Source organism: Microcaecilia unicolor, chromosome 3, assembly GCF_901765095.1.
Source record: "Microcaecilia unicolor chromosome 3, aMicUni1.1, whole genome shotgun sequence".
NCBI lineage: Eukaryota > Metazoa > Chordata > Amphibia > Gymnophiona > Siphonopidae > Microcaecilia > Microcaecilia unicolor.
This window is the reverse complement of record NC_044033.1, coordinates 47,058,277-48,211,709: the sequence shown is the minus strand read 5'-3', so window position 1 is coordinate 48,211,709 and position 1,153,433 is coordinate 47,058,277. Positions and strand designations below refer to the sequence as shown.

Sequence of the window (1,153,433 nt, the reverse complement as noted above, 5' to 3'; positions counted from 1 at the left end):
GAAAGGATTTTTAATTAATGACTATGGACAGACTTTAAGCTCAAGTACTCTAAGAACCTTGTGTGAAGTTGAGTGGCCATCTATGGGAGTGGGGTGGCCCCCTAGTGGCAGCTTAGATATTGAAGTAATCCGGAAGGTCTACAGCATAGTTGTAGGAGAACCAGAATATTCTGAACAACTCCCTTATATAGATTCTTGGGACAGCCTTGTGACTGACCCTCCCTCCTGGTTGAAAACTTATATGGGATCCCCAGTAAAATTCATGTTAGGCCGTGTTCAAAGAAAGATTAGAAAATCTAAACTAGAAGAGGGAAAGAGCCCTAGGAAGCCTACCACCCAATCGGTGGCTTCCGCCCCTACCCTGTCTGAGAAACCCATACTCTCTGATGACCCCTCAGACCTTGAGCCACCACCTTATGGCCCATTGTTGGGGTTCCGTGCCACCCCCAGAGATCCACGCCGCCCAGCCCAAGCCTCTCCAGCACAGGCTTCTCCGGATAGTTCTTCCCCTCCTGTGCCAACCTGCCACACCCTCGGTTGGACTTTTCACCCAGTCTCTACCCTTCTGTGCCACATCCTCTCCTGTTAACTTCTGAAGACCCGTTTTGGGTTCCACTCCCTGACTCCTCAACTCCTGACAGCCCAGCCTCTCCCTCTAATACCCCTACCCACTCATCAGGGGCCCGGCATCCCTTTCAATGGACTGACTCACCTGTGACCACCTCTCAGTCTATGAGTACCCCTCCCCATCCTTCAGGGGTTCAACACACCTCCACTGAATGGGTTAGACCCGCTGCAATCACCTTTGAGCATGATAGGAGGGTAGCTCCTAGCTCTACCTCAGGTTCTATTCCCACCTCCTCGAGAGTTCTGCCCCTCCGCCAGGTAACTACCACTCGACCGGATCCTAATAATCAGGGTCAGGTTATACAGGCACAGGCCTATCAGTATGTACCCTTCACAACCACCGATCTCCTGAATTGGAAGACGCATTACCCCTCTTATACTGAAAAGCCTCAGGCAGTGGTGGACCTAGTGGCTAGCGTTATGGCCACCCATAACCCAACCTGGACTGATTGTCAACAACTTCTCCTGACCCTCTTCACAACTGAGGAGAGGCGGAAGATTTTGCAAAATGCTGAGGCCATCACGCGAGAGCGTGTCCCCGGGGGGACACAGGACCCAGAGGGATGGGTTAGAGCTCGGTTTCCTCGCGCAGCTCCAGCTTGGGATCCAAATGATGGGCAGCACTATGAACTGTTGTCTGGCTATTGCCGGGACTTACTGGAAGGTATGAGGAAAGGCATAAAGAGGCCCATTAATCTGGCAAAGGTCTCTGAAATTCTCCAAGGGGCAACTGAATCCCCTGGGGCCTTTCTAGAGCGACTAATTGAAGCCTACAGAACATACACCCCATTTGACCCTGAAGCCCAAGAAAACCAGAGAATGGTGAATAGTGCATTGGTGGCCCAGAGTATGCCAGATATCCGGAAGAAGTTGCAGCGTCAGGAGGGATTCGCAGGGATGAATACCACCCAGCTAATTGAGATCGCAACCAAGGTTTTCATTAATAGAGATCAGGAGGTGCGCCGAGAGGCTGACCGGAAGATGCAGAAGAAGGCCGACCTTTTAGCGGCAGCCATTACTAATTCCACCCTTAACCGAGGTCGACCTCTAGCTAATGGGAAGCCAAAGTGGGACCCCGGACCACCAGCCAGGCCCCGAGATTCCTTCAATCAATCCCGGCCAAGGGGGGAGAATCCCAGACCAAGATTGGAGAGGGACCAGTGTGCCTATTGCAAGGAAGAGGGCACTGGAAAGATGAATGCCCCCAGAGGCGCCAGGGACTGAGAAGGGGACCAGGAGATCGAGGAAGCCGAGGCCGAGTTCGAGAGGGAAGATATGAGCCTCCTGAATCTGACATCATCGGGATAGCCGAGATGGCAGAATGGGACGAATAGGACAGACCGGGTTCCTACAAACTGGGCTCCCAGGAACCTATGGTCAAGTTAACTATAGGGAGCCGCTCAATTCCATTCATGATTGATACAGGAGCTGAACATTCTGTTGTGACGGAGCGATTAGCGCCTGTGTCTGGAAAAACTGTCCGAGTGGTGGGTGCCACGGGGGTGCAGAACCGGAGGCCCTTCCTGACAACCCGTAGATGCCAATTAGGCTCACACATAGTCACTCATGAATTCTTGTATATGCCAGACTGTCCAATCCCTTTGTTAGGCCGAGACCTGCTGTCCAAGCTTAGGGCCCAAATTTCCTTTGACTCTGATGGCCAGACTTCAGTCTCCTTTCGGCCCCCGACATCCAGCCCTAAGGGTATATTGAGTTTCTGCTGCCCTCTTGAAGAAGAATGGCGGCTGCATCAGTCGCATGGCCAAGTTGACCTACCCCTGACAGACAGCTTTCAGGTCAGTGGGGTATGGGCAGAAGATAATCCCCCAGGGTTGGCCCGAAATATTCCTCCTGTCCATGTAGACTTACTTCCAAGTGCCCGGCCAATCCATCTTCGCCAATACCCAATTCCCAGAAAGGCTCTGGAAGGGATTCAAGCACATCTGAATCGTTTGTTATCCCATGGAATTATTCGTCCTTGCCAGTCTCCATGGAATACGCCACTATTGCCAGTTCAGAAGCCAGGGACTGAGGACTACCGGCCAGTCCAAGACTTACGAGTGGTTAACAAATCCACTATCTCATTACACCCTGTAGTGCCTAATCCATATGTCCTGCTAGGATTGATACCTTCTGGAGCTACCCATTTCACGACACTAGACCTAAAAGATGCCTTCTTTTGTATTCGGGTGGCCCCCGCCAGTCAATTGCTTTTTGCCTTTCAATGGGAAAACCCAGTAACAGGAAGGAAGCTTCAGTACACATGGACCCGCCTGCCACAGGGGTTCAAGAATTCCCCCACCATTTTTGGGACTGCCCTAGGACAAGACCTTAAGACTTTTAAATCTGAGCCTTCCAGGCGAGTTTTACTCCAGTATGTAGATGACCTCCTGATTGCAGCAGTGACCCAGGAAGAGTGTTTTGGAGGCTACCAGAGAATTGCTGGAGCTACTCTTGGATGCAGGCTATAAGGTCTCACGCTCAAAGGCCCAACTTTGTCAGTCAGAAGTGAAGTATCTGGGCTTTTGCATTTCCCAGGGAAGTCGGAGACTGGATGCTAGTAGGAAGCAAGCGGTAGCTGCAATTCCCCAACCCAAGTCCAGAAGAGAAGTTAGGGAATTTCTGGAGCAGCCGGATTTTGCAGAATTTGGATTCCAAATTTTGCATTGATGGCGAAACCCCTTTACCAAGCCACAAAGGGGGGTGAAAAGGAACCATTTGAATGGGGACCTACTGCTCAACAATCCTTCATTGCCATAAAGAAAGCCCTACTCCAAGCCCCTGCGTTAGGCCTTCCTGATGTGGAGAAACCTTTCTCATTGTATGTCCACGAGCGACAGGGGGGTTGCTCTGGGTGTGCTGACCCAGATGATGGGATCCTGGCAGAGGCCTGTTGCATACCTGTCTAAACAGCTGGATGGAGTGGCTAAAGGATGGCCAGCCTGCATGAGGGCCATTGCAGCAACAGCCTTACTGGTCCAGGAAGCTGATAAGTTGACCTTGGGGCAAGAACTGGTTGTTAAAGTCCCCCACGCAGTTCTTACCCTCATGGAGTATAAGGGCAATCACTGGTTTACAAATAACCGTATGGTTAAGTACCAAGCCAGCTTGTGTGAGAATCCACGGATACACCTGGAAACAGTGGCTACATTTAATCCTGCTACTCTTTTGCCAGCATCTGAGGGACCACCAGATCATGACTGTATCCAAACTATGGATGAAGTGTACTCCAGTCGACCAGATCTTAAAGATGTGCCGTGGAGGGACCCAGATGTAATTTATTTTACAGATGGAAGCAGTTATGTGGAGAACTCCAAGCGACTGGCAGGCTATGCTGTGGTGACAGAAGACAAGGTGATAGAAGCAAGAGCCCTGCCCCAAGGAACTTCAGCCCAGAAAGCAGAACTTGTGGCCCTCATACGAGCTCTGGAGCTAGCAGCAGGACTGGTAACCAACATTTATACTGATTCCAAGTATGCCTTCACAACCCTACATGCTCATGGAGCTTTGTATAAGGAAAAGGGACTCATAAATGCTGCAGGCCAACCTGTTAAGTATGGACCTGAAATACTTCAGCTGCTAGAGGCTGTGTGGGCCCCTAAGAAGGTAGCTGTCATTCATTGCAGGGGACACCAAAGGGTAGATACTCCAGTGGCCCGAGGGAATCGCCATGCTGATCGGGTGGCCAAGGAAGCTGCTCGAGGACCCCCAGCAAGTACTGTGACTCCCCTGTTCCAAATCCGATTGCAAGAATGGACACCTATGTATACCCAAATGGAAGAGAAATGGGCTCAAGAAGAAGGTGCAGTAAGGAGACCTGATGGCTGGTTACATCTCCCTGATACTAGAGTTCTGGTGCCACGCCACCTAGCTTGGCCTGTAGTGTCTCAAGCTCATGACCTATCACACTTAGGGAAAACAGCACTAGCCCGTCTACTCAGTCGAGTAGTGGTGCTGGAAGGATTGGATAGTCTGGTTGCCACTGCCTCTGCCCGATGTACTCTCTGTGCCCAGAATAATGCTCGTCAGGGACCCCGTATTCCACCAGGAGTTCAGTCTAGAGGACTAACACCCTTTGAGTCCCTAGTTATAGACTTCACAGAAATGCCCAGGAGCGGTAGGCTCCGATATCTCTTAGTTATGGTTTGTACCTTTTCTGGGTGGGTGGAAGCATATCCTACAGTCACTGAGAAAGCCACAGAAGTAGCTCGAGCCCTCCTTAGGGATGTCATCCCCAGGTATGGACTGCCCCTTGCCATAGGTTCAGATAATGGTCCCGCCTTTGTTGAAGCTACACTTCAGGCCCTGTCCCGCGCATTGCGCATTACCTGGAAATTGCATTGTGCCTACCGTCCCCAGAGTTCAGGGCAGGTTGAGCGAGCAAACAGAACCTTGAAAAATAGCCTAGCAAAGATTTGTCAGGAAACCCAACTGAAATGGCCACAGGCATTGCCACTAGCCCTCTTTCGCCTTCGATGCACCCCAACTAAAGGAACAGCCCTCTCTCCCTTTGAAATTGTGTATGGGAAGCCCCCAGCCATTTTACAGGGAATTAAGGGAGACATAGGGATTTTAGGGTCTGCCCAGGTGCAGGAGCAGGTAGCCCTCCTGGGTAAGATAATTTCTGAGCTTCAGTCTTATGTGAGAGAAATAAACCCTGTCCCCTTCCAGGCTCAGGTACATTCCTTCCTGCCAGGGGATAGAGTTTGGGTGAAAGACTGGAAGCTCCAGCCTTTGGGGCCCCGGTGGAAAGGACCTTTTACTGTTTTGCTTTCTACCCCTGCAGCTGTGAAGGTCGCAGGGATTACTCCATGGGTCCATTGGTCTCGAATTAAGTCTGCTGACCAGACTGAGCCCAGCACGGATCAGACGGAGCCTAGACAGTGGAGAGCAGAAAGTGATCCAGCGGAGCCATTGAAGTTGCGCTTGACCCGAACCAAAGAATCTACTAGCTGAAAAGAAGGGTCAACTGCATACTGCAGGAGCGGCTGAACTTCGGCTTCACACTGAGACTCTTTCTTGCCCTGATTCTGGCTTTCTTGGAATTTGAAAGCTTGATCCTTATCAGTTGAGGGTCTATCCCAACTGGTATAAGAACTCAAAGACTGAGAACACTATATGAGAGTAATCTGTGATTAGCACAGACTGTTGAAATATTATTGCTTAATTAGTTTGCTGTATTTGTTTTAGATTAGGAAGAAAGAAAATGTTAGTAGTTTGGATGCTTTTGTTGTTTTCTACTCCTTGCCTCCTTGTTCCTAATATCCCAACTCGCTCCAACCTTTGGTTACACTCTGTCCAGGAACTAATTAGCCAGGCAAAGATTACTTCCCCTTGTATTGTGTGTTCCCGATTTTCTCCTTATACTACAGATGTCCCAGCTGTTCCTGTTCCTGTGCAACTCCCAGCTCTTATACCTCCCTACTTTTCGAGTTCAGGTCCTTGGAGCCAGGATTATACTTGGTGGTCCTTTTATAATGCTACTTCCCCCTCTGACTCTTCTCTAAGGCCAGTTTTTACGTCTCCCTATCCAGCCTCTGGAGTGTTTTGTTTAACAAGAAGCATCTCAACTGTTCTTCCCATTCCCTGTAACTATACTAATGTTCTCCCAGAAAAAGGAGAATCTGTGTGGGTAGTTTCTCCAGGTACTCCTATGTGCCCTGCTACCATACCTGCAGATTATGACCCAGGTGATTATCTGGCTCCTAAGCGTACCACTGAGAAGACTATAGTGTCCAAGCTTATTTTCTACTTTCATAAGTCCCCGGGGTATGAAGAGTTACTAACAAATGAGCAGCCTGTCACAATTGGGGATTGGCGCCTATGGTGTGCAAAGTCTCCATTTCGTCTTCGTTCCCCCTGGGATAGGGGCTCGCATTATGGGCACCCTAAGTACCCTGTCCAGCCTGAGCCAACATTTATTGGGAATTTTCCTCACCCTCTCCTTGGTCATTACTGGCTCTGTGATAATGTCCTCCACATGATTCTTCCCCCTACATATGATTTTTGTGTATTGGTAACCTTGAATTATTTTCCTAAAGTTATTCCTCTTAAGCCACTATCCCCGCACCGCTCTAAGCGAGAGGCTTTGTCCTTACCCTCTTCCGTTGCCACAGAGGATGAGGCGATTGAATTAGCCCTCCAGTATATCAATTCTACTTATCCTCTGACTAAAAAGAGACTTGTAGCCCTTTCTGCCACAGCCTGGATTCCAATTGGAGGCCCGGTAGCGGGTATTACTGAACTAGGTATGGCTACCCGGAGACTTCAGTCCCTACTCCATGTTTTAGTTCATGAGCTGAACGTGGTAGTCAATGCATTGCAGGATCAAATTAATGAATTAAGTATAGTTTCTCGGTATAATCGTATGGGCCTTGACTATCTCTTTGCAGCCCAGGGTGGTCTCTGCACAGTGTTAAATTCTTCAGAGTGCTGTACTATTGTCATAAATAGGACGCATGTAGTTAGGCATGCCATGGATAAAGTCCTACAGTTGGCTAGCCTTAATGTGGAGGATTACCGAGGAGGATTAGACCTTACCTCCTGGTGGTGGTCATTGACCTCCTGGATACGCCCCTTGTTCATTTCCCTAATAGTCTTAGTTTTAGCAGGGTTGTTGTTTTGTTTCCTGGCCTCATGTGCTTCGGCAGTATGCCGTCGAACCTTAACAAGTAGGGTAATGGTGGTTCATAAGTCTATTCCCAGTTAGGATCACTATAATCTCCAGAGTTTGAGTAGTGAGACTTATCTCTGCATAAGCTGATTTTAGTCTCAAAGGGGGGAATGAGGCAGTGGGCAAAAGAAATTGAATAATTCTGAGAAATCATATTAAGGGTTAATTTTGGTTAAAGGTGCTCAAAATACTATTTCTGCAAATTCTCAGTTTTGCAAGTACAGTGAAGGAATGCAGGCTGGAATTAATTACTAGAAGTCTAGCGTTTGCCGGGCTAGGTTAGAAAGGTCAGAGACAGGAATTTCTTTCACCCTTGTGAATAATGAATGCTAGCTCAACATTTGTATACTGTTAGGCATACTGTAGTTTAAAGCTGAAATACTATTTCAGAAGTTCTTGATATGTAGATTTTGTTATAAGAAGATAGCTTAGATATATAGACCATTATAAGTATTTAGAATATGTCTTATAAGAAATACTGATTCTGTGTATTCTGTGTAGTTAATAGGTAGGAAACCTTTTTAAATTCTGTATCAATTCTTTGTCTGATGTTTCTAAGCAAAGACTGTAGTGAAGAGGTCAAACATGTGTTTTGACTTATCTGCAGTTCTGGCTGGTTCAATGTATAAGCTGATAGGTGAAGGTCAGGAAAAGTCTTGATTAATTATAGCTAAGTGTAGGACTGGCCTCCTGAAAGTAATAACAGACCATAGCCGTATGCTATTAAGTAAGACTGACTTTTGACCTCTTTAATGAATGCCAGAGTTTAGTTAGCAGTTAGTATGAACCAGACTAGGAATATGAGAATAACCAATCTCACTAGGGCCTCTTGGTCTCTAAGGGAACCCAGTTTAAGCTATAGATGAGACATTAATCATAAGGAAAATATAAGAGTTCTGGAGACCAAATGTCTGGCTTAAGGGGCCCCAGGTTAGAGGTCAGTTTGAGGAATACCAAACCTATGTAACTGATATTTCAAAAGTAATGATTGGTTGAGGCAAAGTGACCAATCTATTCCTTAACCAATTGGAGAGTAAGGGGGGGGCAAGGCTAGGAGGGGGATAGAACAGTATTTAAGTAGGAGCAGAAGCAGTTTACGTCAGAAGGAGCTCAGAAGAAAGAGAAGGACAGAAGGAACAGACAGAAGAAGGAGAAGACAGCATAAGAAGAGAAGCAGCTGAGACAAAGACACAGAGAGCTGAGAGAAAGACACAAAGAGAAGAAGAGACTTAATGCTGATGTCCTGCTTTGTTTGCTGGCAAATAAAGAAGATTACTTTCTCATTCTGGTGTGTGCTGTCTGACTCCTGAAGTATCACAAATTCCTATCTCAATTCCTGCAACACTACCTCAATTAACACCAGCTTATGGTCCGAGAAGTCTACGTCCACTAATCTGGGGCCCTGCCCGCATGCCCCTTCCCGAACCAAAAATCTATCTATCCTACTCTTACACTGACCCCGTGAAAATGTGAAACCCTGTACCTCAGGGGAATGTTCTATGTGCACATCAACCAGCCCTGCCCCTTTCATTATCCCTGCCAAACGTACCCCATCATACCTCACCTGCGCTGTCCTCCCCCCACTATCCTGCCTCCTTAAAATAGTATTAAAATCCCCCCCCCCCAAACCACCTGACGTGCTGTATAGAGATAAGGTTTAACTTTCCCAAACAACGAGGAACGTTCCTTCTTACTTTGAGGCCCGTAAATATTAATAATCCGCAACGCCACCCCGTGCCACAACACATCTAACACCAAACACCTCCCAATACCTAACTCTATCACTTTTTGAATATCTACATTATGTGTTTTAAATAGGATCCCTACCCCCCCATACCTTTCTCCTGCCAAACCCCAAACCGAAGGTCCCCATCTCCAGGCCCGTTGTGCCCGCCTAATCGCTTCTAGCGTTTGTAGCCGTGTTTTCTGAAGCAGAATACAGTCTGCCTGTATCTTAGAGAGGCCATCAAAGGCCAAACATTGCGCCCTCTGGGAAGCCACACTCGCCACATTCAATGTGGCAAACAAAAAAACAATTCCTGCCATTACCATCATTGAGTAGAAGGTATTCTCTGCTCACCTCCTTCCTGCATATCTGCCCTCTGCAGCACCCCACTACCAACGCCCTGCACCCCTTCTGCAGAATCCCTTTCTTCCTCCGCCCAATCCCGAACACCAAGTTTAAAACCCTTATCCTTCTCTTCCCCCTCCCCCCCTCCTTTCTTCCTCCCCTTCTTCTTCTTAGAGTCATCCAGACCACCATCTCCCCTCTCACAAAAGAAGGCCCCCCCCCCCCCCCTCCCCTACTTGCTCCCTAACTCTGAGCTGCTCCCCTGCCCCCCCACCCCCCTTACCTCGTTCCCATCACCCCTTTTACCCTGTTCCTGTCTAGATCTGATCCTATCAGACCGCCTCTTAATCCCTTCTCCTTCTCCTGTCCCCTTCTTCTCCACTCCCTCTACTTCCAACCTCCCCCCTCCTCCTTCGTTCCCAACCCCTACCATCCGGACCTTCCCCCCCTTCTTCTTACACCTACCACCCTCTCCCTGTTCCACCTCAAATTTCCTCTTCCTTCATCCCCCCCAGGACTCCCTCTCCCTCCCCTCCCCCACCTTCCTCGATCTCCTCCTCCCTACCTTCCTCTTCCAGAATCTGAAAACGGTTCTCCACCCTACACTCCTGTGATCCAAATCCCGAGCCACCCAACTCCTCCCTACCCTTCCCCTCAGCCCCCCTTTGTTTCTTACGAACTTGAACCCAACCCCCTTCTCCCTCCCCCTGTTCCCTCACCTGTTCCTCCCCCCGTACCCCTGAAACCTCTTCCTCCCTCCTCCCCTTCTGCATCTTCCCTACTCCCTGTACCTCCGGGCCCTGACCCTGAAACCGCCCTCCCCCCCCCCCCCCCCCCCCTCCTGGACCAAACTCCCCCGTCCCCCACCCTCTTCCCCCTCATTATGAAAAGCCCTTGGGCAATTCCGAAAGGCATGCCCCAGATCCCCACAAAGATTGCACCGGATAGAGGAACATTCTTCCGAAAGGTGATCCTTAGACCCACACTTTGCACACTGCTGTACCGGGCAGGACATGCTAAAGTGGCGGAAAGACCCACACCTAAAACATTGTCTTGGCTGTCCTTTATAGAAGCACAGGATCCTATCTCTCCCGATAAAAGCTGCCGAGGGAATATGCTGGACCACCTGACCCACCTGTTTAAGCCTAACTAAAGCCCCCCACCCCCCTGCCCATACTCTACTTGGATCCGGGAGCTTGGTTAGTGGAGTTCTCAATTCAGCTTACCGCTGAACCCAGAAGGCCAGGTCCGCCGCTGAGATGGATTCATTCCGGACTAAAAGGGTCACCTGCACCAGATCAGGTCTGCTTATCGGAATCACCCTATAATTTCTCCATTCCCCCCTCCCTCGAACTTCTTCGTACTTTTCCCAAAACACCTCCATCCCCCTTTGAGTCAAAAAACTAACATCATATTCCGGAATGTTAGCCGGGTGGATGCAAGCATATAAATCTTCTGGAATAAACCCTAGCCCTAGTACCAACTGCAAAACCTTATCCCGGGATGGCATACCCCCCTCCCCCACCCATTTGAGCTGAACGACATTTCGGCGTTTGGGGATCTGCCCCTGCCCCCTCCCTCCTCCTCCAAACCCGTCTCCCCCCCTACCCGCAAAACCTAACCTCCCCCTCCCCTGCTCTCCTTCCCCCCTTACCACAGCCGCAAAAGATACCGACATCTTCCGCTCCCCACCCCCGCTCTTCCCTGACCTGGAACCGTCCCGACCATCCAAACCCATGCCCTTCTTCAACTGCCCCTTCTGAGCTGTCCCCATGCCCCCACCCCCTCTACCTTCTGCAGCCTGCCCTGGCACCACCCCCCTCCCTTCCTCCCCCCTCCTCTGATCACAGACTGCCACCTCCATAGCTTCAAAAGAACACCCATTCTGTCCCTCTTCTCTTACCAATCCCCCACCCTGCTCATCCACCCCATCCAAAGCAGCCTTCCCCCCCAAGTCCAAACTGAAACCATTTACTAGACTGTCACTGTTCTCCAGATTTTGTCCACAGGGGAGATCCCTGCTTATCTGTTCAGAAGAAACCTTGCACTGCTGCTCCCTCTGAATATCCTGCTGCTCAGGCTCCTCTGCTCCCAGCTGGCTGTCTGTTGCATTCTGCTCAGAAGGGTCCCGCGCGAGACCAGTCTCTGTGTTGTGAGAGGAATTTCCCCTTGCTTCCTCCTGATTGGCAGAAACCTCCTGTCTTTCCAGCTCTGGAAGGCAGGATTCGCCAGAGCCTGCTTGCCCAGCTGCAGCTACAGTTCCTGCACTCAGGGAGCCTGTAGAGTGCACCTGTGTTTGCAAGCAGAGCTCTTCTGCTGGCAACAGTTCTTCCACAAATGCACCTTCAACCAGAGTAAAACTGTCCTTTTTACCTTCTCCTGTCCTGCCTTCTTCAGGAAACCTTCTTTCTGCAAGACTAGGAACACTTGTCTGGAGCTCTTGTATGAAAAAGTCTCTATCTCTGGTTTCCATAGCCTGCAAATGTGTAGGAGCCTTTTGAAGCTCTTTCTCTGTCCTTGTAGGCTCCAGAGATACTATGGACTCCCTGCTGCCTCCTCCCTTCTCATTACCAGAAGCAGCCATCACAGTAAGTGCACCAGAATCTGTTTGACTTACTAAGCCCTTCATAAATTGCAGTGTATGTCCAGTGTTTGTAGCTGGCAAGTCCTCACTCACACACTGTTGTTGTTGAAAAAGTTCTGCTGTATATACTGGGGAAACCTGACTCTGAGATTTTGCTGTGCCTTGTGCCATTCTCTCCTGGTTTATGTAAAGTTCCCTTAAGGGATTATCAGTATTCTTCTTTAATGAAACCAAAGTCTTTTCTTTGTGTTGAAGCTGCTTTAACAAACGAGCTTCTTCTTTCTTGTAAATGTCCTGTTTATCTCCCGGGGCCAGCCTAGTCATGGCTTTTGCCATCTTCAGCCGTTTCCCCTGCTCCTCTATGTCTTTCTCCAGGGCTTTAATCATTCGCACCCTTTGTACCACTTCTTCAGCCAAGTGCCCCGGTCCTTCACTCACCGACCGTACACCATCCTCCCTGTCTTCATCCTCCTCCGACCAATCACTATCATAGTCCTGTACGCCCGGACCCGGCTGAAGCTCCTGGTGTACCACCATCGGCTCCTCTCCTTCCACCGTCTGGAGGCCCGAGGCCCTCCCTATCCACTTCCCCCCTCCATGTTCTTCAGGCTCCCTTTCCGGAAACCGCTGGGTCATGGAGGAGGTACCTGTTACCTCTTCATCTCGGAGACGCTGAGCCCTGCGGTCCACAGGGCTCCTTTCTCTGCTCCCCAAGGCTGGACTGAGCTGCACACAACCCTTCCGGGCCTTCTGGTCCGTAGGGCCCAGAGGCCCCATGTCCTGGGCCTTTCCTGGGAAACTCTTCCCCGGGCCTCTCTGCCCACCTGGGGAAGGAGCCAGCCCAGCACCCTTCCTGCTCTCTAGAGACCGAGCCTTCAAGCACACGTCCTTCTCTCACCAAGTCTAGGCTGGAATGCCCTCCCGCGGGAGGTGGTGGAGATGAAAACGGTAACAGAATTCAAACACGCGTGGGATAAACATAAAGGAATCCTATTCAGAAGGAAGGGATCCCCAGAAGCTTAGCCGGTGGTGGGAGGCAGGGCTGGTGGTTGGGAGGTGGGGATAGTGCTGGGCAGACTTATACGGTCTGTGCCAGAGTCGGTGGTGGGAGGCGGGGCAGGTGGTTGGGAGGCGGGGATAGTGCTGGGCAGATTTATATGGTCTGTGCCCTGAAAAAGACAGGTACAAATCAAGGTAAGGTATACACAAAAAATGGCACATGTGAGTTTATCTTGTTGGGCAGACTGAATGGACCGTGCAGGTCTTTTTCTGCCGTCATCTACTATGTTACTATGTTCATAACTGGCAAAAATCTTCAAAAAAAATTTTTCAGTTTCTTTTATCAATTTTTATCAATTATGTCTTTATAGTACAGTCCTTACTGTCTTCAAGCATTTAATGTCCATTACTTACTGGTAATGCAAATATAGAAAAGCACTTATCTCAGTAAGACACTCGAAGTATGCAGGATAAAAATTGAGGCAAATTCTTCCAGCTTTTCACACACCCCTGGGGCAGTGATAGCCAGCATTTCGCTCAGCTGCTTCAGGGTCCCAGACAGTGAGGCATTTTTCTATTGACAGCACTCCTGATCCTAAAAGAAAAATGTCCAAATGCTGCTTTATGCCACTTTTTGGATGTTTTCTTCTTTTGAAAATGAGCCCCATAGTATAATCTGGCATATATATTCTATGTCTAAATCGACAGCTATAAAATATAAGCGTGAGTAGAAATTTGAGACTATCAGGCTTATTTTCGAAAGAGAAGGATGCCCATCTTTCGACACAAATCGGAAGATGGGCGTCCTTCTCACAGGGTCGTCCAAATCGGTATAATCGAAAGCCGATTTTGGACATCCCCAACTGCTTTCCGTCGCAGGGACAGCCAAAGTTCATGGGGGCGTGTCAGAGGCTAGCGAAGGTGGGACTGGGGCGTGCCTAACAGATGTATGTCCTCGACTCATAATGGAAAAAAAGGGTGTCCCTGACGAGCACTTGGACAACTTTACCTGGTCCTGTTTTTCTTATGACCAAGGCACAAAAAGTGCCCGAACTGACCAGATGACCACCGGATAGAATCGGGGATCACCTCCCCTTACTCCCCCAGTGGTCACTAACCCCCTCCCAACCTCAAAAAACATTTTTCAAGATATTTTTTCCCAGCCTCTATGCCAGCCTCAAATGTCATACTCAGGTCCATCACAGTAGTATGCAGGACCCTGGAGCAGTTTTAGTGGGTGCAGTGCACTTCAGGCAGGTGGACCCAGGCCCATCCCCCCCCTTACCTGTTACACTTGTGGTGGTAAATGTGAGCCCTCCAAAACCCACCAGAAACTCACTCTACCCACATCTAGGTGCCTCCCTTCACCCGTAAGGGCTATGGTAATGGTGTACAGTTGTGGGTAGTGGGTTTGGGGGTTTTTGGGGGGGCTCAGCACACAAAGTAAGGGAGCTATGTACCTGGGAGCTATTTATGAAGTCCACTGCAGTGCCCCCTAGGGTGCTCGGTTGGTGTCCTGGCATGTCAGGGGGACCAGTGCACTACGAATGCTGGCTCCTCCCATGACCAAAGGGCTTGCATTTGGTCGTTTCTGAAATGGGCGTCCATGGTTTCGATTATCACCAAAAATCAGAAACGACCAAGTCTTGGGACAACCATCTCTAAGGACGACCTAAATTTCAAGGTTTTAGCATCCCTGACCGTATTATCGAAACAAAAGATGAACGTCCATCTTGTTTCGATAATGCGGGTTTCCCTGCCCCTCCATCAGGACGTTTTGTGAGGACGTCCTCAGCAAAACCTGGGCGTCTCTTTCGATTATGCCCCTCCATGGCTTTCATGGATTAATTGGAAGGAGGAGGTTACATCTCAGAAGATTAATATCTTCTACTACTAGCGGATGGTGTAACTTCAAGATGATTCTTATCAACATAGATGGACTGAGGACCTTGTGTTTCTTCTAATGACCGAATGTATTTGATATTTGTTGTTTTATGCTCTTTATGTACCAATGGAACTGTCCCTTTGGGTTTTGCACATGAATATTATGACTTGCCAGTAGGAGTTTGTAATCTACTTGTCATATAATACCTGTTTGGTACTGGGGCGGGAAATGAGGGGTTAGTGTTTGTACCAAAAAGGGTTTTGACTTGTTCGTGTATGGTCATCTTGAATGGGCACTGCAGGAGCAACAGTGTCTCACATGTTGTACTGTTTATCAAATAAATACTTAAAAAAAATATGATGCTAGCCTTAGGTTACTTCATCTTTTCTCTCCATGTGACCCTTCTGTTTGAGGTGACTGTGGTCTTCTCTTGGTTATTTTTGCATCTGTTGCTTTGCTGGATGTGCTACAGATCACTGTGCCAGCTGAACTGAGACACCAGATATATTGAGGGCAGAGCTACCTGCCAAGGAGTGCAGTTAACAAAATGTGGCCATTAGCTCACACACATTGGGATCTCCCAATGCACCACTGTTTAAAGAGTGAGGGTAATCTCTGCATGGGCCCAGAGACACTGTGCCAGTGCATCTAAGGAACAAGAATTAAAGGGAATTTGGAGGTTATGGTACAAAGGGGTAAACTGGAATTAAACAGTTGACGTTAATGCTAGAGGGCATAGTTTGGTAACATAACGTAGCTTTGTATTTTGCTAACATTATTTTTTTTTTTTTACAACCCTAGCCCCTCTCCCCATATCTCCACAAAAAAACATTTGTGGCAGTTTGTTGTCACATCACAGAAGGGTATGTCTTTTTTTGTGCTCCACCCTGTGGAAAGGTTGGTGCCCGGTGGTCTCAGATTGGCAGCTGTGGTACAAGGAAAACCCAGGCAACTGACCCCACCCACACAGGTGGGTCAGCAGAGAAGAAGACAGCAGCAGGTATGAGGCACCGCTCACTGACCTGTCAGTAGGAGAGGATCCTGCAGTCAGAGCCAGCTACTAGGCAAACCTAGTGCACTGCCTAGAGCACTAGAATTTGGTGGGGTAACAAACCAGCTCGTACAGCTGGCCAGTTGGAGCAGCTTGGCTGGCAAGGATTCCTCAGACCTCACCAGGTAGGGTGGCGGGAGCCTGTGCTGTGGTTCCCTTCTGCTTTTCTTCCTTTTCCTTAACCAGCACACCACATGCACATTTGAAATGCTTGGTCATGGGGCCAGTGCTTCCTAATGCATTTCTCATGCATCACATTTTGAATGTGCTTGCAGAGCCAGCTTTAAGGAAGAGGAAGAAGAGCAATGAGGAAGTCACAGTTGGTGGTGCGAGGCAGGCACAAGGCTGTTTTACTTAGGACACCCACCCAGTAATCATGCACCAATCCAGTGGCAGGGAGTACAAAGAGAAAAGAGATTAGGACTGCTGCACTGAGGTAACTGCAGCACAACCCCTCTTCTCTCAACCCCATCACTGGACAAAGGTTGCAAGTTTCTCCATCAATAGGTATGCCTGGGTTATTTCAAATGGCACTGCTCATTTCATAAGAACATGAGCATTGCCATACTGGGACAGACTGAAGGTCCATTAAACTCAGTATCCTGTTCTCAACAGTGGCTAATCCAGGTCACAAATATCTGGCAAGATCCCAGAACAGTAAAACAGATTTTATGCTGCTTATCCTAGAATATGCAGTGGATTTTCCCAAGTCCATCTTAATAATGGCTTATGGACGTTTCTTTTAGGAAATTATCCAAATGTTTTTTAAACCCTGCTAAGCTAACTTGTTTTACAACATTCTCTGACAACAAATTCCAGAGTTTAATTACTCATTGAGTGACGAAATATTTTCTCCAGTTTGCATGCTCGCAGTCCTAGTACTTTTGGAAAGAGTAAACAAGTGATTCACATCTACCCGTTCTGCTCCATTCAGTATTTTAAAGGCCTCTATCATATCTCCCCTCAGCCTTCTCTTCTCCAGGCTGAAGAGCCCTAAGCTGCTTTAGCCTTTCCTCATAGGGAAGTCACCCCATCCCCTTTATCATTTTCATCACCCTTCCATGTTATATCATTTTTTAGATGCGGTGACCAGAATTGCACACAGTATTCGAGGTGCAGTCGCACCATGGAGCGATACAAAGGCATTATAACATTCTCATTTTTGTTTTCTATACCTTTCCTAATAATTCCTAACATTCTATTTGCTTTCTTAGCCGCCGCTGTCAATGAGTAATGGGTTTCAATATATCATCAGCGATGACACCTAGATCCTTTTCCTGGGCAATGATTTCTAACGTGGAACCTTGTATCACGTAGCTATATTTTGGGTTCCTCTTTCCCGCAAGCATCACTTTGCACTTGCTCACATTAAACATCATCTGCCATCACCCTGGTTCACTGGGATCAGTTGTTCAGTAATATAATTTCACTATTCATTTGCCAAAGAAAAGCAAAACTATATCCTTGTATGAGGTAAGGTAAAACCATGACTAGATCAGCATATCCCAACAAAATGGAGCCAGTCGGCAAACCAAGGATGAGCAGAAGTGAGGATCCACATCATACAGCCTCACTAAGTCACCCCACCAACCCACTCAATTATGAACGCTTACCTTCTATAACTACCCTAATCACTCTCTTCCTTCTTCATTTCTTCCCTTCCTAATCGCTAACATTACTAACTGTATCTGATCTGATATTCTGAAATGACAATGTTAACAAATCTATGTAAGCCACATTGAGCCTGCAAATAGGTGGGGGAATGTGGGATACAAATGCAATAAATAAATAAATAAATAAATAAAATATCGTAAAGAGAGAAAAGAGAAGACCCCAGAAGAAACCAAGACAACACAAAAGGAAGAGTACAAAACAACTTTAATAGACTAATTCTACACAAAACCTCACATGGCAATCTTTCGATGGTCTTCATCAGGGGCATAACAAAAGCAATTGTCACAAACACATTTTGTACAGCACGATAGGCACATTCAACAGCCAGTGGATATCATTCATACACCATGCAAAAAAATAGACGGCATTGCAAATTAAATGGAAATCATAAGGTAAAGTCAGACGGTTTCCAGTTAATTTGCAAAATCATTTATATCTTTGCATGGTTTGTGAATGGTATCCGCTGACTGTTGAATGTGCCTATTGTGCTGTACAAACTGTTACTGTTACAGTTTATGAAATTTGCTATACCGCCTGGCTCTCTACCAAATTAAACTTGAGTCATTCCTACATACACCACGTTTACATAGTGAATCTGAGACATGAAAAGCGCATGTAGAATCATCCACATAATTCTAAATGGCCAGCAACGTTTCTCTGATGCGAACTCCTAATTTTGCTAATACAATCCATGGAGATGGTGCCTGTTGGACCCAGCGGACCAGTTGGGTAGGTGCCCCTTATATATCTTATGGTTAAGTAATAACCACTTTAGTTTGAATTTTAATTTTTGTTTGTGTTATTATTTAGATACTGTATTGAGTTTTTATATACGTATTTAGGTGTGTGCATATTTTTAATATATTTTTATTATGTATTTATGTTTTTAACTAACAAAGTTTTTGTTGTACTTATTGTTAGTATTATTTAGCCCCTACGCAGCCCTTGCATGGGCAAAATACGGCCAGTGTCAGGCTTGTTTGGTTTTATTCTCAGACCTCACAATAAATAAAGATTTGAAGGAAACTTTTCGTACTGTGATCTCTTCCTTTGTGTTGCCGGTTTGGATCTTGTGGATCGTCTGCCCTGTTCTTTCCTAAGAACTGATACAACCATGTCTGATAGATCCATCTGCACCCCTTGGAAAGGTGTGTCCTAATTTAGCACACTAACTGCAAGACCTTACCCTCCCCCGCCCCGCCCCGCCCCGCCCCACCACACAACATATATTTAAAGCCCTGGTCTGGGACCTTAGTTTCAGTTCAGCATTTAATTTCTTCCAGAAGGGATATGGATTGACTTCCACATTTTTGCTGATGTCGTCATACCCTAAGGCTGGATGCTTCTGCAATGAAAGCTTTTCCGCATGACCTCAGCCACCTGCAGTACAGTTTGTCTGGGCAGGTTGTGGTCATAAAAGTGTAATAACTTAGAGGGAAGAAAGAAAGCTTTGACTGTCGTAATTCATTAAGACAAAATCCTGTTTGGTGTTTGAACTGTTTCATCATGACTGTTTCATGTTTGCCCAACCGATCTGATGCAAATGGCATCATCTTTCCTGATAGATGAATTCCTTGTGAAGCGTGCTATGCTGCCTTTGAAGGACATCACTGTAGAGATATTAGCACACTCTTCCTCCCCAACACCAGAAGGGAAAGGGCCTGTACTGGTATGTCGTTTTGAAATGCTCCTAGAACTCTGTTGCAATTTTCATAATGACATCAGTGGGCAAAGGTAACCTTTTGCAAGGGTTGAAGGAAGAATTTATTCCTGCTTATGTCGATTGCTATTTGAAACTGGCATGCTCATCAGCAAACTGGCACTGTACCAGCAGATGATGTATTTGGCAGCCTGGGTTCATGCCAGGCCAGAACTGCCAAGTGACCCAGTTTCTGGAGGCTGACTTTTGTCCTGTTCCTGTTGTCTCCTTCTGAACTCACTTAGAGGCCGATGAAGAAAGCTACTGAGAGCCTAACCATGGTGTTTCCAAGTGTTGTACACATACATTGATGGCCAAACAATGCAGACAGAGTTTGAACATGGGTGTTAACTCATGCAGAAGAAATGGCTGCACATTGCATTAAAATGTATGGTAACAAACCCAATAAGCAGGGGTATAGCCAGACACCCAATTTTGGGTAGGCCTGAGCCCAAAGTGGGTAGGCATGAGAACTTTGCCCAGCATCTCTCCCGCCATTCTCTTGCCTAGCATCTCTTCATTCTCCAACCTGTCCCCCGTCCCCAGGCAACCGATCATTTCTCAATTTCACCCCACCCATCTGTTCCTTTTCCACCCTTCAATGGCAGCAAGCAGTGACTCATACCCGCTGCTTGCACCACGCGAAAGCCTTCCCTATGATCTGGTCCTCCCTAAGCAGAAATATGAAGTTGCATCAGAGGGAAGGCTCTGGGCCAGCGTGAGCAGTGACCATAACTCACTGCTCACTGCCAGCAAAGTGTACAAGGGGGTTTGAGAGTGTAGCTGAGAGACACCAGAATGTCTGCGGGGGAGGGGAGGGCGAGATGCCAAGAGTCTTCAGCTGTAGGAGCTTAAGGAGCCCTGCCAGTCACATCAGAGATGCACCACTTATGGCTGTCAAAAGCCCAGACCTGTCAAACGAGGAGATGGAGGTCTGTGGGACCAGCTGACACCCCAAGCCTCCCCCAATCAGAGACATGGGGACTGGAAGTATGGTGGATCTCCAGCTCCCCTAACCCCCAAACACTCAAAAAAAATCCCTAGTGGCCCAAGTGGGCCACCCCAACCTCCCTGGTGGTCTAGCAGAGCCCTCCCCCATACATCTCCAATAGAGGAGGGAGTAGCACACTCCCTCCTCATCCAGCATCACCTTCAAAATGGTGGTGTCCTGTCCTGGGAGGGGGGTGTCGGGGTTTGGGGGGGCATTAGGCCACCAGGGCCTTGATTGCTTTTAGGGAGGATTGGAGGGCCTGCAAGTCTGCAAATGCATGCTTGGCAGGGCTCCCCATTTCTCCCCAATGCTCTGCAAACCCTAACACCAGCTCTGAGCTGGCATAGGATTTGCTGTGGGAGCAGCAACATTGTTTGGCACCAGTGGCGTACCAAGGGGGGCGGTGGGTGCGGTGCACCCCGGGTGCACGCCGCTGGGGGGGTGCCGGGCACCTGTCCGCTACGTTCGTTCTGTGCTCCCTCTGCCCCGGAACAGGTTACTTCCTGTTCCGGGGCAGAGGGAGCATGGAAACGAACGAAGCGGACAGGCGCGCGGCACCCCCCGCCCAGCGGCGTGCACCCATGGGGGTTCTTTCGCTGGGTGGGGGGGTCGCACTGCACCCGGGGGGTGGGGCGCATCGGCAATCCGCCTCGGGTGTCAGTCCCCCTAGGAAAGTCACTGTTTGGCGCACTGCCCGCTGAGCATTGGGAAGGAAAAGGTAATGCCCTTTTTAGCATGCATTTGCATGCTCATTGTGTGCAGAGCTAGCAAGTGCGTTGTTACACACACTTGCCAGCTCTGACCATGGGGGGGGGGGGGTGCAAAAGCAGGCGTTAGTATGGTGATATTGGCCTCTAGCGCCCATGTTTGCTTCTGATCATCAGACACTAATGTGGTAATGAGACTCTATTTTCGCAATGCACAAGCTTTATTTTTTTGGTCAGAAGGTGTGGATATATCCTGAAGTTACTAAAGCAATGCAGGAAAGGAGGAAAGCCTTCTTTGCGCTGCAACAAGAGACTAACAATCTTGGAGCTACTTTTCTTCTGGCTTATCTTTGCAAGTGTCTGGTTAGACTTGGTGGAACTAAATATGTTTTCTTGAGTTCTGCACAACTTAAGGCTTTCAGTGAGATGACGAAGATCCTTTAAGATTGGGTATTAAGGGAACTTTGCAGGGTTAATCATGTTAGCCTGTATAGTTTGTTTATTCCTTGTGGATTTCCTTATCCTGTTTTAAGATCCACTTCTGTATGTTTGTGGTCTAAGGAAGAATATGTTTTTTTATTTCTAATTTGTTTTCTCTCTTTTTTTAATGTTTTTTGCTAATTCTGTGTTACTAAAGCAATTGGATACTTGTGATATGTATATTAAAATTTGATTTAAAAATTAAAAAGAAAAGAAATATACAAACCCGCATGCACTCTCACTCCTCAGACACACACATGCATTCTCTTGCTCCTTAGACATGCACATGCAGGCACTCTCACTCTTCGGACATACACACAAGCATGCATACTCCTGTTTTTTCAGATACACACATACATACACCCTATCATTCTTCAGAAATATACACACACATGCACACGTACTCTTACTTTTCAGATATATACATGCATGACTCTCACTCTACAAACACCTTACTTTCTAACTCCTCTTACTCTCTACCTTTCTATATGTTCTATCTTTGCTTGTACCCTTCACTGTCAATTAAAATGTTCTCTTACGTATTGTGTTGACATTGTAAGTAGCATACTATGCCATACTTTGTATTGTTATGTGAATATTTTTACTGCTGTAATTGTATATTGGTTATGCTTTATTTATTCTTACTGTACACCGCCTTGGGTGAATTCCTTAAAAAAAGCGGTAAATAGATCCTAATAAATAAATGCATGCATGCACTGTCTCATTCTTCAGATACACACACAAATTCAGTTGTTCTTTATGTACACATATGCACTCTCACTCTTCAAACAGTCATTTTGCAGACACTCTCGCTCTTCTTGTGCTGTAGGCTGTTGTTCATGTGCTCATTCAGTCAATGCCCCCCCACCCCCAGTCAACTCTGTCTCCCATTATATAAAGCTCTTACCTGTACTGCCAGCTCTTTTTTCTCAGCTTGTAGCAACAGACCCTCCACACTTTCCTCCAAGTTCCTTTTACATTCCTATTCCTTCTTCAACACTCCTCCCCCTTGACACTCAACAGTTCTAGGAGCTCTCTCTAAAGCTCTTTGAAGAGTTCAGTCTCTCACACCCTACTTACAGCTCACCCTTCCTTCCTGCCACTACAGCTGCCTTCCCTTAGTCTGGATTCTACCACAGTATCTGCATTGAAGGGGAGGGGGAGGCTTGGAGAGGGCTAAACTCTGAAAAATACCACGACACTTTATCCATCATTTTGGCTTTCAGACACTTTATTTGCAAATCTGTAGAATCCTGCAACCCCCCCCCCCCCCCCCCCAAAACAAAAAAAACAAAAAACAGGCACTAGGTAGAATTCTCTATAGGCAGTAGAGAGGTGCTGGGTATTTGTTACACAACTTAGCATGTGTCTGCCTGGCTCACTTTATATATGATCACTGATTTTGACACACCTGTTGCTGGTCCAGTGGGTTCATCCAGGGAGTAAACATGTAGTTCTAGCACTGGAGCTCATGTTTCCTCACACTTGGGTTGCTGCTGCTATGTAGCCTCTATGGCTCTGCCCCAAGTCTTAAATCTCTGGGCACACAGGATTGTGGGCTTGAATTTGAGAAAGCCTCACAGAATAACCTCTTGCCTTTTGTGAGGCCCCTTATTTATTTATTTATTTAGATTTTGCTCATACCTTTTTCAGTAGTAGCTCAAGGTGAGTTACATTCAGATACTCTGGATATTTCTCTGTCCCAGGAGGACTCACAATTTAAGTTGGACAATGGAGGGTTAAGTGACAAGGAGCAGCAGTGGGATTTGAACCGGCCACCTCTGGATTGCAAGACCAGTGCTCTAACCACTAGGCCACTCCTCAGGACCTGGATTGTCTAGGTGGCTTTTGGATCATATGCCTTCCAGTCTACCTAATAGTACAGCCAATTACAGATATACTTTGAGTGAAGGATGTTTTGTAAAACTTATTCAGGTTGGAGAAGATTTCCTGGTATCTTTCACTGAGAAAGTACAGCACCAAGCATCTCTATGGATGAAATCTGCTATAAAAGGCTGTTCTGGATTAAGATGTAGTAGGATGGAAACACTGTGTTGAGGCTATCAAATACCTGCTATTGCTCTCAGCCTCAGCCTCTCTTCTTCAGAGGAGCAGTTACCCTGGAGAAACTTCAGATAAAGCATTCATAACAGTTGGTAAATCCTAAAATCCACTGGATACCCTTGATACCACTCTGTAACAGCCAAGATCCTCTAGAGATCCATCTGGATGCCTGTGAATGAAATGATATAACAACAGATCTCTTACTGAATTCACAGTTTGGCATATAACATACGCTTCCTCCATCACTCCAGTGTTTGGCAAGCTTTGTGGTCATGTTCTGTCAGGTGTTTGGAGAAGATCAAGATATCATGTAGGTATACTACCATGAATTGATCTATTAGGTCCCAGAATATGTCATTGACCAGGTGTTGAAAAGTAGCAAGGGCATTTCTTAAGTCGAAGGGCACCAGTAGATAACTCTAAATGTTTATACTGGGTGTAGAAAACCATTTTTCACTTGTTCCCCTTTTGCATACAAATAAGATTGTAGGCTCTATGAAAGTCAAGTTTTGTGAAGTTTTGAGCTGCTTGGAAGACAGTTCTTTAACGAGTGGGAGCAGGTACCGATTCTGGACAGTCGTGGCATTGAGCATTCTGTATTCTATGCATGGTTAGAGACAGCCATCCTTCTCTGGCTTTTTTCTCCACCGTATAAATACGACTTTAGAGTGTTTTTTTTTCTTTTTTTGCCTTGGCAATTGGTTATATGGAGCTTGATTGAGTTATCTGTAGCCCCCTGTTTGAATTTATGTTCTGGTGAAAGCATTTAGCTCTGAAGTCCATTTGACAGTCTCTCTAGAGATTTCATTAACAACAGGAGGGGCATTGTTCTCTAGCCATATCATCCCAATCATGATTTTTTTTACAATTAGATCTAATCCCCTTTCGACTGTTTCTTTTCCAAGCTGAAAAGCCCTAACCTGTTTAGCCTTTCTTCATTAGGGAGATGTTCTGTCCCTTTTTTTCTTCATTTTTGTCACCCTTCTCTGAACCTTTTTGAGTTCCATTATATCCTTTCTGAGATGGGGCAACTCCTAACTCAGAACCCAGCACTTTGTATCTGTGACTGGGATTATTTTGTTCCTACATATGAATATAAGAATAGCCATACTGGGTCAGACCAATGGTCCATCTAGCCCAGTATCAATGTTTGAAACGGATGTAGGACAGAAAGTGAGGAAGACACGAGGAGAGAGGGTAGATGGGTGGAAGGATGGGGAGAGAAAGAGGGAAGACGCTGGATGGAAGGGTAGGGAGAAAGAGGAGACAATGGATGGAAGAATGCAGAAAGAAATAGGGGAGACACTGGAAGGATGAGGAGAGAAAGGAGAGCTGCTGGATGGAAAAGGGGAGTACAGAAAGACTGGAGAATAAGAGAAAGGGGCATGGGGAGAACAAGGGTGAGAAAAAGATGAAAAGCCATAGGCAGATGAAGGAAATTAAAGAATGGATAGTAAGAATGAATTAAATCTGGACAGAGAGAGAGGCTGAAAAATATTGAAGAAAGCAAAGAAAAAGAAGAGAAAAATGACAAATGGTACAGAAGAGTTAAGCAAAAACGAAGGAAAGCAAAATCAGAGACTGGGACCAATATGGAAAGAAAAACAAAGTCACCAGACAACAAAGGTAGAAAAAAATCATTTTATTTTCATTTTTGTGTTTGAAATATGTCCAATTTGAGAACTTACATCTGCAGTCTTATTTTGCACTGGGTATACTGGAGCTTTAAAAGCTTACAGAAATTATCTCTAATGAAAAAAATCACATTATTTTTTTCTCCTATACTAGTATAATATTTTCATTGATGTCTGTTTATATGCGCCATAGCTGGTATAAAGGGTGTGGCTAATGTGGGTGTGGCTATCATGGGGGTGGAGCCATATGTGGTGACCCGCAGAGACTGAGACCAACAATATGTTGTTTTTTGGAATTTACATCTGCTAACTTTATATTTTGCACAGTACAGGGAGAGTTGCATCTCCTATTTCTCTGGTGTTGTGCTACATGCAGAGAGTAGCTTCTTGGGGGTTCAGTTTAATTTTGTGTGTAGATTTCTATTATTAATTGGTGGTCAGTTCTTCTGTACTGTGAGGGTCTATCTATGTTTTTTAAGTGTGTGACTGAGACCAGGTATTCTATTAGCATATTGATTTGTTTAGTTTCCCAGTTGCTGTACTGATGTTCTAGAACCTTCTTTGAAGTGATTCTGCAGAGCTAGCAGCAGTCTTGCAGTACTACCACAGGAAGGGGGGGTGGTCAAGCTGATTTTGAAGAAGGCAGTCACTAGTGCAGGAGTGAGTAGGGATCACACCTGCCCCCATTGCCCCCAGGACCCCTGAGTTATGCAAGTGGGTTAGCTAGCTAGCACATGTGGGGGGAGGGGTGCTGAAAGGAGGTGCATGCCAATACAGGGGGGTGATGCAGGAAGGTGGTGCTGAAGCAAAAGTTGGCTCAGGGTGCCACAATCCCTTGGGCCTCCCTGCCTAGGGGTTCATGTAGTCACGCTGTAGGAAAATTACTGATCAAGGAACTTAGTAATTATCAGGCCTGGGTTCAGGAAGACATTTTTTCTTCACTGTACTGTAGATGCATGTTGTAGGTTTATGACAGTCTTCTAGGTTGCAACATAGAGCTGTTATACAATTACACTGAGTAGATGCACAGTAGATGACAGCAGAAAAAGACCATCAAGCTAATTCAGAAGAATTAATTAGATTGGACTAAGCATGGTCTTCTTTTAGCCTATGTGACTGTGTAATGGGGCAGACATTATGTGCACAAAATAATTAGGAACCAGAGAGAGTACAGAGAGTTCCAGACAACAAAAAAGAAGCCAGGTGATTTTTCTCTGAGAAAAGACAGGATGCTGGGCTCAATGGATCTTTAGACTGACTTAGATTTTTTAAACTATCTATTTTGAGTACAGCATAGGAAAAAACACGAACATGATTCAACAAAAAAGAAAAGAAAACTGTAGTATATGAACAGGGAAATCCGCCCATTTGGGATAATAGAGGCACTATCCAAATCCCTTAAAACTGCATAAGGGTGGATTTTCGTTTGTTAAAATTTCATGGAGGAACAAGGCGCATACTCCACACACAGAAGAAGAACTTTCCTGGAAGCAGCCGGGAGATGTCTGTGATCTATTCCCCGAATTTAGGTTCACCCAGAAGTCAAAAGGCAAGCCGCAATCTTCCCTGCCTCTGTCCTTCACAGCTGGCCACAGACTGACATCTGAATAAGTTGGGATATTGAGGTAAATAAGTATGAATGAATGAGGGGAAAAATGTTTTAGAACCAGTCTGTGTTGCAAAGTATTGTAGCTGCTGAAAACTGTACTAAAATTGCTTTTTTTTAGGTTACATTTGTACCCTGTGCTTTTCCCACTTATGGCAGACTCAATGTGGCTTACATGGGGCACCAGAGGGTTAAGTGACTTGCCCAGAGTCACAAGGAGCTGCCTGTGCCTGAAGTGGGAATTGAACTCAGTTCCTTTAGGACCAAAGTCTACCACCCTAACCACTAGGCCACTCCTCCACTCAATAACGTTATAACCAGGAAATGTTTGCTTAATCAAGTATTCCAGCTTTTCCTGTGTGTTTTGACACCTGTTTTTATCTTTCCCGTTTATAGCTAATCAAAGCAATGGTGTGCCCTGACTGCTCAGATTAGGTCAAGATTGAGTAAGAGAAGAAATGACTATCTAGGCTTCCTTGGCTTCATATTGTGACCAGCACTTTTTTTTCTAGAATGAGTAGAAGCATCTTTCTAAGAAGCCATGGTGGATCCATTTTAAATATGGCCATCAGCTGGCACCCGTGTGTCCTTCAGTATTCTGGAATGTGACTTCCTGACATAACATGAAGGAGTAACGCACTAGTTAGAGCAGTGAGCTGGGAACCAGAGAAGCCAGGTTCAAATCCCATTGACCGTTCCTTATGACCTCGTGCAATTCCTCCCTTGCCTCAGATATAATTTTATCACCCACTATTAAGCAGCACTTACCCAGGTACGAGTCAATGCTACTCCAATAAGTGCTTCTGACTGGGGTTATACCCTAATTTTCAACAGCAATATCTGGATATTGTCTGAAAATTTCTGTTGACTCTCTCAGTGCTATCCAGATAGCCCAGGGGCAGTCTGGGGGTGAATCCAGGAGTTACCTGGAGACTTGTGATATTCAGCACCTGTATCTGGATAACATAAGACAGCTTTTTTTGCAGAATATCACCAAATTTCAAGTAATGCCACCATGTTTTATCCCAGATAATTTATTTTCAATACTATGTAATTCAGAGTCCACGTCACAGAATTTACAACCACCTCTTCTGAAAAACCACTCAACTGGGCGATAGCCCCATTCAGCATTTCATCTGTTCTGGTTACAACCTTCCACACATCCAACAAGGTATCATCCTGTGTGGGGAGCATGTCCTGTTGTCCACCTGCCCAATTACTAGTAGAAGAATGTAGAGGAGCAGACCAGTCCTACCAGAACGGAATCTTAGTTCACTATACAATCAGGCTATTACATACACATGCGTGACAATGGCCATGTTTCCCCCAAGAGGCTTCATCAGGGGCAATAATTACCAAATTGTGCGTATCAAAAGTATCACCAAACTGTTATCTACAGTGTCACAGAGTCCAGCTGTTGTTGTTCAGAAGATGCAATGAAGTGTTCCCACAAGGTTGCCCAGAGCCTGATGGTCTGGAATCAGAAGACAACTTCATACCAGGAAGGGGGTAATGGTGGAGTCCTACCACCAGAACTTAAGAAAATATCCTCAGTTGGAGAATACTGACCACCCCACTGAGTAACCACAGCCTGTGAAACCAGATGTTTATCCATTAGACCCTGAACAATGTGAGTAGAATTCATAGGTGGCTTCTTTTTGACCTTCTTCTTACCCATGTTAATCAGCATATTCCCAGCCTCCTCTGTACTCTTTAGTTGCTCCAAAGGAGCATTCCCCTTTGTGCATGCCCCTCCAGGCATGCACTTGTGGCTACACACAGTGCAGTGGTGTTTTATCCCTGAGGATGACGATAACAAAGAATGCGGGCCTCACGTCCTTCAGTCCCAGCCGGCAACTAAAGTTGGTAAAGCTGTCCCTTCTCCCTCTGGTTGTCTTGAGCTTCCAATCTCCATCTCACTCCAGGAATGGGGTGGGATAAAAGTGAAATGCAGCAGTTAAAAAACAGTGATTATGAGAGAGGGTTGACCAGCTGGTGGTACATCTAAAAATGGAAATAATTGCACAGGGCAAATTTGAAAGAGGGGAATTATAACAATAAGGATTAGATCAGAGGTTGGAAGTTTTGGGGGTGGAGGGGCAAGGATGGAAAAGAACTGGAAGCTGCAGATAACAGTTGGGTTCCAGCCCAACTAACACATCTGCTTTTCAAGATACTCACCATGAATGTGCTTGTGATATGTTTGCATTCACAGAGCGCATAGGCGTTCCTGTAGTTATACAGACTTCAATTTGCTATTGCTTGATTATTTATATTGAAATACTAGCTAGCAGGGGGTGAGTGTGGTATCAGATTATCATGTGAGCAGAACACTATGTTAATGTGTGTTTCAACAGATTCTCAGCATTTCCCATCTACTAAAACATGAATGAGGGGGGTTGTGTTTAAAAAGCAGAAGAGGAAGATGTTCAGAGGTGGAATGACCTAGCAGACTGTAAAGCCAATATTTCTAAGGATTTTGTGTTCAAAGCTCATGGACATAAATGAGATGGGCACAGAGGACCATTGTCTACAGAGCTGCCGAGTTACCCAGTTCCAGGAGGGAGACTTTTTAGCCAGTCCTGGATTTAAACTTACATCCCAAAACAATGTGGTATTTGATTCTACCCATTGAAATCAGCTCTGAAAGCCCATAATACAAGAGGATGGGGTTGTCAGAAATCCAGAACTGGTCCAAAATCTCCATCCTGGAAGCAGCCAATTTGGACCTGTGGCAAAGGGGAGGGGGAGGGGCAAGGAGAGAGTGGGTTTGGAGATTTGCATATTTCCTGTTTTTATCTTTGGATTTAGCTCACACCTTTTTCAGTAGCTGCTCAAGGTGAGTTACATTCATAAGAACATAAGAATAGCCATACTGGGTCAGATCAATGATCCATCTTGCCCAGTATCCTGCTCCTAACAGTGGCCAATCCAGGTCACAAGTACCTGGCAGAAACCCAAGTCATAGCAACATTCCATGAAACCAATCCCAGGGCAAACAGTGATTCCCCCATTTCTATCTCAAAAACAGACTATGGACTTTTCTTCTAGCAACTTGTCTAAACTTTTTAAAACCCAGATATGCTAACCGCTGTTACCACATTCTCCGGCAATGTCTTCCAGAGCTTTACTATTCGTTGAGTGAAAAAATATTTCCTCCTTCTTGTTTTAAAAGTATTTCCATGTCATTTCATTGAGTGTGCCCTGGTCTTTGTACTTTTTGGAAGAATGAAAAATTGATTCCCTTTTTATTCTTTGTACACCACTCAGGATTTTGTAGACCTGAATCATATCACCTTTCAGCCATCTCTTTTCCAAGTTTAAGAGCCATCTTTAGCCTTTCTTCATACAGAAGGAGTTTCATTCCCTCTATCATTTTGGTTGCTCTTCATAAGAACATAAGAGTAACCATAGTGGGTCAGACCAATGGTCCATCTAGCCCAGTATCCTGTTTCTAGCAGTGACCAAGCCAGGTCATAAGTACCTGGCAGAAACCCAAATCGTGGAGACACTCCATGCTACCAATCCCAGGGCAAGCAGTTGCTTCCCCCTCTCTGTCTGAATAGCAGACTATGGACTTTTCCTCCAGGAATGTATCCAAGCCTATTTTAAACCCAGATATGCTAATCGCTGTTACCACATCCTCCGGCAAAGAGTTCCAGAGCTTAACTATTCGTTGAGTGAAAAAATATTTCCTCCTATTTGTTTTAAATGTATTTCCATGTAACTTCCTTGAGTGTCCCCTAGTCCTTGTACTTTTGGAACATGTAAAAAATTAATTTACTTCTTCACTCAGGATTTTGTAGACCTCAATCATATCTTCCCTCATCCGTCTCTTTTTCAAACTGAAGAGCCCTAACCTCTTTATCCTTTGCTCATATGAGAGGAGTTCCATCCCATTTATCATTTTGGTTGCTCTTCTTTGAACCTTTTCTAATTCCACTATATCTTTTTTTGAGATTTGGCGACCAGAATTGAACACAGTACTCAAGTGACGTTGCATCATGGAGCGATGCAGAGGCATTTATAGTATTTTCAGTCTTATTCACCATCCCTTTCCCAATAATTCCTAGCATCCTGTTTGCTTTTTTGGCTGCTGCTGCACAATAGCAGAAGACTTCAGTGTATATTCTACAATGACACCTAGATCTTTTCCTTGGGTGCTGACTCCTAAGGTGGACACTAGCATCAGGTAACTATGATTCAGGTTATTCTTCCTAATGCGCATCACTTTGCATTTGTCCACATTAAATTTCATCTGCCATTAGGTCAGTTCGGGCACCTTTCTGTGCCTTGGTCATAAAAAAACATGACCAGGTAAATTTTTCCAAGTGTTCGTCAGGGACATCCATGTTTCTTTCGATTATGGGTCGAGGACGTCCTAGTATCAGGCACACCCAAGTCCCGCCATCACTACGCCTCCGATACGCCCCCTTGAACTTTCGCCATCCCTGCGACGGAAAGCAGTTGGGGACGTCCAAAGTCGGCTTTCAATTATGCCGATTTGGACGACCCTGTGAGCCCAATAGCATGGATTCAGCCAAGGGAAGTCTTGCCTCACCAATTTGCATTATTTATGTGAAGGTGTGAATAAACATGTTGATAAAGGTGAGTCGGTTGATATAGTGCATCTAGATTTTCAGAACATTTTTGATAAAGTTCCTCATGAGAGACTCCTTAGAAAATTAAAGAGTCATGGGATAGGAGGCAATTTCTAGTGTAGATTAGGAATTGGTTATTGGACGAAAACAGAGGGTAGGGTTAAATGGCCATTTTTCTCAATGGAGGAGGGTGAATAGTGGAGTGCTGTAGGGATCTGTACTGGGACCGGTGCTATTCAACGTATTTAGAAATGAAACGGAAATCGCAACGATGAATGAGCTGATTAAATTTGCAGATGACACAAAACTATTCAAAGTTGTCAAAACAAATGTGAACTGTGAAAAATTGCTGGAAGGCCATAGGAAACTGGAAGACTGAACTCATATCCATTTGTAGTCACGATTCCCTTTTCAACTTCTGTTCTGAATCTACCATTTCTGACATCAAACCCAACGCAGTCACTGCATTTCACTAAATGCATCTTCAGGGGCAATCCATGGTGAGTGGTAGAGGTTCCCTATGGGAACCCTTATCACAGTATTTGGATTATCATTTGAGATCTGAGGTAGATAAGATATTATCTTATGTGAAAGACTCTTCCCATATGTTACAAATTCTTGATCAAATCCATATTACAGAAGATCAAGTGGAGGAGTGGCCTAGTGGTTAGGGTGGTAGACTTTGGTCCTGAGGAACTGAGTTCAATTCCCACTTCAGGCACAGGCAGCTCCTTGTGACTCTGGGCAAGTCACTTAACCCTCCATTGCCCCATGTAAGCCGCATTGAGCCTGCCATGAGTGGGAAAGCGCGGGGTACAAATGTACAAAAATAAAATAGATACTATTGGAGATTCTACATAGAATGTTGCTACTATTGGAGATTCTACATGGAATGTTGCTATTCCACTAGCAACATTCCATGTAGAAGCCTGCGCGGTCACATTGGTGATCTGCAAGGGCTGACTTCTACATGGAATGTTGCTAGTGGAATAGCAACATTCCATGTAGAATCTCAAATAGTAGCAACAGTGGAGGAGTGGCCTAGTGGTTGGGTGGTGGACTTTGGTCCTGAGGAACTGAGTTTGATTCCCACTTCAGGCACAGGCAGCTCCTTGTGACTCTGGGCAAGTCACTTAACCCTCCATTGCCCCATGTAAGCCGCATTGAGCCTGACATGAGTGGGAAAGCACGGGGTACAAATGTAACAAAAAAAAAAATTACATTAATTACATTAGATGTGAATGAATTGTAGACAGCCATCTCCTATAGTGAAGAAAGCGAATATTATAGGATTTAATTTAGATCTTCTATTACAATAGATGTGGGATTTTAATATTCCACAAGAAGCGGCATTAAGGATGATAGATCAGATATTGAGTAAAATGAAATTATCAGCACCAGAGATTGCATTTTTTAATTATAGAGCAGAATTGGTGATTACTAAAAATTATTTTTCTTTTCAGCAAAAGATATTTTTTTTTACAAATTAGAGGAGTAGCTATGAGGGCCACGGTATATGCTTGTATATGGCATTATTTGAAGAGCTTTTTGTTTACATGAATGTATATAATCAGTTTATTGTACAACGGAAGAGACATATAGATAATGTTCTGTTAATTTGGGGTGGTAGTAAAGAATTGTTGGAGGAGTTTATTTGTCATCTAAATCACTCAGATGAGAACATTGCGTTCACAACTCATATAGGAGGATTGGAGGTGGAATTTCTGGACATAAATATTCATTATCAAAGGGGAAGATTCAAAACTAAGGCATCTAGGAAATCCAAAGACAGGGAATACCCTGCTCCATTATAATAGTCACCATCCATATACTGTACATTGAAAAATAGAATCCCGGTATGGGCAGATTTTTGCAAATACACCAGTTATGTTCAGATAAACAGGATTTTATTGCTCAAGCGCAGGATACGAAAATATGTTTTGAGCAAAGGGGTTACCCAAGAAAAGTTCATTCATAGGGCATACAAACATGCTTACAATTCTCATAGAATGTGAGTTCATCACTCGACTGCTGAAGGAACTGATGGTTGCTGAATTTCTATAGGGACAAGAAAGGTATTATGAACATTTATTCAGCTTGATGTTACAGCCAATAGACTATTTCAATGCCAGTTGAGATTGGTTCAAAAACAGAATAGTAAAAAATATGTTGTAAATTTAGTCATCCTTAGACTTGGTCGTTTCTGATTTTCGGCAATAATGGAAACCAAGGACATCCATCTCAGAAATGACCAAATGCAAGGCATTTGGTCGTGGAAGGAGCTAGCATTTGTAGTGCACTGGTTCCCCTGACATGCCAGGACACCAACTGGGCACCCTAGGGGGCACTGCAGTGGACTTCATAAATTGCTCCCAGGAACATAGCTTCCTTACCTTGTGTGCTGAGCCCCCCCAAAACCCACTACCCACAACTGTACACCACTACCATAGCCCTTATGGGTGAAGGGGGGCACCTATATATGGGTACAGTGGGTTTGTGGTGGGTTTTGGAAAGCTCGCTGTTTCCTCCACAAATGTAACAGTTAGGGGGGTATGGGCCTGGGTCCGCCTGTCTGAAGTGCACTGCAGTACCCACTAAAACTGCTCCAGGGGCCTGCATGCGCTGTCGTGGACCTGAGTATGACATCTGAGGCTGGTATAGAGGCTGCCACAAAATATTTTTAAAGATATTTTTTGAGGGTGGGAGGGGGTTAGTGACCACAGAGGGAGTAACGGGAAGTCATCCCCAATTCTCTCCGGTGGTCATCTGGTCATTTCGGGCACCTTTTTGTGCCTTTATTCGTAAAAAAAACATGTCCGGGTGAAAATGTCCAAGTGTTCGTCAGGGACGCCCTTGCTTTTTTCAATTACGGATCAAAGACATCCAAGTGTTAGGCATGCCCAAGTCCCGCCTTCGCTATGCCTCCGACACACCCCCTTGAAATTTGGACGTCCTTGCGACGGACTGCAGTTGGAGACGTCCAAAATCGGGTTTCGATTATACAGATTTGTGAAAAGGACGTCCATCTTCCATTGAAAGATGGATGTCCTTCTCTTTTGAAAATGAGCCTGAAAGTAACATAGTAGATGACGGCAGAGAAAGACCTGTATGGTTCATCCAGTCTGCCCAACAAGAGAAACTGATCTGTGCTACTTTATATGTATACCGGACCTTGATTTGTCCCTGCCATTTTCAGGGCACAGACTGTAGAAGTATGCCTAGCACTATCCACCCCTCCCAACCACTAACCCCGCCTCCCAACCTCTTCTAAGCTTCTGAGGATCCATTTCTTCTGAACAGGATTCCTTTATGTTTATCCCATGCAAAATATGTATATTATATTCATACACTGATTGTGATTCATAACAAGTCATTTATAGGATACACTGCCCCTGTAATCTATGGTATATTGGTTAGACAAAAAGGAAAATTAAAGAACTGCATAGCACAGGTAATCTTAGGGTCTAGTATTTGGAAGCTCCCCTTGTAACACACATTGGAAAGAGGCACAGCATCAGATAGAAAATTTGAAATTTGTGATTTTTTATATTTGTTGAACCCTGTTCAGGGAGGGAATAGCTCTGCGGTACTTGAACGAAAGGAATAGAGATTAATCTTTACTTCGGACACAGTATACCCACAGGGTTCGAAAAAAGAAGTTGATTGGATGGTGGTGTGAGAGGTGGAGCTTCTGAGGGTTATAATCTAGTTCCACGTAGCCTCACCACGTATGCGCTGGCATTCTTTTGGCAGGCGCTGTGTTGGGAGCGGTACCTATGCTTGAGCTCCAGCTTTCCGGTGACTATAATAAGCTTATAACTTCTGCTTATAAGGTAATTATTTTATTGTCTAGGTTTTTTTTGAGTTGTATTGTTAGCATGCATTGTGAGTATGTATGTATTTTTCAGCCCCTGATTATGCTTTTATGGTGAAACATAGCCTATCTCGGGTTGTAAGCTTTTCAAGAGTCATGAGCTGAAGAATATAAGATCTGGACAATGCATAATTGCTGAAATTCTGTACACAGGGGAAGAAAATGACAGTCGTCAAGATAACATTCTAGGACAGAACTTGATTCTTGTATTTTTAACGCTTTGAAGAACTTCTCTTTATGTTTTGAGAGGTTTATGCATTATATTGGTGATTTTGAACATTCTTTAGAAAAACCAGAGTGAGTGAAACTTGGGAATGATATGGACAAGAATTTGATGATTTTGGTAACATGTTCTAGAGACAGCCATCTCCTATAGTGAAGAAAGCGAATATTATAGGATTTAATTTAGATCTTCTATTACAATAGATGTGGGATTTTAAAGATTTTGATATAAATGAATAAAGATTGTTGGATGTATGTAATTAATGTTAGCATAGTTACTCTTTTTATAATGAGATGCTAATGTAGCTGTTTGATATTAGTCACAATACTGACTGGTTGGTCACCACCTCTCACACAAACTGCTACCAGGCATTTAGGCCCTCATGATCAAAAGCAAACTCCGGCGCTAGAGGCTGTTAACGCCATACTAGCGCCGGAGTTTGCTGCCAACCCATGATCAGAGCCCTCGAGCGCCTGAAACAACGCACTCGAGGGCTCTTAGCGCAAGTAGCATGCAAATGCATGCTAAACAGGGCTCTCAGCGCAAGTAGCTTGCAAATGCATGTTAATCAGCACTTAACGCATTCATCCCCAATGATCAGCGGCCAGCGAGCCAAAGATTGGGTTGCTGGCTGCGGCAAAATCTACGCCAGCTCCGAGCTGATGTTAGGGTTTGCGCCGATCATTGGGGAGGAATGGTGAGCCCTGTCCAGCAGTTGCATGCTGGCAGGCTCCCGTTCCCCCCTAAGGCAAACGCGAACAGGGAGGGCTGGAGATCGTTGGGGGGACCGGAGGTCCGCCGGACCTCCAGCCCCCATTTTGCCTTGCTCGGGGCAGGGGTAGTCAGGACTTGGTGGTCCCATGGACCTCCAGCCCCTGTGTTTGACAGCCCAGACCTGTCAAACAAGTGTGGGAGCAGTGGCGTACCAAGGGGGGGGGCGGTCTGCCCCGGGTGCACGCTGCTGGGGGGGGTGCCGCGCGCCTGTCATCTCCGTGGTTCCCTGCTCTCTCTCTGCCCCGGAACAGGTTACTTCCTATTCCGGGGCAGAGGGAGCAGGGCCAACGGAAATGACAGACGCGCAGCACCCCCCCCCCCCAGCAGCCAAGAAGGCACCCGGGGGGGGTGTTTGTGCGCCAAGGGGGTGAGTTGATGCGCTGGAAGGGGGGTTGATTCGCTAGGGGGGGGGGTGTTGATGCTCCGAGGGGGGAAGTTCATGCGCCGGAAGGGGGAGGGTTGATTCGACAGGGGTGGGTGTTGATGCGCTGAGGGGGGGAGCTCATGTGCCGGAAGGGGGGGTTGATTCCCCGGGGGGGGGGGGGGGCGGGTGTCGTGCTGCACCCGGGGGTGGGTGCACAGCAGCGATCCGCCCCGGGTGTCAGCCGACCTAGGATCGCCACTGTGCGGGAGAATTGTGCTGAGCGCATGCTCAGGTACAATTCTCCCGCACTTCTACCCCTTGATCAGAGATAATAGCGCTGCTTAAATTTGCATGCATTATCTCAGATCATCGATGCAGAAAAGCCCTGCGCTGTTCCAGCGCTATTTTTAGAGCGTTGTTTGGAACAGCACGGGGCTTTTGATCATGAGGGCCTTAATGTCTGAGGATCTCACCAAGTTATAATTGCACCTTGTGACTCTCCCATTTACAGCTCCCACCCCACCCTCTTCAGTACCACTAATGAGGAGACAGTGGGCTGGGAGCAATTCTGCAGCCCTCCAGCTGCACCACTCACATAGCCCTGGGTACAGCACTGCTGCCCAGTACTGTGAGATCATCATTAATGTAGATATTGAAGGGGCAGAGGCTCAGACTACATCCCTACCTCAACCCCTCCTTGGCTGAAGTTCTCTTTCTGTATGTCATTTATTTTTCACCTTCTAGCTGATGGAATATACTGAATTAGATTGCAGGTTCTCCCCCATCCCTCAATCCCAATTTGCAGAATTTTAAGGTTAAGGCAAGGGTGCTATATCAAGCCAAAGGCTTTCGTAAAGTCACGAAAACATGCAAATATTGTCAAGGAAGGGAGTCTTTTTATATGGCTTCTGAGCTACGCACAGATGGTAAAGATGTGATCAGTGGCTTGGTGTTTGGGAAGGAATGCACTTGTTGCTGGAGTATATGTGCAATCACTGCATTCCACAGAAATGATGCAAGGCATTTTGACTTTGTCTATGTCTAGGTGGGTGGGTGAGTCAGTTTTTCAAAGTGCTCTTTGTACCTGGTCTGAACTCTGGACATTCAGCTGCCAAGGGAAGGAAGGAAGGAAGAGTTCCTGGAATCCCATCTTCCTGCTGGCTCTGTCACAGCCCAGAGAACTATGCCATCATAACTGTGATGCTCACTGCCAAGGCTGCAATGCTCCATCAGTGTGCCAAGTACAGGTCCGGGTGATTGTTACACAACAGCCCTGTTACAGCATGTTTGCACCTGGACTTTCCTCTGTCCTCCCTCCTCCCCTTGCCCTTTTACGGCAAAGCTGAATGTTAATGAAAGACCAGTCCCTCTCACCTCTTGAGTACACACATACTGCCTTTCATATTCAATTTCATGCTCCCTGTTGTTACACAGCCTTTTCCCCCATATGGGTTCAGAGCTATTGCCAAGACACGGGTCTCTAAGATTAAAAAAAACCCACAAAAAACAATTACCAGAGAAATCAAAGCTAGAAGGTCCACAGCTGCAAAAGGGGCAAACTGAGGATTGTCCATCTGTCACTGATGCCCCAATGCTCAGAGATAAATGCAGGCACTAGAGGTCATTAGTATCAGACCCTACTGTCCACATTTACCTACGTTTGATGTTCAGAGGCCCAGAGCACCAGAATGAATGAGCGCACAGTAGAGAATGACACGGGGACGGAGACCCACGGTAACTGCGGGGATGGGGACAGAGCCCACGAGGACGGGGACAAACTTTGTCCCCATGTGATTTTATACTTTGAAACCTGTTAATGAACTGGATTGTTACTTGTGTTTGAGTGATGTCTACAATGATATTTTGACTTTTTTTTTTTTTTTTTTTTAAACAAGCAACCATGCTGGCCACAACTAGCAAAATTTGCATGGGGGATCCTGTACATGCTGAAACCAGCACATCTTCTGAGAAGACATTTTCTATTGCAGGAAGGACTGTGGAAGAAGGAAAGCTAGATTGAGATTGTTGATGACTTCTTATTCATCCACAGATTAAAAAATCATAATGCTTCATAGGGCGTATTTTTCCCCTCTAGGGTATACAGAACAGGTTGTATTTTGTACCCCTGGACATTTTAACAGGGTCGATTAGGATTCCTTGGTGTACTAGAAATCAGCTATTGTTGAAGTTGGAAGGGTAGAGGGTAGTGGTGGGGAGAAGGGTTATTAATATAGCTGTTCATTGTTATGTATAAATTAAAAATAGAAAACAATAACAGTTGCACAGCATATTGTTCCTTTTTATACTTTAATAAAAAGATTTAAATATAAAATCATAAGTGTTCAAGGCTTCTGCAGATGAGGACAGAGCCCACGGGGATGGAGACAGAACCTGCAGGGATGGGGTGGGGACAGAGACAGAACCCATGGGGACAGGGGCAAAGTTTGTTCCTGTGTCATTCTCTAGCACACATCCAATCAATGCAAGTAACATGCTAATGTATACTGAAGCGCTTTTTTCCATTCCCACCCCATGGCCAGAGCAGCGCAGTGGCGTAGCAAGGGCGGGGCGGTGGGGGCGGTACGCCCCGGGTGTCTGCGGGTGGGAGGTGCTCTGTCGCATCTGTTCTCCTGCCACCGCCTGCCTTTTTCTTTTTTTTTTTAAATCCGTGTAGCCATGCAGGCAGCGCTTTGCGCCTGCCCTGCGTGTGCTGTGAAAGCAGTAAATCACCAGCGCTGGCGTCGGGCCTTCCCTCGATGTCCCACCCCCTTGTGAGGTAACTTCCTATTTCCTCGAGGGCGGGACATCGAGGGAAGGCCCGACACCAGCGCTGGCGATTTACTTCTTTCACAGCACACGCAGGGCAGACGCGAAGCGCTGCCTGCGTGGCTGCACGGATTTAAAAAAAAAAAAGAAAAAGGCAGGTGGTGGCAGGAGAAGAGGGCTCTGTGGCTCTCAATGGAGAGGGGGATGGGACTGGGTCGGGGGGGGAGCTCAGAGGGGAGAAGGGGATTGGAGAGGGGTGGGGGAGTTCAGAGGAGGGGTGCTCAGAGGGGATTGGGGAGGGTGGGGGAGCTCAGAAGGGTACTCAGAGGTGAGAAGGGGATTGGGGAGGGGTGGGGGAGTTCAGAGGAGGGATGCTCAGAGGTGAGAAGGGGATTGGGGAGGGTGGGGGTGCTCAGAGGGGAGAATGGGGATCGGGGAGGGGTGGGGTGCTCAGAGGGGATAAGGGGACTGGGGAGGGAAGTGCTCATGGGAGAAGGGGTCTGAAACTGGAATGGGGGGGGGCTGAAAAGGGGCAGGGGCTTAAACTGTGGGGACTGGGGGCTTTAAAGGGGACAGGGAGAACTGGCTGGGGCTGAAGCTCGGGACTGGTGAGAGAAAAGGGCTGGGGTTGAAACTAGGGGCTGAAAAGGGGACAGGGAGAAGTGGCTGGGGGCTGAAGCCCAGGACTGATGGGAGAAAAGGGCTGGGGACTGGTGGGATAGTGGGGCTGAAAAGGGTGGCAGGTGGGAGATGTGGGCTGGAACTAGGTGCAGGTGGAAAGAGGGGGCAGAGAGAGGGGACAGACCCTGGATGGAAGGGGGGGAGCGTGAGGGAGGGCAGACCCTGGATGGATGGGAGAGGGAGGGCAGACGGATCGAAGGGGCAGACAGAAAGGGCAGATGGTGGGTGGAAGGGGGAGAGAGAAAGAGGGCAGATGGTGGATGGAAGGGGCAGAGAGAGAGGGCAGACACTGGATGGAAGGGACATTAGAGAGGGCAGACACTGGATTTCAGAGAAAGAGCGAAGACAGATGCTGGATGGAAGGAAGACAGTGAAAAGAAGATGAGGAAAGCAGAAACCAGAGACAACAAACTGTAAATAAAATATATTTTTTTATTTTTTTGCTTTAGGGTATAGTATTGTATCTGTGTTTATGTGTTAATAAATGTTTATAAATAGAACATATAAATAAGGTAATCATTTTATTGGACTAATTTTAATACATTTTGACTTAACTTTCAGAGAACAAAACCCCCTTCCTCAGGTCAGGATAGGATACTGTAACAGCACTATACTGTATTGACCTGAGGAAGGAGGTTTTGGCCTCTGAAAGCTAAATGTATTAGTCCAATAAAATGGTATTTTATTTTCTATATTTGTTTTATTTCTATTTGTTAATTTGTAAAGTGGTGATCGGATTTGTTAGTTTTTTCAAATTTACATCCACTGTCTTTATATTTTGCACAGTACTAGGGGACATTTTCTGTTTCTGTGGTGTTGCATTGTATGCAGAGTCTGGCATCGGGGGTTCAGTTTAATTTTTGTCTAAATAGAAAGTTTATGATTACTTATTCTATAGTGGATTAGGGTGTATCTGTGTTTGTGAAAAAGACATGGCTTTCGGTTGGCATTGACTGTGCAGGATCGACGATCTGTACTAATCTGTCTGTTTTCATTTTACAATAGGTGAATTGATGTTCTAGTGCTCACTGTAGCGTTTAAAATGCTTGTGTGACTTGTAGAAATGACTGCTTATGGTATGGTAGAATTGCGCTATAGGTCCTGAGTGTTTTGTATTCACGGTATGCCTAGTACTGGATTTGGGGGGGGGGGGGGGGTTAAAAAATGACCGCCCCCGGGTGTCAACTACCCTAGCTACGCCACTGGAGCAGCGCACTGAACAATGGAGCCCTATTGCCTTAAGCCCTATGCCAGCTTCGAGCTGGTGTTAGGGCAGGAAGGAAAGCAGACTAGACTGAGAAATCTACTACTGCAGCTATTATTATGGCAACTCCAAGACATATGCAGCACTGTACAGACATAAAATGGGACATCGTGGGTTCATGCAGCTTACCCTCTGATCAAGACCTACAAGCAAGAGCAAGGAGAGGCTCCAGGAACACAGAAACTGTTTAAAAAGAACAAGTCCACAGTCAGGGAGAACCAGTTTAAGCAGCCTGGCTCCATCTGTGAGACTGCTGAGTCCCTTCCCTGCCCCAAATTGCTGACACCTGAGATAGGAAGAACTACCTTGTTCTTGTATCTCTTTATTCTGCTACCACTGCCAACACACAGGACCTGGGCGCACATCCTTCCCCCTCTTTAATAACATAGGCAACCGAGACCCCTCGGGCCCACCATTCTTCTCTTTACCACTATAACCCCCAATAACGACTACACATATGGTATTTCTTTATGTGGCACAACTGGGCCGTAGCTTTATTTCAAATACAAACATATCTTAACCCTGGGCATACCCAAGCCGCTTCAGCCTCTGGCTCAATAACCCCCAAGCCGAGTCCGCCGCACTAGCAAGACTGGCTAAGCTGGTAGAGGGCCCCCCGCCGCACAGCAAGGGGGCCGTACCGTAATCGCAGCTGCCAGCTGCCTATTTAACCCCATCCGGCTTGGGTACCCCGCAAAAGCTGCGACAAATTAAACCTTTGTACATAATGTTTTTTTTTTTTTGGTTTGGGGAGGGCGGGCTGGGTTCCGTCCACTGCCCTGGCCACCGAAGAGGCCGTTCCTGCCCTCTTCCGGGGCTTTTAACCCCTTTTAAAGGTAGCCCCTCCTATGGCCAGCGGGGAGCCGTGAGCGTCGGGGTCCTGCCCCTTCCTCCACCTCGCTCGCTCCCGGCTGGCCCGGAGCGCATGCCCGTCGGGCACGGCGCCATGTTATTTTTGGCTCCGTGCACCCTACGGGGCACTGCGCCTTGCTTTTCCCAATGCTCAGCGTTAACAGCAAACATAAAATTTGTGCCGGAGTTCTGAGCATCTGTACCTTAGAGCCAGCAAGTAGTGCTGCCAAGGTCTGGATGGCAAGTAACAAAAGTGTTTCCAGTAGCACTTAGTCAGGCAGTGTGTCTGTATAGGAGAAAGGGAAATGGGACTTGATATACTGCCTTTCTGAGGTATTTTGCAACTACATTCAAAGTGGTTTACATATAGTCAGGTACTTATTTTGTACCAGGGGCAATGGAGGGTTAAGTGACTTACCCAGAGTCACAGGGAGCTGCAGTGGGAATTGAACTCAGTTCCCCAGGATCAAAGTCCACTGCACTAACCACTAGGCTACTTCTCCACTAGAAACATTCCATTTAGCAGCCTGCCCTTGCAGATCAGCAACGCGGCCACGCAGGCTTCTGTTTCTGTGAGTCTGACGTCCTGCACATATGTGCAGGACGTCAGACTCACAGAAACAGAAGCCTGCGCGGCCGCATTGCTGATCTGCAAGGGCAGGCTTCTACATGGAATGTTGCTAGTGGAATAGCAACATTCCATGTAGAATCTCAAACAGGGAAAGGGAAATGGTACTTGATATACTGCCTTTCTGAGGTTTTTGCAATTACATTCAAAGCAGTTTACATATATTCAGATACTTATTTTGTACCAGGGGCAATGGAGGGTTAAGTGACTTGCCCAGAGTCACAAGGAGCTGCAGTGGGAATTGAACTCAGTTTCCCAGGCTCAAAGTCCACTGCACTAACCACTAGGCTACTCCTCCACACAGATCCTTATAAATTCTGAAATAATATTTGTTCTCTTCTGCATTGCCCTGACCACCCAAAAGCAGCAGCATTAGCCAACTTTAAGCAGATTCCCCCTCCCCCTTGAATTCTTGGGGAAAATCATCATCACACCTACATAGGAGCTGATTGATCCCTAGAGATGATGACATCAACCAGGATCTGGTCTCAGTTTCCTCTGGAGTGGAGGAGCAGCCTAGTGGTTAGTGCAGCAGCTTGAGATCCTGCAGAACTGGGTTTCTCTGATCTAATCATTTAACCCTCCATTGCCCGAGGTACAAAATAAGTACCTATATATAATATGCAAACAGATTTGATTGTAACCACAGAAAGGCAGTATATTAAGTCCCATCCCCTTTCAAGCTGCCTTCTCCGTGAAGAGTGTATGCACTCTGTTTTTCATAAAATGATCAAAAATGAGGCACTTAAGAGCCATCCTCCAAGGCCATGTTCCAACAAATGCACAGGATCATTAAACTAGCTGTTCCTTTTCATTTACAAAGAATGTGAGCACAGACATTCCTGTTTAGCAGATATGTAATTGTCTTGCACACAACAAGGTATTTGAGCCAGGTATTCCTAATGCATTTATTTGACACTGTGCTGAACATCTGGTTTTTTTTTTTTTTAAACCTGGTGGCATAGCACTAGAAGGAAAAGGATTAAGGGTAATAGATTTGATATACCACCTTTGGCTGTACCATAGAAAGTAGTTTACACACAGTGGTGTGCTGGAGTGGGCTCTCACAGGCTTGCGAGAGCCGTTTGTTAAGTTTTTAAGAATTTTGGGAGCCGGTTGTTAAAGTAGGCCTCCCCATGGCTATTTTAACAACTAACTCCCAAAATGTGAGCTTGGGCCCCCTCCTGAATTCTCTTTTACTTTGCTGGCAGTGATGCTGGCCCCACCAGCCAAGTAAATAGACTGCTGCTGCTCCCTGTTTCTGACTCTGAGCATCAGGCTGGGACTTTTCATGCAAGCGCAAGAAGGTCCCATCATGCTGCTCAGAGCCAGAAACAAGCAACAGAGAATGGTGGCAGTCCATTTATTGGCTGTTGAGGCTCGGCAAAGGTATGCCTAGCGTGCCCACATAAGGGAGGAGAGAGGCATGTATTCCCCCCCCCCCCCCCCCCAAATTTCAGGGCCAGCTATGCCCAGAGAGACAGCTCGTTGTTAAAAATTTACCAGCACACCCCTGTTTACACATATTAACATGTAGGTATGTCCTCTGTTCCCAGTGGTCACAAGGAGCTGCAGTGGGAATTGAACACAATTCCCCAGGGTCTCAGGCTACTCCTCTACCAGTGTTGTCCACCATGGAGACAAGCCTATAAAATTAGATGCTAATCTCTCATGAATATTCATTGTGGGTATCCTGAAAACCTGACTGGCTGGGGTGCCTCCAGGACCTGGGTTGAGAACCACTAGCATAAGCATTTGGCATACTAGCACCTACACAGATATATGCCAAAATTATTCTGTAAATATACATCTTGCATAGCACATAGTTGCATGGGAGGCATATACCATGGCAGAATAGGACTCAAATACATGCATAGCTTAGAAGATTATGAGTTACACCTGTTGCTCCCACCCAATCATTCACACCAGCTCTGTGCCAGTTATATTAATAGTGGAGGAGTAGCAGCCTAGTGGTTAGTGCAGCAGACTTTGATCCTGGGGAACTGGGTTTGATTCCCTCTGCAGCTCCTTGTGACCTTGGGCAAGTCACTTAACCCTCCATTGCCCAGGTACCAAAACTTAGATTGGGAGCCCTCTAGGAACAGAGAAATTACCTGCATATAAGGTGTACAGCACTGCGTACATCTAGTAACACTATAGAAATTATTAGTAGCAGTAATATTCCATAAGGAAAAGGCAGGGCCTAGTTTCCCTTTATCAAATATTTATTTGTATTTGCTCATACCTTTTTTCAGTAGTAGCTCAAGGTGAGTTACATTCAGGTACACTAGGAATATGCAGGGGGGGGGGGGGGGGTCAATGCATTCCAGGTGCAAGACTTATCTATGTATACATTATACAGATAAGCATCAATATTCAGGCCCAGGCTGCATATTCAATAGGGTTGGCTAAGACATAGAAAACCCAGGTATAACTTGGGGCATCAGCACCAAATGTATAAGCGATGCAAACAGTGCTGAGAGATGCTGCTTCTACCTGTAACTCAGATTGAAGTAGTGATAGGCAGTACCTCTAATACAATTTCAATGTGAAAGTGGGTGTAGTATGATGGAGAGTTGTTTGGTTTTTTTTTTTTTTTTTTGCCAGTTTGCTGTTACCTCTGTCGCAGCTCTTAGCACAACATGAGGCCCTGTTGTTGGGATTGGAGCATAGCACCAGATGACATTTGGCTGATCAGCAATCTTCTCAAGATATTGGAAGATGTAGTTGTATGGATTTTGATTGTTAGTTGATGGTTTGCTGCTGAACATTTTTGACCAGTTGGACTTGTTTTTCACTAGATTGAGTTGAGTGTTTTCTGCCTTGTGCTTTTTCTCTCCACTTTTTTGTTTGTTTTTGTGGTTAGGTTGCCAGTGATTGTAATTGCTGTAGGCCCTGTGGTTGGATATTAGGCCTGTTTGGGGTATTCAGCACTGAGGCATTACCTCCCACTTTTATGAGTGTTGTGGTTTCTTATCTAATGAGAGTTTGTTTTTGTTACATTTGTACCCCGCGCTTTCCCACTCATGGCAGGCTCAATGCAGCTTACATGGGGCAATGGAGGGTTAAGTGACTTGCCCAGAGTCACAAGGAGCTGCCTCTGCCTGAAGTGGGAATTGAACTCAGTTCCTCAGGACCAAAGTCCACCACCCTAACCACTAGGCCACTCCTTCACTGTTGCTACTATTTGAGATTCTACATGGAATGTTGCTATTCCAACATTCCATGTAGAAGTTGGCCCTTGCAGATCACCAATGTGGCCGCGCAGGCTTCTGCTTCTGTGAGTCTGACGTCCTGCACGTACGTGCAGGACATCAGACTCACAGAAACAGAAGCCTGCGCGGCCTTCTACATTGAATGTTGCTAGTGGAATAGCAACAGTCCATGTAGAATCTCCAATAGTATCTATTTTATTTTTGTTACATTTGTACCCTGCGCTTTCCCACTCATGGCAGGCTTACATGGGGCAATGGAGGGTTAAGTGACTTGCCCAGAGTCACAAGGAGCTGCCTGTGCCTGAGGTGGGAATCGAACTCAGTTCCCCAGGACCAAAGTCCACCACCCTAACCACTAGGCCACTCCTCCACTGTTGCTACTATTAGAGATTCCACTAGCAGCATTCCATGTAGAAGTCAGCCCTTGCAGATCACCAATGTGGCCGCGCAGGCTTCTGCTTCTGTGAGTCTGATGTCCTGCACGTACGTGCAGGACGTCAGACTCACAGCAACAGAAGCCTGCGCAGCCTTCTACATGGAATGTTGCTAGTGGAATAGCAACATTCCATGTAGAATCTCCAATAGTATCTATTTTATTTTTGTTACATTTGTACCCTGCGCTTTCCCACTCATGTCAGGCTCAATGCGGCTTACATGGGGCAATGGAGGGTTAAGTGACTTGCCCAGAGTCACAAGGAGCTGCCTGTGCCTGAAGTGGGAATCGAACTCAGTTCCTCAGTTCCCCAGGACCAAAGTCCACCACCCTAACCACTGCAGGCAATGTAATGAGTTATTGGATGTATACCTATTTACTTCTATTGCTTTGATATATAATTGTGTATAGTGCCACTGAATATATAAATAATTTGAAACATCTAGATGAAGCATTTCAAAATTTTCCCCAGATGCCCTGCTCAGGTTCAGACTCTGCCTCCAAGTGTATACGCAAGCATAAAACGTGATAAAGAAAAAAAACTAATCTCTTCACATGCTAGCACTTTCCCATTTCATTTGTCATTTTAGAGTGCATTAAAAATGGCAACCGATGACTTGTATCTAATTTCAGATGGGAACAACAAAAAAAAAAATACCATTTTCAAACAGCACATTGCTAATGACCCTATTCAGCACATGGCAGTTCTCCAGGAAGGGCAAAGAAATCAATCATAATAATTTCCAAAAGAACTTGAACACATTTATATGCACACGACTTAAAGGTTACTACAAACATACTTCCCATCAACTAAATTTAGTTGTTGGGTTTCCAATTCTGGACACATGGCAAAAGGTTTCCTCACCACCATTCCACCCACCAAACAATCTATAACAATAAGAAAAAAAAATATGCACAGTTTGATCTAAATTTTATTTCTTCTACAAAACTGCTAATCAGATAGTTGTAAAAGCAAGGAAAAAAATTAAGATTTCTCTTCTCTTATAGCAGCAAGCTTTTAGTGCAAATACTGTACACCTGTATTACAGTAAAAAAAATGTTAAACACAGGAACAGAAATGGAAATCATACAGTTGATTTTTTTGTAAGACCAAACCGGCCCCACTGATTGCAAGCCACGTAGCGACCAACTAGAAGAGCAGGAAAGGAGCAAAGACTGGCATTTTAGCAACCACCTTTAAGAATCACTTTTGAAAGGAATTATTTGCTTAAGCTGAGAAAATAACTAAAATAAAAATGATAGTAATAACACAAAACCACTGCCCATCATTTACACAGAGACACTAAAGTGCCCGAAACACTTGTCCACATCTCTTCGGTTCCAGGGTTTTTGTTATCAGTCCTTTTATGATAGTCTTGCATGGGGTGAAGATACTCCACCCTTAATAAATCAGAGCTATCAGATATGGAAATATGTACAACATCTTTCCCACCCACAGATATGTTTCTTGCACACACAAACACACATTGTCCAATAAACATGATGCCTTAGCCCAGTGAAACAGTAAAAAAAAAAAAAAACCTACACATAATGGCAGATCTGAGCTTTTCAGGGTACCCAAGGCCTCTAAAGCTCGTGCACATCCTCAATTTGACCTTTTTTGTTTGTTTGTTTCATTGTGAACTGTCATAGAACATCTGAAATACAAATCAAAAACAACAAAAACACCCCCATAGCTCTTTCCAGAGCAATATGGACACTATGATTTGGATAGGGAGTATATTTAAGTGAACAACTGGAATCAGAGGAGGTAATAAAGAAGGAAAACCAGTTTTGGCAAAGGTTACATAGCACTGAGCCCCCACCCCACCCCCAATCAAGACAATAAAAATTAAAAGGAAATACTGAGAGCTCCTTACAGAATTGCACCCTAAATCCAAACAGTAAGGTCAATAATATTATACAGACCAGAGGGTGGCTTTCTTTTACCCTTCAGAAGCTCTAGTCTCCTCATGCATTAGGGACAGTGAGGAGGAGAGAAAGGTGAACAATGGAGTTCTGAAGTACAGCAGCAACCAGAGAAAGAAAATGAGGGCTGGTGGCTAGTCCTTTCATTTTCAGATGCTAACCTATTTGCATAAGCAGAAAGAGAATTTGGTTAGTTAACTTGGTTTTCCTGAGTTTCTTGCGGGCATTCAGAACATTCATTGGAACCTGGCAACATTCTGATTCTAAATTAGGGCTTGGACCCCAAAGTTCCCCAAAAGTAGTTGCAGCAGCTCTACAAGGAGCCAATTCAATGCCCACCACAGAGGACAGCACTGGGTGGGAACAGCCAAAATTACCCTGCCCAGTTTTGCACTTTGATATTTTCTGGTATGCCAGAAGCAATGGTATGACCATGATCCATAAAGGGCTCAGAGGCTCCCTGGCACAATAAGCTTCCATACAACAACATACTAGGCCTAACATTCATTTAATCCATTCGCTGCTACATGCAAAGGTCCTTCCAGGACCTCTCAACAGCTAAAGACCTAAATGGATTATTTTATAAGACCAATATAAAACTAAACAAATGAGTACGAGATCATGATGATTCCTTCTTCAAATATGTAAGCTGCACTTCCTAACAGGGCTGGTATTAAACATGCCAGGGTCCAGGGCAGAAATTTGGGACTCTCTCCTTCAGCTTCAGGCAGGCTTAGGTCTCCTGTAGCAAAGGACCTCAGGGTAATTGCCCTGTCAGCACCTTTCCAACACTGGCCATGCTTCCTAGCCCAAGGATCCAGTTCCCCCTACACCACTTTGGCTCCTGGAACTCCACACCACAGGGGGGCATGTCTGACACAAGCAACACCTTCACTTTCTGTTGTAGAGTTCTCAGCAGTTTATGGGGGCACATGCATATCTCCTATAGAACACCATCCCTGCACTAAGCAGGGTTAAGAGGGAAGAGTGGCTGCCAAGGCTAGAGATTACAGCGGGGGGATCTTGGAAAGGTGATCTAGCAGCAATGACGGAGGGCTGAACGTACCACACAATCTCAGAGAAATTCCATTACTCTTCTGAGTCAGCTCTGCTTCTCACACCAGTGATCATGTGCTATTTTAAAGGCATTTTTACACAACATTTATAGAAAGGTGTGCACTCCAAATGGGGACACAGTATTCTTTTAATGCTTCCATATGGTATATGACACTCAAGCCTGCTAATCAAACATACACACAAATAAATACATTTATGGTTCAGAAGTCCCAACAAGCTCTTTAACACTGACACAGTCATGGAAAGATGGGTATATTGAAAGATAAGAAACAACCCAGTGAACAGGTGGATGGAGGGCATGAACATTTTGCATATTACAGGAACCAATTTCTCATTAACAGAGGATAAGTCAGATGAACAGCAGAGTGAATAAAATCATGTCAAGCTTGAGTTCCCGTGTACTGTAGTCTCAGGGTAACAATGACCCTCACAGGGAAAGGAGCACAGGAACTTGACAGGAAACAGGATAAGACCAACTCCAAACCCCCCCCCCCCCCCCATCCCCCTTTCTAAAGTTTTCTGTAGTACGGCAACAGCAACCACTCCTCAGACTTACCGCCTCCTTTTATAATCACAAAATGTGAGGCAGAGGAGAAACTGAATTAGAAATTTCATTTTAGCATTCTAATATCTGGTTAAAGTGGGCTCATGCAATATAACCTGGAGACAGCCCAAATGCTCCCATTATCATTTAAGATGTACTCTCTTGAAGAACTAGAGACAGAGTTATGCCCGTTACCGATGTCTATGGGGCAAGGTGGAATAGCAGCTGCATCTTGTGAGGCAGCGATGGAGCTGAAAATCATCCCAGCTCCTCAGAGAGGGCAGGAAAAAAAAAAACCCATCACAATGGGTTGGCTGAAAACTGAATTCTGGGCATTGTTACCTTTAGCTCATGCTCTCTTTTTCTATTTAAAAATTGCTTTTTATTTTCTCATGGCTTTAAAAACATTTTGAAAGGGGTTCTTTGGAGAAGGGTGGGGAGAGGTACAGCTCTGGGGAGAAAATGTTATCTTGGTTGAGTGCAATTCATTTTTAGGTGAGTGCACAGATCAGAGTTGTCTCTAGTTCTCCCTCTGCCCCTAAGTAACTTCACGTCCATGTGCAAGGTTTGTTTTCAAAACCAGAACTGTGATGAAGCCTGCCAAGCATGATCTTCTGATCCTCCAACTTGGGAATGGGCCAACCCACCCTTGAGGGGTTATCACCAGTTCATGAACCAGGTCGTGGCTTCTAGAAAACTAAGCCACAAATGGTAGTCTACTGGATTTTAGCTTCAGCAAAGAAGATTTTTAAGACCTTGGGAAAACAATACTGCACTCTTGACTTCTCTCTTGTATCTCTCATTAGATGTTGGCTATTCCCTATCCAACAAGGATGGCGAGGGCTGTAGAGTTTCTAACCCATGTCATCTCCAAAGCCACAGAACATGTAACATGCAGCTACAGCTTAAATATCCCTGCACTCAGCAAATGTAATATGCATATTTCTGTGAACAGTTCTCCCTGAAACTGGTTAATTTCATTAATGGTTGATGCTCTGCACTGCTAAACAGAAAACCAGGCCACACAAATGAAACAAATACAAAGAAAATTAAGATGAGAAGGAACATGGACCAATACATGCCAGATGGTAGATGCCAAAATCCCCAGATTTAACAGTTCAAGCTTTGTGAACAGACCCCTACCAGGAGGTCACATCTCTGTGCCTGACTTATTTCCTGGACTGGATTTGAACCCCCCCCCCCCCTTTGGTGGGCATGTTTATGTTTTCCAGTGCACAAGGGCCAGTGAAAGCAATTTTGCACAGGAGTACACAACCAAATGCAAAGACAAGACCAGCACCTCTAACCCAGCATCAGAACATATGCGAGGCGGCCAAACATCTCACATACTGATGCAGAGAAACATGGATCTCTATAGCCAAAGCAAAAAGATACCAATTACATCGAAGTTCTGGAGACTGGTTCTGGCATTACAGTAAATTTCTAGGATAAGCAGCATAAAATGTATTGTACTGTTTTGGGATCTTGCCAGGTACTTGTAACCTGGATTGGCCACTGTTGGAAACAGGATGCTGGGCTTGATGGACCTACGGTCTGTCCCAGTATGGCAACACTTATGAACTCGTCTTAACAGCTCTGTACACCCATGCAGGTACAGTCAAAACCATTCTCCCCTCCCCCTTCATTATTTGGCTGGCATTTCTAGAGGCATCAGTGGGCTGTGATTGTCTTATATAGCAACAAGTAGCAATCCTGTCAACATTTCAAACATTCCATACCTTTCAACACACACACACACCCCGCTCAAACTGTTGTTCCTCTTTAAAAAATGAAAAAGAAAACAAAATGTTCCCATAACCCTGCTGCTCCACCCCACAAAAACCTCTCTCCACAAGTTCAGAATCAAAAAAGCTTCTACCAAGGCATCTACTGGACAAAGATGATGAAATGCAACGGCACATCAAGATGTCCACAACCAAGCAGCAAGACAGACATTTGGAACCAAATCACAAGATCAAAAAAACAAAGATGAATGATTGGATTTTCTATAGCTTCTTCCCCCTCATCTTAGCCAAGAAATATCTATGCTACATCGTTGTAAAGATCCAGTCCTTTAGAGAGATCTAAAAAGGTTTCATTTTTGCCTGGAAAAAGGGCTTCAAAAGCCACTCGTTTGGTTTTTGTGCTTTGCTATTCCTTCCCGTCCTTGGATGCACCTGCCATACATCATCCCACCCCTCCCAACTCCACAGGTCTTTGGCCCTCCCTGTCATCATTCTTGAACACAGTTCTCAACACCGATGTCATCTCGTGTCGTTACAATGCCAATAAGGTGGGAGAGTTTAAGGAGTCTGAAGACTGGTCTCCACTGCTGCTGCTGCGGCGATGGGCCTTGGAGCAAGACTCAGAAGGGGAAGCGGGGGAGTCCTGCTCCAACACACTGGGATAGGTGAAGACAAGGTTAGAGGTGCTTGGTGTACTGGGAGGAGTCGAGGTCCCCACCACTGGTGTGTTGAGTGGCTCTTCTCCAAAGAACCCCCCTGCAATGCTGATGGGCTTAATGACAGACCTCTGGGCTTTGTTGGTGATGGAAGCAGATGGGATCTCTTCCTCTATCGGTTCTTTTTTCACTACCACTTTATTGGACACCATGGTGCGGAGGGCCTGCAGGTTGTGTGGGGGTGGGGTTCTCCTCTCATCAGGGCTAATTTTGCACACTGGAGAATGAGCAACCAGCATAAATTCCAATTTATCCTTCTCTTTCTGTAGCTCAGCAATCTCTTTCTGCAGACCTGACTTCTCCTCTTCCAACTTTTCAGTTTCCTGCAGAAAAAGCAAGGAGGGAAAAGCACTGAGTTTTTGTGTACAGTTGTAATACAATTAGATCATTAATGTAAAGATTTAATGACTCCAGGAACTGATGAATTAATTCCAGACAAACTGGTAAAAGCACTATATACCATTGATACATGCAAGGCCCCATTGGAAACCTTACTAAATAGCATCTCTGTATAAGAGTCAAAGGGTGGGAATTCACCATCTTACCACAGCATCCCACTAGAGATTAATGCAATGGTTTATTCCATCTTTCACACTAGTGATAGATCCATTGTTGGTGGAGTGTTTAAGCTGGATTTTGAGACCTTTCTTCCCCTGCGTTTGACCTACAAGTTGAACACCTTGGTGCTTGGTTCTAGATATTCATTTAGGGAGCAGCTGCTAGCTCACATTCAGGGGGGGTGGTGATGTTGAATTTATTATTCCCATTATATTTTTGCTTAGAAAAAAAAAAAAGCTTTTCTAACCTTCCTAAAGGAAGAGGCTAGAGGTTGCCTAAAACGAGGAAGAAAAAAGTCTCAGTTCCTTTAAGCTCTTGTCCCGTAAAGGAAAGGGCCTGGAGTAGATTTGGAAGAGTTATTTGTAGCCCCCTTTCTGAGTACTCATATTTGACAGGGGGCTCAGTTCTGCAAATATTTACAAAACCAAGCCCCAGACATATCATTTCTAGTTTTCAAGAAGACTTCAGACAAGGTTAGGGTTTTCCAAAAAGTCTTTATGAACACATTTTCTTCAAAGTAAGTGGAACTTGAGGTACCAACAAGACATATGCTAGGTGGCAGCTGCATTTAAGCAGTTGAGACACATCTCTTCAAAACTCTTCTGTTCGAGGACGTGCCCCATCAAGTTTGGATTTCAGGCTTTTAAATTAATGATTAAAAAGCTGATCTGGCTGAAGGATTACTTCTTTTATGTTACTGAAATAAGGGATGCAGTGATTTGTTTAACTTTTTTATTCAAAAGTAGGTAATTATTTAAGGTGACCTTTTACTAAGCTGTGGTAAGCGTTGGCGTGCGCTTACTCCAGGATGCACTCAGGCGTCCTATGATAAGGATCAAATTGATGAGTTATACCCAAGCCCTAAAAAATGGGTTTTTTAGTGTTTGTTGGAGGGGGCGTACCTGGAAGGCATCCACATTACTACACGCCAGTTAGCGTGTGAGCACTTACTGCCTACAAAATAGATGACGGTAAGTGCTCACATGCTAATTTTTTTTTTTAAATGGTAACATGCTAATGGTAACATTAACACACAGTCATTCACTTTAATGAAATGGAAAAAAAAAGTCAGCCATTTTACTGCTGCAGTAAAGGTGGCCTTAGTGCACAGGATCCATAAACGATTTGCTTTTTGGTATGATATTGGACCAGCAAATGAGGGGGTAAGTGAAGTGGAGGCCCCTAGCCCCTGATGTGGCTAGAAATTGTCTGCTCCTCCTTTGAGAAACCTACAAGGATTACGTTGTAATGATGCTAACGCAGCCCATATGGCATGATATTTTGGCCTGATATTTTGCAGAACTTTGAGGCCTGAGGATTCTTTGGTATCTGATCACAGCCAGAGAATTTGAGATCAGGCCATGTGGAGCAAATTACTATAGTTCAAGCTTCCCTGATATAGGATAAAACAGTGATCCATGAAAAAAAGTGGAGACAGGAATTTAAACCTGAGGCTCTCCTGGGGACATCTATGCCCATGAGTCTTTTTAAGATGCATTTAACTGAGATTTTGAAAATCCTGGACAATGCTTTACAATTACTTAGCAAACTAAATCGGCGGGAAAATCTGAAAGTCAAAGTGGGGAACAGAGAGTGTCGCCCATCATCAGATTGCACGGATGTGATGGCATTTTTGGAGGAATAAGGTCAGTGATGGGCAGAGTTCTACAGTCTGTGTCCCCTAAATGAGACAAGACAGATGAAGATCAAGCCTGTGTATTTTATAGCACATTAATGAGTGAGGGTGCAGTGCATCTCAACAGGGCCGCCGAGAGACTGGGCCGGGCCTGGGGCAAGGCTGCCCCCGGGGCCCCGCCCCCGCGGTCATCACCACCGCCCCCCCCCCTCCAGGCCGCCGCGCCGCAGTCCCCACCCGCCCCCCTCCGTCCACCACTGGGTCAGGCTCCCTGCACTTAAATCATCCCAGCGCCTCACCAGTCACTTCGCTCCGTGACTGAAAGTGCAGCAGCAGCAGATCGGATTCGCCTCCCTTCAGGTCTTTCCTCCGTGTCCCGCCCTCAGGGAGGGAAGGCCCGAAGGGAGGCGAATCCGATCTGCCGCTGTTGCACTTTCAGTCACAGAGGTGACAGGTGAGGTGATGTGATGATTTAAATGTGGGGGGCCCGGCCCGGTGGCGGACGGTCGACAGAGTTGAGGGCGGGTGAGATCGGGGACTGCGGTGCCGGGCCCCCCTTGGAGGCCCGGGGAATTTTGTCCGCCCTGCCCCCCCCCCTTGGCGGCCCTGCATCTCAAAGGGTAAGGGGAAAACAATGTTGAAACTAATAAGTTAAATTGTTAGGAATATTGTTTAAGCATATACATGATGCAGTCTTAGAACAACAACACTGCCCATGTGTGGTTGGTATGGTGGCAAATTGCTAACTGCCCTAGTTGCGATACCAGTGTTTAATCATGGACTGTAATCTGCATGGAGTGGAAGGTGTGGCTCTGACTGCCTTGTTGGGTGGACTGGATTGACCGTGCAGGTCTTATCTGCTATCATTTACTACGTCACTATGCGTAGGGGGTGGAGAAGTCAAGAACACTGCACACTTGGTGACCTTTGTATGTAACCAAGATAAGGAATGTCATTATGCATCTGTATTTTTGCAACTGAGAAGTATTTCTGAAAGGGAAGTTTGGATTTCTATTGGCTCGTGTGAGAAGACTCACAAGTTAGAAAACTTCCTGCGTTTTCTCAAGGGGCAAAAATTCGAGTTCATTACTCTTGCAAATATGTGAGCAAGGTGAAGTCCACCACTTGTGTTTTCTTCAATTTTTCTAGAATAATAATTTGGCAGTCACAGCCACTCTACCACATGCTAAACGATGGGCAGATATGGGTGATAGAGGAGGGGGAGGGGGTTGGCAGTTAAATAGATGTCTTTATCTAGACAAGTATTTTCCTCTTTTCTCCTCCTCAGGAGGCTTTATTACTAAGGCGACAGATTTTTTTTCTCCTCTTTTTTCCTTTGGGCTAATTGTTAAATTAACAGATTTCTGTAACATATTCAAAGATGTACTTGATATTTAAATCTGAATATGCAAGTCACTACAAATTAAACCACATGCTCATGCGATCACTTTAACGAAACTGGCTGCTGTGAGTTCCAGCAGCAGTCTCGCAAGATTGTCACAGGAGGTTGCGGCAGCCATTTTGGAATTGAAGCTGGCACTGGCATCCATTTTCACCACAGAGACCACATGGGCAGGAGTGTGTGGGGTTTACTCCTGCCCCAGCTTGCCACTAGACCACCAAGGCTGTAAGGTAGGCCTGGGGAAGGGGAATGAGGAAGAAAGTGGGAGTTTCAAGTTTGGGGGGGGTAGGAGGAGGTGGCAGGTGAAGGTTTCAGTGGCGTGACACCTCAGGGAAAGCAGGGAAAAAGAGGAATGCTGGATGCCACAGTGGAGGGAGGTTAGGCTCAAATATAAGCAGATTCAACTTTTTATTCTTTTTTTCTTTTGCCCAACATATCTGTTTATATTTCAAGTATATATGGTATGGCCCTGCTAGTCGCTAACACTGTTAACATGTCACTAAAATTACAGTACTACACAATTATGCTACCAAGTAAACACTACAGTGCTACATAAATTGTACATAAGAATGAGGAATAATCCACCTGTGTGAATGTTAAGTGAAGTTTTCAGCCTGAGGAATTTACTGCAGCTGTGCAAGAGCCTTTAAAGTGTTCTGTGATGGCTGGGGGAACGATGGGGCAATGATGGGAAGCTTGCCCAATACTGTTCCTGCTGCTTGGAGATGGGCAGTGTACGTGTGAGGAAGCATGCACTGCCACTGCCTATGCTCTTCCTGTTCTGTGGTGGTGGGGGGATGGGGAAGGGGGTGTATACACAGCACTGCCACCCTGCTCGTGCTGTACGTGTTCTGCTCACTGAGTTCAATCTATACTTTTACCGTAGAGCTGCTCCTACATTCTGCAGAGCGCACAAGGTCACAAGTGCTCTGCTTGCTAGAGACTTTGTAGTTTTTAAATTTAACTTGCATTGCATTCTGGGATTTGCTTTCCTTGTTTCTTAAATTTCAAAATCAGCCATGCGCATGTCAGTTTGTACTGGAGAGGGGGGTGGGTGCAAAAAAAACGCAGGCATGGACCCGACCGAGTCCCCCTCACAAGCACAGGCTGCTTAACAGTTCTGCAGAAGATGCCACGAAAGTCTCTTAACATTATTTATCAGTTAGAATAAAGAGAACAGAAAGCTGAAGCGGTGGAGTTGGAGAGGTTCATGGGGGGGGTCAAGATCACCTACCGCCTGGAGCTTGTCAGTTAGCTCCCGCCGCCGGTTGCGGCACTTGGCAGCAGCCAACTTGTTCCTCTCTCTCCGAATCCGCCGTTTCTCCTCCTCTTCTGGGGACAACTGTGGACAATTCACAGAGTCAAAAATTTAGCAAAATTGGCTTTCTGTACTCTGGATAAACATTTAATCACCAGAATGAAAAAAAGGAGAAGGTGAGTTAGACCAGCAAGGTTTGAGATTGATTGACAGGCAATGTTAGAGAGAGCACCCCATAAGAAAACAGGAAGCAGTGTGCGGGGGAGGAAGGTGAAGGTGAAGGTCTAGACCTCAGAGGGAGGAGAGGTTACTCCGTCCTCAGCTATGTGACTGCTGGCAGGTTCCCCTCTGTAGAACGGGGGCATTGTGTTAGGACACAAAACAGCTTAAAGAAAGCAACAAAATTGGGTACAGAACATGCTATAAGGGTATTCTTTAGAGGCATGTAGGCTTGTATCTCAACACCCCTCACTCTTGGAAAAGGCATATTAAATCTTTAAAAAAAAAAAAATCCTTCCCCAACATTAAAAATCTACATTCTGTGCACACACACAGAGGCACACACAAACTTCCACAGTTTACATGTGTTGCATGTTTCCAGGTTACAACATGATTTGATAGAGGTGTCATGTTAAATGTGGAAACTTTCCAGGGGTCTACAGAACATGAGAAATGCAGTTTGTAGCTCCCTCTAGAATGGTACTGGGTGGGGGCAGGGCAGCTGAGCTATCATTCGATTGAGAGACAGAGAGGGAAAGAAGCCGAGACGAGGAGACATTCAGAGACACACCCTACAGTGAGACCTATGAGCAACAGACACATATGTATAGTACTTAACATAATGAGGACCAGTCCTGTGTGCTTAACTGTCCATGTTGGATAGAAGTTGGGTTGCATGTGGAAATTGATACGCACATCAGCTTCCTCCTGCACCTATCTTCAACTCAAGCTCTCATCCCTTCTATCACACTCCGTGCACAAAACCTTGTTCTAGCAATGGCCCTCACCACTTCCACTGGTAGACCACTTCAGGCCTTGCCACCGACATTGCTACCTATAAGGCTTGTATTTAAAGCCACCACTCCTACTCCTTTCTAAATCAGTAATAGCCGCTAGTGTTAGGGACTCTGTGCTCATTGATCTGCGAGATTTAACCCCATCCCCTCCGTGCAGGTCAGCTTCTTTTTTTGGAAGCCAATTGTACCACTGTGGTATTTAGCGTTGTAACCACACCACTCTATACAACTTACCACTGCTTTATTATATCCTCTGCCACTAAGGATCTATGGTGCTTATACTACTTTTTTTTATTTTTTTTAATTCATCACCTTTATCTCCCCCTCCCCAACCACAAAGCAACACTGCCTACAGAGATGGACAGAATCTCTTCCCCCCCCCCCCCCCCCCGGTCCACTACCACTCAAACTACTGAAAGATCTGTCAGAAACACTGACACACCAATAGAAACAGACCAATATAAAACATCCAGTGAAACTAACAGCCGCCCACTTCTGCGACCTTGTATTTGTCTGAACATTACCTTCTGAAGCACAGAATGACAAACAGCCCAGCAAGGTTTATAACGCCAGAGAGATTATGGAGAATCTCAAATAGTACTCCATGTACTACCTAATAAAGAGAGATCATTGCCAATGTTTCCAGAGACTCTCCTTTAGAATTTAAGCAGGGGACACACCCGCAGACTTCTCCACACCCATATACAGAATGAGATACACACCAGGGGAGAAACTGACTAGACAGGTTTTATGAAAAGAGAATTTGTACACTGCAGAGGCCTGACCATTTCCAGTACCTACAGCACAGTTTCTCCACTGTGACATGTGTGGCAGTGGTTAGAAGACCCTCGAGGGGGGAGACACAGAGAAGGAGAGACAGAGGAGAAGGGGAGGGGGAGCACACAAGAGATGAAGACACATGGTCACCCTAAAGGACAAACAGAGAGAGCAAATGTGGTCCGGGACAACCAATAATGCAATTATGATATTTTTATTGAAGGACGGACCCAACTTTGGCCAAGTCAACAATAAAGCCTTCATCAAAGGTCATCAGATTCTTCAACAGTCAATACAATGGACACTTGATAGGACATCTGCAAATGCAATAGTAATGGTTAAAATCTGTGTAACCGGCATCATTGAAGAATCTAATGACCCCTGATGAAGGTTTCATTGTCGAAACTAGGCCAAGTCAGGTCCTTCAATAAAAATATAATTGCATTATTGGTTGTTCCTCTGTCCTGCACCACCTTTGCTATCTGTTTTTACTGGTTCTGCAAAGGTCACATTCCTCTTTTCTCTGATCCTACCCTCACAGGAAGGCAAAATTTGACTAAAAAGAGCTGGTGTGAGGGCTTGACTGGCTATGTTCTTCAGGTCTGGCTCCAGGAATGTGGTGAGTACTGAACACCGATACATAGGGCCACCTACTGGCCAGTTCATGGACCCACTTGTGCCAGATTCAGAGGGAGCTGTAGCCATTGACCCTCAGTTCAACAAGGAAGAGTATAGTACCTGAACTTCAGGAGGAGAAAAATGGGTTGATTTACAAAATTTATAATAAAAATGGGAGGGAAAGGAGGGAAGAATATGTCCTGTGCTTGGACACCTGACTGTAAAATGTCCCATAGCGCCTTATCACTCTATAACCCTGGCTTAAGCTAAGAATGAACAGCTGCCCAGCATACCAGGGCTGGAAACAAAATCATTGTATCGGATGAAAAGGAAAACACCAAGACTCCACGCCTGGAAAACACAGCCCCAGATCAACCTCAGGAAAGATATCATACAGTACATAGTTCTCTTTATAAACAAAGTAATGAACCTTAGCAATCCTGAGAGTGTTTTTAAACACTTCCCAATGTTACAAAGCTATCAACTACGCAGCTCTGCATTGGTCTCGTTTAGCTGTAGGCCTAGGAAAGTATCTGAGGACACCAACAGCTGGGTAGCATTACAGTAACACAGTGGATGAAGGCAGAAAAGGACCATTTGGGCCACCCATCAGGTATGTGTATATACACATACACATCATGTGAAGTTAAGGACCCTCCCATATTCACAGATTTTTCAAATAATTTGCTTATTTCTATTATTCTGAAACCAGACCAGATAGCAGCCCTTGTTAAGAGATGCTTTGATTCTGAGTGCTCTGTTCACTTCTGGTGCGACCTCCAATGTCACCGATGCTCTTTAGTCCTGGACCAAGAGCTGGGTGAGCAGTGCATAAGGGTATAAATATGGAGGGGGTGCAAAATTTGCTCCCAGCCCAGTGTCTCCTCCTATTGGTGGTGGTTAAATGGGAAGGGAGGGGTCGCCAGTGGGCAGGTTGCACAAGGCGAGGAGCTAGATGTAACCAAGTTATTACACAGAGAGGTTCATCTCCTTTTCTGCCAAGCTGGCTTAGCTTCCTAGTCGGCACAGTCTCAGGTGCTCTTTTAAGCCCAGCACAAATAAAAAGGAGGTTTTTCTCACAGGTTGGTTACATTTTTGTTTTGCCCCCAGTGTGTATGTATGCCTTGTACCTATTCTTGATATTATAGCTCTAAATGCTCCCTATCAGAGAACGAATAAACTTCAAAGGTCCACACATTGATTCACAGGATCATCCATGGAGAATCTCCAAACTACATGATTGATCTGATAGACCTTCCAACCAGAAACAGGTCAGAATCTTCTCGAACATACCTTAACTTACACTACCCTAATTGCAAAGGTCTCAAGTACAAAACCTCTTATGCATCCAACTTCTCCTTCATTGGCAGCCAACTATGGAATGCACTACCCAGATCTAGTCACTCAATCAACAATTATCTACTGAAAATCGCTGAAAACCCATCTGTTCAAGCAAGCATACCCAAATGATCTAACCTAATCTTATGAACCCTACCCAATACCTAATCACTCGACAAAGACTATGACAGACCACGTCTTCCATCAACTCCCCCTATGTTATCCCTCAATCTATTCCCTCCTACAGTCACCCCCACCCCCTTATCCCTTGCTCATTTCAACCTTCCCCATCCTGCCTCTCCTACCCCCTTCTTACTTGCCCATCCCACCTATCTCCATCATTATTCTATTATACCACAGCTTGTATTCTATCTGCTATACCTTGTAACCCCTATTCCTATGTAAGCCGCATTGAACCTGCCTGAAGTGGGAAAGCAGGGGTACGAATGTAACAAATAAATAAATAGGTTTAATGCTGTTCTCACTTCTTAGGATTTTCAGCACTGTAGCATGTGAGCACAGCATCATGTGTTAATGTAGTCCCAGACTTGCCAAGTCAGCGTTTTGCTGGTCATGTCCTGCAATCCTGCTAAGGAGCCAAGAACACCCACTCAGCAGCCTCCCCCTCCATTGGCAGCAGGAGATACGTTAATAAGAGATCATCTCCTCCTGCTACAGGACCAGTCTTGTGATAAGAAACAAAATCTCACAGCTTATATTGCAGGACTCAACATGGCAGCAGGATATGACATTTTATTAAGGTTTTGTCAGGGGGTAGAGCCAGAAGGTCAGAGTGGGGTGGGTCTGGGGGAGAAGCTAGACAGCGGGGGTAGCGCTTGGAGCATGGCTTAAAATCTCCTTCACAAAGATCAGCCCCCCTTGACAACTCTGTAGCCCCGTGTGTACTGCAGCTCAGTAGCATAGCCACAGGGGGGGCCTTGGGCCCCTCCAGAATTGCAGCACCCCTTTAAACAGCTGATGGGGACGCCAAAGCCCTGCCAGATGGAGTGGTGTCTAAAGATTTTTGTGGAACAATGTTTTAGGGAAGAAGCTCTCTAGGGGTTAGGAAGCCCACGGTCTGAATTTGCTGTTGATTCAGCCAGTACATTTTTTTTTTTTAACTAGAATTAAAAGAGGACAGCAAATTTCTTTTTGATCTGTTGGGAGTGCCTAAGTGGAAGGTGATAGACACTGCTAGAGACTAACTGGTCATCCATTAACTAGGTAGGGCCTTGAAAAAATACTCAAACCCCTGCTTCTTAGGACTCAAACCAAAACAAATTTCCCAATCTGTAATCGTTGGGAGTAGCCAAACACAGTGGTCTGTTAAACTGCAGTCTGGGGAGAGGTGTCCTGTACACACTAGATGGCCCCTTGGTAATACTATAGAAACAGAGAAAAATGAAGGCAGGTAAAGACCAAGTCTGCTATTCCTTTCCTCCCCTTAGAGATCCTATGTGCTTCTCCCAAGCTTTCTTGAATTCATATATACAGCCTTCACCTCCACCATGAGCACACTGAGGCTCTAATCACTCCAATCATAAAAAATCCTGGGAACTAAAAGATATTGGGGTACGAGAAATAACAGAAATCAGGGAAAAAGGCAGAAGGGGAGATACGTTAGAGATGTTTAAATATTTACTGACATTAATGCAAAGTAGGCAAGTCTTTTAGATGAAAGGAAGCTCTGAAATGAGGGGGCATAGGATAAAGGTGAAAGGGGACAGACTTAGAAGTAACCTGAGGAAAATACTTCATCACGGAAAGGATTTGTGAAAGGCCTCTCGTGGAAGTGGTGGAGACAAAACATTATCTGAATTCGAGAGAGATTGGGACAAGTACACAGGATTCTAAGGGAGTGAAAGGGAGAGTAGATGGTATGGATGTGCAGACTGGATAGGTCATATGGTCTTTTATCTGCCTACATTCTTCTATGATTCTATGCGGGTCCACAACATCTGTACAATTTCATGGTAAAGCATTTATTAAAAATGTGTATTGCAAGCAATCTGTTTTTGGATCATCGCACTGACCATCTGGCAAGCAAGCCCAGCCTCCTCCACTGTAGTTACCTGCTCATCTCGCCGGCGTCTGCCCACGGTGGTGCCAATGGTTTTGATGACTCCAGGTCTTTGAAGTGCCGTGTGTCCCGTGACTGAGACCAGGCTGGGCAGAGGGTGGCCGTAGGGATGAGAGCGAGCATAAGGGCTGGACATTGAAGTGATGACTGTGGGTTGTACCATCCACTGCAGATCTTGACTGGTTGTTATGGCATTAATGGTGGGAATGAAGGCACTGCTTGATCCGGGGCATATCTTGTCTGAATTTCTAGTGGAAACAAGGACCAGACTGGTTAGACTATGTCACGGTAGCACTGCATCACGCATTAATGGAGGCTAGAACTGCAATGTACAAATATGATAGAGATGAACGACAGTCATATGTAAAATAGGATGTGTGTACGTTCTTGGTAAACTGGTGCACCAACTGTTACCACATCCCAGATCTCTCATCCACATAAATAATTCATGAAACATGGCTATTTGATCCATGGTGGCCAACCTTTGGAAAATGTCATCTTGTTTTCATGCAGTAGGAAAAGTAAGGTTATATAATATGCTCTGATATCCCCACAAGGATCATGCTACATGTGTTGAGGTTCATACACATGGCACCTACAATGCCCCAAAGGGATTACACTATCCTCCTGCTTCACTGTATATGTAAATGCACATGACATTGCATGCTCAGATTATAGAAATACCGCACTTACACATGTACAGATTGTGTGTATTTATTATTAGGATTTATTTACCGCCTTTTGAAGGAATTCACTCAAAGCGGTGTACAGTAAGAATAGATCAAACATAAGCAGGAGGCAATTAGAGCAGTAAAAATATTCGAACAACAATATAAAGTATGGCATGGTGTACTACTTGCAATGACAACACAATATGTACTAGAACATTATAATTGGTAGTGAAGGGTAAGGCAAAGTTGTAATATAGATAAGTAAGAAGTAGGAAGAATTAGAAAGTAAGGTGATCGGTTTGAAGAAAGTTGCACATGTAAGTGTTAGTTGGGCACTAAGTGGTATTCACATGGGCGGGTCATGGGCATCCCCCACAATTACACAAATACACATTATAGAAAAATATAATTTATGTTCCAAAGCACAGCATTTAGGCACATACATGTACGCCTGGCATAGACATGGCCTAAGATGGGCGTGGCTAAATGTTGGCACTTAAAAATGCAGATAGACACTGGTATTCTATAATCAAATTTGGGCACCCAGATCCCTTTGTAGAATTTGCATTTAACGCCTAGCATTGTGGCACCTAACATGGCATACAATTGCTCCATGTGTCCCCTGATGCAACTCAGACAGGCATACAGCATCGGTTCTGATGCTTCATCAGAGATCAATACTGCACTGTAGTCCTGAGGGCACGGCTTAAATTGCAATGCAAGAAACACAACCCCCCCCCCCTTAAAAACAAAACAAAATCAGCACAGAGTAATATTCAAGAGTCTTGATCCTACCAGACCATGTTTTTCTTATGGGAAACTTCAGACTTGGGGAAAGGCACAGAAAGGAACATTCACGGACATTAAAAAGTAGAACATTCTGATAATCCCCCCCACCCAGGAACCTAACTGCACAAAAAGGGCTAGCATTACTAAAAGGTGGTATTACTAAATACATATTAATGGTATTGGCATACCTAATGCAGTCACGCACTTCGCTAATCTAGCCCAGAGTTTGGAAGAGCAGGGTCCAGCTGTTTCAAAGCTGTAAGAGAGAGGAGAGGAAGAAAAGTTGTAGGCATTTAAGAGAACACTTACTTCTGTCCTCCTCCTGCAACCCCCCTCACCTAAATCACTCACATCATATGTCTCCCTCCACAGAGCTTAGTGCAGCTAGGTCTAGCCCTTTTAAAGTTATACGGGACCCACACATGTTCATTTACCATCTGATAAGACTGTTTAAATAGAACTAAAACTAAAAATAAGTATATAGCTTTGAACATTACACAGAAGGCGTCCACGTAAATTTTTTTCACTTCCCACATTCTGCCTGATTAAGCCACCGACAGCTCCTCCATTGCTCCAGGGCAGCCGGTCACAGACAGCTCATAAAATATTAAGAAAAAAAAAAAAATCGCCTCTCATGCGCATTCCAGGCATACTTTTAAAACAAAACGAGGAGGAAGAGTCAGCAGTTCCACATGAGATTCAAAAATTCACCGTCCTGGAAAATGGAACAGGCCGCCGAAGAACTCAAGCAGGATAGGTGCTTTAAGATGCACCTTGAAAAACAGGCCAGCAAAGTTGCCGTGAAACACAAACCTGGTGCAGAGTCATGCACGCTCTTTCACTACAGCAAAACCAAAGGATTTGGGTTACTAGCTAGAACACAGAAAGCATCGGGATACAGTGGTGGGCAAAAGTCTGGAATCACCACTATCGCCCGAAAGATTAATAAGAAAATAGAAATTGGGCAACTGATATTCTTATCCTTAGAAATGATCAAATTGAAAGAGAAATAACCTGCAATTAAGTTTACCAAAGCATTACTAGTCTGAGAGCTGCCATCTGACTCTAATCTTACATTATTTTCTATTGGTTGCTCTACAAGTTCTCAGTTGAAAACAAGAGAGTCAAATCGGGCAAAGAACATTTGCAAGGGCAGAAAAGTTTGTTTGTGAGATTAACAGTACTGCTAAATGTGGCAGTCCTGTTTCTCCCCACTCATCACAAGATCTGTATTTTTCTGGAGACATGGAACTAGCCTTGGTTTTCAAACTCCCATCCAGTGCATTGTGGGAGCAGGTAAGTTCCTGCTTCCTCCCTGTGAAATTGGTATTGTGGCACCACTCTCTGTACTAAACAGGGGCTATCACAAGCTAGGAACCTGTTTCTGGAGGCTGTGAGTTCATCACAGAAACCTGCTCAATGTTTAAAGCTAAAATCAACAGCTATAATTCCTAAAGTGTGTTATCACATGCAGTGTATTAAGATACGTTACTTACTGCCAGTCTCAATTTATGCAGTGGGACCATATTAGGTTGTTCGGGTTTGCGAAATGGTAGCACACTTCAGTAAATCTAACTAGTTACTGTATATTGGATCACCACCACCCCCCCCTTTTCCCAGCTCCAGTCAGTATAGGAAGTTCTCAATTCTGACAAAATCTATCTAAATAATAAATAAATAATTACTGTCCCTTTTATGTGTGGGATGGAGAGGGGAATCAGTATTCAAAAGGAAGCTTGCCTTGCAGTGCCTGGGAGGGAGAGGGATGGGTGCAAAGAACAAAGCATCACACCACTCAAATTTGGTTAGCTTATTCTGCCTTTGATATCAAGTTTTCAAAACAATTATGAATAAAAAAAAAGCCTCCCAGTAATTGTCATTGGATGAAGGGGTAGGAATGTGGAGTCCCCCACCACAGGCGGGCAGAGGTCAGAGATCAAAGCCATAAGGACAGCACTCTATGGAGGCGTGCCTGGCCACTAAGAATTTGAAAATGTTGAGGTGCACCCTTCTAGATTTTGTTGGGTGATGTTGGTACCCAAGTATGGCATCCTATTTACTTGGGAGACACGAGTCCTGGTTCTCAGAACCAGACTGTCGTAAAAAGGACTCTCATTCAGAGCCTGCCTTGTTTCATCCTTATATGTGCCAGCGTTATAATGTATCATCCTCATGTTGATATGTGAGAAGTTCAACCTACAAAAGTCAGTTTTCTCCAAGACTGACATTAAGCTGCACTCTATAGCAGAGGTTCCAAAACCTATCCTGGGGAACTCCAGCCAGTCAGGTTTTCAGGATATCCACAACGAATATGCATGAGATGAATTTGCATACCAAGGAGGCAGTGTATGCAAACCAATCATGAATATTCATTGTGGATATCCTGAAAAACTGACTGGGGTTCCCAAGGACATATTTGGGAGTCACTGCTCTATAGTCTAATAAGACTGGAAGGATGTGTGTGTTCACATCAGTGTGTATTTGGCTCATTTGGATGCCTAAGAAATGTTCATACATGCAAATTGCTTGTATCCACATATACCTACAAATTTACATCTGTATTGATTTGAGCTGCATGTGCAAAAACATTTTGCATAGATTTAAAACAAATATTGCACACAAAGAAATCCAGAAAACCTTTGAAAATATGACACTAATCACACCTTTTTTGACAGTCCCAATTCCTCGTATTTGTGCGCGTGTGTGTATATTTGCTGACCCTAGCATGGCCCAGGGACCGGCCAAATTAGCTAAACCCGAGCCCCTCCATCCAATATCTGAAGATTTGGGGGTTCTTCCTCCCCACGACACTGCAAAGGGATATCATCTAAAGATGAAGTGGCTTGAAAATATAGAAGTGCTCATTGTTTTAACAATCTGCATCCTAATCCCATACTCGAAACTCTCTCTGCTGAATACAATTTAGAATAAAAACACACACTTGCCTGCAGTTTAGAAACAACCTTTTTACCTGGGAAAATGGCTTTTGAAAAATGTTCTTAAAATGAAGGTTGGCGTCAGTGGGAAGGAGGAAGATAAGAGTATCGTCTGATAGAAACACAAATGGACAGACTGGGAGGATCAAGAAGTCTATTTGTCAACATCTAAGGTGGCACGGGGGGGGGGGGGGGAGCAATTGCAAGACATCCATACCAGCTGTGAAGCAAAACGAAAGCCCCCTCTGTGTCAGTTACAGAGCTTACCATTAAGCTCGCCTCTGGAGTGGAGTAGCCGCCTACTGGTTAATGCAGTGGACTTTGATCCGGGGGAACTGGGTTTGATTCCCACTGCAGCTCCATGTGACTCGGTTAGCTTGACGGAGTTTAAAAAGGGGTTAGATAGATTCCTAAAGGACAAGTCCATAGACCGCTATTAAATGGACTTGGAAAAATTCCGCATTTTTAGGTATAACTTGTCTGGAATGTTTTTACGTTTGGGGAGCGTGCCAGGTGCCCTTGACCTGGATTGGCCACTGTCGGTGACAGGATGCTGGGCTAGATGGACCTTTGGTCTTTCCCAGTATGGCACTACTTATGTACTTATGACTCTGGGCAAGTCACTTAACCCTCCATTGCTCCAGGTACAAATAAGTACCTGTATCCTGTATATACTATGTAAACCCGCTTTCCCTTACATTGGAAATTGAGCTCTCTATATCAAACTCCTCTGGAGCCCTGGGGGGCAGCCACATTCATTATATGCCCCATACCCTCTGAGGCAGGTGTTCTCAGCCCAGCCAGTCGAAGGCTCATAAATCTTTGCTGGAGGGTGCTACAGCAGTGGCACCAGAGACATGCATGTGCCAGAGCTGATGGGTACAGGCAAATGCTGGACACCTGGGAGAAAATGAATGTTACAAATTACTAAATGTAATCAAGCTGGTTCATACAGCCAGTGAAGTCATATCAACATGACCCAATGAGATCCAGTGACTGGGAGGTAAGTGCAGTGTTTACCAGCCTCCTCCAGCCCAGCAGAGAGACTGATCCAGTGCAGGTTTTCTTCTTGCATGCCCGAGCTTGTACTGTAGTTGTCATTTCACCAAGAAAAAGCAAAACTACACCTGTGTGAAACAGAATAAAACCAAGACTTTTGCTAATATCAAAGGGATCAGCTGGCAGCCTTAGCGCCAAGCCAGACAGTATCTACAGACTGCTCTCCTCTCTTGAGCAGGCTCTTCCACAATAATCCCCGGATTCTATGCGGCAACTAAATTTGTACACGCAGATCAGCATGCATTGACAATACGCGTGGGCAAATTAATGAGCCAATCAGTGCCAACAGTGCTGCTAACCACCAAGTATTGGCCTTAATGGGATTTAAACTTGCATTGTATTATATAAATATGTACGCGAAAATCCTATAGCATGGAAATTCAAGGGGTGTGGCCAGGGGGCATTCCCAGAATTTATCTGCATTGTAACGGAATAGATCCGATTAGCACCTACAGGCACTGACATTTACACTGCTTTCAGCAGGCATAATTGCTGGCACCTTAAGTTGGTACCGTTTTTGTGCTTAGCTGCTATTCTCTAAAGGGCATGAATGCCACTCAGCGCTTAAAATTTTCAGCTCCATTTATAGAACTTGTCCTTTCTTCTCCTGTGCCCGTTTTCCCACTCATGTGAGTCTGTGGTCCTAGCCAACCTCCACTGTCCTGTGGGATCGATATTTGTGAATGGTATTTGACATCTGGACCTTCTCTCCTCCACCCATAGGTACCAGCTATCTTCAACATCAAGAAACTCCTTCACCAAGTCCAGGGAGGGGTAATTTGGGTTGAGTTTAGCACCCTCTTAAGTTAGCTCCTACACATCCACCACATTTCCAATACTTTTCTACTGATTAAACTTGGGTCTTTTTGGTCCAAGTGCCCAGTCCTTCCCTCATCTTTCCAAGATCTTATTGCTCATGCCCAAGTTGGAATTCTAAGCAAATCTCATATCAGCAGTCAGAGCTGAAGACACAGATATTGTCTGTGAAGCAACTTGGCCCACGTTTCAAATTGCTTCCTCAGTGACGAGCCCCATTTGGTCAGACACCTCCTGCCGACTACTGTTCCATGTCGGACAATATACCTGAGCCAACAATAAAGATAAGTGAATAAATTCACTATTCTAAAAATGTTTTACAATATTGGTCTACGTATAAGCGATATATATATATATATAGATGTGTGTGTGTGTGTGTATATATATATATATATATATATACACACACTATATACACACACATCTATATATATATATATATATATATATATATATATATATATAAAGTTAGATATTTAAAAGACCAATAACGATGCCAGTGAATAAGTCCTTTCCACCGATCGGCACAACTATCTTCCTAATTAACTTTGTAAATGGTTGCATTTAGCTCACCTATAACTTTGAAGGACGATGGATAGAATACAGTTGTAGAACTAATTATTTGCCAGTGAGCTTGAACAGGGGTCCTGGTCAGTGGCTGGAAACACACCGCTGACTTCCTCATTGCTCAGATGGCAAGGTGGAGCTCAGGCAGAGAACATCTTCAGCTGGCTGAGCTTGGGCATCCCCACCAGCAACACCAACCATGAGTGCCCCACAAAATCTCTTGGCATGCCACCTTGTGGAATGTGTGCCATAGGTTGCCTACCCTACAATAGGAAATAAGAGTGACAAGTGGATATCAAATGAATTAAACTAGTATCATCCTTCCAAATGGAGCTCAAGCCTCTAGCAGCCATATTGTTCCTGGAGTTTTGTAATAGAGAATGACACAGGGACGAGGACCTGCTGTAACCACAGGGATGGGGAAGAGCCTGTGGGGATGGAGAAACTTTGTCTCCATGTCATTCTCTATTTTGAAGGCTGTTAATGAATTGGACAGTTATTTATGTTTGAGTGATGCGGATGACGATGTTTTCATTTTCTGGAAAAACAAGGAAAAAAGTACTGGCCACAACTGGAAAAATTTGCACGGGGGATCATAAGTACATAAGTAATGCCACACTGGGAAAAGACCAAGGGTCCATCGAGCCCAGCATCCTGTCCACGACAGCGGCCAATCCAGGTCAAGGGCACCTGGCAAGCTTCCCAAATGTACAAACATACTATACATGTTATTCCTGGAATTGTGAATTTTTCCCAAGTCCATTTAGTAGCAGTTTATGGACTTGTCCTTTAGGAAACCGTCTAACCCCTTTTTAAACTCTGCCAAGCTAACCGCCTTCACCACGTTCTCCTGTGCATTCCTGCTACCAGCACATCTTCTGAGAAGACCTTTTCAATTGCAGGATGACTGTGGAAGACAGGAAAGCTGGACTGAATCCTGAGATTGTTGATAACCTATTATTCATCCACAGGTTGAAAATTCATAACAGTGCTTCATAAGGCATATTTCTCCCCTGCCAGGGCATACAGAGAGGGTTGTATTTTGTACCCCTGGACATTTTAACAAGGTGGATTAGGGTTCCTTGGGGTAGTAGTAGTCAATTATTATTGGTGTTGGAAGGGGGGTATTACAGTTGCTCGTTGTTGTTTTCCATTTGTGATTTATAAACAGTTGCACAGAATATTGTTCTTTTTTATACGTTAATAAAAAGATTTAAATATAAAATCATAAGTGTTCGAGGCTTCTACAGATAAGGAAAGAGCCCGCAGGGTCAGAGACAGGGCCTGCGGGGGGATGAGGACAAACTTTGTCTCTGTCTCACTATTTTGTACGTTACGACATCTTAAATAACCCAAAGATGCCCACAAGGTCTTGAAAGCTCAAGCACATCATTTTGTCAGTCCATTTAAAAAGGTCTGCTAACCAATAAAGACTTCAGCATTTGCCTGACCACCCTTCGAGTAGGACATTTAGTTGTGCATATCCTTTATGCGCATGGGTGCTACACTAAAACCCGGCGACCTTCTCACACTGAAAGATTAGCCAAGCTAGGGAAATTTTCTGTGTAGGGACAAGAAGGTTGGACAACTGAAGGGGATTTAATTATATTGGAGAAATCCCTGGATCATAAAGACTATGTGATCCCCAGAACTATAAATCCTACAAGAGAATCCCAAGGCTGAAACGAAGGAGATTCCAGCATTCTCGTGACACATAACTGCAGTTCTAACAACTTCAAAAGAAAATTAGATCTTTTTTTATTTAATTTTATAGTCCTAAATCTATAAATTCTCGGTGGATTACAATTAGTACATACATAACCAAAGAACCTCAAAGTACATTAATTACAAAGTAGAACAATCTTCCCCCATTATCACCATTAGACTCTAATTAAAACTAAAAGTAAGGGTTTGGGCACTATGATATTTGAACAGAGAGCAATGCTTTCAAGTACCGTCAGTTAAGCAAAATATTTGTTAGATCCAATCCTGGACATGCAGTGGACGGTGTGACATGCTGGGAAACCCCAGGCATTCCTATCTGCAGGGCTGTCACTAGGCTGGGGAGTTTCTTAACTATGCCATGGACAAACTTAGCTACTCAAGAGGTTTGTGTTTCTTACTTCTAATTTATAAAGATAATGAAAAAACAACAACAAAAAACAACTTTTACAATAATCTGCCACGCTGAGGGCCCCTTTTACCAAGCTGTGGCAAAAGGGGGCTGGCGCTGGCATCAGCGCGTGTTTTACACGCGAGCCGAGGCCCCCCTTTTACCGCAGCTGGTAAAAGGGAAGCTTTGCCTTCCTGCAGGAAATGGCCGTGCGCAAGTAAAGCACTTGCCGCGTGGTCATTTCAAGGGGAGCCCTTACCACCCATTGAGGTGGCGGTAAAGGCTCCCGTATAAACGCGGCAGTAAAAGGGCAGCGAACGGAACTGCCCAATTACCACCGGGTACACTCCAGCGCCGGAAATGACATCACGCTAGAAGTGGGGAGTACCACCAGGCTGCTGTGGTAGGCCAATGGTATTTCCTGTATAGCAAGTGGTAAGACCGCGTTGGGCTTACCGCTGCTTAGTAAAAGGATCCCTGAATAAATTGGTAGGGTTAAAGGTCCTCAGCTTATCAGGTAAGCTCGCTCATACACACACACAGGGCATCCATGCACTATCCACCATGCTCTATACAGTGAAGGTCACTGCTTAAAGATAAATATTTTCTGCTGTCGGTACATCTGCTGATGGTTGGCATTCTCAACACATTACGTTAGGTTATCAAGGATTTTTCTCACTAACTCTCTAAATTCAGATTCAAGGCAAGTTACAAATCAGTACAAAATAAGCAGCTCAGTGGAAAATCAGAATAGACTTTATTAATAAAATAACACCTGGAGTATATTGCCCGACACAGGCTGTGTTTCGCCCAGCAGGGCTGCGTCAGGTGCTATAAAATCAAACACAATCAATAACAATTATACAGAGAGAGAGAGAGAGAGAATAGAATAGAATATAAATAAAAGTAGAATAAAACAGAACAAAACTCAGCTGATAACACAATAACATAAAATGATGTAAACATATACATGTGTGGCTCACGCTTTTTTTTACATGTACATAATACACAGTAAAGGGATAAAATACATAAATTAATGCCCACACTAACAACATAGTAACATATAGAGGCATATTTTCAAAGCACTTTGGGAGGCTAAGTTCCATAGGTTTCTATGGAACTTTGGGAGGCTAAGTGCTTTGAAAATGAGCCTCATAGTAACATAGTAGATGACGGCAGAAAAAGACCTGCACGGTCCATCCAGTCTGCCAACAAAGACAACTCATGTGTGCTACTTTTGTGTATACCCTACTTTGATTTGTACCTGTGCTCTTCAGGGCACAGACCGTATAAGTCTGCCCAGCACTAGCCCCGCCTCCCACCACCGGCTCTGGCACAGACCGTATAAGTCTGCCCCGCACTATCCCCGCCTCCCAACCTCCAGCCCCGCCTCCCACTACTGGCTCTGCTATCCAATCTCGGTTAAGCTCCTGAGGATCCTTTCCTTCTGAACAGGATTCCTTTATGTTTATCCCACGCATGTTTGAATTCAGTTACCGTTTTCCTCTCCAATAAAGTAATAAACCATAAAAATCTCACTCTGTAGAAAATCTAACAGTAAATAATTTCATTCTTACAGCAGTCTGCAGACTGGAGAAAAAAAAACTGGTAGTCGAAAACGGATGAGAAGCGATGGTGTAATCAGAATAACGCAACAAGAACATTGCCTATGAACTAGTATATACAACGTCCTAGAAATGAACTTTTGAGTCATATCACCTCGGGCTCTAGCCGTAGACCAAAGTGGCTTTTTTTTTTTAAACACTTATAACCAGTACATATGCGCACGCACACACTGAATGGAGAATTTGATTTAGGTACATTCATACATACCTGTGCATGTGCTACTGAAATACCATGCTGTTTATCCTTAACCAAACTCTACCCAGCATATTAAGAAGAAACAGGTGAAAGTGCAGAGAGGATAAGCCAAGGGGCACTTTTTTTTTTTTTTTTAAGAGATTTGCTGTCCCTGGGGTAGCTTCACCTAACCTCAGGAGGTTCTGTGTGGCCCCCTCACCCACCCCTCCACATTTGCTGGCATAAGCCAGTTAGGCAGATGTGCAGGAGGATTGTTACAATGAACCCAGGAACACTACACACAGTAACTATTGGTTCACAGGGGCTAATTTGCTAAGCTTTTCCTCCAGACACTAGCTTTAGTGAACAATGCATTGCACAATATGACGAAAAGTGCTGTTGCATAAACTTACAAGGCATCATTCTTTAAGAAAGGAGAAAGGGTAATTTCACAACCCACTGCCTAGTGTAGGGCAGTAAAAATGCAACTATTTCAAACTTGTTTCATACAGAAGAGCAGCACTATCGTAACTAGCCAAAAATGCACCTTCATTGAGAAGTGATCACTTACACCAGCCCCTATAGCTGGTGGAACCGATAGTACGCTGTGGACTACAGAATATTAACTCACGCCACCCATGAGACACATACTTCTACCTTGGTAGGTATCGCAAGTCATTTACACATGTATGTTGACACTTGTGAGCGCAATTAACTAAAGGCCCTTTTTACAAAGGAGCGCTAGCGTTTTTAGCATACGTTAAAAATGTGCACTGAACATTAGAGATGTCCATATATTCCTACGGGGTGTATCTAGCATTTAGCACGCCTTTGTAAAATGCCCCCTAAAATACCAACATTTACCTATATCAGTGGAGGTAACCCTGCCAGTCAGGTTTTCAGGATACCCACAATGACTATTCATGAGATAGACCTACATGTAGTGGAGGAGTGGAGGAACTGCATGCAAATCTCTCATGAATAGTCATTGTGGGTATCTTGAAAACCTGACTGGCTGGGGTGCCTCCAGGACCAGGTTTGGGAACCACTGACTTATATTGTTCACACTTAACTAAGCAGCACCTTGTCACCATTCGATTAATGTAGTCCGACCTTTTCACATTCATTATTTCAGGATATTTAAGTATATTGTAAGAGGAAACACGCCATTACTTTGAGTTTTCATCCTAATAGATACCAGCTCCCTGTGGTTTTCCCCAATTCTCCCCTCTCCCCCAAAAACAAGGTGTGGATTATAATCCTATCTGTATCTGTTCTGAACCATTTGGTATTGGAGATACTATCTTTGTTAACCTTCTTTCCTTTTCAAAGTATTGTATTTGTTGATGTAAATAATAAAAAGCTAAGCTCCACCTTATAAAATGACTCTTAAGAGGGCAATTCAATAAGTGGGTGTCTTTTAGGCACCCCAATACCGCATGGTGGAAGCCCATTCTCCATAATAGAATACTACATAAGAACATAAGCGTTGCCATACTGGGACAGACCGAAGGTCCATCAAGCCCGACATCCTGTTTCCAACAGTGGCCAATCCAGGTCACAAGTACCTGGCAAGATCCCAAAACAGTAAATCCGATGTTAAGCTGTTTATCCTAGATTATGAGGTGGCTTTTCCCAAGTCCATCTTAATAATGGCTTATGGACTTTTCTTTTAGGATATTATCCAACCCTAAGCTGCTTTTATCACATTCCCTGGCAACAAATCCCAGAGTTTCGTTACTCGCTGAGGGAAGAACTATTTTCTCAAATTTGTTTTAAATTCACTTAGTATCTTCTTTGCATGACCCCTAGTCTTAGCATAACTTAGTACTGGCATGCCTTATATTTCCACATGCATAGTTAAGCCAGCCATAGATCTAGGATAACTGCGGACTCCTAAATGCAGGGAGAACTTACAATATTCTGTAAGCTGCCCACACAGGCGGAAGAACTGCCCAATGCCCCCTTGCATTTATGGCTACACCACTTACACAATAGCTGTGTTTTGAGCCAACAGTAAGCCGCATGAAGACTTAATACAACCCACTGGAGCAGTGATCCTCAGTTTGGTGTCCTTATTCCATGAAGAAGTAAATGACGGAAGATAAAGACCTGTACGATCCAACTAGTCTGTCCAACAAGGAGGCCAGAGCTGCACCTGCCACTGTGAAGGATATAAACACTGGTTGGCAATTTGCCATAGTAGATGACAGCAGATAAGGGACTGTACAGTGCCCAACAAGACGCTCATCACATAAGGTCTGATGTGATACTACATGTGCACACTTGGATCTTGATTTGTCCTTGCCATTTCCAGGGCATAGACCGTAGAAGCCTGCCCGGCTCTGGCCTTGTTTCTCAACTACTGAAGCCTGTCAAGGTCCCACTCTAGCCCATTCAAATCTGTCCAGCCATGATCAGGGTACAGACTGTAGAAGTCTGCTCGGCACTGGCTTTGCTTCCCAATTACTGGAGTTGCCATCATGCCAACCACATATAGAGTTACATATGATTCAGTCTTGGAACAATACATATGTTTAAACCAAACATTTCGCTAACCGTATGCCATAAAACTTCCATCGTGCTAAAGAGACCTTCCCTCTGGAATTTGTAAGATATAACGTGTATATGCGACCTACCCAGGTGTGTTTAGAAATTTTTCTTTTATCAAGCCAATGATATCCAAAACAATGTGGCAGAAAAATACAGAAATATTTCACATTTTCTTGGCCTTGGACTGTGAGAGGGTATCCAGCTGACAGCAAATGCCTTTTGAAAATCCAAGGATATTCTAAAGATCTTCAAAGGCAAGAAAATAAGCACATATTAATCCAGGAAAGAACTTTTCCTAAAAGACAGAGCACAGCACAGAACAAGGATCTCCCTGTAGAACGATTAGGTTGACTGGAGTTTTAAGGTGTTTGGGTGGAAGGGAGTGGGGGGGGGGGGGGATTATCTCATATAACTGCTATTGAGACAGACCTGGGAAAGCAACTGCTTGCCCTGGGATTGGTAGCATGGAGTGTTGCCATGATTTAGGTTTCTGCCAGGTACTTGTGACCTAGATTGGCCACTGTTGGAAACAGGATACTGGGCTAGATGGACCCATTGGTCTGACCCAGTACAGCTACTCTTGTGTTCTTATGCAATGCATGCATTCAATTGGGTTGTTTGGATGGGTGTGGGTAGTTTTTATTCTACTAAATTTGAACTGTGTTCTCTGTATGATAGTTTTGTTATACATTATTGTGGTCATCCCTTTGGACTTAGAATGGTAGTTTAAGTTAAGTTACAGTAGCCAGAACCATCACCAGGACAACCGTCTCCATCTGGAGCTCCAATAAGGACCATGAGAAATGAGCGCAGAGAGACTGAACCGGGCCCGGGGCAGGGCCGCCACCGCTGGACCCGGGGCAGGGCGGTTTTCAGGATTTCCCCAATGAATATACATTCATAAAAACTGGGTTCACAATCTAAAAAGTGATACATACAATCATATACAGTTACCACTTCTAATTATATAACAATCTTTATTCAAAAAAATCTATATAAAAACACATAGATACAAACAAATCACACCCACCCATGGAGAAAATTTTTCTTCACTCAACAAGTAATTAAACTCTGGAATTCGTTGCCAGAGAATGTGGTAAAGGCAGTTAGCTTAGCGGGGTTTTAAAAAAGGTCTGGACAACTCCCTAAAGGAAAAGTCCATAGACCATCATTAAATTGACTTGGGAAAAATCCACTGCTTATTTCTGGGATAAGCAGCATAAAATGTATTGAACTTTTTTGGGATCTTGCCAGGTATTTGTGACCTGGATTGGCCACTGTTGGAAACAGGATGATGGACCTTTGGTCAGTCCCAATGTGGCAATACTTATGTACTTATGACCACACCACAGCTCTCTGGAGCAGTTAATAAACCACTGTTCACTGCTATGAGTTGTCGTCACTACTCAATAAAAATACTTCAAAAAACAGTCTCTCTCCGATCAATTTAACACTACAATGATCCAATAGTTATTATTCACTTGGATAACATCTTGCAAATCTTCATACTTCAAATGCTGTTAAAAATTGTCCATCCAATCACTTGAAGACAACTCATAGTAGTGAACAGTTGTTTATTAAGTGCTAGTCAGGGTAGATCCTTTCCCCTTCTACTCACAGCAAAATGTTGCATTAGCTGGTTCTGAATGGTAATTCATAATAGCAGATCAGTTGGGAAAGCAGAAACAACCCAGTTACACATTAAATTATCAGCAAAGCTTCAAATAAATGTATGTCAGCTTATTTGTTTTAAGAAATTAAATCATAGAATTTTGGGGAGGTTTTTTTTTGAGGGGGGGGGGGAGGAAGAACTGATTTGGAGGTTAAAAAAAATAAGCTTTGCTTTCAGACAGTACAAGATGCTGAGAATTGTTTTTGTTGTTGTTATAGTAACATTTAAAATGCAGTAGTCTCCATTAGTTTGATATGCAGGGTTAGCTCAAAATCTGTAAAGGGGTGGGGAGAAGTGTGTGAAATCAATTCATCCATTGGGCACATGATAAAAAGCCCCATGTCAATGGGGGAATCCGACAAGGGAGCTTCACTGTTACTATTAGGAGAGAGAGGCTTTTCCAAATTAGTAAAGTCAAACCTGTATAAAGAAACTTTTTAAAAAATATATTAACCAATTTAATCAAGAACTGAGGCCTATATTTATCGAGTAGCAGTCTCCAATGTTATATTCCACATCAGGTACATTAGATCTCGTAGACAGCAGCAGGAATTATCCATATCAGGTCTTAAGTTGGGTAAGTTTTGAAATAGAAAGGTAGTCTCCCCTTAAAAACAAGGGTATACTGCAAACCGAAACCTTCCTACTGCACAGCCCCAATGATTGAGGGAGCGCTATAGAAATAGAAGTAACGCTCTTGACTTTTGCCCTTTTAATTGGCAATGGGTGGGGGCTCGGAAACCACTTCATCCTTGTCTAGGTAATCAATAGAAATAAAATAAAAACATGGAAAAGAAAATAAGATGCTTTTTTGATTAGCTTTCGAAGGTTGCCCTTCTTCGTCAGATCGGTGACGAAGAAGGGCAACCTTCGAAAGCTAATCAAGAAATGTATTAAGTTATGTCCAATAAAAAAGGTATCATTTTATTTTATTTCTATTGATTACCTTTAAAAGTGGACGAACACGGCTACCACACCTCTCTCTATCCTTGTCTAGGTTATCAATAGAAATCAAACAAAAAAAAAACCTGGAAAAGAAAATAAGATGATACCTTTTTTATTGGACATAACTTAATACATTTCTTGATTAGCTTTTGAAGGTCGCCCTTCTTCCTCAGATCGGAAATAAGCAAATGTGCTAGCTGACAGTGTATATAAGTGAAAGCATTCAAGCATTACTATGACAGTCTGACAGGGTGGAGGATGGGGGTGGGGTATGCATGGGGACATCAAAGCATATCATTGATATTCTAACAGGATGGGTGTGGATAGGTGTTTTCACTTATATACACTGTCAGCTAGCACATTTGCTTATTTCCGATCTGAGGAAGAAGGGCGACCTTCGAAAGCTAATCAAGAAATGTATTAAGTTATGTCCAATAAAAAAGGTATCTTATTTTCTTTTCCAGGTTTTATTTTGTTTGATTTCTATTGATAACCTTAAGAGTGGACTAACGCGGCTACCACACTCCTATCCTTGTCTAGGAAACGCCGCTTCTCAGAGCCGCCAGTAGAGGGCAGCAGAGGAGTGTTTCAGTGCCGCCTGGCCCTGGGAGTCAATCATTTCCAGGAAAATGTGTTAAGTGGAGGAATGTCACAGGCTGGTACTCCTGGCACAGATCACTAAAGCGGTGTTTCTTGTCGCCCCCAGCTCTCCCAGAAAAGCATTAAAATGAAAGGCAAAAATTATTTTTCATGCAATATCAAAAATGTTTCCCTGAACCTGTCGTTACAAGCTACTACAAGAAGAAAAAAAAAATACTGAAAACGCAGAGTTCCTTGCCTAAAAAGAGTAGGCAAGAAGTAGCTGATGTAAACATGTTATGAAATGCACCGTGTTTGTGCAACTCTGGGGTGTGAGGGCTGATTGTGCAATGTTCTCTCTCTCTCTACCAGCAATAAAAACGGTTGAGTTGTTCTCTGTGAGAGTCGTACATTTCCACCTTGTTTTCCCACACAAGAGTAGTTACAAGGGAAACAGAAAAGGGAATAAAACGCCTCTTGAAAAGGGATTGAGCAACTTTTTTTTTTTTTTTTTTTTTTTTTTAACTGCTGCAGCCACAACAGGAAATATCTGGCGTTCTGCAAGTTCCAGCTCTCTTTTCGGGCTCCCAGAATGGTCAACAGCAGCAGTAAATAAATAGGCCAGAGAGAGCCATTAAACCCTGCTGGGAAAAAGGGGTTTCTTCTCACATGATGTGCCTCTGGCTAAAATTCCTGAAATAGCAGGCGGGAAGTTTACGGGAAGGAGGCGGCCGATGGGGTTTGGCAGAGCCAGCCCAGGCCTGCAACCGCTGCCAGAACATCTGGATGTCAAGGCCGGGAGCTGCTGCTGCTCCCCTTCTGCAACGCAATGCGGAGGGAGGGAGGCAGAAAGCGTTTCTGGACACTGTGCATTTTTCCAGAACACGTCACGCCATCTGGGGGAAGGGGAGGCTTAACAACTGAAGGGTTGGAAACGAAAAAGAGATTTTGCAAAGCAGCTTTCAGAGCCAGACACAATTCAGCTCGCCGCGATCCAACTTGATGACTCAGAAGAGGAGACTCTCAAGAGAGGCGAATGCTTCCCTGACACATTAAATAGTAACCACACTTAGCCTGAGTTACACTTTGTAGGAAGAGTTCCCTGCTCCCCCCCACCCGCTGGCTAAACAAAGTTAACAGAAAAGTCAAACTAATTTGTCCAGACAGAAACTCCTTCTCTGATCTTAAGCCTAAAGCTGACATTGTGCACACAATTCAGGTCTGATTTGGGTTTCCCAAGGAAATTCCTACCCGGCTGTCCCGCTCTGATGATAGAAGACGGCAACTCACAGTGCAAAGTGAAAAAGAAGAGACTCTCTTACCCAAGTCTAGCATGGCCTGCTGTTTTTTTTTTTTTTTTTTTTTTGGGGGGGGGGGGGGAGCTTTATAAATCACACAAGGGCAGGCATATCCCGGTATTTTACAGATCCCAAATGTTTCCATTCTGCACTATTCTTGATGGTTAAGTCTGAGCTGAGCTGCTTGTTTAACTTTGGGCTGAAGGAAGTTAAGTGTGTCCCTGATCTCTGGAGGGTAATGGGGTGGGGGTCAGGAAGGCTAGCCCGAGGGAAGGAGAATAAATTTGAGGACTTGATAGGTGGCATAATTTAATTTTAAGTTTCCCCAGATGGTAGGGCAAAAGAGATTGGTGAGCAGAGATAGAAGGGCAGACCGGGGTGGGGAGAAGTTTATTTAAGGCAGACTACTCCCAGAAGCAGGGTTTTTCCTTCCTGCTCCTTGGAGGCGGCTTACCCACCCCAAGGAGGTTTTATGACCAGAGATGGCATCAAAGTTGGTTGGGTCCCCCCAGCAGCAGCCATCTTGGGTTGTCCAAAACAATAGCCAATACCATTGAACACAATAGCAAACTAGATTTTGTATTCTCTCTGTTAGGAGTGGATGAGGGGAGGAATGTAAGGGGAGTTAGGGTGGGAGGTTGAGGGGTCTGTGAAGGGGGGGAAGCAAACAAGCTGCTGCCCACACGTCGCTTTCACTGGGCTGCAGGGGGGCACCCCCTGCTGCCTGGCTCAGCACAGTGACAGCGTGGGCAACTTGTTTGCCCCCCCCCCCCTTCACAGACCCCTCAAACTCTCCAGCCCAACTCCCCTTACATTCCCTCCTAACAAGAGAGAATACAAAATCAAGTGGAGGAGTAGCCTAGCGGTTAGTGCAGTGGACCTTGATCCTGGGGAACCGAGTTCGATTCCCACTGCAGCTCCTTGTGACTCCGGGCAAGTCACTTAACCCCCCCATTGCCCCTGGAACAAAATAAGTACCTGAATATATGTAAACCGCTTTGAATGTAGTTGCAAAAACCTCAGAAGAGGTATATCAAGTCCCATTCCCTTTCCAATAGCGTATGCTATTGTGTTGGACAAACCAAGATGGCAGCAAGCACTACCCATATACCACTACTTATTTCTATAGCGCTACTAGATGTACGCAGCGCTGTACACTTGAACATGAAGAGACAGTCCCTGTTCGACAGGGCTTACAATCTAATTAATGGGCTTGATAGGCTCATGCCATCTCCTGTTAATCCAACCTCCTTGTACCCACCCACCCTCCCCTTAATAGGACCTAGGCGGGTTATGGGAATAAGGTTTTGTGGGACTTGGTGATGTGTGTCACAGCAGGCAGATACCTGAGCTATGGGACTTAGCTCATCGGGGAATGAGCGATGTGGATTGCAGGAGGGTTAGGTAACCTGGATAAAAGGGGCATGGAGGTCCATACCATATCCTTATGGCTGGGCGGTGAAGGAATACTGTACTATGTAGCTCAGGTGGGAGGGAGATTTGCTACAGTATTAGTTATCTTTAATAAACAAAAGCTGTGGCCTGTGTTATGACTATTATAAAGTTATGGTAATTAAGAAATTAAAATGGGGTTGGCGAGATGGGGATGTTGAAAAAGGGAAAGGGGTTGTACAGGGATATGGATAGAGAAGGGTGTGGGGCGGGAATTTGGGAAAAAGGAAGCAGAGTTCCAGATCCAAATGTTATGTGAAACAATGTCCCACTTGCACAGCTATAGACAAACTGTTCAAAAGTAAAAACCAGTCACAAACTTTCTACCCCTTTTTTAATGCATACGGACTGGCACTCTGCTTCAAAGAGCAAGCCCCTTTCACCTCTGACATCATTTCAGGGCCTCCTACCAAAGCAATGACTTCCCCACATGGTGAATGAAGAGCTGTTACAGTACCTTGCTGGTGCCTGCTCTGCTTAGAAGAGAGGGGTTAAATGCACAATTCGCATTCTGGCTATCCTATTATTCGCAGCAGGGTGGGAATTAGCTAATAGGTGCTTGGGTAGCCAATAAGCTAGATTTCTCACCCATCATTTTGAAATCCCTCCAAGGTTATCTAGCCTATTCCTCTGTACTCAAAGTTCTTCTATTTTTGAGTATTTGGGGGGGAAATGCTTATTGCATAATGTCCCAGAAAAGCAACAAAGTTCACCACTTCAGAACAATTGGGCTGCTTTTGCACAGAAAAGTCATCGTGTCAATTCTCCACTAAACTGAACACGATTTGAAACTGTGACCTACAGTCGAAGGGGTCTGTAGCCCTGGGATCATTTCCTTCCAAAAGGGTTAAGGTGCTAAAGTCTTAAAAATGAGCACTGGCCCTCTGCTCCCCATTTAGAGTACTCTAAAATCAGATTTAAGTCCTAAGTAGTCACTGTTTCATTCCGGGCTGCCATTTCTTCTTTAGGAAGCTACCTAGACATTTGCAAGATTGTATGAGGTGGGGAGGGAGAATTCCCAAGGATCTCAAAATGATAAATATGTTATTTCAGCTATAATCTAGCACTTGTCTAAAGCATATAGGCACCAAGTTATTAACCAAGAGAGGGGAAAACTGCTCCATATGCTTTTCCAAAGTAAGAACTTTTATCAGATTGATGAACTCCACTGAAACACAAGTGAAAAGTTCAAACTACAGACCAAGAGTGCGTACACCTTGGAGCCTCTATGGTCAGAGAATGACACGGGGTGGGGACAGATCCCACAGGGCGGGGACAAACTTTGTCCCCATGTCATTTTCTGCGTTGAAGCCTGATAATGAACTGGACTGGTATTTATGGAAAAACAAGCAAACATGATGAACCACAACTAACATGGGAAATCCTGCCACCAGCACATCTTCTAAGACGACATCTTCTATAGCAGGAAGGACTGTGGAATACAGGAGAGCTGGACCGAATCCTGAGATTGTTGATGACTTCTTATTCATCCACAGATTAAAAAACCATAACAGTGCTTCATAGGGCATATTTCTCCCTTCTAGGGTATACAGAACGGGTTGTATTTTGTACCCCTGGACATTTTAACAGGGTGGATTAGGGCTCCTTGGAGCGGAGGAATGGCCTAGTGGTTAGGGTGGTAGACTTTGGTCCTGGGGAACTGAGTTCAATTCCCACTTCAGGCACAGGCAGCTCCTTGTGACTCTGGGCAAGTCACTTAACCCTCCATTGCCCCATGTAAGCCGCATTGAGCCTGCCATGAGTGGGAAAGCGTGGGGTACAAATGTAATTAAAAAAAAAATAGTAGTCAGTTATTGCTGGGCTTGGAAGGGTAGAGGGTGGTGTGGGGGGGTTATTATAGCTGCTCGTTGTTATTGTTTTCTATTTGTAATTTATACACAACAGATGCACAGCATATTGTTCCTTTTTTAATAAAAAGATTTAAATATAAAATCATAATGTTTGAGGGTTCTGCAGCTGAGGACAGAGCCCATGGAGATGGGGTGGGGACAGAACCTGTGGAGGGGACGGGGAGAGAACCCACGGAGACAGGGCGGGGATGGGGAGAAAACCCACGGAGACAGGGCGGGGATGGGGAGAGAACCCACAGAGACAGGGCGGGGATGGGGAGAGAACCCACAGAGACAGGGCGGGGATGGGGAGAGAACCCAGAGACAGGGCGGGGATGGGGAGAGAACCCACAGAGACAGGGCGGGGATGGGGAGAAACTTTGTTGTCATGTCATTCTCTAGGTCAGAGGGGGACAGAAAACCCTGCAAAGTTAGGGAGCTGTAGAGAAGGTATGGTGGGATGTACATTGCAGAGTGTGAGGTGCCTTTCCTGCTCACAAAAGGGTCCACAAACAAGGATAGAGACTATCAGATTTTATTCTTGAGACAGTGCCAACATTCCCAGGCTTCCCCTGCCTTCTTTGGCTCAAATAATGCACCTTTCTTGTCCCAAACTTTCCTTCCTGCACACTACCTCCCTTGGGAGTCCCTTCCAGGCTCTGATGTTTACAACAGGATAGCTTTACATTTTTATGATGCCATAAAGAAAGTTGGAAAACAAGTCAATGGTGTTAGGGAGGGCCAAACACAGAACTTTTTGTCTCCTTGTCCTAAGATTTGCAAGCGTTTCAACACGTCTCCACGCCAAGTTACAAGTGCATTAGGAATTATACAGTTGCCTAGATGAGAAGCATTTTTCAGTTAAGATCAAATACGTTATTTTACGTTGATACAAGTGACAAGCACAAATGCATATCGGTTAACTCCGAGCCATAAGTAACACATCCGAAAAGGCGACAACCAAGGCAAATCACTGGCCCAGCATTCAACTAGACTCACGCCACTGACCTCCAGGAACTCAGTGAAGCGGCTAGACCCTGCTCAACAGCACAATCACTGAACGATGGTAAACCTGTCTCTGTCTTAACCCTTCTGTCTACGGTACCCTCCCGAGTGCCAGTCCAGATTCAGGGCCATCAGCTTCCCACTCCCTCATGTGCCTCCTCCTCTCCCCTCACCGACAGGTCCACGGTTCTCCATCCCCCTTTCCCCTCCACCATGGTACTTTCTTAGAAGTCCCCCTTTTTTGTTTTATTTCAGAACTACTGGGAGCCTCAGAAATGAGTGTACGCTGTGGTGGGGGGGAGGGGGCATATTTTTCTTGATCCCCCCTATATTTGCTTCCACATGGAAGTTTTTTTATACAAACAGAAACGTGCTTTGACCACTTCCGTCTTCATCTCAGCAAGCCACTTCCTTAAAGAATCAAACCAGAGGTGGCCGGGGAGTGTCTTCTCCGCTCCCACTTTTCAAAAAATAGCCCAGATCTTAGGATCGGATTAAACATGCCCTATAAAACTCCCAGGAACCGTCACCTCTGGACTGTGGCACCAGGATCTTCTGCTATGGTACAACATCTACAATCCCTCCTTAAGTCACCAGAATTAATAATTAGCTGGGAGCGGTCACAAAGCATTACAAGGAGCCCCCCACCCACCGTAGTTATCACTCGCCCACTACGTTGGGCCTCAGGTGGGGGACCCTTGTGCTCCAGGAACTCGCCTGCTCTCAACGGAGTTTACGGGGAATTAACAAGTCACTCTCGCTGTAACTGAGCTCTTCCCTCCCTGCCTCTCTCGATCGAAAAGCGGAGTCTCCTTCAGTTTGCACGCACACTAAAGCCTAAGCTTTTCATGAAGCCAGATCAGCTGTAAGCACGCTACCAATCCATCCCGACCGAAAGAGCCTTCCGTCCCTTCCCATAAACTGGTTAAAAACAAAAAACCCAGAATAAATTCACCTCCAAAGCGCATAGTTTCTGAATTTGCCTAAAAAAAAATCTTTTTGCTACAAATGTCATAAGCGAAGAACATTAAAAAAAAATTATGTTATTGGGGAGAGGGCGGCAAAAATAAGGTTTAAAGAGTTTGCAAAGAAAAAGCCGATCTTGCCTAGAGGAGACACGGACATAGTCAGCCTCACCTAAGATCCACCCAGCTGCGGGGACTAAAGGGAAGGGTTATGCGCCTTACAAAGTCCTTGCAATACTGGCAGGTGGATCCCCTCTTACCTGATACACGGAGGTAGCGATAGAGTTGCAGCTGCCGCTGGAGTAGGACTCGGAGTGGCCTGGGGAGCCGCTGCTGCCACGGGAGGAGCTATCGAAATTCCCGGGATAGTCCTGGTACATGATCCGGGATGGATGCCAGAGAGAGAGATTTCAAATTCACTCCCTTCCTCTCTCCCCCTTTATTTGTTCTTCTTTATGAGCGCTTTCAAAATCCACACCACACAGGCAAAATAAAAATAAAACCCTCTCCCTGGCCTTTTTGGTGAGTGAACTTAAAAAAAAAAAAAAAAAATTCTTTATGTCACAAAGTTGTGATTTTATTTTTTTTTTGTCTAGAAGTTAATAAAAGAGAAATTTAATCCCGGGATAACACTAAGTATCTGTGTGTATTTATTTTCCCAACACTATGCAGACCAGAACGAAACAAAATGCCCGTGGAGCTAGGGGGATCGTTTAGTTGCACATCCACCGACTTTCTTATCTCTTGGTTACTTTGAAACAAAACCTCTAGTGTCCGTCAGCGTGGCCTCTAAGGTCCTCGAATCCTATTCTAACCAGCTTTGATGACTCAATAAAGCATTTTGTCTCCTACAGACAAGTCCTAATTATTTATCTTCGCCCTTCCTCCCTCTTCGCCCTCTGCTCTGTAATCCGTTTCCTTGTTCCCTGGTTCCAGTAATGAGAACCACTTTTTGCCACTCTCTCGATCGCTGGCTTCCTTTACTCAGCCTTGATGACTCAGTATAATAATGGCAATAGTTCAACCCCACTCTTATTATCACCTCCTCCCGGCCGGCGTGCCCTGCGGATTCACTTACGTCAGCCCGGCTCGTACCAATCCCCACAGGAGAACGGGGGATACGACAGAAAGATCCTCCTCTATTCAAGCAGCACCGCCCGCTGCCTTCCTAGCCATCGGAGGCGCCTGCAAATTGGTATTCTTTTAACGGTAATTTGCTTTTACTGGCGGAGGCTCGCAAAAGTCGTACTTTGCTTTCGTGCATTAGCCGCGTAAAGCCACTACTTCTGCCCCGCTAACCCCCGCTTTTTCTTTCAGATTGTTCCATTGACGCATGTTGCCAAAAATGGGCATTTGCGTTATATGACGCGAGTACGGGTTTCCTTGGTTAGAGTGACGCCATCAATATAGGGATTCCCTTTTTTTTTTTCTAGCGATCTAAAAGTAAGGTGCGTTTAGAGGGGCTTTGAAGCAAACCCCACAAAGAAGCTGAGCTTAAGGCTTCGACCTGCACCTTTGCTACCAAGTCCCTTCACCATAGGAATATCCATCTATACAGAGAGAGAGAGATCCAATCTTTTAAATATTAAATCTTGTATCGTATCCCAAACAGTAAAACAACTAATGTTCTTATAACAATTCTTCTGCAGAATATGACAACTTTGAATTGAAACTCACAGCTTGTAATGCCTTTCCATTTTGTAGTGATCTCACAGGTAAACGCTTCCCCTACCGGGCTTTGTATATATTGCCTCAGATTTCTTTGCGAGAGGCTTAAGTCATCAGAGCCCCATGAATCATCTTTGAATTCTTAATTTAGGTTTCTGTGTGAATAATTTCTTAAGTTGTTGCGGGGTGTTATTTTTAAATTGTAGCAAAGGTAACAACAACCTGACCTCGTTATAGGAAATAACAAGGGGCGGAGCATCATGAAGCTTTTCCTTTGAACTTTTTTAAAACATGTGTGGGGTCGGGGGAGAGGATGCAAGCTGAAACGGAACATCAGAATATATTTTCCCTTTAGCTTCTTCCAGCCTGACGTCACGCGGAGCCCCCGGCGCCGGTAAACGTGAAGGTGAAAGCAGAACATCTTCCATTCATCTCACACTTTCGAGAAATGCAGCTGCCTCAGCCCTTTCCGAGCTGTGGCTACTCACTGGCTAGATACACTGGCTTGAGTTTTGAATACTTTCCAAGTTTACTGTAGTCCCTCCTCCCTCCCCAAAACAACAACAAACATCAGAAGGTGTCAAAAATGTTTACACCATGCCATGGGCCCAAAGCTACTGGGGCGGATACAAACGGACACAACCCAAAAATCATATATGCACGCTACCTTAAGAAAATATTCTATGTGCGCCTTACCTGCACTATATTCCAAATACTGCGCGTGCTCTCCTACCCTCCAGTATGTTATCTCCAGTTTTCAACATGAAATGCCAACTTTTTTGCCATGGGAATGCCAAAAGACCCACAACACAAGATCCCTTACTAATGAGCAGCAGTGGCCGACAGATTGTATTGTATATTGAATGTGCATATAAAAGCAACATGCGTATATTCATTCATGGAGATAAAAATAAGGTTTTAAAAACCCAGACGGTAAGCTCGGTAGCTAGAAAATGCTTGTTAAGAGGAGCTGGCCTCGGCAGCAGCCTCCCTCCTTCCCTTTGTGTAAAAATAAACCTTACCCGCCCACTGCTCTTTCCCTGTAGTGGTCCTCCTCTTCCGCTGACCACTCAATTCAGCCCGCTCCGCCCCCCTCGCTACAAATCCTCAGTGCTGCCTAGCCTGGGTGGGGCGGCTCAGTGGGCGCGCAGGCACCCGCACGTGGGTACATGCACCCCTGGGCTCAGGGCCAAGGAACGCAAGCGCACGGAGCAAACCAATTGTATAAGGGGGAGAGCAGTGAAGTTAAGAACTAACAAATAAATTGGCTTTGCACGCTCGCTTTTTCTAATCTCTAAAACGGCAATGCTGCATTGACTACTTCAGCGCTGCCGCCTGTGAGTGTGTCTTTTTTTTTTTTTAGCTGGCATTGGGGAAGTTGTTTGCTTCCGTTGAAAGGAGGAGGGTGTGGCCATAGGTATTATGAAAGCGCCTGCACCCCCCCCCCCCCCACCCCGGCCAGTAGCACTTTATACGGTATACCCTGTTCTGTGGAAAAATACGCGCTTCCCGCCGCGTGCCTGCCAGGCAGGAGTTGCAGCCCACGCGCGCTATTCCAGAAAGTGGCACGTGCGGACTGCGGGGGAGGCTGAAACCGAGAATCATGGAATGTATGAAAGCAGATCTATGCTGCATGCGATCATGCAGGGCAATAATGGTCGGTACTAGTGACTACTCAGTCAGCAGAGGCGGGATTGGATTAACACGTTATTGGGCAGTAGGCAAACATATAGCTGTGGGCCCCTGCCTCTCTCCCCTTGCATACCACATTCATTCTCTTCCACTCTCTCCCAGAGGACCTGCGTTCATGACCTTACACTCCCTAGATACCTTCCCACCCCGTCCCCTGCCCCCCTAGTTCAGCTTTGGTGTGATAGCATAGTATGGTTAGAGCTGTGGGCTGAAACCAGAGCTGCTAGGTGTAAAATCCTGCCTTGTGATTAAGGTTGTTCAGGATGGTCACAAAGGGGGCCACACAAGAAGGAATACCACTGGGAGTGGGAGCCCTGACTCACATCCACATGAGCCAGAACTACCTCACAAGCCCCTGCCTCCACCTGTCCAACCTGCAAGGAGTGCACCCAAAGGTGCACACAGCCTCCAGATAATCCATCATTCTCTGAGAATACCAGAAGTGCTGTGGTTGCTTGTAACATAATCCACCCCTTCTGGCTGGGGGAGTGTGTGCTGTTGACACCCATTTGTTCATGGTGGGTGGGATGTGCCACTTGTCCCAGAGCCCATTGCTTCAGGTGGAAATTTACTGCCTCATTTGCTAACTTGTGTTAAATGATTTAATGCATGTTAAGTAACCCAGTCCTCATTATTCTGTACCTGCCAAGTGTACTGCAGCTGTGGGAGATACTGGTTTCGGCAGGTCATCTCCTGCACTCCCACTAAAGAAGGTGATTCTCACACTCAGAGCCGAAACCCTTAACAGAAAAACAGTTTTTTGACACACATACCTCACCAGAATTAGGTCACCTAATCTATCGGTGTATGTGTGCATCAGAGCCAGGTGCCAATACGTTCCACACAAAGGGCAGGCAATGTGAGGCAGCTGCTGTCAGCTCGGTGGAAGGGATGATGTTGGAGTGATCAGTGCTCTGCTCTCGGTTCTGCAGCTTGCTGTGTCTATATAGGACTCTGCACTTGACTCTTGTCCAGCATAAATCAATACTACAGCTCAGAGGGCTGCAGATGCACCCAAACACCCTTCTTGTCACCCAAACCAACTCACACAGTCAAGGCCTGCTCATGTTGCCACTGCAGCGTGCCACAGCTTGGCCCCAGCAGAAGGGCAGCTGAAGCTTGGCACAGATGGGAGCCCCAACCAAAAGTTCATGACCCGACCGGATTGGGTCCAGCTCTATTGTGAGTGACTGAGATGAGCAGCCAGCTCAGCTGAGTGACAGACAAGGGGTTGGTGGGGGGAGAAGGAATTAAGGAGTGAGGGCTTTGTGGCAAAATATTTGACTCGATATTTAGAAAAGCACAGTTTGGCTGTCGCAGACACTCCAGCACTAAGACTCTCATTGCTATTTTAATGGCAGATATAAGACCACTTTTGGCAAAAAGTCATCAAGCTGTCTCATGCAATTTGACTTGATGTCTGATTTCAGTCTGGTAGATCACTCATTCTTATTGAGAATTCTGAATGAGATGGTGTCATGAAGTGCCTAGCCACCCGCCTGGAGTTATCCTGCAGCCACTTAGAGGGTCTAGCCCCACCACAGCTCAGGTCCGCCTGCATCTGCCACTTGTGCTCTACACTAGCACCCTTCTCCCACCAACTGGGTCACAACCACCTCTAGACGAGTCTCCCACTCTCAAATTATCCCCAGTGATTTCTAGGTTACTGGAGCCACACTCCCAGTGGTCCCAGAAAGCACTCACAGACCCAAAACACAAACCACCAGGATTCTTTATCAGTCCAGACAGGCAATAAACTAAATATTGTTTATTGTCTTTTTAAAAAAAATCAGTGGAACAAAATAGTGCAATTAGCAAACAATAACAGGTAACTGAAATATGAATAATTATAACACTAACTAAACATGTGCATACTTCCTAGAAAGTACCTGGGGAGATCACGGCATACAATTCACCGAGCCTCAGCAAAGAGATCTGTCTCTCTTTTCTCCTTGGCTAAGACTGGAGCAACAACCTGCAACAACTGCTGGGTAATTTTTTGAACTCCAAGCCAATCAGAGCCTAGTCAACAAGTTTTAAAAGTATACTGCTGCTTGCTTCCTGCTTTTGTTAAAGAAAAAGAACATTCAGTTCCCTGTAACAGCTTTACAGCAAAGAAACACCACCTGCTAGCCAAATAGGAGAAATACACTTCAGGACATAATTAAAACAGGAAAATATCTAATGCATTTTACAGGATTAAAGCAGGATTAAACTATTTCTTCACAGATGAGGCACCCCAGCCAGTCACGTTTTCAGGATATCCACAATGAATATTCATGAGAGAGATTTGCATACACTGCCTCCGCTGCATGCAAATCTCTCTCATGAATATTCATTGTGGATATCCTGAAAACCTGACTGGCTGGAGTGCCTCCAGGACCAGGTTTCGGAACCACTGGTTTAGGGTATTTTTTAATCTAGTGGAGTGTATAGAGTCAAAGTGAAAGATTCCTTTTCCAGCCCATGGTAAATGGACTGTGGTGTTCCACAAGGTTCTCCACTGTCAACAATTTTATTTAACAAAAAAATAGATGGTATAAAACAAAAATACAAAGTTCAGGATAGTCTGGAAAAGGCTTCAATGTGAACTTCAGTAACTGGAACCGATGACTGTGCTGGGCAGACGTTTACAGTCTGGGTCCCGCAATTGACAAGACATTTTCGGATAGGCTGGAGATGGCGTTGACGGCAACTCCAGTAGGTGAAACATAAGGACAGAGTCAGGCGGATTTCTGCAGTCTATGTCCCAGAAACACCAAAGAAATACTTGTGATAAAGTACATAATATCACATTCATTGTTGATTTAATCATGAATTGATAATGAGTATGACTGTTGGGCAGACTGGATGGGGAAAAGCAAACAGGAAGAACCTCTACGATGTTGTAGGAGGTGGAAGGCCTCCAATTATTTAATGTACAGAAATTAATGTCTCATATGTTGGACAGAGAGAAATGAAGGTTTCTTTCCTTCTAATCATGGGAACAGCCTGCTGGCTTGCTGGAATAGCAAGTACACTCTACTCCTCCTCTTGCCCTGATTGCCCACAATCTCTCCCATTGAACATTTGGACAACAGACCAAATGCATCTTCAAAAGGAAATATACACAGATGCTATATATTTCTTTATTGTCAGGAGATCCTGCCTGACTGTAAGATGCTAATTAAGGGGGTGAGGAAACCCTCCCTCCTTCTTGTGCTCCATGTATTGAAAGGGAAAAGAAATCCTATATAATATTTCTCGGCCAGATAGGAGGCTGGTCAGTGTGCAGCGCTCCTGGTCTCATGCCAGGGAACTGGGAGACTGCCCTGGCCAACTTTCCATTGTAATTTCTATTTCTATAATATGTTCTCATTTCTGTCATATTCTAGACTATTTCTATGACTATTTTTCTTATTATTTATCCTAAATCTCTGGATAAAAAAATAAACCTGTGTTTTCCCCCAACGGAAGCTTCTCTTGGCTCTCTTTTCTGTGTTATTGTTTTAAAGGCTTTAATCCATCTGTCAGAGTTTCTTAAGGTATAGTTGAGAGGGTTTGTCTGCATAGTATTGCTGGCCTGATTGGACTCCGCCGGCCGCAAGAACAGACGCAAACAACGACAACCAGACAAACGAGTAGATGCTGACCAAAAGACATATCCAACTCAAGAGATGGTGCTTGAAAGACGCTTTACTTGTTGCTTGAACAAAGGACCCGACATGGTCCGTGTTTCGGCATCACAAAACGCCTGCCTCAGGGGTCACAAATAATGTTCACAGGGTATACTAAACAGACATTGGGAGAATAGAGTGATTGAGGAAATGCTGGACACGGGCACAGAATAGGGAGATGCTAGACATGGGAGAGGGAAATGTAGAGATATGGAGAAGAAGCTGTACATGGGAGGGAGAGTATGGAGATGGAGGAGATGCTGGACAAGGGGGGATAGGAAGATGGAGGGGATGCTGGACATGGGAGGGGGAATAGAGATGGAGGAGATGCTGGACATGGGAGAGGGAAATAGGGAGATGGAGAGGATGCTGGATACAGAATGGGAGTCATGGAGTTGATCCTGGACATGGGAGAGGGAGGAAGATCCTACATCCTAAAACCAGGAAAATGACTGATAGGGAGACTCAGTTGAAAGAAGGGTTTTGAGAGGAGAGGACAGGAAGAATAGGGGAAAAGGTTATCTGTAGCTCTCAAGAAAGCGGAAGAACATTAAGTACCAGGATGATGTTGGTCAAAGGTAGTTTATTCGTCTTCCAATACGTACAGGTCCTAGATAGGTATCCTCAATACAGGCCGTGTTTCGGCATAACAGCCTTTGTTAGAAGAACACTGGCTGGCGGGATAGCCAGAAATTCAAACAGTGGAGCATTACTGGTGATGTTATCACAGACATTAGTACCACTCTTTTGCCTGTGAGCAATTTATGTTCATAAAGAGATTCAGCAGTGTTCTCCTGATGAAGGCTGTTATGCCGAAACACAGCCTGTGTTGAGGACACCTAGCTGGGACTTGTACATATTGGAAGACAAATAGACTACCTTTGACTTACATCATCCTGGTACTTTAGTGTTCTTCCACTTTCTTGTGTTTTACTTGTTGGACCTTCTTGTGGAAGCTTTTGGTTTCTTGCACTTTGGAACTATATGTAGCTCTCATCCACTCCTGTTGTCCCCGATGTAAATAAAATAAATTTCCGGAATGACTGTGTTGGGGCAGGGAGTGGGACAGGGCAGGATGTAAGCACGTAAAATCTCCCTCAAAAATTTCTCCCCCTTGACGTCACTGTTATACCCAAGGAGGCCTATTTACTAACTATGCACTTAACACAAATTAATGTAAGTTAATGTGCCCCAACAAGCATTAACTCACTAAAGAATGTTATTAAATGAGGACTTTAGGTTGTAAGCTCTCTTGGGAGGATAAAACTAAAGGGAAATAAACTTCTGCCTGCACATCCCTCTTTGCCAAAAAAAAAAAACAACCCATCCTGTTCTTCCAGCTACAAAAGTTGTAGAGCTCTCTTTTTCTTGTACCTGAGCCCATGATGTTATCTGAGTGTTATGGTGTCCCTCTTGCTCACATACAGAAACTGAAGAACATCACTCAGCAATCTAAGTGGTTCCATGACCCCAATTGATGTGGCCACAGAAAGTGGTCCTTGGGCTTTGCAGGGCCGTGATGTCCTATGGAGGTCCTGACCAGGTTGTAACTCCATATGCGGGTTTTGCAACCCCGTTTGGGAAGCTCTTCTCAAGAAGTTGATGGTGGCTCATTTTACTTAATGCTTCATAGCATAAGGAGTGGAGGAGAGCACCGGTCTTGACATCCAGAGGTGCTCAGTTCAAATCCCACTGCTTCTCGTGATCTTGGGCAAGTTATATTGTGAGCCTGACAGTAGAAAATGACACAGGGACAAAGTCTATCCCCGTCCCCGTGGGCTGTGGCCCCATCCCCGTGGGATCTGTCCCCATTCCCGCCCCGTGGGATCTGTCCCCGTCCCCACAAGCTCAGTCCCCATCCCTGCGGTTACTGCGGGTCCCCATCCATGTGTCATTCGCTACCTGACAGGAAAATGCCCAGTGTGCTTGAATGTAACTCACCTTGACCTACTACTGAAAAAGGTGTGAGCAAAATCCAAATAAATAAACAGGAGACATTTTATTTTTGAAAGTAAGAGAGCTAAAAAAAAAAATGTAAAAAGAGGAGACTATAGCCGGTGTACAAGGAAATTCTGCCAAAGCTGCAAACTATTTGCTTTGAACAAGTTCCAATGATGCACACAACCTGTCTGAGACTGTGTACTGAGGCATGAAAGATTTGCGTTCTGACAAAAAGTCATCCATGAAGAAGAGGGGAAATATTGCTGGTAAAGAGGCTTTTGGGATGCTGTGGTGCCACTCATCACAGACCTTTCAATCATGTTCACTTCAGCATTATTCAGGCAGCAGCACTTTTATAACATGGAGCAAATCTAAACTTCACTCTACTTAACATTTTTTTTTTTAAGTCTTCCATCAATCCAACTGCGATGGAGATAAAAATCCAAACAGCCCAATTAGGTTTTTGCAGAATTTTGAGAAGTGTGTCTTAAAACTATGGTCAGCTGAATCTCTGATTGTAATAGACTAATCCAGTTCCAGAGATAACTGGTCAACAGCAGGTCCACTGAGAGACTGAGCCAGGCCCGGGGCAAGGTCACTGCTGGGTCCCCCCCCCCCCCCCCCCCGGATCATTGCTGCTGCTGCCCCCCCCCCAGGATCGTCACCGCCGCCGCCAGGCTCCCTCCCCAGGATCTGCCGCCCCACCCTCCCTGATCGCTGCTGCCGCCCGCCCACCCTGTTAGGTACCTTGGCTGGTGAGGATCCCAAGGCCCCGCCAGAAGAAGAGTTCGTCCTCCAATGCTGCTGTTCTTCCTTCTGCCATGTGGCCTTTCCCTGTAGCTGCTTTTTCTCAGGTCACGCATGCACGGCCTTCAGGGTATGGCAATCTGGCAGACTGTGAAGAAGAGCAGACTGCTGTGTCTGTTCCTCCAGGTCCTCCCCAGCCTTCAAGGGGGGGGGGGGCTGGCGCCGTTGTATCTCTCCTGCTCCTGTCGGGACACGATCGCCCGGGTCCTGTCAGGAGCAGAAGAGAGAGAGAGAGACCAGCGCTGGACCCCCCCCCCTTGGAGGCCCGGGCCCCAGGTATTTTGCCCCCCCCCCCTGTCCCGGCCCTGGTCAATAAATGTCATGTCTATTAGTGACACACACCAAGAAGCATAGTTCATTTGAAAAGGGTTTGTAGAAAAAGAGCAGCGTAAAGGATGGTTGATGCATGATACAGCCTGGTAACAGATTTGAGGAAAGCCTGGGATAACTACAGATGACTGTTGGGTGTGAGGAAGCTAGGGTGACCTTGCAGATTGATTCCTGTATGGACCATAGGAGGTGGAGAATGGTGGCAGGCACTCCTTGCACTTTTTACCCCCTAGTTCTGTAAACTTGCATGTTCTGCCCCCATATTCATGGAGGCGGGGTGCATTATTATGCATATGTAATATGAGTATTATTTGTATTCAATTGCATCGTTGTACATAGCACTGTGTTTTAGGGCTGCTTTTCCTATAGTTTGCAGTATCCTGTGATTGACTCCTTGTGAGCTTTCCCTTTTGGCTGTTAGCTGTGTGCTAGGGCCAGCCCTCCCTCTCTGCCCCTGCGGGCAGTGTGAGAGCCCAGTTTTCCTTGCATGCCTTGAGGATCAGCCGCTGTTCTAGAGGGTTGATCCTTCCTTAATCTACTGTAATTCCATCAAGATTGTTCACCATCTCCCCAAGTCATTCCCCTTTTATTTTCCCTGTGTTACTCTCCTGGGCTGAGGTTCTGGCCAACTCTTTGTCTCTGGGGTGGCTAGCTACAGACTCTGTATGAAGAAGGCAACAATTCTGTCTAAGCAATTGAACAGTAAGTTGGACTTTCTCTTGAGTACTACAATAAAGAAGATTTGCTTAAGAACGGAGTCTACTGGTAAAGCTTCCACTTGGGGATGGTTTAAGCTGGCTGTTGAAGCTGCGCTATACTTTGCCTAGAACCCTGCATAAAGCACTACAGTACATTGCATGCACAGTTCAATGCTTAGCGCACAAAAGTTGCATGTGGAAGTTATAGAATAGTGTGAGTTGCACATGTAACACACTATGGAGCCCTTTTACTAAGCTGTGGTAAAAAGGCGAAAAAAAAAAAACATGGCCATGCGGTAAGATTGCTCTTACTGAGTGATCATGCGGGGGAAGTCACCGCCACCCACTGAGGTGGTGGTAAGGGCTCCCATGCTAACCTGGGGGTAACCGGGTAGCGCACAGTGCTGCCGAATTACCGCCAGGTAAACTCCCTGCGGAAATATTTTTTGACTATTTCCGCTAGTGCTGGAAATGCCGTACGCTTGGGGGGGTGGAACTCATGCTGGCACCCGTGTTGGGCTGGCCTAGCTCCAGGTTGGCACACAGTAAGCCCGTGATGGGCTTACCGCTGCTTAGTAACTGGGCCTCCATGGTAATCAGCTACTAATTAGTGTTAACTACTAATTATTGGCTGTAATTGGTGTTAATTACATTAGTTAGCAGTTATGGGGTAATTCTGTACATAGCACTCAAAAATGAGCACCAAAAAAAATCAGCGCTAAGCGTTGTTCTATAAAGGGACACAGCACATAGTACTAATTCCCGCACCTAACTGTGGGCGCTAGACTTACACCTGCTGAAACCTGGTGTAAATGCTAGTGCCAGGTTAGGTGCGGTTACCCAGTATTCTATAACTACGTGCGTAACTTTTCGGAATTCCCCTCCCATGGCCACGCCCCCTTTGGGTTACCCACTATAGGAGTTAGGTGCCCTGCTTTGTAGAATAGCACACAGGCAGATGTGCGCACAAATTTTAATGAGAGCCAATTAACATCAATAATCAGTTGTTGGCACCCGATTATTGATAGTTAAGAGCTTGTTAACCAATTAACAGCCGGAGAATTTGCTGGCATTCCAGGTGGCAAAGATGGACAAAGACATAGCTCCTATGTGACTGAAGGCCACTGGTTGTTTAGATTTTAGGCAGAAGATTAAGACTTGCCTTTGTAATCCAATGATCGTAATATTGTTTTTAATGTAAGTTGTAGATTTTCTTGAGGTTTGTTATTGTAAGCTTGTTTATTGATAATTGATTGTGTTTCCTGGTAGTGGCCAGCTTCTATGATTCTTTTCCGCTTAGAACTGTAAGGTTTTTGACATAACAGAAATTGTTATGTTGGGCTATGTTAATTAGTATAATATCCAACAAAAACTTTATTGAAGATACCGTGTATGAAATGAATGCCCGACACAGTCCGTGTTTCGCCCAACAATAGGGCTGTGTCAGGGGCTATAATGAACAATAAACATATTAAATTATAAAACATATCAAATTATAAAACATGAAAATTCATAAAAATATATATGTCTAAAATATGTAAAACATCAATATAAATTATAAAATACATGTGATATAAAAACATGAATTATGAACATATTTACAAAAATTAAATGACCTATAATATACATGTAAAACATAGACATGAATTATCAACATAGAGAGTCCTTTCTGATTGAAAATTAAAATATATGTACAGTAGACATAAAATGATCATAAACATCAACTGTTAATTAAAAATATAATATAGAAATGCATGTAAATATATATGATTCAGCAACCACCAAATTAACAACACATATATTACATATATATTGTACTTATATTATAAAATACCAGCAAAAAAGGGCACAATAATAAATAATAAAAAATTGATCATAAAATGGGTTATAAAACCATATATCTATTTGATTGATATTGTTCATAATTTTTATTCATTTATTTATTTTTAAATTATTTTGTGAGCCATTTTTATATGTTTGAGATAATTATATGTTTTCTAAATATTGGTTCCTCTTCTTTCAGCCGCTCTTATTTAAAAATATACAGACTAGGTAGGTGTCCTGAGTTTTTTGTTTATTAACTTATTAATTTATTTATTTTTAAATTATTTTTTGATTTTCCAATGGTTTATAACCCATTTTATGATCAATTTTTATTATTGTGCCCTTTTTTTTGCTGGTATTTTATAAGTGCAATATATATGTAATATATGTGTTGTTAATTTGGTGGTTGCTGAATCATATATATTTACATGCATTTCTATATTATATTTTTAATTAACAGTTGATGTTTATGATCATTTTATGTCTACTGTACATATATTTTAATTTTCAATCAGAAGGGACTATGTTGATAATTCATGTCTGTTTTATATGTACATTATAGATCATTTTGATGTTCTATTTTTTTAAGCATGTTCATAATTCATGTTTTTATATCACATGTATTTTATAATTTATATTAATGTTTTACATATTTTAGACATATATATTTTTATGAATTTTCATGTTTTATAATTTGATGTGTTTTATAATTTAGTATGTTTATTGTTCATTATAGCCCCTGACGCAGCCCTATTGTTGGGCGAAACACGGCCTGTGTCAGGCATTAGTTTCATACATGGTATCTTCAATAAAGTTTTTGTTGGATATTATACTGATCTGCTAGTTTGTTTTCCATGTTGGATTTTGCAGATCGGTTGCCTTGTTGTTTTCTGGGCTATGTTAATTTGCATGTACATCTCGGCAGCACGCCCAAATTTGGGCACCATATATAAAATTCAGGGGTTACCATATAAATGCCTTTAGTCAATATTCTATAAATTGCAGGCAAAAAATCTATTGTGAGCAACTGCAAGAGGGCGTGAACCTGGGAAGGGCATGGGCAGGTCAGGGGAGTGCCTAGCAGTAGCAGGACGATTCATTTACAGTCTATCTGCCTACAGCTAGGTGTGAGCATTTACACCATGCACTGAGTTAGCATGAGTGCTGGCACATAAAGTTAAGTGGGCAATACATCAATAATTTGACACAAATCAGTTCCATACTCATGTCTTATTTTTTTTTTCACTTCTCCCTTGGACTATTGCAATATCATTTACGCTGGTCTACCCCAGTCATCACTCAAAAAACTACAATATAATGTCTCCAAAACACTGCTATTCACTTAATATGTCACGCATGTTGCTATGATCACACTTTCCCCTACTAAAACAATTTCATTGGTTCCTGGTCCATCAACATATTATCTATAAGGTTGCTGTATAAGGTCGCTATTTTGACTTTTAAGGCTTTCCGTGTAGGTCTTCCTGATTATTTATCTTCTTTGAAAATACTTTATTCCCCTGTTAGAGTTCTTCATTTTATTAATGATCATCGTTTAGTTCTTCCTAATCCCAAATTGGCATACCTTGAATCAACTAGACAATGCTTTTTTCTTTCTTTCTACATTTCTTTGGAACAATCTTCCTCTCTCACTTTGTGGTAACACATCATTTAAACAGTTTAAAGCCGAGCTTAAGACCTGGCTATTCATACAAGCATTTGGTGTCCCGGACACAAGATTTGCCGACTACCCTTTCCCTCCTGCCCTCGTCCATTGACATCAAAATATTGTTTTCCCTTCCCTAATCATTTTTCCCATTGTTCAGTGTTATTTTGTCTCTTGTATGAATGTTTTGCACTTTCCAATCAGATAATGGAGTTCCTTTTCTTCCCCCTTATATGTTCTATAAGTTTGTACAGTCACAAACAGAAGGCAAAAATGCTCTACTGGAAGGGAAACACCAAGCAAAAGAAGTAGAGCAACAGAACCTCTCACAGGGTGTTCAGATCAAAATTTATTGAAAATTCTTCCAAAACAATGTTGATGACCCAACACAACTCGTGTTTTGGCCTTAGCCTGCATGAGGGGTCTAGGTATTTGTTATTCAATACCAGTGGTGTTCCTAGGGGCGCTGACACCCGGGGCGGATCGCCGATGCGCCCCGCCCCCCGGATGCAGCGCCCCCCCCCCCCCCGGAACAGCGCGCCCCCCCCCCCGGCAAAATAACCCCTGGGTGCAGTGTGACCCCCCCCCGGCGAAAGAAACCCCCCCGGGTGCACGCTGCTGGGGGGGGGGGGTGCCGTGCGCCTGTCGGCTCTTCGTTTCCATGCTCCCTCTGCCCCGGAACAGGAAGTAACCTGTTCTGGGGCAGAGGGAGCATGAAAACGAAGAGCCGACAGGCGTGCGGCACCCCCCAGCGGCGTGCACCCGGGGTGGACCGCCCCCACCTTGGTACGCCACTGTTCAATACGTATTCCTAGACTAGTCGTCACAAGAGTTAAACTTCCAATCAGAATAGATTTCCAAACATGGATACAGCATTGTTCTGGAAGAATTTTCAATAAAGTTTGATCTGAACACCATCTGTGAGAGGTTCCTTTGCTCTACTTCTTTCGCTTGGCTATAAGTTTGTATACCGCTTTGTCCTGCTTGGTCGGTTTAAGCGGTTGTTATGTTGACCCCCTCATGGCTACTTTAACAACTGGCTCCCAAAATATGGGCTTGGGCCCCCTCCTCAATTCTCTTTACTTTGCTGGTGGGGATTGAATTGATTTGCACTTTTCTGACTACTGACAGGTAAGTTATGACCCATGAACTGCATAGCTAAATCAGGCTCAAACTTAAAAATGCCTGAGCTGTATCTTTCTGTATTCTCTGCCTTTTTGCTGAGAGCTATGTAAGCTGTGAAATACAAGGTCATGCTGAACTAGTAAGGACTGCTCTTCCCCTCCCCTGACAGAAATGGTGGCGCTGACTCTACATTTACAAGGACACTAAGAATGTATTTACAGTTTGAGAGCGAAGATGTTTTTGAGGTTACTAGTCAAAACATTGATAAGACATGGGTCCTGGAAGAGATTCCTGTAGCAAAGTGACGACTAAGAAACCTTGGACTTGCTGTGTTTCATAAACATTCAGATAGTGTGTTTCATTCTATGTAAACAATGAAGTAAGACAGAAATTAGCTGATGTTACAATGAAATTGGCTGAAATTGCAAGTTGTAGACTGGATGGGAGGGGGATTGATGCTCAATCCATTGTATATAAGGCACTGCTGTGCTGGATTTAGTCAGAGAGCTGAGATGATCAACTGAGTGGCTCTTTGCCACAGTGGTCTCCCTCCCTCTCGTAACAAATCCCTATTTGTTATTATCTAATTACTCTGTCTAATTACTTCATCTAATTACTCTGTCTAATTACCTTGCCTGATTACTTTGCCAGGATTACTTTGTCTGATTACTTAGTCTAATTGTTTTATTGCCTAAATTGCTTTGTTATCATCTATACTAGAATAAAGACTATCCCTTTGGAAGGAAAATAGCTTCTGTCCTTTCTGTCTTCTCTGTCACGATATCTTGGGGTGGATGTAAGGAGATAGAAACCCTGTTGCCTCACCTGTCCAAATGGTATATTTCTTATGGTAGGTAGAAATATATCAGAAAAATAATTCCCACATAATTACAGCTCTTTCTGAGACTAGGTTGTCAGAGGGGGCCATGCAAGAACAGACTCCACTATAAACAGGATGCTGAGCCCTGCCAGTAAAGTAAATAGACCTCTGCTGCTCCCCACTCCTTGTTTCCAGCTCTGAGCAGCAGGTGGGACTTCTGCATGCAAGAGAATTCCCAGCATGCTGCTCAGAGCCAGAAACAAGTAGCAGGGAGTGGTGGCAGTCCATTTATTGGCTGGTGGGGCTCGGTATCCCTGCCAGCAAAGGTATGCCTAGCGTGCCCGCACGAGGGAGGGGGAGAGAGAGGAATGTGTTGCCGCCCCCCCCATGCCGCCCCTGGCCCCCCTTCAAATTGCAGGGCTGGCTATACCCGGCGAGAGAGCCCGTTGTTAAAAATTTACCAGCACACCCCTGACTTAGCGTGTGGGAATGACCTGCTTACGGGCACAATCAGGCAACATTTTACTATCGTTTGGTAAAAAGGTCCCAAAACCTACAGAAATCACAGGTAAAATGCAACCATGCCCAGGAGCAGATGTAGCCATAGGAGCCTGAAAGGCATACTTATGTGTTATTCTATAAATTGGATGTCTTTTAAACTTAACTACTCTGCTTTCCTATACATTGATGGAGTCCCTTTCCTGTTTTCTATGTTAGCCTGTACACCGCTCTGTTCTGCCCGTCAGCTAGAACAGTATAGAAAGTTTTTTTGCAAATTTGTCATCAAAAGCTTTATTGTGGATAGGACCCTGCATCAGGGGTCACAGCTTCTCACAATATTTCATAGAAGCACTATTAAAATTGTATACAGATTGTTATCCACCTTAGTTAAAATTGTAATATCACTGCTTTGGTGGTATGCTCATAAATCCAGTATAAATCCATATATGTACTATGGGCAATTATATAAAAGTCCTTTTCTGTAGGTAAAACTGAATCTACCTGCATTAAAAAAAAAAAGCTCTTCAAATTACCCCTGGGTTCTATATATGGCACTTTGTTGTGTGTGCAAATTTGGACGTGTGTCCAATTTGCAATGCAACTTAATTGAATAATGAGCCAATCAGCGCCAATAAATTGGGCAGTAGCAAGCAATTATCGGCACAAATTTGCAACAATTAGAATTTATGCATGCATCTTTTTAAGCGTGTTCTATAAAAGTGCATGTAAGTTCTAGTGCGCAGACCCCCCCAAAAGGGGGTGTGGCCATGGGAGGAGCATGGGCGGGCCGAGGCATTCCTAAAATGTATGCGCCTAATTTCCGCATGGAGATTTGCACCAGGTTATCATTGGTGTAAACGGTCTCTCCTTAACGTAGTTGTGGTTCCCGTCGCTAAGCACGATTTTGTAAACCATGCCTAATTTTCGAGTGTGGTTTATAGAACAGTGCTGATTTTTGTAGGCACCATTTATAGAATCTAGAGCTTAATATTTCCGTGTTTCTGGTTAAATCGCATTCAGTGCAAATTGGAACATTCCTTTAGCTGTGGTTTCTCAGGTCTTGACAAGGGTAGTGTTTAGGAGAGGATGCAGAAAGGAGGGGGGGGGCTCTTTCACAGTATCAGGAGGGGGGAGGGGATGAAGACCCTGCAGCCATATAATTTATAAGAGGTCTGTGTACGCTGACTATACTGAAAATAATTCCTCTTCATTTATATTCACATTTGGAAAACAGGGATCTTTTAGCTGGCCTCATGTTATATGCCTGATAAATTATCCTGTCCTTGCCCTGGGACCTGGGTTGGGTTGGTCTTTTTGTACTTCACAAGAACAGGCCAGACAGGTGTGCATGTTATTTCTTGTTAATTTTTAAGGAGCCTGTTGCGTAATGCCACAGACAGTGTGCATTATGCTATTCAGAGCTCGAGCATAAAAAAAAAGGGTAAGAGCCCCACAGTTAACATAAAATCATGAGCCCTGCCAGAGGAAAGAAGGTTTTGACGCTTGCTAAGAACTATCTCCTTTCACATTCTCTTGCCAGCCTCACCGTGTGATAACCTTTATATACTGCCATTCATGAGAATCAGATCCCAGGCCTTGTCTTGCACTTTAGTAGCTTTGCAAGATGTCTGCAGCCAGCTCTAGGTACTGGTTCTGATGCCTGATCCACCTGACAGCTTCAGAAGAGGAGAGGGAAAAAGGGAGACTGATGCAGTCTCTATTCCACAAAATTCCCAAACTATGGGGTCCTTTTACCAAGCTGCGGGGAAAAGGGTCCTGCGCTAGTGGCGGGAGCCGTTTTTCCCGCACGCCAGGGCCCTTTTTACAGCAGCGGGTAAAAAGCCCCCAGACAAACATGGCCGTGCGTTAAGAGAACTCTTACCGCATGGCCATGCGGCGGGGAGCCCTTACTGCCACCCTTTGAGGTGGCAATAAGAGACCCAGTGGTAACCGGGCAGTGCAGGGCGATGCCCGATTACCACCATGCAAGCCATTTCCAGGGGGTTTCCATATGCCTGGAATAGACTTCCTGAGCCGGTACGTCAAGCTCCATCTCTGACCGTCTTCAAATGTAAGCTAAAAGCCCACCTTTTTGATGCTGCTTTTAACTCCTAACCCTTGTTCACTTGTTCAGAACCCTTATTTTATCATCCTCACTTTAATATTCCCTTATCTCTTATTTGTCCTGTTTGTCTGTCCTAACTAGATTGTAAGCTCTGTTGAGCAGGGACTGTCTCTTCATGTTCAAGTGTACAGCGCTGCGTACGTCTAGTAGCGCTATAGAAATTATAAGTAGTAGTAGTAGGTTTTCTTTCCACCCTGGAAATAGCGCACACTTGGGGTGGAAATAATGCTGGTGGCCACGATTTAGCATTTGGTAAGCCCGCATTGGGCTTACCGACGCTTTGTAAAAGATCCCCTATGTAAATGGCCAAATAGCTATCAGACTACTAAAACTAGGGCATTCAGGTTTGGTCAGGGGACATCTGTGATCAGAGGGGAGTAACTCCCATTTACAATTCTTTGCTCAATATCAAATTCATAGCATAAAGCCAACGGCATTTTTTTTTATAGTTACATTTACAGCTTTTATATTCTGCTTTAACCAACTTTAGTTCTAAATGGATCGTAAATAAAGAAGCTGTATCACCTATTTAAGAAGGGACAAAAAAACATAAGTAATTTTACTTAGAATGCTAATGATTTAACTATCTAAAAAGAATATATTTGCAAAATAGAATTGTTTTGAACGCTTTTTTAAAAAATGTCAGAACTGTAAAGATTCTAACTTCTTTAGGCAGGATGGCCCACATGCTTGCTGTTTGATAAGGAAAAAGAGAGACAAACATTTTCTTAGATGAGATGCCTTTAGGATCTGGAAACAACAGTAGCATTAAATTTCGAGATGCATAATACTGGTTAATAGTTGGTCATGGGATTAGCATATGCTGGTGTGCACACTACCGAGGGACATCTCAGTGTGTCCTGCGGCAGTGGTTTTTGCTGCATGGTAAAAGGACCCCATACTGAGGTTTTCAGGATATTCACCATGAGTATGAATACAGAGGAGGTAGAGCATACAAATCTATCTCAATCGTGTCCTGAAAACGCAACTTAATGGTGTGTCTCAGGGACTGGTTTGAAAACTCCACTTCTAAAGGTCATGACCCTTCACAGCATCTCAAGCCCTAACTAGCCCAGGGAACAGAAGACTCATCCAGGAACGGAACCCAGCCCTGCCACTGAGCTGGCCCACTGTGGTACTTTTCTACCCACTGTCCCAAGCTTCCTTCCTGTATGGGCAAGCAGAGCAAGAGGCTCCAGAGGGGCTGGTAGAACACAGGCACACCGTGCTAGGATGGGTAAGAAAAGCTCAGCCTGGCAGTGGCTGTAGAGTGATTCCAGAGAGGATGGAAACAGGGGTAGGCAACCTATCCCAGTGGACTCCATTACACTTGGGTTTTCAGCCTATCTTTAATGAATATACCTGAGAGAGATTTACATACAATTGAAGTAAGGTGCATGAGAATCTCCCTCAGATATATTCATTATAAAGAGCCTGAAAAACTGAGTGGATTGGTGTCACAGGGTCTGGAGTTTGCCTGTCTTTGGCCAGCAGAGAAGTCCCGCAGAGATACAGATGGTTGTTGGTTATTATTTTTCTTGTGATTCCAGGTGACTATTAATCTCAGGAAACTGGGCACCCTGTAAGTAAGATATTAATGCTCATATATTTGGTTTGATGGAACACTGGGTTCAATGTGCTTATATCATGCTCCCCTGTTAAGACTTATGGGGGGGGGGGAGGGAAACAAGGCACCAGCCTTGACACATGTTAATGTTTACAATAAGGCACCAGCTGTAGCCATTTGTATAATTCATGCCAAACACTACAAGAACTGGAAGATGTTACTGCCACATACATTTTCAACACTGCACCTAATGTATTTATTTTTAGCAAGAGGTTTAGTTCTCCTGTGTAGGCATGGATCGTTGAATCAGTATACCCAAATGGGTTTGGGTGATGGGGTGTTAACCCATTCCTCCTCCTCCATAGTGTACAAATTCTCAGTCTCGGGCAGAAGGTGAAGAAAGGGCCATCCTCAGCGCACAGCTCAGAACTTACACTTGGATTTTAGCCACAAGGCCGAGAAGTAATCTAGGTCAATCAGCAGTGCTCTGCCCAGCCGGACTAAGAGTAACATTCTGTACTGTACTACAGACAAAACCTCATTCAGGAGTAATTGCAATGTGATTTTCTCCAATGAAAAACGCGGACATGTTGTACCAGTTCAGTGAAATGAACAATACCAGGCTTAGTAAAATGACAGTACAGAATGCTCTAAAGCATATATTTTGCTAATCTGCTATCATTACTTGCCACCTGTTTGGTTTTACCTTTTGGCTTTGTAGTGACTGTATTTTTTTAAAAATAAAATGGTGATGTTACTGCAGGAATTTTATGTCTGCAATAACAGAAGAATCCAGATTCCAATTCTTGCAATGTCACAGTTAAATATATATACAAAGGAGGATTAGGTTGTTTTTTAAGCAAATGTTTAAAAACCAAGCCATACCTTCCAACAGTAATTAATATCTCTGGTCACTTGCAATTATAACCTCTTGAAAATAACTTGCTCTTATACAGTGTCCTGTCCAGTGCATTTTTTCTAGTGAAAAAGGTGCCGGTACTCAAATGCTAGGCCATTCTTTAAGGGTGGGGTGATCACTTACGGTCCCACCCCACAATAGCCAGACCCCCTGCAACCGGTCACAGAATCTATGACAAGGCAGAATTGTTGTGTAGAGCCTGAGCTCTTTCATTAAAACCTGGGGACCATGAGTCAATTTTAGCAGACAACAGAAAAGGTGCCGGTACTCAGTACCCCCAAGTACCCCCTCAAAAAAAGCCCTGTTCGTGTCCCTCCCTAAAGTAGTGCCACAAATATTAGTAATTACAGATATTTTGCATCATAACATGTCCCAATTCAAGTTTCCAGTAAAAGTAGGACTGTGGTTACTAGATGGCAACACGACTTCAGGATAACTGTGTCAGCAGTATGTGGGAGAGAGACTTACAACATAGCTGGCATGACAAAAAAGCTTTAATCATTGCAGCCCTTGGCTTAACCACTTAACATCCCTCCACCCAGATCTGGCATGCTGCAAAAATCTATTGCTCTGGCAACCTGAACTAACCTCACCAAGGCTGACAGCAGGAAGAAGCAGCCCTAATCTTGAAGGGAGATCCAACCAACATCCCCAAGAATTAACTGGCTGACCACCTGGCTAAAATAGAGGTATAGGGAATTAGGACCAGATGGAGGCCAACAACATCATGTCCGTAGAAGAGAAAGATAATAAGGGAAGATTGGATGGAACCAAAGAACAGTTAATGCTGAATAAAGGCATCACGGAGAGTAATAAGTAAAGCTGAAATCTCAGTACAGCTTGCATTAATTATAAGGAAGTGTTTGCTAGCAACATCCCACAGTCATGGATCATAGATTGGCTTGATTCATGTTTGATAGAATATACTAAATTCACCATGAAAATGTTGCAGACCGCACTTCATGTGCGCTGTTAGGATGGTCAGTGTTAAAGGCCCTGTCAGTCTGACCCGTGGCGTAGCCACAGGTGGGCCTGGGTGGCCCACCTACTTAAGGCTCAGGCCCACCCAACAGTAGCACACGTTTAACGATAGCTGGTGGGGATCCCAAGCTCAGCCAGCTGAAGACTTCCCCCTGATGGTAATGAAAACGTTACTCTCCACAATACCAGCACCTGCGCATGCTCAGTTTTCAGCGCAGGCCTGCTGTAGACTGCCAAGATGGAAAAAAGCATTTTCCCCGCCAGCTGAGATATTTTTTGGGTGGTGGTTGGGAGGGGGGAGAACACTTGGTGCCCACCTACTTCTTGACTAGGCCCCACCCAAAATCTGTTGTTCTGGCTACGCCCCTAGACCACGGTGTTGAGCAAACTAATGGAAACGCTCCTAAAGTGGAGGATTGGTGAGGTTCTCAAATCAAATGGCCTGCAGGACCTGAAGCAGCATGGCTTCACTAGAGGCAGGTCATGTCAGACAAATCTGATTGATTTCTTGGGTGACCAAACAGTTAAGATGTGGGAAGGGTGAAAGATGTGGTGTACTTGGATTTATCAAAGCCTTTGACACGGCTCCGCACAGGCGACTGATAAATAAGTGACTGACTGGGTTAAAAAACTGGTTAAGTGGAAGGAGATAGATTGTAGTGGTAAATGGAGCTTGCTCTGAGGAAAGGGATGTTATCAGTGGTGTACCACAGGGACTGGTCCTTGGGCAAGCCCTTTTTAACATCTTTGTGAGTGATATTGCTGAAGGGCTGCCCGGTAAGGTTTGTCTCTTGCGGACGATACCAAGCTCTGTAACAGGGTGGACACCCCGGAGGGTGTGGATGGCATGAGGAAGGATCTAGTGAAGCTTGAAGAATGGTCCAATAATTGGCAACTAAGGTTTAATGCTAAGAAATGCAGGGTCATGCACCAGGCTTACAAGAATTTATTTATTTATGGCATTTCTATTCCACATTAGCCCAAGTGGAACTCAGGTTCAATGTGGCTTACAATCTAAACATAAATGAAAAGAAATAAAATGCAGTTACATTTAAAGAACACATCATAAAAATATTATATAAGAAGTGATAGGGGCAAATTCAGTGGGATGTCAGGAAAAAGTGAAATATAAGCACTGAGTTCTAACATTATAATCCAAGGGAACGGTACAATATAGGGGGCGAAGTGCTTCTGTGTATGAAAGAAGAGTGGGACTTGGGGGTGATTGTGCCTGATGACCTTAAGGTGGCCAAACAGGTAGAAAAGGTGACTGTCAAAGCAGAAGGGTGCTTGGGAGCATAAGGAGAGAGATGACCAGCAGGAAAAAGATGGTGATAGTGTACTGCGTGCAATTCTGGAGACCACACCTATAGAAGATATAAACAGGATGGAGTTGATCCAGAGGGAGGCTACAAAATTGATAAGCGGTTCTCTGTCATAAGACATATAGGGAAAGGCTTATGAACCTCGAGATGTATACACTGGAAGAGAGGCAGGAGAGAGGGGATATGATAGAAAAGTTTAAATACCTCAGTGGCGTTAATGTACAGGGGATGAGCCTTTTTCAAATGAAGGAAAACTCTGGAATGAGAGGCATAAGATGAAGTTTAAGAGGAATTAGGCTTAGGAGGAATCTAAGAAAATACTCTTTCTGAAAAGGGTGGTGGATGCGGGAATGGCCCTCCCAGTGGAGGTCGTGGAGATGAGGGACTGTCAGAATTTAGGAAAGTGTACTAAGTCAGAAAATATCCTCAGTACTATTGCAATTCAGCATCTCAGGGGCTTTTGACACAGTCAATCATGGGATATTGTTAAATAAACTGTTGGATCTAGGAATCTCTGGAAAAGTATTTGAATGGATTAGAGGGTTTACTTTCTTCAGCATATGGAATACTGTGTTACGAAGAATAATACCTTTTCCAGTTGTTGGCGTTCTGGCTATGGGGTTCCCCATTGTTGTCAATTTTGTTCATTATTTTTATGAGTGCATTGGGATGTTTACTAGAATCATCCAAATATTCCTTTTTTTCTTATGCTGATGATATTTTTATTCTAGTTCCATTATATTCTAATACTGAAATTTCTAATACCTTAATACTGGAATGCTTAGAGCAGGTGCAAATCTGGGCAAATAGAAATGTGTTAAAACTTAATGCTAATAAAACTAGTTTATTGTACTGTAGTAATTCTCTGTCAGAAGTTCTTAGGCAGTTAAGATTAAAAACAGGAGAACAGATTGACTATGTCACATCGGCTAAAGTACTAGGGGTCTTCTTGGATTCTTAATTAACAATGGAGAATCAGATTAACAATCTCAGTGAGAACATTTTTTTTAATGTTTCGTCAACTAAGATCCATAAGACCTCTTTTTTTCTCAGAACACTTGATTGTTTGTTCAGGCAATGTTGATGTCACAGGTGGGTTATTGTAATGTTTTATACACAGGTACTGCTCATAAAATCAAAAACAGAATTCAACTTTGGCAGAATACGGCAGCTAGGATGATCTTTGGTTGCAGGAAATTTGGTCAAGTGACTCCAATGCTGAAGAATTTGCATTGGTTAACAATTGAAGCTCACATTGAATTCAAGGTAGCATGTTGGGTTTTCAAAATAATTAATGGTTGCTGTTCTCAAGATCTCATTCAATTGATTGCTTTTCCTACTATTCATTCTGCTTCTCATTTCAAATCTTTATTAAGATTAGGTAGTCCTTCTGTATCACAAGTTCATTACAAACGTATTCATGAAAGTTCGTTTATTTATCAATCTAGTAAAATATGGAATTCTATTCCAATCCCAAAACATACACTTTCCAATTACATGTTATTTAGAAAAGCGTTAAAAACTTACTTATTTGATAAGTATATGGAAGGTTAGTTCTATGTGTTTGATATTGAACTAGTCACTGCTTTTCTGTTCCTTTCTTATCTGAATGTAACTTGCTTTGATTCAAAGATGATATAGGCGGGATATAAAAAAAACAGGACTAGAATAGTACTACTACTACTTATCATTTCTAAAGCGCTACTAGATGTATGCAGCGCTGTACACTTGAACAAGAAGAGATAGTCCCTGCTCGACAGAGCTTACAATCTAATTAGGACAGAAACAGGACAAACAAGAGATAAGGGAATATTAAAGTGAGGATGATAAAATAAGGGTCCTGAACAAGTGAATAAGGGTTAGGTGTTAAAAGCAGCATCAAAAAGGTGGGCTTTAGCTTAGATTGAAGACAGCCAGAGATGGAGCTTGACGTACCGGCTCAGGAAGTCTATTCCAGGCATATGGTGCAGCAAGATAAAAGGAAAGGAGTCTGGAGTTACCAGTGGAGGAGAAGGGTGCAGATAAGAGAGATTTACCCAGTGAACGGAGATCCCAGGGAGGAATGTAGGGAGAGATGAGAGTGGAGAGGTACTGAGGAGCTGCAGAGTGAATGCACTTATAGGTCAATAAGAGGAGTTTGAACTGTATGTGGAAACGGATAGGAAGCCAGTGAAGTGACTTGAGGAGAGGGCTAATATGAGCATAATGACACTGGCGGAATATTAGTCGTGCAGCAGAATTTCGAACAGATTGAGGAGGAGAGAGATGGCTAAGTGGGAGACATGCGAGAAGCAAGTTGCAATAGTCTAAGAGAGAGGTGATAAGAGTGTGGATGAGGGTTCTGGTAGTGTGGTAGGGTTCTGGTAGAAAGGAAAGGGCGAATTTTGGTGATATTATAGAGAAAGAAATGACAGGTTTTAGCAGTCTGCTGAATATGTGCAGAGAAGGAGAGGGAGGAGTCGAAGATGACCCCAAGGTTACGAGCTGATGAGGCAGGAAGGATGAGAGTGTTATCCACAGAAATAGAGAATGGGGGAGGAGGAGAGGTTGGTTTAGGGGGAAAGATAAGAAGCTCAGAATAGAATAGCATATGGGATCTCTTAAGAAAAGGAAGAGTTAGTGGTTACTGAGGAAAGGCAGACTAGATGGGCCATTTGGCCCTTATCTGCCATCATCTCTCTATATAAAAGGCACCTCCAACGTTCCAATAAGCCTCAAGATGGAAACTTGAGGTGCCAGAGATATCCGGTTTGGCTGGCCTGCAGTGTAGCTCTGCCCTCGCGTCAAAATGCCATGACGTCGAGGGCAGCCCGGGGAAGGCACAAGGGAGGCACGAGTTCAACAAAAGCCACGCAGGGGCAGGAGTACAGAAATACACCTGCCGTTCCGCTGCCTTCGACGAAAACCTTGCTACCGCCCGTTTCACACGCACCCCTTCACATCAGGTACGCGGGACGGCAGCTGAACTCGCAACGAAGTGAGGGAGAGAGGGACAGGGGGTGTGGAACTCGGAAGGGAGGGACCGAGGGGGGGGGCTGGAACTCGGGAGGGAGGGGGGGTAATACCTTGCTAGCGCCCGTTTCATTTGTTTCCGAAATGGGCATTTCTTACTAGTATTTCTATGTTTCTAAAACAGCTTTTTTCAGTTTTGGCTGAAATCAAAACTGCAGCTGAAACTTATCACCTGGTTTTGGCCAAAGTTGAAGCCAAAAACTTTTGTTGTTTTAATGTGAACCAATAAGGCCCACTGGGGATTGTCAGAACTTGTGGTCAGCAGCCCTCTGCCAAACCCACAGGAGATTATTACCCTCCAGTCCTAGGAACTACAAGCACAGGCTGACAACTGGGAGAACCATATTAACCAGGACTTCTCAACAAGTCTGGCACGTTTAGGTTCCCGAGTCAATGCAGATGTAGTTAAATATCCCGTGAAACAGGAACTTTGTAAGAACGTGTAAAAAACAAAAAAAATCATGATTACCAGCTTTTTATGCTTATTCAAACTGTGCACAAGTAACAAGAGAAAGTAGCACTGAGATATTTCCAATTCTGTATTTAGTTATAAAACTGATTAAAGGTAAGCATGATATAAAATTCTTACTAAAATAGGGCAAAGGGGTCAGACAAAGGTCTACACTGTGGAGATTATACCAGCCTGATGCACAGTCCAGAATAAAAGAGACCATTGATGTTATCGAATGTGAGGACTATATGCTCTGAAAAATTACAATCAAGACCAATACATTTCCCAAATTATTTTCTAATATATAAAACTTAATTTCATTGTAACATCATTTCCCTGCGAACACTATAAGCTTCACCAGTACTTGCACTTGAAAACAATCACTGCAGGTTCCTTTTCAAAGAATCTAGTTTCTGCACACCACAAGTTGACTAAAATGCTACATCTTCTTCATACCCAACAGTCTAGAAATTCTTTAGAATCACTCAACAGCATCCAAGCCAGAATAAGAACATAAGAATAGCTATACTTGTGTCCTTATGGTTCATCTAGCCCAGTATCCTGCTTCCAACGGTGGCCAATCCAGGTCAGAAACCCAATTATTAGCAACATTCTATGCTACCAATCTCAGGGCAAGCAGTGGCTTCCTCCATGTCCATCTCAATAACAGACTATGGACTTTTCCTCCAGGAACCTGTCTAAACCTTTTTAAAACCAAAAATGCTAACTGCTGTTACCACATCTTCCGCCAACGAGTTCCAGAGCTTAACAGTTCTTTGAGTGAAAAAATATTTCCACCTATTTGTCTTAAAAGTATTTTTATGTAATTTCATTGAGTGTTCCCTGGTCTTTTGTACTTTTTATAAGAGTCAAAAATCGATTCACTTATACCCATTCTATACCACTCAGAATTTTGTAGACCTCAATCATATCCCCCTTCAGCTGTCTCTTTTCCAAGCAGAAGAACCCTGATCTCTTTAGCCTTTCTTCATACGAGAGGAGTTCCATCCCCTTTATCATTTTGGCCACTCTTCTTTGAACCTTTTCTAATTCCACTATATCTTTTTTGAGATAAGGTGACCAGAATTGAACACAATACTCAAAGTGAGGTCACACCATTGAGCAATACAGAAGCATTATAATATTCTTGGTCTTAATTTGAATCACTTTCCTAATAATTCCTAGCATCCTGTTAGCTTTTTTGGCCACCACCGCACACTGGGCATAAGGTTTCAGCATATTATCTACTATGATACCTAGATCGTTTTCTTAAGTGCTGACTCCTAAGGTAGACCCTAGCATCAGGTAACTATGATTCAGATTATTCTTCCCAATGTGCATCACTTTGCTTCCACATTAAACTTCATCTGCCATTTGGATGCCCAGTCTTCCAGTTTCCTAAGGTCTTTCTGCAATTTTTTCACGGTCCGCATGTGTTTTGACAATTTGAATAGTTTTGTGTCATCTGCAAATTTAATCACTCGTTGTTCCGATTTCCAGATCATTTATAAATATGTTAAATAGCAGCAGTCCCAGTACAGATCCCTGTAGCACTCCACTGTTCACCCTCCTCCATTGAGAAAAATGGCCATTTAACCCTACCCTCTAGTTTCTGTCCAATAAACAATTTCTAATCCACAGAAGGACATTGCCTCCTATTCCATGACTCTTTAATTTTCTCAGGAGTCTCTCATGAGGAATTTTGTCAAAAGCTTTCTGAAAATCCAGACACACTACATTAACTGGCTCACCTTTATCCACATGTTTATTTACACCTTCAAAGAAATGAAGCAAATTGGTGAGGCAAGACTTCCCTTGGCTGAACCCATGCTGACTCTGCCACATTAAACCATGTTTGTCTACATGTTCAGTAATTTTATTCTTTATAATAGTTTCCACTATTTTCCCAGGCACTGAAGTCAGGCTTACCGGTTTGTAATTTCCCGGATCACCCCTGGAACCCTTTTTAAAAATCGGCGGGAGGGTGTTGAGAGATGCTAGATCACTGGGGGAACAGGTTTGAGAGACGCCGGTTTCCCATGACAGGTTCTTAGAGATACTGGTTTCGTTTGGTGGGGGGGGGGGGGGTCTGAAAGATGGTGGGCTGGGGGTGGGGTTCTCATGCTCACCCACCCACCCACCCACCCAAAATTTGGTGTCTGTCTATGACACGGGAGGGTAGAAATTAGTGCTCCCACTCCTTAAAGTATGTACCCCAGGTCTCCCCTGAGAAAAGATAGCACTCATTGAGGACCCACAGGCAGGGAGAAGGGGCTACACTAAGATGGACAAAGAGAAAAAAGTGATACATGTAGGTAGGCTGGAGGATTGGATGGCATTAATGCAGCTCTTTCATGAACCAGACAAAAGGAAGAATTATAACACATTCTTTTCTCCTTAAAGAAGGCCACAGCAAGATGGCTGAAATGTCAGTCAAGCAAACTCAAGATGTGGCACCAGCCGAGCAGCTGCAAGAACCAAATTTATTTCTCATTTCAGTACATCAAAGGATGCTATTCTGTTTCAAAAATAAATATCAAGGTAACAGATAAATTAATACTTTCTTTTTAGATAAACAGTAGTCAACCATGAAGTAATTCCCTTCCCGTGCACTCCGCTCCATGGATAAATCCTTCTTATCTGTTCCCTTCTCCACTACTGCCAACTCCAGACTTCGCGCCTTCTGTCTCGCTGCACCCTACGCCTGGAATAAACTTCCTGAGCCCTACGTCTTGCCCCATCCTTGGCCACCTTTAAATCTAGACTGAAAGTCCACCTCTTTAACATTGCTTTTGACGCGTAACCACTTGTAACCACTCGCCTCCACCTACCCTCCTCTCCTCCTTCCTGTACACATTAATTGATTTGATTTGCTTACTTTATTTTTTGTCTATTAGATTGTAAGCTCTTTGAGCAGGGACTGTCTTTCTTCTATGTTTGTGCAGCGCTGTGTACGCCTTGTAGCACTATAGAAATGCTAAATAGTAGTAGTAGTAGTAGTAATTCACCTTTCTCTTTACATTAAGATATATATATATCCAGTTTGCTTCAGAAGATATGCAAGAAAGTAAGACTGAAAAACTTATGTGTATTGTCATTACTTTGAATCTAACATTTCTTTTTATCTCGTTCTTAAGCAGGGTTTCCAGCCACAAGCATTCACATCAGACAAGTAATCTGCGATTTCTATTTTCTACTTTGCAACAAAGTTTCCAAAAGATCAAAATTCTTTCCTTAGATCTCACCCCTCTGCTTTTTTCATCAGATTCTCTTGTTAGGAAGGAAAGCATCTTAGCTGGTAAGTATGTGTAAAATTGTGCTTGAAACTGCAGAGATTTCAAATCGTAAAAATTACTCAGAGCTCTGGGAGAAATCTCTTTAGTGTAAGTGTAAGTAGGATTGCTAACTGGCTGTTTTTTTAGCCAGCTTGGCTGGTTTTAATATGGCCTGGCTGATTGCCAGAAAACCCCTAAAACCAGCAATACAAAAGTCATTTTTTTGTTCCTAACAGTGTGGTCCCTCTTTCTTCCCCTCCCAGGTCCAGCTAGCATCTCCCCCCACCCCACCAATCTTCTGCTCCCAAATCCATCATATAATAGGCATCTCTGAGACCTGGTGGAAGGAGGATAACCAGTGGGACACTGTCATACCGGGGTACAAATTATATCGTAGTGATAGGGTGAATCGGATTGGTGGAGGGGTAGCATTGTATATTAACGAGAGCCTTGAATCAAATAGATTGAAAATTCTGCAGGAAGCAAAACACTCCTTGGAATCACTGTGGATTGAAATTCCATGTGCAAAGGGGAAAAGGATAGTGATAGGAGTGTACTACCGTCCACCTGGCCAGGACGAACAGACGGATGCGGAAATGTTAAAGGAAATCAGGGACGCAAACAAACTGGGCAACACAATAATAATGGGGGATTTCAATTACCCGCATATAGACTGGGTTAATGTAACATCTGTACACGTAAGGGACATAAGATTTCTTGATGAAATCAAGGACAGCTTCATGGAACAGCTAGTTCAGGAGCCGACAAGAGAAGGAAAAATACTAGACTTAGTCCTTAGTGGTGCTCATGATCTAGTGCAGGGGGTAACGATACGAGGGCCGCTTGATAACAGTGATCATAATATGATCGGTTTTGATATTGGCATTGAAGGAAGTGAAACTAGGAAATCAAGTACGCTAGCGTTTAACTATAGAAAAGGTGATTACGACAAAATGAGAAAAATGGTGAAAAAAAGACTGAAAGGAGCAGCTCGCAGAGTAAAAAACTTGCATCAGGCGTGGATGCTGTTTAAAAACACCATCCTGGAGGTTCAGGACAAATATATTCCACGTATTAGAAAAAAGGGAAAAAAGACTAAACGTCAGCCGGCGTGGCTAAACAGTAAGATAAAGGAAATCATCAGAGCCAAAAAACAATCCTTCAGAAAGTGGAGAAGAGAACCAACTGAAAGTAACAGGATAGATCATAAGGAATGCCAAGCCAAATGCAAAGCGGAGATAAGGAGGGCAAAAAAGGACTTTGAGAAGAAATTAGCGTTGGAAGCAAAAATACATAGTAAAAACTTTTTTAGATACATTAAAAGCAGGAAACCGGCCAAAGAGTCGGTTGGGCCGCTGGACGAAAATGGTGTTAAAGGGGCGATCAAGGAGGACAAAGCCGTAGCGGAGAAATTAAATGAATTCTTTGCTTCGGTCTTCACCGAGGAGGATTTGGGGGGGACACCGGTGCCGGAAAGAATATTTGAAGCGGGGGAGTCGGAGAAACTAAACAAATTCTCTGTAACCTTGGAGGATGTAATGGGTCAGTTCAGCAAGCTGAAGAGTAGTAAATCACCGGGACCTGATGGTATTCATCCCAGAGTATTAATAGAACTAAAAAATGAACTTGCGGAGCTACTGTTAGAAATATGCAATCTGTCCCTAAATCGAGTGTAATACCGGAAGACTGGAGGGTAGCCAATGTTACTCCGATTTTTAAGAAAGGTTCCAGAGGAGATCCGGGAAATTATAGACCGGTGAGTCTGACGTCGGTGCCGGGCAAGATGGTGGAGGCTATATTAAGAATAAAATTGCAGAGCATATACAAAAACATGGACTGATGAGACAAAGTCAGCACGGATTTAGTGAAGGGAAGTCTTGCCTCACCAATCTAATGCATTTTTTTGAGGGGGTAAGCAAACATGTGGACAATGGGGAGCCGGTTGATATTGTATATCTGGATTTTCAGAAGGCGTTTGACAAAGTGCCGCACGAAAGACTCCTGAAGAAATTGCAGAGTCATGGAATCGGAGGTAGGGTATTATTATGGATTAAGAACTGGTTGAAAGATAGGAAGCAGAGAGTAGGATTGCGTGGCCAGTATTCTCAGTGGAGGAGGGTAGTTAGTGGGGTCCCGCAGGGGTCTGTGCTGGGTCCGTTGCTTTTTAATGTATTTATAAATGACCTAGAGATGGGAATAACTAGTGAGGTAATTAAATTCGCCGATGACACAAAATTATTCAGGGTCGTCAAGTCGCAGGAGGAATGTGAACGATTACAGGAGGACCTTGCGAGACTGGGAGAATGGGCGTGCAAGTGGCAGATGAAGTTCAATATTGACAAGTGCAAAGTGATGCATGTGGGTAAGAGGAACCCGAATTATAGCTACGTCTTGCAAGGTTCCGCGTTAGGAGTTACGGATCAAGAAAGGGATCTGGGTGTCGTCGTCGATGATACGCTGAAACCTTCTGCTCAGTGTGCTGCTGCGGCTAGGAAAGCGAATAGAATGTTGGGTGTTATTAGGAAGGGTATGGAGTCCAGGTGTGCGGATGTTATAATGCCGTTGTATCGCTCCATGGTGCGACCGCACCTGGAGTATTGTGTTCAGTACTGGTCTCCGTATCTCAAAAAAGATATAGTAGAATTGGAAAAGGTACAGCGAAGGGCGACGAAAATGATAGTGGGGATGGGACGACTTTCCTATGAAGAGAGGCTGAGAAGGCTAGGGCTTTTCAGCTTGGAGAAGAGACGGCTGAGGGGAGATATGATAGAAGTGTATAAAATAATGAGTGGAATGGATCGGGTGGATGTGAAGCGACTGTTCACGCTATCCAAAAATACTAGGACTAGAGGGCATGAGTTGAAGCTACAGTGTGGTAAATTTAAAACGAATCGGAGAAAATTTTTCTTCACCCAACGTGTAATTAGACTCTGGAATTCATTGCCGGAGAACGTGGTACGGGCGGTTAGCTTGACGGAGTTTAAAAAGGGGTTAGATAGATTCCTAAAGGACAAGTCCATAGACCGCTATTAAATGGACTTGGAAAAATTCCGCATTTTTAGGTATAACTTGTCTGGAATGTTTTTACGTTTGGGGAGCGTGCCAGGTGCCCTTGACCTGGATTGGCCACTGTCGGTGACAGGATGCTGGGCTAGATGGACCTTTGGTCTTTCCCAGTATGGCACTACTTATGTACTTATGTACTTATGTACTTCTCTCTCTCTGTCACTCACCAGCAGTGGTATAGCCAGACTGACATTTTGGGTGGGCCCAAAGGTAATATGGGTGGGCACCATGTATATGAGTAGTGTTTCTCGGGATACTACAAAATAATGCCTTAGAGTGCACTTGATGATGGATTTCTAATTAGTCTGCCCAACAGCTGACTTGCATCAACATAAACCACATACATACTTAATGGAAAAAACAATATTTTTAAATATAGTTACATTATGCCATATCTTAAACATGACCAAACATAAGTCTACCATAGTAACCTATGGTACTGTCATGTCCCCTACCTCAATGCAAGCGGTGTTCTCGGGCTGCGCAGGGTCCCATCGACACGCACACTTGACTGGCACAGTCCTGAGCCATGTGCGTGTGGTTCTTCTCTGGCTGCAGGCTCTCTTTCTGCCTGGCTTCCAGGTTCCGTGATAGCTTTGTTTCCACCCACCTGGGTCTGCTCTTCCTCTGCCTGGCTTCCCTTGCTTCTCTCCTATTGGTCTGGTTCCTCCTTCCCCTGCTCTTGTCCTATGGCTGTGCCCCCTTCTCCCTGCTGATGTCAGATGCCAGCACTATCAGCTGAGCTCTCTCTAGACTCCTTGCTTCAGCTTCTACTTTGGTAGGTGTTACTTGCTCAGTAGTGTGCTTCTCCTCTACTTTGTTCTTCGTTGCTGACTTAGCCTGTACCTGAATTACTCTCATGTCTGCTGCCTGCCTATTGACTCTGCCTGTACCTGGATTGTGTCTGCTGCCTGCCTACTGACCTTGCCTGTACCTGGATTACTCTTGTGTCTGCTGCCTGCCTACTGACCTTGCCTGTACCTGGATTACTCTCGTGTCTGCTGCCTGCCTATTGACTCTGCCTGTACCTGGATTACTCTTGTGTCTGCTGCCTGCCTCCTGACCTTGCCTGTACCTGGATTACTCTTGTGTCTGCTGCCTGCCTACTGACTCTGCCTGTACCTGGATCGCTCTCATGCCTGCTGCCTGTCTGGCCGTCACTTTCATCACCCCACTTCCTGCTCCATCTCATAAGCCCTGCAAGCCACCCACACCTAGGGGCTCAACCTCTGGGGAACAGCAGTCAGCACAGGTAAAACCCGGGGTTGTCCAGCCACCAAGCAGAACCTGGTCCAAGTACCAGGCTTGGCAGCGCTCTACTTGGTACAAGAACTCACAGGTCTGACAGTAAGCCGAAGCCATGAATTCGCCGAACAAACCCGACGGCGAATTTGGCCCAGGTTCTTCAGCAACAACAGGCCCAGCTGAATCGTCTGTCCCAGTTGTTTACTCTTCAATCCCAACGGCAAGTTCCTGCTGCACCATCTAGACCAGTTTTACCCACTCCTGAGTTAAGGCTCCCTGAGCCTCCCTGGTTTGACGGTACCCCTTCTGCTTGTCGAGGGTTCCTCAAACAATGTCTTATGTTTTTTGAAATGCAACCCGGAGTCTTTTCCTGCAATAAACTCAAGATCACTGGATAATCTCCCTGCTCTCCAGACCAGCCCTGGCTTGGGCCTCTCCTCTCTGGGAGCAGCGGGATCCTATACTCACTGATCTTGGGGAATTTCTTCGCCACTTTAGGTTAGTTTTCGACGTGCCTGGACGACCCTCCTCAGCAGCTGGAGAACTTCTACAGATTCAACAAGGCGGTTGCTCTGTAGAGGTTACTTCCTGTTCCGGGACAGAGAGAGCAGTGAACCAGCGCGGAGCCGACACCCCCCAGCAACGTGCAGTCGGGGCGGATCGGCCCTCCCGCCCATCCCTCGCCGCAGGTATGCGCTCCAGGGGGGGGTGCGCTCCAGCGGGAGGAGGGTGCGCCGTGCTGCACCCGGGGGGGGGTGCACAGCGGCGACCCGCCCCGGGTGTCAGCTCCCCTCGCTACGGCTCTGCATAAAGGGGTTCATTTCTATTCTCCCTTTTCCTGGGGGTCTCTGACCCTCCTTGTGGGTCACACATGCAATGCCCTACTATCACAACTAAAATGAGTTCAATTTTTTTTTAAGTAGGCAGATGGTGTAATTATGAATATCTGCCCCTGAATGAAATTTCCAGAAGTGAAACTAAAACACCTAAATATTCTGTGACCAAAGACTGGACTGTGCCCCAAACAAAAAAAGTGAAAGTGATATTTATAAAACATATCTGTACCCAATTTATGGTTTAATGTTGTAAACGAACAGTGAAACATTTTGCTCTGGCAATAACATCACAGTGCATATAAAATAGAGAAAAGGGAAAAACAGCGTTCCCCTACCTAAATTTAAGACATACTGACTCCATACTCTTAGAAAACCCACTAGATAGTGAAAACCATGGACAACTTTTCCAGCTTTCGCAAATCTTTGAAGACACATCTCTTCAACAAAGCCTACAAAAGAAATCCTAATGAAACTAATCACTCCTAAACCACCCAAGTGCTTCAAAAACACCTCTCACAGGACCTTACCTATCACCTTTCCATTTAAATCCTCATCTACCTTCAGCTTATTACGGACTGTATTTAAGATCATGTAATGACTATATCATAATAACACTCTGTAAGCCACATTGAGCCTGCAAAAAGGTGGGATAATGTGGGGGTACAAATGCAATAAATAAATTAAATAAATAAATGATTAAACAGTGGAAAATTAAAGTTGAAAACTTCTAATGAAAACACCAGTAGATTTGCGGGATTTCTTAAACTACTCTCAGCCAAAGCTGGGTCTCGCTGAAGAACAAGTTATAAATGAAAACGCCTCACACTCAGTGCTGGCACAGTGGAGAAGACTCAGCTAGCTGAGCCACGGCAATGGTGGCTGATTTTTCCATGCAGCCGGTGGAGCACTGGGTGGGGGGGGGGGGGGGGAGAGTGCAAGGCAAGACAGGCGCCATGAGACCGGATGAGAGCAGACTCGGAGCACTGCGGCAGCAGCCACGATCACCGATAAGGTAATTGCCCACAGAGCAGCTGAGATTGAACAGTAAAGTCGCACTCCTGACTTCCTGACCCAGCACTGCACTAAAACAAATTAAGCAAGAAGGAGGAATCGAGCTGCTGTGCCAGCTACCTGGATTCATGTGGCTAAGATGCAGCTGAACTGATAGGCTGTGCACTGCAGCCTAACTGGCGCCTAGAAGACCAGCTATGATTGGAGGATCAGGACAAATTGGGTGAGCCTGAGCCGAGATTGGGTGGGCCTGGGCCCACCCGTAGCTGTGCCCCTGGAGTGAATGCAGGTAGATGCTGATGTGATGAACATTGGATTGTTGAATGTACATTTGGTGAAAAGGAGAAGAGGAGGCTTGAAGAACTAATCCACAATGGAGATTTTCTTTCTAGGAGGAAGGATGCAGAGGACTACCTATATGGCTAGAGGCTCTGGAATTGACCGATAGAGTCAAACGTTACACCTGGCTGAGGTATGAGCAAGGCAGGTCTCAAGGACACTGGAGAGAAAGGGTCACATGCAACATTTCATCTATGAGTTTACGGTATTTTACACCAACTATAGGCTGTCAATACAATACAAACGAAAAGTAAACATGTATATATACACAGATGTAGTGGCAGAACATGTTCAAGGTCCTGTTTATTGGACCAGGAAGCTAAACTGGTATGTTCCTTGCCAGTGGTTGCAATCAAGTTAGGGCGTATCTGTGCACAACAGGTGCTTTTGATCAGCTGGAGAGCTAGGGCTTTCTCAGTATTGATTTCAGAATTGTGGGACAACTTACCAGAGACGCTGTATAAAGAGACAAGTTATGGGTTGTTTCACAAAAATATGAAAATGTTTTTCACCTGTTCTAAGTAAGGGAGTAGTTTTGTATGAAGGGAGAGGTTCTGCTGCTAGTTATAGAATTTAGGGGATTATTTGGGGGTGAGGGAATGGTGATTCTTTTTGTCATTGATGCTGTTATAATGGATTTTGTTTGGCTGTACACTGCTTCAGTTGCCTATGTAGAAGCTTATATATAAGAACTTAAAATAAATAAATGGTCAACTATCAAACAGTAAAGAGACCAATGAGTGAGCCTCTTACATGATCTGAAGGTTACCAGTCCATACATGGAAGGCTGCCAGTTTGCTAATATTGAAAAGGTGAAAATTGCCATGAACGTCTGCTCTCAAACCTTGAGACATCGTCTTGAAAAAATCTAAAAGAACAGGGGTAGTTCACCAACACTGCAAAAAGAATCAAAGTAATTTGCAAAGCGGCAGAAAAATAATTCTTTAAAGCTGCATACCAACAGAAAAACAAAAATATCTCAAGAGGCCACGTCCTATGGGGAATACAAAGAAATTACGAAACTAAGACATTCAGAGACTAAGACCTGACGCACACATATGGTTAGTCAAAGCAGAAGTGAAACCTAAAGATGACAGGTTGACTGACAGCACAACAATGTGCGAGGCTGGGTTTTCAGGATATCCACAATGAATATGCATGAGATAGACTTGCATACACTGGAGGCTCAGTAAAAGCAAATTCATCTCATGCATATTCATTGTGGATATTCTGAAAACTGTGGGGTCCCCAAGACAGGTACAGGAACAGCTAGAAAGACAGGCAAGTGTCAGGCCCTTTGCTTTAAACAACTCCAGATCATCAGGGATGGACTGAGCCAGTTCTGGATTTCTTCCATTGTCAGATCCGAGAACATTTTGATCCCCAAGACACTTCCAGATGACCTGGCCTGGCCACTGTCAGAGATAGGAAACCTGCCTTGATGGACCATAAGTTTGCTCTTGTGCTGACTCTGAGCTCAGGGGGAAATGGTGAAATCACACCTGCATCTTCTACTACACCTGCAGTGCTAAAAATCACCAGGTTGGAGCTAGCAGGTGTACTTGTGTCATCACTCTACTAGACGTTTCTTCCTCTCTTCTTAATCTCCCTTCCAACTACTGTCTCGCCTTTCCTTCGGTCTCTCAGATCCACTTGTGTTCTTCCTTCATCCTGTGCATGAGGTGCTGATTTTAATTCCCTCTACCTTTCTGTTCTTCTTCCCTTACTCTCTTTAGGGTCCTATTACTAAGCCGCATAGGCGCCTAGGAGCGCCCAACACACGCCAGTTCGGAACTACTGCCCAGCTACCACGTGGCCAGGGTGGTAATTTCATTTTGTATGCACGTCCACTAAGCACGCCAGAAAATATATTTTATTTTATTTTCTGGCATGTGGCGCTAACCAGGCGGTAATCGGCATTGTACATGCGCTGATGATTACCACCCGGTTAACACATTAGACCTTACCGCTAAGTGAATGGGTGGCGGTAAGGTCTCAGGCCCAAAATAGACACGCGCCAATTTTCATTTTGCCGCACGTCCATTTTCGGCAAAAAAAAAAGTTTACAACAGCGCAGGCCATTTTTTCGGTGCACCTTAGTAAAAGGACCCCTTTGTGCCTTTCCTTCCTGTCTGTGCCCTTTTTCCCCTTCTCTGTGCTTGTCTCTCCTACTGTTCTTCCTCCCTATTCTTCTTTTTTATTTATTTTATTTATTTGTTGTATTTGTACCCCACATTTTCCCACCTATTTGCAGGCTCAATGTGGCTTACATAGTACCGTCTGAGGCGCTTGCCTAGTTGGTTGATAACAGACACAAGGTTATATAGTGATCATATAAGGTATAAGTGGGTTGAAGATTGTGTGTTCCTCCTCCTTTGTTCCTCTACCCTTCTTCCCTGCCTTCTATGTTCCTGTCCCTTCTCTCCCTCATGCTCTTCAGCCCTTACTCCTCTATCTAATCTCTCTTCTGATCCTCCCTTCCTTGCTGTGTGGCTGCTCTGCTTTCTGCCTCTGTCCCTGTGCTAGGCCCCTGCATCCATTCTCTCTCCTTTCAAATTAGAAAAAAAAGAAAGCATTGCACACTACAGTTTCCAGGAAACTGCCATTGTTGCCCAGACTGTGATGGAGGGAGGTGTATCAGTGTGTCCTCTAGGGTTTCCATCTCACCCCGCTTAACTAAACAGACTATCAAGTCCTGCTTTTGGCCCATGGCATGCATGGAACTGTAGGTCTGATGTTCAAAGGGAAATCATTGGGGAAAATGAGAACTACATATCCATGCATGCCATGGGGCAAAGGCCTGGAACTGCCTGTTTAGCTGACCTGGGTGAAGTGATGCACCTCGAATACTGTGTGCAATTCTGGTCACCACATCTCGAAAAGATATAGTGGAATTAGAAAAGGTTCAGAGAAGGGCAACAAAAATGATAAAGGGGATGGGACGACTTCCCTATGAGAAAACGCTAAAGCGGCTAGGGCTCTTCAGCTTGGAGAAAAGATGGCTGAGGGGAGGCAAGATAAAATAACGAGTGGAGTGGAATGGGTAGATATGAATTGCTTGTTTACTCACCCAAAATACTAGGACTAGGGAGCACACAATGAAGCTACAAAGTAGTAAATTTAAAATGAATCGGAGAAAATATTTCATCATTCAACATGTAATTAAACTCTGGAATTCGTTGCCAGATAATGTAGTAAAAGCAGTTAGCTTAGCGGGGTTAGAAAAGGTTTGGATAGCTTCCTTAAAGAAAAGTCCATAAACCATTATTAAAATGGACTTGGGGAAAATGCACTGCTTATTTCTAGGATAAGCAGCATAAAATGTATTGTACTATTTTGGGAACTTGCCAGGTACTCGTAACCTGGATTAGCCACTGTTGGAAACAGGATGCTGGGCTTGATGGACCTTCGGTCTGTCCCAGTATGGCAATACTTATATTCTTATGAAATGCAGCTCTGTGTGCAATGCTTAGAACATGCACTTTCCAACTTGTTTTCTTTTCTATCTTCCTAGATCATGAAGGACCTGGGAACTTGTCTGGATACCCAGAACTTGGGTTCAAAGCCCCAGCACTTGAGATTGAACACAGAGAGTTCTCATAAATATCAACAGTACTCAAGGCTTACAGTTCCAATTTTCCTAAGAAAAGGAGGGTTGGACAGGTCTGCTGAAAGGGGAGGGGGTAAGATTCCCTGGGCCCAGCCTCCAAGGGGGGGGGGCTGTCGCCAAAAGGTTCTGCTCCCTCAGTCTGTCTCTCTCCTGTTCCAGAGAAGGGAGTGGGGACAAATTTTTATTGTAATATAATTTTTTTTATTGATTTCATATACTTACAGAGATATCAACACTGCTTAGTATAATATAGCCAATATTTACAAAGTAAACAAGAAAAAAGAAAAAGAATATTTCTTCAAATAACTATACATCACTTGGCTTCTTTAGACCTCTACATCGAGAAAGGGGGGGGGGTAGGAATCTGTGAAGTTAACACCACTTTACATACATGATTAAGCAATATATGGTTCCGTATATCCCATTACAAACTTTATCTCTGCAGTTCTCTACCATCTAGGAAGGTCTGGAGTTGATCAGGTGTATAATATATGTATTTTACCTGATTTAATCTAATAACACATTTGCAGGGATATGCCAGGAGGAAAGAGCCCCCTAATTCCAGAACTTTAGACCTCATAGAAAGAAATTTTTTTCGCTTTTCCTGAGTGAATTTAGTCACATCAGGGTAAAGCCAAATTTTCTGACCAGCAAATACCCTATTTGTTGACTTAAAATAAAGACGCATTATTGCATTTAAGTCCTGTTGAAAAACAAACGAAACTAACAATGTCCCTCTTTCAGGTGCTTCTTCGATAGTCTGTTCCAAAATGGCCGTGACGTTTTGCAAGTCTGTTAAATTCTCTGTATCTACTTTTTTCATTGTTGTTGGTATATAATAAATCTTGTTCAGCGGGGGAAACACTTCTTGAGGAAATTTCAAATTTTCTTTCAAATATCTATTAAACATATCATTTGGTGATACAGCTAGCAACCTTGGAAAATTCAATACACGGAGATTCAATCTCCTGTTATAATTCTCCACTTGTTCTAATTTTCTTCTTAACTCCATTGTATCTTTTATCACAGCCACTTTAAATTCGTCATTTTGTTTAGTCTCTCTTTGTAAAGTTTCAATTTTTAGGGGAAAATCTTGCTTCACCAATTCAAGGGAGTTCCTTACCTCCTGAACATTTAAACTCAAAAGTTTGTTTCAGGGTCTTTTCTATTTCTAGCAGCTTCATTCAGATCCTTTCCAAGCTCACCTCCGTCTCTCCTGCTGCCCCAGTTGTCTTTTGAGAATCGGGCTTCCCTCTGGGCTCCTCGGTTTCACCCCTTCCGGGTTCCGAGTGAAACCCCGCTCGACTCACCACAGTAGCAGGGCAAGGAGGCGTCGCAGAGCATGGCGGGGAGAGAGATATTTCAGCTTCCAGCGGGGAAACCGCTCCACCGGCTCGACCCGCTAAGGACTCCGCACCGCCTCTCTGGGACAACGCGGGGAAGAAGCGCTCGAGACCCGCTCCTACCGGGGTGGACGTCGTTGGAGGTAAGGGATCCCTCCGGATCGCCCCTTTCCGTTTCGTATGTGGCATTTAAGAAAAAACGTTGAAAACCAGCTGAAATCGGTAGTTGAAGGCAGGAGCTCGCTTCAAACATTCCCGCTACGGCGCCATCTTGACACGCCCCCGGGGGACAAATTTTTAAATGGTTACTTAATCAAACAATAAGAATTACAAGCCCATCTTCACATCAGTGCTGGTTTTTCTTGGTGCCATATTTCTCTAGTAATCTCAACTTCTTTATCGGACTAGGGAACTTTCTGTAATGTGATTGCAAATTCTTTTAATAAATAGAACTCAATGTTGCCACATTTCGACATATAACTCTTAGGGCCCTGTTTACTAAGCTGCATTATAGGCACGTTAACATTTTTAAGGCGCATTAACCATGCACGCGTGTTAACTGTGTACGTGCCTACAATATCCCCATAGGCGCCTACACATTTAGCGTGTACTCTAATTGTAGGCGCGTTAAAAATGCTAACGTGCCTTAGTAGAAATAAACTAAAGATATCAATAGGGAACTGGTTCATTCCAATAACTTCTCATATATAATTACAGAACTCAGTTATAAATGTGTAAGCAGAAATCATTCAAAAAAAGGAAGAAAAACGCCTCAAGAAAAAGCTCCTCCCATATATATAAATGGGATAAGAGCTACTATTTCATCATCATAGGCGATACAAAAAACCTCCTAATTATTTTTAAATGTTTTAAATGTTTTTCTTTTATTAAACAAAAAATCGCTCTGCCCAATAGGCTAAAAAGTTTTACTTAGCTTAGGCAGGCTCAAAGCTTTCTTCTCTCAGACCGTAATTTAACTGTGGTCAACGGGTCCCGTTTCACATTACGCTGCTTCAGGACCACAGCTTTTCAACTAAACACTTCAACAGTCATCTTTCCTAAAAAAAGAGAGAAAAAAGAGGAACAAGGTTAAAGTTTAAAATTTTATCTTTTCTTGACAAATCATTCTTTTAAATGTTAACTCTCCTTACAATCCGTTCATAATGCCGACGGTAGCATGACAGGCAACTACTCTTAAACAAGGCGGCCCTATATATAGATTGTGACGTCACACGCTGTCAGCAGTATCCAATCCCATTCTTTCAACACAACGAGGCTCACCCCCGATAATGTGTAGATATCAATTCTTCAGAGTTACAAAATTTCAAAATCTCAAAATTTTTTAAAAATTTCACATATCAGAAAAAATGCATCCATTCAATCTTCCCGTTTAATCCCAGAGGGGTCATTGATTTTAACCGAAAGATCCATTGTTGTTCTTTTCTTAATAGCCACAATCGGGCTTCATCACCCTTTAAACGCCAGTCAGCTTGCTGTAAAACGAAACATCTGAGTCAATTAAAACTGTGAGAAAATTCAGTACAGTGTACAGCCAATGGGGACGTGGTCTTTTTTGTTGAAATGACACTTTTATGTTCAATAAGTCTAACATACAATTGTCGAGTGGTTTGTCCAACATAAATCATACCACAGGGACATTTAATACAATATACAACTCCCTTGGACTTGCATGTAGTGTTCGTATAAAGAATACATTTCTGTCCTGTGCTAGAGTTCATAAATTCCTTCGTCTCTATCATGATAGAGCACATCTGGCAGTTGCCACAACTTTTATGTCCATTATAAACAATGTCTGTCTGGGGGTTTGATTTTGTGAAACACACCAGCTCCTTTAAATTGTTACTCCTACTGTAAGCCATCCTTATGGCAGAATTTGTAAATTCGGGTAAAGTTTGGACAATATTCCAATGTCTCCTGATGATATTGGAAACACTACTTGCTTGCAAGGTATGTTTTAACACGTATATATACACCCTTTCTTCTTGGTTGTCTTCTCTCTCGGTGGGCTGCAATAACAACTGTCTATCAATGTATTTTGCCCTCTTGTAGGCTGACCTCACTACTGTTTTAGGATACTCTCTTTCCATGAGGCAATCTCGTAAATTTTGTGCTTGGCGGCAAAAATCTTTTTTATTTGAGCAAATCCTCCGATATCGTAAAAATGGAGCAAATGGTAAATTATTCTTTAAAGACGTAGGGTGGCAACTAGTATAATATAACAACGTATTCCGATCTGTATTCTTTTTATACACTGAGGTGTCAAAGTGATCACTTTGCTTCTGTATTTTCACATCCAAAAATGTAATTTGATCCAAATGCACATTCATAGTGAACTTGATGTTAGGGTGACAATTATTTAAATAGACCAAAAACTGATCCAGTGTCTCTTGGTTACCTTGCCATACTAAAAAAACATCTTCAATAAAATATGTCCAAATCTTGATCTTCTCTTTAAATGTGCATTCACATACAAACAGATCTTCAAATTCTCTCATGAATAGATTGGCTATCGAGGGAGCCATGGTCGCACCCATGGCTACCCCCGATATTTGTTGAAAAATCCTCTCTTCATAAGCAAAATAATTCTGTTCCATTGCTATGGAGGCTAATGCCACCACAAAAGATATTAGCTGCTCACTAAATAAAGATGATCGACTCAGGTACCTCTTTATCACTGCTAAAGCTTCTTTCTGCGGGATAACCGTATACAAGGACACCACATCCAGTGTCACTAGCCGAACATCCGTCAAAGACCCCGACCACTCTGCAAGAATATTCATAAAATGTGTTGAGTCTCTTATGTAGGATCTTCCTTCCTGGACCATGGGTCTTAAAAAAGTATCCACATATGTGGATAATGGCTCCAGCACTGATCCCCTTCCTGAAACAATCGGTCGTCCCGGGGGGTTTGTTAACGTCTTGTGTATTTTTGGCAGGGTATACAAAAAAGGAATTCTATTTGTCTTTGAATTTAAATATTGAAATTCGTTCTGTTTAATCAAACTCGAAGCATAAGCTTCGCCTGTTACATCAAAAAGTTTTTCTTTTAAACTGTCCGTGGGATCCACCAATAATTCCTTATAGTCTGTCCTGTTGCTTAATTGTCTAAACACCTCTCTGTCATAGGCGGTGCGGTCTTGAACAACAACCGCACCTCCCTTATCCGCCCTTCTTATAACTATGTTCGAATTCTGAGCTAATGACTTAAGGGCTTCTCTTTCCTCAACTGACAGATTAACATGGGAGGTGAAAGGACGCTCCTCCATCGCATTTAAATCCCTTAGAACAACCTGTTTGAAAGTAGACAATATCAGATTAAGCGGACCTGGTGGAACCCAAGTAGATTTTAATTTAACCCTAGAGCTGTCAGAAGCACCATCTCTCGACTGTTCTGAAAAAAAACAGCCTAATTTGCAACTTTCTAATAAATTTCTCTAATTCCACTCTACTTTGAAATTTATCATGTTTCTGAGAAGGAACAAACAAACGACGTGCCTTAGTAAACAGGGCCCTAAGAGTGGACAACAGAAATAGGTAAGATCCTTCAGTTTCCTTGGAGTGGTCTCACCGGGCTCTAACTGGGGTTGTGCTACTTCAAAAATACTACATCAAAAACAGAAGTTACTAAATTATGGTACTCTGTAGCTATATGGACAAAACTACTGAGCAAAGATCAACATTAAAAGTGGCAATACCCTAAAACCAGGTGGGCTATGAGCTGAAAGATAGCAATGTCAAGAGTTCTTCAGCTTGGAGAAGAAATGACTGAGTAGGCATTTGATAGAAGTACATAAGATCTTGAGTGGGGTGGAAAGGTTGTTTACCCTTTTGAATAGTACTATAAGTAGGAAATAGGTAGTATTTTACAAAAAAAAAAGTTGTGGTCCAGGAGGTTAGCAAAATTTTTCATTGTAATTTTGCCAATACAGATTTGCATTACAAATCCAGAAAGGTGAAACAATGTTCCATAAAAGTTCAAATAAAAATAAACAGAAATTATCTCCATGGACCCGAGCTACAGAAGAGAGGACAGATTACACTCATGGGCTGGCAGTAAGCGTTAAACCCTCAGAGCAGTAAGGGTTAAGGCAGAGCCTGTGCATGATGTTTGCAGTGGAGGGTTATGAAGATCAGAGGAAATATGTCTATCTTTCTATAAACCATTTCAGGAACAATGTCTTTCTGTCACCTGCTAGCCTATATGCATCATATTTCCAAGACAAAAAAAAAAAAGGACCAGAAAGAATGATGCACTTTTGACAACATCCTCTATCCTCTCCCCACAACTTCCCACAAATTATTTTAGATAAAAGACTGCCTCTTCACAAAGTCTTTCAGGAAAAAAAGATTGTCTGCCATGGCAGAAGTGATGCATTGGGGAACTTGTCAGCTTCAGTCATTTCTATAGATAGAAGGGTCACAAGTGTGATGATATTTGTAACCAGATGTGCAGTGTTGGGCAAAGGGAGCTCAGCTGCTGCTGGCCTGGGGTTTCAGAATGCTTGATGATCAGACCCAACATAGGATGTGCGATGGGGAACTCAGTGACCCTCAGTGCTGTGCAGTCTCACACATACTGGTAGGCTTCCGGTGATCAGAGAGGCAAAAGTGCAATTTTTCTTTAAAATATCTCTGGGAGCATATTGGTTGGAGGGGAGGGGGCATGAGTGTGCATGCAAAGGCCCATCCAATTTACCTCTAGGCCCACCCAAAATACTGAGTCTGGGCTATGCCTCTGCTGCATCTAAGGCTCCTGAGGCAATAAGAACTATGAACCTACCATAAGGGGCTCTTATTTGATGCCCAGATACATCCCAGAGTGAATGTGCTATTAGTGCAAAATCAATGAGTTCAACAAAAAGTGTATACATTCACTAATGTCAATCAAAAATGGTGTCCCCAACTACAGTTATAGATTCCGTTACTAAAGTTTATGTTACAAGTCACTCATTTAGGCGTGTGTTTTGGGCGTGCGCAGATCCATTTTTCAGTGCAGCTGTAAAAAAAAGCCTTTTTAATATTTTTGCCAAAAACTGACATGCGTCAAAATAAAAATTGGTGTGTGTCCATTTTGGGTCTGAGACCTTACCACCAGCCATTGACTTAGTGGTGAGGTCTCATGCGGTAATCGTCTACACGTGTAGAATGACAATCACCGCCAGGTTTCTGCCGCATGCCCCCTTCCCCCTGCCACCAACCCTCCCCCGCCACCATTGGGTACCTTTACTGGCAGGGGTCCCCAAGCCCCTCCAGCCCTCTTCTCCGTATTGCTGATCTGCAAGGCTTCTGTGCAGGATGTCAGACTCACAGAAACAGAAGCCATGCAGATCAGCAACACGGCCGCGCCGGAGAAGAGGACTTTCTACGGCAGCGGTGGGGGAGGGTTGGCAGCGGGGGGCCAGGGCCAAATCTACGGGGCCCCCATGGCCCCACATAGCTATGCCCCTGATCCTAGTACCTAAGTTTCAGTGACCTTTTCAGAATTACTCCAATAGTATATTGCTACAAAGACAACAGATTTCAAAGGATGGATTTTATAGTTTAGTGGTTCAATCCTAGTGTCCCAATTGTAATAGGCATTGCCATGCTTCTCCTCCACTAGTTGGCAGTACACATAGGAACCAGTGGCAAACTGCATGGTGCAGTCATTAAGGGGCCCTTTTACCAAGCTGCAGTAATATGGGCCCTGCAATAGCATGAGGAGCCATTTTTGCTATGTGCTGAGTTCCTTCCCGCGGGAGGTGGTGGAGATGAAAACTGTAACGGAATTCAAACAAGCGTGGGATATGCATAAAGGAATCCTGTGCAGTAGGAATGGATCCTCAGAAGCTTAGCTGAAATTGGGTGGCGGAGCAGGTGGGGGAAGAGAGGTTGGTGGTTGGGAGGCGAGGATAGTGGAGGGCAGACTTATACGGTCTGTGCCAGAGCCGGTGATGGGAGGCGGGACTGGTGGTTGGGAGGCGGGAAATACTGCTGGGCAGACTTGTACGGTCTGTGCCCTGAAAAAGGCAGGTACAAATCAAGGTAAGGTATACACATATGAGTTTATCTTGTTGGGCAGACTGGATGGACCATGCAGGTCTTTTTCTGCCGTCATCTACTATGTTACTATGTTACTATGTTTTTACTGCAGCGGGTAAAAAGGCTGCAAAAATACATGATTATGCGGTAAAATTGATCTTACCACATGGCTATGCAAGAGGAAGCACTTATCACCATCCACTGAGGTGGTGGTAAGGGCTTCCGCACTAACCTGGTAGTACCTGAGTAGCATGCAGCACTGCCCAATTACCGCTGGGTAACCGCCGCGCAAAAAAATTGAGCCCTATTTTCTCCAGCACAGGAAATGGTGCGCGCTGGTTCTGGAACTACTGCCAGCGCCCACGTTGGGATGGCAGTAGCTCCAAATTGGCACGTGGTAAGCCCACGATGGGCTTATTGCCGCTTTGTAAAAGGGCCCACGAGGCTCAGTTTCAAAGTTACATATGGCACTATGTAACTTTGTAAGTCTATGTGCTTTGAAAGTGAGTACCTAGACATCATTGAGTATAGCAACCATTCATAAAGCTATGGCAGGGGTGTGCTGGTAAATTGTTGACAGGGGGCTCTCTCTCGCCAGCAAAGTAAAAGAGAATTCAGGAGGGGCCCAAGCCCACATTTTGGGATCCATTTGTTAAAGTAGCCATGGAGAACCAGCTCCCAAAATTCTTAAAAACTTAACAAATGGCTCTCGAGAGCCTGTGAGAGCCTGTTCCAGCACACCACTGGCTATGTGGTTCAGTCATTAGGTTTCACAATAGATTAACCACAAAGAAAGTGAAACATACAGTTGAATCTAGCCAGCCCAACAAGACGCAATTCCATAACTGCCAAGCTTCAATGCATTGGAGTGGAGGAGTAGCCTAGTGGTTAGAGCAGCTGCCTTTGATCCTGGGGAACTGGGTTCAATTATCACTGCAGCTCCTTGTGATTCTGGGCAAGTCACTTAACCCTCCATTGCCCCAGGTACAAATAAGTACCTGTATATACTATGTAAATCACTTTGAATGTAGTTGCAAAAAAACACAAAAAGGTGGTATATCAAGTCCCATTCCCTTTCCCCCTTAATGTTTCTATAATACAGAAGCTGGAACTGGTTTGCAAAGTGGGTTGGGAACTGGATTCAATTCCTGCTCTGACTCCTTTTGACTCTGGGCAAGTCACTTAACTCTCCATTGCCCCAGATACAAAAATGCTTAGATTGTGATCTCTCTAAGGACAGAGAAAGTACATGTGTGTAATAAATGTAAACTGCATTGGTTGTACAACAGAAAGGCAGTATGTTAAATTCATAACCCTTTGTCCAAAAAAATGCACCGGACCACTCTTTTGGTGACTTTATTCTCTGGAACCCCTAGTCCAATCTGCCCTTTTTTTTTTAATTTATAGAAACTTTCAAAATTACACGTTTCAAGAATAACTATCTGACAGAAAACAAGAGTACAAAAAGGAATAAAGAAAATAAACACAGGCAAACATTTCCCAACAAAAGCCAACCACTTCAGTCCTTAAAGAAGAGAGAAAGAGTGACAGAAAACCAGAGTCATTCTAATAAGCCTAATAGAAATATAGATGAAAAGGAACCTGCATCAGTGTGTGACAGATATATATTACTAGTAAAAAAAGCCCCGTTTCTGATGCAAATGAAACGGGGGCTAGCAAGGTTTTCTTCTGTGTGCATGTGGGAGTGTGTGTGTCCCTGCCCTCTGGCCTCTCTCCCCTCCCCCCTCTGAGTCCTTCACTGCTTTGCTTTGTTTTCCTTCACTGACTGTTTGTGTTACAGAGAGGGCGGGGCAGACACTCATGGGGAAACCGGATATCTCTCCCCCTTCACACTTCCGGCTGGAGGCTTCATAGAACGTTGGTGTTGCCTTTTATATAGAGAGATATGGCAGCATTTATCCTTCCTATAATGAGGACAGTAAACAGAGAGGAGTACAGGCACTAACAGATAGTTAAACACTGAGGAAAAAAGATAATTGAGAGGATTCCTAGGAAACATTCTTCATGTCTTTATTTATTTATTTATAGCATTTATACCCCGCTCGATAGCAGGTTCAATGCGGCTCACAAGGTATGGTACAAAGTATTACAGAGATAACACAAAGTATGGTACAAAGTATCACAGAGATAACCCAGTTGTGTAAAGTAACACAATAGGAAGAGACGTGGGGGAAAGGATTAGGGTATGAGTAGTGTTAGTGGTGTGTATTAGGTTTGAGAGTTAAGTTGGGTTGAAGAGGTAAGTTTTGAAGAGGTAAGTTTTCAGCAGCTTTCGGAAGGGAAGGTGTTCATTAGTTGTTCGGATGTGTCGAGGTATTGCGTTCCAAAGCTGGCTGCCTATAACGAAGAAGTTGGATGCATAGTAGGTTTCGTATTTGAGGCCTTTGCAATTGGGAAGATGAAGATTGAGATATGTTCGAAGAAGGTCACACCAATCAGTAACATTCTAGGGTGCAAAACCTAAAAGTGCTGGATCTTCTTCTAAGTGGTCCTCGCCAAATCTAGAAATACATACATTTTTAATCCAAGGAGCCAGGGACTGACTGGCCATTGGAACCACAGGGCAGGCCCCGAGGGCCCATAGCAGTAGGCGGCGGCCCACTCTCCCCTAGCTAGGTATTTAGGGGCCCTTGGCCCTTATTGCCCGAGGGTCCGCTAAACTGTCAGTCTTTCCAAAACCTCCTGATGTCTAAAGTATACACTAGTGTCAACATCCAGTCTCTATCAGTTTCAAAAACCAGGGGGAGTAATAAAGTTACAGGTGTTTCATAAGGTTCTACTGATGTTTCCAAAAAAGGTTGTAAGATCCATTCTGTCTCTGGCCAAAGAAACGTCTTCTGAAGAATCAACAGACACTTCATGCTTCCCTTTCTCCTTGCCCTTGGTGGTGGTGGTGGTGGTGGTGGTGGTGGGGGGGGGGGGGGGGGGGGGGGTAAACAGTAAGCACACCACTGCTGGAAAAGTCTCTCCTGGCACCTTAAACCCCCTTCATTTAATATTTTTAAAACATTTCCCTTGAGTGTCAGGCTTGGGAAAATGAATAAACTTCAAGTTCTTATTCCTAATAATATTTTCAAGAATCTCTGTCTTATTGTGCAACAAAACAATTATCTTTCATGACAGCTTAATCATGGTGCAAGGCTGAATCCATTTTTGATTCTTCAGCTGCCAGATGACCAGAAGAAGTTTTCGCCTCCTGAGCCATCATTCTGTTAGATAGAGCCTGTATTTGAGCATTCGAGATAGTAAATTGGACTGCCAACATCTTATTCAGTCCCTCGATTGCAAGCCAAATGGAGTCCAGTGATACATTTGCGGGATTTTGACACATGAATTTCACTGCGCCAGTCAGTTCTTAAATCCTCTGCATTTCCCCTTTGGCTTTCAAATCCTGATGACCAGCACCTTCTCCTGCAGCTGCAACCTCATTCACTGCACCACCAGCTTCCCTGATATCATTACTCGGCGACCCCTCATCTCTGGCGGCTATAATTCTACCTACTGCTGGGTTTGGCGGGTGTTGCCACTCTTCCAGGCTCAATAAGATCTCAGGAGTATGCTGACACCTCACTCTTTGTCGATCCTCACAGCAGCACAGTACTGAAGGTACCAATTGTCCTCAGTGCACAAAGCACATGATGATCTGTCGGTCCTTGAGAAGACATTGCCACGGGCTGGTAGAGACAACCCTGGTTTCTGCCTTTCCTCTTTCACATAGGAGGTAAAAATTCCAGAGGCAATCTCAAACATGCATAATTTCTTTCCAACATTCTGCTGGGTTGGAAAGAATATAAAACATTTCCATTGCCCACAGACATTGCACTGTATTTTGTCTCTCTCCTTTCCATCCTGGAAATTCCTGCATTTTCAGCCCATTCAGTTTCACCTAAACCCTGCAAGGATACTAGTCTTGCAGTTCACAGTTATATGCCATTTTCAGACAGTCTCTTATTTCTGGGCACTTAAAGCCTTTTAAATATCAATAAGGCTACCGCTTTCTGTTTAAGGCCTCGAGTTGGTTTGGAGCACCTGACTCTTTCATAAATCAAGTCAAACCTACTGCTTGTATAATAGCTAACAACATTATATTTCATTGGAGAGAGGTACTCATCACGGATGTCCACTATCACCTCTTCTCTTTAATATCGCCTCTGCTCATTGCAATCAGGTCTGACCCTGAAATTAAAGGAATATCAGTGGGTAACCTTAACATTAAAGTTTGCAGATGACATCATGTTATTCTTCACTAATCTGGTTGCATTGCTAAACAAATTCTTCCAATTAGTCTCTACATATGCCACTTTCTCTGGCTACAAAATTAACAAACAAAAAACCTGAAGTTTTACCCTTGAACATTCACGCAACTCCCAATATAGTAGCTCTTCATGGGTTAGTCTGGTCATCTAAAGGCCTTAGATACCTATTATAAATGTATTCCCTGATATAGACAACACAATAGACAACATCAAAAAGAAAATTTTAGCCTCAATTGAGGAACTTATTAACTTCAGAAGCCCCCTTCACAACATAGTGGGGACGTCTCGACACCATGATGCTTATGATGCCCAAAATTAACTTCATTCTGAGCATGCTCCCCTTCTTTTTCTCAGTATCCTTTTATGCCCAAATAGATAAACTTCTCATGGACTTCCTATGGCGCTCTAGAACACCCAAAATCGCACTCAAAACTCTGAAAAATACTAAAGGTCGAGCTAGACTATCCTTCCCCAATTTACATCTATTTCACAAAGCATTTATAACTCATCAAGCATGTCAATAGATACAAGAAACTACTGAATATACTCCAATATGGTTACTACTAGAAAAAGAATTATGGCAACCATGTCTTCACTCCACCTTGCTTCCTACCTTCATCCCCTAAAATCTAGGCTCTACTAATATTATGTCCTCCTCTCACTATTGCTTGTTAGAACTAGACAATTCCAACAGGCACCTCCATGCATTTGAGTATTTGGGGCAATCCCAAAATTAAGGTTAATAAAAAATTAATCTTTTGGAAAGAATGCCCTTCCAAAAGGACACCACCTTGTAGTAGTAGAGGTGGTTTGTGTGTTTCAGTGATTCAGAGGACTATGCTGTAGGGCCACTCATATCAGACAGGCCTCTTAGGAGAAACCAGATGGAGTGTCCCAAACTTGTGGTAGTCAAGATGGTGTTTGAGTCAGCTCCTGTGTTGGCGTCTGTTTTAAGCCATTTTCTCCCCATTTGTGCTGGCTACAATGGGGAAGGCCAGATACATACCTACCCGCAGGTACAAAGTTCTACATGCAAATCTCTCTCTTGAATATTCATTGTGGATATCCTGAAAGTCTGACTGGCTGGGGTGCCTCCAGGACCAGGTTTGGGAACCACTGAGCTAGACGATAAGAAACTCAAACTCTTTGCTGGCCACAAAACTCAAATTAATAGGTTTAGGATGTTACTGAATTCTATTATTCTGTCTCACTGTATTTCCAGTTTTGAATGATAACTCTAGCTTGAATATACATTTCTGGTGGCACACCCAACTGCACACCCAGAAATTCAGGTTGTCTTTAGCGGATAATCTTGGAACATTTCTACATGTTTCTAAAACATGGTTACTTCTAGATAATTTTCTCAATAACCAAATGCACTAACTGCTCTACAGTACTGGACATCTGCTCCCTTTCTCCTTTTCTTTCCTCCCTTTGTATTGCATTTAATTACATTTTAACATAAAATGTTAGTTAGGTGTGTATTGACAACGCTATAAGAATACTATGCTTTTTAACATGTGAATTTAACTTTGTACTATTGAATTTAACTAACAATGCTCTGTATGCGTATATGAGTTTGTTTCTCAGTAATTTCTTTTTCTACAGTTATTGTTCTTTTTTTCTATTATATTTTTACATATTTTTTCAATGAAAACACAAGGACTCAAAATACAGCTACCACTGAAGTGGATGATCTGAGCAACAGTGGTTTTAGAAGAAAGAGTTGGAGCAGTTTGACTCCTTCTGAGGTACAGTTTGCTAAACAAGGGAACTGTCAGTTGTCTAACCTAGTAGAGGTTCCCCATATGAAAACCAGGACCTTGATTTCCTATCAACCTCTTTTCTCCAGCCTGCACCTTCTTAAGAGAGTGTGAGTCACATTATTCACAGAGGATGGGAGAAGGGGTCACTTCAGGTATTCAGTGACAGCCAAAGTTATTAAGCCATATAAGTCTAATAGAGGACCTGTGAGTTCAAAAATGGAAAACATAATTAAAACAATTTAAAAAAAACATGTTTAAATAATCAAAAAATGTGGCCTGGGTTTCCCTTTGACACACAGAGTTCATTTTGGCGATGTTTATATGCAGGGCATTGAGCTTCCTGAGGTCATTCTGGCAGCTAACCAGGTCCTTCTGCACTGATGGTGTGTGCACTCATCTACCATCTGTAGGCCCTTTTAGAGGCTTCTGGGCAGAGTATGGAAGGGAATTTGAATTTAAAGAGTTGTATTTTTTGTAACTTGGGTTATGTTAATAACCATATCATTCCTGATCACGTACACTGCCCAAAAGGCTGAACTACACCCTAGTAGTTCATGGACTTAAACAATGCTAACAAGTGAATAGCATTTAGGGCTAGAGAACATTTACCTCCCTGACATTTTTGGGTCTGTCGGAAGTGGAAGAGTCTCTTTAAATTACCAGTTCAACTTTTTAAAAAAGTATTTGTCTGCCTGTAATGATTATGAGTGACTTCGTCCTTCCATAGAAAATGATGGCAGATCGAGACCACAAAGTAGGCAGGTGCCTTTGTTTAAAAGAACAAGGAAAACAGCAATACCGTTGGTTTATGTCATTTCCTATTTGAAATAATAAAAAAAAAGTTTTTTTGATGTTTTAACCATGTTGTTCAGGAGAAGCTGCTGTTAACCACATAGTTCTGTTTTAAGAACTCCTGGCACCTGCTGCCTGCTGACCTTGGCAAGGAGACCAGTAGGCAACAAGTATGAACCTGTGACTTTTAAAAATACGTGTGGAGACAGCAGGGGCCACTGTCAAGCTGCTAAAGTAGAGAGGAAGCAATCTGAGCCACTGGCTAAGCCCATCCTACCCATGCTTGAAGAGAGAAGGTGGTCCAAGCTACTGATGAGGCCCATTCCAATCAAGGAGGTTAAACTGAGAACAGGACACGGCATGACATCAAAAGTTGAAGCCAATTTTGTTAATTTCTATTTCTCCTCTCCCACATAGCCATCATCCCTATATACTTAAAACAAAGCAAACAAACCTTTGAGCTGCTGCATCTAAGTTGTCGTTCTTTATTGTTGGTAGCATTTTTATTTAATCTCTCTTATATTTTCAAACATGCCAGCTTGTGCAGCATACGAATGTACACAGAGGAAGTATAATAATGGAATAACTTTTCATAGGTAGAGTAGTAATTTGCTATAAATCGTAATCAGTGTGTCATTTGGAGGGGCTGGTTATAGAGATACCCTTGCACGTGTTATATTCATGTAGAAATTTTTTTTTCTCCTGGTAAAGGGTCACTAAAACAGATATCACATTATGAGAATCAAGTGCTCCACATTCAGAGTTTCTATCTACTTATTTACTTATTTATGACATTTATATCCCACATTAAACATGAATTAGGTTGCAACATAGGAGCATTTAAAAAAGATTTTTCCCTGTGCTTAGATCAACAGAGAAAGATGATTTGTGGGAACTTACTCCTTTTGTTTTGTGGAATGCAGTGGTATATTATAAAAATGCATTTAAAATGGTTTATTACTACTATTTAAAAGAGAGATATTGAATAATGAGGACAGAGCTACCTTCATACAGAAATCCAGAGTCAGTCTAAATGTGCCAACATTTTCCAGTTCTGTGATATATATTTATTTCTTCTTCAAGTTTTTTTTAGTTGTAAAATGTATTTATTTGGGGGGGGGGGGGGTGTTAATCCATGTCTCCCTGCTGTGTGTTTGGATATAGATAAGTCCCGGGAATAATGATGACTAAGGGAAAGCAGCATTCAGTTGGAGCTGAATGTCACGATGGTGACTGTTTCCTTGTCTATGCTCACCTCGCCCTCAGTGGCTGCTATGAACTGTCACCCGTTCCAGATTTCAGCCCAGTCCGGTCTGGATCTTCCGGGCTGCCAGAATTGCTTTTCTTGTTTGTGCCTGAACAGCACCCGTAGCTGCCTTGTGATTCATGCAGCTGAACTTCAGTTGCTAATGGGCTTTATTAACCACCTGGAAACTTATGTGTTTGCCTTTGCATCGTCTAAGGTCCCTGGTATGTTGGTGTGCTTGCTGCACTTCTGCCTAGTCTTGGTTCTTGTCTGAGTTTCTTGTCCGGTGCTAGTTAGTCTGTGTGTAGTTTAGCTTAGGTTATTGCTTATTCCCTAGTCTTGTTCCTGGTCTGTATTCCTGGTCTAGTTTCTGTTTGTCTGTGTTCTTGCTTAGTGGCTGCTCCATAGCTTTCAGTCCTGACTCTTGTCTGTCAGTGTTTTTCAGTGGCTGCTTGGCAGCTTTCAGTTCCTGTCCTTTAGCTTGTCCATTTTCTGCCTTGTGGGTATTGTCTGTCTGTGAGTCCTAGTCCAGTTTCCTGCCTTGCTGCCCATGTTTATTCTTTTCCCCTCTGACCCTTAGTCCCTGTTCAGCCTAGTTGGTATCCAGTTCCTGCCCTATCCGGCAAGTCCTGCCGGCTGCCTGCACCCAGGGGCTCAACTCCTGGGGAAGGGCAGTCAAGTGCAGGTGAAGTCTAGCTGTTTCTGTCAGAGTTCTGTCTTGTCTCTGGTGTGGGGTGGTTTTGCCTGCCACTGCCGCTCTTCGGCAGTGGTCCAAGGGCTCACGAACCTAGTTTCTGCCTTGAAAATCTAACACTGAATGACAATGGTGATGCATAGCTTGATAGGATGTCCTTGATATAAGACCAGAGTAAATCATTTTTTAGTTTCTTGTTTAAAATTAGCCAAGAAGGAACAAATCTGGTGGAGGGGAAATCAGTCAGCATGAATTCAGCAAACAAAAACCTAGCCTTAAAACTATTAGCTAGATAATATTCACCAGAAGTTAACCAAGTTGACATCATGCTTCCTAATATGATTTGATAACAGCATTTTCGCAGTTATTATCCAAATGCGAACACAATTATAATGCTAATTAATAAGTTTTGGATGTTACCAAATTCTATTATTCTGTGCAACTGTATTTTCAGTTTTGGCACAGTATAAGTCATCACAAGTACAAAATATAAGAAAACGGACTGCTTTGGGAATTATGGCCCATTTAGTTATGCTTAAAGAATTGAGAGATCTGCATGAAAGAATATATTTATTTTTATTATTTTGACTTATGAAAACCACTTGTCCCTGAAACATGCTCAAAACAGAATAATCCATTTGTACAAACATGTGGATAGAGGCAAGCCGGTCGATTTTGCGTATCTGGATTTTCAAAAGGCATTTGACAAAGTACTTCATGAAAGACTTCAGAGGAAACTGGAGAGTAATGGGATAGGAGGAAGTGTACTATTGTGGATTAAAAACTGGTTAAAAGATAGAAAACAGAGAGTAGGGTTAAATGGTCAGTATTCTCAATGGAGAAGGGTAGATAGTGGGGTTCTCCAGGGGTCTGTGCTGGGACCGTTGCTTTTTAACATACTTATAAATGATCTAGAGATGGGAGTAACTAGTGAGGTAATTAAATTTGCTGACGACACAAAGTTATTCAAAGTTGTTAAATCGCAAGAGGAATGTGAAAAATTACAAGAGGACCTTACGAGATTGGGAGACTGCGAGACTGGGCATCGAAATGGCAGATGACCTGTAATGTGAACAAGTGCAAAGTGATGCATGTGGGAAAGAGGAACCCAAAATATAGCTACGTAATGCAAGGTTCCACATTAGAAGTCATCGACCAGGAAAGGGATCTAGGTGTCATTGTTGATGATACGTTGAAACCCTCTGTTCAGTGTGCGGTGGCGGCTAAGAAAGCAAATAGAATGTTAAATATTTTTAGAAAAGGAATGGAAAGCAAAAATGAGGACATTATAATGCCTGTATATCGCTCCATGGTGCAACTGCACCTCAAATATTGTGTGCAGTTCTGGTCACTGCATCTTAGAAAAGATATGGTGGAATTAGAAAAGAGAAGGGCAACCAAAATGATAAAGGTGATGGGACAACTTCCCTATGAGGAAAGGCTAAAGCAGCTAGGGCACTTCAGTTTGGAGAAGAGACGGCTGAGGGGAGATATGATAGAGGTCTATAAAATAATGAGTGGAATGGAATGGGTAGACGTGAATCAATTGTTTACTCTTTCCAAAAATACTAGGGGGCACGCAATGAAGCTACAAAATAGTAAATTTAAAATGAATCAGAGAAAATATTTCTTAACTCAATGTGTAATTAAACTCTGGAACTCGTTGCCAGAGACTATAGTAAAAGCATTTAGTTTAGTGAGGTTTAAAAAAGGTTTGAATGGCTTCCTAAAAGAAAAGTCTATAAACCATGTTTAAAATGGACTTGGGGAAAATCTACTGCTTATTTCTAGGATAAACAGCATAAAATGTATTGTACTGTTTTGGGATTGGCCACTGTTGGAAACAGGATGCTGGGCTTGATGGACCTTCAGTCTCTCCCAGCATGGCAATACATATGTACTTATGAGGTGAAGATGTGATTCCATATGCCCCAATGAAAGAAGAATTTAATTTTAATTCATTTAATTCAGTATATTCCTTCCCAAAGTAGATTACAACAGTTAAGATGAACCCATCAGTAAACAGGATATCCTCACTGAAATTTGGCCATGTGTGACTGTATTGTATTGTATAGAACAGTGTAGAAAAATTAGCACAAAATAGAGACTTTATTAGTGCTGTTACCACCAGCTACAATAATTTTTAAAGCTGTTTTAGTGATATTCAGTTTTATTTCATGATATTTATATCTACATATGGGAAGCTTTCAAATAAATTAAAAAGCTGTCCAATAAGTTAAAAAAATACTTTTGTCCTCCACCTTTTAAGGCACTGCCTATCCAACCAGAACAGCTTTAGACTTTTTACAGATGGACCACGCATAGGCAGTCCATTATTTCTAATAATATTTTACTATTGCGTTCAATAGTGTTTGCTATTGTTTTGGATGTACTTGTGACTCTGCCTATTGCCAGCAAGCTACACCTACTGGCTTCAACCTATATAATGGGCTAGAAAGGCTCACCCCGTCTCCTTTTCTCAATCTAACCTCCTTGATTCCAACAGTGTCTGATGAGTGAAAAAAAATCCAGGCTGCTGGCAAAACCCACTCTGTAGTGCCCAGAGTCAGTGGGAGGTTTGAGTGGCTGGAGACTGCCAGAGTAGAGAGACCAGAGAGGGAAATGAATCAGGGCTGCAGAGAGGGGGGCAGTGGGTGCAAAATTCCTCAAGCCCGGGCCTCCAAAAGAGGACCCAGTGCCGGGGTCACTCTCTTTCTGCTGCTCCTGACGGGACCCGGGTGATCGTGTCCCGACAGGAACAGGAGAGAGAAAACTTCGGTGCGGGGCCCCCCTTGGAGGCTGGGGAGGACCCGGAGGAGCAGCAGATACAGCAGGCAGAAGAGATCTTCTTGACTGCTTCATTGCCTTCCAAGCGGCTACTTTTCCCTTCAGGCGCGCATGCTCGGTTTTGAAACCGAGCATACATGATCTGAGATTAAAAAGCAGCCGCAGGGGCAGGCGATCCAGGGAGGAGTGGGCCCAGTGGCGGCGGCCCTACCCCTGGCCAGGCTCGGTCTCAGCGGCCCTTAAATGAATGCTGAGGAGAAGAATAGACACTACATGTGAGGAGGGTGTGGGAGGAGAAGAAGCCACAGATCAGGCTCCCAAAGAAGGGCTAAAATGCTGGAAGGGAAGAGGCGGGGGGAACATGCTGGGGGGGGATGTAAATTTGTTTCTAATTTTCTATTGCAGTCAATTTGCACCTCAGAGGTTCTTATTGCGTCTAACAGAAACAAAACAAAGTTCAAACACATGAAAAAAGAGGAAATGAAAGTAAGATTTTTGATGCATGCCATACCACACCACAGCATCTATCCAGTCAGCATACTCTTGATGCTGGTGGAGTAAGTTCAAAAGCTAAAAGCCCACCTTGTTGAGGCTGTTTTTAACTCCTAACTCCTATTCTCCTGTTCAGTACCCATGTCTGTAAGTAATTCCCTTATTTGTTATTTGTCCTGTTCATCTGTCTTGATTAGATTGTAAGCTCTGTCGAGCAAGGACTATCTGTTACATATTTAGGGTACAGCATTGCATACATCTAGTAGCACTATAGAAATGATCAGGGCCGCCGAGAGAAAAGCCCCACCCAGGGCAAACAATTTTCAAGGCCCTGCTGTTGCTGCTGCCACCCCCACCCCCCCCCCCAACACACACACACCCACCCCTCCACAGCAGCGATCAAGAGAGACTGCTCTGCCAGCCACGGGTCCTTCTTCCTGCCACATCCTGCCTCCGGTTTCCACATAGGTGGGACGCAGCAGGAAGAAGGACCCATGACTGGCAGAGCAGTCTCTCTCTATTGCCTGCGTCGGGTCTTGAGAATCTTCCCCTCCCCCTTCGGCAGCCCTGGAAATGATAAGTAGTAGAGGTAGTAGTAAATTTTCCTGAGGGGCCCATAGGGGGAGGGGTAGGGACCAGGGTAGAATTGTACTCTCCTGTCTTCTGCTTTCCTCTCCTCTCCCTCTCATCCCTTTATAGGAGGGCACTGTGCGGCAACACTGTTATCTACCTTTATCGGGTGCTGCCATGCCACCTCCTAAATACTCATTCCTTCTCGGCAGTAGCAGAAGCGCTTCAGCATAGGTTCTCCAGCTTTTGGTTCCAGTCTTGTGATAAGAGCTGTAGGATTTTGTGACTCTTAACAGGAGACATGGACCTGGCAGTGGGCGATGCTATGCTTAAGCGCTTCTCCAGTGAGCATTTTAATTAAAGGTGTTGGGAGGCAGCTGGGCAGCAATGTTAAATGCTAAGGCCAGTGTTGGGCCCCATTTTGATTGCCCTTCCTCTGCACTATGGGGGTTGCTTGGGCAGAATTTACAGTACCATGCAGAGCATAACCATTCTCAGGCTTCATTCCTTCAACCTTGCAGATAAGGATCCCCCGTGCCTATACCAGGCTCTTTCCAATTCTCTCCCCCTCCCCCTCCTCTTCTTTTCTCCTGCTGACATTGTAGTTCTCCCCTCTTTCCTATTATTTCAGGTCTGCTATATCTATTCCTCTTTCTCTATAGCCTTCCTTCTTAGATCGTAAGCAGCTCAGACACAAGCGTGATGGGCAGGATGGTAAATTATTTAATAAACTTGAGTAAAGTGATGTGGTAGCCGTGTTAGTCCACTTTTAAAGGTAATAAATAGAAATAAATCAAAACATATGTTTTGATTTATTTCTATTTATTATCTTTAATAAACTTGAAACTGAAGCTTGGTGGTTCAGGGTCAGTTTATTTGATATACTGCAAATATAACAAAGAAAATCTAAGCAGTTTACAAATCAAATATAAGCAGAGAAGGGGACAATAACAAAACATTGAGAGCAGATATCAAGACAGGACGAATTACAAAAGGATTCTCGGGAAAGGAAACGTTTAAGATATTTAAAAAAGGTAGGTAAGGACAGGGAAATAGAAAGAGTGGGGATTTTTAAAACAGCTCTCTTCATTGTTTGCAGACCTCCAAAAAGGAACTAGAGTGGGGGAAATTTTAGGGAAGGAGCAAAAGTCTAAGAATTAGTCTGAAATGCAAGGGAGAAATAGTAGGCTTTCAACAGTCTCTTAAACATCAACGAAAGAGGGAGAAAGTTCCTTAGAGTTGGGCCCATCACACTGAAACAGGAACTTCTGAAAGTATCTAGATTCAATTCATGAACCTGATGGAAAGAGGGAACCATTAGAAGATGCTGCTGTGAAGAACAGAGTGTTCTTGAGGGTGAATAACAGACCAAGAGGCTGGCAAGAAAAGAAGGTAGACTGAGGACACGATCTGATGACACAGTACGTTAAATTTAGAAGGGATGCTGTACGCTACTGGGAGTAAGTGTTTGGAAACGAAGAGAGGGGTCAAATTTCTTATGTCCATAGAGACGTTTTACCACAGTAGTTTATATTAACTGTAATCTATGAATCTAGTAGGCGGACAGTCGCAACAGTCAAGTTTAGACAATACCAGTCAGTGCAGGATAATACGGAGGGAACAGGGCTCGAGGAGGAAGTGGATGAAGCAGATGCATCTAAGAGTTAAGAAAAACTAAGAGGAAATACTGACTTTGAGATGTGAGATTGAATGGAAAGGGCATTGCCCAGAGAAACGCCTAGAATTTTGTTCGATGTTGAGTAGGGGAGGAGGTAGTCTTTGATGGTGACGTTTGGAGAATTTGTACCTGGCAGCTGGGAGTTAAAAATCATTGCTACCATTCCATTGGAATTCAGCTTTAGCCTGTTTTCAGTTTGCCTGTCAGAAACTGCATCCAATTTTTTGGAAATAGACATGTAGCTGGAAGACAAGCGGGAATTCAAAAGGAAGAAGAAGTTGAATATCATCCGTGTAGATAAAGAAAATGAAGCCAAGTGCTGTTTGGCCTCCTCCTATGAAGCTGTTCCATGCATCCTCCATCGTTTCTTTGAAGAAATATCTCCTGTGATTGTTGAGGCTGCCCCTCCCGAGAGCATGATAACATAGACGGTAAATAAATCCTAATTAACAAAGAGACAAATAATTGATGGCAGATAAAGACCAGCACGGTACATCCAGTGTGACCACTAAGCTGGCTACAGTTAGTAAGTGTAATTGTACTAGATTTTGATATAACACATTTCTGTGGTACAACCAAAGTGGCTTACATTTGTTATATGTAGGTATTTTTCTGTCCCTAGTGGGCTTACATCTAAGGGCCCGATTTTTAAAATGATTTGAACGGCCAGGAGAGGTGTCAAACCAGCTATTTTGGGGGCATTCTGGGTGTGGAGTCAGCACTTAGCCCGTTGAGTACAGATTTTCAGCATTTAACTGGCTAAGATAACCACAGAAATAGGACCGCACAAAATGCAGTCCTACCTTTAAGCGGTTCTTCATAGCTGGTTGAATGCTAAATATTGCACTTAACCAGTTATGCTTTCGCTGGATCTATATACCCGGAAATTCAATGGAAGAGCCCAGACGTGGCCTGGCATTGAATTTCCAGTGGCAATCAGCAAAACATTGCTTGTCACCGGCTGAATATTGGGCTCTAAGGTTTTGTACCTGGGGCAGTGGAAGGTTAAGGGGTCCTTTTACTAAGCCTTGTAAGTGCCTTCGTGCGCCCAACGTGTACCAATCCCGAGTTACTGCCTGGCTACCGCATGGCCCAGGTGGTAATTTCATTTTTGACGCACGTCCAATACACGCATCAGAAAATATTTTTATTTTCTGGTACGCGGGCGGTAGTCAGCATTTGGACGCGCATTGACCATTACCGCCCGGTTAACACATGAGACTATACTGCTAAGTCAATGGCTGGCGGTAAGGTCTCAGGCCCAAAATGGACACGTGCCAATTTTCATTTTGCCGCGCGTCCATTTTCGGCCCTAAAAAAGAGGCATTCTTTACAGGTGCGCTGAAAACTGATCCTGCGTGCAACTAAAACACGTGCCTACACTACCGCAGGCCATTTTTCAGCACATCTTAGTAAAAGGACCCCACTTAATCAGAGTCACAAGGAGCTGCAGAGGGAATTGAACCCAGTTCCTTTTGTTCTCAGCCCACTGTATTAACCGCCATGCCTTTGGTTGGGGTTGTTTGTGTCGGTCTATAAAGCTCACATTCTTTTCTGCCCTTGTCTGGGGTTCTACGTGATTTCTGCTTCTTTCCATTGAAAAAGTACCTGAATATATGTAAACCGCTTTGAATGTAGCTGCAAAAACCTCAGAAAGGCGGTATATCAAGTCCCATTTCCATTTCCCTTATGTTACTTGTACCAATATTTCCAACCTTTTCAAGCCCAAGGCGTACATATATTAACAAAGCTTTTGTGTGGCGCACAATCATCACAGAGTAAGCAGTGCCAGTGTGGAAAGGTCTCATTTGGCCAAAGTCCCAGTCTCTTCTCTAAGGGGCCCTTTCACTAAGCTGCGTAAGCATCTACGCGCGCCCAACGTGTACCAAAATGGAGTTACAGCCCGACTACCGTGTGGCTCTTGCAGTAATTTCATTTTTGCGTGCATCAGATACGCGCATCTGAAAAATAATGGATGTGCGCCAAGTGGCATTTGGCATGCATAGGTCATTACTGCCTGGTTACCGTGTGAGTCTTTACCGCTAGGTCAATGACTACTGGTAAGGTCTCAGACCCAAAAATCAGACCCAAAATGGATGCACGGCAATTTTCATTTTGCCACACATCCATTTTCGGCAAAAAACAAAAAGGTCTTTTTTACAGGCGCGCAGTGGCGTACCAAGGGGGGGGCGGTGGGGGCACTCCGCCCCAGGTGCACGCCACTGGGGGGGTGCTGCGCACCTGTCGGCTCTTCATTCCAGGGCAGAGGGAGCATGAAACCGAAGAGCCGGCAGGTGCGCGGCACCCCCCCCCCCAGCAGCGTGCACCCGGGAGGGGTTCTTTCGCCGGGGGATCGGGGGTTTTCACCGGGGGGGGGGGGCATTGTGCTGTTCTGGGGGGGGCGGGGCGCATCGGCGATCCGCCCCGGGTGTCAGTCCCCCTAGGAACGCCACTGCAGGCGCGCTAAAAAAATGGATCGGCGTGCACCCAAAACCCGCGCCTACACTACCGCAAGCCATTTTTCAGCATGCCTTTGTAAAAGGACCCCTACATTTTTTAAACAAAGGAACAGATGGGGAAGATACACACATGAACTAAGCAAACACAATGGACCAGCTCGCTCTATTTAGAAGTTCAGGAGAAGGGAGAAATTGGTGTGGTGCATGAAACTAGCTCGAAGAGCTATCCTGTCTGCTTCCTCTAACTGCCAGAGCTCCTCCTCTGCTTCATCTTTATTAAAATTCTTCTATACCACTCATACTAACACAAGTATTTGTTCAAAGCAGTTTACATAGAATCACATTCATAAAATAAAGTAAAAATACACACAATTTATCAACACTCATATGCCATTTAAAAGACAAGTACAAAATAGAAAAAATACATCTAATCCAACTCCCCAGTGTCCCTCTAATGGGTCACTAAACTGTAAAAAGCCACGTTTTTAGTTTCACATTGTTCTGTATCCTAAACTCATCCAATAAACTGTTCCATCAACTAGGCATTATAATAGAGAACATTCTAGATCTCACCTATTCTCCTTTTGCTTCCTTCAACGAAGACCATGGCTTGATCTCAATGCTCTTCTCAGGACATGCCTTTTCAATCTAGTATTTAATTAAACAGGACATTCATTCTTCAAGATATTAAAAGTTAACAACTGCCTTCTTTCCAGACCTTTAAACAAATCCCTAAGTCCCATTTTCTTACACAGGTCTTTCCGCAGTCTGGGTCCTTAATTTGCAGCAGACAGCATAGTACCCCTTCTTCCTTTGATTCCAGAATAAATTGTAATCTTTTTTTCCCTGTTGTTTTCCCCAATCTTTTCTTTTTTTTTGTCTTGTTTTGTTTCTGTTTTTTTGTCAGTTTGAAATTGCTTCTCTTCCCCTTCTCCTCTTGTGTGCTGAGCCCCCCCCCCCCAAAAAAAAAAGACAAAACTCCAACACTACCATAGCCCTAAGGGGTGAAGGGGGGCACCTAGATGTGGGTACAGTGGGTTTGTGGTGGGTTTTGGAGGGCTCGCTGTTTCCTCCACAAATGTAACAGGTAGGGGGGGATGAGGCTGGGTCCACCTGTCTGAAGTACACTGCACCCACTAAACTGCTCCAGAGACCTGCATACTGCTGTCACAGGCCTGAGTATGACATCTGAGGCTGGCACAAAATATTTTGAAAGATGTTTTTTGAGGGTGGGAGGGAATTAGTGACCACTTGGGAAGTAACGGGATGTCATCCCCGATTCTCTCCGGTGGTCATCTGGTCATTTCGGCCACCTTTTTGTGCCTTAGTCGTAAGAAAAACAGGTCCAGGTGAAAACGTCCAAGTGTTCATCAGGGATGTACTTCTTTTTTTCGATTATGAGTCAAGGACGTCCAAGTGTTAGGCATGCCCAAGTCCCGCCTTCGCTACACCTCCGACTTGCCCCCTTGAACTTTGGCCATCCCGCAACAGAGTGCAGTTGGGGACATCCAAAATCGGCTTTCGATTATACCAATTTAGACGTTTTTGTGAGGACGTCCATCTTTTTTTTTTTTTTTGTTACATTTGTACCCCGCGCTTTCCCACTCATGGCAGGCTCAATGCGGCTTACATGGGGCAATGGAGGGTTAAGTGACTTGCCCAGAGTCACAAGGAGCTGCCTGTGCCTGAAGTGGGAATCGAACTCAGTTCCTCAGGACCAAAGTCCACCACCCTAACCACTAGGCCACTCCTCCATGAAAGATGGACGTCCTTCTCTTTCGAAAATGAGCCCATAAGTTAATATTCAGCACTTCAGTGGCTATGGATTACCACATAAAGATAGGACAAATATTTATGTGGCCAATCTGGTTATCAGTATTCGACCAGCCAAGTGTTGGCTCTGCTCTGTTACAACCCCAAAATAGCAGTTTTCACTTAGGCACTAACTACTAATTTTGAGTGGCGATAACTGGTTAAGTGCTGCTGAAAGTTAGCAGACAGCCCCGAACAAGCAATTTTTAACTGGTCAGTGGCCATTCAAAAATGTGCTAAAGAAAAAGATTTTATCTACTAACTCTTAATGTGCTCTAAACAGGGCATTAGTACCAGTTAACGTCTTGTGCAGATATGATTTCCTTCAGAATGGGCAATAACAGAATGGGGATTATTATCTCCATGGGAACTCTCACGCTCGGAATTCAAAGTGTTGTTTTACCTGGCAGCGGTACAGTCATGTCAGGACATGGGACATAGTGCACTTCCTGATATCACAGTCTGCTCTGTGGCTTCTGATACTGACTGGAGAGCAAGGCCAGTGCCAGGCAGACTTCTACAGTCTGTGCCCTGAAAATGGCAAAGACAAATCAAGATCAAGTGTACGTATCATGCCTTATACTATATCTTGTTGGGCAGACTGGATGGACCATACAGGTCTTTATCTGCCGTCATCTACTATGTTACTATGAATGGATGCTCCCAGGGCCAGTAGCAGCAACAAGGTACAATTACTCAGCAATGACATCAGGGACCAAGTCTGAGGAGAGGTGCACATCCTCCGTGTGCTGTTCATATGATCATCCTGACCTACATGGTAAGTCAGGCAGTTTTACTCTTGCAGTGATTCAGCTCTGTTTAATTAGGTTTTTCAAGTGATGCTGGTCTGCTGGGACAAGCTGGATGACCTGAGGTCATTTGGAAAATCTAATTAAACAGGTACTGCATAGGCAGCAGCAGTACGGGCTTCTTAAAGGCACACATACACACTAGGGGTATAACCAATGGTGATCCTGGGGTGGGGGGCACAGGCCCCTCCAACAATTTGATATATTTTTTTAAGGGGGCAGCCTAGACCATTCCCTGCTCAAGCTCCCTGACATCAGCAGGTTTGCCTCCTTGAGAGAAAGAAGAGGTTGCCTAGCCAATATGGTATCTGATTTGTTTTTTAAGTGGCTGCTGCAGCCACAGAATGGACAGAGAAGCCACATCCACCATCAGTGGATCCACCATCTTATGATTCTTCTATTACATAAGCCCTGTTGCTTCAAGGGATATTTCCTTTTTGGTTCCCCACCAATTTTTTGTGGACTAAGTAAGCCCATATTTCTTGTGGCATAAGGATGGTATTTCTTTTTCTTATTTGTTGTTTCTATGATGTGCTTTTCTTTCAAATGTTTCTCTTGTATAACATCTACAAATATACATAAAAACGAGAGACACTCCGTGCCCAAGGGAACAGCTACTGTGCCTTGTAAAGGTGGCAGGTACGGACTTGTACTCAGTCAGCTCTGCTCGTTAGCGCTTGACAGAAGCAGCTACTTCAACGTGTTTCAGGTACCACAGGGAAATGGAAACAAGCATTACAAAACAGGACATTGAGGATGTGCACCTCTCCTCAGACTTGGTCCCTGATGTCATTGCTGAGTTATTGTACCTTGAAGGTGATGCCCTGTTGCTGCTACTGGCTCAATGGCTATCACAATAGCATTCTTTTGCCAAAATCTGAGACGTTGACAGAAATTCCTCTGGTGAGAATAATAAAGGTGGCCTAGTGGTTAGGGTGGTGGACTTTGGTCCTGAGGAACTGAGTTCAATTCCCACTTCAGGCACAGACAGCTCCTTGTGACTCTGGGCAAGTCACTTAACCCTCCAATGCCCCAGGTACAAATAAGTACCTGTATACAATATGTAAACCACATTGAGCCTGCCATGAGTGGGAAAGCACGGGGTACAAATGTAACAAAAATAAATAAAATAAAGATGTCAGGATGCTTGGACAGGTGCTCACATTTGGGTAATTTTATACATGTCACCTAGGTTGGGAGGCCAAGTAAATGTCTATTTTGAGGATATTTTTAAAGACACAGAGTTGCCTATGAAGGCAATTCCAGAACTGGGCGCCTTGAGGAAGGCACATCAATGGACAGTGCAAGGCGACAATTCTACAACAGCATCTGTGTGCACTGTTCCGTCTAAGCTGAGTGAGAGTCCGCCACCCCTGGGGGGGGCACTGTTTCACTATCACATTTTCAATAGTGATGGACAGGCAAGATCTGCAGGACTCCAGGGAGCCTGCCTGTCCCTGGTACTTGAAAGCACAATACTGAAGCACCAACCCCCACTGCCAGCAATGCATTGGAGGACTCCCTCTCAGCTTAGAGGGAACAGTGCCTTTGAGCCAAGATGCTGTTGTAGAATCCTATATAATAAAACACACCTCCAACATTCTGAAGCTAACTGCATGGCTGAGGCATTCCTGCTCTCTGTATCCATCTCCTGAATTGGCATCACGTACTTCCGGGTTCGTCACAAGCAGAAGTGACCAACCACACGAGGTTTCTCGGCTTCAGAATGTTGGAGGTGCATTCTATTAAATAGGATTGGTCAGTTCCTTGAAGCACAGCCAGAGCTCAGCGTCCTGCACAGTAACGCTCAGACACCAGAAAGAGAGAGGGGGGGCCTGACACCAGAGAGAGGGAGGCGGGGCTGACACCAGAGAGGGGGGGTATCTCTGTCACACACACACACACTCTCTCTTACAGTCAATGTCTGTCTCACACTGTATCACATTCACTATGTGTCATACAGTCATTCACACACTCTCTTGGTCTCATACACTCAGACTCGCAGAGAGTCTGTGTCTCACACACACTCTCTCGCACACACTGTATCTGTGTGAAACACACTCTCTCACACTGTGTCTCACATACGCACTTGCACACACTCTCATTCTCACACACACACTCTCTATCTCACAGACACATTCGTACCCAGACTCACTCTCTCTCTCTCTCTCACACACACAAACACACACACTCACACATTCACTCTCTCTCTCACATACAGTCACTCTCACATGCACTCTCTCAAACATACACACTCCGAGGAAAACCCTGCTAGCGCCCGTTTCATTTGTGTCAGAAACGGGCCTTTTTTACTAGTACTACCATAAGTCATCATTGATGTGCCTTATGTTAGGCATGAACAGTTATGCCAGGTCAATGGAAGGTGTAAATATTCAAGCCTAAGTCTTGCAAGATACGTGCATAACTTACAGTATTCTACATGTTATGTGTGTAAGCTGTAGACACGCCCATGCCCTCCCATGCTCCGCCCACCCCTGGAAATTATGCTCTTGTGTCCTTACACACTATTGAATACTATAGAATGCACATATGCACGTAAGTGCCAATTACCTTGGCTCTTATGAGCATATGGCGCATGTAACTACGCATGCGTGGTTATAGAATTACTCTTTATCCCCCAGATTCTATATAAGATGTGGCGAGTAGCGAGTGTTAAATTGTGCATGTGGCCAATTTACGCATGCTACTGAATTGGGTAATGAGCTAATTAGTGATGATAATTGGTCGATAACAACCAATTATCATCACTAATTGGCAATAATTGGAATTTATGTGGGCTTCATTTTAGGCATATTCTAAAAAGAGACACAAGTAAAGTCCAACACATGTATCTGAAAAGTGGACATGGCCATGGGAGGAGTGAGGACATGCCAGGGTGTCAATCACATTTACACGCATTGATATAGAATTAGGGGGAAAGTGCGTACATTTAGGCACAAGCATTTTCACCAGGATTTCAGTGGCATAAGTGGCCTTGTCCTATGTTCTATTCTATACACTGGTTTTATTGTAGATGTGATTTATAGAACAGCACTAGGCGCATTATTCCAATGCGCCCACATTTTGGACTCCATATACAGAATCCAGCCCTATGTGTCTTTATTAAATAGCCTCAGTGCAACTGCATACATTTACACCTCTTCAGAAGGTACACATGCATTTGCATATTCATAAACCATGTGTGTACTTCATGAGTGTACACACATCATGCGAAACTGCACATCTTCTCCCTGTGCATATTTTTACCCCCACAGTGGTCACTAGACCTGAACCTACTCCTGGCACTACCCAACATGAGTTGACTTTGGCTGTGATGATAATGGGGCTGACCCCCTGCTCCTCCAGCCAATGGTCGAGGTGTTGTGGTGATCCTGCCTGCATGACAGGTTTTAAAGTGAAGAGTGGGGATAAGAATTAATATGACTGTTCTAATAATTGTCTTCCAATTTAAGTTTATTTTATGTTCAGCACTTGCTGCCCTTCGTATGATTGATTGTTAATTGCCTGATGAATGACTACCTACCCTAATGAGTCTGCTATTGGAGTGGAGCAGTGGCCTAGTGGTTAGGGTGGTGGACTTTGGTCCTGGGGAACTGAGGAACTGAGTTTGCTTCCCACTTCAGGCACAGGCAGCTCCTTGTGACTCTGGGCAAGTCACTTAACCCTTCATTGCCCCAGGTACAAATAAGTACCTATATATAATATGTAAGCCGCATTGAGCCTGCCATGAGTGGGAAAGTGCGGGGTACAAATGTAACAAAAATAAATAAAAATATATATATCAGATCTGAGTGCAATAATTAGAGCTGTATGCATGTTTGGGAAGTTTTGTGTTATTGCAGAAGTGGGGTTGGGGTCTTGGTAACTGTGATTGTAATTTTGAACATGTTATTATCTTTATTTCCTTTGTAACTTACCACAAAGTACTTAACACCTTGCACTAGCTTTATCTAATACCATCAAAGCTTAACAATTGGTACCAACATTTAGGAACATAACCAACAAGCGTTTCTATTTATTTTATTATTAAACCTTTTAATATTTTTTCTTGTCAAATCCCTTGGCTGCGTGGAGTTTATTTGGGAACCCTATTTGAAACTGTGACATTCCTATATATTTATTTCTTTAATTATTGTAATTTACCTGCTCCACAACATGAAGTTGTATCATAGGGGGCAGGAACGGCAGCACTGCCAGCGGCGTGCAGAGCTCTACGGCCTCGTGCAGAGTTTCTCTTTATTGACAACCGCCAAATCGGGCAGACAGGCAAGCAGAAGGCGAAGCTCCCAGTTTCCTTTTCTTTTCTGGGGCTGGGAGGAAAAGGAGAGCGATAGGGTAAGGTTGGAGGCAGAAAATGGAAGGAAAGAAAGAGAAAGGAGTGAGGGAGAGACCGAGGGGCAAAGCTGATAGTTGGGGGAGAGAAGAGACAGAGGGACAAAGCTTGATAGTGGGGGGAGGAGGAAGAGAACTGGGCGATACTGAAAGGTAGGGGAATAGAGGCTGAGGGATGATGGTACAGGGAGGAGAGAGAGGGGGGGGGCAATGCTGGATGGTGGGGGGAGACAGAGGGGCATCATTGGTGGAGAGAGAGACATCTGAAGGGGGAATTACTGCATGTGAAAGGATGGGATGGGGAGGAGAGAAGGCTGCATATGAAGGGAAGGGATGGGAAGAGGGGAGAAATGTTAATTGATGATTGCACTTGCTTTAATCTCCCTCTCCTTCTTTTCATTAAGGATTTGTTCCATTTGGATAGCTTTTTTTGAGGCTATCCAAATGGAACAAAGTTTGAGAAGAACTGTTTTGTTACAAGGCTATTTTGTCCAGACTATTATGTCGGGCTGCCATGGTGGCTTGGATGAGGCAAAACTGTACAGCATATTTACTTCTTGATATACCTCGAATCATAAAATATTACATCCAGGTGGTTTACAGGTTACAAATAAAATAACATTAGATTAAAATAAAATTAACAATGAGACAAAATAGATAGACAGTAGAAGTTAATCAGGGAAGACAGGACTGTGCACAAGATGAATAAGAACAACAGGATAATGCTAAAATAGAATTCTTTCGTAGCAGTAAAGTACACATGTATTCTCTTTCTCATAGAGGAAACACATGTCTCCGTGGGAAAATATCCCCTATGGGTCTTTACAGTGGCTGCCAGAGTTTTACACGAGCAATTAAGGGAGAGGGAATGGGACTTGATATACTGCCTTTCTGTGGTTATTGCAACTACATTCAAAGCAGTTTACATAGGATAATGGAGGGTTAAGTGACTTGCCCAGAGTCACAAGGAGTGAAGCAGGAATTGAATCCAGATACCCAAGATCAAAGTCCACTGTATTAACCACTAGGCTACTCCTCCACTCCTTGATTCCCCATTATTTATATCTGCCTTCAACACGAAACCAAATTAAGGGCCCCTTTTACGAAGCTGCTGCGAAAGGGGGACTGCGCTGGCATCGGTGTGTGCTTTTGATGCGCACCAAGGGCTCCCTTTTACTGCAGCGGGCAAAAGGTAGGTCTTTCTTTTCTTTAGGAAATGGCCATGTGGCAAGTGAAGCACTTGCCGCATGGCCACTTCAGGGGGTGAAGCTTACCGCCACCCATTGAAGTGGGGGTAAGGGCTCCCATGCTAACCAGGCAGCAATTGCATACGGCACTTGCTGAATACTGCTGGGTACGCACAGGCGCTACAAAAATTAAAATATTTTTGTAGTGCCGGATATGACGCATGCTGGGGGTGGGAACTGCCACCGGGCTGCTGCAGTAGCCCAGCGGTACTTCCCTTTTAGTGAGTGGTAAGCCCGCGTTGGGCTTACCGCCGCTTTGTAAAAGGTGCCCTAAAATTGCGGCCTCACTACTTAACTGATGGCACCTACATGTGGGGCAGCTACACATGGACATGGCGCCACTGACATGGGAAAGTTGCGAAGTCGCCACTTCTATGTGGAAGCTGCCAGGTCTCATGCCATTCATTTTATCCATATGTATATTTGTAAATGGATGCTACCACTGAATGTACTGGCAAATCCACATGCACTCCTGTGGGTTTTGCTCTGTGTCTCGATTCTGATCTCAATATTATATGTACAATGGGGCCCAGGACCAGTGATGGGGGGGGGGGGGGGCAAATAGGGTAGCTGCCCTGGGTCCCATAGCTCCAGGGGGCCCCGTGTTCTAGGCTTCTCTTCCCCTTCTCCTCACCACAGTCCATCTCCTCCTCCCTTCCCAATCTTCTTTTAAAACGTATTTCCCTTCTCAGAGGGGCCCTGACGTGGCAGTCATTCTCACAAGCTGCCTGCTGCAGCCACAAAGCTTTCCTTCTCTGCTACGATCCGCCCATCCTGTTGCCACCTGGGCAGAGAGGGAAATCTTTAGGAGAGCCGGAGGCAGCTTGTGAGGATGACCGCCATGCCGGGGCCACTCTGAGAAGAAAAATAAAAATTTTAAAGAAGGCTGCGCAAGCTGAGGGGACAGGAAGGAGATGGACTGTGGTCGGGAGAAGGGGAACAGATTTCTGGACTGCATAGTAGCAATGCAGGTGGGGAGATCAGGGGAGGGGGATCAGGGACCCCCCTCCTTTATTTATTTATTTTATTTATTACATTTATATCCCACATTTTCCCACCTATTTTTTAGGCTCAATGTGGCTTACATAGTACCGGAGAGGCGTTTGGAGACTCTGGTGTAAACAAATACAAAGTGATGTTGTGGTAAGATAAAGTTCATGTGGCACAGCCACACTAGGGAATTGTACAACGGAAGAGTTTTGTTATGTCCATTACGTCCTTTAGTTTTGTTGTGTTGCAAAGATCAGGCGTTTATTTTAAACAGGCTAGTTTTTAGTGTTTTCCTTAATTTCTGCCCTAGGCCTTACCATGTCTAAAACCATCCCTGATGGGGCCTATTATCTGTTATCTCTTTGGCATTCTTCCTTATTTAAGAAGGAAAGGCTCTATAGTATGGGAGAATCAGATTGAGGGCCTCAACAGCTCACAAGCTGAGTGTCAGCAATTTAAGAGCAATACAAACTGTGAAGATTAACTGTCAGTTTACAGATAATATCATAATTCTAGCCCTCAGCAATATGAAGATTGTTTGTAAGCTACAGACTGGCTGTCTGGCTTTTTACTTTTCATGTTCTTTTCCTCAAGATTATTTTTCATAGCAGTGGCGTAGCCACAGGTGGGATTGGGTGGGCCAGGGCTCACCCATTTATGGCTCAGGCCCACCCAACAGTAGCACATGTTTAGTGGTAACTGGTGGGAATCCCAAGCTCCGCCAGCTGAAGATTTTCCCCTGATGGTAACGAAAACGCTACTCTCCATGACACCGGCACCTGCGCATCCTCAGTTTTCAGTGCACGCCTGCTGCCAAGGTGGAAAGAAGCGTTTTCCCACCAGCTGAGATTTAAAAAAAAATTGGGGGGAGGGGAGAACACTTGGTGCCCACCCAATTCTTGCCTAGGCCCACCCAAAATCTGGTGTCTGGCTACGCCCCTGTTTCATAGTAACATTTTTAAACTGCATTTTAAGTTATTTCCTCATCTCCTGCTGTTCTAGAATGGCTAGGATCTTTGACAGAGGTTTTACAAAACTTACTCACCATTTATGCTTGCAAGTAGCAGAGATGCACATGTAAACTAGGAGTGGCCTAGTGGTTAGGGTGGTGGGCTTTGGTCCTGGGGAATTGAGTTCGATTCCCACTTCAGGCACAGGCAGCTCCTTGTGACTCTGGGCAAGTCACTTAAACCTCCATTGCCCCATGTAAGCCGCATTGAGCCTGCCATGAGTGGGAAAGCGCGGGGTATAAATGTAACAAAAATAAAATAGATAATATTGGAGATTCTACATGGAATGTTGCTACTATTGGAGATTCTACATGGAATGTTGCTATTCCACTAGCAACATTCCATGTAGAAGGCTGCGCAGGCTTCTGTTTCTGTGAAGCCTGCGCGGTCACATTGGTGATCTGCAAGGGCCGACTTCTACATGGAATGTTGCTAGTGGAATAGCAACATTCCATGTAGAATCTCAAATAGTAGCAACAGTGGAGGAGTGGCTTAGTGGTTAGGGTGGTGGACTTTGGTCCTGAGGAACTGAGTTTAATTCCTGGTACAGGCAGCTCCTTGTAACTCTGGGCAACTCACTTAACCCTCCATTGCCTGCCGCATTGAGCCTGCCATGAGTGGGAAAGCGTGGGGTACAAATGTAACAAAAATAAAATAAATCAGCATGCATGTACAGTACAATACAAAATTTATATTCTGCTACCTATACCAGTTCGGATCAATGCAGATTACAAAATAAAACTAGGCCATCACTAGCAAATGAACATAGGGGCCCTTTTACTAAGGTGCGCTGAAAAATGGCATGCGCTGGTGTAGACGCATGTATTGGACGCGCACAAGTCCATTTTTCAGCGCACCTGCAAAAAAGGCCTTTTTTTTGCCGAAAATGGAGGTGCAGCAAAATAAAAATCAGCGCGTGTCCATTTTGGGCCTGAGACCTTACTGCCACCCATTGACTTAACGGTAAGGTCTTACGGGTTAACCAGGCGGTAATCGTCAGTGGTACACTGCTGATTACTGCCCAGTTAGCACCACGTGGTAGAAAATGGAAATTATTTTCTGCTGTGCATTTTGGACGTGTGTAGAAATTAGAATTACCGCTCGTGGCATGCGGTAGCCGGGCGGTAGTTCTAATTTGACATGTGTTGTATGTGCATAGGCGCCTACATGTCTCAGTAAAAGGACCCCTTAATAATCATGAATTAAAATCTCTATCTCAGAATATTAATCACCAAAATTATATTAAGTAAATGGGAAAAAATGAGCTTCTAACAATTTATGAAAATGTAAATACGATTCTATCAGTCTCAACTCGAAAGGAAGAGGATTCCAACATTGTACTGAGCAATAGACAAAGCCAAAACTATGATAAGATTTTTTTTTTTACATAAACTAATCTTTTGATGTCACATTTTTGACAATTGTGAACTACACAATGTACTGTAAGTGGGGAAAAAAGCAATAACATAACATAACATAACATAACATAGTAGATGACGGCAGAAAAAAACCTGCATGGTCCATCCAGTCTGCCCAAGACAAACTCATATGTGTATACCTTACCTTGAATTTGTACCTGTCCTTTTCAGGGCACAGACTGTATATATATATATATATATATATATATATATATATATATATATATATATATATATATATATGTATAAGTGATGCCGTCTTCTTGAAACATCAAATGTATGTAATAACTGCGCTTATCATCCACATTTACATGATTCACATCAAATTGATGGCATCCTAAATGTATTCCTTTTAAGGGACAGAATTTTTCAATTATTGAAAACTATGATAAGATTTATATTTCACATGTTTCACAGAAGGAAACTGTAACTGACAACGATCTTTAGATCTAAGAGAATGAATTGTTGCTCTTATTGGAAATAACTACACGAAATAATCTGGAACAAAACCATAAAATATGGACAAAAATACAGAGGTTAAATTTCTATTGCGCCTCAATACAGAGACACAATAGTCAAGTTGAGACAACACCACTGCCTGAACCACTATTTGAAAATGAGTTTTAATCGTAAGGACATAAAGTTCATATGTGAATTAACAAATCACTAGATAACAGTGAAATAATGTACTAGGAATAACTGAGGGGCATAATTGAACGAAAAAGTCTATCTCCATGGGCGTTTATCTCCGAGAACGGGTCCGTGAAGGGGCGGACCGAACCGTATTTTCGAAAAAAATAGACGTCCATGTTTTATTCGACAATTTGTGAGCTGGGTGTTTTTGTTTTTCAGTGATAATGGAAAATGAAAGCGCCCAGCTCAAAAACGAATAAATGCAAGGCATTTGTTTGTGGGAGGGGCCAGGAGTCGTAGTGCACTGGTCCCCCTCACATGCCAGGACACCAACCGGGCACCCTAGGGGGCACTTTTACAAAAACAAAAAAAAAAAGGTAAAAGAGCTCCCAGGTGCATAGCACCCTTCCCTTGTGTGTTGAGCCCCCCAAATCCCCCTCAAAACCCACTGCCCACAAGTCTACACCATTACTATAGCCCTAAGGGGTGAAGGGGGGCACCTACATGTGGGTACAGTGGGTTTGGGGGGGTTGGACGACTAAGCATTAAGCAGCACAATTGTAACAGGTAGGGGGGGGGGGATGGACCTGGGTCCACCTGCCTGAAGTCCACTGCACCCCCTAACAACTGCTCCAGGGACCTGCATACTGCTGCCAGGGAGGTGGGTATGACATTTGAGGGTGAAAATAAAAAGTTGTGAAACATCATTTTTTTGTGGTGGGAGGGGGTTAGTGACCACTGGGGGAGTCAGGGGAGGTCATCCCCGATTCCCTCTGGTGGTAATCTGGTCATTTAGGGCACTTTTTGGGGCCTTATTCGTGAAAAAACAGGGTCCAGGAAAAGTGCCCTAAATTCTAGCTACAAACGCACACTTTTTTTTCCATTATCAGCGAAAGGCGCCCATCTCTGTTCGGGTGATAACCACGCCCCAGTCCCGTCTTCACCACGCCTCCGACACACCCCCGTCAACTTTGTACGCTTCCGCGATGGAGTGCAGTTGAAAACGTCCAAGTTCGGCTTTCGATTATCCCGCGTTATTCGTTTTTGGGAGATAAACGCCTATCTCCCGATTTAGGTCGCAATATAGGCGTTTTTGTCTTTCGATTATAAGCTGGACTGTATCCTGATGTGAGATTCAAGGTCTTGAAGTTCTGTGAATATAAATGAAAATAAGTATGAAGTAGTATGGTATGCATGGTATGAATGAGGTGTGGTGTGGGAAAGTAGGATATGCTAAAAAAAATTAATGAAAATTCTTGTGATATATATTTCTATAGAAAATATAGGTTTTGCATAAAAATATTTTATAGTGGTTACTTAACTGGAAGATATAGGATTATACAGGTTAACCCCTAAAAGTAATGCGAGCTCAGGAATTGGGGATTTTTTAATACATGAAATATTTCTGGTCTGGGCTTCCAGGATGGTATTTCTGAATAACTTCCATGCCTGATGTAATTTTTTTTTTACCTTTGCAGCTGCTTCTCTAAGTTTTGTGGGTTTTTTGACCAGTCTCATTTTATTTTGTCTCCTTTTTGAAAGTTAAATGCTAATGTATTGGATTTCCTATGTGTACTTATTCCAGACATTATATCAAATCTGATCATGTTATGATCACTGTTATCAAGTGGCCCCAGCACCATTACCTCCTGCACCAGATCATGTGTTCCACTAAAGACTAGGTCTAGAATTGTTCCCCCTCTTGGTTCCTGAACCAGCTGCTCTGTAAAGTAGTCCATGATTTCATCCAGAAAATTTACCTCCCTAGCGTGCCCTGATGCTATGTTTACCCAATCAGTCACTATTGGGGTAATTGAAATCAATACTGTTTTCAAAAATTCTACAATCTGCCAGTGTTTTAAGGGTGATAATAAATTTGTAAACATGAAAGTTGGTGGAGAAAAAAGACCTCAGTGAAACTGGACACACATCGGTTTCACTATCCGAGCTAAGTAACGGCTTATGGCCGAAAATATTTTTTTTGCCTTCATTAACAGTGTTTTGAAAGGGTGCTATGATATACAAAGCATGAAAGAAGTGTATGTGGAGTTTTTTTGAGACTAATGATTAAGGAGGTCCCCTCTCTATCTAAGGCGTGTCCTTCAAACAGAGGTGTGTCCGGTTTCACTGAGGTTTTATTTCTCCACCAACTTTCATGTTTACAAATTTATTATCACCCTTAAAACACTGGCAGATTGTAGAATCTTTGAAAACAGTATTGATTGTATTCTACACATTCCGTATATTGCAGTTATACTGGTAATTGAAATCACCCATTATTATTGTGTTCCCCAGTTTGTTAGCCTCCCTAGTTTCTGATAACATTTCTGCATCAGTCTGTTCATCCTGGCCAGGTAGACGGTAGTATACTCCTATCACTATCCTTTTCCCCTTTACATATGGAATTGCAATCCCATAGGGATTCCAAGATGTGTTTTGTGTCTTGCACATAACTACAAATTATTGGCACCAGTTACGGAACTGCCCTGTATAGCCATGTCCAAAAAGGGAGCATTAAGCATCCTGTTTAAAAAATTTTAAATTAAAAAAAAATTCTATTTTCAGGCATGCACAGTTTGGGAAAACCAAATTGGCATATTCGCTAATTAGGCATTAAGTTTAAAAAAAAAAATCTAGGTATAGACATTTCCAATGTAAGTCTATTTACCGACTGTTCACTTTTGAAATTTGAGCTCGGAAAGATTTGTTTCCCAGTAGAATAGCTTTCTGCCTGAATCAGCCTCAAAGACTAAGCAAATCAGCAGACCCACTGGTCTTCCTGCTCTCCACAAATTCATCTACACTACTCTGAGATATATTGGAACAAATTCATCTGTCTTCCAATCCTATGGCATCATCATTCTCACAGTTGAAAACAAAAGCCTCCTTCTTTTGGAGATGATAAAATCTACGTCTCTCTGCTCTGATAGAGCACCCTGTCGTCTGCTTCGCTGTCCTGAGGGTAGTTTCCCTGTAAGCTCCTCATGAAACATGTAAAAATGTTTGACATAATTACACAGTTTACATAGCTTTCAGGCTGATACAGGCTTTTCTCGTTCATGTTCAGCCTTCTCCCAAGTGTCTCAGACTCTCAGCATTCACCGGATTGGATTGTGCAATGTTGAAACAGAGAAAAATGAAGGTAGATAAAGACCATATTGCCTATCCAGGCTGCCTATTCGTGCCATCTACTATTTCTTTCTCTCTCCCTTAGTTCCTATGCACCTGCCCCAAGCTTTCTTGAACTCAGTTACAGTTTTTGTTTCCATCACCTCCACCAGAAGGCCGTTCCATGAGTTCACCACCCTTTCCATGAAGAAGTATTTTCTCAGTTTACTTCTGAGTCTGTCCCCTTTCACCGTGACCTTCATCCTATGTCCCCTCATTCCAGAGCTTCCTTTCAACTGAGACTCGCCTCCTGTGCGTTTATGCCTTGGAGGTATTGAAATATCTCTATCATATCTCCTGTCTACCGCCTTTCTTCCAAGGTATATGTAATCTCCCATTCTAATGGAGATTACTGAAAGGTAGGAGTAGAACTCTCCAGAGTTACTGGGGGGAGGATTACAGGTGTAAGAGGAGTGGAGATCCAGCCCAAGGGGGGTGGGTTCTGGAATAATTTGCAGAAAGAAAGTGCTGCTGATTGCTGATTGATAGTTGGGGAGGAGTTAGAGTTGATAAAAAGGATTTCAGTGGGGAACACAGGGTCTTTGGTTACCTGGACCCCTGCCTGGACCCTTGGAGGAGAGGGGGGGGGGGTCCTGTTGTGACAGAATAAACCTGGGCTGAATTAAGGCGAAGTTGCTGCCTCTAGCAGTAGCAACTGTGGAGGAGTGTTGAGCTCTGGGTGGGTAAGGGGAACCCAGCCCGAGAGCAGGATCTGGAGCAGAGGAAACCTGTTCAAGGCTAGGGTGCAGGTCAAGAAGTGCATTGCTGGAAGGAGAATAGCCATGAGGGTCTGTGCTTGAAGGAATTGGATTGTAATTAGGAGTAACAGGAACAGCCATGGGTTATTACTAGCCCAAAGGGACAAGTAAAGGACAGGGAGAGTTGTAGATATGTAAATATATTGCTGTTTACTGAGTGAAAGAAATTGAAATGTGTCAATCTTGAAGAAACAGGAGAGTTGATGAGACCCAAGTGTTGACAGTAAATACGGAACTATAAAACAGTGTAGCTGCCAGTTGCAGAAAGTTCAGTGGAGCTGGAGTGCTGTGTAGTTCTTTGGTGCGGGAGTGAGGATGCTTGCTCCCTGGACTAGCAGAGAACCCCTGAGAAGCCTTAACTGTATACCCCATTGCCCCCGATCTCTATTCCAGACCTTGGTTCACTCCCAAGCTCAAATGGTGAACTAAATGGTAGTGAGTAGAAAGAGTGAAGGCAGAAAAGGAGATACTGTATGTGGCCCAGGACTGCAGGGTGCTCCAACCTCAAGTTACTGAGCTAGTGGTGGAGACGGCGAGACCCGAGTTACATATACATAATGAGATCTTTAATTCTGTCCCTATATGCTTTATGACAAAGACCACTGCCCATTTTAGTAGCTACCCTCTGGACTGACTCCATCCTATTTATATCTTTTTGAAGGTGCTGTTTCCAGAATTGTACACAATATTCTAAATGAGGTCTCACCAGAGTCTTAAACAGAGGCATTATCACCTCCTTTTTCCTACTGGGCAGTCCATTCCCTATGCACCCAAACATCCTTTTAGCTTTCACCATCTCCTTTTCTACCTGTTTGGTCACCTTAAGATTTATTTATTTATTTATTTATTTATTTATTTATTTATTGCATTTGTATCCCACATTTCCCCACCTATTTGCAGGCTCAATGTGGCTTACAGAGTTCTGTTATGGTTTTGCCATTCCAGGATATTAGATATGATTAGTGATGTAAAAGTGTTAGATAGGGAGAGAAGAAAAGGATCATATCAAGTCCTGCTCCTCTTTTGTGCAGAAAAGTTCTTAACCCTCTAAACTGTATCGCTCCCTCAGGTTTTTGCAGCCCTGCATTTTTTAGCATTACATCTTAGCTGCCAAATTCTAGAGCATTTTTAAGTTTTGCTAGATCCATCCTCACAATATAATCACTTCTTCTGTTAGCTTTGTTCGTAGAAGAATAAGAGGTCTCTTCTAACAGGCCGTCTATTCTCTCCGCATATTTGGTTGACTCTTCTCTGCATCTTTCCCAAAATCCTGGACTGGGCAGGGAAAAGATAGGGACAGAAGAGGAAGACTTTAAGGGAAAGACTCTTAAAAGTGTGATACAACTTTGCTTGAAATAGCCTCAATCCCCCAAGAGTGTGGGGTCAGTGAACAGAATCTATAAATGTGGCTCCATAAGTAGAGAGATCTGGAAACAAAAAGTAAAATAAACTAAGAACTAGTAAGCTCAACACGTATAAGTTTTCAAAGCTTTACAAAACGAATAATAATACTTCATCAAAAGTAATTCTAAAGGCAGATTATTCCATAAATGTACAGCCAGAAACAAAAAAGAGTGGGGAAATTGGCCTTGAGTCTAATAGACAATACATGGAAAAGCCAGCAATTGTTGATTGCATGCCTAGTAGTCACAGTGGAATTTAGAATTATCAATAACTGAGACAATCCATCTGGACGATTACCTTCCAAAATTTAAAAAACTAGGCATAATACCTTGAAATGAACCCAAGCCCGTACTGGCAACCAATGCATCTCCCCCAGTAGATTGCAATCACACCGCACATCCTCGGAGTACCTAAATGGAGGTGTCCAGTTGTAGAATTGGCCTCCATCTATGTATTTTCTAATTTGTTTTATCTGTGGGAGAAGAGGATTCAAAAGTTTTTATGAAGGGATGAAGAGTGAAAGAGATCCAAGGGAAGGCCAAAGATGTTCTTGAATTCCCGCAACTTAGTTAAGAGATTTGAGAAGTGATTGTGTGTGGATTTATATTTTTCCTACTCTTAACTTTCAAATTTTTGTGAAGCTTGGACTGTGTAAATCTACAGACTGTTTTGTCTGTACTTTTTAGTACTGTTTCTGCTGATTCCTTATTCAGTCAAGTTTCTTTTTCTGGTTTGGAACAAAATTCTATGTGCAGTTTCTTTTGAGTGACATGGAGGGGCATAATTGAACGGGGCCGTCCATCCATATGGGTGGCCATCTCTAAGGCCAGCCCTGCAAAGTGGCATACCCGACCGTATTATCGAAACAAGATGGCTGGCCATCTTTCGTTTCGATAATACGTTCGGAGCCGGCCAAATCTCAACATTTGGGCTGGCGTTAGAGATGGCCGGCGTTAGATATCGCCACCATTGGTTTCCCAACGATAATGGAAACTAATGGTGGCCATCTCAAACCCGGCCAAATCCAAGCCATTTGGTCGTGGGAGGAGCCAGCATTTATAGTGCAGTGGTCCCCCTCACATGCCAGGACACCATCTGGGCACCATAGGGGGCACTGCAGTGGACTTCACAAATTGATCCCAGGTGCGTAGCTCCCTTACCTTGTGTGCTGAGCCCCCCAACCCCCCCCCCCAAACCCACTCCCCACAACTGTACAACACTACCATAGTCCTTATGGGTGAAGGGGGGCACCTACATGTGAGTACAGTGGGTTTCGGGTGGGTTTTGGAGGGCTCACATTTATCACAAGTGTAACAGGTAGGGGGGGGGGGGGAATGGGCCTGGGTCCGAATGCCTGAAGTCCACTGCAGTACCCACTAAAAACTGCTCCAGGGACCTGCATACTGCTGTGATGGAGCTGGGTATGACATTTGAGGCTGGCACAAAAATGTTTATAATTTTGTTTTTGGGTGGGAGGGGGTTGGTGACCACTGGGGGAGTAAGGGGAAGTGATCCCCAATTCCCTCCAGTGGTCATCTGCTCAGTTGGGGCACTTTTTTGAGGCTTGGTCCTAAAAATAAATGGATCAAGTAAAGCTGGCCAAGTGCTCGTCAGAGCCGACCTTCTTTTTCCATTATCGGCTGAAGCCGGTCATCTCGTAACCACGCCACGTGACGGAAAGCAGTTGAAGCCAGCCAAAATCGGCTTTCGATTATACCGATTTGGCCGGGTTTATGAGATGGCCGGCCATCTCCCGATTTGTGTCGGAAGATGGCCGTCCTTCTCGTTCGAAAGTAAGCAGGAAAGTGAAAGATTCCCTTGGGCCTTGCAATGTGTCTTGTCCACCATCCCTGAATCTGTGATTCAGACACTACAGCTAAATCTTTTTTCCATGTGCAGTCTCTGAAGGCGAATCCTAGGCTTTTCAGGGAGTTCCCTGCAAAAGGCCGGTTACGTAGGCTTTCTTTACAGTCAGTGGACAGAGTCTTATGTTGATGCCTATTTTCTTTGCTTGTGCAAGTAAATTGAGGACACAGATGGAAATAATCACAATCCTATTCATTTCATAGTTCTCAATGACCTCTGAGACCTCTTCCACCAGTAAAGCCAACTGAAGTGAGAAGAGGACAAAGAGTGGCAGCCTCATTTTCATACAAAGTATCTCTCTCTCACACACAAATACACAAAGTCTCACCCTCGCTCAAAATTTACCAACAACTTATCTCTCTGTCACACATGCACACATAAGGACATAAGTACATAAGTGTTGCCATACTGGGACAGACCGAAGGTCCATCAAGCCCAGTATCCTGTTTCCAACAGTGGCCAATCCAGGTTACAAGTACCTGGCAAGATCCCAAAACAGTACAATATATTGTATTCTGCTTATCCTAGAAATAAGCAGTGGATTTCCCCCATCTTAATAATGTCTTATGGATGTTTCTTTTAGGAAGCTATCCAAACTTTTTTAAAACCCTGCTAAGCTAATTGCTTTTAGCACATTCTCTGGCAGTGAATTCCAGAGTTTAATTACAAGTTGAGTGAAGAAATATTTTCTCCGATTTGTCTTAAATTTACTACTTTGTAGCTTCATTGCGTGCCCCCTAGTCCTAGTATTTTTGGAAACAGTAAACAAGCGACTCACGTCCACCCATTCCACTCCACTCATTATTTTATGGACCTCTATTATATCTCCCCTCAGCTGTCTTTTCTCCAAGCTGAAGAGCTCTAGATGCTGCCTTTCCACATAGGGAAGTCATCCCATCCCCTTTATCATTTTCACCGCCCTTCTCTGTACCAGAACTGCACACAGCATTCGAGGAGCAGTTGCATGGAGCAATACGAAGGCATTATAACGTCCTCGTTTTTGTATTCCATTCTATCTTTCTCTCAAACACACATACAGCATAAATTTTGGAAATTTGCACTTGGTGTAAAGAATGCCTTTGGAAATCTTATGTACTGCTGAAAGTACGTCTTTTACATCTTGTTCTATACTTTATTGACTAGAAAAGCCATCTAAACTTAAAACCCTTGTTTTCAAATGAGAGCAGAGGCCTAGGATGGTGAAGTGATTTGCTCAACAACATAGACAGTGGTAGAGAGCATTCTTGAACTTATGTCCAAGAATGTCTCTTGGGCAGAGTGGTTTGGTGTGTTCTGTTCATGGGACAGAATGGTTCAGTTCCTGAAACTGGGTCTTGCTCATTGAGCTAACCGAGGCTGGGGAGGCTGCGAAGGTAGCATTCACAGCCTCCAGCACAGGAGAGAACCTCCACCATTTCACAACAGTGAAACCTATGAATGGAGTTCATCATATTCACATGGGCTCCAAAAGTTAAAGGAAGCCACAACCACAGTGTTAGGTGGGACAGGATCTGACTGAACTGTCTGGAAGCCCAAAGGAGTGGGAGGCAACTGCAGGACCCTAAAAAGAAACATATTGAGATCTAATTAATTTCTGAAAGCTTTAGGTAGCATAATAATTAGTGCAGGAAGTTAATCTATATGCTGCTCAGAACAGCCTGTGGGTAAAATTAATCACAATCACCTGTTTCCATGGTAACTTTTCCCCTGTAATCTCCGAGAGAAGAATGATTGGTATCAGGACAGATGATCTCACATGAGCTCTGAGATCAAACCACTAAAATCTGCCAGTAGCACAAAGCTAAGGCTTTTTCACACTGCTGTTACTTCTATTACTTGGAAAGTAGTGGGGTTGAGTTTTTCCAAAAACCTAGACTCATTGAATAACTGCAGAACGACAAGCCCTAACTAAAGTTCCCCATCCACAGGCAAAATCCTACTCGGCGGTCACTGGCTCAGTGAAAGGCGTGCATCTCTTTTAAAGTAGCCTAAAAGTATTTTAAGCTCTGCTTACACAGTCACCACCTGCATGGTCTCTGCTGACATTTTTACCTATGTTCTTCCTTATTATTTACAGAGCCAGCACATCATTTTACACGTGCTCTGGACCATTTTGTCTTCTGTGCCATCTCATTTTCCTCCACTTGCTGAAGTACTCATAGGGGGAGATTCTATATATGGTGCCTGGAAAATCCATGTGGAAATCATTTTCGCCTAAGTGCATGCTATAAGATTTAGGTGCAGTATATAGAATAAACTACGTGCATCCATTTACTACTACTACTACTACTATTTAACATTTCTAGAGCGCTACAAAGTGTACGCAGCGCTGTACAAACACAGAAGAAAGACAGTCCCTGCTCAAAGAGCTTACAATCTAATAGACAAAAAGTAAAGCATTTAAATTTAAAATATTTAAGCAGTCAAGCACAAGAGAACAGTCACAGAAGGACAGAAGATGTTGAAGGGTGGTCAGTGTGATTAGGTGTAACTCACCCCATTTACACCCCAAAAAAAAAAAACATGGCATAAATCCCTGCATGTAGATTTACCGAGACTGGGCCATATTCTTAAACAACTTGTGTAAATTTGGGAACACCCACAAAACACCCATTTCCCCACCCCAGGGGTGTAACCAGACTTCGATGGGAGGGGGGTCCAGAGCCCGAGGAGAGGGGGCACATTTTAGCCCCCCCCCCCCCGGTGCCGCTGACCCCCCCCCCCCCCGCCATTTTTAAACCCTCCCTGCTGCCATTTTTGACCTCCCCGCTGCCACTACCACCTTTGACCCCCCCCTCCAGTGGCAACCCTTTCGACCCCCTCTTTCTGCTGCCGCCAACCCTCCCCCACCATCGGGTACCTTTGCTGGCGGGGGTCCCCAACCTCTACCAGCCGAAGTCCTCTTCGGCGCAGCCGCATTGCTGATCTGCAAGGGCAGGCTTCTGTTTTTGTGAGTCTGACGTCCTGGTGTGCAGGACGTCAGACTCACAGAAACAGAAGCCTGCCCTTGCAGATCAGCAATGTGGCCACACCAGAGAAGAATACTTCGGCTGGCGGGTGTTGGGGACCCCCGCCAGCAAAGGTACCCGACAGCGGTGGGGGAGGGTTGGCAGCAGGAGGGGAGGTCGAAGGGGTTGGTGGCGAGGGGGCCAGGGCCAAATCTACGGGGGCCCATGGCCCCACGTAGCTACGCCCCTGCCCCACCCATAGTCATGCCCCTTTCAAACTGCGTGCTTTAGAATTTAGGCGCAGTTCATTATAGCATCCACCAATTATTGCCAATTAGTGCTCATTACTGCTTGTAAGTGCTGTTAAAAATGCTGATTGACTTAAGTTACGCACATTGTTATGGAATACGCTTAGATTTAGGCACAGAATGCTAAGCGTGATATACAGAATCCGGCAGATAATGCTTAATCACAGGTTTAGAAATAATTATTGTGTGGCTGATTACCTTAACATGCCTGCTCCACTTTGGCTGGTAGGGATCGCTTTCTTAATCCTCAATTAGTTTTGTATAGTGTTATGTTTCTACACATTTCAGGTAAAGGAGAACCCTTAAGCTTGCATTAGGCATTAGTCAAAACTACATAGCTCTTGCAGGAAGACCATAGTAGCTAGCTCTGTGGGTGCAGTGGGTGTTTAGCAATCCAGCATTGTTCCCAGCTTTCCCCTCCCGCAAGTCCGGAATCTGCTGCTTCCTCCTTCTTCCCCCGCTGCTGCAGTGCTTGCAGCTTACATTTTTGGGCCGTCCGCTATTCACACAGGCACTGCGAGGACTTTCCTCTGCCACATCAGGCCTTCACAACAGGAAGTTGCATCAGAGAGGGCTTGGTGCGGCAGAGGGAAGGCCCTGGAGTGCCTGTGTGAATTGCAGACAGCCTGAAAATGTAAGCTGCAAACACTGCAGTGGCAGCAGGAGAAGGAGAAGGAAGTGGCAGTGATCTCGGACTTACGGGAAGGAAGGAAGCTCGCGAGCGATGCTGGATTTGGGGAAGGCAGAGGTGTGCTGGACTTATGGGATGGGGGCTGCAGGGAAGGGAGAGATGCGCTGGACCATCTGGGAGAAGAGGGGCTGCAGCGAATGGTGTCCTGGACTTTCTGGGAAGAGGGGTCTGCAGGGAATGGAAAGGTATGCTGGACTTATGGGAGGAGAGGTGTACTGGAGTGAGAGGAGGGGGCTGCAGGGAAAGGGAGACCTATGTGGCAGAGGGGGGTGGAGACCTATGTGGCCAGAGCTGTGTGTGTGTGGAGACCTATGTGGCTGGGGCGAGGATGCGCAGAGACCCATGTGGCTGGGGAGAGGGGGGGAACTGAGACCCATATGTCCAGGAGGGGTGCCGGGAAAAATTGCTCGGACAGTAGGGGTGCCGTGAACCGAAAAAGTTTGGGAATCACTGCACTAGCAGACGATATCAAGTCCATTAGAACAACCAACCAAAAGTCATTCAAAAACTACTATGCAGTTCACAAACCTGTTGGTTCAACAATTTGTTAAACAGTGCAGCTCTGGAGATATGTACTGAAGATTATTCTTCAAGGACATGGTGTAGGAGAAAAGCTTTTTGTACACGATGTCTTGTTTTCTCCAAGGGAATTCTCATCCTGCCATATAAATATAGACAAACACACCCTGGATGTAACCAATTATCTGCACCACAGGCTTTGTGGTGTTTTTCTCAGTTTGTTAGACATCTTGTCAACAGTAGAAGGATATCAGTTGCCAGCAGCCTTGGGGGCATGGGGATTGCAGTTGTTCAATAAAGGCCCAGATGACTGGTATGTAGAGACATGCCCGTGAATGGGAGCTGGCAGTGTTCCTCTACGAGGTCGCAAGAGCCTGCCAACACCCTTATAAATCAAACCAGCTGAACAGTTCAGAGCTGTAGGGAAAAAAACACGCTTGAGTGCAATGATGCCAGTTGCCCTTGATAGAGAGAACGTGTGGTGTATTTCTTGTTCTAAATCTGAGGGGCACAACCTATAACTTCCTGGATAGGATGCAATGGCTATTAATAGTCAGTGAGTGCCATTTGCTCTGTGGAAACAAAGGACGGCCTGGCCTGCTAGACCTCTTTCATTCAAAGAGCAAAAATCTGGATTTGCAGAGGGTAATGTTATACAGTTGTGCATTTTACGCAACCTGTTTTATAAAATATACGCCTACTTTATGGAATACTAGTGTAGGCTGGCAAGAACGCAAGCATGTAGGCGCTACCTCATACCAACACGAGGGCTGCTATAAATGTTGCTGCGTGCTTTCTGCAAGCATGGGATTCTCCAATCTGTGTGCGTAGGTGCGGACTGTGCCTGTGCTCCACCCACACTCCATTCTTGTGCACGCCCAGAACGGAAGTATACACATGGAACTTATGCAGGTAGTTTCACTCTAGTCCACATCTTAGAAGAGGTCATTTATGTGCATCAATGACTAAAAAAAGAATCAGCATTTACACGTGTTCTTACCACCTAAAACCAGGCAGCTCCTTAAAAAATTGCCCCCCATAGAGGAGATTCTTAAACCCTAGTACCCAAGACAAACAGCTTCATACAGGATTCCACAGACTTATAGGTTTAAAAACAAATCAAGCAGCTGCCACCTGACACTCTTCTGGTCAGGGGCGTAGCCAGACAACAGATTTTGGGTGGGCCTAGGCAAGAAGTGGGTGGACACTTTGAGGCTTATTTTCAAAGCACTTAGCCTCCCAAAGTTCCATAGAAACCTATGGAACTTAGCCTCCCAAAGTGCTTTGAAAATATGCCTCCAAGTGTTCTCCCCTTCACCCACCACCCAAAAAAAAATCTCAGTTGACAGGAAAACGCTTCTTTCCACCTTAGCAGTCTGCAGCAGGCACGCGCTGAAAACTGAGCATGTGCTGGTATCTTGGAGAATGGCGTTTTCATTACCATCAGGGGGAAGTCTTCTGCTGGCGGAACTTGGGATCCCCACCTGCTACTGCTAATATGTGTGCTGCTGTTGGGTGGGCCTGAGCCCTAATTGGGTGGGCCCCGGCCCACCCAGGCCCACCTGTGGCTACGCCACTGCTTCTGGTCACAGTGGAATTTATAGCAACAGTCCCTATACAGACAGACTAACTGCATGTGACAATTTTCTAAAGGCAGGTACCTTGCACCACCAGTACACACCGGAAACTGTTACAAAATTAATCACATTCAGCCTAACCCACAACTTCTTCTGCTTCAATAATGACATCCATCTACAAATTATTGACAATGCTGGGAACACCAGGTTGGCACCACAATATGCCAACCTTTTCATGGCAGAACTGGAAGACATTTTTCAATATATAACACACAAAGCTCTTTAAATATTACTGGTATATTTATGCCACTTTTATGATTGGGACTGAAGGAGAAGAGACTCTCCAACAATTTCACAGTTCTTTTAATGCATCTCATCCTTCAGTCACTGAAAAAGTCACATCACAGATTTGTCAAGATAACTCTTGAACATGGAAATACAGGCATTAAGTGAGACAGAAAATAAAATGTCATACAATCACAAACCCCTCCTTAGACCACAAAAAAAGGAGAGGAGGAGGTATCAGAAATTAGGAGACTGAACTAGAAGAAACAAATTATTATAGAAAGGCTTAACAGGTACAACCTCAAGGCCCTTATACATAACACACAGGCATAGTTGTTATAAGCACTGTAACTTCTTCAGATCCAAAAAGGAGCGCAGCTGCTTTGGAACAAAACATACATACTTGGATTGACCATATCTAATCCTGCATTTACAGGGACAAGCTAACAAGAAAGTTCCTCCTAAGTCCTTAACCTCTTGTCTCATTGAGAGGAAAGCTTTCCTTCTTTCTTGGGTAACTTCAGCAACATCCAAGTAGAGCCTTATCTTCTGACCATAAAAAAGATCTTGAGAGTGTGTAAAGTATTGCTTCATTATTAGAGAATGACACGGGGACAAAGTTTGTCCCCGTCCCCGTGGGTTCTGTCTCCATCCCCACCCTGTCCCTGCAGGTTCTGTCTCCGTCCCCACCCCGTCCCCGCAGGTTCTGTCTCTGCCCCTACCCCATCCCCGCAGGCCCTGTCTCCATCCCTATGGGCTGTGTCCTCATCTGCAGAAGCCTCGAACAATTATGATTTTACATTGAAATCTTTTTATTAAAGTATAAAAAGGAACAATATGCTGTGCAACTATTGTGTATAAATTGCAAACAGAAAACAATAATAACAGTGAGCGGCTATAATAACCCTCCTCACTACCACCCTCTACCCTTCCAACCTCAACAATAGCTGATCTCTACTACCCCAAGGAATCCTAATCCACCCTGTTAAAATGTCCAGGGGTACAAAGTACAACCCGTTCTGTATGCCCTAGAGGGGAGAAATTTGCCCTATGAAGCAGTGTTATGATTTTTTAAATCTGTGGATGAATAAGAAGTCATCAACAATCTCAGGATTCAGTCTAGCTCTCCTGTCTTCCACAGTCCATCCTGCAATAGAAGATGCCTTCTTAGAAGATGTGCTGGTAGCAGGATGTACAGGATCCCCCCATGCATATTTGGCTAGCTGTGGCCAGCACGTTTGCTTGTTTTTCCAAAAAATAAAAATATGGTCGTCTGCATCAATCAAATATACTTAACAGTCCAGTTCATTAACAGGCTTCAAAATAGAAAGAGACATGTCCTCATGATCTTTGTCCCCACCCCTGCTCCGTCCCTGTGGGATCTGTCCCCATCCCTGCGGTAACTGCGGGTCCCCGGCCTCGTGTCATTCTCTCTTCATTATAGCATTAACATCGTGCTCAAATACCATAAACACTAACAATGTGGTCCGCTCTGTAGTTTCAGTGATAGACTTTTCTAATATGACAGAGATATTTTTGAAGTCCATCGACAGACACCACAGTTTCTATTGACAATTGCTATAAACAAACATCTATATACAGGAAACCAATTGACAGATGCAGCTACCTCCATAACTCCAGTTTCCACCTTTAACATTAAAAAGTCCATTATACACAGCCAAACCACAAGATACCATCATATATGCTTTGACCCAAGAGACAGAGATAAACACCTCAAAATCCTGACTGAATCCTTCAACAAAAAGGCTATATAATCCCAAAATAATCTCCAAGAAGACTGCCTCTTCCCTTAAAACCAGTGGCATAGCTAGCTGGAGCCCCCCCCCCAAAAAATTTCCTCTGAGCCCCTGGTTTTGCTGGCAGGGGTCCCCAACCCCCGCTAGCTGAAGTGTTGTCCAGTGCCACCGCATTGCCTGCCCTGCTCTGTCTTCCCCTCACGTCCAGCATGCTCCTTTTAGTGAAACTGAGCTCAGTTTCACTAAAAGGAGCGTGCCAGATGTGAGGGGAAGACAGAGCAGGGCAGACAACGTGGCAGTGCCGGAGACTGGCACTAGACAGCTGGCGGGGGTTGGGGACCCCCCGCCAGCCAAGGTATTTGCTGCGGCAGTGGGTGGGGAGCAGCGCCGGGGCGGCAGACCAAAATGTGCCCCCCCCCCCACCTCGGGCTCTGGACCCTCCCACCACGAGGTCTGGCTTAAAACACCCAGGAAAAACCTACTGCAGTACAAAGAAAAGAAAACTACAAAGAGTATCCCCTTTGTAGAGACCTACAATCCAGAGCTGGAAAAACTGAGAAGAATCATATAAGATCTACAGCTACTATTCCAGGAGGATGAATTACTGAAAGAGATATTTCCAACTCCACCAATGATGACCTTCCAACAATCGCTTTATCTAATGCAAGAATCAGTGAAAAGCAAACTCCCAACAAAAGTTAAAAAAAGAAGAGAATGACACATATCCCTGCAATATGCCAAGCTGCAAACTGTGCCAGCACATTTCACAGGACCAGGGGCGTAGACAGCAGATTTTGGGTGGGCCTAGGCAAGAACTGGGTGGGCACCAAATGTTCTCTCCCCCACCCCCGCAGCAAAAAAATATCTCAGCTGGTTGGAAAATGCTTCTCTCCAGTCTCCACCTTGGTAGTCTGCAGCAGGCATGCGCTGAAAACTGAGCATGCGAAGGTGCCAGTATTGTGGAGAGCAGCATTTTCATTACCATGTGCTACTGTTGGATGGGCCTGAGCCCTAAGTGGGTGGGCCCCGGCCCACCTAGGCCCACCTGTGGCTACGACACTGCACAGGACCCACAGTTATTCGCATGGTAAAAATATTCAGCATAAGGGGATCCTGCTCATGATGTTTTTCAGATGTCTTATATACCATTCAATGCAAAAAATGTGAAGGTTCACGAGGAACCTGTGGAAACACTTCTTCATAGAAAGGGTGGTGAACTCATGGGACAGCATCCCGGTGGAGGTGGTGGAGATGACTGTATCTGCATTCAAGCAAGCTTGGGACAAGTACGTAGGATCTCTAAGGATGAGGACGGGATAATAGATGGCAGGGAAGGGCAGATAGGATAGGCCATATGGTCTTTATCTGCCTTCATTTTTCTCTGTTTCTAAAAGAGATACAAGACTGTATGCTATGATATTTCTCCAGAGGGTCATCAGAAATCCCAGACCCTTTGTGGGAGGGCATGTTTCAGGACCATGGCACAGCATCAATGACCTTAGAATACTAAGAAGAAATTTAAAAATAATCCATGACATAAGATATATGGCGTTAAAACATGAGATACTTTGCAACTAATGAGAAAGGGCTTAACAAAGATCTGGTTTTCCTATCACATTATAAACCATATCATTTTACTATTTTGTCACCTTCAGATCACTCATCCTTTTTTCCCTCCCTCCACCCTAGCCTTAACTCTTGAGACTGTGATTGGAATGCTTTTTTTTTTTTTACTTATATATACTAAAAACATCCAAAATTCAAGTGGGAAATATAGCCATTTTCAAAACAGAAAAACATCTTGTTTTTTTCAAAAATGGCAATTTACTAGATGTTTTCATGCTCTATGCATTTATCTTTTTGGTCCAAAAAGTGTCCAAATGAAAAACACACAAAATCAAGCCATCAGGATGTAGATACACAGACATCCAAGAAGAACAATGGGGCACCCCAGGGCAGTGGCGTAGGAAGGGGGGGCGGGAGGGGCGGTTCGCCCCGGATGCACGCGCTCGGGGGGTGCCGGCCCCGCTGGTTCCCTGCTCTCTCTGCCCCAGAACAGGTTACTTCCTGTTCCGGGGCAGAGACAGCAGTGAACCAGTGGGGCCGACGAAGCTCCGAGTGACGTGCACTCGGGGCGGATCGGCCCTCCCACAGGTAAGAATGCAGTCCGGGGGGGGGGGGGGGTTGCGCTCCGGGGGGGGGGGGGGGTGCGCAGCGGCGACCTGCCCCGGGTGCCATTAGCCCTCGCTACGGCACTGCCCCAGAGGGCACTGCAGTGGACTTCAAATAAATGCTCCCAGGTACACATCTCCCTGTTGCTCCCTTATCTTGTCTGCTGAGTCCTCCCAAATCCACTGCCCCAACCATACAGCACTACACTAGCCCGTATGGGTGAAGGGAACCCTATATGTGGGTACAGTGGGTTTCTGGTGAGTTTTGGAGGGCTCACAGTTTCCATCACAAGTGTAACAGGTAGGGGGAGGTATGGGCATGGGTCCTCCTGTCTGCAGTGCACTGCACCCACCACTAGACTACTCCAGGGACCTGCATGCTGCTCTAGGAGAAACTGGATGCATATGTTGATTTATATTGTAGTCCTTTGCAGCTAGGGTAATGAAGATTTAGATATGTGCGTGCTGACCTTTTTGTGTTCCTGGTTGGTAGGTCTATGAGGTCTGCCATGTAGACTGGGGCATCACGTGAATAATTTTATGGACCAGGGTGCAGATTTTGAACGCAATTCGTTCTTTGATTTAGGAGGTCCTAAGTTAGACTTTTTCAACCATGTCTAGGGTTAAAAAAAAAGGTGCTCTGAGCAGATTAAGTCATGACCCCTCTGTAATTCCCCAGTGGTTACTGTCCCCCTCCCTCTCCCCTGAAAGTGGAACTGGAAAGGAAAACCAGGCTCTATGACAGCTTCAGGTATTACAGGCATTTTGACCAAAGGAAGAAGTGTGAGGCATAACCTAGTAGATTTGTTTCAAATATTACTTATTATCATTATTCCAAAGTCTATTACTGTGGAAAATCATATTAAGAGCTAAATATATTTCAATAATAAAGACTGGAGGGGAGGAGGAAGTAAAGCAAGATGGCTGCCACGATTCCTTGAGCATCTGGACAGGTCTTTAACCTTTTGTTGCTTTCTGCCTTTTTTCCTGTATGGGAAAGAAATGGAAGGGCAGTAGCTGGACCAGTGCTGTGGTCACGACTTCTACCCCAAAGTTGGATCTGATGGACAGTCGCATTCAGTGCACGAGACCTCCCGTCCAGCCACCTGAGAGCATGCTGCTGGGAGTGTCTGCAATGTCCACAGGAGAGGCATCTCCTTGGGTTGGCTGTGACTATGAGAGGCAAAAAGGAGAGTTGGATTCGTCAGAGCCAGCCCCCTTAAAGGAGCTCAGTGTGCAGAAGGCCCTACTGTAGAAACGCCAAGGTTTTCTTTCTCCTTACAATGGCCTGATGTGGTTTCCTTGGACTCGATTTGGCAGGCAAGAGGAGCTGGGTAAGACTATCTTCTCATATTTCCATGGTTTATCAACAGTCTACTTTATTATCAACACAGATGGACTCCCAAGAGGCTGAGATGGTCAAGTTAAAGACGCGTGTTGATTCTTTGGAAGGCTCCTTGGATTCTGCTTCTCAATGTAGAGGGGCTTTTGTTAAAGATGTGAATTTACTTCATAACATGATTGACACCCTGGAGAACATTTCTAAGAATAGAAATCTTTATTTTATTAATTTTCCCAAAGTTAAAAATATCTCAGCTAAGGAAATGCTCAGGAAGTATGCAGTGGTTTTAAAAATCCCAGAGTCAGCTGTTCCATCTGTTTCCAAAGTTTACTATATACTGGTTAAAAAAATCGGCACAGCCAGAAACTCTGGAGGATTCTTTAGAACCAAATCTACAGACTGGTTTAACAACTTTTCTGGAAATGTCTATTGAAAAACAGGCTGTTCCAACCACACTGATAGTGGTATTGACTTCTGATATAGATAGAGATAAAATTATGAGACAGTTTTTTCCTCAAAGAGAGTTTTCCTTTTATGGTTTGAAAATTTGACGTGGCTAGATCCACACAAATGAAGATACCAGTTTCTCTTATTGCATCCTACAGTACATATTTCCTGTTGAAGTACCCTTGTAGATGTGTGGTTAAGTTTAAAGATGTGAAATGTGTATTCTTTGAGTCTTCATAACTGGCTTTTTATCTTGCTGCTAAGTTTCCTGTTGGGATATGTAGGGTGGGCTAGTGGGGATTTTCTTTGTGTTCTGAGTGCGGTTATTATGCCATGAATGAAGTGATTGACAGAAGGATTGTTAGTCTTCTTTTCTTTTCTTTTCTTTTTTTTTCTTTGAATACCCTTTGATTTATGGTATTCTCCTCTTCCCCTATTGTGGTGGACTTTCGTATGGAAAATGAAGTTCTCCTTTTTCTTTTCTTTGATTTATAAGGATGTTTCCTATAACACTGTGTACTCATTCTCATGTTCTTTTCAAGATGTTGTAAAATATATTTGTGAAATTTCAAAAATAAAAACTTTTTAAAAATAAAGATGGAAGGAAAATGTCTCAAAAATGACTCCGTTACTCATAGAATTTTTCTAATATAGTATCCTGTAAGATATGAACCCATCATAGGCTGAAAAAAATCTCCAAGTCCCAAATTTTGTATTGCTTTATATCATACAATTCTTCTGTATGGAATGCTCCATTAACATTGTATGTTGCTCTATACTGAATGAAAAGAATCACACTTATCTTTATCTCCCGACGGAGTCCCGTTTTGCCTGTAGCTTTGTGAAGGGGATAAATGTGCTATATTATTATTTGCCATCTTGGAGCATATTAGTCTTCCATATCCTCTGGCACAATGTATTGGACGCACGCTGCCCATTCCTCCACCGCGCCTGGACAAAAAAAGGGGTGGGGTTAGGCCAGGAAATGGACGTGCGGCAAAACTAAAACCAACGCGTGACTATTTACAGCCTGAGCCTTCAACACCACCCACTGACTTAGCGGTAAGCGCTCATGTGTTACCTGCATGGTAACTGTCCAGCGCACGCCAACTGCCGATTACTGCTGAGAATGCCCATGTGGTAGAAATTTGAAAATTATTTTTTTCCATGTGTTTTTAGCACACGACAGAATTACCGCCCGGCGCGTGCGCTAGTTGCGTGTATTGCCGATTTGACACGAGCTACATGCACATAAGCCCTTACATGCCTTTGTAAAAGGACCCCTAAACTAGGTACTAACATTTACACAGCAATTATGTGCATGTGTGTTCATGCTGGATATGTGACTAAGCTACTCTATAATTACCTGCACATTTCCAGTAGTGCCCTCAGACGAGTAGAAGTGAATCGATTTTTAACTCTTTCAAATAGTGCAAGGACTAGGGGACACTCAATGAACTCACGACAGGATTGTGAAAAATTACAGAAGGACCTTGCAAGACTGGGAGACTGGGCGGCTAAATGGCAGATGACGTTTAATGTGAGCAAGTGCAAGGTGATGCATGTGGGGGAAAAAAGAACCCGAATTATAGCTACATCATGCAAGGTTCCACGTTAGGAGTTACGGACCAAGAAAGGGATCTGGGTGTTGTCGTCGATAATACACTGAAACCTTCTGCTCAGTGTGCTGCTGCGGCTAGGAAAGCGAATAGAATGTTGGGTATTATTAGGAAAGGTATGGAGAACAGATGTGAGCATGTTATAATGCCGTTGTATCGCTCCATGGTGCGACCGCACCTTGAGTACTGTGTTGAATTCTGGTCGCCACATCTCAAGAAAGATATAGTAGAATTGGAAAAGGTGCAGCGAAGGGCAACTAAAATGATAGCAGGGATGGGACGACTTCCCTATGAAGAAAGACTAAGCAGGCTAGGGCTTTTCAGCTTGGAGAAGAGATGGCTAAGGGGAGACATAATAGAGGTATATAAAATATTGAGTGGAGTGGAACAGGTGGATGTGAAGCATCTGTTCACACTTTCCAAAAATACTAGGACTAGGGGGCATGCGATGAAACTACAATGTAGTAAATTTATAACAAATCAGAGAAAAGTTTTCTTCACCCAACACATAATTAAACTCTGGAATTCGTTGCCGGAGAACGTGGTGAAGGCGGTTAGCTTGGCAGAGTTTAAAAAGGGGTTAGACAGTTTCCTAAAGGACAAGTCCATAAACCACTACTAAATGGACTTAGGAAAAATCCACAATTCCAGGAATAACATGTATAGAATGTTTGTGCGTTTGGGAAGCTTGCCAGGTGCCCTTGGCCTGGATTGGCCGCTGTCGTGGACAGGATGCTGGGCTTGATCAACCCTTGGTCTTTTCCCAGTGTGGCATTACTTATGTACTTATGAAGTAACATGGAAATACTTTTAAAACAAATAGGAGGACATATTTTTTTCTCTCAACAAATAGTTAAGCTCTGCATGCCGGTGCATGTGGTTACACCAGTTAGCATATCTGGGTTTAAAAATGTTTGCACAAGTTCCTGCAGGAAAAGTCCGTAGTCTGCTATTGAGATAGACATGGGGAAAGTCACTGTTTACCCTGGGATTGGTAGCATCGAATGTTGCTATTATTTGGGTTTCTGCCAGGTACTTGTGACCTGGATTGGCCACTGTTGGAAACAGGATACTGGACTAGATGGACCATTGGTCTGACCCAGTATGGCTATTTATAAGTTCTTATGTGAAGCATGGGTAACATAAAGAATGCTGTAACTTATGCAACTATCACTGAAACACAGGTGCACACACTTGTGCAAGCTCTATGGCTGGTATAAATGCTTGTGTCTAATTGTAAGCAAGTATACATGCAGTGTTTCAAAAAAAAACAAAAAAAAACAGAACCCCTTTTATTTTCCTCTAAACCAGGGGTTCTCAACCCAGTCCTCAGGACACACCTAGCCAGTCATGTTTTTAGGATATCACAATGAATATGCATGAGATAAATTTGCATGCACTACAAGTCAGGTTTTCTGGATACGCGCAATGAATATTCATGAGTTAGAGTCACATGCAATGGAGGCAGTGCCTGTAAATCTAACTTATGAATATTCAATGTGGTTATCCTGAAAACCTGACTGGCTGAAGTTCCCCCAGGACACATTTGAGAACCAGTGTGTTGGACCCTGATGTTATGGCTTCCCAACTTTCAGCACAGATCCTATGGATAGAAGTTATTGGGAGCAGCAATGTTTAGAGGGTGGAGGAAGGATTAAGACTCATTATGGAAATCCACTGAGGGAGGGGGGATTGAGCAGAAGAAAGGAGAATGAACTGAAGATTCAACAGAGTAGGGCAGGGAAAGAATTCTGGGGGAAAGCAAGAGGGATAAAGGACTGGGGAGTGAGCAGGGGAGAGGAGACAGAGAAAAGACTGAAAAGTTTTGCAGGTGTTAAATAAAATGAGTATCTTTGGCTCCAGTTCAACTAGGGTTGCCAACTGGCTCCAGATTTGCCCAAAAAGGTCAATCCAGTCTTGGGTCGACTGTGTTACATGTAGACACTTGTAGTCTTTTTTGGAATACAGGGGTCCTTTTTCTAAGGTGCACTAGTGTTTTTAACACACACTACAAATAAGTGTGTGCTAAACACTAGAGATGCCTATATATTCCTATGGGCAGGGCCGCCAAGAGACTGGGCCAGGGCTGGGACAAGGCCGCCCCCGGGACCCCTTCCCCCACCCGAGGTCGCAGGGCCCCCCTCCACCCGCCACCGGGCCCTCTCTCCACCCCCGGGCCCTCTGCACTGACCTTAAGTGCCTCACCTTCGAAAGCGCAACAAGCAGTGGCAGCCCACTCCTTCCTTCTGTGTCCCGCCCTCACGGAAGTTACATCAGGCGAGGGCAGGACACGGAAGGAAGGAGTGGTCTGCCGCTGCTTGCTGCACTTTCGAAGGTGAGGCGCTTAAATTCAATGCCAGGGAGCGATGGAGGGCGGGTGGGCTGGACTGCGGCGGTGGCACCGGGCCCCCCCCCGGAGGCCTGGGCCCAGGGAATTTTGTCCCCCCTCTCGGTGGCCCTGCCTATGGGTGTCTCTAGCATTTAGTGTGTGCTAATCATTAGCATGCATTAAAAACGCTACGGCGCCTTTGTAAAAGACCCCTATAGTTTGGAAATCAGAACTGCGAATCCCTGCATGCAATGGGGTAAAACCTTGACTGAAGCAACCCTGTTGGGCAAATCTGGAGCCAGTTGGAAACCCTGGTTCAAACACAAAGGGATGCTGCACATTGGAAATGGCAAATGGAAGTTCTCTGTAGGACACGTACTCCGTGAACACCAGCAAAGTCATCAGTTGTCCTGAAAACAGATTTCATTGTTCCCTTCTCTTGAATTTCTGATAATGAGAGGGTTCTCTGTAAGGTACCTTTCATGCAAAATAGGTTTGGAAAGTATCAAGTGTCAGTGTTTGACATTTGTAATTTACACGATCATTTCACATCATTCCTGGTATCTGAGGTTAGTGAGGTTAGATTCTAGGTAGCATGTTCCTCCGCCCACGTTATCTTTCCAGTTTCAAACCCTGTACTGAACTTTTGACGTATTTTCCCCTGAATAGATGTTCTCTGCTTGGTTGTGGTTTACTGCTTTCTTCTTACCTGCTCAGAGACTCTCACTGATTGCTGGACTGTGCTTCTATATAAAAGTTAACTATTGCTGAAAAGTGATATCTGATATGATTGTTTAAAAAAAAAAATGCCAACACTGCATAGCAGTTCCTGAGGTGAGTCAAGGTTCACCTCAAGATGTCACGATGGCAAATCTGCACATAGTTCCATGAAGAAACAGATGGGCTCTTTCTCTGTTTCCTTCCATCCAAACCACGCTGGAATACTGAAGATCAGAGCATCTCAGTGCTATTCCTTAAGAGGCAATCTGAAAATGTGGCCCAAATCTGGTAACATAGTAACATAGTAGATGACAGCAGAAAAAGACCTGCATGGTCCATCTAGTCTGCCCAAGATAAACTCATATGTGTATACCTTACCTTGAATTTGTACCTGTCTTTTTCAGGGCACAGACCATATAAGTCTGCCCAGCAGTATTTCCCGCCTCCCAACCACCAGTCCCACCTCCCATCACCGGCTCTGGTACAGACCGTATAAGTCTGCCCTCCCCTATCCTAGCCTCCCAACCACCAACCCCTCTTCCCCCCACCTGCTCCGCCACCCAATTTCAGCTAAGCTTCTGGTTTCTGCTGAGAATGAACTAGAGGGGGGTGAGTGTACCAGGGGCGTAGCCAGACAACAGATTTTGGGTGGGCCTAGGTAAGAAGTGGGTGGGCACCAAGTGTTCTCCCCCCCCCATCCCACCACCAACAAAAAGTATCTCAGCTGGCGGGAAAATGCTTCTTTCCACCTTGGCAGTCTGCAGTAGGCATGCACTGAAAACTGAGCATGCGCAGGTGCCAGTATCGTGGACAGTAGCATTTTCTTTACCATCAGAGGGAAGTCTTCAGCTGGCAGAGCTTGGGATCTCCACCAGCTACCGCTACATTTGTGTTACTTTTGGGTGGGCCTGAGCCCTAGGTGGGTGGGCCCTGGCCCACCCACTCCCACCTGTGGCTACGCCACTGGAGTGTACCATGACCTTTTCCAGTATTTCTTCCAGGAAATGACCAAAAATGGAGACAATTATATAAGTGGCAGCAGTACAGCTGCATTCAGTTTGCTCCTTTGGTCTTATTCTCTCTGTTGACCTCAATATATTTTCATAGGTTTCTAGAGTTATTGATTTACTAGTAAGAAATGCCCGTTTCTGGCAAAAATGAAACGGGCGCTAGCAGGGTAATACCCCCCCCCCTGTCCTCCCTCCCTCCCTTCCTCCCGAGTTGCAGACACCCCCTCCGTGCCTCCGTTCCGAGTTGCACACCTCTCCTCTTCGTCCCTCAGTGACGTGGTTGCGAGGGCCGCCCTGCCCTCAACGTCATCGCGTTTTGACGCGAGGGCCGCCCCGCCCTCAACATCATCACGTTTTGACGCGAGGGCGGAGCTACAGTGACTGGAGCCTGCAGGCCAAACCGGATATCTCGGGCGCCTCAAGTTTCCGGCTTGAGGCTTCAAAGTGCCTTTTATATATATAGATTTTGCAGCTAGGGGTGCACCCCATTATGTAAAATGTCCTTCAGTATTGTCTCCAGTTGTTATTCTACAGCAATGGCATAGCCAGCACCGATTTTTTGGTGGGGGCCTGCGGTTAACATGGGTGGGCACAAGGCAGCGTGCATCCAGTTCTCCTCTTAGTGGCCTGTGCCACTGCCACAGACCAGGTGGGCCCAGGTCTAGTGTCACATTTTGTGTGACAGTGCGATATCTGCATGGCATCTGATGAGGTTCATCACAGTTAACACCAGATTTACTGACATCCATGGGATAAAAGTGGTGATGCAGAAGTAGCTTTTACAACCTCTTCACATGCTATTGCCTGGGACTGAAATATATGATTTTCTCCCATTGCTAGTTGGGTTATCTAAGGGACCCTTCACTAAGCTGCAGGAAAAAAGGCGCTGTGCTAGCGGCAGGGGTCGTTTTTGCTTTGCGCTGTAGCCCTTTTTACCACAACGGGTAAAAAAGGCTGAAAATAGCCATGGCCATGGTAACTACCGCACTGGAAAATAGTGAGAAACACAGGTGAATAGGACAGTCATGTCTTGCTTCTTCCAACTGCGTAACCTCAGACAAATATGGAAATACTTTACACAAGAAGGAAGGGATCCCCAGAAGCTTAGCTGGTGGTGGGAGGCAGGGCTGGTGGTTGGGAGGTGAGGATAGTGCTGGGCAGACTTATACGGTCTGTGCCAGAGCTGGTGGTTGGGAGGCGGGGTTGGTGGTTGGGAGGCGGGGATAGTGCTGGGCAGACTTATACGGTCTGTGCCAGAGCCGGTGGTGGGAGGCGGGGCTGGTGGTTGGGAGGCAGAGATAGTGCTGGGCAGACTTACACGGTCTGTGCCCTGAAAAAGACAGCTACAAATCAAGGTAAGGTATACACAAAAAATGGCACATGTGAGTTTACCTTGTTGGGCAGACTAGGTGGACCGTGCAGGTCTTTTTCTGCCGTCATCTACTATGTTACTATATAAGAACACTTCAGACTCATAGTACAGGCTCTAATTTACTAACTAAGCTAGACTACTGCAATATAATCTACTTAAACTGCCCTAAAAACCTAATACACAAACTACAGATGACACAAAACACAGCCATAAGACTAATCTATGATCTGAAAAAAATCAACAGGCTCTCTCACCTATACTGGTAGCCAGTGTAGTTGGGCATATAGGTGAGAAAGTCTGTCTAATTTTTTCAGACCGTACTGGTCTGATTGGTCTACTGGTAGAGGCCAGAATCATCGTTAAACTCTGTTGTTTTGTCTTTAAAATCTTTCAGGGCTCTGCTCAATATATGTTCTCTCTGATCACAACTCTGCACTCAAACTATGGGACAAGAAACTCTCTAAAATTATCCTTCCCGTCTTTCAAAAAATTTCAGCTCAAGAGACTTTTCTCAAGCCTATTCTCTTACCAAGCCGCCAAATTTTGGATCGCCCTACCAACGCCAATGCTCAACATCAACTGCTACACTCAATTCTGTAAAGCCTTAAAATCTGTTCTATTCAAGAAATGCATCTTACCAAACTCCTCGTAAACCTGGTTCCCTAACATGACATTTTTAATACATCCAACGTCAAACTGAAATCCCTTTCTCTGCATCTATGCATTAGACTGACTTATTTACCTGCTAATCCACTCTGTAATCTGCTATGAAACTTGTTTTTCCGATGTAATCTTGCTGATTCTCTGTAACCCACTCCGAGCCTCTCGAGACGTGAGCGGAATATAAGCACCTGGTAAACAGTAGCATGGGAAATGGCATGCGCTAGGGCTGGAGCGACCACCGGTGCCTGCGTTGGGCCAGCAGTAGTTCCATATTGGCACGTGGCAAGCCCGCGTTAGGCTTACCGCTGCTTTGTAAAAGGGCCCCTAAATTATTTATCTAAAAATACCTACTGTATCTGAATGTAACTCACCTTGAGCTTCCACTGAAATGGTTTGAGCTAAACCTACATAAAGATAGAAAATAAATATTTTTACTGGCACTTATTCTTTCAAACTGATAAGGGATCTTCGTGCCTCTTCTTATTGTAAATAGATACAATAGGGAATGCCAACAAACTCCATGTCTGAAAAGACCAAGTGAGACAGCCTTGGTTTTACCGCATTATGGGGCCATTTTACTAAGCCGTGTAGGCACCTACGTGTGCCCGATGCGCGTCAATTTTGAGTTACCGCCCGGCAACCACGTGGCCCTTGCAGTAATTTCATTTTTGACAATTCCACATGCAGGGTGCATGCTCAGTACTGTGCAAGAAAGTGCGTTCTCTAGTTTTCATTAAACAAAGGTCCTTCTGTGAGAGGGTCCTTAAATAGGGATCTTGGGCAGACTTTAAGGTTTAGGCAGGCATATTTTTAGAAATTCAGGGGGTAATAGTCAGCTGGCAGTGGTCAGCATTTTTTAAACACTGACCACTGTCACTGAAATCATGCCCAGATATTCAGTGCTGGGCTATGTCCAGATACTGGCATTCAGTCTCCAGGTGTCTTCAGTTGGCTAGTACTTAACCAGATATGTGTCGATATTCAGCCCTTAACCAGTTAGGTTAAACTGGCCAAAGATAGGTCTGCTTTATATGCAATCCTATTTAGCTGGTTATCTTATCCAGTTAAGTGCTGAATATCAGCTGTTAACCAGTTAACTGCTAACTCCATCCTTGGACTGCCCATACAATAGCCAATTTCAGCTTTAGCGTTCAGGGGGAATATTCAGTAGCACTGTCTGGGTAACTGTCGCTGAATTTTCCCTCATGGCCTGCTTAGCACCAGTTAAAGTGAGCAAGAGGCCCTCTTACCTAATTAAGAGGTCCTTTTACAAAGACACGGTAAAAAGTGGTCTTTGGTAGTGTGTGACAGCAGATCAGTGGCATAGCCAGACCTGACATTTTGGGTGGGCACCATGTGTATAAGTATGGGTAGTGTTTCTCAGGATACTAGAAAATAATGCCTTAGAGTGCACTTGATGATGAATTTCTAATTAGTCTGCCCAACAGCTGCCCTGCATCAACATAAACCACATACATACTTAATGGAAAAAACAATATTTTTAAATATAGTTACATTATGCCATATCTTAAACTTGACCAAACATAAGTCTACCATAGTAACCTATTGTACTTTGTGTGTCTAAGTGCTCTGAAAATGAGCCCCTAAGTTGCAAATCGTAACACCAGTTCTGAACACAAATACCAATAACAGTACCTTTAAAAAAGCAGCATTGAATATACACAACAGCAATATACATCCCATTGGAAAATCAAACAAGTCAGACCCAGAGATCCTCACACAAACCACATGCCAGCAGAATCTCTCACCTGCTTGGTCACATGCAGAACACAGACCAACCCTCATCAATTACAGAATAAAGGACCAAAAATTAGAAATTGTCCTGTAGCTTGGCATCAGCCCTTCCCTTCCCTACACCCCTCCCCCATCTATCCCCATAGTCTGGGATCAGCCCTTCCCTTCCCCATCCATCCCCATAGCCCAGAATCAGCCCTTCCCTTCCCCATCCATCCCCCTAGCCTGGCATCAGCCCTTCCCTTCCCGTCCCTATCCATCCTCCTAGCCTGGCATCAGTCCTTCCCTTCCCCATACATCCCCATAGCCCAGAATCAGTCCTTCCCTTCCCCATCCATCCCCATAGCCCAGAATCAGCCCTTCTCTTCCCTATACATCCCCCTAGCCCGGCATCAGCCCTTCCCTACCTTTCCCCATCATCCGTTCAATAGCTAGGCATCCACCCTTCCCTATCCCTCCCTGTAGCCTAGCATCAGCCCTGTCCTACCCCCCACCGATCCCCCCATAGTCTTGCATCTCCCCTGCCCTTCCCAATCTCTCCCCCCACCCAGAAGCCCACCAGCATTACACTGTAAATATATATTTTTTAAAAAACATTTGTCTTACCTGGGCAGCTGGACTTCCCAAATTAGTTGCACACTATGCAGTCTGTGTGCATAGTGGCAGGTGCAGAGCACTGAAGACTGTGCTCAGTGTGATGGCTCTTCTACCTGTGTGTGGCGGATGTGGGCTACAGGGGAGTGCTGAGGCCTGGGGTGGGGTGCTGAGGCCTGGGGGGGGGGGGGGGTGCTGAGGCCTAGGGGGGCTGAACTGAAGGCTGATAACTCAGAGACATAAAGGGGTTAATTTCTATTCTCCCTTTTCCTGGGGGTCTCTGATCCTCCTTGTGGGTCACACATGCATTGCCCTACTATCATAACTAAAGTGAGTTCAATTTTGTTTTTTTTTTAAGTAGGCAGATGGTGTAATTATGAATATCTGCCCCTGAGTGAAATTTCCAGAAGTGAAAGTAAAACACAGAAAAGGTTCTGTGACTGGACTGTTCCCAAAACAAAAAAGTGAAAGTGATATTTATAAAACGTAACTGTACCCAATTTATGGTTTAATGATGTAAACGAACAGTGAAACATTTTGCTCCGGCAATAACATCACAGTGCATATAAAATAGAGAAAAGGGAAAAACAGCGTTCCCCTACCTAAATTTAAGACATACTGACTCCATACTCTTAGAAAACCCACTAGATAGTGAAAACCATGGACAACTTATCCAGCTTTCGCAAACCTTTGAAGACACATCTCTTCAACAAAGCCTACAAAAGAAATCCTAATGAAACTAATCACTCCTAAACCACCCACTGACCATGTCTCTCTGCCACACCCTCGCATGACGGACCAATCAGAAAAAACACCCTCAACATTCTGAAACACAAAGGACCATCATAACACCGTTCCCAGGCAACACTAGGCAACGTAAGACGGACCAATCAGAGGAAACTACGTGACAATAAGGGAGGAGAATTCCCCAGCAGAATGGCTCATTATCTGTGCAGCACGGAGAGCACAGAACCACCGCTGGAACGAGAGAAGAATATTCCTGCTGTGGGTATGTGCAAGAATAGACCGGGGGGGGGGGGGGAATTTTTAAATGCCTAATGCCAGTACTGAAGAGTGCCAGAGGGCCTATAGCACAGACTATATTTGGGATCGCTTGACATGGAGTCAGAGGAGCCGGAAAACAACGTGCCCGTCACCATCTGGGACGTGGGCAAACAGGACAAGCTGCGGCCGAGCTGGAAGGATTACCCGCGACCCAGGCAGCAGCAAACAGCGACCAAGGACAGCACAGCACATCCCCCAACCCCCAAGCAAAAAACAAAACAAAACAAAAAAAGACACACATCAACAACCTGCACACACACCGCATCCTCACACACTCACACACACACAAAATAACTATGTGACACATACACACACACACACAAAAAGCCACATGCTAGCGCCCATTTCATTGGTTTCGGAAACGGGCCTTTTTTACTAGTAGGTCAATAAGAGAAGTTTGAACTGTATGCGGTACACAAACCCCATACCATTTTCATTGCTTTTCTTTGAACCGCTTCAAGTCTTTTTACATCCTTATCAAAAAGTAGCCTACAAAATTGAACACAATACTTCAAGTGGGGCCTCACCAACAACTTGTACAAGGGCATCAACACCTCCTTTCTTCTGCTAGTTTTATCCTTCTCTATGCAGCCTAGCATCCTTCTGGCCACAGCCCCTGCCTTCACCCCAAGGTCTCTCTCCTGAGCCAAGCTTACCAAATCTGCACTTCTTGGCATTAAATGTTTTCTCCAAGTTGGAATTGTTTTCCGCTGTAGTTTGTTTCAAAGGACAGTTGAAATCCGTGATAAGAGCCGTTTAAGGGGAAGACCATCTTTGTAGGTGCCCCTGGCTGTTGAGGTTTCCTTTCTTTAATATATTATTTATGACAATCTTCTGGGTTAATGTTGACGGCAAATTAAGTAGCAGTGGCGTAGCAAGGGGGGGCGGTCCGCCCCGGGTGTCAGATCAGGGGGGGTGCTCCCTGCCAGCTCCCCCCCCCCCTCGGCGAATCAACACCCCCCCCCCCGACCAGCTCCCGCACTCTACCTTTAAAAAGAATATCGGGAGGCAAGGCGCAGCGCCTCGCGCCTGCCCTGCACGTAAAAGAAATGTGGACCGTCAGGTCTTCCCTTGCTCTATCTGTCCCGCCCTCCGCTGACGCAACTTCATATTTCCGCAAGGGCGGGACAGATAGAGCGAGAGAAGGCCCGATGGTCCACATTTCTTTTACGTGCAGGGCAGGCGCGAGGTGCTGCACCTCGCCTCCCGATATTCTTTTTAAAGGTAGAGTGCGGGAGCTGGTCGGGGGGGGAGGGGGTGTCATCGTGCTGCACCCGGGGGGGGGGGAGTGCAACAGCGAACCGCCCCACCCCGGGTGGCAGCCCCCCCTGCTACGCCACTGTTAAGTAGTACTGGTTTCTTATTATATTTTTGCTCTTCAGTATTTTTTGATTACATTTTAACTGCCAGACCTTTGACCATTCTTCTAATTTTTGGAAATCTCATTTCTGCACCCTCTGGGGTATCCACTCTATTGGCTATATTTGTGTCATCCACAAAAAGGCAAACTTTTCCTTCTAACCCTTCAGCAATGTCTCTCACAAATATATTAAACAGAATCGACCTCAGCACCGACTGTTGAGGCACTCCACTGCTCACCTTCCTTTCCTCCAAGCAGATTCCATTTACCACCACTCTCTGCTGCCTATCACAGCCAATCCAGTTCACCACTTTGGGTCCCAAGTTCAGCTCTCTCAGTTTATTCATGAGTCTTCTGTTAGGGACAGTATCAAAGGCTTTGCTGAAATCCAAGTAGATTACATCTAGTGCATGTCCTCTATCCAGTTTTTTGGCCACTCAGCCAAACAAGTCAGTCAGATTTGTTTGGCAGGATTTTCCTTTGGTAAAGCCATGTTGCCTTGAGTCCTGTAACCTGTTGGTTTCTAGAAAGTTAACTATATTTTCCTTCAGCAGCGACGCCATTATTTTTCCTACCACCGACGTGAGGCTTAACGGCCTGTAGTTTCCCATTTTTCCCTGTCTCCGCTTTCATGAAGAGGGACCATATCAGTTTGTCTCCAATCCTGCAGAACCTATCCCATCCCTAACGATCTATTAAATAAATCCTTAAGAGGTCCCACCAGAACTTCTCTGAGCTCTTTCAGTATCCAGGGATGTATCCCATTTGGACCCATATCTTTGTTATTCTCATCCTTTCCCATTCCTACCCATGCCATGGTCCTATATCTTCTACTGTGACTCAGTGTGAAATTGTACAACTTGCATTTGTGACTTAGGGCTAGATGTGGTATTTTTTTGTTTTTCTAGATACCCAGCAAAAAAACTGCATGTATTTTTAGGGGGTAATTTTATAACAGTGATTTGCACATTCAAATAGGTGCTTCTATAATTTTCACAAAGTATACACACATAAAATTAGCCACTGGGAAAACACAACACCTACTTCTATGTGATATATATACATGCATTTCTAGGGGTACAAAGAGAAAGAGAGAGAAAGGAGTAAAGACAGGATCAGCACTTATGCATTTATTTTATAAAATTTGTGCCAGTACATACATGGACAAAGTTACCCTTGCCTCAGAGCAGATGTAGCTTTGTGTGGGAGCTTTTGGGTAGATTATGTTATATAGGCCTATGTGCCTTCCATGCCTAGGAACCCTGCTGTAAAATTACCCTCTTATGGTACTGGTATTGTGTTATGGGCTGCTGGATTCTATAGATGATGCTCAAAATTAGGTGTCAGAAAAAAACAGTGTGAAGTGCTATTCTGTAAAGGGCGCACACCAGACTTATGCCTGCTGGATCCTAGTGTAAACACTGGTGCCTAAGTTACACACACCAACCCAGTATTCTATATGCACGTAAATGTTCGGAATGCCCCTGACATGCCCATGCCCCTGACATGGCCATGCCCCATTTTGAGATACACACTATGTTAGTTGCACGAACTTATAGATGAGCGCACAGCCAGATGCACGCACAGATATTAATGAATTTATTTATTTATTGCATTTGTATCCCACATTTTCCCACCTCTTTGCAGGCTCAATGTGGCTTACAATATATCATGAATAATGGACATATATCAGAAAATGGACATTTAGTATTACAGCAGGATTTTGATAATGATAAAACATGGTATTAGTATAACAAACAAGTTATTGTAAGACAGTTCAGAATATATGTGGTGGAGTTCTGTATATTCACATTGGTTGGTTTTTGTGGTATGCCGTGTTAAAGAGATGGGTCTTCAGTAGTTTGCAGAAGTTCGTTAGTTCGTAAATCGTTTTTAAGTTGCGTGGCAGTGCATTCCATAACTGTGAACTTAAGTAGGTAAAGTTTGATGCATGCATTAGTTTGTATTTTAGACCTTTGCAGTTAGGGAAGTGCAAGTTAAGAAATGTGCGGGATGATCTTTTGGCATTCCTGGGTGGTAGGTCTATCAGGTCTGACATGTAGGCTGGTGCATCTCCAATTAACATCAATAATTGGTTGTTAGCACCAAATTATTGTCATCGACCTCATTAAGCAATTAATTTGCATGCACATCTTGGGCGTGTGGACAACTTTGGGTACGCAAATCTGGGTGCCATATAGAATCCAACTCTATGTACATATATATATGAAGATTGTGTTGTGTACATGTGAAGACTGTGTTGCATCGGACCCTTCCCCCCTTTATGGGTGTGTTTCTAATGAGAAATAAGGACAGAGAAATCTGTGTAAAGTGCTTTAAAACATTCTTTCTAAGTTCATAACTGTCAGTTTGTTTGGCTTATTAGAGCTGCCCTGGAATATGCTGAACATTGTTACATTTTGCAGGAGGGGGGATGGGTCCCACAGCTCTGCCTACATGCAGATGAGGACCAACAGACAGGTAGATGGGAGCATTTCCACACATTTTGAGGGGATTAATTCACTGAAGGGAATAAAGCTTGTGGGTCAAACTATGCCTACATACTTTATGGAGAGAGCTGAATCAGAATGAGGGAATTGAAAACCTACTTCCCATGAGTTTAGTGGAGATGCAGATTGGTGACATGTTGGGAATTCACTATACAGTGTTGCTAGGTGGAAGATTTTCTCACCCAATTGGGCGGATTTCCATGACTGTTTGCGGGAAATTTTTGATGGCTGCGGGAAATTGGGCGGCTTTTTCTCGGCCGCATTGCGGGTTTGGGCGCTTTTCTGGTGGGGCTTCTACTGGTCCAATAGAAGTCCCGCGGAGGCAGAGTTAATGATGTTGGAGGCGGAGTTAATGATGTCGGAGGTGGGGGTCAGAGGCGGGGTTAATTACATTGGAGGCGGGTTGGAGGTGGGGTTGATGACGTTGGAGGTGGAGTTGATGACGTCAGGAGCGAGGTTTGCCTTTGTACAGTTTTGGGCTGGTTTGGGGCGGGGAAAATTTTTTAAACCTGGCAACCCTGTTCACTAAGAGATTTGGATAGTCTTTGGAGGGTATTTTTCTCATGTTGAACTACCTTTGATGGTTCTGGTTGGAATTGAAGGTAGTCCTCTATTGGGGAAATCATGCTACTGATTGTTATTTTTTATTTTTGTTACATTTGTACCCCGCACTTTCCCACTCATGGCAGGCTCAATGCGGCTTACATATTGTATACAGGTACTTATTTGTACCTGGGGCAATGGAGGGTTAAGTGACTTGCCCAGAGTCACAAGGAGCTGCCTGTGCCTGAAGTGGGAAGCAAACTCAGTTCCTCAGTTCCCCAGGACCAAAGTCCACCACCCTAACCACTAGGCCACTCCTCCACTCATGCTACTGATTGTTATAGGGTCTTATTAAGAGATGGGCATAGGCGGTCGGTGGCCCAGCTGTTTGGGGAGGCTAAAGGGGGCAGGATAGGGGGTGGGGTCATGGATAGGCCCTACAACATGCAGAAACAAAAAGTAAAATGGGAGGGAAGGAAGATGCTGGACCAAAGTGCAGAGATGCTAAGAGTAGTGTTTTCCAAACACTGAAGAGTACTACCTTAATTAGTGAGATTGAAGGCTAGTGAGTGAGGGTTTTCTTGCAGTGCATTCGGTGTATACAATTTGTCAAGATGGAGAAGAGATTGAGTCCTAAGGAAGGTATTGACAAGCAATAAAGGCCTTCATGTGCATGTAAAAATGGATTTATATATCATGACATATCATAAGGATTACAGTAGGCAGTAGAACATTAATACACCTAATGGAAAACTAAAAAAGCTGGATTAGTACAGATCAATCCTACACAGAATCAGTACTAACAGAATACCCAGCCTTTTTCAAACACAGGTAGACCCTCAAGTATAGGATAAGTAACCACAAACTAAGAACAGAAATATGTAGACAAAAATTACACCGAACCCCCAAGAAGCTACATTCTGCATATGGTGCAACACCAGAAAAATAGGAACCGTGACACATGTCCCTCTGCACTATGCAAATATAAAAAGAGCAGATGTAAATTTCAAAAACTATCATAGTCCAATTGCTGCATTATACATTAACAAAATGAAAACAGAAAATAAGATAATACTTTTTTAAAACTAACTTATTACAGTTTTTAACTAGTTTTCAAAAACCAAAAAACATCCTTGCTTAATTTAGGACAAGCATAAAACAGCAATATAATGTCTAGACCTAAAAGAGGAGGTTTTGGTCTCCGGAAGTTAGTAAAAAAATGTATTTAGTCCAATAAAAAGATGTCACCTTATTTTCCTTTTTGTCTTTTATTTACGTTTATTAACTTTTTAAGTGGACTAACACAGCCACCACATTATTTCATCCTAAATTAAAAGTAAATTTTTTTTTTTTTTTTTTTTTACTTTTGCTGTCTGGTCACTTAATTTTATGTGTTGGCCCCAGTCTCTGGTTCCTGCTTTCCTGTCTTCTTTTAACTCTTTTCAAGGGTCTCCTTTTTTCTCTTCTGTTTTCTTCACCTCCTCCACTACATCCAACTCCAGCAGTGATCTGTTTCCTTCAGCTTTCTTCCATTTTTTTCTGCCTGTCCATTCTGATTTCATTCATGTTATCCAGACTTTAATCTCCCTTTTTTTTTTACTGCGTCTACATACAGCTTTCCATTTCTTTCCGCTACTCTGGCCCTCCCATTCTTCTTCCCCTTACTCCCCAGCCTTTCACTAACTCTTTCCTCTCTCCCCTTCCATCCAGCATCTTCTCTCTTTATTCCTGCAATCCAGCATCTTCTGTCTCTCCCTTCTCCTACAACCATCCAGCCTCTCCTCTTTTGTCTCTCCCCCCTGCCAACCAGCAATTCCTCTCCTGTCTTTCTCTCTCTCCCCCCTGCTAGCCAGCATCCTCTTTTAATTTGTCTCTCTCTCCTGCCCCCCACCCCCGCTAGCTAGCATTTCCTCTCTTGTACCCATCTCCCCCATCCAGTATCTCCGTTGCACCTCACGTGGTCCGCGCTAATAAACATCCCTCCCGTTGCACTTATCCCATCCCATCTCTTTCTGCCCCTTTCACCCACCCAGCTTTCAGCACAATATCTCTCCAGTTGCACTTTGCTAACATAACATAGTAGATGACGGCAGAAAAAGACCTGCACGGTCCATCCAGTCTGCCCAACAAGATAAACTCACATGTGCTACTTTTTGTGTATACCTTACCTTGATTTGTAACTGTCCTTTTCAGGGCACAGACCATATAAGTCTGCCCAGCACTATCCCCGCCTCCCACCACCAGCCCCGCCTCCCACCACCGGTTCTGGCACAGACCGTATAATTCTGCCCAGCACCATCTCCGCCTCCCGCCACCGGCTCTGCCACCCAATCTCGGCTAAGCTCCTTAGGATCCATTCCTTCTGAACAGGATTCCTTTATGTTTATCCCACGCATGTTTGAAACAATAACTAATGCTAGCATCGCCGTTCCAAAAGACAATTTGAAATCAGAAGATTTTTAACTCTGTATTCCCTGTTCTTGGAGTCAAAATATGGAACTCTCTACCTATTCCCATCAGAACAGAAAACAGCTACCTCAACTTCAGGAAGAGGCTAAAGAACTTTCTCTTCCCAAAGACTGCTTCGTAACAATCCATCATGACTTCTACCTCCTAGTATCATCCATTATCCTTTCCTTAATGTTTTTTGTCTCATACATTACACCAATGGTCTCTAATGTTTCTCATACCTCACACCAACACTATTTACTTTTGTCTCACCTAGAATGTAAACCGCACTGAACCCTGGAAAGAGGATATTAGCAGTATACAAGAATTGAATTGAATGTGTATGTCTGTTTAGATTAAATTGTATGTTTGTGGGCTGGGAGAACTGTATTGTGCAGTTTTCTGTGTTGGGATTGTATTGTGCAGAGAGGGATTGTATTCTATGGAGGGATTATATTATTTGTGCGTGTGTGTACAGGAATTGTAAAGTGATCAGGGATTCCGCACGTGAATCACAGATGAAGAAAAGTGAGTCAAGCACAGGTGTGAGCCACTTGAGGCAGGAATCAGCACAATTCATGGAAACAGGCCCAGAAGAAAAAGATCCAGTGTTTTTCTTTCAAAAGAAAGAGAAAAAGTATAGCAAATAAACAAGACAAAGACAAATAAAAATAACAAAGGCTGTTTCCTAGGAAAAACTGCTGGAGGGATTATAAACATATTATGCTTTGCTGGACCTATTTTGGCTGCAAACAGTTTGAAACAAAACAAAAAAGCCAAGCCACAGAGTTTGATTCTCCACTTAATCGCAATTAGGAAATGTTTATGTTCCTCTTCTCTCCCCAGGCCTACTTGGCAGCCTTCCAGAGAACTTGTTTTGTCTGCGAGGCTCGGATATGATCTTGGAAAGCAGCATTAAGCACCATACCCAGCCCCTGGGTCCCTGCAGGGAATGACCCTTCCACTGAAGGGTTTCCAAGTGTCCTTCTGTGCCATGCGCTGTCTCATCATTCGAAAAGCTCTCATCAGAACAGACACAGTTTCTGCTGAATTCTTTCTGTATAACTCTTTTATTTATTTTTCCATTTACGTAGCTCTAAGTCACAGCAGGTTGAGTTTTCAGGACATCCACTAGGAATACCCACGAGACATATTTGTATACACTACTCATCCACAATATGTTTCCTAACCCTTGCAAATCCTTTCCCCCTCTTAAGAAAAGTACAGAGCCTCTGATTCTACACTTTCTTCTTAGGAGACCAGATGTCCACTAAGGCTACGCTGGCAGCTGGTGACTCACTTGTTTGGGAAGGACCAGGGCTGAGGGATAAAAGATGGAAGGTTGCACAGCCTTTCTACCTTTCTCCAACCCCCAGGGGACAATTTTCTACCTAATGGTCTCTATCAGATAATAAAACAGCTTCCAACTTTTGATGCCTCCAGGCTGAGGCTCCAGCTCATTCTTCTCATCATGTATAGTAACATAGTAACATAGTAGATGATGGCAGAAAAAGACCTGCATGGTCCATCCAGTCTGCCCAACAAGATAAACTCATATGTGTATACCTTACCTTGATTTGTACCTGCCTTTTTCAGGGCACAGACCGTACAAGTCTGCCCAGCAGTATTTCCCGCCTCCCAACCACCAGTCCCGCCTCCCATCACCGGCTCTGGCACAGACCGTATAAGTCTGCCCTCCACTATCCTCGCCTCCCAACCACCAACCTCTCTTCCCCTACCTGCTCCGCCACCCAGTCTATTTCTTTGTCTCTCTGGTGTCCTCGTCCATTTTTTGTTTCCATTGCTATCTCTTTTTTACATCTTTCCCTTATGAGTAGATACTTTAATACTTTCTATTTCTTTTCTAACCCCTTCTTTTGTTTTTTTCCCTCCTTTTTCATCTTCCTATCTGTTCTTTATCCACGTCTACATTTATATGATCACCCTTCCTTCCCCGATTCCCCTTAATCCCCTCATGCTCTTCATATCCTGCCATTTCTGGTCCTCCTTTCTGTTCTCCATTCACACCATTTGTTATCCCCTTCTCCCTCCTCCTAGCTCTCTCCTCTCATCCCTCTTCTCCCTCCCCCACTCTCCCCCTCACTCTTGATCAAAACCCACTCTTCACCTCTCCTCCAGTCTTTCTCCTTTTCCTTGTTTACCCCCTCTCTTCCTATCCTCCCTGCCCATTCTCTTGCGCACTCTGTTCTTCTGCCCTCTCACTGTCCCTTAAACACATGCTCTACCTTCAATACACTCAAGGCCCCTTTTACTAAGCCGCGTAGGTGCCTACGTGTGCCGAACGTGCGCCAGATTGGAATTACCACCTGGTTACCGCGTGGTCCTTATAGTAATTTCAATTTTGGCACACGTCCAAAACATATTTTGCATTTTCCAGCGCACGTAACAGACACTCACCAAGTGGCATTTGGTGCGCATAGGTCATTACCACCCAAATTCTTTACCGCTAGGTCTATGGCTGGCAGTAAGGTCTCAGACCCAAAATGGACGCACGGCAATTTTGATTTTGCCACACGTCCATTTTTGGCAAAAAAAGAGAGGCCTTTCTTACGGGCGCACTAAAAAAATGGATCGGCGTGTGCCCAAAACCCGCACCTACACTACTGCAAGCCATTTTTCAGCGCGTCTTTGTAGAAGGACCCCTCAGACTTTTGTTTCTCATCTCGTTTAATATCCCCCTAACTTACACAGAAGCTCTTGCTCTGTCTTCTCTGTACCCTCACCCTCACTCACTCTTTTTCTCTCTCCTCTATTTAGCACTCCCTCCCCCCACACTCTTGTTCTTCTCCCACCCTTTCAGTTTTGTGTCCCCCTTCACCTGTTCTCTTGCTTTTTGTCGTACTACACCCCCAAATGACCAAATTCTATACATAGGGGCAGGGCTGAAAAATTGGCACAAACACATTAAGCGCAGTTCTATGCATGGCACTCAAAGTTAGGCGCTGTTTATAGAATAGTGCTTAGCACCAACTAAAATCTATATTATCATGTGCCCATGTAAACTGCTATACGTGGGTAAAAACCACGCTCAATAAAGATACGCATCATAGAAAAAGGCTGTGTGCATTTAGCAGCCTCTGCTTTGTATTTAGACACTACTTAGCAGTTCTTCCATGGTTTCTGCACATTATGATGCATATTTCAACATAAATGTTTTATATATAGGCATCGAGATTTATTTATGTATTGTCCTCATTTATTCTGTTTTATATAATAGCCATTGTTTTCATTTCTTTTATTGTTAGGTTTTTTTGGGTTTTTTTTACACATTTTTACACTTTGATGTTCTTTTTTTATGTCTTAGTAGATAACCAGTTATACGTTTTTAACTGGCTAAGTCCATGCCCGGTTTTCCGGACTTGTCATCTACCATCTAGCCGGTTACGGCATGCATATTCATGATGGCAATACATATGTATTTAAATATGGCATCTTCTGGTCAAGTCCATTTTTTCTATAATGCACCTATGCTCGCCTGTCCTGCGCTACTAGGTTCGTCTGACACTACAGCCGGGTGGAGTCCTTTTTTAAAATGTTTTTTCACTAGTAGTATGTTCTTGCTGACCGGCTTTTAGCTTAACCGGCTAACATGAATGGGCATTTTTGTGTTATCTCCGGCTCATCCTGTACACAGTGATTTGTTTAGCCAGTTTAGGCACCAAGGAGTGTACAGTTTAACCGGTTTATGATGATTTTTGCTCTCATTTAAATAAAGAACATTCTACATGTTATATTGCTTTGCACTTCATGTGTGCCCTTTTCTTTTTGTTTGCTCACAGTTTGATAGCTGTGTTGTCACTCTGCACCAGGCACACCTTGCTTTTACTTAGTTGTGGAAGCTTGACTGTGACCCCTTAGGCAGGCGGCTATCCGCCGAAACATGGACCATATTGGGTCCAACCTGTGGTGCTTTTATTAAGGGTTTTTATATCTCCCTTGGCTGGTCATCGTTTGTGGCATCCTCTACTTTTCTGTTGTTCCTGTTGGCTTTATGTAGAGGTATCTACCTGTTTTTATGCATAAATGTGTCCACATGTGCACACAAATGACTAGAATACTGGTATTTCAGTGCATTCTTGCTGCTTAAATCTAGGCGCCCCTTTTTAGAAGTTTCCCCCATACTGTACAGTTTGGAGGACAGCAAGGTCTCGTACAGATGATGAATAAAGCATCTATTAGCTGAGGTGTCCTTCCTCAACAATACTACAGATTACCAGATTCAACAAGGGGTCCCGAGAAGCAGAAAGGACCTTCATTCAACCTTAGCGTTTGCTATTTTTATGTTTTTACTTATATCACAGTTTATATACCACTGTATCTGATATAGAGCTAGCAGTTTGGCTTCTTAACATGTCATTATCTCCATGACCCACTTTCTGTTACTTTTCTTACACTGGTACCAGCAACAACAGAATATCCCTTGTTAAGCAGGTGCTCCCAGGTGGCACAGGCTGCACTCCCTGCCCTGCCTGGTTCTTGTAAACAATCATCCATAGCGAGGCAAATCTTTCAGCCCACCATCCTAGGCATCTGCAATGCATGAGAAGGATCATATGATTTTTTTCTGCTTAATCACCCAGCCTAGAGTAGATTTATGAAACAGCTTGTTGAAGTTAAATTTTACATAAAACATATTCTTTTAAATATATGGTTGAAAAACAATCTTCTAGCCATGCACTGAAATAACAATTTTGTAACCATGTGGTGAAACAAGTCCTACCACATGGTCTTGTGATTTTATCTAATCAGTCGGTAGGCTCCAGTGAGGCCTGTTTGGTAATGACCCGTTCTGCTTCATTAATGGTAACAAACATGAGAACAGAACTTGAATTTCTTCTATGTGGTTTAATACTTTCAAGATGCTCCTTCATTTTGTGAGTATTCGTCACTGAACTCTACAAGCTAGCATCCATAAACAGTTGTAAACCGCATTGTGTGGGATCAGACAACCAAAATTATAAATAAACAATGCTCCCATGCTGCTCTTTGTTTTAACCTACAAAACATCTTGACAGACTATCCAGATATAAATTTCCTAGCAAATCTTTCTATGACACAATTTGTTGTGGAAAAATAATGTTGATCGTTACAGTAATTTCTTGATAAGCATTCAACCTGGCTCCAGCGACTGATATGGTAAGCTGGAAATGTGGTGCTGCCTGCTCACCCTTGTGCCAATATCCACTGTACCTTACTGTACCACACTTTGCTATCATGGCATTTGGGGCATGAGTCTGCCTACCCTGATGTCACTTCCGAGTTCGCCCAGGATTTTCTGAGAGGCTTGGCGCCCGCGGCCCTGAAGCTTGTAAAATGGCCTGGAATATAAGACATCAACATTTAACAAGCTGCTGACCATGGTAATAACATATTCATCCCTACATTTTTATATATTCAGCCAGAACTTGGACTGAAATTGTACTTCTTTCGGGTGAGTAGAAGGGAGAACGGAAAGAGAGCAAGACATTTCAAGGTAAATCATCTCCAAAGGTAGGGGGTCTCAGCACCCACAGAAGGTAAAGAATGTTGTCTCATTGTCTCCCCCATTCATCACAGTGGTCTACGGATACTCATCTCACCTTAGGTGTTTGGGGGACAGCTACACTTATAACACTGTGCCAGACTTGTTAGATAGTTTTCTATTCTTCTGAAAAACTCAACTGTCCCATTCAGTAGAAATCTTAAAAAAGAAAACACCAAAGAAGCTCCCCCCAATATCCCTGCCCACCCTGGAAACCACAGTGAGATTCAAGGGTCCCATGCCCCCCTGCAGATATCCATGATGTGTGCAGAAAACCTCTCCGAATGAGGTGAAAGTCTTTTAGAAAAGCCTGGACTGTTCAGGAGAAAAGGCTGCATAGGAACTGCATGAGAACACAACAAACATGTTAAAAAGATGATAACAGAGCCCACACCCCTCCCTCCTGCTGAACCTTCTCTCCTAGAACCACACATAACCTTATATCACACACAAAAACTTAGAAAGATAAGAACTATGAGAGACACTCCCCCCCCCCAAAAAAAAAATCATCCATAAAAGCAGCAAATGGTCCATTCATACACTCCTCTGTGAACTGTGCTTCTCAAAAGATATCACAGAAATAAAGTTGAATTGCAAAAATCATATTCATATCCCTATTGCACATAAATATACTCATGCGTTATTCACATACCTAAAGTATAATTTCTACCCCATGTATGTCATTTGAAAAGGTAATTTGCAAAACTTGGAGAACTTGTGCTCCTAGATCTGCCTCCCTGCTTTTCCTGAGATTATTAGTACAGCTGCTCAGCAACACGAGAAAAGCACAATAAATCCTGTTATTAACTCAGCTTCCTTTGTCTAAAAAGAATTTTTAAAAAAAGTGCATATCTTGGTGAAGGCACATCTGTCAATATAAGCAGTAATGTATTCCTCAGGCCTCCTGCCCCAAATTGTCCAAGCTTTAAAAAACAAAAACAAAAAACAAACAAACAAACAAACAAACAGAAAACTTCTACCTCTTTTGGAGTAGTGGATATGTGCATTTTCATTTCATACTCCTATATCAGTTATACTGGGTACATGACGTCTTAATGTAACTTTGACTGCCTTGTACTTTTGCATTTTCTGAAGCTCCATTGAAAAATCATGAAATAAGCAAGGCTCTTCGTAACACCTAGGATTTGGATTCTGTCTTCAAATTTGTACACACAAAGCACTGTAGCTCATCGTCTGCCTTCCTGTGTCAGCTTTGGTGCCCTGTCCAATTTCATGTGACCAATTCCAGTCACTCTGGAATTTTATACTGCATGAAATGTATTCCGTCAGAGCATCCACATCTTCAGGCAAACTGATCATATGTAAGTTAATTCTCCTGTTCGTATTTTAGCTTCATCCTGCTGCTCAGGCATTATTTTGAAATTGGTTCACCATTGTGATTTCAAGTTCTTCCAACTGTAACTCTAAGTGGTCTAGTTATCTTCATGTCATTGGACAGTCACAGCAAATTGGGTAATTTTAACTGACACCTCTTCTAGCCAAGCATCAAAACTGGTCATGATTTTTGCTGACTGGGTGTTCATCTGCTACTATCAGGATCTCAAGGTCCATCTCATCATTTCAATGTCAGCCCCTACAATAGACCTGCTCTTTCTTGTGTAAGTTTTGGGTTTATTTGTTCCAATTTTGCTGTCTGATCTGCCCAAAAAGCAGCAATTGAGTGCCTGGTTGCCTCTTTTAGCCATTATATCCTCATTGTATTGCCCATGACGCTACAGGAGCTTCAAAATCTGGCTTCCTTCTCTTAGCTCACCATCAAGTCCTTCTTCTTTCCATTACCTCCAGTCCCCAAGCTGACTTCTTCCGTTTCTTTGCATTCTGTCTAATAAAAGATCCTCAATTTATCAATTATAATGACCAAATTATTCCTTCTCTCTTTGTAAATTCAGTAACTGTCCTTGCAGTGAATGCACATTCATCAGAGAAATGAATGCTTGCATTGTAATTAAACCACCACTACCACTTCTACCCAGACTACACTGAGCTATGTCAGGGCAGGTGCAAGCATAGTAGATGCTCTAGGCCAGGGGTCAGCAATGTTAAGTATACCGCATGCCACATTTTTTCAAGATTGATTAACAATGAATGAACGCGTGCCACTTTTTCTCAAGATTTAGTTACAATGAATGAACTTGTACCACCTGTTTATTTATTAGGTCTGCCATCCCTGTTGCACAGTGGAGCCATGGGCTTTCTACCAGCCTGGAAGGAACTGCATATCCCCTCTAGATCCTTAATTACTCCAACCTGGTATCTGCTCATGACAGTGTTACACAGTCAAGGCAGTATAAACCCTTGTAATTAGAAAGGAACCCAGTATTTAGTAGATAAAGAAGTATAGTTTATTAGCATTGTTATCTTACCCAAAGATAGTACAAGCAGTTCAGTCACTCATATGGTTGAGCAGCAGTTCAGGACACGTCTGTCACCCACCTTCTCTGGTAGCCTTCCTTCTTTTGTCTGATTTAATACCCCTCAGACTGGCCCTTATATACCATTTTGACTCCATTGGTTCCAGTGGACCCCAGTCTTTCTCACCAGGGCTCTTGGCCCTTATCAGTTGATAAGGATGACTTCACAAGTTCTCAAGCTTTAACTATAAACAAGATATGTTCACAGCGCATCTCGTGAGATGACTTCACAGGTCATTTTGCTCTCTTCAGCTCCTACCTCCCCTTGGGTATGCTCGTCCTACGTACATCTAACCCTCTATCAACTTCTATTAGCCTAAACATCTTTCTCATGACTTCTCACAGGTGCCAGTCGCAGTGATTGTTTACAAGAGCAAATCCCCCCTCCCTTGCCAGCTCTCTGGGAACTTTCTTCACACCACAATTCAAATGTACAAAATATGTAAGATTAAATTTCAACCATGCCAATACAAATGCAAAAATAATGTTATTATTTATTAAATTTTAACCATGCTTAGTGGCTTCTTTGTGCAACTATTTTTGAAAATAGTTTTACAATGTCCAATTGGTAACTTGTGAACTGGATTCTAAGACATGCTTCAGAGTTTTCTGCAGTTGATTATGAACAGAATTTAATGTGTTTCATTGCTGAAAATGTTGCTTGCAGTAATAACTTGTACTGAAAGCTGACAGCAGAGCAAATGCAACTTTCTTCATCGCAGAGAATTTTGCTGGCATCTGTGATCAATAATCACAGCAGATATCTAAAAAATTGTTTCATTTTCCATCAACACCTCTCTCATCTCATTAAACTTGCTGAGCCATAATTCTGAGCTTTGAAAATCGACCAGCTCTGTTTCAACAAATTCCAAAAAATTCAAAAGTATTATAATTCCAAACTACTTTCTGTAGCCTTCTCTGGACACAAAATATACTTAAACATGGGCCCATGGCATTGTAAGTCTTGAAATCTCACAAATTCCTTCTGTAGCAGTGCAATGTATCACAGCAGATTTTGTTGCACCAAGCTCTAGTAACTTGGCTCAACCTTGATGAGCATTTTGACTCATGGGAAGTGCCTCAAATTCTAATTAGAAAGATCTTCATGGAAAGTTTCAACTTCTTGTAGAATGACGACCATTCTTCGTACAAATTTAGGACAGTTCGTCTTTTGTCTTGCAAACTGACATTTAATGTATTTAAATGTGTGGTGTTGTTAGTTAAGAATATGAGATTAATACGCCATTTTTTGTCCTCCAGCTGTGGATAGTCTTGATCAAGCTCATGGATAAAAATGTTGATATCGAGACCCTCAACTAATCTGGCAAGACCCTTTCCCCTGCTCAGCCACTGAATTTTGCAGTGCAAAGCAAGATCACCATAAGTGGCTTCCATTTCTTCTCGCAAATTTTTAAAGTGCTTGTGGGTAAATAATAACTGGGCTATGATTGTATTTACAATTCATGTCACATCAGACATAACGTTGAGAGTGTTCAATGAAATTTTTGCACATAAGTTCTCCTGGTGAATGATGTTGTGGAAAAATAACAAGGGTCTGCTTAACTGTTTCTGAAGGCTAACAAATCCAACATTCTTACCCACCGTTCCTGGTGCACCATCAGTTGTAATAGAAAAATGTTTGTTTTAAATATCAGTGCCTCCGTCATTTTCCAGACTGAGAATCTGAGCAATGACTTTCATAATATCTTGGCCTGTTATGGAGGAGGTGTGTGCTGTTTCAGCTATGACTGGAACCACAACTGTGTTGTGTGTTGAGGAATAAAACCGTGTTAAACGTGAGATATCATTTATATCAGTACTCTCATCTAAAGTCAAACTTACAGCATCACACTTTGTGAAATCAGTTTTTAATTGCCTGTAAAGATTGTCAACGTCTCATGCGCATTGCTGAACAGTTCTAGCTGTGAGAGATATATCGCAAATTCTAGACAAAATGCTATTTTTTTTTGTCAAACCTTCAAACAGATATTCAGCTCATTTTAAAAAGCTTTCTTTAAGAAACTCAACGTCAGTGAACGGTTTCCCCTTTCATGCAATACAGAGCACTGCAGTGTAACTTGCTTTGGTAGAATGTTCATGTCTCTCTGTAAGTTTTAGTAGAGTATCTTTTTGTTTTCTGTATGATTCCATATATTTTTTTTTTAACATACTCAACCTTGTCAGCAGCATCCATGTATAACAAAGATGATTCATGCTTTGTTTTAAAATGTCTCAAAATATTTGATGTGAGTACCACAATGGTTTCACTGCATAGTGTGCATTTCTTCTCTCCTTGAAGAGCAAAACCATACCTCTCTCTCCATTCTTCTTCAAAACGTTATGCCTTTTTGCATTGTCATTTTGGGAAAGGCTATTTTGGCCTCTTTTTTCGTTCAGCTTTTCTCCACATTTTTCCTCCATACATGTTTCTCATCTAATGTGAGTTTTACTAGCAAAGATAAACTGCAAGGCGCACCTAACTTAATCATGTGACAAGACATTTCCATGTGATCTCTCCATTCTGGCTAATAGACAGGAGCATGGCACGAGTCACATGGAAATTGATGCCAAAGTTACGCAGGATGAAACATCCACCTGCAATGAGTACCGCTATCGAATATCTGAGAGGTCGTATGTACAGCTTTTACGGGCCATGCAAAACCCCTTAACACGCCACATTGTGGCACATGTGCCATAGGTTGCCGATCCCTGCCCTAGGCTAATCTTGAGCTTTTCACCCTCTCAATTAAGTGTTAAACCTGTTGGCTCCTCCTCCTGAGATCTTGATAAATAAACTAGAGATGTACCGAATAGCATATTTTACAATGAAAATCAGCCAAATACGAGTACTGAATATAAATAATGAGCATTGAGCTTTAACATAACAAATAATGAAAGAAGCAATATGAAATCAAAGATTAGAGTGCTCATTTTCAAAGCAATAGACTTACAAAGTTCTATAGTAACATATGTAACTTTGTAAGTCTATGTGCTTTGAATATGAGTCTCCAAATGTTTATTTCAGTAGAGCCCCGGATTATTAGTATTCAAATTTAAATCACTATCTGGCCAAATACAAATAATGTATTGGAGGCACTATTCATGGCCAAATCAAATTGAATACAAATATTCAGTATAGTCCTAAGATAAACTCATAAGTACTACTACTACTATTAAACATTTCTATAGCGCTACTAGACTTTCGCAGCGCTGTACAATTCAACATGAAAAAGACAGTCCCTGCTCAACAGAGCTTACAATCTAAATTGGATAAGTAATGCCACACTGGGAAAAGACCAAGGGTCCATTGAGCCCAGCATCCTGTCCATGACAGCGGCCAATACAGGCCAAGGGCACCTGGCAAGCTTCCCAAACGTACAAACATTCTATACATGTTATTCCCGGAATTGTGGATTTTTCCCAAGTCCATTTAGTAGCGGTTTATGGACTTGTCCGTTAGGAAACTGTCTTCTAACCCCCTTTTAAACTCTGCCAAGCTAACCGCCTTCACCACGTTCTCCGGCAATGAATTCCAGAGTTTAATTATGCGTTGGGTAAAGAAAAAGTTTCTCCAATTTGTTTTAAATTTACTAAACTGTAGTTTCATCGCATGCCCCCTAGTCCTAGTATTTGTGGAAAGCATGAACAGACGCTTCACATCCACCTGTTCCACTCCACTCATTATTTTATATACCTCTATCATGTCTCCCCTCAGCCGTCTCTTCTCCAAGCTGAAAAGCCCTAGCCTCCTTAGTCTTTCTTCATAGGGAAGTCGTCCCATCCCTGCTATTATTTTAGTCGCCCTTCTCTGCACCTTTTCCAATTCCATTATATCTTTCTTGAGATGCGGCGACCAGAATTGAACACAATACTCAAGGTGCGGTCGCACCATAGAGTGATATAACGGCATTATAACATCCTCACACCTGTTTTCCATAACTTTCCTAATAATACCCAACATTCTATTCGCTTTCCGAGCCACAGCAGCACACTGAGCAGAAGGTTTCAGTGTATTATCGACGACGACACCCAGATCCCTTTCTTGGTCCGTAACTCCTAACGTGGAACCTTGCATGATGTAGCTATAATTCGGGTTCTTTTTTCCCACATGCATCACCTTGCACTTGCTCACATTAAACGTCATCTGCCATTTAGCCACCCAGTCTCCCAGTCTCGTAAGGTCTTTCTGTAATTTTTCACAATCCTGTCGTGAGTTAACAACTTTGAATAACTTTGTGTCATCAGCAAATTTAATTGCCTCGCTAGTTACTCCCGTCTCTAAATCATTTATAAATATATTAAAAAGCAGTGGTCCTAGCACAGACCCCTGAGGAACCCCACCTCAACTATAATCACCTCAATACCACTGTTAAAACAATCATGTAAAAATGTAGAAATGTGAAAAGTACACACCGATAGTTGGTTGAATTTGTACAAGACCTATGATTTTTCTTTGCAGCTGCTCTTTGCCTCCCCCCCCCCCCCCACCCGGGAAGCTGCCACCCTAGGTGACTGCCTAGTTTGCCCAATGGTTAAATCGGTCCAGAACTATGTATCTCCCTCAACTCTTTAAATAGTTCTTCCCATTATTAGCATATCCTTCCATCTTGGTGATGTCAGACCCCTTTCTTGCCTCAGTGCCTTAGAGTTACATGTGTTCAAAGCAGAACTTTTCTGAATATTGAGGAATTCCTTCTTACCTTTTATTACACCTCTTGAACTTATTCTCACAATAATCCTTTTCTGCTTATGATTTTGGTGTGTTTCTTCATCCAGAATATTTTATTTCTATTCACATTTCATGTTCTGTAGTGTAACTGCAATATGGACCATCATTGTTGTTCATATTTGGCAAATTCTTGACCCTTCATCTGCTGCAATATTCAAAATTCTTATACTCTCTTGCTTCGGCTACTGTAGCATTTTAATCAATGGGCTTCACAAGCTGCAAATCTCTACATTTCAATGCATTCATAGGATCACTTAGAATGAAAAACAATTATATTTCAACTACCCTCAGGGAAATACATTGGTTCCCATCTTTTTCAAGTTTCAGTATCAAGTTCCTGATGGATGTATGGAATATCATGTCTAGGGTAGGGGAAAAAACTTTAAGAAAGTCTTGTTCTAGCTAGCGTTCTCAATTGCCTTTCTTGGTGTCTTCCACATCAGTAGGTTACAGGTAGCCTTCTAGGAAGGGTGACAGGACAATGGCCTGTTGATCAAGAATGTTGAAGTGAAAGATTATTGTAGTTGTGAATACACAGGTGAAAAGTGGACCAGAGGGGGACAGCTAATCTTGCTGCAAGTGAATTCCTTAACCATAATAACATAACATAGTAAATGACAGCAGATAAAGACCTGAATGGTCCATCAAGTCTGCCCAACAAGATAAATTCATTTTACACAGTATTTATTTTGTTACATTTGTACCCCGCGCTTTCCCACTCATGGCAGGCTCAATGCAGCTTACATGAGGCAATGGAGGGTTAAGTGACTTGCCCAGAGTCACAAGGAGCTGCCTGTGCCTGAAGTGGGAATTGAACTCAGTTCCTCAGTTTCCCAGGACCAAAGTCCACCACCCTAACCACTAGGCCACTCCTCCACATGTGTTACATTATACATATACCCATTTGATTTGTCCTTTGCCATTCTCAGGGCACAGACTGTAGAAGTCTGTCCAGCACAGTTTTTATACTAAAAGTTCTGACGCTAACATCAAAGCCTCTTAACATTTACACTCCAGCCATCCAATTCTATTCAGTTTTGATCAGGGCGTAGACTGTAGAAGTCTGCACAGCACTGATTTTGCTTCCCAATTACTGGCGTCGCCACCCAATCTCTGCTAAGATTCCACAGATCCATTCCTTCTAAACAGGATTCCTTTGTGTTTATCCCACGCATGTTTGAATCCATTACCGTGGGGTCTCAGCTGCAAATGTTAAAGACCTCAGGGTGTAAGACAAAGAGTAACTAATAACCATTTATAGGTTTATCTTGCAGCACCCACCTGCACATTTAAAAACAGACAGTATTACATCAAGGAACCACATTCTTAACATTCTCTTCTGCATGGTAAACAGATTCCTCAGATACATTCAGATGGTTTTTACACTTCCTGTGTTAGAAGGAGTGAAGGTGGAAAAACCCAGCTTTTGTTTAGCTTCTGTTACTGGAGGAACTTCATAATTTTCTCTATCCAGCAATACCTGCTTTCAAGCCTTTCTGCAGAGGCGGGTTATTTTGTTTAAAAAAACAAAAACAAGAAATAAAAATGAAGGCCGCTGGGTAGTTACTCTACAACTCCTTGCTCATAGTGACTCATCTCTGACTAGTTAAACTCACCTCTTTACACTCACATATTACTTACTGAAAATAGATGCTGAGATTTAGACTAGTTCCTTTTACTGAGTTCCTCTGGTATCATCACCAATGATTAGCAGAAAGCTAGCAAATTATTTCCATGCCATTTATATCAACCTCTGAACAGCCTTATTCCATGCTGGAAAGTACCAAGATCTAAATACAAACCAAAATATCATTTTGGGAAGAGACGCAGCTGAGCTGCACATGGTCTGCTAGATGAATCAAAAGCAGAAACAGCTATTTCCATTTTATTCACTCAGTGGTGGTACACAGTCACTGTGCCTCATTTCATTCACTCAACAACCAGTTTTCAACTTCTTTATGTTGTGACAAACATGAAAGACAAAAAGTGTAACCTGTTGCCATCCTCTGCTCACCGGTGCTCAACCCTCAGTGTGTCCCCTTACTTTCTAAATTTTTCGTCTTTTCTCCTCAGCCCCCTTCTTACTCCCAGTGATCCTGAAGAGCTCAACCTCATCCTGATACTCCAAATTGGTTTGAGTTGCCAAATTTCAACTCACCAAATTCTGGTGGTCCTTAATCTCTGTTGATCTCAATTCCCACCCCACACGGAAGAAGTCACATTTACCTTCCCTCTCCAATAACTCTCCTCCTCTTCTCAGTCTTAACTGGAAACAAACAGCAGCAATGCAGAACCTTTCAGTCCTCACTGGCCTTCTTCTGAAAGGTGGAATATGCCAACTTTCCTCTGCCTTATGGGCTGGGAGATTTGGATTTGATCCATACCACACTGTGTCCTTGGGATGAGGAACGCCTAGAATGGGTCCATACCATTCACATTAGCCTCAGTGGATATAGAATGGTACAAACACAAATTTGCCTCAGTGGAAGTAGGGGAATAGACCCATGCTGCTTTTTCTCAGTCTCCTGAAGTGCAGGATGGATGAACCTGAACTGCCAACTGTCCCCTGTCTCATTGGTTGGGGGGATAGGGGAGCAAGGATTGAACTGCGCTGCCACTCATATTCTTCTAGGGGTAAAGAGGTTGCAATTGTCCCAACAACTTGCTCTCTACTCATTAAGCTGTGTAGCATGCTATGTTCTACCTCCTCATGGGGGCAGAGGACCAAAATGATTGGCACTATTGGCTTTGCCGCACCCCTTTAGCCTGGAAGAAAGGTGGCCATTCTAGCCTGTTCTGCTAAAAATTAATAGATATATATTCAGCTGATGCAGTCAGTGTTTTTTAAAACACCAGATACAGAGGTTAAAAAATATCCAGAGATTCAGTACCAGCACTAGAATTTAATAGGATAACTTAATCTGTTCTATAAAATCCAGACGAGTTACTCAGATAGCAGACTGAATATAACTGCTATCCTGGTAAGTTCTGGACTAACCTGGCTCTATCCACATTCCACCCCAGCACTGTCAGGACAATTCTAACAAAGGGTGCTATAGTTAGGGGTCCGAGGGGCACCTGGTAGGCACCAACTTTCCTTTACAGACTATCAGCATAACTGGTTATAAATGCGAGTAGCATTTGGGTGTGAATGCTTACTTCAGCCACAGAGCTGGTGTAAATGTTTGAAAAAGTACAAAGACCAGGGGCCATTCAATGAAATTACATGGAAATACTTTTAAAACAAATAAGAAGAAATATTTTTTTCACTCAAAGAATACTTAAAAGCTATAGCACTCATTGCCAGAGGATGTGGTAACAGCAGTTAGCGAATCTGGGTTTAAAAAAGGTTTGGAAAAGTCCATAGTCTGCTATTGAGATGGACATGGGGGAAGCCCACTGCTTGCCCTGGTATTGGTAGCATGGAATGTTGCTACTAATTGGGATTCTGCCAGGTACTTGTGACCTGGATTGGCCAATGTTGGAAGCAAGATACTGAGCTAGATGGACCATTGGTTGGACCCATTATGGCTATTATGCTCTTAAATGCTGGAGGTAAGGGTGTGAGTCTTTCCCTGGCTCTGCCCCTGGGTAAATACATGCTAGCCAAGATACACATGCATTTATGGAATAGAGCTTAGATGGAATATATATATTTATATTAAACTGTACCTGCTGTACACCATCTTGGGTGAATCTCTTCATAAAGGTGATTAATAAATCCCAATAAATAAATAAATAAATTATACAGTGGTGGAAATAAGTATTTGATCCCTTACTGATTTTGTAAGTTTGCCCACTGACAAAGACATGAGCAGCCCATAATTGAAGGGTAGGTTATTGGTAATAGTGAGAGATAGCACATCACAAATTAAATCCGGAAAATCACATTGTGGAAAGTATATGAATTTATTTGCATTCTGCAGAGGGAAATAAGTATTTGATCCCCCACCAACCAGTAAGAGATCTGGCCCCTACAGACCAGGTAGATGCTCCAAATCAACTCGTTACCTGCATGACAGACAGCTGTCGGCAATGGTCACCTGTATGAAAGACACCTGTCCACAGACTCAGTGAATCAGTCAGACTCTAACCTCTACAAAATGGCCAAGAGCAAGGAGCTGTCTAAGGATGTCAGGGACAAGATCATACACCTGCACAAGGCTGGAATGGGCTACAAAACCATCAGTAAGACGCTGGGCGAGAAGGAGACAACTGTTGGTGCCATAGTAAGAAAATGGAAGAAGTACAAAATGACTGTCAATCGACAAAGATCTGGGGCTCCACGCAAAATCTCACCTCGTGGGGTATCCTTGATCATGAGGAAGGTTAGAAATCAGCCTACAACTACAAGGGGGGAACTTGTCAATGATCTCAAGGCAGCTGGGACCACTGTCACCACGAAAACCATTGGTAACACATTACGACATAACGGATTGCAATCCTGCAGTGCCCGCAAGGTCCCCCTGCTCCGGAAGGCACATGTGACGGCCCGTCTGAAGTTTGCCAGTGAACACCTGGATGATGCCGAGAGTGATTGGGAGAAGGTGCTGTGGTCAGATGAGACAAAAATTGAGCTCTTTGGCATGAACTCAACTCGCCGTGTTTGGAGGAAGAGAAATGCTGCCTATGACCCAAAGAACACCGTCCCCACTGTCAAGCATGGAGGTGGAAATGTTATGTTTTGGGGGTGTTTCTCTGCTAAGGGCACAGGACTACTTCACCGCATCAATGGGAGAATGGATGGGGCCATGTACCGTACAATTCTGAGTGACAACCTCCTTCCCTCCGCCAGGGCCTTAAAAATGGGTCGTGGCTGGGTCTTCCAGCACGACAATGACCCAAAACATACAGCCAAGGCAACAAAGGAGTGGCTCAGGAAGAAGCACATTAGGGTCATGGAGTGGCCTAGCCAGTCACCAGACCTTAATCCCATTGAAAACTTATGGAGGGAGCTGAAGCTGCGAGTTGCCAAGCGACAGCCCAGAACTCTTAATGATTTAGAGATGATCTGCAAAGAGGAGTGGACCAAAATTCCTCCTGACATGTGTGCAAACCTCATCATCAACTACAGAAGACGTCTGACCGCTGTGCTTGCCAACAAGGGTTTTGCCACCAAGTATTAGGTCTTGTTTGCCAGAGGGATTAAATACTTATTTCCCTCTGCAGAATGCAAATAAATTCATATACTTTCCACAATGTGATTTTCCGGATTTAATTTGTGATGTGCTATCTCTCACTGTTACCAATAACCTACCCTTCAATTATGGGCTGCTCATGTCTTTGTCAGTGGGCAAACTTACAAAATCAGCAAGGGATCAAATACTTATTTCCACCACTGTATGCTGGTATTCTAAACACTTACATGTGTAACATGTATAAATGTTAATGTCTGTGGTATAGAATTGCCCCCTATCTGTATTATCCCACTCAGCGGTAGCAAATGCTGTTATCCAGGTACGCCAAAAAGGCAGTAAATAAATACTAATAAATAAATAAGCGCTTTTGAACATACTGACCTGTCAGTTCTTATCATAGCCCAACAGGTGAAGAAAGAGACAGCCCTGGAGGAGGGAAGAGAGAGCAGCCTTCCACTGGCCTGGGCAGAGGAGGAGTTGGCTGCATCCTACCTGAGTGGAAGAGTCAACTGCATTCAGTAGGCCCTAGTGGAAGTAGGTGCAGCAGGCAAAATGTTTGAATAAGGTGGCCCTGATTCAACATTGAGGCAAGAACTTACAAAATATTTTCCGTAACACACCTCCCAGCTCTCTGTGACATACCATTGTCGGGCACTCCAGTTGAGAATTGCTGCTGTATAGTATTAGTCAACCCTCATTCTGTTCCAGTTTCCCAATTTCCGTCTGCTAGTCACAGTTAGCCAGTTGAAGACCCTATGGAAAACCTCCACCAAGGCTCCACAAACCCACTCATGTTGGTCGGGAGGACTGGAGGTCCAATGAACTTTCAGCTCTCATGTTGCTGGTTTGAGGTGGGGTGGGTCCGTGTTTCTGCTCTTGTTGGGGGGGGGGGGGGTTCTATTGGAGGGAATGGGAGGCCTGCTAGCATGCAAATACATGCTGGACAGGGCTCGATGAGGTGTGACCACCAAAAGTGGAGGGACCCTCAAAATCTACGTAACAGTAGTGCAGCAAAAAAGGAGTAGGATGATCTGGCTCTTTCAATAACCCAAGAGCCAGATTTATCCTTAAAATTGAGAATGGTACCGGAAGATTGGAGGGTGGCCAATGTTCCAGGGGAGATCCGGGAAATTATAGACCGGTGAGTCTGACGTCGGTGCCGGGGAAAATGGTAGAAGCTATTATTAAAAACAAAATTACAGAGCACATCCAAGGACATGGATTACTGAGACCGAGTCAGCACGGCTTTTGTGTAGGGAAATCTTGTCTGACCAATTTACTTCAATTCTTTGAAGGAGTAAACAAACATGTGGACAAAGGGGAACCGGTTGATATGTGTATCTGGATTTTCAAAAGGCGTTTGACAAGGTACCTCATGAAAGGCTACAGAGGAAATTGGAGGGTCATGGGATAGGAGGAAAAGTCCTATTGTGGATTAAAAACTGGTTGAAGGATAGGAAACAGAGAGTGGGGTTAAATGGACAGTATTCACAATGGAGAAGGGTAGTTAGTGGGGTTCCTCAGGGGTCTGTGCTAGGACCGCTGCTTTTTAATCAATATATATAAAAGTCGAGTGTCATACTCACTTGCAAATGTGCAGTAGAGACCTTCTCTGCCCTGCCCCAATACGTGATGACGGGGGCGGAACAGAGGACTGTACTGCGCATTTGCGAGGGAGGGACACCGCCGTCGCTAACGCTTCCCCCACCCAGAGTCGCCGCCGCCACCCACCCTCCACCCGGTCGGGCCCTCGCTCCGCTACTGAAACAGCGAGGGTCTGGGAACGCAGCACTGAGCTCTGCTGAGCTGCCGTCAGCCTTCCTTCTTCTTCTCTGCCTGTGCCCCGCCCTCGACGACGTTACGTCACACGAGGGTGGGACAGGCAGAGAAGAAGAAGGAACTTGGAAGGCCGACGTTGGCTGCTCAGCAGAGCTCAGTGCTGCGTTCCCGGACCCTCGCTGTTTCAGTAGCGGAGCGAGGGCCCGACCGGGTGGAGGGTGGGTGGCGACGGCTCCGGGGGGGGGGGGCAATTCAGAGTGGGAGGGGCAGCGGCGAACTCGGTGGCGCGGGGGGAGGGGCTTCAACCCCCCCTTCCTATAATAGCCCGTTTTTACGGGCTCAAAGGCTAGTATATTTATAAATGATTTAGAGATGGGAGTAACTAGCGAGGTAATTAAATTTGCTGATAACACAAAGTTATTCAAAGTCGTTAACTCGCGACAGGATTGTGTGAAAAATTACAAAAGGACCTTACGAGACTGGGAGACTGGGCAGCTAGATGGGAGATGACGTTTACTGTGAGCAAGTGCAAGGTGATGCATGTGGGAAAAAAGAACTCGAATTATAGCTATGTCATGCAAGGTTCCACGTTAGGAGTTACGGACCAAGAAAGGGATCTGGGTGTCGTTGTCGATAATACACTGAAACCTTCTGCTCAGTGTGCTGCTGCGTCTTGGAAAGCGAATAGAATGTTGGGTATTATTAGGAAAGGTATGGAAAACAGGTGTGAGGATGTTATAATGCCGTTATATCGCTCCATGGTGCGACTGCACCTTGAGTACTGTGTTCAATTCTGGTCGTCACATCTCAAGAAAGATATAGTGGAACTTGAAAAGGTGCAGCGAAGGGCGACTAAAATGATAGTGGGGATGGGACAACTTCCCTATGAAGAAAGACTAAGGAGGCTAGGGCTTTTCAGCTTGGAGAAGAGACATGATAGTGGTATATAAAATGAGTAGAGTGGAACAGGTGGATGTGAAGCGTTTGTTCACGCTTTCCAAAAATACTAGGACTAGGGGGCATGCGATGAAACTACAGTGTAGTAAATTTAAAACAAATCAGAGAAAATGTTTCTTCACCCAAAGCGTAATTAAACTCTGGAATTCGTTGCCGGAGAACGTGGTGAAGGCGGTTAGCTTGGCAGAGTTTAAAAAGGGGTTAGATGGTTTCCTAAAGGACAAGTCCATAAACCGCTACTAAATGGACCTGGGAAAAATCCACAATTCCAGGAATAACATGTATAGAATGTTTGTACGTTTGGGAGGCTTGCCAGGTGCCCTTGGCCTGGATTGGCCGCTGTCATGGATAGGATGCTGGGCTCGATGGACCCTTGGTCTTTTCCAAGTGTGGCATTACTTATGTACTCTTTTTTTGCTGCTGGACAGGGCTCACCATTCCTACCCAATGGTATGCAAACCTTTAACGCCAGCTCCGAGCTGGTGTTATAGAGAAAGAAGCGACAGGTCTTGGCTGTCTGCTGGATATGGGCAGAGAAGGAGAGGGAGGAGTCGAAGATGACTCCGAGGCTGCGGGCAGATGAGACGGGGAGGATAAGGGTGTTTTCGACTGAAACAGAGAGTGGAGGGAGAGGAGAAGTGGGTTTGGGTGGAAAGGCAATGAGCTCGGTCTTGGCCATGTTCAGTTTCAGGTGGCAGTTGGACATTTTTTATTTTTATTTATTTATTTTTTGTTACATTTGTACCCCGCGTGTTCCCACTCATGGCAGGCTCAATGCGGCTTACATGGGGCAATAGAGGGTTAAGTGACTTGCCCAGAGTCACAAGGAGCGGCCTGTGCCTGAAGTGGGAATCAAACTCAGTTCCTCAGTTCCCCAGGACCAAAGTCCACCACCCTAACCACTAGGCCACTCCTCCACTCCCAATGTCGGATAAGCGGGCTGATACTTTGGCCTGGGTTTCCGCAGTGATTTCTGGTGTGGAGAGGTAAAGCTGGGTGTCGTCAGCATAAAGATGGTATTGGAAACCATGAGATGAGATCAGCGAGCCCAGGGAAGAGGTGTAGATTGAAAAAAGAAGGGGTCCAAGGACAGATCCCTGAGGAACTCCAACAGAGAGCGGGATGGGGGTGGAGGAAGATCCATGAGAATGTACTCTGAAGGTACGGTGGGAGAGATAAGAGGAGAACCAGGAGAGGACAGAGCCCTGGAACCCAAATGAGGATAGTGCAGCAAGAAGTAAATTATGATTGACAGTGTCAAAAGCGGCGGAAAGGTCGAGGAGGATGAGGATGGAGTAGTGACCTTTGGAATTGGCAAGGAACAGGTTATTACAGACTTAAGTAAGTGCCGTTTCTGTCGAGTGTAGAGGGCGAAAACGGGATTGAAGCGGATCGAGGATGGCATGAGAGGAGAGAAAATCAAGGCAGCGGCTGTGAACGGTGCGTTCAAGTATCTTGGAGAGGAAGGGTAGGAGGGAGATGGGGTGGTAGTTGGAAGGACAGGTAGGGTCTAGTGATGGTTTTTTGAGAAGTGGTGTGACTACAGCATGCTTGAAGGTGTCAGGGTCAGTTGCAGTGGAGAAAGACAGGTTGAGGAGATGACAGATGGGGGCGTGACAGTAGGAGAGATGGTGTTTAGTAAGTTGGTGGGGATGGGATCAGAGGAACAGGTGGTGCATTTCGAGGAGGAAAGAAGGTGGGCGGTTTCCTCCTCGGTGATATCAGGAAAAGAGGAGAAGGAGGCCTGGGTTAGTTGGTTGAGGGAGTGGGTTAAAGGGTGAAGAGGAGGAGGTGGCTTGGTAGTGAATTCGAGATTGATCTTCTGCACCTTGTCACGGAAGTAGTCAGCTAGTGATTGAGGAGAGAGTGGGGGTGGGGGGGGGGGGGGGAGCAGAGGGCACTTTGAGGAGGGTGGCAAAGAGACGACAAGGGTTGGAGCCGAGTGAATTAGTCAACTGGGTGTAATAGTCCTGTTTGGCAAGGAATAGGGAGGACTGGAAGGAGGATAGCATGAATTTGTAGTGAATGAAGTCAGTATGGGTACGAGATTTCCTCCAGAGGTGTTCGGCAGATCGGGTGCAGGAGTGAAGGTATCAGATGCAAGGGGTCATCCAGGGCTGAGGATTAGTACGCTTTGTGGGACGGGAGATGGGTGGTGCAAGGGTATCCAGAGCAGAGGAGAGAGTGGCATTATAAGCTGAGACAGCCTTGTCGACAGACTCTGAGGACATGATGGAAGGGAGGAGGTTAGAGATATTAGAGGATAAGGTGGGAGGGTCAACAGCCTGGAGATTCCTGAAAGTTGTGGTTAGTGTTGGGTGAGACTGAGGGGGAGGGTGGTGAAGTGTGAGGGTGATTAGGTGATGATCTGAGAGAGGAAGAGCTGAGGTGCAGAAATCGGAAGGTGAGCAGGTAGAGGAGAGGACAAGGTCGAGACAATGGCCAGATTGGTGAGTAGGGTGGTAGAGCATAGCTGGAGGTTGAAGGAGGATGTCAGAGTGAGGAACTGAGAAGCGTAGGGGTCGGAATGGTTGTCAGCATGTATGTTAAAGTCACCAAGAATGAGGGATGGAGATAAGGGTTCAAGAAAGATGGAGAGCCAGGCATCGAAGTCGGTAAGGAAGGAAGAGAGGGACTTATCAGGGGGGCGGTGAATGACTACAACTCTGAGTGGCATCGGGTAGAACAGATGGATGGCGTGAACTTCAAAGGATGAGAAGCAGTGAGGCTGGGGTAGGAGGAGGGGTTGAAAACTACAGGAGGGCGAAAGTAGAAGCCCAACGCCTCCTCCGCGGCCAGCTGGGCGGGGAGTGTGGGAGAAAAGATAACCTCCATGGCATAGGGCATCTCTCCCTCTAACTCCTTCAGCTGCCACTCCCATCCAGCACCTCTTCCTCCCTCAGCCCCCCCCCCCAGAATCTAGAACCTCTCCTTCCCTCAGTGCCCCCGAGTCCAGCACCTCTCCCTCCTTCAGTGCCCCCCCCAGAGTCCAGGACCTCTCCCTCCCTCAGTGCCCCCCAGAATCTAGCACTTCTCCCTCCCTCAGCACCCCCTCTATCTGAGTCCAGCACCTCTACCTCAGCCTCCCTGGTCCCACGAGCTTGACAAACTGCCTGGGTTGACCCTGGATCCTTCCTTCTGCTGTCCTGTTTCTTTTATGCAACTTCCTTTTTATGTGTAGACAGGACGGTCTAGGCAGCTTGTTATTGTTATCACTATGAAAACCAGGCTCACAAGACTGAGGAGGCTGAGAAAGAGAGATGCTGGATTGGGGGGGGGGGGGGGGGGGAAGAGGCCTTGAAGGAGGAAGAGGTTCTGCTCTCGTGGCATGGTTGGGGAAGGGTGAGGGGAGGACAGATGCTGCAAACTTTACAAAAAATAAAAAACAAATTAAAATAAAAAAATAAAACTAAAACAACAACAGTATCACGGCAGGGCTGGGGATTCACTGAGTCCCTTGAAGGCCCTGACTTCACGCCATTGCTAAAAACCTATATCACAGCAACAGAAATACAGGGCTTATAAGGTAGGGAGGCAGTACTGAGGATTAATCTGGAAAACAAATGAAGCATCTATTTATACTAGTGTGATATAAAGACTTGCTTTTCAGTCAGAAGAAATGGACAGATATTCAGTTGAATACATTCATGCTACTGATGGGTGATTTCAATTTGCCAGATGTTCACTGGGTGTATCCCAGTTGCAGTGTCATTTAGAAGCAGATAGATTTTGAATTCTCTGCTGAAGGAACTTTTCTTTGAACTCGTAATAATACCTACACTGAACTTGGTGCTTCAAATGTGAAGTGTGTGCCTGATCTGAGATCCAGCAATTACAAGATGGTCTGGTTTAATATTAGAGCACAAGTAGTGATTATTTATTCAAAGGTGAGGGTCCTAGACTTCAGGAAAACTAACTTTATTAAGGGGGGGGGATATCTGAAGGAGTTATCAGCTGGATAGCAAAATCTTGGGGAAGCAGAAAAGCAGTGGGCAAAGCTCACCCTCATCCCATGATGCCTTTTTCCAGAGCCTCTTTTCCAATAAAAGAAGTGCCTTCTGTGCATTTATGTTTGTCTCAGAGGTATTTAAATGTCTCAATCACCTCTCCTCAATCTTGCCTTTCCTCCAGGTTTGAGGCTTTGGAATGACGGATCAAGAGATAGTTTATAAAGATAAGTGTGAAAAGGGTTAGACTCGGGAGTAATCTAAGGCAATATTTGTTTATTGAAATGATGGTGGATGCGTGGAACAGCCTCCCAGTGAAACAAAAACAATATCTGAATTAAAGAAAACCTCGGACAAGCTCAGAGGATCTATGAAGGCAAGAAAGGGACTGTAGGTTGGTACGGCTATTCCTCTACTCTTTTTTCAGAATTCACATAACCAGTAATATTGGGAAAAAAAAGACAGTACACCAGAGTATGTGAAAACATCAATTCTTCATTGTGCTCTGAAGCACAAGCATATCTGGAAGTAAGATGTCAAGCACGTGACATTTCTTTTAGTTCCACATTCATGGAAAAAAGAGCATATAAACACCAACAGTTTGCTTTCATAGCACTGGAAAAAGTTATAGCAACATGGAAAAAAAAATCAAAACATTCTGTACTTATTCTATAATTAACCAACAGAAGTGGCAGTCTTCATCTTGCACAAAATGAGTGCAATCTGTGGTCATCATGGCCACCATAGAGACTCCAGCAGCCTTGTAAGCAGATATCTCATATATTGCCTATTGACACTATCAGCTTTTCAATCCCTGGTGCAGTCTAGAGCTTTCCACTGGCAAATGCTGCCTCTTGGAATTGAGGGACAAAGGTTTTGAAATAAGCCCTGAAAAAAAAGAAAAGAAAATGCTGTTATTAGTAAACATCTTCATGGAAAAACAATTAATGCCAACAAAATATATAACACATTCTTAGGGGTATGTTTACTAAGGTATGTTAGCATTTCTAACGCACCTTTAACGTTAAGAAGTGCTAAACAGTAATGCGCCTATACACTTCTATGGGCGTTAGCACAAACTATCTAAACAAACACTCAATACTGCATGATGCCCAATCCGGATTCCGGTCGAACCATAGCACAGAAACTGTACTAGTCACCCTTATGACCAAATTTAAACAAATAATAGCAACCGGGAACAATATACTCCTCCTACAATTTGACATGTCAAGCGCCTTCGACATGGTCGACCACGAAATCCTATTACACATACTTGAATACTTCGGCATTGGAGGAAATGTCCTAAGCTGGTTCAAGGGGTTCCTAACCATGCGCTCGTATCAAGTCACATCACACTCAACCACGTCCAAGGCATGGATACCTGAATGTGGAGTCCCACAAGGATCACCCCTCTCACCAACTATTTTCAACCTAATGATGATCCCTCTAGCAAAACTCCTATCAAACCATAACCTCAATCCACATATATACGCTGATGATGTGACAATATATATCCCTTTCAAACAAGACATCAAAGAAATCTCCAACGAAATCAATCAAAGCCTAAACATCATGAACACATGGGCAGACACATTCCGTCTGAAATTAAATGCAGAAAAAACTCAATGCCTGGTACTCACCTCCCAACACAACACCAACGAATTCAACGCGATAAATACACCAAACCTAAACCTTCCAATCTCAGAAACGCTAAAAATCCTTGGAGTCACTATCGACCGCCACATAACACTTGAAACCCACGCAAACAACACAACTAAGAAGATGTTCTACTGCATGTGGAAACTGAAAAGGATAAGACCACTCTTCCCAAGATTCGTCTTTCGTAACCTAGTGCAATCCCTCGTCCTCAGCCATCTGGATTACTGCAACTCATTATACGCAGGCTGCAAAGAGCAAACACTGAGGAAACTTCAAACAGCCCAGAACACAGCAGCCAGACTCATCTTCGGTAAACCAAAATATGAAAGGGCAACACCACTACGAGAGAAACTACACTGGCTTCCGCTGAAGGAATGCATCACCTTTAAGGTATGCACACTAGTCCACAAGATTATTCACGGCGAAGCCCCAGCCTACATGTCCGAGTTGATTGACCTACCACCCAGAAATGCTAGGAGATCTTCCCGAACATACCTCAACCTCCATTTCCCTACTTTCAAGGGCGTGAAATACAAGACACTACACGCGTCAACCTTTTCTCACACGAGCACGCAACGTTGGAACTCACTGCCACGCAGCTTAAGAGCGATCCATGAACAAGCATCCTTCCGCAGATTACTGAAGACCCATCTATTTGAGACAATTTACGGAAAAAACCAAAACACATAGAGCCCACACTCACTTACATAAATGTATCACGCATCCACTTATGATCTCTCATTCCCCCTAATTCCACATTACTCATACATATACTTACAGGAATATGTACACCATGTGCCTATGGGTCTTAACACTGCCCTTAAGCTTCCCATTGTCTCCTCCCAAACTCTCCCTGTTAATGTCCCATTGTGATACTCCTAACGATAATTCGATTATCTCGCATAACTTGTACAATGTAACCCATAACCAATTTGTAAAACTGTATTCTCATTATTCATATCTTATTGTAAGCCACACTGAGCCCGCAAGAGGTGGGAAAATGTGGGATACAAATGCAAACAATAATAAATAAATAAATTTAACACGTATAAACCATTTACGTGCCTTAAAAACGTTAACTCACCCATAGTGCACTTTAGTAAACATAGGCGTTAGTTTTGAATGTATCTCCCTATTGTGCATTCAAGCAAAATACTTCTATTTTGGGTATGTCTAACCATTAATAGTACTCTAAAACATCCAGCCTTCTAGAGTTAAGGCTATCTTTATTTAAATTAGTTACCATAATCATATCTCATCAACATTCATTCTGAGCAGCTCAAAGAAAGGGATCTGGGTGTCGTCGTCGATGATACGCTGAAACCTTCTGCTCAGTGTGCTGCTGCGGCTAGGAAAGCGAATAGAATGTTGGGTGTTATTAAGAAGGGTATGGAGTCCAGGTGTGCGGATGTTATAATGCCGTTGTATCGCTCCATGGTGCGACCGCACCTGGAGTATTGTGTTCAGTACTGGTCTCCGTATCTCAAAAAAGATATAGTAGAATTGGAAAAGGTACAGCGAAGGGCGACGAAAATGATAGTGGGGATGGGACGACTTTCCTATGAAGAGAGGCTGAGAAGGCTAGGGCTTTTCAGCTTGGAGAAGAGACGGCTGAGGGGAGATATGATAGAAGTGTATAAAATAATGAGTGGAATGGATCGGGTGGATGTGAAGCGACTGTTCACGCTATCCAAAAATACTAGGACTAGAGGGCATGAGTTGAAGCTACAGTGTGGTAAATTTAAAACGAATCGGAGAAAATTTTTCTTCACCCAACGTGTAATTAGACTCTGGAATTCATTGCCGGAGAACGTGGTACGGGCGGTTAGCTTGACGGAGTTTAAAAAGGGGTTAGATAGATTCCTAAAGGACAAGTCCATAGACCGCTATTAAATGGACTGGAAAAATTCCTCATTTTTAGGTATAACTTGTCTGGAATGTTTTTACGTTTGGGGAGCGTGCCAGGTGCCCTTGACCTGGATTGGCCACTGTCGGTGACAGGATGCTGGGCTAGATGGACCTTTGGTCTTTCCCAGTATGGCACTACTTATGTACTTATGTACTTATAAGTGTGATTGTTCTGTGACCTCTATGACCAGTGTTGGCCATTTTTGTTGTAAAAAGATTAGACCATTGACGATGAGAAATTGCTAATGAGAAATTTTTGACTCAGGTCTAAAAGGAGATAGTTGAGGTTTCTGAAGACCTAGGTGAAATGCTCACATGTGTACAAAGATAATGGAAGAAGATATATATTTCCATCATGGATCACATCTTTTTATAATTGATTTAGTCAAGTTTCTCTTAAGAATTCCCCATTGTAGTACACAAGCCATATTGGAAGCCAACTTCACACTTCTCTGCCATCATCCCTGAAGGTTAGAGAAATGTCAAAAAATAAAGATGAGGGGAGGAAGGGGCAAGAGTGCAGCCAAGATGGCCACATGCTAGTGAGATCTGGGGATGGATTTTAGCTGCTATGAGCAAGCATAAGGGAAAGGTGAAATCTTAACACACCAGATTCTCCTAGGTCTCAACTTCTAGCTAGACTACTATTCTAGTTTCCAGGGGTTTTGGTAGGTGAGAAACAGCAAGATCCTGTTGCACAGCAAAGTGTTAAAACCACCATTCTAGTTGAGGCAGCAGCCTCTTTAAGCTTGAACCAGTTTGAAACCCTTCCCAGCCAGGAAGGCCCGATGCAGTGCAGAGGTACAAGGCTCCAGTGTAGTGAAGGAACTCTATTTGTCAGGTGCTGTTGCAGGAGGAACACTAGCAATGATGGCACATAGGTCAGAGGTCAAACCCTAATGTTTCAATGATTTGCCAAAAAAAGTTGTCACAGGTCCATTGCTGTAGATGACCCTGATGGATTCGGGTTTTGGATCATCATAGATGGGGTCTGCAGTGCTGAAGCAGTCATCTGGTAGTCAAGTATATTCTCATATTTTTACTTGTTTGTTTGAATTTAGCTCACACCGTTTTCAGTAGTAGCTCAAGGTGAGCTACATTAAGGTACACTAGGTATTTTCCCTGTTTCCCGAGGGCTTACAATCTAATTTTTAGGTAGCTAAGGCAATGGAGGGTTAAGTGACTCATCCAAGATCACAAGGAGCAGAAGCAGGATTTGAACCTGGCTTTTCTGGTTGTCAGTCTGGCATTGTAACTACTAGGCTACTCCTCCATCTGTAACACTGAACTCCCTTTTGGGGTTGATCAACACACTGGTAAAAAGCTCTTCTGCTACACGTTGCAAGAGGTTAATGGGCTCAAGGCACAGGTAGGCTCTCATGATAAAAACTGAAGAGTTCTTTTCTAAAGTGCAGACAATTTCACATTTTCAGGCTATGGTTGTGAACCTCACTAAAGATAATGGGATCATTCACAGGAAACTAAAAAATTTGAAAGTTTACCAAGAAACAACCTTATATTTTTGAAATTTCCAGTTTCTGCTGCTGTTTCTTCTATGGAGATGCTTACGACATTCTACAGGGAAGTTTCTGACGGTCTCAGTTGATTTAATTTCTCCTATTAATACAGCCTACTATACATCCCTTGTGGGGCTGTAGGGGAAGACGAGGGAGAGTTCTGCTTCACTATATGTGTCTGCTTTGATAGAGACATCATTTATATGCAGAACACTGCCTGATTTCCTATGCTGGCATCACCAAGCGCTTGATGTTTAACTCCTATTCTGGCATATATACAGATCATAATCGAATGACCGAATTACAACTCTTGATGTAGGCACATATGCCGAAACTTGGCTGTGTTGAGTCTTTCCTACATTAGGAAATTGGATTTGATGACAGAATAAAAGGTTTTGCACTACACCTGGGAATCCTCATCTTTTGTTGCCTCACTTTCTTGTTTTGTTGATTGAGACATCAACAAGATGTATTTTCTAGATATGGGGCTTGGGGGTCTTTTACTAAAGCACAATGAGCACTAACAGAATTAGTGCATGCTAAATGCTAAGAAGTCCATAGGTATAAACTGGGCTTCTCAGCATTTAGCATGAACTAACTCTATTAGCGTGTGGTAAGCATTAGTAAAAGGGCCCCTTTGATAAGAGACAGATAAGAATTGAACTAAAAAAAAGTGTCAGTGTCTTGGCCATAAGCTTTCTCTTTTCCCCAACATTTCTAAAGCCTCTCAGTTGAGGTGGAGATTATTTCTGGTTCATTTTTATGTCTGATCTTTCCTTGTTTACATAAGATTATTTACCAATGTAATTTATATATTTCTATGATCCAGCCCAGTTATAAATTTTCTTGAGAATAAAGCTACTCCTAGGGTGGTGGCACCTATGGGACATATGATGATTACCATCAGAGAAGGATTTCCTGTTTCTTTAACTGCTCTTGACATTTTTTTTCCTTTAATTACTAGAATTTTTAGTTATTGAATTGTTACCACCATGTTGCTCCTGTTTTGATGGCTTCTTCCTACTTTTGTGGACTGTTGAAATTACAAAGCAATGATTAATTTTTTCCTTTTCCTTTCCACTTTTAATTGTTTTTCTTAATTGAGAATATTTGTATAATTTTCTAGATTTCAATAATTAAAAAAGATGCTATGAGTAAACGTTTTCCCTTTTATTTTAAGAGTAGAGTTTCATCACAGAACTTTATGGGAGTAATTCTTATAACTGCCTGAATCATATAAAGTCCGTGGGTAACTTTTACCCACAGATTTTTCAAGTAAAGTTATACATTTAATTTACCTTTGAAAATTACTCCCCAGGAAAACTATTTCAATCAATTATACCTGCTAACTTGTACGGATAGTTTTCCTGAGGAAGAAGATGTGCATACTTCACATCTTCAACAGGTCTGCAGGCTATATTATGTGTGTATAAGCATTGCGTGCATACCATTACTCACAATTAACAGTAGCATACATATACAGGAATTTCCTATCGAGGTCATCTAGGAGGAATGAATCATAAATTATACTGGTTTAATTAACAGTCACTATAGAACCTGGCCTAGATACCAACTTGACATGCTGAAATGATGGATGCAACTTATTTATAGAGTTAGAAATTCATGGATGCTAATTAAAAAAAGAAAACAACAACATCAAATGAGGTAATACATGAATACTCTAACAGTGGACTAAGACTCATGAGAAATCTGAAAATGGTTGTGTGTATGTGTGTTTTGTTTTGTGACTTGACATACAAGAAAATGGCACGTTCTGTCTTTGGGAAGGGTTAAGATGTGCATTTTCTAAAAGGATAATCCATGGGTGTTACACAAAACAACCAATCACTCAAACTCTGTAATAAAACAATGTACCCATGGTTTAGAGAGAACAAACCCTCTTGTCAGTTGGCCAAGAACAGGTTTGTTTTGGGTGTCAAGCATTTTAATAAAACTAGTTTTCCAGGTCTCAGGACAAGCTGCAGCAGGAAGAGGAAAAAGCCAACATGAAGTAAATATACATTATCAGGGAATCATGGTCTCCCACCCCAGCTTTCAGACTTGGGTTGGCTTATTTGTACAGCCAAAAGACTTTAATAAAGCTCCTGCAAATCCTGCTTTGAAAAGATGACACTAAAATTACCTTCCTATTAACCCAATTCCATTTATAAACATCTTGACATGATACCAGTAATTCTAGTCAAGCAAACATTGTGTCTAGTGCTCAGATATTCAAAGCAACTTTGACAGTCCCATTTTCCAAACTATAAGGGACCTGAATTGTGTAAAGCAACAATTATGCACTCAAGCAGGGATCATATAAAATTAGCTAGGCTTATATGTGCATAGAAAGAAGACACACAGAAACACAGGGTTGCATTCAGTAAACGGTGCTCAAAATTCATTATGGGATGGGCCGCCCTTTAGAAAACAGTGTGTAGGATCCATACTCACCTTTGGGCGCGAGGAGTTACATCAACGAAACCAGGTGTAAATCCCGGCGCGCACGGATCCGCAATATTCTATAACACTGCGCGCATCTTAAGGGACACGTCCCTAACCACCCATCATTACGTCCACTTTGCAGATTCGTGTAGAAACACTTAGGTGCTTTTTTTTTTTTCTTAAACAGTAACAGAATACAGTAATTCCATGTTGGTCCTAAAACTGCTATTCAGAAATGGAATCTTTAGACCTTTTCTCTCCGCTAAGGACTAATTTTAGGACTTGAACTCGGCTTTTGTTTATTGTACTGTGTGTTTTACTTGTTGCCCTGCTTTTTGTATTGCTGTATTTTTGAAATTTAATAAAATATTACAAAAAAAAAGAAACACTTAGGTGCTATTCCATAAATGGGTGCATGTGTTTACTGGCAGATCTGCCATTTCGTCCTATTTCAGCACCTTGCATCCGTCAGAATGCTTTACTGCGCCGAAAACTCGGGTGTGCAAGTACTGCCTAACATTAGGCACCATATTTAGAATTCCCCTGATAGTGCTTACTTTATGACATATGTGTAGGCATTTCCAAGGGTTGAGAAAAGACAGGATTGGCACTTGTGAATGTATTTTATAAAATACACACATGCATGGCTATTCCTGTATCCGAGCAGGTGCAAACGTATGTGCTTACTTTCCCTGGGGTCATTTTTAAAGGTATATAGTTGAATATGTTGCATTTACAAAATAGATGTAACATATGCACCTTTGAGGCTTTCCTGCCTAGGCGCTGTGGTTAAAAAAAAACTACAATTTTAAACAACATTTAAACACATTTTAGCAGGATCCAACTGTTTAGCTTATGATCAAGTGTACAAAATACAGTACATGCATTTCATTGGTTCTGTATATGTGAGTACATTAAAATACCCATCATGTCAAGAAGTGCTAGACCGGAGATATTTTTGCTATATCCCAGGTCTCAACACCAGTGCCAGCACCTGGAAGTTGAAATAGGACCTGAATTTGCTACACAATGAGAGATATTAATGAGTCATTAATAAATAGAGGTGTCAGTCCTGAGCAAGTATTCTGTGAATCGCACTGAGAGAGAGAGAGAGAGAGAGAGAGAGAGAGAGAGAGAGAGAGAGAGAGAGAGAGAGAGAGAAGAGAAGATCCTCAAGTGCCAAGAAATGCAGTCTGTGACTAAGAACATGAGGACGAAAGATAAAGACATATTTCCCATTATTTTGGGAGCCACAGGCTTGATCAAAAAGAATTTTCAAACATATCTAGATCTGTTCCTATGCATGTTACATCTTATGGTACTTAGAGGCCCTTTTAACATGCTGCGGTAAAAGGGGCCCTGCACTATCAGCAGAGCGTGTTTTTGCTGCGTGACGAGGCCCTTTTTACCACAGAGGGTAAAAAGCCCCCAAAAAGAAATGGCTGTGTGGTAAGTGCACATGCCATGCGGTCACTTTAGGGGGAAGCATTTCCGCCACACATTGAAGTGGTGGTAAGGGCTCCTGCGTTAACCTAGCAGTAACCAGGCAGTGTGCGGTGCTGCTCGATTACTGTCAGGTAACTACCGGCAGTAAAAATATGGAACTAAATTTCTGTAGCATCAGAAATGGCACACGATGGGAGTGGAATTACTGCTGGGCTGCTGTGGTTAGCCTGGCAGGAGTTCCGGATTGGCACACAGCAAGCCTCTTGGTGAGAATTAGCAGTAAATCTGAGGAACAGATCAGACTTCCACATGCCCTGGCTTAGGTGGAGGTTCGTTCCTACTGTCATGGTATAGACAAAACTAACCCATTTGGAGAAATTGCCCAGAGAGACCAGAAAGAACAGTGGGAGAAAACTGGGAGGGACTTATGGTGCGGTTTAATATCAGTTGATGGACGCATCAGAATACACCACAGGAAGTGGAGATGTCAGAAAGTTATAAATGCATAAACATGAGAGAGATATACGATACAAGGTTTGTAATGGGGGGATATGATTGAGATCTATAAAATCCTGAGTGGTGTTAGAACAGGTAAAAGTGAATCGATCTTTCACGCTTTCAAAAAGTACAAAGACCTTGGGACACTCAATGAAATGACATGGAAATAAATAGGACAAAAATATTTTTTCACAGTCAAAGATAGTTAAGCTCTGGAACTCATTGCCGGAGGATGTGTAACAGCAGTTAGCGTATCTGGGTTTAAAAAAAGGTTTGGACAAGTTCCTGGAGGAAAAAGTCCATAGTCACTATTGAGATGGACATGGGGGAAGCCACTGTTTGCCCTAGGATTGGTAGCATGGAATGTTGCTACTATTTGGGTTCTTGTCAGGTACTTATGACCTGGCTTGGCCACTGTTGAAGCAGGATACTGGGCTAGATCGACCATTGGTCTATGACGCTGGAGAGCAAGCTTCTTTCTCTGCCTTACTTTTGAGAGTCAGGCAGAAAGAAGCTTGCTCTCCAGCATCATAGAACGCTTTGGAACCTTGAAGTTTTGCGGTGTGGGTCCCTGAGGAAGCAGTGCAAAACGGGACCATTGGGACCGCACTTTACGAAAATACAAGCTGGAACCTACCATTGAATACGTAATTGGATGGATGAGCTAAAGATAAGTTCAATATATTTTCTCAGATTTGTAATACATTGACTTATTGAAAGGACAATTAACTGAGAAGTTCTTTTTCTGAGTTTTTGATGAATAAAGAGAATTAAAAAAAAAACGGAAATAAGTTCTCTTTGGGGTGTTTCAGTCGATGATTACTTTATTCACTGTGTGCACTAGAAAAATTGTTGGATGCCACAGATGGATGAGACTTTTCCCCCTTAATTGACTAGATGCGTTTCACCTGTGTGAGATTTTTTGAGGTTATCAATACGAGTGCACAGTGTAATTGATCTGTGAGAGGAATTACTGTAGTCTTATGTTTGCCCTTTAATACCCAGTTATCCCCATGTTGCTTCTTTTCCCTCTTTCCCTTTTACTATCTATTGCACAAATGCCATGTTTATTTATTTATTTTATTAGGATTTATTTACCGCCTTTTAAAAAGAAATTCACTCAGGCGGCATACGCAAGAATAACTCAATATAAGGAAGAGACAATTACAGGCAGTAAAAATATTCATATAACAATACAAAAATGGCATGAGGGGCATTTTCGATATGACATCTAAATCAGACTTTGCTGTCTCACTGCATGCTTCAACAGCCTACAGCTGCATTGGAGCATCTTCTAGAACCCTGATTTCTTAGCCCTACCCTTCTTATAGAGCAGGGGTGTCCAACCTCAGCCCTCGCCAGGTCAGATTTTCAGGATTTCTCCAATGAATACAATTGAGATCTATATGCATACAAAGAGGCAGTGCATGCAAATAGATCTCATGCATATTGGGGAAATCCTGAAAACCCTTGAGGACCGAGGTTGGACAACCCTGTTATAGAGGATCTTTTTGAACAAGTTTTTCTAAATCTTATGACAGATGAACATATGAAGTCAAACAGTGTATGATAACAATGTTCTCTTTAGGTTACTGTATAAAAGTCTCTCCTGAATCCTTGAAGTATATTTTATAATGACGGACACTGTATAAAGATTATCAAGATCTTTCAATTACCTTGTCAATCTTTTCTGATTAATGGCTCTTATAATTACTGATAATTTTACTTTAGTGAGTCCTATAAACTCTGGCTAGTTCCATTAATGCTCATGTACTCACAGTAGAATTGCTTCTGCTTTTCAAATACCCATCTCCATCCCCCGGAGAGATTAATTAATGGTTGTTGGCTGGGGGAGTAGGAGGGGGGCTGGTGCAGAAGACAGACACTAGAAGAGTTTTTCCATTGCTAGAATTTACGTTTCCCCATAGTGTGACTAAGACTTTTGAGCCACATTGTCCCGCAGTGCTGTCATCAGTTTGTCATCTCTACTCCAGCTGCAGACTGTTCCTCAATTCAACCTAGCAGCCAACATTATTAGTCCAGAATAAGCCAAGGCACTAAACTCTAACAGTACTCCAGGGCTGCCGAGGGGGGGGGGGGGGCAATTCCCCGGGCCTCCAAGGGGGGCCCGGCGCCGCACTCCCCGGTCTCACCCGCCCGCTCTTGGCTCTGTCAACAGCCCCTCTCTGTCCGCCACCGGGTCCCCCTGCATTCAAATAGGCAGCGCCTCACATCTGTGTGAAAGCACAGTGGCAGATCGCCTTCCTTCGGGCCTTCTCTCCCTGTGGGCTGGGTGGGCGGGTGGAGACTGGGGACTGAGGCGCCGTCACCCTGAGTAGCGATTGGGGGGGGGGGTGGCGGCCTTGCCCTGCAGTACTCATGCACACAGTGAATATGTATAACATATTCTTCTATTACGTTATCCTGTTACTAAGGAACATGCATTTCCAGGACTAGTTTCTTAGACCTTGATATACACTGTAGGTACGAATTAACATGGTTGTTGGGGTCCAGAATATCTATTAGCTTGGCTAAATACCACTTTAGACATAAAACAGTCCCTGTCATAAGTGAATCTGCATTATATTGGGTCTATACTGTAATGCAACAACAAATAGAAACAGAATGGGAACAAAGCCTTAATAAATCAGGGCCTAACCAACTGTAAACCTTTGGGACAGGAATCTATAGTCTGTTGTGTTACGTGGAGGGCATAATCGAAAGGGACGCCCAAGTTTTGCTGAGGACGTCCTCGCAGGGCGAAGGGGCAGGGAAACCTGTATTATCAAAACAAGATGAGCGTCCATCATTCATTTCGATAATACGATCGGGATGACCAAATGTTAAAATTTAGGTCGTCCCTAGAGATGGTCGTCCTTAGACTTGGTCATTTCTGATTTTTGGCGATAATGGAAACTAAGGACACTCATCTCAGAAACAACCAAATGCAAGCCCTTGGGTCATCTGAAAAGCCAGCATTCGTAGTGCACTGTCCCCCTGGACATGCCAGGACAGCAACCGGGCACCCTAGGGGGCCACTGCAGTGGACTTCATAAATTGCTCCCAGGTGCATAGCTCCCTACCTTGTGTGCTGAGCCCCCAACCCCCCCCCCCCCCAAATCCACTGCCCACAACTGTACAACACTACCATAGCCCTTGTGGGTGAAGTGGGGGCACCTAGAGGTGGTACAGTGGGTTTGTGGTGGGTTTTGAAGGGCTCACATTTACCACCACAAGTGTAACGGTGGGGGGGGGGGGGGGGGGAGGGCCTGGTACACCTGCCTGTTGTGCACTGCACCCACTAAACCTGCTCCCAGGGACATGCATACTGCTGTCAAGGAACTGGGTATGGCATTTGAGGCTGGCATAGAGGCTGGCAAAAAATATTTTTTAAAAGTTTTATTGAGGGTGGGAGGGGGTTAGTACCACTGGGGGAGTAAGGGGAGGTCATCCCCGATTCCCTTCGGTCATCTGGTCAGTTCGGGCACCTTTTCATGGTTTAGTCGTAACAAAAAAAGGACCCAGTAAAGTCGCCCAAGTGTTCGTCAGGGACGCCCTTTTTTCCATTATGGGTCGAGGACGCCCATGTGTTAGGCTTGCCCAAGTCCCGCCTTCGCTACGCCTCCGGGAACTTTGGTCATCCCCACGATGAAAAGCAGTTGGGGACGGCCAAAATCGGCTTTCAATTATGCCGATTTTGGCGACCCTGGGAGAAGGATGCCCATCTCCCGATTTGTGTGGAAAGATGGGCATCCTTCTCTTTCGAAAATAAGCCTGATTGTAACATAGTAAATGACGGCAGACAAAGACCTGTACGGTCCATCCAGTCTGCCCAACAAGATAAACTCATTTTACATGGTATGTGATACTTTATATGTAACCAGTTTGACTTGTCCCTGCCTTTCTCAGGGCACAGACTGTAGAAGTCTGCCCAGCACTCTCCTTGTACTAAAAGTTCTGAAGCGAACGTTGAAGCCCCTTAAAATTTACACTCAAGTCATGATCAGGGCGTAGTTCTTTCCTTGTTGTTTAATTTGCAATATATTCACGTTGTATAACATACATTTTATAACTCCCTACATACAACATAGCTGCACAGTTGAACAGAGTGAAAAACGCTGACTGAAAATAAGAAACAAGAGAAAGGCTTCAAAATCAACAGGCAACCATGGAAGAAATTCTTCATTCAGGGAGAACAAAAATACAGATCTTAAAAGGGGTCAAAGGTGAGCGTAACATTATATCCCTGACAGCCAATAAATACAGTGCCCAAGCCACTCCCATCCTCCTCGCATAAGTACATAAGTATTGCCATACTGGGAAAGACCAAAGGTCCATCAAGCCCAGCATCCTGTTTCCAACAGTGGCCAATCCAGATCACAAATACCTGGCAAGATCCCAAAAAAGTACAAAGCATTTTATACTGCTTATCCCAGAAATAGTGGATATTCCCCAAGTCCATTTACTAATGGTCTATGGACTTTTCCTTTAGGAAGCCGTCCAAACCTTTTTAAACTTCGCTAACTGCCTGTACTACATTCTCTGGCAACGAATTCCAGAGTTTAATTACACATTGAGTGAAGAAAAATTTTCTCCGATTCGTTTTAAATTTACTACATTGTAGCTCCATCGCATGCCCCCTAGTCCTAGTATTTTTGGAAAGCTTCACATCTACCCGTTCCACTCAACTCATTATTTTATAGACCTCTATCGTATCTCCCCTCAGCCGCCTTTTCTCCAAGCTGAAGAGCCCTAGCCGCTTTAGCCTTTCCTCATAGGGAAGTCATCCCATTCCCTTTATCATTTTCGTCGCCCTTCTCTGCAACTTTTCTAATTCCACTATATCTTTTTTGAGATGCGGCAAACAAAATTGAACACAATATTCGAGGTGCGGTCCTGTAGAAGTCAGCAGTGCGCCTTCAACCACTGACACTGGGACTTCAGGTAAGGAGGGGGCTCAGGTACTGCAGGGATTTGGCATCTCACCAAACAAAGGTAAAGGAGTGCTGCAGGTCTGGAGAGGACCCGAGCCAAAGTGTGTATGTGGGGGGGAGGGGGGCAGGCACCCAAACCCCTCCCTCGTAGTTACTCCACTGCTCAGAAGGAAACAACAAAAGAAAGGATAGTATAGCAATCACCAAAAGGTGCCCTAAATGACCACTGGAGGGATTAAGACATGACCTCCTTGCTCCCCAGTTGGTGACTGACCCCCTTCCACCCCCAAAGATGCAAAAGAAACAGTACATACCAGCCTCTGTGATAGGTTCAGATATTATGGCTATGCCTATTAGAGCAGCAAGCGGGTCCCTGGAGTAGCCTAATGGTCAGTGCAATGCTCTGTAAAGAAGGGAACCCAGGTCCATATCCCATTCTGTTACAATTGTGGTGGAAAGTGTGAGCAGTCCAAAACCCACCAAAAACCTATTGTACCCACCGAAACATCCTTTGACAATTTTAAATCAGCTTTAAAAACTTGGCTGTTTAATCTAGCTTTTGATCTTATTTAGTGGGCTCTAGTCTTCTGTCGCTGGAGTTCCATTCCCCATACCTTTGTTATTTTTCTTTTCCCTATTTCCCTTCCCTGCCCTCGTTTCTATGTGTGAAGTATATTGGCTTATATTATTATTATTTGTATGAGTAGTCCCTGCTTTTCTATATGAATTTTGTAGTTCTTTTCTAATCTTCTCTTTGATTTTACCTTGTTAACCACTTTGATCTGCTGAGTTAGCAAAGGCGGTACAGCAAATACAAATAAATAAATACATCCATATAGTAGTAGTGTACAGTTGGGTACAGTATGTTTTTGGTGGGTTTTGGAGGGCTCACCAAACCATACCATACAAGGAGGTAACGGTAAAATGTGTACCTGGTACCTTTTATGTGAAGTTCACTGCAATGCCCCCTTGGGTGCCCCACTGCTATGCTGGGATGTCTGTGTCATGGTCCTACTGCGGCTCCGGGTCTGGATCGGTGTCGGGCGCATGTAATAGAAGTGAATTTTAAGGTTGTTTTTCAACTCTGCCTTGACTGACAAATCACTCGGGTTTGTATTTTTGAATTCTGTTTGTGTGAAAGATAAGACACAGCTCTAATTAATTTGGTGTTTCAAGTTCCTGGCCACCTGGACTGAGAAACATGTGATCACATTCCCACAGTATGGCTTGTTTACCAAACAGAGAAATTCTCAAGCATTCTGTAATTTTCCTTAGCTCTGAACATGAGCTCTAAGCCTAATAAAATGGGGGCCTCGTGCAGTGAAACCAGAAGCTCATCTATGGATGCACTGCATAGAAGCAGACTCCTGGTCAAGAGACTCCAGCTTCGCTGAAAAAGGGGCTTCTCTCAGCTGATGTAAAAGCCTGAATGATGTAAGGACCAGTGATGTATGTATAGGTATTGTTTATGTCTAATGTATTATTGCTTCTTTTCCTGTTCTAGAAACTCCTAGCATTGCTTGGATGTAGGGACCAGTGATGTAATGATTGTTTCTTTTTAACTATAGATAGGTATTATTGTTTCTTTTCAGTTACATAGCTTAATCATGTATATATCTTAATCATTGTGTATATTAGACAATAATGAACCTCTAATAAAAGTCTCATTTACCTAATACGAATCCAAAAGAATCCACAGCAATTACTGATATCGTCTGTGTCAGTGAGGCAGGCTATAAAATCAAGTCAGAACAGCGCAGTGGGAGAATATGTCCATCGGCCTGGGTCACGGCTGGCGAGCAGCAGCCTTTTTGAATGATTGGTTCCAGTGCAGCAGTCTGCTGCTTGTGCGTATCATTTCCAGCCTTGTTTTGCCTTTTTGAATGATTGGTTCCAGTCTGCTGTGTCGTGTATTGGTTCCAGCCTTGCTTTGTCTTTTTGAATGATTGGGTTCCAGTCTGCTGTCTTATTGGTTCAGCCTTGCTTTGTCTTTTTGAATGATGTTGAGTGTACTCCACTGCTTGTGTGAATCGGTCTCAGCTGTCTTTGTCTTGTTTGTGTGGTAGTTTTTCTGCAGCAGGCTGCTGTTTGTGAGTACCAGTCCCAGCCTTGGTTGCTGGGACTCTTTCATGTATCTTTATTATTTGTTGCACTTGTATCCCACATTTTCCCACCTATTTGCAGGCTCAATGTGGCTGGCTGCTGCTTAGCCTTCCAGTTCCAGCTTTTCTTTTCTTGCTTTGGTATACATATGTTCCAGTTTGGCCTTGTGGCCCAAGTGTGTTCCTGTATCCTCGGTCCCGTTTGGCCTTGCAGCCCACGTGTCTTCTTTCCAGCTTTTCTTCTGGTTCTGCTATGCCCTAGTTCTACCTTGTTTGCAATGAGTTTGGGCCTACTTGCTTTCCAAGCCTGGTCACCTACATCTGTCTTGGGGAGTCTGTCGCAGGCTCTTCCTGTGCACCAAGGGCTCACTCTCCGAGTCATAACAGTCTGTAAGGCCAGTCTACTAAGAATGCTGATCCCCCATACATCCCAATGGCTTGTTTTTGTGCGTTTTCCCCTAGAACATTTTATTTTTGAAAATGGTCCAAAAGATAGACGCATAGAGCAGAAAAACATCTAGCAAATGGCCATTTTCAAAACAAAAAGATAGATGTTTTTCTGGTTCGAAAATAGCTATGTTCGCCACTTGATTTTTGGATGTTTTCAGCAAAACATTCAAAATTGGATTTCGAAGTCTTATTGAAAATGCCCCGATTAATTCACTGAGTACTCTTTGCGCTATGGGTTTACCTTTAATCATAAGATGGTAATGATCCAGAAGTTTCATCAAACCTATATGATTTCAAACTCTACAGTTCCAGTGATCAACAATTAGTGGAACAATTCACCTTCTCAGATGACATTAATATTAATTTTGACCAGGACAAATGTGCTAAGGAAACCTTCCACAGAGGAAAATATGAGCAAAACTGTCAACGTTCCTCTGAGTGATGACTGTGAGATAAAGGAAGTTGGACAGAAAGTTATATATAAAATTTAGGAGTGGAAGGATGAGTGATAATGGAGCATAAATCACTGGAAAAAAAGATTGGTAAAGATAGTGAGATTGGATGGCAACTCCAGTAGAACATAAGAGCGAGCTGGGTGGACTTTTACGGTCTATGTCCCAGAAACACCAAAGAAAGACCATGATTAAATATATATATCACATTCATTGTTGATTCAATCTTAGATGGACTGTTCAGGTCTTTATCTGCCATCACTTACTATGTTTTATCAGGCTTATTTTCGAAAGTGATCGCCGGTAATCCTGACATATTGGGAGATGGCCGGCGATCTCTCAAAAGTGGCGAAATCCTTATAATCGAAAGTGGCTTTTTTGACACCATCGCCGCCCCGTCGCTGCACCGGTGAAGTTCAAGGGGGCGTGGGCGGCGTAGCGAAGGCGGGACATGGGCGGGCATGGGCGTGGCTACCAGATGTCCGGCTTTCGCGGATAATGGAAAAAAAGCGGTGTTAAATCAGTATTTTGCCGGGTTTACTTGGTCCTTTTATTTTCATGACCAAGCCTCAAAAAGGTGCGCCAACTGACCAGATGACCACCGGAGGGGAATAGGGATGACATCCCCGTAGTCCCCCAGTTGTCACCAACCCCCTCCCACACTGAAAAAAAAATAAAAACCTTTTTTTACCAGCCTGTATGCCAGCCTCAAATGTCATACCCAGTTCCCTGACAGCAGTATGCAAGTCCTGGAGCAGTTTTTAATGGGTGCAGTGCACTTCAGGCAGGCAGACACAGGCCCATCCCCCTCCTACCTGTTACCCCCCAAAACCTACTGTATCCACATGTAGGTGCCCCCCCCTTCACCCATAAGGACTATGGTAGTGGTGTAGAGTTGTGGGGAGTGGGTTTGTGGGCTCAGCACCCAAGGTAAGGGAGCTATGCACCTGGGAGGTATTTGTATATATTTTTAAATTTTTAGAAGTGCCCCCTAGGGTGCCCGGTTGCTGTCCTGGCATGTCAGGGGACCAGTGCACTACAAATGCTGGCTCCTCCCATGACCAAATGCCTTGGATTTCACTGGGTTTAAGATCGCTGGCATTTTTTTCCATTATCGCTGAAAAACAAAACCGGCGATCTCAAACCCGGCAAACTCTGGCATTTGGCCAGGCTAAACTGTATTATCGAAAAAAAAGATGGCTGGCCATTTTTTTTGATAATACGGTTCCGGCCAGCTGTTGCGCCGCCACCAAAATAGATCGCTGGCGATCTATTTCGCCGGCGACGTTCGATTATGCCCTCTATGTTATGTAATAAAGCAGGATGCTAAAATTGATATTGAAGTGTGCATTAAAACACAGAATAAGGTATAAACCATTAATCAGATGACAATCCCTGTATTCTCATACAGCGTTAGAATTGTAAACTGGCTTTTTAAAGGTCTTGAAAAACTGGATGTTTGAACAAGAAAACTACCCCTTGTACATAAGCTCATTTATAAGAATCAGTATGTGTCAAGATTTTACCTTCTCCAAGCCAATGGAGAATGGGCCTCATAGATTATACTTAAAGAGCTACAATCACAGGCCTCCTAGTTTACTTAACGGCATCAGGTACTGAAATATGAAAGTAAATGTCCAGAATCCACCTCCATCATTAACTTGGATAAGCATTTCTACAAGTAGAAGAAATAAGTGAGAATCTACCAGTATGCATAGGGAAGGAAGCAACAAAATTTGCAAGAGAAGAGAAAAAATTCTTTCAAAGAATTAGATCAGCAGATTAGGAAAAACAAGTAGTAAATGTGTAAGTACAGTAAGAAATACAAATGTGTTGCTCCAGGAACCATTTGTTGATAGAAACTGTACATATGAATAGTTAAGAAGAGGTGAACTGAAACCTGAGGATGAGGGATTGATAACTGTAACTCAGGACAGCGGATTATGGATGAGATGGTTCAAAGCAAATTTATGAGTTTATTTAATATCCCACCCATTGGGTACCCATCTAAGAGGCTTACAATAAATCACAAGGTGAGAAAACAATGGGACAAGGCAGTGGCCATGGCCAGAAGGATGCTAGGCTGCACAGAGGAGGGTATAACCCAGAAGGTGCTGATGCCCCTGTGCAAGTCGTTGGTGAGGCCCCACTTGGAGTATTATGTTCAGTTTTGGAGGTTGCATCTTGCTAAGGACGACAAAAAACTTGAAGCAGTTCAGAGAAATGCGATGCAAATGGTATTTGTGGTCATAAGATGTATGAGGAGAGACTTAAGGACCTGAACAATATGTTGGAGGAAAGGAGAGAAGGGTTATATGATATCGTTCAAATATTTGAAAGGTATTAATCTACAAAAAAACCTTTTCCAGAGACATGTGGTAGATCTAGAAGACATGAATTGAGGTTGCAAGGAGGCCAACTCAGGAATAATGTCAGGAAGTACATTTTCACGAAGAGGGTGGTAGATACCTGGAATGCCTTCCCGCAGGAGGGGTGGAGATGAAAATGGAAAAAGAATTTAAAAAATGCATGGGATAAAGGAATCCTGTTTAGAAGACATTGATCCAAAGAAGCTTAGCAGTGATTAGGTGGCCAATACCAGCAACTGGGAAGCAAAGCCAGAGATGGGCAGACTTCTTCCCCCCTCCCCCCTCCAGAAACTTTATTGTGTTTTTTCAATAAGCAAGTTAAACATGTTTCATTATTGATAAACAAAAGGGGAAAAAAAGAAAAGGGAAGGGACAATCAACTTAAAAGTCTCTTATGTAGGAGAAAACAGAGAGCTAATAGTATCAGTACTGTTCAAAGGTATGACAAAAAGAGAGCGAAAACCAGAAAGAGAAGAAGAAACCTGAAACTGCATCTTTATTTTACTAGTAAAAAAGGCCCGTTTCCGAAACCAATGAAATGGGCGCTAGCATGTGGCTTTTTTTGTGTGTGTGTATGTGTCACAGAGTTATTTTGTGTGTGTGTGTGTGTGAGTGTGTGAGGTGCAGTGTGTGTGCAGGTTGTTGATGTGTGTCTTTTTTTGTTTTGTTTTTTGCTTGGGGGTTGGGGGATGTGCTGTGCTGGCAAAGTGGGTTGGATTGGTGTGTGGCTTTGAGGGTGTGTTCTGTTGTATTGTGTGTGTGGTTTTGTCTGCCAAGGAGGTTTGTGGAGGGGGGTCTTTCTGTTGGTGAAAAAATGTGGTTGTAGGGGGGGTCAGCCTTTGCTGAGTGTTGTTTTTTTTTTTTGTGTTGTGCTGAGGCAGCAATGTTGTTTTAGATGGGTGGAAGGTAGAGGAGCACGTTCTTTGTCTGCCGGTATTTCTGGCCGTTTCAGGGCTGCTGTAGGGGAATGCTGGAAGAGAAATGTGCTGTTGGAAGCAGCGCCATCTTTTTCCATTGGGCTGGGGTTCTGGGCATCCTGGAGTGGGTGACGGCTTGCTGAGGACGGGGATAGTTGTTTTAAGTTGGCGGAAGGGAGAAGAGCACGGTCTCGGGCCGTCGGGGGGTGATCCGGTATGTTTGGTCCATTTCAGGCCGGCTGCAGGGGAATGCTGGAACATTTATGCGCTGCAGGAATCAGCGCCGTCTTTTTCTGTGTGCTCGGGGAATCCCCGAGGTGGGAGACAGCTTGCCTGAGGCTGGGGATGGTTGGGCACGTCCTTGGCCGCTTCGGCAAAAGGGGAAGAGGAAGGGGTGGGGAGTTACCTGCAGCCGCCTGAGAAACCATGTATTCTTTGTTTGTTTTTTTATTAGTTTGCATTTCTGTTGAAGAAAGAGTGGATGCCTTTCGAATGATGGAGGTGGTGCGTTGGTGTGCAGTTGTTTCGTTAGTTTGGCAGCCAGTCTCCAGCGTTTCCTAGGCAGGGAAGGAGTACTCCTCCCCCTTCCTTGGTCGCTGTTTGCTGCTGGCTGAGTCGCGGGTAATCCTTCCAGCTGGGCCGCAGCTTGTCCTTTTCGCCCACGTCCCAGATGGTGACGGGCACGTTGTTTTCCGGCTCCTTTGACTCCATGTCAAGCGATCCCAAATATAGTCTGTGCTATAGGCCCTCTGGCACTCTTCAGTACTGGCATTAGGCATTTAAAAATTTCTCCCCCCCCCCCGGTCTATTTTTGCACATACCCACAGCAGGAATATTCTTCTCTCGTTCCAGCGGTGGTTCTGTGCTCTCCGTGCTGCACAGATAATGAGCCATTCTGCTGGGGAATGCTCCTCCCTTATTGTCAAGTAGTTTCCTCTGATTGGTCCGTCTTACGTTGCCTAGTGTTGCCTGGGAACGGTGTTGTGATGGTCCTTTGTGTTTCAGAATGTTGAGGGTGTTTTTTCTGATTGGTCCGTCATGCGAGGGCGGGGCAGAGAGACATGGTCAGTGTTGGGGCTTCACCACCATGAATCCATGAACCCTTCAGGGAATGACTGAGTGTCTTTAGAACGTTGTCTTCAGAACGTTGAGGGTGAGTTTTATTATAGTAGATGGTAAGCAGTTAACTAATATACTAAGTATTCTTAAGCAAAGTAAAAAAGGATTTTAAATATGTGTCTAGTAAGGACCAGACTACCAGTTTTTTCCCAGTGATACCGGTAATTTTAGCTGCCGTGATTTCCAGTTTGTTATAGTATAACATAGGAATGTGGGTTAAGTAGGGAGACATCTTTCCAATTTGGCAGTACGAGTCTCTGAGCAATGGTTATTGAGATGTCTACCAGTCTTTGGTGGTGATCAGGTAGTTTGACTGTAATGGCAGCTGATTTGAAAATATTTAGTTGGGCTGAAGAGGAATATCAAAATGCAAAATAGAAGCAATGGTATTCCACATTGAGATCCAGAAGGGTTGAATCAGGGGACAGTCATACATCATATGGAGTAGAGTTCCAGTCTGTGTTTTCTATGGTCTGTGCCCTGATCATGGTTGGATAGATTCAGATTCAGTAGCTGGAGAACAAGGCCAGTGCTGGGTAGACTTCTACAGTCTGTGCCCTGATTGTAGCTGGGCAGATCTGGATGGTCTGCAGTGAGGCTTCAATGACAACTTCAGAAGTTGGAGAACAGTGCTGGGACAGTGCTGGGCAGGCTCCTACGGTCTATGCCCTGAAAATGGCATGGACAAATCAAGATCATGCATACAGATGAAGTATCACATCATACCTTATGCTAACTGCCGGAGGCAGAAGCAAGTGTTCTCCTGCCCTGATGCCCACTAGCAGGGCTGCCGAGAGACTGGGCTGGGCCCCACTCCCTGCCGCTCCACCCCTCCACCCCCCCCCCCCCCGAGGTCGCCGCCGCTCCCCCTCCCCCCGCCACCTGGCCGGGCCACCTACATTGAAATCACAGCGCCTCTCACCTCCGTGTGAAAGCGCTGCAGACAGCAGATCGCCTCCCTTCGGCCCTCCTTCCCTCCTTGTGTCCCACCCTCGCGGAACTTACGTCAGATGAGGGCAGGACACAGGGAGGGAAGGAGGCCCGAAGGGAGGTTGCCCTACTGCCTGCAGCGCTTTCACATGGAGGTGAGAGGCGCTGTGATTTCAATGCAGAGGGCCCGGCCCAGTGGCAGATGGTCGACGACGGACGGCGGGTGGGACTGTGGCGCCGGGCCCCTCTTGGAGGCGGCCGGGCCTGGGGAATTTTGTCCCCCCTGCCCCCCCTCTCAGCAGCTATGCCCACTAGACCACCAGGCCTGGCATGATAGGCCTGGGTGGCGGGCCCTGTTGGGACATGGGGTCGGCAGCAGGTGAGTGGGAAGATTAGCTGTAGGATGGTACCTGGGTGAAGGCCAATAAACAGAGTTAGAACTACTTTTTTGTGTGGTCCTATCTGCCTGCTTAACTATGTGGGCACTGGCACTGTTTATCGCTAGTAACCACATACCTGCCAACTCCTCCCCGACTCCACTCCTGGACCGCCCTTTTCTGGCTGGCTTTCATATGACCGGTTAATGTCAATATTCAGCAACCCGGTTAAGTGCCGCTGAATGTCAGCATCAAGCCCACTCAGTGTGGTTTAAGCGGGTAGGAGTCTCTCTTGCCGGCTTAAACCACATTGAATATCAACCCCTGCATTTTTTAGTTTTGGTTTAATATGCCAACTTTGGAAATCTGAATGTGCATCATCTCGATATTTGCACAGTGCAGAAGGAAATGCAATTTTCCAGTTTTGTCCAGCATCTTGGGATTTCCAGTTCAGTTTTGACTGCAGATTTCTATTTCTAATATGTGGTCATTTATTTCTGTATTTGGTAAGACTCTACCCATACTTTGCATATGTGACCAAGGTGAGGTATTTTGTAAGCACCTAGTTTCTGTCTAGGGATGTGTAGCAGTCCTTGCTTTCTATTTTCCCATTAAGAGATGTGTTCTATGGACTGGTGTAAAATTTGCAATGCTGCCTTTTCATAGACTCTGTGGCCTGCTGCAAGGGGCGTGATTATTGTGGGGGGCAGGTCCTTCAGTAATCACCCCACCTATTAAGGATGGCTCTGCAAGTGAGTACTAACATTTTTGTTGTTAAAAACAACAACAAAACCCAAACTAAGCAAAAAAAAAAAAAACCCACAATAAAGTCACTGGACAGAAACAAGGTCAGATGAACACTGTAACTGCAGGACAAGCCCGCTCGATACTGTTGAACCAGCAAGGGTGTGTTTTCGTGGTCTTTTTCATATTTGACTTCTAATCAAGGACACACCCTATGCTGGTCCAGTGGCATCCTCCAAAGGCATATTTCTTCTGCTGCCCAGAGGAAATGCTTTACTGGCTTCTTGCCTCAGCCGCAAGGCTCCATCCTCCAACCCTGAGTGTCTTGATGATGAACAACAGTAAGAAAGTTCTTTGAGTATCTGTGGATTTCCATAAAAGCCTGAAAGCTTTCCTGGGATATACTGCATGCCACAGTTGGAAACCTGCCAGACCCCAGGACACAGTTCCTTTAAGCGCCTCTTGAATTTGACATCGACTCCAACAGGACAGCTTTTCCTCCTGTTAAAATCTTGACGAGTACTAACAGTAGTGGGAATGCATCAGAGTGTCAGTAAGGGATTTGATGCCATCTGTTTCTAGCATAGAGACAAGCGTAATAGTAGTGCAAGCCAAACCAACACAAAGCCAAACGCGTTATGTCAAATGTAATAAGTACTGGAAATGTACTCTGCTGCCAGAATCTTTCAGCGCACAGAACAAAGTGTCCTTAGATCAACGTATATCCTGTGCAGACACCATGCTACAGTACAGCAAAGATTTTCCTTCCAAACAACATGAGGATTCTTTTTGTATATATCTTTCATTTCATTATTAATCCTAATTTCAGATCATCACTCTCTCTCCCTTTCATTTTCACTTGTCCAAATCTTGAATCTAAGAATAAAGGCTTTTAATGAAAAGTGACTTGGGATTACCTTGCAATCTGCCCCACCGCATAGCTCAAATGAAGTCCACATGTGTCACGAGAGTACCAGAAGTAAATGAGACATTCCAAAGTGAAATAGATTCATCTAATAAGTCATGTCTGGTAATTATATTAATGAAGCAGTGCCTCTACTGTGCAGCCATCACATGTTATTATGCAAAAGTAGACTCGGCGTCTAAATGGCAGATGACGTTTAATTTGAGCAAGTTCAAAGTGATGCATGTGGGAAAGAGGAACCCGAATTATATAGCTACGTCATGCAAGGTTCACGTTAGGAGTCACAGACCAAGAAAGGGATCTAGGTGTCGTCATTGATGATACGTTGAAACCTTTTGCCTCAGTGTGCTGCTGCGGCTGAGAAAGCAAATAGAATGTTAGGTATTATTAGGAAAGGATGGAAAACAAAATGAGGATGTTAGAATGCCTTGTATCGCTCCATGGTGCGACCGCACCTCAAATATTGTGTTCAATTATGGTTTGCCGCATCTCAAAAAAGATATAATGGAATTAGAAAAGGTGCAGAGAAGGGCAACGAAAATGATAAGGGGATGGGACGACCTCCCTATGAGGAAAGGCTAAAGTGGCTAGGGCTCTTCAGCTTGGAGAAAAGGCGGCTGCAGGGAGATATGATAGAGGTCTATAAAATAATGAATGGAGTTGAACAGGTAGATATGAAACGTCTGTTTACGCCTTCCAAAAATCTAGAACTAGGGGGCATGCGATGAAGCTACAATGTAGTAAATTTAAAACGAATTGGAGAAAGTTTTTCTTCACTCAACGTGCAATTAAACTCTGGAATCGTTGCCAGAGAATGTGGTAAAGGCGGTTAGCTTGGCGGAGTTTAAAAAAGGTTTGGCCGGCTTCCTAAAGGAAAAGTCCATAGACTGTTATTAAATGGACTTGGGGAAAATCCACTATTTCTGGGACAAGCAGTATAAAATGGTTTGTACTTTTTGGGGATCTTGCCAGGTATTTGTGACCTGGATTGGCCACTGTTGGAACAGGATGCTGGGCTTGATGGACCTTTGGTCTTTCCCAGTATGGCAATACTTATGTACTTATGTTTTAAAGTATGTGTTTATTTTGTGCATGTAATGGGAATGTGGTAGTAGTGGTAGTGATAAAGAGCGCAGGCTGTAATAATGTGTACCGCCACTGGGAAAAAATAATTTTTATAAAGGCAAAAGCTACACTGTGATTGGCACTGTAGCACTTGAGGGGAGGTGAAATGCTCCATTTATTCTTTGCTTTGGTCGTTTCTGAGGAGGACGCTGGAAATACAACCATGCCCGAAATGTTCTTTAAATGCTGATGGCTCAAAGGAACTGAAAAACATCATGGTAAACCTGGAAGGTGTAATAGAGCAAACTGACAAACTAAAGTGTAATAAATCACCAGGCGTAGGCATAGTTACTCAGTTTTGAGACAAGTTAAAATCCTTCGGGTGGGGGGGCAACACCTATGTCGTGTAAAGGGACTGTAGCAGGTCTAGACCCCTTCACTGTGTGGCAGTGCATCAGCTGCATCCCCCAGTATCTCTGCTACTGATGGTAATATACACACAAAATATACTCCAGGGAATTATGTGCCTGACTAACAGCCAGCCAACCAAACCAACCAACCAACCAATCCTGTCTCCTCAAAAAAAAGACAGAAACAAAAAAAGGCAAAGATCTGCCACAGAAATAGCACATCAAAGCAGATCAAAAAAGACAAAAAAATAGAACAGGAGGGTAACAGAAGAAGTGGTTTATTACAAGTTACCCGACGTGGCCACGTTTCGCCCTCAGGCTGCGTCAGGGGTAAAAAAACTACAAAATAAAAATACATATGTTTTATTCATTATGTATTTTTATTTTGTAGTTTTTTTTACCCCTGACACAGCCTGAGGGCGAAACGTGGCCACGTCGGGTAACTTGTAATAAACCACTTCTTCTGTTACCTCCTGTTCTATTTTTTTGTCTTTTTTGATCTGCTTTTTTTCTTTTGATTTTCCTAAAAAAAAAAAACATCAAAATAAAACAAAACAACATATTAAACAGATCAATATTTACAGATTCTAGAAATACATGCTGGTTATTTTAACACTGGCTCCTCTCAGCCTTATCTCCCCAGTATAGCATCTTCTTGTTGGCTATGTGGACACTGGTGTTTAGCAGTGTAAAATAAATCCTGTGATTATTTCATAATATGATTTCTCTAACAGTTTTTTTTGGTAGGTTGCCAAATGGTAGATATTTTCATTTTTGCTCACACCTTTTTCAGTGGTAGCTCAAGGTGAGTTACACTATTTCTCTGTCCCTGGAGGGCTCACAATCTAATTTTGCACCTGAGGCAATGGAGGGTTAAGTGACTTGCCCAAGATCACAAGGAACAGCAGCGGGATTTGAACTGGCCACCTCTGGATGTCAAGACTGGTGCTCCAACCACTAGGCTACTCCTCCTCTTCATTCCATTCCACTCCACTCAATAGGCTTCAAATCTGCTGGCCTTTACTTTGTTGTTGATACAAACATGCTTGGAATATGTATTATCTGAATTAGCTTCACCTAATGGCTAGAGCAGTGGGCTGAGAACCAAAGAAGCCAGAGCTCAAATCTTACCACCTTCTCTATGGTGGCAAAAAATTGATAGAGTCACCCTTCTTTTTATTAAAGAACACTGGCTTCCAATAGCTTACCTTGTTCCTTGTAAGACTCTTTTGTTGACACATCTACTACTACTAATCATTTCTACAGCGCTATGCCTCACCAATTTGCTTCATTTCTTAGAAGGTGTAAATAAATACGTGGATAAAGGTGAGCCAGTTCATGTACTGTACCTGGATTTTCAGAAAGCTGTTGACAAAGTTCCTCATGAGAGACTCCTGGGAAAATTAAAAAGTCATGGGATAGGAGGCAATGTTATGTTGTGGATTAGGAATTGGGTATTGGATAGAAAATAGAGAGTAGGGTTAAATAACCATTTTTCTCAATGCAGGAAGGTGAATAATGGAGTGCTGCAGGGATCTGCACTAGGGCCGGTGCTATTTAACATATGTATAAATGATCTGGAAATCAGAACGATGAGTGAAGTGATTAAATTTGCAGTCAAGAAAAAGATCTAGGTGTTATTGTAAACAATATGTTGAAATCTTTCTGCCCAGTGGGGGTCAGCAGCCAAAAAAGCCAACAGCATGCTAGGAATTATTAGGAAAGCAATGCAAAATAAGATCAAGAATATTATAATGCTTCTGTATCACTCCATGGTGCAACCTCACCTTGAATATTGTGTTCAGTTCTGGCCACCGTATCTCAAAAAGATATAGCAGAATTAGAAAGGTTCAAAGAAGAGCAATCAAAATGATAAAGGGGATGGAACTCCTCCTGTATGAGGAAAGGCTAAAGAGGTTAGGGCTCTTCAGCTTGGAAAAAAGACAGCTGAGGGGGGATACGATTGAGGTATATAAAATCCTGAGTGGTGTGAATGACTTTTCACTCTTTCAAAAAGTACAAAGGCCAGGGGACACTCAATAAAATTACATGGAAATACTTTAAAAACAAATAGGAGGAAATATTTTTTCACTCAAAGAATAGTTAGCTCTGGAGCTCGCTGCCACAGGATGTGGTAACAGCGGTTAGCATATCTGGGTTTAAAAGAGGTTTGGACAAGTTCCTGGAGGAAAGTCCACAGTCTGTTATTGAGATGGAGAGTCTGTGATTGAGATGGAGATGGAGGAAGCCACTGCTTGCCCCGGGATTGGTAGAATGGAATGTTACCAATGGGTTTATGCCAGGTGCTTGTGTCCTGGATTAGCCACTGTTGGAAGCAGGATACTGGGCTAGATGGACCATTGGTCTGACCCAGTATGACTATTCTTATGTTAACTGAGCCAAAGAAAGACTGTTCCAATGGTGCAGTAAAAAACAATAGGGACAGCTAACATTGACAAAGTTGATGGTGGTATATAATAATTGTGGCTGGTGCTAGTGTAGAATGCCTGAAATCAATGCCATTGCGGAATGGCAGTGGCTAACACTATTGCACAATACCTACTGCTGATGTCACTAAGCCATGAGAGCGGCTGGTGCTATTGGGCGATGCCTTCAACTGATGTCTTGTGCCAAGCTATTGCAGTCAAATGCCAACCCAGAAAGTGTTGACCTTCCACAATTCATGTGAAAGTGGCCACTGCAAATCAGATATATTTGCGGCTGGTATAGCTGAACCTACAGGTGAAGCTCTACAGTAGGATAAGTAGCTGCTGTAAATATACTGCTGCTGCCATTGCACAGTATGTGCCAGCTGCCATTGTGCCGCACCCACGGATGCTGGCACTGGTCAGCCCAAACAGACTTTCTACTACACAGCACCAGCAGATGCTGAACAGTATCCATGCTTGTTGCCCACTGCCCAAGAGACGAATGTCCCAAGGACACAGAACCTGTAACTGTTGTCACTGCGAAATACTTGCGGTCACTAGTAGTTCAGAGCACAAGTGACTGTCGTCACTGCGCCACTCGTATGGACGTGGATGGCATAACTGGGGAACGCTAAGACCGGTCCTATCTAGGAGATCCTGAGGGTTCTGTCAGTGCACAGTACTTGAGGGTGCTGCTGTTAGACAAATGACAAGGTTCATTGCCTAGAGGCAGTGAACCCAAACTCTGAGTCACCGAATCTTGATCTTTGCACATAGTCATAGCTGAAGACTAACAAATAGGGAACCCTTCCTCACTGCATAAAACAGAAGGAAGCTAACTTCCCAAGAAGGGCAGCTGGAAACAGGGCGGAAGATACCATAAGAGCCAAGGTCAGCAGAGCATAAATTAATCACTCTCTTCCACTGCAGAACATGGAGCTGAAAACAAATTCCCACTGCCTAATATTCCACAAGGGAAAGAAAACATACTGGAGGCTAGGGACAATAAGGAATTAATGTGAATTCCTTTTAATTTGTTGTGCTTTTTTCCCCCTCAACATAAATTCCATAAGAAATGGAAGCAAATAGGCAACGTGGAGCAAAAAAGGGGTCTTAAGCGTAACCCAACTACAGTTGAAATATTGGTGGTAACAGAAGCTTACCCCTCCTTGAAAAAAAAAAGAAACCACAATTCTGAAAAGAGAAAGCCAGCAGACATAGTGTGAAAACACTGCCAAATATTCTAAGCAGAATCAGCAATACAGAGAAGAACTCTGCCCTTAACTAGCATAGGCAAAATCAAGCAGCCCACCAAAAGCTGTGAGGCAGTGCTATAAAACAAAAAGCACCTCAACAAAATCTGGCAGGAGAAAAAGAATACTTTAATTTCCCTTAATGGTAATTAAATACTACTTTCAAATGAATACATTTATTACCATTAAAATTAATTAAATACTATATTTTCAACCGTTAGAAAGGAAACACTAGTGCTGCCCGCAGCAGGGAATAATGGCAAAGCGTGCTAAGGCTTCCCGCCGCTTGATGACAGTTGGGAGCTGACCCCAATGAACAAGTGTAACAGCCACGTAATTCGAAGAGAGACGCTGAAAAATCTGTATTAAAACAACATTTATCTCGGTGAGCGCTAAACAAGCCGTCGGAAGAGGAGAGAAATACAAACTGTATGCTTGCACACACAAATGGGCTAAGAAGATAAACTTTAGCCTAACAGTAGGCAGCCAGGGAAGAAGTATTGCTGGGGTGAGGGGGGAGGAAAGGGACCCGGTGCAACCAAGCGCCATCCAGGCTGGGGGATAAGGGACCCAGCCCCACCGAGTGTTATCCCAGTTCAGAGAGAAACTCCAGAAAAGAATGAGCTAATTCAAATAGCACAACCGCCAGCTCAACTGACACATGGATGAACCAGACCAGAAGCTGAGAAGCACCACAAAGGAGCTGCACGGTCCGTTCACTATCCACTTGTGGAGACAGAGAAAAGCACTGAACATTCTAGGCTGCTTAATACCCTTAAGGGGCAAAAATTACTTAGAAATACTTTACTTCTCTGTCTCCATCCACTGGTAGGTGGACATAACCCATTCATCTGGACTGTTCTGGTATGGAAAAAAAGTAATTTACAGCTGTTCCGAATAGAATATTTTACTACTCAGCTGAATATTAATAATGAAAAATATTATCGCATACCGAATACGAATAATGGACATTGAGCATTAACATAAAAAATAATAAAAGAAGCAATGTGAAATCAGAGATCAAGAGTTTATTTCAATAGGACTTAGTTCTGTAAAATCCCGATTATTTGTATCCAAATTTATATCACTATTTGTCACGAATAACATATTCGGGGCTGAATCAAAGCGAATTTAATACAGGAGTTGAGATCTATGGGGTATGTTTACTAAGGTGTGTTGGTGTGTTTAACACACCTGCAAATTTAAGGCGTGTTAAACGCTAACACGCCTATACATTTTTATGGGCGCATTAGCGTTTAACGTGTGTACACCATTTACGCACGTTAAAAATGCTAATGCGCCCATAGTGCCGCTTAGTAAGCCTTGCCCTAAGTTAGACATTAGGAACTTTCCAATCAACAGGGCAAGCAATCACTGGAAAAGGTTACCACGAGATTATTTTAAATTCTATATAAAATGTACAGCATCTGATATGCTTTTATCATGACTTTGGAGAAAATTATTCTTGCCCCAATACAGTGAATTCCAATTTTTGTTTTAAAAGGAACTTACTGGAGGAAGATTCAATTATAATTTTAATTTGATTGCAAAATTATGCTGCTTTTACCTCCCCAATTCTTCAGGTAATAACCAGACATTTCTCCTTTGGAACATTAAAATTCATAACATGGTCATTTTATTAAAATAAGTGTCTCCTGGATTCTTCCTGGAGATAATTTTTAAATGACGAAGAAACAAGAGGGGAAGTCCCCGCAGAGAATAGGACACATACTAAAGGAGCGGTGATGACCAATGGGAAGGAGGATGAACAACTCAGGGTCTACCAGTTTTTGAGTATTTACTGCCAATTCCAATAAAATGACAATAAATGCTCAAAACTGGCAGACTCCCGAGTTGTTTATCATCCTTCCCATTGGTCGTCACTGCTCCTTCTGTGTAAATATTTTGAAGTTTGAAGCCATATATTGCAACCCCCCCCCCCCCCCGAAACCCCCCCCCCCCCTCCAAACAACACAAAACACAAACGTGCATGATAAGCAAATGCTGCCAATTTGGACATGTCTACCTGTGTAGTACCTGTGTAGGTAGTATTTCTATTTCAGCCCATAGAGAAAAGTTACTTTATAAAATTCATAATAATATTGGAAGGATTTCCAGTGATGTGCTAAATAAAAATTAGTACCATTCGTATTGGTTAGAATCTGACAGTTAACTATGAGCAAATCATGTGAAACTGAACATGCAGAGTCACAAGGTAAACTCCACAGCAACAACAACAAAATGTTATCTTTTTAGAGCAGCAAAGTTAGATTTTATACCCTTACTTTGCACCATATAAAAGTCCCTCTGGAACCAAGGTGGGATCTCTAGAAAGTGCACATTATGCCTTCTCAGCCTGTCATAGTTTAAGCACTATTATTTTAGCAATGACAAGAGGCTAATTGAAGGAACAATGGACCAGATTCACTCTGGGGGCTTTGTCGCTGTTTATAAACCACAAGAGCATTTCTGACATCAGCAGAACCCCCTCATATGAATTACAGCTTTAGGCTGGCTCTTCACTCCTCTATTATTTCTCTAGCACCACAGTCCTGTTTGTACAATAAAAGACAAGTTGTGACTGGGAGGGGACCTTCCATAAAAGAGGCTACCGCTGCGTGACTACTCATAAGAACGTAATTAGCTGCCACTCTAAACAAGAGCCATTAAGTGTCGCCCACTTAGTGCACCATACAAACTGAGAACTAGTAATAACCATACAGCATTCTTTTACGCATAAAGGACAGTGGTATTTTTAAGAAATATGATTATTTAGGTCTGACATTATGTTTAGTATGGGGTTCTGAGACAAATGAAACAGCCGTCAGCCTGTGCCAGAACCTTCAAATCATGGACTGGGAACCTGCCTACCATGCATACATGTGTATGAACAAAATGTTTTTACTGCAGACTAGAATATGTTGCTACCTTGTTTTGTTGCATTACTATGTGGCCCTTTTACAGAGCAGCAGTAAGCCCAACGCGGGCTTACCGCTCGCTCTTCCGTGACTATTGCTGGCCCAATGCAGCCACCGGCGGTAGTCCCGCCCCGAGCGTGCGTCATTTTCGGGGGGAAAAGAAAACCCCCAGAAATGGCTTGTGTGGCGGTAACCCGGCGGTAATCAGGCATCGCCACATGCTGCCCGGCATGGGAGCCATTAATCGCCACCTCAATGGGTGTTTGGAAAGGGCACCCTTACCATATGGCCATGTGAGTCTGGGGACTTTTTTACCCGCTGTGGTAAAAAGAGCCCTGGCACGTGGGAAAAATGGCCCCTGTTGCTAGCGCAGGGCCCTTTTTCCCGCAGCTTGGTACAAAGACCCCTATATGAGAAGTAAATAGAAAACCGTGGGCCTGATGTTCAACGCGATTTAAATGGTGAGGAGATTATGTTTACTCTATGTTAAAGTTGACTGAGCTACGGAATGAACAGTTGCATACTCATTGAGCCTGCAAAGAGGTGGGAAAATGTGGTATACAAATGCATTAAATAAATAAAAATAAATAAATTTTCGAAAGGGAAGGATGCCCATCTTTCGACACAAATCGGGAGATGGGCTTCCTTCTCGCAGGGTCGCCCAAATCAGCATAATCGAAAGCCAATTTTGGGCGTCCTCAACTGCTTTCCGTTGCGGGGACGACAAAAGTTCACGGGGGCGTGTTGGAGGCGTAGTGAAGGCAGGACTGGGGCGTGCCTAACACATGGGCGTCCTCGACCGATAAACATATGGATAAAGGTGAGCTGGTTGATGTAGTGTATCTAGATTTTCAGAAAGCTTTTGATAAAGATCCTCATGAGAGACTCCTGAGAAAATTAAAGAGTCATGGGATAGGAGGCAAGGTTCTGGTATGGATTAGAAATTGGTTATTGGACAGAAAATAGAGGGAAGGGCTAAATAGTCATATCTCTCAATAGAGGAGGGTGAACAGTGGAGTGCTGCAGGGATCAGTACTGGGACCAGTGAAATTTAACATATTTATAAATGATATGGAAATCAGAACGACAAGTGAGGTGATTAAATCTCCAGATGACACAAAACAATTCAAGGCTGTAAAAATATGTGCGGACTGTGAAATATTGTAGGAAGACCTTAGCAGATTGGAAGACTGAGCATCCAAATGGCAGATGAAATTTAATGTGGACAAATACAAGGTGATGCACATTGGAAAGAATAATCCGAATCATAGTTACTTGATGCTAGGGTTCACTTTGGGGGTCAAAACTCAAGAAAAAGATCTAGGTGTCGTTGTATATAATACGCTGAAGTCTTCTGCTCAGTGGGTGGTGGCAGCCAAAAAAGCAAGCAGGATGCTAGGAATTATTATGAAAGGGATAGTGAATAAGGCCGAAAATACTATAATGCCTCTGTATCACTCCAAGGTGCAACCTCACCTTGAGTATTGCGTTCAGTTCTGGTCGCTGTATTTCAAAAAAGATACAGCAGAATTAGAAAAGGTTCAAAGAAGAGCGACCAAAATGATAAAGAGGATGGAATTGTTTTCGTATGAGGAAAGGCTAAGGATGGATGAAGGGAGATATGATTGAGGTCTACAAAATCCTGAGTGGTATAGAACGAGCAGAAGTAAACCGATTTTTTACTCGTTCCAAAAGTATAAAGACTAGGGGACACTCAAGGAAGTTACATTGAAATATTTTTTCACTCAATGAATAGTTAAGCTCTGGAACACTTTGCTAGAGGATGTGGTAATGGTGGTTATCGTATCTGGGTTTAAAAAAGATTTGGTCAAGTTCCTGGAGGAAAAGTAAATAGTCTGATATTCAGACAGACATGGGGAAGCAACTGCTTGCCCTGGGATTTGTAGCATGGAATGTTGCCACAATTTGGGTTTCTGCCAGGTACTTGTGACCTGGCTTGGCCACTGTTGGAAACAGGATACTAGGCTAGATGGACCATTGGTCTGACCAAGTATGGCTACGCTTATGTTCTTATGACTGCTACAGATGCTTAAAAGGTTACTGGGACTCCACCACACAATAAAGGAGGAAGGGGGGGGGGGGGGTGAGAAGGGAATGGGAGATACTTGCTTTACAGTTGTAACTATGCTATGTTGAAGTTGTTTTATATGGATCACAAGCAGGGGTGTGCTGGTAAATGGTTAACAGGGGGCTCTCTCTCGCCAGCAAAGTAAAAGAGAATTCAGGAGGGGCCCAAGCCCACATTTTGGGATCCATTTGTTAAAGTAGCCATGGAGAACCGGCTCCCAAAATTCTTAAAAACTTAACAAACGGCTCTCGAGAGCCTGTGAGAGCCTACTCCAGCACACCACTGATCACAAGCAACAAAGACCATTTCATGAAAAATGAAACGGGCCCTAGGAAGGCTCTCGTCTAAGTGATTTCTCCTCTCTCCCCTGCCCTCCCCTCCATGTCCAGCGATTCTCCTCTGCCCTGCCCTCCCCTCCATGTCTAGCAATTCTCCTCTGCCCTGCCTTTCCCCCCATCCGTGTCCCACGATTCTGCCCTCCCCTCCATGTCTAGCGATTCTCACCTCCCCAACCATCCCATCCATGTCCAGCCTTTGTCCTCTGCCCTGCCCTCCCATTCCATCCATGTCCAGTGATTCTTCCCTCCTCTCCCCTGCCCTCTTCTCCTTCCTGACACCCTGCCTTTACGCCATTCATGTTACCTCAGGTCGCAGCGGTGGCAGGCTCGGCTCAAGTCACCTCCAGCCTCCCCTTGCCTTACTTCTCAGTGTCCCGCCCTCCTCTGACATCATTTCGTCTTTCCACGAGGGCGGGACACTGAGAAGGAAGGGAACGCTGGAGGTGAGCTGACGTCGGTTCATTTGCATGCTGTTACAAACCCAGCCAGCCAGCCATCCAGGGAAGCAAAGTGACCAATTATTATATAGATTGTTCTTATTTTCAAATATTTCAATAAACATTTTGCAAATGCCAATGAATAAATAAATATATGGCCAGGAGAGGCTCCTGGCCATTTAAATTGCTTGTCTGGGGTTATTTGGGAATATTTAGCAGCATTTAACCACAGAGTGCAGCCAAATATCCCCTTTAAACGGCCTTTTCCTAACCGGCGAGGTTAGGGGAAGGCTGGAAGTGGACTTAGGGTAGAGTGATGACTTAGAGGGGCATAATCGAACGCCCGGGGCGCCCAAGTTTTCCTGAGGGCGTCCTCGCAGGACGTCCCCACGAAAGATGGGTGTCCATCTTTCGTTTCGATAATGCGGTCGGGGACCCCCAAATCTCAACATTTAGGTCGACCTTAGAGATGGTCAACATAAATGTTGAGATGGTCGACCTTAGAGATAGTCGCCCCCGGTTTTCAGCGATAATGGAAACCAAGGACGCCCATCTCAAAAACGACTAAATCCAACTCATTTGGTTGTGGGAGGAGCCAGCATTCGTTGTGCACTGGTCCCCCTGACATGCCAGGACACCAACCGGGCACCCTAGGGGGCACTGCATTGGACTAACTGATGCACTAACTGAACGGAAAAAGCCCATCCCTTACCGATCCCTTAGCGATTCAGAAACGGGCATGCATGAAGGAAATCACATGCAAATGAGTTGCTCACTGTTAGCTTATTCGCACATGATTTCCTTCCTAAGGAGGGGAAGCCAGTGCAGAGCAGCCAAGCATTATGCATGGCTGCTCTGCACATGCCAAAGACGGCTTCATACATGCAGACAAGCTGCGTGTATAATAGCCATCTACAACCTTAAATAAATTGCCAAATACAACCTTAGAAAAATACAAGTGCAGGTGAAAACATCCAAGTGCTCATCAGGGACGTCTTTTTTTTTTTTAAGAGTATGGGTGAAGGATGTCCTTCAGTATGCCTCCGTCTCTGCAACGGCAGTTGAGAAAGTCCAAAATGTGGATGTTTCTGTGAGAAGGACGTCCATGCCTGCTATGCCTCCGACACCCCCTTTGTTTATTTGGATTTTGGATCACAAGTAGCAGCAGTGGGATTTGAACCAGCCACCTCTGGATTGCAAGACCAGTGCTCTAACCACTAGGCCACTCCTCCACTCCACTCCACTGAAATTTGGCCATCCCTGTGGGGGGGGGGGGGGGGGGCAGTTCAGGACGTCCACAATGTTTGAAAGAAGGACGTCCACGCCTTTGCTATGCCTCCGCTGACACACACATATCTCCCCTCCCAGGGACCTGCATACTGCTGCAATGGACCTGAGTATGACATTTCAGGCTGGCAAAAAAAGTTTTTAAAGTTGTTTTTTTTCAGGGTGGGAGGGGGTTAGTCACCACTGGGGGAGTCAGGGGAGGTCATCCCCGATTCCCTCTGGTGGTCATCTGGTCAGCAAAGTCGCCCAAGTGCTCAGCAGGGACGCCCTTCTTTTTTCCATTATCACTGAAGGACGCCCATGTGTTAGGCATGCCCCAGTCCCGCCTTCGCTACGCCTCCGACTCGTCCCCGGGAACTTTGGTCGTCCCCGCAACGGGAAGCAGTTGGGGACGCCCAAAATTGGCTTTCGACTACGCAGATTTGGGCAACCCTGATTTGTGTTGAAAGATGGGCGCCCTTCTCTTTTGAAAATAAGCCTGTTAGCTGGTTAACGGCTGTATTCAGTCCACTAACCGACTAGGTTTTTCACATAAAGATAGGACAGCAAAAAGAAGGTAGGTAGGGTGAGGGTAACCAAGCTCCAGTCTGAATATTGGCCGGGGCCCAGTTAATCTCTGGGTCGTAGCACATGTGTTCCTGCGGCCCCCTCTTTCAATCCTCCCTCCCAACCCCACAGCAGCATAACCCCTTTAGGTACCTAGTCAAAATAGCCCTGACAAAATAGCCCCAACAAAAAAAGCTCCTGACATAACAGCCACTGTCAAAACGGCCTGCCCACAATATAGACCTTGACAAATTAGCTGCCTGACAAAGGGGCCCGATCAGGCTGCCCAGAATATGGTACTGCATTTTTTTCTAGGGGCTATTTTGTGGGAGGGGCCATTTTGTCAAGGGCTATTTTGTTAGAGGCTGATTCGTCAAGGGCTATTTTGTTACAAGGCTGTTTTGTTGAGGCTATTTTGTCGGGGTGCCCCCTTTTTAACATTCCCCTCCCACCCAAGGACCATGGATATCTCTCCCTCTACCCTCCCTTTAGGAAAGTACCAGGTGGCCTGAGTCTGGCCACTCCCATAGCGCCCCTCCTGGCTTACCTTTGCTGGTACCTGGTGATCTAGGGGGAAATGGGGAGAAGCGATGTCCACTCGTTCCTGCCTGGTGCTGGCTACTCCAAAAAATGGCTTCACGATACTTCAAGTGCCAGCAAGTAGATACCGTGAGGCTGCTGCTAGAGGTCATGGCAGCCATTTTCAGGAACAGCCAGTGCCAGGCAGGAGTGAAAGGGCATCGCTCCTGCCCATCTCTGCCTAGAGCCGGGTGACCGGGCTTGGACCTCCTAGAACTTTCTTCCGGGGGAGGGGGGGGATGGGTCAGACTGCATGAGCAGATATTTTATGCAGGTCCTGGCTGAATATCGACCGGGACCAGCATTAAGGCCTGGTGGCTAGCACTTAAACAATTAGACCCAGATATTCAATGCTAGCATTCAATATATGGGGCTAACTCTGCCCACACCAGTCAGTATTTAAAAAAACGCTGAGAGCTGTGGGCTGAATATCAGTCAGTGTTTATCCTTTTTTTTTAAAATTCTTTATTTATCATTTTAAAGTTAATACAAAGAAACATTCTTTGAACAGATACATCCATTTTAGATACATTAAAATTAAGGAAATATTTCTACAAAAAAAAAAGAAAACTTTCCCAAATTGGATTTATAGTCCTCAAGAAGAATGGATTCAAGATGGTTATAACCAAAGGAAGTTGGTATAATAAGAAATAATATATAACAAAAATCAAACAGTGGTTAGTCAGTGTTTATCCTGATAAACTTATAGCACAAGCATGTAAAACTTCAGGCTAAAGGTGAAGAATAGGTACGGTTGTGTTACACTGTTTATAGAAAGACACAGCTTTTAGCACACAACCCATTCATTGCACAATTACTGAGATGGAGATGCAGAAAGGCTCGCATTAGAACTGCATGCGGATGTTTGAATGCGTGGTTTCTACCGTCAGCATAATAGCATGGAATGCAGCAATGTGGCAAATCTGTGGAAAAAAATGGGGGGAGTATGCTGGACACATGCACACAAGATTTCTTGGTAAGAGTGGATTCTTGGGTACACATGTGAACCAAAACTTAAAGTGTCAATTATAAACACTTCTCACGCTGCTTGGCTGTGCTTCGATTTCCCCAGACCCGGGGCCCAACTCCACACCAGGTTTACTAGATAACTCTGAATACTTGGCAGTTCAAACAATATCAGACCAGTCAGAAATTTCCTGTATTTAATTAAGAATAGTCTCTTTCCTGGGGCTACATGCCTCCAGCACTCTTATAGCTTCAATTCAGCAAAAAAAAGGAAAACAACAACAAGCTCTTTTCCAACAGGCATTAACCCAGCCTTGAGTCCCACAGTCCAAATCCTTCCCTCCCCGAGTTCATCAAGTCCACTAATCCTTGGGCAAAGGTTCCAGCACTTTCCCCAGCAAAAAGTTTCCCCAAAGACCATTCAGCAAAAAGCCCCAAAGTTCTTTCACCCAAAAGTTCCCCAAAGTTCATTCAGCCAAAAAGGTTCTGCGGCACGCTTCACACTCACCCTAGCAAATCCTCACCTCAGAGCAACCTTCTCAGCAAAACTTTCCATGCTAACCTGGATTCTTGCGGTAAATTTCTCGTGTTGGGCACATGTCAAAAATGGGCGGCGTACTATCTGCATAGTAGCTCATCAGCATATATTTTAATACAACTTGCGGCTGTGTTTTCCATGCAAGTTAACATCTGTGCACAAGTCCTCTCCACATTGCTCGGTGCATAGAACCGGCATTCAACCGTCGGTAACCCTACAGCTAAGTCCGCAGTTGCTTTCTCCATCAGCCCCTGAGACAGCTACAATGCTTTCAGGTGCTATGAAAATGAATGTGCTGGAATGGGAGGCAACGTGCCTGAAATGCCAGGCACATCATAAAATGGTTTCAGAATATCCTTTGGATCATCAGCTGTCAGCAAGAGAGATTTGTGTACAAGACTAGTCAACAGCTTGGTTCCACACATGTTCAGAAATAAATTTATGGGTCCTTCATGGCAACATCTCTACCTTCTCTCTCTGTGAGAGCACGCATACCTTTATTTTTTAACATATGTGGATGTAAGAATAACTACAGAAAACTCTCATATAAATTTCCAAGAAGCAGGTAAGTTCTTTTTGTTTGTTACCAGAACTTACAATACAATAATTTTGCAATTGTATTGTTCATTTGGCCTCACACTAGGGCTGAGACACTTGCTTCCTCTATGCTCATTAACATCACAAAGCAACTACAGTCACACCAAAATGAGCTGAAACAGCAATATTAGCAGTTACCTTAAGAGTCAACTCTACCCTGCTTGAAATCTGAGGTTGGCAGAGGTATAGGAAAGGAAAGGAGATGGGGACTTGATATACCGCCTTTCTATGGTTACAATTACAATCAAACTTGTTTACATATTATATACAGGTACTTATTTTGCACTTGGGGCAATGGAGGGTTAAGTGACTTGCCCAGGGTCACAAGGAGCTACAGTGGGAATTGAACTCGGTTCCCCTGGTTCTCAGGCCACTCCTCTACTGTACCTGTATAGTGCTGTACCTGACATTCAGCCCCAAACAGAAAACCATTGACCATAATTAAAAAAAAAAAAAAAAAAAACATGCTAAAATACAAGAGAAGTTGACAGAATTTTGAAAGTTTTATCAGTTTTCATTGAAGACTGGTTAATGGTATTTAGGCATCACAAAACTGACAAGGTAAACAGAATGGAGTCATGTTGTACTGTACTTGGCACTAGGTTCGCTTTGTCATGGCACATCATCACCTTCCTTCCATTCTCTCCTTCCCTCTCAAACATGGCATCATCACCTTCCTTACTGGCAGGCAGGAAATGTCAAATGAGCAGTGCTTCTTACTTGTTGCTACAGCCTGTTTGTTTCTCTATGAGATCAGAACTACATAGGGCCAGTAGTCTTACAAGATCTGCTGGCTCTCTCTGATTCCACGAGAACGGAGGAGTAGCCCAATGGTTAATGCAGTGGGCTATGCAGGAGGAGCAGCAGCAGCAGTAGATAAGCAGCACTGCCTGCCACAGAAAAGCATTGCAAAGGGGATGTGGAGGATGATTTTGCTTCATGCTGTTGCAACTGTGACCCAACCCCTTCCCATTTTTCTCTGCCAGCTCTGCAGCATATCTTGCCAAGACACAGCATACTGCAGAACGCTGGTTGGAGTGGAGGAGTGGCCTAGTGGTTAGGGTGGTGGACTTTGGTCCTGGGGAACGGAGGAACTGAGTGGAGGAGGGTAGTTAGTGGGGTCCCGCAGGGGTCTGTACTGGGTCCATTGCTTTTTAATGTATTTATAAATGACCTAGAGATGGGAATAACTAGTGAGGTAATTAAATTCGCCGATGACACAAAATTATTCAGGGTCGTCAAGTCGCAGGAGGAATGTGAACGATTACAGGAGGACCTTGCGAGACTGGGAGAATGGGCGTGCAAGTGGCAGATGAAGTTCAATATTGACAAGTGCAAAGTGATGCATGTGGGTAAGAGGAACCCGAATTATAGCTACGTCTTGCAAGGTTCCGCGTTAGGAGTTACGGATCAAGAAAGGGATCTGGGTGTCGTCGTCGATGATACGCTGAAACCTTCTGCTCAGTGTGCTGCTGCGGCTAGGAAAGCGAATAGAATGTTGGGTGTTATTAGGAAGGGTATGGAGTCCAGGTGTGCGGATGTTATAATGCCGTTGTATCGCTCCATGGTGCGACCGCACCTGGAGTATTGTGTTCAGTACTGGTCTCCGTATCTCAAAAAAGATATAGTAGAATTGGAAAAGGTACAGCGAAGGGCGACGAAAATGATAGTGGGGATGGGACGACTTTCCTATGAAGAGAGGCTGAGAAGGCTAGGGCTTTTCAGCTTGGAGAAGAGACGGCTGAGGGGAGATATGATAGAAGTGTATAAAATAATGAGTGGAATGGATCGGGTGGATGTGAAGCGACTGTTCACGCTATCCAAAAATACTAGGACTAGAGGGCATGAGTTGAAGCTACAGTGTGGTAAATTTAAAACGAATCGGAGAAAATTTTTCTTCACCCAACGTGTAATTAGACTCTGGAATTCATTGCCGGAGAACGTGGTACGGGCGGTTAGCTTGACGGAGTTTAAAAAGGGGTTAGATAGATTCCTAAAGGACAAGTCCATAGACCGCTATTAAATGGACTTGGAAAAATTCCGCATTTTTAGGTATAACTTGTCTGGAATGTTTTTACGTTTGGGGAGCGTGCCAGGTGCCCTTGACCTGGATTGGCCACTGTCGGTGACAGGATGCTGGGCTAGATGGACCTTTGGTCTTTCCCAGTATGGCACTACTTATGTACTTATGTACTTATGAGTTCGATTCCCACTTCAGGCACAGGCAGCTCCTTGTGACTCTGGGCAAGTCACTTAACCCTCCATTGCCCCATGTAAGCCGCATTGAGCCTGCCATGAGTGGGAAAGCGCGGGGTACAAATGTAACAAAAATAAAATAGATACTATTGGAGATTCTACATGGAATGTTGCTATTCCACTAGCAACATTCCATGTAGAGGGCTGCGCAGGCTTCTGTTTCTGTGAGTCTGACAGACTCACAGAAGCAGAAGCCTGCGCGGTCACATTGGTGATCTGCAAGGGCCGACTTCTACATGGAATGTTGCTAGTGGAATAGCAACATTCCATGTAGAATCTCAAATAGTAGCAACAGTGGAGGAGTGGCCTAGTGGTTAGGTTGGTGGACTTTGGTCCTGGGGAACGGAGGAACTGAGTTCGATTCCCACTTCAGGCACAGGCAGCTCCTTGTGACTCTGGGCAAGTCACTTAACCCTCCATTGCCCCATGTAAGCCGCATTGAGCCTGCCATGAGTGGGAAAGCGTGGGGTACAAATGTAAAAAAACAAACAAACCTGAACTGGTCTTTTTTTCATGTTGTAGAATCCTTTTGCTCCTTTGGGCTTTCAGCACTGTTGGAATCAGCACCTACTAGGCTATAGAACCACCAAAATACTCCCATATTTGCAACTATCCAGGGCTTTTTCTTTAGTTTATATCCCCACCTCCTGAAATGTCAATTGTGCCAGGATGAACGTGTATGGAGGAAACCTTGTACTCCCCTCTAGCCTAATGAAATATAACTCTCTGGCACATATTTATAGATCTGTTACCTATGAAGCCAAATGGAAATACTATTCCAATCAAATACTGTAATGCAGACTCCTCACTCTGGGAAAACATACCAAATTCTGTATCCTCTTACCTCAACCACTGCTTCTCAGTACTCTCAAGTTCGCTTCCCAAATGCCCATGACCAGGCTGTGCATTTTGCAAACAAACTCATCTTTTTCTCTGCTGCTCCTTTGTGTTTTCTAATCCCTCAGACACCCCACCCCCCAGACAGTCAGACCTCAAATGCCAGCTCATTTGTCTGTAGCACACTGACATCTTTTAATCTTTTGTCACAGTCCAAAATTCTTCAGACTGTATGCACTGTTAAAGCCTCCACTGCCTCTCATGATCCCTTACTGTCAAGTCTTGTACAATGCATTTAGTCCGCCTTAATCCCCCTCCTTCACACTATGACCTTGCGAGACTGGGAGAATGGGCGTGCAAGTGGCAGATGAAGTTCAATGTTGACAAGTGCAAAGTGATGCATGTGGGTAAGAGGAACCCGAATTATAGCTACGTCTTGCAAGGTTCCGCGTTAGGAGTTACGGATCAAGAAAGGGATCTGGGTGTCGTCGTCGATGATACGCTGAAACCTTCTGCTCAGTGTGCTGCTGCGGCTAGGAAAGCGAATAGAATGTTGGGTGTTATTAGGAAGGGTATGGAGTCCAGGTGTGCGGATGTTATAATGCCGTTGTATCGCTCCATGGTGCGACCGCACCTGGAGTATTGTGTTCAGTACTGGTCTCCGTATCTCAAAAAAGATATAGTAGAATTGGAAAAGGTACAGCGAAGGGCGACGAAAATGATAGTGGGGATGGGACGACTTTCCTATGAAGAGAGGCTGAGAAGGCTAGGGCTTTTCAGCTTGGAGAAGAGACGGCTGAGGGGAGATATGATAGAAGTGTATAAAATAATGAGTGGAATGGATCGGGTGGATGTGAAGCGACTGTTCACGCTATCCAAAAATACTAGGACTAGAGGGCATGAGTTGAAGCTACAGTGTGGTAAATTTAAAACGAATCGGAGAAAATTTTTCTTCACCCAACGTGTAATTAGACTCTGGAATTCATTGCCGGAGAACGTGGTACGGGCGGTTAGCTTGACGGAGTTTAAAAAGGGGTTAGATAGATTCCTAAAGGACAAGTCCATAGACCGCTATTAAATGGACTGGAAAAATTCCTCATTTTTAGGTATAACTTGTCTGGAATGTTTTTACGTTTGGGGAGCGTGCCAGGTGCCCTTGACCTGGATTGGCCACTGTCGGTGACAGGATGCTGGGCTAGATGGACCTTTGGTCTTTCCCAGTATGGCACTACTTATGAACTTATGTACTTATGACTAACTTGGAAACCAGTGAAGTACCTTCCCCCTGGAAATGTGTGTACATTCATCCTAAACTGAAGGACTTTAAACTTGGTCCTACTCATAAATCCAACTTCCGCATAGCTCCAAAACTAACCAATTAGAAGATTACCTTGAAAAAAACCCAACGTCCTCTACCGAAACCAAACAGGATTTCATAAGTCACACAGCACCGAAACAGCCCTTCTTGGCATCACTACCTGTATCTACCAAATTTTGAACCAAGGTAGATCACCTTTACTTATATCTCTTGACCTTCTAGCAGCCTTTGATTTTGTAGATCATGACTTTTGCTCCACTTACTTTGGGATATAGGCATCAAAGAGAACAGCCAGCAACTAATTGTAATTCTACCTCTACCTCTCTGATAGAACAAACACTGTCCACTGGCAGAATTCTCTATACTGCCCTTACTCCCTAACCTTTGGGGTCTCTCAGGGATCTACTCTATACTCACGCAGGTTCTATTCAATTTTTTTTATGTCCCCCTTACCCTCATTCAATTAGCAGACAACATTCAGATATTAGTTAGTCTAGATTGTACTAACACATGAGATTACCACCATTAACAATTTGAATCTAATAGCTGATTGCTGTCAGCAGCACAAGCTCAAGCTCAACTCACATAAGTCAAGGGGGCTGACTATAGGATGTAAGGCCCCTCTCACTCTCGCCATTTCCGTCTCATTGGTAGGGACCCCTAGTCACCTTCACTCCTTCCATGAAGGTTCTAGGCCCCACCATGCGCTTTCAACATCACATCTCTAACAGTATAAAATGCTGCTTCTTCAAACTCAAACAAATCTACTCTGTTCATTGTTAATATGACTGCTCTCTAAATCCTCACTCACTCATTTGTTATATTCCACCTAAACTATTGCAATTAGTTGCTTCAAGGTGTCAGGGTTCAAGACATTTAGAACTCAAGTCTATGAATGGTGCCCAAATTTGGGCGCTGAGAAAAGTGTGCTCAATGTTGGGAATCACTTACAGAATAAAGAATTTACACAAACTGAGCCATGGTATAAATCTACACACCTAAATTAGGCGCAGATCCCAGAAATGCCCCTGACCTGCTCATGCCCCTCCCATGGCCATGCCCCCTTTCCAGATCCATGTGCAAAAATTTACGTGCACATCTTTATAGAAAAGTGACTATAAAAGATGTGTGTGTAAATTCTAATTGTTGCCAATTAGCACTGATTGTTAGTGCCCAATTAGCAGCACTAATTGAATTGTTAAGCAACTAAATGGAGTGGAGGAGTGGCCTAGTGGTTAAGGTGGTGGACTTTGGTCCTGGGGAACTGAGTTCAATTCCTTCAGGCACAGGCAGCTCCTTGTGACTCTGGGCAAGTCACTTAACCCTCCATTGCCCCAGGTACAAATAAGTACCTGTATATAATACGTAAGCCGCACTGAGCCTGCCATGAGTGGGAAAGCGTGGGGTACAAATGTAATAAAAAAAAAATTGCACGCACAATTTTGAGTACTATATATAGAATTTGGGGGTTAATGCCTCCAGCCTGTGCAAAACATAGCTGTTAAACTAATTACAGGATTCAAAAACATTTAACCAAGACACCCTTCTCCTTTGTGAAAAGCATTGGCTACCTGTTTCCCACTGAATTTCTTTCAAACTTCTTTTGCTAATACAGAAAACACACTATTCTAGTACTCCCCTATACCTATACCTCTATATTAGGAAAAGAATGGAAACAAAAATGAGAACATTATAATGACTGTGTATTACTCCATGGTGCAACTGCACCTTGAATACTGTGTGCAATTCTGGTCACAGATATAGTGGAATTAGAAAATGAACAGAGAAGGGCAATGAAAATGATAAAGGGGATGGGGTGATTTCCCTATGAGGAAAGGCTAAAGAGGATAGCGCTATTCAACTTGGAGAAAAGAGGCTGAAGGGAGATATTTTATAGAGGTTTTTAAAATACTGAGTGGAGTGGAAGGGGTAGACATAGCTTGTTTACTCTTTCCAAAAATACAAGGTCTAAGGGGCATGCAATGAAGCTACTCAGTAGTAAATTTAAAACAAATTAGAAAAAATATTTCTTCACTCATTGTAATTAAACTCTGGAATTTATTGCCAGAGAATGTGGTGAAATCAGTTAACTTAGCAGGGTTTAACAAAAGATTTGAATAATTTCCCAAAAGAAAAGTCCATAAGCCATTATTAAGATGGATGTGGGAAAATCAACTGCTTATTTCAAGGATAAGAATCATAAAATCTGTTTCTCTTGAGATCTTGCCAGGTACTTGTGACCTGGATTGGCTACTGTTGGAAACAGGATACCGGGCTTGATGGACCTTCAGTCTGACCCAGTACAGCAACACCTATGTTCTTACATTCTCTCATGTCTACTGATACCATACTCTCCAGCTAGAACTGTTAAATTTTTACCAAATAACTGCCATATTGTGCCTTCCTTCTACATCTGCTATGACTCATTCACACTAGGATCTTTAGTGTGTACAGTCCCATCCTCTGGAATGCCTTTCCTGCAAAATTTCATCTAGAGCACTTTAATAAAGGTTCATCAAAAAGCCTCTTTTTCAACGATGCTTATAACTTTTGAACCCATTACCCCCCCCCCCCCCCCCCATAAGTGATGGCTTGGAATAGAGGTGTTCTTATAGTCTGCAAAATTGCCCATCCTCTTTCCTATTGATTATTGTATTTCTTTTCCTCATTCATTCTAAGTTAATGTTGTTAATCACTCTGACAGCCTTCTGAAGGGTGGTATATCAAATATTATAAAGCTTGAAACTTCCTCTTGACCCAGCCATTGCAGCTAGCAGCCATAAACTGCAGCTTCCTCCAGAACCCAGCTAACATAGATCCCAGTTCTGGCCACTAAGGGGGGGAGTTATCAAAGGTGTCTTAAATCACAGTAATTGTCGCTTAACACAACTTAAAGGGCTTTAATGAAGCTTGCCATGTCCTAATGTGGTGATATTTAGGTCATTGTGGGATACATAGTAATAAGATGCAAAGCATGCAAATGCATATACAGCAGCTCATTATTATCTAAAAACCATAATGTAACTTGTGATATGCACCAGGTACACACTCAAACTGCATTAAGGCCATAAAACCACAGTAAAATAAACCCAGTCAAAAACTGGGGTTTTTTTTTAAACCATGCTGGGAGCATAGGGCCTCAAAGCAAGGGCGTAGCCAGACACCCAATTTTGGGTGGGCCTGGGCCTAAGATGAGTGGGCAGAAGAATCCTGCCCCATCCCACAGGTGATTTGGCCTCTCCTTCTCTCACCTGCATGCTATATGGTGTCTCAAAACATACCCCTCTCCCGCATATCTTTTAAATAGCAGATTTTCACCGTCAGTGAGCAGCAACTAATACACTTCCACTGACACAACTTCCTGTTTCCGCATAGGCAGGAATACGTCAGAGGGAAGGCTGTGGGGCTGGTGTGAGCAGTATGTATCAGCTGCTGCTCAGTGCAGGCGAAGATCTGCTATTTACAACGTATGCAGGAGGGACAGTTGTTGGGAGTTTTCAACTGGTGGGACTTGGGAATCCCTGCAAGCCACATGATAGGTGTGCTGCTACTGGGTGGGCCTGAGCCCAAAGTGGGTGGGCCTGGGCCCACCCAAGCCCACCCTTGGCTACGCCACTGCCTCAAAGCCATGACCCAATACTCTTCGGCCTGACCACAAGGGGCTGCAGGGCCAATCTGAACTCTCTCCCCTATCACAATCCCTTCCACCAGATCAACACGTCCTCCTCAATTAAGATCCCCACCCACCTTATAAGGAATCATTACCCATAGAGGTAATAGCACGAGACTACTGCTAGGTCCACCCCCATTTGGGAGATAGTGTCAGCAGGGAATGAGCAACTAGGGGCTGTTCTTGGACTGCTAGATCACTAGGTACAGGGCCCTTAAGTTCTCAATGATTGGTGGGGAGGGGGCTTGATTGGTGGGTGGGAACTGATGCTCTGGTCAGGGGGGTTGTGGTCAGAGTGTGTGTGTGGGAGGGGGGAGTGAGATTAGGGTGGTGGGGGAGTGTGATTGGGTCTGCAGCTCCTTTAAGGTCAGCCCGGCATATTGGGCCACAGCTTTGCGATCCGATATTCCTGGGCTGACAGAATAATGTTGCCAGCAACCTGTAGTACTGAGATACTACAGGTTGCTAACTCCTGTGGTAAAAGCTCACCTTTTGCCACACCTTGATAACTTTCCCTCTGTTACTAAGAAGCAATGTAGGGACTCTATCCCTCTGCCACCCCCCCCCCCCCAAGGGAGCATTATAATAGCTTCTGCAGCAGGCCTATGCTGGCCCAGCAAATGAAAGAACAAACATAGGAATCAAATCGGTGCTCCTTATTACAGCACACGGCATTGAGCGACTGAGCCACTGAGCAGTCAGAAAGTCCCATTTTTTTCATAATGAATTTAATGTATACCAGATGGATATCCATATAAGACTAAAGGGCTTTTGTTTACTCTGGAACAGTTATACCAGACCTTCCCAAACTGTTGGTTGGGACTCCAGATGGGGTCACAAAACCTGCATTTGAAGTTACAATCAGGGTGGGCTCTCCATAGGTGCATCATTATTCTGCACCTCAGGGGGCCACACAATTTTGTCTGATATTATAGGGTTATAGCCTCAAAAAAACTGACAAGCACTGGCCACATAAGTTTCTGTATATTGTTTAACCAATGCCCCTTAGTCTTCTCCTGAAGGAGCACCTTTAAGATTTAAAGGCATGCACATTTCAAATTCAGTGTCTCTCCTCTGGGTGATATTTGACATTTGTCCAATGGAAAAGAAACTTCATTTCATGTGGATAAGTGAACAGCGGAAAGATAGTAATAACTCCTAGGGATTGGGTGGTCGGGAGGCTATACTCGGTTGCTAATAGATTAGTAGCAAAAGGCAGACTGGTAGGTTTTTAATTGCTAATTTTTATTGTATATTCATGTTATTACTGTATTTTTTTTGTAATTCAAAAAATTAAAAATGGAAATAAACAGTCACTACAAGCTTGGGTCAGATTCAAACTGGTGACCAATAGAGGAAATAATTTTGCATATTTGTGCCAATTCAATGAGATTATTACACTTCTCCCTGCATACATTTGTAGCACCTGACGTAACTGCCCCTCTCTGGGTTGAGCCCTTAGTAGTTGCTGGCACCAGGCCCTGGCAACATAAGGTTAGTGTCTGAAAGCACAATACCTGAAAATGTATGTGCCAGTGTGTGAACACTTGTGTTTTAAACCTTAGTGGTAGCCCTGGACATACATTCAAGTAAGTCTTCAGTTGGGATTCATTATTTGCAGTAGTGTATGTTAGAGGCTGACCGAATTTTGTTTTAATGTTTGGTGCTGAAACTGGCCTAAAATCGGTATTTGGCCTCTTTTCGGTTTTGGCTGAAAATGTCTGTGTTTTTTCAGCTGAAACTGAAACTTTGTACTGTGTTTCCATAGTGCTTCTCTCCCAGAAACAGGCTCCGCTCCCTTCCTCCTTTCCCCCCCACCCCCAAATAGAGGCATCCCTACTCCTTCCCCACTGGCCATCCTTTCAATTGCTGGTGATCTAGTGGCATAGTCAGGCAGGGGCAATCCCCAGTCGCTCCTGCCCACGCCACCTCTGGGGGTAGGGGGGGTGAGGTGGAGCTTTTGGGAGAGGAGCTACTCCTGTTCAGAGGTGTGGGGTGGGGCGGGACAGGTTGGGCTGAACTGCTGATTTGGAGCAGCAGCAGCCAGTTTTGGTTTCACCTTCACTTTTGACAAATTTCGGCCTCAGATTTGGTTTCAACAGAAACTGGGAATTTGCTGGTGAGAAAAACAAAACACTATGTAAGCAATTATTTGGTAAAGCACAGGAGCAACAATACAATCAATATAAAATACCTTTACTTAATCAGAACAAAGGAAAAACAAATTCCTGGTGAAGCCCTAGGAATTCTTAGAATATGCAACTCCCATCTGTGAGTTTCCAGTCACAGAGGACCTAGAAGTGTGAGTGAATGAGATTCTTTCTCCTCCCTCCCCAACAATTATTGTGAGCTCCTTTTTCATGGTACCTCTTGAACAGAATGGATTCACTGGGAACTACGTTTTGAGAAAAGGAAACAGTCAACCAAGCATGGGTCAGATCTTTCCCATTGTTACTCAAGAAAGAAGTCACATGCTTCCAAATCTAGGTGCTTCACTTTCAGTAATATGCACTAATGATTCGTCTCTTGCATTCAGATCCAGGTTCAAGTTAAACCACAGTAGGAGAACAATTTCAAGAGGAGGGCTTTTTGAAATGAGTGAACACTAGCTGAAGAAGAACCTACTATGCTCAGTACAGATAATTATAACCTGTGCACATTCAAATTGTGCCTGTGCAGCAGATTGAAAATATTTTACTTGTAAATAAGTCAGATCAATTACAGCCACAAACCTTGGAGTTGTCTAAAGTCATCCAAATCCATTTCAGGCTGTAACATATATCAGAGCCACAGAGAGAACGTGGCCAAACTTACTTTTTGAGTTCTCTAGGGTGACTGGAGAATTAGATCAGGGGTGGGAAATGCATTGGTATACCTGGATTAAAGGAAAATTTGACAATGTCCCAAATGGAGTAACATAGCAGATGACAGCAGATAAAGACCTGAACGGTCTTATCCAATCTGCCCAAAAGTCAAACTTATTAATTCATGATTAAACCAACAATGAATGCGGTATGAAAAATGTATACTTGATCCTGATCTTTCTTTGTCATTTTCGGGACACAGACCATAGAAGTCCACCCGGCACTGTCCTTATGTCCCAACTACTGGAGTTGCCATCAAAGTCCACTCCAGCCTATCCTGGTCCATCTTGCCATATATGGGACACAGACTGTAGAAGTCTACCTAGCACTGGCCTACTGGAGTTACCATCGAAGCTCTCTCCAGACATCCTAATCTGTCTTGCTATACATGGGACACAGACTGTAAAGTTCTCTAGAATAGGAGAAAAGGTGGCGAAACATCAGAAACTAGTTTGGATTTGGATATCAGATTTGATTACTCATCTTTCCAAATCCAAGCTCAAGATGAGTTACATGAAGTTACACTAGGTAGTCCCCACCCAAGGAGGCTTACAATCTAAGGTTTGAACCTGAGGAAATGGAGAGATGTGACTAGCCTAAGCTCAGAAGGAGAGTCGATGAATGAAATGAGATTTGAACCCTGACCTTCTTGATTCTGAGACCACTGTGCTCACCTCTAAGGACTAAAGAAAAGAAATGATGGTAAAAGGAGTCTACTCTTAAGAAGGGTGGATAAAAATCAGAAGATTTAAAAGTTTGATTTGTTTTAAAGAATCTGAGTTGAATTTTAAAAATCTGATTTATTTTTAATTTTCTCACAACATTTGGTAAAACACAAATTTGGTACCAAGCTCAAAGATATCATCATGAATTGTAAGTTCTAATTAAATGCTTGTGTGATGATTATCAATGGTAGGAGGGATCCTCAGATGGGAAGCTGGCCAAAGTCCAAGCACAAGACAAGAAGCACTGTAGGATGAGATACAGGTACAAGGAGGAAATGGATCTGCCTCAAGTATCTGCACTCCCTTTGGGTTTAGCCCTCAGAAGCAGGCAGCAACAAGCTGGTGCCTCTGAGTGCAAGACTAGATACAGTGAAAATGTTATCAGACAGACACAATTGAACATACTCGCAACAGGAGGACCACTATGAAGGCCAGGAGAGATTGTAGCAAGACTACAGTGGAGAATCAGCAGGATTACAGAAGAATGTCTGAAACCAGAGGATACAAGATCACAGTGGGAGGCCGTTTCACGAATTCAGGAAGTGAATTCATGGAATGGCCTCCCAGTGGAGGTGGTGGAGATGGAAACTAACTGAATTCAAGAAAGTTTGAGATCCGCAGGTAGGATCTCTAGGGGAGAGAAAGGGATAGTAGATGGCATGGTTGGGCAGACTGAATAGGCCATATGGTCTTTATCTACTTTCATTTTTCTATGTTTTTATGGTTAGATGGCCTTTCTCTCCCTCATCTACTATATTCAGAATCCTAGCTATCGTATAAGTGGATGATTTATTACCTTTAAGCCCAATTTTCAGCAGCCCTATTCATTAAGGTAGGACATCTGAATATGAGATCCTAAATGTGGACAGCCACCTTATTCTTTAAAGTTAGGCCTGCTATTTATGTGGTCCACCTAAATGGATAAATCTTTGCAGATACCCCCTGATTATATAAAAAAATGACTAAAGTTGAGTGCGCAAATCAGTGCATGTAGCCGATTAGTGTGTGCAAATTAACTGTTTAACAAGCCAATCAGTGCCAATAATTGGCTGCCAACAACCAATTACTAGCATTAATTGGCCTGAATTAGGATTTACACACAGATCGTATTCTATAACGATGTGCATGTAAATTTTGGGGGTCTCAGCCAGGGACGTTTCAGGGGCGTTCCAACATTTTACACGCATACATACAGAATTCAGTCAAACTGCACCTAATTTAGGCACCAGCATTACATCTGCTTTTAGCAAGTGTAATTGTTGGTGCCTAAAGTTAGGTGTGGTTTATAGTGCTCAGTGTGTAAAATGTTTAGCGTCACTTATAGAATTTACCCCATAATGGCTAAACATCCCTGTTATCCAGATAAATGTAGGCCCTGCTCCTGGAACAACTCTGGCCTCTCCTAAATGTGGATGGATAAATTCTGGATGGACACTGAGTTGTCCTTCCAAAATATATCTGGTTTGTGGCCCAGAAAGCTGAAAGAAAAACACTTATGTTGTCAGCACCCAATGAATAGTTGACCCTTACGTTACTATGTAATGATACCTGTTATTAAACACATCATTGTTCACTGTTTCGCATAACTTGTTAAATCACTATTAATAATAAGTCAGCAAGCTCTGTGGATGCAGCAAGTGCTGAGCACCCCTAATACTAAGCAAGCTCCTTCATTGTGTCCAATGAGGGGTGTGTTTGACCCCAACCCCCCATCATTGTACTCTTTACAAATATATATATATATATATATATATATATATATTTCTAAGTTACAACTCCATTGCTAAATTTTATATATTTCTAAGTTACAACCCCACTGCTAAATTTTATATATTTCTAAGTTACAACCCCACTGCTAAATTTTATTTCATTAAATATTCATTTATTAACTGCTTTGGTAGAAATAGTATGTTCATTTTTGTGGGATGAAAGAACATGAGGAAGCCAGCTTTCCATACCATGCAGCTGGTTTCTGAGACTATTTATACAATGAATCCCATTCTTCAGCATACAGTAAACTCCTGGGCATAAAACCAAATGGATATTGCCAATGTAATGTGATAGCAACCATAACTTACTTTGCTCTCTTGGCCATTTCGTTGCCATCCCAGCGTGGGCTGTAGGGATAGTTCTTCTGGGCTTGGGAGTAGAGTTGGCCACTGTTGCTAAAGTGATAGACAGATTGAAACGTCAGCGTAGGTTGGTCTCGAGGAAAATATAAGGGCAGATCAACTGTGAAGACAGGGAAAATGGAGAGGTTACATGAAGCAACCTAAAGGTACCTGGAGGCAAAGAATTATACTTCAGCAAGAATTTACATTTCTGTGTGTTTCAAGTCACTCAAATTAATCTGTTACTTTAGATCCAATAAGGAAAAGCAGCAGACTTTTTTGCTGGATTTGTTACAATCAGGGTTTTTTTTTTGTGCCGGTACGCACCGGTACGGCGTACCGGCACCTTTTTTCCCTGGCGAGTCCTGCACCCTTCCTCTCACTCCACTTCTTTTTTTACGGACTCGGCAGCGCGAACGGTGCAGCGATTGACAGAGGCTGGAAGTGTCGGAGCTTCCCTCTGCAAGTCTCGCCTATGTGGAAACAGGAAGTTGAAACAAAGTAGGCAGGACTCGCAGAGGGAAGCTCTGACGCTGGCAGCCTTTCTTTATCGCTTCACTGGCTGGCAGGCAGTGGAGAAGGAGGATGGGCTGGGGGAAGAAGAATCGCTGGACACGGATGAGAGGGGAGGGCAGGGGAGAGAGGAGAAACACTGGACATGGATGGGCGGGGAGGGAATTGCTGGACATGGAGGGGAGGTCAGGGGAGAGAGGAAACATGCTGGACATGGATGGGATGGGAGGGGAGGTCAGGGAAGATAGATTCGTTGGACATGGATGGAAGGGGAGGGCAGGGGAGAGAGGAGAATCGATGGACATGGATGAAAGGGAAGGGGAGAGAGGAGAATCACTGGACATGGATGGCAGGGGAGGACAGGGGACAGAGGAGAATCGCAGGACATGGGAGAGAGGAGACATGCTGGACATGGATGGAGGGAAGGGCAGACAGGAAGGAGATGCACATGGATGGGAGGGAAGGGCAGGGGAGAGAGGAAAAATGCTGGAAATGGATGGAGAGGAGAGCACGAGATAGAGGAGAATTGCTGGACATGGATGGATGGAGGGGTTGGCGGGGAGAGAGGAGAAATGCTAGATTTGGATGGAGGAGAGGTGAGAGAGAATTACTGCTTTATATGGATACAGGGGAGGGAAGAGAGAGGAGAAATGCTGGACATGGATGGAGGGGAGGAGAGAGGAGAAGTGCTGGACATGGATGGAGGGGAGGAAAGAAAAAAAAAAAGAAGAAGATGCATATGGATGGAGATGAGGGAAAGGGAAGAGAGTAGAAAAACTGCATATGGATGGAGAAAATAGGCAAAAGCTGGATCCACGTTATACCTCCTCCAGGCAATTCCATGGAGGAGGACCCAGCTTTTACTTATGGATGAAGGGCAAGAAATGAAGAAGAAAGAAGGAAAGTAAAGAAATAAATGGAAAGGAAGCCCTGGAAATGGAGATAAGAGAACAGATAAAGATCAGCAGAATCAGAGACTGGGACCAATATGGATAGAAAAACATAGACACCAGACAACAAGTGTAGAAAAAAATCATTTTATTTTCATTTTAGTGTTTGGAATATGTCCAATTTGAGAATTTACATCTGCTGTCTCATTTTGCACTGGGTATACTGGAGCTGTAATAGCTTACAGAAATGATTTATAATGGAAAAAAAATCATGTTATTTTTCTTTCTATACTAGTATATTTTCAATGATGTCTGTTTATATGCGCCATGGCTGGTATAAGGGGTGTGGCTATCATAGGGGTGGAGTCATATGTGGTGACCCTGCCCATAATGAGTACCGGCACCTTTTTTCTACAAAAAAGCACTGGTTACAATGATGACTTAGGATAACTTGGTGACTCAGCAGCAGTTCTGAGGAAGCTGGATTCTATTCCAGGTTCAGATCTTCTGCTCCCAGGTGTGGCAAGTTCTCCACAGCAGTGAATTGGTGGGGCTGGGAATGGGTAGGGGTTACACGGTGAGGAAGATGGGGAAGGGAAGGGTATGAAATGATTATATATTGTTAAAAATTTACTTGTTCTTTGGCAGCTGTATCAGTTTTTCATTCAACAAAAATTCCATAAAAACATTTTCTTGGTTTAAGGTGCTCTTGGTATCCAGTTTGATATATTCATTGTGTGATATCACATCTTGGAACTGTCTACCTGGGAAATTCCAGGCTACAATTGTGTGGCAAGTTGAAACGCATCTTTCTGAAGATTTTTTGATTAATGGGGTTATATACAGTTGCTTTGGGGTAATGCAAGGATGCATTTCTGTGTTATAACTGCTCTGGGAGTATGTGAGGGTGTATCTCTGTGTTACAGTTGCTCTGGGATAAAGTAATGTGGTAGCCATATTAGTCCACTTTAAAGACAATAAATAGAAACAGGTAAAACAAAAGAAACAATACACTTTTGACAAGCTTTTGAAGGCAGACCCTCTTTTTCAGGTCAATTATAAGCAAAAATGACAATATTAAAATATATATAGTGAAACGTGAAAAGCATTCCACTGACAGTCTTGAAGGAAAGGATGTGGGAGATGGGGGTGGGTAGGAAGGAGAGACAGGAAGAAACAGAGGAGGGTGGATTGGTAACCAGAAAGTGACAAGGCAGCATAATTTTATGGGTGCCAGGTGGGAATGTGAGGGTATATTTATGTGTTACAGCTGCTGTAGGTGTATGTGAAGGTGTATTTGTACGTTACAGATGCTCTGGGGGTATGTGAGGATGTATCTGTATGCTATACTTGCTCTGTATGCTTAAGGGTAGTAGCGCTATAGAAATGATAAGTAGTAGAAGTAGTAGTAGTAAGGGTAGGTAGGTATGCATTACCCCTTGTTTGCTCCCTCCTCACTCTTGCTCTTTATTCTAGATCTCTTCCTCAAACATTTCCCACTCCTCTTATTTTCCACCCCATTATGCTTTCCTCCTGACTTCCAATACCTGCCACAGTAGAAAGCAGACAGCAATGAGAACCCCTCTGCTCAATTCATTGACTCATCCATGTTTTCATCGGGAAAGGGTCTGGGGAACCCCACTAACTCTTTGCTTCTCAGTTTCTGGCTGGTGAGCCTGGGGGCCCTGTGGGTCTGCTAATCTGGTTGCTGTCACTATTATGCTATCAATTTCTTACCTGCCAGACACATGGACAAATCAAAAACAGACTGCATAGACCATACAGGTGTTTATCTGCCGTCATCTACTATGCTACTATAAGTAACTTTACTGTTCAATATAATGAACCAAAATCTTGGGATCTTTTTTTGAGAGCCACAGATCCTTTACTTCAGATGTGGGATACAAATGTAACAAGCAATTAGTATGGAAATGCCTGCTAATGAGCTTCATATCAAATTACCTCCAAAGTAATAAATTATGCCAAACTTTACCTCTGGAGGTGAACTAAAGTTGTAAGGTCCTAATGACTTCTATGGATGTCAATGAGATGATAAAAAATCAGCACCAGATTCCCAAGCTGGGGATCCAATGTCCCCCAGGTCATCCCTGGCCCTGGCCCCAGCCCTCATGCGCAAGGTTCCCAAATTCTAAGCACCCCTAGTCCCGGGGAAATGTTGGCTGTCATCCTGTTAGCACCATTATCATTTTGGAAAATGGCGCCAGTTTGGCTGATGTCAGTGGTGTCACCTTAATCTTGGTTGATGTCATTCACATCAGGGAAATGCTGCCACTTTCAAAATGGTGCCAGAGTGAAGAGGATGGTCAACAATTCCCTGAGACCAGGTAAGTTTTATAGGTCTGTTGTGGGAGTGCTGGGTTCTTTGGTCACGGGTTTGGGGAGCCCCTGTCTATCGGGTTCCTAGATCTGAGAGCCTCTATTTAAAACAGAGTTAAATTTAATTTAGCTTCCATTTTAACACTGAAGTTAAATGGGAAGTTTACTTCAAAGTTTATTTTCATTTTAATACTCTGTTTCTGCACAAAGTTTTACTTTGCTGCTTTTTGCATATTCAGTGCAATCCGCTTAAGTGCAAGGGTCTGGGACCAAAGAAATGCATGCAGTTAACCGGAGCGTGAACCGTTGTGACCCAAAGAAGCTTGACATCTGATAAACATATGTACAGTACTGTTTATTATTATACGTACAGTATACAGTCTCTGTTAACTGACGGTAAGCTTACTTGAAGTAATCAGTTATAGTCCTCTGTACACTATTGGGTCTGTGAGTTCCATAGACTACGTCTGCCAGACGGTAAAAACTGTCAAAGCGCTGACATCCAGTGGCCTCCAGATAGGCCCGCACGGTGTTGAGACTCTCCAGTGTTCTTGCAAAAGTGACAGGAGGAGATTGTTGAATTTCGTCAGCATATGCCTCACTGCTCATTTCTTCATCTGTTTCATCATCAGCCGTTGTTGCCTGTGTGTAGGAGCATATCTCGACATCAGTGCTGTCAGCTGTTTGTACATCGTAATCAACAGCTACGTAGCAATGAAACTCCTTTTCAGTAACACCGGCTCGGATGTCAATAACCTGTTGATCTGACGCATTTGCAACAGCTGCATCTGTTTCGTCCCTCTCCACAGCCTTAACAAAGCTTGCCCGCTTGTAGCAGTTCACAATGGTTGCCTGTGTAACATGATTCCAGGCTTCTTTCTGCATATGTAGGGAATCCAACAATGATAGATTACGTTCAACAGCATGTTTATCCTTGCCAGTCTGGTCATCCATAACACTCATCAGACGACATAGCACAAGAGCCCGATAATGTTGTTTGAAATTGGCTATTATGCCCTGATCCATAGGATGGATCAGAGAGGTAGTGTTTGATGGCAGGAAGAACACCTTGACGTTAGACAGCCTGACATCATCCCTGTGTGCAGCACAATTATCACAAAGCAACAAAATCTGATGCTTTTGTGCCCGCATTCTAGTGTCTAACTTCTTTAGCCATTGCTTCCAAATTTCCCCAGTCATCCATGAATTTGTGTTAGCCTTGTATGACACAGGAAGTCGCTTAACTTCCTTGAAGCAATGTGGCTGTTTGCTCTTTCCAATGACGAGGGGTTCCAACTTCTCACTCCCATCCATATTGCAGCAAAGGAGGAGCGTCAGTCGGTCCTTCGACGTTTTACCTCCAGTAGTGATTGAATGCAAGTGTTCCATCAGGAATCGCTCGCCAGTAGAGACCGTTTTCGTCAGCATTGAAAACGTCACAAGGTGCAAACTCGTTCAAGATGGTAGGAAGAACTGAAACAACCCAATTTTCAGCACCAAAGTCATCAGCGTCTTGTTTCTCACCATGCTGTTTCTTGAATTTTATGTTGTTCCTCTTCTTCCATCTTTCCAACCACCCGACAGTGGCTTTGAATTCAGTTAGTCCAAAACTTTCAACTACCTGGTTAGCTTTCTCCATAAGCAGTTGACCACTGACAGGAAACTGTCTGCTCCTGACTCGAGAAACCACCGAAGAGCATCTTCTACCTCGTCAGCTTTTCCCGCCCGTTTTCGTTTCCATTGTGGATTTGTATTGTTTTGCCAGTCTTCCAGAAGCTGGCCTTTCTGCTTCAAGACACGTGAAATTTGACTGGGATTGACACCATATTCTTTAGCAATAGATGCTTGACTTTGTTTTCTAATTTTTTAAGAACTTCTATTCGTTCAGCCAGTATTAAAGTCTTACAGTTCCGCCACGACCCCAGTGTACACTCTAACAACATTCTTTCACTTATTCTGCCTGTGGCAGTTAAAGGGGCGGTAAATTTGAAATCTCGTTGGTTGTCAGGCGCCAATCAGCTTCCATATTCCGTGCGCGCTGCGCGCGCTTATGCAGGGTCTTTCCTGCAGAGGAGCGGTCTTAAACCTTGCATATAAGCGAATCTTGCACTTATCAGTGGTGCGCTAAACCGAAGTTTGTCCCCATAGAAATTGATGGCGCCAAAAATGGGACCGAAGTACGGCATGCAGTTGAACAGAGCATGCGCTTATCCGACGTGCACTTAAATGGAGTGCACTGTAATTAGTTTATTCCATCAGAAAACTGAAAAAAGCACAGAATTAAAAAAAAAAGTGCTAATCTAATGCTGATTTTTAGTGCAGCTTTATTACACAAAAATGGCTGGTGTGAACTCTGCCAGTCAAACGAGAGGTGCTGAATGTAACTCCTTGCCCTTCTCCTGGCCTGGGTATGTTGACTATGATGGCAGGTGTACAAGAGAGGCAAAAATGGGGGATTAACAAGTTTATCCACTATGGCAACAGTAGGTGTGGTAAACAAATACTGAACAGGTTAACATAACTGGTGTCTTCTTAATTAAAGTGCTAAATTTGAACAGGCAAACATACTTGCATGTAGCTTGCAGCCAATTGTTCCTTTTCGTCTTGCCCTGAACTCCTTTATAATCCGTAAGGCAACAAACTCTGGAACATGCTGAATTCCTTAGCCCATTAGTGATTTTGTAAGCCCTTTACAAACTTCTCATTAACTCGTTCCTTGTGCATATGTGAACTCACATTAACTCTGTAAGCCTGAATGCAGATGCAGTATATTCTGAGAGAACAGACACAGGCACAAAACAGTTAACACCAAAAAAACAACAACAAAAAACCAGAAGGCAACTGAGGTTATATTTCTAAGGCAAGCAATTGTCTATTTAAGGAAATAGACTGAACTGGTAACACAGTGTAAATATGTAGAATTTAGGTAGGCAGGATGTTACCTTAAGTCACCCTGCTGTTTACTTCATGCAGCTGGCAGCTCAGGTCTCTACTGGTCTACCCACCACTGAATACGCAAGATCAGAAAGCAGTTTTTGTCCTCAAACTACATTTATTAGAATCTATATTTGTTATTCTAAAGAGACAAACAAGTAAAAAATAAAGGTAATTTCATGGTAGGAAGAAACTGGATGCTACATCAGCATTTTTGGGAACAAATCTGGAGTCTTTGTAACTTGCATTACCTTTTAAAGGGCCAACAAACAAAATTTAGTACATGAACTTCGGAGATCACACTAGTCCCAGATGTGGCTATAGTGATGCAAGAAGAAAGATTTATATCTAGAGGATATTGTTTGGTTGCAAACGCAGCACTAATGTGTGTTATTAGAACTTTATCTACCGACTTCCTGAGATATTTGCCTTATTGCAGAAAAAGTTAGGTCATTACATGGTGTCCGGTGGAATTTCATTAGCTGACAATTAGACAGGACCCTGTGAGGTCTCAAAGGCGTCATGTACAGCCACATCTTTTATTTGAGTCTTTAAAACTATCAAAACATACTACAGTTTTCTTCAGAATCAATATGACTACTAGAATTTCAGTACAGATATTCTGTTTGTCACACATGCTGATATTCCTTATGGTGTCCATCTGAAGAGAACAGTCACTGATAAAGCTCTCATCTTCAGCTTAGATCTGCTTAGTTATTAATTTAATTTCCTATACACTTCCTCCAAGTGCCTACTACTTGCCACCGTTGCGAGTCAGGATGCTGGTCTAGACAGATACATTATGTAATACAATCTGGTAATTCTTGTAGTCATAAGAACATAAGCGTTGCCATACTGGGACAGACCAAAGGTCCATCAAGCCCAGCATCCTGTTTCCAACAGTGGCCAATACAGGTCAAAGTACCTGGCAAGATCTCAAAACAGTACAATACATTTTAAGCTGCTTATCTTAGAAATAATCAGTGGATTTTCCCAACTCCATCTTAATAATGGCTTATGGACGTTTATTTTAGGAAGATAGCCAAACCTTTTTTAAACACCGCTAAGCTAACTGCTTTTACCACATTCTGTGGCAATGAATTCTAAGGCTTAATTATACATTGAGTGAAGAAATATTTTCTCTGATTTGTTTTAAATGTACTACTTTGCAGCTTCATTGCGTGCCCCCTAGTCTTAGTATTTTTGGAAAGAGTAAACAAGCGATTCATGTCTACCAGTTCCACTCCACTCATTATTTTATATCTCTATCATATCTCCCCTCAGCTGTCTTTTCTCCAAGCTGAAAAGCCCTAGCCACTTTAACCTTTCCTCATAGGGAAGTCGTCCCATTCCCTTTACCACTTTTTGTCGCCCTTCTCTGTACCTCTTTGAATTCCAATATATCTTTTTTAAGATGTGGTGACCAGAATTGAACACAGTATTTAAGGAGTGGCTGCACCATGGAGCAATACAAAGGCACTTTTGTTTTCCATTCCTTTCCTAAAAATACCTAACATTATATTTGCCTTAGCCACCGCTGCACACTGAGCAGAGGGTTTCAACAAATCGTCAATGATGACACCTAGATCTTTTTCCTGGTCAGTGACTCCTAATGTGGAACTTTGCATCATGTAGCTATAGTCTGTGTTCCTCTTTCCCACATACATCACTTTGCACTTGCTCACATTAAATGCCATCTGCTATTTGGATGCCCAGTCTCCCAAGGTTGCCTTGAAAATTTTCACGATCCTCTTGCGATTTAACAATTTTTAATAACTTTGTGTCATCAGCAAATTTAATTACCTCACTAGATATTCCCATTTCTAAATCATTTATAAATGTGTTAAAAAGCAGTGGACCCAGTACAGACCCCTGCGGAACCCCACTATCTACTCTTTTCCATTGAGAATACTGACCATTTAACCATGCTCTCTATCTTTTAACCAGTTTTTAATCCAACACTACCTCCTATCCCATGACTTTCCAATGTCCTCTGGAGTCTTTCATGAGGTACTCTGTCAAATGCCTTTTGAAAATCCAGATACACAATATCGACTGGCTCACCTTTATCTATATGTTTGTTCACCCCTTCAAAGAAATGTAATAGATTGGTGAGGCAAGATTTGCCTTCACTAAATCCATGTTGGCTTTGTCTCATTAATCCATGCCTATGTATATGCTCTGGAATTTTGTTCTTTATAATAGTCTCTACCATTTGGCCCGGCACTGACGTCAGGCTCACCGGTCTGTAATTTCCCGGATCACCTCTGGAACCCTTTTTAAAATTTGGTGTTACATTGGCCACCCTCCAATCTTCCAGTACCATGCTTGATTTTAAGGATAAATTACATATTATTAACAATAGTTCTGCAAGATCATTTTTCAGTTTTAACAATACTCTGGGATGTATACCATCCGGCCCAGGCGATTTGCTACTCTTCAATTTGTCAAATTGCATTTTTACATTTTCCAGGTTTAGAGAGATTTGGTTCAGTTTCTCTGACATGTCAGCATTGAATACCACTTCTGGCACTGGTATTTACCATCATTTTCCTAATAATTCCTAGCATCTTGTTTGTTTTTTTTACCTCTGCCACACACTGGGCAGAAGATTTCAGCGTATTGTCTACAATGACACCTAGATCTTTTTCTTGGGTGCTGACTCCCAAGGTGGACCATAGCATCAGGTAACTATGATTCAAATTATTCTTCCCAATGTGTATCACTTTGCATTTGTCCACATTACATTTCATCTGCCATTTGGATGCCCAGTCTTCCAATTTCCTAAGGTCTTCCTGCAATTTTTCACAGTCTGCATGTGTTTTAGCAATTTTAAATAGTTTTGAGTCATCTGCAAATTTAACAGCTAATGAAGTTTCCTCAAATACGGCCTTGCACTTTCCTTCCTACTATTGCCAGTTACTACTTTCGCTGCCATATTTCATGCAATTTGTAATCTTCTCAATCTACCCGTCAGCCCTACAAATCTACAGTGCAAAAATCAAATTAATTTCCAACCAGTACTTGAACCAGTATTTTCAAAGTTTCATCTTCCAAATATGGATGTAACTTATGAATTAATCGTAGTTTCACACACATCCTCTGTATTACTGTGGAAACCTGTCTCTGTCCTGTCCCCTTCCTTTTAATAGCACTCCTAAAGATCTCAACATATTCACCCATGGAAACTCTGCTCTACCCATTTCAGGCCTTATTCTGCCAAAACATGGACAAGCGGTCTTTGTCACATTCCAAACCAATCCATTTATCACCAACTATTAATTCCCTATGGCCATACAGTGATTAAAGGGGTCTTTTACTAAAACTTAGCTCAAGTTATCTGCAGCAGGGCCCATTTTATTCCTATGGGCCCTGCTGCAGATAACTCAAGCTAAGCTTTAGTAAACGATCCCCTCAATTGCTCACATCAATTGGGAGTAATAATTGGACGTTATCAGCATATGCATAGAAGGGGCACAGGTAATTGATAAATACAGCAGTGATGGAGCAAAACTTGTCGAACTCATCTCCATCAATGACCATGTGACTCCTATCCTCCATAAAAGATTTAATCCATTGCAACATTGATCCCCAAGTGCTAACTCAGATACCTGAGACAACCTGGCTCCATCAAGTCAAACACAGCTGTAAGGGAATGAGAGCAGGGACAGCAATTATTGTAACACCTGCAGTCTGATCCTTGAAAAAATAGCAGGTTCCAACTGGGGTCACTCCCCCTGATATTCAGTCGGTGGCAAGCAGTTCTGTTAGCTGCCACCAGTGGCAAGCAGTTCAGTTAGCTGTCACCAGTGGCGCAGGCCCTGTATATACAGTTTTAGTTTTGGCTGTGGCAACTTAACCTACTAAGCAAATATTCAGTGCTAGCCATTTGTTAATAGCGGTTAAAAATAGGCCTACTATTTAAGTGGTCTATCTTCTCAACTTAGCTGGTTTACCGCTAAATAATCGTGCTTAGCTGGCTAAGTCACGTGACTAGGACTAAGAGCTAATGTTCAGTGGAGATAACCAGCAATCTTGCACTGAATATTAGCACTTAGATGGCTAAGTGCTTTTTAACTGGCCAGAAGCCGTTCATGACCAGTTACAAAGCACTGAATATTGAACCCACTCTCTTTGTATTGCTGCAGCCAGGAACATGTAATATTCCTGTCTGTAGCAATGCAAAACAAAATCGTACGATTCACTGAAATACCACTGGTTTGTGAATTCTGTGGTAAAATTTGACTGTGGCAAAAATGTGCTATTTTACTGAGGATTAGTTAAAGCGAATGCTACATACCTGTAGAAGGTATTCTCCGAGGATAGCAGGCTGATTGTTCTCACTGATGGGTGACATCCACGGCAGCCCCTCCAATCGGAATCTTCACTAGCAAAGTCCTTTGCTAGCCCTCGCGCGCCGATGCGCACCGCGCATGCGCAGCCGTCTTCCCGCCCGAAACCGGCTTGAGCCGGCCAGTCTCATATGTAGCAAGACAAAGATCAGGGAAGACACAACTCCAAAGGGGAGGCGGGCGGGTTTTGTGAGAACAATCAGCCTGCTGTCCTCGGAGAATACCTTCTACAGGTATATAGCATTCGCTTTCTCCGAGGACAAGCAGGCTGCTTGTTCTCACTGATGGGGTATCCCTAGCCCCCAGGCTCACTCAAAACAACAAACATGGTCAATTGGGCCTCGCAACGGCGAGGACATAACTGAGATTGACCTGAAAAATTTACCAACTAACTGAGAGTGCAGCCTGGAACAGAACAAACAGGGCCCTCGGGAGGTGGAGTTGGATCCTAAAGCCCAAACAGGTTCTGAAGAACTGACTGCCCGAACCGACTGTCGCGTCGGGTATCCTGCTGCAGGCAGTAATGGGATGTGAATGTGTGGACAGAAGACCACGTCGCAGCTTTGCAAACTCTTCAATAGTGGCTGACTTCAAGTGGGCTACCGACGCTGCCATGGCTCTAACATTATGAGCCGTGACATGACCCTCAAGAGCCAGCCCAGCCTGGGCGTAAGTGAAGGAAATGCAATCTGCTAGCCAATTGGATATGGTGCGTTTTCCTACAGCCACTCCCCTCCTATTGGGATCAAAAGAAACAAACAATTGGGCAGACTGTCTGTTGGGCTGTGTCCGCTCCAAATAGAAGGCCAATGCTCTCTTGCAGTCCAATGTGTGCAGCTGACGTTCAGCAGGGCAGGAATGAGGACGGGGAAAGAATGTTGGCAAGACAATTGACTGGTTTAGATGGAACTCCGACACAACCTTTGGCAGAAACTTAGGGTGAGTGCGGAGGACTACTCTGTTATGATGAAATTTGGTGTAAGGGGCCTGGGCTACCAGGGCCTGAAGCTCACTGACTCTACGAGCTGAAGTAACTGCCACCAAGAAAATGACCTTCCAGGTCAAGTACTTCAGATGGCAGGAGTTCAGTGGCTCAAAAGGAGGTTTCATCAGCTGGGTGAGAACGACATTGAGATCCCATGACACTGTAGGAGGCATGACAGGGGGCTTTGACAAAAGCAAACCTCTCATGAAGCGAACAACTAAAGGCTGTCCTGAGATCGGCTTACCTTCCACACGGTAATGGTATGCACTGATTGCACTAAGGTGAACCCTTACAGAGTTGGTCTTAAGACCCGACTCAGACAAGTGCAGAAGGTATTCAAGCAGGGTCTGTGTAGGACAAGAGCGAGGATCTAGGGCCTTGCTGTCACACCAGACGGCAAACCTCCTCCACAGAAAGAAATAACTCCTCTTAGTGGAATCTTTCCTGGAAGCAAGCAAGATACGGGAGACACCCTCTGACAGACCCAAAGAGGCAAAATCTACGCTCTCAACATCCAGGCCGTGAGAGCCAGGGACCGGAGGTTGGGATGCAGAAGCGCCCCTTCGTCCTGTGTGATGAGGGTCAGAAAACACTCCAATCTCCACGGTTCTTCGGAGGACAACTCCAGAAGAAGAGGGAACCAGATCTGATGCGGCCAAAAGGGAGCAATCAGAATCATGGTGCCTCGGTCTTGCTTGAGTTTCAACAAAGTCTTCACCACCAAAGGTATGGGAGGATAAGCATACAGCAGGCCCTCCCCCCAGTCCAGGAGGAAGGCATCCGATGCCAGTCTGCCGTGGGCCTGAAGCCTGGAACAGAACTGAGGGACTTTGTGGTTGGCTCGAGATGCGAAGAGATCCACCAAGGGGGTGCCCTACACCTGGAAGATCTGTCGCACTACACGAGAATTGAGCGACCACTCGTGAGGTTGCATAATCCTGCTCAACCTGTCGGCCAGACTGTTGTTTACGCCTGCCAGGTATGTGGCTTGGAGCACCTGAATTTGGATAATTTGGTGGGACAGCCGATCTCTGAAAGCCTTTAGAGCGTTCCAGATCGCTCGCAGCTCCAGAAGATTGATCTGCAGATCGCGTTCCTGGAGGGACCAGCTTCCTTGGGTGTGAAGCCCATCGACATGAGCTCCCCAGCCCAGGAGAGACGCATCCGTGGTCAGCACTTTTTGTGGCTGAGGAATTTGGAAAGGACGTCCCAGAGTCAAATTGGACCAAATTGTCCACCAATACAGGGATTTGAGAAAACTCGTGGACAGGTGGATCACGTCTTCTAGATCCCCAGCAGCCTGAAACCACTGGGAAGCTAGGGTCCATTGAGCAGATCTCATGTGAAGGCGGGTCATGGGAGTCACATGAACTGTGGAGGCCATGTGGCCCAGCACTCTCAACATCTGCCGAGCTGTGATCTGCTGTGACGCTCGTACCCGCGAGACGAGGGACAACAAGTTGCTGGCCCTCGCCTCTGGGAGGTAGGCACGAGCTGTCTGAGAATCCAGCAGAGCTCCTATGAACTCGAGTTTCTGCACTGGGAGAAGATGGGACTTTGGGTAATTTATCACAAACCCCAGTAGCTCCAGGAGGCGAATAGTCATCTGCATGGACTGCAGGGCTCCTGCCTCGGATGTGTTCTTCACCAGCCAATCGTCGAGATATGGGAACACGTGAACCCCCAGTCTGCGAAGTGCCGCTGCTACTACAGCCAGGCACTTTGTGAACACCCTGGGCGCAGAGGCGAGCCCAAAGGGTAGCACACAGTACTGGAAGTGACGAGTGCCCAGCTGAAATCGCAGATACTGTCTGTGAGCTGGCAGTATCGGGATGTGCGTATAGGCGTCCTTCAAGTCCAGAGAGCATAGCCAATCGTTTTCCTGAATCATGGGAAGAAGGGTGCCCAGGGAAAGCATCCTGAACTTTTCTTTTATGAGATATTTGTTCAGGGCCCTTAGGTCTAGGATGGGACGCATCCCCCCTGTTTTCTTTTCCACAAGGAAGTACCTGGAATAGAATCCCAGCCCTTCCTGCCCGGATGGCACGGGCTCGACCACATTGGCGCTGAGAAGGGCGGAGAGTTCCTCTGCAAGTACCTGCTTGTGCTGGAAGCTGGAAGACTGAGCTCCCGGTGGACAATTTGGAGGTTTGGAGGCCAAATTGAGGGTGTATCCTTGCCGGACTATTTGCAGAACCCACTGATCGGAGGTTATGAGAGGCCACCTTTGGTGAAAAGCTTTCAACCTCCCCCCGACTGGCAGGTCGCCCGGCACTGACACTTGGATGTCGGCTATGCTCTGCTGGAGCCAGTCAAAAGCCCGTCCCTTGCTTTTGCTGGGGAGCCGAGGGGCCTTGCTGAGCCGCACGCTGCTGACGAGAGCGAGCGCGCTGGGGCTTAGCCTGGGCCACAGGCTGTCGAGAAGGAGGATTGTACCTACGCTTGCCAGAAGAGTAGAGACCAGTCTTCCTTCCCCCGAAAAATCTTCTACCTGTAGAGGTAGATGCTGAAGGCTGCCGGCGGGAGAACTTGTCGAATGCGGTATCCCGCTGGTGGAGATGCTCTACCACCTGTTCGACCTTCTCTCCAAAAATATTGTCCGCACGGCAAGGCGAGTCCGCAATCCTCTGCTGGAGTCTGTTCTCCAGGTCGGAGGCACGCAGCCATGAGAGCCTGCGCATCACCACACCTTGAGCAGCGGCCCTGGACGCAACATCAAAGGTGTCATACACCCCTCTGGCCAGGAATTTTCTGCACGCCTTCAGCTGCCTGACCACCTCCTGAAAAGGCTTGGCTTGCTCAGGGGGGAGCGCATCCACCAAGCCCGTCAACTGCCGCACATTGTTCCGCATATGTATGCTCGTGTAGAGCTGGTAGGACTGAATCTTGGCCACGAGCATAGAAGAATGGTAGGCCTTCCTCCCAAAGGAGTCTAAGGTTCTAGAGTCTTTGCCCGGGGGCGCCGAAGCATGCTCCCTAGAACTCTTAGCCTTCTTTAGGGCCAAATCCACAACTCCAGAGTCATGAGGCAACTGGGTGCGCATCAGCTCTGGGTCCCCATGGATCCGGTACTGGGACTCGATCTTCTTGGGAATGTGGGGATTAGTTAGAGGTTTTGTCCAGTTCGCCAGCAATGTCTTCTTAAGGACATGGTGCATGGGTACTGTGGACGCTTCCTTAGGTGGAGAAGGATAGTCCAGGAGCTCAAACATTTCAGCCCTGGGCTCGTCCTCCACAACCACCGGGAAGGGGATGGCCGTAGACATCTCCCAGACAAAGGAAGCGAAAGACAGACTCTCAGGAGGAGAAAGCTGCCTTTCAGGAGAGGGAGTGGGATCAGAGGGAAGACCTTCAGACTCCTCGTCAGAGAAATACCTGATGTCTTCCTCTTCCTCCCACGAGGCCCCACCCTCGGTGTCAGACACAAGTTCACGAACCTGTGTCTGCAACCGCGCCCGACTCGACTCCGTGGAGCCACGTCCACGATGGGGGCGTCGAGAGGTAGACTCCCTCGCCCGCATCGGCGACGCTCCCTCCGCCGACGTAGTCGGGGAGCCCTCCTGGGAGGCGACGGCAGTCGGTACCGCATGCGGCACCGACGCCGGTGACCTCACCTCGGGCGATGGACCAGCCGGCGCCACGCTCGACGGTACCGGAGGCGCAAGCACCGCCGGTACCGGAGGGGTAGGGCGCAACAGCTCTCCCAGAATCTCTGGAAGAACGGCCCGGAGGCTCTCGTTCAGAGCGGCTGCAGAAAAAGGCATGGAAGTCGATGCAGGCGTTGACGTCAGAACCTGTTCCGGGCGTGGAGGCTGTTCCGGGCTGTCCAGAGTGGAGCGCATCAACACCTCTTGAACAGAGGGTGAGCGGTCCTCTCGGTGCCGATGCCTGCTGGGTGCCGACTCCCTCGGCGACCCAGAGCTCCCGGTGCCGACACGGGAAGGGGACCGGTGTCGATGCTTCTTAGATTTTTTGCGAAGCACGTCACCGGTGCTTCCCGGCACCGACGAGGAGGACGTAGAATCCAGCCGTCTCTTCCTCGGGGCCGAGACCGAAGAGAGTCGATCTCGGGGGGGCTGTACCGCAGGAGCCCTCAGGGTAGGGGGAGACCCACCCGAAGGCTCACCGCCACCAGCAGGGGAGTGGACAGCCCTCACCTGCACTCCAGACGAAGCACCACCGTCCGACGACATCAGCAGACGAGGTCCCGGTACCACCGACGTCGATGCAGTCACCCGATGTCTCGGCGCCGATGCAGAGGGTCGATGCCTCGATGCACTGGCCGCCGAGGATGAAGGTCTGGACGCTGCAGACGTCGATGCACTCGATACCCCCGGTGCCGATGCCGACAAAGAGCCCGAGAACAAAAAGTTCCACTGGGCCAACCTCGCTACCTGAGTCCGCTTCTGTAAAAGGGAACACAGACTACAGGCCTGAGGGCGGTGCTCGGCCCCCAGACACCGAAGACACGAAGCGTGCCTGTCAGTGAGCGAGATTACCCGGGCGCACTGGGTGCACTTCTTGAAGCCGCTGGAAGGCTTCGATGTCATGGGCGGAAAAATCACGCCGGCGAGATCGAAAGACGAAATGGCGAAATTTGGCACCAGCAGAAAAAAGCGGGAAGGAAATTTCGACCGGGGCCTAAGTAAGGCCTACCCCGACGACGAAAGAAAACTTACCGGGGTTTAAAACTCGAACTAGAGGAAGGGAAAAAGCCAAAAGAGGTTTTTTCCAACACTTTTGAAGCGAAACGAGTCGAAAACGACGCGCGAGGTCGACTTTTTGGGGCACGAAACGGAAACACAACCGTCCCGAGCGCGGAGAAAAGAAGACTGGCCGGCTCAAGCCGGTTTCGGGCGGGAAGACGGCCGCGCATGCGCGGTGCGCATCGGCGCGCAAGGGCTAGCAAAGGACTTTGCTAGTGAAGATTCCGATTGGAGGGGCTGCCGTGGACGTCACCCATCAGTGAGAACAAGCAGCCTGCTTGTCCTCGGAGAATAGATTATAAACTTTAGATTATAAATCTTCTTGGGCAGGGAAATAACTACAGTACATGAAATGGAACACACCTTGAACTCAGATTTAGAAGGTGGTGATAAATTAAATCTAATGAATCTCATACTATGACCTCATATTGTACACATTCTGTTCTCTGATAAAATTTTGCTTCTTGTGACTAATTTACATCTGAAATATTTAAGGGTCTCCCATCATATTCCCTATCTAAGTACTAAAGTCTTATCTCACATTGTTTTTGGTGCAGATTCACACCATTAACGTAGCCTCTCTCTGGCCCACCTCAAGAGTCGTCATGTTCTTTGGGAGGCATGGCCTCTAAAACTGGCCCAATATGCTACATGTCCAACCTATATAGAAAGGATTTCCACCTCCTTACATCTACAAGTTATGCCTTTTGCTGAGTAGTCTAGTATCACTCTGGCTCGGGCTAACATCTTATGATTAGATTAGATATTCTTTTATGAGTAATTGACTAGATTCTATAAATGGTGCCAAAAAATCAGCGCTGAAAAATGTAAGCATTGAGCATTATTCTATAAAGGATCTGCGTCCTTTATAGAATAGAACTAACCACTGGATTCTATACAGTGAGCTTAGATTTAGATGCCAAAATCAGCATGGATTCTATAACACTGCACGTAACTTAATTGGCTTAACAAGATAATGTGCGCTGATAACAGCACTTAAGTAATAATGAGCACTAATTGGCACTGATAAAAATTTAGGCACACAGCTCACTGAGCGTATTCTGTAACTATGTACGCTGAACGTCTAAACATGCGGAGGCAAAAAGGGACGTGGTTATGAGCAGGGAAATGGGTGTTCCATGGGTGTTCTAAAATTTAGGTGCCTATAGAATATGGCCCAGTGCACCTAAATCTACGCGCTGAGATTTACACCAGGTTTTTGTTGACGTAAATGGATGCACGCAGATATCAGTGCTGAAATATCAGCGAAGCATATTCTATAATTGGCACCTAAATCTAGGCACCAATTATAGAGTATGCTTAGTTGGCACTGATTTCAGCGCTGATTTTTTTAGGCACCATATAAAGAATCTCCTAAGCACATAAATGACGCCTTTTAGTTGCCAGCAATTATGTCTGCTGAAAGCAAGTGTAAATTTCGAGTCTATTCTGTAACAATGAATGTAAATTCTGGGAATGCCCCTATCCACACCCCCTTGAAATTATGCACAGGAGTTTCACACACAGCATTATAGAATATAATATGCATGTAACTCATAACTAAGGCCAATTAACAATAATTGGATGTTAGCAAATGGCTCAAATTAATTAAGCAGCACACACAAATCGGCACTGTGCGGTGATTTACGTGTGCAACTTGTCATATATAGAATCTGGGGGATTATGTATGTACCACTTGTTATCCGCTGAGAGTTCTGCAGATTGTGCAGGCTATAAATACTGTAAATAAAGAAATCACACTGTTCACTATTTGAGATAATCAGACACTATCGTTCCAAAGCTTTCTTCCTGGTTTGTGCATATCAGTTTTGCAACCCAAGTGTGTACTCCTCTCTTGGACTTAAGGATCTCAAATTTGACTCAGCTTTTCACATGGAATCTTAACTGCCTGCCAGCCACTCCACCCCTCATCAAGCTTTCTTAGATCTATTCTCGTTCACAAAAAAGGCAAACTTTTCCTTGCAACCTTCTACAATAACATAGAGAACCAGCTCCAGGATCCAGAAGTAGTCTTCTAATCTTCTTTCTTTATGCAAAGTTAAATTGAATTTCCACTGTCCTCTATCACGTGACCAGTTTCTAATCCAGTCCATCATCTTGGAGCCCACTGTCAGTTTGCTCAGTTTATTTATAATTCACCTATTTGGGCATATTATTGTATTAAAACCTTTGTGGAAATGTACATAAAACACATCCAGTGCATGCCCTTGATCTAGTTCTCTAGTCAGTCAAAGAAATAATCAGATTTGGACTGATAGCTCTTCTGCAAATCCGCTGGATTTTAGACACTTCTATATTCTGTTGTTTGGTAGACTCCCCATTATATTTTCCTAAGATTAATGAACTTGTAGTTTCCAACCCCAGAATTTCCAAAGATCTACAGAACAGGCCCATCAGCAAAACCTCCAGAAACTCTCTGAAGTGCCATTCAACCCTAGAACTTTCCCCACTTGTATCTGTAAGTTCTGCATAAGCCCTATCCTCCAGAAATGGGGCCGCATCTACTCTACTACCATATGCACCCCTGTCAAAAAATGGAGGTCTTTTTCCAATGTCCTCTTCAGCGAATAGTGAAGAAAAGTATAGTGACTTATAAAGGTAGTGAGGATGGCAAAGGCAAGAAACAAAGAAAAATAGCTAAGATGGAAAAGGAAGGAAATGTCAGTGAAAGAAGGAAGCACAGCAGTGAAACCGTAAGACGAAGATGGCAAAGATAAAGTGAGAATGTTAAACAAATACTTTTCTTCACTATTCACTGAAGAGGACATTGGAAAAAGACCACCATTTTTTTTGACAGGGGTACATATGGTAGTAGACTATTTCAGCTTTTTACTTTCTGAATTCCTCTTTTTGCTCTTACACGTTCAGCTATCTCTTAGAAAAGTAAATAAAAGGAAAAGGAAACTGGTATGGTTTTCTAAACATGAAGATCTGTTGTACTTAGCTCTTTTAATTTTAGCCAATGTTACTTTCAGGTACTGAAGGTGCTACTTGGGAAAGATGGCAGTTAAGTGAACATTCTAGATGGTGAAGTGCCAGATAACGGAGCTTTCACTCTATAAATACACGGTATGTACTAGACCTTGGAAAAGTTCATTTAGAAACTTAAAATGTAGGGTGATTTTTTTGATTATTGTATTTTTCTGTTGCCTGTGTGCCTCCTGGCTTTTGGAAAAGATGACCTAACTACATGTTAGCATAAACAGTCTTCCTTCATGATGGAGGGTGAGGGCTTGGTTGTTTATTTGGCATGGATTCTGCTCTGCCCAAAGACTGTGTTGCACAAAGCTCTATCCCTTCAATAATTCCAGACTTTCATGATTAAAAAACCACAGTACTATACTTTTAATGGAAGAAAATAGATACAGTCTAAAACTGAATTTCACAGAAAGTTTATCTGAACAGCCCCTCCAGTACTCTTTGTTGCTAAATTCTTTTTAACCATCCTTACAATAAAAAATAACCAACTGTCTTTTGGGGTTGTTATAAAGATTTAACCTTGTTTTGGTGGTTCCAGTTAGGCAGCATTTCATCAAAGCATGCATTTAAAAGGAAACATAGGGTTTCCTAATTAATGGTTCTGTGAGGATGATTATGAAGCCTAGTTCTTTTTTTTTTTCATGTTTATCACATAGCATTTTGGATTCTGTAGGCTTCAGCTTTCATTGTTTAAACTGAATTCAGCTGCAGAGTCAAATTTTGCATCATAGGAAGCTGGACTTACTTATGTTTCCAATCACAATAGGATTTTGGAATCCAGCCCTGCACAGGTATTTTATTATCCCTAAGCCAATAGCTCTGTGCATTGTGCTATTTGTAAAAAGAAGAGTTTCTTTCTACAAACAGCACCGAACTTGAAGGCCTTTATTTATTAACAAAAAAGTTACACAGTGCCTTGTAAAAGTCATGACACCTTTGCACATTTTTCTTATTCTACTGTATAAAAATTACAATTCAAGATGTATCAAAGTAGGAGATTGTTTCACTAATCAACACATCATAAGGTTACACTTTCAAAACGAAAGAACACTTGTAGATATATTCAAACAGTGAATAAGAAACCAAAATGTCTTTATTGCATAAGTTTTCACATCATTTGAGACAATATTTAGTGCAAGCCCCCTGATTGGCAATAATAGATAAGAATCATTTAGAATGAAAAATTATATCTTACCTGATAATTTTCTTTCCTTTAGTCGCAGCAGATAATCCAGAGACTTGTGGGTTGTGACCATCTACAAGCAGGTGGAGATAGAGAGCGCTAAACTGTCTTATAGGACAGAATGCTCCTTGGTCAGTCAGTATTTCTCAAAAGCAGAAGGAAACAGAATTATAACATTGCTCTTTCCCCAGAAGGAAAAGTCATATCCCAAAAGTGAAAATACAAACATCCAATGAAACTAGTCCTCTGAAACAGAAAGTGCAGCAACAACACAACAGACAGAACTAACCGATAAGCATTGCCAGCAAATACAGGATGGGCTTCTGGATTCATGTACTGCGACTAAAGGAAAGAAAATTATCATGTAAGACAATTTTTCATTCCTTAGCGTCAGCAGCAGATGAATCCAGACACTTGTGGGATGTAACAAAGCAATCCTTAAGTAGGATGGATACCGGAAGCTCCTAAGGAGAGCACCGAAACACCAAAAGATGCGTCCAACTGAGAAGAGACATCCAAATGGCAGTGTCTGGAGAATGTACACAGGGAAGACCATGTCGCTGTCCTACAAATCTCCTCCAAGGAAAAAAACCGGGTTTCTGCCCAAGAAGTGGCAACCGCTTGCATAGAACGGGCCCAGAAATGCGCTGGAAGAGCTTTGCCCGCTGACAAGTATGTGGACACAATAACTTCTTTAACCAATCAAGAAATAGTGGCTTTGGCAGATGCTTCACCTTTCTGTGGGCTTCAGCAGACCACGAACAAATGATCTGAGCGACGAAACTCATTAGTCATGTGTAGATAGCACATCAGAACCCGGTAAACATTAAGCAAACACAGAGACAAAAGTCTTTGGGATAATCCGCCACCTGAAAAGGTTGGTTAAGATGAAAGGCAAAAACCACCTTAAGAAGGAAGGATGAAACCGAGTGTACCATGTCCCGTTGTTGAGACAGATGGAAAAAGGGATCCTGTCAGGACAATGCCTGAAGTTCCAAAATCCACTGGGCTGAGGTAATGGTGACCAGAAACACTGATTTCAAACTGCGGTCTTTTAGAGAGGTGAAGCACTAGATTCAAGTTCCATTCTGGACAAGGAGGGTGAACCGGAGGCTTCAGGCAATTGACTCCTTTCAAAAAGATGACATCAGGAAGAGAGGCCAACGAGGAATGAAGCAGCCGACCCCTACAGCAGGCAAGAGCTGCTCCCTGCACTCGCAGAGAGTTATAAGCCAGAGTCTCCTGCAAAAATGTTATAATGCATGGCAAAGAAGACTGAAACGGGGAGAAATCCGTATCCAAACACTATGCCTCAAAAACTCGCCAGACCTGTGCATAAGCTGTCGAGGAGACTTTGGGGGAATACCCCTTTTATCTCAATTTATCCCTCTCAATAGCCAAGCCGTAAGACCAAAGTGGGAGAGATTTTCCATCTGCACTGGTCTCTGAAGGAGTAGATCAGGACTGGTTCGCAGCCGCAGCGGGTTGTCCACTTGCAGGCAGTTCAGATCTGCATACCACGGCCTCTAGGGCTAACCTGGAGCTATGAGGATCACCAGACCCAGATGCTCCATGATCCGTCTCAGCATCCTGCCGATCATGGGCCATATAAGAAAGACGTACAAAGAAAGCCCACCGGCCTCGGCTGGAGCAATGCATCCAGCCCTTCCGAACCATATTCTGTTTTTCTGCTGAAAAACCTGGGAACTTTGGCATTGCGGTGGGAAGCTATGAGGTCCATGACCAGAATGCTCCACTTTCAAGTGACCAGCTGAAAGGCATCTGCTGAGAGCTCCCATTTGCCTGGATCCAATGCATTCCTGCTCAAGTAATCTGCCTGGACATTTTGCACCCCTGCTATGTGAGTCACCAAGAGCTGTTGAAGATGAGCCTCTGCCCAGTGGAGAAGAAGCTGTGCCTCAGTTGCAAGAGGCAAACTGCACGTTCCACCCTGGTGATTTATATATGCCACTGTCATGTTGTCAGAAAGAATGAGGATTGGATTGCCCTCAACCAGGGCTTGAATCATCCACAAGGCTTTGAACACCACTCTAAGCTCCAACTGGCTGATCTTGAGCCACCCGGTGCTGACAATACGCACCCCACACCGTGAGGCTCACATCTGTGATGACCACAATCCACTTCAGCAGAGCCAAAGGAATACCGCATGATAGACTGGGGGCCAGAGCCTACAGTCTAGGCTGTGGCACGCCGCCAGAGGCCAAGGTAACTGAACCTCAAAGTACTGAGAAACCAGAGACCAATGACTCAACAGACAGTGCTGAAGGGCCACATCTGGGCCCCAGCCCAGGGAACTATCTCCAAGATTGCTGCCATTGACCCAAGGACCTGGATATAATCCCAAACCAGAGGAAGAGAGAATCACATGAGACGACGAAGGTGTGTCTGCAGTTTGACTCACCTTTGGTCAAAAACACATTGCCCTGTGCCATGTCAAAAGTTATTCCAAAACCTGGGTGGGCCATAACTGACTTGTCCAGATTGACTGCCTAGCCTAACGACAGCAAGAGGGCGATCACCCACTATGTTGCTTGATGACTCTCCTGAAGAGAAGAAGCCTCAATCGTCCAGATAGGAATGAACTGGGATGTCCTGCTGCTGCAAGTACGCAGCCACCACCACTATGACCTGCGAGAAGGTTCGAGGTGCTGTGGCAAGACTGAAAGGCATGGTCTGAAACTAATAATGATGGCCAGGTCGGCAAAACGCAGGAATCTCTGATGCAGTAACCAAATTGGAATATGCAAATAGACCTCCATGAGGTCCAAAGCCATGAGGAACCACCCCAATGGAACAGACCACAATGTCTCCATGTGGAAATGACGGACCTTTGGAAACCTACTGACCTTTTTGAGATCGAGAACTGGACGGTAGGAGCCCCCTATTTTGGGAACGACAAAATAAATGGAATAGTGACCATACCAGTGCTCCCGTAAAGGCACCAGCACTGCGGCCCCTAGGTCTAACAAGGACTGAAGCGTTGCTTGAACATTCACCCTCTTGAGTGAGTTTCTGCATGGGGACTCAAAGAAAAAAAATCAGCGAATGGAGAGGTGAACTCTAATTTGTAACCTTGTTGGTTCCTGAACCAGCTGCTCCATAAAGCTGTTCTTGATTTCATCAAGGAATTTTACTACCCTAGAATGCCCAAATGTTACATTTACCCAGTCAATATAGGGGTAATCACCCATTAGTATTGTGTTCCCCAGTCTGTTAGCCTAACTAATTTCTGATAACATTTCTGCATCTGTCTGTTCATCCTTGCCAGGTGCACTCCAATCATTATCCTTTTCCCCTTTACACATGAAATTTCTATCCACAGAGATTCCAAGATATGCTTTGTGTCCTACAGAATTTTGAGTCTATCTGATTCACGGTCCTCCTTAACATACAATACTATAGAAAGTCAATCCACCCAATCACTGATATAATTTGTACCCTGGTAAGACAGTGTCTCATTGGTTATCATCCTTCCACCAGGTCTCAGAGATGCCTATTATATCTAAACTAGTAAAACAGGCCCATTTCTGACACAAATGAAACGGGCGCTAGCAAGGTTTTCCTCGGAGTGTGTATGTTTGAGAGAGTATGTGTGAGATTGACTGTGTGTGAGAGAGAAAGAGTGAATCTGCGAGTGTGTGTATGTATGTGACAGAGAGAGAGTGAGACTGCTGGGTGTGAGTGTGTCTCCTCTGTCCCCCCTCCAGCCACCCAGCGATTCTCCTCTCTCCTCTGCTCCCACTCCAGCCACCCAACGATTCTACTTTCTCCCTTGCCCCCCTCCACCCACCCTACTACTACTACTAACTAACATTTCTAAAGCGCTACTAGGGTTACGCAGCGCTGTACAATTTAAACATAGAAGGACAGACCCTGCTCAAAGAGCTGTCTTCTCTCCCCTGCCCCCCTCCAGCCACCCAGCGAGTCTCCTCTGTCCCCTGCCCCCCTCCAGCCACCCAGCGAGTCTCCTCTGTCCCCTGCTCCCCCTCCAGCCACCCAGCGAGTCTCCTCTGTTCCCTGCCCCCCCTCCAGCCACCCAGCGATTCTCCTTTCTCCCTTGCTCCCCTCCAGCCACCCAGCAAATCTCCTCTCTCCCCTGCCCCTCCTCCAGCCACCCAGCGATTCTCCTCTCCCCTGCCCCCCTCCAGCCACCCAGTGATTCTCCTGTGTCCCCTGCCCCCTCCAGCCACCCAGCGATTCTCCTCTCTCCCCTGCCCCCCCTCCAGCCACCCAGCGATTCTCCTATCTCCCCTGCCCCCTCCAGCCACCCAGTGATTCTCCTGTGTCCCCTGTCCCCCTCCAGCCACCCAGAGATTGTCCTATCTCCCCTGCCCCCACTCCAGCCACTCCTCCACATTAATCAACATATATTTAATTCCCCCCATGTGCTACAGAAAAGCACCAAGCACATCCTATCCTATCCTATATAATAAAACGCACCTCCAACGTTCTGAAACCGATAAAGTGAAGCCTTCAAGTCTTGAAGCATTCCTGCAACGTTCCGGAACTATGTGTCGTCAATTGAGATGGAGCCTTACACAACGACACGTAGTTCCGGAACGTTGCAGGAATGCTTCAAGGCTTGAAGGCTTCACTTTCTTGGCTTCAGAACGTTGGAAGTGTGTTTTATTGTATAAGATTTTCATTTAGTGCAATATATTCTAACTCTCCAATCTTATTTCTTAGGTTTCTGGCATTTGCATACAGACATTTCAAACAATGTTTGTTGTTCCTATTTACAATGTGCTCAGCAGTTGACAGTGATATTTGCAACCTTGAAAATCTGGCTGCTCTTTATTTAAAGACACCTGCAGGCATATATTCAAAGCACCTAGCCTTCCAAAGTTCCATAGAAACCTATGGAACTTTGGAAGGCTAAGTGCTTTGAAAATATGCCTATTTTAGTCTACTATGGTATCTATTGTAACCTCGCTTTCGGGATGCCCTATCTTCCCTGTTTGGTGATATCTTTTAAAGATATTTTGTTCCAAACCATGCCCTTTAGAGTGACTGTTGGCCTTTCCCCAGTTCCTAGTGTAAAAGCAGTTAGTTTAAGGTGGAGCCCATCTTTACGGAATAGGCTCCCCCTTCCTCAGAATGTTGCCCAGTTCCTAACAAATCTAAAACCCTCCTCCCTGCACCCTTGCCTCACCTATGCAATGGGACTTCAGAGCTCTGCCTATATGTTGGGTCTTGTGCATAGAACAGGGTGCACTTGTGAAAACTGTACCCTGGAGGCTCTGGATTTGAGCTTTCTACCTAAGAGCCTACATTTGTGTTCCAGAACCTCCTTCCCATGTTTTCCTATGTCATTGGTACCCACATATACCAAGACAGCAGGCTCCTCCACAGCACTGTCTGAAATCTTATCTAGATGCCATGGGAGGACCGCCACCTTCGCACCAGGCAGGAAAGTGACCAAGCGATCCTCACATCTACCAGCCACCCAGCTATCTACATGCCTAATGATCGAATCTCCAACTACAGCTGCCTTCCTAACCCTACCCTCCTGGGAAGAAGCCTCTGGAGACACATTCTCGGTGCAAACCCACTACCCCCAACTGTACACCACTACCATAGCCCTTACGGGGAAGAGGGCATCTATATGTGGGTACAGTGGGTTTCTGGTGAGTTTTGGAGGGCTCACAGTTTCCTCCACAAGCATTACTACTACATTACCACAAGGTTTTAATATAATAATGTTTCTTTATCTTAATAAGGAAAATCAGCAAATATTTGAACAGCTCTGCCTAAATCATTTAGCATGATTTGAAGTAAAAAAATTAGAAAACAATTATTAATATTAGAATTGGATATTAAGGAAGAGTTAATATATTTACCATAGGATTCAGCAACCAGCAAGATAACAGCCCTGTATGTTGTTGACAATTATGGTAAATCAGCAATGCTGCCTGCAAGCCACCTTGAAAGCAGTGTTATTTAGGCAACCTGGAAAGCTCTGTCCTGATGCGCCTGGGCCACATTTGACAGGGGCATCAGAGCTTCCTCCAGCCCCTCTGGTCCAACCCTCCCTTCCTGATCAAACCCTAATTCTCCTCATTCCAAACCCCCACTCCTGAAAGGACCTACCAAGAGGTTCCTTGGTAGTCCAGTGGTGATCGGGCAGGAGTGATCCCCCAGTCGCGCTTGCCCTGGCCGGCGTCATCTCCGTTTCCAAAATGGCACCCCTAATGATAGTCTCGCACTACTATGGCTAGGGGGCTATGTAACGGTTAGTGTAGTGGGCTGAGAACCCGGGGAACCGAGTTCAATCCTCAATGCAGCTCCTTGTGACCCTGGGCAAGTCACTTTACCATCTATTGTCCCAGGTAAAAAAAACTTAGATTGTAAACCCTCTAGGGACAAAAATGTACCTCTACATAATATGTAATGCTGCAATGGAATCTATGGGGGATGAACAGACATGCGCCTAAAAAAACTACAAACTGCCCAAAACACAGCGGTTAGGTTCATCTTTGGTAAAACGAGATTCGATAGTTCAAGACCACTGCGTGAGAAGCTGCACTGGCTTCTTGTGAAGGACCGAATCACTGTTAAAATTTGCACTCTGGTGCACAAAATCATCTACGGTGAAGCCCCTGCTTATATGGACACCCTAATTAACCTGCTGCCTAGGAACTCTCACAAATCAGCTCGTTCGTACCTAAACCTCCATTACCCAGTTTTTTGTGGCCTCAAGTATAAGACCATCTATGCATCCTCCTTCTCCTATCTCAGCACTCAATTGTGTAATTGGGCTGCCTCAATTGGTCAAACTTACTCCTGATCACCTGACCTTCAAGAAGCGCCTCAAGACCTTCCTTTTTGGTAGAGCATACGCTTCAAACCCGCCTGGCATCTCTTCCTTCTGAATTCCAACTGCCGTAGTGACATATTGTTCACCACTACTCTTTCCTATTTCCTTCCTTAGCTATTTCCCTTTCTCTCTTACAACATTGATGGTTTGTTTGCTGAATTGTTGTATGCCACATTGAGCCTGCCCATGGGCGGGAATATTGTGGGACATAAATACTATAAATAAATAAATAAATGTAAATTGCTTTGGTTGCACCACAGAAATGCAGTGTACCAAATCCCCTTACCCTAAAATTAGAGTTATTAGAGTTCTTTAAAGTAGTATTTTTAAGAACAGATTTTTTTTCATGAATATGTATACTTTCCACAACAAAAATCTGCATTTTACATACATCTTCCTACAAAGCAATATGGACATTTTTCTCTGTAATTTGCCATGACAGCTGACCTCTAAAATTGACATCTTGTCCCACTGGCAGACAGAAAGGGAAAGGGAAATGGGACTTGATATACCGCCTTTCTGAGGTTTTTGCAACTGCATTCAAAGTGGTTTACATATATTCAGGTACTTATTTTTGTACCAGGGGCAATGGAGGGTTAAGTGACTTGCCCAGAGTCACAAGAGCTGCAGTGGGAATTGAACTCAGCTTCCCAAGATCAAAGTCCACTGCCCTAACCAGTAGGCTACTCCTCCACAGTCAATTATCTGTTTTTTTTTTTTTTTAATGACTGCTTACCTACCAGTCCATTCAGGTCAAAAATAAAACAATATACAAAGAAGTAAACCTTCGATCACTGCTACAAAGTCATGTTGGACTTTCATTTGTTTAGAGACATCAACCTCTCATTTCAAATTCCACTAATATTTTGTGGAGAGGCACCACATCCACTTTTCTCCAGTCCTCTAGAACCACTTCTGAATCTGAAGAAGAACTAAAAAGATCAGATAGCGAAGCCTCCAGAACTTCCCAGTTCCTTGTCTCAGATGTATCCCATGCAGTCTCATTGCTTTGTGTGCCTTTATTTTAGCTAGCTCCTCACAATCTTCTGAAAATTATTATTATTATTAGCATTTGTATAGCGCTACCAGACGCACGCAGCGCTGAACACCTGATACAAAGAGACAGTCCCTGCTCAAAAGAGTTTACAATCATTCAAGGTCTATCTCATTTCCATTCCTATTTGTGTTGTTTACTGCAGTCCTACTGCCAGCCCTTGATTGGTGAACACAAAACAGAAATATTTGTTAAGCAATTCCGCTCCATCCTTATCAGCACCTATACTCCTCCCTGTCATGCTCAAGTCTCACAATATCACTTTTCCACTTTCTCCTGTAGTTAACATATCTTTAAAAAACGGTCATGGTTCCTTATTTTACTGTATTGTTTATTTTTTTTCTTCCATTTGCATTTTTGCTTTTTTACTTTACCAGTTTCTCTTGGCTTTTCCAGATATTGTTGCCTGTCCTCCTCTTTCTTTGATTTCTTGTAGTTTAGAAAAGCTAACCTCTTCTCTCTTACCTTTTCAGCTACTTCTTTTGAGAACCAAAGCAGTAGATTGTAAGCTCTTTGAGCAGGGACTGTCTTTCTTCTATGTTTGTGCAGCGCTGCGTACGCCTTGTAGCGCTATAGAAATGCTAAATAGTAGTAGTAGTAGTGTCAATTTCCTCTTACTTTTATTTACTTTCCTAACAAAAAGGGTTTGTTGTTCTTAAAATAGCTTCTTTCAGTTTTGCCCACTGTTTTTCTACTTAATTCAGGTGTTTCCTTGAAGTATTCCTCTATCTTAACTAAAGGTAGACCGAATTTTGGTTTTGGATTTGGCACAGAAACCTGCCCAAAATCTGGGTGGTTGAAACCAAAACTCTATCCCCCCCCCAACCACCACAATCAATCTCCGCCCACTGAGCTGCCTGACCCCCCCCCCCCCCCCCCCCGAAAAAAAATCTTCCTGCCGATCTGGCCCCCGGGCCTACTTTAACAAGACTTAGTGGTATAGTGGCCTCTTTGGGGGCAGGAAAGAACCCCACTCTTTCCTGCTCAGTGCCACTGCTGGTTTAAAATGGCTGCTGTGACTGCCACGGGAGGTCCTGGTGGCCATTTTGAGATTAGCACCAGGATAAATACAAGCAACCCTGTAGAACACCTTCTTATCCAAAAGTTCAAGCAATCTGGGATTTTTTTTCCAGGTAGGGGTGTCAGCAATCTTTGCTGACAAGGGGTACTAGAAATTTCAGCACTTTTTCATTCTTTCATTGATACTTCTTTAGTGCTGTACAGTAATTGCTTCCTGATTGGTCCTCCATGCCCTAGGGTTTATGTCCCCCTCTCTCCCCTCATCCCAGTCCACTACTGCAGTGCGGCACCTTCAAAATTTGGGGCACTAAAGGAAAGTATAGAGACATCAGTTGCCATTTTTGCAGACTAGTAGCAAAGCGAGGTGGCTGCCCGGATATCTACCTCACTTTGTCTAATGATAGAGTAGCGCCAAAAAATGGAATCTAGAAATGTTTCCAGGAAACAAACAAGAGATCTTTAGAACTCACTCCCATTTTCAAGTGTCAAGTTATGTTTTATCAAAAATAGAAACACAAAACCACCGTGAAGTTAACAAAGGAATATTTCAAATTTTCTGCATATGGTTTTTTTTCCCTTTTGTATATAGCGTTTTTTCTGTAAGAGGCTAGAACTTTCTGCCCTAGGCACAGTTACTTACTGTGAACAAGGAAGCAAAAATCTTTCCACATCAGTAACAGAGTGAGCTTTGTAAAGCCTTCAGCATCGTATTCCACTACCCCTCTGTAAACAAAGAAAAAAATACGCTCTCAGTTAATCATTATCCTGTGCAAAAATAAAGCTTAAGAGTGGAACTTGAATATCTTTGGCCTTATAGGAACCTCACAAGCTGTAAAATATTTTAAGCAGTAGGGTGAAACAAAAAGTGTAAATCAGGATAGAATCATCTGTGAATGCTATCTTAAAATTAAGAAATACATTTACAATATTTTATTTTATTCAGTAGCACTAACCTTTTTGTGTCATAAATATTGATTTGATGGCTATGTGTTAAAGCAGGAATGCCTGAACAAGGTAGGACTGGATTTAGGGCTTTGTAATTTGGCCATGTAGCCCTAAAGCGAATGCTACATACCTGTAGAAGGTATTCTCCGAGGACAGCAGGCTGATTGTTCTCACTGATGGGTTGACGTCCTCGGCAGCCCCCTCCATCGGAAAGTTTACTAGCAAAGGCCTTTGCTAGTCCTCGCGCGCCCATGCGCACTGCGCATGCGCAGCCGTCTTCCCGCCCGAAACCGGCTCGAGCCGGCCAGTCCAGTATGTAGCAAGACAATACACTCCAAGGGAAGACTCAACTCCAAAGGGGAGGCGGGCGGGTTGGTGAGAACAATCAGCCTGCTGTCCTCGGAGAATACCTTCTACAGGTATGTAGCATTCGCTTTCTCCGAGGACAAGCAGGCTGCTTGTTCTCACTGATGGGGTATCCCTAGCCCCCAGGCTCACTCAAAACAACAACCATGGTCAATTGGGCCTCGCAACGGCGAGGACATAACTGAGATTGACCTAAAAAATTTACCAACTAACTGAGAGTGTAGCCTGGAACAGAACAAACAGGGCCCTCGGGGGGTGGAGTTGGATCCTAAAGCCCAAACAGGTTCTGAAGAACTGACTGCCCGAACCGACTGTCGCGTCGGGTATCCTGCTGCAGGCAGTAATGAGATGTGAATGTGTGGACAGATGACCACGTCGCAGCTTTGCAAATTTCTTCAATGGAGGCTGACTTCAAGTGGGCTACCGACGCAGCCATGGCTCTAACATTATGAGCCGTGACATGACCCTCAAGAGCCAGCCCCGCCTGGGCGTAAGTGAAGGAAATGCAATCTGCTAGCCAATTGGATATGGTGCGTTTCCCTACAGCCACTCCCCTCCTATTGGGATCAAAAGAAACAAACAATTGGGCGGACTGTCTGTGGGGCTGTGTCCGCTCCAGATAGAAGGCCAATGCTCTCTTGCAGTCCAATGTGTGCAGCTGACGTTCAGCAGGGCAGGAATGAGGACGGGGAAAAAATGTTGGCAAGACAATTGACTGGTTCAGATGGAACTCCGACACAACCTTTGGCAGAAACTTAGGGTGAGTGCGGAGGACTACTCTGTTGTGATGAAATTTGGTGTAAGGAGCCTGGGCTACCAGGGCCTGAAGCTCACTGACTCTACGAGCCGAAGTAACTGCCACCAAGAAAATGACCTTCCAGGTCAAGTACTTCGGATGGCAGGAATTCAGTGGCTCAAAAGGAGGTTTCATCAGCTGGGTGAGAACGACATTGAGATCCCATGACACTGTAGGAGGCTTGACAGGGGGCTTTGACAAAAGCAAACCTCTCATGAAGCGAACAACTAAAGGCTGTCCTGAGATCGGCTTACCTTCCACTTGGTAATGGTATGCACTGATTGCACTAAGGTGAACCCTTACGGAGTTGGTCTTAAGACCAGACTCAGACAAGTGCAGAAGGTATTCAAGCAGGGTCTGTGTAGGACAAGAGCGAGGATCTAGGGCCTTGCTGTCACACCAGACGGCAAACCTCCTCCAATGAAAGAAGTAACTTCTCTTAGTGGAGTCTTTCCTGGAAGCAAGCAAGATGCGGGAGACACCCTCTGACAGACCCAAAGAGGCAAAGTCTACGCCCTCAACATCCAGGCCGTGAGAGCCAGAGACTGGAGGTTGGGATGCAGAAGAGCCCCTTCGTCCTGCGTGATGAGGGTTGGAAAACACTCCAATCTCCACGGTTCTTCGGAGGATAACTCCAGAAGAAGAGGGAACCAGATCTGACGCGGCCAAAAAGGAGCAATCAGAATCATGGTGCCTCGGTCTTGCTTGAGTTTCAACAAAGTCTTCCCCACCAGAGGGATGGGAGGATAAGCATACAGCAGGCCCTCCCCCCAGTCCAGGAGGAAGGCATCCGATGCCAGTCTGCCGTGGGCCTGAAGCCTGGAACAGAACTGAGGGACTTTGTGGTTCACTCGAGATGCGAAGAGATCTACCAAGGGGGTGCCCCACACCTGGAAGATCTGTCGTACCACACGGGAATTGAGCGACCACTCGTGAGGTTGCATAATCCTGCTCAACCTGTCGGCCAGACTGTTGTTTACGCCTGCCAGATATGTGGCTTGGAGCACCATGCCGTGTCGGCGAGCCCAGAGCCACATGCTGACGGCTTCCTGACACAGGGGGCGAGATCCGGTGCCCCCCTGCTTGTTGACATAGTACATGGCAACCTGGTTGTCTGTCTGAATTTGGATAATTTGGTGGGACAGCCGATCTCTGAAAGCCTTCAGAGCGTTCCAGATCGCTCGTAACTCCAGAAGATTGATCTGCAGATCGCGTTCCTGGAGGGACCAGCTTCCTTGGGTGTGAAGCCCATCGACATGAGCTCCCCATCCCAGGAGGGACGCATCCGTGGTCAGCACTTTTTGTGGCTGAGGAATTTGGAAGGGACGTCCCAGAGTCAAATTGGAGCAAATCGTCCACCAATACAGGGATTTGAGAAAACTCGTGGACAGGTGGATCACGTCCTCTAGACCCCAGCGGCCTGATACCACTGGGAGGCTAGGGTCCATTGAGCAGATCTCATGTGAAGGCGGGCCATGGGAGTCACATGGACTGTGGAGGCCATGTGGCCCAGCAATCTCAACATCTGCCGAGCCGTGATCTGCTGGGACGCTCGCACCCGCGAGACGAGGGACAACAAGTTGTTGGCTCTCGTCTCTGGGAGATAGGCGCGAGCCGTCCGAGAATCCAGCAGAGCTCCTATGAATTTGAGTCTCTGCATTGGAAGAAGATGGGACTTTGGATAATTTATCACAAACCCCAGTAGCTCCAGTAGGCGAATAGTCATCTGCATGGACTGCAGGGCTCCTGCCTCGGATGTGTTCTTCACCAGCCAATCGTCGAGATATGGGAACACGTGCACCCCCAGCCTGCGAAGTGCCGCTGCTACCACAGCTAGGCACTTTGTGAACACCCTGGGCGCAGAGGCGAGCCCAAAGGGTAGCACACAGTACTGGAAGTGGCGTGTGCCCAGCTGAAATCGCAGATACTGTCTGTGAGCTGGCAGTATCGGGATGTGAGTGTAGGCATCCTTCAAGTCCAGAGAGCATAGCCAATCGTTTTGCTGAATCATGGGGAGAAGGGTGCCCAGGGAAAGCATCCTGAACTTTTCTTTTACGAGATATTTGTTCAGGGCCCTTAGGTCTAGGATGGGACGCATCCCCCCTGTTTTCTTTTCCACAAGGAAGTACCTGGAATAGAATCCCAGCCCTTCTTGCCCGGATGGCACGGGCTCGACCGCATTGGCGCTGAGAAGGGCGGAGAGTTCCTCTGCAAGTACCTGCTTGTGCTGGAAGCTGTAAGACTGAGCTCCCGGTGGACAATTTGGAGGTTTTGATGCCAAATTGAGGGTGTATCCTTGCCGGACTAATTGCAGAACCCACTGATCGGAGGTTATGAGAGGCCACCTTTGGTGAAAAGCTTTCAACCTCCCCCCGACCGGCAGGTCGCCCGGCACTGACACTTGGATGTCGGCTATGCTCTGCTGGAGCCAGTCAAAAGCTCGCCCCTTGCTTTTGCTGGGGAGCCGCGGGGCCTTGCTGAGGCGCGCGCTGCTGACGAGAGCGAGCGCGCTGGGGCTTAGCCTGGGCCGCAGGCTGTCGGGAAGGAGGATTGTACCTACGCTTACCAGAAGCATAGGGAGCAGTCTTCCTTCCCCCGAAAAATCTTCTACCTGTAGAGGTAGAGGCTGAAGGCTGCCGGCGGGCGAATTTGTCGAATGCGGTGTCCCGCTGGTGGAGAGACTCTACCACCTGTTCGACTTTTTCACCAAAAATGTTGTCCGCACGGCAAGGCGAGTCCGCAATCCGCTGCTGGAGTCTATTCTCCAGGTCGGCGGCACGCAGCCATGAGAGCCTGCGCATCACCACACCTTGAGCAGCGGCCCTGGACGCAACATCAAAAGTGTCATAGACTCCTCTGGCCAGGAATTTTCTGCACGCCTTCAGCTGCCTGACCACCTCCTGAAAAGGCTTGGCTTGCTCAGGGGGAAGAGCATCAACCAAGCCCGCCAACTGCCGCACATTGTTCCGCATGTGTATGCTCGTGTAGAGCTGGTAAGACTGGATCTTGGACACGAGCATAGAGGAATGGTAGGCCTTCCTCCCAAAGGAGTCTAAGGTTCTAGCGTCCTTGCCCGGGGGCGCCGAAGCATGTTCCCTAGAACTCTTAGCCTTCTTTAGGGCCAGATCCACAACTCCAGAGTCGTGAGGCAACTGGGTGCGCATCAGCTCTGGGTCCCCATGGATCCGGTACTGGGACTCGATCTTCTTGGGGATGTGGGGATTAGTTAAAGGTTTTGTCCAGTTCGCAAGCAATGTCTTCTTTAGGACATGGTGCAAGGGAACAGTGGACGCTTCCTTAGGTGGAGAAGGATAGTCCAGGAGCTCAAACATTTCAGCCCTGGGCTCGTCCTCCACAACCACCGGGAAGGGGATGGCCGTAGACATCTCCCGGACAAAGGAAGCAAAAGACAGACTCTCGGGAGGAGAAAGCTGTCTCTCAGGAGAGGGAGTGGGATCAGAGGGAAGACCCTCAGACTCCTCGTCAGAGAAATATCTGGGATCTTCCTCTTCCTCCCACGAGGCCTCACCCTCGGTGTCAGACACAAGTTCACGAACCTGTGTCTGCAACCTCGCCCTGCTCGACTCGGTGGAACCCCGTCCACGGTGGGGGCGTCGAGAGGTAGACTCCCTCGCCCGCATCGGCGAAGCTCCCTCCGCCGACGTAGTCGGGGAGCCTTCCTGGGAGGTGGCCGCGGTCGGTACCGCACGCGGTACCGACGTCGGGGACCTCAACCTGGGCGATGGGCCAGCCGGCGCCACGCTCGACGGTACCGGAGGCGCAAGCACCGCCGGTACCGGAGGGGTAGGGCGCAACAGCTCTCCCAGAATCTCTGGGAGAACGGCCCGGAGGCTCTCGTTCAGAGTGGCTGCAGAAAAAGGCTGAGAGGTCGATGCAGGCGTCGACGTCAGAACCTGTTCCGGGCGAGGAGGCTGTTCCGGGCTGTCCAGAGTGGAGCGCATCGACACCTCTTGAACAGAGGGTGAGCGGTCCTCTCGGTGCCGATGCCTGCTGGGTGCCGAATCCCTCGGCGACCCAGAGCTCTCGGTGCCGACACGGGGAGGGGACCGGTGTCGATGCTTCTTCGACTTCTTCCGAAGCATGTCACCGGAGCTCCCCGGCACCGACGAGGAGGACGTAGAATCCATCCGTCGCTTCCTCGGGGCCGAGACCGAAGAGGGTCGATCCCGGGGGGGCTGTACCGCAGGAGCCCTCAGGGTAGGAGGAGACCCACCCGAAGGCTCACCGCCACCAGCAGGGGAATGGACAGCCCTCACCTGCACTCCTGACGATGCACCTCCGTCCGACGACATCAGCAGACGAAGTCTCGGTACCACCGACGTCGATGCAGTCGCCCGATGCCTCGGCGCCGATGCAGAGGTCCGATGCCTCGATGCAGTCGATGGAGCGGCAGCCAAGGAAGATGGTCCGGACGCTGACGACGTCGATGCACTCGATGCCTCCGGTGCCGATGTCGACGAAGAGCCCGAGAACAAAACGTTCCACTGGGCTAATCTCGCTACCTGAGTCCGCCTTTGTAACAGGGAACACAGACTGCAGTTCTGAGGGCGGTGCTGGGCCCCTAGACACTGAAGACACGCAGAGTGCCTATCAGTGAGCGAGATTACCCGGGCGCACTGGGTGCACTTCTTGAAGCCGCTGGAAGGCTTCGATGTCATGGGCGGAAAAATCACGCCGGCGAAATCAAAAGCCGAAATGGCGAAAATTGAAGCACCAAAATTTAAGGGGAGAAAAATCTCGACCGAGGCCAAACTAGGCCTACCCCGACAACGAAAGAAAACTTACGGGGCAAAAGCTGAGAAATTACGGGAAGGGCAGAAAACCCGAAAGGGTCTTCCGGAACACTTCCGGAGCGCTTCCCGAACTTTTTGTAACGAAAAAGAAGAAAAAACATGTCGAAAAGGACGCGCGAGGTCGACTCTCTGGGGCACGAACGGCGTAACACGACCGTACCGAGCGCGGACGAAAGAAGACTGGCCGGCTCGAGCCGGTTTCGGGCGGGAAGACGGCTGCGCATGCGCAGTGCGCATGGGCGCGCGAGGACTAGCAAAGGCCTTTGCTAGTAAACTTTCCGATGGAGGGGGCTGCCGAGGACGTCAACCCATCAGTGAGAACAAGCAGCCTGCTTGTCCTCGGAGAAAATATAGTATTACACTGATGGAAGTGATGGATTTTCAAACCTATGAATGAGATGGAATCTATTTCTCCAAATTGTAAATTGGGCAAATAACCAGAGAAAGATATACTAAAAATAATAAGTATTAGTATTTTATAGTAAAAGCATGAGATAGAAATCACAATTGTATTTTAATTACAGCAACAATTTGGATTCATTAGGTACGTTTTATACAAGTACCTTTCACAATTCAGTTTTTCTGAAACAGGAATGCAGGTACATCTGGGGTTCATGATAGGATATTTCTTTCATATGAAATGTATGAAAGCTTTCAAAACAGTGTGAAAAGAAAAATTTTTATTACCATCTAGGTAAAGATATGCAAACTAAGGAAAAGAAAATAATAGCAAAGTTGATTACACATAACAGGGGTTCTCTGAATACAGGGGAACCACCAGTCTCCGAGAAAAGCGATGCCATCGTTGTTTGGAACTTTTCAGGAAAATCTTAGAAATCCTCTTGGGTATGTACAGTAGTTCTTGCACTCACACATTATGCCATATTCCATTCTAGCATCAAGTCCAGTTTTAGAAGAGGGGGTGGAGGGGAGCAATATGTGACTAGTGATTCTGTGGGTTTTAAGAACTGTTAAAGGTAAGCAAGTTTGATTTTCAGGAAGACAAGCAAGATCACCAGTTACACAGATGGGACTTCCTAGCTAAGGGTTGTTTCCAATACAACAGAAGAGCAATATAAAAAAACAACTTTATATTGCTATTCTTGCTATTCCCTATGCACCACCCAGGCTTCTTCCCTCTCTTAGAGGCCGTTTTACTAAAACATGGCAAAAAGTAGCCTGCGACAGTGTGAGCGCGTTTTTTGTGTGCGCTCTGGGCCAGTTTTTACCACATCCTGGAAAAAGGTCCTTTTTTAAAGGGGCTGGAAAATGGAAGTGCAGCAAAATAAAAACCAGCGTGCATCCACTTTCGGCCTGAGACCTTACCACCACCCACTGACTTAGCGGTAAGGCCTCATGCAGTAGGCATGCAGTGTGTACACACTTCCATCTACTGCCGGGTAAGCGCCAAATTCAGAATTACTGCCTGGGGCACAAGGTAGCTGGATGGTAATGATGATTTGGTGCATGCTAGATTTGCGTAGGCTCTTAGTAAAAGGGCCTCTTAATGACTGCCACCTGCATATTCCATCCCCATGAAGTGCTACATTAGACTTGACTCGGACCAGTGCATTTTTCTGTGTTGCACCTGCTCTTTGGAATGCCCTCCCGACCCAAGTCCATCTAGAACCTCCTTATCCAAATTTTCAGACAGTCTTGAAGACTTCTTTTTATTTGAGAAGGCATTTGGGGATCAGATGGCTTCTGGTGGCACAGCATCTTGAATTTACTGACTCATGCTGTCTGTAATTTTGATAACTGATCTATCTTTCATTTTCTCAGAGCTTGTGTTGAATGAATGATTACTTTCCTATTACACCATGGTATTCCTTAAAAAATTTGTATTATGTAAACCACCATGTGATGTTTGCAGTAAGGGCAGTAGATTAAATATAAATAAACCATAAACTATAAACCATAACTTCACCAACAAGGTGATAGCTGTTTAAAAAAAATTGTCACATTAGAGCTCCTACTTTTTCCAATTGTCTACAAATTTTTGTTAAAACAACTCTAAATTAAAAAACAAAAAGTGTCCTAGACGGAGTCTGAATGGCATTCAAGTTGGACTGGATGCCTTGACAAGACTCTGAAGGATAGTCCATTCAAACTTGAAGTAAAAACCATTAAAAAAAGCGGTTCCTTTGCTGGTGATTTCCCAACTGTAATGCCCTTTTTTCTGGGCTTGCCAGCTAATTAGTACAAAGCATGGCAGTGAGATCTACACTGGGAAAATCACTCAGAGACAGGGCAATCACAATGCTAGAAACTTTGCATTCATTACCAATATCGGTGAGGATGGAATTTAAATTACTAGTACTGATGATTCACACTTTGAGACTTTATAAGTCAATTTATCTGTCAGATAATTTAAGCTGCAATGTACCAGAAAGAATCTTCATTCAGGAGGAGCGACTACTGATTATTCCTTTGTTTCCATAAAGGGTGATCTATAAGTGTCTAAAATAGATTCCCTCCAATCTTTTGTTGCCACAGCTTGAATGTTGAACACAAAGTAAATACATTCCTATTCAGTGCCACAATTATGTCTGTCTCCTAGAACCGGATCCACTAGAAGGTCTTTTGATTGCAAATGGAGGAGGTTGGTTAATGGTGTAAAGGGCAGAGCTCTAGATCCATTTTCCTGCCCCATATACAGTAAATACTTCCTGAATACCTTCTACATGTCTGAGTCTGGCTCAAAATCCCCTCTGCTAGGGCACATTTTCCTGCAGCTTGCACTTATAAAGAAGGAACGCCTGTTTCTCTACAAATCTTACTTGTAAGACTTATGTAGGGCTTGCTTCATAACAAGCCACACACTTTGTCATAGGACCTCAGAGTTGTTTTAATCCAGCTTACAAAAGTCCTTCTTGATGTTCTGGCCTCTTGAGGGCTAAATATCTGAAAGATTGCCCATTTGGTGACTAGAATTTCAGCTCATAGAATTCATTAGCTCCCAGCCCTGGTAAATTACTAACCTGATTCTAAATTTCATCATAATGGGGTGATGTTATACCTAATGTTGTCACAGACTGCCTCTTTAATTGATATATTATCTTTCTAACATTAATTCTAAACTCCAATAATGGAGAACAAGTCTTGCATACTCAGTGTACTTTTTCTAGCGAAAAAGGTGCCGGTACTCAAATGCCATGCCAGCCTTCAGGGGTGGGATGATCACTGAGGGACCCACCCCACAATAGCCAGGCCCCCTGCAACTAGTCACACAGAATCTATGACAAGGCAGAATTGGTGTGTAGAGCCTGAGCTCTTTCATTAAAACTTGGGAACCATGGGTCAATTTTAGCAGACAATGGAAAAGGTGCCGGTACTCAGTACCCCCAAGTACCCCCTCAAAAAAAGCCCTGTGCATACTTTGGACTAAAATGATTGCCTTCTGTTTGGTGCAAGGTTCGGGTAGATTTTGGAGGGAAAACCAGTTCAAGTCTGCCATAAACCTGAGAGTGGGGAGCAAATTCACCTTTCAGCAGAGTAATGATCATAAGAATAAAGCAAAGTAGTTCAGCAAGAAGACTACGAAAATCCTTGAGTAAGCCCAGACCTGAATTCAATAATAAATTTGTGGCAAGGATTGATGACTACAGTACACAAGCAATCCGCAGCCAACTTGAAAGAGCTTGAGCTAGTTATCAAGAAAAAATGGGCAAAAACTACTGCATCTCATTATGCAAAGTAGGTAGATACTTATGTTAAACTCGCAGCTCTTATTTGCTGAAAAAAGGGCTTCCACCAAGTACTGAGTGAAGATTTAAGTAATCATGACTTTTTAGTTTCTTATTACTTTTTTTGAATACTTCTTAATTGTTCTTTCACATTGAAAGCGTAAAGTATGTTGTTTAGATTAGTTAAACACATTCCTTCTTTTTTAAGTGTATTTTTTAGACACCGGAATCTAAAAATTGAACAAGGGTTTGAAGACTTTTGCAAGGCACTGTACTTCTTGTGAGTTGGATGTATTCAACATGTATATGCTTTCTTCAAATGCAGAGGAAACATGCCAGACTTTGTTGTGTAGCAGGGACATTATAATGCTTAAGCTGACCATCTTGAACTTCTCTTTCATAAGCTGTTTGTTCAATGCTCTTATGTCTAGAATAAGACAGAATTTTCCAGTTTACTTTTAGTACAGTTCCCACCCTCTTTCTTTAAGGATTGATTCATTCACTTTGCCTTGCAAAAGAGAGGTGGATTCTAATTTGGGCAAATCCTGGCATTTTCCTGAGCAACATGCTTCTTCTGGAAGGGCAGTTTGAAAGGTGCTTCCTTACCTGTAAACTGTAGCTTTTCTTTACTATCCAAATGACCCAATTTCTGTAGGTTATGATGAATCAGCAGTTTATGTAAAACATTATCTCCCATAGACAGTTTTCTGGAAGAACTTGAGAATCAAGTATAATCTCTATATTCAGTCAAAAAACCCATCCCAAGTTTTGATTGGGCATCGATGTGGGGTTTTGAGATTCTATCTTCAGGGTGGTGAGGTCTGAAGCCCTAAACGTTTCATCTGTTGAAAAACAGATTCCTGTATTCCTGATTCTTGCACTTCCAGCATGTGAAGGGTGGATCTGGGTGGTAGTGGAGAGAGTATGAAATATACCATGGCAGTCTTTTTGAAGATCCACTGTCATATTGATCTTACTTTCAAAGAGATTCCCTCTTTTATACAGCATGTCCGTAACCCTTTCCTACATGTAATTACATAATTCTGAGGTTCTCCAGTCATAACAGCCTACATAGCAATTGCCAATGTGAAAGTTCTTGATGATGTTTGAAAAGCATCACAGGCCAAGGAGTCAATCTATAAACAGCGCTAAAATCTAGGTACTAAGCTAGTATTCTATAACAGCAAATTTGTGCACCTAATATTAATATATGTCAGCAATGAGGTACCTAAATTTAGGAACCACCACTTATGCTTGCTCTATGGGAGGTAAATGGGCATGCCTAAATGCAGCAGTTAGACACCTGAAGTATTTAATAAACCATGTGCTTAAATTGTCAGAACACTCATGACCACCTATGCCCCTCCCATGTGAACGCCCTTCCTTTGCAGTTACACACTAGAACACTAGGCACTGAATTATAGAATAACGCCTAAGTGCACTTAAGCATCTCATTGCAGTTTACCCCATTTTGGCGCTTAACTTCTGTTTGAGTGACAAAAGTTAGGTGCTAATATTTGGTGCACTAAACAGAATTACCTCAAATGTACAGATGCTTTTAACACTCCTCACCTTCATCTTGAAGGGAATAAAATCCACTTCGGCCCTCTTGATGAAGATGGTCAGTGACTCCCTGTGCCTTTTACAAGATGAAATACAAATATTACACCAGTTAGGTCTAGTGGGATGATATGGAGGCTTAGAGCATAGCATAGCATTCTGACAGTGTTTCTTCTCAAACTGGTCCAAAGTCTGACACTAATGCCTTGGGATACAGAAGCATACATCCCAGAGTTCTTGGTCCCTTTTCAAGGGAAGATTCATCTACCACAGATTACTGCAGCAACAGAGACTAACCAAATCCTTCAACTGTCTGTCCTTCATCTTCAATATAGAAAGACAGAGTATGGATTTTCCCAGATTTCCTGTCCATGTTCTGGTAGGTGGCTAGCTGGATACTAACATTAATTTTTCATGGCATTCGAGCATTTTAGGGGACTGAATGAGATGTTCTGGGCTCTTCTTCAACTCAACTGGAAATGAAATTGGAGCTGAAAAAGTCTTTAGGTAGAAACATGTTGCTTACCTGTGGAAGAGAAGATTCTAAAGAGAGGTTAGAAGAGGTTTTCTATTTAGAACAAAACTCTTCAGATTTGTAGGAAGTACACCAAGATTGTTCAGATTGACTGTCAAAATCAGGAGATAACATCTGAGTTGGCTCTGACCCATAAGTTGATGGCAGTTTGGAGCTAAAAGTTGACCATCCAAGGCCAAGTGATCAGTTGTCTGTAGAGATGTTGATACTTCCCTCTTTGAGCCTATTTGGCTCCAGATCTATGAACTTGGTGGCAGACCCGACTTTCTACTCCAAAGTTCCTCCTCAAACACTATTGCTCTACTTCTATACCACCTTCATCAAACTGCCAAAGATGTGATGGGCTTCAGTGAGTGAACTGACTTTCTTTGAAGTTATACTGAAAGACTGACACAAGATCTCTAGAAACTAATATGGTGAGCACCCTGGACAGAAGATATAGCTGTGAAATGGACTGGTGTCAATGTTTTGACTCTTTTCTTTAAAATCCTCTGCAGGCTCAAACAATATAGTCAAAACCCTGGATTGAGCTTCTGCTTAGTACCCAAAGGTTAATGTCATCTCCTATTGATCAATGCTTGCATGGATGATTCTTAATTTTGTTTTGTCATATTTTGTATTCAGTTCTGTATTTTTCTCTGTTAATTTATTGTGCATGATCAATAAAGAGAAATTTTAAATTCCATCTGTTGTACTGCCTTTCCATCAGCAGGTGATGCAGGTTCGAAGTCATCTGGCATTGTCATGGCCCTCAGCACCAGTGTGGCAGACTCTAACTTAAGTTTTTCCAGATAAAATGGTGGTTTTATCTTGCAGGTCTTGATTACCTTTGATTACATCTTTGATCCATTACAAAAGGTTGAACCTCCATTAAATACTTGTAACATGTGGACTGATGGTAAGACATCTTCTTCTTGCACCTGGGGAAAGATGAAGTTGCTGGCCAACATTTTGGACCTACAGTGAAAAACTGATGAAGTCAAAAGAAGCAATGTAAGTAATTTTTAGTTAGAAGATGAAACAAGAATAAAAGCTGCAACCAGGAAGCCAGATGGAGACAGAGCCTGAAGTGGGCCAGCTGATGGATGCCAACAACAACAAAAACAAACAAAAACAGAAAATGAAGTGTTAGGGAGTGAGCTGGGGTATAAAAATATTATTTGAGTCACTTGAAGAAAAAAGACAAATTGAGAAAAGCAAAGTGGGACATTACTTCTTGTTTTATGGGAATGAAAACAATATCCAAACTGCATGGAAAATAGGGAAAAAACACTAAGAAATTTTTGGGGAAAGGCACAATTGGTGCTGTGGACCTTCTCGTTTTCAGAAAAATGTTCTTGCATAAAGTCACACAGACAGTGGCATAGGAGATCAGAAGTCTTCTCTGAATTGAAACATCACCGCTATAATCCACTAAGTCACACCAGTCTCCTTTAGCTAGTAATGAACAAAGCTGATGCTTTTCAAAATCAACTCACGTTCCAAAATGACTCAGGAAAGCAGCAATATACTCTCTTCTTTTGTGATATCCCTGAATAACATACTGCACCTGGCAATAAATATACAAGAAAACCAAAAGAATATTATTAACTCTGCCAGGTTAAGCAAACATAGTAAATCATGGCAGATAACATTCAATCTCTGGAAAGGGCATTTGGGTCTTTAAAGTCACTCTGTTCTTTTCTCCTTATTTTTGATTTCTGTATACTCCAGCTACATTCATTTAATATTAGAGAATTTAATACTGTATAAAGAAACATATTACTACTTACACTTCCTGGGTTGAATACAATCTCAAGGCTTGAAATGTAAAGTCAATTTTCATCATTCACTCTGTGAATAAGTTGCTACCTTTCCTTCCCAGGAACTCTTGGATCAATATTCAGCTGGCAGCAGTCAGCTTTTTTTTTTTTTTTAAAGCTGACTGTTGCTGGCTAAATTAGCCTCAGATATTCAGTGATAGGCCTTGTCTGGCCACTGGCACTTAATATCTGGGCCTCATCGTCCTTGTGGTTGCCACCAGGGTTTATGCAGGTCCCGGCCGATATTCAGCCAAGGCCCACATAAGATAGCTATGTGGGCCCCAGCTTACTATCAGCTGGGACTCATGTAAATTATATAGAAAAAAACAACACAGGTCTGGCGTCCCTCCACATACCAATCACCTCTTCCACCCCCCCCCCCTTAAAAGAAAACAGAAACTGCCCCAGCTCCCCCCTTACCTCTGTAAGTCCCCCGAGCCTACCTGGAGATGTCCCTGGTGGTCTAGGGGAAGAATGGGCAGGAGCAATATCCATTCACTCCTGCCCAATGCTGTCTCCTCTTGAAAATGGCTGTCTGACCTCTAGCAGTAGCTTTGTGGTACTTCAGGAAAAACTCAACTATGCCCTAAGAACTACATTGAACAGCACTGATCTAATGTATTATAAGCTGGTTCACCTGAAAAAGGTTTTCTTATGAGTTTTTGCTTCTATGGCAAGATTTTTTTCAAATGATCTTTCTTTCTGCCTAATCAATACTTTGCATCTAATTTGCCAGTGCTTATACTTTTTCTAGTGTTCTTCATTTGGATCACCTATCCTTTAATTATGCTGGCAGTTTTATTTTGTCTTACTTTGGCCTTGCCTATTGGGATCTAGACCTCAATGTAGTTCAAGAACCTGGTGCATCTTCCTGCTTGGACTCACTTGATACGAGCATCAAGAAAGCTAGTACTGCACTAAGGCTGATGCATCTCCGTGCACTGGCACTGAATTTGAGATTCCAAGTAGTGTGTGAGTCTCTAGAATGGGCTGCAGAGGAACAGGTTTCAGTACCAAGAACTGCTAAGGTTGTGAGACACTGTGGCACACAGCAGGTATAGTATTGGCCTCTTGGGCCTCCTGAGGTTAACCAGTGGCTTGAGGTAGGCCCTTGAAAGCTGACACAATTCCCATGACATCAATGAGGATGTATGGGTCTCCATAAGGAAGTGTTTCAATGGTATGATTGTAGCTGCCAATAGCTTCATGTCAGCAGCTTCTGGGTCCATATTGGTCAATGCATCAAGTGCTGATATTCTTAAATCAGATTTACTTCAACTGAATAGCTCCTTCCTATACTCTTCATGACCATGAAGACTTCTCAAGGACATAAGATGAAACCTAGGACACTGAGAGACTGTGTTCAGGCACTATACATGCCAGACACCAACTGAGTACTGGTACTTCAGTCTTTGCTGTATCCTTTATTTGATTATTTTAACTCACTTTTTCTGGGTTTCCCGTATATATGTTGAGACCACTACAGACTGCACAAAATGTTGCAGCCTGTCTTATCAGGGGTTCTAGATACAAACATATTACCCTAGTGTTACAAAAACTGAATTGGTTACTCTTGAAATGGAGGGTGCAGTTTAAGATTTTGAGTTTGATTTATAGAGCTGTGAGTAGTGATGTTCCGCTTCCTTTAGCTACTGCATTAAGGATTTATTGTCTACCTCATCACCTAGGATCTGCTGATAAAATGGTATTAAACGTTCCATCTTATAAACAGATTGGGCTGGAAGATATTAGGTCAAAAATTTTCTATGTGGAAGTAGCATGTCTTGGAATAGTCTTCCTGTTGAACTATATAAGGTCAAGTGTTACCTTCAATTTAGGAATTTGCTTAAAGCTTATTTGTTTTCTCAGGCCTTTGGCTAAAGGCGTTGTTTAGACCTTTTATGGTTGATTCTCTGTGAATTCTTGATTTTTGTTGTCATGTTAGTATTTTTTTTTTTAAGTTGGATTATGATTTTTTTTCTTGTACACCACCTAGAATTTTGGATATTGTGGTTTATAAATTGTTTTATAAATAAATAAAAATAGCCTTGGTGTACCTCTTGCACATTCTGAAGCTGCGGGGTATGCCTTTCTTTGGGACATCAATGGAAAAATGATCGCATTGAAAACAAATGGCTAGATGTAAAAAGAATTTAAAAAAATAAAGAAACATGAGAAATACCCAGAATCCTAAATAGGATGAGCTAAAAGGGAGGGAGAGGCCCTACTGAAACGACTCAATGCTAAACACGAAAAAAATATTTGAAAGATACTCAGCCACAAAGAGATGTGACTGATGGACACCACAGGGAAAAAAAGAACTGAGATAGCCCCTGGTGATGACAGTGGAGCTGTACATCTCACACATGTGCAAATAGTTTGTGCTGGAAGTTCTATAAAAGTTTACAGATTTTTACTCACAGCATTACACTGGGCTCCATCAGATTATATCACTCAAATGTGAAGATATTCTAACGTTGGAAAGGAAGCTTTTACTAAGCTGAATTAGGCACTATGTGCCTAACACAGAAAAAGAAAATGGCCTAACACGGGATGCACTAAAGCGTTCCACATTAGTTTGGATATCTGCAGGCGGGAATTATTTATTTGGGACAGGGGCGTAGCTGCTATGGGGCCACGGGGGCCTGGGCCCCCGTAGATTTGGCCCTGGACCCCCCTGCCGGTGACCCTCTCACCCCCCCTCCTGCTGCCAACCCGCCGCCTGCTACCTTTGCTAAGTCTTCTTCTTTCGTTTGGTTTCTGACTCTGACGTCCTGCATGTACAACGTGCAGGACGTCAGACTCACAGAAACAGAACGAAGCCCTGCAGATTGCAAGGCTTCGTTCTGTTTCTGTGAGTCTGACGTCCTGCACGTTGTAAGTGCAGGATGTCAGACTCAGTCAGAAACCAAACGAAGGAAGAAGACCGGCTGGCGGGGGTTGGGGTCCTCCGCCAGCAAAGGTAGGCGATGGCAGGCGGGGGGTCGAGAGGGTCATCGGCGGTGGGGAGGGGTCAAAGTTGTTGGAGGTGTCGGCAATGGTGGGCGGGCAGGTCGGTAATGGCTGGCTGGCGGGCGGGGAGTCATCAGCGCGGGGGGGGGGGGGGCTAAAATGTGCCCCCTCACCTCGGCTCTGGACCCCCCTACCATTGAAGTCTGGCTACGCCCCATTTTGGGAGAGGGAGCAGGTGCACTAATCAGCTAGCACACTAACATTACTGCTGTGCTACTGGTTAGGGAAATAGAAAGGGGAATGGGACTTGATATACTGCCTTCCTGTGGATATAATCAAAAGTGGTTTACATATTTTGTACCAGGGGCAATGGAGAGTTAAGTGACTTGCTCAGAGTCACAAGAAGCTGCAGTGGTTCTCAGGCCACTGTACTAACCATTAGGCTAGTCCTCCAATCCATAATGCATCCATAATGCATGAGCCCTTAACGCCTTCTAAATAGGAGGCGGTACGTGCTCCCATGGTAATCTGTTTTAAATAGCTGGGTGCTAATCAGCACAAGGTCATATATTCAACAAACAGAAAAAGCCTTTTCTGACAACCGTGCTAAAAATGGGCTTTGTGTGGTGGGAAAGTCATGTGTAAGGATGCACTAAAGTCATTTGATAGGAGATAATGTCCTATTGTGGATTAAGAACTGTTAAAAGATAGAAAACAGAGAATAGCATTAAATGGTCAGTATTCTCAATGGAGGAGAGTAAATAGTGGGCTTCCCAGGGGTATGCTTTTTAACATATTAATAAATGATCTAGAGATGAGAATAACTAGACAGGTAATTAAATTTGATGATGACTCAACGTTATTCAGAGTTGTTAAACTGCAAGAGGATTGTGGAAAAACTGCAAGATGACCTTACGAGACTGAGAAACTGGGCATCCCAATGGCAGATGATGCTTAATATGAGCAAGTGCAAAGTGATGCATGTGAGAAAGAGCAACTCAAATTATAGCTATGTATATAAGAACATAAGAATAGCCATACTTGGTCAGTCAGATCAATGGCCCAACTAGCCTAGTATCGAGCTTCCAACAGTGGCCAATCCAGGTCATAAGTACCTGGCAGAAACCCAATTAGTAGCAACATTCCATGCTACCATTCTCTCAGGACAAGCAGTGGCTTCCCCCATGTCCATCTCAATAACAGACTACGGACTTTCCTCCAGAAACTTGTCCAAACCTTTTTTTTTTTTTTAATTTTTAGAAGTCTTTATTGAAAACCATAGACAGGAGCAGGTACACAACAGCTAATACAAAAACCAGCAAAACAAGGATACAACATGGCAACAAGGTAAATATATGAGACTGAAAAAGAAAGAGGAAAACTTCCCCTGTCTAAGGCAGAGCAGGAACAAACAAATGAACTTCTGAACATTTTCAAGGTTTTTGTCTGAAACCCCTCCCCAACTCCAGCCCACCCCCAACCCACACATCAGAAAGTCCAGAAAAACAGGAGCATACTCAGAGCAATAAATCCAAGGGTTAAGCTGAACAATGTAGGAGGAAAGGTTCCCAAATGGTCTCCCACTAATGGATAGAGCAGTGACAAGCAGCTAGAAGGCCCTACATGTCACAAACACACCAAAGCTTGTTAAGCCATGTTACCAAAGAAGGTACAGTTCACTCATTCCAGTGAGCCGCCAAAATAACCTGGGCTACACACACAGTATGATGCACCAGAATAACTTGAGGACGCTTAAGTCCAGGTACTTTCCCGGGGAACACAAAGAGGCTCATTTTCAAAGCACTTAGCCTCCCAAAGTTCCATAGAAACCTATGGAACTTAGCCTCCCAAAGTGCTTTGAAAATATGCCTCAAAGAATAACGGTGACCACCGAACGGGACAATGCAACCAAACTTGGAGTCTTTGTTGAACTGCTCTCCAAAATGTCCAGGCCTTCACAAAAGTCCACCAAATATGCCCCATGGTACCAGCTTCCCCACAATCTCACCAGCATAAAGCGAGTGAGTAGATATGCTGAAGATGCTAGGTGATACCAGTGGTATAGCACTTTAACCTCATTTTCTTCAAATGGCACAGAAATAGAAACCTTCAACAGTACTTTTTCCAGAAAGTTCCACTCATCATCCTCTAGAGCCATCCCCAGCTCATGCTGCCAGTGATTACGATGCAAAGTGTATGGGGGAGTAAAGGAACACAAATACTTGTAGAGGCAAGTAATCAAGCTCCTAGTACTCTTAGAATCATCACATAAGTCTTCCAAAAAGGAGTCTTCCCGATGCACCCACAAGTGGATAGATGCCAAGGAAAGGAAATGGTGTAGGTGAATGTAGGCAAACTGACCTTCAGGCAGAATCGGATAGGCCTTAGTTAAGGAAGAAAAGGAGAGTAAGGGCTCATCATCAAACAGCTGACCCCAAGTCTTTAATCCAAAAGTAAACCATCTTGTAAAGGACACGGGTACAAGCTCTGGAGGAAACAAAGGGTTAAAAGCTATAGATGTGAGATAGGACAAAATCTGGTCCTAGGAAGAAAATAAATTATCCCAATAATAAAAAGTAGTGGAAATAGAAGGACAAGAGTCACCACCCATATTTGTGGGAAAGCCACATTAGAGATCCCAAAGGTCGAGAGCCAACAAATGTCTCTTTCAAGTATACCCACAACTTATAGGGAAGCGCCTGATACCATTCCAAAGTGGTCGGTGCCTGGGCCGCTCAACAGTACCAAAAAATATTAGGAACTCCCAAAATGCTCCTCCTCTTATCGTGATACAGAACAGAATGGGGAAGACGGGGCTGTCAGACTTGTGAGTTCTTGTACCAAGTAGAGTGCTGCTGAGCCCGGTACTCGGACCAGGTTCTGCTTGGTGGCTGGACAACCCTGGGTTTCACCTGCACTGACCGCCGTTCCCCAGAGGTTGAGCCCCTAGGTTTGGGCGGCCTGCAGGACTTACGAGATGGAGCTGGAAGCGGGGTGGTGAACGTATCGGCCAGGCAGACAGCAGGCAAGAGAGTGATCCAGGTACAGGCAAAGTCAATAGGCAGGGAGCAGGCAGGGGAGTAATCCAGGAACAGGCAATGTCAACAGGCAGGCATCAGGCAGGGGAGTAATCCAGGTACAGGTAATGTCAATAGGCAAACAACAGGTAAGAGAGTAATCCAGGCACAGGTAAAGTCAATAGGCAGGCAGAAGGTCAAGAGAGTAATCCAGGTACGGGCAAAGTCAGTAGGCAGGCAGCAGGTCAAGAGAGTAATCCAGGTACAGGCAAAGTCAGTAGGCAGGCAGTAGGCAAGAAAGTAATCCAGGTACAGGCAAAGTCAGTAGGCAGACAGCAGGTCAAGAAAGTAATCCAGGTACAGGCAAAGCCAATAGGCAGGCAGCTGGCAAGAAAGTAATCCAGGCACAGGCAAAGTCAGTAGGCAGACAGCAGGTCAAGAAAGTAATCCAGGTACAGGCAAAGCCAATAGGCAGGCAGCTGGCAAGAAAGTAATCCAGGCACAGGCAAAGTCAGTAGGCAGACAGCAGGTCAAGAGAGTAATCCAGGTACAGGCAAAGTCAGTAGGCAGACAGCAGGTCAAGAGAGTAATCCAGGTACAGGCAAAGTCAGTAGGCAGACAGCAGGTCAAGAAAGTAATCCAGGTACAGGCAAAGCCAATAGGCAGGCAGCTGGCAAGAAAGTAATCCAGGCACAGGCAAAGTCAGTAGGCAGACAGCAGGTCAAGAGAGTAATCCAGGTACAGGCAAAGTCAGCAACGAGGGACAAAGTAGAGAAGAAGCACACTACTCAGCAAGTAACACCTACCAAAGTAGAAGCCGAAGCATGGAGTCCAGGAAGAGCTCAGCTGATAAAGTGCTGGCGTCTGACATCAGCAGGGACCAGCAGGGAGAAAGAGCACAGCCATAGGACAAGAGCAGGGGAAGGAGGAACCGGAAGACCAATAGGAGAGAAGCAATGGAAACCAGGCAAAGAGAGAGCAGACACAGGTGGGAGGAAACAAAGCAATCAAGGAGCCTGGAAGCCAGGCAGAGAGAAAGCAGACCCAGGTGCATGGAAGCAAAGCAATCAAGGAGCCTGCAGTCAGAGAAGAACTACACACACATGGCTCAGGGCTGTGACAGTCAAGTGTGCGTGTTGGCGTGCAAGCCGAGAAGACACAGTGGAATCCGTTCATATTTGGCAAAGTGTAGTAAGTCCACCATTCTCCAACCATTGTCCAAAGCTTGACAGTGAGCATTAAATCCCACTTAGTCAGGGTGGACAATAGAAGGTAAAACATCTGAGAGACGGTTGGCCAGAACTTTAGCCAATAACTTGACATCAGCATTCAACACAGAAATAGGGCTGTAAGATGCACACTCCTTATGGTCCTTATCCTGTTTCGGAATGACCGTGATCCAAGACTCGATTGTAGATGGGGGTAGTGCCTCACCTGTATGGACAGCATCAAAGAGGTCAGCAAGAAGAGGAGCTAGTTCAACAGCATGAATAATCTAACTAGCTTTCGCAAAGCTTTGAAGACACATCTTTTCAATAAAGCCTACAACACCCTTAATGAAACAAATCATTCCTTAAACCACCCAAGTACATAAAAAAAACACCTCTCACACGACCTTACCTAACACCTGCCATCTAAACCCTCTTTACCTTCAGCTTACTACCGACTATATTTCAAACCATGTAACGACTATATCATTACAACACTCTGTAAGCCACACTGAGCCTGCAAAAAGGTGGGATAATGTGGGGTACAAATGCAATAAATAATAATAATAATAATAATAGAAGTTGTTTGGTAACCCACCAAGACCAGGAGATTTATCCATTGGAAACAATTTAATAACCAATTGAACTTCCCAAGGAGTCACCAGATGATCAAGGTCAGCACATTGAGCATCCGTCAGTGTAGAGAGATCACAAGAAAACAAATAACTGTCAACTGCAGCCGAACTGAGACTATCATCTTGAAAGTAAAGAGACTGATAATATTCCTGAAAACACTGACGAAACAGAGCTGACTTAGTCAAAAAGTGACCCTTCCCATCCCTTAAACAAAGGATAGTGTGGGCAGTATGCAGCTGCTGAAGCTTCAAAGCTAAAGAGCAGTCTGTTTTATTAATATGTTCATAGTGAACTATCTTATGGTGAGATTGGACAAACCGCAACTGTTCAGAGTAAATATCATCCAGCTGCAGTTTGGCAGCCTGCAATTCCCACAAAACAGATACTAAACCAGTAGTTTTATGATGGTCTTCCAAACTACTACTGTCATCGAAACATCAAGCCAACTGAGATCGTTGAGGGTGGGCCCATTTACTAGCCTGCTGGAGAAAATAACCCCAGGATACTGTCTTCAAGGCATCCCACACAATACTTAAAGAAGGCCCAGAGTGAAGGTTCACATCTAAATAATCCTTTAGAAAAGACCTATAGCCACCAAGAATCTCAGCATCATGCAATAAAAGGGTATTTAAGGTCCATCTCCGGTCTATATCTTCCTCCTGGAGGGAAGGGACAACAGCCCACACAGGCACATGATCCAAGAACGTGATTAATTCCTATACCAGAAGAAGGGGCAACCTCAGCCAACTGAGTTTCGAGAAGAACACTGTCTATATGAGAATAAGAATCGTGAGTAGGAGAATAGTAAGACTAGTTTTGAACCTTATGATGTGTGACGTGCCAAATGTCAATAACACCTAAAGCCCACAAAAAAGAGACCAAAGCAGATGAAAGTCAAAAGTACGGCCCCATCACAGCTCCAGAATGGTCCAGAGAAGGGTTAAAAGTAGCACTTAAATCTTCCCCTAAGATGAGTTTACCCTAAAGAAATGAAGACAGTGCATCCCAAAGCTTAAGAATCCTGATGATCATTAGGAGCAGATACCGAGGCTAATGTAATTTCAACCTGATCTTCTATAAATAAGTGCAAAAACAGGAAACGACACTTAGGGTCCCTCTTGGTCTTAATGACCTGGACCTATAAGGAAGAGTGCAGCAAAATAGCCACTCCATGCTTTTTAGAAGCATCAACTGCCGAGGCATAATAAGCATAGGGATAGTGAGGATGAGAGAGGAACCACTGAAGAGCACGTTGAAGGTGAGTTTCTTTTAAAAATACCATTTGAGAATTCAGATGAAGTAGCTCTTTAAACAATTTGTGATGTATCTGAGGCTAGTTCAACCCTTTCACATTCTAAGATAGCACTTTTAAATCAGCATACATTGAGAATAATTAGCAAAAGCATAGAACAAACCTCCCCTTCTGAAAAGCATACCAATTCTGGACATAGATGAAAAGAATCCTCCCCCAACCCCTCCCCCAAACACACATCAAACACCAGTCAGCAGGCCTAAAAGGCCACTGAATGGGAAACAGAGGACCTAACTCACCACACTAAACAGACCCAATACCAGTCGCCCCTCTCCATGCTCACTCCAAACTCATTTAAGAAAAATAAACAATCCCACTCATCCGCCACTCTACCCACAACCAGACTCAACATGCAAACACACACAGTCACCACTCTGCAGGAAACCTCAGCCAGCCAGAAAATAAAGAGCTGAAAAGTCCCCCACAACAATGGACAATAAAGAGTCCACATAATTAACAAATTCCAATGAACAAAGTAGTCACACAGGGGACACAGCTTGCACCATTTCCACCACCTTCTTGGGTTTAGTGGACACACTTTTCCACCTCTGGAGCTTTGGCCTACTAGTAGGCACCATCGTAGTACGAGATGATGCAGTAACTGAAAGTCCAGCTTCATGGAACAGCTTCCAAACAGTAGCAAAAGACTGAACACGGTGAAGTTTGCCTTGAAGAAAAAAGTAAAGAGAGAAGGGAAATCCCCACCGATAAGCAATTTTCTCCTTTATCAAAATATCAAGAGCCGGCTTCATAAGCCTCCATTGTTGCAAGGTATATTGAGAAAGATCCTAAAACACAGAGACCCTGTAATCTTTGTAATCCAAATGCAGCTTTGTTAATTTTTGCAATATATATCTTTTATCTTTATATTTTACACAGTAGATGAGAAAATATTTCTAGTTTAATTTTTGTCTATATATTTCTATTTTTAGTTTGTGGTTACTTAGGGGGTCTTTTACAAAGCTGCACTAGCATTTTTAGCTCATGGTAAAATTCAGCTGGTGGTAAACACTGAGACGCCCACTAGGAGTGGCCTAGTGGTTAGAGCACCAGTCTTGCAATCTAGAGGTGGCCGGTTCAAATCCCACTGCTGCTCCTTGTGATTTTGGGCAAGTCACTTAACCCTCCATTGCCTCAGGTACAAACTTAGATTGTGAGCCCTCCTGGGACAGAGAAATATCCAGTGTACCTGAATGTAACTCATCTTGAGCTACTACTGAAAAAGGTGTGAGCAAATATCCAAATAAATAAATACATATTCCTATGGGCATCTCAGCGTTTACCACAAGCTAAAAAGACACCCTTAATTTCTCTTTGGTGAGGGGGGTGTGTGTGTGTGTGTGTGTGTGTCCAAAGATGGCTATTCTATTAACATGGAATTTAAATGAAAAGATCTACAGTAATTTGTCTTGTTCAGTTTTCTCAATAGTTGTACTTACGTCCGTGGGCCCACTACATGTTTACGGTCCTTGTTATGTGAGTTTTGGAAGCTAGTGTTGTAATGGTAGATTTGCTGTAGGTATTGAGTGACTTTTTTTGTTGTTGTAGAGGATTCTTTTTATAAAGTATGCGTGGTATTGAGAGAGTTTTGTTGCTGTTATTGAGATGACTCTAGAATCAGACATGTTTTAACAGTTCCGTACATTGATCTACTCAAGAATTCTAAAACATTATCTCTCCCACCATACATAAGGCAATTCTCATCAGTGTCATCTTCCCTGTTACTAACTGCTCCATTGAGAGCTCTGTTAGATAATGCAAAAAATTTCTTTGCTTCCCCTTGGAGAAATTCCTCCCTACACCATGTTTGTGTAACCGTCCTTGGACCATTCGGGCTAAAGCAAGACATACATACATTCAAAGACTTGATTAATCGATTTCATGCCAGACAATTTTCAGTCATTACTAGCCTAATCTGGATTTGGATTGGAGAGTTAGAAGTAACCTGTGCAAGTTCCTTTGAAACATCCAGTCCCTAACAAGAGATTTTCAGTCACAGGGTAGTATAGTCCACTTATTTTTAAGAATGAGACATTTATATATTGAAGTCTCTCAATGCTGAGTGAAATAAAAGATTGAAAAACAACATGGAATGACTTTGTAGTGGATATGGTGATGCTAGTTTTCCCTGCTTGGGCTGAGCTTTCTGAAATAACCTTCATGCAATCTCTGCTGGAAGCCATGTTATATCCTTCCCCAAAATAAAATTATTCTATTTATAAGATAGGGCTCATTTTAATTGCCAAAGCAGCGATTATTTAGAAGGCAATGTGTGGGCTCTGAAATGTTATTTTCAGTAAAAGCAAAACAGATGATGCATTTTCTCTCCTGAATTTGTTTAAAAAGAGAAAAGTCAGCCCTGTTTGAAGATTTTAGAAACAGAACATATCAGCTTAAAGTCCTTTTCTAAAGTTGTTTTTGTTTTAATGTAAACCACTACAAAACAGCCAGAAAATTATAATTCAGGGTACTTCTGGAATCATGCTTTGAAAAGCTCCTTACTAAAAACCATAGATTATTTTTTCTCATTTAAACCGCAAAAATTCTAAATAAAAGCAATGAAAATAAATAAAATAGATCATACAAAGAGAAGTTCAACGTTTGCCTTTTCCACTGTGGATAAGGATTTCTATCAGGTTTGGATATTAATTAGGCTGAAAACTCACACTTCGGATAAAGTTAAGGAAAACATTATACCACCTTCTGCTGAGAATTATCTAGAATACATCATTTAGCCATGATAATATTAATAATCATTACAATTTCTATTACACTATTCATCTTGCTAGAATTCAAGATGCTTTAGCGTAACTGCTTTTCAGAATCACACAGTAACATACAAGGCATACAGAAAGCCATTCTATTTACTAGCAATGTCCCTGATGACAAACTTAGGGGTCCTTTTAACAAGCTGCGGGAATCAGGGCCCTGTGCTAGCAGCGGGGGTCATTTTTCCTAAGCACCAGGGCCCTTTTTACCGCAGTGGGTAAAAAGCCCTCAGACAAACATGGCCATGTGCTTAGAGAACTCTGACTGCGTGGCCATGCGGCGGGGAACCCTTACCGCCACTCACTGAGATGGCGATAAGGGCTCCTGCGACGATACCCGATTACATGTCAGCACAACAACAGTTACCGCAGTTATTGCAGACTAATTTGTATGTTAATGCCCTAATTCTATATATGGCACTTAAAATCACATGTGATAATTTGAGTGTACACCCAATTTGTGCGTGCAATTTAATTTTTATTTGTTTTTTTTATTTTTGTTACATTTGTACCCCGCGCTTTCCCACTCATGGCAGGCTCAATGCGGCAGGCAATGGAGGGTTAAGTGACTTGCCTAGACTCACAAGGAGCTGCCTGTGCCGGAAATCGAACTCAGTTCCTCAGTTCCCCAGGACCAAAGTCCACCACCCTAACCACTAGGCCACTCCTCCACTCTCAATTGGTAAATGAGCCAATAAATGCTGATAAATGGTTATTAATAATCAATTACCGGCACTAATGGGCATTAAAATTTGCACGCACATCTTTAGGGGGCATGCCCATGGGAGGGGCATGGGTGGTCAGGGGTTTTCCTAGCATTTGAGTGCAGTTTTACTGAATAAGGGAGATTTGTTCCTAATTTAGGTGCAAGAATTTACACAAGGTTTTAGTTGGTGTAAATCCTCATACCCAAAACTGGGTATAGATTCTGGTGCCAAATGCTATTCTATAAACAGCGCATAACTTTGAGCGCCATTTATATAATAGAACTTAGCGCTAATTTTTGGGTACCATTTACAGAATTGAGTCCTAAGTGCTTACTGTACTTTTGTAAACTGCAGTGGAGTTCATGTCCGCTAGCCCAACCTAAACACATAAATGGTTTTAGGATGGGAAACAGTTTAGGGAAACATGCTGGTACACTGGGGGATAGGATCAAGACCGATGGGTTCGCTCAGGTAGAGGAAATTTCGACACATATTCAAAGGAGGTGATCCCAGAAATTTTGCATTACCGTGGCACAGTTCCCAAGTGCTCATATTACGTTACACTAGTATGAGATCCATAGTCAAATAACTGAAATTTTTGATTATATGAAAATTTTACAGTGTACAACAGATTACTGTTATCGCACTGAGTGTAATGAGATACCTTGCCCAGGACACATGGGGGAGTACTTGTCTAACAGGGCATCTCCATTTAGGTGCTCCAAAGGCTGCAAAGCTGGAGCCTATTCTATAACCGAGCCTGGGCAACTAGGTTCTGTTATCGAATCCAAGCAGGACCTGGTACTGGTGTGCCAGCCACAGAGCTGGTGTAAGTGCGGGCACCTGAATATGGCAGCAATGTGTAAAACTTAAAGTATTCTGAAGGTTAGGCCAGAAAGCGGGAGCCCAACGTTAGCACCCAGTTTATACACTTGCTATTACGGCGTGTTAAGAGACCCATACAATTTTAGCTCCTAGTTTCCAGCACTCAGCATATGCAGCCACTTCCTACCCTTTAAAGTTCTATAAGATTCTTTGGCATAGCCTTTGTATCAATATTTCCTCTTGGCCTATAGGCACAGCTCTGATTTTGCAATATATCGATAGGAATTTTAAGAATAAGTGAGGATTGGGAAAACTCACTAGGCTTTTCAGAAAAAATATACATTTTCATTCTGTAATTATGGAAAAAATTATTGAATAAGGTCTAATGAGCTAATCATTTCCACTGCCTACAATATAGCTTAATGCAGGAAGAAAATCTACCGTCACGTTTCAGTTGCCAGAGCTGACATACAGGCATTTCGTCCATGAAGTTTTTGTTTTCTTAATGCTTACGAGTAAGGAAAAAGGAAAAGCCCACGTACTTTGTTGGTGAGTAGCTGGCAGACCTGGGGCACATAGTCAATTAGACATCCTCCGCTAGGAAAGGTGGGAATATGAAGCGCTGAGGAACCACCAAGTGCACTGAAAGCACAAATTAAAGAAAGGTTAGTCCTGTTTTAATCAGGGAAATGCTAGCAATGCAATTCTGTTACCTTTGCTTAATCACAGTGCTTGTGTGCTACTTCAGACAAGACTATTGATTTTCTCATGCTTATTGCTCCTGAGGCGGATGGCATCCTAAGGATTAAAACTTCTGTGCGTTTCAAACTTGCAGTCCAAGAAGCACTTCATCAAACTACCTGGTCAAGTAAGGCCCTCAATATCCTGCTGAATTGTATTGATCCACACTTTTCTTAGTATTTTTGAACATTTCTCAACATGTATTTGAAAAGCAGTGCTTCCCAAATTGTGGGTCACAACCATGAATGTTACACCTAAGCGAGCTCCTCACAGGCATGTCATTACGACGTGCCTCAGTGGGGTTGCTGGTGTTGTAGCCTGAAGAAGTTTGATAAATGCAGTCCTATGGAGTGGCAAGAAAACTTTTGTTAAATTGGGGTATTCAAAGGGGTTTAACTTGGCTCCTACTCAGTTAAACCCAATTGAGGCAGTTGGCTGCCATTATTCAAAGGCCGTCAACCGGGTAGTGCCGCTGAATATCGCTGTTAACCGGCCAGTCTCTAATCGGTTAGGTTAAGGTAGGTCTAGGGGTGGAGCTCTGTCTAACTGGCTAAGGGGCCCTTTTACTAAGGCACAGTAGGCCTACCGTAGGCCTACTACGGTATGCACTGTGTCCTGCAGTAGTGTTCTGCTTAGCGCTTGCTAATCCCGCACGGGAAAATATTTTTATTTTCCAGAACAGAAGGCAAGTCTGGGGGCACAGAGTAGGTGTGGCTTTGCTAATCAGGCAGCACAGGCATATTACAGCATGCTACCTGATTAGTGTGGGAGCCCTTACTGCCTCCTTCATAGGTGCGGTAAGGGCTCCTGATGGTAATGGCCAAGCACTAATAGTGAAATTAGTGTGTGGCCATTACAACCCCCCCCCCCCCCCCCCGAATGCGGGCATTTGTACTGCCATGCTAAAAGTGGCCACATCATGCCAGAAACCCACATGCTGACAGTAGCACTCGCCACTTTTTAGCGCAGCTTAATAAAATAAAATAAAATAAAAGGCTAATTCTACTGAGATTAAAATTGCTTTCAATTGAATAATTTGGAAAAGTACTATAAAATCCACAAATGGATAGTACTAGAACTAGGGGACATTCCACGAAGCTAATACATGCCATATTTATTTATTTATACAAACTTGTAGTTAAGTTGGAGATAATATTTTTTCACTCAGCACACAGTGAAATCGATTGTGGTGAAAGCTGTAAATGTAGGAGGTGAAAAAAGAGATTTGAAAGTTTCTGGAGGAAAACTCCATAAACCAATATTAGCCATGTGGGAAAGCTACTGCTTATCCCTAGGTATTAGCAAGAAGGGCTGGATCTATTCTTCAGGATCTAGTTGGGTACTGGTGACCCAAATTGGAAACTGGGTACAGGGTCTGGGATCTGACCCAGTAGGGCACTTCTTATGTTCTTATGATTTATTTAAAATCATTTCCCAGCTTTTAGCAAAGACCTGATCACAAATGTACTGCTCTTTTCTAACTGATCTTTATTTGACTCTTAAATATTTTGTACAAAAATATTGAATAATAAGGTTTTGTCATTAAAGCTCACATTTGCAACTTTTAGGGCTTTTTTTTCTTTTTTATTAAGCCGCACTAGCAATTTTCATGTGGCAAATGAGAAGAAGCCCATAGGAATTAAATGGGCTTCCTCTCATTTGTCGTGTCAGGAATCGCTAGCGCGGCTTAAAAGATGCCTTTAGAGATTTATGACATTTTCACAATAGTGAATCTATACAAAAATACAACTATACAAATCTGACAAGACAAAATTTCTGAAAGCTACTAGCCTTCCCATTTGCAAATAAACATACAGAGGGTAATTCTATAACAGGGCACTTGGTTTAAGAGGGTAAATAGGCACCTGCCTAGGTACTATTTTATAAAGAGAAGTAGCGCCTAATTACCATTATGAAATACTAATAAGTGGCAGAAATCGTGCCTACCTTGCAGGTGTGGACGTTTACACCAGGGCTGCCCGGGGGGGGGGGGGGGGGGGGGGGGGGTGGGGGGGACAAAATTCCCCGGGCCCGGGCCTCCAAGGGGGGGCCCAGCGCCGCAGTCCTCTCAACCCACCCCCCTCCGTCCACCACTGGGCCGGGCCCCCCTGAATTGAAATCATAACGCCTCACCTCAACCTCGCTCCATGTGAAAGAAGCACAACAGCGGTAGTCTGCAGATCGCCTCCCTTCAGCCCTTCCCTCCCTGTGTCCCGCCCTCGTCTGACGTAACTTGCGTGAGGGCGGGACACAGGGAGGGAAGGCCCGAAGTGAGGTGATCTGCAGACTGCCGCTGCTGCGCTTCTTTCACATGGAGCGAGGTCGAGGTGAGGCGCTATGATTTCAATTCAGGGGGGCCCGACCCGGTGGTGGACGGAGGGGGGCCCGGCCCAGTCTCTCGGTGGCCCTGGTTTACACCTGCCTATAATTCTGAAGTATAGACTGATTAGCATATTTTATTGTGAACTTGACCCAAGCACCACCTCTGTACATACCTACCAGCAAAGTAGGTGCCATCAAAAAATAGAACACATTAACGATCTAATTTAGGGAGATAATGAGCTACCAAGTGTGTTAGCTTTCTCATACTGGCAAAATAAAACCACCTCTCCTCTTTCAGGGGAAGATGTGGCCAAGGCCTTGTGCAAAATGTGGGGTCTGGGCATCCTGCCTACAGACAGATCAAGTTTGGACTTCTTGGAAATGGGTAGAACAGGGCATGGTTTTGAGGCGACACAAAAGCTACACTGAACACAACATTCCTCTCCACTGCAAAAATCATAAAATACTGCGACACACAATTAGAGCACGTTATTTAACGAACAGTTTAATAAACATACTAAAAAGCTAAATTTGGATGTGTCATGGTGACTTTAACATGCCTGCAAATTACCTCAAAAGGGAGCACCGTCATGGACACGCTCTTCAGCTTCTAAAAATAGTTAAGCTCTGGAACTCTTTGCCGGAGGACATGGTTACAGCGGTTAGCATATCTGGGTTTTAAAAAAAGTTTGGACAAGTTCCTGGAGGGAAAGTCTATAGTCTGCTATTGAGTCTGAGTGGATTGGAATGGATAGACATGAATCACTTGTTTACTCTTTTTAAAACTACTAGGACTAGGGCAAGCAATGAAGCAACAAAGTAGTACATTTAAAACAAATCGGAGAAAATATTTCTTCACTCATCAAGTAAACTCTGGAACTAGTTACCAGAGAATGTAGAAAAAGTGGTTAGTTTAGCACGGTTTTAAAAAGGTTTGGATAATTTCCTAAAAGAAAAGTCCATAAGCCATTATTAGGACGGACTTGGGAACATCCATTGCTTATTCCTAAGATAAGCAGCATAAAATCTGTTTTACTGTTCTGGGATCTTAGGTACTTGTGACCTGAATTGGTCACTGTTGGAGACAGGATACTGGGCTTGATGGACCTTCAGTCTTTCCCAGTATGGCAACACTTATGTTCTTACTTGCCCTGGGATCGGTAGCATGGAATATTGCTACTATTTGGGATTCTGCCAGGTACTTGTGATCTGGATTGGCCACTGTTGGAAGCAGGATATTGGGCTAAACTGACCATCAGTGTGACCCAGTACGGCTATTCTTATGTTCTTTTGTTAGAAGCTTTTGGAAGCTGCATTGTGCATGTGTGCACCTTCCTGCCATTACATGCTGCACAGCACCAAGGCAATGAAAATATGATGTGAAAACATAATGTCCTGCTAGTCCTTGGAAGCTTAGCTCGTTAAGATTTGGCAGACCCAGCTAAATTTGGCTCCTGAGGAATACTGAAATGGGGCACCTCATCGAGCCTTGAAGTAGTGAGCTGCTATACAAGTTTGCAGATAAGTCTGATATATGGCTTCTTGACATTTATATATCTGGTTTGAATGTTATGGACATTTTTTGGGCTATTTAATTTTCACGTTTCTTTGGACACTTATGCACTTTGAGGCAGATTACAAGAGTTAGAGTCCATGGATGTCATGGAAGAGCAGCAAACTCTGTGTAAAAGCTAGCTAGGCAGTGTCTAATGCCTACTATTGCTTAGAAAGCACTTGAGCACTGGTGTGATTTCAGTCACGCTGGTTACTGAGGACTCCACTCTTTTTCTACACACACACACACATTTTTTTTTTTTAGTGCAGAAGATCGGCCCACATTTAAGTAGCAGGTTCCCTTTTTATCATGCATATATGCATATTTCATGCTAAGTTTGAGCCCTCAGTTAGAGACATGTTGTGGTTGAAGGAACATAGCAGACTGGGGTTCACCTCTTGGAAATGACCAGGAAGGAGTGCACGGTTTTGTTTTTTAATTGGGTAATATTTTGGATTGGATTGTCTTTGTGTCTTCTATCCTGACCCCTTGTGAGGAGGGATAAAGAAGGACAGTTATTGTTTACTGATTTATATACCATTATTATTCTATTTGTTATATTTTTATGATGTAGGCTTCCCTCATCCTTTGAAAAAGGCCAACATATAAATATGCAAAGCGATTTAAATAGCCAGAAACAACTCCTGGACATTTAAATCACTTGTTCGGGGGTAACCAGGAATAATCAGCAGCACTTAACCGGATAGAGCCAATGAAAACAACCGGTTAGCTCCTAAGTCGAAGTCAGCTACTTTGTTGGTATTCGGCACTTAGCTAGTAAAGTGCCAATATTCAACACTTAACTGGCTAGGATAACCATACAAATAGGACCACATAAAACACAGTCCTATCTTTATGGGGTTTATTCTGTAGCTGAATATCTCACTTAACCGGCTAAGTTTTATCCGGCTGCATATGCCCTGATATTCAATACCGGTGCACGGACATGACCCAGCACTGAATATCTTGGAAGAAAGTTGACTGAATATTTATTTATTTGCTACATTTGTACCCCACATTTTCCCACCTATTTGCAGGCTCAACGTGGCTTACATGATATTGCAAAAGATATAGTTATGAAGAGTAAGAGGTTTGTTCTAAATTAACATATTACTATGTAAGAATTAAGGAAGATATGTCTGTGGAATAATTTACATAACACATAATGAAAAAGAAAAACAATATGATAATATGGCTAGTATAATCAGTTTAGAGGGATTAGTAGGTGGTTGGTTTAGATATAGAATAATCAAGTTCTAAGGAGGATTCTTATTGTAAGTTTTTTCAAACAAGTGTGTTTTCAGTAATTTGAAGTTTGTTAAGTTACGTGTTATTTTTATAGTGTTCGGTAGTTTGTTCCATGCTTTTTTGCAGAGGTATGTGAAGGTAGATGTATATATTTATTTGTATTTGAGTCCTCTACAATTAGGGTAGTGGAGGTTCAGGAAGGTACGCAACGAACTGTTGATGTTTCGTGCCGGTAAGTCAATTAGGTCTGACATGTATGAAGGAGCTTCTCCATAGATGATTTTATGGGTCAAGGTGCAAATTTTGAAGGCAATACGATCCTTTAGTGGAAGCCAATGCAATTTTTCTCTAAGGGGTTTGGCGCGCTCATATTTCCCCTTACCGAATAAGAGTCTAGCTGCGGTATTCTGTGCAGTCTGAAGTTTCTTAATAGTTTTTTCCTTGCATCCTACAAAAATGGAGTTACAATAATCCAGGTGGCTTAATACCAATGATTGCACCAGCGTACGAAATACTTCCCTTGGGGAAAAAAGGTTTCACTCTTTTCAGCTTCCACATTGCAAAAAACATTTTCTTTGTCACATTCTTCACATGGTTGTCAAGGGTGAGATTTCGATCAATAGTAACTCCTAGGAGTTTCAAGTTGTTTGCAACAGGGAGAGTGTGGGATGGTGTGTTTATATTAGTGTAATCAGTCTTATTAAACTGCGATGATAAGATAAGACATTGAGTTTTTTCTGCGTTGAGTTTAAGTAGGAAGGTATCCGCCCATGAGTTCATAATTTGGAAACTGGTACGAATTTTATCTGTGATTTCTGATATGCTGCTCTTAAATGGAATGCATATTGTGACATCGTCCGCGTAAATATACGGATTTAGGCCTTGATTGGATAATAATTTGGCTAATGGTAACATCATTAAATTAAAAAGAACTGGTGAAAGCGGTGAGCCTTGAGGTACTCCACATCCAGGTCTCCATGGTGAAGATATAGTCGACTTGGATATTACTTGATAAGATCTTACAGTTAGGAATTTGTGGAACCAATTCAATACGTTTCCACCTAGTCCAAAGTATTCAAGGATGTTTAATAGAACACTATGGTTAACCATGTCAAATGCTCTAGACATGTCGAATTGGAGAAGTAGAACGTTATTGCCAGCTGCGATAATTTGTTTGAATTTAGTTAGAAGTGTAATAAGAACTGTTTCAGTGCTGTGATTGGCACAAAATCCGGATTGGGATACATGTAATATTGAGAATTTACTCAAGTAATCATTAAGTAGCTTAGTAACTAGGCTTTCCATCAATTTGACTATGAGAGGGATGGATGCAACTGGACGATACTTAGTTATGTCATTTAGTTTTTTCTTTTGATCTTTGGGGATTGGAGTAAGTAATATATTACCTTTATCATCAGGAAAGTAACCATGTTGGAACATGTGGTTTAAATAGGTGGTAAGAAAGGTGAAGAAACGTCGAGGAGCAAATTTTATAAGATGGCTAGGGCAAATATCCAATTTACAATGTGATTTAGTAAATCTGTAGATTGTTTGGGTGACTGTATCCTCAGTAAGGGAGTTGAAGTTTATCCATATTCGGTCAGCAGGATATTCGTCGGTAGTTGGGTCTAAGTAATCCATGAAAGTTCCGTAATTAGAGGAGTTGGTTGATAGGGTGGATCTTAATTTGATGATTTTTTGATTGAAGTAAGTGGCTAGATAATTCGCTGATGGGCTTTCAGTGTTGACTAAAGTGACCGGTGTAACATCTAGTAGATTATGGACAGTTTGGTATAGTTTATGTAAATCATTGTAATTTGGTCCAATTTTGGATTTGTAGAATGACCTTTTAGTCTGTCTGATGGCATATTTGTATTTCCTTAGCATTAATTTCCATGCAGATAACGTTTGTTCATTTTTCATTTTGTTCCATGCGCGTTCAAGTCTTCTTGTTTGAGTTTTTAGTTTTTTCAGTTCATCGCTGAACCAAGGGAGTGAATTTTGTCTTCAAGATGTTTTTATTTGTAATGGTGCTATTGCATCCAGTATGTGTTTACATCTGTTGTCCCAATTTAAAAGGTTTAAATTGGCTCCCAAAACTATAACATACGGTTAAAAATAAATAAACTGACAGAAATGACTGACTCTGTCACCAACACACATGTAAATTCAAGATCTGTCAAGAACTCTCCAAATCTTAAATTCACACACAGAAATATACAGCGTCTCCCTCTCACATAAAGAGCCAACCACAACTTTTACCTCAGTCTATTCCTCCACACAAAATAAATCTCTGTTGTGCACACATCAAAAAAGAAAGTCTGACTCTTTCTCACATACATACAATTAGACTCTCCATATCTCACACACAAGAACACATTTTGGAAATCTGCACAATGTGATAACTGACTTTGGAAATCTTATATACTGCTTGGAGTACACCCTTCCAATCTTGTTTAGTTTTATTTTCAGATTTTAGATGGCATCCTGCCCAGGGTGCCCAGTGAGCTTTAATAAAACAATGGAACAAAAGAAATAAGAAAACAACAGCTTATTTTATGTTCTGAAAAAAAGCATTACATCTATTCCAAAGTCTCAACACTCAGTGAAATATAATTCTTCCTATTATTCATCACTGTAAAACAATGTTTGGTGGTTCAGCAGAGCCTCCTGATTGGCTAAATTAGTAGGCATTAATTTCCTAGACCCAGACAATTTCCTAAACCAAATCTTCATAGCAACCTACTTTTTAAGCATAATTATAAGGCAGAAAAAGAAAATATCCCTCTAAATCGCTGAATAAAAAACCAGAATCACTGCATGATGCCTGCTCTCATTTGCTTCATTGTTGTCCCCATTTTGGAACTGTTTTCTTAATATTAGATCCTAATGCATTAACATCATGTGGTCCCCTGTCAAGCCTTTTGATGAACCTAAAGACTTCTATTCCCACCAAGCCTCTGTTTCAGATTCAATATTTTTAAATGATGGTAGATAAAAGACCAAAATGGCCTATACAATCTGCTCAGCAAGGTTATTTTTAAGTTTGTAACTGATGCTTGCTGGATTCAGCCACGGGGAGTGTATGGTATAATTCTCCTGCCTGTGATGCATGCAATTATCTAGGACACTTCACCTACATAGACATGCCTGGTAGAATGGTCAGTCAGGCGTGACACAGGAGGGCCAGGCATGAAGGGATACAAAATCATTCGATCACCTATAATCCTCTACCCAACTAATCCTGGGAACTAGGGTAGAGGAAGAGGAGGAGAAAATTTCCTTTTCACACAGTTACAGATGTCTGGATTGATGCTGGCTCTCACAGCAGCCTGTCACTCCTCTCGGGGCCTTTTTACAAAGGCGTGGTAGGGCTACCGCTCAGGTGCCTGGCAGTAATCGGGCAGTGCAAGCACACTGCCACGCATTGCCTGATTACTGCACGAGTAGCACATGGGTGGTGATATGCGCTAATTTGGAAATTAGTACGTGGCCATTAATGGCAAAAATAGAAAATTGGCCATTTTAGAGCCACACTAAAAGTGCTCAGAGTGCGAAGGGAAACCCATGCACTAAAACTACTGCCGGCCACCTTTTAGTGCAGGTCAGTAAAAGGACCCCTTGGTGTAGGAGCATCTGATATGGCTTGGAAGGTTTCTCTTTCTGCTCTCTCTCAACCCAGGGAGTCAAGGGTCAAATGAATTGCAGGGAGGGATTATGAATGCATGATGTAATAGACAGAGCAACATCTCAGAATGGTGGAATGGGTAGGTAGGTGCTAGGTTCCTCCCCATTCTGTAACATTAGACAAAGAATCATCTGATTGAGCACTGTAAAATTCAATTTGATTTTCTTTGCCGTGATAATTTTAGTTTAATTTAGTCATATTCGGAAATTTCAAAACACAAAAGGCCCATGGAGCTCAAATTTTTAATACTAACCAATCACTCCACAATACCTCTACTTGGTCACCAATTTCCTATATATTTTGAACTTTAAAATGCACAGTGACCATTCACTAACACCATTCATGTCCTTTCAGTTAGCAAACACCCACCCAACTGTCACAACAGTTTAGAATTTTTTTTCTTTTCTGTGACACGAGACCCCTCAAGCCTCCCACAAGTCCCATCAACCTAAAATCAATAAAATACAGCTATTAACACTTTAATTCACAAACCCCACATGTTAAAATAAAATATTATATTTGTTTTGACTTAACTCTTCTTCACCAGTTCATTTATAAACAACTAATTTTAATTTTATTACTTGGCACACGCTCCCGACCCTCTGCTCCTTTCTCTCCTCCAGTGCACAAGTGGGCACACTCAAATCTCCTGACCATCCCCAAACTGGCTCACAAAACACTCAGGGGTGGGCTCTCTGGAGCTCTCCCACAGTTGCCCTGATCACGTTTGCAGTATTTCTCATTCACCAGAATCGGCCCAGCACTCCAAATTAGGCCGGTTCCTGTGCTAGTCTCAGGCCTCAGCTCTGAGATCTCTGGGCATGTACAGACTGATGTCATCCAGCAACTCGGTCCTCCACCCTCCCACAACGTCGACATCCCGTTCAGGCCCGAAATCTCCCAACTCTGTGCTCGCCCGCCAGACAGCAAATGCACACAAGCAATTTGGACCCCCCAGCGGCTATGATCACTTGGCCCGCGTCGGCACACCAAACCACACCCAGCTCCATTCCCCAGTTTCACCACCACCATCAGGATCTATCACCCTACAACCTGGACCCAGAACTTTAATCTGGCAGGTAAACTTATTTTAATTTTAACCCTTAGGTTACATACACAAGGAAGTACAAGCAGGGCACCTAAGCCCTATTTTGCAAATTCCTGCGTAATTTACATAGCAGATATTTGCAAGAGGGAGGGGGCATATATCTACTATAATAAAACTCACCCTCAATGTTCTGAAGACAACATTCTGAAGTCACTCAGTCAGTCACTGAAGCGTTCATGGATTCATGGTGGTGAAGCCTCAACACTGACCATGTCTCACTGCCCCGCCCTCACATGACGGACCAATCAGAAAAAACACCCTCAACATTCTGAAACACAAAGGACCATCACAACACCGTTCCCAGGCAACACTAGGCAACGTAAGACGGACCAATCAGAGGAAACTACGTGACAATAAGGGAGGAGCATTCCCCAGCAGAATGGCTCATTATCTGTGCAGCACGGAGAGCACAGAACCACCGCTGGAACGAGAGAAGAATATTCCTGCTGTGGGTATGTGCAAAAATTTACATTTACATTTCACCAACAGAAAGACCCCCCTCCACAAACCTCCTTGACAGACAAAACCACACACACACAATACAACAGAAACACACCTTCAAAGCCACACACCAATCCAACCCAATTTGCCAGCACAGCACAGCACATCCCCCAACCCCCAAGCAAAAAACAAAACAAAAAAAGAAACACATCAACAACCTGCACACACACCGCACCCTCACACCCTCACACACACACACACACACAAAATAACTCTGTGACACATACACACAAAAAAAACCACATGCTAGCGCCCGTTTCATTGGTTTTGGAAACGAGCCTTTTTTACTAGTATATATATATATATATATATATATATATATATATATATGCAGGGCTCCTGTTTATACATGTAATTTACACACATCCCTGCCACATTTTAGGTATCGTATTTACAGAAGCTTTGTGGCTGGTGCAACTGTGGGCACCTAGATGTTAGGCATGCTGACATCAGGTTACACTAATATTCTATAATGGAACTTGGGCTCCTACTGCACAGCTTTGGAGCACTAAAGGGAGGTGCCCAGTTGTAGAATTGCCCCCATAAGGGGTAATTATAGAAAGTGGGTACTAACATTTACATGTCGATTGCATACATAAATGTTTAGAATACCAGTATAATGAAGCTTTGTGTGCACACAGGTGTTTAAATGCCAAAAATCTGCCTTTGCGAGATTCTGTAAATACGCATATACATCTTTGACAAAATGCAGCATATGGGTGGGACTCAAATTTATGCACATAACTAATAATTATGCATCTCCAGCATTTAAGGTGCAAGCAATTACACCAGCTCTATGGCCGGCATAACTGATCATGCTTAACAGCATAAATACCCAGTTACACTAGGCACCTACTTTCCTTCATAGAATAGGCATTTAAATAGACGTGCTGCTACAGAATTGTCCCCATAATTCCAAAAGCTCCCAGCCCCCGAAAAAGAAACAAAAAAATCTCATGAGCTAAAGCAGACCTTGAGTTTCTGTCTGAAAACCAAAGGGATGGAGCCCTATCAAATTAGAATCTGTTCCAATAGTTTAATCTCTTGAGATGGTAAGGATAGAAGAAACTCTCGACTAAAGTGAATACTACATGCTGGCATAATACTGATGAACATGGTTAGTAAGACTGCTTGGGGGCCATATTTTATAGGATTCAATAAACCAACATGATAATCTTAAATGAATGTGCAGAGTTATAGGCATCTGGTGAAGTATCTTCAGCAAATGGGTAGCCTGAGCCCAATGTCTGTGGCCAAAGATGACATTAGACACTGTTCTTTGAGCCAACCACAGAAATGCAGTAGTCTAAATGGGACAAGATTTTATTTATTTGCTGCATTTATATCCCACATTTTCCCACCCATTTGCAGGCTCAATGTGGCTTACAATTTGGAGTGTGTCGGAAGAAAATGAAGTTGCCTAATCAGGAACAGGTTGATAAAAGCTCTGCTCTCAAAGATAGTTCCGTCCAAAAATGGGGATGATTCATAATGATTCTAAGACTATTGATTTTCTTTTCACTTGGAAGGAAATGCTTAACAAGGCGTGAAGGGGCATAATCGAACGGAAACGTCTATCTCCATGGGCGTTTATCTCCGAGAATGGGTCCGTGAAGGGGCGGACCGAACTGTATTTTCGCAAAAAATAGACGTCCATGTTTTATTCGACAATTTGTGAGGTGGGCGTTTTTGTTTTTCAGCGATAACGGAAAATGAAAGCGCCCAGCTCAAAAACGAATAACTCCAAGACATTTATTCGTGGGAGGGGCCAGGATTCGTAGTGCACTGGTCCCCCTCACATGCCAGGACACCAACCGGGCACCCTAGGGGGCACTTCTACAAAAACAAAAAAAAAAGGTAAAAGAGCTCCCAGGTGCATAGCACCCTTCCCTTGTGTGTTGAGCCCCCCAAATCCCCCTCAAAACCCACTGCCCACAAGTCTACACCATTACTATAGCCCTAAGGGGTGAAGGGGGCACCTACATGTGGGTACAGTGGGTTTGGGGGGGCGGTTTGGAGGGCTCCCATTTACCAGCACAAGTGTAACAGGTGGGGGGGGGGGGATGGGCCTGGGTCCACCTGCCTGAAGTCCACTGCACCCCCTAATAACTGCTCCATTGACCTGCATACTGCTGCCAGGGAGGTGGGTATGACATTTGAGGGTGAAAATAAAAAGTTGTGAAACGGCATATTTTGTGGTGGGAGGGGGTTTGTGACCACTGGGGGAGTCAGGGGAGGTCATCCCCGATTCCCTCCAGTGGTCATTTGGTCATTTAGGGCACTTAATGGGGCCTTATTCGTGGAAAAACAGGGTCCAGGAAAAGTGCCCTAAATTCTCGCTACAAACGCATATTTTTTTTCCATTATCGGCGAAAGGCGCCCATCTCTGATCGGCTGATAACCACGCCCCAGTTCCGGCTTCACCACGCCTTCGACACGCCCCCATCAACTTTGTCCACATCCGCGACGGAGTGCAGTTGAAAACGTCCAAATTCGGCTTTCGATTATACCGCTTTATTCGTTTTTGTGAGATAAACGTCTATCTCCCGATTTGGGTCACAATATAGGCGTTTTTCTATTTCGATTATAAGCAGGATAGGGGACTTCCCCAACCCATGAAATTTCAGTCTTGCCAGGGTTTGGATTCACTTTGTCTGCATCCAGAACAATGGCTGAAAAGGTTTCCTTAGTGTGCATTTAGAGTCTTTAGTTGAATGTCATCATCAGTAAATCCCTGATAAATGTCCATAGTGGCTCCAAATATATATAAAAAGACGGTTCAGCTGAAGGTGAGAGTACTTAATATTTGTTCTAGGGGTGGGTATTTAGGGGCCCTTTTACTAAGTGGTGGTTTACCGCTCGGCAATCCGGAACTACCGTTGGCCCAACGCGGGTGCCAGTGGTAGTTCTAACCCTAGTGTGCGGCAATTCCAGCACTAGCAGAAATATTGCTGGTAAGTGCTCCCCAAACATGGCCACATGGTAAGTTCAATCTTACCACATGGCCATTTTCTTTGTCAGACTTTTTACCTACTGTGGTAAAAAGGGCCTGAGCGCGGGGCAAAAATGGCCCCTTTTTACTGCTGCTTAGTAAAAGGGCCCCTTAGTGCAGAATTAATTCAATTAATTTTTTTAAAATTTGAACTAGGATAAAGTGTTTTAATCCTGATCAAAAATTTTTTAACTCCAGCAATGCTTTCTCTCAGTGGCGTACCAAGGGGGGGGGGGGGCTGTGGGGGCGGTCCGCCCCGGGTGCACACCGCTGGGAGGGGAGTGCCGCGGCACGCGCCTGTTGCTCTGTCTCTGAGTTCGCAATTCGCATGTGTTCACTGCTCCCTCTGAGTCTGCCCCGGAACAGGTTACTTCCTGTTCCGGGGCAGATTCAGAGGGAGCAGTGAACACATGCGAATTGCGAACTCGGAGACAGGGCAACAGGCGCGCGCCGCGGCACCCCCCTCCCAGCGGCGTGCACCCAGGGGGGGGGTGTCATTTCACCGGGGGGAAGAGGTGTCATGCTGCACCCGGGGGGGGGGGGGGGGGGCATCAGCGTTCCACCCCGGGTGTCAACTACTACTACTATTTAACATTTCTAGAGCGCTACAAAGTGTACGCAGCGCTGTACAAACACAGAAGAAAGACAGTCCCTGCTCAAAGAGCTTACAATCTAATAGACAAAAAGTAAAGCAACTAGGGTCGGAACGCCACTGCTTTCTCTCCCCTGCCTATCCTATTTCACCTTGGCATAATGTAGCAGAGAGAAGGTGTCACGAAACGCCTAGCCACCCGCCTGGGTTACCCCATGGCCACTTAGAGGGTCTATCCCCAGTACAGCTCAGGTCAGCATGAATTTATTCAGAAACATCTGCCCAGTCCTTGCCTAGTTATTGCTCTCCAGTAATTGAGGATCTCCCTTTTCAGATCTTGAGTTCTGCATGCGTTCTCTTTTTGTTGGGCTATCAGCTGCCACCTGTTACTTCTTCTCTTCTATCCTTGTTGGATATCCTTTCCAATTATTTTATAGATAGTAATACATTTGTTGTCGTCACTTGTCAGGGATTTTAATCTCCATGTTTCTGCCCCATCCCCCCAAAATAACTTGGCTCAGGATTCCCTTGCACTTCTGTCTGATTCAGAGCTCCATCAACATGTTTCTGCCCCCACACATACTGCTGGTCAAACACTTGATCTCATAACCACCACACCCTTTATTTATTTACTTCCAGTTTTTTATATTGTAATCAATCTAGTTAAAACCAATCAAAATGGGTTTCAAATGATTCAGTCCAAAAATTAAAAAAATGTTTAAAACTTAAAATAATAAAGTGAAACAACTTAGAAAAACAGGACAAGTCCTAATTACAGCACACAGATACTGGAGTCACAACATACAACCTTTATAGCTGGGATCATTAATGACTAGAGAAGGCAAGTGAAAAGAAACATGTGTTTAGACCTTTTTTAAAGGCTTCCAAGTTTGGTTCTAAGTGAAGACGGCTCAGAAGAGAATTCCATAATGCGGGGACTAAAAAAAAAAAAAGAAAGCAGAATCGCGTGTTGAATCTAATCTTGTACAAGAAAGAGACGGAATGACTAGGTGATTTTGGTTCAAGGGTCTCAGATTTCAGGTAGCACAGAAAGGAATTAATAAATTTGACAAATTTTGTGGCTGCCCTGAGAGAGCACCTTATGTGTCAACACTAAGGGATCTGTTTACGAAGCAACGCTAGTGGCTGCCCATGCACAAGTGCCAAGGCCCATTCAAAGTGAAAGGGCCGTGTCGGCACTAGCGCTGCTTAGTAAATTGGAGCGTAAAAGTTTATATTTCCTCCGGAATTTGCAAGGAAACCAATGAGCATCACGCAAAAAGGGAGAAACCCTATCAAATCATTCAGTGTTAGTTATTATTCTACTAGCTAAATTTTGAATTGAAGTGTCTTATTAATTCAGGAAACCATTAAATAATGAATTAGCATAAGGCACGTACAAAGCTTACGTAAAAATGCCCCAAAACATCACCTAGATATTGAGACAATATCCTGCTTATAATCGAACGAGAAAAACGCCCAAGCTCCGACCTAAATCGGGAGATGGACGTTTATCTCACAAAAACGAATAAAGCGGTATAATCGAAAGCCGATTTTTGGACGTTTTCAACTGCACCCTTCCCTTGTGTGTTGAGCCCCCCAAATCCCCCTCAAAACCCACTATGCCCCTCTATGTTTTTCAAAATATAACCAAGGATCAAGAGTAACACCTAATATTTTAAAAGAGAAGCAGATAGATAACGACTGTTCCAACAATTTAGGAGAGGTTGAAGAAACTGGCAAAAATCGAATAATCCAAATGGCCTTTGATTTTGCTGTATCTAATTTTAAATGATGGTTACAATGCAGTGGAGGAGTGGCCTAATGGTTAGTGCAGTGGGCTTTGATCCTGGCGTCCTGGGTTCGATTTCCACTGTAGCTCCTTGTGACCCTGGGCAAGTCACATAGCCCTCCATTGCCACAGAGGCCCTGATGCTCAATACACCAGCACTGTACTGAACAACACCCCAGAAATAGTGCTGAAACAGTGCTGTAGAACAACTCCCTAATTGCATGCACCAGGCACCATCCTCTCTTTAACTTCCAAATAACTTTTTAATACTGAATACTAATTGAGATGTAAATATAGGCGTGCTCATAGCGTTGAGCATTAGGAAGTTGTTTGGGAGTTAAAGGGAGGATGGTGCCTGCTGCATGCAATCTAGCTCCTGAGCACATACCCAGTACGTCAAAGTGGGGGGAGGATGAAGAGGTGCTGGTTGCCCAGCTCCAAGCTACACAATTTGGGTAAGGCAAGCCTCGCTTTCCTGCTGGGATCCATACACAAGTTTCAAAATGTTCTCTGCTGAAAGCTTAAGACATTGCAAGCAGACCTCCAGCCAAAGCGAACTAGTGTTTTATGATTGGTGTCATTAATGCTTTGGCTCCTTCAATCGATTTTGGGTGGGGGTGGACTAAAAAATGAGTAGTGGAAAAGAATGGGGCTGCGATGATTATGCAGAAATAAAAATACTCCTATTTCGTTATTGCCTCAAGTTTGCATAAGAGTGATGGGAAAACGAGCTTCTCCACCCTCTTGACACCCTAATGCCATCTCTGAGCTGGCATAGGATTTTGCAGTGGTAAGATGCCTATTGGGCTCATTTTTGAAAGAGAAGGATGCCCATCTTTCGACATAAATCGGAAGATGGGCGTCCTTCTCACGGGTCATCCAAATCAGTATAATCGAAAGCCGATTTTGGACGTCCCCAACTGCACTCCGTTGCAGGGATGGCCAAAGTTCCCGGGGGCGTATCGGAGGCGTAGCTAAGGCGGGACTTGGGCGTGCCTAACAGTAGGACGTCCTCGACCCATAATGGAAAGAAACAAAGACGTCCCTGATGAAAACTTGGACGACTTTACCTTGTCGTATTTTTCTTACGGTCAAGGCACAAAAAGGTGCCCGAAATGACCAGATGACCACCGGAAAGAGCCTCCCCTTACTAACCCCTTCCCACCCTCAAAAAACATCTTTAAAAATATTGATTACCAGCCTCAGATGTCATACTCAGGTCCATCACAGCAGTATGCAGGTCCCTGGAGCAGTTTTAGTGGGTGCAGGGCGCTTCAGTCAGGCGGATCCAGACCCACCCCCCACCACCACCACCTGTTACGTTTGTGGAGGAAACAGTGAGCCCTCCAAAACCCACCAGAAACCCACTGTACCCACATCTAGGTGCCCCCCTTCTCCCATAAGGGCTATGGTAATGGTGTACAGTTGTGGGTAGTGGGTTTTGGTTTTTTTGGGGGGGCTTAGCACACAAGGTAAGGGAGCTGTGTACCTGGGAGCAATTTATGAAGTCCACTGCAGTGCCCCCTAGGGTGCCCGGTTGGTGTCCTGGCATGACAGGGGGACCAGTGCACTACAAATGCTGGCTCCTCCCACGACCAAATGGATTGCATTTGGTCATTTCTAAGATGGATGTCCTTGGTTTCGATTATCGCCGAAAATCAGAAACGACCAAGTCTAGGGACGACCATCTCTAAGGACGACCAAATTTCAGGATTGTTTCGAAAATAAGGGTTTCCCCGCCCCTGGATGGGGATGTTTTGCGAGGACGTCATCAAAACTTGGACGTCCCTTTCGATTATGCCCCTCTTTGTTACCCACACTATTTGCTGAGCATTGGAGGGAATAGGAAATTCCCTCATTTACATGCTAATTGAGCTGTTATTCAGCACGTGTGTTGTTTCCCATGTTGTTTTCCTCTGAGCATAGTGCGCTTGCAAATGCGGACGCTACTCTGGCACTAATGGCCTCTAACGCCTGCATTTGCTTCTGAGCTTCAGAGCCAGAGAAAGTACCTGCTTATAATGTGCGACTGTGCTCCGCCTTAAACTTGCTGGTTACGTGGATTATAAATGCCAGAATTAAATTAAATCAAGCCATAATGCAATTTTATCAAGTCTATCAAGTGTTTCAGGGTCCACAAGTCAATAACTTGTAAACCAGAAAACAGTAAACAGAAATTCCTAGTTCTTGAATGAGTAATGCTAAAAACCCTCCACTTAGTAACAGATTTAAAAGAATGGGTGATAGAAGAGAACATTGTAGAACTCCACAGAGCAGCTTGTGAGTAATGAGAGAACATAAAAAATAAAATATGTCCATTAAAAAAAGAGAACCAACAAAGAACTATGGGCCCTTTTTACCAAGCTGCGGCAAAAGGGGGCTGGTGCTGACGTTAGCAAGTGTTTTACATACTTGCCGAGGCCCCCTTTTACTGCAGCTGGTAAAAGGGAAGTACCACCTTCCTGCAGGAAATGGCCGTGCAGAAAGTAAAGCACTTGCTGCACGACCATTTTGAGGGAGGGAGCCCTTACCACCACCCATTGAGGTGGCAGTAAGGGCTCCCGCATTAACCTGGTGGTAACCGGGCAGCGTGCAGCACAGCCCAATTACCGCCGGGTATACACCGGCGCTACAAAAATAAATTTTTGTAGTGCAGGAAATGATGGCGTACTAGGGGTGGGAAGTATCGCTGGGTTGCTGCGGTAGCCCAGCGGTACTTCCTGTATAGCGAGTAGTAAGCCTGCATTGGGCTTACCGCCACTTAGTAAAAGGAGCCCTCTATCTCTAAGACCAATATCACTCAAACGATGGAGAAGAGGCTGATGATCAATGAGTCAAACGTCGCAGCAAGTCTAAAGAAATAATAAGAGCAACTTGTCCACTTGTCAAGATGTTCATGGATCTCACTGATCATAGTAACTATGTAGTCTCTGTACTGTTTCTGCTCTACAGTGTGTTGCTACGCTTCTGCTTCCATGGGCAGATAACTCACTTCTCTCCTTCTTTTGGACTTCTGTAGCTGCTTTCTCCTCCTCTGCCCCCAGTACTAGGGTGAGAACATTTAGAACAGCAGATCTTGATGAAAATACCCTTCTTGCTCACAGTCTGTTTTTTCCTTCAGAATTTCATGATCTTTCTTTAACAGAACATAATTTTACATTGTGCACCTCAATGCATGCAATTTACTGACATCTACCACTTATAGGCAGGCCATACTACAAGCCAAGTGGAAATATTTTTCTGAGCTTGTCCACAATGATTCTAATCCCTCAACAATATATAAAATGTTCATTGCATGACAACGCCTTCTCAAACTCAATCAGTTTCTCTTACCGCTGACCAACTTGCAACTAACTTCCAGGATAAGATACCGAAACTTCAGGTTTCATTGCCTGATCTCTGTATCTCTTCATGCATCTCTGCAGATCCTTTGACATTCCTGTACCTTGTCCTCTTTCACCCTCTCATCATCTCTTGAGTATCTAGGCTGGTGTCAGATATGCATTCTTCTACTTCCCTTCTGCATCCTATACCCACATCCCTACTGAAATATTTCCTCCCACCCCTTTTCCATATCTTTATAGTAGCTACTAGTTTACAGGAAGGACTGGTACTCTCTGAAAGGAAATCTGCATCTGTTCTGCCTCATTTAAAGGACCAGAAAGAGGACACATCAGATCTGTCTAATTACTGTCCAATTTCTACTCTTACTTTTCTTTCCAAAATTACAGAAAAGTGGCTGGCCAAGCAACTAAGTTCTCATTTATGCAGACCAGGTTTCACACAGCACATAGTACTGAAATCACTCTTCCTGCACTTTCAGATTACATTAGATTGCATTTCACCATAGAACTGACATTCTTCTCTTGTCCTTGGATCTCTCAGCAGCCTTTGATTTAGTGAACCACTCCATATTTCTTCAACAGCCATATAATGCAGTTTCAGCCTTAAAATGGTTTCAATCCTATTTGCCAAATAGATCCTTTCAAATTAAGTGGACTAGTTCTGTTTCTGCTTCACTCCAGTCCACTATGGTGGTCCACAAGGGTCAATTTTTGGCCCCATTCTCGTTAATGTCTACTTGGCACCATTGGTGCTCCTTATCCAATCCTTGGGCTTCATGTTCTTTATTTATAGAGATTATATCCAGCTACTCCTCTCGGTTGTGGCTCCCAAACTGTGGAATGGATTGTCGCTGCATATCCATTCAGAAATGTCTTTTTGCAACAGCACTGGAAACTATTACTTTACTCAATCCTTTCCTCTGGCATGATACATCTGAGCTGGGACCCAGTTTGTGGCTTGCCTGCAGATGGCTTTTCCCCCTTTGTTATCCTTCTGTTATGCCATCAGGTCTTGTGACTTTCTCCCCCTTCCTACTGTCTTCTCCCTTTTTTATTAAAGATTAAAGTAATCTAGCAGTGTATTGAATAAGCACTGTAACTTACCTTCTGTCTTTTCTTATGTCATTATGTTTTGTTGCTTTCCCCTCATCATTTTATTACTCTGTAAACTACCTAGATATTCTTTGAATTTGTGGTATATCAAATAAAGTTGTTGTTGTTGTTGTTGTTGTTGATGATGATGATGATAAAAAGAATAGGGGAAACCAAAGAATCCTGCAGGACACACAATTCAGATTGACAATACCAGTCTATCCTTTCATGATCTTCCATTAGAAAATAAGCAAACCAGTTGGGCCACTGTTCCAAGATGGGAGTGGATGACTAAATCATACGCAGGTAAGTTTCAAATGCCTTAACAACATCCAAAAATCCTTTATCCAGAAACAACCATTCAGTATTGCTAATATTAAATCTGTATCTGAAACCTGATTGTGTTGGACAGTCACTGTAGATTTTGATCAATTTCACCAAAACGGTCAGATTGGAAACAGATCAATAACTGACACACTGTGCAATATCCAAGGAGTTCTTTTTCAGAGCTGGGGTCAAATTAGCCAATTTCAAAGAGAGAGAGAGAGAGAGAGAGAAGCTTTTTCTTAATGATGTATTAAAAGAATGGGTCAGAAATGCAATTAGCCTTCATTAACCCCAGAAAAGCAAGCAGCTGGGCAAGGATCTTGCAGGCAAGAGAACTTACTAAATTCCAGAACCAAAGATTAGATTTCCCTGGGCATCTTAAAGAGGCCAGTAAATGCTGTGCCAATGAAATATCCAGCCCAGCATTAAGTGTACTGGGTTGATAAGACTCAGCACAAAAGGTCAAATTGAGTGGAGAATGCTTAGTCAGGGAGTAAGGAGGCTCTAAGGCTGGCAACTATCTACAAATAACACAAAGCCAGCTGCTCACAATCTGGGACCAGCTCCAAGGCATCTGGCCTCACCTATGCCCTTTAAGTTCTCTAAAACTGTTATTGGCCATACATTTGCTTAGCATAGCAAGATTTCTTGGCTGAAGTAATCTCTTTTTTTTTTTTAATAAGCCATGCGTTTTTGTCAGCATCACTATTCAACTGACGGCACTGCAATTCTAGCTTCCTGTATTCAGACTTAGCTCTTTTTAACATACCAGGAAACCAGGCAACAGCCTTACCATGCCATGGTTTAGCAGTTTTATTAGTTGGGAGTTCAATCATTAGGCATGTAGCTAGCTGGCTGATGGACGTGAGGATTGCCTGGTCACTTGCCTGCCTAGTGCAAATGTGGAGGCCTCACTCGTCATCTACTGAAGAATAACTCAAGCTCTTCAAGTTGGCTAGGGATTATCTGTGAACTACAACTGGGTTACTTGAACTTTTCACTTTCTTCTGAATCACTTCATTGTTACTTTGCTTTGTGCCTAGGATTCACTTGTTCAGAACCCTTATTTTATCATCCTCACTTTAATATTCCCTTATCTCTTGTTTGTCTGTCTTAATTAGATTGTAAGCTCTGTCGAGCAGGGACTGTCTCTTCGTGTTCAAGTGTACGTCTAGTAGCGCTATAGAAATGATAAGTAGTAGTAGTAGTAGTACTGAAGATATTGGGCAGTTCTGGGTACCGACAACACATGAAAATGTGGGAGAGAAGTTCTGGAAGCCAAAATTAGGCTCTTAGGTAGAAAGCTAAAATCCAGAACCTTTAGGGTAGCATTTTCGGAAGTGCTCCCTATTTCATGTCCAAGAGACAGGCAGAGCTCCGGAGTCTCAATGCGTGATGAGAAGAAGGTGCACGGAGGAGGGGCTTAGATTTGTTAGAAACTGGGCAACATTCTGGAGAAGGGCGAACTTATTCTGGAAAGATAGGCTCCACCTTAACCAGGGTGGTAATAGACTGCTAACATCAACATTTAAAAAGGAGACAGAAAAGCTTCTAAATTAGAAACTGAGGGATGGCCAACAGTCACTCAAAAGCGCATGGTTTGGAAAAGGTATCTTTGAAGAATATCACCAAAACAGGAAAGATAGGGCATCCCGATGAGGTGAAATAAAAGCCATAGAAGACCAGGTACCTTTAAATACAAAGCAGACACACTTGAAGGACTGCAAAGAGCCTGTTTAAAAAAAGGCCTCTTAGATTCAAAACTATATAAAGAGGAAAGGTCCCACTGAACTTTCTTTCTGAGAATTTCCGAGAGAAGAGGACATTTCTCTGGTAAGTGAACACTATTTTGCTTGTGCTTTGGGAACTTAAAGATTGGGGTTTAAAGGAGGAATTGTAGGTTAGTGATAGGCAAAATAAAAATATAAAAAGCAAAATTTATCAACTAATCTCCATACTCTTTTCCACTTAGTTTTAAAAACTATGTACCACAGCATTAATAGGTAGAATCTAGCAGGCATTACAGGATCTAGTCTTTCCCTCCAACATTTCTCCTCTCTCCCCTCCATCCATGTGCATCTCCTTCCTGTCTTCTCTCACCTCCATCCATGTCCAGCGTTTCTCCTGCCCTCCCCCCTCCATCCATCCATAGCAACTTTCCTCTCTTCCCTGCCCTTCCCAACTATCCATGTCCAGCAATTCTCCTCTGCCCGCCCCTCCCATCTATGTCCAGTGATTCTCCTTTGCCCTCTGTCCTCCCCTCTCATCCACATCCAGTGATTCTCCTCTGTCCCCTGCCCTGCCCTCCCATCCATGTCCAGCGATTCTCCTCTGCCCTCCCCTCTATGTCCAGTGACTCACCCCAGCCCCCAACTTACCCCCCTTTCAGCCCCCGAGTTTCAGCCCCCGACCCCAGCCCCAACCCCACCTGTGCCCTCGGTTTTCCACAGCCCTCCTTTCCTTCCAACCACCCTGCGTTTAAAAAGTCGCAGCGGTGGCAGCATCAGCGAAAAAGCAGGCTCGCTTCTAGCCTTTAAGCCTTCCCTTCTCTCTCAGCGTGCACTGTGCTGCCTTCTTGGAAACTGGAAAGAGGAAATTGCATCAGAGAAAGGCAGCACAGTGCTCGCTGAGAGAGAAGAGAAGGCTTAAAGGCTAGAGGCGAGCCTGTTTTTTTGCTGCCGCTGCCGCTATGACTTTTTAAACGCAGGGTGGCTGGAATGAAAGCTGACGATCGAATGGCAGGGAGCGCGAGGCCCTGTGCGACCGCTTCTGTCTCCCCTGCCTAAGACCAGCCCTGGGTGGAGGTTGTTCATTTTCTGATGGAATTTCTTATGGGCTTCAAGTGCATGCATGCATGCATGGGTCCAGATGATGGAGATGTCATCAGTGTATTTCAAGTAGAGTAGAAGTTTCTGGGTGTAGGAGTTGAGGAAGTGTTATTCTAGGTCAGCCATTAAATTTTACATAGTGCCTCTTTGTGGGTGTCCCTGGTTCCAAAGCCAACTTTAACTGAAGTCTTTCTCAGGTAGGCTGGGTCGGTCCCCGACCCCCCCCCCCCCCCCAACACAGGTTCAGGGAAGGCTGGAGATCTGGCGGGTCTCCAGCTCTCCTTAACCCTATCATCCCTCAGATGTCCCTGGTAGCCCAGTGGGCGACCGATGACCCCCCCCAGCGACAGGGGGCTGGAGATCTGGCGGACCTCCAGTCCCCCTGACCCCTCCCCGACACAGGTTCAGAGGGGGCTGGAGATCCGGGGGGGGGGGGGTCTTCAATCCCCCCAAACCCCCTCCCAGCATTCCTGAGATGTCCCAGGTGGCCCACCGTCAATCCCCCACCCCCTAAGTGGAGGAGTAGCCTAGTGGTTAGTGCAGCGGACTTTGATCCTGAGGAATTGGGTTCGATTCCCACTGCAGCTCCTTGTGACTGTGGGCAAGTCACTTAACCCTCCATTGCCCCAGGTACAAAATAAGTACCTGTACATATGTAAACCACTTTGCAAAATATCACAGAAAGGCGGTATATCAAGTCCCATTTCCCTTTCCCTAAATTGGAGGAGGGAGGTGGCCTCCCTCCTCTTCCATCAGCGCTGCCTGCAAAATGGCGGCACCCAGCCCTGCCCAGTGTATCCTGGGATGTGCTGGGCAGGACTTCACACCATATAAGGGAGAAACTCCTGGGATGCACTGGGCAGGGCTGGGTGCCGCCACTTTGTAGGCGCCACTGATCAAAGAGGTCTCCTTTATATGGTGTGAAGTCCTGCCCAGCACATTCCAAGATACATTGGGCAGGGCTGGGTGCCGCCATTTTGAAGGCAGCGCTGATGGAAGAGGAGGGAGGCCACCTCCCTCCTCTAACAAGGTAGGGGGGGTGGGGAAGGGTCGTTAGACCACCAGGTACGTAGGTAGGTGGATGGTTAGGTAGGTGGAGGATTGACCGCGGCCCACTGGGTCACCAGGGACATCTCAGGAATGCTGGGGGGGGGGTAGGGGGGCTGGAGACCCATCAGATCTCCAGCCCCCCCTGAACCTGTCGGGGGGGGGGGGGTCGGGGGACCAGAGGTCCGCCCGATTTCCAGCCCCGTCGCTGGGGAGGGGGGGGGGGGAGTCAGGTCGAGGTTCCTGTGAGGGGCTGATGCATTGGGGGGAATGGGGGCCTGCTAGAATGCAAATGAATGCTGGACTGGGCTCACCATTCCTCTCCAATGGTCTGCAAATCCTAAAGCCAGCTCCGAGCTGGCGTAGGGTTTGCTGTAGCCAGCAAGCCAATCTTTGGCGCACTGGTCGCTGATGAGCCCTGTTTTACATGCATTTTCATGCTACTTGCGGTCAGAGCCCGTGAGAGTGTTGTTTCACAAGCTCAGGGGCTCTGATCATGGGGCGGTAGTAAACACAGGTGCTAGTATGGTGCTAACAGCCTCTAGCGCTTGCGTTTGCTTGTGATCATCGGTCCTTCGTTGTATTTATGTTTATTCTTGGTTATTTTACTATTGTTAGGCTGTTAACAGAATTATAAGTTTTATGTTAAACTGTACCTACTGTACACCGCCTTGGGTGAATCCCTTCATAAAGGCGGTTAATAAATCCCAACAAATAAATAAATAAATACCATCAAATCCCAGTCTAAATATTATATTAGTAGCTACCCTGCTGCTCATCAGGGCAAACAAGGGTTACACATGAAAAATCCTATGAAATCACCCCTTAAGAGGTTAATTCTATAAAGACAATTATAATTTTTGAGCATTGTATAGCAATGTCTATAGCTGGTATTAAGTGGTCATGAATAAATTTTACATGTTACTAGCATTCTATAAAGGAAATTAGATTTATTTATTTATTGTTCACTTATATCCCACATTTTCCCACTCATGCAAGCACAATGTGGCTTACAAAACATTAAATAAAAGTACAAAATAGGAAACTTAGAAAAGTATACAAGGAGTAGGTAGGGGAAAAGCATCTAACAGGGTGAACTAGCAGGGTAAGGGCCAGGGAGGGTGCATCAGTCGGCGGTATAAAGTGAGGGGTAAGTCTTGGCAAAGAAGTAGGTCTTCAACAGCTTCTTGAAGAGGGCGTGGTCCGCTTGAGTTTTGAGGTGTTGCGGGAGGGCATTCCAGCACTTAGGGCTCCAATAGCGGAAGGACGCGGTGAAGATCTTCTTGTACTTGACACCCTTACAGCTTGGGAAGTGCAGATGGAGGTAGGAACGGGCAGCAGGATTGGCATTCCTGGGCGGAAGGTCGATCAAAGGGTGCATATACTCCGGGGCAAGCCCATAGATGATTTTGTGGATCAAGGAGCAGAGCTTAAAGGCAATGCGCTCCTGTACAGGCAGCCAGTGTAATTTGAAACGCAAGGTTTCGGCATGTGCAAAGCGTCGTTCTCTTAGGATGAGTCTCGCGGCAGTGTTCTGAACTGTTTGGTATAGATGCCTACTATACCCTACAAAACAGGCTCCAGATAGGCACTCCTTTAAAAAATTGTCCTCTAAATGTCTCTATTAAATGGCACTACCTTATCTACCTTGTCTCAGTTCACTTTACATGCCTAGGCATATTCTGCATTCCTTGCTGCAGAACCAATTAGAAGTGCCTCCTGTTGCTTCAGTCAGGCTGACTATGGAAGCTCAGCCTTTCCCTGTGCAGTACCTGATAAACTCCCTCTTTCAATGCATCTGAAACAGAATGTGTTTGCATTTCAGAAGATTAAATGTTTACCCAGGCCTTTCTTATTGGTTAACTGGGTTTGGCAATAGGTATATAATTGATTACTACAGCAGCATGTTATATTGCAGCACTGTGGAAGTAGCTCCTGGCGCCCAGTCTGGAGGTTTCGTTAAAGAGGGTGTGGGAAGTATTCAGTGCAGAAACTCTTTGTTCTTATGAAGTATAAACCCCCGTGGATGAAAGGGAGAAATTTTCGGTGGCAATAAAGGGAAGGCAGAATGAGGGGGAGGGTGTGGGGCTTGGCAGGGTGAAGAAAGGGGGAGAGTAATCAGAGGGTACCCTAGAGAACAAGGGATAATTCTAAATGATATGCATACACATAAGTTTTTAAGTTTTAACGTTCTTGTGTTTTTGCTCTTGGTCAGCTGTTTTGTTAAATGTTAATTGAATAATGTTGCTAGAGGGAGGGATAAATAATGTTTAGGGGCCCTTTTACTAAGCAGCATAAGTGTCTATGCACGCCCAACGCAAACCAAAATGGAGTTACCGCCCAGCTACCATGTGGCTCTTGCAGTAATTTCATTTTTGGCGTGCATCCGAAACATGCATCTGAAATTTTTTTTTTATTTTCGGCCGCACATATCGAACGCACGTCAAGTGGCATTTGACACGCGTAGATCATTACTTCCTGGTTACAGCGTGAGACTTTACTGCTAGGTCAATGGCTGGCAGTAAGGTCTCTGACCCAAAATGGACGTGCGGCAATTTTCATTTTGCCACACGTCCATTTTTAGCAAAAATGTAAAAAAAAGGCCTTTTTTACAGGCGCGCTGAATAATGGATCGGCGTGCACCCAAAACCCACGCCTACACTACCGCAAGCCATTTTTCAGTGCGCCTTTGTAAGAGGACCCCTTAATGTTTAAAAATGCTCGCTAGATCACTATACTCAAAGCGGTTTATAAAACCATAAAAGAGAGGAAAGGCACACCATCAATTTGAGGAAAGAGAAGAGGAAAAATTCTGTAAGGGTAGTTGTGTCTTGTGAAATGGGCTAAAAGTTGGTTGTATTATATGGATACAATGTTCAATAAAAATTGGTGTAAAAAAGTAAAAAAATCAGTGTGTGCAGTGTTTGTTTTACTTAGTATGTATTGATTTTTATATACTGCTTTATCTAATTTAGTTTATATTTTATATTATAAGCAATTTTGGTACTAATATTAATATTAGGAGATTTATTTTTGTGTTAGGCAATTTATTATGGGTCTCGTTTTTAAAGCACTTAGGACCCTTTTTACAAAGCAGAAGTACCCATACCACCACTTTGCCACACGTCATTTCAGCACTACTGCCAGGCTACCACAGGAGCTCAGCGGTAGTGACTGCCCCCAACACACACCATTTCCAGTGATTAAAAAATATTTTTTATTTTTTAGTGCCGAGGGCTTACCCAGCAGTAATCAGGCAGCCCTGCGTGCTGCCCAGTTACCACTGGGTTAGTGAAGGAGCCTCTACCGCCTTCTAAATAGGTTGTGTTAAGGGCAAGGGCTCCCCTGGGAAATGGCTGCACGGCAAGTGGTTGACGCACAGCCATTTTTTAAAAAGCTTTTTACCCGTTGTGGTAAAAGGGGGCCTCGGCACATAGCAAATTCACTTACCAAAGCTACCACAGGGCCCCTTTTACCGCAGCTTTGTAAAAGGGGCTCTTAAGTTCCATAGGTTACTATGAAGCTCATTTTCAAAAGAGAAAAATGTCCAAATCGGTATTTTCAAAAACAATTTTTAGATGTATTTCTATGAAGTCCATTAGGGAAGTGCGTTCAAATCACAAGGGGGTGTGTCAGGGGCATGTTAAGGGAGGGATCTAGGCGTTCCTAGCACTTGGACATTTTTCAGCCATAATGGAACAAAACCAAACATCCAGGACTAAAACTAAGACGTTCTGAGCTAGACCTGTTTTTATAACGAATAAAAAGGTGCCATAAATGATCAGATGACCACTGGAGGGAATCAGTGATGACCTCCCTTTACTCCCCCAGTGGTCACTAACCCCCTCCCCCTCCCAATAAATGTGATTAATAGCAATACTTGCCAGCCTCAGATGTTATACTCAGGTCCAGTAGAACAGCATGCAGGTCCCTGGAGCAGTCTAGTGGTGGGTGCAGTGCAATGCAGACAGGTGGACTCAGGCCCATACCTCCCACCTACCTGTTACACTTGTTGAGGAAACTGTGAGCCCTTCAAAACTCAGCAGAAACCCACTGTACCCACATATAGGTGCCCCCTTCACCCGTAAGGACCATGGTAGTAGTGTTCAGTTGGGTGTAGTAGGTTTTGGGTGGGTTTTGGGGGGCTCAACAGACAAGGTAAGGGAGCAATGGTGAGATGTGTACCTGGGAGCATTTTATGAAGTCCACTGCAGTGCCCTTTAGGGTGCCCTATTGCTTTCCTGGGATTGTCTGGGGGACCAGTCTAATAAAAATGCTGGCTCCTCCGATATCTCAATGGCTTGATTTTGTGCGTTTTGCACTTCGACTTTTTTTTTTTAATGGACCAAAAAATAAAACATTCAAATCACAAAACCTTCTATTTTTGAAAACAAAAGATAGATTTTCTTGTTTGAAAATGACCTTCTTTGCTATTCAGATTTTGGATGCTTTTTGCAAAATGTCCAAAGTCGGACTTAGACGTCATATCGAAAATACCCTCTGTGTAACTTTGTAAGTCTAAGAGCTTTGACAATAAGCCCCCAAATCACCCGATAATCAATCAGCATGTATTATTACCTTATTCTTCAACTATTCAGAAGGTATGTGCCATGATTTTACAATACTGGCACACACTACATTTCACACTGTTTTGAGAGAACCACCAGTGTTTGAATATTAGAGATAATTTGATAAAAGTTTTGTTTCCAAGATCCCACGTTATATAACAATTGTATCATAAAGTATATGATGTGATTGTGTAGCTGTTTATACTTTTAATACCTGGGTAGCACTTCATCCCTTTTTGCATAAATATAGACACATATATATATGTATTTTTATGGTTGTATTTACATCATTAATTTTTGGGCTACAATTATACTTATTGGGGAGATTCTATATATGGTGTCTAAAAAATTGGCCCTGAAATCAATACCGACTAAACGTATTCTATAATCACTGAATATTTTTACTGCTGCAATTGTTTGATATAGATGTTTGACTTATTCTTGTTGTACACCGCCTTGAATGAATTTCTTCAAAAAAAGCAGTAAGGGGATCTTTTATTAAAGATTAGCTTGAGTTATCTGCAACATGGCCCATTTCATTTCTATGGCCCCTGCTGTAGATAACTCAAGCTAATCTTTAGTAAAAGACCCCTTAAATAAATAAATAAAATGCCTGGATCACCTTGAAGAGGGAGGAGAGAAGAGACCTGATTGTATGACGGAGTCAGGTTAGGGAGTGACTACTTCAGATGATGATGAGTGGAGAAAGGCAGGGAGAAAAAGCATGATTACTGGAATTGGAGGGGGGGGGGGGGGGGGGGGGAGAGAACAGATAAATTAGGACTGATGGGCATCACTGTGAATTCACAGAGATAGTGTGCCAAGTTCCTATTTTCCTGGGGTTGGGTGATGAAGGGGAGAGGAAGGCTGCTGTTCAGTATATAAGACATGGGCTCAGACTGACCTGTGATGTCTTCAGGGTAGCAAGACCACACTGAACAGGCTCTTCCACTGAGTTTCATCAGGTCCTGCTAGTCTATCTATACACTTACAAATCTAATAATAACAATGTTTAAAATATATAATTAGGTCAAAGGTTCCCAATATTATATCTTTGTCTGAGATATGAGGAATGTTAGTCTTTTAAAGAAAGTAACCCATTTCATAAAAACATAAGCACTGGGACAGACCGAATGGCCATCAAGCCCAGTACCTGTTTCCAATAGTGGCCAATCCAGGCCACAAGTACCTGGCAAGATCCCAAAACAGTAAAATAGATATTATGCTGCTTATCCTAGAAATAAGAACTGGATTTTCCCAAGTCCATCTTAATAATGGTTTATTATCTAAACCTTTTTTAAACCCTGCTAAGCTAACTGCTTTTATCAAATTCTCTGGCAACAAATTCCAGAGTTTAATTACATGTTGAGTGAAGAAATATTTTCTCCTGTTTGTCTTAAATTTACTACTTAGTATCTTCATTGTGTGCCCCTAATCATAGTATTTTTGGAAACAGTAAACAAGCCATTCACGTCTACCTATTCCACTCCACTCAGGGTACTGTGTCTGCTGCAACATACCTTCTGTGGTTTAAAAGAGCTCTCTCACAATTGAGACGTGACAAGGAACCTGAAATATTTTGGTTTGGTTTCAGACTACAAATGTTCCTTGCAAACAATAAGATTTATTCTCAGAGACACATTAGTCTAAAACCAAATTAAGCATCCTTAAGCCAGAGTGAAAGACATATTAACAAAAGAAGTCCTCTTAGTGAATGCAACAAAAACTGTTCAACAACAATGCGCTACTTTGAACAAAAGCCCCAAAGTTTGTTTGCTTTGGCTGTCCATGCTCACTCTTTACCTAAGCAATTCTCTGCAAGGATTTTCTTCTGTTTTGTGCTTGTGGGAACTATTCTTGGTGAATATGGTTTAATGATGAGTAGGATATTATTTGTTTACAATTACTTTATATATAAAAAAAACAACAACACTGTATGGTTTTTCAGTATCATTTACAGACTCTTCCCTCTGCAGCTCCAAATACAATCCATCTAGGGAGAGGAGTTCTCAACCTAGTTCACAGGACACATCAAGTCAGTTTTGTTTTTAAGATATGCACAATGAATATGCATGAAACAAATTTGCATGCACTGCCTCAATAATATGCAGATCTATCCTGATGCATATTCACTGTGGGTATTCAGAAAACTTGACTAGCTGAGTATGTCCCCAAGAACAGGCTGAGAACCTTTAATCTAGGAGTATCACCTCACTTTCAATGCTCCTTTTCCTGGTAATAATTAAATCCCCCCCTCCCCAGTGCAATCTGTAGAGAAGAAGACCTTTTTTTCTTGCCAGAGTCTTTACTGTAGTCATTAACTGGGTAAAAACTGGAACATTTTCAAATGGCAATTGATTTATGATTGTTTATAGAGATGCATGATTGGTCAGTAGCTATGGCTGAAGACTTGATGATTGGCATTACTTTCCACAAACGTTATAACCATTTGAGTGTGTGCAATTTAATTGAACAAGCTAATTAGAACCATTAAGTGGCTTTTTAACAAGCAATTATTGGCACTAATTAGATTTAATTAAATTTTACACGCAAGTATAAAAAAGGGACGTGGAAATGGGAGGTTCATGGGAAGAATGGGGACATTCCTAGCATTTACATGCATTATTACAGAATAAGGGGGGATATGCACCCAATTTAGGCGTGTACATTTGCACCATGTTTCAGCTGGTGCAAATGGCCACATCTAAAGTTAGATACAATTCCTGGGCTTAAGCCCTATTCTACGCGCCTAACTTTAAGTGCAGCTTATAGAATAGCGCCTTTTTAGGCACCATATATAGAATTCACCCCATCCCTCAGATTCTATATAGTGCGACTTAAGTTGCATGTGCAAATTCAGTTGCATTCTGCATTTGCACGCACAACTTAATTAGTTAACAAGCCAATCAGCACCGATAATTGCAACTTAATAAGCAATTACTGACACTAGCTGGCATTAATTTGAATTTATGCAAACAGCCAAAGAACTTTAAAAAGGATAGTAGTAAGGTTCAGATTCTGTCCTAAAAGATAGTTATTTTGTGTTCTTTGGTTGCTGGGGAGGTAGCACTGCTACTGACCTGAATTAGGTGTTAAGGTGCAAGGAAGTAGAATATTTGTAAAGGTTATTGAGGGAAATCTGATTACTGAGTTAGCTTCAAAGGGTTTGTTTGAAGCAGTCCCCTTAGAATCAAAACTATATAGAGAGGAAAGGTCCCACTTAACTTTCTTTCTGAGAAGTTCTGAGAGAAGAGGACATTTCTCTGGTAAGAGAACATTAGTTTCCACTGTGCTTTGGGAACTTGATTGGGATTTAAAGGAGGAATTGTAGGTTATTGATAGGCAGAATAAAAAAAATAAAAGAAAAAGCAAACTTTATCACGTAGTCTCTATAATCTTTTTCCTCCTATTTTTTAAACTTGAACTTTGTACCACAGCATTAACAGATAGACTCTAACAGGCACAGCAGGACCTAGTTCAGTCTTCATTACCACCCCCCTCCCCAGCTCCCACCCATCTCTAGTACAACTCTTCATTTATAGTCATAATTCAAATTAGGATAACATGAGGAGCATTTTCATTAGTTGTAATTACATTTAATTAGTTTCTGGGAAGCAAACACTAAATAAATTACACATTATACCAAATAATCTTAAGGCTCTTTATATTCATCTAATATCCCTAGTACCTGAAAAAGTTTTAAATAAATAACTCTATAATACTAAGATGCAGACAGCAAGAGGGGTGCTATCCAGTCTTTTGCACTGAGTGTCACATGTATGATTATCTCCCAGTTGGTGAGCGGATATATGTGTGTGCTTGATGCAAAGAGCTCCTAGCGCTCAGAGAAGGAGTCCATTCTCTTGAAGCCAGAGTAGCAGACTTAGAGGAGCTGAGGGACACAAGAGATACATAGAGTAGGCCTACAGGGACATTGTAGAGAAGTATCTAGATAGGATTTTAGATAGTGCTGGGGAGGATCCGGATGTCTTGGTACGTGTAGGTACCAATGACATAGGAAAATGTAGGAGGGAGGTTCTGGAAGCCAAATTTAGGCTCCTAGGTATAAAGCTGAAATCCAGATCCTACATGGTAGCATTTTCAGAAATGCTTCCCGTTCCACACGTGCAAGGTCCAAGAGACAGGCAGAACTCCGGAGTCTCAATGCGTGGGTGAGGCAATGGTGCAGGGAGGAGGGTTTCAGATTTGTAAGGAACTGGGCAACATTCTGGGGAAGGAGGAGTCTATTCTGAAAGGATGGACTCCACCTTAACAAGGGTGGGACCAGGCTGCTGGCATCGACATTTAAAAAGGAGATAGAGTAGCTTCTAAACTAGGAACTGGGGGAAGGCCGACAGTCGATCAAAAGCACATGGTTCGGAATAAGGTATCATTCAAAGACATCACCAAAACAGGGAAGATAGGGCATCCTGATAGCGAGGTTGCAATAAGCATAGTAGACCAGGTGTCTTTAAATAAAAAGCAGACAAAAGATTGCAAATTAACACTGTAAACTGCTGCGCACGATGTAAATAGGAACAACAAACATAGTTTGAAATATCTATATACGAATGCCAGAAGAATAAGAAATAAAATGGGAGAGTTAGAATATAGTGTACTAAATGAAAATACAGATATAATAGGCATTTCTGAGACCTGATGGAAGGAGGATAACCAGTGGGACACTGTCATACCAGGGTACAAATTATATCACAGTGATAGGGTTGATCGAATTTGGTGGAGGGGTAGCATTATATGTAGGGCCTTGAATCGAATAGGCTAAAAATTCTACAGGACAAGGAACACATCTTGAAATCCCTATGGATTAAAATTCCATGTGTAAAAGGGAAAAAGATAGTGATAGGAGTGTACTACCGTCCACCTGGCCAGGATGAAGAGACAGATCTAGAAATGTTATCAGAAATTAAGGAGGCTAACAAACTGGGGAACACGATAATAATGGGTGAGTTCAATACCCCTGATATTGGACTGGATAAATGTAACATCAGTTCATGCTAGAGAAGTGAAATTCCTTGATGGAATCAAGGACTGCTTTATGGAGCAGCTGGTTCAGGAGCCAAGAGGAGGAACAATTCTAGACCTAGTCCTTAGTGGAGCAAATGATTTGCTGCAGGAGGTAACGGTGCTGGGGCCGCTTGATAACTGTGATCATAATATGATCAGATTTGATATAAGATCTGGAGTAAGTACATACAAGAAATCCAATATGCTAGCATTTAACTTTCATAAAGAAGACTAAGATAAAACATAAGTATATAAGTATTGTCATACTGGGAAAGACCAAAGGTCCATCAAGCCCAGCATCCTGTTTCCAACAGTGGCCAATCCAGGTCACAAATACCTGGCAAGATCCTCAAAAACTACAAAACATTTTATACTGCTTATCCTAGAAATAGTGGATTTTCCCCAAGTCCATTTAATAATGGTCTATGGACTTTTCCTTTAGGAAGCCGTCCAAACCTTTTTAAAACTCCGCTAAGCTAACCGCCTTTACCACATTCTCTGGCAACGAATTCCAGAGTTTAATTACATGTTGAGTGAAGAAACATTTTCTCCGATTCGTTTTAAATTTACCACATTGTAGCTTCATCGCATGCCCCCTAGTCCTAGTATTTTTGGAAAGCGTAAACAGATGTTTCACATCTACCCGTTCAACTCCACTCATTATTTTATAGACCTCTATCATATCTCCCCTCAGTCGTCTTTTCTCCAAGCTGAAGAGCCCTAGCCGCTTTAGCCTTTCCTCGTAGGGAAGTCATCCCATCCCCATCATTTTTGTCGCTCTTCTCTGCACCTTTTCTAATTCCACTATATCTTTTTTGAGTTGCGGTGACCAGAATTGAACACAATATTCGAGGTGCGGTTGCACCATGGAGCGATACAAAGGCATTGTAATAACCTCATTTTTGTTTTCCATTCCTTTCCTAATAATACCTAACATTCTATTTGCTTTCTTAGCCGCAGCAGCACACTGAGCAGAAGGTTTCAACGTATCATCAACGACGACACCTAGATTCCTTTCTTGCTCCGTGACTCCTAACGTGGAACCTTGCACGACGTAGCTATAATTCGGGTTCCTCCATATAGAACGGTGAGAAAAAAACCTTAAGAGGCGCAGCTGCGAAGGTCAAAAATTTACATCAGGCGTAGATTCTGTTCAAAAATACCATCCTGCAAGCCCAGACCAAATATATTTTGATGCTGCTTCTTAACTCCTAACCCTTATTCACTTGTTCAGAACCCTTATTTTATCATCCTCACTTTAATATTCCCTTATCTCTTGTTTGTCCTGTTTGTCTGTCCTAATTAGATTGTAAGCTCTGTCGAGTAGGGACTGTCTGTTCATGTTCAAGTGTACAGCGCTGTGTACATCTAGTAGTGCTATAGAAATGATAAGTAGTAGTAGTAGTAATATTCTATGTATTAAAAAAGGAGGAAGGAAGACCATATGACAGCCGGCAAGGTTAAAAAGTGAGGTGAAGGAAGCTATTAGAGCTAAAACAAAATCCTTCAGAAAGTGGATCCAACTAAAAATAATAGGAAACTGCATAAAAAATAGCAAGTCAAATGCAAAGCACCGAAAAGGAAGGCAAAGAGACTTTGAAAAGAAGATTGCATTGGAGGCAAAAACACATAGTAAAAATTTTATTAGATATATTAAAACCAAGAAGCCGGCAAAAGAATTGGTTGGACCTCTAGATGACCGAGGAGTAAAAGGGGCATTCAGGGAAGTCAAGGCCGTAGCAGAGAGATTAAATGAATTCTTTGCTTCAGTCTTCACTGAGGAAGATTTGGGAGAGATTGCGGTGCCAGAAATGGTATTCAAAACTGACGAGTCAGAGAAACTGAATGAAATCTCTATAAACCTGGAAGATGTAATGGCACAATTTGAGAAACTGAAGAGTAGCAAACTGCCAGGACCAGATGGTATACATCCCAGAGTATTGATAGAATTGAAAAATGAACTTGTAGAACTATTGCTAGTAATATGTAATTTATCTTTCAAATCAAGCACGATGCTGGAAGATTGGAGGGTGGCCAATGTAACACCAATTTTTAAAAAAGCGTTCCAAAGGTGATCTGGGAAATTACAGATAGGTGAGTCTGACATTGGTGCCGGGTAAAATAGTAGAGACCAATATAAAGAATAAAATTACAGAGCATATTCAAAAGCATGGATTAATGAGACAAAACCAACATGGATTTAGTGAAGGAAAATCTTGCCTCACCAATCTACTACATTTCTTTGAAGGGGTGAACAAACATGTGGATAAAGGTGAGCCAGTCGATATTGTGCATCTGGATTTTCAAAAGGCATTTGACAAAGTACCTCATGAAAGACTCCAGAGGAAATTGGAAAGTCATGGGATAGAAGGTAGTGTTCTATTGTGGATTAAAAACTGGTTAAAAGATAGAAAACAGAGAGTAGGGTTAAATGGTCAGTATTCTCAATGAAGAAAGGTAGATAGTGGGGTTCCCCAGGGGTCTGTGCTAGGACCACTGCTTTTTAAACATATTTATAAATGATCTAGATATGGGAATAACTAGTGAGGTAATTAAATTGCAATGACAGAAGGTATTCAAAGTTGTTAAATCGCAACAGGATTGTAAAGATTTTAAGAAACCTCACGAGACTGGAAGACTGGGCATTCAAATGGCAGATGATGTTTAATGTGAGCAAGTGCAAAGCGATACATGTGGGAAAAAGGAACCTGTACTATACCTATGTGATGCAAGGTTCCGCGTTAGGAGTCACCGACAAGGAAATGGATCTAGGAGTCATCGTTGATGATAGTTTGAAGCCCTCTGCTCAGTGTGCTGAAGTGGCAAAGAAAGCAAATAGAATGTTAGGTATTATTAGGAAGGAATGGAAAATAAAAACGAGGATGTTATAATGCCTTTGTATTGCTCCATGGTGTGACCGCACCTTCAATACTGTGCACAATTCTGGTCACTGCATCTCAAAAAAAGATATAGTGAAATTAGAAAAGGCACAGAGAAGGGCGACAAAAATGATAAAGGCGATGGGACGAATTCCCTTTGATGAAAGTCTAAAGCGGCTAGGGCTCTTCAGATTGGAGGAAAGGCGGCTGATGGGAGATATGATAGAAGTCTATAAAATAATGAGTGGAGTGGAATGGGTAGATGTGAATCGCTTGTTTACTCTTTCCAAAAATACTAGGACTAGGGGGCACGCAATGAAGCTACAAGGTAGTAAATTAAAAATGAATCGGAGAAAATATTTCTTCATTCAATGTGTAATTTAACTCTGGAATTCATTGCAAGGGAATGTAGTAAAAGTGGTTAGCTTAGCGGGGTTTCAAAAAGGTTTAGATGGCTTCCTAAAGGAAAAGTCCATAGATCATTATTAAAATCGACTTGGTCAATTTACTATTGTTATGTTAAACTGTACCTGCTGTACACTGTCTTGGGTGAATATCTTCATAAAGGCGGTTAATAAATCCCAATAAATAACTAAATATGGTTTACGAGCACACCATGAGCAGCATATCCACTTAACCCCAAATTCTATATAGTGTGACTAGAGTTGCATGCGCAAATCTGGGTGTATTCTGATTTGTGCACGCAACTCAATTGGTTAACAAGCCAATCAGTGCCAATAAATTGATGTTAACAAGCAATTATCGGCACTAATTAGAATTTACGTGCACGACTTGCTAAGCGTATTCTATATAGTAGTCCGTGAAATACTATGTGGGTCTCACAAGTGGGTGTGGACATGGGAGGAGCATGGATGGGTAGTGGGCATTCCTAAAATTTACACGCAGTGTTATAGAACAACCCATTCCATGCCTAAAGTTGGGCGTGGGCATTTACATCAGCTTTTCATTGGTGTATATGGCTGTGGATGCCATTATGTATATTCTATAAACCACGCCTGACTTTAGGTGCAGTTTATAGAATACACTTGAACTACTTGTGGATGAAGATGGGGGAATTTATAAAAAAAGAGAGATTTCCACAGATGTTATAACATCAAGCTTGTACAGAAAGGGGTTGATATTCAATGGCACTTAACCAGACAGCGCTGCTGAATATCTGCTCTGACTGTCGAGCATTCTCTGGTTAGTGCCGGGGCAGTCTGAGAGTGGAGTAGGGGCAGATCCGGGAGCTGCAGGGCACCGCAGATATTCAGCAGTGGTACACAGATAGCTACCCAGCAAAAAGGCCAGCACTGAATCTCTGGGTCTAATTTAGCTGACGGTGGCCAGAGTTTGAAAAAATGCTGACTGCCACAGGCTGAATATTGCCCCACAGTGAAGAACAAGGCATTAAGGCGTCCTTTTACCAAGCCGTGGTAAAAAGTGGCCTGTGGTAACATAGGCGTGTGTATTGTACCACATCTACAGAAAATGTTTTTTTTTTAAATGGAACAGGAAAAGGGCCCGCGGTTAAAATGAAACGAGCTAGCACCCCAAAACGGTCCATGTAGCCCTTAACGCCACCCACTGAACTACATGGGCAGTGACCGGTCGGGGCGCGCCAAGTGCCGATTACCGCCAGTACCAGCGCGCGTAGGAGGAAATAAACAATTCATCCATGTATTATGGGCACGTGCCAAATCTGAAATTACCAGCAGAAGGTGTGCTGGCTTGTCGGTAGTCTCATTCGGGTGCACGCTGCACGTGCAAAGAGCTTACCACGGCTTATTAAAAGGGCCCCTTAGGTTTGTAAATCCCAAACCCTTTCTTGTGTTTCTGAGTTGTTATGAAGAGGAGTCTGTTAGATAGCTGCAAGTCATTTGCCCCTTGGAAGCAGAAGACATGAAACTCCATCTGTTCTTGGCAGTTCCTGTTCAGACTTCTCTTCTTTCCCTGCTTGCTTGGGGGAGACAGGTGGGTTTTTGGGTTGGTTTTTTTTTTTGGTTCCAGTCTCTTGCTCTTCTCAAATTTCCTTCTTTCTTTTTGTTTTGACTAAGCAATTCACTTTTTTACTTTTCTGCTTTATCATCACTTTTATTTTTTCAAAGCTTAGAATGTTGTTTTGGCACAGCCAGATGAGGCAACCACATCAAATGGAGAGAGAGTGTGACCACAAGAACAGCCTAGAAATGCCAGATTTTCTTGCCATCTGTACCTTTTTTTCCCCTCACGTAAGACTTTTCTCCCCTAATCAGAACTTAACAAGCAAACAGCATAGCCCTGTGTAAAAACACTGGAATTCTGCTTCCATCAGCAAGCTGCTGCTTAATGATAAAATGAAACAAAAGCTGGTCTCACTGTTAAATTGAGAATGTCTGCATGCTATTACACCCCTTTTGAGCAGCCCCCTCCGCCATCAAAGCTGAATTTGAAGTAAATGATATATTTTATCCCGAGGAGCGTTTTGTACTGTGCCCTGAAAAAGACAGGTACAAATCAAGGTAAGGTATACACATATGAGTTTATCGTGGACAGACTAGATGGACCGTGCAGGTCTTTTTCTGCCGTCATCTACTATGTTACTATGGTTTTTTTTTTTCCAAATAAAAGCACCAGAACAGGAGGGGAATCAATCTAAAATACATTAACCTGGGTACATTGACTTCAGTTTCTTATTCAAAACTACATATTAAAGTCATGATTACAAGCACAGCTCCAGTATCCTGAGGCAGATCTAGGCAGATTCTGCCAGAAAGCTGCTGAAATCTACAGCAATTTTGTGACATATTTTCATAAATTTACAAATACTTTTATATTTTACAAATAAATTTATATTTTACTTTATAAAGTTGTTTTGTCTTTTTTTTTTTTTTTGGGGGGGGGAGGATTTTAATGATAGAGGCTTGCAAAAGAAATTGAAAGTAGGGATATACAGTCTGATGGAGGACAGGGAATCTCAAAGGAGGGAGAGGAATAAGGGGAAAAAAAAGATGGGGGGGGGGGGGGGGAGGAATCCAGAATTAAGAGAAAGCGAGAGGAATCACTTTCTCATACCCACATTATTAAGAACATAAGAATAGTCGTACTGGATCAGATAGACGGTCCATCTAACCCAGTATCCTGCTTCCAACAGTGGCCAATCTAAGTCACAAGTACCTGGAAGAATCCCAAAAAGTAGCAAGGGATAAGTAGTGGCTTACCCTATGTCTATCTTAATACCAGAATATAGACTTTTCCACCAGGAATTGTCCAAACCTTTTTTAGACTGAGATACGATAAATGCTGATACTACATCCTCCAGCCATAAGTTCCAGAGCATAACTATTTACTGAGTGAAAAAAATATTTTCGTCTAATCGTTTTAAATGTATTACCATGTAACTTTATGGATTATGAATTGGACAGAAAACAAAGGGTTGGGTTAAATGGCCATTTTTCTCAATGAAGGAGGGTGAACAGAGGAGTGCCATAGGGATCAGTATTGGGGATAGAGTAGCAGACTTGGAGGAGCTGAGGGAGACAGAAAGGTAAATAGAGGAGGCCTACAGGGACGTTGCAAAGAAGTCCCACCTGCAGGAGGGAGGTCTTCTAAGGAGAAGCATCACCCTGCTGCAGCTGGAAATAATCCTGTAGCCAAGACCAGCACACCAGGGGGATGCAATATCCTCACACCCCGAGGATGTGTCTCCAGGAGCTTCTGCCCAGGAGGGAAGGGTTAGGACGACTGTTGTAGTTGGTGATTCGATGATTAGGCATGTAGATAGCTGGGTGGCTGGTGGACATGAGGATCGCCTGGTAGGATTTTAGATATGCTGGGGAGGAGCCGGCTGTCTTGGTACATGTGGGTACCAATGACACAGGAAATGTAGGACAAAGGTTCTGGAAGCCAAATTTAGGCACTTAGGTAGAAAGCTCAAATCCACAACCTCTAGGGTAGCATTTTCCGAAGTGGTCCCTGTTCCACACACAGGGCCCAAGCTACAGGCTGAGCTCCAGAGTCTCAATGCGTGGATAGGGCAATGGTACAGGGAGGAGGGTTTTAGATTTGTAAGGAACTGGGCAACATTCTGAGGAAGGGGAAGCCTATTCCGGAATGATAAGCTCCACCTTAACCAGGGTGGGACGAGGCTGCTGGAATTGGCATTTAAAAAGGAGATAGAGCAGCTTTTAAACTAGAATCTGGGGGAAGTTAGACAGTCGTTCCAAAAAGCATGGTTCGGAACATGGTACCTTTCAAAGATATCACCAAAACAAAGAAGATGGGGCATCCCAAAAGCGAGGTTGCAAAAGTGATCATAGTAGATCAGGGAGCTCATTTTCAAAGCACTTAGACATAAGCTCCACAGGTTAAAGTGCTTCGAAAATACACTTCAAGTGTCTTTAAATAAAAAGCAGACAAAAAGATTGCAAATTAACACTGTAAACTGCTGAGCAAGATGTAAATAGCAACAACAAACATAGTTTGAAATGTCTATATGTGAATGCCAGAAGCCTAAGAAATAAGATGGAAGAGTTAGAATATATTGCACTAAATGAAAAATTAGATATAATAGGTTTCTCTGAGACTTGGTAGAAGGAGTATAACCAGTCGGACACTGTCATACCAGGGTACAAATTATAGCGTAGTGATAGGGTGATCAAATTGGTGGAGGGGTAGTATTATATGTTAAGGAGGGCATTGAATCAAACAGATTGAAAATTCTGCAGAAACAAAACACATCTTGGCATCCCTATGGATTGAAACTTCATGTGTAAAGGGGATAATGATAGGAGTGTACTACCGTCCACCTGGCCAGGATGTAGAGATGTTATCAGAAATTAAGGCTAACAAACTGAGCAACACAATAATAATGGATGACTTCAATTACCCTGCTATTGATGGGTAAATGTAACATCATGGCATGCTACAGAGGTAAAACTTCCTTGACAAAATCAAGGACTGCTTTTAGGGGGCAGCTGCTACACGAGCAACAAGAGGCGGAAAAATTCTAGACCTAGTCCTTAGTAGAGCGCATGATCTGATGCAGGAGGTAATGGTGCTGGGGCCACTTGATAACAGTGATCATAATATAATTAGATTTGATATCGGCTTTGGATTAAGTATACACGGGAAATCCAATACGTTTATGATAAAACTAGTAAAAAAGGCCCGTTTCCGAAACCAATGAAACGGGCGCTAGCATGTGGTTTTTTTGTGTATGTGTGTGTGTATGTGTCACAGAGTTATTTTGTGTGTGTGTGTGAGGGTGCGGTGTGTGTGCAGGTTGTTGATGGCTGCAGGGGAATGCTGGAATATTTATGCGCTGCAGGAATCAGCGCCGTCTTTTTCCGGGTGCTCGGGGAATCCTCGAGGTGGGAGATAGCTTGCCTGAGGCTGGGGATGGTTGGGCACGTCCTTGGCCGCTTCAGCAAAAGGGGAAGAGGAAGGGGGTGGGGAGTTACCTGCAGCCGCCTGAGAAACCATGTATTCTTTGTTTGTTTTGTATTATTAGTTTGCATTTCTGTTGAAGAAAGAGTGGATGCCTTTCGAATGATGGAGGTAGTGCGTCGGTGTGCGGTTGTTTCGTTAGTTTGGCAGCCAGTCTCCAGCGATTCCTAGGCAGAGAAGGAGTACTCCTCCCCCTTCCTTGGTCGCTGTTTGCTGCTGGCTGGGTCGCGGGTAATCCTTCCAGCTGGGCCGCAGCTTGTCCTGTTTGCCCACGTCCCAGATGGTGACAGGCACGTTGTTTTCTGGCTCCTCTGACTCCATGTCAAGCGATCCCAAATACAGTCTGTGCTATAGGCCCTCTGGCACTCTTCAGTACTGGCATTAGGCATTTAAAAAATCCCCCCCCCCCCCGGTCTATTTTTGCACATACCCACAGCAGGAATATTTTTCTCTCGTTCCAGCAGTGGTTCTGTGCTCTCCGTGCTGCCCAGATAATGAGCCATTCTGCTGGGGAATGCTCCTCCCTTATTGTCACGTAGTTTCCTCTGATTGGTCCGTCTTACGTTGCCTAGTGTTGCCTGGAAAGGTGTTGTGATGGTCCTTTGTGTTTCAGAATGTTGAGTGTGTTTTTTCTGATTGGTCTGTCATGCGAGGGTGGGGCAGAGAGACATGGTCAGTGTTGTGGCTTCACCACCATGAATCCATGAACCCTTCAGTGAGTGACTGAGTGACTTCAGAACGTTGTCTTCAGAACGTTGAGGGTGAGTTTTATTATAGTAGATGAGAAGAATGGTGAAATAAAAAACCTAGAGGAGTAACTGTGAAGGTCAAAAAGTTACATTGGGTGTGGATGCTGTTCAAAAATACTATGAGTGAGTGAGGGTACTATGCAGCTCAGGGGGGAGGGGAAGACATCTTGCCTGCTAAGTTGAATACTGTCAGCAATACTTGGGGTTGATATGTGGTTATAACGAACACTCCATTATGTTTGGCTGCCTATGTGGTTGGCATGGTGGAGACTTAACAAGAAGGCCAAACGATGGTCAGTGTGGTTTAGTGGTGAGGAAAAAAAAAAGCAGTAAATGCCAAAAAGGCATCTTTCAGAAACTAAAAAGCAGACTGCAATTTAAAAATAATGCATAAGCAGAAACACTGTCAAGAAAGATGTAAAACAGAAATAAGTAATCTGCAAGCTATCATTTAAAACAGCCACAATACCGGAGGACACTAAGATTTGCAACAGAGTAGACTCCCTGGATGGAGTGAACAACATGAGAAGAGATCTACAAAAATTAGATGAATGGTTGATTGTTTGGCAGACAAAATTTAATGTGAAGAACTGGAAAGTGATGCACTTGAGGTGTAGAAATCCAAAAGGGCAGAATGTGCTAGGGGGTGAGAGATTGACATGCACAGATCAGGAGAGAGACCTTGGGGTGATAGTGTCTGAGGATCTCAAGGCAGCACAATAATGTGACAAGGCTTTAGCTGCTGAACGAATAATGCTAGTCTGTATAGAAAGAGGGATAACCAGTAGAAGAAAGAAGGTGTTGAAGCCCCTGTACAAGTCATTGGTGAGACACCATGTGGAGTATTGTATCCAGTTTAGGAGGATGTATCTCTTCAGGGACATAGAACGACTTGAGGCAGTTCAGAGGAACATGAAAAAAATGGTACAGGATTTGTGCCATAATTCATATGAGAAGAGATTGGAGGACTTTAATATATACGCTAGAGAAAAGGAGAGAGAGGTGATATGATACAAACATTTAAGTACTTGAAAGGTATTAATATTCAAAAAAAAGCCTCCTCCAGAGACATAGGGGCGGTTGATCTAGAGGGCATAAATGAAGTTTGAAGGTAGACTTAGGAGTAACATCAGGGCATCATTTTTCACAGAGAGGTAGTAGATGCCTGGAACGCCCTTCCAGGAGATTGAATTCAAAAATGCATGGGATGGTCACAGGGGATGCCTAAATAGAAAGAGAATGGAAACACAACATGGCTGCTGAGGTGTTATCTTGGGAAAAAGTAGTTGGAACTTTCATGGTACATGCCTTACAAATTGCAAAAGACTGAAAGAAGATTTGGCAACTCCAGCATTGGGGGGAACCAAGGTTGATGCTGGACAGACTTCTATGGTCAGTGTTCTGCAAATGGCAAAAGACAGATGAAGCTTTAGCAACTCCAGTAATGTAGATCGCTTTATTGTCACATGCTGTGAGTGAGGGTGCTATGCAGCTCAAGGGGGAGAGGAAGACATCTTGCCTAGTAAGTTGAATACTGTCAGCAATGCTTGGGGATGATATGAGGCTATAACTAAGATTCCATCATGTTTGACTGCCTATTAGATTGTAAGCTCTTTGAGCAGGGACTGTCTTTCTTCTATGTTTGTGCAGCGCTGCGTATGCTTTGTAGCGCTATAGAAATGCTAAATAGTAGTAGTAGTAGTCATGGTGAAGACATGACAAACAGTGTTCACGCATGAATGACTGGGGCCTGTATAGAGTGGCAGGCACAGCTCTGGCCACCTTGCTGGCAGACTGGATTATTTATCTGTCATCATTTACCCCCTGATTACAAAGCCACGCAGCTTTGTAAACAGGGGGGTTACTGTTTACAAAAAAGGCTCCAAAGGTGATCCGGACAACCACAAACCGGTGAGCCTAAACCAATGTTGGGCAAAATGGTTGAATCTATCAAAAAACAAACTTACTCACCATGTAGGAAGATGATAGATAGATAGATAGATAGATAGATAGATAGATAGATAGATAGATAGATAGATAGATAGATAGATAGATAGATAGATAGATAGTGGTTTGGCAAAGTTGATGAACTATTGCCTAAGACAATTTCACTAGATTCAGGCAAAATGTTGCCTGTTAATAGCTCGGCTAAAATTCTGGGAATAATTTTGGATCAGTCTTTATCTTTTGAGCTCCAAGTAAATAATTTATGCAGAAAAGTGTTTCTGACCCTTAAAAGGCATAGAGCAATTCACCCTTATTTTAATGTAGACCACTTTACATTATTAGTTCAACAGTTGGTACTATCAAAACTAGACTCCTGCAATATCATTTATTCTGGACTATCTGCTAAGACTTGAAGGAAGCTTCAACTATTACAGAACATGGGTTGATTTCAAATTAGCATGCTTTGTTTTTAAGATTTTATATGGTCTTGCACCTACTTTTCTTTCCAATTTGATTACCTTTCCTTCTGCAAGATGTACATTCAGATCCGCAGACCATTTCTTACTGAACTCTCCCTTATTTAGATGTGTACATATGACAAGGATACTAGAAAGTTCCTTTATATTTCAAGCTGTTCAGGTCTGGAATTCCATTGCTAATTAAAATGCAATTCTCTTATCCTTCCTTTAGAAGGCTTTTGAAAACCTACCTATTCCAAAAGTATTTGTACTGATTCTATACTTCCTCTATTTTATTGTATTTCCTTTGTACTATAAATGTTTCATTATTTTTTTTTGTAAGATGCTTTGAACCTAAGGGTTAAGCAGGTTATACATTTTCAAACTAGATTAGATTAGATTAGACATGGCTTAATGAGAATGAGTCACGACAGTTTAAACAATGTCAAGTCTTGGTGTAAACAAACATGTGGATAAAGGTAAGCTAGCTGATACAATGTATTTGTATTTAATAAAGTCCCTCATGACAGACTCTTTATGAAATTAAAGAGTCCTGAGATAGGAGGCAATGTTCTTTTGTGAACTGAAAACTAGCTAAAACTACTACTAATACTACAAATCATTTCTATAGCGCTACCAGTCGTACGCAGCGCTTCACAAGTGAAGAGACAGAAAACAGTGATAAGAACTATAGAATAAAATGGGGCTGGGGACACATGGTTAACCACAGGGACGGGGACAGGGACACATTCACTAAAAGCTTTAGACTAGCCTTAAACAGGTTGTTCCAACTAGATGCAACAGCTTCTATAAAATGCTGGTGTTAATATATAATAACTTAACACCTCTTAGACAACTGGCAACTGAATTAAATGATTACAAAAAACTGCAGAAGCTGCTTTTGGATTTAAATGAAGCACGTTCAATTACAACATTTGTGTCATGTCTGCCTTTGATGTGGCAACAAGAGTCATAACTACAAAAGCATTGCTGTACTGATATGCAGGTTGATCAAGCCTAGTATCCTGTTTCCAATAGTGGCCAATCCAGGTCACAAGTGCATGACAAGGTCCCAAAAGAGTAAAACAGATTTTATGCTGCTTATTCTAGAAATAAGTAGTAGATTTTCCCAAGTCCATCTTAATGGCTTATTGACTTTTCTTTTAGAAAATGATCCAAACCTTTTTTTTAAACCCTGCTAATCTAAGCATTTATCACATTCTCTGGAAACGAATTCCAGAGTTTAATTACACGTTGAGTGAAGAAATATGTTTTCCAGTTTGTTTTAAGTTTACTATGTAGTCGTTTCATTGCATGCCCCCTACTCCTAGTATTTTTGGAAAGAGTAAACAAGCAATTCACATATACCCATTCCACTCCACTCAGTACTTTTTCTACACCTCTATCATATCTTCCCTCAGCCGTCTCTTCTCTAAGCTGAAGAGCCTTAGACGCTTTAGCCTTTCCTCATAGGGCAGTCTTCCCATCCCCTTTATCATTTTTGTCACCTTCTCTGTACCTTTTCTAATTCTGCTATATATTTTTTGAGGTGTGGTGACTAGAATTGCACACAGTATTCGAGGTGTGGTTGCACCATGAAGCGATACAAAAGCATTATAACTTCCTCATTTTTATTTTCCATTCCTTTCCTAATAATTCCTAACATTCTATTTGCTTTCTTGAGCCGGGAGTCTTGTCTGCTGATCAGACTCCTACCATCCGCAACATCCTTCTATCACATGTCCAGCTGCCCAAATATCTTACTATTGAGCAACAGATTCATCCATTATTGCTGGCATCAAGGAGTATTCCCAACACTTAATTGACACTTAGGGGGCCCTTTTACTAAGACGCGCAAGTGTCTGTGTGTGCCCAATGCGCGCCAAAATGGAGTTACCGCCTGACTACCGCGTGTCGCTCTTGCGGTAATTTCATTTTTGGCACACGTCCGATACGGGTGTCTGAAAAATATTTTTTATTTTCGTGCACGCGTAATGGACGCACGCCAAGTGGCATTTGATGCACGTAGGTCATTACCACCGGGATTCTTTACCACTAGGTCAGTGGCTGGCGGTAAGGTCTCGGACCGAAAATGGACACACGGCAATTTTCATTTTTCCGCACATCCGTTTTCGGCAAAAAAGGGTATTTTTTTGTAGGTACACTGAAAAATAATTCTGCGCATGCCCAAAACACGCCATCTACACTACCGCAGGCCATTTTTCAGAGTGCATAGGAGAGGAATGGTCAGTAGAAAAAAGGAGGTGATGATGCCCCTGTATAAGACACCAGTGTCTTATACACCAGTGAGACCTCATTTAGAATATTGTGAACAATTCTGGAGACTATACCTTCAAAAAGATATAAATGGGATGAAGTCGGTCTACAGGACAGCTACTAAAGTGGTCAGTGGTCTTCATCATAAAGTGTATGGGGAAGGACTTAAAGGTAATATTTATACTTTGGAAGAAAAGAAGGAGAGGGGAGATATGTTAGAGATATTTAAATACCTACATGGCATCAAGTCTCTTTCAATTGAAAGGAAGCTCTGGAATGAGGGGGCATAGGATCAAGGTAAAAGGGGATGGACTCAGAAGTACCCTGAGGAAATATTTCTTCATGGAAAGGGTGGTGAATTCGTGGAACAGCCTCTTGGTGGAGGTGGTGCCATCATTCTCAAATCTCCATTTTTCCAAACTCGTATTCAATTTCTCAGTCTTTGCTTTCATCCTCCTTACACTGTTTCCAACACAATCCCTGCATTCCTCGCTTTCTCACTCCCCCAACCCAATCTCAGTTTTCACCATTCTCTCTACCACCTGAACTAATCTCTCCCTGTCAAATCCATGTCATGAACCAATCCCTGAGTCCTCACAGTCTGCCACTGATCCAATTCATAATTCCCCCACTCTTGCACCCAACCCAACCCCAGAGTTTCTACCATTTTCTTTCTCATCTGAACCAGTCCCTAAATTTCCAGTGCCTATCTCAAATCCTGAGTCCCCAGTGCCACTTCCCCTCCATCTAGCTTCACAGCTATTCCTTTCTGCCCTGTTTACCAGTCCTCTCCCACAATTCCTTCCTTCCCTCCCTCCCTCCTCCTTCCTGCTCAGCATGAGAATGGCTCAGCTGTCTGTCACTGGTGCCATTCTGTCCTTCCTACATAATTCATATCAGCTGTTCAAATTACGCAACAGGGAAAGGAGAGACACTGGCAGGCCATAGCAGATACCACAGACGGAGTGGGTCAGAACCAGCTGACTCATTCTGCTGACCACTGAACGAATACAGTGGAAACATCAATTCTTTTCTTTATCTCTGGGCTGTGACAGACTGTGGGGGAAGTAAATAATTACATTTCTTTTTTCTAATGCGTTATACAATGAACCTATTCATAACTAGATCAGCCAAGTCTCAAAAAACATGTACAAGTCAAAGACTGCTACCTCTTATATCCTCCTAAACATAAATATCCTCCCCAGTACATAAAGTATACAGTACTGAAAAAAAAAATGCTTTCAGACAGGAAAAGAAGTTGGGTTTTCACTTTTGTGATTACCAAGGCCCCTGGTTTTCTTGTTCTGCTCAGTGCTACATAATGTTTTCTTTGTTAAAATATTTTTGTATCAAAAATGTCGCTATTTTTACGCCAGCCTTTAAAGCAGAGAGTAAAAAACACTGGGCATTTGTTCAGAATGACAAACTTTCAGAAAAAAACAAACTCTGAACTAGGGTTTCATCACATGACATAATGAAGCTAAGGACTGGAACTCATTGTTCCTCATGCATTTTGGACAGAGTAGATTCGCACTGTGCAACCAATAGAAAAATAGATGTGTCATCTGCAAAGTTCAAGTGCATTATGCAAACAAAACACTACTGAAAAATGCCGCAAACCCTATTTTTAAAAGGGTGATGGCAGTTTACTTTTTAATGTATGGTAAATTTGTGTTAAGAGATTTTCGAAGAACTTTGTAGGCTTCATCACCAAAAATGTACAGAGTAACATAATGTTGTAAAATCTGATTAAAAGGTCTTATGAAATGAGATTTACAGTAGGTAAAGCGAAGTTACTCACCTATTATTATTTATTGCATTTGTATCCCACATTTTCCCACCTATTTGCAGGCTCAATGTGGCTTACAGAGATCTGTTATGGCATCGCCATTCCAGGATATCAGATACAATTGGTGATGCAAAGAGATTAAGGATAGGAAAGAAGATCTAAGAAAATAGATATAGAAAGATGACTTTCTGAACTGGGGTGGATTGGTGAGGTGGTATATTTAAGCTATGGGTCCTCTTTGTAGGCCTTTTTGAAGAGATACGTCTTCAGAGATTTACGAAAGTTAGATATTTCGTCGATTGTTTTCAGGTCAGTAGGTAGTGCGTTTCACAACTGCGTACTCATGTATGAGAAGGAAGTAGCAGGTGCTCTCTGAGGACAGTAGTCCAGGTATTCTCGCATCTAAGTGACTCATTCTCACGGAGCCTGGTGCGGATGCTGATCAGCGTAAACAGCTTTGAAGAAGATTCTAGTAGCATCCCACCGCGCATGCCTTCTTGCCTGATGTGTGAGCACAGATCCCTCAGTTATATAAAATATCTTAAAGCTGTGTTTCCCAAGTCCGTCCTGGAGTGCTCCTTGCCAGTCAGGTTTTCAGGATATCCACAATGAATATGTATAAACTTGATTTGCATACACTGCCTCCATTACATACAAATCTCTTTTATGCATATTCATTGTGGATATCCTGAAAACCTGACTGACAAGGGGTTTTCCAGGACCGGACTTGGGAAACACTGGCTTAAAGAATACAACTCCTAGGGGAGATGGGAGAGTATGTGAGAATACCTGACCTGCTGTCCTCAGAGATCACCTGTTACAAGTGAGTAACTTTGCAGGCCCAGTTGTATTCTCACAGTTAGATTACAATTACAGTTCCCCAATCTTACTTAGGTTTCAGTAAAATCTTCTCTATGAGAGGTACTGAGATGATATGCAAAGGGAAGATTCTTCCCCCAGTGGAGGAGAAAGGCATCCAGAGTTAGTCTGCTGTGTGATCGTGTGATCTGAGTTTGGAACACAACTAGGGGACTTTGTTGTTGAGATGAGTAGCAAAAAGATCCACTAAGGAAGTGCCCCACTCTCAGAAAAACTTGCAGGTTATGTCTATGTTGAGAGACCACTCGTGCTAGGCTGTCTGCCAGGCTGTTTTCCTTGTCTGCTAGATGTGTGGCCCACATGACCATTCTATGAAGGAGGGCCTACTGCTACATTCCCACCACCTCCAGACACAAGGGGTAGGGTCAGACCAAAGGTTCATCTAGCCCAGTATTCTGCTACAACAGTGGCCAATTCAGGTTACAAGTACCTGACAGAATCCCAAATAGTACCAACTGATCCCATGGACAAGCAATGGCTTTCCCCATCTCTGTATCTCAATAGCAGACTATGGACTTTTCCTCCAGGAACGTGTCGAAACCTTTTTCAAATCTGATACCACATCCTCTGAGATCACATCCTCTGGCAATAAGTTCCAGAGCTTAACAATTGGTTGAGTGAAAAAAAATATTTCCTCCTTTTTGTTTTAAAAGTATTACCATGTAACTTCCTTGACTGTCTCCTAGTCTTTGCTCTTTTTGAAAGAGTAAAAATTCAATTTACGTTTACCTGTTCTACACCACTCAGTATTTTGTAGACCACCATCATATTCCCCCCTCAGCCGTCTCATTTTGAAGCTGACACAGAACATTGCAACCTGGTTGTCTGTCTGAATGAGAATAATTTGGTTCATCAGCCAATCTCTGAAAGCCTTTAGAGCATTCTAAATGGCCCTGATGGAGAAGGATGATATGGAAAGCTGTTTTCTGAGCAGACCATATTCCATGGGTGTGAAGTCCATCTACATGAGTTCCCCATCCCAAGTTAGATGCATCCATTGTCAACACCTTCTGAGAATATAAGAATGTAACCAATAGTTGTAAAACAATGAGGAGAGCCTATGAGGATTTGCACCACACCATTTCGCTTATTGCGATAGAACAAATGTGTGTTCTGATGGTTGTGTGAGGCAGTTAGAGCTGATGGTCTCCAATTACTAAAATGTTACTTTTTATGACCTGTGCTCCATATTGATGTTTGGGACATGTTTATGTATATTTTTCTATAAATACAGTCACTATTCCACAGGTGTTTCTGGGTGATGATGGTTCTCACTTCAAGGCAGAAAGAACTTCCAGAGTTTTGGGAGTGGTTCTGGACTCTTCATTAAATACTGAATCACAGATAAACAATTTGATTAGAAAAGCATGTTGAGATCCTATTTCCTACATGATCATTTTAGGATTATTGTGCAGTTGATAATTTTATCATTACTGGACAATGGGAATTCTCTCTACTTGGGTTTGTCTTCTAAGCAATTTTCTAGAGTTCAGATGAATCAGAATTCAGCTGCTAAGCTATTTCAGAAAACTTGGTGGGATCATGTAACCCCTTTTTGAATGCTCTGCACTGGTTGCCAGTGCAGGCTCTGGTTATCTTTAAAGCACTTTGCTTAGTGTTTATGTTTCTGGATGGTACTTGCACTGAAGGTAGTTCCCAGTTGGTGAATCTACTAAAGTTTAGGGCAACCTCTAGGAGCTGCAACAATTTATGGTTACCATATATGCCCTAAGGAAGAAAGAGGACACATGCCCCGCCCCTGTCACACCCCACCCCGCCACTTTGACCCCCCCCCCAAAGAAAGCCTTCCTCTACCCACATGACTCCATTCACTACCCCTCCCCTCCTGTACCTTACAGTAGTGCCCTGGTGGTCTAGTGGCCTCTTCGGCAGCCATTTTGAAGCAGCGCTGACAGCTATACAGTCTGCAGACTTGTCGGGCAGGAAAGAGGGGGCTCTTTCCTGCCCCAAAGAGGTCACTAGACCACCAGGGCACCACACTAAGGTAAAGGAGGGGAGGGGAGGATAGGACGCCTGCCTGCCAGCCTGCCCATTTGTCCACAAATCCGGACAAATGGGCAGGCTGGCAAAACCTGCCCGGATGCCTGGCCGTGTCCTCAAAAAATGGACACGTCTGGGTAAAATTGGATGCATGGTAACCCTTGAATAACTTGATGTTAGCTTTTCCATCTGTTAGGGGGGTATGGTTTAAAACAGTTTTTTCTAAATCTTTTTTCTTAGCTGCAGTTCAGTACTGGAATAATCTTCCTTCCGAGCTTCGTTCATTGAAAAATTACTTCTTATTCCATAAAGCCCTGAAACATTCTTGCTGTACACCGCTTTTGGTGAATTTCTTTTAAAAAGGTGGTAAATAAATCCTAATAAATACATTTAAAACCATAACAAATAAAATGAATTTAAACATCTTTAATAGACAATAGGATGTCGGCGGAGGTGGAACATATAGACAGACAAGATAGTCACCCTTATTGCTATCTAACTCCTGTAACTAACTTAAGAAAAAATTGCATACGAAGTCAGATGTAACTAACTTTAGAAAAAAATTGTATATGAAGTTAGAAAAGGTACGGGAAAATTAATTCAACTAGAGTAGGAGTGGATAAGCAAGTCCTGCTTCAGTATGTGCTACACCCTGTTATGCCTTTATTGTTTAATTATAGACTTCGTGAGAATGGCCTAGAATGCTGGAGCTGACATTTTCACATTTGGACTGGCCTACACCTTCAGTAATCATGCAGTGTTGATTTTTACTGTTCACCGATAAGCCTAAAAAATGATCTTAGGAAACTGGGAAGTTAATTATGTGTGCCGATTTCATTTAGAGACAAACTTCAGAAGGTCAAAAAATACTCATGTTGGTGAAGAAACTGAAATACTGGAAGGAGGTAATTTATTTAGGTTACTTTTCGACTTATACATATTTCTATTCTGCTCATCCATATTAGTTCGAAACAGATTACAACCTAATAGATTATTAAGGCAATTAGCAACCTCCAGGTTATGCTCTGCCTATATGCTAATAGGTACCAGGCAAGACTATTACCGATATTCCAGGTCACTAATGGACAGGACATGCCATCCTCATTGACTGCTATTTTATTAGCAAATAAAAACAATTTGCTACTATTATTGTTAAGAGTGTCTGGACTATGCATTTGATTTGTTAAACCACATCCACAACACTGCAGATTCCAATTTTTAAATATAAAAACCTCTGCTCTTATGACTTTCAACTCCAGCTACATATATTTTACCAGGATAGCTGTCACATTAGTTGCAACAAACGGATGCAAATTATTTCAATGGCACATATTTTAGGTTGATAAGGTATGACACGCAACCCTTATCCTATCAGTGAAGTGTGGTAACGTTTTGTACTCGCCGAGCTTTAACTGCAAAAGTTGATGCACAGTAGATGCAAAGGCTCCTGCAGCATCTGTTGGGGGTGTGCCCAGCTGCTGCACAGAAGAGTTCTTTACCACGGGTAAAGTTTTGTTTGCAATTAACATGGATACACTTAGAGCAGGGGTGTCCAACCTTGGCCCTTGCCAGGTCAGGTTTTCAGGCTTTCCCCAAATGAATATGCGTGAGATCCATTTGCAGTGCGTGGAAATAGATCTCATGCATATTCATTGGGGGGAATCCTGAAAACCTGACTGGATTGTGGCCCTTGAGCACTGAGGTTGGACAACCCTGACTTAGAGGCTTATTTTCAAAGCACATAGACTTACAAAGTTACATAGGTTACTATGGGGACCATTTACAAAGCCACGCTAGTGTTTTTAGCTCACGGTAAAAATCAGCTGGCAGTAAACGCTCTATAGGCGTCTCAGCATTTACCGCCAGCTAATTTTTACTGCGAGCTAAAAACGCTAGTGCGGCTTTGTAATAGGTCCCCTATGTAACTTTGAAAATGAATGCTTTAATATCTCTTCTTCAGGAGAGGTAAGTACACTCATGATAAATGCACAAGAGACAGCATGTGATGAGTACCAGATGCTATCCTCCATGCCCATTCTCTGCCTATAACCAGTCCAGATCCCTTCCCTAAAAGAGCATGCAGCTGACGCATAAATTCGTGCATGCTGCAGGCTAGTGCAATAAGATACTATGGACAGCAATTCATATATTAAAAGCTTAGCGTACATTAGTAAGCAGGCCCCAAAGTGTTCATTTTTTAATGAGGAAAAAGGGTCCGACTGTAGGAATGTTCTCATTTCCCCCCAAAGTACAAAAGGAATACAATAACGGGTGCTCTCTGTAACAGAACTTGAACAGAGCACTTAAAAACAGTAAGCAAACCTCGCGAACTGAAAGGTTACTGTATTAAGTTCTACATAAAAACAGCTAATGAATCTGTTCCAAAGAGCCTTCATCATTTTGATTTGGAGTAAAAATATTAACTTAATTTTATTTATTTGGATTTAGCTCGCACCTTTTTCACTAGCAGCTTAAGGTGCGCTACATTCAGAAACACTAGCTATTTCCCAATAAGTTTGTATCTGAGGCAATGGAGAGTTAAGTGACTTGCCCAAGGTCATACGGAGCAGCAGGATTTGAACCCTGGCTTCCCTGCTTTCAGCCTGATGCTCTAACCACTAAGCTACTCCTTCACTTACAATACCACTCTTTTCCAATAACCTCAGAGTACCTGGTTTTCTTTTTCTTATTAAAAACATTGCACGTCTCCTTTTAAGAGTAAAGGACCAACAAGCATGCAAACACTTCTGGGGATGGTATAATTCTGCAGTAGGTGGGGAGCAAAATAAAAGATTCCTTTGGGATCACCTCACTGCTATAATAGGTAATTATTAAAATATTTGGGAGGTCCTGTTATTTTGAACAGATGACTACACTGACAAACTATGTCATCATTACTAAAGGTTTGGAAGGGTGGTGCTCAAATGTGTGCTTCCGTTTAATTGTTTGGTTGAAAAAAGAGCGTCAAATAAAGTAATAGACTGACACAGGGAGGGAGTGAGGCTATTAACGACCATTAATACTCTGATGGTATGTATCAGCTAATAGGCAGTACTGAGAAGACACCTTGGAGGTAGAAATCCCTTGAGTTCCTGAGCTGAGGACAACGTGGGCATGCCACCTGGACAAGGAAGGTTAGTAACATAGTAACATAGTAGATGACGGCAGATAAAGACCTGCATGGTCCATCCAGTCTGCCCATGACAAACTCATATGTGTATACCTTACCTTGAATTTGTACCTGTCCTTTTCAGGGCACAGACCATATAAGTCTGCCCAGCAGTATTTCCCGCCTCCCAGCCACCAGTCCCGCCTCCCATCACCGGCTCTGGTACAGACCGTATAAGTCTGCCCACCCCTATCCTCGCCTCCCAACCACCACCCCCTCTTCCCCTCAACTGCTCCGCCACCCAATTTCAGCTAAGCTTCTGAGGATATATTCCCTCTGCACAGGATTCCTCTATGCATATCCCACGCATGTTTGAACTCCGTTACCGTTTTCATCTCCACCACCTCCCGCGGGTTAAAGATGGTAGCTTAACAGAGCAGAAAATTTGTAATAAAAAACCTCAGAAAGGGACACCGGTTCGCTTAAAGCATACGTCTCCTCTATATGGGCCATTTCACAGTAAATTGAAAGGGCAGAAAGGGATCACTATGAAACATCCAAAAACAAAAGCAATTGCTCTTTAAGAAACTCTCAGTTCTCTTTGGCTTTGTAAAGCAGACATATTCCAGCTTGGCCATTCCGACCACTTCACATCTTTTCCTGCCTTCAACGGTTCTAGTCGTGGCCTGCTTCTTTCTCCTGGTCTGGATGGGTATTTCACCTGCTCCCCATCATGAATTGCCTTGCTGACAGTTGTACAAGCTACTCTGAACCGTCTCAGCATCTGGAGTCTAACGATGACCAGACTATCTCTGACTGCCATCTTCAGAATTTCAACATATTGACTACAGTCCTTCCTAATAAAATGTCCATAGCCCTTTTTTTGTCTCTCTTACCCTTTCCCTATCTCTTCTAACTCTGTTCCTTCTCTCCTATTTAATGTAACTGCATTTGTAAAACAACTGGTCTGGCTATTGCCTTATCAGTACATTGTAAGCCACTTTGAGTCCGCATCCCTGTGGAAAAAAAGTGGGATATAAATGTGCAAATAAATAAATAAAATATGAAGAAACGAGCTATGTGATCTGAAAAGCTCATGCAATATAACATATATGGATTATTTTTTACTTCGGTTAAACTAACCTATAGCACAACACCCAAAGGGGCCGTCTGACTAATGCACTAATGGTCAACAGTGTTGGCAAAATGCTGCACATCCTATTTTATACCTGCACTGCATGCTAAGCTTTATAAAAGGCTCCAACACGTTCATCTGTTCCCGGAATCCACATAATTATAATTCTACTCCTTTTAAAGCAAGTGATGCTTTTGGTCAGACAGACAGAACATTGAGGAAACCCAAGACCAAACAACGTACAGAAGGTTAACTTTTGACAGCTGCTGGTAGTTTGCAGACCCAAAGAATTCTACAATGTGGGCCTGGGCCAAGGGGAGAATTTAATCTAGACAGCTTCCTGTGAAAAGCAGGCATGGCAGTTTAAAAATTAAATCCTTGCATTTACTTTTACAGGTCTACCCCACCATGATCTCTTTTCTCTGCACAGAAACCCAGGCAATTTGAAAAGGGCTTTTTCCATGGGTCAAGACGTGTTTACTCTGGAAACAGCATTGAGAATTGCCCCATTACATCTATTATTATAAGTTCTAACACTTACTGTAAATCAGCCATGATTTACTGACTCTAAAGCTTAGCACCTAATTTGTTTTTGTCTTATAAAATCTCTCCCAAACAAATTAAGCTGACTATAGGTCACACTAAGCCAATCTGCTCCTGATTTTAACCTTAGATGGCAGTGGATTCTGACATATAGTACATAATCACTCTTGCTATACACTAGAAGAATCAGGATGCATTGGAATAGTTGTTTAAATGCGCACATTGGCTGAATCTGCCTTGTCTCCCAGGGGTCATAAAAACTTTGGAAATCAGAATCCTGAGCGAACTAAATCCCAGTGAAAATCTTCCCCGTTTATTGACTGATATTGGCTTTAGCTCAAAAAGTACTCTTCTAATTATAACACTTCATACAATGAGAATCTAAGCCATCTGGAGGCTTGATTTGACTTTGAATTTGGAGTGGAAGATGTTCCAATTTTGTCTAAAAAAAAAAAATCCTTCTCTGGAAACCAATGGTCCAAACCACCCAAGCTAACTAATGAAATGATAGTGTAGATCCCAGTGACAATAACACTATTGGCAAATGCAGCTCTGTTTTGAATTAGTCATGTCTACCAGAAAAGAATGTATTTGAAGGTTTTAATAAAAGACTATGTTCTATCTCCCCCACATCACATTTTTATGTTTACATCCTAATAAAAGAACATTGCCCACATAAAAGAACCTAAACAACTCTATCTAACATCATGTATGATGTAGATAGTCTCCAAGCCTCTCTTCTCTCTTTATAGGACTGCCAATGCTGTGGTTTTCTGTGGTAAACATTCCCCATTTGTTAAGTCTGCTAACTTTAAAGCGGCAATCCCTGTTCATACTAATTGGAGTCGCTGAGTGGTTCAGGAAAAAGGGGACAGGCACATTCCAATACTAGTAGCCCTGACAGCCTAGAATATCCAGGGCTTTTTTTTTTTAGGGGGTACTGAGTACCGGCACCTTTTCTATTGTCTGCTAAAATTGACCCATGGTCTCCAAGTTTTAATTAAAGAGCTCAGGCTCTACACACCAATTCTGCTTGGTCATAGATGCTGTGACTGGTTGCAGAGGGCCTGGCTATTGTGGGGTGGGTCCCTCAGTGATCACCCCATCCCTGAAGGGTGGCCTGGCATTTGAGTACCGGTACCTTTTTCACTAGAAAAAATGCACTGAGAATATCAATCACAAGCTTTGGCTCTATTTCTGAACTGAGACTTGTACAGAGGTGCAAACATTGCCTAAATTATGTATGTGTTTTTAAAATCGAAACAGCACATGGGTACTCTTCTAAAGGATTTCTCAAGTGGAAAATGCCTTTTATAAAACTAGTCGACATGGAAATCTATGTGTTGGCTGGGTGGAGTTATGAAGTGCATACACAGGTTAAAAAATACACACCTAAGCATGTACTTCAGCTGCATACAGTTACACCTGCTTATTCTGCATTTTCTGCAAAGATTGTGTAGTAATTTTACAAGGGCACATAGGAGCCTGTGGTGCTCATTTTCACAGAACATAGACTTACAAAGTTACATAGTAACTAGGGGGGTCTTTTACTAAGCGAAGATAAGCCCAACATGGGCTTACTGCCTGCTAAACCGGAAATATCGCCAGGCTGCTGGTAGTTTCCACCCCCAGTGCACTGTCATATCTGGAGCTACGAAAATATTTTCATTTTTGTAGTGCCGGTGTTTACTCAGGCAGTGCCACACACTGCCTGGATATCACCGAGTTAGCATGGGAGCCTTTACCACTACCTCAATGGGTGGTGGGAGGTGGTAAGTGCTCCCCCCCCCCCCCCCCCCCCACAAATAGCCACACAGCAAGTGCTTCATTTGCTGCATGGCCATTTCTTTAAAACAATACCTGCCTTTAACCTGGTGCGGTAAAAAGGGGTCTCAGCACGCGTTAAAAACGTGCGCTGATGCCAGGGCAGGCCCCTTTTGCCGCAGCTTAGTAAAAGGACCCCTATGTGCTTTGAAAATCAGCCTCTGAGTGTCCTTTATAATGCAGTTTTACAATAGGCATTTGCTTGGACTCCTAACCTAGGAAATCTGTTATAAAATTGCTCCTCCCTCAAAGTGTGGGTATGTGTGTGTGTATATATCAATTAAAAAAAAAAAGGTAATTAACCCCAGAAATCACATATCCCACTTTAGGTACCTTTTAGATACCTGCAGAAGTTAGGCTGCAGAACACAAAAAACATCAATGTTGTGAAAACAATTGCATAGTCTTTCAAAAATGAAAGTTGCCTTCCAATTCCATAGCCTTTATCTCTGTTATTTGTAACCCCACATTTGGTACCTTTTCACTCAGCAGATATGAGTTAGATCGTGACTGTGCAAAGTATCTGTAATAGAAATTGTAAACCTTAGGGATCACTTGCAGTACATCAAGTGTTAAAAAAGGAAATAAATACTATCTATCTATATGGCTATATATATATCTAAGACAAAAGGGTGTTCCCCTATAATATTCAAACTCCAACACATGAGGGTTTTAAGAATAATGGACTCAGTGCAGGAATTACTTGTTCAGTTCCACATTTATAAACCCTCAAGCAGCAATACCCTTAAGAAAAATGTCCATCCATCTCCAACAAGTGCAACTTGACAACTCATGGTGACAATGAAACTGAAAATTCTTGCCCCTAAAGAAAGTTCACTTCTGTTCTGTCATAATGCAAAGCTTGGGAGTGAACTCAGCGCAACAACAGCTGTGCTCAAAGACCAGATTCAGCTCTTAAACCCAACTCCTGCTCTTCAGGCCAACTTTGTCTAAAGGCATTCCAGACGCAGCCCTCCCTGCCCCAGGGAGGAAATCCGAGATGTTAGTTAACTGTGTAGATGCATAATTGTACTCCAAAGAACACCACAGTATGTGGTACAATTTTGAGGAGAGTGACTGTTAAGGGAGGAGCTAAAACCTTTGCACCTGCATAAGAAGGCTCATGGCGACTCACTTTCAGACTCTGCCTTCAGACAGTCACAGAAGTGATAGAAAAGGTACAGGTGGGGCTAGTAGCCTAGAAGTTGCACAGAGATCAGCCAGCCAATAATAATTTGTGTGAATGATATGTCTACATCATCCAGAATAACTTCACCCTCTCTCTCAAAGAAATGCAGCAAAAAAACCTACAAATATACCCATGAATATGCTTACTTAAAAGGGCTGTATTAAACTGAAATATCAGACATAATTTCATTAGTGTATTCTTTACACAAGCCAACTTGACATTCCATACTGAATGGCCACAGAATACAATAATGATGAACAAACACATGTAGCATAGTAATCCCAATAAATAAATGCATAAATAAATAGGGGTCCTTTTACAAAACTGGGACAAAAAGTGGCCTTAGTGTGCCCTTACGCGGGTCTTTCCCACATGCTAGGCCCACTCTGCTCCACGGCCAGAAAACGATCGATTTTCTATTTTCCAAATTACTGGCCATGTGCTAATGTTACCATTAGTGCGTGGCCATAACAAAAATTAGCGCATGTGCACTTACTATCATCTATTCTGTTGGCAATAAGGGCTCAAACGCTAATCCTGTGCTAATCAGTTACAGCAGAAACGCCTACTCTCCACTCCCCAAACACACCCCCCTCAGCTAAATTTATTTTTAAAAATTCTTTAGCATGTGGGTAGCATGCGCACATTTGGAACTCACCACGGGATGCCCAAGTACACCCAATGCTAAGCCCTTTTACGCTGCAGTAAACGCATGCTAGTACTTACCGAGGTTAGTAAAAGGACCCCATAATGTAGACATTCATTATGGGTTCTGTTAGAGCAGGCTGACAAGGTAACAGCACAGATACATACAGTACAAAAGCATGCAGATGTCAATGTTAATAAATCTCAATAAATAAATAAATGTTCAAAAGGCTCAAGGAAGAGCCTTTTATAATATATGTGTAAGGACCTGACAAATACAATGCATATGACAGTATGTACAGCTGAAGTATGTGAAAAATTGAGGTGATCAATGCAACAGCGTTATTATGGCCATGCTGACTTTAATGTAGTCATGTAACACTGCTGTGTTGTACAGCTCATTCTTTTAGTCCGAGCAACATTAAAGCCCAGTGTACTAACCATGTTATAACTGGCAGGTAATGGAAGTCATTTTTAGAAGACTTGTGTGGCAATTCTGATGTGGGAATGCCGATTTTAGAATACAGAGATTTACACATAGAATTGCCACAGGATGCATGGATTCACAGAGGGCGTATTCTGGGTGATCCAAAGAAATACACATATATTTCTCATTTTACAATGGATAAGTTGTTTCACTTGGCTCCTTAATTGGTTCCTCTTATACACGTACTTTTGTAAACTCCTGCACTTTGTGGCAGCAAATACATGTGTATCTTGCAGGACTTTACACATGTAAGTGTGGGTCCTGCAAGTGAAATAACTTATTTTTAGTAGGTAGCTGCCCGTGAGGAAATATCTAAAAATGTACATGTATTCTCCACTGTAAAATGAGAAATATATGTGCATTTCTTTGGATCACCCAGAATACGTCCTCTGTGAATCCATGCATCCTGTGTCAATTCTATGTGTAAATTTCTGTAGTCTAAAATCGGACTTTCTACATGCAAAATTGCCACACAAGTCTTCTAAAATGACCTCTATTACCTGCCAGTTACAATGTGGTTAGTATACTGGGCTCAGACTAAAAGAATGAGCTGTACAATACAGCAGTGTTACATGACCACATTAAACAGCATGGCCATAATAACGCTGTTCAATTGGTCAGCTCAATTTTTCACATGCTAACTAGGCCAAATTGAAAGGGCAAGTTATCAAGGGAAACCTCCTTGTCCCTTTCCAAATTCAAACCAGCATCAAATTGGTACTGCTGACACACTCCTCTTGACTGACAAACACATTTTTAAACAGATGTCACAACTGCTGCACAGAAGCTAAAAAAACCCATTTAATTCCTAGTTCTCCCTGTTAGATAACAGAGCAGCTTTAGATATTTTCAAAGTATGATCTGTTTCTCAGACATCTGAAGCCTTGCAGAATAACTCCTGTATTTTCTATCCTCTCAAGTTAATTATTAAAAAGGCATTTTCAGGGCTGACCACAGCATTCCCTCTGAGTCATGTCCAGTATTGATGCCATGACAACTATGATATCCAAAGTAATTAAATCTTTATTTATAAGGTTTGCACACACAAATGCTCCTAAATGTTGTCACTTACAACAAACAGCTGGTTGTGTGCAGGCAAGATATTTTCAACTGTATTTGTGCTAACTGGAATAAAAATATGGCAAGTTGCGTGACCTTAGCAGAGCCGAGCACTGCAGATGTCTTTTCAAGGTTCCTCCCCCCACCCTGTATGTCTTCAATTTTGTATATATTGCTGGTGAGAAGAAATGAGCATTTTCTTTCATTTAAGCTTGTTATAAATTCTTCCTTTCATATCTACTGCTGTATTAAAAATAACCTAATATGGAACAATTGAGAGGTCTAAATTGGAGAAACTGAGAGGCACTTTTAAGTAGCAGTGAAGTGCCATACCTCCCTTTCCCTTCATTCAGCCTGTTGATCCTACAGTAGTATTCAGGAAAGAAGGTGGAGATTTTGAAGAAAAGATTGCAAGTTCATTATACATCTAGTCAGGACAGCTTTTACGGCTTGCTGAAAATTCAGCCACTCAATTCATCAGAGACTGGAAGGTTCTGCATCGTTTAAGGATAACAAGCTATCATTAAGGGAGCAAAGAATAAGGTGGAATCAATCATGTATGTTTGTAAACACAATTACATGAATTTGGATTATATTAGTGCAATCTGAGCCAGACATAAAGTTATTGCCCTGATTTGCCATCTGTGTAAAACTTCTGGGTTCTCTGCTGTCACATGGAAGGTAATTTTATATAGCGAAGATACTTACCTGTAGCAGGCGTTCTCTGAGGACAGCAGGCTGATTGTTATCACATGTGGCTCGACGTCCGCGTTGGCCCAGGAAACAGCAAATTTTTCACCAGCAAAAATAAAGTTTTGCCAGAGCCTTCTGGTGCGCGAACCGCGCATGCGCAGACGACTTCCCGTCCGTCGCGAGAGCATGTCTCCTCAGTTTAATCAAAAAGCATATAAACAAACAAACAACAACAAAGGGGAGGTGGGCAGGTTTGTGAGAACAATCAGCCTGCTGTCCTCGGAGAATACCTGCTACAGGTAAGTATCTTCACTTTCACCGAGGACAAGCAGGCTGCTTGTTCTCACATGTGGGGCCACTACTCCATCCTTATCCTCCTCGATCTATCCGCCGCTTTTGACACTGTCAATCATGATTTACTTCTTGCCACACTGTCCTCATTTGGGTTCCAGGGCTCTGTCCTCTCCTGGTTCTCCTCCTATCTCTCCCACCGCACCTTCACTCTCATGGATCTTCCTCCACCCCCATCCCGCTCTCTGTTGGAGTTCCCCTGGGATCTGTCCTTGGACCCCTTCTTTTTTCAATCTACACCTCTTCCCTGGGCTCACTGATCTCATCTCATGGTTTCCAGTATCATCTTTATGCTGACACCACCCAGCTGTATATCTCCACACCAGACATCACCGCGGAGACCCAGGCCAAGTCGGCCTGCTTATCCGACATTGCTGCATGGATGTCCAACCGCAACCTGAAACTGAACATGGCCAAGACCGAGCTTTCCACCAAAACCCACTTCTCCTCTTCCACCGCTCTCGATCTCAGTTGATAACACCCTCATCCTCCCCGTCTCATCCGCCCGCAACCTTGGAGTCATCTTCGACTCCTCCCTCTCCATCTCTGCGCATATCCAGCAGACAGCCAAGACCTGTCGCTTCTTCCTCTTTAACATCCGCAAAATTCGCCCCTTCCTCTCTGAGCACACCACCCAAACTCTCATCCACACTCTCATTACCTCTCGCCTTGACTACTGCAACCTACTCCTCACTGGCCTCTCACTTAACCATCTATCCCCCCTCAATCCGTTCAGAACTCTGCTGCACGTCTTATATTCCGCCTGAACCGATATACTCATATCACCCCTCTCCTCAGGGTCACTTCACTGGCTTCTGATCAAATACCGCATACAGTTCAAGCTTCTCCTTCTTACCTACAAATGCACTCAGTCTGCAGCCCCTCATTACCTCTCTACCCTCATTTCCCCTTACGTTCCCGCCCGAAAACTCCGCTCACAGGACAAATCCCTCCTCTCAGTACCCTTCTCCACCACCGCCAACTCCAGGCTCCGCCCATTCTGCCTCGCCTCACCCTATGCTTGGAATAAACTTCCTGAGCCCTTAAGCCTTGCCCCCTCCCTACCCATCTTCAAATCCTTGCTCAAAGCCCACCTCTTCAATGTTGCTTTCGGCACCTAACCTTTATACCTTTCAGGAAATCTATGCCCCAATTTGACTGCCCCTACTTGACTAACTGTATATTTGTCCTTTAGATTGTAAGCTCTTTGAGCAGGGACTGTCCTTCTATGTTAAATTGTACAGCGCTGCGTAACCCTAGTAGCGCTTTAGAAATGTTAAATAGTAGTAGTAGTAGTAACCAGGCTCCTCTCCTCAATGAACATTGGTCAATTGGGCCTCGCAACAGCGAGGACATAACACAGATTGACCTGAAACCAGAAACAACTAACTGAGAGTGCAGCCTGGAACAGAACAAAAAATGGGTCGGGGGGTGGGGGGTGGAGTTGGATTCTAAACCCCTGAACAGATTCTGCAGCACCGACTGCCCAAACTGACTGTCGCATCAGGTATCCTGCTGAAGGCAGTAGTGAGATGTGAATATGTGGACTGATGACCACGTTGCAGCCTTGCAAATCTCTTCAATGGAGGCTGACTTTAAGTGAGCCACTGACGCAGCCATGGGTCTCACATTATGAGCCGTGACATGGCCCTCTAGAGTCAACCCAGCCTGGGCATAAGTGAAGGAAATGCAATCTGCTAGCCAACTGGAGACTGTGCGTTTTCCGACGGCAACTCCCCTCATGTTGGGGTTGAAAGAAACAAACAACTGGGTGGACTGTTTGAAGGGCTTTTTCCGCTCCACATAAAAGGCCAATGCTCTCTTGCAGTCCAAGGTATGCAAACTGCTTTCGCCAGGGCGGGTATGAGGACCGGAAAAAATGTTGGCAAGACAATTGACTGGTTCAGATGGAACTCCGACACCACCTTTGGCAGGAACTTAGGGTGAGTGCGGAGGACTACTCTGTTGTGATGAAACTTGATATAAGGTGCATGCACTACTAAGGCCTGAAGCTCACTGACCCTACGAGCTGAAGTAACAGCCACCAAGAAAATGACCTTCCAGGTCAAGTACTTCAGATGGCAGGAATTCAGTGGCTCAAAAGGAGCTTTCATCAGCTGGGTGAGAATGATGTTGAGATCCCATGACAATGGTGGAGGTTTGACTGGGGGCTTTGACAAAAGCAAACCTCTCATGAAGCGCACTACTAAAGGCTGTCCAGAAATAGGCGATGATAAGCACTAATTGCACTAAGGTGAACTCTTAAGGAGTTGGTCTTGAAACCAGACTCTGATAAGTGTAGAAGGTATTAAAGCAGGGTCCGTGTAGGACAAGAAAAAGGATCTAGGGCCTTGCTGTCACACCAGACGACAAACCTCCTCCATTTGAAATAATAACACATTTTCGTGGAATCTTTCCTGGAAGCAAGCAAGACTCGGGAGACACCCTCTGAAAGACCTAAAGAGGCAATTTCTAAGCTCTCAACATCCAGGCCGTGAGAGCCAGAGACTGGAGGTTGGGATGTAGAAGCGACCCTGGGTGATGAGGGTCAGAAAACAGTCCAATCTCCACCGTTTTTCGGAGGACAACTCCAGAAGACGAGGAAACCAATCAGAAGGGGCCAAGAGGGCGCAATCAGAATCATAGTTCCACGGTCTTCCTTGAATTTCAGCAAAATCTTTCCTACTAGAGGTATGGGAGGATACGCATACAGAAGGCCTGTCCCCAATATAGGAGAAAGGCATCTGACGCTAGTCTGTCGAGGACCTGAAGCCTGGAACAGAACTGAAGGACCTTGTGATTGATCTGAGTGGCAAAAAGATACACCAAGGGGGTGACCCACGCTCGGAAGATCTTGCGGACTACTCCAATGTTCAGTGACCATTCGTGAGGTTGCAACAGTCGGCCAGACTGTTGTTTATGCCTGCCAGATAAGTGGCTTGGAGAAACATGCCATGACGGTGCGCTCAAAGCCACATCTGGACAGCTTCCTGACACAGAGGGCGAGATCCGGTGCCCCCCTGCTTGTTGGTGTAATATATAGCAACCTGATTGTCTGTCTGAATTAAAATGATTTGGTTGGACAGCTGATCTCTGAAAGCCTTTAGAGCATTCCAGATCGCTCGCAGTTCCAGGAAGTTGATCTTTTTCCTGAAAGGACCAAGCTCCTTGAGTGTGAAGCCCATCTACATAAGCTCCCCACCCCAGGAGGGATGCATCTGTTGTCAGCACTTTTTGTGGCTGAGAAATTTGGAATAGATGTCCCAAGGTCAAATTGGATCGAACCATCCACCACTGAAGGGAATTACGAAAGTTGGTGGGCAGTTGGATTACATCCTCTAGATCCCCCGCAGCTTGATACCACTGGGAAGCTAGGGTCTATTGAGCTGATCTATTATGTAGACGAACCATGGGAGTTACATGAACTGTGGAGGCCATGTGCCCCAGAAGTCTTAACATCTGCTGAGCCGTGATCTGTTGAGATGCTTGAACTATGGACACCAGGGACAGGAGGTTGTCTGTCCATGCGTCGGGAAGATAAACTCGAGCTGTCTTTGTGTTCAACAGAGCCCCAATGAATTCCAACTTCTGTACTGGGGTGAGATGGGACCTGGAGTAATTGATCATGAAACTCAGTAGCTCTAGCACCTGAATAGTCATTCGCATGGACTGTACAGCACCTGCCTCCGAGGTGCTCTTCACCAGCCAATCATGGAGATAAGGGAACACAAGCACTCCCAGTCTGCGTAGCGATGCTGCTACTACTGCCAGACACTTTGTAAACACTCTGGATGCAGACGCCAGACCAAAAGGCAATACACGGTACTGAAAGTGCTGAGTTCCCAGCTGAAATTGAAGATACTTCCTGTGAGCTGGAAGTATCAAGATATGTGTTTAAGCATCCTTTAAGTCCAGAGAGCATAGCCAATCATTCTCCTGAACCATGGAAAGAAGGGTTCCCAGGGAAACCATCCTGAACTTTTCTCGAACCAGAAATTTGTTCAGGCCTCTTAGGTCTAGGATGGGACGTATCCCCCTCTGTCTTTTTCTGCAGAAGGGAAGTACCTGGAATAGAATCCCAGCCCTTCTTCCCCTGGTGGAACGGGCTCGACAGCTTGAGAGCCTTTAGAAGGGCGGAGAGTTCCTCTGCAAGTACCGGTTTGTGCTGGGAGCTGTAAGAATAAGCTCCCGGTGGGCAATTTGGAGGTTTGGATTCCAGATTGAGGGTGTATCCTAACCGGACTATTTGAAGAACCCACCGGTCGGAGGTTATGAGAGGCCACCTTTGGTGAAAAAATATCAACCTTCCCCCGACTGGCAAGTCGTCCGGTACGGACACTTCTATTGAGGCTATGCTTAACTGGAGCCAGTCAAAAGCCCACCCCTTGCTTTTGCTGGGGTATGGGCCTTAGACGCACGCTGTTGACGAGAACAAGTGCGCCTGGGCTGAGCCTGGGCAGGCTGCCGAGAAGCAGGAGTGTACCTACGCCTAGGATAGGAATAGAGAGCACTCCTCTTCCCCCCAAAAAAACCTCCTAGATGTGGAGGCAGTAGCAGAAGGTGCCCGGTGGGAGAGAGAATCCATAGCATCATTATGCTTCTTGATCTGATCAACAAGATCCTCTACTTTTTCACCAAAAAGGTTGTCCCCCTGGCAAGGAACATCCGCCATTCCTGCTGGATAGAATGATCCAGGTCAGAGACATGCAGCCATGACAGTGTGCGCATCACTATACTCTGAGCAGCGATCCTGGATGCTACATCAAAAGTGTCAAATGTACCCCTGGCCAGGAACTTTCGACACGCCTTCTGCTGCCTGACCACCTGGCGAAAAGGCTCAGCCAGCTCCATAGGGAGTGCATCAACTAAGCTCGACAGTTGTCGTATCGAGTCCCACAAGTGAACGCTCGTGAAGAGCTGGTATGAGTGAATCTTGGCGGCGAGCATAGCGACCTGATACGTCTTCCACCCAAAAGAATCAAGAGTTCTAGCTTCTCTGCCTGGGGGTGCCAAAGCATAGTCTCTAGTACTCCTGGCTCTCTTGAGGGCGGAGTCCACCACGATGGAATTGTGGAGTAACTGGGACCTCATCAATCCAGGTTTACCGTGGATCCACTACTGGGATTCAGCTTTCTTCGGGACCACAGGGCTAGACAGAGGGGCCAACCAGTTTCGCATAAGGACTTCCTTCAGTACCTTATGCAGAGGAACTGTTACAGACTCTTTAAGTGGAGAAGAATAATCCAGGACCTTGAGCATCTCAGCCCTGGGCTCATCCTCAACCTCCACAGGGAAGGGAATAGCTGTAGCCATTTCCCGGACAAAAGAGGAAAAAGACAGACTCTCCGATGGAGATAGTTTCTGACGGAGGGGAAGGATCAGAGGGAATCCCAAAGGACTCACCAGAAGTACCTGGGATCTTCCTCTGACTCCCACGAATGCTCCTGCTCAGTGTCGGATAAAGCCTGTGTTAAGGTGCTTCGACACTGAAACTGCCTCGACACTGAGGAACGATGTTCTTGGCGATGTCAAGAGGCCGACGCCCAGTTCAACTGCGGCGAAGCTCCCTCCACCGACGTTGAAGGGGAGTCGACCTGCGTGGCAGCCGATGCCAATGCCGCAGGCGGCACCACAGTTGGAGACCTCACCGCAGGAGAAGGGCCAGACACCGCTGCAGCAGATGGTGGAGAAGGGTCAGACACCGCTGCAGCAGATGGTACAGAAGGCGCAAGCACCCCCGACACCGAAGCTGAGTGATGTAGCAGTTCCTCCAGAAGTTTTGGAAACAAGGCCCGGATGTGCTCGTCAAGAGCCGCCATCGGAGAAGGCTGCGGGGTCGGTGGAACAGGCGGTGTCAGAATCTGTGGAGGCTTGGAAGCAGGCATCGGGCTGCTAGAAGACCGACACATCAGCACCTCCTGTATCGAGGGGGAGCGATCCTCTCGGCGCTAATGCTTCTCGGGTGCCAACTCTCTCGACGCCCCGGAGCTCCCGGTATCATGTGTTGAAGGAGAATGATGACAGTGCTTCTTCGCCTTCGCTCGACGCCCGTCATCGAGACTCCTCGGTACCAACGAGGAAGACGTGGAATCCTCACGTCTCCTCGGGGCCGGGTCCGACGAAGGTCAGTCCCGGGGGAGCCTGCATAATAGGAGGCCTCGAGACAGGTGGAGACCAGCTCGACGCCTCACTGCTCCCAGCGCTAGTTGGTCTCTCAGCAGCCATTACCTCTCTTCCCAACATTGATGCTCCTTTTGATGTCAATGCCGACGACCTTGGTACCGATGTCGAAGGACCAGACCAAGCCCCAAAAAGCTTCTCTCGTTGGGCTTCTTGAGACGCTTAGGTCCGTTTCTTCATAAGACACAGACTACAAGCGGTTGGGCTATGGTCGGGCACAAGGCACTGGATACAACAGGCGTGGGTATCGGTGCCTAAGATGGTCGGGTTGCACCGAGTACAACGTTTGAAGTCGCTGGGTGTCCTCGATGACATGGAAGGAAAAACGGCTTCGGTGAAATCAAAAGACACGATTGTGCCTGTTAAAAAAAAGGGGCACAAAACAAAAAGGGGAAAACCCCCCGGCCGCGTCGAAAAGAAAGAAAACTTGGAAAAGGGAAAAAAAACTTAAAGAGAAGTACGGGGATAGTTTTTTTTTTTTTTTTTTTTTTAGAAATGACGCTAAAAAGAAGAAAAAAGCAAAAAAAAGTCGTCTGTTCCTGGGCCAAAACAAGGAGAACTCGAAAATTCCTGTTACCTCATCACGGACAAAAAAGAACTGAGGAGGCACGCTCACACGACGGGCGGGAACTCGTCCGTGCATGTGCGGTTCACTTGCCAGAAGGCTCTGGCAAAACTTTTATTTTTGCTGGTGAAAGATTTGCCGTTTCCTGGGCCAAGGCAGACGTCGACCCACATGTGAGAACAAGCAGCCTGCTTGTCCTTCAAGAATGACCACTACCCTTTTCTCAGTCTTGCATACAGAGAAGCATAGATATAAATTGCATTACAGAATGGGAATTCCTTCGGGCAGAACAGCAAGAGTCAGGATATGATAATAAATAAATCAGTAGAACGCCCCCCCTCCCCCACACACACAACCTCAGATCAGGAAAAATAAAATGCTTGAAAACAACATAAAAGAAAAAGAAATGCTGAACTTTTTTACAGAGTTCTGAAGAACACATTTTAACAATTGCTTGGTAAGTTTCTAATAAGTGAATGTTTGGAGCTAGGATGCTGAGGCAGCAGGGATACGAAGAGACGAGAGTGATAAAAACAAAGTTGGGAAAACAGGAATTGGAATGATGAAAAGTACAAGACTCTGAAGGCTACGTTTCTTTGTGAGAGGGCTAGAGGTGATCCTATCTGTGTGCAAGAATGGCTGTGTGCATCTGTGTCTGGGTGCTTTCCCGATTTCTTAGTGTTAGGCTGTCAGTGAGGTTTTGGAAGTGTAACAGTAACAAGGAGGACAGCTAGGGAAAGCACAAAATACCAGGATCAATAATTACAAACATAAGCCCCAGAAGATGGGAAGAATTTATTGGGCTGCAACAATGCTACTCATGCCTTTGTTATGGTTTCTTAAGTACAAGCATTCATATTTTAGATCTGTAACTGTAACCTGATAAGCCCCACCAGCAGGCAAAGTTAACAATCACAATCACAGAAACAAGGTAAACTGAAAAAAGGTCCAGCATCAGACATATCTGAAAGTTCCCAGATATGATTTTAGCCAGTTTTAAAAGATGTAAGCCAACCATCACAAAGGTAGCAAACAAAGGGCTTATTTTCACAAAACAACATTTTCCAGTAGGGATCAAACCCTAGTCCTGCTTGGTGCTGTCTTCACTTGTTCAACTGCAGGTATGGCATGACCTTGCTTCTATCCACTGATGTCATCTAAGAGCGCCATTTAGGTAGCCTCTCCCATGGGGGAGATGCTGCTGCCCCCAATGAGAGCCTATAGGCACAGTCACAATCAAGCAACAGCTGTCTCCAGGTGTTCAACTTAACTTTGCTTCCTTTCAGCTGACATCACCTGGAGAAATGCTTCAGGCATGACCTGGGAATGGAGGTTTAGGCCTTTGATAATCTAGGGATGTTGAGCAGACCTGTAATTAATATGAGGATACAGTATGTTGTAGTGAGTTGCTTTGTAAATTGTCTCAAATATGTGACAATGAGGTAGGTCTAAGTTCTAGCTTCAGACTGCTAATTATTTTATTTTACCAATGTATTTATTTCATTTTTACATACATTTACAAGATGCATTTTATTGATGGATTATGCTTATTAAGATGCATTTATTATTTACTACATACTTTACTTTGTTATAAACTGCTTTGAATTGAAAATGTTTGCTAAAGAGAATGGTCTACAATATTATAAGATTAAAGTCCAAGATGAGAAAGGTCAGTTTTGCAGCTCAGGCTATAGCTTGGAACTGGAATGCAAAGGATCCAGGCTCAGATCTCTGTTTTTCAGGGCTGGAGAGGCAAGAACATGGTGCAGAGATAGAATAAGGCCTAGGGAGGGAAGGTGAATGGCAGCTACTACATTGGCAGCCCCTGTAACCCAAGTAGAAGTGCTGAGGCTGACCTCAGAAAGGGCAGCCCCCTCTTGGTGTACAGCGCTGCGTATGCCTTGTAGCGCTATAGAAATGATAAGTAGTAGTAGCCCTCAAGATTTCCTTTAGGGAGGAATGAAGATGGTCAGGAGAAAAGGAAGACAAATGTATGTAACAACCCAGGTCAATTCTTTGGATTCCCCCAGTATTTATGGTAAAGGCATGATTCAAGATCATTCACCTTAGTAACAGACTTAACAACAAACAAAGAATGTATCTGGGCAGCAGTGTCTGCACTGCTTGAGGAGATTATACTGGGAGTTTTCTGTATATGCTAGAACTAAGAGCAGAGGTATTTAAAACTTTTTATTATCCTTGTGGTAGAGTCAATTCTTTAGAACATCTTTTTCAGCACACTGTGGTTTCCTAGATGTTGCTTTATTGCTTTCAAATGACAAACATGATTGTTGAAACACCTAAATTTAGTAGATAAAAGGGCTGATGCAGTTACCTTGCCTTGGAACCATGTACAAAAGCCCAGCACAAAGGTTCCTAAGGCAAGCATAACAAAAACATTGCTCCTCAATACTGTAAGCATACAGATTTCTAGTGTGCTCTTCTGGCATTCACTCCATTCTTCTTATGCCTGAAGAGATATAAAGATTTAGAATGCAGAAGGAATGGATCCTAAGGAGCTTAGCCGAGATTGGGTGGCAGGGCCGGTGGCGGGAGGCAGGGATGGTGCTTGGCAGAGCCGGTGGCGGGAGGCGGGGATGGTGCTGGCCAGACTTATACGGTCTGTGCCAGAGCCGGTGGTGGGAGGCGGGGCTGGTGGTTGGGAGGTGGGGATAGTGCTGGGCAGACTTATACGGTCTGTGCCCTGAAAAGGACAGGTACAAATCAAGGTAAGGTATACACAAAAAGTAGCACACGCGAGTTTATCTTGTTGGGCAGACTGGATGGACCGTGCAGGTCTTTTTCTGCCATCATCTACTATGTTACTATGTAAGATTTAGAATGCATCCCCGACGCAGTTAATGCAAAACGTAGTGCTATGTCGGAGGTTTGTCTGTGTTAGAGATGCAAATTAAGGAGCTAACCTTTTACTCCTCTTCAGACCTTCAACTAAAGCCCCTGCATGGGACTCAGCTATTTTGCCTTCTGTGCATTTGTGGAAAACAGCTAATTGTGTCATTTAGCATGGATTTAAATGTACAATGCACTGATGACTACCTGAGGCTTTGCACACAGCTTGTGCGCAAAACTCATTTCTGTATAGGGTGCCCACAAAATTGTGCACAAATGCCAAGCTAATCTATGTGCAAAGCCTCAAAGTCAGTACAGAAGTGCTACTGAAAAGGTCAGAGAGAGAGCTAGTAATGTAAAAGGAAGATATGCTTCCATTTCATGAAAACAAAATTACATCTGTTGAGTTCTGAAGGCATACTCCGTCTTTATTGTTTATTAATTTGATATACTGCCTCTTTTGAGCATGAATTGAGGTGCTTTAAATACAATTGTACAGGTACTTGCATTGTCCCTGATGGACTCACAATCTAAGTAGTGTATTGTACCTGGGGCAATGGAGGCTGTGACTTTCTCAGGGTCAAATAGAGCTGCACAGAGTACTGAACCCAGTTCCCCAGGATCTCAACCCATTGCCAGCAGTGGGAATTGAACTTGGCTCCCCAGGTCTGCAACCCGCTGCACTAACCATTAGGCCACTCCTGAGGTTCCCCTGAGCCTTTCATCAATATTACACTTCATTAGCGCCATCTACATCTGCTAATTTCTAATCAGAAGACAAAAATATGTAAACATAATTAGGGCTTTTTTTTCTTAAGTGTTCATAAATTGTAAATTTAGGTGTTTGTTTTCCGGCTAACCAGAAGTTCTCTGAGGGTACAAATCAATGTTTATTGCTGTTTTTGTTGGGTACCTTTTTTTGGTGGAATCAATCATGTATGTTTGTGTCACTTAGGGGCCCCTCTACTAAAGGGTAGTAGGGCCTACCGTGTGGGAAGCACGAAAAAATGGCAATACAGTGGGGTGTGCTGAGGCATCCTGTGGTATCCCTGTGCTAGAAAATAGAAATTATTTTCTAGCGCAGGGAGTAAGTGTGCTCTGCAGTAATCGGGCAGCAGATGGCCATCACCACGCACTGCCCGATTACCACAGGAATAGAGAGTGAGCCCTTAACGCCGACTAAATAGGTGGCAGTAAGGGCTCAGGTGGGAATGGCAGTACGCCAACTGTGAAATTAGCGCATGGCCATTACTGACACAAATTACAATTCCAGCATTTTTTCGCCATGCTAGAAAGTGGCGGAAGCGCATGGCAAGCCCACCTGCTAATTGCAGTTCCGACCACTTTCTAGTGCGGCTTGGTAAAAGAACCCCTTAAGCAGCATGGGTGTAGAAAAGGCTCAAAAACTGAGTGGCAGATAAGACAACCCAGGGAAGGATAACAGAGTACTAGGGCAAGTAGTATTTTTCCAGTGTTTATTCAATAAATATCTATTTTAATTTTTTTTTTAATTTGCATTGGGAGTGTTTTATTGGTTAAAACCTAAAATTAGAAGCCCTAAATATAATTCCAGAAATACAAGACTATTGCTTCCTTGATTTTGTCTTCAGATGATTGAAAGAAAAAAAAAAAAAAAAAAGAGAGGGGGTACCAAGCTCACCTAGAATGGAATAATGTTACATCATTATTAAACAAATTGCATTGGTTAAAGATTGGGAGTTGAACATTTTTTATTTTTATATTTAATTGATTTTTAAACAATAAACCAAACAATACACTTGTACAGAAAAGTGATAACAAAAGAAATAAAAAGGAAATATAAATATCTCCAAAAAGACAAGGAAATTAAGCATCACTCAAGTCCACAAAAATTAACTCAGATGCTTTTAGTCATTCTTTCATTATTTCAAGTGCTAAATTTCATTCAAAAAGTAGGCAACGATTGACGTTAGATTTTCCATCTTAAAAAAGAAAGTCGTAAATTTATTAGAGAACGAGCTATAGATTTTCAAAGTATTAGATCTTAGAATAGTATTCCTGTCAATCTTCATCAATTTAACTCATATCTCTTATTCAGGAAATCGTTGAAAAACCTATTTGCTTTCAGAACAGAAATGCTAAGGCCCTGTCTACTAAGCAGTGCTAAGGGCTCGCTACTGTTTTTAGCACACACTAATGATTAGCACATGCTAAATGCTAAAGTCACCCATAGAAATATATGCAGGCCCATTTTCGAAAGAGAAGGGTACCCATCTTTCGACACAAATCGGAAGATGAACGTCCTTCTCACAGGGTCGCCCAAATCGGCATAATCGAAAGCCGATTTTGGGCATCCCCAACTGCTTTCCGTCGCGGGGACGACCAAAGTTCATGGGGGGGGGGGGGGGGTGTCGGAGGCGTAGCGAAGGCGGGACTTGGGCGACTTTACCTGGTCTTGTTTTTCTTACAACCAAGCCACAAAAAGGTGCCCAAATTGACCAGATGACCACCGGAGAGAATTAGGGATCGCTTCCCCTTACTCCCCCCCCCCTCAAAACCATTTAAAAAAATATTTTGTGCCAGCCTCTATGCCAGCCTCAAATGTCATACTAAGGTCCATCACAGCAGTATGCAGGTCCCTGGAGCAGTTTTAGTGGGTGCAGTGCACTTCAGGCAGGCGGACCCAGGCCCATCCTCCCCCCCACCTGTTACACTTGTGGTGGTAAATGTGAGCCCTCCAAAATCCACCAGAAACCCACTGTACCCACATCTAGGTGCCCCCCTTCACCCGTAAGGGCTATGGTAGTGGTGTACAGTTGTGGGTAGTGGGTTTTGGGGTGGGGGGCTCAGCACACAATGTAAGGGAGCTATGTACCTGGGAGCAATTTCTGAAGTCCACTGCAGTGCCCCCTAGGGTGCCCGGTTGGTGTCCTGGCAAGTCAGGGGGACCAGTGCACTACGAATGCTGGCTCCTACCATGACCAAAGGGCTTGCATTTGATTGTTTCTGAGATGGCCGTCCTTGGTTTCCATTATCGCCGAAAATCAGAAACGACCAAGCCTAGGGACGACCATCTCTAAGGATGACCTAAAAGTCAAGATTTGGGCATCCCCGAACGTATTATCGAAATGAAAGATGGACGTCCATCTTGTTTCGATAATACGGGTTTCCCCGCCCCTCCACCGGAACGTTTTGCGAGGATGTCCTCAGCAAAACTTGTGTGTCCCTTTTGGTTATGCCCCTCATGGGCAACTCTAGCGGTTAGCACACGCTAAAAATGCTAGCACATCTTAGTAAACAGGGCCCTTAGTTTTTAAAATATTATGTATACTGTACTTTTGTACTGTATAAATTACTAGCTGTCCCCGATGGCGTTGCTCAGTGATAGGTTAGTATTTTGTAACTGAGAAAAGCAAGTAATAACACTGTATATGTAGGATGAGGGATAAGTATGTGTGGAGGTGTGCTACTCTGGGGTGTGTGAGAACAGGTGAGTGTCAGTGAGGGTGTGCTATTCTCGGGTGTGTGATTGGGGTTGTTTTGCTGAAGGGTGTGTGAGAACTGGTGAGTGTGCGTGGGTTGTATGTGTGCTGTATTAGAATGGGTGAGTGTGAGTGTGTGTGTGGGGGGGGGGGGGGGGGGGAGAATGGCTTGAGTATGACTGGGGTGTTTTGCTGAGGGGTTTGTGAGAAAAGGTGACATTGACATTGAGTTTAGTACTCCCTTAAATCAGAAAATGTGGAGACTGGATCCCTACCTAGCACTAACTTTACCTTTCCAATCAGTTTGTTTAGGCTGATTATTTTTTGATTAGTCGTTTCTTTCAATCTAGCAAGTGCCTGCCGTTTGTCTTTCACTGCTTTCCTGACAGAACATAGCCTTCTTTTCAAGGGCATATTGAAATTCAGTTTCCTGCCCTTTTCAAGGAGCGTTCCCCTGGTGGAGTAGTGAATTCATGCACACACACACTTCCCAGCCTGACCCCAATACTTTCTTCCTACCCTGTTCCCAACAGTCTCTGAACCTCCTTCCCCTTTGTATGAAAATTATTAGGGAAGAGGGTATTAGACAAGGTTGCCAGGTGGAAAATTTTTTTCCCACCCAAACCAGCCTAAATCCAGCCCAAAACCCGCCCAAACTCAAACCCCGCCCCTGACACCCCCACCCCCGCGTCATCACCCCGCCCCCATCAACCCCGCCCCCGCCGTCATCGGCCCCACCCAGAACGTCACTAACCCCGCCCAAAACGTCACTAGCCCCGCCCCCCACGGCCGAAAAATCGCCTGAAAACCGCCCAAAAGAAAAAAAAGAAGCCCAAAAAACCGCAACCCGCCACGGGCAAAAATTTTCCGCGGCGGGTCGCAGAAAACCGCCCACCTGGCAACACTGGTATTAGAGAATGAGAGAGGGACAACTGCACAGCTGCTGTCCATGTTTCTCTCCACCAGCCTCTGAGCCCTCCCCCGTCCCAAACATTCTCTGTCACAGTCTCCCAACCCCAACCCCTCAGTTTGTTGCTTAGTAGTCTGTCTTATCTCATGAATTCATGCACACACACTTCCCAGCCTGTCCCCAATACTTTCTCCCTACCTTGTTCCCACCAGTCTCTGAACCTCCCTTGTACTGAAATTGTTAGGGAAGAGGGTAATAGAGAATAAGAGAGGGACAACTGCACAGCTGCTGTCCATGTTTCTCTCCACCAGTCTCTGAGCCCTCACCCTGTCCCAAGCATTCTCTATCATAGTCTCCCAACCCCTCAGTTTGTCGCTTAGTAGTCTGTCTCATCTCATGGACTTGGGAGGGAGTAGTGAATTCATGTACATACACTTCCCAGCCTGACTCCAATACTTTCTCCCTACCCGGTTCCCACCAGTGTCTGAACTTCCGTGGTATTGAAATTGTTAGAGAAGAGGGTATTAGAGAATGGCAGAGGGAAAACTGCACAGCTGCTGTCCCTGTTTCTCCCCACCAGTCTCTGAGCCCTCACCCAAGCAGTTTGTCACTTAGCAACAGCAAGAAAGAACTTTCCGACCTGCAGCCTATTCATTCAAGGTATTGCAACCCTCTCCCAAGTGCGCCCCCCCCCCCCCCCCCCGGAACTGAATCGCTTCAAATTATACAATAACCTCAGCAACGATTGGTGGTGGGTACAGTCTGCATGCCGGGTTTAGTCGCCAGAGTTATTCGGGGGCCGGAGGAGTTCGGACATGGACAAACGAACAAACACACATCTGCTTTATATATATATAGATATAATCTGTAAGCAACTTCCTTCTGCATGCAGGAGTTTTGTTACTGTAATCCGCTTTGTAGCTTGGGTTAAAGGCAGAATAGAAATACAGAAATGCAATACAATAATTAAAATAAAGGGGCCCTTTTATTAAAATTGTAGTAACTTTCGCATTTTGCATGGGTAACGCAAAAATTATCGTGCGGTAAGTGCAGCGGGTGTGGCCACTATCTGCCCTGCATTTACTGCACAGGACAGATAGTTACTACAGAGGCACTTCATGTAATGTGGTGCAGGCCAATATAAAAAATAAATAAACACCACAGGTCTCCTCCGATCAGCCCCGAGCCCACCACACTCTGAGCCTCGACTCTCCAACTCATACCCAGTCCTCCCAACTCAAACTCCCCTTACAAATTTGGGGTCACTGAGCACCTAGCAGCAATCCCACAAACCCTCCAGTCCAACCCTACCCCTTGTTAAGGAAACCCTGCCCTATGCTGCTCAGAAACAGCATCCACTACCATAGAAACTTGGCCCAAGTCAGTGCCTCCTCCAAAATGGCACCTGACTACCTAGCAGTAGTCTTGCGGATGGCCTAATACTCCTGTGGATTCCTGGGTAGGGTATAGGGGAAAGGGTTTCCTTGGCAAGGGGCAGAGTTGGATTTGGGATTTCAAAGGACTGTTGCCAAGGGCTCAAGAAGCCCTGAATTTGTAAGAGAGCTAGGGTGCTCAAATGGGGAGCCAATTATAATTTGGAGGGTTGGGTTTCTGCCTTGGAGAAGGGCAGTTGTTGTGTCAGAGCTCAGGGTCAGGGAGGGGGATCAGAAGGGAAGGGGTTGGAAGTGTCACTGAGTTAAGTGTAGCAACTACACCACCGGATTGCTGGTAGCTGCACTTATGTCTTAGTGAGGTGGCGATATGTTTAGCTGCGCTATTGGAATTCCTGACAGATAGTCACAGCCAGCCCTCCTCCTGCCCATGTCCTACTCAGACGCCGCTCTCTTGTATGCTGAGCAGCTAAAGTGGGGATTCTGCTGCAATGGTGGCCTTTTTAACATAGAAGACAGGGTCTACACTACTGTCTATTGCATCATAAAGCCCGTATTAGCTGCTTAACACAGCTTAGTAAAATGGTCCTAAAATATAAATACTTTTTCAACTGATGTCACACGGGTAACTAACATTTCCTTGATGTGAGAGTTCAACAGTATCTCTTGAGAGAATATTATTGCTGAAACTTGACAATGCTGAGCCCATACTTTATATGTGACTTTCTTGCAATCTGGCTGCAGTTTTGTTTCTTAAAGCGATTAAAAACAAACAAACAAACTCACTTTTCTCTTGATTATTTCACCATACTGACATTTTACTTTGTTGACCACTGAGCAATGTCACCTTTGCAAGACCAATAATCTAAAAAAAAAAATGCTCAGTGATTTCCCATTGGTATTTTCCCTTATGTTTTATCATCCTACTGCACTTTTGATATCTGGTGTTCTGTACATGGCTCCTGCTTGTGAATTCAATGATAATGACCTAGCTGAAGCTAATGAGTGAAGGAACAAATGATGCCTTCAGGGATACGTAGCTGCCATCTTCTGTACCTGTCTGTTCTTGGCTAAATCTATTTACCCTGTGGAGCTTCCTTTTCTTTGTACAATATGTTATACATGATGGCATCCTGACATCAATAAAATGATTCAGTAGAAAATAGTCACCTTATTATATTTTATATTTTAATTTGCAGATTGTTAAAAACATCTTTGAAGCCCAGCTGCACTTTAGAAGTTCACATCTATGAAACCAAGGAACATTGGGACAAACCCAGAAAACCAATCCTTGAAAAAACACATGTGAAATTCTCCTATCACATGAGCTAGCATTATGTTCCCCCCCACCCCGCCATGTTTATTCACCTAAATCCTCTCTCTCCACTCCATCAAAGAAAAACAAACCAAATGTAAATATGGTCAAATTGCCTCAAGTGGGAAAGTGATGAAATCTGATTTTGTTGATCTGTAAGTGTTCAGTTAATCCATGACATGGGTGATCCCGAATCATCAGAGATTTCTGTAGATGTTTAACTAGTCATTTGAGATTGGGGTAACACTAACATATCAGCAAGAGTGTTTTCAAGGGCAATGAAGAGAGAACAGTTTTATAGTGATGATGCTTTCAGTGACATGAACAATTCTGTATCTGGAGAATGAATATGCTACACCCAAATAACCTTCGTTGCTACTAACGAAGGTTACGCAGTACGCACTACCACTATATTTCTCATGCCGGAAATGAACTTTCTATAATTGATTATCTAACTTATTTTGTAATTCACTCTATCATTCAGGAACTTCAACGCATTACCACTTTGTATTCTACTTTACCATTTATACGCTTAATGCAATACCTCTTGTAATTCTCTATCCGGAAATGGCGATCGCCATTACGGCATAATGTAAGCCACATTGAGCCTGCAAATTGGTGGGAAAATGTGGGATACAAATGCAACAAATAAAAATAAATAAACACACAAGTACCAGGAGCTGCCCTGAGGAAAAGTTTAAAATATATGTATACAGATGTATTCTATCTTCACTACAACACCATGAACTGATGTAACTTGGGTGGTTTCATACAGACTCAACAATTAAAATGTTAATCCTGACCACACTGAAAGCCTGGGAGGAGATAGCTATTATGACATATGACTTTCCAATTATGGGCTTTACAGCACAGCAGGGCAGGGCTATGCTTCCCGCTCTTTAGTTTTAGGGGTGGACCAAGTTAGTTTTATTTAGAAATTATATATACAACACAAATACACTTTACAGTCAACAAAAGCTGCCCTAAATCGTTAGGAGCTCGGAAAAGTTAAAGCAACAGTCAATATTAACAAGGAACTTTTCAAAATAAGAAGAAACTTAATCTAGATACTGTCTCTCAGGTAGACATAGCTACTGGGGGGAAACAAGACAGAAAACACATAGCAAAGAAAGAAAAAAAAGTATATTTTATTCTTTAGTGAATACAAATAAAAATTAATCAATCAGACAGCAGCTACTCCACAGGTACTTTTTATTTTGGGCTCGGCAGTTTCCTCCCTGGTCACTGGGGCTTCCAGCTGACTTGGAAGCAGAGCTGGGATTTAGAGGCTTGAGTCTTCAGTCACAATTTCCCAGCTCACCTCACCCAGTTATCTCAGTTACTGCCTTCAGCAGAGCTCCTTTTGGAAGCCTGGAAATCTGGGCCCTTAAAGCAGCTACTAGATGTGCTCTAAGAATTCCTATATGCAAGCATGTACATATATGTGCATTTGCACACAACAGCATGCTTTACCAAGATACATATAAGTGCACTGTGCTACTGAAGTAGCATGATAACTATAAACAGAGTTTGTGCTAGCTGAACCATCTCCTGCTTACAGTGATGACTGTAAGTGATGACACAGTATGATGTCGGTACACAAGGGCAAGACACACTGGAAGCATGAGTAACAGATTGTGCTGATCTACAGCAAACATTGTAGACAACTAACAACTTCAAAAAGTGCCGATCTGAGTGGGCCCAATGACTCAGTGATTGGCATTCAAGTACTCCTATGGCAGCATGCTATGTGCAGGATTAAGAAAAAACAATCAGATGCTGCAGGGTGAGACTGTGTATTAGCAGAATTAGAAATCACTTTTTGTGGTAAGTATTCTACATGGGGCAGGCAAACTTTACAGAAAGGGTCTGAGAAGTCTAAAGACTGGTGCAGGGTGAAAAGCAGCCCCACCTCCTTTCTGTAGGTAACACAGCAATATATCTGTGAAGGGGGAGGGGAGGGAGGTAGGGAGGGCACACTTCTGCCCCACTGCTGCAGATAAAGGCTCTGGTGGACTTCTTCACGGACCCTCTGCAGCAGGAGATAAACCACAAAAGTAAATGAAAACGTTAAAAGTAGTAGTTACAATTAAGTGGACTCCTGCAGATACAGGAGGATACTATCCAGCTCATTTTTGAAAGTGATCACCGGCCATAAATCGGGAGATGGCCGGCGATCTCGCAAAAGCGGCCAAATCGGGATAATCGAAAGCCGCTATTTTGACACCATCGCCGCTTTCCCGTCGCAGAGCCGGTGAAAGTTAAAGGGGGCGTGTTGGCAGCAAAGCAAAGGCGGGACATAGGCGGGGTTAAGAAATGGCCGGCTTTAGCCCATAATGGAAAAAAAAAGCGGCAATGAAGAGCATTTCGCCGCTTTTACTTAGTCCCTTTTTTTCAGGTCCAAGCTTCAAAAAGGTGCCCCAACTGACCACATGACCACCGGAAAGAATCGGGGATGACCTCCCCATACTCCCCCAGTGGTCACTAACCCCCTCCCACTTAAAACACTCAATTAATAACATATTTTGCCAGCCTCTATCACCAGCCTCAAATTCCGTACCCATCTCCATGACAGCAGAATGTGTTCTGTCCTCCGACAGCCTTTGCCTGCTTGTGATGTGGCTCTGGGGTGAGTGTGGCACCGTTTCTGTTATTTGCACAGCACACTCACATCAGCAATGCATTGTGGTGGGTGTAGGTATTGGTATTTGGTAGGCTCTACTCCCGTGGTGCTTTTCCCCCTGCTTAATGAGTCAGAGTGTGCCCTGTTTTGTTTCCTGTTGTAGTCCATGCGGTAGTGGCCATTTTTGTAAGATAGTTTTAGATCTTTTTCCTGTGTTACCCACGTTAGAGAAAGTAGTTCTTACCTTGGAATGGTGCTGAAAGAGGGCATTGTACACCATTGTGCCAGCTCTGACCTACTGCTAATCTTAGTACCAGGGGACTCTTTGCCAGTGCGGCACAACCTCTGATCTGCAGTTAACTGTGAGTAAAGGTGGTTATGCCAAGAAAGGACTTTTTCAGAGAGATTAGTCTTCAGGTGTGAACTGGTGTGCCAAAGTTATACAGCAGCAATAAGTCCTAGAGGTTGTATGCAGGTCCCTGGAGCAGTTTTAGTGGGTGCAGCACATTTGTGGGTAGTGGGTTTTGGTGGGGGGTTGGGGGGCTCAGCTCCCAAAGTAAGGGAGCTATGCACATGGGAGCTTTTCTGAAGTCCACCGCAGTGACCCCTAGGGTGGCCGGTTGGTGTCCTGGCATATCAGGGGGACCCCGGTGCACTAAAAATGCTGGCTCCTCCCACGGCCAAATGCCTTGAATTTGGCTGGGTTTGAGATGGCCGACATAACTTTCCATTATCGCTAAAAAAGGAAAGCGGCCATCTCAAACCCCGGCCAAATCCAATGCATTTGGCTGGCTGGAACCGTATTATCGAAACAAAAGATGGCTGGCCATCTTTTTCGAAAATACGGTTCTGGCCAGCTCTTTGCGGTGCCGCCAAAATACATCGCCAGCTCCGTTCGATTATGCCCCTCCACGTTACCTGAGTAACATAGTAGATGACAGCAGAGAAAGACCTGTATACGGTCCATCCAATCTGCCCAACAAGATAAACTCATATGTGCTATTTTATGTGTATATCTGACCTTGATTTGTATCTGCCATTTTCAGATAGAAGTCTGCCCAGCACTAGCCCCGCCTCCCACCACCGGCACTGCCACCCAATCTCCGCTAAGCTTCTGAGGATCCATTCCTTCTGAACAGGATTCCTTTATGTTTATCCCACGCATTTTTTAATTCCGTTACCATTTTCATGTCCACCACCTCCTGCGGGAGGGCATTCCAAATATCCACCACTCTCTCCGTGAAAAATACCTTAATGCTTCAAATCTCAAATTTATGTTTAAATCTTTTTATTGACAATACAGCCAATACAAACATGCTGTGACATACCAAGAAAGTATACCAAGAACTTTCCAATAATCGTCAATGGGTTTCCTTCTTTATCCTCCCACCCTAGTTCTTCCCTTTCCCGCATATATATCAAGCCATGTAAAAAAGAACAAAATGAAAATCACCCAGAACAAACCACCCTCTACTCCCCCAACTTTAATCTTAGGAAACACGACCAAACCCCCATCCCACCCATACCTGACATTCTCCCAACCAAAATGGGAGTGAAAACAATTACCAATTGCGAGAAGCATTAGGTGCACTCCAGTCTGTCCATGGCAACACATTTCCAAGCCTATCAATTGGAAGGGGGTTGTCTTGACTCTTATAACATCCCCCAGTATATTTATTGTAGACCTCTGGAGATCCCTGATTCCTTCTTCCCACCCATTCCATGACTCTAATCCCCCCTCCCCAAGCTATTCCACCCATCGCCTCGACTCTGTTCCCCCTACAAAGGGGGAAGAAGAAGAAGAAGAAGAAGAAGAAGAAAAAACCCTATGGGATAGTGATCAGGCTTCCCCAATCTTCTGCCTGCGTATGCGATCCGGGCCCCCCCACCCCCCTCCCCTCAACCCAAGGTCATCCTCCATGGGTACTTAATATAGAACACGATGGGAAGGCTAAAAGGAATTTAGTACCAAGCTGTGGGCTCTATGAGGCAGGGACTGGAGATATTTATCACAAGTGGCCCAAAACATTTGCTTCCGTTTGTAGGAAGAACATGCATATTGCTGTTCCAACATCAAGTTATGGAACCAGTTCCTCCATTGCCAATAAGAAGGGGCTTGGTCGCCGACCCATACTCCCAAAATAGTTTGTTTAGTTAACATCCCCGCTTTGCGAATCAATAGTTTGAAAAAATTCCTGTGACCCCAAGTCCTCATATCTAGCCAAGAGGAGGCTCGTCGGTGATGCCCGGATTTGTTTTCCACACAATGTCTCTAGACATTGTAGCACTTTCCTCCAAAAAGACCATATAACCTTACAGTTCCAGAATGCATGAATAAAGGAATTAACCTCCTGATGACATTTCTGACATATCGGAGATTCCGTCCCCCCTGCCTTGTAAATTCTTTCCTGGGTAAAATATGCCCGATGCAGTACCCTGAACTGTCATTCATGCAATTCAGCATTAATCGATATGGTAGGAATCCGTCAAATCAACTTAAGTATATCTAATGAAGCCGGATTTACTCCAAGGTCCCGACTCCAGCGGGCCCTAAGCTCCCTCCGATCTGGAACTAATAACAACGCCCCTAAAGCTTTATGCAGGCCAGATACAGACAGGCCTCCATCCTGAAATGACCCAAAAAATCCTAGCAAACAATGTCTCAACCGGAACCCGGGATCCACAGAATCCAAGCTGCCTATATAATGACTCACCTGTCTATATGCAAACAAATCACAGGGCTCTAATCACCCTCTCTCTAATAAAGTCTGCCAAGAAAGCAGCCTCCCCTAATCCTCTAACAGGTGATATAAATGAGAAATTCCTTTTGGTAAGATGCCATTTCATACATCCTAGGCGTATAATTTTGTTCCTCTAAAATCCAATCCCCCAAATACCTATGCAAACAGGCCATATTATATTTCTGCATATCTGGAAGTCCAGATCTGCATTGCCAGGAACCATGCATATACTTGAAAGGAACCCTAGGCTTCCTCTCTTGCCAACAAAAATTCAACACTATTTTATGGAGAGAAAGCAGGTCCCAGTTTACCAGTTTTATAGGCAATAATTGCAAGATATAGAGCCATTGGGGAAACAATACCATACGAAACAGTTGGAGCCTCCCATACACCGAATAGGAAGGGACATCCACTTTGCAAAACGGTCCTTGGAAAATTCTAAAAGAGCTGAAACATTAAGATCATGTATCAGAAAGGACCTATATGGAAGTCTGATGCCTAGATACGAAAAGAAACGAGACACCCATTTCAGGGGAAGTTCCCTTTCCAATTACGCCTCACCGAGGACAATGTCGGCAAGGCAAAAGATTTATCAAAATTCAATTTAAAACAGGAATAGTCCCCATATTCAGCAAAACTATCCATAAGGGCATTTAGAGATGTCTCCAGGTTAACCAAATGCACCAAAATATCATCTGCAAAGGCAGATAGTTTAAATTCCTGTGCACCATTTCGAACTCCTTGTACATCTGGATTATTTAAAATCACCCGAATAAGCGGGTCAAGAGTTTAAAAAGAAGTGATGATAGAGGACAGCCCTGACAGGTCCCCCTTTGAATCTCAAAAGGTTGAGACTATCCACCCTAGGTGCACTGTACAATGCCCGTATAGCTGCAGAGAAGAACCCATCAAAGCCATAGGCATCTATTGTTGCAGACAAAAACTTCCAACTTACTCTGTCAAACGCCTTCTCCGCATCGAAGCTTATGGGCAGAGAAGGCACCTTCGATGATTCCATGCACTCCATTGATATTAACACTTTGAAAATATTCTTAGCAATCGTGCATCCTTGCACAAAGCCAACCTGTCATCTATCAATGATGGTAAGACGGAAGCTAATCTATTCGCCAAAAGTTTCACCAGAATTTTAGCCTCCACGTTTAATAAAGATATGGGTCTATATGAGGTTGGCAATTCTGGGTTCCGTCCTGGTTTCAGCAATACTACCATCTGCGCTATACACAACGAATCAGATAACTGTCCCGTCTCCACAAAAGTGGTAAACAAATCCCGTAGAGTCAATACAATCACTGAATTTAAGATCTTGTAAAATTCGAAACAAAACCCATCTGGTCCCGGCGCCTTATAAAGGGACCCTTGCTGGATGGTCCGACTTACCTCCTCATCCAAAATCGGTGCATTAAGTTTAGATCTGGACTGTACTGTTACAGCCGGTAAGGACCTACCCTCCAGATAGGTCTGGCCCTCCAAACCCGCCCCCTGAGGCTTGGCATAAAGTTGTTGATAATATGAACGAAACACTTCCATGATTTCCTTATCCATGTGTATCTTAGTCCCATACCCTCTATCTATCTGCATAATCGTTTGTGTGCCTGACTTTTGCCTTACAAGATTAGCCAGTAATTTCCCTTGCTTATTACCATGTACAAAAAGTTTATATTTGTAATACTGCAAAGATTTAACCGTATGAACATGCAGTAGGATATTACGAGCAGCCTGTGTTGCCATCAATTGTGTGTCTTTTGTTGGGATGTGGGAGAATGTCTAAATTGCTGTCTTACTTCCTGCACCTGATGTTCCAGGTGAAAAATCTCTCTGTCTCTAACTTTCTTTTTATAACTAATTTAGGCTATTATTGTTCCTTGCCTTGGCCGCTTCCCAAAAAAGTACCGGGTTATCACAATGTTCCCCGTACGTCTCTTGATAATCTGCCCACTGGTTTGTTAAATACTCCTTAAACTCAGTGTCCCAATACAAATGGTCAGGAAAGCGCCACCGAGGTGGCATATTCCCACTAGAACCCACGTCCATTAAGCACCAGACCAAAGTGTGATCAGAAACACCATAAGGGCCTATCCCTGCATCACGGACCTTAGTAAAAAACAGACTTAGATAACAACCAGTAATCGATTCTAGATTGAGAGGAATGAGCTCTAGAAAGATGGGTGAAATCCTTTTCTTCTGGGTGTAGAACATGCCATATATCTATAAGGTCCAATTGCGAGCACAGTGAAGAAATCCCCCGAGGCGAGGGTCCACCCTCCCACCTGTGGCATGTGCTTCTATCCAAGACCGGGTCATAAACTATATTGAAGTCTCCCCCCATGATCAATGGAATATCCTGGTGCTGAGCTACAGTATGGATCAGCGACCTAAAAAACACTTTATCATAAATATTGGGGGCATATATATTACGCAAAAGCACTGGCTGCTTATTTATCATTACCTTGGCCAAGAGATATCTCCCAGAAGCTGCTCTCCAGCATCCCTGAATCTGGGCATCTAAGGTCTTCCGGAAAAGAATCATAACCCCTGCTTTACAGCCAACTGCTGGAGCTTCCAGTAAGTGCCCCACCCACCACCTCTTAAATTTTGTATGCTCGGAAGCCAAGTGGGTTTCCTGCAAAAAAGCCACATCTGCTGTGACGGTTCAAAAACTGCAGCATTTTTTGTCTCTTAATAGGAGAAGTAATCCCAGAAATACATTTAAGTGGCATCTAAAACCAATCTTTTGATAGTAAGCACACAAGCCCACGATTTAGGGAGGGTCACCCCAGCCTACCACCCTCCTCCCCTGTACCCAGGACAAGAAAAAAGAGGCCCCAAGGAGCCCGGCATTGCATTCTGTGCAATACCCTCCTCCCACCAACAAACTAGAAGGAGCAGAGTCGAGAAGATCCCCTAAACCTCCCATACAGAAACAATCCCAAACATAACAAAAAATAATAACAAACCTCAAACTCCTTTGCATCCCCTCTGTGCCCCCCCCCCCCCCCCACAACTCAACCAGATATTCTACCAGCCTTCCTACGAGACTGATCATAGTCATGCCGTCAATCCTTGGCATGAACTACTAATCACTATAAGAGGACTCCTCCCTCCCCTACCCAAGCCTGTTAAAGAATACTGAATCCATATAATCACGAATATCCATCCCTCCTACCCCCACTAAAGAAAAAAACAAAACAAAAAAAAAACCCCTCACTTAACACAATAACATTGATCAAGGAAACTAAAACAGAATGTGATCATATCAACCAGGTCAAACATTGGTATAGTGTAGGCAAGTCCATATCATATTTCTATGACCAGCAACACCTCCTCTGGATAAGGATACATGGCTCTAGCCAGGTACCCGCAACCCAATTCGTTTGCCGCTAGCAACCCGAACACTAGGCCCAATGGGCCCCTGGTTCGACCCAGCGTGTCAAAACTTGTATTCTTATATTCTTGTATTCAGGATATTCAATGTAGCCTAATTAGGCCTAGTTATATAGATATAAAAGAAAAAAAAGGGGAAGGTCCTTCTCCTTAAGGTTCAGTAGTTAGTCTATCGCTACCAAGGACCTCAGTAAGACTCCTATATGCAAAAAAAAAAAAAATTGTTCTTCAGCTGGCCCACAATCTTCACAAAAGAAGGGGCAGTAGGTGGCAGACGAAATGCCGCAACCATATTAAAAGCTCCAGTGATAACCACACTCCAGATCCAAACCCTGATACAGTATAAGATATCCATCCTCTGGAAAGAAACCTTCTGTGCCCCCTTAGGTAGGACTCCCCCCGCTGAATAACCAAGGGACCTCAAATATATGAATTCACTTCTGCCACCAGGAATCTCTCTGGACCCAAAGATGAGAAAGTTGTAGCATCTATTCTGATAAAGCTCTGTGATCTCGTCATAAATACCGGAAACCGAAATCCCATGGCACTGTAAGTCTCCCAATTATATTCCTCTCCAAAGCATGGTCACCTTCTGATAAGTGCAGAAAACAATGGGGGGGGGGGGGGGGGGGGGGGGGAGGAGGGGGAAATGGAAGGGGAAAAAAGTGCCCCCATCCTTCCCCTGGAGGCTACTGCCAATCGCAACCTCTGACCCTCAGGCGACCCACGCGGCCCGGCGGGGTCAGCGGCCGACGGCGCGGCGGATGTGGTGGAGGCGAGTCGAGGGGAGCAGATCACTGGGTGCTGTGCTGGGATCGGAGCTTGGTCGGGCGCGAGGCGGGAGGACCGGATCAGATTAGAGGGAGCAGCGCGATCGGCGGGAGGCAGGGCGCCGCGGGGCCGAACGTCCACATGGCTGCCGTCCCTCCCTCGCCCGGTGCAGCGTGAGTCGGAGCTTTGAGTGGGGCAGCAAGGCAGCATGAGTCGGAGCTTTGAGTGGGGCGGCGAGGCAGCGGATCGTCGGCACTTGGGAGTGCTGCGAGTCATCTCTCTGCCTGTAGTGCTGGTCCTTCCGAGCGTGGTGAGCCAGGGGTCCTGGGCGGCTGCTCCATTGGCCTTCCTGTCGATCCTCTGGCACTGAAGAGTGGGGAGCGAGGTGACCTGGGGCAGGTGCTCCATGGGCCCTGCGTAGATCCCTCTGACGAGAGTGAGTGGGGAGCCAGGTGACCTGTGGCAGCCGATCCCTAGGCCCTCGTGTGGATCCTCTCTGACCCACTTCTCTTGTCCCCGCGATCCCTACCGGTTCTGGTTCATGCCTCTGCCCTCGCTGCCCTACCTGTCCGCTCTTATCCCTCGGCTCCAGCCAGCTCCAGTCCGGCTTGTTCTGGTCCGCTGCCCTGCTCTTCTGCTTCTGCCTCCGCTCCTGCTTGTCCCTGTCCATCTGTCCCGGCCTGCTCCGGTCTGTCCCAGTCCATCCGATCCAACCTGTTCCAGTCTGCTCCTGACTGTCTCTCCAGCCTATTCCAGTTCAGCCTGTTCCAATCCTGCTGCCTGCGCAACCGTTTCCAGCACTCTCCAAAGTCTGCTCCAGTCCAGCTCCGTCATCGTCTGCTCCAGCCTGTTCCAGTCTATCTGTTCCAGCTCCTGCCCCATCAGCGTCTGCTCCAGCCTGTTCCAGTCCATCGGTTCCAGTCCTGCTCCATCATCGTGTGCTCCAGCCTGTTCCAGTCCACCTGTTCCACCGTGTTCCAGCCCCCCTGTTCCTGTCAACCATCAGCTTACCAGTCCAGCTCTCCACTCTATCTATCTGCTTAACACCTCAGTCACTACACAGTCATCTGTTACACATCAGTCACTACGTATGGCTCCTATCCACATTCTCTTCCTTGCCTTGTCCCTTCCTAATCTCTTTTCCCCCCCACTCCCACTATCTACCACTGGAACTCGCTGCCCTCCCGCCTGGCCCACCACGGCAATACCCTGTTCACCCCCCATCCCTCTTCACCTCACCATCCCTCTTGTCCCCCTCCTCCATCCTAGTTCTTAACCTTCAACACTTCCTTCCTGCTATTAATCCATCCCCATTCCTCCTAAGTCCACCCCGTCTTCGTCGCCTTCGTCGCCCGACCTCCCCCACCCTCCTCCGCACTCTCTTGCTGCTCCTCCTGCTATCCGCGGGAGACATTAACCCTAATCCAGGTCCCCCTCATCTGTCCCCGTCCTATCCACGCGAACGATCCCGGGACGTCTCCAACCTCATCCCTATTCTCCTCCTCCCCCCTCTTCCCTCCCCTTCTCATGCGCCTTGTGGAATGCCCACTCAGTCTGCATCAAATTGTCCTTCACCCACGATCTCTTCATCTCCCACTCCCTTCAACTGCTCGCCCTAACCGAAACCTGGATCTCCCCGGATGACTCTGCCTCAGTCGCAGCCCTTTGCCATGGTGGTTGTCTCTTCTCACACACTCCCCGCCCAGTTGGCCGCGGTGGAGGCGTTGGATTACTACTCTCGCCCTCCTGTAGTTTCCAACCCCTCCTCCTACAGCAGTCTCACTGCTTCTCATCCTTTGAGGCCCACTCCATCCGGCTATTCTACCCGCTGCCACTCAGAGTGGCAGTCATCTATCGCCCCCCTGATAAATCCTTCTCTTCCTTCCTCACCGACTTCGACGCTTGGCTCTCTTGTCTTCCTTGAACCTTCATCTCTGTCCCTCATTCTCGGAGACTTTAACATTCATGCTGATGACCCTTCTGACCATCATGCTTCTAAGTTCCTCTCCCTAACATCCTTCTTCAACCTCCAGCTGTGCTCTACCACCCCTACTCACCGTGACGGCCATTGTCTTGACCTCGTCTTCTCCTCCTCCGGCTCACCCTCCAATTTCCAAGCTTCAGCTCTTCCTCTCTCCGACCACCACCTGTTCACATTCACACTTCTTCACCCCCCCCCCCCCCCCGGCCCCGTCCAACTTTAACCACCACCTCCAGGAATCTTCAAGGCCATTGACCCCCCCCCCCCCCCACCTTATCCTCTAGCATCTCTAATCTCCTCCCATCCATCATGTCCTCCGAGACTGTCGACAAAGCTGTCTCCGCTTACAATGCCGCTCTCTCCTCTGCTCTGGACACCCTCGCACCTTCCACCTCCCGTCCCACAAAGCATACTATTCCTCAGCCTTGGCTGACCCCTTGCATCCGCTACCTTCATTCCTGCACCCGATCTGCTGAACGTCTCTGGAGGAAATCCCGCACCCACTCAGATTTCCTTCACTACAAATTCATGCTATCCTCCTTCCACTCCTCCCTATTCCTTGCAAAACAGGACTATTACACCCAATTGACCAACTCTCTCAGCTCCAATCCTCGCCGTCTCTTCGCCACCCTTAACTCTCTCCTCAAGGTGCCCCCTGCTCCCACTCCCCCCTCACTCTCTCCTCAATCACTTGCTGATTACTTCCGTGACAAGGTGCAAAAGATCAACCTTGAGTTCACTAACAAGCCATCACCTCCTCTTCACCCACTAACCCTCTCCCTCAACCAACCAACCCAGGCCTCCTTCTCCTCTTTTCCTGAGATCACCGAGGATGAAACCTCCCGCCTTCTTTCCTCCTCGAAATGCACCACCTGTTCCTCTGATCCCATCCCCACCAACCTACTTAGCATCATCGCCCATACTGTCAACCCCTCCATCTGTCGCATCCTTAACCTCTCTCTCTCTCTCCACCGCAACTGTCCCTGACACCTTCAAGCACGCCGTAGTCACACCTCTCCTCAAAAAACCTTCACTTGACCCTACCTGCCCCTCCAACTATCGCCCCATCTCTCTCTTACCCTTCCTCTCCAAAGTCCACCCCGTCTTCATCGCCTTCGTCGCCCGACCTCCCCCACCCTCCTCCGCACTCTCTTGCTGCTCCTCCTGCTATCCGCGGGAGACATTAACCCTAATCCAGGTCCCCTCATCTGTCCCCGTCCTATCCACGCGAACGATCCCGGGACGTCTCCAACCTCATCCCTATTCTCCTCCTCCCCCCTCTTCCCTCCCCTTCTCATGCGCCTTGTGGAATTCCCACTCAGTCTGCATCAAATTGTCCTTCACCCACGATCTCTTCATCTCCCACTCCCTTCAACTGCTCGCCCTAACCGAAACCTGGATCTCCCCGGATGACTCTGCCTCAGTCGCAGCCCTTTGCCATGGTGGTTGTCTCTTCTCACACACTCCCCGCCCAGTTGGCCGCGGTGGAGGCGTTGGATTACTACTCTCGCCCTCCTGTAGTTTCCAACCCCTCCTCCTTCAGCAGTCTCACTGCTTCTCATCCTTTGAGGCCCACTCCATCCGGCTATTCTACCCGCTGCCACTCAGAGTGGCAGTCATCTATCGCCCCCCTGATAAATCCTTCTCTTCCTTCCTCACCGACTTCGACGCTTGGCTCTCTTGTCTTCCTTGAACCTTCATCTTTGTCCCTCATTCTCGGAGACTTTAACATTCATGCTGATGACCCTTCTGACCCTCACGCTTCTAAGTTCCTCTCCCTAACATCCTTCTTCAACCTCCAGCTGTGCTCTACCACCCCTACTCACCGTGACGGCCATTGTCTTGACCTCGTCTTCTCCTCCTCCGGCTCACCCTCCAATTTCCAAGCTTCAGCTCTTCCTCTCTCCGACCACCACCTGTTCACATTCACACTTCTTCACCCCCCCCCCCCCCGGCCCCGTCCAACTTTAACCACCACCTCCAGGAATCTTCAAGGCCATTGACCCCCCCCCCACCTTATCCTCTAGCATCTCTAATCTCCTCCCATCCATCATGTCCTCCGAGACTGTCGACAAAGCGGTCTCCGCTTACAATGCCGCTCTCTCCTCTGCTCTGGACACCCTCGCACCTTCCACCTCCCGTCCCACAAAGCATACTATTCCTCAGCCTTGGCTGACCCCTTGCATCCGCTACCTTCATTCCTGCACCCGATCTGCTGAACGTCTCTGGAGGAAATCCCGCACCCACTCAGATTTCCTTCACTACAAATTCATGCTATCCTCCTTCCACTCCTCCCTATTCCTTGCAAAACAGGACTATTACACCCAATTGACCAACTCTCTCAGCTCCAATCCTCGCCGTCTCTTCGCCACCCTTAACTCTCTCCTCAAGGTGCCCCCTGCTCCCACTCCCCCCTCACTCTCTCCTCAATCACTTGCTGATTACTTCCGTGACAAGGTGCAAAAGATCAACCTTGAGTTCACTAACAAGCCATCACCTCCTCTTCACCCACTAACCCTCTCCCTCAACCAACCAACCCAGGCCTCCTTCTCCTCTTTTCCTGAGATCACCGAGGATGAAACCTCCCGCCTTCTTTCCTCCTCGAAATGCACCACCTGTTCCTCTGATCCCATCCCCACCAACCTACTTAGCATCATCGCCCATACTGTCAACCCCTCCATCTGTCGCATCCTTAACCTCTCTCTCTCTACCGCAACTGTCCCTGACACCTTCAAGCACGCCGTAGTCACACCTCTCCTCAAAAAACCTTCACTTGACCCTACCTGCCCCTCCAACTATCGCCCCATCTCTCTCTTACCCTTCCTCTCCAAAGTCCACCCCGTCTTCGTCGCCTTCGTCGCCCGACCTCCCCCACCCTCCTCCGCACTCTCTTGCTGCTCCTCCTGCTATCCGCGGGAGACATTAACCCTAATCCAGGTCCCCTCATCTGTCCCCGTCCTATCCACGTGAACGATCCCGGGACGTCTCCAACCTCATCCCTATTCTCCTCCTCCCCCCTCTTCCCTCCCCTTCTCATGCGCCTTGTGGAATGCCCACTCAGTCTGCATCAAATTGTCCTTCACCCACGATCTCTTCATCTCCCACTCCCTTCAACTGCTCGCCCTAACCGAAACCTGGATCTCCCCGGATGACTCTGCCTCAGTCGCAGCCCTTTGCCATGGTGGTTGTCTCTTCTCACACACTCCCCGCCCAGTTGGCCGCGGTGGAGGCGTTGGATTACTACTCTCGCCCTCCTGTAGTTTCCAACCCCTCCTCCTACAGCAGTCTCACTGCTTCTCATCCTTTGAGGCCCACTCCATCCGGCTATTCTACCCGCTGCCACTCAGAGTGGCAGTCATCTATCGCCCCCCTGATAAATCCTTCTCTTCCTTCCTCACCGACTTCGACGCTTGGCTCTCTTGTCTTCCTTGAACCTTCATCTCTGTCCCTCATTCTCGGAGACTTTAACATTCATGCTGATGACCCTTCTGACCCTCACGCTTCTAAGGTCGTCTCCCTAACATCCTTCTTCAACCTCCAGCTGTGCTCTACCACCCCTACTCACCGTGACGGCCATTGTCTTGACCTCGTCTTCTCCTCCTCCGGCTCACCCTCCAATTTCCAAGCTTCAGCTCTTCCTCTCTCCGACCACCACCTGTTCACATTCACACTTCTTCACCCCCCCCCCCCCGGCCCCGTCCAACTTTAACCACCACCTCCAGGAATCTTCAAGGCCACTGACCCCCCCCCCCCCCCACCTTATCCTCTAGCATCTCTAATCTCCTCCCATCCATCATGTCCTCCGAGACTGTCGACAAAGCGGTCTCCGCTTACAATGCCGCTCTCTCCTCTGCTCTGGACACCCTCGCACCTTCCACCTCCCGTCCCACAAAGTATACTATTCCTCAGCCTTGGCTGACCCCTTGCATCCGCTACCTTCATTCCTGCACCCGATCTGCTGAACGTCTCTGGAGGAAATCCCGCACCCACTCAGATTTCCTTCACTACAAATTCATGCTAGCCTCCTTCCACTCCTCCCTATTCCTTGCAAAACAGGACTATTACACCCAATTGACCAACTCTCTCAGCTCCAATCCTCGCCGTCTCTTCGCCACCCTTAACTCTCTCCTCAAGGTGCCCCCTGCTCCCACTCCCCCCTCACTCTCTCCTCAATCACTTGCTGATTACTTCCGTGACAAGGTGCAAAAGATCAACCTTGAGTTCACTAACAAGCCATCACCTCCTCTTCACCCACTAACCCTCTCCCTCAACCAACCAACCCAGGCCTCCTTCTCCTCTTTTCCTGAGATCACCGAGGATGAAACCTCCCGCCTTCTTTCCTCCTCGAAATGCACCACCTGTTCCTCTGATTCCATCCCCACCAACCTACTTAGCATCATCGCCCATACTGTCAACCCCTCCATCTGTCGCATCCTTAACCTCTCTCTCTCTCTCCACCGCAACTGTCCCTGACACCTTCAAGCACGCCGTAGTCACACCTCTCCTCAAAAAACCTTCACTTGACCCTACCTGCCCCTCCAACTATCGCCCCATCTCTCTCTTACCCTTCCTCTCCAAAGTCTGCAATGACCTGCTCCTGGCCAAATCCAGAGGTCACTACTCCATCCTCATCCTCCTCGATCTTTCCGCCGCTTTTGACACTGTCAATCATGATTTACTTCTTGTCAATCATGATTTACTTCTTGCCACTCCGGCCTCATTTGGGTTCCAGGGCTCTGTCCTCTCCTGGTACTCCTCCTATCTCTCCCACCGCACCTTCAGGGTATACTCTCATGGATCTTCCTCCACTCCCATCCCGCTATCTGTTGGAGTTCCCCAGGGATCTGTCCTTGGACCCCTTCTCTTCTCTATCTACACCTCTTCTCTAGGCTCACTAATCTCATCTCATGGTTTCCAGTATCATCTTTATGCTGATGACACCCAGCTCTATCTCTCCACACTAGACATCACAGCAGAGACCCAGGCCAAGGTATCGGCCTGCCTATCCGACATTGCTGCCTGGATGTCCAACCGCCACCTGAAGCTGAACATGTCCAAGACCGAGCTCCTCGTCTTTCCACCTAAACCCACTTCTCTTCCTTCACTCTCTATCTCGGTTGATGGCACCCTCATCCTCCCCGTCTTTTCTGCCCGCAACCTCGGAGTCATCTTCGACTCCTCCCTCTCCTTCTCTGCAGATATCCAGCAGACTGCCAAAACCTGTTGCTTCTTCCTCTTCAACATCAACAAAATTCTCCCTTTCCTCACTGAGCATACCACCTGAACCCTCGTCCATGCCCTCATTACCTCTCGCCTCGACTACTGCAACCTACTCCTCACTGGCCTCCCACTCAACCATCTATCCCCCCTTCAATCCGTTCAGAACTCTGCCACATGTCTTATATTCCGCCAAAACCGTTATTCTCATATCACCCCTCTCCTCAGGTCACTCCACTGGCTTCCGATCAGATACCGCATACAATTCAAGCTTCTCCTCCTTACTTACAAATGCACTCATTCTGCTGCTCCTCATTACCTCTCTACCCTCATCTCCCCCTACGTTCCTGCCCGTAACCTCCGCTCACATGACAAATTCCTCCTCTCAGTACCCTTCTCCACCACTGCCAACTCCAGGCTCCGCCCATTTTACCTTGCCTCACCCTACGCCTGGAACAATCTTCCTGAACCCCTATGCCAAGCCCCCTCCCTATCCATCTTCAAATCCTTGCTTAAAACTCATCTCTTCAATGCTGCTTTTGTAACCTAACCCTTTGAACATATAGACTGCCCCAATCTGCCTGACCTATCAGATTGACTGTACACTTGTCTCCTAGATTGTAAGCTCTTTGAGCAGGGACTGTCCTTCCATGTTAAATTGTACAGCGCTGCGTAACCCTAGTAGCGCTTTAGAAATGTTAAGTAGTAGTAGTAGTAGTAGAAGGAATAACTGTAAGCGATGACCTATCTATTGATCCAGAATAAAAAATCTCGTGCTGTAAACTCTCCTGCTCGGCTGAGACTAAGACTAAGGCGGAGTGAACTGAAAATGTCAATGACGTCCATGCGAAGCCTCTTCACTCAGCGGTGTTCCGTGCTGGAGAGGCTTGTTGGTTCAAAAAAACTTTAGCTGCCTCTGGTGTATCAAAAAAAAAGGTTTTTCCATCTATAAACACTTTTAGGCACGCTGGGTATAAGAGGGCAAACTGTATTTGACATCGATGTAAGTCTGAACATATTTTTATTTATTTTTATTACTTTTGTACCCCACGCTTTCCCACTCATGGCAGGCTCAATGCGGCTTACATATGAGTGTGTAAGCCCTCCGCAGCAAAGAGACCCCTGCAGAAAAGTCCTGAAAACACAATAGTATCTTATTTTCATATGTAAGTGGGCCTAGAGATCTTATTGCCTGTAGTACCTCAGTCTTGTGCACATAATATAACAGTTTAAAAATTATTACCCTGGGCTTGGCCTCTGACTGTCTTCTGGGGCCCAGTCGATATGCTCTCTCTATTCGCAAAGGACCTGCTCCCGAACGAAGTTGCAGCGACTTAACCAACCAGCTTTCCAGAAATCCTCGCAACTCTGTCTCCAAGATAGATTCAGGCAAGCCCACTAATCTTAAATTGCCTCTTCTAGATCTATTTTCAATGTTGTCTATCTTATTCTCCAGCTCCTCCATTTTGGATTGCAAGGAAGTATTCACTGTGCGTATTTGCTACACGCGGTCTTCCAAATCTGATACTCTCTGGCAATAGGCCGCAAATTCTCCTCTCAATGATTCCATCCACCTGTCCATCACGTCCAATTTGTCGCTGACACTTTGAAATTTTTTATCTAAAGAGGAGTCTATTGCCTGAGTCACCTCTGAGACTATTTCTGCTACCCAGGCTGAGCTCACCAAAGCTGACCCGTGGCCATCCACATCTGCCATCTTGTGCACCACCTCCGATTTCTCAGACTGCTTTCTTAATGATTTAGAAGCCATAGAGCCTTGACTCGCCCAGCTACTAATGTCTGGATCTTCTCGTGCACTTCTCCCTCCAGTTGTAAGGTCGGTTCGCTCAAAGTTTTGTGGTTTTTAAAGAGTTAAAGGGATCGAGGTTTGGGAGCACCTCTCACTTATGTCCGCTCACCAGCGCAATATCACGTGACTCCCCAAATCTCAAATTTAAATCAAAAGGCTATACCAAGAGAGTCCACCAAAAATTGGAGGGAAAAAGAATATTTGACACAGGAAAAGTTGCATACAGCAACTGATATATATTTAAGATCCCCAATCTTAAAGATCAAGGAAAAGAAGTATGTGAGTGATGACATCTATCAAAAACTGAGGGCTTCTGTAGAAAAAGAAATGGACAGAGAAAGAGGAGACCTAAGCAGAAACACCAAAAGAAAGGCATATGCAGAAAAAGGAGCCTCAGTAGGGAATTAAAGCTGGTACAGAAAGGATTTGAGAAAAAGCAGATGCATAAGGAGGAGGAAGAGTTCTGAAAAGGACAAATGGAAGGGCAGATACAGAAAGAGAAAGAAGGCATCTAAGAATGGAACATCAAGAACAAGGTTGAAAAGAGAAAAGAGGAGGCTCAGAATAGAGTATTAGAAGGAAGAATGAGGTAGCAATAGATAGAGCAGACCCAGAGCTGCAAGACAGCAAGATAAATAGACAAGCTAAAGTACCAACTAAAGAGGAAGAAGAAAGGCAGGAGGAACACTCAAAGGTGGAGAAATTAACGATTGAGCTTCTAGTCTATTTGGAAATAGTATGGACACAATTACTTCTCAGGTTTTTTCTCCATTGTCTCTTTCGACCACAATTACCCCAGCTTATCTTTCAGTTCCAGTTGGGAGGGGGGGGGTCAGTCTTTACATCATTAAATGTTACTAGTTTCTGAAAACCTCTGCCTTCCAGGATAACGTTTGGTTTACCCTTGGATGCAGCTCAGCTAAATTAATAAAAGACTGCTCATCCATGTTCTCCCCAATATTTCCTGATCTAATTAACACCAGGCTAAGTTTAGGGGCTGCTCCTCATCAGTGGAAGTGCTCTTCTCTTAAAACCCAACTAAAAAAAAAAAATGAATCTTGATCACTCCAGTCCAAATAACTTTTGTGTAATTTCTAATCTACCATTCTTGAGGAAAGTTACAGAAAAGTCTGTACTTGTACAAGTTCAAAAGTTTTGGGATGCAACTAATGCATTATATTCTAAGCAAACCAATTTTTGTGATGGCCATAGTACTGAAACTGCTTTATTGATGCTTAATGACAGTCTGTTTTTTGGATTCATGCAAAGCTGTTCTTTTGCTACAGTTAAATTTAACATCTGCCTTTGATACTATAAATCACTCACTGCTATTATTTCGTCTATATGATACCAGACTTCTCAACATTTGAGGTCTAAATAGATAATGGGGCTCATTTTCAAAGAACTTAGACTTTTAAAGTTCCATAGGTTACTGTCAGGCTCATTTTTGAAAGAGATGGACGTCCAAAAAGTGACATAAATCGGCAATTGGACGTCTATCTCACAGAGACATCCAAATTGGTATAATCGAAACCCAATTTTGGACATCTTTCTCAGAAGTCCGTCCAAATCTCAAGGGGGCGTATCGGAGTCGTGGTCGAGGCAGGACTTGGGCATTCCTAAGACTTGGACGTCTTTGAGCCAAAATGGGAAAAAAGCAAAGACGTCCAGGATTAAAACTTGGACGTTTTCACCCAGACCTGTTTTTCTTATGAATAAGGCACAAAAAGGTGCCAAAATGACCAGATGATCACTGGTGGGAATCGGGGATGACCTCCCGTTACTCCCCCAGTAGTCACTAACCCCCTCCCACCCTCAAAAAACATGATTAAAAATATTACTTGCCAGCCTCAGATGTCATACTCAGGTCTATGACAGCGCATTCAGGTCCCTGGAGTAGTTTAGTAGTAGGTGCAGTGCACTTCAGACAGGTGGACCCAGGCTCACACCCTCCCTTACCTGTTAAATTTGTGAAGGAAACAGTAAGCCCTCCAAAACCCACCAGAAACCCTCTGTACCCACATACAGTTGGGAGTAGTGGGTTTTGGGGGGCTCAACAGACAAGGTAAGGGAGCTGTGTACATGGGAGCAGTTTATGAAGTCCACTGCAGTGCTCCCTAGGGTGCCTGATTGCTGTCCTGGCAATGCTAGCTCCTCCCATGTAGTGGACTTCATAATTGCTCCTAGGTGCATAGCTCCCTTACCTGTGTGCTGAGCCCCCCCCCCCCCCAAAAAAAAAAAAAAAAACCCCACTCCCCACAACTGTACACCACTACCATAGCCCTAAGAGGTGAAGGGGGTACCTACATGTGGGTCCATCATTTGGGTAAGATATGGTCCTGTGCGCCTTTTTAGTGGCAGGGGCAGCCGAACAGAATTTACTGCTGCAAGAATTGAGAAAGAAAAGTTGAAAGCATGATTGTTTCCACAGACCATTTGTGCTATGATAAGCGCAAACAGGAGATCAATTCCAGTCTATAATGCTGTAAAATTAATGAACACATGAGAAGTACATTGTCGCGTGCTCGAGGACCTTGGCATACTGTCAGGCTTCTTCCCCGGGAGCACTGGGTTCGTGAGTCCTTGGGCCACTACCGTGGAGCGGCAGTGGCAGGCAAGATCACCTTCAAGGTAGAGATGAGACAAGACTGGATCAGAACCCCGGACTGAAGTTCTACACAGGAATACACGGAACTGGAACGCACCGGACGGGTGCGCACTGGAGTGGAGCCGCTGGACTGGAACATACAGGAGTGAAACCCGCTGGACTGGAACACACTGGAGCGGAACCCAAGGGACTGGAACCCGCTGGACTGGAACACACTGGACCTAGGCTTCACCTACGCTTAACCACCTTTCCCCGAGGGTTGAGCCCTCAGGTTCGGGCGGCCGGCAGGGCTTACAGGAAAAACCGGAACTGGAACTTGCAAGCAGGAACAGCAGGAATGAGGATCCAGGAGTGCGCCCTGGCACCTAGGCGAAGGCAAGGCAGACAGGCAGGGAATGTCCGGGTTCTGGCAGTAGGCAGGTTTAAACACAATGACTAGTAAACTGTTCCCAAGCTAATAGGAAGGCTATGCCCAGGCAGACCAGTCATAGACAAGAAACATACACTAAGCAAACTCAGGAGACTAGTAAAGCTATACACCAGCTAACAACCAAAGCTGTGCCCAAGCTAACAAGTCATACACTGGAAACATACACAGAGCAAACGCAGGAGACTTAGTAAGCTATACACCAGCTAACAAACAAAGCTGTGCCCAAGCTAACAAGCCATACACTGGAAACAAACACAGAGAACTAGCCAAGCTATACACAGGCTAACAAGCCAAGCGGTGCCCAAGCTAGCTAGGCAAACACTAGGAACAAATACAGAGAACTAGCAAAGCTATACACAGGCTAACAAGCCAAGCGGTGCCTAAGCTGGCTAGTCAAACACTAGGAACAAACACAGAGAACTAGCAACGCTAAACACAGGCTAACAAGCCAAGCGGTGCCTAAGCTGGCTAGTCAAACATAGAAACTCACACAGAGCAAACACTGAAACAGTGTACAGAGCACTCTATACACCAGGGCCCTTAGATGAGATGCAAAGGCAAGGGCTGTAGTCTCTAAGTGATTAATAAAGCCCTTCAACACCAGAGCCACAGCTGCAGCAATCACCTTGCATCCAAACAGAGGCTTGACACACAGAGAAGTCAGCCCATAGGAAGGAACAGCGGGAGCCATCTTGGATACTGGCATAGAGGAGTCGGCGGCAGCCATCTTGGAAGAGGCATTGCCCACACAGGTGAGGTTCAGTAGGGCAATCAGCACACAGAGCCAGAGAGAAACTAAGACAGAGACAGACACAGAGACAAGCAGAAGCCAGCACAGCCACTGACTCCCAGAAACAGGGTAAGTCTGAGGGTGGTCACGGCCACAGCCGTGACATACATTATGTTCAACGTATTTGTATTTCATGTTTTCATATTATATATATAAACTTTACTACCAGGGAGCCACAGAAATCTGCTATGATAAAACATATTTATTTATTTAAAACATTTATAGCCCTCTCCATCCACAGTAGTGGGCGGGGAACAAAGGACACTGCATTGGATGAAAAAGCTTAGGTACCGTCTTACAAAATCTGATGTCAACAGCCCATGAGCTCCAGAGTCTTATGATGTCAGTTACTGAGACAGCCTGAGTTTCCCAGTGTATTATACTGTGCAGGACCTGAATTTGTAAAAGAATCTTAAACCACTAAACTGAGCAGACATGATTAAAAATAGCTACACAACAGTTTTATGTTGACACAGTAATTTTCAAAGCTTTTGATCAGGCTAACCATGGACTCCTAACCCATTCATATCTTCTCTTGCTCTCCATTATGATGGGTGGGACTTTCTGAAACTGATGAACCATAGGCCTTTATTTGCCACTATTTACAGTTTCCCCAAAATTAATCTCATTTTCCTGCCTGTCTCGCTCAACCATGATATTGACATGAACCATAGTTCCCTTTGGACCCAAGGAGTGCTTTTGAGCCATAAGTCAATGTTGAACAAACGATATGACTCCTTCCAGAGAGCTGTAAACACTACATATCTACTAATTGCTGGTGCTCACTTTAAAGATCCTTTTATGAGGGGAATCTCTGGTTAAAAGCCATCTTGGAAAACAGATTTCTTCCAGAAAATCAGCTTACATGGAACACTGCCATCTTACTCTTACTATGAAGCTGCCTCACCATTTTCCTATTGCGTGGCTAAGACAAGTTTATGAGATGAGTAAAGAAGACAAGGAAGTGACAAATCAATTATGTAGGATACTGAAGAAGGGAGGAGGAGGAATATGATAACAGAGGTATCATTAGAATTCTCAATAAGCATGACTGTTAATAGGAAGGAATGTAGTTGCATAGTTGACCTATAAACTCAATTTAGTAATTTTACAAACATAATTTTATGCATTAAAATCACACATCAACAATGTTATTTTCAAATTCTTTATCCTTTGGAGTAGTCACAATAGGCAAAAAACCCCAAAAAGAAACCAGAGGCCTATTTACTAAGCCAGCGGAAAACAGTGCTCAAAATGCTGTTTACTAGAGGTAAAAACTTCACAGGATTTACTAAACTTCACTGGCAGGTTTCCCAGGCTATTTTGTCATTTGCTTGCGGCAATTGGACATCCCATTCTGTCTCCCAGCCCTTCCCATGACACTAGAACTCCTTCCCTCCATGTCTGACATGCATTTTTTTTTTTTTACCAGTCTACCAGATGCTGCTAGCGTCTCAGCAAACGAGTAACCCTAAGTGCACTGACCTTGAAGAGCCCTCTGGGAATGGCCCAGGAGTATTTGTTTCTATTGTGTTTGAAGGGTTTGGGTTTGAAGGACAGCTGCTATAAAGACTGTGAGTATTAGGGCCATTTCCTGCAAACCTAAGAAGATGACTGGAGCTCAGCAAGTAAAGCCAAATGGGGGTAAATATTAATTGTAATGTTTTGACTTGAGGGGGGAAGGGGCATATTGCCAAATAATGTGGCAAACAATTTTTTAGTTTTTGTTTAATGTCAGGTGTGTGAAAAAATAAGACTGGTTGGAAATCTTTGGGACCTGGATCAGTGGCGTACCAAGGGGGGAGCAGTGGGAGCGGTCCGCCCCAGGTGCACGCTGCTGGGGGGTGCTGCGGCGCACGCCTGCTCCTCCGAGTTCGCTAAACTTTGCTCGTTCGCTGCAGCTCCCTCTGCCCCGGAACAGGTTACTTCCTGTTCCGGGGCAGAGGGAGCTGCAGCGAACGAACGAAGTTTAGCGAACTCGGAGGAGCAGGCACGCGCCGTGGCACCACCCCCAGCGGCGTGCACCCAGGGGGGGGGGTGTCATTTCGCCGGGGGGGGGGGGGAGATGTCATCTAGTGGGGGGGGGGGGGGGCGCATCGGCGCTCCGCCCCGGGTGCCATCCAGGCCAGGAACGCCACTGACCTGGATTGGCCACTGCTGGAAACAGGATGCTGGGCTTGATGGACCTTTGATCTTTCCCAGTATGGTAATACTTATGTACTTATGTACTAAAACAGGCATTTAGGTTAGTGCATTAAAAAAAACCCAAATCTATTTTAGAAAAGGCCTTTTCTAAATACATGAAGGGCAATTCTGTATCAGTTCATACATATGTAAACGTATAAAATATTGTCATGTGTGTAAGTGTACACTTACCCATGAAAGATCACAGGGCGCTTAAGTGCTATTCTGTAAGGCAGTGATTCCTAAACATTTTATTATAGCAGAACCCCTAAAATATTTTTTCATACACTGAGGAACCCTCAATTTGTGTAAACATATATATGTTTATATAGAACACATGTACGTAATTAAAGGCTGCCGAGAACACACAGTTTTAAATTTCAGCATGCTGCCACATATATTTATTTATTTAATTGAATTTTGTTCACAACTTTTTCAGTAGTAGCTGAAGATGAGTTACATTCAGGTACATTGGGTATTGAGATCACCAGGACATCAAGTTATGTACAAGAAGCACCTGTTCCAAAATACATGTGTACTCCACCCTGGCCCCACCTAAACTACACCCTCAGGAATACTTAGGTGTGATGTACATATGAGTGATGTCATTGGCACAGGTACTTTTATGTGCATATTTGGTCGCACAATTTTATTTAAATTTCTTTTTAATGGTGTAACATATACTTGTGAACTATTATTACTATACTAGATATAGTTGTGACAAAAGTATTAATATATACAATTCCATAATATGGTACAACATACCAATATCAACCAACAAACCTTTACGTTCCAATTCACCCCCCCAACCATTTCTGCCGTGCAACTTTATAAACCGCTTTCACATGTGGAAAATAAAAACGACCCCCATAACGCACAATCCTTTTCTGTTAAACGATATCTAGTTTCAATCCCCTTACATTTTGTCTATCTATTTCAACTTTTCATATGGTATGAATTTTTTTTTCATGAATTATCAACTATTCTTCCATTCTCCTCAGAAATAATTGCTCTTCCTTTTTCAGGCTGCCAGGCCTTCCAAGCAAAAAGTAAACTCAAGTGAAACAACACTCCAAGCAAATGACATCAGGGAGACTGTCCAAACAACACGAAAAGTATGAGAAGCAATTACAGAATAGAGCAGTAGGAAGAATATTCAAAACTAGTAAAAAAGGCCCGTTTCTGACACAAATGAAACGGGCGCTAGCAAGGTTTTCCTTGGAGTGTGTATGTTTGAGACAGTGTGTGTGAGAGTGACTGTGTGAGAGTGAGAGAGTGAATGTGCGAGTGTGTGTGTGTGTGACAGAGAGAGAGTGAGACTGGGTGCGAGTGTGTCTGTGAGAGAGAGTGTGTGAGAATGAGAATGTGTGCCATGGAGCCCCCCTCCCTCCCTCCGACTTCCAGGGTCGCCCTCCTCCCTCCCTCCGAGTTCCAGGGTTGCCCCCCTCCCTCCCTCCGAGTTCCAGGGTCGTCCCTTCCCTCTGAGTTCCAAGGTCGTCCGTCCCCTCCCTCCTTCCGAGTTCCAGGATCGTCCTTCCCCTCCCTCCCTTCCTCCAAGCTCCATGATCATCCCCTCCCTCCCTCAGAGTTCCCTCCCAGGGTCTTTCCCCCCTCCCTCCGAGTTCCAGGGTCATCCTCCCCTCCCTCCCTCCCTCTAAGTTCCAGGGTCGTCCCCTCCCTCCCTCCCTCTCTCTCTCCCTCCAAGTTACAGAGTCGCCCCCTCCCTCCCTCCGAGTTCCAGGGGACCAAGTTTCAGGTTCCCCCCTTCCTCCTCCCTCCCTCCCAGTTTCAGGGTCCCTCCTCCCTCCCTCCCTCCCAGTTCCAGGGTCGTCGTCCCTCCCTTCCTTCCTCCCTCCCTTCCAGTTCCAGCACTCCTCCCTCCGAATTTTAGAAGCCATCTTCACTTACCAAGTTGGGGTTACAGCGGCCGTCAGCAGCGGTGAAAGGCGTGCAGGCTCGGCCCTTCTCTCTCTCTCTCAGCTCTGGTCCCGCCCTCATTTCCTGTTTCCGCAAAGGTGGGACCAGAGCTGAGAGAGAGAGAAGGGCCGAGCCTGAACGCCTTTTACCACTGCTGACACAGATCAGAAGATGGGCGTCCTTCTCAGAGGGTCGCCCAGATTGGTATAATCGAAAGCCGATTTTGGGCGTCCCCAACTGCTTTCCGTCGTGGGTATGACCAAAGTTCATGGGGGTGTGTCAGAGGTGTAGCGAAGGCGGGACTTGGGCGTGCCTAACACATGGACGTCCTCGACCCATAATGGAAAAAAAAGGGTGTCCCTAACAAGCACTTGGACGACTTTACCTGGTCCTGTTTTTCTTACGACCAAGGCACAAAAAGATGCCCGAACTGACCAGATGACCACCAGAGAGAATCGGGGATGACCTCCCCTTACTGCCCCAGTGGTCACTAACCCCCTCCCACCCTCAAAAAACATCTTTAAAAATATTTTGTGCCAGCCTCTATACCAGCCTCAAATGTCATACTCAGGTCCATCACAGCAGTATGCAGGTCCCTGGAGCAGTTTTACTGGGTGCAGTGCACTTCAGGCAGGCGGACCCAGGTCCATCCCCCCCTACCTGTTACGTTTGTGGTGGTAAATGTGAGCCCTCCAAAACCCACCAAAAATCCACTGTACCCACATCTAGGTGCCCTCTTCACCCGTAAGGGCTATGGTAGTGGTGTACAGTTGTGGGTAGTGTGTTTTGGGGGGCTCAGCACACAAGGTAAAGGAGCTATGTTCCTGGGAGCAAATTCTGAAGTCCACTGCAGTGCCCCCTAGTGTGCCCAGTTGGTGTCCTGACATGTCAGGGGGACCAGTGCACTACGAATGCTGGCTCCTCCCACGACCAAAGGGCTTGCATTTGGTCGTTTCTGAGATGGGCGTCCTTGGTTTTCATTATCGCCGAAAATCAGAAAGACCAAGTCTAGGGATGACCATCTCTAAGGCGACCTAAATGTCAAGATTTGGGCGTCTCCGAGCATATTATCGAAATGAAAGATGGACATCCATCTTGTTTCGATAATACGGGTTTCCCTGCCCCTCAACCGGGACGTTTTGTGAGGACGTCCTCAGCAAACCTTGGGCGTCCCTTTTGATTATGCCCCTCTTAGGGCTCCTTTTGGTCACTTATTCATGATTTAAACATGTCTAGTCAAAAATATCCTAATTTTGGCCCTAGATATTTTTGTTTTGTTCTATTATTGCAGAAAACATCTGTCTTTAGGTGCTGCCCTTATCGCCCAAAACTTTCCCCCTTGAAATTTGGACAATCTGTGAAGAAAAACGTTTAAATTGGAGTGTCGAAAATCGTAACTTGGACGTTCTTGAGAGAAAAACGTCCATCTGCCTCCTTATGACTTTTTTTTGCACTTTTTTGTTTTGCAAATGAGCTCCTTAGGCTCCTAAAATGTAGGAGCCTAAATTCAATTTCTGGTATTTATGGAATGATTTTATAACAGGAATCCTAAAAAAATATGAAAAAAGAGCCTATATTATATGTGGTTTATAATGGCACTTAAACACCTGTATTGCCTTCATAAAATAAGCACCCAAAAACAGTCCCAATAACATGCTAATTCTCATAAACAGATTTAAACCTGCTCTGAGGTGGCTGTTAATTTGTGCTCATATACACTGAAATGCTGCCCCTACTTCACCCAAACTACACCCCCTCAAATGCCAACACAGGGCACATGCATAAATGCACAAACTTTTATTTAAAAAAAAAAAAATATATATATATATATATATATAGCCAGGCAATTTGATAAAAGTCCTTTTCCATGTATAAACCAGGATTTACATGTAGAAAATCTGCGATGAAATCACCTCCTTAGCCTATTCTGAAAATCAGTGCTAAGCACCTAACTTTCTTCTCATACTTAACGCTGTCCTTGCACCACCCAATTCTAGGCCCCTATATTTAGAAGCCTAACGAAACTAGAAGTAAACTTTCATAGTGGTCAATTTCAGAGCGTTACTCCCCCAGTTAGGCACCTACACTTTGAAAACTGGTCTAAGTGGTAATAATTGTAGATAAATGACCTAACAGAAAACCTCAAAGCAAAGCAGACAATAGGATATGGCTATAAGGAACAAAACTGGAAGTTTAAAGTAAGGACAACTAAAAGGAATGCACAAATGAAAGTTAGCGTTTGAAGCCCAGCAGGAGTGGGCTCTAAATTTTGTTTCAATTTCACAGTTGGCATTAAGGGATCTACACACATATCCCCATCTCTAGGCTGTCTTTCACAACTGTTCTCTTACAGTGTCCTATCTAATCCCACTGGTTGCTCATCCAGTGTGGGAAGGCTTAACCTCCAAGTCTCAGGCATAGAATGCCTGACTCTTATTTTCCATCAAATAAATGACCATCTGAATTCTGAGTGGTGTTGCAGTACTGGATTATGGCCATATATAGTGCAATAATATTTTCACAATGAGTATGAATTCTCCTGGTAACAACCACCCTAGCAAACAGAAGCGTAATGAAGTAGTCACATTTAATAAAAGATAAAGGCACGGATAAGTGTGAAGCCATTTGGTTTAGCTGTTTTAGTCATATTCCTGTTTGTGCCCTAACCTAGTTCACTTTTAGAGCTGCAGAATTTCATTGGTATGTTACGCTGTGTCCTTGACTTTCCCCCTCTTTTGGGCCTCAGATTTCTATAGTTGATTGTTCTTCTTTTATTACTTTTTGAGGACAAGAGCAGTTAAACCTTGGCTCTTTAATTTGGATGTTAAGCTACTTCTCCATGTCCTGGTGATTGCAAAGATTGATTACTGTAACGCTCTCTATAATGGCCTTCCAGTGACATCTCTTAAACAGCTACAGTTGATTCAAAGCACTGCAGTTAAGCTGTTGTATGGTGTGGGCTGTGGTGTGCTGGTAAATTTTTAACAACAGGCTCTCTCCCCGGTCCACCTCGGCACCCCCCCCATTCACCTCTGCGCCCCCCCCCCCCCAAAAAAAAAAAAAATTGCAGAGCTGGCTCCAGCACACCACTGGGTGTGGGCCACTTTGACCAGGTATCACTGTTATTGACAACACAGCATTGGTTGCCAATACCTTATCATATTAAATTAAAAAATATTGCTATACACTTATCATCTGCACTCAGGTCAAACCTCATATTTAGCTATCTTGTTCCCTGTGCCCCTCCTCTCAAACAGCTTTATTCATTACTCTACTCCTTGCTAAAAGTCAGAATTGATATCACACATTTGATCATGTGGCCCCCTTCCTTTTGTATGTTTAAATAATTTAATTGAAAATAAACAAATAAAACATACCAACACGGTAACTGTCAGTTGATAATGCTTAATACTGTCCCTAAAACAAAAATACAACCACCCCATCCCCCCACTCTCCTACCCCACTTTATTACATTCCAATTAGTGCAATCAAAGTCAGCATCAGAAGGCCTGTACTCTTATGACACTCCAAGCCAAAATCAAGAGAACAAATAAACCTCCCTAATCCCCCTCCCACAAAAAACCCAAGATTTCGTGAACAGGCGGAAAACTGGACAGAGCATGTGCATATAGGCTACAAAGAATCAAACCTCGACCCTGTGGATGTAGGGCTTGCAAGTAAGTCTCCCAGATCAGCAAAAATTGCATTTAACGCTTGGGCAAACCTTTCGCATTCTAGCCTCCCAAGTCACTTACAAATGTTAAATGGTTTTTCCAGTGCCAGTAATTTGGAAGCTCAGACGATATCCAATATTGTACAATGCATTTATGTGCCACCAAACACATCTTATGAAATAGCATAGTATTTCCCTTATGCCAACCTCGGTATGCCTCCAGCTTATCTAATAAAAACTGTTCCACTGTATCCGACACCCTTCCACCCAAAACAGACATGATGTATCTTCTAATTTTTGCCCCAAAACTCAGTATCTTGGGGCAAATCCAAAATTAATAATAAAAAGAATTGACATCTCACCCGCACTTAGGACAAAGCGAGTCCTGTGTCCTGCTCACATGATATAATTGTAACTGAGCCAAGTAAGCTCGATGCAAAACTCTAAAATAGCATCCCCTTAGTCTCACACTAGGCGTGAGGTCTGGAGTACTTTCAGACTTTTCAAAATATCCCAGTCTGGTAAGGGGGTTCCCAAGTCCCTCTCCCATCTATGCCTTAGATTCTTTAAGTTCTTTTTGGGCTCCCATTGAATCGGGGCCTGATGTAGGCCCGAAACTGATATCTCCTCTTTGGAAATCTCTCGAAAATAATCCCTGTACCTAGTCTCCTATTCTGTGATTTATTAGCTCTTTATCCAGAGAAGTTATATAATGTTTAATCTGGCAATAGGCAAATCTATTACTCCAGGTCATTCCTATAGGAGCCTGTAGCTCTTCAAAAGGGATCAAATAACCTGCCCTTCCCATCAGATAGGTATATACCCTTTTATTTCCACAAGGCAAAAATATTATTGTCCAGCCCCAGTTCAAAAGCCACATTTCCCCTTATGGCGATTTGATTGGTAACAGAAGGATCACATTCCTCTTTGCTAAGACTTACCCCTCAACTTACCATGTTGATTGATGCATCCCTTGTCCCTTACCCTGCCTAGTTCACGCTGTTAGTTTCTCCCCTCCTACTTGCTTCTTTTATGCTTGCCTAAGCTTTTAAGTTTGTACTCTTATTTAATTCTCTGTAAGCCACATTGCGCCTGCATGAGTGGGAAAATGTGGGATATAAGTAACAAACAAATAAAATAAATAAATAAAAAAATCACCTCCTAAATGTTTAACAAGTACATTCCACACATCACTCATCAGGTTGCGCGACAAGCTCCGTTTAAAAGCCAGAGGAAGCTGATTAGCCTGATTATGAAGCAGTGAATATAATTTAAAATGGGCATAATATGCCCCCTCAAACACTAAAGGTGTATGAGATGAACTGTGTAGGACAAGTCATAGGAGACTTTAGTGTTAGAAGGTGCATATTATGCCAGGCTTGGCCCCTTCCCTTTGTAATGAAGTCCCATTAAATTTGAATAAAGTCTTCCATACAGATGTTTAAGAAGGATCTAAAAGTCTTTTTCTTGAGCAGGCTTTCATAGGAGTGGGGTGCTGATTCTGATACTTGCTTTTATTTGTTATATGGTTATGTTTTTATGTGAGAATTAGTACTTATATGGTTTATTTGTAGACTAGACTTTGAGCCCGTAAAAACGGGCTATTATAGGAAGGGGGGGTTGAAAGGCCCGCCCCCACCGCCGAGTTCGCCGCTGCCCCTCCCCCTCCGAGTTCGCGCCCCCCCCCCCCCCCCACCGAGCCGTCACCACCCACCTTCCACCCGGCCGGGCCCTCGCTCCGCTATTGAAACAGCGAGGGTCCGGGAACGCAGCACTGAGCTCTGCTGAGCTGCCGACGTCGGCCTTCGTTCTTCTTCTCTGCCTGTCCCGCCCTCGTGTGACGTAACGTCGTCGAGGGCGGGACAGAGGCTGTTTCAATAGCGGAGCGAGGGCCCGACTGGGTAGAAGGTGGGTGGCGGCGGCGACTCGGGTGGGGGGAGCGTTAGACGGCGGTGTCCCTCCCTCAGCATTAATGCGCAGTACAGACCCTCTGTGTTCCGCCCCCCGTCATCACGTATTGACGTGGGGGCGGGGCAGAGAAGGTCTCTACTGCGCATTTGCGAGTGAGTACGGTCACTCGCCGTTTATATGTTTGATGGACATTATGATTTGCATTTTAGATTAGAAACTGTTTTAATGAGCTCCTTTTCAGCATGGAATGGCGGTCAAACAAATTTTAGATACAAATAAATAAATACCCTGAAATTCTTTTTCCCTGAGCCCCAATGTCACCTTTGGTACTTAGGCTCTGTAAATGGGAAACCGAAACCCCTGTTCCTTAATGAATTCTTCCATACCTGGGATCCTTTGCTCTCTCTCATGCACTTTACCTGGTTACTGGAATGCACAATCTGGTTTACTATCATTTCTTTACTTAACAATTTTTGCAATTAGCATGTTAAAAGCAGAAGAGTACACATTTTCAGGAATTTTAATTTCAGCTCTTTATAATCAGATTGTTCAGAGCGTGGGGTATAGGACAATATACAATTTTGTCCAACAGTCAGTGTTACTTGAACTGAGGTGCCTACACAGTTTACTAGATGTTTTATATAGAGCACAGGGCAATGGTTAACTGGATGAACAGGTACTAAAGTGGTTTTTGTCATAAAGCACATGAGGACAAACTTAAGCATCCTTTGAAGTAAATGCCGCAAAGCCTATTATACACCTATTATATATTATATTATACTAGTCGTTGAGCCCGTAAAAACGGGCTAGTAAAGGAAGGGGGGGTTGAAAGGCCCCCCCTCCGGATAGGTTGCCGCCGCCGCCTCCCCCCCCCCCCGGAGTCCCCTCCGCCAACCCTCCACCCGGGCCGGGTACCTGGCTTCACTATTCAAACCGCCGGAACGCAGCACACATCTCATCTGAGCTGCCGTCGGCCTTCTTCTCTGCGTGTGTTCTGCCCTCGTGTGACGTAACGTCGGCGAGGGCGGGACACAGGCAGGTAAGGAAGGCCAACGGCAGCTCAGATGAGCTGTGTGCTGCGTTCCGGCGGTTTGAATAGTGAAGCCAGGTACCCGGGCCGGGTGGAGGGTGGGTGGTGGCGGCGGCGACTCCGGGTGGGTGGGGGGAGCAGTAGCGGCAACCCTGGGGGGGGGGGGGAGCGGTGGCGACAGCGGTTCCCTCACTCGCAGGTGCGCAGGTTCCCTCTCTGTCACGCCCCCGTCATCATGTATTGACGCGGGGGGCGGGACAGAGAGGGTCTCTACTGCACATTTGCGAGTGAGTACGCCTCTTGCCATTTATATGTTTGATGGCACTTAACACACACTAATTCATTAGAACATGCAAAATCCAGTAGCGCACCTTAGTAAAAGGGCCCCTTAAAGATCTAAGCATGTATATCCCTAGAGAAGAAGGTGTGGGGGGGGGGGGGGGGGGTATGAGAGATTTTTCCAAAGTATAATTCTGAGGTACAAAGAAAAGGCAAGAGGATGCAAGGAACAGTCTCCCTGTGGAAACAAGGCCAATATCTGAATTGAGAATGCATGGAATAAACACAAAATATCTCTGAGGGAGAAAGTGTGTGTGTGGGGGGGGGGGGGGGGAGATTGTAGAGACTGGGTTAATAATTTAAATGAGTAGACTACATAAGCTGTATAGTCTTTTTCTGCTTCATTTTCTATGTTTCTATCTTCTATTATACATACTTCAGCTATAGGGTAATACATATTTGGCATATATTGATTATAAAATGATCTGTTGGGGTGGGCAAGACAAGAGTGACTGACCAAGTTACTTGACTGAGTTACATAACTGTTGCAACCATTTCCATTTTTCTCTTATTTTATGGAAGTAAAATGTAAATAACATAGGAAAAGTTTAACAAATGAATTTGCACTAACATTATTGGTTACTGCAAAATTAAATGTGAAACTTAACCTTAACTAAACAACTTAAAAGAAAAAACAATCGCTTATATACAGAAGGTATATTAACTTGCTGGTTAGTACCATAAATATTCCACTAATAAAATATACATAAAACATGAATAATAATAATTAATAATAATATAGAATTTATAGTCTAAGAATTACTGTTTCAATCTGATGTGGATTAGAAAAGATTCAGTAAGCTCTTTCTGGGAAATACAATTTTAGCATAATATTATACAATCTCACCAATAATTAATTTAAATATGTAGAAACTTCTTTTCTGAAAATACTGAAAAAAAAAACCCTGAATAAGTGCAAAATGTAGAGATTCATGCCATTGGGATGTAGGAGGAGCCAGTATTTTTAGTAGACTGGACCCCCAGACATCCCAGGAGAGCAATGGGGTACCCTAGAGGACACTTCTGTGCTCTTCATAAAAATGCTCCCAGGTACACATCTCACCTTTGCTCTCTTATCTTGTCCCCTGAGCCCTTCAAATCCATCCAAAACCCACTACCCCCCACTGTACACCACTACAGTAGCCCTTATGGGTGAAGGGGGCAATTATATGTGGGTAGAGCAGGGTTTTAGTGACTTTGGGAGTGGTCACAGTTTCCACCACAAGTGTGATAGGTAGAGGGATATAAGGACCTGAGTCCCCCACCCCATAGTGCACTGCACTGACAACTACAGTACTCCAGGGACCTGCATGTTGTTCTAATAGACCTGACTTTAAAATCTGAGGCTGTCATAGAGGCTGGGTAAGTCATATTTTTATTCACATCTTTGGAGGATGGGGAGTCACCTCTGATTCCCGCCAGTGGTCATCTGGTCATTTAGGACACTTTTTTATGCCTTATTCGTTCTAAAAACAGGTCTAGCTCAAAATGTCTTAGTTTTAGCCCTGGACATTTTTGTTTTGTTCCATTATGGCTTTAAAACAACCAGGCACACCCTAATCCCGCCTTTGAAGCGTCCCTGACACACCACCTTGTGATTTGAATGCACTTCTGACAGACTTATTTTTATTTATTTAAACGTTTAAAAATAGGTTTCAAAAATACTGATTTGGACGTTACTGTGAAAAAACATCCAAATGCTTATTTTGTTCTATTATGGCTTTAAAGAGACCAAGTGTTACGCACGCCCTAATCCCGCCTTTAAAACTTCCCCAACACATGTACTCACAATGCAATGGCATAAAATCAATGATTGTGAGCAGCCATTGTGATTTTATGCCGTTGCATTGCGAGTACATTTCTCTTTTATTTATTGACCAAGGCTCACAGAATTTTAGGCCCTTCGTATGTGTAATAGTGACACAGTTCTAGAGTTGATCATCACAAACACACACCTCTAGAATCATTGTGACCCCTGATGCAGGCACATTAGTTGCCGAAACACGGCCGTGTCGGGTCTTGTTGTGTGTGCCATTAAACACTGGTTGAAATAAATTCACCCTGGTTCTAGAATTATGCTTGTGCTATGTTCATCACCTTACTTTTTATTTTTGTCTTCAGCAAGAGGACTCCATCTTTCTCTAGTTTTACAACAAGGAAGTTTTGATGAGCACTGGCCATAAAAAGGTCACAAGGGGTGAAGAATGCTAATCCTAAGAGACAGGAGGAGGGAGGAGGTGATGACTATAACAGGTGGAATGAGGACGTGGAGGTATGGCCATAAGGAACAGCAAAGGAAAGTAGAAATAAACACTGATTCCTTGCAGAAGGAAGAATTGAAGAGGTCATGGGCAATGGCTATAAAAGAGGGGTGAAAGAAATGCTAACAGCATCATAAGGTAAACTGGGAGTGGGAGTACAGATAAAGAGTTGATGAGTACTGTACATAAATGATATGTATAAGAAGGAACAGGTGATGAGTAATTGCCATATTTATGATAACAAAAAACTAGGGCAAGTCATTTCTGGGCATCTGCCCAATTATTTTTCATACATTGCTAAATAACATTAATTCTAATTGAAAAGCATTTAAAAATACTAATTGAGAAAGATTTAAAAGTCACATGACGCATAAATTTCCCAGATAAGAATGGTGACTAATACAAATTTGAGTAACTAGTCTATTTATGGAACAGATGAGCTACTATGCATATTTATAATGCTACAAGCTGTATGCAGTGTTGTACCGAGAAACATTAGAGATGGTCCCTATACTGAGGTCTAATGAATGTTATAAATACTAGTTACACGTGGAGGGTAATTTTAGTTTCAATGGTTTTTATTGATGACATAACATTGCACAGGAAAAACAGCAGGAACTGCAAAAGATACAAATGGTCCAAAAAGTCCCCAACTTATTCATCAGCTATCCAAAAGACAATAAGGGTCGTCATTAAATTTTTTTCATTATTTACCCCTTACCCAAGGAAAATGGTCCAATTCCCATGTGCGTCCCACCCTTACTTACATTATGATATGAAAGTTGTTTAGGAATAAAATGAGATAACCAACTCAGTGATGAGAACCTGATGTACACTGAAACAAGAAAAAGAGACCACGTTTAACCCCCCTTCCTATTCCTCTCTCTCCCCACAACCCTCGGTGTGTTGATGGCACATTGACATAGGGGCAGCAAACCATCACCCCAGCCAGTTCAAGATGATACCTTTAAGCGGAGAGGGTTTGTCTCTTGTACCCCCCCCCCCCCCCCGGACAAAGATTTCACCTCCAATGCCTGCAGCAGAAAACAAAGAAGGAAACCTAAGCCCCAGCTTAGATGGCACCCCAGACAAGACTTTCAAAGAGTCCTGTGCATTCAAAGTGTGTTCAAGATCATACTATGCCCTTTGTGATATAGAGTTTGTAAATATTAGGGGTGGGCAATGATTACAAATTTTAATTGCTATTAATCGTGCAATTAAAAAATTTAATTGCAGGATTAATTGCACTTAATCACAGCATGCATTTTGGGCACATGCTTTTCCAATTTTATGTTGACCCAAACATCCTTTTGAACAAATGCACAGCGTGGCTGATTATCCTTCACAACATGCTATTCAATTAGGAGTGCACAACAATTAAAAACTTTAATAGTGGTATTACAAATTTGATTAGTTGCACCTTTGGGACGGATGGCTTGGTACTGGTAAATTCCTACTACATGGAAACTTTTTAAACCTGCTAAATATAATGAAAAGTTGCATATACACACTTCCTTCCCACGGCACATTGCTCCCCCTCCCCTCCTACCTTTCTCCTCTCCTGCTGCATCCTTCCTCTGTGCATACATCCAAGTGTCTCCCATTCTGAAACACAGACACCCATTTCTCTCCTCTCCTGTTGCTGACGCCCTAGCATACAGGTCCAGCATTTCCTCTGCCCTCCCCACATTTATCTGGCTCTTCATACGGTCTCCGGCAGCAATTCCCACATGCAACTGATGCCGATGCCTCCCCTCTGCTATATTATGGCATGGTTAAATAGGATAGGCAGGGGAGAGAAAACAATGTTGGACAACAGATAGTAGCTAAAAAATGTGCTCATGATTAAAAAATGTAATCGTAGTTAACATTTTAAAAATTAATCGTATTATTAGTGCACTAAATACCCATCCCCAGTAAATATGGATCCCAAACCTTTATAAATCCATCCTTACACTTAGGAGATCCTCTAGGGTCCCGTGCTTCCCACACAGCCAATAGGTGAACTTGATTTTTCCAATGCCAGAAATTGGGCAGTTCATGGAAAATCCAAGTGCATAATACACTTCCGAGCCACCAGACACAATTTCTTAAGAAGCTGAATGGCCATCCCGGAATGGCCCCAAAAGGCTCCTAGCAAATCTAACAGCAGCTGCTCAACAGAACCCGTGACATCTAGGCCCAATACTGAGGAAAGAGAAAAATAGGCCATCCCAAAACTGCTGTATCAGGGGGAAGCCCCATGAAGCATAGAAAAAGGAATTATCTTTGGCCATGCATTTAATACACAACGGCAACTGCACTCCCCCCCCCCCCCCCCCCCCCCCCCCCCACCCAATACAGCTGTGTCTGAGCATAATATGCACTAAGGAGTATCCAATAATAGCTCTCCTGCAGCCAGGCACACCAAACCAAGACTGGAATTCTCCGAAGATTAATAGTCATATCCCAGTATGAAAGATCTTTCCCTAATTCTCGCACCCATCTCTCCCTTATATCTCTCAAATGTTTGGGTGGGGCTAATTGTAGCAAGACCCGGTGTGCTTTCACGACACTAGTCTCCCACTCAGAGATGGCATCAAAGAAGGCCCTGATGGTCACCCCCATGCAAACTGGAGCAGGCCTACCCCCAAGGAGACTATAGTGCTTGACCTGACATGCAAATCTGTTACCCCAGCCCACTTGTACTTTTTTTGCTGGAGCTCCTCAAAAGAGGGAAGAGTACCCTCCACCCCCAACAGGTGCTCCAATCGAGCCACCCCCTATCACGCTCAGGACAAAAATACCTGAATTTAAGAGGGTGTCTAAGTTAAGAAGCCAAGCAGGTACCCACTTAGGTGCTATTTTATAAAGATGTATAGGTTCTTGTGTGTCTTTATAAACTATTGAAGTATGTGGCACAAATTGTGCGTTGAATGCAGGCAAGGATGTATGTAGCTGTTTGAGAGCAGGTAGAAATGTTCACATGCAAAGTTTCAAAACAGGAAGAAAGCACAAGGGGCCTCAAGAACTGGTGTGACGAAGATGGTTCCTTACACCAATTCTTGAGGCCCCTTGTGCTTTTTTCCTGTTTTGCTGCTCTGTTGTGCCATTGATTCGCTCTACTCTGGTTGATTTTGGTTCACATGCAAAGTTTGCAAGCATGCATGTAAAGCGAATGCTACATACCTGTAGAAGGTATTCTCCGAGGACAGCAGGCTGATTGTTCTCACTGATGGGTGACGTCCACCGCAGCCCCTCCAATCGGAAACTTCACTAGCAAAGTCCTTTGCTAGTCCTCGCGCGCCCTTGCGCACCACGCATGCGCAGCCGTCATCCCGCTCGAACCGGCTCGTGTTCGTCAGTCCCGTATGTAGCAAGACAAAGACAAGGGAAGACACAACTCCAAAGGGGAGGCGGGCGGGTTTGTGAGAACAATCAGCCTGCTGTCCTCAGAGAATACCTTCTACAGGTATGTAGCATTCGCTTTCTCCGAGGATAAGCAGGCTGCTTGTTCTAACTGATGGGGTATCCCTAGCCCCCAGGCTCACTCAAAACAACAAACATGGTCAATTGGGCCTCGCAACGGCGAGGACATAACTGAGATTGACATAACAATTTTTCCAACTAACTGAGAGTGTAGCCTGGAACAGAATAAAACATGGGCCTAGGGGGGTGGAGTTAGATCCTAAACCCCGAACAGATTCTGAAGCACTGACTGCCCGAACCGACTGTCGCGTCGGGTATCCTGCTGCAGGCAGTAATGAGATGTGAATGTGTGGACAGATGACCACGTCGCAGCTTTGCAAATCTCTTCAATAGTGGCTGACTTCAAGTGGGCTACCGACGCTGCCATGGCTCTAACATTATGAGCCGTGACCCTCAAGAGCCAGCCCAGCCTGGGCATAAGTGAAGGAAATGCAATCTGCTAGCCAATTGGATATGGTGCGTTTCCCCACAGCCACTCCCCTCCTGTTGGGATCAAAAGAAACAAACAATTGGTCGGACTGTCTGTTGGGCTGTGTCCGCTCCAGATAGAAGGCCAATGCTCTTTTGCAGTCCAACGTGTGCAGCTGACGTTCAGCAGGGCAGGAATGAGGACGGGGAAAGAATGTTGGCAAGACAATTGACTGGTTCAGATGGAACTCCGACACTACCTTCGGCAAGAACTTAGGGTGAGTGCGGAGGACTACTCTGTTATGATGAAATTTGGTGTAAGGGGCCTGGGCTACCAGGGCCTGAAGCTCACTGACTCTACGAGCTGAAGTAACTGCCACCAAGAAAATGACCTTCCAGGTCAAGTACTTCAGATGGCAGGAGTTCAGTGGCTCAAAAGGAAGTTTCATCAGCTGGGTGAGAACGACATTGAGATCCCATGACACTGTAGGAGGTTTGACAGGAAGCTTTGACAAAAGCAAACCTCTCATGAAGCGAACAACTAAAGGCTGTCCTGAGATCGGCTTACCTTCCACACGGTAATGGTATGCACTGATTGCACTAAGGTGAACCCTTACAGAGTTGGTCTTGAGACCAGACTCAGACAAGTGCAGAAGGTATTCAAGCAGGGTCTGTGTAGGACAAGAGCGAGGATCTAGGGCCTTGCTGTCACACCAGACGGCAAACCTCCTCCATAGAAAGAAGTAACTCCTCTTAGTGGAATCTTTTCTGGAAGCAAGCAAGATGCGGGAGACACCCTCTGACAGACCCAAAGAGGCAAAGTCTACGCTCTCAACATCCAGGCCGTGAGAGCCAGGGACCGGAGGTTGGGATGCAGAAGCGCCCCTTCGTCCTGTGTGATGAGGGTCGGAAAACACTCCAATCTCCACGGTTCTTCGGAGGACAACTCCAGAAGGAACCAGATCTGACTCGGCCAAAAGGGAGCAATCAGAATCATGGAGCCTTGGTCTTGCTTGAGTTTCAACAAAGTCTTCCCCACCAGAGGTATGGGAGGTTAAGCATACAGCAGACCTTCCCCCCAGTCCAGAAGGAAGGCATCCGATGCCAGTCTGCCGGGGGCCTGAAGTCTGGAACAGAACTGAGGGACCTTGTGGTTGGCTCGAGATGCAAAGAGATCTACCAAGGGGGTGCCCCACACCTGGAAGATCTGGCGCACTACTCGGGAGTTGAGCGACCACTCGTGAGGTTGCATAATCCTACTCAGTCTGTCGGCCAGACTGTTGTTTACGCCTGCCAGGTATGTGGCTTGGAGCACCATGCCCTGACGGCGAGCCCAAAGCCACATGCTGACGGCTTCCTGACACAGGGGGCGAGATCCGGTGCCCCCCTGCTTGTTGATGTAATACATAGCAACCTGGTTGTCTGTCTGAATTTGGATAATTTAGTGGGACAACCGATCTCTGAAAGCCTTCAGAGCATTCTAGACCGCTCGTAACTCCAGGAGATTGATCTGCAGATCGCGTTCCTGGAGGGGCTTCCTTGGGTGTGAAGCCCATCGACATGAGCTCCCCACCCCAGGAGAGACACATCTGTAGTCAGCACTTTTTGTGGCTGAGGAATTTGGAAAGGACGTCCTAGAGTCAAATTGGACCAAATCGTCCACCAATACAGGGATTTGAGAAAACTCGTGGACAGGTGGATCACGTCTTCTAGATCCCCAGCAGCCTGAAACCACTGGGAAGCTAGGGTCCATTGAGCAGATCGCATGTGAAGGCGGGCCATGGGAGTCACATGAACTGTGGAGGCCATGTGGCCCAGCAATCTCAACATCTGCCGAGCTGTGATCTGCTGGGACGCTCGCACCCGCGAGACGAGGGACAACAAGTTGTTGGCTCTCGCCTCTGGGAGATAGGCACGAGCCGTCCGAGAATCCAGCAGAGCTCCTATGAATTCGAGTCTCTGTACTGGGAGAAGGTGGGACTTTGGATAATTTATCACAAACCCCAGTAGCTCCAGGAGGCGAATAGTCATCTGCATGGACTGTAGAGCTCCTGCCTCAGATGTGTTCTTCACCAGCCAATCGTCGAGATAGGGGAACACGTGCACTCCCAGCCTGCGAAGCGCCGCTGCTACTACAGCCAAGCACTTCTCTGGGCGCAGAGGCGAGCCCAAAGGGTAGCACACAGTACTGGAAGTGACGTGTGCCCAGCTGAAATCGCAGATACTGTCTGTGAGCTGGCAGTATCGGGATGTGCGTGTAGGCATCCTTCAAATCCAGAGAGCATAGCCAGTCGTTTTCCTGAATCATGGGAAGAAGGGTGCCCAGGGAAAGCATCCTGAACTTTTCTTTGACCAGATATTTGTTCAGGGCCCTTAGGTCTAGGATGGGATGCATCCCCCCTGTTTTCTTTTCCACAAGGAAGTACCTGGAATAGAATCCCAGCCCTTCTTGCCCGGATGGCACGGGCTCGACCGCATTGGCGCTGAGAAGGGCGGAGAGTTCCTCTGCAAGTACCTGCTTGTGCTGGAAGCTGTAGGATTGAGCTCCCGGTGGGCAATTTGGAGGTTTGGAAACCAAATTGAGAGTTTATCCTTGCCGGACTATTTGGAGAACCCACTGGTTGGAGGTTATGAGAGGCCACCTTTGGTGAAAAACTTTCAACCTCCCCCCGACCGGCAGATCGCCCGGCACTGACACTTTGATGTCGGCTATGCTCTGCTGGAGCCAGTCAAAAGCTCATCCCTTGCTTTTGCTGGGGAGCCGAGGGGCCTTGCTGAGGCGCACACTGCTGACGAGAGCGAGCGCGCTGGGGCTTAGCCTGGGCCGCAGGCTGTCGAGAAGGAGGATTGTACCTACGCTTGCCAGAAGAGTAGGGAACAGTCTTCCTTCCCCCATAAAAACGTCTACCTGTGGAGGTAGAAGCTGAAGGCTGCCGGCAGGAGAACTTGTCGAAAGCGGTATCCCGCTGGTGGAGCTGCTCTACCACCTGTTCGACCTTCTCTCCAAAAATATTATCCGCACGGCAAGGCGAGTCTGCAATCCGCTGCTGGATCCTATTCTCCAGGTCGGAGGCACGCAGCCTTGAGAGTCTGCGCATCACCACACCTTGAGCAGCGGCCCTGGACGCAACATCAAAGGTGTCATACACCCCTCTGGCCAGGAATTTTCTGTACGCCTTCAGCTGCCTGACCACCTCCTGAAATGGCTTGGCTTGCTCAGGAGGGAGCTTGTCCACCAAGCCCGTCAACTGCCGCACATTGTTCCGCATGTGTATGCTCATGTAGAGCTGGTAAGACTGAATTTTGGCCACGAGCATAGAGGAATGGTAGGCCTTCCTCCCAAAGGAGTCTAAGGTTCTAGAGTCTTTGCCCGGGGGCGCCGAAGCATGCTCCCTAGGACTCTTAGCCTTCTTTAGGGCCAAATCCACAACTCCAGAGTCGTGAGGCAACTGAGTGCGCATCAGCTCTGGGTCCCCATGGATCCGGTACTGGGACTCGATCTTCTTGGGAATGTGGGGATTACTTAAAGGCTTGGTCCAGTTCGCCAGCAATGTCTTTTTTAGGACATGATGCATAGGTACTGTGGACGCTTCCTTAGGTGGAGAAGGATAGTCCAGGAGCTCAAACATTTCAGCCCTGGGCTCGTCCTCCACAACCACCGGGAAGGGGATGGCCGTAGACATCTCCCGGACAAAGGCCGCAAAAGACAGACTCTCGGGAGGAGAAAGCTGCCTTTCAGGGGAGGGAGTGGGATCAGAAGGAAGGCCATCAGACTCCTCGTCAGAGAAATATCTGATGTCCTCCTCCTCCTCCCACGAGGCCTCACCATCGGTATCAGACACAAGTTCACGAACCTGTGTCTGAAGCCGTGCCCGGCTCGACTCCGTGGAACCACGGCCACGGTGGGAGCGTCGAGAGGTAGACTCCCTCGCCCGCACCGGCGAAGCTCCCTCCGCCGACGTCGTCGGAGAGCCTTCCTGGGAGGCTACCGCAGTCGGTACCGCAAGCGGCACCGATGTCGGAGACCTCACCCCGGGCAAGCGGCCAGCCGGCGCCTCACTCGACGGTACCGGTGGCGCAAGCACCCCTGGTACCGGAGGGGAAGGGCGCAACAGCTCTCCCAGGATCTCTGGGAGAACGGCCCGGAGAATCTCGTGCAGGGCGGCTGTGGAGAAAGACATGGAAGCCGATGCAGGAGTCGAAGTCAGAGTCTGTTCCGGGCGTGGAGGCTGTTCCGGGCTGTCCAAGGTGGAGTGCATCGACACCTCCTGAACAGAGGGTGAGCGGTCCTCCCGGTGCCGATGCCTACTGGGTGCCGACTCCCTTGGCGACCCAGAGCTCTCGGTACAGACGCGGGAAGGAGACCGGTGTCGATGCTTCTTTGACTTTTTCAAACGAAGCATGCCACCGGAGCTTCCCGGTACCGACGAGGAGGACGTAGAATCCAACCGTCGCTTCCTCGGAGCCGAGGCCGAAGAAGGTCGGTCTCGGGGGGGGGGGGGGGGGCTGTACCGCAGGAGCCCTCAGGGTAGGGGGAGACCCATCCGAAGACTCACCGCCACCAGCAGGGGAATGGACAGCCCTCACCTGCACTCCAGACGAAGCACCACCATCCGACGACATCAGCAGAAGTGGAGGACCCGGTACCACCGATGCCGACGCAGCCTTCCGATGTCTGGGCCCCGACGATGCAGAGGGTCGATGCCTCGATGCAATCGATACCGTCGCGGCCGAGGGCGGAGGTGTTGATGCTGTCGACGTCGACGCACTCGATACTCCCGGTGCCGATGCCGACGAAGAGCCCGAGAACAAAACGTTCCACTGGGCCAATCTCGCTACCTGAGTCCTTTTTTGTAAAAAGGCGCAAAGACTGCAGGCCTGCGGGCGGTGCCCAGCCCCCAGACACTGAAGACACGACGCGTGCCTATCAGTGAGCTAGATTACCCGGGCGCACTGGGTGCACTTCTTGAAGCCGCTGGGAGACTTCGATGACATGGGCAGAAAAATCACGCCGGCGAAATCAAAACTCATAATTGCGGTAAGGCACCAAAAAGATGGGGAGAAAAAAACTCGACCCGAGGCCTCAAAGGGGCCTACCCCGAAAACGAAAGAAAACTTAACGGGGCCAAAAACTAGAAATACGGGGAAGGGAAAAAGACCAAAAGGCCCTTCTCCGGAATCCCTTTTTTTTTTTTTTTTAGCGAAAAGTCAAAAAGACGCACGAGGGTCAACTTAAGGGGCGCGAACGGCGCAAAACACGACCGTACCGAGCGCGGACAAAAGAAGACTGACGAACACGAGCCGGTTCGGGCGGGAAGACGGCCGCGCATGCGCGGTGCGCATGGGCGCGTGAGGACTAGCAAAGGACTTTGCTAGTGAAGTTTCCGATTGGAGGGGCTGCCGTGGACGTCACCCATCAGTGAGAACAAGCAACCTGCTTGTCCTCGGAGAAAACAACATATTTTATAATCAACACATGTCTTTGACAACTCTATCCACCCATACTCCGCCCAGATCGTGTTTCTGACAACGCTTACAATAAAAGTATGCACATTCATGCCATCAAACATACTTTTCCTCCAGGTGTTATTTTATATGAGACATTACATGCACATGGATTTCCACATATGCATTAAAATGACTTTATAAAATTACCCCTAAGTGTTACCCAAAGAAAGACAGAGCTGGCGGAGGGAATTATAAAGGAGATGGGCTGGAGTGGAGGGTAGGCCGCACCATCAGATGCAGGAGGAGCAGCAGAGTGTACAAAGAAGCAGCATGCCAACACCTTGTTGACACAAGAGGAGCTCCTCTGTCGCCAGAAAGAAAGGGAAAAAATAGGTGAAGCAAAGTGAAAGAAGCTACTACTACTATTTGACATTTCTAGAGCGCTACCAGGGTTACGCAGCGCTGTACAAAATCAAATGGGGATGGGTAAGGAAGAAGAAAGGAAATTGGGAGGGTGAAAGGGAGTTGCAGGGAAGGGAGAGAGTACAAGAAAGAAGGTGGGACAGGACAGGGAGGGGAAGAGAGATAGAGGGTGGGAGGAATAGGTAATAGAGAAGACAAGGTAAAGTGCAAGTGGAAAAGAAGCCTACATGCCCACTGAAACATACATATCCCCTTCCTCACATATTCCTAACATACACACTCTATACACATCCCCAGCACACACAAACATCATGTCACTCCCAATCTCTCTCCCACACATTCCCACAGACAAACAGATAACATATCCCCATGGAGAAAACTATACACATCATACCACTGATAGACACATATACACAAGTACTTCATATAAACCATCAGTCATTATCCACACTTGGGCTCGCTTAGACTTTTTTTTGTCAGGCATCCCATAGCCCTACTTGACCTTTGCCACTAGGTATTGTCATGGAACGTTATTATATTTACACTTAGATGCCATGGTGTGGATTTTTTCTTTTTGGTTTGCTTTTGTATGTCCTTTAATGTTGTATTTTGAAAACCTTAATAAAAATATGATTAAAAAAAAAGAAAGGTGGGCTTTTTTAGCCTAGATTTGAAGACAACCAGAGATGGAGCTTGACATACCGGCTCAGGGAGTCTATTCCAGGCATATGGTGCAGCAAGATAAAAGGAACAGAGTCTGGAGTTAGCAGTGGAGGAGAAGGGTGCAGATAAGAGAGATTTACCCAGTGAATGGAGTTCCTGGGGAGGAGTGTAGGGAGAGATAACAGTGAAGAAGTACTGAGGAGCTGCAGAGTGAATGCACTTGTAAGTCAATAAGAGGAGTTTGAACTGTATGTGGAAACGGATAGGGAGCCAATGAAGTGACTTGAGGAGAGGGCTAATATGAGCATAGCGACACTGGCCGAATATAAGTCGTGCAGCAGAATTTTGAACAGATTGAAGGGGAGAGAGATGGCTTAGTGGGAGATCTGTGAGAAGTAAGTTGCAATAGTCTAAGCAAGAGGTAATAAAAGAGTGGATACGGGTTCTGGTAGTGTGCTCAGAAAGGAAAGGACGAATTTTGGTGATATTATAGAGAAAGAAATGACAGGTTTTAGCAGTCTGTTGAATATGTGCAGAGAAGGAGAGGGAGGAGTCGAAAATGACCCCAAAATCAAGACTTCTTTAAAAAAATGTTATTGTATGGTGTTTCAAAAGTATTAATACACAAGCAAAGTAGGTCTCATATAGGCCAATATCTCTTCTTAAATGACTTACCAACCAGGAACTCAAAAAAGTCAGCACGTACATACCTAAACCTCCACTACCCTAGCTGCAAAGGACTAAAATATAAATCAACATATGCATCCAGCTTCTCCTACATAAGCACGCAACTATGGAATGCACTACCAAACGTCATGGAAACAATGCACGACCTAATAAACTTCCGGAAATCATTAAAAACCAACTTGTTCAAAAACGCATACCATAATGATCCAACTTAAACATCTGAACCCTGCAACAAAACGAAACGCAAACCAGATCTGGACAAAACTCTTTCTCCTGACAACCTAATGTACTCTATCACTCATGAACTTTAACTCAATATCACTCATGAACTTTAACTCAATACCACCCTGTATTTCTCATACCAGAATTGGCAATCGCCATCACGGTACTATGTAAGCCACATTGACCCTGCAAATAGGTGGGAAAATGTGGGATACAAATGCAACAAACAAATAAAATATGAAAATTCTAGCATTACAATACAGGTGGCCAGTAGCAGCCCCCATCGACCCTAAGTGTGGCTCCCTGTTCACCCAGTGCACAATCTCCCCACCCTTTTCCTTGGACTTCTTGCTGGCATACCTCCATAACAGTTATGAAGGAGGTTAAAGAGCTAAAATAACATCCTTCTTCGGTAGAAGAAGGATCCATTAAAGATAATAGAAAACAGCACAAAGAATAGCAAGCCAAATGCAAAGCACTAATAAAGAAGGGAAAGAGACTGTGAAAAGAAGCTTGCCTTGGAGGCAAGAACACATAAAAACTTTTTAGATATATTTGAAGCAAAAAGCTGGTAAAAGGATCAGTTGGACTACTAGATGATCGAGGGGTAAAGGAGGTACTCAGGGCATAGCAGAGAGACTAAATGAATTCGGTCTTCACCGAGGAAGATATGGAAGAGATACTCATGCCAGAAATGGTACTTAATGGTGATAAGTTGGAAGAGCATACACTCCATCGCACTGAGGGGTCCTTTTACTAAGATGCGCTGAAAAATGGCCTGTCGTAGTGTAGGCACATGTTTTGGGTGCATGCAGAATCATTTTTTATCGCACCTGCAAAAAATGCCTTTTTAAACTTTTTGCTGAAAATGAAAGTGTGGCAAAATTGAAAAATGAAAATTGCAAATGAATTTTAATGAATTTAATGCTAAATGAATGAAGCTTGAAAACATTTTGCAAGCAACCTCATCAATATTATAGCAGAGGGCCCCATAATCCTTTCTTTCATTCTTTATATGCAGAAGAACATAAGTGTTGCCATACTGGGACAGACCGAAAGTCCATCAAGCCCAGTATCCTGTTTCCAACAGTGGCCAATCCAGGTCACAAGCACCTGTCAAGGTCCCAAAACAGTAAAACAGGTTTTATGCTGCTTATCCTAGCAAGAAGCAGTGGATTTTCCCCAAGTTCATCTTAATAATGGCATATGGACTTTTATTTTAGGAAATTATCCAAACCTTTTTTAAACCTTGCTAAACTAACTGCTTTTACCACATTTTCTAGCAAAGAATTCCAGAGGTTAATTATACATTGAGTGAAGGAATATCTTCTCCAGTTTGTTTTAAATTTACTACTTAGTAGCTTCATTACGTGCCCCCTAGTCCTAGTATTAAGCTTTTGATGCATAAGTTTTGATCCAACTGGTTTCAGGAGGATATTTGGCTGCCGTCATCTAACTTTCTTTTCCTTTTCTCTGAATAATCACAAACAGTGGCCTAAATGTGGTTGGTATAAAGGGAAAGGGAAATGGGACTTGATATACCACCTTTCTGAGGTTTTTGCAACTACATTCAAAGCGGTTTACATATATTCAGGTACTTGCTTATTTTGTACCAGGGGCAATGGAGGGTTAAGTGACTTGCCCAGAGTCACAAGGAGCTGCAGTGGGAATCAAACTCAGTTCTCCAGGATCAAAGTCCACTGCACTAACTACTAGGCTACTCCTAACGGGAGTTGAACTATATATTTTCTTTCATCCAAAGGTAATAAGTAACAATACACTTTTGGTACTTCCATAACACAAATCTATTCATAATACAAGGCACCTCTATTGATAAGCAAGAGACTGACTTCCTGATCAATATGCACCTCTGTAATTGCACAGATGTGATGTTATGTCTGTAATTTATGAGTCATTCTGATATCAAACCTGTGAATTATCAACTTTTCCCTAGCAATGCTGAAGGTGAAATTTGTTCTTAATGTAAATTTCCTTTCCTTGAGTCCCGCTAAACAAGTCCACATGAGTGTGGTTATGCTCCCTAACCTGCAGATAGAGGCAGAGAACACTGACATTTCAGTGATGTCATCACCAGAATAAGGAACAATGCAGCCCAGAAACTTGCCAGTATTCTACTGACAGAGCAGAAGTGACCAAGCAAAAGGCATCATAGACCAAACTTATGAATCAATATTATAGACCAATATTATGAATGTGCATCATGGGGCAGCAATATGGATCAACCTCTTTGACCAATGTTAGGAATGAATAATATGGAGCTCCATTATGGATTACCCTCATGGAACACCAATATGGATCCACATTATGGAATAATATTAAGGAACAACATCCTGAATCCACACTATGGATCCAAACTACAGACCGACATGAACGACAGACCAACATTATAACACAACAATAGCAATCATTGTTATGGGTGAGCATTATGGGTCAACAGAATGGACCATCAACAATATGAAGACAAATTATTAAAAAAAAATACTCTAGGCTTCCCATCCAGTTGCTGAAGTGATTCCTGTAAACCCTACAATTTCAGAACTGACCCCTGAGGCAGGCGTATGTTATCCCAAAGAATGGCCCGCGTTGGGTCACCAGTAAAAGCACACTTGTTCCAATCTTCAGAGCCCTTTGTGCTTTTCTTCTGGATCAACCCTAGCTAAGGTACAATACATGAAAATCTCGATTTGACACCTTGTGTGCATAATTCATTCTCTTGTTTGTTCAAACTTCTTCTACTAACCTATAAATGTACTCACTCTGCTGCTCCCCAGTATCTCTCCACACTCGTCCTTCCCTACACCCCTTCCCGTGCACTCCGCTCCATGGATAAATCCTTCTTATCTGTTCCCTTCTCCACTACTGCCAACTCCAGACTTCGCGCCTTCTGTCTCGCTGCACCCTACACCTGGAATAAACTTCCTGAGCCCCTACGTCTTGCCCCATCCTTGGCCACCTTTAAATCTAGACTGAAAGCCCAACTCTTTAACATTGCTTTTGACTCGTAACCACTTGTAACCACTCGCCTCCACCTACCCTCCTCTCTTCCTTCCCATTCACATTAATTGATTTGATTTGCTTACTTTATTTATTTTTTGTCTATTAGATTGTAAGCTCTTTGAGCAGGGACTGTCTTTCTTCATTGTTTGTGCAGCGCTGCGTATGCCTTGTAGCGCTATAGAAATGCTAAATAGTAGTAGTAGTAGTAGTCTTGTTTTAAGAACCTGATTACAGGTCAGGTACAGCATTGCACTGATGTTTGATTTGATATTATTCTTTATTAAACATTCAATATAAACAAATTTCAAAAATACACAAACCAAATTTTAAATTATTCTACATGTTCGAATGCACGTATAAAAATTTGGCAGCAGTCTACATACCACTTTTAACATTCCTCACTCCAAGTACTGTAGACATAATGACGATATATCACTGTTGTCAAGAACAACATGCAAAAACACAACAATGTTGTTAGGTACAAAGGTGGTTTGTAGTTAATTTCAGAGTAACTGATAAACATTCCAAACCATAACAAAAGAAAACCAAATGTGTTCCTAGAATTCCAGAAAAGAATTATTATTCAGCAGTGCTTTAATCTAGTAGAGTCTTAAATCAAGTGATATATAATGGTAACTTACTTCACTGGAAAATGCAGTCTTTCAGGTCCAAGCTGATTTTTTGGCATATGAACTGTCGTCATTTTAATGCTGCCTGCTGTTACTGGGATGCCAGTGTTTATGTGCAACTGATGTGGGAACATTTTATTGAAACCTAACTTAAATGCTTCCATACAACAGCAATCTATGGTGCTGGCTATAAGGATCTGGCAAACACACACACAGTTACACAGTAGATGACGGCAGAAAAAGACCTGCACGGTCCATCCAGTCTGCCCAACAAGATAAACTCATATGTGCTACTTTTTGTGTATACCTTACCTTGATTTGTACCTGTCCTTTTCAGGGCACAGACCGTGTAAGTCTGCCCAGCACTATCCCCGCCTCCCAACCACCAGCCCCTTCTCCCACCACCGGCTCTGGCACAGACCGTATAAGTCTGCCCAGCACTATCCCCGCCTCCCGCCACTGGCTCTGCCACCCAATCTCGGCTAAGCTCCTTAGGATCCATTCCTTCTGAATAGGATTCCTTTATGTTTGTCCCATGCGCGTTTGAATTCCACCACCTCCCGCGGGAGGGCATTCCAAGCATCCACTACTCTCTCTGTGAAAAAATACTTCCTGACATTTTTCTTGAGTCTGCCCCCCTTCAATCTCATTTCATGTCCTCTCGTTCTACCTCCTTCGCATCTCCGGAAAGGAATTGCTTTGTATTTAGCTCAGTCCTGTTTATTGGACTAACTAGAGCTCTGCTAGTTTTAGTAGTACTATGTCAATGGAGGGCTGAACGTTCAAGATAGCTTAATGTCTGTCCAGGCGAAAATGCTAAACCAACCTTGTCTCCCAGTTGAAAAAAAGATGTTATGCCAGCAGCAGTACAGCAGTCACTGAAGTCCACATGTTTTCCCTTTACCACTATGGGCCAGGCCATGCTGACATCACAAAGTGAATACTCCTGGAATCAGTAAGCAACCTGTTTGGGTTAAATTAGTTCATGACCCCATTCAATCTAGTTGCTACCTGGACAATTCATTTTAATTTACTTTCAGTTTGAATTTATAATAAGAATTGGCAGGGAGGGTGGGCAGGGGTAGGGAGCTCTTAAATATGTATGTTAGGGGGTGTTACAAGATTAGCACACATCACGCCCATAAGAAGTTCGGAGATTATATAAGATCTAGATATATTGAAGATAGTGATGTATGTAACATTTACAGATTTAGCGTTCAGTTATGACTAGATCATTACACCCATAGGATTGTTGATGTATAGGGGTAAATGTATACCACGTTTTGTTAAGAGAAAATCAATAAACAAATTTGAAAATAAATAATAAGAATTGGCTTGAATACGGAACAATGAAAAGGTCGCTGGTATGAGGTGTTTTTGTTACTCAGGTCTTAGTTTATCACAACCCTGGTATTTTTAAATTTTTCTTTAGCTGTCCTATTGCCAGCCAGTTCCAGAGCCAAACTTCTAACTCAGGCAGCCATAAGAACCCCTGTACCATTTTTCCCCACACTCACATTGTGGTGGTATACCAGGGTTGCAGCTTTATGATATATAGAGGGGCATTTTCGAAAGAAACGTCTAAGTTGGAATTTGGACGTCTTTGTAAAACGTCCAAATTCGAAGATGGGGAGAAGTTCATTTTCAGAAAAAGATGGATAGTCCATCTTTGGTTTCGAAAATACCAGTGACGTCCTTAGATTTGGACGTCCCTGAATTTGGGCGTCTTTCATTTTTGGCAGTTTTCGAAACTAAAGACGTCCAAGTCTAAAACATCCAAATGCAAGCCAGTTGAACATGGGAGGAGCCAGCATTTGTAGTGCACTGGTCCCCCTGACATGCCAGGACACCAAATCGGGCACCTTAGGGGGCACTGCAGTGGACTTCATAAAATGCTCCCAGGTACACAGCTCCCTTATCTTGTGTGCTGGGCCCCCCAAAACCCACTACCCCCCAACTGTACACCACTACTATAGCCCTTACATGTGAAGGGGGGCACCTAGATGTGGGTACAGAGGGTTTCTGGTGGGTTTTGGAGGGCTCGCTGTTTCCTCCACAAATGTAACAGGTAGGGGGGTATGGGCCTGGGTCCACCTATCTGAAGTGCACTGCACCTACTACGAACCGACTCCAGGGACCTACATGCACTGTTATGGACCTGAGTATTGTCAGCAATCGTTGTCTAGGGTTGGTCCCAGGTCCAGTTCGCAGAGGCACTGGGTTCTCAAAGAATACACAGTCCACACGGATTTGGATATATATATATATATAAAGTATATTATATTTTGCAGATATATATAGACTTACAGCACTTGGTACAGGTAAAGGGGTACAAGGCTGTCTCTGGGTGTGTGTTTAGAGTAAGAGAAAGAAAGGATAGGGTGTTGGTTCATCAGAGGAGAGAAGCCTTGGGGTTGTGCTGCAAGAGGTATATATGTGTGCAGGGAGAAAGACAGAGAGAGAGAGAGAGAGAGAGAGAGAGAGAGAGAAGTAGTGCATGCAGAGCCCGGTATGCTCTGCTTGCAGGGAGAGAGAGCAGAGATGCCCCCTGACAGAGAGCAGTGCCCTGGACAGAGAAAGGGCACCATATGCTCTGTTTTTATATCTCCAGAACAAAGGGATCATAAAACTTATCCAAAACTCCGTTTGCTTTCTTTGAAGCCAGGAGAGGTGAGCAATTTCCCAGGTTTTCCTTTTTGAAGTTGCTAGTCATGGAGCCTCTATGTCTGGCCTCCTTTGTTCTCAAAGAGAGCTCTGCTGATCAAGAGCAATTAAACCCAGGGCTATTTAGGCCATTTGGTCCATGTCATCCTCAGTGGTTCCTGAGGGGGAGGGGGAAGTTCTCAGAGGTCAGAAGCTGGTTTAATATTAATATAAGTATGTCCAGCAATAATTTTGACTTCCAGGATTGCTGACAAGTATGACATCTGAGGGTGGCATAGAGGCTGGTAAGTAATAATTTTAATCAATTTTTTTGAAGGTGGGAGGGGGTTAGTGATCACTAAGGCAGTAACGGGAGGTCATTCCCGATTCCTTCCAGTGGTCATCTGGTCATTTTGGGCACAGTGTATATGCTGGGGACCTCGATATCCCACATATGGGCAAGCATACATGAACTGCTTCCTATGCTCCCATAATACAAGAAAAATGTATCCTTGGATACTTGGGTCCATAATTTATAATCTTATTGTAGTCTACTTGAAGTCTACTGAGAATTGGAACCTAGTGAGAAGCCTTGTGCTTGCTGGTGCTCTTCTACTCATATGTTCTCAAATTACTAGCTGGGCAAGTGATCCAGGAGGCAGACTGCCATAGTAGCTGTGAGCCTTGGTCAGCTTGGGATCTTAGTCCTTGAATGATGGACAGATCCATGGCCATATGCACCTTACTTCTACCCACCATTTCATAGCCTAAGTGCTATAAGGCAAAAGGGTTGGCTTGAAGGGCTGTCTGTACACATCACAGGGATTATATCCTTATTCATTCCTTTGTCATTAGTAAACTAGACTATTGTAATTCATTGTACTTAGGTCTCAAAACAACTGATTTCAAGTGCCTACAAATTGTACAAAATACTGCCATTAAACTTATTACTGGAAAAAAGAAATTTGATCATGTTACTTCTCTTTCGAAAGTGGCTCAAAGGCTTCCTCTGCCTCACCATATCATTTATAAGATTCTACTATAAAACTTCACAGTCTGGTGAACCACTGTACCTTTCTCGTCTGCTAACCCCATACTCAAATCCATGAACATTATGATCAACATTCCAAAACCTACTTATAGTGCCATCATTTCGAGAAATAATTCAACAACACACTAGGAAGGCAATTTTCTCAGTTCAGGGCCCTGACCACTGGAATACGTTATCCCAGTCTCTTTGGGATCAAACAACTCTCCAAAACTTAAAAACCCAACTTAAAATATTCCTTTTTTTCTGATGCATATCCATAGTTTCTAACCATTGTGGTCCACGGAAGATGAGCCCGTCAGGCCCAACAGACCAGACAATACCACCCTCCTATCTCCTCATCTTCTATCCTGTCAAATTTGTAGTTTCTCCCCGCCCTTCCTCCTCTATGGTTTCCTTTTTTTCTCTCTCTCATGCACTTTTTTTTAGAATGTAAGCTGCCCAGACATGCTCTATGATGAGTGGGATAGAAAATCCTAAATAAACTTGAAAATTGATTATCTTTGTCACACATCCTGGGCCAGGTTGACAAGGATCCTCAATCAGTGATCCAGTGCTACATCATGCTCCCATTCTCCTGAGTTTATTATTTATTTATTAATGAATGTCTATTCCACCTACAACTAAACAAATCACATCAGAACATACATAATTAAAATCGCAGATAAAGACAACTCTTCTTACATAAATCAACACAAACGTAGCAGCCCCATGGTTTCACAAAAAAGTATGTTTTCAGATTTTTACAAAACTGTTCCATGCTGTTACACAATATTAAATAGCCTGGTAAATCCTTCCAAATCTGTGGGCCAGCAATTGAAAAAGCTGCAGTCCAAGAATATCTCACAGTGTTCAATTTGTCGTTTTCAAGTATCATCAAATTTTCTAACCACAAAGCCCTCAATGGACAATACACATGAATTACCTCTTTGAAATACCACGGAGCACATTCTGAATACAACACTTGTGCAATCTTATACTGTACTCAAGACTGAACCGATAGCCAATGTAATGATCGAAGCACTGGTGACACATATCAAACTGAGAAATCTCAGCCAGTAACCTGGCTGCAGCATTCTGGATCATCTGCAATACCTGTATTCTACCCAGATAAAAACCATTGCAGAAATCAATCCGAAAAATCACCAATCACTGTACCACAGACCTGAAATCACACATTGGTAACACTAGTTTTATCCTTGTCAATAGATGAAGCTGAAAAAACACAGATCTCACTACATTTTAAACCTGATCCTGCATAGACAATTGTGAATCCAAGATTACACCCAACACTCACATCTTATTCCTCACAGGTAATTCAATCCCACCTACTACTACTACTTATCTTTTCTATAGCGCTATTAGACATACGCAGTGCTGCACACTGAACATGTAGCTTCACAAGTTGACCTTGAAGCAGATCCTCATCCTTTCCAAAGAATATCAGTTCAGACCTATCTAAATTGAAAGCTAATCTATTAGACCGCATCCATCCCGCAGCAGCTGTCATACGTTGATCTAATTTTTCATGCAGGCCTTTCAAACCCTCTTGCACAGGAAAGAAGAATTGAACATCATCTGCATATATCCTATGTTTTACCTGTAGATCTCTAAACACCCCACTTAAGGAGGACATACAGATATTAAATAACAACGCAGAGAGAGTCGATCCTTAGGGAACACCTGTAGACACTGGTACCACCCAAGATGCCTGTATGTGTGCCTGAAACCTAGCTTGCTGGTCCTTCATGTCTCAGGGTACTCCTTTGCTTTCGAGATCTCATCTAGTATTATGTAAAAAAAAAAACGTTGGGTCCTCTTACACTGACATTCTTTTCTACTCTGCATGGGGGTGCAAGAACCACTGGAGGGGATAGTGTAGTAGAGAGAGAGAGAGCAGGCAGTGGAAGTGGGCTGAAGTCCCCTACACTGATCAGAATTGATTTTTTCCTTGCTCCCATCAATCTAACAGACCAGGAGTACAGACTATGGATTGAAGAAGAGAGGCTGAGAAGGGACCAGAGAAACTTTGTGTACCCTGGGGTGCCATTGTGACCCCTCTCTGCTCCATCATATGGGAAAACATTTGTAATTGGGATAATTCACCAGTTTAGAGAGGCATATTCCACATCTCACAAGAGGAGAGGAAGCCGTGACTCCCGGAAAAAAGCCTCCACCCAGCACTAAGCTAAGCAGGGCCTGGCCAGAATTCTCCTCACGGGGAGAAGGGAGAATGGGACTGCCTAACCAGAAGTGCGCATGCTTATGAGAAGCCAGCAGAAGTGGAAGCTGTCCCCCATGCCAGTGCAGGACTGGCCTGAGAGACCCTGGGTTCAATGGCTACTGGGTCACAACAAGCATCGTGTGCTTGGAGGCAGTCAGGTACTGAGCTAAAGACAAGCATCTGTTAGCAACCTACAAGACTGTTGGTATGCTCAATAGAGCCCAGGTGGAAGCAAGCCCTGAGCCCCCTACAGACCCATGGAACACAATGGGCCGGATTACACCACTAGGCACAGGCTGCTGTGAAATATGGCAGCAACAGGTGCTTAGTGTTTGCCAATGTGCTCTTAAAGCTTCATAGGCTGCTAGCACTGTAGCTCAGACAGGAGGCTGCATCTCTTGTATGTCAGGTCATGCAGTGCAACAGACATAAAATAAGACTACCTGAAACAGCTTCATAGCAGCTGAGTGAACCCTCTCTGGCAGGGATAGGAGAGCACACAAGAGACAACATGCACAGAGGAGAAAGGGTCAGGAGCAGCATGGACAAATGGGAGGCACAGACCACAAGAAGGGCGACTAAAATGATAGCAGGGATGGGACGACTTCCCTATGAAGAAAGACTAAGGAGGCTAGGGCTTTTCAGCTTGGAGAAGAGACGGCTGAAGGGAGACATGATAGAGGCATATAAAATAATGAGTGAAGTGGAACAGGTGGATGTGAAGTGTCTGCTCACGCTTTCCAAAAATACTAGGACTAGGGGGCATGCGATGAAACTACAGTGTAGTAAATTTAAAATAAATCGGAGAAAATGTTTCTTCACCCAACGCATAATTAAACTCTGGAATTCGTTGCCGGAGAACGTGGTGAAGGCGGTTAGCTTGGCAGAGTTTAAAAAAGGGGTTAGACGGTTTCCTAAAGATCAAGTCCATAAACCACTACTAAATGGACTTGGGAAAAAATCCACAATTCCAGGAATAACATGTATAGAATGTTTGTACGTTGGGAAGCTTGCCAGGTGCCCTTGGCCTGGATTGGCCGCTGTCGTGGACAGGATGCTGGGCTCGATGGACCCTTGGTCTTTTCCCAGTGTGGCATTACTTATCTATATATATAAAAGGCAACCCCAACGTTCTATGAAGCCTCCAGCCGGAAGTGTGAAGCGCCAGAGATATCCGGTTTCCCCATGAGTGAATGAAAACAGCACAGCACGAAATCCCTCTCTCTGTAACAGTGAAGGACTCAGAGGGGGGAGGAGAGAGATGCCCTCACTCTCTCCGTAACACAAACACAGCACAGCAGGAAACTTAACACTGAAGGACTGGACTCAGAGGGGGGGGGAGGGGGGGGAGAGAGGGCACAGGGCAGGGACACTCCCACATGCACACTCTGAAGAAAACCTTGCTAGCCCCCGTTTCATTTGCATCAGAAACGGGGCTTTTTTACTAGTGTACTTATAACTGCTACATGAGGCAAGCTCCTGGGACCAGGATGGTTCCTACCTTGCTCCACATCAGCAGAAAAAGGGAAAGAAGGCATGTCACTTCATTTGTCCCCTTTTATCCCTCACCTGGCTGCTCTGTAACTTGACCCCACCTTCAATCTTCCCTGATCTAATGAAAGAAGTTGTGTGTGGGGGGCCCCCTACCTGGGTAATTAGATTGTTAACTCTGTCGAGCAGGGACTGTCTCTTCATGTTCAAGTGTACAGCACTGCGTACGTCTAGTAGCACTATAGAAATGATAAGTAGTAGTAGTACTTCAGACCCAAGAGCTTTCTAATTCCTTTAAAGACATTCAATAGCAGAAACACAATACTGTCCTTAGTCAAATACATACAGTTCTAATGCCACTGCAAGTTCTTATCTATAGACAGTATGAAACAATATTCCTTTTTCTTTTAAGGAAAAAAATCATTGGTGTTTCTAAAGCATCTTGTACCATCTGCTCTGCGAGGATCTCTGGGCCTATTTTCCACTGACAACAAACTGAAATGATTTATCCAGCATCTGTTTTGCTATCATGTAATGTCAAATGGTTTGGTTTGATATGACAGCTAAAGTGGAGGGCGGCCACTCTAAACTCAAAGTCCTGGATTTCAAGCGTGCTGACTTTAGTAAAATGGGGGAATACCTGAGGAAGGAGCTGATGAGCTGGGAGTACGTACAAGAAGTGGAAGGACAGTGGTCCAGGCTGAAAGAAGTAATAAATAGGGCCACAGACCTTTATGTAAGGAGAGTAAATAAAAGCAAGAGAAAAAGGAAACCGATATGGTTCTCCAAGCAAGTGGCTGAGAAAATAAAGGCTAAAGAATTGGCGTTCCTGAAATATAGAAAAACTCAAGAAGAGGAACACGGGGAGGAATACCGGATGAAACTGAAAGAAGCCAAGAGAGAGGCACGTCTGGCGAAGGTGCAAGCAGAAGAACAAATGGCTAGAAATGTAAGGAGGGGCGACAAAAATTTCTTCAGGTATATTAGTGAAAGGAGAATGACTAAAAAGGGAATTGTGAGACTAAAGATACAGCGAACCGCTATGTAGATAATAATGAAGAAAAGGCCAATTTGCTAAATAGATACTTTTGTTCTGTTTTCACTGAAGAAAATCCTGGAGAAGGACCACGAGGGACTGGCAAAAGTACATTTGAGAATGGAGTGGATAGAGCACCGTTCACGGAAGAGAGTGTGTATGAACAACTTGGAAAGCTAAAGGTAGACAAGCCATGGGACCGGACGGGATCCACCCCAGAATATTGAGGGAGCTCAGAGAGGTTCTGGCAGGTCCTCTTAAAGATTTGTTTAATAAATCCTTGGAGACGGGAGAGGCTCCAAGGGACTGGAGAACGGCGGAGGTGGTCCCTCTTCACAAAAGTGGCGATAGGGAAGAAGCTGGAAACTACAGGCCGGTAAGACTCACCTCGGTTATTGGGAAAGTAATGAAAGCAATGCTGTAGGAAAGGATAGTGAATTTCCTGGAAACTGTTTTTATCTACCCCTCTCTAGACCCCCGCAGGACCCTTCCCCACGGAGGTGTACAGAGGGTTTGTTCTTCTAAGATCTTGTTCGCCGCCTCCCTGAATTCCAGTGACACCCCATTCCATGGGTAGTGGCGCTGGGGAGGTAACAGAAGGCGCAGTTCAAACCTAATTCCCATGACCACGGCTTTCTGTCTATTTGGATCTAAGTGAATCTTTGGCCATTTATGTTCCCACATGAAATCTATGAAATATATTTCAGTGAGAAATCTTACGTGTGTGTGTGTTATTCTGTGAAACAGGTGGAAGAGAGAGAGAGTAGATTGAAACAAAGACAGAAACAGTTTAGTTACAGAAATAGTCTTTTTATTCTCACCCAAATCAGGACTTCAGTTTGGTACATTCATAGGACAGATTCTGGATTCAACCGGCCAGAGCTTCGCTCCTTCAAGATGCGTTGGGGAAACGTTCCAACGACAGCTCTGATGCCCACTTCTTATATAGTATTTGGTCCCCATACAACTCAATTGGAGAGGGACTTTTTTTCTAATCTTGCTTCATCTCTGAATCACACTTAACCGCAGGTCAGGTGCCCACCTGCCCCTCCTCTCAAAGATTTCTTCATAGTGCCAATTTCAACACTTTTAAAACCTCTTTCGTAATACTGAGAGAGATCTGTGTCTTTTATATCTTGTGATACTGAAAGCCATTTTATAAAGACAAACTCCATTTTAAGAACCAAGATTTTTACCATTTTTTCCATTAATTTCTACATCTTAAGTGTTATACTCAATTTTAAAATTGTACCAGGTTTCATTAAGACTCACCAAGCAGTCCTGCTCTTGCAGGCTCTCTGCTATAAGGCCATCAGCTGGTTATCAGGCCTACTTAGTGCTTTTCACCTGTTTCAAGCTGTGTAGCTTGGCCCACCACTATTCCAGTGGATAGGTCTCAAGCTAGAACACATATTAACAAAACCAGTAAGTTGCAAGATCCGAGACAACATGGTTTTACCAGAGGGAAATCGTGCCAAACGAATCTCATTGAATTCTTTGCTTGGGTAACTGCAGAATTGAATCATCGACATGCTATAGACGTAATCTACTTAGATTTATAAAAGCTTTTGACACGGTTCCCCACAGGAGGCTCTTAAATAAACTCGATGGGCTGAAGATAGGTCCCGAAGTGGTGAACTGGATTAGGAACTGGTTGACGGACAGATGACAGAGGGTGGTGGTAAATGGAGTTCGCTCGGAGGAGGGAAAGGTGAGTAGTGGAGTGCCTCAGGGATCGATGCTGGGGCCGATTCTGTTCAATATATTTGTGAGTGATATTGTCGAAGGGTTAGAAGGTAAAGTTTGCCTATTTGCGGATGATACAAAGATTTGTAACAGAGTGGACACCTGGGAGGGAGTGGAAAACATGAAAAAAGATCTGCGGAAGCTAGAAGAATGGTCTAAGGTTTGGCAATTAAAATTCAATGCGAAGAAATGCAAAGTGATGCACTTAGCGAGTAGAAACCTACGAGAGACGTATGTGTTAGGCAGTGAGAGTCTGATATGTACTGAGGGGGAGAGGGGTCTTGGGATGATAGTATTCGAGGATCTGAAGGCGACGAAACAGTGTGACAAGGTGGTGGCCGTAGCAAGAAGGTTGCTAGGCTGTATAGAGAGAGGTGTGACCAGCAGAAGAAAGGAAATGTTGATGCCCCTGTACAAGTCGTTGGTGAGGCCCCACCTGGAGTATTGTGTTCAGTTTTGGAGGCCGAACCTTACTAAGGATGTAAAAAAAATTGAAGCGGTGCAAAGAAAAGCTATGAGAATGGTATGAGATTTGCATTCCAAGACGTATGAGCAAAGACTTGCTGACCTGAACATGTATACCCTGGAGGAAAGGAGGAACAGGGGTGATATGATACAGACATTCAAATATTTGAAAGGTATTAATCCGCAAACAAATCTTTTCCGGAGATGGGAAGGTGGTAGAATGAGAGGACATGAAATGAGATTGAAGGGGGGCAGACTCAAAAAAGATGTCAGGAAGTATTTTTTCAGAGAGAGAGTGGTGGATGCTTGGAATGCCCTCCCGCGGGAGGTGGTGGAGATGAAAACGGTAACGGAATTCAAACATGCGTGGGATATACATAAAGGAATCCTGTGCAGAAGGAATGGATCCTCAGAAGCTTAGCCGAAATTGGGTGGCGGAGCCGGTGGGGGGAAGAGGGGTTGGTGGTTGGGAGGCGAAGATAGTGGTGGGCAGACTTATACGGTCTGTGCCAGATCCGGTGGTGGGAGGTGGGACTGGTGGTTGGGAGGAGGGGATAGTGCTGGGCAGACTTATAGGGTCTGTGCCCTGAAAAAGACAGGTACAAATCAAGGTGAGGTATACACATGAGTTCATCTTGTTGGGCAGACTGGATGGACCGTGCAGGTCTTTTTCTGCCGTCATCTACTATGTTACTATGTAAAATAATGGATTTAATTTAAAATGAAAAAGTTGTGAGCCCAATACAAATAGAAAAAACAAAAAAATACTTTTCTCTTAGCTCTCACGCCAATGCATTTGCCCTATACTTCCATCACATGCTTGAAAAATGATTTGGGCTAATGCAAGAACACTCATCAATAAAAAATCTCTCAATATTTTTAATCACAAGTACATAAAGGCAAAGCTCAGGCCATTTGTGCACTGAAGGAAGATGTGATGCCACATAGCTTGGAAGGAAGCAATGGTGGACTATTATTCAGTTTGCTGGCCTTGATTTGCTGTATATCAGCCATGTACTGGATAAAAAATGAGAACACAGACATGGAATATTCTTATATCTAGAAACACTTGGCAGTACAAGTTCCTCTGTATGCTGAACTTCACTACTTACCAAAAGTCTTAAAAATCTTCCAGACTATAACCTTAATGAAATACACAAGACACCAATTTCTGGTTTGAAAACTAAAAGCATACTTTAAATCATTGTTTGATGAGGTAGAGTAGTACAAAGGCTAAGAAGGGGGGTGGGGGGAGGGGGAGACAAACTCAGCTACTAATAAAAATGTGCTGATTGCAGTTCACTAAACTTTGTTCCAAACCTTGAAGAACATTGCTGGCCAAGTTCCCAGATCAGCAAACGCGCACGTCTCACTCCTTAAATTCTAAACTATGGAGGCCCTTCGACTAAGGCAGAAACCAAATACACACTTCTACTGACAGCTGGCTGGCTTGGTATCCTTAAGTTTGCACATATATCAGAGAAAATCCTGCTTAGGAAGGCAATATTTATTGCATAATTTATCTTTCTGTCGCCTGTAGCAGGAGCCAAACTATTCCCCATTTTCATTATTATATATATTTTTCTACAAAACAAGGGGGAAATGTTCAATGTCCTCAGTTTACCTTCACCGACACCCACCTGCTTTAAACTCAAAGCCTTGCTCTTTAACTGAAAGCCTCCCATTTGTTTTCTGTTGGGTGCGTTGTCTGTTTCTACTCAACTGTGAGCTCAGTGTAAAGACTGTCCATGATGAAGGTAGTTTTCTAAAGTATTTCCAGAAGTAAAACAATGCTATACCCAAATTGCCTGCCCGATACACAGGTAAACTTACGCACACTAAGCTTGCACACATATATATCCCCTTGGACTGAGTGGAAGCATTCCCAGTTTAAACAAGAGTGGATGTGGACATATGGAGGGGCATAATCAAAAGGGACGTCCCCGCAAAACGTCCCCATCCAGGGGCATGGAATTTTCGAAACAAAATGGACGTCCATTTTTTGTTTCGATAATACGGTCAGGGACGCCCAAATCTTGAAATTTGGTCGTCCTTAGAGATGGTCATCCTTAGAGATGGTCGTCCCTAGACTTGGTTTTCATTATTGCCGAAAATCAGAAACGAACAAGGACGTCCATCTCAGAAACTACCAAACACAAGCCATTTGGTCATGGGAGGAGCCAGCATTTGTACTTCACTGGTCCCCCTGACCTGCCAGGACACCAACCGGGCACCCCAGGGGGCACTCCAGTGGACTTCATAAATTGTTCCCAGGAACACAGCTCCCTTACCTTGTGTTCTGAGCCCCCCAAAACCCACTACCCACAACTGTACACCACTACCATAGCCCTTACGTGTGAAGGGGGGCACCTAGATGTGGGTACAGTGGGTTTGTGGTAGGTTTTGGAGGACTCGATGTTTCCTCCACAAACGTAACAGGTAGGGGGGGATGGGCCTGGGTCCGCCTGCCTGAAATGCACTGCACCCACTAAAACTGCTCCAGGTACCTGCATACTACTACTACTTAACATTTCTAAAGTGCTACTAGGGTTATGCAACGCTGTACAATTTAACATGGAAGGACAGTCCCTGTTCAAGGAGCTGCATACTGCTGTGATGGGCCTGAGTATGACATCTGAGGCTGACATAGAGGCTGGCAATCAATATTTTTAAAGATGTTTTTTGAGGGAGGGAGGGGGTTAGTGACCACTGTGGGAGTAAGGGGAGGTCATGCAATCTGTCCCTAAAATCGAGTGTAGTACCGGAAGACTGGAGGGTAGCCAATGTTACTCCGATTTTTAAGAAGGGTTCCAGAGGAGATCCAGGAAATTATAGACCGGTGAGTCTGACGTCGGTGCCGGGCAAGATGGTGGAGGCTATTTTTAAGAATAAAATTGCAGAGCATATACAAAAACATGGACTGATGAGACAAAGTCAGCACGGATTTAGTGAAGGGAAGTCTTGCCTCACCAATCTAATGCATTTTTTTGAGGGGGTAAGCAAACATGTGGACAATGGGGAGCCGGTTGATATTGTATATCTGGATTTTCAGAAGGCGTTTGACAAAGTGCCGCACGAAAGACTCCTGAAGAAATTGCAGAGTCATGGAATCGGAGGTAGGGTATTATTATGGATTAAGAACTGGTTGAAAGATAGGAAGCAGAGAGTAGGATTGCGTGGCCAGTATTCTCAGTGGAGGAGGGTAGTTAGTGGGGTCCCGCAGGTGTCTGTGCTGGGTCCGTTGCTTTTTAATGTATTTATAAATGACCTAGAGATGGGAATAACTAGTGAGGTAATTAAATTCGCCGATGACACAAAATTATTCAGGGTCGTCAAGTCGCAGGAGGAATGTGAACGATTACAGGAGGACCTTGCGAGACTGGGAGAATGGGCGTGCAAGTGGCAGATGAAGTTCAATGTTGACAAGTGCAAAGTGATGCATGTGGGTAAGAGGAACCCGAATTATAGCTACGTCTTGCAAGGTTCCGCGTTAGGAGTTACGGATCAAGAAAGGGATCTGGGTGTCGTCGTCGATGATACGCTGAAACCTTCTGCTCAGTGTGCTGCTGCGGCTAGGAAAGCGAATAGAATGTTGGGTGTTATTAGGAAGGGTATGGAGTCCAGGTGTGCGGATGTTATAATGCCGTTGTATCGCTCCATGGTGCGACCGCACCTGGAGTATTGTGTTCAGTACTGGTCTCCGTATCTCAAAAAAGATATAGTAGAATTGGAAAAGGTACAGCGAAGGGCGACGAAAATGATAGTGGGGATGGGACGACTTTCCTATGAAGAGAGGCTGAGAAGGCTAGGGCTTTTCAGCTTGGAGAAGAGACGGCTGAGGGGAGATATGATAGAAGTGTATAAAATAATGAGTGGAATGGATCGGGTGGATGTGAAGCGACTGTTCACGCTATCCAAAAATACTAGGACTAGAGGGCATGAGTTGAAGCTACAGTGTGGTAAATTTAAAACGAATCGGAGAAAATTTTTCTTCACCCAACGTGTAATTAGACTCTGGAATTCGTTGCCGGAGAACGTGGTACGGGCGGTTAGCTTGACGGAGTTTAAAAAGGGGTTAGATAGATTCCTAAAGGACAAGTCCATAGACCGCTATTAAATGGACTTGGAAAAATTCCGCATTTTTAGGTATAACTTGTCTGGAATGTTTTTACGTTTGGGGAGCGTGCCAGGTGCCCTTGACCTGGATTGGCCACTGTCGGTGACAGGATGCTGGGCTAGATGGACCTTTGGTCTTTCCCAGTATGGCACTACTTATGTACTTATGTACTTATGTACATCCCTGAATCTCTCCGGTGGTCATCTGGTCATTTCGGGCACCTTTTTGTGCCTTGGTCGTAAGAAAAACACGACCAGGTAAAGTCGTCCATGTGTTCGTCAGGGACGCCCTTGTTTCTTTCGATTATGGGCCGAGGACGTCCAAGTGTTAGGCAAGCCCAAGTCCCGCCTTCGCTACATCTGCAATACGCCCCCTTTAACTTTGGCCGTCCCTGCGACGGAAAGCAGTTGGGGATGTCCAAAATCGGCTTTCGATTATACCGATTTGGACGACGCTGTGAGGACGTCCATCTTCCGATTTGTGCCAAAAGATGGGCGTCCTTCTCTTTCGAAAATGAGCCTGGTGGTCTCCTTGGGGTAGTTTTAGCTTTGAAAACCTGGCTATACTGTCATGACTCGAGAGGGTGAGCCCTCAGGCTGCAGCCTAGTTGATGCTACCTGGCTAACCCAGGGGTTAGCTGGGCCCTGACTGACGGCAGGCAAGCCACCCAGGCTAGGCACCAAGCAGAAAGGGCTAGGTACTGATGCCTGACCAGAGTCTGGATAAGCTGGAGCTGAAGGCAAGGCTAGAACAGAAGTTGAAGACCAGGCTGGAACTGAAGATAAAGACGAGGCAGGAGCTGATGCCAAAGACAAGGCTGGAACTGACGCTGGAGACAAGGTGAGGCTGAAGGCAAGGCAAGGTAGGAGCTGGGGGGCAAGGCAGGAACTCAGCTGGAAACAAGAACTGGAGTGGGCTGGACACAGTGGGAACACAGAGAGCCGAAGGTCCTGAATTTTTTAGGACACTTGAGGGTATAAAATCCCCTCTTCCCATAATAGAGACACAGATTCAATGTCTATTATCTTTCCTTTTCCTGTTCAGAGATAGGGGAGTGCTCTACCTGCATGGGCTCCCTGGAGTCTGAAGGTGACACTCCTGGCTAGGAAGGCATGTGGCTCATTGGGAGCTGAGTGGCTGACGGACCGTTTTGCTAGACACTTGTCATTCGTGGACTTGTTCTTGGAACCGGATATCCACCTGGTTACAGAAGCAGATAAGGTCATCCAGGGTAACAGAAAGTTCTCATCCTGCCAGTTCATCCTTGATTTGGGTTGCCAACCCTTGCCAGAAAGTCACCACAAGGCTCTCATTGTTCCAGGTTAGTTCCGATGCTAAAGTGCAAAACTGGATAGCGTAGTTCCCCAGGGATTGTGACTCTTGTTTCAACTGAAAGAGTTTGGAGGTTACTTTGGGGTTCCTGTCAAATCTAGAAAGAGCCATGAGATGGATACCTGGTACCATAACACCCTCTTGTGATTTTTCACAATCCTCTCGCGATTTAACAACTTTGAATAACCGTTTAGTGTCATCAGCAAATTTAATTACCTCACTAGTTACTCCCATCTCTAGATCATTTATAAATATGTTAAAAAGCAACGGTCCCAGCACAGACCCCTGGGGAACCCCACTATCTACCCTTCTCCATTGAGAATACTGACCATTTAACCCTACTCTCTGTTTTCTATCTTTTAACCTGTTTTTAAACCACAATAGAACACTGCTTCCTATCCCATGACTCTCCAGTTTCCTCTGGAGTGTTTCATGAGGTACTTTGTCAAATTCCTTTTGAAAATCCAGATACACAATATCGACCAGCTCCACTTTATCCACATGTTTGTTTCTTCACCCATTCAAAGAAATGTAGTACATTGCTGAGGCAAGATTTCCCTTCACTAAATCCATGTTGGCTTTGTCTCATTAATCCATGCTTTTGAATATGCTCTGTAAATTCGTTCTTTATAATACTCTCTACCATTTTGCCCAGCACCGACATCAGGCTCACTGGTCTATAATTTCCCAGATCACCTCTGGAACCTTTTTTAAAATCGGCGTTACTTTGGCCACCTTCTAATCTTCTGGTACCATGCTGATTTTAATGATAAATTTCATATTAGTAACAATAGTTCTGCAAGTTCATTTTTCAATTCCATCAATACTCTGGGATGAATACCACTGGGTCCAGGCAATTTGCTACTCTTCAACTTGTCAATTTGCACAGTTACATCTTCCAGGTTTACAGAGATTTCATTCACTTTCTCTGACTTGTCAGCTTTGAATACCATTTCTGGCACCATTATCGCTCCCAATTCTTCCTCAGTGAAGACCGAAGAAAAGAATTAATTTAATCTCTCCGCAATGGCTTTGTCTTCCCTGAGTGCCCCTTTGGTTTATCTAGCGGTCCAACTGATCGTTTTGCCATCTTCTTGCTTCTAACATACCTAAAAAAAAAGTTTTTACTATGGGTTTTTGCCTCTAATGCAATCTTTTTTTTTTAAGTCTCTCTTTCTCTTCCTTATCAGCACTTTGCATCTGACCTGCCATTCCATAAGCTGTTTCATATTTTCTGTGGATCCTTCTTCCGTTTTTATTTTATTATTAGCATTTGAATAGCGCTACCAGACACACGCAGCGCTGAACACCTGATACAAAGAGACAGTCCCTGCTCAAAAGAGCTTAAAATCTAAATAATACAGACAGACAAGACAGTTACGGGTGAGGGAAGTCATTTGCCCTTCCTTCCTCCTTTTTTAATACATAGAATATAACTGGTCTGCCAGAAGGCATTTCTATAACGAATAAAACACATTTTTCTGAAAAAACTGACAAATGTCAATGTATGAGCTTTAAACAATAGCAAAATTTACACAGAGTATAACAGCAATAGGGAGGAATAAGACTCAGAACCACACCTTCACTCTGATATCATGATAGGATTTAGCAGGGGATAACCTCATTGGCACACAAAAAAAACCTCTCTTTAAAAAACTGTTTGGGCTTTGTGCAATGCAATTGCTATGGAAGCTCTTAAAAATTCAGATTAACGTCCTTACACAACAGAGGTTTGATGCTGGCTTTCTAACAAAACAAAAAAAAAAAAAAAAAAAAGATTTTCCATTTTTGAATGTTGATCATCCTAGGGTTCCTGGTTTTTAAAAAATATATATTTTACCTAATGTCCACATAACATTAGACAAACCATCAGGAAGACCTATACCCCCCGGATTCTGCATAGTGTGCTTAGATTTAGGCGATGAAATTGACGTGGATTCTGTAACACCGCACATAACTTAATTGGCTTAACAAGCTAATGAGTGCTGATATCAGCACTTAACAAGCACTAATTGGCACTGATTAGAATTTAGGTGCACAACTCGCTAAGCATATTCTGTAATGATGTGCGATGAACTTCTAACATGCACAGGCAAAAAGGGGTGTGGTTATGGGCGGGGAAATGGGCATTTCGTGGGTGTTCTGAAATTTAGACGCCTAGTTATAGAATATGGCTCAGTGCTCCTAAATCTATGCACTGGGATTTACGCCATGTTTTAGTTGGTGTAAATGGATGTGCGTAGATTTAGGCACTGAAATATCAACTAAGCGTATTCTATAATCGGTGCCTAAATATAGGTGCCGATTATAGAATACACTTAGTCGGCACTGATTTCAACGCCAGGAGAAATCTCCTCCATAGTGTCCAGTAGGGGCTTTTTATTAGAACCAACCTCCACATATTTGGATACTTTTTTAGGACCATTGGTGAGTACAGGCTCTTCATACATTTGAGATTCTTCTGATTTTTTTTACCAAATTGACAGAAATGGGTAACTCATCTTCAGTTACTTTTTGATTACTTTTGATGTAAAATCTTTATATACTGCTATTCCTCAAATGGAAGCTTTGACTGTGATCAAAAGATTTTTGGTACAAATTGATCAAGAGAATGCAGTTCCATTTCTTTTATTACTATTTAGTGGCTCTAGCAATGCAAAAAAAAAAAAACATTTTTAGATACATTGTTTTGTCACAACTGTGGTCGTGATCCCTCTCTGACTCACCTTATGTCCCGATGGTCAGCTGCTGTGCTGGCTACTGTCTGTAGGGTTTCTTTCCTGTGTGTTTCAAACCTCACTTTGGGTTCTGTGTATTTCCTGCCTCTGTCCTGTAGGGTTTCCACTTCCTGTGTTTCAAGCCTCACTTTGTGTTCAGTGTACTTCCTGCCTCTGTCCTGTTTATAAGGAAGTGGAGCACTTTCATTCAGTGCCTTTGCAATGCCAAAGGTCTCCAGGTTAGTCCGTGCGCAGTGAAGCACTTCTACCTTGTTTATTGCCTGTGTGCCTGTGGGCACTTCTGCCTTGATTTCTTGTTGCTTTGTTCTTAGCCTGTGTGCTTGTGGGCACTTCTGTCTTGATTCCTTGTTTAGGGTGCCTGTGTGCACTTCTGCTTCTGTTCTTCTCAGTCTGTTTGTGTGCTAGGTTCAGCCTTCAGCCATAGTTCTGTTGTTTGTCTGTGTAGGTCAGCTTTGTGTCTTGCCTAGTCTGCCTTGTTTGTTCTAGTCCCCTCTACCTTAGCTTCAGCCTTAGTTCTGTTGTTTGTCTGTGTAGGTCAGCATTGTATCCTGCTTGTGTCTGCCCTGTTTGTCTTCAGTTCAAGTCCCCTTCTTGCTTGTCTCTGCCTTGTTTGCTTTCAGCTTCTGTTCCTGCCAAGCTTGAGTATCCTGAATCCGGTTCCAGTATCCTGAATCCTGTTCTTGCCAAGCTTGTTTGAAAATCCTGAATCCTGCCAAGCTTGTTTGAGTATCCTGAATCCGGTTCCAGTATCCTGAATCCTGTTCCTCTCAAGCTTGTTTGAAAATCCTGAATCCTGCTTGAGTATCCTGAATCCTGTTCCTGCCAAGCTCATTCCAGTATCCTGAATCCGATTCAAGCCAAGCCAAGTCCGTACCTGCATCCACTTCCAGCCAAGCCAAGTCCGTTCCAGCATTTGGTTCCAGCCAAGCCAAGCCAAGTCCGTTCCTGAATCCAATTCCAGCCAAGCCAAGTGTATCCTGAATCCTGTCCAGTCCTTCTTGGGGGGTTTTGCCTCCTGCTGCCGCTCGACGACAGTAGGCCAAGGGCTCACGTTGTTCCAGAGTTTGTGACTGTTTGTTTAAAGCCTGGGATCATGACATGTTTTTTTCAACAGATCTCCTCTGGTGTCGCTATGCAGGCCACAATGGCTCCCTCATGGTTAATTTATTCATGCAGGAGTTTGAAGACAATTGGCTTTAAAAAGAACAATTACTCAATGCATTTGAAGTTACAGCTTCAATTTATTGATGATATTTTTATGGCTTGGACAGGAATGGAAGAATCTTTACAACATTTTTATTTGTGGTTAAACACTTATCATCCAAAGGTACACTTTAGCATGTCCTATTGCATTTATCTTTTTTAGATGTTATGGTGTGTAAACAAGAAAACGGCTTAGTGACAACAGTATTCAGAAAAAACACAGATAGGAATACTTTGTTGCATTTCTCAAGTAATCATCCCCCAGCATTAAAAACGAAGCCTTCCTTTCTCCCAGTTTTTGAGGTTCAGACAGATCTATTCAGAAGTGAACGAGTTTAAGTTGAGAACTAAAGATTTGAAAGACAACTTTAAAGAATGGGGATACCCTAAGGATGTCATTCATAGTGCCTACAAGAGAGCGCAGTTCTCCAATCATGGCTTGTTATTCTGCAAACATTCGCAGGAGGAGGATCAAAAAGCCGACACAGGTGTTTTGCACTATTCTCCAGGCACAGATAAATTCATACAGATTTTGAGGAAACAATGGACTACATACTACCCAACCTACCTTTGCAGATACGGATTTGAGGATGGCTTTTAGCATACATAAGAATCAGATTTCTGAGTCCTTCTGACATTTCGAGATGTCAAGTTGGTAAGTTTTTGACATTGGGACATGTGAAATGCAATCACTGTAAGATCTGTACAGTTACTATGGTTTATAGATTCAATTTTGTCATTTATGTGATTATTTGTCCTTGCCCTAAATTGTATATTGGCCAGAAAACACATTCCTTTAAAACTCGGATCTCAGAGAACAAGAATTGTTTAAAATATGAGTGGAAACAAGCCCCATTGTAGAACACTGTGTTTCAGCATTCGTTTGCTTCCCTACACTGTTGTGTGTTAGACTTGGTCTTAAATGGAGATCATGATCGTTCCAAGATATTATTACAACATGAGCAGAGGTGGAATTTTGATTTAATAACAGAACCTAGAGGGCCGAATTTCAAACTCAAATGGAAATGTTTTTTCTGGGTAGCAATGAGCATGACCAGAAATGACATCAAGATTTTAAGTTTTAAATGGGTAGGCTCTCTGCGGCCATGTTGTTAACCCTATGACAACGAAATGTAATGGCGTGTACTTCTTACGGGCAAGTATTTTCTTTTAAGCAAACTGTTTAAGAGGTTTTAACACAGGAATAACTGGTCTGATTCACTTTCTTTTGTTACATTTTTTCACATGTGGTTTAGATGTTTGATTATTTATTAGTCATGTTTGTTTTTTAGAAATATGATCCTTGACACACCTTGAAGCAGACATAGGTGAAACTTTGGCCACAGTCGGTGGGATCCACAGTTACAACATAAGTAGTTACATTTTTTATGAGGGTTACCAATAAAAATTGCATTGCACAGAGCCTGAACAGTTTTTTAAATCAAGGCTTTTTATGCCAATGAGGTTATCAACTGCTAAGTCCTATCACGATACCAGAGTGGGGTTCTGAGGCTTTTTCCTCCCTATTGTTGCCATACTCTGTGTAAATTCTGCTATTGTTTAAAGCTCATATATTGATACTTGCCAGTTTGATTGTTTGTTTGTTTTTCAGAAAAGTGTGTTTTACTAGATGTAGGTCTTTTCTGTCCTCTGGATTATTCTGTATTTGTAGAAGGTGTTTCTATGCCCACTATGGCTGTCTTGATTTTAAAAAGGTGAAACTGCTAGGCTTTGAAGAGAAATAAGAGAAACAACCTATTAAAAAAACCCAGAATGGTTAAAATCGTGATCAGTTGGGAGAACAGATTTAAGGGTACATTATCAATACAGTGACTAACACAAATGTTTGTGGGTACCTTATATCCATATATAACATGCTGATGTTCAGAAACAGTGTATATTGTTAAATACCAAGTTGTTACACAGCTAAAAGTATGTGCATAGCTATCTCAAAATGATTGTGTCAGTCACTGCACTAAACGTATGCCTACAGTGTGCATGATTTTTTTTGAAACTCGGTACACATATATAGTTCCCAAATACATTTCTGGCAGGTCCTCTAGAATACTTCATTCCTATAAGGATGTCTTTTTAAGAAAAAAAAAACAGCATGGAGTAAACAGAGGAGAACACATGCAAAAGTGACTAGATTACAGACAAATGTACTTTCAGGCAGCTAAAATTTGCAGGTTAACTGTTCTTGCCCATGTGTAACCACAGCTAAACCTTAGAAAATTTGCCTCTTATTGTATGAAAATGTCTAACTGGACCATTCTGGACACTAATATTTACTACAGCAGACAGAGAGGACATTCTTAACAGCATCACTTACATGGTGCAAATTCTTAGGGGTCAATATTCAGCCTGCAGAAATCAGCATTTTTTGAAACACTGATTGCTGTAGGTAGATCTGGGATCAGATATTTAGTGCTGTGCCAAATCCAGAGACTGGTGCTGAATATCTGGTACATCAGTGGATGCGAAAAGATTTTCAGGTCCGGCCAAGAGTTAGGGCAGTCCCTTTACCTGACCTGGCTTGACCAGATAGTTATCCGGGCACCAGCGCTGAATACTGGCAGTGCCTGAATAACTCCTGGTACCACATTAGAACTGTCCAGCTCTGCCGCAGCACTGCCCTGGCTCTAATTGGCGATCTGGGCTCATATTCAGTGGCATGCTCTAGTTAAGTGCCACGGAATATCAGTACCGGATCTGGTCAGCGTGATTTAAGCAGGTAGGGACCCTCCAACCTGATTAAATCATGCTGATTATCGACCCCTTAATTTCTTCAGTACATTATTGGTCTAACCATTCAACAGGTCTTTACAAGCTTACAGATAAGGTAACAGCTGAAAATATTTTCATTTAATGTCAAACACTGCTTTTGGTATAGGTTGCTCCCCATAGTGTTAAAAGCTTCATCCTAAAGCTGAAATTAATAAATGTAACATTGCACAGTACAGCTCAGCCCTAATGGCCCAATGCATGACCAAGCAAGAGACCCAAGTTCATTGCTAATAGTACTACTGAATCAAACACACAGCCCTAAAGAGGAAGCCTATATTCCCCCTACACTGATATTTAGGGTCCAAAGAAATGGTAGTGTAACCAATTTTTAAGACATGCTGCAGCCTGCACTTCAGTTAATATAGGTAATTAGTACAATTTTTGACCTGCATATGAGAAGAAATATAGGAGAAATATGGAAAAAATGATATCTTCAGGCAGGGTCCCCGAGACACAGCTGGGCCCAGGGCAGGACTGGACCACCGTGCGCGCCCCCCCCCATACCTGGACCACCACCCCCACACACACACTCAGGCCACCGCAGCCACACCTTTCTGTCTGCTCTCTCGCTTTGTCCTCTCCTGCGCTGCTCTTGTCCATGCTGGGAGTTGGGACCCAGATGTTTGTATTAACACGATATCGTGTTAATGCAATCATCTGGGTCCTGGGCGGCACACAGGAGCAGGAAAGGGCAGGCAGGAAGAAGCTTGTTGGCGCCGCAGCTGGTCCCCCTCCCCCCGGGCCCAGGGAATTTTGCCTCCCCTCTCTCTCGGCGGCCCTGTCTTCAGGAGAGCTGGAGGCTAACAAAAAGATCTTAATAGAACAGCACACAGAAAACTGGTTCACCTGTATTACCCTTTTCTACATTATACAAGATTAAAGTTGATAATCTAGTTTCTCAGTCTTTTCAGACCTTCAGTTAAGATATTGTACGTTACACAGCCAGATATGCATTAGGGCCTAGAATTGTATTCACACCTCTCTTATTTACCGAAAATAACTACACCTGCAAAGTATGGCTACTAGATAATGGTGATAATCACCAGTGCATCACTCGTAGAACAAGTGCGACTATCCAGTTCAAGTATCAGTGCAAAGAATGTAGCAACACGTATCATTGGAGCAGCTTTCAAGCAAACTTGATTTACATTTTTACATGCCACGCCAAGACAATGTCTTTTCTGTTTTTTTAAAGAATACATTAGATTTCTTCACTTCATCCTACAGTCCAGTCAGCAAGGAAACAGGCCTTCATACTAAGCATGCAGATACGAGACAAGCACAGTAAGTGAATGTCTCTCCCACAAGCCCATTCAGAACAAATACAAAATCATTAAAAGCCAAAGGGCTTCTCAGAGCAACTATGCCTAAGGCATTAGTCCTCTGACGCACTAATGGAGGGATTGTTCATGAAGTGGGCTGTGATCTTAGCCTCACTGAATTGAAGAGCATCTCATAGTTACTTACTGTTCAGTGCGAGGAGACAGATGCAGCTTAGAAAAAACCTGAGTGGCCTCCGTGTCCTCAAAACTGACAGCAAGCAGCGCCACATCTTCTCCTGGATCTTCATTCACATCCTGGACAAGAAAACACATTAAATAAAAGAGAATAAATATTTTAGAAAAGGTAAATGAAGAATGCCTGTGCAGACACAATGTTTCACTTTTATTGTTGTGAGGTATTCCTGGATGATTGAGTCTGTCCTATTTACCTTTGGCGTTACTTTAATATTTTACTTTTATTTTTATTTACTTGTTTTGTGAACCACTGTGACCTTTTTATTTAGAAGTAAAGGTATATTCACAAAGTGAATAAACATATGTACAAGATAAGAATTTTCTAAGATTACCCAAGTAGTCCTAGAAAAGTATTCTACAAGACTGGAAAAATTCACTTTCACTTTTGACAATCTTTTACAAAAATAAATTTGAAATACACACAAGAAAGGTTGTTTCTGTTTTCTAACACTTTGACATCTGTTAGTAGGAGGCCCTTGTCATACCACTAAGGGCCCTGTTTACTAAGCTGCGCTATAGGCGCGCTAATGTTTTAAGCGTGCTCTAAAAATTAGTGCGAGCTAATGCTTTTAAAACAAAGAGTCAGTCATTAAGATTTGATGGAAGGAAGTATAAATTCATCCAGAAGAAAGCTGTCTTCAGTGGCATCTGTGGAGCAAGCTGACTGAAAAGTAAATGCTTTTAAGTATAAATTGAATCTGCAGGTAGAACTTCATGACATTTCTGGGCAATCACACGTTTATTCTGATGTACAAGTACTGATCCAACTGGGTTCAGGAACATATTTGGCTGCTGTCATCTAAACTTTCTTTTGCTTTTTTTTTTTTGAATAAACATAAAAACTGGCCTAAATGTGGTTGGTGTAAAGGGGGTTGTACTATATATTTTCTTTCATCTACAGGACACGAGTAACAATATACTTTTGGTACTTACACAACACAAATCTATACATTAACACAAGGTACCTCTACTGATAAGCAAGAGACTGACTTCCTGATCAATATGCTCCTCTGTAATTGCACAGATGTGATGTTATGTCTGTAATTTATTAGTCAATCTGATATCAAACCTGTGAATTATCAACTTTTCCCTAGCAGTCCTGAAGGTGAAATTTGTTCTTACTGTAAATTTCCTTTCCTTGAGTCCCGCTAAACAAGTCTACATGAGTGGGGTTATGCTCCCCAACCTGCAGATGGAGGCAAAGAACAATGACATTTCAGCAATGTCATCACCAGCACAAGGGGCAATGCAGCCCAGAAACTTGCCAGTATTCTACTGACAGAGCAGAAGTGACCACTCAAAAGGCATCACAGATCAAACATATGGATCAATATTATAGACCCCTGATGGCGAACCTATGACACGCGTAGCCATTTTCAGTGACACGCGGCCGCATGTGGCCACATACAGAGAAGCAGCGGAGTTCCTTGCTGACACCCGGGGCGGATCGCCGATGCGCCCCCCCCCCCCCCCCCGGTGCAGCGCGACCTCCCCCCCCCCCCCCCCGGCGAAATCACCCGGTGCATGTTTACCCGCTGGGGGTGTGCCGTGTGCGCTCCTATTGGCTCCCTCCCTGCTGCTCCCTCTGCCCCGGCTCCTCACTTCCGGCCGGCGGAGCAGAGAGCAGCGGAATGCCGTGGGGGACGCATCTCTGAGGGCCCTGTGATCACCATTACCAGCAACCATCATCCAATCTACTGTTCTGGGGTGTCGTGGATTTGTAATTGACCACCATTACTGAGATAGGTGAGGGGGAGGCTGGGAGAGGCGAGGGCATGTGCTATGGGTGCCGTTTCCCGCCATTAGAAATAGCGGCAGCCATCTTAATTTACATAAGGTGGTCAGTTAGGCTAGTTAGGGCTAACAGGCTATCTATAATTCTATCTTCTGTCTCTGCCCCCCTGATGGAGAACTCAAAAAATAAAAAACCAAGGTTAAGTAAAGGAAGTGGTAGTAGCAGTAGCCGACCCTTTCAAGAGACATGGACCGAGATGTATGGCATTATAGAAAAAAATGGCAAATCATTTTGCGTTCTATGTACTGAAACGGTAGTAAGCAGAACGTGGAATATAAATAGACATTTTGAAACTAATCATTCCCAGCTCTTGAAAAAAAGTGAGGATGAACGGAAGGAATACATTTCCAGGCAGCTACACTTTTATAAGAGCCAATCTAAGTCCATCCTTAAATTTGTAAAAGGTTCTACAAATTTAACATCTGCAAGTTTGAGCATTGCTCACTCCATAGCTCAGCATGGAAAAGCACTCAGTGAGGGAGAATTTATTAAAGAAACTCTCCTAAGATGTGCACCAGTTCTATTTCACGATATGCAGAATAAAGATGCAATTATTAAGAGAATATCTGAGTTACCAGGAAATTTGGAGTGCCTGGATCCGATTACCAGACACTTTTAGCACCCTGAAAAATATAGCAATGGCTTTACTCACAATTTTTCCCTCTACGTACTTTTGTGAAACCTTATTCTCAGCGTTAAATAATATCAAAACCAACAAAAGAAACAGATTGACAGATGAAGTTAGTAGCGCTTGCTTGGGCTTGAAGTGTACAAAATACCAACCTTCAATTGAAGATTTAGCCAATGAAATTCAGCAACAAAAAAGTCACTAATAGGCAGATTAGTTAAAGAATTCCTCCTCCCCCTCACTTATCTTAGTTCATGGCACCCCACACAAGTTAAATAATATCAAGACCAACAAAAGAAACCGACTGACAGATGAACAAAGAAGTCACTAAGTAGGTAAGTTAAATAATTAGTTTTTGGTTTATTAAATACAGTTTTATATTACAATTATACATTTTTGTTATTTAAACTATAAATATCGCGAAATTATGGTTTTTTTCTCGAAGTGACACACCACCCGAGTTATGCTCGGTTTTTTGGCGAATTTTGACACACCAAGCTCAAAAGGTTGCCCATCACTGTTATAGACCCATACTATGAATGTACATCATGAGGCAGCAATATGGATCAACCTCTCTGACCAACAATAGGAACGAATAATATGGAGCTCCATTATGGATTATCCTCATGGAGCACCAATATGGAGCCACATCATGGAGTAATATTAAGGTACATCATCCTGAATTTACACTATGCATCCAAACTACAGACTAACATTATGACACAACAATAGCGATCATTGTTAGGGATCAACATTATGGGTCAATAGAATGGACCACCAACATGGACCAACACTATGAAGATAAATTATTTTTAAAACACCCCCACTCCAGGCTTCCCATCCTCTCACGCATTCCCTAAAATGCCAAGCAATTCTGAGAAGAAATATTTCTAACTGAAGTCTGTGGGGCGGGTTCCTGATGTCTAGCAGGATTCAAAGAAAGGAAATTTACAGGTAAGAAAGCAAAGATACTTACCTGTAGCTGGTGTTCTCCGAGGACAGCAGGCCAATTATTCTCACATCTGGGTGACAGAGCCCAGTGCGGACGCTGACTAGCAAATAAAGTAAAAGATTCTAGCAGTGTCCCAGCACACATGTGCTGGTATCTTCCTGCCCAGTCCTCCAGTCAAGTGAAAAAGCAAAAAGCAGATAGCCTATAACTGATATTTATTGGGAATTTATTTTTATAGTTATGTGGATGATATTACTTTGTTAATTCATATTGATTCTATGGTTTCTACATATCTACATTTAATTCACAATTTCTTTGATATTTTGGAAAACTGGTTGAGATTGCATAAATTAAGACTGAATGTGGAGAAGACAAAATAGTAATTCCATTAGTGAAGAGGAGAACAGTGTAACAATTAACATTAGATATGACTTCTCTTCCTCTGTTAGAGTACTGGGGGTGTTCCTTGTCACACATTTAACATTGCAAACACAGATTAACAATTTGAGACAGAACATATTTTACATTATGTGCAATCTTTGACACATAAAGAAGTACTTTGAATCTGACTATTTTCGTATATTAGTTCAATCTCTTATACTTAGTTCTTTAGATTATTGTAATGTTATTTATTTGGGTTGTTCAAAGTATATATTGAAAAAGCTCCAAACTGTTCAAAATGTAGCTTTACGTTTAATTTTTTCTTTGAAGAAATCAGAGTGTATATCTTAAAAATTATGGACACTTTATTTTCATTTCAAGCTGAAAAGGTTAGATAAAGAAATACTTACCTTATTACCGTCTGCTACTAATTATATGTCTTTTAGAAAACATATTTATATTTATTAAGAAATGTGTGTTGAATTCTACAGGTTAATAGTCTAGCAAAATTTGACCAACTTATGTATTCCAACTATAGAAAATGTTAAGCTTTGTTGTTAGTTGTTTTCTTTTATACTGCCTGGTGATTGTCCAGTCTCTTGGTTTTTTGTTATCCACGTAGAACCATAAGGTCAACTGCAGAATAGAAATTGTATTGTTACATTATGCTAACTAAATTCATCTCCTAGGGGAGGTGGGAGGGTATGTGAGAATAATCGCCCTGTTGTCCTCAGAGAACACCAGCTACAGGTATGTATCTTTACTTTCTATCAGGACAAGCAGGCCTTCTTATTCTCACATCTGGGAAAACAAGAAAGCCAGGATAATTGAGTCTCGAAACGTTGAGACTAAAACTTCAATCAACCTGAAACCACATACGTGCTGTGTAGGTGCAGCTTGCAACAAAATAAAGCAGGACCTAAGAGGGTGGAGTTGGATTCTAGACACTGAACAAATTCTGCAGAACTGCCTGTCCGAACCGACTGTTGCATCAGGTATCCTGATCCAGACAATGGTGGGATGTGAATGTGTGGCCTACAGACCTGCATGGGAACAGGATTTGCGGGAATCTCCTCTGGAGCTGTGGGGCTCCCACGGGGACAGAAGCAGCTCTACAGGGTTCCTGTAGGGACAGAAGCAGTTCTTGCAAGGCTCCTATGGGGACAAATGTAGTTCCTATAGGGTTCCTGTGGAAGTATAAGCTGCACCTACGCTAGCCTCTCACCTACCAAGTACCAAGTTCTTTGAATGCTACCTCCTCCTCCTCCTTGCTTTAACAGCGCAGATGGATTAGACCCCAGGAGGACATGGAGACAGGTGAGCTGGATATGAAGAGTGAGATCTTGAGCCCTTGATGATGAAGGGAAAGAGATTCTTTGCTCCTAGAAGACCTGAGCAACCCTCTCCCACTCCACTTTCCAGAAGGTACAGCTAAACCATGATCCAGGGATAAATGCCCGTGGAGGGGTCCAATACCTACCATGTTAGAAACCAGACCAGATTTCACCACTCATGAGTACATCATAACCTGAGGGTTTAAATATCCAAAGGGATATACCTGAAGGTGGCCAGAGGGAACCAAGATACTGTACTAGAAATACAGCGGAGACTGTGCCTGTGCATCCATGAGGGGAACCACCAGAGCTGAAAAGTACCATACTGCACGGGGAATCCAAAATCCTGCTGATAACTGTGTTAACCGGGACGTGTCCATGAGAAAGAAACCCAACTGCTCAGAGGGGAGACTTTAAGACTGCCTACCAAGGAGCAGTCCAACCACAGCCACTTGCAAGAGGGAGGGAACCGTCCCCTCCAACTCACTACCCAAATCCACCTCCCTGAGGGAAGGAGGAGCTGCCTGAACAATAGTGCCCAAGAACTCTGAGTCTGAACAACCAAGACAGGCCTGAGCAAGGCCTGAGGTGAGGAACCTTCCAACAGCAATGCCACCAATGGCTGAATCACTGTTTTTTTTTTTAATTAAAAAAAAAAGATGAAGGACTTCTGTAAAGGACCACAATCCCTGGGCAAGAAGACACCACACACAAGAATGGGAATGCGATGCACTCTGGGCACAGGTTCTCCAGACTCATGGCCAAACACTAGAGCTTTGATCTGACCTAGTCCCAACCAGGCAAAATGGAGGATCCACAACAATGGTCCAAGCATCACTTTCCTCCTCCTTGAAATCAGGGCCAGAGTTAGGAAAACAGGGCAATTGCCCTGGGCCCCCATACCATTGGGTGCCCCAAGTCTGCTTCAAGCTGAAGGAGGCATAGGCTGAAGGCCAGCTTTCGGGTCCATTCCACGGTTTCTGCCATGGACCTCTGCATGTCTAACACCAGTCCTGCTTAGAATGCACACTAGTTGAAAAACATGCTAGAATCTTCAAGGCCCCATTGTAGGATTGCTCAAGACCTCTGATTCTGTTATCTGTCAGCTGGTTACCATGGCTCCAACCAGGGCAGGCTGAAGAAGAGGTCCTGGCACCACAGCATATATATTATTGTGTATGTGACCCCTCTCTCCCCTGAAAAATGTTCCTGCTCTAGGGCAGTAGGAGGGAGGATTTTCAGGAAGGTCACTAAGGCAACAAGGGCTGCGATTGCCAGCTTGGTGGGTGGACATGGGAGATACCTGCCCATTTGAGCAGGGTCAGGAGTTAATAAAAGGAATGGCTGTGAGGAGAACATGGTCTCTGGTTGCCCACACTCACCAAGACTCAAGAACCAAGGAGAAGTCCTGGACAGAAAAGCGAGGACTTCTGCAATATCCACTGGATGAAGCCCCAGCCACAGGGCAGAGAGTGCCTGCGGGGGGGTGGGGGGGGGGGGGGGGAGAAGATACTCCGGGTAGGAGAAGTGGGAACTCACTTCTGGCAGGATATTCATTGGGTATTCACAGGGGAATCCTGATCCAGGATGGGGACAGAAACATAAGAGAAACCATGCTGATGATGATCAGAAACTGTTTGCATTTCCTTTAGTGACTGAAGTAGATTATGCTTGAGGCTGACTTGGAACTATTATATGTCCTGACTGTACATGTCAATTTGTGTTTATGAACTGTTTTCAAGCTGTTGTATGTAACGCCAGCTGAAGTTTAACTCTGCAACTGCTAGTTATTTTTGATTGAGAGTGGGCTTAAGAGTGCCCAGAGGAAGACTACCTTTTGGCCTACTGGGATTTTAGCCTGTCCCTGGCCTGCGCCCAGCTCGACTGAAATACAGTCTGTTTTATGACCCCTTGTCCCAGGGAGTTTAGCCACCAGCCCTTACCGAGGGGCGAGCCAGGGGTTACATGTAGAAAGAAAGAATACAGATTTCCACATCTCCACTAAAGGGACTGCAGAATGCTGTGTTTCCTTCTAAATGTGACCTAGTTTTTTGTTTAATTTTTTCTTTTTTTTAACTGCAGCCAGCAGATGTGTCAGGAAGCACTTGGAAAATGTGAGAAAATACTAAAACCCCAGGAATCCAAGTTCCTCCCTCCCTTCCTGCCCACAGGTTATTGTCTCTGATGGTCTGTAAGTCCTAGTAAGAGCCCAGGTTTTAGAAGAAAGGGTCACCTCTCTCTTCAAAACAACTTCCTCATCTCATTTCATTTTATTTACTTTCTATACTGTTTTTGCTGACTGGCAGACTAAGTTGGTGTACAATCTAGAAATTACAACAGAAACAGAATGATTGAAAGGAACTACAATAATGGATACGAAAGGTAAGAAGAAATCATACAAGGAACAAATAACAGAACATAAGTAATCATGGATGCCCACATGAAGGGCTTAGAAAGTAAGAAGGAGTGTTTTATAAACAGTTCTTTGTTCAATGGGAAGCCAATGATGTTGTTGGAGTAGTGGAGAAACATGATCTGCGCATAGCAGTGAAGTCAGATGGCGGTGTTCTGAAGAGTTTGAAGTTTTTAAAAAATATTTAGGACAGCCCAAATAGCTGTTACAATAGTCTATCTTGGGGGTAAAGAGTGAAACAATGAGAGAATGGAATGTAGCATGATCAAAGTAATGCCTAACTGAGTGGAGCTGACACTGAATGAAAAACCCTGACTTCCGTACAGCAGAAATCTGTGGAAGAAAAGACAGTTGTGAATCTAAGATGACTCCTAAGTAACGAAAGGAGTCCATAGGTTGGACAGAAGCACCAAACAGATTAAGGGAAATAGAAGGTATGGGGAGGCCATCCGTAAACCAGCAGGTGACTGTTTTTCAGGTGTTCAGAACTATGTGGTGAAAGGAAAGTCATTCTGAAACTGCAGTGAGACAGTGTTGTTGAGGGCGGATGTCCAAAGAGTAGAGATTCATGGGAAATATTAACAAGATAACATCCACATAAAAATAACATGAAATACCAGAGGACTGAATAAGGTTAAAAAGAAGAGGGGAAAGAACAGACCCTTGGGGAATGTCTCAAGTCAATGGACGGGAAGAGAAAACAGAAGTAGACTGAACTCTATAATAGCGTACGGCGAGAAAGGAAGAAAACCAAAGAAGTACCGTGCCCGAAATAGCAAGAGAAGATAGCAGAGAGAAGTAATGAATGGTTTACCAGATCAAAGGCAGCTGGAAGTTCTAAAGAGACATCAAGGACGATGTTGTATCTGTCTAAATGAGAGTAGATCTCGCTTAGGAGAGAGGTTAGCACATTTTCCTTGTTGTAATGTGCTTGAAACCCAGACTGACGTAGGTGAAGGGCCAGAGATTTCTCTGCATAGTCAGAGAGCTGCATAAAGACAATTTTTTCAAGTAATTTGGATAAGAAACAAATTTGACACGGCAATAATTTGCCAGAACTGACAGATCTAAGGGCAGATTTTTTAAAGGTGGATGAGCAACAGCACATTTCCAAATAAGTGGGACATGGCCAGAGGAGAGGCTACTATTAATGACTGATAGGTCTTAAACCATAATGAAGGGGATTTTCTCCCTCTGAATCTTGAATGGGCTATCTTTCTTTCCTCTTGCCCCAAACCATGGAGTACTCCAGTACCCTAAACATTGCTAAGCTGACCCCACAATTTTTTCCAAAAACAGGGCCAAAAATGGATACAGGTGTGTCCTCTCTCTTTTTTTCCTACTTCCTGCTCAAACCAGCCTTAAGGTCCTCCTGGGAGGATGCAACTGGGTAGGGAAGCAAGGGCCAGTTCTGCAGGTTGCCCCTGCCCCCTTCATTGCTTCCGTGGATGGGAAAGAGCAGAGTGGTGAGAGGAGCTCATATAGGCATACGAGGACTGCTGCTAACTTAGTAGAGATGAAGTGTTTCTATGTTGCTGCAAAACCTGACAGTAGCCATGCCACCTTCACAAACTTCCACAGTTGAATATCAGTGGGAAAATACAGAAGTAAGAGCTATCTCTGTGGTGCCATGGGTGCAGCTCACCCCCAAATTTAAGCAAACACCTTCCCTATACCCAAGGAGATGTAATCTGTGTTTGGCACCCCCAACCCTGTTGAGATATTGGCAGGTATTAAATGGTGAGAATGAGAGGCCCTTGATTGTTTCATCTGAGTAACTCTGGCGCAAAATGGCCCCAAATGGCCACTGCTACAACAACAGGTCAAAACACTTCTTTAAAATGTATTTTTTGCTTTGCATGGGCTTTAACACAATATGAGGACCCTGAAAGTAAGGTTACTGGGTTGCAATCACAAATAAAAAAAAAAACATTTTTTTTCTTCTTGCTGTTAGAAAGTTGAAAATGTTCTCCTGAGACCAGCACTTAGAGAAGGCAGTAAATGGGAGACACGGGGCAGGGTGGTGTGGACAACTGGGAAGGGTGTGGGGAAATAGTGAAGAACCAATTGGTATTCACCTCACTGACAGCAGCTCCAGAGGACCACTGCCAGCAGTTACCCCCACCACGCCAAGCCCTGGAGGCTGAAGCCTAGAACTTCCAAACCCTTCTTCTGGTCATGGCCCTGGATGACCATTGCCTCATGAAGCGAAGGCCTGCAGGCTGAGTATTCGGGCACATGGAGAAAACTCCTCCTGCTCAATCAGGTCAAAGGTCTGTATACCGATCCCCTGGCCAAGGATTTGACCATGGGCTGCAGGTCACAGACTGTACCCCAGGGAGTCAGGCCCAATGGAAACAGATCATCCTGCTGAACCAGTCCATCTGCACCATCTGCTGGAGGCATCAATGAAATGTCAGTGTTCTCTGCCTTCATCTGCTGGTTGGGGAGCATAACCCCATTCATCCGGACTGGTCCAGCAGAATAAGGAAAGAGCTGCAAAAGCTTTCCAAGAACAGGAGCAGTGCCATGTACACACAGTGGAGTACATCCTGCTCAGATGATACATGTTCTGGGTGGAACATGTTTGATAAACCGCTACTTTTGAAATCACAGCAGTTTACAAAAAGCAATAAAAACTAATATAAGAAAATTAAAAGGAACGTCAATATGTTACAGGACAGACAACATCAATTTGATGTTTAAATATAGCAGCTTGCTCAGCACATTAATCCACTGCATCAGCATGGGGAGCCCTTTTGTTTGTTCTCGTCTGCACATAAGACTACTGTGGCCAACAAGAATGCCATTAAACAGATCCCAGAGCTGTGCCTGTCAGTTCTGAGAAGGATGTGAATACCTGGAAGGATAAGAATGGATCTCATTTTATCTGTTATGACATGTGGCTACATAACAACCCTAATCTCGCTGATCTGTACAGTATACCAAATACCAGACAACAGCACGTCTATTGTTCCATACTTAGTGAAAAAGTGGCAAACATATGTCTGAGCACCATATAATGCGCCAGGAATGGGTGGAGGACGCAGAGCCAGTTGCACATTCCTTACACTTTTACTCTGATCGTATCCCGTGTATACCCCAGTTTCTGTAAACATGATTTGTAACAAGCCTGGAATGGATTTCCTGTAACAAGTATGACCTTTAAATAAAAGAATTTTATTTTATAAATTGATGGATAATCTCTCTCAAGGCAAAAGAAATGCAATTTTGCTTAAACTGTCAGCCTTACAGCCAAAAGAGAAAGAAGTGTATATTTTTTATATCACAGGAGTCATCACAAGCAGTGACTGCTAACTTATAAAGCGTAAATTGGCAGATGGCTATTGCAAAACAGACATTCTTCAGTCTATGGCTCCTTTGGGTTCCTTTAGAGAAAAGAAAAGATTTCTTGCAAAGTTATATCCAGAGTGTAATTCTACCATACTTCAATTCAAAACTGGAACCCCATTCGCAATATTCAGTCCAACCAGGTGAACATTATTTTATTTTATTTATTTACTGCCTTTTTGAAGGAATTCACTCATTAGGAAAGGAATGAAAAACAAAACTGAGAATATTATAATGCTTTTGTATCGCTCCAGGGTGCAACCGCACCTTGAATATTGTGTGCAATTCTGGTCACTTCATCTCAAAAACTATATAGTAGAATTAGAAAAGGTACATAGAAGGGTGACGAAAATGGTAAAGGGGATAGGACTACTCCCCTATGAGGAAAGGCTAAAGAGGGTAGGGTTCTACAGCTTGGTGAAGGGAGGGCTGATGGAAGATATGATACAGGTCTATAAAATACTGAGTGGAGTGTAACAGGTAGAAGTGAATCACCTGTTTACTCTTTCCAAACACAGAAGGACTAGGGGGCACACAATAAAGCTACTAAGTAGTAAATTTAAAACAAATCAGAGAAAATATTTCTTCACTTGACGTGTAATTAAACTCTGGAATTCATTGCCAGAGAATGTGGTAAAAGCAATTAGCTCAGCAGGGTTTAATACAAATTTGGATAGTTTCTTAAAAGAAAAGTTCACAAGCCTTTAATACATAGGGTGACTGACTATACACTCATTCTGTACATGGACTAGCTTGCTACACACTTAACTTAAATCAGTTCCTTATATCTTGAATAACTATACAAAGAACTTGCCTTTAGTACAGCCACCCATTTATTTATCCCAACTGACTCTGTACCACGCATCTTGTTCCCATCATACATCTGCTCTCGGTCCCTTAGCTATATAGTAAGCCAAACTGAAGATCCTTGGAATTACCATTGACACCAACCTAACTCTGGAGAACCAAGCCTCTGCCACCACAAAGAAAATGTTCCATGCAATGTGGAAACTCAAACAGATCAAACAATTCTTCCCAAGGGAAACTTTCCGTAACATAATTCAAACAATGTTGACTACTGCAACGCCGTATATGCGGAATGCAAAGAACAGATCTTAAGGAAACTCCACACCGCGCACTTGCCGAACAGCCATTTGGGGGGGAGCCCTTTCCGTAACATCTCCCACGCAAACCCGACAGTAACCAAACAGCATGCGGCACTGCCCGATTACCGCTGAGTACACACCGGTCTTACAAAATAAAAATATTTTTGTAGTGCTGGATAAGACGGGGCACTGGGGGTGGGAACTACTGCCTGGCTGCTGCGGTAGCCCGGCAGTACTTCCTTTTTAGAGAGTGTAAGCCCGTGTTGGGCTTACTGCCGCTTTGTAAGCCCCTTAGTCCTGTGCTCTGGGAAAGCTGTTCCAGCCTAGCACCATCGGATGATATCACCCATTTGTACATCTGGTTCAATCCTGCATGGTGAAGGAAAATAAATATCAACAGTTAAAAAGTGTTAGACACTTTCTTAGGGTCTTCATTTTACCAAGGAGAATTTTTTTTCCTTCTCTGTAATCACTTTATTGTAACATTTATTTGGCTTCTCTAAAAAAGAGAAATACATAAAAATAAGTCTATTCATTCATGTTTTAAATATGTAAGATAGGAAAAAAGGGGCAAAGAAGAGTGGAAAAATAAAGCAATGATACTGTACCATGAGACAATTAGTTAAGTGAAGCTATGGCAAAATGAAGTCATTTGCTCTAGGTCACGATCAATCAGCAGGATGCTGCTTTATAAAATGGCAGCTGGTATCCCCATAATTAAGATCAATGCTGACAGACAAAACAAACTAGCAAACGACAATTGTGTCAAAGGTTTAAAACTGTAGGTGTGTTACCACAATATAATTATGTCCCATGACATAATCAGCCACCAATCAGGATGTAAAACAGTTGGTGTTTGCTCATCCAGAAACCATGTAAAATTATAGTTTAGGATTCTGCATTCTGATTAGGGATAGAATACAATGCGGTACATTATGTACAAAAGAAAGCAAATCACATATGAAAAATGGCTCTCTACATTCCAGTTTAAAGCAAACAATCACGCTCAGAAGGGGATTCCAGTTTCCATTTAGAAGAAGGTGGGATCAGAGGCACTCAGGGCAGGGCTTCAACTTAACCAGATAGCAGCATTTTTCCAGTCGCTATCCAGTTAAGTTTACCTGTTTAAGTAGGACCACATAAATAGTTGTCCTAATTTGAATGGATAACTTATTCGTTTAGGACTCAACACATGCACCTACACATGTACATACGGCTGCCAACTAGATCCTTGTCCGACAGGGTTGATCCAGTTCTGATCTTGCAGATCTGATTTCTCCATTGGATTCCATAAGAAAAGCTAAGCTACAAGTCCCTGCGTGCATTGGGGTGAGCCCAGGACTGATTCAACCTTGTTGGGCGAATCTGGATCTAGCTGGCAATCCTACATGTACATGCTGGCAAGCAGCCTAAATGCTATTCTATTTATTTACTTGTTGCATTTGTATCCCATATTTTCCCAACTATCTGCAGGCTCAATGTGGCTTACATAGTACCGTAGTGGCGTCTGCCAAGTCCGGTAGAGAAACAAATACACGGTGATGTTATGGTCGAATAAGGTTCATGCGTTTCAGACACAATGGGGATCAAAGAGAGGAGAGGTTATGTAGTGTCCATTACGAGCTTTGGTTTTGCTGTGTTGCAGAGTGTAGGTACTTACGTTGGGTCAGTAGGTTGGTTTTTAGTGATTTCCTGAAGTTTAGATGGTCATAGATTGTTTTCACAGCTTTTGGTAGTGCGTTCCATAATTGTGTTCTTATACAGGAGAAGCTGGATGCATAGGTTGATTTGTATTTGAGTCCTTTGCAATTTGGGTAGTAGAGGTTGAGATATGTTCATGATGATCTGATTATGTTTCTAATTGGTAGATCTATGAGGTCTGTCATGTAACCTGGGGCTGCGCCGTAGATAATTCTATATTAATATGAATAACTTGCATGGTGAAGCATGGGCAGGTCTCTCACTTATGTGCATAACTTACAGAATACTCAAAGCTGTGTGCGCTGCTGCCACACTTAAGCGCCAACACACCAACTCTATAGTTTACATAAGTGATGACGCCTAAATGTCAGTTACCCCAATATTCTATAAAGGAATGTAGGCAACTTTATAGGCCAGCGTAATATGGAGTGCTATGCTGTATGCACCTCCTTGCATTGGGTTGTGTGCACATTTTTGTGCATACGGTTTACTAACTTATGCAGGAAGCCCTTCTGTGCTTGAAAAAAAGTATACACTAGAATGTGAGCTCACATTGCATTCATTAATTCTATTTTGGATTTTGGCTCACATCTTTTTCAGTTGAAGCTCAAAGAAAGTTATATTCTGTCCCTGGAGGGCTTATAATCTAAGTTCTTTTGTTTCCACTCTGGGATGGCATTCGCCACCCTTTCCATGAAGGAATATTTCCTGATGTTGCTCCTCAGTCTGCCTCCTTGTAACTTTATATCACTTGTGTCAGCTGAGTGCCCAGCTATCGCAAAAGTTAAATTACAATTTGTAGCTATTCATTGATAATTGTATTTAATATTGTTTCGCTGGCTGGTTTGTAAGTTTCTTTGATGTTAATGTGTAATCTTTGGCTGTATTTGGTTTGAGTTCTAGGGGTTTGAGCAAATTGTTGATATTTCCATCCGCAGTTAGAAAACTTGGTTTTGTGAGAACCCTGAATTTAGGTTTTCCTTCTGTAAAAAGTATTTGTTTTAAGTCTATTTTGGAAGCTTCTTTTCCTTGGGAGCTAGATTATGGAATTCACTTCCTTTGAAATTGAGATCTGTATCTCCTTACCTTTCACTTAGGAAACTGTTGAAGACTTATCTATTTGAGAAATGATTTTATTCTGCTTTGTTCTGTGATTTTAGTTTTTAATTTTTGTTTCATTATATTATTTTATGATCAATTAGTTTGGACAAATGTCATTTTAAATTGTAAATTCCTCCTTATTATTGGAGTTTTTTTCTTTTTTATTTATTGTAAATTACTTTGAATCCTTTTTGGAATAATAGCAGTATTTAAAACTCTGATAGTATAGTATATATATATATTATAGCTGTAATTATCCATATAAATAAGTTACTATTTCGGAAGAAACGTGTTTTGTGTCAATGCCGAAGGGAAAAGTATGTGTGTTGGGGAGGGGGGTGTAGAAGTGTTAGCGGAATGCCTTTGTCGAATGCCTGGTTGTGGAGAAATATTTGGCAGTGGGTTTTGAGTCTCTGGAACCAATGCACAAAGCCTCGTGGTAGAATCTTCAATCTACTGCAAAATTAGTACCACAAAAATGCCGTGGCATGCTCTAATCAAAGATCATGCAAATTGCTGCTGCATTAAAATTGTGACAGTAATCCACAAGCTCATTGCTAAATTTTAGCTTTCCTGACAGGGCTTGAGTAGTGACTCACCCCAACAAGTATCCCTCAACCCTACACTTATTCCTGATCCCCCATATAACATATCCCTGGCATCTGACATAACCCATCCCACCCCCAACATACCTGACCCACCTCCTCCCAATATTAAACAAAAATGCCCTAGTGATCTAGTGAGTATATGGTGAGAATGATAAAAGGAATGAGTAATATAGAAAGGAGGAATGTAAGATTGTGTAAGAGGTGACATTATATTTTATGTGAGTATTTAAGAAATTGGTAAAAATAAAGATTATTATACTGAAAAATAATTATTTGTGGTTTGCATAAGAATGAGAGTATTATATTGAAATTCAGGTACCCAATTTTGAAATGTTTTAATGAAAATGTATGAGATAGATGTGCATGGATATTACTTTCTCTGTATGGAAATCAATCTCATGCATATTCATTAGAGATATCCTGAAAACCTGGTCTGTTTGTGGCGCTTGAGGCCTGAACACCTGCATCCTTAAGCTTGGAGAGGGGGTAAGATACAGCTTTAGATTAGGGCAGGCCTGCTGACTGGTTATTAGAGATAGGTAGATGAAAGACGGGATTGCCACCTCCCCCAGATCAGTCAAACAGGCTAATCCAGTTCTGGTTTTGCCCCATGCATGCATGGCAAGATGAAACAAGAACTAAATCAGCATATTTGGTTAACCTAGGTGAGGTGGCAACCCTAGATAAAAACATTTATTTTGATTAGGTGATTTTGGAGAGGTTTAAGTTATATTTATGTTTAAAAATTGTTTTGAACATTCTAGGCAGAGTCATTGGCAATGGTGGGTAAGAAAGATAATCACCTAGGGCACCAATGTGCCTCCAAGCTACAGAGGCAGCAGGGACTTCTTTAAGACCTAACACGTGGGCTAGTGTGTGGCCACATCACTGAGTTGAAGAGGGAGCTCCCCTCCCCACACACAGGCTATGAAACTTCAGAGAGCAACCCCTATCCCCTGGGATTATCTGGGGTGCTGCTCAATCAAGACAACAGCGTGATTCTAATAATTGACTCCAGATGGGTGGCAGCACTCTCCTTATCTTAACATTGTTTTGCAGCACTGTTAATGCTGCACTGTTAATGAATATTGCCATTTTTTTGCCTAGAGGGGAATGTTGCAGTGGCGTAGCTACATGGGGCCACGGGGGCCTGGGCCCCCGTAGATTTGGCCCTGGATCCCCTTGCCGACGACCCTCTCAACCCCCCCTCCCACCGCCAACCCTCTCCCTGCAAACTGTGGTAGTGTTTGTATAATGTTCCAGTACCTCCGAATGATGTTCGATATACTTCCAGCCCTTGAGGTATGCTTCAGCACATCTATATATATAAAACTCACCCTCAACGTTCTGAAGACAGTGACGTCATTGAAGCCAAGCCCTAACTTCCTTCAAAAAGGTTCGAAGGTTCGTGGTGGTGAAGCCACCAAAATCGCTCCGGGCCCCACCCTCGAGGGCGGAGCAATGGCAGAACAACGAAGGGGTTGGCAGGGAGGGAGGCGGGGAATCGCTCCGGGCCCCACCCTCGAGGGCGGAGCAATGGCTGAACAACGAAGGGGTTGGCAGGGAGGTTGGGAGGCAGGGAGGCAATCGCTACGGGCCCCGCCCTCGCGTCAAACGTCATGACGCTGAGGGCGGAGCAATGCCACAACAACGAAGGGATTGGCGGGGGGGGGGGGGGTGTTGCCGACGAAAACCTTGCTAGCGCCCGTTTCATTTGCTCAGAAACGGGTCTCTTTTACTAGTAAGTAAATATAGATGTTTCCTGGTCGCTATTTCTTATAATAGGCTGCAACAAAAGCTCCCTGTTGGTGAATTTCGCTCTTTTGTAGGCAGCTTTTACCACTCTCTTAAGGTAGCCCCTTTCCATCAGGTGGTCACGTAAACTCTTTGCTTGATGACGAAAACATTTCCATCATTGGAACAGATTCTTCAATATCGCAGGAACTGTGCAAAAGGTAAATTATCCCTTAGCGCTTTGGGATGACAGCTGGTGTAACATAAAAGCGTATTCCGGTCTGTCTCCTTCTTATAAACCGAAGTTTCAAAGTGACTTGTCATGTTCCGCACTTTTACATCCAAAAATGTCAGTTCTTGCGAGTTGGCATTCATCGTGAGAGTGGTAAAAGCTGCCTACAAAAGAGCGAAATTCACCAACAGGGAGCATTATACAAACACTACCACAGTTTGCAGGATCCCCTGTAAGGATGGCATATAGTAGAGGGAGTAATTTAAAAGAAATGTTATGTCCTGCGGCTCCTAGACCCCCACGGGAGAATGTGTCGTGGGGACATAAGCGCTGTGGTCAATGTCAGATGTGCCCAATGATGTTGGAGGCTAGAGAAATTGTAGATCCATCTACGGTACATAAATTTGCTTTATATATCAACACCACGTGCAAATCTAAGGGGGTAGTTTACTGCATAGTATGCCCGTGCAGTAAACTATACGTCGGTCTGACCTCCTGCCAGCTTTATGTTAGGTTAATTGAACATAAAAGTGTCATCTCTACCAGGAAAACTACATCACCGCTAGCAGTTCATTGCACTGAATCAGCTCACAGCTTTGACTCACTTATGTGTCACTTAAGTGTGTGATACTTCAACAAGTCGGGTTGGATTTACGAGATGAGGAGGCCCGTTTGTGGCTCCTCAGAAAAGAACAACAATGGATCTTTCGATTAAACTCATTAGTCCCGATAGGGCTTAACGGTAAAATTGAATGGTTTCACTTTTTCTGACATTTTTTTGAACATTTTTCTCACTCCTGGATGGGTTCTGATAGGTTACTAGTCACAGTGTGTGACGTCATGAATAGTATTAATGGCCGCCATGTTCAGTATATGGCTGCCCTTCATGCAACCGTCAGCAGAGTGAACGGATTGTAAGCGAATGTTTGCTGTGTGTATACAATTCTAGTATGAAGAGTACATTTTTCTGAGCACTCCTTTTCATTCGGCAGAACTGGAGACCTGTGGTTCTGAAGCAGCAGAGGCGAAACGGGGCCTGTTGACCACGGTTTGAGTAATGGCTGAAGAAGGCTAGCATGCCTGTCTAAAGTTAAGTAATCTCTTATTACGTTAAGGCAGTGCTTTTTTCTCTGCTAAGTAGAGAAGTAAATTCTTATTACGTTAAGGCAGTGCTTTTCTATCTGCTAAGAAGACAAGCAAATTAGACAAGGAGGTTTTTAGCCTATGATGAAGAAGCCCTAGCCCTCCTCCTGTAAAAATACGGAAGAAGTGATTCTTGAGGCGTTTTCCTCCTTTAAGAATGATTAATTAGTGCTTACCTATTTCAAGACTGTGTTTCTATATTTATATGCATATATTTGAGAGGAAACCAGTTCCCCTATAATATTTATAGTTCATCGCTAAAAGGAAAATATGACATCCTGCTTAATAAGGTGTCTCTTATTAAGCAGGGGGTAGGAACTGTTCTGGAATTTTTAATATGTCTACTTGGTATTTTCTGAAAAGTACCCTTGGCCCGATGGTTGATAGTTATAGTAAATTAAGTAGCCTAGGGTTAAAGTGCCTCAACCTATTTCCCATCTGTCCCAATTTGTGGTATAAGACTATATAGTCCCTCACTAAGTTGGAACTAACAAGCTTTCACCAAAGTTCCCAACTTCACTGCATGGTCTTTGACAGTTCCTTCCACCCCAGCCAACTGATTCCCCATCTCAGTCATGGAATTTTCCACATCTCCCAACCTGGTACTCACAGACATGCTCAATTTGGTAATGGCCTGCCAAGTTGATTCCAAGATTCTGTCTCCAAAGCCCCAATGCTCAGAACTCTCGCGGTAAGCCAACAACTGTATCGCCGGAACAGCGCAGAAAATTAGTTTGGCATTGTTCGAAGGAAATGGTATGCAAATTATATACGTGCTATTAAACCCTTTAGTGTCCAATGTTCCCCATCAATTTGTTCCCATATGGCTTATTACGGGAACACTGGACACTAAAGGGTTAAAGCGAAAGCAAGGAGGGGGTACATGCTTGTCACATGCACAGAAGAGTTTCGCAATACGCTCATGTTCTGTGTGCATGAGCCAGGCAAACCCGAACATGAAGCACATATTGGCATCTGTTTTCTGCGCCTTTAAATATAAACTTTTCAGTTTTATTTATTTATTTTTTTACTTGAAAGGCTGATATTTAAACACAGGAAATGGGCGCCACTGGGTACTTTCACTTTCAGGTTTGCTCAGATTCATGCACATTTGTTTCTCACTACTGGTGCTTAGGTTCTTGCATGGGGCTTCCTTCTGCTTCCAAATTAAAGAAAAAATGGCAGATTTTAAAGAGAGAATCGTGAGAAATCCAGTGGCGTACCAAGGGGGGAACGGTGGGGGCGGTCTGCCCCGGGTGCACACCGCTGGGGGGGGTGCCGTACGCCTGTCTGCGCCGCTCGTTCCGTGCTCCCTCTGCCCCGGAACAGGTTACGTCCTGTTCCGGGGCAGAGGGAGCATGGAACAAGCGAAGCCGACAGGCGCGTGGCACCCTCCCCCCCAGCAGGTAAAAATGCACCCGGGGGGATGTCCTTTCGCTGGGGGTGGGGGGAGGCGCTGCACCCGGGGGGGGGGGGGGGTGCATCGGCGATCCGCCCCGGGTGTCAGCCACCCTAGGAACGCCACTAGAGAAATCCTCTCTTCAAACATCCTAATGCCTGCCCTGAGCTGGCATTATTTTTCAGCAGTAAGGGAGACTTTGTTTTGTGCGCTGTTCTCTGAGCATTTGGAGGGATTAGGAAATGACCTCATTAGCATCGTTTGACGTTAGCATGCCATTTGCACAAATCTTTGGTGCACTCATTGTTTACCGTGCTAGAGCCTCTGAGAATTCTGCACTCACTAATGTGGACTCTAGTCTGGCACTAATGGTCTCTAGATCCCACGTTTGCTTCTGAGCACTGGGGCCCTAAAATTCCCCTCCGTGAAATTTGTGCAGCACACATATTCTAGTCTTCTTCTGAATGCAGAATTTAAAACGGCTGTCTCTCTTTTGCCAATTGTAAGCCGCTTAGTGTTATGTAGGATATTAATTTGTAAAAATAAACAAATAAACTGACTCTGCTGCAGAATCTGTGTGCTGCTGTTCCAGGAGATTCATATCGGCCAGAAATGTTCCAGGGAGCCTCAAATCCAGCTTCATTGCAGCCACCCCTTCACCATCAGTAAGACAGTTCACAACGAATGGGGAGGATTGCAGGAATCGAGACTCAGCGACACATCTTCCTCAAGGATGGGCAGACTTCCCCTTCCAGTTCCACCAGTAAGCTTGCTCTTTTCCTCATGGTACTACTACAATAAAGAAGTCTGGCCATCTGGTAAAGACTGGGGGAGGGGGAAGAAGAGTAAACCCATAGGGTACTTTTCCACTTGCCCATCGAAACAACAAAGTCCAGAAGAAAACGATAAAAACAAAGCAAGATGCTGGAAATAGGATAGAGCTGCCCAGTCATCTTGGGAGGGGCTCTTCACTGCTTCATATTCTGACCTGTATGTGGACAGAGCTGGCATGATTTGGACAATAATGGATAACACAGCAGGAGGTTAAAAAAAAACCTTTCCTGCATGCAGAGGGGTATGGGCTAGGTCAGGTAAACTTCAAAGAGCTCTAGGTAACTTTATTTTGTGTTGGGAAAGCAGCAGTGATGTTGGGGAATGTGTAGCTTTACTGTTGTACTTAGTGGCGTAGCCACAGGGGGACTGGGCACCCTACTTTGGGCTCTGGCCCCTTCCAAACCTGCAGCACCCATTAAATGACTGGTGAGGATGCTGAAGCCCTGCCAACCAAAGAAATCTGATGCTGAGCTGCTCCCCTCCTCCTCTTGCTGTTGCAGGAAACAGGAAGTTGGTCCGCACACATGCTCAGTTTATGTAAGAACAGACCATACTGGATGAGTCCTGGAGTTGGAGGCTGGGGATAAGCTGCCGACTTCTCTTTTCCTGCTGCAGCAAGAGGATGAAGGGAGCGGCATAGCAACAAATGTTTTGAGGGCGGGGCTTTGACATCCTCACCAGCAAAGGTATTTAATGCGCCAGGGAGGGGGAAAGAGAGGAAATGTGTTGCCCCCCAGTCCTCTCCTGCCCCGCCCAAAAGAAATTGTACAGCTAACTTTGCTGCCCCTAGTTGTACCTTGAAGACAGGCAAGCAATCAAATCTTAAATGGCCATTTTTGTGTGGGAATGGTTGCCAAAGAAGTTAACGCACTGACCCTGTGATGCAGAGCTGGCATGCTAGCTTTTTTTCTACCACTCTCCCAACTCGATAGCATTAATATTTTTACAACTATGTGGTTATGAGAAAGTTAGTACACTTTAGTGCACAGGGGGATATGAACTTAGAGGCTCATTATCCCTCTTATTTAAATGATTATTATCCCTCTTATTTAAATTAGTATGTGTTTAATTTGTTCTTAAATCACATAGCAGTAGCAAACTTCTGAAGCACCATTAACTTAAGGAGTTAGCCTATACTCTTGGATACAGAGAGGAAAAAGAAGGAGATTGTGCGAGTCTAAGAGTCCTGGGGGCAGGGGGGGTGGAGTGAAGGAAGATACATGAAATTCTGTGTAGCACAGGGTTTCCCACCTTTAGCTTCTCTGCTTCAGCCTCCCCAGACAAGTGAGTCACTGGTCACCTATGTCTGCAGTCTTATAAATGCACCTCTGCTCTTCCTCCTTTCCCCAGTGTATTTGAAAAAAGTCTTCACTGTGCTTTTACCCCTTAGCCATTTTTACTTCTCCCCATGCTTTTAAGAACACAAGGTAAGCCATGTGAGTAAATCAAGATTCATTGAGCTAGCACCCTGTCTCTAACAGGGACTAGTCCAAGTACCCAGCAGATCCCCCACAATAGATCTAATAGCTCATTTTTTGGGGATAAATGATGACTTTACAAAGCCTAATCATTTTTTATGGACTTTTGCACCAGGAATTTATCTAAACTCTCTTGAATCATGCTATGTTAATTGCAACGATCATGTCCTCCAGCAACAGATCCCCCAGCTTAACTGTGCACTGCATGAAAATACTTTCAATAATTTGTTTTCAGTCTGCTAGTTTCATGGAGTATCCTCTTGTTTTAGAGTTGTTTGAACTGTCTCCTATTACAGAACTTGCCATCCTGATTTCTTTCTTCATTTTAGCTTTACCAGATATTATTTTCTTTGTTCCTCTTTTTGAGATCATCTGTACATTGTGAATGCTATCCTTCTGTCTTTATAAAATGCAGCTTTCAAAATGTATTTTAGTGAAAATTTAACATTTTTAAGTAAAATTCTAGTAAAAGATAACACTTGCAATTTTGTTTGCTCAATCTTCTTCCAACTTTGCAGAGAGAATAAACAAGGCTGTCACATAGTTTTCTAAAACTACAAATTCTAGGGCGTGCGGCATTTAACCTATTTGGCTTCATGCCTTTAACACACCCAAGGCATGCTGTTAGCACATTACACCACACCCCTCCATGTTATTACGTTAAATATATTGAGATTGCTATGTTCTATTTATTTATCACAGTAACTGCATACATTATGGAACTGAAACTGCTCCAATCATTTAATAACTGCAAATTAGAGTAACTGGCATCTTAAATAGCCCAACTAATTGTAAAGAAAGCATATGAAACCCTTAGCAGGGCCTCTCTACAGATATTAAATCTCAGGAGAACAAATCTAAGCATCATTGATCTTGCTTAATAAAGTCCTTACATTATAACATTATCAAAATACGGTATAACAAATTTTCATCTTAACTAATTAATTTGCTCCAACTCATTAGTTATAAAGGGGTCAACTGGAAAGTTAATATCACTAATAATCGTGATGACAATAGCACACATTTATTTATAGGTGGTTATATCTCACATAATCTGAATAACAGTTATTCAGTTCTATGTGGCTTACAATAGTAAAGAAATGATAGGTTATACAATATGTAGTTTCAAGCCAGATGAAATGTAATACCGCTATAGGAGATATACATATTAACAAATTAATGATCAAAAACATTTTTCAATTCAGTAAATTACATGTGCCATTAATGTAAAAACTTCTCAAAAAGGAAGGTCTTTAGAAATTTGCGAAACGTTAAGTAGTCGGTAATACTTCTCAATGGAATGGAATGCCACCATTTTGAGCCCTTGTGTGAAAAGTCTCTATACAGAATAGATTTAAATTTGATATTTTTATAGCTAGGAAAATGTAACATGAAAAATTCTCTTGATCTTGTAGACGCATTACGGGCTGGGAGATCAATCAAATCAAACATATAGTCTAGAGCCAAACCATAAATTATTTTATACTAGTAAAAAAGGCCCGTTTCTGTAGGCAAGGAAACGGGCCCTAGGCAGGCAATTCCTCCTCCCCCCCCGCGCTATGGCCCCCTCGCCCCTCTCCATGAACCCATCGCCCCCCCCAGACCGCCGAAAACCGTCCCCCGCCGCCGTTGTGTACTACCTGTGCTGACGGGGGACCCAAACCCCTGACAGCCGAAGTGTTGTTGTGCCTTTCGCGTTCCTTCCTCATCTTCTCTGGAAGTTCCTCTGCTGCGTGCGTCTGACGTCAGACTCACACAGAGGAACTTCCTGAGAAGATGAGGAAGGAACGCAAAAGGCACAACAACACTTCGGCTGTCGGGGGTTTGGGTCCCCCGTCAGCACAGGTAGTACACAACGGCGGCGGGGGGGGCGGTTTTCGGCGGTCCAGGGGCAGGGGAGGAGTAGGGAACACGCCCCTTGCCTTGGAATCAGCTGTCATGACGTCAGTGCGTGTCTGCCTAGCAGACCACCTCCAGCCTAGGGAGCCACGGTCCCAGGCACAGAACGTTGGAGGTGAGAATTATTATATAGGATATGAATGTACAAGTTTTAAAAATGATTCTAACTTTGATCATGAGCCAATGAAGTTTGGAGAGTAATAGAGAGGCCCTGTCGAATTTTGAAGATTTGAGCAACAAAAGGGTGGGTAACATTCTTACAGTCATTCAGGGAGGTGTAAAGAGAGATAAATACAAAATTATACAATTCACTGTCTTGCATCCTAGTCATGAAGGCGGAGATTCTATATATGGTGCCTAAGAAAATTGGCAATGAAATTAGGGCCGATTAAGCGTATTCTATAATCAGCACCTAGATTTAGATGCCAATTATAGAATAAGCTTAGTTGATATTTCAGTGTCTAAATCTACGCACATCGATTTACACCAACTAAAACATGGCATAAATCTTGGCTCGTAGATTTAGGCGTACTGGGCCATATTCTATAACTAGGCACCTAAATTTTGGAACGTCCATGAAATGCCCATTTCCCTGCCCATAATCACGGCCCTTTTTGCATGCAAATGTTAGAAGTTCGGCACACATCATTATAGAATATGCTTAGTGAGTTGTGCGCTTAAATTTTAATCAGTGCCAATTAGTGCTCATTATTGTTTGTTAAGTGCTGTTATCAGCGCTCATTAGCTTGTTAAGCCAATTAGTTTAAGCACAGTGTTATAGAATCCGCAGCGATTTCAGCACCTAAATCTAAGCACACTATATAGAATCGGGGGGGGGGGGGGGGGGGGGGGGGGGTAATGGATGTTGCCAGCTCTTTCATAGCAAGTTCTCAGTATCAGGAAGGAGGATCAAAGCAATGCAATAAAATGGCTCACACTTCAAAGTTTTGAAATGCTGTGACACATCACATCAGATTAACAAGGAATTACTTAGAACACCCTCCTTGCTCATACTATTGTTAAAAGGCGCTGATCTTTTTTTTATAGCTAGAGGCAGGAAATCATCTAACTGAAGATGGTTAACACTGTTCTAAATTCTACTGTGATTCTACCATTTAGTACTCTATGAATCTAATGGATCATCATGATCTGCTGGTCTTTGATAAGAGTGGCAACTATTGTGCACCAGCTTTCTTTATGCTTAGGTTTCCTTTTTGTTTTCAGATCTTGACTAGTTTATATTTCAACAGTTTTTATTGATGATTCAGCATGTTAAACATAACCTTAAGATTCATTGTATAACAACTTGAATAACATAACATACTTATATGAATAAATCATTAACTTCAATCATCAGACTTTTTCTACTTTTCTCCCCGCCTCCCCTCGAACCTTTGCAACTGTAAACAAAATGTCTGTATTTTTTTATTTTTAAATGAACAATAAAATAAAGTATTGTTCCTTGTTTAATAATGCCCTGTCTAAATATTCTTCCCTCCCCTCCCCTCCCCCACCCTCCCTCCCTATACTTAAGAAACTAATCTCCATACTTCATGGTATCTACTTCTCTAAGTCCCTCTCTAATCACCTGTCCTGTCGAAAGATGGGGGTTTATTACATAGCTGACATATTGTTTGGTTACCTATACCTCCTTCTACATGCAAGCATCACTATCTTTTTAGCTATAATTCAGGTTCCTCTTTCCCACATGCATCACTTTGCACTTGCTCACATTAAACGTCATCTTTTCCGGAGATGGGAAGGCGGTAGAACGAGAGGACATGAAATGAGATTGAAGGGGGGCAGACTCAAAAAAGATGTCAGGAAGTATTTTTTCACGGAGAGGGTGTTGGATGCTTGGAATGCCCTCCCGCGGGACGTGGTGGAGATGAAAACGGTAACGGAATTCAAACATGCGTGGGATGTGCATAAAGGAATCCTGTGCAGTAGGAATGGATCCTCAGAAGCTTAGCCAAAATTGGGTGGCGGAGCAGATGGGGGAAGAGAGGTTGGTAGTTGGGAGGCGAGGATAGTGGAGGGCAGACTTATACGGTCTGTGCCAGAGCCGGAGATGGGAGGCGGGACTGGTGGTTGGGAGGCGGGAAATACTGCTGGGCAGACTTGTACGGTCTGTGCCCTGAAAAAGGCAGGTACAAATCAAGGTAAGGTATACACATATGAGTTTATCTTGTTGGGCAGACTGGATGGACCATGCAGGTCTTTTTCTGCCGTCATCTACTATGTTACTATTTAGATGCCCAGTCTCCCAGTCTTGTTAGGTCCTCTTGTAATTTTTCACAATCCTCTTGCGATTTAACAACTTTGAATAACTTTGTATAGACAGCAAATTTAATTACCTCACTAGTTGCTCCCATCTCTAGATCATTTTTTCCTTGAGCCTTTTCGGAGGTGTCGCTCAGGTCTTGCTGGCTTCCAAGAATGATTTCTCTAAAAGGTGTTATTCTTTCAAATGGAGGAGGTTTGCCGTCTGGTGTGAGAGCAAGGCCCTAGATCCCCTCGCTTGCCCTACACAGTCCCTGCTTGAATACCTTCCACACTTATCAGAATTTGGTCTCAAGACCAACTCTGTAAGGGTTCACCTCAGTGCAATTAGTACTTATCATTATCGTGTAGAAGGTAAGCCCATCTCTGAACAGCCTCTAGTTGTTCGATTTATGAGAGGTTTACTTTTGTCAAAGCCCCCTGTCAAACCTCCACCTGTGTCATGGGACCTCAGCATCCTCCCCCAGCTGATGAAAGCTCCTTTCGAGCCACTAGATTCCTGCCATCGGAAGTACTTGACCTGGAAGGTAATTTTTTTCGGTGGCTGTTACTTCAGCTCGTAGAGTCAGTAAGCTTCAGGTCTTAGTAGTGGATACACCTTATACTAAGTTCCATCACAACAGAGTAGTCCTCCACATGCACCCTAAGTTCCAGTTGAATGTGGTATCGGAATTCCATAAGTACATAAGTATTGCCATACTGGGACAGACCGAAGATCCATCAAGCCCAGCATCCTGTTTCCAACAGTGGTCAATGCAGGTCACAAGTAACTGGCAAGATCCCAAAAAAGTACAACACATTTTATGCTGCTTATCCTAGAAATAAGCAGTGGATTTTTCCCCCAAGTCCATTTTCCTTTAGGAAACCATTCAAACCTTTTTTTATCCTCGCTAAGCTAATCACTTTTACTACATTTTCTGGCAACGAATTCCAGAGTTTAATTACACGTTGAGTGAAGAAATGTTTTCTTCGATTCATTTTAAATTTACTACTTTGTAGCTTCATTGCATGCTCTCTAGTCCTAGCATTTTTGGAAAGAGTAAACAAGCAATTCACGTCTACCCGTTCTACTCCATTCATTATTTTTTAGACCTCTATCATATCTCCCCTCAGCCGTCTTTTCTCCAAGCTGGAGCCCTAGCCGCTTTAGCCTTTCCTCACAGGGAAATTGTCCCATCCACTTTACCATTTTCGTCGCCCTTCTCTGTACCTTTTCTAATTCCACTATATATTTTTTGAGATGCGGCGACCAGAATTGAACACAATATTTGAGGTGCAGTTGCACCATGGAGCAATACAAAGTCATTATAACGTCCTCATTTTTGTATTCCATTGCTTTTCTAATAATACCTAACATTCACCTAGATCCCTTTCCTGGTTGGTGACCACTTATGTGGAACCTTGCATTACATAGCTATAATTCAGGTTCCTCTTTTCCACATGCATCACTTTGCACTTGCTCACATTAAACGTCATTTGCCATTTAGATGCCCAGTCTCCCAGTCTTGTTAGGTCCTCTTGTAATTTTTCACAATCCTCTTGCGATTTAACAACTTTGAATAACTTTGTATAGTCAGCAAATGTATTACCTCACTAGTTGCTCCCATCTCTAGATCGTTTATAAATATGTTAAAAAGCAGCGGTCCCAGCACAGAACCCTGGGGAACCCCACTATCTAACCTTCTCTTGCCAACACTCTTTCCCCATTCTCATGCCCATCCTGGCAAGAGTGTCTTGCACACCCTGGATTGCAAGAGCACTGGCCTATTACATGGAACAGACCAGGCCCCACAGACAGTCTGCCCAGTTTTTTATTTCTTTTGATCCCAACATGATGGGGGTCACCATCGGGAAACATGCCATTTCAAACTGGCTAGCAGATTGCATTTCCTTCACTTATGCCCAGGCTGGGCTGACCCTAAAGGGTCATGTCACAGCTCCTAATGTCAGAAACATGGCTGTGCTGGTAGCCCACTTGCGGTCAGCCTCCATTGAAGAAACTTGCAAGACTGTGACGTGGTCTTCAGTCCACACATTCACATCTCATTACTACTTGCAGCAGGATACCCAACCAGACAGTCAGTTCAGGTAGACAGTATTGTAGAATCTGTTTGGGGTCTAGAATCCAACTCCATCCCCCTAGGCCCATTTTATTCTGTTGCAGGCTGCACTGTCACTCAGTTTGTATATAGTTTCAGGTTAATCTGAATTATAACCTCACTGTTGCGAGACCAAATTCACCAATGTTTCTTGTTTTCCTTGAGCCTGGATGCTAGGGATTCCCCACTTGTGAGAATAAATAGGCCTGCTTGTCCTTGGAGAAAGTGAAGATACTTATCTATAGCAGGTATTCTCTGAGGACAGCAAGCCTTATATACTCACAATCCTTCCCACCTCACCCTGGAGTTGTCTCCTTTCTTATTTTACTTTTTTGCTGTAGTACATAACTGAGGAGACCGCGCTTTCGCAGTGGGTGGTAAAGCACTCATGCATGTACAGTGGAGCATGTCTCATGCTCCATAAAGCTCTACTTATGCTAATCATAAGTCCTGGACCGGGCGACGTGGGTCGGCGTCACCCTCTTATGAGAATATAAAGCATGCTGTCCTTGGAGAATTCCTGCTAAAGGTAAGTATATTCGCGATATTGTGCCATTTATATGTACATGATTTGCAGCTACTAGTATAGATTAATGACAGGTAGCAAGATGAGGTTCAAAATATTACAGCTTGTTAGGAGAAGGTGAAGAGGTGAATAGAAAATAATTGAAACTAATCTAGGTAAAAAGGAGAGTTTATAGATTAATAAGAAGGATAGAGAGTTAAAGACTCTCCTAGAGATGGATGGGGCCCTCCATAATCCTGAGAAACTGGTTAGAAGTTTGAGGATTGATGACTGTAGTGCAGAGTTCTAGAAACGTTCTTGCAGCTTGTTAAGGTGGATTCAAAGACTGATCATATTTTTCAAGAGAAAACCTTTGTACAGTAGTAACAGGCATTAGTCCTTACCAAACTGATAACTGTAATATGGTATATTTGGGGGTTACATTGACAAATTTGAAAAGTGCAGCTATTGTAGAATACAGTGGCAAAAATTATTGCTTGGGTACAGAATTATGATTCAGTTACAGCTGATTTGTGCCAATTCTATTGGCTTCCTGTGTCTTTTCATCTAAAATTTAAGATTCTGATGCTGGCCTCTAAGGGTGTGAATATTTATTTATTTGTTACATTTGTATCCCACATTTTCCCACCTATTTGCAGGCTCAATATGAGCTGGCTAGCTTACTTAGGGTTTTTTTTTTTACAAAGGTGCACTACTGTTTTTAGCGCATGTTAAAAATAAGCATGCGCTAAATGCTAGAGACACCCATATATGCCTATAGGCATCTCTAGCATTTAGTGTGCGCTAAAAATGCTACCATGCTTTTGTAAAAGGCCTCCGTTAGCAATTTTGTTACAATGGTATGTACAGACTTTGCAGTTGGAGGTCAGGATTTACTGGAAGTCCTGGCATTGGATGTGGTGAGGCTGGAGGGAACAAGGCAAGCTGCTTTTTATTATTGTGTACCAGTATTGTGGAATACCTTACTGGATGAGCTTAAGAGTGAGCTATCTACATTAAAAAAAATGGTTAAGACTTAGATTTTTAAGCAGTACATTGGTAATGGAGGGTGAGGATGTCTGTGTGGAGGGAAAGAATTATGTGTGGATGAGGGGAGTACGGGGGGGGGGGGGGGTTTAAATTTAATTTTGTTTATATACACTGTTTTAATATATAGCCTGCCTTGATTTAAATTTATGGAAGACAGCATAGCAAATATTTGTAAATAAATAAATAAATGAACTGGGAAGACTATCAGGCTTATTTTCGAAAGAGAAGGATGCCCAATGCCCATCTTTTGACACAAATCGGGAGATGGGCGTCCTTCTCTCAGGGTTGCCCAAATTGGCATAATTGAAAGCCGATTGTGGGCGTCCCCAACTGCTTCCTGTTGCGGGGATGACCAAAGTTCCCGGGGGCGTGTCGGAGGCGTAGTGAAGGCGGGACTGGGATGTGCCTAACAGATGGGCGTCCTCGAACGATAATGGAAAAAAGAAGGGCGTCCCTGATGAGCACTTGGCTGACTTTATTGGCCCATTTTTTCTTACGACCAAGCCTCATAAAAGTGCCCGAACTGACCAGATGACCACCAGAGGGAATCAGGGATGACCTCCCCTGACTCCCCCAGTGGTCACTAACCCCCTCCCACCCTGAAAAAAAAAAAACTTTAAAAACTTTTTTTGCCAGACTCAAATATCATACTCAGGTCCATCGTAGCAGTATGCAGGTCCCTGGGGGGGGGGGGGGGGAGGGGCGGGGGGGGGGGGAAGTGTGTGTGTGTCAGCGGAGGCATAGCGAAGGTGTTGACGTCCTTCTTTCAAACATTTTGGATGTCCTGAACTGCCCCCCTCCCCCACAGGGACGGCCAAATTTCAAGGGAATGGAGTGGAGGAGTGGCCTAGTGGTTAGAGCACTGGTCTTGCAATCCAGAGGTGGCCGGTTCAAATCCCACTGCTGCTACTTATGATCCAAAATCCAAATAAATAAATAAAGGGGGTATCAGAGGCATAGCAAAGGCATGGACGTCCTTCTCACAGAAACATCCACATTTTGGACATCCTCAACTGCCCTTCGCAGGGACGGAGGCATAGCGAAGGTGCCTAAAACTTGGACGTCCTTCACCCATACTAAAAAAAAAAAAGGCATCCCTGACAAGCACTTGGACGTTTTCACCTGGACTTGTGTTTTTTAAAGGTTGTAGATGGCTATTATACATGCAGCTTGTCTGCGTATATGAAGCCGTCTTTGGCATGCGCAGAGCAGCCACGCATAATGCTTGGCTGCTCTGCACTGGCTTCCCCTCCTTAGGAAGGAAATCGTGTGCAAATGAGCTAACAGCAAGCAGCTCATTTGCAAGCGATTTCCTTCATGCATGCCCGTTCCTTTCCAAATCGCTAAGGGATCAGTAAGGGAAGGGCTTTTTCCATTCAATTTGTGATTCAGTTGGTCCATTGCAGTGCCCCCTAGGGTGCCCGGTTGGTGTCCTGGCATGTCAGGGGCACCAGTGCACTACGAATGCTGGCTCCTCCCATGACCAAATGAGTTGGATTTTGTTGTTTTTGAGATGGGTGTCCTCGGTTTCCATTATGACCGAAAACCGGGGACGACCATCTCTAAGGTCGACCATCTCAACATTTATGTTGACCATCTACTACTACTACTACTACTTAACATTTCTAAAGCGCTACTAGGGTTACGCAGCGCTGTACAATTTAACATAAAAGGACAGGCCCTGCTCAAAGAGCTTACAATCTAAAGGACAATCTAAGGTCGACCTAAATGTTGAGATTTGGGCGTCCCTGACCGTATTATCGAAACGAAAGATGGATGCCCATCTTGTTTCGATAACACAGGTCAGGAAAACATGGGCCCCCATTTGATTATGCCCCTCCACATGGTGCTTATCGACTTTCAAGTCCTTACTGAATTCCAAATCAGCCACACATACTGCACCCACCTTGATCAGTTGAAGGACAATTTTCCAAACGATGTATGAGAGTAAAAAGCATTTTATCCATGTTAATTAACTGTCTGGAAATTGCCCTCCCTCAATGTGTCTAGAAGTTCACATGTTGTGCCATGATGTTTTAGCCACATTAAGAAAAGGTGTTCTAGGGGTGTGTTTAGGTCAGGGAAGAAAAGAACATGAGTAGATGGCATTTTCAAATCGTTATACCTATTTTTCCAGCAAAAATAAGTAAAAGTGACTACACCACACACACACATACTTTTTATCCACGGCAAGTTTTAAAGCAAAAGTATAAGCATGCTTTCACTTTTAAAAGTGGTGCAAAGCCTATAGGTAAAAATATGTGTTACTTGACCCAGTTTGGATAATCTGAAAAATGCCCCCATTATCACAGGAATCATTCACATTGTTTGGCAAGATTTTCCTCCTTTGAAATCACGTTACTTGTGATCTGTAACTGAAAAACTTTTGTCTTTCAGTTTACCTTCCCGCCTATGATGTTAAACTAACAGATCTTTAGATTTCACTTCCTCTTTGTTCACACCCTTGTGGAGTGATACTACATCTGCTCTTCTCCAGTGAATTGTTTCCAGTAATAAATTGAACAGAAAAGTGAGGAATGCAGTTTATATTTTCTTTTATTTCCTTCATTATTCTGAGACGTTCCCATCATGTTTGGTGATCTCGTTTACTTTTAATTATTTTAGTGTATCGACTCCTACCTCTTTGGTAGACGGTGATGTATTCATCCCACAGTCCATTAAGTTCTTGCTTTTGGGCTGTCAGCCTTCTAGTGTGAATATCGTATCAATAAATTTGTGTGATTTGTTTAAGATATCAGTTTTCTTCTGATTTTTCTCCTTAATAAACACTTGCTTCTACTTTTATTATTACTACTCACCTTTTGATATTCTTCTTTCACTTATGTCTAAAGAAAGTTTATCCCTGCATTTATTTGTTGAGCAGTATACTTTTTGCCTGAAAAGGTTTGCTATCTGGTTGGAGATCAACGTCTTTGACCCCTTTTCTTGTCTCTTACAAATACTGCCTTACATCTCTCGGGATCAAGTCTAAAAACTAACTGTGTTGGGGCTTACCTCAGGCATTTGCTGTTTATCAACAGCATGTGGAAGGAAACCTGCTTTTTGTACAGCCTCTAGTTATCGGATTCATTTGAGGTTTGCTTCAGTGGAAACCTACCAAGGGGCTCATTTTCAAAGCACTTAGACTTTCAAAGTTCCATAGGTTACTATTGGGCTCATTTTCAAAACAGAAAAACATCTAAAAAGTGGCACAAAGCAGCATTTGGATGTTTTTCTCACAAAAACGTCCAAATCAGTATTTTCAAAAACTATTTTTACATGTTTTTCTTTGAGGTCCATCAGAAGTGCGTCCAAATCTCAAGGGGGCGTATCAGGAGTGTGTTCATGGCGGGGCTGGGGTGTTCCTGAGACTTAGACATTTTCAGCCATAATGGAAAAAAAACAAAAACGTCCAGGACTAAAACTAAGACGTTTTGAGCTAGACCTGTTTTTATACCGAATAAGGAACAAAAAAGTGCCCTAAATAACCAGATGAGCACTGGAGGGAATCAGGGATGACCTCCCTTTATTCCTCCAGTGGTCACTAACCTCCTCCCACACCTCAACAATGTGATGAAAAGTATTACTTGCCAACCTCTGTGCCAGCCTCAGATGTTATACTCAGGTCCATTAGAACAGCATGCAGGTCCCTGGAGTAGTCTAGTGGTGGGTGCAGTGCACTGCAGACAGGTGGACCCAGGCTTCTACCTTCCCCTACCTGTTACACTTGTAGAGAAAACTGTGAGCCCTCCAAAACTCACCAGAAACCCACTGTACCCACATATAGGTGCCCCCCTTCACCCGTAAGGGCTATGGTAGTGGTGTACAGTTGGGGTAGTGGGTTTTGTGGGGCTCAGCAGGCAAGGGCCAAGATGCACAAAAGACCTCGTTAGAGCCGTTCCGTACTGAATTCCATAACGAATTGGTATGGAACGGCTATGCACAAAGGAAAGGGAATGCAAATGAGCTGCTCGTGCAGCTCATTTGCATTCACTAACCCTTCGTTAAAAACGTCGGTAATCGGCCCGTAAAGCATGCGCAGAGCAGCCAAGCATTATGCTGGCTGCTCTGCGCATGCCACAAACGTCAAAAAACAAACACGTCCTTTATGGACGGCCTTGCCCCCCCCGCCCCGCCCGAGGTCGCCACTGCTCCCCGTGCCCCCCTGCATTAAGAAATCAACTTTAGGCAGACCCGGCCCCCCTCCCTTCCTTTCTCCTCAGCTCCGCCTCCCGCCATCCTCTGCCCCCGTGCCCCGCCACCCCCCCTGAAGTCGTCGCCGCCGCTCCCCCCTCCACCAGGCCCCCCTCTGTCTCAAACCGGGTCTCACCTCTGTATGAAGGCGCTGCACGGGCAAGAAAGCGAATGCTACATACCTGTAGAAGGTATTCTCCGAGGACAGCAGGCTGATTGTTCTCACTGATGGGTGACGTCCACGGCAGCCCCTCCAATCGGAAACTTCACTAGCAAAGTCCTTTGCTAGCCCTCGCGCGCCCGCGCGCACCGCGCATGCGCGGCCGTCTTCCCGCCCGAAACCGGCTCGAGCCGGCCAGTCCAGTATGTAGCAAGACAATACACTTCAAGGGAAGACACAACTCCAAAGGGGAGGCGGGCGGGTTTGTGAGAACAATCAGCCTGCTGTCCTCGGAGAATACCTTCTACAGGTATGTAGCATTCGCTTTCTCCGAGGACAAGCAGGCTGCTTGTTCTCACTGATGGGGTATCCCTAGCCCCCAGGCTCACTCAAAACAACAACATTGGTCAATTGGGCCTCGCAACGGCGAGGACATAACTGAGATTGACCTAAAAAATTTACCAACTAACTGAGAGTGTAGCCTGGAACAGAACAAACAGGGCCCTCGGGGGGTGGAGTTGGATCCTAAAGCCCAAACAGGTTCTGAAGAACTGACTGCCCGAACCGACTGTCACGTCGGGTATCCTGCTGCAGGCAGTAATGAGATGTGAATGTGTGGACAGATGACCACGTCGCAGCTTTGCAAATTTCCTCCATGGTGGCTGACTTCAAGTGGGCTACCGACGCTGCCATGGCTCTAACATTATGAGCCGTGACATGACCCTCAAGAGCCAGCCCAGCCTGGGCGTAAGTGAAGGAAATGCAATCTGCTAGCCAATTGGATATGGTGCGTTTCCCTACAGCCACTCCCCTCTTGTTGGGATCAAAAGAAACAAACAATTGGGCGGACTGTCTGTGGGGCTGTGTCCGCTCCAGATAGAAGGCCAATGCTCTCTTGCAGTCCAATGTGTGCAGCTGACGTTCAGCAGGGCAGGAATGAGGACGGGGAAAGAATGTTGGCAAGACAATTGACTGGTTCAGATGGAACTCCGACACAACCTTTGGCAGAAACTTAGGGTGAGTGCGGAGGACTACTCTGTTGTGATGAAATTTGGTGTAAGGGGCCTGGGCTACCAGGGCCTGAAGCTCACTGACTCTACGAGCCGAGGTAACTGCCACCAAGAAAATGACCTTCCAGGTCAAGTACTTCGGATGGCAGGAATTCAGTGGCTCGAAAGGAGGTTTCATCAGCTGGGTGAGAACGACATTGAGATCCCATGACACTGTAGGAGGCTTGACAGGGGGCTTTGACAAAAGCAAACCTCTCATGAAGCGAACAACTAAAGGCTGTCCTGAGATCGGCTTACCTTCCACTTGGTAATGGTATGCACTGATTGCACTAAGGTGAACCCTTACGGAGTTGGTCTTCAGACCAGACTCAGACAAGTGGAGAAGGTATTCAAGCAGGGTCTGTGTAGGACAAGAGCGAGGATCTAGGGCCTTGCTGTCACACCAGACGGCAAACCTCCTCCAATGAAAGAAGTAACTTCTCTTAGTGGAGTCTTTCCTGGAAGCAAGCAAGATGCGGGAGACACCCTCTGGCAGACCCAAAGAGGCAAAGTCTACGCCCTCAACATCCAGGCCGTGAGAGCCAGGGACTGGAGGTTGGGATGCAGAAGAGCCCCTTCGTCCTGCGTGATGAGGGTCGGAAAACACTCCAATCTCCACGGTTCTTCGGAGGATAACTCCAGAAGAAGAGGGAACCAGATCTGACGCGGCCAAAAGGGAGCAATCAGAATCATGGTGCCTCGGTCTTGCTTGAGTTTCAACAAAGTCTTCCCCACCAGAGGAATGGGAGGATAAGCATACAGCAGACCTTCCCCCCAATCCAGGAGGAAGGCATCCGACGCCAGTCTGCCGTGGGCCTGAAGCCTGGAACAGAACTGAGGGACCTTGTGGTTCACTTGAGATGCGAAGAGATCCACCAGGGGGGTGCCCCACGCCTGGAAGATCTGTCGCACCACACGGGAATTGAGCGACCACTCGTGAGGTTGCATAATCCTGCTCAACCTGTCGGCCAGACTGTTGTTTACGCCTGCCAGATATGTGGCTTGGAGCACCATGCCTTGACGGCGAGCCCAAAGCCACATGCTGACGGCTTCCTGACACAGGGGGCGAGATCCGGTGCCCCCCTGCTTGTTGACATAGTACATGGCAACCTGATTGTCTGTCTGAATTTGGATAATTTGGTGGGACAGCCGATCTCTGAAAGCCTTCAGAGCGTTCCAGATCGCTCGCAACTCCAGAAGATTGATCTGTAGATCGCTTTCTTGGAGGGACCACCTTCCTTGGGTGTGAAGCCCATCGACATGAGCTCCCCATCCCAGGAGAGACGCATCCGTGGTCAGCACTTTTTGAGGCTGAGGAATTTGGAAGGGACGTCCCAGAGTCAAATTGGAGCAAATCGTCCACCAATACAGGGATTCGAGAAAACTCGTGGACAGGTGGATCACGTCCTCTAGACCCCCGGCGGCCTGATACCACTGGGAGGCTAGGGTCCATTGAGCAGATCTCATGTGAAGGCGGGCCATGGGAGTCACATGAACTGTGGAAGCCATGTGGCCCAGCAATCTCAACATCTGCCGAGCTGTGATCTGCTGGGACGCTCGCACCCGCGAGACGAGGGACAACAAGTTGTTGGCCCTCGCCTCTGGGAGATAGGCGCGAGCCGTCCGAGAATCCAGCAGGGCTCCGATGAATTCGAGTTTCTGCACTGGGAGAAGATGGGACTTTGGGTAATTTATCACAAACCCCAGTAGCTCCAGGAGGCGAATAGTCATCTGCATGGACTGCAGGGCTCCTGCCTCGGATGTGTTCTTCACCAGCCAATCGTCGAGATATGGGAACACGTGCACCCCCAGCCTGCGAAGCGCCGCTGCTACCACAGCTAGGCACTTTGTGAACACCCTGGGCGCAGAGGCGAGCCCAAAGGGTAGCACACAGTACTGGAAGTGGCGTGCGCCCAGCTGAAATCGCAGATACTGTCTGTGAGCTGGCAGTATCGGGATGTGTGTGTAGGCATCCTTCAAGTCCAGAGAGCATAGCCAATCGTTTTGCTGAATCATGGGGAGAAGGGTGCCCAGGGAAAGCATCCTGAACTTTTCTTTTACGAGATATTTGTTCAGGGCCCTTAGGTCTAGGATGGGACGCATCCCCCCTGTTTTCTTTTCCACAAGGAAGTACCTGGAATAGAACCCCAGCCCTTCTTGCCCGGATGGCACGGGCTCGACCGCATTGGCGCTGAGAAGGGCGGAGAGTTCCTCTGCAAGTACCTGCTTGTGCTGGAAGCTGTAGGACTGAGCTCCCGGTGGACAATTTGGAGGTTGAGAGGCCAAATTGAGGGTGTATCCTTGCCGGACTATTTGGAGAACCCACTGATCGGAGGTTATAAGAGGCCACCTTTGGTGAAAAGCTTTCAACCTCCCTCCGACAGGCAGGTCGCCCGGCACTGACACTTGGATGTCGGCTATGCTCTGCTGGAGCCAGTCAAAAGCTCGCCCCTTGCTTTTGCTGGGGAGCCGCGGGGCCTTGCTGATTCGCACGCTGCTGACGAGAGCGAGCGCGCTGGGGCTTAGCCTGGGCCGCAGGCTGTCGGGAAGGAGGATTGTACCTACGCTTGCCAGAAGTATAGGGAACAGTCTTCCTTCCCCCGAAAAATCGTCTACCTGTAGAGGTAGAAGCTGAAGGCTGCCGGCGGGCGAACTTGTCGAATGCGGTGTCCCGCTGGTGGAGAGACTCTACCACCTGCTCGACTTTTTCGCCAAAAATGTTATCCGCACGGCAAGGCAAGTCCGTAATCCGCTGCTGGATTCTATTCTCCAGGTCGGCGGCACGCAGCCATGAGAGCCTGCGCATCACCACACCTTGAGCAGCGGCCCTGGACGCAACATCAAAAGTGTCATAAACTCCTCTGGCCAGGAATTTTCTGCACGCCTTCAGCTGCCTGACCACCTCCTGAAAAGGCTTGGCTTGCTCAGGGGGAAGAGCATCAACCAAGCCCGCCAACTGCCGCACATTATTCCGCATGTGTATGCTCGTGTAGAGCTGGTAAGACTGGATCTTGGACACGAGCATAGAGGAATGGTAGGCCTTCCTCCCAAAGGAGTCTAAGGTTCTAGCGTCCTTGCCCGGGGGCGCCGAAGCATGTTCCCTAGAACTCTTAGCCTTCTTTAGGGCCAAATCCACAACTCCAGAGTCATGAGGCAACTGAGTGCGCATCAGCTCTGGGTCCCCATGGATCCGGTACTGGGACTCGATCTTCTTGGGAATGTGGGGATTAGTTAATGGCTTGGTCCAGTTCGCAAGCAATGTCTTCTTCAGGACATGGTGCAAGGGAACAGTGGACGCTTCCTTAGGTGGAGAAGGATAGTCCAGGAGCTCAAACATTTCAGCCCTGGGCTCGTCCTCCACAACCACCGGGAAGGGGATGGCCGTAGACATCTCCCGGACAAAGGAGGCAAAAGACAGACTCTCGGGAGGAGAAAGCTGTCTCTCAGGAGAGGGAGTGGGATCAGACGGAAGACCCTCAGACTCCTCGTCAGAGAAATATCTGGGATCTTCCTCTTCCTCCCACGAGGCCTCACCCTCGGTGTCAGACACAAGTTCACGGACCTGTGTCTGCAACCTCGCCCTGCTCGACTCCGTGGAACCCCGTCCACGATGGGGGCGTCGAGAGGTAGACTCCCTCGCCCGCATCGGCGAAGCTCCCTCCGCCGACGTAGTCGGGGAGCCTTCCTGGGAGGTGGCCGCGGTCGGTACCGCACGCGGTACCGACGTCGGGGACCTCAACCTGGGCGATGGGCCAGCCGGCGCCACGCTCGACGGTACCGGTGGCGCAAGCACCGCCGGTACCGGAGGGGTAGGGCGCAACAGCTCTCCCAGAATCTCTGGGAGAACGGCCCGGAGGCTCTCGTTTAGAGCGGCTGCAGAGAAAGGCTGAGAGGTCGATGCAGGCGTCGACGTCAGTACCTGTTCCGGGCGTGGAGGCTGTTCCGGGCTGTCCAGAGCGGAGCGCATCGACACCTCCTGAACAGAGGGTGAGCGGTCCTCTCGGTGCCGATGCCTGCTGGGTGCCGAATCCCTCGGCGACCCAGAGCTCTCGGTGCCGACACGGGGAGGAGACCGGTGTCGATGCTTCTTCGATTTCTTCCGAAGCATGTCACCGGAGCTCCCCGGCACCGACGAGGAGGACGTCGAATCCATCCGTCGCTTCCTCGGGGCCGAGACTGAAGAAGGTCGATCTCGGGGGGGCTGTACCGCAGGAGCCCTCAGGGTAGGCGGAGACCCACCCGAGGGCTCACCGCCACCAGCAGGGGAATGGACAGCCCTCACCTGCACTCCACCCGATGCACCACCGTCCGACGACATCAGCAGACGAGGTCCTGGTACCACCGACGTCGATGCAGCTATCCGATGTCTCGGCGCCGATGCAGAGGCCCGATGCCTCGATGCACTCGATGCAGGGGCGGCCGAGGAAGATGGTCTGGACGCTGACGACGTCGATGCACTCGAAGATCCCGGTGCCGATGCCGACGAAGAGCCCGAGAACAACACGTTCCACTGGGCTAGTCTCGCTACCTGAGTCCGCCTTTGAAGCAGGGAACACAGACTGCAGTTCTGAGGGCGGTGCTCGGCCCCCAGACACTGAAGACACGACGAGTGTCGATCAGTGAGCGAGATAACCCGGGCGCACTGGGTGCACTTCTTGAAGCCGCTGGAAGGCTTCGATGTCATGGGCGGAAAAATCACGCCGGCGAAATCAAAAGCCGAAATGGCGAAATTTGAAGCACCAAATTTAGAGGGAGAAAAAATCTCGACCGAGGCCGAAAAGAGGCCTACCCCGACGACGAAAGAAAACTTACCGGGGCAAAAAAGCTGGAAGTACGGGGAGGATTTACACGAAACCCGGCGGGGGGTTTCCGGAGCACTTCCCGACTAGGACAAAGCTTTCCCGAAGGAAAAAACACGTTCAAACAAATTGGACGCGCGAGGTCGACTTTCCGGGGCTCGACACGGCGAAAACACGACCGTACCGAGTGCGGACAAAAGAAGACTGGCCGGCTCGAGCCGGTTTCGGGCGGGAAGACGGCCGCGCATGCGCGGTGCGCGCGGGCGCGCGAGGGCTAGCAAAGGACTTTGCTAGTGAAGTTTCCGATTGGAGGGGCTGCCGTGGACGTCACCCATCAGTGAGAACAAGCAGCCTGCTTGTCCTCGGAGAACAACTGATCGCCTCCTCCAAAGTCTCCGACGTCCCTCCTTCCTCCTGGGCCCGCCCTCGTCTGACGTAACCTACGTCAGACGAGGGCGGGCCCAGGAGGAAGGAGGGACGTCGGAGACTTCGGAGGAGGCGATCAGCTGTTCTTGCCCATGCAGCGCCTTCATACACAGGTGAGAGGCGCTGCACGGGCCTGGTTTGAGACGGAGGGGGGCGGAGGATGGCGGGAGGCGGAGCTGAAGAGAAAAAGAGGAAGGGAGGGGGGCCAGGGCTGCCTAAAGTTGATTTCTTAATGTAGGGGGGAGCGGGGAGCAGCGGCGACCTCGGGCGGGGCGGGGGGGGGGGGGGGCAAGGCCGTTCATAAAGGATGCTCCCGACGAGCGTTTTTGCCCCCTCCCGATCCTTTTGGATGTGAAATGCTTCTCAGTAATTGTTCCAGATTAAACGTTGGCTGTTTCTACACATGAATGATTGTAGTTTTCACCTTGATTAATTTCCAAGAACGCTTTTGGCAGTCAACAGAGACCCTGTATGCGTACACATTATTCTTCAGAGGTTTTGTTTTAGGAAGAAGTTTTTCCTCCTGCTTTAGCATTGTTTTATTAAGGTGCCGGGAAGCCCTAACGAGAGGTACAGACCTCTCATTAGCTTTCCTGGAGTTTTCCAACATTAGGGCAAGCGGTAAACTTTGATGCATCTCATTTCAATAGGGTTTCTACACAATTTGCTCATCTGCATTCCGTTTTCGTTTGCTGCTACCGTCGTCGGAAATTGGGCTTTAGTACATGCCAGGGTTAAAAACTTGTTTGTTAAAGTGTGGTTAAAGGCTCGTTAAAGGCTCGTTTAGTTTAGTGCTTCTTGCCCAAAGTAAGCGAGTAATGGTCAGATGTGTACCTGGGAGCATTTTATGAGGTCCACTGCAGTGCCCTCTAGGGTGCTCTACTGCTTTCCTTGAATGCTAGTGGAACCAGTGTACTAAAAATGCTGGCTCCTCCTACTTCCCAACGGCTTGATTTTGTGCATTTTGCACTTGGACTTTTTTTTTTTTTTTTTCCGAAAATGGACCAAAAAATAAAACGTCCAAATCACAAAACCTTCTATTTTCAAAAACAAAAGATAGCATTTTTCTTTTTGAAAATGACTTAATATCGAAAATGCCCCTCCACATCACTGTGTAAGTAAGTGCTTTGAAAATATGCCTCCAGATCTTCTGCATTGTTGTCGAACATCAGTGCATTTCTTATCCAGATGATGAATGCCCATCTAGAGCCTCTTAATTCATGTGAGCTCATGTACTTGACCTGAAAGTTTGGTGAGCTCCTGGCTCTAGTGACTTATCCTCGTTACACCAGATTTTGTCATAATGGAGTGGTGCTTCACACCTTTTTATTTTTTTATTTTATTTTATTATATTTGTATCCCATATTATCCCACCTAACATGATGATGGATTTCCACCTTAATCGTTCTTCCAATGTTTTTCAGCAGGGCACATCTCCATTAAGGTAGGAAAAACCTTTAATGCAAGCTATCTGTTGCCTTCTACCTAGAGAAAACTTAACCTCGTATAAATTTCATCTAACTTTTCTTTCTTTTGAGCAAAATAGAACTAGGAATGCAGTGACATAAAGTGTAAAATTTATAACTGGATAGAGATCGAAGTAAATATATTTTTTGTTTGTTTTCATGAAAGACAGTGGAATCCATGATAGGTGGATTTAGTGACAGGTAGATAGGTTTGTGTTCTATGGTTTTATGTTGTTATTGTGCTTGTAGTGAATATTATATCGTAATCCACCTTGAAGAAAAAATAAATAAATTATACCTTGGCGAGCCTGACCTAAGCTCTTTTTCAGTTGAGATTTTCAAAGGCTGCAATGTAGGAGTTCAGACCGTACATTCGTAGTCCACAACTGTCTGAAGACCTTCCAGCAAGATAATAGATTTAAAATTGCTGACCCCCAAGGTGGACCCTAGCATTAGGTAACTATGATTCGGATTATTCTTTCCAATGTGCATCACCTTGCATTTGTCCATGTTAAATTTTATCTGCCATCTAGATGCCCAGTCTTCCAATTTCCTAAGGTCTTCCTGCAATTTTGCACAGTCCACATGTGTTTTAACAACTTTGATTCATTTTGTGTCATCTGTAAATCTGATCACTTCATTTGTCATTCCAATTTCTAGATCATTTATAAACATCTTAAATAGCACTAATCCCAGTACAGTTCCTTGCTGCACTCCACTATTCACCCTCCTCCACTGAAAAAAATAGCCATTTAACCTACCGTCTCTTTTCTGTCCAATAATCAATTCCTAATCCACAACAGAACGTTGCCTCCTATCCAATGACTCTAATTTTCTCAGGAGTCTCCCATAAGGAACTTTATCAAAGTCGAAAATCTAGATACACTATAATCAATCGGCTCAAATTTATCCATGTTTATTCACGCTTTCAAAGAAATTAAGCAAATTGGTGAGGCAAGACTTCCCTTGGCTGAATCCATGCTGACTATGTGTTAAACCATGTTTGTCTATGTGTTCTGTAATTTTTTTCTCCAGAATAGTTTCCACTATTTTGCCTGGCACTACCAATTTGTAATTTCCTGGATCATCCCTGAAACCCTTTTTAAAAATCAGCGTTACATTAGCCACCCTCCAATCTTCAGGTACTGTGAGCCACTATCATTTACCTCTGACTTCAGTTTGTTTGGGCTCTCAGCAACTGTACATTCTATAAATAAAGGCAAACTTATCATTTACTGTAGATAATCATGACATCATACTGCCTTTGCATTGCATCTCTTGTTTAAACAAGATCAGCTCATCTTTTGCAAATTCACAGGCTAACAATTAGAAACTCAGATGTCCTAGCTCAAATCTTCATTCTTTGTTTTTATTCTTTTTTTTAAAAAACTATTTATTTATTTATTTGCTGCATTTGTATCCCACATTTTCCACCTATTTGCAGGCTCAATGTGGCTTACAAAATGTTATAGCAACATGTACACATTATAGGATAAGAATTTCAAAATATAGAATATCAAAGCAATCATATTAACGGAATAATAATTTTACAATTATTACAAATAAGAGTGCACAAGTAAATCATATTGGATTGGAAGTGGATTGAAAGATCAACATAACATAATGATATCAGGACAAGATATAATATTCAGTCATGAGGATGTAATTAGGATGAACAGATAGGAGGGTTCCTTAATAGTTGTGATTGGAATAATTAGAAAGTCAGATCGTTATGGGGAATCTTTATTGTACACCTTTATAAGTAGGTCTTTAATAACTATACTAACTAGTATTAGTTTTGCTAAATACATCTTAAGCTAGATCAGATCAGCCACAGTCATGCACTCAACTTCCACCAGCTGTGCAACACGTGAGCATCAGGAAGCTGAATATTTTACTATAACTAAACCCTGCTAATACCTTCCTTGGAGCATGGCTCATATTAAGCCCATTAATGAGGAAGCACCTTTATGAATTTATCTGCATCAGTACTATAACTCATGCGCTACTGCCATCATACACTACAATTCACTTAAGTTCTCTCTCTCTCTCTCTCTATATATATATATATATATATATGTAGCTGCATTTTAATCACAGTTAACTCTGCAATTAATGCATTATTAATTGCAATTTAAACAATTTATCACACTACAGCATCTCCTCTCTCCTCCAAACATCTCTTCTGCTCTCTTCCAAACCCTATCCTTGGCACAATCCGACATCTTTCTCCCCAACCGCAATTCAACATCACACCCCCCCCCCCCCCGCACCAGTCTTCCTTAAATGTGGTCTTCTGTTGATTCCCATCAGCATTGAACATGTGCCTCCTGCAGTCTGGTCTGATGGTTTCCCTCTGACCCATCCTGCCCATGCAGAAACAGGAAGTGATGTCAGAGGGAGTGAGATGAGCCTGAGGGAAAGCCTTAGTGCAGGTCACAGGCAGCTTATGTGTAACACTGCCACTGCAAGGGGCCAACAGAAGACCACCTTAAGATAGGTCAGTGGAAGGAAGGATTGAGAGGAGGGCAGATGCTGAACCTCAAGTGGGGGGAGGGAGTGAGATGCAGACCTCTGAGCAGATCTGGAGGGGCTAATGATGAAAGCTATGACCGAGGAAGTGCGCTCCACTGAAGAGCTTGGTGCTGCTCACCACCAAATTTGTGTCATTACTCATGGAAGTGGAGGGGAGGGAGGAAGGGAAGAGAGAGAGAAAGAGAGCAAGAATGGACCCCTGGAAAGAAAAAGAGATAATGGACCTTGGGGAAGAGGAGATGGAGGGAAGAAAAAGGGAGAGATGTTGGATCTGAGGGTGGGAGGGAGGGAGATTATCAGTCCTTTAGAGAAGGGAAGGGGATGGGATTTGATATACTGTCTTTCTGTGGTTACAATCAAGGTGGATTATTTTATTTATTTATTAGGATTTATTTACCGCCTTTTTGAAGGAATTCACTCAAGGCGGTGTACCTATTATATAGGTACTTATTTTGTTCCTGGAGCAATGGAAGGTCAAGTGACTTGCCCAGAGTCACAAGGAGCTGCAGTGGGAAACAAATAAATAAAAGACCTTTCATTGTGCGATTAATGACAATAAAAACATATTTAGCCAAGCAATTACAAATTTTAATCGAGATGCAGTCCTAATATATACATATACACATACACACACATACATACACTGATACTAGTCACCCATTAAATTCAGCAGATAATATTTGGTCCCTTCCAGCCCCACTGTTCCATTTCTCAGCTAAACATAATACTCTCATCCCCAGTCCTGAGAACCCAGCGAACGCAATATTATTTATTTGATCATGGTCCTTCTTTGGCGTTTCTGGGACATAGACCATAGAAGTCTGCCCGGCTCTGTCCTTATGTTCCAACTACTGGAGTTGCTGTCAAATCCCACTCCAGCCTATCCAAATCTATCTTGTCATTTGCCGGGCAAAGACAGTAAAAGTCTAACTGGCACTGTCCTCACGTTCCAAACCACTGGAGTTTCCATCGAAGCTCTATCCATCCTATCCTAAACCGGATCACCAAATGCGGGACTCAGACCGTAGAAGCCAGCCGAGTACCGGCCTTGGTTGATGCAGCCAGGGTTGCCATCTAACCACCATATCACATGCAAACAATATGCAACCCTTTAAGTTTTGTTTTTTTATATCATTTATTTTCTAATTAGAGATCCTCTGTGTTCATCCCACACCTTTTTGAATTCTGCCACAGCTTTTTTTTCCACCACAGCCTAGCAATCCTTCTGGCTACAGCCACAAAAGTGTTTTTAATGTCTGAGTGGGTGCCCACCTGGGCAGCAGTGATCAGCAAACAGTTTGGTTTGATATAACAGCTAAAGTGGAGGGCAGCCACTCATAACTCAAAGTCCTGGATTTCAAACATGCTGACTTTAGCAAAATAAGGGAATATCTGAAGAGCGAGCTCACAGGCTGAAAGGACATAGGAGAAGTGGAAAGGCAGTAAACGAGCTATAAATATGTCTACTAACCTTTATGTAAGGAGTGTAAATAAAAGCAAGAGGAAAAGGAAACCAATATGGTTTTCCAAGCAAGTGGCTGAGAAAATAAAGGCTAAAGAATTGGCGTTCATAAAATACAGAAAAAGTCAAGGAGTACACAGAGAGAGATACATCTGTAAAAGTGCAAACGTAAGAACAAATGGCTAGAAATATAAGAAGGGGCGACAAGAATTTTTTCAGGTATATTAGTGAAAGGAAGAAGACTAAAAATGGAATTGAGAGCCTGAAAGATGCTGTGAACTGCTACGTGGAGAATGATGAGGAAAAAGCAAACATGCTAAACAAATACTTCTGTTCTGTGTTCATGGAAGAAAATCCTGAAGAAGGACCACAATTGACTGACAAAGGTACATATGAGAATAGAGTAGATCAGTGGCGTATCCAGACCTGACATTTTGGGTGGGCCCAGAGCTAATATGGGTGGGCACTATCTATATATAGGTGTGAGTAGGTTTTTTGGGGGATTCTAAATAATCTACTATAATAAAACTCACCCTCAACGTTCTGAGGACACTGACATCAGTGAAGCCAAGCCCTGACTTCCTTCAAAAAGGTTCGTGGTGGTGAAGCCACCAAAATCGCTCCGGGCCCCGCCCTCGAGGGCGGAGCAATGGCAGAACAACGAAGGGGTTGGCAGGCAGGGAGGCGGGGGGGGGGGGGGGGAAATCGCTCCGGGCCCCGCCCTCACGTCGTCATGACATTGGGGGCGGAGCAATGGCAGAACAACGAAGGGGTTGGCCAGGGAGGGAGGGAGGGGTGTTGGCGACGAAAACCTTGCTAGCGCCCATTTCATTTGCTCTGAAACGGGCCTCTTTTACTAGTTTTTAATAAACAGTCTGCCCAACAGCTGTCCTACAGCAACATAAACCACATACATATTCGGAACCTGTTATAATAAACATTATACCTTTTTCAAATATACGTCTCCCTTATTGATTGGAAAGAGCCTATCTTCCCCCACTCTTCTCTTTTTTCTTCTTGCAAACCTTAAAACCACCATACCGAGAATACAAAACACTCAGGACCTATAGAGCAATTCTACCATACCATAAGCAGTCATTTCTACAAGTCACACAAGGAAAAGGAAAGCATCTTAAACACTACAGTGAGCACTAGAACATCAATTCACCTCTTCCAAGTGTTTCTAATCATATACAGCTACCACTGCCCCACAGCTCCAAAAATGCAACAGAACAAAATGCACAAAGAACTGATAAACTGACAAATAATTTTACAAGAGTATAAGTAACAATGTTAATTAAAATATTGTGCATTAAATATTTACACGCATACAAAACACAGATAACCGAAGCTAAGCCCCGTTTTACAGAGATGCATCCAAATAACAAAACCCAGAAAACCACATGAATCAATGGCCGCCCCTTTCCCCTTTTAATTGTCCTGTTGGTTATTTTGAAACCTCCATGTTAAAAACCTGTTTATCCAGGCTGGTTTCCACTCCACCCCGATCCTCCCTTCCCTCCATTTCTCAACCCCCCCTTTGACACAAAGCCATGGATTGCCCTACCCACCTTCTCATCCCACCCCAGCCGGAAGCTGCCTCTGCAGGAAAGCCCCGGGCTTTGCAGGCCCCTTTTGTGTGGACAAGAACAACATAAAATAAAAATCCTAATTAAAAAAAAACACACACACACATACACATCATTCAACTATCTACCCACGCAACAAGGCACAGTCACCTCCTGCAAAAGCCAAACAGAAAAACACTATCTCATCCCTTCCCTTCCCAGGCTCATGTATTTTCTGGCCACACATAGGAGCAAAAATAAAAAGTCGAGAGATCAAAGAAAGCCCCAGTTCATTGAATCAGCCATGGTGCTCACCAGCTGCTTCTCAGGAAAGTTGAAGCCAGTCCCCATCCAGCCGTGATGCAAACCTCCTCCAATCCCTCTGCTCAGGATAAGGAAAGGAGCAGCCCCCTTTGGGCCTTCCCTCACTGTGTCCCGCCGGGGCGGGACACAGTGAGAGATGGCTCGAAGATGACGAGGCTGTTTCTTCTTTTGCAATGCACACAGGGCAGACTCCACCCCCTTCTCCACTTGGCCTGGAGGGAAACCTGCCAAAGTCTCATCTCTGTCTGTGGCCAATGGCTGGAATTCGCCACTGCCCCACATTCGCCTCTGGGTCTAGCGTTTCCCCTCCTCCCCCCGGAGCTCCTTCTGCACCAGGGGATGCCACACGCTGCTCCTTCCGCACCTCATTTCTTCTATAACGTTACTAGAAGGTTCCAGCCTGGGGAAGTGGCTTGAGCAGCTCGCCGAGAAGTGCCAGCTGAGCTGCCTAATGAGCCCTCGGACTGCCAGGTAGCCACCCAGAGTGCCAAGGCAAGGACCATTGCAGCGGAGGAACAGACAGAGCAGACGCGAAGCGGAAATCACCTCATTGTCTTTGGGCCTTCCCTCACTGTGACCACACCCGTGGAGTGGATATAGCACCGTTCACAGAAGAAACTGTTTACGAACAGCTTGAAAAATTGAAAGTGGACAAAGCCATGGTCCCAGGATATAGAGGGAGTTCAGAGAGGTTCTGGCGGGTCCTCTTAAAGATTTGTTTAATAAATCCTTGGAGACGGGGGATGTTCCTTGGGATTGGAGAAAAGCGGATGTGGTCCCTCTTCACAAAAGTGGTGACAGAGAAGAAGCCGGAAACTACAGGCCGGTAAGCCTTACTTCAGTTATTGGAAAAGTAATAGAAGCGATGGTGAAGGAAAGGACAGTGAATTTCCTGGAAGCTAATAGGATACAAGATTGAAGATAACATGGTTTTAACAAAGGTAAATTGTGCCAAATGAATCTGACTGACTGGGTGACCAGAGAACTGGATTGAGGACGTGCGCTAGATGTTATCTACTTAGATTTCAGAAAAAAAGCCTTTGACACAGTCCCTCATTTGAGGCTCTTGAATAAACGTGACAGGTTGAAGTTAGGACCCAAAGATGTGAACTGGATTAGCAACTGGACGACAGACAGATGCCACAGGGTGGTGTTTAATGGAATTCACTTGGAGAAAGGAAGGTGAGTAGTGGAGTGCCTCAAGGATCGGTGCTGGGGCCGATTCTGTTCAAAATATTTGTGACCAACATTGCTGAAGGTTTAGGGAAAGGGAATGAGACTTAATATACCACCTTTCTGTGGTTTTTCCAACTACATTCAAAGCGGTTTACATTATATACAGGTACTTATTTGTACCTGGACTTTGGAGGGTTAAGTGACTTGCCCAGAGTCACAAGGAGCTGCAGTGGGAATTGAACCCAGTTGCACAGGATCAAAGTCCGCTGCACTAACCACTAGGCTACTCCTCCACTCTGAAAGTAAGGTCTGTATTTTTGAGGACAATACCAAGATTTGTAACACAGTGAACGCTCCGGAGGGAGTGGAAAACATGAAAAAGGAACTGCAGAAGTTAGAAGAATGGTCTTATGTTTGGCAATTAAAATTCAATGAAAAGAAGTACAAAGTGATGCACTTAGGGAGCAGAGATCCAAGGGAGACATATGTGCTAGGTGGTGAGAGGCTGATATGCACTGACAGGGAGAGGGATCTTGGGGTGATAGTATCTGAGGATCTGAAGGCGACGAAACAGTGACTCTAATCCTTCCCTTTCAGTTCAGTGCCAACACTCCTCCCCCTTATCCCCTTCAAGACTTTAGTTATCAGCCATGCTCTATCTTCTAAGACACCTGGCCTTGTGCAAGATATACCTTGACCCTTCTCCTCCCATTTGTCAATCTGTGGGCAACCTTCTCTAGTCCTATGGCTGTTCCAGCTGAAACCGTGACTTTGCCATGTTTATGGTTGATTAGTTTAAAGTATGTGCCCTCTATAGCACAGCGTTCACTTTAGCAGACAGAGCCCTAACACACTTGACATCTCCTGACAGATACCAGTTGAGGCATCAAACATATAAATGGTAAGTGACCAACTCACTTGCAAATGCGCAGTAGAGACTTCCCTCTCTGTCCCACCCCCGTGTCAAGACGTGATGACGGAACAGAGAGGGAACCTGCGGGGAAGGGGAGGGAGGGAACTGCCGAGGTCGCTACCGCTCCCCCCCCCCCCCCCCCCCCTCCACCCAGGCCGGGCCCTCTCTTCGCTATTGAACTTACAGTGCAGAAACTGCAGCAGGCATATCAGCTCCCGTCGGCCTTCCTTCCCTGCCTGTGTCCCGCCGATGGGAGCTGATCTGCCTGCTGCGGTTTCTGCGTTGTAAGTTCAATAGTGAAGAGAGGGCACGGCCCAGGTGGAAGGGGGGCGGCGACTCCGGCGGGGGAGGGGCGGCGGTGACTCTGGGGTGGAGGGAGGGGAGCGCAGGAAGGTCTCAGAGGGAGGGGGGCCTAGGAGCTGGCTGGAGGGGAGGGACGGAGGGGGGCCTTGGAGCTGGGAGGCAGGAACAGAGTGCCTTGGAGCTGGCAGGGAAGGAGGGAGGATGCTGAACATGGGAGGTCAGAAGGAGGGGGGCCTTGTAGCTGGGAGGGATGGACAGAAGGGGGCCTTCGAGCTGGCTGGGAGGGAGGGAGGGACGGAGGGGGGCCCTTACAGCTGGGAGGGAATGGGGCCTTGGAACTGGGAGGGAGGGCAGGGGGCCTTGGAGATGGGAGGGAGGGATGGAGGGGGGCCTTGGAACTGGCAGGGAGGGAGGGCAGGGGGCCTTGCAGCTGTGAGGAGAGGGGGGAAGGGAGCCTTGCAAAAAAAACCAAAACATACCAATACTCGCCCGTTTTAACAGGCTTAACGGCTAGTATAAGCATATTTTATATATACATATCTTACTTATGTTTCACAGAGAGGTAAAAAGTCTTGGAAACCTAACCCTTTAGTGTCCAATGTTCCCATATGGCTGATTACGGGAACATTGGACACTAAATTAAACTGATTTGATGGTTTCAAACTCGCCCTGACCACTAAACTGCTCTCCCAGATTAATGCTGTGTATGAATATATTCACTGTGTAGGGTTAATTAGGGAAATCGGATTAACATCCTGAATGTTACTTTTACGCAACATAAAAAGAGCGTCCAACAAAGGGTGTTGAAACAGAGACTGGGTTGGGACACTGGCATCTGAATAAGCTATGAGTCTGGAACAATTTTCAGTAAGTAAAATGATCGCTGTTATAAGACAAGTTTCTTATTGTGCCAGAAAGTTATGCCATGAATTCAGGATCAGATGACTGCCTAGATATTTTGGCCGTTGATGTGCTCTGGCATGAGTGCCACTAAACAGAACACTAAATCATTACTGAAAAGACAGATACGACTATTTGACTCACACTGAAACAGACATGTTACTATGTAATGAGTGCCGATAACAGCACTTAACAAGCAATAAGTACATAAGTACATAAGTAGTGCCATACTGGGAAAGACCAAAGGTCCATCTAGCCCAGCATCCTGTCACCGACAGTGGCCAATCCAGGTCAAGGGCACCTGGCACGCTCCCCAAACGTAAAAACATTCCAGACAAGTTATACCTAAAAATGCGGAATTTTTCCAAGTCCATTTAATAGCGGTCTATGGACTTGTCCTTTAGGAATCTATCTAACCCCTTTTTAAACTCCGTCAAGCTAACCGCCCGTACCACGTTCTCCGGCAACGAATTCCAGAGTCTAATTACACGTTGGGTGAAGAAAAATTTTCTCCGATTCGTTTTAAATTTACCACACTGTAGCTTCAACTCATGCCCTCTAGTCCTAGTATTTTTGGATAGCGTGAACAGTCGCTTCACATCCACCCGATCCATTCCACTCATTATTTTATACACTTCTATCATATCTCCCCTCAGCCGTCTCTTCTCCAAGCTGAAAAGCCCTAGCCTTCTCAGCCTCTCTTCATAGGAAAGTCGTCCCATCCCCACTATCATTTTCGTCGCCCTTCGCTGTACCTTTTCCAATTCTACTATATCTTTTTTGAGATACGGAGACCAGTACTGAACACAATACTCCAGGTGCGGTCGCACCATGGAGCGATACAACGGCATTATAACATCCGCACACCTGGACTCCATACCCTTCCTAATAACACCCAACATTCTATTCGCTTTCCTAGCCGCAGCAGCACACTGAGCAGAAGGTTTCAGCGTATCATCGACGACGACACCCAGATCCCTTTCTTGATCCGTAACTCCTAACGCGGAACCTTGCAAGACGTAGCTATACTTCGGGTTCCTCTTACCCACATGCATCACTTTGCACTTGTCAACATTGAACTTCATCTGCCACTTGCACGCCCATTCTCCCAGTCTCGCAAGGTCCTCCTGTAATCGTTCACATTCCTCCTGCGACTTGACGACCCTGAATAATTTTGTGTCATCGGCGAATTTAATTACCTCACTAGTTATTCCCATCTCTAGGTCATTTATAAATACATTAAAAAGCAACGGACCCAGCACAGACCCCTGCGGGACCCCACTAACTACCCTCCTCCACTGAGAATACTGGCCACGCAATCCTACTCTCTGCTTCCTATCTTTCAACCAGTTCTTAATCCATAATAATACCCTACCTCCGATTCCATGACTCTGCAATTTCTTCAGGAGTCTTTCGTGCGGCACTTTGTCAAACGCCTTCTGAAAATCCAGATATACAATATCAACCGGCTCCCCATTGTCCACATGTTTGCTTACCCCCTCAAAAAAATGCATTAGATTGGTGAGGCAAGACTTCCCTTCACTAAATCCGTGCTGACTTTGTCTCATCAGTCCATGTTTTTGTATATGCTCTGCAATTTTATTCTTAATAATAGCCTCCACCATCTTGCCCGGCACCGACGTCAGACTCACCGGTCTATAATTTCCCGGATCTCCTCTGGAACCCTTCTTAAAAATCGGAGTAACATTGGCTACCCTCCAGTCTTCCGGTACTACACTCGATTTTAGGGACAGATTGCATATTTCTAACAGTAGCTCCGCAAGTTCATTTTTTAGTTCTATTAATACTCTGGGATGAATACCATCAGGTCCCGGTGATTTACTACTCTTCAGCTTGCTGAACTGACCCATTACATCCTCCAAGGTTACAGAGAATTTGTTTAGTTTCTCCGACTCCCCCACTTCAAATATTCTTTCCGGCACCGGTGTCCCCCCCAAATCCTCCTCGGTGAAGACCGAAGCAAAGAATTCATTTAATTTCTCCGCTACGGCTTTGTCCTCCTTGATCGCCCCTTTAACACCATTTTCGTCCAGCGGCCCAACCGACTCTTTGGCCGGTTTCCTGCTTTTAATGTATCTAAAAAAATTTTTACTATGTATTTTTGCTTCCAACGCTAATTTCTTCTCAAAGTCCTTTTTTGCCCTCCTTATCTCCGCTTTGCATTTGGCTTGGCATTCCTTATGATCTATCCTGTTACTTTCAGTTGGTTCTCTTCTCCACTTTCTGAAGGATTGTTTTTTGGCTCTAATGATTTCCTTTATCTTACTGTTTAGCCACGCCGGCTGACGTTTAGTCTTTTTTCCCTTTTTTCTAATACGTGGAATATATTTGTCCTGAACCTCCAGGATGGTGTTTTTAAACAGCATCCACGCCTGATGCAAGTTTTTTACTCTGCGAGCTGCTCCTTTCAGTCTTTTTTTTACCATTTTTCTCATTTTGTCGTAATCACCTTTTCTATAGTTAAACGCTAGCGTACTTGATTTCCTAGTTTCACTTCCTTCAATGCCAATATCAAAACCGATCATATTATGATCACTGTTATCAAGCGGCCCTCGTATCATTACCCCCTGCACTAGATCATGAGCACCACTAAGGACTAAGTCTAGTATTTTTCCTTCTCTTGTCGGCTCCTGAACTAGCTGTTCCATGAAGCTGTCCTTGATTTCATCAAGAAATCTTATGTCCCTTGCGTGTACAGATGTTACATTAACCCAGTCTATATGCGGGTAATTGAAATCCCCCATTATTATTGTGTTGCCCAGTTTGTTTGCGTCCCTGATTTCCTTTAACATTTCCGCATCCGTCTGTTCGTCCTGGCCAGGCGGACGGTAGTACACTCCTATCACTATCCTTTTCCCCTTTGCACATGGAATTTCAATCCACAGTGATTCCAAGGAGTGTTTTGTTTCCTGCAGAATTTTCAATCTATTTGATTCAAGGCTCTCGTTAATATACAATGCTACCCCTCCACCAATCCGATTCACCCTATCACTACGATATAATTTGTACCCCGGTATGACAGTGTCCCACTGGTTATCCTCCTTCCACCAGGTCTCAGAGATGCCTATTATATCTAATTTTTCATTTAGTGCAATATATTCCAACTCCCCCATCTTATTTCTTAGGCTCCTGGCATTCGCATATAGACATTTCAAACTATGTTTGTTGTTCCTAAGTACATCATGCTTAGTACTTGATTAATTGGCAATCTTTTGTCTGATTTTTATTGTTATTTAAAGATACCCGATCTACTACAATCTCTTTTGCAACCTCACTATCAGGATACTCTATCTTCCCTGTTATGGTGATATCTTTGAAAGATACCTTATCCCGAACCATGCTCTTTTGAGCGACTGTCGGCCTTCCCCCCATTTCTAGTTTAAAAGCTGCTCTATCTCCTTCTTAAACGCCGATGCCAGCAGCCTGGTCCCACTCTGGTTAAGATGGAGCCCATCCTTTCGGAATAGGCACTAATTGGCAATAATTAGAATTTAGGTGCACAACTCGCTAAGTGTATTCTGTAACAGAATGCGCCGAACACCTAACACATGCAGCTAGCAAAAAGGGGAATGGTTATGGGCGGGGAAATGGGCGTTCCAACATTTATGCACATAGTTATAGAATATGCGTAAATCTACATGCTGGGATTTATGCCATCTTTTCATTGGTATAAATGGATGTGCATAGTTTTAGGTGCTGAGATATCAACTCAGCGTATTCTATATACCATGCTTACTATCTAAAAAATACAATCCAAAATAAATTAAAGTAGGAGTTTGTTTCACCAATCTAAACAACATAGAGGGGCATGATCGAACGGCACCGGCGAAATCGCTGGCCGGCCATCTTCGGAGCCAGCTCCGCGAGAGGGCGGAGCCAAGTGTATTTTCGAAATACACTTGGTGCCGGCCAAATCGCTCGCTGGGTTTAGAGTAGGATCGCCGGCGGATCGCCGGGTTGATATGAGATGGCCGGCTTCGGTTTTTAGCCATAATGGAAACTGGACCTGGCCATCTCAAACCCGGCGAAATGCAAGGCATTTGGGCGTGGGAGGAGCCAGCATTTGTAGTGCACTGGCCCCCCTCACATGTCAGGACACCAACCAGGCACCCTAGGGGGCACTTAAAAAAAAGTTAAAAAAAAACCCAACATAGCTTCCAGGTGCATGGCACCCTTACCTTGGGTGCTGAGCCCCCCCAAATCCCCCCCCAAAACCCACTTGCCACAACTCTACACCATTACCATAGCCCTAAGGGGTGAAGGGGGCACCTGCATGTGGGTACAGTGGGTTTTGGGGGACTCTACATTAACCACCACAAGTTTAACAGGCAGGGGGGGATAGGCCTGAAGTGCACTGCACCCACCAAACACTGCTCCAGGGACATGCATACTGCTGTCAAGGAGCTGGGTTTGACATTTCAGGCTGGCATACAGGCTGGCAAAAAAACGTTTTCGGGGTTTTTTTGGGGGTGGGAGGGGGTTGGTGACCACTGAAAGAGTAAGGGGAGGTGATCCCCGCTTCCCTCCGGTGGTCATCTGATCAGTTGGGGCACTTTTCCCAGACTTGGTCCTAAAAATAAATGGACCAAGTCCAGCCAGCGAAATGCTCATTTGAGCCGGCCTCTTTTTTTCCTTTATAAGGTGAAGCCGGCCATCTCGTACCCATGCCCCCACCCCGCCTCTTGTCCCGCCTTCACTACCCTACCAACACGCCCCCTTGAAGGTTGGCCAGCGCCGTGTCGACAAAGCAGTTGGGGCCGGCCAAAATCGGCTTTTGATAATACTGATTTGGCTGGAATCAGGAGATCACCGGCGATCTCCCGATTTGTGTCGGAAGATCGCCGGCAATCACTTTCGAAAATGAGCCTGATACTCCCCCACGTCCTAATTGAAAAAAACATTTAGAGAAATATTCATAAATCCCCAAATTCTATATAGCGTACCTAGAGATACGTGCCAAAATCTAGGCGTATTCTATAACAAGAGTAACTTAATTGGCTTAACAAGCTAATCAGCGTTGATAACAGCACTTAAGCAATAATGTGCACTAATTGGCAATCATTGTAATTTACACGCAGAGCTCGTTAAGCGTATACTGTAATGAATCGCGCCTAAATTCTCATGCGCGCAGTTCAAAAAGGGTGTGGCTATGGGCGGGGGAATAGGCGTTTCAAGGGCATTTCCAAACTTTACGCACACAGGTATAGAATCCAGCCCAGTGCGCGTAAATCTATGGGCAGGGATTTAGGCCACGTTTTCGTTGGCCTAAATGGACACAGTTTTAGGAGCTAGGATTTCTGCCTAAGCACGTTCTATGTACCAAGCCTAAATCTAGGTGCTCCTTATAGAATACACTTTGGTGTCCAACTTTACTGCATGGATTTTTTTAGGTGCCATATAAAGAATCTGACCCAAAGTACTTAATGAACCAAAAAGTCTTGATTGCATGAGTATTCAAGCCCTTAACTTACTACTTAGTGGAAACCTCTTTGTAGCAATAACAGCTATTAAGCATTTAGGATGAAGTATCTACTAGCATTGCACAGGTATACAGCAAACTAGAACACGTTTTCCTCTAGGATCTGTCTGTACTTTGTCCCATACATTTTCCCTTTTTCTTCACAGGCCTCTCTCTCCCTTCTGTATAAAAGCATCCCCACAACTTAATACTGTCACCCCATGCTTTACTATAAGGATGGTATTAATACTGTCACCCCATGCTTTACTATAAGGATGGTAGTAGGGTAATGCATTGGGTTTATTTAATGCTACAGACATCACTTAGTATTGACACCAAAACGTTTCGCTTTGGTCTTAGCTGACAAAACCATATGTGCACAGTGTCCCCTGAAGTGTCTCTGCAATAATTATACGGCACATTCTCTGACTTTTCTTCTTCAGTAGCTTCCTTCTTGTCAGCATATGGCTATACCTTTAGAGTAATCTTGCTTCTCTAGCTCTTTTAAAGGAATCTTAGACTTCACCAATACTGATTTTGAAAGTACTACCTAACTGATGCATTGCTTTGATGGTGTCACACTGTTTCCACTTTATAATGATAGACCTGACAGTGTCCAAAGAGATATTCAAACCTAGGGAAAGTTATTAAAGCCTTCCCTCAATACAAAAACAGGCTGATACAGTGATTCTTAGAAAGTTGTTCCATTTTAATGAATGTTTGTGTTTGCAATTTATATGCTTGTTAGTTTTAAATTATTTATATAATGTTTAATTTGTGTGTGCTGCTGATTTTTGTACCCCTGACACAGGCAAAAGCTGAAACGTGACAAACGTCAGGTCATACGGATCTTCAATACATTTTTATTGTATGCCACACTGCATCAGACTGCTTTTACGCCTACCAGCTCTTTTTCTGCTACTTCTTACTACATCTACAAAATTACTAAGCTCTTTAACATATTTATAAATGATCTGCAAATGGGAATAATAAGTGAGGTAATTACATTTGTTGATGACAAAAAGTTATTCCAAGTTGTTAAATCTGAGGACTGTTAAAAATAGCAAGAGGACCTTATAAAACTGGGCGACTGGGCACACAAATGAAAATAACATTTAATGTAAGTGCAAAGTGATGGCTGCAGAGAAGAGGAACCCAAACTATAGCTATATGATGCAAGGTTCCACATTAGAAGTCACCGCCCAGGAAAAAGATCTAGGCTCAGTGTGCAGCGGCAGTGACTGAGAGAGGAATGGAGAACAAAATTGAGATTATAATACCTTTGTATCACTTCATACTGCGACCGCACCTTGAATACCGTGTGTAATTTTGGTCATTGCCTCTCAAAAGAGATATAGTGGAATTAGAAAAGGTACAGAGAAGGGTGACGAAAATGATACAGGGGATGGGATGACTTCCCTATGAGGAAAGGCTAAAGAGGCTAGGGCTCTTCAACTTGGATTAGAGAAGTCTGAGGGAAGATATGATAGAGGTGTATAAAATACTGATTGGAACGGAATGGGTAGATGTGAATTGTTTGCTTGCTCTTTCCAAAATAATACAAGGACTAGGGGGCATGCAATGAAGTAGTAAATTTAAAACAAATCGGAGTAAATATAAAGTTGAGAATTGGGTAGCCTCTCATTTCCTGAAACTTAAAGAAAAAACAAACTTCTTGTGGCTGAGTTCTCCTAGGGTTTTAAGATCTTATACAAATAATAACATTGGATGGTGTAAGCTTTCCACTGGAAGATTCTTTAAAGATCATGGGCGTTACCATAGACTCTATGCTGTCCTTTGTTTCACAGGTTAAGTGTTTGGTAAAAAATATTAGTTTGTAGTTCCAAGGAATCTTAGATAGATTAAAAATCTGTTTAGAATAGTTCAGATTATTGTTTCAGGCTTTTAGTGTTAACACAATTGGATTACTGCAGTGTTATATATAATGGTTGTTCAGATTCCTTGGTTACGAAATTGCAAACATTGCAGAATACTGCTGCATGATTGCTTTGTTCAGCTTCACGATATAATAGGGTCACATTGTTATTACATCAGTTACACTGGCTTCCAAAAATGGAGCGTGTAATTTTTAAGACATGTACCATAATTTTTAAATCTTTGCATGGTCAAGTTCCACATTATATGTCCCTTTCTTTTACCACCTTTACTGAGTCGGAAAAGGAAATCTCTTCAATTTCGAAATTTTAAGTTTCACTTTACAAGTCCAAAAGGAACAAGGTGTAGAAAAGTATTTGAGCAGTCTTTCCCTATCAAACAGCAAAAATGTGGAATGCTGTTCCAGATGAAATATAGTTAGTCGCTGATTGTGTGTGTTTTTGGAGAAAGTTGAAAACATTTTTGTTTCAAAAATGTTTTATTTCATGAGTTTTTGAATAGTTTATTATTTTTAATATCAAAGGGGTGCTGTAATAATTTTATATGTTGCAATTCCTAGTAACTTACTAGCTATCTTACACTATAATGCACAATGAGAAAGGGAAAGGGAAATGACTTGATATACCGCCTTTCCGAGGTTTTTGAAACTACATTCAAAGCAGTTTACATATATTCAAGTACTTATTTTGTACCAGGGGCAATGGAGGGTTAAGTGACTTGCCCAGAGTCACAAGGAGATGCAGTGGGAATGAAACTCAGTTCCCCAGGATCAAAGTCCACTGCACTAACCAGTAGGCTACTTCTCCACTCCAGCTGTATAGTATTTACCAAAATATAAGTAATAGCATTGTATTGTATTTCAGCACGCAATTTTCTTATAATTAAAATTAATAATCCAGTAAATTCATCATATCACTCTACATCAGATGAATGGCAGTCTTAAAGCAACAGACATGCTGGGTGGGTTATTTGTTCCTTGTCTGCCATGTTACTATGTACAACAGAAACTCAATTTTACACGGAACATTGAGAAGGGAATTGAGATGTCCAGATAGTATATTGTACTGTTTCCCTTGTATTTTACAAAGACTCTGTCAAACAGTATGTGCAGGACTGCATGTGGAGTTCCCAGCATGTCCAGCAGGAACATCAATTTACAAACCCGCACATGGGAAAAGATAGCATCCTGCTCTTCACCCACTGTGAGAACAATATTGTAAAATTGTTGCTCCTGATGGCATCTATCCCCTGACATCAATCCCTCCACCACACAACTGATCTCATGATTCCCCCCCGATTGTGCCTCCCTCACACCAAATGTACCCCCGATGGTGCTTCTCTCATATTTAGGGTGCCTTTTCCCCATGGAACCCTCTAAACAATATGCAAGAAATATTTTCACACAGGAAGACATTTTCCCCTGCTGAGGCCTCATTCTTAATGGCTGCATTCCCCAAGTTTTTGTTCTGGGTTGTACTTCTTTTATATTTACCTTCACAGCCTTAGCTCTCTCCCATTTCCTGTTAAGTGCTCATATCACTGCTCCACAGAAGATACATAAATCTCTTTAATTTTCTTCCTTTTGCTTGACTTCCTGCCTTTCTTCCTCATCCTTCTGGATGTGCTTTCATTGCCTTTTTCAGTTATCTAAATGGAAATGATATTTTTCCCTCAGTAAATCCTTACTCTCCAACCCTGCCTCATGAACTTGTTCCTGTTAATTCCATTTCCCTTTATTTTTTGAGTCAGAACCTCATGCACAGATCACACTGACACATAACTATATCAAAAGGTAAATACATTTGATTCCAAAAATGTGGAGAAAGATAAAATACCTTGGAATCAGGACATAATTTTTTAGATGCGAAAAATACGAATGTTTAGCTGTTTTCAGTTAGGAATAAAACCAAAGGAAAAAGCAAATGCCTTCTACTTGCTCAGTTGTGGGCGACTCATACCTTGATCTTCTGCACCATTAACTGGATTCGGCCAACTAATCCAGTCAATATTTGCAATCCCATGTCGCTCTCTATCTGGCGACAATGACATCAAAGAATATTTGAGGTTCTAATTTTAACAAGACTGCTGGTACACATCGCAGATATTTTCCATCTAGCAACCATACCTCTCTTTCTGCATCCTACAAGATGAATTTTAGACTGACTAAGACCAGCATAATGCAGATGTATTGAGCAAATGCTCCGTAGGAACCATAGCAGTCCTGGACTTTTATAGGGATTGACAAGGAAGAAAGATGTTAGCAACATTGGAATTTAAAGTAGCATTATATGGTTAAGTGAAAACAAATTTAACTCTTGCTTTACAGCATTCAAGGATCAGACTATTACAATTAAAGATGTTCCTACTGAGTACATTTCATAAACTACAACTCTTTTCCTAATGAGCTCTACAGATAAACAGATTTTTAAAACATGGATATGTGCCAGTTTAAAAGTGTGGCACACCCAAGGCACTGTTTATCAGGATCACAGACATAAATGCATCTGCTTGAGGTTTCCTCCAGCACAAAGATGTTTTTTTTTTGTTTTTTTTTTAATACCAATAAGAGATCATTTCACACAGTCTAGATTATAAGTGGAATTAGAAAAGGTACACAGAACGGCAACAAAAATGATAAAGGGGATGGGACGACTTCCTTATGAGGAAAGGCTGAAACAGCTTGGGATCTTCAGCTTGAAGAAAAGACAGCTGAGGAGAGATATGATAAAGGTCTATAAAATAATGAGTGGAGTGGAATGGGTAGACATGAATCGCTTGTTTACTCTTTCCAAAAATACTAGGACTAAGGGGAATGCATGAAGCTACGAAGTAGTAAATTTAAAATGAATCACAGAAAATATTTCTTCACTCAGCTCTGGAATTTATTGCCAGAGAATGTGGTAAAAGCAGTTAGCTTAGCAGGGTTTAAAAAAGGTTTGGATAGCTGCCTAAAAGAAAAGTCCATAAGCCGTTATTAAAATGGACTTCGGAAAATTGACTGTTTATTTCTGGGATAAGCAGCATAAAATATATTGTACTGTTTTGGGATCTTGCCAGGTACTTGTGACCTGGATTGGCCACTGTTGGAAACAGGATACTGGGCTTGATGGACCCTCGGTCTGTCCCAGTATGGCAACACTTATGTACGTCATCCTGTATGTGAGTAGAATGAAAAGAGCTTTAAAATCTAGGCTAATTTAGTACTGGACTCATTTAAATACTAAAACAGCTTCTGCACCTATGGTGAAAGACTGTTTGACTACTCAATGTGACTATAATTCTGGAGGATGATCAAATAAGTGGCTGTCAACTAAATATGTGAGAACAACACTGGATCTTTGCTTTACAAACAGTCACACCATATGGAATGAATGCAGAGTCTGAGTAGGAATCACTGATTTAAAAGATAATGTTGCTATTCAATAGACAGAGTAGTATAAAGAATGTTTGGACTGGCTGAAATTCAAAGAAATGAATTCATCAGATTGGCTGAAAAGCTGAGGAACTTTAAAATTATAAAGCTGCTATTTCTTAATGAAACAATGAAATGAGGGACTGCATGCTTAAGACAAAGATGTATCTGAGGCAAAGGTAAGTTTGAAACATGCTGCTGTCTCAGAGTCATTGGCCTGTAGATGCATCAACAGGATATGTGAGTAGAATGAAAAGAGCTTTAAAATCTAGGCTAATTTAGTACTGGACTCATTTAAATACTAAAACAGCTTCTGCACCTAGGAGTGGAGGAGTGGCCTAGTGGTTAGGGTGATGGACTTTGGTCCTGAGGAACTGAGTTCAATTCCCACTTCAGGCACAGGCAGTTCCTTGTGACTGTGGGCAAGTCAATTAACCCTCCATTGCCCCATGTAAGCCGCATTGAGCCTGCCATGAGTGGGAAAGCGTGGGGTACAAATGTAACAACAACAAAAAATTATTGTGACAATTATTTTGTGATTGATAATTGAATATGTGATTAAAATATATCATATGGTCATAAAGAAGTTCACATTGGGGACTTTTTAAAAAGTAATTATGTTTATTAAAAATAACCAGAAATGATGATACTTAAGGATAATATAATTTCCTTCAGGTTTCTGCTGTAGGTCACACACATATTAACATTAAACATGGTTCAATATTCATATTTTGTATCCTTGGTATTTCTGCAAAATGGAGATATGGAGGGGCATTTTCAATATGATGTCAACAGTAAAATTGGCCATTTTCAAACCAGAAAAAACTCCAACTTTTTATTTTGAAAATGGCCATTTGCTAGACATTTTCATGCTCTGTGAATCTATCTTCTAGGACCATTAAAAAAAAAAAAACCAACCCCAACAACAACATCCAAAGGAAAAACACACAAAAACAAGCCAATGGGATGTATGGGGGGGGGGGGGGGGGGGTCAGCATTCTTAGTAGACTGGTCACACAGACATCCCAGCGGGACACTCTTTATGGAGTGGCATCCCCCCTTGTCCTTCCTCAATTCCCCTCCCCACCTTTTTTTTATGTTTTGAAAAGTCAGCGATGGAAGTGATCCCCATATGCTACCTTGTCGCCAGCACCAGCATCTCTCTGTACTGTGGGCCATCTCTGTGATGTAACCTCTTGTTTCCTCATAGGCGAGCCACAGTACAAAGGAGACACCGGTGCCAGCGGCAAAGCAGCGTATGGGGATCGCTGCTGCCGCCAACTTTTGAAAACAACAAAAAAAGATAGAGTGTAGTCTCGGGGAGGGGGGTTCAGAAAGAAAGGGGGAGATGCCAGATCACAACCGGAAAGGGAAGGAGTTAGCAGCGAGGATATGAAAAGATGTTGGACTTGGGGTGGTGGGGGAACTACCTAATCCCTGCCTCGGGCGGCAGATTGCCTTGGGCTGCCCCTGGCTCTTTGCTTGTTATAACTGTTTTTTTTTTTTTTAATTCATTGTTTAAACTGCTTTTCTAAGATTTATGGACTCCTCAAATATCGTATACATGGGTTTTGAGAAAGTTCTCATTTTTGTCTTTTTTCTATTTGTCATTTTGTATTACCTGTTTTCTGTTATACGATTTTATTTGGAAACATTTATTATAATGCAATTAAAAAATAACTATAAAAATTACAAAGCAGCGGACTGGGGAAAAAGGAAAATAAGAAACAAATTTAAGGAGGAAATGAAGAGAAATTAAAGGGGGCTAAGAGTTTATATATTTTTTTATTTCTTACAATTATAAGCTGCCTATCCAGTGAACAAGAGAGAAGAAAGATGGAAAAGCTGGGGGAAGATGGAGAGGAACTTTAGAAGAATATGAGAAAGACAGAGAGAGGGGAAAGAACAGAAGGAAATATACATGTACAGGAGGGAAAGGGTAAGGAGTAGAGGGATGATGATGCACTACACTATCTATACATGTATGTCATGTATAAAATTCAGTCAGATTTCTTCTCCCATGTATGGTAGACTGATTATAAAAAAAAATTATAAAAAAACCACTACATTCTCTTCTTGCTTTCATGTATTTTTGTAAAACAAGTCTGTCCTATATAAAAGGAAGATATATGCTACCCTATATTCATCTCATTAAAACTCATCTCTTCAATGCTGCCTTCGGCGCCTAACCGCTCGAGATATATAGAATGCCCCAACCTATCCACCCTATCAGATTAACTGTTCACTCGTCCTCTAGATTGTTCACTTGTCTTTAGATTGTTCTCTTGTCTTTTAGATTGTAAGCTCTTTGAGCAGGGACTGTCCTTCTATGTTTAAATTGTACAGCGCTGCGTAACCCTAGTAGCGCTTTAGAAATGCTATTTAGTAGTAGTAGTCATTAGAAAAATATTAGTTTTAGACAGTTTACTTTTATAGGTGAGGGTAAGACTTTGCTGATTTTTACCTACTACAATGCTCCCCTAATTTCATAACGGTAGATGAGCTAAAATGACTCACATAGTGCAGGAAAAACATTTAGGCACTTTCAGTTTCAAAAGTCTGCTTTAATCCCCTTATTTTGAAATTTCAAATTAAACATCAGATTTAGGTTTTAAACATGCCGAAACCTTACACCTCATTCTGTGTTAGCTTTTGTCACGTTTTAATGGATTAAAAAAAAATAATAATATAGCCAACCCTTCAGCTTTATAACACTTGTAAAGTCTGTAATCAAAAATAATTGCAATATGTAACAATGCTAGATTGTTACTTTAAAAGCAACTCCCATACGAACTCAAATGTACCAAACTCAGACCTTAAAGACAATCCCCTTCCCCCTTCCCCTCCAATTTGCTCTCAGGTCTTCTCATGGATCCAACAAAGGAGAATTCTTTGAGCAGAGGCAGAAATAAGTATTCCTGGGCACTGGCTGCCCTATTGTCTGCATTATGTTCTACATGTGCTGTTGTTTATCTGCCTTCAGGACACTGCAATTCAGTCACTACAGGGTTAATTTGACACTGCTTATAGGAAACAGTTTATAAAAGGCTTTTTCATGGGTGTATGTCAGTACAGGCGCGTAAAAATGTCTCTCATAAAATTATACCCATGCTTTTATGCAACTCAGGCATAGGCATGTCTAGGGGCGGATTTGGTCTGAAAGCAGCAACATAAAGTAGCACAGTAAATGACAGCAAATAAAACAAAACTCTGTAAGCCACACTGAGCCTGCAAATAGGTGGGAAAATGTGGGATACAAATGCAATAAATAAAATACATAAATAAATAAAACAGCCTTCCGGAAATTACTGAAGACCAACCTGTTCAAAAGGATATACCATAATGAGCCATCATAAATGACCTAACACTATAACTCTACCAAACCAGATAAAACTGAATTCTCTACACCTGACCGCTTCAATCAATTTTCACCAGTGAAAAGTAACGCATCACCCCCTCATTAATATGCCTGAAATGAACTGTCTATCCAACTTACTTTATAATTTACTTCAACATTTATGTACTTTAATGTAACACTATTTTGTATTTCTCAATCCGGAAATGGCGATCGCCATTACGGCATAATGTAAGCCACATTGAGCCTGCAAAAAGGTGGGAAAATGTGGGATACAAATGCAACAAATAAATAAATAAAAAGACCTGCATGGTCCATCCCCTCTATCCAACAAGGTGGCCACAGCCACACCCACCACTCTGTGCAGGTTACACTCCTTCACGACAACTACAGCAACAGGCATTTTGCTACAATGACTGTCACATATAGGCAGTTCTAGTCATGCCATAATTTTTGTTATCACCTGTAGAAGAATAAGCTTGTATATCAAAAGATTTTTAAAGATTTTTTTTTAGACCTCCCTATGGGGATCAGGTGATAATATGTATTTTTTGATCACTCAGAACTGCCCAAATTTGTCACTGGTCCTTTGTGAAGTTATTTTGTGTGTGTGTGTTTCCTTAAGAATCTTCTATATAACATTCTATGGAAAAACTCTGTTTGAATTTATGTCAAGTATTGAAGAAAGTACAATCGACATAAGCTGTCACTTAGCTTGCTTTATCAGCTGTAGAGGGTTAATAGCGCCCGACATGAATCATGTTTCACAGACTTGCGGCTTTCTCAAGGATCACCCCCCCTTCTTAATGCCAAGCCATTCAACGCCGAGATGTTCTTATCGTCAAACATCTCGGCATACAATAGCTTGGCATTAAAAAAAAAAGGGGGGTTGACCCTTGATAAAGCTGCGAGTTGGCGAAACATGATTCACATTGGGCACTAAGAACCCTCTATCTACAGCCAATAAAGCAAGCTAAGTAACAGCTTATGTCAATTGTTTGAATTTATGTCAAGTATTATTGAAGAAAGTACAGAGTTTTTTTCCCTAGAAAGTTATAAAGAAGATTCTTTAGGAAGCACAAAAAAAAAAAAAACTATACAAAGGACCAGTGACAAATTTGGGCAGTTTAGAGTGATTACAAAAGACATATCACCTGATCCCCATACTGACGTCCGCTAAATAAAAATATTTTCGGATACAATTTTATTCTTATACAGGTGTTTTGTTTGTGTTTAATGCTTGTGAATCAACTATCAACACTGTCTATTTGAGTGGATTAACATTTTTTGTTATGGTATCAAAGCGGTCACATTATCGAGAATGATTAAACCAACAATCCAACCATTTTGCTAATTAACAACATTTTACTCTCTAATTTGAACCTTAAGATGTCATTGGGTAAACACTGACGGAGTAATGATTTACAGGTGTGTGTGTCCCCCCCCCCCCCCCCCCCCCCCAATATTCAGCCGGTGTTGAGCTGCACAGTGACTGCCCAACGCCGACAGACAGACCAAATATTCAACGATGGGCCGTATCTGGTGACCATCACTGAAAATCCAATTTCATTTTTGACTGCGGCAACTTCACCGGTTAAGCCAATATTATGTGCTTAGCAGTTAAAGATAGGCCTTCTATTATGTGACCTATTTTAAACGCTAAACATAGCCAGTTTCCATGCCTAACTAGCCAGCCACTAACCACGGATATTCAGCAGGAGATAACCAGTTATCTCCCACTAAATATCCGTGGTTAGGTGCTAAAATACTATTTAACCAGCCAAGAGCCATTCCTGACCAGTTAAATAGTCTTGAATATCGGCCAAGTGTTGTTTATAAAATACACACATACGTACATTTACACTTGCTTTTGAGCAAGTATAAATAAATGTTTGTATTTTATAAACAACACTTGGCCAATATACTTTTGAGCAAGTATAAATATACAGCATACAGGCAGATGTTACCTGTGACTTCTGCAGGATTTGTACTGGTATTTTTTGAACAGACAAACGGGGATTGTGAAAAATTACAAGAGGATCTTACGAGACTGGGAGTCTAATGGGCTCATTTTCGAAAGAGGACATCCATCTTTCAACATAAATCGGAAGATGGACGTCCTTCTCCCAGGGACGTCCAAATCGGTATAATTGAAACCCGATTTAGGACGTCTCCAACTGCACTCCGTTGCACAGACGACCAAAGTTCAAGGGGGCATGTCGGAGGCATAGTGAAGGCGGGACTTGGGCGTGCCTAACACTTGGACGTCTTTGACCCATAATCGAAAAAAACAAGGACGTCCCTGACGAACACTTGTACGTTTTCACCCGGACCTGTTTTTCTTATGACTAAGGCACAAAAAGGTGCCCGAAATGACCACATGACCACCAGAGAGAATTGGGGATGACCTCCCCTTACTCCCCCAGTGGTCTTTAACCCCCTCCCACCTTCAAAAAACATCTTTAAAAATATGATCTGCAAGCCTCAGATGTCATACTCAGGTCCATGACAGCGCATGCAGGTCCCTGGAGCAGTTTTAGTGGGTACTGCAGTGCACTTCACACAGGTGGACCCAAGCCCATACCCCCGCCTACCTGTTACATTTGTGGAGGGAAAGCGAGCTGTCCAAAACCCGCCACAAACCCACTATACCCATATATAGGTGCCCCCCTTCACCCGTAAGGGCTATGGTGGTGGTGTACAGTTGTGGGTAGTGAGTTTGGGGGGGGGGGGGGTTGGGGGCTCAGCACACAAGGTAAGGGAGCTATATTCCTGGGAGCAAGTCCACTGCAGTGCCCCCTAGGGTGCCCGGTTCCTGTACTGGAATGTCAGGGGGACCAGTGCACTACAAATGCTGGCTCTTCCCATGACCAAATGACTTGCATTTGGCCATTTTTGACATGGACGTCTTTCGTTTCAAAAATCGCTGAAAGTAAATCTAGAGACATCCAAATTTAAGGATTTGGACGTCTCTGGCGGTATTTTCGAAACGAAAGATGGACGTCCATCTTGTTTCGAAAATACGGGTTTCCCCACCCCTGGATTTCACCATTTTGCAAGGACATCTAAATTGCAACTTGGACGTCCCTTTCGAAAATGCCCCTCTAAATGGCAGATGATGTTTAATGTGAGCAAGTGCAAAGTGATGCATGTGGGAAAGAGGAACCTGAAATATAGCTAAGTAATGAAAGGTTCCACATTAGGATTCATCGACTAAGAAAGGGATCTCGGAATCATTGTTGATGATACTTTGAAACCTTCTGCTCAGTGTGCTGCGGCGACTAAGAAAGCAAATAGAATGTTAGGTATTATTAGGAAAGGAATGGAAAACAAAAGTGAGGATGTTATAACACCTTTGTATTGGCCCATGGTGCAGCCGCACCTCAAATACTGTGTTCAGTTCTGGTCACCGCATCTCAAAAAAGATATAGTGGAAATAGTGAATGATACATACCTGTAGCAGGTGTTCTCCGAGGACAGCAGGCTGATTGTTCTCACGACTGGGTGACGTCCGCGGCAGCCCCCACCAACCGGAAAAAAGCTTCGCGGGACGGTCGGCACGCAGGGCACGCCCACCGCGCATGCGTGGCCGTCTTCCCGCCCGTGCGCGACCGCTCCCGCCAGTTGAATGACTAGCAAAAGATGAAACACACAACTCCAAAGGGGAGGAGGGAGGGTAGGTGAGAACAATCAGCCTGCTGTCCTCGGAGAACACCTGCTACAGGTATGTATCATTCACTTTCTCCGAGGACAAGCAGGCTGCTTGTTCTCACGACTGGGGTATCCCTAGCTCTCAGGCTCACTCAAAACAAGAACTCAGGTCAATTGAACCTCGCAACGGCGAGGGAACAACAGAAAATTGACCTACGAAGAACAACTAACTGAGAGTGCAGCCTGACCAGAATAAATTCGGGTCCTGGAGGGTGGAGTTGGATTTACACCCCAAACAGATTCTGCAGCACCGACTGCCCGAACCGACTGTCGCGTCGGGTATCCTGCTGGAGGCAGTAATGTGATGTGAATGTGTGGACAGATGACCACGTCGCAGCCTTGCAAATCTCTTCAATAGTGGCTGACTTCAAGTGGGCCACTGACGCTGCCATGGCTCTGACACTATGAGCCGTGACATGACCCTCAAGAGCCAGCCCAGCCTGGGCGTAAGTGAAGGAAATGCAATCTGCTAGCCAATTGGAAATGGTGCGTTTCCCGACAGCGACCCCTAGCCTGTTAGGGTCGAAAGAAACAAACAATTGGGCGGACTGTCTGTGGGGCTGTGTCTGCTCCAAGTAGAAGGCCAATGCTCTCTTGCAGTCCAATGTGTGCAACTGACGTTCAGCAGGGCGGGTATGCGGCCTGGGGAAGAATGTTGGCAAGACAATTGACTGGTTAAGATGGAACTCCGACACCACCTTCGGCAGGAACTTTGGGTGGGTGCGGAGCACTACTCTGTTATGATGAAATTTGGTATATGGAGCATGAGCTACTAGGGCTTGAAGCTCACTGACCCTACGAGCTGAAGTAACTGCCACCAAGAAAATGACCTTCCAGGTCAAGTACTTCAGATGGCAGGAATTCAGTGGCTCAAAAGGAGGTTTCATCAGCTGGGTGAGGACGACGTTGAGATCCCATGACACAGCAGGAGGCTTGATAGGGGGCTTTGACAAAAGCAAGCCTCTCATGAATCGAACGACTAAAGGCTCTCCAGAGATGGCTTTACCTTCCACACGATAATGGTAAGCACTAATCGCACTAAGGTGATTCCTTACTGAGTTGGTCTTGAGGCCAGACTCCGATAAGTGCAGAAGGTATTCAAGCAGGTTCTGTGCAGGGCAAGAACGAGGTTCTAGGGCCTTGCTCTCACACCAAACGACAAACCTCCTCCACTTGAAAAAGTAACTCTTTTTAGTGGAATCCTTCCTAGAGGCAAGCAAGACCCGGGAGACACCCTCAGACAGACCCAACGCAGCGAAGTCTACGCCCTCAACATCCAGGCCGTGAGAGCCAGGGATTGAAGGTTGGGGTGCAGCAACGCTCCGTCGTTCTGCGAAATGAGAGTCGGAAAACACTCCAATCTCCACGGTTCTTCTGAGGACAACTCCAGAAGAAGAGGGAACCAGATCTGACGGGGCCAAAAGGGCGCTATCAGAATCATGGTGCCGCGGTCTTGCTTGAGCTTCAGTAAGGTCTTCCCCACCAAAGGTATGGGAGGGTAAGCATACAGGAGGCCGGTCCCCCAATGAAGGAGAAAGGCATCTGACGCTAGCCTGCCGTGTGTCTGAAGCCTGGAACAGAACAGAGGCAGCTTGTGGTTGGTCTGAGAGGCGAAAAGATCCACCGAGGGGGTGCCCCACTCTCGGAAGATCTTGCGTACCACTCTGGAATGGAGCGACCACTCGTGCGGTTGCATGACTCTGCTCAGTCTGTCGGCCAGACTGTTGTTTACGCCTGCCAGGTACGTGGCTTGGAGGAGCATGCCGAACCGGCACGCCCAACGCCACATCCCGACGGCTTCCTGACACAGGGGGCGAGATCCGGTGCCCCCCTGCTTGTTGACGTAAAACATTGCAACCTGATTGTCTGTCCGAATTTGGATAATTTGGTAGGACAGCCGATCTCTGAAAGCCTTCAGTGCGTTCCAGATCGCTCGGAGCTCCAGGAGGTTGATCTGTAGATCCTTTTCCTGGAGGGACCACAGACCCTGGGTGTGAAGCCCATCGACATGAGCTCCCCACCCCAGGCGAGATGCATCCGTCGTCAGCACTTTCGAGGGCTGCGGAATTTGGAATGGACGTCCCAGGGTCAAATTGGTCCGGATGGTCCACCAGAGCAGTGAAGTGCGGCAACTGGTGGAGAGGCGGATGACATCTTCTAGATTCCCGGTGGCTTGGAACCACTGGGAAGCTAGGGTCCATTGAGCAGATCTCATGTGAAGACGAGCCATGGGAGTCACATGAACTGTGGAGGCCATATGACCCAGAAGTCTCAACATCTGCCGAGCTGTGACCTGCTGAGACGCTCTGGTCTGCGAAGCCAGGGCCAGGAGATTGGTGGCCCGCGCTTCGGGAAGGTAGGCCTGAGCCGTCTGGGTATTCAGCAGCGCTCCTATGAATTCCAGAGACTGGGATGGCTGGAGATGGGACTTTGGGTAATTTATCACAAACCCCAGCAGCTCCAGAAGTTGAATAGTGCACTGCATGGACCGGAGGGCTCCTGCCTCCGAGGTGTTCTTGACAAGCCAATCGTCGAGATATGGGAACACGTGCACTCCCAGCTTGCGTAGGTAGGCCGCTACCACCACGAGGCACTTGGTAAACACTCGTGGGGCAGAGGCGAGCCCAAAGGGCAGCACACAATACTGAAAGTGCCGTGCGCCCAGGCGGAATCTGAGATACTGTCTGTGAGCTGGCAGTATCGGTATGTGAGTATATGCGTCCTTTAAATCCAGGGAACATAGCCAATCGTTTTTCTGATTCATTGGCAGAAGGGTGCCCAAGGAAAGCATCCTGAACTTTTCTTTGACCAGGAATTTGTTCAGGCCTCTCAGGTCTAGGATGGGACGCATCCCCCCTGTTTTCTTTTCCACAAGGAAGTACCTGGAATAGAATCCCCGCCCTTCCTGCCCGGGTGGTACGGGCTCGACCGCATTGGCGCTGAGAAGGGCGGAGAGTTCCTCTGCAAGTACCTGCTTGTGATGGGAGCTGAAAGACTGAGCTCCCGGGGGACAATTTGGAGGCAGGGAGGCCAAATTCAGGGCGTATCCGCACCGCACTATTTGGAGAACCCACTGGTCGGAGGTTATGAGAGGCCACCTTTGGTGAAAAAATTTTAACCTCCCTCCGACCGGCCGATCGTCCGGTACGGACACTTGTAGGGCGGCTATGTTCCCGTGGATCCAGTCAAAAGCCCGTCCCCGGCTTTTGCTGTGGAGGCACCGGGGGCTGCTTAGGCGCACGCTGTTGACGAGAACGAGCGCGCTGGGGCTGTCCCTGTGCCTGACGAGGCCTTCGGGCCGGCTGGTTGTACCTACGCTTCGCAAAAGAATAGGGTGCAGCCTGCCGGGCCCGGGAAAAACGTCCACCTGTGGAGGTGGATGCTGAAGGCGCCCGGTGGGAGAGCTTGTCGAGAGCGGTTTCCCGCTGATGCAGTTGGTCCACCATCTGCTCGACCTTCTCACCAAAAATGTTATCCCCCCGGCAAGGGACGTCGGCCAGTCTCTGCTGGGTGCGGTTGTCCAGGTCAGAGGCACGCAGCCATGAGAGCCTGCGCATCACTATACCTTGGGCCGCAGCACGAGATGCCACGTCACAGGTGTCATAGATACCCCTGGACAGGAACTTTCTGCACGCCTTCAGCTGCCTGACCACCTCCTGATAAGGCCTGGACTGCTCCGGCGGGAGCTTCTCGACCAGGTCCGCCAGTTGTTGCACATAGGTCCGCATGTGAATGCTCATATAGAGCAGGTATGATTGGATGCGGGTCACGAGCATGGAGGATTGGTAGGCCTTCCTCCCAAATGAGTCCAGAGTGCGAGACTCCCGCCCCGGGGGCGCCGAGGCGGTATCCCTCGAACTCCGTGCCCTCTTGAGAGCAGAATCCACGACCGCCGAGTCATGGGGCAATTGGGGCCGCATTAACTCTGGGTCAGAGTGGATCCTGTACTGGGACTCTGCTTTCTTGGGAATGGTGGGGTTAGTTAAAGGTCGCACCCAGTTCCGAAGCAGTGTCTCCTTGAGGACATTGTGCAGCGGTACCGTGGAGGACTCTCTAGGTGGTGATGGATAGTCGAGGACCTCGAGCATCTCGGCCCTCGGCTCTCCCACAGAGACCACGGGAAAGGGAATGCTGATAGACATATCCCGCACAAAGGAGGCAAAGGAGAGACTCTCAGGAGGTGAGAGCTTCCTCTCCGGTGAAGGCGTGGGGTCCGAGGGAAGGCCCGTAGACTCCTCTGAGGAGAAATATCTAGGGTCCTCCTCTTCCCCCCACGAGTCCTCATCCTCGGTGTCGGACATAAGCTCATGTAGCTGAGTCCTGAACTGGGCCCGGCTCGACGTCGAGGCACCAGGGTCTCGGTGTCGTCGAGCGGTGGACTCCCGCGTCGGCGGGGACGGAGCTCCCTCCATCGACGTCGACGGGGACTCCACTTGCGTGGCGGTCGAGACCGGCACCGCAAGCGGCGGCGGTGTCGACGGCCCCGGCGCCGGGCTAGAGCTCGCCGGCGCCACAGTCATCGGCGCCGGCACAGCCTGGCGCATCAGCCCTTCCAGGATCCCCGGAAGGATGGCTCTGAGGCACTCGTCCAGGCCCGCTGCCGGGAAAGGCGGTGGGGTCGGTAGGGGTGTCGGCGCCAGAAGCTGCTGGGAGCCAGGAGACGGCACCGAGGTGCCGGAACCCCGATGCGTCAGTACCTCCACAACCGACGGAGACCTCTCCTCCCGACGATGACGCTTCGGCGTCGCCTCCTCTCCGATATCCGGATGCACCGAGGGCGACCGGTGACGACGCTTCTTATCTTTCTTGCGATGCCCGTCACCGGCGCCGGAGGGCATGGAGGAGGAGGAGGTCGATCCCCCTCGGTCTCGAGGTACCGGGTCAGACAGGGTTCGGTCCCGTGGCCCACGAGCTGAGGGAGTGACCGGGGCCGACTGCCCACGCGGCCTCTCACCCCCACTCTCACCGGAGGACCGGCGGGCCGACGGGACCTGTTCTCCTGGGGTCGCTGCCATCGGTGCCGATGTCTCGGGCATCGATACCGGTACCGAAGGGCCGGGCGTCGATACCGATGCCTTCGAGGTCGACGTTGAGGGGCCGGCGCAAGTTCCAAAAAGACGGTCCCGCAGAACTTGCCTCGCAACCTGAGTCCGTTTCCGGAGACCGAGACACAGAGAACACGACTTGATATTGTGCTCCGGCCCGAGGCACTGGAGGCACCAAGCGTGGGTGTCGGTCTGCGAGATCGGCCGGCCGCAGCGACCACACTTTTTAAATCCACTCGGGACCTTCGAGGACATCGACGGAAAAATCGCGTCGGCGAAGTTAAAGTCGTCAATGGTGGCTGAAATCACACCACGAAAAAGAACACGACCGAGCGGCCACTAGGCCGCAACGCGGCGTCCCCGCTGGAAGCGAGGGAAAAAGGGAGCGCGTGCTCCACACGCGCAGGGTTTCTTTTTTTTTTTTTTTTTTTGAAAAAAGAAGTCGGGCGGTAACTAGACCGAAAAACTAAGAAAAGGCGCGATCGCGTAAACGCGATCGAAAATCCGGCGGCTGAAAAAGAGAGAGCGGTTCGAAGCACGACTCTCTCCAGACGCGGAAAAAAAGGAACTGGCGGGAGCGGTCGCGCACGGGCGGGAAGACGGCTGCGCATGCGCGGTGGGCGTGCCCTGCGTGCCGACCGTCCCGCGAAGCTTTTTTCCGGTTGGTGGGGGCTGCCGCGGACGTCACCCAGTCGTGAGAACAAGCAGCCTGCTTGTCCTCGGAGAAAGAAAAGGTACAGAGAAAGGCGACAAAAATGATAAAGGGGATGGGATGACTTCCCTATGAGGAAAGGCTGAAGCATCTAGGGCTCTTCAGCTTGGAGAAAAGACGGCTGCGAGGAGATAGAGGTCTATAAAACAATGAGTGGAGTAGAACGGGTAGACGTGAATCGTTTGTTTACTCTAGGGGGCATGTGATGAAGCTACGATGTAGTAAATTTAATACGAACTGGAGAAAATGTTTCTTCACTCAACGAGTAATTAAACTCTGGAATTCATTGCCAGAGAATGTAGTAAAGGCAGTTAGCTTAGCGGGGTTTAAAAAAGGTCTGGCTGGCTTCCTAAAGGAAAAGTCCATAGACCATTATTAAACTGACTTGGGGAAAATCCACTGCTTTTTTCTGGGATAAGCAGCATAAAATGTATCAAACTTTTTCGGGATCGTGCCAGGTATTTTTGACCTGGATTGGCCACTGTTGGAAACAGGATGCTGGGCTTGATGGACCCTTGGTCTGACTCAGTGTGGCAATACTTATGTACTTATGTCTTTATCAAATAGGCCCAAAATAGTTACTCACTCAGCCTCTCCACATAGGTGACTTGTTATAAAATAATCCTCATAATGTTTGTTTGGATTTAGCTCACACCTTTTACAGTAGTAGCTCAAGGTGAGTTACACTCAGGTACAGTATGCAAAGCAGAAGAAAAAGAAAGCACAATCTGAATCTGACCAACAGGAGCATGCCTGACACTCCAAGAAGCAGGGCCGCCAAGTGACTGGGCCGGGCCAAAGCCGCCCGTTGCCGCCACCCCCCCAATTGCTACCACTGTTGCCGCAGTCCCTGGCCTCCACACGCCCACCCCCAGCCCCGTTGACAGCTTCCCTCCGTCCGCCACTGGCCCCCTGCATTCAAATCAGCAGCACCTCACCTCCGTGTGAAAGTGGCAGATCACCTCCTTCAGGCCCTCCCTCACTGTGTCCCATCCTTGAGGAAACAGGAAGTTACATCAGACGAGGGTGGGACACAATGAGGGAGGGCCTGAAGGGAGGCGATCTGCTGCTTTCACTCAGAGGTGAGGCGCTGCCGATTTGAATGCAGGGGGCCCAGTGGCGGATGGAGGGGGGTTGTCAATGGAGCTGAGGGCAGGCGGGGTGAGACTGGGGACTGCAGCGCCGGTGGCCTGGGAGCAAGAGAAGGAGAGAGACCCCAGCGCCGGGCCCCCCTTGGAGGCCCAGGGAATTTTGTCCCCCCTGCTCCTGCCCCCCCCCCCCCCCTCGGCAGCCCTGCCAAGAAGAATGGGACAATATTTCCTAGTGGTGCTGGTTCGCAAGGATTTTGGAAAGGAGAAGCCGTTTGTGAGCTTTCAGCAGAGAAAAAACAGTTTCCCATCTGGAAGGAAAAAAAGGAGAGGATTTGTTCATCTAGGACAGAGGCCTGGAAGACTCTGAGAGCTTGTCGGCAGAGGCTCATATTGGCAGCAGTGCTGATTAGAGAGCAAAAGAAAGAGAAAGACAGAAAGCATTTGCACCAAAAGAGCAGACAGATTAGAGTGCACAGAGACTTCAAGTGAAGCTGCTGCAGAGAGCAATGAGTTAAGACAGACACTGTAATTTTCTATATTTATCTTCTAAGGAAAAACATCACCCTCCAGACCACAGCCCTAACATGTCAGTAAGTATCAGAGACTAGAAACCATTCCCACATGACACTGGCTTTCTGTAGTAGCAATAGCCCAGCTGCAAAAGACATCAGTGGACTTGTATTTTATGGTACTGACCTTCTTCGATAAATGAACTGAACTTTGATTACTTTAATACAATAACATAGTTAATGATATTTATTTATTTTTGTTACATTTGTACCCCGCGCTTTCCCACTCATGGCAGGCTCAATGCAGCAGGCAATGGAGGGTTAAGTGACTTGCCCAGAGTCACAAGGAGCTGCCTGTGCCGGGAATCGAACTCAGTTCCTCAGTTCCCCAGGACCAAAGTCCACCACCCTAACCACTAGGCCACTCCTCCTGATAGCGGCTAAAGACCAGTATGGTCCATCTGCCATTCCATGAAGATTATCCCTTCTGTGTCATCACTCAGAGCAGTGGGATGAGAACAAGGGAAGTCTGGTCCAAATTCCACTTTGGGTCCTTAAGATCTTGGGCATATCATTTAACCCTTCATTGCTTCAGGTCCAAAAACTTAGACTGTAAGACTGTTTTGCAAATTCTGGTTGTTCTTTCCCCTGGTATGCTGCTTCATGTTTTCCTTTTGTTTAGCTCTTGAAATGGTCTTTGCACACACTGATTCTGACGCAACTTCCTGTGGACAGGACACACACAGGAAAGGCTCTGCCAAGGAAAGTTTCAGCGCTCTCTCTGCCGCATGTGGGGGATAGGCAGCAGGGTGGGAGCTGGAGCGATACCAGACCCAGGAGGGGGGAGAGCTGGTGCAGTGTCAGACCAGGGGGAGGTGGAGAGAGCTGGTGCGATGTCAGACACGGGAATGGCGGCTCATTCAGTGGTAGCTATGCTCCTGGTACAGAGTGGTCTTACATATATGATAAATAGAACTACTGATAGCACTGAACCTTGAGGGATTTCTGTTTCAATAGGCATCTATATAGATTCACTAGAAGCAAGCCTCATTTGTTGAGTTGGTCAAGAAAGACTGAAGCACAAAAACAGGATCTAAATCACTAAAAAATATAGGTATAACAATCCTAAACCAAAACAGTGAATATCAAAGTTCTTGAAAAAAAAAATTCTAAAGGAGGAAAAGACCTTGTAAAACTGCTGCAGCCAACACGATAAATATTGTGAACCACTTTGTTGGTGTTCACTCTTGCTCACTGTTAAAACAGTAATCACAGGTCAAAAATCTCCTTAAGGTAAAGTAGTATCCAAAAATAATATCTTCAAACGTGTCACTCATATAATCTCAAAAGTATTTTCAATAATGACAAAAGCAGCACTTATCTTGTTATGTCCCAAAAATGTAATGTTCACAATCAGGAACAAAGTGGTTGCACACAATAATGAGATCATCCACAGTCTCAAGCACAGGAAAAGAACAGTGCAGGTCCCGACAGGGACATGTTTCGCTTCAGGCTTCTTCTGGAGACATCACTGCATAATATATCTACAACCAAATTCATTCTTTAGATGAGGATCCTTGTAAGACTTCTGTCTTACGATATAAGATGGGAGGGGGCTAATATAACGCAGAAGAACTGGAACATTATTTATTTATTTGTAACATTTGTATCCCACATTTTCCCATTAGCAGGCTCAATGTGGCTTACAAAATACCGTAAAGGCGAACACCAAGTCCAGTAGGGGTAAACAAATATAGATTGAAATAGGGGTAAGGTTAGGGTATAAGGTACAATAAGGGTCAACGATACTAAGGAATATATAATGTCCAATATGATCCAATACATTATACAGTCTCATCCTGTATTTTCTAATCACCAACTTAGAATTTAGAGAGTTGCACGGGGACAGATATCCAACCCGTCCCCACCCATCCCCACTGGAATCCAACCCGTCCCCATTCGTCCCCGTGGGGAATCTAACGCCCGTCCCCACGGGGAATCTTACCCGTCCCCGCCCGTCCCCACAAGAATTTAACCTATCCTCACCCACAAGAATTTAATGGTACTATAAAAAAATTCCTGTCAGCTCTCTCAGTCTCTGGGTTTGAGCCGCAGCACTGCAGGCAAGGAAGGAACGGAAGTCGGAACACTCTGGTGCGCACATATAAGACTTCTCTGATTCACTGGCACTGTGTGCTAAGAGATCACCACATGCACGCGCCAGTAGGTCAGGTGACATCTGATGCTCATGCTTATGTCAGAGCTGAGGTCTGCGCATCAGCCCGGAAGCAGAGAGGATTAATAGTAATAGTAAATGACAGCAGATAAAAACCGGCCATCCAGTCTGCCCAATAGTCACAATCATTATCAATTCATGATTAAATCAACAATGAATGTGATATTATATACTTGATTATGGTCTTTCTGTGGCGTTTCTGGGACACAGACCATAGAAGTCCGCCTGGCCCTATCCTTATGTCCCAACTGCTTGAGTTGCCCTCAAAGCCCACTCCAGCCTATTCATCTTCTCATTTGCGGGACACAGACCGTAAAAGTCTGTCCAGAACTGTCCTCATGTTCCAGCCACTAAAGTTGCTGTCTAAACCCTTTCCAGCCCATCCAAAACCAGACTGCCATATATGGGACACAGACCGTACAAGTCTCCCGGTATCGGCCCTAGTTCACAGCCAGAGTCACTTTGCAAGTGTCACGTGACACATCCACACACATGCAGCCATTTAAGTTTAGGTTTTTTATAACTTCCATTTTCTAAATAAAGATCCTCTGTGTTCATCCCATGCCTTTTTGAATTTTGTCACCATTTGTATCTCTACCACCTCCTTAATGGAGGCTTTCCACATCTGTGCTGTTAAAGCAAGGAGGAGGAGACAACAGTCAAAGAACTTGGTACTCGGTAGGTGAGAGGCTGGCGTAAGTGCAGCATACACTTCCACGGGAACCCCACAGGAACTGCTCCCATCCCCACGGGAACCCCACAGCAACTGCTCCCGTCCCCACGGGATCCCCGCAAAACTGCTTCCGTCCCTGCAGGAATCTCTATTAGAATTGCACGTTCAATATACCAGAATTTAAAAGAAATGCTGAGTCCAGCTGATTTACCTGTTTGTAAATCAGCAGTGCATCTGGCTCCTTTTTCTGCTCATATGAAATGTGGGAGCTGTAGCAATTGTGATATGATATTAGAATGTACTGATTTTATAAAACCTACAGATGGCAAAATTTATAAATTAAGATCTAACACCAATTGTAAATCCGATCATGTTGTATTGTTTTGCAATTTGTCTAGCCTATCAGGTATTGCTAATGAGCAGAATAGAATTATGTCTACTGTGAGAGGAGAGGAGTTGGGGAGGATGGTTCATATATTTTTCCAAACCACAAGCCAAAAAAGATGATTATATGGGCATAAAAAGAGCATATGTAGTAAATCACCTAAATGTGAGTTGCAGTGCCACAATTGATTGGACAAATTTAATTTGGCACAATGTAATTTACTAGAAGTCCAGATAGCTTTGTGGTAAAAAAACAAAAAAAGAGTGAATGAATTAATTTGGTAGAAGCAGTATGGCGCATAACGCGAAAGAAATAATTACTCCAGTCGGCATCATCACCCAACCAATTAGATTCCGTGGACCATAGTGTTTTAATACTGTCTTTAAGAGCAAATTTCTTGGATCTTAAATCTTTAAAAAACAAGGACGTGGTATGTCCTTCAGCCACACCAACGGCAAACACTTTGGAGAGATCTGAAGTGTTGGTAAAAGAGGAGAAGGAGCTTAAATCAGTCAATAGACAGCGTCTCAACTGAAGCCAGTGATAAAATTCAGAACCTGGCAAATGGTATTTAGCCATCAATTGTGAAAAAGACATAAGGTATTATCACAAGCTATACAAATTGGCCACCATATGGGTTTTTTTTTTTTTTAATTAATCAGTACATGAGAGTTATGCCATACAAGGGTATACCAAGATAACCATCTTTTGTTCTTAAAATGGGAATCTATAATTTGAATAGCTTGAAAAGTAGAAAAAAATTGTATCAGGTTGTTGGGAAACATCTCCCTTGGAAAAGTATGGTGACCACTCTATTGCAATAGGTTGTATCAAATCAGATTCAACGGTGAGCCAAGCTGGGTTATCCCCATAGTTAATGGGGTAGTTTAACCAGAAAACCCCATATCTTAAGATTGCTGCAACATGATAAAAAAAGAAGTCAGAGAAGCCCACTCCTCCCTCACCTTTAGCAGCCTTCAGTGTATTTAAAGCAATTCGCGCAGGTTTGTTATTCCATAATTAATTGGAAATCTTTCACTCTGCAATTTTATAAAAAGGAGGAGGTGCTAATTTGGGTAATATACTGAGACAGTAATTAACCACAGGAACAATGGACATCTTGATGTCCTCCATAAGCCCCCTACCATGAGAGAGACATAGGAGACCACCTTCCAACAATTTTCTCCACCTTTGCTAAGATAAGATCTAGATTGGTTGACATAAGGTACTCCCGATCTTTATGAAACAGTACACCAAGAACTGAATGGTGATATTATTTAGAGGGATCACTTCAGATTTATCCCAAATGATACGGTTACCTGCAAAGTGGAGAAAACTGAAACCAACTTAAGTAAATTAGGGATAGAAATAGAGGGTTGATAAAGAAAAATGAGTAGATCATCAGCATAAGCCAAAGTTTTGTATTGCCTAGTACCAGAGGAAATACCATGAATCTCAGGAGAAGCTCTAATAAGCAATAAGTAATGGTTCCAAAGCAATGTTGAAAAGAAGTGAGGACAACGGGCAACCTTGTCTAGTCAAAAACGATGGTTTATAAAGACCCTATACAGTCCGTGTTTCGGCCAAGAGGCCTTCTTCAGGGGTCTAAAACAAAAATATAAATACAAATACAAATAAAAATAAAAATGAAACACTTGTTCCATATATGGTGCGATGTGTAAAGTTAAAAAGTGACATAAATGTAAAAGACAAAAGTTACATATGATAGCATGCGGATTATGCAAATGAATAATAAACATATATGTATAACATCAATAGTTGCAAAATACATATTAAAGGCAAAGAACTTAAAAGCAACAACAATTTATTATAAACCAAACAAACATTAATTAAAATGAAAATAAAACATATATGTAAACATATATATATATACATATACATACTGATAATTAAAGGCGAGATGTAATTATAAAAATGATAATAAAAACGGACATAAAATTTGGTAAATGCAAGCATAAGCGATAAATGGCGATACCAAAAAGAAACCATTGCTGAGATATCATTGAAAATGTTTCGTACCTTCAAATTGGCAAACACAGATAATCCAATCAAAAGTGCTTATGTAATAAATCAATCTGGATGGAACTCAGGATAAGAGCTATAAAAAACTATAGAAACAAAAAGTATTAAATTTGTAAAATAACATTATGAGAATAAGCCATTAAATAGTGTGATGTAAACTTGAACGATTAATATCTACCGATTATATGTGAAAAAACCTGTCATATAAGCTACAAACATGAAGTGTTGAAGGGAACAAGAGTTACCCGACTTTATTGTTACAGAACACTCTATATTATTGTAATAATATAATATGAAGTAATGCGTGTCTGTCGCAGGATATAGTGAAATAGAAGAAAAAAATGTAGTAATACGGAACAACCCAATCGCCTAAACAGCTCGATGGCCATTAAAAATACAAAAATATAAAGATATAACATAAGAGGCTACAGGTCGGATGAATAATAATGGAATTAGTAAAAAACACATAATGTATGTGAAAATTCTAAAAGGATCGATGTAAAACTTAGAACCTTACCGCTGAGTCTGTCCAAATACAGCGTAAGTCTCCAAATCTGTGAAAAAGCCGGCTATAATGAAAACGCTGCTATTTAAAAGGAACGGAATGACGTAATGATCTGTTTGAAGCAATGAATGGTATATACAGACTGTATGCGCCAGTACAAGCGCTAAAATTCAAAAGTAAACAAAATGATGTTGCAACCGTCAAAAGCAATCAGTGACGTGTACAGCATCAGAGCCGAAGCTTGAATGACATGCAGGCAAACTTGATACTCAAAAACAGCTGAGAGACGAAGATGAAGCATCGGGCGATTGCGGTCCAAATGCTTTACAAAATAAAAGGGGAGAAGACCCATAATAATAAAAAAATATGTATGTGAGCTGAAGCTTTACCATTAGTACTATAAAAATCCGTAACAAATAAGAATACTAATATGTTAAAACAAAAAGACAAACGTCAACACCCGTCTGAAAACAGACGATATAAATTGTTATAGACATCCAAACAAGTCCCAATATAACTCAAAATATATCACCGGATACTGCAATTCCGAAAGCACTAAAGATAAATGAATGAAAATGAGAAATGAATGAGATGAAATAAAAATGAAAATAAAAATGAACATATAATGTATGAACTGTAAACATCATTTGAGCAACGTAGAATCACCTAATGATGAATGACTGTCAACATCTGTGACTTCAGTCTGGTCCTTCTGAATATCTTCCGCTTGACTTGTTGTTTCTTTGTGTGTTTTTGCGGGAGAATTGGACTCTCTTTGTTGTTCTTCAACCTTGTCTAGTACCTCAGAGTAAACGAATGGGGTCAGATAGAGAATCATTAATTTTAATTCTCGAGCATGGTGAAGTATATAGTAATTGGATGCATTGGATAAAACTATCATTAAAACCAAACCATTGAAGTGTATTAAAAAGGTGTGGCCATTCTACCATGTTGAAAGCTTTTAGATATTTTAGTTGTCATTACTATCCAAATAGTTTTACATAATTGGAAATCTTGCTCACTACTGAACATCACTTTTTGGTGGTCTACTGTACTTCTGATTCACAAATTTGAATGCAAATTTGCTGCTGATAATACTAACAGGTATAGCTCCATAGAGAAAATTTGGTCTCCTATTGCATCACGTCACCTCTAATGCTGAAATATAACAAATATTATATTGGGTGTTTTATATTTGTTATTCTATAATTTGGATTTATTTCAGGTGATACCAATAATTAAATGTCATAACTCCCTGAACTACATTTTGATGAATATTTCAATCCACCACTGTTTGGTGGATGTTGTTCCATGTTTGTATTTTATATCCATTTTTTTAAATTTTGTGAACTTAAAAAAATAATAAATTATGGTTTGCCTCGCGCTACAGTGGGTCCATAAAACAAAACTACCTTAGCCTATCACTCTATCAGGGGTGTTATATTCACCTGATATGTCTGCATTCCCACTGCCCATGCTAGGGTGTGAAATAAAAAAGCGCATGATTGACACTGAGTTGTGATGTTCAAAAAGCACAGAGCACAACTTACCAGACCTTATGTTTGGCATCGCTAGTCTACTCTGTGTGCCTGTAAAGTTCTGCATACACCTTGTAGTGCTATATAAACAACTGTAACAAACACAAGGGCCCTGATACTCAAAAGGAATTGCGGGCGCTAGAAGCCATTAGCACCGTACTAGCACCCGCATTTACCTGCGCAGAATGTTCAGAGGGGTCTAGCACAGGAAACAACTAGCACACCAGGCACTAGTGCAGATAGCATGCTAATGTATTCAAGATCATGTTATGAGGTCATTTTGGGTATAGTGGAATTAGAAAAGGTGCAGAGAAGGACAACGAAAATGATAAAAGGGGTGGGACGACTTCCCTATGAGGAAAGGCTAAAGCAGCTGGGGTTCTTCAGCTTGGAGAAAAGACGGCTGAGGGGAGATATGATAGAGGTATATAAAATAATGAGTGGAGTGGAAAGGGTAGACGTGAAGCGTCTGTTTACTCCTTCCAATAATACTAGGACTAGGGGGCATTCAATGAAGCTACAAAGTAGTAAATTTAAAATGAATCAGAGAAAATGTTTCTTCACTCAACGTGCAATTAAACTCTGGAATTCGTTACCAGAGAATGTGGTAAAGGCGGTTAGCTTAGTGGAGTTTAAAAAAGGTTTGGACAGCTTCCTAAAGAAAAAGTCCATAGACCATTATTAAATAGACTTGGGGAAAATCCACTATTTCTGGGATAAGCAGTATAAAATGTTTTTTGGGGATCTTGCCAGGTATTTGTGACCTGGATTGGCCACTGTTGGAAACAGGATGCTGGGCTTGAAGGACCTTTGGTCTGTCCCAGTATGGCAATACTTATGTACTTTGTATTCCTCCCCAACGCTCAGAAAAGAGCACCCGAAACAAAACCGCCATGTCGCTGCAAAAACAATAATACCAGGTCAGAGCAGGAGTTAGGGTGTTGGAAGAGAGGCTTTCTCATGATTCTTTCTGCATAATCTGCCAGTTTCGATTGCTTTTGGAAGCAGAAGAAAGACCATGCAAGCCCTTAAGCACTGGTCATGAGAAACAGCAGCCCTACGCAAAAGCACACGTTGGCGTCTGTTTCCTGCATCTAAATTTAAAGCGTCCATGATTTAAAAAAAAAAAATTTTAAATGCTCAGCACACATTGGCTTCTCTTTCCTGCATCTAAATATAACAAAAAAATTACAAATGCTTATATTTAGGCTGCAGAAAACAGATGCCAAGGTGTGCTTCACGTTCAGGTTTTACCAGGCGCATGCACACAGAAGCTGAGCTTACTACGGAACTCTTCTGCACATAAGCCAGCACAATCCTCCCATGCCAAAACACAATCCTCCTGCCAACCTCTCTAATGCTCAAAGCTATGAGCGTACCTAAACTTTGCATTTCATTAGGGCATTGTCCTTCTGCGCTGTCCCAGCGGTATTTTTATGTTGCTATTCAGAACAGCGCCAGAGTTTTGAGCATCGGGGCAAAGATGAATGCATAGTAATTAAGCACTGTGATGCTCAGAGTCAGTGGCATAGCCTGGGCCTCTTCAATTTTGCCTCAGACCCACCCAGCAGCCAGACACACTATTCTGTAGCTGGCAGGGGTACTTAAACCAGAAATCCAGAACCTGCCACAATCAACTAAAGCAAAGCTGTCAGTAGCTCAAAGTGCTGCCGTTGGCCCCATGAGAACAGAGCATGCTTGCAGTGCCGGCATTAGCAGCTGCTGACAGTCGCACTTTAGCTGATCAGGATGGGCTTCGAATGTCTTCATCTGATTGGGCTTAGGGGTGCCTGCCAACTAAGGTATTTTTAAATTTAAGTGGGGAAGGGGGGGAAGGAAGGAGGAAATAGGAAAGGGAAGGCAGAGAAGTGGGGTGTCTAGTGCCCAACCATCTTAACCATTGCCTCCCCACCCCCAAATAAATTTGGTTCTAGCTATGGTATTGTTCAGAGTAGGGCTTTAGCTTTACAAAAATAAGTGGGTTCCATATTGAGATATTCTTTCCCAAAATGCTTACATAAACTGTAAATCAGTGTTAGAAAGGTAATACTTATAGTTAAGGAAAGAAACAGCAAAGGAATCTGGAACAGTGCCAGATATCGCCAAAATATTCTTTATTCATAAAAGTCTTAAAAAGTGCACTATCACTGTTCCAGACTCCTGGGATGTAGAAGGAGCCAGCATTCTTAGTAGATTGGCCACATGGACATTCCAGAAGAGCAACGGGGTACCCTAGGGGGCACTGCAATTGACTTCAAATAAATGCTCACAGATACACATCTCACCATTGTTCCCTTATCTTGTGTGTTGAGCTGCCCCATACCCCACAAACCCACTACACCCAACTGTACAACACTACAACAGCCCTTATGGCTGAAGCAGACACATATTTATTTATTTATTTTATTTATTTAGATTTTGCTCACACCTTTTTCAGTAGTAGCTCAAGGTGAGTTACATTCAGGTACACTGGGTATTTCCCTGTCCCTGGAGGGCTCACAATCTAAGTTTGTACCTGAGGCAATACAGGGTTAAGTGACTTGCCCAAGATCACAAGGAGCAGCAGTGGGATTTGAACCGGCCACCTCTGGATTGCAAGACTGGTGCTCTAACCACTAGGCCACTCCTGCACTCCGTATGTGGGTACAGTGGATTTCCGGAGAGTTTTGGAGGGCTCATGGTTTCCATCACAAGTGTAACAGGTAGGGAAGGTATGGGCCTGGGTCCACCTGTCTGCAGTGCATTGCACCCACCACTAGACTACTCCAGGGACCTGCAAGCTGCTCCAATGGACCTGAGTATTACATCTGAGGCTGGCATACAGGCTGGTAAGTAATGTTTTTAATCACATTTTGAGAGATGGGAGGGGTTTAGTGACCACTGGGGGAGTAAGGGGAGGTCATCTCTGATTTCTTTCAGTGGTCATCTGGTCATTTAGGGCACTTTTGTGACTTATTCGTTAATAAAACAGGTCTAGACCAAAATGTCCAACTTATAGTCCTGGATGTTTTTGCTTTGTTCCATTATGGCAGAATGCCCAGATCCCGCCCTTAACATGCCCCTGGTGATTTGAATGCAGTTCTAATGGACTTCATAGAAAAAAACATCTAAAAATCAGTTTTGAAAATACCAATTTGGACATTTTTGTGATAAAAACAACCAAATGCAGATTTATGCCACTTTTTGGACGTTTTTCTCTTTGAAAACAAGCCCCATAGCCAATTAATAATAATAATAATAATACATCTAATTAGCATTCATTGAAGGTAACCCGAGTACCAAATCTGTTTTTGAACTCTTCAGAACTTGATTTAATAATCACTACTGTATTCCACTTCCTTTCCTTCTCTTTCCAAGAAAAGAACGTTCTAGTTTAAGATAGTATCTATTCACCATGGAAATAATTAAAAATATAAAAAAAAGAGTGATGCATTCTAGAAATAAGGCAGCTTCCTTTAGCTGGAGATTTTCAGTTAAAAAAACATTCTGCCAATTAATACATATAGTTCTAATAAAAGCAATGTCACAGCTAGCTGAAAAAAAATACTTGTCTGCTAATGTCGACTGCTGCACCACTGAATGTTAATCAATCCATTATTATTCAGTGCTTCCATCAAACTTGATTATTGCTGTCTGCTTCCATAAGCACTGAAAATATTCAGGCTGAAGAACTGAGTGGGTTAGCATGGGATTTCTATATGACATATATTACATCTAAATCAGAAACAAAAAAATAAGAGACTATGACAGCAGATAATAATTATAAAGTCCACCAAGAATGCCCAGTTTGTTTCTTTTCACAATAACTCAAACCAATGATTCTCAACCCAGACCTCAGGATATTTCTGAAAAGTCTAGTTTTCAAATTGAACACAGTGAATGTGCTGGACAGATTTCCACACTATGGAAAGAGAACATTCAAAATCTCTCATATGCATATTCATGGTGGATATCCTAGGACCCAACCTGGTTGGGACTGCTGAGGACTGGGTTGACAGCCACAGCCTCAGAGCACAGTTCATCTGTGGCTTCCTCTTCAATTCTTTGCAATTAAGGATCCTTTGAGTGATTGTATGCTTTCTTGAATTCTGTTAAGTTATTTATCTCTACCACCTGTACTAGGAGACTGTCAGGCTCGTTTTCGAAAGAGGTGGACGTCCATCTTTCGACATAAATCGGCACTTGGACATCCATCTCTCAGAGACGTCCAAATCTGTATAATCGAAACCCGATTTTGGACGTCTCTAATCTAAGTCCATCGCAAGGAGGACATCCAAATCTGAGGGGGGCGTATTAGAGGCGTGGTGAAGCCGGGACTTGGACGTTCCTAGGATGTCTTTAAGCATTAATGGGAAAATGCAGAGACGTCCAAGACTAAAATTTGGACGCTTTCACCAGGACCTGTTTTTATTATAAATAAGGCACAAAAAGGTGCCCAAAATGACCACATGACCACTGGAGGGAATCAGAGATGACCTCCCGTTACTCCCCCAATGGTCACTAACCCCCTCCCACCCTCAAAAAACATCATTAAAAATATTACGTGCCAGCCTCAGATGTCATACTCAGGTCCATGACAGAGCATGCAGGTCCCTGGAGCAGTTTTAGTGGGTGCAGTGCACTTCAGACAGGTGGACCCAGGCCCACATCCCCTCTACCTGTACATCTGTGGAGGAAACAGCGAGCCCTCCAAAACCCACCAGAAACCCTCTGTACCCACATCTAGGTGCCCCCTTCACCCGTAAGGGCTATGGTAGTGGTGTACAGTTGTGGGTAGTGGGTTGGGGGGCTCAGCACACAAGGTAAGGGAGCTATGTACCTGGGAGTATTTTATGAAGTCCACTGCAGTGCCCCCTAGGGTGACTGATTACTGTCCTGGCATGTCAGGGGGACCAGTGTACTACAAATTCTGGCTCCTCCCGTGTCCAAATGGCTTGCATTTGGACGTTTTAGACTTGGACGTCTTTGGTTTCAAAAATCGCCGAAAATCAAAGACGTCCAAATCTAAGGGCATCCTTGGTATTTTCGAAACAAAAGATGGACATCCATCTTTTTTCAAAAATTACCTTTTCCCCACCTCTGAATTTCGACATTTTACAAAGACGTCCAAATTCGAACTTAGACGTTTCTTTCGAAAATGCCCCTTTGTGTCATATATATGCTACCGTTGAACAACTAAGGCCTATGTGCACATTGCAGTCCCATTCTGGCCCTTGCTGATATGATTTCTTCAATCCTCTAAGTCTGAGCATTGCATCTTTAAAAGTAAGCAACTATCTTGTTCCCACATCCTCTCAGGGTAACAGAACTCTGGTGTTACACAGCCTTTCAAAGAATAACTGTTCTCCTTCCCAGGTGGCTTATAAACAATAGACCTCTTAACTGTTTGCTCTACAGCTAGCGTGTATCAGTGTTCATAGGCCCAAAAAACTGATTAGCTGTTTCATTAAGGAACTGAACTCTCTTCTAACCCTCATAAATCTTGGTCATCTCCGACCTCAACTAGGAAGGTTTAGAAACTAGCACAGTAACATAGTAAAGTTGTATCTGGAATTCTGCGCAGGTTCTGCTTATTTCATAACTAAACACTCGCATTATAAACAAGGCAGTCGGCCAGTGGTGCACCAGGGATGGGGCAATGGGTGCAGTCTGCCCCGGGTGCAGGCAATAAGGGGGTGCACTGAGCAGTCATGCAGTTGTTGTCTATGCCGGTCCCCTGCCCCCTCTGATGTCAATTTCCTGTTCCGGGGCAAGAGACCTGCACAGCCAACAGCCATGCGACTGCTCAGTGCACCCCCCTTTACTGCTTGGAGAGAAGGAGGTAGTGGTGGGTGAGAGGGGGTGCTCCACCCCAGGTGGCAACCAAGCTAGGTATCACTAGTTCAAAAATACACCCCGTATATAACCATAGAGGAACTTTTGAACATTATACAACATGTGTGGAGGAAAAAGCCTCAGAAGTTTATTCGAGCGCTTACACTGCGCTTCCTACATTCTATCATAGGCATAAAAAAACCTCCACTACCCATTAATATCATTTCAATAAGAAACATTATTCAAATAATTTTAATTTTTATATATATTTTAAAATTTCAAAACTTACAACCATAAACACCCCAGAACACACCCTCTCTATCCCACCCACCCTCACAATCGACCACAACCTTGCTCTTGAGAGCCAAGTAAACTCCGTAACAAAGAAAATGTTCTACTCAATGTGGAAACTTAAAAGCGTAAAACCTTTCTTCCCGAGGGAAATATTTCGAAACCTAATACAATCAATGGTTCTAAGCTATGCAGATTATTGCAATGGAATCTACGCAGGATGCAAAGAACAACTCACAAAAAAACTCCAGACTGCCCAAAACACAGCAGCCAGGCTGATATTTGGTAAAACACGATTCAAAAGTGCTAAACCCCTCCGAGAAAAGCTACACTGGCTCCCAATCAAAGAACGGATCATCTTCAAAATCTGCACCCTGGTCCACAAAATTATCTACAGCGTAGTCCCAGGATACGACAGACCTTTTAGATCTACCAACCAGAAACAGAACCAGATCATCATGATCATACCTAAACCTCCATTACCCAAATTGCAAAGGACTCAAATACAAAACAACCTATGCATCTAGTTTCTCCTATATAAGCGCACAACTATGGAACACACTCCCAAAAGCTGCGAAAACAATCCACAACCACCTAAACTTCAGGAAATCACTAAAAACCAACCTCTTCAAAAAAGCTTACCCAGCGATCCAACATAAATCCCCACACATGGCAACACAACAAAACCAATGATCGCACTGGACAATATACAACCTCCCTCCCTTCGACCCTCATAGTGCCTGGAATACACCTACCTTATTCGACCACAACATAACCTTGTATTTGTTCTCTACTGGACTTGGCGAAAGCCTTTACGGTACTGTGTAAGCCACATTGAGCCTGCAAATAGGTGGGAAAATGTGAAATGTAACAAATAATAATAATAATTCTTGAATTCCATCACTGTTTTGTCTTCACCACCTCTCCCCAGAAGGCATTCCAAGCATCCACCACTCATTCTGTGAAAAAGGTAATTTCCTGATGTTTCTCCTAAGTCTACTAAACTGCAACCTCGACTCATGATCTCTAGTTCTACTGCTTCCCTATATATATATATATCTCAGAATAAGATTAGTTTGCATATTAATACCTTTTAAGTATTAAATGTCTGTATTACATCCCCCCACCCTCCTTTCCTCTAGGGTATACATATTCAGGTAGTCAAGTCTCTTCTCATATGTCTTTTGGAACAAGCCCCATATCATTTATGTCACCTTCCTCTGAACTTGATTAGCTTTCGAAGGTTGCCCTTCTTCGTCAGAAGGGCAACCTTCAAAAGCTAATCAAGAAATGTATTAAGTTATGTCCAATAAAAAAGGTATCATCTTATTTTCTTTTCCATGTTTTATTTTGTTTGATTTCTATTGATATACTTCCATCCAAAAGCTCAAACTCATATGTTATTGAGCTAATTCCACAGAATGGACCTCCCACTATTCAGACTTGATTTACACCTGTTTGGAGCAGGAGTCCAGGATGTTCTCCCTGCTAATTGATAGAAAACAGCATTTTGGGCATTCTCTACAAATCTAAAACTTCATAATATTATGACTAAGAGGGATTATTTGATAAAGCCACATAGTGAAAGAAGAAAGAGCATAACAAATGATGCTCTCCGTGTCACTCTGCATAGCCAGCAGTGCCTAAGAATCAAGAAATAACTTTTGCTGATGTTTATCTATACAGCTAAAAAGGGACATTGAGTAGATAAAGGGTTTATTTTTGCACAAATATCTCTAAATCATCTGCCTTTCAGCAGACACCATAATCCATAATTACAGCAATCAAGAAAATCCATAATTTGTGGTAAACTGTGAGAACAGAATAAAATAAAAAATAAAAATAATTCATTCTGTTTCCAGACTGTTTATTGCTTGTTTTGTACAAACCAAGATAGATCAGGACAGAAAAAAACAGGTATTATCATTATATAATAACCTGCAATTATTCTATGGCCCTGGCATTCCAAAAAGCTTACACAATATTTACAATCTGAGTGTACAGCAAGGCACCCATTACAAGTCCTAACAGGGCAGTAAACTTGAAACAAGTCACGCAATACAGCATGGCCACAAAACATAATAAAGTCTGAAACTACTCTCCAAGATCTTTTAGTCCTTATTTATTTATTTTAAAAAATATATATCCTGCATTATCTAAACATTCTAAGTGGTTACAATTGAAAATACATAGAATTAAAAACAAAACATTTTTAAAAAACCTCCAAAAAAGACAGAAAATCAATCGGGACATGAATCTATTCACAATAACAACTTAACCCCCCCCCCCCCCCCCTTTACAAAATCATGTTAACGGCTGCCGCGTGGCAATACCAACACAGTCCATTCACTTTGAATGGTTTGAATGGGCCGTGTCAGTATTACCACACCAGTTGCCGCTAGCACGGCTTTGTAAAAAGGGGGTAAGTCTGTTCAAATACTTGTGAAAATATATATGACTTCAATGCTTTTTATGTGAAAGCAAAGATGTAATTTGCCTTAAATGTAGAGGAAGATCATTACATAGCTGTCCAAAAATCGATTCAAATCAATTCGTTTTGCAAAAAAATCGGGAGTCCCAATTCGGGATTTCCTCATCTCACTCTCTCTCACCTGCTGTCTATGTCAATCTAGTTAAATTGAATCGAATTGAATCGAAAACCCAATTTTTTTGAAAGAATTGAATCGTATTGAATCAAAATTTTTTTTTAGCTGAATCGGACAGCTCTACTCCATAGGGTTGGTTTTGTTTTTTAAAAAATTGTATTTTCGGTGGTGGGAGGTAGGGCCTGACTTACAAAAAAGCCAACCAAATAAATGTTAACTTTTTCATTGAACAGTGGAAAATTTGTCATATGTAGGTGGGAAGGGAAAATCGTCACTAAAATTATGCAAATCTAATTAACAGTAACATTGTATGTGTAATATTGATGGCTAACGTAAGAGCATCTATCTACTTCTGCACTGCAATTAATAATGAAGTTTAAATAACAGGGGATGTGTCATGCTGTGTTTGGCTGCTTATGACTTTGTACGATTATGATTCATAACACATCATAACCTATAAAAAAAGTCATAAGATGTGTAGAATTAAGTTCTTTGCCAGATTTTATTGGGAATGGCTGCCAATGAAGACAGATAATAACACAAATTTTCTCATGGACATCTGACATGCAGATTACACATTTCACACCATCTTCAGTGGTTAACAGTAAGCTGAGAGCCTTATGTTTTAAGCCATTTGCCCGACAGATACAGAATGTGTCATGTCATGTTAACAGGGGAGAAGCCTTAGCAAAACACATTAAGCAAAGCTGCTACTAAAAATAATAAGGGAAAACATTCAGAACAGTATTCTGAAGCTTAACTGAATTTAAGGAAGGCATGCAACAGAACTTTATTTTGGATAAACTATATATTGTGACAAGGCTACATCCCAGATGTATAGAATGAAGCAGCAAAACCCCTAAACTACATCTCCCAGAATGCATTTCCAGTCCCAGCAGTGAGAGCCCAGGGGATAGGCAAGCTGGCCATATACCGTCTCTGACCACAAGAGGGAGGGAGAATGAAGGAGCCCAGTTCCCCTGGACCCGCAATCAGTATATCATGCTGCCCACCTGTAATAGGGAGGGGTGGGGTGAGAAGCAGGAGGAGGATTGGATGGATTGGATGGAAGAGGGGGTTAATCAGGCTGAGCAGGGAGAAGAAACCAGAATGGAATGGGAGCTTGAGAGCCTAGGGAGAGCAGCACCTGAAGGTTTGAAAACCCATATTGATTTGAAAGTTATTTTGATTGAAACCTGCTTAAAGAGAGAAGCCAGTTTTCTTTTGGGTTAGACCTGTTTGCTGTGGGGAAACCCTGACTGTTGGTGGAGGTTGCTGGAAGAATTACAAACCTGGTACCCCAAAAGCTTACCCTAATTATGTTGGAAAACTCTGTGGAATTTGAAAGACTTGTTTGGAGAGGGGGAGAAAATCCTGCTGAAAGGCAAGTACTGATCTTGCTACTGACTTGAAAAGGAAGGTTTTTCAAAAGACTATTGCAGCCCTTCAGGACAGGGGTACAAGACTTTGTGTTTGGGGGGCTTGTACACTAAGGTGGCTGTTTGATACTGAGACTCAGGTCTCCCCAAATAAGGGGGCTCAGTGGAGCAGAACAAGTTAAAGGATGAGTGTGAAAGAACTTTGTTCCCCACAGGACTGAACTAATAAAGTGAATTTGCATATGATGACTGCCTTATTTGCATATTTGTGGAGTCTGGAGAATCCTAGTTAGAGTCTCTGAAAAGTGCAGTGGGGTCACTGCCTGTGAACTAGAGGAGTGACCAGGGCACACTGGACATAACAGGGAAGGATTTCCAGCAGGAGGAAGGCAGGGCAGAGTAGTCACCCTGAGTAAGGAAGGAGCCCAGGATATAGAGGATGGTGCGTGCTAGTGACTAGGAGAAGTGCATGCCTCCAGTGAGGATGGATCCTGACATCTCCCTCTCCCCCCCCCCCCCCCCAGGGTCTAGTATCACTCCCCTCTTGGCACACATGGGTCAGTATCAGCTTATGGCCTCTCCCCCCCCCCCCTCCAGTCCTCCACAGTCCCAGTGGCTGACAGGCAGAAGCAGCGATGTAAACACTTCTCTCTGCACTTGGTCCTGCCAGAGCCTTTCCTCTACTGTTCCATCTCCTGTGGCATCACTTCCTGTGGGTGGACGCAGCAGAGGAAAGGCCCTCACATGTGCAGGCAGAAGTGTTTACATCGCTGTCTCTGCTGGAAGTCTGGAGGACCATGGGGGGGGGGGGGCCTACAGGGTGATGTGGACCCCATAGGGGGGGTAGGAAACAGCAGAAAAAAATGCCAGATCTGCATCAGGATAGGGGGTGGAGTGGAGAGAGAAGAAATACTGGACATGTGGGGAATTGGAGGGAAGAGATAGAGACCAGGACCAAAAAGGAGAGGAACAGAAAGTGAGAGGTGCTGGTCCGGGGGTGGGGAGGTCAGGGGTAAGGGGCAGGAAGAAAGAAAAAGAGGGGAGAAGCTGGACATGGGAGGGGCAGGGACACAGAGACAAGATGCATGGCATGGAAGGAGAATAGAGCCAGGGAACACTAATGAGCAATGCTGGAATGGGGGGGGGGGGGGGGGATAGGGAAACAGATGGGAGATGCTGAATAGGACAGATAAGGGATGCAGAGGGAAGGTGGCCTGAACATGTACACCCTGGAGGAAAGGAGGAACAGGGGTGATATGATACAGAAGTTCAAATATTTGAAAGGTATTAATCCGCAAACGAATCTTTTCCGGAGATGGGAAGGCGGTAGAACGAGAGGACATAAAATGAGATTGAAGGGGGGCAGACTCAGGAAAGTTATCAAGAAGTATTTTTTCACGGAGAGGGTGGTGGACGCTTGGAATGCCCTCCCGCGGGAGGTGGTGGAGATGAAAACGGTAACGGAGTTCAAACATGCGTGGGATATGCATAGAGGAATCCTGTGCAGAAGGAATGGATCCTCAGAAGCTTAGCTGAAATTGGGTGGCGGAGCAGTTGGGGGGAAGAGGGGTGGTGGTTGGGAGGTGAGGATAGGGGAGGGCAGACTTATACGGTCTGTACCAGAGCCGGTGATGGGAGGCGGGACTGGTGGTTGGGAGGCGGGAAATACTGCTGGGCAGACTTATATGGTCTGTGCCCTGAAAAGGACAGGTACAAATTCAAGGTAAGGTATACACATATGAGTTTGTCTTGGGCAGACTGGATGGACCATGCAGGTCTTTTTCTGCCGTCATCTACTATGTTACTATGTAAGGTGGATGGTGGACATACAGAAGAAATGGCAAAAGGACAGAACATCCTGAATAGAGTTAAGAAAAACCAGAAAACAGACACAGGGACAAAGCAATATTCAGATAACAAAGGTAGACAAATGAATTTTATTCAGAATGTTTTAACTGTAATATGTCATCTTTGGGAAATGTGCATTTCTGATATCTTGTATTTCAGTTTCTATTTCTATTACAGTTCTATTTTTATTACTATTCTAGTTTATATAGGTGTAGAATGTGTTTGGTTTTGCAAGGTTTGTTTACTGGAGCTCTGAAAGATAATGAAATTACAGGATCTGAGGCAGCATGGTTTTTTTTTTTTTTTAAATTATATTTTTATTAAAGATTTAGCCTTACATAGAATGCAAAAGTAAACACGGCAGCATGGTTTTAACAGTGATAGGTCTTATCAGACAAATCTGATGAATTTATTTGACTGGTGACTAAAGAATTGGATAAGGAGTGTTCTAACCCCATATTCATGGAATCAGGGTGCAATGTTATATATATTTAGTAACATAACATAGTAACATAGTAGATGACGGCATAAAAAGACCTGCACGGTCCATCCAGTCTGCCCAACAAGATAAACTCATATGTGCTACTTTTTGTGTATACCTTACCTTGATTTGTATAAGTCTGCCCAGCACTATCCCTGCCTCCCAACCACCGGCTCTGGCACAGACCGTATAAGTCTGCCCAGCACTATTCCCGCCTCCCAACCAGCCCCACCTCCCACCACCGGCTCTGCCACCCAATCTCGGCTAAGCTTCTAAGGATCCATTCCCTCAGAACAGGATTCCTTTATGTTTATCCCACGCATGTTTGAATTCCGTTACCGTTTTCCTCTCCACCACCTCCTGTGGGAGAGCATTCCAAGCATCCACCACTCTCTCCGTGAAAAAATACTTCCTGACATTTTTCTTGAGTCTGCCCCCCTTCAATCTCATATCATGCCCTCTAGTTCTATCGCCTTCCCATCTCCGGAAAAGGTTCATTTGCGGATTAATACCTTTCAGATATTTGTATCATAGTACTATTTGTATTCAATTACATTGTCTGTGTAATAGATAGCACTGTGTACTAGGGTTACTATCCCTATAGTTTGCAGTTTCCAATGATTGGCTCCTTCTGAGCACATGTCCTTGCTCCCTGTGTATTGTGGGCATTCCCTATTGGCTCTTAGTTCTGGGCCAGGATCAGTCCTCTCTCTTCTCCTGGAGGCTGTAGAAGAGAGTCCCATATCTTCATGGCATATCTTTGTTATCAGCAGCTGCTCTAGTTGTTGATCCCTCTTTTAATGTACTGTGATTCCATCAAGATTGTTTACTACTTACTCCCCTTTGAATATTACAGCTTTTCCTCTCAGCTGGGCTGAGGTTCTGGCCATCTCCTAATCTCTGAGGTGGCTAAATATGGACTCTGTTTGCAGAAGGCAACAATTCCTTCTGAGCAACTGAACTGTACATTGATTTTTTCTTTGTTTGCTAAGTTTATTACATTAAAGAACAGTTGGATTAAGAATCAAGAGTCTACTGGTAAAGTTTTTACTTGGCATTATGCTGGCTGTTGAAGCTTTGTAACCACACCTTGCCTAGAACAGCACAAAGAGAGCGCTAGATGGTGAGTACTTAGATTTTAGCAAGGTCTTTGACACTATTTCACATAGGCGATATAAATAAACTGAGCAGTGAAAACCTTGGCATAGGCCTTACAGTGACTGACTGAGGGCAAGATGCATCAACCAAACGTAAAAGAATCTAAAACGTAAAAGTGTTTACCGAATTTGAAAAAAAACGAAGAATGCACTAAAAACACACCTCAGAAATGTTCGGTACGGTATTCAAAAGTCGGATGCATGAAAGTTTCGCTAATCTAGTGCAATCCCCTGTAGCGGAGTAGGAAACGCATGCGCACAGAAAGCACACATTATCGGCATTAATCCACAATGTAAAAAAAAAAAGGATCTGGAGGGGGCAAAGGCGCTCATCAGGAACGTCCTTTATGGACGGCCTTGGCCCTCCCCCGCCCGAGGTCGCCGCTGCTTCCCAAAAATCATAACTTTAAGCTGCCCCAACTTCATTAAGAGGCGAGCCCAAGATGAGCTGGAGTTAGCTGAAACAGCCCTGGAATTAGCAATGTGCGGGGGGGGGGGGGGGGGGGGGGTAAGGGACGTATAACGCGTATCTATCTAGCCCTATTGGGCCGCACAGATCCCCAGACATTATATCATGCAAGATGGGAAAGGGCGTTGCAATATTCGTACCCTAAAGAGGTGTGGGTGAGGAACTAGAAGTATTTGCTCAAAGCTTCTTTAGCACAGTCTATAAATGAAAATGGGTTTAAAATGCTATATTGGTGGCACTACACCCCTGCCAAACTACAAAAAATGTACCCGGGACTGTCTGGACCTTTTGCAGAGAATATCAAAATCCGCAATAAGGCAGACACTCTGGAAAGTGTGGAAAAACAAGGAGATATCTAGTGAAGCTTGAGAAATGATCTAGAGTTTGGCAACTAAAATTTAATGCAAAAAATGCAAAGGTCTTTCATTTAGACAGCAAAAACCCAAAGGATTTAGGGGGTGAAATTCTATGCACAAAACAAAAGCAGGATCTGGTTAACATATTTGAAAATCTTGAGGTAGTCAAACAACTAGGTAAGGCAACAGCAAAAGCTAGAAGGATGTTTGGATGCAGACGAAGAAGAATGACCCCTGATATCTCACCTTGCATCCAAACCAAAGTTTCAGCGTGCTTGTCTGACATTGCTGTCTGGATGTCTCAACGCCACCTGAAATTAAATATGACCAAAACCGAGCTTCTCATTTTCCCCCCCAAACCCACCTCCCCGCTCCCCCCGTTTTCTATTTCTGTTGATGGCTCTCTCATTCTCCCTGTCTCCTCAGCTCGAAACCTTGGGGTCATCTTTGACTCTTCTCTCTCCTTCTCTGCTCATATCCAGCAGATTGCCAAGACCTGTCGTTTCTTTCTTTACAACATCCGTAAAATCCGCCCCTTTCTTTCTGAGCACTCTACCAAAACCCTCATCCACACCCTTGTCACCTCTCGTTTAGACTACTGCAATCTGCTTCTTGCTGGCCTCTCACTTAGTCACCTCTCCCCCCTCCAGTCGGTTCAAAACTCTGCTGCCCGTCTCGTCTTCCGCCAGGGTCGCTTTACTCATACTACCCCTCTCCTCAAGACCCTTCACTGGCTCCCTATCCGTTTTCGCATCCTGTTCAAACTTCTTCTACTAACCTATAAATGTACTCACTCTGCTGCTCCCCAGTATCTCTCCACACTCGTCCTTCCCTACACCCCTTCCCGTGCACTCCGCTCCATGGATAAATCCTTCTTATCTGTTCCCTTCTCCACTACTGCCAACTCCAGACTTCGCGCCTTCTGTCTCGCTGCAACCTACGCCTGGAATAAACTTCCTGAGCCCCTACGTCTTGCCCCATCCTTGGCCACCTTTAAATCTAGACTGAAAGCCCACCTCTTTAACATTGCTTTTGACTCGTAACCACTTGTAACCACTCACCTCCACCTACCCTCCTCTCTTCCTTCCCGTTCACATTAATTGATTTGATTACTTTATTTATTTTTTTTGTCTATTAGATTGTAAACTCTTTGAGCAGGGACTGTCTTTCTTCTATGTTTTGTGCAGCGCTGCGTACGCCTTGTAGCGCTATAGAAATGCTAAATAGTAGTAGTAGTAAGAAAGAGTATGTTATATTTTCCCCATATGAAAGGCTATTCTATAACAGGGTACTCACATCTATGTGCCACTTGAGTGCATAAATGAACAGAATATTGTCACTTTCTCGGGTAAGGGTACATTTACACATGTAAGTGGCAGAAAAAACACCTATGAACTATTCTGTAAGTGCACATATAAGTGGCGTAGCTCCTAAATGTATGGGACAGTCTTCACATGGGTAGAGCTTGAGGGGGGTGTATGGGCAGAGTTGCCATATATCCAACTTACAGAGTACAGTAAGTTCTATGCATTCCTGCTGCATTTGGGTGCCCACTGTCATAGCTGGTCTATGGTTGGTGTAGCTGCAGGTACCTAAAAGTAAGGCACACCAATACCAGGTTACACTAGTGTTCTAAACAAAATCTGGGTGACCAGGTGCCATTATAGACTAGGCTGTCACTGCGCAACATTCAGGCACCTTAAAGGAAGTGCCCACTTACAGAACTGCCCAAAATGTAAAAATCTGGAGATCACAGTTCATCCAGAAGATAGCTATTAAAATGTTCAGAATATGGGAACATAAAGTTTTAAACATGTATAACCTGGAGGAAAGGCAATAAAGGGGAAATATGATAAGAGACATTTAAATAATTCCATGATATAAAAATACAAAGGAGGCACATCTTTTTCAATGGAGAGAAGGATCTGGAACAAGGGTTTTTTAGATGAGGGTAAAAATCGAAGGAACAGTTCTTTACAGAGAGGGTGGTGAATGCATGAAACAGCCTCCCAGTGGAAATACTGGGGACAAGGATAGTCTCTGAATTCAAGAAAGCATGGGATAAGTATAGAGAATCATCAAGGGAGAACATGAGACTGTAGAGCTGAGCAATTGGTATGACTGGGCAGAATTCTGTGTATGAAAGAAAAGGGGGTCCTGGGGGTGAACGAATCTAATGATCTTAAGGTGGTCCAACAGGTAGAAAAGGCAACACAGCAAAAGCCAGAAGGATTCTTGGGTATATAGGGAGGAGAAGAGCCAGCAGGAAAAGGAGATGATAATGCCTCTATATAAGTCTCTGGTGGGACCTCACTTAACAGTACTGTATACAATTCTGGAGACGGCACCTTCAAAAAGATATAAATAGAATGGAGTTGGTCCAGAGGGCAGCTACTAAAATGGTCAGAGGACTTAAAGAGCTAAACAGTATACTTTGGAAGAAAGGTAGGAAAGAGGAGATATGAGAGAGACATTTAAATATCTCTGTGGCATAAATACATGAGAGGAGAGCCTCTATCAATTGAAATGAAGTTCTGGAACAAGCAGACAATAAGATGAAGGTGAAAAGGGATAGACTCAGGCATAATCTAAGGAAATATTTCCTTATGCAAAGGGTGGTGGATATGTGGAATCTTCTTCCATCAGAAATAGTGAAGACATGAGAAAAGCACAGAGGACCTCTAAGGGGGAGGAAGAGTCTGTAGAAAGTAGTTAGTATGGATGAGCAAACTGGATAGGCCACATGGTCTTTATCTGCAGTCATTTTCTCTAACTACCCAGGTAAGTGCTGCTCACCAAGGCCAGTTATTAATTTTCAGCGACATATCCAGATAATGCCACTGAAACTTATTGCAGACCACCTCAGTGCTATCCAGATAACATCAGAGTGGTCCACGGGTGGATTGAGGGCAGTCCCTGAGTTACCTTGTTAGTGACAATATTCAAGCTGCTAATCGGATAATCATCCAAATAAAGTTTTGACAGCAAAAGGCTGTCCCAACTGTATCTGATTTGCTATCTGGACAACAGGCTGAATAGCACCACCACAAGTAATGCCAGCATTAACCACCTTATTCAGATACACAGCACCGGCCACTATTGGATACCGGCATTGATTATCGATTTATTACAGTTACAGCAGCCGGTGTTTAAAAAAACACAGATCAGCCTGGCTGAATACTGACCTACTGGTCTTTTTCTGCTGTCATGTTCTATGTTCACTGCTGATTTGAGGTTATGAAGTCATGTGATGTGATGTTATCACCCTTGCTTCTAGAATTACTTTAATTATGACCAGAAGAGAGGACTCTGAGCTTCCAGCAGTACGATCTAGTTATTACCTTGTTTTTAGAATGCAAGGTAAGTTGTAGCACGCTGTGAGTCAGCCCTACCAGTTACAGGAAGGACTGTAAACAAAAAATGTCAGATTTATTAATACTTTTCCTTCTAGGTAAAGAATAACTGAAAGGATGAACCAGAAAGTAAAACAATACAGCTGCACAATGAAATACACCTAGGGCCCTGTTTACGAAACCATGTTGTAGGCATGCATTTTTAGCGCACGCTAAACACTAGAGACACCCATATATTCCTATGGGTGTCTCTAGCGTTAGCATGCGCTAAAAACACTAGCGCACCTTAGTAAACAGAGCCCCAAGGCAGCTATCAGACCATCAAAGTGTGGGGGTGCTGAAGGGCCAGAATGAACAACAAAGAGAAATGAAAAGTTATAAGATGCAAGAATTTCCTTCTTCTCATAAAATAGAATTAGGGGTATGCACAGCCAAAAAAATAAAACAAACAACTTTATGTTCATTTAAAACAACTTTTCCCCAATTTTCAGGGGGGGCTGTATTTTGTTTGTTTTTACCAATTTGTTTTTTTCTACGCACACATTTGCATGCATGAACTTAAAAATGTATTCAGTGTATTGTACATGCATTTCTTCATAGGTATATGCTTATACAAGCAATCTGCATACACTTCAAAGTTTTAGGTGCCCAAATGGATGCTCATGAATGACCACCCCTAAATCAACCATTTTCTTTACTATTATATCCTTTTCTACTAACTTCTACAGTAGACAGGAACTGTGGCCATTACCACTTAGCAAGCATAACTGAAACGACAGTTTCAAACCAAAAGATGAAGTTCTGCAATAGTGGGCCTTCCTGCCCATCTCAGACTATCTTCAGCAACTCCTGATCCAACAAATGCTGCACAGCTGTGCTTTCCAACCCTCTCCTTGGGCACATCTGGCCAGTCAGGTTTTCAGAATATCCATAATGAAAACGCAAAAAAAGATTTGCACTTAGTGAAAACCCAATGTGTGCACATTTCTTTTATGCATATTCATTATGGCAATGAAAAGTCTATTGGCTAAGTATGCTTCCAAGAGACAGCTGGGAAACACTGCAACACAGGGAAGCAAAGTACCCAATTCACATGGGTCACTTGGTTCTGATGGCTACAGAAGCTAACAGAATTTTTCTTATTGTCACTCCTGTTCTAATTTCATGACACTTTTCCAGCTGTCATGACAAGTGAGATGTGGCACTGCAGTGCTTCCAGGATGGGATTCACAATAGCTTGGAAAACTGTTCTCCCAAGTTATCACAACTGCTGTCGTCAGTGTGTAGTTACCTCTGTGGCTCCCCTTCCATCTGTTCAAAATTCTGCTGCATGACTTATCTTCTGCCAGTGTAGCTACACCCATATAAACCCCTCTCCTTAAGTCACTTCATTGGCTCCCTATCCATATACAGTTCAGGCTCCTCTTACTGACTTACAAGTGTATTCATTCTGCAGCTCCTTGGTAGCTCTTATCTCTCCCTACACCCCTTCTTAGGAATTCCATTCTTCAGGTAAATCAATCTTATCTGTATATGTGTTTTTGAAAAATTCCTGCAGAAATCATGGGTGAAATGAACATGCATATATATACACCTGACCAGGAGCTGGTGTTAATGTACACAACTGAAGTACACACATAGATGCATATTTTATAAACTCTCTCTATATTTTGTGATGACCTACACTCCACTCAGACTATGCCCCCAACATGCCTACACCCTAAAAATCCTCTTTATAAACTTACCCCCTTATAGGCTTTCATTTACACCCATCTTCCCACAGTTTCTAGTCTGGTCAACGCAGAAGTAGCCCTAAGGCCTAGAGTCATATACCAGACCTTATTCCGGAACCTTGTACCACGGGCAATGAATCAAGCTACCAGGTGTCACCCTTATCGATGGCCACGACTCCCTTCTTTGCCAGAGTCTCTAACCAGCCCCCATCTCGTGGATCAAACCAGAGACCTTCTGCTTAGCATTGTCACTATGCAAGTGAAATGGCTCCTCTATCTTTTCTTCAGTCATTCTATAATAAATAATTTATTAGGCAAGCACTGAATAGTTGCAGATTGATCATATCAGTATTAGGAAATGCTAGTGCTACAGTGGTAAATACAGGAAAATGACCAAACAATTAAGACTAGGATCAGAGACAGCCCTGTATAAGAGGCTTGGGAAGATTAAGCCTCCCCAATGGCAACCACAAGATGAACAAGAGAACCCCTTCCCCCGACTCTTAATCCACCTATTGTCCTGGGCTATCAGCAGCTTTCCTTTCTCCCTCCCTCCTGCTCCCCGCAGTCTGATAGTGCTTGCTAACCTGCCTCAATCGCTGCTGGCAGGGGCACCACAGTGATGGAAAGGAGCTGCCTAGGAGCCTTGGTGCTCCCTGTGATGTGTCCTGCCCACGAGGAACAGGAAATTGCATCACAGGAAGCAGAACACGTCACAGAGAAGACTGAGGCCCCCAGGCAGTATTTTTCAATTGCTGTGGTGCCCCTGCCGGCAGCGATTGAGACAGGTTAGCAAGCACCATCAGACTGTGGAAGGGAGAGACAGAAGAAACACTGGAACAGTGGAGGGGGAGGGGGGAGAAAAGGAGAGAAATGCTGCACTCGCTGGTAAGAGGGACGGATAACTAAGTGCTGCTCTGCTCAAACTGGAGGGGAGATGGAGGGACAGAGACTGGAAGAGGTGCTGAAGGAAGAGGGATAGACGCTAGATCAGCTTGGAGTGGGGAGTGAGAAACTGACTGGCTGACTGACTAGGGGAAGAAAGGGGGAAAGATACTACATGGGAGAGAGGGGGAGAGACCCTAGAGACCTAGGAGGGAGTCATTCTGAATTGTGGAGGGAGAAGAGTGGGATGAGAGAGGGAGACATCCTGGCCCCAGGATCGTGGGTCTGGGAAGAAGGGAGGAGAGAGACAGGGAGATAGATAAGAGATGCTAGGTATGGAGGGCAAGGGATAAGGACACAGAAGGGCAACACTGGACATGGGAGGGGAGGGGCAAAGATAGGGAAATGCAAGACAAGGCAAGACAAAGACAGAGAAGGGAAATTGCTAAATATAAGGGTTGGATTAGGGCACTTTGAGGGCAGATGCTGAAACTGGAGGAAGGACAAGGAGAGGGTCACAGAGGGAAGATGGTGGACAGGGCACATAAAGAAGCAGGAGGATGGTGGACATGGAGAGAGAAAAAATGTCAAGACAAAGAAAAATGCAAAGACAAGAAAAAAACAACAGAAAAAAGAATAAAACAGACACTGGGACCAAAGTGAGTAGAAAAAGAAAATGCTCAGAGAACAAAGATAGAAAAAAGTATTTTATTCAGAATGTACTAATTGGAATATGTCAGCTTTTGGAAATGTGCATCTGTGATAGTTTGCATTTCAGTTTCAATAGTATTGCTGTATGCCAAGTCTAACTTCTTGAGGTTTCCAGTTCACTTTTTTGCCTTCATATTATTTTATTGATCTCTGGTTCCCCTTGTATCATAATTGTTGTGCCATGTGTTTTTCTTGTATGATCAAGGTGCAGTATGCTGCTAGCATGTAGTATTTGCATAGAAATCTTGTTGCAGTTTTTCTCACTAGGTAGTGTATTGGTGTTTTAGGGCCCGGTGTAATATTTACAGTGCTGCCTTTTCACGCATAATATTGTAGTTCTTCCTGTCCTGGGAGTTAGTACTATTATAGTTTGGTAAGGTTCTGAGCGTGTTTTTGCCCAAGCTTGTGTATAGAGTTTTGCAGTGGACAGACTGTGTGTAGGCCTTACTGAGGTGACACCAAAACATCAGAAAGGGTTTTGGAGCCTAAATTATGAGACACTGTCTCTTGAGGGATCTTTTCCATAGGTGTGTTGGCTGAGGGCAAGTGGGACGTGTAAGAGAGAAGAGAGGCAGACTGACTACACGCCTCTATTTATTTATTACATTTGTATCCCACATTTTCCCACCTATTGCAGGCTCAATGTGGCTTACATAGTACCGTAAAGACATTCGCCAAATCCGGTAGAGGAACAAATACAAGGTGAAGTTGTGGTCAGATAAGGTACGTGTGTTTCAGGCACCATGGGGGTCGAAGAGAGGGAAGGTTATATAGTGTCCAATACAATCTTTGGTTTTGCTGTGTTGCAGAGAGTAGGCATTTATGTTGGGTCGGTAGGGTATGCCTTTTTGAACAGGTTGGTTTTTAGTGATTTCCTGAAGTTTAGATGGTCGTAGATTGTTTTTGCAACTTTTGGCACTGTGTTCCATAGTTGTGTGCTTATATAGGAGATGCATGGGTTGCTTTGTATTTCAGTCCTTTGCAGTTTGGGTAGTGGAGGTTTAGGTATGTTTGTGATGATCCGCTTCTGTTTCTGGTTGGTAGGTCTATGAGGTCTGTCATGTATCCTGGGACTTTGCCATAGATAATCTTGTGGACCAGGGTGCAGGTTTTGAAGGTAATGCGTTCTTTGATTGGGAGCCAATGCAGTTTTTCTCGGAGGGGTTTGGCACTTTCGAATCATGTTTTACCGAATATCAGCCTGGCTGCTGTGTTTTGGGCAGTCTGGAGTTTCTTTGTGAGTTGTTCTTTACATCCTGCATAGATTTCATTGCAGTAGTCTGCATGGCTTAGTACCATTGATTGTATTAGGTTACGAAATATTTCCCTCAGGAAGAAAGGTTTTACGCATTTAAGTTTCCACATTGAGTGGAACATTTTCTTTGTGGTGGAGTTTACTTGGCTCTCAAGTGTAAGATTGCGGTCGATTGTAACACCAAGTATTTTTAGGCTATCTGAGATAGGGAGGGTGTGGTCTGGGGTGTTTATGGTTGTGGGTTTGTACTTATTGTGTTGGGATGAGAGGATGAGGCAGTGTGTTTTTTCAGTGTTCAGTTTCAGTTGAAATGAATTTGCCCATGAGTCCATGGTGTTCAAACCGAGCTTGATTTCACTGGTGATTTCTGTCAGATCGTGTCTAAAGGGAATGTAAATTGTGACATCGTCTGCATAGATGAACGGGTTGAGGCCTTGATTAGATAAGGACTTGGCCAGTGGGATCATCATTATGAAAAGAGTATTGGTGATAATGGTGATCCTTGAGGTACTCCGCAGTCTGCTTTCCACGGTGGTGATATGTTTGAATTTGATTTTACTTGGTATGTTCTGGTGGTTAGAAAACCCTTGATCCAGCTAAGTATATTTCCACCAATCCCAAAGTGGTCTAGGAGTCTTAGTAGTATATTGTGGTTTACCATGTCGAATGCGCTCGACACGTCGAATTGGAGAAGTATGCTTTTACCTTGTAGCTATTTCATGCTTGAATTTGACCGGGAGAGTGACTAGCACAGTTTCAGTACTATGGAGGGGGCGGAATCCTGATTGTGATTCATGTAGTATTGAGAACTTGTCCATGTAGTCAGTAAGTTGTTTGGTCACCAAGCTCTCCATCAGTTTAACTAGTGGGATAGATGCGACTGGGCGGTAGTTGGCGAGATCGTTTGTTTTTTTCTTGGTGTCTTTTGGTATTGCAGTGAGTAGGATGTTGCCATATTCCTCAGGGAAGAGACCTTGTTGGAGCATGTAGTTTAGGTGGGATGTGAGGTCTTCTATGAAGCGGTCGGGGGCGGATTTAAGTAGATGGCTGGGGCAGGTGTCCAGTTTTCAGTGGGTGATGGAGAACCTATGAGTCGCCTGGGTAACTGATTCAGCGGTGTGGAGAGCAAATTTTGACCAGGTATGGTTTGCTGGGTATTCTCCAAAGGTTGGGTCCAGGCCATTCATGAAGTTTTTGATGTCGGTGTTGTGCTGAGGAAGTGTTTTGCGTAATTTTATTATTTTTTTCATTGAAGTATTTAGCATGTTTGTCTGCGGATGGGATGTCTGTGTTGGTTGTGGTGATTGGAGTGGTGTCTAATAGCTTATTTACGAGTTGAAATAGTTTCTTCAGGTCTTTGTAATCCGGTCCTATTTTAGTTTTGTAATAAGACCTTTTGGTCTGTCTTATTGCATATTTGTATTTTCTTTGTGTTTGTTTCCATGCGTTGAGTGTGTGTTCATCTTTTATTTTTTTCCCATGCTCATTCGAGTTTCCTGGTTTGTGTTTTGAGTTTTTTTAATATGCCATCGAACCATGGGATCGAGTTTTGTCTTCTTGATATTCTTGTTCTTAAGGGTGCTATTTCGTCTAGTACGCTTCTGCATCTTTCGTCCCAGTCAGAGAGGTAGTGTATGGAGTCCGTTCGTGCTGTCCATTCGTTGTCATATATCTGTTGCCAGAATGCTTTTGGGTCTATTTGGCCTCTTGTGCTCTAGGTTGTATGTTCTTGTGTATGGTATGATCCCTTCTTCCACCAGTTTAGGGATAGAGTTAGTTTGTAGTGATTGGTCCAAGGTGTTTCTGACCATTTGATATCGGTTATTAGTAGGTTGTGGTCTGTGGACAATTTGTGTGAGAAGAGGTCCAGTGTGTGCCCTTGATGTGTGTAGCTTGTATGTGTGGCCATTTGAGATCCCATGAGTGGAGGAATTCCTTACATTCTTGTGCGTTGGTAGAATTTGGGTCTTCTAGGTGAAGGTTTATGTCACCTAGTATTAGTATGTTGGAGTTGGTTACACAAGTGTTTGAGATGAAGTCCGTGAAGTTAGACTGGCTTTCGTTCCAATTACCAGGTGTTCTGTAAAACAGGACACAGTTCAGATGATCGAGCAGGGATTTGTTGTGGATTCTGATTGAGGCAATTTCAAGTTGGGTTGTTATGGACTTGGCAGTGGTTTCGGTGATGAAGTGGGAGCGGTAGATTAGTGTTATGCCTCCGCCTCTCTTTTCCTTTCTGGTCCAGTGAGTGATTTTGTATCCTGGAGGGCATAGGTCAAGGATTATGGAATCCTTTTGATCGTGGATCCAATATATGGAGGTATAGGCATAATCTACATTAATTAAATTGCCTAAGATATATATATATATATATATATATATATATATATATATATAGATAGATAGATAGATAGATAGAGAGAGAGAGGTAGAGAGATAGATACACTGTTTAATTTTCTTGTCACCTTATTGTTTGGCATTTGATCCATATTTATAGACTCAGGCCCCATGTCTGGCCATGCCCACTTTAGCCTCCCCAAACAGCTGAGCAACTGACAGTCAGATAGCAGGAGTGGTAAACCATGTCAGCAGGACCGGAAAGAAAATGATGCCGACATGAAAATGTAGCAAAGTAAAGAGAGACAGGCAGAGAGAGAGAGAGAGAGAACTTGTTATATGTAGCACTACCTATACTCTCCGATTACTGAGATTCAGTAGAGAAAGGTATTTTAAGGTTCAGGAAAAAAGTCAAAGCTTTTATATTTGAGCAAACATGTGGAACATGTATTTCATCATAAAGAATTTTTATACCATAAATTAGTTTCTCTCATTGGTAATATATTGTCTTAATATTTCATATGTCTTATTGAGAACCGGTTGGAATACTGATCTGTGGCACATAAATATTTTAAATAAATATACAGTCTGGATGCCTCCTCACTACATAATAAATTATAACACAAAAGAAAGAGAATAGGTATTAAATAAAACAGTTCAATAAAGAAGTCAGAGGAAATACTGCATGCTTAATCTTCAGCTAATTGCATGAAAATCACAACTAAATGATGTCTGCATTTGATCACTATGTTGAATCCCATGCTTAGACACATTTTTAGACAGAACAAATTATTCTAACCATTTAGCACACAATGTTGCTCCTAGTAGAAAATAAATCATAACATTTCCAAAAACAAACCATCATCCTTCTACTGTGTGTTAAATATGTAGAAAAACTGCTTGCCAGATAAAAGGAAGTGAATTTGCATGATATTCCTGAGCTGAGATTGCACTAGAACTGGCTTTGAAATGTTGAAATCCATTAGCCAAGCTCTCTATTAAGGCCCCAAAAATCATCAGTAAATCAGCAGCGAGGAATACGCTTATGCTAAAAACACAGATAAATTGCTGTATCCAAAGCAATAAGAAGATTCAGGAGTTACAACTCACACAAAAGCAACACTGATTGCCAATATTTTGAAAAGGATTTATTCTATCTTGTCAAATAATTTGCTTGAAGTCATCCTAGCTCTTCATGCTTGGGTGACAAATGAACTGGAGCAGCACACTGATGTGAACTATATAATACTAGTAAGAAATGCCCGTTTCTGGCAAAAATGAAACGGGCGCTAGCAGGGTAATCCCCCCCCCCCCCCCGTCCTCCCTCCCGAGTTGCAGACACCCCCTCCGTGCCTCCGTTCCGAGTTGCACACCTCTCCTCTTCGTCCCTTCGTCCCTCAGTGACGTGGTTGCGAGGGCCGCCCCGCCCTCAACGTCATCGCGTTTTGACGCGAGGGCCGCCCCGCCCTCAACATCATCGCGTTTTGACGCGAGGGCGGAGCTACAGTGACTGGAGCCTGCAGGCCAAACCGGATATCTCGGGCGCCTCAAGTTTCCAGCTTGAGGCTTCAAAGTGCCTTTTATATATATAGATTATGTATATACACACCAAACACAAACTCTCAAGCAAATATATCTGAACAAGAAATCTATGAGGCCTTCAAAGCTGATATACATATTTTTTTATTGCTCTGTTAAAAAGGTATCAAAACCTGCCAACAGCTAGTGTTACAAAAATGTGCTAATGCATTAGCATGAACAAACAATGTTAACACAACCCTATTTATTTTACTGCAGGTCCCATTTTTTACAATAGGACCTAATTAGTAAAAATGCACATTAATGGTGTTGGCACATGCTAATACAGTGGAGCACATTTAGGGGCCCTTTTACTAAGGTGCATTAACAGATTTAGCACACGCTAAATGCAGTGCAGTCTACTGTATACCTATAGGCTGAATGGCACTTAATGCACACTAATTCGTTAGCACACCTTAGTAAAAGGACCCTTAGTAACTCTTGCTGAAAGAACAACTAATAGAACTCTAAAAGCAGTTATCAAGAGAAATGTCCTTGAGAAGTTTTTGTACTGTATGCTAAATATTATGAAGGGTTCTTTTTCGTTTTCACGTGTTTACCTTGAAAAGGTATGCTGGGATATTGCTAAAATCCACTGGCAGCTTCAAGAGGAATCGTGCTGAGAATTCACCAGTCTGTGAAGAAAAGAAATGGCGCGATGAGACAGCACAGAACAACAAGTAGGGAATTTGTTACACAGTCAGCAAGAGTCAAGACCTCAAAAACATGTAAGGTTCATGGAAAATTCTGTAACCACTTCAAACAGCTTAAAAGCAGAAACCTGCAAACCTACATAAACAGCATCTGCATACCCCCTTTTGCTTTCTTCAAGTGTTTTCTAACTCCTGCTATACTGCCAGACCCAATGGGTATATACGGATGGATAAAAACTTAGGAGCAAATACTTGTGTGTTTAGAAGCCTTTGAAAATTCTTTCCCTAATTCAAGGTATGAATAAAGTGACTTAAATGAGGAGATATTTATAAACAGGAATAGCTATAATAAAGTATAAACAACTTCAAGAACACAGAACATAGAAAATACTGTAAAAAGTATTTAATGTGATCCAAACCCAGCCTCTTAACTTAGGCAGAAAGAATAACCATATGACTAATTCTTCCAAAAATATGGGTGTCACAAAATGCCAAGCCACCTGCCTGGGGTTACCCCGTGGCCACTTAAAGGGTCTAAGCCCAGAAGAGCTCAGGTCCGCTTGCACCTGCCGCTTGTGCTCCACACTAGCACCCTCTTCCCACCGGCTGGATCACAACCACCTCTGGGCGAGTCTCCCACTCTCAAAATATCCCCAGATATTTCTAGGTTACTGGAGCCATACTCTCAGTGGTCCTACAGTTCCCAGAAGCAATCACAGACCCAACACACAAACCACCAGGATTCTTTATCAGTCCAGAGAGGCAGAGTCAATAAACAATTGTTTACTGTCTTAAAAATATTTTGAACAATGAACAAAATAATGTGCAATCAGCAGACAATAACAGATATTTAACCATCTCTCTGACCTCACGTGCAACTTTCTTCAAATCAATCACATTACTTTCTAATTCTTCCTACTTTCTTACTCATCTATGTTACAACTTTGCCTTACCCTTCATTACCAACTATAATGTTCTAGTTAGTACATATTGTGTTGTTCTTGCAAGTTGTATACCATGCCATACTTTGTATTGCTGTTCGAATATTTTTTACTGCTCTAATTGCCTATTGCTCATGTTTGATCTATTCTTACTGTACACCGCCTTATGTGAATTCCTTCAAAAATTCAAAGGGCGGTAAATAAATCCTAATAATAAATAAATAAAACTGAAATATAGATCAATTATAACACTAACTAAACATTTGTTTACTTTCTAAAAATTACCTGGAGAGATCAGGACATATAGTTGCTCACCAGTTATCAATAACTGTTTATTATAGGACTTAAGCAAACAGCTTTCTCTCTCTTTCTACTCCCGGACTGAAACTGAAACAGCAGCCAGCAACTGCTGCAATTTCAAACTCCAGGCTAATCAGAGCCCAGAACAACAACATTTGAAAAAAAGCTGGTTACATCCCTGCAAGGCACTTCCTATTATCTGTGTTAACTAAAGAAGGAATCATTCACTTATCTGTAACAGCTCTAAGTATAAACATACACCATTTGCTGGCCAAACTAGAGAAATACACTCCAGAATTAATTTAGGCAGTTTACAGGCTTAAAACACACTGGGCGTCTTTTACTAAGGCGCGCTCACGTTTTTATCACGCGCTAAAATTGTTGGTGCGCTAAACGTTAGAGACGCCCATAGGAATGCATTGGCATCTCTAACATTTAGCACTCCCACAATTTTAGCGTGCACCAAAAACGTGAGCACGCCCTCACTGTTCTGTCACAATGGGTACCTGCTGTTACAGGCTGTCAGAGTGGATAGAGCTTAGTGATGAGAGAGAGCTGTGAGAAATTTAAGAAAGTTGAATTCACTGAGGTTTTGTACAAGCTTGTGAGTGAAATAGGAAGGGAATCTAACATTTAATACCCTTTCTTCTTAGGCGGAAGCATTAGGGTGCAAGATAAATAACGGGGGAAGGGGAAAGATAGAGTTGGCCCTGGTAGAGGGATCTGTTAGGCGAGCCCCTCCCCCCCCCTCCCCTAGAATCCAGGGAACACTCCACAGGGGGTGTACGTATAGAGGCAATTTTCACAGCTGTTTATAGAAATAAAGTGTTTTATCCAGCTGTTTGAAAACTTCCCTACCTCAATGTGGCTAAAAGTTGTGTACACTATTCCACAATGCACATACATTTAAAGCCACAATGAGAGAAGGCATTTCTGGGATAGGAAAAGTATACACTTTGATTGCATTTTCAAACATTTCCAATAAAAACCTACCCATGGAAAAAAAGCAATTGCAAATGACCTTCCATACTTTACAGCCACAGCAAGTTTCAAAATGAAAGTTATGCATATACTTTTGCATAAAGAATATGTGTAAAGCCCATGAGTAAGCAGTACACACAGCATTTATCTCAAATGCAATCAATCTTAAACCTGCCACCAGAGTTTAACGACATTAATAAAAGCCCAATATAGTTAAGGTACGATCATGGTCTCCAGTTTCCTGCGACGTCTGCTATTTTGCTTATTTTCCCTTTTAAATCATGTCAAATATTTTTAAGCAATAGAAAAATAAAGTAGCTTTTCAAATTTGATTACATGCCTGCATAATTATTTTGCTTTTTAGAACACAGAAACATAGTAAATGATGGCAGATAAAGACCTTAATGGTCCATCCATTCTGCCCAACAATCACATTCATTATCAATTCATCACTGATATTTTACTTGCTAAGTTCCACTTTAAGATATCTCCCCCCCCCCCCCCCCCCCCCCACTAAGAATCAGAGCACCAGCACTCATAGCATACGACATGAATCTGGTATAAAATATGCATACTTGATCCTGATCCATCCTTGCCATTTTCCAAGATCAGACCATAAAAGTCTACCAGGCATGGACCCTGACCCTACTTTCCAACTGCTGGAGTTGCAGTCAAGCCCACTCCAGCCCATCCTGATTAGTCTTGCCATATATGGTACACAAATCATAGAAGTCTTCCAACACTGGCCTCACTTCCCCACTGCTAGAGTTCCCATCTAAGCATCACTCCTGCCCATCATAAATGAAGTCATAGCTGTTGATGTGTTAAGTTTCATTTTGATACTATCCTCTTTCTATTTAGGGATCCTTTGTGTCTATCCCACGCATTTATGAATTCAGTCACTGCTTTTGTCTTCACCACTTCCTCTAGGAGGGTATTCTAGACATCCACCATCCTTTTCATTAAAAAGTATTTCCTGATGTTACTCCTAAGTCTACCACACTGCAACCTCAATTTATGTCCTCTAGTTTTACTGCTTCACTTTTTCTGGAAAACATTTATTTGTAGATTAATACATTTCAAGTATTTAAATATCTGTATCATATCTCTAACGATTAAAGCACGTTATGAAGGCAATCTCCTTCTAACACTTCTGTCTAAACAAACAAGCACAATAGTGAAGGAGATATATACAGACTCAACTGGCATTTGTTCTGACCAAACATTAAAATTTTAAAGTAAAGAGGTGATGCCTCAAGAAGCCCCCGGCTATATAACTGCAAAGCTCATGGGGGCTGGGTTGCTTCATCATCGGCAAACACCCCTGGACAATTAAACAATTCAATGCTCTGTAAATTATTTTTTCTTTTTTCCTTTGTCTTTTTTTGGGTTTTGAATGTAAAGATTACTTAGCTTTCATTCAATCTAGGCTCTTGAGATGCTGGGTGCGACCATGACCAACGGTGGCCAACGTTTCATCACCTGCTTCAGGATCATAAGGTCTGCATCAATCTTAGCTTAGAGAATACTCAGCTCCAGCGGTGTTTGCCGATGATGAAGCAGCCCAGCCCCCATGAGCTTTGCAGTTATATAGCCGGGGGCTTCTTGAGGCATCACCTCTTTACTTTAAAAATGTAATGTTTGGTCAGAACAAATGCCAGTTGAGTCTGTATATATCTCCTTCATTATTGTGCTTGTTTGTATCATATCTCTTCCATCCCTTCTTTTCTCTAGGGTATACATATTCAGGTCTTCTAGTCTTTTCAGCACAATCCTGATATTTTTGTCACCTTCCTCAGGACCGTGTCAAGTTTTCTTACATCCTTAGCAAAATACGGCCTCCAGAACTGAACACAATATTCCAAGTGGGACCTCATCAATGATAGGAGCATTAACACCTCCTTTTTTCTACTGTTGTGCTTCTCTCTATGTAGCCTAGCATCCTCTACCTTGTCACATTGATTCACAACATTGAGCTCCTCAGACCCTGTCACCCTCAAGGTCCTTCTCTCAGCCCTTAGCACACACAGCTCCTTTGGATTTTTACTCCACAAGGCATCTCTCTGCACTTCTTTGCATTACATTTTAAATTGACATACATTAGACCACACTTCTAATGTTTGTAGATCTCACCTCAAATTTTGTATTCCCTTCAGGTGTCCACTCCATTGCAAAACTATGTGCCATCTGCAAAAAAGACATACTTTTCCTTCTAACCCTTCAGCAACATTACTCACAAATATATTGAACAGAATCAGCCCCAGTACCAATCCTTAAGGTACTCCACTGCTCACCTTTCTTTCCTCTGAGCAAATTTCATTTACCACCACCCTCTGTAGTCTGTCAGTCAACCAGTTTCCAATGCAGTTTACTATTTTGGGTCCTAACTTCAGTCTGCTAACTTTATTAATGAGCCTCCTATGAAGAACCAAGCCAAAGGCTTTGCTGAAATCCAAGTAGACTACATCTTGCACATGTCCTCGATCCAATTCTCTAGCTACCCAATCAAACAAAGCAATCAAATTCGTTTGGCACAATTTTCTCTTGGTAAAACTTTATTGTCTCAGATCTTGTAACCCATTGGATTACAGGAAGTTCACTATTCTTTCCTTCAGGAAAGCCTCCATTATTTTTTCAACCAGTGAAGTGAGGCTTACTGGCATGTAGTTACTGAAGTTTTCTCTGTTACTGTTTTTGTAAAGAGGAACCACACTCAACTTTTTTTTGTCCAAGGATTTACTGAGGTTCGAAAGAGGAATCTGAGATAACATGAGGGAAAGGATCTCAAGAATGGGGGAGAAGAGGAAGACAGAAAGATGAAGACGAAGACATCATCTCGGGGATAGGAAGGAATCTCAGTCTTCTTCTGGTAGAATGGTTTTGACCACCTTGGCATCTAAGAGGAAAGACAGCTTCTTGGTAATAAGTTCTTGATGTTGACAACTTGACCATGATGCTTTCAGCGGGCAATTTGGTGATGTTTTGAATAGATGCAGATGCCATCCTAGCCAGATAATGTTTAGAACCCGCTGATGAGAGGTTATAAACAACCAGAGGTTTGCGTAAAACCTTAACCTCCCTCCTACCAGAAGGTTGCCTGTCATCAATACTGGAATACTAATTATGTTCTTATGGAGGCAGTCAAAACCCTGTCCCTGGTTTTGGCTGCAGAGCTGGTTGGGTCTTCTGGGGGCCTCTGCAGTTTACATAGTATATACAGGTACTTATTTGTACCTGAGGCAACAGAGAGTTAAGTGACTTGCCCAGAGTCACAAGGAACTGCAGTGGGAATCAAACCCAGTTCCCCAGGATAAACCATCCAAACAATACCAGCACAGGAAGGCCCAGCAGTAGAAAACGGATCCAGTGGTGCGGGTAACCAGGCAAACCGAAACCCTCAGCAGACTACAACAACAATAGAATGATACCTCATACCAGGAAGGCACATAGCAGAACTAACCATGAATGCCCTGATCAAGAGACTAGACTATGCACCCTTGGCCTAAGAAAGGCAGAAGCATTAATGATGCTAGTGTTCTGATACCTAGGAGTATGCGAGCAGCAAGACCCAGAGAGTCCCAGAACAGTGTAGAGCAGCAGGAGAAACCGCTGCCCACAAGAAACAGAGAAACTGGTACTCCTAACAGCGACCGTGAGAAACACCCCTATAGAGAGTCCCAGACCACTTTAAGCAAAGAGACATATCTTCTCTCATGAGAACACCCAGAAAGAACTGATTCAGCTGCACAGACAGGGCAGCAGCACAGGACCCCCCCCCCCCCCCCCACCCACCCCATGAAGGGAAGGAAATAGCTGTTCCTACAGACAAGAAGAAGGATCCTCCCAGCAAGGATGGGTCTCTCTTTTCCGGACCAAGGGAAGGAGAAAAAATGTATTCCCAGACAAGCCTCACCGCCATGAGTCTGAAACAGTCGGAAGAAGCGTCTCTGTAGAAGACTAAGGAGCTTCCAGCACAGAACCGGTGCTCCACCTTTCCTAGAGGAAGGAAGGCAAGCTCCGGAGACAATATGGACCCTGCACCAAGAGAGGGGATGGAAGTCCAAAGTACGAGAGACTCCAATGGAGATCCCAGGCAACCAATGACCTGGAAGGCGCTCCAATCCAGAGGAGAAGCAGCAAACAAACAAACAAAGAAGAGCAGGACCAACAACCTCCCATGGACCATCCGCATAGATGGACCTAAACTGGGTAGAGAGTACCCAAGTCAGCTTGCTCTGGAGACATGGAACAAGAGAAAGAGCAGAGAGAATAAGGTAGAAATGGAACTGCCCCTCCCTACATGGAATGATAAAGCTGCACAGCAAGAATGGTAAAGGAGGTGTGACTACTACACAGAGACGAATATGCACCCTACAGGTCGACACTCAACTGCTCATAGGCTGCTAAACAGACTTGAATAAGCGGTAGAGGTAAGGATGCACTCAACCCCCAGAGATGGAGCAGCTCCTAACCTGCAGCAATTGAGCCTCGATCAAGAAACAGCGAAGGAGTCACGGTCAACATGCAGAAGTGGAGCCTTATTCACATTCCAAGATGAGCCGTGGCCCATACACAGAGATGGAACTGTGGATAACATGCCCAGATGGACCCACGCTCCAACTAGAGCAGAGCATCACAGGAAGAGATAGAACTGTGCCCCACAGGCAGAGAAGGATCCGTGTTCAACATGCATAGAGCTGCACTCAACATGCAGATAAGGAGCCGTGCACAACATGCAGAGATGAAGTTACCCCAATAGAGATGGAGCCGAACCCAACCTAAAGAGAGTTGCGCCCAATAGTCACATATGAAACTGAATTCAACATGCAGAGATGAAGCAGCGTCCAAGACACATAGATGGAGCCATGCTCCTCATGCAAAGATGTCTGCTCTCAGCAGGCCGAGATGGAGCAGTATCCAACCGTGAGAGATGTCTCGGTGCACAACGTGCAGAGAGGGAGCTGTGCTGAACTCACAGATGGGAACAACGTTCCATAGGAAGACAGCAGCAGCAGCCACCATGCATAGATGGAGCTGCACCCAACAGGTAAGGACAGAGCTGCAAGTCAGCTACAGAGAGGTAGAGCTGTGCCAAACGTGCCAAGATGGAGCTATGCTACACCCTTGTAAACAGAGCCGCACCAACAAGCAGAGAAGCAGCCATGGCTACATGCACAGGTGGAGCAGTGCTCACTCTGCTGCGATGCAGCTGCACTCACCACCAAGAGAGTGAGCTGCACTCCCAATGCAGACATGAGAGAGCACCAAACCTGCTACAGCAGAGGTGCCTCAAACATGGAGAGGAATCCATAGGCAACATGTCAGAATCCTCGCAAGCTTGCAACTATGAAGTCATGGTCAAGAGGAAAATATGAAGCCTCGCCAACAGGCAGCAATGGAGCTGCACACATACCAGAGAGCTGGTTCCGCATCCCACATGCAGAGATGGAGCAAAACCGAAACATAGATAAGAAGGCCTGCCCCTGAAGAAAGAGAAAATTCAACGGTCTGAAGCACAAGTTGGGCAACCCACATTAAGTGAAGGTGCACTCCAAAAGGCAGATGAAGAGCTGAAGCCATGAAACAGACCGCAAAGGAGTATTGCTCCATTCACAGAGATGGAGCAGTGCCTCACACCCCTCACCTGAGGAGCACCCAACAAGAGGAAATTAAGCTATCACCCTACAACTACAAGGTGCCTCGGTTACCAGCACCAACGAAAACTGACACCAGAGCCCCACAGGTGCTGTGCTCTGTAAAAAATAAGGCAGGGAACTGTGCACTGAGACATGAAAACATGCTCGTCAGAAGAGCTGGTACGAAAAGGAAAGGAATCTCAGACCCCAGTCCCACTGCTCCCCGAGAATGTGGGAAGTGTCACTAGGACAAGCAGCATGTGCATGACAAAGCACAGCCTGAGGGGAAGTTGAGGGAATGGGCACTGTGAAATTCTGCACAGGAACTATACATCATCAGGAGAAATAGCTCCCTACACCCAGGAAAAGTGCTAGCCCAGTGCATGTCTGCAGGGAGCCATGGAGTCGACAGCACCCAAACTGCCCCAACAGAGTGTGAGAAAAACTGCACCCATACAGCAGTGCCTAAAAGGTCAAAGTGTGCGGCTTAAGGCTTCAGCCTGATGCACTTGCATGAGAGACCTGAGGAACAAAGAATAAAAGCTGTACCAGCAAGCGTGCAGCAATGGACCGGCATTCAAGAACCCTGCAGCCATCCAGATGCTTTGAGAAGGGCCATCTGCTGACTCCGGGAATGCTGATCAAGGTCTCCAAGGACCGCGACAGAAAACCAGGCCAAACCAGTGGGGCCAGACCCTGAGATGTTAGATCTCCCCAGAAACGCAAAGAAGGAATGCAGCTGCTCCCACAATCAGAGTCACAACAGCCGTCCCAGTCAGCTCAAAACCAATCGGATCCAAGTTGCAAGGATCCAACCCCAGGGTCGGATGTTCACCACAGTGCCCACCAGAACAAATGTGTGAACTTCACCAGCGAATACAGTGCAAGCGGCCCACTGGAACCACAGCGGCCAAGGCAAGAACAATAGCCAAAGGGCTCTGGCATTGAGAACCTCCATCTGAAGAAAGGTGCCATAAAAATGAAAAACAAGAAAATTGAGTATGCCAGAGACCAAAGACCTGCTGGGTGATGACATCCAACAGAGCCCAGTGCAGACACTGGCCTATCATACAAAGCTATTAGAAAATTCCAGCAGCGTCCCTCCATGCATGCGTGGGTGCCTTCCCACCCAATACACAAGTGTAGGCTCCTCAGTAGGATAACATAGCTGAAAGAATACAACTCCTAGGGGAGGTGGGAGGGCATATGAGAATACTCGGCCTGCTGCCCTCAAAGAACACCTGGCTCCTATGTATTCTAAATGCTGAGTTGGGAGAAGGTGGGACTTGAAATAGTTTATGATGAACCCTAAAAGCACCAGCACCTGAACAGTTCTCCACATTGACTTGTGCGCTCCTTCCTATGAAGTGCTCTTGACCAGCCAATCATCCAGGTAGGGAAACACAAAGAGGGACATAATCGAACGGGGCACTCAAGTTTTCCTGGGGCCGTCCTCGCAGGACGGCTCCGTGAAGGAGCAGGGAATCCCGTATTATCGAAATAAGATGGGCGTCCATCTTTCGTTTCGATAATACAGGTGGGGACGCCCAAATCTCAACATTTAGGTCGACCTTAGAGATGGTCGTCCCCGGTTTTCGGCGATAATGGAAACCGAGGACGCCCATCTCAGAAATGACCAAATCCAAGTCCTTTGGTCAAGGGAAGAGCCAGCATTCGTAGTGCACTGGTCCCCCTCACATGCCAGGACACCAACCGGGCACCCTAGGGGGCACTGCAGTGGACTTCAGAAATTGCTCCCAGGTGCATAGCTCCCTTACCTTGTGTGCTGAGCCCCCCAAACCCCCCCCCCCAAAAAAAAACCACTCCCCACAACTGTACACCACTACCATAGCCCTAAGAGGTGAAGGGGGGCACCTACATGTGGGTACAGTGGGTTTCTTGTGGGTTTTGAAGGGCTCACATTTACCACCACAAGTGTAGCAGGTAGGGTGGGAGGGATGGGCCTGGGTCCGCCTGCCTGAAGTGCACTGCACCCACTAAAACTGCTCCAGGGACCTACATACTGCTGTCATGGAGCTGGCTGGGTATGACATTTGAGGCTGGCATAGAGGCTGGAAAAAAATATTTTAAAAGATTTTTTTTTTTTTAGAGTGGGAGGGGTTGGTGACCACTGGGGGAGTAAGGGGCGGTCACCCCGATTCCCTCCGGTGGACATCTGGTCTGTTCGGGCACCTTTTTGAGGCTTGGTAGCAAGAAAAAATGGACCAAGGAAAGTCGGCCAAGTGCTCGTCAGGGACGCCCTTCTTTTTTCTATTATTGGCCCCAGTCCCGCCTTCACTACGCTGCCGACATGCCCCCATTAACTTTGGTCATCCCCCGCGGCAGAAGGCAGTTGAGGGCGCCCAAAATCGGCTTTCGATTATGCCGATTTGGGCGACCCCAAGAGAAGGACGCCCATCTCCCGATTTGTGTCGGAAGATGGGCGCCCTTCTCTTTCGAAAATAAGCCTGAAAGTCCCAGTCTGCACAGCAATGCTGGACTGCTGCTAAACATTTCATGAAGACCCTGGGTGCAGACGCGAAACCAAAAGGCACAACAGGATAGTGGTAGTGGTGTTTCCCTACTTGAAATCTGAGATACTTTCTGTGGCTGGGAAGTATCAAAATGTGGGTATAGGCACACCAAGTCCAGAGAACATTGCCAAGCTTGTTACTGAATCATGGGGAGAAGGGCCAAGGGAAATCATCCTAAACTTTTCTTTGACCAGGAATTTGTTCAGGTCCTTTAGGTCTAACATGGGACAAAATCTCCCAGTTTTTTGGGCACAAGAAAGTACCTGAAATAGAATACCATCCCTTCTTCCCCAGGTGGCACAAGTTCGACTGCAATGGCCTGTAGAAGGGCGGAGATTTCCTCTACAAGTATCTGCTTGTGCTGAGATTTGATGTAAGATGCTCTCGATGGGTAACTTGGTGGTTTCTGATGGTGTTGGTTGGTGTTTATAAGGAGACACTGTTAATGGTAAAAATTCAACCTCCTCCCCACTGGCAGATCATCTGGGTCAGCTACTTAGATGATGGCTATGTTCTCCTGGAGTCAGTTAAAAGCTCATCCCTTGCTTTTACTGGTGAGCCAGCTAGGCCTTCTGGGAATGGGACTGAAATGGCCAAGAGTGTTAGGGCTGGGGCTGCTAGGTAGAGCAGAAAGGTGGTGGAAAACTATGTCTTTGAGAGTAATACACTCACCAGCTAAGCCCAGTTGAAAATCTACTGGAGGAGCATAAAGTTGGAGGTTGCCAAGAAAGGGACCGAGCATCATGGTGAGGAGAAAGGCATATAGAGGCCCTTTTTCAAAGCGGCGATAAGCCCAACATGGGCTTACCACTCACTCTTTCGGGACTACCACCAGCCCAACACGGTTGCCGGCGGAAGTCCCACTGCGAGCATGCACCATTTCCAGGGGAAAAAGAAAACCCCCAGAAATGGCTTGTGAGGCGATAGGAGCTCTTTGCATCGAGCACACACATATAACTTCTCACCAACTGGGAGATAATCATACATGTGACACAGTGCAAAAGACTGGATAGCACCCCTCTCGCTGCTGGATTGCTGTCTGCAACTTAGCATTATAGAGCTGTTTAATTAAAACTTCTTAAGGTACTATGGATATCTGGTGAATATAAAGAGCCTTAAGATTAGATGATGTAATATATAATTTATTTAGTGTTTGCTTCTCAGAAACTAATTAAATGTAATAAAAACTGTAATGAAAACTCCCCTCTTGTCCTAATTAGAATAACTGACTATAAATGAAGAGCTAGGGGTGGGTGGGAGTTGGGGAGAGTGGGTGAGAATGAGAACTGAACTATGCCCTGCTGTGTCTTCTAGAGTGTATCAGAAAATTCAAATTTTAAAACTACGGGGAAAAGGGTATGGAGACTAGTTAATAAAGTTTGCTTCTTTTTTTTTTTCACTTCTGTGTTTGTCAGTAACAATAACCTACAATTCCTCTTACCAAGCACATGTCACATACACAGAGAAACGTCTTCTTCTCTCAGAACTTCTCAAAAAGAAGGTTAAAAGTGACTTTACCCCTCTATACAGTTTGGATTCTAAGAAGACTGCGTCATACAAACCCTTTGAAGCTAACCCAGTAATCAGATTGCTCTTATCAACCTTTGCAAATATTCTACTTCCTCACACCTTAATTAACACCTAATTCAGGTCAGTAGCAGTGCTACCTCTCCAGCAGGCAAAGAACAGAAAATAACTTTCTTTTACTAAACATATACCCCTGATTCTAGAAACTTGTACACCCAAATTTATGTTTAGCACACAAAGTTGTGCATGTAACTTAACTGTCTAAAGAACTAAGTCATTAACACCAATAATTGGATATTATTAGTATTAACTGGTGCTAATTAGTGCAAATTATCAGTTACACGTGTAACTGCCCTTAATATTCTATAAGATGTGCACCCAGCTAATGCAGGAGTGAATGGAGTTTACTCCTGCTCCACCATCCCCACTGGACTACCAGGGATCTCCTGGGGGGGGGGGGGGGGGGGGGGGTCAATCCATGCTGAGGGCAGGTGGGATCATAGAGCGGGGATTGTAACACAGTCAGAATTGGAAGGGCTGAATCATATAAAAACTATGTGGGTCCCAGCTGAAATTCAACCAGCGGCTGCATAATTGTAATATGCATGCCCTTTCTTAATATCTGCCAGGACCCGCATAGACTCCAGCAGCCAGCCTCACTTAAATTAACATCAGATATTCAGTGCTGGTGCCCAGACATAGCATGGCACTGAATATCTTGTGCAAATTTAGCCTGCAACAATCAGTGTTTTATACTGACCCAATTTTTTGCAATCTCTGCAGGGAGGTCTCCTAGGAAAATATTTTTTAACTCACTGACAAAGGATGTGATAAAAGTTGTTAATAAGGTTTGGCCAAGTTCCCGGAGGAAAGTCCATAAAATGTTTTTAAGGTAGAGACTTATAGACAGCCACAGCTTATCCTTGGGAGTAAGCACCATGGCCAGGTACTTATCACCTGGAGAGGTCACAAATGGAAATCAGATACTGGACTTGAAGGACCTTTGGTCTAGTCCAATATGATAGTTCTTATATGTTTTCATTGAATGAGCCCTTCGAAACCATGAAGCTTTCAACAAGTATGCCAAGGAAAATGATTTCTTTGATCCTTCTTGTCAAGGAGGGCTTGGAAGTTGCTTCATCCTTGCAAAGACCACTAAACAGAATGAACAGTCAATCTTAGTTCCTAAAGGAATTAGTTATCTGGTACTTTTGGAGCAAGAAGTGAAGAGCGCTCTCTCTCCCTTTACATTTAAGAAGGATGTGAGCAAAAACCTGATTCAAGTGGAATGATGAAATTACCCTGGGCAAAAAGAAAGCAACTGGCTGAAAGAGGATCATCATCCTAGAAAAACTAAATATAAACCTCTACAAGACAAGGAAAACAGCTCTGAAGCACATCTGAGTAAACATTTACTAGAAAAATGAATTTAAGAGAGAGATCCTCTGATGATGCCTATTTAATAAGCTTGAAAGGAAAACAAAAAAAAAGATCCCATCGGCAATCAGGGCCCTAAAGGGATACTAAATTCATTTAAGACCCCAAAGGAATTTGGATTATAAACTAAGGAAGAGCCCTAACGTCACCCCTTATAAAACAAAATAGCTAACAGAAAACTGAGAGCCAAGCGTTCAGAAAATAATGGCAACATCCACACACCAAGGCGAGAAAGACCAACTGCTTCAAATAGGCATCAGACTCGCCAAAACATTAATGATGATGACTTCCTATTGACTCAGCAAGGTAGAAGTACAACAAAACAGAAAACTCTCCTGCACAACTGCACAGTTTTAAGACAAAATGGAAATGAATACTCCCTTACATCTGGTGCCTGCCACAACAGTCTGTGAAAGTCAGGAAGATGAAAGGGAACCTCAGCATTTAGTTTCACAAATTATCTTTACCATTGTTACCCTGGAGCCCGACATGCATGTGAAGACCATATATGCATAAGAGAAAAGAGAACCAAATCCAGGATGTAGGCCACCTCTTATTAATGAGTTTAGGGTAACCCTGAAGGGTATACTACATATAAGATTAATTTTTTAAAAAGGAAGAAAAAATGTCCAAAGGTCTTCACTGGAACGATCTTTAAATTCTCAAAATTGCTTAGACATAACCAAAGGAAAAGCTTTCTCCTATCCAATTATTAAAAAGGACTCAATCACCTTTATTGGCCTTCAGTAAATATTGAAAGGACAACCAAATAAGGTGGAAATCTATCATGACCCTAGGATAAAACCATTGAGGTTTGCACATTATGGGCAAGATTCTATATATGGTGTGTATAGAGCTGTTTGGTTTTTCAAATCAGTCAGCTATTAAAAGCAGGAAGCCAGCAAAAGAATCGGTTGGGCCACTGGATGACCGAGGGGTAAAAGGGGCAATCAAGGAAGACAAAGACGTAGTGGAGAGATTGAGTGAATTCTTTACTTCGGTCTTCACCGAGGAAAATTTGGGTGGGATATCGGTGTCAGAAATGGTATTTCAAGCGGACGAGTCGGAGAAACTTACTGACTTCACGGTAAACCTGGAGGACGTAATGGGGCAGTTCAGCAAACTGAAGAGTAGCAAATCTCCAGGACCGGATGGTATTCATCCTAGAGTACTGATAGAACTGAAAAATGAGCTTGCGGAGCTACTTTAGTGATATGCAATTTATCCTTAAAATCGAGAGTGGTACCAGAAGATTGGAGGGTGGCCAATGTAACGCCAATTTTCAAAACAGGTTCCAGGGAAGATCCAGGAAATTATAGACCAGTGAGTCTGACGTCGGTGCCGGGGAAAATGGTAGAGGTTATTATTAAAAACAAAATTACAGAGCACATCCGAGGACATGGATTATTGAGACCAAGTCAGCATGGCTTTTGTGTGAGGAAATCTTGCCTGACCAATTTACTTCAATTCTTTGAAGGAGTAAACAAACATGTGGACAAAGGGGATCCGGTTGATATTGTGTATCTGGATTTTCAAAAGGCGTTTGACAAGGTACCTAATGAAAGGCTACAGAGGAAATTGGAGGGTCATGGGATAGGAGGAAACGTCCAATTGTGGATTAAAAACTGGTTGAAGGATAGGAAACAGAGAGTGGGCTTAAATGGGCAGTATTCACAATGGAGAAGGGTAGTTAGTGGGGTTCCTCAGGTGTCTGTGCTAGGACCGCTTTTTTAATTTATTTATAAATGATTTAGAGATGGGAGTAACTAGCGAGGTAATTAAATTTGCTGATGACACAAAGTTATTCAAAGTCGTTAACTCGCGACATGATCGTGAAAAATTACAAGAGGACCTTACGAGACTGGGAGACTGGGCGGCTAAATGGCAGATGACGTTTAATGTGAGCAAGTGCAAGGTGATGCATGTGGGAAAAATGAACCCGAAATATAGCTACATCATGCAAGGTTCCACGTTAGGAGTTACGGACCAAGAAAGAGATCTGGGTGTCGTCGTTGATAATACACTGAAACCTTCTGCTCAGTGTGCTGCTGCGGCTCGGAAAGCGAATAGAATATTGGGTATTATTAGGAAAGGTATGGAAAACAGGTGTGAGGATGTTATAATGCCGTTGTATTGCTCCATGGTGCAACCGCACCTTGAGTATTGTGTTCAATTCTGGTCGCCGCATCTCAAGAAAGATATAGTAGAATTGGAAAAGGTGCAGCGAAGGGCGACTAAAATGATAGCGGGGATGGGACGACTTCCCTATGAAGAAAGACTAAGGAGGCTAGGGCTTTTCAGCTTGGAGAAGAGACAGCTGAGGGGAGACATGATAGAGGTATATAAAATAATGAGTGGAATGGAACAGGTGGATGTAAAGCGTCTGTTCACGCTTTCCAAAAATATTAGGACTAGGGGGCATGCAATGAAACTACAGTGTAGTAAATTTAAAACAAATCGGAGAAAATATTTCTTCACCCAACGCATAATTAAGCTCTGGAATTCGTTGCCGGAGAATGTGGTGAAGGCGGTTAGCTTAGCAGAGTTTAAAAAGGGGTTAGACGGTTTCCTAAAGGACAAGTCCATAAACCACTACTAAATGGACTTGGGAAAAATCCACAATTCCAGGAATAACATGTATAGAATGTTTGTACATTTGGGAAGCTTGCCAGGTGCCCTTGGCCTGGATTGGCCGCTGTCGTGGACAGGATGCTGGGCTCGATGGACCCTTGGTCTTTCCCAGTGTGGCATTACTTATGTACTTATGTATTCCTTTTCCTGATCTAGTAGGGCAATTAGCTGGCTTGTGTCTTGGTTTTCTTACCGACTATAGACAGGCTTGCTTAACCCTCGTAATGGGCTATAAACTTTAACAAGTGTCTGTTTGTTTATTTCAAACAGGCTTTGTACATAACACAGGGACATTTTCAATGAAGGACCACAATTAATGATAGGTATTCTTTACAAAGGGCAAATGATGAATATGTGAGAAAAATACCAAAGAAACAGAATTATGTGAAGGTGACCTTAAAGGTCAGAGTTGAAGAATACCAGATAAGTAAAAGAGAAAATATAAGGCATTAAGTGATTGGACAAAATTAAGCTTCAGTTTTCAGCCTGGGTACCTTTTGTACTAGGTCAGAATCTGACAGCTTCCGAAGAGAAAGCGAATGCTACATACCTGTAGAAGGTATTCTCCGAGGACAGCAGGCTGATTGTTCTCACTGATGGGTGACGTCCACGGCAGCCCCTCCAATCGGAAACTTCACTAGCAAAGGCCTTTGCTAGTCCTCGCGCGCTCATGCGCACCGCGCATGCACGGCCGTCTTCCCGCCCGAACCGGCTCGTGTTCGTCAGTCCCATAAGTAGCAAACAAAGCAAGGGAAGACACAACTCCAAAGGGGAGGCGGGCGGGTTTGTGAGAACAATCAGCCTGCTGTCCTCGGAGAATACCTTCTACAGGTATGTAGCATTCGCTTTCTCCGAGGACAAGCAGGCTGCTTGTTCTCACTGATGGGGTATCCCTAGCCCCCAGGCTCACTCAAAACAACAACCATGGTCAATTGGGCCTCGCAACGGCGAGGACATAACTGAGATTGACCTAAAAAATTTATAAACTAACTGAGAGTGCAGCCTGGAACAGAACAAACAGGGCCCTCGGGGGGTGGAGTTGGATCCTAAAGCCCGAACAGGTTCTGAAGAACTGATTGCCCGAACCGACTGTCGCGTCGGGTATCGTGCTGCAGGCAGTAATGAGATGTGAATGTGTGGACAGATGACCACGTCGCAGCTTTGCAAATTTCTTCAATAGAGGCTGACTTCAAGTGGGCTACCGACGCTGCCATGGCTCTAACATTATGAGCCGTGACATGACCCTCAAGAGCCAGCCCAGCCTGGGCGTAAGTGAAGGAAATGCAATCTGCTAGCCAATTGGATATGGTGCGTTTCCCCACAGCCACTCCCCTCCTATTGGGATCAAAAGAAACAAACAATTGGGCGGACTGTCTGTTGGGCTGTGTCCGCTCCAGGTAGAAGGCCAATGCTCTCTTGCAGTCCAATGTGTGCAGCTGACGTTCAGCAGGGCAGGAATGAGGACGGGGAAAGAATGTTGGCAAGACAACTGACTGGTTCAGATGGAACTCCGACACAACCTTTGGCAAGAACTTAGGGTGAGTGCGGAGGACTACTCTGTTATGATGAAATTTGGTGTAAGGGGCCTGGGCTACCAGGGCCTGAAGCTCACTGACTCTACGAGCTGAAGTAACTGCCACCAAGAAAATGACCTTCCAGGTCAAGTACTTCAGATGGCAGGAGTTCAGTGGCTCAAAAGGAGGTTTCATCAGCTGAGTGAGAACGACATTGAGATCCCATGACACTGTAGGAGGTTTGACGGGGGGCTATGACAAAAGCAAACCTCTCATGAAGCGAACAACTAAAGGCTGTCCTGAGATCGGCTTACCTTCCAAACGGTAATGGTATGCACTGATTGCACTAAGGTGAACCCTTACAGAGTTGGTCTTGAGACCGGACTCAGACAAGTGCAGAAGGTACTCAAGCAGGGTCTGTGTAGGACAAGAGTGAGGATCTAGGGCCTTGCTGTCACACCAGACGGCAAACCTCCTCCACAGAAAGAAGTAACTCCTCTTAGTGGAATCTTTCCTGGAAGCAAGCAAGACGCGGGAGACACCCTCTGACAGACCCAAAGAGGCAAAGTCTATGCTCTCAACATCCAGGCCGTGAGAGCCAGGGACCGGAGGTTGGGATGCAGAAGCGCCCCTTCGTCCTGCGTGATGAGGGTCGGAAAACACTCCAATCTCCACGGTTCTTCGGAGGACAACTCCAGAAGAAGAGGGAACCAGATCTGACGCGGCCAAAAAGGAGCAATCAGAATCATGGTGCCTCGGTCTTGCTTGAGTTTCAACAAAGTCTTCCCCACCAGAGGTATGGGAGGATAAGCATACAGTAGACCCTCCCCCCAGTCCAGGAGGAAGGCATCCGATGCCAGTCTGCCGTGGGCCTGAAGCCTGGAACAGAACTGAGGGACTTTGTGGTTGGCTCGAGATGCGAAGAGGTCTACCAAGGGGGTGCCCCACACCTGGAAGATCTGTCGCACTACACGGGAATTGAGCAACCACTCGTGAGGTTGCATAATCCTGCTCAACCTGTCGGCTAGACTGTTGTTTACGCCTGCCAGATATGTGACTTGGAGCACCATGCCGTGACGGCGAGCCCAGAGCCACATGCTGACGGCTTCCTGACACAGGGGGCGAGATCCGGTGCCCCCCTGCTTGTTGACGTAGTACATGGCAACCTGGTTGTCTGTCTGAATTTGAATAATTTGGTGGGACAGCCGATCTCTGAAAGCCTTCAGAGCGTTCCAGATCACTCGTAACTCCAGAAGATTGATCTGCAGATCGCGTTCCTGGAGGGACCAGCTTCCTTGGGTGTGAAGCCCATCGACATGAGCTCCCCATCCCAGGAGAGACGCATCCGTGGTCAGCACTTTTTGTGGCTGAGGAATTTGGAAAGGACGTCCCAGAGTCAAATTGGACCAAATCGTCCACCAATACAGGGATTTGAGAAAACTCGTGGACAGGTGGATCACGTCTTCTAGATCCCCAGCAGCCTGAAACCACTGGGAAGCTAGGGTCCATTGGGCAGATCTCATGTGAAGGCGGGCCATGGGAGTCACATGAACTGTGGAGGCCATGTGGCCTAGCAATCTCAACATCTGCCGAGCTGTGATCTGCTGGGACGCTCGCACCCGCGAGACGAGGGACAACAAGTTGTTGGCTCTCGTCTCTGGGAGATAGGCGCGAGCCGTCCGAGAATCCAGCAGAGCTCCTATGAATTCGAGTCTCTGCACTGGAAGAAGATGGGACTTTGGATAATTTATCACAAACCCCAGTAGCTCCAGGAGGCGAATAGTCATCTGCATGGACTGCAGGGCTCCTGCCTCGGCTGTGTTCTTCACCAGCCAATCGTCGAGATATGGGAACACGTGTACCCCCAGTCTGCGAAGTGCCGCTGCTACTACAGCCAAGCACTTCGTGAACACTCTGGGCGCAGAGGCGAGCCCAAAGGGTAGCACACAGTACTGGAAGTGACGTGTGCCCAGCTGAAATCGCAGATACCGTCTGTGAGCTGGCAGTATCGGGATGTGTGTGTAGGCATCCTTCAAGTCCAGAGAGCATAGCCAATCGTTTTCCTGAATCATGGGAAGAAGGGTGCCCAGGGAAAGCATCCTGAACTTTTCTTTGACCAGATATTTGTTCAGGGCCCTTAGGTCTAGGATGGGACGCATCCCCCCTGTTTTCTTTTCCACAAGGAAGTACCTGGAATAGAATCCCAGCCCTTCTTGCCCGGATGGCACGGGCTCGACCGCATTGGCGCTGAGAAGGGCGGAGAGTTCCTCTGCAAGTACCTGCTTGTGCTGGAAGCTGTAGGATTGAGCTCCCGGTGGACAATTTGGAGGTTTTGAAGCCAAATTGAGGGTGTACCCGTGCCGGACTATTTGAAGAACCCACTGATCGGAGGTTATGAGAGGCCACCTTTGGTGAAAAGCTTTTAACCTCCCCCCGACTGGTAGGTCGCCCGGCACTGATACTTGGATGTCGGCTATGCTCTGCTGGAGCCAGTCAAAAGCTCGTCCCTTGCTTTTGCTGGGGAGCCGATGGGCCTTGCTGAGGCGCACGCTGCTGACGAGAGCGAGCGCGCTGGGGCTTAGCCTGGGCCGCAGGCTGTCAAGAAGGAGGATTGTACCTACGCTTGCCAGAAGAGTAGGGAACAGTCTTCCTTCCCCCGAAAAATCTTCTACCTGTAGAGGCAGATGCTGAAGGCTGCCGGCGGGAGAACTTGTCGAATGCGGTGTCCCGCTGGTGGAGCTGCTCTACCACCTGTTCGACTTTCTCTCCAAAAATATTATCCGCACGGCAAGGCGAGTCCGCAATCCGCTGCTGGATTCTATTCTCCAGGTTGGAGGCACGCAGCCATGAGAGTCTGCGCATCACCACACCTTGAGCAGCGGCCCTGGACGCAACATCAAAGGTGTCATACACCCCTCTGGCCAGGAATTTTCTGCACGCCTTCAGCTGCCTGACCACCTCCTGAAAAGGCTTGGCTTGCTCAGGGAGGAGCGCATCCACCAAGCCCGCCAACTGCCGCACATTGTTCCGCATGTGTATGCTCGTGTAGAGCTGGTAGGACTGAATCTTGGCCACGAGCATAGACGAATGGTAGGCCTTCCTCCCAAAGGAGTCCAAGGTTCTAGAGTCCTTGCCCGGGGGCGCCGAAGCATGTTCTCTAGAACTCTTGGCCTTCTTTAGGGCCAAATCCACAACTCCAGAGTCATGAGGCAACTGCATGCGCATCAGCTCTGGGTCCCCATGGATCCGGTACTGGGACTCGATCTTCTTGGGAATGTGGGGATTAGTTAGAGGCTTGGTCCAGTTCGCCAGCAATGTCTTTTTTAGGACATGATGCATGGGTACGTGGACGCTTCCTTAGGTGGAGAAGGATAGTCCAGGAGCTCAAACATTTCAGCCCTGGGCTCATCCTCCATAACCACCGGGAAGGGGATGGCCGTAGACATCTCCCGGACAAAGGAAGCGAAAGACAGACTCTCGGGGGGAAAAAGCTGTCTCTCAGGAGAGGGAGTGGGATTGGAAGGAAGACCCTCAGACTCCTCATCAGAGAAATATCTGGTGTCTTCTTCCTCTTCCCACGAGGCCTCACCCTCGGTGTCAGACACAAGTTCACGGACCTGTGTCTGCAACCGTGCCCGACTCGACTCTGTGGAGCCACGTCCACGATGGGGGCATCGAGAGGTAGACTCCCTCGCCCGCGTCGGCGAAGCTCCCTCCGCCGACGTAGTCGGGGAGCCCTCCTGGGAGGCGACGGCAGCCGGTACCGCACGCGGCACCGACGCCGGAGACCTCACCCCGGGCGATGGACCAGCCGGCGCCACGCTCGACGGTACCGGTGGCGCAAGCACCGCCGGTACCGGAGGGGTAGGGCGCAACAGCTCTCCCAGAATCTCTGGGAGAACGGCCCGGAGGCTCTCGTTCAGAGCGGCTGCAGAGAAAGGCATGGAGGTCGATGCAGGCGTCGACGTCAGAACCTGTTCCGGGCGTGGAGGCTGTTCCGGGCTGTCCAGAGTGGAGCGCATCGACACCTCCTGAACAGAGGGTGAGCGGTCCTCTCGGTGCCGATGCCTGCTGGGTGCCGACTCCCTCGGCGACCCAGAGCTCTCGGTGCCGACACGGGAAGGAGACCGATGACGATGCTTCTTCGACTTCTTGGAACGAAGCATGTCACCGGAGCTTCCCGGCACCGACGAGGAGGACGTAGAATCCAGCCGTCGCTTCCTCGGGGCCGAGGCCGAAGGAGGTCGGTCGGGGGGGCTGTACCGCAGGAGCCCTCAGGGTAGGGGGAGACCCACCCGAAGGCTCACCGCCACCAGCAGGGGAATGGACAGCCCTCACCTGCACTTCAGACGAAGCACCACCGTCCGACAACATCAGCAGACGAGGTCCCGGTACCACCGACGTTGACGCAGCTGTCCGATGTCTCAGCGCCGATGCAGAGGGCCGATGCCTCGATGCACTCGATGCACTGGCGGCCGAGGATGAAGGTCTGGACGCTGAAGACGTCGATGCACTCGATACCCCCGGTGCCGATGTCGACGAAGAGCCCGAGAACAAAACGTTCCACTGGGCCAATCTTGCTACCTGAGTCCGCTTTTGCAAAAGGGAACACAGACTACAGGCCTGCGGGCGGTGCCCAGCCCCCAAGCACTGAAGACACGACGCGTGCCTATCAGTGAGCGAGATGACCCGGGCGCACTGGGTGTACTTCTTGAAGCCGCTGGGAGACTTCGATGTCATGGGCGGAAAAATCACGCCGGCGAGATCAAAAGTCGAAATGGCGGAAAAGGCACCACAAAAACAAGGGGAAGAAAACTTCGACCCAAGGCCTAAAAGCGGCCTACCCCGACGACGAAAGAAAACTTACTGGGGCGAAAAAGCTGGAAATATCGGGGGAAAAGCGACCGAAGTGTCCCTTTCCATACACAGAATGTTTGTTTTTTTTTTTTTTAACACGAAGAGAACGCGCGAGGTCGACTTTGCGGGGCACGACACGGCGAAAACATGACCGTACCGAGCGCGGACAAAAGAAGACTGACGAACACGAGCCGGTTCGGGCGGGAAGACGACCGCGCATGCGCGGTGCGCATGAGCGCGCAAGGACTAGCAAAGGCCTTTGCTAGTGAAGTTTCCGATTGGAGGGGCTGCCGTGGACGTCACCCATCAGTGAGAACAAGCAGCCTGCTTGTCCTCGGAGAAAACACAGAGAGAGAGAGCAAGAGAGAGAGAGATTATATTTTCCTTATACTGAAATTTGGACTGATAAAAATAGTAATTCAATTTTCTGTAATACTGGGATAAAAGAATTTTTATTGTAACCATTTATTTACTCTAAATAAAATTTAGCATTATTATAAAAGAGAAAAAACTTAACTGTTAAAGTGTTTTTCCTTTGTTAGAACGGCTTGGGTTTTTTTTTTTAGTTTCTTCTGTTCAGCTTCCTTTTAGAGGCAAGAAAGGTTCCAAAACTTGGTCCTGGAGGCACCCCAGCCAGTCAGGTTTTTGGGCTATCCACTTTGAACATTCATGAGAGAGATTTGCATGCAATGCCTCCACTGCATGCAAATCTATCTCATGAATATTCATTGTGGATATCCTGAAAAACTAACTGGCTGGGGTGCCTCGAGGACCAGATTTGGGAACCATTGACCTAGGCATATTCTGTAAAGTACACCTAAATTTTATAGAACAGGCTTAAATTTCCACACAGTATACAGAATACGTTGAGCAGATCAGGTGTATTCTATAATAATGTGCATAGATTATAGAAACACCCACACCATGCCCCCTTTCCAACTATGTGACTTAGAATTTAGACACACTACGTTATACAATACACTTTGCAAGTTATGCACATAAATCTCAATTAATTCCAATTACTGCTAATTGCTTAACATCCAATTAACAGCACTGATTAGTTAACCAATTAGGTTATGTGCGCTTCAATTTCCGCGCGGAAACTGAGGCGTATTATATAGAATCCTGGGGTACGTACATCCTGTTACAACGAAATTTGGTATAAAGTGAATATGTTTACTAATTCTGAAGATTTGTGACTCTCTGGACTAAAGTAACTGACACCCAAAATGCAAACTTTCAAATTAGATTCTTTAGCTCACAAGAGGCCTTTGCTGAGTTGAGGATGCTTATGTTTATTAAAAATTCTTGATGCCCCTTCTTTGTTTCTGCGCAAAGGCCACAGCAGCTAACAATAAAAATTAAAAAAAATCAAAAGGCACGCCAGCAAATTATAGGAAAGATAAAGACTAAGCATGCAAAGGGTCAGTCATATCAGAGGGCAAAATTAAAGGACTCAAACACGCCATCAGGACTGCATAGGTTGCTCCAGGTTTCAGGAAGTTTTAGTAACAGGCCCAAAAGCCATTTTGAAAAAGTGGGATGTCTACAGAAGAAATAGGTGAGAAAAGTATTCCCACCCCTCTGCATGTTTCAGCCATTGCGGTGGGGTGGTGGGCAGCTTTGGTGGAGATGGGGCAGTTGCAGGGAACTTGGTTGTAGGAGTTAGAGCAGTTGCAAGGGAGGTAACATTTTAGAGGTCGGGCAGTTTGCAGGGTGGTAGAGAAATTCCAGAGGGTAGTTAGTGGGGTTGGGGGAAAATTTACAGAGTGGTTGGGCAGCTGCTGGGGAGTGTAGCCAAATAACTCTGTATGAATAAGTGAGAATATAACTAATCATACCACTAATATCCTAAGGATTATTATGAGAACTTACACAAATAATATGTGTTGTGCAAAATACACTTAGCAGCTAGTAATTCACTTACCACCAGTCCTGAAAAAACAGTCTGTTACAGACCCAAAGCCCTGACTAAACAATCCCGACTGTAGGTAATAAATCTGTTCTCACCTTGTCATCCTTATTGCAGACTTCCAATGGTAAAGAATCGGATTCCTTCGTTGAGACTCAAGCTGAAGCCCCAGCAAGTGTCACAGTCCAGGAATAAAATCCAATGTCTGTATTCTGATACTGATAGCACAGTCTTTCAGGTGAAGCCTAGCATTGTAGCTTAGCTGACCTTGTCAGTTTGTTACAAGGTATGCAGTTCACTGGTGTGTTTAGAAAATCAGTCTCTCACTCCTCTCTGAGACATCTATCCATCAACAATTCTTCTGGTCTTCTCCTTTCTCTTATTCCTCTTTAGTCCAACACTGGCATCCTTTCTGGGTCAGATGATACCTATTGACCAATCAGAAACGGCGTAATTCTATCCAGCAGAATTCATGGTCATGAAGAGAGGCCTTGTAGTTAGCAAAGAAACTCTTATCAGTCGACAGCAAACCTCCTTCCTGATTCTCATTAAAAACTTGAAGCCATGGTCTCTGTGAAGTAAGCTCCTCCGCTCTTCCCAGGAGGTAACTGGAGGCTACTTTGCAGTAAACAGCATGTCCTTGGATGAAGTCACCATGGTATGCCCAGCAGTAATTTTCATTTTGTGAAAAGAAGTTTCTGATGGTTACAGATGTATTCAGGGCACAGGCTGTAGAATCCATATTGGTTACAAAAGAATGGTTCAGGCTTGTATAGGCCCCAGACCAGCAAAGGTGAGACTACTGGAAAATACTCCTACAGGAAGGTAGTTTGGGGGACACTTTGGGGGGTTGGGAGAATGGGAGAGGCACTTTGAAATAAGAACGGCTTTCCCAACGGATGTGCTTCACTGTATTTAAATTTCTGTGCTATTGAAACTGGGATTCCTTCTCCCATAGGTATGTATTGGGCCATTATTGGGGGGGGGGGGGGCTTATTTCTCTAGAACTGACAGACCATCTGGCCATTTTCACTTATACCAAGTTTCATCTAATTCTGTTACATTTTCAGAGAATTACTTTGCCCCCAGACAGATGGATGAACATTTTTCAACCTATTTTGTATAATTTTTTCCATCTTCCACTGAGCTGGAAAGAATAAAAACCTGCAGAAGAAGAACTTCAATTCTTTTTCTGTTTTGGTCATCCTGTCCCAATCCACCTAGATGTTATCTGTGCATGGATATGTTCCATGGGATATCAAACAACCACTACATGAATCCTACAACAGCTGTATTGAACTGCTCGGATATGCACCAATTGCACTGAGGTACACTGTAACATAGTTGGTTTTGAATCCTTATTCTTAAACTATATAGAAGACATTCAAAGAGTTTTTGTTGGAAACAAAAGAAGGTTTATAAAACAGTGGTTCCCAAAAAAAAAAAAAGACAACCAACCAGCTGAGTTTTCAGCACATTCACAATTAATATGCTAACAATAGATTTAAATGCATTGCCCCCACAGTATAAAAAATCTACTTCATGCATATTCATAACTAAAATCCCCAAAACATGAGTAACTGATGGATTATCAAAACAGGTTTAGGAATCACAGATCTAGAGCATTCCTCTCTCATTTGCTGTGAAATGCAGTTATAAAATGAATAAACTAAACTTACAATGCTGAGTACCATCTGTTGGACAACATGTTAAACCAAGACCCAGTTCATTTGCATAAAAAAATCACAGTGCTCTTTTAATAACAGCAATCCCCTCCGAAGGGACACCGCCTTGTAAGTGGTGGAGGGGCTTCCGTGTTTCAATGACTCAGAGGGCTATGCTGAAGGGTTACCCATATCAGACAGGCCTCTGAGGAGAAACCAGACAAAGAGTGTCCCAAACTGGAGGATCCAAGATGGCGTCGAGGGAGAATGTACGTTAGTTGAGTTCCCGCTCTACACCAGAATACCTGAAGAAGGAGGCGCGCTCCGCAGAGAATGGGGAAGAAGAAAGGCAAAGCCGTGGTGTTGCTCCCCTCGAACACGGCTGGGGTTCCCACCACTTCTCAGTCTACTTTGGAGAGATTCGGGGTCATAACGTCGGGGATATCGGTTCCTGCTTCGGGGAACAGCAAGGCTTTATTGCCGAATCTCAGTGGAGAGGGAGTGACTTTGAGTCCCCCTGTGGGCATGACCTTTCCAAGACCCGGAAACAGTAACGCTTCACTACGGAGGTCGACAGTGGAAACGCCCGAAGTGGGTTAGGATTTTCACGTGATCCGAGGAGGTCCTGGTGCAGCATTGACTCCGGATAATAAACCAACTGGGGGATTGGAGAGTGAGCTCTTCCCCCCCCCCCCCCCCCCCCCCCCCCCCCCCCCGAAGGTATCTGGAGCAGTTTCTGTGGAGAAATTGGACCTGGTGAAGCCAAACAATGTCACAATGGACGCACTATGGGACGTGCTGCAGAGTGTGAATAACTCTCTTCTTCAGATGTCAAATTTTTTTAGGAATAAATATGTGATTATATCAATACTTATCTAACAAAGTGGAAGTCCAAGATAAAAAAATAAAGATTTTGATTTCGGAAATGGATTCTCTATGAAAATCAGTTAATCTGGTAATGAAGGACAATCATGTTTCTTGTAAAAAAATTGGAACTTCTGGAGAACCAATTAAGGAAAAATAACTTGAGAAAGATACATTTTCCCTAAAATACCCTGTTTATAGAGTTATATTATTAGTGACTTTTGCCTTTGATTTAGATAGGAACAATGTTTTGAAATTGTATTTCCGACATATGGCTGATAGTTTTTTTGGGTTCAAAGATAAATATATTTCCTGACATATCAAGGGAATCGCAGACTAGGAGGTGTGAACTCTTGGCTTTTAAGCCAAGAATCATTGCCCTAGGTGGGACCTTCCTAGAGCGATTCCCTTGTAAGTGTTTTATTTCCTGATTACTTATTTGTTGAACCCAGGAAATTACAAGAGTTTGTGGAGTTAAAAGAACAGATGACGAACTCTCTGCAGCAACTTCCTTTAGTTACCACTGTACCGGCTGCAATTACCGATTAACCTTCCTCCCTCAGAAAATATGAATTGTAAGATTAACCATTCCATGTTTTTCTTATTTTCTTTGAGATTGTTTTCCTGATCTTGGATCCCCTAATTGTGGACAATAATGTGGACTAACAAAGATGATATTTTTCCTTAATGTTTGTTTTAATTGATATTTTCTCTTTTCTTTCCCATTTATGTATTGGACATAAATGTAATATAAAATGAATAAATAAAATAATTAATAACAGCAAAGAGATAATCCAAGTCTCAAAACTAACTTGAAATTTAATTATACAATCATAGCTCACAAAATTCTCCTTATAGAAACAAACTACTCGCAGAAAAAAAATGAACCCTTACATATTATTAGAAAACTGTTATTTGCTTACCCAGTTATTCTTCTTGCCAGCATAAATCTCCATGTTTTCCCCATATTCTGGCTCCGCCAACAGTGTCTGATACTCAAACATAAGGCGGGAGCTTTCCCGGAGCCGACTACACTGGTACTGGTGATATTGCTGTATCAACTCTTTCACCACGAGCAGGAGGCATTCCGGGTCAGAAGGATTCCATGCAGCTAAACTCTATAAAGAGAGAAAAGGAGTTTGTTTTAAAATGTTAGTGTTTCATTCTTTCAGCACCACATAAAAATTAGTAGAATTGAAATTATTTCTGGAAACCAGTTATGTATTCTCCTCTGATCAGTGCTGATTTAACTGATCTGTTTTATTTAACTTTTTAGAATGATGCAATTTATGTACTGATTAGTCTGTTTTGTGTTTTTGAACTTTATGTTGTTTTTATTTCACTATATTTTTATGTAGTTATTTTTTAACATTTTTTAAATTATATCTATATAATTTTGAATGTTCATTTGTTTAAAACCCTGACGCAGGCGATTTCGCTGAAACACGGACCATGTCAGGTCTTATCAATAAAGTACTGGTGTGACATCCCTCTCTTGAAGGCTCCTTGTGTTCTTTTTGGCTGCTAGTAACCTGGGGAACTGGACTCGATTTCCACTGCAGCTCCTTGTGACTCTGGGCAAGTCACTTAGGGGCCCTTTTACCAAGCTGCGGGAAAAAGGGCCCTGTGCTGGCGGCGGGGGCCATTTTTCCCATGCGCCCTTTTCACCACAGCAGGTAAAAAAAAAGTCCCCAGGACACATGGCCATGCAAGTAAGGTGGTGATAAGGGCTCCCGTGCTAACCCGGCGGTAACCAGGCAGCACACAGCGATGCCCGATTACCGCCGGGTTACCGCAGCACAAGTCATATCCGGGGGGTTTTCTTTTTCCCCGGAAATGGCGCACACTCAGTGCAGAACTACCACCAGCAGCCACGTTGGGCCGACGGTAGTCCTGAAAGAGCCACTCTGTAAAAGGGCCCCTTAACCCTCCATTGCCCCAGGTACAAATAAGTACTTGTATATACTATGTAAACCGCTTTGAATGTAGTTGCAAAAACCAGAGAAAGTCGGTATAATAAGTCCCATTCTCTTTCCCTTTAACAGCAATCCTGTAAAATGTTCAGGTGAACTCCTGCTTGGTGTCATCATTAATACAGGAAAACACTTACAAAAAAGACCAAATGTCAAAATGGAGGGTAATAAGAGTAAAGGGTCATGGATTTAATATACCACCTTTCTGTGGTACAACCAAAGCAGTTTAAATTTATGATATGCAGGCACTTTCCCTGTCTCCAATGGGTTCACCATCTGTTTTTGTGCCTGGGGCAATGCAGTGTTAAGTGATTTGCCCACAAGGAGCTACAGTGGGAATTGAACCCAGGTTCCCAGGTTTTAAGTCTCCTTCCTGTGAATACACAGCAGCAGGAACCAAACAGAGAGCTTTAGCTGGCTGGTGCCAAATCTTAATTTACACTGATTTATTAAAAGGAAAAGGAGTGTGGTAGCCGTGTTAGTCTACTCTTAAGGTTATCAATAGAAATCAAACAAAATAAAACATGGAAAAGAAAATAAGATGATACCTTTTTTATTGGACATAACTTAATACATTTCTTGATTAGCTTTCGAAGGTTGCCCTTCTTCGTCAGATCGGAAATAAGCAAATGTGCTAGCTGGCAATGTATATAAGTGAAAACATTCAAGCATTACTATGACAGTCTGACAGGGTGGGAGGATGGGGGTGGGTCGGAGGTATGCATGGGGACATCAAAGCATATCATTGATATTCTAACAGGATGGGTGTGGATAGGTGAGGGGAGGGTGATCAACAGAGACACACAGCTTTATGGTTTATAATGGGCTAGGAACCCCAGATCCTTGTTAAGTCCTTTCTGTTGGGTGTTAAAATATTCAATCATTCTGACTTCAAAGGTCTTACGTTCTTGTATGGTTTTAAAGTTACCTTTCAGTATTCTCACTGTGAAATCATGGTACAGTGTCCTGGTTCTGTGAAGTGCTGTCCCACCGGGGTGGGGGCCCTACTGGCTGTATTGTTCATGTGATGTCTATGTAAATTGAATCTTGTCTTAAGCATCTGGCCTGTTTCTCCAATATAGCATCCTTCGTTACATTTTTTACACTGAATGATATATACCACATTGGAAGATGAGCAAGTGAAGGATCCCTTTATGTTGAATATCTTTCCTTTGTGGATAACTGTGGGGTCCTGTGAAATATTTTTGCATAGCTTGCAACTGGATAAATTACAGGGACGTGTGCCCTTCTGTTCCTTTTCAGTCTGTGATGAAAGTTTACTTCTGAAGTTTACAAACTATGCCAAAATATTTCACAGGACCCCACTTAAGTGAAACTAAAAAAGTTACTCCCTAATATAGGGGTCCTTTTACTAAGCTGCAGGAAAAAGGGCCATGCGGTAATGGCAGGGGCCATTTTTCCAAATGCGCCAGGGCTCTTTTTACCACATCAGGTAAAAAAGCCCCCCCCCCCCCTCCCAATTTGCCACATAGTAAGATAACTCTTACCACATGGCCATGCAGCAGGGAGCACTTACCATCACCCACTGAGGTGGCGGTAAGGGCACCCATAGTAACCTGCCAGTAACCAGGCAGGAAGTGGCGAAGCCTGATTACTGCCGGACTACTGAATATCTGGAGCACCAGAAATGGCATGTGCTCGACCTGGAAGTACTGCCGGCATCTGCGTTGGGCTGGCAGTATTTCAGATTTAACATGTGGTAAGCCCGCGTTGGGCTTACTGCTGCTTTGTAAAAGACCCCCATAATATTTTAACTTTTAGCTCAAAAAGTACTACAACTACAATGGACAGAGCCATAGTTTCATTTCAATTCATTAACTCTTATATTCCACATTATCCAAACAAAGTTCAGTTCTATGTGGCTCACATTTGATATAGCAATAAAAACTTTCGTTTTACATAACAGTAATCAGATCCATTCACAGTTATAGACACAGTAAATAATGAAAATATATATCACATATTGCGTTGATACTTAGCCTATGCATAAAGACTATCAAACCAGTGGAAAGTCACCCCAATGCAATATTTTCCATGGAATAACCATGGAATAAGGTATGGAAAACAGGTGTGAGGATGTTATAATGCCGTTGTATCGCTCCATGGTGCAACCGCACCTTGAGTATTATGCTCAATTCTGGTCGCCGCATCTCAAGAAAGATATAGTAGAACTGGAAAAGGTGCAGCGAAGGACGACTAAAATGAGAGCGGGGATGGGACGACTTCCCTATGAAGAAAGATTAAGGAGGCCAGGGCTATTCAGCTTGGAGAAGAGACGGCTGAGGGGAGACATGATAGAGGTATACAAAATAATGAGTGGAGTGGAACAGGTGGATGTGAAGCGTCTGTTCACGCTTTCCAAAAATACTAGGACTAGGGGGCATGCGATGAAACTACAGTGTAGTAAATTTAAAACAAATCGGAGAAAAGTTTTCTTCGCCCAACGTATAATTAAACTCTGGAATTTGTTGCCGGAGAAAGTGGTGAAGGCGGTTAGCTTAGTAGAGTTTAAAAAGGGGTTGGACGGTTTCCTAAAGGACAAGTCCATAAACCGCTACTAAATGGACTTGGGAAAAATCCACAATTCCAGGAATAACATGTATAGAATGTTCGTATGTTTGGGAAGCTTGCCAGGTGCCCTTGGCCTGGATTGGCCGCTGTCGTGGACGATGCTGGGCTCGATGGACCCTTGGTCTTTTCCCAGTATGGCATTACTTATGTACTTATGTAGTCTGTTGTGAAAGAGACATATGTCTGTTCACCAAGAACTGCAACCAACTTCAGCTTCATCTCCACTTTAAAGTGACCCAACTTATCATTGTTCTGTTTGGCTGGAAACCAGTAACCAGTTTAACAAACACAAGCAACTCCAATGTTCTCATAGACTAAATTCACCAAACAGCAAAATCTGAGATGATCTACTGTTTGTGTGATGAGGTTTGCAAAAGCAAAATCCTGTCCCTGGTTTTGCTGTTTCATTTGGTTTACTGAGGAATCATTGTTGACATTTTACTTCTGCTTTTACTTTTAACTGCAAGCATCAGATATAACTAGGGTTACCATATGGCTCCAGAAAAAGGAGGACGGATTTTGAACAAAGGTAGTAAAATATTGGCGAAATTATTACATCAGTAAAAGTAACAAATGTTTCCTGTACTACTTTACAAGTAAAAGTGACAAAACTTTTACTTAAGTACAGTAACTAATTACATTTACTTACTTACTATATAACACTTATAACATGAAAAATACTTCCTTAAGAAACAGCAAACACAAGCAGAAGGAACCTACAAAGAACAGACTAGGTAAATATAGTTAAGCCTGTGATGCCCAGCAACTTGCTGATGATGGCATTCTAACCCTAGAACTTGAGAAGTCTAAGGTTACACCACATTAACCTTAACAGCAAGGCCAGCAGCTCCCAAATTTAACCCTCAATACTCAGTAAAAACACTGGGAGAATCCTGGGACACCATAAAATCATGTCTGTGGTAGCTACAAGCAACACCACAATATCCATACCTGGTGAGATTCCTAGACATCAGACAAAAAGTTTGAGCCAGTCCGTATTTTACTTCCACTGAAAGCAATGGAAGCAAAACCCGGATTGGCTCAATCTGTCCTCCTTTTTCTGGAGCCATATGGTAACCCTTGGATTTCATAGCCCAAATCAGACCTCAAATTTAGCCCCATAGCTAGAAAAAAAGGAGAACACCCTTAGTGGGCCAGTGCTCTCCTACAAAGAAATACAAACTCTAATAGTATAGAATTTAATTGCATACTAATATGATTTTGGAGGGTGTGTGCCCTGTTTACAGTAATGAGCTACTTTTAAGTCAAAAAAGTCCCTGGAATGCAATTTTAAATCCTTTGAACCATTAATCTGGCTTCACCTTTGTCAAATCATTTTTGTCTTTGTCAGTGTACAACTACAAAGGCAATAAAGCAAAACTACTTATCTGTAGCAGGTGTTCTCTGAGGACAGCAGGAATATATTCTCACATGTGGGTGATGTCATCCACAGAGCCTGGTGCAGACACTGCCATAGTGCACTGTCACTTGAAAACTTTAAGGCAGTGCCCCCACCTTGCATGTGTCTTTCCACCCAATGCTCAAGCGTGGGGACCAGCAGTATAATACTAAAGTTAAGATGACAACTCCCAGGAGAGTTGGGAGGGATATGAGAATGTATGCCTGTTGTCCTCAGAGAACATCTGCTACAGGTAAGTATTTTTTCTTTCTCTGAGGACAAGCAGGCAAAGAGGGGCATAATCGAACAGAAACGCCTATCTCCATGGGCGTTTATCTCCGAGAACGGGTCCGTGAAGGGGCGGACCCAAGCGTATTTTCGAAAAAATTAGACGTCCATGTTTTATTCGCCAAGTTGTGAGCTGGGCGTTTTTGCTTTTCAGCGATAATGGACAATGAAATCGCCCAGCTCAAAAACGAATAAATCCAAGGCATTTGTTCGTGGGAGGGGCCAGGAGTCGTAGTGCACTGGTCCCCCTAACATGCCAGGACACCAACCAGGCACCCTAGGGGGCACTTTTACAAAAACAGAACAAAAGGTAAAAGAGCTCCCAGGTGCATAGCACCCTTCCCTTGTGTGTAGAGCCCCCCAAATCCCCCTCAAAACCCACTGCCCACAAGTCTACACCATTACTATAGCCCTAAGGAGTGAAGGGGGGCACCTACATGTGGGCACAGTGGGTTCGGGGGGGGGTTGGACGACTAAGCATTAAGCAGCACAATTGTAACAGGTAGGGGGGGGATGGGCCTGGGTCCACCTGCCTGAAGTCCACTGCACCCCCTAACAACTGCTCCAGGGACCTGCATACTGCTGCCAGGGAGGTGGGTATGACATTTGAGGGTCAAAATAAAAAGTTGTGAAACATCATTTTTGAGGTGGGAGGGGGTTTATGACCACTGGGGGAGTCAGGGGAGGTCATCCCCGATTCCCTCCAGTGGTCATCTGGTCATTTAGGGCACTTTTTGGGGCCTTATTCGTGAAAAAACAGGGTCCAGGAAAAGTGCCCTAAATTCTAGCTAAAAACGCATACTTTTGTCCCATTATCTGTGAAATGCGCCCATCTCTGTTCGGCAGATAACCACGCCCCAGTTCCGCCTTCGCCACACCTCTGACACGCCCCCGTCAACTTTGTCCGCATCCGCGACGGAGTGCAGTTGAAAACGTCCAAAATCGGCTTTCGATTATACCGCTTTATTCGTTTTTGTGAGATAAACGCCCATCTCCCGATTTAGGTCGGAACTTGGGCGTTTTTCTCGTTCGATTATAAGCTGGATAATATTCTCACATGTGGGACTCTCTAGCTGCCAGGCTCACAAATGTAATTATAATTTTAGTAACTAAGGAGAAATTTAGCCTGGCAGAAAAAAGGGCCGGAGAGTGGAGTTAGCATTTAAATGATAAAAAAAGATTTTGAAGGACTGCTTGTCCAAACTGGCTATCCCGCCTAAAATTCTGCTCCAGACAGTAGTGAAAAATTAAGGTGTGGATAGAATGCATTGCCTAAAGACCTGAAATCAATTTACGAAACAAATAACTTCCACAAATCTCTAAAGACTTATTTCTTCAACAAGGCCTACAAAGAGAACCCATAGCTCCACTAACCCACATCATCATCCCACCTTTTATACTTACCCGCCTAATCACTTCCCTCTTTTCCCCCTTACACAAGCTCTACACATCACTAATTGTATCTGATATCCTGTAATGTTATTGTCATAATAAAACTATGTTATGTAAGCCACATTGAGCCTGAAAATAGGTGGGATAATGTGGGATACAAATGCTATAAATAAATAAATTAGACCGTGTTGCTGCCTTGCAAATATCTTCAATGGAGGCAGAGCAGAAATGGGCTACTGAAGCCACAATGGTTCTTACATTGTGAGCAGTGACACAGCCATCAGGGGTCAAGCCCAGCCTGAGCATACGTATAGGAGATTCAGTCAGCCAGCCAAGTTGAGACAATATGTTTGGTGATGGGAATCCCTAATCTGTTAGGGACAAAGGATACAAAAAGCTGGGAGGACTTCCTATGACATTTTATATGCTCCAAATAACACACTAGAGCATGTTTGCAGTCTAAAGTATGCAGTGCAGCTTTTTCAGGATGAAACTGTGGCTTAGGGAAGAAGATAGAAGTATAATGGACTGATTAAGGTGAAACTCTGATACCACTTTTGGGAGGAATTTGGGGTGGGTTTGGAGAACAACCCTGTCATAGTAGAACCTGGTGTAAGGTGGATCTGCCACCAGGGCTTGATGTTTGCTTAGTCTCCTGGCAGGATCCTGTAAGTGCTACTAAGTACGAGAGAAATTTCAGAGAACAAGAATGGAGTAGTTCAAATGGAGGTTTCATGAGAGCAGTGAAGATGACATCAAGATCCCACACTACTGGAGGTGGTTTGATAGGAGGTTTAGTATGAAATAAACCTTTCATGAATTTAACTATCAAAAGATGAACAGAGGGGGGGTCACGTGATGCAGCGTTGCTGAGCGGACGTCTTAAGATCGTTTCCTCTTCTGCCTCCCCTAATTCTTTAAAATATCCCGCATAAACTCTCGTTACTGGAGACCAAAATTACTGGAGACCAAAATTACCAGAGGGTGTCTTGAAAGAGTGGTGCTTCGCTTGGTGGAAAGGAAAACAGCAATTACGAAGGGCAAGGCTGGTATGCCAGCGAAGAGTCAACGCCTACAAAAATCCCGCGTGCACGACGTGTGCCCCAAAATGGCAGCGGCAAAAGAGACCGCGGGGGTGGTCAACCAACCCACAGAAGCACTGCAGGAGCTGATACAGAAGGTCATGGCTATCCTGGAGGAGAAGTTATCTAAATTCCAAGCTTCGGTGGAGCAAATTCGTGAATCGGTGCAGCGGCAAAGCGTATGGCTTCAGCAAGCTGAAGAGAGAATATCTCGGCAGGTGGACAAGATGGAGACTGCGGAGGCGCGGATTGCAGTGTTGGAACAAAAGTGCATGAGGCTGATGCAGCAAATAGATGACCATGAAAATAGAAGCAGAAGGAGTAATCTGCGCATTGTTGGGCTCCCTGAATCAGTTAAAGAAAAGGACTTATGGCAGTTGGTAGAGCAATGGCTCCCAGAGCGTTTGGATTTACAACTACAAGAGGGCAAGTTAAAGATTGAAAGAGTCCACAGAATAGGTGTGCTGAGAGAGGGAGACCAGCAACCCTGGACAGTAATAGCAAAAATACTCAACTATGCTGAAAAGAAAAAATTGTTGCAAGCCTTCAGACGGAAGAAAAGTTTGGAATATGAGGGGAGCAAGTTAATGCTTTCCAGGATATTCGGCTGCTGTCTCAGAACAACGAAGGAAGATGGGGCAGCACTGTAAGCGGCTTTTTGACAGAGGAGTGAAATTTACGCTGCTATTTCCAGCTAAAGTGTGGGTAGTGCAAGACAACAAAGTGCTGTTTTTCACAGATCCTAAGGAGCTGGGCTCCTATATGGAGCGGTTATAAAGTTGGAGACCCGTGAGCAACATATGGGGCATGAATTGGATAATTGGTAACAAGTGTTCAATCAGTTGTAAAGCAGGGATAGCAGAGGAGAGTGATATGGCTGAACAATGCAGAGACACGGGAGGAAGCCTAATGCAGATGAGGAGTTGGAGACAGTGAACCGTGAGAGACTGGAACATCTGGAAAAAGAGTGTGGTGGTGTCTGGAAAATTAGCGCAGGCTCAGAGCATGGGTCTGGTATATTCCTTTATCCTGCCTTGAGTTTGATTGTGTTTCATGTGATGGTATTTTCTTTCTCTTCTTCTTTTGTTTACATGATGCAAGTTGTTTGCTGTTTCTATGAGTCATTTGATTATTCTAGGAATGATGGGCGGGGGGGGGGGGAATAGAAGGAAAAGGGAGGGCACGGATCAGTAGGAGAGGAGTATGCGCTGTAGGGGAGGGGGAGGTGGGAAAGGAGCGGAAGAGTTGGTAATATGGTAGGAGGGAGGAGGGGGTTGGTTTGGATGTGGGTGTGGATGTTGGGGAATCTTTGTATGGTGTGTGAAATGGGGAGGAAGGAAAGGGATCTTCGGAGGGGGAAGGAAAGAGAATGAAAGGGAGAGGGGAGGGTCTGTCCGCGGCACTGAGCGTGGAGACCATTATAAACAATTTCCTTATGGATGGTAGATATCCCGGGGGGGGGGGGGGGGGTGCCGGCTGGGCGGCCTTCTGGGGACAGTAGGAGACTGCATGATCAGCTGCTGTAGATCATTAGTAATACTCCCGGATGGCTAACTTAAAAATTGTAACGTTGAATGTGGATGGCTTCCACTCACCAGTTAAAAGATTTAAAGTGCTGCAAACGTTGCAGAAGCAACATGCTGATATCGCCTTAATCCAAGAGACACACCTGAGGAATATGGAGCATCTTAAGTTAAAGCGGGACTGGGTTACAATAGCAGGCAAAGAGGGGTGGCAATCCTAATAAAGAAGAGCTTGGCATTTGAACTGCATAGATTGTACCAGGATCCCAATGGGCGCTATGTGATAATGGCGGGAGTGTTGCAGGGGACAAAGGTGACTATATGCAGTGTATATGCACCTAATGTGTATTTCCATAAATTTTTCGCTACTCTGGTCGCCAAATTAGCCACATTTGATGAATACCCGTATATAGTGGGAGGGGATTTTAACATTACCAGCGATCCAATGATTGACTGTAAACCCCCAAAAGCAGCCGGAAAAGATCAGGAAGGGAAAGGGGTGAACTTTATGGCAAGTGAGCTCGGAGTACTTGATGTCTGAAGGCTCTTACATTTAGAAGAAAAGGATTACACTTTTTTTCCCATCCCCATGGAGTTCATGCGCGCCTAGATTATCCTGGTATCTCAGTCTTTGGTGAGAGTGGTGGAACGCTCGGAGATCGGGGTGCCAGATATTCCAGATCATGCACCTGTGTGGGTATCCCTTCGTTCGGGAGAGAAGGCAGGGAGGCAGAAATGGCGCATGAATCCTGCCTTGTACCAGGATCGGGACTTTTGCAAATTCTTGAGGCAGGCCTGGATAGATTACAAGGAGGAGAATAAAACCCAACCAATTAGTGATCGAATATTCTGGGAGGCAGCGAAGGCAGTGATACACGGGAAGATAATGGCATACACGTCAGCGATGCATAAAAAACAAGAATCAGAAATTAATAATCGCATGGTTAAGTTAAAGGAAGTACGAGGGGTCCTTATTCATTCTCCATCTGGGGCCTCTAGGCAGGCATATGTGGAGATTAGGAAGCAAATAAAGGCAGCAATGGACGCGAGGGCAATATATAAAGCGAATGCTACATACCTGTAGAAGGTATTCTCCGAGGACAGCAGGCTGATTGTTCTTACTGATGGGTGACGTCCACGGCAGCCCCTCCAATCGGAAAACTTTACTAGCAAAGACCTTTGCTAGTCCTCGCGCGCCGATGCGCACCGCGCATGCGCGGCCGTCTTCCCGCCCGAACCGGCTCGTGTTTGTCAGTCCCATATGTAGCAAGACAAAACAAGGGAAGACACAACTCCAAAGGGGAGGCTGGCGGGTTTGTGAGAACAATCAGCCTGCTGTCCTCGGAGAATACCTTCTACAGGTATGTAGCATTCGCTTTCTCCGAGGACAAGCAGGCTGCTTGTTCTCACTGATGGGGTATCCCTAGCCCCCAGGCTCACTCAAAACAACAAACATGGTCAATTGGACCTCGCAACGGCGAGGACATAACTGAGATTGACCTAACAATTTATCCAATTAACCGAGAGTGTAGCCTGGAACAGAATAAACATGGGCCTAGGGGGGTGGAGTTGGATTCTAAACCCCGAACAGATTCTGAAGCACTGACTGCCCGAACCGACTGTCGCGTCGGGTATCCTGCTGCAGGCAGTAATGAGATGTGAATGTGTGGACAGATGACCACGTCGCAGCTTTGCATATCTCTTCAATAGTGGCTGACTTCAAGTGGGCCACTGACGCTGCCATGGCTCTAACATTATGAGCCGTGACATGACCCTCAAGAGCCAGCCCAGCCTGGGCGTAAGTGAAGGAAATGCAATCTGCTAGCCAATTGGATATGGTGCGTTTCCCCACAGCCACTCCCCTCCTGTTGGGATCAAAAGAAACAAACAATTGGGCGGACTGTCTGTTGGGCTGTGTCCGCTCCAGATAGAAGGCCAATGCTCTTTTGCAGTCCAATGTGTGCAGCTGACGTTCAGCAGGGCAGGAATGAGGACGGGGAAAGAATGTTGGCAAGACAATTGACTGGTTCAGATGGAACTTCGACACTACCTTTGGCAAGAACTTAGGGTGAGTGCGGAGGACTACTCTGTTATGATGAAATTTGGTGTAAGGGGCCTGGGCTACCAGGGCCTGAAGCTCTCTGACTCTACGAGCTGAAGTAACTGCCACCAAGAAAATGACCTTCCAGGTCAAGTACTTCAGATGGCAGGAGTTCAGTGGCTCAAAAGGAGGTTTCATCAGCTGGGTGAGAACGACATTGAGATCCCATGACACTGTAGGAGGTTTGACGGGGGGCTATGACAAAAGCAAACCTCTCATGAAGCGAACAACTAAAGGCTGTCCTGAGATCAGCTTACCTTCCACACGGTAATGGTATGCACTGATTGCACTAAAGTGAACCCTTACAGAGTTGGTCTTGAGACCAGACTCAGACAAGTGCAGAAGGTATTCAAGCAGGGTCTGTGTAGGACAGGAGCGAGGATCTAAGGCCTTGCTGTCACACCAGACAGCAAACCTCCTCCATAAAAAGAACTACCGTATTTTTCGGACTATAAGACGCACTTTTTTCCCCCAAAATTTGGGAGGAAAATGGGGGGTGCGTCTTATAGTCCAAAGGTAGATTTCGCTGGCTGACTGGCCGCCCGCCCTCCGAGTTCGGGATCGCCCTCCCCCCGGCCCTGTCACCACTTCTCCCTACTCACGTCACGCGATCTTCCCTGGTGGTCTAGTGACGTCGGGGCAGGAAAGAGCCCCCTCTTTCCTGCCCAGCGCGCTGCTCTCCATCCTCCTGTATGCAGCCTGACGGTCTCGGCGAAATTCAAAATGGCCGCCGAGACTTCAATTCTCGGCGGCCATTTTGAATCTCGCCGAGACCGTCAGGCTGCATACAGGAGGATGGAGAGCAGCGCGCTGGGCAGGAAAGAGGGGGCTCTTTCCTGCCCCGACGTCACTAGACCACCAGGGAAGATCGCGTGACGTGAGTAGGGAGAAGTGGTGACAGGGCCGGGGGGAGGGCGATCCCGAACTCGGAGGGAGGGATTCGGACAAGATGCACCAGAGCACCTAGGTTTTAGAGGAGGGAAAAAGGAAAAAAAAATTTTCCTATTTCCCTCCTCTAAAACCTAGGTGCGTCTTATGGTCCGGTGCGTCTTATAGTCGGAAAAATACGGTAACTCCTCTTAGTGGAATCTTTTCTGGAAGCAAGCAAGACACGGGAGACACCCTCCGACAGACCCAAAGAGGCAAAGTCTACGCTCTCAACATCCAGGCCGTGAGAGCCAGAGACTGGAGGTTGGGATGCAGAAGCGCCCCTTTGTCCTGTGTGATGAGGGTCGGAAAACACTCCAATCTCCACGGTTCTTCGGAGGACAACTCCAGAAGAAGAGGGAACCAGATCTGACGCGGCCAAAATGGAGCAATCAGAATCATGGTGCCCCGGTCTTGCTTGAGTTTCAACAAAGTCTTCCCCACCAGAGGTATGGGAGGATAAGCATACAGTAGACCTTCCCCCCAGTCCAAGAGGAAGGCATCCGATGCCAGCCTGCCGTGGGCCTGAAGTCTGGAACAGAATTGAGGGACCTTGTGGTTGGCTTTGCTTTTGACTCGTAACCCTTGTAACCACTCGCCTCCACCTACCCTCCTCTCTTCCTTCCCGTTCACATTAATTGATTTGATTTGCTTACTTTATTTATTTTTTGTCTATTAGATTGTAAGCTCTTTGAGCAGGGACTGTCTTTCTTCTATGTTTGTGCAGCGCTGCGTATGCCTTGTAGCGCTATAGAAATGCTAAATAGTAGTAGTAGTAGTAGTGGCCTGAGATGCAAAGAGATCCACCAAGGGGGTGCCCCACACCTGGAAGATCTGCCGCACTACCCTGGAATTGAGCGACCACTCGTGAGGTTGCATGATCCTGCTCAACCTGTTGGCCAGACTGTTTACGCCTGCCAGATACGTGGCTTGGAGCAACATGCCGTAACGGCGAGCCCACAGCCACATGCTGATGGCTTCCTGACACAGGGGGCGAGATCCGGTGCCCCCCTGCTTGTTGATGTAATACATGGCAACCTGGTTGTCTGTCTGAATTTGGATAATTTGGTGGGACAGCCGATCTCTGAAAGCCTTCAGAGCGTTCCAGACCGCTCGTAACTCCAGGAGATTGATCTGTAGACCTTGTTCCTGGAGGGACCAGCTTCCCTGGGTGTGAAGCCCATCGACATGAGCTCCCCCACCCCAGGAGAGACGCATCCGTAGTCAGCACTTTTTGTGGCTGAGGAATTTGGAAGGGACGTCCCAGAGTCAAATTGGACCAAATCGTCCACCAATATAGGGAGTTGAGAAAACTCGTGGACAGGTGGATCATGTCTTCTAGATCCCCAGCAGCCTGAAACCACTGGGAAGCTAGGGTCCATTGAGCAGATCGCATGTGAAGGCGGGCCATGGGAGTCACATGAACTGTGGAGGCCATGTAGCCCAGCAATCTCAACATCTGCCGAGCTGTGATCTGCTGGGACGCTCGCACCAGCGAGACGAGGGACAACAAGTTGTTGGCTCTCGTCTCTGGGAGATAGGCACGAGCCATCCGAGAATCCAGCAGAGCTCCTATGAATTCGAGTCTCTGTACTGGGAGAAGATGGGACTTTGGATAATTTATCACAAACCCCAGTAGCTCCAGGAGGCGAATAGTCATCTGCATGGACTGTAGAGCTCCTGCCTCGGATGTGTTCTTCACCAGCCAATCGTTGAGATAGGGGAACACATGTACTCCCAGCCTGCGAAGCGCCGCTGCTACTACAGCCAAGCACTTCGTGAACACTCTGGGCGCAGAGGCGAGCCCAAAGGGTAGCACACAGTACTGAAAGTGACTTGTGCCCAGCTGAAATCGCAGATACTGTCTGTGAGCTGGCAGTATCGGGATGTGCGTGTAGGCGTCCTTCAAGTACAGAGAGCATAGCCAATCGTTTTCCTGAATCATGGGAAGAAGGGTGCCCAGGGAAAGCATCCTGAACTTTTCCTTGACCAGATATTTGTTCAGGGCCCTTAGGTCTAGGATGGGACGCATCCCCCCCTGTTTTCTTTTCCACAAGGAAGTACCTGGAATAGAATCCCAGCCCTTCTTGCCCGGATGGCACGGTCTCGACCGCATTGGCGGTGAGAAGGGCGGAGAGTTCCTCTGCAAGTACCTGCTTGTGCTGGAAGCTGTAAGATTGAGCTCCCGGTGAGCAATTTCGAGGTTTGGAGGCCAAATTGAGGGTGTATCCTTGCTGGACTATTTGAAGAACCCAACGGTCGGAGGTTATAAGAGGCCACCTTTGGTGAAAAACTTTCAACCTTCCCCCAACCGGCAGATCGCCCGGCACTGACACGTTGATGTCGGCTATGCTCTGCTGGAGCCAGTCAAAAGCTCGCCCCCTGCTTTTGCTGGGGAGCCGCAGGGCCTTGCTGAGGCGCACGCTGCTGATGAGAGCGAGCGCGCTGGGGCTTAGCCTGGGCCGCAGGCTGTTGAGAAGGAGAATTGTACCTACGCTTGCCAGAAGAGTAGGGACCAGTCTTCCTTCCCCCATAAAAACGTCTACCTGAGGAGGTAGATGCTGAAGGCTACCGGCGGGAGAACTTGTCGAAAGCGTTATCCCGCTGGTGGAGCTGCTCTACCACCTGTTCGACTTTCTCTCCAAAAATATTGTCCGCTCGGCAAGGGGAGTCCGCAATCCGCTGCTGGATCCTATTCTCCAGGTCGGAGGCACGCAGCCATGAGAGTCTGCGCATCACCACACCTTGAGCAGCGGCCCTGGACGCAACATCAAAGGTATCATATACCCCTCTGGCCAGGAATTTTCTGCACGCCTTCAGCTGCCTGACCACCTCCTGAAATGGCTTGGCTTGCTCAGGAGGGAGCTTGTCCACCAAGCCCACCAACTGCCGCACATTGTTCCGCATATGTATGCTCGTGTAGAGCTGGTAAGACTGGATTTTGGCCACGAGCATAGAAGAATGGTAGGCCTTTCTCCCAAAGGAGTCTAAGGTTCTAGAGTCCTTGCCCGGGGCGCCGAAGCATGCTCCCTAGAACTCTTAGCCTTCTTTAGGGCCAGATCCACAACACCAGAGTCGTGAGGCAACTGAGTGCGCATCAGCTCTGGGTCCCCATGGATCCGGTACTGGGACTCGATCTTCTTGGGAATGTGGGGATTACTTAGAGGCTTGGTCCAGTTTGCCAGCAATGTCTTTTTTAGGACATGATGCATGGGTACTGTGGACGCTTCCTTAGGTGGAGAAGGATAGTCCAGGAGCTCAAACATTTCAGCCCTGGGCTCATCCTCCACAACCACCGGGAAGGGGATGGCCGTAGACATCTCCCGTACAAAGGCCGCAAAAGACAGACTCTTGGGAGGAGAAAGCTGTCTTTCGGGGGAGGGAGTGGGATCAGAAGGAAGGCCATCAGACTCCTCGTCAGAGAAATATCTGATGTCCTCTTCCTCCTCCTCCCACGAGGTCTCACCATCAGTATCAGACACAAGTTCATGAACCTGTGTCTGAAGCCGTGCCCGGCTCGACTCCGTGGAAACACGGCCACGGTGGGAGCGTCGAGATGTAGACTCCCTCGCCAGCACCGGCGAAGCTCCCTCCGCCAACGTCGTCGGGGAGCCTTCCTGGGAGGCGACCGCAGTCGGAGACCTCAGCCCGGGCAAGGGGCCAGCCGGCGCCTCACTCGACGGTACCGGTGGCGCAAGCACCCCCGGTACCGGAGGGGAAGGGCACAACAGCTCTCCCAGGATCTCTGGGAGAACGGCCTGGAGACTCTCGTGCAGAGCGGCTGTGGAGAAAGACATGGAAGCCGATGCAGGCGTCGAGGTCAGAGTCTGTTCCGGGCGTGGAGGCTGATCCGGGCTGTCCAAGGTGGAGCGCATCGACACCTCCTGAACAGAGGGTGAGCGGTCCTCCCGGTGCCGATGCCTGCTGGGTGCCGACTCCCTCGGCGACCCAGAGCTCTCGGTACCGACGCGGGAAAGAGACCGGTGTCGATGCTTCTTTGACTTTTTCAAACGAAGCATGTCACCGGAACTTCCCGGTACCGACGAGGACGTAGAATCCAACCGTCGCTAACTCGGGGCCGAGGCCGAAGAAGGTCGGTCTCGGGGAGGGGCTGTACCGCAGGAGCCCTCAGGGTAGGGGGAGACCCACCCGAAGGCTCACCGCCACCAGCAGGGGAATGGACAGCCCTCACCTGCACTCCAGTCGAAGCACCACCGTCCGACATCCTCAGCACTAGTGGAGGTCCCGGTACCACGCAGCCTTTCGATGTCTCGGTACCGACGATGCAGAGGGTCGATGCCTCGATGCAGTCGATGCCGAGGTCGAAGGTCTTGAAGCTGTCGCTGTCGATGCACTCGATGCCCCCGGTGCTGTTGCCGACGAAGAGCCCGAGAACAACACGTTCCACTGGGCCAATCTCGCTACCTGAGTCCTCTTCTGTAAAAGGGCGCCAAGACTACAGGCCTGCGGGCGGTGCCCAGCCCCCAGACACTGAAGACACGACGCGTGCCTATCAGTGAGTGAGATTACCCGGGCGCACTGGGTGCACTTCTTGAAGTCGCTGGGAGACTTCGATGACATTGGCGAAAAATCACGCCGGCGAAATCAAAACTCGTAATGGCGATATAGGCACCAAAAATAGGGAGAGAAAAAACCCGAACCGAGGCCTCAAAAAAGGCCTACCCCGAAAGCGAAAGGAAACTTACGCGGGGCAAAAACTGGAAGCACGGGAAAGGGGTAAAGACCGTAAAGGTCTTCTTCTATTTTTTTTTTCAGCGAAAAACACGAAGACGCGCGAGGGTCAACTTGAGGGGCGCGAAACAGCGCAAAACACGACCGTCTAGAGCGCGGACAAAAGAAGACTGATGAACACAAGCCGGTTCGGGCGGGAAGACGGCCGCGCATGCGCGGTGCGCATCGGCGCACGAGGACTAGCAAAGGCCTTTGCTAGTAAAGTTTTCTGATTGGAGAGGCTGCCGTGGACGTCACCCATCAGTGAGAACAAGCAGCCTGCTTGTCCTCGGAGAATATCAGGTTATATAAATATCGCATGCACAGGTGGGACAACAAAACGGGGAAGCTACTAGCAAGTATGGTCAGGCAAAGATCCGGGAAGAGCTTCATTAGCAAGATCAGAAACACACAGGGGGAGCTTAAGACAGGGCAGAAAGAGATTCAGCAAGAATTTGTACGCTTCTACTTGTCTCTGAATGCTAAAGGTTCCTTTTCGCAGAGTGACTGCGAAAAAAATTTTGATAACATTCAACTGCCCTCCTTGTCGAAGGAACAAGTGATGAGTCTTAATGCACCAGTAATGGGTAAAGAGGTGCAAAAAATCATCAAACAACTGAAACTAGCTAAGGCTCCGGGGCCAGACGGTCTGGGTACTGAGTTCTATAAAATATTGCAGGATCAGATAGTTCAGGCATTCGTGGCAACGTGCGAAGAGGTACGGGCAAAGCAGAATATGGGTACATCCATGAATCATGTGTATTTAACAGTGTTGCCAAAACCTGGGAAGGATTTGGAGCTGGTGGGTTCATAATGACCAATTTCGCTGTTAAATCAGGACGTAAAAATACTGGCAACAGTGTTGGCAGCTAGACAGCTTAGTACATAGTGACCAGGTGGGCTTTGTGAAGGGGAGGTACACCTCTGTCAACATATTAAAGGTGAGTCGTGTTCTGTTGGCGGGGAGAAAGACAGAAGGGGACAAGATTTTAGCAAGCCTAGACGCGGAAAAGGCCTTTGGTAAAGGTGTTTGGGAATATCTGTTTTGGGTCTTACGGAGGTATGGAATTGAGGGGAAATTCCTGGAATGGATCAAAGTGTTATATAAAAATCCAACAGCTCAAATTATAGTTAATGACTCATTAACGTCATTTTTACATCTAAAGGGGAGGAACACGGCAAGGATGCCCGCTATCACCTATTTTATTTGTCCTCATGCTTAAACCGCTGGCTGCTAAAATACGACAAGACCGGAAGCTGAAGGGGGTGTATGTAGGTGGGACGGAATACCGTATACATTTATTTGCTGATGATATGCTGTTGCTGCTTGACAATGCCTCCACAGGTATTTTTTCAGTAATGGGAATTATAGAGGAATTTGGAGCCTTTTCCGGGCTTAGTATCAACTTTGGTAAGTCAGAGGCATTGGCGATCAGCAATTCATGTGTAAGTGTGCAGGTGCCCGATTTCCCTCTGATCTGGACTGGGGTTGGAATTAAGTATTTGGGGGTGTACCTAATTGCAGATACATCATGGGTGTACAAAAAGAATGTCATTGAGAGGTTAGAGGATATTAAGAGGTTATGTTGGAAGTGGAAAGATCTTCTGATTAGTTTTAATGGGTACAGTAGCACTGGTGAAAATGGTCTTGTTACACAAGATCATATATTCGTTACAGATGGTACCATTGTGGATATGCAGGAAAGAAGAAAAACAATATAGAAGTATTGTTACATCGTTTATTTAGCACTCAAAGTGACCCAGAATAGCATTTACTAAATTATCATTGAACAGAACGCGGGGGGGGGGGCTGCGGTTACTGGATATTACGGCATATAATGTGACAGCGCTGTTGCGATGGATCCATGAGATGCACACAGTGTGATAAGGAAGAGGCTGTTCTACCCTGGTTAGGCCCCTAGAGGGCGCTGTTCCCCTAAAATGTCCAGGGAGAAGGGCTGGTGAGTCGCTGAAGGGAGCCAGTAAGGGGAGGTATAGCAGGAGGTCACTAGGACCGGGGAGAGTCCTGGAGGTGGAAACAGGTGCAGCAGGTTATGGGCTGGGTCCTGTTTGGCCATTAACCACTTAAGACCCCACCTGAGTTGTGAGGAGGAAAAGAGAGCTGGCAGCGGAAGAAGAGAGCTGGTAGCTGGAGCAGGAGGTCCCCATGAGAAGTACTGGCTGAGCCCTATGGCCTGGTGGTGAAAAGACTGTGTCTAGAACAGTGAAGAGGTACTGTGTGTCCCAGATGAAAGGACTGTGTCTAGAACAGTGAAGAGGTACTCTGTGTTTAAGCTTGTGAAAGTGTTTTAAGCTAAAAGAAGTGTGCCCCAGAGGCTGGAATAAAGATGTGTTTGTTTAATAATTTTTATTGATGAAAGCAGAGATAAAACAATTCCATATTAACAAGGATAACTCAGGTAATTAACATTGCATGCCTGTACTAATACAGCCAAAATTGCTATCATCAATTTCTTTATTTCTTCACCCCCTCCCCCCCCTCCCCTCCCCCCTCCGTATTACTATATTAATTGACAATGGCATATGCAAACAAAGGTGTTATACATAACTATTATTCATAAATCTGCCTGTGATTTTGGAATGTATCAACTAGCAACCTAAGCATTATGTAACAAAATTTTTATTAAATATAAATCACTGGTACCATTCTTTGTGCTTAGTTTTTATTCCTTTACTCTATTATACTGTGGCTCTGCCAGTCAGCAAGTTATCACCCACTAAACAGGAGAACCACATCACATCTGCATGGCACCACTATCTCCATCAGGCTTTATTTCTTTCTTTTTGAAGTTAGTTTATCTGCACAGTGCACATCAAAGGTCCTATTTACTAAACCGTTCCAGAGGCGCATTAGCCTTTTTAGTGCGCACTGCGCAGGTGTCCACACTATTCTGAAGGCGCCCACACAGCATATGCCAATTTGTTCACTCTATTTAGATTATGTTTCAACATTTTATTAATGGGATATGTTATCACAGCAACAATCATGGGTGCACACAGTGTTGCCCTAAGATATCCATTCCCAGAATTCCATTACAATATCCATCATCAAACTTTTTATGCCTCCCATTCTCCCTTCTACCCACCCTATAACTCTTCCAGCCGAGCCTTAGGGTCTTATACTCTTGGTGGAATCCCTCCTATTCTTCTTTCCCGTGAGTGCTACTGCTTAGAACCCCCCCCCCCTTTTCCCATCCCTTTCCTCCCACCCAACCCTTTCCCTCCAGCAACACAGGATATGACACCTTTGCCAGCTCCTCTAACTTGTAATCAGGAGAAACGCGCTTAAGCAACGGGGTCCAAGGTCCCCATGTTCTCTAAACCAGTGTATAGGTATCCGCCTATGCCCCCGTCACGCCTATAGTATGTGGGGAGGATCTGCTCATCACTTACTGCCTCAGACCTTCTATGTGTGACTACCCCCTCCCCCCCCCAGGCCATGTGTTCAATGTTCGATATACTGTAATACCGATTTTAAAAGTTTAATAAGTAGCTCCTTCCTCTAGGTGTCAGGGTCTCCCACATTGGTTCCCATTGTGCCCTGAACCTCTGTCCCGGTGTACTATCTATCTCTCGGACTCCACATCGGTCAATTCGCATTTGTTTAATCATTTGGCCCCGCCATACCTGTAGGGAAGGTTCTGATACATCTCTCCAGAACTGCAGAATAGAAGTAATGCCATAATACATTCCAATGCATAAGAAAGCTTTAAATCCCTCTGGCGGCGTTGTTGTGTATTTAAAGTTATTGAATAATATTAGTGGGTCTCTAAGAAAGGTGCAATTCCAAATCCTGTCTATCTCCTGCCCCACCCTTAACCAAAAACTTTTGACATGTTTGCAGCTCCAAAACATATGCCCCAGAGAGGCCATCTCATAATTACATTTCGGACAGTTTCCGTTTTCCGCAAATCCTGCCTTAAATGCCCTACTCGGGGATACATGGGTTCTTAGGAGCCATCTGTACAATCTCTCTCTCTGCGGTATTGACAATCTTTGCCCGTACAGTGATTTCAGATACATTTTACAGACCTCGGGGGAAATCACACATTCTAAGTCACGTGACCACCTTCCTGCCAACCCCTTGTAATCTAGTTCAGCCGTTGAATCCTTGAGCTGCTGATGGTGAAACTTCAAAGGAACAGCAAGCTGAGCTCCCAGGGTAAAATCCTCTGAAAGGACTTCTACTACATCCTCCGTTAAATCTGTCCAATCTATAGAGGCCAAATAGTGTTTTAATTGGTAATACGCAAAATGGTTATTTCCTGAGATCTTATACTTTTGTTGAAGCTCTGGGTAAGAATATATCTTTCCTTCCTCCGTCACTATATGTGCCAAGTATATCATTCCCTGTTTTTCCCATTTACGAAATATTCCACCTCCCTGTCCCGGTATAAAAGCCGGATTATTACAAATTGACAACCAAGGTGTTACCCGGGCCGAGAAGTGGTGTCTCCTACATGTCCACTTCCAGGTCTCCCTGAGAGCTCGCAACAGGGGATGTATTTTGAATGCATCCGGGGGCGGAGTAACTCCGGTGTGTAGTAATGAACTAAAATGTATCCCTGGGAACCTGGAGACCTCCACAGAAGTCACCGAAAAGTCTGTAGTCCCCCGGTACCAATCGTTTATGTGTCTCATTGAACTGGCAACCGTCAAAAACTTAATATTTAAAAGACCCATTCCTCCCACGTCCCGTGGTGTTGTAAGCTGCTCATATGTTAATCTAGGTTTTTTCCCTTGCCAAAGGTATCCCTGTAGTAGTTTAATAAGTAATTTGTCATCCCTAGATTTAAAAAAGAGGGGCAACTGTTGGAATACATAAAGCCATTTGGGAGCAATCATCATGTTGAAAAGCGCAATTCGTCCCCAAATTGTTAGTGGTAAATCTCGCCACATAGTCAGTTTACATTTAGTCATATCCATAAGGGGACCTATATTGTCCTTGTATAATGAAGCCAAATTTTTGGAAATCATCACCCCCAAGTATTTCAATTTAGAATCTACCCATGCAATGGGGAACTCCCCTTGCCAATGCGCCCTGGTAGTCTCATCAAGGGCCATCGCTCCCGATTTATCGTAATTTAGGGAAAACCCTGACAGATCACCATATTCCCGGATCACCTCCAGGGCAGTTGTTAAGGAGCGTTGAGGGTCAGTGAGTAACATAAGAATGTCATCTGCATAGGCTAGAACTTTCACCTCTTGCTCTCCCAGTCTCACTCCGCTTATCCCAGTATCCGAGTTTAGCAACCTAAGCAACGGTTCCAGTGTCAAGTCAAATAGCAGAGGTGAGAGGGGACAACCCTGACGAGTTCCCCTTTCCACAGTAAATCTTGTCGTTGTCCCACCGTTAACCACTACCTGTGCGTTCATGTCATTGTAAAGGGCCTGAACTGCTCGTATAATTCTAGTCGGCAATTTTATCCACTCTAACAACTCAAATAGGAAGTCCCAGCTGACCCTATCGAATGCCTTAGCGGCATCTAAACTGACCACCAGTCCAGGAATTTTCTGGTGCCTACACTGGGCCATGGACATCAATGTTCTCCGAACGTGCAGTACCGACTGTCTCCCTGGTATAAACCCTACTTGTGCTGGTCCAATGATTTTAGGAAGGTATATTTTAAGGCGCTCAGCTAGAATCTTTGCCAATAACTTAATGTCCACATTAATTAATGAGATAGGTCTGTACGACTCTGGTTCTTCTATAGCTTTCCCAGGTTTTAATAGTAAGGATATACACGCGGTGTTCTCGTGCAGAGGAAACTTCCCCTCCGAGATAACCGCCTGATGGTATGCGTATAGGGGGCCTAGCAGTGAGAGCTCCAACATTTTGTAAAATTCACCGGAGTATCCATCTACCCCAGGAGCTGAGTGGGATTTTAGTCCCTTAATCGCGGTTTGCAACTCCTTTAGCTGTATCGGAGAGTCTAACATAGCCATCTCTTCCTCTCCCAAATGCGGCATATTAGTTTTCTTTAGAAACTCTCCAATTTCTTGTCTCTCTTTCAATTTATCCTTTTTGTATAAATGCTTAAAGTGTTCTTGTAAAGTGCTCTGTATCTCTTCTAGCTTATTGGTAATACCTCCCTTCTTATCCCGAATTACTGGGATCGTCCGGTTTCCGCCCCTCTTATTAACCATCCTTGCTAAAAGTCCTCCGGCCCTATTGCCAAACCTGTTAAACTTATATTTTTGGAAGGTCTGATTTCTCAGTTCATTTTCATGCAGCATGGAATTGACGGAGGCTTGTATAGCCAAGTATCTGTCTTTATTAGTTTCTGTTGGCTGCGCCAAATATCGGCGCCTTGCCCCCGTCAATTGCCTATTCAGGTTAATTAAACTACGTGTTGACCTTTTCCTCCTAGCCGCAACATATGCAATCAGGTCTCCCCGTAAGACGGCCTTCCCGGTGCACCAGAATAGTTGAGGGTTAGATTGATGGGCTTTATTAAAATGTGTATACTCATCCCACCGGGCCTTTAAAAATTTTTGGAATGATTTATCATTAGCTAAATAACTCGGGAATCTCCAACGTCTAGACGTTGCCGAGCTACGTACGCCTTCCAATTCAATCCATACGGGGCTATGATCAGAGATCAGTATCTCTTCCATTTTAGAGTTGGTAACCTGAGAGAACAGTGTCTCTGACACGAAAATATAATCTATCCTTCCCCATGTTCCATGGGCCCTCGATCTGTGTGAGTACTCCTTAGTCTCTGGGTGCAAGTTCCTCCAAGCATCTATCACAGAGAGAGAATGTCCAAATTCTTTCAGCACTCTCCCTTCCTTGCGGCCTACATGCGCAAGCCCTCTCACCCCTGTGCTATCTAGTCCGGGGTCCAACAAACAATTCATATCTCCCATCACAATCAAGTCTTTATCTTGATATGGTGTCATCAGCCTTAACAAATTAGGGAAGAATGACCTCTCTGGTGGCGTGGGGGCATATACATTTAAAATATATAATTCCCTCCCCTGTAGCCATAATTTGACCAAAAGATACCGCCCCGCTGGGTCTTGCAACTCCTTTTTGACTGAATAGGCCAAACGTTTGTGAAAACATATCGCTACTCCGCTCTTTCTGCCCTCCGCTGAAGCGTAGAGTACCTGCCCAACCCAACTTTGTTGGAGCTTGTCATGTTCTAAGTCTGTTAACTTTGTTTCCTGTAGACAAACAATATCAGCATTTAAGTATTTTAGATGTTTTAAAATCTTTTTTCTCTTGCATGGGGATGTTATACCCCCAACATTCCATGATATTAATTTACAGTGTGGTACAGATAGGAATATGGTACCACTCTAAGGCAAAGTTATATCGTTTAGCAGCTGGGTCCCAGCCCCTCCCCAGCCGCCGTTTGGAGAGTAATTTCCAATTTATGTCTCTCCTGTCTGATATTATCTTAATTAGGAAACTTTCTCTTCGTGTCTCTAAGTGTGCTAACTGGTGTCCCTGTGTGTTATTTCTTTCCCGTAGTTGCTTTGCGCCCTCCCCCCCTCCCCCCCGTATCCCCCCCATCGTGATTGAACCTGTGTGAACTTCTGTCACCTACATGAAGCCCCTGACGTGACCTTCCCCCCCTTTGTTCTGTATCACTTCCTCCCCCCTATTATGTTCTACTTTGATGTATGTTAGAGTCTGGTTTCCGGGTCACATTTAAATCTCACATTATATTAACTTAATCCAACAGTGCAACTGAAAATATATCAAACAGTGTAACTTCCAACATAGATAATAACAGCAGGAGACCCACTCCCGAGGCACCCTATAAAGGCCTCACTCCAGAGGTTCCTTTGGGATATTAAGAGGCAAAATGCCTCGTGCATGAGCCTGCAAATCCTAGACAGTGTCATCACATCTACCTTTACCAGTCCTCAGAACTCCTGACCGGGTGGTCCATCACCATGGCGCGTGCTCCCCTGGACCACAGTCACTCCTGTGGATCTGGCTCTTTCAGGTTTACATCCACGAATCGTTGGGCATCTGGGACCTTCTGAAATGAATGCCATTGGTTTTTATGCTGTATCTTCAGTGTGGCCGGATATATCAGCATAAATCTCTTGTTTTTATTGGCTAGAGCTGCACATATTGGATGAAAGCGTCTCCTCTGCTCCTGAACTCCGGCCGAGTAGTCTTGGAAAATTTTTATCGGAGACTCCTCATATGTAAGGGAGTCTCGCCTCGTCCTGAAGCCCCGGAGGATCTCCTCCTTGTGCAGATAGTTGTGCACTTTGATAATAACAATCCTGGGTCGTTGCATGCCCTGCTGCCAGCGCCCCAGCCTATGTGCTCTCTCTATGCATAGTTCTCCGTAACTGTCCGACAAAGCCAACTCTTTTTTCAGCCACTTTTCCAGAAGAGGCCCCAGAGACCTCTCCGGAATCCTCTCTGGCAGACCAACAAGTTTTAAATTGCACCGTCGTGCCCGGTTTTCCATGTCCTCTAGCTTGTCCTGGTGCAACTTTAATTGTTCCTGCAAACGCGCTATTTCTTGTAGGTGCTGTGATCTTAAGTCCTCTATTGCCGAGATCCGGTTCTCAGTCTCATCCACTCTCTTCTCTGTGTCCGCCATTGAAGACTCCATATTCTTCATCTGACCTGCCAGTAGATCAAATCTTGGACTAAGGGCCGCACTCACCGCAGCGGTAATCTGAGCTAGTTGCTTTTCAGTAAATTCTCCCACTCCAGTTTGCTTCTGGTCCGCCATTTTCTGGCTGGGTTTAGGTGGGGATGCCTTCTCCTTATCAAACTTTGTTCCCCTGCGCGTAGTTCCAGAGGGCATATGTTTCAGATATTGCTCCATGCAAAAGTCGGGAGAGCCCTCCGTCACTTCTTGCCCAGGCTGTGAGTGCAATTGTAAGTAGAAGTTCAAATGTCCAGGAGCCCTGGCCCGCGTAAGCCTCTGGTATAATTCGCAAATTAAGTGAGCTTCCCCAGAAAACTATTTATGCAATGCGAGGCCATAGTCCTAACAGTCCAGGAGTGCCAGAGAAGCCCCCGGTGTCCTCCGGTTGCTCGTTCTCTTCCCCTTTCTATCTTGCTTGGTACTCAGGGAAGTCGCTCTCTTTGAGTTACCAGCTATCACTGCGCAGCCAATTCTACGGATCAAGGCACCGACCTCCCAAGGCCCCGTCCGCCCAGCAATCATTTACCACCACTCCGGCCTTCAGTTCTTTACCCGCCCTGGGTGGATCCCGCTGTCCTTTGGATTGCTCTTCTCTTGTTCCTGCAAGTGCCCGGTACTTAACTCTTTCTCACTGCGCTGCGTCTTCCTCTACATGTTACCTTCTCCACTCTGCTTGTTATCGCCATGCAGCGTGCGATTCCCGCCTCAAGTCGCCATTTTGTTTGGTGGGGCGCGTCTTCCGTTTATATTTTAAATTTCTCGCCGTTACCATCGATTCCGGACGCTGTCCCATGTACATTAGTTATCCCCCGGCCTTCCGCCAGCTTGCAGTGGGTCATTGGAACGGGTCGGGTCCGTCAGCTCGGGGCTTCAAACTGCGGTGCGACGGAGCTCACGGCAGCGCTGCCATTTTGCCGCCCGGCTCCACCGGAAGTCCTCATAAAGATGTGTTTGAAAATAGCCTGATTGGTGAGACCTGACTATGCTATGTGTGCCTTTTGAGAAGCAGGTCACCCTGAGCAAAAAAGGGTAGTAGATTAATTTGCATAAAATCTGCATATGGAGAACCAGCTCACCCTGAGTGAAAGAGGGATCTGGGATCCTGAGGTGGGAGCTTCATCATCACAATAGCCTCATCATTTTTCACAACAGGGGCTGAGTTTTATGCACCGGCTGCATTTTGGGCGAGCTGGTGTAGGCCACTAGACCCTTTTGTGGTGTTAGAAGCTGGAAACATTAGTGGATGGGGAGAGATTGGGCTAAATCCCTATTGGATAGCGTTAAAGGAAGCCTGGAAGTGGTGGAGAGACCTAGGCGGTACTCATAATGGGCCGGGCCCTTTTTGACCCTGACAGGTAACATAGATTTCGCGGCGGGAGGGGGGCATCAGTCTTTAAAAGGTGGAGAGAAAGCTGGTGTAAGTATATAGGGGATTTACGGCAAGTGGGAGGGCAACAATTTCCCTCTTTTGAACAAGTGAAGCACGCTTGGAATGTCCCCAACTCTCAGTTTTTTTGCGTTTTTATAGGTTAGGGATTATGTGTTATGATTGAGAGGAAGAAAGAAAGCACATGATCTTTGGGAAATGTGATAACTTTTTTTTACAGCTTCCAGCTAGTTTAAATAGATTGGCGCAATGGCATCAGATAATCAGGAAGAATACGAAGGCCGAGTACCTGCAGCATTTGGCTGCAGTGTGGAGTTGGGACATCAATGTCACTGTGACACCAGAGATGTTGAGCGACGTGTTTGGGGAGCTCAACAGTGTGACGCCCAATGCGGCTTTGCAGGACATCCAGTATCGAGTCTTGCATAGGATATATATTTCTAAGGAAAAGGGGAAAGTATTGGGATTATGGACTGACAATGTATGCGTCAAATGCCAAGTTCAAGTGGGCACGGTCTTGCACTCCTTTTTGGAGTGCACAACATTGACTGAGCTTTGGATGGGAGCATTGAAACATATAGAGAATATACTACAAAGCACGTTTGAGTGGTCTTATCTGGTGGTGTATCTGGGTAATTCAGCATGCCTTAGGAAACAAGAGTTGAGTGCGGCGCAATGTAAGTTTATATTAGTAGCTACTATGCTTGTTAAAAATGTATTTTGATGTCTTGGGTGGATAGTAATCCTCCTACGATGAAGGTTTGGTTGAATGTAATGAAAGAAATGGCCAGCTGTGTACTGACGACCCTTAGGTTCTCCACAGCGCCAGGGCAGAGGCAGTACAGAGCATTGTGGGAGAGAGTTGCTGATGAACCGTTGCTGGAAACCTGACATGAGCTGGGGAAAGGACAATAGTGCCCCACTTAGGCGGTGGGGGATTGTGTAAATCCGGTTGACAGAAGAAGGAAGGAGGCTTCATAGTTATCAGTGTCAGCGGAACGGGGGGGATAGGGAGGAGGACGGGAAGGGGGTGTTCTTTTTCTTTATCTTTTCACGTTAAAAAGAGAAAAATTGGGTCATGAGAGGAAGGCCTCATAAACCACACAGTTGTAAATGCTCGAGTGATGTTTATATAGAGCTGAGCAAATATTTAGATATTGCGTGTTATTGTGAAGTAGTTTGGACATGTGATAATTGGTTTAACACGATTGAATTTGTGATGTTGTTTATACTCATGACTTAATAAAGATACTTTAAAAAAAAAAAAAAAGATGAACAGAAACTGGCTTATTATCAACCTTATAGTGAAAAACGCTAAAGGTACTCGGGTGTACTCTGACTGAGTTAGTTTTGAGGCCAGAATCAGAAAGATGGAGGAGGTATTCCATAAAGGCAGGATGAGAGCACTTAACAGGATCAAGTGCTCTGGCTGTACAACAGATGAAAAATCTTCTCCACCTGGAATGGTAACTGAGGCAGCCCAAGGCAAGATGCCGCCTGAGGCATAGCTAAGATGCCACTTCCCTCCCCCCCTCCCCGGGCCGAGATGCTGCCCCCTTCTTTCCTCCACCCCATTCACAGTGTTTACCTTGTTGCTTTTTCACATTCTAAAAGCCGCCAGCAGCAGCAGTGATTCCCATATGCTGCCCTTCTGCCGGCACCCGCCTCTTCCCTTTACTGCAGCCACCTCTGACAAAACAGGAAGTTACATCAGAGAGGCAGCTGCAGTAAAGGGAAGACATGGGTGCCAGTGGCAGGGCAGCATATGGGAATCGCTACCACCACCAGCTTTTGAAACATGACGAGGCAACAGGTAAATGTCGCGAACAGGGTGGAGGAAGGACCAATAGGCACCTGCCTCGGGTGGCTTAATGGTCAGGCCACCCCTGATGGTAACACTTAGGTTTCATAGAGGCTAGGAGTGTCCTAGAGACATCATCTAGAAGATTTAAGGAATTTAAGTATGTCGTAAAAAACCAAGTCATCAGGGCTAAAGAGCGAGGGTCTGGATGGATGTTTGTGTTATTAGGGTTGGAAAAGGATATAACCTCAATGGTTCCTTGCACAATCACTCTAGAAGAGGGAGCCAAATTTAATGTGGCCCACAGGGAGTAATTAAGATCATAGTCCCTTGGTCTTGACGTAGCTTGTGAAGAGTTTTCCCAATAAGAGGCAGTGGGGAAAGGCAAATAGAACATCTGTTCCTAAATGGAGCAGGAGGGCATCTGGGGCCACACGGTTTACAGCATAGATTCTGGAATAAAAGCAGGGAAGCTTGTTGTTCTGAGGAGACATGAACAGGTCTATTGCTGGGGTACTACACTGTTGGAACGTTTGACAAGCCACAGGCATGTTGAGGGAACATTCATGAGAATGAAGATCTCTGCTCAATTTGTCTACCGCAGTATTCTGTTTGCCGACTAAACAGCTCTTATAGAGATGTTTCGAGAAGCTGCCCAAAGTCCATGTCTGGATTCCTTGTTGACAAAGGTGGTAAGAACCTGTTCCTCCCTGTTTGTTCCTGTAATACATCACAACCTGGTACGAATGAGAACTATCTGACGGAGGATGCAGTCTTGGAAAGGTTTGCAGGCATTCCAGGAAATTGATGTGATGTCATTTTTCCTGTGGGGACCAAGAACCTTGTGTATGGAGACCATCGAGATGAACCCCCCTAACCTACCATGAAGGACTTTGTGATGTGGAAGGAGCTGAAATGAATGTCACCAGGTGAGATTTGGGGAACCATCCACCACTGTAGAGAGTGGCGCAGCTGTGGAGTAACTCAAATGCGGGCTGAGCAACCCCTTGGTTTCAGACCACTAAGAGGAGAGAGCCCATTGAGGTATTCGGAAGTGGAGCCAAACCAATGGTGTGATACATGGACTGTTGAAGCCATGTGGCCAATTAGGTGGAGCCTCTGACATGAACATACTTGGGTGGATCTGGATATTTATTTTGAAAACTGTACTCCACATTATCCCGAACATACACAAGTTCAATGTGGCTAATAGTAACAACAGACAAGGTTTAGAAACCATAAACAAAATATCAATTATAGTCCATTGATGGCCAGTTCCAATCTAAGATACTCTATCAATGTGGGAGGAGAGATTCATTATGTTGTCTGCTCTCAGTTAAGGGAGGAAGGCTCGACCCTGAGAAGTGTCCAAAAGAGCCCCGATGAACTATAAGGTCTGCACTGGATGAAGATGTGATTTGGGGTAATTTATCACAAATCCGAGGAGCTCTAGGAGATGTATGGCAGACAGAACTAAAGTCTGTGCTGCCACTTGGAAGGCAGCCTTGATTAACCACTCATCAAGGTAGGGGAAGATGTGTATACCCCACTTGTGGAACATTGCAGCTATCACTATCAGGTATTTTGTGAAGATTCGAGGAGCTGGATCCAAAGCCGAACAATAACACCTTGTACTTTTAATGATGAATCCCACAGCGGAAGTGCAGAACTTCCTGTGGGCTGGGAGAATAGGTATGCGAGTGTATGCATCCTTTAGATCTAGAAAGCAAAATTTTCCTTGAGTATGAATTTGTTTAAATCTCACAGGTTAAGGATTGGTCATACTCCTTCCATCTTTTTTGGTGTAAGTACATAAGTGTTGCCAAACTGGGACAAACCGAAGGTTCATCAAACCCAGCATCCTGTTTCCAACAGTGGCCAATCCAAGTCACAAGTACCTGGCAAGATCCCAGAACAGTAAAACAGGTTTTATGCTGCTAATCCTAGGAATACAAAAACACACGCAAAAAATGGCACTGCTCCACCACTATGTTTTGAATAATATACAACAACCTGCTGATGAAGCGAAAAATGCTCAATAAATTATTAGATAAGGGGACGTCTCATGACAGACCACAGGCATAGTCTGTTGAAGAAGTATACAACTGTTTCCCCTTGGCAAAGCTATCAAATGCGAAACAGGCTCCGAGGATTGAATTGAATGCAGACAAGAGATACTGATGAAGACCAGAGTGTCCAAGGCCACAGTTGACCAGATAAGATTGTGGCTTCCAGCAGTGTGAAGATAAGTTATAGTTTTCTGCACTTTATGAAGCTCAAAGTAATATCGCTGCAGGGAGATTGCAGTGGTGAACTGTATATTGAGTACACAGAGTAAAATAGAAAAAAATATATAAAAATGCTGCACAAAGACATTTAAGATTTTTTTATACACTAAAGGACACGTGTGTTGAGCAAATGTTTGTGTACTATCGGAGGTTGGGGGCAGTCAATGATTAGAAAATTGTCACAAAATCAGAGGCTTATTACAAATGCGATATACAGTGCCTGTGTGACTTTTTGAGACATCCCCTTGTCTAATAATTTATTGAGCATTTTTCGTATCCTAGGAATAAGCAGTGGATTTTCCCAAGTCCATTCTAACACTGGCTAATGTACTTTTCTTTTAGGAAATTATCCAAACCTTTTTTAAAACTTGCTAAGCTAACTGCTTTTACCATATTCTCTGGCAATTAATTCCAGAGTTTAATTTCTCATTGAGTGAAGAAATATTTACTCCGATTTGTTTTAAAGTACCTGGAATAAAACCTGTACAGCAGAGGAACTGGCTCTATTGCATTCTACCGGAGTACGGCAGAGAGCTCCTCTTGAAGTACTATATTTTGAAGGGAGTTGAAATGAGACTCTCTTGGTGATTGGTCAGGAGGTCTTTTTTCCCCCAACGCAGAGCATAACCATGCTGGATGATTCATAGCACCCAACAGACTGAGATTATGAGCAGCAACCTCTGCTGAAATGCCTCGGTGCTCTGGACCCAAGTACTGAACACACCAATTGTGGGGGTCTGTGCCTGAAATGGTTCTATTTCATTAAGCACATTTCTTAAAGTCACTCAGGACCCTCGTTGACATAAGCTCGAGTAGTTCCATACCCAAAAATAGTTGCTGTTTCATGGCCAAAAGAAGGGCTCAGAGGCCTCAAAAGCCAAAAAAAGAAAAATTAAAAATAATAAATTGAACAAAATTAATAAAGAAAAAAGGAAAATATGGAAAAAAAAATATCCCAAAAAAGGGAAGGCACCAAAAAGGAAAAATTTGACATGCTGCGAGATTAGAAATCCAACCTCTCTGCTCTGTGAAAAATACTTGACTTCTGGCCCTGCGCTCAAGCGTCGGATGGGAAGTCACCCATGCATGTGCATGGGAGGCATTGCCTTCAAGTTTTAAAGTGACAGTGCACTATGGCAGTACTCGCACCACTATAGTATTTGCTGCCTCATGATTTGACAACTTTTATCAATTGCACAATCCTCTTGGTAATGTCTATGGCATTATGGTTTGTTATACTTATTGAAACCCTTCTGTTTGGCAATACAGTTTGAGTAAGGAATAATATATTGTAGAGGAATATATTCGAGTTATTCCCCAAGTTTTCCATGTCATCACTGTGACCCCTGACGCAGGTGCTAGTCACCGAAACACGGCCCGTGTCGGGTCTTTTTGTCAAGGCTCATTCATTAAAGAACTGTGTTCCATTTTTAAAGGCCCGTGGTGCTGTTTTTTTTGTTTGGACTTTAGTTTGTACTTCGTTCCCTCTCTTTTGTTATATCCAGTACTCGCACCAAGCTCCATGGATGTCACTCACATATGAGAATATTATGCCTGCTTGTACTCGGAATACACACTGTACATCTCACCTCGCCCCTTTCAAAGCTCTCCTATAGTCCACATGCCAAAAATATTTTGTCAGGTTATTCACCTCATAAGTACTGCCTGCATATACCTTTCTAAAGTATTCACTGGGAACCTGACAAGATGAAGGCACCGTATTGTAAAAGAGAGAGTTCCATAACTCAGTGTTTCTCAACCCAGCTAGGTTTTCAGGATATCCACAATGCATGAGGTAGTGCATGCACATCTTTGTCATGCATATTCTTTGTAGATATCCTGAAAAATCCAACTGGTTGGGTGTGTCCCAAGAACCACTACCCTAACTTTACAATTTCATGTACCCCATATTCTCACTAATGCTTTTGCATTCTTTAATCCACTCCACAGTATGACAGAGTACAATAAATCTGTCTGTTTACTAAGCCCCGCTAGCGGCTGCTGTGCACTATTGAATGGGCCTTGACGGCACTGACAAGCAGCTTAGTAAATGGGGGGGGGGGAGGGTTAGTTCAATTTTGCTATACACCTCTTTACAAAATCCAAAGCAGCACACATCAACAAAACACAACCATTATTTTAAAAAATCCTTTATACAATAAATAGCCTATGAAACATGATGAATTTATGACAGGAAGAAATGCAAGTGTGTAACATAAATAGTTTGATTCAGGCCCTTACATTTATTTCTTCAGAGAGAAAACCTAAATCCCATTAATTCCAAGTCACCTAACTTAACTGTAGAGCTGTGAGGGACAGTAGCAAAATATTTGGGCTTTGTACTGAATATTAAGTAAGTATATTCCATACTTTTCTCTTCATATTACTTCTAATCAAGCATCTAACTAGCTCACATAAATACAGATCAATAAGTATTAGAACATAAGGGAGCCATGCTGAGACAGGTCAAGGTCTACTGAACACAGCATTCTGTCTCCAACAGTTGCCAGTCTGAAACGCAAGTACTCAGCAGACCCCAAATGGTAGATCTATTTCTCACAAGTCAATTCTAGGAATAAACAAGGGCTCTCCCAACTCCATCTAACTAATATTTTTTTTTTTTTACTTTTCCTCTAGGAACTTGTTCAATCCACTTTTGAATCCCATTGTGTTGGTCACTTTGACTATATCATCTAGCAACAGACTCCACAGCTTAATTATACAAAAATAACTTTCTAGAATGGTCTTCAGATGGATGCAAAAGAACTGAAATTTTGCTGAATAGTTTTGTATGCTTATGAAAACCATCCTGTCATAGTAAAGTAGCTTTCAGTAATCACACACTGTTTTCTAGTACAGGGTATTTTTACCATTATTCCAACCTGGTGGAAAAAGAAAAAGCATTAGTTGGTTTGGAAAAAGAAATACGTGGGATCTACATTGAAACCTCTTCATCTGCTCCTTTAAATGTAAATAGTAGTAGTAGTAGTAAATGTAGCAAAGAGTTTTAAGTACACCCTCTTTCCACACAGAAATAATACGTGGCTCAGGAATTTCTGTGAATTCCCATGTCCTGATTGCAAAAGTGATTTTCTCATGGGTTTTATCAAACTCTTCACTGTAGGCTTTAAAGATCATATCAAATTCTGCAAAAATGTCAATACAGAGTTGGAATAGAGAATGCTGGGGGGGTCTCATGAGATCTGTTTTTCTATAAGTCTCTATACACTTTGTGACAAAAGCAACACTAGTTTCATAACCTGAAGTTTTACACTAGGTGTGGTTCTTCTTGTTTCAGGTCAGGGCACCAAGCTCTCTTTCATTCACTTTGCACTACCCCACCCCCTTTAAAAGCTCTTTGGACTTTAACCTATACTTAGCCCATGTAAGCAGGCACACACCCATCCTAATATCAGGGAACTGATATGGTAAGATATATTGCTTCTTATCAGGTTTATAAAGAGACTGCCAGGCAGGCTGTGTACAGATCCATATTTCAAAAGGTATACATAGTAGGTAGCAACTACCACCCCTTTCCTCTGTCAGTCACTGCTATTTTTTTCACAAATAAAACACTGAAATATCCATTAGACTTCAATAAGATACTAGAAGGTAGCATTTTCAATAGACTGAACTGTTCAAGGACAAGAGGGCATCATAGCAAAAAAGCACAAAGAGAATATGAGAAAGCAAGTTGCTCACTTGTAACAGCACACACGTTCATGTGGGTGACATCATCAGATGGAGCCCAGCACAGACGCTAACCAGTGTTCTAGAAAAAAAACAGAAGCCTTTGGCAACTCCCTTCTGCACACGCTGGGTGTCATCCTGCCCCACTCAATCGTGTCGAACCAGCAATAGAGCAGTAAAGCTCAGAGAATACAACTCCTAGGGAAGGAGGGAGAGTATATGGTAATGTGTGTCCTGCTGCTGCTGTCCTCAGAGAACACCTACTACAGGTGAGTAACTTTGTTTTCTCCAAGGATAAGTAGGACATCACATACCATATGTGGGAATCCCTAGCTACCTGGCTCACAAAAAACAACAAACAATGGACAATAGGGATCTGCAAAAGGAAAGGCCAACCAGCAACCAATTCAACTAAAACTTATATACATTCCTACGTTTCTATCTTAGAATTTTGTTTATCTGCGTTAGTACTTTTAGTTTGTGGTCATTTATTCTGTATTTGAAGAGGGGCTATTTGTGTTCTGCATGTGTGACTGATAGCAGGTATTCTGGAGGAGTTAGCTGTCTGCATGCATTGGTCGGTGTTGTGGCCCCATGAAGATGATATTTGTTCGCTCTCCTTCAGCCCTTCTGGGCCCAAAATGGCCCCGACTTAAAAATCAGCAAAGACCACTGCCCTAACAACCCTGCGTGGCATTGTGAAAGGATGCTGAAACAACTCTGTGTTGATGCAATACCTAGGCTTTTTATATTATATAGCAAAGAATGACTATCCGTTTTCTTGTATTATCCTGCGTTTTTTTAATTTTTTTTATTTTACGGCCAGTTTAAACCTTGGTCAGTTATTATATTATTAATGGTCTCTTCCTGTTCCAAGTAGCACAATAGAGGAGTTTGTTATTGCAGGAATAGAATAAAAATAGGCCTTTGGGGGGGGGGGGGGGGGACGCTGGGGTCCTCAAACTTCTGGCTTTTTAGAGGGTGGATTCATCCACTATGAAATGGTGTAGAAACTGCTGCTTCCTGAAACCAGGAGCCTTCTGGACTCTATACATAGAATAAGCCTTCTTTGGTACAGGCTGTACAGTGAGAGGGCTCTCCCAGTTCCTCATCTCTGCAGTCTTAAGGATACTATGCTCAAGCACTGTCATAGCTTCCTTAGGAGGGGATCCACAATCAAGGCAGTGGTGTAGCCAGAAGGCAATTTTTGGGTGGGCCAACAGGTTGGATGAGAAAACCCACCACCTGATACACCCATGCCCTGCCTCACCCCTACCCCACTCCCAATAACTTCAATGAGGGTAGCAGTGCAGGCCATACTGAAGCTAGAGGGAAGTCCAAAACACTGCACTCTTCCGTCCCCATTGAGCCATAGTCCCCCAACACACATATGCTTCTCCTGTATCAGGGCTTGTCAATTCTTTTGTGACCACAACCCCATAATAGTGATCAAATAAAATTGTGTGACCCCCCCTGGAGGTACAGAATAATTATGTACCTATGGAGAGCCCACTCAAGTCGTAACTCCATTTGGTTTCCAGATCCACAGTTTGGGAAGCTCTGTCTTATATGATATTGAAGCCAAATACATTCTGCATCCACAGAACCCCCTGGCCCTTCCCCAACTGTGGATGCAAAGCTGAGTTAGGACACTTCCCCATAAAACTCACCAAATAAATATTTGTCTCTAGTGTAATCTCAATAACAGACATAGTGTAAAGTAATACAAGCTAGATCAAATCATGCCAGCACTAACAACCAAAATAAGGATTCTACCTAGGATATTTTAGGGCCCTAAATATTACTGTGAGGCCCTAAAATGACAATACATATATTGGGAAAACTGAACACGTCAAATTACTACAGAATGCTACATAGAAAATTCATACTAACAGAATACCTTGGTCACACACACAGAACACAAATGCCAAATACAGAATAGGTGAACACAAATATAAACACAAATTAAACCAAAATCCCAAGAAGCCAGCCCTTTCATAGAAAGATGGCATATGCCAGGGATGGTGTTAGAGGAGTGCAGCTGGGGCAACTGCCCTTGGGCCCCCTGGCCAAAGACAGCCCCCTGCCAGAACCTGAAGAAAGTGCAGCCTGATAATGGGCTTTGGGGTCCCTCCTAGATTTCTGCTCTGGGCCCTAGCCATATCTAACACCACATCTAGCAGGATGTACATTTCAAATCTGATACCTGTATATTCTAATCACAAAATAGAACATAAAATTATTTTTTCTACCTTTTGTTGTTTGGTCATTTTTTTCAAAATAATATTCATCCCAGGCTCTGGTTTCTGCTTCCCTCTGCCTTCTCTTAACTCTCTCACTAGGGTCATCTGTCTATTTGACATTTCTTCTCTCTCCATGTCCACTATCCATCTTTGTGCCCCTATCTTTCTCATCCAGCTTCTCTCTCCTCCCTCTTTCCCCCCATCCACCCGCATTTGGCTTGCCTGCCCCCCCTCATTTTCTCACTTGTTCTGTGGGTTTAGTATTTGACTCCCTGTTCTTTCATCCCTTGGCTTCAGTACCTCTTTCCTTTCCTTTCCCTTCTCCCTCTCCCCTCCCACAGGTTCAGCACCTCTCTCCCTTCCAGCCAGTCAGCCAACGTCTCCCATGAGTCCAACACCTCTCTCCCTTCCCTCCAGCCCCCCCCCCCCGAGTCCAGTACCTCTCTCCTCTCCAGCCTACCCCCCCCATGGGCCTACCACCTCTCTCCCTTCCTTCCAGTCCCCCCCCCCACAGCTCCAGCACCTTTCCCTCCAGCCCCAACCCCCCCCCCCCATAGGGCAGCACTTCTAACCCTTCTCTCCAGACCTCCCCCCACACACACACCTGGAAAGGCACCTCTGTCTTTTTTTCCTCCCTGCTCCTTTCCCTCTGTTCCCACCCTGTCCTGTGAGTCCAGCACTTCAGTTTTTTCCTCCCTGCTTCTGCTGCAGTGCTTTTAACATAGTATTGGGGTTTGATTCACAAACATGGGCCTGGCTCCGGGGTTCCCTCTGCCACGTCCTGCCCTAAGAGGAACTTGCATCCAAGAGGGCGGGAAGCAAAAGAGTGAACCCCGGCGCCAGCCTGTGTGTGTGAATAGCTGCCAGATAGCACGCACCAATACTCTTATGTTGGAAGCACCGCAGCAGGACAACCCCCCCCCCCCCACCCCCCAGAAGTGCGGGACTCGCAGGATGGGACTGGGAGCAGAGGGAAAGGAGCGAGCCAGCTAGGGATGCAGTACTGGTTAGGGATGTTGGGTGTACCATTCCTGGGTGGGCCTTGGGCAAAAGTACGCCCCTGAAGGACATTCAACATCTCAGCCCTGGGCTTGTCCTCGATTTCCAAATTAAATGTGATGGCGTCAGCCATCTCCCTCAAAGTTGACAGTTCTTCTCAGGGAGACTTTGTCCTTTCTTGGGTGGAGAGGGTTCAGAAGGCAGACCAAGGGATCCCTCCTCCAAGGGCTCCTCTGGCTCCACATCATACTCCCAGAAGACGTCTATATCAGCAAAGTAGTCTTCATGAGATTTCCGATTCTGCACCTGTGTCAGGCCACTGGGCACACGGTCAGGCTCTGGGCAAGAGTGCCAAGGTATGGGTCCTTTCCTGCTCTCCGGGGTGGCTTCCTCCCCAAGTGGGCTAAAGACAAGCACCAGATCAGTTGAAGCCAGCTCTCACGTCCAATGGGGCAACAGCACAGGTGAACATCTAACAGGCAGGGTGTAGGTCTCCAAGATGGCTTGGGGCAGCACTGTGGTCAATGCAAATGTCCTTGATGCCTTGACATGACACTGAGTCAGGATATGCTTCAGCTCCTCTTGTAACCTGGCCCAGAACCACTCCTTGGGGTCAGGCATTGGTAAAGGCATGGCCAGTGCCAGTATTGAGACAGCCTGCAAAGATGAAGGAGCTGAATTGGAGGCAGGGGCCCAGATTCAGGGAGACTAGTGCATCGGGACCACTTCCACGGTTGGGGAGCAGCTTTCTTGGCGCCAACACTTCTTGGGTACTGGAAATGTCAGTGTCCCAGAGCTCCTGACCCCATGCTTTGAGGAAGACTTTATGTGCTTCTTCGCCTCCATCAGGATCCCTCGGTGCTAGCGAGGGCAATGTGGAATCCTCGCAGGTCCTCAGTGTTGGACTACTGCAACATCATTTACCTAGGCTGTACTACACACTTACTAAAGAAACTTCAGACAATACAGAACACCTCAAGTCAATTAATCTTTTCCATCTGTTCCCACCCTGTCTGTGAGTCCAGCACTTCAGGTTTTTCCTCCCTGCTTCTGCTGCAGTGCTTTTAACATAGTATTGGGGTTTGATTCACAAACATGGGCCTGGCTCCGGGGTTCCCTCTGCCACGTCCTGCCCTAAGAGGAACTTGCATCCAAGAGGGCGGGAAGCAAAAGAGTGAACCCCGGCGCCAGGATTTGACAGGATCTTTACATTCTATATAGAACTTCTTTGGCTTTCAATTGAAGCCAGAGTTTTTCTAAGTTTGCCTGTTTTCTTTACAAAGTCCTGTATGGATTTCCACTGCTCTACTTATACGATCACTTTCAGTTCAGCAATCGTTCCAAGGTTCAAAGGAAAAATAATTTTAATTTACTTTTCATCTTCAAAAGGTAAAAAGAGACTGAGGCTATTTGAGAACTCATTTGCCTTTCAGGTAGCTAAAATAGGAAAGAGATTATTACTATTATATTGGCTTCTTTTAATTACAAAGATTTTAGAAAAAATATAAATATATTTCTTTTCTGTAATATGTATTACACGTTGTACTGCAATAATCTTCTATTTTTGTCTTTTTAACTCATTATATATCATTTCTTTTTAAGCCATTGTGTATATCCTGAATATTGGCAGCTTCTTTGTCTGTAATCCGCTTAGAACTGCAAGGCTTTAGTGGAATATTAGTTGGATATTATTATTATTATTATTATAATTATTATAATAATAATGACTATTATTATTATTAATCTTTAAGGTGCAAGGAGGGTGCAGAGGGGACCATGAGCAACCAGGGAAGGCATTTGTGATGTTGAGGGGTAATTCATGGGGGAGGGCAGAAATATTTATAGAGTTGGAGGGGTTGTGACCTGCAACTTTTGGATCACCAGCAATTGTGGGCTCGGGAAGGTGGGGGGAGGAGAATGCAAATAGCCCAAAACGCAATAGGTTCTCCAGTGTTAGTGTATCATTTCTTGTGGCTGGGTTATTTGCATGAAATTTGGTTATCGCATTGGGATGTTAAAGCTTTGCTCTAGGCTTACATTAGGAAACTGTATGCTAAGGGTCGGTACACAACTTTAACCCAAGCTTCTTACATCGGTCCTCTGGAACAGAAGACATTTCCACACCCTGTGGATCACTGCTGAAAACTCAGGGAGGGATAGGGAGAAGGAGTGTTGGTCTTGCGGCAGGGGTGGGGCACTTAGCATGAATTTAAAGCCCCTGTGGAGCAAGAGATTAGCTGCACTGGATTAGATTGTGGTAGGGTATCTCACTGAGGAAAAGACTAAGAAACTGGGGCCTGCACTAAAGACTCGTTAAAGCCCTTTCCTTACCGATTCCCTTAGCGAATTGGTAAGGAACGGGCATGCATCAAGGTATAGGAATGCAAATGAGCTGCTCGCTGTAGCTCACTTGCATTCTCTATTCCATCGTTAAACAGTCGGCCAGTCGAGCATGCGCAGAGAAGCCAAGCATTATGCTGGCTGCTCTGCGCATGCCAAGGACGTCCTTTATGTATGTCCTTCACTATATATATATAAAAAAAGACAAGCTGTGCCTATGGACGTCCTTCACTATATTTATAAAAAAAAAGACGAGCTGTGCCTATGGACGTCCTTTAGGGACGTCCTCCCCCCCCCCCCCCCCCCCCCGAGATCGCCGCCGCTCCCCCTCCCCCTGCATTGAAATGACAGTTATTTACGTCAGATGAGGGCGGGCCAGGGAGGAAAGGAGGGAGGTCTGAAGGGAGGCGATCAGCTGTTGCCTGCTGCAGCGCCTTCACACGGAGGTGAGAGGCGCTGTGAGGGACCGGCCCCGTGGCAGACGGAGGGGGGCGGGTGGAGGGGGGAGCAGCGGCAGTGATGACCTCGGGGGGGGGGGGCAGCGGGGGCGGGGCCTCAGGGGTGCGGAGGATGGCGAGAAGGCCAGAGCTGCAGGAAGCTGTCATTTCAATGCAGGGGGAGGGGGGAGCAGCAGCGAAGGACGTCCATAGGCACAGCTCGTCCTTATATATATATATATATATATATATATATATATAGTGAAGGGCGTCCATAAAGGACATCCATAGGCACAGCTCATCTTTTTTTTTTTTATATATATATATAGTGAAGCCCCAACGACAGGTACAGACCTCTCATTAGATTTTCCAGCGTTAAGGCAATCGGAAAAGGTTAGTGCATCTCATTACAATAGGGTTTCTACACAATTTACTCATCTGCATTCCGTTTTCGTTAGCTGCTACTGTCATCGGAAAAAGGCTGGGAGAAGCCTTTAGTGCATGCCAGGGTTTACTACTTGCTCATTAATGGCTCGTTAAAGGCTCCTTAAGTTTAGTGCATCTGGCCCTGGGAGTGTGGGGAAGGGGAGGTCCTAAGCAGGTTTTTTAAAATGACTTGGCTTGAGTTTTGTGCACAAATAAAACTGTGACCTTTAAAAACCCAGAACTTATAGATGACAGTGTGGTCAGTTTGGGGACTTTTTTGTGGAGGGGGGAGGGGGTTGCAGAGAAGCAAATGCTGAGGGATATCCCTGGTACCTATAGAAGTTACTTATGTAGAGAAACTGTTAAGCTAAAAGATTTGGCATGTTTCATTGCAACTTCTGTTCACTCCAATTTACTACTACAATTAATATAGTGACATTTAGCAAATATGCAGAGGCCCAGTGTAAACTGCTGACACACAAGTACAAAAACTGTAGCCACTAGGGAATGGATATTCCAGAATAGATTTAGTGCCCAGACAATAAAAGAAAACTCGACTGCGATAGAGACACTGAGGAAAACAAACTGATAGTGTGACTTTAGAGTACCAGAGGTAGAGAGGGGACTGGAACCTAAGATGTTTGGATGCCCTGCTTTGATTTCAACCACTAATTCCACAAGCTCCTTCACTATATGCAAGCAAATTGTTTGACTGTAATTTGAAAACTCCAAGTTAGGAAGCAGGTCTTGCATCATCAATAATAAACCAAGTGCAGTGTAAAACCTCAGATTTCCTGTTTCCTAACTCCTGGGTCAGGAAAACATTTCCAGAAAGCTGCAACAAACCTTATGCCAGTATGTGCTATACCAGTCAGTGGGACTGCAACAACAACAAACCCTTCTATTGTGCTACTCAGAACAGGAAGAGACCATTAATATTTATAATAACTGACCAAGGTTTAAACTGGCCATAAAATTAGAAAATAAATAAATTACGCAGGATCATACAACAAAAGGGATATTCATTGTTTGCTATATAATATAAACAGCTTAGCCGGTATTGCATCAACACAGAGTTGTTTCAGCATCACTTCACGATGCCACACAAGGTTGTTCAGTTAAGGCAGTGGTCTTCACTAATTTTTAAGTTGGGGCCATTTTGGGTCCAGAAGGGCTGAAGAAGAGCCAACAAATATCTCCCTACGTGGGGCCACAAAACTAACCAATGATTGTAGACATCCAACCCTTCATGAACACCTGCCCTCTATCACACATGCAGAACACAGATAGCTCGTCTTCAAACAGAGAATAAGTGACCACAAAATAAAAAGCGAAGATACTTACCTGTAGCAGGTATTCTCTGAGGACAGAAGGCTTCCTAGTCTCACAAGTGGGTAGACATCATCCCCATTCACCCAACTTGGCAAATTTGCCAAAATAATCCAGAGCTTTTAGGAGCATGAGCAGTGCTCCAGTGCGCATGCACAAGTGCCTTCCTGCCCACCGCGCGAATACACTGCCTTAGTTTAATACAAAAGCAAAAAAATAAAAAATAAAAACATGGAGAAAGATAACCTAAAGGGGCGGTGAGCGGGATTGTGAGAAGAAGAAGCCTGCTGTCCTCGGAGAATACCTACTACAGGTACGTATCTTCGCTTTCTCCGAGGACAAGTAGGCTTGCTTATACTCACGTGGGGAATCCCTAGCATCCAGGCTCACCCAAAACAACAAACATTGGTCAATTGGGCCTTGCAACGGCGAGGACTTAACACAGATTAAACTGAAACTATATACACACTAGATGATAGTGCAGCCTGGAGCAGAATAAAATGAGACTAGGAGGGTGGAGTTGGATTCTAGTCCCCAAACAGATTCTGCAACACTGACTGCCCAAACAGACTGTCACGTTGGATATCCTGCTCAAGGTAGTAGTGAGATGTAAATGTGTGAACTGAAGACCACGTCGCAGTCATGCAAATCTCTTCAATGGAGGTTGATTTCAAGTGGACTACTGACGCAGCCATGGTTCTGACATTATGAGCTGTGACATGGCCCTCCAAAACCAGCCCAACCTGGGCATAAGCGAAGGAAATGCAATCTGCCAGCCAATTGGATATGGTGCATTTCCCAATGGTGACCCCCCCCCCCCCCCCCCTCATCCTGTTGGGATCAAAAGAAACAAAAAGCTGGGAGAACTGTCAGAAGGGCTTTGTCCACTCCATGTAAAAGGCCAACACTCTCTTGCAGTCCAAGGTGTGCAAGCTGCTTTCGCCAGGATGGGCATGAGGTCGGGGAAAGAATGTTGGCGAGACAATCGACTGGTTCAGATGCAACTCAGACACCACCTTCGGCAGGAACATGGTATGCGTGTGGAGGACTACTTTGTTGTGATGAACTTTAGTATAAGGTGCATCCACTACTAAGGCTTTAAGCTCACTGACCCTACAAGTTGAAGTAACAGCCACCAAGAAAACGACCTTCCGGGTCAAGTACTTCAGATGGCAGAAATTCAGTGGCTCAAAAGTAGCTTTCATCAGCTGGGCGAGAACAACATTGAGATCCCATGACACTGGCGGAGGTTTGACAGGAGGCTTTGACAAAAGCAACCTCCTCATGAAGTGAACAACTAAAGGCTGTCCAGAGATAGGCTGACCTTCAACATGTTGATGATAAGCACTAATTGCACTAAGGTGAACCCTTACGCAGTTGGTCTTAATACCAGACTCTGACAAGTGTAGAAGGTACTCAAGCAAGTTCTGTGTAGAAGGGGATCTATGACCTTGCTGTCACACCAGATGGCAAACCTCCTCCATTTAAAAGAACAATACCTCTTAGGGGAATCTTTCCTGGAAGCCAGCAAGACTCGGGAGACACTCTCCAAAAGACCCAAGGAAGCAAATTCTAGGCTCTCAACATCCAGGCCATGAGAGTCGGCGACTGGAGGTTGGGATGAAGAAGCGACCCCTCATTGTGAGTGATGAGGGCCAAAAAACACTCCCATCTCCACAGTTCTTTGAAGGATAATTCCAGAAGAAGAGGGAAGCATATCTGCCATGGCCCGTATGTTGCGATCAGAATCATGGTTCCATGGTCCTGCTTGAGTTTCAACAAAGTCTTTCCCACTAGAGGTATTGGAGGATATGAATACAGGCCTGTCCCCTCAATGTAGAAGGAAGGCATCTGACGCTAGTCTGCCGTGCGCCTGAACCGTTCCAGGCTGAGGGACGTTGTGGTTGATCTGAGTGGCAAAAAAGATCTACCAAGGTAGTGCCCCCATGCTCAGAAGATCTTGTGGCCTACACCCATATTTAGAGACTACTCATGTGGCTGCATTATCTGGCTCAGCCTGTCGGCCAGGTTGTTGTTTACGCCCACCAGTTAAGTGGCTTTGAGAAACATGCCCTGTTGGCGAGCCCAATGCCACATCTAGATGGATTTCTGACCCAGAGGATGAGATCCAGTGTCCCCCTGCTTTTTGGTGTAATGCATTGCAACCTGATTGTCTCCTTGAATTAGAATAATTTGATGGGACACCAATCTCTGAAAGCCTTTAGAGCGTTCCAGATTGCTCGAAGCTCCAGGAGATTGATATGAAGATTCATTTCCTGGCGGACCAAGGTCCTTGAGTGTGAATCCCATCTACATGAGCCCTCCATCCCAGGAGAGATGTATCCATCATCAGCACTTTTTGCGGCTGAGAAATTTGGAATGGAAGTCCCAAGGTCAAATTGGACCGAATTGTCCACCACTGAAGAGAGCGTATAAGCTCCGGGGACACTTGGATGACAACCTCTAGATTCCCTGTGGCTTGGTACCAGTGAGAAGATAGGGTCCATTGAGCAGATCTCATGTGCAAGCGTGCCATGGATGTAACGTACACTGTGGAAGACATGTCGCCCAAGAATCTCAACATCTGCCAATCTGTGACTTGCTGCGATGCCCATACCTTGGACACTAGGGAAAGAAGATTGTCCGCACGCATGTCTGGGAGATAGGCCCGAACAGCCCTCGTGTCGAGCAGGGCTCTTATTAACTCCAATTGTTGAACAGGTTGGAGATGGGACTTCGAGTAGTTGATAACGAACCCTAGTAGTTCCAGCACCCGAATAGTCATCCGAATGGACTACCAAGCACCTTCCTCTGAGGTGCCCTTCACCAGCCAATCTTCGAGATAAGGGAACACATGAACTCCCAGTCTGTGTAGCAATGCTGCAACTACTGCTAGACACTTGGTAAAGACCCTGGGAGCTAAAGCGAGGCCAAAAGGCAACACACGGTACTGAAAGTGATGTGTTCTCTGACAAAATCGAAGATACTTCCAGTGGGCTGGAAGTATCAGAATGTGTGTATATGCATCCTTTAAATACAGAGAGCATAGCCAATTGTTTTCCTGAATCATGGGAAGAAGGGTGCCCAGGTAAACCATCCTGAATGTTTTGCAGACTAAGAATTTGTTCAGGGCCCTTAGGTCTAGGACGTGATGCATCTCCCCTGGCTTTTTTTGAACAAGGAAGTACCTAGAATAGAATCCTTGCCCTTCTTCCCCTGATGGAACGGGTTCAACCGCATGGGCCTTGAGAAGGGAGGAGAGTTCCTCTGCAAATACCTCTTGTGCTGAGAGCTGAAAGAATGGGCTCTCGGTGGACAATTTGGAGGTTTGGAAAGCAAATTGAGGGTGTATCCGAGTCGGACTTTTTGAAGAACCCACCGGTCGTAGGTTATGAAAAAACATTAACCTCCCCTCAACCGGCAAGTCGTCCAGGAAGGACACTTTGACTGCGGCTATGCTCTGCTGGAGCCAGTCAAAAGCTCGTCCCTTGCTTTTTCTGGGGAGCAGCGGGGGCTTTGAGCGTACGCTGTTGACGAGAACAAGTACACTGGGGCTGAGCCTGAGCAGGCTGGTGGGCCACAGAAGTGTACCTACACCTGGAGTAAAAATAAAGAGCACTCCGCAACTTGCCAAAATACCTCCTGGATGAGGAGGCAGTTGCAGAAGACGCCCGGCGGGAGTGAGAAGATAATGCTTCTTGATTTGGTCAGTTACCTACTCAACTTTCTCTCCAAAAAGGTTATCCCCCAGGCAAGGGGCATCCACCAACCTCTGCTGAACAGCATGTTCCAAGTCAGAAACACGCAGCCATGAGAGTCTGCACATTGCTATACCTTGGGCAGAGATCCTGGATGCCACATCAAAAGTGTCGTAAGTGCCCCTAGCCAAGAACTAGCAACATGCCTTCTGCTGCTTGACCAACTGGCGAAATGGCACGGCCTGATCCAGAGGGAGTGCATTGACCAAGTCTGACAGCTGCCTCACCTTATTCCATAAGTACATGCTCATGAAGCGCTGGTATGACTGGATACAGGTGATGATAATAGAGGCCTGATACATCTTTCTCCCAAAGGAGTCCAGGGTTCTAGCTTCTCTGCATGGGGGAGCTGAGGCACAGATTATTAATTATCTTTCATGTTTCTCCCTCCTACACAAATCCCAATTAGAGTTCAGACCATGAAAGCACCAAGACTGTCCTTACCACTCTAATATCAAATTAAAAAAAAAAATTAATGCAATTCGATACGTGTAGCGCATTAAACATGTTAGATCATAATATCCTGTTAAACATACTAGACAACTTTGGCATATGTGACACAGTCCATAAATGGCTCCAAGGATTCCTGAAATCAAGATCCTACAGAGTGAAAATGCAGGAATCCTTCTCCCCTCCTTGGTCACCGAATTGTGGAGTCCCACAGGGCTCTCTGCTATCACCTATATTTTTTGATGTAATGATATCACCACTGGGAAACAAACATATATGCTGATGATGTCACCATATACATATCCTTTAAGAAGAACATCCAAGACATCTTACGTAAGGCAAACCCTGGCCTTAATTTGATGGAAACCTGGGCCTCAGAATTCAAACTGAAAATAAATAAAGACAAAACTAAATTCACAGTCATCACCAATCCATTCGACCAACTGAGTACAAATAGTTTCACAACTGATAATACATCAATCTCCATTGACAACACTATGAAAATACTAGGTGTAGTTATAGACAAACATCTAACCTTTGATTCACAATTTTTCTCAGTAATCATAAGGTTTTTAAGGTCTCTTTGGAAATTGAAAAGGATTATACCCTAATTCTCATCAGAAATCTTTAAATTATTGGTACAATCACTAACTTTATCCCAATTCGATTATTGCAATGCCATATATGCCAGCTGCAAGCAGCACCTGTAAAAAAAAACAAAAAACTTCAGACAGCTCAAAACACTGCAGCCAGATTTATATACAGAACCTCTCATTTTGAAAGTTTCTCCCTTTACTAATCAAATTACACTGGCTTCCCATCAAAGTGAGAATTACTTTCGAATTATGTGCCTTCATCTTTCAAATCTTGAACGGCACAGCCCCAGACTATAAGCAACCATTAATAAATCTACCCCTACGTAATGCCAAATAAGAAGTGAAAGACTACCTTAGACTTCATTTTCCTTAATGTAAAAAGGTGATCTACAAAACAGTTCACTCTGCAGACTTCTCATACCTAGGGACCAATGGTGGAATTCCTTACCATCCAAAATAAAATGAATACAGGAGTACACTAGGTTCTGCAAAATCTTAAAATCTTTCCTCTTCAAGCTGTTCCTCACAAAGAACAATCCCTTTTCAAGCTATTAAATTGTATTATGCAATGGTTATATATCCTAATCCTCTCAATGTTTTTCAAATGTTGAATCTCTAAAGATTTCTTGAATACAAATAATTATTGTATAATTAAGTTCTTCAACTAGATTACTATTTTATTGTGCATTATTTCCTAAAATGTACCCTTTATTGTTTACTGTAAGCTGCACTGAACTCAAACATGTTTGGGATAATGTGGGATATAAATGTCATAAATAAATAGTAGCAGTAGTATACATATATTAATGTCTATGTCTGTCCCCATATGCTTTATGACAGAGATCACTGACCAATTTTGTACCTGTGTTCTAAAGGTGCGGTCTCCAGAACTGCACACAGCATTCCAAACCGGGCCTCACCAGAGACTTACATAAGGGCACTATGATAAAATGAGAATAACAGTGAAATAAAAACTTAGAGCGGCTTCAAGGGTCAAAAATTTACATCAGGCATGGATGCTGTTCAAAAACACCATCCTGGAAGCCCAGGTCAAATATATTCCGCGTATTAAAAAAGGAGGACGGAAGACCAAACGATAGCCAGCATGGCTAAAAAATGAGGTGAAGGAAGCTATTAGAGCTAAAAGAAAATCCTTCAGAAAATGGAAGAAGGAACCGACTGAAATGGGGTTGGCTCTTCCTCATAACTAAAATCGGAGTGAGAGGGTTCTTATGAATTAAATGGAAACAGTCTCTGCATCAACAAAAACCTAGCCTCCATCAACAAAATGTGCAGATCAGAATTACAGTATTTCTCCATGGAAGCCACCATACAAAAATATTCCAATTCTCATGTCATCTGTACAATAGCAACATAAATCTCTCCACTATCAGGCATACTGTGAAATAATAAACCTGAGAAAAATCTTCTCAACATACCTGTAGCAAACATGTCATACAACAGTAGCACTAATCCTATAATTCAAACAGCAAGAACTCTACCTATGCATAGGTAAAACTACAAAATTACACTGGGCCTAGAACACCAATATATCTATTACCGATAAAACAGAACCTTAAGTAGAAGGAAAGTGTGGTTGGAGTTATTCCACCTCTAGATCTGTTAATTGCACATTCAGAACCTCCACTTTATCTAGCTTGATCCTAAAGCCTGCTACCTTTTTAAAGGCTTTCAATTCAGACAGCAGAATCGGGAGGACCACTCTGGGTTGGGCACATACATGAGCAGGTCATATGCGATCAATGCTAATTTGTGGGTTTGCTCTTCCCTCAAATGTCTATGTTCTCCCTCAATTTCATACCTAGGGGTTCCCCCAAGGTAGCAAAGGGTAGCAGGGAGAGGGGACACCCTTGACAAATCCCCCGCTCCAAGTCAAACATAGGGGAGTATTCCTCATTCACTTTAATCTTCGCCTCAAGCTTATCATATAATTGCTGAACTCCTGCCAAAAATGCCTCCCCCCCAAGCCCATCGCCCCCATCACCTCCCATAAGTACTCCCAGCTAACCCTGTCAAATGCTTTTTCAGTGTCCACATTAATTAGCAGAGGTAATTCCTTAACTAGCCTCATGGAAAAGGTTTTTGCATAGAGTTCTATATCCACATTCAGAAGTGAAATAGGGCAGTAAGATCCACACTGTGAGGGGTCCTTCTCGGTTTAGGGAGTACCGAACACCCCGCCATCCTCATTAATGGGGTCAGAGTCTGTCCCTGAAGGAATCCATTGAACAAACGAACCAGAAGCTCCAAATTTTCCTTAATGAACTTTTTATAAAAACTCCCTCCAAACCCATTCTAAGCTTGGTGCCTTGTAAACCTGTAATTGCTTAATACCAATACATCTCTTGTATACCGCTACATCCTCATACCAGGGTCCAATGCGGTCCACAATAATGGCAAAAAAAGCCCCAAACCCAAAAACACCACACTATCACAAAGAAAGCATAAGTTAATACCCATAAAAGTAAAAAAAAAACCTCCTTTAAGGATGGTTATTATCATTTGCTCTTCCAAACTAGAAATGGGAGCATTCAATCTCATCTGCGCCTCCTTCGTCAGCCTGGGCAGAGCCAAACCATCCAAATGAACCGATGGAGCACTATCACCAAGTGGCCATCTCCATTAGGTGATGTCACTTCTTCTCAGCTTTTTAAATTCTTTCCAACCCAGTGGATTGGTGGAAAGAAATTATACATAATGGAGGTAATTTTATGAAGCTTTCCATGTGTAAAGCTTGCTTTATATGCAGAAAATGACTTTTTAAAAACCTATTTATGCAGTTTTGAAATATACTATCAAAACATAACTCTTGATAATAATTTGATTATCCAAATACTCAAAATTAGGTGAAAACATGTCTATACAATCTGATAGAGATATTTCCATCAAATCTATGGCTACCAGAGGTGGGCCTGGATGAGCAAAAGCCCATTCGTTCTTGGCTCAGTGGCACCTAGAATGGTGGCCAAAGAGGCCCCCCCAAAACACCTCAGCAGTAGCTGCTTCACTCCCCTCTCTCCCACTACCGGATCCAGCATCTACCCCTCTCACGCCCATGGCCCGGCAAATCCCCCTCTTTCTAAAGCTCATCCCGCTGTACCTCAGAATGTTTGCCAGTGGCAGCAGCCATTCATATAGATTGCCTGTGCTGGCCACACGGGCTTCCCTCTGTCGTGTCCCACCCTGACATTGTTTTCTGGACCACTGAACAGTGTTTTCCTGTAACGTAACTATAGAAACACACCTCTGTTTAGTAGTTCTCCCTCGTGAGAGGAGGAGTAGCCTAGTGGTTAGTGCAGCGGACCTTGATCCTGTGGAACTGGGTTCGATTCCCACTGCAGCTCCTTGTGACTGTGGGCAAGTCACTTAACCCTCCATTGCCCCAGGTACAAAATAAGTACCTGTATATATGTAAACCGCTTTGAATGTAGTTGCAAAATACCACAGAAAGGCGGTATATCAAGTCCCATTTCCCTTTCCCTCTTGTGCTAACTCTTCAATACATTTTGCATTTCTGAGCTGAAGCTGAAATACTGCATATCATCTTAAATTCACAGCTGAGTTTCTAAAACAAAATACTCCCATCATTTTCTTTCTCAAAGAATTATGCATTTTCCCCTCAGTTCTCCAGTAAAGGTTTTGCTCAGAGTCTACAACATTTTGTTCCCCTCTCAAAATCATGGACCTCACAACAAGATTTCCCATAAAAGGACATTCATGTTCAGGCCTTCAGGCAACCATACCAAAAGCTAATAAATTCCAGCAGTAGCTGAAAAGGTTCATTTCTTATGGATTTTCAATTATTTTCTTTTGCTTTTATATTCCACACTTACCAGAAACACAATTTCCTTACTCAGACTTTATAAAAAGAGACAGTTTACTACATATTTCTGTGGCTAAACTAAACATCAGATGGAATGTAAATAAATAGTACATTGCACATCTTTCTTCTCTGGGAAACAAAAACAGCTTTTACAAAACCAGCATTTATCTGCTCTGGGCTTTTACAAAACCAATCTGAAAGGAAAATGAAGCTGGTGAACAGGGAAGGCCAGTCAGCAGTTTGCTATGTTGTACCCCTTAGCTACCCCTTGATCCAAACTCTTCAAGGGTGCTTTACCTACTTACAATTTAAAGAGCTGGGTCAATCTTTTGTGGATGAGCCATGTCAACCGTAACTTCTGTGCATACATAGCTGATTCACTATTATATAGACACCTAACATTGAAAACTTTGACATTAACACCCTAATTCTATATATGGCACTTAAAATTGCACGTACAAATTTGGACATGTACCAATTTAATTGACGAGAGTCAATTAGGGCCGATAACTGGGTGCTAATGAACAATTATCAGCGCTAATTGGCATTAATTTACATTTACACATGCAGCTTTAGGCACATAAATGTTACTCGTGGACCAGAAAAGTAGGCGAGGCTATGGGAAAGGCATGGGCAGATCAGGGTCATTCCTGGAATTTGTGTGTTTCAGAATAAGCGAAATCTACGCCTAATTTAGCAGAGAGAATTTAGACCAGGTTTCAGTTGGTGTAAATCCTCATGCCTAAAACTGGGCGTGGATCCAGATGCCAAATGCTATTCTATAAATGGTGCCGAACTCTGAATGTCATTTATAGAATAGCGCTTATCGCTAATTTTTTTTCAGGGCCCAATTTGGGCACCATTTATAGAAGTGAGTCCTAAATACATACATATGATCTGTCAAGCTGGCTGACCACAGGCAGGACATGATCATTTAAACATGTCAATTGTTGAGCTTTAAGAAAGAAGCAGTGATTACAGTGGCACAATCATATTATACTAATTGAGGTATGCACATTTCACATTCTAATGATCCAGGGTCCTATATCCTTTGACATCAACTACAGGAATCAATCAGTCTCATGTTTAAAAGTTTCATCATAGTCAATATCTTTGCACTGGATATATCCGTTGGCTATCTAGAACACCCTCTATGAGACAACTTCACCTATTGCATTGGTCAGACGGGGGCGGGCCCAGGAGGAGAGAGACGCGAACGAGAAGACTGGGCGAAGGCATCAGCTGAGCTGTTCTTCTTGCCCATGCAGCGCCTTCACACAGAGGCAGAGGCGCTGCATGGGCCCGGTAGGAGGGGGGACCGGTGGAGGGGGGGTATGGCGGCGACAACCCCAGGAGGGGGCAGAGGGGGCGGGGCACAGGGCAGAGGATGTCGGGAGGTGGGGCTGGGAAAGAGACAGGAAGGGAGGGGGGCCGGGGCAGCCTTAAAAGTTAGTTTGATTTTTATTTTTATTTTGGTTTTGAAGCGGGCGGGGGGGGGGAGCGGGGAGCAGCGGCAAATTCGGGCGGGGCAGGGGCAAGGCTGTCCGTGAAGGATGCTCCTGATGAGCGCCTTTGCCCCCTTCCAATCCATGCAACCTGTTTGTTTGTTTGTTTTTTGGGTAGTTTTGACATTTGTGGCATGCGCAGAGCAGCCAGCATAACGCTTGGCTGCTCTGTGTGTCGCGTCTCTCGCGCTTGCCGCGCTCTCGAGGACCTTGGCATACTTTCAGGCTTCTTCCCCGGGAGCACGGGGTTTGTGAGTCCATAGGCCACTACCGTGGAGCGGCAGTGGCAGGCAAGATCACCTTCCAGGTAGAGATGAAACAAGACTGGACCGGAACCCCGGACTGGAGTTCTACACCGGAACACTCGGAACTGGAACGCACCGGACGGGTGCGCACTGGAGTGGGGCCCGCTGGACTGGACACACTGGAGTGGCCCCACTGGACTGGAACATACAGGAGTGAAACCCGCTGGACTGGAACACCCTGGACCTAGGCTTCACCTACACTTGACCGCCTTTCCCCGAGGGTTGAGCCCTCAGGTTCTGGCAGCCGGTAGGACTTACAGGAAAACCCGGAACTGGAACTTGCAAGCAGGAACGAAGATCCAGGAGTGCCCCCTGGCACCTAGGCGAAGGCAAGGCAGACAGGCAGGGACTGTCCGGGTTCTGGCAGTCGACAGGTTTCAACACAATGACTAGTAAACTGTACCCAGGCTAATAGGAATGCTATACCCAGGCAAACCAGTCATACACAAGAAACATACACAGAGCAAACTCAGGAGACTTAGTAAAGCTATACACCAGCTAACCACAAAGCTGTGCCCAAGCTAACAAGTCATGCACTGGAAACATACACAGAACACTAGCAAAGCTATACACAGGCTACCAGCCACACGGTGCCTAAGCTGGCTAGTCAAGTATTAGGAACAACCACAGGGAACTAGCAAAGCTAAGCACAGGCTAACAAGCCAGACGGTGCCTAAGCTGGCTAGTCTACACTAGGAACAAACACAGAGAACTAGCAGAGCTATGCACAGGCTTCAAGCCAGACGGTGCCTAAGCTGGCAAGTCTACACTAGGAACAAACAGAGAGAACTAGCAGAGCTATGCACAGGCTTCAAGCCAGACGGTGCCTAAGCTGGCTAGTCTACACTAGGAACAATCACAGTCTCGGGATAGTGGCTAGCAAGGGCGGCTAGTCTACCACTAGGAACAAACACAGAGAACTAGTAGAGCTATACACAGGCTACAAGCCAGACGGTGCCTAAGCTAGCTAGTTTACACAAACACAGATCACTAGCAAAGCTATACACAGGCTACAAGCCAGACGGTGCCTAAGCTAGCTAGTCTACACAAACACAGAGCACTAGCAAAGCTATACACAGGCTACAAGCCAGACGGTGCCTAAGCTAACTAGTCTAAACAAACACAGAGCACTAGCAAAGCTATACACAGGCTACAAGCCAGACGGTGCCTAAGCTAGCTAGTCTAAACAAACATAGAAACTCACACAGAGCAAACACTGAAACTGTGTACAGAGCACTCTATACACCAGGACCTTTAGATGAGGTGCAAAGGCCAGGACTGTAGTCTCCAAGTGATTAATAAAGCCCTTCAACACCAGAGCCACAGCTGCAGCAATCACCTTGCAACCAAACAGAGGCTTGACACACAGAGCAGTCAGCCCATAGGAGGGAACAGCGGGAGCCATCTTGGATACTGGCAAAGAGGAGGAGGCGGCAGCCATCTTGGAAGAGGCATAGCCCACACAGGTGAGGTTCAGTAGGGCAATCAGCACAAAGAGCCAGAGAGAAACCAAGACAGAGACAGACACAGAGACAAGCAGAAGCCAGCACAGACACTGACTCCCAGAAACAGGGTAAGTCTGAGGGTTGTCACGGCCACGGACGTGACACTGTGCATGCGTTACGGCCGATTACCGACGGGGATTACACAGGTTTGATGCATTGTACTTTACAGTACCGCACCGAACATGTGCGACTTCTTTTTTTGGTGCATCCTTCGTTTTTTAAAATTCGTTAGGGACTTTAACGTTTTAGATTTTTTTAGCGTTTGATTGATGCATCTGGCCCATAGAGTGGAGAATGACACGGGGACAAAGTTTGTCCCCGTCCCCGCAAACTCTATCCCTATCCACAGAAGCCTCGCTGTTTAACCATACTTAAGATTTACCTTTGGGTTTAAAAAGCAAAATCATGTGCATGTAAGGACTGCATACACGAATTAAAACAAATGCCCTTAAAATGTAATAATACTGGACTGGTCTGGCAATAATGAAACAGTGATGGAATATTCATTCACATAACAAGCATAATGAGCACTAATTTTTCTAATCATTCTACAACTCCAAGCACATTTAATTCTTTTCTCACTATACAAAATAGGGAACCACAGAAAAACTGAAATAGAGATCTCCCTCAAGAAAGCCAGGTCAACACTGGTAAAATGTATTTTCTCCTGCACTCTGCAAAATACAAAAATAGAAAAGACGTACATTTCACAAAGCAGGCACATCTCAGTCCTTAAAAAGTATTAAATAAAAATATTTCTTTTCTACCTTTGTTGTCCGAGCACTTTATTGTTCTAATTGGGCTGGTCCCAGTCTCTTTTCCACTTTCCATGTGTCCGTCTTCTCTAAATTCTTTTCCACGTTGGTGTTTCCATTTCTTCTCTCTCCTCTTGGCTTTGTCCTTTCCTTCTCTACATCTGTCTGGCAGTGACCTTTCATTTCGTGTGCCCTCCCCCCCTTATTTGTGTTTATCCCCCTTTCTCTTAGTCTCTGTTTCACTTCTCATCTACCTACTAGCTTTTACCATTGCTCCCTCTGTCTCTCACTTAATATCCAGTCTCCTAAACCCCTATCTTTTTTCACCCACTTCCTTAGCCTTCATTCCCATCCTATTAGCCCTCATCTACTCTCCACTGGATCTCATCACCCTATCAGTCCCCAGCTCCATCCGTTTCTCTCTTTCATTCCCTTGCTTCCAAGGCCCTATACCCCATGCTCTTCCTTCCTCTTCCCCCTTGCAAGGTCATGTCACTCTCCCTCCCTCCCTCCCTTCTTCCATCCCACCAAGGTCCGGTGTCACTTTCCCTCCCTCTCCCCCCTCCACAAAGTCTGGTGTTGCTTTCCTTCCCTCCATCCTTGTCCAACATTTCTTTCTTCCCTGCCCTCCACTCCATCCATGTCCAGCATTTCTCCTCTCTTCCCTCCCCTCCATCTATGTGCATCTCCTTCTTGATTTCCCTCCCCTCCATCCATCCATGTCCAGCAACTCTCCATTTTCCCCTGCCTTCTCCTCCATCCACCCATATCCAGCAAATTTGCTCTCTCACCTGCCCCCTCCATTCATCCATCCATATCCAGCAATTCTCCTCTCTTTCCTGCCCTCCCCTCCATCCATCCATGTCCAGCAACTCTCCATTCTTCCATGCCCTCTCCTCCATCCACCCATATCCAGTAAATTTGCTCTCTCCCCTGCCCCCTCCATTCATCCATCCATATCCAGCAATTCTCCTCTCTTTCCTGCCCTCCCCTCCATCCATCCATGTCCAGCAACTCTCCCCTGCCCTCTTCTCCATCCATCCATATCCAGCAAATTTGCTCTGTCCCCTGCCCCCTCCATTCATCCATCCATGTCCAGCAACTCTCCATTCTCCCCTGCCCTCTCCTCTATACTTATCCAGCAATTTTCCTCTCTCCCCTGCCCCCTCAATCCATCCATCCATGTCCAGCATCTCTCCCCTGCCCCCTCCATCCATCGAGGTCCAGCAATTCTCCTCTCTCCCCTGCCCTCTCCTCCATCCACCCATATCCAGCAAATGAGCTCTATCCCCTGCCCCCTCCATTCATTTATCCATGTCCAGCAATTGTCCTGCCCTCCCCTCCATCCATCCATGTCCAGCAATTCTCCTCTCCCCTTCCCTCCCCTCCTCTCCATGTGCAGCAATTCTCCTCTCCCCTGCCCTCCCTCCTCTCCATGTCCAGCGATCTCTTCTCTCCCCCTCCCCTCCCATCCATATCCAGCGATTCTCCCTACCCTCCCTCAGCTCCACGACAGCCTTACTCTCCTTTCCTTCCTGCCCCCCTCCCCCGCGCATTTTATTTTCCTCGCAGCGACGGCAATGAAGCACACAACACAGCGGGCTCGCCTCCAGCCTTTCCCTTACCTCACACAGTGTCCCGCCCTCGCGGAAACAGGAAATACATCATCGCAAGAAGGCGGGACACTGAGTGAGGGAAGGGAAAGGCTGGAGGCGTGCCCGCTGTGTTGTGTGCTTCACTGCCGTCGCTGCGAGGAAAATAAAAGGTTTAAACGCGCGCAAGGGGGGGGGCAGGAAGGAATGAAGAGGAAGCCTGTCTGGGAGCTGAGGGCGGGAAGAGCTGCCTGCAGCGTTGCACCAGTCCTGCGTTTGGGGGGGGGGGCAATGCCCCCTCACCCCCCCCAAACTACGCCCATGGGTAGGCGTCTCTTGTACCGCGGGTGCAGGGGTTATTACTGCTCCTGTGGGGCGGAAAAATAACCTCTTCTTGCACCCGCGCTAAAACTTTGAAAATTTTCCCCATTCCTGAGGTTTTACTGAGGATCACTGCAGTTTACCGCGATTACCCGCTCCCGTGTCATTCTCTAGAGTGGAGGAAGAGACCTTTGTATGGAAATAACTGTGAACGTTGTATTTGTGACAATAATTAAACTGCAAACTATTTAACAACCAATAGGCCCATGGCCTTCATTCTGTATGAGGCCGCTCCTCATGGTGAGAATGTGCCCCAGTATTATGCGTAGGGCTTCCAGCTCCTGCTGCACGTTTCTGAGCAGGCCTGTAACTTGCCTCTTCCTCTGCTACTTTGGAACCCAGAGCAGACAAAATGTGAATGGAAAGGAACTGATATACCACGTTTTGGTCAGGCCATCAAGGCAGTTTACACAACAAAAATAAAGTAATCATGAAATGATACCAATAAAACCACCGATGCAACCCCCAGATAGATCATAAGCAGAGGGTGGAACTTGTTTTCAGGAGGTAGTGTATGTGATGTTGGGGGGGGGGGGGGGGTCAGAAGAGTTATGTGATGTTGGAGAAAAGAGTGCCAACTCATGAGGTGGCATTAAGTACAACCATACTATTGGCACTTGACAGCTAGCAAGTGATACACTCCACATGCTGTTACTGCCAGCCATTCCTCTGCATTGCCCATTCCCATATTAAGCAGCTAGTGCAGGTTTTTTAGCCCACTGAGTCACAATATTTTACTACCTGCATAGTATAACGTTGATATGAGTTCATATGCACACTGGTCACAAAAAAGGCACATAGGTATTCCTCAACATGACTAGTTTGCTGCACATTATCACAGACAACAACAGGACATATAACTGGTTTCTTTTAATTTACATGAAACGGAACACAGCAAGACTAGTAAACATTTTGTACTGCACCCTCTTCAGAAATATAAGAAAAGACAAATCATATTATGCTACTGATCTCATTAAACTGTGGCCTAGTGGTTAGGGGTGGTGGACTCTGGTCCTGGGGAACTGAGTTCGATTCCCACTTCAGGCACAGCTCCTTGTGACTCTGGGCAAGTCACTTAACCCTCCATTGCCCCAGGTACAAATAAATACCTGAATATGTAAGCCGCATTGAGCCTGCCATGAGTGGGAAAGCGTGGGGTACAAATATAACTAAAATAAAATATCAATTGCATAATCAATATAACCTACAATTTTAAGCAGTTTTTATGGTAGTTTTTTATACTGCTAAATGTTCATGAACATTCTTTGCATTGTTTAGTCTCCATTTAAGAGGAGTCCAGATGCATGTGTTAAGAATTTCTCTTACATCTCATCCAGTGAAAAGTTTTTAAATCTGCTAACAATCCTGATGCCTGAACTGCCAAAACCTAAGCCATATAAAAAAAAAAAAAGTAGATCTGCCTGATTTTGAAATTTCTAGTAATGAAGTTTGCTGTTGGGGCATTTTAGTGATAAATACTTGTGTGACAAAAAATATAGCAGCATCATGACTATTAGCAGATAAGGACTGCCTGGTTGCCTCCACCATCCTCTGCATCTGTCCCATGCATGCTAGAATTCTGACAATGTTTTTCTTAACACTTCTGCTGGTAGGCTTTGCAAGGTGTCCACTAACCTCTTAGAAAGAAACTTGCTCTCATTTCCCTAAACCCTCCTCCTAACTTTATGCTATTGCTCCACTTATATAAACTATTTCTATGAATAAATGCTTTCTTGTATTTTAAACACAGGATACTGCTGACATTTGTTTTCACTTCCTTAATTTCACCAAAACGTGCAGCTAAGATAGCTTTCTTTTCAAAAACTTTCATTTATCATTGCACTTTTTCTTTTGTTGGCTTCTTAGCTGATAAGATCTTATAAGTTGTTCTTAAGTTATGGGATACCCTAAAGGAACATGTGACACCATTTTACAAGAGTGACTTTTATCTGATTGGTATACTATTTTACTATTTCCTCAAAATAAAATACTTTTCTTAAGCATGACTGATGATAAAAGGAAGATCCTTATTCTTACTAAAAAGAAAAATAATCACCAAGAAACACTATTCCATTTTTCATTTTCAAGGGCTTTATTTTTTAAAGCAGCACTGCCTCCTGGAGGTTTGTTTTTGCACTGTTTGTTTTTTTTTGTTTGGGTATTTCTTTTTATTTATTTTTTTTTTCCAAAAAATGATTCTAAATGTCTTTCTTTATCCTATAAAATATTATTTCTTCTCTCTACACAGTCCATCCTGGGATCAACGAATTATACGGGAGGAAGCAGTGTGTGTTGCTTCAATATATATTAGTAATATATCCAGAAATGCTGCTTGAAAAGCAAATAAAATTCTTACATTTAGGCTCACTCACTAGATCCTCCTCATGACATTTATATTTCTTACACTGCACTCATACCTTTTTTCTGGAACTGACACCAATTTAAGCAAACAACTCACAACTATTTCACATTATTATTAGCATTTGTATAGCGCTACCAGACGCATGTAGCGCTGAACACCTGATACAAAGAGACAGTCCCTGCTCAAAAGAGCTTACAATCTAAATAATACAGACAGACAAGACAGTTACGGGTGAGGGAGTAATGGGAGCTAAAAAGCAGCAGTGAAAAGGTGGGTTTTCAGCATAGATTTGAAAACAGGTAGAGATGGAGCTAGACGTATAGGTCCAGGAAGTCTATTCCAGGCATAAGATGCCGCGAGAGAAAAGGAGCGAAGCCTGGAGTTAGCAATGGAGGAGAAGGGGGATGACAAGAGAGATTTGTCCAGTGAGCGGAGTTCAAGGGGAGGAATATAGGGAGAGATGAGAGTGGAGAGGTAATGGGGGGCTGCAGAAGGAAACCCTTCCCTTATGGGGGTGCGTCACCGCCTCCACCCCCCCCCCCCCCCCGTACCTTAAAATCACCTGCTCTGCTCCAGTGGCACTCATAGGCTGCCAGCGGCCTGTATTGGGGATTTCTCTGTGAACTGTCCCACCCTTCACAAAACAGGAAGTTGCATCATAAGGGGCGGTACGGTTCACAGAGAAAGACCTGGTGAAGGCCACATTTTAGCAAACAAGGTAAAATCATACATGAATGGAGGAGTAGCCTAGTGGTTAGTGCAGTGGACTTTGATCCTGGGGAACTGAGTTCGATTCCCACTGCAGCTCCTTGTGACTCTGGGCAAGTCACTTAACCCTCCATTGCCCCATGGTACGAAATAAGTACCTGAATATATATAAACCGCTTTGAATGTAGTTGCAAAAACCTCAGAAAGGTGGTATATCAAGTCCCATTTCCCTTTCTCTCTACTTCCCAACCTCCTTGTAGCTTTATTCATGTAAATATCTCTTGTGTGTGTAGGTCTGTTCATTCTCATTCAGAAATAATAGATGTTTTTTTAATTTGCTTTTCAATTATATACAGACTATGGCAATACACCAATAAACAGTACAGTGAGGAACAATATAACAATTTCTCAAATTATCAAAAACAAATAAACAGAATGCAGCAATAGAATCTAACCATCAGAACCCAATTGACTATCCTAGCCTGCAAAATCTCAAACGTAATTTATATCAGCATAACTTTATTTATTCAGTATTTTTTTATCCAGTATTTTTCTCAAAGAAGAAATTTCTCTAACTGGGAAAGATCCCAAAACACAAAGTCATTCTCATACAAATTAATCTAATATTTACATGAAAATTTTAAAAAGAAAGTGCCTTCCACAGTCAAATCCCTAAGCTTCAGCAGAAGAAAGGTCTTCCTTCCTTGTGTTTTGGGTTCACTTACCAACGTCAGGAAACATTACCCCTGTCTGCCCACAGAAAGGAATATACTTTTTGGCAAAATAGAACTTTAATATAGACAGTTTTTGGTCCTCTATACTAAAACCCACGAAAAGTGTGGCTCTTTCAGCCATTATCTCCTGTGCGGATTCTAAAAACCTGGATATATCCAAAGTATCTAGAGAAGCTAAAATTTGTTTCCGCCGCAGGAGGTACATTATGCTCTCCACCTTTAAAGAATCTACCTGTAGAAATTGAAATTTATTTATTTTTATTTATTTACGTCAATTTATATACCGTATCTTATTGCAACTGCAAAACAGAACGGTTTACAATTTGTAAAAAGAAAGCATTACAACATTATATGTACAATAAAACAGACAATGGAACTCCAACCATGACAGGAAAGCACAGCAAACCAGAATTAACTACATAGTATAAAACAATACAGGTTATGCTTCAATATACGGACTGCACCGCATGACAAAATTAACTACAAAAAAAATTAATGAAACCATGTTTCCCTTATTCTAAATTCTGTTCTACATAGGTGATAAAGTAAACTGTTTTAAGAAGTTTCCGAAAATGAATGTAAGATTTCTCTAGTCTCATCTCTTTTGGAAGGCTATTCCAAAGAGAAGGTGACAAATAGAAAAAAGCCGATTTCCGAGTAGATTCCCATCTGGCTCTAGCAAGAGGAGGAATGACTAGCCTGTTATCAGTTAGAGATCTAAGGGTTCACGTAGCGGTGTAAGGAATTGTTAAATTTGACAGATAATCCGGGTTTAGTGTATGAAAGGCCTTATGAGTTAAAACTAAGGCTTTAAACTTGACTCTTGCTTCAACCGGAAGCCAATGCAGTTGATGCAGTAAAGGTGTTACTCTGTCTTCCCTCCAGACCCTACATATCATACGCGCCGCTGTGTAGGGCCCGGAGGGATAACAGAGTAACACCTTTACTGCATCAACTGCATTGGCTTCCGGTTGAAGCAAGAGTCAAGTTTAAATGTGTCTTTAAGATGCATCTTAAATAACTCAACGGGAGATAGGTAGCGAGTTAAAGGAAAATTCAAAATTTCTAAGGGGTCCTTTTACTGTACCACAGTAAAAAGTGGCCCGCAGTAGTGTGGGTATGTATTTTGGGTGCATGCTGGGCCATTTTTTACCGCAGCTGGGAAAGATAGCTTTTTTTTTTTTTAATGGGCAGAGAAATGGGTGTCCACTGAAACTAAAATTAGCACGCGCCTATTTATGGCCTGAGCCCTTATCGCCACCCACTGACTTAGCGGTAAGGGCTCACACGCTACCCATGTGGTAACCATGCAGTGCTCACCAACTGCTGATACCACCGGGAACGCCCTCCACAGTAGAAAATAGAAACTTATTTACTAATGCAGAATTTGGCACATGCTGTAGGAAAAAACTCATTGGAGGGCACACGAGGGACAGTCAAAAGGCAGGGCTGAGAAAGCTGACACAGGAAAAGGAGTCAGGCATAGAGCATTGTATGCAGAACCCAGATGAATAACAGGATAAAGAATAAGGAATAAGAATAGTGGTCTAAGGGGAAACAGATGGTGGGAACATGATTTCTTGACAATCTCAAAGGATTGAGTAAGATAATATACGACCTTCAAAATGGGTATAAAGGTAGAGAGGGAAAACTAAGAAATTGAGACAGTTTCAGATAGTACTTAAGTATAGCAGAGCTGTTCTCCAATGAGAAAAGATATATTCTGAATTGTACTCACTTGTGGTAAGTAAATTTAAAAAATGTGAATTTTCTCATACGTAGCCTGTCTTTTATCACTCTAAATTAAGGGTGGCTGGTACATATTAATTTGGGGTGGTGGTAAAAAGACAAAAACATTGGTGACTCCGACGTGATGGTGAAGGGCTATTGAAAACCCCGAAAGATACTGAGACGTAGTCGCCGGTTCAGCTGCAGGATTCCGACGACGCTTGAAGATCGGTAAGTTTTGATTTTTCTGTTGTTTTATTGAAATTGTTTGTTTACTGCCTGAGCAAGTATAGTCAGAAAAATGTCTAGTCCAGTACAGATAGTATGCAAATACTTCCCTTTACAAAGAAAAGATTTAGAAAAAATATGCTTACAATGGCATAAATGGAATCGGAAACAGTCTGATTTCTGTTGGCCAAACATGGCACATTTGATGGAGAAATATTCCGTAAAATAATGACATAGAGAACATTAAAAAGGGGACGTCCCATATTAAACATTTACAAGCACTTAATCAGTGGATGCTAGTAGCAGATAAGGAAAATGAGGCAAATAGCTTAACTCAAGCTGACAAATTCCCTTCACCCCCTCCACATCCTACTGAGGATAATAGTCTGCCTCCATATGAGGAATCCGCTAATGAAATTAATGAAAAATCACCTATAAAAAAAGGTCCTATCTTGTGGGACCAGATTAGGATATAAAAAATATATCCGGATCTGACTCTGCTCAAAAACTCTGACTTGACTCCCGAGGGCCACTCAGACGAACATAATGTATGCCAGTGGAATTGGGATTTGCTTCTTGTGAAAAGGGGTTGGTGGCTGATGCTACGGAGATATTGAAATTGTATAGTTATATTCCCCATCTCCTAGTAATTTTGCATAGTTCTCACGATGTAAAATATTTACTGGATAAACACATTAGTCGTATGACACCTTCTAGGTTACAAAAGTATAAAGTTTTATTGTTAAGTGTGGTACACCAAATCATACCCCTTACTTCCTCTGAATTACAGAGATTGGATCCTTTGATTACTGTGAATGAAGTTGATGGTTTGTTTCCACATCAATGTACTGCCCAATAACCTTCCCTTCCTGCCTCTTTGGGCATACAATTTGAAATACTGAAAAAAGACCTGTTTGGTTTACAGATGGTTCTTGCCAAAACTTGTCCAGTGGGTAATTTTGTATCCGGGTGGGCATAAATTTAAGATTATGGGGTCTTTAAGGTCATGAATCCAGGTTTCAGTGATGAATAGTAGGTCAAGATTGTCTGAAGTGATCCAGTCTGTTATAATCCACTCTTCTGTCACTTTTAATACAACAATTGGTCTATGCTCTGCCCAGAATACTGCTCCTAGACTGGGCGAATACTGGTTATGTGATAATTGGTTATACACTGTTTTACCTTTGCAATATAGTTTCTGTGTGTTAGTATATTTGCAGACTGTCTGTTTTATTCATTCTCTCAATATGTCTAATAATCAGTCCTCATCCCGGAAGAAACGTGATTTGTCCATATCCATCAGCAGTTCCGGAGGATGAGGCCCTGGAACATGCAATGGAATACATTAACTCTACATTAACGTACTGTGCAGAGGATCTGTTCCTGGTCTAAAAAGCTTCTGGCTTTCGCTGTAACAGGCCCCCCATCCCCCCCCCCCCTCCCCCCGGCTGATGTTAAGAGCCTGGATGATGTAAGGACCAGTGATGATTGTATGTATATCTGTATTATTGCTTCTTTTCCTGGTCTAAGAACTCTTAGCATTGCCTAGATGTAGAGACCAGTGATGTAATGATTGTTTATAGACAGGTATTGTCTCCTTTCAGTTAGATGATTTAATCATCGTAGATATATCTTAATCATTGTAGATTTTAGCTCCTCTAATAAAGGTTTCATTTATCTAATACGAATCCTATGACTAAAACTCGATTGGACTCTCATTCCTGGACTGTGTGGTTGCCATTTTTTCAAGCACCTGCTTCAGCTGTGGAACTTGGGATGTCTATTCGACATCTCCAATCTGTACTTCATGTTATGACTCACGAACTAAACATAGCCATTCAAGCTTTGCAAGATCAGATTAATGAATTGACACATTTTCTAGCTATAATCGTATGGGACTTCGTTATTTGCTTGCTAGCCAAGGTGGAATGTGTACAATTCTAAATTCATCTGAATGTTGTACTGCTGTAACTAATCGTACTCATATTGTAAAAAATGCAATGCAGAAAATACTCAATCTGGCAAGATTAAAAGTTGAAGATTATCAAGGGGGAATAGCAATAGGAAACTGGTAGAATACTTTTACCTTATGGTTTAGTAAGTTGACTGGATGGATGAAGGGAATGTTGGGATTTGCGGGTGGATTTATCCTGATACTTATACTGGTCTGTATATGCTTGCCTTGTATATTGCCTCTGGTACGCTCATGCCTTTCTCAGTGTGCCCAGAGTGTTACACATATCCAGATGGTACAGGTTGAGCAGACTAAAGGTCAGTCACTGTTGTAGGCCTATTGCTCCCTTCCGGAATGGATGGGCCAATTGTAATGGAAGTGAATTTTAAAGATTGTTTTTCATCTCTGTCTTGACCGACCAGTGCACTCGGGGTCTGTATTGTTGATTAGAGGTAATTCTGTTTAACTTTGATTGTGTGAAAACAAGTTGGAATGTGGAAGATAAGACACAGCTCTAATTAATTTGTTATGTGAAGGGAAAGATGGCTCTTGTTTTCGGAAGTTCAGCCTGGCCACCTGGACTTGGGAAAACATGTGACCACATTCCCACAGTATGGCTTGTTTACCTAAACAGAGAAGCATTCTATAATTTTCCTAAGAAGCATTCTGTAACTTTCCTCAGCTCTGAACATGAGTTCTGAGCCTAATAAAAAGGGGAGTTTCTTGCAGTGAAATCGGGATCTCATCTGTGAGTAACGTACGTACTGCGCAGAGGATCTGTTCCTGGTCTAAAAAGCTTCTGGCTTTCGCTGTAACAGGCCCCCCAGTCCCCCCCCTGCTGATGATAAGAGCCTGGATGATGTAAGGACCAGTGATGATTGTATGTATATCTGTATTATTGCTTCTTTCCTTGGTCTAAGAACTCTTAGCATTGCCTAGATGTAGAGAACAGTGATGTAATGATTGTTTATAAATAGGTATTGTCTCCTTTCAGTTAGGTGATTTAATCATTGTATATACAGTGGGGGAAATAAGTATTTGATCCCTTGCTGATTTTGTAAGTTTGCCCACTGACAAAGACATGAGCAGCCCATAATTGAAGGGTAGGTTATTGGTAACAGTGAGAGATAGCACATCACAAATTAAATCCGGAAAATCACATTGTGGAAAGTATATGAATTTATTTGCATTCTGCAGAGGGAAATAAGTATTTGATCCCCCACCAACCAGTAAGAGATCTGGCCCCTACAGACCAGGTAGATGCTCCAAATCAACTCGTTACCTGCATGACAGACAGCTGTCGGCAATGGTCACCTGTATGAAAGACACCTGTCCACAGACTCAGTGAATCAGTCAGACTCTAACCTCTACAAAATGGCCAAGAGCAAGGAGCTGTCTAAGGATGTCAGGGACAAGATCATACACCTGCACAAGGCTGGAATGGGCTACAAAACCATCAGTAAGACGCTGGGCGAGAAGGAGACAACTGTTGGTGCCATAGTAAGAAAATGGAAGAAGTACAAAATGACAGTCAATCGACAAAGATCTGGGGCTCCACGCAAAATCTCACCTCGTGGGGTATCCTTGATCATGAGGAAGGTTAGAAATCAGCCTACAACTACAAGGGGGGAACTTGTCAATGATCTCAAGGCAGCTGGGACCACTGTCACCACGAAAACCATTGGTAACACATTACGACATAACGGATTGCAATCCTGCAGTGCCCGCAAGGTCCCCCTGCTCCGGAAGGCACATGTGACGGCCCGTCTGAAGTTTGCCAGTGAACACCTGGATGATGCCGAGAGTGATTGGGAGAAGGTGCTGTGGTCAGATGAGACAAAAATTGAGCTCTTTGGCATGAACTCAACTCGCCGTGTTTGGAGGAAGAGAAATGCTGCCTATGACCCAAAGAACACCGTCCCCACTGTCAAGCATGGAGGTGGAAATGTTATGTTTTGGGGGTGTTTCTCTGCTAAGGGCACAGGACTACTTCACCGCATCAATGGGAGAATGGATGGGGCCATGTACCGTACAATTCTGAGTGACAACCTCCTTCCCTCCGCCAGGGCCTTAAAAATGGGTCGTGGCTGGGTCTTCCAGCACGACAATGACCCAAAACATACAGCCAAGGCAACAAAGGAGTGGCTCAGGAAGAAGCACATTAGGGTCATGGAGTGGCCTAGCCAGTCACCAGACCTTAATCCCATTGAAAACTTATGGAGGGAGCTGAAGCTGCGAGTTGCCAAGCGACAGCCCAGAACTCTTAATGATTTAGAGATGATCTGCAAAGAGGAGTGGACCAAAATTCCTCCTGACATGTGTGCAAACCTCATCATCAACTACAGAAGACGTCTGACCGCTGTGCTTGCCAACAAGGGTTTTGCCACCAAGTATTAGGTCTTGTTTGCCAGAGGGATTAAATACTTATTTCCCTCTGCAGAATGCAAATAAATTCATATACTTTCCACAATGTGATTTTCCGGATTTAATTTGTGATGTGCTATCTCTCACTGTTACCAATAACCTACCCTTCAATTATGGGCTGCTCATGTCTTTGTCAGTGGGCAAACTTACAAAATCAGCAAGGGATCAAATACTTATTTCCCCCACTGTATATATCTTAGTCATTGTAGATTTTAGCTCCTCTAATAAAGGTTTCATTTATCTAATACGAATCCAAAAGAGTCCACAGTAATTATTGAGTAGTCTGTGTTAGTGAGACAGGCTGTAAATCCATAGCGGTACACCAATGCAAAGGCAATGAAGGTGAAGACCTTTATCAAAAAGATCTTCAAGAGGGGGATATGTAGAAAAACACTTGTCAGAGGGCACAAGAGGGACAGTCAAAAGGCAGGGCTGAGAAAGCTGACACAGGAAAAGGAGTCAGGCGTAGAGCATTGTATGCAGAACCCAGATGAATAACAGGATAAAGAACAAGGAATAAGATTAGTGGTCTACGTTGAAACAGATGGTGGGAACATGATTTCTTGACAATCTCAAAGGATTGAGTAACATAATATACGTCCTCCAAAATGGGTATAAAGGTAGAGAGGGTAAATTAAGAAACGGAGACAGTTTCAGATAGTACTTATGTATAGCAGAGTTGTTCTCCAATGAGAAAAGATAAATTCTGTATTGTACTCACTTGTGGTAAGTAAATAAAACAAATGTGAATTTTCTCATACGTAGCCTGTCTTTTATCACTCTAAATTAAGGGTGGCTGGTACATATTAATTTGGGGTGATGGTAAAAAGACAAAATCAATGCCAAACTCAGAATTACCGCCGGGTGCACATGCTAGCTCATCGGTAGTGTCAATCTGGAATGCGCAACCTGTACGTTAGCCCTCCTGGCCCCTAAGGTTTTTAGCTCGAGCTCTAATTCCATATGCACAGAAAAATTTTCTTTGGCTGGCAAAGCAGAGAAGCCCAGTTTGACAACTGAGCTTGAATATTAGAAACAGATTGTTCTACTGTTGATAAAGTACTCTCTTGTTCTACAAATTTCACTGAAGATATTTCAGTGAAACTGAAGAGTTGAGTTAGTGAACCATTCAAGATTGCTCTATTCTGCTAACTACCATTAGTACTTCTTTCAAAGATGGCTCAGTGTCTGATTGCATAAAAGAAAAAGAAGTGGAGGGACCTTTAATTAGAGTAGTAAAGGCAATTACTTTCTAGGTAAAGAAAAACTAGAGACATTAGGAGAGGCTCCACCAGAAAGTAATATTCCCACAAACAGATTAGAGCCTCCATTCACAGCAGATTGAAGCCCAACCTTCATCTTAGCAGGCTGAGAGGGTGGGGTTCACTCACCCGATGTGAGAGAAGCCTCTGGAGAAGAAACACCAGCACCCGGACCTTTACTCACAATTTGAGAAACCACTACATGATGGTCCATTGGTCCCTGAACTCCGGCTGCTTGCTTCATTCCGGTACCTTTCTTCCCAAAAGGAAAATAAAACCCAAACCAGAAACCACTATAAAAGAGAAGTGAGGTCCAGAGGTTCCTGCTCCTGGATCTACAATGACTCTAAAGGGGCACGCACCCACGTTCCACAGTAGGGCTCTGTATTTCTACCAGGCAGGGTCCTTGCAGATGTCACTGCCCTGATGGTATCCACTCACTATGCCTGCACTCCAGCAAGCCTCCACACTCAGAAAGCACTTCCTGGAGGTATCCGTGGTAGGGCTCTGTATTTATACCAGGAAGGGTCCTTTCAGATGTCACCAGCCCGATGGTATCCTCTCACTATGCCTGCACTCCAGCAAGCCTTCACATGGTGTTTTTCATAGCTAATAGTTCTCTCTTCTAGCTGTAGACTCTGCCCTGGCTCTATTACAAAAGTAGATTGCTCAGTGGGGGAACACGCAAATTATAAACACCACTCGATGGAAAGTTCAATCTCTGAAGGCTGGTCCAGGAAGTATTGCAATGTAAAGGTATGAAGTGAGGATCAAGTGCCTGCTTTGCAAATACCTTCCAATGAAGCAGACTAAGAGAGCTATGACCGAAGCACAGTTTTTTCTGTCAAAGTCCTTTCTTGTTGCATCACTTTTAATCTGCCTTTAACCAAAAAGATGCAAGGCAGATCATATATAAGAGATCACTTCACATTAGAAGGAGGAATTTATAATAATATAGCTATAGCTAACAAATTGTCTAGAACACAAGACTAGGAGTTATACAGAACCAATAGTTTACAATCTTTGATTTGAGGATAGGTAAGTCTTGAGTGCCTTCCAGAAAAGAAGCTAAGACATGATTTGATAAAGCTGAACAGGAATTTCATTCCAGATTTTAACACTTTGACAAACAAAAGATTGTTCCCAAATCGATTTCTGACTTATTTTTTCATAGAAGAGAAGTCTAAAGTTAATTGGTCCTTTTAACTGGAAATATTAAAAGCTTCTCCACCATTTCTGGATTTAAACCATAAAAACTTTTATAAACAATACATGCCACTTTAAAATAAATGAGAGAGTCTATCTTAAGCCAATCTAATTCATTCAAGAGCGGAATGGGAGGGAGGGAGGGGAGGGGGTGGGGGAGTTTGTCTACTAGGTAAAAATAAATTGGGCAGGATAATCCTTTACTGTTTGGCAGGGTTTGTTACTGATTATATCTTGTTCTACTCAGTTGCTGAGTATTGTTGGATACTCTCCATAAGCTTTTGTTTGATGATTTGTCCTGCACTTCAATAAAAATATTTACAAAAAAATAAAAATTCATTCAAGAACAGAGTAGCCTCATGGAATTTCCACAGCTTAAAAATAAGTCTAGCTGATGTATTTTGCAACAGTTGTCAACATCTTCCTTAAATGATAGTCTTAGAGCAGTATTTATGGTTATCTGAGATTTCATAAACTGATGAAAGGCGCATTGTTAAGAACATAAGAATAGCCATACTGGGTCACAACAATGGTCCATCTAGACCAGTGTACTGCTTCCAACAGTGTCCAATCCAGGTAACAAGTACCTGGAAGAAACCCAGTTAGCAGCAACATTTCATGCTACCACTCCCAGGGCAAGCAGTGGCTTCCCCAATGTCCATCTCAATAACGGTCTATGGACTTTTCCTCCAGGAACTTGTCCAAACCTTTTTTAAACCCAAATAAGCTAACTGCTGTTACCACATCTTCCGGCCATGAGTTCCAGAGCTTAACTACTCTTTCAGAGAAAAAATATTTCCTTCCTATTTGTTTTAAAAGTTTTTCCACGTAATTTCATTTAGTGTCCCCTGGTATTTGTACTTTTTGAAAGAGTGAAAAATGAATTTACTTTTACCTGTTCTACACCACTCAGGATTTTGTAAACCTCAATCATATTCGCCATCAGCCATCTCTTTTCCAAACTGAAGAGACCTAACCTCTTTAGCCTTTCCTCATATGGGAGGAGTTCCTTCCCCTTTATAATTTTGGTCTCTCTTCTTTGAATCTTTACTAATTCCGCTATATCTTTTTTTGAGATACGGTGACCAGAACTGAACGCAATACTCAAGGTGAAGTCATACCATGGAGCAATAAAGAGGCATTATAATATTCTTGGTCTTTACTTATCATCCCTTTCCCAATAATTCTTAGCATCTGTTTGCTTTTTAGGCCACCGCCACACACTGGGTAAAAGATTTCAACATATTGTTTACAACGACACCAATATCTTTTTCTTGAGTGCTGACTCCTAAGGTGGACCCTAACATCAGGTAACTATGATTTGGATTATTCTTCCCAACATGCATCACTTTGCACTTATTCACATTAAATTTCATCTGCCATTTGGATGTCCAGTCTTCCAGTTTCCTAAGATCTTCCTTGCAATTTTTCACAATCCACATGTGTTTTTAATCCCCTCGCTTGTCGTTCTGATTTCCAGATCATTTATAAATGTGTTAAATAGCCCCAGTCCTAGTACAGATCCCTGAGGCACTCCGCTATTCATCTTCTTCAATTGAGAAAAATGGCCATTTAATTCTACCCTCTGTTTCTGTCCAATAATCAATTCCTAATCTACAGAAGAACACTTTATTTCTATTTTACTCTTATGTTTGGTTTTAACGGGGCTTTGCATATATGTTTATATTATATTACAAGCAAAAAAGCCTGTTCCGTGAAAAATGAAACGGGCCCTAGGAAGGCTATCGTCTAAGTGATTTCTCCTCTCTCCCCTGCCCTCCCCTCCATGTCCTGCGATTCTTCCCTCTCCTCCCATCCCATCCATGTCCAGTGACTTGCCCCAGCCCCCACATGTCCTTCTTTTAAGCACCTGAGTTCCAGTTCAGCCCCAGCTTTCATCTGTCCACCCTCTTCTCCCACAACAGCCCTCCTTTCCTTCCTGCCACCCTGCCTTTAAAACTTTTATTCTACCTCAAGTCACAGCGGCGGCAGTGAAAGAGGCAGGCTCGGTTCGCCTCCAGCCTTTCCTTCCCTGTCAGTGTCCCGCCCTCCTCTGACGTAATTTTCTCTTTCCGCGAGGGCGGGACACTGAGAGGGAAGGGAAGGCTGGAGGCGAGCCAATTACGTAGTAGCTCATTTGCATATGGTTACGAACCCAGCCAGCCAGGGACGCAGACTGACAAATTATTACATAGGAGATTGATGCTGGTTTTGTTGTATATAGGCTTTTAGGTAAGGCGATAAGTGAAAGTAAATGAAACCTCAATCACAGATCTAACTATAGAGGGACCCTTTTACCAAGCTGCAACAAAAGCGGGCCTCGGCGCTGGCATCGGCATGTGTTTTACACATGCGCTGCGGTCCCCTTTTACCGTAGCTGGTAAAAGGGAAGTCTCGCCTTCCTGCAGGAAATGGCCATGAGGCAAGTAAAGCACTTGCCACGCAGCCATTTCGGGGGGGGGGGGGGGAGCCCTTAACGCCACCAATTGAGGTAGCGGTAAGGGCTCCCATGTTAACTCGGTGGTAACTGGGCAACGCGCGGCACTGCCCAATTACCACCGGGTACACTCCAGCGCTACAAAAATGACAGTGAGCTAGGGCTGGGAAGTACTGCCAGGCTGCTGTGGTAGCCCGGCGGTACTTCCTGTATAGCGAGTAGTAAGCCCGCATTGGGCTTACCACCACTTAGTAAAAGGAGCCCACAGTCTGGGAATCCTTGTACTTCAATTCCTTTGCAGTCCTGGAAACAATCTTGCTTGGAAGTATCACAAAATTGCATTAGCCATACTAATGTGTGATTAATTTATGTGGTGTTTGTGATATCAAGCAAGGTAAGTTGGATGCAGCATGCATGATCATTCATTAATCTCTTTTCAACATGACTATTCCCAATAAATGCTGGAGCAACTCAATAAAAAAAAATAGTACAACGGCTTGAAATTAAATCTCTACCTAGATGCAGAAATTCTATAGTTCTATGTAATTCTGAATCAGGATACTGTTTTCATTCTTCTTATGGTAACTCTATGAAAATGCTCTAGAAGTGAACTAATGGTTTGAGTTCAGTATTCAGAGTCTTTAAAGGGTTAAGACTAAGCAAAAGTCACAAATGTAGAAAAAAGTACTCTGAATCTCTAACAGCAGAACCCAAATGAATATGTATTTCTAAATTTGCCTAAGCAGAACAATTAAACTCAATAGCTCTCCTTGCATACATATCAGCAGTTAGCTTTTTCTGGTCTATATTTTAGCAGTTACCTGATAACCTACTAATCCTTTGAGGCAGCACAATAAAATGTTATGGTTCACCATGTGTGTTCATATATTTTGTTTACTGAAATCACAAGAGATTTTTATACAATTTTATCATCACATTAATTTGTCTAGGAAGATGCTACTACAGTATTTATGCGTGCATTATCATTTTAATACCGATAACCAACACAGACCAAACAGTATGATTTTTGCAGCAGAATTTTCACAACGCACAAATTACTCCAGCCCCACAAGTGGCATGTTAGGTGAAATCGACTACCCGTCCTTTTGCTTCCCTCAACCTGCACTTTCTTCTCAGAAGGTCTAAAAACAGCAATCTATAGCCAATCCAACAAGGCTCCTTTCCTATGTTCTGTTGTTGCAAGGCCATGATGAATCAGGTCCTATTCTGTATACTGGAAGCAGTCCTTTAAAAAATAGCAGTAGTTAGCAACAGCATGCCTTACTATAAAATCACTACCCATGGAAGGGGAAGTGGCAACTGCTTCATGTACCACTTATAGAATGTTTTCTGTATACAGCAGGAAACATACAAGCATTTGTGAGCAGAACAGGCTTGCTGCCTGAGTTTAACATAAACAGCAGCACTATTAGCCACTGGCTTCACTAACAGAGGCCATATTTGGTGCTTCAACAGTACTGGCTGCTTCTAGTCCTTTTAATAGGGTAGGGCCTGTTGTCCCAACCTCAGCAACACTGGCTTCTACAAGCTTTCCAGCAGGGGCGAGGTTCAGTGCCCTTGCCCAGCACAAGGGATACTCCCTTCCTCTAGGAAAGGCACTATTCCTAAATTTGTCGTAATGAAAAAGATTTACACTTCCAGTTATAGAAATTGACATCTGAACTGCAGGTCCTATGACTCATTGTGAGCACATCATGATACCACATGAACCAGTTTTAAAACCATATCAGGTAAATACGGGAGTCACTTACTAAAGATTTCCTTCCATTTTGAGCCTATGGGAAAAATGTTTATTAAATAGGGTCTTAAGTTCTTCATGCTTGCTCACTCCATAATCATAAAGGCTCATGAATATTGCAAACAACTTAGATAGGGAGCCCTCCTGGAAGAGGGAAATACCTACTATACCTGAATTTAACTCACCTTCAGCTACCATTTATAAATGTGTGATCCAAATCCAAATAAATTAATTACAGTACAGTCTCGATGGTAAGACCTTCGCTAATCCGATCATCCGGCGTATCGGACAACCCCCCCCTGGTGACATCATTGTGTTGCTGTTAACAAACGCAGAGCTTCTCTTCCTGTTTTCTGGTTTCACACACTGCAAGGAAGCCAACTTTGAGCAATCCTTAAGCTGAGACCGTACTTCTCTGCAAGGGAGCAATGCTTTGCAGCAGATACTCCTTCATGCACCCCTCATCCGAGTTAAGAAGCATGTGGCTTCTCTTCCTGTTTGTGACTGAGCCCATGCTTCTACATATGAATTTTTGAAACTGGGACTCCTCTTTTCCAGCGAGGGAACCGTTTTTTGATTTGAGACCATGTATTCATGCATTAATTTTCTTTTGAGACCATGGTTCTATGCAAGAGAACCATAATTTTTGGATCTGGACCCCGCTTCTGCAGTAAGGAAACTATTTTTTGATTTGAGACCATGCTTTCATGCACTTTATTTTTTTTTTGAGACTATGGTTCTATGCAAGGGAACTATAATTTTTTTTTTGATCTGGGACCCAACTTGTGCAGCGAGAGAACCGCTGAAAATGTTTTAAGCCGAGATCTTGCTTTTACAACAGTACAGCATGGCAGCAATTTTGGGACCTGGGACCCCCCTTGTGCAGCGAGGGAACCATTGCAAAGGTTGTGAGCTGAGACCTTGCTTTTACAGCATGGCATCAATTTTTGGCCAGTCGAAAGAGGAAAAAAGTCGTTTTGTTTATAGAGCAGAAACCTTTGCAGAAAAGAGGTGCTAAAGAACATGAGCATTGCGTTTGAGCTGAGACCTTGTTTTCCTGCCAGTGAGGAACACCGCAGAAGCGGAGGACCGTGATACACTACGTACAGAAGTACACAGAAAAAGAGTAGTGTATCCAGCAAAGCTCTTCCGTAAAGATAACAAGAGCCTGCTTTTTCTACCAGGGATCCACTTTTGATCTGTCGACATGCTTTTGCAGAAACGGAACCATGGTAAGATTCTTGTGCACAATGAGTTTTATGTCATGACCATATGTACACTTACTGTATTCCTGTTTGTTCATTTACATTTACAGCACTTTCTTTATTCTTACTCTCATTCTTAGATACGGAAGGTTTCCAGTTGCAGTTCTGCTGTATTGAGACATGGGGCTCTACTTGGTTCTGCTGTCTTAATTTCTGCTTCATACGGTACTGTTACTGATTAGAGAAGACAACTCAAGTGAGGCTGAACATGCAGTGATCTTGAGACATGCAACTGATAAATATGGTTTCCCTTGCTCAATTCTGTACCTGTACAGTATTAGTTTCTCATTGCCTGCTATACAATTATTTTTTTTTTGCTGATTAGTGTTAATAAACAATATTTTAATTAAAGATACCCTAAGCCTATTCTTTGTGCATAAAGTATTTTTTCTGTGCACTATTTGAGGGATTTTTCACTTAGCTGACACCGGGTGGGTCCCGTTTACATCAGATAATCGAGACTCTACTGTAATAAAATAAAATACATATTCGCTAAAGCAATTCTCAGTGAAAAGAGAGTTAACACACTCCCACAGAGTATAATTCGTTGCAACACATATTCTGGTGTCAACATATCTGTTACAAACTAGTGTCACTATTTATTAACCTGAAGGAATTCATCAGTCACAGACTTGTGAAAAGCATGTACAGCTCTTCCAATTACTGTATTAAAAAGACAGTGAGTCACAGTTCTTTCACGTGCAAAGTACGAGAAGTTCAAGATGAATGCAGAAGCAAGATTTTTTTTTCAACTCAGAACATAATATCAACTCAGATGTGTTTACTATTGGTGTGACAAAGACACGTATCATCCTTAGCATTTACCTGTAATAAACGTCATTCCAATGGCATTGTGCCAAACATTGCCTTCTAGAGCTTTCTAGGAGATATTTCATCTCCACTAGGCATTTCAACTGATCACACAGTGGCATGCTCCCACTACACGTGGGAAATAGACCAGGCTAACCAGAAACATACGAGGAGACTTCAATTGAAGGTAGACAGTTTATTGGTGAAGACTTGACACAGTACCGTGTTTGGTTTTTTTGTTGCATTTGTACCCCACACTTTCCCACTCATGGCAGGCTCAATGTGGCTTACATATTATATACAGGTACTTATTTGTACCTGGGGCAATGGAGGGTTAAGTGACTTGCCCAGAGTCACAAGGAGCTGCCTGTGACTGAAGTGGGAATCAAACTCAGTTCCTCAGTTCCCCAGGACCAGAGTCCACCACCCTAACCACTAGGCCACTCCTGCTGGCCTGCTTCAGGAGTCTAATTAAATAAAAATAAAACATAATAAGGTGCTAAAACAAGCATAAACAATAACAAAGATATATTTTTAAAAAATTTTTAGAAATAAAATATAGAATCATCTTACAGACAAAACAATTAAAAACAGGTTATTAAACAACCAAAATGAAATAAAATAAAACAAAAAACTGACCTTTAGACAAAATATGTAAAAACATCAATTGGTCAATAAATGTTGATGCAAGAAGATGAAAACATTTGGTCTAAAGGAAACATATATATTGAAGAATCCTGTTTTTAATTGTTTTGTCTGTGTTTAATATCTTGTTTTTAATTGTTTCATCTGTAAGATGATTCTATATCTTATTTCTAAAAAAATATGTCTTAATTTTTTTTAACATATCTTTGTTATTGTTTATGCTTGTTTTAGCACCTTATTATGTTTTGTGTTACTTAATTAGCCTCCTGAAGCAGGCCAGCAGCCAAAACATGGTACTGTGTCGAGTCTTCACCATTAAACTGTCTACCATCGATTGAAGTCTCCTCATATGTTTCTGGTTAGCCTGGTCTACTTCCCACGTATAGTGGGAGCATGCCACTGTGTGATCAGTTGAAATGCCTAGTGGAGATGAAATATCTCCTAGAAAGCTCTAGAAGGCAATGTTTGGCTCAATGCCATTGGAATGACTTTTATTACAGGTAAGTGTTTAGGATGTTATGTGTCTTTGTCAAACCAACAGTAAACACATATGAGTTAATATTATGTTCTGAGTTTAAAAAAAAATTTTGCTTCTGCATTCAGGCATGATGAAACATAGGATTGTTACTAAGGCCTAAAGTCCTTCATATACTGAATTAACTACCATCAAAAGTTTGTCCTTCCAAGGTTAGGTATTTCAACTCACATGAAGTCAGAGGATCAAAAGGGTCTTTTTTTTTCTCAGTTGGAGTGAAACCATGCTGCAGTCCCACAACACAGCAGATGGCTTAATGGCAGGTTTCAACTGAAGCAAGGTTTGTATAAATTGCAAAAATAAAGATTGTACAGAAATGGGTCTACTTCTTCATAACAGTGGTGTGGATCAATTACACTAAGATACATTCATAATTGGTTTTGAGTCCAAATTCTAAAATAAACAGAAGGTATTCAAGGAGTTTTTGAATAGGACAGGAAATAGGTTTTATAGACATTGCTCTCACACTAGATCCACTTACAATAAAAGCCCTTCCAGCAGAATCCTTTCTAGAAGTCAGAAAAATCTGACACACTGAAATAGAGAGATTTTAGGAACAAATTTCTTCACACAAACATTCAAGCTGTAGGGGCAAGGGACTTGAGGTTCAGATGAACTAATGTTCCTTTATTTTGTGATATAAGGGATGGAAAAGCATCCAACCTGATATGAATAAGATTCTTATAGCTCTTTGAGATAGATATGTTCAAGGTCTATCCATTCAGATGCAATTTACTACTTAATTCTGCATCACTACTAGATGTATGCAGCACTGTACACATCATTGTAAGTGACAGTTCTTGCTCCTCAGAGCAATACAATCTAGTTAATATCAAAGGAGGGCATAGGAGGAGATTCAATGGTTTAATTTCAGGTCTTCAGAGACTAGCACAACACCTCCAACATCGAAGTGCTTGAGATCTACCTGGAAGTGCTTTGAGGATACAGCAGTTAGCAATACCTCAGTTCTGTTGACACAGTGCTTTGACAGAATCTCATGTTGATGCTTGTGAGCCTCTGCCTGACAATGGGTGCCGTTGGTGTCGAAGACAAATCCTTTCTCCTCAATAGGTGGGAACTGGTCAATGTTCATTTTCAATGTCTTATGTTAAGGGTGACCAATGCGTTCCTAGTGTCTGGTTAGCAGTTCCTGTACCCTTCAACAGTTATGCCAACAATGTCAAAATCAATGGAAGTATCAAAGATTTTTTTTCATGGAAGCACGAAGGGACTGAATGCAGCAGTTGTATCTGCACTGGATATGGTCTTGCTGCACAGACCACACTTTTCAAAGCTGCTGGGGAGCCATTTTTGAGACAATTCATCGAAAAGAGATACCCGCTATGAAATCAAACTGACTTGATTTTGAAAAATCAGGTCTCAAGCAGGTTGCAAGTTCCCACAAAGGGGCAGTAGAAGGTACATGCACAAAATATACAGGAAACCTAATTAAAGGGTAAAGAAAGAAGTCCACGTGCAACAACATTTAAGGAAAACTTCTTTAAATTAAGAGGGAGAGAGAGAGAGCATGCAAGCAGGTACATGTAACTGGTTCCACAAAAAAACAAAGACTAAGGAGATCCTACACAACAAAGCGAAGTGAAAGTTACACGCATGCATAGTAGGGCCTTCAAAAGCTTCCAGAACGTTTCTAGCTGGAAATGCTCTCTATAGTATGACATTACCCAACTGCAAAGACTTGATATCATGCTTGTCCTCATCTTTAAATTTATTTCAGTTCTGCCTGCTAGAAAAATAGGAAGGTAAATTAGTGCATAAGTGTCATGATTCGAGGAAAGTGAGCCCTTGGGCCATAGTGAGGTTTGCTCCACTCATGCAGTGTAAGCACTGCACAGGTCCCTGCTGACGGCTGCTGACACAGTCGCTTGACAAAGTTCAGGACAGACAGGCAAGAATGCTGGAGCAAGGCTGAGCAGGAACAGCCCGGCCAGAACACCGGAACAAGGCAAAGCACACTAAAGTCTGCAAGACACCAGGAAGCCTGTTGCCAAGGCACTGGTTGAGTGTAGGGCACTTTCTTAAATACCTAGGCAGGATGTGATGTCATCAGTTGGCGCCATCTTGCAGGTCTATAAAAAGGAAGTTTAGAGCTCCAGGAACAGATTCTTCAGGCAAGAAAGACTGCTAGAGACGATTGAAAATTTCTGAAAACAGGTGAGGGGCATGACAGCAAGTACATAGGCACTGCCCACTGGGACAGAATGAATGTCCATCTAGCCCAGTATCCTATCAACAGTGGTCAATCCAGGTTACAAGTATCTGGCAAGATCCCAAAAGAGTAAAACAGATTTTATGCTGTTTATCTCAGGAAAAAGCAGCGGATTTTCCAAAGTCCATCTTAATAATGGCTTATGGACTTTTCTTTTAGGAAATTATCCAAACCTTTTTTAAACCCTGCTAAGCTAACTGCTTTTACCACATTCTCAAGCAATGAATTCCAGAGATTAATTACATGTTGAGATAACATTTTCTTCGATTTGTTTAAATTTACTACTTAGTAGCTTCATTGCGTGCCCCCCTAGTCCTTGAAGTTTTGGAAACAGTAAACAAGCAAGTCAAATGTGGTCTACATGTCACCCGTTCCACTCCACTCAGGATTTGATAGATTACTACTACTACTATTTAGCATTTCTATAGCGCTACAAGGCGTACGCAGCGCTGCACAAACATAGAAGAAAGACAGTCCCTGCTCAAAGAGCTTACAATCTAATCTCTATCATATCTCTCATCCATCTGTTCTCCAAGCTGAAGAGCCCTATCCTCTTTAGCCTTTCCTCATAGGGTAGTCGCCCTATCCCCTTTATCATTTTCATCACCCTTCTCTGTATCTTATCTAATTCTGCTATATCTTTTTGGAGATGCAGTCACAAGAATTGCATACAATATTCAAGGTGTGTTTGCACCAGAGAGGCATACAAAGGCATTATGATATTCTCTGTTTTATTCTCTCTTTCCTAATTCCTAACATTCTATTTGTTTTCTTAGTCGCTGCTGCACATTGAGCAGAGGATTTCAACATATCTACAAAGACACCAAAATTCTTTTCCTGGGTGGTGACTCCTAATCTGGAACCTTACGTCAGGTAGCTATAGTTTAGGTCCCTATTCCCTACATGCATCACTTTGAACTTGTTCACATTAAATATCATCTGCCATTTGTATGCTGAGCTTGCAATTTTTTACAATCCTCTTGTGATTTAACAACTTTTAATACAAATAGAAGCTCCAACCCAAGAAAAGGAAACGGACCTCTATAGCTAGACTACTTTCTAATCCCTTTCTGGAACAAAATATTGGCAACCATCCTGTTCTAAGCAGTCACAAACAGATCTATCTCAGAAGTTAACAAACAAGATTTTCTGTAGGTGGGTGTGCAGACAGGCAACAATTCATACTGTTCAGCAGCACCTCATCACCATCCTTGGCATTGGCCTGCATGTGAGCTGTGGGGTACCACAAGCATCGATACTGTCATCTATTCTGTTCACTAGCCAAGTTGATTTGGTTGATGGACACTCAGTTCTACATCTATGCAAATGACGTGTAGCTACTCATACCTATTGAGCCTGACTTACCCACAGCCCTGAATAAACTGTCTGTTTAATAGTAACATAGTAACATAGTAAATGACGGCAGAAAAAGACCTGCATGGCCCATCCAGTCTGCCCAACAAGACAAACTCATATGTGCTACTTTTTGTGTATACCCTACTTTGATTTGTACTTGTCCTCTTCAGGGCACAGACCGTATAAGTCTGTCCAGCACTATCCCCGCCTCCCAACCACCAGCCCCGCCTCTCACCACCGGCTCTGGCACAGACCGTATAAGTCTGTCCAGCACTATCCCCGCCTCCCAACCACCAGCCCCGCCTCCCACCACCGGCTCTGGCACAGACCGTATAAGTCTGCCCAGCACTATCGTCGCCTCCCACCACCGGCTGGCTCTGCCACCCAATCTCGGCTAAGCTCCTTAGGATCCATTCCTTCTGAATAGGATTCCTTTATGTTTATCCCACACGTGTTTGAATTCTGTTACCGTTTTCATTTCCACCACCTCCCGCGGGAGGGCATTCCAAGCATCCACTACTCTTTCCGTGAAAAAATACTTCCTGACATTTTTCTTGAGTCTGCCCCCCCTTCAATCTCATTTCATGTCCTCTCGTTCTACTGCCTTCGCACCTCCGGAAAAGGTTCGTTTGCGGATTAATACTTTTCAAATATTTGAACGTCTGTATCATATCACCCCTGTTTCTCCTTTCTTCCAGAGTATACATGTTCAGGTCATCAAGTCTCTCCTCATACGTCTTGTAACGCAAATCCCTTACCATTCTCGTAGCTTTTCTTTGCACCGCTTCAATTCTTTTTACATCCTTCGCAAGGTACGGCCTCCAAAACTGAACACAATACTCTAGGTGGGGCCTCACCAACAACTTATACAGTGGCATCAACACCCCCTTTCTTCTGCTGGTCACACCTCTCTCTATACAGCCTAACAACCTTCTAGCTACGGCCACCGCCTTGTCACACTGTTTCGTCGCCTTCAGATCCTCAGATACTATCACCCCAAGATCCCTCTCCCCGTCCGTACCTATCAGATTCTCCCCGCCTAACACATACATCTCCCGAGGGTTTCTATTCCCTAAGTGCATCACTTTGCATTTCTTCGCATTGAATTTTAATTGCCAAACCTTAGACCATTCTTCTAGCTTCCTCAGATCCTTTTTCATGTTTTCCACTCCCTCCCGGGTGTCCACTCTGTTGCAGATCTTAGTATCATCCGCAAATAGGCAAACTTTACCTTCTAACCCTTCGGCAATGTCACTCACAAATATATTGAACAGAATCGGTCCCAGCACGGATCCCTGAGGCACACCACTACTCACCTTTCCCTCCTCCGAGCGAATTCCATTCACCACCACCCTCTGGCTTCTGTCCGTCAACCAGTTCCTAATCCAGTTCACCACTTCGGGTCCTATCTTCAGCACTTCCAGTTTATTTAAGAGCCTCCTGTGGGGAACCGTGTCAAAAGCTTTGCTGAAATCTAAGTAGATTACGTCCATAGCTCGTCCTTGATTCAATTCTCCTGTCACCCAATCAAAGAACTCAATGAGATTCGTTTGGCACAATTTCCCTTTGGTAAAACCATGTTGTCTCGGATCTTGCAACTTATTGGCTTCCAGGAAATTCACTATCCTTTCCTTCAGCATTGCTTCCATTATTTTTCCAATAATCGAAGTGAGGCTTACCGGCCTGTAGTTTCCAGCTTCTTCCCTATCACCACTCTTGTGAAGAGGGACCACCTCCGCCATTCTCCAATCCTTCGGAACCTCTCCCATCTGCAAGGATATGTTAAACAAATCTTTAAGAGGACCCGCCAGAACCTCTCTGAGCTCCCTCAATATCCTGGGGTGGATCCCATCCGGTCCCATGGCTTTATCCACCTTTAGCTTTTCAAGCTGTTCATACACACTCTCTTCCGTGAACGGTGCTCTATCCACTTCAATCTCATTTATACTTTTTGCAGTCCATCGCGGTCCTTCTCCAGGATTTTCTTCTGTGAAAACAGAACAAAAGTATCTATTTAGCAAATTTGCTTTTTCTTCATCATTATCCACACAGCGGTTCGCAGTATCTTTTAGTCTCACAATTCCCTTTTTAGTCATTCTCCTTTCACTTATATACCTGAAGAAATTTTTGTCACCCCTCCTTACATTTCTAGCCATTTGTTCTTCCGCTTGCGCTTTCGCCAGACATATCTCTCTCTTGGCTTCTTTCAGTTTCATCCTGTATTCCTCCTCGTGTTCCTTTTCTTTAGTTTTTGTGTATTTCTGGAACGCCAACTCTTTATTTTCTCAGCCACTTGCTTGGAGAACCATATCGGTTTCCTTTTTCTCTTGCTTTTATTTACTTTCCTTACATAAAGGTTCGTGGCCTTATTTATAGCTTCTTTCAGCCTGGACCACTGTCCTTCCACTTCTCATATTTCCTCCCAGCCCATCATCTCCTTCCTCAGGTATTCCCCCATTTTACTAAAGTCAGCACGCTTGAAATCCAGAACTTTGAGTTTTGAGTGGCCGCTCTCCACTTTAGCTGTAACATCAAACCAAACCGTTTGATGGTCACTGCTGCCCAGGTGGGCACCCACTCGGATATTTGACATGCTATCCCCATTTGTGAGCACCAGATCCAGCGTCGCTCCCTCCCTCGTGGGTTCCGTCACCATTTGTCTGAACAAACTGCTTTGTAAAGCATCCACGATCTCTCTACTTCTTTCCGATTCCGCAGACGGAACCTTCCAATCTACATCCGGCAGATTGAAATCTCCCAGCAACAGCACCTCTCTCTTGTTTCCCAACTTTTGAATATCTGCGATCAGGTCTTTATCTAGTTCCTCCAATTGTTTCGGAGGTCTGTAGACAACACCCAGAACAACAAACCTTGCTTGAACCCAAGCAAACCCGATCTTCCATGGATCCCTAACACAAGTGGGCACATATTTTGGGATATATGTACTCCCCTCAAAGCTGATTTTTGCAAATTCTGACTTCCGTGACTAACAGAGGCCCTACAAATTCCAGTGGAGGTATATGACCAAGATTGGATTTAGGATAATTTATCAAAAATCCTAGTAACTCCAGTAGACAAATGGTACATGGCATTGACCTCTCTGCCGGAAATATACTGATTAGCCAAATATCCAGTGAGAAAACATACACTTCCAGTTTCTGTGGCTATACAGCTATTTCTGATCAACTAGAAAAAAATGTTGGCTTCAGGACTTCCTGGCACCATTTTGAAAAAAGGACCAAGCAGGGCAGGAGCAAAAAGCTGACTATCTATCCCTATCTGGATTTCAGCAACCCCAACAGATGGGATAAGAGGTCTCAGTAGAAGGGTGGGTGGATGTAGGCTGGCAAGCCGGGGGGGGGGGGGGGGGAGGGTCTTGCATTTTTTAAATTTTATTGTAGTCAGGTTTTTCATCAGGGGCCCTTGATACTATGTTTTGTTTTTTATTTAATTTTTTGACTTATTTTATTACAGATGAATGAAATAAACCACAAATGAATGAAATAAAATGAAAAGAACATTTAACACGGAACACAAGAAAATAGCAAGCAAAATCTATGCGATATCAATATGACTGCAAGAAAACAAGGGAGTGTAACTGATGTACGTATAACAGTATGTATAGTAACGTGCAACACTACTGTATGTTTTAACTATATAAAAGCATGGAGCATCAGTATGTGCGATATCAGAGTAGGTACGCATGCGTACACTGTATGCAAGGATGTGCAGGTAATAATGTAATACTAACCAACTTCACAAAAGCCTGGGAGAAGCACAGAGAAGCCTACATTTCCCAGAAGGCAGGTAAAAGCAAGAAATTACAGTATTACAGGAAGGGAACAGGACAGTCTGATCTTTGTTTCTATATTAGTGTATGTATCTGTACAAATTATATATCTATGCAATATCAGTGTTCATGTAATATTTTTTTTTTTGTTCCCCTCTCTTAGGGAGCAGTATTGAGTAAACAGATGTTTTGATGGCCAAGGGATTGAAAAAACCCTTCTAGTAATACCAATTCCTTCAGTGCCATTTTCATCACTATGGCATGTAGCTAGAACTCTGACATTAAGGCCAAGATACCCATATCATGTTGCTGGGACCAAATCCTATTGGTGTTACCATACTGCACTAACACTAAGCCACAAGGTTGTATGAACATGGTTTCTCCTAAAAAAAAAAACTAAAATCCATGCTCTAATTTCTTAATTGATTTTTTTCCTCCCCATTTAACATCTTTTTCATAATTCTGTATTTCTCTAATTTATCTCCAGTCTCTACATTCTGCCAACTTAACTCCACCTTCTCCACTGAGAAAGGATCTGACAGTGAGCTATACATTCCCAGAAGGCTGGGAGAAGAGTATTGCGTGAATAATATTTCATTAGTGATTCTGAAATGACCCATCTGTTTCCAGTAACCCACTTCATATGGACTGTTTTCAAAATCATTCCTGTTGGAATCCTGTTGAATCAAACTGTTTCTCTCTATGAAATGCTAGTATTTCTAACATCGTTGAGTAACATCAATGTATAAATATGTGTAATATCTTTATCAACTTTTGTTATCAAGACAGAAGTAGTGTGTGTCATGGTTAAATAAGTAATTGCAATATTGATGAGTAATATCAGAATTCTTGTCAGGGCGGCCCAAGGCAATCTGCTGCCTGAAGCGAGAGATGAGATGCCCTCCCATTACCAAGAATTGGGGGAGGGGGTTCCTCCTCAGAGTGTAAGGAGGTTGAGAGTCATAGAAAACAGCAAAATAACAGGATCCAACATGCTTGTACCATGCCCTCTTGAATTCAAATACAGGCTTCATCTTAACCACCTCCACCAGGAGACGGAGAGCTACTGGACCAGAAAGGGAGAGGCGAGGGTAAGGACGGAAACCTGCCACTGGGGGTGGGGAGGGGGAAGGGGGAGGGGTGGCAGGATTATGGTTGTGGGAGTGGGTTGATGATGGATTACCATCATCGTGGGAGAACAGTCACAGGAGGATGTGTGGAGGTTGACAGGAGATCTGTTGGGGGGGCAGCAAATTATGAGTCCTCTCACAGGGAGGGGTTGCAGCAGCGGTAGATACGTGAGGGCAGGCAGCAGCTGGATTGTGCAGCAGAAGAATCGGCGGCCCAGAGCCCAAAGCTAGCCTGGGCAGCTTTAGAAGGTAGGTAGTGAGACAGTAGCAGCAACACAAGGCAACAGCAGACAAACTAGAGCGGAGCAGGAGCTGCAACTGGGTGCATTAGCATGGGTTGCATCTGGCTCCTCCTCTTTGCTTGCTGCTCTTTCATAGTCTCTTTGCGCACCTTTCATTCTGATTGGCTGATGACTGCCTGTGATGCCGCTCCCTGAACCACGGCCTCATTTGGCCTCATTAAAGAGTCACCCCTCTCGTGCATATTTAAGTGCAAGAATCATAAATGTACTATACTTCTACTGTAGATGCTCTCAAGTTTGACTGTTTTTCAGAAAGAGTGCCCTTTAAGTAAAAGGGTTAGCCAACTACTTGCTCTTGCTGTTATAAGCTGGGGCCAGAGCGCAGATGGTTACAATGAACAGAGGAATGTAAGTATGAGATACTGTCTGTACCGTGTTTGTACCACTAAGTTAATGCTCTGCTATGAGCTCATGAGATCTAATTCACACGATCTCAGATTTCCATTTCTGCATTACAGGAAGCCCCTACGTGCTCCTTGCAATACAATATCTTACAACTACATCATTTCAGTGCTGCAACACCCCTGGCTCTCTTCTCAGATCTAACCTTATCATAATGTTATACTTCCATTAAGACTATTTGCTCATCTCCCAGCACAAAAATATAGAAACAACCCGGTAATTAAGCCCCAGCCCATTACTTCTGCTCTGTAGTGTTTCTCTCAGCCACCCATAAAGGTCCTAATTTCTTTTCTAAAAGGGCACAACTCCTTGATCCTAGTACACTTAGAGGCATATTTTCAAAGCACTTAGCCTTCCAAAGTTCCATAGGTTTCTATGGAACTTTGGAAGGCTAAGTGCTTTGAAAATATGCCTCTTAGGGCCCCATTTACTAAGGCACGTTAACGTTTTTAGTGTGACCTAATGCTATAGACACCCCCATATTCCTATGGGTATCTCTAGTGTTAGTGCACGCTAAAAACATTAGCGCACCTATAGCACGGCTTAGTAAACAGTGCCCTAAAGTCTTAAAAGAGATGAATAAAACACCACCTGTAGAAAAGTAATCGCTAAATGCCAAGCCATCCATCAAAGGGCAGATGTGACCAAAATATTAGTGACTAGCCTGCCTGACATACTAAAGATTTTACTGTGAAGTTCATAGAAGCCGATTATGATGCAACAAGGTCTACTGAACATAAGCCCCTATCACTGGCAGAGGTGCAGGAGCTGAAATGGAAGTACAGCAAAGCAAAAGGATCGGTTGTCAAGAATGAAATATAATTGAAAGCACCACACCAAATATCACAGGCTTATTAGAGCCAATTTTTAAACCATCTGTATGTTTCCTGCCAGGGAAGCAGCACATCATAAAATATTTTCAAATAATCCTCCTGACAATGGTTGCCTTCCCTCCCTATTGATACTTGTTTTCCCTCATTATTCCAGTGTTGTCTCTGCACAATGAGAACCTTTTTTTTAAAAGGTTTCCTAGTACAATGGAAAGAACATGTCATCAAGTCTCCACCTTTTCCTAGTATTAACAACCAAAGAATGCCAGGGCCCTCTCCACCCAAATTTACCACTCTCCCTGCTATGGACAAATGCCTCCTTCAAAATTTACAGGCTAGCTCCATGCGCCTTGACTGACAGCAAAAAGTCTGAATTGGAAAGTATAGGACAGATTACAAGAAAGTAGACTTTCTGATTAAAACAGCAAACATCCCTACCAGCATCAGGTATTCTCTGTAGATGGCATTAACCAGGTACACAAGCAAATGACACATTTAAAAAATGTAGTGATGATGAACAGCTCTCCCAGGTAATGTAGGCGCTAGAGGCCACCGGACTAGCACCCGCATTTACCAGCGTGGGATGATAGGAGGGGCCTGGTGCAAGCATGCCAGGGAATACCGAAGAGCTCATTTAAACTACATTTAAATGAACCCTAACACCAGCTTCGAGCTCTGTTCCTCCCCCCCACCCTCGTCCATGCCAGGCAGCCCGGGCTGTCACTGTCAGTCCTACAGGTCCAGTGGACCCCCAGACCCCCCACCCACCCAATGGCTAAGGCCTTCCCTGATGGCCTAGTGTCCCCCCCAGACACCAACACAGGGGTGCTGGAGGTTCAGTGGACCTCCAGCCCCCCCAACCCTCTCCCCGGGCAGAGGCCCTGGTGGTCTAGGGCTCCTCTTACCCCCACCCAAACCCCCACCCCCAACAGAAGAAGAAAATGGAGGTCTTGTGGACCTCCAGCCCCCAACTGGTGGTCTAGCACTCCCCCCACCCCCGGTGGTCTAGCAATTTCGAATCCCCACCCGTACCTTCTAGCGCCACATCCAAAATGGCGGCACCCTGCCCAATGCATCCTGGGATGAGCTGGGTGGGGCTTCCCTACCATATAAGGGAGTTTCTAAAGCTCCGTATCAATTCTCAGGGAGTTGTGAGAGATTGTGTGCCTGATTAACCTTACCAGCTAAAGAGAGTATCTATTACAGCTGAGCAACTTTCATTCTCCTTCAACAAGCAGATTTGAATCAGACACAATAGTGGGTGACTCCCTAAGTCAGGGTAGCTCCAGCATATAATTTTCCCACTGCTTAGGGGCAGCCTGCTCACATATATTTACAAAAAAGCTAAACAGTTTTTATGGACAGACTACTCTGTATTGCCTGGCCAAAGACACTTTCTGGAAGATTGGTTCAGACAGTAATGGAAAGTGAATGTATTGAAAGAGAACCAAGTTGCTCTCTACAGAACAGATTTCAAGAGAGCTACAGTAGTAGCAGTGACTCTAATCTGCTGTACGAGTTAGAAGATCAAGCAATTTGACTGTAATAGAACTGGATATACAACTCACTTACAGTCCATAGCATTGAGAGCTTTCGTGCCTTGGTTTCTATCAGGCTTAGGATAGAAAGGAGATAAAACTCTCTTCACTGATGGTTGTTAGATGGGAACTTCACATGGGTCTGCAAGAATAACTTACTGTAATGAAACTGAGTAAATAACCAATGCCTGAAGCTCACCGCCTTAAGGAAAAGCACTTTCCATGTCAGATGCTTTAGCAATAATGATTCCATGGACTCAAAAACAGGTTCAAGAAAGTACAAAGCGTAAGTCCCACGGGACAAGAGGCTTCTGTATTGAAGGTTTAACATGCAGAAATCCTCTAATGAACTATAAAACAATAGATACTGGGAAGCTGGTGCTCACTCTATCAGGACATGATAGGCAGATAGAGAGCTGAGGTACACTCTGCAAGAAGCACTTGTTGATAAGAGATGGTAAAAGTATTCTATTATAACACTAGATGAACACCAAAAGGCCTTTCATGAAACTTCAGATAATGAACATTTCCACTTGAAAGCACAGATCTTTCTTGTGTGATGAGAACTTCTTGAACTGAGGAACAGTAGACCCAAGAGAACAACTAAGCGCTGTTCAGTTTCCTGCCTGTCAGCACCAGGGACTGGAGGATGAGATTCTGTAGAGTCCCCTGCTTTTGCTTTATTAAGGCTGGACACACTTGTTGTACAAACAACCTCTTGAGGATGGCATAACAGTTTTGTCGAGGTGCTATGAGAATCATTGCATCCGGTCCGCTCTGGAATTATTGTAGAATTTTAGAGACTAAATCCAATCTATGCCAAAGCATTCTGCACAGGTTGATTTGTAGACATTCAGAAAAGACACAACTTGGTATGTTCACTGCCAAGGTGTTTGGGTTTCCATAAATAGGTGGCTTGGACAGAGATGCAATTTAATATCACAAAATCCAACAAGCAGGCTGCTTCTCAGCCTAGGTACAAGGAACTCACTTTTCTGTATTTGTTGATATAAAACACTGATACCTGATTGTCCATCTCAATCAGTTTTGACTGGCCACGAAAACTGTGCAAATACAGTACTTGGAGAGTAAAATATTGCACTTAGTTCTATATCAGAAATTCCAAACCTTTCTGGTTGTGTGACCCACTTATTAAAGTCCAAAAAGTTCAGGGACCTCCTGTTCATCCCCACTGCTCTTCTCAGATACCCTTACTTTAGCATCATGCCTATTTCTAAAAGCCCTCTTAATCTCCCTGCCCTTCCTCTCTCTCTTTCTCTCTCTCAATCCACCCCCCCAGCCAGTCCCTTCACCAGCTTCTCGCCCTCTCTCTCTCTCTCCCCCAACTCTCAGTCCCCAGCAGTCTCTCTTTACATTCAGCCAGCCTCCGATAGTTGTCTCCCTCTCTGCCTCTAGATAGTCCCAACCTTTAGTATCTCCTCCTCACTTTATCGATACTGCACTGCTGCTGTTCCCAGGACCTGCAGGCTGATGCTAGTCTTGACACTCGTGCTTCCTGTCTGTACAGCTGACCCTGATCACACCCCACCACTGGCTTCACTTCCATGTCTGTACCTGCTTCCAGTCAGCACAGCAATATCCAGTTCCATCTCTACAGCTGCTACTTCTTCCACCTCTTGCAGCTACTGATAATGTTACTCCTACCTCTGCAGCCACTTCTACCTTTACAACAGCCCCTGTATTCTGCTTGCAGGAAGTATAGCAGCATGAAAATACCTTTATTTTCTTCTCTGTGTCCTGTGGAACCCCTGTAATGGTCTCACAGACCTCCAAGGGTCCATGAACCACAGTTTGGGAGCCACTGCTCTAGATGATCGACGTGTAGAAGTCTATCAGCTTTTGACCAAGTTTCTTGTGTATGATGTGGGAAAAGATGGGACCTCCACTCAATGCTGGTATTGTTGCAGAGCAAAGAGAAGCTCCTACCAAGGTCTGCCTCAGTGAGTCATCACTGTAGCAGATTTAGGTTTTTTGGTAAAGAGGAGTGTAGTTTTTCTGCTAAAGGCAAGGGTATGAAAAATGAAGACTCATCTGCTTTTTGAACCAAAACTGTAAATAAGGTTAGCAGAGTCTTAGTGGAAACCTGAACTGTGGCATTGCTCTGGAGTGAGTAAAAGCATAGAGCCCTGAACAGATAAGAGTGAAATGGAAGAGAAGGGGGGGGGGGGGGGTTGCACAGTCTATACCAGATGTATTTTGTGCTGAACTGATTTCTGCACAGATAATCTGGCTATAAGAAACCTTGAGGGACCCGGCACCAAAGACATTGCAAGAACTTGCATTGCACTCAAAGGCCAGTATGTTTTCTTACGCAAAGACAATTACACCAAAGCATGCTCCTCCTTCCTGCACTGTGCAGATGCACTATGGTTGTGGTCCTCTGTGCTGAGAACCAAGCACCTTCAGATGTTGCTGTTGCGCAGATCATAGGAACCAACTTTTCAAAATTACTGGGGGGTGCTAAGTCCGGTGGAAATAACCCCTCCCTGGACACATACAAGGAATTTTCTCAATACTGGGGATGCTCAATCACCCACAGACCACAGAGCCAGCTCTTATGGCTCAGACCTTGTTTGTGCCAAAGATGTCTACACTTTCAGTCAAAAAGGCTCAGCCAAGACTTGTACCTTTTCCAAAGAGGTACGGTGCTCTCCTTTCTTCATGATCAGCTATTGTGTGAGGAGATTAAAAACAATACTGAAGAAAGATGATCTGACAGACTGTGCAGAGCTGGCCAGCTTCTAAGCTGAAGATTTTTTTTCTATCCTCAGGCACTATTCTTCCTCTTCATAGTGCTCCCTTAGCCTGAAAAGCTGCTGCTTCCGGGTTGTTAGGGATGAGGATGAATAATATAAAGCTAATGGTAAAACCTATCGAGAGACTACAGAACAAGTTAAGCAAGTGTTTGCTTCTGATTTGTTAGTACAATCCATGAACAGCCTAGAGACCTTTTTCAAAGTTTTATATCATTTAGGGAAAAATTTTCCAGCTTTTCCTGGAAAAGAGCTTTTCCCACTAGTGATTATTGTATTTCTAAAATACAAGGTATTCAAGCCTCTTTAAATGTCAGCTCTCTGAATAGGGAGACTAAGGAAACCATCGTGATACCATTTTGGATGTCCCACAACAAGACGGTGGGATATCTTTGATGAATTTGGATGCAGTTACTTTGAGGGACAGTATTTCCCTGTCCCTAGAGGGCTTACAATTTTAAGTTGGTACCTCATGAATGACTCTTGAGGAAATTAAAAATCATGGGATAGGAGGCAGTGTCTTACTGTGGACTTATGCACTCACTGGTTATAAATCAATTAGATCACTGTAACTCCTTATATATGGGTCTTTGAGTTAAAGATTGTCAATGGTTACAAACTGTTCAAAATACAGCTATAAAGATCATAAATGGTCTAAAAAAAATTGATCATATTACACCTCATTTGAAGAACGCTCACTGGTTACTAACAACACATCACATAACAAATAAAATCTTATTACTGGTATTCAAAATCAGTGTTACAAACGAACCACTATACCTGGCACGTTACTTAATTCCATATATTCCCTCGCATTCCCTTAGATCTGCTCAACCTCACCATCTCAATGTCCCTACTTATAAGGAAATAAACCATGAACATACTAGACATAGCATTTTTTCAGTTCAAGCACCAGAACTTTGGAATTCGCTGTCTGTCCACATTCTTGCCACTCTACTCTTGCTGTCACTGATAGCAAGTGGCTGCATCAGCACCATTGTGATGTCAACCTGATGATGTTAGAAGCAAAGCATTGGAAGGAACTCAGCAATAGTGCATGTATAAGCATGTTGGAAAGAATCCAGGTAGGCAGAGCAGTCAGCGCCCAGCTTCAGCAATGACCAAGGGAACAGCATCAAAGAGAGAGCAGACACAACAGCAGCACTGGAGTGAATGGCCAATTCAATAGTAAGAGCAAGAGCAACATAATGACAGCCAGACCCTGGTAGGTAATGCAAACTTTGTGGGTGGGGTTTTCCTCTAATTGTTGCAACATGGGAAGGGGAACCCCTGGAGTGTATCACCCTTCCAACAGCATTACAGAGGGAATACCTCCCCGCTTAACATGGAGGGGCACATTGTGCTTCTTTCCTCGCTCTGAGCAGTCAATTCACATCAACTATATTTTTCGCCAGTTTGGCTTTTCCATCTCAATGAATGCGACACCCCTGCTTTCACTGGTTGAGGACAGGAGGCATTAAAATCATCAATCCAACCCTGAAGACCAGTTTTCAAAATGGTCCTTAATCTTTTTCCAGAGAAAGAACTGTTGCAATAGAGCAAGTTGCTATTAAAAAGAATAAGAAAACTATATGATGAATCTCTGTTGTCAGACATTCTTAACAGCAATTTCTGTGGTACTTACATGTAAGGCCGAGGGATCAGGTAAGAACTCAGCATCTTCTCCAAAGATGAAATCTGGGGGTAGTTCGGGGTAATGTGCATTAAAAATAACATCCCCTGGGAAAGAAGTACATTTTAAAAATCAACACTAAAAATAACATCCCCTGGGAAAGAAGTACATTTTAAAAATCAACATTAAAAATAACATTCCCTAGAGAGACTCAACGTAAGCGAAAACAGTTCCTTATTATGAGACCAGCAATTCAACAGTTGGGAGGTGTTTTCTTTCTGAGATACCCATGCAAATGTGTTGTTAGGATTGACTCTGTTAAATATGTCTTTTTAGATCCTTCTCAGCTCTCGGCCTTTATAGCGTCCAAAAGAACATCTAGTAGCCTTAGAGAAAGTTAGCACTCTCTTCACAAGTACTTGATTTCCTTTTTTTGTATTTTGTATTTCCTAATCTCCTCATATATTAGGATCTTGGATCTCCTTATTGTTAGGACTTGAGTATTGTATCAGAAAATATTTTCTTTAACATAATGTTTTTTTGTTTTTTTTTTTTTCTTATTGTTTTTTTCCTATGATATAATGCTATCCGTCAAGTTATATCTTGAATAATTGTTTGTAAAAATTTATAAATAAATAAATAATAAAAAAAAAAAAAAATAACATTCCCTGGGAAAGAAGTACATTTAAAAAATCATCAATCAATTTATTTGTTATTGGGAATGTTTGCTTACTGCATTGTAAGAGATAATTTCAGCATGGTAAGCAGCTTTTCCTTATCAACTTTGAGAAAATCCAAGCATATTCAGAGGTATTTTGTATTTAGCTTACACGTTTCCTCAGTTCAAGGCAAATTACTTTCAGGTACACTATGGGGTATGTCTACCAATAGTCGTTAAGTCCTAATGTGCACTTAGAGTGCATTAAAGTGAATACTGCAAAGCGCATTAAGGCATTTTGCAGCAAGCAACTTTTATGCAAGCACTAAGTGCCTGTTATTTATATTTTTTAATTTATTTTTGGAGGGGATATGTCAGGGGCAGAGAATGGGTATAGACATGCTATTCAGCCGGTGTGTCGACATTTGTGTGTGCTAGCTGAATAGTGTGACCATAATATGGCAGCCTTTATTGCCTCCTAACTAGGAGAAAGTAAGTGCTCCAGCATCAATTTTTTTTTAATTATGCACACTAATTAGTGCACAACCTCAAAAAGAAATATCTGAAAATACCCTATTTCCATCCCACGTTAGCATGAGCTAAACCCATTTTCTAGTGCCCTTTAGTAGACATACCCGTATGTATTTTTCTGTCCCATTGTACCTGAGGCAATGGAGGTGACTTGCCCAAGATCGCAAGGAGTAGCAGTGAGATTTGAAGTCTGGCTTCCCTGTTTCTCAGTCCATTTCCTAACCATTCGGCTACTCCTCCAAGCAATAACTAGTTGGGAGAGTGAGAACTTCAACTTCCACCTAACCCATCCTAATCTTCATAGGATATTAGTCAACCACATGTGCACAGGTGGGAAGCTTTTAGCAATAGCTATGCAGGTAGGAAAAAGAGAGATCTGCCTAATTAAGCTCATAATAGAAAAAGACACAGAATAGCTCAAACAGCTATGCAAAGAGGATACTATAAAAAGCTTCCAGGACCTGAGTAGGGTTGCTTGCTGAAATGTAGAGCCGCCGAAAAACCCACTTGCTATCTCCCAGGTCCTTGCTTTGTGAAGGTATCAGCGACGAATGGCCTCTAAAGGGGCGTGGAGGGAAGAGAACAGTGGCTGGATGACTGAACAAAAGGAGGCGGAGCATGCCAGGCATGGTATGTGAAGTAATGGTATTGGATCCGCAGAGGAAACAGTGATCATAACATGATCAAATTTGAGCTGATATCTGTAGTGAAGTCACTAAAGAATCCTATAGCAGCAGCATTCAATTTTCAAAGGGGTGACGACGACAAAATGAGGAAAATGGTTAAAAAGAAGCTGAACGGATTGGCCGCAAAGGTTAGGACTTTACATCAGACGTGGACATTGTTTAAAAATACCAACGTGGACCAGACAAGATGTATTCCACGTATTAACGAAGGTGCAAAGGAGAGCAAATGACAGTCAGCGTGGTTAAAAGGTGAAGTAAAAGAGGCTATTAGAGCCAAAAGAGCATCCTTCAAAGAATGGAAAAAGGATCTGAATGAAGAAAACAAGAAGAAACATAAGCAGTGGCAAGCTAGATGCAAAGCACTGATAAAGAAGACTAAAAGAGAATATGAAGAAAAACTTGCCACAGAGACAGTTTGTGTTATAAATGTAAGGTGCAGTCATAGTAACATAGTAGATGACGGCAGAAAAAGACCTGCATGGTCCATCCAGTCTGCCCAAGACAAACTCATATACATTTATAAATGATCTGCAAGATCACGTGCTGCAGTGAGGGGAAGAAGACGTGTGTGTTACCTCTCCGTGGGCCCCGCTTGCTCTACTTAAGAATTAAGCCGACTGAGACCTAGTAAGAGCAACCTTTTGAGCATTACAGCTGTAAGAACCTGCATGGACAAATATATACAAACCTTAAGCGGAAAGATGAGAGGCAAAACTCAGAAAATGGTGAAAGAAAAAGCGCTTATGGCGGAGACAAAGATGGAGGATGGGCAGCCGGTGCCCGCAGAATTTACAGAGCAACAGCTAACAAAGATTACAAAGGCAGTAGGACAAGCACTCGAACCTAAGTTTCAGCAACTCTCAGGCCAGATGACCAGCATGGAAGCATTGCTAGCTGAAACAACAAGAAGGGCAGGAGAGTTGGAAAATCAGGTGTCGGTGCTGGAGGACTCGGCCCCAGCCATGACAACAACCATAGAGAAACTTACTTAGCAACTGCGGGACCAAGCTCAGAAATTGGATGATCTAGAGACAGATCCAGGTGTAGTAACCTTCGCTTAATAGGGCTACCGGAATCAATTGCTGAGGGATTACTGCCAACGGAGTTGGAACGATGGCTGTCCTCAGAGCTGGCGCTTTCAGATAGTAAAGGTCCATTGTGCCTAGAAAGAGCCCATAGAGTGGGCCGGCCCCAGGAAGATAAGCGGAAGCCACGCATGGTGGTGAAAAAGGTTCATAATTATATTCACAAGCTGGAAATTTTGAGAGGCTATCGGCAGAAAAAAAATTCCCTGACACATGATGGAATACAAATTAAGATTACTCTGCCTCGGTCCAGGATAGGAGGCGAAGATTTTTGCCACTGTGTTCTAACTTGATCATGCAAGGAGTGCGATTTGCCCTACAATACCCGGCAACTCTGAAAATATGGATGGAAGGAACATGGCTCTCCTTTGAATCATCGGAACAAGCAGAAGCAGCTTTGGCTGGCAAGGACCAGTTGAAGTCAATAAGAAACTGATTCTTGGTGTACACTAATATGGAAGATGGTGAGGCAGTGTTTCACTGGATTGTGTTGGTGGAATGTAGTGTAAGCAAAAAAGCTTGGTATGGTCAGGTCTCATGGTACTTGGTTCATTTGAACATTGAGGGGGTGGGTGGGGTCCCCTTTGCATAGGGTGATCTCAGGTCCTTCATTACAGGTGTGACGCAGGAGAATTAGGGGTGTTGTAAGAAAAGAGGGGAGGGGGGATGGGAACCATCAGGAAAAAGGAAGTAGGGGAGTGGGGGGAAGGTCAAAGAGTAACACAAGGGCTGTGAGGATGGCTGGATTCGAGGAGAAGTGGTGGTGTGGGTAGTGATGTTTGACTGGTGTCTGTGAATGTGTGGAGCCCCCGCGGTGAGGGGGTTTGGAACAAGAGATTGTTCTTTTGGCAATTAGATTCCCAATGGATAATACGTGATGACCTCGCAGAATAGAATGAGCCTATTAACTTGGAACACTAGGGGGTCACAGCTCCCATAAAGCACACCAAGATACTGCAGGCGCTGCAGCGCCACCGGACAGATATAGTGTGTTTGCAGGAGACCAGACTCTCTCAACTACAGCATTTGAAGATGAGAGTCCGTTGGGTGGGAGAAGTGCATTTTTCCCCACTGACGGGACGTCAGGGGGCAGTGGCGGTACTCATTAGGCGTTCACTACAATGTCAATCTAAACTACTATTCCACGATAGTCAGGGGAAGTATTTAGCCTTACACATCCAGGCGAGAGGGAGAGAATTTATAGTTCTCAGAGTTTATGGCCCACTGGAGGGAGATAGGAAATTCTTTTCCACTCTGCTCGGTCAGGCTCTCCCTCGTCTCCCCTTAACTGTGACGGGAGATATGAATCAGGTATTTGATCACCTCATGGACCGATCTGCTCCCGTGGATAGGGGCAGGTGTCAAAAAACAAACACCTTGGAGAATTTTTGCAAGTCACTACAGTGGATTGATGCTTGATGAGCACTTCGCCCACAAGAAAGGGATTATACGCACACCTCGAAAGTGAATCATACATTGTCTAGAATAGATTACATCTTGGTTCAAAAAGATTTTTTTTCGAATGTAGAACAGGCTCAAATGGGAGTTGAAGAGATCTCAGACCATGCTCCAGTCTGGACTGAAATTGACCCAGACTCTTACTTTCAAACAAAGGGGAGCTGGATGTTTCCATCCTATCCTTTCCATGATGAGGATTTTAAAAAATTGTGTCAAAAATGGGAAGCATTTCTGTTGAATAATCAACAACATAAAGATACTCCTTTATTATTTTGGCCAACAGGGAAGGTGGTAATAAGAGGGGACATTTTCACATACATAAGTGCGAGGAACAAAAGACGGACTCATGGTATCATGGAATTAGAAAGAAAACTGTGGGCGATTAGGTGGAAATATGTCAGATCACATCTGCCAGAACTGTACTAGAATATGTTGGCTACTAGGGGTGCATTAAATAGCATGTTACATGAGCAGACAACTAAGAGGCTCCTCTACACAAAACATACCTATTTTATGCAAGGGAACACATCATGGAGGTTATTGGTGAAATTGGTAAGGAACAAAGGTGCCCCTAGATACATCTCGAGCATAAGACAACAGGATGGGAGGGTGACTAATAATCCTCGAGATATAGCAAACATATTTCAGAAACATTTTGAAGATTTTTATAAGCAAGAACCGCAGACCTCAGCCTTTAATGTAGACATTCAAAATTATTTGCATAGATCAGGTATGCCAACCCTTCCGGAAGAGGTAATAGCTCGGCTAAATACACTGCTGACAGCAAAAGAGTTGCAAGGAGCAATGCGCAAATTTAAACTGTACTCTGTTCCGGGCCCAGACGCCTACTCAGCCGAATTTTATAAGATGATACAAACACAACTTATAGGGCCACTATTGGACTATTTCGATTCTGTGGTAGAGAGGGGGTCCTTTCCCCCACATATGAACACAGCGCTTATAACCTTGATACCGAAGCCAGGGCACGACCCCATCTAGCCGGTAGCATACAGACCCATTTCCCTGATAAATTGAGATGTAAACTTGTTATCGAAAATGTTAGCTGATAGGTTGGCATGGGCCCTACCAACAATAATAGCAGAAGATCAAGTAGGATTTGTGAGAGGGCGTCATTCGGTGCTCAATGTGAGAAAGGTATTATTAGCTATGTCACACAGTGCTCATCATGGTATACCTATGATAGTAACCAGCCTAGATGCGGAGAGAGCTTTTGACCAGGTGAGGTGGCCCTTCCTATTTCATGCATTGCGTCACGTGGGAATTGGGGGATGGTTTGTGGGGGCAATGGAGAGCCTGTATGCAGACATGAGAGCATCGGTGCTGGTCAATGGGGTAGGCTCAGCCTATTTTCCAATAGAAAAGAGTACCCGAAAGGGTTGTCCGCTGTCCCCGCTTCTCTTTAAACTTACCTTAGAGAACCTTTGCTGTGTATGCTGCGTGGCTCAGATGAGGTGGCTGGTGTGACTGTTGAGAAGGCTACTTTAAAAGTTTTAGCTTATGCAGATGATTTGTTATTAACACCTACAGCGCCACAATCATCCCTGGAATCTCTTGTAAAGTAACTCCAAATATATGGATGAGTATCCGGGTTTAAATTGAACATGAGGAAGTCTCAGGTGCTCCCAGTGGAGGAGGGGGGAGAGTACAACTGGCGTAGGAAATTCCTGGTGTCCTGGACGGGGGGGGGGGGGGACCCATTAAGTATTTGGGCGTTGGGATTACTTATAATCTAAAACAGTTGTACACGTGTAATGAGGCCCCGCTGTTGCAGGACACAATTGGTCTTTTACATCTTTGTGCAGCTTGCCCCCTATCACTGCTTGGTAGAATAAATGTATTTAATATGATGCTCGCCCCAAAATGGATTTATCTTTTTCAGATGCTCCCCTTGTTTTTGCGAGCTAGAGATGAGCGAGCTCTAACCAAGGCAGTGCAGTTTTTTTGTGGCGGGGTAGGCGGCCCAGAATATCAATTGCTGTTCTTCAGAAGCCAAGGGCACATGGAGGTTTGGGCTTGCTGAGTGTGCGGTATCTGTCAGTTGCTTGTGCTATGCGACACATCAATGACTGGTACAGAGGAATAAGCGATTTCTCGGCAACAACACTGGAACTTGCAAGTCTGGGGCCTACCCATTTCAGTTGGCAGATACATACGATTCCAAAGTGTAGCCCGGGGACTCTGAGAACCTCCTAGTTTCTTTGGACAGAACGGGCAACTTGGAGGTGGCTTTGTAAACGTCATTATTTCTCTGCAGCTAGTACTCCTTACTTGGCCTTGCACCACAACCCAGATTTCACACCGGGCACTGACTCGATTGTGTTTGAGCATTGGCGTACTAAAGGACTGAGCTACTTGTATCATGTGTTGACGGAGGACGGACAACTGCACACATTTGCTGACTTAAGAGAAAAGTATGGTTAGCCACAGATGGACATCTTTGCGTATATGCAACTAAACCACTACGTGCGGAGCTTAGGCTGGGAAAATCTCAGTGAGGTTGTGCAAGAGACTCTTCAAGAGGCCCTTACATTGGATACTCAGTCTCATGTACCTTTAAAGTTCCATCACAGATTCCTAAGAGATACTACAGAGGACCTTAACTATGACTTTTTTGCTTCCGGTTGGTCCAGAGATTTGGAGGTGGAAGTGACCGGGACACAGCTGAAGATCTGTATACTGGCCGCGCAATCATGGGCACAGGATATATAATTATGGGAGCTACAATTTAAGTTTATATTATGCTTATATAGAGCACCTACATGGGCATTTAGGGCAGCACTCAGGAACTCAGACAATTGTGCCAAATGTGGAGGATCCCGGGCGACGTTGGGGCATATGTTTTGGCACTGCCCTAGGGCCGCTGATTTCTGGTCCCAGGTGTTCGCCCAGATATCAACTATGTGGTCATGCAGAGCTGCCCTAGCACCATTAATATTATTTGACAGTTTCCAAATGACAAAGCCAAGGGCTCCAGGACTGACTGGTTTTCTGAAACGGGCTGTCCTGATGGGGAAGCAGGTAATTCCTATCTGCTAGTTGGACTCGACGGTGGTGTCTCCATCACTTTGGCGAGCTCAGATGATAACCTTGTTGACAATGGAGCGTTTAGGTATAAAAGCCATCACTTCAGATACAGGTGTTAGATTCCAGCGTGTTTGGGAGCGGTTCTGGGCCACTTTAACACCGGTGGCACGGAGCCGCATCCTGAATCGATAAGCCCAGATCCTCCAGGCCTTAATGATTGTAATTTTGGAAGAAGGAAGGGAGGGGAAAAGGGAGGAGAGTAGGGGGGTAGGTAGGGGAAGTAAGATGTGTTTAGAGTTTGGTTAGGGTGTGGGGAAGAATAGGATGTTACCAGAAGAAACATGATGACATTGTAACAATGCGGTTGTATGGTGTGTTCTATGTATGTCATCAATAAAAATGATTTATACATAAATGATCTGCAAATTGGAACGATGAGTGAGGTGATTAAATTTGCAGATGACACAAAAATATTCAAAGTTCTCAAAACACATGCAGATTGTGAAAAATTGCAGGAAGACCTTAGGAAACTGGAAGACTGAGCATCCAAATGGCAGATGAAATTTAATGTGGACAAATGTAAAGCGTTGCACATTGGGAAGAATAATCCGAATCAGTTACCTGATGCTAGGGTCCACATTAGGAGTCAGCATGGCCACACGGACTCCAGAGTCATAGGATAGGAGGTAGTGTGGATTAAAAACTGGTTAAAAAATAGAGGGTAGATAGTGGGGTTCTCTAGGATTCTGTGCTAGGAACGCTGCTTTTTAACATATTTATAAAAGATCAAGAGATGGGAGTAACTAGTCAGGTAATTAAATTTGATTACTGACCAGGAAAGGGATCTAGGTGTCATCATTGATGATACGTTGAAACCTTCTGCTCAGTGTGCGGCAGCAGCTAAGAAAGCAAATAGAATGTTAGGTATTATTAGGAAAGGAATGGAAAAGAAAAAATGAAAATGTTATAATGCCTTTGTATTGCTTCATGGTGCAACTGCACCTTGAATACTGTATGCAATTCTGGTCACCGCATCTCAAAAAAGATATATTGGAATTAGAAAAGATTCAGAGAAGGGCGACGAAAATGATAAAGGGGACAACTTCCCTATGAGGAAAAGCTAAAGTGGCTAGGGCTCTTCAGCTTGGAGAAAAGACAGCTGAGGGGAGATATGATAGAGGTCTATAAAATAATGAGTGGAGTGGAACAGGTAGACATGAATCGATTGTTTACTCTTTCCAAAAATACCAGGACTATGGGGCACACAATGAAGCCACAAAGTAGTAAATTTAAAACAAATCACAGAAACTATTTCTTCACTCAACATGTAATTAAACTCTGGAATTCATTGCCAGAGAATGTGGTAAAAGAAGTTAGCTTAATTTAAAAAAGTTTTGGATATCTTTCTAAAAGAAAAGTCCATAAGCCATTATTAAGATGGACTTGGGAAAATCCATTGCTTACTTCTAGGATAAGCAGCATAAATTCTGTTTTACTGTTCTGGGATCTTGTCAGGTAATTGTGACCTTGATTGGCCATTGTTGGAAACAGGATACTGGGCTTGATGGACCTTTGGTCTGTCCCAGTATGGCAATGCTTATGTCCTTATGTAGAAATGGGACCTAAGACAATAGATACTGGGGCAGCCACACTAGTGATGCAGACTGTTCAGAACGCTGGCAGTGCAAGAGGCATTCAAAGGAGGAAAGAGAAAAATCTTGCATTTGTTGTATATTGTGGCTGGTAGATGAAATGTATCCTTAGTAGAGTGGACAGAATAACTAGATGTGCTGATTTGCGTTTCCTGCCATCATCTACATTGTTACTATGTTACCATGCAACATTCACTCTTTAAGAGGTAAAAATACCATTCCACAGTTAAGATTTAAGGATATTCATAAGCTTTGGTTTCATGTATGCATTGTCAAAGTTATTTAATTTCCCCTGTATCACTCAATGCTTTTTAATCATGGTTTTTGAATTGTGATGCAAAATCTCCCACATAGCGACCTGCAACATCTAATTAATTCCACATAACAGTTGGTAAAGACTTCAATTTTCTAACTGCCCATTTCTGGCTCTGCTAATCCTGTTGATCTTACTCCTACATATCTTTTCAATTCTTTATAAACAAATTTTCTTTCTTGTTATTTCAAAATTATTATGGAACAAAGGTACCCAACTTTCACTAAGGTCATACCTTCCTGCTTGTAATTAATGTCCTTCCATGAGGTAATTCTTCAAGACATTTAAGCTACAAATATAGCTTTAATTGATAAGGGATGCTATAGGTATAAGTTTTAAGACAAGCAGCACAGCAGCAACTAGATTTACTTAATATGTAACAATGGGATGACAGTATGCAGAAAGCACATTCAGGTGTTTGTTTCTTCTCAAGGGTTAAACAAGAATTGAAAAGAGAAATTTTGAGACTTGGATAAACAGCGAGAGCCTACAGGGAATCAAGCTTCCACAGCTGGCAGCCTGGATGAGCAGTGTGGACCAGAAAACTGAGCAGACTGGATGAGCAAATCGGTCTTGATCAGTTATGATCCATTAGTTATTTTTAGAAATCAATATGTTAACTTGTTGGTTCTGTTATTTTAAAATAGCTTGTGGTAATGTGTCTACTCTATAGTAAAGTAGTAGCTGTTAAATGAAAAAGCTAACTGCAATCAACTTATTATTAAAACCTCCAAATTATTCCCAGGTTTGGTTCTACAAAATGAACATTTCAAAGCAAAACAAAAAAAAAAAATCCCACAAAATGTTATTGTATAATAAATTAAAGGTGCATGACACTGAGAGGGTGATAGACACATCCACACACATGCAGCCATTTAAAGTTAGGTTTTTTATAACTTCCCATTTTCTAATTAGAGATCCTGTGTGTTCATCCCATGCTTTTTTGAATTCCGTCATCATTTGTGTCTCTACCATCTCCTTAATGGAAGACTTTCCATATTTGTGCTGTTAAAGCAAGGAAGAAGAGGAGGAGGAGGAGACAGCACTCAAAGAACTTGGTACTCGGTAGATGAGAGGCTGGTGCAGGTGCAGCTTACACTTCCATGGGAACCCCGCAGGAACTGCCTCCATCCCCGCGGGATTCCCACGAACCCCGTTCCCGTGCAGCTCTCTAGTTCAAAACGTGTGGGACAAACACAAAGGAATCCTGTTTAGAAGGAAAGGATCCAAAGAAGCTTAGCAGAGATTAGGTAGGAAAGCCAGTAGAGGGCAGACGTCTACGGTCTGTGCCCTGATCAAGAATGAATAGAGCTGGGTAGAGTTTTTCAGGGGTTTTGACAACTTCAGAAATTTTAGAACAAGGCCAGTACTGGGCCAACTTCTATGGTCTATTACCTAAAAAAGGTAAGGATAAATCAAGATCAGGACTACATATGATGTATCACATCATACCATATGTAATGAGTTTATCTTGTTGGGCAGACTGGGTGGACTGTACAAGGTCTTTATCTGCCGTCATCTACTATGTTACTATTTCCTGATGTTACTCCTAAGTCTATCACCTTGCAACCTCAACTCACATCCTCTAGCTCTACCAATTCCTTATCACTGGAAAAACAAATGTATATTAATACCTTTCAAGCATTTAAATGTCTGTATCATTTGATTTGATTTATTAATTTGATATACTGCTTAATACATCAGTTTTAAAGCGGTTTACAGTGAAAACAATTAAACAAAACAAGCACCTCTTAAAAACTACTATAACATATTTTTAAAGGCATGTTATTTAACTTTTCATACAATCAAATTCAGAATTTAAAAAAAAAACAGATATTACCTATTCTAGGTTTTGGAATATGGGTAAAATATTGGGCTTAGAATCAGAGTAAATTTTACTTTGGTTTTTTTATGTTATTCCTTCCTGTCTTCACAATCTCTTCTTGAAATGGGATTTTGGATAATGTTTACCTGTAATAGCAGTTTTCCCTTTTTTTTAGCTATTTGGATTGTTCTTTATATCCTTTGCATGATATAATTTATGTAAAATTAGAAATCTGAAATAATAATTTAAAAAAAATTGAGGTTTTCATATATCCTAGGGTAAACATATTCAGGTCTTCAAGTCTCTTCTAATGTGTCTTTTGGTGCAAACCCCATACTATTTTTGTCGCCTTCCTCTGGACCGCTGCATTTCTTTTCAAGTCCTTAGCAAGATAGAGTATTACGTCCACAATTGGAAGCTAAGTGGAGCCTCACCATCTGGATATCAACATATTTCTGCTTATTTATTTTTGGCAGATTCATTCTTGCATGTTCAAGTAGTTGAACAAAGTAAGTTAGTTGTTGCATGTAGGCTTGTGTGTGTCTATGCATGTGTATTGGTATACATTGATATAGAACAAAAAAAGTGAGGAGAACGAATGAGAATACCAAAAATTGTATTTATTCATATAAAAAATGATGAATGATGACCCGGACACGGCCGTGTGTCGGCCAAAAGGCCTGCCTCAGGGGTCTTTTACAACCTCAGGTAGTATGATGTGCATACGCTCTGAGAAGAATGATGAAGCTGGACTCACTTGGGTCTCCTCTCCTCGGAAAAATTTTTTTGTGTAATGACCAGGTACAAGCCTGCAATACTCCTCTCACAAAAGACGTTTGCAAATGCATATTTTCAAATCACTTAGACTTACAAAGTTCCATAGGTTACTGTGGAACTTTATAAGTCTAAGTGCTTTGAAAATGAGCCCCATTATGTATCCTTGTGATCAAGAGAGGCAATGAGAAGGGATTGGCAGATTAAAAGGTGCAATTTCTTAATCAAAATGTTACAGTGAATCACTATAAGTATATTACAGCTGTTGGAGTTACTACTCCCATAGAAATGTATTGGGACATTTTTTGGAGGAGGAGATCTTTTCTCTTCCACCATCCACTAGATACAGAAACTTCACTTGTAGGGCACAACCTTTCTCCACCTCCTCCTTTCCTGCGAGAACTGTCTTTCAGTGCTTTACCCCTACTGCCTTCCTGTTTGTTGGATCGCAGCTATAGTCTCTGCTGCTAGTTCCAATGGATGCAGCCAGGACAGGCTCACTCACAGGGCGAGGGGAGACCAGAACACTGCAGACAGAAGTTGTCCAGATGTGTGCAGCCCCGTTTTAGACATGTCACAGAAGTAGGAATTGAGACATGAAGGTCAATGTATCTCGAGTTTCACCAATATTTTAGCACAGAAACTGCCAACGTAGAGCCTGTTCTACCATTTATATACTGGGTACAAACAACCTAAACATCCATTTTAGAAAAATAAACGTATAAAAATTGATGGGTTCAAAGCCAGCACATAACCGGTTATCTTTGCAACCTTGGAAATATAACCAGTTGTTATCCCAACACTGTCAAAGTGGCCGGGTTTTTTCCCTCCAGTCTGGCATTTGGGGGCTCAAATATCACTGGTGGGTTAAGGGGGGCACCCCCCTCCCCCAGTCCCTTCCAGTGGAGTGCTACCCAATAGCAGTTGTTTTCCAGACCCTAAAATGTACTTGGGAGCAGGTGTAACTCCACATCGATCTTTTAAGGCATAAATGCTTAGTTCCCTTCTGAAATGGGAAATAAACCTCTATTACATTTCCACATCCTTGTCTCACCCAAAACATGCTCAGATCAAGCCCCCTTGCCATTTGCATGCACTTGGGTTTGAGATGTGTATATCTCGGCTTTGTGAAATGGGGACATCGATGTTTATGCAAAATAAATGTTCAAGTGATAACTTGTACATATATCGAATGTGAATGGCGCTTGTAAAATGAGGGTCATTGCCCATCATTCTACCTTCTGGACATTAATGTAAAATTCTACATTTCTACTTAAAAAAAAAAAAAGCCAGAAAGTTGGCAAATTCTAATTTCCCAAGTCCTGAGCATGTCTCTCTTCCCCTACACCTAAACATGCGGACACAAAGCCTATGCAAAACTTGCCAGTGTCCTAATCTGGCCCTGTCCACAGCAGCAGCTGTTGCTTACCAGTACACAAAGAAATATCTGACTTTTCAAACAGGTGATAAAAAGAAGTAACTAAAATAATTAATGATAGTCTATACCATTTGCAGTGTAAGATTCAAGGGGGGGGGGGAACAGAATGTGGCTAATGTGGGTGTAATTCTATATAATGGCTGTTAAGCAGATGTTAGAGGACATATAGTACACATCCATGTGTAAGCTATATCAAAACAGCGTTGTGCCACTGGAGAATGAGTTTAGGTGTGGGAACATGCAGGCAAGACATCAGAACTGACCATCTTATAGTTGCATTCCATAAAACAAAAGAGTTATAGTGGGAAACCTTGGTAGTAAAAGGTTCTGGCAAATAAGACCATTCACCACTGACAGATCTTTTTATAGCCTCTTTTTCTTAACTTTGCCAAAAGAAAAGATACAGAGCCAGCATCACAGCACAATACCAGACTTCCAGCGTAAAAGCAGCTACAGTGGTGGAAATAAGTATTTGATCCCTTGCTGATTTTGTAAGTTTGCCCACTGACAAAGACATGAGCAGCCCATAATTGAAGGGTAGGTTATTGGTAACAGTGAGAGATAGCACATCACAAATTAAATCCGGAAAATCACATTGTGGAAAGTATATGAATTTATTTGCATTCTGCAGAGGGAAATAAGTATTTAATCCCTCTGGCAAACAAGACCTAATACTTGGTGGCAAAACCCTTGTTGGCAAGCACAGCGGTCAGACGTCTTCTGTAGTTGATGATGAGGTTTGCACACGTCAGGAGGAATTTTGGTCCACTCCTCTTTGCAGATCATCTCTAAATCATTAAGAGTTCTGGGCTGTCGCTTGGCAACTCGCAGCTTCAGCTCCCTCCATAAGTTTTCAATGGGATTAAGGTCTGGTGACTGGCTAGGCCACTCCATGACCCTAATGTGCTTCTTCCTGAGCCACTCCTTTGTTGCCTTGGCTGTATGTTTTGGGTCATTGTCGTGCTGGAAGACCCAGCCACGACCCATTTTTAAGGCCCTGGCGGAGGGAAGGAGGTTGTCACTCAGAATTGTACGGTACATGGCCCCATCCATTCTCCCATTGATGCGGTGAAGTAGTCCTGTGCCCTTAGCAGAGAAACACCCCCAAACATAACATTTCCACCTCCATGCTTGACAGTGGGGACGGTGTTCTTTGGGTCATAGGCAGCATTTCTCTTCCTCCAAACACGGCGAGTTGAGTTCATGCCAAAGAGCTCAATTTTTGTCTCATCTGACCACAGCACCTTCTCCCAATCACTCTCGGCATCATCCAGGTGTTCACTGGCAAACTTCAGACGGGCCGTCACATGTGCCTTCCGGAGCAGGGGGACCTTGCGGGCACTGCAGGATTGCAATCCGTTATGTCGTAATGTGTTACCAATGGTTTTCGTGGTGACAGTGGTCCCAGCTGCCTTGAGATCATTGACAAGTTCCCCCCTTGTAGTTGTAGGCTGATTTCTAACCTTCCTCATGATCAAGGATACCCCACGAGGTGAGATTTTGCGTGGAGCCCCAGATCTTTGTCGATTGACAGTCATTTTGTACTTCTTCCATTTTCTTACTATGGCACCAACAGTTGTCTCCTTCTCGCCCAGCGTCTTACTGATGGTTTTGTAGCCCATTCCAGCCTTGTGCAGGTGTATGATCTTGTCCCTGACATCCTTAGACAGCTCCTTGCTCTTGGCCATTTTGTAGAGGTTAGAGTCTGACTGATTCACTGAGTCTGTAGACAGGTGTCTTTCATACAGGTGACCATTGCCGACAGCTGTCTGTCATGCAGGTAACGAGTTGATTTGGAGCATCTACCTGGTCTGTAGGGGCCAGATCTCTTACTGGTTGGTGTGGGATCAAATACTTATTTCCCTCTGCAGAATGCAAATAAATTCATATACTTTCCACAATGTGATTTTCCGGATTTAATTTGTGATGTGCTATCTCTCACTGTTACCAATAACCTACCCTTCAATTATGGGCTGCTCATGTCTTTGTCAGTGGGCAAACTTACAAAATCAGCAAGGGATCAAATACTTATTTCCACCACTGTAGATGGATCTTTACAGACTGAGATCATATTCCTTCACAATCCGTATGAAAGCTCTCGTATCTTCCATATAGTGTTTCCCAACCAGTCTTTATAAGGACCAGTGATACGGCCAAACTCACTTTATAAAACTGAACTAAATTGCTTGCTCTCACATCCATCAAAATCACCACAGTTTTTCTGTGCAATGTATTATTCTAAGTCAAGAAACATCTACAGAAAAATAGGTTTGGAAGCAGCTTGGACAAGCTTTTGGCTTTTTTCTTTCCATGCATGCCACTTCTACTTTCTTTCTCCCCTTACACCATCTACAGGATTACTGTTATTTGTTAAATTAATACCCTTCAAGTATCACATTTGAAACTTCAAAGCCGGACTGAACAACATGGTGTTTAACAATACATCAATGAACTAATCCTCTTGGCATAGCTAAAAATCCATTCAACTAACTACAGAAAAGCAGTGGTCTAGGATGTATGTGTACACATCGAAATAATGTGTTAATCTGCACTAAATAATTTAAGTGAAGAAAGTATTAGGAAGAATACATTTCTAAAATAAGCTGATCCTCAGCTTTACCTAATGAAAGATGCAGAATACTTTACTATACCCCACTTTCACGTCTTAGTATAAAATGTGTGTGATACTTTGAAAGAAAATGAAAGTACTGTAGATAAGGAAACCTACCTGAGACTATGTTTATGTTTAAGTTAATGTTTCTTTTTATGTTGTACTTCCTTCCTTAAACAAATTACTTCTTTTATCTATGGAGAACATCCGTTACAGGTAAGCAACTTTTCTTTCTTTTGTCAACAAAGCAGGATCGAATCGGGTACACAAGTTGCAGATGGTTAAGTCAGGACTGTTTCGGACTGATTCTTATGTAAAGTGTTCAGGTGCAACCCTTTCAAATAGTGACGCAAGAGTTGAACCAGCTCACAAAGACGAACTATTCAGTACTGTTGACTAAATGTGCTGTCTCATATATTGAAAACTGGCCTAGGCAACAGTGTGATGTAAAACAAGCGGCTTCTTTGTTACTAATATCTAGTGAGGAGATTTTAAGAGACTATGGAAGCAACTCTATCTGTTCAGAATTGAAAGGACTGAATAAAGGGATACCAGTCTGATCATAACAGATATGCTTTGCAATTGGAGCAACATGTCTGTTGGTTGTCAAAGGAGATGAAAAGCTGGATAAACTTTCTAATAGACTCTGTTAAGGGACTGAGAGACCATTTGCAGTCCAGAGAATCAAGAGACTTCATGAGAACCAGCATAAATGTTTTGGATAGAAGGTACACAGCACTATCTCCTTGTTGATGTAAAAAAAGATGACTACGTCTGGCAGACACCTAGGATTTAGCTTGAAGGACTATGGGGCTCATTTTCAAAACAGAAAAGCGTCCAAAAAAGGGCACAAAATGGCAGATGGACATTCTTTTTCACAAAAACATTCAAATCGCTATTTTTGAAACTAATTTTTAAGATGTTTTTCTATGCAATTCATCTAAAACTCAAGGGGGTGTGTCGGAGGTGTGTCTTGGGCGGGACTAGGGCAGGTTTACAATGTGAACATTTTTCTGCAATAATGGGACATTGTAAAAATGTCCAGGGCAAAATAAACAGGCCATTTTTGGCTAGAACTGCTTCAATAATGACTAAGTGCCAAATGAACCCAAACTGACCAGATGACCACTGGAGGGAAAAAGGAATGACTCTCCCTTAATTCCCCAGTGGTCACTGATCCCCTCCCTCCCCTCACGAGATGAAAGTAACAGTACATATCAAGTTCTATGACAGCTGCAGATATAATGACCATTCCTCTTAGAACAGCAAGCAGATCCCTGGACTAGCCTAATGGTCGGTGCAATGAACTGTAGGGAAAGGGACCCCGGGCCCCTATCCCACTTTAACTGATACACTTGTGGTGGAAAATGTAAGCGCCCCAAAAACCACAAAATACCTACTGAACCCACATATAGATGACACCTGCATGCATAAGGGCTATTGTAATGGTGTACAATTGGGTACAATACATTTTTTGCTACTTCTGGAGGGCTCATCATACAATATAAAGGGATTATGGGCCTTTTATGTAAAGTTCACTGCAGTGCCCCCTAGGTTGCTCCTCTTCTCTGCTGGGATGTCTGTGTGACCAGTCTAGTAAGACTGCTGGCCCCCAGATATCCCAATGGCTTATTTTTGTTTGTTTTTCCCTTGGATGTTTTCTTTTCATAAATGGCCCTTAAAGAAAGGCACACTGAGCACAAAAACATCTAAAATAGGGCAATTTTTGAACCAAAAAGAATTTTTCTTGTTTGAAAATGACCATATTTGGTACTAAATTTTTGGATATTTTTTTGCAAATCCTCCAAAATCAGATTTGGACGTCATATCAAAAATACCCCTGAATGCTGTTATGTTGAAACTATGTATAAAGCTCATATATGACTACGGACTGAAGTTCACGGATTCTTCTACCTGACTGGGTTTAACCTACATTGAATAATCACAGCAAAAAATAAAAAAAATAAATCCAATAGAAGCCAAAAAAAATACTCTCAAATCAAAGCATAAACTAAGAATTAAAACCAAATCAATGAAAATGTATTTATTTATTTAGATTTTGCTCACACCTTTTTCAGTAGTAGCTCAAGGTGAGTTACATTCAGGTACTCTGGATATTTCTCTGTCCCATGCAGTGGCGTAGCCAGACCTGACATTTTGGGTGGGCCCAGAGCTAATATGGGTGGGCACTATATTTATAAGTGAGAGTAGCATTTCTTGAGATACTCCTAAATAATGCCTTAAAGTGCACTTGATGAAGGATTTCTAATAAACAGTCTGCCCAACAGCTGTCCAGCATCAATATAAACCACATACATACTCAAAGCCTATGTAGCAAACTTTAACACCACCAATTCTGAACACACAAATACTAATAACAGTACCTTTAAAAAGGCAGCAATGAATATACACAACAGCAATATGTGTCTCACTGGAAAAGTCAGACTACTCAGACTGATATAGATCCCAACACAAACCACATGCCAGAAGAATCACTTTGGGCACATGCAGAACACAGACCAACCCTCATCAACTGCCCAGCATCAGCTTTGTCCTTCCCTACCCCTCCATTCCTCCCTGTAGCCCGACATCAGTCCTACCCTTCCCTACTCACCTCATCCATCCCTATAACCTGGCATTAGCCCTACCCTTCCTTTCCTACCCCCCCCCCCCCATCCATCCATCCCCGTAGCCTGGCATCAGCCCTTCCTTTCTCTACACTACCCCCCATCTATCCCTATAACCTGGCATCAGCCCCACCCTACCCCCACCCCTCCCTGTAGCCTAGTGTCAGCCCTGTCCTACCCCCTACTCATCCCACCATTATGATGTTAAAAAAAAAGAATTTACAAATTGTATTACCTGCAGTACTGGGCTGGGCTGAGAAAGAAAGGGAGAAATCAAACTCGGGTATACAAGTAAAGTATCACATACCATGTAAAATGAGTTTATCTTGCTGGGCAGACTAGACTGGATGGACCATACAGGTTTTTATCTGTCGTCATTAACTATGTTATAACACCAGGCTTCCCAAAGGCAGATTACAAAAACAATTAAGATGAACAGTTAAGATCAAGAAATAGAATATTCTCACTGAAACTTGTAGATAAATGAGCACAAAATACAAAGATTATCACTGCTATTTCTACCAGCTATAATAATTTTTAAGCTGTTTTACTGATGTTCAATTTTTATTTTATATTTAAATCTAGATATAGGAAGGTTTCAAATAAATTAAAAAGCTGTTAAATAAGTAAAAAAAGAAAACAAAATCCCACCTCCACCTTTTAAGGCACTGTCTAATGCCTATCCAACTGGAACTGTTTTAGGCTTTTTACAGATGGACTACACATTTATTTTGAAAATTCTTTTGCTAAAGTCCGTATAATGGACTAGATAGGAACACCCCATCTTCTGTTTTCTTCAACCTCCTTGTCCAGTCCTGTGTTGGGGTCGGGTCGGGTGATAGCTCCTACAAGTGCCGCGGAGGTGGAACCCAGTAACCCACAAAGTCAGCGGGCCAGAGCACACACAACATGTACTGTGGGAACGGTCCCTTACCTTACCTCTACTACAGCCATGCCGCCAGCCCAGCAGTCAAAGAAGAACAGGTCACAGGAGTCAGCTTTCCACAACCAACCAAGGTCAAGCGCTGCTGCCGCCGAACAGCTGGGCTGCAGCAGCGAGTGCAGCCTGCAACACACACCGGACCTCCCCCCCCCCCACCCGTGCTGCCGGTGCCTGCACTGCTTGAAGCCAAGAGAAGGAGCAGAACGTCGTCGAGAGAGCTCATCCCAGCCGCAGCGGCCTTGTGTGGTAAGCTACTTTACAACTACAATGGCTGCGGCTGAGCTCTCTGGACGACATTCTGCTCCTTCTCTTGGCTTCAAGCAGTGCAGGCATCGCCAGCACGGGGGGGGGGGGGGAGACAGGAGACAGAGTGCGTGGACAGCAGGCGTCTGTGTGGGCTGAAAGCGGCAAGCCGGCACTGCCAACCATCCGCAGCAAAGCAAGGCACGAATCCGATCCAGCCAACTGGCACCGCGTGCGCTGCAGTAACTAAACTGGCAATGAATGTGCATAGGCACCGTTTTTTCCATCCGCCCTAGCTACGCCGCCTACACCACTGACAGGGCAGAACTGAAAGGCTGTGCAGCACTCTCACTGCAGCCTAACCGGCACCTAGAAGACAGCACCGGATTGGAGGAGCAGGACAAATTGGGTGGGCCTGAGCTGTGATTGGGTGGGCCTGGGCCCACCCAGGCCCACCCGTAGCTACGCCCCTGGTCCCATGAGGGCTCACAATCTAAGTTTGAACCTGAGGCAATGGAGGATTAAGTGACTTGCCCAAGATCACAAGGAGCAGCAGCGGGATTTGAACCAGCCACCTCTGGATTGTAAGACTGGTGCTCTAACCACTAGGCCACTCCTCCACTCCATAGAGAGGTTTCAATAACGGTAAAAGAAAGCCAGAACTGTTTAATGGGAGAACAAAGTAAAGGATGTTTTTAAACTACAGCTTCACAAATTTTTGTATCTGCATAGATTGCTTCAAAACTTGGTAGCTGGACATAGAAATGTGCCTAGGTGCTGGATTAAGAGTTACTCCCAAAGAAAAAAAAAATCAAAAGAAAGGTGACATTATTTGAAACAGCCCACCAGCAGAGGTCATAGAGGCCAGCACTCTACCCAGCATGAGATAAAGATGAGCGACAATGACAGAAACAAGAATGAGAGGTTAACAAAAAATACGGTGATATAAAGGTTAGGGTTTCAAAGACGTAAGATAGGTTTATTGATAAAGACAGTTAGAATAAAAAAAAAACTTTATTAAATAGTCTCCCTACCCTTTTCCCCATAGTTTTAAAAACTTGAACCACAGAATACAGCATTAACAGATAGCCTCTAAAAGGCACAGCAGGGCCTAATTCAGTCTTCATTTAAAAAAGAAGCAAGCTTTATTAACTAATTTCCAAAGTATACAACCCTTTTTCCCATAGTTTTAAACCGAAATTTTCTTCTAGAGGCAATACAGCCAAGCCACAAGATACCACCGTATCTGCTCTGACCCAGGGGACAGAGACAGACACCTTAAAAGCCTGACTGCATCCTTCAAACAGAAAGGCTACAACCCCAAAATAATCTCCAAGAATATTGCCTCCTCCCTCAAAACACCCAGGGAGAATCTGTTACAGTACAAGGAGAAAAAAAGCCACAGACAGAATTCCCCTTGTAGTGACATACAATCCAGAGCTGGAAAAACTGAGGAAAATCATAAGAGATCTACAACCTATACTCCAGGAGGATGAATTACTGAAAGAGATATTCCCATCCCCACCAGTACTGGCCTTCCGACAACCACCCAACTTAAAACACAAGCTAATCAGAAGTAAACTTCCATCACAGACTGAAAAGGAACAGAAGGGCACACGTCCCTGTAATTTATCCAGTTGCAAACTATGCCAAAATATTTCACAGGACCCCACAGTTACCCACAAAGGAAAGATATTCAACATAAAGGGATCTTTCACTTGCTCATCTTCCAATGTGGTATATATCATTCAGTGTAAAAAATGTAACGAAGGATGCTATATTGGAGAAACAGGCCAGATGCTTAAGACAAGATTCAATTTGCATAGACATCACATGAACAATACAGCCATTAGGGCCCCCACCCCGGTGGGACAGCACTTCACAGAACCAGGACACTGTACCAGTGATTTCACAGTGAGAATACTGAAAGGTAACTTTAAAACCATACAAGAACGTAAGACCTTTGAAGTCAGAATGATTGAATATTTTAACACCCAACAGAAAGGACTTAACAAGGATCTGGGGTTCCTAGCCCATTATAAACCATAAAGCTGTATGTCTCTGTTGATCACCCCACCCCTCACCTATCCACACCCATCCTGTTAGAATATCAATGATATGCTTTGATGTCCCCATGCATACTTCCTACCCACCCCCATCCTCCCACCCTGTCAGACTGTCATAGTAATGCTTGAATGTTTTCACTTATATACACTGTCAGCTAGCACATTTGCTTATTTCCGATCTAACGAAGAAGGGCAACCTTCGAAAGCTAATCAAGAAATGTATTAAGTTATGTCCAATAAAAAAGGTATCATCTTATTTTCTTTTCCATGTTTTATTTTGTTTGATTTCTATTGATAACTTCTAGAGGCAGAAACTCAACTAACAGCCAAGAGCATTAAAAAGGATAGTAGGAGGGCATAAACTTTCTCTTAAAAGAAAATTACTTTCTGTTCTTTGCCTGGAAAAAAGGTAGCAGTTGTTACGTTCCTCACCTGGTTCCAGGTTTGCGCGGCCGATTCGCCAGCGAGGCACGGTCTGGCAGAGATAGCCGGCTATTTTGGTAATGGTTCTCCAGGATAGGTTGGTCATCTTGGGATGGGCATCTCAGCTTATGGCAGCCATCTCGGGGTTGGCCAGCTGCAGGAAGGAAGCCCGTATTTGGGCGCTGGGTTTCTCTGCTGATGGGGGCAGCCATCTTGTTTCAGCTGCACATGTTTTAGCCTGATTCCTTCACTATTTAAAGCACTGCCTCCAGGCCTTTATTGCTTCGGCCTCAATTGTTCTGAGGAGTTGCTGTCGAAGTGCTGTTCGCCAACCATCTTCTGTTTCTGTTTTCCTGTGTACCGGACCTTGGCTAGTTTTCTCGGATTACGCTTGTTTGCTGCCTGCCTTGACCCTGGACTGATTTTGACTATTCTTGTCTCTCGGAGTACTGGTCCTGGACTGTGTCTGTTCCCTGCCATCCTGGTCAGCGGCTGTCCAACCCCGCCGGTTCCAGAAGTCCTGGTGGCCACCTGCAGCTGGGAGCTCAACTCTCGGTGAACGGTGGTCGCTTCCCAGGTGAATCTAGGGGTTGTCTGGCTGCCTGACCGAGTGCGGCATCACTCCATCTTAGCCGTGCTCAGTCGGGGCACAGGGGCTCACTAATACCGGGTCATAACAGCAGTGCTACTTACCTGAATTAGGTGTTAAGGTGCAAGGAAGGTAGAATAGCTGCAAAGGTAATTATGACAATCCGACTACTGTGTTAGCTTCAAAGAGTCTGTTTGAAGCAGTCCCCTTAAAATCAAAACTATATAGAGAGGAAAGGTCCTAGGAAACGTTCTTTCTGAGAAGTTCTGAGAGAAGAGGACATTGCTCTGGGTAAGTAAACCTTTTTTGTACTCTGTGCTTTGGTGATTTAAAGGTTGAGGTTTAAAAGAAGTAAAGTAGGTTTATTGATAAAGACAGAATTTAAAAAAGCAAACTTTATGAACTAGTCTCCCTACCCTTTTCCCCATAGTTTTTAAAACGAACCAAAGAATGTAGCTTTATAGCATCTAGAAGGCACAGCAGGGCTAGTTCAGTCTTTTTTTTCTCACCCACCCTCCATAACTGCTGCTCACCCCATAACACATCTCTGTTTACAGTCTTAATAGTCAATTCATATAAGGATAACAAGAGTGGAGTTTTCATTAGAGTTTTAATTACATTTAATTACTTTCTGAGAAGCAAACACTAAATAAATCACACAACATATAATCTTAAGGTTCTTTAGGTTTCATATTTTTTATTAGTTTTCAATAGAGTACAAACAATTAGCAACAACTGTGCAACATGAATCATGAACTTGTGGACCAAGCCAATAATAAAGAGAGGAGAAGAGAGAGGAAGAAAGAAGAAAAATCTATATACTTTTTCATGCATAGGGCATTGTGGACGCCTCTTAGATTGCATATGATTGATCCCTCAAATTCCACCCTTTGCTGGTCTTGCCAGTCTCAGCAAGGCACTCTTAAGCACCTTATGTTTGACTGTGTATGTGTTCAAACTTACTGGAAAGATATTTGGTCATTGCTAGTTTCCATCTTCCGGGTTCAATATCTTATAAATACGTGATACTTAAAGGCCAATGTTTTCAGAACCGCTTGTCACCTAATGAATGCGTACTCCTTTATACTATACTTTCATTGGCCTTGAAGGTAATTCTTTTGCACTGGAAGTCCTTGGGTCAGGTCACGTATCAAGAATGATGGAATCTGTTGTACCAAACTTATAAATATGAAACATACCTAGCAAAAAAATCATTTAAGTTTGCCATGCACAAGGAGAAATGGTCTTCACTGGTATCTTATTTTAAAACTCCTCAGGCAGCATGTTGTGCTTAGTATCGATAGCTGTTGTTTCTCTATGACTGTGTGTCGCATTTGCATGTAAGGTTGTTTGTTTTGGGGTTTTTTTCTTTCTTCCTCTCTCTTCTCCTATCTTAAGGTTCTTTATATTAATCTAATATCCCTAGTACCTTAAGAAGTTTAAACAACACAATAATACTAAGATGCAGACAGCAGTCCAGCAACAAGAGGGGTACTATCAAGTCTTCTGCACTGAGTGTTTCATGTATGAATATCTCCCAGTTGGTGAGAAGTAAAATGTGTGTGCTCAATGTAAAAAGGTCCTAGCTCTCAGAGGACAAGACAGTTCTCTTGAGGCTAGAGTAGCAGACTTGGAGGAGATGAAGGAGACAGAGAGGTACATAGAGGAGGTTTACTGCCTTGGAGGAGGGAGGTCTCCTAGAAGGAGAGCATCACCCTGGTGAAGTGGGAAGTTATCCTGTAGCCAAGACTTGCCCCTCAGGGGATACAATATCCTCTTGCACTGAGGATGTCTCCAGGATATTGGGCCCAGGAGGGAAAGGTTAGGACAGCTGATGTAGTTGGTGATTCGATCATTAGGCATGTAGATAGCTGGGCGGCTGGTGGAAGTGAGCATCGCCTGGTCACTTGCCTACCTGGTGTGAAGGTGGCGGACCTCATGCATCACCTAGATAAGATCTTAGATAGTGCTAGGGAGAAGCTTGCTGTCTTGGCACATGTGGGTATCAGTGGTAGGGAGGTTCTGGAAGCCCAATTTAGGCTCTTAGTTAGAAAGCTGAAATCCACTCCAGGGTAGCATTTTTAGAAATGCTCCCTGTTCACGCGCAGGACTCAAGAGGCAGGCAGAGCTCTGCAATATCAATGTGTGGTTGAGATGATGGTGAAAGGACAAGGGATTTAGATTTGTTAGGAACTAGACAACATTCTGAGTAAGGGGGAGCCTGTTCTGAAAGGATGGACTCCACTCTAACCAAGATGGAACCAGGCAGATGATGCTAAATTTAAAAAAAGAGAGCAGCTTTTAAACTAAAATGGCGGTGGGGGGGAGCATGGTTCAGTGTGGAGTATCCTCAAAGGATACTATTTAAAAAGGACATTTAGGAATCTCAATAGAGAGGTTTCAATAATGGTAAAAGAAAGCCAGAAGTGTTTAATGGGAGAACAGAGTAAAGGATGTAAATTATCTCTGTCAACTTCAAAGCAGCTTGTAGATGCTAGGAAAAAATACAATTTGAAGTTTCTATATACAAATGCTAGAAGACTAAAAAATAAGATGGGAGAGTTGGAGTATATAGCACTAAGGGCCCTGTTTACTAAGCCGTGTTATAGGCATGTTAGCATTTTTAATGCGCATTAACTGTGTACGCGCCTAAAATAGCCCTATAGGCACCTAAACGGTTAACACACACGCTAACTGTAGGCGCGTTAAAAATGCTAACACACCTTAGTAAACAGGGCCCTAAATGAAGACCTGGTAGAAGGAGGACAATCAACGGGACACTGTGTTATCAAGGTAAAAATTATAACGCAATGATAGAGTGGATCAAATTGGAGGGGGGGGGGGGGTTCCACTACATGTTAAAGAGGGAATTGAGTGAAACAAAATAAATCTTCTACATGAAACAGATAGCAGAGTGCAATTCTTGTGAATAGATATTGCATGAGTGAAAGGAAAGAGTATAGTGGTAAGGCTGTACTACCACCCACCAGAACAGAACAGACAGACAGTTGAACAAATGATTACAGAAATTAGGAAAGCTTGCAAACTGGGTAATATTATAATAATGGGAGATTTTAAATTACACCAATATTGACTGGATACATGCTATATCAGGGAGCACTAGGGAGGTAAAATTCTTAGATACGACTGCTTTTTCGAGCAACTAGTCCAAAAACAAATCAAAATCAAAGGGCATGGTAGGAGAGGTAACAGTGTTGGATCCACTGGGGAAAGGTGATCATAACATGATGAAAACTGAGCTGATACTTGGAGTAAAGACCCTAAAGAAATCTATTGTAGCAGCATTCAATTTTTGAAAGACTACGACAAAATGAGGAAAATGGTTAAAAAGAAGCTATAAGGGTCAGCCACAAAGCTTAGATCTTTAAATCAGGCATGAACATTGTTTAATAATACCACAGTGGAAGCCCAGACCAGATGTATTCCACATATTAACAACGGTGGGAAAGAGAGCAAACGACAGCCAGTGTGGTTAAAAGGTGAAGTAAAAGAGGCTATTAGAGCCATAACAGCATCCTTCAAAGAATGGAAAAAGGATCTGAATGAAGAAAATAAGAAGCAACATAACCAGTGTCAAGCTAGATACAAAGCACTGATAAAGAAAGCTAAAAGAGAATATGAAGAAAAACTTGCCTTGGAGACAAAAACTCATAGTAACACCTTTTCAGGTACATCAGAAGCACAAAGCCTGTGAGAGAATCCGTGGGACCATTAGATCATGAAGTAGTAAAAGGGGTACGCAGAGAGAGCAAGGCCATAGTGGAGAGATTGAATGAATTCTTTGGTCTTTAGAGAAGAAGATATACGAGATCTACCTGAACCAGAAATGGTTTTCAAGGATGACGATGTGGAAGAACTGAAAAACATCTTGGTGAACCGGGAAGACATACTGAGACAAATTCACAAGTTAAAGAATGATAAATCACCTGGACCAGACGGCATACACCTCAGGGTACTGAAAGAACTCAAACATGAAATTGCTGATCTGTTGTTAATGATCTGTAACCTGACATTAAAATCATCTGTAATACCTGAATTTGGAGGGTGGTCAATGTAATGCCGATTTTTTAAAAGGGTTCCAGGGGCGAGCCTGGAAATTACAGACGGATAAGCCTGACTTCAGTGCCAGGGAAAACAGTGGAAACTACTATAAAGAATAAAATTATGGAACACCTAGACAAATGTGGCTTAATGGGGCAGAGTCAGCATGGGTACAGCCAAGGGAAGTCTTGACTCACCAATTTGCTTCATTTTTTTTTTGAAGGCATAAACAAACATGTGGATAAAGGTGAGCCAGTTGATGTAGTGTATCTAGATTTCCAGAAAGCTTTTGACAAAGTTCCTATTGAGAGATTCCTGAAAAAATTAAAAAGTCACGGGCCAGGAGTCAATGTCCTTCTGTGGATTAGGAATTGGTTATTGGGGGTAGAGGGTAGAGTTAAATGGTCATTTTTCTCAATGGAGGAGGGTGAATAGTGGAGTGCTGCAAGGATCTGAACTGGGACCAATGTTGTTTAACAAATTTGTAAATGATCTGGAAAATGGAATGATGAGTGAAGTGATTAAATTTGCAGATGAGACAAAACTATTCAAAATTGTCAAAACACATGCAGAATGTGAAAAATTGCAGGAAGACCTTAGGAAACTGGAAGATGGGGCATCGATGAAATTTAATGTCGACAACCGCAAAGTGATGCACATTGGGAAAAATAATCCGAGGGTCCACCTTAGGAGTCAGCACTCAAGAAAATGATCTAGGTGTCACTGTAGACAATATGCTGAAATCTTTTGTCCAGTGTGCAACATTGTATCGCTCCATGGTGCAACCTCTCCTTCAGTATTGCGTTCAATTCTGGTCACTGTATCTCAAAAAAGATATAACGGAATCATAAAAGGTTCAAAGAAGAGCGACCAAAATGATAAAGGAGCTAGAACTACTTTCACATGAGGAAAGGCTAAATAGGTTAGGGCTCTTCAGACTGGAAGAGATAGTTGAGGGGGGGATATGATTAAGGTCTATAAACTCCTGAGTGGTGTAGAAAGGCAGAAGTGAATTGATTTTTCACTCTTTCAATAAGTACAAAGACCAGGGGACACTCAATGAAATTACATAGAAATACTTTTAAAACAGGAGGAAATATTTTTTTTTTCACTCAAAGAATAGTTAAGCTCTGGAACTCACTGCTAGAAGATATGGTAACAGCAGTTAGTGCATGTTGGTTTAAAAACGTTTGGACAAGTTCTGTTATTAAGATGGATAAAGGGGAAGTCACTGCTTGCCCCGGGATTGGTAGCATGTCTGACCTAGTAAGTCTATTCTTATGTTCTAATGGTTACAGCTGGTGTTGGTTGAAGCATTGTCATCTGTATGCTCATCTTCCCAAAAAGCAGCAGAAATCCAAAGAAAAGGAATATAGCCTGAGCAGACTAGATAGACGAAGTGGTCTTTATATGCTGTCATGACTGTATTCTTACAGAGTCGCATAGTACAAGTAGGAAAGTCAAGGTGTGAAAGGGAACACAGACTATCTACACATGACACAGAAGAGGCAAAAGACATTCATTCACTGCCATGAATTGCAATTGTCAGCAGGTTTTAAAGCACTTAAGATTCTGGCAAGAAAATATACAAAGCAAACAAGATTAGCCTCAGTTTTATATAGCAAAAACATAACACAATCACAGAAGCAAACATGAAGCCAAATTGTGGACTAAGGGCTTCCACAAAACATGAAACTTCAGTGCCAATGTAAACAAACACAAGACAGAAAATAAATCATAAACAGCAGTGGTGTAACTTGTGTCCAGGAAAAAGAAGGCCCACTTGCAGCCTTTCCTTTATCTTCTAAGGTAGATCTCCCCAGCTCTGAGATTCCTTTCCAAAACAGTATTTTTCATCCATTAATTTGAACTAACAGCAATATAAAGCCCAGTTCAACTAACTTTTGGTAAGCGTGATATAAAATTCATAAATGCGGGTCACATGATGCACTAAGCAGGGTGGATGTGTGTCGTTGAAGCTCCGGGACTCCCAGCCCTCAACTAAGCTAATTTAGCAAATTTTTTAAGCGGAGATGCCCGCATCTGGCAACCTGTTCTATTAATTACCTTATGGACAAGTATTTGGATGAGAAAAGAGAAGACTAAAACCAGTAATGGCGGAGACGCTTGACGCCACGGCTGCGGTGTTTACTGAAACCCAACTCTTACAATTAACTTTGGCAATAACAAAACCATTGGAACCTACTGGGAAGTACTTACCCAAAAACTGGAGGCAGTCCACACATCATTGGATGGTTTAGCGATCCACACGGGGGATCTGAACGCCCGGGACTCAGTGCTGGAAGACAACGCATGCGAACAGGGCCCGGATTTAGCTCATCTGACAAAGCAGCTTGAAGAATACCTTACCAAATTAGAAGATATTGAAAATCATTCAAGGCGTAACAACTTGCGGATTGTAGGGCTTCCGGAGAATATCCCAGAATGGAATTTGACCTCTTGGATCGAATCTTGCTTGTCGAATGAATTTGGCGATTACGGACTCGATGGGCCCCTTAGTAGTGGAACGTGCACACCGCATGGGCCAGTTGACTGAGGAAAGAAAGAGACCCAGAGTGGTAATGATAAAACTTCTAAACTACCGTCACGAACTTGAAATCTTCCAAGGTTTCCATTTAAAGAGAGAAACTTTGATTCAGGAAGGTCAACATATACTGATTTTTCAGGATTTTTCACCAGCCATGCAAGAGCAACGCCGGAAATATCATCCACTTTGTCAGTCCCTCCGCAATCTTGGAATCCGATTTATGTTGTTGTACCCAGATCACTTAAAAGTTTTGTTGAAGGGACAGTGGCAATCTTTTAATTCAGTGGCAGAGGAAAGAACCCCGGTGGTAGAAAATGGCATCACTGCCCCAGATCAATGAACAATTATTTAATTGCACCAGTTAAGAATTTCTAACTTTTTTTTTTCTGCTGATAATGTTGGTTTGCCATTTGTGGGGAAGTTCTCTACTTGGACATTTTTTATAAAGAGGGGTGGGAGTCCCTTGCATCATAAGTGTGTCCACCTACATTCTCTCTGGATTGGAGTCAGGTTGAATGGCTTTGGGTTGGGGAATTGGGGTGGTTGTTGTATGTTTTGGAAATACTACTACTACTTACCATTTCTAAAGCACTACTAGACGTACGCAGCACTGTACACTTGAACATGAAGAGACAGTCCCTGCTCGACAGAGCTTACAATCTAATTAGGACAGACAAACAGGACAAACAAGAGATAAGGAAATATTAAAGTGAGGATGATAAAATAAGGGTTCTGAACAAGTGAACAAGGGTTAGGAGTTAAAAGCAGCATCAAAAAGGTGGGCTTTTAGCTTAGATTTGAAGACGGCCAGAGATGGAGCTTCACTTACCGGCTCAGGAAATCTATTCCAGGCATATGGTGCAGCAAGATAAAAGGAACGGAGTCTGGAGTTAGCAGTAGAGGAGAAGGGTGCAGATAAGAGATTTACTCAGTGAACAGAGTTCCCGGGGAGAAATGTAGGGAGAGATGAGAGTGGAAATGTGTGTGAGTGGGGTGAGTGATGGGTCTGGGAAAGTGGTGCAGTGCAAAATAATATGGGAACCAATTGCAGACAAGTGGGTAGGACGTCAGTGCTCAGAATTGGTGTGTAGGCCTGGTGAGGGTGATCCTGGGTGGGGCTGGGCACCAGGGATGTTATTATCAGGTCAGAATGGTTACTCTATAGTCTAGTTTTCCCCGGTAGTCCCATGCCCACTAGAATAGCATCATGGAATGTGGGAAGTATTACTTCCCCAATTAAGCGCTCAAAACCTTTGACGGCCTTGAAACGTCACAAAGTCGACATTGCTTGCTTGCAGGAGACATGGCTCTCGGCCGAAGAACATGCAAAATTACAGTGTCATTGGGTGGGAGAGGTGTTTTCAACTTCTTCTCACAGTAGACGGGGAGGGGTAGCAGTTTTGTTTAGAAAAGGGCTGCCCTACAAGTCTTCCCTGTTCCTTAAAGGCATGGATGGACCCCCCTTGGATATATTCAAGAGATACTTGATGGAAAATTTAAAATTTACCTCTGAGAATATTCCTCCTCTTAATAAAATATATTACCTACCCACAAAAAAACCAAGTGGATCTTCACAAATTCCTCAACAGCCTCAAGGAGATCTCAATGTCTCAGACCTGTTGGAAACATCTTTGTCTTCAATAACAAATAGGCAAACATTGTTGGTCTCATTTGTATTCCAGCAGGATTTGGAACTGGTTAGGAAACTAGCTTTAAGGAACTTACAACTTCCATTTTATGGACAAAAGATCTGGGTCTTCCCAGACGTTACTAAATCTACACAAATCAAGAGAAAGGATTTTCTAGCATTGAGACCACCTACCTTGGCGCTGGGGGCTACTTTTAATTTAAGTTTCCCATGTAAATGCAATATAAAATATTTGGGTGTAAAATATGTTTTCTTTAACCCTGTTCATTTGAAGCAATTTATAGAATTGAAAAAATTGTCATGAAGCCTGTTGGATAGTTGCAGTATTGACCTTATGGAGAAATGAATGATTATAAGTGGATAAAACTGTTAAGCATTTCTTTAGTTTTTTGTTGTATACAGATCTCCCGTGTGAAAATGGCTCTTCTCCCCTCCAATTTGTGGTCTAATATAGGATGCATAATTATGTTTCTGGAACTAAAAAATTTTTCTGTAATTTTGTTTTATTTATATCTGATTTTCCTTTTCAAGCGTTATGAAAGCTTGTAATTTAAAAATGATAAATAAAGAAATGGATGGATTTACTATTACATATCTGGCTTCAAGGCACAGAATTTTTGTTAGTCTTGTATGGTCCAAATCAACATAACCCCAACTTTTCCCACTCTCTGCTGCAGCACTATTTACAGCATAGTTCACTACAATTGATGGTCTTGGGTGACTTTAATATGGTCTCAGACCCTACTCTAGATTGTTCTAGTCTGACCTCGTTACATTACAATGGGCCACAAACAAAAACTTTTGCCAATTTTATGCAATTTAATTGACATGGCGTACGTTACACCCCGGTGAACACGACTATACACACAGATCTCGAGCACATGGAACACTAGCAAGGTTGGATTACATTTTGGTAGAACAAAGGTTATTCCCAATGATAATGGCTGCAGTGATTGGCCTGGAAGAGATTTCTGGCCATGCTTTACTGTAGGTAGATATGGAGACATCTGCAGATGTAAGAGGAGGTACGGGATGGCGTTATCCATTCTATTTGCACAAAGATATTGTTTTTCAAAAATATATCCAAGACAAATGGATTGAGTATGCTACTAATAATGCAATACATGTGGGACCAACAATCTCTTTATTGGTCGGCCTCAAAGGCAGTAATTTGGGGGGACATAATAGCATATGTACAAGCTTGCAAGAAGCAGCTAGCAGCAGGCATTATTAAATTAGAATCTCAGCTGAGGAGGACCGAAATGGCTCATGCTAGGTGTCCCACTAGAGCTTCATTGGAGAATCTATGCGCCACTCAGGCTGCGCTTAATACAATGTTGCACAAGAAAGAATCTCACTCCTTGTTATACCGCAAATACAGGCTACATCGATCTGGTAATCGACCAGGTAAATTGCTGACTCGAATTATTAAAAGCTGGGGCGGGCCATGCAGGGAGTCCTCACAAATAACTTACATAAAATAGCAAAACTTTTTACGGATCACTTTTCCACACTCTATGCGGCAGAAACTTCACCTAACCCTCAGACGTTAACAGCTTTTGTCCACACTGGGTCTTCCCCATGTTGACTCCAACAGAACCAGACTATCTGAATGTCCCGTTATTATTGCCAGAGTTGCAGGCAGCGGTTAAAGCTTTAAAAGTATGTTCTGCTCCAGGACCAGATGAATTTGTGGGAGAGTACTATAAAATGCTTGGTACCCAGGCTCTGGGGGCGTTGCTGGCTTATTTTGAAGAAGTTAATAGAGAGAGGATGTTTTCCTATTCATGCTAATACAGACTGGTAACGCTCATACCTAAGCCAGGCCGGCCTCCAGAGAATGCCAGTTCGTACCAGCCTACATCCTTACTGAATGTAGATGTTAAATTGCTTTCCAGAATATTGGCGGAACGATTGGCTCAGTTGTCTCCCTAGGTTGATAGGACCTGAGGAAGTAGGATTTGTCCACAGGCGACAGCCGGCTCACAATGTGCGCCGTTATTGGCAATAGCACGTTGTCAGGACATAGGGACACCATTTCTATATGTGTGTTTGGACGCGGACAAAGCCTTTGATAGAGTGGGTTGGGATTATTTATTTCACACCTTGTCACATACGGGGTTTCGGGGTTGGTTCTTATAGGCGGTCAGGTCCCTGTATAGTAGCCCTTCGGCTTGTTTGCTGATTAATGGTCTTAAAGAAAAAAGTTTTCCCATTACAGGAGGTACTAAGGCAGGGGTGCCCACTCTCCCCGTTGCTATTTATAATATCGTTGGAGCCGTTGCTAAAGAAGATTTCCCTGTTAGAGGGGGTGAGGGGGGTATCTCTTTCTGGTCATCAAATTAAAGCCTTAGCATACGCAGATGACCTGTTGGTAGTGCTAACAGACCCAGCTAACTCACTTAAAAGTTTGCTTAAATGCACGCAGCAATTTGGGAGATTTGTGGGTTTTTTTTATTAAATTTGAATAAGTCACAAGTACTCTCTTCCTTACCTGATGTTCAGGGGCTCTGTCAAACAGATTTTCCCCTTAAGTGGGTGCATGATTCACTTAAGTATCTTGGGGTACAAATTCCAGCAGATCTATCTCAATTATACCAGTTGAATGTACAGGGGTTGCTGAATGACGCTCAACAAAGACTCAGGTTTTGGAAAGCCTTTCCCATTTCTCTGTTGGGCCGGATAGCTTTGTATAACATGATTATTGTCCCTCAATGGTTATGTCTTCCAACAGTTACCATTGTTTTTGAAGCTGTCTAATGAATGTTATGCTATGCAGTTTTCTATGGAAGGGGAGGAGGACACGACTCTCCTTAACTACCATGTGTATTCCTGTGGAGTATGGAGGAATGGGACTAATAAGTATGCACCATATAACAATAGCAAGTGGCATGAGGCACATTGATGACTGGTTTCGATCCACACAGGATTATTCCAACACTACTCTGGAGCTTCAGTTATCACCTACTGTCCACTTAAAGGAGAAGAGATTGAGTAGAACATTTTCTTTATTATGGAGTTTACTTGGCTCTCAAGGGTAAAGTTGCAGCCAATAGTGACGCCGAGTATTTTTAGGCTGTCTGAGGGTGGGGGGGGGGGGTGTTCTAGGGTATTTATGGTTGCGGGTTTGTACTTATTATGTTGAGATGAGATGAGAGGATGAGGCAGTGTGTTTTTTCAGTGTTCAGTTTCAGTTGGAATGAATTTGCCCAGGAGTTCATGATGTTCAGGCTGTCATTGATTTCATTGGTTATTTCTCTCAAGTCATGACTGAAGAGAATGTAGATTGTGACGTCGTCTACATAGATGAACGGGTTGAGGCCTCGGTTGGATAGGGACTTTGCCAGTGGGATCATCATCATGTTGAAGAGTATTGATGATAATGGTGATCCTTGAGGTATTCCACAGGTAGCTTTCCACGGTGATGATATGTTTGAGTTTGATTTTACTCGGTAAGTTCTGGTGCTTAGAAAAACCCTTTATCCAGTTAAGTACGTTTCCATCAATCCTGAAATGGCCAAGGAGTCTTAGTAGTATATTGTGGTTTACCATGTCGAATGTAATCGAAGGATTCTCCTGTTAAGACTAGAACGCTTGGAAATTCAAGATTTTGCTTCTACTGTAGGCGACCGCTTTCAGAAATGTTGGATCCCATTTTGGAACACACTAACGCCCACTGCACGGAGTAGACTGCTCAATATGTAATGGACTCTTTGTTTTGGTTGAGATGGACTCAGCACTGCCCTTTAGTATGATTTGTTTTGGGGGGGGGGGGGGATGGGAAGGGCGGGATGTTGGATTTAATGTTAAATGTTATCCACATGATTTGAATTGTTTCTTATATCTGGTTTAATAAAAACAATTGGAATATAAAAAGAATAGCAAAAGCGTAGTTAGAGAATGACACGGGGCCAGAGCCCATGTGGACAAACTTTGTCCCCGTGTCATTCTCTACTTTGAAAGCAGTTATGCAGGAAGGACTGTGGAAGACAGGAGAGCTAGACTGAATCCTGAGATTGATGACATATTATTATTCATCAACAGTTTAAAAAATGTTAACATTGCTTTGTAGGGCATATTTCTCCCCTGCTAGGGCATACAGAGCAGGTTGAACTTTTTAACAGGGTGGATTAGGGCTCCTTGGGGTAGCAGAAGTCAGCTATTGTTGAGACTGGAAGGGTAGAGGGTGGGATGGGGAGTTATTATAGTTGCTTGTTTATTATTGTTTTTTATTTGTGATTTATAAACAGTTGCACAGGATATTGTTCCTTTTTATGCTTTAAAAAAAGATTAAAATATAAAATTCCTAAATGCAACTCAACACCAATTCCTTCCTGTCTAAGCCTTCCACTCAAAATCTCAATCCACCTTCTCATGCCTGCCCCAAGCATGCTCAAAATCCAACACAGTGCTGTCCTCCCCATGCTTCCTTAGGGCCCTGATACATTCATGCCACTGTTCTTTTAGGGTTTTAACTGTTGCTTTCTTCAGTTTAACCCATGTTTCATTTCCAATATCTTGTCATTATAGTCCTCTGTGTTTATCCCACGCTTTTTTTAAATTCCATTACCATTTTTAGTTTCGACCACCTCCTCTAGAAGGGAATTCTGGAAATTTATTATCATTTCCATGAAGCATATTTCCTGATGCTATTACAGAGAATTTCCCCTTACAGCTTCACAAGTCACAGAGTCTAATTCTATATCTTCCCATCTACTGAAAAAAGGTTTTCCTATCATATCTCCTCTCAAGCATATATATTCAGTATCTCCTCTCACTGTTTTTGATACAGACCCCAAACTATACTGGTTCCCTTTTCTGAACTGCCTCTATCCTTTATTCTTTCTGAGCGTTGGCTTCTGGAACTGCATGACTTGAATACAGGTATTATCATTTCCTTTCTGCTAGTTATAGTTCTCCTTATGCATACCAATATCCTCCTGGCTCTGGTCATGGTTTTATCACACTATTTCCCAATCTATCAGGTACCCCAAACATATAACTCTATAAAATGAATCTTAACTGCCATGCATTTGACCACTTCAAGTTTTTTTCTTTTAATTTTAGATTACATCTCATTTTGTCTACAACCCTGATATGTCCATTCTATTTTAGACCTGTGTGTCACAGGCAATCTTTCCTTCACATCTTCCACGATGTCTTTCACAGATATTAAATAGAACTGTCCTCAGGATTAATCTCTGAGGTGCTTTATTTACCACTACCTTCTGCTGTCTATCACCCAACTACTTTCTAACCCAATCCACCAGCACAGGTACTGGAATTCAAAAGGTTCCAGTTGACTAAGGATTAACATTTCCTACTAATAGGTGGCTATATATATAGCCTTTCAATTTGTGGGTGTTTCCCACATGCACAACAAAATTGCAAGCTGGAACACATTTGCAACACAGCCTAACTTATCCAGCTAAACCTAGGCCTGGCTATAACTGAAAAAAATCTAGCTGGCTATGAATTCGCAATGTAGGTTTAATGTATTTTCAACTGCAACTTAGCCAGCTAGGTTATGCCAATCTGCTCCCATCTCAATACTGGCTCTTAAAATTCCAAATTCAGGGATTTCTGAAGTTCTAATTCTGAAAGCAATTAAAAAAAATTAGTGGCATGAGAAAAAGCAAGAAGTTGACAGGTGTTGCCTCACTGGCAAAACAAACAACCAAGTTTTGAGCTGCAACCTGCTCCTGCAATGGTCTGCTTTTGTTGGAAAATGGTTATTTTGTTTAGGAAGGAGAGAGTAACAGCAGCAACAGGACACTTCCGCAGACTGTTGGAAATACAGCTGTGGCTGTGCAGCTGTGCTTCCTAAGAAGTAAACCATCTGCTTCCGGTAAACCACAACAAAGTGCAAAGCTCTATCCAATGTGGCAGTGGTCAGAACTGATGTACTACAGAACCTGGAGAGAGCAAGTAACAGCAACCACAGAGTTCCAGTTGTATGCAAGCCAAACAGGAGGAAACCTGGCATTCATATGAACGAATTCATTGGCTATTTGCTTAAGACAGTTGTGTAACAGTAGTGTTGGGAGCATCCTATAACCCCCTGGAATATAAGAGGACCCGTAACTCAAGGGAGCACAGTTATGGGGCAACACTGACAACAATCAGAGGGACCACCAGACATATGAACTGAAGCCCAGACACTTAGAGGGCTCCATTTAGGTGCCTGAGGAAGGGCGATAAAAACCTGCTCTACAACAGAACCTAGGTTGCAAAAACAAGGTATGTGATGTAGTCGCATAGTTACAGAATAGCACTTAGTTGACATACTGACATACACATGCTTGTGTAAATACTCATATTCTAAACATTTATGGATGCAATGAACACGCTAGCACCTAGTTTACAGAATTGCCATTTTATTACATACAAAAGGCGGTGCAGCTTGACAGCCATCAGATCCGTGTTCAGAACAGAAGAAGAAGCAGGTGCAGAAACCAACCCTATGGCGAGGACAGGGCCACAAAAGATACCTATCTTAAAGTTGTGGGTCTGAAGAATTGGGGGCCATGGAAAGTGCTGGGAAAAAGATTCCAAATGATCTGCACACATATAACTAGTGGCATCAGGGCCAGCTGCATTGCAGCTCAGTGAAGAGAGTCAGCAGCTGAGATCATCTTGTCATTCTAATGAATAAGAGAAAAGAAGAAGGAGGAACAATGAAAGAAGGGAAGAGAATGAGAAGAAGAGAGGAGGGGAGAAATGATAAAGTAAAAGTGAGAAGAAAGACTAACATGAGCAAAATGAATGTTCAATAGGTCATAAAACAAAAAGGAGGTGGCCCAGAACTGACACAGAACAAAGACGTATGAAAATACATAGAAAACACAGATGTTAACTATCAATTTCACATATGCAGATGTGGCTGCTTCGGAACTTAATGACCAGACAACAGTCACTTTTTTTCACTGAAAGGAGCTGAGGGTGAAAGGAAGTAACAGCAACTACTGAGTTCCACTTGAATGCAAGTCAAACAGGAGAAGACCTGGAATTCATATGAAAATTCCTTGGCTATTTCCTTAAGACAGCTATATAAGACCCAGTTAAGGAACAGAATGGTTCCTGAATCTCTATTAGATGATCTTCACAGAAACCGAGACAGGGGATTTGCCTTGGTGTTAGCACAGCTAGATTTCTCAGCAGCTTTTGACACTGTGAATCACAATATCATTCTAGCACAACTAGCTAATGGTTCGGTGAGGAGTATTCTTGAAGGATACTACTGAAACAGGACATTTAAGGAATCTCAATAGACAGGTTTCAACAATGGTGAAAGAAAGCCAGGAGCATTTAAGGAGAGAGCAGGGTAAAGGATGCACATTATACCCGTCACTTCTAAGCACCCTGTAGGTGCAAGGAAAGTGCTTGTATACAAATGCTAGAAGCCTAAAAAATAAGAATGTATAATATATAGCATTAAATGATGAGGTAGATATAATAGGCATCTCAGAGACTTGGTGGAAAGAGGACAATCAATGGGACACTGTGTTAACAGGGTACAAATTATATCGCAATGATAGAGAGGATCAAATTGGAAGGGGGGTTGCACTTTATGCTAAAGAAGGAATTGAATCAAACAAAATAAACATTCTACATGAAACAGATAGCAGCATGGAATCACACATGGATAGAAATTCCATGTGTGACCTGGCTTGGACACTATTGGAAAAAGGATATTGGGCTAGATGGACCATTGGTCTGACCCAGTATGGCTACTCTTATGTTCTTGTAGGGCTGTACTACCGTCCGCCAAGACAGAATGAACAGACAGATGAACCAATGTTTACAGAAATTAGGAAAGCTGGAAAATTGGGCAACACTATAATAATAGGTGATTTCAATTACCACTCTTCCAAGGAATCTGTAGAATACTAACCACACATCAAAAAATAACCAATTCTACATGAATGATCTGTATCAGAAGGATTGCCCAAATCTTTAAAAGTGGAGAAAAAAGCCCTCAGTGAACAAAAGGAGACACACCTATTTGAAAGACAAGTCTTCAATATATAGGTGGCTCACAATAATCATCATTTCTACATTCAGATAGAGGACCAGCCTTTGGTTGATCACATCCTTCTTTAAAGTATGTTTCAGTAGCTCTGTCAATGAAATTTCCAAAAGGTTCTGGGATCGATGACCTTCTTGCAAATAAAGTACTATCAAAGTCACTTTGGACTGATGGGTTTGTATCTTCTGTACCTCTTCTCATCGTAAACCATAGTCATTGCTCACAGAACCTTTATATCTGAAGAAAAACCAGGGAGTCTTTCTGACAAAGCAGGATTTCACGAGAGCCCAGCCTAGCAGCATATGTTTAAGTGTCTATAGCAACATACCTCAACAATGAGTATTGGGGCTCCCACAATGAATGACAAATTGGTTAGTATGAAATATTAGAGAAGTCTTAATGCAAAGACAAGCATCCACATAGCCAGGTTTGACTAGCAGGCTGCAGTGTTAGAATCAACTAGCAACTGAGTCTGTCTGGCAGACTGCAAGTAAAGAACTAGGGGGGTCTTTTACTAGGCAGCGGTAAGCCCAAAGCAGGCCATTACTTTAAAAAAAAAAAAAATCAGTCTTTTATCCTTTAACCGCTGCAGTAGTCAAAAACACGTGCTCATGCCAGAGCAGGCCCCCTTTTGCCGCAGCTCAGTAAAAGGACCCCTAGAAGACCTATGAGAAATACAAACATTCACATGGCCAGGTCTGTCTGTCTGGCAGGCTACACAAAAGATCTCAGAGGTGAAACGCTCAGGCAACAACCATGCTAATATTTTCCACCTAGTTATACTATAGAGTTTTGTAATTAGATATGGTTAAAGGTGAGGTGCTAAAGGGAACTATGTAGGTATCTTGTATGCTCACCTACATAAAATTGTGGAATACAAAAGGAAAAAGACTGAAAAAGAGAGACTGTCTTGGATAAGGACAGATATTTTGCAGGCAGTCTATAGCTGGAAGCTCAGTGTATCTTTGGAAGTGTGGAGTGCTGCTGGGCAGACTTGATAGGCTGGCTAGTCTTTTGATGCCATCATCTACAATATTACAAATGAGACTTACTACTATGATGTCCCCTACCTCCTGTATAGGAGCTGGAAGACCACCTGGTTTGATTCCCACTTTCCTCTTTAAAAATGAAATCCGAACTGTTTACTTGCAAATTCATTTTCCCTGCTTCACAAACTGTGGATAAATTAAGAATGCTTTTCACTCACAGCAAAACTTTTAAGGTCTTTAATATCATTTTCATACTTCTACACCCCATTGAAGTAGTACATCTAAGAGGGTTGGAGCCCTATGCATGAGTCTGGTTTACCAAAACCTTAATCCTGTCCTGCTCTTATTACAGACAGCCTGAATCCAAAAGAACGCTCAAGAATTTAATTTGCTTTACTATCTCTGTCAGATTCCTTTTAACAGGACTGATGTGACTTATGTGGAAAACCACCCCAGCTGTAGACAAAAAGTAAAAGGAATTGTGGTGCTGGAGGAGGGGACACTAGGCCAGAGACAGAAGCAACAGGAGAAGAGGTTTTGAATTAGGGAGTAGAGTGATTGGTTTTTGTTCTGCTCCAGGCTCATCCCCCTCCTCTCCTCTACCTCACAGGCTCCCTGGAAGGGAGGGGCTGGTGATCAACAACCTTTTGCTCTGGAGTCTGAAAATTGGCGGAACAGTGTTCCAGGCCACTCCCCAGAATTTAGATTCTACTCTACAGATAGCCAAGGCCTTCAGATTCTGCTTCCTCCTCCTAGAATACTGGAAATCCCTCTAGATGAGTCCAAGGTTGCAAAGACAGGAGAAATGGAACTGCTTATGAAGTAAGGCAGCTTTGGAGGTGGATTTTGTTTTCGTTTTTTGTTAAAAAGAACTTTGAAATGATTGTTAAAACCATCTACAATAAATAAGTCCATGGTCTTTCTTGGAATAGTCCACCACCTCTCTGGGAGGCTCATTCTTTCTTTCCTGCTCTTTGAAATCCCAACTCATTCTCTGAATGTGCCCCACCACAGACCAGGAAAATTTGATCTAGCACATCCCTTCCCTACAATCTAGGTAGGGACAAACCCTCATCTTCATTTTGCACTCAAGAGTTTTATACGAGGAGGGAATGAAAAGGAGTTTGTTCTAATTTATTTTTATGTAAGCTAAATCCACATAAATAAATTATTCTTGCTGTATCAATTTTCAATTCAGAATACTGCAGCACAAAAGCAAATATTACAATAATACAGAAAAACTTTACAATTTCACACATAATAACGGATCAAAATAAACACAAATCAAAGCAGAACTCTTCCGCTAAACCAATGCTTCAACTATCTGTAACTGTCTAACCAAACACCTGGATAATAACCAGGCCTTTGTTCTGATCCTAAACTGTATGTTTCTTAATAAAATTAAATGTTGCCCATTACTTATTCTTGCAGCTGGAAGGCAAAATTGTGGCACTAAATGCATATTCACTTCTAACACCGACGGTCCTTGATCTCAATAGAGTCACCTAAAATGATCCAGCAACCCACCAGCTGCCATTTCAGGTGCAAAGCCTTAACCTGCAATCCTCTGGCATTTCTACCCAGTTCCAGAGTAATGGAATCAAGATACTATCCAGAATTGCTGTGCAAACAATGCAGCTCTTCAGTTTGGCTTCAGCTGCATTGCAGGAACTCCTTTCTACCCTCATGCAGGTCAGATGCCTGTAAACTAAGGCCCTTCTCTACACAACTGCAGTCCAATGTGCAAGAGTGAGGAAGAACAATAAGAAGAAATCTTGGGAGGCAGAAGCATAATCAGAACTTTGAGAAGACAAATACTGCTCTACTAAGCCAGTAGGTAGAGCTATATCCTATGTGGGACAGACTGAAAGAGATGTAACAGAACATGCAGTACATTAAAAAACATGTGAAAGCAACCTGGAATGCAGGCCTTTTCAACTTTTTTATCCAAACCTTAAACTTAGCAATTAAAATTTGTAAAGCATGGCAGATGCTGTGCCCAAGCTCTATGGCTTCAGTTTCTGCTTAGCTTCCACTCAGAAGCTTTACTGTGAGTGAAAAATGAAAACAGAATGCAAAGTCAAAGATACTGTTTGATGACAATTCTGTAAAGAGCCTATGTCAAATCACAATCTGTCTTAAACTGTAAAATCAGAAAAGAAAAAAAAGCACAAATTAACTCCCGGATTCTATATAGCACGACTTAAGTTACATGGGCAAATCCGGTCGTATTCTGGATTTGCACACACAACTTAATTAGTTAACAAGCCAATCAGTGTCTATAATTGCCAATTAACAAGAAAATGACACTAATTGGCATTAATTAGAATTTACGCATAAAACTGTCTAAGTGTATTCTGTAACAAGATGCATGTAAATTCTAAGTCACATAGCTAAAAAGAGGGAATGGCCATGGGCGTGGAATAGCCATTTCTAAAATCTATGCACATTGTTATAGAATACACTCGGTCCGCGCCTAATTTAGGTGTCGCCATTTACACCAAATTTTACTTGGCGTAACTGCCCGCAACTAAATTTAGTCATGTGGACGGATGCTCGGCATATTCTATAAACCGTGTGGAAATCTAGGCCTGTTCAAAACGTACACCTACAATTAAGCATTTGGTGGGGGGGGGGGGGGGGGGCAATTTTTTAGGTCTGATATATAGAAACTAGCCTAAGTGTATAAAAGAATTTATTAAACAATAAAGAGTAAAAAAAATTCTAAAGATACTGTAATTCGAATTAGAGGACGTTGATCCCCTGAAGCAGTTGAAGGATCAACAAAACATAAGTTCTTAAGTTGGGCAGATTTCAAATTCATTATGAAGAAGACTTTAGAACTGAAGCCAGCATCTGACATTCAAAGTTTCACTCTGATGAGCGTCTCTTAGTTCATTATATTACATGAGTTTCCCTATCCCACTACAACATGTATTGTACTTATCCCCTACCGGACTTGGTGAATGCCTTTACAGTATTATGTAAGCCACATTGAGCCTGCAAATATGTGGGAAAATGTGGGATACAAATGTAACAAATAAATAAATAAATGTGATGCTTTGATGAAGTAGTTTTGAAATATTTTTTGATATAATCTTTGAAATATACATTTCATTGTCACATTTGGGAAACACAGCATTTTGAGTTAATTGATTTACATGTTGTTGAAAGAGAAGACCAATGATGGTATATGGGGCATTAGCTTCACAAATAACAAGCTGATACTGAAGACTCCATGTTTCTGAGGTACATAAGTATTGCCATACTGGGAAAGACCAAAGGTCCATCAAGCCCAGCATCCTGTTTCCAACAGTGGCCAATACAGATCACAAACACCTGGCAAGATTCCAAAAAGTACAAAACATTTTATACTGCTTATCCCAGAAACAGTGGATTTTCCCCAAGTCCATTTTTTTTTCTTTTTGTTACATTTGCACCCTGCGCTTTTCCCACTCATAGCAGGTTCAATGCAGCTTACATATTATATACAGGTACTTATTTTTATTTGTACCTGGGGCAATGGAGGGTTAAGTGACTTGCCCAGAGTCACAAGGAGCTGCCTGTGCCTGCAGTGGGATCGAACCCAGTTCCCCAGGACCAAAGTCCACCACACTAACCACTAGGCCACTCCTCCACGGTCTATGGACTTTTCCTTTAGGAAGTCATCCAAACCTTTTTAAAACTCCATTAAGCTAACCGCCTTTACCACATTCTCTGACAACGAATTCCAGAGTTTAATTACACGTTGAGTGAAGAAACATTTTCTCCGATTTGTTTTAAATTTACTACATTGTAGCTTCATCGCATGCTTCCTAGTCCTAGTATTTTTGGAAAGCGTGAACAGACGCTTCTTTTCTTAAAAAATGTTTTTACTTTCATTAGCTTAAATATCAACACTTTGACTATGTCTGATATATTCTATTTTTAATACAGAGTAGGCATTGTGTGTTAACTAAAGTTATTACTGCAAAAACATTCTTTTTTGGGGGGGGCAGATTCTGACTTGAGAGGCATTTAGTCAATCCCACAGATAGCAGTTTCGCCCCACTGGCTCCTAAGCAGTACATACACCACCAAACATTTGAACTTGCAGTTCCTCTTGTACTGAGCAGGATTGTTCCATATTAAGTTGTTGCGCACACCAGACCATATAAAGACAATAAAAATGATTATTCAAGGAAAATTATATAAGATATACAAATAGCTTTTGCTTACATTTCAGCGTTTCGCCTGCATAGGGGATGTGCAGTTTAAACCGATCACAGCTTGGTCCAGGAGTCAAGGATGTACAGCTAAAAACAAACAAACAAATCATCAAAATAGAAAACAATTTTGTCAAGAGAGGTGCCCTTTTTAGGCACGTTTCATCTCAGTTCCATCCATCTGTCCGTCAGTATGCTTAAGGTCAAAGACAAACAGACAGACACACACACACACCCCATACTGCTCCTGTAATCCTAACAAGATACATTATACCATGTCTTTTCACACCCAATTTTGCAAAGGTTGAAAAGCAACATCCAACACAACCGTATATCCAAATAAGAAGGTGCATATTGTGGGCATGTTTTCAGCAGGTCTAGGAAGGGCCCAAAATCAAGACATCAAACAGGAAGAAACGTCCAAGGCTAAAAAGAAGGATGTCCTGTTTCAGTCACGTTCATGGTAGAAAAAAGTGCTATTGAACTGGAGAGATTAAGGCATGACACCTCCTTAATCCCTCAGTGGTTGCTGTCTCCCTCCCTTGAAAGTGAACTGAAAGGGGATACCAGGCTCTATGTCCAGTGGGTAGGGGGGTTCTATAGTTCTTTTTATGGGGTCCTGTGGTTATAAGAGCAAAGGCTGCGAACCCAAGAGTTTTCTCTGGTTCTGTGTTTGTGATTGGAGGTGTGACTGGGGTAGGGATGGGTCTGTAAAACTTTTGATGACAGGTTCTGGTACCTTGGGGCCTCTTTGTGCTGTTATTCTTTACTTCTTAAGGTTGGTGTTTGCCCCATGTTCACTGTTGTTTGTTTATGCTCTGTCATCAATAACAATTGTTAAACTTAATAGGAGGAACTGCTTCAGAAGAAAACTTGAGAATCTCAATTAAATACTTCATGAAGTAATGGAAAGGATTTATACCTACAGATTTAGGAAAATTCAATATAATCTTCAATTAAAGTTCTCAATTTGTTCTATTTTATGTTGAATTAGTTCTATCCTTAACAATTGCCACCATTGTCTGTTTAAGTTCTTTAATCTCTAATTGTGTCTGCTGTACTTGTTCCACACAATCTTGCTTAACCTCTGCCATATTTTGAGATGGTAAATCACCTTTACCAGCAAGATTGGAGACTTACTGAGGAGATTTTGAGACAGTATTTTCAAGCTTCTGTACTGCCCACCAAATCCTTTCCACTGTCACCTGCTTCCTGGTTCCTGACGACCAGGTAGAGCACAGAGCGTGGTTCCATGCCCACAGTTGTGCTTCTTAGTGTCCACTGAGTGAGGCTTTGGCTTGGCCCTACAGGGCGCTGCCAGAGGGGTATGGATCCCCATACCCCTCCCCTCCTTCCTGGACACAGTTTGGGTATTTTTCTCCTGGGCTCCCTTGAAGCTCCCAGGCAATTGGCTGTGCCTGGTTTAGCTTTATTCCCTTCTAAAAGCAGGCTTGCACACACTGGCCACATGACTGAGAATGCCTAATGGTAGACACTGCTCTGCCTGCAAGAGATGGCAGCTGAGCACAGCTGCCGACGCTGTCTGCTCCTCTAACAATGCACCATTTCCAACTTTGGAAATGGTCCAGGGGACCGCCGGAGCTGAGAGTTTCTGTGCTCAGAGGCATCAGTACCTGCAATAAGAAACAAGGGTGGAATCCCTAGCATTGGCAAGAATATGTTGCAGGAACCAGAAGAAAATTAATAAGAAAAACAAAGACAATAAAACCTCTTTTTTTCTAGAATGAAACATTGAACAACACGCAGAGGTTAAACCTCTTATACATCAGAGAACTTTGTTTTTTCGCAAGATCTCTGCTTCTAAATTCTCTGAGAAGTAGATGCATTTCATAAGGGAGTTTAAGCCCTTCCTGTTTAAAACAGATAAGAGATTGTTGTGATCTAACTTTATTGTAAACTGCTTTGAACCAAATTGGTGTTAGCGGTATATAAATTGTAACCTGTATAATGTCGTAAGATACACTTTTATACACCTGTTTTGGGTAAGACTGAAATAACGTAAAACAAAAAAAGTTAAATTACAGGATACTGAAAATGTTGATAACAATAATACAAGCTATGCAAGTATCAATATTCTCTTGGTTTTCCGATAGATCTCCAGAGATGTCAAAACCCTTTATGAACAAGAACAATATTTCCATGTCTACAAACTTTAATTCCATGTAAACCATAATTATGGGAAGAGTGAGGTCATACATCAGTTATACATCAATACATCTACTTATGAATTCTTAACCCTAATCTCACTACACCCAAACATTTACTCACAGAAAAATGTGTACCATTTGCTTCATATAACGCCCCTTAATTTCCTGTTGTCTCCTTCCAATGTCTCAATGTTCTTTCAATTGATTTACTCCTTAACGAATTTGATTTAGACTCGTTTAACTCTTCACAATGTAATCCATAACCTGAATTGTAACAAATTGTATTTCCATTATTCATAATGTATTGTAAGGCACACTGAACCCGCAAAAAGGTGGGAAAATGTGGGATACAATTGCAATAAATAATAATAATAATCCAACCAAATTTAGTTTAAGAGATAGATTATATGGTTCAGATGTAGAAAAACTGAAGAGGTGAGTTCTAGAACCTGTTAAAACACAAAAAGCTGCGCTTCAGATAAATGCAAGTTTTTGTTTTCAAGAACTCTAGCCTACGTAAGAGGGTTCTTTGCTTCACAGATTTTGAAGCTCCATAAGGTTATCAATAGAAATCAAACAAAATAAAACATGGAAAAGAAAACAAGATGATACCTTTTTTATTGGACATAACTTAATACATTTCTTTCGAAGGTTGCCCTTCTTCATCAGATCGGAAATAAGCAAATTTGCTTATTTCCGATCTGACGAAGAAGGGCAACCTTCGAAAGCTAATAAGAAATGTATTAAGTTATGTCCAATAAAAAAGGTATCATCTTGTTTTCTTTTCCATGTTTTATTTTGTTTGATTTCTATTGATAACCTTAAGAGTGGACTAACACGGCTACCACACCTCTCTACTTAAGATGGAAGCTCCATAAAAATGTGGAGGCTTTACAATGGTGTACTTAAGAGGTTTTAACCATTATACTTACTTTTACCCTACCTATAAAGGTAGTCTGTTTTCAGAATAAACACATTTTTGAAAAAAAAAATTATTTAACAGGGTTTGGAGCCCACCTCTTCAACTGTAAAGTAAAAGAACTGGTATTTATAACCCAAAAGAACTTCTATAGTGTCCCAAATGACAGACAGCAAATGTGGTTTCACAGAATAGCTGAACTCCGGAACTTATGCTGCATTGCCTATGGACTTGACCGTTTATTCTGTGTTGCATCACAGCCTTCTGCCTTCCTTTCTCACCTGTAACGGCAGCAAGTATAATGTCCATCTGCAGTAGCAGATAAACAAGCAGGCAATCTCATAATCTCCCTACAGCTTTCCCCAGCAACTGCTCTAGGGATGAGCTGCAGATGGTAAAAAGACCAATACGAAAAATCTAACAATAGTGAATGTTTTCAGCTCTTAGCTCTCTTGTAAATTCGCTGTATTCCCTTTGGCACTTTAAAGTAGTGGGAATAATGGTCACAAAGACCTCAATCTTATGCCCTTCCCAGAGCATTGTACCCAGTGATCAAGTTTTAGTCAGAATCAATTCCTTAACAATATATTCATATACTCATGGTTAACAAATAATATTGTCTCTGGGGAGGTTTTGCTGTGAGCTACCTCACAACTCATTTGCATGTTCAGTCTTAACCATTCAGTCCATTATAGAGTTGCCTCGATCTAAAAACACTGCTATGTTGATCCATGCAATGACATTCATTACACTCAGCGTTTCGAGTAGCCCATACCAATGAAGACTGGTGCACCTTGATCTGTTTTCCAGATCCTGTAATTTATTCATGAACTCCAGACTACTTTTCTCTAGAACTGAAACTTGCTTCTGAACTTTTGACATTAGCTCCTGTTGACACTTAATACATGTTCCAGCTTCTTTGATGCATCTGTCAAAAATATGTATGATATCAAAGTGCAATTTGGTAACAAAATTAGATAAATTGCTGTTGACGTCATATTGAAAATGCCCCTCTTTGTGTACTAGTTCTGGAGGTGCAATCTGGAACAGAAGAAAACTGGGCCTAGGGGGTGGAGTTGGATTTTAGACACTGAACAAATTCTGCAGGACTGTCACATAGGGTATCCTGCTCAAGGTGAATGTGTTGGCAGATAACCATGTCGCAGCTTTGCAAATCTGGTCTATGGAGGCTGACCTCAAATGGGACACACTGAGCCTTGACATGACCCTCTAGAGTCTGCCAGCCTGGGCATAAGTAAAGGAGATGCAATCTGCTAGCCAATTGGAAATTCCCCTATCCTGTTTGGGTCAAAGAAAAAAAAGCTGGGTGGACTGTCTATGGGCTTTAGTCCGCTCCAGATAGAAGGCTAAGGCTTGCTTGTAGTCCAAGGTATGCAGTACACTTTCACCAGGATGGACACGGTGTTTTGGGAAAAATGTTGGCAGAACAATTAACTGATTAAAATGGAAGTCCTATACTACCTTAGAGAGGAACTTAGGATGTGTGCAGAGAATTATTCTATTGTGATGAAATTTAGTGTAAGGTGGATCAGCTACTAGAGGCTTAAAGCTCACTTACTCTGTGAACTGAAGTGACCACCACTAGAAATACAACTTTCCAAGTCAAATACTTTCAGATGACAGAAATCAAGTGGCTCAAAAGGAGCCTTCATCAGCTAGATGAGGACAACGTTGAGATCCCATGACATAGTTGGAGGTCTAACTGCGGGCTTTGTCAATAGCAAACCTCTTGTGAAGCAAACTAGAAGCTGTACAGAGATGGGCTTATCTCCCACATGGTGATGGTAAGCACTAATCACACTGAGATGAACTGTTATTATCAGTGCTTTTTTTGTGTCGGTACGCGCCGGTACGGCGTACTGGCATCTTTTTTGTAGGTCCCCTCTCCGACCCAGTCCCCACTTGCCTACCAGCTTCGTGCTGATGACTCTCTTCTCCTGCCACCCGGCACCGTGACCCAGCGTTTGCCTGTAAAAGAAGAAATATCGCCTCGTCAGCCGGCCTTCCCTCACTGTGTCCCGCCCTCTGATGTAACTTCCTATTTCCGCAAGGACGGAACACAGTGAGAGAAGGCCAGCAGACGAGGCGATTTTTCTTCTTTTACAGGCAGACGCGAGGCACCGCTCCACCGCTTCGTAGATTTTTTTTAAAGGCTGGGTCACGGTGCCGGGTGGCAGGAGAAGACGGTCAGAAGATATTTTGTATTTCCTCTGCAAAGAAATCAATAAAATGATGATTTTAGTACTTTAACAATTTTGTTTTCACAGAAGACTACACGCAAAGAAAGGTTTTCAGAAATTACAACATGTACAGACTAAAGGGATTCATTAACAACAGATGAATGCTCTACAGGCAAAATTATTTACTGATAAACATTAGCAACCTGGCTGATCAGTATGCAAATTGGCACTGGGAAGATAGTCTAGGAAAACAATGAGCAGCACTAGCCAAATGAAAAACCTGTATGCTCTACAAAAGTGTGTCTAAATTTCCTGCAAGTCTGTCTGGAGTGGTTTAGAACAGTAAGAAGAAGAACTAAGCAAATACATTTTAAAATGAAATCATCAGCTGCATGCAAGACAGCCAGAACAAATTTTGGTCCCTCAAAAGCCAATGAGTACTCAAGAGTCTGCTGCTTTCTCGTGGTCACTGCTGCATTTGTCAAGTTTCAAGATTGAGAACTTATTAACCCCCAGGGCTGCCGAGAGACAGAGCCGAGCCTGTGGCAGGACTGGACCGCAACCTATGCACATGCGCGCGCACACACACACCTGTGTGTGTCGTCCCCCCCCCCCCCCCACCTGGGCCGCCGTCCCCGTATCTTTCTGTCTGCTCCCTTGCTCTGTCCTCTCCTGCGCTGCTCCTGTCCATGCCGAGAGTCGGGACCTGGATAATTGCATTAACACGATATTGCATGATGCAATCATCCGGGTCTTGGGCGACATGCAGAAGCAGACAGACCCGGAAACAGGCAGGAAGAAGCTTGCCAGTGCTGGGTCCAGGGAATTTTGCGGCCCTGACTACCCCACCTATCAGAATGAACCGTCAGGGCGGCTTACAATCTAAAAAGAGGCAAAGAAGAATTAGACACAGACAGACAAGACAATACACAGAACAATAGGAGTGAACTCCAATGTACATAGGACAGTGGGAGGGGGGAAAAACAAGAGGTACTTATCTGAATAATCAAGACTCGCTATCAGGACAGGCAGAAAGGACTACCCATATACGTCCTTAAATAAAAAAGTCTTTAGGCCAACTCTTAAGATATCCAGGGAGGATTGAAGTCTTAAGTGGAGAGGCAGTTTGTTCCTTAATTCTGGACCCTGTACGGTAAAGATGGCGCATCTATGCATCTCAAACTATTTCCCCGTGGGTTGGAATTACGAGACAGTTCTGTTTGGCCAATCAAAGTAATCTGGATGGCTGATAGGACACAAGATATTGAAAGAGGTAGGTCGGTTTACCAGAGGAGCAAATTTAAAAACCAAAAGGAGAATTATGTAAATAAATCTGTGTGACAGGGGAGCCAATGTGCATTTATCAGGTGTGGAGTAACATGATCAAATTTTCCAGCATTGGTTATCAGCCAAACAGAAGTGTTTTGGATTAACTGCATACAATGAATTTCTTTCAACCTAAGTCCCTTATACAGCGAATTACAGTAGTCTATCTGGCTGATAATGAGAGAGTGGATCAAGATGCTGAGACAGAAGCATGTAACATCAAGTGGATGGAATGGATCAGGTGAAGTTTATAGAAGGAACGCTGGATTACACACAAGACTTGAGTTTGAGAGCTAAGGTCACTGTCGATAATGACCCCCAAGATCTGTGTATTGTCTACCTGAAGGACTGGGGTGTTGCAAAGAAGACCAGGAGAAGGAAGGACCCTGAGTTCATGAGTGGTGAAAAGCAGAACTCTGGATTTGCCTGGGTTCAGGATGAGTCTATTACTATGAAGCTAGTCAGTAAGGTGAACCAATTTTTGTTAACATTAGCAATCTGATGAGAGTCTACCATGTCAATAGGAAAGAGAATTTATATGTCATCTGCATAAATGAACATGGTGAAACCCAAGGACTGTGCCAGAAACAACTGAAAAACATGGGCGCTAATACAGATTCATGGGAGACCCGTCAAATGGGTCGAAATGGATCTGAGAAACAGCTGTTGAATCTGACAACATAATTGCAAGCTATCAAGTAAGACTTGACCAGGCATAAACAGTATCTGAGAGGCCTATGTCTTACAGGCGAAGAAGAATGGAGTAATCAATCAGGTTGAACGCAGCTGAGAGGTGTCGTGATATGAGTAGTACTGATTTCTTGTGATCAGGTTGTATGGGGCATAGAAAAGGAGTGGGCAAAATCCTGCTGAAAGCTATTGAAAAGCTTCCTGGAAGAAGTGATGAACCAAGTTACTTACCTGTAACAGGTGTTCTCAATGCACACCATGAGTCAAGTTTTCAGAGCATGGTGACATCACCAACGGAGCCAGCCACAGAAACAGTATTCCAGCCTAGATTTTTAGAACTTCTGAGCAGGCTCACCATGCACACATGCCACTTCCCTTATACTGCTGTCATGTGGGACCGCTTCAAACTATTTGATACCGTAGCTCAGAATTTAACTCCTGGGGGAGGTGGGAGGGTATGTGAGGAATTATATCCTGCTGTCTACAGAGAACACTTGCTACCAGTAACTAATTTTGTTTTCTGAGGACAAAACACAAGATACTAAGTCCTTACAACATGGCACGCAGATAGCTACAAGCTGCCTGCAATGAGAAAAGGGGAAAATAGTATGAATGCTACAAGAGATACACAGATGGATTTTTTTTTGTTTGTTTGTTTCTTTTTTTTGGGGGGGGGGGGGGGGGGGTCCTGGTGACAAGCCTTTATTTTAGGGAAAGACAGCCTGGAACTGAAATAAATGGGCCCTGAGAGCTGGAATTGGATTCTAATCCCTAAATAGATTCTGGAGGATTGCCTGACCAAACCTACTGTTGCATCTGGAGTCTTGCTCTAAAGAACACTGAGACGTGAATGTATAAACTGAAGTCCATATTTCAACTCTGCAAATTTCTTCTAAAGAGGCTAACCTCAAGTGGATTACTGACACTGTCATAGCTCTAGCATTATGAGTCAGACCTGCTTGGGCATAAGTGAAGGAAATTAGTCTGCTAGCCAATTAGACAGTGTGCGCTTGCTACCAGCATCTCCCAACCTGTTTGGGTCAAAAGGAACAAAAGGATGAATGGACTTTCTATTATCTTTAGTCTGCTCTAGACAGAAGGTCAAGGCTAGCTTGCAATCCAATATGTGCAGTGCAATTTACCTTTGTGACCATTAGTCTGATTAAGATGGAACTCCGACACTACCTTTGGAAGGAACTTTGGATGAGGCGCAGAAACACTCTGTTGTAAAATCTTGGGTTAAGAAAATGAGTGAGTAGAGCCTGAAGCTCACTCACCATGCAAACTGAAGTTACTGCCACTAAAAATAAGACCTTCTAGGTCAGGTACTTTAGCTGATAGATGTTAGTATTATTATTTATGGCATTTACATCCCACATTCTCTCAAACAGAATTCAAGTTCAATGTGACTCACAGAGTAACCAACGTAGAACTGACAAGCCATTCTGATTACATATAACAAGTACGTAGAAATGTAACTACAAAATTCAGGTAGTTTAAGTAACATGAAGTCTAGATCATATAACATGTTTATAATACATAGGAATAGAATGTGAATAAATAGTTGTTGAGTTAGCGCAGGTTTAATTTGAAGGTTAACTATTTCTATTGTTAGAGATCGATCTTATCAGATGGGTTTTCAACAGTTTTCGAAATGAGAGAGATAGTCTTCAATTTGACGGAGTTGCTTGAGTAAAGAATTCCATTTGGTTGTACTTTGGTATGATTTCATCAATATTATCAAAAGTGATATAGATCAGCATACATAAAACAGTTGAAGCCATTTGATTACAGTAGATAACTTAGTGGTGCCATCATTATTTTAAACAGGGTGAGAGAGAGAGGAGAGCCCTGTTTGGGGACCAGGGAGCTGAGATGACGCCTGACTGTTTTACTTGGTAATATCTAGAGATAAGAAAGCCCTTGAACCATTTAAGATCATTACCGGATATGCCAATGTAATCTAACAGACTGAGTAGAATGGTGTGGTCCACTGTATCAAAAGCCCTGGATATATCGAATTGCAGTGCTTTTTTTGTAGAAAAAAAGGTGCCGGTACTCATTATGGGCGGGATCACCACATATGGCTCCACCTCTATGATAGCCACACCCCTTATACCAGCCATGGCGCATATAAACAGACATCATTGAAAATATTATACTAGTATAGGAGAAAAAAATAACGTGATTTTTTTTCATTATAAATAATTTCTGTAAGCTGTTACAGCTCCAGTATACCCAGTGCAAAATAAGACAGCAGATGTAAATTCTCAAAACTGGACATATTCCAAACACTACAATGAAAATAAAATTATTTTTTCTACCTTTGTTGTCTGGTGACTTTGTTTTTCTATCCATATTGGTCCCAGTCTCTGATTCTGCTGCTCTCTATCTGTTCTCTTAACTCCGTTTCCAGGGCTTCCTTTCCATTTATTTCTTTACTTTGCCATCCAAGTCCAGCGATTCTCCTCTCTCCCCTGCCCTCCCCTTCCATCCATGTCCAGCGAATCTCTTCCCTGACCTCTCCTCCCATCCATGTCCAGTATGTCTCCTCTCTCCCCTGCCCTCCCCTCCCATCCATTTCAGGCGATTCTTCTCTTCCCCCCTGTCCTTCCCTGCCATCCATGTCCAACGATTCTCCTTTCTCCCCTGCCCTCCTCTCCCATCCATGTCCAGCAATTCTCTCTTCCCTGCCCTCCCCTCCCATCCATGTCCAGCAATTCTCTCTTCCCTGCCCTCCTCTTCTATCCATGTTCAGCAATTCTCTCTTCCCTGCTCTCCCCTCCCATCAATGTCTGCCAGTGTCGGATTCGGCAGCGCGAACGGTGCAGTGATTGAGAGAGGCTGGCAGCATCAGAGCTTCTCTCAGAGTCCTGCCTATGCGGAAACAGGAAGATGAAACAAAGTAGGCAGGACTCGCAGAGGAAAGCTCCGACGCTGCCAGCCTCTCTCAATCGCTGCACTGTTCGCGCTGCTGAGTCTGTAAAAAAAACAGTAAGTAGGGAAGTGAGAGGAAGAGTGCAGGACTCGCTGGGGGGAAAAAGGTGTCGGTACACCGTACCGGTGCATATAGGAACAAAAAAAACCATGTTGAATTGTAAAATAATGATCTTTCTACCTTTATTTAGTTTTTTCTGAAATTTGAAATGAGCATTGTTAGGACTGTTTCAGTACTGTAAGAAGACCTGAAACCAGATTGCCAGGTGTGTAGTATCGAGAAAGAGTTGAGACAGTCCACGAGTTGTTGAGTAACCAGGCCTTCCATTACTTTAACTAATAGTGGGATAGAAGTTACAGGTCTGTAGTTTGAAACTTCGTTCAGGCTGGATTGAGGGTTTTGGGGAATGGGGGTTTAGGATTATTTTTCCATTTTTTGAAGGAAAAATTCAAAGGGTTAGAATGAATGTTATTTTGCCCAGCTCACTTGCTCCAATGTGCCCCAGATTGCTTCCTTGCAGACTTAACACTGCATATTAACTTCATGCTTGGCAGTGGAAAGTTCCCAGAGAACTATGGAAACATCTTACTTACCCCGATTCCAAAGGATGAAAAGAAAAAATGCCACGATCTTACCAACTATCAGCCGATTGCTTCTATCCCGCTTTTTGTGAAATTAATGGAGAGCATGGTAAACAAGCAGCTCAACAAGTACTTAGACAAGTTCAACATTTTGCATGATTCACAGTCGGGATTCCACCCACTTCACAGCACTGAGTCCGTGCTTGTCACACTTCTGACTAACTTTAAACAGGAGATAGCAGTCGGGAAGAGCGTTCTACTATTGCAATTCGACATGTCCAGCGCTTTTGACATGGTGAACCACCACATCTTACTACATTTGCTCGATTACTTTGGCGCTAGTGGAAATGTATTAGCATGGCTGAAAGGTTTTTTAACATCCAGAACCTACCAAGTGAACTCCTGCTCAAGTTTATCTCCTATCTGGAAGGCTACTAGTGGTGTGCCACAGGGCTCCCCACTCTCCCCAACTCTCTTCAACATTATGCTGGTCCCTCTGGCCGCTGCCTTGTCCAAACTTGGTCTAAACCCATTTATTTATGCCGATGACATCACAATCTCTATTCCTTTTGCAACTGACCTTAGCGAGATCCATGCAGAAATACGTCTCTGACTACAAACTGTGCTTAACTGGGCCAACTCCTTTCAGCTAAGCTCAATACTAAGAAAACCCATTGCCTCATTCTCTCCTCCCCTTATATCAAATACGCCCCACAAGCTTTAAATTACTCCTGAGCTTCCCCTCCCCATCTCTGAATCCCTGAAATTCTTAGGAGTGATAGTTGATCAAAACCTAACACTAGAGAAACATACGACTTCTACCGTCAGAAGCATGTTCTTCACTCTTTGGAAACTTAAACGTATAAAACCAAACTTTCCTAGAGGCGTCTTTCGCACTACTACTACTACTACTACTACTACTTAACATTTCTAGAGCGCTACTAGGGTTACGCAGCGCTGTACAAATTAACGAATAAGGACGGTCCCTGCTCAGAAGAGCTTACAATCTAAAGGACGAAATGTCAAGTTGGGGTATATGAGATTTCCTGAGAAGAGATGTAGTGATTAGGTGCCGAAGGCGACACTGAAGAGGTGGGCTTTGAGCAATGATTTGAAGATGGGTAGGGAGGGGGCCCGGCGTATGGGCTCGGGGAGTTTGTTCCAAGCATGGGGAGAGGCGAGGCAGAAGGGGCGAAGCCTAGAGTTGGCGGTGGTGGAGAAGGGTACTGAAAGGAGGGATTTGTCTTGAGAGCGGAGGTTACGGGTAGGGACGTAAGGGGAGATGAGGGTAGAGAGGTAAGGAGGGGCTGCAGATCGAGTGCATTTGTAGGTGAGAAGGAGAAGCTTGAACTGTATTCGGTATCTGATCGGAAGCCAGTGAAGTGACTTGAGGAGAGGGGTGATATGAGTATATCGGTTAAGGCGGAAGATAAGACGTGCGTCAGAGTTCTGAATGGACTGAAGGGGGGATAGATGGCTAAGTGGGAGGCCAGTGAGGAGTAGGTTGCAGTAGTCAAGGCGAGAGGTAATGAGAGAGTGGATGAGAGTTCGGGTGGTGTGCTCGGAGAGGAAGGGGCGAATTTTGCTAATGTTATAGAGGAAAAAGCGACAGGTCTTGGCTATCTGCTGGATATGCGCAGAGAAGGAGAGGGAGGAGTCGAAGATGACACCGAGGTTGCGGGCAGATGAGACGGGGACGATGAGGGTGTTATCAACTGAGATAGAGAGTGAAGGGAGAGGAGAAGTGGGTTTGGGTGGGAAAACAATAAGTTCAGTCTTGGCCATGTTCAGTTTCAGGTGGCGGTTGGACATCCAGGCAGCAATGTCGGATAAGCAGGCCGATACCTTGGCCTGGGTTTCCGCAGTGATTTCTGGTGTGGAGAGATAAAGCTGGGTGTCGTCAGTATAAAGATGATAGTGGAAACCATGAGAAGAGATCAGGGAGCCTAAGGAAGAGGTGTAGATTGAAAAATGAAGGGGCCCAAGGACAGATCCCTGAGGAACTTTAGTGCAATCACTGGTCCTCAGCCGCCTTGACTATTGCAATGGCATCTATTCAGGGTGCAGAGATGTGCTCCTGAAAAAACTACAGACAGCTCAGAATACTGCTGCCAGGCTAATTTACGGTGCAACTAAATTTGAAAGTGCAAGACCATTGCGAGAGAAACTGCACTGGCTTCCCCATCAAGGACCGTATCACTTTTAAAATTTGCGCCCTAGTACAAAAAATCATCTACGGCGAAGCCCCAACATACATGGTGTATAATTATAGTACAGCAATGGACACCCTGATCAACTTACCACCAAGGAACTCACACAGGTCTGCACGATCGTACTTAAACCTCCATTACCCAGTATATTCTGGACTTAAATACAAAAGAACCTACGCATCAACTTTCTCCTACACTAGTGCCCATCTCTGGAATGATCTATCTAAGCTAGTGAAATTTACCACTGATCATCCTACCTTCAAAAAGCGCCTCAAGACCTTTCTATTTGGCAAAGCGTACACACCACTACCGTCTGGCACCTCTAACTTCTGAACTGTCTTCCCCGCTGTCATATTACCACCTCTGCTTCTTCTCTTTTTCTTTATCTCGCTTCTGTCCTTTCCCATTATACTTCTAGAACATTAACTGTTTTGACCTTGCCTGCTGTATGATTATGTAGATTGTTGTAAGCCACATTGGGCCTACCCTTGGGTGGGAAATTGTGGGATATAAGTGCTGTAAATAAATAAATAAATAAATTTTGATTGTAGGCATTGAGGCATATTTTCAAAGCACTTTGGGAGGCTAAGTTCCATAGGTTTCTATGGAACTTTGGGAGGCTAAGTGCTTTGAAAATGGGCTTGATTGTGTAAATAGTTCAGGAGCTGATTTTAAGAGGTAACTGGGACATGAATCAAGTATGCATTTAGAGGATGCATATTTGAGTAAATAGTGTTTGACCAAGTCTAATGTTAGTTTGGAGGAGGAGGACCATATTCTGGCTGCAGGAAGGCAGTTGGAAGATGTGGAAGATGTTAAGCAGCTCAAAAGGAGTTTTGATCAGCTGAGTTAAAACAACGTTGAGGTCCTATGACATTGCAGGAGACTTGATGGAAGGCTTCAATATAATTAAGCCCCACATAAATCAAAAAGGCAATTTAAATTCTATATGGTGATCACTGGTGGCCCTACCATTAGGCCACCTCCAGTGGGGGCCTGAGGCGGCAATCTTCCGGGAGCAGCATATCCTCCCACACTGGCTGCGGTCTTGCATCTCCCCCCTTCCTTCTTCAATCCTCTTCCCCAAGCCTACCTTTGTTTATTAAAAGGCAGCAGTGACAGCAATTCCCATTGGCTGCCCTGCCTCTTCTCTCTTCTGTGGCCCGCCTCTGACATAACTTCCTGTTTCCTCAGAGGTGGGTCACAGTAGAGAAAAGAGGCTAGTGCCGGCAGCAGGGCAGCCTATGGGAATTGCTGCTGCCACCATCTTTTGGAAAACAAAGGTAGGCTCGAGGAAGGGGACTGAAGAAGAAAGGAGGGAGATGCCAGACCATGACCGGGGGGGGGGGGGGGGGGCATCTCAGCCCTCACCTCAGGGCCACCCCTAGTAGTGATGATGTACCCTAACAGAGTTGGCTTTTAAACTCAACTGAAATATGTAGAAGTTATTCACACACTTTTTGTGTGGGACAGAAAAAGGGATCTAGGGCCTTTCCTTAACACCAGACAGCATTACAATACAATCTATACGGTTATACTCCGCCAATTCAACCCTGGAATCTGAAGCGGATTACAAAAATATAGTTGCAACACAAACCAGGGAGTAGAAATTTCTCAATTATACAATTATGTAATCCAAAAAAGTCTAAAGACACAATTAACAAAGAAATTAAACAGATGTTCAAGTAGCAGCAGGAAACTAAAGCTGAGGTTGACGATCTCTAGGTAGAATGTTCCAAATTACTGACACTTGATATGAAAAAGAACTATTCAGGGAAAAGTAAGTTATTCTTTATCCTCTAAGCTTTAGAAAACCTCAGAAAAGAAAAAGACCTCTTCCATTTAACACTGTATGATCTTCTAGTGGAAACTCTCCTGGAAGCCAGAAGAACCTGTAATACTGTCCATTAAGTTTAGGGATGTTAAAGTTACCCTTTTAACATCCAAGTTGTGAGGGCTAGAGACTTGTTACTGGGATAAGGCATCATTGATGCTGTATAACCAGAACCAGAGAAAGCTCCAGGCTTATGGATCTTCTTATAGAGAGTTCTAGAAGAAGAGGGAACCAAATCTGCCTCAGTCAATAAGGGGCTATAAGAATTACGCCCCCCTCCCAATATTCAGCCGGTGGCAGTCAGCAGTTTTCAAGGCTCAAGGTTATTTATTTGATTAACCACCTAAGGACATACCATCAAAGCGGTTTACATATAAAAAATATATAAAATACTAATAAAAATATAGATACAAAAACAACTAATACATAGAAGGAATATCAAGGAATATACATAGCAAATAGAAATAACAGTGTGTGCTGAACCCCTGCAGAACACCAAGAGGCAGAATGTCTCACCACTTCATACTGACTAAATTCATGTCTCACAAATTTTAAAGGTGATGATAGCCACCAGCTGAATTAGATCTGGATATTCAATGCTGGGCCTAATCCAGGCACTGGCACTGAATATACTATACTATACAGTGCTCCTAGTCCGCAAAACACCTGATCAGTTCAAAACATTTCTCAAATAACGATTTTAGCATTTTACAAAAAAAAAACAAATAATTCAAAATAATACGAATTTCCAGAGGTAAAAGATTCCAAACTACTGGTGTCTGATAACGTAATGAAGAATTAAATACAGATGTATACCTAAGCTAATAGAAGGAAGCTGCAGCAACATTAAGTTACACATTCTATAAGCAGAATTAGAACAAAATAAATTGACCCAGTTAGCAAGATAGCTAACCCATATATTTTATGGACAAAAGAGCAAAATTTAAACTGAGACCTTGCTTCAATCAGAAGCCAATGAAGCTTCTCAAGAAGCGAAGTAGCTGATTCAGATCTAGAAACTGAGAATATTAAGGGTGCTGCAGTGTTCTATAATAGTTGTATTTTGCTTACTAATGTCTTTAAACTACCTACAAATATAATGTTGCAGGTCATGTGCACCCACTTGCAGTTATCTGGGTGCTAACCAATATTCACACAAACCTATTTGCTGCCCTAACTTTATGTGGGCACTTATCCAGTTAGCAGACTGAAAATCTACTACTACTCTTTAGCATTTGACTCTGCCCCTGGACCGACCCAGCACTAACCAGATGGTGCCACTGCGATCACAGCTACTATTCAGCAGTACTGTCTGGTTAAGTTCCCCTGAAATATCAGTGGTAAAGCCAGGCAAGGTTAAATCATTTTGAATAAGATGGCCACTCAGCTGCCCTAACAGCTTAATAAGGCAGAAACTACTAGCATGGGAGAGGATTCTAGAACAGCAGCACCCCATCTCTAGCACGGCAACCAACATAAACATACATCTTAAATGGCAGCCCAGTGATCTGCTGTATCAGAAATGCCCGATTTTGGACTGAAGTTGCCTTTAAATGTCATCGTTCACTACTGATCAACAGTGCTTAGCAATCCACCTTAATATTAATATCTACATTCTATCTTTACTTAGTGTGTTTTTATCCTAATGCATTGAAGAGAAATAGAAAACAGTTTTTCAAAATGGTTAGGTTCACAACAGAGCCAAATATGAGAAATACAAGAGTTAGTGCTATAAGCAATTTATTCAGGACGTTATATCTCACAGCATAGCAGAGGTTGTCAAACAGAAAACATCAAAAAGATGTAAAAAAAATAAAAAGCTTTTTGATAACGAATCAATCTACTCCAGAAAAGATGGAAACATAAAACATGTCGAAAACGTCAAATAAAGGGCACACTTTCTTTGTGATAAACCAATACTTACCCAGATTTGAGGTCTGTAATTCTCAAACAGTTAGTAGAATCCAATCCTACTTTTCCATTTCTGACCACACTTGATATAAATGGAGAAAGTGCTGGAGAAATTCTACTCAAGGTAACTTCAGGTGACATTTTAATATCTTCTCCACTTCAGAATCAAAATCTAATAAACCCTATAAATTAAAAGCAAAAACAACACACACAATGAATGTGGAACCACAGAGAGCTCCTAGAATGATAAGACAATGCTACCAACTTGTAATAGACATTTTCTGTAAACAGGATTGAAAAGGAACACTCTTCTAAATACTCTTTCAGGAGTGGGGAACACATCAGAATGACCTTTTTGCCAGTGAAGAAAATACAAAGATTCCTCTCTACTGTTCCATTATGCCTCTTCCCCTACACCTACCTCCAGATGACTTGACAATTCCATGGACTTGGCCGTACCTCTATGTTCATCCTCAAATTCCAATTATGCCAAGAGTTCTACCCAAGTTCCAGCAAAGTTGAAGCACTATTATTCTCAAAGTGCCATACTGCCTCAACAGAACTGGTTTGCTCTTCTTGAGAACCTGGAAGTTCTACTTCCTCTCTAGCTGCTTTAATTCCCAGCACTAAAACCTCAGCAGGAGGATCACATTCGTCATCCAGATCTGAGGTTCTAGCCCTCACAGCCCGGAAATTGAGCTGTCTTTAGTGTCTACTCCTGATGCTCCACAGCTCATCTTTATAGCTGCTCAGAAACCTTCCACTAAGTGAACATATGTTTTCAAGTGGAAGTGATTTTCCATATGGTATTTTATTAAAGACCATGTCCTCCCTACAACATTACTCCAATACCTATACTACTTGTATTGTCTTGGCCTTCAAACCTTGTCTATTAGGGAAACACCTCAGTGAACTGTCAGTTTATCATATGCTGGTGGATAACCTTCCAGCTTCATAGTCATGCATGGTAATTCATTTCATGAAAGATCTATAAATGAGGTTTTAAATGAAGCAGCAGCCCCTGAATCTTTGATGCTTGCTTCCCTTATGAAATCTCCTTTTGAACCTCTGGACGTTACATCTCTGAAGTTCCTAACTTGGAAATTAGTTTTTCTAGAAGTGATCACTTCAGCTAGGAGAGTAAGTGAACTTCATGCTTTAGTAACATATGAACCTTACAGGCAATTCCATCATCAAGTTATGGTTGATTTTGGAGTAGCTTTGGGCCTATAGGCTACAGGAAAGTTAGGTAAAATTAAGCTTCACTCTCTAGTTGTTCAGGCCAGGCCTGAACTGTATTTTTAGGAGAATTAAGCTGTCAGCATTATTGATCCAGGCCGGTATGCCAAAGAGCACTGCAATGTGGAGCTGGACAATTTACTCTAGGTGAGATCATGGGATAGACGAACCATGGTGCAAGGTAAGTAGGGACATGATGATCTCGGACAATTATTCTCACACATGAAAGTGGTAAAAAGGTAGGTCTGCGGAGACTCCCCTTTGATGGACCTATCAGAGAATGGGTTGTGTATACTTAAGCTGGCTAGGCCTTTACATCATAGGACCAATTCCCATGACATAATCCTCATTAAGCCAATCATGAATTGCCAAGCTCCAAAGTGGTGAACTGGATTAGGAACTGGTTGATGGGCAGACACCAGAGGGTGGTGGTAAATGGAGTTCGCTCAGAGGAGGGAAAGGTGAGTAGTGGAGTGCCTCAAGGATCGGTGCTGGGGTCAATTCTATTCAATATATTTGTGAGTGACATTGCTGAAGGGTTAGAAGGTAAAGTTTGCCTTTTTGCGGATGACACCAAGATTTGCAACAGAGTGGACACCCCGGAGGGAGTGAAAAGCATGAAAAAAGATCTGCGGAAGCTAGAAGAATGGTCAAACATTTGGCAATTAAAGTTCGATGCGAAGAAATGCAAAGTGATGCACTTAGGGAGTAGAAATCCACGGGAGATGTATGTGTTAGGCGGTGAGAGTCTGATAGGTACGGATGGGGAGAGGGATCTTGGGGTGACAGTATCTGAGGACCTGAAGGCGAGGAAACAGTGTGACAAGGCGGTGGCCATAGCTAGAAGGTTGCTAGGCTGTATAGAGAGAGGTGTGACCAGCAGAAGAAAAGAGGTTTTAATACCCCTGTATAAGACGTTGGTGAGCCCCCACCTGGAGTATTGTGTTCAATTTTAGAAGCCGTATCTTGCGAAGGATGTTAAAAAAAATGGAAGCGGTACCAAGAAAAGCTACAAGAATGGTATGGGATTTGCGTTGCAAGACGTATGAGGAGAGACTTGTTGACCTGAACATGTATACCCTGGAGGAAAGGAGAAACAGGGGTGATATGATACAGACGTTCAAATATTTGAAAGGTATTAATCCGCAAACGAACCTTTTCCGGAGATGGGAAGGCGGTAGAACTAGAGGACATGAAATGAGATTGAAGGGGGGCAGACTCAAGAAAAATGTCAGGAAGCATTTTTTCACGGAGAGAGTGGTGGATGCTTGGAATGCCATCCCGCGGGAGGTGATGGCGAGGAAAATAGTAACAGAATTCAAACATGCATGGGATAAACATAAAGGAATCCTGCTCAGAAGGAAGGAATCCCCAGAAGCTTAGCCGGTGGTGGGAGGCAGGGCGGGTGGTTGGGAGGTGGGATAGTGCTGGGTAGACTTATACTGTCTGTGCCAGAGCCGGTGGTGGGAGGCGGGGTGGGTGGCGAGGATAGTGCTAGGCAGACTTATACGGTCTGTGCCCTGAAAACGACAGGTGCAAATCAAGGTAGGGTATACGCAAGGAGTGGCACATGTGAGTTTATCTTGTTGGGCAGACTGGATGGACCGTGCAGGTCTTTTTCTGCCGTCATCTACTATGCTACTATGTTACTTCCATGTTAGTCTGTCAACAGCCAATGACAGGAGAAACCATTAATGGCTATGGAGACAAATCCTATATAACATGGGATTTCCTGGATATTAGCCTGAGTGAGTGAGTAAGAGACTGAGAGAAAGGCAGTGTAAGAATAAGTGGGAAAGTGAGTTGGAATATGTGAAAAAAGGTGTCTGCAGCCCAGCAGAAGGATTGGAAAGATGTGTCATGGAGAAAGATGTCTTGCCGAAGGGGAAGGAAGAATCTCTCCCTGGAAAGAGGTGAGAAATTCCCATATAAATTGAGCTAACATCAAAAACACTATTGCACTGAAATTTTGTTTTTAAATCAGACTCTTTTTAGAACAGTACTAGCCTGACAGCAAATAGCACAGTCTAAGTCTATTCAAGCAAAAAAGGGGTAAGCTAGAATAAATATAAGGTAGCCATTCTGTGTAGAAACATAAAAGATGGATCAAAGATGGCGACTGGAGCTGTGTAAGCGTCTCGTAGCTCCCGAGAATCTGAGAGGGAAAGACGCCAGGAGCTCCCCTGAATAACAGCATAGGGAAAAAGAAGGGGAAAGCTAAGGTTCTTACCTCCCCAAACCTAGCTACAGGTCCCGCTGTGCGCCAGACTACCTTAGAGACCTTCGGGGTGAGAGCGCTCGGAGAGCAGACGCCCACTCTGACGGGATCCGTGTCTTTCGACGCGGACCATAGCATAGAGGGTGCATCGAGCCCCCCCCCCCCCCCCCCCCGCGACCTGGATGTGTCTTGGCACTGACAGAGAAGCAGCAGACGGAGGTGATTGGTGGAATGCAACCCTCATTTGCTGAGAGGGGGGACCCATTAGCGCCTCTCAACTTCAAGCAAAATAACAACGGAGGAGCAGAATTCCTCGTCTTTAGCCCGAAGTGATACTCCTAAAGGAAACGAAGGAGTGGTAAGGCCGGCTGTGGTAACTCTGGAATCGCTTTGGGATGCAATCCAAGGTTTAAACACTACTTGTCTAACTATTTCTAACTCCCTTCGGGGAGATGTAATGGAACTTAAACAATCTTCTCGGAATCTATCTGAAAATCTTCAAGAACAATCAAATAAGGTAGCAATGTTGGAAGGGGAGGTTACCAAATTTCAAAATGTTACATCTATATTAATTAAGGAGAAGGATATTCACGCATATAAGCTTGAATACATTGAAAACTAGGAACAATCTGAGGTTTATAAACTTTCGCAGTTAATTCCAGCTTCAGAGATGTTAAAAAAATACTTTGGAGAAGTACTGGAAATACCGGCAGAGGGCTTTCTGTCTATTGCTAGAGCCCAGTACATAACAGGAGCTTCAAAAATATCTAATGGACAGCCTCAAACTCTTCCAGAATTCAATCTGACTGAATTTTTAGAAAGTTCATTGGAGATGATGGCAGAACAGACCACACCATTGGTTACCTTTGCGCTAGAGATGGAAAGAATAACATTTTTCGGGCTTACTTTCACCATGCTAATGCAGGTTTTTTGGGGTGTAAGATTCAGATTTTTCCTGATTTGGCAAGGGATACACAGAAGAGAAGAATTTATGGTATATAAAACAAGAGTTCTCAACTTAGGAGCACTGTTTAAGTTGAAATTTCCCTGTAGATGCCTTGTATCCCTACACACAAATAATTATGCTTTCTTTGATCCCCAAAAGTTGCTACAATTTATTAATTCTAAAGAAAATGTTAACGTGCCTTTGGCAGCACCCCAGTGTTAATATGCTAGTACGTTGATTAGCGGGATTAGTAGTGCTCTTCATGTTCCAATGATCTAACAGTTTCCTTTCTTTTATTCTTTTTGCTTAGTATCTGGATCTGTGAATTGTGGACAAAGTTAAAGGGGAATGGATTACTTTGGTTATAATTTTCAATTATTATTTTGTCTTTTTTCGAATATTACCATTACATTTATGTTGGGAATGTAAATGTAAAAAACTATATAAATAAAAGTAAAAAAAAAAAGCATAAAAGATAACATCTTACTGAAGCACAGAGATTGTAAGTTTCTACATATTTCTTTAATCAGACCTTAATTTAAATTGCTAATTAATCTGTGTACCTATTAATTTGAGTCAAATAAAAGCCATACTTTAATTCCCAAGCACAGCTGTATTCACTAAACACCTCTCGCTTACATAAAGCACAGCACTAAGAGGGTATTCAGGTAGTGCCTAAAAAGGTATAAACAGATCTTCTAACGATCACAAAGTAACATAGTAAATGCCAGCAGATAAAGAACTGTATGGTCCATCCAGTCGGTCAGATTTGTATCTGACATTGTGCGTGGGTTCCACTTCTTCATGATTAAACACTAGCATCATAAACAGGGCAGTCAGCAGCTTACCTTGCCAACCTCATGTAAGCAGTTATATGATGCAATCTTGGATCATAATACTATTGCAGGGGTAAAAACCCCTTGCCACAATACAGCCAGTGTATTGCAGACTTTATACCAGATGTGATATAATCTATGTAGCTAACAGAATATACAGTGCTCTGTGCTAAAGACTCTTGCCCAGACATGCCTTTCTGAAAGAAAAAGAATGTGACCTTTATAGAAAAGCCAGATGGCAACCTCATTGTTGCAAGCAAAGGAATATGGGCAACCCTGGATAAGGACTCTCGGTCACATCAACCCAGCCTGTCTGGAACCCTGGAATTTTGGGAAAAACTTCCAGAGCGACATCAAAAGACATTCCTGTGGTATGTGTAGCCACAACAAAAGGATACAGGCCAATAACATCAAGTCATCAAGGACATCGCTGATATCAAAATGATATCTGCAAAAATCTGCTTCGGCATCTTCATCAGACACTGAAGTGCAGAAAGTTGGAATTCCAGCAACAGCTGAAGGTCAAAAGCGAAGCACTACCTGTGGGAAGGCAACCACCAGCACTATACTTTCCAAAATGGCAATGGTATGTCAGCACTTAAAAGATTATTAACGTCATCTAACTCTGGAGAATCCAGTACAGCGCCATTGTTGAATGCCCATGAGCAGACTGATTTAAGTGTACTATAATTGTTGCATTGTATTGTTAGTTTTGAATTTGAACAGTTCCCATTTCATATACTCAAGCCACATTTGACAAGCCACATAAGGAGCAGCTCACAGGGTAAAAAACTTGCATCAGGCGTGGATGCTGTTCAAAAACACCATCCTAGAGGTACAGGACAAATATATTCCGCGTATTAGAAAAAGAGGAAAAAAGACCAAACGTCAGCCGGTGAAGTAAAGGAAGCCATTAGAGCCAAAAAACAATCCTTCAGAAAACGGAGAAGAGAATCGACTGAAAATAATAAAACATAAGGAATGCCGAGCCAAATGCAAAGCAGAGATAAGGAGGGCAAAAAGGGACTTTGAAAAAAGTTAGCGTTAGAAGCGAAAATACATAGTAAAAAAATTTTTAGATACATTAAAAGCAGGAAGCCAGCTAAAGAACCGGTTGGGCCGCAGGACGAAAGTGGTGTTAAAGGGGCGATCAGGGAAGACAAAAGCCATAGCGGAGAAATTAAATGAATTCTTTGCTTCGGTCTTCACCGAGGAGGATTTGGGAGGGACACCGGTGCCGGAAAGGGTATTTGAAGAAGGCGAGTCAGAGGAACTAAACTAATTCTCTGTAAACTTGGAGGATGTAATGGGTCAGTTCTGCAAATTGAAGAGTAGTAAATCACCAGGACCAGATGGTATTCATCTCAGCGTATTAGTAGAACTGAAAAATGAACTTGTAGAGCTACTATTAGTAATATGCAATCTATCCCTAAAATCAGGTGTGGTACCGGAAAACCGGAGGGTAGCCAATGTTACGCCGATTTTTTAAAAAGGTTCCAGAGGAGATCCGGGAAATTATAGACCGGTAAGTCTGACGTCGGTACCAGGCAAAATGGTAGAGGCTATTATTAAGAATAAAATTACAGAGCACATACAAAAACATGGGCTGATGAGACAAAGTCAGCACGGATTTAGTGAAGGGAACTCTTGCCTCACCAAACTACTGCATTTTTTTGAGGGGGTGAACAAACATGTGGACAATGGGGAGCCGGTGGATATTGTGTATCTTGATTTTCAGAAGGCGTTTGACAAAGTGCCTCATGAAAGACTCCAGAGGAAACTGGAGAGTCATGGGATCGGACATAGGGTATTACTATGGATTAAGAGCTGGTTGAAAGATAGGAAGCAGAGAGTAGGATTGAATGGGCAGTATTCTCAATGGAGAAGGGTAGTTAGTGGGGTCCCTCAGGGGTCTGTGCTGGTACCGCTGCTTTTTAACATATTTATAAATGACCTAGAGATGACACAAAGTTATTCAGGGTCGTCAAGTCGCAGGAGGAGTATGAAAGATTACAGGAGGACCTCGCAAGACCGGGGGATTGGGCGTCCAAGTGGCAGATGAAGTTCAATGTTGACAAGTGCAAAGTGATGCATGTGGGTAAGAGGAACCCGAATTACAGCTATGTCATGCAGGGTTCCGCGTTAGGAGTTATAGACCTAGAAAGGGATCTGGGAGTCATCGTTGATAAGACGTTGAAAACTTCTGCTCAGTGTGCTGCGGCGGCTAAGAAAGCGCACAGAATGTTGAGTATTATTAGGAAAGGGATGGAAAACAAACACAATGTTATAATGCCATTGTATCGCTCCATGGTGTGACCGCAACTCGAATATTGTGTCCAATTCTGGTCGCCGCATCTCAAAAAGTTATAAAGGAACTGGAGAAGGTGCAGAGAAGGGCAACGAAAATGATAAAAGGGATGGAATGACTTCCCTATGAGGAAAGTCTGAGGTTAGGGCTCTTCAGCTTGGAGAAAAGGCGGCTGAGGGGTGATATGATAGAAGTCTACAAGATAATGAGCTGAGTAGAGCAGACATATGTGAAGCGTTTGTTTACACTTTCAAACAATAACAGAACCAGGGGACACAAGATGAAGCTAGAATATGGTAGATTTAAAACAAATAGGAGAAAGTTTCTCTTTACTCAGTGTGTAGTTGGACTCTGGAACTTATTGCCGGACAATGTAGTGACAGCAGCTGGTCTTACAGAGTTTAAGGGGGGTTTGGACAGATTTCTGAAGGAAAAGTCCATTGAACATTATTAAAAAATTATTATTATTATTTGGGGGGGGGGGGTTGCCGGGTTCTTGAAACCTGGATTGGCCGCTGTCTGAGACAGGATGCTGGGCTTGATAGACCCTTGGTCTTTTCCCAGTATGGCAGTGCTTATGTGCTTATTTGTGGAGAATTGTAAATATATGCAAAATTTATTTAGTGGAAATTTTTTTTCTAACCTATGATGGATTGTTATGCTGCTACAATTGAGTAGGTGGTTTATGAGTTATCTGAGGTCTTTTTTCTCCACTATTTGTATTTTGGGCTATTCTTAAAAATTCATGGATAGCTATTAAGTGTGTTCTTGATTCTCACCCATGTAGCTGGTATATAAACATTCTAATTTTTGGTTTTAATCTTCTGATTTCAATTACCTCAATATTGACTGGATAACTGTAACATCAGGGCAGGCTAGGGAGGTGAAGTTCCTAGATGAAATCAAGGAGATAAGGAGGGCAAAAAGGGATAGAAGTGTATAAAATAATGAGTGGAATGGATCGGGTGGATGTGAAGCGACTGTTCACGCTATCCAAAAATACTAGGACTAGAGGGCATGAGTTGAAGCTACAGTGTGGTAAATTTAAAACGAATCGGAGAAAATTTTTCTTCACCCAACGTGTACTTAGACTCTGGAATTCGTTGCCGGAGAACGTGGTACGGGCGGTTAGCTTGACGGAGTTTAAAAAGGGGTTAGATAGATTCCTAAAGGACAAGTCCATAGACCGCTATTAAATGGACTTGGAAAAATTCCGCATTTTTAGGTATAACTTGTCTGGAATGTTTTTACGTTTGGAGAGCGTGCCAGGTGCCCTTGACCTGGATTGGCCACTGTCGGTGACAGGATGCTGGGCTAGATGGACCTTTGGTCTTTCCCAGTATGGCACTACTTATGTACTTATGACTGCTTTATAGAACAACTGGTCAAGGAACCATCACGAGAGAGAACAATTTATGATCTAGTCCTTAGTAGACCGCATGATCTGGTGCAAGAAGTAATGGTACTGGGGCCACTTGACAACAGTGATTATAACATGATAAGATTTGATTTTGAGGAAAATAGTAAAGAACTTAGATGAGAAGCTGCAAAGGTCAAAAATTTACATCAGGCATGGATGCTGTTCAAAAATACCCTACTGAAAGTCCAGACCAGATATACTCCACGTATTAAAAAAAAGCAGAAGGAAGGCCAAACAACAGCCAGCATGGTTAAAAAGTGAGATGAAGGAGGCTATTAGAGCTACAAGATCATCCTTCAGAAAATAAAAAAAGGATAGTAACATTGTAAATAAAGGCAGATAAAGACTTGAACAGTCCCATTCAGTCTGCCCAACAGAAGATAATAAAAAACAGCATAATCGGAAAGTCAAATGCAAAGTGCTGATGAGGAAGGCAAAGACAGACTTTGAAAAGAAGATTGCCTTGAAGGCAAAAAAAACATAATAAGAACTTTTTTTTAGATATATTAGAAGCAAGAAGTCGGTAAAAGAATCAGTTGGACCGCTCGATGATCGAGGGATAAAAGCGGCACTCAGGAAGGACAAGGCCATTGCGGAGAGACTAAATGAATTATTTGTTTCAGTCTTTATGGGGAAGATGGGGTTGATACCCATGCCATAAATGTTATTTAATGGAAGAGCTGAAACAAATCTCTATAAACCTGGAAAATATAATAGGGCAATGTGACAAACTACAGAGTAGAGAATCACTGCACCAGATGGTATACATCTCAGAGTACTGATAGAACTAAAAATGAACCTGCAGAGATAGTATTAGTAATACTTAATTTATCCTTAAAAACAAATGTGGTTCCAGAAGATTGGAGGGTGGCCAATGTAACATCATTTTTTAAAGGGTTCCAGAGGTGACCTAGGAAATTATAGACTGGTGAGCCTGACATTGGCGCCAGGCAAAATGACGGAGACTATTATTACAGAATAAAATTACTGAACATATACATAGGCATAGATCAATGGGACAAAGCCAACATAGATTTTAGCCAAGGCAGATCTTGTCTCACCAATCTGCTTTCTTTGAAGGGGTGAATAAACATGTGGACACAGGTGAGCCAGTTGATATTGTGTATTTGGATTTTCAGAAGGCATTTTACAAAGAGGGGCATTTTCGAAAGAAATGTCCAACTTGGGATAGGAAGTCTTTGTAAAACGTCCAAATCCGGGGGTGGGGAAAACCGTATTTTTGAAAAAAAGATGGACGTCCATCTTTCGTTTCGAAAACACCAAGGACGTCCTTGGATTTGGAAGTCCTTAGACATGGATGTCTTTGACTTTCAGTGATTTTTCGAAACCAAAGATGTCCTTGTCAAAAACGTCCAAATGCAAGCCAATTGGATATGGGAGGAGCCATAATTTGTACTGCACTGGTCCTCCTAACATGCCAGGACACCAACCGGGCACCCTAGACTAACTGACTTTTCAGAAAAAAATGAGACTTTTGGATCTCATAAACAACAAAAGAGTTTTGTATTTTTTAATTCTTCATCATTAGTCTCAGGGGGTCTTTAGTGTTGATTCTATTTTATATTTGTTGTTGATAGGAAGAAAAACAAAGTTATCTTTTTTATTGTGTTTTACTGAGAGGAAGATTTCTCAGGATCAGTACACTAGGTGTACTCGTAAATAAATGTAAAATTGTAAAAATAAACTTCATAATTATGTTAAATAGTAATAAATAGCATTATCTTTAGAATTTAAGTGTGCATTTGTAGAATAAATGAATGAAAAATGCATTTCCATTATGAACATCATTTACTTTCCCCACTTCAAAGCACTAAGCAAGAATCACTCTTTGCAGCAAGCTTTCATCTCTAGTGGCATGAAATACATCCTTCAAGGACTTTTTATGAGGTATAGCAGGTATGGTTCACTGCATCTTTTTTATTTTTAATCTCCCACGCAGGTATAATTTCTTGAAACCAGTTTTCAGCATATACATCACTCCTTCCTAGCACATTTCAAAGCAACCCTGCATCTTTGATTAAGTTCATGGAGGTTGTGTGCTTCATGTCACGGTAAGTGAATTCAATTTAGGCTATGTTAGTGCACCGGTCTTAACCCCTGTGCCTTGGGCTGATAACAACTCAAGTACTAATCTTAATGCTTTTTACTCAAATACTGGTTGAACCCTTTCAAAAGGATCAAATAAAAAGTGGAGTTGATGCAGTGTTGCAAAGTTTGCTGTACTAGCTGCAAGATGTCAAAGTCCAGACAACCGATCCCTGTTAGTAATTGATTCCTATTATTTGTGGCACTAGACTATGAATTTATCTTGTAGCCAGGTTTCCTTTCCATTAACACTATTAACAATCAAAATTTGTATATGCTGCCACTTAGGAAATGCAACAAAAAAGCAGCATCTGGAAGCCTTCAGACCACTTGACTTCCATGTTAGGTTCCCACTTCTTGCTACATGATGCCCACCCCCGTATGAAGTATTTTTCTACTCATACAATAGTGTGGGAAAATGAATGAGTTCCTTATGTAGGAAATAATGAGACTGAATATTCCTCTTCTATTACGCTCCCTCACAATCAATATCAATGAGTCATGGGTCACACCACATCAGTACAGATAGGATGGAATTAATACTAGCTTGGAGAACTCATTTCACAATGCCATATAGTGTTCACTTGAAGGTATGCAAAAGGCACCCCCCCTCCCTGATAACTGCCTTACAGATTTCCTTTAATACAGAAACATGTCCCTGCTCTACATAAGTACTAGATATGATCTGAGGACATGTATAAAAACAGCTTATAATAGACCTCTGAAAAAATGAACCTATTTTTAAATGAAAGAAGTGGAATGAAAACTCCTGGGAAGTATGTTGTGAAATGTGAACATCAATTTATGACAGGTGTGCCCCAACAAAAACATTATTTCAAATGCATTCAAAATAACGCAAAAAGCTGAAAATAGGTGAGAGTAATATTGACCTACAACAATGGTTACAATCATTTTCTTTTTGAGGTATGTTTCATACAGGTAAGAATACCTTTTCTGTAGGCTTCCACTGTCTGCCTGTTCATAGACTAGTTTAGTTTTAGAAGCACATGGACATAAGAACTGCATATGCTTTACTTCTGAAACTAAAAGTTCAACTGCATAATAGGACCCATACTATGCTGAAGGAACCTGGTGCAAGTAAAATCAACAACCCTGCCAGCACAAGAAGAAATTTATTTTAAACACTTCTGTTCCACCCAATCTGAAATTATTGGCAGATTACAAAGCATACATACAGGAGTTAAGAGGCGTTATCCACACAGTACACACAAAACACATTCACAAACATGTAACATACACACACAAACCTTAATGGCACACTTATACACACCCCATTACTCACAGACCCATCTCAAACCCACCTCTCACCCATATCTATTCAGACAAAGATATGGGTGTATCCTTGCAAACATACTGCAACCAGTCACTCATTACCCATGCAGTCACACACACCCAAATGCACTCAGTCACAACTGCGCACTTCTATACACCCTTCCAGTACCACAACCACATCCCTACCCAGAGAGCCAAAATCCAACCCAAGCTCCACTCCAGTATTCCACCCACATCTTATCTTCAAAATGTATTAATCTATGTAACATAGTAACATAGTAGATGACGGCAGAAAAAGACCTGCACGGTCCATCTAGTCTGCCCAACAAGATAAACTCATATGTGCTACTTCTTGTGTATAACTTACCTTGATTTGTATCTGCCATTTTCAGGACACAGACCGTAGAAGTCTTGCCCAGAACTAGCCCCACCACCCAAACACCAGCCCCGCCTCCCAATCTCGGCTAAGCTTCTGAGGACCCATTCCTTCTGCACAGGATTCCTTTATGTTTATCCCACGCATGCTTGAATTCCGCTACCGTTTTCATCTCCACCACCTCCCGCGGGAGGGCATTCCAAGTATCTACCACTCTCTCCGTGAAAAAATACTTCCTGACATTTTTCTTGAGTCTGCCCCCTTCACTCTCATATCATGTCCTCTCGTTCTACTGCCCTCCCATCTCCAAAAAAGGTTCGTTTGCGGATTAATGCCTTTCAAATATTTGAACGTCTGTATCAAATCACCCCTGTTTCTCCTTTCCTCTAGGGTATACATGTTCAGGTCCGCAAGTCTCTCCTCATACGTCTTGTAACGCAAATCCCATACCATTCTCGTAGCTTTTCTTTGCACCGCTTCCATTTTTTTTACATCCTTAGCAAGGTACGGCCTCCAGAACTGAACACAATACTCCAGGTGGGGCCTCACCAACGACTTATACAGGGGCATCAACACCTCTTTTCTTCTGCAGGTCACACCTCTCTCTATACAGCCCAGAACCCTACTGGCTACGGCCACCGCCTTGTCACACTGTTTCATCGCCTTCAGATCCTCAGATACTATCACCCCAAGATCCCTCTCCCCATCTGTAACTATCAGACTCTCCCCGCCTAACGCATACTTCTCCCGTGGATTTCTACTCCCTAAGTGCATCACTTTGCATTGAATTTTAATTGCCAAACCTTAGACCATTCTTCTAGGTTCCGCAGATCCTTTTTCATGTTTTCCACTCCCTCCCCGGTGTCCACTCTGTTAGTATCGTCCGCAAAAAGGCAAACTTTACCTTCTAACCCTTCGGCAATGTCACTCACAATATATTGAACAGAATCGGTCCCAGCACCGATCCCTGAGGCACTCCACTACTCACCTTCCCCTCCTCCGAGCGAATTCCATTCACCACCACCCTCTGGTTTCTGTCCGTCAACCAGTTCCTAATCCAGTTCACCACTTCAGGTCCTATCTTCAGCCTGTCCAGTTTATTAAAGAGCCTCCTGTGGGGAACCGTGTCAAAAGCTTTGCTGAAATCTAAGTAGATTACGTCCATAGCACGTCCTTGATTCAATTCTGTGTGTTTGATTCCCTCTTACTGGAAACATGCCCTCATCTGCCCAATCTTCAAAAAATTCCATCTTGTTGCTAGTGACCCTAGCAACTATCACTTGATTTCAAATATCTGTTTTCCATCTAAGTTGACTGAGAGGATTGTTTATACTCATCTCAACTCTTTTGTGGAAGATATTCTGGTTCTCCATCCCCACAAGGTGGGTTTTTGTCACCACGACACTCAGTCTGTCCTGATTTCCCTACTAAGTGACCTTGGATAAACGCAACATCTCACTAGACCTTTCCACTGTGTTTGATGTCTTGATCATTCCCTTCTTCTGAAGTGAATTTTCTGAGATTGGTATTTCTGGCTCAGCTCTAGACTGGTTTGCATCTTTTCTCACAGGTGGTTACTTTGCTGTTTCTGTGGGTTCTTCTCCCCCCCCCCAAAAAAAATTTTCAGCGGTGTTCCTCAAGGATCTGTGCTATCCCCTCTTCTTTTCCACACATTTCTTAATCCTTTGGCTTCCCTTCTCTAAGAGCTCAAAATCAGTTTTTACATATACGCAGATAACATCCTGTTGGTCTTCCCATTTTCTGTACTCCAATATTGATCTCACCAAAACTCAGCACTATCTTCATACTATTCAAACCTGGCCTTCAGCACATAGACTGATTCTCAAATCTGACAAGTCCGTCACCTGTTGGGTGACTGGCCTTCTGTCACCTCCTTCTACCCCCCTCCTTCTTTTTGATCGTCCTCTCGGTGCGATTCTTGACTCGCTACTCTCCTTTTCTCAGCACATTTCAACTGTTAAGTCTGGCTACTGTTCACGCCAAAAACTTCGGTCTATTCACTCCCACTTTGAATTTGCTTCCTTGCACTTGTCGGTGCACACCTTTGTTATTTTGAAACAGGACTATTGTAACACCATCTTCACCAGCTTGCCAAAGTCCTACTAAAAACATTTTTGTACTTTACATAACTCTGCCGCTCGCTTTTTATGCTCAGCAAAATGATCAGATCATGTAATTCCCATATTTTTTCATCTTCACTGGCTTCCATTTCACTATAGGATCTTCTTTAAGGTTCTCTGTTTAGTTCACAGAACTTATTACACTGGTTATCCTGCCTTCCTCTCTTCTCTGACTATTCCCTACACCGCATCCAGGTCTCTTCGTTCACTTCACTCCCACCATTGGTTCTCCCCTCCTCACAAACAGGCCCATCTAAAATCTACTAGGCATACCACTTTTTATTTCCTAGGACCTAAACTTTGGAACAACCTCCTGCCATTCATTCAAGCCGAGCCTTCTATTAGGACTTTTAAATCCCTATTAAAAACTTATTATTTTTACCAAGTTTTTAGGACACAGGAATGTCTGCTCTCGATTTGCCTGCTTCTTTTCTGTCTGCAATGGAGGTCTTTTCTTTTTCTTGATTATATGTCATTTTAGCCTGTTGTGAACTGCCCTGGCCTGCATGCTCAGAAAGGGTAGTATAGGAAATTTTAATAAACATAAACAAGTCTTGGTGTCACACTTTTATAATGTAATTTCCAATTTGTAAAAGCTAGATTTAAGTCTAAGACCCAAATAAGGCAAAATAAAAAGTACAAAAAAAACCCCAGCAAATGTTTGCTTATACAACTTTAAAATAATTTTCCTGGAACTTCAGAAAGCAGAAAACAAAAGAGAAAAAGTCATGCAGGCAAAATGCTTACACAAAGCAACCTGAACTGTTGCCCAAAGGTGCTAAGTTTTTAACAAACACTCAAGTTTAACCAAGGTTTTTTTTTTATTTGTTTAAATTACATCATTTCACAAAAATAAGAGTACTATTACATATTTACTGGGAACAATTCCACAACCAATAAACAAAGCGGTCCTTTTACTAAGGTGTGCTAACAGATTTAGCGTGCACTAAATGCTAAGAAGCCCATTTTATACCTATGGGCTTCTTAGCAATTAGGGCCCTGTTTACTAAGGTGTGCTAGCATTTTTATACATGCTAATGGCTAGAGATACCTAGATATTCTTATGGATGTCTCTAGTGTTAGTGCGCTACCACTAATTTTTAGCACGTTAAAAACGCTAGTGCATCTACACCTCAGCTTAGTAAACAGGGTCTTTAGCATGTGCTAAATTCATTAGCGCACCTTAGTAAAAGGACTCCAAAGGGAAAATAAGGAAGTTCACCAATAATGCTCTTGAGCCAATCACAAATATGTGGAAAGAGGGAGCAAAGGAAATGCATGGGGTCACAGCACCCCACAGAAAACAAAGGAAAAAAAATATTTTTTTAATCACTGAGATCATATTAAGTGATGAAGAATTCACCTTAGATACAGTAGAAATCCTAGCATCCAGAAAACTTTGCAGCTGCTCTGGATCTGAACAAAGAAAACTACTGCGAACAAGTCTTAACAATATATATATATATATATATATATATATATATATATATACACAAGTAAACTGAAAGAAAAAATAGCCCCAGAGCCTGAGAGCATTTGACCTAAAAGGCCTGGAGAAAAAAACAACAACAAAAATCTTCCAAACCAAATAAAAATGGCATTTGTAGGGTGGAAACGGATTAAGTATTCAATTTCTGCCAGCTTTGTGAAGAACACAATCAAAGTAGCTTCATCAGATATAATCCGTTGTGAACTTTCCAAAAAATTAGTAAGGCCTTCAACCACCATCACCTTGTCCTCTCAAAGGTATAACATAGTAGGCATGAGATACAAGATCGTTGATTCCTTGGGCACTTGCATGATCTTTGATAAATGCCTCTTTAATTATCTACAGGAGATATTGGAAAATTCAAGAGCCCCCCTTCCTTGTTTCTTAATCTTTCAAGACATTTTCTACCTCTATTGGTTGCATGTACCATGGCTAGAGGTAGGGGATGATATGTATACAAAAAGGCCTTTCCTCCAACTGAGAAGAAAGGCATCCAGTGCTAGTATTCTGTGTGATCTCAGTCTGGAGTAGAACTGAGAAATTTTGTTCTTGAAATGAGTGGCAGAGAGAGCTTCCGGGAACACACAAGTTGAGAGACTACTCCTGTAGTAGCATCATCCTGCTCACTCTGTTGGCCAGGCTGTCATCTTTGCCCACCAGGTATAGTAACATAGTAAATGACAGCAGATAAAGACCTGTACAGTCCATCCAATCTGCCCAACAAGATAAACTCATTTTACATGGTATGTGATACTTTATACCAGAGTTTGATTTGTCCTTGCCATTCTCAGGGCACAGACTGTAGAAGTCTGCCCAGCACGGTTCTTGTACTAAGTTCTGACGCTAACATCAAAATTTACACTCCAGCCCATCCATATCTATTCAGTCACGATCAGGGTGTAGACCGTAGGTCTGCCCAGCACCGGTTTCGCGTCCCAATTACCGGCGTCGCCACCTAATCTCCACTAAGATTCCGTGGATCCATTCCTTCTAAACAAGATTCCTTTGTGTTTATCCCACGCACATTTGAATTCCAAGCTTATCTTGTGTTCAGTAATTTTGTTCTTTATAAAATAGTTTCCACCATTTTTCTCAGCACTGACATCAGGATCACCAGTCTATAGTTTCACAGATTACCGCTGGAACTTGTTTTTAAAACTGGCATCACATTAGCTACTTTCCAACCTTCAGGATACCACAGATGATTTCATTGATACGTTACAGATTACTCATAGTAGATCTCAGTTCTTTTAGTAGTCTGGGGTGTATACCATCAGGTCCAGGAGATTTGCTGCTCTTTAACGTGTCCAGTGGTCCCCAAACCTGATCCTGAAGGCACCCCAGACAGTCAGAGTTTTGGGATATCCACAATGAATATTCATGAGAGATATTTGCATGCACTGCCTCCACTGTATGCAGATCTCTCTCATGAACATTCATTGTGGATGTTTCCAGGATCAGGTTTGGGAACCACTGAACGTGTCAATTTGGTCTATTATGTCTTCCAGGTTCACCAAATTTGTTTCAGGTCTTCCATATTACCACCTTTAAACACCATTTCTGGCATGGGTAGCTCTTCCTCACTGTTGTGATGTAGCGAGAGCTCTACTCTGTAAGGAACGATGGTTTATATTTCATTGAAATACTGTTCCCCTTTCGGAGTAAATCAAGAAATTGATTAGACAGATTTTTTAAATTTGTTAGTGTGTGATAAGACTCTATGGGGATTGATCTGATTGCCTGGAACTTTTTGTTGTATATTTCCTGGGTGGGTCTGATATATTAGTATATATTGTTTGCCACTTTTTGTCAGTTAGCCTGGAGGCAGCCTGGCCCTTAACAGCTGCCTAAGTTTATATAGACGTTTATAGAATTTGCACCAGTTTGTAAGAATTGTTTACAGTGAGGTTCCCTGAAGAAATGTAATGAGAAACACATTGTGTGTCAGGAGTAGGATAATTAATTAGCATTGTTTCATATGGATGGACGAATGTGTGGATATATACCTGTACCAAGAGGAATCAGTTGAATATTGAGTGAGATAAGTATTACTTATCTATTTTATATTATATATCAAGCCTCTGGATGTGCGATGATTGAAAAATACAGTAGTCCATCCATATAGTCTTCACTTGCTCTCTATATATATTGTTCACAATTTTTATATATTTTTTCTGAGCACATAAAAATTTAAATCAATTTACCATGTTTTTATTAGTTATTGAACTGAGCTTGATTTGAGAGATTGTCTCCAGATTTTTTTGCTTTGTTTATGGGTAGCTGTCTTACATCCTCCTCATTAAAGACTGAAGCAAAAAATGTATTTAGTCTCTCCGCTTTGGCCTTATCCTCCCCAAGTGCCCCTTTTATTCCCAACAGTCCAACTGACTTTCCTATAGGCTTTCTGCTTCTAACATACCTGAAAATCTTTTTATTAAGAAGTTTTTGCCTCTACAGGAAGCTTCTGTAATGTATCATTTAAAACTGTCCACAATAGCTGAGGACTGGAAGGTGGCCAATGAAATATCAGTCTTTAAAAAGAGCTGAGGGATGATTCAAGAAAGTATAGACTGGTGAACCTAGAGATCTGTGTCAAGAACAATTTTAAAAGCTGTACCAAAAAAAAAAAAAAATTACTAACCACACAGACAAATACAACTTAATGGGAATGAGTCAGCACATAGAAAAGAGTCAGTAGTGGAGTGACCAAAGGGTCTGTACTGGGACCTTAACAATCTGGAAATAGGAGCGATGAGCGAAGTGATCAAATCTACAGCCAACACAAAATTATTCAAAATCATTAAAACAGTAGAGGATTTTGAGGATTTGCAGAAGATCTTGTCAGATTAGACCAATGGATAATCTAAATGGCAGCTGAAATGTAATGTACCCTATGCAAATTGATACACATAGGGAAAAATAATCCCAGCTACAAAATTCTGGATTCCGAGTCAGAGGTCCCGACCCAAGAAAAACAATCTTGGTGTCACTGAGGACAACTGCCCCTCCCCTCAAGACATTTATCCTCTCTCTTTTTCAGCCTCTTTGGATAACAGTGTTATCCTCCTATTTCCCTCAGGACACAACCTTGGGGGTTCTTTCATTTCTCTTTCTCCTCTGAGTACATCCAACATACTACTAAAACATGCTGATCTCTCTTGCTTTCCAAACACGCAGTATCAAGATGTACATCTGCTCTTGCATCACATTTAGATTACAATATTACAAGTTGCTTTTCATGAGTCAACCACTGAACTACTTCTCCATGGAATCATTTATGTACATTCTATTGAAAATCACTTCCACGACTTATCTTCCTCTGTCATTATGGAAATTTAACCCACCTTCTCAAAGTACAACATCTGCTTCCATGTAAAAGTTCAACTTTTTATTCGCTCAGCAGATCTGTGCTACCTTTCTTGATTTTTTGCCTCCCCCTATAGCCCTCCTACCAACTTCATTTACCAAGCAATCTGCTTTTATCTATATTTTTCTCCTCCTTCTCCAAATCCCAATTCTATATGTAATATTATTACTAATAATAGCCTACCTAGCTCATCCAATTATAGGAAAATAGTACCAATAATCAATCAACAAAATAAAACCTGATAAAAGCACCAATAAAACATAAGCACAGTTAATAAAGCATCCCAAACTCAACCATCATTCTAACCTTCCCTGAACTACATGCCAAATAGAAAAAAAGCACTCTCAGGTTCTTCTTAAAGTCCAAGAGATCCTACTAAAACAGGAATGGATTCAATAAGTTTTTCCACACCTGAAAGCATGAATCAATACATCCTCACCAGAGCACATTAAAAGACAAGCATTTCAACAAACCCTGTTGTAAAGGCTGTAAAGTACACATGATTTGATATACCTAAGAAAAGCAAACTAAGCAAGTCTCCAAGGGACCCTTTTACTAAGCTGCAGTAAAAGAGGCCCACCGCATGCAGCAGCAGCCATTTTTGCTGCGCACTGAGGCCCTTTTTACCACTGTGGGTAAAAAGCCCGAAAAAATAAATGGCCATGCACGGTTAGCATTTATCGCGCAACTATTTCAGGAGGAGTGCTTACCGCCACCCATTGAGGTGGTAGTAAGGGCTCCCATGCTAACCTGCTGTATGTGGGAAAGGGCGGGGTACAAATGTAATAAATAAATAAACCCAGCAGTAACTAGACAGACCATGGTGCTGCCTGATTACTGCCAGGTAACCCCCTGCGGTAATATTTTTCTGGAATTTCCAGTAGCACCGGAAATACCACATGCTGGGGTAGAACTACTGCCAGAGTTAGGCCTGCAGTAGTTCAATTTACCACAAGGTAACACTTTAGAAAAAGGGGCCTCTAAATAAGACACCCTTTCAAAAGCTCACCAGTAACCAGGGTAACTTGTTTATACTACAGGTAACATGCTGTATACCTTAAAGTCATCCACACCACCAAATTCTGGACCAACTGCCACACTTTTATTGGTGTATCTCTTCATAAAGGCGGTAATGAATCACAATAAATAAATAAATGAATTGCAATTATTCAGAATGGCCAAAATCACAGCTTAGTATTGATCAAATATCATTGGCTAAGTAAAAGGACTTTAGTCATCATAGGAGGCAAAGCTTGTAGAATACTCCTTTTACTACATTTCAAATATGTCAGTGCACGGTCAAATTGCTATCCAGCAGCACTCTCAGATAATATATTACTGGCCATACCTGAACAGAAATCTCACCAAACATCACATGGTCTGGAAAATTAGAGACATTTGTCTGAAATGAAAGCATGTTTTCCAAAAGATAACCCACCAGCCCATTCCTGATCAACCAGTCAATGTGGTCTGTGTGAAGGTGTAAAAGGTTCATATTATCAGCAGCATAAAAATAAATTTAAAAAAAACACCTAAACTGTTTGGGGGGGGAAGATTAGAATATGTGAGTGTATGCTAAAAAGCACTGTGGATAAAACAAAAACTTGTGGAACACACCATTCTGAACCTCACCCAACTGGACACCCCTGATTCAACCAGACCTGCTGAGTATGACCAGATAAAAAATATCTAAATAAACTTAATACTATTCAGCCCATTCCAAGTTCAAATAATCTAAGCCTATCTAACTGAATCAAATGCATATCTACAAACAGAAAATACACCATTCCAGGCTTCTCTAAATAGCAAAGCAGGAAATGACAAGTGAAACTAACAGGAGGATCTCAGAATTAACCGTACGTCACTGATGGACACCTAAAACATCGTGACTGTCATCAATAACCTTCTGTAGTACTATCTCAATGAGTTTACCCAATAGCAGAAGGTTAGAGACAGGCTGATAGTTTGACGTCAGGTTGAGAGTAGGATTTTTAAAAGTTGATTAAACTCTCTGGCCCGTTTCAGAAAAACAAAGACCCCCTCCTCCTTCGGTGGGGACTCTTACCATGTAAAAAAAAAAAAAATCAGTTCATGATCCTCTTTTATTGTACTAAATGAACAAGCAGCAAGTGCAGAAGAGGGTGTTAATTCATAGAATGTAGCAACTTATCTGTCGCACACTTACTACAGAAAAAGTCTCATATAATGGGCTGGTCCTGTTATATACTGCGCTTCCGAATGCGAACAGCAACTGGAATGATGCCGGGCTGCCTGGAGCCGCGCCTGACTCGGATTGCGCCTCAGCCAACAAGGGAACGCAGAAGAAGGAGAGGAAGCGATGGCGGCAGCGCGTTACGGGCTGTGGTTCGTGCACGGAACGGAGAACCCCGAATGGGCCTTCTGTTCCCTACTGCTGTCTGGCAGTGTGAGGAGCGCCTAAGCCGAGTCGGGGCCTTTCACTGTGCCAGGCGCCGCTAGACTCACTTTCGCTTAGGCCAGATCTCTCTAGCGAGAGCATCCGAGTCCGCTTTCTTGTCGATTTCCTTCCCTGTGTGTGAGTGTGTTGTGCGATCGGGCCCTCCTTCACCATGTCCTCTCAGGCACAGGGAGACCCCGAGCTGGTTGTAGTTGGCTCTTGCATGACTGACTTGGTCAGGTTAGTACTTTTTAACTCCACTGTAAGTCGTGCCCGGCTCCCTTAGCGCTTTACTTTTCCAAAGTACACCCAACAGACAGGACTTAATAAGGATCTGGGTTTTCTAGCCCATTATAAACCATAAAGTTGTAGTTCTCTGTTTATCACCCTCCTCTCACCTACAAAAACCCATCCTGTTAGAATATCAATGAAATGCTTTGATGTCCCCATGCATACCCCCACCCTCCCACTCTGTCAGACTGTCAAAGTAATGCTTTGATGTTTCTCTTATATATACTATCTGCAAACACATTTGCTTATTTCCGATCTGACGAAGAAGGGCAACCTTCGAAAGCTAATCAAGAATTGTATTAAGTTATGTCCAATAAAAAAGGTATCATCTTATTTTCTTTTCCATGTTTTATTTTGTTTGGTTTCTATTGATAACCTTTTCTCAAAGGGAAATTCAGAGATGCCAAGTTAGCCAGTTCCAGACTGGAGACTTTTGGCCAGTCCTGGTTTTTACTATACATCCTAAAGAAAGGTGGGCTTTGTAGTATCTGTGCCCGCCTAATGAAATTAGTGCTGTAATTGTAAATGCATCAGCCAGAGGAAATCAAAAATTCAGGACTGTCCCAAAAATCTCCAGCACAGAATTGGGTAACTTGGCAACTCTGAATTTCAGGAGGCCACAGAACTTAGGGATGCCACCTCATCCAAATCTACCGAGCCCGGAATGGTCTGGTGAGGCCCCCTGCTTTTTCAAGGGACATCATCACTGCAACTCTGTGCCTGCAGTGGGACAAAACCCGGACATGATTATCTGGAGGTGGGAGGGGTGTTGAAGTGGTAGACCCAGACAGAACTTGTGAATCTGTTCAAAGCACATCTATGTTAGTGAGCATCCTTATCTTAACTTACATCTGCATCGTTTCATGTCATTCTGGTACCTTTTGAAAAAATGCTGATTTCTATGAAGTAGAATAAGCCAAAAGTAAACTCATATTTATTATTTTAAAAATATATATTCTTTTTTTTTCAGTCAGCTGGTTGTACAGAACAAATTGCAACAGTGAAAAAAAAAAAGCTACATCACATAGGGGCTTCTTTTACAAAGCCACACTACCAATTCTCGGTGCGGCAAATGAAAGAAAGCCCATTCAATTCCTATGGGCTTCCTCTCATTTGCCGCGCAGGAATCAGTAGCACTGCTTTGTAAAATAAGCCCATAATAATAAACTCTGTCTTCAAGCCAGTTTGGTCAATTATTAAGTACTAAACAGATAGAATAAGAGAGAAAAGTTTGAGTGGAGGATCCACTCCAAATCTGACAAGATCTGAAATGTTCAGGAAATTGTTTGATTTGATGCTAGTTCTTGCCTCACATCTCATTGTCTATCATTGGAAAAACAATTCTACCCTCAGTATGTATGAGTGGTGGAACCATCTTTGCGCTGTTCAAAACTATGAAGAAGCAGCATTTAAACTTCATAACTATTCTAATTTTTTTAAAAACTGTGGGCACCATTTGACAATTTCTGTAACTCATTTCATTAATTTTCATTTTTTGCATTATTTTCATTCTGTTATTGTTCTGCTAACCATTTACTTGATCATTAATGTTTTTGAAACACATTGACAAAAGAATAAAACAATAAAAAATTATTGAAAAAAGAATAAGAGATAAGTACATAAGTATTGCCATGCTGGGAAAGACCAAAGGTCCATCAAGCTCAGCATCCTGTTTCCAACAGTGGCCAATCCAGATCACAAATACCTGGCAAGATCCCAAAGAAGTACAAAACATTTTATACTGCTTATCCCAGAAATAGTGGATTTTCCCCAAGTCCATTTAATAACGGTCTATGGACTTTTCCTTTAGGAAGCCGTCCAAACCTTTTTATTAACTCAGCTAAGCTAACCGCCTTTACCACATTCTCTGGCAATGAATTCTAGAGTTTAATTACACGTTGAGTGAAGAAAAAGTTTCTCCGATTCGTTTTATCTTGTTGGGCAGACTGGATGAACCATGCAGGTCTTTTTCTGCCGTCATCTACTATGTTACTACATTGTAGCTTCTTCGTATGCCCCCTAGTCCTAGTATTTTTGGAAAGCGTGAACAGACGCTTCACATCTACCCGTTCAACTCCACTCGTTATTTTATAGAGCTGTATCATATCTCCCCTCAGCCACTTTTTCTCCAAGCTGAAGAGCCCTAGCCGCTTTAGCCTTTCCTCATAGAGAAGTCGTCCCATCCCCTTTATCATTTTCGTCGCCCTTCTAAATAAGTACATATATTGTGAAGTCATTAGTTTGTTATACTTTAAACGGCTTCCTGGGAGTATCCATAAGCAAACCACTTGGTTATACCCAAAGAAAGGCAGTGTATCAAATCCATGACCCTTTACCTCTTTATTAGAGTAAAATTTACCTCATTTTCAGATTCAGTCGAGCTGTGTTAGATAGCAATCACATAGGGTCCCTTTTTTCCAAGCTGTGGCAAAAGGGGGCCTACGCTGGTGTCAGTGTGTGATTTTGATGTGCACCAAGGACCGCTTTTACCACAGCAGGTAAAAGGTAGGTCTTTCTTTAGGAAAGGGCTGTGCAGCAAGTGAAGCATTTGCCATGCAGCCATTTGGGGGGGGGGGGGCGCTTACCGCCACCTATTGAGGTGGCAGCAAGGGCTCCCACACTAACCCAGCGGTAACTGGGCAGCTCGCGGCACTGCCTGATTACGGGCGGGTGCACACCGGCGCTACAAAAATAAACATATTTGTAGTACCGGATATGATATTTATCTCATTTGTACCCCACGAGCAAACCCACCACTATAAACACTCCAAAACATACCCTACCTGTTTCAGAAAGCCTGAAAATACTCGGAGTTACAATTGACCGAAATCTCATACTAGAAAACCACGCGAAAAATACAACAAAGAAAATGTTCCAAGCAATGTGGAAACTCAAAAGGAGTAAAACCTTTCTTCCCAAGAGAAATATTTCGCAACCTGGTACAATCAATGGTGCTAAGTCACCTAGATTACTGCAATTCACTATATGCTGGATGTAAAGAACAAATCATCAAGAAGCTCCAAACAGCCCAAAACACAGCAGCCAGATTCATATTTGGAAAAACGAAATACGAAAGTGCCAAACCCCTAAGAGAAAAATTACACTGGCTCCCAATAAAAGAACGTATTACGTTCAAAATCTGCACCCTGGTTCATAAAATCATTTACGGAGAGGCTCCAGTCTACACGTCAGACCTCATAGACTTACCACCCATGAACGCTAATAGATCAGCACACACATTCCTGAATCTCCACTATCCTAACTGCAAAGGTCTAAAATATAAACTAACACATGCATCCAGCTTCCCCTACATAAGCATGCAGCTATGGAATGCCTTACCACTAGCCGTGAGAAAAATCCACGACCTAACTAACTTTCGGAGACTACTGAAGACCAACCTGTTCAAAAAGGCATACCACAACGATACAGCCTAACTACCAGTCAACGAAACTCAAGCCTGAACTAGATAAAACCCAACTCACTATACTGGATTACTATAGACTACTCTACCACGAATGAACTTTAACGCAATACCACCTTATCTCTAATTCCGATAATGAACTCTTTATAACTGACTGTTTAATCTACTATGCCAATCATGTTCTAATGTAATACCACTTGTATCTCGCACTCCAGAAATGGCGATCGCCAGGACAGAATAATGTAAGCCACATTGAGCCAGCAAATAGGTTGGAAAATGTGGGATACAAATGCAATAAGTACATAAGTAGTGCCATACTGGGAAAGACCAAAGGTCCATCTAGCCCAGCATCCTGTCACCGACAGTGGCCAATCCAGGTCAAGGGCACCTGGCACGCTCCCCAAACGTAAAAACATTCCAGACAAGTTATACCTAAAAATGCGGAATTTTTCCAAGTCCATTTAATAGCGGTCTATGGACTTGTCCTTTAGGAATCTATCTAACCCCTTTTTAAACTCCGTCAAGCTAACCGCCCGTACCACGTTCTCCGGCAACGAATTCCAGAGTCTAATTACACGTTGGGTGAAGAAAAATTTTCTCCGATTCGTTTTAAATTTACCACACTGTAGCTTCAACTCATGCCCTCTAGTCCTAGTATTTTTGGATAGCGTGAACAGTCGCTTCACATCCACCCGATCCATTCCACTCATTATTTTATACACTTCTATCATATCTCCCCTCAGCCGTCTCTTCTCCAAGCTGAAAAGCCCTAGCCTTCTCAGCCTCTCTTCATAGGAAAGTCGTCCCATCCCCACTATCATTTTCGTCGCCCTTCGCTGTACCTTTTCCAATTCTACTATATCTTTTTTGAGATACGGAGACCAGTACTGAACACAATACTCCAGGTGCGGTCGCACCATGGAGCGATACAACGGCATTATAACATCCGCACACCTGGACTCCATACCCTTCCTAATAACACCCAACATTCTATTCGCTTTCCTAGCCGCAGCAGCACACTGAGCAGAAGGTTTCAGCGTATCATCGACGACGACACCCAGATCCCTTTCTTGATCCGTAACTCCTAACGTGGAACCTTGTAAGACGTAGCTATAATTCGGGTTCCTCTTACCCACATGCATCACTTTGCACTTGTCAACATTGAACTTCATCAGCCACTTGCACGCCCATTCTCCCAGTCTCGCAAGGTCCTCCTGTAATCGTTCACATTCCTCCTGCGACTTGACGACCCTGAATAATTTTGTGTCATCGGCGAATTTAATTACCTCACTAGTTATTCCCATCTCTAGGTCATTTATAAATACATTAAAAAGCAACGGACCCAGCACAGACCCCTGCGGGACCCCACTAACTACCCTCCTCCACTGAGAATACTGGCCACGCAATCCTACTCTCTGCTTCCTATCTTTCAACCAGTTCTTAATCCATAATAATACCCTACCTCCGATTCCATGACTCTGCAATTTCTTCAGGAGTCTTTCGTGCGGCACTTTGTCAAACGCCTTCTGAAAATCCAGATATACAATATCAACCGGCTCCCCATTGTCCACATGTTTGCTTACCCCCTCAAAAAATGCATTAGATTGGTGAGGCAAGACTTCCCTTCACTAAATCCGTGCTGACTTTGTCTCATCAGTCCATGTTTTTGTATATGCTCTGCAATTTTATTCTTAATAATAGCCTCCACCATCTTGCCCGGCACCGACGTCAGACTCACCGGTCTATAATTTCCCGGATCTCCTCTGGAACCCTTCTTAAAAATCGGAGTAACATTGGCTACCCTCCAGTCTTCCGGTACTACACTCGATTTTAGGGACAGATTGCATATTTCTAACAGTAGCTCCACAAGTTCATTTTTTAGTTCTATTAATACTCTGGGATGAATACCATCAGGTCCCGGTGATTTACTACTCTTCAGCTTGCTGAACTGACCCATTACATCCTCCAAGGTTACAGAGAATTTGTTTAGTTTCTCCGACTCCCCCGCTTCAAATATTCTTTCTGGCACCGGTGTCCCCCCCCAAATCCTCCTCGGTGAAGACCGAAGCAAAGAATTCATTTAATTTCTCCGCTACGGCTTTGTCCTCCTTGATCGCCCCTTTAACACCATTTTCGTCCAGCGGCCCAACCGACTCTTTGGCCGGTTTTCTGCTTTTAATGTATCTAAAAAAATTTTTACTATGTATTTTTCTTCCAACGCTAATTTCTTCTCAAAGTCCTTTTTTGCCCTCCTTATCTCCGCTTTGCATTTGGCTTGGCATTCCTTATGATCTATCCTGTTACTTTCAGTTGGTTCTCTTCTCCACTTTCTGAAGGATTGTTTTTTGGCTCTAATGATTTCCTTTATCTTACTGTTTAGCCACGCCGGCTGACGTTTAGTCTTTTTTCCCTTTTTTCTAATACGTGGAATATATTTGTCCTGAACCTCCAGGATGGTGTTTTTAAACAGCATCCACGCCTGATGCAAGTTTTTTACTCTGCGAGCTGCTCCTTTCAGTCTTTTTTTCACCATTTTTCTCATTTTGTCGTAATCACCTTTTCTATAGTTAAACGCTAGCGTACTTGATTTCCTAGTTTCACTTCCTTCAATGCCAATATCAAAACCGATCATATTATGATCACTGTTATCAAGCGGCCCTCGTATCGTTACCCCCTGCACTAGATCATGAGCACCACTAAGGACTAAGTCTAGTATTTTTCCTTCTCTTGTCGGCTCCTGAACTAGCTGTTCCATGAAGCTGTCCTTGATTTCATCAAGAAATCTTATGTCCCTTGCGTGTACAGATGTTACATTAACCCAGTCTATATGCGGGTAATTGAAATCCCCCATTATTATTGTGTTGCCCAGTTTGTTTGCGTCCCTGATTTCCTTTAACATTTCCGCATCCGTCTGTTCGTCCTGGCCAGGCGGACGGTAGTACACTCCTATCACTATCCTTTTCCCCTTTGCACAAGAAATTAAAAAATAGCGCGCTGGGGGTGGGAACTACCACTGGGCTGCTACGGTAGCTCGGTGGTACTTCCTTTTTAGTGAGCGGTAAGCCCACGTTGGGCTTACCGCCACTTTGTAAAAGGGCCCCATAGTGACAGCTTTGACATTGCATGACCCTACCACAGAGATTAGTTAAAATAATAGAAAACTAATGTTCCCGAAAATGCTTCCCCTGTCGTATAAACCCACACTTTACATCACGTGGGCAGTTTGCTAATTTGCCATATCAGTGGGGAGATTGTAGGTCGGTCCTGCATTTCAAACTAACCTATCATGGTTCATTATTTATTTATTTATCTCATTTGTACCCCACAGTTTCCCAACAGTGTCAGGCTCAATGTGGCTTACAACAGACCACAAAGGCAGACGCCAATGCAGTAAAATGAAGCTAATACAGCAGAAAAACCTACAAGAGATATTGGGGAAGAGTAGGAATGGATGGAAGGATTAGGGAAACCTAGAGGGAAGGGGAATGTGTCCAAAATGTCTCTAGATCGATGCGCTTCCAACAGTGGAGACACATGCAGAGGCAGTGGGATAAGCACTTCCAAATAGGGCATGCAACACAGATTTAGATGGGTAGAAATAGCTACAAATACCATGCTGTTTTAAGATGCAAGTTGTAAAGCAGGACTGGCCAAAAAGTCTCTCTCCTAGCAATAGTTTATTTGGCAGCTCTTGTAACCTTTCTGATGTGGATATATAGCCAGTTCTCCCTGCTTATTGTTGATTTCCCTGCATATTGATGATAAATAAAAATGGAAAACTGAGAACATAAGCGTGAGTGGGCCATGTGCAAAACTGAAAACAGTGCCAGTTCCCCTTTTATTGACAAACTCTCTTGCCTCCAACCTGCATATTTCTTTGCTATGCTTAAGTCCTTCCTCAGAGTGCCTCCATCTCTAACCCTCTCACTTTCACTTTCTGCCCAGACTATGGCTGAGTACTTCAATGACAAGATTCCCAAGGTTAATCTTGAGTTTTCTGTGTCACCTATATCTCTTTCCCACACGTCATTCTCGCATCCTCCTTTCAATCCTTGCCATCCTTTCTTACTTTTCTAAAAACACAAGGGAACAAACTGTGCATCTTCTCCTCCAAATGCATTACCTGTTTCTCTGATTCCACTCCCACCTATCTACTCAGGTTTGTCTCCATTACTGTCATATCTTCAACTTGTCACTTTCTATCACACCTGTTGCCTTCAAACATGCTGTGATTACACCACCCTTCAAAAATCTTTCCCGTCCAACAGTCATCCTGTCTCCCTCCTTCATTTCAGATCCAAGCTATTTGAACATGCTGTTCACTGCCACTGTCATTGTTTTCTACAAAGAACTGCACTCCATGTCCTTAAGGCATAAACACTTGTTTTAAAGTTTGAAGGCAGTATTGCCTGTCTCTTGTTTTATTTGGCTGCACATCTAGACTCCTATCGCAGATGAAAACGCCAAACAAGGCACCATGTTGCGTTTAGGTGGTGCAATTGATATAATGAACGCTTTGTTTTGGACTCAAGCGTCCTGTCTTCCTTGATCAGAAGTGTCATCACACACGTACTCCTTTGTGTTTATCTGTGATTGTTAGGGATGCTCCGCCCTAGGGTGGTTTCACCCCCTTGATTTTATCTCTCCCATTGCACTTTTAGTGTGTGATCTGGTGGATCATCCTACTCTGCTATCTCACTATCACTCGGAGTTCCTCAGGGTTTTGTCTCGGAACCTCTTCTCTTCTCTTTCTAAACTTGTTCCCTTGGGGTTCTGACCTTCCATGGTTTTTAGTGCCATCTTTATGCTGATGGCTCCAAGATATGTCTCTCTGTACCTGAAATTTCACCAGGAATCCAGGCCCAGATCTCAGCCTGCCTGTCTGACATTGCTGCCTGGAAGTCCCACAACTATATGAAACTGAACATAACCAACGCTGAGCTTCTTATTTTCCCCTTAATCCCAATTCTCTTCCCCCCATTCTTTATGTTTGTGGATAATACTGCCATCTTCAGCTCATAACCTTGGGGTCATCTTTGACTCCTCTTGCTCTTTCTCTGCCTATATCCAACAGACTGCTAAAACCTTTTCTCTATAATATCACCAAAATTCATTCTGTTAGGCTTCCATGGCTGGTGTCATGATTGTTGCAGTTGTCCAGGTTTTGCTGCATCCAAGCGGAGCCAATGTTTCAGCCATCATGGTGTAGCTTTCTTCAGGGTATACTTTGAGTTTGTCTTTATATAGTAAGTTCTCAAACCTGATTGGTTGGGGTTTGAGGTAGGCAGTATGAGAACCCACTATATAAATTCAAACTGCAACCCATACAGCACACTCTGAAAAAAGCTACAGCATGATGGCTGAAAAGTCGGTTCTACTTACTGGGACACTGCAAGACCCAGAAAACCACAAAAGTCATCACCAAAATGTATGTCTTCCTTACTGAATACACTACCTAAACCATTATGTGCACTCTCATCAGCTCCCTCCTAGACTACTGCATCCCGCTCCTCACAGGTCTCCCACTGAACTATCGCTGTTCAAGTCAATTTATTCAAAATTCTGCTGCATGACTTATCTTCAGCCAATGTTACAACACTCATATAACTTCTATTGTCCAATCACTTCACTGGCTCCCTATTCATTTCCGCATAGAGTTCAAACTTCTCTTATTGACTCTTTCAAGTGCATGCATTCTGCAGCTCCTCCTTATCTTTCCTCTCTTAACTCTCCATAAACCCCTCCCCAGAAACTCCATTCATTGGGTGAGTCACTCTTATATATACACATCTTCTCCACCGTCAACTCCAGACTCCTCCTTTAATCTTGCTGCGCCATATGCCTGGGTGGACTTCCTAAGTTGATATGACATGCTTTATCTCTGGCCTTATTCAAATGCAGACTAAAAACCCAACCTTTTTGAAGCTGTTTTTTAAATATTAACCCCTTATTTGCCTATTTAATACCCATGTTATTTTAATCATTCCATTAAAAAATGAAACTCTGCAATCTGTTGGTAGTCCTGTTTGTCTGTCTTGGATGGATTGTAAACTCTGTCAAGCAGTTTATCGCATGTCTTACTGTTCATCAGTGGTTCCCAAACATGGTCCTGGAGACTCCCAGCTAGTCAGATTTTCAGGATATCCACAATAAATATTAATGAGAGAGATTTTGCATGCAGGGGAGGCAGTACATGTAGATCTCTCTCATGAATATTCATTGTGGCTATCCTGAAAACCTGACTGGCTGAGGTGCCTCCAGGAACAGGTTTGGGAACCAGTTTATTTATTTATTGGGCTTTATGAAGAGATTCACCCAAGGCAGTATATAGCACGTACAGTTTGACATGAAACTTACAATGCGGTTAACAAAATTGAAAGTTTCATGTTAAACTGTACCTGCTGTACACTGCCTTGGGTGAATCTCTTCATGAAGCTGGTTAATAAATCCCTATGAATAAACCACTGCCCTATACTCTGCATCACACTTCTTCCCATGTTTCTTTGGGTATATTTACCCACCACCCAGGGGTGTGCTGGTAAATTTTTAACAGGCTCTTTCTCTGGACATAGCCAGCTCTGCAGTTGGAAGGGCCAGGGGTGGCCGGGTGTGGGGGGGGGGGGGCGCAACACTTGCCTCTCTCTCCTCCCTCCCTTCGTGCAGGCACGCTAGGCATACCTTTGCTGGCAGCCAATACATGGACCTCCACCACTCCCAACGTCTTGCTGTGAGCAGCATGCTGGAACTTCTCTCACATGCTCCAGAAGTCCCAGCCTGCTGCTCAGAGCTGGAAACAAGGAGCGAGAAGCAGCAGCAGTCTATTTACTTGGCTGGCAGGGCTCAGCATCCCCACCAACAAAGTAAAAGAGAATTCAGCAGGGGGCCCAAGCCCACATTTTGGGAGCCAGTTGTTAAAGTAGCCATGGAGGGCCCTACTTTACCAACCGGCTCCCAAAATTCTCAAAAAATTAACAACCGGATCTTGCGAGCCTGTGAGAGCCTGCTCCAGCACACCACTGCCACCACCTAAACTCATCTGACAAAGTGGATGCTGTTCCTCAAAAGCTCATGGCTCAATAATTTGGTTAGTCTACTCTATACAATGCCACCTACCTCTGAAGTTTTATACCTATGCAGTTTTTTAAAGGGGAAGTACTGTGAAAACTTTATTTCCCCTACCCAAGTATATGTGACATACTATTATTGTTTAACAATGTCAATATTCACTGGCATGACCGCCTTATAACTTTTAAAGTTAAGTGTATCGTCAGTGGACTAAAATGTGTTAAGTGCAACTATTGAAAATCCGTATATAACTTCAAACAAATTTCTTATGTTTAGTTACACCTGAGATTTATGCATCAAAACTTATAGGTTTAACTTATATGTTCAGCTGTTACATATATACAATGTTTATCTTTGTTTACCACATTGAGTTTCTGTACAGGACTGCAGCACATAAACTTATAAAAATGACAAGAGCCCCATTTTACACAAAACAAAGATATTGGAATTGAGACATCCAGGTCAAGACATGCTTAGTTCTGGTAATATTTTAGAAAAAGAAATTTTCTGACATAGAGCCTTTCCTAACCTACCTGCAGGAGTGCACGAATACTTGCTAACATGTGTTGCAGGAGCACCTATTTTACAAATATACACATGCGAAAAATCAATGGAATGAAACTTGCCAACTTACACACGTGTGTCAGCCATTTAGCAAACCTATATGTGCAAAAATGGAGTTTCCTAGTGGTTAGGGTGGTGGACTTTGGTCCTGAGGAACTGAGTTCGATTCCCACTTCAGGCACAGGCAGCTCCTTGTGACTCTGGGCAAGTCACTTAACCCTCCATTGCCCCATGTAAGCCGCATTGAGCCTGCCATGAGTGGGAAAGCGCAGGGTACAAATGTAACAAAAATAAAATAGATACTATTGGAGATTCTACATGGAATGTTGCTACTATTGGAGATTCTACGTGGAATGTTGCTACTATTGGAGATTCTACATGGAATGTTGCTATTCCACTAGCAACATTCCATGTAGAAGGCTGCGCAGGCTTCTGTTTCTGTGAGTCTGACGTCCTGCACGTATGTGCAGGACGTCAGACTCACAGAAGCAGAAGCCTGCGCGGCCACATTGCTGATCTGCAAGGGCCGACTTCTAGTGGAATAGCAACATTCCATGTAGAATCTCAAATAGTAGCAACAGTGGAGGAGTGGCCTAGTGGTTAGGGTGGTGGACTTTGGTCCTGGGGAACTGAGGAACTGAGTTCGATTCCCACTTCAGGCACAGGCAGCTCCTTGTGACTCTGGGCAAGTCACTTAACCCTCCATTGCCCCATGTAAACCGCATTGAGCCTGCCATGAGTTGGAAAGCGCAGGGTACAAATGTAACAAAAATAAAATAGATACTATTGGAGATTCTACATGGAATGTTGCTACTATTGGAGATTCTACGTGGAATGTTGCTACTATTTGAGATTCTACATGGAATGTTGCTATTCCACTAGAAGTCGGCCCTTGCAGATCAGCAATGTGGCCGCGCAGGCTTCTGCTTCTGTGAGTCTGACGTCCTGCACGTACGTGCAGGACGTCAGACTCACAGAAGCAGAAGCCTGTGCGGTCACATTGGTGATCTGCAAGGGCCGACTTCTACATGGAATGTTGCTAGTGGAATAGCAACATTCCATGTAGAATCTCAAATAGTAGCAACAGTGGAGGAGTGGCCTAGTGGTTAGGGTGGTGGACTTTGGTCCTGGGGAACTGAGGAACTGAGTTCGATTCCCACTTCAGCCACAGGCAGCTCCTTGTGACTCTGGGCAAGTCACTTAACTCTCCACTGCCCCAGGTACAAATAAGTACCTGTATATAATATGGAAGCTGCATTGAGCCTGCCATGAGTGGGAAAGTGCGGGGTACAAATGTAACAACAAAAAAAAGCTGTTAATTAAACACAGAGGCAGCAGTCTTTATTATCAATTTGACAGGAGAATTCAATAACAGAAGATTAAGAAGACTAACTCTCTTAACTCTTCCTGTAAAGGGCTGGCCAAATATGAGAACTTTTTAAAAATATATACACGCCAGGAAGCAGCTGTAAATTTCCACATGGAAGTATTAGGTCATTAACATTTCCTTTACAAAATGGGAACACACAAAGATTTTTGAACTCATCCAAACCATGACCAAACCACATCCCCAACGCAGCTCCCCCTTGCAATTTCTACATACTTTGGACATCTGCATGTAAATTTAGTCCTTTTTGAAAATCACTATTTATGACATGCATGCCATTTCCCAGTGTAAATGCTGGAATTTCCATGTGGGAATTGCAAATACGGCTTCTAAAACGCTTTCTTGGCTGCAGGGGGCTTATAATCTAGGGGAAATATTCAGCCTGTGGCTAGAAACAGCTTCTAAGCCGCCCACAGCTGATGGTTGAACTAACCCTGCGCAGCCCCTGGCAGTGAATATTTAGGTATGTGTGCTGACCCAGAAGTTAACCAGGCACCGGCTGATATTCAGACTTACTTAGGCTCCCTTTTACAAAGCCGCTCTAGCACCTGTAGGTGCGGTAATGCCGAATGGGCTGTGTCGGCATTGCTGCGTGGCTGCCGCAGCTTTGTAAAAGGGGGCCTTAGCTAGTTTGCAGGTCAAATTTCACTGCTAACCGACTACGTTGTGGCTCCACCCGAGACCACCTCTAACCTAGACAGGGAATACCACAGAGGCATTTGCGAAGATGGGTCTCACCCTTTGCCTGCCATTCATTTCCAAAATTGAAGAAATAATTTTGGGGTATCTGTTCAACTTGAATGAAGAGGTGGAAAGGACTGTGAGCAACTGGTTGAAGAAATGAAATGTGCAGTTCTTTTGCAACATCTTTCAAAAATTTGTCCATTGTTGGGAGAAATATGTAGCAAATAACAGTGACTATATAGAAAAATAAATACATGCAATAAAAGAGAAAGTTTCAAGCATTTTTTTTGTTTTTTAGTCATTACAATACTTTCATTTAAACCAAAGTTATGAAGGTTGCAATAAAGTGAATGAGGGTGTGCCCTGGAGCAAGGATAAATTGGAGACACATCGTTCAAGATTAACAAATAATGCCTTATTGAAGGTGCTAGGTATGGGCCCTGTTAGCTTCATAGGCAAGGGGGAAAATAACACAAACTAGTCCTTAGCTTAACATTAACAACACTATTTGTATTCCGCTATATACCTGGTGGTTCAATGTGGATCTCATAAAAAAGAAACTGGACATTTCCAGGAAGTTCAACATTCAATCTATTCTTTGCAATGCTATTCCTATAATAAATCGAAGCATAAAAAGGCATCAAACATCAGAATTTAGAACATATTTCTTGAATAAGTAGCTTTTGATTTGTTTTCACAAAGATATGTAATTTATACTAGAGAGAAGAGAGGTTTGAATAGCTTTGTCAAGACGGGCAGCCTGAAATGAAAAAAAGGCTAAATAATAATCTCAATCTTTTAAAAACCCTCATAGAGGGAAAAGAAAGCATGGCCTTTGTTCTCATGAGCCTAACGTTTTGTGGGAAAACAAAAAAAAAAGATCAATTAAATACTGTGGAGCTAGACCATAAAGGACTTTGTAACTAAAACGGAAACATTTGAACATGACTGTAGCATGCATTTGTAACCAGTGTGTTTTTCTGAAATGTGAAGAGACACTATCATATATCTTTAGTGAGTATATCAAACAAGGGAGTGAGGTATTTTGAGGTGTAAACAAAAGTCCTCCAGTAGGCCTCCTGCAGGCCATGGCATGCACTGGTCTCCAGTCAATAACATTCACCAGCCAACCCCTGGCTGGATCAATCACTTACTCCTCCTTTTACGAAACCGTTCTGATGGCTGCTAGTGCAGTAATGTGGACACACACTGCCGTGCGGCTTTGTAAAAGGGTTAGTTCTTCAAGGCACTGATCATACCTGACCATAACGTTTCAAGTTCACACATAGGTGGTGACATTGAGCACCCCCAATATTGAGAAAATTACTTGTAGGGGTTCAGTAAGGGGTTATTTCCATTGGGCTTAGCACCCTCAATAATTTTGAAAAGTTGGCTCCTATGGGTGGTGAAGGCAAATGCAGTTGGGCATCACTCCTTTCCTCTGGGCCTCCTTAACCTAGCTGTGCCTTGAGCTTTTATACTTCCTAGTTCCTGCTCTCCTGGCTCCAGTTCTGTCTTTAATCACTGCGAAATAATAATTGAGTCCAAAGAAGATAAGTTGTGTCATAATTTAGTTTAAAATGTGTAGCCCACCTATCCACAAACCTAGGCAGGTAGCAGCATGTATATATGTAATAAAACAACAATAAATACAATCAATCACTGTCAGAACATTGATAGACTGAGACACACTCAGTGGCGCTATCAGTTTGAAAGGGTCATGGTTTTAATTTGAAAACAACCTCAAAAGTTGTTTTTTATGTAGGATATAATAACATTACTGAAATGTGAGATTTAAGATTATAAATTTTAAAACTCTGTCTTCATTTTCTTCCAGGATACAGGTTCTAGTATGTGTTGGACGGCGTGATGTTTTATCTTGTCATATAAAGATAGCAGGTGTAAATACCAAAAACTGACATAGTGCATTCACTAAGTTGAAAATACATTTTTTTAATACCTTTCTTGTCTGGCCATTTATTTTTGTAATCTGCTTTCCTGTGGCAAAAGTCTCTTGTCAATGTGCCTTTTCTTTTCTCTCCCCCTGTCTTCACTTTCTCCCCGACATCCATCTCAGACATTTGATCTTTTCACTTTCACCTTTCTTCCATTTATTGTGCTGCTTCTCTATCCACACAGATTTTACCCCTCCTCATCATTCTGCCCTCAGTTTCCCTCTTTTTTTTACTGCATCTTCTTACAGCTTTTCATCTCTCCCCATCCATTCCCAATCTCTCTGTCTCCCCCCCCCCCCCCACTCCCCCCATGTATCCTGACAAAAATCACCCCTTCTTCCCTTCCCTTGCTCTATATGCAGCATTTCTCCTTCTCCAACCCCCATAGGCATCTTCCCCACTTCCTCTCTGCTCCATGTCCAGCAGCTCCCCTTCCCTACCCTACCCTTCACTTCTAGCATCTCTCACCCCTTCCTTCCATTTCCCCTGCACCATGCATAGCATTTCCTCCCTGCTCCCTATACTCCAGCATCTCCCTTCCTTTTTGATTAATCTGCTTCATCCCCTTATCCACTGCCATCACTACCACCCTGTCTCCATTTGCACCATCCTGCAGCACTGCTTGCCCTGGGATTTGTAGTATGGAGTGTTGCCACGATTTGGGTTTCTGCCAGGTACTTGCGACCTGGCTTGGCCACTGTTTGGAAAACAGAATACTGGGCTAGATGATCTGACCCAGTATGACTACTCTTATGTTCTTATGGCCCTATCGCACATGTGCTCTCTCAAGGCTTGCCATACCCTATCCCCTCAAATTCAAACTTCTGTCATAAGGGAAGGGATGTGACAGGTCTCAAGTGTGTGTGTGTGTGTGTGTGTGTGTGTGTATGTGCTCAAGTGCCCTATGCTGCACCTCGAGTACTATGTGCAATTCTGGTCGCTGCATTTCAAAAAAGATATATTGGAATTGGAAATTATAGAAAGGGGGCGACAAAAACAATAAAAGGGATTGGCTGACTTCCCTATGAGACAAGACTAAAATGGCTAGGGCTCTTCAGCTTGGAGAAAACTGCTAGCATGGTTATGCTGAAAATATTTGTGAAATACAGTATTTAAAATCGTCAAAACTCTGGTTAATTGCATTTCCTGTTTACACCTCCCTTGGTTTCATAAAATTCAATGGTGGGCTGCAGGTTGCCCAACCCTGACCTAGGGGCTTTGGAGCTGCGCCAGGAGCAAGATGGGACAGCCTTGATATATATATTGATGGATTGATGCTCAGAATTAAACACGGGTGCTAGAGGCCTTTAGTGCCTGACTAGCAACCACATTTTATACTGCAGAATGTTCAGAGGCTTGGAGCGTGGGAACTAACGAGCATGCCAAAGAACAGTGCAATGAGCTTGCTAATGTAGTCAAAAACATGCTGATTATGTCATTTCCTATTCCTCTCCTATGTTCAGACAACAGCACGCTGAACAAGGGCACCCTTACCGCTGTAAACCTTACGCCAGCTCAGAGCTGGCATAAAGGTGTCTAAATAGGCTCTGCAACATCCTTCCTGTTCAATCGGACTCCACAAGTTTGATGGGTTCTGCAACGCTGAGAGGTTTATTTAAGCCTGCAGAGAGGGGCAAAGGCAGTCCTGGCAGATCAGCATTGCCCACCCAGGCATTTTTGCCTGCTCCTGGTGAAGAGTTTTCCAGTTGCTTCAATGCCACGACTTTGTTTCATGCTGTAGCTCTGCCAACAGGGGCCCTGCCTGCGTGAGTGCTGAACATGTGCAAAAGAGCTGTGCTTGACGCACAACTCTTGAGCGCATGCGCCAGGCACAATCCTCGCCCTTAACTCCCTAATGCTCAACGCTAACAGCACGCCTATATTTGCATACCATTAGCATTGAACATTAGGGACTTGTTCTGCTGCGCTGTTCCGTACAGTGCTGCAGTTTTGAGCATTGGGCTGTTAATGAGATTGCTAAGAATAGGAATAAACAACTCGCCCTTCACTCTTTGTGAGCTGAGAGGTGATAATGATTAAAGTAAATGTGGATAAAGGAAGTGACTCAGCAATCTACACCTCCAGGTGCTGTATGTCTGAAAACTGTCTCACTATCTCTTGTTTACATTGGTTTCAGTGAAATTTTAAAAAGCTTTTGGGCTCCAAAAGGTCAATATGTTATGTTTGAGATGACTTGTTAATTCATTGATAGCTGGGCTGATGAATTTCCAAAGTTATTATTTTTGCAGGGCTGAGTCTGATGGAAGCTCCCATCTGCCAGCACTACTAATTTCCTTTAGCTGCTGACAGCTACCTCAGCACAAAGTTCTCAACTCAAACATTGCTGCACTGCTACTGTTGCTGGAATCCAAAGGGGTTAGCTTCACTGGCAGCTTGGTGCCCCCACCAGACTCCAAGCCATATAGATAACTTACGAAAGCATTTTTACAATTGAACCCTGTGAACCTGATTGTCATATGTCTGCCAGAACGCCTTCTGAGTCATTTCAGAGCAGAAATTCAGGATACAGTGATGACTAAAATTGTGATGAGCAATTTCCTCCTGTGCTTTTGCTTTTTAGGGCTGACTAGACATTTCTAACAGATATTAGAACTGATGCAAATTCAGTTAGATTGTGAAATTAATAAAGCAAGATTTAGAGTATATAAAATAAAGTTCAAACTTGGTATTTAGGAATCTTAAGATATTTCATGTGCACATATATCTTGCCTGCCTGCAATTCATATTGTACATTTTTCTCTCTAAAAAAAAAAAAAAAAACCCTTTCTCTGAAAACAAGCAGGGTGAATGATCACATCTGCTGAAAGATATTATCCAATGGCACCAACACAGAATATCTCACTGAGCCTTTTTGAAAAAAACTTTTGGAATTTTCACACAGCTACTGCTTCACATACCATGTTCCCTCTGCAGTACATTCAGACACATCTCCCTATGTGGGTTCTCTCATTACTGCTGAGCTCTTTCTGTAATCATGCCTCCTCAGTTGTTATTTTTTTTGTCCTACTCCTGTTTTCCTTTTGTAGGTAAGTTTTCTCACCCTACTGAAGTTTATTATTTTATTGAGCAGGCTGCTTGGCCCTGAGCTTATTCCTCAGCATGGCCATCTATAGCAGACTCAGTTGTCCATTTTAGGGCAAACATGAGTCTTGATTTTGTCTTATTTTTCTGATTGTGGCCAAGAAGAAATCAGATAGATTCAAATATTGCCCATTATAATTTTAAGATGTTCATCATAGATCATTTCAACGTTTGATGTGCTGCTCAGGGCTGGAGTTTATTGTCTGTGGTTGTGGCATCTGTTCAAAGATGTCATGTAGGAATATCAAGCTCTGGAATTTTAAGTTGCTTGAGATCCTGTCTGGTATTATTTCTATCACTGATACCATAGGTAACTGCACCAACCACTGGTAATTAGTTGTTGCCGCTTAGTCCATCATTTATCCTTGGAGTCAAAATCAAAGCATAAACATAGAAAAATGGGAACTGAGCTGCTGTTATTGCTTTGCCCTCAAGAAGGAATCCTCAGAACTGAGCTGAGATCTTGAGAAAGTTGGCACACTGGGTGAACATGCCAAGCCCCAGCACCATTCTCCTTTGAAGTTTGAGTACAAGAGAAGAGAGATTTGGGCTTTTGTAGTACACATAAGTGGTTTTGTATGGAAGTGAGCGCAGCTTCCCTAATGGAGGTTTGGCTTTGACTGTCTCTAGCGGTCTGATTCACAGCCACCAGTACATCCCCTTTGACCATCCTGCTGCAAAACTTTCCAGTTTTAGCCTTTACTGTCTTTGAGAGGGATCCGAACAGATGAATCCTCAAGGCTGTCAATTGACACCTTAAGCAAGTTGAGTTGTTGATACCAACTACCATGGCACCAGTTGTCATTGATGGAACCAGTTCTTGAAACATTTCCACAGCATCAAGTTGGCATCAAATAAGTGTCTCTGTGCTGAAACTTGGCATCAGTACCATTTATGCCAAGTCAGAGCTGAACAACTTCAGAAAAAGAAACCTCTACAGCTGTCTAGCTTCACTTGAGCATGATGTTCAGAAAGCCATGTCATAAGCCTACTGAGGCTATGGATCAAGGGTCCATGCTAATCTCCCTAGGGCCACCAAGAGACTGGGCCTGGGGCAAGGCTGCCCCTGGGGCCCTGCCGCCCCCCCCCCTCCACCTGCCCCCCTCCGTCCACCGCCGGGCCGGGCCCCCTGCATTGAAATCACAGCGCCTCTCACCTCCGTGTGAAAGCACTGCAGGCAGCAGCAGATCACCTCCCTTCGGGCCACCTTCCCTCCCTGTGTCCCGCCCTTGCAGAAGTTACGTCAGATGAGGGCGGGACACAGGGAGGGAAGGAGGCTCGAAGGGAGGTGATCTGCTGCTGCTGCCTGCAGCGCTTTCACATGGAGGTGAGAGGCGCTGTGATTTCAATGCAGGGGGCCTGGCCCAGTGGCAGACGGTTGATGACAGAGGGTGGGTGGGACTGTGGTGCTGGACTCTGGGAATTTTGTCCCCCCCTGTCCCCCCTCTTGGAGGCCCTGAATCTCCCTACAGACCAGGCTGAGTCAGTTCACCAGTTGATCAACCAGCAGAAGGCGTTTTGAAAGTTTTTGACCAGGGGCACTTACAACACTTTTGATGTGGCATCCAGGATTTCCGCGCAAAGTATAGCAATGCTTAGACTCTCATGGCTCCGTGTTTCTAACTTGGAACATTCTGTTCAGAAGGTTGGTGGATTCTCCAAGCTTGGGGGGGGGGGGGGGGGATAACCTTTTTGGAGAAAGTTTGAGGGGGTTACAGACCAAATCAAAAGTTTGAGGAGGTCACAGACCAAATCAAAAAATACAATGATACCATTTCTTCTCTTTCCCACCTCAGCTAGGAGGGCTTCTGACTAGCAAGGAGGAATTTCTATTACTATCCTAGGTGTAAGTACAACCTTTCGGCTCGCCAGCCTACTCAGGCTCAACCCAAGCGTGCTTGTTCACGTCAACAGCGTGTGCCTAAGGCCCCAAAAAAGGGACAAGCTTTTGACTGGCTCCAGCCGAGTATAGCTACAGTAAAAGTGTCTGTCCCAGATGACTTGCTGGTCAGGGGGAGGTTGAAGTTTTTTCACTAAAGGTGACCTCTTATAACCTCTGACTGGTGGGTTCTTCAAGTAGTTCATCTCGGATTTGCCCTCAATTGGTACCTCAAACCTCCAAATTGCCCACTGAGAGCTCATTCGTTCAGCTCTTAGCACAGGCAGGTACTTGCAGAGGAACTCTCCGCCCTTCTGAAGGCCCATGCGGTCAGACCCGTTCCACCAGGGAAAGAAGGGCAGGTATTTTATTCCAGGTACTTCCTTGTGCAAAAGAAAACAGGAGGGATGTGTCCCATCCTAGACCTAAGGGCCCTGAACAAATTCCTAGTCTGAGAAAAGTTCAGGATGTTTTCCCTGGGAACCCTTCTCCCAGAGATTCACAAAAACAATTGGCTATGCTCTCTGGATTTAAAGGATGCATATACTCACTTCCCAATGCTTCCAACCCACCGGATGTATCTCCAATTTCAGCTGGGAACACATCACTTTCACTACCGCGTGTTGCCTTATGGCCTCGCTTCAGCTCCCAGGATCTTCACCAAATGTTTAGTGGTAGTTGCAGCATCGCTACACAGACTGTGAGTCCATGTCTTCCCATATCTCGACGATTGGCTAGTGAAGAGCACCTCAGAGGAGGGTGCTTAGGAGTCCATGCAGATGACTATTCGGGTGCTCCAGCTACTGGGGTTTGTTTTAAAATACCCCATCCCATCTACGCCCTGTCCAGCAATTGGAGTTCTTAGGAGCCCTGCTCAATTCTCGCACTCACATCAAAGGTTCGTGCCTCTCAGCAAGATGTTGAGATTGTTGGGCCACATGGCTTCCACAGTGTATGTTACACCCATGACACGCATTCACATGAGATCAGCTCAATGGGCCCTAACTTCTCAATGGCATCAATCCACGAGCAGTCTGGAAGATGTCATCCAAGTATCCTCAGAGCTTGTACGCTCCCTTCAGTGGTGGACCATTCGATCCAATTTGACTCTAGGACTTCCATTCCAAATTCGTCAGCCACAAAAAGTGCTGATGATGGAAGCATCTCTCCTGGGATGGAGAGCTCATATAGATGTGGAGTTCCCTGCTTACATCTGGGTTTTTTTTGCTTTGCCAGATTTCCACATTTTGGGATTGACTCTTTTGGTAGTTACTTCTGAAATTAGCAGCTGTGGAGATAACTGCTGTAAGCAGAAAAGGGGCCACCACTGAAGGGTCCATTGGGATTTTGCCCTGACATGCAGTCAGCTGAACAAAAAAAAAACTTGATTTTCCTTCTGTGATGCAAGGACACAAGTTTAATGTGCAAAACGGTTATACAAGTGATGATGCAAGTTTGCATGTTTTAGTGAATCGTACCAATTTGTGGCACGTAGATTCAATCATTTGCAAAAATGATTTGTCTTTAGCATACGTGGAGGGGCATAATCAAATGGGGCGCCCAAGTTTTCCTGAGGGCGTCCTCGCAGGACGTCCCCCGCGAAGGGGTGGGGAAACCCGTATTATTGAAACAAGATGGGCGGCCATCTTTCGTTTCGATAATACGGTCGGGGACGCCCAAATCTCAACAAGATGGTCGACCTTAGAGGTGGTTGACCTTAGAGATAGTTGTCCCCAGTTTCCAGCGATAATGGAAACCGAGGACGCCCATCTCAAAAATGACCAAATCCAACTCATTTGGTCGTGGAAGGAGCCAGCATTTGTAGTGCACTGGTCCCCCTGACATGCCAGGAACCAACCGGGCACCCTAGGGGGCACTGCAGTGGAGTAACTGATGCACTAACTGAACGGAAAAGGGCCTTCCCTTACAGATCCCTTATCGATTCGGAAAAGAACAGGCATGCATGAAGGAAATCGCATGCAAATGAGCTGCTCGCTGTTAGCTCATTTGAACATGATTTCCTTCCTAAGCGTTATGCGTGGCTGCTCTGTGCATGCCAAAGACGGCTTCATACACGCAGACAAGCTGCGTGTATAATAGATGTCTACAACCTTAAATAAATTGCTGTCTACAACCTTAAAAAATACACAAGTTCAAGTGAAAAAGTCCAAGTGCTTTTCAGGGACGTCTTTTTTTTTTTTTTTTTTTTGAGTATGGGTGAAGGACGTCCAAGTGTTAGATGCCTTCGCTATGCTTCCGTCCCTTCGACGGGCAGCTGAGGATGTCCATAATGTGGATGTTTCTGTGAGAAGGATATCCATGCCTTTGCTATGCCTCCAACACCCTCTTTATTTATTTAGATTTTGGATCACAAGTAGCAGCAGTGGGATTTGAACCGGCCACTTCTGGATTGCAAGACCAGTGCTCTAACCACTAGGCCACTCCTCCAATCCACTCCCTTGAAATTTGGCCGTCCCTGTGGGGGGGGGGCAGTTTAGGATGTCCAAAATGTTTGAAAGAAGGACGTCCACGCCTCCGCTGACACACACACACACCCCTCAGGGACCTGCATACTGCTGCGATGGACCTGAGTATGATATTTGAGTCTGGCAAAAAAAGTTTTTAAAGTTGTTTTTTTCAGGGTGGGAGGGGATTAGTTACCACTGGGGGAGTCAGAGGAGGTCATCCCCGATTCCCTCCGGTGGTCATCTGGTCAGTTCGGGCACCTTTTTGAGGCTTGGTCATAAGAAAAAATGGACCAAGTAAAGTTGCCCAAGTGCTCTTCAGGGACTCTTTCTTTTTTCCATTATCGCTCGAGGATGCCCATCTGTTAGGCACGTCCCAGTCCCGCCTTCGCTATGCCTCTGACGCCCCCAGGAACTTTGGTCATCCCACGACGGGAAGCAGTTGGGGACGCCCAAAATCGGCTTTCGATTATGCCGATTTGGGCGACCCTGAGAGAAGGACGCCCATCTCCCGATCTGTGTTGAAAGATGGGCACCCTTCTCTTTCGAAAATAAGCCTGACAGGCACCTAAAACAATGTGAGAGGAGCAGTAATGAGTAGAGGCCAACTGAATTTGGCTTTTGCTTTGGCACTGAAATTGGTCTGAAATCAGCTTTGTTTTAGTTTTGGCCAAAATTTCTGTGCCTTTTTGGCTGAAACTGAAAGTGTTTGTTCTATGTCCCATAGATCTCCTCCTCCCCCCCCCCCCCCCCGAACCAAAGGAACTCCCACTTCTTTCCTCCCTCCCCCTCCCCCCCAAACATGAGAAGCCCCCCCTCCTAGACCTACCTGTTGCCCCCCCCCCCCCCCAGGCCTGCCTGTAGGCTGCTGCTGGCCCCCATGGGCCTACCTTAACACCCTGGTGGACTAAGGCTAGTTGGGTCTGGAGCATCACTTCTACCCATCCCGTGTCCGCAGCCAAAATGGCTGCTGCAACTTCTGGCAGCAATCTTGTGAGATTTCTGTTGGAGGTTGCGGCAGCCATTATGAGATTGGGCACAGGTAAGCGTGCCTACGGATGTTTTCTATGTTATCTTGAGATATTTATCTTCAGTGTTTTGTAAAAGTTAATTTAAAAGATTATCTATTCTAAAGTAGACTGGGATACAACTGCCAACACAAAGGTCCCATTCTTTTTCCAATATATAAACCACATATTAGCATCAAGAAGCAAACAGCATCCTATCCTTTCCACGGCAGTCCACAAATTCTCTCTGTGTTTATTTTATTGATATAATTTTCATCCAGTTTAGTGCCCACAAGGGAGTCTTTAGTTTAGTCATGGGATTTTAGGGGCTGAGTGGCTGGCAAGGGTAATTTATGAGAGTGCAGTATCCTGCTACCAGACTGCTTGAGTTTAGTAGTGAGTCTCAGTGAAAAATACCAATGTTAAATGAGCTTGTATTATTGCTGGGCTGGCAAAGGCAGAATGTAGACTGGTTGGGGGGGGGGGGGGGAAGCAGATATCTAGGCTGCCCCAGTGACTCAGTACCAAGTACTGCACACTGCCAGGTGGAACACCTGGGTTTGATTTCTAGGTTAGGCTTTCTGCTCCCTGGGCTGTCTAGGCTTTGAGATGCTAGCCAGCTTCACGATTTGTGGGCCCCAGCCAAGGACTATTGCAGCAATAGCAGCTTTGAATTGGAGAGATATATTATAGGAAATTGAGACCTTGCATGTTGGAACTATAGCCCAACAGAGCTGAAAGCCCAAAGGAACAGGAGAAAACTGCCAAGCAAAAAGAAAAGAGGACCGTTTGTTTTATTTATATATTTCAATGGCTTAAAAATGAAAACTTAACGAATGCCTTTGTGATTCAGGGGCAATAGTCAAACTGGTGCTGCGGTGCACACACTGTAGCCACTTCTTACTCATGGGATTATCACCAATAATCAAAGCAAAAATACACATATATGTTTCCTTTAATATTGTCAAAGATAAAACTACCCACATTGATTTGTGCCTGCTTTTACAGTTTTCAAAATGCATAGCTACAAGCATAGTTGTTGCCCCAGGAACGCCTCCACACAATAAGGATATTTTTGTAACAGATCGCTTTGGCTTTAAAGGCACATAGACATATATATGTTATGCCAAAGACTGATCACATGTGCTCCACTATATATTCTAAGGTGTCAATACTCAAAGCATTTAAATGGCCAGGAGAGGCTTGTAGGCAGCTATCCAAGGATATTCAGTTTCACTTAACCAGATAGTCTGCTGAATATCCCCTCTAACCACAAGTTGTTATATCTTCTCATTAATTTATTTGATAACTTCATAGATTCTAAATCCTTCAATACCAAATTCCTAAGGGGCCCTTTTACAAAGACATGCTGAAAAATGGCCTTCAGTACTGTAGACGCATGTCTTGGGCACACTCAGAATCATTTTTCAGCGCACCTGTTAAAAATGCCTTTTTAAAACTTTTTGCTGAAAATGGATGTGCAGCAAAATGAAAATTGCTGCGTGTCCATTTTGAGTCTGAGACCTTATCGCCAGCCATTGACCTAGCGGTAAGGTCTCACGCAGTAACCGGGCAGTAATGGTCAACGCGCGTAGAATGACGATTACCACCCGGTTACCGCCCATGCACCAGAAAATAGAGCTATTTTCTGATGTGCCTAGCAGACGCACGTCAAAAATGAAAACGCAAGGGCCACGCGGTAGCCGGGCGGTAACTCAAAATTGCCATGCGTTGGGCGCACGTAGACGCCTACGTGGCTTAGTAAAAGGGCCCCTGCATGTGGCTATATGAGGATATAATGTTCCAGCAGATAGCCACAAACGCATCTGCTATGTGTGTAATAATGAAATTACAGCTGAGAACGTAGACACTCAAGCAGGTGTTAATTTTTTGTCTACGTTTTCACACATATTTGTGGAAGAGAAGCCTAATGGTTACTGCAGTGGGCTGAGAAGTGTTCGATTCCCTTCATGTTCTTGTGAATCTGGGTAAATCGCTTAACACTCCATTTCTGCAGGTACAAAAGCTTATGCTCATAGATTGTGAGCCCATTAGGGACTGAGAAAGTACCTGCATATAATAAATGTAAAAACCACTTTGGTTGTACCACAGAACAGTGGCGTAGCCACAGGTGGGCCTGCACTTAGGGCTCAGGCCCTCCCAACAGTAGCACACGTTTAGCGGTAGCTGGTGGGGATCCCAAACTCCGCCAGCTGAAGACATCCCCCTGATAGTAATTAAAACGCTGCTCTCCACGATACTGGCACCTGTGCATGCTCAGTTTTCAGCACATGCCTACTGCAAACTGCCAAGGTGGAAAGAAGCGTTTTCCCGCCAGCTCAGATATTTTTCTGGTGGGGGTTGGAAAGAACACTTGGTGCCCACCCATTTCTTGCCTAGGCCCACCCAAAATCTGTTGTCTGGCTAATCCCCTGCCACAGAAAGGCAGTATTTCAAAACCATGAACCTTTGCCCTTTATATTCTACATGCATATCTTGTGATACCACCCAGCTTCTATTTCTGGAAACTTCTACACATTTATCACGTAAAAGTACATATATATATATATATATATATATATATATATATATATATATGCCTATAGGCAGTTTTATAAGGCTTATTTCTATACATAAAATGCATTTCATACCGTAGGGGATCTTTTACTAAGCCATGGTAACTTTTTTAGCTCGCAGTACAAATCAGCTAGCTGTAAAAGCTGACATGCCCATTATATTCTTATGGGCGTCAACAGTTACCGCCAGCTGATTTCTGCCGTAGCTTAGTAAAAGACCCCCTAAGTAGTAGTAGTAAGTAGGTAAAGGTATGTACCTTATGCTTTTATCTACATAGAGGGTTAGCAGTTTAAACAAAAAACATTTTCATGGGTAAAACATTGTTTTATCTGCCAAAATAGCATTGAAGATCACTCTTTCAGTGACTTCTCAGACTGTCTCAGTATGGCAGAATGTGTTTACCTTTCTCTCTTCTGCCACTTTCCTTAGTAAACTTATTATTCAAGTAGGTTTTGCCCTGCTTTAATTGGAATGCAGTAGACCATGCGTTTTATAAGTGAATTTAAGAATTTAAATTCTGCCATTTTAATCGCTGAATTTCACAGGTTGAGTTACAAATCAAACATTAAAACATATTACAGTGTGTATAATTTTGCTTTCATTCCAGTGGGTTGTTACAAATCTGTTGCTGTCCAGCTTTAGCATCTGTGCTAAGAATACATTGGAACTTGAATTCATGAGCACTCCTTTTAAAGGCGCATCTGAACACGCACTTCGGTGCTCTTTGGTGGTAAAAATAACAATTGCACAAAAATAAAATTTCCAACGTGGGTTGGGAGATCAGTGCTGAGTCCAGAGCTGCCAACTAACCTTTCAAAGGCATCTTAACATACTTAACCATTTGGTTGGTGGTGCTGAAATACTGTAATCAAGGCCCAAGTTCCCTCCCCCAAAGACATCTCCATGCTGAGTTTTTGTTTTAAGAATTCTGAATTGCAGAGTGAAAGCTGTGCCTGTAAACAGAAGGGTCTGTTCTTGTGAATGTGTCAGAGTAATGCGTGGGCATTCCAGCTGGTTACTGATGACCCACAATTTCTCAATTTGTTTCCAGATTTAGAATGGAGGCCTCATACTGACCCATGCTCTGCTTTATATTGTGGAAACACGAGGGTTGGTTCAGAAATACACTATTTGTTCAGCTTGTTTTTCTTCATGTTTTAAATAACATGAGTTGTTTTTAGACTTTTTTTGGATCATTATGAATACTGTTTCTGGCATAGAACTAAGCCAAGTGCATTTTATGATCTCGCCTTGATTATATAAATTACTTATTATAGCATTTTCATAGCAATAATCTGAAATTCATGCAAGACTGATGGTAATCAAAATTCAGTAAACATTGCCAGGGCTGAATTAAATGACAAGAGAATAACATTTATATTAGAACAGTAAAAGAAATTATGGTTGTTGAGCAAGACTACTTGGATATATGGAAATAAAGGTCAACAAACAAGTTGTACATGATAAGTTATTCTTTCCAACCCAATGAAAGTTGAAATTAAATTATACATAAGGGATTGAGAATATTTGTTTGGGAGCAAATAATTCTTCAAAAACTTGATGGAATGGGATCAAATATGGCATGGGGGGAAATCTGATGAAAAGACACTCTGAGTTTAAAAATGGGTCAGATTGGACTGAGGGTTCTACAGAAATAAGCTCCCTCAAAAAGTTGCCCAATACATTTCTGTGGGAGAAGCAGCTCCATCATGTGCAGCATAGAAATGTTGATATAGTGAATCACAGCAGATACAGAATTGCTTCTTTCAAGCTACCTGTCTCCTCTACGTTCCTTATCACAGAGACACAAATACCCAACACATGCACACAAAGTTATATACACACATATATACAGAAAGACACACACACCCAAACAAAACATAGACACACAAGCACATGGGGATTGGAATTGATTCCATGATACATGATTTCAACCACCTACCCCCCCCCCCCCCAGTGCTGCCATACCCCCATCCTTGGGCTTGCTCTACCTGCGCATTAGCCCTCCTGCGCTTTTGTAAAAGGACCCTATAAATGTTTATTTAACTTTGTTTTAAATTATACTGTGAGACCTGTTGACTGAACTCATAGCTTTCTTTTGTTTTATTTAATATTTATCATTTTGCAACAAGGCCTAATCAAGCAGGCTTGATTCCCACAACACAGGTCATTGTAACATGACAACATTAGACCGCAGTCAAAAAAAGGGAGGAGAACACAGCAAATAGAGGAGTCCTTTTACAAAGCCGTGGTAAAATGTGACCTGCGGTAGTGTGGATGCATCTTTTAGGCGCGTGCCAGGCCATTTTTTACCATGGCTGGGAAAAAGGCTGTTTTTTAATGGGCCAGGAAATGAGCCTACGCTAATATTAAAACTAGCGTGCGCCAACTTAAGACCTGAGCCCTTACCACCACTCGTTGACCTAGCTGTAAAGGCTCATGCTTCTAACTCTACTAGGGCATAACAAAAGGGGGTGTGGCCATGGGCATGTCAGGGGTGTTGTGAAAGTTGCTTGCGTAGTCATAGAATATGATCTCAGTGTGCCTAACTTGGGTGCCAGCATTTGCACCAGGTTTCAGGAGGCGTAAGTTTGGCGCTTCAAGTTAGGCACTGGAATTGGCGCTAACCCCTGAATTCTTTATAGCGTGCCTAGAGATCTGCACAGATTCTATAACAATGCGCATAAATTAACAAGCTAATGAATGCTGATAACAGCACTTAATAAGCAATAATGAGCACTAATTGACACTGATTAGATTTTAGACTAAGGGCCTGAATCTATTTGTGGCACCTAAAATTAACATGCAGTAGGCAATTATGTCTGCTTATGGGTGGGGAAATGAGCATCTTGTGGGCATTCTGAAATGTGCTTGCCTAGTTATAGAATATGGCCCAGTGCACCTAAATCTATGCACTGGGATTTATGCCACATTTTCGTTGGTTTAAATGGATGCTGTAGATTTAGGCACTGAAATATCAACATTCTATAATTGGCGCCTAAATCTAGGTGCCAATTATAGAATATGCTTAATCAGCACTGATTTTAGCACCAGTTTTTTAGGTGTCATATATAGAATCCCCCCTAAGCGTGATTCTATAAACTGTGAGTGCTCTTTATAGGATTACGCTTAGCACCAAATTTTGAAGGGCATTATTTAACACACAGAATGATGATACATTCAAGTGAAAGGGTTTTCCCCTCAAATTGTTCAAAAAGTAGACCATGGGAAAAAAATTTAACTTTAAAGACTTTACTAAGCATTTCCCCCCACTGAGAAAACTCACAATTCATGTGGCCCAGTGGGAAAAGGCTTTTAGTACCTCTGTCCTTAACTGTTTTCTATTATAATTACATAGGCTTCCTTTCCACAGCTGGATGCATGCTATTTGACTTCTGGAAATGAAAACTTAACTGACCCTTTGCTTTCTGGTGCTTTTCTCAATTGCCTTGAATGTACTCTGTTAATAACTTGATTTGACGTAGGCCATACTAAGCATTTTGTGGCCAGTTTCCTGACATTCCTCTCTGTCACATGATTGTATGTGCTGTCGTTAACTGTACAGTCATTCTGAGTTCTAGCATCACTATTTTGTGAAATATGCATTTTGTCAGAGATAAATTATGCTGACTCTTCTTTTCCTCATCTGCTATTTGACTGTGGATATGATTAAGATGTAGATTTCTCATAGAACATTTGGTGAATATCATGTGTAAGTTGGAACTAAAACTATCAAACAGCTGGGTCATAAATTCTTTGCAGGTTATGATACCTACGATGGGCTCAATATAAGAATAATACAAAGATGTACATGAGCTTTCCAGGATGCATAAATCCCCCTTCTGTGGAAAGTGGTCTACAAAAGTTCAGGCATTACAATATCTTTGGACTATTCTGATGTTGGACCAGTAAAAAGTATCCAATTCAATCCAGGAACAATATAGCCACTTGTGTTCTGTACTGTTGCTAAATCATGGGTCTATGTAAGTATTATAAAGTAACTAGTAAAAAAAGCCCCGTTTCTGATGCAAATGAAACGGGGGCTAGCAATGTTTTCTTCTGTGTGCATGTGGGAGTGTGTGTGTCCCTGCCCTCTGGCCTCTCTCCCCTCCCCCCTCTGAGTCCTTCACTGTTACAGAGCCAGCGATTTGATTTCGTGCTCTGCTGTTTTCCTTCACTGACTGTGTTACAGAGAGGGCGGGGCAGACACTCATAGGGAAACCGGATATCTCGCCCCCTTCACACTTCCGGCTGGAGGCTTCATAGAACGTTGGTCTTGCCTTTTATATAGAGAGATTGTTCGGTGAAGCACCTGACACAATCCAACATGATCAGTAAACACACAGTTTCTACTTAGGATGTGTGTTGCATTAGCAACACATATGCATTGTTGAAAATTAAATGTACATGCATAGTTTTCTCTTCAGGCTATACTTCAGGAATTATCAAGTCAGTGCTCTAGCCACAGACTCTTAGTTGGTAGGCCAGTCCCTCAAGTGCTATTGCGTCCATGTAAGGGTTTCTGTAGTGAGTCTGTTCCAATGCAGTTGGTTCAGAGCATCTGCACTGCAGTAAAATCATTCATGCAGAGGTAGAGACATTTTCTTCAGCTTCAATTTGTTGCTGTCCTTTTGGTGTCCTAATTTTATCCACCAAGCTAACTGGGCACCTCTAAATATCAAGTTTCCAAGTTTATTAAAATTTGATATACCGCTCAGACAAAGTTCTAGGTGGTTTACAACAATATAAAATTTTTTTTTTAAAACTAGAAGAGAACGCCAATGATAACAGGAAAGAAAGGGGAAGAGAGACAAGCAACACAACAAACTGTTTTATATACATATATACACAGCAAATCCTAGAGACTAGAGAGAAAGATTCCAAGGATAACAGTGAAAGTGAGAAAAAAGGCCAAAATTAAGCGCCAAAAGCCACAATAAACAAAAAAAAACTTTCAGCTGACCTTTGAAAGATCACCTCTTGCCAGATATTCTGCCAGTGTCCAGTTAATTTCTGAGTGACTGCACATACCCGGATATTCAGTCCAAATATTGGGAACAGAACATGTGGAAAACTAGCCTGCATTACAGGTAGAATAAAACGAAGAAGTAAAGACAGAAACTCAACCAATTAAGTTGGAATAAGATCAAGAAGCAATGAGAAAGAACTTATGGAATTTACAGCTTTCTCAACAATGAATGCAGAAGGAGAAAAAATTGATGCCAAGTTCTGTCTGAGATATGTGTGTGCATAGGTGCACATTTTATAACCTAGATGTGTACCTCATGACTTTGCCTGCACTTTACCCAAACTCCTTCCCCCAAAATACCTAGACTCGATTCAGGTACAAGTACACACCTTGTCACAGTGTATAACTTTTATGTGCAATAAAAATCCTGTATAAAATTACCATCTATTTGTAGATAATTGTACAAATATGATTGAGTGTACATTTGCTGCAGAATTTGCTAGCCTTTGTCATGGAACCCATGCATAGATGGTCTGCCACACATGTCTGTTTGAAGATATCCTGTTTTCTGCTATGTCACTCAGTCTCTTAAGGGATACAGGGGTCCTGTCTTATGACAAACCCAATTTATACTAAACTAACATCTCACCACAAACATCATTCTTACACCTTACCTTTTATAGCTGTTAAATGCTGCAATAACCAGTTGCCCTCATAAGGAATAAATTAATTGACCTGTTTAGTAGAAGCACAAAATGTAGTGTTCTTCCCTTGTTTTTCACAAACAGAACAATTCCGGTGTGCTTTGAGAAATAATCAGAGGTTAAATTCTGGAGCAGTATAATGCAAATTCAAAATATCAAGTGGTTCTATTGTTGTCTCTCATCTTAATATTGGCTTGTTTAGAACAAAAATTCATCTCTCTTCCAATAATTTATGTTTTCACTTTGTGTTAATAGTGTTAGCACTCGCCTCCCCAATATTGGAGAAACAATTCATGGACACAAGTTCTTTATTGGATTTGGGGGTAAAGGAGCCAACCAGTGTATCCAGGCAGCTCGACTTGGGGCTAAGGTATCAATGATTTGTAAGGTAAGTTTTAAGGCTGCTGTACATCAATCCTTTTCCCTGGTTGCTTGCAATTTTTTAAAGAGCTCTTGGGTCTAAGTGGTTGGCAAGTACAAAGGGTTTTTGTAAAATGTATAACTGTTTCATCTCTTGCCATAATTCTTTCCAGTTCCTGGGGATAGGACAAGGAGTCAGCATTTCTTGGCTGAGAACAGCAGGTCCATTGTGGAAATAAAAATTTGATTTCAATGGACACAGGAAAAATGTAACACTTTATCAAATATTCATTATTAAGAAATAGTAATTTAAATCATTATAAGAATGAATATTTTTTTTTTTTGCTACTTACAGGTTTTTTACATTTTTCATTACGGTTTGACCAAAATCAATGCAACCCTGGGTTATGCTTTGAAATGAGATGAGTATGTGGGTGCTAGTCTACTGGTAAGAGAGAAAGGTAGAATAATCTCCAAGACCAACCATTCAGTGAGAAAACACTCCCTTTTGAACTTTAGTTGATATCACAAATAAAACACAACAGATTTGTTGATATTTCCAAAATCTTCTAGTTTGCTTCTCAGTTCTTGTCTGTTTATAAATACATTGACATGTGACAAGCACACAATGAGAGAGAGCCTACTTGAGTAAGAAAACTCAGACCCCCTTTTACTAAGGCGTGCTCACAATTGGGCACGTGCTAAACTGGACAGCTTGAGATCCTATGGGCATTCCTATAGGCATCTCTAATGTTTAACGTGCGCCCAATTTTAGCATGCGCTAAAAATGTGAGTTCGCCTTAGTAAAAGACCCCCTTAGTGCCTTTTTCAATATGTGCCTAACATGGAATATGAAGAACTCTAGAGGGAGACAGACTTTGCCTCTAGATCTGGTATTAATAAAGAGCTCTTTGGTGAAGTTGTCTCTAGCTAGAGAGAAGAGAAAGAGTTCTCCTTCAACAAGCAGGATGAAACCAGCCACATTAGTGAATGATGCCATTCCACGACACCGACATGAACTTAGCTTAGATATCGAACAAGGTCTTTCTGAGCATGTATGGGAATTCCCATGCACATATCTGCCTCTGTGATTCCTTAGTCTCTCTTTGTCCAGACACAGGCCTTGCTTTTCCCTTGAGTGTTTTTCTTCAATTCTTGCTTGCCAGCACTGATTCCTTCCCCTGATCTTCTCCCATGTCCAGTTAAAAAAAAAAAAACCTTTCCCTTTCGGGGAACTCATTACAAAACTTTATATTGCCTTTACATGAGCCCTAGTCAAGTGCATAAAATTTGGCCAACCAGATCTGCAGATTGTCCTAAGTGTGCCCAAGAGGGTATTTATATTAATTGTTGGTGATCTTGTTTGAAGATTTCCTGTTTTTTGGAAGTGCTCTGGACTCATCTTGAGAGACTTCTTCAACGTGCTATACCCAGATCCCAAACATTATACTTACTAGATCTGGATGATGATCTCAAGCTGTCCAGTGAGGAGCAGATATTATTTGTGAGGAAACCTTACTTGATGGTGAAGCACTGCATTTTGTTGCAGTGGATTTATCCTGAACCTCCAACACTGTCTCTTTGGAGGAATCAAATGTACTATCTGCTTCATATGGAATGATTGTCAGTTCTGTGCACCACTCATAAAAAGATTGATTTCTTTATCAAAGTACAGACTCCATTTTTGGACTCTTTGACAGTCAGATTGCATAGCGGACTTTTAAGTGCACTTCAATGTTAATGTTTGGAACTGGGCACCAGCTATAATGCTCATTAGCTCCTTGGGCCTCACCGTTTGTTGCTAATGGGGAAGGGGATGGAGGGAGGGAATTGTTTCCTTTTCTTTCGTTACTTATGTTTTGATGTTCTTATGCACTTGTACAAACTTTAATAAAGATGATTTCATTAAATAAAACAAAAAAAAACCCCTGCATCCAAATCTTTGTCACCCCTCTCCCCTTTGAAATTTGACCTCATCAGCCAGTTTTATCTCATGGTAAACATGCCATTGGAATTCAAAATATGCCCTGGCAAAGCATAGATATCAATCACTGACTCACATGTGGTCTGCCACTGCTGCCTAGGGCCTAAGCATAATGTTCTGAACTGCACCATAGCATGAAGATGTCTCCTAGAACCATAAAAATCTGGGCTTTGTAGATAGAGGGTCTGAAATCTCCCTCAGGGAAGGCCCTACCTTCACCAGGTCAGACTGTATGGGACAGGGCCGGCGTTAGGCGTGGGCAACCAGGGCAATTGCCCTGGGCCCCATATCACAGGAGGCCCCAAACCTCCAGGAAGTTGAAAGAGCCACAGCCTGCAAGCAAGCTTTGGGGCCCACTCCCTACCATCTGCCCTGGGCCACATCATGTCTAACGCTGGCCCTGGTATGAGGGGTAAGTGTGGAACTGCATGGGGAGGTAAAATGAAGTTTCAGTGTGAGCTAAATATGAGGCCTCGTGGACTAGGGTGAGGGCCTTAAAACTTGAACGTGCACAAACTGGGAGCCAGTGTTCTTGTATCAATAACAGTGAGACCCGATCAAACATGTGCACTGAGTGAAGTAGGTTAACTGCTATGGATTGTATCAACTGAATCTGTTTGATAGTATTTGGAAGGAGAACATTCTAAAGGATATTGCAATAATCCACATGCAACAATACAAGAGAAAGGTTGAGAATGTGAAGGAGTTTGATGGGAATGAGAGATCTGACCACTTTAATGCGATGCAGGGCAGAAAAAGAAGCTCAAAGAAGTGCCTCAATTTGGAGTTTGAACAAAAGTTTAATGTTTCAAAAATAATTCCTAATATACATATTGAATCTTTAAAATATGAGTTTACAACTGTATGGGAAGAAGTAGTTAGAAATACTGCCCATGATGAGGTCATGTTTGAAAGGATTTTTGCACATACATCTTTTTTGAATACACGTAGAATAAAATTACCCCCAGGATATCCGTGTAAAAGTACATGCAGTGACAAAGATGCGTTCTTCTACATGACCCTCGAGTAGGTGTGGTCAGGGGTGCAGTTTGAGCAAAGCGTGTGCAGTCATGAATTATGTGCCTAAGTTATAAGATACATACTTCAGCTGCATTTTAAATATGATTTCTGCACTTTGGGGATGCTATTTTATAAATACAGATAGGCGCTAATGTGCTTTTATAACATAACCCCAAAACAGGTGCCTACTTGACCTCCCAACCTAGGCAACCTTATAAAAGTATCCTCAATGTACTTATACAGAAAGCACTTACAATAAAAAAGGGGGTTAATATTATACTACCAAACTGTAGAGGACTTTTAGGAACTATTGTTAAATCTACTTTATGGTTTGAAAACCAGCTGTATAATCAGAGTTTGTCTGTAAATGCACAGCTTGCTTTATATAAATGTTGAAATCTGGATTACTTTAATTGCATACCTTGGCTTTGCAGAGTCTTTTGTTTTAACTCTTGCTGGCCAAGTTTTTTATGAAAACTTTTCTCTAAATTGCACGTCTCTGTTGATCTGGATGTGGTCCAAAGCAAGAGGTGGAGGGGGCCTTTCCTGGAAGCCCTGTTTATCCTTTCTAAAATTCCATGGCTGGTGTGACCTGCCGGAGATATCATAAAACTATTTATACAGATTCCTCAACAAAAGCGAATCCTGCTACATTGTCTGGAGACTATTTATGGATTTGGAATAGAGGAAAACTCAGCTAATGGAACTTATTTGTTGTTAAGCAAAGACACATCTCAGGAGACGATACTGCAGCAAGTACTCCAAACTGTACTATAAAATGCTGATTAGAAATACTGAGGCTGATATTCAAATAGTGTAGGCTCCTGAAATGGTGTCTTTGAAAATGTAGTAGCTAGTAGGGCTGAGTTCCTAAAGTTGTGCTCCTAGTTTCACCGGGCTTCTAAATTTAGGCTCCTAAAAAGTGAATGAAAACAGTGATAGTTTTAGGGCAAAGAATAAGTTTGGACTGTAGCATTGATCGTTAACACTAGGCACCTAAATTAGGCTCCTAAATCTAGGCAGATGAATGGCAGTCCCAAATTTAACAGCATAAATTTTAGGCTACAAAATTAAGGTAAATATTCAGCTGAAAACTTACTTAGGTGCTCTCTGTGGAAAATGGGATTTCCAGGCTGGGACTTTTATATTTCCACGAATATCTTACAAAAGGCTCTGCTGAGCAGCAATTTGATAAAATTACATTTAGAGAAAGAGTTGCATTACTCAGGAGCTTCCACAAGTGCTGGCAATTTATATGTGTAGGGGGCAATGCTATAACATCATCTGGGCGCCAAGATTCCATTACAGAATACTAGCGCAAACGGTGGTGTAGCTACAGGGGGCCTTGGGGGCCCAGGCCCCCAAACCCTTGTGGCCAGTCAAGTACTTTTGGGCACCACTGGCTGCCCTGCTCCCTGCACGGCTGTCCTTCAATTTTCCGGGCTGCTGATGGCATTAGTGAGGTAAGCACAGTGCCTTTTGCGGCCCAGAATCTTTCCCTCCACTACAATTTCCTGTTCCATATAGGCGGGATGCTGCAATAGAGGGAAAGCTTCTGTTGCCATCAATGAGGTAAGTACACTGCCTTTGGCAGCCCAGAATCTTTCCCTCCGCTACAATTTCCTGTTCCGTATAGGTGGGATGCTGCAACAGAGGGAAAGCTTCTGGGGCTGCCAAGGTAGCGTGCTTACCTCAATGACGCTGCTGGTGGCCAATCTTAGGGCCCTGTGACCCCAGCATGTTTGTCCCCCTATCTCAGAACACCCCTCCACTCTGTACCTTTCCATGCATCCAGATTTCAGTAGACAGAGGCAGGCAGTGGCATTGATTTTCATATCCCATCAGCCACCGAGCCCGGAGCCTCAGTGTTGCTGCATTCCTCCCCCTTTTGATGTCACTTCCTGCTTCTACAAGGATACAGCAGCACGGAGGCTCCGGTCTCAGTGGCCAATGGGATATGAAAATCGCTTCCACTTCCACTGCCTCTCTTTACTATAACATGGATGCACGTTATAACCAGAACTCATTTGTACATATGACTAATCTTCATTCTTAAGCAGCATTTGCTATGAGAGTGCAGACTTTGCCTCTAATCATACCTAGGAGGGAGAAGGCCTATTTCTTGTAATTCAGATAATCACTGTTGTAGTTTGTGGAAGCTGGATTGGAGCAGTCATTTTTCTGTGTTGTGGGAAAGGGGTGAGCAGTTATTTCTCATAGATATTCTGCAGAGAGACTATTAAATCTTTACAATGACTTCCAAAAATACAAATAGCACAAGAGAAATTAAGCAGACTTCCCACTGTCAAAATATAAACCCAGACTGACAGCCTTTACGAAACTTTGTAAGTAGGCTTTTAAATAAATGCTTTTTAGTACTTTGGCATTTATTACCTTACTGTTTTTGTAACTACTTTTGGTTGATTGAACACTGACATCCCTATTGTTTAAATATGGGTTACTATTTTTGTGGTATATTTTAGGAACAGTCTGTGATGTGGTAAGAATACAATTCCTTTAAGTTGAGCTTCCTAAGCTCTAACCCAAAGCTGCAATCAAGAGCCCATTAAACTTTATTCTAGTTTAGGACTTTGGTTGAGGGTTCCACAAACCTCTGAGTTGAGCTACACAGCTCATCTAACAGTAGATCTCCACTGCAGCGCCTTTCCACAGCTCCAGCCATTCCCAGTGGGCTAAGAATCAGAACTGCACTCTTAATAGGTCATGACATGAGTGAGCCTTTGGACGGGCCCCAACCATACTAATTTTGAGAAATCGGTTACTGAATCCTGCATGTTATGTGGTCTGTTTTAATATAGTGTATGCTGGGTTGCCACAGAAACAGCATACACTATAGACAGTATAGAATCCAATTGCCAGACTTAGGTGGGTTCTGAATGGGGAATCTTGTTTTTCCAGTGATGAAAGCCTACATTATTTAACAGTAGGAGCATGAGCAAAGTTTTAAAGAATATGCTTACATCTAAAGCCCTTCATGGGCATATAGGGCCCGATTTCATGCCAAGATGCTAGTTTTATGCAGCAGAAGAAGGCTACTGGTAATCCCAAGAAAAGCATAGGTCTGTCTGGTCTGCAGAATCCTTGAATCATAAGTATGATGAAAGAACCATCTGGGAGATGAAGATATGGGAAGATTACATAGGTTGGCATGTGTAGTGATAACATTTCTAGGGGAGAAATTATAAACTGTCATGACAGTGAAGTGAGAAGTTCATCGAGTACTGTAGTTTTGGAGAAATATTGGAGGCTGAAAACTATGGGGATAGGTTGTTTGTACTAGGTGAGGTGTGTCTAACATGATTTTAATATGTATATGTTGAAAATTTACGCACTGAGTTGTGCATAGAGAGAGTTGAATAAGATATCCAAAATGTGAATTATAGTGCTACATGAATGCACAATGAGGTGCTTACTTTTGACTCACGTGGAGGGGCATAATCAAAAGGGATGCCCAAGTTTTCCTGGGGACATCCTCGCAGGACAGCTCCAGCAAGGGGTGGGGAAACCCGTATTATGGAAACAAGAAGGGCGTCCATCTTTCGTTTCGATAATTCAGTCGGGGACGCCCAAATCAGCAAATTTAGGTCGACCTTAGAGATGGTCGTCCCCAGCACAGATGGTTGTCCCCAGGACTTGGTCGTTTCTGATTTTCAGCAATAATGGAAAGTGAGGACGCCCATCTCAGAAACAACCAAATCCAAGCCATTTGGTCATGGGAGGAGCCAGCATTCGTAGTGCACTGGCCCCCCTGACATACCAGGACACCAACCGGGCACCCTAAGGGGTACTGCAGTGGACTTCACAAATTGCTTCCAGGTACATAGCTCCCTTACCTTCAGCCAGATGCACTAACAACGGAAAAAGCCCTTCCCTTACCGATCCCTTAGCGATTTGGAAAGGAACGGGCATGCATGAAGGAAATCGCATGCAAATGAGTTCCTCACTGTTAGCTCATTTGCACATGATTTCCTTCCTAAGGAGGGGAAGCCGGTGCAGAGCAGCCAAGCATTATGCGTGGCTGCTCTGCGCATGCCAAAGACGGCTTCATACATGCAGACAAACTGCATGTATAATAGCCGTCTACAACTTTAGAAAAACACAAGACCAGGTGAAAACGTCCAAGTGCTTGTCAGGGACGTTTTTTTTTTTTTTTTTTTAAAGAGTATGGGTGAAGGACGTCCAAAATATGGATGTTTCTGTGAGAAGGACGTCCATGCCTTTGCATTGCAAGCCTATAGTGGCTCGTGTCTCAGTCGTGAACATGTTGTGAAGCTGGAAGTGGCGTATGGCGTTTAACCCGAGTCCCTGAGGAAAGTATTGAAACCCGCAGTGTCGGGCGTTACCAGGGGAAGCCTTGTGGATTAAGCCTTGTTACTATTATTCTTCAGTCTGAGAGTGGATTTGAGAAGCTTCATTATCCGAAGCAATAGAAGAAATGGAGGAGTGGCCTAGTGGTTAGGGTGGTGGACTTTGGTCCTGAGGAACTGAGTTTGATTCCTGGCACAGGCAGCTCCTTGTGACTGTGGGTGAGTCACTTAACCCTCCATTGCCTGCCACATTGAGCCTGCCATGAGTAGGAAAGTATGGGGTACAAATGTAACAAAAAAATAAATAAAAAAACAGGATTAACAAAAAATGTCTAAAGATATGTTTATTACTATTATTATTTTTGAGCACATTGCACTCTTTAGCACCCTTGTATTGGTGTAATAGCACTTACATTCACTTATAAAGAGAAGGCCCTATGAAAGAAGTGCTATGCCACTGGGCAGAAAGAAATGAGTTTGCCTTAAAAGCGGTGGTTTTCTTTGAGGGTTCTCTTTCAAACAGTTCTAAAAATATATAACATAAAGAGTGGGTTGTGGAGTAGTACAGTGTTATTTGCCTGTACAAGCAGTATCAAATCTTTGGTTGAGTAATTTTGGTTGTCTATTTTGTACCAAGGATTGTGGGGAGTTTCAGTGTATTATTTGCTATGCCTCTGACATACCCTTTACTTATTTGGATTTTGGATCACAAGTGGCAGCAGTGTGATTTGAACCAGCCACTTCTGGATTGCAAGACCAGTGTTCTAACCACTAGGCCACTTCTCCACTCCACTCCACTCCCTTGAAATTTGGACGTCCCTGTGGAGGGGGGGGGGGGGCAGTTCAGGATGTCCAAAATGTTTGAAAGAAGGATGTCCATGCCTTCGCTATGCCTCCGCTGACACACACATACCTCCCCCCCCCCCCCCCCCCCCCCCAGGGACCTGCATACTGCTGCGATGGACCTGAGTATGGCATTTCAGGCTGGCAAAAAAAGTTTTTAAAGTTGTTTTTTTTCAGGGTGGGAGGGGGTTAGTCACCACTGGGGGAGTCAGGGGAGGTCATCCCCGATTCCCTCCGGTGGTCATCTGGTCAGTTCGGGCACCTTTTTGAGGCTTGGTCGTAAGAAAAAATGGACCAAGTAAAGTTGCCCAAGTGGCCGTCAGGGACGCCCTTCTTTTTTCCATTATCACTCGAGGATGCCCATCTGTTAGGCATGCCCCAGTTCCGCCTTCGCTACACCTCCGACATGCCCCGGGAACTTTGGTTGTCCCCGCGACGGGAAGCAGTTGGGAGCGCCCAAAATCGGCTTTCGATTATGCCGATTTGGGTGACCCTGAGAGAAGGACGCCCATCTCCTGATTTGTGTCGAAAGATGGGCGCCCTTCTCTTTTGAAAATAAGCCTGATAGCCAAAAAAAAAGGGTCAATTATGCTTAATACTAGGTTTCCTATGATAGCATTGTACTTATTTGAAATCAGTTTTTCTGCACAAGTTTTGCTTGATTTGAAATTTCATAAACAGGCCTTGTATGAGTGATGGGGGTGGAATGGAAAGGCTGGAGAGATACAGGGCTTTATATGAGGAGGTGAGGGGGCATAAAAGGGCAGGGTTCGGGGAAAAATGCTGGGACAGTTTCTATATCTTCCTGCTATCTTTTTTTGGTTTCTTATTGAATGTGTGTGCCTGCTTAGGGGTCCAAAGAACACCTTGTCTGCTGTTGGGTGCTGTATTTAGGGACTGGGTAAAAAGCCAGATCTCCTGGATCCACCTGATCAATTCTATAACACCTTAAATTCAAAGGATCGTGCTTTTTCCCCTGTTCTCTGCTCAGCAATGTCTCTGGATCTTCTGCTTCCATGGTCAACCTTGCTTTGCTAACTTTTCCTGCTCAGGAATGTAAGCATTTTGCTATCACATTAAAGCTGGATCCAGAGGCCTCCAGACCCTGCTTCGGGTTTCCTCTGAACATCCTCAGACAGGTTGATTAGCAGCAATAAAGTCAGATCTGGAGGAGACTTTCAGATCCACCTTTAATGTGAAGAAAAAAAATGGCAAGATTTGTGGGCAGGATAATCCAATGCACCAGAGGATCCAGGGATGTGGCTGACTGGGTAAAAGCCTGATCCTCTGGATTTAAGGTGATTTAGACTGGATTTGATGGATCTGGGGTATCCAGAGTTTATCTGTGTCCCTAGTGGGCTAATGTTGATTGGCACTGTTGTGTTCCTCCCACCCTTCTCCTGATTTACTCATATTCAGATTGATGGACCTGGTTGGGTAAGAGGTGATTTTGTTACAGGTGTAAATGTTTGTGCTGTATGCTACTATTCCATCAGTGGCCACTTACACATGTATATGATACTACGCTGTCTAAATGCTATTCAGCAAATACTAGTTTAACTTATATAGCACATCTTTGCAGATGTAGCTGGAGACACACACTGAGGGGCATAATCGAAAGGGGCGCCCAAGTTTTCCTGAGGACGTCCTCGCAGGATGTCCCAGTGAAGGGGCAGGGAAACCCGTATTATCAAAACAAGATAAGCTTCCATCTTTCATTTTGATACTGCGGTCAGGGACGCCCAAATCTTGACATTTAGGTCATCCCTAGACATGGCCGTCCTTAGACTTGGTTGTTTCTGATTTTTGGTGACAATGGAAACTAAGGACGCCCATCTCAGAAACGACCAAATGCAAGCCCTTGGTCATGGGAGGAGCCAGCATTCGTAGTGCACTGGTCCCCCTGACATGCCAGGACACCAGCCGGGCACCCTAGGGGGCACTGCAGTGGACTTCAGAAAAAGCTCCAGGGCACATAGCTCCCCTACCTTGTGTGCTGAGTCCCCCAACCCCCCCCCCAAACCCACTACCCACAACTGTACACCACTACCATAGCCTTTACGGGTGAAGGGGGCACCTAGATGTGGGTACAGTGGGTTTCTGGTGGGTTTTGGAGGGCTCACATTTACCACCACAAGTGTAACAGGTAGGAGGGGATGGGTCTGGGTACGCCTGCCTGAAGTGCACTGCACCCACTAAAACTGCTCCAGGGACCTGCATACTGCTGCGATGGACCTGAGTATGACATTTGAGGCTGGCACAAAATATTTTTTATTTATTTATTTATTTATTATTTATTCAATTTTATCAAACATTTCAAGAAAACATCTTGGTAGGAAAAGCTACATAAAAAGAAAAATTAAACATATATCATTAAAGATTAACAATCTATTAAGAAATTATTAATACTCAAGTCCATAAATTGGGAATCCAAGATTCAGGAATACAAGGAGAATCAAAAAAATAAATTCAGGAAATTAATTTAAATTAATGCAAGTTCCATTGAGGAGTATTACTTATTCCTTTAGCGTTTATCCTTTTTTACCGAAGTTATAAGAGCTGATGCATGCGTGGGCTCTGTAAACACATATTTCTTCCCATCAAGTCTTACTATACATTTGCAGGGGTACCTTAAAAAAAAGGTGCCCCCCAAATGTATTATTTCAGACTTAAGGAGCAAGAATTGTTTCCTCCGTCTCCTTGTCTCCTTAGAGACATCAGGAAATAATAATATCTTATAACCCAAAAAGGGTTTTTCTCTATTGCGAAAGAAAAGACGGAAGATCCAATTTTTATCCGGTAACAACGCAACGGCAGCAACCAAAGTCGCTGCCGTTGCTAATTCAGAATCAGAAGTCTCAAGCAAAAGAGATACATCTATTGGGGTTTCAGGAATTTGATTCAGTTCTTTTCCTGGGACATAATAAACAGAAGTAAATGGTGGTAAATTTTGGTCTGATATATTCAAAATATCTCGGAAGTATCTCTTTAACATATCAAGAGGAGGTACTGTCTTTATCTTGGGAAAGTTTACAAATCTTAAATTATGACTTTTAGTATAGTTATCAAATATTTCCATTTTTTTTCTAAGATTAGTCAAGTCATTTATCATCAGAGGTTGTAATGTTTCCAGTTTTATAATCCTTTGATCAACCTTTTCGGCTTTACTATCCATTTCTTTAGTCTTTTCCTCCATCTTTCTTAAGTCTTTCTCTAATAAGTTCACTTTTGGAACAGTTTCATTTGCCAGTTTCAAAAAAGAATGTCCCAAGGCAGAAACTAAATCCCATAGTTTATCCAAAGTTACCTCCTTTGGTTTGACAATTAATTCCTTAGGCATTTCAAACCTCTCAGACGCCATCACATGGATCTCGCTCTGTCCTTCGGTACTTCTCCCCGCATTCCACGGCGGTAGCGTTTCTCCAACTTGCGATGAAAGCGAGTCCTCCACTCGAAGTTCTTCCGGGTCCACCCCACTTTCGTTGGGAGACCCCGTCGAGTCAGCAAGAAAGGAGCTTGCTCCAACCGGCTGGGGAGGCGGAGTCCGCATAGCGGGGCTGAGAGTGGTATCTAATCCAGGGGAGACCGAGTCTCCTAACACGCCGGACATCCCTACTGGCAGCGTCCCGCTTTCCAAAGCAACTCTCTGCGGTCGAACAAAGCGGTCGATAGGCCCAGGTAAGGAGGGAGTAGGTAGCGGGGCTCTGGCTGTCACTCTCCCCCTTCGTTTAGGCATTATAGAAGCAACTATGAAACGCGACTCACAGCACCTCAATAGACTGCAGCCATCTTGGATTCACAAAATATTTTTTAAGTTGTTTTTTTTAAGGTATATTAAAAGCAGGAAGCCGGCAAAAGAATCGGTTGGACCGCTAGATGACCAAGGAATAAAAGGGGCGATCGGGGAAGACAAAGGCGTAGCGGAGAGATTAAATGAATTCTTTGCTTCAGTCTTCACCAAAGAAGATTTGGGTGGGATACCAGTGCTGGAAATGGTATTCGAAGCTGACAAGTCGGAGAAACTTAATGAATTCTCTGTAAACCTGGAGGATGTAATGGGACAGTTCTACAAACTGAAGAGTAGCAAATCTCCTGGACCGGATGATATTCATCCCAGAGTACTAATAGAACTGAAAAATGAGCTTGCAGAGCTATTGTTAGAAATATGTAATTTATCCTTAAAATTGAGTGTGGTACTGGAAGATTGGAGGGTGGCCAATGTAACGCCGAATTTTTTAAAAAGGTTCCAGAGGAGATCCGGGAAATTATAGACCGGTGAGTCTGACGTCGGTGCCGGGCAAAATGGTAGAGACTATTATTAAGAACAAAATTACAGAGCATATTCAAAAGCATAGATTAATGAGACAAAGTCAACATGGATTTAGTGAAGGGAAATCTTGCTTCACCAATCTCCTACATTTCTTGGAAGGGGTGAACAAACATTTGGATAAAGGTGAGCCAGTTGATATTGTGTATCTGGATTTTCAGAAGGCGTTTGATAAAGTACCTCATGAAAGACTCCAGAGGAAATTGGAGAGTCATGGGATAGGAGGTAGTGTTCTATTGTGGATTAAAAACTGGTTAAAAGATAGAAAACAGAGAGTAGGGTTAAATGGTCAGTATTCTCAATTGAGAAGGGTAGTTAGTGGGGTTCCCCAGGGGTCTGTGCTGGGACCGCTGCTTTTTAACATATTTATAAATGACCTAGAGATGGGAGTAACTAGTGATGTAATTAAATTTGCTGATGACACAAAATTATTCAAAGTCATTAAATCGCGGGAGGATTGTGAAAAATTACAAGAGGACCTTACGAGACTGGGAGATTGGGCGTCTAAGTGGCAGGTGACGTTTAATGTGAGCAAGTGCAAAGTGATGCATGTGGGAAAGAGGAACCCGAATTATAGCTACGTCATGCAAGGTTCCACGTTAGGAGTCACGGACCAAGAAAGGGATCTAGGTGTCATCGTTGATGATACGTTGAAACCTTCTGCTCAGTGTGCTGCTGCGGCTAAGAAAGCAAATAGAATGTTAGGTATTATTAGGAAAGGAATGGAAAACAAAAATGAGGATGTTATAATGCCTTTGTATCGCTCCATGGTGCGACCGTACCTCGAATATTGTGTTCAATTCTGGTCGCCGCATCTCAAAAAAGATATAGTGGAATTAGAAAAGGTGCAGAGAAGGGCGACGAAAATGATAAAGGGGGTGGGACAACTTCCCTATGAGGAAAGGCTAAAGCGGCTAGGGCTCTTCAGCTTGGAGAAAAGGCGGCTGAGGGGAGATATGATAGAGGTCTATAAAATAATGAGTGGAGTTGAACGGGTAGATTTGAAGCATCTGTTTACGCTTTCCAAAAATACAAGGACTAGGGGGCATGCGATGAAGCTACAATGTAGTAAATTTAAAATGAATTGGAGAAAATTTTTCTTCACTGAACATGTAATTAAACTCTGGAATTTGTTGCCAGAGAATGTGGTAAAGGCGGTTAGCTTAGCGGAATTTAAAAAAGGTTTGAATGGCTTCTTAAAGGAAAAGTCCAAAGACCGTTATTGAATGGACTTGGGGAAAATCCACTATTTCTGGGATAAGCAGTATAAAATGTTTTGTACTTTTTTGGGATCTTGCCAGGTATATTGTGACCTGGATTGGCCACTGTTGGAAACAGGATGCTGGGCTTGATGGATCTTTGGTCTTTCCCAGTATGGCAATACTTATGTACTTATGTTAGTGACCACTGGGGGAGTAAGGGGAGGTGATCCCCAATTCCCTCCAGTGGTCATCTGGTCATTTCGGGCACCTTTTTGTGCCTTGGTCGTAAGAAAAACTGGGCCAGGTAAAGTCGTCCAAATGCTCATCAGAGACACCCTTTTCTTTTCCATTATGGGTCGAGGACGCCCATGTGTTAGACTCACCCAAGTCCCGCCTTCGCTACACCTCCTACACGCCCCCGGGAACTTTGATCATCCCCGCGACGGAAAGCAGTTAGGGACGCCCAAACTCGGCTTTCGATTATGCCGATTTGGGCGACCCTGTGAGAAGGATGCCCATCTTCTGATTTGTGTCGAAAGATGGGCGTCCTTCTCTTTCGAAAATAAGCCTGACTGTGTCCCATATTTGTGGGGTTTATTTTGGAGGTAGAAAGTGATCTTCCTTTTTGCTCCTTACAGTAGATAATCCCCTTCTATTTGTATTTCTCCTGTGCTGTACTGTTTACAGAGAATGTGATTTCCAAGTGTTTCCTTTTCTAATTTTTGGTCTTTTATTCTGTAATTGGTGAGGATTGGTTTGTGTTCTATGAGTGACCAAGGTGAGAGATTCTGCTGGCATGTAATTTGTGCATGGATCCATAGCTTTTCCAATAGGAAGCATATTGCTGGTATATTCACTGCTGGCAGTTTAAAGGCACAGTTACTGATATTTGTGTGTTCAGAATTGGTGCTGTTAAGCTTGCTACATAGGTTCTGAGAAGCTTCTTTGCAGGATTTAGTGTTACTTCACAATGTAATTTGTCTGACAATCATTTGTTTGTCTGCTCTTTTGTAAGGAGAAGGAGGGGGGTGGAAGGAACACTGTCAGGAACTCCAGGGACTTGAACTGGTTAATGTCAGCTTCAGAAAGGAGAGAAAGCAGTAGAAGCAGAGGAAGGGATAAGAAGACTTATTTTACTAATACAGCTTAATAAGGCATTTAATATTTGTTATAAAGCAAAGTTGAGGGATGTGTGCCACTGCAGTAATTATTTTCCAGGATACTGTGATGTGTGTTGAGAGGTTCACCAGACTCAAGTGTACTATAAAGGTAAAGTTTTAAGTTATGGGATAATGCAACTTCATTTAAAAACATCAGTGTTTCCAAGGTTTCGATAAGTGTGAGGGTGGTTTTTGTTGATGCAGGACAGACTGTTTACTTAGCAATCCTTAATCAAGTTCGCTCTGAGGCATTATTTAGGAGTATACCAAGCACTACTTACACCTATGTGCCTAGTAGTACCCCCCCATATTAACTCTGCCCCCCCCCCAAAAAAAACAATGTCAGGTCTGGCTATGCCCCTGAAATAGACATCTATGTACCTACAATTAACAACAACCGTTAGAATTACAAAAATCTTTTAATTTTATTTATATGAATCTGATTTTATTATTCTATCTTGTTAACTCATAGTCATAAAATTTTTTCCACACACAAACATTATCATTCTCTCCCCCATCAATATAGAGGACAGGTCGACCGCTTTCCTCCGATGGTACAGGCCACTTTCTACTACTGGGACCATATGTTTTTTGGGGGTAAGACCTCCTGTCTCGGGACTAGCGCCAATAGTGGATAATCCCTTATTTCCACCCGGAGTTGGACACATGCCCTTTATGAGATGGGCGGCGTCGGGCTTGGATTTGTTGGGACAATTGCGTGTGGGAGGGGACCTGGTCTCTTTTGATACATTGCTAGATGATTTTAGGCTGCGACCTGGTGACTTTTATCTCTACTTGCAATTGAAGCACTTTCTGACAGGGCCCGATTATACAGCATGCCTGCGTAGGGAGGTGCACCTGATGGAGATCTGTGTGCGGTTCCACACTACACGAGGTATGATTACCTTTTTATATGCTTCATTAGTTGTGCGTCAGGACCCTTCCTTATTACATCGAAGGAAGTGGGAGCAGGAATTAGATTTTATTTTGCCAGATGAGAAGTGGTTGCAATTGGAGAAAGGGATCTTGAGATCTGCGCGGTCAGTGGCCATGAAGGAGAATGCGGTTAAGGTGTTCTATAGGTGGTATCTCACACCGGCGCGTTTACATCATATGTTTGTGCAGGTTACGGAGAGTTGTTGGAGGAAGTGTGGGGCCGTCCGTACAATGGGCCACATTTGGTGGACATGTCCAAAAGCAAGGGCTTACTGGAAGGGAGTGCAATCTCGTCTTTAGGTATGGGTGGGTAAATCTGTATGGTGGCATCCATTAGTGTTTATACTTGGGCAGAGACCAGAAGGACTAAAGAGGGACGAGTGCTCCTGGTGAGGGCGACGTTGCAGGCTGCTCGAGTGAATCTGTCACAGAGTTGGAAGTCTGGTCCCTTCGTTGGTGAACTGGATCACGAAGGTGCGTTACCTATGTGAAATGGAGAGGCTGACAGCAATTAAAAAGAGGTTATTGCCTAGGTGGGAACCGATATGGAAGCCATTTTTGAGTAGGAAGTCGAGATGAGTGTGATTGGCTTGAGTGACACGAGGGAGTGACAGAGCTTGAATAGGGTGGGGAGGAGGGGGGCCCCCTTTTTTTTCTTTCTTTTGGGGTTTAGGGAGGCACTTGGCTTAAAAACGGAAAAAAACTTAAGTCATTTGGGAGTTATTAATATTAAGATACAGATTGAAATTCATCCTCTCACTTGTTGGTGAGGGTCTATCATGTTTGGTTTCTCTGCTGGTATTTAACCTTCTACTGTACTGTAATGTGATGACCATTTTTGTATGTATCAACAAAGTTTAATAAAGGCTTTTATAAATTAAAAAAAAAACCATTATCATTCTCTCTCATTCACACATACACCATTTCAACAAATAAGTGACAAATTATAATTAGTACAAATATACTATGACTGGTACTAAATAAGGAGTAATACATGAAAACAGAGTTGTGCAACTGCTGATTTACTAGTGATGATTCAAAGGATATCCAACTTCAGTATACAACATTCGTATTGAAGGTTTTTGTGAATGGAATCCAGTATACAACTTGGACGAGATTTTACTACATGGAAAGGACTCATTTGTTGAAATGTGATTAATCAGCAGTTGTACAACTCTGTTTTGATGTATTACTCCTTATTTAGTACCAGTCGTGGTATATTTGTATTAGATTATAATTTGTCACTTATTTGTTGAAATGGTGTATGTGTGAATGAGAGAGAATGATAATGTTTGTGTGTGGAAAAAATTTTATGACTATGAGTTAAGATAGAATAATAAAATCAGATTCATATAAATAAAATTCAAAGATTTTTGTAATTCTAACGGTTGTTGTTATGTGTATGTTAATGAATACAACCAATTATTGAGTGTGAACCTTAATTTATCTTGTACCTACAATTAGGCACGTCCATTTATGCCATGTCAATAGCAAGCGTAAATGCTCTTTACTAAATGTGGCACTTTAGTGATTACCTACAGTATTCTGGATGTTACACGTAAAAGCGGAAGCCCTGCTATGCTCTGCCCACATGTATGCCCCTTGAATTTACGTGCAAAGCAAATTGTGCACCTAAATTATAGGATATTTATTTATTTTATTTTATTTTATTTGATATACCACTATAGGCCTTACTAGGGCTTCCAAGTGGTTTACAAAATAAAAACGTAAGAAGCAAAGCAGAAAAAAAACAAATGGTAAAGATGTAAAGCAACAAGAGAGGTGGGACTAATGGAAAACCAGGAGGGAGGCTAGCTGTTAGTAGGGCCAAAGGTTTCAGTGAAGAGGAAGGGTTTAAGATGTTTCTTGAACAGGGAAATGGAGGGTTGGTTTCTGATGTGAGGAGGGCATTCATTCCATAGCTTAGGACAGAGGTATCTAAATGCAGTTTCCCGTGAGATGGTTAGGTGTATGACTGATAGGGGAGGAAGGGAAAGGAGGTTATTGTCTGCTGAATGGAGACTGTGGAAAGGAGTGTAGGGGATAAGCTACTTGTTGAGATAGGAGGGAGCAGCAGGGGAGTGACCATTGTGGACTAGAGTAAGGATTTTGTATTTGACCTGAGAGATGTCTAGAAGCCAGTGGTCTGAGCAGAGAAGTGGTATGATGTGATCAAAGCAATGGGATTTGTAAAGGAGTTTGACAACAGTGGACTGGATCAATTGTAGACATGTAAGAGAGTAAAAGGGTAAGCCATCATAAAGGGAGTTGCAATAATTGGTATGAGAAATGACTAATGCTAAAATGAGTAGCTGGAGAAGCGAGATGGTAATAACGGTGTATATGGAGTAGATACGGTGCATGTTGAAGAATGAGGCACAGACAACAGAATAAATTTGTGGTTTGAAGGAGAGTTTAGAGTCAAAGATTACACCTAAGATTTTGATGGATTCTTGATAAGGGAGAGGGATGTCTTCAATGGAAGGAGAATGAGGAAGGCAGGTACATGGGTTAGGGAAGATGATGGGTTCACATTTTGAACAATTAAGAAAAATAAGATTGGTCTTTAACCAAGAAGAAACATGTCTGAGATAGTTATTGAGGAGAGTGATAGAGGAAATGGGGATGGAGATGCGGCAGAGAATCTGGATATCAACAGCGTAACAAAATGGAGTGCATCCATGATCTTGCATAATGGTCAGAAGTGGGAAAAGGAAAATGTTGAAAAGAACAGGTGCGAGGATGGAACTCTGGGGGACACTGGAGAGAAGAGTGGAAGGGGGAGTAACAACATTGTTGTGCAATTAGAAGGTAGCTAGAGAACCAGGAAAGAAAAGTATCTGAAATACCAATAGTGTGAAGACAATGAAGGAGAGAATGGTCTACGAGGTCAAAAGCAGTTGAAATATCAAGAGAGTCCAGGACAACAGAGTGGTATTGATCAAGGTAGGATTGGATGGAATCATGAAATGTGAGAATAAGAGTTTCAATACTATGATAATAACGAAAGCCTGCTTGGAAAGGGTGAAGGACATTAGTTTGGTCGATGTGTTGTTCTAGTTGAAATAGAACAAGTTTTTTAAGGACTTTGGAACAAAAAAAGGCAGATTTGAGATAGAACAAAAGCTGGATGGGAGAGCCAAGTCTAAGCGAGGATTTTTGAGTAGGGGACAAATGAAGGCATGTTTTCATGTACTGGGAACCATGCACTCTGATAGGCTGGAACTTAAGATTGGCAAAAGATAAAGAATGAGGGGTTGAGCAAGGCGTTTAATGGTGGAGGGGTAGCATTGTATGTTAAGGAGGGCCTTGAATCAAATAGATTGAAAATTCTGTAGGACACAAAACACATCTTGGAATCCCTATGGATTGAAATTTCAAGTGTAAAGGGGAAAAGGATAGTGATAAGAGTGTACTACCATCCACCTGGCCAGGATGAACAGATGGATGTAAAAATGTTATCAGAAATTAAGGAGGCTAACAAACTGGGGAACACAATAATAATGAGTGATTTCAATTACTCTGATATTGACTGGGTAAATGTAACATCAGGGCATGTTAGGGAGGTAAAATTCCTTGACAAAATCAAGGACTGCTTTATGGAGCAATTGGTACAGAAGCCAACAAGATGAGGAAAAGTTATAGACCTAGTCCTTAGCAGAGTGCATGATCTGGTGCAGGAGGTAATGGTGTTGGGGCCGCTTAATAGCAGTGATCATAATATGATCAGATTTGATATCAACTCTGGAGTAAGTACACACAGGAAATCCAATATGTTAGTATTTCTATTCTGCTCAGTGTGCGGCGGCGGTTGCGGCTAAGAAAGCAAATAGAATGTTAGGTATTAGGAAAGGAATAGAAAACAAAAATGAGGACATTATAATGCCTTTGTATCGCTCCATGGTGTGACTGCACCTCAAATACTGTGTGCAATTCTGGTCACCGCATCTCAAAAAAGATATAGTGAAAGCAGAAAAGGTACAGAGAAGGGTGATGAAAATGATAAAGGGGATGGGACAATTTCCCTATGAGGTAAGGCTAAAGTGGCTAGGGCTCTTCAGCTTGGAGAAAAGACGGCTGAGGGGAGATATGATAGAGGTCTATAAAATAATGAGTGGAGTGGAATGGGTAGATGTGAATCGCTACTTTATTCTTTCCAAAAATACTAGGAGTAGGGGGCATGCGATGAAGTTACAAAAAAGTACATGTAAAACAAATCAGAGAAAATACTTCTTCACTCAATGTGTAATGAAACTCTGGAATTCATTGCCAGAGAATGTGGTAAAAGCAGTTAGCTTAGCAGGGTTTTAAAAAGGTTTGGATGGCTTCCTGAAAGAGAAATCTTTAAGCTATTATTAAGATGGACTTGGGGATAATCCTCTGCTTATTTCTAGGATAAGCAGCATAAAATGTATTGTACTGTTTTGGGATCTTGCCAGGTACTTGTGACCTGGATTGGCCACTATTGGAAACAGGATTCTGGGTTTGATGGACCTTTGGTCTGACCCAGCATGGTAACACTTGTGTAATACAGGCCAAGGGTCTGAGGATGAAGAGGAGGGATTAAAGGAACCAATAATTTTGGATAGATAATGGGGAGTGGGGAGGTTACAGGAAGACCATGTGATAGTGGGACAACTGAGGCAAAGTGGGGAGGTGTCAGAAGTGTGGGGGGGATAGGTGAAGAGCTGGCCTGAAGTGAAAGAGGAAGGAGGTCTTGGCTAATGTATGAAGTGGAAGGACTGAGGGATCATAATCTGGGAAAATGGTGGAAGTTGGGGCAAGGAAGTTAAGACTATGAAAGAGAACCTGCAGATGATACAGAGAGGTTGCAATTTTCTTGCTGAAATATTCTCATACACATAGAACTTAACAGAGAACTTAACAGCAGCATTCTGAAATGATCTTTTGCACATGTTGCCAAACTACATGTGTAAATGTTGCTATTTACATGTGTAGAAGCAACACAAGGCTTCTAATTTTGGCTGAAAATAGGGAATACATTTAGGTACCTTAAGTTAGTAGCTTATATTTAAAATCATTTATCTGGGTAACAGCACCTGCTATCCAGATATATGCCACTGAGACATATATTCAGTGGCATTATCCAGATAGTGCCAGGATGAAGACCAGTGTTATCTGGGTAGCGTAGGAAATCAAACAAACAAGCAAGTAAACTATCCCAAGGATCCAGATAAGCTGTCTGGATAACGGTCAAATATTGTAGCTATCCAGATAGTGCCGGCACTTACTGCACTATCCAGTTGTTCAGTGACAGCCACTATCTGAATACTGCCAGTGACCATACAGGGTTTTTTTTTGCCCGCAGCAGCTGGCAGTTAAAAACAAAAATGCTGACCACCACAGGCTCAATATTGGGAGGTTAGGGTTTTTATGAATATCAGAAAAAAACATAAAAGGTGTGCAAGATTCATAGACAACATTCCAAACAATAAAAAGTTGCAAAAGAAGAATAAATTAATTGCATACCCTAAGTAAAGCAGACATTGCGGGTCCACAGAACGTTTATCAAGGTCTAGCCTTGGGGATTACTCAACTTCGTTCACCCACTCACCATGCAAATTATGTATTGGAGCTTGTGGCTTACCTGTAGAATGGAGGTGGGAATTATTCCATTCAGGGAATTTGAATCTTCCTCAGACTGTGATTGAACCACTCTTTGATTATGCTTGACCTTTGGTCTAGAAAGACTTTGGGAGGTCTCGAACGAAGGGATATGGTTGTTATCTCACTATAAGGAAACATAGTTGACAAATTTTTAACTGTTATTGATCCTACTCCCATTGATTACCAAACGCAAAAGGTGGAGAAATTAATGAGCTTTTGGAATAAGGAATTTCAGTAAGCTTATGATTAGCTAGCCCCACGTAGAGTAATTATACCCATGTTAAATACATCTGCTGCTGGTTTTCCCTCAAATTGATGCTTTGAAGAGAGAATGTAGGAGGCTTGAGCACTGATGGCAGAAGTTTCAGCTACATCTTTATAGACTGGTTTATAAAAAGGCAAACTACTGCTTGTATAAATGCAATCAAGCAGGCAATTAGATAATTCTTTACTAAGAGAATTGAAGAAAGTCAGAAGGGCTGTTCAGTGCAGTGAGTGATCTGACTGAAAATAATGCTAGGAGGTTTTTGTTAGAACCCTTCTTAGAGAATTATTTTAGGAAGAATATCAATAGATTGTTTAGAGATTCTGTGTTTAAGAATGATAAAGATACAAAGGATATGTATTTGAGTACAAAGAGGGTAGTGGCCACTGGGACTATAAGGGGTAGAGATATTCAAAATGGAATTTGGGTGGAGCAGTGACCTAGCCAGTCACTGCTCATGGCTTTTCCTACCATCTCTATGCTGATGACTCCCAAATCTACCTTTCTACCCCTGATATCTCACCTTGCATCCAAACCAAAGTTTCAGCATGCTTGTCTGACATTGCTGTCTGGATGTCTCAATGCCACCTGAAATTGAACATGACCAAAACCGAGCTTCTCATTTTTCCCCCCAAACCCACCTCCCCACTCCCCCCGTTTTCTATTTCTTTTGATGGCTCTCTCATTCTCCCTGTCTCCTCAGCTAGAAACCTTGGGGTCATCTTTGACTCTTCTCTCTCCTTCTCTGCTCATATCCAGCAGATCGCCAAGACCTGTCGTTTCTTTCTACTACTACTACTATTTACTACTATTTAGCATTTCTATAGCGCTACAAGGCATACGCAGCGCTGCACAAACATAGAAGAAAGACAGTCCCTGCTCAAAGAGCTTACAATCTAATAGACAAAAAATAAATAAAGTAAGCAAATCAAATCAATTAATGTGAACGGGAAGGAAGAGAGAAGGGTAGGTGGAGGCGAGTGGTTACAAGTGGTTATGAGTCAAAAGCAATGCCAAAGAGGTGGGCTTTCAGTCCAGATTTAAAGGTGGCCAAGGATGGGGCAAGACGTAGGGGCTCAGGAAGTTTATTCCAGGCGTAGGGTGCAGCGAGACAGAAGGCGCGAAGTCTGGAGTTGGCAGTAGTGGAGAAGGGAACAGATAAGAAGGATTTATCCATGGAGCGGAGTGCACGGGAAGGGGTGTAGGGATGGACGAGTGTGGAGAGATACTGGGGAGCAGCAGAGTGAGTACATTTATAGGTTAGTAGAAGAAGTTTGAACAGGATGCGAAAACGGATAGGGAGCCAGTGAAGGGTCTTGAGGAGAGGGGTAGTATGAGTAAAGCAACCCTGGCGGAAGATGAGATGGGCAGCAGAGTTTTGAACCGATTGGAGAGGGGAGAGGTGACTAAGTGGGAGGCCAGCAAGAAGCAGATTGCAGTAGTCTAAACGAGAGGTGACAAGGGTGTGGATGAGGGTTTTGGTAGAGTGCTCAGAAAGAACGGGGCGGATTTTACGGATGTTGTAAAGAAAGAAACGACAGGTCTTGGCAATCTGCTGGATATGAGCAGAGAAGGAGAGAGAAGAGTCAAAGATGACCCCAAGATTTCGAGCTGAGGAGACAGGGAGAATGAGAGAGCCATCAACAGAAATAGAAAACGGGGGGAGTGGGGAGGTGGGTTTGGGGGGGGGGGGGGGAAATGAGAAGCTCGGTTTTGGTCATATTTAATTTCAGGTGGCATTGAGACATCCAGACAGCAATGTTAGATAAGCACGCTGAAACTTTGGTTTGGATGCAAGGTGAGATATCAGGGGTAGAAAGGTAGATTTGGGAGTCATCAGCATAGAGATGGTAGGAAAAGCCATGGGATGAGATTAATGAGCCAAGGGAAGAAGTGTAGATAGAAAAGAGGAGGGGACCAAGAACAGAACCCTGAGGTACGCCGACAGGCAGAGGGATAGAAGTAGAAGAGGATCCACCAGAGTGAACACTAAAGGTGCGGAGGGAGAGGTAGGAAGAGAACCAGGAAAGGACAGAGCCCTGGAATCCAAGTGAGGACAGGGTATCGAGAAGTATGCTGTGATCGACAGTGTCAAAAGCAGCGGAAAGATCAAGAAGAATGAGGATGGAATATTGACCTCTGGATTTAGCCAGTAATAGGTCATTGGAGACTTTAGTAAGCGCAGTTTCGGTTGAGTGGAGAGGGCGAAAACCAGATTGTAGTGGGTCAAGAATAGCATGTGAGGAAAGAAAATCAAGGCAGCGGCGGTGAACAGCACGCTCAAGTAATTTGGAGAGAAAAGGAAGGAGGGAGATGGGTCGGTAATTAGAGGGACAAGTAGGGTCGAGTGAAGGCTTCTTAAGGAGAGGTGTGACCACAGCATGTTTAAAGGCAGCAGGGACAGTCGCAGTGGAAAGTGAGAGGTTGAGAATGTGACAGATAAAAGGAATAAGAGCAGGAGAGATGGCATTAAGAAGGTGGGTGGGAATGGGATCAGAGGAACAGGTGGTACATTTTGAGGAAGAAAGGAGAAGTGTAGTTTCCTCAATAGTAACTTCAGGAAAGGAGGAAAAGGAATGAGGGGAAGGAGAGAGAGGGGAACGGACTAGTGGAGGGAGAGGTGGTGAGGTAGAGAAGGCAAGGTTTATCTTTTGAACCTTGTTGTGAAAGAAGTCAGCAAGGGTCTGAGGAGATAATGAAGGGAGAGTTGGGGGAGGGGGCACCTTGAGGAGAGAGTTCAATGTGGTGAAGAGAAGTCGAGGATTAGAGCCGAGAGAGTTGGTCAGTTGGATATAATCCTGTTTGGCATCTGTAAAATCTGCCCCTTTCTTTCCGAGCACTCTACCAAAACCCTCACCCACACCTTTATTATTACTGTTTAAAGATTGGGTAAGGGAGGATATACGGGAAGTGTTAGGTAAGTTAGAGGTGAGCTGTGGTGATTGTGTGATTTGTAGAAGTAGTTTGTAGGCTATGTATATTTTCCTTGTAGGCTTTTTGGAAGAGATGAGTTTTCAGAGATTTGCGGAAGTTAGTTAATTCGTCAATGGCTTTCAGGTCTGTAGGTAGAGAAGGAGAAGGTGGTGGCGTGTGTCAGTTTGTATTTCAGTCCTTTGCAGCTGGGGAAGTGCAGATTGAGATATAGCGGCCTCCCATCTAATCCCCCTCCCACCCCACTCCACCCCAACCACTTCTTGCATAGGCCCACCCAAAATCTGTTGTCTGGCTATGCCCCTGGTCCCAAGTGATTACTCTGTGAATCATATTGAGAGAAAAGATTCTCAAATACCAAGAAATGCAGTTTGAGACCAAGAAAATGTGGCAGAAGGATAGAGAAATATTTGTCATCATTTTGAGTGTCACAGGCCTGATTTAAAGGAACTTTCAAGCAGGGCTGGCCCTAGGGTTTCTAGCGCCCTCCTGCAATCTATTAGTCGGCGCCCCTACCCATCCAGAGGCGGGATCACTATAGCTCCGCCCCCACAGTAGACACACCCCTTTTACCAGCCATGACATCATTGAAAATATTACACCAGTAAAGAAGAAAAATAACTTAGCACACAGACCAGGAATTAGGAGAACAGACAGTCTTGCCAACTCTGAAAAACAATGTGTTATCAAAATTTCAGAATCTAACAAACAGATCCCTATTCAGACACTTGGCCTTGCAGTCACACATATAGAACAGAGATAGCCCCTCTTCAAATTCTTCAAAAATTAACCTGAAATCCTAAGAAGTTAGACTCTGCATGCAGCACAATAGCCTTCCCATCGAGCACAGCTTAGGATCTAGCTAGGACAGACGTAATCAGCATAAACTAACATATTCTACAATCTGAGTTGGACAGACTAACAGGAGTTACTGAAGTGGGAATGAGAGATAGGTGATAGTTAGGAATTGAAAGCAGGCATCTAGCCCTCCTGTCCTGTGAGTTGCTGTGTTGGGGGTGGGGGTGGAAAAGGGTGGGTCAGGTGCAGCACTAAACAGCAGTCTCTGACAAAGCAAGGGTCCAGGCTCTGCTGTGCTGTCTCTGTCTGAGCCCTCTCTGGGCAGAGGACAGAGGTTAGCTGAGCTCCCACAAGTTATTTCAGAGCCAGATTCAGTTGGAGCAGTGACCTCCTCTGACAAACAGGGTTGCCAGGTAGAAATTTTTTTTCCAGCCCAATCCGGGCCAGAAACCAGCCCAAAACCCGCCCAAACACAAACCCCGCCCCTGACACCCCCACCCCCGCGTCACCGGCCCCGCCCCCGCCGTCACCGGCCCCGCCTCCCACGTCATCGGGCCCGCCTCCCCGTCATCAGCCCCGCCTCCCACGTCATCGGGCCCGCCTCCCCGTCATCAGCCCCGCCTCCCCGTCATCGGCCCCGCCTCCCACGTCATCGGCCCCGCCTCCCACGTCATCGGCCCCGCCCAAAACGTCACTAACCCCGCCCAAAAACGTCACTAACCCCGCCCCCCGCGGCCGAAAAAAATCAAAAAGCCGCCCAAAAAGCCGCCCGGAAGCCTAAAAAACCGCCCAAAAAACCACAACCCGCCGCGGGCAAAAATTTCCCGCGGCGGGGCGCGGAAAACCGCCCAATTGGGCGGTAAAACCGCCCACCTGGCAACACTGCTGACAAACACAAGGAGGATATTTCTCTGCTTGGGAGGGGGGAGGAGACGGGACAGAGAGCTGACAGCTTTGGAGCCAGACTGAGATGAGCAGCAGAGATTAGATACTCAGCAGAGCTTGATTGCTTGCAAAGTGACGCCCTTGAAGGCATGCGCCCCCCTGCAGTGCTTGCCCTGCTTACCGGGTTTGAGGGTTTGACCGGCCCTGCTTTCAAGCACACTGGGTAAGTTGCCAGCAGTGTTGCCAGGTGGGCGGTTTTCCGCGACCCGCCGCGGGTAATTTTTGCCCGCGGCGGGTTGCGGTTTTTTGGGCTGGTTTTTGGGCTTCGGGGCGGTTTTTTGTGTGGCTTTTTCGGCCGCGGGGGGCGGGGTTAGTGACGTTTTTGGGCGGGGTTAGTGACGTGGGAGGCGGGGCCGATGACGTGGGAGGCGGGGCCGGTGACGGGGAGGCGGGGCCGGTGACGGCGGGGGCGGGGTTGATGACGGCGGGGGCGGGGGTGATGACGCGGGGGTGGGGGTGTCAGGGGCGGGGTTTGAGTTTGGGCGGGTTTTGGGCGGTTTTTGTGCTGGATTGGGTGGGAAAAAAATTTTCCACCTGGCAACACTGGTTGCCAGTTTCGGGGGCTCAGGGACACTTCAGCTGACTTCCAAACTCAGTAAAAGGGAATTCTGAACGTCTTTGGAAGAGGGATCCCTACTAGCTAAAGTATATATATTTTGAGATGCAGGGTGGGGGAGAAAGCAGTGATGGAGAGAAAAATTCATGCCCCGCCCACTTTGGACAGGCCCACCCAAAATTGGTTGTCTGGCTACGTCACTGCTGCACACAGGTATTGCTACAGCTTTTTGGCAGTCATTAATGCATTGTAACAAAATTAACATAACTGCTTCTTGTAGGCAGTGTAAACAAAGTATCTGAGTGCAGCCCTGTTGAGTCCTCCTATGAATGCCTCTAGTATTGAAAGTCAGAAAGGAAGATGACCTTTGAAGCTCACTTGCAGAGTATACTGAAAGGTCCGAAGTCATTTCATGTTTCTGTTTTAGTAATTTTGCATTGTTGCTGTGAACTGGTTGAAGATAAGGTTGCCAGAGCAGAAGGTGGTGAGAATATTAATTTTGAAGTTTCAAACTCCTTAAACCTAAGTAGATGTATTTTGGCTTGTGAAATCATCTTTGAGCAGTAATGACTGGCCTGAAAACCTTCAGCAGTGATCTCACTAGTTTCTTAATCATGGATAGGGCTTGCATGTCATGGAAATAATTCTTGATAAAATGCCAAGATTATCATGCTATTATCAGATAGACTCATCACTTTGATATCTACAGAGGAAGAACCAGATGAGGAGTCATCATCTTCTGGAACCAGGCTAGGCATTGTTTAATTTGATTTTTTTCAGTGCCGAGAAATTGACATCAAATTTTTATTACTGCGGTGAAGAAACATTTTGACTGTGACCAGAGAGAGGTAATTTGCATTGGGTTTAGGACCCCCAATCATTTTGAAAATTTGGCTCCTATGGGTAGGAGAGTGTATTGAGGGAGTTAGTTGAGTGTAATGGTTCAGGGACGGGCAAGTGCATGGAGGGATCTGGGGATGGGTGAGTGCATCAGAAGTGGGTTAGGAAAGTGAATGCTTCAGAAGGAGGTTGAGGGTAGGGTGGGGTAAGTGTTGGGGGGTGGGGAGGGCTTGTATGTCAACAGAAAAAAAAACTATCAAAACTGTCACCAGCAAGAGCTGGTGGCCACATTCTGAAACCACCTGATTTATACTTGTGGGAGACCCTGTATTAGTGGTGTTAGCATTCCTTTCCAACATCTGGAAATCAGGCAAGCTTGGTTCACTTAATGGATGTGTCCAGAGTGAAGAAACAGAGGGAACAGGCCACAATATTCATTATATTTCTCATTAACAAACTGCAGCTCATTCCAGAATTTGAGCACCAGACAATCATTTGCCCACTTATAAACATCACAATATATCTTCTTTTCTGAAATCTTGGGCACCACTAGACGATTTTTGAAAGAACATTTTACCTTATTGGATATGACCATGACCTTCCCTAAGTGTATACAGCGATTTGTTCAAACGTTTTACTTTTTTTTTCTTTTCCTATAGATTTACCATTTGTAATAAAGTTGTTTCTATACCTTTGTTATCCATTCAAAACTCAATGAAAAAAATAAGAAAAAGAGGAAGATTTCTGTTCTGCAATACTATTAACACTTGAATAGCGTAAAGTGAGATCCTCTTTATGACTCTGAAAATGTGTATAATGACACTTTGTGCTGAGAATAAATGCAGTAATCTTCCTTATTGCTGTTATACAGGTTGGAAAGGATTCCTTTGGCAATGACTATGTAGAAAATTTCATCAAGAACAGTGTTTCTACAGGTAACATTTCAAGCTGCTTTATTATTTTATGGATTGCTTTTTACATTTTAAATGCACTTTGTTCCTGTTTAAAGCCATTAATTTCATCTTTAGTACTAGAAGGTGGGGGCTCAGAATATCATTAACGTGTTCAAAAGATACTATTTTGAAGTTCCTTTTATTTTCTTCTATCTCCTTTAAAATTTATGAAGTTAATATTCTAAAAAAACCCAAAATATCAGGGTAACATTGAGGGGCATAATCAAACGGCGCGCCCAAGTTTTCCTGAGGATGTCCTCGCAGGACGTCCCGGCGAAGGGGCGGGGAAACCCGTATTATCGAAACAAGATGGGTGTCTCCTTTTTTTTTCTTTTCTCCTTTTTGTGCTTAGTTGTGATGTTTCTCAATTATCCTCATTTAGTTTAGTTCATTATTTATATTTTTCTTACTTGCTTGTTTTGGCAGCGTTTTTTGTCCCAACTTTTGTTTGCACTGTTTAGCTCATTGGGCTCTGTGTTTACTTTTAGATACCCCTTTTTTATGTAGTTTCTCCTTCACTCCTTGCCTAGCATTATGTTGATACATTTTCAGTCTACTTGGTTTCACTTTCACTTTCTCTGCTGGTTCTATTTATCCCTCGTTACTTTTTAAGTGTCATATGGATACTATGTTGCCAAGGGTTTGTTTTTAAACCCAGTAAGATTGTATCTTTATTCAGGGCTTGCAGTGCTATGTGATACACATTCTGTCAGCGTTTAGTTTCACTTTCACTTTCTCTGCTGGTTCAATTAATCCCTGTAACTCTTCAAGTGTCATATGGATACTTTGTTATCAGGTGTTTGTTTTTAAACCCAGTAAGATTATGTTCTGATTCGTGGCTTGCAGTGCTACGTGATCAGTGAGTTGACAACACACATACAAGTAGGACTCCTCATTTTGCATTCACTACTTGGGTAAGCATTGTTTTTGTTCTTAGTACATTCCATTGTCACTGCATGATATTAATATATAAAAGCACACATGCCTCTATTTCATTTTTTCTAACAACCATTTCCACATAATATTTGTTATTTCAGTTGACATATAAGTCCAAAATTGTATATATACCTGGAATACACATAATATTTACATTTCTACATTTTTTCATTCATTTTTTATTTCTTTTTTATTTTTATTCATATTAGTAGAAACCAAAATTGTTTTTAAACGGATATGTTTAACTATTGAATATATGTATGCTGTTTTGATGGTTATTAAGCATATTTGAGCATATTGATTTCTGATCAGAAAATTAGTGTCTATTGAATTTTTATATGGATGTTTTTTCATGTGGATGTGTATATATGTTTTTATTGGTGTTGTTTATATGTTATATATTTTTATTTGTAGTGTATTTATTGACCCCTGATGCAGATGCTTTTTAGCGTCAAAATATGGCCTGTGTCGGGTCGTTATCATTGATATAATAAAGACTGTTGGACTCGCGTCTCCAGTGGTGAATCGTCTTTGCTTTGTTTTGTATTACATTTGTACCCCGCATTTTCCCACTCATGGCAGGCTCAATGTGGCTTACATGGGGCAATGGAGGGTTAAGTGACTTGCCCAGAGTCACAAGGAGCTGCCTGTGCTGGGAATCGAACTCAGTTCCTCAGTTCCCCAGGACCAAAGTCCACCACCCTAACCACTAGGCCACTCCACTCTACTTTTGCCTTCTGTGATTCGTCATCGTAGAGAACTTCTCCTGTTCTATATTTTGAATAAAAGAGAGGCCATAGGCAGTGAAGGAGTGTGTTTGCCGGATACTTGGGATAGGTTGCTGGATAGTTGGGATATTCAGCCACTCGGCTCTCTTTATCCAAATAACTGAGGAGTCCTTTTACAAAGGCGCGCTAGTGTTTTTAGCACACGCTAAAAATAAGTCTATGCTAAATGCTAGAGATGCCCATATATTCCTATGGGTGTCTCTAGCATTTAGCACATGCTAATCATTAGCAAGCACTAAAACCGCTACCACGCCTGTGTAAAAGGACCCCTTGGTGCATAAATAGCAGGCAAAAATCAAATCAAATTAGGACTTATATACCGCTAATACCCTTTCCAGAGGATTCCAGGGTTCGGTGCAGTTTACATCAATGCAAAGAAAAGAACAGACTGGAGCCACCTCTGAAGCTGACCACCAGAAGACGTGAGACTGAAAGTGGAGTCACAACCACAGTCGTGACATCCTTTCTGTCCTGATTGCGATTGAAAGGGAGTTCTATAGTGCCAAAAGAACATACTACACAAAACAAATCACAGCCACCGGAACAGACATAAAAAAACAATACAAAATCATAAAGAATCTCCTCAACACGAACCTAGTAACAACTTCACCCTCAAATTGTCCATCTGCTGACCAGCTGGCCAAATGCTTCAATGACAAAATCACCAATCTGTGCAACACAATTCCCCATGATGATTCCAATATCGACACTTTCCTTAATGAACTGGACCCCAGCAGATCGCTACTGGATAAATTTCACCCCCCTCAACACTAAGGAAATCTCCTTAGCACTATCCAAACTCTCCAAGTCTCACTGCCACCTGGACCCATGCCCCAATTATCTGATGAAAAATGCCCCAGAGCGATTCATTACAGAACTCACCACCCACTTAAATTTCCTACTTCAACAAGGCTCCTTCCCCACCAAACACGGTAGTATTCTACTTACACCAATACCAAAAAACCCCAAGAAACCAGCGAATGACATCACTAACTATCGACTTGTGGCCTCCATCCCTCTTCTAATCAAACTGCTGGAAAATAGAGTGACCTCCCAACTTAACAAATTCACTCAGAAGTTCTCCATATTACATGAATCACAATCGGGTTTTCGACCTGCATACAGCACAGAAACAGTACTGTTCACCCTGATATCCAGGTTCAAACAGGAGATTTCAATTGGCAACAAAATACTTCTTCTGCAGTTTGACTTATCCAGTGCATTTGACATGGTAGACCATAATAGTCTCACAAAATTACTGGACAAATTAGGGATCGGCAGAAACATCATCAAATGGATAAAAAGTTTTATCACCACCAGATCATATCAGGTCAAATCAACGATCATCTATATCGCCTACGTGGTCATCAAAATGCGGAGTCCCCCAAGGCTCACCTTTATCCCTGATCCTCTTCAACCTTATGATGATTCCTGTGGCCAAATCCCTGTCCAAATCAGGCCTTAACCCCTTCATCTACGCTGATGACATCACAATATTCATCCCTTTCCAATCCAACCTTAGAAAAATCTCAGAGAAAATTATCACTGCCATAAACATCCTAACATCCTGGGCCAACGCTTTCAAGATGAAATTGAACAAAGAAAATACTCAATGCTTAATCCTTTCATCACAACACGCCACTCAGCTCCCAACCACCCTGACCACCCCTGACGTTACAATCCCAATATCTGACAATCTAAAAATCCTAGGAGTAACATTAGACAACCACCTAACTTTGGAAACCCATGCAAAAGCCACGACGAAGAAGATGTTCAACATGATGTGGGTATTGAAAAGAGTAAAACCATTCCTCCCACAGAAAACTTTCCGCAATCTAGTACAATCCACAGTACTCACCCATGCCGACTACTGCAACAGCATCTTCATCGGTTGCAAAGCCCAAATCATGAAAAAACTCCAAACCGCCCAAAACAAAGCAACCAGACTCATTTTTGGCAAATCACGATTTGAAAGTGCAACTTCATTGGCTCCCTATCAAAGAACGCATAAACTTCAAAGCCCACACAATGATCCACAAGATCCTCCATGGCAAATCTCCAAGCTACATGGCCGACTTGATCGACCTACCAGCTAAGAACGGGTCCAAATCTTCTCGAACATATCTCAATCTTCATCTTCCCAATTGCAAAGGCCTCAAATACAAAACCTACTACGTATCCAACTTCTCTGTTATAGGCAGCAAACTCTGGAATGCAATACCTCGACACATCCGAACAACCAATGAACATCTACCTTTCCGAAAGCTGCTGAAAACTTACCTCTTCAAACAAGCCTACCCCAACAACCCAACTTAAATCTCGAACCTAATCCATACCACTAGCACCACCCATACTCCAATCCTCTCCCCCACGTCCCGTCCTATTGTCCTACTCTCTATAACTGGTTTACCTTTGTGATACATTGTACCATACTTTGTTTTATCTCTGTGATACTCTGTACCATACCTTGTAAGTCGCACTGAACCTACTATCAAGCGGGAAAGAGTGGGGTCTAAATGCTATAAATAAATAAATAAATAAATAAAGATGCAGACCACCGGGAATAGTGAGTTGAAGGTCTTCAGAAATCTGGTCTCCTTGTGAGATATGGCGGATGAGAACAGTTGAGCTTTCAATCTTTTTGATTGAGCTAAACATAACAATGAGAGTTCAGTCAGCAAGCAAGAGATGGTTCCATATAGAATTAGATGGACTTTGCAGGCAGCTTTGAATCTGATCCTTTCATCGATAGGGAGCCAATGCAGTTTGCTCAGGTATGCTGAGACACTGTTATATCTGCTCAGTTTGAAAATTAGTCTTGCTGCTGTATTTTGTATTAGTTGCAATTTCATTACATATTGGGCCTTTATTCCCAGGAATAGGATGTTGCAATAATCTAGATGCAATAGTATCAGCAATTGTACCAGTAGTGTGAAGGCTTTTTGGTCGAAAAGTGGCCGTACAAGTCCATACAAGTTGGAGTTGTCTCATTTTAAATAGTGTTTTCTTCCATAACTGATTGATATGAGAGGAGAATGTTAAGGAAGAGTCTAGCAGCACTCCGATCACTCTTGCTTCAGATTCTACTTTCAAGGACTTGTCATTGTGCACAGAGATTGAGGGTGGGATCTGGATTCCTGGGTTCCAGAACCAAAGTATCTTAGTCTTTTGAGGATTCAGTTTTAATTTGTTCTTTACAGCCCAATCATGGACAGCATCCAGCATGGTAGGAACTGATTGGTGGGGTTGTGATTGGGTTGGAGTATCAGTAGTAGGAGTAGGATGTCATCTGTGTAAGACAGTAATAGTTTGCCTAGGCCTAGGCATATTGATCCAAGATAGGACATAAAGAATTTGAATAGTATTGGGGAAAGAGGTGATCCTTGTTGAACACCGCTCTCAGGGAACCAGTAGTGGGAAAGAAGTTGATCTCGTTTCACTGAGTAACTTCTGTTTCATATGAATTAATTGAACCATTTAAGAACATATCCTGAAATGCCTATTTGGTCCAGTAATTCCAGCAGTAAACTGTGATCCACTGCATCGAAGGTGTCCGAATGGCGCCGGCGAAATCGATGGCCGGCCATCTTCGGGGCCGGCTCCGTGAGGGGGCGGAGCCAAGTGTATTTTCAAAATACGCTTGGCGCCGGCCAAATTGCTTGCCGGGTTTAGAGCAGGATTGCCGGTGGATCACCAGGTTTACATGAGATGGCCGGCTTCGTTTTCCAGCCATAATGGAAACCAGGCCCAGCCATCTCAAACCCGGCCAACTGCAAGGCACTTGGGCGTGGGAGGAGCCAGCATTTGTAGTGCACTGGCCCCCCTCACATGCCAGGATATCAACCTGGCACCCTAGGGGGCGCTTAAAAAAATTAAAAACAAAAATAGCTTCAAGGTGCATAGCACCCTTACCTTGGGTGCTGAGCCCCCCCAAATCCCCCCCAAAACCCACTCACCACAACTCTACACCATTACCATAGCCCTAAGGGGTGAAGGGGGGCACCTACATGTGGGTACAGTGGGTTTTAAAGGGGTTTTGGAGGGCTCAACATTAACCACCACAAATGTAACAGGTAGGGGGAGGATAGGCCTGGGTCCACCTGCCTGAAGTGCACTGCACCCACTAAAAACTGCACCAGGGACCTGCATACTGCTGTCAGGGAGCTGGGTATGACATTTCAGGCTGGCATACAGGCTGGCAAAAATGTTTTTTTGTGTGTGGGAGGGGGTTGCTGACCACTGGGTTGTAAGGGGAGGTGATCCCCGCTTCCCTTCGTTGGTCATCTGGTCAGTTGGGGCACTTTTTTCAGACTTGGTCCTAAAAATAAATGGACCAAGTCCGGCCGGCGAAATGCTCCTTCGAGCCAGACATTTTTTTTTCCATTATAAGGTGAAGCCGGCCATCTCGTAACATGCCCTGCCCCGCCCCCTTCCCGCCTTCGCTATTCTACCAACATGCCCCCTTGAAGGTTGGCCGGAGCCGCAACAAAAAAGCAGTTGGGGCCAGCCACAATCGGATTTCGTTAATACTGATTTGGCTGGGATCAAGAGATCGCCGGCGATCTCCCGATTTGTGTCAGAAGATCGCCGGCGATCCCTTTCGAAAATGAGCTGGCTGGTCACCCTTGCAGAGGTTTTGTTTTATGTAGGTGGTTAAGGTAATGTACAAACATTAAAAATTAAAAATAAAAAAATGACACTATGCACAGTGTCATTTTTTTATTTTTAATTTTTAAATAAATATACATTTGTTGGTATCCTCATCTACTCTCCTCACTTTTTGTTTGTACATCCCACGGTTTCGTGAGGGTTTTTACCTCCTTTTTGTTTTTGCTTTGTTCCTTCGGTGGTTAAGGTAAGCCATAGGGATTCTATACTGTATGCTGAATTCTGAGCGGTGTAGAATTGAGAATCGTTCCAGGTGATTCCAGCATAGGATTCCAGCATCTTTGTGAATAGGGGGTATGCTGGCAACAGGACAGTAGTTTGCTGACAAAGTTGTGTCTAGGCCCGAGTCTTTCAGCAGTGGAGTGAGGACAATTTTGCCCATATCTTGGGGGAGAGATTTAGACTCAAGAAGCTCGTTGAGTCTTGCAGTAATCCATTGAATTGCTTCTGAGGGGATCGTTGAGAAGAGTGGTGTAGGGCAGCAGTCAAGAACACAGTGGGAACGTGAGCATTTCAGTAGCAGCGACTTTACTTTGTGTTGTGGCAATGGTTGAAATGTGGCCCAGTATAGATCAGAGTTGGATGTATGAGATGGACATGATGTTGCTGTTATGTTCCCAGTTCTGTCTGACGTCAAGTCTATAGAAGTGTTAGCATTGTTGTTATCAGTCCAAATCTGAGTGGCCTTGTTGGCGAAATAGACTGCCAGTTCTTGAGCAGTCGGGATGACTTGCTGTGGATCATCTATAGTCATGGTGGTTGTTAAACTCCTTATTAGCGTGAACAGCTTTTTGTTGTCCAGTGGATCTTGGCCTACTGTTGTGCTGTAGTAGCTGCATTTGGCTGCTGTTACCTTTTGTTTGTAGTACCGATATGCTCGCTTCCAGTTTGCTTTATCTATGGCTATATGGTTCTTTCTTCATTGTTTTTCAATTGGTGGCATTCTAGTTTGAGTTTTGATGATCTGAGAACCATGGGGAGTGTCTATTTTGGCTTTTTTGGTGGAGAGGGGAGCAATTTTGTCCCTTGTTTATCATGTCGTCCCACTAGGATATCATTGAGATTTGTGTTGGATTCCAGGAAGTAACAACCTTTTTAATTTGGACCAGAAGCTGGCTTCATTTATAAACCTTGGAGCTGGGACCCCATTCGACCCACTTACCACCCCCCCTCCTGCCACCCTTGCTCCTCCCCTTCTAATAACTCTCCGACACTGGAGTTGGGTAACCATAGGCCGCAGCTTGCTTTATTAACCATGTATAACATAACTTTTATTAACATGAATAAAACAGGAATAAACAATGTGCCCCCCCTACCCCGAGCTACATATGTCCAGGCTTAACAACAACAGTTCGCCCCTTCCGCCGCTCGCCATATTAGCAAAGCGGCAATTTGTCGGCATCTCCCAGGGCCCCGCCCTACTAGCAAGGGCCCTGATCCGTGTGGACCTCCGCACATCTTCCGGGTCACCCGACCCGCCTGTCACGCCCTAACTCAGCCCCCATGAGCCATAGCTCCTGTAGCTCGGGGTTTGTTTGCTTCTTTTTGCTGCTGCGACAAAAACTCCCAGGCCATCTGCTGGAATAAAAGAAAAAAAAACACAACCAGAAAAACTGCCTCTCCAACCTCCTACTCCCAACCCCACAGCCCATGCTAGGGCGGGAGGGTGGGCAAACTGCCTCCAAGGAACGGGACAACACCCGTATCCACGGAGGGGGTCTTTTTAATCTCCCCTTTAGCTCCGCCCTCCAATGCCACCATCCACCAATAGCAGCCCTCCCTGCGAGGCCCGCCGAGTGAGCAGTGTTTAAACGGGCCACTCACATTGCGTCCCTCCTTGCACATCACCCCCAAGGCCTCTGACCCCCTCCCATTACTCATGCCCATGCAGAACTGACTCGAACGGGCCCAGCCCTCGTTTAGCGGGGCCCGTCGAGACCAGCTCTCGGGCCTTTTATTCTCCCTCTTCTGTATATCAGATACCAGATATGATATCCCAAGATCTCAAGCCACTATATTCAGTGGCTTGGAGAGATATGGATATCTCTTTAAATATCCACAACAATGTCTGGATAGCTTTTTGCAGATTCAGTCCTATTGAATATTGCCTTCTATATTTATAAGGTTTATTGAGTTAATCTGTACCAGGACTGTGGAACCATTATAGGTTTCAGTAAACACTCCCTCTACATTTCTCTATCCTTGGGATTTGCTATGGCTCATAGACTCTGACATGGAAACTACATGGAAACTACAGGCCGGTAAGCCTCACTTCGATTATTGGAAAAGTAATGGAAGCGATGCTGAAGGAAAGGATAGTGAATTTCCTGGAAGAAAATGAGTTGCAAGATCCGAGACAACAAGGTTTTACCAAAGGGAAATCGTGCCAAATGAATCTCATTGAACTCTTTGATTGGGTGACCGGAGAATTGAACCGTGGACGTGCTATAGACATAATCTACTTAGATTTCAGCAAGGCTTTTGACACAGTTCCCCACAGGAGGCTCTTAAATAAACTGGGTGGGCTGAAGATAGGACCCAAAGTGGTGAACTGGATTAGGAACTGGTTGACGGACAGGCACCAGAGGGTGGTGGTGAATGGAGTTCGCTCGGAGGAGGGAAAGGTGAGTAGTGGAGTGCCTCAGGGATCGGTGCTGGGGCCGATTCTGTTTAATATATTTGTGAGTGACATTGCCGAAGGGTTAGAAGGTAAAGTTTGCCTATTTGCGGATGGAGGGAGTGGAAAACATGAAAAAGGATCTGAAAAAGCTAGAAGAATGGTCTAAGGTTTGGCAATTAAAATTCAATGCGAAGAAATGCAAAGTGATGCACTTAGGGAGTAGAAATCCAAGAGAGGCGTATGTGTTAGGCGGTGCGAGTCTGCTAGGTACGGATGGGGAGAGGGATCTTGGGGTGATAGTATCTGAGGATCTGAAGGCAATGAAACAGTGTGACAAGACGGTGGCCGTAGCTAGAAGGTTACTAGGCTGTATAGAAAGAGGTGTGACCAGCAGAAGAAAAGAGGTGTTGATGCCCCTGTACAAGTCGTTGGTGAGGCCCCACCTGGAGTATTGTGTTCAGTTTTGGAGGCCGTATCTTGCTAAGGATGTAAAAAGAATTGAAGCGGTGCAAAGAAAAGCTACGAGGATGGTATGGGATTTGCGTTACAAGACGTATGAGGAGAGACTTGCGGACCTGAACATGTATACCCTGGAAGAAAGGAGGAACAAGGGTGATATGATACAGACGTTCAAATATTTGAAAAGGTATTAATCCGCAAACGAACCTTTTCCAGAGATGGGAAGGCGGTAGAACGAGAGGGCATGAAATGAGATTGAAGGGGGGCAGACTGAAGAAGAATGTCAGGAAGTATTTTTTCACGGAGAGGGTGGTGGATGCTTGGAATGCCCTCCCGCGGGAGGTGGTGGAGATGAAAACGGTAACGGAATTCAAACATGCGTGGGATAAACATAAAGGAATCCTGTGCACAAGGAAGGGATCCTCAGGAGCTTAGCCTAGAATGGGTGGCAGAGCTGGTGGTTGGGAGGCGGGGCTAGTGCTGGGCAGACATATACGGTCTGTGCTGGGGCTGGTGGTTGGGAGGCGGGACTAGTGCTGGGCAGACTTATACGGTCTGTGCCAGAGCTGGTGGTTGGGAGGCGGGGTTGGTGGTTGGGAGGCGGGGATAGGGCTGGCCAGACTTATACGGTCTGTGCACTGAAGAGGACAGTACAAATAAAAAAGTAGCACATATGAATTTATCTTCTTGGGCAGACTGGATGGACCGTGCAGGTCTTTTTCTGCCGTCATCTACTATGTTCCTATGTTACACTGGCCCAAGAATTCCCTGCTGCTCAGAGGCTCTGTGATGCTGTACTATCTCCAAGAGTCCAAGCTCCTCTCGTGCTAATGATATGCTAGCCCCAAGATTCCCTGCTGCTCACAAACTATGATATCACACAGTTTCCAGCATTCCCTGATCTTAGGCTGTGTGATGTCACAATATCCCTGAGATTCCCTGCTGCTCCCACATATCTCATTGTCACCAGGATTCCCTACTCCTCTCAGGCTGTGTGATGTCACATAGAGGGGCATAATCGAAAGGGATGCCCAAGTTTTGCTGAGAACATCCTCGCAAAATGTCCCGGTGGAGGGGCGCAGAATCCCATATTATCGAAACAAGATGGATGTCCATCTTTCATTTCAATAATACGGTCGGGGACGCCCAAATCTTGTCATTTAGGTCGTCCTTGAAGATGGTCATCCCTAGACTTGGTCGTTTTGGTGGTAATGGAAACCAAGGACGCCCATCTCAAAAACAATCAAATGCAAGCCCTTTGGTCGTGGGAGGAGCCAGCATTCGTAGTGCACTGGTCCCCCTGACATGCCAGGACACCAACTGGGCATCCTAGGGGCACTGCAGTGGACTTCAGAAATTGCTCCCAGGTACATAGCTCCCTTACATTGTGTGCTCAACCCCTCAAAACCCACTCCCCACAACTGTACACCACTACCATAGCGCTTATGGGTGAAGGGGGGCACCTAGATGCGGGTACAGTGGATTTCTGATGTGTTTTGGAGGGCTCACATTTACTACCACAAGTGTAACAGGCAGGTGGGGGGGGGGGGGGGATGGGCCTGTGTCCGCCTGCCTGAAGTGCACTGCACCCACTAAAACTGCTCCAGGGACATGCATACTGCTGTGATGGGCCTGAGTATGACATTTGAGGCTGGTATAGAGGCTGGCACAAAATATTTTTAAAGATGTTTTTTGAGGGTGGGAGGGGGTTAGTGACCACTGGGGGAGTAAGGGGAGGTGATCCCCGATTCTCTCCTGTGGTCATCTGGTCAGTTTGGGCACCTTTTTGAGGCTTGGTCATAAGAAAAACAGGACCAAGTAAAGTCGTCCAAGTGCTCGTCAGGGACGCTTTTTTTTTCCATTATGAGTCGAGGACGCCCATGTGTTAGGCACGCCCAAGTCCCGCCTTCGACACGCCCCTGTGAACTTTGGTTGTCCCTACGACGGAAACCAGCTCATGGAGGGTAGAGGTTGGAGAGTTGGTCAGATGCAGAAAATGCAGAGTATATGCTAAGCTGCCAGCTAACACCCAGTCAGAAACTTTTTGAAAGCAAAGGTACGTAGCCCACACACCTGTTATCTTTTAAGAATTGGCCAAAAGGTGTCTCCCCTCCCCCCCCCCCCCAAAAAAAAAGAAAACAAAAAAAAACAAACAGGTGTACAAAAGCATACAGTGGCAAAAACAAGGTTTACTATAACTGAAGGTAAAACGCTTAGTAATACCACCCCATAATCTAAAGAAAAACCTCTAAAGTGCAAGCACAGAGAAAGCCGTTTTAAAGAGGCGCCAATAAATGGAATGCAAACTTCCAAAGAGTAGCTGGGGACGTTTATCATTTTCACCCATAATCAAAATTAGGGCGTCCAAAACACAGAGCAGCTGGGGACGTCCATACTTCCCACCCATAATGGAAATGAGGACGACCAAATTGGAGGAAGCAGCTGGGGACATTTAGAGATTTTGCCCATAATCAAAATTAGGACAACCATCTTGGAGATGCCCATGCCGCTCTTACATGGGTGTTCTTGGGACGTCCTTCTCAGTATTTTCGAAGTTTTGTATCCCATTGTCAGAATGGCACCAAAACAGGCGCCCATCCGCAAAGGTAATTTCACTGTGTTCTCTGCACTCCTTCCACAGTTCTATGTGTACCCACTTGCCTGTGTGGCTCTCTTGCACATCACTCTCTAAAATGTACTGTATTCCTCTTCTCCAGCTCTGTACCATCTACAATCAGATCTGTGTGATTACCTGCTAATGCTATTCTTCACCATCTGTTTCCTGGGTCTTCACATGTGGTCCTATGTATACGAATGCTGCAAAACAAAACTGAGTTATTTTTGCTATGCAGGTGATGACACCAGTCAGACACAGAAGCTGGTCTTAATGGGCACCAGCCCCAGCATACTGAAGGGCAGATAGAGCAGCAAACCAGGGACACAGACAAAGGTAACGGCACTGAACAACTCCCAACAACAATCTCGCCACTCTCCAACTGCACAAAATCGCTAATGGGTCTAAAGACGACTTTCCCCTTAGTCTGGTCGCTTTTATTTCAGGTCTAACTAAGGACGCCCATGTTCCCACCCATGTGAACCCACTTCACTAGCCGTTATACATTGGAGGCGCCCATCTCGTAACACTGCCCAGAACAAGCCTCTTACATGCCCTCTGTGGGGATGACCATAGATGGGCGCCCTCGTGCTGAGGATGTCTTTACAGCCCTGTTTCAATTATCGGATTTGGACGACCTTCTTTCACAGGGACACCCATGTGCTTTTGTGTCGCTTATTGGACACCCTTCTTTTTCGAAAATGAGCTTGTTTGTCTCATCAATCCATGCTTTTGAATATGTTTTGTAATTTTGTTCTGTATAATAGTCTCTACCATTTTGCCCAGCACCCACGTCAGACTCACCGGTCTATAATTTCCCGATCTCCTCTGGAACCTTTTTTAAAAATCAGCGTTACATTGGCCACCCTCAAATGTTCCGGTACCACGCTCCATTTTATGGATAAATTACATATTACTAACAATAGCAAGTTCATTTTTCAGTTCTATCAGTACTCTGGGATGAATACCATCCGGTCCAGGAGATTTGCTACTCTTCAGTTTGTAGAACTGCCCCATTACATCCTCCAGGTTTACAGAGAATTCTCCGACTCGTCAGCTTCGAATACTGTTTCTGGCACCGGTGTCCCACCCAAATCTTCCTCGGTGAAGTCCGAAGCAAAGAATTTATTTAATCTCTCCGCTACGGTTTTGTCTTCCCTGATCACCCCTTTTACTTCTCGGTCATCTAGTGGTCCAACCGATTCTTATGCCGGCTTCCTGCTTTTAATATACCTAAAAAAAAAAAGTTTACTATGAGGCATATTTTCAAAGCACTTAGCCTCCCAAAGTTCCATAGAAACCTATGGAACTTAGCCTCCCAAAGTGCTTTGAAAATATGCCTCAATGTGTTTTGGCCTCCAACGCAATCTTTTTTTTGAAGTCCCTCTTAGCCTTCCTACATGCACCTTTTATTTATTTATTTATTTATTGCATTTGTATCCCACATTTTCCCACCTTTTTGTGGGCTCAAAGTGACTTACAATACATTATGAATGATGGAAATTACATTTTGTTACAATTTGGTTATGGATTACATTGTGAAGAGTTGTACAAGACAAATCAAAGTATCGTTAAGGAATATATCAATGGAAAAGAACATTGAAACATTGAAAGGAAAACAACGGAAAACTAGAGGGTCTGAGGACAATATATAGCATATAAAAACGAATAACCTATGGTATACATTTTCTGTGATTAAAGGTATGAGTGTGGTGCGATTTCAGGATTGAGAATTCATAAGTGGATGTGTTGATGTATAACGGAGCAGTGAGTGTGGATTTTATATGTTTTGGTTCTTTCCATAGATTTTATCAAAAAGATGTGTTTTCAGTAATTTGCGGAAGTTGGTTTGTTCGTAAATCGTTTTTAGGTTGCGCGGAAGTGTGTTCCAGTACTGCGTGCTCATGTAGGAAAAGGTTGACGCATGTAGCGTCTTGTATTTCAGGCCCTTGCAGTTAGGGAAGTGTAGGTTGAGGAAGGTTTGTGATGATCTTTTGGCGTTCTGGGTGGTAAGTCAATTAATTCAGACATGTAGGCTGGGGCTTCGCCGTGAATAATTTTGTGGACTAATGTGCATACTTTAAAAGTAATGCGTTCCTTACAATAACGTGTCCAATTTTTTTCACCCTTCTCATCTGTCTAAACTCCTATTACTGTGTCTTATCTGTCTATATATTCCACCTCCACTTGTCCCCTTTGCTGTCTATTAAGATATTTTAATGTATATTGTGTTCACATTGTAAGTAGCATGCTATGCTGTACTGTTATTTGAATATTTTACTCTTGTAATTTTTTATTGCCTATGCTGGGTTATGAGTGATGCACTTGGGGTGCGGAAACCCAAAAGAGAGATACCGGATAGGAGGGGAGAGATTAGTAAGCTCGACTCAGGAGAGAGACCTTGGGGTGTGGTGTCGGATGATCTGAAGGTGAAGAAACAATGCGACAAGGCAACAGCGTGGCCAGAAGGATGCTAGGCTGTGTAGAGAGGGGCATAACCAGCAGAAGAAAGAAGGTGTTGATGCCCCTCTACAAGTCGTTGGTGAGGCCCCACTTGGAGTATTGTGTTCAGTTTTGGAGGCCGTATCTTGCTAAAGATGTAAAAAGACTGGAAGCAGTGCAAAGAAAAGCTACAAAAATGGTATGGGATTTGCGTTGCAAACCGTACGAGGAGAGACTTGCTGACCTGAACAGGTATACCTTGGAGGAAAGGAGAAACAGGGGTGATATGATACAGACATTCAAATATTTGAAAGGTATTAATCCGCAAATGAACCTTTTCCGGAGATGGGAAGGCAGTAGAACTAGAGGACATGAATTGAGGTTGAGGGGGGGGGGGGGGGCAGACTCAGGACTAATATCAGGAAGTATTTTTTCACGGAGAGGTTGGTGGATATGTGGAATGCCCTCCCGCGAGAGGTGGTGGAGATGAAAACGGTAATGGAATTCAAACATGCGTGGGATAAACTCAAAGGAATCCTGTTTAGAAGGAATGGTTCCGTGGAATCTTAGTGGAGATTGGGTGAAGACACCGGTAATTGGAAACAAAACAGGAGCTGGGCAGACTTCTACGGTCTATGCCCTGATCGTGACTGAATAGATAAGGGATGGGTTGGAGTGTAAATTCAGAACTTAGTGCAAGAACAGTACTGGGCAGACTTCTATGGTCTGTGCCCTGAGAAAGGCAAGGACAAATCAAACTCAGGTATACATATAAAGTACCATCATCGGCTTAATAAATTACTATAGTCGGTTCCAAAAGTGAAAAAGATGTGCATATAACAAATGCCAAAAAAAACAATCAACTTAGCTTCTAAAGATAAGGGGGACACTCGATACCGACATGTTTGCTATCTTCCCAGGTCCAAACGTCGGAACTTACATCACAGACACAGCATCCTGAAATTCGTCCACATAGCGCACATCCGCAGTTCAATATACCATCAAGACGTGGTTATTTTTTGGTATTGGGTATACTATTAGTACTTTAAATAAAATTCTAGTTTGAATAGGTACAGGGAAAATACCCACTGTCTCTGAATGTAACTTGCCTTGGAAAAAGATGTGAGCTAAATGCTTAGAATTTAGCTGGTAAAGATTAATAAGGAATAGAATTGCTCTATCCCATAGTTTATCACCTAAGACTATGTTCCCTGAAACTTGAATTGTACTCAGTTGTTTTCCTGATAACACCTAGGTATATCAAATTAACAGTAATCAAACTGGTAACATGAACCTTACCCTATCACCTTGTATTTGTATACACCGGAGTCTGCAACTGCTGTTTGGCACTATGTAAGCCATACTGAACCTACAAAGAGGTGTGAAAATGTGGGGTACAAATGTAACAAATAAATAAATAAATAAATACCATGTAAAATGAGTTTATCTTGTTGGGCAGACTGGATGGACCGTACAGGTCTTTATCTGCCGTCATTTACTATGTTACTTGCTGTTGATTGCCTTGGGTGAATTTCTTTAAAAAGGTGATAAATAAATGTAATGAAGTTCCTGCGGTGATAACCAGGAGTCCATTTCTGGCTGTCATGGTGCTAATAAAATTAATTACAGGAACCATGTTAAAAAGTAAAAATAGGAATAATTTTAAAATGGATGCTGTTCATACTATCACAGGCTCCTAAGCTTAGTACTTACTAGACTTATTACAAAGAACCTGTTTAACTGAACTATGGAGGGCTGTCACCCTTCAAGTTGTAGTAATATCCAGGTCAACCATTTTCTGCACATAAGTCTGCAACTTCTGGAGCTCAGGAACTATTACTGTTTTCAGACTGGACCTTATTATGAGATCAGAAAACAAATGTATTAGCTGAATCGAGCATACAATTTTACTGTGTGTTTTAGGGGAGAGGAGGTATGAGATTTTTTTTTTTGTTACATTTGTACCCTGTGCTTTCCCACTCATGGCAGGCTCAATGTGGCTTACATGGGGCAATGGAGGGTTAAGTGACTTGCCCAGAGTCACAAGGAGCTGCCTGTGCCTGAAGTGGGAATTGAACTAAGTTCCTCAGGACCAAAGTCCACCACCCTAACCACTAGGCCACTCCTCCATTTTGTACTAGACACATGTAGGAGCTGAGATTTTCCAAACTCAAATGATCCTGCAGTGGGGATTCAGCAGTATTAATATTTTAAGAGCAAATTCATTTTTGTTTTGTAATGGTTTCTTTTTTGTTTCTAAAGCTTTTGTAGGTCAGGCTGGGGATGCTGCAACAGGAGTAGCTTCAATCATGGTTAACAATGAAGGTAAGTTTGTGGTGAGGAAAAACCTTTTCCTTCAGACTTTTGTCATCGTGTGGATAGCATTTTTAGAAGAGGGGCAGCTCTTCCTGCAAAGAAGATGTGCATGTTAATAACTGTTTGGATCAGTTGTTCTTTGTAGTAATATATAAGATTCCTTAAAATGTTTGCTAGTGAAGACCCCTGAAACTAAAGCAAGAGTATTAGCAAAACATTATTTATTTATTTATTTATTTATTTATTTATTTATTTGTTGCATTTGTACCCCACATTTTCCCACCTATTTGCAGGCTCAATGTGGCTTACATAGTACCGTGAGGTGTTAGCCACCTCCGGTGATAAAACAAATACAGAGTGATGTTGTTACAGTCACGTTATCAGTTAAAATTTCAGTGATAAAGATTTTTCTTTTTCATTCTCATTTTTATGTTTATCCCTCCTTAAGAAATATAATTGGTCAATATTCAGCTGGTGGTGATCAGTGTTTTTTAATCACTGACCACCATGGGCAAAATTAGGCCCAAATCATAATGCCAGTCCATGTCTGGGTACTGGCATTGAATATCCAGGTCTGACCGGAATCTATCAGACAGTTGGGAGCCGCATATGACACTTATGTCAGCCCTGGCTGAATATTGGCCAAGATCCGTATAAGGGTATCTGGGCAGGTCACCCCTAGTCCTTCCCCTGACTGATTCCCCTCCCTGTCTTTCTAACCGCCCTGAAGAGATGACATAGGTCCAGCAATAACCCCTGCACTCATAATCTCTGTAGGACCCCCCTGGGCCTACCTTTATTAATATTTCATTTTTGCAATGCTTTCAAAATACAAAGCAGGAAAATTATACCATACTAGAAAAAAAACCCCATCATATACCAAAATAGTAAAAAGGAAAGAAAAAAAGGAAAACTGGTGAAATTAGCCCCCGTCAAGAGAAGAATAGAGACATTAAATCATAATACCAAAAGAAATCACTAGATTTTCATCAATTCCAGCTGGTAAGTGGCATTATGTCACAACCTGAGGCAGCCAAGTTGACGCTACCTAGACAACCCGAGGGTTGGCTAGTCCCCAACTGGCAGCTGGTGAGACACCTGGACAAGGTTGGACTAAAGACAAGGCTGGAAGTTGTAGACAGGACTGGAGGTTATAGACAGGGCTGGAGCTAGGCAGGAAGCAGAGCAGGAACACTGAACAGGGCTAGAACATTGGCAGGAACAGTAGACAAACTGGAACAAGGCTGCAACATACACTAGACAACTCTAGGAGAAGGCACTGGCTGGGAGACAGGAACTTCCTTAAATACTACCAGACGGGAAGTGATGACATCAGCCCTCTTACAGAGCTATAAAGGAAGTGCTAGGTTTCCAGGAAGTAAACAGATCCTTCTTGGTACAGAATGCTGCAGGAGTCTACAGACAACAGGTGAGGGATGTGACTACCTCCTCCGTGAAGCCTCCTCCCCAAACATGTGGGTTCAGGTCTGAGGGAATAAAGATGTTGACAATCTCTTATAAGTGGAGGTGCATGAACACTGATAGTAGGTTGGCACATATTATCCTCCTTATCCTTCTGACATGTATACCCTGGAGGAAAGGAGGAACAGGGGTGATATGATACAGACGTTCAAATATTTGAAAGGTATTAATCCGCAAACGAATCTTTTCCGGAGATGGGAAGGCGGTAGAACGAGAGAACATGAAATGAGATTGAAGGGGGGCAGACTCAGGAAAGATGTCAAGAAGTATTTTTTCACAGAGAGGGTGGTGGACGCTTGGAATGCCCTCCCGCGGGAGGTGGTGGAGATGAAAACGGTAACGGAGTTCAAACATGCGTGGGATATGCATAAAGGAATCCTATGCATAAGGAATGGATCCTCAGAAGCTTAGCTGAAATTGGGTGGCGGAGCAGGTGAAGAGGGGTTGGTGGTTGGGAGGCTAGGATAGGGGAGGGCAGACTTATATGGTCTGTACCAGAGCCGATGATGGGAGGCGGGAAATACTGCTGGGCAGACTTATACGGTCTGTGCCCTGAAAAGGACAGGTACAAATTCAAGGTAAGGAATACACATATGAGTTTGTCTTGGGCAGACTGGATGGACCATGCAGGTCTTTTTCTGCCGTCATCTACTATGTTACTATGACATCTAGTATATCCTGAGCATCCTGTAGACTTGAAGTTGTGTGTCCCGTGCAAGGTCTGCTTCCTTGACCACTTGGGGTCTGGAGTTCTTTCTAGGGGTATAATGATCTGGGAGGCAGCAAGAATGTTTGCAGGGTCCATATTGGGTTGGGATTCCAAGATGGAAGGCTTGCCCTGGGATGAATCCAATGTGGGCAGGGTTAGCTGAAGTTGAACAGACATTAAGCAAGACTGAGAACAGGTGAGACCCCAAGCTAGAATGTTACCAGAGTGCCAGTCAATATGAAGTTCTTGTTTCTGCAACCAGGGAAGCCCCAAAATGACCTGATGGACTGATCTTGGGAGTACATGAAACTCTTATCGTCTCTTGATGCTGAGAACCCACCTGAAGGGAAATAGGTTGAGTAATAGCCTGCAGCTATTACTGGCTGTGGGTCTCTGTAGACCGAGGAAATGTGGTTAACACAAATTAAAATCAGCAAAGAGTCGGGGAAGGGGAGGGGAGGGGAGGGGGAAAAGGACCAACATAGCAGCATAGAGAAGAAACTAAGGGGGGGGGGGGGGTAAGGAAAGGCAGAAGAGAAAAAGAAAGTTTTAAGGAGAGCTTTAAATACCTGAGTCGGCATATCAATTCTGAGAGAGGAAGAAAGAGGATTCCACAATTTAGGCCCAAGATATCTGAAAGCTGTATCACGAGATAGTGAGAGGTAGTGTGGAGGAGTGGCCTAGTGGTTAGGGTGGTGGACTTTGGTCCTGAGGAACTGAGTTTGATTCCCACTTCAGGCACAGGCAGCTCCTTTTGACTCTGGGCAAATCACTTAACCCTCCATTGCCCCATGTAAGCCGCATTGAGCCTGCCATGAGTGGGAAAGCGCGGGGTACAAATGTAACAAAAAAAAAAACATAGAAGGTTGTCTGCAGAGGATCAGAGAGAACGTAAAAGAGAGTAATGAATTAATAGTCTGAGAAGATAGTCAAGTGCATTGGGTGCACACCCTTGGAAGGCAAGCATAATCAACTTATAACAAATATGAAAGGAGACTGGGAGCCAGTGTTCAAGATGGAGGAGGTACATGCATAGATGAGTATTTTATAACCTACATATGTACTTCATGATTCTACCCATGCTGTGCCCAGATTATGTCCCTGAACACACCTATATATAATTCCATGTAAATCTTCAAAAGCTCTGTCTGAATCCCCTCAGTACACTTAGTTGTGCCCAACTCAGTTTTAATTTTCTTCATAATATTCTTTTCCCTAAAATCCAGTAGGTGCCTAGCCAACAACTTGTCAGATTTATTGGCTTTTTCATAATACTTTGTCTAGACATCTTCATTGCAAATTCAAATCTAGGAATTAACATACTCTTCAGCTCCCTCTAGTAATTAACTCCCTGAGGTTTTTTTTTTTTTGTAAACAGTAGTTTTATGCAGCTACTTTAATTTCCAGATGCCATTGTGAAGATCTACAGATATTTAAAATTGTTATTCATACTATGATCCTCTGTTCCAAAATTCTGACCATATTAGGAACAGACATGACTGAAACGTAACCTGTCTAAGGGGCTGCAGACATTATTGTAATTATATTATGAAATGCTAAGGACAGTTTGTCTGTTATTCTGATTATGCCATGAGACTATAGGAAAATGCATCTTTTAAAGGTATCTATTTATTATTATTGGGATATTAACCGCCTTTATGAAGAGATTCACCCAATGTGGTGTACAGTAGTTTAACATCAAACTTGCACTTTTGTTAAACAACATAACAATAGTAAAATGAACAAGTATAAACATAAATACAATGAAAGAGGAAAACTTGAAAACAGCAAACTGAAAACTGATAGGACTACCATACACATTTAATAGCACCGAAATTCAAATAACAGAGATATAATGTGATGTATTTATTATTATATTGTCTTTCATGTTTCACCTTTATTTCTGAACCACAAAGTGGGTTCAAGAAAAAAAGATAGTATGAATGTATCTTATTTATACCAACGGGATTGAGTTTTTAAAAAACTGCCTGCTCAATATGGAGCTCAATATGGAGGTAAATCTATAAACAGCTGCCTAAAGGTTAGGCAGAATATATGTGTGTAAATGCTGGGCTCCTGTTTGAAGGGGAGATAGAGGAGGTTTCTGTTTGACAGTGGAGGGAGGGAAGGAATGGAGGCTGTTCCTGTTCAGGGGCTGAGCTGGGTCCTAGTGGCCAGTTTCAGCTGAAACCGATTGGTGAATTTTGATTGCAGATTCAACCAGTTTCAGTTATTCTCTACAGAATTTCTATTTTAGTATATTTAACTTTATTTCATGTATATTAATTATGGCTATCCTGAAAACCTGTTTGGTCTACAGCAGGGGTGTAGCCATAATCACTTTTGGCTCAGGCCCACCTAGCAGCAGTGCATACTTGACAGACGGCATGGAAGAAGAAAGCTGGGCTTGACTACAGAAGCTCCTGTGGTCCTGCATCTCCCTCTCTCCCTCCCTTAACAAGTTTCTATCTTTAAATGGTCACCGGTACCCGGCAGCTTTCTCTCTTCACAACTTCCTGTTCCCACGTAAGTGGGATGCTGCAGAGAGAAAGCATCCAGAGCCAGCAAGAGGCAAGGCTGCTTTGAGAGCTGATGCTGAAAGGTCAGAGAATTGCAGCAGGAGGGGGTGGGAATAAAAGTGAAAGAGATGCCAGTCCGCAGGGGGGAGAAGAAAGAGAGAGACAACAGACTTCACAGGTTAGGGGGTGGGATGCCAGACAGTATACACACTGTTGGAGCCTCAGCCAAGGGGGGGGGGGGGGGCTGGGCTCCTGAGGCCGCACTGTGGCTATGCCTCTGGTACAGACTGGATAGGCCATGTTGGTCTTTATTTGCCATCATCTACTGTTGCTATGTAATGTTCATATATTTCCTTATGTTATTGTTCTATAGAGATTTCTTTTTTTTTAATCTAGCCAATTCTTTCCAGGCCAGAATGCCATTATTATAGTTGCTGGTGCTAATTTGCTCTTGGATTCTGAAGACCTAAAGAAGGCAGCTGGTACCATTTCTAGGGCAAAAGTGATGGTGTGCCAGCTAGAGATAACCCCAGCTGTATCGCTTGAAGCATTGAAGATTGCACACACTTATGGAGGTAATTTATGTATTGTCTTTGCTCATTTATTCAAAGCTAGAACTGGAGCGCACCTTTTATCCAATGTTCCATTGTCTGAAAGCTCCCATTATTTGGAAAAAATCATGGGCTTTCAGCTCTTTGTTCTGTTATCTTGAAAAAAAATATCTATTACCCCAAAATTGCTTTGCATGGGTGTCACAACCAAACACCTCCACTTCATCCTGTCTTTCTTACAAGCCAGTGATTTGCAGCTGCAGCCAAGGCTGATTATAAGCTTTCCTCTACTTGTCTTGGGAGCAACTCTTGCAGTGATGATACTGGCAAAAAAGGAGTCTTAAGGCACAAAGTTTGATGAATGTGTTACAGCAGCTGTCAAGATGAATCAGCTATTCAAGAACATGCAAATTTCAGAGAAAAATGTTTGGATAATCGAGTCCAGTATTGCCTATTCAGCAGAAACAGAAAGTGGAGATACATAAAAAAATTAACACAGAGCAAGTGTTCAACAGTGATCAGCTCCACACTACCTTCGAGTATTTCATGATGCAAAACCTTCTCCTACCCCATATGATGCCTGAAATTGATAGATGGATGGTGTCTGAATATATTACCATTGCATTAATTGTCTCTCTCTCATATCTCCTGCTCTAACTGAACACTAGGTGGCTGAATGTCCTCACATAGGCATCCAAAAGAGCAGCTTCTCTTCTCTTGTAGTGAATAGCCTGGCACTCTGGTTACTATATTGGTAGATCTACCATTCTCATCCACTGATGCAACGGCTTTTCTTACCCTAAATGATACTATAAGCAAATAGAAGAATATGCACCATACTATTATCATTTTTTTATTGTGTATTTTGTGCAGGTTGAGTCATTGTTTATTCTCCAAGGACAAGCAGACCATATATTCTCACATGTGGGTCATGCATACTGCGTTGCCTGGTACAGAGCTTGAAAAAGCTTAGTATAGCTTTAAGAGCGCACTCTGTGCTCCCACCAAACATGCGCAAGTGCCTTCCCGTCAGAGACCATCAGTTCTCATTTTTCCGCAGTGAGGAGAGAACGTCATCTTTGACTGCTCCTCACAGCTTGGTTTGGTTTAAAAGCAAATATTTTTTGTTCCTTCCCATCCTATTTTTCTTTTAGTTGCGCTGTTTTTTTCAGGGTTTCATTTTTTCCCCTTTCTTTTATGGTTCAGATTCTTTTGCCCTTATTCAAAGTTTCTTTTATTTATTTTATTACATTTGTACCCTGTGCTTTCCCACTCATGGCAGGCTCAATGTGGTTTACATGGGGCAATGGAGGGTTAAGTGACTTGCCTAGAATCACAAGGAGCTGCCTGTGCCTGAAGTGGGAATCGAACTCAGGACCAAAGTCCACCACCCTAACCACTAGGCCACTCCTCCACTCCGCTCAGCAGGCACACTTAGGCCTGAGTTCTGGTTGGGTTTTCCCAGGGCCGGTCTTAGCAAGTGCGGGGCCCTATGCAGACCAATTTGGTGGGGCCCCATCCTAGCCCCGCCCCTATCCTAGCCCCACCCCCGCCCATTGATAAGATTATTCAATTTTTAGAAAATTTTTTATTTATGAAATTTCAAATAAAGACAAATGAAGCTAAACTTGTACAGAAAAACTGATTGAAATAATAAGCACAATGCTATCATGAACCCCCCCCCCCCCAAGAAATTATTCAGTTGAAGTCCACAATTAGTAGTTCAAATTCTCATAACCCCGGGGGGTCAGAGGTGCGGACACACAATCTCTCCACTGCAAAACACTATACACAAACTTGTGCAAAAACACAGTCAGAACCTTACCAAACCATAACAGCACTAATTCCAAGGACAGGACGAGCTACAACCTTATGCATGGAAAGGCAGAACTGTAATTACACCAGGCTCTATAACACCAATACACAAATACACTACCTTGTGAAAAAAAAAAAGGGCTGCAAATACTACACGCTAGCAGGATACTGTACCTTGATCACACATGAAAAACACATGACACAACAAATATGAAGGCAAAATACTGAATGAAAAGTTACCTCAAGAAGTCAGACTCAGCATGCAGCAATACTAGAAAAATTGAAACTTACATGCAAAATATCACAGATGCACATTTCTAAAAGCTGACATATTCCAATTAATAAATTCTGAATAAAATACTTTTTTTCTACCTTTGTTGTCTGATCATTTAGTTTTTCTATTCGCTTTGGTCCCAGTATCTTCTGTTTTATGCAGTGTCTTCTTTCCGTTTGATATTTTTTCTCTCACCGTGTCCACTATCCTCCTGTGTCCTTATGTGTTCTGTCTACCATCTGTAGCCCCCTGTCCCTATCCTTTCTCCAGTTTCAGCATCTGCCTTCAAAGTGTTCCGATCCAGCCCTTAAATTCAACAATTTGCCCTCCATCCACATCCAGCATTTCTCCTCTTTCCCCTCCACTCCACTTCCAGCAATTTCTCCTCTCTCTGGGCCCTGCCATCCCATCCAAGTCCATCCTTGGCCCTCTCTGCCCTTCCCTCCTCCATCCACATCCAGCAATTCTCCTCTCTCCCCTCCCCTCCATTTCCAGCAATTTCTTCTCTCCCTGGGCCCTGCCATCCCATCCAAGTCCATCCTTGGCCCTCTCTACCCTTCCCTCCTCCATCCACATCCAGCAATTCTCCTCTCTCCCCTCCCCTCCATTTCCAGCAATTTCTCCTCTCCCTGGGCCCTGCCATCCCATCCAAGTCCATCCTTGGCCCTCTCTGCCCTTCCCTCCTCCATCCACATCCAGCAATTATCCCCTCTCCTCCATTTCCAGCAATTTCTCCCCTCCCTGGGCCCTGCCCTCCCATCTGTTCCTCTCTCCCCTGCCCCCCTCCATTCACCCATGTATCCAGCAATTCCCCTCTCTCCCTGGGCCCTGCCATCCCATCCAAGTCCATCCTTGGCCCTCTCTGCCCTTCCCTCCTCCATCCACATCCAGTAATTGTCCCCTCTCCCTTCCCCTCCATTTCCAGCAATTTCTCCTCTCCCTGGGCCCTGCCCTCCCATCTGTTCCTCTCTCCCCTGCCCCCCTCCATTCACCCATGTATCCAGCAATTCCCCTCTCTCCCTGAGCCCTGCCATCCCATCCACGTCTCTCTTTCCCCTGCCCGCCCTCTTCTCTCCCCCACGATGCACGATCGATCATCGATCCCTTTCCTTTTTTGCTTTTAAATTTACCTCCAGTCCGGCAGCGTCAGTGAAAGCGCTCCCAGCCAGTAAAAGCGCTTCTCTTCGCTGTGTCCCGCCTTCTTCTGACGTCATGACGTCAGAAGAAGGCGGGACACAGCGAAGAGAAGCGCTTTTACTGGCTGGGAGCGCTTTCACTGACGCTGCCGGACTGGAGGTAAATTTAAAAGCAAAAAAGGAAAGGGATCGATGATCGATCGTGGGGGAGAGAAGAGGGCGGGCAGTTCGGACGAGCGGCGGCGATCCCCGGGCGGAACTAGGTCAAGGCTGACTGAGGCGTGCCGCCCCCCTAAGCGCGGGGCCCTGTGCGGCTGCCTCGGTCGCCTCGGCCTAAGACCAGCCCTGGGTTTTCCCATATTTTTTTTTCTGGTGCTTTGCCCCCCTTTTTTTTTTAGCACCATCAAGTCTTTTGATTTTGCCAAGGCTGTTTTTCCTTCCATGTCATCGAAGTATCCCAGTGGCTGTAAGCGCTGTAGCTGGTGCAATAGGACCATCTTTGGCAAAGTCACCCATTCATGGTGTCTTCAGCGTTTGTGGCCTGAACATACCCCTTCTAACTGTGCTCTTTGTGTTTGTATGAAGAAAAGAACCCAGTTAGCCAGGCTCAATGAGAGAAACTTTATGGAGCCAGGTTTGAAGCCTCGACATTGGTATCAGCATTGGCATCAGGGGTTGCATCAGCATCAGGTGCGTCGGTCCACATGGCTGCAAGGCCTTTAGACACTGGGAATGACCGTGCAACAAGTGGGTCTCCACCTGTCTCAACGCCAGCCACTGTGCAGGCCCGCTGGGACTTTTAATAATTGGACCTGACCCTGAGGCGATGTGAGGATTCGACATTGTCCTTGTCGGCACCGAGAAGCATCAATGCCCAGCATCGCAAGAAGCATCGGCATTGATTGCCCTCAACACATGGTGCTGGGAGCTCCAGGATACCGAGGGATCCCCTGGTGCTCAAGAAATGTTGGCACTGGGAGGACTGCTCCCCCTCTATACAGGAGTTATCGATGTGTGGGTCTCCAGGCAGCCCAGACCAGGCACCTGCTTCAACCACGCAAGTTCATCAGCCTGTTTCCACACTAATGCCCCAGCCTTTCCTAGTGTTGGCCCTCAATGAGCGCCTACAGGCCTTGCTCCCTGAGCTTTTGGCAGGGCTGTTACAACAGAGTGCATCAGCATCTGGGGTGCTTGCACCTGCCATACCTCTTGCTGCTGCCCCGCATGGCCATCAGTCTGTGATGAGGCCTCTGACTCTGGTGTTGCTTGTGGTCTCGGTGTCAACTCCCACTCATGTCGGCACCCCCTCAACGTCGACGGAGGAAGCTTTGCCAGAGTCAAGGCTGGAACTGACACCTCGATGCCCCTCTTGGGGTCATAGTTCCTCCTTGTCGAGGCAGGCTCAGTCTCAGCCCTCCCATTAGGAGTTCCTGGCTGACACTGATGAGGAGCGCTCATGGGACTCAAATGAGGATTCACAGTACTTCTCAGAGGAAGAGTCCTATGGCATTCTATCTGACCCCTCCCCTCCACAGGAAAGAAGAAAATCTCCACCCAAAAAACCATTCCTTTCCATCTTTTGTCAAGGAAATGGCAGCTGTCATTCCCATTCCTTTAGAACTTGAGGACGATCCCAGGACTAAGATGTTTGAGGTCCTGGACTACAAGTCTCCTCCTAGGAGGCCGTCATGGTCCCACTTCATGAGATATTATGGAACATTCAATTGAAGAACTAGGAGTCCCCTCTGTCGGTCCCTCTCCTCCCCAAGAAGACCATGTATCGGATTCAGTCTTCCCCTGGGTTTGATAGGCCCCAGTTGCCTCATTATTCCCTGTGCTCAAAAGGGCCAGGAATTCTAGGGACCAATGCTTCAGTGCCCCATAGCAGGGAAGCTAGAACCCTGGATTCTTTGGACGGAAGATGTATCAGGCCTCCATGCTCATCTCCCATATACAATCATACCAGCTCTACACGAGCCTGTACTTGCGGTCCCTGGTGCATAATATGTCTGATTTGGCAGACTCTCCCACCAGAGCAGGCTGAATCTGTTCGCCAGCTGGTCAAGCAATGGAAGGCGTGTCATAAATTCTTGGTCAGGGGCGCCTATGACACTTTTGATGTGGCATCTAGGATATCTGCTCAAAGTATAGTGGTCCATCAGAGATTGGTGGATGCTATGTGCTGAGGGGATAATCTTTTTGGAGAGAAGGTGGAGGAGGTCACTGACCTCATCAAGAAACGCACTGATACCATTGATTCGTTCTCCCGCCAGACGCCTTCTGCAACTACCTCCTCATCCATGCGATTTTTAGGCAAGTTGAAGAGGGGTCCCTACTACTTACAGAGGCATAAGTATGCACCATCTTCTCGCCAGCCTCAGCAGGTTCAGCCCCAGCACTCTTGTTCTCATCAACAGCATGTGCTCAAAGCCCAGACAGCTCCCCAGTTAAAGCAGGAGGTGAGCTTTTGGCTGGATCCAAAGCATAGCCTCAGTAAAAGTGATTGTTCCAGATGACTTATCAGTCAGGGGAGGTTGAGGTTTTTCAAGAAAGGTGGCCCCTTGTAACCTCCAACTGGTGGGTTATTCAGATAGTCCATCTCAGTTACGCCCTGCATTGGTTACAGAGACCACCAGTTTGCACGCCAAGAGCAGATCACTTCAGCTCTCCACTCAAGCAGCTTTTTGCTAAGGAACTCCTAACCCTGCTAAAGGCCCATGTGGTAAAACCTGTTCCACTAGGGGGAGAAGGGAAGGAATTTTATTACAGGTACTTCCTTGTGCAAAAAAAGATAAGGGGGATATGTCCCATTCCAGACCTAAGGACCCTGAACAAATTCCTGGTCAAAGAAAAGTTCAGGATGGCACCCTTCTCCCCATGATTCAGGAAAATGATTGGCTATGCTCTCTGTACTTAAAGGATGCTTACATTCACATCCCGATATGTCCAGCTCACAGGAAGAATCTTTGATTTTGGCTGGGGACTCATCACTTCCAGTACTGTGTGTTCTTTTTTGACCTTGTGTCGGCTCCCAAAGTCTTCACCAAGTGTCTTGTAGTATTCACAGCACTGATACGCAGACTGGGAATCCATGTGTTCCCCTATCTCTACGAATGGCTGGTAAAGAGCCCGTCAAAGGACGGTGCTCAGGAGTCCATGTAGAAGACTATTAGAGCTACTAGGGTTTGTTTTAAACTACCCTGTCCCATCTGCTCCCTGTTCCAGCAATTGGAGTTCATTGGAGCCCTGTGGGCTCAAGCTTTTCTCCCAGTACCGACGGCCAACACTTTTGTTGCACTTGCCACTCAAATTCAAGCCTGTCAGTAGGTCACAGCTCAGCAGGTGTTGTGGTTGTTGGGCCAGGGCCACAAGGCCTCTACCATCTATGTGACACCTATGACACAAGGACATATGGGAACTCCCCAGTGGACCTTAGCTTCCCAGTGGTATAAGGCCAGGGGAAATCTGGAGGATGTTATCAGAGTGTTATCAGAGCTGCTTCAGTCTGTGCTTTGGTGGACTATTCAGCCCAATTTGACTCTAGGACTCACATTCCAAATTCCTCAGCCCCGGAAGGTGCTGACGATGGACTCAACCCATCTGGGGTGGGGAGCTCATTTAGACGAGCTTCACACTCAAGGTACTTGGTCAGCGCAGGAGACCAATCTTCACATCAACCTTCTGGTGCTATGGCTGATATGGAACACTCTAAAGGCTTTTAGAGATCAGCTGATCAACCAAATACTACTCATTTAAATGGACAATCAGGTTGCGATGTATTACACCAACAAGTGGGGGGCACCGGATCATGCATTCTGCGTCAGGAGGCCATCCTGATGTGACACTGGGCAGTCCGGCATGGAATGCTCCTCAGGGCCACTTATCTGTTGGGCAAATCCAACAGCCTGGCCAACCAACTAAGCAGGCGAGTGGTCACTCTACATGGGTGTTACCTGTGAGATCTTCCAAGTGTCAGGCACCCCTTTCGGTGGATCTCTTTGCCACCCAGTTCAGTCACAAAGCCCCTCACTTCTATTCCAGGCTCCAGGCCCACGGCAGACTAACATTGGATGCCATTCTCCTTCATTGGGGGACAGGTCTTCTGTATGTGTATTCTCCCATATCTCTTGTGAGGAATCTTTTGCTGAAACTCAAGCTTGACTGCGAGACTATGATTCTAATCATACCCTATTAGCCCCAGCAGATCTGGTTCCCTCTTCTGGAGTTATCCTCTGAAGAACCATGGAGTGTATTCTGACCCTCATCATGCAGAACATGGGATCTCCTCTGCATTCTAACCTCCAGTCTCTGGCCCTTACGGCCTGGATGATGAGAGCTTAGAATCTGGTTCCTTGCATCTTCCAGAGGGTGTCTCTTAGATCTTGCTGACTTCCAGGAAAGATTCACTAAGAGACGTTACTCTTTCAAATAGAGGAGTTTTGCCATCTGGTGTGAGGGCAAGGTCCTATATCCCGTCCTACACAGACCTTGCTTGAATACCTTCTACACCTTTCCGAATCTGGCCTCAAGACCAACAGTAAGGGTTCACCCCAGTGCAATTGGTGCTTATCATCAAAGTGTAGTGGGTAAGCTCATCTCTGGACAGCTTCTAGTTGTTCGCTTCATGAGAGGTTTGCTGTTGACAAAGCCCCCTGTCAAACTTCTACCTGTGTGTCATGGGACCTCAACGTTGTTCTCACCCAGCTGATGAGAGTCTTTGTGAGCTACTTGATTCCTGTCATTTGAAGTACTTGACCTGGAAGGTCATTTTTTGGTGGCTGTTACTTCAGCTCGCAGAGTCAGTGATCTTCAGGGCCTAGTAGTGGATGCACCTTATACCAAGTTTCATCGTAACAGAGTTGTCCTCTTCACACACTCTAAGTTCCTGCCTAAGGTTAATCTGTGTTTTGCATTCGCTGTTGCGATGTTCCTTTGACCAATGTTTGATGTTTTTGGTGAGCTTGGTAGCTAGGTTTTCCTATATGTGAGAATTATTGGCCTGCTTGTCCTCAGAGAAAGCGAAGATACTTGTAGCAGGTATTCTCTGAGGACAGCAGGCCATATATTCTCACATACCCTCCCACCTCCCCTTGGAGTTCTCTCTCTACTTTTTTATTGTACTGATGGTCCGTTCTCTTACAGCAGGTGGGAAGGTACTTGTGCATGCATGGTAGGAGTGCAGCGTGCACTCTTAAAGCTATACTAAGCATTTTCAAGATCCAGACCGGGCAACTCGATACCCGATATCCATATCTACTAAAATAATTTGCACCTCCAACGTTCTGAAGCTGACTGCCAGGAAGTTGAAGCCCGGTTCGTAATGTCTGAAGCCTTCTGGTGATGTCACCGTGTTGCCTGGGAAACCGTGTTGCAGTGACAGATCTGAACTCAGGCACGATCCGCGGCAGTTGCATGAAGGTAATGGACAAACTTGTGCAATAGCAGCCCCCCCCCAAAAAAAAAAAATTGCACCCGGAAGCAAGCCAGTTTAGCCCTTCCTCCACATTCTCCACAGACAGTCTGCAAATAAACACGTAACTAAACTTTCCCCGTGCCCGGTACCACCTCATTTCTCCTTACCATCTGGGAACTCCTGGTCACTGATGTGCTGCAAGCGAGGTTCGGGAACAGTCTCAGCAAGCTCTAACTCCACCTCATAGATGTCCGCCGCAGCCGTCTGCTGCTCAGTCGCCCATGAGCGTGTCTCAGCTTCGGACTACCGCCCAGAGACATGCAACAGGTCACCGTATTCCCCATTCCAGAAAGAAGAGTGAGGAGGGAGACGACACCACCACAACTCTACCCTCCAACTACGGCGCCGGTCAACATAAGCAAAACCAGGGCTACAAGATTACCGCCAACACCACCACTCCTGCACTACCTAAGCTAGGCAGGAAAGACAAACACCAAAACCGGCTCGCGTTCACTCCTTCTCTTCCGATTGACAGAACGCTTTAATTTCATTTACAGAGAGAGGCGAGCACGTGGCTAGATGTACGTACATATATGTGCGTGCGAGCGTTGAGCGAAATGTTTAGTGCGCGAGAGCAGCCTCTGTACCATGCCCCTCTACGGCGCTGGCCACAGCCGCAAAGAGGGGGCAGTGTCTGCAACGCACGTGGTCTCTAGCGCTAACCTCTGAATTCATGCTTAGAAAATGGCATTACCAGGGATGTCAGGGAAAGAGGAGGGTGGTTGTTGAATTCTTAAAGCGATACTACGACTGTGTGGATGCGCGGGGGCGTTTAACTCGGAGGAGAGGGTGTGGAGGGAGGTAGGGGGTGTCCTGCAACTAGAAGGGGAGGGGGCATCCTGCAACTGGAAGGGGAGGGGGCATCCTGCAACTGGAAGGGGAGGTGGAGGGGGGTGTCCTGCAACTGGGAGGGGGGGCGTCTTGCAACTGGAAGGGGAGGGGGCCCTCCAACTCGAGGGGAAGGGGGCCGTGGAACTCGAAGGGCAGGGGAGGAGGGCTCCTGCAACTCGAAGGGGAGGGGGGCCTGGAACTCATAGGGAGGGAGAGGGCCATGGAACTCGGAGGGGAAGGGGGCTGGAACTTGGACGACAGACACGGAGAGAGGGAGGTAGGGAGGGGGACGTGGAGGGGGGTGTGGAACCTTGCTAGCGCCCGTTTCATTCCTCTATGAAACGGGCCTCTTTTACTAGTGTGAGAATATATGGACTGTTGTCCTCATAAAATACCTGCTACAGGTAAGTATCTTCATTTTATAGAGTTCTCAGTAAATGAGAGTACTTTTCTCAGTCCTTGCTTCTCTGAAGACAAGTAGGTTCTATAGTCTTGACATATGAGAGAAATTGCAAAAAAAGCTGATAAGTCACAAAAATCAATTTTTTGGCAAAAGCAGTTCTTGTATTTAGATTTTTTTTCCCTGTGAAAGCCATTATTCATAGGTTATGTTACTGTTGTTAACTTTGTTACATGTCAACAAAGCAATGTCAGAAAAACAAAAATAGGGCCCTTTTAGTAAATCACGCTAGCGATTCCCGCACATTTGCGAACCTGGGAGTCACTAGTGCAGCTTGGTAAAAGGGGCCCATAGTGTGAAGACTACTATCTGAAGCTTCTCAACATATTTTGTCTAAATATATGTCCAATTAAACTGCTATAGTTGTGCTAATAAAAGATTTATTGTGTGCTCTAGAAATTGTGTTGTTATACTATATTACACCACACTGTATAAAAATGTTAAAAATTTCATATCCATGTCATATAGCTGAATGGTTAGTGCAGTGGCCTGAGAACCCAGGGTTTGATTCCCACTGTAGCTCCTCGTGACTCTGGGCAAGTCACTTACTACTACTACTACTATTTAACATTTCTAAAGCGCTACTAGGGTTACGCAGCGCTGTACAATTTAACATAGAAAGACAGTCCCTGCTCAATGAGCTTACAATCTAAAGGACAAATATACAGTTAGTTAAGTAGGGGTCATTAAATTGGGGTAGTCTAGGTTACTTGAAGGTATAGAGGTTAGGTGTCGAAAGCAACATTGAAGAGGTGGGCTTTGAAGATTATTAATATCTAGGGCCATTTTAAAAGTTAATTAAACTGTAAGGTCCTTGATCAGACACTACCATTTGGGTCCATTAAGCTAGAGAATTCCCTTGATAGCAGCACTTAGCTGACACTTTGGGACTTAAGCACCCCCACAGCTGGGGGCAAGCAGGGTTGGCCTCAAACTAAAGGACATACTACTTTTACTTCTACCTTCCAGGTGCTGGGACTGAACCAAGCTCCTGCAAAAAGGACAGGTTTATTCTGACCCCTAAATCCCTTACTTCTCAAATTGACTGGCTTAGGTGAGAAACTACCTGATATTTTGTCCTAAATTTTTAAGGCTTGTTGCTTAATCAATTTAATTAGCACTGGGAAACCTCTCTTTCTTTCTTTCTTTCTTTCTTTCTTTCTTTCTTTCTTTTCTTTCTTTCTTTCTTTCTTTCTGTTCCTGCCAAGCTCTGATAAAGGGGAGGGGCATCTAGATATTACCAACAATTCTAGCAGTTTCAGCAAAACTGCTAGAATTATTGGCAATATCTAGATTTATTTAAAAGGAAAGTTATTAATATCTTGGGCCGTTTTAAAAGTTAATTAAACTGTAAGGTCCTTGATCAGACACTACCATTTGGGTCCATTAAGCTAGAGAATTCCCTTGATAGCAGCACTTAGCTGACACTTTGGGACTTATAATCCCACCCACCCCAGGGTTTTCCACACATTTATAGACAAACCAAACCTCATTAACTTTACTCCTCAGTCATACACAGGCAGTCTTGCAGGCTGATACTCCAACATAGTACACCTGTTCATACCCATTTCAACCAATCAGGATGACTTTTATTCTCTGCAATAATTGTGCTGCTTTAGTTTCAAGGCAAATCATCTGGAAACTTAAAGCTTGTCCTATCTGTCTTCAGCTATCTACTTTAAAACAAGAGCTCTATAAAGTAATGCAAGAATTAGATGCAATTAAAGCAACTTATAGGACTGTGCAGAATCATAACTTCTCACCACTGCCTCAGAGAATAAAACCACAAAGGAACAGATGGCTCACAGTAGGCTCAGGCAGAATTCGTCATGTGACACAGAAGCATCCGCCCACACAAGTGTTGCCACTACAAAATTCTTTTGCTCCACTAAAGCAATGTGATGTTCCTGAAACTAAAATTGAAGCAGAAAAAAAAGAAAAAGCAAGGAAGAGGGAACAAAAAGAGGAGAAGGTACCCAAAGAGAAAAGACACTCACAAATCACTAAACCCAAAACACATACTAGGAAATGTAGTTGGAAAGCAATGACCACAAATGCTCACAGTCTAAGCAATAAAATTCATGACCTGATGTTGGAGACTGACTTGGACATAGTTGCAGTCACAGAGACATGGCTCCATGGTTCCCATGAATGGGATGTAAACATACCAGGCTATAATCTTTTTAGGAAGGATAGAGAGGAACGTAAAGGTGGAGGAGTAGCTCTGTATGTGAGAGATGATATCGCAGCAACTGAAATGACAGGGAAGTGGGGAAAGGAAGAAGCAATATGGATCACCTTAAAAAGAGAGGATAGAACCTTGGTCCACGTGGGTGTTGTCTACAGACCCCCGACACAATTGGAGGAACTGGATAAAGATCTGATCGCTGATATTCAGAAGTTGGGGAAGAAAAGAGAGGTGCTGTTGTTGGGAGATTTTAATCTGCCGGATGTAGATTGGAAGGTTCCTTCTGCAAAATCGGAAAGAAGTAGAGAGATTGTGGATGCTTTCCAAAGTGCTCTGCTCAGACAAATGGTGACGGAACCCACGAGGGAGGGAGTGATGCTGGATCTGGTGCTCACGAATGGGGATAGTGTGTCAAATGTCCGAGTGGCTGCACACCTGGGAAGCAGTGACCATCAAACGGTTTGTTTTGATATAACGGCTCATGTGGTTAGCGGCCACTCTAAACTCAAAGTCCTGGACTTCAAGCGAACTGACTTTAACAAAATGGGGGAATACCTGAGGAAGGAGCTGATGGGCTGCGAGAACGCACAACACGTGGAAGGACAGTGGTCCAAGCTGAAAGAAGTAATAAACAGGGCCACAGACCTTTATGTAAGGAGGGTAAATAAAAGCAAGAGAAAAAGGAAACCGATATGGTTTTCAAAGCAAGTGGCTGAGAAAATAAAGGCTAAAGAGTTAGCGTTCCAGAAATACAAAAAATCTCAAGTAGAGGAACACGGGGAGGAATACCGGATGAAACTGAAAGAAGCCAAGAGAGAGGTATGTCTGGCGAAGGCGCAAGCGGAAGAACAAATGGCTAGAAATGTACGGAGGGGAGACAAAAACTTCTTCAGGTATATTAGTGAAAGGAGAAAGAATAAAAAGGGGATTGTGAGACTAAAAGATACAGCAAAACGCTATGTAGAAAATGATGAAGAAAAAGCCAATTTGCTAAATAGATACTTTTGTTCTGTTTTTACTGAAGAAAATCCTGGGGAAGGACCGAGAGGGACTGGCAAAAGTACACCTGAAAATGAAGTGGATAGAGCACCGTTCACGGAAGAGAGTGTGTATGAACAACTTGGAAAGCTAAAGGTGGACAAAGCCATGGGGCCGGACGGGATCCACCCCAGAATACTGAGGTAACTCAGAGAGGTTCTGGCAGGTCCTCTTAAAGATTTGTTTAATAAATCCTTGGAGACGGGAGAGGTTCCGAGGGATTGGAGAATGGCGGAGGTGGTCCCTCTTCACAAAAGTGGTGATAGGGAAGAAGCTGGAAACTACAGGCCGGTAAGCCTCACTTCGGTTATTGGAAAAGTAATGGAAGCCATGCTGAAGGAAAGGATAGTGAATTTCCTGGAAGCCAATAAGTTGCAAGATCCGAGACAACATGGTTTCACCAAAGGGAAGTCGTGCCAAACGAATCTCATTGAATTCTTTGACTGGGTGACAGGAGAATTAAATCAAGGATGTGCTATGGACGTCATCTACTTAGATTTCAGCAAAGCTTTTGACACGGTTCCCCACAGGAGGCTCTTGAATAAACTAGAAGGGCTGAAGATAGGACCCGAAGTGGTGAACTGGATTAGGAACTGGTTGACGGGCAGACGCCAGAGGGTGGTAGTGAATGGAGTTCGCTCGGAGGAGGGAAAGGTGAGTAGTGGAGTGCCTCAGGGATCGGTGCTGGGGCCCATTCTGTTCAATATATTTGTGAGTGACATTGCCGAAGGGTTACAAGGTAAAGTTTGCCTTTTGCGGATGACACCAAGATTTGCAACAGAGTGGACACCCCGGAGGGAGTGGAAAACATGAAAAAGATCTGAAGAAGCTGGAAAAATGGTCTAACGTTTGGCAATTAAAATTCAATGCGAAGAAATGCAAAGTGATGCACTTAGGGAGTAGAAATCCAAGGGAGGCGTATGTGTTAGGTGGGGAGAGCCTGATAGACACGGACGGGGAGAGGGATCTTGGGGTGATAGTATCTGAGGACCTGAAGGCGATTGAAACAGTGCGACAAGGCGGTGGCCGTAGCGAGAAGGTTGCTAGGCTGTATAGAGAGAGGTGTGACCAGCAGAAAAAGGAGGTTTTAATGCCCCTGTATAAGACGTTGGTGAGGCCCCACCTGGAGTATTGTGTTCAGTTTTGGAGGCCGTACCTTGCGAAGGATGTTAAAAAAATGGAAGCGGTGCAAAGAAAAGCTATGAGGATGGTATGGGAGTTGCGTTCCAAGACGTATGAAGAGAGACTTGCTGACCTGAACATGTATACTCTGGAGGAAAGGAGGAACAGGGGTGATATGATACAGACGTTCAAATATTTGAAAGGTATTAATCCGCAAATGAATCTTTTCCGGAGATGGGAAGGCGGTAGAACGAGAGGACATGAAATGAGATTGAAGGGGGGCAGACTCAGGAAAGATGTCAGGAAGTATTTCTTCACGGAGAGGGTGGTGAACGCTTGGAATGCCCTCCCATGGGAGGTGGTGGAGATGAAAACGGTAACGGAATTCAAACATGCGTGGGACAGGCATAAAGGAATCCTGTGCAGAAGGAATGGATCCACAGAAGCTTAGCTGAAATTGGGTGGCGGGGGGAAGAGGGGTTGGTGGTTGAGAGGCTAGAATGGGGGAGGGGTCTGTGCCGGAGCCGGTGATGGGAGGCGGGACTGGTGGTAGGGAGGCGGGAAATACTGCTGGACAGACTTATACGGTCTGTGCCCTGAAAAAGACAGGTACAAATCAAGGTAAGGTATACACATATGAGTTTATCGTGGGCAGACTAGATGGACCGTGCAGGTCTTTTTCTGCCGTCATCTACTATGTTACTATGTAAGATGGGTAGGGAGGGGGCTTGGCGCAGGGGCTCAGGAAGTCTATTCCAGGCATAGGGTGAGGCGAGGCAGAATGGGTGGAGTCTGGAATTGGCGGTGGTGGAGAAGGGTACTGAGAGGAGGGATTTGTCCTGTGAGCGGAGGTTGCGGGTGGGAATGTAAGGGAAGATGAGGGTAGAGAGGTAGTGAGGGGCTGCAGACCGAGTGCATTTGTAGGTAAGAAGTAGAAGCTTGAACTGAATGCGGTATCTGATCGGAAGCCAGTGAAGTGACCTGAGGAGAGGGGTGATATGAGTATACCGGTTATGGCGATATATAAGACGTGCAGCAGAGTTCTGAACGGATTGAAGGGGGGATAGGTGGTTAAGTGGGAGGCCAGTGAGGAGTAGGTTGCAGTAGTCAAGGCGAGAGGTAATGAGAGCGTGGATGAGAGTTCGGGTGGTGTGCTCAGAGAGGAAGGGGCGAATTTTGTTGATGTTAAAGAGGAAGAAGCGACAGGTCTTGGCTGTCTGCTGGATGTGCGCCGAGAAGGAGAGGGAGGAATCAAAGATGACTCCGAGGTTGCGGGCGCATGAGACGGGAAGGATGAGAGTGTTATCAACTGAGATTGAAAGCGGGGGAAGAGGAGAAGTGAGTTAAGCCTCTATTGCTCCAGGTACAAAATAAGTACCTGTATATAATATGAAAACCAGTTTGACTGTAACCAGAGAAAGGCAGTATATGTTCGGACAGGAGCAGTGCTCAATCGCTCCTGCCCAATTTGGTGCCGACTACAAAATGATGCCCTTAGCAATAGTTTCACTTCATGTCGTGGCTTGTGCTGGACTGTGCAAGAGCGACTGGGCATCAATCCTGCCTGAAGACACCCCCCTCCCCCGGACCACCAATGTTCAAAAGGTAACCCTTTGAAGGGGAAAGGGCTACCTTACAAGTGGGGAAGGGAGAGTGGGTAGTGGGAGAGTTGGATTTTGTAGGATGGTAGGGGTCTGAATGCTGGGAGATCCCTGCTTTGCCGGCCCGATAGCATCGAACCATGGCTTTGTGGCTCCCAGGCCGTTGGAATAACGCCACTTGCAGGATGGCTCGCAAGCAACGTTATTCAGCAAACTGCAAGACTGAGATACCACGGGTTGCTGAATCCCACGGGGAATCAAGGTACAGTAAAAGGAAATCCTTTGCTGCACTCTGATAACTTCCCCCCTGATTTTACTATCTACCAATATATTTAGTCTTTTCTTGTCTCTGAATTTATGTTTGATTTTCTTGACCCTCACCTTTGATGGTTACCTTTTGAATTGTAACATTTTGTAAAACTATCCTCTTGTTTTTGTTGTCCTTTCCCTCATTTATTTTTGCTTTGTAAACTGCCTTGATGCAAACCAGGGAAAAGCAGTATAGTAAATAAGGGGGTCTCTTACAAAGCCGCGATAGCATTTTTAGCTCGCGGTTAAAATCAGCTGGCAGTAAACTATGGGCATCTCAGCATTTACTGCCAGCTGATTTCTACCGCAAGCTAAAAATGCTATCGCGGCTTTGTATAAGGCCCCCTAAATAAACTGAATGAAACTGTGACACTATGAAAAAGAGCACTGCAGTAACATATGTAGAAGAAGCTGAAGGTTGCAGTTTCCTAAAAATAAATAAATTAATTAATTAAAAAAATTTTTAAAAGGACAAAATAGATGAATTTGCTGAAGTAAAAGAATGTATTAATGAGTGTTTTTGCTAATGCATATTAAAACAGATTTGGTGTGTTAGCCCATGTTCAGAGACCCTGATGTTGTGTCATTGTGTCAGTACCCTTAACATGCTTCTGTTAACCCCAATACACATTAACATCAACCAATCACTCTTCAAATCAAGGAAGTGGTAGAAGGAGGCAACTTTGATGCATTTCACTTTCCAGAATTTTTCAAAGGCTGCTGCTTAGCCAGCTAGTAGATGGTACTAAAAATTGCATCACCTAGCACATTTGATTCTGGCTAGCTGAAGAAGTAAAACATTTTCCTTAACTAACCTCTAAACAAAAACCTCAAAAGCAAGTTCCATATTCCACGTCCCTATTAATTTAGAAGGAGCTCGGTGGGCTACATTTTAACAAGCCTGGTAAGTGATGAAATATGCTGGATCTGTAGCCTAATATAAATCCTGCCAGAGGAAATGCATTTGTAATTTATTTAAAAAATCAGGAGGTTGTTTTGAGAAAAGAAGTATATTAATATAACTTTATTAATTACAGCTGTTGCGGAGGAATAATGTAGGCCCGCAAGCTATGATGCCTGAAGAATGGTGTAACTTAAGTTAAATAATGCTATATGTATTTTATTTCCTATGGTTCACATGAATATTTAATATCTTGGAGATCACCTACAGCAGGGAATAAATTTTAAACACTTATGAATTGCAACATTTTAGCCCAAAACTAAAAGTAATAAAAAGTATATTTCTTTTTCTGACCATCCTCCAAATTGATATTTGGTAATATCAACCCAAAATGCCAACATTACATAGGAGTAGCCTAATAGAGCAGCAGACAGAGAACTAGGGGACCTGGGTTCAAATCCCACTATAGCTGCTTGTAATCATGAACAAATCACTTAACCCTGTTTTGACTCAGGTATAAATTTAGCCCCCGTTTTACAAAACCACACTAGTGGCTGACAGTGATAAGATGAGGTCTTAGCCGGAGACTTATATAGAGGCGTCATCACCTCCTTTTTCCTGTTGGCCATTCCTCTCTCTATTCATCCAAGCAAACTTCTAGATTTCGCCATTGCCTTTTGTACCTATTTGGCCACCTTAAGGTCATCACTTACAATCACACCTAAGTCCCGCTCCTCTTTCGTGCACAAAAGTACTTCATTTCCTAAATTGTACCACTCCTTCAAATGCATGACCCTGCAATTTTTAGCATTAAATATTAGCTGCCAAATTCTGGGTCTTTCTTCAGCTTTGCTAGGCCCCTCCTCCTGTTATTCAAGCCAACAGGGATGTCTACCCTATTGCAGATTTTGGTATCTTCCGCAAAGAGGCAAGCCTTACCAGTTAGCACTTTGGCAATATCACTTGCAAAAATGTTAAAAAGAACCAGCCCAAGAATTGAACCTTGTGGCACACTGTTGGTAACATCTCTTTTCTCAAAGTGAGATCCATTTACCACTACCCTCTGTCATCTTTCGTGTAACCAATTATTTAGTGCCCATATCAATGAGGACACAAAGATTTATAAAATAGGAGGTCATTAACTAAGCAAAAGAACAAGTAACAAAGAAAATGACCAGAATAACTCAATTACTATTGCTAATTAGACATAATTATCCTACACCTCAAAGTTATAATAAAGTTGCAGTCTGTTTAGTTGCCAAAAAGGCAGTAAGCTGGGATAGTTCAAAGAAGACATATTTACAAGACTGAAACCTGACTACATACTTGCATGGATATCTCAAAAAGAAAGAGGCTCCCAAGTCCCAACTGAAGCATTCCCAGTCACATCACAATAAATTGTTTCCTCTGTCTCTGGGAATCCCTAGAGACATCAAGAAAGACTCTAATTTTGATACCAAAAAACAGTTCATCTCTCTGTCTAAAGAACATATTCATTAACCATTGTTTATCAGGTGATAAAGCTAGAGTAGCAATCAGAGTAGAACTGGTGACCATCTCTATAGTAGATGAAGCTAATATAGCAAAACATTCAATGGTTCATCAAGATCTTGTAGTGCTTTCAACTTCTTTTCAGAACTTTTCATCTCAGGCAAATAATATACATGAGTAAAAGGGGGGACTTTATCCTCCGGAATCTGTAACAGTAACACTTCCAGCAGCTACTTTTTCAACATTTCCCTTGGCATCAAGATAGTAGGACGTGGAAAATATAAAAAACGCAAATGAGCACTTTTAGCAAAGTTCTTCATTTTTCTTCTCAGATTAGTCAAATCTGTAATCAAAGTCACTTGAACATTTTTCATCTCTTTTATGTCCTTCTCAGTAGCTACAAGTCGATGTTCCATAGACTGTTTTTCTAAATTATCTTTATCCACCAGACGCTCTAATTTAACCAATCTGTTGAAGAGAAATGTTCTGAGACAACATAGACTTCCCTAAATCAACTAGAGTTTTCCAGATAACCTCAAGGGTAAATTCAGAGGGGGGGTCACAGTCAGAAAGGAAGATAGCTCAGACTTCACCTCTAATGAGTCCAATTCAAAGGAATGCTCGGCCATACCTGCCTCTGACATCTGCTCAGACTACAAAGCCTCACCACTCGATTAAGTAAGTCCCACCAGGGAACTCACTACGTCTTTGGATATATGATGTTTCTCCTCCTGCTATAGTGTGCCACTGTTCTCTCCAATGCAGAGCACTTGCAAATACTGATCCGGTATGATCAGGGCCACAGGCTGAGGAGAAGGCAGTCTAATCTCTGGACTAAGGGCAATATCAGGCCTGAAGGGAGTAGCTGAACCTCCACTCATTGTTGACTCCCCAAGTAGGTTCTCAGCATTCTTCGGAGGTGTTGTTGTTTGAGTGCCAAGTTTTATAATAAATTTCTTGATAAGTCCCAATGCCAGGGAACTACTCTGTTAGGAGCAAGCAGCCACTTTCCCCTTATGCTTAGTCATAATGAATGAGAAGCAAAGGTAAGAAACACAAACTACAGCGTTTCTGGTCCAGCAGCCATCTTGGATCATTGCAGTGATACTTTTACAGCCCACTCAATTTATTTATAAATTATCTATGTGGAACCGTGCCAATGGCTTTCCTAAAATCTATGTATACCACATCTAGCGCTCTCCCTTGATCCAAATCTCTAGTCACCCAGTCGAAGAAATTAATCATGCTTGTCTGACAAGACCTGTCTCTAGTGAAACCAGGCTCCACTTAATTCCAAAAATCTCAAAAGCGCTTCCATTAATTTACTTACCACACAGGTCAAACTAACCAGACTGTAGTTTCTGTCCTCCCCCTTACTTCTGCTTTTTTGGAGAGGGACTACATCTGCCCTTCTCTAGTCCTCCAGGACCACTCCCGGCTCTAGAGAAGCACTGAAAAGATCAGACAGTGGAGCCACCAGAACTTTCCCAAGTTCCCTCAGTATTCTCGGATATATGCCATCTGGCCCCATCACTTTCTCCACCTTTAATTTAGCTCGCTCCTCATGAACATACTCCTCTGAAAATCAATCAGCTTCTACCACACTTCCATTCCTATTTGTGTTTGTCTTCCATGGTCCTATCCCCAGCCCTTCATCTGTGAACACAGACCAGAAATATTTGTTAAGCAATTCTGCCTTATTCTTATCTGCTTCTATGTATTGCTCCCCTTCAGCTTTAAGTCTCAGAATGCCGCTTTTGCACTTCCTCCTATCACTAACATTTCTAAAAAAAAAAAATGTCTCCCCCCCCCCCCCCAATTTACCATATTGGCCATTTTTTCTTCCATTTCCATCTTTGCTCTCCTGATTACCAGCTTCTCTTAGCTTTTCCAAATATTGTTCTCTTTCTTCCTCTTTCTGCGATTTCTTGTAGTTCATAAAGGCTAACCTCTTTTTCCTTACCTTTTCAGCTACTAGCTTGAGAATCAAAGCAGCTTTCTTTTCCACTTACTTGTATTTACTTTCCTTATAAAAAGATTTGTTGCTCTTAAAATAGCTGCTTTTAGTTTTGCCCACTGTTTTCCTACTTCTTCCAGATGTTTCCATCCAACTAACTCCTCCTTAAAGTAATCCCCCATCTCAACAAAGTTAATTTTTTTTTAAAGTCTGAAACCTTTACTTTTGAATGAACCCTCGCCAAACTGTCTTAATATTGAACCACACCATCCGGTGATCACTGGATGCTAGATGATCACCCACTATAAACATCTACTATCCCTTTATCTCCCTTAGAGATCCTAGGTACTTGTCCCAAACTTTCTTGAAATCACTCTAGTAAGGTCCCATCCCACATAGGTTCCATTACCAACTGCTGAAACAGTTCTCCCTGTATAGAAACCAGGATCTCCCTACTTCTATAAGACCCTGCAAAAGGGATACCCCAATCAACATTTGGCATATTAAAATCACCTTTCAGTAGTACTTCCCCTTTTGCTGCTATATTTTGAATGTTTTCAATTAAATTTCTGTCCACTTCTGTCTGTGAAGGAGGCCTGTATATCACACCAATGTAAATACATTTTCCATTTCTTCTTTCCAGATTGACCTACAGTGCTTCTTCCTTATCCTGTAAGTCCTGGAATTCTGTCACTTTAATATTATCTTTAACATATAATACCACTCCCTTCTCTTTCTTCCTACCTTGTCTTTCCAGAACAGATTATAGCTAAGTATAACTATATCCCAGTTATTAAATCCAAATCAGCCTCTTCTACCACAGCATCTAAATCTAAAACCTTATTTCCCATACTCCAGAGATTAGTATATACTGCTTTTCATATGTTCCTCCTTTTTCCCCATTTGTGTAGAGGTGTTTAATATTTCACGTACCTGTGGGCTTATACTTACAGTGGGGGAAATAAGTATTTGATCCCTTGCTGATTTTGTAAGTTTGCCCACTGACAAAGACATGAGCAGCCCATAATTGAAGGGTAGGTTATTGGTAACAGTGAGAGATAGCACATCACAAATTAAATCCGGAAAATCACATTGTGGAAAGATATGAATTTATTTGCATTCTGCAGAGGGAAATAAGTATTTAATCCCTCTGGCAAACAAGACCTAATACTTGGTGGCAAAACCCTTGTTGGCAAGCACAGCGGTCAGACGTCTTCTGTAGTTGATGATGAGGTTTGCACACATGTCAGGAGGAATTTTGGTCCACTCCTCTTTGCAGATCATCTCTAAATCATTAAGAGTTCTGGGCTGTCGCTTGGCAACTCGCAGCTTCAGCTCCCTCCATAAGTTTTCAATGGGATTAAGGTCTGGTGACTGGCTAGGCCACTCCATGACCCTAATGTGCTTCTTCCTGAGCCACTCCTTTGTTGCCTTGGCTGTATGTTTTGGGTCATTGTCGTGCTGGAAGACCCAGCCACGACCCATTTTTAAGGCCCTGGCGGAGGGAAGGAGGTTGTCACTCAGAATTGTACGGTACATGGCCCCATCCATTCTCCCATTGATGCGGTGAAGTAGTCCTGTGCCCTTAGCAGAGAAACACCCCCAAAACATAACATTTCCACCTCCATGCTTGACAGTGGGGACGGTGTTCTTGGGGTCATAGGCAGCATTTCTCTTCCTCCAAACACGGCGAGTTGAGTTCATGCCAAAGAGCTCAATTTTTGTCTCATCTGACCACAGCACCTTCTCCCAATCACTCTCGGCATCATCCAGGTGTTCACTGGCAAACTTCAGACGGGCCGTCACATGTGCCTTCCGGAGCAGGGGGACCTTGCGGGCACTGCAGGATTGCAATCCGTTATGTCGTAATGTGTTACCAATGGTTTTCGTGGTGACAGTGGTCCCAGCTGCCTTGAGATCATGACAAGTTCCCCCCTTGTAGTTGTAGGCTGATTTCTAACCTTCCTCATGATCAAGGATACCCCACGAGGTGAGATTTTGCGTGGAGCCCCAGATCTTTGTCGATTGACAGTCATTTTGTACTTCTTCCATTTTCTTACTATGGCACCAACAGTTGTCTCCTTCTCGCCCAGCGTCTTACTGATGGTTTTGTAGCCCATTCCAGCCTTGTGCAGGTGTATGATCTTGTCCCTGACATCCTTAGACAGCTCCTTGCTCTTGGCCATTTTGTAGAGGTTAGAGTCTGACTGATTCACTGAGTCTGTGGACAGGTGTCTTTCATACAGGTGACCATTGCCGACAGCTGTCTGTCATGCAGGTAACGAGTTGATTTGGAGCATCTACCTGGTCTGTAGGGGCCAGATCTCTTACTGGTTGGTGGGGGATCAAATACTTATTTCCCTCTGCAGAATGCAAATAAATTCATATACTTTCCACAATGTGATTTTCCGGATTTAATTTGTGATGTGCTATCTCTCACTGTTACCAATAACCTACCCTTCAATTATGGGCTGCTCATGTCTTTGTCAGTGGGCAAACTTACAAAATCAGCAAGGGATCAAATACTTATTTCCCCCACTGTACCTATGGGCTTTGATATCCAGCCCCAACAATTTTAGTTTAAAGCCCTCTTCAGTAGACCAGCCACTAGCCAGTCTGCTGCTGAAGGTATTTCTTCCCTTCTTTTATAGATGGATACAATCTTTGCTGAGCAGCCCATGAAAAATCATCCCATGGTCTAGGAAGCTGAAACACTCTTGATGATATCACCTGAACAGCAATGCATTCATCACCAGGATGTAAGCTTTTCTGCCTTGACCTTTTCCATCAACAGGGAGGATTGACGAGAATACCACCTGTACACCTACAGTATCTGCTTCACTTTTAGGCTTATTTTCGAAAGAGAAGGGCGCACATATTTCGACACAAATCGGAAGATGGGTGTCCTCCTCCCAGGGTTGTCCAAATTGGCATAATTGAAAGCCGATTTTGGGCGTCCTCACCTGATTTCCATCACGGGGACAACCAAAGTTCACAGGGGCGTGCCAAAGGCATAGCGAAGGCGGGACTGGGGCATGCCTAACATATGGGCGTCCTCGACCGATAATGAAAAAAAGAAGGGCATCACTGATGAACACTTGGACGACTTTACCTGGTCCTTTTTTTCTTACGACCAAGCCACAAAAATGTGCCCTAAATGACCAGATGACCACCAGAGGGAATCGAAGATGACCTCCCCTTACTCCCCCAATGGTCACTAACCCCCTCCCACCCTCAAAAAAAAATGTTAAAAATATTTTTTCCAGCCTCTATGCCAGCCTCAAATATCATACCCAGCTCCATGACAGCAGTATGCAGGTCCCTGGAGCAGTTTTAGTGGGTGCAGTGCTCTTCAGGCAGGCGGGCCCAGGCCCATCCCCCCTTCCTGTTACACTTGTCCTGTTTGTCAATCCTAATTGTGGAGGAGTGGCCTAGTGGTTAGAGCACTGGTCTTGCAATCCAGAGGTGGCTTGTTCAAATCCCACTGCTGCTCCTTGTGATCTTGGGCAAGTCACTTAACCCTCCATTGCCTCAGGTACAAACTTAGATTGTGAGCCCTCCTGGGACAGAGAAATATCCAGAGTACCTGAATGTAACTCACCTTGAGCTACTACTGAAAAAGGTGTGAGCAAAATCTAAATAAATAAATAAAATTAAATAATTAGATTGTAAGCGCTTTCGAGCAGGGACTGTCTCTTCATGTTCAAGTGTACAGCGCTGCGTACGTCTAGTAGCGCTATAGAAATGATTAGTAGTAGTGGTAAATGTGAGCCCTTCAAAACCCACAAAGAAACCCACTGTACTCACATATAGGTGCCCCCCTTCACCCATAAGGGCTATGGTAGTGGTGTACAGTTGTGGGGAGTGGGTTTTTGGGGGGGTTTAGGGGGCTCAGCACACAAGGTAATGGAGCAATTTCTGAAGTCCACTGCAGTGCCCCCTAGGATGCCCGGTTGGTGACCTGGCATGTCAGGGGGACCAGTGCACTACGAATGCTGGCTCCTCCCACAACCAAAGGGCTTGGATTTGGTCGTTTCTGAGATGGGTGGCCTCAGTTTCCATTATCGCCAAAAATTGGGGACAACCATCTCTAAGGTTGACCAAAAATTTAGCGATTTGGGTGTCCCCGACCGCATTATCGAAACGAAAGATGAACGCCCATCTTGTTTCGATAATATTGGTTTCCCCGCCCCTTTGCCAGGACGTCCTGCGAGGATGTCCTGAGGAAAACTTGGGTGCCCCTTTTGTTTATGCCCCTCCATGACTATCAGAACCATGAAGTCACTGTTCGCAGGGATACCTATCAGTATCATTTGTGCCAACATGGATGAGCAACATCGGATAATAATCACTAGGCTTGATGAGTCTCAGCAAGTTCTCTCTAACATCTTGAATCTTGGCACCTGGTATATAGCCCACCTCTTAGCACATCGTGTCTGGTCTGTAGATGAATGCCTCTGTACCCCTCAGAAGGGAATCGCCAACCACCACTACCTTTCAGTTCCTAGTGGTCATTGATCTGGTAACTTTGTGAATTTTGAGCCAGTTCCTCCTGTTTCTGGGATGCTTTCACTTCTTCCACTTCCAGGGCTGCATACTAGTTCTTCATTTCGAGGGCAGGTGGAGTCATGGTATTGATTCTGCAGGGTCCCATGATTTGTGTCCAAGTGTACTCTTTAAGCACAGCTTCTTCTTCCCCAGTACTAGCGATTTGATGCCTCATGAAGCATTTGATTGATGTATTTCTCATTCTCATGGATCACAACCTGTCACCTCCTTTCTCAGTTCTTCCAATTAATGAGGGATTCAAGCTGCAGACAACTCACACATTGAACCAGCCCCTCTCCTTGTATCACACTTTCTTTCTGCACAGAGGCAGAAGCTGTAATTGGGGCAACAGCTTTGGTGACATGCTATACTTCAGTTAAGTTTTTGCACTTGTTGAAGGAAAAGAGAAAACAAAAAAAAAAAGCCCTACATTTTCCTCAGCTGTTCTGTTGGTTAAAAGAAGCAACTATCCTCCTTTATGTGAGATCTAACCCCCAGAAGTTTGCAGACTCCAAAAAGAGTTTAATTAGGTCACCTCTCCTTTTGAAATGGAGGTACAAAAGAAATCCTAGATCAAGCAAGCAAAGAAACTCCTTAAAAAAGAAAAATTAACTAAGTCCTTTCAAATAAAACTAGAAAATGTAAAGCAATAGTTATCCCAACAATATAAACTAATAATTTAAACAAAACCATGCCTAAAATAAATCAGTTTGAGCGTTTGATGCAAAAAAGCAAAAAAAAAAAAAAAAGTACCTTAATCCTCAATGTCCTTCTCCTATAGTGAGAAAAGCCTATAGGGCTCATTTTTGAAAGTGACACGTTGTGAAGGCAGCTTAGGAGCTGAGCTCCAGAGCATGCCAACACTTTGCCTTGAATATATATTACCAGCTTTGTAAACTTCTCGATGGTTGTCCTTCATTCTATGGGCCTCGCTTCCGGCAATGGATTCATGATGACAAAAACACGGCAGACAAACATTAAAGCTTTCTCTCAAGCTGCGACGCCCCAGCCCTCCCGACATGCATCCAAAATGGTGTTGCCAGAGTCTGAGCTTGCAGACCATGCAGATGATCCTGGTGGGGAGTCTATACCACTTTGAGAGGAGATCTGGCATGGCTTTCAGGAGCTGAAAGGGGAATTAATGGCCTTTAATCTGAAATCCACCGGGAGTTTGCTGACATTAAGCATGATCTTGTGGACTTTGGTTCCTGGTTGGAGGAGGTAGAGACCAATTTGGACAGTTACAGGGAGGATATCATTCAACTGCAGGATCAGATGTCCAAGCTTGAAAAGCACAACTAGGAGATGCTGCTTAAGCTCGAAGATTTAAAAAACCAATCTCGCTGGCAAAATCTTAGATTTAGGGGTGTCCCGTAGACAGTAGTGGATTTGCAATGGAAAGAGGTCATCCAGTAGATATGCAAGGGCCTCTTGCCAGATCGTGCTTCCCTGAGTCCCGTGATGGAGCTTCTTCTTGAACGACCCATCGGATGGTGGGAGCTCAGGATCGCAACTTACCCGGTGACATCATTGCATGCTTCCATTGTTTTACTGATAAGGAACTGGTGTTTTGGGCAGCACAGCACAATGATGGCTCCATCATCTGGCAGTCAGCCAAGATTGAAATTTATGCAGATGTCGCCTCTGCAACATTGGTGAGGCACCGATATTATAAGGACTAGTCTGTGGCACTTCGACAGCACCAAGTGCACTACTGATGGCTTTATCCTATTGGTCTGGTGTTCACTTGGGCTGGGAAGCAATAATATCAAGCTCGCTCGGTGGAGGAGCTCAATATTCTCAGAGATGTCCAAATCGGTATAATCAAAACCCAATTTTGTACGTCTCTAGCGGAAGTCCATCACAAGGACGTCCAAATCTGAGGGGGGTGTATCAGAGGTGTGGTGAAGGCGGGACTTGGGCATTCCTAAGACTTGGACGTCTTTAAGCCATAATGGGAAAAAGCAGAGACATCCAAGACTAAAACTTGGACGTTTTCACCCAGACCTGTTTTTATTACAAATAAGGCACAAAAAGGTGCCCGAAATGACCAGATGACCACTGGAGGGAATAAGGGATGACCTCCCCTTACTCCCCAGTGGTCACTAACCTCCTCCCACCCTCAAAAAGCATCATTAGAAATATTACGTGCCAGCCTTAGATGTCATATTCAGGTCCATGACAGCGCATGCAGGTCCCTGGAGCAGTTTTAGTGGGTGCAGTGCACTTCAGACAGGTGGACCCAGGCCCATACCCCCCCTACCTGTAACATTTGTGGAGGAAACAGCGAGCCCTCCAAAACCCACCAGAAACCTTCTGTACCCACATATAGGTGCCCCCCTTCACCCATAAGGGCTATGGTAGTGGTGTACAATTGGGGGTAGTGGGTTTTGGGGGCTTAGCACACAAGGTAAGGGAGCTATGTACCTGGGAGCATTTTATGAAGTCCACTGCAGTGCTCCCTAGGGTGTCCAATTGCTGTCCTGGCATGTCAGGGGGACCAATGCACTACAAATGCTGGCTCCTCCCACGTCCAAATGGCTTGCATTTGGACGTTGTAGACTTGGACGTCTTTGGTTTTGAAAATCACCGAAAATCAAAGACGTCCAAATCCAAGAATGTCCTTGGTATTTTTGAAACGAAAGATGGACATCCATCTTTTTTCGAAAATGACCTTTTCCCCGCCTCCAAATTTGGACGTTTTACAAAGACGTCCAAATTCCAACTTAGATGTTTCTTTTTAAAATGCCCCTCCTTGTTAAATAAACAGACTAATTTAAAAAGACAAAACTATTTATTTAACCCCGTTTATATTTTCTTAAGTTTGTATGCAATTTCTCAGCAGATAAAGTACTTACCAGTAAAGTTTTCTTCTACTCAGCAGGTCCTCTCTTAGCACCACTTCAGGACAGGGAGAAACTAAGCACTGTTTAACTTATATAAGTGTGCTTCTGACGCAATGTGAGCTAACAATTTTTTGATGATTCATACCGCAACTGGTTTGCCCTTTCAACATTTCTCTTTAATCAGTTCCTATTGTTTAATTGACAGGCAACTGAATAATAGATCAGTGTTTTTCTTTCTTCCTAACAAGAAGACCCTTGCAAAATGTTCTCTATAAAGGTAAAAAAGCCCCCAGCACACATGACCATGCAGTAAGAGAACTCTTACCCCATGGCCATGCGGCAGGGAGCCCTTACTGCCACCCACTGAGGTGGCAAGAAGGGCTCCCACGCTAACCCGGCAGTAACCAGGCAGCGTACAGTGATGCCCAATTACCGCTGGGTTATCGCCACGTAAGCCATTTCTGAGGGTTTTCTTTTCCCCCCAGAAATGGCACGCACTCGGGGCGAGACTCCTGCTGGCATCCACGTTGGGCTGGCGGTAGTCCCAGAAGAATGAGCAGTAAGCCCGCATTGGGCTTAACGCTGCTCGGTAAAAGTGCCCCATAGTTTGTTGTCCCACAGTACTATTGGTAGGTTTACTATTTGCTATAGGGAAATATTATAACACTAGTAAAAAAGGCCCGTTTCTGACACAAATGAAACGGGTGCTAGCAAGGTTTTCCTTGGCTCCCCTGCAGCCACCCATGTCCAGCGACCCTCCTCTCCCCCTGCAGCCACCCATGTCCAGTGAACCTCCTCTCTCCCCTGCTCCCCCTCCAGCCACCCATGTCCAGCAACCCCCTGCCCCCCCACCCATGTCCAGCGACCCTCTCTCCCCTGCCCCCCCTCCAGCCACCCATGTCCAGCGACCCTCCTCTCTCCCCTGCTCCCCCTCCAGCCACCCATGTCCAGCGACCCTCCTCTCTCCCCTGCTCCCCCTCCAGCCACCCATGTCCAGTGACCCTCCTCTCTCCCCTGCCCCCCCTCCAGCCACCCATGTCCAGCGACCCTCCTCTGGCCATGGATCAGCTGTGAGGCATGTTTTATTTCCCCTGGGTTCTGAAGTTGACATCATAATGGCTACAGTGATGTCAGCCTGATCTACAGAGCCTAGCAGACCAACTCGGAATGAGCCACGGTCCCAGGCAGCAAGTCAGAACGTTGGAGGTGAGAATTATTATATAGGATGAATGTGGCACAAAGTTGGAGTAGCGGGAAAGATTTTCTTCTGATGAAAGATCATCTATTTTACAAGCCCTAACCCTCTCTTAATTGGGGACTGATATTGTTGATGATACAGAATGGTCACAATTACTATCAGAATATAAGAATTTTGTTAGATATGAACTTCATAGTGCTACTTTGGTAGACTACTGGAAAAAAGAAATTATCCGTAGAGGCTTGCGGATGCCGAAGGCACCTAAATTATTTTCAGAAGATACAGATTTTGTCAATTAGTGGAACAGTATATTGAATCACTGTTCATTAGATCTAATGTCGTTATTGATTCAAACTATACAACGTAAATTGTCACAAGAGAAACCAAGATTAGAAGAGAAGTTGACACAGTTAAAAACTATAGTGAATTATGAAAAATCTAAAGAGGATTTTGATACTAATTTGGAGAAATTTAGGAAAGAAATTAAAGCGATTACAATTTTAAAAATTCAACATGATCAAAAGGATTATAGTGAAGGTTACATGTATAGCTGGCAAAAACCTAAAGATCAGGGGGATACTACTGTTAAGGGGAAAAAAGTAGAATTTCAATCATCATTTAATTCCTCTAGTGGAGAAGATGGTGGTGAAAAAAACGGATGGGGAAAGAATGTCAAAAATCAAGTGATACAAAGAGGACGGGGAGGTTGGAAATCCAAAGGATGAGGGATCAAGAGTTACAGAAGCACAATGAAAACCAGACAGAGGGACGACTCATTGTGATTAAGGAAGAAGAAATGGTATTGAAGAAGTTGTCTTTTGTCCCTTCTAATAAGCATCAGCCTTTTCAATTCAGAGTGGATTTTGAGAAGTTTATATGAACTTTACAATTAAAATTACTTTTTTTCCAGAAAATCAGATTTAAAAATGGCATATTCTAATTGTATAGCTAGAAGTTCTTGGATCCCTCCAGGTCTGATGAATCCTGCTTTAGCAATTTTTAAAGAACTAATGCTCCAAGATGTTGAACAATTGGAACTTTGTGAATATAGAGGAAGATATAATGGGGCCCTTTTACTAAGCTGTGTAAGCTTCTACGTGCGCCCAATGTGTGCCAAAATGGAGTTACCGCATGGCTATCTTGTGGCTCTTATGGTAATTTCAGTTTTGCCGCATGTCTAATACGCGCAGCCGAAATTTTATTTTCAGACGCGCGCCAAGTGAAATTTGGTGTGCGTAGGCTATTACCTCCTGGTTAACACATGAGACTTTACCACTAGGTCAATGCCTGGCGGTAAGGTCGCAGACCCAAAATGGACACGTGGCAATTTTGATTTTGCCGCATGTCGATTTTCGGCAAAAATTTTAAAAAAGGCCTTTGTTATAGGCACGCTGAAAAATGGATTGGTGTGTGCCCAAAACCCACGCCTACACTACCACAAGCCATTTTTCAGTGCACCTTAGTAAAAGGACCCCAGTACGTGTAAAGAAGAGTTTCAAGCTTTACAGAAATTGAGTCAAGAACCTTCTATTGTAATTCATAAAGCGGACAAAGGAGGTGCAATTGTGCAATTAATAAAATATATGCAAGAAATTCAACAACAATTGGCAGATGTTAATATGTATCGTAAGTTAACATTGGATCCTACTTATGATGTTTTGAAATCCATTCAGATATTGACACAAGAAGCAATACACTGGGGGTATTTGACTAAAAAAGAAAGTCAATTTTTATGTCATTTATATCCGACTATACCTGTTTTATATACAGTTCCTAAAATACATGAGAGCTTAGTCACACCTCCAGGAAGACCCATTGTTTCTTTGAGGAACTCACTATTGGAAGAGTATGTAAATATACTGACTTTTTTCTACGTCCTTTGGTCCAAAGATCCCCTCGTATTTGAAAGATACGTCTAATATTTTACAGGTATTATTTCAGCAAGAATTGGATTATAAAACATTATTAGTATCTCTTGATGTTTATTACCTTTACACTTCCATCCCTCACCCAGAAGCTTTACAGGCTGTAGAAGTAGCATTGGTGTGACGCCCACGAACTTGTTCTGTTCCGACTTCATTTTTGTTATAACTTATCAAATAAGCATTGATGAATAATCATTTTATATTTGATAATGAATTATATCTCCAAACATCGGCCATTGCGATGGGAGCTTCTTTTGCTCCATCTGTTGCTAATATATTCATGGGTCAGTTTGAAGAATGCTATCAGGCTCATTTTCAAAAGAGAAAATCATCCAAAAGTGGCATAAGTCTGCATTTGGATGTTTTTCTCACAAAAACGTCCAAATCAGTATTTTTGAAACCTATTTTTAGATGTTTTTCTCTGAAGTCCACCAGAAGTGCATCCAAATCTCAAGGGGGTGTATCAGGGGCGCGTTCAGGGTGGAACTTGGGTGTTCCTAAGACTTAGACATTTTTAAGCCATAATGGAACAAAACAAAACTGTCCAGGACTATAACTTAGGCATTGTGAGCTAGACCTGTTTTTATTACGAATAAGGCACAAAAAGGTGCCCTAAATAAACAGGTGACCACTGGAGGGAAACAGGAATGATTTCCCCTTATTCCCGCAGTGGTCACTAACCCCCTCCCACCCCCCAAAAATGTGATAAGAAACATTACCAACATTACAAACATCTATGCCAGCCTCAGATGTTATACTCAGGTCCATTAGAACAGCATGTAGGTCCCTGGAGTAGTGTGCACTGCAGACAGATGGACCCAGGCTCCTCCCTCCCCCTACCTGTTACACTTGTGGAGGAAACTGTGAGCCCTCCGAAACCCACTGTACCCACATATAGGTGCCCCCTTCATCTGTAAGGGCTAGGGTAGTGGTGTACAGTTGGGGGTGGTGGGTTTTGCGGGGTTCAGCACACAAGGTAAGGGAGCAATGGTGAGATGTGTACCTGGCAGCATTTTATAAAGTCCACTGCAGTGCCCCCTAAGGTGCCCTATTGCTGTCTGGGATGTCAGGGGGACAAGTCTACTAAAAATGCTGGCTCTTCCTACATCCCAATGGCTTGATTTTGTGCATTTTGCACTTGGACATTTTTTTCCGAAAACGTCCAAATCACAAAACGTTGTTCGGAACAGTATTTTTGAAAACAAAAGATAGACATTTTTCTTTTTTGAAAATGACCTTCTTTCCTATTCGGATTTTGGACGTTTTTTGCAACAGGCTCGCTTCCAGCTTCTCTCTTCACACAGTGTCCTGCCTTCAGCATCAGCGATGATGCATTTTCTGTTCCCGTGAGGGCGGGACACTGTGTGAAGAGAGAAGCTGGAAGTGAGGGAGCCTGTTGTGCCTTCTTCATTGATTGACATCGCTGCCACGTCGGAGAGTAAAGGTTAAAACGTGTGGGGGGGGGGGGGGGGCTGCTGATCGGGGAGCCAGAGTGGGAACCAAGGAAGGAAAGAGGGAGAGACAGAGCTGCGTCGCAAAAGCGCTGTGCTTGTGAGGGCAGCAGGGAAGTCGGAAGTCTACGATTGGGCTGGGGAGGCTTAGCCTCCCCAAGCCTCTTATACGGGGCGCCTATGCTCTCCGGTATTATGTAAGCCACATTGAGCCTGCAAATAGGTGGGAAAATGTGGAATACAAATAAAACAAACAAGTAAATAAATAATAGGAATGTTGAATGGAATGCTCATTTCTAATTTATACCTGACGATTCTAAATAAGTTTACAGCTCTTACATTTACAATTAACAATTAGAGATGAAATAATGATGGAGTTAACGTCGGGTCTCCCATTTTGAAAGATGGCTACATCTGGGGAACATGATTGGCTATTCAAATCCTTGGCGTCTTTTTATTTTCTGGCACCATCTTTATGCCAATTTAAATAATGAGAAATCCATTGAAATTTGAAGATTCTTCCTGAAGCAGCATCCAAGAAGCGAAACAAGGTGCTCTTGTTGAAGAAAACATCAAGTGGAATTGGCAGTGCTCTGCTCAATCTGTTACACGGATTGAATTACTGAGTAACCAGTGAATGTGGGCTCGTTTTGAGCTATTTTGATGGGCTTGTGGACATCTTATTAGCTAAATAAATTCAGTGCCATGATTATAGTCCTTCTTTATTTTTGGTCTACTGGTAATGTTTTCCTGATGTTTTTGCAATGGACATTAAATGCAGTAAGCTTACTTGCTTAGTTCTATTCTAAAATCATTAAGATTTAATTTTTGGATTTGACAATAATTTATCAAGTTTTGTGTGTTCATTCACTTTGTTCTATATATTTAAAAGAAGGGTTTTTTTTTTTTGTTTGTTTGAATCAGTAGATTTTCTCCACAGGGAGTTTTTGATGCTGATTCTTTTTTTCTCTTTTTTTTTTTATAAAAAGAACTATGATAATAACTTACTCCCATTAATGATAGTGGTTATTTCAATACCTAGAATATTATTCCCTATCAGGAGATTTGAGGTTGATGTTATTTAATGTAATATCTTTTATAGAGAAAGTGAATGAGGCACAAATTCCAAACTATTTGAAGTTAGTGTTGACATACATGTATGAAAGCTATGTGTAGCACTCCCTGTTCTGAGCATGTGCACAGCAGCCAGGCTTGGCGATTGGCTGTTCTGCGCATGTACAGCTTAGCGACTGGTCGAGTTATTTGCTTTTTTTGTGAGCATCTCAGCTCATTTGAATATGATTTTTTTTGTGCATCGCTCACTATTTCTGCCTCTGTAATTTTTATCAAGGTGGAAATAGTGATCGGTGCTTTACAGAGACTTTTGTGCATCGGGCCCTCTGTGAGGGAGTGTTGTTAAGGGGATCCAGTACCTGTGTACTCTATCACACTGCTAAAAATATTGATGATGTGGAGGGGCATAATCGAACGGGGGCAGCCATCTATAAGGGCGGCCATCTCTAATGACAGCCCCGTCAAGCGGCGTACCCGACTGTATTATCGAAACAAGATGGCCGGCCATCTCGTTTCGATACTATGGTCGGAGCCGGCCAAATCTCAACATTTGGGCCGCCCTTAGAGATTGCTGGCGTTAGAGATGGCCACCATTGTTTTTTTGCCGACAATGGAAACTAATGGCGGCCATCTCAAACCCGGCCAAATCCAAGCCATTTGGTCGTGGGAGGAGCCAGCATTTCTAGTGCACTGGTCCCCCTCACATGCCAGGACACCAACCGGACACCCTAGGGGGCACTGCAGTGGACTTCACAAATTGATCCCAGGTGCATAGCTCCCTTACCTTGGGTGCTGAATCCCCCAAAACCCACTACCCACAACTGTACAACACTATCATAGCCCTTAAAGGGTAACGGGGGGCACCTAGATGTGGGTACAGTGGGTTTTGGGTGGGTTTTGGAGGGCTCTCATTTACACCACAAGTGTAACAGGTAGGGGGGATGAACCTGGGTCCGCCTGCCTGAAGTGCACTGCAGTACCTACTAAAAACTGCTCCAGGGACCTGCATAGTGCTGTGATGGAGCTGGGTATGACATTTGAGGCTGGCATAGAGGATGGCAAAAAATGTGTTTTAATTTTTTTTTTTGGATGGGCGGGGGTTGGTGACCACTGTGGGAGTAAGGGGAGGTAACATAGTAGATGACGGCAGAAAAAGACCTGCATGGTCCATCCAGTCAGCCCAACAAGATAAACTCATATGTGCTACTTTTTGTGTATACCTTACCTTGATTTGTACCTGTCCTTTTCAGGGCACAGACCGTGTAAGTCTGCCCAGCACTATCCCCGCCTCCCAACCACCAGCCCCTCCCCCCCCACCGGCTCTGACACAGACCGTATAAGTCTGCCCAGCACTATCCCCGCCTCCCGCCACCGGCTCTGCCACCCAATCTTGGCTAAGCTCCTTAGGATCCATTCCTTCTGAACAGGATTCCTGTATGTTTGTCCCACGCGTGTTTGAATTCTGTTACCGTTTTCATTTCCACCACCTCCCGCGGGAGGGCATTCCAAGCATCCACTACTCTCTCCGTGAAAAAATACTTCCTGACATTTTTCTTGAGTCTGCCCCCCTTTAATCTCATTTCATGTCCTCTCGTTCTAACTCCTTCGCATCTCCGGAAAAGGTTCGTTTGCGGATTAATACTTTTCAAATATTTGAACGTCTGTACCATATCACCCCTGTTTCTCCTTTCTTCCAGAGTATACATGTTCAGGTCATCAAGTCTCTCCTCATATGTCTTGTAACGCAAATCCCTTACCATTCTCGTAGCTTTTCTTTGCACCACTTCAATTCTTTTTACATCCTTCGCAAGGTACGGTCTCCAAAACTGAACACAATACTCTAGGTGGGGCCTCACCAATGACTTATACAGGGGCATCAACACCCCCTTTCTTCTGCTGGTCACACTTTTCTCTATACAGCCTAACAACCTTCTAGCTACGGCCACCGCCTTGTCACACTGTTTCATCGCCTTCAGATCCTCAGATATTATCACCCCAAAATCCCTCTCCACGTCCGTACCTATCAGATTCTCCCCACCTAACACATACGTCTCCCGAGGATTTCTATTCCCTAAGTGCATCACTTTGCATTTCTTCAGCTTTGAATTTTAATTGCCAAACCTTAGACCATTCTTCTAGCTTCCTCAGATCCTTTTTCATGTTTTCCACTCCTTCCCAGGTGTCCACTCTGTTACAGATCTTAGTGTCATCCGCAAATAGGCAAACTTTACCTTCTAACCCTTCGGCAATGTCACTCACAAATATATTGAACAGAATCGGTCCCAGCACCGATCCTTGATGCACTCCACTACTCACCTTCCCCTCCTCCGAGCGAATTCCATTCACCACCACCCTGTAGCTTCTGTCCGTCAACCAGTTCCTAATCCAGTTCACCACTTCGGGTCCTATCTTCAGCCCATCCAGTTTATTTAAGAGCCTCCTGTGGGGAACCGTGTCAAAAGTAGATTACGTCTATAGCTCGTCCCTGATTCAATTCTCCTGTCACCCAATCAAAGAATTCAATGAGATTCGTTTGGCACGATTTCCCTTTGGTAAAACCATGTTGCTTCAGATCTTGCAACTTATTGGCTTCCAGGAAATTCACTATCCTTTCCTTTAGCATCGCTTCCATTACTTTTCCAATAATCGAAGTGAGGCTTACTGGCCTGTAGTTTCCAGCTTCTTCCCTATCATCTGTCACCCCTCCTTACATTTCTAGCCATTTGTTCTTCCGCTTGTGCTTTCGCCAGACGTATCTCTCTCTTGGCTTCTTTCAGTTTCATCCGGTATTCCTCCTCGTGTTCCTTTTCTTGAGTTTTTCTGTATTTCTGGAACGCCAACTCTTTAGCCTTTATTTTCTCAGCCACTTGCTTGGAGAACCATTCCCTCCAGTGGTCATCTGGTCAGTTCAGGCACCTTTTCAAGGCTTGGTTGTGAACAAAAAGGGACCAAGTAAAGTCGGCCAAATGCTCGTCAGGGCCGGCCTTCCTTTTTCCATTATCGGCCGAGGCCGGCCATCTCTTAACCACGCCCCCATCCCGCCTTCGGTACACTGCCGACACGCCCCCTTGAACTTTGGCCAGCCCTGTGACGGAAAGCAGTTGAAGCCGGCCAAAATCGGCTTTCGATTATACTGATTTGGCCGGCTTTAGGAGAAGGCCGGCCATCTCCCAATTTGTGTTGGAAGATGGCCGCCCTTCTCCTTTGAAAATAAGCAGGCTACTGGACCAAAGTAAATAATAAATTTTTGTTCCAAAGGACAAAATGAATTTGGGAAGTTGAATTTAAGAATTTATAATCTCTGCCTTTTCATATTCCAGAATGTACAAATCTGAATACAATTAAAATAATATATAGCAAATACTATACTGAGTTCTTAGTCAAGAGAATCTTTATAGCGTTATATTTTGTTGTCTATGGGAAAACATACTTGTGTTATTGCTACTGGTGTTAAAAGTATAAAGTAAACAATCATAATGATGATGTTGATCATTGTGTTAGCCTTAAATATTTTCACCTCTCTCATTTTAAAAGAATTTTTAAAAGATGTTCACCTAGGGCCCTGTTTACTAAGCCATGCTAACTGCAAAGAGCAAATACTCAAAAAACTCCAGACAGCCCAGAACACGGCAGCCAGACTTATATTCGGCAAACCAAAATACGAAAGCGCAACACCCCTTCGCGAAAAACTACACTGGCTCCCACTCAAAGAGCGCATCACGTTCAAACTCTGTACCTTGGTCCATAAAATCATCCATGGTGACGCCCCAGCTTACATGTCAGACCTAATAGAACTACCACCCAGAAATGCAAAAAAAATCCTCCCTCACATTCCTCAATCTTCACCCTCCCAAATGTAAAGGCTTGAAATACAAATCAATGCATGCATCAACCTTTTCCTATACAAGCACACAGCTCTGGAACTCACTGCCACGTAACCTGAAATCGGTCTACGAAATGACCAATTTCCGCAAACTCCTGAAAACCTATCTCTTCGACAAAATATATCATAAAGAACAACACGCGTAACTCTACTTTCTTTAAGATATCCAGGAATGTTCTTTAATGTCTTTTGCTTTCACACTATCATGCACCTAATTGTCTATGGCTTTAACACTATCATGTATTTCACCATCATGTACCCAAAACTTGCTGTAAAACCAAATGTACATTCTTTTCTATTTCCAGTATCCACGATGAATTGTAAGCCACATTGAGCCTGCAAAAAGGTGGGATAATGTGGGATACAAATGTAATAATAATAATAATAATAATTTTAGTGCGTGCTAACAAAAGAGACACCCATTATATTCCTATGGGTGTCTCTAGCATCAGTGCGAGCTAATTTTTTGCACGTTCTAAAAAGTGTGTGCGCCTACAGTGTGGCTTAGTAAACAGGGTCCCTAGTTCCTTTTTCTCCTGTTCATGATTTAGAAATTTGCTCTTGGTGTTAGCAGTGGAAGATCCGTAATAGTTGTACCACAAAGCATTGCTCTTGACAGATGTGGTTGTCATGAGTTCAGTTGTACTAATCCATTGCTCACATCTCTTTCAGTGAAAACAATATTTAATCCTGCTCCAGCTATTCCTGACCTGGATCCCCAGTTCTACATCTATTCTGATGTCTTCTGCTGCAATGAGAGTGAGGTAATATTTATCGATAAATTGCTTACTGAGAAAAAGATAACACGCAAGTCAGTACCAGCTGTAAGCTGGTGATTTTAATTTTCTGTGCCGAGGTGTGGCTGGTTTCCGTGCAGCCACAATGCTGCGTGGATCCCCCAAACCATCACTTGTTGGAAGACATTCTGTTTTTTTCACATAATTTTATCCTTTGTTTTGCTTTAACTGCATTCATATGTAACATTTTTAGGTTGAGAGTATGGAATTTGAAATGGGCATATGACTTACCAGAAGGGCTGACTCAAGATGGTGCCCTATTGTTGCTGTGGCTCCTCCTCTACTGTCTGCATTGCACCTTCCTATCCTACCCCTGCTCCTTCCCCCCCCCCCCCCCCCCCCCCTTTGCTGGCATCATCACTACTTTTTACAGAGGCGAGAGTAGGTTTCTTTGATCTCACCACTGTGCTTTTCTGCATGTTCAGATGCAGACACCACCCCAGATTTAAACACAGGAACAGGAAGTACCTGTTCATGCATTTACCTGTGGCAGTGCCAGTGGCCTTTCAGAGAAGTGAAAGCAAAACATGTTCTTGGCACTGTGAAGGCTGAGCCAATGAGGCAGGCTTGTATCATCCTTGAGCTTTGGTTTCCTGAGCAAGTGCCTCATCTGGCATTAATTGCTTACTTTATTTATTTTTTGTCTATTAGATTGTAAGCTCTTTGAGCAGGGACTGTCTTTCTTCTATGTTTGTGCAGCGCTGCGTATGCCTTGTAGCGCTATAGAAATGCTAAATAGTAGTAGTAGTAGTAGTAGTTTTGCCTTGAGTCACCCTATAGGGCAAGCAGGCTGTCAAAGTGGCAAGAAATACTTCTTTCAGTGGCTGTTGATACTTCTTTCTCCTCCTGCAGCCTGTTGATGATCAGGGGATACACTTAGCAGCAGCAGAGTACAGAAGAATTTAGGAGCTGCAGTACTTAACAGAAATGCTTCCTGTTATCCAGTTCATTTTTTTCAAGCGAAAAAGGTACTGGTACTCAAATGCCAGACCACCCTTCAGGGGTGGGGTAATCACTGAGGGACCCACCCCACAATAGCCAGGCCTCCTGCAACCAGTCACAGAATCTATGGCAATGCAGAATTGGTGTGTAGAGCCTGAGCTCTTTCATTAAAACTTGGGGACCATGGGTCAATTTTACAGACAATGGAAAAGGTGCCGGCACTCAGTACCCCCAAATACCCCCTCAAAAAAAGCCCTGCTGTTATCCATAGCCACTTTCACAAATCTCTGGTGCAATACCTATTGTATGTAGTGTCAGAAGGAAAGAGGGAGTGGAAGAGAAAGAAAAAGCAAAAGGTGAATTGAGCAATGGTCTCAGTAAGAGAGAGATGAACCATTTCTTCTGACTTAAGGCTGTTATCATTCCAAAGATCTCATTTATACAAAATGACTTTCTGCTAGTGGAAATTGTTAATGAAGTGGTAAAATCTGGTAATAGCCCTTTTACATCCGTAAACACACAAAGCTAATATACATTGTGAACAACCAGTTGACATCATTACATACTAGACAGTGACTATCCTATTTTCTCAGTTTGGTAAGTGGCTTTTCATTTTCTCTCTGTGACCTCTGGTAGAGGCTGACCAAATTTCAGTTTTAGCTTTGGCACCAAAACCAACCCGAAATCCAGGTTTGGGTTTCAGCCAAAAATGCCTGTGGATTATCAGCCAAAATTGAAAATGTAACCTCCACTTCTCACCCCTCCACTGCAAGCCAGCCTCCCCCACCCCTTGAAAGAAAACACATTCCCCCCTGGGCTGCCCACCATGCGTTTCTCCTCCCCCACATAGGCCCTCCCCAAACCTACCTTGAAAAGGCCCTGGTGATCTAGTGGTGTCTTCGGGGCAGGAGAATTTTGAATTGCTCTTGCCCCCCATCAGCTGCGCTGTAAAATGGAGGCCACAGCTTTCCTTGGCAGTCTTGCCATGGGAGGTTACGGCTGCCATTTTGAAATTGGGAATGGCCTAAGCAGCAGTGACTTACTCATGCTCAGGCCATTCCAATTACAAAATGGTGGCCACAACTCCCGGGAGATTGCCACAGGAGGTCGTGGCCACTATTTTGGAATTGGTAATAACCAATAAACAGGAGCAAGTCACTGCTGCTCAGGCCATTCTCAATTCCAAAATAGCGCCACAATCTCCCACCATTAGACTACCAGGGCCATTACAAGGTAGGCCCAGGGAAGGCCTATGCCTATGGGTGAGGAGAGGAGGAGGAAAGTAGAGTGGTGGGCAACCTGGGGGAGGGAACATATTTTCTGTCAGGGGGGTGGGGGGAGACTGGCTTGTATCAACAGTGGTGGAAGTGGGACCAGTTTCAATTATGGTTACACTAGCTTCGTCTGCGGCAGGGGCGTAGCCAGACACCCAATTTTGGGTGGGTCTGGGTCCAAAATGGGTGGGCAGAAGAGCCTCGCCTTGTCCCACAGGTGATTTGGTCTTTCCTTCTCTCGCCTGCATGCCATATGGGCTATCAAACATCCCCCCTCTCCCGTATACCTTTTAAATAGCAGATTTTCACCAGCAGTGAGCAGCAACTAATACATACTGCTCATGTTGGCCCCACACCCTTCCCTCTGATGCAACTTCCTGTTTCCGCCTAGGCAGAAATATACATCAGAGGGAAGGCTGTGGGGCCAGTGCGAGCAGTATGTATGTCACTTCTCACTGCAGGCGAAGATCTGCTACTTACAAGGTATACAGGAGGGACACTTGTTAGGAGTTTTCAGTTGGTGGGGCTTGGGGATCCCTGCCAGCCACATCATAGGTATGCTGCTACTGGGTGGGCCTGAACTCAAAGTGGGTGGGCCTGGGCCCACCCAAGCCCACCCTTGGCTACGCCACTGCTGCAGTTTCGCTTTCGGCCGGAACCAAAACTGCCGGTTTTGGTCGGCCTCTTACCTCTGTCTAGCTGTGCACCTGCAACATCATGCTTGCTAAAACTGGCCTTGGACAATGGACACCATAGGCAGCAGAACTTCAACACCTGAGATTTGCCCAGGAATGTAGCAGCATTGCTGATTCTGCTAATTAGAGAAATTCTTTAATATTCAGGGGGAAAGAGCTTGGCAAAAAAAGGTGTTCTACCTTTATAATTAATTCTTAAATATGAATGGAATGTCCATCCAATTTACAGCATTCTCGCTCCTCCAAGATTAATATGTTAATTAGCAACTTGTTATCTGTACAGAATGTTCAGTTTTGCTGTTTGGATGCTAAATAGTATATAGAAGTGTTATAAGTGCTAATTTATGTTATGTGCAGTACTCCAGAAAGAATATACTGTGTCCTCAGCTCTGCGTTCCAGTTCAAACCGGAAGTAATGTGAATGAACAAATTATTTTACTTGGTAAACTGAGCATATAGTAGTTGAAACTTAGAGATTAGCTGCACAAGTTATTGGAAGGCCTCATTGTTAAACAGCAGTTTTTATGATCAATAAAGCATTCCTTAAATAGCCAAAATGCTTAAAAATATGTACAGCATAACCAGAGATAATAGCAGCCAAAAACACTAAGAGAATAAGATTGATCTTTTAGAGATTTTCAAAAAGTAATTTTCCCTTCTTTGAAAATGTTTTAATTGGCTCATTTTGATTTTACAAAGTTAAGAGTGAGATCCAACAGTTCTGTGATATCACAGAGCGTTATCAAAGTCGGTGGGCACTGTGTATTCTCCAAAGATGTATTAACATTCTATGGGCCACTGTAATATTTAGGACACCGCCTTTTCGTAGGTAGGGTCTGTGTATTGGAAGTTAGTGCTGGCATGGTAGATGTGCTCTAGATCTGAGTAACTTTCTTGAAGAGTTGTAGTACTTCAAATATGCCTGGTACCGAGAGGGTTTATGTTGCTATTAGTGAGATTACACTAGAATCAGAAATGTTTTTTTTTATGGGGAATTTTATGGGGAATTATCCTAGCTCTGCATCCATTGTTAGGAGAGCTAGGGGTTCTCTGGATGCATTATTTCTTTGGCTTTAATACCATATGGGGGAAGCATAAATGTTTTAGGGGACTGTGGCTTAATGGGGCCTGAAGAATGCAATCTCTTGTACTTCTTAACCTCCGAGCCCTCCATTTGGCCTTCATGCGCTGAATCTTGTACTGCTGCTTTCATGAGTTTCCTAGTTATTTATGGGGAGCAAGGCAGGGATAAGAGTGGGCAGCAGGGAGCAGAGTATGATGCAGGGCATGGGTGGGGCATGTGGTGAGTTTTTGTCTTTCAAAAAATTGGCAACCAAGAAACAGCAGGAGGGAGCATTACCCTTACAGCCTTCAGTCTCCCCTACTTTCTTCCCTTCCTCTCCCCCCCCCCCCCCCCTCCACAGCCTCAATATCTCCACATGTCATTTAAAGAAGAAAAAAAGAGGTTGGGTTATCATTACCATGGTGATAGATGGAGAATGGACCTACTAGGTCCAATGCCTTTTTATGTCTTGGTCAGATGTAATGAAGAGAGAGGGGAATTTAAAGAGCAAGAGGGGAAAGAGAAAGGAAGGCAGTGGTGCACAAAAAGGTGAATGAGGGATGGAGTTGGGTCTTGAAATGAAGAGAGAAGGAATGGTGCAAAAAAGGGGGTATAGAGGAGAGGGATGGGGAACAGATGGGAGACTTATATTTTGTTGGAGTGGGAGATATTAGTTTGGGCCCAGCAAGCCCTTCTTTGTGTTTTTGCTGAAGCATTTCGGCTGTTGAACTCCTCATTGTTTTTGTGAGAGTGAGAAGTACTGCATACGAGACGTCAAGCCCCTCTTGCTGTTTTTGTGAGGGTGAGAGGTGAGGTGCACTATGTTGCTGCCATTTGAGCCCCTTATGTTTGGCACATTTCCCTGCCAAATGCAAAGGGGTGGTGGCATGGCTTTTATCTGCTCTGATTCCCTTCAAATCTCTCCCTGTTACTTCTCTCCTCTCATCTTTTCTGATGTAGGGATTCTGTGTTTTTTCACTTCTGCATTGTCTTTTTATCTTGCTATTGTTTATCATCCTCCTCTCCCGACCTCAAATTTTCTAGAAGAGATCTCTGCTTTTCTCTTCAAGACTTGCATCCTCGTTGACCCACTGCTCATTTTGGGTGGCATTAACATTCCCACACTAGGTTTTCATCCTTCCTTCTTCTCTGTCTTGGAACAATTAGATTTTACTCAATATGTCTCTATGCCCACTCATACAGCTGGTAATAACTTGGATTTGATTCTTGCTAACTCTTCCTTCAAGCCCATGCAGTTGGATTTAGTATGGTATGCTTGGACTAACCATGCTCTTCTTCACTTTTCTGTCCCCTTCCTTGTCTCCTTTCCCCCCATATCCTCTACACCCCTGTTTGCAGGTTTCTTTCTGATGATGGTCTTCCCTCCTTGCTATCCATTCTCCCTTCCCCACTACACCTAGCTTCACTCACTCATCCACCACTTTAACCTCTGGTCCAATAATTCTCTCCTCCAGACTCTTGATACTGTTGCTCCTCATAAGCACGCAAACGTAAGACTACTGCTCCCTGATTTTCTTCCTCCCTTAGTTTACACAAGAAACAACTCCATAGAGCAGAGTGCGCTTGGTGTAAACATCATTCTTCGACTACCTCAGATATTTTCCATGTGCTCTACCATCAGTATAGAACTCAATTGCGCCAAGCTAAAAGGGATTTTATATTTAGACGTATTTTCAATGAATCTCATTAAATAGGCTGCCCTACTGGGTTCCTCTCCACTCTTCTATTCTTTCACCAACTACTTTCTCTATCAGAATCACAGATACTGTACTTCAATGGTTTCATAGCTATCTCTCTGGCCGCACTTTTCGGGTTGCTTCTCAGCATCACCAGTCTCACACTTTGAGGGTTGATTCTGGGGTGCCTTGCTCCAACTCTTTTCAATATTTTTCTTGCTCTACTTCTCACTATTATCCAGTCTAACCATTGTCTGTCTTTCTGTTACATTTATAACATTCAAATACTCTACCATATCCCTCCTCATCAGTCAGACCTATCTGAACTTAATTTCTGTCTCTCCAAAATATCTACCTGGCTTCAGGATCATTGTCTTTATCTTAACTCAGAAATGTGAGGCTATTCATTTCTCAAATCCATGTTCTCCGACTCCTTCCTATCCCATTCTCAATCAGTGTGTTCTGACATTCCAGGATATAGTTAAGCTCCCTGGAGTATTTTTCGATAGCCATCTTACTTTCAAGCTGGTTCACTCTATCTTTTCTCTCTCTTCCATTTATGCCCTTCTTTTGTCACTCGTAATCACTCATTTGGATTATTACAGTTCTCTTTATGCAGATCTACCTCTCTACTTTTTAAAGCATCTACAGCCGTTCACCTTCTTCATCGTGCACAGCCTTTTGATCACATTACACCACTACTATATCGAGAACATTGGCTACCCCTTTCCACACGCATCCAATAGAAGCTCCTGATTCTAGTCTTTAAGTCTCTCCTTCCGACTGCCTCAGATTACCTCTCCCGCTTTGTCATTCCCTATACCTTCTTGCTTCCTCCACTCAACAGATGCTAGTTTGCTTCACTTGCCTCCTCCCTCTGTTATCAGATTAGAAACCACATGTGCATCTGCTCTCACTTATGTTGGTCCTAGGCTTTGGAATGGTTTACCCACCCACCTCTGTTCAGAACCCTCTTACACTAAATTCAAGTCTTCCTTGAAAAAACTCACCTTTTTTCTCTAGCCTATTCTGCTCACTCTTAAACCTCACGCTGTCCTTTCCAGCAGCATATCATTGTTTTATTTTAAACCTCCTTAAAGCCATGTTTTAGCATAAAGCAGTATATCAAACTTTGTAAATGAATAAATAACACAACTTGTATTGTATCACCACAAGCCACGTTAGGGTATTTGCATAGTATCACTGCAGTAAATTAAGATAAGATGCATTAGAGGCAAATAATGTAATTAAATGCCTAATGCAGCTTGATAACTCCCTAAGTATGGTGTAAATGTTACCCACTTGGATGGCCAAGGGCACTACACAATTTTCTCTTTCATTCCATGGAATCTTGAGGGAAAGAGGTGAGGAAAGAAATATTTTATTTTTGTTTGTTGTAACAAGTTGCTTCCTTATTAACTTTTATTGCTGACAACTTTATTTTCTGCCTTTCATGTGGTTCCTGAACAAAAGTACTCACAGCCAAATCTTGCTCTCCAGTCGGCTCAATTTGGCAATTGGATTTTCTTTTTCTCTCTGTGACCTATGGCTTGCTATGCGCCAATAACATTAGGCTTGTTGAAACTGGCCTTGGACACCAGATGCAGCAGATCCTCACCCCTGAGGTTTGCATAGGAATGTAACAGCATTGCTAATTCTGCTAATTAGAGAAAATAATTTTAAGTATTCAGGGGGAGAGAGCTTGGCAAAAAAGCTGTTCTACCTTTATAATTACTTCTTAAATATGAAAGGAATGCCCATCTTTTTTTACAGCATTCTGGCTCCTCCAAGATTAATCTGCTGAATTAGCAGCTTGTCATCTGTACAAAATGTTCAGTTTTGCTGTTTGGGTGCTAAATAGTGTATAGAAGTGTTACAAGTGCTAATCTATGCTATGTGCTGTACAGGAAAGCTGGACTTTCTGTGTCTTGTGCTGTATTTACAAAATATACAATCAGTAATTATACCTAGGGTTTCTATTCTTAAGTGTTTATAAACCATAAATTTAGGTGTACATCTTCCAATTAAATTAGGTGTTCTTTTGGTGTACAAAACTTAGTGTTAAGAATATAACATAACACAAAAATTGCCATACTGAGTCAGACCAAAGATGGATGTAGCCTAGCATCCTATTTTCAATAGTGGCCAATCCAGAGGCCAATATGCACAGACTGGGAAAGGGACCTTGGGGTGATAGTGGCTGTGGATCTCAAGGCACCGAAACATTCGACAAGGCGGTGGCTGTAGCCAGAGGGATGCTAGGCTGCATAAAGAGAGGTATAACCAGCAAGAGATTAATGCCCCTGTACAAGTCATTGATGTGGCTGCACTTGTTATATTGTTTTCAGTTCTGGAGGCCGTATTTTGATAAAGATGTAAGAAGGGGGAGGGGTCACGTGATAACAGATGATTGAGCAGCAGCTCTCGATTAGGATCTGCTTATAAATCCATAAGAACCGTCATTAAATGGGGTTAATGGCAAGAAAAACTCCCCACAACATTGTGAACTTGCTGCAGATGTTTACCAGAGCAGCGTTGGTGCTGAATGGGTGTGTGTCAAAGTTCTAATGAAAAGTGCAAATATGTACCTGGGAAAATTGAACTCATAATGCCAATGGTCATGATCCAAGAAGAGGCAGTCTATGAGCTAACTCTGAACTTCTTGGTGGTTCTGGATGACAAATTATTGAAAGATTTGAACCTCTACTGATGATCTCAAGGAGAGTTTAGAGGACCAGACAGCACAGATTCACCATATGAAACAATGGCTGATGCAGCAAGAATGTAGAATGGGTGTGCTACAGCCAAGTCTGCAATCTGGAAGAAAAATGCAAACTTGACAAAAAGTTGGACGACCAGGAGAATTGAGACCACCGTTCGATTATACCCCTCCATATGAGCCATCCAGTCTGCCCGTCCTTTGTAACCCTTAACTCTTCCTTTTCCTATGTTCTTACATATGTTAGTTGATTGTTTTGCTATGTGCTTATTAGGTGTATCATTAGTTTTATGCTAGCATTGTATTATATCTCTGGTATTTGAATTTCAGTGCTGTTAAATGTGTATATTTTTGATACTGTTTCATAGTAGGCTTATTATTAGGTTTTAATTTACTGTTTTCCTGTTTACCTCATTTAATGTATTTGTTTATACTTGATCATTTTACTATTGTTATGCTGTTAACAAAATTGAAAGTTTTATGTTAAACAAACTGTTGAACACTGCCTTGTGTGAATCTCTCATAAAGGCAGTTAATAAATCCCAATAAATAAATGAAAACATTCAGTACTGGTGCCCGTTCAGAGCCTGGCATTGAATATCCAGGGCTAATTTAGCCAGCGACAGCATTTAAAAAAAACAAAAACTCAGACCACTGCCAGCTGAATATCAACTGGATAATATTTGACCCTTAGGGAAAAAAAAGTGGATGACACACTACACCAGAGGGCAATGGCTAGTATTAATATTTATAAATATAAATTATACCATTTGAGAAACAAGGCGAGGAAGTTACTAGCAGATTTTGTATGACCTTCTCGGAAGCAGTGCTGGGTGCAAAAAATTAAGGGATGAGAGGATGTGGCATATACATCAGAAAATGATATCATGAGCCAGTTTATAGATTTCTACCAGGAGCTGTACAACAGAGGTCCATATGATACCTCACAGAGGGATGCCTTCTTCCAAGATATGCATTTTCTTCAAGTAATAGAGGAACAGATAGGTTACTTTAATGGACTCATAATAGTGGAAGAATTACAGGCACTGATTAAATGCTTTAAATCGGTCCAATCTCTGGGGCTGGATGGCCTGGGACCTGAATTTTATGAAGTTCTGTCAGCTCAAACAGGGGCAGCAGCATTGGCAGCCAAGTGTGCTGCTATTCACATAATGTCGTGCTCATGTTGTGGTACTCCCCAAATTGCAGTACAGGGAATGGGGAACCAGTGCTAGAAAACTACTACTACTTAACATTTCTAGAGCCCTTCTAGGGTTACGCAGCGCTGTACAGTTTAACAAAGAAGGACAGTCCCTGCTAGAAGGAGCTTACAATCTAAAGGATGAAATGTCAAGTTGGGGCAGTCAAGATTTCCTGAATAGAGGTGTAGTGGTTAGGTGCCAGGGAGAGCAGAGCAAGGAAATGATCCAAACCTGTGAGAAGTGGGGAGTCAGGAGGGTGAAAAAGGACACAGAAAAGAGAGGAGGAAGAAGAAACTAGGGAAAAGTGAAATAATGGTGGAAAGAGAGAGTGTGGTGTAGATGGGCCGAGACAAGAGAGAGAGTGGTGAGGACTAGTTAGGTGAGGGGAAATGTGGTGTGTGGATGGACTAAAGGGAGAGATAGAGTGTATGATATAGATGGGTTAAAGGGGCGAGGAAGAGGAGAGACTGGCAGGACCTACTACTACTACTACTACTATTAAACATTTCTATAGCGCTACTAGACTTACGCAGCACTGGACAAATTAATATGAAAAGACAGTCCCTGCTCAACAGAGCTTACAATCTAAATTTGATTTGGCCATATAAGTCTTCCCCATGCCCCACTTTGAACTCAGCCCCATCCAGCAGTGGCACAGCTGTGATGTGGCTGGTAAGGATCCCCAAATCCCGCCAGCTGAAGACTCCTGGTATCTCTCTCTGCCCTCCCCCAGGTGATCAGGGGTCTCTTAATTCTATTCCCCCAATCCCCCTGCACCTTTTAAATCCTTCTTTGCCAGCACACAACTGTGGAACGCATTACCAAAAGCCTTGAAATCCATGTATGACCACCTAAACTTCCGGAAAAAGCTAAAAACTAACCTGTTTAAAAAGGCATACCCTACCAATCCATCATAAATGCCTGATCTCTGTAACACAACAAAACTAAAGTAGGTAATGGACATAACACAACTCTTCCGATGTACTATTCCCAAATGTGGCTGTGCCACATGAACTTTATCTTACCACAACATCACTTTGTATTTGTTTACACCAGAGTCTGCAAATGCCTCTCCGGTACTATGTAAGCCACATTGAGCCTAAAAAATAGGTGGGAAAATGTGGGATACAAATGTAACAAATAAAATAAGCAGCAACTCATACCTGCTGCTTGCGCCTGTTCAGAGCCTTCCCTCTGACACACATTCCTGAACAGAAAGTTGTGTCAGAGAGAAGGCTAAGAGCCAGTGCGAACAGTGGGTATGAGTTCCTGCTCGCTGCCAGTGAAGAACTGAAGGATTCAAAAGGAACCAGGGGGTTGGGGAAATGGAATTTTCCTGATTGCCTGGGAGGAGAGGGGAGGGACGGATCCCAGGTGGGGGGCGAGGTTCTTATGCCCACCCACTTTGGGTTCAGGCCTGCCCACAATTAGGTGTCTGGCTAGGCCCCTGCCATGCCCATGTTACCCGTCCTTGACAATTTAGATATAGGCTGGTCATTCACAACCAGCAGTAGTTTTATTTTTTGTGGGCAAGGGGAAATTTGTGTTGAATTCATGAGTTCAGCACTCTCAGTCATTTTCAAATGTTGGCTCCCCTATGTGTGGAGAAGATATCAATCTTTAAAACTATAGCAGCAAATCTTGGGAGAGACAGAAGGATGTGTGTGTGTGGGGAGGGGGGGCGTTAAAGAAGTGGGTAGTTTAGGAAGGAAGGGGGGAATAATAAAAGCAACCAAGAAAGATACTTTGCCACAGTGTTAAATCTGATATCTTATATTGCCTGTTAACATTTCAAGCATATGCCTTTATCTTTTTCTCAGTTTATGTTATATCAATGGGACAAGCTTTGTTTCTTGATGATTCTTGTTTATGATTGTACTTTATATGTTTGTATTTTATGTCTCTTGGTTTATTAATAAAGAAATTATTTTTAAAAAATAGGATTAAAAAAACTTGAAATGGTTCAGAGGAGGCAACAAAAATGGTATTGGGTTTGCACCAAAAGACATATGAGAATAGTCTGGAAGAACTGAATATGTACAGTGGGGGAAATAAGTATTTGATCCCTTGCTGATTTTGTAAGTTTGCCCACTGACAAAGACATGAGCAGCCCATAATTGAAGGGTAGGTTATTGGTAACAGTGAGAGATAGCACATCACAAATTAAATCCGGAAAATCACATTGTGGAAAGTATATGAATTTATTTGCATTCTGCAGAGGGAAATAAGTATTTAATCCCTCTGGCAAACAAGACCTAATACTTGGTGGCAAAACCCTTGTTGGCAAGCACAGCGGTCAGACGTCTTCTGTAGTTGATGATGAGGTTTGCACACATGTCAGGAGGAATTTTGGTCCACTCCTCTTTGCAGATCATCTCTAAATCATTAAGAGTTCTGGGCTGTCGCTTGGCAACTCGCAGCTTCAGCTCCCTCCATAAGTTTTCAATGGGATTAAGGTCTGGTGACTGGCTAGGCCACTCCATGACCCTAATGTGCTTCTTCCTGAGCCACTCCTTTGTTGCCTTGGCTGTATGTTTTGGGTCATTGTCGTGCTGGAAGACCCAGCCACGACCCATTTTTAAGGCCCTGGCGGAGGGAAGGAGGTTGTCACTCAGAATTGTACGGTACATGGCCCCATCCATTCTCCCATTGATGCGGTGAAGTAGTCCTGTGCCCTTAGCAGAGAAACACCCCCAAAACATAACATTTCCACCTCCATGCTTGACAGTGGGGACGGTGTTCTTTGGGTCATAGGCAGCATTTCTCTTCCTCCAAACACGGCGAGTTGAGTTCATGCCAAAGAGCTCAATTTTTGTCTCATCTGACCACAGCACCTTCTCCCAATCACTCTCGGCATCATCCAGGTGTTCACTGGCAAACTTCAGACGGGCCGTCACATGTGCCTTCCGGAGCAGGGGGACCTTGCGGGCACTGCAGGATTGCAATCCGTTATGTCGTAATGTGTTACCAATGGTTTTCGTGGTGACAGTGGTCCCAGCTGCCTTGAGATCATTGACAAGTTCCCCCCTTGTAGTTGTAGGCTGATTTCTAACCTTCCTCATGATCAAGGATACCCCACGAGGTGAGATTTTGCGTGGAGCCCCAGATCTTTGTCGATTGACAGTCATTTTGTACTTCTTCCATTTTCTTACTATGGCACCAACAGTTGTCTCCTTCTCGCCCAGCGTCTTACTGATGGTTTTGTAGCCCATTCCAGCCTTGTGCAGGTGTATGATCTTGTCCCTGACATCCTTAGACAGCTCCTTGCTCTTGGCCATTTTGTAGAGGTTAGAGTCTGACTGATTCACTGAGTCTGTGGACAGGTGTCTTTCATACAGGTGACCATTGCCGACAGCTGTCTGTCATGCAGGTAACGAGTTGATTTGGAGCATCTACCTGGTCTGTAGGGGCCAGATCTCTTACTGGTTGGTGGGGGATCAAATACTTATTTCCCTCTGCAGAATGCAAATAAATTCATATACTTTCCACAATGTGATTTTCCGGATTTAATTTGTGATGTGCTATCTCTCACTGTTACCAATAACCTACCCTTCAATTATGGGCTGCTCATGTCTTTGTCAGTGGGCAAACTTACAAAATCAGCAAGGGATCAAATACTTATTTCCCCCACTGTATACCCTAGAGGAAAGAAGGAATAGGGGACATTTAAATACTTGAAAGGTCTTAATATACAAACAAATCTTTTCCAAAGATGGGGAAGCAGTAGAAATAGAGGACATGTTTTGAGTTTGCAGGAGATAGACTTAGGAGTTATATCAGGAAATACTTTTTCATGGAGAGGGTGGTGGATGTCTGAATGCCCTCCAAAGTTGTTGGTGGAAACAAAAACCATGGCGGAATTCAAAAATGCATGGAATAAACACCATGAGGCATATTTTCAAAGTAACCTATGGAACTTTGTAAGTCTAAGTGCTTTGAAAATGAGCTCCAAAGGATCCGTAAATAGAAAGAGGATCATATTGAAACAAAACTTAAATGAACACGCTCAATGGCAACTCCAGAAGTTGGGAAGTAGGCGCTGGGCGGACTTCTAAGGTCTGAGTCCTGAAAGTGGCAAAGATGGATCAGGATCAAATAGGCCTATTATATATCACGTTCATATTGCATGCTACGAGTGGAAGTGTTGTGTACCTCCTCTTAAAGTGGAACTTAGGGAGTAAAGGGTTGTTAGTTAGCAATACTGTTGAATTGTTGGTTCAATAATGAAATGATAATAAATGTGATGGTTAGGCAGACTGGATGGACCATGCAGGTCTTTATCTGCCATCATTTACTATGTTACTATTTTAGAAGGTTTGGATGGGTACAGTGGATAGGCCATATGATCTTTATCTGCCATCAGTTTCTATGTTTTTAGGAGATAAATTTTTATATATAAGTGGATGGCAGAAATAGGAGTCCTAAATTTAATTGGATAACGTATCCATATGTTTAGAACAGCATATTCAGCTTATACAGATAAACTTACTAAAATTACAAATAAAGACATCCAGATAACTTATACAGATATCGTTAGGTGATGACTGCCCAATGAATATTGCCCTTGGTGATTTTAATTTGGGATCTTTCTGAATATGGTTGTTCCTATTCAGCAAGAAAAAAACTGCAGGCAAATACTGATGTGAGTTGAAGGATTTAGTTACTACAGGATGAGTATTATCTGCCAAGTTCACTATTGAAATGTGGAGATGTTGCATTGAAACATTGTTGTACTGTGGGCTGCCTGTATGTTTTCTGTCCTTCGGTAATATTAACTAGTTAAGGATGATGGCCAAGGGAGCTTTGGCTGCATTTCATTTGTCATACCCATCCCCCTGGCCATTGTCACAAGTTTGGTCAGAAAAACAGCACTGCTTCACTTCTTGCGTTATACTCTGAGACACAGTAATGACACATACTTTGAGAGCCTACGTATTACTTGACCTATTCTGATGCAGAAACTGTGTTCAGTTGGATTCTGTTAATTTCTATTTCCTAAATTACCACATTCAGCATGAATTAAAAAGTATATATATATATCTTGCCTCGGTGACTCATTTTTAAAAATTCTGTAGCTGGATCATTTCACCCAGCATCTGCCCTGTAGAAAAGATTTGTTATTAGTTCAGTAAAGTTTTCTTTAGGCTGTTCTTCTTTTCTATTGACTTGACTATTTTTTTTTTTTAATGATAGTACCTGATAAATATGGCACATACTATTATTCTTCCCAGGAGTTTAGAAGCGACACAGAGATCTGCCAAGGTTTCAGAGCAACTCTTCCATAAAGATCTGATAATTATATTTTAAGGTTTGAAGAATGTTACATCGAGGTGCGTCTCTGAGATTCAGCACAGGTTCACTGAGCAGCAGTAACGTGCACTGCAAATTTAAGATGTGAAACCTGATTTGCACCAAGGTGTTCACCACTTTTCTATGTATTTTAACAAAAGGCTCCGCTGAAAAATATGTTTAAGGACGAGCAGGAACAAGGGACCCTTTTAGTAAGCTGTGTAGGCGCCTACGCATGCCCAATGCGCATCAATTTTGAGTTCCCACCCAGCTACCGCATGGCCCTTGCAGTAATTTCATTTTTGACGTGCATCTGCTAAGCAGGCCGGAAAATATTTTTATTTTCTGGTGCACAGGTGGTAATTGGCATTTTATGCGTGTAGACCATTACTGCCCGGTTACTGCATGAGACCTTACCGCTAGGTCAATGAGTGGCAGTAAAGTCTCAGACCCAAAATGGACACGCAGCAATTTTGCTGCGTGTCCATTTTCAGCAAAACTTTTAAAAAGGCATTTTTTACAGGTGCGCTGAAAAATGATTCTGCGCATAGGCACCGACTCCATGGGTGCTGTGGGTGCTCGAGCACCCCCAATATTTCACCCACCGGAAGTTCCCTTCATCCCTTCTCCCTCCCTCCCTTCGAGTTCCAGGCCTCCTCCCTTCGAATTTTAAAAGTCATCATCTTACCTCGTCGGGGTTATGGCGGCAGCAGCGGTGAAAAGCGTGCAAGCTCGGCACTTAGTTCAGTCTTCCCTTCTCTCTCTCTCAGCTCTGGTCTGGTGTGTAGCATGCTAAATGCTACAGAAACTCATATATTCCTATGGGTGTCTCTAGCGTTTAACGCATGCTAATTTTTAGCGTGCACTAAAAATGCTCGTGTGCATATTGTGCAGCTTAGTAAACAGGGCACTTGGTTTTAACCCAAGAATCCCCTGCATCTGGCTTGTGTCATTCTAGACAAATCAAGAAAAATTGTAATAGTTGACCTAAAAAAAAAAGTAAAGTTGTAAATCAGTGTTAGTCTTGCTTAAAAGCAAGCATGGCTAAGAGCGTGGTTTCCAAACATTCAGTCAAATTAAGGGATCTTTCCCAGGCCACCTATTGACCATCTACTCCTCCTGAGTCCACCTCAGAAATGGATAAACTGTCCTAACAGTAGGGGTCAGACTGGATTCAGTCATACAAAGGAACTCTTTAAAAAAAAAATTTTTAACATATCTATTGCAGTAATCAAGGGGAACTTCAGGAAATGTTTGAAAAATCACAGATTATTCTTTCTATTTTGATTTTCCAAATATTTCAGTCTTTTCTGCAGAGTGTCTCTCTTCTTGACCTAAAAAAAATATGTGGTTTTCCCTCCAAGGCAAGCTTTTTTTCAAAGTCTTTGTTTTCCTTAACATGCCTTATGCTGTTTTTTATTATCTTCAGTTGGATCGTTCTTCCATTTTCTGAAGGATGTTCTTTTGGCTCTAAAAGCCTTCTTCACCTCACTTTTTAATTATGTTAGCTGTTGTTTGGCTTTCCTTTCACCTTTTTTAATACATGAAATATATCTGGTCTGGTCTTCCAGGATGGTATTTTTGAACAACATCCATGCCTGATGTAAATTTTTGACCTTTACAGCTGCACCTCTTTTTCTTTTTAAACCACTTTCCTAATTTTTCATAGTCTACTTTTTGAAAGTTAGATGCTAATGTATTGGATTTCCTGTGTGTATTTACTCCAGTTATTAAATCAAGTTTTATCATGTTATAATCACTAGTAAAAATGAGTGAATTATTTCACTTTAGTATATGCTTTAAACTTTACATTTCAGGCAGAAATTTTAACAGGTTTTCCAGTACGCTGTCCTGAAGATGCTGGGAAGGCTGGATCCATTCTTATAAAGAGAGATTGCAAGTTGGTCATTGTAACCTTGGGAGCCGAGGGTTGTGTAGTACTCTCAGCAGAAGACACCACCCCAAAGCATATCCCTACTAGGAAAGTCAAGGCAGTGGATACTACGGTAAGTGTTTGTAGTTTAACAGCCTTGCTTTGAAAGAAGCTATTTAAATTCGTATACAGTGCAGTTATTAATCAAATCTTTGGGTGGCTGCACAAAAGGCCGTTTTATGATATATAATTCATAGCTACCCTAAAGTGTGTTGTATATTACATATGGGTCTTATGGACTAAATTCTGTTACTCTACAGCTACTGTCACCATCTCTCTATAAACAAGTGTTCTAGACAGTAATGCCAGATAAATGTATGGAGATTTGCAGAGCTTGCAATTCTGGAGGACTATCGGGCCAAATCTACTGCTTCATCAGGAATCTTGTTCTAGACAGTAATGTATATGGAGAAAAATCCATATTGCATATGGCCTTCTCTCCAAACATTTCACTTTGCATTACTATCTAGAACTAGATTCCTGATGCAACAGTAGGTTTGACCAGACAGTCCTCCAGAATGTGCTTGGGGATTAGACACCAGGAATAGTACAGTGGCTCAGGCCACCAAGACTGTCAAACAGTATACTGTTCAGAAAATTATATGGTATTGGTACTGTAACATTCACCCCTTTCAATAGAAAGCGATGTCTTGAATGTCTCTCGCCAACACTTCCCCTCATCCAGAGAAATAGGATAGAAACTCCAATAGGCTCCTCCTCTTTTATAACAGGAAATGATAATGTAGAATTCACTCCTTCTCAACAAGAGGCACTATGAAGCCTGACCTCTTCCATATGTGCTTTAGTTCCCTTTCAAAGTCAATCTGCAAGGCTCCCCTTTAATTCAGGGTGAATACTCATAAGACATCTACTACTACTACTACTATTTAGCATTTCTATAGCGCTACAAGGCGTACGCAGCGCTGCACAAACATAGAAGAAAGACAGTCCCTGCTCAAACAGCTTACAATCTAGTAGACAAAAATAAAGTAAGCAAATCAAATCAATTAATGTGTACAGGAAGGAGGAGAGGAGGGTAGGTGGAGGCGAGTGGTTACAAGTGGTTACGAGTCAAAAGCAATGTTAAAGAGGTGGGCTTTCAGTCTAGATTTAAAGGTGGCCAAGGATGGGGCAAGACGTAGGGGCTCAGGAAGTTTAATCCAGGCGTAGGGTGCAGCGAGACAGAAGGCGCGAAGTCTAGAGTTGGCAGTAGTGGAGAAGGGAACAGATAAGAACATCCCCCTCTGAAGATTTTCACGGTAACATGTCTCAGCTCTGTTACCCTCCTTGAGCCACCTGGCGATCCATCTGGGGAATACCGCTTAACAAACAGGCTTCACAGGATATGCAAGTTAACCACTCAGAAGGCAAATCTTCTCTCACAGGCTATACTTTATTCTGAAGGGGTTGTCTTTTTGCACCAAACACTTTAGCAAGCACTCTTGAACTGAGCCCTCCACTGGGCAATGTGTGGGACAGTTATACAATACTCAGTTAGTCGGCTTCCCAGGATATGCAAATTAACCATTCTAAATGCAAATCCACTCCAATTAGCTTCTGCTAACCACTCTGTAGGGGTTAGTCTTCTACCAACAAACAATTCATTACACTCTCTTCAACTGAGCCCTCCATTGGGGAAATGAGGGTCTCAGATAAAAACAGCCACCATCCCTTGGACAGGATTTCACTTCACCTCAGTTTTACAATCCTGTCCTCCACCCCCAGCTGTTAACATCAGAGTCTTACTTCAAGGCTCACAGTGTTCCCGCCACACTTTGGTCAAATCAAAGTTCCTTATGCTTCCCATTATTCTGGACTTCAGGTAAGTACCTTGGCTAAGATGCACAAAAGTCCTTGTTAGAGTCGTTCCGTACCGAATTCCATAAGAAATTGGTACGGAACGGCTATGCACGAAGGAAAGGGAATGCAAATGAGCTGCTCATTGCAGCTCACATGCATTCACTAACTCTTCGTTAAAAACGTCGGTAATCGGCTCGTAAAGCATGCGCAGAGCAGCCAAGCGTTACGCTGGCTGCTCTGCGCATGCCACAAACACAAACGTAAAAACAAAAACAAACACTTCCTTTATGGACGGCCTTGCCTGCCCCACCCCGCCCGAGATCGCCGCTGCTCCCTGCTCCCCCCTGCATTAAGAAATCAAAACTTTAGGCAGCCCCGGCCCCCCTCCCTTCCTCTCTTCCTCTCTTTCTCCTCAGCTCCGCCTCCCGCCATCCTCTGCCCCCGTGCCCCGCCCTGCCACCCCCCTGAGGTCATCGCCGCTGCTCCACCCCTCCACCGGGCCCCCCCTCCGTCTTACCGGGCCCTCACAGCACCTTTCACCTCTGAAGGCGCTGCACAGCACAGGAAAGAACAGCTGATCGCATCGCATCTTCGGACGTCCCTCCGTTCCTCCTGGGCCCTCTGTCGTCTATTTCACAGATATGTATTGAATAACGAGGGATGGGCTTCTTCATGTAGAAGTTCTGTACAGAGTCAGTCTGAATGTGGCAACATTGTCCAGTTCCAACCCTAAGTGGATGATATAGCTGATGCCAAACAGCTCTTTCAAACAATTTATATGAAGAGAAAGGGAAAAGCCTCAGAGGTCCATGGTAGTACAGCACCCTAGTAGACCGGTCTGTGGAACGCTCCTTTGGTACTCAATTAAACCTCTCTCAGGGCCATCCACACTAGACCTCAGTCTATTATTGGCAAAAACCCTTTCACCAACCTTTACCAATTATTCATCATTTATTCAACCAAAGGATTTTTTAATGTATTTTTTTTAAATTTAAAATCTTGTTTAACATGCAGCACACTTATCTGTACCCAACGGGGCCCGTTTCACCCTCAGGCTTCATCAGGGATGTAGTGCTTTAACTGATGTCCGCCATTTTCTTTCCGGGTCCACTAGGGTGCTGTATTAGCACGGACCTCTGAGGCTTTTCCCTTTCTCTTCATATAAGTTGTTTGAAAGAGCTGTTTGACATCAGCTATATCATCCACTCAGGGTTGGTAGTTTTGTGACTATATATGTGGATTGACGGTAAATTTTGTTAAAAACATTGTGCAGTTCAACACACTGTCACCAAGTTCATATAAAGTTAATTATGTTTAGAGCAAAATAAATCTGTTGGCTCGGGCTGCTTGCTATGTGAATATTCTATCGCTGTTTCATTATTTCTACTAAGTGTTACATATTAAGGGCATTTACTTTAAACTTTGTTTTAATTCATTTATCCAGTCCTTACATGCACATAGGATTGCTTTTTGGTTCTGTGGACTTCAGCTGAAATATCCAGCGCTGTTCCAACTGTAACAATCTCCTGTTAGTATCACCTCCACGGGGTCTCGGAGTCACACTGTCGACCACTCTGACAGTAAAATCATCCAGGGAATGCGAATGTTGTAGACAATGGCACACTAGAGGTGCACCCGCCCTCTGGTGCAAAATGCTGTGCCTGTGTTCATTGATACGGATATTTAAAGATCTAATGGTTTTACCAATGTACAATTTCAGACATGGGCACTGCAGTGCATAAATCACACAGGATGATCTACAATCTGTGTAGCGGGTGGAGTGGTAGATTTTCTTATCCACTGGGTTCGTAAAGACATCACCCTGTGCGGTAATATCACAAGTCTTGCAATGGCCGCACCTGAAGTGGCCAATCCTAGTGGAATCCGGTGAAGCTATTCAGATATAGACACGAGGATTGTCCTTTTCTTTCCTTTTTTTCTTTCATTGGATCCTTGCAGGTATTGTAATATACTATTGGTAGGTGAGCCGTTGGCTGTCAAGATCAGCTGTTGGGCACCTGACAAGTTCCCAAGCACGCATGCATGGGTGTTTGGTATATAACTGGTGCCATTTTTTCTGGGCTTTTCGTTTAAGCACTAAAATCCATAGTACCTATTGAGGTCGGCTCACCTAACTTTTTGCTTTTCCAGTTTTGTCAGCTTTTTTCATTTTTTTGGAATGGGTGGCACTACATGACAGGTTTGGTGGTGATGGAGTTTAGTGTCCTACATCCCCTGAAGAAGCCCCACGGTGAAACGGTTCCATCGGGTCTGGATGCCTTCCTGGGACAATTGCACGCAGTCAAGCTCAGCCAGTTAATTTGAATCTTTAAACTAAAACCAAAACTACAGCATTGCGGTGGGGAGCGTTTGGTGATTGGATGCATTTCCCTTTCTTTTGTTTTTTTTGGTTTTTTTTGCTTAACTTTTGTTTTTTTCACATAATGCAATAAGAAAAATCAAAAAGATTAGAAAAGATCTGTACTACCATATTTAGGTTGGTTTTGGGTTTTTTTTATGACTGATGATTACAGAGAAGAACTGTGACTAGTTTGATTCAACCACCTCAGTCTTGGAGCTGATAGTCACTATTTTCTGAGGTCTTTTACCCCGTTTTTTATTTTTCATTTTTGCGTTGTCAATCCATACTAAAACACAAGTTCGCTTTTTGCTATATTGCTAACGTTGACTTTAAGCGAGCTTTCCCTTTGGGTTTGTTACTTTGTTACTTATTGTCAATAAACTGGATTCTATTTGGGGTCCAGTGATTGCCAATAGGTTTTTCTTTAGGGGAGTTTCTTTCTTGCAGTACCCTTGAAGATGAAGTAGACTTTTTAAAAAATGTTTTCAAACCTCAGAAATGTTTCTCTAAACCTAAAATATTGTATGAAACATTGCTCTTTTAGAGGTTTTACAAAACACAGAGCATCTCAGAGTTTTGCCCTGCCATAGCTTCCAGTATAAATGTATTTTTTGTGGGAAAGGGTATTTCTGTCTCTTTCTCAGAACTGTATTTTTAAAATCTTTTGTTAGTTATAAGAACCAAAGCCCTCTGTTTGCTATGAATCATTGTGCTGTTATTTTGGGTTTGGGAGAGGGGGGATTCCTTTGTTATTTTCTTTAAACTTAATAAAAATTGTTTGAACATAAAATCTTCTCTTAGTAGTTTGGGTTATCTGTTCTTTCTCAAAGCTCTTATGGGGTTGTGTCACTTCTTCACTTGGCTTTTGCTGCTGCAGTCTAAGAACCTGCTGCAGATGGTCTTATGCTGGAAGTATCCTTCTGTTTAGAGTATCAGAAGCCTATTCAGATAAGGGCAGGGGAGAACTTGGATTTCAGGCCACTTAGGCAGGTTTATGGAGACACTAGTAAAAAAGCCCCGTTTCTGATGCAAATGAAACGGGGGCTAGCAATGTTTTCTTCTGTGTGCATGTGGGAGTGTGTGTGTCCCTGCCCTCTGCCCTCTCTCCCCTCCCCCCTCTGAGTCCTTCACTGTTACAGAGCCAGCGATTTGATTTCGTGCTCTGCTGTTTTCCTTCACTGACTGTGTTACAGAGAGGGCGGGGCAGACACTCATAGGGAAACCGGATATCTCGCCCCCCTTCACACTTCCGGCTGGAGGCTTCATAGAACGTTGGTGTTGCTTTTTATATAGAGAGATAAGAAAAGGGAATATTCTCTCAGCTTCTGTTCAGTAAGTTTGATTCATGTGTTTGGGTGAGAGCCAGTACTAAATTAATACTGTCTTGTCCTTCCTTATCTCTTTTAATTTAGCTTCTCTATATACAGTATGCATGTTCTTATTATATTATCGTGTGTATACTGGAAGATATATTTTTCTACTCCTCACTTTCATGTTATTTAGACACATAGGACTAGATTCTATATATCACACTTAAAAACTCAGCGCTGAAATGAAATTCATTTAAGCGTATTCTATAGAGAACACCTTAATTTAGGCATACTTTATAGAATAAGCCTAAATTTCCGCGCAGTATATAGAATACACTGAACGCTGGTCCACGTGACTAAATTTTGTTATGGGCAGTTATTCCAAGTAAAACTTTGTGTAAATCCTGATGTCTAAATAAGGCGCAGACTGGTTGTAATTTATAACAATGCACATAGATTTTAGAAACATCCATGGCCCGCCCATTCCACACCCATGGCCACGCCTACTTTCCAACTGTGCGACTTAGAATTTATGTGCAGCACATTATAGAATATGCTTAGAGAGTTCTGTGTGTAAATTCTAATTAATGTCAATTAGTGTCAATAATTGCTTGTTAATTGGCAATTACTGGTTCTGATTGGCTTGTTAACTAAGTTGCGTGTGCAAATACACAATATGACTGGATTTGCGCTGTGACACTTGTGAAGGGTTAGGTAGATCCAGGAGCTGGAACTCCGGACCGAGGCACTGGAAAGGCCGGCGAGGGTGGGAACAATAGAGGGACTACCAATCCCAGCATCCTCAGTAAGTACATAAGTACATAAGTACATAAGTAGTGCCATACTGGGAAAGACCAAAGGTCCATCTAGCCCAGCATCCTGTCACCGACAGTGGCCAATCCAGGTCAAGGGCACCTGGCACGCTCCCCAAACGTAAAAACATTCCAGACAAGTTATACCTAAAAATGCGGAATTTTTCCAAGTCCATTTAATAGCGGTCTATGGACTTGTCCTTTAGGAATCTATCTAACCCCTTTTTAAACTCCGTCAAGCTAACCGCCCGTACCACGTTCTCCGGCAACGAATTCCAGAGTCTAATTACACGTTGGGTGAAGAAAAATTTTCTCCGATTCGTTTTAAATTTACCACACTGTAGCTTCAACTCATGCCCTCTAGTCCTATTATTTTTGGATAGCGTGAACAGTCGCTTCACATCCACCCGATCCATTCCACTCACCTGAACCCTCTAGAAAGGCTAACCAGTGCTGTAATGCCCCTGACTCCCAGAGGAGGCCACTAGACTCCCTTAGAGAAGGTGAACCAGACTACAACTCCCAGGTTCCCAGGAGGGAGGAGGAGGAAGCTTTTGAGCAGGCTCCTGATAAAGATTGGGAGCAGCTGGGGAGAGGAGAGAGACAGATAGAGCCTATGGAATGGATGCCTGAGGAGGTGATTACCGAGGCCAAAGAGGTTGGTGAAGGAATGCAGGTAGAGCCCATTGTCACGTCTGTGGTCGTGACCCCCCTCAGGCTTACCTTATTTCTGGCGGTCAGCTTCTAAGCTGGCTTCTGTCTGGTCTTTTTGAGTCAGTTCTGTCTCTGTGTGTGTTTAGCCTCTCTGTGCTTCAGTATGCTTTCTGCCTGTGTTTTGGTTTGTGTTCCTCTTGCCCTCTGGTGGCCAGACCTGGTGGCTGCATTGGATTATCTGTGTGCTGTTTCCCGTTCCAGACTTCAGCCCAGTCCAGTTCGGATCTTCTGGCCTGCCAGACTTGCTTGTCTTGTTTGAGCCTGCACAGCACCCGTAGCTGCCTGGTGATTGCTGCAGCTGAATCTCAGCTGCTGCTGGGCTTATTAGCCATTTGGAAACTCTCTGCTTTGCCTTTGCATCGCCTAAGGCCCTGGTTTGTTGGTGCTTGCTGCACTTCTGCCTAGTCCAGTTTATAGTCTGTATTCTTGCCTGATTCTAGTTTAGTCTTTGTGTAGCTTCTTGTACTTTATTGCTTGTTTCCCAGTCTTGTTTCTTGTTTGTATGTCTTTGTCTAGTTCTAGGTTGCCTGTGTTTCTGGTTCAGTGGCTGCTTGCAGCTTTCAGTTCTGTCCCTTGTCTGTCTGAGAGTCCTAGTCTAGTATTCTGCCTAGACTCCCTGTGTGTTCTAGCCCTTGTGTGTATCCTGCTAGTATCCAGTTCCAGCCCTGTCTGGTAAGTCCTGCCAGTCACCTGCACTCAGGGGCTCAACTCATGAGGAACGGTGGTCAATTGCAGGTGAAGTCTAGCTGGCCCTGTCAGAGTTCTGCCTTATCCCTGTGTGGGGTGGTTTTGCCCAAGGGCTCACAAACCTAGTTCCTGCGCTTTTGGAAAACGTGACACCCATGGATATTTCTGCCTTAGCCCGGGTGGAAAAGGGGCAATCTCAGGGCCTGTTAGCAACCTTGATGAATCGGTTAATTCAATTCATTGAGAGAAAAGCCCAGAGAAGTATCTGAACGGGTTCCCTGGGGAAGTAGCTTCCACCTGGCCCAGGGCTCAAGCATGACCCTTGGGGAGGATACCAGAAGTTAGTGGCTGGTATGAATGGGAGGGGGTCCTCTTTCCTCAGGTTGCTCTGAAGTGAGAGTTTGCTAGAGTGAGTGTGAAGCGCGCAGCAGAACCTTTTTGGCTGAATGAACTTTGGGGCTTTTTGCTGTATGGACTTTGGGAACCTTTTTGCTGGGGAAAGTGCTGGAACTTTTTCCCAAGGATTAGTGGACGATGAACTCGAGGAGGGAAGGATTTGGACTGTGGGACTCAGGGCTGGGTTAATACCTGTTGGAAAGAGCTTGTTTTTTTTGTTTTCCTTTTTGTTGCTGAGTTGAAGCTATAAGAGTGCTGGAGCTATGTACTAAGCCCGGGGATGCATGTAGCCCCAGGGAAGAGACTATTCCTAATTAAATACAGGAAATTTCTGACTGGTTTGATATTGTTTGAACTGCCAAGTATCCAGAGTTACCTAGTAAACCTGGTGTGGAGTTGGGCCCAGGTCCGAGAAAGTCGAAGCACAGCCAAGCGGCGTGGGAAGTGTTTACAGCGTGCACAATGTAAGTCGTGCTGTAGAAGCTGGGGGATAACTATGATCCCCATGAACTCAGAGGTGCAATTTTCAAACTGTTCACATTGGAGGAAGGATCTAGTGAAACTTGTCCAATAATTGGCAACTAAGAATTAATTCAATTCAAAAAAAGCTCCAGTTTTAATTCAAAAACAACATTTAATTATTTAAAAATATATATACCATTCCACTTGTTTCCTCAAACTTCTTACCCTATGCTGCACTACATAATATGTACAAAAACAACATTCACATAGAATTACATGCTTATTGGATTCATACAACAATCATAGCACAATGTTCAATCCCTATGAACCAATGATTAACGCCACGCTTTCCGCGTGACCGCTATATTATAATCAATTGTATTTATCCGCTTTCAGTTCAAGATGGGGATCCTTCATTAACTGTTCATGAATTATAAATCCCACTTGTGCAGCATATTGCAGGTATTAAGAAGTTAGTCAACAACTCCGTGTTCACATAAAGTGTTTCAGTGTAACTTGGTTCCCCTCGGTTCCCCTAAGAATTAATGCAAAGAAATTTAGGGTCATGCACTTGGATTGCAAAAATCCAAGAGAATGGTACAATATAGGGGGTGAAGTGATTCTGTGTACGAAAGTGCAGGACTTGGGGATGAGTGTGTCTGATGAGCTTAAGGTGGCCAAACAGATAGAAAAGGCGATGGTCAAAGCCAGAAGGATTCTCAGGTGCATAAGGAGAGGGATGACCAGCAGGAAAATGAGGTGATAGTGCCCTTGTATAAGTCTCTGGGGCCTCACTGTGTGCAATTCTGGAGAATACACCTACAGAAAGATATAAACAGGATGGAGTCGGTCCAGAGGGCAGCTACAAAATTAGTAAGCGGTCTCTGTCATAAAACATATAGGGACAGGCTTAGGAATCTCAACATATATACACTGGAAGAGAGGCGGGAGAGAGGGGATATGATAGAGACGTTTAAATACCTCAGTGGCATGAATGTACAGAAGGTGAACCTTTTCAAATGAAGGAAAACTCTGGAATGAGAGGGCATAGAATGAAGTTAAGAGGAAATAAGCTTAGGAGGAATCTAAGAAAATACTCTTTCACAGAAAGATTGGTGGATGCATGGAATGGCCTCCCGGTGGAGGTCATGGAGAAAAAAGGACTGTGTCTGAATTTAAGAAAGCGTGGGACAGGCACGTGGGATCTCTTAGGAAAAGGAGGAGTTAGTGCTTACTGAAGATAGGCAGACTGTATGGGCGATTTGGCCCTTATTTGCTGTCATGTTTCTATGTTTCTTTCTATATATTTCTATTGGGACAAACACTGCATGTTTGTTTACCAGCTGGCTTTGCACAAATTCTCAACACAAAACTACACAGAAACTTGTAGCTGTGGGACTTCTGGATGGGCAGAGAATGCAAGCAGATGTATGGTGATGAATTCAGGCAGCCTAATTTAAAAAAGAGTATTCTTTAAGTTAAGCCAAGTTGATATAGCCCCAGTCTGCACACTGTATGTGGGTCAGTCAAGAGTAAAGGGGCAAAAATGATCAAGGAGATGTATACAGATGAGCTTATTTTCGAAAGAGATCGCCGGCCATCTTCCGACACAAATCGGGAGATGGCTGGCGATCTCCTGATCCCGGCCAAATCGGTATAATCGAAAGCCGATTTTAGCGGGCCCCAACTGCTTTTCGTCACGGAGCTGGCCAACCTTCAAGGGAGGGTACAGAAGGCGTGATGGGGTGGGACAGGGGCGGGACAGGGGCATGGTTACAAGTGCATAAGTGCATAAAAGGATGAGGAGAGAGGGAGAGTTTCTTTTATCCATGACTGGATGAAGTACACCCTAGAACAGCAGTGTGAATCAATGGAGGAGAGTATAGCTATTGAGAGGAGCTGCAGGAGGATGGACTGCAAACCCCAGTGGTAGCAAAGCAGAGTGAGCTGGATGAGGAGATTGTGGAGTTGAAAGAACTCAGAGTTTGTTATGGAAGTGGACTATCTGAAGGTGCAGTAGGAGGAATATATTAAGTCATCAAACCTATGTAGCTTGATGATTGTTTACTTGTCTCCCATATGGTTAAAATAGTGGTGTAGCCAGAAGGCAATTTTTGGGTGGGCCAACAGGTTGGATGGATGGGCACCTGATATGCCCTGCCCACGCCCCTACTCCTACCGCACACCTACCCCACGCCCAATAACTTACAAATCCGTGAGTGAATAACTAATTCAAATAGGCACAGTTTTCAGGCTCTCTTAAAAGTAGCTAAAGCCCAGGAGAGAACCCCCCCCCCCCCCCACACACACACACACACAACACACGATAAGCCAAAATAAGTCACCATACTAAAATACAATGCTGCCTCATTATTCTCCAGTAACAAGTCACTTTTCCTTTGCAGCTGTTTTCATGATTTAGAGTGTTGTACATAAATTCCAAAAGCAAAAACATAAAGGTAACCATACTGGGTCAGAGTTCCCATCCTGGATGCAGAAAGTATAAAACAAATAAAAAACACAAACCCCCACCACCAGCAAAACTAAAACAAACCAACTTTTACTTGTAGAAAGGTTTGCTGCTTTTGTTCCTTGGCAGCGCTGCGATTCACACAGGCACTCCGCTCCCCTTTGCCGCATCTATCCGGCCCTCTCTGATGCACTTCCTGTTTACTTAGGGCCAGATGAACGCGGCGGAGGGAGCGGAACTGCCTGTGTGAATGGCAACAGTCAGAGCGCTGCCGGCGACAGGCGAAAAGAAGAAATCTGCAGCAGTGGCATACCTAGTGTATTTGACACCTGGGGCCGATCATTTTTTAACACCCCCCTCCTCTATATGAAAAAAATATTTTTAATAATAATCCATGACTCACACAACAAGGGTGTACCTAGGAAAACAACCAAAATACAGAAGAACACCTAGGAAAAGGCAGTATCTTAAACATTGCAGTGAGCACTAGAACATCAATACACCAATTGTAAAACTACACAAGACATTAGTAAAAATGATCCTGCCAACACAAAACCATGTCTTTTTCACATAGAACACAGATACGTCCTCACCAAGTATAGAATAAGTGACCACAAACTAAAAACAGAAATATGTAGACAAAAGTTAAGTCAGATTCTGTATACAATTCAACACCTCAGAAACAGTGATGCATGTCCCCTAGTACTGTGCAATATAAAGACAGCAGATGTAAATTTGAAAAGAACGAACAAATACCAATCACCACTTTACAAATTAACAAACAGAAATAAAACAAAAAAATGGAAAATAAGATGATACCATTTTATTGGACTAATACATTTTTCAATTAGCTTTCAGAGGCAACACCTCCTTCCTCAGGTCAGTATGTTACGGTACGGTATCCTGTCCTGACCTGAGGATGGGATTTTGGTCTCTGAAAGTTAGTCAAAAATGTATTAAAATTAGTCTAATAGAAAGATCACCTTATTTTCATTTTCTGTTTATCACCACAACTACAATACTACTTTATCCTAAAGCAAAACAATAAAATAATAATAATAATAATAATACATCTTTTTTCTACCTTTGTCGTCTCTGGTTTCTGCTTTCCTCATCTTCTCTTCACTCTCTCCCTTCCATCCAGCATCTGCTCCCTCTCTCTCTCTCCCCCACTCCCTTCCATCCAGCATTTGCCCACTTTCTCTGCCCCATCCAGCGTCTGTCCTTTCTCTCTCCCTTCCATGCAGCATTTGCCTGCTTTCTCTGCCCCTTCCATCCACTGTTGCACTCTCTTCCATTCTGTCTACCCTCTCCCCCTTTCCACTGGTGTCTGCCCGCTTTCTCTGCCCCTTCCATCCAGCATGTGCCCCCTCTGTCCTTTTTACATAATGCATTTCAACATCTCCCCCTCTCTCCATCTTTATCTCTCCTCTCCCCATCCATTTTCTGCTTTTCAGTATCTCCTGTATATTTTACTTTTCTCCTTCCCCTGTGGCCTGGTATCACGTTCCCTCCTCTTTCCATCCTTCTTCCTCCCTTCCTCTGAGGTCTGGCATCACTCTCTGCCTTCCACCCCCTCTTCCCCTTCGGTCTAGCATTGCTTTTCCTCCTCTGTCCACCCTCCTTTTCCCTTCCCTTGAGGTCTGGCTTTGCTCTCCCTCCTCTCTCCACCCCTTCTTCCCCTTCAGACTGGCATCGCGTGATCTTCCTCCTCTCTCCACCCCCTTTTCCCTTTCCCTGCGGTCTGGCTGATATCGCGACGCTTTTCCACCTCAGCTCTCTCCACCCCTACCCCGCTTTGAAGCCTCCAAGCTTTCCAGCCCCACTGGCACACAGTATCAGCGATGTAAGAGCTGCCTTTAACCTGCCCTGGAAGCTTTCTCTGTACAGCTTCCCACGTAGGTGGGACATTGTACAGAGGAGGCTTCCGGGGCTGGCCAAAGGCAGCGCTCATGTTGCTGACGTACGCTGCCAGAGGTCTGTAAGTTTAAAGGCCTGCAGAGCAGGGGGGGGGAGGGAAGGTGGAACGAGGAGGGAGAGCGATACATCGCACTAGTTGGAGGGAGGGGACGCCGGAACGGAACCGTCATTGCAGCAGGCAGCAGCACCAGCACCGAGGGACGTTGGGTGGGCGGGCCTGGAGGGAAAGTGGCTGGGCCCAGGCCCGCCGATGGCTACACCCCTGGTGCTAGCTGTCATCACTGGCCACTCTTCCACCCATCCATACCATGCCGCTGTCATTTAGTGCAGTAGCATGGGCCCACGCTACTGTCTACTGTGCAGTGATACCCATGTTAGCTGCATAACGCATCTTAGTAAAAGGGCCCCATGAGCCTTAGTTTGTTTAGTGTTAATCTGAGTATAGGAGCAAGCTCTATGGGTGACAGTGGATACTGAGCAGCCCCAATATTAAGCAAGCTCCTTCCTTGTGTCCAGAGAGGGGTAATTTGCATTGTGTTTGGCACCCTCAATCATTTTGAAATGTTGATGCCTATGAATCTGAGTCCCTGACATTTTAAATGGAGAGACTAATACCCATTGTTGAATAAATGTGAGGGCTAAATCCAGTGGCCTAGTGGTTAGGGTGGTGGACTTTGGTTCTGGGAAACTGTGGAACTGAGTTCAATTCCCACTTCAGGCACAGGCAGCTCCTTGTGACTCTGGGCAAGTCACTTAACCCTCCATTGCCTCATGTAAGCCACACTGAGCCTGCCATGAGTGGGAAAGTGCAGGGTACAAAAATAAAAAAATAAAATGCTTGTAAATAAGGAACACAAGCAATGTATAAATTACTAAATAAAACAGTTTACTGCTAAGCTGAAAGAAAAGGGGAGGGAGCACCTAGCATCATGGACAGGAATTTATTTTATTTTTGTTACATTTGTACCCCGCGCTTTCCCACTCATGGCAGGCTCAATGCGGCTTACATGGGGCAATGGAGGGTTAAGTGACTTGCGCAGAGTCACAAGGAGCTGCCTGTGCCTGAAGTGGGAATTGAACTCAGTTCCCCAGGACCAAAGTCCACCCCCCCCCCCCAACCACTAGGCCACTCCTCCAACCCAAAGTTAACATGTCTTTGAAAAATGGTGAAAATAGGAGTGTGCCACGGTTTCATTTCATTGTGCTCTGTAAAGCCAGAAGGTCAGATCTGTCAGCTAATGTTTGATATATGAAGGTATTTGCTAGACTAGAGATAATATTGCAGCACTAAAACCAGAGAATGCAGCTCAGAATTACCTTCTCCCTCCCCTCCAGGCTAGAACTCCATAACCTCCCATACTTCCCAGAAAGCTCTGACTATTTCCTTCTGGGCTTACATGATGGGACAGTGTCAGTCTCCTGAGTGATGTGCCTTGAAGCTTTGTGGTCTGGGTTCCTAGCTTTCATATGATTGGTGAAGTATATGAAGCAAGTAAACTATATTTATATACCTTGAGAGATACTGTCCTCTACAGTTCATTCCATTCTTTTCATTTTACAGGACAGTGGTTATATAGAACGTAGCAGAACTGCCAGTTTATCTTCTGAATCAAGCTTATTTTTATAATTGTGTTTTTCTCTAAAATATTCCCATCCCACTGGTTTACCCTCAGGAGTCACCTGTCACCCAGAGCCTTTAAAGTTTTAATTGGAATATCCTTCTAAAGCCTGACACAGCATCACAGAACATTCTTGACTTAGGAAAAGCAGTGTGACTGCCCTATTAGTCAACCTGAATGTATAGAAGTAAAGGTCAATAAATAAAAACAAATGGGTTGATATCCAGCCAGTGGCAGGTCAGTGCTCTTTGTCCACCACCAGCTCTGTGCCCAGATATTAAATGCTGGTGCTCCGACACTGAATGTCCGGTTGTATGGGGCAGGCTAAAATATATCTGATTAAGTGCAATATTCAGCATGTAACCAGGTAAGATGGACTGTATAAAGATAGGACTATGTTTTATGTGGTCACCTTATGTGGTGAAGTGCTGACTCCGCCCCCAGATCACCCACAAAATAGCCAGTTTTGTGTTTGCAGATTAATTCTGATATTCAGCACTAACCAGTTAAATGCCCCTGAATATCAGCAGATTATACCATTCCTGGACAGTTAAATTGCTTTGAATATCAACCCCAAAGGATATAAGGGATACAATTTTTGTCCATCTTTTGGGAGCTAACACCTCTCTGCCACGAATCAGGATATTATGAGCAAAAGATGGCAATACTAGAATGTAGAAGTAAATTAGAAAAGCATTCCAAGGATAGACCAACGGGGATAAGGCAGAGGGTGGAGTGAAATAGGTGACAGGTAGAAGCGTGGATAGGTGGGTCGCCAGGGGAGCGGCCACCCCAAAACAGACTTCTGATGGCTCCGGCACCAATTTTTCACGATATCTGTCACATTTATAGTATGCACCAGCACCATCGGCAGTCTACTCTCCACTCCCCCTGCGCCCTCCCTTTTACAAAGCCAAGTGGTAGTGCTGACAGAGCCCATTCACTTTGAAAGGACTGTGTCGCCATTACCACACTGGCAGCTGCTAGCGCAGCTTTGTAAAAGGTGGGGGGTTAAGACTGGTTGTACATATTGTAGCCAAACTTGCTTATCCACTCCTACCCTAAGCAAGGTTATTTTCATTCTCCTTTCTGACTTCACATGCAATTTTCTTTAAATCAGTCCCCTTATCTTCTTTCTAACTCCTGTTACTCTATCTTATCTGTTTACATGTTCCTCCTTTGCTGTCTGTTAAGATGTGTTATTCTATACTAGTAAAAAAGGCCCGTTTCTGACACAAATGAAACGGGCGCTAGCAAGGTTTTCCTCGGAGTGTGTATGTTTGAGAGAGTGTGTGTGAGAGTGACTGTGTGACAGACAGAGAGAGAGTGAATGTGCGAGTGTGTGTCTGTGAGAGAGAAAGTGTGTGTGTGAGAATGAGAGTTTGTGCAAGGTCCCCGCTTTCTCCCTCCCTCCCTCCCAGTTCCAGGGTAGTCTCCTCCCTCCAGTTCTAGGGTCATCCGTCCCCTCCCTCCCTCTCTTCTAGTGCCAGGGTCGTCCCCTCCCTCCCTCCCTCTCTTCGAGTGCCAGGGTCATCCCCTCCCTCCCTCTCTTCGAGTGCCAGGTTCGTCTCCTCCCTCCCTCCCTCCCTTCGAGTGCCAGGGTCGTTCCCTCCCTCCCAGTTCCAGGGTCGTCTCCTTTCTTCCGTCCAAGTTCCAGAGTCGTCCCCTCCCTTCCTTCTGTCCAAGTTCCAGGGTTGTCCTCTCCCTCCCTCTGAGTTCCAGGGTCGTCCCTTTCCTCCCTCCCTCCGAGTCCCAGGGTCGTCCCCTCCCTCCCTCCCTCCGAGTTCCAGGGTTGACCCCTCTCAATTTATCCTTTATACGGAGAAGGAAACATTGTTGATTTAAACTTAGAATGAACTGTCTTCTTATCTTATGGAGTGATTGTTGCAGTCATGAGCGGTGTTCGTCTTGCTGGGGTCCCAGTTGATAAAGTGACGTAAAAGTGACTGTGGTGTACAGTCCAATCCCTGTTGGAGGTTTTTGATGTCCAGCCATTAGTGTCTCATGCTCAGTTGACCCTCCGTGTTTCAGGGTCATCTCCCCTCCCTCCCTTCCTTCCTCCATGTTTCAGGGTCGTCCCCCCCTCCCTCCCTCCGTGTTTCAGGGTCGTTCCCTCCCTCCGTGTTAGCCTCCATAATCAGGATATTGGGCAGCGCTGGGATAGCTCTGCAGGGACGGGTGGGGGCCGAGGGTGGGTTTGATGCGCCGGGGGGGGGGGGGGTTGATGCGCCAAGGGGGGCTCCTGCTCCTGATCGCCATGGCCTGGCTGCTGCCGGCCACCCTGCTCTTAACCATCGCCTTCCCCGGTGGCGCCGTGATCCGCGTCCTCATCACGCGCCCCGCCCCCTCCCAGGTCAGCCCCGCCCCCCAGGGGTGTGGCCACAATGGCAACGGTGACATCAGCCAGGGCTTTGGAGCCTAACAGACCAACTCTGAAGAAAGCCACGGACACAGGCAGCCAGACGCATAGAACGTTGGAAATGAGAATTATTATATAGGATTGTGTTGACATTGTAGGTAGCACACTATGCCATAATGTATACTGCTATTTGACTATTTTTTCTGCTCAAATTATTCATTGCCTATGTCCAGATTCTTCATGCTGTACACCAGCTTGGATGAATTTCTTCAAAAAGGTAAATGAAGGGGGAAGTTATTAATGTGGGCTACTGTGTAATGAGACTCTGTGCTAAAATATAGTAAAGTAACCCAAGTTAACAGTAGCCCACGTTGATAACTTCGTGCCTAAAACTTGTCTGCACACTTAGGCAGCTGCCTGATGTAAGCCTGGGAAGCTGGTTTGAAGGGGCACATATCAAATTTGTTGGTTTGGGACCAGGGGCGGGACCAGGATTTATCTCCTGGCAGGCTGCAGCAAGTAGCACCAGACTTTGAGTCAGTAATCCACTCCACACACAGTCTTTTTCTGTCTGAACCAAACTTTACTGTCCTTAAATGATTTAAGTACAGTACACTTTATCTTCACTGATCAAGTAGTAACTATTTGCAATTCTTTCCTCCTCTCTCCAGATATAGATGAAAACACAATTCATGGTTACTTTAATTCCCTTGGATGGTTAAACCTAGTCAACAGGTTGGTGATCTGCTGTTCATATTGACAGAGATTAAACATATATCAGTGCTCAGTTATTCAGCTTTCCCAACCTCCAGTTGTTGGCAGGTGGCTCCAGTAGACAAGATGGTAATAAATGGTAGATTGTTCTACTCTTCAGCCCTGTATAGATAGAAAAGGGCACCCTGGTTGTTGTAGCTGAAACACAAACTGACCTCCTGCTCCTTTCTTTTAGGATTTAGTAGGGGTGAACAGGTTCCCCATTCCTGTCCACTAAAACAAGGCGGAAGCTGTTTTAGTTGTTTCTTGTCCTTGATCCTTCTTGAATCCTTGCTCCTTTAGCAAGTGCTGTTAATGGCCAAACTGTAAAGATATGAACTGGCTTATTCTTTCACTTAGGCTGCTGCTTCAGGCATATGTGAAGGGACCTCTCTGTAGTTGCAAGGTCAGAGGCAGGAGATGGACCTAAAACAAAGTGGGATAACAGGAAGTGGGCTTTCAGAGGGAGTATTTAAAAAGGGGTTCTACTGCCACCTTTTCTCTGAATATGGCAAGGCCCTCCCAGTCTTCTACCAACTTCCATCACCTTCTAAACTGTCAGTTCAAGAGATTTCCTATACTGGAACCTTCCTTAGACTAACTGGAGCCAGTTCTAGTAGGTGCAGGATGTTCCGAGTTCAGCAAAAGGCCACGGTTAGAATGGCCCTCAGGAACAGTAATGGAATAACTTGAAGGCAGCTCTCTCCTGCTGGCTGGCTGATCTCTCCTTACTACCACAACCAGCAGTGAGAACATGGACACCAAATGGACTTTTAGGGAACAGCCATGAGAATTCAGGCAGATGTACCCTGCTGAATATCTCATAATGTTACACCAATAAATAAATAAATTAAATTAAGTATATGACCATTTTAACTTCATTGACTGCTTTAAAGTTCCCTTTTAGTATCCTGGTCATAAGATCATTCATGTAGTGTTTTGTTCCCCCAAAAAAGCACCCCCCCCCCCCCCAATGAGGTGCCTCCATTGTCTGTCTTGGGGGCAGTTCTCAAACTCCTCATTCCCCAAGGTGTACATTAGGGGAGACAGACTTACCCACAGAAGGGACCATCACCAAATTAAAGTTCCCCATGACAAAAGATAGGTTTGCCCATATGAGCAGAACAAAGCTGTATTAAAGGGCAATTTCTCCAAATAGGTTAGTTTTGTGCATGTTATGACAGGAATGAACCTCACTCCTAAGCCAGGGTATGTAAAGTATGAGCTCAGTCTCTCAAATTTACAGCCAACGCTCGTCATAGTACTTGCATTGTACCAAAGAGCTTCTTTCTGGAGTTCATAAGATGTAACAATTAGAGACAACTTATTCAGGTGTGCTTGAAAGTTCTTTTTGATCAAGTCTGTGGCACCTAAAATGATGCAACATATATCTGTATCTTTCTACCACATTTTCTTGGTCTCGGACTGCATTTCTTGGTGCTTGAGGATCTTCCCTCTCTCCAAGCGATTCACCAAGTAATCGCTTGGGACTAAGACCTCTATAATCAATGCCATTCTGGTGTTTTTCTCTCTTACCACTATATCTGGTTTTCTAGCATCCAGCTTTTTATCAGTCAGGGTGGGGATGTCCCAGGTGATCATAAGCTCTTCGTTTTCCACAGTTCTCTTAGGGTCAAGATCACAATGCTTTTCCAGTACACTGATGTAATGTTACATAGATTCCAATAAATGAGATGTGCCACCTTTTGTGCCTTTCTGTATAATTATTTTTTTTTTGCCATCAGCATTTCTCAGCCAGCCACAAGATGAGTAATTGTTTCTAGCTTGTTCTTACAGAATCTACAAATGTCTGTTGCACCTCTGCTTTGTGGCATCTGAAGTGATGGCTCTGTGAACTGATTCTTGTCTTTAGCATGTGGCCTGTTTCTCCAACATAGCACCCTTCTTCACATTTTCTGCATGAAATAAAATGTACTACATTAGAGGAGAAATATGAGTAAGATCCCCTTTTGCTGATTGTCTTTTTCATGTGGGTAATGTGGGATTCTGTGATATGTGCTGGTTCAATTTGAAATGTTACTTAGTTTTTAAAAAAATTAAAGTACATTGAAATTCTGTGAGAACAAAAATATTGAATTTCCTGATATCCAATTTCAGTTGCATCACCAGCTTTGCAACATTATTTTGGCTTTGCACTGTGTTCCTCACAGTACTTCCTCTCCTTCAGGCAGAACATTGGTTACCTATACAATACTGACTTCTCTTTAAGATTATTGTTACCACTTTCCAAATTCTTCACTCTGGTCTCCCACTCTTATTCAAACATCTTATCCCTATTCTCCAACATGTACTTTACGTTCCTCCCAACAGCTTCTCCTAGTTGAAACCTCATTTTTATTTATTTATTCATTTATTTTTTATTTATTGCATTTGTATCCCACATTTTCCCACCTATTTGCAGGCTCAATGTGGCTTACAGAGTTCTGTTATTACATTGTCATTCCAGGGTATCAGATACAATTAGTGATTTAAAATTTAATTAAGTAAGGAAGAGAAGAAAAGGTTTAGGCGAGTAGGTATAGAGAATATTAGGTAAGGAAGGAAGTGTAGGTTTGGGCAGATAGGTAAAGAAAGTGGACTTTCATATCTGGTGGGATGATTTAGTGAGGTTATGGGTTCTTTCCGTAGGCCTTGTTGAAGAGATGTGTCTTCAGGGATTTACGAATCACAGCACTGAAACTATTCTAGTGTCTGCAATGAACTCATTCAAACAAACAATCGCAACTGGCAACAACATACTCCTCCTTCAATTCGACATGTCCAGCGCCTTCGACATGGTCAATCATGAAATACTTTTTTACATATACTAGAATACTTTGGAATAGGAGGCAAAGTTCTCAAATGGTTCAGAGGATTCCTGACCGCAAGATCATACCAAGTAACAACGAACACGGACACATCAGACCCATGGATACCTGAATGTGGAGTTCCCCAAGGATCCCCTTTTGGCATTTCTAGGAGGCAGGTCCACGAGGTTGAGCATATCGGTTGGGGCATCTGCGTGGATGATTTTGTGAACAATCGTGCAGATCTTGAACGTGATGCATTCCTTAAGTGGAAGGCAGTGAAGTTTCTCTCTTAAGGGTTTTGCAGTTTCATATTTAGTTTTTCCAAATATGAGTCTGGCGACGGTATTTTGGGCTGTTTGGAGTTTTTTGATAGTCTGTTCTTTGCATCCAGCGAACAGTGCGTTACAGTAGTCCAGATGACTTAGTACCATTGACTGTACTAGAGTTCGGAAGATATATCTCGGGAAGAAAGGTTTTATTCTTTTGAGTTTCCACATGGAGTGGAACATCTTTTTCGTTGTAATCTTCACATGGGCATCGAGTGTGAGGTTTCTGTCTATTAGGGCTAAAAGAAACGCTTCAGAAAATGGAAGAAGGAACCGTCTGAAAATAACAAGAAGCAGCATAAGGAGTGTCAAAGCAAATGCAAGGCGCAGATAAAGAAGGCCAAGAGGGATTACGAAAAAAAAGATAGCATTAGAGGCAAAAAAACATAGTAAAAAATTTTTTCGGTATATTAAAAGCAGGAAGCCGGCAAAAGAATCGGTTGGGCCGCTGGATGACCAAGGGGTAAAAGGGGCGATCAAGGAAGACAAAGATGTAGCGGAGAGACTGAATGAATTCTTTGCTTCGGTCTTCACCGAGGAAGATTTGGGTGGGATACCGGTGTCGGAAATGGTATTTCAAGCGGACGAGTCTGAGAAACTTACTGACTTCACGGTAAACCTGGAGGACGTAATGGGGCAGTTCGGCAAACTGAAGAGTAGCAAATCTCCTGGACCGGATGGTATTCATCCTAGAGTACTGATAGAACTGAAAGAACTGAAAAATGAGCTTGTGGAGCTACTGCTAGTGATATGCAACTTATCCTTAAAATCGAGCGTGGTACCGGAAGATTGGAGGGTGGCCAATGTAACGCCCATTTTTAAAAAAGGCTCCAGGGGAGATCCGGGAAATTATAGACCGGTGAGTCTGACGTCGGTGCCGGGGAAAATGGTAGAGGCTATTATTAAAAACAAAATTACAGAGCACATCCGAGGACATGGATTACTAAGACCAAGTCAGCACGGCTTTTGTGTGGGGAAATCTTGCCTGACCAATTTACTTCAATTCTTTGAAGGAGTAAACAAACATGTGGACAAAGGGGAGCCGGTTGATATTGTGTATCTGGATTTTCAAAAGGCGTTTGACAAGATACCTCATGAAAGGCTACAGAGGAAATTGGAGGGTCATGGGATAGGAGGAAATGTCCTATTGTGGATTAAAAACTGGTTGAAGGATAGGAAACAGAGAGTGGGGTTAAATGGGCAGTATTCACAATGGAGAAGGGTAGTTAGTGGGGTTCCTCAGGGGTCTGTGCTAGGACCGTTGCTTTTTTTTTATTTATTTGCAATTTTAATGAATTTTACAAGATACACTTGTACAGAAAAGGAGTATTACCATACCATACAAGAAAATATTTTATAAAGAAAATCTATTAAATGATAATTACTGCTAAAGTCCACAATTATAGGCAAGGCACAATTCAAAAATTGGTTAACATAGGAAAAAATGAGTAGAACATGTTCCCACTTATCCTATCACGGAGTAGATACTAATGGAGGAAGCACAAGAGAGTTTCTCCGAGGACAAGCAGGCTGCTTGTTCTCACTGATGGGTGACGTCCACGGCAGCCCCTCCAATCGGAAACTTCACTAGCAAAGTCCTTTGCTAGCCCTCGCGCGCCCGCGCGCACCGCGCATGCGCGGCCGTCTTCCCGCCCGAAACCGGCTCGAGCCGGCCAGTCTTCTTTTGTCCGCACTCGGTACGGTCGTGTTTTCGCCGTGTCGAGCCCCGGAAAGTCGACCTCGCGCGTCCAATTTGTTTTGAACGTGTTTTTTTCCTTCGGGAAAGCTTTGTCCTAGTCGGGAAGTGCTCCGGAAACCCCTCGCCGGGTTTCGTGTAAATCCTCCCCGTACTTCTAGCTTTTTTGCCCCGGTAAGTTTTCTTTCGTCGTCGGGGTAGGCCTCTTTTCGGCCTCGGTCGAGATTTTTTTCTCCCTCTAAATTTTGGTGCTCCGAATTTCGCCATTTCGGCTTTTGATTTCGCCGGCGTGATTTTTCCGCCCATGACATCGAAGCCTTCCAGCGGCTTCAAGAAGTGCACCCAGTGCGCCCGGGTTATCTCGCTCACTGATCGACACTCGTCGTGTCTTCAGTGTCTGGGGTCCGAGCACCGCCCTCAGAACTGTAGTCTGTGTTCCCTGCTTCAAAGGCGGACTCAGGTAGCGAGACTAGCCCAGTGGAACGTGTTGTTCTCGGGCTCTTCGTCGGCATCGGCACCGGGATCTTCGAGTGCATCGACGTCGTCAGCGTCCAGACCATCTTCCTCGGCCGCCCCTGCATCGAGTGCATCGAGGCATCGGGCCTCTGCATCGGCGCCGAGACATCGGATAGCTGCATCGACGTCGGTGGTACCAGGACCTCGTCTGCTGATGTCGTCGGACGGTGGTGCATCGGGTGGAGTGCAGGTGAGGGCTGTCCATTCCCCTGCTGGTGGCGGTGAGCCCTCGGGTGGGTCTCCTCCTACCCCGAGGGCTCCTGCGGTACAGCCCCCCCGAGATCGACCTTCTTCAGTCTCGGCCCCGAGGAAGCGACGGATGGATTCGACGTCCTCCTCGTCGGTGCCGGGGAGCTCCGGTGACATGCTTCGGAAGAAATCGAAGAAGCATCGACACCGGTCTCCTCCCCGTGTTGGCACCGAGAGCTCTGGGTCGCCGAGGGATTCGGCACCCAGCAGGCATCGGCACCGAGAGGACCGCTCACCCTCTGTTCAGGAGGTGTCGATGCGCTCCGCTCTGGACAGCCCGGAACAGCCTCCACGCCCGGAACAGGTTCTGACGTCGACGCCTGCATCGACCTCTCAGCCTTTCTCCGCAGCCACTCTAAACGAGAGCCTCCGGGCCGTTCTCCCAGAGATTCTGGGAGAGCTGTTGCGCCCTACCCCTCCGGTACCGGCGGTGCTTGCGCCTCCGGTACCGTCGAGCGTGGCGCCGGCTGGCCCATCGCCCAGGTTGAGGTCCCCGACGTCGGTACCGCGTGCGGTGCCGACCGCGGCCACCTCCCAGGAAGGCTCCCCGACTACGTCGGCGGAGGGAGCTTCGCCGATGCGGGCCAGGGAGTCTACCTCTCGACGCCCCCATCGTGGACGTGGCTCCACAGAGTCGAGCAGGGCGAGGTTGCAGACACAGGTCCGTGAACTTGTGTCTGACACCGAGGGTGAGGCCTCGTGGGAGGAAGAGGAAGATCCCAGATATTTCTCTGACGAGGAGTCTGAGGGTCTTCCGTCTGATCCCACCCCCTCTCCTGAGAGACAGCTTTCTCCTCCCGAGAGTCTGTCTTTTGCCTCCTTTGTCCGGGAGATGTCTACGGCCATCCCCTTCCCGGTGGTTGTGGAGGACGAGCCCAGGGCTGAAATGTTTGAGCTCCTGGACTATCCTTCTCCACCTAAGGAAGCGTCCACTGTTCCCTTGCACCATGTCCTGAAAAAGACATTGCTTGCGAACTGGACCAAGCCATTAAGTAATCCCCACATCCCCAAGAAGATTGAGTCCCAGTACCGGATCCATGGGGACCCAGAGCTGATGCGCACGCAGTTGCCTCATGATTCTGGAGTTGTGGATCTGGCCCTAAAGAAGGCTAAGAGTTCTAGGGAACATGCTTCGGCGCCCCCGGGCAAAGACGCTAGAACCTTAGACTCCTTTGGGAGGAAGGCCTACCATTCCTCTATGCTCGTGTCCAAGATCCAGTCTTACCAGCTCTACACGAGCATTCACATGCGGAACAATGTGCGGCAGTTGGCGGGCTTGGTTGATGCTCTTCCCCCTGAGCAAGCCAAGCCTTTTCAGGAGGTGGTCAGGCAGCTGAAGGCGTGCAGAAAATTCCTGGCCAGAGGAGTTTATGACACTTTTGATGTTGCGTCCAGGGCCGCTGCTCAAGGTGTGGTGATGCGCAGGCTCTCATGGCTGCGTGCCGCCGACATGGAGAATAGACTCCAGCAGCGGATTGCGGACTCGCCTTGCCGTGCGGACAACATTTTTGGCGAAAAAGTCGAACAGGTGGTAGAGTCTCTCCACCAGCGGGACACCGCATTCGACAAGTTCGCCCGCCGGCAGCCTTCAGCTTCTACCTCTACAGGTAGACGATTTTTCGGGGGAAGGAAGACTGTTCCCTATACTTCTGGCAAGCGTAGGTACAATCCTCCTTCCCGACAGCCTGTGGCCCAGGCTAAGCCCCAGCGCGCTCGCTCTCGTCAGCAGCGTGCGCCTCAGCAAGGCCCCGCGGCTCCCCAGCAAAAGCAAGGGGCGAGCTTTTGACTGGCTCCAGCAGAGCATAGCCGACCTCCAAGTGTCCGTGCCGGGCGACCTGCCAGTCGGGGGGAGGTTGAAAGCTTTTCACCAAAGGTGGCCTCTCATAACCTCCGATCAGTGGGTTCTGCAAATAGTCCGGCAGGGATACACCCTCAATTTGGCCTCAAAACCTCCAAATTGTCCACCGGGAGCTCAATCTTACAGCTTCCAGCACAAGAAGGTACTTGCAGAGGAACTCTCCGCCCTTCTCAGCGCCAATGCGGTCGAGCCCGTGCCATCCGGGCAAGAAGGGCTGGGATTCTATTCCAGGTACTTCCTTGTGGAAAAGAAAACAGGGGGGATGCGTCCCATCCTAGACCTAAGGGCCCTGAACAAATATCTCGTAAAAGAAAAGTTCAGGATGCTTTCCCTGGGCACCCTTCTCCCCATGATTCAGCAAAACGATTGGCTATGCTCTCTGGACTTGAAGGATGCCTACACACACATCCCGATACTGCCAGCTCACAGACAGTATCTGCGATTTCAGCTGGGCACACGCCACTTCCAGTACTGTGTGCTACCCTTTGGGCTCGCCTCTGCGCCCAGGGTGTTCACAAAGTGCCTAGCTGTGGTAGCAGCGGCGCTTCGCAGGCTGGGGGTGCACGTGTTCCCATATCTCGACGATTGGCTGGTGAAGAACACATCCGAGGCAGGAGCCCTGCAGTCCATGCAGATGACTATTCGCCTCCTGGAGCTACTGGGGTTTGTGATAAATTACCCAAAGTCCCATCTTCTCCCAGTGCAGAAACTCGAATTCATCGGAGCCCTGCTGGATTCTCGGACGGCTCGCGCCTATCTCCCAGAGGCGAGAGCCAACAACTTGTTGTCCCTCGTCTCGCGGGTGCGAGCGTCCCAGCAGATCACAGCTCGGCAGATGTTGAGATTGCTGGGCCACATGGCCTCCACAGTTCATGTGACTCCCATGGCCCGCCTTCACATGAGATCTGCTCAATGGACCCTAGCCTCCCAGTGGTATCAGGCCGCTGGGGGTCTAGAGGACGTGATCCACCTGTCCACGAGTTTTCTCGAATCCCTGTATTGGTGGACGATTTGCTCCAATTTGACTCTGGGACGTCCCTTCCAAATTCCTCAGCCACAAAAAGTGCTGACCACGGATGCGTCCCTCCTGGGATGGGGAGCTCATGTCGATGGGCTTCACACCCAAGGAAGGTGGTCCCTCCAAGAAAGCGATCTACAGATCAATCTTCTGGAGTTGCGAGCGATCTGGAACGCTCTGAAGGCTTTCAGAGATCGGCTGTCCCACCAAATTATCCAAATTCAGACAGGATCTCGCCCCCTGTGTCAGGAAGCCGTCAGCATGTGGCTCTGGGCTCGCCGTCAAGGCATGGTGCTCCAAGCCACATATCTGGCAGGCGTAAACAACAGTCTGGCCGACAGGTTGAGCAGGATTATGCAACCTCACGAGTGGTCGCTCAATTCCCGTGTGATGCGGCAGATCTTCCAGGCGTGGGGCACCCCCCTGGTGGATCTCTTCGCATCTCAAGTGAACCACAAGGTCCCTCAGTTCTGTTCCAGGCTTCAGGCCCACGGCAGACTGGCGTCGGATGCCTTCCTCCTGGATTGGGGGGAAGGTCTGCTGTATGCTTATCCTCCCATACCTCTGGTGGGGAAGACTTTGTTGAAACTCAAGCAAGACCGAGGCACCATGATTCTGATTGCTCCCTTTTGGCCGCGTCAGATCTGGTTCCCTCTTCTTCTGGAGTTATCCTCCGAAGAACCGTGGAGATTGGAGTGTTTTCCGACCCTCATCACGCAGGACGAAGGGGCTCTTCTGCATCCCAACCTCCAGTCCCTGGCTCTCATGGCCTGGATGTTGAGGGCGTAGACTTTGCCTCTTTGGGTCTGCCAGAGGGTGTCTCCCGCATCTTGCTTGCTTCCAGGAAAGACTCCACTAAGAGAAGTTACTTCTTTCTTTGGAGGAGGTTTGCCGTCTGGTGTGACAGCAAGGCCCTAGATCCTCGCTCTTGTCCTACACAGACCCTGCTTGAATACCTTCTGCACTTGTCTGAGTCTGGTCTGAAGACCAACTCCGTAAGGGTTCACCTTAGTGCAATCAGTGCATACCATTACCAAGTGGAAGGTAAGCCGATCTCAGGACAGCCTTTAGTTGTTCGCTTCATGAGAGGTTTGCTTTTGTCAAAGCCCCCTGTCAAGCCTCCTACAGTGTCATGGGATCTCAATGTCGTTCTCACCCAGCTGATGAAACCTCCTTTCGAGCCACTGAATTCCTGCCATCCGAAGTACTTGACCTGGAAGGTCATTTTCTTGGTGGCAGTTACCTCGGCTCGTAGAGTCAGTGAGCTTCAGGCCCTGGTAGCCCAGGCCCCTTACACCAAATTTCATCACAACAGAGTAGTCCTCCGCACTCACCCTAAGTTTCTGCCAAAGGTTGTGTCGGAGTTCCATCTGAACCAGTCAATTGTCTTACCAACATTCTTTCCCCGTCCTCATTCCTGCCCTGCTGAACGTCAGCTGCACACATTGGACTGCAAGAGAGCATTGGCCTTCTATCTGGAGCGGACACAGCCCCACAGACAGTCCGCCCAATTGTTTGTTTCTTTTGATCCCAACAAGAGGGGAGTGGCTGTAGGGAAACGCACCATATCCAATTGGCTAGCAGATTGCATTTCCTTCACTTACGCCCAGGCTGGGCTGGCTCTTGAGGGTCATGTCACGGCTCATAATGTTAGAGCCATGGCTGCGTCGGTAGCCCACTTGAAGTCAGCCACCATGGAGGAAATTTGCAAAGCTGCGACGTGGTCATCTGTCCACACATTCACATCTCATTACTGCCTGCAGCAGGATACCCGACGTGACAGTCGGTTCGGGCAGTCAGTTCTTCAGAACCTGTTTGGGCTTTAGGATCCAACTCCACCCCCCGAGGGCCCTGTTTGTTCTGTTCCAGGCTACACTCTCAGTTAGTTGGTAAATTTTTTAGGTCAATCTCAGTTATGTCCTCGCCGTTGCGAGGCCCAATTGACCAATGTTGTTGTTTTGAGTGAGCCTGGGGGCTAGGGATACCCCATCAGTGAGAACAAGCAGCCTGCTTGTCCTCGGAGAAAGCGAATGCTACATACCTGTAGAAGGTATTCTCCGAGGACAGCAGGCTGATTGTTCTCACAAACCCGCCCGCCTCCCCTTTGGAGTTGTGTCTTCCCTTGAAGTGTATTGTCTTGCTACATACTGGACTGGCCGGCTCGAGCCGGTTTCGGGCGGGAAGACGGCCGCGCATGCGCGGTGCGCGCGAGCGCGCGAGGGCTAGCAAAGGACTTTGCTAGTGAAGTTTCCGATTGGAGGGGCTGCCGTGGACGTCACCCATCAGTGAGAACAATCAGCCTGCTGTCCTCGGAGAATACCTTCTACAGGTATGTAGCATTCGCTTTACGGCTGGTTCTTGTCTGGAGTCCAGGAATTTTGCTAACTGATCACTCTCAAAGAAAACATATTTAATTGATTGAAATTTAACAACACATTTGCAAGGAAAATTAAGCCAGAAAATTCCCCCCTGTGACAATACACGATCACGAAGTTTCAAAAAAGACTGACGTCTTTTCTGAGTTTGTCTAGCAATTTCAGGAAATACTTTGACTTTGCAATTCAGAAAGACTTCATGTCTATGTTTAAAGAAAGTTTTCAAGATCCAGTCCCGATCCGGCTGTAGAACAAAGTCTATAATTAATGTAGCAGGTTGTACTCCACATAGTTCATCTTCAATTGTTTGTGATAAATTCAAATTTAGCTCCTCAAATGGGGTTTCCATAGATGGTATTATGCGCTCACTTGGTTTCTTAACATAGGGAGCCAAATAATAAATCCTTGCTACAGGTGGAAACAATTGTTCAGTAATTTTTAATACTTCAGAAAGATATCTTTTGAATGTTATTAAAGGAGCCACTGCTGGAACTTTAGGAAAATTTATAAATCTCAATGTTTTCATCCTTTGTAAATTTTCTAAAGTTTCTATTTTCCTCTGTAAGTATACATTTTCTTTTATTAAAGTTATTTGACTCTCTTTAATTTGATTTGTTTCAAGTATAATTGTTTGTTCAAAAGTTTTAGATTGTTCCAACTGTTTTTCCAAGTCTGCTATTTTAGCTTGATTTGATTGAGTAACTTTAACTATTGGAGATAGTTTCTGGGTTAAAGAATCTTCTAAACATTCCAAAGCATCCCAAATTTTTTTCTAGGGTTATTTTCTCCGTTTTTTTAGGAAATAATTTCAATGTTACCTCTTCCTGAGCTCCTTTCTCAGAGCCAGTCTTGCTCTCCTGTGATTCAACTCCTACTCCTTCGGTATTCTCAGCAGTAACCACCAGCACTGCTGCACTCGGCGTTCTGCTCCCAGATCAGACATCTCCTCATCGGGTCTAGTCAATCCAGGGCTCTGGTCTGCCAGCATTGCCGGCATCGAAGGAGGACTCCGTTCCTCTGGGCTCAGAGTGGTCTCTCCCTCAGGCAGGTAGGTCGGTTCTCCTCTCATCGATCCCTCCTGCAGCAAGGGTTGTTGCCCAGTCAATTCTACTCTGGGAACAGTGAAATGGTCCATCGGTCCCAATTCCTGTCTTGCAGAGGGAGCAGGGTAAGCCCTCTGTTTGCCCCGTCTCTTGGGCATGGAAATGTATTTTTTTAAGGAAAAAAAAACAGCAAGAGGAAGTTGAGTGAGGAGCTGTTTCACACACGTCCTATTCAGACGCCATCTTGCCAGAAGGAGTAGGACCGCTGCTTTTTAATATATTTATAAATGATTTAGAGATGGGAGTAACTAGCGAGGTAATTAAATTTGCTAATGACACAAAGTTATTCAAAGTCGTTAACTCGCAACAGGATTGTGAAAAATTACAAAAGGACCTTACAAGACTGGGAGACTGGGCGGCTAAATGGCAGATGACGTTTAATGTGAGCAAGTGCAAGGTGATGCATGTGGGACAAAAGAACCCGAATTATAGCTACGTCATGCAAGGTTCCACGTTAGGAGTTACGGACCAAGAAAGGGATCTGGGTGTCGTTGTCGATAACACACTGAAACCTTCTGCTCAGTGTGCTGCTGCGGCTAGGAAAGCGAATAGAATGTTGGGTATTATTAGGAAAGGTATGGAAAACAGGTGTGAGGATGTTATAATGCCGTTGTATCGCTCCATGGTGCGACCGCACCTTGAGTATTGTGTTCAATTCTGGTCGCCGCATCTCAAGAAAGATATAGTAGAATTGGAAAAGGTGCAGCGAAGGGCGACTAAAATGATAGCGGGGATGGGATGACTTCCCTATGAAGAAAGACTAAGGAGGCTAGGGCTATTCAGCTTAGAGAAGAGACGGCTGAGGGGAGACATGATAGAGGTATATAAAATAATGAGTGGAGTGGAACAGGTGGATGTGAAGCGTCTGTTCACGCTTTCCAAAAATACTAGGACTAGGGGGCATGCGATTAAACTACAGTGTAGTAAATTTAAAACAAATCGGAGAAAATTTTTCTTCACCCAACGTGTAATTAAACTCTGGAATTCATTGCTGGAAAATGTGGTGAAGGCGGTTAGCTTAGCAGAATTTAAAAAGGGGTTGGACGGTTTCCTAAAGGACAAGTCCATAAACCGCTACTAAACGGACTTGGAAAAATCCAAAATCCCAGGAATAACATGTATAGAATGTTTGTACGTTTGGGAAGCTTGCCAGGTGCCCTTGGCCTGGATTGGCCGCTGTTGTGGACAAGATGCTGGGCTCGATGGACCCTTGGTCTTTTCCCAGTATGGCAATACTTATGTACTTATGTCAATGGTGACTCTGAGAATTTTCAGATTTTGTGAGATAGGAAGAGAACAGTATGGTGTGGTTATGGTGGTGAAGTTATTTGTGTTATATTGTGAGGTGAGTACAAGACATTGTGTTTTTTCTGCGTTGAGTTTTAGTTGGAATGCATCCGCCCAGGAGTGCATGATTTGGAGGCTTTGGTTGATCTCGTTGGTGATTTCATTTAGATCGTGTTTAAACGGGATATAAATCGTGACGTCGTCTGCATATATGCAAGGGTTGAGGTTTTGATTGGCTAGTAGTTTAGCTAAAGGTGTCATCATTAGGTTAAAGAGGGTTGGTGAGAGGGGGGATCCTTGGAGAACTCCACATTCAGGTATCCATGGGTCTGATGTGTCCGTGTTCGTTGTTACTTGGTATGATCTTGAGGTCAGGAATCCTCTGAACCATTTGAAAACTTTGCCTCTTATTCCAAAGTATTCTAGTATATGTAAAAGTATTTCATGATTGACCATGTCGAAGGCGCTGGACATGTCGAATTGAAGGAGGAGTATGTTGTTGCCAGTTGCGATTGTTTGTTTGAATGAGTTCATTGCAGACACTAGAACAGTTTCAGTGCTGTGATTCGATCGGAATCCTGATTGGGACTCATGCACATCTTGCAAGTACCACTTCATTCTCAGTTGTTTTGCCTACCCTATAGAACGATATACTTGTGCACTTACGAACTGAACTCTCACTCTGAAGATTTAAAGCTATTATTAAAGCTCACGTTTTCACCAAAGCATATACCTCTGCTCCTCAATGACTACAATCATCTACCCTTTCTTTCTTCATTACTCCTGCACAGTCCTGTCCCCGTTACTCCTGCACAGTCCTGTCAATAGTCTCTCTTTCACTTCCCCTTCCCTACCTTATATTCCTTCCTAGATTAGTTTTAATTAAATTCTACTCCTGTCTTGGATTTTATTACATTTCCCATGTAACCTAATTTTACCTTTTTTCTGTATCCTCTTATTCTAACCCTAGTAATTTTGATTTGTATACACATAGATATTTTATTATTTATTTATTTATTTGTTGCATTTGTATCCCACATTTTCCCACCTATTTGCAGACTCAATGTGGCTTACAATAATACATTGTAACAATCGTCAATCAAGAATACATAAAACCACTGGTTACATAAAAAACAAGTGTAACATAATGGATATAATCAATTCAATAAATCAGAAAACAGACTGATTAAACAATTCGATAAATCAAAAAACAGATTCTCTAGTAAGTAATGATGTATTGGAGTTCCTGTTATTGATTATTATGGTAAGTCTTGTTAAAAAGGTAGGCTTTAGTGATTTTCGAAAGTTGATACGGTCATGAATATTTTTTACGTTAAGTGGCAGTGTATTCCACAGTTGCATGCCAATGTAAGAAAAGCAGGATGCATGAACTATTTTGTATTTTATACCTTTACAGCTAGGGAAGTGGAGTCCCAAGAATGTACGTGCTGATTTTTTAGTGTTCCTGGGAGGTAAATCAATAAGGTCTGACATGTATACCGGAGCATTTCCATGAATGATTTTATGGACCAATGTGCAAACTTTGAACACAGAACGTTCCTTAACTGGGAACCAATGGAGCTTCTCTCTTAGGGGTGTTGCACTTTCGTATTTTGACTTTCCAAAAATGAGTCTAGTTGCTGTATTCTGGGCTGTCTGAAGTTTCTTGATGATATGTTCTTTACAACCAGTATACAGCGCATTGCAATAATCTAGATGACTCAACACCATTGATTGTACCAGGTTGTGAAAAACGCCTCTTGGGAAGAAAAGGTTTTAGTCTTCTGAGTTTCCACATTGATTGAAACATCTTCCTAGTTGTATTCTTAACATGGTATTCAAGTGTGAGATTACGATCAATGGTTACTCCAAGAATCTTCAAAGTGTCTGAAACAGGAAGGGAAAAATTTGGAGTGGTTATGGAGGTGAATTTGTTTGTGTTGTATTGTGATGTAAGTATAAGACACTGTGTTTTTTCAGCGTTAAGTTTTAATTGAAAAGCCTTTGCCCATGAATGCATAATTTGGAAGCTGTGGTTGATATCATCCATAATTTCCGATAAATTATGTTTGAATGGGATATAGATCGTTACATCATCTGCATATATGTATGAATTGAGGCCTTGATTGGATAATATCTTGGCTAGGGACGTCATGATTAGGTTAAATAGAGTCGGGGAGAGTGGAGATCCCTGGGGAACTCCACATTCTGGTATCCAAAGAGCTGATGTATTCGAGTTAAATTTTACTTGGTAAGATCTTGTAGTTAAAAAAAACCTCTGAACACAATTATTATTTGTGGTATATTAAATAAAGCTGAACTGTGACCCATGGTGGTGGTGGGGGGTCTTCTGTTGTTCAGTCTTTATAAACTTCTATCTGCAAATGACTCCATACTGTACTGCTCAGAAACAAAAATCATTGCCCTTATGTTCCTGATATAATATTGGCTGAATGCCAGTAGACTGTATCTTAATACCAAGAAAGCAACATTTATGTTCATTGCTAATGGAAACACAGAGGAACTCGAAGAGGCTGGCATCAATACAAAGAATGAGTCCCACCTTTATTCAATTAAAACTGTAAAATGTCTCAGATCTTCTTATTGGATTTAACTTTAAACAGGCAGATAGCCTTGAGTGGGAACATTGCTATATCAGACTTGAATCTTTGAAATGATTTTCAAGTGGCGCACTTGTACACACACTGCAAAAATAGAGTAGGCAAGTTTTGATGCTCATTACTTGATTGCCCAGTACCATAGTACACCATCAACCTTTGTCTCGTCCAGGCTGGCATTTCTCTAGCTTTCTCTCACAGACATGTACTGTTATACCAGTCACATCCTCCTTAATCTAGTAAACCAAAATCTTGTTTATGGAAATCATGGGTTTTTGGTTTTTTTTTTATTTATCAAAATTTCAAAATTAATCAAGCACAAAAATAATTGTACAGAAAAGTATGACCCGACGACATTATGCAATTATGCTAAAAGAAAATAGAAAAAGAACAGAAAACATTTTCTGTCAGTCATAACTCAAGTCCACAATTTTGGATCCAAGATGTTAAACAATGGCAATTCAATTTTAGGAAAAAATAAAGGAATTTTCTTCATCTGACAAACCAAAATATTCCATTAATTTAATTTATAAAGAGAGCTATTATTGTGATCCCCCAATAATTCTTTTAGCAGACAAAAAAGCTGTAAGTTGGGAAGGGTCATAAAAGACATATTTTACCGATTGGTACTTAATGACACATTTGCAAGGATATCTCAAAAGTAAAGTAGACCCCAACTGAAGAACCCCTGGCTTCATCAACAAAAATTGTTGATGCCTCTTCTGGGTATCCTTGGAGACGTCTGGGAAAATTAGAATTTTCAATCCCAAGAAAGTCTTGTCTTTATTCTTAAAAAAAACATTTTCAACAACCAGTTCTTATCAGGTGTTAATACTACAGTGGCAATCAAAGTTGACGCCACAACCAATTCAGTGTCTGAAGACTCCAATAAAGCAGAAACATCCAACTCTTGATTATGATCTTGCTGATTCGCCGTTAACTATAGTATACTTGTGAAAATGGCGGAATACTTTCTTCAACCGCTCCTAATATTTATTTAATATACTTTTTCAACATATCTCATACCATGCCCTGTATTCCACTAAGAACTAGCTGCATAGATAAGTTGGTAAAGATAGGACAGTCTTTTGTGTGGTCCTACTTGCCCGCAAAGCTATGCAGGTGTCAGCAGTAAATATAGCCTACGCCCACATAACTGCCAGCTCCTCCCCAACTCTGTCCCCAGAAACTGTCACGGCAGACCGAGCTGATATTTAGAGGCACCGTTCAGTTAAGTGCTACTGAATAGCAGTGGCCCTCCTGCTAAGTATGTGGGAGCCTCTCATGTTTACTCTTTCCAAAAATACTAGGAATAGGGGGCAAGCAATGAAGCTATTAAGTAGTAAATTTAAAATAAACCAGAGAAAATATTTCTTCACTCAGTGTGTAATTAAACTCTGGCATTCATTGCCGGAGGAAAAACGGTCTGGATACTTCCCTGAAAGAAAAGTGCATAAGCCATTATTAAGATGGACTTATTTCTAGGATAAGCAGCATAAAGTCTGTTTTACTGTTCTGGGATCTTGCCAGGTACTTGTGACCTGGATTGGCTACTGTTGGAAAAAGGATACTGGACTTGATGGGCCTTCGATCTGTCTCAGTATGGCAACACTTAGGGGCCCTTTTACTAAGCTGCGTAGGTGCCTACATGCGCCCAACACGTGCCAGTTCGGAGCTACCGCCCGGTTACTGTGTGGCACTGGCAGTAATTTCATTTTTATGCACTCCAGAAAATTTCCGGCTTAACAGTAATCGGCATTGTACGTGCGCTGACGATAACCTCCTGGTTAATGCATGAGACTTTACCACTAAGTGAATGGGTGGCAGTAAGGTCTGAGGCCCAAAATGGACGCGCGCCAATTTTCATTTTGCTGCACATACATTTTTATCCAAATAAAAAGAGCCCTTTTTTACATCTGTGCTAAAAAATGAACCTGTGCGCGTCCAATACACGCGTCTACACCAGCGCAGGCCACTTTTCAGCACACCTAAGTAAAAGGACTGCATATGTTCTTATGCCCGCATAAACCACACTGAATATCGACACCATCATTATTGCAAATGAGAAAAAAATGACTGAAAAATCTTTCACTTTTATGTTCTGGCATAGGAGGATGTCCTTTAAAAAGCAATCCATCTAGCTTTTACGTTGATAGATGCTATCTTCTAACTCCTTTTGATGTTTTCAATTTTGGTTTTGGCTTTCCCTTGGCAAATTGTGCAACATCTAAGCCCAATCACTTCTTTTTTGTTCTGAGCTTCCCTCTCTCAAATGCCCTGTGAAAGTTTCAGTTCCCCTTGCTTTCTGCTGTGTGGCAATATTGTAAGTAATAAAGTGCAAATTAAAAAAAAAATCTAAATGAAATTGTAAGCAAACTGCCACGACTGAGAAGACCGGCCTTGTCAGAGGCTCTTGTGAAAACATCCCCCCTCCCCTTTTAGTTTATGGCTCTTTATTTTAAACAGCTATCTGTATATATCTGACAGATGTTTCAGCCAGTCAAAATGTCTGTCCCTCACAGGGTCGTAGCCAGGCACCCAATTTTGGGTGGGCCTGGGCCCAAGATGGGTGGGCAGAAGAACTCCACCCTGTCCCACAAGTGATTTGGTCTCTCCCTCTCTCGCCTGCATGCCATATGGTCTCTCAAACATCCCCCTCCCCCCCATACCTTTTAAATAGCAGATTTTCACTGGCAGCAAGCAGCAAATAATACACACTGCTCATGTTGGCTCCACAGCCTTCCCTCTGATGCAACTTCCGGTTTCCGCATAGGCAGGAATACATCAGAGGGAAGGCTGGCATGCAGGAAGGACAGGAATTTTCGGTTGGTGGGGCTTGGGAATCCCTGCCAGACACTTCATAGGTGTGCTGCTATTGGGTGGGCCTGGGCCCACCCATGGCTACGCCACTGGTCCCTCATACTAAAGGACACACTAATGGAACATCCCTTCAGGCCCTTTCCTTACATTGGAATCTTGTCTTTTTTGGAGTGGAAATAACATTTTCTATTATGATTCCAAATAGGCTTCAGCTCAGAGACCTCCCTTTTTGCTTGTTAAATAGAGTATGGTTGGCAGCGGACAACAGTAAAAATTCAGTTTTAGTTCTGTTGTATCTAACTGCAGCACTTGATTTGATAGATCATATTGTACTGCTTTTTAGAGCTGTTGAGCTTGATATGAAAGGTACAGTTATTACGTGGTTTTAATTGTTTTTAGCAGCTAAATCAGTTGGGGAGTGAGTAGCTGTACTCATAGACCAGTGATGTGTGGGGCTCCTCAGGGGTCCATTTTATCCCTTATCAAGTTAAACTTTTTATCACCCCTTCATAGTCTGATTCAGGCCTTTGGTGCAGCTGTTTTCCCATATGTGGATAACATACAGATTCTTTTTCATGTAGATTCATTTGCTCCAGATATCAATATTGCTAATACATATCTGGATGAGGTTGCCAGACAGTTGAAGACCTATAAGCTAAAGTTAAATCTTTCCAAGTTGGAGGCTCTTTAGTTTAAGAGGAAAATCCAGACTCTAAGGGACCCTTTTACTAAGCAGGCACCCTATGGTAGGTTTGAGTATTTTTTATCGGTGGGGTGTGTCTGGGGCAGAGAGTAGGTGTGTACTGGACTAATCGATTAGCACAGCTACATCGCTGTGTGCTAACCAGTTAGTGCAGGATTAGTACATGAGCCCTTACTGCCTAGAAAATAGGTCTCGGTAAGTGTCACAGGCGAATGGCCATGCACTACTGGAGAAATTAATGTGTAGTCATTAATGGAAATGATGGAAAATGGGGCCATTTTACCACTGTGCTAAAAGTGGCCTCAGCACACTTTTTAACGCAGCTTAGTATGAGGGCCCCTAAATTTGCTACCAAAACTTTTGAACGTCCACTGGAGTTGGATTTGCAGCTGAGGTATGAGAATCATGTCTCTTACCTATTTATATCCTTGTTTGGTTAAGGAGAATTCATGCATGCAGACCCGATATCTTATTCACCCTTTAGTTTTAAATATAATTAATTATTTTAATTTGCTGTTGGCAGGCTGTAGGACAATGGAATTTTAAAAAACATTAAATCATGTAACTCCTTTTTTTAATTGAAGAACATAATTATCAGTTGTTTTTAGAATTCAGTTTAAAATTGAGCTTTATACACAGGTTAATCTTCTTATTTATCAATTTTGTTGAGTCTGCATGAATCAAGATATCCAACTAGAACAGCACAGGTTTTCAATTGCATCTTGCTTCATAGGTTCCCTTATATGGCAGTTGATCCTTAGTGGTCACAGATATTATTTTGAACCTAGTTCTGGCACGGTCAGAAGCCACTAGGGATCACTCCTGCTCTATAATCCCTAGACCACAAGTGATAACTGAAAGTAGGCCTGGGGGGAGGGGGCCTACAGAAGGGTGGGGGGTCTTTCTTGGGGGGTCAGGTAGGGGCTACATGGGGAGGGTGCTCTTTCCTGCCCCAAAGAGGTCACTAGACCACCAGGGCAGTACAGTAAGGGGAGGGGAGGATAGGACACCACTAGGCCCACCCGCCCATTTGTCTGCAAATCCGGACAAACGGGCAGGCTGGCAAAACCCGCCCGGTTGCCCAGCCATGTCCTTAAAAAGAGGACATGTCCGGGTAAAAGCGGACATACGGTAACCCTAAGTTGGGCGCACACCCAATTGGTGAGCACAACTTAATTGAATAATGAGTCAATTAGCACTAATAATTGACATCCTAAAAAGCAATTGTTTGCACTAATTGGATTTAATTTGCAGTTTCACATGTATTTAAGCACTGGATCCATGCCTAAATTTTTTTTTAACATCTTTTTATTTATTAATAACTTTTCATTACAAAATATCAACTCAGGCTAACAGAGAAATCTAGTCATCTCACATATATATGCCTAAATTTTATGGGCGAGACCAAAAAGGGGGCACAGAATTGGGAGGATCATGGGCCTAGAATTTACACGCATAGTTATACAATAAGGGGGATATGGGCCTAATTTCGACATGAGGATTTGCACCACATTTTAGTTGGGGCAAATGGCTGCGCCTAAAGTTAGGTACGATTCCCAGGCATAAGCACTAATCTGTAAACCGTGCCTAACTTTAAGCACGGTTTATAGAATAGTGCTGGGCATTATTTTTTTCGGTGCCATGTATAGAATCTAGTCTAGAGTCTTTAAGAAGAGTTCTCTCTCTTTGCACATTGTTTACACACTTTAAACAGAATGCTCCTTGTTTCACATATGGGCCCTTTTATAAAGGCGCACCAAAAAGTGACCTGCGGTAGTGTGGGCATGTGTATTGGATGAGCGCTAGACCTTTTCTCCACCACATCTAGAAAAAAGTGGGGCTTTCTGGGCTGGGAAATGGACGTGCAGCAAAATGAAGACTTGTGCGCGTCTATTTATGGCCTGAGCCCTAACGCCACCCACTGACTTAGCAGTAAGGGCTCATGCGTTACCCATATGGTAACTATCCAGTGCTTGCCAACTGCTGATTACCGCCGGGAATGACCCCGCGGTAGAAAATTGAAAATTATTTTCTGCCGTGTGTTTTCGGCATGTGCCAACTTTGGAATTACCACCCAGGGCATGCGGTAGCCGGCAGTAACGTTGATTCGGTACACGCTGGATCATGCGCCTTTGTAAAAGGGACCCATAGTGCACTCTTTTTTGCAGAATACACTCATGACGACATTCATTCCAGGACAATCCCCCCCCCCCAGCCAGAAAATACACAAACATTTTTTTGGCTGCCCATCCCTAATTTGCTAATTTCTCTTATCGCTTGTGTTCCATTTTCTATCTGTGTAAAATACCCCTTGTATGAGCTAACTAAGACTACCATTCTTCCTACTGCTCTTTTCTAAACGTATGTAATTATGTAAATTGGTTACTGCAACAAAAATAAGGAAATAATGATTTAAATAAATTTAATCAATATTTTATATTCATTTGCTGTTTTTTTTTTTTTACTCTTCTCTAACTATATGCCACATAAAACAAACAACTGAATAAAAGTACAGGCTATGAACCAAGTTCACATTTTGTCCTTTACTTACCTCCTGCTGGCCTGCTATGAGTCACCACAGTTTAGTGAGTGCTTAATTTACTGCCTGAAAAGTCTTCTTTTTACAGTTTCAACTTGACTTTGGACTATAATTAAAGACAAGGAAATTTCTGTCCTGCCTTCCACCCCCATTTCTCCTAGCTACGGAAAGTGGCTGGCAAAGAAAAAAAGTAATCTGACATTTTATGTCCTAAAAATAGCTAATTGGCACTAAAACAGGCCTGGTTGCTCAGCTCAGCTCACCTGGTATACAAGGTAGGGGGACTTGGACAGACGTCATACCTTCAGAGAACCATTTGGTAATGTCTCTAAGGCTTGCATGTGGATTCTTTCACTGCATCCTATGATTTACACAATTTTAGAGTGTGTAATGTATTAAGTGCTTGTTGTATGTAAAAAAAAAAACCCACTCATTTATATATGTCTCCTACTAGTTTATTTATGAATCACATGCATACCACTTTAGTCTTGAACAAGTTTCACAGGTCTTTGGTACTGCAGTAGACCTGGGACAGTTCTACACAGCCTTTTCATATTGAGTGAGTCACATTGGTAAAAGGTATTGGCAATATTATCCTCTGTGTTCTTGCATAGTCTTTAAAATCTTCATGTGCTGTGAGACTTTGGTTTAAAGGGCCATCAAAAAATGTTGTAGTGTGTGAACATTTGAAACCACATGGAGACCACCTTCAGGATTGTGGGGGTCCTTTTGCAAAGGCACGCTAGCTGTTTTAACAAGCGCTAAATGCTAGAGATGCCCATATATTCCTATGGGTGTCTCCAGTGTTTAGCGTGTGCTAAAAACATTAGCACACCTTTGTAAAAGACCCCCTTAATGGCAAAACCTGCTAACATATGGATGCTCAGTGAACTCTTAACTATTAGCGTCTTCTTATTAAGCAATTAGATGACACACAATTAGCAGCATGTATACACATGATTTTAGTTGCTTTTGAGTATTCTTTCTTTGCTGATAACCTCTGTGTTTCTGAGAAGAACAAAACTTAAATAACCTCTTGGCTGGAACAGTGGTTGGGAAGTAAGACCAGTGTCATGCAGACTTCTACAGTGTGCTCCAGAAATGATGGGAGAGATAGGGAAGGGGAAGGGAAATGGGACTTGATATACCGCCTTTCTGAGGTTTTTGCAACTACATTCAAAGCAGTTTACATATATTCAGGTACTTATTTTGTACCAGGGGCAATGGAGGGTTAAGTGACTTGCCCAGAGTCACAAGGAGCTGCAGTGGGAATTGAACTCAGTTCCCCAGGATCAAAGTCCACTGCATTAACCACTAGGCTACTGCATATATCATATCACATTTAAAGCTATGATTATATAACATAGTAAATGAAATTACGGCAGATAAAGACCTGTATGGTCCATCCAGTCTGCCCAACAAGATAAACTCATTTTACATAGTATGTGATACTTTTTCTCAGGGCACAGACCATAGAAGTCTGCCCAGTACTGTTCTTGTACTAAGTTCTGAAGCTAACGGCGAAGCCCCTTAAAATTTACACTCCAGCCCATCCCTATCTAGTTAGTCACGATCAGGGCGTAGACCATAGAAGTCTGCCCAGCTCCAGTTTTGTTTCCCAATTACCAGCGTCGCCACCCAATCTCCGCTAGGATTCCATGGAGCCATTCCTTCTAAACAGGATTCCTTTGTGTTTATCCCACGCATGTTTGAATTCCATTACCGTTTTCATCTCCACCACCTCCCGCGATTGCAGGTGCTGCATATCTCTTTGGGGGGGAGGGGTAGAATCATAAAGTTGATGCTAGCGCATAAGTGGTGGAGGAAGTAAAGACACTCTTAAGGTTGAAAGCAAAGGTATCAAGATGTTATGTTCCAAGCCTGCATCATATAACTGCCTATATGAGGTTGGCAAGGTGGCATGTTGTCGACTGCCCTGTTTATGATGCCAGTGATTAATCATGAAGATGTGTTATTTACGCAGAATGCCAGAGAGAACTCTGACCAACTTTTTGGGCAGACAAGATGGACCGTACAGGTCTTTATCTGCCAACATTTACCAAGTTACTATGTTACAGTTACTAGCTGTGATACTCAAGACAATTTCAGATCCAAGGACCACAACTGTGTCAGAATTTAAGAAAGCATGGGACAGGCACGTGGGATCCCTTAGGACAAGGAGGAGTTAGTGGTTACTGAGGATGGGCAGTCTGGATGGGCTGTTTGACCTTTATCTGAAGTCATGTTTCTGTGACATGGAGCAAATCAGCCCCTGGTCTCCTGGAAATGCGTCTCTTGTCTCATTCTTCTGTATTACTTGAACAGATAACTGTAATTGCAAACTCTTCGCCGGTGGTCTTTATCTGCCGCTGAAAAGCACTGGAGATGGGCTGTCAGTAGGAAAATAATATTTTTGGCCAAATAAGAGGGAACCTTCTTAAAAGGAGACGGTTTAATACTTTACAAGTATACATCTTTGTTAATCAAAAGAACAAAGTATATGAAATGCACTTATTCCTGAATGCAGGATTACTTGACTCTTCCTCCTTCAGCTGGTGTTAAACATGCTGCAGCCTAGAGCAGAAATTTGGGAAGAGGCACTAAAGCCCATCAGAATCTGTATCTCATAACATAGTAACATAGTAGATGACGGGAGAAAAAGACCTGCATGGTCCATCCAGTCTGCCCAACAAGACAAACTCATATGTGCTACTTTTTGTGTATACCCTACTTTGATTTGTACCTGTGCTCTTCAGGGCACAGACCGTATAAGTCTGCCCAGCACTAGCCCCGCCTCCCAGCCACCAGCCCCGGCACAGACCGTATAAGTCTGCCCCGCACTATCCCCGCCTCCCACCACCGGCTCTGGCACAGACCGTATAAGTCTGCCCAGCACTATCCCCGCCTCCCAACCTCCAGCCCCGCCTCCCACCACTGGCTCTGGCACAGACCGTATAAGTCTGCCCCGCACTATCCCCGGCTCCCAACCTCCAGCCCCGCCTCCCACTACCGGCTCTGCTATCCAATCTCGGTTAAGCTCCTGAGGATCCTTTCCTTCTGAACAGGATTCCTTTATGTTTATCCCACGCATGTTTGAATTCCGTTACTGTTTTCCTCTTCACCACCTCCCGTGGGAGGGCATTCCAAGCATCCACCACTCTCTCCGTGAAGAAATACTTCCTGACATTTTTCTTGAGTCTGCCCCCCTTCAATCTCATTTCATGTCCTCACGTTCTACCGCCTTCGTATCTCCGGAAAAGGTTCGTTTGCGGATTAATACCTTTCAAATATTTGAACGTCTGTATCATATCACCCCTGTTTCTCCTTTCCTCCAGGGTATACATGTTCAGGTCAGCAAGTCTCTCCTATGGCGCCTAAAAAAATTGTCAGACTAAGTATATTCTATAACTGGCAGCTAGATTTAGGTTGTGAGTAGTTTTAGTTTAAGGCCCATAAATCTACGAGCAGGGATTTACTCCATGTTTTCATTGGTGTAAATGGATGCGAGTAGTTTTGGGCGCCAAAATATCAACTAAGCTTATTCTATAACTGGCATAAATCCAATTACAGAAAATGTGGCGTAAATCCCTGCGCGTAGATTCATGCGCACTGGGCCATATTCTATAACTACGTGTGTACATTTCTGAACACTCACGAAACACCCATTTCCCCACCATAACCACACCCCTTTTTGCCTGCGCACCTTAGTTTGGTGCACTTCGTTACAGAATACACTGAACGAGTTGTGCGCGTAAATTCTAATCAGTGCCAATTAGTGCTCATTATTGCTTGTTAAGTGCTGTTATCAGTGCTCATTAGCTTTGTAAGTTACGCGAATTGTTACAGAATCAGATCTATAGGCGCACTATATAGAATCCAGAGGTAAGCGCTTACAGAATAACACTTAGGCACATAAGGAGGGAATTCAATAAATGGCTTTGAAAAACTTGAGCACCAAGTGCTGTTCTATACAGGTTATGCCCCCTTTCTAGAATAGCATTTGGCATGGATCCTGCACCTAACTTTTGGGTTCTGTTCTTATGTGTGCTAAAAGCAGTTGTAAATGCCAGGCGAATTCTGTAAATCCACGCACTTTTTGGAACACCCCAACATGCCCCCTTTTCAGATATGTGCAATTAAGTTAGGCATCAAACTTTATAGAATAGCCCGCAGCGAGATGCCAATTCATATCAATAATTGGTTGTTAGCACCCAATTACTGATGTTTCCAAGCACATTGGTTAATTTATTTGCATGTGCACCTCTGATGCACACAGGCTGGTTGCAGAAATTTGCTTGGGGCCCCTTTGCGGCATGGGGAACCTATTTGCACCTCCCTTAATGCCACTCCTGCTGCTTTTTTTTTTAATATAAGTATTTTTCATTTGGCATGATGTTATTGGATGTGGTATGGTCTTCTTTTCTTTTCCATGTGCCCTTTTTTTTTTCCTCAACCTTGTCAAACTCCATTTCAGTAGATATCAGATTTTAGAGCGAGAGCTAAAAGATGTGGCCAGCATTTTAATTTGGGCAGAACATGAATCCAAGCAGTGTTACTCAGTTTAATATTTAAACTCTACGACTGGCATTCATTTTAAACACTGGCCACAGCATTTAAACTATTCACAGATATTCAGATAGATAGTGAGTGGCGCTGAATATTTGCAGGGTGAGGAGTATCGCATCAATCCAAATAGCGGTAAAATTCAAACCACTATCTGGATAGCTAACTGGATAAGGTTAGGACAGCATTTTTTCTTGCCTAACTTTATCCAGATAGGTATATGAATAGTGATCTAAATATCGTTGCTTTCTGGATAATTATCAGCTTCACCCACGCACCGCACTGGCATTCTTTGGATAGTGCCAAGGCACTCTGTAAGGATATTCAGTGACACTATCCAAAGAGCCAGTGCTAGCTAAGGCATTTATCTGGCTAACGGCTGCCATTTTCCAGATAATTGCCTATTAGATTCACTGTGTTTATAGAGAGCTACAGTAATATTTCTTGATCCCTCTATCAAGAGTGAGTGGACTTGATAGGAGAGAGAGAAAAGAGAAGGCAATTTCTCAGGAAGTTAATTTGCATGATTTTTGGTTAATTTGAACACCTTTATACTCCTGAATTACTCTGCATATAAAATAGAGACTGTTGTGTAGACCTTAAAGTGTTCTCCCTTACATGGATTTGTATCCATACACCAAACGCCTGTTAAAAGCCTCTGCTTCTACTATCCTTACTTTTAGAACTGGTCTTGGATATAGCGTTAGTTCGCTGGAGGATGTCTCTCTCTGGTATAACTCTGCCTTCCCCACGGTTCTCCTACGGTCTCTAAGTGAGGAGTGGATGGGAAAGGGTACAGTATATGGTTGTTATCTCACCTATTTCTTGCTGGTACTCTGTTATCTCCGGATGCTGTATCAACTTTATATGATGTCTCCTTAATAGATCCACATGGGTGGAGGGACATAGCTCATTGTATTTTGTCTTTTCAGGTCTCTAACTCTCTTTTGACTACTCCTTCTGATTTCGTCTCCTTCAGCCGTAGCATTGCTACAGGTAGAAGGAAGGCATCTCTTTTGTATAAAAAACTTCAAGATTCTTATGTGGATGCTGTTGCTCCCTTGCGGCTGTCTTGGGAAGCGGATTTGAGTTTTGACACAACTGACTTTGATTGGTATACCTTTTGGGTTAATTCCCTGCGGCCTACTAAATCAGCGGCGATATCCCAATTCTCTTATTTTATATTCCACAGAGCCTACTGGACCCCTGCTAGAGTGGCTAGGATCACTAAAAGTGTTACCTATAAATGTTGGTTGTGTCAAGGCCCTGATGGGTCACTTCTGTAAGAATGTTAGAGCATACTGGCGACTTATTTGGGCAAAAATGTGTCTTGTTTTTCATCTGCCAATGACCACAGCAATCTCTTATGAAATAGTGATTTTAAGAGCCTCTTCTCCTTCTATCACTATTTTGGAATCGGATAAGAAATTGTTCAACATCCTATTAGCTGTTGCCTTGCATTTAATTGTCTCCAATTGGAAAAATAGTGTACATTTAAATTACAATGAATGGTGGAGCTATGTACAGTGGTGGAAATAAGTATTTGATCCCTTGCTGATTTTGTAAGTTTGCCCACTGACAAAGACATGAGCAGCCCATAATTGAAGGGTAGGTTATTAGTAACAGTGAGAGATAGCACATCACAAATTAAATCCGGAAAATCACATTGTGGAAAGTATATGAATTTATTTGCATTCTGCAGAGGGAAATAAGTATTTAATCCCTCTGGCAAACAAGACCTAATACTTGGTGGCAAAACCCTTGCTGGCAAGCACAGCGGTCAGACGTCTTCTGTAGTTGATGATGAGGTTTGCACACATGTCAGGAGGAATTTTGGTCCACTCCTCTTTGCAGATCATCTCTAAATCATTAAGAGTTCTGGGCTGTCGCTTGGCAACTCGCAGCTTCAGCTCCCTCCATAAGTTTTCAATGGGATTAAGGTCTGGTGACTGGCTAGGCCACTCCATGACCCTAATGTGCTTCTTCCTGAGCCACTCCTTTGTTGCCTTGGCTGTATGTTTTGGGTCATTGTCGTGCTGGAAGACCCAGCCACGACCCATTTTTAAGGCCCTGGCGGAGGGAAGGAGGTTGTCACTCAGAATTGTACGGTACATGGCCCCATCCATTCTCCCATTGATGCGGTGAAGTAGTCCTGTGCCCTTAGCAGAGAAACACCCCCAAAACATAACATTTCCACCTCCATGCTTGACAGTGGGGACGGTGTTCTTTGGGTCATAGGCAGCATTTCTCTTCCTCCAAACACGGCGAGTTGAGTTCATGCCAAAGAGCTCAATTTTTGTCTCATCTGACCACAGCACCTTCTCCCAATCACTCTCGGCATCATCCAGGTGTTCACTGGCAAACTTCAGACGGGCTGTCACATGTGCCTTCCGGAGCAGGGGGACCTTGCGGGCACTGCAGGATTGCAATCCGTTATGTCGTAATGTGTTACCAATGGTTTTCGTGGTGACAGTGGTCCCAGCTGCCTTGAGATCATTGACAAGTTCCCCCCTTGTAGTTGTAGGCTGATTTCTAACCTTCCTCATGATCAAGGATACCCCACGAGGTGAGATTTTGCGTGGAGCCCCAGATCTTTGTCGATTGACAGTCATTTTGTACTTCTTCCATTTTCTTACTATGGCACCAACAGTTGTCTCCTTCTTGCCCAGCGTCTTACTGATGGTTTTGTAGCCCATTCCAGCCTTGTGCAGGTGTATGATCTTGTCCCTGACATCCTTAGACAGCTCCTTGCTCTTGGCCATTTTGTAGAGGTTAGAGTCTGACTGATTCACTGAGTCTGTGGACAGGTGTCTTTCATACAGGTGACCATTGCCGACAGCTGTCTGTCATGCAGGTAACGAGTTGATTTGGAGCATCTACCTGGTCTGTAGGGGCCAGATCTCTTACTGGTTGGTGGGGGATCAAATACTTATTTCCCTCTGCAGAATGCAAATAAATTCATATACTTTCCACAATGTGATTTTCCGGATTTAATTTGTGATGTGCTATCTCTCACTGTTACCAATAACCTACCCTTCAATTATGGGCTGCTCATGTCTTTGTCAGTGGGCAAACTTACAAAATCAGCAAGGGATCAAATACTTATTTCCACCACTGTATGTGTGATCAGAAAGTATGAAATGATTTTGGCTTGCAAACATCATAGAGTTAAGTCAGTATTAAAGACCTGGGCCCGCTTGGATTTATTTTGTCAAGAGTCTCCTGTCACTACCTAATCTTGTATATTTCTGCTGGTATCTAGAGTTGGAACGCTGATAATGCTCTGATCTTTTATTGTATACGCCATGGATTGTTGTTATTGTTTATTTTAATGACTGTTTTATGTTTGACACAAAACTTCTAATAAAAATATGAAGCAAAAAAAAAAAAAGAGAAGAAGCCACGGCTGTGTTGAATGACACAGACTAATATTGACCTTCTGTTGTGCTTTGCAGTTGCCATATGCTTCTTATAAAAATTAGGTCTTGTATTATATTAGCTCTGCCTTATCACATGTGCCCTAGCTTGATCCCTGCTTGTAGTTTCCAGTTGTTCTGTTAGTTACTTCGCTAATAATAATCTTTACTCTGATCAAACCACAACAGCAAGTCAAGTAGCCAGTAGAAGAAAGTGAAGTGACCATTCTTGGAACTGGGGCCTAGTTATATAAAACAAAAGAAAAAACGGCTGAGTCCTCTTTCATTTCTGTAATTCTTTGTTTTCTGACTTTGTGGTTTAACAGCACTGACTAGAATGGATATAAGTTTATGACTCCATAGAATGACTAATGAAGCTAAAATCTGTGCACCAGCAGAAAAAAATGGAACTCTGTGGTTGGATCTTGCATTGTCAAATTCTTTTCTTGTTCAATAATCCCATTGTAAATAGTTTGGTGTGCGGTTTGTCTTAAGATATCTTATTTGGTGTATGTATCACAAAAATGTAAAAAAGAAAAATGCAACTGGTGTAAATTCAAGTCTTTGCATGCCTTGTGAGTGTCAGGCTGGTCGTGAGCCCTTGAGCCTAGGCCGAGGCCTAGTATAGCTATTAGGCCAAGGCCTAGGATGGACCAAACAGGTACTATATGCCACTACAGCTACCAAGCCCTGCACACTCACACGCGACCAACTTGCACTAGCAGAAAGGGGAAGATAGGGCACTCAGGCGGGCCTCACGGCCTATCGGGAACCCACTTGCTCAGAATACAGTCATACGGGCCTCACGACCTAACTGGAACCAACTCAAACCCAGGGAAGGGAGAAAGAAAAAAACGAGAGGTCCCCACGGGGACTAGAGCACCAACACACTAAGTGCTCGCTAAGGATACAAGGGAAAATTGAACTCAGAGAGGTAACTATAGGAAACCCGTCAGGCTGAACCCCACAGCACACAAAGGAAATGAGGGACTGAGAAGTATGGATACAGGGAGCAAAGACCCCACAGGGAGCAAAGACCCCCAGCAGACAGGAGAGGGAAGCCAGCAAAAAAAAAAAGAATTAAAACAGTCACAAGGGAAAGACTGCTCCAAACACTCAGCTGCCAGAAGCAGGCAAAATACTGCAGTCAAAGGGTTAACCAGGCTGTGATCACACAGCTGCCAGAGGCAGGAACATTGAAGACAAGAGTTAATACTAAATACAGGGCAGAACAAACAAACAACCCCCTACCAGAGAAACAAAGGGTCCCAAGGCTGCTACAAGAGCAGAGCAGAATACAAACACAGCACAAAGGGAACTCTGAAGGAATGGGACAAGGTAGGAACTCACCACACAGCACCACAGCCAAACAGACAGGGAATCCCAGGTGCAGTGTAGCGAGAGGAATTAGACACACACTAAGAGCAGCAGGCAGACAGAGACAGAGCAACAAAAAGCTACAAGCAAGAAAAGGAGTATCAAACTCCACGAGAGCACAGAGCTAACAGCTCAGACAGAGCGCAAGTAAGGCTTCAGCAAGAGAGGGATAACGCCAAAGCAGGGGTTGTAGGGAAAGGTAAGCTTAAGTAGATCAGACTGACATCAGCTCAGCCCCAGATGGACCAATCAGGAGTGATTCCAAGCATTCCCCAGTCTGACTAGCAGAATTCTAACAGAATCATAACAGTGAGAGCCACCATAGTGCTGTGGGTGCTTGAGCACCCCCAATGCTGTGCAAACTTTATGACTGTGTCCAGGTAGAGGTAATTTCTATTGGGGTTAGCACTAAAATTGTAGCCAGGTTGAAGGCACGGGGGGAGCAGAGAGCAGACTGCTGATGGCACCAGTGCGTGTTTTAAATGCAACAGATTGTGTAAAAAATAGGCACCAGCTCAAGTCCGTTTGGGGGAGTGGCCACTCCTCTGGCACTCCCCCCCCCCCCAGCTATGCCTCTGGTTAGCACCCCCAGTCGTTTTGAAAAGTTGGCTCCTATGAGATCCACAATGGAATTCTAAGAAAACAGCAAAGATCAGACAGAGTGGACAGACAAAATCAGGATTTGGAAGCATGCCACACTCCTGATAGGACTAATATACTGCATTTCCTCAATTGTAAGACACCCTCGATTCTAAGATGCACCCCCCCCCCCCTTTTTTTGCATACAAGGGGGAAAGAACACTCAGTTTTAAGTTGCACCCTCATTTTGCATGTGGCAGCATGAGCCCAGATGTGGAAAGTGTACTGCGCAGTTCTGTTCCCTGCCAGCCCTTCAACAGGTATGGTACCAGTACCAGTTGTGGGGGGGGGGGGGGGGGGGGGGGGGGGAAGTCCCCAAGGCCCCCGGTGGCTATATGGAGAGAATAAGGAATTAGGACACGTGATTTCAAATTTTGGACCTCGATTCTAGGACACCATCAAATGTAAGGCGTACCTACTTTCCACAGACATCAAAATTGGCAAAAAAAAAAGTGTGTCTTAGAATTGATGAAATATAGTACCTAATAAAATGAAATAAGCCTCAATGAGCAGCCAGGGACAAGTGCCAGTGCTTATTGCATTTGCTCAGACTCTTTCTTTCTGATGTTTCTTCTTGCTGTTCTCTCTCAGTATGTTCTCTTTTGCTCCATGCTCAAGCCCAGCCTGATGAATCAGATCTTCAGGGAGATTTTCCACTAAGTCCTTCCCTTCCCTTCCCTTCCCTTGTCATGACCCAAGTCTTCTTTGGCAGACGGATGCATGTGCATCCCACTTACTATCCTAATATTTTGCGGTAGCCTCTTTTCCTGTAGACTGTCAGCTCTGTGGCACTGAAAAAATGACTCCCTAGCCTTGTACCAAGTTCATTTATTGTACTATTTATCAATATTTACCTGGTATAACAGTGAATACATTAGAAGTGCAATAAAAATAAAACTTAACCCTTTTAAAGATACAATCTGAATAGGCCATCTAGCTGCATAGTATACAGATATTTTTGTAAGCAAATGCATATATATATATATATATACTAGCCGTTGAGCCCGTTAAAACGGGCTGGTGGTTCGCCGCCCCTCCACCCAGCCCGTCTCTTCGCTATTCAACTTACATCTCCGCAGCAGGCAGAGATCAGCTGAGGTCCCGTCGGCCTTCCTTCTCTGCCTGTGTCCCGACCTCATGTGACGTAACGTCAGCGAGGGCGGGACAAAGGCAGGGAAGGAAGGCCAATGGCAGCTCAGCTGATCTGCCTGCTGCGGAGATGTAAGTTGAATAGCGAAGAGACGGCCGGGTGGAGGGGTGGCGGCAGCGGCGACTCCGGTGGGGGGGGGTACCAGTGGCGGCGACCTTGGGGGGGGTAGCGGTGGCAACCTCGGCAGTTCCCTCCCCTTCGCGCAGTTTCCCTCTCTGTCCCACCCCCCGTCATCACGTATTGACGCGGGGGCGGGACAGACAGGGAAGTCTCTACTGCGCATTTGCGAGTGAGTACGGTCACTCGCCGTTTATATGTTTGATGATATATATATCTTGTAGCTAATGCAATTTTCAAAGGGAAACTACCTGGACAGTGCCTACAAGATACACACACTAAAGTAACATAGTAAATGGTGGCAGATGAAGATTGAAATGTACCATCTGGTCTGACCAGCAAGAAGTTTGAGTTACAGCTGCTGCTCAGTGCAGATTACCTGCATAACTTCCATTCAGGGTGGTGTATTCTGTACCTGCTGTTGGTGGAAGGTCTAACAGTAGGGGCAGCAGAACATCTTTTTGGCTGGAGGAGCCAAACAAACCAATGTCTAGCCCTGTCCACATGTTCTTCTGTTGTTGCTATGCACTGCTGGGCAAAATCCTGGTGGGGCCATGGACCCTGTGGCCCATCCTAATCTGCTGTCTATAACATATCTAAAACAGCATACATACAGTACATTTAAAAAATCCAACTATATGAGTGCTATTTACTCCTCTAATCTAAACATCATCTTCTTCACCCAAGAACTCCTCTTTTCAATTTAATTAAAAGTATGTGTAATATGGTTTGTACAAAAAGGCTTAAATCTTATGGCTATGACAAAATCCCATTGTCAAAGAGAAACGCTCATGTTTTTAATCTCTAAATATACTTAGAACTACTCATCCTTCATATTCTAAATAATAGTGAGACTGCACCACCATACCTCAGTCCCCTAAAACAGTTCATATTTTCCCAGTGAAGGTGCTGAATCTTTTGTTTAAAAGGTTGGAGATGTGAAGTATTGTCATTTACTATGTTACTATGTAACTTTAGCAACAGATTTTTAGGTGGCAAATCAGTGTGTATATATTTGGGGAGTGGGGGCAATTGTGGGATATTAAACTGCATATATATTATGCCCTTCCCTGGATAAATTGAAGGAGTTTGCTAAGTGTTAGGGGGGCTCAAATATCCTATATAATAAAAAGCACCTCCAACGTTCTGAAGCTGACTCCGTGAAAGTGAAGCCTTGAAGCATTCGTGCTCCTGCTGTATCCATCTCCTGAAATGATGTCACATACTTCCGTGTTCGTAAAGACCAATCACTGGAAGGGAACGCTGCAGATTTGCCAGGCAATGGAATGCAACGTCACACGCATGAGGGTGTCATCGTCCCTCCCTTCCTCCCTCCCTCCCTTCCAGTTCCAGGCCCCCTACCTCCAAATTTTTTTTTTTAATCATTTATTTATAATTTTTTCATTTTACAAGGATCACTTGCAAAACAGTAAAACAGAGATGATTGTACATTAAAACAATATTAGAAGAAAACAATCTCAATAAGATAAATGGATTTTATACAATCTCTCTCTTTCTTAGACCACAAAATAAATAGGGAGAGTGAAACAAGACAAGGAGATCAATTTAAACAACAGCAAACAAAGAAAACGTGGTATTAACCCGATTATCCCCAGTCATTATTTATCTAAATCATTATTCCACATTGATCATCTGGTTGGTTTCTTCAAGACCATAACGGTGCATAGTCCATCAATTTCATTGGAAACATACTCACCGTCCAACATTAGTGAAAGTAATACACCTGATTTCATTTTTTTCCCTTTTAAAACCAGAAATTGTTCAACAATACAAACCCTTGAATCTCCAATCCAATTCCCGCTGATTAAAGCAATCCCAGCTTCACAGGCTCCACTCCCCTTGAATCAATATATTAAGAGGAATCATTTCAGAGGAAAAAAAACATTAGGAGTCATACCCGGAACTCTGGGAAAACAACAATCTCGATATTAATCATCTGTAACAATATTCATTTTGTTCAAATTTTTCTGGTCTTTTATCATTTTCAAATCTTAACCGTTTCCTACTTCAGTAGAACTTCATTTGCTGTATATTCTCAAAGGATTCGATTAGATTATCCATGTGGCTCATTAACAAGACTATATCTGAAGCAATGTCACCCTCCAGATGACATTCAATGCAACCTCCACGGGAGCCAAAAACTCTTAAGGGTTTAGGAGTAGCACCGCCGACACGGGTTCAGCTGTAAACGACTTCCATTTCAGCATACACTCCTAACTCACTCCTCCACTCCTTTGGGCACGGTGGTTAAATGATTTTTGAGCGATGAAGTTGTTTCCAGGTCCAAGAGCATCGACGCTCCTTCGTCGGCGCTAATCAAAGGACTCATCAACCCAGTCATCTATGGGCAGCTCGTCACACAGCGGTCCCACACTTGCTGCACAGGGGACAAAACGCTGGTCATCGGCAGCTGACCCCCCATTGTCCCCTTCCTCTGTTAAGGCAACTGCAATGCAGAGAGGAAATTTCAAGTGAACAAAAGCTGAACTTCAGAGGACAGCTGGGCCGTTGAGTGTACGAGCTTCAGGTCACCATCTTTCCCCTCTCCCTAATTTGGGACACTCTTTGTCTGGTTTCTCCTCAGAGGCCTGTCTGATATGGGTAACCCTTCAGCATAGCCCTTTGAGTCATTGAAACACGGAAGCCCCTCCACCACTTACAAGGTGGTGTCCCTTCGGCGGGGCCCCTACCTCCAAATTTTAAAAGTCAACTTCACTTATGAAGTCGGGTTTACGGAGGCCGGCAGCAGCGGTAACAGACGTGCAGGCTCGATCCTTCTCTCTCTCTCAGCTCTGGTCCCGCCCTTGTGAAAACAGGAAATGAGGGCAGGACCAGAGCTGAGAGAGAGAGAAGGGCCGAGACTGCAAGCCTGTTACCGCTGCTGCTGCCGCCGCTGTAAACCCGACTTAATAAGAGACGTTGACTTTTAAAATTTGGAGGTAGGGGGCCTGGAACTGGAAGGGAGGGAGGAAGGGAGGGACGACGATACCCTCGTGCATGTGATATCGTGTTCCAAGGGGGGGGGATACTGGAACTGGGAGGGAGGGAGGGGGACCCTGAAATTCGGACAAGGGAGGGGGACCCTGAAACTCGGACAGAGGGAGGAAGGGGGGACCCTGAAACTCGGAGGGAGGGAGAGAGGGGGGGAACCTGAAACTCGGAGGGAAGGGAGATCCTGAAACTCGGTCCCCTGGAACTCGGAGGGACGACGATACCCTCGTGCATGTGATATCGTGTTCCAAGGGGGGGGATACTGGAACTGGGAGGGAGGGAGGGGGACCCTGAAATTCGGACAAGGGAGGGGGACCCTGAAACTCGGACAGAGGGAGGAAGGGGGGACCCTGAAACTCGGAGGGAGGGAGAGAGGGGGGGAACCTGAAACTCGGAGGGAAGGGAGATCCTGAAACTCGGTCCCCTGGAACTCGGAGGAAGGGAACCACCCTGGAACTCAGAGGGAGGGAGGGAGGGAGAGAGAGGACAACCCTGGAACTCGAAGGGAGGGAGGGGATGACCCTGGAACTCGGAAGGAGGGAGGGGACAACCCTGGAACTCGGAGGAAGGGAGGTAGGGGATGACCCTGGAACTCGGAGGAAGGGGAGAACGACCCTGGAACTTGGAGGGAGGGGGACGACCCTGGAACTCGGAGGGAAGGGGGGTGACCCTGGAACTCGGAGGGAGGGAGGGGTTGACCCTGGAGCTCAGAGGGAGGGAGGGGATGACCCTGGAACTCGAAGGGAGGGAGGGAGGGGACGATGCTGGAATTCGGAGGGAGAGGATGACCCTGGAACTCGGAGAGAGGGGGGATGACCCTGGAACTTGGAGGGAGGGGGGATGACCCTGGAACTCAGAGGAAGGGGGGTCAACCCTGGAACTCGGAGGGAGGGGGACGACCCTGGAACTCAGAGAGAGGGAGGGAGGGGATGACCCTGGAGCTCGGAGGGAGGGAGGGGGGATGACCCTGGAACTCGGAGGGAGGGAAGGAGGTAGGGGATGACCCTGGAACTCAGAGGGAGGGGACGACCCAGGAACTCGGAGGGAGGGAGGGGACGACCCTGGAATTCGGAAGGAGGGAGGGAGGGAGAGGATGACCCTGGAACTCGGAGAGAGGGGGGATGACTGGAACTCGGAGGGAGGGGGGATGACCCTGGAACTCAGAGGGAGGGGGGTTGACCCTGGAACTTGGAGGGAGGGGGACAACCCTGGAACTCGGAGAGAGGGAGGGAGGGGATGACCCTGGAACTCGGAGGGAGGGAAGGAGGTAGGGGATGACCCTGGAACTCAGAGGGAGGGGACGACCCTGGAACTCGGAGGGAGGGAGGGAGGGGGGGACGACCCTGGAGCTCAGAGAGAGGGAGGGAGGGGATGACCCTGGAACTTGGAGTGAGGGAGGGAGAGAGGGGGGATGACCCTGGAACTCGGAGGGAGGGGATGACCCTGGAACTCGGAGGGAGGGAGGGGGGACGACCCTGGAGCTCAGAGGGAGGGAGGGGGGACGACCCTGGAACTTGGAGGGAGGGAGGGGGGCCCATGGCACACTCTTTCACAGACACACTCGCACCCAGTCTCACTCTCTGTCACACACACACACTCGTACATTCACTCTCTCTCTCTCTCACAGTCACTCTCACACACACTCTCTCAAACATACACACTCCGAGGAAAACCTTGCTAGCGCCCGTTTCATTTGTGTCAGAAACGGGCCTTTTTTACTAGTCTATCATAAAATATGTAGTGTGTGAATGAATTTCATTGAGTGAACACTGACAAAAAACTATGAGATTGCTATCTATGCAATAATTTGCCCCATAACAGTGTGAAATTGGATCTTAAAAACATGTATTCCAAACATTAAAAAGGACTCAGAGCCTTCATTATGCCTTAAATGAGAAAGTATCATTTTATCATGCAGGTAACCAGATCCTAGCAAGCATAAAACCCAGCTAGGCTACACAGCAATTAGCATACAAGGGCTCTGTTGTGCAACCTGTAAGCTTTTTTTACAGGAAAAACATGCAGTGTATGGGCCACCCAGATGTTGTTCCAGTTTCTAAAAGAACCACCCAACAATTTAATTAAATCTCCCCCCCCCCCCCCCCCTTCATACACACCCTATTCCTGGCTTCCAGTGAAAGAGAGCCTAAAGCTCTTTACAGCCTAGTTCCAGATGGAAATGCATAATTCAACGTTAAATGTGGCTGTCGGAGATGAAGCAAGACTATTTCTCTGTCAGCATTTGCTGCACAGGATATCAGAAGAGACAATCCATCCATCTTATGATACAAAATACAGTTATAGAGGCACCATATATACAATACAGTTCACAATCAGAGTATATGTGCTGCTCCCATAATGAGAGATATTCAGACCAGTGCCTGATTAACTCGGTGTATAAAGTTAGAACAACCTTTTTGTGGGCTGAATATTGCTGATAACCCCCTGATTCTGTGAAAGTTGCCAAAAATTGCACACGCAAATTTAGGTGCAGCCCTGATTTGTGCATGCAATTTAATAGAATTATGAGCCACTTAGTGGCAATAATTGGCTTTTTAACAAACAATTATTGGCACTAATTAGATTTAATTGGGACTTATGCACGTAAATTTAGATGCGGAATCTTTGCCTAAAATTTACGTGTGGCCCGAAAAAGGGGGCGTGTAAATGGGAGGGTCATGGGTGTTTCGGGGATTTGATTTTGAGTTATGCACATAATTATAGAATAACAGTGCTGTGCATGTAAATTCAGGCAAGGGCATTCACACCATGTTTTTGTTAGTGCAAATGGAGACACCTAAATTTACACACAACCTCTCCGCTTAAGCATTATTCTATAAACTGTGCCGAACTTTAGGTGCAGCTTATAGAATACCGCTTAAGCAGGATTTGGGGGTTTTAGCGCTGATTATTTAGGCACCATTTATAGAATACACCCCTAACTGGCTAAATGCTGGATCCTCTTAGTCTCTCTAGTTAGGTTTTTGATTGTTTCTAAGTGTCTTTGAATTTTTTTGCATGGTTGTAAATTACACCAGTCAATGCATTGACAGTGGCAGCTGAAATTTTTGAGCCATTTGATATCGCTTTGGCTATTTTTTTCTTCAGTATCTCAAAGAAAAAGAATGCCCTATAGCTACAAGAGATGCAGGTGGTATGCCAGGGCCATATCAATTACTGATATACATAATTAGTGCCTGGTATGCCTTGTGCCCAATCACAATTCTTCTAAGTGTCATAAGTGTCAGCTTATTTCTTTTAGAATATCCAGTTAAATCTGCCCGTGACTCTCACTGCCATTGGCTGAATATCACTCCAATTTTATTGTTTTTTAAAATCATGCTTTTTCATGAACAGCCTAGAAAGGAACTCCTTGGTGCCAGTAAGTGCAATCCAGGCACATTGGCACTAGATGCATTGACCTGCATGGACCTAGGAACTACATCAGACACAAGAGAGCATCAACATCAGGAAGAGGGCTGCAGGACTATGCATTAGTGAAGACTTGCATGAAAAACTGAAGGAATTCCTCCTCTTCAGTACTGATTCCAAAGAACAATGATGTGCATTGAGCAGAGCTAGGAAATGTCTGTGTTGATCCTTGTCAGAGCACTGTGCTGTATGCATCACTTCATTGAAAGCCTCACCCCATTCCCCGTGCAAAACAGTGCCCATCTTTCTCAATGTTATGGGGCTGTGTCAGACTACAATGGTCTTGATTCATGTCATCGGCTCACCTCAAATGACTCAGGAAGACAACTTTGCTCCCGCAGAAGGCCACAGTATCTTGACCTTGGAAGTCTTTGAGGAAGATCTGGAGAATCAGCTGTGGGCTGTGTTGATGCCTACCCTGATTACTTGCATTGGCACCAATGGCATCAACATCAATGCAGACTCTTTTGCAGCCCATATTCAGGACATATGCTCTGCTTGAAGTCATAACTTAGAAACTTGGGCACAGAGGTGCTTTTAGCTTCAGTGCTAGCTGTCTCAATGCTGACATGTGTCCTATCTGTCTGTCCTACCCTTATCCCTTATTTGTCCTGTCTGTCTGTCCTGATTTAGATTGTAAGCTCCTTTGAGCAGGGACTGTCTTTTCTTTATGTTAAATTGTGAAGTGCTGCGTACAACTGGTAGCACTATAGAAATGATTTGTAGTAGTAGAAGCAGTAAGCTACTGTGAGGCATCAACTTGCATCAAGGTCTAGGCCTCATAGTGAACTAGTCATACAGTTAGGGCAGCTGTCTAATAAGCAGTTTGCATGTGCGTATTATGTCAGTAGTGTTTTAAATGAGCTGTTCATAGGTATTTTAAAGGAGTACCAGATTCTGTCTGCATTGTTGTGGTCAGTGTCAGTTTCATATTCGTGGAGCCGGTGGTGGGAGGCGGGGCTGGTGGTTGGGAGGCGGGGATAGTGCTGGGCAGACTTATACGGTCTGTGCCAGAGCCGGTGATTGGGAGGCAGGGCTGGTGGTTGGGAGGTGGGGATAGTGCTGGGCAGACTTATACGGTCTGTGCCCTGAAAAGGACAGGTACAAATCAAGGTAAGGTATACACAAAAAGTAGCACATATGAGTTTATCTTGTTGGGCAGACTGGATGGACCGTGCAGGTCTTTTTCTGCCATCATCTACTATGTGTAAGAAGTCTGAGAGGGAAGTTTGTGTTGTTGTAAGATTTGATCTTATTTTTAGTGTATTTTGTTCAAAGTATTGCACCAATGCGTTTGCTGTTGGTGGTGTTTCGCTCATTGTTAATAAGGCTTGTGTGTTTAAAACACTGTTCATGAGTTGATATAGCTTTTTTGTATTGATCTGTTCTGGGACCACATATGTGCTGTAGTATTCTGCTTTAGCTCTCTTTATCTTGTGTTTGTATGTTATTAAAGCTTTTCTCCATGTGGTTTTGTTCAAGTCTGATTTGTTTTTGGACCGTTTCCTTTCCAATGTCCTGCAGAGTTTTTTCATCTCTAATAGCTCATTGTTAAACCATGGTCGTGGTTGTCTTTTACTACTTATTTTCATTTTAGTGGGTGCTATTTTGATCAGCGTGTTTTTGCTTTGTTGGTCCCAGTTTTTCATGAATTGTTTGTTGTTGGGTGATATGTTTGATCCTTCATCGCTGTTAGCCCAAAGTTCTGAACATCGACCTTTCCTCTTGTTGTGGTTGTATGTGACGTTTTGGCTCCCTATTCTTACCGTTCGCTTTCCATTAAAATGTGAATGTAAGTTTGCTGTAATCTGACCATTGTGTCCAGGAATGTGATATTTATATTGTGTCTGGCACCCCCAATCATTTTGAAATGTTGGCACCTACGCACAGACACTCACCAAGTACAGATCACAAATTAGAAATAAAAATATGAAAACAACAATTTAAAGGCCTCTTTTATCAAACCATGCTAATGGTTCCCATGCGGCAATGCCAACGAAGCCCACTCAAACAGCGGGCTTTGTCGGCATTACTGCACTGGGAACTGCTAATGCATTTTGATAAAAGAAGACCACAACTATGAGTACCTGGAGGCTTATTTTCAAAAGAGAAAAACGCCCAAATTCCGACCTAAATCGGGAGATGGACGTCTTTCTCTTGTGGGTGCCCAAATCGGTATAATCGAAAGCCGATTTTGGGCGTTTCAAAACTGCACTCCGTCGCGGGAACGCATAAAGTTGACGGGGGCGTGTCGGAGGCGTGGTGAAGGCGGGACTGAGGCGTGGTTATCGGCTGAGCAGAGATGTGCGTGCTCGGCCGATAATGGAAAAAAGAAAGGCGTTTTCAGAGAGAATTTAGGTCACTTTTGTTGGACCCGTTTTTTTCACGAACAGGTCCCAAAAAAGTGCCCTAAATGACCAGATGACCACCGGAGGGAACCGGGGATGACCTCCCCTGACTCCCCCAGTGGTCACTAACCCCCTCCCACAAAAAAAAACGAATGTTAAACACTTTTTTCCCAACTTGTAAGCCAGCCTCAAATGTCATCCCCAGCTCCATGACAGCAGTATGCAGGTCCCCGAAGTAATTTTAGTTTAGTTAGTGCTGTGCGGGACCCATGCAGAGAGGAAAAATCAGAAAAAACAAAACAAGCAAGTGCAGTCAGGGACGTCTAAATTACCAGGATAGTAAAAGCGGGGGAATCGAACCAGCAACCTTCTGTTTACAAGCTCAGTGCTCTAGCCAGTGCACCACTGATTAGACGTCCTTCCCTTTCCATTAAGTCCCTCCAAGTTTCTGTCAGCCAATCACCGCTGTTTAGCTGACAGATGTCAGCTAAATGAGCTGTGATTGGCTGACAGAAACTTGGAGAGACTTAATGGAACTGGAAAGACATTTAATCAGTGGTGCACTGGCTAGAGCACTCAGCTTGTAATCAAAAGGTTGCTGGTTCAATTCCCCCTTTTACTATCTTTTAATTTGGACGTCCCTGACTGCACTTGCTTGCTTGTTTTTTTTTTCTTCCAATTTTTCCTCTCTGCATGGGTCCCGCGCAGCACCAACTAAAGTAAAATTGCTCTGGGGACCTGCATACTACTGTCATGGAGCTAGGTATGATATTTGAGGCTGGCATAGAGGCATCTCAGGGGGACCAGTGCACTACGAATGCTGGCCCCTCCCACGACCAAATGCCTTGGATTTGGTCGTTTTTGAGCTGGGACGCTTCGGTTTCGATTATCGCTAAAAAACAAAAACGCCCAGCTCAAAAAACGCCCTAATCCAATGTATTTTCGAAAAAAAAGATGGACGTCCATTTTTTTCGAAAATACAGTTCGGCCCGCCCCTTCACGGACCCGTTCTCGGAGATGGACGTTTTTACAAATGGGCGTTCGATTATGCCCCTCCTGGTGATGCCCTTTGGCCACTCTAGCGGGAAACTTCTCCTCTGTGCCTTTTTCTCCAAGAAATATACTCTAACCGAGAAGAATTATGCCATAGGTGACCAGGAACTTTTGGCTATTAAGCTGGCCTTAGAGGAGTGGTGACATCTTTTTGAAGGGGTCCAAGAACCTTTCACCATATTCACGGACCACAAGAACTTGGTTTACCTGCGTGAAGTGAAGAGATTGAATCCCCGACAGGCCTGTTGGGCATTATTTTACGCTCATTTCCACTTCACTTTGACGTACCATCCGGCAGAGAAGAATACCAAGGCAGATGCTCTCTCTAGATCCTTGGAGCTGGACCTAGAAGACGAACCTCTGCAACATGTGATTGAACCGGCTGCCATTATTCCAGCTATGATGCTTGCGGTACCCGTAGGTATGACATTTGTACCACCTCGCTAGAGAGAAAGAGTACTTCAGTGGGGTCATGTCTCCCGACTTGCTGGACATCCTGGTATCCTGGGGACTAAACGGTTCATTTCGTAGATGTATTGGTGGCCTACAGTCGACCATGATGTGCAAGAATTTGTCGCCACTTGTCCGGAGTGTGCTCATTATAAGGCTGATCGGCAAAGACCCCAGGGTCTCCTCATGCCATTACCAGTGGACCCATATAGCCATGGACTTCATTACTGATCTTCCTACATCTGAAGGACATACAGTCATTTGGGTCGTGGTAGCCCGATTTTCTAAAATGGCCCACTTTGTACCCTTGTCTAGCCTTCCGTCAGCTGTGAAGCTTGCTCAGTATTTCATGATGTTTATTTTTCATCTCCACGGCCTACCAGAATCAATCATGTCTGACTGTGGAATGCAATTTGTGGCTAAGTTTTGGCGAGCCTTGAATCGGGCTCTTGGAGTAAAACTAAATTTTTCCTCAGTCCAACGGTCAGATGGAACACATCAATCAAAGCCTGAAGCAATTCCTCAGAATGTATGTTACTGACCATCTTGACGATTGGAGTCAGTTGCTTCCTTGGGCAGAGTTTGCCCATAACTATAGAGAGAGCTCGGCTACAGGGGCTTCTCCATTTTACATAGTGTATGGAAGACATCCTCGCATACCGTTTCCATTGAAGACTAGCTCTGATGTCCCAGCGGCCGCCAAAGCAGTAACCTCTCTCCAGTCCATTTGGTCTTCCGTCCAGAAGACACTTCAATTAACCTCTGCTCGCATGAAGTGTCAAGCAGATAAGCATCGGAATTGGAGCCCCGATTCCAGCCGGTTGATCTGGTATGGTTGTCTACTCGCAACCTTTGTCTGAAGACTCCTTCTTCTCGATTTGCACCACGATTTGTGGGTCCTTACCCCATTTTAAGACAAGTCAACCAGGTATGCTACCAGCTTAAGTTACCGCCCACTCTCCAAGTACACAACACGTTTCATATCTACTTGCTTAAGCCTGTGGTTCTTAGAAGAGGGTCCCTGCCCGCTTTGCCGCCTAGTCCTATGGTATCTGCCTCCCAGGGGGAATATGAAGTCTGGGTTATCCTTGATGCTCGGTACCTGAGGAGACACCTTCAGTACCTCATTTCTTGGAAAGGGTATGGACCAGCGGAAAATTCCTGGGAGGACGCTGCCCCAGTATTGGTCAGACGTTTTCACTGCCTCTTTCCACATAAGCCTAAACCCCGGACCCAACTTAGAGGGGGCCCTTGAAGGGGGGGGGGGGGTGATGTTATGATTCTGCTGGATAGGCAGGGGAATGTTTGGGACTCACTCATGATTGACTTGTCAGGGGCTGAGCCAGGGCGAAGAGGGGTTGGTGGTTGAGAGGCTAGGATAGGGGAGGGCAGACTTATACGGGGTCTGTGCCAGAGCCAGTGATGGGAGGTGGGACTGGTGGTTGGGAGGCGGGAAATACTGCTGGACAGACTTATACGGTCTGTGCCCTGAAAAAGACAGGTACAAATCAAGGTAAGGTATACACATATGAGTTTATCGTGGGCAGACTAGATGGACCGTGCAGGTCTTTTTCTGCCGTCATCTACTATGTTACTATGTTACATTTAAGCCTGCCTTTCCCCTGCAAGCATTGCTTTAGCGTTGTTTGCTCAGCTAAAGCCAGCCTGCACTTGGGGCGCTTGTGTTCACATTGGAGTTTTGCCTTTCTCCTTGTACTTGTTTATTGTGTGTGTGTGTGTGTGTGTGTGTGTGTGCTGGGTATTCCCAGCATGAGCCTGATTTCCTCACTTCCCCCACCTGGTTTGTTTTCTCCTGCTCTAACATTTTGCTATCTGGGGTAAAGCTTGTGCCCTGAGTCATTTTGTTTGTTTGTTTGTTTAGCTTTCTCTCTCTCTTTCTGTGTTCCCTTTGTTGTGCTGAGCTACTGCTCTGCTCCCTGTGGTTCTGCCTCCCCTGTGTCCTTATATTTTGTTCCTGTTTGTTTGTTTTAGTTCTCTTTGTTTGCTGTATCTGTCTCCTGTTTCTGAGGAGCAGCATGCCTTTTCTGGTCTGTGTGTGTCAAGGCAGCTTCCCCTGTTTGCTTATCACTCCCCTTTATCCTTGTCTGCTGTGTAGCACTGTTCTGTTTATTCCTTTAGCAGTTCCCTTTTTCTCATGGGGTGTTGTAGGGCCAGCTTTGTGAATTCCTTAGGTAGTTCTCCCTTCCCATTATGTGCTGTATAGTCAGACTAGTGTGTTCCCTTGTGGGGCTTCCAGTATCTTTGTATGCTGTAAGTACAGCCTAGTTTCCTTGTGTGCTGAATGGTTCAGCCTAGAGAGTATTCCTATAGTTGGTTTCCTTTTTCCTTGAGTGCCTCATGGCACACCTTAGAATATTCCTTGAGTGGCTTCCCCTTTCCTTGTGTACTGAATGGTTCAGCCTAGAGTGTAGTCCTAATGTTGGTTCCCTTTTTCCCTTGAGTGCTGTGTGGTTCAAGCCTAGAGTTTCTTTTTGGGGCTTCCTGTATTCTTGTTTGCCCTGTGGCACAGCCTTGTATACCTTTAGAGGCTTCTGCCTCTCACCCTTTTCTTTGTGTCTCTTCCTTGCACTGTGTGCACTGCTTGTGGCCTAGTTCTGTGGGGAACCCTTGTTGTTCTTTCTCCCTTCCCAGAGTGTGATTTGGTTAATGGTCAGCTGTGAGACCCGCTTGCTTGGACTCTGTGCGAATGGGTTCCCGTTCGGCCATGAGGCCCGCCTGAATGCTCTATCTCCCACGTTCTGGTGGTGCCTGTTGGCTGTTGTGTGTGTGCAGGGCTTGGTGGCTGGGGTGGTGTGTAGGGCCTGTTCGGTCTACCCTAGGCCTTGGCTAAAACCCTACACTAGGCCTCGTCCTGGGCTCACGTCCAGAATAACACCCTAACCTCTGAAGCTGTCGTACAGGCTGGTATGTACTGTTTCTTTCACATTTTTGGGGGGTGGAAGAGGGTCGGTGACCACTGGAGGAGTAAGGGGGGGTTATGCTTTAATCACTCCAGTGGTCATCTTGCCATTTAGGGTACCTCTTTGTGACTTAGGCGTGATTGAAACAGGTCTAGACCAAAACATCTAACTCTTAGCCCTGGACGCTTTGCTTTGTTCAATTATGGCAGAAAAACGTCCAAGTTATGAGTATACCTAAATCCCACAACCAACTTGCCCCCTTGTGATTTGGATGCACTGCAGAGAAAAATGTCTCAAATCCAAGTTTCAAAAATCGTAATTTAGATGTTTTTCGGAGACAAATGTTCAAGTGTCACTTTATGCCAATTTTGACATGTTTTTCTCTTTTGAAATGAACCCCATAATGAACAATTGCAGCCCAAATGCATGACTCTGCATTTTTAGCATTAAATCTTAGCTGCCAAATTCAGGATCATTCTCCAAATTTCGCTAGGTCCCGCCTCATGTTATCCACACGATCAGGGATGTCTACCTTATTGCAGATTTTGGCATCATCCACAAAAAGACAAACCTTACCAAACAGTCTTTAAGCAATATCGCTTATAAAAATGTTAAAAAGAACTGAAACTTGATGCACGCTATTGGTAACATCCTTTTCCTCAGAATGAGCTACATTTACCACTTCCCTTTGTTTATTTATTTAGATTTTGCTCACACCTTTTTCAGTAGTAGCTCAAGGTGAGTTACATTCAGGTACTCTGGATATTTCTCTGGCCTATCACCTTCCACTGAAATCACTGGTAGTGTTGACAAGGGGTAATCCTCCCATGGCCCTAAGGATGTATGGGTAAGGACTCGACTCTCAAAGTCAACAAGCAGAGAAGTCTGTACTGTTTCCTTTCCCATTCTGTAATGGTCTTTATTTTATCTCACTTTTACCCTTAAGGCTGACATGCAGAGTAAGCTTTTAGCCAGCAGTTCATAAAATTAACCCAAGAGCTTTAGTATTAGATATTCAATTCTTATTGGTTATAAGGTCAAAGTATCTCTTTTCCTGCCATTAAGACACAAAAATTTAGGCCCAGGGATTGCTTGCACAAGTTACTCCAAGAAAAACTTTGTCAATAGTCCTTTTTTCTTATCGAGTCAATGTTTCTCATAGTCAAAAAAGTATTCTTAATTCCTTTATCTAGCATTGCCCAGTCGCCATAGCTAAATGTATTTATTTATTTATTAGGATTTATTTACCCCTTTTTGAAGGAATTCACTCAAGGTGGTGTACAGTAAATCACCAGTTCTTTAAAATGGACAGGGTAGGTGATATTCAAACCATAGCCACACTGTCTTGAACAACCTCTCCTCTAGGAGGGTAGAAAAAGAACATCCAACCAACTTTACTATCCTCAGCTGTTTAACACTTGGGGGGGGGGGGGGGGAGAAAACTCTTTCACCTGGCTTCAATTCTTCAGTTTCTAGTCTTAACTGACAGATAAAAAGGCATGATTGCCATTCCAGTCCCCTTTAAAAGGTGATGAATAGAAATAAAACAAAATGAAATAAGATGATATCATTTTATTGGCCTAACAAATACATTTTTTTGATTAGCTAATGCAATACCTTCTTCTTCAGATTAGAAATGAGCAAAAGATGGCAAATATCAGAATACATAAGTGAAACATAAAAGCATTCTATTGACAGTCTCACAGGGTGAGGGAGGGGGTGAGAAACGGGGAAAGATGGATGTGTGATCAGAGGGTGACAATGTAGTATAATTTTATGGTTTATAATGTGATAGGAAACCCAGCCCAGAGGCCCTTATGCTGAATGTGTTTCCCCTGTAAGTGACTGTAGGGTCCTGTGATATGTGCTTGCACAGTTTGCAGCTTGATATATTGAAGGGATATGTGCCATTCTCTTCTGGTGGAGCAGCTCCACCAATGTTGGCCTTCCAACAACCACCTAATCTGAAGCAAAAATTGGTAATAATAATTTAAAAAAAGCAACCCCCCCAAAACTAAAAAGTAAGAGAATGGCATACATCCCTGCAATATACCATGCTGCAAACTGTGCGAGCACATATCACAGGACTTCATAGTCACTGACAGGGAAAAGCATTCAGCATAAGGGAATCCTATACATGCTTATCTTCATATGTAGTGTATATCATTCAATGAAAAAAATGTGAAGAAGGATGCTATGTCGGAGAGACAGGCCAGTTACTAAAGACAAGAATCAGTTTACACAGGCGCCACATTAAACACCACAAAGCTAACCAGGTTGACACTTATGTGGGAGAGCACTTTGCAACATCAATGACTTTATGGTGAGAATACTAAAATATATTTTAAAACAATCCAGGAATGTATGACCTTTGAAGTTAAAATGATGAAATATTTTGACACCCACCAGATGAGACTTAACAAAGATCTGGGTTTCCTTTCACATTATAAACCATACAATTATACAGCTTTGTCACCCTTTGATCACCCATCCATCTATCCCTGTTTCTCACCCCCCTAACCCCATCACTACCCCTGTCTTTCCCCATGAGACTGTCATTGGAATGCTTTTATGTTTCACTTGTATATTCTGATATTTGTCATATTTTGCTCATTTCTGATCTGAAGAAGGTATTGCCTTCAAAAGTAAATAAAAAATATATTAAGTTAGTTCAGTATAAAAAAGGTATCATCTTATTTTCTTTTTTTGCTTTGTTTTATTTCTATTCATGCCTTTGCTTGTTCCCTTTCTTTAGCACTCAGCTAAAGATCCATATCTACGACATCACAATCTTTAGCAGTGAGTTCCTGCACAATCATGTGCCTTGGTGTGGGCCCCACCCATTCCTTTCTCACTCTACTCTTGAAAAGAAACGGGGACTCCCCTTTTCTTTGCCCTGATTGGTGTACGCACAGTCCTGGATGGAGTAAATTACCCCAGCTTCCTAAGTTACAAAGATCTTGCTGGTGAACTACCCTCCCCCAACTCTTAAACTGTTTAGGAGTTTAACCCAGTCAGAGACAACGTCAGCTTCTAAGTGAACTAAGGGAGTCATAAGTACATAAGTATTCCCATACTGGGAAAGACCAAAGGTCCATCAAGCCCAGCATTCTGTTTCCAACAGTGGCCAATCCAGGTCACAAATACCTGGCAAGATCCCAAAAAAGTACAAAACATTCTAAACTGCTTATCCCAGAAATAGTGGAATTTCCCCAAGTCCATTTAATAATGGTCTATGGACTTTTTCTTTAGGAAGCCGTCTGTACTGCTATGGATTTATAGCCTGTCTCACTGACACAGACTACTCAATAATTACTGTGGATTCTTTTGGATTCGTATTAGGTAAATGAGACCTTTATTAGAGGTTCTAAAATCTACAATGATTAAGATATTTATTTATTACATTTGTATATACAATGATTAAATCATCTAACTAAAAGAAAGCTATAAGACTCCTTTCAGATCCAAGATGGCGACGGTTTAGGTAGCGTCAACGGACGCACCTGAGACTCGGCCCAACCGAACGCTACTGAGAGAGCCTTACCTAGCTTGTAGATGGGTAAGAGACGGGGTAAGACTCGGGAGGTTCCCTCCGTCCCGAGGGGAGTACCCCAGCTTCAGCAGACAACACTGGACCGATTTGCGGTGGTGCCCGGTCCCATGTCAGTGTCTACTCCTTCTGCTGGTGCAGACACTTCGGTGCAAGACAGCAGCGTAGACGGGGCTTCCCTCAGCCCCGTCGAGCGTACGGCGCCCCCACAACCCGGAAGGGAGAACTTCCCAGCAAGCCCTGTTGCCTTGACCCACGAAGGAGATCGAGAGGAACAGGGAGGGAGTTTGCGGGAGAGAAGAACTGGAACTGGAAGCTTGGAAGAACCAGAGTCAACAGCTGCTCCTGTAGTCTCATCGAAGACTGTGAGTATCCTGGAACAAGCTTCTAAAGCCCCCCTACCGGCTTGTATTATGGGAGAGATAGAGAAACCTGCCGTAGTGACTTTGGAGTCACTTTGGGACTTAACTTCAAAGACCCAATCTGCACTACAAAATTTAATGCTGAGAAATATGGAGACAATAAAGGCTTTATCAGAGACTGCGCTGATTCAGTTAAAATCTTGTGAAAGCCAAGCATCTCAAGTTAAAAAACTGTCTGAAAGACTGGAGAAAACTGAACTTATGGATCAAATTTTGATAAAAGACAAGAATTTTACCTTGAGGCGCTTGGAATACCTGGAGAACTAATCAAAGAGATTGACATTGCGATTTATTAATTTTCCGAGATCTCCACTGGTTCCTCCAACGCAGATGGTTAAAAAATATCTATCGGAAGTCCTAGGCATGCCTGAGAATTCATTGCCCCCCTTAACTAGAGCTTATTATCTACAGACCGATGTTAGAACATCAGCGGAATTACAAGGGCAAGGTGCAATGAACCTCACCGCATTCCTGGAGTCATCTCTTGAGGTTATAACACAGAAAACTACTCTGTTAGCAACCTTTGCGTTGGAAATGGATAGAGATGCAGTCCTTAGACTCTCGTTAAGACATTTAGATTCGTTATTTATGGGATCAAAAGTGAGAGTTTTCCCGGATTTGTCCAGGGAAACTCAAAAAAGACGCAAAATGTTTTTGTTGTTGAGCCCAAGAGCTTTGGCAATTGGGGCAAATTTCCTTTTGAGATTTCCTTGTATTTGTAGATTAATTTTGCAGTCTAAACAATATCAGTTTTTTGACCCAAAACAATTGGAAGATTTCCTTAAAAGCAGAGAAGAGGTCAATGTACAAGTTTAGTCACTTATGCAACGCTGTATAGCAGGCTGTGAGTAACTCACCTGGGAACGTAGCTACCTATTTGATTTAAACTTTGTGAAATGTTTATTTAAGCAAAGGCATTTTCTAAATCTTTCTTGGATCATTTCTATGATTATTGTGGTCGTTATTAAGGAATATTTATATAATGAACATTGTTTTTCTGCATTGTATGCTTTATTATTTCTTTTTTGTGTATTATCACTCATAAATATTATGTTTGGTAAAAGCTTAAATAAAGAATTTAAAAAAAAAAAAAAAAGAAAGCTATAAGACAGATATATATACATATTATACATACAACATCACTGGTCAGGAATTTCAGGCCCTTATCTCATCAGCCAGGAGGCCCGTTGCAGCGAAAGCCCGAAGTCTCCTTATGACCAGGAACAAGTCTTCTGCACAATGCGTCCACCCACAGATGAGCCTCAGATCTTTGCTGCAACAAGCCCCCCCTTTTTATTAAGCTAAAGCTTATTTTCAGAGCCAAGGAAAATTACAGAATGCTTGAGAATAGGTAAACAAGCCATACTGTGGGAATGTGGTCACATGTTTCCAAATCCAGGTGGCCAGTCTGAACTTCGAAAACAAGCACCATCCTCCTCTTCACATACCAAATTAATTAGGGCTGTGTCTTATCTTCTGCATTCCAACTTATTTTCACACAAAGTTAAACAATCATTTTTAAACAGAATTACTTCTAATTAACAATACAGACCTCAAGTGCACTTGTTAGTCAAGGCAGATAGAGTTGAAAAGCAGTCTCTAAAATCCTTTTTATTACACCGTCCAAAACTTTTTTAAAGACCGCTAAGCTAACCGCCTTTACCACATTCTCTGGCAATGAATTCCTGAGTTTAATTACACGTTCAGTGAAGAAATATTTTCTCTGATTCGTTTTAAATTTACTACATTGTAGCTTTATGTCAGACTTGTTAGTTCTTGTACCAAGTAGAGTGCTGCTGAGCCCGGTACTCGGACCAGGTTCTGCTTGGCGGCTGGACAACCCCGGGTTTCACCTGCGCTGACTGCCGTTCCCCAGAGGTTGAGCCCCTAGGTGCGGGCAGCCTGCAGGACTTACGGGACGGAGCTGGAAGCGGGGTGATAAATGTATTGGCCAGGCAGGCAGCAGGTCAAGAGAGTAATCCAGGTACAAGCGGCAGTCAGTAGGCAGGCGGCAGGCAAGAGTGTAATCCAGGTACAGGCAAGTGAGTAGATAAGTGGCAGGCAAGAGAGTAATCCAGGTACAGGTGAAAGTCAGTAGGCAGGCGGCAGGTAAGAGAGTAATCCAGATGCAGGCGAAAGTCAGTAGGCAGGCGGCAGGCAAGAGAGTAATCAAGGTACAGGTGAAAGTCAGTAGGCAGGCGGCAGGCAGAAGGGTAATCCAGGTACAGGCAAAGTCAGCAACGAGGGACCAGTAGATAAGAAGCAGACTATAGAGTTAGAAACACCTACCAAAGTAGAAGCCGAAGCATGGAGTCCAGGGAGAGCTCAGCTGATAAAGTGCTGGCGTCTGACATCAGCAGGGAGAAGAGGCACAGTCATAGGACAAGAGCAGGGGAAGGAGGAACCGGAAGACCAATAGGAGAGAAGCAAGGGAAACCAGGCAGAGGAAGAGCAGACCCAGGAGTCCTACCCACTGTCTTCATAGGATCTGAATTATAAGGTCCTCTTACCACGGGCATAATGGAATAGAGCTTCCATTCCATTTACCTTTAATCCAGTCAGGATTTTACTTCATACTTTCAGGTGCAGTGTCTCGTCTCATCTCCCTCCCTCCCCCCCCCCCCCCTTCAGAGCTTCTAATACTAGCTTTCAAGTAGGGAAGATTAGCTACTCTGTAATATGGGCTTTTATCCCTGGCTTTTAAACGCTCTCTTACTGGGCTTTTCCATCAATTACACTTGCGCCCAGACATTTCCTTATCACAGGAGGCATTAGCAACTAATTTTTCTGGCTTTTGCCATGGTCTTTCTACCTGTTTGGCCACCTTAAGATCATCACATGTGATCACACCCAAGTTCTTCTCCTCTTTCATACACAGAAGTACTTTATCTCCCCTTACGTTCCCACCCGTAACCTCCGCTCTCAAGACAAATCCCTCCTTTCAGTACCCTTCTCCACCACCGCCAACTCCAGGCTCCGCCCTTTCTGCCTCGCCTCACCCCACGCGTGGAACAAACTCCCTGAGCCCATACGCCAGGCCCCCTCCCTGCCCATCTTCAAATCTCTGCTTAAAGCCCACCTCTTCAATGTCGCTTTCGGCAACTAACCTAGACTGCCCCAACTTGACATTTCGTTCTTTAGATTGTAAGCTCCTTTGAGCAGGGACCGTCCTTCTTTGTTTATTTTGTACAGCGTTGCGTAACCCTAGTAGCGCTCTAGAAATGTTAAGTAGTAGTAGTAGTACTTCACTACCTAAACTGCACCATTCTCTCAGGTTTTTAGAGCCCAACTGCATGACCCTGCACTTTTTAGCATTAAATCTTAGCTTCTAGGTTCCTCTTCACGTTATTCACACTATCAGGGGTGTCTACCCTATTTCAGATTTTGGTATCATCCACAAAGGGGCAAACCTTACCAGACAGGCCTTCCGAAATATTGATTAATAAAATGTTTAAAAGAATCAGACCAAGAACCGATCCTTGTGGCATACCACTTGTAACACCCCTTTCCTCCGAGTAAACTCTGTTTACCACTACTCTTTTATGCCTTACATTACACCAATCTTGGTTCCAGCACAGCCATTCACGATGCTATATCTGACCTAAGACTTAATTCTGTCACTACCATTGAATCAATATGTTCAGTCAGTAATACATTTCTAACTTTTATATGGCCTTCCAGATTTCTTCCAGGTTAATGCTCTGTGTCATTAATACAGTCATAGCTTGAACTCCTGTTCCTGCTATTGGTGCAGGGCCATTTGAACTTTTTCTCCAAGGAGTTCATTTTTCCAAGAAGCAATTAAGTTCCTCCAACAGCGGCCCTACCACCATTGGTCATCTTTCGTTCTCGGGCTTTCTAACACCAATATGCCTCACTGCTCAGGTCATTCTTCAGAAACTGGCCTCGGCTGCTGCAAACCACTGGCATCTGTTGATTCTTGCAGCTGGGTGGATCCCGCTCCTCTGGGGAAGACTGACACCTCCAGCTCTAGGAGGAGGGATTCATATACAGCTGCCATTCAGCTTCCTCCCAAGGAACACCCAGAGCTTGCTTCTGTCATAGCTGAGCACTGAACAAAAGCATTGATGAGTCCTTACGCAGGCCACGCAAAGGGTCTTCTACCTGCCCTTCCTTTTCCTCATAACTATGAAGGATATTGGAAAAGCACATTTCAGAAACAACAGTTCATCATAGCCATCTTGAATTCAGCTCTGCCCCTCACTAGTCCTTACTCATCAATCTGTAACTTCTATAGTGTAGAGCAGTTGCTGCCATTGTCATCCTTGAAATGTGTGTTTGGTGTAAAGCAGACCTCACTGCTTTACACCAGGGATAGTGCAGGGATAGTGCTGGACAGACTTGTACGGTCTGTGCCAGAGCCGGTGGGTGGGAGGTGGGGCTGGTGGTTGGGAGGCGGGGATAGTGCTGGGCAGACTTATACGGTCTGTGCCCTGAAGAGCACAGGTACAAATCAAAGTAGGGTACACACAAAAAGCAGCAAATATGAGTTATCTTGTTGGGCAGACTGGATGGACCGTGCAGGTCTTTTTCTGCCGTCATCTACTATGTTACTATGTTACTAATGCCCTGATGCTCATAAGTAAATGCGGGCGCTAGAGGCCATTAGCGCTGGACTAGTACCCGCATTTACTATTTCACAATACTCGGAGGCCCTTACCACCAGAAACAACGAGCTTGCTCACCATCAGCACAAGTAGCATGCTAATGCAGTTAAAAGCATGCAAATGAGGCCATTTCCTATTCCCTACAATGCTCGAAGAACAGCGTGCAGAACAAGGGTGCTTCAAATCCTAGCCCAGCTTGGAGCTGGCATTAAGTCTACGCAGACAGCGAGCTGTGAGGGGAAGGGGAGAAACCACCATTCGCACAATAGAAATGCAGGGAGCCTCTGACCTCACAGGCATTTGCTTTTCCCCCTCTATATCGTCATTAATTCAAACAGCTATAGTTCCCCTTCCTAGAGCTAAAACAGGTGTTAAACAACCCCAAAGCCTTCCTTTATTTTCCTCAGAAATGCTTATGTCACTTCTCCAATAACCAAAACCCCAACAACAAAAAAATTTAAATTCAATAGACACACTTGGAAAACTATGGAATTACCACTCAAAATAATGGGATAAAAAAAGAATAACACGCTACGCCTCATATTAAATGCCACTGACTTCAGAGGCTCACCTTCCAGTGGGAACTCTTCTGTGCATGCCCGGATTAGAGAGCTGTTCTGCACATGCGCCAGGCACAATCCTCGCTAATGTGTAACGCTAACAGCACACCTATATTTTGCATTGAGCATTAGGGAGATGTATTGCCGCACTGTCCCAGCGCTATTTTTCTGGCACCGTTCCATACAGCGCAGGATTTTGGATCATTGTGGCCTCAGAGCGGGAGAGTTTTCTCACCCGCTAAGCTGTCACTTTGAGTAGTACTACAGGTTTGAAGCATATTGCCAAGGTTATTACCTTCCTGTGTTATTTGGCCTGTCAAACCTATGCTAGAATAAGCAGCAGGAGGTCTAAAGTTTGGAAAGCTGGTCTCCAGTGAGGGTGATTTCAGCATCTTAGTGAGTTTGCCACAAGAATTTTAAATCTTATTCAAACTAAAAATTTGGAAGGGATTCTGTTGTTTTTCCCCCTCCTTCAAAGTTGTACAAACAAGCAGTGTATGAACAAATTAGAAGCACTATGAAGAAAATGGATTTTCCGTTTGTGTCTTCAAGTTTATCAGCATTTTTTTATTAGAAGTACTAAGAGATGTCTTAAAGCAGCAGTTTAACAGACAAAAATGGTTCCAGCCGTGTGGATTTTAGTGTATTCTTTATATAGTACTATTAAGTAAGGCGATGTATCACAGCAGGACAATGCAGAACTGTCATCGCTACTTTATATTTGTTCCTCTTCCAAGCTGAATAGACTTTAAACTTTCTTAGCATAATTAAGCTACTGGTTAAAAAGAACTCATTAGATGAGGTCCAATTAGGGTGCAGTAAACCAAAATTCAATCCATTTGAAAAATACCTACTCTACAAAACTGTCCAAAAAATGGCATAAATCTGAATTTGGATGTTTTTCTCACAAAAATATCCAAATTGGTATTTTCAAAACCAATTTTTAGATGTTTTTCTATGAAGTCCATCAGAACTGCATTCAAATCACAAGGGGGCGTGTCAGGAGCATATTAAGGACAGGATCTGGACGTTCCTAACACTTGGACATTTTTCAGTCTTAATGGAACAAAACAAAACCATCCAGGAATAAAACTAAGACATTTTGAGCTAGACCTGTTTTTATAACGAATAAGGCACAAAAAGGTGCCCTAAATGAACACTGGAGGGAATCAGGGATGACCTCCCTTACTCCTCCAGTCGTCACTGACCCCCCTCCCATTCCCAAAAAATGTGATTTAAAACATTACCTACCAGCCTTAGATGTAATACACAGATCCATTAGAGCAGCATGCGGGTCTCTGGAGTAGTCGAGTCATGGGTTCAGTGCACTGCGGACAGGTGGACCTAGGCCCATACCTCCCTCTATCTGTTACACTTGTGTTGGAAACTGAGTTCTCCAAGCTCACTAGAAACCCACTGTACCCACATATAGATGTCCCCTTCACCCATAAGGGATATTGTAGTGGTGTACAGTTAGTTGGGGGTAGTGGGTTTTGGGGGGGGGCTCAGCAGACAAGATAAGGGAGCAACGGTGAGATGTGTACTGGGAGCATTTATTTGAAGTCCACTGCAGTGCCCCCTAGGGTGCCCCATTGCTCTCCTGGGATGTCTGTGTGGCCAGTCTACTAAGAATGCTGGCTCCTCCTTCATCCCAATGGCTTGATTTTGTGCGTTTTTCATTTGGATGATTTTTTTTTTTTTAATGGACCAAAAGGATAAACACACAGAGCACAAAAACATCTAGCAAATAGCCATTTTCAAAAAAAAAAGATACACATTTTTCTGTTTTGAAAATGGCTTTATTGCCCATTTGAATTTTGGAAGTTTTTAGCAAAATGTCCAAAGTTGAACTTAGATGTCATATCAGAAATGCCCCTCCACATCTCTTATAGTAATGTTTGATTAATAAATTAAATAAAGGGTCATCATATATATTAAAGGACAAAGCACTACATTGGGAATAAAAACTTATAGTGCACAATTCTAATGCACAGCTTATTAATTGAGCTCCTACGTTCCTTGGAGGAGAATGTGACTGAAAATACTGTAAGTAACGCTCTCTCTGTTTTTAAATTAAACTGATGGAACACATTTTCTAATAAATAAAAAAAAAGAAAAGAAAAAACAAAGATTATTGGACTGTAACCCCCACTTTGAGAAGGTCTGTGTCCAGAACAGGTAGACAACAGGGGTGCACACTATTATTTATCTACTAGTAAAAAAGGCCCGTTTCTGACACAAATGAAACGGGCGCTAGCAAGGTTTTCCTCGGAGTGTGTATGTTTGGGAGAGTGTATGTGAGAGTGACTGTTTGAGAGTCAGAGTGAAAGTGTGATTGTGTGAGAGAGAGCGTGAGTCTGGGTGTGAGTGTGTTTGTGAGAGAGTGTGTGTGTGAGAATGAGAGTGTGTGCAAGTGTGTATGTGAGACACAGTGTGAGTGAGAGTGTGTGTGTGTGGGCGAGAGAGAGAGTGTGTGTGAGACACAGATTCTCTGTTTGAGTGAGTGTATGAGACCAAGCGAGTGTGTGAGTGACTGTGTGGCACATAGAGAGTGAATGTGATACAGTGTGAGACAGAGTGTGTGAGAGTGAGAGTCAGAAAGACATTGTATATGAGAGAGAGAGTGTGAGCCGTGCCCTCCCAATCCATGGCCATCTGTCCCCTGCCCCCTCCATTCATCCTTTTCCAGCAATTCCCCTCTGTCCCTGAGCCCTGCCCTCCCAATCCATGGCCATCCATGTTTGTCTGTCACCTGCCCCCTCCATTCATCCCTATGCAGCATTTCCCCTCTCTGCCTGAGGCCTGCCCTGCAATCCATATCCATCCATGCCCATCTGTCCCCTCCATTCATCCCTATGCAGCAATTCCCCTCTCCCTGAGTCCTGCCCTTCCAATCCATGCCCATCCATGCTCCTCTGTCACCTGGCCCCTCCATTTTTCCCTATCCAGCATTTCCCCTCTCTGCCTGAGGCCTGCTCTGCAATCCATATCCATCCATGCCCATCTGTCCCCTCCATTCATCCCTATCCAGCAATTCCCCTCTCCCTGAGTCCTGCCCTTGCAATCCATGCCCATCCATGCTCATCTGTCACCTGGCCCCTCCATTTTTCCCTATCCAGCAATTTCCCTCTCTCCCTGAGTCCTGCCCTCCCAATCCATGCCCATCCATGCTCCTCTGTCCCCTGCCGCCTCCATTCATCCTTTTCCAGCAAGTCCCCTCTCGCCCTTCCATGATCCCCCCCCCCCCTCGCATCCATGCTACGCTCTCTCCCATGTCCCAGCCTGGCCCGCCCTCTTCCCCCCCCCCCTTCGCATCCATGCCTCGCATCCATGCCCCCCCCCCCTTCGCATCCATGCATCCCTTTTTTTTTTTTTATTCTTTTTAACTTTACCTCTGTGGCGGTTCGTGCAGCGAAGCGTCAGGGAAGGAGGCGGCGCTCCCGACGTCTAGCTTTCCCTTCGCTGTGTTCCGCCTTGTTTTGAAGGTGGAACACAGCGAAGGGAAGGCTAGATGTCGGGAGCGCCGCCTCCTTCCCTGACGTTTCGCTTCCGGATTTGTTTGTTTTGTCGCGAGGGCGGGGCAGAGACGGCAGGCTGAACCCTTCAGCCTCAGCCTGGGAGTGACGTCAGATGACTTCAAGGCTTCAGGCTTCAGGCTTCAAGGCTTCAAGGCTTCAGGCTTCAGGCTTCAAGGCTTCAGGCTTCAAGGCTTCACAGAACGTTGGCTTCAGAACGTTGAGGGTGCGTTTTATTATATTAGATTGGGGCAGGACTAGGATTTTCCTAGGAGGCCAAGCAAACTTTGCACCAGACTTCACACAATGAAGGACCCCACACCAGTTCTTTTGCTGAAAGACAGAACTTTTACTGTCCTTCAACTGATGAGGGTACAGCTTCCAACATTTTTATTTTTTTGGTATCTTATTTTTGTTACATTTGTACCCCGCGCTTTCCCACTCATGGCAGGCTCAATGCGGCAATGGAGGGTTAAGTGACTTGCCCAGAGTCACAAGGAGCTGCCTGTGCCTGAAGTGGAAATTGAACTCAGTTCCTCAGTTCCCCAGGACCAAAGTCCACCACCCTAACCACTAGGCCACTTCTCCCTTCAATATAGATGTCCAACTATTTACAATAGCTTCCTCTCTCCATTGAACTACTCCTCCATGGTTAACCATTAGGCTACTTCTCCATGTTTATGAGGTGAGAATGAGATAGGCTATTAGACATAACCTCACATCTTATAATCAAGCTAAAATGATATGGTGTAATATAACATATCTTCCTCTCACCAGCTTCAGGTAAAATAAAATCCCCTGTGCATTGACCAAGCGCTGGAAGAAAATCTACCATCCAAGTGGGAGCCATCAATACCTGGCTGTACTAGCAGAAGCCAACCCTATTGATCATGCCTATCCTGAGAAGTTTCTTTTCATCTCAGAGCTTCCTCTAGGACTGTGATATCCTGTCTCCTGACACATTACATTGCATCCCTGTATCAGCAAGGAAAGTAGAAGCCAGAGTTGGTAATTTTTCAGTGACTTCAAACCAAACGTAGACTCATGTTTCCACTAAGATTGGAAATAAAAATAGACAAATAAATGAATGCAATATGATGAAATATTCTGACACATCCTATTAACTGAAAGTCACAACACTTTTGAGTTCTTTGATGAAAATATACACAGAACTGCAACTCTGGAAGTGGAACAGAATGTGTTAAGAAGTTCATTCTGAATATTGTTATGTAGTGCCCTTTCTACAGAAAGCCAATTTCAGGTGACACTTCAAAACATCCTAGTCTGGTATTCCATGATGACTGGAGGAATCTCCATCATAAATTATTACAGTGGGGTTTCTGTCATTCCATGAAACATTATGTTATGGTGTTATTTATTTATTCATACTTGTATCCCACAATTGTACAAAAACAGGTTTTGGTTCAATGTGGCTTACATTTAACAGTTGTTAGAGATTACATTGATTCAATTACATTTACAAGGTTGTGTGATGCTGTGTTTTACAGTGATTGGAAAGATAACCATTAGTGCATATGGAATAGTCATTGGGTTTCTTGAGAAGATATGTCTTAGTTCATTTCTTATATGAAAAGATGCATTACAGTTAGAGGTTGTGTTGTGTATTGTTGTTCCAGAATGATTAGTCTATATTTTACTCATCGAATTTCCTGAAGAGGTAGGTCTTTAAGTCTTTTCTAAACTGGAGGTAGTTTGTAATGCTTCTTATGACTATGGGAATTGAGTTCCACCATTTTGAGCCCAGGTAGCTAAATGCCACTGTGTAGGTGGACTTGTATAGTACATTTTTGCAGTTAGGCAGGTGAAGCACTCTGGTTTCCGAGTTTGCATTTCTTGGTGATAGTTTGATCATGTCTAGCATGTAGTCTGATGACATGCCAAACCATATTTTGAAGATGATTGTGCTGGTTTTGAAAAATAGTCTGGCTTTGACCGGGAGCCAATGTAGCATTATGAGTAGTAGGATTGCTTTATCATATTTTGACTTTTTGAATATCGACCTCACTGCTGTGTTTTGGATAGTCTGCAACAATCGTAGTAGGTTTTCTTTGCAGCCTACAAATTCTGCATTACAGTAGTCCAGTTGGGACAATATCAGTATCTGTACTATAAGACGGAATGACTGTCTGGGGAAATAATCTCTGATTCTTCTCAGTTTCCATAGTGTTTTGAAGCTTTTTGACATGATTGCAACAACTTGGTCTTCAAGGGTCAGGTGTTTGTCGAGGATGATTCCTAGTATTTTTATTTGTGTTTCGATTGTGTAAGATTGTTGATCTATTATGAGGTTTTGGTAAGTAGTGGGATTGTGCTGGCTGGATCAAACCAGGAGTTTGGTTTTGTCTTGGTTCAGTTTAATTTTGACAGTTGTGGCTCAGTTTTCCATGAAGTCAAGTCCTTTTTTGGCCTTATCCAGTATCTCTGTGATGCTGCTGTTGAAAGGTAGGTAGATGGTGACATCTAGGGTTATCATATGCCTGGTTTTACCCGGACATGTCCTCTTTTTGAGGACACTGCGGGGCATCTGGGTGGGTTTTGGATCCGGACAAATGGGCAGGCTGGTGGGTGAATGGGCAGGTGGCCTTCAGGGTGTCCTATCTCCCCTACCCTCCCCTCCTTTACCTTATTGTAGAGTCCTGGTGATCTAGTGGCCTCATTGGGATAGGAAAAAGCCCCCTCTTTCCTGCCCGGCACTGCTGCATACCTGTCTTGCTCCCAGTGCCACTTCAAAATGGCTGCCAAGAGTTTAAGCGGCGGTCTCATGAGACTTTCGCAGAAGTCTTGCAAGGTCACTACTTGAACTCTCGGCAGCCATTTTGAAGCAGCACTTGGAGCAAGACAGGTCTACAGCCATGCTGAGCAGGAAAGAGGGGGCTCTTTCCTGCCCCAAAGAGGCCACTAGGCCACCAGGGTACTGCAATAAGGTACAGGAGGGGAGGAGAGGGGTAGTGAATGTAATCATGTGGGTGGAGGGAGGCTGGAAAAGTGGGGAGGGGATATACATGGGGGGAGAGAAAGGGAATCTGGCTTTCTTTGGGGGGGGGTTAAAAGTGACAGGGGGCAGGGCATGGGTATGATGGGCAGGGTGGGGTGTGATGGGGTGGGGAGTGGGTGTGACAGGGGGCTGGGCGGGTGATATTTTGTGTCCTCTTTCTTCTTAGGGCAAATATGGTAACCCTAGTTACATTGTCTGTGTATATGAATGGGCTAAAACCCATTTTTTCCAGTTTCTTGCCAAGTGGAGCCATCAGGACATTGAATAATATTGTTGGCATCAGGGAACCCTGAAAAACCCCACATTCAGGGATCCAGGAGGCTGAAAATTCATTGGACATCTTGACAAGGTAGGATCTAGTTCTTAGAAAACTGTTGAACCAGGCTGCTACTGCTCCAGTTATTCCTATGTTGTCGAGCAGGGTCATTAGTATTGTGTGATCTATTAGGTTGAAGGTGATTAACATATTCAATTGTAGTAGTAATATTGACTGGCCTTGGCTTATGAATTTTGTGATCAGGGTGGTTATGACTGTTTCAGTGCTATAGCATAGTCTGAAGCCTGATTGAGCTGTGAAGGACTGAGTAGTGCAGGGGCATAGCCACGGGTGGGCCTGGGTGGGCCTGGGCCCACCCACTTTGGGCTCAGGCCCGCCCAGCAACAGTGCACCTCAAAGCCCAAACTTTTCCCTTGCTGCTGCTCACTTCCGTTTTCCCTCCTGAGCCTCCTCCCAGCCACCCGCCGGCACACCACAGGTTTTGTTCCCTCCCTGCTCCCTCCCGTCATCGGGCAGCTGTGTGTTAGCTCCACTACAAAATATGCTTCCTCCGCTGGCCCCACCTCTTCAGACAGTTTCGAAGAATCAATGTGAAGCCGGCCGGAAGGAAGCAGTCACGTAGCGGGCTCGGCTCCGCTGCACTCAGCTGCTGCAGACATGCAGAACTGCAGACAAAGCCAGATCGCAGCGCCGCCCGATGAAGGTGGAAGGGGAGTAGGGGAAAGAAGGCCTGCAGCGCGCCAGCGGGTCACCAGTAGCTGGGAGGTGGGAGAGAAGTTGAACAAAAACTGCAGCGGTTGGCTGGGGGGGGGAAGAGGGGAAATGTGCAGCATGTCAGTGGGTGGGGGGAGGAGGAAGGGAGAGAAAAAATGCCTACAGCATGCTAGCAGGTGGCTTGAGGGATCAAGGAGAAAGGGAGAGACAGGAGCACTGTTGGGATGAGGGTAGGGAGTGAGACAGGGTAGTGCTAGTGGGGTGGAGGAATAATTGTTCGATGTGGGGGGAGGGATGGAGAGATGTTGGAAGGGGAAAGAGAGGGAGAATTGTTGGATAGGGGTGGGGTGGGATGGGATGGGATGGGGAGAGGGAGGGAAAGGCTGCATAGGAGTGGTAAAGAACCAGAGAGATAAAAAAAAGTGTTGGACATGGAAATGGAAGAAAAGGAGGGAGAGATGAGAGGGGAAATGTTGAACATGGCAGGCAGGCAGGCAGGGAGAGGGAGAAAAATTGGACATGAAGGTGGAGGAAAGGAGAGATGCACAAGCGGGGAAGGGGAGAAAGAGGGAAGATGGATCCAGGGAGAGAAGATGAACAATGGATGGTAGGGAAGAGAAAGGGGAAAATGCTGAACAATGGGGGAGAGGAGAGAGATGGGACAGGAAGATGCTGGTGGTGGGAGGTAAAAGGGATAGGGAGATACCAGGCTATGAGGGTGAGGATGGGAGAAAGAGGGAACAGATGCTGGGCTGGAAGGGTGGAGGGAGGGAGACACTGTGAATGGTGGAAAGCATGGGGGAGAGGCCCAGGGAGTGGAGATGGCAAGGAAATAAATGAAAGAACAGTTATTACAGAGGGTAGAAATATGGTAATGGTGCATAGATTGAAGATGGAAGGGAATGATAGGCTGGGAAGGAGAGAGATGGGGAATGGGAGAGCTAGTGGGTGAAAGGAAATGTGATAGATGTCTGAAAAGTAAAAAGAAGGAAAAGATTTAGAAAGAGGGTGAAATTTGAGCGTACAGAGGCAGAAAAGAAAAAAAGAAAGAAATGAAAGAGCTAAAATGGAAAGATCAATATTTCAGAGGCAGGTGTAGTGAGGAAATGACAGGACAAAAAAGACAAATGGACAGCCGCTTGAAGAATTAGCAGAAGACAGAAAAGCAGGAAATGGAATTTGGAACCAACATGATGGAAAAATAAAATGTCCACATAATAAAGGTAGAAAATCACTTTATTTTGAATGTTTTAAATGGAATATGTTAGTTTTGGGAAATGTGCATAGTGGATGTCTTTTTATTGTGTTAAGTAGAAAAGGAAATGTGCTTTTGTTTTGTTTTCTCCAGTGTTGCAGTGCATGCTGAGGTTCCCAGTTACTACTACTAAATAGTACTAAATAGTAGTAGTAGTAGAATGGTTAACAGCAGCCCTGACCCTTGCTGTAGCTAGTGGGAATTCCCAAGCCCTACCAGCTGGAGATCTCTTCCGAAGCTGGCCAGAGCTGCCTTCCACCAAGCTTGGCAGATGGGGGCAGCATCCTGGAGCCACTGACAACTAAGCATGTATGGGGTGCTGCTGGCATCAGTGGCTCGAGGAGTTGCTACTGCCTGGTGGGTTTGGCGGAGAGGAGTTCTGGCCATCTCTAGTGGAGGTCACCAGTTGACAGACATTGGGGATCCTCATCAGCTAAAGTATTTATATTCTGAGTTGGGGAGAGGGGGGAGAGAGAAAATTTTGTGCCCACCCACTTTGTGCTCAGGCCCACCCAAAATTGGTTGTCTGGTTACGCCACTGGAGTAGTGCGTTAAGTATTCCATTAATTGTTGTGCTATATTTTTGTCAGCAGTGGTATGGATGCCACTAGTCTGTAATTACTGAGTTCATTGATCTTTCTAGTGGTGTCTTTAGGGATTGGAGTGAGTATGATGTTGCCCTTGTCAGAAGGGAAATGCCCGTTTGAGAACATGTATTCTATGTATTCAGTTAAACGTTTGATGAACCAATCTGGTGGGTTTTCCATCATGTAGTTTGGGCAGCTGTCTAGTAGGCAATTGGTGTGTGCATACTTTGTCAGTAGTGCTTTAACTGAGCTGGTTGTTGGTATCTTAAAGGGGGACCAGATTCTATCTGCCTTGATGTGGTCCTCGTTGATTTCACATTGGTGTAGGAAATCTATGAATGTTGTTTGTGTTGCAGATAGGTTTCATCTTATTTTTATTATTTTTTCTTCGAAATATTGTGCGAGTTCGTCTGCTGTTGGTGAGTTCAAAACTCCACGAGCTATGCTCTATTCCACTCTTCCTGCCTTCTCTGTGTCTGGTCTCTCTATTTCCTCCTCCTCCTCCTTCTTCCAGTACGTTGTGTGCCTGCTTACCCACCTGACATATTGTTTTACAGTAATCCTGAAGAACTTCAGGTGGACACCTTTAAATACCCCTTTTGTAAATGTTACTCCAAGTAATCTTGTGATATTTGCAGCAAGGCGGGCAGTAAATAACTCGCAGTACCCACACCTGTGCCATTATATAAGCATTTGTTTCTTGTGTGCTGGGGTTGGATACTGTTTCTTTAAAGAAAGTCACAAGAATTTCAACATTTTAGTATACCATTAAACATATATTTCCAAGCTCACTATTTATATATTTTATCAGGAAAGACCTCAAACTTGTGAGCAAAGTACAATATTTGTGTAATGTGTTTATGATGCAAGAACATCCTTGTCTGTCTGGTACACGGAAAGTATGGTATTGATTCCCTGGGGGAATCAGAACCATGGCAAGTTAAAGCATACCAGGCCTTGGTGAGTAATCCTACTGACTGGTGGGGCTTGGGTGTTTTGGGCTGTTTGGTGGTTGAGCAGGGTAGTTCTATCACATTCCAAAGGGATCTGTTTGTAATAAAGGCCTCCATGTAACCACTGGCTATGGAATGCAAGTTTATCCTGTTCTCACTGACATGTACCAGCTGGCTGAGGACGGCTGCCGGTAAAGTGTTAATTAAGAGAACTGCAGATCATACACAAGCTCTTTGGGAGATAAGAGGAAAAGCAATTGCACCCTCTGATACAAATGTTTTCCACTCTTATCACTGCAGTAACAGCAGCCTTTGATTTTGCATGTCATGAAGTTTTATTTATTTATTTAAATATTTATTTTTGTTCTGTAGAACAGCAGCTTCATGGACACCCTTACTAACCTTAACATTTCTTTTTGATTAGGAAGTGCTGTTCAACCAGTCTCTCTGTTCTCCTTGGGGATAGCAGAAACTTAAAATATAAGTTTGCTATTTTAACGATTCAGTTTCAATGCAAACTCTCAGCAGTATACAGCTGTAATAGCTGGTCCTGGACAAAATTGGGTTCTTTACAATCTGCAATACCTTGTATTGGACAAAATGGAGTGGTAGCCATGCTAGTCCAAGGTATCATCTTATTTTTTGTTCTGTTTTATTTCTATTATCGTAAATTGGACCAATCCAAGAATAATTCACTGCATCCATCTGGTTAATACATAGCATCTTTTTATTTGATGTTTACCCTCGTTATGCTGGAATCTCCACCATCTCCTCTTTTTCTTCTCTTAATTCTTCTCCGACTCTTACAAATCTGTGCAAGTGCAAACTCTGATGTAGGGGCTGATGCACAAAGCTTACTGTGCTTACAGCATTTGATTTTGACAGGTTGTAGCTGGTCTAAAACAAAACTTATTTAGAGTCTAATGCACAAAGGAGCTTTAACCATTCACTGTAACAGCTACAGATAATCCAATGCAAATGTATTACAATGAGTTCGTTAAAATGAGCACTCCGTTCAATGCACATAAAGGAGTGCCTATCTTTAACGTGCAAAATTGTCTGGCAGTTCTGGAGCTGTCGCATGTAGTCTGCTTGCATTTTTCAATAGCGAGAGAAGCAAATCAGTGGTTATCTCCACCAAATATTGCCGGTTAGCACCAAAAAGATAACCATCTATATCACATGATAACCAGCAATATTCAGCGCTGACTGGCTAAGGTTATAGCAGCCAACTTGGCTGCCTAAATAGCACTTATCTTTGGCTGCTATAAACTTAACTGGCCAGTGCTGAATATTGACATAGCTTGTTAAGTTTGAGCCAGCCCCCAAAAAACAGATATTCAATGCCAGTCACTGGAAATGGCATGGCATTGAATATCTGGGATCAGCAGCAATCGTGGCAATTAACTGGCTGCTTCCCGTGGGCTGAATATTGGCCTCAGAGTCCTCAGTCACAAGTACTACTACTACTATTTAGCATTTTTATAGTGCTACAAGGCGTACGTAGCACTGCACAAACATAGAAGAAAGACAGTCCCTGCTCAAAGAGCTTACAATCTAATAGACAAAAATAAAGTAAGCAAATCAATTCAATTAATGTGTACAGGAAGGAGGAGAGGAGGGTAGGTGGAGGCGAGTGGTTACGAGTCAAAAGCAATGTTAAAGAGGTGGACTTTCAGTCTAGATTTAAAGGTGGCCAAGGACAAGAAAGTGAAGGATTACCTCTGCCTGAGACAGACAGGGGTCTAAAAGCATGCATAGAAATATAGAAATATGATGTCAAGACCTATTCAGTCTGCCCATTCACACTCTCTGCTAAGCTCTATTCCTCTCCTAAGAGACGACTTTCCTGATAAAATGAGGTAATGTCCTCATCTCCACCACCTCCACATGGAAGGCTGTCCCGTGCAGCCACCATCATACAACAGGAAGTACGCCTATGGGGTTTTTTTCTGACATCATAGTCCAATTTCTGTGTGTTTGTATCATGTTTTAATTACTGTTATGGTATTACGTTGATCTCAATTAGAAACAAGCCTTTTGTTTATCCATAGAACAAATGTGTTGTGTGTAAGGCAGGAACCACCCAGTCTATTCATATTACTGGTGTGCACCTGGAAACTTTTCATTTTGTTTGGTTTCCTGTGCTGTTTATGGGATTTTTCATTTTGTTTGTTTTTTAAAATATGTTTTCATTCATTAAGGGAGCAATATCATAAAAACTGCACACTATTCACAAGAGTATGCACAATTCACAAATTATATGTGCTATTAACAACATGGAAGAGAAAACAAAATGTATTGTTTTTTCTTGTTGGCTTGGGCAAGAAATGGCACCAAATGACATGGGAAATATCTTTTCACATAGTTCACAATATGCTGATCCAATGAAACAGTTGGGAACCATGGACACATTTCATATTGAAACAGTCCTTTTTGGATTAAATTAAAAATACCTGAATTGATGAGCTGTCTTTTATCATGTGAATGACTTATCACAGTGTCTTGTTTTCTGGGATTGTCCACCAAATTTTATAAAAGTCGATAAAAGTTGAGCATACAAATTTGGGCGTGTGCCCAATTTGTGCACTGAATTTAATTGAATAATGAGCTAATGATTGCTGATAATTGGCTTTTTGTCAATCATTAGCACTATTTAGATTTAATTGAAATATATGCACATAAATTTAGGCAGAGGATCTGCATCTTTATTTTTTACACATGAGCAAAATGGGGGTACGTAAATGGGAGGGTCATAGGCAGAACGGGGGAATTCCTAACATTTATGTGCATTGTGTCACGGTCCAAGGCTCTAAGCAAACAGTCAAGGACTCAGGAACAAGTTGACAGCAGCAGGCAAAATCCTCCAACCAGGACTGGACTAAAGAAGCAAGACTGGAACAACAGGACTGGAGCTGAAGCTGTAAGCAGGCAGGACTAGAACAACAGGACTGGAGCTGAAGCTGTAGGCAGGCAGGACTGGAACAAGCAGTGGTGGAACTGAGGCTCTAGGTAAGGCAGACTAGGCTGATCTCAAGGCTGGACAGACTAGGTAGAGTTCCAAGGTGAGACAGACTAGGCAGAGCTCAAGGCTGGACAGACTTGGTAGAATTCAAGGTGAGACAGGCTAGGCAGAGCTCAAGGCTGGGCAGACTAGGCAGAGCTCAAGGCTGGGCTACATGGCCACACAAACACACAAGAGAACAAATAGGCAAACCAAGACAGAAATGCTAACACCAACACACAGTCAAGCTGAAGAACTAAGGCAGAAGTGCTAAGCCTTGCACACAGACAAACAGAACTAAAACAGAAGTACTAACCCTAGCACACAGACAGACAGAAGAACTAAAGCTGCAGTGCCACACAGGCACACTAACTAGGAGACAGGACAGAAGTGCTAACAAGCACACCAACTGGGAAACAGGGCACAAGTGCTAACAAGCACACCTACAAACCTGGAGATCTTTGGCTTTGCAAAGACTCTGAATGAATGTCCTCAACTTCCTTATAAAGGCCCTCACTGTCACAACTACAGGAAAGAGGCTTGAAACACACTGAACACCAGAATGAGGCTTGGAACACACAGGAAGTGGCAGCAGGGGCAACAATACAAAGGAAAAGAACAGACTGGAGCCACCTCTGAAGCTGACCACTGGAAGACAAGGTGAGACTGAAAGTGGAGTCACGACCACAGTCGTGACACATTGTTATAGAATGAGGGGGATACACACCTAATTTAGGCGCACGTATATTTGCACCATGTTTCAGTTGGTGCAAATGGCTGCACCTAGAGTTAGCCGCGATTCCTGGGCATAAGCACTATTCTATAAACCCTGCCTAACTTTAAGCGTGGTTTATAGAATAGCACTTTTTTCCAGCACCAATTTTTTTGGTGCATTATATAGAATTCACCCTATATGAATAATAGCTGCATAAAACATCTTGATGCTTCAAAGACGCATCCCTCCCCTAATAGAACTCTTCATTAAATTACATTACAGCTGAAGAACTATTTAAAGATATGTGCTCTAATAATCAGTAGCTTCAGGTCAATGTAAATTTAAAAAACAACAGAAAAGGACTAACTGGGAGATTTGTCCAAGTCAGGGTTTCATGCTTGTAAAAATTCTCATGCAGACATGCACCTGTAGAAACAAAAATTAACCAACCAGTTATAGATGATAGTTTTTTATTGGACTAAATACTTTCATGGCTCGTTTTCAAGAGCCCTGTTCGCTTCACCAGAATAAAAGGAGCATACCTGTTGAAAGTTACTCACAACTTTATCAAGTGAGTCCAATTTCACCCGCAGCTAATTTATTGATATGTTTTATGTGTCCAAGTGGACTATCAAGCTAACCCAACTACTCATACACCACAAAGCTTGTCTATGGTTTGCCCTAAAATTTTCCTTGGCTGTGTTTTCATGTAAGAAAATGTAAAACTTAATTCATAGATAAGCATTCTGCTCAATAGACTGAGGGGCCCTTTTACTAAGCTGCGTAAGGGCCTACGCATATGCAGTGCGCACCAAGAGGTCTTTTACTAAAGCTTAGCTTGAGTTATCTGCAGAAGTGCCCGTTTTATTCCTATGGGCCCTGCTGCAGATAACTCGAGCTAAGCTTTAGTAAAATACCCCCAAGTCAGCACTACCACCCAGCTAGCGTGTGGATCGGGCGGTAATTCTGAATTTGGCACGCACCAAATCCCGCAGTAGAAAATAATTTTCTATTTTCTACCACGGGCCGCTAGGTCAGTAGGTGGTGGTATAGTCTCAGCCAAAAATGGATGCATGCTGGTTTCAATTTTAGCGCATGTCCATTTTCTGGCCCCTTTAAAAAAGGCCCTTTTCCTAGACATGGTAAAAAATGGCCCAGCATGAACCCAAAAGACGCGCTCGCACTACCGCAGGCCACTTTTTACTGTGGCTTAGTAAAAGGACCCCTAAGCTATTAAAGACATCCATCACTGACCCGCAATTTGCTGAATTGTGTACTGTCTTCACGCTCCCAATGAACCGCTTTCTATCAGGTCAGCTGATGTTGAATTGAGAACATTTGGTTCAAGCGGTTAAGATCTTTCTCACTGAGCCATAATCTCGAATGTTTTCAAGATGTGCCCAGCAAGTTCACCTTTCCTTTCTGTTTCTGATGGTTGACTGATCGGAACACCAGGAGCCATTCCTGATTGGATACAATATTTAAACCTCTTTGTACCACTGATGCTGGCACAATGGACTTAGGGCCTCTTTTATCAAACCGTGTGGCAATGCCAGCGAAGCCCATTCAAAGTGAATGGGCTGTGTTGGCATTACTGCACCAGAGATCGTTAGTGTGATTTGATAAAAGAGGCCCTTATATTCCAAATCTGCAGTCTATGCTTTTTTTGCTCCTTTGCTCCTGTTCCATCTTTGCTTGCATCTTCTGTTTCTTCTGCTTGACTTCAGTCTTCAGTCTGCTCTTCTACATCTTGGACTCATTGTCTGGTTTTGACTTCAGCTTGAACTGACTCTGCTGCTTCCTACTGTTACTTCATGTGTTCTTCTTCTACAAGTGTCCTGCAAAAACTCTTCACACCCTTTTACATTTTTCACATTCTGCTATCTAAAAAATACAATGTAAGATGATCAAAGTAGGAGTTTGTTTTTCTGACCTACATAACAGACTCTACACTTTCAATATGAAAGAACAATTATAGAGATATTTAAAAAAATTAGAATAAGAAACCAAAAAGTCGTGGTTCTATCTTTACAATCTTTGATTCAGTACTTCGTAGAAGCCCCCTTTTGTAACTATAAGCAATTGAAGACATACATGTTTACTCAAGCATTTGCTAAGGTTTAGATAGAATTTTTTAAGTAACTGCTATGATGGAAACTTTTATGTTTGGCTGCTGCTTGCACATGTTATGTTTTGTATTTGTGGTCAATATGTTAATTTTATGTTAATTATTTTACTTTGTATGTTCTTTTGGAAATAGCCTAGAATCATGAGATAGAGTGGTCTATAACTTTTTAAAATAAATAAATAAATTATTTAGAATAAATGTTTACAAACTTTGCACAGGGGATGGTTCGGTTTTTGCACATTTTTCTTGGCAGGATAGTTCAAAGTTTAGTTCTGTTTATTTTAGGCTTCATTTTTTGCTTCTGCCATAGGGCAGACTGATAAGATCTGCAGATGGTTATTTTATTTATTGCATTTGTATCCCACATTTTCCCACCTATTTGCAGGTTCAGTTTTAGAACCGTTATCAAAGCTTGTTGATTATTTTTTGAAACTTTTTGTCCCTAAGATTGACAGTTATGTTAGGGATTCAGCACATATGATCACTCTCCTGGTTGTGTATGATGGAGATCTTTCAGAAATAACATACGTTGCAATCATCATTAAAACTTTGGGCACCATTGGACTCATACTGTGCTAATATCAGCACCTGGACTCGGGCTACTATAACTTAAAAACAACGATCATCATTACTAATTTTTCTGTTATTACCTTTTAGATCTTATGGACTTTAAACAAGCAGTAAGTGTAATTTTACACCAACTATAATGGATGCTTTATTTTTTTTCTTTTTTGTTCTGTTTTATGCTTAATTTACATGTTACAAACATTATGAAGAAAATTTTTCAATAAAAAGATTTGAAAAAAAAAAAAAAAGAAATAATGTTAGTCACTCTTGACATTGATATTCCACAGGTTGAAGCTCTTGCCATTATAGAAACCACTTTGAGAAGCAGAATCTCTCCTTGTTGCATTCTTAATCACTTTATCCTTACTCTAGCTACCTACCATTGCCCTGACCAAAACCTATTTTGCTTTTCAACGCAGGTTTTTCAACAAATAAAAGGTACAGCCATGGGGGCCTCCATGGCTCCTAACTTAGACAACTTATATGTTGCACGTTTTGAGAATATTTTTTTAAAAGATCATCCTTTCAAGAATAAAATTATATTTTATAAACATTACAACAAGATCTAGCCACAGAGAAGTGACAATATTGTGTTGGTTTTATGCTGCTTTATATTTATTAAATTGCAATTTACAAACCCATGTAACCCATTTGCACAGAAAAGACTCAATGGTAAGAAATACAAAATAAAAAAAACAAATTAAGGAGGTCTTTTAGTAACAGTTAATGCATATTATTTGCCACAGGACCAATTTTATTCCTATGGGCTCTGTTGCAAATAACTTGTGCTAATCTTTAGTAAAAGACCTCCTAAATAATTAGAACCATAAGCAAACCAATGAGTACTGTAGTCCACAATAGATGTGGGGAGAATCAAAAGGAAATCACAAAGAGGATATTAACATTAATAATCCTCTCACACAGAGAAAAAAGGATACTGCAGCACAGTAGAATTTATAATACGCAATTGTCTCTTTGGAGATATTAGATGCCCTTGTGCAAGCGACAAACTGAGTTAACTGAGAAGGTTAAAAAAAATACATATCTGGAGGGGCATTTTCGATATTTATTTATTTAGATTTATTATGATGTCTGAATCCGATTTTGGACATTTTACTGAAAATGTCCAAAAATCAAGTGGCAAACATAGTGATTTTTAAACCAGAAAAACGTCTTTTTGTTTCGAAAATGACCATTTGCTAGACTTTTTTTTTGCTCAGTGCATCCATCATTTTGGACCATTTTTGACAAAAAAATGTCCAAGGGAAAAATGCACAAAAACAAGCCATCCCAGCAGAGCAATGGGGCATCCTAGGGGGCTCTGCAGTGGACGTCACATAAAAGGTTCCAGGTACACATCTTACCATTGCTCCCTTATATTGTATGGTGAGCCCTCCAAAACCCACCAAAAATCTACTGTACCCAACTGTACACCACTACAATAGCTGTTATGCCTGTAGGTGTCACCTATATGTGGGTACAGTAGGTTTTTGGTGGGTTTTGGATGGATCACACTTTCCACCACAAGTGTAACAGTTAGAGTGGATTATGGGCCTGGGTCCCCTTCTCTACAGTCCATTGCACCAACCACTAGGCTACTCCAGGGACATGGTTACTGCTCTAATAGGACTGGCCATAACATCTGAAGCTATCTTAGAGGCTGGTATGCACTGTTCCTTTTCACATCTTTGGAGGGTGGGAAGGGGTCAGTGTCCACTGGGACAGTAAAGTGGTGGAGGGAGGGTCATATCTTAATCCCTCCAATGATCAATCTCATCATTTAGGGCACCTGGTGAACATCTAGCTTTTAGCCCCGATTGTTTTTGCTTTCTTCCATTATAGCAGAAAAATGTCCAAGTTGTGGGAACACCCAAATCCCGCCCCATCATTCCCCTTTGTGATTTGGATACACTGTATAGGAAAACATCTTTAAAATGGGTTTCAAAAAATAGTGATTTGGATGTTTTGGCAAAAAAAACATCCATGTGCCGGTTTTTGGACGTTTTTCTGTTTTGAAAATGAACCCCTTAACTGACTGAAGTTTAATGACACTTTACCAGGAACTTAAAAAAAAAAAAGAGCCCAAACTGCAAGATTATTATTATTATTTATTACATTTGTACCCCGCGCTTTCCCACACAATGCAGGCTCAATGCGGCTTACATAGTAATTTGAAATACAAAGTTAAGAATAGAATTTTCAATAAAACAGTAGTAAAACAACGTAAAGTCGGGCTTAGTAGTGCATGATAAGTTGAGCTAGATAATATATGAGTAGGATAAAAGAGGGTAGACAAGATAGGATAATTTAATTTGGAAGAAAAGGGGTAAGGAGGGATAAAATTAAGGAGAGATGGAAAGAGAAGATCCTAGGTTTCAATAAAAGAAATTGTCTCTTGTTCTCCTAAGTGTCACCAGCGACATTTGGATATATCCTAGCATTACAAGTCAAAACGTAAATAATGTTACAAGCATGGTAGCAGACACCACATCTTCCACAAATGATCCTTCCAATAATGTCACATCTAGAGATTCTGCAATAAAAGCTTCTGAGGAATGTTGCTGATTCAAAACCTCACCCTTAAGTGTAAAGAGATTTTAACCTTAAGCAACAGGAGGAATTGAGGCCTCCGGCATTTTTAAAATTTCTATCATATATTTCCTGGACATTTCTTGAGATGATAAAAAAAGATTTTGGGGTTAAATACTCAGATTAGAGCTTCCAGATACATTTTCCAAGGTCTCAATCTTCCTCTGCAGATTTATAACCTCTTTAACCAGAACGGCCTCTAAATCAGATAAAGATCGAGCTTTCTCTTTAACAGCATGAACAGCAAATTTAACTTCAGAAAATTCTCACTGAACATTCCCCAATTTGAATTCATGCTCTTGAACCTTTAGCTCTACTTCAATGCAACACCACTTTGTATATTTCATTCCAGAAATGGCGATCGCCATTACGGAATGTAAGCCACATTGAGCCTGCAAATAGGTGGGAAAATATGGGATACAAATAAATAAATAATTTGTGGAACAAGGACCTTACGTCCCAAAATCGCTTTTCATATTATTTTGAAAGTAAACTCAAGAGGGCGTTCCAGAGAAAAAACAGTCACACTCGACGGCTTTATAACTGCAGAACCTGGAGGCAAGACAGCTACACTATTAGTAAATGAATCACTTACTTCAGCCACAGAAAGACCTGAGCCATTTACTCCCAGTTGGGCCAAGGTCTCACCACCATCTCTTCTTCTCCTTCCAATCTCCACACTTGCTGCTTCTCCATTTTCAGAGACTAATTTGAAGGGCATGTCACTGGCATTTTCTGCTCAGACAGACAACTGTGCCACATCATCAGCTTGCAGAATCCCTGGGTGGGGGGTGGGGAGTCATTGCTGCAGACTGGCAGAGAAATCACTCCTAAACAATGACACTGGACTACCAAGTCCTGGGGTCGAGGTAGGCAGCCAGGATATTGTCACTGGTAGGATATCACTGCATCACAAATACCTCCATTATACAGCAAAGTAATGGCTGAGCGAGAGCAGAGGGGAAAACCCTCCACTTGCTCTTGTGCTTTAACATGGGAGCAGTCTGCAATTGTGACTAGCAGGAGCCACCAACTTGGATTCCTCTCTGTGACAATATTGCTTTAAAGAAAAGTACTTTTCCTTAAAATTATTCCCCTATATTTTTTTGTACAAATGCCTCCTCTAGGTCAAGATAGAAAATAAAACGAAGAAAAGTGCATCAGGTTGGGACTCTGTCTTTTTTCCCCTAAAACCACAACCCAGATAAGTTTTCAGACAAATGTAAGCTCATACTTTGTTGGTCTTTGATCTCTTTGGGAATAGTAAATAGACTTGTGTTGTGTGAAAGAAGGAGAACACACACATCACAGAGGAAGTGTCAAGACTCATGGATTAGGAATGCAGGGGGTTAACGGTCAACAGAACAAACTAATTTCTTAACAAGTCATACATAAATCTGTCTAGAAGTGGGTCCAGATTCATGATAAGAGAAAGGCTGTGTGGTAGGTATTTCCTTGATGTTTCCCAGAAAAGGTTGCCCATAGGGGCCTAGATATGTTTCTTTTTCTTAACTAAGGGGCCCTTTTACTAAGCTGCAGTAAAAAGGGCCCTGTGCTAGCAGCAGGGGTTGTTTTTGCCGTGCACTGAAGCCCTTTTTACCACAGCAGGTAAAAAGGCCGAAAAAAAAGACATGGCCATACTATAAAATTGTTCTTACCCTGTGGCCATGCGGGGGGAGGGGGGATTAACCACCATCCATCGAGGTGGCAATAAGGGCTCCTGCGCTAACCGATTACCACCAGGTAACCTCCTGCAGAAATAATTTTTTTATATTTCCACTAGCGCTGGAAATGTTGGGGGGGGGGGGCGGCAATAGTTCCAGATTGTCAAGTGGTAAGTCTACATTGGGCTTACCGCCGCTTAGTTAAAGGGTCCCTAACTAACTAATAAGGGTGTATTTTGCATGGTCCTCTCCTCCTCGTTTTGAATGTGCTCTTAGCTAGAGTTATATAAAACCATTTTGCTACTTAGAGGATCTCATGAACACATGGCACGCAGCTCAAACTTAAGTAAACTAAGCCTACTGAGAGAGAACATTTATTTCCATTGCATGATGATTTAAATGTTTTAAAAGAAACACTACACTATATATCAATAATATACTGTGAAATCCTTTTGAAGTGGTCCTGTGTGTGATCTTTTAATGTTTACTCAGTGGTAGTTAAATTTAAAGAGACATTTCAGCCTCAAGAACTCAGTAATTTAACAGGATTAAAATGTTCTCCTAAGGATGCAGAGCAGTTGCAGTAAAGCACAATGCCGTATACCCTCAAAAGGGAAAAATAATTTATATTAAAACTGATTTTGTCTCTGATGCATTGCTTATCTTAGAGCTTCTGTTCCTTTTCTGATGAGACGAGCTCCTCATGGACTCTAGGAAGAGATCTGCAGGTTTCCACAGCAGCTGCTATGTATAGTTTGAATGGAAGGGAAAGAGCATCTATGTGCATCGAAAAAGAATGTTCCAAAAACATCCAGAGCAATTTTCACACAGTGTCTTTAGAAGACTTTTTCAGCAGACCCTAACTTATTAAGGGGCCCTTTTGCTAAACTATGCAAAAAGTGGCCAGCACTATCCCCAGCGTGGGTCTTTCCTGCGTGCCGAGGCAGTAAAATGACCCCATTTTCCGTTAGTCCCATTAATGGCCATCCATGTGCTAATTTCCCTATTATCATGTGGCCATTAGTGCGTGAGCACTTGCTGTCTAGAAAATAGGTGTCAGTAAGGGCTCATGCACTAACCATGTGCTAATCAGTTTGCTCTTTAAATGGTTTTGTGTTGCTAGTGTTTTATGATTCCAGTACTTATTTGACCTGAGCCAATTTTTTTAGCATAATCCATAACTTTTATTATCTGCCTCCCACTTACTAGGGCACAGTGCAGTCTGTTACAATGTAGTTGAGCTCTGGTTTACCCTTTATTGGAATTATATGGCTTGTGCCACACTCTTTTTTTTTGTTGTTGTTACATTTGTACCCCGTGCTTTCCCACTCATGGCAGGCTCAATGCGGCTTACGTGGGGCAATGGAGGGTTAAGTGACTTGCCCAGAGTCACAAGGAGCTGCCTGGGCCTGAAGTGGGAATCGAACTACAGTTCCTCAGTTCTCCAGGACCAAAATCCACCCCCCTAACCACTAGGCCACTCCTCCACTGTTGCTACTATTTGAGATTCTACATGGAATGTTGCTATTCCACTAGCAACATTCCATGTAGAAGTCAGCCCTTGCAGATCACCAATGTGGCCGCGCAGGCTTCTGCGAGTCTGACGTCCTGCACGTACGTGCAGGACGTCAGACTCACAGAAACAGAAGCCTGCACAGCCTTATACATGGAATGTTGCTAGTGGAATAGCAACATTCCATGTAGAATCTCCAGTAGTATCTATTTTATTTTTGTTACATTTGTACCCCGTGCTTTCCCACTCATGGCAGGCTCAATGCAGCTTACATGGGGCAATGGAGGGTTAAGTGACTTGCCCAGAGTCACAAGGAGCTGCCTGTGCCTGAAGTGGGAATCGAACTCAGTTCCGCAGGCCCAAAGTCCACCACCCTAACCACTAGGCCACTCCTCCACTCCTTTTAGCATAACCTGTATATATATTTGTTTCTTCTTCTTTTTTTCCATTTTTTTCATTATTTCCCTTTGGTTAGTCTATAAAGCAGCTTTGTTTAGTTCTACATGCAGTTCAGTTTCTGTTTTAGACACCTGCCTCCCTTAGATTGGTCTACAGTGCAGTTCTGAATGATTTGTCCATGTTATCTGCTATATTTAACTACTTAGTTAATATGTTTTCTGAGTCACTTTTGGCAAATCCACAATGATTCACGGTTTTTCTTCTTTTTCTTTACTTTTGTTAGTTCACAGCACAGTGAAGTGTTTATTGGTTTTATTTACTTTGTGCACCAGAAATTCTGTTTGTGTTTTTTAGAGGTATGTACATCACATCTATACTCTGAAATGGCATAAGTCATGACGGAAAATTGTAAGCCACATTGAGCCTGCAAATAGGTGGGAAAATGTGGGATACAAATGCAACAAATAAATAAAAATAAATATCTGGTTTTATGCCCTTCATTTTAGTGATATTTTTGTATATCTTTTTGGATTTTGATTCCTAATATAGGGGGTCTTTTACTAAGGCTCACTAGCGGTTTTAGTGCGTGTTAAACACTAGAGACGCCCATAGAAATATATGGGCGTCTCTAACATTTAGTGCATGCTTATTTTCAGCACACACTAAAAACGCTAGCGCGCCTTTGTAAAAGGATCCTATAGTGTTTCCCATTTGTGATCTTTCACCACTGCTTTTCGTGATACATTCGTATATTAATATTATTTCTTTTGGATTTCTGTTGTAGTGTTCTCATGGTTTTTATTTTCTATGTGCGATCTTATTACATTTATGCATAAAAGACATGTTTTATGCAGATGTTTTAGTTGCATTTATCACATGATGTTATTTTATGTATTCATTTTTCATGTATTTTGTTTATGTTTCATGTAACTGAGCAGACTGGACAAAATGTTCAAAGACAAGTTAAATGATGCTGGAAACATAGATGAGAATGGACAGTCTACTAGTTCAAAGAGAATACACAAGCTTATAGAAAAGGCCAGAGAAAATTATGAAGCAGAAATACACAAGTACCTCTTTCTCATGGAAAGACTATTTCAAAATAGGGCAGAAAATAAGTGTGGTATCAAAAAAAGGCAAAGCTGATAGCCTCCATGTACAGAATTACAGTCAATCTATAAGCAATACCAGTTTAAGTCAGAAGAATATTGCCAATTTCTAGGCTGAACAAATACAGAAGGTAGTTTACCCCAGAGAGAGAGACAGTAAAGCTACAGATCTCACATGCCAGGCCATGGTGACAGAGGCAATTAAAGACATAGAACCTCACACAAATCCTGCAGGGGAGAATGAATCCCAATATCCAGGCACCTCTAGGCATAGCTGTAGAACCTCTAGAAGTTCTAGAACTTCAGTCACACAGGACAAGCCATTCCAGCAGGTCCACTATGGGCTCTATTGCTAGCACACTGCAAACAGAAACAGAGGCTTCCAAATCACGAGTTCCTTATAGTCAGCAAGAAGCAGCCATAAAAATTGAGAAACTTAGACTACCAGAAGGAAAGAAAGCAGCAGCTAATGCTGCTGCTGGGGAAATGATCCAGCAAGAGAAAGAAGTGGCTACTATTACAAATAAAGACAATGCTGCTCATGGTTGTTTGCTTTTTTGGAAATATATTGCTCAGGGATGTTTGTTTTTTTGAAATACATATCTTTTCTAATTTTGTATTTAGCAGAGTATAGAAGAAAATGTATTTGTTACCAGTGTTTTCACTGTATATGGAACCTGCCTTTCTTGGGGGGGGGGGGGGGGGGGGGGGGGGGGGGGGTATTCAGTTTTTGTATGCATGTTTTTTGTGGTTCCCTATTTTGTATCAGTTGAGAGTCTGTCCATGTTCTGCATGTGTGACTGAGGTGATGGATTCTGCTGGCATGTAGTGTCTGTGTAGGAATCTGTAACAGTCCAGCTTGTTCTACTTTCCCAGTAGTGGGTATATTGGTATATAGGGTGAGAAATAGTCTGACAGTAAATCATATGTCAGATTTAATGTCAATAAATTTATTGTGAAAAGAATTAGCATATTGGGATGAATAGCAAACATACCCCCTTGTTTATTAAGCCACCATGGCGGTGTGCTAATTCCGACACTGCCCATTCACTTTGAATGGGCTGTGTTGGCATTTCCGCGCTGCTTAGTAAATAGGGGAACATAGGTTGGCTACAGATACAAAATTGCAGTGAAAATCAATTGACCATTTGAATTTACAGTAAAGAATATTATATGCTTTAATATTTGCAAATTGGTTGCTGCCTGCGCATATCATTTGTACCAATAGAATGTATAATACAGTTATGTACATATCTATGGGTGGGGTATTTTTTGTTTTTTTAGGGAGAGCCTGTTGTTAAACATTCACCAGCACACCACTGCCAAAAGTAGACACGGGAGGGGAGAGACAAGACACCAGATAGAAAAGAGAGAGGGATAGAGAGAGAGGGAGGAGATGCTGAATAGAAAGGGGGAGAAGGAAAGAGGGGAGACACTGGATGGAAGGATGGAGAAAAAAAATAGGGGAGCTGACGTTTCTGTGGAGAATTCAGTCACCTCACATTAAGGGTGACACATTGGATCCGAGTCATAAGAATAGCTATCATATACTAACATAGTAACATAGAGGGGGATAATCGAATGGGGGCACCCATCTCTAAGGACGGCCCCGTAAAGGGGCAGGGCAACCCGTATTATCGAAACAAGATGGACGTCCATCTTTTGTTTCAATAATCTGGTCGGGGACGCCCAAATCATGAAATTTAGGTCGACCTTAGAGATGGTCGTCCCCGGTTTTCGGCGATAATGGAAAGCGAGGACGCCCATCTCAGAAACAACCAAACCCAAGCCATTTGGTCGTGGGAGGAGCCAGCATTCGTAGTGCACTGGTCCCACTAACTGAATGTAAAAAGGCCTTCCCTTACCGATCCAGAAAGGAACGGGCATGCATGAAGGAAATTGTATGCAAATGAGCTGCTCACTGTTAGCTTATTTGCACATGATTTCCTTCCTAAGTAAGGGAAGCGACGGCAGTTGAGGACGTCCTTCCCCTGTGACCATAGGAGCCAACTTTTCAAAATGATTGGGGGTGCTGAAATTTTTTTTTTTAACAGGTGGTGCATGCCCCCCTCCGTTTCCCCCTGTCCCCCCTCCCTCTTCCCCATCCCCTGTCCCCCCTCCCTCCCTTCTTTCTCTCCTTTCCCTCCCCCTCCCTCCGAGTTCCAGGGTCCCCCCAAGTTTCAGGGTCCCCCCTCCCCGTCTCCCTCCGTGTTCCACAGTCCCCCTCCCTCTGAGTTCCACAGGGGCCCCCCTCCCCTCCCTCGCTCCGAGTTCCAGGGTCCCCCCTCCCTCCCTCCGAGTTCCATGGGGTCTCCCCCTCCCTCCCTCCGAGTTCCAGGGTCCCCCATCCCTCCCTCCGAGTTCCACAGGGGCCCTCCTCCCCTCCCTCCCTCTCTCCGAGTTCCAGGGTCCCCCCTCCCTCCCTCCGAGTTCCCGAGTTGTCGTCTCTCCCTTCCTCCCTTCGAGTTCCAGGCCCCCTCCCTCCAAATTTTAAAAGTCATCTTGACTTACCTCGTCGGGGTTACGGCGGCCAGCAGCAGCGATAAAAAGCGTGCAGGCTCGGTGCTTACTTCAGTTTTCCCTTCTCAGCTCTGGTCCTGCCCTAATTTCCTGTTTCCGCAAGGGCGGGGCCAGAGCTGAGAGAGAGAGAAGGGAAAACTGAAGTAAGTGCCGAGCCTGCACGCTTTTTATCGCTGCTGCCGGCCGCCGTAACCCCGATGAGGTAAGTCAAGATGACTTTTAAAATTCGGAGGGAGGGGGCCTGGAACTCGAAGGAAGGGACGACGACCCTGGAACACGGAGGAAGGGAGGGACCGAACTTCCGGTGGGTGAAATATTGGGGGTGCTCGAGCACCCACAGAGTCGATGCCTATGCCTGTGATGGCAGTTGAGAACATCCTTCCCTGCGACGGCAGTTGCAAACGTCCAAAATGTGGATGTTTCTGTTAGAAGGACATCCATGCCTTTGCTATGCCTCCGATACCCTCTTTGTTTATTTATTTTGAATTTGGATCACAAGTAGCAAAACATCAGCAAAATTCGCCCCTTCCTGTCTAAGCACACCACCCAAACTCTCATCCATTCTCTCATTACCTCTCGCCTTGACTACTGCAACCTACTCCTCACTGGCCTCCCATTTTGCCACCTATCCCCCCTTCAGTCCATTCAAAACTCTGCTGCACATCTTATCTTCCGCCTGAACCGGTACACTCATATCACCCCTCTCCTCAAGTCACTTCACTGGCTTCCGATCAGATACCGCATACAGTTTAAGCTTCTCCTTTTAACCTACAAATGCACTCAATCTACAGCCCCACCCTACCTCTCTACCCTCATCTCCCCTTACATTCCTACCCGTAACCTCCGTTCTCAAGACAAATCCCTCCTGTCAGTACCCTTCTCCACCACCGCCAACTCCAGGCTCCGCCCTTTCTGCCTCGCCTCACCCCATGCCTGGAATAAACTCCCTGAGCCCATACGCCAGGCCCCCTCCCTGCCCATCTTCAAAGCCTTGCTCAAAGCCCACCTCTTCAATGTCCCATTCGGCACCTAACCATCATACCTCTATTCAGGAAACCTGGACTGCCCCTACTTGACATTTCGCCCTTTAGATTGTAAGCTCCTTGGAGCAGGGACTGTCCTTTATGTCAATTTATGTTAATCTGTACAGCGCTGCGTAACCCTAGTAGCACTCTAGAAATGTTAAGTAGTAGTAGTAGTAGTAAGTAGCAGCAGTGGGATTTAAACCGGCCACCTCTAGATGATGGGATGGTCAAATTTCAAGAGAGTGGAGGAGTGGCCTAGTGGTTAGAGCACTAGTCTTGCAATCCAGAGGTGGCCGGTTCAAATCCCAGTACTGCTACTTGTGATCCAAAATCCAAATAAATAGAGAGTACATAAGTAGTGCCATACTGGGAAAGACCAAAGGTCCATCTAGCCCAGCATCCTGTCACCGACAGTGGCCAATCCAGGTCAAGGGCACCTGGCACGCTCCCCAAACGTAAAAACATTCCAGACAAGTTATACCTAAAAATGCGGAATTTTTCCAAGTCCATTTAATAGCGGTCTATGGACTTGTCCTTTAGGAATCTATCTAACCCCTTTTTAAACTCCGTCAAGCTAACCGCCCGTACCACGTTCTCCGGCAACGAATTCCAGAGTCTAATTACACGTTGGGTGAAGAAACATTTTCTCCGATTCGTTTTAAATTTACCACACTGTAGCTTCAACTCATGCCCTCTAGACCTAGTATTTTTGGATAGCGTGAACAGTCGCTTCACATCCACCCGATCCATTCCACTCATTATTTTATACACTTCTATCATATCTCCCCTCAGCCGTCTCTTCTCCAAGCTGAAAAGCCCTAGCCTTCTCAGCCTCTCTTCGTAGGAAAGTCGTCCCATCCCCACTATCATTTTCGTCGCCCTTCGCTGTACCTTTTCCAATTCTACTATATCTTTTTTGAGATACGGAGACCAGTACTGAACACAATACTCCAGGTGCGGTCGCACCATGGAGCGATACAACGGCATTATAACATCCGCACACCTGGACTCCATACCCTTCCTAATAACACCCAACATTCTATTCGCTTTCCTAGCCGCAGCAGCACACTGAGCAGAAGGTTTCAGCGTATCATCGACGACGACACCCAGATCCCTTTCTTGATCCGTAACTCCTAACGTGGAACCTTGCAAGACGTAGCTATAATTCGGGTTCCTCTTACCCACATGCATCACTTTGCACTTGTCAACATTGAACTTCATCTGTCACTTGCACGCCCATTCTCCCAGTCTCGCAAGGTCCTCCTGTAATCGTTCACATTCCTCCTGCGACTTGACGACCCTGAATAATTTTGTGTCATCGGCGAATTTAATTACCTCACTAGTTATTCCCATCTCTAGGTCATTTATAAATACATTAAAAAGCAACGGACTCAGCACAGACCCCTGCGGGACCCCACTAACTACCCTCCTCCACTGAGAATACTGGCCACGCAATCCTACTCTCTGCTTCCTATCTTTCAACCAGTTCTTAATCCATAATAATACCCTACCTCCGATTCCATGACTCTGCAATTTCTTCAGGAGTCTTTCGTGCGGCACTTTGTCAAACGCCTTCTGAAAATCCAGATATACAATATCAACCGGCTCCCCATTGTCCACATGTTTGCTTACCCCCTCAAAAAAATGCATTAGATTGGTGAGGCAAGACTTCCCTTCACTAAATCCGTGCTGACTTTGTCTCATCAGTCCATGTTTTTGTATATGCTCTGCAATTTTATTCTTAATAATAGCCTCCACCATCTTGCCCGGCACCGACGTCAGACTCACCGGTCTATAATTTCCCGGATCTCCTCTGGAACCCTTCTTAAAAATCGGAGTAACATTGGCTACCCTCCAGTCTTCCGGTACTACACTCAATTTTAGGGACAGATTGCATATTTCTAACAGTAGCTCCGCAAGTTCATTTTTTAGTTCTATTAATACTCTGGGATGAATACCATCAGGTCCCGGTGATTTACTACTCTTCAGCTTGCTGAACTGACCCATTACATCCTCCAAGGTTACAGAGAATTTGTTTAGTTTCTCCGACTCCCCCGCTTCAAATATTCTTTCCGGCACCGGTGTCCCCCCCAAATCCTCCTCGGTGAAGACCGAAGCAAAGAATTCATTTAATTTCTCCGCTACGGCTTTGTCCTCCTTGATCGCCCCTTTAACACCATTTTCGTCCAGCGGCCCAACCGACTCTTTGGCCGGTTTCCTGCTTTTAATGTATCTAAAAAAATTTTTACTATGTATTTTTGCTTCCAACGCTAATTTCATCTCAAAGTCCTTTTTTGCCCTCCTTATCTCCGCTTTGCATTTGGCTTGGCATTCCTTATGATCTATCCTGTTACTTTCAGTTGGTTCTCTTCTCCACTTTCTGAAGGATTGTTTTTTGGCTCTAATGATTTCCTTTATCTTACTGTTTAGCCACGCCGGCTGACGTTTAGTCTTTTTTCCCTTTTTTCTAATACGTGGAATATATTTGTCCTGAACCTCCAGGATGGTGTTTTTAAACAGCATCCACGCCTGATGCAAGTTTTTTACTCTGCGAGCTGCTCCTTTCAGTCTTTTTTTCACCATTTTTCTCATTTTGTCGTAATCACCTTTTCTATAGTTAAACGCTAGCGTACTTGATTTCCTAGTTTCACTTCCTTCAATGCCAATATCAAAACCGATCATATTATGATCACTGTTATCAAGCGGCCCTCGTATCGTTACCCCCTGCACTAGATCATGAGCACCACTAAGGACTAAGTCTAGTATTTTTCCTTCTCTTGTCGGCTCCTGAACTAGCTGTTCCATGAAGCTGTCCTTGATTTCATCAAGAAATCTTATGTCCCTTGCGTGTACAGATGTTACATTAACCCAGTCTATATGCGGGTAATTGAAATCCCCCATTATTATTGTGTTGCCCAGTTTGTTTGCGTCCCTGATTTCCTTTAACATTTCCGCATCCGTCTGTTCGTCCTGGCCAGGCGGACGGTAGTACACTCCTATCACTATCCTTTTCCCCTTTGCACATGGAATTTCAATCCACAGTGATTCCAAGGAGTGTTTTGTTTCCTGCAGAATTTTCAATCTATTTGATTCAAGGCTCTCGTTAATATACAATGCTACCCCTCCACCAATCCGATTCACCCTATCACTACGATATAATTTGTAACTCGGTATGACAGTGTCCCACTGGTTATCCTCCTTCCACCAGGTCTCAGAGATGCCTATTATATCTAATTTTTCATTTAGTGCAATATATTCCAACTCCCCCATCTTATTTCTTAGGCTCCTGGCATTCGCATATAGACATTTCAAACTATGTTTGTTGTTCCTAAGTACATCATGCTTAGTACTTGACAGTATTAATTGGCAATCTTTTGTCTGATTTTTATTGTTATTTAAAGATACCCGATCTACTACAATCTCTTTTGCAACCTCACTATCAGGATACTCTATCTTCCCTGTTATGGTGATATCTTTGAAAGATACCTTATCCCGAACCATGCTCTTTTGAGCGACTGTCGGCCTTCCCCCCATTTCTAGTTTAAAAGCTGCTCTATCTCCTTCTTAAACGCCGATGCCAGCAGCCTGGTCCCACTCTGGTTAAGATGGAGCCCATCCTTTCGGAATAGGCTCCCCCTTCCCCAGAATGTTGCCCAGTTCCTAACAAATCTAAAGCCCTCCTCCCTGCACCATCGTCTCATCCACGCATTGAGACTCTGGAGCTCTGCCTGTCTCTTGGGCCCTGCGCGTGGCACAGGTAGCATTTCAGAAAATGCTACCCTGGAGGATCTGGATTTCAGCTTTCTACCTAAGAGCCTAAATTTTGCTTCCAGAACCTCTCTCCCACATTTTCCTATGTCATTAGTACCCACATGTACCAAGACAGCCGTCTCCTCCCCAGCACTATATAAACAGAAACATCCACATTTTGGACATCTTCAACTGCCATCACAGGGATGGAGGCATAGCAAAGGACATACTCTAAAAAAAAGAAAGACAAAAGTTTTTGAAGTTGTTTTTTTCAAGGTGGGAGGTGGTTAGTGACCACTGGGGAAGTCAGGGGAGGTCATCCTCGATTCCCTCCAGTGGTCATCTGGTCAGTTCAGGCACCTTTTTGATGCTTGGTCGTGAAAAAAATGGACCAAGTCGGCCAAATGCTCTTCAGGGACGCCCTTCTTTTTTTCCATTATTTGCCGAGGACACCCATCTGTTAACCACGCCCCCATCCCGCCTTCAGTACACTGCTGACACGCCCCCTTGAACTTTGGTCATCCCCGAGATGGAAAACAGTTGAGGATGCCCAAAATTGGCTTTCGATTATGCCGATTTGGGCAACCTTAGGAGAAGGATGCCCATCTCCCAATTTGTGTCAGAAGATGGGCGCCCTTCTCCTTCGATAATAAGCAGGATAGTAACCTAGTCAGAAGCGGAGCCAGGCTGACTGTGTGGGGGGAGCAAAAGCGGCGCGAGAGCGGACATCCGCCGGCACCGGCACACATTTTCAATGCAACACGACGAGAAAAAAATAGGCACCGGCAGAACTCTGTTTAGGGGAGTGGCCGCTCCCCTGGCACCTCACCTAGCTACGCCACTGCTGCTAGTAACATAGTAGATGACAACAGAAAAAGACCTGCACGGTCCATCCAGTCTACCCAACAAGATAAACTCATATGTGCTACTTTTTGTGTATACCTTACCTTGATTTGTATCTGCCATTTTCAGGACACAGACTGTACAAGTGTCTGCCCAGCAGTAGCCCCGCCTCCCAACCACCAGACCCGACTCCCACCACCGGCTCTGCCACCCAATCTCAGCTAAGCTTCTGAGGATCCATTCCTTCTGAACCGGATTCCTTTATGTTTATCCCACGCATGTTTGAATTCCGTTACCATTTTCATCTCCACCACCTCCCGCGGGAGGGCATTTCCTACCCGTACCATAGACCTTGTAGGGCCCCACTGTGCATCCAGAAACCCCTTCACCAAACTCCCCCAACCTCCCACCCCCCCATTCAAAATCCAATATATAACTATGCCCATCCAACTAAAAGGATGATGCATCCCTGGAGGAAAAAACACCATCCCACAACCTCATTACTCAATTCTAGTAAGCACTAGAGCAATCATATACAGTCAAGTATCTCAAAGCATGTATAATATAACCTTAGTAATCCCTGTAGAAATAAAAATTAGTATTAATCATTGGTTCTTAGCGACCCTACCGGGTAACAGAAAAAGAATGTTTCACCAATACTGATCGCTGTATAGGTCAGAAACAGCTGGCAATGGCCCCAGTCATCTCAGAGAACCAAAGCCCTTCTCTACTTTCCCAGTCATATCATCCTCTGATCCTTATGCACAGTATCTGAGCGCTGGCTAATACATTTGCCATGACGGACCCATTGCCATTTGGGTGTCGCCTTCGGGCCTGAGGATTCCATGGATGATACAGAGCCATGGGGGTCTGCACCAATTCTGGGGAAGATCTCCCTTCCCTCCTGTAGAGATCACACTTGTTGCAATTTGCCCTCATGGTAAAACAGCATAGGCGTAATTTGACTGTTTCATTTTGGGGGGGGGGGGGCAAAGAATGGGCGGAGCATATTAGCATATCATTTGCATATATACATATGCAAATGAATATGCTAATATGGAGGAAGGAATTGAAATTTACAGGCAAAATATCACAGATGCACATTTCAAAAAGCTGACACATTTCAATTAATAAATTATGAATAAAATACTTTTATCTACCTTTGTTGTCTGATCATTTAGTTTTTCTATTCGCTTTGGTCCCAGTGTCTTCTGTTTTATGCAGTGTCTTCTTTCCAGTAGGCTTCCCTCTGCTCCCCACCCTCCCAGTCCCATCCATCTCTTGCTCCTTCCCTCTGCTCCCCACCCCTCCCAGTCCCATCCATCTCTTGCTCCTTCCCTCTGCTCCCCACTCTCCCAGTCCCATCCATCTCTTGCTCCTTCCCTCTGCTCCTCACCCCTCCCAGTCCCATCCATCTTCTGTTCCTTCCCTCTGCTCACCATCCCTCCATCCCATCCATCTTCTGCTCCTTCCCTCTGCTGTGTCTGACCTCTCCGAATCCCATCCATCTCCTGGTCCATCCCTCTGCTCCCCACCCCTCCCAGTCCCATCCATCTCTTGCTCCTTCCTTCTGCTCCCCACCCCTCCCAGTCTCATCCATCTTCTGTTCCTTCCCTCTGCTCACTATCCCTCCGTCCCATCCATCTTCTGCTCCTTCCCTCTGCTGTGCCTGACCTCTCCCAATCCCATCCATCTCCTGGTCCATCCCTCTGCTCCCCACTCCTCCCAGTCCCATCCATCTCTTGCCCCTTCCCTCTGCTCCCCACCCCTCCCAGTCCCATCCATCTCTTGCTCCTTCCCTCTGCTCCCCACTCTCCCAGTCCCATCCATCTCTTGCTCCTTCCCTCTGCTCCCCACCCCTCCCAGTCCCATCCATCTTCTGTTCCTTCCCTCTGCTCACCATCCCTCCGTCCCATCCATCTTCTGCTCCTTCCCTCTGCTGTGCCTGACCTCTCCGAATCCCATCCATCTCCTGGTCCATCCCTCTGCTCCCCACCCCTCCCAGTCCCATCCATCTCTTGCTCCTTCCCTCTGCTCCCCACCCCTCCCAGTCCCATCCATCTCTTGCTCCTTCCCTCTGCTCACCATCCCTCCATCTTCTGCTCCTTCCCTCTGCTGTGCCTGACCTCTCCCAATCCCATCCATCTCCTGGTCCATCCCTCTGCTCCCCACCCCTCCCAGTCCCATCCATCTCTTGCTCCTTCCCTCTGCTCCCCACCCGTCCCAGTACCATCCATCTTCCCTCTGCTCCCCACCCCTCCCAGTTCCATCCATCTTCCTTCTACTGCCCCCCCCCCCCGCGAGGTCCAAGATCGTGACTCCGTTTACCCCCTCTCTTCCTCCCTCCCTCCGGCGCAGGCAACAGTCTTCAGCTTTTTCAGCATTCCTGGCAGCGGTAGCGATGTACACGCTGCCTTCGGTCTGCCCCGGAAGCCTTCTCTTCAAGTTCCTGTTCCCACCTATAATCCATGATCTCCCTACTTCTAGAAGACCCCAATCAACATATTAAAATCACCTATTAATAGTACTTCCCCTTTCACAGCTATATTTTGAATGTCTTCAGTTAAATCTCTGTCCAATTCTTCTGTCTGTGAAGGAGTCCAGTATATCACACCAATGTAAATACATTTTCCATTCCCTCTTTCCAAACTGACACATAGAGGCATATTTTCAAAGCACTTAGCCTTCTAAAGTTCCATAGGTTTCTATGGAACTTTGGAAGGCTAAGTGCTTTGAAAATATGCCTCATAGTGTCTCTTCCTTACCCTGTAGATCCTGCAATAGTGTGTCTCTTTAATATTGTCTTTAACATATGCCACTCCTCCTCCCTTTCTTCCTACCCCATCTTTATGAAAAGATCTATTGCCCTGTTTATAACCCCTTTTAGTTTAACTCACTGTCTTTCAAAATCATAAGGTCATATCACTCTATTCTATTCTATTCTTATATTCCACAACAAACCTTATGAGTTCTGTGCAGACCAGAAAAAGACAATCAAGCATACCTGGGAATATAAATAAACATTTTTCCTACATGTACCAATATCTTTACTCGCACTTAAGACAAAGATTTCTTAAACAACCAGGAAGTCACCCAGGAAACAGACATACATACACAAAATCACATCATAAAGTCATATAACCATCTAAACTAGTGGTTAGGTAATTGCACCTAATTCAGGGAAAAAAAATAATCCTGTCTAAACAGGAATGTCTTCAGTCTCTTACAAAAAGTTAAAAAGGTTTTGCTCAAGCTTTACCTGAAAGGGAAGACAATTTCTTAACGCAGGAACTGAAATATAAAAGGGACTACAGCAAATTTTGATTAGAAAACAAAACTCCCAACAGTAAGTATGGACTCAGCAAACATGACAGGTGCAAAGTAATCAAGTCTTCCAATGCTTTGAATACTATAAAAAAATTATCTTTATTTTTTTATTGTTTCTAACATATTACACTGTAAGCAAAATGTTAAGCCTAACCTCAATTCATAGCCAATGTAAAGCAATTAAGCTTCAGGAAACACGAGTACATTTTTTTTAATACCCCGTTAGCAACCAAGTGACAGCATTCTAAATCATCAGAATAGCCTTCACAGAGGATTCCTGTACACCATCATAAATCCCATTACAGTACTGAACTGAATAATTCTAAAACTATCAGAAGATATAAATGCCTTAAACTCTGAATGTTGTGCAAAATTAAAAAAAGCAACTACAAACAACTTAGTTAATCTGTTTTCTCTTAGACAATCTGGAGTCAAACCATATTCCTAAGGGCACAACTATGAGAGAGTACACTCCTCAGTCTCAATCATCCAGGTCTCATCAATAAATCCAACTTGTTTTCTAGCACTAAGGGGGCAATTCTGTAAACTGGGGCCTAAATTAAGGCACCACAAAGGGACACACAGCACCAGATGGTGAGCCTTTTTCAAATGGAGAACTCTGGAATGAGAGGACATAGGATGAAGTTAAGAAGAAATAGACTTATGAGGAGTTTAAGAAAATACTCTTTTACGGAAAGAGTGGTGAATGCGTGGAATGGCCTCCTGGTGAAGATCGTGGAGATGAGGACTGTGACAGAATTTAAGAAAGCATGGGAGAGGGGATCCCTTAGGAAAAGGAGGAGTTAGTGGTTACTGAGGATGGGCCATTTGGCCTTTATCTGCCTTCATATTTCTACCAGTTCTATAATGGCATTAAGGCATGCCTAACCCATTACGGAATAATAGTTCAAAGCCACTTTGGTGTGTAGGTGCAACAGTATACGCCAGATCAACAGCAGGTGTAAGTTGCCGTAACTGTTTGCTTTGCAGTGGGCACAGCTGATAGTAGTTTATAAGTTGTGAACATTGCTAAACTCCCACATACTTACTTGTAGGTATAAAGTCATACTTGCACTGATTTCTTAAGGGAAGTGCAGTCTATGCAGAGGTATAGACTGCACTTCCATCAAAAAATTTATTTTTTTATTTTTGTTACATTTGTACCCTGTGCTTTCCCACTCATGGCAGGCTCAATGCGGCTTACATATTATATACAGGTACTTATTTGTACCTGGGGCAATGGAGGGTTAAGTGACTTGCCCAGAGTCACAAGGAGCTGCCTGTGCCTGAAGTGGGAATTGAACTCAGTTCCTCAGGACTAAAGTCCACCACCCTAACCACTAGGCCACTCCTCCACTATTTGAGATTCTACATGGAATGTTGCTATTCCACTAGCAACATTCCATGTAGAAGTCGGCCCTTGCAGATCACCAGTGTGACCGCGCAGGCTTCTACATGGAATGTTGCTAGTGGAATAGCAACATTCCATGTAGAATCTCCAATAGTATCTATTTTATTTTTGTTACATTTGTACCCTGCACTTTCCCACTCATGGCAGGCTCAATGCGGCTTACATATTATATACAGGTACTTATTTGTACCTGGGGCAATGGAGGGTTAAGTGACTTGCCCAGAGTCACAAGGAGCTGCCTGTGCCTGAAGTGGGACTCGAACTCAGTTCCTCAGGACCAAAGTCCACCACCCTAACCACTAGGCCACTCCTCCATTACCAGATGTCATTATTGAGCAATGGCAAATTCTTCCCCTGAGAAGTGTGTATGCTGCCTCCAGAATAGTCACGATGGCTACTGCTGCCCCAAGGAGCAATGGATGCAGGAATCAAATTTTGGTCTCCTGTTGCTGCTGCCTAGGATTTTAATATTTGAAGTAGTTCTGTGGGCCAAAGATATTTATAGTAACGAGCCCTTTTTACTAAAGCTTAGCATGCGCTAAATGCCAAGAAGCCCATTTTGTATCTGTGGACTTCTTAGCAGTTAGTGTGTGCTAAGCTCTAATAAAAAGGTTTCTAAGTGAAAGTACCAGCTTCACAAAAATCTAGAAAGTAAATGTAGTCAAAGGCTTTTTCCTCACCTGGTAAAATGTGGATCTTACCGTTATGCTTATCTGAGGAGGCAGAAATCTTACCCTTAGTCTCTTTATGATACTGTGGGAAGCAGAATTTTCATGAAATTCATTCTGCACTGCTTCTCTGCAATTTTCTACCCCAAATAGCACACTGCTCTGTGTGCCTGGTTGCAAATATCTTTGGTTGACTTTATGACATCTACTGCAGTATAGAGGCCTTTAGGTTTGGTTAGCAGGATGGAAGATGGGATTATTTTAATTTCTGATATTTGTATTGTTAATTGTTGTAGTCTATTATTTTGCCTTACGTTTTATTATACGTTCTGTTTGTTCTAGGTAATGGGAAATTTTTTTTATCAGTGATCTTTATATATTAAGGTGGTTGTGTACACTAGAATGCCTGTCACAGCTGTGCTTTTCCTCTTATTTAGGGTGCTGGAGATAGTTTTGTGGGAACTTTGGCTTTCTATATGGCTCATTATCCAGACCTCAGCATGGAGGAAATGATCAAGCGGTCCAATTTCATCGCATCAGTGAGTGTGCTGGCAGCTGGAACCCAAGCATCCTATCCCTTCAAGAAAGATTTACCACAAGATTTATTCTAGCTAATGCTGGAATCTACATGAAATTTGTTTTCATCCAAACAAAAATCATTGTTTTAATTAATCTGAGCCTTAAAATCAATGTTGAAACTACGTTGTAGCACTGTGCTTAGTTTAGCACACCTATGCTGCAGGGTCCTAGATATTAACATCCACTTCCTGGCTTATCCACATTATATTGACTTTAATACACTGCTGCAGAGTAGGGTAACTTATCTTAATACATTCCCGAGAGGTTTAATGCCCAGGGGGATAAAAAAATAATGCACAGTACCCCTTTTCTATATTTACAAGCATTTTTACATCATTTGGCTTATCTTACATGTCCCGCTGATGCTGTGCCGATTCTTCACAAAATCAGCATATACCACGTCAGCCACACTTTGTGGATGGTTCTTGCCATTAATAATGCAAATACCACTCTCCCCTGTCTAGAATTCTATTTTCCTGCACAACAGTGTTACTGATCAGGAAGACATACAAATAGTCTATTACTGCTAAACCAGAATTCATGTTAGCCAAAATGCTGTAAAGAAACCAATGATAGTAATTAGCTGTGGAGTAGAACTCAACATGTCTTAGTAAAGCACAGAGTTCCAGTTACTACATCAGTCCTGCAGAATTCTTGCCAGGCTGCTAGACCTCTGAAGGGACCAACCAACAGAAGAACTACCAAAGATGATGATGTGTGTGAGCCGGACTTGTGGTGTTATTTCTTCTGAAAAGAGCTCTGTAGCCTCAACGTCTGTCTTATCAATTACCTACAAGTGCCTTACCCACACGAGTGGTGACGTAGCACAGTAATTCACAGTTTGATCCTCTTTATCCAAAAGGATCACAGCAATGTACAGCTACTATGTAGTAACTGACTGCCAAGCACAAGCCACATCAGAAATGAAACTATAGTCCACATTAGAGCTGCTTCTCACTGTACGTAAAAGACAAGCAGCAAGTGTGAGATATAGCCATGGCAAAGGTACTTAAAAGCAATGGACCACTTTTTTTAGCCACCTGCTAGTACACGATAAGATTCATTTTCAAAGCACATAGACTTACACAGGTTACTGTGTAACTTTGCAAGTCTATGTGCGTTGAAAATGAGCACCTAACTCACAAGTAGCCTCAAAAGGATTCCCACAGAAGGATAACCAGAGTGTCTTCTGCTGAGTTTAGGCATGTAGTGGTCACATGATCTGTCAGTATGGCACGTTCATCAAGGAACACCCACTATAGGCAATAAAGTTTGCTTTCTCTGAAAACAAGCAGATAAGAAGTCGCATAAATGAGTCACATGAGCTCTGCTGCATGTGACTTGGTGAAAGAAATACTAGCAACCCATCTTTGTGACTTCATCGAGTTGCTCTTATTAAAGAGCTCTCATTACAGGTAAGCAATTCAACTCCACTTGCAAGAGATTAGCTGGATAAGCCAGTGGTGATACTAGCAAGAACTGCCCTCATTACTGTAGTGTCATGGCAATTCAACAGAAACCTGGAATCCTACTACAGAAATTATTACTAGCAGGGAGTGTTAGTTCCTTGAAGAGACTAGCCAATTAAAACAAAAATGCAGACGAAATTCTCTCTTGATGATAATGGTATATATTTTATTATACATTGTAAAATAAAACAATCAGCAGAAAAGATAAATAAAAGGTTGTGGGACTGATCTTGAATCAGCAATGAAACTGTCTCCTTCTCAGCATTGTTCTCCTTCACAATGGGCTTTCCATGACAGGAGGCTGGGGCTGCACTTATTTCCTCTCTTTCCAGCACACATGGTGGGGCTTCCTCAGAACACAGATCCACTCAAAGGCCTGCTTTTAAACAGAGCGGATTTTTCTCTTCTCAAAGAAAAGGACGTGTGTTTTTACTGTGAAAGGAAAGAAGAATTTGATAACTGTACAAAGAGAAATAAATTGTCAAGAATTCAAGGCCCTTCCATCTACAAAATAGTCATAGTTATATATGTTTAGAGAAACTGGTTGTTGTTAAAAGCCTAAGGTTAATCTGTGCAGACATATGTTCCCAATATTGATTGAATGAGTTTCTGTATTGCACATTGTAAACACGATCAACATAAGCAGCTTTATGACTGCATAGGTACCATAAGATTATCTGCCTACCACTCTTATCAGCCCTGCAGTTACACAGTAGCTAGCTATCTAATACAGGGGTGGGCAACATGTGGTCTGCAAAACCACAGGAAGTACACAGAGAAATCAGCCTGCAGAGTCATTACCCAGAATTTTGTTGTCAGGAGAACCGTTGAATGGATAAAACGGGACAAGACTTGTTCAACAGTGTTAGCAACTGTTTGGAAAGGCAGCGGCATATTATAAAAGATCATTCCAGTAATAATTTATGTTCTTTCAGTTATCACATTGATTTTTGTGGGCAGTGAATTATATGGTGCATTGTTAATTTTCTGTGTGCAGCCCGCTAGGGATAGTACTAACATTCATACAGCCCTCTATGTATAAAGGTTGCTCACCCCTGATCTAATAAGAAAATTATATTTAACAAAACAGGTCAGGGGCAAATATTGGAATATTTTAAATGGCTTGTTTCTCCCTTGCCTCCTCTTCCATTATGTTTTTTTTAATCAGTAATCTTTAGTTTCCCATAATCTCACTTACTTTCTCCCTGGGTCTGCCCATCTGTTCTTTTCTCCCTCCATGTTTAATTATACTCTGTCTTTTTTCACTGTCTGTCACTTCCTCTTGTCCTTTCATTCCCCCCCATCTTCTGCTTTTACTTTCTCCACAAATCATGGCTTTTCATCATAGTTCCTTTATTTTTTTTTCTCTCCTACACCACACTCCCTTTACAACTTGTCCTTTCTATTACCCCCAACCCCCACTTCTACTTTGTAGTCTGCCCATTTGCACCCCCACCTCCCCTTCCAATACAATCTTTCCTCTCTCCTCATCAGGCCCCATAAATAGTGGAGTGCCTCAGGGATCTGTACTGGGACCATTTAACATATTTATACATGATCTGGAAATGGGAACGATGAATGAGGATTAAAAATTTGCAGATGACAAAAAAACTATTCAAAGTTGTTGAAACCCATGCGGACTGTGAAAAATTGCAAGACAACCTCAGCAAATTGGAAGATGGGCATCCAAATGGCAGATTAAATTTAATGTGGACAAATGCAAAGTGATGCACACTGGGAAGAATAATCCAAACCACAGTTATAGTACTGGATACTAAGTTCCAGTTTAAAAGTCACCACCCAAGAAAAAGATCTAGGTGTCATTGTAAACGATATGCTAAAATTTTCTGCTCAGTGTGTGGTGGCAGCCAAAAAAGCAAACAGACTACTGGGAATTATTAGGAAAGGGTTATAAAATAAGAAAATATATTATAATGCTTCTGTATCGCTCCATTGTATGACTTCACCTTGAGTACTGTGTGCAATTCTGATCGCCTTATCACAAAAAAGATACAGTGGAATTAGAAAAGGGTCAAAGAACAACCAAAACCATTAAAGGGATGGAACTCCTCTCATATAAGGAAAGGCTAAAAAGGTTTGGGCTCTTCACCCTGGGGAAAAAAAAAAAAGACAGCTCAGGGGATTTGACAGGTAAATGAGAATGGATTCTTTACACTTTCAAAAAGTACACAAAATAAGGGAAACTCCATGAAGTTATATGGTAATACTTTTAAAATGAATAGGAGAAAATATTTCTTTTTCACTCAAAGAATAGTTAGGCTCTGGAACTCATCACCAGAGGATGTGGTAACAGCAGTTAGCATATTCAGGTTTTAAGCTCCTGAAGGAAAAGTCCATAATCTGCTATTAAGATGACCGACTGCATTGACATCTCAAGTAATTTGGGGAGGACAGTACTCGGCAAACTTCTCAGATGACTTCTCTCATCAGTCTACGAGATTTTTGGATGTGTTGCATTACCAGCATAACACAGAAGCCAGCAGACACCCCTCCCTGCAGGATCAACACACTTGTTCTGTGTGTTGCTTCATGGCTAGCTCTACAAAGGTTGAAATATAGGCTTGCCAATAGCTAGGCCTGGTTGCTGTTCCCATTCCTACTTCAGTGCTTACCAACTGGATCATATTGTCTGAGGGTCATCTTGCCCTGCAGCCGGTTTCTCACCATGTTGAAGCGATAACCAGTCCCTGCTGCACTCATCATCTGCACAAGGAGGAGCCTACAATGGGAAACAGAACAGCACTGAAGAGGACAAGACAGACCATCAGAACAACTTGGTCTGATTTTTTTTTAAAAACAGGTCCACCAAATTAAGAGAATCTCCATGTACAGAGCTAAGAATACAATGCCTGCAATAAGTTTAATTATGCTGAACAACATTTGAAATACTAGCTCTATTATTCCAAACACAATGGCATCACTTTTATACCACTGCACTGGAGCAACACAACTCAGCACAGTCTGGGCCGAGGGTTTACAACATTCGGGTGCTGATAGTAACATTTGTGTGCACCATCTATAATGTGAATGATTTAGTTATAGGTACACAGAGGACTCTTAGGAAGCAATTCTGTAACTAGATGCCAAAGTTAGGCACTTAGATGCAGGGCGCCGAGCTCAAATTCTGTATCGGCATTTGGGCGCTCAGATTCCATTACAGAATAGGAGCGTGAATTAGTAACTCTGCACCTACATACATAGCAGGTGTAAATGCCCACATGGAAAAGTGGCCTTTTAGCATGCAGCTTTCAGTGTTCCCGCCCACGTGTATACCCCCTTCCATTTACACACTTTGGGGGAGATTCTATATATGGCGCCTAAAAAAATTAGACTAAGTATATCCTATAACTGGCGGCTAGATTTAGGTTGCGAGTAGTTTTAGTTTAAGGCCCATAAATCTATGAGCAGGGATTTACTCCATGTTTTCATTGGTGTAAATGGATGCGAGTAGTTTTGGGCGCCAAAATATCAACTAAGCTTATTCGATAACTGGCGTAAATCCAATTACAGAAAATGTGGCATAAATCCCTGCGCATAGATTCATGCGCACTGGGCCATATTCTATAACTACGTGTGTAAATTTCTGAACACTCACGAAACACCCATTTCCCCACCATAACCACAACCCTTTTTGCCTGCACACCTTAGTTTGGTGCACTTCGTTACAGAATACACTGAACGAGTTGTGCGCGTAAATTCTAATCAGTGCCAATTAGTGCTCATTATTGCTTGTTAAGTGCTGTTATCAGTGCTCATTAGCTTTGTAAGTTACGTGAATTGTTACAGAATCAGATCTGTAGGCACGCTATATAGAATCCAGAGGTAAGTGCTTACAGAATAACACTTAGGCACATAAGGAGGGAATTCAATAAATGGCTTTGAAAAACTTGAGCACCAAGTGCTGTTCTATACAGGTTATGCCCCCTTTCTAGAATAGCATTTGGTATGGATCCTGCACCTAACTTTTGGGTTCTGTTCTTATGTGTGCTAAAAGCAGTTGTAAATGCCAGGCGAATTCTGTAAATCCACGCACTTTTTGGAACACCCCAACATGCCCCCTTTTCAGATATGTGCAATTAAGTTAGGCATCAAACTTTATAGAATAGCCCGCAGCGAGATGCCAATTCATATCAATAATTGGTTGTTAGCACCCAATTACTGATGTTTCCAAGCTCATTGGTTAATTTATTTGCATGTGCACCTCTGATGCACGCAGGCTGGTTGCAGAAATTTGGGTGCAATAAATAGAATCTAAGGGTAAGTGTGCATTCATATATGTAAGTGATACCATTCTATAATTTCAGCATGCAAATACTACAATTTGGGAGATCACGTGATGCAGTGAGCTTGCCAGATGCACATCGGTGGAGCTCCAGGGACCTGCGCCTAACTCGCTACTATTTCAGCATCTTTGCGCGGATGTGCAGGAGACTTTATCTACAACACTGAGAATCTCAAATGGAAGTCCACTTGATGTTTTACCATCGCTATCTTCAGGAGACCACTTAGGACATTGATTATGCATGAACTCGAGATTTGCGACGCACGTTAACGGGTGATCAACTGCAGCAGTTTGTTTTGTCTATTCGCACTGTATCAGACAGCATCAAGCATTAGGAGATTCTTTGCAAATTTGCTTTGCGTCTGTACATCTCCCTGTGCCGAGCTTGCACAACAGGTCTGGTGCAGGTGGCAGATCGTCCTATATGTCATTCTCCAGTGGCAGATTTGGATCATATGTTCTGGTTGTGTCCCTTGGACAGTGCCCTCTGGAAGCATCTGCTGTGCACCCTCTCTCAACTCTGGCACACACAGATTGTTCAACACCCTTTGATGCTTTTTGGGCACTATGACTTGGAACAACCAGCCCTGAGTACACTGCACAGGTTTTTGGAACGTGCCATGTTGTTTGCTTTAAAGACAATTTTGCATGCTTGGCTGCATCCAGAGGCACCCTCCGTGCAGATCTGGCGCATTTCAATGCTGTCTTGCGCTTGGAGTGAATGACCATCCAGTACTTTCAGCTGGCCAAGGAGTGGTTGTTTCAAAAGACTTGAGATAGATTCTGGGCTACACTCACACCAAGAACTAACCGTCATTTGCTTAATTTATAGAGGGCATGTTTAACTATCCATCACTGGGTTGGGTTGAGAGGGGATGGGGGGTTTATGGGAGTACTGTTTTACGGGATAAAATTAAAACTCTTCACCTGCTTTATTGGCTTGTGTGAACTAGTTTTGTGCTTTTGCAGGTTCACATTTGTTTTGTGACTGTGCACTGGTATTGTGCTTGAATAACATATTTACACATAAAACTTACAATTAGGCGTTAGAGTTCTAGAATGAGGGCGTTAAAGCTATTTTCCCTGCTCTCTCTAGCACACTGTTTCTGCCCTTGGGAAATCAGATGAGCAATTCAAGTCTCTTGGGCACCACATTTTGAAATAATGTTCATGCTGAAAGCATGATTCTGCCCATTCTGTCATGTAGTATAAATACTGGGACAGTTCTGAAAATGCACATGCCCTCGCACCTTGAACAAGTGCATTTTCTCACCTAGCAAGCCCCAGAGCAGGTGACAAGGCAGAAACATTTACATCTCTGGAGGAGAGGGAATGGGGGAGAGTACCAGAGCCCAGAAAACATGAAAGGGCATGAGGAGATTCTAGAGTGGAGAGGCAGGAAAGAGCGAGAAGGCCATAGTGCACAGGAAGAAAAGAAAGCATGGGAGAGGAGGGAGGAAAGAGAGCTGAAGGGTAGGGGAGTCAGAAAGGAGAGACAGAGAGGACTGGTCCCAGGTAGGGTGGAGAGAAGAATGAGAGAGCTCCATGCACTTGTCAGGAGATAAATGCCCCCCCCCCAGTAGTTTTGCCCTTTGCAAGTCCTGAAAAAACTTTAAAATCCCTGCAAATGAATAACAGCTTCTGTCTGCAATCTGGAAATCTCTTAATCTGTAGTACAGATCCAGAAAAAATTGAAAAACTACTCAGATGTTAACATTACATCACTTCCACTTCAGCAATTAGATACAAACACACTTTTAAACATGAATGGAGCAGTGTAATTTTTGACCCAGCATTTTCTTTCTACTCTTGTGAGCTTCCAGTTCAGTTGAAAAAATGGCCCATGTTGGGTCTACTGTGCTACGACCCTTCGCTAACTTACTCCATTTTATACTCCTTTTGTGTAGCCCAGCCATAACAAATCACGTCCTTGGCATGAACTCCCTTTAGAACCCAGGCACATACCCCAGAACCTGATCAATAAGGGACATACTTGTATGACGGCTGAGAATCCTTCCCTCACAAAACCCCGCGACTGCTGCCTTTGCAGCTCAAACAGCAAAAGCTGGATCTCCCCCAAATGAACCCAGCCAGTTACCCTAAAAATTTGGCTTCTAAAGTAAGTCTCCCACTTATAAATATATGTCTAAGAAATCCACACAATTTCAACATTCCGTTGAAGCTCCTAATTAGGATTTTGGATTAGCATACAGCCATAAAAGGTTAACATTTTTGTAATGCTGCAGGCACTTCATGGCATCTCACAGGCTTCTGGAATGAACGATGCCTTTTACACTTTGTGCAGAAGATCAGTCTCTAAATTCATTGCATAGAAGAGGAAAAACACTTACTTTGATTTGCTCTTGGCAACTGGTTTTGTTGCATGGAAAGGAAAAGAGACCAAGAAGAGAGAAGTTAATTTTATGATGTTACAGTTTAAATTTAAAAAAACAAAAAAAAGACAAGACACTGATGCAAATGTGTCCTCCAAATCAGTCCAAGCACATACAACTGGCAACATATATCTACAGCCCAGTAGAAACATGGACCCACCAAATAAGCATAAGCCATTTCTGGGAAAGAGAGGGATGGAGGTTGGCATTCTCCAAGAAGATATTTACTCAAATACAAATCTGTTGGGCTTTAGCATGTTAAAAGTCTGAATTGCTTTTGAAATCCTACCACCTATATTACATCCTCCAACATGTGAAAGAGCATTTCTGCTATTCTAATCAGTCCTACAGGTAAAATATTATAAAACTTATGTATTTTTTAAATGCTCCTTAAATCAGAGTATCCTGATGTGTAATGATTGTACAGACAGGACAAATATTTTGCAGAACTCCCCACCTCTCATACAGAAAGATCAATTCTATTACGGTCTAAGGGATCAATGCAAAAAGCTTGCGACAGAGCAGGGTTCTCAACCCAGTCCTTGAGACCCACCAGTTCAGCCTGGTTTTCGAGATATCCACAATGAATACACATGAGATAAATTTGCATGCACTGCCTCCATTGTATGCAAATCATGCGGATTCATTATAAATACATTGAAAACCTGACTGGTTGGGTTTGTCCTGAGAAACCTGCGTTACTACAACCATATTTTAGATTATCTAGTGGGATTATTCATTAGAAAGGGTTATAATGAGATGCCTCACGGGACTGTTGCCTTATTGATGTCTTCAAGAACATAATATTGTGCCTAATATCCAATAGCATGGCTTTGACATTGCTATATTTCTATAGGTGCTTCTACTTGTTCTTTCTTTTTTTTTTCTTTTTTTTATTATGCTTTTAGAATTATTTACAAGCCATATACAAACTTGTACAGGTAATTCGGATCCATATTTTTATACAATAGAATAACTTCAAAATAATTATATTATCCTTGTTAGACCACAATAACTAAGGTCACGTAAGAAAGGAATTTAACAGGAGAGATCTTTAACAGGAAAAGCAAAACAAAGCACTATATAGCTTAGCACACATCAATCCATTCTAAATATTACCTCAGCATTGATACTAACCAGCAGTCAATTTCTTAATTTTAACAAATTCACTAAGATGTTCAGGTTGGAAAAATACATATTTTATCCCTAGGTACTTAACTACACACTTACAAGGATAATTGAGGTAAAAGAATGCCCCCAAGGCTAAAGTTTCAGCCCTAAGAGAGAGAAATGCTTTCCTTCTCTCTTGTGTAGATTCTACTTGTTCTTAAAGGTTATAGTCGGTCTCTTTTTATTTTCTTGCATATAGGACCAACTGCAGACTGGTAAATATGGGCCCTTTTTACCAAGCTGTGGCAAAAGGGGGCCTGCACTGGCGTCGGCCCGTGTTTTTCACATGTGCTGAGGCCCCCTTTTACTGGAGCGGGTAAAAGGGAAGGCTCTCTTTCCTGTAAGAAATGGCTGTGTGGCAAGTAAAGCACTTGCCATGCAGCCATTTCGGGGGGGGGGGGGGGGGGGGGAGCCCTTATCAGCACCCATTGAGGTGGTGGTAGGGGTGTCTCCCGCGCTAACCCGGCAGTAACCGGCACTGCCCAATTACCACCGGATACACTCCGACGATACAAAAATAGACATATTTTGTAGCGCCGGATATGATGGCACACTAGGGGTGGAAAGTACCGCTGGCTGCTGCGGTAGCCCGGTGGTACTTCCTGTTTAGCGAGCTGTAAACCCACGTTGGGCTTACCACAGCTTACTAAAAGGGGCCCTATATTTTTTTCAAGGTGTGATTTTAAAATAATACCTTTAAGATCATTTATATGGCCTTTTTTTGTGGTTTTGGCTTTTGAGTTTTGTGGTTTGGGCTTTTGAGTTTTTGTGAAACTTTTTATGTTATTATGTACATATACCTTGTTAAAGATCCAAAATCGGTGGCGGGGCTAGTGCTGGGCAAGACTTCTGAAAATGGCAGATACAAATCAAGGTGGTATACACAAGAAGTAGCACATATGAGTTTATCTTGTTGGGCAGACTAGATGGACCATGCAGGTCTTATCCTGCCGTCATCTACTGTGTTACCATTGTTATGTTACATCATTTGCTCGTTGCATTGTGTAAATGGAAAGTCAAGCCTTTCCATTTACACAATGCAATGAGCAAATGATTTACTTTTGTAGTATTATTATGTACATATATACTTACAGCCAGCATATCCATTATTGGATACTTTTAATTTAATGTTTGAATGTATATATGATGCTTTATTTTTTTTTTATTGATGTCTGATTTATTTTGGCTTTAAGTATATTTTGATATAGGTCTATCACATATATAAACACATAAAAAACATAACAGGCACAGTGCAGAAACACAGTCCATATTTGTTTGTTTACAATAAATTATCCCCTTCATTCCCCAATTTTGGCATTTTATTTGTTGACATTTCTATCCCGCATTAGTCCAAGAAAGGCTCGGAGTCAATATGGCTTACATAACATTTATAGTGTGGTACAAATGTTAAAACATAAGTTATATAACACACAATATTGTACTATGTGGCCCATTCCTTTTCTCCCTATTTAATAGTTCCACTTCCATCCCACTCATAACTTTCTACACCTCTAACATACCCATCCCTTCTCCAAGCTCAAGAATGCTAACCTCCTTAGCCTTTATTCACATTGAAACTGTTCCATCTCATGGATCACTATTCCTTTATTAATACCTAACATTCAGCGCCCCGTCTGCCCCATCGCTGCTGATCTCTGAACAGCCAGAAATGTGACCTGTCCAGAGACAATAAGGACCAGCATCAGAACCTGTGATTCACTGATTTTATTTGGGATTTATCTGACACCATTTCATTGATTGAGCTCGCAATCTAGACCTGCCTCTGTATTCTTTTAACTGTCCTCTTTGTACCTTGAAATTTCAGCTGACCATTAAACCACCATTTTCTCACATACAATGACACCCCACCCTGTCCTTCGCTCCTGGTCGCCCCTCACTTCCCCGCTGCGACTCCAGGAAACAATCCATAACTTACATCGGACCGAACTCAACAACATATCAACACACCGCTCCCTCCTGTCCCGTTACCAGTTCCAAACACACACATACAGAACAACTTCCGGAGCACAGCGACCACATGACCCATCGGAGAGGTTAGATAAAACATGAGACGAAGTGACGTCAAAATGTTGAAGCCACTTAGGTTACTCTGCGTTTCCCCTTCCCCGCGCAGCCGTTGTTGTTCTGCCTCCCCTCAAAACAAAGCAAACAAACTTATGGGCTGCTGCATTCACGTTGTCGCTCTTTATTGTTGGTGGCATTTTTATTTAATCTCACTTATGTTTTCAAACATGCCGGCTTGTGCAGCATGCGGATATACACAGAGAAAGACAGAATAACTTTTCATAGGTAGAGTAGTAATTTGTAATAAATCGTAATCACTGTGTCATTTGGTGGGGCTGGTTATGGGACACCCTAGCACTGTAATATTCCTGCAGAGATTTTTTTTCTCCTGGTAAAGGACCACTAAAACAGACATCATGTTATGAGAATCAAGTGCTCAACATATTTATTTATTTACTTATTTATATCCCACATTAATCATGAATTAGGTTGAAACCTGGGTGCATTTAAATTTGTTTTTCCTTTGCCTTCAAAAGGAAAAAATGTAATATGGGAACTTGCTACTTTTGTTTTGTAGAATGCAGTAGTATCTGGTCCCGGACTGAGTCGACCCACGGAGGCCTGAGCAGGCAACATCCCGGGGAGTGGAGGCCCAAGAAAGGAGTAGCCGAGCGAGCCACACTTGAGCACCATGCAGGTGCCGCAGTCCCCCTGACCCGAACAGTGGGAGCGAAGCAATACAGCGGCGAGTGTTCTAGATGTGAGGGACATGGCCGGACCACTGGAGCGAATGGCTAAATGATGCGGGACCTCGGCATGGCTGAGCCGCCGGGACTGCGTGGTCCGGGATCTCTCTTTGCCTCCAGGCCCGAACGGCGACTGAGGAGTGCACTCTCAGATCCACTTGCAGTTGAGGGGGGGGGGGGTGCTTCTTTGCTGAGCTGATGAGAAATTGTTCTTGTTTCTTTAGTTTCCCCTCTCACCACTGCTGGAAACAATGGAGAACAGTGAAGCCCTCCCCACATGGTGATCCTATGGCCTGCCAATGCGAAATACCAACAACCAAGACTTTGGGGATTACAAGCCCACAGATGATGAGGGATCTCTTTTCCTGTCTCCCCCTGCCCCTCCCCCAGCCTCCAGTTGATACCCACATCTTTTATATAAATGATGTATAATCATTCAGTATGTGTCCTATTATTTGTTCTACCAGGCATTGGTTTCAGCCGAAAAACGGGCTTCCTCAGGAACTATAACAGTCGCTCCCTTGTTTTTCAGGTGAAACCAAGGCCTAGTTTGGATTGGATTTATTAATTTTAAATACCATATTTATACCAGAGTGTCAAAGTAGTTTACAATTTCAATACAGTATTACACGCAAACAGTTCCACTAAAAAATCTATGACAGATTAACGAATAACTGGATGCACCCTGAATGATTGGACATACATTTGGATTTCTGTAATTACAAGTGGCAACTTATTTGTTCAGATACTTGGAATTCATTTTTACCAGTTAAGTGACAGATGTTTTTCATGTTCTTTGGAGCCATGATCTTTTCTTGGTTCCAAGCAGCAGCAGCAGCAGCAGCAGCACCCATGCAGAAACAGGAAGTGATGTCAGAGGAGGCAGCACAGGAAGGGGAGGGTAGTGAGCTGCAGATCCATGAGTACAACTGGAGGGGCCACCATTGGAAGATATGGCCAAGACAGTGAGCTCCAGCAGTGAGAAGAACTTGGTGCTGCTCACCACCAAGTTTGTGTCGATGTTCATGAGTAGGGTTGCCAACTTTTTGACAGAGAAAAACCTGACAACTGCCTTGTTCCATGCCCCTCCCTTGTCCCACCCCATCCCTTGCCTCACCTACTGTTGCATCTTATCCTGTGTGCCCCACCCCCCTCTATACCCAACTGTCTGCACTAGGGTTGCCGTCTCAGAAGAAAAGAATGACACATATATATATATTCTCTGATTATTTCACAAACTCTAATGTTATGACAAACTAAAATTGTATTAAAGTTTTGATGTCCCCTCAGTAAGGCCAACACACATTCTCTCCACTGAAAACACTATGTAGAAACACCTTACCATATCATAATAGCACTAACCTCCAGGACTCAAAACGTAACAACATTATCCATGAAAAGGTAGAACTATAAATATTACACTGAGCCCTACAACACCAATATAGCCCCTGGTGAGAAAACAGGACTGTAACAGATCTCTGCATAGAAACTACATGCTAGCATGTAGAATACCACACCTTGATCATACATGCAAAACACAGACAGACCTTCAGCAAATATGAAACATGGGACCATATATCAATAATAGAGAGGTGAAGGCAAAAAAAACTGTAAACCTCAAGAAATCAGACTTGCACATACAGGAATAATAGAGACAGAGAAACTGAAGTGGAAGATATCAGAGATGCACATTCCAATGAATACATTCAAAATAAAATACTTTTGTCTACCTTTGAGCATTTTATTTTTCCATCGATTTGGTCCAAGTGTCTTTCCCGTCTTTCCAGGATGTCCTGTCCACTTGACATTTCTTCTCTCTCCTGTCCACTATCCATTTTCTCTCCGCGTCCTTATTTGTCCTGTCCAGCATCTTTTCTGTGTCCCTGTTCCTATCCTCCCCACTTGTTTAGTATCTGTCCTGTTAGTGTCCCTATCCTCAACTTATATTCAGCTATCCCCTGTGTTCACAGCTCTATGCTTGTGTAACGTGGTCTCTCTCCCCCCTCTTCCCAGTGAGTCCAGCACATATCCATCTCCCCCTCATCCCAAGTCCTGCATATCTCCACCCCCCCCCCCCCCCCATCCCAGGTCCTGCATATCTCCATCTCCCTCCCCCCAAACTTGGCCCAGCATATCTCAATCTCTCCCCCAAACCCAACTCTGTACCTTTTCTAATTCCACTATCAGGCTCATTTTCGAAAGAGAAGGACGCCCATCTTTCGACACAAATCGGGAGATGGGCGTCTTTCCCCCAGGGTCGCCCAAATTGGCATAATCGAAAGTTGATTTTGGGCGTCCCCAACTGCTTTCCGTCTCGGGGACGACCAAAGTTCCCGGGGGCGTGTCTGAAGCGTTGCGAAGGCGGGTCTTGGGCGTGCCTAACATATGGGCGTCTTCAACTGTAATAACTGTAATCCTGGTAGCAAACCCTCAGGGGGGTGGTAGGCTCCCTTCAGCAGTCCAAAAACAAAGTCCTTCCATACGACACAGTTTTAGTTCAAAGCAGTTTATTTCCCCTCCTCCACAAATTTCAGTTCAAAGGGGTTAAGGTCGCATTCAGTTTCAAAACAAAGCAAAAAAGGAAAAACCCTCCCTTTAAATCCAAGTTCTCCCAGGTCCAACCGCCTGGGTTTCAGTTTTAAAAGTCTTTCCGCTTGGGTGGTTGCAGAATGGCAGTACACCTCCCACAACACAGCTACTTGACTCCTGTGACCACCCACTGCCTTCAATCCTCACAACTCTGCCCCAAAGTACAATTACAGTCCATGTCAACCGGTTCCTCCAAACCTGGTGTGCTGGGCCCTCCAGACTCTCCTTCCTCCAAGTACTCCATTAACTCTGCTTCTCTGCTAGGCTGTTGGTTAGAGACCTCCTCCCCCCTCCCAGGTGGAAGGAATCTTGTACTGATTTCTGACCCAAGGGAATTGAACTTTGTCATCACGACTCCCCCTTCTGGCCCTGGTCTGCCATAGCAGCTGCTCTTTCCAGTCCTTTTCCCCCTCCCTTCCCCGTGGTGTTCCTACCGGGTTTTGGGACCTACCCCACCGATTCCTTCTCCCAGGGCCATGTGGGGAATGTAGTCTGGCCCCATACCTCCTCCTGACCTGCTTAGACCCTCCAACCTCCTTACACAACCTATAATCGAAAAAAAGGGAGTCCCTGAGGAGCACTTGGATGACTTTACCTGGTCCTTTCTTTCTTACGACCAAGCCACGAAAAGGTGCCCAAACTGACCAGATGACCACCGGAGGGAATCAGGGATGACCTCCCCTTACTCCCCCAGTGGTCACTAACCCCCTCCCACCCTCAAAAAAAGTTTTTTAAATATTTTTTGCCAGCCTCTATGCCAGCCTCAAATATCATACCCAGCTCCATGACAGCAGTATGCAGGTCCCCGGAGCAGTTTTAGTGGGTGCAGTGCACTTCAGGCAGGCGGAGCCAGGCCCATCCCCCTCTACCTGTTACACTTGTGGTGGTAAATGTGAACCCTTCAAAACCCACCACAAACTCACTGTACCCACGTCTAGGTGCCCCCCTTCACCTGAAAGGGCTATGGTAGTGGTGTACAGTGGTGGGTAGTGGGGTTGGGGGGGGTTAGGGGGGCTCAGCACACAAGGTACCTGGGAGCTTTTTCTGAACTCCACTGCAGTGCCCCCTAGGGTGCCCGATTGGTGTCCTGGCATGTCAGGGGGAACAGTGCACTAGGAATGCTGGCTCCTCCCATGACCAAAGGGCTTGCATTTGGTTGTTTCTGAAATGGGCGTCCTTAGTTTCCATTATTGCTGAAAATCAGAAACGACCAAGTCTAAGGACGACCATCTCTAGGGACGACCTAAATATCAAGATTTGGGCATCCCCGACCATATTATCGGAATGAAAGATGGACGCCCATCTTGTTTTGATAATATGGGTTTCCCTGCCCCTTCACCGGGACGTCCTGCAAGGATGTCCTCAGGAAAACTTGGGCGCCCCTTTCGATTATGCCCCTCCACATCTTTTTTTAGATGCGGTGACCAGAATTGAACACAATATTCGAGGTGCGGTCACACCATGGAGTGATACAAAGGCATTATAACGTCCTCATATTTGTTTTCCATTCCTTTCCTAATAATAGCTAAAATTCTATTTGCTTTCTTAGATGCCGTCGCACACTGGTTTCAACATATCATCAACGATGACGCCGAGATCCCTTTCCTGGTCGGTGACTCCTAATGTGGAGCCTTGCGTTACGTTTTTATAATTCAGGTTCCTCTTTCCCACATGCATCGCTTTGCACTTGCTCACATTAAACGGCATCTGCCATTTAGATGCCCAGTCTCCCAGTCTCGTAAGGTTGTCTTGTAATTTTTCATAATCCTCTTTTGATTTAACAACTTTGAATAACTTTGTATCATCAGCAAATTTAATTACCTCACTAGTTACTCCCATCTCTAGATCATTTATATATATGTTAAAAAGTAGCAGACCCAGTACAGACCCCGGAGGAACCCCACTATCTACCTTTCTCCATTTTAGAATACTGACCATTTATCCCTACTCTCTGTTTTCCACAGTAGAACACTACCTCCTATCCCATGACTCTCCAATTTCCTCTGGAGTCTTTCATGAGGTACTTTGTCAAATGCCTTTTGAAAATCCAGATACACAATATCGACCAGCTCACCTTTATCCACATGTTTGTTCACCAAAGCCGTGTTGGCTTTGTCTCATATATCCATGCTTTTGAATATGCTCAGTAATTTTGTTCTTTATAATAGTCTCTACCATTTTGCCCGGCACCGATGTCAGGCTCACATAAGTACATAAGTACATAAGTAGTGCCATACTGGGAAAGACCAAAGGTCCATCTAGCCCAGCATCCTGTCACCGACAGTGGCCAATCCAGGTCAAGGGCACCTGGCACGCTCCCCAAACGTAAAAACATTCCAGACAAGTTATACCTAAAAATGCGGAATTTTTCCAAGTCCATTTAATAGCGGTCTATGGACTTGTCCTTTAGGAATCTATCTAACCCCTTTTTAAACTCCGTCAAGCTAACCGCCCGTACCACGTTCTCCGGCAATGAATTCCAGAGTCTAATTACACGTTGGGTGAAGAAAAATTTTCTCCGATTCGTTTTAAATTTACCACACTGTAGCTTCAACTCATGCCCTCTAGTCCTAGTATTTTTGGATAGCGTGAACAGTCGCTTCACATCCACCCGATCCATTCCACTCATTATTTTATACACTTCTATCATATCTCCCCTCAGCCGTCTCTTCTCCAAGCTGAAAAGCCCTAGCCTTCTCAGCCTCTCTTCATAGGAAAGTCGTCCCATCCCCACTATCATTTTCGTCGCCCTTCGCTGTACCTTTTCCAATTCTACTATATCTTTTTTGAGATACGGAGACCAGTACTGAACACAATACTCCAGGTGCGGTCGCACCATGGAGCGATACAACGGCATTATAACATCCGCACACCTGGACTCCATACCCTTCCTAATAACACCCAACATTCTATTCGCTTTCCTAGCCGCAGCAGCACACTGAGCAGAAGGTTTCAGCGTATCATCGACGACGACACCCAGATCCCTTTCTTGATCCGTAACTCCTAACGCGGAACCTTGCAAGACGTAGCTATAATTCGGGTTCCTCTTACCCACATGCATCACTTTGCACTTGTCAACATTGAACTTCATCTGCCACTTGCACGCCCATTCTCCCAGTCTCGCAAGGTCCTCCTGTAATCGTTCACATTCCTCCTGCGACTTGACGACCCTGAATAATTTTGTGTCATTGGCGAATTTAATTACCTCACTAGTTATTCCCATCTCTAGGTCATTTATAAATACATTAAAAAGCAACGGACCCAGCACAGACCCCTGCGGGACCCCACTAACTACCCTCCTCCACTGAGAATACTGGCCACGCAATCCTACTCTCTGCTTCCTATCTTTCAACCAGTTCTTAATCCATAATAATACCCTACCTCCGATTCCATGACTCTGCAATTTCTTCAGGAGTCTTTCGTGCGGCACTTTGTCAAACGCCTTCTGAAAATCCAGATATACAATATCAACCGGCTCCCCATTGTCCACATGTTTGCTTACCCCCCTCAAAAAAATGCATTAGATTGGTGAGGCAAGACTTCCCTTCACTAAATCCGTGCTGACTTTGTCTCATCAGTCCATGTTTTTGTATATGCTCTGCAATTTTATTCTTAATAATAGCCTCCACCATCTTGCCCGGCACCGACGTCAGACTCACCGGTCTATAATTTCCCGGATCTCCTCTGGAACCTTTCTTAAAAATCGGAGTAACATTGGCTACCCTCCAGTCTTCCGGTATTACACTCGATTTTAGGGACAGATTGCATATTTCTAACAGTAGCTCCGCAAGTTCATTTTTTAGTTCTATTAATACTCTGGGATGAATACCATCAGGTCCCGGTGATTTACTACTCTTCAGCTTGCTGAACTGACCCATTACATCCTCCAAGGTTACAGAGAATTTGTTTAGTTTCTCCGACTCCCCCGCTTCAAATATTCTTTCCGGCACCGGTGTCCCCCCCAAATCCTCCTCGGTGAAGACCGAAGCAAAGAATTCATTTAATTTCTCCGCTACGGCTTTGTCCTCCTTGATCGCCCCTTTAACACCATTTTCGTCCAGCGGCCCAACCGACTCTTTGGCCGGTTTCCTGCTTTTAATGTATCTAAAAAAGTTTTTACTATGTATTTTTGCTTCCAACGCTAATTTCTTCTCAAAGTCCTTTTTTGCCCTCCTTATCTCCGCTTTGCATTTGGCTTGGCATTCCTTATGATCTATCCTGTTACTTTCAGTTGGTTCTCTTCTCCACTTTCTGAAGGATTGTTTTTTGGCTCTAATGATTTCCTTTATCTTACTGTTTAGCCACGCCGGCTGACGTTTAGTCTTTTTTCCCTTTTTTCTAATACGTGGAATATGTTTGTCCTGAACCTCCAGGATGGTGTTTTTAAACAGCATCCACGCCTGATGCAAATTTTTTACTCTGCGAGCTGCTCCTTTCAGTCTTTTTTTCACCATTTTTCTCATTTTGTCGTAATCACCTTTTCTATAGTTAAACGCTAGCGTACTTGATTTCCTAGTTTCACTTCCTTCAATGCCAATATCAAAACCGATCATATTATGATCACTGTTATCAAGCGGCCCTCGTATCGTTACCCCCTGCACTAGATCATGAGCACCACTAAGGACTAAGTCTAGTATTTTTCCTTCTCTTGTCGGCTCCTGAACTAGCTGTTCCATGAAGCTGTCCTTGATTTCATCAAGAAATCTTATGTCCCTTACGTGTACAGATGTTACATTAACCCAGTCTATATGCGGGTAATTGAAATCCCCCATTATTATTGTGTTGCCCAGTTTGTTTGCGTCCCTGATTTCCTTTAACATTTCCGCATCCGTCTGTTCGTCCTGGCCAGGCGGACGGTAGTACACTCCTATCACTATCCTTTTCCCCTTTGCACATGGAATTTCAATCCACAGTGATTCCAAGGAGTGTTTTGCTTCCTGCAGAATTTTCAATCTATTTGATTCAAGGCTCTCGTTAATATACAATGCTACCCCTCCACCAATCCGATTCACCCTATCACTACGATATAATTTGTACCCCGGTATGACAGTGTCCCACTGGTTATCCTCCTTCCACCAGGTCTCAGAGATGCCTATTATATCTAATTTTTCATTTAGTGCAATATATTCTAACTCCCCCATCTTATTTCTTAGGCTCCTGGCATTCGCATATAGACATTTCAAACTATGTTTGTTGTTCCTAAGTACATCATGCTTAGTACTTGACAGTATTAACTGGCAATCTTTTGTCTGATTTTTATTGTTATTTAAAGATACCCGATCTACTACAATCTCTTTTGCAACCTCACTATCAGGATACTCTATCTTCCCTGTTATGGTGATATCTTTGAAAGATACCTTATCCCGAACCATGCTCTTTTGAGCGACTGTCGGCCTTCCCCCCATTTCTAGTTTAAAAGCTGCTCTATCTCCTTCTTAAACGCCGATGCCAGCAGCCTGGTCCCACTCTGGTTAAGATGGAGCCCATCCTTTCGGAATAGGCTCCCCCTTCCCTGGATCTCCTCTGGAACCTTTTTAAAAAATCGGCATTACATTGGCCACCCTCCAATCTTCTGGAACCATGCTTGATTTTAAAGATAAATTACATATTATTAACAATAGTTCCGCAAGCTCATTTTTTCAATTCTATCAGTACTCAGGGATGAATACCATCCATTCCAGGAGATTTGCTACTCTTCAATTTGTGAAATTGTGCCATTACATCCTCCAGGTTTATAGAGATTTCATCAGTTTCTCTGACTCATCAACTTTGAATACCATTTCTGGTACCAGTATATGGTTAATTTTCTCAGTGGAGGAAGGTGAATAGTGGAGTGCCCTAGGTATATGGAGTGGAGGAGTGGCCTAGTGGTTAGGGTGGTGGGCTCTAGTCCTGAGGAACTGAGTTCAATTCCCACTTCAGGCACAACTCCTTGTGACTCTGGGCAAGTCACTTAACCCTCCATTGCCCCAGGTACAAGTAAGTACCTGTATATGTAAGCCACATTGAGCCTGCCATGAGTGGGAAAGCACGGGGTACAAATGTAGCTAAAATAAAAATATATGTACAAGGACCATAGATTTTTAACATATTGATATATGACCTGGAAATGGGAAAGTGAGGTGATGAAATTTGAGGATAGCACATACTTATTCAAATTTGTTAAATCACAAGAGAGATCGGGCATCTAAATGACAGATGAAATTTAATGTGGAGAAGGGCAAAGTGATGCACAATGGAAAGAGTAACCCAAATTAGCACGATTCCATATTGGGTTACCACCCAGGAAAAGGATCCAGGCATCATCGTGGACAATACATTGAAATCTTCTGCTCAGTGTTTGGCAGCAGTCAAAAAAGCAAGTAGATAAAAGACTGCTTGGAATTATTAGGAAGAGAACAGAGAATAAAACAAAGAATGTCATAATGCTTCTGTATTACTCCTTGGTGCAATCACACCTTGAATATTGTACACAACTACGGTCACTGTACCTTAAAAAAAAAAAAAAAGCAGAATTAAGATAAGGTACAGAAAAGGGCATATGTGGTATGTGAATGTCCAGGGCTCTGAGCCAATTCCTGGTCCCCTTACTTGTAGGCAGTGGTGTACCAAGGTGGGGGCGGTCCGCCCTGGGTGCACACCGCTGGGGGGGTGCCTCGCGCCTGTTGGCTCTTCGTTTTCATGCTCCCTTTGCCCCGGAACAGGTTACTTCCTGTTCCGGGGCAGAGGGAGCTTGAAAACGAAGAGCCAGCAGGCGCGGCACCCCCCTCCAGCGGCGTGCACCGGGGGGGGGTCCTTTGCTGGGTGGGGCGTCGCGCTGTTCCAGGGGGGGGCGCTGCACCTGGGGGGCGGGGCGCATCTGCGATCCGCCCCGGGTGTCAGCCCCCCTAGGAACGCCACTGCTTGTAGGTGCTCTGACTGGGGATCAGGAACCAAAGACAAGGATCCTCTCTCTTAGTGTTGATATGAGCCCAGTTTTCCCTCCAAGAGATGTCTCCTCCCCTATCAGGAAGAAAAATCACAGCTCCTGTTCTGAAAACTGAAAAGGTCAGACCAGCTGAAGGGTCTGGTAATGCTGCACAGACGGAACCTTGGCTTCCTCTACAAATTATAAAGGTTGTTATAACCCTCTTCTGTGGTGATGATATTTGATTATAAGTATAAATTCAAGAAAAAAAACATAAAAAATGATACCGTTCTCTTGTCACATGTTGGAGATGCTTGAAAAAGAGGATGGGGACCTCAGTACAGACAGATACAAACAGACTTCTCTGCACTGGATTTCAGTCAAGTATGTCAGCAAAATGTGCAGCTTGCAGGCCAAAAAAATTTCTGTTTGGCAACAAACTGAAGGAAAACCAGATCCACTCTAGACTGCCAAAAAAGCTGCCCAATGCTGTGGCACTGTGAGAGAGATGTAACTTGGTGTTCCTTGTCCATGAAAATTTCCAGGTATTGGATGCTGTAGTTACCTGGGCAGCAGACAGTTATTCAACAGAAATAAAACCCATCGACAATCAGAAGACAGAAAGGGAAGTAAATAACGAGGGAAGAGAAAGATTACGTAAGACTGACTGTGCTCTGTTTTGCTTCCCCAAATTGGAATATTGAAAAGCTTCTGCTGAGCAGGAGACGAGAAACAAGGGAAACTACCCACTGACGCACTTGAGTACAATTTGACCTTTGTTTGGGTTCTTGCAACAGATGGTCCTTTCCTGTCTTGCATCAGTATTCTGCTCCCACCTACATCTTTTGGAGACGTTGTTGTGCTGAACCGAAGGAACTTGTGACCTGGATTGGCCACTGTCAGAAACAGGCTACTGGGTTTGATGGACCTTCGCTCTGTCCCAGTATGGAAATGCTTTTGTTCTTAAAGATATAGTGATAAGCTTTCTGCTGAAATATAAAGCCTGCAGGATGACAGTATTGTGTTTTCTAGTCCAAAATTCTATCTCTATAGTCTGGAAGATGGAACAGATTTGTACAGCTTGCCTGCTGAATCCATAGTGAAGTTGCATTAAATACTTGCACTGATCTGCATGTACATCACGGGTTCCAACTTTGTTTGCACATTGAATTAAATGTCTGTCCTAAAAAAAAAGGTTAAAAAACGGTAGCGGAATTCAAGCTTGCGTGGGATAAACATAAAGATATCCTGTGCAGAAGGAATGGGTCCTCAGAAGCTTAGCCGAGATTGGGAGGCGGGGCTGGTGTTTGGGTGGTGGGGCTAGTTCTGGGCAAGACTTCTACGGTCTGTGTCCTGAAAATGGCAGATACAAATCAAGGTAAGGTATATACAAGAAGTAGCACATATGAGTTTATCTTGTTGGACCGACGGACCTCCATTCCCTCTGACCCCCCCCCCCCCCCCGACACAAGTTTGAGGGGGCTGGAGATCTGGAGGTCTCCAGCCCCCCCAACCCCCCCCCCCCCCAATGGCATAAGCCACCCCAAGTAGTATTACTATTATAGAAAGCAGCAGGCAGAGTACAACTACAAGTAGTAAATTAAGTGGGAGTGGAAGTAGAAAGGGAGAGATCTATTGAGGCAGTTTGTTTAACTTCTGTGTACAAGAGGCAGGCAGAGTATGTTCAGTGTGACTTGTCTCTTTATCTCTAATTCTGCTTGAGGCAGTGCCTTGCCCAGTGGTGTATGCTACCCTAGTACTACTAAGAGGCAGGCATAGCCAGGTATAAAAAAGCAACATGCAGAATACAAGTAGTACAGTCAGTGGGAGTGAAAGTGGAAAGGGAGAGATCGGTTTGTTTCACTTAGATCAGCTCAGGGTCAAACTTGTTTACATATGCCTGTAGGATTTAGTATTTCCCTAAATTAAGTGATTTGAAGATGGCATTCCACTCCTCTGCTACTGCCAGGCTGAACCACCATCTGATAACTCATGTTTACTTCTAGTTGTGAGACTAATACTAATGGTACTAGTAGTGCCACTTAGTACAGTAATGGAGTCCTTCCTGTGACGTTTGTGAGCCCCTGGCCCAGGGGTGGCCACGTGAGAATCACCCAACCACCTCTGGGTAGACTGAGTCCCCTCAGAACTAAGAGTGCTCCCAAGAACTGGACCAGACCACAAGTGGAGATAAACTGAGGCAATTTTATTAGCAGCAAAAAACACGGGGTTAAAAGGGTAGCCAAACGTCACAGAAAGGAGAACAGGCAGCCTAGCTGAAGCAAGGCAAACATGAAACATAGAACAAGGTAAAGTGGAACAGCCTAGCTGTAAAGGGAAATCAAACATAAGCAGCCTAGCTGCACATCTCACTACTAGCGTAAACAATGCAAAACATAAGGTATTTATTTTATTTATTTATTTATTGCATTTGTATCCCACATTATCCCACCTATTTGCAGGCTCAATGTGGCTTACATAGTTTGTTAACACATGTAATCTTGGATGTCAGGTACATTTATTATTGAGCAGAGATTAGTTAATGGAAGTAGATAAAGAGAAGGAGGAAGGAATCTATTAGATATAGTAGAAGGTGGGTTTTTTCAGAAGTGGATTAGTGAAATTCTGGTATACAGTAAAGGCAAAGTAGAACAGCCTAGCTGTATCGTAAGCAGCCTAGCTGCGCATCTCAATACTAGCAAACACAATGCAAAGCATAAAATATACAGTAATGGTAAAGTAAAACAGCCTATCAGTATAGAGAAATCAAACATAAGCAGCCTAGCTGCATCTCTGGAGCTGAACACCTCTGGAGAAAATCTCGCACCCATACTGATTTCATTCATTACAAATTCATGCTATCCTCCTTCCAGTCCTCCCTATTCCTCGCCAAACAGGACTATTACACCCAATTGACTAATTCCCTCAGCTCTAACCCTCGTCGTCTCTTCGCCACCCTTAACTCCCTCCTCCAAGTGCCCTCTGCTCCCACCCACCCCCCCTCACTCTCTCCTCAATCACTGGCTGACTACTTCCGCGACAAGGTGCAGAAAATCAACCTCGAATTCACCACCAAACCATCTCCTCCTCTTCACCCTATAACCCACTCCCTCAACCAACCAACAACCCAGGCCTCCTTCTCCTCGTTTCCTGTTATCACCGAAGAGGAAACCGCCCATCTTCTTTCATCCTCAAAATGCACCACCTGTTCCTCTGACCCCATCCCCACCAACTTACTTAACACCATCTCTCCTACTGTTACCCCCCCCCCCCCATCTGTCATACCCTCAACCTCTCTCTCTCCACTGCAACTGTCCCTGACACCTTCAAGCATGCTGTAGTCACACCACTCCTCAAAAAACCATCACTTGACCCTACCTGTCCCTCCAACTACTGCCCCATTTCCCTCCTACCCTTCCTCTCCAAGATACTTGAACGCGCCGTTCACAGCCGTTGCCTTGATTTTCTCTCCTCTCATGCCATCCTCGATCCGCTTCAATCCGGCTTTCACCTCTTACACTCGACAGAAACGGCGCTATCTAAAGTCTGCAATGACCTATTACTTGCCAAATCCAAAAGCCACTACTCCATCCTAATCCTCGTCGACCTATCCACCACTTTTGACACTGTTAATCACAATTTACTTCTTGCCACACAGTCCTCATTTGGGTTCCAGGGCTCTGTCCTCTCCTGGTTCTCCTCTTATCTCTCCCACCGTACCTTCAGAGTACATTCTCATGGTTCTTCCTCCACCCCCATCCTGCTCTCTGTTGGAGTTCCTCAGGGATCTGTCCTTGGACCCCTTCTTTTTTCAATCTACACCTCTTCCCTGGGCTCCCTGATCTCATCCCATGGTTTCCAATATCATCTTTATGCTGACGACACCCAGCTTTATCTCTCCACACCAGACATCACTACGGAAACCCAGGCCAAAGTATCGGCCTGCTTATCCGTCATTGCTGCCTGGATGTCCAACCGCCACCTGAAACTGAACATGGCCAAGACCGAGCTTATTGTCTTCCCACCCAAACCCACTTCTCCTCTCCCTGCACTCTCTATCTGTTACGTCTGTGCTCCCCTCGCCCTCTGGTGGCCAGAACCGGTGGCTGCTATGAACTGCCATAGACTGTCTTGCTGTTCCTACCTGGTCCAGAGTTCAGCCCAGTCCGGTCTGGATCTTCCAGACTGCCAGACTTGCTTGCTTTGTTTGAACCTACACAGCACCCGTAGTTGCCTGGTGATTGCTGCAACTGAGCTCCAGGTGCTGCTGGGCTTATTAGCCATTTTGATACTCTCTGCCTTTGCCTTTGCATTGCGTCTAAGGCCCTGGTATGTTGGTGCTTTTGCACTTCAGCCTGAGTTTGTTTCCTTGCTCTAGTTCTTGCCTGAAGTCTTGCCTGTTCTTGTTAGTCTGTGTTTAGTTTAGAGTATTGCTTGATTCCTGTATTGCTTGTTTCCCAGTCTTGTGTCTTGTTTGTATGTCTTGCCTAGATCTGGGTTTATCTGTGTTTGTTCCCTGCTTCAGTGGCTGCTTGCAGCTTTCAGTTCAGTCTTGTGTCTGGCTGTGTTTGTTCCCTGTTTCAGTGGCTGCTCGCAGCTTTCAGTCCTGTCCTTTAGCCTATCCTTTCCCTGCCTTGCTGTCCCTGTGCTGCCTAGCTGTTAGCCAGTCCTGCCCTGTCCAGTAAGTCCTGCCGGCCACCTGAAGCCTTGAGCTCAACTCTTGGTGGAATGTGGCCAGGTGCAGGTGAAGCCTAACTGTTTGTCAGAGATCTGCCCTGTCTCTAGCGTGGGGTGGTTTTGCCTGCCACTGCCGCTCCTCGGCAGTGGCCCAAGGGCTCACAACCCAGTTTCCAGCTTTGAAAACGTGACACTATCTCAATTGATAACACCCTCATCCTCCCCATCTCATCTGCCCGCAACCTCGGAGTCATCTTCAACTCCTCCCTCTCCTTCTCTGCGCATATCCAGCAGATAGTCAAGACCTGTCGCTTCTTCTTCTATAACATCAGCAAAATTCGCCCTTTCCTCTCCGAGCACACCACCCGAACTCTCATCCACTCTCTCATTACCTCTCACCTTGACTACTGCAACCTACTCCTCACTGGCCTCCCACTTACCAATATCCCCCCTTCAATCCATTCAGAACTCTGCTGCACGTCTTATCTTCCGCCTGGACCGATATATCACCCCTCTCCTCAAGTCACTTCACTGGCTTCCGATCAGGTACCGCATACAGTTCAAGCTTCTCCTACTAACCTACAAATGCACTCAATCTGCAGCCCCTCCTTACCTCTCTACCCTCATCTCCCCTTACGTTCCTACCCGTAACCTCTACTCTCAAGACAAATCACTCCTTTCAGTACCCTTCTCCACCACCGCCAACTCCAGGCTCCGCCCTTTCTGCCTCGCCTCACCACATGCTTGGAATAAACTCCCTGAGCCTATACGCCAGGCCCCCTCCCTGCCCATCTTCAAATCCTTGCTCAAAGCCCACCTCTTCAATGTCGCCTTCGGCACCTAACCACTTTACCTCTATTCTTTAACATTGCTTTTGACTCGTAACCACTTGTAACCACTCGCCTCCACCTACCCTCCTCTCCTCCTTCCTGTACAAATTAATTGATTTGATTTGCTTACTTTATTTTTTGTCTATTAGATTGTAAGCTCTTTGAGCAGGGACTGTCTTTCTTCTGTGTTTGTGCAGCGCTGCGTACGCCTTGTAGCGCTATAGAAATGCTAAATAGTAGTAGTAGTAGTATTCAGGAAATCTAGACTGCCCCAACTTGACATTTCGTCCTTTAGATTGTAAGCTCCTTTGAGCATGGACTGTCCTTCTTTGTTAAACTGTACAGCGCTGTGTAACTCTAGTAGCGCTCTAGAAATGTTAAGTAGTAGTAGTATCTCTCAATACTAGCACAGCAATGCAAACATATGGCATACAGTAGAACACAATACATTAGGCAAACGGCCCATCCTAGCGGGTTAAGGACAAACAGGCAATACTTGGCTGACAGCGGTAACACCGCTAGTGGTTAAGAAAAGGGTTCATTCTATCAGTACGCTCAGATGAGCAACGGAACAACCGTGGCAAGCTCCCTCAAAACCAGAGTGGAGCAGAAGCAAAACAAAGAGAAAAGAAAGTCTCTTGAGGACCTGCACCGCAGGTGGAGGCAAGAGCGGGTCACTCCACTCACAGAAGACTAGGGAAGTCACCTAAGACAAGCAAACAGTCACTGAGGCGCCTGAGCCGGATGCTCCCAAGGCAAGCAAGATAAAGCAACAAAGGCCAAGTTGATGCTCCCAATGCAAGCAAGGTGAAGAAGCCAAACCTGAGCCGATGCTCCCAAGGCAAGCAAGATAAAGCAACAAAGCCCAAGCCAAAGCTCCCAAGACAAGCGAGGTGAAGAAGCCAAACCTGAGCTGATGCTCCCAAGGTAGAAGACTCAACGGCCCTGCACAGCACCCAAGGGCCAGGATCAGCCCACATGGACCCCTCTGCACTCCAAGCACTACTCCATCATCCAGAGATACCTCACAACATGGTCTCAACCGCTACACCTGCAGCATTCCCCGTCATCCAGCCCACACAGTCCCAAACACAGCACAAAGCTACTCGCTGCATACAGTGAGTAAGGGCTCACGGTGGGCGACTGGAATCTCAACTGGGGCACGGGAGGCTCTGGACTCACAGTCCTGGCAGCAGGCTTCACTGGACCCAAGCAAAGGTGAAAGCTGAAGGCAGAGCTATTACTCCTCAGAACTACCAAGCTTGAAAGCTGGCTTCACAGGAACACATCAATAGGTGAAAGCTGTAGGCCAAGCTTTTACTCCTCAGGACTCCCTGGCTTGGAAACAGATCTCCACAGGAACACAGCATAAGAAAAAGCTGTAGCAAAGCTTCAGGCCATAGCCTCAAAACGAAGTTGCCAGACCCCTGAGCACTTTCAGAAGCTAGCTTAAGAAGTGCTCAGAGCTGATGACATCACCAGCTTGGCCTCCACCACTCTAAAGTGACCCCACAGGTCACTGACTGGAACTGCAGGTAATTTTAGTAGGTAAGAAGGAGGAACACAGCACAGTCGAGCAAGACACGGACGTCGGCGATGATGACCATGATACTTCCCTCCTTCTCACCTGTACATTTCCTTCCTCTTGAAAAGGGCATGATATGTTTATGTCTAGGATAAGGGTAAAACACTATATCTGTGATTCTCTCCATTCACATTCCCACTGGAAACCAGAAGACTGGAAGGTGGCCAATGTAATGCCGATTTTTTTTAAAAAGGTTCCAGAGGTGATCCGGGGAATTATAGACCTGACAAAATTACAGAGCATATTCAAAAGCATGGATTAATGAGACAAAGACAACGTGGATTTAGTGAATGGAAATCTTGCCTCACCAATCTATTACATTTCTTTGAAGGGGTGAACAAACATGTGGATAAAGGTGAGCCGGTTGATATTGTGTATCTGGATTTTCAAAAGGCTTTTGACAAATTACCTCATGAAAGACCCCAGAGGAAATTGGAGAGTCATGAGATAGGAGGCAGTGTTTTATTGTGGAAAACAGAGAATAGGGTTAAATGGTCAGTATTCTCAATGGAAAAGGGTAGATAGTGGGGTTCCCCAGGGACCTGTGCTGGGACCGCTGCTTTTTAACATATTTATAAATAATCTAGAAATGGGAGTAACTAGTGAGGTAGTTAAATTTGCTGATGACACAAAGTTATTCAAAGTTGTTAAATCATAAGAGGATTGTGAAAAATTATAAGAGAACATTATGAGATTGGGAGACTGGGCGTCCAAATGGCAGATGACGTTTAATGTGAGCAAGTGCAAAGTGATGCATGTGGGAAAGAGGAACATGAACTATAGCTACATAATGCAAGGACATTAGGAGTAACCGACCAGGAAATGGATCTAGGCATCATTGTTGATGATTCATTGAAACCCTCTACTCAGTGAGTGGCGGCAGCTAAGAAAGCAAATAGAATGTTAGGTATTATTAGGAAAGGAATGGAAAACAAAAATGAGGACGTTATAATGCCTTTATATTGCTCCATGGTGCAACCACACTTTGAATATTATTTGCAATTCTGGTCACTGCGTCTCAAAAAAATATATAGTTGAATTAGAAAAGGTTCAGAGAAGGGTGAAGAAAAAGATAAAGGGGATAGGATGACTTCCCTATGAGCAAAGGCTAAAGTGGCTAAGGCTCTTCAGCTTGGAGAAAAGAAGGCTAAGGGAAGATATGATAGAGGTCTATAAAATAATGAGTGGAGTGGAATGGGTAGACGTGTATCTTTCCAAAAATACTAGGACTAGGGGGCATGCAATGAAGCTACAAAGTAGTAAAAACTAATCAGAGAAAACATTTCTTCACTCAACGTGTAATTAAACTCTGGAATTCGTTGCCAGAGAATGTAGTAATAGCAGTTAGCTTAGCAGGGTTTTAAAAAGGTTTGGATGGCTTCCTAAATGAAAAGTCCTTAAGCCAATATTAAAATGGACTTGGGGAAAATCCACTGCTTATTTCTAGGAGAAGCAGCATAAAATGCATTGTACTGTTTTGGGATCTTGCCAGGTATTTGTAACTTGGATTGGCCACTGTTGGAAACAGGATGCTGGGTTTGATGGACCTTCGGTCTGTCACAGTATGGCAGTACTTGTAACCTGGATTGGCCACTGTTGGAAACAGGATGCTGGGCTTGATGGACCTTTGGTCTGTCCCAGTATGGCAAGTACTGTGCCTGCTAACTTCTATATATGGCTCTGCCTGCTCCTCGGTAGTACTGGGGTGTTACATACCAATGAGTACTGGCACTGCCTCAAGCAGAACTAGAAATAAAGAGACAAGTCACATTGAAAGTACTGTGCCAGATAGAGAAGTTGAAAGAGAATTAGATGTTCAGCCTGGCAGGAGTAGAGGAGTACAAGAATAGCAGCAGCCAAAGCCAGTGAGGTCCTGCCTTTTCTTAGATAACTAGTCTATGATAGAGACAATCTTTTAATCAGATGATGATAATATCCAAGAATTGGACTTGGAAAGTTCTGGTGATAACTTATGCAACCCCTTACTTTACGTGGTCTAGGCAACGGCCTAGACTATACCCGGGATAGGTAGACAAGAGGGGTGCACAATATTATTTGTTGGTTTGGGACCAGAGCTAGTCCTTGGCAGGCCAAAGCAAGCACTACACCAGTCCTTATGCTCTATGAATAACTTAGCACCAAAAAAGGAGTGGGAAATAGACTAGGATGACCAGAGACAAACGTGGAGACTTCAGTCCAGGGGCGTATCTGCGTGGGGCCACAGGGGCCTGGGTCCCCGCAGATTTCGCCCTGGACCCCCCTACTGCCATCAACCCTCCCCCGCTGCCGTTGTTTTCCTTTGCTGGCGGGGGACCCCAACCCCCCGCCAGCCGAGGTCCGCTTGCCGCCTTTAAAGATATTTCTTCAGCTGGCGGGGAACCCCAACCCCCGCCAGCCGACCCAAAGTCTTTAAAGTTCTTCTTCGGCCTCCGTGGCCGTGCTGTAGTTGATAGCTGTTCAATCCAGTTCGGAGTCTGACATCCCAGCGGACCTCGGCTGGCGGGGGGTGGGGTCCCCCGCCAGCAAAGGTAAGCAACGGCAGTGAGGGAGGGTTGGCGGCGGGGGGGAGGGTGGAGAGTCGTTGGTGGGGGGATCTGGCACAGTACCGTATTTTGGCTGCTAGCCTGCATCAGGAGTCTTTAGGATAAAATACGTGAACAACGTCTAATGGTCAATAAAAGTAAACACAAGATGGAAGAATGTGGTCTTTAAAAAGACCTTTTGATGGAAAGTGCGTGGGTTCTAAGATGAGCTGTCACGGCTTTTTGAAGCCTCCACATTTGTCTCTGGTCAGCCTGATCTATGTCCCACTCCTTTTTTGTTGCTGTTGTTTTGTCGTGGGATCTCGGCATTCTTCCGCCCCGGCGGACTTCCACTGAACCTATGAATAACTTAGTCCACACCAGTTGTCAACTTGAATGAAAACAAAACTTTAGCTCCACTTGATGAAGTAAAGACATTATCATCACTTAGTTAATATGCGGGTGGCCAACTTATTTACATCAGTCTCTACTTCTTCTTTTCAGTACAGAAAAATACATTTAGTGATGTTACTGTAGTGTTCCCAAATAACAGATGTTAAAATTCTATTATGAGTACCTTGATGGAAGACTATAACAGGCGTGTTGATACTTTCTTGTAGTCAGACTTCAATACTCTGCAGCTGACCCAGGATCTGTTGTCCTATATAATAATTCTCACCTCCAACTAGAGAGCTGCACGGCTTCCGTCCCCGCGGGATTCCCGCGGGGACGGAGGCAGTTCCTGCGGGGTTCCCGCGGGGATGGAAGCAGTTCTGCGGGGTTCCCGTGGGGACGGAGGCAGTTCCTGCGGGGTTCCCGCGGGGATGGAACCAGTTCTGTGGGCTTCCCGTGGAAGTGTAAGCTGCACCTGCACCAGCCTCTCATCTACCGAATACCAATTTATTTGAGTGCTGTCTCCTCCTCCTCCTCTTCTTCTTCCTTGCTTTAATAGCATAAATGTGGAAAGTCTTCCATTAAGGAGGTGGTAGAGTCACAAATGATGACGGAATTCAAAAAGGCGTGCTAACCTTAAATGGCTGCATGTGTGTGGCTATGTCAAGTGACACTTAGATGGCGACTCTGGCTGTGATGAACTAGAGCTGATACCTGGCAGACTTGTATGGTCTGTGTCTCATACATGGCAATCTGGTGTAGGATGGGCTGGAAAGGGCTTAGGCAGCAACTTCAGTGGCTGGAACATGAGGACAGTGCTGGACAGACTTTTATGGTCTGTGTCCCACAAATGAGAACATGAATAGGCTGGAGTGGGCTTCGATGGCAACTCCAGCAGTTGGAACATAAGGTTGGGGCCAGATAGACTTCTGTGGTCTTTGTTCCAGAAACACGAAAGAAAGACCATAATCAAGTATATAATATCACACTCGTTGATTTAATGATGAATTGATCATGAGTGTGACTATTGGGCAGAGTGGATGGACCGTTCAGGTCTATTTGCTGTCACTTACTATGTTACTATTAATCCTCTTTGCTCCCAGGCTGGTGCACAGACCTCAGCTCTGTCACAGGCACGAGAATCAGATGTCACCTGACCTACTGGCGCGTGCATGTGGCAACCTCTCAGCACACACTGCCAGTGAATCAGAGACAAATCTTACATGTGCGCACCAGAGTGTTCCAAGTTCCAACTTCCGTTCCTTCCTTGCCTACAGTGCTGTGGCTCAAATTCAGAGAGAGACTGAGGGAGCTGACTGGAACTTTCTTTTATGTACTATTAAATTCTTATGGGGATGGGTGGGGATGGGCTAAATTCTTACGGGGATGGGTGGGGATGGGTTAAATTCTTGCGGGGACGGGTGGGGACGGGTTGGGATGGTTTAAATTTTTGCGGTGATGGGTGGGGATGGGTAAGATTCCAGCGGGGATGGGTGGGGACGGGTAAGATTCCAGCGGGGACGGGCGGGGATGGGTAAGATTTCTGTCCCCGTGCAACTCTCTACCTCCAACGTTCTATGCTTGGGACCGTGGCTCCCTGGCTGCAAGTGGTCTGCGAGGCAGACACGCACGGACGTCACTGACATCAACACAGCTGATTCCAAGGCAGCGTGTTTCCCTACTCCTCCTACTGCCTCGGAATCAGCTGTCACCCCCCCGCGCTACGGCCCCCTCGAAACCCACCCCCTCCTGCGAACCTGTCGATCCCCCCCGGAACGCCGAAAACCGCACCCCCCCTCCCGCCGCTGTTGTGCACTACCTTCGGGTGGGTTCCTCAATCATCTTCTCAGAAAGTTTAACTCCGTGCGTCTGACGTCAGACGCACGCAGAGGAACTTCCAGACAAGATGATTGAAGAACCTACAGGAAGGGAAGAACAACACGTCGGCGGTGGCGGCAGTTTTCGCTCGCACGGGGGGGGGGAAATGACAGGTTCGCGGAAGGGGGGGTTCGAGGGGGCCGTAGCACGGGGGGGGGGGGGGGGAAATTGCCTGCCTAAGGCCCGTTTCCTTGCCTACAGAAACGGGCCTTTTTTACTAGTTAAATAATAATGATGACCCCTCTGCCTGTCCCTTTCTGATGATACAGAGTTTTAGCCTGGATAGTATCTACAGCCCCAAATTCTCTCTCTCTCTCTCTCTCCTTCACCTGGATTTTACTGGGATGCATGGGTTCCTCATACCGCCACACAATGCCAGGCAGCAACTTTTCCAGCTCTGGTTCTGGTCCCAGAAATCCTAAATCTTTGTCAAAACAAGTGCCTGTGATGATTTCCCATTGGGGTATAGGCAGGCTGATTCTTCAGATTCAGAACACAGTGGCAGGCATGGCAGGAAAAAATAGGGTCAGAGGTGGGAGATGACCAAAGACAAAATTTGGGGGCAAACAGCAGCTTAAATTATGTAATCTCCTGCAGCTTAGGGAATAATAGAGGACTGGGTTCCCTGGAGAGCGTCACTGGGAGAAGTGACTGGGAGGTCCCTGGGTGGGAGGAGGCCCAGCCCAAAGGAGGTGAGGTGTAGAGAGGTGGTGCCCTGGTACTGAAGAATGACTGGGGGGGGGGGGGGGGGGGGAAGGGAGGAGATTAAGAGGAGATAAAAATGATAGTTTGCTCTTTATGGGGGTCTTTGGTTGCCAGCAAGCCCTTGCCAAGTGACCCGTAGGAAAAGAACGGGGATCCTGGAATGCCACTTTAAGACTGGGCTAGAAATGAGGAGCAGTTGTTGCCCCACTCACAATAACTGGTAAAGGTGTCTGAGCTTCGAGCGGATTGGGGAATCTGGCCCGTAAGCAAGGTGTCACGGTTGTGGCCGTGCCCTTATGTTCAGACCTACTGTTTCTCTGTATCTAGCTCTGTGACCTCTCCAGTCTGCCTTTTTTCCTGTTGTTCTTCTTCCTGTTAGCCAAGCCTCGCTTTGGTGTCCCTGAAGCCAAGCCTCGCTTTGGTCTCCCTGCTTCTGCTTCATTTCCTACTTGTGACATCATCAGCCTACTCCTTTATAAGGACCCAGGGAGCTTTCCTGCTTTGCATTTGCAACAGGTCTATTTTCCTTTTTCTTGTTGTACTGTTATGTGATTCTGAGGGAACTGGTCTTCTTGTTATGCTGTGCTTTTGGGCACAGCCTTGAGCCCTGTGTGAGTGGTTTTGGTTTGAATATGTATGGATTACTTCCCTGTTAGGTTTGCTCTCAAGCAAAGCCCTCTTTTGTATCTGTGTGTATGTTGTTCTGTTTTAAACCTGTATGGATGAGGTCACGTGACGTCATGAGCTGAGTTAGCAGCGTGGTGCCTCGGCTCCAAGACCCTCATCCCGCAAACAGCTTAATCTTTCACGGAGAAGTCCTTCAAAAGCCGCTGAGCTAAGCAGCAAAAGCGTATGGAAAAATATTTCACGAAATCGCCAACAGCAATGACCCAACGGCTGGCTAATAAGGGAAAAAACAAGGCGAGCAGCGCAGAGGGCAAGATGGCGGAGGTAGGCCTTGAAGCGGCGGGGCCGAGTTTTACGGAACAGCAGCTCTCCCAGTTGACCGGCGCAATGACGAGCGCTTGGGCTTTGAAATGGACAGCGCTAAATGATAAATTAGATAATCTCCAAATGGCAATGGACGGTCTGGGTACTCGAACAAGTGACTTAGAAACGCGAGTCTCTGCAATTGAAGACGACACACGCAGTTATGGTCCCGATTTGCGAAACTTACAACAACAACTGAGAGAACAGGGATTAAAAATCGAAGATTTGGAAAGCAGATCGCGAAGGAATAATGTACGCATTGTGGGACTTACGGAACAATTGCCGGAGCGCAATCTGGAGCCATGGCTGGAGGCTTGGTTGACAAAAGAGCTGGCCTTGACGGATTCGGCGGGCCCGTTGGTGATTGAGCGCGCACACCGCGTGGGAAGGAAACTGGAGATAAATGCCAGGCCCAGGGTAGTAGTGGCAAAAATTTTAAACTACAAACATAAGCTAGAGATTCTTCAGGGCTTCAAGATACGAAGAGATTCATTGAAATATGGAGGACAAAATATACTGATATTTCAGGATTACACCCAAGCAGTCCAGGAGCAGAGGAGAAAATTCCATCCTATCTGTTCAAAGTTGGCGGAAAAAAAGATAAAGTTTGCTCTACAATATCCCGCGAAACTACGGGTGCAAGTGCAAGATCGCTGGCAGACCTTTCAGACAGCAACAGAAGCTGAGAATAAGCTTAAGGAACACCATATATTGGCAGAGTCTTAGTGGTTGATAGGCTCCAATGGTGGAATTGAGAAAAGCTGTTTGATTTCTGGTCTCTTCTGGCTGCAGACGGAGTATGGGGGCTGGAGGTTGGCAAAGAGTACAGAAGCAGCAAAAAGGTGCAAAAGAAAATGTTGGATTGGATCGGTTATGATGGAAATTATGGGTTACCTACTGGTTTAATATTAACTACTAAAGTGTGAACCACTTTCCAGCTTCAGAAGAGTGAAACAGAGCCCTACATTTAATCTGTTCAATACTGGGCTTCAACCTGGCTGGCAAAATAAGGTCTGGACACTACATAAATGGCAGCCCCTCGAATATCAGGGGCAGTAATATGTAAGCTCGATGTAAACAATTTGCTGATGGAATGAAGCAATGTATGTGCCTCCATGAGGGTTCAGAGGAAAACTTATCATTAACGGGCTAACCGGAGGTTGAAAGGTTCAATTCGTGATTGGATGTTTGTAGACTGAATGATTATTATTAACAAAGCAATGTTAGTGAGATGATATGTTATAAATAATTCAATTTGTTCCTGATTTACAAATATATTGTATTGGTCACCATGAAAAGGTTTAAGAAAATTAATGGTGATCAAAGTCTGCAGCGTTGATGGTACTGAGAAATGGTGTTTGCTCACCCTGGCCTAAATCGGGGAGGGCGGGAATAATGATAAAATGGTTAAAAATGTTACAACTGTTTCTTTAGGTAAATATAGATCTATGGGAGGTTATTTACAGTATATAATCTGTACAATAAGTGAGATGGAATATTTGGCGAGGGAAGAGGTGAATCAATACTTTGGTTAAATAAATAAGAAGGGCTAACACATAAGTTAATGTTGGTTGGTTGGATGCGGGGTGAGGGGGAGGCGTCAATAGTGACTAAGATCTCGCGGAGGGATTGTAGGGGAATGAAGGGGAATTTGGTTGGGATGTACTGGGGAGGGACGGGAAGGGGGATGGGAGGGATATTTAGAAAAGTGCACCAGATAAGAAGATTAGGATTGAATCCTTTGCAAAAGCAAATTATTATGATGTACGTGTTGATGAAAACTTTGAGATCCTGGAGGGGGGGGGACCAGAGGCTGGGCAGGTTTCCCCCCAGACACGATGTTAAATAATTGGGGTTAAGTAATACTTTCTGTAAGGAACATGGTTAAGATAGTTACGTGGAATGTGGGGGGTATTCACTCCCCCATAAAAAGATCTAAAATATTGCAGTATTTACAACGTATTAAGGCAGATATAGTGTTTCTGCAGGAGACGCATCTGTCAGATAATGAACATGCCAAATTAGCAAAATGGTGGGTAGGGGAATGTGTGGCCTCAGCGGCAGTGGGACGGAAAAGAGGAGTAGCCATTTTAGTCAGAAAAGGGGTGGCAATGCAAATCAATAACATTGTAAAGGACCCAGAAGGTCGCTTTATTTTCTGCCGGGCAACAATAAACAGACAACAGTTGCTCCTGGGTAGTATATATGCACCAAACCAACTTGATCAAAAATTTTATAAAAATTTAATTACAATTTTGTCCAAAATAGAATCTATACCTGTGGTACTAGGGGGAGACTTTAATACGGCTTGGAATCCTCAGATGGATAAATCTAATCCCCCGTCAGGGCAAGGGGTAACGAAAACAAGGGGACTGCCAGATCTCTGCTCAATATTGGACCTTATAGATGTGTGGCGAGTCCTCCATCCATCAGAAAGGGAATATACACATCAGTCCAGAGTACATGAGACTCATTCTAGGATTGACTACTTGCTAGCCTCACGTGAGAGTTTCTCAGAAGTAGTTGGAGCGGAGATTGGCCCTTGTATAATTTCAGATCATGCCGCAGTGTCGATGACATGGAAAGGGGGGAATCAAGGAGGAAAGGGAAGAGGTTGGTCCTTTCCTAGCTACCTTTACAAAGATGGGAAATTTGGGGATTTCCTTGTAAACAAGTGGAAGGATTATTCACATAATAATGAAGAGATGAAAGATAGGGCTGTTTTATTTTGGGAAGCTGCAAAAGCGGTACTAAGGGGAGACATAATCAGTTATGTCAGTCACCACAAGAAAGCCAGAGATAATGAAATTTTACGCTTGGAAAAACATTTAACTGGTTTACGGAAAAAATTTGGGGAACAGCCTACTCACCAGATTAGACAAAATATTATAAGTGCCCAGACTGCGTTGAATACTTTACTACATGATAGGGCAGTTAAGTCGCAGGCATACTACAAATTCCAACTTTATAGACATGGGAATAAAGGGGGCAAAATGCTTGCGAAGTTGATTAATTCCAAGTACGTATCTAGACAGATACTAACTATTAGAGATGGTGCGGGTAAACTATGTCACGCTGATGAAGAAATAAGAGATGTTTTTCAGAAATTTTTCCAACAACTGTATAAGCCAGGAGAGGAGAGTGGAATTAGCGAAGCCCTCTATTTAGAAAATGTCTTGCTACCCCATATATCACAGGAAGAACGTAAGGCCTTGAATGCTCCTATTAGCAGTGATGAGGTGAGCTGAGCCATAGGCAGCTGCAAGCTTGGCAAAGCTCCGGGCCCAGATGGCTTAAGGGCAGAATTTTACAAAGTATTGGGGGACTCTATAGTTTCACCTTTAACTGCAGCATTTAATTCCTGGGTAGAGGATGGCCAGTTACCAAAACATCTTAATTTAGCCCAAATAATAGTACTGCCTAAACCTAAAAGAGATCACACCCTAGTAACATCTTATAGGCCAATCTCGCTTCTTAACCAAGAGGTCAAGCTTTTTGCAAAAATCGTGGCGAACAGGTTGAGACGTGTGCTTCCAAGTATTATCCACGAGGCACAGGTGGGTTTTGTTCAAGGAAGGTCGGTAACTCGGAACCTTAGATGTATCTTAGCTTCCCTAGAACGTTTAGAGAACACGGGTGATCCAGCCATTATGATCAGCTTTGATGCCGAAAAAGCATTTGATCGGGTGGAGTGGCCTTTTTTATTTTCTGTCCTAGGAAAATACGGATTTCAGGGGTGGTTTATGAGGGCGATAACAGTTCTATACGAAGCACCGCAGGCTAAATTGTGGGTGAATGGGCTGCAATCTGAAGTATTTAAAGTTCAGCGGGGAACTCGGCAAGGTTGCCCACTCTCGCCCTTGCTTTTTGCACTATACATGGATCCTTTGATCCGCGATATCTATTCGTGTAGGTCAATTGGTGGGGTGAGATTTGGTGATCAAGAATTTAAAGTGGCAGCCTTTGCTGATGATCTGCTAGTGGTGCTCACTAAACCTCGGGAATCACTGGCAGACTTATTGGAAATATTCTTAGAATTTGGAACATACTCAGGATTTAAAATTAATTATGACAAGTCAGAAGCACTGGCTATAACAGCAGAGACCCGTAGAACATGGGTGGGACAGTTTCCATTACGTTGGGTGGAGAGCTCCTTTCGATATTTGGGTATACTACTGACGGCAAGGACGGTGGATATACAAAGAATCAACATGCAATGGCTGTTAGAGAAAACAAGGCAGCAGTTGGATGCTTGGAAGGCGTTGACACTGTCATTGTCAGGTCGACTGTGCTTGATACGCATGGTAATTCTTCCTAGATGGCTATATGTTATGCAAACATTGCCAATAAGATTAGTACAGAGAGATATACGACTGTTCTATAGATTGGTGACGAGGTTTTGTTGGGCTTATAAAAAGGCAAAGATACGGTTGCCCTTACTTTTGGGGGGATGGAAACAAGGTGGTATAGGATTGCCCAATATTAAATTCTATAACATAGCATGTAACTTGAGACAGGTGCGCGACTGGATTTGTCTCTCTGATTACCATACACCTCTGGGCATAGAAAGGGAATTGTTTAAACCATACCAATTAGTCTCGTTGTTGCATGGGGATGGTCCATCATTGGCACAACTGGGAGGTAATTCTGTTCTTTTGGGACCTGTACGAGATGCATGGAGGTTTTTGGGGAAACTTCTGGGAGGAGACCCACAGGTGTCGGAACTTTTAACGATTAGAGGGAACCCGATGTTTGGACCCGGACAGGAAAATTCAGTTTTTGTGCATTGGGAAGCACAGGGCTTTAATAGCCTGGGGACAGTGGTAAGCCAGACAGGAGAGCTTAAACTTTTAAATCATCTAATCCCTCAAGAGTTAATTCGGTGGGGTGACACTTTTGCACATTGTCAGTTGAAACACTATGTTAATTCTCTTAATAAGGTGTCACTTCAATTTTGTTTGGGAGAAAAAATTATAAACCTATTTGCTGAAGTTTCTAATGAGGCTCCCTCCATCTCGAATTTACAAAAGAAAATTTGGTCATTAGTACCTGGAAAAGAGCTGGCTCAGCTTAAGAGGCGTTGGGAGGTAGATGTAGGCCAAGATTTAGCATCTTGGGATATAGCAGCACATCTTAAGAATGTAACACACTTAATTACTGGCGCAGGATATAGAGAGTGCGCGTACAGAGTTATACACAGAGCCTACTTTTCACAAGTGCAGCTATTCCGTGCAGGTGGAATAAGGACGCCCACTTGCTTGAAGTGTAACCTAGCCGACAATTCTCTATATCATGGGTTTTGGGGATGTCCGCTTATAAGATGTTTTTGGAAGAGGGTGGTGGCTTTTCTTTCTCTCATGATGCCAAATTGTATACAGGGTACACCTGCTCAGGTAGTGCTCGATTGTCCGGACGCATTTAGTGGGTTCAGAACAGTTGAAGCTTTGCTATGCCGTAAACTGTGCTTAATAGCAAGAAAATGCATTTTGCAACAATGGACCTCACAGAATAAACCAGAATACTGGCATTGGCGAAACCAAATACATCAGGTACTTACTTGGGAAGCACAAGAGGCCAGAGGCTCTTATAAACGTAAGCGGCGATTTCTTGGGATTTGGAACCCCTACTTGGCCAAGTTAACACAACGGGGAAGAAGCCTAATCCTTAATAAACTATGATTAATAGTACACTTAAAGAGGGTGCACGGGGGGGGACACATTAGTGGGGGTACATAAGAAGGGAGGAGGGAGTAGAAAAGGGGGGGGGAAAGGGGGGGGGAAATATAAACATTTGATGGCTACACGAAGGTATTAATTCTGAAATGTTATTTTATGAAGTTCTGTTGATTTGTATTGAAACAAGTTATGTTAAGATGGATTGTGCTTTTCTATGTGTCATCAATAAAATCCATTGAAACGTAAACCTGTATGGATTACTAGCCTGTTAACTTTGCTTCCAAGCAAAGCCCTGTTCTGTTTTTCTGTGTGAGGCTCTGGTTTGAACCTGAATAGATTCCATTCTTGTTATCTAGGCTCTCCAACTTAAGCCTGTTCTGTTTCCTTGTGTGGTTTCCCTTGTTACCTTTCAGTTTAGAGAGTCAGTTGTTGCCAACCCAGCTGCTTTCCTTGATTACATTGCTCCCGTGCAGCTAAGTATGCTCTCTCTGCCTGCCTTTCCCTTCCCTACCTGGCTGTGTGTACTGGCTGAGTTCTGGTAAGAACATTGTTATTTTTCCCTTTGTTTCCTTTAAACCGTTGACTGCAGTGTAAGCCCTGCTTCTTTCTGATGTGTTTTAGAAGCAGCCTTTCCCTTTAGCCTGCTTTAACTCTTTGTCTGCTGTGTCTGTCTTCTGATTCTTGTGAGCATTCCTCCTTATCTGATTTGTGTATGTAAAGGCAGCTTTCCCTGTTTGCTTGCTTTTCCCTTTGTCTCTAGTGTTTGTTATTTGACTCTGTGGCACAGCCTTATGAGTAGCTTCCCTTTACCCTTGAATGCTGTGTGGCACAGCCTTGTGTATTCTTATGAGTGGCTTCCCTTTACCTTTGAGTCCCTTATGGCCAGCCTTGCGTATTCTTATGAGTGGCTTCCCTTTACCTTTGAGTCCTGTATGGCCAGCCTGGTGTATTCTTATGAGTGGCTTCCCTTTACCTTTGAGTCCTGTATGGCCAGCCTGGTGTATTCTTATGAGTGGCTTCCCTTTACCTTTGAGTCCTGTATGGCCAGCCTGGTGTATTCTTATATGTGGATTCCCTTTACCCTTGAGTGCTGTGTGGCACAGCTTTGTGTATTCCTATAGGTAGCTTCCCTCTACCCTTGAGTTCTGTATGGTACAGCCTAGAGTGTTCCTATGAGTGGCTTCCCTTTACCTTTGAGTCCTATATGGCCAGCCTGGTGTATTCTTATGTGTGGATTCCCTTTACCCTTGAGTGCTGTGTGGCACAGCCATGTGTATTCCTATAGGTGGATTCCCTCTACCCTTGAGTTCTGTATGGTACAGCCTAGAGTGTTCCTATGAGTGGCTTCCCTTTACCTTTGAGTCCTGTATGGCCAGCCTGGTGTATTCCTATGTGTGGATTCCCTTTACCTTTGAGTCCTGTATGGCCAGCCCGGTGTATTCTTATGTGTCGATTCCCTTTACCCTTGAGTGTTGTATGGTACAGTTACAGTGTTTCTTCACGAGTGGCTTCCCTTTCCTTGAGTGCTGTGTGGCACAGCCTTGTGTATGCCTATGAGTGGCTTCCCTTTTTCTTTGAGTGCCTGGTGGCACACCCTTGAGTATTCCTTTGAGTTGCTTCCCTCTTCCCTGACTGCTGTATGGTACAGCTTAGAGTGTTTCTTCATGAGTGGCTTCCCTTATCCTTGATATCTGTATGGCATAGCCGTGAGTGTTCCTTTGTGTGGCCTTGTTTTAAGTGTTCCCTGTGTGATTTCTCTTTGAGTCCTCTCTGTGAGGTTTCTGTTTTGAGTTTGAGTGGGTTGCTCTTTCTGTTAGCTGTGACTACTAGCGCAGCCTTCAGTGGTCTCTCTGTGTGGTACGAGTGGGCCGTTATTCTGTTTAGCTGTGTCTACTAGCACAGTCCTGTGCATCCTCTCTGTTTGATTCTGTTTGAGTGGGTGGTTCTTCTATTTGCTGTGACTACTAGCTCAGCCCTGAGCTACCTCTCTATGTGATGTCTGTTTGACTTGGTTAGGACTATTCATTTATAGCTGGGGTTCTAAGCCCAGTCCTGTGCTGCCTTCCTGTGTGGTTTTCTTATCTTTTACTTGTGGTTTCTACCATGTGAGTCTAAGTGAGGTTGTCTTTTCCCCTTCAGTTTCTTGGTGCCTGTGTGTAGGGTCTTTTGACCCCTTGTTTGTGGCTCTGTTTAGTGCAGTGTGTGTGCACTGCTTGAGTAGTATTTGCTCAAGAAATTCCGTTCAGTTTCTTTTCCCTTCCCTCTGGTATGATTCAGTTCCAGTTCGGCTGTGAGGCCTGTAAGCTTGGACTCTGTACGAGTGGGTTCCGGATCGGCCGTGAGGCCCGCGTGAGTGGTCTATCTCCCTTTTCTGGTGATGTTTGTTGTTTGTCTTGAGTGTGCTCTGTCTATTTGCCATGTCTGGTATCCTGTTTGTATTCAGTGCCTGGTTCGCCTCTGCTCTGCGCCTCCCCAAAGGACTTGTCTGTTGCAGCCTGGCTGCAGCCCAAGGGCTCACCATCCTGGGTTCCGTGACACAAGGTTCAGTGCAGGACATAGCCTGCTCAAGGCTGGGGTGCAGCCCTGTGAGGTACACCCGCAGAAGGAGGACAAGCTTAAGGGACCATGCCTGGTGGTAGCAGAGTGATTTGGTGGAGAAGATCTAGTGAAGAGGATAGGCATGGACAGGGGTGCTTGTGAATATGCAAATACCCCTAACAAAGAAAAGGAAAAGAATCTCCTGTACATACATCTGGGAAGAAAGTGATATAGGTGTTCCCCATGGAACGGCAGAAGTATGAGATTCATTTAAATAAGAGTTTATATGTGACTGCTGTGAAGAATCACTGAAGTTGCAAACTGCCTGTTGTAGAAGTTACATTAAAGTTGAGTTTGTTAGAAAGTCCTTTGGAGTGTAGTGTGATTCTTGAAGTACTGAGTGGAACCCAGATCTGGAAAAGTATCTCCCAAACCCACGGATGGCTATTCCGGACCATTGACCCACCCCAGTTCGACTGTAAATGGACTGGAAATGAGGTGTGTGGTAAGAGTGGCTTGAGACTGAGCAAAGACTGCGAAGTTTGTGTACATTTTCTTTTTGTGGCCTGGGGCCACAGCAAGTGCATGGGTGAGACAAGGGTTACATTTACTTTGGGGGAGTTCATTGCTGCCACCAGGCACACACCTCAAAAATCAAACCCAGATTCTGGTGCTAGAGGGTGCAGGAAACTAAAATTTACAAAAAAGGGCAACCTAGGCTTCCTAGAGCTGCTAAAAAAAACTGGAACAAAATTCTGAAACAATCTGCAGACAGCCTAATCTCACTGGCTAGAACACACCAAACCAGAAAAACTGCCAGCTAGAAAACACATAAGCAGAGAACATGCCCCTCCAGCCCCACCTACTCTGCCTTGGCCCGCCCACTCTACCTCATGGCTCCACCCCCTGGAACACCTCAATCCCTCAGCCATTGCAGAAAATATTTTATTTACACCAGTGACAGTAGGGCTGGGGTAAGATGGAGGGAGTAGCCTAGTGGTTAGTGCAGTGGACTTTGATCCTGGAGAACTGAGTTCAATTCCCACTGCAGCTCCTTGTGACTCTGGGCAAGTCACTTAACCCTCCATTGCCCCTGGTACAAAATAAGTACCTGAATATATGTAAACCACTTTGAATGTAGTTGCAAAAACCTCAGAAAGGCAGTGTATCAAGTCCCATTTCCCTTTATTATGCCAGCATCTATTCCCCCCAGGGGCATAACCGCAAGGGTGCTGTTTGAGCAGTGCAGTAGTCGGCAACATGCTTCAGCCGCTGATGCCAGACCTCCTGCATATGCTCAGTTTAGGCACTTGAAAATGGAAAATAAGATGTTATCTTTTTATTGGACTAACCTAATACCTTTTTCCATTAGCTTTCAGAAGCCAAAACCTCCTGCCTCAGGTCAGGTCACTGCTGTTATAGTATCCTCTCCTGACTTGAGGAAAGAAAGTGTTGGTCTCTGAAGACTAGTCAAAAATGCATTAAAATTAGTCCAATATAAAGGTATCATCATGTTTTCTATTTTGAGTTTTAATTGTATTTATTAACCTTTATTAGCACAGCTACATTACTTTATCATAAATGAATTATAAAATTATTTTCTCTACCTTTGTTGTCTGGTCATTTATTTTTTGCTAATTGTGTTGCTCCCACTCTCTTGTTTCTGCTTTCATTCATCTTCCCTTAACTTTCTTGCCTGGGTTTCCAGTCCATTTGTCATTTTTCTCCCTCCTGTTTTCTTTCAGTTTTCTTCAATTTATTTTTCTTCCTCTCTGTCCAGATTTAATGCATTCCTACTATCCAGTCTTTAATTTATGTCTTTTTACTTGATCTACCTATGTACATACCCTTGTTCTCCCTTATGCCCCTTCTTATTCTCCAGTCTTTCACTAATTGTATTCTCTCCCCCTGTCCATCCAGCATCTCCCCTCCCTCTCTCTTTCCCTGCCCCTCCATCAGAGTCCTCCATTTTTCTCCACCTTCTTCCAGTGTCTCCCCCTCTTTCTTTTTGCATCCTTCCATCCAGTGTTGCCTCTTTCAGTACCCTTCCATCCAGCATCTTCCCTTTCTATCCCTACCCTTCCATCTAGCATCTTCTCTTTCTCTCCCTACCCTTTTATCCAGCATCTCCCCTCTTTCTCTACCCATCCTTCCAATGTCTCCTCTCTTTCCTCTAAGCATTCTTCCATCCACGATCTTCTCTTTCTCTCCATACACTTCCATCCAGCATCTTCTCTTTCTCTCCCTATCCTTCCATCCAGAGTCATAGTAACATAGTAGATGACGGCAGAAAAAGACCTGCACAGTCCATCCAGTCTGCCCAACAAGATAAACTCATGTGTATACCTTACCTTGATTTGTACCTGTCTTTTTCAGGGCACAGACCGTATAAGTCTGCCCAGCACTATCCCCTCCTCCCAACCACTAGCCCCGCCTCCCACCACCGGCTCTGGCACAAACCATATAAGTCTGCCCAGCACTATTCCCCGCCTCCCAACCACCAGTCCCGCCTCCCACCACCGGATCTGGCACAGACCGTATAAGTCTGCCCACCACTATCTTCGCCTCCCAACCACCAACCCCTCTTCCCCCCACCGGCTCCACCACCCAATTTCGGCTAAGCTTCTGAGGATCCCCTCTTTCTCTCCCCATCCTTCCAGTGTCTCCCCCCTCTTTCTCTATGCATCCTTCCATTCTTCCCATCCTTCCAGCATCTTCCCTCTTACTCTCTCCCTCCCCCCTTTCATCCATCATCTCTTCATCTCTTTCTCTCTCCATCCTTCCTCTCCCCATCTTTCTACCCAGCATCTTCTCCAGGACTTTTCCATCCGTGTCCCCTCTTTCTATCCCCATCTTTCTACTTATCTCTATCCCTCTTCCATCCAGGTCTCCACTTTTCTATCTTTTTTCTCCTATCTCTCCATTCAGCATTTCCTGCCTCTTTCAACACAATCCCTCCCTTTCCCTCTTACACGGCATCTTCTATCCTGGGCTGGCCACTGCTGTTTCTCCCATTAATGAACAGAGGGCTGTGGGAAAACAACAAATAGGAAACGCGGGGCCGCAGCCTTCAGGCATGTGCTGTCAGCTCTGCTGGCACCTCTGCCTTGGAATAGGAAGTTGATGTCACCAGGGGCAGGGGATCGGCAGAGGTGATAGTGCATGCCTGAAGGCTGAGGTCCCCCGCTTGCTGTTTTTGCCACCGCTGCTGCTCATCGGGAGAAGAGGCAGTGGTGCAGTGTCTCAGCTCTGAGCGGGAGAATCTCCCACTTTGGTGAGAGTGCAGGAGATGACCCACTGAAGGTCTCCCGCTCAATGCAGGAGACTTGTCTGCATAAGCACACAGGCACAAAACTTAAATGGGGAATTGCAGGGATAAATTCAAACAGCTAATCTGCTGAATTTCTTTCAATGCTACACTTATCTGTGCTAGCTTGGAAGATTATTAGCAGCCCAGTGTCTGATGAGGAGGAGACCCCTACTACTGCAGATGCAAATGGTAGCAATAGTATTATTCATGCTACTACTAGCACACCAGTATCTTCTTACACAATAACCATTAGAGCCCCTGTAACATCAAAGATTTTCATAGGAGTGGCCAAGTTTAAGGGAATAAGGAATTCAAGGAAGAAAGCAGACTTTGGAGGCGGTTGTGTGCCCTGAAAGGTCAATGCTTTGCAGAATATATGCACTGTAAAAGCATGTGAGCCAGGGAAAAATAATAGGCCATCTTTCTAGCATTTCTTCGAAGTACCCCTTACAAATGCAGCGTACAGCTAGGTTACTTTCAGGGGAGGCCTGGAGGGCCTTCAGGTTAGAGGAACCAAGCAGTAGCAATAGGAAAGGAACAGCAGAAAGGGGGAGGGTCTAGGTAGCACTGGCTTTGTTATTAATGGGGTCAACCACTTTCCCAGCCCCTACCAGCAGTTACAATGCAGACCCTTTCTCAGACACAGAGGCAGACTGCAATGGAGCAAACGGGATGGAGTCCTACTGCCCTGTCCCATGCCAAGAAGCAGGCTGTATCTAAAGTGGTTACAAAGTACATAGGTGAAATGATTGGTTTGGCTGACCAGCCCCTGCAGATTGTAGAGAATGTGGGGTTTAAGCAGTTGCTCCATCTGTTAACCCCCAAATTACAAAGTGCCCAGTAGGACAACATTTAGTAAGGGGCCCGATCCCCACTCCATTCACCGTGGGGACATGGTGGCATGATGCAAAGCACTGTGTGGGCATCAGCCAGGGCAGGCTGGGCACTGTGTGGGCACCATTGGCAACAGGCAGGGCACTGGGTACTCACCCTGGTCCACAAGGTTCTTTATATGTATGTCATCTTGATATTTGATTTGGTGAGGTGACAATCAAACCTAAAAACCCACCAAATCCAACTCATGGTGTTTCTTTTTCCTAGTGAAGAGCAGGACTACAACTACCAGAATGCAATGGGCTAGGACCTAAGAACCAAAGAAAAAACAGAGACACGCATTATTGGCTGCTGACATTTTGAGAAGAGCACAAAGAATTTAGGAACTGCTTTCTGTAGCTTTCTCTGAGCACTCATAAAATTAGCTGCAGACATCTTATTTTTCTGTTGAAACCTTGTTTCTCAACAGTGGCCACAGCTTTCCTGTTTAGGGGGAAAACAGCCAGGGTGTGAAGCCTTATTGCACAAACTGTTGCTCAGCGCCTTTGTAGGTGGGTTTGACAATATTTATCCTTGAAAATGCACAAACCCGGGTGTGTACACATAAGCATTTATTCATACAAAGGACTCAAATGCAAATCCATCTTTGCAAGCAGCTTTTCCTATTTAAGCGCACAACTATGGAACGCACTGCCAAAAGCAGTAAAAACAACACTCGACCATCTAGACTTCCGGAAAGCACTAAAGACAGACCTGTTCAGAAGAGCATACCCCACCGTCTCAACATAAAAATACCTGGACACCTACGTCACAATGAAACCAAAGACCTTAATGAACATTACCTGACCCTTACTACTACTACTACTACTATTTAGCATTTCTATAGCGCTACAAGGCATACGCAGCGCTGCACAAACATAGACGAAAGACAGTCCCTGCTCAAAGAGCTATGTAATAAAAGTAAGCCAAGTATAGGACAATCAAGCCATTGTGACATCACTGATGAGGTTGGCTCTTATTGGTGGTCTGAGGCATTATGACATCACAATATTAGCTCTGGTTACAAGAGACTACTAACCTACTATTTATCACTTCTATAGCGCTACAAGGCATACGCAGCGCTGCACAAACATAGACGAAAGACAGTCCCTGCTCAAAGAGCTTACAATCTAATAGACCCTTCCTCCCCTCTCCCTCTCTAAGACCCCCCAATCCAACCTACCATGCATGTACTTCATTCCACCACAATATCACTTTGTATTATTCACACCATGTATTCGTTCATACCGGAATCGGCTATCGCCGTTAACGGTAATATGTAAGCCACATTGAGCCTGCAAATAGGTGGGGAAATGTGGGATACAAATGTAACAAATAATAATAAATAATAATAAATGTTCATACAACAATGGTGTCGCTACTCACATAGGAGCCACTGGTATTTATTTATTTATTTACTTATGACATTTATAGCCCACATTATCTGAAATAGGATTCAAGTTCAATGTGGCTCACAACATAACAAAAGTAGAACTGACAAGACGTTCTGATTACATACAACAAAGTATATATATATATATATATATATATATATATATATATATATATATATATATATATAAACACACACAAAGGGGCCATTTTACTAACATGCACCAAATTGGAGTTACCATGTGGCCCTTGCGGTAATTTCAATTTTGGCGCATGTCCGCTACGCACGTCTTAAAAATATTTTTTGTTTTCTGGCGCACGGCAGCTACGTGCGTCCAGTGGCATTTGATGCGTGTAGACCATTACTGCCTGGTTACCGCGTGAGACCTAACCACTAGGTCAATGACTTGCAGTAAGGTCTGAGACCCAAAGAGGGACATAATCAAAAGGGGCGCCCAAGTTTTCCTGAGGACGTCCTCACAGGATGTCCCGGTGAAGGGGCGGGGAAACCCGTATTATCGAAACAAGATGGGCATCCATTTTTTGTTTCCTTAATACGGTCGGGGATGCCCAAATCTTGACATTTAGGTCGTCCCTAGAGATGGTCGTCCTTAGACTTGGTCGTTTCTGATTTTCGGCGATAATGGAAACCAAGGACGCCCATTTCAGAAACGGCCAAATGCAAGCCCTTTGGTCATGGGAGGAGCCAGCATTCCTAGTGCACTGGTCCCCCTGACATGCCAGGACACCAACCAGGCACCCTAGGGAGCACTGCAGTGGACTTCAGAAAAAGCTCCCAGATACATAGCTCCCTTATCTTGTGTGCTGAGCCCCCCAAAACCCACTACCCACAAATGTACACCACTACCATAGCCCTTAAGGGTGAAGGGGGGCACCTACATGTGGGTACAGTGGGTTTGTGGTGGGTTTTGGAGGGCTCACATTTACCACCACAAGTGTAACAGGTAGGGGGGGTGGGCCTGGGTCCACCTGCCTGAAGTGCACTGCACCCACTAAAACCGCTCCAGGGACCTGTACACTGCTGCGAGGTACCTGAGTATGACATTTGAGGCTGGCATAGATGCTGGTACAAAATATTTTTAAAGTTCTTTTTTGAGGGTGGGAGGGGATAAATGATCACTGGGTGAGTAAGGGGGGTCATCCCCAGTTCCCTCCGGTGGTCATCTAGTCAGTTCGGGCACCTTTTTGTGCCTTAGTCGTAAGAAAAACTGGACCAGGTAAAGTCGTCCAAATGCTCATCAGGGACGCCCTTTTTTTTCCATTATGGGTCGCGGACGCCCATGTGTTAGGCACGCCCAAGTCCTGCCTTCGCTACGCCTCCGACACCCCCCCAGGAACTTTGGTCATCCCCGCGACGGAAAGCAGTTGGGGATGCCCAAAATCGGCTTTCGATTAATCCGATTTGGGCAACCCTGTGAGAAGGACGCCCATCTTCTGATTTGTGTTGAAGATGGGCGTCCTTCTCGTTCAAAAATAAGCCTGAAAATGAACGCGCGACAATGTTCATTTTGCCACACGTCCATTTTCGGCTAAAAAAGGCATTTTTTTGTAGGTGTACTAAAAAATAATTCTGCGTGCGCCCAAAACACGCATATACACTACCGCAGGTCATTTTTCAGCGCACCTTAGTAAAAGGACCCCAAAATTACTAATAACAGCATAACATGAAATCCTGATCATAAAACATGTTTGTAATATCATAGGACAGAATGTGAATATGGACAGAGTTGTTGTTATTGCAAGTTTAGTTGGAGGGCTAGTTATTTCTACTAAGAGTATTTTCTTAGATTCTTCCTAAGTCTGTTTCCTCTTAACTTCATCCTATGCCCTCTCATTCCAGAGTTTTCCTTCATTTGAATACATTTGAATAAAGTTTGTGAATAAAGCTTTAAAGTCCTACTTGTAGCTGGATCTACAAACTCTGTGGGCTCTATCATTTGCCCACAGAATCTACAATGACAACATTTCTTGTGTCCAAAAGATTTTGTATTCAAATTAACAGTCTCTGTTGGCAGCATTGAAGGACATAGAAGTTCCTGCAAATTTTTCCCTCGGCAGTATGCCAACCTCAGTGAAGCTATAGAGAAGGCTGGTAAAGTAGTGTTCATATCCCAGTGTTTTCTCACTGCCCTAGTCAGACAGGATTAGATAAGTGCAGCATTGCAATATCTTAATTTTAATGAGTTTAATAGTGTGATAAAAAGTGTGAATAACTGATAAAATTGGTATGGAGGTTTTTATGCCGATGATGAAGAGTTTCTCAGCTCCAAGGGTGTTTATGCCTGGAGCTCTTTGACGCTTTTCCTCCTAACTTTTGTTATGATTTCAAGTGAGTCATTTATACGATTTGAGGATAGTATTTGGTTATTTCATGTTGATATTTTCTTCCTCAACCCATTTATTCATTTACACTGTTACTGAATTGAGTGAGTCAAGATTCAGTGTAGAATCAAATGATGCTGCTCAGTCCATAGGATTCTGCAGAGTAGGGGTTTCTGTGTTTTTATATACAATTGTCAAGTTTTTCAATCTGCCCATACGCAGAAAAATAAGTTGAACTGAATTTCATACAGGATACACATGGGTAAATCTAGGATTTTAAAAGATAGGATGAGAATGGTGTGTTGCGTCATCTTCATCATCATTCTCTTTGCCTCATCTTTCTTCCTAAGTACATAAGCATCACCATACTGGAACAGCCTGGTATTCTGTTTCCAACTGAGGCCAATCCAGGTCATAAGTATGTGGCAAGATCCCAGAAGAGTAAAACAGATTTTATGCTGCTTATCCTCTTACCAAGTCCACCTGGTGAATGGACATTTCTTTTAGGAACTTGTCCAAACTTCTTTGAAACCCTGCTATGCTAACTGCTTTTAACATATTGTCTGGCAACAAATTCCAGAGCATTATTACACATAAAGTAAAGAAATATTTTTTTTTCAATTTGTTTAAAATGTAATCGTTATTGTCTTCTATTCCTTGTGCTTTTGGTAAAAGTAAAGCGATTCAGGTTTACTTGTTCTACTCCACTTAGGATTTTGTAGAACTCTATCATATCTTCCCTAAGCCGTTTCTTATCCAAGTTGAAGAAACTAGTTTCTTTAGCCTTTCCTCATAGGAACACATCCCATCCCCTTTATTATTGTGGTCGCCCTTCTCTGTATCTTTTCTAAGTACCTGCATATAATAAATGTAAACCACTTTGGTTGTACCACAGAAAGGTGGTAAATCAAATCCATGACCCTTTTTCCTTTACCCTTTACCCTTTAATTTCACTATATCTTTTTTGAGGTGAGCAGAATTGCACACAATATTTGAGGTGTGGTCGCACCATGGAGCCAAAGGCATTACAATGCCAGTTTTGTTCACCATTCCTTTCCTAATAATTTCTAACATTCTATTTGCTTTCTTAACTGAGCAAAGGGTTAAGCCACATTGAGCCTGCAAATAGGTGGGAAAATGTGGGATACAAATGCAACAAATAAATAAAATTAATAAATAAACATATCATCAAAGATGAAACCTAAATCCCTTTCCTGGGCAGTGACTCCTAATGTGGAACCTTGCGTCATATAGCTCTAGTTTGAGTTCCTCTTCCCTACATGCATTGCACTTGCTCACAAACGTCATCTGCCATGTGGACACCCAGTCTCATAAGACCTTCTAAAAAAATTCACAATCCTCTTGTGGTTTAACAGCTTTGAATAACTGTGTCATCAGCAAATTTAATTACCTAACTAGTTATTCCCATATCTAGATCATTTATAAATATGTTAAAAAGCAGCGGTCCCAGCACAGACCCCTGAGGAACCCCACTATCTACCCTTCTCCATTAAGAATACTGACCATTTAATCTTTCTTTCTGGGTTTTTTTTTTTAACCAGTTGTTAATCCACAATAGGACACTGCTTCCTATCCCACGATTTTTAAAAATTTCCTCAGAAGTTGTTCATGTGGCACTTTTTCTTAAATGTCTTCTGAAAATCCAGATACACAATATCATCTGCTCACCTTTACCCACATGTTTATTCACCCCTTCAAAGAAATGTGGAGGGACATTTTTAATATGACATCTAAATCTGATTTTGGACGGTTTGCTGCAAATGCCCAAAAATCAAGTGGCAAACATAGCAATTTTCAAACCAGAAAAACATCTATCTTTTTTTTTTTCGAAATGGACATTTTGCTAGATGTTTTTGTGCTCAGTGCATCTATCTTTTGGACCATTAAAAAAAAATTACAAGGAGAAAATGCACAAAAACAAGCCATTGGGATGTATGGGAGGGTGGGGGAGCATTCTTAGTGCACAGGCCACACAGACATCCCAGCAGACCAGAGGGGCACCCTTGTATTGTATGGTGAGCCTTCCAAAACCCACCAGAAACCTTCTGTGTACAGTTGGATACAGAACATGTCTGTAGGTGTCACCTATATGTGGGTACAGTAGGTTTTTGGTGGGTTTTGGAGGGCTCACACCTTCCACCACAAGTGCACCGACCACTAGGCTACTCCAGGTCAGTGGCGTAGCAGGGGGGGCTGCCACCCGGGGCGGGGCGGTTCGCCGTTGCACCCCCTCCCCCGGGTGCAGCACGATGACATCCGCCCCCCCCTCGGCGCATTAACACCCCCCGACCAGCTCCCGCACCCTACCTTTAAAAAGAATGTCGGAATCCGCGCCTGCCCTGCACGTAAAAGAAATGTGGACCGTCGGGCCTTCTCTCGCTCTGTCTGTCCCGCCCTTGCGGAAATACACCCGGGGCGGACCGCCCCTCTCGCCCCCCCCCCCCCCCCCTTGCTACGCCACTGCTCCAGGTACCTGCTTGCAGCTCTAATAGGCCTGGCCATAACATCTGAAGCTGTCACAGAGACTGGTGTGTACTGTTTTTCTTTGGCATGAAATGGGTAAGGTGTCGGGTTTTTCTCTGTTCAGGAAGTGGCCACTGGGGGAGTAAGGGGAATCATGCCTTAATCCCTCCAGTTGTCATTTGGTCATTTAGGGCACCTTTTTGTGACTTTGAAGTGATTGAAACCAAAGCATCTAATTTTTAGGCCTGGACGATTTTGCCTTGTTCCATTATGGCCTGGGTTCTTTTCAAATTAGGCACTACAGGTTTTCAAATTTTACATGGAACTGCTCCATTGTATTTGGTGGATGCAGTCAACCTGAAACTGTATCAGAAATCGGGTCATATGCGTGAAAACTTTCTTTTAAGTTATCCCTTGATACGGAATATTAAATCTACCAAATTTTTAACTGCTTCTCTTTCTTATCAAGTTCTGGTGCTGTGGAACTCTTTGCCAGTTGATATAAGATTAATGGGAGATTACCTAATCTTTAGGAAGTTGCTTATGGCTTTCTTATTTAAGGAATATCTGATGCCTAATTCTAAATGATTTGAGTGATTATTGTAATAGATATTTTCCTTGTACTTTTTATTAGTATGTATATATATCATCTGAATGATTGGTTCATGTTCTTTTTTTATTTATTGTTACCCGCATTGAACTATAATGGTATTTATGATTTATAAGTTTTGTATAATAATAATAATAATTAACCAACTTCATATGGTCCAGAACACTGTTATTCATCTGCTTTATTATGCTCATAGGTCGGAACATGTTTTCCCTCTCTTTGCTTACCACCACTGGCTCCCTGTTTCTTTTTGTATTCAGTTTAAAGCACTCACCCTGGTCCACAAGGTTCTTCACATTGGGAAACCCTCATCTGTTTTTTATTTTTACATTTGTACCCCGCACTTTCCCACTCATGGCAGGCTCAATGCGGCTTATATGGGGCAATGGAGGGTTAAGTGACTTGCCCAGAGTCACAAGGAGCTGCCTGTGCCGGGAATCGACCAAAGTCCACCACCCTAACCACTCCTCCACTCCTCCACTCCTGCACATATCTCTCCCTATTCACCTCCGAGGGTCTTGAGCTCTGTCCTTACTTTCCAATTAACTCTCCCCCCAGTTCACTGTTCTCATCTAGAATCAACCTGTCATTCTGCTTTCTCCGCAGCAGCTCCTTCACTTTGGAATGCCCTCCTGGTCAATCTCCATTGCGAACAACCCTATTCTCATTTTTGGGTTCTTCTAAAAACCTATCTTTTTTCTCAGGCATTCCCTTCTTTTACTCTCGACTGATTTGGCTTGGCAGCCTGCCCTGTAGCTACCAACTGTATGTGCTCTCTTCTCTAGTTTATTCCTCTCTTGTTTTTATTGTACCCTGCCCTGATTGTTGCAAGGTTCCACATTAGGAGTCACTGACCAGGAAAGAGATCTAGGTGTCATCACTGATTATACGATAAAACCATCTGCTCAATGTACAGCGGCACCTAAGAAAGCAAATAGAATGTTAGGTATTAAGAAAGGAATGGAAAACAAAAATGATGACATTATAATGCCTTTGTATCACTTCATGGTGCGACCACACCTCAAATAGTGTGTGCAATTCTGGTCACTGTCCGCACCTCAAAAAAGATATAGTGGAATTAGAAAAGGTATAGAGAAGGGCAACGAAAATGATAAAGGGGATGAGATGACTTCCCTATGAGCAAAGGCTAAAGTGGCTAGGGCTCTACAGCTTGACGAAAAGACGGTTGAGGGGAGATATGATAAAGGTCTATAAAATAATGAGTGGAGTGGAACGGGTAGATGTGAATTGCTTGTTTACTCTTTCCAAAAATACTAGGACTAGGGGGGCACACAATGAAGCTACAGAGTAGTAAATTTAAAACAAATCAGAGAAAATTTCTTCTCTCAATGTGTAATTAAACTCTGAAATTTGTTGCCAGAGAATGTTTTAAAAGCAGTTAGCTTAGCGGGGTTTAAAAAAGGTTTGGCTAACTTCCTAAAAGAAAAGTTTATAAGCCATTATTAAGATGGACTTGGGGAAAATCCACTGCTTATTTCTAGGATAAACAGCATAAAATGTATTGTACTGTTTTGGGATCTTGCCAGGTACTTGTGACCTGGATTGGCCACCGTTGGAAACAGAATGCTGAGCCTGATGGACCTTCGGTCTGTCCCAGTATGGCAATGCTTATATTCTTATGCTAGTATAGAGGCACTTTATATTTAAATTATTTATTGAATTTTTTTATAACAAGCAAAATCAAAAAATCTTTTCTTGTACAGAAACACAGAGCCATATTATTACAAGAATTAATATAGCAATTAAATAGTCTCTCTTCCTTAGACCACAACATTGGTTGGGGGGGCGATAGGTAACGAAGGAGATTTTATAAGCATCTATTCAAACAAAACTCGCCTTAGCCTGATAACCGTATATTATTTATAACTGAAAGTTATTATTTCTCTAACGTACTGCTTAGTTTTTTCTGGTCCAAGAACAGCTGTAGCTGCGATGGTTCTAGGAAAATATACTTATTCCCCAAGTATGTGATCTTACATTTACAGGGATATGCCAACATAAATGTAGCTCCCAAATTTTTTAACTCATTGCGCAAGCTCAAAAACATCTTTCTTCTATCTTGAGTAGACCTAGAAACATCCGGGTATACCCAAACTTTTTGTCCATGAAATAATTTGGAAGTATTTTTAAAGTATAAGTTCAGTACATGGTTCAAGTCTTGCTCAAAAATAAATTGAACTATCAGAGTTCCTCGATCTTTAATCTCACAGGTAGAATTTTCCAGAAAGTCAGTTATATTTTGTTCTGTTTCTTTTTGACCTTTAAAGTCTTGGTTCTTAACAGGTATGTAGAAAACCTTATTGCACGGAGGAATACTAGTAGCAGGAATCTGTAATATTTCATGCAAGTAACTTTTAAATAGGTCAATTGGATTCAATAATGAAGAACGTGGAAAATTCAATAGTCTTAGATTCAATCTTCTAGTATGATTTTCCATTTGCTCAATCTTTCGTTGTATCTTAACTTTTTCTTCAATCAAGGCTCCTACTGAAACCTTAATTTCTTTCATTTCTGTATTGAACTGATTCACTTGGCTTGCGCAATCCATTTTTACCTGCTCCAATGAGGCATCTACTTTCTCAATCTTACTCACTATTTGGTGAATTTCAATTGTAGAATTCTTTACAGCCACAGTCAAATCTTGAACTGCTCTCCAAACAGCCGTTAGGATTGCCTCCTCCTGAGCTCTTTCGGGCCTCCCGGCCTCCCCAGCCTCCACAGCAGACAACTCGCCAACTGGCAGCGCGACTTCAGCGCCTTCCGCGTTAGTCGCGCTCCCATCATCCACTGCACCGGCCGGGCAAGGAGGAGGATTCAGCTCCGGTGGTGTGAGCGATATCTCTAGTCCAGAGGACCCGGGTGCTCCTTCTCCCAGGCTCGTCAACGGACTCACCAATCCGGTATCAAACGGTATTTGATGTAGAAAGTTATCCAGCGTTAGCTGCGAGGGGGAAGATGTTCTAGCCAGCGGCAATTGGCTTCTTATCACCCCTTTTCGTTTAGTGTGAGGCATTATTTCAGGAATCTAATAGAGGCACTTTAAACAATGTTTTTTTTTGTTCCTATTAATAACTTGCTCAGCAGTTAACAGTGATAATTTGCTGTCTTTCAAGTCGGTCTGCTCTTTATTTAAAGGCACCTGTTTTACTATTGCCTGTTTTGATGATATCCTTCAAAGATCTCTTTTGGGCAACTGTTGGCCTTCCCTCAGGTTCTAATTTAAAAGCTGCTCTATGTCTCTTTTAAATGTTGATGCCAGCAGCCTAATTACACCCTGGCCCAGGTGGAGCTCATCTTTCCAGAATAGTCTCCCTCTTCCCCAGAATGTTGCCTGCTCTTAATACTAGACAGTGACTTTAACTGCTTTTTCAAAAAAGTGAAACACTAAACAGTGACTCTAATATAACTGCTCTGCTAGGCTCTAGCTGTTTTAAATAGTGACTTTGACTTCTAAACTGCTTTTGCTCGATATGCAAAGTAATATAAACAATACACTGAAATTACCTATTTAATCCCAATTCCACCTTATCCCAAGTTTGAAAACAATTTCTCACCAAGTAATAGTCACCAGGGCAGCTTTCCTCTCCGCAGCAGCAAGTTCTGTCACAACACTTCTTTATGCTATTTCCAGTTTGCTCTCAATCCCCCCCCCCCCCCATTCTCCTCCTTTTATTTATGCCATTCTCCAGCTTCTTCTTTGTCTCTCCCTCTTTAACCTCAGGTTTTTCTCTGTATCCCACACTCCTTAAATTTATCTTCTACTTTACGTTCCTTTCCAACTCCTCTCCAATCATCTACGCCAAAGATTCTTGTCTAGCTTCTTGTCACACAGCCACAGATTCTTTTCCATCTCTTCTTCTCCTACTAAAATGCTCTTCATCACCTCTGTCCTTGGATTCCTCACTCTCTTACATTCTTCTACATCTCCTCCTTTTGATCAGGGTCCTGTTTATCCCTCCTCCTCCTCTTGATTTCCACTTAATTTCTTCCTTTTGTTCATCTCAATGGATCAATAGGGGGTCCCTTGGGGGCCCCCTTCATTCAACTGAAACAGCGCTTGCTAAAGTCTCCAATGATCTGTTCCTGGCCAGATCCAAAGGTCTCTATTCTATCCTCATCCTTCTCGATCTATCTGCTGCTTTTGACACTGTTGATCATAGCCTGCTCCTTGATACGCTGTCCTCTCTTGGATTTCAGGGCTCTGTTCTTTCCTGGTTTTCTTCTTAACTCTCCCAGCGTACCTTTAGTGTATACTCTAGTGGATCCTCCTCTACTTCTATCCCACTGTCAGTTGGTGTACCTCAGGGATCTCTCCTGGGACCTCTTCTTTCCTCCATCTATACTTCTTCCCTTGGTACTCTGATCTCATCCCATGATTTTCTGTATCATCTTTACGCTGATGACTCCCAGATCTACCTCTCCACACCAGAAATCTCAGCCGAAATCCAGGCCAAAGTATCAGCCTGCCTGTCTGACATTGCTGCCTGGATGTCTCAGCGCCGTCTGAAACTAAACATGACCAAGACTGAGCTTCTTATCTTTCCCTCTAAACCAGCCTCTCCTCCTCCCCCATTCTCTATTTCTGTGGATAACACTCTCATCCTTCCTGTCTTATCAGCTCGTAACCTTGGGGTCATCTTCAACTCCTCCCTCTCCTTCTCTGCACATACAGTATTCAGCAGACTGCTAAAACCTGTCATTTCTTTCTCTATAATATCACTAAAATTTGCTCTTTCCTTTCTGAGCACACTACCGTTTTCATCTCCCGCGGGAGGTGGTGGAGATGAAAACGGTAACGGAATTCAAACATGCGTGGGATATGCATAAAGGAATCCTATGCAGTAGGAATGGATCATCAGAAGCTTAGCCGAAATTGGGTGGCGGAGCATGTGGGGGAAGAGAGGTTGGTGGTTGGGAGGCGAGGATAGTGGAGGGCAGACTTATACGGTCTGTGCCAGAGCCAGTGATGGGAGGCGGGACTGGTGGGTGGGAGGCGGGAAATATTGCTGGGCAGACTTGTACGGTCTGTGCCCTGAAAAAGGCAGGTACAAATCAAGGTAAGGTATACACATATGAGTTTATCTTGTTGGGCAGACTGGATGGACCATGCAGGTCTTTTTCTGCCATCATCTACTATGTTACTATGATACTACCAGAACCCTCATCCACACTCTTATCACCTCTCGCTTAGACTATTGCAACTTGCTTCTCCCACTTAACCATCTCTCTCCTCTTCAATCTGTTCAAAATTCTGCTGCACGACTAATATTCCGCCAGTGTCATTATGCTCATATTACCCCTCTCCTCAAGTCACTTCACTGGCTTCCCATCCATTTCCGCATATAGTTCAAACTCCTCTTATTGACTTATAAGTGCATTCACTCTGCAGCTCCTCAGTACCTCTCCACTCTCATCTCTCCCTACATTCCTCCCCGGGAACTCATTCACTGGTTAAATCTCTCTTATCTGCACCCTTCTTCTACACTGCTAACTCCAGACTCCGTTCCTTTTATCTTGCTGCACCATATGCCTGGAATAGACTTCCTGAGCTGGTACGTCAAGCTCCATCTCTGGCCGTCTCCAAATCTAAGCTAAAAGCCCACCTTTTTGATGCTGCTTTTAACTCCTAACCCTTATTCCCTTGTTCAGAACCCTTATTTTATCATCCTCACTTTAATATTCCCTTATCTCTTGTTTGTCCTGTTTGTCTGTCCTAATAAGATCGTAAGCTCTGTCGAGCAAGGACTGTCTCTTCATGTTCAAGTGTACAGCGCTGCGTACATCTAGTAGCATTTTAGAAATGATAAGTAGTAGTAGTAGTAAAGTCCACCAGGCAGAAGGTGGGGCTACAAACCAAGTGCAGGTGGTTATAATTATTTGTGAGTTCAAAGGGGGGGGGGGGGGATTAAAGCCATGCTCAGAAGCTGAAAGGATGCTGGGTGTTTTGGTGAGGATTTCTGTTTTGCTTAAGGAAAGGTAACCACCAGATGTTTAGGGTGGGGGGGGGGGGGGGGAATCACTTTCTGGTCTGGTCATTAAAATACTGCTCCAGTTATTGTTTCCTTTATTAGTATTAGAAGAAGCAAAATGAAGGAGCCCCATTAAGGTGTTGGTGCAGCAAGAGCAACAGTGGTTCTAAATCCGTGTCCTGTGGAACCTCCGGACTAGACAACAGCAGCAGCTACTACAAACCCACGGGGGGTTCACCGTCAAAATACAGAAAGCCTTGAATCAATTGAGATTTCTGTTTGCAGCAGTGAATGAATTAAATAAATGTCTAATTATCAAACGAATAGTATTGGCCCAAAACATGTCTGAAGCACATGATATTATCCATATAAAGAAAGGAGAGGAGGAAGCAGAAAACAAAAACATTTATTTATTTATTACATTTGTACCCCGCGCTTTCCCACACAATGCAGGCTCAATGTGGCTTACATAGTAATTCGAAATACAAAGTCTTATAACAGAAATTTCAAAACGGTAGTGAAACATTATGAAGTTGAGCTTGAATAATGTATGATAAGTTGAGTTTGATAATGTATGATTAGGATAAAATAGGGTAGACAGGATAGGATAGTATAAGTTGTGGGAAAAGGGGTAAGGAAGGATATAATAAAGGGGAGATGGAGAAGAGAAGGATGGGATGCGTAGAGGGGGAATGGGGAGGAGGGATAAGTAAAACCAATGATGAGGTCGGTATCTAAGTCAGAACAAAATTGGGAATGGAGTTATATGTTTAGTTTCAAAGGAAACTAAAAACTACTAGAACGATTGGGAGTGTTTCCTTGCCCATTTTGCATATGTTTTATTGCTGATATATTATCTGTGGATGTTTGTTGATGCATTATTATCATTTCTATAGTACTACTAGATGTACACAGCACCATACACTGAACATGTAAGAGACAGTCCCTGCTCAACAGAGATTACAATCTAATCAAGACAAACAGAACAAATAAGGGATAAGGGAATTACTTAAGGTGGGAATGATAAAACAGTGCCTGGGGGTTATCCTTAGATTTGCAGAAGACAAATTGTGGTAACATAGTAACATAGTAGATGACGGCAGAAAAAGACCTGCACGGTCCATCCAGTCTGCCCAACAAGATAAACTCATGTGTATACCTTACCTTGACTTGTACCTGTCCTTTTCAGGGCACAGACCGTACAAGTCTGTCCTGCACTATCCCCGCCTCCCAACCACCAGCCCCGCCTCCCACCACCGGTTCTGGCACAGACCGTATAAGTCTGCCCAGCACCATCTCCATCTCCCGCCATCGGCTGTGCCACCCAATCTCGGCTAAGCTCCTTAGGATCCATTCCTTCTGAACAGGAAGGAATTCCGTTTGAATTCCGTTGCTGTTTTCGTTTCCACCACCTCCCACGGGAGGGCATTCCAAGCATCCACTACTCTCTCCGTGAAAAAATACTTCCTGACATTTTTCTTGGTAAATGTATAGTTTTCTGCTCATACGGCCTTTCTTCTAGCCCTGTTATTATCTTAGTGTAAAATATTAATATTTCTGCACTGAACACCTCATGCAGAAGCCTGTATGCTTGCTACTACAATGATTAGGCACACTTGTTTTGCCTGCAGACAATTAGCATGCAATGTGTTTACTTCATAGTAAGTTGCATTTTTTTTGCACAGGTGCTAGGGAAATTCTATACTGAATCTTTGCACATAGTTTTAACTTACAACATCCTACATCGGCACCTAAAGGATCAAAAAGAGATTCTATACGTAACTTCTCATAGTTTGTTCAGAGCAGAGGTAGAACACAGAAGAAATTACAGACCTGTTAGTTTGACATGAGTGGTGGTCTAAGTTATGGAAATACTAATAAAAAATAGAATTACTACTAACTAACATTTCTAAAGCGCTACTAGGGTTACGCAGCGCTGTACAATTTAAACATAGAAGGACAGTCCCTGCTCAAAGAGCTTACAATCTAAAAGACAAGAGAACAATCTAAAGACAAGTGTACAATCTAGAGGACGAGTGAACAGTTAATCTGATAGGGTGGATAGATTGGGGCATTCTATATTTCTCATGCGGTGGGTTACGAGCTTCTAAGCAACATGATTTCCGAAGGCGATGATCCAGCCAAACTTGATTGATTTCTTTCAGGTGACTAGGATAACAAATCAGGGTGTGCCATAGATGTAGCTCAGGGGTAGGCAATTCCAGTCCTCGAGAGCCGCATGCAGGTCAGGTTTTCAGGACATCCAAAATGAATATGTATGAGATAGATTTGCATACCAAGGAGGCAGTACATGCAAATCTATCTCATACATATTCATTTTGGATGTCCTGAAAACCTGACCTGCATGCGGCTCTCGAGGACTGGAATTGCCTACCCCTGATGTAGCCTATCTGGAGAGCAGTAAGACTTTTGACAGTATTCCATACAGAAAACAGAAGGAAGCTTGCCAGTCTGGAGGCAGAAAAAAAATTTATTACCCAGGTAAGAAGCTGCGTATGCAACAGGGCTGACAAGTGTGGAGTCAAAGGGATCCGTGCTTGACCAAGTCCTCTTCAATGTCTTCATAAGTGAAGGGAAATCATGCCTTTTTTGCAGATGATATGAAAATGTGATATACCAAAAGAGAAAGTATGATCACGGGTTGACAATTACACTTGTATAAAAGTAGATTTGGGCCTTCAGAATCCAAGGACCACGTACCATTTTAGAGAGGAAGAACTAGCAGTAACCAAAAGGACAAAATCCTGGGGTTCATCATGTCTAATGATCTCAAGGTAATCAGCCCACAGGACAGGGCAACTGGGAACTTTACAGGTGTACTCGAGTACATAAAGGGGTATGACTCATTGAAAGAGGGAAGGAAATGTACCACTTTACAGGTCTCCGATGAGTTCTCATCTTGAATACTGTGTGCAATTCTGGAGACTACATCTACAATAATGGAGCCAAGTCAAAGATAAGCCACACTTAAGATACGCTCTTTAAAAGAACTCCAGGAAAAGGGAGATATGTTGCAAACATTTAAATATCTATCAGGCTTCAATAATAAACCAACAGGAAGTATTTCTCATTAAATTAAAAATTTAAGGGCAAGGGTCATCAATACAACTGAAGGGATGGATGTTCAAAAGAAATACAATTTTTTAAAAAATACTTCTACTGGGTAGGTGATGGACAGTTGTAGTTGAAACCTAAACAGTGGCAGAATACTCGTTGCACTCATCCTCCCACAAGTGTCAGGCCTCTTTCTTATTTAAATATGCCTCAAGCGATATCATTCTTTCATATATTCATTGTACCAATAACTTCTTGTTGGGTATGAATCCCATTTGCAGGCTACCTTTTGTCCTCCTCTACTCTTCTCTCCCACACCTCCTAGACATTTTCTTCATGGTCCCTCTCTTATCCAGATTAGGGAAGTAATTTTATATAAAATCTTTAATGTGGCAGTTAGGAAGTGGGTTACATTATGCTGATTGCATAAATACTTCAACAGTAAAACTGTGGTCAGATAAGGTTTTTAGAAGTTCAGGAAATGGAAAGATTGCCAGCAAAGCCTTATGCAGTTGAGTTTGGATGTTGAATATTATGGTTTTTTGCCTTAGATCAGATTGTATTATTGTTCAGTGTTTTTTATTCATTCTAAAAAAATTATACGAAAGGGGTCGAATGTCTGTCTGTCTATACATCCGTCTTCCTATCTGGGAACAAAATAACTCTCCAAATATTTAACGGAATTGGATAAAATTTGGCATGAGGGGAAAACCAGTTAAAAGACACAATGAATTTGGCAATGGGCAAATTGGACTGGGGTTCTAGAGAAATAAGCAACCCCCCAAAAATGGCCCAATGCATTTCTGTGGGAAAAGGGGAGGGAATGGGACATGATATACTGCCTTTCCGTGTTTTTTTGCAACTACATTCAAAGCAGTTTACATAGTATATACAGGTACTTATTTGTACCTGGGGCAATGGAGGGTTAAGTGACTTGCCCAGAGTCACAAGGAGCTACAGTGGGAATTGAACTCAGTTTGTCAGGATCAAAGTCTGCTGCACTAACCACTAGACTACTGTAACATAGAAATTTAGATAGAGAATAGGGCACAACAGTTTAAAAGGTGAAATTCCCTACTCATCCAAACCCCCAAACTGCCCCTACTCCCTGTAAACTACCCCCAGCAAACTGCCACACTTCAAAAACCTACCCACCACAACTACTCTACCACCCTATAACCTAATCCCCGCAATTGCTCCACCATCCCACAAACTACCACACTCCCCCAACACTACCCTCCCCCAAGTGACACAACACTGCACAAACTGCACCTTGCCCCCAAAATACCCCAGTAAATGTCCCACCACTATACAAATTGCCCCACCTCCAAAATTAGTCCCCCACAAATATCCCCTACATGTTGTTGGCAGCATCAAATTAAACCTCTGGCAAACTTTGCACAGACTTTGTGTCCATATGTTTAGGGGAGCCCTCTGTGAGATGTGCTCAGCACCCAGGTTAGGATTGCTAATTATCTGGCTTTTTAAAGACGTCATCAGAATTTTACATTAAGGTCCAAAAAGAAGAAGAATATATCATATGTCTGGACCTTTGTGTTTAAAACCTCTAACTGTAGTTTTCCAGTTTCCCCTCCCCCCACCAACACTGTATGGCGGAGCCTGCCCTGCATAGGTGTCGCTGGGTGATGGCAAGCACCCCCCCCCCCCAAAAAAAAATAGCTTATCATTCCTTTGCCACCCCAGTTTCAGTATATATGTACTTTGAAAAGGGGGGGGGGGAAGTAGAACAGAATGCATACCCCCCCCCCCCCCACAGTCCAGCATTTCTCCCTCTTGGTCCTGCCCTGAGACTACCAGTATCTCTTTCACCCTTCCTTCCCTCCTCCCTCTCAGTGGTTCTTCAGTGTTCCCGTGGCCACCGACAGGTTCAGCAAGAAAAGCAAGCTGCCTCTGGCCTGCTGTGTCCCACCTAAGCTAGGGTTGCCAACTAGCCAGTTTTCAGCCTGCCTGTAGAAACTGTAGACAGGGAGGGACAGGAACAAGAGTGGTGATGCTGGATACAGGTGGAGCAATGGGGACATAAATGCTAAACATGGGGAGAGAGACAGGAAAGACCAACCCGTATGCATAGTTAAATGTTTGTTTGTGCATGACGTTTTTCTTTTATTCATTGTCATGACTTCATAAAATCTCAAAAAATAATATTTGAAAGAAAAAAAAAGAAGGCAGGACCAAGCAGAGAGAGAAATCGGGACAGCCGGAAGCAACAACAGATCTTTAGCGTTGCCTGCAACTCTCTGGTTTTTGAGGCCCATGGTGTGAGGGAAGGGAGGAGGAGATGCTGTTGGAGTCAGAGGAGAGGAAAAGGGAGAGGTGCCACACCTGCAAGAGGAAAGGGAGAGAGAGTTGTTGGACTGTGGGGGCAGGGAGCCTAGAGTAGCAAAAAGCGGCCTGTTGGCAACCCTTGCCGGGGAGTAGGGAGTCAATGAGTGAGATTGGGATCCATAAGTGAGTGAGTTAGAGAAAGGGCCTGAATGCGTGTAATCTCATCCCATGGCTTTTCCTACCATCTCTATGCTGATGACTCCCAAATCTACCTTTCTACCCCTGATATCTCACCTTGCATCCAAACCAAAGTTTCAGCGTGCTTGTCTGACATTGCTGTCTGGATGTCTCAACACCACCTGAAATTAAACATGACCAAAACCAAACTTCTCATTTTCCCCCCAAACCCACCTCCCCACTCCCCCCGTTTTCTATTTCTGTTGATGGCTCTCTCATTCTCCCTGTCGCCTCGGCTCGAAACCTTGGGGTCATCTTTGACTCTTCTCTCTCCTTCTCTGCTCACATCCAGCAGACCGCCAAGACCTGTCGTTTTTTTCTTTACAACATCCGTAAAATCCGCCCCTTTCTTTCCGAGCACTCTACCAAAACCCTCATCCACACCCTTGTCACCTCTCGTTTAGACTACTGCAATCTGCTTCTTGCTGGCCTCCCACTTAGTCACCTCTCCCCTCTCCAATTGGTTCAAAACTCTGCTGCCCGTCTCGTCTTCCACCAGGGTCGCTTTACTCATACTACCCCTCTCCTCAAGTCGCTTCACTGGCTCCCTATCCGTTTTCGCATCCTGTTCAAACTTCTTCTACTAATCTATAAATGTACTCACTCTGTTGCTCCCCAGTATCTCTCCACACTCGTCCTTCCCTACACCCCTTCCCGTGCACTCCGCTCCATGGATAAATCCTTCTTCTATGTTCCCTTCTCCACTACTGCCAACTCCAGACTTTGCGCCTTCTGTCTCGCTGCACCCTACGCCTGGAATAAACCTCCTGAGCCCCTACGTCTTGCCCCTTCCTTGGCCATCTTTAAATCTAGACTGAAAGCCCACCTCTTTAACATTGCTTTTGACTCATAACCACTTGTAACCACCTGCCTCCACCTACCCTCCTCCTTCCTGTACACAATAATTGATTTGATTTGCTTACTTTATTTCTTGTCTATTAGATTGTAAGCTCTTTGAGCAGGGACTGTCTTTCTTCTATGTTTGTGCAGCGCTGCGTATGCCTTGTAGCGCTATAGAAATGCTAAATAGTAGTAATAGTAGTACTTGGCATGTCTGGAGCTATTCTGCACTGCCTTCATTGCTAGGTCTCTGACCTATGCTGGCAGGAGGAATGACATGTTATAGTGTGTTAGTTTCTTCTGCCAGTGAGTTCCTGTACTTATGCAAATATTTGTGCAAATCAGGCCTGATAATGAGTCTCTGCACATAGCCCTACAACCCCCACAGGCTGCCCCTGCTTTTACTTCCTCTCTGAGAGAAACATAAGTGGCAGAAAAGGTGATTTCTTCCCTTGTCCACTCTCCCTCATTGCCTGTTTCCCTATCCTGCTTAACAGATACCATGAGAGAGGGGCGGGGCAGCTTTTATTTTAAAGACCAAAAAAGAAGCAAAACCAAGAATTAACCCAGATCTGTATCTCTTCCTCTGCACTAAGGTGGTAGCAGGTCTTTTCCACCTTACACAGTTGGGAGAGGACAAGATCACTTCGGAAAATTCAGAGCCCCTTAAAAAAACTGGTGTCTCAGAACAGCTGGAGTTTCTGTACATTAATGAAACAGGTCCTTAGACAGCTGAAACTGGTAATCACCATGATAAGAAACCGGGCTGGCATGAAGCAAGAAGAGGAGGAAAAGTTCTAATGATTGTAATTTCGACATCAAATCCACGTGGCTAGAAGCAGAATTTCTGTCTCTACTGCTCTGCTGAAACTCTCAGCACAAGGCTAGCCACAATATTAATCTGTTCCTTATCTTTTTACTCCTTACGTCATACTGCTGGGGAATAACCCTCTCCCTGAGATCATCGATCTCAACTCAACCTTCAGGATGTGGTCGCTGGTCGCTGCGTGCATGTCATTTACGGTGTAGTAATGAAGCACTGTACAGCTACCTTACTAAATATTCATTAAGCACTTGTCTACGACTGCTGCATAAGTCTATCAGAACTGTAGTAGCACCAGCAGTATCTTTTAGATAATTTAAAATTATTTTTTTTTTGGTAGACAGAAGGGCTACTACAGTCAGGCAGGTGCTTTCAAGGCATCTTTTTATTTAGAGAAGGTTCACATTATCACATCACTTTTGATTGATTTATTGTACTTCGGTGGATCTGTCCACTTACTTTTTTCTTGGGATCCGCCTTGAGCCTTTCAGGTAAAGCGGAATAGAAATGACCAGATTATAACACACAAACTTCATTAACACCGAGAAGTATTTCCCAGTCAAATATAATCATGGTAATGAATTCCCACTTCTCTCACCATAGCTCTACATAGTAACGAATGCTCATTTTTTTTGGATTTTATAAAGTTTTCTCCCTGACTAATACCACAAATAATATGAAAATATAAAATAAATGAGACACTGCAGTGTGGCAACAATCTTCCAGGACCAGGACATTGGTATAAGTGACATTATGAGCTTTATATGTTTGTGCTTATTAAAAGGGGACATTATCAGAGTATGGGAAAAGGCGATCTGCCTTTCCAAATGGAGCTGAGGCGCTGCCAATTTTAATACAGGAGGCCTGGTGGCGGACGGAGCCGAGGACAGGCAGGTGAGACCAGGGACTGCAGAGCTGGTGGCCTGAAACCAGTGCCGGGCCCCCGCTTGGAGGCCCAGGCCCGAAGAATTTTGTCCCCCCTGCCCCCCCCCTCTCCGCAGCCCTGCTCTGGTGCTCTAACTACTAGGCTACACCTACATCCCAATAAACATCCAAACACAAATTGTATGGCTATACAATCGAAGGCAAAGAGAAGAATCAGTCTCCACAACGCCCACAATGGAAATAAAACAGAGTAGAGAAGACCAAATACATTAGAGCAAACAGGGCAAATCTGACACTCTAAAAAAATGTCCTTTATTAAAAGAAACACACTTCAGTATCTAGTTGTTCAGTAAACAGGTATTCGGCACAGGCCATGTTTCAGCACTGTTGCTGCGGATCTAAGAAAAATTTAGTGAGACCGCAATCAATTTGTAAAACCATGACAATAATGACAAAAACTATCAGATACATAGGACAAATATAACTTAAAATGTATAATTCATGTGAAAAAAGCTCCTGAGACTAGCCTCTGCAGCTCAGTGATGACAGAGATTGTGACCCACCTTCTTCAAAGTACAACTAGCCTGTCCTCCGCACCCCTATGATTAACAATGTACAAGAGAAAGTAGTAATAGTTGGAAGCAAAACAATGCCCTTCCCATCCTGCCCTCTTAAAAGTACAGTAAAAATGTGTTCAGACCCAAGGCAATCACATTTCAGGAGTCTTTTTTCCTGCACTTCTAAGGCAAGCAGCCAAGATTATTCCTGGAGCCCTCTTCCCTCCCCTGGTATGCTGTTATAATGAGACACAGCCCTGTGTTCCATCACATTGACCTCAGTCAAATTGTTTCCTGCTTAACATAAGAATAGCCATGCTGGGTCCGACCAATGGTCCATCCAGCCCAGTATCCTTATTCCAACAGTGGCTAATCCAGGTCACAAGTATCTGGCAGAATCCCAATTAGTAGCAGGTGCTGCCGGGTAACCCCCTGAGGTAATATTTTTCTGGAATTTCTAGTAGCACCAGAAATGCTGCATGCTGGGTACGGAACTATCACTGGAGGCCATGTTAGGCCTGCAGTAGTTCTGATTTGCCGTGCAGCAAGCCTGTTACCGTGCAGCAACACTGAGTCTGTACCTGAGGCAGCGGTGTGTGAAAATTTTGCCCAAGGAGCACCCTTGAGAGAAGCAGGATTTGAACCCTGGCTTTGATAGTTCTGAGCCTACTAATCTAAATACTAGACCACAAACTCTGACTTCACTAGCATTGTATGAATTCTGCTGAAATATCCATGCATAGGTGTCAGTTCTGTCGGCGCAGTAGCTGCTGAACATCTCAGTATTTACCATGCTACTTCACTGTGCCATGGGCGGAATAAAGTTGGGTCCTACATATCCATGGGTTCAAATCTTGGCCCTGTTAACTTAGGGGGGAACTTGACAAGCTGTTACAGATCTAGCCTGCATTATTTGTCCCTTAACACATGTTAAAGGGCAGTAATGCCTGGTTGCGGTGCTCTAATGCATAAATACATAATTATTGCCAAACTAGGACAGACCAAAGCTCCATCAAGCCCAGCATCCTGTTTCCAAACAGTGGCCAATCCAGGTCACAAATACCTGACAAGATCCCCAAAAAGCTCAATACATTTTATGCTGCTTATCACAGAAATAATGGTCTATGGACTTTTCCTTTAGGAAGCCATCTAGACCCTTTTTAAACTCCGCTAAGCTAACTGCCTTTACCACATTACTGTACACAGTACTGATATGCAGAGCACGTAAATGCACGCAAAACAGCTCATTATTTCTGGGTGGGTATGTCACCACTTGGTGGGAGCCTTCAGATTTGGGGGAGAGACTATTGGGGGGGGGGGGCATGATTTGGGGAGTGGCTGTATGAAGGGTTTTGTGCTTGGGAGGTGCTCTAGGACCAGTGTTTTTTTATACATTTTGCTGATCATATCACAGTAAATGATAGCAGATAAAGACCTGTATGGTCTATCCAGTCTGCTCAACAAGACCAGAGCTGCGCCCGCCACTCTGTGCAGGTTACATTCCTTCATGACTGAACACTGGCATCACAATTGGGGCAACTGGCAATTTGTTTCCATGCTTATCACATATAGCAGTTCTATTTGATGCTGCATCCTCATAGTATATGATATAAAATGCGCATACTTGATCCTGACCTGTCTTGGCCATTTTCAGAACACACCGTAGAACTTTGCTCGGCACTGGCCTTACTTTAGTCTGTTATCTTTCCTGGGTATCTAGCTGATACTCCGCATCTTCCTGTGTTTTGCAGCCCTGCCCCATTTTGCTATTGTCAGCCAGGTTTCCATTTACCTGCCCGTAGGGTGACCATCTCACTTCAGATCCTAAGGAACAAGTGAGTTTTTACCCCAGGTTTGTCATACCTTCTTTGAAGATTTGCACAATGAGAAGTTTCCAGAATGCTTGGAGAGAGGAAATGATATAGGCACACAACTTTGGAACTCACTACCCAAAGACCTGAAATTCACAGAAAACTACCTACAATTCAGAAAAAAACTGAAAACACTTCTTTTCAAGAAGTCTTTCCCCCCCTGGATGTGGCTAATCCCACACCACCATACATCACGGAAAGTTCAGAAATGGAAAACAATAATATGAACCTCTCTCACAATATGCTAATATATCAACCTAAGTGTTTATTGTACTTCTGTATTATGTACTAGACTTCTACAAATCTAAATGTTGTAACCGCCTTCTTAGCAATATGTAAGCCACATTGAACCTGCCATATGGTGGGAAAATGTGGGATACAAATGCAATAAATAAAATAATAAAATTAAATATAGCAGGATAATACTGTGCTGTACTTTACAACCTGGAGATAGGTGGTCACGCTGTTTTCAAGGTACTGATGGTACTGCTCTCCAAAATGAATTATCTAATATTAGAAAATAACAATTCGAAGAAAAAATCAGATTGCAATACTTCAGCTTTGCTGTTATCAAAGTGTACTGTGGATTCAGGCAGTACAGGATCAAAGTGCCCTCTGCTGAAGGAATGTCCTGTACCTTTTGTGTAGGTGTGTGGGTTATTAAGTGCTGTACTCTGTTCAGTTGAATTTCCAGAGGGTGCTGACCTTCTGTGGCTTCTCCAGCTGTACTGTGAGCCAGTGCAGGGGACGGATGCAGGTACGTTCTGTTCAAGCTGAGCCTTCCAGTCTTTCCGTGACGTCTGAGACTCGCACGTAACAATAACAACTGGCAAGTGTACAGCTCCCAAAATAGCAGCTCTGTCCATTCATAGAACAAGGCAACACACACGCACATCCACACTACACATGCACATTCACAGCTATACACACACGCTCTCAGTTACACACGTTATACACACATTCACAATATATACGCTAACAGTCACACGTATTATGCACACATCCAAACTGCACAGTCATACACACATACACACACACTCAAACTACACAAACACAATCACAGACATTATACACACATCCATACTGCATATGCACATTCACAGCTACACAAATTATATATGTAAATCTACACTACACACTCAGTTACACATATTATACACACATCCAAATTACACAAACACACACATCCATCCACCACACACACTGAGTCACACACATTATACACACAGCCACAATACACACACACACACTGTCAGTGACACACATTATACACACATCCAAATTACACAAACACACACATCCATCCACCACACACACTGAGTCACACACATTATACACACAGCCACAATACACACACACACACTGTCAGTGACACACATTATACACACATCCAAATTACACAAACACACACATCCACCCACCACACACACTTAGTCACACACATTATATACATAGCCACAATACACACACACACTGTCAGTTACACATATTATACACACATCTACCCACCACACACACTGAGTCACACACATTATATACACATCCACACTACACACACACTCTCAGTTACACACAGTATACACACACTCAAACTACACCATCACACACATTCCCCCGAATTCTAAAATGGCTCTAAAAGTTGCATAAACAACTTTGGTCATGCACCCAATTTGTGTGTGCAATTTAATTGAATAATGAGCCAGTTAGCACCGATAATTGGGCCCTAACAATCAATGATTGGTGCTAATTGGCATTATTAAAATTTATGTGTGTAAATTTACACTGCCGGATCTGCGTATAAAATTTAGGCATGGATCAAAAAAGGGGCAGGCCATGGGAGGGTCATGGGTGGATCGGGGCATTCCCACAATTTATGCACACTGTTATAAAGGATTAAACTCGGGGATTTACACCAGGGTTTCACTTAAAAGTAGTCATGGTTCCCGGCACTAAGCTCTATTTTATCGGCACTGATTTTTTAGGTGCCGTTTACTGAATTTAGTCCGTTATGCACACATCCACACTACACACACTCACGTGCTACACAATCAATCACACACATTATGCACATACATCCGCACTACACACACTCACGTGCTACACAACCAATCACGCACATTATGCACACACATCCGCACTACACACATTCACGTGCTACACAATCAATCACACACATTATGCACACACATCCGCACTACACACACTCACGTGCTAAACAATCAATCACACACATTATGCACACACATCCGCACTACACACACTCACGTGCTACACAATCAATCATACACATTATGCACACACATCCGCACTACACACACTCACGTGCTAAACAACCAATCACACACATTATGCACACACATCCGCACTACACACACTCACGTGCTACACAACTAATCACGCACATTATGCACACACATCCGCACTACACACACTCACGTTGCTACACAACCAATCACGCACATTATGCACACACATCCGCACTACACACACTCACGTGCTACACAACCAATCACGCACATTATGCACACACATCCGCACTACACACACTCACGTGCTACACAACCAATCACACACATTATGCACACACATCCGCACTACACACACTCACGTGCTACACAATCAATCACACACATTATGCACACACATCCGCACTACACACACTCACATGCTAAACAATCACACACATTATGCACACACATCCGCACTACACACACTCACGTGCTACACAATCAATCACACACATTATGCACACACATCCGCACTACACACACTCACGTGCTACACAACCAATCACGTACATTATGCACACACATCCGCACTACACACACTCACGTGCTACACAACCAATCACACACATTATGCACACACATCCGCACTACACACACTCACGTGCTACACAATCAATCACACACATTATGCACACACATCCGCACTACACACACTCACGTGCTACACAACCAATCACGTACATTATGCACACACATCCGCACTACACACACTCACGTGCTACACAACCAATCACACACATTATGCACACACATCCACACTACACACACTCACAGTCACATGCTACACCACATGATCCACATCACAATCCACAAAGCAAATCCACACAACTCTCTACCAAGGGATGTTTGAGCAGTGCAGCTGCACAGGTACAAATATGGAGGAGCTTAAACATTGCCTCCAGTCCACTATCTCCTCTCACTGGCAGTGGCAAAGCAGGTGGGGGGGGGGGGGGGGGGGGGGGGTTGGCGCCAGTTGCACAGGGTGTATGGTCATGAATCCACACCAAGCCCTGAGGTCTCTGGTTTATAAAGGATTAGGCAGGACTATTGCAACCATCCCAGGAGGGGCTGCGCTAACAGAATGACATTACATTGGCATGTTTCTGAAACCAAGAGCACACTGGATCACTGGGGGTCTCGAAAGCATCCTTAAACCAGTGTTCAAGTGTAAAATAAGCTGCAGCCCTGAATCAATAGCCCCTGGTCACTTGTCAAGGTAAGAACCTTGTCTGAGGTGCAGCGACCAGGAAGGGTAACGTTGGTTTTATTTAGAGGTGTATTGTGGCAGCCAATAGCTCAACAGTTGTAAATTATGTTAGAAGTTGCTATCAGTTTCTTGTTCTACACTGTAGTTCTAGATCAAAAAGTCTACATTTATATTGCTTTCTTAAAAACCAAGCATAAAAGATTAGGTCAGTCCAGCCTCCCAACTGTCATTTAGGAGTGTGTGTAGATACCTGAGCAATCTCTTATTGAAGCAGGGTTGGCTACCCCAAGTCCTGGTCCCAGACTCATGATGCCATAAAATCCAGAGACAACATGCTGACAGAAATTTTCAGACCAGACCCCTCGTCTCCCCCTCCCCGCAGTCCTTGTTTTGGTCCCTTTTAAGACTTCCATTGGCTTAATCGGCTCCTTTATGTAAAGATCTAGGATCCAAATGTAGAGAGTATGATGGGATCATATATCACAGTGCACTGCAATCTGACTGCTGGATTAGAAGCTGGTTTTCAATTTAACAGACTTACAGCAGAGCTAATATGATGAGAGATGGGAGCTGGCAGAGACACCTTGGTGATCAGGCTGTGCTTCCTGGTTAGATACAATGACCGTCAAGGACGTAGAAGCTGCAAACACTTTTTTTTTTGTCCAGCTGCATCAGTTAATTTCAATTGTTCCAAACAATGTGCAACCTCTTGAGCAATCATACTTTCAGTCTGTTCATAGTATCCATAATACTTTGCGCTGACTCAATATTACTTGATTCAAACAGAAAACAGCTCTCTTAAAAGGTGACCTAGGCAGGAGCTCCAACACTCAGTTGCATTTGTTAGTAACTGAGGACCTTCTCTTTCCCCATAATTATACAGAACAGTCACTTGATGCTGACATCTCTATTAGCAATGACATTTTGGGGCTTTTGTCCTTTGTCACAATCTCTAGTTCTCTAGCATCAAGCTGTTTTGAGGTTTGTTTTTTTTGTTACATTTGTACCCTGCACTTTCCCACTTGTGGCAGGCTCAAGGTGGCTTACAGGGGGCAATGGAGGGTTAAGTGACTTGCCCAGAGTCACAAGGAGCTGCCTGTGCCTGAAGTGGGAATTGAACCCAGTTCCCCAGGACCAAAGTCCACCACCCTAACCACTAAGCCACTCCTCCACTCCAATGTACCAAGTCATCTGAAAATCTTAATTCTCTATAATTCTGTCAGCAATGTTGTAACATTACAGTTTCCAATGGATGAGTCATGCTACTTTATTGTGCCTTTTCCTATCCGCACATCACACCCAGAGACAAGATGTATGATTTGCTTCCAGACCACTGCTACAGAATCTGCATTTGTGTGTTTTACTGGTGTGCTCTATTTTGGCTGTCAATCATCCAGGGTCAGCAATTGCGGGGCCCTGTGCAGACCATTTCAGTGGGGCCATCTTCTGCTGCCCACCACCGCCCTGCTCGCCCCCCCCCCACATAGCCCCTCCCTTGAGATCCCAGGGTCCCGCAGATCTGGCTTTTACACTGTCACCCTTACTTAGTCCCGCCCCTGTTAACAAGGTTTTAAAAATGTATTAAAAAAATTAAAATCCACTCACTCCATACCTTAACATGCATCTACTACATTTCAGTAGAGAGCGGCAGCAATTTTCATATCCATTGGCTGCTGAACCAAGAGCCTCTTCGCTGCTTCATTCTGCCCTTGCGGAAGCAGGAAGTGACATCAAAAGGGGGCGGCACACAGCAGCGAGGAGGTTCTGGGTTCAGTGGCCAATGGGATATGAAAATCACTACCTGCTGCTCTCTACTGAAATGTGGATGAACATTAAGGGGAAAAGGACTAGGCTTACATAATATATACAGGTACTTATTTTGTATCTGGGGCAATGGAAGTTTAAGTGACTTGCCCAGAGTCACAAGGAGCTACAGTGGGAATTGAACCCAGTTCCCCAGGATCCAAGTCTGCTACACAAACCACTAATCTACTCCTCCAGGCAGGGAGGTGGTCTGAGATAAGGGGACAGACGATGCGGGGCCCCTAGGAGCGCAAAGCCCTGTGTGACCGCCCCTGTCGCCCCTGCCTAAGACTGGCCCTGCAATCATCTTGTCTGTAGTCCACTCACCTGGGTTGTAATTATCAATCTCTCATGTATAGGCTATTTTTAAAGGCACAGAAGCATGGTGCATATGTTGCTGTTATAAGACTGGCCTAAGTGCATTGTTATAAAATTATCCCGCACATGTGTACCTGATTTCTAAAAGATCCATGCCGCCTTCAGCATTTGGGTTGTATAATTTTGGCATACACTGTTTCTTAGGAATTTGCATTTGTCAGCTTGCATTTTGTTCATTAATGAGCCTTAAAGAATTTACCCCCAATATTCAGCCTACAGTGGTTAGTGAATTTAAAGACACTGCCTGCCACGGACTCAGTCTGACATAGATATTCAATGCTGGGCCTAATCCAGGACCAGGATTCATTTATTTGATTTTATTTATTTTTATTTATTTGTTACATTGGTATCCCACATTTTCCCACCTATTTTTTAGGCTCAATGTGGCTTATATAGTACCGGAGAGGCATTTGCAGACTCCGGTGTGAACAAATACAAAGTGATGTTGTGGTAAGAAAGAGTTCATATGGCACAGCCACATTCAGGAATCGTACAGCGGAAGAGTTGCTTCTAGACCATTTGATACTTGTTTCCCACATTATCTGAATACAATTATTCAGCTCTATGTGGCTTACATAAGTAATAAACAGTACAAGTTAATGTATAATACATGTTATGAAAACTGTAAGAGTTAAAGGAACATTCTTGAAAAAGTAGCAGCAAGGAGAAAGATCTTGGCTACAACCGATTTCAACATCTAGAGAAGGAATTTATTGAAAAAAGAAGCCTTCAAGAATTTGCGAAAGGTCAGATAGTTTTTTGAATATCTGGGCTCTTCAATGGACCTGGAAGTTATGCAGGCACCAGCGGTATTCATTACCAGCACCCACATACCTAACCATGCAAAGATAGAACTGGTTCTTCAGACTTATCTTCCAGCTGTGCTCCAACACAGCCCCCAGACCACCTCAGCACTGTCTGGACTATTCAGCAGCACTACCTGGTTAAGTGATGCACAATATCTGCAGATGGCTAGCTCAATGGGGTTTAAGTATGCAGAAGCCTTTCCTGCTTGCTGAAACTATTCTGAATACTGACCCCGTACTGCACATGAAATTGACTTAACACACAGATGACATTTAATGGGAGCAAGTGCAAAGTGATGCATGTGGGAAAGAGGAACCCGAATTATAGCTACGTCATGCAAGGTTCCACATTAGGAGTCACCGACCAAGAAAGGGATCTAGGTGTCATTGCTGATGATACGTTGAAACCTTCTGCCCAGTGTGCTGCAGTGGCTAAGAAAGCAAATAGAATGTTAGGTATTATTAGGAAATGAATGGAAAATAAAAATGAGGACGTTATAATGCCTTTATATCGCTCCATGGTGTGACCGCACATCAAATATTATGTTCAATTCTGGTCGCCACATCTCAAAAAAGATATAGTTGAATTAGAAAAGGTGCAGAGAAGGGTGACGAAAATGATAAAGGGGATGAGATGACTTCCCTATGAGGAAAGGCTAAAGTGGCTGGGGCTCTTCAGCTTGGAGAAAAGACGGCTGAGGGGAGATTAATAATAGAGGTCTATAAAATAATGAGTGGAGTGGAACGGGTAGACGTGAAGCGTCTGTTTACACTTTCCAAAAATACTAGGACTAGGGGGCATGTGATGAAGCTACAAAGTAGTAAATTTAAAAAGAATTGGAGTAAATCTTTCTTCACTCAATGTGTAATTCAACTCTAGAATTCACTGCCAGAAAATGTGGTAAAGGCGGTTAGCTTAGCGGAGTTTAAAAAAGGTTTGGACGGCTTCCTAAAGGAAAAGTCCATAGACCATTATTAAATTGGACGGGGAAAATCCACTATTTCAGGGATAAGCAGCATAAAATGTTTTGTACTTTTTGGGGGATCTTGCCAGGTATTTGTGACCTGGATTGGCCACTGTTGGAAACAGGATGCTGGGCTTAATGGACCTTTGGTCTGTCCCAGCATGGCAATACTTATGTACTTATGTAGTAACCTACAAATTATTGTGCATTATGGGCCATATTCTATAAATGGCGCTTAAAAATCAGCACCGAAAAACCATGCGCTTAGCATGATATGCTTAGCGGCCATTCTTGCAACTAAAATGTAGGCGCACCCATTTAGGCCACCTAAAACCAGGCCTAAGTACCTGTACCTAAGTTAGAGGGTCTTTTACTAAGCTGCGATAGTGTTTTTAGCTCCCGGTAGAAATCAGCTAGTGGTAAACACCAAGACGCCCATTATATTCCTATGGACGTGTCGGCGTTTACTGCCAACTGATTTGTACCATGAGTTATCAATAGAAATCAAGCAAAATAAAACATGGAAAAGAAAATAAGATGATACCTTTTTTATTGGACATAACTTAATACATTTCTTGATTAGCTTTCGAAGGTTGCCCTTCTTCGTCAGATCGGAAACAAGCAAATGTCGGCTACCACACCTCTCTACCATGAGTTAAAAACGCTACCGCGGCTTAGAAAAAGACCCCCTTAGGCATAGATCAAGTGTATTCTATAAAAGTCGCATAGTTTTTGAAGTGTCCATAACCCGCCCATTCCATGCCCATGGCCACACTCTGTTTTTGGCTGCATGCATTAGAATTTACACGCACCACGTTATAGAATACACCTACAAAGTTATGTGTGTAAATTCTAATTAAAGCCAATTAGTACCACTAATTGGTCATTAAGTACCAATCAATTAAGTTGTGCGTGCAGTTTGGCAGTGTGGCCAAATTAGTGCACACAACTTAAGGCGTCATTTACAGAATTTATTTACTATTTATTTATTTATTACATTTGTACCCCACGCTTTCCCGCTCATCGCAGGCTCAATGCGGCTTACATAGTAACAAGAGAATACAATCTGTAGTATCAGAATCAACAAAGGAGGTATGTGATGGGACAAATGAACAAGGAGTAAATGGGATAGAAGAGGTGAGAGAGAAAGGATAGGGATAAGTAAGGAGTTGGGGCGATAAAGGAGAAGTTGGGACGAGCATGGAGGGTAAGAAGGTTGGTAGGAGATAGTTTCTGAGTCATTGTTGTTAATGATTAGTTGAACCGGTAAATAGATGGATTGCTTATGTTTGCTTATGGTATGTCAAGTCATTCGGGTAAACCTGTTTGAATAGATGGGTTTTCAATAGTTTTCTAAAGGGAAGATACTCACTAATTGACCGGGGCTGGTGGTTGGGAGGCGGGGTTGGTGGTTGGGAGGCGGGGATAGGGCTGGCCAGGCTTATACGGTCTGTGCACTGAAGAAGACAGTACAAATAAAAAAAAGTAGCACATATGAATTTATCTTCTTGGGCAGACTGGATGGACCGTGCAGGTCTTTTTCTGCCGTCATCTACTATGTTACTATGAATGTATCTGGGTAGAGCATTCCAGAGTTGGGATCCCAGGTAGGGGAAGTTAGATGCATGGTAGGTTTTGTACTTTGAATTTGGGGGTATGTCCGTATGCAGATGTTAAAAAGTTTGAACAGATGCTAAAAAAGTGTATATTAACATGAATGTGTGCAACAAACTGACAAAACATCCAAAAATCAGGAAAAAAGGTCAAACGAAACAGAGATACTGCATTGGGGGGGGGGGGGGAGCACAAGGTGGGGAGGGGCAAGAGGGAGAGAATTGTGGGACATAGGGTGGAGAGGAGTAAGATAGGAAAAAAAATCTTGCATATGGTGGAGGAGGGGAGGGCAGAGGGACATGCTGCATCCAGGTCATAAGTATCTGGCAGAAACCCAATTAGTAGCAACACTCCATGCTACCAATCCCAGGGCAAGCAGTGGCTTCCCCCATGTCCATCTCAATAACAGACTATGGACTTTTCCTCCAGGAACTTGTCCAAAACTTTTTTTAACCCAGATACCCTAACCGTTGTTACCAAATCCTCCAGCAACAAGTTCCAGAGTTTAACTATTTGTTGAGTGAAATATATTTCATCCTATTTGTTTTAAAAGTATTTCAATGTAATTTCATCGAGTGACCCCTAATCTTTATCTTTATCCTATTTGAAAGAGTAATTATGAATTATAAATGTCAGCAGAGTACAAATGATACACCGTAATAGGTGACATGAAAGAACACTCATAACACAGATGCTTATAATGTCATCACAATACAAATGAAACATCTTAATAGGGAACACAGTATATTTTGAACAGGCAGCTGCGCTCAGCCCAGGGTTGCTTATTGGCTCTTGTTTCTGTAAGTCTGGTGCATTTGATGAAGTGGCACCATAGAGTCTTCTCAATGGCAGCACCTGATTGTTGCAATAAGCTGCCTATAGATACATGTTTGGAAGCAGAACCTTCCGTCTTTTTGGAATCGGCTAAAAATGTATCCTTTTTCCACGAAAATAGATCTAGGGCTTTTTTTGAGGGAGTACTTGGGGTACTGAGAAGTGGCGTTCCTAGGGGGGCGGACACCCGGGGCGGCGCCCCCTCCAATGCAGCGCGGACCCCCCCCCCCGGCGAAACCCCCCCCCCGCGAAACAGCCGCCCCCCCCCGGGTGCATGCCGCTGGGGGGGGGTGCCGCAGCGCACGCCTGCTGCAAGTTTACTAACTTTGCTCGTTCGCTGCAGCTCCCTCTGCCCCGGAACAGGAAGTAACCTGTTCCGGGGCAGAGGGAGCTGCAGCGAATGAGAGAAGTTAGCGAACTCTCGCAGCAGGCACGCACTGCGACACCCCCCAGCGGCGTGCACCCGGGACGGACCGCCCCCACCCTGCTCCCCCTTGGTACGCCACTGGTACTGAGTACCGGCACCTTTTCCATTGTCTGCTAAAATTGACTCATGGACCCCCAAGTTTTAATGAAAGCGCTCAGGCTCTGCACACCAATTCTGTCTTGTCACAGATTCTGTGACTAGTTGCAGAGGGTCTGGCTATTGTAGGATGAGTTCCTCAGTGATCACCCCACCCCTGAATGATGGCCTAGCATTTGAGTACCGGCACCTTTTTTTGCTAGAAAAAAATGCACTAGCCAAGAATCTATAATAACAAAAAAAAAAAAACAGATTTAGGAATAAGACTGACAGTAGAAACAGCAGAACACAAAAAGTGGTCAGTTCATATTGTAGAAGATGTCATGTAAATTCCTAAATTTTACAAACCCCATCCTCCTATGCCTATCTTCCCACTCAGATTGCAGGCTCTGCTCTCACCGGATTGCCTCAACACATCCTGGTCCAGGGCTCCCAGCCGGCTGTAACACTGGAATATCCAAGAACCAGAGAAACAGCTGCTGCCGGAAAATCTCCGCTTCCTTTCTGGGAAAAGGAGTTGTAAATCTCCAACGCAGGGCACTGACTCAACACATCCAGCTCCCATTTCCAGCTAAAAGATCCATGAGTCATACGGAAGGGAAGCCCTGGGGAAGCATGAGCAGAACAGGGAGAAGGGTCAGGAGCCAGGGGCAGTGAGCTGGGAATCAGGCAGCACTGCACAATGGCCTTCTCACCCAGACTCCTTCAAGCAATTAGAAACAAAAACTCTGCCACATTCATCATTTCAATCCAGGGAGGAGGAATAGCCTCGTGGTTAGAGCGATGGGCTGAGAACCAGGGAAAAAAGCACAAAGAAAACAGCAGAGTTGACGAAAATGGCAGGATTTCTTTAATTAGCAATTCTTCAAAATGACTCGACATAAACTGTGTTTCAATGACAGGGACTACTTCAGGAGTCTGTAAACGCTTGCATAGGCAAAAAGTCTAGACAATAACAGGGGCGTAGCTACGGGTGGGCCTGGGAGGCCCCAGGCCCACCCATTCTCAGTTCAGGCCCACCCAGTCTTTCATGACCCTCCAATCGGTGCTGGTCTGGCTGGGCCCACCCAACCAACACAGACCTGCCAAGTCTCCCGCGAAACACGTGGCGCCAGCTCCCATTTCCGGACACTGCTGCTTCTCCTGTTGAGCAGCAGCGGCAGCTACAAAAACAAAGGAGGTAATTTAAAAAGCAAAATTGTTTTTAAAAAGCAAGCGCGGCATCGCAGGCAGCCATCAGGCATTGGCTGTTGGCTCTGCAGCCGCTCCTCTTGCCTCTCACGTCGCTGCGCTCCTCCGGGGTCTTAATCCAGGGGCAGTGACGTGAGAGGCGAGAGGAGCGGCTGCAGAGCCGACAGCCAATGCCTGATGGCTGCCTGCGGTGCCACGCTTGCTTTTTAAAAACATTTTTGCTTGTTTAAATTACCTCCTTTGTTTTTGTAGTGGCCGCTGCTGCTCAACAGGAGAAGCAGCAGTGTCCGGAAATGGGAGCTGGCACCGCGTGTTTCATGGGAGGCTTGGCAGGTCTGTGTTGGGTGGGCGGGCCTGGATGGAAAGAAGGGGATAGAGAGAGAGAGACACTGGATGGAAGAACCGGGAGAGGGGGGTAGATGGATGGAAGGATGGGGAGAGAAAGACACGGTGGAAGGATGGGAGAGAAAGGGGGAGATGGATGAATGGATGCAGAGAGAAAGGGGAGAGATTGGAAGGATGTGGAGAGAGAAGGGACACTGAACAGAAAAGGGTAGAGAGAGAGAGACACTGGATAGAAGGAGGGGGAGAGAGACATTAGATGGAAGGATCAGGGGAGAGGGCAGATGGGTGGAAGGATGGGGAGAGAAAGAGGGAAGACACTGGATGGAAGGGTAGGGAGAGACACTGGCTGGAAGGATGCAGAAAGAAAGAGGGGAGACATTGGAAGGATGGGGAGAGAAAGAGGGGAGACACTGGAAGGATGGGGAGAGAAAGAGGAGAGCTGCTGAATGGAAAAGGAGAGTAGAGAAAGACTGGAGAATAAGAGGAAGGGGCATGGGGAGAACAAGGGTGAGAAAAAGATGAAAAGCCATAGGTAGATTAAGGAAAAAGAAGGAAATTAAAGAACGGATAGTAAGAATGAATTAATTCTGGACAGAGAGAGAGGCTGAAAAATATTGAAGAAAAAGGAGAGAAAAATGACAAATGGCGCAGAACAGTTAAGTGAAAATGAAGGAAAGCAGAATCTAGAGACTGGGAGCAACACAATGAAAAAAAGTAAATGGCCATACAACAAAGATAAAGAAAATAATTTTATTTTAATTAAGGATCAAGTAATATGGTACCTGTGTTAATGAAGTTTCAGAGACCAATACTTCCTTCCTTAGGTCAGGCGAGGATATCGTAACAGCATTATACTGACCTGAGGCAGGAGGTTTTGGCCTCTGAAAGCTCATTGAAAAGGGTGTTAGGCTATTAAATAAATTATTTTCTGAAACCTGATGCACTGAAAAGCAGCACTTTACCCCTGTGTGACAAATGCATCTGATTAGTGTGACTAAATTTTGCTGGGGGAGGGGGGTAGAGAGAAAAGTTTGGTGCCCACCCACTTTGGGTTCAGGCCCACCCAAAATTGGCAGTCTGGCTACGCCACTGGACAATAATTAGATTTATATCACCTGAGTACACAACAAATGTCATCTGCCATTTGGATGCATGTTACAGTCTCCCAGTCTCATAAGGTCCTCTTGCAATTTTTCACAATCCTCTTGTGATTTAACAACTTTGAATACCTTTGTGTCATCATCAATTTTATTCAAAGTTGCTATTATTAGGATTCCGTTTGTCTGTCTCTTCATAAAAGCAGTCAATAAATCCAAATGTAATCCCCTGGTAGATTGAATTTGAGAGATCTGCCAGGGGATTACTACTACTACTACTACTACTATTTAGCATTTCTATAGCGCTACAAGGCGTATGCAGCACTGCACAAACATAGAAGAAAGACAGTCCCTGCTCAAAGGGACAAAAAATAAAGTAAGCAAATCAAATCAATTAATGTGAACGGGAAGGAAGAGAGGAGGGTAGGTGGAGGCGAGTGGTTACAAGTGGTTACGAGTCAAAAGCAATGTTAAAGAGGTGGGCTTTCAGTCTAGATTTAAAGGTGGCCAAGGATGGGGCAAGACGTAGGGGCTCAGGAAGTTTATTCCAGGCGTAGGGTGCAGCGAGACAGAAGGCGCGAAGTCTGGAGTTGGCAGTAGTGGAGAAGGGAACAGATAAGAAGGTTTTATCCATGGAGCGGAGTGCACGGGAAGGGGTGTAGGGAACTAGTGTAGAACAGATTCACTGGGGGGGAGGGGGGAGGGAGAACAGCATGAGTGAGAAGGTGAAGAGACCCAGCCCAGAGGGAGGTTTTGGAGACAGTACCTGACATTAGGTGTCATAGTTGGGGTGGAGCTGGCAGGTTATAAAAGTGATAGGATTAGTGAGCACACGTGGTCTTTGGTTGCCTTTAGCTTCACCAGAACCCATGAGGAGAGGGAGTATTCTGGCCAGGGGGCATAGGCGTAGACGGGGGGGGGCGAGGGGGGGCAGTGCCCCCCCCAAACGACGCGAGGCGCTGCCGCGCCATTAGTTAAAAAAAAAAAAAAAAGTTAAAAAAAAAAAAAAAAAAAAACACATGCAGGCACGCGCTCCTCTCCGTCCGCTTGGCTTCCCTGCCCTCTCTATCTGCGTCCCGCCTTCCTCTGACGTCATTTCCTTTCGGGCGGGCCGCAGACAGAGAGGGCAGGGAAGCCAAGCGGACGGAGAGGAGCGTCTCCGTCTACTCCTCTCTCTTCCTCCCTCTCTCCGGCGCAGGCAGCAGTCTTTTCCAGTGTTCCTGGCAGCAGTAGCGTTGTACACGCTGCCTTTGGCTCTGCCCCGAAGCCTTCTCTTCAAGTTCCTGTTCCCGCATAGGTGGGAACAGGAACTTGAAGAGAAGGCTTCCGGGGCAGACCGAAGGCAGCGTGTATATCGCTACAGCTGCCAGGAACGCTGGAAAAGACTGCTGCCTGCGCCGGAGGGAGGGAGGGAGGAAGAGAGGGGGTAAACGGAGTCACCATCTTGGACCTCGCGCGGGGGGGAGGGGTGGGGAGATGGATAGTACTGGGAGGGGTGGGGAGCAGAGGGAAGGAGCAAGAGATGGATGGGACTGGGAGGGTGGGTAGGGTTACCATATGGCTCCAGAAAAAGGAGGACGGATTGAGCCAGCCGGGTTTTACTTCCATTACTTTTCCATTGAAAGCAATGGAAGTAAAACCCGGCTGGCTCAATTACTTCCATTGAAAGCAATGGAAGTAAAACCCGGCTGGCTCAATCCGTCCTCTTTTTTCTGGAGCCATATGGTAACCCTAAGGGTGGGAAGCAGTGGGAAGGAGCAGGAGATGGATGGGACTGGGGAGGGTGGGAAGCAGTGGGAAGGAGCAGGAGATGGATGGGACTGGGAGGGTGGGAAGGAGCAGGAGATGGATGGGACTGGGAGGGTGGGAAGCAGTGGGAAGGAGCAGGAGATGGATGGGACTGGGAGGGTGGGAAGCAGTGGGAAGGAGCAGGAGATGGATGGGACTGGGAGGGGTGGGAAGGAGCAAGAGATGGATGGGACTGGGAGGGGTGGGTGGGGGAGCAGAGGGAAGGAGCAGGAGATGGATGGGACTGGGAGGGGTGGGGAGCAGCGGGAAGGAGCAAGAGATGGTTGGGACTGGGAGGGGTGGGGAGCAGAGGGAAGGAGCAAGAGATGGATGGGACTGCGAGGGGTGGGGAGTAGAGGGATGGACCAGGAGATGGATGGGATTTGGAGAGGTCAGGCACAGCAGAGGGAAGGAGCAAGAGATGGATGGGACGGAGGGATGGTGAGCAGAGGGAAGGAACAGAAGATGGATGGGACTGGGAAGGGTGGGGAGCAGAGGGAAGGAGCAAGAGATGGATGGGACTGGGGAGGGTGGGGAGCAGAGGGAAGGAGCAGGAGATGGATGGGACTGGGAGGGTGGGAAGCAGTGGGAAGGAGCAGGAGATGGATGGGACTGGGAGGGGTGGGAAGGAGCAAGAGATGGATGGGACTGGGAGGGTGGGTGGGGAGCAGAGGGAAGGACCAGGAATTGGATTGGACTGGGAAAGGAGGTGAGCAGAGGGAAGGAGCAGGAGATGGATGGGACTGGGAGGGGTGGGGAGCAGCGGGAAGGAGCAAGAGATGGTTGGGACTGGGAGGGGTGGGGAGCAGAGGGAAGGAGCAAGAGATGGATGGGACTGCGAGGGGTGGGGAGCAGAGGGATGGACCAGGAGATGGATGGGATTTGGAGAGGTCAGGCACAGCAGAGGGAAGGAGCAAGAGATGGATGGGACGGAGGGATGGTGAGCAGAGGGAAGGAACAGAAGATGGATGGGACTGGGAAGGGTGGGGAGCAGAGGGAAGGAGCAAGAGATGGATGGGACTGGGAGGGTGGGGAGCAGAGGGAAGCCTACTGGAAAGAAGACACTGCATAAAACAGAAGACACTGGGATCAAAGCGAATAGAAAAACTACATGATCAGACAACAAAGGTAAATAATAGTTTCTTTTATTCATAATTTATTAATTGAAATGTCAGCTTTTTGAAATGTGCATCTGTGATATTTTGCCTGTAAATTTCATTTCCTTCCTCCATATTAGCATATTCATTTGCATATGTATATATGCAAATGATATGCTAATATGCTCCGCCCATTTTTTGCCCCCCCAAATGAAACAGTCAAACTACGCCTATGCCAGGGGGAGTACAAAGAACTGTAGTGCAACCAAGGCAGCCGAAAGGAATGCACTCAAAAGAAACAAGCAGACCCCATCGGGGTGTTATGATTCTGCTGGATAGGCAGGGGAATTTTTGGGACTCGCTCTTGATTGGCTTGTCAGGGGCTGAGCCAGCAGATGTCAGAAGCTTGATCCATTTAAGCCTGCCTTTCCCTACAATCCTTGTTTTAGCATTGATTGCTTTGTTTGCTCAGCTGAAGCCAGCCTGTGCTTGGGTGCTTGTATTCATGTTGGAGTTTAGCCTTTCTCCTCGGTGCTTGTTGTGTGTGTGTGTGTGTTCATGTTGGAGTTTAGCCTTTCTCCTCAGTGCTTGTGTGTGTGTGTGTGTGTGTGTGTGTGTGTGTGTGTGTGTTGGGTATTCCCAACATGAGCTTGATTGCCTCACTCCCCTACAGCTTTCTGCTGCTCTAAGGTTGTGCTGTCTGTGGTAGGCTTGTGCCTTGTATTGTTCCAGTTTGTTTATTTAGTTTTCTCTCTCTCTCTCTCTCTCTCTCTCTGTTCCCTTTGTGCTCAGCTGTTACTCTGCTCCCTGTGGTTCTGCCTCCATTTGGCACTCCCCCTGTCCTTGTATATTGCTCCTGTTTGTTGGTTTTAGTTCTCTTTTGCTGAATCTGACTCCTTTTCTGGTCTGTGTGTGTCAAGCCAGCTTCCTCTATTTGCTTACTGTTCCCTTTTCCCTTGTGTGTTGTGGGGCCAGCTTTGTGTATTCTTATAGGTAGTTTTCCTTTTCCTTTGTGCGCTGTATGGTACAGCCTAGTGTGTTCTTTGTAGAGCTTCCTGTATCTTTGTTTGCTGTAAGGTGCAGCCTAGTTCCCTTGAGTGCTGTGGGGCACAGCCTAGTGTATTCCTATGAGTGGTTTCCCTGTTTTCCTTGAGTGCCTAGTGGCATACCTTAGAGTATTCCTTTGAGTGACTTCCCTTTTCCGTGAGTGCTGAATGGTTCAGCCTAGAGTGTATTCCTATAGTTGGTTCCCTTTTTCCCTTAAGTGCTGTATAGTACAGCCTAGAGTGTTCCCTTCTGGGGCTTCCTGTATTCTTGATCGCCCTGTGTCACAGCCTTGTGTATACCCTTAGAGGTTCTGTCTCTCACCATTTTCCTTGTGTCTCTACCCTGCACTGTGTGCACTGCTGGTGCTCAGATCCTTGGGGACCCTTCGTTGTTCTTTTTCCCCTCCCAGAGTGTGACTGGGTTCCCGGTCGGCCGTGAGGCCCGCTTGCTTGGACTCTGCGTGAGTGGGTTCCCGATCGGCCATGAGGCCCACCTGAATGCTCTATCTCCCATTTTCTGGTGGTGCCTGTTAGCTGTTGTGTGTGTGCAGGGATTGGTGGCTGGGGTGGTGTGTAGGGCCTGTTCAGTCTACCCTAGGTCTTGGCCAAAATCCTATACTAGGCCTTGGCCTGGGCTCAAGGGCTAACATCCAGAATAACAAGGGGATAGCATTGTTTGCCATTTTTTTTTTAGTGCATGCCTTTCAGCTGCCTTGGTTGCACTACAGTTCTTTGAGCCACTACCTTTTACTGCACTTCGACTTCGTGAAATACTGCACTGGCTACCAATCAAGGCAAGAATAGCCTTCAAAATTTGCACTCTGGTCCACAAAATAATCCATTGGCCTGCCCCAAACCTACATGACCAACCTTATCGACTTACCAACTAGAAACACCATCGAATCAACGAGAAAGTTTCTAAACCTGCACTACCCAAACTGTAAAGGACTGAAATACAAATCAACATATGCATCCAGCTTTTCCTACATTTGCACCCAGCTCTGGAACGCATTACCTAGAAACATTAGAACTGTGAACACCCATCTAAATTTCCAAAAAAACCTCAAGACTCACCTCTTCCGGAAAGCCTACCCAACAGACCCGAACTAATCCATGAATAATGTATCACATCTATCAAACTAAGAAATGAACAATACTCCTATCCACATAATCCCATTCCTTCAAACTGCACGAATCATACCACTCCAGTTACAATTAATTGTACTTCTACCCTGTATTCTACTCTGTATTGCTCACAAGAAGCTGTAGTCTCGTCTCCGGAGACTTATCAGCCTCACTGGGATTACTTCTACTCTATATGCTACTCTGTATTCACCCACCAGAGTTTGTATTCTCTTTTCTGGAACCTTATCGGCCTCTTTTGCACCTACTTTTACTCTGTATTCCACTCTGTATATATTCCCGGAGTTGGTACTCTCCTCTTCGGAACCTGTAAGCCACATTGAGCCCTACTGCTATGCGGGAAAATGTGGGATACAAATGTAATAAATAAATAAATACTGTTTTGAAGTACATAGTGCATTCTGGGGAATTATTACCAAACCCCTAATGTAGGTGTTCCTGGCCAATTAATTGATTTTGAATATCGGGGGGGGGGGGGGGGGGGGGGGGGGTATGTTACTATGAAATAGAGGACTATGGGAAGAGAGCGAGAGAGAAAGAGAGAGGGAGCAAGGGGAATGCTGGATATAAAGGCAGAGAAGAGAAAACCATAGATCACTGTTAGACAGATATAGAGAAGGAAAAGAAGAAGACAAGAGAAGAAATGGAAAGGCAAACCCAGTGGCATTCCCGGGGGGGCGGTGGGTGGGCTCCGCCCCGAGTGCACGCCGCTGGGGGAGTGCCACGCACCTGTCGGCACCGCTCGTTCCGTGCTCCCTCTGCCCTGGAACAGGTTACTTCCTGTTCCGGGGCAGAGGGAGCATGGAACGAGCGAAGCAGACAGGCGCGCGGCACCCCCCAGCAGGTAAAAATGCACCTGGGGGGGTCATTTCGCCGGGGGGAGGTGTCGTTTCGCCGGGGGGGGGAGGTGCTGCACCCGGGGGGGGGGGGGCGCATCGGCGATCCGCCCCGGGTGTCAGCTGCCCTATTAACACCACTGGGCAAACCTGGGAAATAATTTAGGAGACTGACTCAAGGAAAGTGGAAGAGAGGCTAGACCAGCCCAATAAGAAATATAATGCCAGACAAATAAAAATATTTTTAAATACTTCTTAAGGATCGGAATGTGTCAACTTTGGGAAATGTACATCTTTTCTATTTATGTATATTGCATGTCTGTTTCTTTTACCAGCATTGCACTGTTTATAGGGTCTGGCTTTCTTGGACAGAGGGGAGGGGGATCTCCATTTTGGTTTTAGTCTGCATGTTTTTGTGGTCCCCTATTTTGTATCAGGTGAGGGTCTGTCCATGTTCTGCGTGTGCGATTGAGGTGAAGGATTCTGCTATCATATATGTCAGGGTAGGAATTTATAGCTTGTAGTAGTTGCCCAGTAGTAGGTTTATTGGTGCTCTAGGGTCCAGTACTGAGGAGGTGCTGAGAGAGGAAAACTTCACTGGTGTATCTTACCTGCTGGAAATTGCATTCAAACTTGGGAAAAGGTAAACTTGGGGTTCAACAGGTAATTTCATTGTCTTTTTTTTTTTGTTGTCGTTAAATTACTCTACTTATTTAGCAAAGTCAGTTTAGACAACAATGTAGCCTTTTAAAAGTCTCTGTTAGCGAATTTTTATATAAATAGTGTTTTAGAGTCTAGTTTAGTATTTTAGGTTGCATTTTAGAGCTTGGCTTAACATCAGTTTAGAGCACAGATACCAGTTGAGGGAAACCTCTGTTTAGTGTTGAATTCCCTCTCTCCCATTCAAGGCTGATCTTTGATTTATAGGCTTTCCAGCCAATTAGGAGGTAGACATTTTAGATTGAAGTAGGCTTTTATTGGGGGGGGGGGGGTTGTAACAAGTGCTGTGTCTGATTTTTTTTTCTTGTCTTAGTAGAAAGGACTTAGTTAATTTTCTCTTTAAAGAGCTTCTTTGCTTGCTTGCTCCAGGATTTCTTTTTTTTTTTTTTTTACCACCATTTCAAAAGGAGAGATGACCTAAATCATGTCTTTTGAAGTTTCCACACTTCTGAGGGTTAGACCTTACACAAAAGAAGACATCTCCTACTTTTAGCTTACAGGTCAGCTGAGGAAAAGTTTGGGACTTTGGAAAGACTTTTTCCGTTTTCTTTCTACAGCTACAAATACATCTGCAACTTCAGTATGGCTAGGAAACATTTTATCACCAAAGCTATTGCCCTAGTTACAGCTTCTACCTCTGTGCAGACAGAAAATGTGATCCCAGGAGAGGGGCTGGTTCCATGTGCAAGATGTCTTCAGCTCGAATCCCTCAAAAAAGATGTGAAACAAGAGAGGAGGTGGCAAGGTTGAGAATAATCCGCGATAATGAGAAATACATTGATGATATGCTTCTTGAAGCATCAAACATTTCCAGTAGTGGGGAAGAAGAAGCTGTGCTGAAAGAGGACGACTGGACTCAGATCACAGACTCTGCAGGATTGATACCATGACTCCACTTGCCCTTGAACTGAAGAACCGATAGGTAGCCCTGGAAGTGGAGGAGGTAAGAGCATCCCAGAGAGAGGAGGAATCGGAGCTTGAAATCCCCAAAGTTGCTGGATCAGTGACCACTAAGAAATGGAAGGTAGTGATGGTTGGCGATTCTCTTCTGAGGGGTTCAGAGGTCTCCATCTGCAGACCAGACAGGATGTCCTGGGAGGTGTGCTGTGTGCCAAGCCTAATGACTATTACTAATGCTGCTTATCCATGTTGGCACAAATGATACTGCTAGGTTCCTCTCCAAACGTATCATGTGACTTCGTGGCTCTGGGAGAGAGGGTGAAGCAGACAGATTCACAGCTGGTGTTCTGGACAATCCTCCCAGTTGTGTAAAGGCCAAGGCAGAGAAGCTTGTATTCTGGAGATGAATATGTGGCTGAGCAGATGGTGTTGTCAAGAGCAAAGGTGGACAAAGCGATGGGGCAAGATGGCATACATCTGAGGGTACTGAAGGAACTTAGGGAAATTCTAGCAGCTCCGCTGGCTGACCTCTTCAATGAGTCAGGAGTGGTCCTGGAGGACTGGAGAAGAGCAGATGTGGTCTCTTTTCACAAAAGCGGAAGGAAGAGGTGAAGAACTACAGGCCAGTAAGTCTGACTTCTGTGGTAAGTAAATTAATGGAAACTACTACTACTATTTAGCATTTCTATAGCGCTACAAGGCGTACGCGGAGCTGCACAAACATAGAAGAAAGACAGTCCCTGCTCAAAGAGCTTACAATCTAATAGACAAAAAATAAAGTAAGCAAATCAAATCAATTAATGTGTACAGGAAGGAGGCGAGGAGGGTAGGTGGAGGTGAGTGGTTACAAGTGGTTACGAGTCAAAAGCAATGTTAAAGAGGTGGGCTTTCAGTCTAGATTTAAAGGTGTTCAAGAATGGGGCAAGACGTAGGGGCTCAGGAAACAGTTTTAAAACAGAGATTAGTAAAAGTTTTTTTAATCCAATGTATTACAGGACTCAAAGTGACATGGTTTCACTTGAGGCAGGTCTTGTCAGACAAGTCTGATTGATTTCTTTGACTGGGTAATTATTGAGTTGGATCGAGAGAGAGCACAAAATGTAGTGTATTTAGATTTTAGCAAAGCCTTTGACATGGTTCCGCATAGACGACTAATCAATAAACTGAAAGTGACTGACTCGGTTAGGAACTGGTTGAGTGGATGGCAAAAGAGGGTAGTGGTAAATGGAGCTCACTCTGAGGAAAAGATGTTACCAGTGGAGTTCCACAAGGTTTGGTTCTTTTTAACCTTTTTGTAAGTAGTATTGCTGAAGGGCTGTCTGGTAAGGTTTGCCTCTTTGCAGATGATACCAAAATCTGCAATAGGGTAGACACCTTTGATGGTGTGGATAACATGAGAAAGACTTAGCAAAGCTAGAGGAATGGTCTGGAATTTGGCAGCTTAGATTTAATGCTAAAAATGCAGGGTCATGCATTTGGGCTGCAAAAACCTGAGGGAATGGTACAATTTAGGGGTGAAGATCCTTTGTGCATGAAAGAGGCGTGGTGGACTTGGGTGTGTTCGTATGTGATGATCTTAAGGTGACCAAACAGGTAGAAAAAGTGACAGCAAAAGCTAGAAGGGTGCTTGGATGCATAGGGAGAGGAATGACCAGTAGGAGGTCATGACCAGAAAAAGGAGGTGTTGATGCCCCTGTATAAAATGAGATCGCACCTTCAAAAAGATATAAATAGGATGGAGTTGGTCTAGGATGGTCAGTAGTCTTTGTCATAAAATGTATCAGGACAGACCAGGGCAGGGGGGCAAGATTTCCCAGGGCCCGGCCTCCAGGGGGAGCCCGCCTGGTGCTGGCATGGCTGATTAGTCTTCTGCTCCTGTGTACCGTAGTGTTGTGTTATCGCGTTAACTCTGCTCTCCCAGACATTGGTTCTTCTTCCTGCCTCGGCCCCCCTCCTGTGTGAAGTACTTCCTGTTTCTGCAAACACAGGAGGGGACACAGCAGAAAAGGACCTGTGCGGCAGAGCAGAGTCAATGCGGTCCTGGCACACAGGAGTAGCAGACAAGCATTAAGCAAGTAAGCTGGCCCAGGGGTTAGAGGGCCCATGCAGTGGGGCAAGGGAGCTTGTGTATGAGGGAGGCCCGGGGGGGGGGGGGGCGGGGGGAGAGTGTTTGCCATGGGCTTGGCTTTGTCTCTCGGCAACCCTGGGACAGACTTAAAAATCTCAATATGTATTCTTTGGAAGAAATGTGGGAGAGGGGAGATACGATACAGATATTTAAATACCTCCACGGAAAGAAAGCTCTGGAACAAGGGGACATAGGATGAAGGTGAAAGGGGATAGATTCAGAAGTAACCCGAGGAAATACTTCTTCATGGAAAGGGTGGTAAATTTATGGAATGGCCTCCCGTGGTGGAGATGAAAACAGTATCTGAATTCAAGAGAGCTTGGGACAAGTACATAAGATCCTAAGGGAATTATAGGCAGACTAGATTTAAAACAGCCCTGTTGTAGTCGAAGGGTCCATCTATACGGAGGCTCCTTTCCAGCTGACCTTTCCAGGGTGCCCTTATTACATAAACACAGCTGCACACATGTGATAATCACTAGGTTGGCATCAGGAAAGGACTGAGCAAAATCTTCAAATACCACCTCGTCTTTTTCTCCCTCACTCTGATTAGAGGTTGCTATATGAGGAAACACAATATTTCCTAACTGTGATTTCCCTCCTCCTAATTCTGTCTCTGAGGTAAAGTGTGACATACAGCTTCCCCCTCACTGTCCTTTCCTCCCCCACCCCTGGTCCTTCTAGCCACCCCCCCCCCCCCCCCCCCCCCCCCCCCGCTCTGTAACCTTCTCTCATTGTCTTGTCTCTCCTAGAAATAGGCTGGCATCTGGCTGACATGAAGCGGTCTGCTTCTCCAGCCCCAGGATCCCTCTGCTGCTTGCTCCCAGCAGCATGGGAAGAAGCAGGTTAGCTGCAGCAGGAGACTGCATCTCTCTCACTGCTCTGCCTTCTGCAATATGGTAAAACGGCAACTGAAACATAGCCCTTTAAGGACCCCTTTTCTCCACTCTTTTGTGTACCCTCAAGCAAGTCATTTCATCTCTACCTGCTCAGTACACAAAGGACTAGATTGAGTAAATGGTACTCAAGAAACGACGTGAAAAAAAATCCTCGCAGAGCACTATTCTATAAACGGCGTTCCGAGTTGCGTGCTGTGTATAGAATAGCACTTAGAGCTAATTTCCACGCCACACTTTTGGACACACTTAGTTACACCAAATGAAACCTGGTGTAAATCCTGTCATGCCATTTAGGTGTGGATCCCCAGAACTCAGTAATACCGCATTTATGTTTGGTGAACGGCCCTGACCCACCCATGCCCCACCTATGGCCACGCCCCTTTGCAGGTGCATGCGGATCTTTATAGAATAGCACCTAGCAGGATGTGCTTGCAAATCCAAATTGTTAATAATAAAATATTAGCATTATTGGCTGCACGCAATTATTGGCGCTAATTGGCACGTTAGCTAACTTAGTTGCGTGCTCATCTCAGGACAGCGTGCAATTTTGCACATGGAAATTTGTGCGCCATTTATAGAATTTGGGGGAAAATGCTTAACCGGGATTGAGTTCTTGGGGTCATAGGAGCCAACTTTTCAAAATTATTGGGGGTGCTAAGCCCAATGGAAATAACCCCTCCCTGGACACATACAAGGAATTTTCTCAATATTGGGGGTGCTCAAGCACCCACAGAGTCGGCTCCAATGCTTGGGTTTATGCCACTGTACTCAGAAACAGTTCCAGCAAGTGAATAGAAATACAGTACAGTATTATCCAACCTAAACGGGATCAACCTGTTGTTGGATAAGAGAAAAGTCGGATAATATGGAAAACAATGATAACACCTTAAAAAAGTAACGGAAAACATTCTTTATGCATAAAGAACAGGCATATGCAAACAGGAAGAGAAGCCAAACGCTTCTTAACGGCAATACGATTACATCAGAAGGGGATCTGTCAGATATGCCAGATGATTGGATTAGCGAAGGATGGATAATCGAGATTGTACTGTATTAGTATTATCCCCAGATTCTATATAGTGCGACTTAAGTTGTGTGTGCAAATCCAGTTGTATTAATTATTTAACAAGCCAATCGGCGCTGACAATTGCCACTTAACAAGCAATTATTGACACTAATTGGCATTAGAATTTGCGCACACAACTGTCTAAGCGTATTTTATAGCATGATGCATGTAAATTCTAAGTTGCACAGTTGAAAAGGGGCGTGGTCACGGGCGTTCCTAAAACTATGCGCATTGTTACAGAATATACCCCATCCAC

At 44.0% G+C, this 1,153,433-nt stretch overlaps 4 protein-coding genes across 8 annotated transcripts; 1 reads left to right on the top strand and 3 right to left on the bottom strand.

Moving 5' to 3' along the window:
• Positions 1 to 51,482: 51,482 nt before the first annotated feature.
• On the bottom strand, positions 51,483 to 88,297 carry FOSL2 (FOS like 2, AP-1 transcription factor subunit). The gene is given in 5 exon segments (XM_030195891.1): positions 51,483 to 52,754; positions 57,262 to 57,369; positions 63,107 to 63,343; positions 63,345 to 63,362; positions 86,445 to 88,297. Coding segments are annotated over 5 exon segments (990 nt in total). The 5' UTR covers positions 86,565 to 88,297; the 3' UTR covers positions 51,483 to 52,247.
• Positions 88,298 to 225,320: 137,023 nt separating this feature from the next.
• Positions 225,321 to 807,640, bottom strand: BABAM2 (BRISC and BRCA1 A complex member 2). Of its 3 annotated transcripts, none has more exons than XM_030195882.1 (12): positions 807,572 to 807,640; positions 785,661 to 785,829; positions 768,883 to 768,959; positions 724,434 to 724,528; positions 631,013 to 631,207; positions 603,199 to 603,273; positions 492,445 to 492,554; positions 337,154 to 337,253; positions 322,863 to 322,933; positions 309,323 to 309,405; positions 278,838 to 278,991; positions 225,321 to 225,733 (listed from the first exon to the last, which is right to left on the bottom strand). In XM_030195882.1, exons 2-12 carry the CDS (start codon positions 785,786 to 785,788, stop codon positions 225,670 to 225,672), a joined length of 1,152 nt encoding a protein of 383 aa, XP_030051742.1. In that variant the 5' UTR covers positions 785,789 to 785,829; positions 807,572 to 807,640; the 3' UTR covers positions 225,321 to 225,669. The 3 variants fall into 3 exon arrangements, with proteins under 3 accessions (XP_030051742.1, XP_030051743.1, XP_030051745.1); XM_030195883.1 differs by lacking the exon at positions 807,572 to 807,640 and adding an exon at positions 807,452 to 807,557; XM_030195885.1 differs by lacking the exon at positions 807,572 to 807,640 and adding an exon at positions 806,735 to 806,753.
• A 231-nt stretch (positions 807,641 to 807,871) lies between these two features.
• On the top strand, positions 807,872 to 1,058,496 carry RBKS (ribokinase). Of its 2 annotated transcripts, none has more exons than XM_030195886.1 (8): positions 807,872 to 808,042; positions 840,128 to 840,260; positions 868,867 to 868,930; positions 885,738 to 885,800; positions 890,912 to 891,076; positions 929,246 to 929,337; positions 946,069 to 946,257; positions 1,057,391 to 1,058,496. In XM_030195886.1, the coding sequence occupies exons 1-8, from the start codon at positions 807,975 to 807,977 to the stop codon at positions 1,057,562 to 1,057,564; spliced, it is 948 nt and encodes a 315-aa protein (XP_030051746.1). In that variant the 5' UTR covers positions 807,872 to 807,974; the 3' UTR covers positions 1,057,565 to 1,058,496. The 2 variants fall into 2 exon arrangements, with proteins under 2 accessions (XP_030051746.1, XP_030051747.1); XM_030195887.1 differs by lacking the exon at positions 1,057,391 to 1,058,496 and adding an exon at positions 1,023,697 to 1,023,837.
• Positions 1,058,497 to 1,059,146: 650 nt separating this feature from the next.
• Positions 1,059,147 to 1,068,953, bottom strand: MRPL33 (mitochondrial ribosomal protein L33). Of its 2 annotated transcripts, none has more exons than XM_030195888.1 (4): positions 1,068,878 to 1,068,953; positions 1,065,656 to 1,065,674; positions 1,061,635 to 1,061,741; positions 1,059,147 to 1,059,433 (listed from the first exon to the last, which is right to left on the bottom strand). In XM_030195888.1, the coding sequence occupies exons 1-4, from the start codon at positions 1,068,933 to 1,068,935 to the stop codon at positions 1,059,384 to 1,059,386; spliced, it is 234 nt and encodes a 77-aa protein (XP_030051748.1). In that variant the 5' UTR covers positions 1,068,936 to 1,068,953; the 3' UTR covers positions 1,059,147 to 1,059,383. The 2 variants fall into 2 exon arrangements, with proteins under 2 accessions (XP_030051748.1, XP_030051749.1); XM_030195889.1 differs by having other exon boundaries at positions 1,068,804 to 1,068,891.
• Positions 1,068,954 to 1,153,433: the final 84,480 nt, after the last annotated feature.

Bases quoted from the DNA above. Each gene is read 5' to 3' on its own strand.
- RBKS (XM_030195886.1), top strand. From the start codon at position 807,975: ATGTCCTCTCAGGCACAGGGAGACCCCGAGCTGGTTGTAGTTGGCTCT. The intron at 840,261-868,866 runs GTAAGTTTTAAG...GCTGTTATACAG, and splicing joins AGGTATCAATGATTTGTAAG to GTTGGAAAGGATTCCTTTGG. The intron at 885,801-890,911 runs GTAAGTTTGTGG...AATTCTTTCCAG, and splicing joins AATCATGGTTAACAATGAAG to GCCAGAATGCCATTATTATA.
- BABAM2 (XM_030195882.1), bottom strand. From the start codon at position 785,788: ATGTCACCTGAAGTTACCTTGAGTAGAATTTCTCCAGCACTTTCTCCA. The intron at 492,555-603,198 runs GTAAACACGTGA...TTTCTTGTCCAG, and splicing joins TCCCAGCATACCTTTTCAAG to GATGTGAATGAAGATCCAGG. The intron at 309,406-322,862 runs GTGAGTTGATTT...CTTTGTTTACAG, and splicing joins TTCCTGAGTCATTTTGGAAC to AGGGGTAGTGGAATACGATG.
- MRPL33 (XM_030195888.1), bottom strand. From the start codon at position 1,068,935: ATGTTTTATCTAACCTCTCCGATGGGTCATGTGGTCGCTGTGCTCCGG. The intron at 1,059,434-1,061,634 runs GTAAGCACTGAA...TTCCTTTCACAG, and splicing joins CAGACAATATGATCCAGTTG to TAAAAACACACGTCCTTTTC.